Source organism: Acinonyx jubatus, chromosome A1 (genome assembly GCF_027475565.1).
Source record: "Acinonyx jubatus isolate Ajub_Pintada_27869175 chromosome A1, VMU_Ajub_asm_v1.0, whole genome shotgun sequence".
In the NCBI taxonomy this organism is placed as follows: domain Eukaryota; kingdom Metazoa; phylum Chordata; class Mammalia; order Carnivora; family Felidae; genus Acinonyx; species Acinonyx jubatus.
In genome coordinates this window covers 108,550,139-109,621,832 of record NC_069380.1, presented here as the reverse complement: position 1 = coordinate 109,621,832, position 1,071,694 = coordinate 108,550,139, and the positions used below count along the sequence as shown (strand labels likewise).

Below are 1,071,694 nucleotides of genomic sequence, written 5' to 3'. Positions count from 1 at the left end.
ACTCAAGCTGTGGAGAGGGGAGAGACAGTGGAGGGGGTCCTGTTCTCCAGGGGTCACTGCTTGAGAAGCTGAGAAGTTATGAGAGCCAAGCTTGTTGGTGATTCATCTACACAGACCATGGGCAGAAGGAGCTCAGATATGGTGAAATCAATGTGGCTGGGGTGTTGAGGTGGGCTTCCTGGAGGAGGCAGACTTCATCTGGACCTGGAAAGCTCTCTAGGGCTCAGAGCGGTAGAGAGTTAAAGGAGTTCATGCTTGTCCACAAAGGGCAGAAGGCAGGTGTGGCCCTCAGCAGCCCCTTGTCTGGTTGGCACTGATTGCATCATCATCGTCATTATTATCATCTTCTCAATGACTTCATCTTACTGAGTGCTGTGTGTCAGGCATCATGTCAAGAGCTTCACACACATTATCTCATTTAATCATCATACAAATCCTGTGACATAGGAGCTATTATCCTCATTCATGAACAAGGAAAGCAAAGCTCAGACAGGTTGAATAAGCCACCTAGGATCTCAGAGCTTGGAAGTGAGAGTATCAGAATTCCAAACCTTGACAGTGGCGGGATCCTGAGCCCACACTCTAACTACCACACTCTAGTGTTCCGTCATGACCTCTAAAGTCCCGGGGAGGGGGGGGTGCGGTTCTTATCTGCTCTGCGGTTTCTGCAAATGCTGACGAACGAGCTGCTACTAATAGAGTCCTGGCTTTCTGGGTGGCTTATGGTGCGTGAGGATTGGGGAATCTCCCTGCTTGGTCCATATAAGATGGCTCAAGCCCTTTGCTAGGCAGGAGGGCCCAGAGCATCTCCCTTGAATCACACTTCAGTCTGTACCATCTCTCCTCCGGGCCCACACACAGTGACTATGGGCTTCTTCCACAGAATGGTGGGTGAGCTCTGCTGCGGCTGCCCCTCTGGGGGTGACCAGGGAGTTTCCAGATGAGGGCCAGAGTCTTCTGCAGGGAGGACCCAGACTCTTCTGGACTCATGATGTTCAGGTCAGAGCTGAAGATAGCATGAGTCTTCATCTTCATGCAAACAAACCAGGTGGACGTGTGCTCTCCTCAGAGGCTGGAGATAGGACAAAGTCAGAGCTCACAAGGGTTGAGGGTCTGAGTACAAGAGCACCAGCCTGGATTTAGGCAGGCCTATCTGAGTTTCCCTGCCCTACTCTTTACCAGCTGGGGGATTCCAGACAAATCACTGACCTTCCCTGGGCCTCAGCTTCCTCCTGGGTAAAATGAGTATCACATCCAAGGCTGCCGTGCACTGAGTGAGATTGAGATGATTTCCGCACCCTGGAAAAGAGCTGAGTACAAGGCCGGGCACATTCCATGCGCTCTAATAAATGGGTGCTCTTGAGCTAGACAGTTTTCGGAAGTTGTTAGGCTAATTGGCTCTTCGTGTAACGTCATGTAAGTCATCTAAGTGTTCTCATGGCCCGGGCCCACCTCATCACAGCTAAGGCTAAAAATGTACTTTTCCTTTCCTTTTCTTTTAAGTTCCTTAACATGAAAGGCCTGTGTGAACTCTATGACCTTTTCTAATGGGGAGACCCTTGAAATGTGGTGTTTCCAGAAAACAACTCAAAGGAGCCCCAGATGGGTTTGGTCAATTACAACGGGGAGAGGTTCGGAGCAGCGTGTCTTCCTGCCTGCCAGCCCTCCTGGCATCCTGCTGGGGCTTACCGAGTGCAGCCTGGAGGCCTGGCTGCTGGCTCTGGGCAGGAACACTTTCCGTGCAAGCCTCCTCTCTCAGGGCAAAGCCTGGCCACACGTCCTAGAGGCATACTGTGGTTTGTTACTAGAAACACAGTTTGCTCTCTGGAAACTGTGTAGTTTCACTGTATGTTTGTGTTTGTGTGTGTGTGTGTGTGTGTGTGTGTGTTCTCAGGTAGGTGGCTGTGGCCTGCAGAATGGCAAAAACACACAATTCTGTGGTGCGACTGCTCTGGATCAGGTACTAGGCAGCTGCCTTTTAAATTAAGCAAGGGGGTATCTTGCTGGCTCAGCTGGTAGAGCCTGCAACTTTGGATCTCAGGGTTGTAAGTGGGAGCCCGACGTTGGGTGCAGAGGTTATGTAAAAATAAAATCTTAAAAAAAAAAGAGAGAGAGAGAAAGAAAAAGAAAAGAAAATTAAGCAAGGGGGCACCCGGCTGCCTTAGTTGGTAGAGCATGCGACTCTTAATCTTGGGATCTTGAGTTCAAGCCCCACGTTGGGTAGAGAGATTACTTAAATAAGTAAATTTTTAAAAATAAAATAAAAATCATTTTTAAAAATAAAATAAAATGAAGCAAGAAGGGTTTGGGGTCATTTCTTCCTTCTTTATAACCTTCCCTGGGTTCTCCCCCCACCCCAATCCCTAGACTTTATGCAATAACTGAGAATTGCTCTTAAAATAAAAATTTAATGAAAAAAATTTAATGATAAACCTGGATATTAGCTAATCCTGATGACACCCCAGGGAAGTTTGGTGAAATTGGCTTGAGGGGTGGTGGTGCGATTACAGAGAGCTGCCCCTCAGCTTTAGAGGGCTTGTTACGGCAGTTTCCTGCAGGCTAATGTCCCACAGTGTGCCAGCCACTGTTCCCAGCGAGTGGCGATGGTATTCACTCACCAGGAGGAATAAATCATCCTGGGGTTCCACAGGAAAGGGTCTGGACTCAGAGGCGCCAACGTGTCAGCAGCAAAGGCAAGCCAGGAGTGGCTGTCATATGCCAGGCTCTGTGCCATCAGAGTGAATGGGTCTTCAAAGAGCTTGGTAGTGGGAGGTCTGTGTCCTGGTCACTGTACCACCCCCTGACCTGCTGGGTGAACTCTGGTAAGTCCTCTGCCTTCTCTGGGCTCAGTGCCCCTTACCTAGTTTCAGGGGTGCAGTGAGGAGCCCACAACAATGAGACCAGAGGCGAGAAAAGCAGCCTCACAAAGGCAGCAGGAAGTGGGGGACACTGAGGCCCAGTGTCCATGTGGGAGTTGCCTGCAGTTTCACAGAGGAATGTATCCATATTAACTTGTGTTTGGATTGTAGGAACAGCCCTAGCCACACTGACATAGGAATGTTTTACTAGGAAAATACCATTAGATATCTAGTTTTGAGACAGGGTTGTAAGGGCTTTGTTGCCTTTTCCCAGGGCCTGTTACAGAGCTGACAAATTGCAGTGCTTAGAAACTTTTGGATGGATGGATGGATGGATGGATGGATAGATGGTTGAATCATTCACAGCAATGATCACTTAAAATCCAGAGAGGAGGTACTAGGCTGAGTACCTGCTTTCAAGGAATTCTTGTGGGAGACATCAAGCCAGATAGAGTTTCTAGGAGCCAGGGGCTTAGAATTATGGCTATTGTGTATATGTCTTGCCACATACCTGGCAGTCAGGGAGGGCTTCCTGGAGGAGGAAGGTCAAGATAGGAGGCAAGTAGAATTAAAGAGAACAGGGCTAGGGTACCTGGCTGGTTCAGTTGGTGGAGCCTGTGACTCTTGATCTGGGGGTTGTAAATTCAGGCCCCATATTGGGTGTAGAGCCTACTTAAAAAAAAAAAAAAAGAGGACATAGCCTTGATAAAGCAAGGCGGTAGCATATGCTGGGTTATGATGGACTTTGACCCCATAGGGTCTCTGGAGCTTAGGTGAGCCAGGATTCTGGGGGAGAGTTTGGCCATCTATTGGCGCCTTACCCAGAATGTCACATCTTCATGTCCCAGGTCTCATAGTCTCCCCACCCCCACCACCTGGGACAATTCCTCCCAAGTAGCCCCTCACCAGACACTAGCTCTCCTTGGTTGTCCTCTCTTGTAGAACACACTCCTGGGAGCATAATCTGCCATCTTCCACTTGGAGAGTACCCCCTTTTATTCCTAGCAGCTGGAGTGTTGCTAGAAAGACCGACGGGACATGGTGGGCATGGATGACTTGAGGAGAGCCTACACCAGATCCTCAGTCACTGCCAGTCCCAATGTGCACAGCCAATAAAGACTCTGAGAGGCCATGCACCAGCAATGTCCTGTCTAGCCTCCTTTAGCCAAGTGTCTCCCAAACTGATTTAACCATAAAACTATTTTTTGATGTATAATTTTCCCAAGAACTTAATTCCTCTGGAAGTCTTTTTAAAAATGTATATATTTTAAGTTTTTAAATTTATTTTGAGAGTGGGGGAGGGGCAGAGAGAGAGAGAGAATAGAGAGAATCCCAAGTAGGCTCCATGCTGTCAGCACAGAGCCCAACGTGGGGCTCAATTCCATGAACAGTGAGACTGCGACCTGAGCCGAGATCAAGAGTGGGATGCTTAACCAACGGAGCCACCCATGTGCCCCCCTCCTCTGGAAGTCTTTTGGGGAATGCTGGTATCCCTGGTTTTAGAAGGCAGGGAAGAGCACTCCCTATCCAAAACAGACTCCAACTTGTGTCCCTGATATGGAAGAAATTAGCCGTAGTGGAGTCCCACACTGGTCATCACACTCTAACCGGGCTTCACTCCTGCCCTACTGGGTTCATTCTCAGCTTCTTGAGATCATGAACCCTTCATCTGTGTCCTTGCTGAGGGCTCACATGGACCAAGCATACAGCGGTGCTTAATAAATGCTTGCTGCCCATGAGGTGGAGCTGTTGTGGAAAGGTCCAACCCAACTTGGTTCCTCAAGCTGGGGGGGCGGGGGGTGGGGGAGGGGAGGCGGCTGGCAGGGGGAGGTGGCTATTCCTATTGGTTTGTTCTTTGGGAATTCCAAAGGGGCTGGATGCTTCATTTTTTCAGGGCTCGTTTCTGGTCTCTCCCTCATTTGGGAAACTTTCCCACCTGCTCCTGTCCACAGGGATCTCTATCCCTTCCAGAGTCCCATCGTCTTTAGAATTGGAGTCTTCAACTTCTCTTGAGTTTTTCTGTCTCTGTTTCCTGGGAGTGAGTCTCCTGTTTTTCCACTATCTGTCTTTGTCGTCTGGTAGTCAAGAGCTGGACTTGAGGCTCACAGCCTGTGTGTAAGCTTGGGATCCTCCACCTTCTCATTGTGGTTGGGAACTTGAGCCAGTCACCTCCCTCTTAGAGCCCTTGTTTGCTCATCTGTTCAGTGGGGGCAATAATAATACTTGAGTCAAAGTGCCGGGAAGATGGGATGAGTTCTTGCTTGCAGAGTACTCAGCACAGGATCTAGTGAGGAGTAGGTACTTGCTAAGTGGTGTCCAATGTCATTTATTATTATCGCTCCCACCCAGAAGTGCTGTGCTCAGGACCAGACCCTTAGAAGGGGCTGTCCCTCAACCCTACAGTCTTGCTATGTGTGAGAAAGTGGGGACCAGGGTGGGGGAAGGCACCAGGAACCCTGCCTTCTGAGGCCAGCCTGAAGCTGCCTAGTGTTCAGCTCCAGAGGAGGCTCCTCCTGCCAAAAGATGGCCATCTCCAGATGTCTACAGGCTGGAGGGAGCCGGCTGGCCTGCGCGGCCTGAGGGCAGAGACAGGACTAATGGGAGGAAATTACATGGAGAGATTTCATCTCAGCTTGAGGAAACACGTCTACCAGTCACAGCTGGCCAACCGTGGCCTGCCCAGGCTGCCAACAGAGGCAGTGAGCTCCCCGTCACCAGAGGTGTGTGAGCAGAGGCTGGGAGTTCCCAAGGGAGAGAAGCTGCTGAGGAGGGTTTCTACCCTTGAGGCTCCTCCGAGGCTGTGGTCAGTCCCTTATACTTCCATGCAGCTTTGCTCCTCACTTGGCTCGGTGGAGCCCACAGCAGGCATCCAAGCTATGGCAGCCTCTGAGGTGAATGTGACAGCAGAGCTTGGACATCTCTGGCTCCAAATTGGGGCTGGAGGCTGGAGGCTAGAGGCTGCAGGGGAGTGTTGTTGTAGGGGGCTGATCTCAAGGGAGGGTAATAACAACATCACCTTTTGCGGGAGGCAACTTAATGCTAGTGGCTGGCTGACAGCACGGAGCCTGAGCCCAATCTGTGCCCAGGCTCCCCCTAGGCCTACTGAGGTCTAGGAGGACAGAGATTGGTGATGAGGAGGGGGCTTGTTCTTAAATAAGTTTTCCCTCACTTGCTTCAACTTCTAAAACCATGGGCTGGAAGGAGAAAGATGGGAAGAAGCAGAGGAGAGGAGAGCCTGGGTTTCCGTTTCCGCTCTGCCACTAGCTAGCCCTGTGATTTTGGGCAAGTCACTTAACCTCTCTGTGCTTCAGTTTTCGTGTGTGTGCCTGTGAGCACACTTCAGTATTCTTATCTGTAAGATGGAATGATAATAATACCTATCTCACTAGGTTCTTGTAAAGATTAAGAGAGTTATTGTTTGTAAAGTACTTGAAATAGTTTGTGGTCCATATTAAGTACCATATAAATATTTGTTAAACAGATAAAAATTAATTGAGCAACTCATGTATGCCTAGCCTAGTTATACGCATGGAGATTTAGAGCAATCGTCTTGTTTAGCCTTTACAAAATGCTAATGAAGTTGAAAATACTATTATTAGGGAAAGTAAATCTGAGTAGGTCAAGTTCTTCGCCCAAGGTCACATAGCTAATGAGAAGCAAAGCTAAGATTTAAAATCAGGATGGTCTGACTCCTGGACCTGGGCTCTCAACCACTCACTCAGCTCAACTGCACCAAGGGTTTGTAGCCATTCTAAGGTAGGTTTAATGACCCCCGGAGCAGGTCAACATATCGGCTGGCAGGAGGGGGTCAGAGAAGCCCCCTGCCCCTTCTTAGGTAGGAAGTCCCCTCTCCTTGCTGCTGCCCAGGAGAGATTTCTCAGACTAATTTGTGGCAACATTGCTGCGTGACTCTAATTACAAATTGCAACCCTGCTTCCTCCAGCTGAGTAATCTCCATCTTGGGGTTCTGGAAGCCGCTGGAGCTCCAGACTGGTGGTGTTTGCTTTGGCGATGACCTTGCTGAGGGGAGATGGACCACCCCAGACAGCCTTCAGACACAGGGACAGGAACTGGGAGGCCTGGGTTCCCTATACAATCTCTCTGGGTGTGGGTGAGGCTATGGTTCTAGGGTATCCTGCTCACTCCCATTCTCTCTGCTGTATTAGTAGGACCCCTCTGTCTTACTCAAGACCACATCCCGTGGGCTGAGCCAGGATCTGGCAGAAAGCAGATGTCCAATAAATATGCGTTAGACCCAAGAATGTCTCCATACATTTGCATGGCACTCTACTGTTTACAGAACTCTTTCCTATCTGTTATCTCATCTGATCCTCACAACAGCCCTGAGAGGTAGGTCTTTTAACCCCATTTTACAGATGAGGAAACTGCGGCTCCCAGAGAGGAAGTGACTCGCCCAAGGTCGCATAGCTCAAACCCTTGTCTCGGTCTCGGGGCTCCAAATTAACTTTAGCTCTGCAACGCACAGAGATGTCTTCCCCTTCCTTGTGTGAAGACAGTGACGGGACAGAAGGAACCCCAAGTTGGTGTTGGCTCCTTCAGAAGACTCTTCAGAAATGGGAAATGGCTACCAAGGGGACAGAGTCACAGCCTCCAGGGCTTCAGGAGGGGGAGGGCGCTGCTCAGGTAGCCCGGGGTCATTTTCTCATGTACCACAGTCTTCCCTAGCCTCTCCTGGGTGCCAGGACAGACAGGTCCATGCCCTCAGGCTTTCTATCAGGGAGGTGGGTCCAAGTCACTGTCCCAAAGGTGGAGCACCTGTCTCTCTGGAGACAGAGCACCAGAGAACCTTTCGGGATCCCCCTTCTCGTGCTTCTGGCCGCTGGAGCTGTGCTAGGACCTGGGGGTGGCTCCCGAAGTCTGTCTCCATTCTGCAGGGGTGAAAGTGCCTCTCTTCACCTTTGGGTCACTGGTGGGCCTCTGCTGACTACTGCGGTTTTCCTTGTCAGCTTTGCTGTTTTTACTTTTTGTTTGACGCTCTATTATTACTGACATCTTTTAAAGGGTTTCCCCTTCTGGTCAAGCTTGGTCTTTGTTCTTACCATTTGAGAACTTCTCTCTTCTCCCTCTTTTCTTTCTCTTCTTAGCCCATGGTTTGGAAGATGCTGAAGCAGGAGGTAGGTGGGGGGGCTGGGTTATTTTATTTATTTATTTTTAAAGATTTATTTTATTTTTTGAGAGACAGAGTGCAATGGTGTGTGTGGGGGAGAGAGAGAGAGAGAGAGAGAGAGAGAGAGAGAGAGAGAATTTTGAGCAGGCTCTAAGCTCAGCACAGAGCCCAGCGCAGGGCTAGATCCCACAGCCCTAAGATCATGACCCGAGCCAAAATTGAGTTGGATGCTCAACCGACTGAGCCCCCCAGGTACCCCAGGGGGTGCTGGTTCCAAAGCAACTGACTCTTACAGCCCTCATCTCCTTCCCCTGCTACCAGCAGACCTAACGGGCCCCCAGGATGGACCCTCCTCTTTGAACTGGGGACTCTTTTTCCTTTTCTGAGTGGGAGTTCTGGTGCCTCTAGCCCACATTGTGCCCTGACCCATTCATTCTCTTTCCAACATTCTTCCCTCTCAGGGCTGCCCTCCCTGCTTGGAGAAGTTTCTGGCATAGCTGAGCCCGCTGACCAAACAAGTCACCTTGCTTCTTGGGGTCTATAGTGCCCTGGGAAAAAGGGCACATGACAAACTGGGGGATAAGAAAAGGCTTTCACGGGGCTCTTCTCATCCTGATTCAGAGTAGGACTAGGTCTGTGGCCAAAAACTCCCCTTCTGGAATTCACAGCCCCTCTGGTTTGAGTGGGGGTTTCTTCAGTTGCAGCAGGTTGGGCCACAGCAACAGACTTGATGCAATAGATTTCTAGGTATAGGCCAGGGGCTGAGACAGCTTTTCCCTCCTGACTGTGGGGCTAGTGCTTGGCAGTTGGTTTCTGGGAGTCCAGGCCTGCAGACCTGAGAACTACCAGTCTACGTTGGCCTTGGAGTCAAAGAAATGCTCCCTGCCTCCTGCTAAGCCCTGTACCCAGGACCCCAAAGTATGGTCCCAAAGCTTTTTGATCCTGCTCCTACACAATGGTAGGGGTGGGGCCTGGCTTGTCCCTGAACTTCTCCGGCTAGGTTTGCTGGGGGAAAGCTCTTAAAACCCCTTTGGTTGCTGGGACTTGTACACGAGACAAAGCCACGGCATGCCTGCACCCCGGCATGGAAAATGCTGTCTTGGCCTTTCCTTTGGACCCGTAGAAAGTACCAAAAGTACCCTGGGCGCCAGCTCGCAATGCTAGTCAGGGAGCTGGGCTCTGATGCCTGCGCAGGCGAGGCTAGACCCGTCTTGTTCACTTCTGGGGCCAGAACTCCCAGAGAATGAACAGGCATCTGTGGGAAGTTAGAGATTATACCGTATGGACAAGGTGCCCCGGATGGCAGAGTCAAGGTCGTGCAGCCCCTCAGAGGGGAGAAGAACAGCACAGCCCAGAGTGGTCAGGAGGGTCCCCCAAGGAGGGGCCAGAACTGCACAACGAAGAGGAAGTGAGTTGGGAGGCAGATAGTTGGGGGCCTTGTAGAGAAACGTTAAGGGGTGAGCCTCCCCTGTCCCACCTTTACCAGACCAGCCCTGAACACTGAGGAAGGCCGGCCTGCTAGAGCTCAGAGAAATGTGAGCTAGCACCCCCAAACGTGCAGACAGGGGAAACTGAGGCCTAGAGGGGCCAGGGATCTGCCTGGGTCTCACAGGCCGCTGGAGCTCCCCTTCCTCTGCTTCATAGCCCAAGAATTTAGGAGCCATCTGCCCTAAGCTCAGGAAATCTTCAAACATGCAGCAACACAAGACAAAAATTCAAAATCCATTTAGCATGTTAAGCATTAGTTACTTTTATTGGAAACAAAAACAAAACCAAACAAAAAACGCCCAAAATACATAATGTTATTTAAAAATGCTGGTGGAAATTAAAACGTTAGGGGTAGGGTGGGGGCTTGGGACTCGCTCCATCACAAGCAGTTCACTTGCTCACTGCCTCGGCCCAGTGTTACCAGGTGGCTCCTTCCACAGCCTCTAGGGCTCTGGAACCCCGGGAGATCGTGATTCCGCTGGAGAGCACCCCCTGGTGGCTAGCTCTGAAGAGGCTGTGTCTGAACTGCAGGGTAGGAAAGTAAGGAGGCTGACAGTTGAACACCGGGCCCCTGCCTCCCCCCCAGCTGTCACCACTGCACAGAGGATGGCACTGGATTGACTGGCAGAATTCATCTTCCTCATGAAGAAGCTGTGACAGGGTTCTCATCTGGGCTCTGGAGGAGGCCTGGTGACCAGATGTTCTGGTTCAAGTGAGTCGCCAAAGGGGGTCTTTATTTATTTTATTTAAAAAATGTTTTTAAGTTTATTTATTTATTTTGAGAGAGAGAGAGAAAGAGAACATCCCACGCAGGCTCCATGCCGTTGTCAGTGCAGAGCCCTACTCGGGGCTCGAACTCACGAACTGGGAGACCATGACCTGAGCTAAAATTAAGTCAGACGCTGAAGCAACTGAGTCACCCAGGCTCCCCCCGAAGGGGGTCTTTTAGAACAGAGTTGCTCACACGGGGCATAGGGGGGTAACACCTCATGATTGAGCCCCGCCTTCAGTGTTGGTGACAGAGCCCTGGCACACAGCTGGTGAGGCTCCATAGTGACAGGCAGGGTGAGGTGTCGTTGGGAGTGACGGGGTTCAGGAGCACTGACTGTACTCTGGCTCACCTTCTCAGGCTGGCAGGACAGTGACAAGGATAACGGTAGCCACAAAGGTAGCTCACGTTTGCTAGGTGCTTCCTGGGGCCGGCACCGGGGAGGCCTCACCACAGCTCCGTGAGGCAGGCCGTCTTTTTTTGTTGTTGATGAAGAACCTCACAGGCAGAGAGAACAGATCCACATATATCACATCATCCCAACGGCACAACTGTCAAGATTTTGCCACACGTGTTTGGCTCATTTCTTTCTTTCTTTTAAATCAAGTATACTAAAGAGGCACCTGGGTGGCTGGGTCGGTTAAGCATCCAAGTTCAGCTCAGGTCATGATCTCGCAGTACCTGAGTTCAAGCTCCGCGTCGGGCTCTGTGCTGAAAGCTCAGAGCCTGGAGCCTGCTGTGGATTCTGTGTCTCCCTCTCTCTGCCTCTCCCCTGCTCACTCACACTGTCTCTCAAAAATGAATGAACATTAAAAAAAATTTTTTTTAGTTAAATACATCAAAGCAAATCCCAGACATCATGTCATTTCACCCTTGTGTTCTTCAGTATATATTTCTAAAAATATGAACACTTTCTTACATAACCACAAAGCCATTATCACTTCCTCAAAAAGTGAATGATAATTCCTTGGTGTTATTCTAATACGTGGCCCGTGATGTGGGCAGTCTTATTGCCCCCCTTTCACGGAGGAGGAAACAGAGACTCTGGGGGGACAAGTACCTTGGTCCAAGGTTACACACCTTCATGGTGATGGGGATGAGATTTGAACCCAGGGAGCCTGACTTGGGAGCCCACCACTAACCCACTCTCTCTGGATCTTAGTTTCCCTCCCTGTGAAGTGGGGAATAATAAGGGCTGCTTTGCTACTTCACGGGATAATGCATGAGGAAACCATGTTGTTCTTGCTTCTAACGATAACAATGAAAATAATAATGAGAGGACACTATCAGAAAAATCACTAGTGGGGCACCTGGGTGGCTTAGTTGGTTGAGCGCCCAACTTTGGCTCAGGTCATGCTCTCACGGTTTGTGAGTTTGGGCCATGTGTCGGGCTCTGTGCTGACAGCTCAGAGCCTGGAACCTGCTTTGGATTGTGTGTCTCCCTCTGTCTCTCTGCCCCTCCCCTGCTCCTACTCTGCCTATCTCTCTCTCTCTCTCTCTCTCTCTCTCAAAAAGAAACATTACAAATTTTTTTAATAAAAAAAAGAGATATGACATTTAAATCAAATGCTGCGTTCCCACTGATATGTCAGCTGTCTATCATGTCATTTAATCTTTACCGTTTCTTCATGACCAGCTTCCTTACAGGTGAGGGAACCAGGGACTCAGAGGGAGGAAGGGCCTCCCCAAGGCCAGGCCACTGTCCGCTGACAGGAGCAGGGTTTGGGCCAGGCTGGTCTACTGGGGGTGGCAGAAAAGCCTCAGGTATGTCAGGAGCTGAAGGTGGCCTTTGCTAACCGCTTTGGAGCATCCTGCATTCATGAGCCATGAGATGACTGCGCAAGCAACAGAAATCCCCTGCAGAAGTGCAGTTTACTGCAAGGATAAGGGGTGGCTCACAGAATGGATTATAAGGAGGAAGCCAGGCTGGGAACATGATGGAGCAGCCCTGCCTGGGACTTCCAAGGCAGAACTTCTCAGGAGGGCCCATCTGGGCTCCCCCCTAGGGACCCATCCACTTCCCACTATTTCTCTGTTTCCATGTATTTCCCAAGACCTTAGAACCCTGGGGGAGAACGTCGAGGAAGCCAGCCTAGATGGCATGGCCCCTGCCCAGTATAGCTGGGAGAATGTGGCACTTTCCTGGAGGGTTTGAGTGCTGGGCCATGCCAGGGTTTTTTAAAGGAGTGAAATGGGGAGGAAACTTGAGGGGATTCCCCTGAGAAGATTCAGGCGGCTCTGGTTTTCACACGTCATTTTGCTTCTGGTCCTAGGGAGTGTGAGTCACATGTGAAAGTCTCTTGTTTTGCGAGGCCTGTGTCTGCTGCTGCCACCACCTTCACAGCAGCTGCCACCTCAAGGCAGGAGGCCCCGAGAATGGGCAGGACTCCCCGTCTGCCAGCCAGTGCTGCAGCTATGGGAGGAAGGCATTAGGGACGATAATTTTTGGGCCCAGTGCTGAGGGGGATTTTCCATCCTATGCATTACATGAAAGCAGAATGCAAATGACATAGCTATGAGCCTATGCCCTAGAAGCCCTTCTGCTGGGTCAGATGTGAAGGGGATGTGAGTCTGGTTAGCTTGTGCCGTCCAGAAAACGCTCCGTCCACTTGCCTGCAGGGAGAGCCACAGCCTCTGGCCTATCCACTGCCACCTACTCCTCTTCCTGCAGGAAATCTGCCTGGGTCTGTACCCCTGGGCACTCAGTACTCTCCAGGGGCCTCAAATCTTTATGAGAAGTAGGTAGCGCTTAAAGTCTAAATGACCAAATAAAAAGGATCCTGATGCTTCTGTTTTCGCCACTTGTGGCCTATGCACAAGGCTGGGCACACAGGGCCTACTGGATGGACAGGGCCAGCCAAAGGGCCAGGATGTCCCAGCAAGGCTTGGGAGATGTGGGATGGCCCTCTTCCCATGCAGCCTCAAACCCTGGACCGGACTCACAGATTCTGGTGAGACAAGGAAGGAGGCTGGGAAAAGCTGACTCCAGGGAGGGGGTATGGGGGCTGTCTAGCAGCTGGCAGAGACCCAGCAAACTCCCCGCACATGATATCCATGATATCCTGCTCTACCAAGGCTGTCCCAGGCTGTTCAGACGGGGGTGGTGGGGTGGGCAGTGCAGGGAAGATAAGCCAATAGGGAATGTGGAGAAGAAGCGGGTGAAAAAGACCCCTGGGCCCTGGCCTCCTCACCACATATCTGGAGGGGACCTTCGGGGCCCAGAGAACCAGACAAGTTTTAACTTCTGGGAAGTTAAGGAGCAGGTCTCATCAAAGGGTAATTCTGTGGCAACCAAAGGGCAGGTCAAAATATAGTCCGTCCCCCAGACCAGGCCCAACCAGATATTGGCTTTTTCTAGTGGCCCAAATTTTATTCCTCCAAACAGCTTTCCTTCTCAGAGTCTGGGCTCTACTTGAAGCACACTCAGCCCTGAGCTGGTGAGTTTCAAGGAGTTCTGTCTTTCCTGCCTGTCTGCATCTCCCCTCCTCCTTTCTCTTCCTTCCCGCCATCTTCTCTCCACGAGGGTCTGTTTCTCCTGCCTCAGAGTTCCCCACCCTACCCCCACCCCCACCGCCACCCTGCCTTCCTGCTCCAACTCAGGCAGCCCCAGAGCGCCTGACCTTGTTTATTTATCAGGCTGCAGGATCAGAGCCTACGGTCCGGCCTGGCCTGCTCACTCCTGCTGCATAGACACCAACATCACAACTTTAAATCCAGGGCAGTTTTTACTTCCGACCTGGCTGGATTATTCTCCTGCCCCTTATTGACTAAAACGTGCCCCGTTTGGACTTTGCCCCCTCCCCAGTGCCCCAGTCTATTTGAACTTCCAGAGGTTAGGGTGGGCACCGGGCTGGCGCTGGTTATCATGACCTTAACCCGCTACTCGTGCTGGCTGCAGACAGCTCGGATGACACAGTCAGGCCAAGCTCATGCAGAAAGCTTCAGGAGCCTGGAGCCAAGGATCATTTTGTGACGAGGATGGGGCTCGTGGTCAGGCCCACACAGGGCATCACCATCTGTCCAGGCACAGAGGGCTGGAGGGTGAAAGGGGAGCGCTGGCAGAAGCTGGCAAAGGATTGGTCTAAGAGAAAGGAATGCTGGGGTTGGCCAGACCTGTCCTGTTCGGGTCCCCATGGGAAAGTCCCTAGGACCCTGGACCACAGTTGCAGGGAAAATGCAGCCATTGTCTCCAGAGGCTGTTGGCCTCGTTCTGGACAAACACACTGTTGCTCCTGTCCTCTCCCTCAGCCCCGAGGAGCACCTTGAGGCCCAATTGCTGTCAGCCTCTCCACCATAGATGTGCGTGTAAAGAGCAGCCACTGGACTGACCTCTCCAGGGTGCACCTAGAGGGCTTCTAGGAAGAGGCGGCTTCCCTATGCCTGTGCCCAGCTGCAACTGGAAACATACCCTCCCCATTTCATCATTTGAAGATTTATTTAAAAGAGTTTTGTGTTGTGGCTGCTCTGGGTGAAGTTCTTGGTGATCTGATTTTAAAAGCCTTCCTCTCCCCCCCCCCACCTCGGCCCCCCCCCCCCCGACCCCCCAGCCCCCCTCCCCGACCCCCCCCCACTCTCTGTGAGTTACCATAGAGATACTTTAGAGGCAAAGCAAAGTTAATGAGCTCGATTGGGCCTTTTTGTGTTCCTGAATGTTTTCCATTTCTGAGCCCTTAACATATAATTAGAGAGATTATTTAGCATGGACGTTTTCTTTTATTGTAAATTAATTTCAAAACCAAGTTCTGAGGTTAAATAATGATTGTATTTGTTAATCAATCCAACCTGGGTTTCCTTCCCAAAGAAAACAGGATGTCATTGTCAAAATGTTGGGAACAGGATGTTTGAGAACTTGGGGGTTTCATTGATTGTGATGATGTTAAGGGTCCTGGCAGTCAGTACTAATGTGTGCTGACATCTTTTTATTAGACAGGGATGAGCTCTGGGAGGAGGTGAAACTTGAGACGCTTTGGGGAAAGGGTGCTGGGGGGCCGTGACCTTCCAGCTATGGGCGAGGCCCCAGGAGATTCACAGCTTCCTGACAGGGGGCTGCCAGCCCTTTGCCAGGCCTCGGTTTGCCTGCTGGAGAGCCCATGAAACGTCTAACCAAACAAGGTGAGGTGGATGAGAAGCTGGCTGCTTAGGCAGTCGGATGGGCTAAATCACTTGAAGGCTTCTTGCTTCTCCAGCTCTGTTTGTCTGTCAGGGTAAGTTCTGCTGTTTTTCCCAGGGTTTCTCAATCTTGGCACTATTGACATTTTTGGCCAGATAATCATTTGTTGTGGGGACAGGCCTGTGTGTTGTAGGATGTTTAGCAACATTACTGACCTCTACCCACTAGATGCCAGTAGCACACATGTACCCCTTCCCTCACTGTTGTGATACCCAAACTATCTCCACGTGTTGTCAAATGTCCCTTTGGGGACAGATGTACCCCCAGTTAAGAACCACTGAGTTAAAAAATGATACATATTTAGGGGCACCTGGGTGGATCAGTCGGTGAAGCGTCCGACTTCAGCTCAGGTCATGATCTCACGGTCCGGTCCGTAGGTTTGAGCGCCGTGTTGGGCTCTGTGCCGACAGCTCACAGCCTAGAGCCTGCTCCCTCCCTCTCTCTGCTCCTCCCCTGCTCACACTCTGCCTCTCTCTCTCTCAAAAATAAATAAGCTTAAAAAACAATAATAATATGTATTTATTGTCAAAACTAAGATAGACGTAATCTGTAATTCCAGTATCCAGGGTTGACCCCTGTTAAGATTTTGACGTACTTCTTTCCAGACTTTCTCTTCCACACATGTATGTGTTTTTGCCTTTATGTGAAACTGAGGCCACAGAGTGTGCTGTTTTCTAACTTGCCAAGGCACAGGCTACGCGGTGGATAGCTCTCCTCATTGCCAGAGCTTCCTTGCTGCACCTTCTTTTTCAAGCTCTGTTGAAAGCTCCCCTCTTCAGTAACGGCTGGCTGGGGGGCCTGGAAGGGTGGTACGGAGGTCAGTGGGATCTCATCGTAAGCTTTAAGGGTCCAAGGACCGATGTGATCACCCAGAGCTGATCTCCGGGGAGTGACAACGTATACACACTAGTGCGCTGCTTACAATCACATCACCCCAGCTCCGTTTCCACCTGGCCCAGAGCCCTGGCTGTGCTCCGCATGGCCTTGGGTTTTGCTGGTCAGGCCTGTCAGAGAGCCCACGTCACAAAGAGGGGGTGCAGGGTGGGCCAAGGCAGCCAGGAGCTCTCAGGTGCCAGGTAGCAGGGGAAGGAGGGCTCTGACCATGCGATGGGTTGCGGGCCTTCCGAGTGTCTCATGGAGGCAGGAGCCTTTCTCAGGGAAAACACCCACATCTGCCCAGCTGTGCGTGCAATTCCACAGACCCCCAGTTAGGAACTTCAGAGGGCAGGGATTTTCCTGGGGACTTGTGGTGACCTAGAGTCTTACCCTCTCTCTTCCAGGAATATCTGTCAAGACCCTGGGAAGGCTCTGACCTCACATAGGACAGTGCCTCCCTCACAATACAGCAACGTCATTAGAGGATGGGTGCCAGATGCCTGCATCCTGAGAAGTGGGACTGAGAGCTGAGCTTCTAGCATGAGAATGCTGAACAAAGCCCGCCCTGGCTGGTCCTGTACTATGGGCTGGGCTACTCACCTACCGTGCTCTGCATCACCCAACCTGATGGAGAGAAAGGTACCATTATCTGAGCGAGTTGCCATTTTACTGGGCTGGAAACAGGCTGAGACTTGCCCAAGGACATACAGCCTTGTGAGTGGAAAGATGGAATGTGCACACTCTCAACCCTGAAGCTATGCTGTCTCTAAAGGAGGGCAGGGTGGGTTTGCCTGTGTGTGAAGGACGGGTGCATACTCTGCGAGGACCCCCTGGGACCTTTGGTCCTGGGCCCATCTTCCCAGCCGGGATTGAGAGTGCTTCTGGCACAGAAGCCCAATGGAAGAAGGTGGATGCCAAGGGCTAGAGGAATGAGGAGGGGAATCAGTGTTTTGTGGGCATAGAGTTTCAGTGTGGAAAGATGAAAAAGCCCTAGAGATCTGTTGCACAATGATGTGAATATACCGAACACTTCTGACCTGTACAATTAAAATGCTTAATATAGTCAATTTTGTGTTATGTGGGGTTTTTTAAAGTTGTTTTTTTTTTGTTTTTTTTTGTTTTTTTTTTTGAGAGAGAGTGCACAAGTGAGGGAGGGGCAGACAGAGGGGGGTCAGAAGATCTGAAGCAGGCTCCATGCTGACAGCACTGAGCCTGATGTGGGGTTCGAACTCATCGAACTCACGGACTGTGAGATCATGACCTGAACCAAAGTCAGACGCTCAACCGACTGAGCCACCTAAGCACCCCAGTGTGCTATGCTTTTTTTTTTTTTAACCACAATAAAAAATAATGTGAAGAGAAAACAGTCAATTATGGAGGTCTGAAAGCTGCAAGAGAAGAAAAAAGGATGCTTTTGGCTCTGGCCTGGCCTCTTTTTCCTGAAGTTGGGTAACACCACACACACTCCTCCACCTGACCCCCCACCCAGTGCCTTGCGGGGTGTCCAGGTGCTGTGGAAAGACCGATGTTCCAAGTCACTGGCAAGGGTCTTCCAGGGACCAGACAGAAACAGATAGCCTGGGGGGCACCTGGGTGGCTCAGTTGGTTAAGCGTCTGACTTTGGCTCAGGTCATGATCTCATGGTTCCTGAGTTCAGGTCCCATGTCGGGCTCTGTGCTGACAACTCGGAGCCTGGAGCCTGCATCAGTCAGATTCTATGTCTCCCTCTCTCTCTGACCCTCCCTGCTCTCTCTCTCTCTCTCTGTCAAAAATAAATAAACATTAAAAAAACAAACAAACAAACAAAATGAAAAGAAACAGTCTGGGGGAAATCTATGAGAAGGTGGAGCTTCGACCAGCCTGGGGGCTGGAAAATGGGAAATGTGTGCCTCAAAGGAGTTTTTCTTGCATTTTATTTCATTTATCTTACAAGAAGGCGACATAGGTAAGGGACAAACTTCAAAAGGTACAAAAAAGAAGGTACAAACAATTATGCAGTGAAAATTATTTCCTTTCTACCCTTCACCCCCGCCCCACCTCTTCCCTGAGGCCGCCACTCTTTCTGCTTTCCTGTATATCTTTTCAGAGATAGTTCATGCACCTACAAGCTATGCGTTTGCATTGTGTGCAATCTTCTTTTCCTGCCACAAATAGCGTATTAAACATACTGTCCTGCACTTTGGTTTTTTTTCACTTAACAACACATCGTGGAGATCATGCCCTTATCAGTCTGCAGAGACGACAGTCGATCTGCTCCAGGAGTGGCGGAGCATTCCATTGTGTCCGTGAACTTTCCGTTAATGACTCAAGACTCTTTGGATCATCATGTAGGTTGTTTCCATATTTGTGGTGACAAGCAGTGCTGGCCGTGGATTGTGTTGTCCACTCAGCACTTCCCAGACATGCAAGTATATCTGGAGATGAATTCCCAGCTGTGGAAATGCCGGGTCACAGAGACTGTGTGCTTCGCCTCCTCCTCCTCCTTCTTCCTTTAAAAAAAAATTTTTTTTTAATGTTTATTTATTTTTTTTGAGAGGGAGACAGAGCACAAGCACAGGAGGGGTGGAGAGACGGAGACAATCTGAAGGAGGCTCCAGCCCAGAGCCCGACACGGGGCTCAAACCCACAAACCCTGAGATCATGACCTGAGCCGAAGTCGGACGCTTAACTGACTGAGCCACGCAGGCACCCCAGCAAATGGCAATGGTCAAGTTGCCTCCAGATGGGCAGTTCCCCCTTAGGATGGTCCCGGCTCCCCACTGCCTCACCAACGCTTACTTTTATAACATGTTTTGGTCATTTCGGTTCTGACAGGAGAAAGATAGCGTTGTGCTATATTTACATTTCTGTCATGTACCAAAGGTAAGAATCTTCTTGTATGTTTAAGAACCATTTTTTAATTCCTTATCTGTGAATCACCCCGCCCCCTGTATCCTTTGCCCATTTTGGGGGCGGTTGGCAGACTTCTTATGAGTTCGTAAGAGTGCTTATTGAAATACAGGAATATGCCTATGATTGAAATGCTTTTTTAGAGAAAGAGCCACAGGGCATGAGTTTCCAGCCTGTGCCCTGCCCCTCATCCTCTACTGAAGACCTCTGCTAAGGGCCCAATGAGGAACTGGGTGAGGCCCTGAGAGGAGGCCCTGGGACTGCCTGCTCTAGGGCTGGACTCTGGGTTGAAACAGCCACTCCTAGGGAGAAAAGTCAAACTAGCCATCGTGCAATACAAACAGCAAGCCTGGTTCCAAGCTGCTGTAGGAGGCACAATTCCAGGAGTGTCATTTACATAGACTGTAATGTGAATGGTGCCCCCTGGAGTTATGTGACACAGTGGCCCTATTGGGCCCAAGTGGAGCAAGCTATGGGCAGCTAGAAATGGTCTCTACTTTCTTGTGACTGGGCAGGACATGTCACTTCCTGAGGACCTACTTCCAGCCAGGGTAAGTTCATATTCATGGGTGCCTTGACCTACATCTTGGCAGAACAAGACAGCCACATGAGGTGTCTATGTTGTTGTGGGCTTGGCTTCCTGCAGAGATTAGCTTCCCAGCCTTGCCAGTTCACCTGGAAGGGAGTGCCCACGATCCTTTTTCCTGAGGCAGGACAGACGCCTTAGGGAAGCCTTGAGATCTGAGAACTGGCAGAAAGGGCTGGGGGGGGGGGGGGGGGAGTAGGGGAGACCTCAGTAGATCTGATGGCTGCTCCGGGCCTTGTGTGTGGCCCAAGTCCACAGAGAGCTGACAAGTATAGGGGCAGCTTGTCCAGTCCTCGGGTCCAGAGTATCCCTCAGCAGAAGCCCAGTGATGCCTGGACCTGTTGCCAGATGCGCAGAGAGAACAATGGGCAGGGGGTCTTTTGCTGCCTTGCTAGAGGCTAACCTCCAGACCAGCTCCCCATCCACCTGGCCTGCCAGTCTCAGAGCAGCACTGCCCTGGGCAGCAAAGGGTGGGGAACTCCCTAGGGAAGCCAAAACCCCTTTTCTATGTTCCTGAAAAAGCCAGCATGGGAGGGTGGGGTGGAAAGCCTGTGGCAATGAAAACAGAGTATACTTGATTGCATGAATGGGAGACAAATGGCCCACAAACCCCTTCCACACTCCTTCCACACCCCTGCCCAGCCCCCAGACTAGGGATTTCATAATGCTGAGAGCCTTGGCAGAGGTGGCTTCTGGAACCTGCCTCAAATCCCAAAGCTAATGCTGCTCAGTCAAGCTGTAGACCTGGGGCCTGGGCTGGAGGCAGAGGCAACATTTTAGGTGCCTTGTCACCTGGCATGAAGAGTGAGGGCACACTGGGCCTGGCAGGGAAGGCCCTGAGAAGGAACCAGAGTCAGTGTGGGAGTCAGGCCGTCTCCAGAGGAAGCGTGCCCCTCACTGAAGCTCCAGTGACAAGCCTTTGTTCCATTTGGGTAGAGTCTGACTCGGTAACTAGTGTCCGATGGCTGCTTAGGGCTCAAGGGAGGGTGGTGGTCAGATTCCCTGGCCAGGGCAGAAGGCTAGAGCTGCTCTGGCTCTTTCTTGGAATTACCGAGTGGCTCTGGCCTTATATCTTGGGCTCTCTGAGACTCTCATCAGCACTGTCCGATAGAAATTTCTGCAGCGATGGAAATGTTCTCTGTGCCATCCAGTATGGTAGCCACCAGCCACATGTGCCTTCTGATCAGTTAGAATGGGGCTGGTGTGACTGAGGGAGTGCGTTTTAAATTAGGTTTAATTTTTTTCAACTTTTTTTTTTTTTATTTATTTTTGGGACAGAGAGAGACAGAGCATGAACGGGGGAGGGGCAGAGAGAGAGGGAGACACAGAATCGGAAACAGGCTCCAGGCTCTGAGCCATCAGCCCAGAGCCTGACGCGGGGCTCGAACTCACAGACCGCGAGATCGTGACCTGGCTGAAGTCGGACGCTTAACCGACTGCACCACCCAGGCGCCCCAAATTAGGTTTAATTTTAATGAAGTGAAAAGAGCTGCACATGGCTAGTGGCTACTACTCAGAGAAGCACAGCTCTGGTCCCTGTGCCTCATCAGCCTCTCCCAGCACACTGGGGCCCTGGGAGAAAGGGAGGGGATGGCAGCATTAGGTATAGAAGCAGGTCCCCTGGTGATTTCAATAAACCCCAGTCTTGTGAAAAACTCCTTGAGAAAAAGGTCAGAAGCAATCCAGGAAACAGCCTACTCCGACCTCTTAGATTTTTGAGATGCATATTAGCACATTGAATAAAAGCTCTGAGATATTCTGTTCAGAAGAAGCTCATTTGGTTTTATTTAAGCTCCAATTTTCCAAATGTATTTGACTATAGTATATATATATATATATATATATATTTTTTTTTTTTTTTTTTTTTTTTTTTTTTACTGCAATACATTGTTATAAGGCACATCTGTTGAACGCTTTTGAAATGCTGGGGAAGGGGCTAGACTCCAAGAGAAACTAGTGTTCCCAAATGGGGCTACCCCTGGTTCCTGCACCTGTGTGTAGGAAATGCCAGAGGTCTTGGTTAAAATTGAAAACATTTCTCTGGGTTGTCACAGCCCTTCCCGGTCTGGCCAGGAACCCAGCAGTGGCCTTGAGAGGCCCCATCACTGTGCACTCTGCCCTGGACATGGCAGCTATGGGGCCAGGGGCAGCTCCTTCCCACTCTGTTCACCTGCCTTAGAGTGTGGGGACATGGGCCTCTCTTGTGGGAAGCACAGAGGCAACCACCCCATCTCATGTCTTTTCAATCCTACGGCTCTGACCAAGGAGGTTGGACTAGGAGAAGCTCTATCGTTGTCCCAGTGTCTGCACTGTTTGGACCACGATGAGAAAAGAGGAGAAGCAGGCAAGGCGTATGTCAAGTGCTCACGCCTTTTGCCCAGGTAGGCAGTTTGGAGGTCGAGGCCCAGAACAGACTGGGACTTAAATCCGTGTGTCCCTGCAAGGAGGGTCCACGAGCTCCTGCTGGAGATGATTCGTTCTTGTTGGGATGAGGTGGTGCCCAGCCCTGTTGATTGTGCTTTAAACCAAGCAGCAAGGTGGCTGTAGCCCACCCACGTCTCCGCTGGCCCCCGTGGTCTGGGATCACACAGCCCTCATCTATGGGACACCTCAGTGGGCCTGGAGCTTGGGACTACGGGAAAGTAACAGTTACTCTCAAATGAGGCAGGGGATTCCAGCTGGGGCACGATCAAAGGTTTCCCACAGTGTTTCCCAGAATAGGGGATGGCCAACAGGAGAGGGGCTGCTGTGGCCACTTTCTGTCCCTCACTGGAGGTTTCTATCCCCCTCTTGGCAGAGGCGAGAGTGCCCTCACCCCTACTCCACCTAGAACTGTGTGCGTGTAGGTCTCTGCCTTGCACGGAGACCTATTCTCTCCTGCCCACCCTACTACTCTGAGCCTGATATGAAGGACATTAGTGGGAACTCTGGAACGCTTCCTGTGGCTGACTTTGGAAAGTCTAAGGTCACATCCAGGAGACCTGGTCAGGCCCTCTGGGCAATTACAGGTCTGTAGGGCTTGGGACTAGATGGGATTCTCAGCTCTGCCTTGTGTAGCACCAACCTGGCCCAGCCTGGAGTCCCTCTGCCTGGCCTGTTTTCCTGTGGACACACTGCATACACGCAGGGCTATCGTGGCAGTTCTGTGGGTACTGCTCACAGGGGACACATGTGGCTGTGCAGGGGACACACACCCGTGCACATGTGTCGGTCTCATCACGGTGCACACCTTCCTCACTCTACGTCAGTACTCCCGATATGTGGTAGTCCAGCCTGATGAAGACTAGGCAGTGATCTTACCCACAGGAGAAGTAAATGGCTTCCCCCAGGGCAGTTGAAGCAGGTTCCATTTACATCTCACTTTGCAGCTCGATCCAGTGAGATGCACCTGTGCTCCGATGACTCATGTGCCTTCAGGTTTGCCAGGGGCCAGGGCAACTGCCATTCCCAAATACAGCAGTTCGCTAGCAGATTTATGACTCAGGACGGGGAATCCATAAATCACCTTTATCCCCTGGAAGGATGATTGCGCGGGAGCTAGAAAGAGGCCTTTGCTGCAGGTGTCTCTGGCAAACCCTGGTCAAATCTGTGAACCGTCCGACAGGGAAATTCCAGCAGTTCTGCTGGTCCCTGAGAAGAAGCAAAGGCTGCAACCAGGAAAGAAGGTTCGAATGAAAATCCCTGATAACCTGAGGCCCGGGAGTGAATGTACTGAATCGTACGTCCGTGCTATAGGTACAGCACCTCTGTTCTGTGGCAGGGGAGCAGTGGAGATGAGTGAGGGGAACAGGCATGAGCTGTGAGGTCTAGAGTCAGTGCTGGAGATCACCCCGAGAGACCTGCACATCTTCTAGATGAGGACACGGAGCGGGAAAGCTCAAGACATTACCCCAGGACTGAACGGCATTTGAGGGGCAAATCCCAACGTTGGTTTTCTGAGCCTGGCCCCCCTGCTGGAGCTTCTACACACAGCTCCCTCTCCAAAACAGAGAGAAGCCCAAGACAGTGACTCAGAGGCCTCCGTGGCAGTTTTGCTGATAAATTCTTTGTTTTGAAGTGAGATGTTCGGCCTCCATTAAAGTCTTCAGGAAATTATAGTGATTTTGACTTTTTCAGACATGTTTGAATTACTCACAGTCTGGAACTCCCAGGCAGGGGGTGAAACCCAGAGAGGCTGCAGAGAAGTTGGGGGACACAGATTTTGGAGTCAGATGGATTTGAGTTCAAGTCTCCACTCTGTCACTTGCTAACTGTGTGAGTAAACGTGTCTGAACCTCAGTTTCCTCACCTGGATTTAGTAACTAACAGCTGCACTTAGTTCAAAGGTTGGTGGGGACAAAATAAAGTCAGAAGCAGAAAGCCAGTGGCCTCTAGGAGGCGTGAGTAAATGGGCACTGGGGTCATTCGCTGGCCACTTAATTGAGCAGGAAGGCTAGGGTCTTGCTCAGTAAGCAGAGAACCAGCCAGAATCACTGAGGCCTCAGGCAGAGTCTGCTTGCCCTTATCAGTCAGGAGCTGGGCTGCCTGGTTTCAAATCCACCTTTGTTGCTGACCTGGGGCCAAAGAACTTTTCCTCTCTGGGGCTGTTTCCCTGAAGGAAAACCAAATGGGGATAATGACAGTACAGGTCTATTGCAGAGAACTCCTTGTTCAGGGCTCAGAACGGTGCCTGGCTTACAGTTGGTGCTCATAGATGACCCTTTTTGCCACTGTTCTTTGCTTTTATTCTCTTCTTTAGGCCTGTACCTGTGTTTTCTGCAGGGTGGCAATAGCTCATGTGACTACAGAGCTAGTGGAAGAGTTTGCATAACTCTGTTTCAGCCAAATATGGTGTGAATTTGCACTTTGCTTGTTCAACAGGTGGCCGAGCCTTCACCCAGGCTGTTCCTAGCCAGGAAATCCTTACTTCTCCGTCTCCACCTATCAGCATCCTTCCAAGCCACAGGGTGTAAGATTGGGAGAAGAGCTTTCCTGATCTCACCAGTCAGAAACATTCACTGAAAGGTCTGACAAATATTTATTGAGTGCCTACTTCTTTCCGAGCACGGTGCTAGCGTCAACCCCTCCATTCTTTTTTTCTATCCCATGTCTGTACTTGAGCCCTTATTTATTCCACCCTGTCCTGGCATTAATTTTCTCTCAGATTTTAGACAGTAAAGGGCCTTGTAAACTTGCATAAGGTTCCATGGCCAGTTTGTGCCCCGGCAACCTCTCTGTCCTGGACTTTTCTCCCTGAGCACAGACCCACCTAGGGAACAGATGTGTTAGTTAGTCTCCCATCCCCCAGCCAAGGGCAGATGCATCTGAGCATGCTCAGAAGGGCCACGGGGTACCACCATGCAGTTGGGGGTTCAAAGCCCTTGAGAGGTAGCCCCCGAAGGAAGATGAAAGCTGGAAACTGTTATTGTAAGTGTGTCTTCTCCTCTGTGGGTTGCATGGGGATCAAAGTCTGAAGGAAGTGGAAGGTTGCTCTCTGACAAAAACACCGTATTTTTAGAAGTACTCAGTGGTTTAGGATGTTTGCCCCAGCACTGCCTTTCAGTGGCAGGGGGTGTGGCTGGGAGTGGAGGCCCAGGGCTCCCACCTTGAGCTCCCACCTTGAGCTGAGGCTCGGTGGGAATGGGTCTCCTGGCGGAAGACCCGAGGGTGGAGACTGAGGGTGGCAGGCATAGCTGTCCTGAAGACCAGAGTCCCCAGGCTATATAGTTGCGGGGGGAAGGGGGGGGAGGGGGGTGTGCAGGCTGGGGGCTGTGAGACCTCTGGTCCCATCTCCTCCCTTCAGAGTCGGGAACGCTGAGGCCCAGAGAGGAGCAGGGGCTTGGCCAATGTCCACCCCACCCCCACTCCCATCTGGGGGTTTAGGACGTGCACACACGGAACCGTTAGAGAACAATGCATGTATTCTGCAATCAGAGCTAATTGGTGCGGTTCAGGGAAGGGGGAGGAGTGATGCCAGGCATTTGGGAGCAGGACATCAGTGGCCCTCTGTACCAAGTGTCCAGGAATAGTCTGTGGAGAATGAGAATAGCTCCCGGGGCAGGGGAAGGGTTAAACTTGGGTAGGTGGGAGGACTGCGTGGGCAAAGGCCGAGAGGTAGAAACCAGCTGGGCCTGAATGAGGGGTATTTGGGGAGGCAGGGCAGGAGACAGGAGGCGACCTGCCCGTGCTCCCAGCACTTCGGAGCCGGCCTCACCAACTCCTACTGAACCTCATTTTCAAAGGCGCCTGGGAGAGGTGAACTGGCTAAGCCCTGCACTGAGAGGGGAACAGAGAAACGCACACTGGGGGGCTGCCCGGCCCTCCCCACCCTCCCCAGTGCCTCTACCTTATAATCAGGGTGGCCCTTTCCTTAATGTTTATGCCAAACTCCCAAACAGCCAGGCTGGGATGGTGAGCTATAATTTATATCATTTTTCATATGGGTTCTGGGCTCCAAAGGCTCAGACTCCTTCAAATGGGAACCACATTGGAGAAGGGGTAAACCAAGAGGACGGAATGTTAAGCAATCTGGTCCCAGGAAGCCACCTGCTTCTCATTTGGGATGTGCTTTGGTTTATTGTTGGTTTCCCGTGCCCAGCTGGGTTTCAGAGGTGGCAGGCCAGCCGTGGATCACTGCCCTTGCCAGGCGTCTGTGCCGAGGCCGGGGCGGACCTCTGTTGTGAGTCTTCACAGCCTCCGGTGTGCCTCCATGCGAAGCTCTGCAGAGGAAGTGGGGAGGACACTGCTCTTTGTCCTTGCCTGTCCCCACAGAGCGAAGCCAGCTGGAGACAACTGAATCTGGGCAAACTCCCAATAGGCTGGCGCCACAGGCTAGTTCAAGGGAGCGATGACTCTGGGCTCCCCCATGCATTGCTTCTTGCAAATCGGGAGGCAGTGCACCAGAGCAGGCCAGGAGGTAGGCTGCAGCGATGATGATGAGCCCAACTGCGTGCAACAACATGGATGGGTCTCAAACACGTGGTGTCGATCGAGACAAACTGAAAGAATACGTATGATTGATTCCATTCACATAAAGTTCAAAACCAGGCAAAATGAACTCTTCTCCAATGTTACAGGAGGTATGCCTGGGGGATAAAAGTAAAGTTGGAAGGGTTTGCCCTAAAATCTGGGATAGAGTGGTGAGCTTTGCTGAGAAGAGAGGGGACGGGGTCGGGCGGGGCAAGGGGCGTGATTCCCAGGGCCGGCCACCTGCTAGTTCTTGATCCTAGAGGGGCTACTGGAGTGTTCACCCAAACTCCTTATGCTGTACATTTATGCTTTGTGTCCTTTTCTGAATGTGTTATCACAATAAAAAAGGTCAAGACAACAAAAGCAGAGCGAATGAAATGACGGAGCATAGCCCTCACTGCCTTCCCCAGGTTGCCTCTTCTCTCCAACACACTTTTCTCCAAGCGTCCCCGTGCCTGTGGCCAGCCCCCTCCGCAGTGTCCCACCCAGACTGGCTCAGGCGCAGACCTTCCTTGGCACCCCTGGGGTCTCAGGCCAGGGCGGCTGCCTGACCCTCAGAGAGCCCGGAAGCTCAGGAGTTGTGGGACCCCTTCTGTGGGGTCCCCGGGCCACTCTGGAAGTGCCTGCAGGCCAAGTAAATGGACCAGAGGACCTCTGGGGATGGCCATCCAGTAGCTTCTGGCAGCAATCCGCCCTGACAGTATCAGCTGTCTCTGAGGGACACCCTGGAGTACCTTCACTGTTAATGAAGGGCAGATCTATAGAGCATGCATGCTTTTTGAAAAACAAACCTCTGATCTTCAAAGTTCTGTTCACTCTGTTTATTTTCTTCAAGGAGAACTATTGATAGATGAAGGCAGGTATTGCCTTTCAAAGGTAAAAGGAATCCCTCAATGTTGGTGTTGAAGAAACCATGTAAGAAAATAAATTCTGTGTGTGGGGGGTGGTTCCTGGGAGGGAGGGGGCTGGGCTCTGGGAGCTGGCTTCCTCCTCTTCCTTGTTTCTGGGGGCAGATGACTCTCCCCAAAGCACCCAGGCCTCCGGGCTCTTCCTCGGACCTTTCAGGTGAGAAACTTTCCATTGTTGCCTTATCTAGCGGCAGTCCGCCTCGCCTCCTTGCAGCGACCACAGGTGCGCACAGATCTGAGGCCCTGATCTGTTCCACTCTCTTTGTGCCAAGCAGAGCTGGGGACGCGAACCCCAGCATGAAACGGCGCCCACAACCGCAAGGCCGGGTGTGCGCCCTCTGAAACTGTAGGTAAAGACAATTACCGGCAATTTCCATAGCATGGTTTGTTTTTTGTTCAAAGCCCATGGAGGTATTCTCAGCAGCAGGCCCAAAATATATAGTATTCCCACCGCATGCCGCCCTCGTAAATGTGCGATAAAAGCTGTGGTCGCTTTGTCCCGGCTCTTCCTTTTAACAGTCAAACCTTCAAGTTTGATGGTGAAACTGCTTTTTTTCTTAAAGTGTACTTTGATGGCTCAGATAACGCTCCACGATAAGGAGCTGCCTTCAAAACCACTCACTGTACCTCGTGCTCACCATTAGGATGCGCGTCACAAGGGAAAATCAGGTGCCTGAACTTATGAGAAGTGGGATAGGAATGTGCTGAGTATGAATTCTTCTCTCTGCTGCATGTATTGGAGATTATGCAGAAAGAAAGAAAGAAAGAAGGAAAGATAGAAGGAGGGAAGAGAGGAAAGAAAAAAGAATCAGGCACTGATCAGAAGGGGGTTTTATGAGAGGAGAAATGGCGGGGGGCAAGTCCTAGAAAGAGCTATTTCCCTTTACAAAAGTTGCCAAGAATCTGCACATTCATGCCCATCAATTTTCCTTAATTGCAAAGATTCCGTGAGGCTGTGTTAAGTGGCCCAGAGGGTTTGGGAATGTCTGCATGCTCCTGGGGAGGTCCTGAGGTTCTGGATTCATCAGCCACGGCGTCTCCTGCCATTCAATTTGACTTCTTCTGTTAGTTTATCAATATTTGGCATCTACCAAGGACTGCCCACACCTGGAGTCATTACATCACGATAGAAACAGACCCTTGTGTTGTGTAAGCCTTGGTTGGTTTTTCAAAGCAACTTCATATCCCTTACCTCCTCTCCCGGTGAAGAAAGTTGATATCAACATGGCGGCCAGCACAAACCACAATACGTGTCATACTGTGCCCATTTTACAGATGAAGTAAGAGTGACTAGGGAGGCAAATGCAGAAAATACCCCAAGGCCAAAGGAGGGGCTTTTCAGTGGAGGTCTCGTGATTGTGTCTGCAAAGAACAGGCATTTTCAAGACCTCTAAACTTTGTGAGGAATCAGTGGCTTCCCAAGTCTCTTAGGAGAGACCATCTTGGCTCTCAACTTCATTTTTGTTTTTATTTTTTTATGTTTATTTTTATTTGAGAAACAGAGAGAGAGAGAGCAGGGAAGGTGCAGAGAGAGGGTGATGGAGGATCCGAAGTGGGCCCAGTGCTAACAGCAGAGAGCCTGATGCGGGGCTTGAACTCACAAACTATAAGACCACGACCTGAGCTATAGTTGGACACTTAACCGACTGAGCCACCCAGGTGCCCCGTCTCAATTTCATTTTTAGCTTTGTCTTGTGCCCAGGGATCCCAGAGATCACAGAGACACCTGGCTCGGGAGCCAGAGGGATTCAGCCTGGCTTGGATCAAACTGAGGCTCGAATCTGGCTTATCAGCTGTGTGACTTTAGGTGAGTTACTTTACCTCTCTGGGCCTCACTTTCCTGGTCAGGAAAGCACGGGTGTCCTAGGAAAAGCTCTCTAGGGTCCCTGCCCCACCGCATGGCCGTTGGCGTTGTGATTCTGTGACTTGCCCTGGATTTGCATAAGCACAGCATCTTCCCGGCTTCGAGGCACTTTCACATGTCTTTCAGCAACTCATTTGATCTCAGCCACAGCCCTGTGTGGTGGGCAGGTGGGCACGCCATATTTTTATATCACTATTTGAAAGATGGAGAAATTGAGGTGCAGCACTTTGGTAAGGGATCCCTGGAGGAACTAAGAGGCAGGCCAGTGTGCTTCTGGATCTGCCTTTGAGTGCCTGGCCCTCTGTGCGTCCTTGCAATGTGCGTCTCTACTGCCAGACCCTCAGCCACCCACTGAACACCTGACAGCATTTCAGGCGATGCTCTCTGAGGCAGCTGGTAGGGTCTTTCCAAGGCAGAGGCAGAGGAATCCCTGCTCCAGCTGACTCTTCCCACCTCAGTCCTTTTCTTATGTGTCCACGTGCCCTGCCTTGGATCAAACAGGTTTCCCATCCGGGGATTGATTCCCTCGTTTCTCTTTGTTCTTGAATTCCTAGCTATCCTTAAAGCCTAGACCAAAGAGCCCTCCTCTGAGCCAAACACTCTACATACACTTACTTATTTAATCCTGTTTATTTATTTGTAAAAGGAATAGAAAGACCCATGGTCGTATCATTTATCCCTTATTTTGCAGAGGAGGAAACTGAGGCACAGAAGGTTAAGCCACATGCCTGAGGTCACACAGCTAGTAAGGGCTGGAGCCAGGAATTGAACCTTATGACTTAAAAGACCCATTCCGGACCCTAATGTACCATACAACACTGATTTTATCCCATTCACAAGGCAGCTGGGGACCACCCCCCCATCTTAGCACTTTGAGCGTCTGCACAGTGTGTGTTCCGTGAATCTCTCTTGACTCCCTCTCTGGGCCCTGAGGCCTGCAGGTGCCATCTACTCTACACACCTGCCTGGCACATGGTGAGTCTTGGTAATCCCTTGTCAGTTGAAGGCTCAGATGGTGAGGAATTGTGGTGCTGAGAGGCGCCAAGGCCAGCCGGGTCCTACACCTGGGGGCTGCTTCTCTTTCCAGTGGGTCCCACGAGGCCAGGCCACTGACTGTCCCAGGGCTCTTGGGCCTAGCACTTATAGCATAGTAGTGCAGGGCATAACCCATTTTGCTTTTCTCACGTTGACCACTCACTTGGTCCTGATTCTTCTAACTGGGTAGAATAATGTGCTGTTTTAAAGCACAGGGTCAGGGTTAGATATTCTGTCCCACATCCACTGTGTGACCCAGGGCAAGTGACTTCATGTATTTTATCCATCTAAGGCTCCATCTATCATAAGGTGCTCCGTATTTTATGTCCTAACAATTAAGAAAAAATGTTCACCGCCAGTTAAAGGATAGTAAGCCATCAACTGTAAGATGCATCTCAGTTTCAAAGATGTTAAGATTTATAAAGGGCCTTCACAAAAGAAAATATACAAACGGCTGGTAAGCACGTGAAAAAATGCTCAGCATCATTAGTCACTAGGGAAATGCAAATTATAACCACAGTGAGATACCACTACCATATCCATCAGAATGGCTGAAAAAAAACACACACCCCAACACTAACCATGTCGGGTGTTGCTGGGGATGTGAATCAACTGTACTGTTGATGGGACTGTAAAACCACTTTTACAAGAGAAATGAAAGAGAAGTGAAAACATATGCATACAATAACGTATACTCAAATGCTTATAGTGATTTATTTTGTAACAACTAGAAACTGGAAACAACCCGAATGCCCACCAATAGGTGAGTGGATAAACAAATTGTGGTACATCCATACAATGGAATCCTACTCAGCAAGTGAAAGGTGTTAAGTAGGGGCACTGGGTGGCTCAGTCGGTTAAGCGTCCGACTTCAGCTCAAGTCATGATCTCACAGTTTCGTCCATGAGCCTACCATCGGGCTCTGTGCTGACAGCTCAGAGCCTGGAGCTTGCTTTAAATTCTGTGTCTCTCTTTCTCTGTTCCTGACTCATGTTCTGTCTCTGTCTCTCTCAAAAATAAATAAACATTAAAAAAAAAGGAGTTAAATGTTGATACAGGTAACAATGTGGCTAAATCTCACAACCTTTCTGTTGAATGAGAAAATGCAGACAAGAGAGAACATGCTCTATGACTGGATTTATAGAAAACTGTAGGAAATGTAAAGGAATCTATATTGTCAGCAAGCAGGACAGGTTGCCTGGGACTGGGTTGGAAGGAAGGAGGAATAGATTACAGACAGGCATGGGAAACTTGGAGGGAGATGGGACCGTTTGTTATGATGATTGTGGTAATGATTGCATGGGTGTAAGCATGTCAGAACTTAATTGTATACTTTAAATATCTACAGTTTCGTATACTTCATCTATACGTCATCAACACTGAAAAATATGTACATTTTAGAATAGAAAGATTTGCTTCTCTGTGACCCAGGAATGCTGTTGTGAGGCTCACATGAGATAAGGCATTAGCCCAGCGTCTGGTATTTTACCTCTGTAGATGGCTTGCACATTTTACTTCCATATGAGGTCCCTGTACAGACAGGGGCCGGGGGTGGAAGAGGCCAAGGACTCTGCCCTAGGTCCCGCGGTGAGTTTGTGCAGTGCAGGCCAGCTTTCCTGGTCCAGAGTGAACCCCAGGCCCCATGGCATCTTGCACTGGTCTAACCTCAGGTGGGGCAAAGGGGCCCATCCCAGCCTCTAAGGACCTGGGAATGGTGTGTGGCCGGCAGGAACCAAGGCCACTGGGGACCGAGATGTGAGAAGCCCTCAGCATTTGGTGTTGGGTCCTTATGCAGGACAACTGACCGTAGCAAGCAGTGCAAGTTGATGTTGCCTCCCTTGCGGCCTGCCCGTGTGGATGCAGCAGTCCTGACATACCGCCTGCCTCGGCCGGGCCCCAGGTCTCCTGCAAGTGGGTGATTCAAAGCCACTCTACAGCAAGTGTGAGAAGCCCCCACCGCAGACCGCCTTCGGAGCAGGCCAAGATTCGACATTACTCACAACTTCCAGTACCTGCCTGAGTTCAAACAGGAAGCCTGGTTTTTCCTCTCATGTCAACAACAGCCTTTATTTCTCTCTTTCTTTTCTGGCCTTTGGGCTCTCTTGTGGAGGTTTCTTGGGGTGAAACTCTGGGGTGTCAGTGGCTCTTGGGGCCCCAGCAGCAGATTCCTTGGCCAGGAGCTACTCACCTGGGAAAGTCTGGGATAAAATGACCTAGTTCATGTATGGCTTTGTAAACAAAGGGAACGTCTGGTCAGGCACACAGTGGGCCTTCAGCTGATCTAGGTCCCCAAACAAATGCAGCTCCTTCTAGGTCCCTGACCCAGCAAATACCACGTCTCCCTGCTCACCTGCAGACACACTGCAGGCAGCTTTCTGGCTTTCTGCCCCCTCGTTCCCCACCTCAGGTGGACACTAAGTCCGTCCTCTTTGGTGTTTCCAAACTCCGTCCCCTCCTCCCCATCCTTTCTGTGATGGTTTGAATCCAGATTCCTGGCCCCCTTTGCCTGTTGCTGTCACTCTCTTCTCTGTCTTACCTGGCCCCATTCCACCCACAGACCACACAGTGGCCAGAGCCATCCTTCCTAGATGCTTGATGGACCACATCACAAATGGACTTTCTTTGCTTACTATCTTGAACACCCTGTGTGGTAAATCGCAAGTCCCTACTGTGGCCTGCAAGGCCCAAGGTGGCCTCCCATCTCTCAGGACTCATTTTTGCCCCCAGAGCGATCTCCGTGTGCTGAGGCTACCCTGCCACTTCATGTGGGGTTCCCTAAGCAAGCCTCAGTCTGCCTGGCCCCCCAGGCTTTGCATCATGCTCTGAGTAGGTCCCCGCCTGTCCTGGACGTTCCACTGCAAAAGCTATCACCCCAGAGCCCTGCTCCACTCCCCTAGTCCTTTGCCTTTCCCGAGGGAGAGCGAGAGTCGATTTCCCTGCTGTACATGTGCATATGGCTCGGTTTTGCATGTGCTACCCGTGTATATCTCCAGCCTCTGAGGGCAGGGCTCTGATTTAGCCCTGTGTCTGCAGGCCAGCCCAGCCTTGTCTCATCAAGGAGGGTGTAGCACAGACTGAGGGCTTGGCAGCTATGTGCTGGACTGCCACTTCTGTGCCTTTCATAACCTCAGGGGATCTGACAGGTCTGGAAACAGCTGACATGTGACAGCGGCTCCCTACCTCTCCCTTGTTTCCCAGACTCCCTGATGCAGCTCGCTTTATAAGGAACACATCCTGTGGCATTGATAATTAGGGGCCAGGGCCAAAGAGGAAGGGTCTCTTTCCAGGGGACTTTCTGCGGACACTGAATGCCTTTTATGTCCTCCAGCTTTAGCTGCACATCTGACCTGTGGCCAATGCTGGAACACTCAGACAACCCAAATTCCATTTTTGCCAAACTCCAAAGAAAGTATTTCTAGAGAAACCTGGAAAAACAGGTGCCCCCGTCCTCAGCTGTATGGGACCTGGGAAGGCAAAGGGGAGGCTTCTCTCTCCTCAGTTTTCTCATCTGTGCAATGGGGAGTATCTGCCTCACAAATGAGGGAATACGTGTAAGCTCTTAAGCAGAGGTGCACACACAGTAAATGCTTTTTGTTAGTGCTAGTTAACATTAGTTAGTGCTAGTTAGCGTTAGTGCTAGTTAGCATTAGTTAGTGGGTTACTGCTGTATGTTAGTCTTGATGATGATGATGACAATGATGAAGGCAAAGGCCTATGGGCATTCCAGCACGGTAGGAGATGTACAGTCATGATGCGGGGAGGGCAGGACAGGGGGCTGAGCCATAGATCCCTGCCTCACAAGGAATCAACTCTGTGAGGGGGGTAAAGGCTGCGTCTGGCACATGGTAGATACTCAGTAAGAGTGTACTGAAAGGATTTAGAGTTTTTGATTTTTTCGGATCAAGCTGAGGTTTTCCTCCTATGCCAGAGAAGGGAGGCTTTCCCGGGCAAATGGGAGACTAAGGAGGTTTAATCTCTTGAAAGAAGAAAGACTTCAAGTGCTTATTTATAAGGGGAGTGCTAATCAGTAATAATTATTATCTGACCATCAAGTCAGACCTCCCCCCAGAACAGTTAGGTAACCCCATAGGCCCCGATTGGGCTAAGAGTGGGCAGATTGTCATTTCTTTAAGACAACCTGGTTCTCTTGTCTTTCCTGCTTCTTCTTTAGCCTTCAGTACCTAATGGCCTTGTATCCTTAGATGAGATGACGCCCCTGGAGGCTATTTGGTTCAGCTCTCTGCCACACAACTAGAGGCACACGGCCAACATGGAAGGAAGGGCATGTCGTGAGTCCTGTGAAGGCTGCCATAGTGTAAGAATGCTCAGCCTGGGCATGGAGTCCCTCCCATATACCATGGATCTTCCTTGGAGTGGAATCCACCAGGTAGCAGTCTGTTCTGGGTGCTGGGGAGAGAGCGATGAGCAAAGCTGATTCAGCCTTGCCTGCCCAAGGCTCAGGACCAAGTAGGGAAAATGGGGAAATGCACATAGAACAAATATGAGGCACACATAAACGTATCATTGCAACATGTGCTACAAACAAAAGAGATTTCCAAGACTAAAATGAAGGCTGGGTGCCTGGCTGGCTTAGTCAGTAGAACATGAGGCTCTTGAGCTCAGGATCATGAGTTTGAGCCCCACATTGGGCTTAGAGGTCACACACACACACACAAGAAGACTAAAGTAAGTGCTGACTTCAGCAGGAAATGAAATGACCTCGTCTTGGGGACTCAGGAAGGACTTCGCAAGAAGTGACCGTTCAGCAGAGATCTAAAGCCTACAAAGGAGTTATCTTGGTGAATGGGAGTTTGGGGAGAAAGCATTGCAGGCCAAGGACACAGTGTGTGTAAAGGTTCTGAGGTCTGTTGAAAGGAAGGAAAGCTGGAGGAGTTGCACTGTCAATAGTGCAGGGTGACAGGTGATCTGGAGAAGAGGGCAAGGGCTTGGTCTGGCCTCTGGGGACAGTCACCACAACATCCATGACTGTTCTGTTTGCTCCATCTAGCTTTGCATGGAAAACAAGGCTTCCTGGTGGATGTTTTCACAGCTTATGTGAGAATGATCAAATACCAGATCTCCGCTTACCTGCTTGGAGTTCCCTCCATTATCACATGATTCTTTGCAGGGTGGGGTAAGCATCCTTCTTCCGTAATTTCTTTTTTAAACTCCAAGTGCTCTTCGGAAAAGGGAACTAACAGTCTTCCCACCGCGGGGTGATGGAGGTGGGTTTGGGGGAACCAGGAGCTGAAGGGGTAAGGCTGCTACAAACACCTTCTAGGTGAAACTGATTTGGCCTGACCAGCAGCCCCTCAGGCAACAAAACGTCCTGCCTTCCACTCACACTACTCAGCACTTCTCTCTTCTCAGAATGACCTGGCGTTCCTGAGCTGGCGTCAGAACTCTGGCACCTGACTCCCACCCAAGTTCTCTGCCTGACATCGGGTTGCAGGACACCCCCACCCCTGCATGCTTGCTTCTCGGTTTGACTTCCTTTTTCAAATCAGATTTAATTTCAAAGTTAAAAAAAATTTGTTTAAAGTAGCTCTATGCCCCAACATGGGGCTTGAACTCACAACCCCGAGATCAAGAGTCACATGCTATACCGATGGAGCCAGCCAGGTGTCCCTCAAAGTTTTTATTGATTCTTTAAAATTGACTTTTACTGATGTAAGTAATACAGACATTGAGGGCTGGGAGAAACATGGTTAAAGTGAAGGTTCTCCCATCCCAGTACCCGGCCTGGCACTTACCCGTTGGGTGGGTCTTCTTCCAGTCTTTTCAACGCATTTTTCATTTATATGTATACAGATAATGAGGATAGATAGTTTGTTTGGTATACTGTTTTTTTTAAGCATGAATCTGAGTTCTGTGTATTATTAAGCAACTTCTTTCTCCACCTAACAGTACATCTTGAAGATCTTTGTAACAGCATCATTGCACATCATTGTATGTAAACCCACCTCATTCTTTTTTTTAAATAATTTTTTTGATGTTTATTTTATTTTTGAGAGAGAGAGAGAAAGAGAGAGAGACAGAGAGAGAGGGAGACACAGTATTGGAAGCAGGCTCCAAGCTCTGAGCTGTCAGCACAGAGCCTGACACAGAGCTGGAACTCACAAACCACGAGATCATGACCTGAGCCGAAGTCAGACCCTCAACCGACTGAGCCAGCCAGGTGCCCCCCACCTCATTCTTTTATAATGACAGCACAGTCTTCCCAAGTGTGTACTCCCATAGGTTAATTAACTATTCTCTCACTGATGAATATTCATTTATACTGTTTCTGGATTGTCACCATCACAAGCAACACTGTGACAAACATACTTGTATATGACTCTCAGCCTAGCTTAACTTGAGGATAGCTGTCTTGTTTGGTGATGAGATATCTGTTAGGGGAGGTATTCAAGTAAAAGGTGAAATGATATGCCTTCCCCACCACTGAACAGTGATGCTCAAAATTTATTGTATATGAGAATTACCTGGAAAGCTTTCTGAGCTACCAATTGCTGAGCCAGACCTCTGGAGTTTCTGGGTTAGGAGGTCTGGGCTGGCCTGCGAATATGCATTTCTAACTAGTTCCCAGGTGAGGCTGCTGGGTCAGGGAACTTATTTTGAGAATCACTGCCTTCAAGGTGTTGGCTGCTTGGCTTCCACTTGCTTAAAGAGTCATATTACCCTAGGGAGACAATGTTCACAGAGAATTCACTCTGGGCTTCTCACTCTACTGAGAAGTGAGTGTTCCAACTGGCTTCCCCCTCTGGGTGGCAGGGCCCTTCAGGGTACTGGTAGTAGGTCCAGAGATCTGTCTAGCAAGGCTGTCCCTGCAGATGTTCTGGCTGGTTCTGGAAGCCTAGAGCCTCTTATCTCTAGATACAGCCTTTGAGGCCAGCCCTTTCTGGGCACCACCCCCCACCCCTGCACCTCACCCCATTCTCCCCTCTGGAGCCTAAGGAAAGGCTGAGGCTGGTGAGGAAGTGCTCTGAAAGGACAGGAGACCTGAAAGGACAGGAGACCACATTTCCAGAGAGGGTCTTCTAAAGGCATTGAGGTTTCAGGACATCCAGGCACTCTTTGTTCCCTGCTGCACTGCATGAGGTCACCCTGGGGTTTGGGAGGAAGCATCACTGGGTGGGGGTGTGGGAACCTGGAGCCCTGACCCTTGGAACTAACAAGATCCCTTTTTCCTGGGCCTTCATGGTGACTTTGAGAGGGACACGACTGCACCTGAGGATGGTCAAGTTGTAGGCTGAGGGTCAGACCTCAGTGGGCATTTGGCCAGTGCCTGTGGCTAGAGCTGAGTTTGGACACGCTGCAGCCCACCAGTCTCCTTGCCCTTTGACCCCTGGGATATTGTTCATGAACATCAGCAACCTTGATCGTCAGAAAAAAGCTTCCTCTAGACTCCTAGCTTCTTTGTCTGTTGCAGTTACCAGAAGGCAGAAGAGAAGAAGCCCTAGCCACTGTGCCACACATCTGGTGGGAGGGATGGGAGCTCCTTTGGAGCTCAGGAGAGCTGCTCCGGGCCCCTCTCTGGTGGGGGCAAAGTTTGGATCCAACTCTAATCCAGTGCAGAAATGTTGTTTGAGGCAGGCTGGTGTGCCTTTGTGCCTCTCTCTTGGGGGGAAAGAGAGACAGACAAAATGCGAGAGGGAGAGAGACAGAGAGAGAGAGAGAGAGAGAGAGAGAATGAGTGGGCGAGGAGTAGAAAGGGGGGGGGGGAGAGAGAATCCCAAGCAGGCTCCACACAGTCAACACACAGCCTGACATGGCACTTGATCTCACGACCCTGAGATCACGACCCTTAGATCATGACCCGAGCTGAAATCAAGAGTCAGATGCTTAACCCTCTGAGCCACCCAGGTGCCCCCGGGGGGTGATGTCTAAAATCTTGAATACCTTCTCTGATGGGTTCATGGTTGTCTTCCCAGCACTTGGCACATAGTAAGTGCCTAACACAGCCTGTTGAATGGGTGAATAATGAACGTAAAATAATACTTAGAAGGTGTCTGCAGGATGGGCTCAGGCTGCTCAATCCCTGGATATGGGGGCTAGACGGTAGGGCCAGCTACGAAGCTGTTTGAGGCCCTCTCTGCACCCCTGCAGCTGTTGGAGGTCTGAGTCCCACAGCAGGAACAACGACTGCACAACCTCAGATGTGAAAGGAGCCCTGGGCAAGCTCTGTGGCCTGTGCAGGGGTTACCCTGGAACAGGCCTAACCACAGGGGAGAGTGGGAGAGGGGACACCACGGAGGGGGTAGAGTGGCTCTCAGCGGGAGCCCTATTCTGGCGGCGTGAGCTCCAGTCATGGCCATGCTCTGTCCAGTATCCCATCAGCCACGGCCTTAACTTGCTAACTCTGCAGTAATACTGGAACTGGGGGGTTGGGAGGGAGAGAATTTTAATCCTTTCAGACTCAAATCTTAACTTCTCATTTCTTTCAAGACACCCGCTCCTAACCCAAAAAACGAAAGCCGAGGCTGGGGGAATTCTGCACAGTGGAAAAGCTCAGAGTGTTACTTTTGTTCTGGGTCTGGCTGGTCCTGTGCAGCTCGCATCTCAGATCCGAGGCGCCCCGGGCGAACAACGTCGAGAGTCTGCAGGTCGGGGTCCCGAGTGGGACTGGGTCGAGGACTTGGAGGGTGTCCCCTGAGGCTGGGAGAGCAGGATGTCCCCAACTGCGCGGAGCCTGCACGCCTGCTCGGCCACGCGCGCCCCTCGCCTGCTCGGTGGGGAAGGGGCAACCCTAGGAGGCTTCCCTTTGTGGGCCTCCGAGTCCGGCCCCTTCCTCCACCCGCCCCAAACGGAGCGCTTTGAAGTGGCCGCGCTCTCAGCCCCCTTCCCCCTCGCGGCGCCGCCCCCGCTGTGCCCGCACCTTGGCAGTGGCCGAGTGCTTTGCATGGAAATGCGCCCTTGGCACCCGCTGGGCACTCTTTGTAAATTCATCCCCGGGGAGGCCCAGCCCTGGGGCCGCTCGGGGGGGGGGGGGGGAAGGGGGGATCGCCTGCGGGGTCCCGAGGTCGAGGTGTGTACAGTTAGCCCCCTCATGCTTCTTTCATGATTCAATACCTCCTCCCGACTTAGGGCGGGACTTTCAGAGTTCCTCAGTGGCTCCTCTGGAGGAAATGGGGCGGGCTGTGGGGTATGCGGGAACTAGTTTTCAACGGAAAATCCAACAGGCCCTTTTGGCAACATATTTGTACCAGCGCAGACCTTTGATCTAGCAAGTCCATTGCTATGAAAACAACCATAGATGTGTGCAAAGATGTTAGAACTGGGAAACCGTGGAAATATCTAGCAGTAGAGATTGGTTATATTCTCTAATTAGTTTACCACTGGTCATACACCGTTGGAAAAATCCATTTCAAATCATTAGCAGTGATGATATATTTACTACCCAAAAAATGCTCTTGATATTAAAGTAAAGCAATAACACTATATCCCTGTATGGAAAAAAGACTGGAGAATATAGGATACCAGCTTATTAGTTTTCTCTGGATGCTGAGATACAGGAGACTATTACTGTTGTAGGCTTTCCTGAGATTCTTTATGCTTCATGCCATAATCATGTATTTTAAGATAATTTTTATTTAAATAAAACTCCTGTTTTAAGATTATAAAACAAAAATTTACCAGACTTCTCAGTAATTTCTTTTCTTTAAAAAATTTTTTTTTAATGTTTATTTATTTCTGAGACAGAGACTGAGCATGAGTGGGGGAGGGGCAGAGAGACAGGAAGACACAGAATTAGAAGCAGGCTCCAGGCTCAGGGTTGTCAGCACAGAGCCTGACACCGGGCTGGAACTCACCAACCGTGAGATCATGACCTGAGCTGAGCCACCCAGGCTCCCCATCTTTTCTTCTTCTTCTTCTTTTTTAATGTTTATGTACTTTTGAGGGAGAGAACATGAACAGGAGAAGGGCAGAGAGAGAGGGAACAGAGGATCCGAAGCAAGCTCTTTGTAGACAGCAGGTAGAGAGCCTGACATGGGGCTCAAAACCTATAAACCGAGAGATCATGGCCTGAGCTGAAGTCAGATGCTTAACCAACTGAGCCACCCAGGCAACCCTATTTTTCTCTTTTCAAAACAGGCATTCAGTCTGTGGGATGGGTGGGCGATTATTATTCCCATTTCACAGAAGGAAAGACTGGTGCCTTGGGAGGTAATGGGTAGCTTATAGGTATAGGGCAGCGCAGGGCCAGACCTGGTGTTCTTCCACAGCACAAAACTCCTTCCAGCTGGCAGAGCACACGTGGAGTCATGGAGTGGAAATGGGGAGGGGTGGGGTGCAGACCAGAGCCGCAGGCCAGATGCCCCATCAGGGTGTGGCCAGGACCCAAGCATTCTTGGCTTCCCTACCACCTTCAGCATGCAAACCACCCCACTGCAACCGAATCTGCAACAATGGTGAAATGAAGAGAATTATTAGATAGTGTTAAAGCACAGGAACTTGAGTCCCAGACCACGGTCCAGTCTCTCAGATGTCCTGGGTCTGGTCCGACGCTACTCAGGGGACCTTAGGGTGATGGAGGGAGCTTCCACCAGACTGGGACTTGTCAAACATTCAGCTTTCTTCCTTTCCCCCTCCCCTCTTTTGTTTTTGTTTTTTGTTTTTTTTTTTCAGTCAGCTTTCTTCCTAAAAAATTAGCTAGCTATTGGGGTGCCTGGCTGGCTCAGTCCGTAGAGCATATGACTCTTGATCTCTGGTCATGAGTTCAAGCTCCACGTTGGATGTGGAGCTTGCTTAAAAAAAAAATTAGTTATTAGCTGTGGGAGAGTCCCTCCACCTCAGTGAGGGCATCATCCCCTCCCCCTCCCCCATCCATTATGGCTGGTCTCTCTCATCCACTTTAAGAACAGGGGACGGTTGGTGGGGGGACAAGCGTGGAGGAGAGGTCTGTTGTCTTGGGATGTATTCAGAGGGTTTGAGCCCCAGTGAAATGGCTACAGGCATTGAAATGGGCCCCTCAGTCTTCATCATAAGGTTTAGAGAACACTAAAAAAAATTTCCCTTTTCTCTAGTTAGCTTTGGTGATCTTTTGATGTTCTTGTTTCTAACTTGGCAGTTTATAAGTCATTCTATGCCTCTGAGTTCTTTAACATTCATCTTTGTGTTCCTCTGAAAGCACAGTAAAATCTGGGGGGTGTCTGTGTGGGCGGGAGTTTTGCTGGGGCCCCCAGAGGGTACTGCTACTAAGTAAAATTCGCTTTTACTCAAACACACAAAATCACCTCCCGGAGAACTTTTCTCTGTTCTAAGTTCGCTTATACCTCAATCCTTAGATGGAAGAGGCACAAGGATTTCTGAGCAGAAAAAATGGAATCTCTCTATACTCAGCCACATTGTAGTGAAAGGTCATGACACCAGAGACCATGAGAAGATCCATAAAGAAGACCACAGAAAGAAGAAACATTCCCTACAAAGAAATGATCGTGAAACAGACTTCTTATCAGCAATGAGAGACAAGAATGCCATTTTCAAAGTGCTGAGGGAAATAAGTGCCCTTTTATGCTAAAATTTTATGCTAAACTACCTGTTATTCAAGAATGAGGGCAGGGGCCCGCCTTGGGTGGCTCAGCCGGCTAAGCATCTGACTCTCAATTTCAGCTCAGATTATGATTTCGCAGGCTTGTGAGTTCGAGCCCTGCATCTGGGTCTGAGATGATGGCGCGGAGCCTGCTTGAGATTTAATCTCTCCCTCTCTTTCTCTCTGCCTCTTCCCCACTCAAACTCTCTCTCAAAACTTAATAAATAAACATTTATAGAAAAAAAAAACAGAATGAGGGCAGTGGAGGAGGGTAGGAGGTGGGCTAGATGGGTATTAAGGAAGGCACTTGTTGGGATGAGCAACAGGTGTTGTACGTAAGTGATGAATCACTAAATTCTACTCTTGAAACCAACACTACACTATATGTTAAACTAACTTGAATTTGAATAAAATCGTGGATGGAAAAAAAAAGAATGAGGGCAAAATAAAGATATTTCAGACCAAAAAAAACCGCCAAAAACCAGTGATCTCTTACATGCCCTCATGGAAAGATCTGCTAAAGGATATTCCTCAGAAAGAAAGGAATTAATCCTTGAAGGAAGGAATTGAAGGGAAAAAGCAACACGGAGAAAAAGCATGCATGTGGATACATCGAAGTAAGCCTGTATCTAAAAAGCAGCAATAATAAAACTGGCAACTAACTGTAGAGCATTTAAAAACAAGAAAGGATCAAGTACTAGGCAACAATAATGACGAAGATGCGACAGGGCAGGTGCCTGTCCGGCTCCATCGGTGGAACCCGTGACTCTTATTTTTGAGTTCGAGCCTCATGTTGGGTATAGAGATTACTTGAAAATAAAATCTTCAGAAAAACCAAAAAGGATGGGACAGGGTCATTGGTGTAAAGCATTCTAAGATTCTTTGGTTGTTTTGGAAGAGGGTAGAACAGAAAGTGAATTTATCATGATGCTAAGAGAGCATAAGCTGCAGGCCGATTCTTTGTACTCTTTTCTCTCTCTCTTTTTTAACGTTTATATATTTATTTTGAGAGGGCTGAGAGGCAGAGAGAGAGAGAGAGAGAGGGAGAGAAAGGGAATTCCAAGCAAGTTCCGTAAGGAGCCCAACATGGGGCTAGGACCCATGCCCACAAGATCATGACCTGAGCCCAAATCAGGAGTCAGATGCCTAACCCAGGTGCCTGTGTACTCTTTTTTCCTAAAGAAGTCTCCCAAGTTGAATAAGTCTCAGGTTCCATAAGACCTAGACCTGCCTCTGGGGTAGGGTTAATGTTCTCTTTTTCTTCTTTTTTTTTTTAATGTTTATTTTTTATTTTTATTTTTAAGAGAGAGAGTGAGGGAGACCAAGGATCTGAAGCAGGCTCCAGGCTCTGTGCTGACAGCAGAAAAACCAATGTGGGGCTTGAACCCCACAAACCGTGAGATCATGACCTGAGCAGAAGTTGGACGCTTAACCGACTGAGCTACCCAGGCACCCCAGGGTTAATGTTTTCTATTTATGATTTTATTAGAAGAGTTGTATAAGTTTTTAAAAACATAAAGATGACCTCCTGAAAGTATAAGGAACAAAATGCATAACTTCTACCTGGTAGGGAAAAAAAAAAGGTTCCCCAATTGTCACGTGATAATAAGGTTTTTTTTATTGAGATGTAATTGGCATACAACCTTCTATTAGTTGCAGGTGTACAACATAATGATTCAGCACATGTATATATTGCAAAATGCTGATCACAGTCTAGCTAACATCCATCACCACATATAGTTAAAAATAGTTTTTTTGCTAACACAATTTTTAACCAAGTGAATTTAAAACCTACATCTCTCATCCTTCTTTAATTATAGACATGGCTGATGGCAAGTGACCAGAAGTGATGTTGCAACTTGTAGGTTGCCATTTGAAAGGAAGGGAGATTATGGGGCACCTGGGTGGCTCAGCTGGTTGAACATCCGACTTTGGCTCAGGTCATGATCTAAAAGTTTGTGAGTTTGAGCCCCGTGTCAGGCTCTGTGCTGACAGCTCAGAGCCTGGAACCTGCTTCAGATTCTGTGTCTCCCTCTCTATGTTCCTCCTCTGCTCATGCTCTGTCTCTCTCTCTCTCTCAAAAATAAAATAAACATTAAAAAAAGGTAAAAAAAATTTCCATGTTGTTTAAGCCATTTTAAATTTGACACCTTAGCAAAAGCAGCTGAATTAATTTACTAATTTACTAAGTGTATATGCAGATATGTGAGAAAGTACAGTAAAAGTGAATGAATTAGACTCACCAGTTAAAAGACAGTGATTTTCAGGTCAGAATAAAACAAAACTGAAATAAACACAGCCACATTTGCTTGTTATGTATATTCACAGTGTATTACCAGGATTGAATAGTTGCAACAGAGACTGTATGGCCTGCAAAGTGAAAAATAATTACTACATTGTCCTTTACGGAAAAAGTTTGATGACCCCTTGAACTAGGTCATGTAGAGGCTGCCCTTTAGGCAACAGGCTTGAGCAATGCCTGAGGAAGGAAAAAGGGCCCACGGTGACCCCCGGGCTGAATGCAAACAGGCTCATGAAGAGACCCGTAGCCATAGGCTCTACCTACTCAATGGGCTACTTACAACCAGGCATAGTGACCAGAAAAAGGGAAAATTCGATACGTTCCCATACCTCCCCATTCTGCCCTATAACTGTGCCTGCCCCCACCTTCCTCCCCCATTCCCGCCCTGCCTCCTTGCAGGACAGTTTCTCCTTTGCTGTCCTGCCCGCTAAACCCTTGGGGTGTATTCAGTAAATTTCTATCTCTTTGGGGGCGCCTGGGTGGCTCAGTCGGTTAAGCGGCCGACTTCGGCTCAGGTCATGATCTCGCGGTCCGTGAGTTCAAGCCCCGCGTCGGGCTCTGTGCTTACAGCTCAGATCCTGGAGCCTGTTTCAGATTCTGTGTCTCCCTCTCTCTGACCCTCCCCCGTTCATGCTCTGTCTCTCTCTGTCTCAGAAATAAATAAACGTTTAAAAAAAAATTAAAAAAAATTTCTATCTCTTTTGTTCTGCCTTGGGTGAATCCTTTCACCAGCATCACCCCCACCCCACTGGCCATCACCTGATTGGAGCACCCCACATCTGGTGCTTTCCCCCATTCCAGATGAGCCCCACATGTCATAAGGCATATCAAAAAATAATGATCATACCACATTCTCTGATCTTAACAAAATAAGATTAGAAATTAAAATAAAAGAAATAGTCCAAATAACCCCATTACATTTGGAAACACGTCCAAATAATTCACATGGAAAAGAAGAAATCATAAAGGAAATTACAAAATATTTGGAAGTGGAGGATATGGAAACATCACATAAGAAAATTTGTGTTGTGGAATGTCAGCTAGAACAATGATTAGAGAGAAATTTGTATCCCTTAAAAATATATTTGAGAAAGACTAAAAAATTAATAAGCTCAGTACAATAAGTTCAACACAGGAACTGGAAAAAGAACAACAGAAAAATCTGAAGAAAGTAGAGAAAGGGAAATAAGAATGGAAGCAAAATAAAAACAAAGAAGCAGCAGACAGATAAGAGCAAAAGTTAGTTCTTTGAAAAGATGAAGACAAACCTCCAGCAAGATGGACCAACCAAAAAAAAGAAAAGGAATAAGTAATACTAGATTGACTAATTTACTACATTAATTTACAAATTGAATTAATTTAAAATAATTAAAAAGTGAATGTAATAAAAGATCCTATAGAGATTAAAAATGTTTATTTATTTTTGAGAGAGAGAGAGCCTGCCTGAGCATGTGCACATGGGGGAGGGGCAGAGAGGGAGGCACCCAGGCACCCCAATCCTGTAGAGATGTTTTAAAAATGTTTATTTATTTTGAGGGAGAGAAAGAGTGAGAGCCCGCGCACAAATGCAGGAGGGGCAGAGACACAGGGAGAGAGAGAATCCCAAGCAGGCTCTGCACTGTCAGCACAGAGCCATACATGGGGCCCCGATCTCACAACCTTGAGATCATGACCTGAGCTTAAATCAAGAGTAGAGCGCTTAACCAACTGAGCCACCCAGGTGCCCCTCCTATGTACTATTAATATTAAGGGAAGCTAGGTGATAGATAACCTGTTAACAATCTTTGTACAACTTTACTGTAAATCAAAGTTATTTCAAAATTAGAAGTGTATTTTAAACAACTAGCAGTCCTGCAACATACTGGAAAAACAGCTGGGCAAATCTTTTTACAGGTGACTTTTGTCAAATAATTCAAGGAATAGATATTCCTCTTTTACTTAAATTGTTCTGGAGGTATCTGAGTGGCTCAGTTGGTTGAGCATCCAAATTTGGGTCAGGTTATCATCTCTTAGTGCCTGGGTTTGAGCCCCACATTGGGCTCTGGGCTGACAGTTCAGAGCCTGGAGCCTGTTTCAGATTCTGTGTCTCTCTCTCTCTCTCTGCCTCTCCCCCACTCACATTCTGTCTCTCTCATAAATAAATTAACAATAAAAAATTATAAAATTATTTTTAAAAAGAATTATGTTAAAAATTAAATAAATTGTTCTAGCGGTTCCTGGGTAGCTCAGTCAGTTAAGCAACCAACTCTTGGTTTTTGGCTCAGATCATGATCTCACGGTTTGTGAGTTTGAGCCCCAAATCAGGCTCTGCGCTGACAGTGCAGAGCCTGCTTGGGATTTTCTCTCTCTCTGCCCCTCCTACACTCACTCTCTCTCTTTCTCTCAAAAATAGATAAATAAACTTAAAAAAATAATAAATTGTTCTAGAAAATTGAAAAAGAAGTAATGCTTCCTAATTAACTTTATGAGGTTAATATAATCTTAATATGCAAGGTGGTCAAGGACAATATGAAAAAAGAATTATACACCAATCTCACTTACTTCATCCTAAATATTAGCAAACTGAATATATATATAATTGACACAGCAGGGATACAAAAATAGTTTAAAATTAGAAAATCCCAAGTAACTTATCATATTAACATAGTAAAAAAGAAAACCCATATAATCATCTTAATAGATACAAACAGAAATAGCATTTGTTAAAAATTTAACATCACTCATTGTAAAAACTCTTGACCAACTCAGAATTGAAGGAAACTTCCTGAACCTGAGACAAAATAGCCATCAAATACCTACAGCAATGGATATCCTTAATGGTACAATATCAGAAGTATTTCCTTTAACATACGGCATCAGCACTAGCACAGTAACACAAGAAATGAAAAGAATACAAATTACAATGGAAGAAAAAAATTGCAATTTTATGTGCAGATGACATGATTACCTACATAAAATATTCAAGGAAATCTACAGGTGAACTGAACTAAGAAGCACTCAGTAATGGCTGCATATAAGGCTTATATAAAAAAAAAAATGTGATATAAAACATTTAATTGTTTCCCAGAGGGAAGATAGGGAATGGGGTGAAGGATGGTCTTTAGCCAGATATATAAAGTTTGTTTGTTTGTTTTAACGTTTATTTATTATAGAGAGAGAGATACAGAGCATGAGCAGGGGAGGGGCAGAGAGAGGGAGAGACACAGAAGCAGGCTCCAGGCTCTGAGCTGTCAGACACAGAGCCTGACGTGGGGCTTGAACTCACAAACTGTGAGATCATGACCTGAGCCGAAGTCAGATGCTCAACTGACTGAGCCACCTAGGAGCCCTGAGATGTATAAAGTTTGTTTCTTAAAAGAAAGAAAGATGTAGGAGATCCAAAACAAATAGTCTTGTTTGTTAAATCTGGATGATGGGTGCAAGCATGTTACATTGTTTTCTTTTAAAAACCATTCTGTGTAATATACATAACACACATTCAATGACTTATGCAACATATATGCTATTTATGAAGTATAACTTAAAAATGAGCCATACCACACCTCCATCTAACTGAAAAACTAGAATTTTACCAACACCATTTTACTACCTGTGTCCTCTTTCCTTATTCCTTGTCTCTTAGTGCAAAAGTAAGCCCTAGTCTGAATGTTGCATTTATAAATTCTTTACTTTAAATTTTTTAAGTTTATTTATTTATTTTGAGAGAGAGAGAGAGCAGAGGAAGGGCAGAAAAGAGAGAGGGGGAGAGAGAATCCTAAGCAGGCTCCATGCTGTCTGTGCAGAGCCTGATGCGGGGCTTGAACTCATAAACTGTGAGATCATGACCTGAGCCTAAATCAAGAGTCATATGTTTAACTGACTGAGCCATCCAGGTGCCCCATAAATTCTTTACTTTTTTAAAATGGAGTTTGATCTATCAGATTAGTTTTTATACTTTTCCATGTGTTTGAAATGCTTCAAAATTAAAAGGCAATTAATGTTGCCAAAGGTGTCTTGTGAAAATCTTCCAAAGAAAAGTGATTTTCAAAAATAATTCTTCAGAAGCATTTTTGGAAGGGCACATGGCTGGCTCCGTTGGAAGACCATGTGACTCTTGATCTTGGGGTTGTGAGTTTGAGCCCCATGTTGGGTGTAGAGATTACCAAAAAACATGATGATGATGATGATGATGATGATAAAACTTAAATTTTTTTTAATGTTTATTTTTGAGAGAGAGAGACAGAGACAGAGCTCGAGAGGGGAAGGGCCAGAGAAAGAGGGAGACACAGAACCTGAAGCAGGCTCCAGGCTACCAGCTCTGAGCTGTCAGCACAGAGCCAGATACAGGGCTCGAACTCACCAACCACGAGATCATGACCTGAGCCGAAGTTGGATGCTTAACCGTCTGAGCCACCCAGGTGCCCCATAATAAAACTTTAAAAAAGGGGTTCTTTGGAAAGAGTACTGAGAAGAGCTTTCATTTCCTTATCTGTACCACTTAACTATTCATTGGACAATACTTCCTGAGCAAGCACCTCCCTGGTGCTAGGCTTTGTGCCGGATTTGGAGGATCAGACTCCTAGTGTCAGAGTGGGTAGGGGGGCGTTGGCTGGGATAATGTGTGTGAAGCATGGTGGCTGCAGCACGGGTGACCATCATTATTCCTGGCTCTGAGAAATGGCACAAGGTTTTCAGCTTCCAAGATAAAGAGTCAGTCTCTCATTAGCTGCCCTTGGCTTATTGTTCCCAGCCCGTGTTCATTAGAGTGTGTGTTGAGCCTGTTCCACACGGCCCGGTGTGTAAATGACTCATCACCAGCAGAGGCCCTTAGTGGAGCAGCCCTGGCACCAGAGAGTATGTAAGGTACAGGGAGACCCATAGATTTCGTGGATCCAGGGATGAAGGATGGAGCCCTGGTGGGGGTGTGATTGCTCCTGAAGTAGACACAGAGTCCCCAGGGACTCTGCCCAGGCCTGGCTTTGGCTCTCATTTCTTGCCGTTGGTGCTTCTCTCTGTCACCTTTAGCCACATAATCAAATATGGGTAACACAAGAAAATGAGCAAGACGTCAAACCTGGGTGGCATTTAGGTTTGCTGTTGCTGAGAAACTGTTTTGGAACTAAAAGAATTTTGTGTGGGACAGGATCGGAGGGGGGAGGCGGTGCGGGTGTGTCTGGCTTCATTGTTCGAGCACAAAAGAATCATCCGGTTCTCTGAAAGTTCTGGAAGCCCTTCCATGCTAAAATGGCCGGAGGATGTGCCAACGCTCAGAAGGCTTGAGGTTGCAGCTCCCATTAGTGGGGAGCTTTTGACGCTAGCCTCCTGGCACTGTGTGCAAGTCTGCTCTAGGCCCTGGGTGTGGGGCCTGTCTTGGAGGGCAAGGCAGTGCCTGCCTCCTGGGACCCAATACCCACTGCACAGGGCAGGCGCCCTGGCATTAAACTCTCCCTTTCGGTTGGAAGATGCCATCTTTGAAACTCCGCCAGGCCTTGGTGCCAGCTGGTTTCCTCCTGGTCTAGAGCCAAGGAAGACCTGAGTCCAAACATGCCCAAGCCTTCCACCCAGGCGTGCATCCCTGAAACAGCCTTGGCTCTGCGGCCCGAGAGCCCAAGAGCCTCATGTTGGCTGGCAGGTATGGAAGCCGTAAGACTGCCGGCCTCTCTTTCCCTGCTGCCCCAAGCCTAGAGCTCTGTCGCTCCCTGCCAACATTGCCGCCTCACTGGCTGGCAAAGCCTGCTTGGGCAGAAGGCTGGTAATTTGTGACTCATGGCCTGTCTCTGACCACGGGCAGTGCTGAGTCACTGGGGCTTGCCTGTTCTGCCGAGGAGTGCCAGGGGTGGGGCAGCCCCCTCCAAAGGCACTGGCAGGGGCGCGGGAAGCCCACTCTTCACTGCTGGGTGGAGCTGGCCTCAGCTCATGGGGGGCAGAGCCCGCCTGCTGCGGCCACAGCCCTTTGAAGAAGTGTGAAGCCAGGCCAGTGCTGCTGTGTCATCTTGGGTCCACTCTGTCCCTGGGACTGTGCTCCCCATCAGCCCTGACTGGAACATACCCCCCATCACCAAGGCTGGTGCGCTGGGCCAGTCTGCCCAGGGTCCTAAGAGTCTGGATGCTGGGTCAGCCAGGGACAGCAAGGCTGCTGACCTGGGTCCCCCAGCCACTCCCTTGACCTTCCTTCATTATTCACTTAGAAAATAAGGACAGAAGTGAAAACAGTGAGGAGCACCTTTTAATTTTTTCTGCTCATCAGATTGGCAAAACATTTAAAAGGACTAATGATGCCCAGTGTTGAAAAGAATGTAGGGAAACAGGTGGTGTTGGTATATGAAAAAGGCAGGGAGTGAGGAGCCTATTTCGGAAGGGCCACTTGGTAGTACCTGCTAATGTTTAAAAGACACATACACTTGGGGTGCCTGTGTGGCTCAGTCAGTTAAGCATCTGACTACAGCTCAGGTCATGATCTCATGGTTCGTGAGTTCGAGCCCCACGTTGGGCTCTGTGCTGACAGCTCAGAGCCTGGAGCCTGCTTGTGATTCTGTGTCTCTCTTCCCCTCCCCCGCTCACTCTGTGTCTCCTTCGAAAATAAAAACAAACATTTAAAAAAAAACTTAGAAAATGAGACAAAAACATTTTGCAATTCCAAGTAGCTCTGTAGGCGTGTATAACACAAGAGCTTATGTTCAAGAATGCTCACTGTATTCTTGCTTGCAATTGTAAAAAAAAAAAAAGCAACAGTTAATGACCATTAATTGAGTGATGTATGAATAAACTAGACTCTACTTTTGCATACTCACAGCTGTTAAAAAGAACAAGGTAGATCTGTATGTACTGACTGTTAAGAAAGGATGTTTATGATATAAAGTGAAAAACAACTCCCAAAACCATGTGTGGAATATGTTCCTGTAAAACAAGCAAAACCCATGTATGCACACGTGTGTGTGCGTGTGCATGAATTACAAATCCACATAGGAAAAGGTTTGGAAGGCTGCTAATGGTGGTTTTCCCTGGGAACAGTTTGATGATTGAGATAATGGGAGACTTTCACTTTGTAATCTTTATATTCCCCTATTGTTACATTTTTGCAACACAAAATAAAAAGAAAAATAAATAAAAAGAAAAAAATTGAACACAAAATGAACAATTGTCCTTACACGCATGACGAAGACCCAAATGTGAGTGTGGGTAGGTACATGTACATGCATGCGAGATAGGGGAAGGATTCCAGATTCCTCCTGCCTCCCCCAGGGCTGAAAACTCTTCCCAGAGCCCATCCTCCTTCAGGTCAGATCACCCAGTGGGTGCCGCAACCAAGTGTAACTCCCGTTCCTAAACAGCTTCCCGTCTCCACCTTCCAACGCTCCCTGTAGCTTCCTTGGTGGGGAGTGGGGGGGCGTACCCCCACCCTGTGTTCCTAGAACACCCTGCCTATCTCCTTTGTAGCCATTTCACACTGGTTACCCCCTACTGCACTCCCACACAGCACCAGCTAAGGTGGGATTCTACCCCTCTTTGCTCTTCATTCATATGCACAGAGAGGGGCCTCAGTAAGTGCGTGGTGAGTGATATAAGAATGAATAATAAAGCAGCCAGCAGAGGGATGCTGGGGGAAGGGACCCCTGCCATCACTCAGCCCACTTTCCCCTCTAATGCCCAGATGCCTCTGCCGACACCCACAGGGACGAGGCAGCCACTGCTGTCCAAGGCAGCTCACTGGCCCTTCCTATGCAGAGTAAGCGGCTGCCTGCGTTCATCATGGGGAGGGGCCGTGGCTCCAGCGTTTCCCAGGTAAATGTAAAGTCTGTGGTCAGTTCAGCAGGCAGTTGTGAAGCTTCACAGCCCGAAATGCAACACCACCCTCTCTCCAGCCGGGAGAGCCCCTCCCCCCACCCCTGCCTGCTGCATATTCTACCTGCCTGCGGGACCTCATCAGTCCGAGCGGGACAGCCCCGCCCTAACCACCACGTCGTCCGCTGGGTAAACGAAGCATTAAAAACAAACTAATTAGTACTTCAGGGTAGCTTCATTCACAAAATTACCTCACCGAGGACATGTCTCATTTATAACCGACTTAATTAAAAGAAACTTGGTAAATTCCTGTAATAGATGAGGACAGCACTTTCTAGAAACGCCGTCATTGAAATGTTTTACTGCATGTATCAAATGGTTATTAAGTCTTTAATATCATAATTCCTGAAGAATGCCATTGTTAGTGACAAACAGGAATCCTGGCAACAAAGGAGCTAATTGTTCCCTTCTCTTGGCTCCCTAATGCACAGGAAGTCATAACTTCTCTGTTGTACTTCTTTTCTTTGCAGTTTTAATACGTATGAGTACATGCCAGCTCTGGGAGGAATCCACCATAAAGATTAAGAATGGGAAGAAGTCCTGTTTCTAACTGGTTGACAAGGGGTTTAGAAAAAACGCATCGTTCCCAGGTGAGGCTGTGACAGGCATTGGTTGAGTATCTGCCGCTGTGGGTGGGCTGGGGCCTCAGGGTAGCACAGAGATGTTGAATGACTCCCCCAAGTTGCCCAGCTAAGTGGATTTTGGAGAGAACCACCGTGCAGTGTTGGGTGGCCTGGGCAAGGCTCTCTGGGAATGTGCCCTGTGGCTGGCAGGATAAAGTACGCACGACCTGATCTCTTTCCCACCCACCCCGCCCCACAGCGCTTCCCCCTACCCAGCTCCTGGGGACTGACTCCGTGCAGGAACCCTGAGCCGGTCTTTGTACAGGATGGTTGCCAGGTCTTCTCCCCTGAGCACCTGGCCCTGGAATGGCTGGTGGGAGGAGCCTAGAGATTGGTGCAGGGCTGGGCAGCAGGTCTGTTGATCCAGAGGAAACTAACAAAACGTGGGAACCTCCCAGGCTTCAGAGGGGGCATTGAAGGGTCTTAGGGAGGGAAGTGAAGGTATCTTTTTGCTGGCCTGCTGCCTGAACTGGGGAAGGGGCACAGCCACTCCTTGCTTCTGTTTCCTTTAACTAGGAAAGCAGTTCAAGTGTTATGAGGGCCTGTGTTTGGAGGCAGAGTGATTGAGTTTGAATCCTGCTTGGTTATATATTGTCGGATTTGGGGGCCTCTCTTCCTTAACCTTGCAGAATGGGGAGTGGGCCTCAGGGCGCAGAGGTCAGGGCTTCCAGGAGCCGGCTCATAAAACAGCCAGCGCAATGACTGGCACACGGGCAGTGCTCAGTAAACTGATTGGTATTGGTTGTCAATGATATTTCAACTGGGTTTAGAGGAAGGGGAAATAGAAATTGGAACGGATGGTGCCACATCCAGACGGTGAGCAAAGGGCACCCGCTGACTTTATCAATGAGTTCTCACAAATCATCAAACCCCTGAAAAGGAGCCCGACAGGAAAGGCAACGTGGGGAGCTCTGACCCCAGACTGAAAATGCAAGTTACTTTGCAACAGTCTGTGCTGGAAAGTGTGGGTTGTCCTGGTCACCCTATCCTGTGGTAGCACACTTCGGGTCTTCCTTCTAGAGGCAGCTGAGCACACTCAAGAGCTGCTTACGGTCTCTTAGCATCAGAACTGTTGGGACCAGTGGAACTGGCTAGACAGTTGGGGAACCCGAGGCACAGAGTGGGTGATTCGGGCTCCCATCTGGAGAGCTATGGCCGAGTTGGAGTCAGGGCCCAGCCTCCTGGCTCCTGGTCCAGTGCTCCTTGTAGAGTTCACTGCTACAGCCCAGGCAGCCACTAGCCCCCTAGGCACCTTTGAGAGAACTGGAAGAAGGTGCCCTATCCTCCTAGCTGGAGGCTCTTGGCTGGATTTCAGCCTCACGACTCCCTTGACCATGTGCCCTCATGCAGGGCATCACCCAGAGACCATACATGTGGTATGATCTGCCCACTCTTCCTGAGCCAGGACTGTACATCCCATCACAGGCCTCGTTCATGGAGGGATGTGGGTGGGTGTGGGTTGGCTTCCATGATCCTTCCGATGTTCCCATGGAGTTTTTGCTTGGGGTGGGAGGAAGTCTTTATCCATCTGGGTCACAGCCCCCTTCCTTATCCTGACTGCACCACCCACATGCCCAAAGCCCATTCACCAAAATCAATATACCCAGCAACATCCCCACTCCCAATTTGACTTATTTCTAATATTCTATTGGAAGAAATTTTGCATCCTTTGAGTTTTTCCAGAGGATTCTTAAGTCGGTTCTCATCAGGACAGTTCTGCCTAAGCTCCAGGTCAACCAAAAAAGCTTTTTAGAAGCTTCTAAGAAGAAATGGAAGACCTTGGGAGAAAGTCATTCATGTGTAGAAGAAGGGCAATCATTCCCCTGTAATTAGGAAAACAGCAGCCTCTGTATTTCACACTCTCCTTATTTCACATTCTTTTTTATCTCTGCCCCTGCCCAGAGGAATGGGGTGGGGGGGGGGCTTGGAAGTGTAAATGGGGGTTTCTCTGCAGCGCATCCCCCAAAGGATGCCGGAAGAACTGAAGGGTTGAATAATTTAAAAGCAAACCGTATGATCACTAGAAAATGGAATTATTAACTTGTCTCGAAAGGGAAGGTGTATCAAAGCTGGAAACGGTGGATGACATTATAAAAGAGAAGGTAGCAGATTTAATTCGTCTAAATTTCCATGTGTAAAAACAAAACAAAACAAAACAAAACAAAACATAATTATGGGAGAAACATGCCTCAAAAGCTTTAAAAATGTTTGCACTGTTTGAACCAGTAGTTCAACTTACAGTGAGTCTCTGCTAATGAATAGCGCTTAAATATGGAGTTGAGTTAGACATAAAGTTGTTTATTGTAGAATTATTTATGACAGCTGGGGGAAGAAAAACAGAAAATAGCCTACATATGCAGTGATTGAGGAATGGCTAGGTCCATTTAAAAGAATGTTATGAAGTCATTTTATTTTTGAATGTTTGCATTTTTTTTTAAATTTTTAATGTTTATTTTTGAGAGAGAGAGAGCACGAGCGGGGGAGGAGCAGAGAAAGAGGGAGACACAGAATCTGAAGCAGGCTGTAGGCTCAGAGCTCTCAGCGCAGAGCCAGACGCGGGGCTCATACTCACGAGCTGCGAGATCATGACCTGAGCCGAAGTCTGGTGCTTAACCGACTGAGCCACCTCGGTGCCCCTGAATTTTTGAGTTTTTTAAAGATTTTATTTTTAGCAATCTCCACACCCAACATGGGGCTTGAACCCACGGCCCCGCGTTCAACAGTCACATGTTCTAACAACTGAGCCAGCCAGGCGCCCCTGAAATCATTTCAAATGATGTTTCTAAACTGTTTGGGGCACCTGGCTAGCTTAGCCTGAAGCATGTGTAACTCTTAATCTTGGGGCTGTGGGTTCAAGCCCCACGTTGGGTGTAGAGATTATTAAAAATAAATAAACTTAAAAAATAATAAAAATGTTCACTGAGAGGTAGTGACATATAGCAACAGAAATATAGGTTTGATCTAAGCCAGACCTGGCATAGAAATCAGGGGCTACCTGTATAAACTTGGGACTTAATCTCTGTCTACATTTCAGTGTATACATCTACAAAATGGGGACAATAAGAGTACCTACTTCATAGGGATATTGTATGATATGAGATAATATATATAAAGTAGTCAGCACTAAGGAAGCCCTCAGTTGTCACATGTTATGATTATTTTTCTTTTGTATAAGGTAGACAATTATCCATGCTCATTCATTCACTCATTCATTCAGCAAATATTTATTGAGGTCATATTTGTGCCAAGTACGGAGCTACAATAGTAAATGAGTTAATGCTAAATGAAAGAAACAGAAAGTGTGCATGCATCTTGAGCACAGCTGTGTTAAAAATAAAAAGATGCCTGGGGAAAAAAAGACTAGAAGGAAATATACCAAGATATTAGTTCTAATTGTCTTTGGGTAGTGAGGCCATTGGGTGATTGGTCCTTACTACCCAATTTTCATTAATGAGTATGAATTTCTTTTATGAGTAGTAATGAAGTTCCTATGTATTGAAAAAAGAGGAAGATGCTGGTGTATGTTGATTAGCCTTTTATGGCCCAATATCATGCTGTGATGTGGATGTTGTGAAAGGCAGGGCACCATGCTGAGATGTGCCTCTGAGACCTGCCCCCCTCCCCCGCACACGTCCCCCAGCACTGTCAAGCCAGCCTTACTGCCCCATGAGGGAACGACACCACTTGTGTTGATTTGCTTTGAATATATTTACATTGCACAAAAAGTGTGCAGAATCAAAACAGAAAACAGCAAGGCAAAAAGTAAACACTCCAAAGAATTGTAGCTGATGGCGGGCTCTGCCATGAGCTGATAAAATACTTCTTGGCCATATGACAGCCAGGAGGCAGCATCATGGGGCCATCAGGAGGCCCCGTAGCCCCTGCTGGCCCTGAGTTTCCCCCTGTGGGGGTGGAATGGAGACTCTGTGGAGACAGATTGAGAGCGCATCTTTTCTCTCTCCTACAGGTATGGTCCTCAGAGGCCCTGCTCATGCCCCAGTCCTGGAAGCCTTGTCGGTTGGTCCCCCGGGGGAACCTCTCCTCACCCCATCCCGACCTCCTGTTTGGAGAGACCTTGGCAGCACCCCTGTCTGACCTTGCCTCTCCCTTCAAGCTGTGGGGACACCTACAAACCTCTGTTGCCTCTCAGTGGGTCCTGTCCCTGGGGCACCGCACGGACCTCCCGCCTGTGTGTCTGTAGTCACGCAACACTCCGCTCCTTTATTAACCAAGGTTTCTACCCTGCCCCAGCAGGTGGCTCTGCAGGCAAAAAGCATCCCTTTGTTCCCTTTCTATGACCTACTTAGGTATCAAAAGCTTCATTCCCTGGGGACTTTTCAGGAAAGCAGCAGCCCCACTGCTCTGGGGAGGGGCAGGAGAAGGGCTTTAAGGGTCAAGGTCTTGGTTCCCAGCCCAGCTGGGTACACATGCGTGTGTCCCTTCCTTCTCAGGGCACTTACTTCCCTCATTTCCAAATGGGTGTGTTGGGGGAAGGGGTGGCTGTGGTCACTGACCCAGCCCTAACAGCGCAGCCACAACACAGGCTCAGTGCACCCTCAAATCAGGCAATGTGGCTCCTTATCATCATCCCCACTTCACAGATCAGAAAACCAAGGTCCAGAGACATTATGCTCCATCCCCAAGATCGTCCAGTAGGAAGGTGGTGGAGTCGGGATGAAAAGAACAACTGGTGCTTCTGACCACTCTGCATAGCGTATTTTCGGAGACCAGCTTGGATTTTGGGAGAGGCCTCTTTTCCTCTAGTTCGAGGGGCTGCCCCAAAGGACACAGAACTGGGGAGCCTGCAGCTTGAGTTCTGGCCTTGCCTCACCCGCCTCAGACCTTATGTAGGTCCTTCCATTTCTGGCTGTGGAAGGCAGAATAATGTTCCCCAGCATCCTAAAATGTCTGTGTCCTAATCCCTAAAATCTGTGAATGTGTTCCCTTACATGGAAGAGACCTCACAGATGTGATGAGTTAAGGACCTTGAGCTGGTGAGAACCTCTTGGACTATCCAGGTGAGGCCAGGGTAATCTCAAAGCTCCTTCAAGGGGGAGGTAGGAGGGTCAGTCAGAAGAGATGGGACAAGAAAAGGAGAAGTTTAAGAGAGATGAGAACGTGCTGGCATTGCTGCAGGTGTTAGAGATGGTGGATGAGGTCACCAGCCAAGGAATGCAGTCAGCTTCTAGAAGCTGGAAAAGGCAAGGACATTATTCTCTCCTCGAGCCTCCAGAAGAAATGCAGGCCTGCTGACACCTGGATTTTAGGACTTCTGACCTCCAGATCTGTAAGATGATAAATTTGTGTTGTTTTGAATCACTAAGTTTGTGGTAATTAGTTACAGCAGTAACAGGAAATGAATATACTGGGCTTCAGCTGTTCCCTCTATAAACAAGTGGAGTGGCTGGCCAGATGGCCACGTACACACTGTGCTTTTTTCCATAGGCCTTGCAAGTCCCAGCCACAGGGCCTGGGGTTGTTTTGACGATTTTGTGGACTTTGTTTAGGAGTCTCGATCCCTGGCTGTTCTTTATCCTCTGTGGAAGGAACTGTTGTTTTGTGTCTTGTGGCCTGTGATTCAGGAGGCCAAACCCCACAGGGGAGGAAAACAGTATGGTTTTGCCGAGCAGGCGTGGTTGGGGGTTGCTGGGTCCTTGCGTTGGGCCTTGTCTTGAGACTCCCCCCCTCAAAAGGCCCCAACTGCCCTCTGGCTCCCGAGCAGAATTACAGCCTCCCTTCCCCAGAATGCCTGGGGTTGAGGGTGCCTCCATGAGGGCTCTGAGCTCCATGTGGTCCTCTTCTCTTCTGTGTTCCCAGCACCGGCACAGTACCTTACACAGAGCAGGTGCTTAAGAAATGTCTGTTGAATGAATGAATGATTCAGAGACACACACGGCCCGGGCACATCAGAGTCATTTCCATACCCACACACATACCTAGACCTGCACCTGCATACAAGCGCACACACAAATGCACGCTCAGACAGGAACGTGCACACAGCACAGAGGTGTGCACACACGTGGTGCTGAGCCCTGATCTGAAGGAAGACAGGGCCCTGTCCCATGGAGGGAGTTGAAATGCCAGGTCGCTTAGCAGGGCCTTGGCAGTTTTAATACATCCAAGGTCACTGGAGGCTTCCTTGTGGGGCCCAGCAGCTGAGGAGGACCCAGGCAGGAAGGATGGGGCAGATCCCCCACTGATAGAAGGTGGGTAGCCAGATGCTGGCTGCCGTTGGTGGGTACACACACCTGCATACAGTGGGAGCTAGGGATGGAGAGGGGACTGGGGGCCCTGCACAGATGTCTGAGTTTGCCTCTCTGCATGGGGAGACGAGCCTCTGAAGTTTAGATCCTGAATCACGACTCATGGGGATCCTGGAGGAGGCCCAGCTTTGGGGGCAATTATCCTAGAAAGGAGGAGGTGCAAGCTAAAATCCCACTTGTAAAGGGGTAGATAGGGAAGGGAGGCAGGTAGTGAACAGAAAAGACAGCTTCATCATCTCTGAAATGGACTAATGAAAGTACCTACTTGTCAGGGCTGAGGGAGGATTAGGTGAGGGAATGAGAGTCAAGCAGCTCATTGCCAAGCAGCAAAAAAATGGTAGCTCAGGAAAATAGAGGCACTTGACCCAAGGGCACTCACCCCATCCTAGATCAGAATAACCAGGGCGTAGGTGAGGAGTCCTCTCCAGTCCTCTCCTGACTCCCCCCCTCCCCCCCCCCCCCCCCCCCAGTCAGTCTCACAGTCTAGAATCCTGCTCTGAGAGGGTTGGTTCTGGGAGGGGTATAACCCATGTTGACCTGGTGAGGCTTGCTGGGTGACCTTGAGTAAATAGCTTTGCCTCTCTGAACCCCAGTTGCCTCATCATCTCCAGCCTGGGGAGTTGTGAAGCTCAAATGAGACTGTGTGTCTGAAACTCTCAGGAGAAGCAAGGAATTCTCACTCAGCTGGGCATATCTCTGGCCATTCTTGGACATGAGATAATGATGATCCCACTCTGCTAGGTCAGCTGACCCACCGTTTGTCCCCTGAGTCTCTCTGTGACCATTGTCCTCCTGTCATCTCACACTGGCTCATAGGTGCTCATCGGGGCTCTTGACAGGATCTGACAGCACCAGCTGGGACTCTGTGGGTCGGCCTTCTGAGACTCCCATTCCCTCATCCAAACTCAGAAAGAGGCCCAAGCAGAGTGCCTCCCTCCTTGCCCTAGGCCTGTCTCTCAGGGCCTGCACACATCGGGTACCGAGACAGGAGAGCCTCAGCTGCCTGGAGCAGCCTGGTTTCTGCCCTGTGGCGTGCTCCCTCCCGGACTTGGAGGCCGGGGGAGTCCAGCTTCATCAGGAAATACAAGTTCAAGGCGGTGAGGCAGTGTCTGGCCATCCCCCTTTGAGTGCTGAGTGCTGGGTGGGCCCGCACTGTCTCACCTGCTGGCCAGGAATTCCCACCCAGCAGGGCCTAGGTTCACTTCACCTGGTCCCGGGCACTCAGCACCAGCTCGTGGGCTGACGGGATGCTAAGATGGGGGTAGGTGGGGGCTGTGAGGCTCAGACTCACTGGGCTTGGTTTTCCTTGACATGCCCCATCTCCTCCCCTCTCGGTGCTAACAGGGCCTGGTCCTCTGCCAAGTCCACACCGCTCAGGGTGAGCACGGGGTCGCTGTGGCCTTGGGCCCACTTTGGCAGCCATCTGACCCCGAGTCATTAGTGCTGGGTCATTGGGCGGCCCTGTTTCCGAGCCTGCCACACCCTCTTTGACTCATTCTGAGACAGCATTGCCATGAGGGTTTCTGGCCTCTGAATTCACCTTTGGTTTGGTTTCTGCTTGGGCAGCTCAGAGCAGTTTTGTTTTTAAGTACAAACCCACAGAGCTGCTTTCCCCTTTCTCTGATCCCCCAAAACAAACAAAGGATGTTGGTCTGCATCTTGGTTTGTTTTGAAGCTGAGAGGAAAGTGAGGGAAATGGGTCACACCAGGAGTTTCGAGGGTGGCCAGGTCGGTCAGGGAATGTGGGGGTGTATAGGGAGGGGTGGGTGGTGGCTGGGGTGGTGTCCCCGTCCCTCGAAGGGCAGGCTGGCCAGCCCACCCCAGGTGGACTCTGCCCCATGGAGTTCCCCCATCAACAGGGATACTGGGAGCTGGAGATTCCCCCTGGGGCCAGCAGAAGGACCCCACATTGAAGGGAGGGGGCCTAGGTCAGAGTCACGGCTCTGAGTTCCCTCACTGTGTGACATTAGGCAAGGCCTGCCCCTCTCTGAACTTCAGCTTCCTCCCTAGTAAAATGAGCCGTGAGGCTCTGTTCCACCCTGTGTCTGTCCTAGTTGGGGGCAGGGGAGGCACCACTGATTCGGACACACTCATGACGCCGACTTCCAGGGTCCACCCGGAGTAGCTAGTCCTAGGCCCACTGGAAAGCACTTTACATCTGCTGGGACCTTGGCCATCAGATCTGCTCTCCTCCAGCCCAGGCACCCTTTCACCATCTTCCCTCTGGTCTGGTAGAGGCCCCCACCCTGTCTGGGGTCTATGATCCATGGATGTGCCCCACCAGGCCCATGACCCCTCCAGTAGGGTGTGCAGGTTCCTGAAACGAAAGATTAGTCCGAGTTTCAGCCCACAGGCAGAGAAGTCTCTTTTCTGACATCTCCCAAGGAAAGAAGTCACCTGTGCAAGATGAGCTCCATCATGTCTAGAGCCTGCAGGTGACCAGAGATGTTCAGAAGGGGGTCCTAGGCTGGCCAAGTCCTTGAACCACTAAGGGAAGGGGGTGTAGAGTTTCCTCTCCCATGGGGCCTGTGGCAATGAGACGAACAAAGTGAGCACATTTATTCCAGAATAAATTAACTGGATCCTAAGTGGTTTAAATTTCTGTGTTAAAATCCATCTGTTTGTAAAGTTCTTAATCTTTTGTGTTTTTCATCTTTCTTGTGAAACCTATAGGCTCTCTTTTTGGAGAAAAAAAACACGCACATTGGGGCACCTGGGTGGCTCAGTTGGTTAAGCGTCCGACTTCAGCCCAGGTCATAATCTCACAGTTGGTGAGTTCGAGCCCAGCATTTGACTCTGCACTGACAGTGTGGAACCTTCTTGGGATTCTTTCTCCGTCTCTTTCTCTCTGCCTCTCCCCCTGCTCTCTCTCGATCTCAAAATAAAGAAATCAACTTAAAAAAAAAGAAAGAAAAGGGGAAAAAAAACCATGCACATAGAAATTTGCACCAGATTTAAAGAGGTTCACACACCTTCAAGCTGAGCTTTTAGGAAGCTGAGGTAATTCAGGGAGAAATGACTTCCTCAGGTGCCCCTTTTCTCATTTGGGGTAATTGGGTTTTTTTTCCAAAGGGCATTTTAGAGAGATGTAGAACCAGTTGTTTCTTTTAAGATGTGTGATGCCTGCTTAGAAGTCTCTCTCTTGGTTTCCAAAAGGGGAGGTAACTTTCCTGTGGACCCAAGGAAAGGAGGCCCTTACCCCTAGGCCCTGAGAGGGGTCTATTTTGGTGTTCCTTCACCAAACTTTTTGTTTTTAAGTAACAAAGTTACTTGCTTTAAGTTTGCTTTTAAGTAATCTCTATACCCAACATGGGGCTCCAACTCATAACCTTGAAATCAGGAGTGGCATGCTCTATCCATAAAGCCAGCCAGGGACCCCGCCCCTTTTGTTTTCTTAGTTGACCAGATCCTAGATGATTGGGAATTTGCTATGCATGCACTGGGGGTACTGCTTCTGGGACCCCTTGCAGCCCCCACTGAGCCTCCACCAGGAACAGCTTAGAAATCTAGGGGAAACGCCTCTGGGCTGACATCCCACACTGTTAGGGTGAATAAAACCTCAATGGCCAGAGGCTAGTGCGGACGTCTCTAGTTCTGAAGATTCAGCCTCCTCCCAGAGACTCAGATTTGGGGGGGGGGGGGGGGTGCAGGTGCTAACCCAATCAAACTTCTTTGGTCGGCTTCTAGCGCCACCTGGTGGCTTATTCTCTCATAGCAACCAGGTCTGCCCCTGGCTGCAGAAGGTTCTCAACCCTGCTACGTGGAATCACCCAAAGGGAGCTTTTCACAATGCTCCTGTTGGGGGCATCCTAGGACAATTAAATCGTCATCTCTGGGGGTGGGGCCGGCATAAGTGTTTTTTAGAGCTCTCCAGATAATACCAAAGTGAAGCCCCGGTTAGGAATAATCGGTAGCACGAGTTGGTTGTTTCCCCGGTCCCGTGCTAACCTGTGAGGAAGGATGGGTAGGGTGGGCGAAATTCCAGAGATTTTCTGAAGAACGTGCTTCACTCCCTTTGTGCGGACCCGCTTCAGTACTCTGAAAACTCCGAGACAGGAAGACCAGTGAGTCATGATCACCACAATGGCGAATGTTGTGAATAAAGAACTCTGTCTGGGATTGAGCCTTAGTGTCTGTGGACATTTCATTGAGGTCCACAGGGTTTCTATGATCATTTGCTCATTTTGTGTCTTATCTCGGTGAAAATTTTCAAAAGTCAACATAGACACACCTTGCATTACCTGGATGACGATTAACTAACTCTCCCTCCCAAGGTTTTGGTATCCAAGGTCGATTTGGAACTTACTATCATGTTTATGCCAAACAGAACTACTTTAGTTGTTGTGGGGTAATTAGCAAAGAGTGAAAGAACTTAATTGGTGCAGAGTGTGTTTGAATCAGGTGAAAGCTCAGAGAACATTCCAGAACATTCTGCAAATGAAAGTTTTATAGCAGTTTGAACCAAGAAAGGGCTTGGGAGAATTGAGATAGCTTTTCAAAAATCCTTTCATGTTTTCAGAACTAAACTGTAGTTATTTTGAATTCATAATCACCTGCCCCATGCTGTCCTATATGTGTTCACATGGTGAATGTTGTGTGGGATGGGGAGGAGAAGTCACAGGCATTTGGACAAGAAATAAAGTGACTACTCCTGACCATGGCAGGCAAACCCCTGTAGGCTCTCACTTTGCCTTCCTTCAAATCTCCTTTCTTACCACTTCACCCTTCCTGGCTTCACTCTACATATACTCAACTTTTTGCTGCTTCTCAAACATGTCTGACTTGTTCCCACCTCAGGGTCTTTGCACCTGCTGTTTGTTTTGCTTGGACCACTCTTGTCCCAGATATTTACATGGTGTGTTCTCTGAGTCCTTTCAGACCTCATCTCTGGCCTTTCCTGACCATCCTAAGTAAATTAGGACCCTCCCCTAATTCTCCTCATTTTGTGTTCTCCATTGCACTCTTCACTATTTGAAATGTATCATTTATTGGGGTTGTGAACCCCATGCATTGTAACTCCTTGAGGGTAGAGGCCATGTCTAGCATTTCCTACAATACCTCCAATCTCTGGCACAGTCCCTGACACATAGATATGATTTAATATTACTCTTTTTTTTGTTTAAAGGAAGTTCTGTGCCCAACCTGGGGCTCAAACTCACAACCCCAAGATCAAGAGTCATATGCTCTACCGACTGGGCCAGCCAGGTGCCCTTGGAAGTGGTGATTTTCTGTTTCCATGATTAACTTATTTTTGGAGATTCTAATGTAAGGAAGAGCTGTCCCTTCTCCCCCATGTATTTTTTAAAATATTTATTTATATCAGTATGGATTCATGGATATTTTTTTTTATTCTGTGGGTTATAATCTATTAATATCATTAAGTATTTTGTTGCTCTAATTGTTCCACGTTTGGCAATTGGGTGCTGTTTCAGGCTGGTTCCATGCACACCTATCCCCCACTCCTTTTTTTTTCCTTTGCAAAATTGTAATTTCTGGAACTATAAAATATACCAGGCTCATCTTATAATTTCTCTGCCTCAGCCCTGGGACCAGCCATTTTTTCAAGGAGCCCTGATTCGTCTATTGGAGCATGGTGTGTAGAAACCAAGATCTGGTTCCTAAGCGGACTCACTGTTACTGAAGCATCATTGCTTCTAGGTCCTCTCCATGGACAGAGCTGGGAAATACACGTCCATGTAGACTGCCCAATCCCTCCTTCCCTCTCTCTTTCCCTTCCTTCCTTCCTTCCTTCCTTCCTTCCTTCCTTCCTTCCTTCCTTCCTTCCTTCCTTTTACTCTCTTTCTTTCTTTTTCTCTCTCTTTCTTAAAAAATCATGAATTTATACTCATACCTCTGATCCCAGTTCAGTATCCATGGGCTTATGTTAACGTTTCCCCTTTCCTTATTTGTAACTCTTTTCTTCAAGAGTGAGAAACCTGGCCCTCCTTATCCACATGTATTAGCCCATGTGCTCAATCTCAGTGTGTATACGTTGTGTTTGTTTCCTAAGGTTACTGCAACAAATTGCCACAAGCTGGGTGGCTTAACACAGAATTGTGTTTTCTGGAGTTGTATAGTTCTGGAGGCCAGCAGTCCAAAGTCAAGGTGTCAGCAGAGTTGGTAATTGCTTCTAGAGGCTCTGAGGGAGAAACCATCCTATGCCTCTCCTGGCTGCTGGTGACTGAAGCAACCCTTGGTATTCCTTGGCATGGACATGCACAACTCCAATCTCTGCCCTGTTTTCAGATGGTCTTCTCCCCGTGTGTCAAATATCCCTCTCCTTTGTCTTATTAGAACGCCAATCATTGGATTCAGGGCCAATCTCATCTCAATATCTTTAACTTAATCACACCTGCAAAGACCCCCCCTTTCCAAATAAAGCCACATTCATAGGCGCTGGGGATTAGGACTCAGATGTATCCTTTTGGGGGACACAACTCAATCTCCTACGCACATAAAGTAGTTTTACTTTGTTTTAATTAAAAAATACTTTTTATTTGTTTGTTTGTTTGTTTATTTTTAAGTACATTCTGCCCCCAACGTGGAGCTCAGACTCACTGCCTCAGAGATCAAGAGTCGCATGCTCTGCTTTTTCTATTTATTTATTTTTAAAAATTTTACATCCAAGTTAGTTAACATATAGTGCAACAATGATTTCAGGAGTAGATTCCTTAGTTCCCTTTACCCATTTAGCTTATCCCCCCTCCCACAACCCCTCCAGCAGCCCTCTATTTGTTCTCCATATTTATGAGTCTTTTATGTTTTTGTCCCCCTCCCTGTTTTTATATTATTTTTGCTTCCCTTCTCTTATGTTCATCTGTTTTGTATCTTAAATTCTTCATATGACTGAAGTCATATGATATTTGTCTTTCTCTGACTAATTTCGCTTAGCATAATACCCTCTAGTTCCATCTACATAGTTGCAAATGGCAAGATGTCATTCTTTTTGATTGCTGAGTAATACTCCATTGTATAGATATACCACATCTTCTTTATCCATTCATCCATCCATGGACATTTGGGCTCTTTCCATACTTTGGCTATTGTTGATAGTGCTGCTATAAACATGGGGGTGCATGTGCCCCTTCGAAACAGCACACCTGTATCCCTTGGTAGTGCAATTGCTGGGTGGTAGGGTAGTTCTATTTTTAATTTTTTGAGGAACCTCCATACCGTTTTCCAGAGTGGCTGCACCAGTTTGCATTCCCACCAGCAGTGCAAAAGAGATCCTCTTTCTCTGCATCCTCGCCAACATCTGCTGTAAGAGTTGCATGCTCTTCTGACTGAGCCAACTAGGCACCCCACATATTAAATGGTTTTAGAATGGCACATAATATTCTGAAGAACAAATTCACTTGCTAAAATATGGGTGCCTATTCTTTTTTGTCTTTGGTCTTACCATGTGTTATCACAATCATGCTTTCCAAAGTTACTTAGACCAGCTTTTTTCTTCCCCACTCCTCTGGTGTGGTTGGCTTTGTTATTTATTTCTAATAGAATTAAATTCATTTCTTACTATCTTTATTCCATTTGGGGTTCCCCTGCATCCTGGTTGATGTGAATAATTATCACTATTATTTTTTGGTATGTGAAGTATTACCGTGGTTTTAAGACTTAGATCTAGACAGGGCCTCCTGGGTGGCTCAGTTGGTTGACTTTGGCTCTGGTCAAGATCTTGCAGTTCCTGAGTTTGAGCCCTACATTGGGGCTCACTGCTGTCAGCACAGAACCCACTTCAGATCTTTTGTTCTGCTTTCTCTGTCCCTCCCCTGCTCCTTTTCTCTCTCTCTCTCAAAAATAATAAATAAACACTAAAAAAAAAAAAAAAAAAAAAAGAACTAGGCAAAAAGATTGGCTCAAAGAAGTAGCACTCGCCATCTTTACTCCTGCCTGCTGTCATTCCCTCCCTGTCACCACTGTTTCCACTCTCTCCTATAGGTTACCAGTCTCATGAATTGGCAGTTTCTCCTTCCTCAATTTCTCTTTGCACCATGAGCAGATGTTTTTACATATTTTCTTATACTCACTTCCCTTCTTTCTCACATGAAAAGTAGCATGCCATAGGTACTCTTGCATTTTTCTTGTTTTCACTTAATATCTCTTGGGAATCTATTTGGATTACGTTCCTTATTTTTCTTTCTGGCTGCAAGCTGCTGCACTATGTGGTCCTACCATAGTTTATGCAGCCACTCTCCTGCTCATGGACGTTTAGGTGGTTTCCAGTATTGTGCCACTACAAATAATTCTGCAATGAATAGCCTCGTGCATGCATATTTGTGTTGTTGAAGCTTGGTCTTCAGAGTAAATTCCTGGAAGTTGGTTGTTGGGTCAAAAGGTGAACGCAGATGTAGGTTTGTGAGGTAACCCATCGGTTTGTTAAGGCTGCTATGTAACAAATCATCACAAATCTAGTGGCTTAAGATGGCACAAGTTGATTATTTTCTGGTTCTGGGGACCTGAACTCTGAAATGGTGTCACTGAGCCCAAACGAAGGTTGTCAAGGCCATGCTCCCTCCAAGACTCTAGTACAGAATCTGTTTCCTGGTCTTGTCCAGGGTCTGGAGCTGTGTTCTTTGGCTTCAGGCTTCTTCCTTCATCAACAAAGCCAGCAGGCAGCGTGTTACTGTCACTGTCACATGGCCTCCTCCTGTAAAGAACCCTGCTCTGACTCTCTTTTATAACAACACCTGCAATGGCCTTCAGGATCCATCTGGATAATCCAGGAAAATCTTTTTATCTCAAGGTCCTTAATTGAAACACATCTGCAAAGTCCCTTTTGCTATATAAAAGGAATCTGTAAAATTCACAGATGGCAGGGATTGGATCCTCGATATCTTTGGGGACATTATTCAGTTCACCATAGGTAATGAATGCTTTTTGGAACTAGGTTGAATGTAATCCCTATAGATTTACTGCAAGTTTTCATTATTTTAAAGTTTGTTTGGGGCGCCTGGGTGGCTCAGTTGGTTAAACATTCGACTTTGGCTCAGGTCATGATCTGGTGGTCCATGAGTTTGAACCCTGGTTGGGCTCTGTGCTGGCAGCTTAGAGCCTGGAGCCTCCTTCAGATTCTGTGTCTCCCTCTTTGTCTGTTCCTCCCCTGCTCTCTCTCTCTCTCTCTCTCTCACTCTCTCTCTCTCTCTCTCTCTCTCTTTTTCAAAGAGAGGGGTCCGGGTGCCCCTGGAGCATCTTCTTTTGGGTCCTTGGGCTCCCTAGGGAAGAGGTCCTGCTCCAGCAAATTTGGGCCTAATTCATGGTTCCAGTACAAACAAAGAACTGAGGGGAAAACTTTTCTACCCTGAGACCTGCTACTGTGAACGTTCTTATTATTAGAGCTGCCCAATAGAACCTTGTGAGGCAGTGAGTTTCCTGTCACAAGAAGTTCTGAACAGACGCTAAAGGACCAGGAGATACTTCTGGGGGAACCTGTACATTATTTAGGCCCTCACGGTCCGACATGGTGGGTACTAGCCACATGTGCTAGTTGATGCTTTATGCTTATGTCATTTTTACATTTTTAAAAACTTTTTATTGTGAAGTAGTTGTAGATTATTGCAAAAATAGTACAGAGAAGTCTCATGTACCCTTCCCCCAGTTGCCCTCAATGGTTACATTTTATATTCCTGTAGTACAATATCAAAACCAGGAACATTACATTGCTACAATGTGTGCATTGTCCTATGTGATTTTCCTACATGTATAGACTTGGGTAACCACCACCATAATGGAGGTATAGAACTACTCCATCACCACAGAGCTCTCCCACGTGCCACCCCTTAAAGTCACCTACCACCCTTTCTCCCACCACCCACCCTTAGTCCCTGGTAACCACTACTGTTTCCCATCTCCATTATGCTATCATTTTGAGAATGTTACATTAGTGGAATCACACACATGTGCTATTTATGTATTAGTTTATATTTTTATTTTTATTAAAAAATTTTCAATGATTATTTCTGAGAGAGAGAGAGAGAGAGAGAGGGAGACAAAGTGTGAGCAGGGGAGGGGCAGAGAGAGAGGGAGGCGCAGAATCTAAATCAGTCTCAGGCTCTGAGCTGTTAGCCCAGAGCCTGACGTGAGACTCGAACTTAGGAACTGCAAGATCATGACCTGAGCTGAAGTCGGATGCTTAACTGACTGAGCCACCCAGGCACCCCTATTTTTTATTTTTATTTAAAAAATGTTTATTTATTTTGAGAGAGAGAGAGAGGTAGTGGGGGAAGGACATGGAGAGAGAGAATCCCAAGCAGGCTCCACAGAGTCACCGCAGAGCCCGATGTGGGGCTCTATCCCATGAACTGTGAGATCATGACTTGAGCCGATCCAGAGTCAGATGCTCAACCAGCTGAGCTACCCAGGAGCCCCCACATGTGCTATTTAAAGTTTAATTCATTAAAATTAAATCAAAATTTAAATTCAGTTCCTTAGTCATACTAGCCACATTTCTAATGCTTAGTAGCCACAGGTGGCCAGTGACAGTCAGTGGACAGCACGGATATATGACTGTCCCAATATTGTAGAAAGTTCTATTGGGAAGGGCTACTTGAGGGAATAAGACCAGATCCGTGATTCACAAATGCTGATTCATAGACAAATCACCCAGGAATGTGATGAAATAGAGTCCTGAGTATATTACTTACCTATTAGTACATAATAATAAACTATCCCTAAAGGTTGTGGCTTAAAACAACCTTTATGATGTTGCATATTTTCTATTGGTCAGGGTTCAGGAGTGATTCAGCTGTGTTATTGAGTTCAGAGTCTCTCATGAAGTAGCAGTAAAGTGTTGGCTAGGGCAGGGGTGCCTGGGTGGCTCAGTTGGTTGTGTTGGACTCTTGATTTCATCTCAGGTCTTGATCCCAGGGTCATGGGATCAAGCCCCACGTCGGGCTCTGCGCTGAGCATGAAGCCTGCTGCAGATTTTCTCTCCCTCTGTCCCTCTGCTTCTCTCTCCCATTTGCATGCGTGCTCTCTCTCTCTAAAATAAAATAAAATAAAATAAAATAAAATAAAATAAAATAAAATAAAATATTGGCTAGGGCTGTAGTCATCTGAAGGCATGGCTGGGCTGGAGGAGCGCCCCCTCCAAGGTGGTTCCTCACGTGGCTGGCAAATGAGTGCTGGCTGTTAGGGTTACCAGTTGTCTCCATTTACGCAGGACTAGACTAAGAGGTTGCCTGAATTGTGGGACTTGGCTGTGAAAAGTGGGGCTGTCTGAGACAAATGGGAACAGTTGTTGATGGGAGGACTCCCAACGTGGGCCTCTTACAGGGCTGTTCTAGTGGCCTGTCCTGTGACAAGGCCGTCAGCTTCTGTCAGAGCCAGTAATCTTAGAGAGAACAAGGTAGAAGCTCCAGTGTCTTTTCAGACCTGCCTTGGAGGCCACACAGCATCACTTCTGCTGCGTTTTGTCATTAGAAGCAAGTCCCTGAAAACTCTGGTCCACATTGGAGGAGAGGGGGATTAGGATCCACCTTTTTAAAGGCAGGATTGTGAAGGGATAGGTGGACATATTGGAAACCCTCCACAATGGCCTACACCTGAGATCCTGGTGGGGCAAAGGGAGCAGGGCCTGGGAATCTGTACTTTATCAAGATTTCCTGATGACCCCTGGTGTGCCTATCACTGGCTTGCCTGGCCTCAAAGTCCCTTCCCACCATGAGATGGTGGTCATCTCATCTATTTCTGTAGACACTCACAGGAGGCAAGACGAGGGAGGGTGACTCCAGGCCAGCAGAACCGGTGAACTGAGCATGATTCCTGAAGCTTTATTAGATTGTATGGATGTCCCATACTGTGGTGTAAATGAACAACAACCGGGAACCATTTAGAAAATCCTCACTGCACTGCATCATTGAACCCTGTTACAAACGATCATCCCCAAACCATATAGCAAAATGGGGGAAGATATGCTACCACACACACACACACACACACATACTTGAGGAATGGCTGCAATGCTGTAGCAATACATGGACAAGGTCTGGAGATGCATTTACTATACAAAAAAGAACACAACTGCAGTTATGGCAGGTGGGTCAGGACTGGACAGTGAATAATTTAAAGAAATGCATATTACTGTCTATTCTGTTGTCTTTTCAATAAAAGAGGGTCATTCCTCCCTCAGACCTTAGCTCACCTGTCACCTTTTTTGAGACCTTTCCAAATTTCTTGGCTAAAGCTGGTCTTCTCTGTACTATTTTTAAAATTTATTTATTTATTTTGAGAGAGAGAGAGAGGGCTTGAAAGTGGGGGAGGGGCAAAGAGAGAGGAGAGAGAGAATCCCAAGCAGTTTCCTCTGTCAGTACAGAGCCAACTTGGGGCTCGATCTGATGAACCGTGAGATCATGACCTGAGCTGAAATCAAGAGTGGAACACAACCGACTGAGCCATGACTGAGCCTCTCAGGCACCCCTGGTCTCCTCTGAATTATTTGGTATTTTAGTGCTTTGTTTGTGCCCATATAGCCCTTGTCACATTTGCAAATCTGTTTCTCCCTGCAGCTTGAGAGCTCCTTGAAGAGAGGAAGGGACTGTCTGCTTTTGTCCCCCATGGTCTCTCTAGGGCCAGCACAGTGCCTTGGACATGCTTGCTGCCCAGGAATTGTTAATTGAGGCCTGAGTGAGGTGAGATATGAAGGAAGGAGGAGGGAGATGCTGCAGGTGAAGGAGGCAAGGGGACATCTTGCAGCTGGTTGGGGGTGGAGAGGCTGGGATCAGCCTAGTTCAGTGGGCTCTGATCCAGGGATGTCTAAGTTTTCATGGGCCAGCACTTGAACATTTGATTACATCAGTGTTTCTCAGCCTTGGCACTGTTGATGTTTTGGGCTAGATAATTCTTTGTTGTGGGGGGTTGTCTTGTGTAAGATGTGTAGCACCATCCCAGGCCTCTGTCCAGTAGAGGCCAATACCACATCCTCCCCTGTTGTGACAATTAAAAATATCTCCGAAGGCTGCCAAATGCACCCTGGGGATTGCCCATGGAGTTGTGTCAGAAAACCGGTCCAGCATCCTAGTGGGCCTGAAATCTTTGCATGAAGATGAGCTGGGGATGTAAAAGAGGGACGCTAATTCCTGTCTTACGTGGGAACTGCTCTCTGGAGAATTTGATTCGGAACCGGCTGGGTGACAGGCACAGCCTGTGCTGCCACCTATTGGTGGATTGTTGGGAGTGCACCCACGACAACACAAACTTGCCTGGCAGGTGGGGGCAGTGGGGCTGGCCATTAAGGGCCTCTCCTTAAGAATGGGCCAGGGAAGCCCCCAATAAGGCCAGCCAGGGTGTGCAGCAACCAGAATAGCCAGTGGGAACAGGACATTTTCCTATCATTTTGGTCAAATGTTTCATGATGTACTTGTCAAAAAAAAAAAAAAATCAAGCCAACGTATTCTTTCTTTCTTCCTTTTTCCTTGAAGACACTATGATCCCTCCTCCTTTGAAATTCTCTGACTTGGGCCTGGCCCTCAAGGGTTTCAGTCAGGGCAGGGACACTTTGAGATGGAGTCATGCCCAGCTTCTTGCTCCTCAATCACTTCCCTTGGCCAGACTGCTGGTCATCCCAGAGATAGCCCATTCCCACAGGCTGCCCTTGTGGGGGTAGGAGGGACTGGGGGAGGATTAGGGGAGAGGGGTTGGTTGGGGGGAAGGCAGGAGTTTGGCATCTCCAATGGCCAAACCCAAACTTACCATCTTCTGCTACACCTGCCCCTTTCCTGTGCTCCCAGCTCAATAGGGACAGTACTAGCCCTAGTTACACAGCGAGAAACACCCCCTCCATCACTGACTCCTACAGGTTCTACTTCCACTATCAGTTTACTTCACCCACTCTCCTGCCTCCCCACTGTTGTTCTCGTCATTGTCTGAGCCCCGCTCATCCCAGTGCAGTGGCTCAGCTGGACTGTTGTAATGCATCTAGTGTTGTCTGAGGTCACACTTGTGGCTGCATTTAGCTGGAAGCTTGGCCACGGCTGGGATGTTCTAAATGGCTGCACTCACATATCTGGTACCTGGGCCTGAGGGTGGGTGTGGGAAAGCAGGCCAGTCTCCCTCTCCTGCAGGGTAGTTGAACGTCTTATTTGGGGGACTGGGGCGACAAAAGGCAGAGAAGGGAAGCTGCTTGACCTCTGAAGTCTGGGCCTGGAACTCGCATAGTGTTCCTTCCACCACATCTTGTTGGTCAGAGCAGAGCCCGAAGGTCAGACAAGTTTTAATTTTTTTTTTAATTTATTTATTTATTTTGAGAGAGACAGAGACAGAGTGAGCTGGGGAGGGGCAGAGAGAGAGAAGGAGAATGCTAAGCAGGCTCCACACTGTCAGTGCAGAGCCCCATGCTGAGCTTGAACCCACGAAATTGTGAGATCATGACCTAAGCTGAAACCAAGAGTTGGGTGTTTAACCGACTGAGCCACTTAGGTGCCCCCAAGTTTTAATTTTTAAATTATTATTATTTTTTTATGGGGGGGGAAGGGTACAAGCAGGGAGAGGGGCAGAGGGAGAGAGAGAGAGAATCTCAAGCAGGCTCCATGCTCAGCATAGAGCCAGATGTGGGGCTTGATCCCATGATCCTGGGATTGTGATCTGAGCCAAAATCAAGAGTTGGATGCTCAACGAACTGAGTCACCCAGGTGCCCCAGCCAAGTTTAAAAAGGAGGAGAAGACTCTAGCTCTTGATGAGAGACGTGGTTGGGAGGAATTGGCCACCATCTTTGCAGACAACCTACCAAGCCCACCTCCCTCAGGTCAGGTCAGCCTCTCCATTGAAGATTCACTTTCTCACTTCATTCATTTCTGTTTAAAAGTCACCTCCTTGGAGAGGCCTTCCCGGACTGTCCTGTGTGGACCCTCTCCCCATTGGTTTCTGTCCCTACACTGCCTTAATTTTCTACAGGACACTTTCCAGCACTTGACATTATAGTTCATCTTTATTGACTAACTTTTAGTCTTGCCCACTCGACAATGAGCCCCAAGAGGGGGGGATCGTGTCTGTTGAGTTCAGTGCTGAGCCCTCAACATCTAGACGAATACCTGGCTCATTGTAAGAACTCAATACATGTTTGTCAGATGAATGAATGTTTCTTTTTTTTAATTTTTAAAAAAGTTTTTTAATATTTATTTTTGAGAGAGAGACAGAGAGACAGAGTACGAGTGGGGGAGGAGCAGAGAGAGAGGGAGACACAGAATCTGAAACAGGCTCCAGGCTCTGACCTGTCAGCACAGAGCCTGATATGAGGCTGAAACTCACCTACAGCAAGATCATGACCTGAGCTGAAGTCAGACCCTTAATTGACTAAGCTGCCCACATGCCCCTGAATGAATGTTTCTAAGAAACTTTCTTCCATAGGAGTTACCAAAGTTCATCGTTGTGTGTTTATTTGTATAGAGACTTGAGCAAAGTCTGTCTTTTCCACAAAGAAAGGAACAGTGTATGTTTATATCCACCATTAGGTTAAATTGCCAGTTCTGGGGCAGTGTCTGGAAACTAGCAACCTGCCATGAGCTTTGGCTGAATGAATGAACACTGAGTGGAGGGGTAGGATTCAGGGCAAAAAGTGAAGTATCTTCCCATGGAGTCATTCCTCTTTACAGCACATGGACCCTGGGTCTTGAAGAAGAAAATAAAAATGTTCTGACTTGGGGCGCCTGGGTGGCTTGGTGGTTAAGCACCTGACTTCAGCTCAGGTCATGATCTCGTGGTTCATGGGTTCAAGCGCTGCGATGAGCTCTGTACAGACAGATTCTGTGTCTCCCTCTCTCTCTGCCCAACCCCCCCCCCCCCTTCTCTGTCTCTCTCTGTCTCTCAAAAACAAACATTAAAAAATGTTCCGACTTGAGGGGCTCCTGGGTGGCTCAGTCCGTTAAGGGTCTGACTTCAGCTTGGGTCATGATCTCATGGCTTGTGGGTTTGAGCCCTGTGTCAGGCTCGGTGCTAACAGCTCAGAGCCTGGAGCCTGCTTCAGATTCTGTGTCTCCCTCTTTCTCTGCACCTCCCCTGCTCATGCTCTGTCTCTCTCTCTCAAAAATAAATAAACATTAAAAAAAAATGTTCTGACTTGATATTCTTTAACCCCCTCAGGGTGTTGGTGTTCAGAGCAGCCACACCTTGAATTTCTTTCTGTGAGGTTATGGAAGGTCACAGCATCTCTCTGATCCTGCTGTTCCAGGACCACTAGTGGTGCTTGGGAAAAATGCAGATGCTGGCCGCACCACAAAAATATTAATGGAGAACCCTGAGTGGGGGAGGCCCCACCACCTGCATGTACCAGCAGCCCTCCAGGTGATTCTCATGTGTACCGTGTTTTCAGAAATACTGCTTTCCATTTCTGTTTTCGATGTTTGGGCTTTTTGGGGAGCTGGGTTTTCTTGTAGACCACTTGTGTCTCTTGAGTCCTTGGTAGCTTTATTTATTTATTTCCCTCAGAAGGCTTTGTGAACAAGCAGTCTGTTCCCTAATCCCTGGAAAATGAGGCATGTTTGCTTACTTTTTGAGGAGGCTGATGCTTAGGGTCATGGAGAGGTCATATGGTCCAATCCCCTGTGGTTGGGCAGGATCATGCTTAAACCACAAGAAGCAGAAAGGAAGCTGAAAACTGGGTCTCTCCTTCTGTAGATTTACTCTGTGTGAAATTATGAGGTTTGTGCCTGGTGCTTAGAGAGAGAAGGGGTGGGGTCCTTGATGTGGGGAGGTCCTTGGCACAGCTAATGGGAAGCCAGCATTTCCCCAGGGGTGAGGAGGAACTGGGGAGAGAAAGGGAGGGATAAAGGGCCTAATCTTCTTATGTAAGAGTCATGAAGAACTTGTTTTGTAATCCCAGGGCAGCAGGGCTTCTAAGTTTAGATTTGAACCTGAAACTTCTAAACTTCGAGAGGCATCTGGGCTGCTGCTCCCTTGGACAGTGTTGGCCCTGGCCAGAAGGGCTGTCTCTGGCCCCATGGTCTCCACCTGGGCAGCTGGGGGAGATGGTGGGCATTAGAGGAAGGAGACACCTAACTAGTTTTAGGAAAGCTGTGGCATTTCCAGAGAATACCCTGATGGTCAGCCCAACCCCCACAATGTCTCCTCCAGCAAAGACTTTAGTAGGCGGTGGGGTGGGGGTGGGGCATGAGAGGCTGAGGTGGGGACAATGGCAGGGGCACTTGGGGTCAGTAGCCCACCTGGTTTATTGCCTGCCCACCTACCGGTCACTGCCCACATCATCAGGGAAGTCCCCCCCAGCAGCCCGGACACAGGGGGAAGCGCTGCAGGTGGGGCCAGGGAGGAAACAACTATTGTCCTGGAGCACCTGGAGGACGCCTTTGGGAATAAGAGCAGTAGGCATTGTGGTCTCAGTTGGGGCAGATGCCTGGTCTGAGAGCAGACCTAAGTCAGCCAGGAGAAACCAGGAGAAGCCAGTCCTCCTCCTTTAGAGTATATCTGTTTGTACATGTGTTTGTGAGTTGGGTGGGGGGTGGCTTAAGGGACAAGCAACATGAGAGGGAGCACAGTCCCCCAAACCATCCCCACTGACACCAGTTGCAAATTTCAGGGTTTCCAAGGTCACCTTTACATGTAATGATTTACTAGAAAGACTCATAGAACTCACCGAGGACCATTGTACTCACAACTACGGTGGAATATTGCCAAGCAGGAAAGTTCACTCGAGCTTTGGCGACCAGAAATTTATTGGGGGCTCCGTGGTCAACTGTCCACGGAGCTGACATCAGTTTCCAGTCCCTCTGGAGGTCCAGCTGATACTGTGTGACTCAAAGCCCCCACCCTAAATCACATTGTTACTTTATCTACTAGCTGGTCCACACCCTAAATCACATTGTTACTTTATCCTGTGTGGCCAGCCCTCACCCTATCTGGCATGACGTCGCAAGGGCTCAGAGATTATTTTCCAGAAGCTAAGGACAAGTTCCAGATCTCTCTTTGGATGAGGTGTGGTTTAATTATTTTTTCTTTTTTCTTTTTTTTTTTTTTACATTTATTTATTTATTTTGAGAAAGAGAGATAAAGCACAAGTAGGGGAGGGGCAGGGAGAAAGGGAGAGAGAGAATCCCAAGCAGGGATCCAGGGCTCTAACCCATGAACTGTGAGATCATAACCTGCTTAACTGCCTGAGCCACCCAGGCACCCCTGGTTAAATTCTTTATTACAAAGGCAGACTAAACAGCCCCCAGCCCACAACAAGGCTGTCATCCCATTCTTCCTGGATGATTGACATCTCACAGGCACGATTCCTAGCTGTCTGGACAGTAGGACTGAGAATAGCTGTCCCCGAAGTGTGCCCCCTGCATAGAGGTGAGAGTAAGCCACTTCAAGTCAGTTACCTCCTTTACTCTGTGTGCCACTCACCATCTATTTAGAAATTGTTTACTCCCCATTTACTGAACACCTGCTACGTGAACAGCATTCTAAGGAGGGAGACACAGAATAAAGAGCAAACCCATGGTTAAATAATTTTAAAGTGTGCTCATGCTATAAAATAAACAAAGGACTGATCTCAGAATACAGACAGAGAGGAGAAAAGAATCTGCTTTTTAACTGTAAAGCAGGAAAAGGCAGCTTTGAGAAGGTCCCATGTAAGCTGAGAATGAGAAAGGAACCAGCTGTGGGAAAAGCCAGCAGAAGGAGCATGTCTGGTGCAGGGCAGTGGACCTCAGCTGCCAGCTGATGCCCCCACACAGATTGTGAAAGGCACCTGGAAGCAGAAACATAGTTGCTTCCTTGTGGCTGACAACAGTGTTGTCAGGACCCAGGGCTTCATGAGCTGTGTGGAGACAGGACCTCAGTCCCACACATCCCCTTGGCCTGTGCTGGTGCAGTGTGTAGGCCACATGACTCAACATGGCAGCCTTGGACAGACAACATCTGGAAGCAACACCCCTGGGCAGTCCTACCAGGTTGGTACCAGGTACAGGCCATTTTAATTCCATCTGACTTCGTCCACATTTCAAATAATATTTTGCCTGTTAGCAGAGGCCATGGTGCAGAAATTGGGAAATTCTTCATCAAATCCCAGATCCTTGAGCAGCGTGTGCGAGTTAAGGGCAAGAGGCATTTCTATTTCTGTCTTCAGGGCAAACTGCATGCATCCATTTACTGGTGGGCTCCAGAAAAGGGGTTCCCTGTTCCTTGCAATAAAAGGGGATCCTACGTGATTTTTCTCCTGGCTTTCTTCATCTTTTGCGGGACCCAGTATACGCTGAACACTGGGGAAACTCTTGCCTTCTTTTAGCTTAGCAGTCTCTGGTAGGATTCCAGCCCAAGTCAATTGTACTTAGCACCGTGAAACCCACCTACCCACACCCACACCCATGTGCACATGAGCACACATTGATGTCCCTTTCAGGGGTCTTTATAAGTACCAGAGTTGGACCTGGATTGAGGCCCAGGTTTGCCATACAATAATAGTAGATTCAGATTCCAAATCACAGGTAGTTTTGTACGGCAGGCAGGGTTCCCTGCCTGTTTTCATGATTGAGTTCAATTTGTTTACCACAGTGCTTAAAAGTCGGAGCTTAGTGGGTGCCTGGGTGGCTCAGTCAGTTGAGCATCTGACTTCAGCTCAGGTCATGGTCTCGCAGTTGCTGAATTCGAGCCCCACATGGGACTCGCTGCTGTCAGCCTGTCAGCCTGTCCGCCTGTCAGCACGGAGCCCGCTGCAACTCTTCTGTCCCCATCTCTCTGCCCCTTCCCCCATATGTGCTCTTTCAAAAATATAAACATTTAAAAAGAAAGCTATTTTAAAAAGATGGAACTCAGAGAAAATTAAAAAAAAACAACAACAAAAAACAAACACCCACCACTTAGAAACTTGCCATTTATTGTGGACTGCATGCTTGTGTCTTCCCCCAAATTCAAATGTTGAAATCGTACCCCCGCCCCCCTCCAACAGGATGGTGTTAGGGGGCAGGGCCTTTGGGAGGTCATTAGGGTTAGATGGGGCCTCCATGTTGTGAATAATGCCCTTATAAAAGGAGGTGGGGTCTCCCTGCCTCTCCCTCTCTCTCTTTCCTCCTTCAAAGGAAGGCCACGTGAGGACATAGCCCGGAGGCGGGGCTCTCAGCAAGAGCCCGACCATGCTGGCACCCTGGTCTCAGACTTGTAGCCTCCAGACGGTGAGAAACTAATGCCTGTTGTTTAAGCCCCCCAGTCTGTGGTTTTCTGTTACAGCATTCTGAGCTAAGACACCGTTCTAACAAATCATTTATAGTATCGTCTCCTGAAGGTTTGTGCACTAGTTTCCTTAGGTATTATAAAAACCATAGACTTAGTGGCTTAAAACAATTTAGATTTATTATTTTACAGTTCGGGAGGTCAGAAGTCCAAAATTAGTCTCAATGGGCAAAAGTTCAGGTGTCAGCAAGGGCTGGTTCCTTCTAGAAGTTTTTGAGGAGAGAGTCTGTTTCCTTGTCTTTTTCAGCTTCTGGAGGCTTCTTGTATCACGTAGCTCATGGCCCATTCTGCCGCCTTCAAAGTTAGGAGTGAAGCATCTTCCAATCTTTCTCTCCAGTCTCTGCTTCTGTTGTTATATCACCTTCTCTTGCTCTGAGTCTCTTGCCTTCCTTCATAACACCCTTGTGATTACATTGGGCCCACCTGGACAGTCTAGGTTAATGTCTCCATTTTACGACCCTTGACATAATCACATCTGTTAAGTTCCTTCTGACAAGCAAGGTAACATATTTATAGGTTCAGGTGATTAGGATGTGGACATCTTTGGGGGGGGTCATTATTCTGATAATGAAATTCTGATAATGAAAAACAGTCTACCACTGTTTATCTCTACAGTTTTTTTTTCTTAATGTTTACTAATTTTTGAGAGAGAGAGAGAGGAAGAACGAGCTGGGGAGGGGTAGAGAGAGAGGGAGACACAGAATCTGAAGCAGGCTCTGGGCTCTGAGCTGTCAGCGCAGAGCCCAATGTAGGGCTCAAACCCACAAACTGTGAGATCATGACCTGAACTGAAGTTGGATGCTTAACTGACTGAGCCACCCAGGTGCCTCTCTACATTTTTTAAAAAATGTTTATTTATTTCTGAGAGAGTGCATTTGGGGGAGAGGCAGAGGGATCTGAAATGGGCTCTGTGATGACAGCAGCAAGCAGTCCGACGTGGGGCTCAAACCCATGAACCTCAAGATCACGACCTGAATTACCCAGGCTCCCCTGTCTCTACAGCTTTTAATGTTGTGGTTGCAGTAATAGGAATACATGATTGCCTTCAATTAGCATTGTAACAGAAATATTTCCCCACAGGAAGTCTTTGTAACCTTCTTTCCTCGAGGCTGTGAATAATCCGTAGAGGGTATAAGCTTCAATTTGCTCAAGCTAGAAACCAGGCTGTATTCCATTCTGGGCTGCAATACATCTTCCTGAAGCTAGTATTCCCAATACTTGGGATTGCTTTAACATAGGTTCCCAGGAACAGATCAAAGGAGTGGGTTTATGATTCTTATTCCATATTGTCTAATTGCTTTCCAGGATTGTATCAGTTTATACTACCTCTCCTAATCAACCTCATTTGGCCTATTTTAAAAAAAATTTTTAATTTTATTTATTTTGAGAGAGAGAGAGAGAGAGAGAGAGAGAGCCAGGGAGGGGCAGAGAGAGACAGGGAGAGAGAGAGAATCCCAAGCAGGCTCTGCACTGTCAGCACTGAGTCTGATGCAGGGCTTGAACTCACGAACTGGGAGATCATGACCTGAGCTGAAATCAAGAGTTGGACGCTTAACCAATTGAGCCACAAGGCACCCTGTTTTTGTTTGTTTGTTTATTTATTTATTTTGAGAGAAAGTGTGCAAGTGGGGGAGAGGCAGAGAGAGAAGGAGGGAATCCCAAGCAGGCCCCTCGCTGACAGTGCGGAGTCTCATGAGGGTCTTGAACCCACGAGCCATGAGATCATGACCTGAGCCAAAACCAAGAGTTGGACGTTCAACCAATTAAGTCACCCAGGTGTCCTCTCATTTGGCTTTCTTATTTATTTATGAATTTACGTATTTATTTTTTTAATGCTTATTTTTGAGAAAAAGAGAGAGCAAGCGTGAGCGAGCAGAGGAGGGTCAGAGAAAGGAGACACGGAATTCGAAGCAGGTTCCAGGCTCTGAGCTGTCAACACAGAGCCTGATGTTGGGCTCAAACCCACAAACTGTGAGATCATGACTTGAACCGAAGTCCACTTAACTGACTGAGCCACCCAGGCATCCTCCCCTCATTTGACTTTCTTAAGAAAAAGTTATCTCATTTTATAGTAAAGGTGTTATATCTCATTACAGAATATGTGGGAAATACAGAAAGGGGCAAAGGAAAAAAAAACACTCATAGTTTCATACAATGATTTTTTTAAAGTTTATTTATTTATTGTTAGTAATCTGTATACCCAACACAGGGCTTGAACTCACAACCCTGAGATCAAGAGTCACATAGTCCCATAAATTGAAACATAACTTTCACTAATGCTTAATAAATTTCTTTCCAATATTTCTCTCTCTGTGTACATATATATAATTTTTAAAAACCATGGATATTATGTTGGAACATCTTGGAACTGTTTTAGATCTAGGTCACCTTATGTTTCTGGATATGCAGGAGAAAAAAATTCTTATTGGGATGTTCTCAGAATCTAGTCTATGTCTGTCTTTTGTGGGCTGGCTTCATTCTTAGGGCAGGTCTGCCTTTCAAAAGGCCCAGGAAGTCTGACACGGGTCTTTGGTCCATCCCTATGAGTGCAGTGCTTTGATTGATCCAAGAAAGTCCCTGGAGTGGAGTCAGCTCCATTAAAGCTTATGGACTGACAGGAGGAGGGGAAAGTGGTTATTACCCCCAAAGAAAAACTATTAGACCTGACCTGGGTGTATTTGTTCATAATTGCAAGAGAGGACCTGATTAGCCAATCAGTCTTGGGTCAGGTGCCCACCCCCAGCCCAAAGCCCTGGAAGACAGAGTGGAGGTGGGGCTGGGGGTGGGGGTGCTAAGCCTGGCATAACAGGCTGCCTTGTACAGCTCTTCTGTTGGGGCTATGGTGGGGAGGGTCAACAGTAGGGCCTGATTCCATGTCCTACCAGATTCCTTCACTGTTTCCTGAGTGCTTACTCCTTTTGCCTCCCATTTTAGACTTGCCACAACTCTCTGAAGTTGCAGCTGAGCGGTTAGGTCTGTTGCCCAGAGTCACACAGCCAGTGACTCAAATGGCACTCAGGTGATTAATCTGAAAGCAGCCGGGAGGGGAGCCCCAGAAGGGGCAGGTGGGGGATGGGGGTTGAGGGTCCTGGAAGGGGGTTTGGCAAGGAGGTGCTGGAGGGGAGGGAGCACCTTGGACATTTGGGCCGAGCATCACATCTGGACTTCACTGACCCAGGGCAAGACTCCTAGCTCATGTGCGGTTTCTGGAGCCCCATCTTCCCGCAGAGCCATCTGGCTCTGCCCTGCCTCCCTGAGGATCTGCCCTCCCAAACTCTGCTTTACCGCACTCATGGATGACTCACTGGCTTTCCTTGCCCCACCCTCTCCCGGAGTGTGCTGAGGCCTTTGTGTGCAAGAGTGGGAATGACCAGGTTGGAAAGCTCCGAGTTCCCAGTTGGCCATGGAGCAGCTCAGGGGGCCGGGGGAGAGTTCTAGCATCCGTCCTTCACGCTAAATGAGCTCAAGGGGTTTAGCTGTGCCTGCTCACGTTGCCAGTTAGACTAGGGACCTCTACAGAGCCCAGTGCGCCTTGTCTGCACCCCCGCCCCCCCCCCCCGCCCAAGCTCCCCTCTTCCTCAACATCCCGCCCCCACTGGAACAGGTGCCTTTTCCTATTTAAGTTGCCATCTCTTTCCAGCAGCCTGTCCTGACTGCCTCTGCCCACGCCCCAGTTGCCTACTCCTTGAATTTGTGCTACGTCTGATTGGGAGCGAGTGTCCCGATTTTGTAGCCCTGCGCCTCCTCCACGGGGCCCCTAGACGCCTCACGTCTGTTGGCTGCGGCGAAAGAGGTGCAGAAGCTTCATCCAGCCACGAATTGTTTAATACCTGGGGACACTCAGTGGTAATTCTTGGTGCAGGAAACCACCCACTTAAGGGCTAACGCGGAGACGACACACGCTTTCACCGAGCTCCGCGGGGAGGCAGGCCCTGGGTTCCCCCAGGGGCCCTCCACTGGCCGGAACCTGCGTCACGTCTGCGCGCTGTCAGACCCAGCAGGGGACATTCTGGCAAAACGCAATTTACTTTTTTCACTTCTCAAATGCTCCGAAAATGGCTACTAGCTGCTTCGCTGCAGGGGAAAACTGCTAATGTGGAGCGCAAACTCCGCGCACAGGGGAGTTTTCCCAGCGCTTCGCCCACGGCGGCCGCAGGGTTCCGGCGAGCCTGGAGAGGCGCGAGGAAGTGTCGGGGGCGCGGGAAACACTGGGTTGGGAGCCCAGGGCCGGGAGCGGGGGGGGGGGGGGGTGGTGACAGTCGTGGCTGCTCCGCAGTGTCCGCGGCGCGTCCAGCGCCCAGTCCCTCCCACCTTCCTCTCCAGGGACCGCCCCCGGGGGCTCGGAGCCCGATTTAACAACCCGCGCGGGCTTTGCCGAGGTGGGGGTTCCGGGGATCAACTAGTCGAACCGGGCTAGGTCCTGGTCCGGCACCGCACGCCACATCATCTCTTGGGGGTGGGCCGTTGTCTCCCAGCCCCGAGAACCGGTTGGGGGCCCAGGATCCCGTGCATCTTCCATTAGCGCAGGAGGCCCCGGGCCACGGCTAAGAGAACCGGAAGCACCCCCCCCCCCCCCAACGCGGGCTTCAACCTGGCGCGTTTCCAGCCAAAACTGGCTCCCGTGGGCGGCTGGCACGCGTGTCCCCGCGCACGCACACATCTTGTACACGTCAGCCCCACGCCTCCCCGGCCCCGTGTCCGGGCGCACGCAGCACCCACGCGTGCCCGCACACGCCTGCGGGCACACGCGTCCGCGGTGGGCACTGAGGTCGCAGGAAGGTAATGGTTCTGGCCGGGAGCTGGTTGGGGACCCGGGCCCAGGCCTGGGCGGTGTCCGGGGCGGGCCCAGGGGCGGAGCTCGCCAGGCCGGGCGCGCAGGGTCGGGGCGGGTCCGCGCCGCCGCCGTCCGCGCTGTCCCGCCCTCGGCCCAGCCGCTGCTCTCCGTTCCTCGCGCTGCAGCCCCCGCGGTAGCAGCCGCCGAGCCCGCCGCCACCGCCCCCGAGGTAGGCGCTACGGACATGGGCCCGCGATCTGCCGGCGCCTGGAGTCGCGGGCCCTGCCCTGGGGAGCTGAGCAGGAGGTGGGGGGAGGAGCGGGCGTGGGCGAGGGGTTGAGGACCGGGCCCCAGTGGCCGAGCGGGAGCTCCCCGCGCAGAGCAGGCCGCACAGGCGGGCGGCAAGCGGGCCGGGGCGCGGGAGCGGGAGGCCGGACATCCGGGGGCGCCTGCGGCTGGGACTCGATCCTTCGGGGACCTGCGGGCGGAAGGGCACGGGCCGCCGCGTGAAGGCCTGGCCGGCTGCAGGTCTAGGTGACCTTTCCCGGCGGCGCCCTCTGGCCCTCGATCCCGCCAGCGCGGGTCGGGCGGGGAACCGCCTGCCCCCACACTCACCGGGCTGGGCGCACGGATCTGTGCGGGCCACGCTGTCGCCGCCGGCATGAGTTCCTGTGACGACCGCGGTCCCTCGCTCCCAGCCCCACACGCCCTGTCCGGCCTGTCTGGTCCACGCCCGGAGAAGCTGGCGCCCGGCGCTGTTCCGCGCGTGCCAGCTCCCTACCGGGCGGAACGAGAGGCTGAGAGTCGACTTAGGCCGCAGGAGCCTGTGCGGTAGGCTCGGCCTTGGGAAAGGACGCCCTGCGGGGAGCGGATGTGGCCTCCTTGGCCTTAGGAGAGATCCTGGTTCGGTTGCTCATTCATTCACCGAGTGCGTCTGTGCCTTCACGAAACTGGTTGGAGCCCTTGGATTTCAGGCTGCAGTCCTAGTGACTTGCCCAAGGTCACACAGCCGGGGCGATACGAAGCCTAAATTTTCTCATCTGTACAATAGGAGCAGTTGTAGCTCTCCTTGTAGCGGCCGTTCATCTTTGGGAAGAATGATATGAGTTGATTAACGCCAAACCTTCAGTAGAAACCTTGACACTTGAGGCTTTTGGGGAGGATTTAGCCCATCCTCTGTAGACCATTCTACTCCACTTGGTGTTCTGGAAAACGTTTAATAAATACAGCCCCTGTTATTTTAAACGTTATTACTAAACACTTGTGTGCCAGGCATTGAGTAACTTCCATGATCATTAATGAAAAATTCTTTAAGTTTATGGACAAGGTCAGGTTGAAGTAGGAAGTGTGTGCAGACCTGAGGGAAGGTTTCACCTGAGGTCTCCATCACCCTGACCAGCCTTACCTCCGCAGAGGAGGTAGAGAATGGGCCCCTACTTTGCCTAATGTGCTGTTGGCAAGGCCAGGGCAGGCTGCCCAGGGCTTGCCTTGTTTCTCCACCCCAGCTCTGGAATGAGTTCTACAGGGTTAGGCTTAAGCCCTTTGCAGCTTTGTTTTCATTGCCTGGGGTGGTGCCATTTGGCACACAGTAGGTACTTGAGAAGGGTCTGTGGGGGTAATGTGCTCTTCCTTTTTATCCAAGAGTTAACTTACCCTTACTGATAGGAGGATAGTTGTGGTTTTTGTTTTTTTGTTTTTTGTTTTTTGTTTTTTTACCATTGCAGCATATGTCTTCTAGTAGTTGCTCATTAAGTATTTGTGAAGTTATTGAATGGGCATATGTAGTGGCTGCAGCCCCGGACCATATTCTCTTGATCTTGGACATCCTTTCTGAGGGACACACACATCTATCGCACTCACTTCCAGAAAATAGTCTTGCTTAGCAAAGGGTCACGTCTGTTTAAAGAGCTCCTGCGGAAAGTACAGCCCTAGAACACTGAGACGCAAAACTGTTTCCCAATTTGACATAACTGCTTTAAACGTGCTATCTTCATTCTGTGACTTTCCAGGTCCTGTGGGAAAGTTGTAGAACTGGTGTTTCTGGGCCTGTAGGGGAGGGCGACCAGGGTGAATGGGATTCTCCTAAGTGCTTTTCCCTTCTCTGATGGTGGGTGGTGGGTGGGTCGATAACTTCTGCTGGAGTTGTTCTGAATAAAATGCTTGACCTTGGGGAGGGGGGTACTGCTCTCAGTTGATTGCTTAGTTTTATTTCTATATTTTTATTCTATTGGGTAGAGGCAAGGGCTGTCTGTAGACACAAACACAGGGGCTCCGGGAGACCATATAGTGAGGAGTTGCCTGTGGGCTGCCGGTCCTGCTGGACCCTGGGCAGATGTGGACAGTAACCTTCAAGCTGGTGGTAATGAGGGACATTGACCCCTCCCCCCCCATCTTTACTGATGAGATGCTCCCAAGGCACTGAAGTTCACTTTGCCCTTGATGGAATTTTAATGGCCTGACATCGTTGTTGGTGGTGACTGGGGGAGATGTGTGTGTGTGTGTGTGTGTGAGAGAGAGAGAGAGAGAGAGAGAGAGAGAGAGAGAGAGAAAGCCAGCCCAAACCTGCAGACAGCCCCTCAGGGAACTCAGAGAGTCTGTGGCCTTGGGCTTCCCACAGACTCCTCTGGTATCCACTGAGGGAAAGTGAGCAATGGGGTCCTCTGCTGGGCCTGGGCACAATCCTCCATTTTACTGCTTGCTGTCAGGGAGGTGAGGGTGAGTGGGCTTCTAAGCCCTTTATCCAGAACTGTCCTGGAAACAGTCCTGGGGAGCAGATTGAGCTCACAACACAGCTCTGACAAGAGCCACAGGATTGAGTACAGGTCAACTCACTATCTTGTTCCTCATTGTCTCCTTTATAAAAGTGTGACCATCATCATCATCGTCACAGTCAGTCTTCATTGGGGGCCTGCTCAGCACCCTTCTGCGGGGGCTTAACGTATGTGTGACGTTGAATCTACCATCCTGCAAACCCTGGGAGAGAGGCACTCTTGTTCATGGGTCGGGAGGCTGGAGCCCAGAGTTGGGATTCGGGACCTGGTCTGGCTAGTTCTAGTGCTGGTAATTCCACACTGAAGTTGCCACGGCCAGGGGCCATTGCCACCAGCTAATAGATGTGGACACATTTGAAAGGTCGAATTTGCTGTTCAGAGGGGAACTGTTCTCCTTTCACGCTGAGCAGAGTGAACGTGTGTATGGCTGTGTGTAGGCTGCCTGGCAGTGGATTGTAATCAGTGGAGTCACTCCTCCTTGTTGCAAGGACAGTGACACTGGGTGTCCATCAGGAGAAAGGTCAGTTTTTACTGGGATGAGGTAGGAGACATTCTTCCAGGACTTACCTGGACAATATTCAGCTCAAGAGTACCTCATGTGGTCAGGGAGGACTCTGGACCTTGTGGTTGAGGGTGGCCTTTTGATAACCTGCACAGCAGCGGTAATTATACTAAGAAATCTATAAAATGTAAACCTGTAATAAAATCCTCTCTCTGGTCATTGTGTACTTACCACGTACCAGTCACTGTATTAAGTATTTCATATTAGCAGTCCTCACGGTGATGCTGAGACAGATACTCTTTCCCCATATTCGAGCTGAACAAACGTGACATGCATATACATTGTGACTTGCCCTGGGTCCCATATCTGGAGAGTCGTGGAGTGGTATTGGAACTCAGGGCTGCTTGACTCTCAAATCTACTTGCCCAAGCACTGTCTATTTAAACCCCACTGGGTCAAGCCAGGCAGCGAGGTTCCAGGAAATGTGAGGTGTCTGAGGTCAGACAGGAGCCCTGGGTGCACCTGGGACCCAGACCTTGCCATGCTGCCTGCCAGCCCAGGCTTTTCTTCCCTTGATGGGTGGGTGGGCCTGCAGGCTACCCCCAAGTCAGTTACATTCCCTTGCGGCTTCTTATGGAAGGCTGTGCTGGTGGTGGCCTAGCTCCCAGAGTGTTTTAAAATAGAAGCAATGCCTAGGAAGCCGGGCTCCCCGGTGTGAGCCTCTCGTGGAGTAGGAGGGGAGGGCAGCTGTACTGGGAGCACAGGTCACCGGCTTTGCCAGCATCCGGTAGACATAACCAGGGGCTGCCTTTTCCGTGAGATAGGGATAGGGGTGTGAGGAGGCTTCTGATGGTGTTGGCTTGTTATATTGGTTTTCAGAGCTGGGCTAACCTCCTGCTGGGGAAGTTGCTTTTCCTGGTCCCCAGAGTTAGGGGGAGGTGCTTTTGTTCTAATCCCTGGCTGGTCTGGTGCTCCTCCTATGTGCTGGCCCAGTTCTGCTCAGACAAACCACCTCAAATGATGTTAGAGAAACAGCAGAACCAAAGGCTTTCCTACAATTTTCCCTTTCTAAGGGAAATCCAGGATGGTCATGGTGATGGTGATGGTGGTGAAGGTGACTGCCCTCTTGGTCAGGAGCCTTGCATGAATCAGTTGCACACTTACATGGGGTGATAAAAGAAAGCATAATGAAGGGGCCATTTGCAAAGGTGTGAGCAGAGTGTGGAGCTCCTTGGCAGGAGCTGTGGCCTTGGAAAGCAGTCACTGCCCACCTGAGGCCCAGCAGGGAGGGAGCTTGGGAAATGAGTACTCCAGCCTCTCTCTCCCATCTTCTGCTGGTGCCTCCTGTTGGCCAAAACCAACGATACATAGCCTTTGATAGCAGTCCATAGTGATCAGCTCTTGGGTCACAAAGCAGGATGGAGGAGAAAAATGGATCTGAAGGGACAGAGAATATCCAGAATAATGGACTGTGATTAGCACTGCCATTTATGGAGCCCTCACCGTGTGCCAGATACTCCTACGTGCTCTGCCTACCTAACTTACTTAATCTTTGCAGTAGTTCTGGTAGAAAGGCACTAGTGTTAGCCCCATTTTATAGGTGAGCAAAATGAGACCCTGGGAGTGTAAGTTATCAGTGGCTTGTCCAAAGTTACACAGCTAGTAAAGGCTGGTGCTGGTAAATCCTCTGCCAGGCTCATAGCTCCTTCTCATAGTCACTGTGCCTTGCTGCCTGGGCACCCAGTTGGGCTGTGACATGCCGTGGCAGGGTGGTTCCTGGTGTTTGCATCCTAGTGCTGTTGTACCCTTGCCCTTGAAGATGGTGTCTCTTAATCCATTAGGTGTCACCTTGCTCACAAGACTGAGTCTTGGGAACTTAAGGCCACCCTGCTCCCTGTGTCTCCCACCGCAGTGGTTGTTAGCTCTTTGAGGGTACCACGGCTCCTGTGCCAGGATTCTACCTCTGCCGACAGAAGCGCTGTCCTGCCTGTTTCTTAGGCTACGAAAGGCTAAGAGGGGGGGGGAAGGAGGCTTTTGAACAAGTGCTTCAGGCCGTTCTCATGCACATTAAAGTTAGGGAGCCCTGCCCTACTCCTGCCTCCTGGGCAGGGTGGCCAGAGCCACAGGTGGTCACCTGGGGGTAGAATGTTCCCCCTGCAGGCCCTGCCTGTTAACCCTGCCATCTCAGTGTAGTTGGACTCTGTTCTTGGAACCCGGATAGATACTTCCCACGTGGCCTTTTCCTTCTGGCACCTCTGTTGCAGCAGCCTTTTAGAATGTGGCTTATTGTGGCATCGGGAAGGCAGCGTAGCTCAGTTTCAGACACGTTGGTTGGGTTTTTAAATTTTATGTCCTTAAAAAAGTTATCGGTATGTACAAACAACTTTAATAAAGTGGAATAAGAAATGAAAATCCTATTTTAACTCTCCTCCTTTCCTAAACCCCCCTCGTTTCCAGAAGCAGCTCCCAGTCAGCCACAATGTACAGATGGGCTTGTAGCCTTCCTACATGCTTTCCCATCATTCACAAATGTGTGAGCACATAAACGTGTATGTGAAAGGGTTTTCCTCTAATAATGCAGAATTATACATTTTCTGTGACTTGCTTTGTGCATTGAACTACAGTTGGCCCTTGAGCACTGTGGGGGTTAGGGGTGCTTACTCCTCATGCAGTTGAAAATCCTTCTCTAATTTTTGACTCCCTCCCAATTTAACTACTACTGTTCACCTCAAGTTTTATTGATATTATACAGTCAATTAACACATATTTTGTATGTTATATATACATATATATTATATATTGTATTCTTACAATAGAGTAAGCTAGGTAAAAATATTACTACTTTTGAAAAGAACTCTTAAAAAATTTTTTTTAATGTTTATTTATTTTTGAGAGACAGAGAGAGAGAGCATGAGCAGGGGAGGGGCAGAAAGGAGAGAGACACAGAATCCGAAGCAGGCTCCAGGCTTCGAGCTGTCAGCACAGAGCTTGATGCGGGACTTGAACTCACAAACTGCGAGATCATGACCTGAGCTGAACCTGGACGCTTAACTGACTGAGTCACCCAGGCGCCCCTAGAGAAAAAAATACTATTAACGAAATCATAAGGAAGAGAAAATACATTTACAGTATTGTATTTATTGAAAAAGATCCAACATATAAGTAGACTTGTGAAGTTCAAATCTGTGTTTTTCAAGGGTCAGCCATATGTCAAAGATAGCTTTCTATGGCACCTTGCATAAATCCACCTCATTCTTTTTGATAACCACATGGTGCTCTTTAGTTTTTGTAAGTACCTTAATTTTCATTCATTTCCCCATTGGTGGACATTTAGATTTCTTCTGGCTTGTGTTACAGAACTAATGCTGCAGTGAGCATCCTCGTGTGCTCCTCTCTGGGGACCTTGGCTGGGTTCCTAGCAGTCGAATTGTCTCTAGGTTAATGCATGCCCACTTACGCATTGGCCAGTAGTTGTCTCCAAAGGGGCTGTCCTATGCTGGCGTGAACAGGGGTGACCATTTTCCACACCAACAGTGGATATTTTCATTTGCATTTTTGCTGATTTGTTTGTTGAGGGAGCCTTTCAAACACAGGTGTGTCATTCACTCTACAGTGGCTCCCTGAGGCCCTTAAAGTCCACACCTTGTTCTGAGGTAGTAAGTGGCCCTGCTTCCTTCTGAAGCCCGCTGGTCTCCTCAGCCTGAGTTGAGTTCTCCTTAGGCCAAGGAGGGTGGAGAGGGTACTAGTTGTGGCTGTCTCCACCCTCCCATTCCTGGCGGTGCTGCAGCCTCCCTGTAGAGGGCGCTCCTGCTGCTTGGTCACATCGCCGTTTGCTTAGATTCTTGTCAGATACTAAGTTTCTATTTTTTTCCTTCTGCTATAAACATACTTTCATGCTCCTTGCACATTTTCTCATTAAACAGACCTTTATATTGAATACCTGCTACTTGCCAGGACTTGTCATCTTTGACACATAGCTTTTTATATATTTTGGATAAATTTATGCATGACAGGCTCCGGGCTGCTTTGAGTTCAAGGGTGTGAGTTGGGGGTAGGTGTGCACTTGTGGGTGTGGTGGGGGCGCTGGAAGCAGAGCAGCTGTCACTGACAGGCAACTGATGAGTCAAGGAAGATATGTCCCCCCAAGGTGGAGGTTATGTAAGTGTTATGCAGACTGTTCTGGGCGATATACTATCTCTCCCCTCTGAGTTTCCAGTATGGGCTGGATTTTCATTCCTCGGCTGGAGTGGAGCTTGCATAATCTGTTCAAGGTCAGCCAGCGAATGGTTGGGTAGGTAGGCGAACAGGCAGTGGAGGGAAACAAGGGACTCCTGTCTCCCACTGTGACTTACTGATCCTCCTCAAAGTCATCAGTGACTGTGGGAAGGTCTGCTCAGTCCAGTCCTGTCCGTCCCTCATGTTCCACTTACCCTTGGGAACCATGCTCGCAGGCTCTGCATTGAAGCCTTCACCCAGGCCGGCTTCTGATTCCCATCTGTCCACGGCTGGCTGCTTTCCTGTGTCAAAGTGCCCCGCCTCATGCTCGGACTCTAGAGGCTGGGCTTCTGAAGGCACATGGGGTGGATGCCACCAAGACAGATGGTGAGCGATTTGGAGCGATTTGGAGCTGATCTAGGCGGAGGTAGGGGCCAGGGGGTCAGGGTTCAGCCTTAGAATCAGCACAGGCAGCGTGTTAAATGAGAAAGCAGGATGCTGAGGTCTCTTTCACACCCCCTGGTCCCGGCCTGAGAAAACATGAATGGAAATCATTTCTACAAGAAGATGATTCTTGCAGCGGGTGCTGAGAACTGTGTAAAAATGGGCATTTTCTAGGCGCTGTTGGCAGTTGTAAGAAAGCGGAGCTTTTCAGAGGCACACTGCCTCAGGCCTTGCCACAGTCCTGTCAGATAAATGCAGGAGGCGACTGGGTGGGGAAAGAGAAGACTGCAGCAAAAGCCTAGGGGAAGCTACAGTTGCACAGCAGGTGTGGGCCTGTGGTGAAGGGAGCATCTTGGCTTCTGGGTGGGTGTTTCCTCAGGTCCAGGAGTGGGTTTGGCTCCGCTCAGCTGGGGGATCCTGTGCATCTTCCCTGCCAGGTGCCGAGCTGGAGCCGCAAGGAGAACCTGGCCTCATCCAAGCTCCCTCTGCCCTCCCAGCTCCCTTGTGTTTGGATGGTAATCTCCTTAGTGGCCATGTACTTTAGGGTGATGTTTGTCGGTGGTGGAGTGTTTTTTGACAGGTGGTTTTGCTGGTTCTTTTTTTGGGGGATTAGTGATGAGTGAGAGCATTTGGGGAACATTAAATGATGAGTGATCTGCTTTTCCCTGATGCGAAAGCTGTTCGTGTCTGGTGAGGTGGGTCCTAGAGCCACAGCAGAGGGTACTTTTTGGAATGCCCTGGCCCCTGAGGTACAGGGAGGTCTTGGCTGACCCAGAGAGGTTGCCACTGTACTGCTCTTTCCTCACCCTGGGGCTGAGTTTGCAGTCCAGCTGGGGAAGGGCAGCGCTGAAGAGGGGTGCTTAGTCCACTGATACCTGTTTGCACTGGTGGCCGTAGAGAATGTTCTGGATCTTTTGCTGAGATGTTCTGCAAGTTTCCTTGGAGCTCCATCACCTCAGCCTTTGACGCAGGTTTGCGGAGGGGCCAGGGCCATCTGTGGCTGAGACATATCCACACCTTAGGCTGGGGGTATTCTGCATGACCTGGTGGATGGTTTCTTTGGCTGTCCCTGGGGTGGATGTGCCTGTGAGGTTCGCTTGGGGTGGAAGGGGGACAAGTCGAGGGGGGGGGGTCCCCAGACTTGAAACAGCCAATGGGGACAGCCTGAAATGGATCTTCCCCCATGCTCTTTGTGCCCTCATCCTAATGTGGACTGAGCTGTCCATGGTTCCAGCCTGATCACGTGCAAGAGATAACAAGAGCAACAAAGAGGATCGTAAACAGCTCGCTGGGCTGCTCCACTCTGCTCTGACAAAAAAGTGAATGGAGGCGGAATTAGTAGAACCTCTGAAAAAAGTACCATAGGACCTGGACCACAATTTTATTACTTCAAGTGGTGGAAGTTTGTCGTTGTTTGTTTTATAGCGTACTCATTGCTTTTGTGGGCTCCTTGCAGCATCTAGGATGTTAAAGCTTATGTCAGGAATGCAGCTTTCTGTGGTGATGCTGTTCGCCCTGGGACCGATTGAACTATTTTTCTTAACCGACGGAGCCATCCAGGCGCCCTGATTGAGACATTTTTCATTGGGTTCCCACTTACCAGGAACATGCCTTGCAGGTGTTTGCTTGTGTGAGTGCATATGTTGGTGACTTCAGGTGGGATATATGCAGGCTCAGTTTGGAAATTTAGGTATACTATATTTTAAAAATTAATGGGACCATCCTTGGGTTAATTGGATTCCTGCTAATTAGGGCTGATAACTTGGGAAATGGAGAAGATGCAGATCATGGTGCTTTCTCATGACTCCTTTCCTCCTGGATGGAGCACACTGTGTGTATGTGTGTGTGTGTGTGTGTGTGTGTGTGTGTGTGTGCGCATGTGCGTGTGTGCTCGTGCTGTCCTGGATTAGGATTTTAATTCTGTGTATGTAATGCGTCAGAATACAGCCTCTCAGGGACACAGTGTGGCCTTAGGGAAAGGACTCTGAATTACTTGCCTTCCTTGAACCCTGAGGTGTTTAATAAATGCTTGTTGACTTAGTGATATGCAACAATTTCAAGTAGTACTTTAAAAAATAAAGTCATATTGTAGCTCAATAAATGTTTGTTTGAATTAATTTTTTTTGGCAGGGCGAGGGGATGTGGTTGTATCTCCTTCCATGTGAAGAGTTGCTTAATTGTTAGGTTTTACTGTATTCTCTGTGAGGAATCTGATACTCAAAAAAATGGGGTCCCCTGAAATACAAAGTTTTTTGAAAAGTTGCATTTATTCTGGCACATAGTAGGTACTCTGTAAGTATTTTGTTGGAATGGATGAAATCAGAACCATATGGAAAATAGGATGGCCTGAAAAGCTCTGATTTCTATTCAGTACACTAAATGCCATAGCAGCCGACATTTTGTAAGAAGATATGTTTTATTGGCAAGAGTCCTGCGATTCAGTAAAGTAGCTGGCTCGTGGGAATTTGTCTTTGACAGTTAATTCATTCAGCAAATGTTTACCGACTGCTGCTATATTCTGCACTTGTGCTCAGTCCTGGGGGTGCTAAGGAAGAAGAGGTCTAAAGGCAGGCTGGTCTGCTGTCGACAGAACTTACCTGGGTGTCTCCACCTCTTGACATGAGGAGGCACGAGAGAGCAAGGCTTCTCTGTGCACACCTGGGAGAATAAAGTGCCTGGGACTCTGTGCTGATGATTTTTATTGGTGGTTAATTATAGCTAATAATTTTTATTGATGGAAAACTAATTTCCCTAATTACTGATGCGTGTCTTCTGGTGATTCTTTTATTGTAGCAGAAGATGGCTGTGCCTCCCACGTATGCTGATCTTGGCAAATGTGCCAGGGATGTCTTCACCAAGGGTTATGGTGAGTGTTTCAGAGCTAATGGGCTGGGTTGGCATGTTTGGGATTTTACCCATCACAGTTCGGGAGACCTGGGTGGGTCAACTCTCAGAACTTTGATGTCAGGGGGAAAAAAGACAAGCCTACTATGCCTAATAAAGCAGTGTTGGTTTGTACACCTGGTAAGGGCAGGCTTACGAATCGCTGCAGACAAGTGGACGCCCTGGTTTCCTCTCCCACGGGTGGGAGCAGCTCTGTGTGTGCCGTGGTCATGGAGTGCAATTTCTAAGTGTTGCCCATCCTTAGGCCTGTGCTCACACTGTCCCGTACCTTTCCCTGTCATTCTGCTGGGAGCGCACAGCCACTGTTCGGTAGCCAAAGTTCCACACGTAGGCAGGCAGCAGTGGAGACAGGCACCCTGCACACTCACGGCATCTTGAAACAGGAGAAGGGAGGCAGAGATGCTGCTCTCGAGCTAGTTATTTAGCCTATTAACAGTTCCCATGTTCTTTCTTTAGGATTTGGCTTAATCAAACTTGATTTGAAGACAAAATCTGAGAATGGACTGGTAAGTTGTCTGATCGACACGGAGCATGGGGGTTTATCGTAGATCAGTGGAGAGGATGACTACCGTGTCCTGGGTGGCAGAGTCCAATGAAAGGACCTTTTCTTTTATAAATTAAAATTTTTTATTTTTTTGAGAGAGAGAGAGAGTCCGCACATAAGTCGGGAAGGGGCAGAGGGAGAGAGAAGGAGAGAATGTTAAACAGGCTCTATGCTCAGCAAGGAGCCTGACATGGGGCTCAATGTCACGGCTGTGAGATCATGACCTGAGCTCAAATCAAGAGTTGGACGCTTAACTGACTGAGCCCCCCAGGTGCCCTGAAAGGACCTTTTTGATTGTGGCAGTTTGTGGTTGTCACATTCATCGCATCCTGTATGGGATGGGTGGTCCAGGGGCATGCTGCTGATAGGTCCCTAGTTTAGCAGCTGTTAATACTCACTGAGTTAATAAACTCTGTTTTATTTTTCCTTGTTTCTTTTTAAATTTTTTTTTTTTTTTTTTTAGCGTTTATTCATTTTTGAGACAGAGAGAGACAGAGCATGAACGGGAGAGGGGCAGAGAGAGAGAGGGAAACACAGAATCAGAAGCAGGCTCCAGGCTCTGAGCCATCAACCCAGAGCCCAACGCGGGGCTCAAACCCACGGACCGTGAGATCGTGACCTGAGCCGAAGTCGGACGCTCAACCGACTGAGCCACCCAGGCGCCCGTCCTTGTTTCTTTTTAAAATTGAGCTGTTTTCAATGACACCTGATTATCAAAAAAAAAAAAAAAAAAAAAAAAAAAATTAGTAATCCCTTTTAGACTGTGTGTGTGAGGATTGTTGGAAGGAGGACGTTTTGGGGTTGATGTACTCCAGTGTCATCTTGAGCTCAGCGGTTTTGGTCTGTATTTGGCTGGAAGTATTGTGGAAGCGGGATTGTCTTCCTGTCCAGACTGATGTATTACCAGGGCGGAAGGAAGCTGTCTCCTGACAGAGAATTCCCCATAAGAGTCTTTTAACTAACAGGGCTCTTTAATCCCATCTGTATTTAAATATTGAATTGAATTGTAGAAGTAGCCTTTGCCTCCACACATTCAGGTCTCACGTCTTGCATAGAGGAAAGTCCGTTCCATTTAGGATGCTTCAGTGGAGCCCTGGGGAACAGGCCGTGACTCTCTCTCTGCTTTACAGGAATTTACGAGCTCAGGTTCTGCCAACACTGAGACCACCAAAGTGACGGGCAGTCTGGAAACCAAGTACAGATGGACTGAATACGGTCTGACGTTTACGGAGAAATGGAACACTGACAACACATTAGGCACAGAGATTACTGTGGAGGATCAGGTAATGGTGGTCACTGCGAAGAGACACGGTTTTATTCTGCTGCCCTGCCCTTGACTAAACCTGGCACGTTTCTTTTCTGTTCAGCTTGCACGTGGACTGAAGCTGACCTTTGATTCATCCTTCTCACCAAACACAGGGTAAGAATCTCACGTGTTTTCTTAGCAAGGACGTTTAACAGTGTTTTTTCTGTTTGTTTTTTAAATTTTTTTTTAATGTTTTATTTATTTTTGAGACAGGGAGAGACAGAGCATGAACGGGGGAGGGTCAGAGAGAGAGGGAGACACAGAATCTGAAACAGGCCCCAGGCTCTGAGCGGTCAGCACAGAGCCCGACGTGGGGCTCGAACCCACGGACCGAGAGATCATGACCTGAGCCGAAGTCGGATGCTCAACCGACTGAGCCACACAGGCGCCCCTTAAATTTTTTTTTAGTGTTTATTTTTGAGAGAGAGAGAGAGAGCGAGCGCACATGAGCATGGGAGGGGCAGAGAGAGAGGGAGACACGGAATCCAAATCAGGCTCCAGGCTCTGAGCAGCACAGAGCCTGACGTGGGGCTCAAACTCATGAACTGTGAGATCATGACCTGAGCCAAAGTTGGACGCTTAACCGACTGAGCCACCCAGGCACCCCTAACATTGTTTTATAGTGAGATTCTGTGCTGCGTGTTGTGGCCATCCTGGCTTCATCTGTGGAGGGCTACAAGATTTGTGTGGTCCAGTAATGCTGTGTTTCATGTGAGTGAGGCTGCTGGGAATGTAAGCGGCCAAGGCTGTAGGCAGCTGGCGATGTTGGGAAGCAGTGTCTGAGCGATCATTGTTGCCAGCCCCAGTTTTCAGGCTGGCAGGGCCCTTTCCCCAGTTTTCTACATGGGAGCACTGAGAGAGGATGGGTTTTAAGTGCAACGTGGCTCCTGAGGCTGCACTTTTTGCCCCATGTCCCCCAGCCACAAACCAATTATGCTTCACTGTTATTGGGCTCATCAGGAGGCAAGACCGTGTGTTGGTTGCCTCAGCCCCTGGTGCTTTTCAAAGTGACTAGATGGGACACATGTTGCACAAATAGCATGTCGGGTTCCCTTACATCCTACACCCAGCTTCTCCTAATGTTAACATCTTACATAACTATGATGTAATTATCAGAACCAGGAAATTTATATGGCTGTCATACAGTTAACTAATCTGTTGTCCTACTGATGTCTTAGTTCTGGCCCATGACCCATTTCAGGATACTAGATTGCATTTAGTCCTCAAATCTCTTTGGTCTCCTCTAATCTAGAACGTAGTCTTTCATGACCTGGACACTGTTAAAAAAGATTGATGAATTATTTTGTAGAATCCTTCAGTTTGGATTTGTCTGATGTTTCCTCATGGTCAAACTCAGGTTATGCATTTTTATTATGTTTTATTATTGTTATATTATTTATTTTATTATCTTATAACACTTCGGTTATACAGCCACAGAAGTGATGTTGGGTCTGTCTTGTGCATGATATCAGGATGTATATGTCAGTATTCTTTACTGGTGATACTAACTTTGATCACTTGATTAAAGTGGTCTTTGCCAGGTTTCTCTATGAAGTTACTTTTCTCTTTGTAAATGGGTATGTCGGGAGATACTGTGAGACTATGTAAATATTCTGTTTCTTACTTTTTGAAAAACAAAATTAGTATCCATAGTGATTCTTGCCTGCAACTAGTATGTTTGGTAAAGATTTTCTCTTCCCATCATGCCTTCTGCATTTATTAATTGGGATTCTACTCTAAGGAGGAGCTCTTCCTTCTCCATTTATTTATTGAATCATTTATTTATATTGATATGGATCCACAGACATTTATTTTATTCTGTGGGTTATAACCTATTACCACAATATATTTGATTACTCATTTGTTTCAGATATGGCCATTGGGCGTGTCTCCAAGTGTGCTTTTGATAACCCCTGTCACTTCTTTTGAGCTCTACTTCGGAAGATATAGCAGGCTCATCTTCTGCTCTAGTCCTGCCATCAGGCATTTCTGCAAGGAGCTTCAGTTCCTTTTATTGAAGAATGGCATATAGAAACCAAGATTGTGGGCACAGTGTGTCCGCATTGCTCCTAGGTATTTGAGGCAGGTTTTGATGGTTTATGGAGATTGGAAGTGAAAGCTGGCTTTCCAAACCTACTGAGGCGGATAGCCTGGGAAAGCATCGTGGCTTCTGAAGGAGCTGAGCGTAGACCACATAAGGATGAGGCTGCAAACTCCTCTAGGGACCAGCCCCCACATTGAGTACCTACCACAGAAAAACCAGATCGTTAACTGGATATCAGAGTCATGCCTCTCTCAGGTGCTTGTCAAGTTAGTGCTATTGTTTAAGTAGCTTAAAAAAAAAAAATCCCAGTAATACTTGAAAGAGGGAAAACTCCAAAGACGTGGAGTGTTGCATTAGAGCAGAAGCCTGGAGAGAAACCTGAGTCACTGCCGGAGCACTGCCTATTCTCTGGGGACTTTGTGCTCCTGGCCAGAATTCATTGAGACAGGGTAAGGAGGCACCATGTAAATGGTCTGGGATGGCTGGTCCACACCACTGGTCAGAGGCCCTGCCACAAGCAGCACGCTTTGGTCAGCAGCAGCTTTTTACCCAGTGGTTATAAGATGCCTGATTTTTACAGTGCTGGTCTCCCTCCCTTCCTAAATGTCAGCCTCCGAGCAGCTGCCTTTCATCAATCACCCCACTAGCATGGTGCCAGTTGGATAAGCCAAAACCCAGGTTGCTTCCTCCAAAGGGTAGGCAGACCAGAAGACGTTTATTTTATTTTGAGAGAAAGAGAGCATGCATGAGCAGAGGAGGGGCAGGGAGAGACAGGGAGAGAGAGAATCCCAAAAGGGCTCTGTACTGTCAGCTTGGAGCTCTACACAGGGTTTGATCTGATGAACCATGAGATCATGACACCAGGTGCCCCTATTTTGAGTTTTTCTTATTGACAGATAATTTGTTTGGTTGTTATTCCTTTCCTTCAAAGCTTGTGAAAATGTACCAAAGCAACTTGAACAAAAGTTGTAAGCATCATTGTCACTTGTGAAGGGTGTTGGCTTTATTTTCAACCATGACCTTGGAAAGTCTCATCTCCTTGATAACTTGGAATGTTTAACCTTAAATTTTTTGTTATAGAAAATTTCAAACACACTAAAGACTAGTATATTAAACACTCATCAGGGGGGCGCCTGGGTAGCTCAGTTAAGCCTCCAACTTCAGTTCAGGTCATGATCTCGTGGTCCTTGGGTTCAAGCGCTGCCTTGAGCTCTGTGCTGACAGCTCAGAGCGCGGAGCCTGGTTTGAACTCTGTGTCTCCCTCTCTCTCTGCCTCTCCCGTGTTTGCTCTCTGTCTCTCTCTCAAAAATAAACATTAAAAAAAAAAAATAAACCATCATGTTACCATCACCCAGCTTTAATAATTATCAACCCATAGCTAATTATGTTTTATTTATGCACTCACAATCAGTCTCTTCCACCCTCAGATTATTTTGAATAACAGTTATTGCATAATTTCATCTGTAAATGTTTTAATATATATCTTTAAAAAAATTTTTTTTAATGTTTATTTATTATTGAGAGACAGAGAGAGAGACAGAGCATGAGCATGGGAGGGGCAGAGACAGGAGAAGACACAGAATCCAAAGCAGGCTCCAGGCTCAGAGCTGTCAGCACAGAGCCCAACACGGGGCTCGAACTCACAAACTGTGAGATCATGATCTGAGCTGAAGTCGGACACTTAACTGACTGAGCCACCCAGGCGCCCCAATATGTATCTTTAAATGATGATTTTTTTTTTTTTTTTTTTGTTAGTTTATTCTGAGAGTATAAGTGGGGTAGGGGCAGGGAGAGAGGGAGAGAGAATTCTAAGCAGGCTCTGAGCCATCAGTGCAGAGCTTGACATGGGGCTTGAACCCATGAACTGTGAGATTATGCCCTGAGCCGAGATCAAGGGTCAGATGAACTGACTGAGCCACCCAGCTGCCACTTGTTTTTATTTTAATTCTGGTAGTTAACAGTCTTGTGTATTAGTTTCAGGTGTACAATATAGTGATTCAACAATTCCATACATTACCTGGTGCTGATCATGACAAGTGCACTCCTTAAGCTCATCACCTATTTCACCCAGCCCCTGGCCCCCTCCCATCTGGTAGCTGTCAGCTTGTTCTCTGTAGTTAAAGATTTGCAACGTTTCACGAATTTGTATGTCGCCCTTCTGCAGGGGCCATGTTAATCTTCCCTGTATCGTTTCAGTTTTAATACATGTGCTGCTGAGGCACACATTTTTTAAAAAAAGTTTAGTCACAATATGATTACATTGTAAAAAATTAATCATCTTTCTTTAATATTGTTAAATCTCTAGTCCGAGCAAATTTACATAATTTCATAAAAAAAACTTTTTTCAATGTTTATTTATTTCTGAGAGAGAGAGAGAGAGAGCACAAGTGGAGGAGGGACAGGGAGAGAGGGAGACACAGAATCTGAAGTAGGTTCCAGGCTCCGAGCTATCAGCACAGAGCCTGATGTGGGACTCAAACTCCTGAGCTGTGAGATCATAACCTGAGCCGAAGTCAGACACTTAACCGACAGAGTCACCCAGGTGCTCCTCCATGATTTCATTTTTAATTTACAGAATCAAAAATTGTCCGTGCAAAATTGTGAAAATTGGGTCATTTGCCTCCATAAATCTCTTTAATTTTTAGATTCTCCTCTGCCTTTCCCCCCCCCCCGCTTCTAACTTATTTGTTGAAAGTAGGTCATTTGCCCCATAAGATTACACATAGACTAAACTATGCTGTGTGTATGTCTATGGTCATTAAAAAATTTTTTTTTTAATGTTTTTATATATTTTTGAGACAGAGAGAGACAGAGCATCAGCAGGGAGGGGCAGAAAGAGAGGGAGACACAGAATCCGAAGCAGGCTCCAGGCTCTGAGCTCTCAGCACAGAGCCCAATGCGGGGCTCAAACTCACAGACTGTGAGATCATGACTTGAGCTGAAGTCAGACACTTAACCGACTGAGCCACCCAGGCGCCCCTCTCTATGGTCATTTAACTTGTTACCCTGTCCCTCATATTTACTGTGAATTGGTAAGTCTACAGGCTTCATTGCATTTAGATTCCATTGGGGAGGGGAGAGGGTAGAATAAAAGTGGTGACATATGCTTCCATTGGATGTGTATAGAAGGCTGGGTTTTTTCTTTGTACGTTAGTGCTATTCATAGTTCACTCAGGGGTTACAGACTGGTGATAATTCCACTTTAATCATTCATTCTTCATTTATTAGGTAGAATATTTTGATAAAAAGAAACTTCTTTTTTTTTCAATATATGAAATTTATTGTCAAATTGGTTTCTATACAACACCCAGTGCTCACCCCAAAAGGTGCCCACCTCAATACCCATCACCCACCCTCCCCTCCCTCCCACCCCCCATCAACCCTCAGTTTGTTCTCAGTTTTTAAGAGTCTCTTATGATAAAAAGAAACTTCTAAACTATTGGTTACTCTGAGATAGTGTAGGAAAGGTGGAATAAACGTTTGCTTCCTTTTTATTTACTGTTTCAAAGTAACACATTGGTTCTCTAGTCTCTAAAGATGCCCAATGTCTGTGTTTTAAGTGTCAGTATGAGTGAATTCATAGATTTAAACATATTTGATATGTTTCAATCCATTGCCAGTATTTTTTTTTCCAAATTTTTTAATGTTTATTCATTTTTGAGAGAGACAGAATTCGAGCAGGGGCGGGGGCAGAGAGAGAGAGAGGGAGACACAGAATCTGAAGTAGGCTCCAAGCTCTGAGGTTTCCCAGCCCCCATGACTGCAGGGTCCCGGGTTCTACATCTGTACCCAGGTCTCTGAAATACATGCTCATTGGGATCTCATAAATACCGAGTTAAAAGCTATCTGTCATATTTACTTAGGAGGGATGTACCTAGTATTTGTTTCTTTATTTACTAAGTGAACCACAAAGTAAGAAAGCAACCATCTCCTTAAAAGCTGCTGTTTAGGAGCCCTTGGGTGGCTCAGTTGGTTAAGCGTCCGACTCTTGGTTTCGGCTCAGGTCCTGATCTCAGGGTGTTGTGAGTTCAAGCCCCACATTGGGCTCCATGCTGACAGTGTGGAGCCTGCTTGGGATTTTCAGTCTCCCTCTCTCTCTGCCCCTCCCCCACTTATGCTCTCTCTGTATCTTTTGAAATAAAAGCTTGAAAAAAAAAAGCTTCTGTTTAGATAAATGCCTTCATGACAGATACACTGTGTCTTTTTCATAGACTTGAAGAATAGCAAAGATACATCTGTTTCATAATTACATGAGTGCTCTACCTAATAAATGCCTGTGTAGGTCATTACATTAGGCATAGGGAGAGGTTAGTAAAGGAAAATTACTTAGTACCCCCCTTGCCTGTGTTCTCACTTGATTATTGTGGCATTTCTGCAGATGGGTTTGTGGTTGAAGAGAGGTTGTGGTCTTCCATTGGGGCACAGCAGCTGCTTAAGGGAGATCTGGGGTGTGCTGACTTTGCCCTCCATCCCTGTATATAACCTGAGCTTTAAAACTTTTTTTTTTTTTTTTTTTTTGCCTTCTTTTGGTATGGTTGTCACAAGGTGAGTTAGCTTAAGACTTTAATACAATTTCTTTTCCTTCAGGAAAAAAAATGCTAAAATCAAGACAGGGTATAAGCGGGAGCACATCAACCTGGGCTGTGACGTGGATTTCGACATCGCCGGCCCTTCGATCCGGGGCGCTCTGGTACTGGGCTATGAGGGCTGGCTGGCTGGCTACCAGATGAATTTTGAGACTGCAAAGTCTCGAGTGACCCAGAGCAACTTTGCAGTTGGCTACAAGACTGACGAATTCCAGCTCCACACTAACGTGTAAGTGTATGTGAGTGTCATGTGTAAGTGTGTGCAGGAGGGGGATTGCTTTTCAAGCTCACATTTTAATCACTTTAAAGTGAGTGTTTTGACATCACATGAGCCACATGGCCTGCTGGTCTTTTTCTGTTTCCCACCTGTCCAATTCTGGAAGTGGTTTAGGCTCTTTGTGTTCTAGAGACGGTCGGAGCTGTCACTGGTGCACACAGAATGACTGATCAGTTACAGCAAGGGCATGACGTCAGTCCAGTGGAGTGTCCCTTCCCTTTGTGGACACTGGAACTCCTTTCATTGTTAGTAACAAAATAGTGGGGAAAGGTGTGGCTGTCCCTCTTTCTCTGTATGAAGCCTGAGGTCAGCTTGCCATGCTTAATGAAACATAGATCTGAGACACCAGGTTAGGGGATGATGATCTCAGTTCCATACAGTGTCTTCTCATGGGAGAGCATGCAAAAGTTGACTACCAGATAGTACAGTGAAGGGAAGAGAAAAGTGCACATTGGCTTAGAGGGCCCCTTGTAGTTAAGCTTGGGAATTGGAGTGCAGTGGAGTGCTGAGGTAGGTGAAGGGAAACGGATGTTTCGTCTCTGAAATCCCGATGCCACAATTGGGGGACAACTTTTTCGGATTTCTTTCTTTCCACTAGAGGTCACTAAAGGAGTGACTTCTTAAAGTTAAGTTAAGTGGTACATGTATAGTATTTAATAACATTTCCACTTACAAAGTTTTTTGAAAAATTTTTATACAGTAGTTCCCCTGTAACTGCCATTTCACTTTTTGCGATGTCACTTACCCATAGTCAACCACGGTCCAGAAGTGGATGATCCCCCTTCTGACGTATTTTTGGAAGGTCAGCGGTAGTCCGATGTACGTCACAGGCCTGTGTCACTCACCTCACTTCATCTCATCATGTAGGCATTTTATCATCTCACATCATCATAACAAGGCCATACATAGTACAATAAGGTATTTTGAGACAGAGAGCACATTCATATAACTTATATTACAGTATGTTGTTATAATTGTTCTATTAAAATCATAAAAGTTATTGTTGCTGATCTCTTACTGCATCTACTCTATAAATTTTGTCATAGGTATGGATGTGTAGGAGAAAATGTAGCATATATGTAGGGCTCGGTACTGTCTGTGGTTTCAGGCATCCCCTGGGGGTCTTGGAACGGATCCCCTACAGGTAAGGAAGGGCTACTATAATTAGTATAATTAACATAACAGAATTAATATAACATCTATTATTTTGAGTTTTGAGTTTATTTATATTTATTTATTTTAACATAACAATTAATATAACAGATCTATTTTAAGTTTTGAGTTTATTTATTTATTTATGTTAACATAACAGAATTAATATATAACAGATGTATTATTATAATAAGTTTTGAGTTTATTTTTTCAATGTTTATTTATTTTTGAGAGGGAGAGAAACAGCGTGAGTGGGGGAGGGGCAGAGAGAGAGGGAGACACAGAATCTGAAGCAGGCTCCAGGCTCTGAGCTGAGCCGTCAGCACAGAGCCCCGATGCGGGGCTTGAACCCATGAACCGCAAGAGCCGAAGTCAGAAGCTTAACTGACTCAGCCGCCCAGGCACCCCTATTTATTTATTTATTTTTAAAGTTTATTTTTGAGGGGGGGGGAGGGGCAGAAAGAGAGGTGGGGTTGGGGACAGAGGATCCAAAGCAGGCTTAGCTGACAGCAGCGAGATCATGACCTGAGCCGAAGTCGAAAGCTGGACGCCCAACCAACTAAGCCACCCAGGCACCCCAGTTTTGAGTTTTTTGAAGCTAAAAAGTCATAGGAAAACCAGAGTGATGGACAGTCCAGTGGTTTCTGGAGTGGGAGTGGGGGAAAGTGTGACTGCCCAGGGGTGGTGTGAGGAGATTTGGGGGTGGTGGAGCTGTTCTGTATCCTGATTGTGGTGGTCTTCACACAAATCTTGTACACGTGTTAAAATTCATAGAAATGTACACCCCCCCCAAAAAAAGTCAAAAAAGGTATATAAATTCAAAAAAAGCAACATACAAAAATGTCACAGGAAAAAGGGCACAAGCAATAGAAGTGTTTTTTAAGTTAGAGTTATGACTGAAATGGAAAGTCCTTCCTTGGTGTCGAATTGGAAATTGGCACCAATTCTAGGAATAGCAATGGCCGTTACTGTTTTCCCCACATACCTGAGCCTCACATACCTGATTTTATTAAGTGGACACGGTTTATTTTTAGCTGGCGTGGAAACTGCCGACACAGCCATCTGGGTTGTCCTAGGGCTTGCAGAGGCCCAAGTGTCATAGTTGTGCTCTGTGCTTCATGTAGATGAATTTGAACAATGACTTCCCTCTGTTTATGGTTTTGAGAGCTCCCAACAGGAAGGCAGTGTTGCTGGTTTTAGAATATAATGAAAAATCTGACATTTTTTAGATACACATGTGAGCCCAAGAAAATTTCCCGATTTCAGTTATACTAAAGTTAATCAAAAACTTTAGTTTTGTCTGTGGCAAGCTGCTGTTCTGTGGACTTTCTGGTTCCCTGCAAATCAGGGGGTGCCTGTCCTGGCCTTGTACTTTCTGGAAGTACAAGGTCTGTATCACTGAATTTCAGGGGAAAACTTGAACATTTAGAATGTATTTAATGAGCATCTACTTTAGGGAGAGTATATTAGTGAGGAGCGGAGTTTGCAGTGAATCAGCAGTTTGTCCCTGGATTAGTGAGTTCTAAGCTCTTTGCTGAATTCCGGAGTACGTGGGCTCTGCCTTACTAGTTTCTGATGACATTTCTACTTGAAGCACCCAAAATGACGAAGCAGAACTTTGACATTGTTTTATGTTAAAAATGGAAAGGAGGGGAAAGGGATATTTCCAAAGGCTGGAGTCACTGTGGTGTGTTTGGAAGAGATGAAGGAGTTTGTCCAGTTCGGTTTCATTCCATTTTTGAAAGACGGGAACATTTTGTAATGCACCAAGTGTCTCCTTTTCATCCCATCAGAACTGTAGAGATTTTGCAGTTTGGGCCAAGAGTATTGCACAGGTGGAAAAGTCTGAATTGCAGGTCAAGTTCTTCTGTAATTGCTGCCCCTCCAGGGGGCTAGGTGGGTTTTGGCTGTGCCTGCCCAGCAGTGGCTGCAGCTGGTGGTGCTAAGGGCTGTAACCTGCCTTCTGAAGAACACGGGTGGCCCAGCCTTTCTTACCATTTCTGATTGTGTTCTCTTCTCGTTTGCTTCTACTCCCTTACCACTGTTATGATAGATGCATTGACAAAAGAGGTAACAGCAGCAGCAGCAGCAGCAAAAAAAAAAAAAAAAAAAAAAAAAAAAAAAAAAAAAAATCACCCAGAATTCCATTTTCTTAGTTGCTGCTTCTATTTTAAAGAATATTTTGGAAGCAGATTTCAAATTCCATGCAGCCTCAGCTTCCTGCCTTTGGGTGTTCCCAATGGTGGTTGAAAACTAGCCTCTCCCTTTGAACCTTCCCAAAGCTGGTGTCTGTTCCATTCCTATCAGGCTTTTCCCTACTTTGGTACTCGTTTTGTGATCATTTTGGTCCATTTACAGCAGCCCTGCCCTCCGTCAGACTTGGACCACTGTGCCCAGCTCCAGCCTGCCTTCAGGGGTGGATGGGCACCTGTGCTCTGATTGTTTGCAGAAACGATGGGACAGAGTTTGGTGGCTCCATTTATCAGAAGGTGAACAAGAAGTTAGAGACCGCTGTTAATCTGGCCTGGACAGCAGGAAATAGTAACACTCGCTTTGGAATAGCGGCCAAGTATCAGATCGATCCTGACGCCTGCTTCTCGGTGAGTACCTGTGGAATCACGCATCACCCAGGCTCCACCTGAAGCTTAGGATGGAATCCTTCTGGATTGCAGGAGTTCCATGCTGGAGCTAGAGATTTTTTTTCTCTATGCAAAGAGTTTGAAATGAGGAAAGTGATAATAGTAATAGCTCTTACTGTAGATGCCAGCCACTGTGCAGAGCCCATTATGTGTGGGTTACTGTCTTTAATTCTTACACAACCTATTTGAGGCAGGTGCCTTTAAAAAAAAAGAAATATCATTCCAACCCTGTTTGCACAAATGAGGAACTGGAAATACAGAGAGGCTGAGGGCAGATGGAGCAGACATCTGGTAAGTGCTGGGGTGCTGGGCCTGGACTTGACCCACACTGGTTTGCTCTGGAGCCTGCTCTTATCAGCCCATGTTCCATGCTGCAGACTCTAAAGGGGGGTCACCTTGAATCCTAAGGTTTTATTTTTTTATTTTTATTGTTTTAATGTTTATTTTCGAGAGATAGGGCAGTCAGGGGAGGGGCAGGGAGCGAGGGAGACAGAGAATCTGAAGCAGGCTCCGCGCTGACAGGGGAGAGCCTGTGTGGGCTCGAACTCATGAACTGTGAGGTCATAACCTGTGCTAAAGTTGGCTGTTTAACTGACTGGCCACCAAGGCATCTCCCCCCCGGCTTAAAAAAATTATTACTATTATTATTTTTTTTGAGAGAGAGAGGACCCTCAGGATTCATGTTCATTTAATGCTTCTCATCTTTCATCCTCTTGCCAGCTCTTGTATTGGATATTAAGAAACCAGACCCTGGCACTTAGTAGTTGGCATCTAATCTTGCAGACTCGGTGGTATTGCTCGCGGTTGAGTTGCTGCACGATTTTTGCATTAAATCCTGTTGAACTCATCTCTGTTGTCACAGGGCACTGCTGGCTGCTTCCCTTTGGGGTGGAATGCGGAAGTCTCATGTTGCAGGATGGTTATTGTGTAATTTACAAACAGCCCATTTGAAACGGGAACTGAATTTGGCTCCCTTAAAGTTACGCAGTTAAAAACAAAGGAAGAGGGGCCTTATTAATTAGATTGTATAAGCAAAAAGGAACAGCCAGATGGGGCCCTTACTGCCAGGAAATCTTTCCCCCTGCTTTGTTCTTTCTTATGGAAGTTGTCAGGTCTGAAAACAGCATTCAAGCAGGAAAATGTACCTTGGCAGCCTTAGCTTTTGCCAGGACTTGGTGTTCTCATGACGTGAGCCTTCTCTGCTCCTGACCTCTCCTTGTTTCACTAGAAAGGGGGTCAGGGGGAGGCCCAGATTTTCCTACAACTCAGGCAGAGGAATGAGGGTAACATTGACTCAACTTCTTTATTGAACTTAATTATTAATTAGCATTCACAAAATGCTGAAATTTAAGTGACTGGCTAGGTCATTCTTTTGCTCCAGTATGATTTTATTTTACCTTAATGTTTTATTTATTTTTAAGAGACAGAGTATGAGCGGGGAAGGGGCAGAGAGAGAGGGAGACACAGAATCTGAAGCAGGCTCTAGGCTCTGAGCTGTCAGCACAGAGCCCGATGGAGAGCATGAACCCATGAACTGTGAGATCATGACCTGAGCCGAAGTGAGACTCTTAACTGACTGAGCCACCTGGGCACCCCGTAACTTTCCTTTAACTGATAGTTGTGTTGACTCTTTGAGTTTCTTTTCTGAGACTTTGCTCTCAAATTTGATATATTTCATGTTGAATTTAATGAATCTCATAATCAAAGTGGTCATGAAAAAAGAGAATTTGATTCTGAAGGCCTGAGTTGGTTGGTTCCAAAGCTCTTACTCATTTTGGAGATGAAAACATAAAGTACTTAACAATTTCACTCTGTCTTATCTTTTCATTGACTAGGCTAAAGTGAACAACTCCAGCCTGATAGGTTTAGGATACACTCAGACCCTAAAGCCAGGTAAGTGTTGCTTTGAAAGTTAGTGAAATTGTTTCTTTGCCTTAAAGAAAAATTGTGCTGGTTTGCTGCTTTATGTTACTGCTTATATAATGCCTGAATAGTACATTATAAACGAGTGGAGAGAAAGTTTTACAATTAAATGTTTATAAAAGTGTGCAGAATTGTTATAAAACATTTGGAGCATAGAAGTAGTAAGTAGGAGAGAAAAAGGCCAATGCTAGAGTGTTACACTTTTGGTTATTTTCTTCTATCTGTTTTTCCATTGTGTACGTAGTGTCTGATACTTATTTCTAGCAGATTCTTAAAACTAGACCATAAGTCATCCTCATTGTAAAACCGTTGTGCCGATTTCCTCTGCACAGGTGGCTAGTCCGGTCCATGGTGTGTTAGAACTACGGGAGATAATACCACTTTGGGATTGGTTTGGTCAAGTTGGGTCTTTGAACTCTACAAATCCGAGATTACATGATGAAAGAATCAAACTTTTGTAGGGAAAATACCAATTAGTCCCGTGCACGTGTGTGTGTTTGTGTCCATGCCGAGAGTGAGATCTCAGTCTGATTTATGGTTGGACTTCCTTTCAAGGCACTTTTGCTGAAGAAGCTTACTGCATGGTGCCACTAGAAGAGAGATGATTGTAGCAGGGGGCAATGACAGGACAAAGGAAAGTGGACTCCCTAAAGTGGATTTGGAAAGCCTGTGGAATTAATCAGATGGGTGTTCAGTAACAGGGACTGATGGGCCGTGTGGTTTTTTTGCCTGCTGATCACACACAGCTGAAGCAGGTTTTGAATCTGGTGTTGTCTTGCCATTGTGCTTAGGTACTCCTCCTTGTGTTAACCTTTCTGCTCTGTGTTGACCTTTCTTTTTGTTTCTCTCCTCCATCCCTCCCCTTTCCTTGTCCCTGGTTATTCCCCTTGCAGGTATCAAACTGACGCTCTCAGCTTTGCTGGATGGCAAGAATGTCAATGCTGGTGGCCACAAGCTTGGTCTAGGACTGGAATTTCAGGCATAAACAAATACTGTACAATCGTTTAATTTTAAACTATTTTGAGCATAGCTACCTTCAGAATTTAGTGTACCTTTTAATGTTGTATGTCTGGGATGCGAGTATTGCTAAATATCATGTTAGACCTCCAGGTTAAAGATGATTCAGCTTTAAGGTGTTACCTTTTCAGAGGTACAGAAGAAACCCAATTCCAAGAAAAGTCCTTTCAGCTGTAGACTTTGGGGGACCTTGCTGGCCCTCTAGAATTGTCAGGTTTCTTTTTTATCTAGAAATGGCTGCAAGTGGAAGCTGAGACTTCGTAGGCACTTTGTAAACTGGTATTGAGTAAATGGATGAAATTATGACTTCCTGAGAATTAACTTTGGTTTCCTACCCTAATGAAGGAGAGACTCACTGATGGTGTGTGCAAAATCATCTGAAAGAGACTTTTTTAGACAGATTTTCATGACCTGTTTCCACCCCAGTCCATCACCTCTTTTACACCAAAAGTAGTCTGCAGGGCGTGGTAGCTGTTTCTTTTGTGCCATTTGGGGTGGAGAAGGTGGATGTGATGAAGCCAATAATTCAGGACTTAATTCCCTCTCATGTTGTGTTTTTTTTGCCCTTGCACCAGAGTATGAAATAGCTTCTAAGAGTCCCAGCTGCAAGCTGGGAAGAGTCTCTGTGACTGTAATCACATGGTGACAACATTCGGAATCTAAATTGGACTTCTGTTATATTCTCGCCACTCAGTTTATTTTTTAGCAGTTTAATGGGTACATTTTAGAGTCTTCCATTTTGTGTGGAATTAGATCCTCCCCTCAAATGCTGTAATTAACATCACTTAAAGTAAAACTTGAATAAAATATTGAAACCTCATTCTTCTGTTGTTTTTATTATATTAATAAAAGTGTGAATAAACAGGGCATTTGGCATTTGTGTTTGCACTGTATGTGTGTATGTTGTGTGTGTATGAGAGGGGGATTTTTAGTTTTCTGTTGTTGCATAACAAATGACCCAAATACAGTTGCTTAGAACAACACTCAGTATTTATTTCACAGGTCTCTAGGTCAGAATTCCAGCATGGTATGGCTGGATTTTCTGTTAAAATTCTCATAATGCTGAAATTAGGATGTCTGCCAGACTGTGTTCCCATCTGGAGCTTGAGGTCCCCTTCCTAGGTCACATGGTTGTGGCAGAATTCAGCTCCTTTCAGTTGTAGGATAGTGGCCCCTATTTCCTTGCTGGCCATCAGCTAGGGGCTCCTCTCAGCAAATAGAGACCACCTGCCTTCCTTGCTGCATGGGCCCCTCCCATATTCACAGCTGGAATGGAGTAATTCCATTACTGTCAGATCCCTCTCACAGTTGAAATCTCCTCCAGGAAGAGCCCCAGCTATACTTTTCCCCTTTTAAAAGTTTTAATTTTATTTACTGAGTTATAATTGACATAAAAAATTGTATTAGATGCCCAACATGGTTCAATATTTGTACATATTATGAAATGATCACTACAATAAGGCTAGTTAGCATCCGTCACCACACAGTTACAATGTCTTTTTCCTTGTGATAAGAACTTTTTTTTAAATTTTTTTATTTTTTCTTTATTTTTTTCTTTATTTTATTTTATTTTATTTTATTTTTTTCAATATATGAAATTTGTTGTCAAATTGGTTTCCATGTGATAAGAACTTTTAAGATCTACTCTCTTAGCTTTCAAATATACAGTACACAGTATTATTAACTCTAGTTACCATGCTGTACATGACATCCCCAGCACTTAACTCATTTTATAAGTGTCCCAATCCTTTTAAGGACTCAACTGATGAGGTCAGGCCCTCTGAGGAAAATCTCCCATTCTTGTTTTTTTTTTTTTTTTTTAATTTATTTTTTAATGTTTATTTATTTATTTGACAGAGAGAGAGCGAGCAAACAGGGGAGGGGCAGAGGGAGGGAGACACAGACTCAGAAGTAGGCTCTAGGCTCTGAGCTGTCGGCTCAGAGCCTGACACAGGGCTCAAACTCACAAATCTCAAGATTATGACCTGAGCCGAAGTTGGACGCTCAACCGACTGAGCTACCCAGGTGCCCTGAAAAAAATCTGTTCTTAAAGTCAACTGTGCCATTTAATAACGTAACCACAGCAGTGGCAGCCCATCATTTTTACAGGTTCCTCCCACACTCAAGGGCAGGGGATCATACAACGGCACGGATCATTGGGGTTCGTTCTAGAATTCTGCAATATGTTTAGTTTTTAAAAATGACAATGTGTCAATTTCAAACATTTACAAAGTAGAAGAGTAAACTCTGTTACATTATCAAGCTTCAATAAATGAACATTTTTCTATTCAACAATACACATTTTTTTTAATGTTTATTTTTGAGAGAGTGACCGGGGGAGGGGCAGAGAGAGAGAGAAGGGGGGGACACAGAATCTGAAACAGGCTCCAGGTTCTGAACTGTCAGCACAGAGCCCAATGTGGGGCTTGAACTCAGGAACAGTGAGACCATGACCTGAGCTGAAGTTGGATCCCAAATGACTGAGCCACCCAAGTGTCCCAATAATATGTATGTTTTTAGGCAGAGTTCCTTTTTTTTCCCTTTTTTTTTTTTTTTTTTTTTTTAGGTAGGCTCCATGCCCAATGTGGGGCATGAATTTATGACTCCAAGATTAAGAGTCGCATGCTCTTCCGACTGAACCAGCCAGATGTCCCAAGGTAGAATTCCTTTTTATGTATGTTTGGAAGCGACCATGCCAAACAAGTATTACATTTACTTGAACATTTTGTGTAACTGATTACCCAAAACTTGCTTGCCTCAGCATTTGTCATACTGTTTTCATCAGGTTTATGAGGATCTGTATGTTTCAAAGTGAACTTTTGAATTTGTCCAGAGACTTTGGCACATAATGGTTGTTAGGTACATCCAGTCAGATGCCAGATACATACTGCTATTTTGAAATGTACACAGGGCCCTCTGAATATTGAGGGTATATTTCCCTCCTCACATATTATCTGCCTATGCAGCATGTCAGAATATTGTGCAACTGCCTTGGGTTCATGATATCTCACCAGTAAGAGGACTGAAACACTCTGGTGTGAGGACAAAGGAAGAAAGGGAACAAAGAAGAGAGGATTGAAGGTGTGTTTATTACAGAAAAAAGGCCTATGCCTGGATCTCCCAACAAGCAGAAGCTAGAATCGAGAGGCTTATTCATTAAACTGAGTGATGGTTTCTGTACTCACAGACGGGAAAGCTCCAAGGGAATTTGGGAAGACTTTGTATCCTGGATACCCTGGGAGGTTTGCAATAAGGGCACCATTCAGTCTCTCTGGGCTTGTGGTGGGCTTAGGGAAATGGACATGAATGACCTCTTAGTTTTCTTAACAACACAGAGTTTGTGTGTTTCTGAGCTGTCACTGGGGCCAGATGAATGTTAAGGGAAATAAGATTCAGGAGAACAGGGGCCCTTCTCTCTTTAGGGGGGCAGCTCAGCTTTGTCTCTGGAAGATAGCAGCAATCTTCTGTGGGAATCATGGAGATCAGAGTGGTGAAACTGTGGGTACAACAAATATCTTGCTTCATGCCACAATGATTTTCCTGGAAATCAATCAAGTGGAAGGAACTTCCATGGTTTTAAGCCTACTGACATTTATTTAAGAAACATTTGCAGAACATACAGACCAAAGCATGTGCCAAGGCCATAAGGGAACTTCCTAAATCTGCATTTTCATATGGTGGGGGTTTTAAAGATTAAATTTAAAAAGTAACAGAAGCTTATTGTAGGAAATCTGGAAGCTGTTTGCACCCTACTTCCTACCCCGCTTTCCTGCTTTTTCTCCATAACACCTTTCCCATTCTATGGTGTATATCTTACACTATCCTCTTCTTCACAAGAAAATAAACTCCACAAAGGTATGTGGTTTGTATTGTTAACAGCTGTACAATGAAATATGAAAGGGTGCTAAGTATTTGTTGAAGGAATAAATGGTTAGGAAAAAGATAAAAAGTAAAACATTACCTATAATTCCACCACCCAGATACGGCAAATGTGAACATCTGTGTTTCCGTTGCCTTTGGGGGAGGGAAGGCGGTTACTTCCTCTTCCAGACCAGTCTATTACCCAGTTGGATCTTCCTTTTAACAATATTTTAGGGGCCTCTGATTGGCTCAGTGTGTAGACCACACAGCTCTTTTTTTTTTCAACGTTTATTTATTTTTGGGACAGAGAGAGACAGAGCATGACGGGGGAGGGGCAGAGAGAGAGGGAGACACAGAATCGGAAACAGGCTCCAGGCTCTGAGCCATCAGCCCAGAGCCTGACGCGGGGCCCGAACTCACGGACCGCGAGATCGTGACCTGGCTGAAGTCGGACGCTTAACCGACTGCGCCACCCAGGCGCCCCTAGACCACGCAACTCTTAATCTCAGGGTTGTGAGTTCGAGCCCCACTTTGGGTGTAGAGATTACTTAAAAAATAAAAATAAAGTTTATTTTTGTGAGAGACGGGGTGGGGGTAGGGAGTGGCAGAGAGAAAAGTAGACAGAGGATCCAAAGTGGGCTCTGTGCTGACAGCAGACAGCCAGATGGAGGGCTGGAACTCACGACCTCTGAGATCATGACTCCCTTGGAAGTCGGAGGCTTAACCGACTGAGCCCCCCAGGAGCCCCCCCAAATAAAATCTCTAAACGAACAAACAAAACAAAAACTCCTCAATGTTTTAAAATACTTTCATGAGCTGTAATAGTATCCCATCACGTGGCAGGCAGAGAGAGGCTCACTCTGAACCTCTCTACATCTTTCACTTTACAACCTCGACCCGAAAGGGGCTGGGGCGAGACCTACCCTTCGCTGAAACTCCCACTACCCTTCCTCTTTAACCAGGTTTCCGGAGCGCCCGTCTGGGCTGCGACGTCATCACGTTGGGACGTACGTGCTGTGGTGCCTTACGCAGTGTCTGATGTCATGACGTAGAGCCTAGCAACAACGCAGGCTCCCGGCAGAGTCCGTTATGGCCGCTGCTGTCTTGAGGAGGATGAGGGGAACCGTGCAAGCGAAACTGCGGTACTCGCCCGGCCTCCAGGTCCCGGGAGGGTTGGTGCAGCCGCTCGTGCTGGCGCTCCTGCTTGCGTCCGCCACCTTGTCCAGTGGTAAAGTGGGCGCGGCGGCAGGGCGGGCGCGGGAGGGCCGCGCGGGCGGAGAGACAGGCCCGGCCAGGGAAAGGGCGCTTCCGAGTGTCCTGAGCAGATGGCGATGTCCAGATGGGGCAGGGTCTCTAGGCGCCGAGGAGGGAGGGTAGGCTGTCTGATGGAGTCTAAGGAGGTGGGGTTTCTGAGAGGCCCGAGATGCGGGGTTGAGAGATGTGGGAATCCGGGCAGCAGAGTATGGAGATGGGCGTGAGGGAGGAGTGGTGGTGTTATCTACAGAGTCTGGAAGAATGCGTTGCACAGGGAGTGGCGGTGGTGGGGGGTCTCCAAAATTGCTTGGAGGGAGGAGTTATGAGGGGGCAGAGGGAACAGATGCTGAGGAGATGGCCGTGGTTAGGAGGTGTGGTGTCTAGAGACGTTCCCTAGGTGGGGGGAGGTACCCAGCGGTCTGGCAGGGCCAGGGGAGTGTGGGGCTTTTCCAGAACGGGCGGGTAAGTGGTAAAGATCGAGGTGGGCAGGGGCAGGGACCAGACTGAGCTGATGGAATATTTCGGAGAGCAAAAGTGAAGGGGAAAACGCTATCTTAAGGTAGTGCTTCATCTCTCAGATCTGGGAGGTTCTGGTGCTTGGTAAAGAGCCAGAATATTGGGGCTTTGGGCTCCTGAGGGGTTTACGAGGACGAGAGGGAGAATGCAACAAGGGAGATTCTTTGTAAACATGGTTCCCTGTGTCCTGGGTTAGCTGGGCAAGACTGCTTCATTTTTAATAGAGTCGTAGGATTTGATTATTTCATTTAAAACATTTAAAAACTTCTATTTAAAATAAAAAAAAAGATTTAAAATTAAAATTTTTTTATTTGAAAGTTTTTATTTATTGAGGTACGATTGGCATATTACGTTATGTTAGTCCTAGGTGTGCAGCATAATGGTTCAATATTTGTATACACTGGGAACTGATCACCACCTCAACTCTACCATTCACCATACAGAGTTACAGATTTTTTTTTCTTGTAATGAGAGCTGTTAAGATTTACTCTCTTAGCCACTTCCAAATATGCATTACTGTAGTATTGACTGTAGTCACCAAGCTTTATATTACATCGTCATGACTTACTTATTTTGTAACTGGAAGTTTGTACCTTTTGATGCTCTTCATCCATTTCGCCAACCTCTTATCTACTCCCCTCTGGCAACCACCCGTCTCTTCTTTATATCTATGAGTATGGCTTGTTTGTTTGCTTGTTTGTTTTGTTTTGATTTTTTCTGGACTCCACATATAAGTGAAATCATATGATATTTGTCTTTCTCTGACTTATTTCACTTAGCATAATGCCTTCAAGGTCCATCCATGTTGTCACAAAATTTCATTTTGGGTGTGTGTGGCTGAGTAATATTCTCTTGTATATATATATACACCACATATTCTTTATGTGTTCATCTATCCATGGGCATTTAGGTTGTTTCCATATCTTGGCTATGATTATTTTTAGAGAGAGAGAGAGAGCATGAGTGGGGCAGAGGGGAAGAGGGAGAGAGAGAATCTTAAGCTGGCTTCATGCTCAGTGTAGAGCTCGATGTGGGACTCTAGCCCATGACCCTGGGATCATGACCTGAGTTGAAATCAAGGGTTGGATGCTCATCTGACTGACCCATCCAGGAGTCCCCATATCTTGGCTTTTGTAAATAATGCTGCATGATTAAATATTTCTTTTCTTAGAAATGTTACATTGTGAATGAAGATATTGAAGCCTTTATCAGGAAATAAATCTGTAAACTAGGGCTTGAGACTTCGGGGGAACAAATCTATTAATAAGAATTTGTAATGATTAAGCAATATTTTATTTAGTAATCTCTTCTTTCAGGCCAAGACACGGTCCTGCTTTTTTCCTTAAATCTTTTTTGAGTTTTCAGATGAAAAACATGGTGAATGGGATAGCAATTTTCTTATTTGCCAACAGGGGCTGTCTAGCTACACGTTTCTCTGCTATAGTGCTCTGGTTACTTCCTTAGGTTTCCTCAGCAGCACTGAGGGTGGGGCATCCACTGTCCCAGAAGCATTTGTAAGTCTGTGGGGAAGAACTGAGGTCCATTTTCCCAAAGCTCTTTAATAATGACTAAAATATAACTAGGATTTCTCTGATCGGTGCAGATATTCCTGTTCCTAAACTACTTATGTAGCATAATTGTTTTGGTTATTTAATCATTTAAGAAAACAACTAACATTTAAACATTTATATTTCTCACTGAAATGCTAAAGACATACAGCCTGAAGGATATGTAGCTGGTAACTGTAGTTGCAGGAAGAACTTTTCCCTTTAAGAGATGGTTAGAAATCTTGTGGAGAGGGGCAAGTGAGGGGGTAGTTTGGAGTATTAAGGTGTCTTCTTGTCTTTGTTTTTACTTATTAGACCCTCATAAATATTGTTCCAATCATACTGGGACATTTTAGGTAATCTTTTTCTTTTTTATTAAGTCTTTATGTCAATTTAAAATTCATATTATTCCCTACTGAAAATAATTTAAATGTAAACTAACATATATGCTTCTAAGGGGGAAGCAGCTACATTTTAGTACAGCATAGCATTTGTAAAGGTTTGGGTAGTGTAAGTGTTTTTTGTAAGTATGTCTTGGAGTAGTGTGATTTCAAAGTAATTACTCTTATAATATAAAACTTATAGTCTAGATAGGAGATGTTGAGTCCCAAACTTCAAATAAGCATAGAAAGTTAGGAAGTTACTCCATTAGATGTATTTAAACTTGTTCCATATTAGGTTTGTTAAAATTTCAGTTCTCAGGTATATTCCTGGCAATCTGAAAGGATTTTAAGGTTCTACATTTTTATTTTGACAAAATCTAAAAAAAATTAATATACGCATTATTTTGGATCACTGGATGATCACCTTCTGATTAAGTCTTGCCAGGCCATTAAGACAGTTTTTTAAAGGGACCCATAGAAGAGAATTAAATGTAGAAAGTTATTTTTAAAATGTTTTAATGAGGGAGGTAATATCAAATAGGAAAGGACAGAAATGGAACATTTAGAAGTCTAAAGTACTGTATATGATTGTAGAAGCTCAACAATTAAATCCATAAAGTCAGAGTTCTCACTTTGTTCTGCATACCCTTCATTTCTGACTAGATCATATTCTCTGATTTGAAGGAGTGGAGGTCTAGGAGGTTGATCTAATTTGCATCAAATGTTTCAGATGGATTTTTCATTTGTTTTCTGTGTATTACTTCCAAGTTTTTACTCTTTGAACAATACTTACTAATTCTGCTCCTACTTGGTGCTAGGTTTTGGAGTTACAACAACAAATGGGTTAACATTGACGATACCCTTAGAAGAATGAGTGGGTTTTTCCTGGTTGAAACTATGGGAAAGGCTTTTCAGAGGGTGTGATAGGTGCAAAGATCCTACTTGAGAAGTGGTGTAGGGTTTGTGGTGAGAATTGGGTCAAAAGCATATTCTATAAACATTAATTGCTATCTGTTAAGTAGGCAACAGGGATAGAGGAGTTTGGGAGATAAGTAAGAGATAAGATTGAGGCTCCAGATCCTGTAGGATCTTGTAGGCTATTACAAAGACTTGGAATTTCACTTTTGAGAGATGGAGAGCTCTCAGAGGGTTTTAAGCAGAGGAGCAACATCAAACTTAATCACATTGAACTTATATCACATTCTCAAATGTGATGATGACTCGAGCTGTTGTGTTGAGAGTGGACAGTAGGAGTTAGGGTAGAAGCAGGCAGATTAGTTAGAAGGCTACCGTAATACTCCAGGTAAGATGATAGTGGCTTGGACTAGGCAGTACCAGTTACAAGGTGAAAAGTCTTTAGATTTTAATACACTTTGAAGGTAGGGTAGCAGATTTGTTGTGGGATATTAAGAACATAATGATTACAGGGTTTTTTCTTCAGTAACTAGAAAAAAGGAATTGCCACTAACTGAAATATGGACTGGAGGTAGAGCAAGTTTTTTTTTTTTTTCTTTTTGTGTGGGAAGTAAAATTCATTTCTTAAAACTCTTTATTTTGAAATAATTGTAGATTTACTTGCAATTGTAAGAAATAATACAGATCCTGTATACCCTTTACTCATTTTCCCTAGTGGTTACATCTTAAGAAACTGTAGTACAGTATCATAGTCAGGACACTGACATTGCTAGTCAAGATAAAGAGCATTTCCATCAACCTCTCATGTTGCCCTTTTATAGTCACTCCCATGTCCTTCCTTTCCCTACTCCCTCCTGAAATCCTGGCAACCACTAATCTGTTATTTATTTCTTTAATTTTGTCATTTTGGGAATGTGATATAAATGAAATCATATGGTATATAACTTTTTGGACTTGGCTTTTTTTTACCTAGCATAATTCTCTGGAGATTCATCAAGTTGTTTCATGTGTCAGTAGTTTTTTTTTTTTTTTTTTAATTGCTGAGTAATATTCCATTATCATGTAGCCACACTACACTTTGTTTAACCATTCACTCTTTGAAGGATGTCCAGGTTGTTTCCAGTTTTTGAGTGTTATGATTAATATGAAGTAAACATTCATGTACAGATTTTTTGTGTGATCCTAAGATTTCATTTCTTTGGGATAAATGTTCAGGTGTGCAATTGCTGGGTCATGTGGTAGTTAGATACTTAGTTTTTTAAGAAAATGTCAAACTGGGACACCTGGGTGGCTCAGTCGGTTGAGTGTCCGACTTCGGCTCAGGTCATGATCTCACAGCTCGTGAGTTCGAGCCCCACGTTGGGCTCTGTGCTGACAGCTCAGAGCCTGGAGCCTGCTTTGGATTTTGTGTTTCCCTCTCTCTCTGCCCCTCCCCTGCTCATGCTCTGTCTCTGTCTCAAAAATAAATAAAAACATTAAAAAAAAAAAAAGAAACTGCCAACGTGTTTTCTGGCATAGTTGTCCTATTTTGTGTTACCACCAGCAACATAGAAATGATCTAGCTTACCTGCATCTTTGCCAATATTTGGTGTTGTCATTACTTTTTATTTTACTGTCATTCTGATAGTTGTGTAGTGATAGCTTTATTGTGGTTTTAATTTGTGTTTCCTTAGTGGCTAATACCTTTTCATGTGCTTATTTGCCATCTGTATATTCTCTTCAGTGAAATGTGCCTTTGTGTCTGTTGCCTGTTTTCTAATTGGATTGTTTCCTTTTTCATTTTTGAGCTTTCAGATTTCTTTTTTTTTTTAATTTTTAATGTTTATTTTTGAGAGAGAGAGAATGAGAGAGACAGAGTGGGAGCAAGGGAGGGGCAGAGAGAGAGGGAGACACAGAATCCGAAGCAAGTTCCAGGCTCTGAGCTGTCAGCACAAAGCCCGAGGCGGGGCTGGAACTCACGAACTGGGAGATTATGACCTGAGCTGAAGTCGGACACTTAACCAACTGAGCCACCCAGGCACCTCGAGTTTTCAGATTTCTTTATGTGTTCTGGATACTCTTCCTTTGTTGGGTTGGGCCTTACAAATATTTCTCCCATTGTGTAGCTTATCTTTTCATCCTCCCATGAAAGTCTTTCCATGGAGCAAAAGTTTTTCATTTTGATAGAATCCAATTTATGGGTTTTTTTTCTTTTATGTATTGTGTTTTTGGTGTCAGGTCTACAAATTTGTGCTTAGTCCTGGATTCCATAGATATTTTCCTTTGTCTTTTTCTACAAGTTTTATAGTTTTGCATTTTGCATTTAAATTTGTGATCCACTTTTATTTTTATTTATTTAGTAATTATTACTATTATTATTTTTTAAGTAATCTGTACACCCACTGTGGGGCTTGAACATATGACCCCGACTTCAAGAGTCACATGCTTCATTGACTGAGCCACCAGGTTCCGCCATGTTCCATTTTTAGTTAAGTTTTGTAGAAGATATGAGACTTACATGAAGGTTCATTTAGCTTAATATGGTGGATTGCATTGATTGATTTTTGAATATTGAATCAGTTTTGCATTGCTGGAATAACCCTCACTGTTCATGGAATATCATTCTTTTTATGTATTACTAGTTTCTATTTGCTAATATTTTCCTAAGGACTTTTGCAGCTATTTTCATGAAAAATACCAGTCTGTAGTTTTCTTTTTCTGTAGGGCTTTTGGTTTTGGTATCAGGATAATAATACTAGCTTCATAAAATGAATTGAACAATGTTCCCTCCTATTCTCTGGAGGAGATTCTGTAGAATTGGTGAGAATTCTTCTTTAAACATTTGGTAGGATTCGCAATGAAACCATCTGAGCCTGGAGATTAATTTTTTGGGAATTTTAAAATTAAGGATTCAGTTTCCTTAATGATAATAGGGGTATTCAAATGATGTATTTCATACTGAGTGAGTTGTAGTAGTTTGTATTTTCAAGACTCTGTTCTTATTTAAACTTTCTCTTTTGGTTAGCTTTTTATGACATAACTCTGGCAGGGGAGGAGGGAATTACTGCACATTATTGTCGGGTAGAGGTAGGAATCTGGAGTCTCCATTTGATCGCTGTTGTCACCCAAAGAGTGGTAGTCTTCTTGTTACTTCTAGACAAGAATGGGAGTTCTGTCTCCACTGATGGCCTGTACTTACATAGTGGTGGGAGTGGCCTCATTACTATTGGGTGATGGTTAAAGTCTTGACTCTCCTTTAGGCCTCTTCTGACAACATTATTGTGGAGGGGAAGAGGCACCTTATTACAGCCTGCTGAGGGTGGAAATCTAGGCTTTCTACTTGGCCTTTGTTGGTGTGGATGTGAGCAGAGCCACAGTTTTTTTTTGTTTTTTGTTTTTTGTTTTTTTGTGGGTGTTTGCCTCTAGTAGAGCAGTCATTGTCTAGAAGTTTTCTTTCTTACGAGGCTGCGTCTCTCCTGATCTTTTAGAGAGAGAGCTTTTTTGGGGGGAGGGGATGGCATGTTTTTGTCCATACTCCTTGCCGTTTCCAGGTTGTTGTCTTCTTTAGGTACAAGTCTAGAATATATGAGGTAAAAAGAAAATCCAGGAAAGTCACTACTAGGTTGTTTCTCAAATCTTGAGGTCTCTAACCATTCTGCTGTATTCTCTCCACCTTTCAGTCTTCTTAAGCTATTTTACATATAATATGCAGAGTTAGTTTTTTCACTGGAGAAATAGGGAAAAGTTTTCTATTCCATCTTCCTAGAAGCCAAAGTAAGAATTCATTTTGAATATGTTAATTTGAATGTCAGACATCAAGAGGAGATGTCAAGTAGCAGTGGATTTATGAGTCTAGAGTTCTGGTAATTCATGGAAGTTCTCTTCTCATGGCTTCCTTTTTCTCTGAGAAGTTAGGAAGTGATGCCAGTGAAAACGAGGACAACAGAGAAGGTGTTGGGAGAACAGAGGAACTTGTGAATGGTCTCCTAAGGGAGCAAGAGGGTGAATGGACTAGAAAAATACAGTATAATTGCCAGTAGCATTACACATACACTTGAATGTTTGGCATTGAATTTAAAATGAAGTAAAAATGGTGACATGGTTTTGTATTTATTTCCAGCCAAGTTCAACCACTTGGTGCAACAGGGAGTGGTCAGAGAGTTTGATTTTACTTGGGATGTAGCCTTGCCAAGTGAGTGGAACAAAGTGAGCAAGGGGATGGGGACTGGAGGTGTATGTAAGGGATGCATAATGCTGACTATAAAATTGAATCTGGGTAAAGAGGGAGGGCAAAGATATTGGGCAAGGGTGGGATGGTGGCCATGAGGGACTGAAAAGATGGTAGAATCAGAACTGTAGGTCCTGATAGATTCAGGATACCAGGGAATGAATTAGAAGGATAGGTGGTTATGTCAGCAAGTAGGAGGATGCATGAAATTGAGATTATGGAAGAGTTGTGATGATAGTGACCATGGTGTGACAGGTTAAGGTAAGGGGGAGGGCTGGTCATCAGAAGAGGGGGCAAGGATTTGAAATCAAGACAGGAGCACCTGGGTAGCATGAACTCTAGAGCCAGAAGAATAGGAACTGTGACCGGGAGTTGGTGGACAAAGGTTAGTGGGTGATAGCTGATGATAGGAGAATCAAGGCTGGTGCATTTAGGGAGGGGAAAGGGAGAATAGTCTGGAAGGTTCCCCGCCCCCACACACCCCATGCCCCACCCCAGAACAGTTTCCCCCCTTTTCCAAACTCAGTGGTGCAAGGATGTGGGTGAAAAAACAGCTGTTAATTAAAAGGGCTTCAGGGAAAGTGTATCTTTAAGGGAGAGCCAGGTTTCAGTTATCACAACAAAGTGAAGGATAAAGGAAGGGATTTGCTGATACTTGACTGAATTCTAGAGTGCACAGTGGATGGGTTTCTAGACATGGAGATGGGTAGGAGGTGGGGAGAATTATAATCACTGCCACCCTTATCAGCTTGTGTCCTTTAGATATACATGATAATTCTATATTAGTATATGTGCTGCCGAAGCGAGCACTATACATGATTATTATAAAAAGGGGCGCCTGGGTGGCTCAGTCGGTTAAGCGGCGGACTTCGGCTCGGGTCATGATCTCCCGGTCCGTGAGTTCGAGCCCCGCGTCGGGCTCTGTGCTGACAGCTCAGAGCCTGGAGCCTGTTTCGGATTCTGTGTCTCCCTCTCTCTGACCCTCCCCCATTCATGCTCTGTCTCTCTCTGTCTCAAAAATAAATAAACATTAAAAAAAATTTTTTTTAAAAGTGATGTATAGAAAAACGATTTTTTAAAAAAAGTCAAGGTTAGTTAGTTCGCTCCCAACTTAAAAAAATTATATTTTAAATCATATTTTCACCAACTTTGGCAGGAAAGTTAAATATACCAGAGAAATAATAATTTGTAAATGTCTGAATCATAACTTATTTGAAGTGACAAATGTAAAAATTATTTTAACAAATTCCTGTTAATAATTTTCTGAATAATGTACTCACTTATAGGCCCTGTTTCTTTCTTCTAATGGAAAGTTTCAAGGAATCAATTGTTGAAAATATTTAAGAGAGTGTTACTAATTTACTAATTTTTTTTTACCAATTTATTAAATTATTTTTTCTAAGAGATTCCATTCAGTCCAGTTGACACTAGCTATTTATTTTTTCTATACAAAATAGGTGTCATCTATGATACACAAACCAGAGTGTATTCATGTATTCAGGTATTACATGTTCGAACAGAGAGTGGTCTGTTAGATTCTTAATTTATGTGCATGCACATGTTTGTGAAAGCCCGGGAATTATTTGGTTTAGTTTTACCCCTATAAAATATTTTACTATAATTTGATAGATGTTAAAATAGTATCTGTGTATTTTTAGATCTCACGTGACCATTCTTTTTTTTTTTTTTAATTTTTTTAACATTTATTTTATTACTGAGAGATAGAGACAGAGTATGAGCATGGGAGGGGCAGAGACAGGAGGAGGCACACAATCTGAAACAGGCTGCAGGCTTTGAGCTGTCAGCACAGAGCCTGACGCAGGGCTCGAATTCACAAACCACCAGACCGTGACCTGAGCTGAAGTTGTACACTTAACCGACTGAGCCACCCAGGTGCCACCCCCCCCCCCATTTTTTTCTTTTTTACAAGTATAATGGATATTCTTGAAGTTCTTCAACAGATATTACATTAGCTTATAAATTAGAGACACTGTTAAATTTCAGCAGGGATTCTTCTAAACTTTTGCTGTGTAGAGTTACTTGTCTAAATAATTTAAACTACTTAAGTAAACCACACTGAGTGGGTAGGAGTACAGGGAAATAAGAGCTTGTATGTATTTGGTGTTATTCCCATACCTGGATTGCCTTCCCCAATCGTGAAGAGTCTAGTTCACACTTAGTTTTCAAGTTTCCAATTTCCATTTCTTCCCTTTTAGGAGTTTTCCCTTAGTCCTTCCTAAGAATACTTAAAAAAAAAATTGGGAGAGGAAGTGTTCTGGTTCTAGTATCATTTAGAAATGCTACCTACAGCTTGCTTATAGCTTCTCTTAAATTTGTTGTGTTGGAAATATTTAGGCTCACATTCCATATCTGGTTTGTGACCTACTTGAGCTAGGATCAGCCACCGATTTTTCTGTTCTGGGATGAGGTGCAGTCTAGGCAAGGATTACTGAAGTCCAACCTCTTTGTGAAATGAAAACAGGGGATGCATAACAACTTTGTGTGGATTTCACTGTTGTGACCTAAAGTCATCCCTCTCTATTCTTTTTCTTTCTGTGACAGGCTGTGTAATGTAGTTGTTACTTTCTGGCTAAAGAGTTATTATCTGATCAATAATTGACTAAGAAGAAATGTGACTGATCGCTGGCTGTTGAGACTTATTAACAAATTCTCAAGAGAAAGAGGGATTTGGCAAAAAAATGCTTAGCAAAAAATTTAGGCAAATATGCTTCTAGCTTGATGGAGATAAAGTTGGAGATTTCAGTTTAATGTTTTTTATTCACCATTTTAGCTGTACCACAGACTGATTTGCTGAGCCAAACTGTACTCCAGCCAGATGTCTCTGCTCCAAATATGAGTGCTTTAACACATGAAAACCAAACCAAACTTTCTGTCTCCCAAATCAGCGCCACTCTCCGTCCCACAACTAGTACAGAGAAAGGTGGAGGGGCATCTGTGGCCCCTCATCCCTCACCTACTACTTCCCTGTCTCAAGAGGAGGCAGATAACAATGAAGATCCCAGCATAGAGGAGGAGGATCTTCTTACGCTCAATAGTTCTCCATCTACCGCCAAAGACACTCTGGACAATGGAGACTATGGAGAACCAGACTATGACTGGACCACCAGCCCCAGGGACGATGAGTCCAGTGAAGCTCTGGAAGAAAACAGGAACTACATGGAAATTGAACAGTCAGTGAGATCTTTTAAGACCCCATCCTCAAATATTGAAGAGGAAGATAGCCATTTCTTTTTTCATCTTATTATTTTTGCTTTTTGTATTGCTGTTGTTTACATTACATATCACAACAAAAGGAAGGTAAGTTTGGGGTTTTCATCCCCTCTATTTGTCCTTTATTATCTCTGTTATATTTCTTACGAATATTTTTGATGATTCAGAATTTTTTTCTTTTTTAGTCAAGTTTAAATTGATGGTAAAATATCAAGATGTCTAATCAATATAAATCTCTGGTGTATTTTTACAAATTAGAATGCTTTACCTTGTATGCTTCTGAAAAAGAAGTCAAATTGTTTTTTAATGAACAAATCCAAAGCCCAGTGGTTTTTAAAAAAAAAAAAAACACTTAGGTCTTAAGTTAGCATTGCTACTTCAGTGGGAATACATGTGGAGAAAGGTTGTTAATTTAATACTTTTAATTAAGCTTTGAACTTAATGATATTTTAATAACTTTTTCCTTGTTATAAAGGTATTACATGTTTATTTTATTATTATCATTTTTTAAATATTTGTTTATTTTTGAGAGAGAGAGAGAGAGAGAGCAAGTGGGAGACGGGCAGAGAGTGAGGGAGACAGAATCCGAAGCAGGCTCCAGGCTCTGAGCTGTCAGCACAGAGCCCGATGTGAGGCTTGAACCCGTGAACTGTGAGATCATGACTTGAGCCAAAGTCAGAGGCTTAACTGACTGAGCCACTCAGGCACCTCTACATGTTTATTTTGAGTGCCAGTGATACTCTAACCCAGTGTTGAATGTTGGGCCAACAAGTGGGCTCCTGGGCTCCACTGTGATCTACTAACTCATCTCTGCAGATAGAACCCAGGAATCAGTCTTCAGCAAGCACTCTGTACATAAAATTTGAGAAGCACTGTTTAACTTTGTTTACAAGATGAAAAATACAGTCCTTTTGTTGTTATTTTATTTTCCATATTTAGGAAACTAGGAGAGAGGGAGAGTGCACTTGTTATACATATTTTTAGCATATCCTCCACTATGTTTTTTCCACATCTAATTTATTTTGTTCTTTTCCAGATTTTCCTTCTGGTTCAGAGTAGGAAATGGCGTGATGGTCTTTGTTCCAAAACAGTGGAATATCATCGTCTAGACCAGAATGTTAATGAGGCAATGCCTTCGCTGAAGATTACCAATGATTATATTTTTTAAAGCACTGTGATTTGAGTTTGCTTATTATGTAATTTTATTTGCTTGACTTTTTTATATAATATTGTGCAGATGTTTGCCATAGGCAGTTGGTACTTAAATGAGAGGTGGGTCTCTCTTTATTTTGCCTTGGTGCTTTCGAAATGAAATGTCACAAACAAGGAGTATATAATTTTTTATCTACACATTTAGAGGTAAATTCAATCAGGTGTCCAGAATGTGGAGCTAAGCATTATTATTAGTTTTGTTTTAGATTTCTTTATTGTTCTTCTTCTGGAAGTGTTAGTAATACTAGTTTTACAAGATCCCAACCTTGTAACTAAATCCTAACATATCTGGTACTGCTGGCTCCGATTCTCTTTCTGCCATCCAAATACTGTTTTATAAGCACACATTTTGTGATTCCAAACTGTTAATGTACAAGGATGCGTATAATAGCGCTTGGCATATAAGTAACATTTTTTCTTCCAGGAAAATCGCTTTGGATATTTTTGGATGATTTAAACATAACTTAAGATAATGATAATGCTCAATCTGACCACAGTTTTAGGTAACATATTAATAAATGTCTCTAGAAATTCTGGCAATAGAGAGACTCTGCAGTTTGCAGTGGATATAGATAAAATGTTACAGAGATACCATATTTTGGCTTAAATTACTGAATTAAATTTAGAGGTAGAAATTGTGGCAAAATATTAAAAACACATACAGTTGCTTTCAGTCAGCAATTGATTGTAGCACGGGTTCCTCCAAGCTTCCAAGCAAGGAGCAGAGTTTAAAATTCTATCAGATTTTTTCATGTTGTCTATTACTTTATAGTAAGTTTGAATAAATTTTAGGGGTCATTATCACTTAAGTAATTCTGTATCTAGGCCTTTCAAATTAAAATTATACCTGAATGAAGTTGTTTGTATACATAGAGGGTATATGTGTGCACTGACTTTTTCTCTCCCTGTACTTGTTTTATTTTCTTCTGTTTTGTTTTTCACAGCAACTGGAAATTATTTACTGTAATTTGTTTTACCCTGTCTTTCTATAATAAAGAATTGGTCAGTATGTACATATGTGATTTGAACCATGGTTGACTTACAAGTGTCACTGCAACTTTGTAGAAAACATAACCCCTAATATATGTTAAACACCCACTCAGAAAGTCCGGGTGAGCCAGTGGGCATGAGCTTTGTGTAAAGATGGAAGAAGCGGGGCAGTCCACCATTTCTTTCAGGTGGACAATTTACTGTCCTGATAAGGAAGGGCAGCACAATGGAAATATACCTGAACTGTTTTATGGCAGTAATTTTTCATATCTGAAATTGTATTATTTAATATTTTGAATAAGATTTTAAAAATAAATGGCAAAAATATAAATCTATGATTTTATAAGTGTGTTTCATTTTAGTGATGGCATGATGGAGCCCTTCATATGGGTGGTGACAGAGGGGTAGTGCTTTGTTTGGGAGGAAGCTAGCTTGGTTTTGTTCCTTTTAGTAGTAGTACTCTATGAATTCCCCTTAGATTTCTAAATCCTACTTTAGGCCCAATATTCTGTTGAGTAGTGAAGATTATTGAAAATGTGGTAAAGTAGGATTGCAAAGAAAAGTAAAGCAGCTAAATCAGTGTGTACTTTCTGGCATCCTGGCCTTCCTGTTTCCCTGTCGAAGGCTCCCCTATCAGGAAGCTCATCCTCCCTTAGTGGATCTAGCGTTCTTGTGCTCTTCCTCTTAGCACAGTCTCTGCGTTCTAAGCCCCAGTGTGCTGCAGTCAAGTAGTCTTTGATGTTTGGAGCGTTGCATCATACATCGATTAAAAATGCTGCCAGTAGGATGCCTGGCGGGTTCAGCTGGTAGAGCACTCGACTCTTGATCTTAGGGTTGTGAATTTGAGTCCCACGTGAAGATTACTTTAAAGACATAAAAAATCTTAAAAAAGAAAATGCTGTCCAAGTCTTAGGCACCTGAGCTGCTGGGCTATAAATATGTCTATAATTCAGACATACAGGTGTATGTTACAACACTTAAGTGAATTTGATCTCCTCTAGGGTTTTGTGTCTTGCTCGTTACCTAACAAATCATGAACATTTTACATATCATTAATATTCTTTAAAAACCTCTAGTAGCTATATAATTTAGTTAGCTCTTTTCCTGTTTCGATGGTTTCCAATTTTTGATTCAGAAATAATGTGATGAACTTTACTGTATTGGAATCAATTTGTTGGATTGTATGAGGCAAAAGAGGCACAAATAGAACTGGATGGTGCAAACAAGACCCACATTTGAGTCTGAAAGCACCAGAATAGCCTACTTACGTGTGCTGTCTGCTCTCTTCTCTCCACATCACAGTCTGGGCAGACTAGGTGCTCTGTGCCGAATGTTGGAAATAATAGCATAATAGGTTACCCTTTAGCTTCTGTTTCTGTGTCTTACCTGAAAAGGAATGTTTTGAAATTTGTGAGACAGATGGAAACAGACCAGACATTTTGAATTTGTGCAGGCAGGCATGTTGTAACTGGGATTTTGATTTTTTTAAATTTTATCATTTTCTATTTTATTTAAAAAATTTTTTTAATGTTTATTTATTATTGAGAGAGAGACAGAGCATGAGTGGGGGAGGAACAGAGAGAGAAAGGGAGACACAGAATCCGAAGCAGGCTCCAGGCTCTGAGCTGTCAGCACAGAGCCCGATGCGGGGCTCGAACCCATGAACCGTGAGATCATGACCTGAGCTGAAGTCAGACGCTCAACTGACTGAGCCACCCAGGCGCCCCTTTATCATTTTTTAAATATTTATTTTGAGAGAGAGAGCATGAGCTGGGGAAGGTCACAGGGAGGGAGGGAGAGAGAGAATCCCAAGCAGGCTCCACACCGTCGGTGCAGAGCCTGACATGGGGCCTGGTTCCACAAACCATGAGCTTGTGGCCCGAACTGAAGTCAAGAGCTGGATGGATGCTTAACCGACTGAGCCACCCAAGGCACCCCGGGGATTTGATTTTAGATGTGATGTCACGTGGGTGAGTGCAGTCTCTTGTAGAAAGTGTGCAGAGGTGGCTCTCTCTATAGTTTACCCCAGAATGGAGGCTTGAAAACAGAGGACTGGCTGTTACTCATCTCTGGCTGCATATTCAGCACTGCCTGTCTCCTACTAGGCTCCTGGAAATTGTACAGTGACGTCTTTGTGAAATTAGATCAAGAGAAAATCCAGTCGAATCAGGCTCAGCTCTGGTGCATGTAGTTGGCATACGGGCTAATATTGACATCCGGTACCCAGAACTCCATGCAGTGGGGGAGAACCAAGATGTAGTGTGTCCACTTTGTTGGACCGGCCACATTTCTACTTGGAGCTAAAGTCCACATTAATTGTGTGAGATCTCAGCCCTCCCTGCAAATCCCAGGTTCTGATCAGAGTAGCTGCTGCCCATGGAAGCAAAGGGGAGGGAGAAGGTTACTGGGATAGTGCAGTTGCCCACAGTGTCCAGGTCTTTCTCTCTCTCTGGCTGACTTTGCCCTTTGCCCTCTCAACCTGGTCTGCTGGTGCAACAGTTTGCCTCCCTTCTGGGCCCAGCGGTGAGCAGTTCCATCCTTCCCAGCAGAAGTACAAGAGGTTGGAAGGATTCTGAGGGCTAGGTGTCTTCCAAGGGAATGGAAAAGGAGGCTGTCCCGAGGTGTGAAGTCCAGTCTGTGAACAGGATTCTGTTCACCTGTGGGTTTGTAGTTACTTTTTTAAAATTTAAATTCAAGTTAGTTAACCAAGAGTGTAGTATTGGTTTCAGGAGTGGAACCCAGGGATTCATCACTTCCATGTAACACCCAGTGCTCATGGTCTCCTGGGTCTTTAATTTCGACGTGAGGAAGTTGCCGGGATAGATTCTGGAAATGGACCTGGGGTCATTTTTGACCTCCACCCCCCATCTCAATAGCCCTGAGGTAGTGACCTGCTGTCTGGATGATGTGCCTCAGGGAGCCTGATTCTGGAGTAGTAGGCAGCACTTCTACCCCGTAAGCTCCAAGTCCACCTTTCTTCCAGCTCCCTCCTAAAGAGCCCCAGACCCCTCTGCCACTATTGATGAAGCTCCAGGTTTAAAATTCCTGCTCCTTAGGTGGCGTTTCTCCACCTGACACCCTAATATCTTTGCTTTAAAACCCTATGCTTCTTTTTCTCACAGCCGCCAAGCTGCTTCATTTCTCTGCTGGGTGATGACGGCATGTTCTGGGAATCCTTTACTTCCTGCATATTCTTCTCATAGGGTCCTTTGTGCTTTTGTGCCAGGCCGCCCTTTGGCATATGGGCTGGACAGCACTCCCATGTGGGACCCTTCTAAAGGGTCTATCCCTGGTGGGCCCTGGAGTCAGACTGGTCTGGGTTGAATTAACAGTCTGGGCCTGACCTCTCTGCTATGTCCTCCCTATTTTGTAGCCTCGAGGGAGACGCCAAACACATTTCTTGATACATTTGGATGTGAGAAACGGTGTGGGGTCTTGAGGGCTAAGTTGAATGCCCTAGGCTTTGCTGGGGCTAAGATGTCCTGGCCCATGTTGCACCTACCTGCCTTTCTAGGAGGACCTGGGGAGAAATGGAAGAAGGGAAAGAGGAGTGTAGGATGAGGTCAAGTCTAGATGACCTTGGTCTGAGCTCTTTGTGTTTATATCAACCTCCTACCTTGTAAAATAGACAGTTGAGTAGCTCACAGGTTTGTCAGGAAGAGAAAATGGATTTATGTTTGAGAAAGGAATTTGTGTAGAGGGAGGAGTTTCCAACATGTCAACCCCAAAAGAGCCAGTTCAAGGCTTGGGCCCATCAAGGAACAAGAGCTTGATGGAGCTGCTCAGGAGTTGCCCACAGTCCTGGGACTGCCTTCCCAGCTCCCTTGAGGCATGCAGCTTATCAGAGCTGGGTATACCCCAAATCATCCAGGCATGTTCAGTTTGCTAGGTGACATTTGGTGCTTCCTTGGAGTTTCCCAACCCCATTCCCTGTTCCCTATCCTCATCCTTTTCTTGAATCAAGGCCAAAGGGTCCTTCTCACCATGCTCTGGCTGTTCCCAAGAACTTTTGCTTAGAGGCAGTGGGACCCAGGACCCCGGAGAGAACTACTCTTAGGCCACTTAGTATGCCTGAGCTAAGGGGGCTTGATCCTCCCCCGGGGGAGCAAGGACAGAGGCAGGGCTTGGGTGCCAAGGTTTGCTGTCAGGCGTCCACATAATGCCATTACCAGAGCATTGTGTTAAAAGCAAAATACCTGGGCTCTTCTCACGGGGTCCCTGTGCTGCCCCCTGGGGATGGCAGTAGGTCTAGACAGACACCGTCTCTGTACCCATGGTGCTCACTGTCAGAGAAGAGAAGAATTAAGAAATTGCAGTAAAGTATTACACACCAAAAACTGGATTTCACTTGTGTTTCTTCACTTTAGACTTAGCACTGTAATAGTAGCCTGGTGGGCCAGGCACTCTTCGTTCTGTGTGTGCACACCAGCCCAATAAGGTACTTACTGTTATTACCCCCATTTCACAGATAAGGAAACAGAAGCCTACAGAGTTAAGTGACTTGCCTGAGGTCCTGTAGCTGATAAGGGAGAGCTGGGATTTGAATTTAGATAAAGTCACACTCCAGACTCCTTGTTCTTTATCACTAATTTGCCTGTTGTTCGAGAAAAACAGCTACAGAGAAGTAAGAAGAAAAAGTATCCAGAGTTTCTGTCCCCTTAGGCCCTAAACATTTAGGTGTATTCTCTTTTTCTTTCATTTAAAATTGCTTTTATTATGAATATAACAGAATATACCACAGGAAAATGCATCAGGCAGATGTGCAGCTTAACCAATTATTACAAAGCAAATGCTTGTGTAGCTAATCGCCCAGACAGAGAAATAAACCTTTGCCAGCTCGCTCGCTCCCCTTCCTCATAACTATCCTTTTCCTGTCCCCTTAGGGAACTATTATTTTGACCTTTGTGGCAATCACTACCTTGCTTTTCTTTTTGGATTCATCACCTAAGTACATATGCCTTAACACCATAATTTAGGCAGTTTTGGATTTTTATATAATTGGAATCCCATAGCATACATTGTATATATTCTTTTGGACTGATTTCTTTCATTCTGTGTTCTGATGGTGAGATTGATCATGTTAGTTCATTCATGTTCATTGCTGCATGGTATTCTATTGTGAAGTATACTGCACTATATTTTTCTAGTCTACTGTCGATGGATGGTTGAGTTATTTCCACTTTCAGACTGTTACAGATGACACCGTTAGCCATGTTCTTGTACATATATGTGTCTTTTGTTGCTTGCAGCAGTGTGTGCATTTCTGATGGGGATATACCGAGGAGTTGACTTGCTAGATGCACACTTTCAACATGAACAGCTAATGCCAAACAATTTTCTCAAGTGATTGAACCAAATTATACTCCTCCTAGCAGTGCGTGAGGCTTCCTGTTGCTCTACATCCTTGCTAGCACTTGGCGTTGTTAGTGTCCTTAATTTAAAGTATTCTGTGGATATGTGTAGTGGTATCGCATTGTGGTTTGACTTTGGATTTTTCTAATGATTAGTTTTATTAATAATTTTTTCATGTGTTTATTGGAATGTTCTTTTTTTTTTTTTTTTAATGTTTATTTTTGAGAGCAGGCTCCAGGCTCCAAGCTGTTAGCACAGAGCCCAACGCGGGGCTCGAACTCACAAACAGTGAGATCATGACCTGAGCTGAAGTTGGACACTTAACCGAGTCACTCAGGTGCCCCTGGAACGTTCTGTTTTATGAAGTGCTTATTCAAGTCTCTTCTTTCTCATTAAAAAAAAAAGTTTATTTTAAGGGAGGGAGAGAGGGAGAGAGAGCTCGAGAGGGGGCAGTGGGACAGAGAGAAAGAGAGAGAGAGAAAGAGAAGCGCAAGCAGGCTCTGTACTGTCAGCGCAGAGCCTGACACGGGGCTTCATCTCAAGAACCATGAGATCAAGACCTGAGCCAAAATCAAGAGTCGGGCGCCTAAGTGACTGAGCTACCCAGGCACCCCTCTTGCTTATTTTTCTATTGGAGTATCTGTCTTTTTTCCTGTTTTGTGGGAATTCTCTATTCTGGATATGAGCCCTTAGTTGGTTATTCAAATCCATTTTCTTACTCTATGTCTGGCTTGCCTTGGCAGTCTCTTAAGGGTGTCTTTTGATGAACAGAAGTTCTTAAAGCTTTTTGAGGAAATTATAGCTGTTTTATTTGTATACTTTACATACATAAATTCACAGATTTTAAATGTTCAGTTTAATCGTTTGGCAATTGTGTATATATGAGTAACTGCCACCCCAAATAACATATACGGTATTTCCATCACCCCAGAAAGTGCTCTAGTGCCTCTTTCCATACCCTGCTTTACCCATTTAATAGAGCTAACCACATTCTGATTTTGATCACCACAGAATGGTTCTGCTTGTTCTAGAATTTCATATAGGTGGAAAAGAAGTATGCATTGTCTTGTGTCTGACTTCTTTTGGGCAACATAATGCTTTTTTTGTATCTTGAGATCCACCCCTATTGTGGCATTATCAGCAGTCCATTGCTTTTTATTGCTGAGTAGTATTTGTAGAATGACTAGGTCACAATTTGTTCATTCATTCTCTTACTGATGGACATTTGTATTGTTTCTAGATATATACTCATATATCTGTATCTGGGCTTAATATATATTCTACAGATATTAAATATATGAATGATGTATTTTAATAACTTACTGATACTTAATAATTAATATATTAAATATACAATGTAAATATATATAATGCTAAACTTTAAGTTTTGAGATAATTGTAGATTAATATGCATGTAAGAAGTAATATAGAGATCCTGTGTTTCCTTTACCTAATTTCCCTTGATAACATTGTTTTTTTGAGAGAGAGAGAGAGAGAGAGAGAGAGCAAGCATGAATGTGAGCCAAGCTCATATTCTGTGCATCCTTTACTCAATTTCCCTCGATAACATTTATTTATTTATTTATTTATTTATTTATTTATTTATTTATTTATTTATTGTTTTGAGAGAAAGCACAAGTGTGAGCCAAGCACAGCATGGAGCCCAACACAGGGCTCAATTTCATGACCGTGGAATCATGACCTGAGCCTAAATCAAGAGTCAGATGCTCAACTGACCGAGCCTCCCAGGCACCCCTGTAGTAATATCTTATTATGGTTTTAATTAGTATTTACTTAACAGATAATAATGTTGAATACCTTTTCATGTACTTGTCATCTGTATATCCTTTTAGGTGAAATGCCTACATTCTATACAGTCTTTTGCCTATAATTGGATTATTTACTTTTTGCTCTCATTTTTTTTGACAAACTTTTTAACTATGGCAAAATAGAACATTTATCATTTTAGCCATTAAGGATACAATTCAGTGGCATTAATTACATTCACACTGTTGTGCAACCATCACCACTAATTGTTTCCCAAACTTTTTCATCATCCCAACAGAAACTCTGCCACCATTAAGTGATAACTGCTCCCCACTAACCCTGATTATCTCTAATCTACTTTATGTCTCCATGAGTTTGCCTACTTAGATATTTCACACAAATGGAACCATACAATATTTATTCTTTTGTGTCTAGCTTATTTCACTTAGCATAATGTTTTCATGTTGTAGCATGTCTCAGAACTTCATTCTTATTTATAGATGAGTAATATTCCATTGTATGTATATACCACGTTTTGTGTACCCATTCATTTGTTGGCTGACACTTAGCTTGATATCACCTTACAGCTCTTTTGAATATTGCTGCAATTAACATTGGCATACAAATATCTATTTGGGTCCTTGTTTTCAGTTCTTTTCGGTATATACCTAGGAGTGAAATTGCTGTGTCATATGGTAATGTTATATTTAGCATTTTGAAGAACTGCCAAACTACCATAACAGCTGCCCCATTTTTCCACAGCCAGTGTATGAGGGTTCCAACTCCACATCTTTGTGAACATTTGTTTTGTTGGTTTGTTTGTTTATTTATTTTGGTGTTACACAGTTTTATTTTAAAATGATTTGTCCAGAGTTAAATTTGAAACTTTTAAAAACATTGAATAAAAATTGTTAGTTCCCACCCCCCTCCTAGATTTAGGGGTAGAATGTGTATCAGAGGAATGAATTTTTGAATTTAGTAATTTATTTTATTTTTCTGATAAGGATGATCTTAACAGAATAAAAGAGATTTAGCAGACATATTGACAATCATATCTATCTATCTAATTGTATTTATATTGTATACATATTGTGGGTGTCTTAATATATTTAGTTCAGCTAGTTTGTTCCTAATAAATACAAAGCCATGGGTTTGACTCAGGTAAACGTGTTACTTTTTGTTTGTGGTTATTTAGAAAGAGTATTTAAAAAAAAAAAAGACTCTGTTGTCACAATTAGGGAAAAAGAAAAAAATATACAAAAACCTCAAATGAGTCAAATAGCACGTTTTATAAATAGAGATGCTTGTTTTATTTATAGTAAAGCTATGGAGTGATAGAATATCCATTCAATTGATACCTGTCTATTAATGTATGATAGAAGCAACTTTTGTGAATAAAAGAATAAAAAGTAATTTTGTCATGGCAAAGTAATAAGAGGAATTTCAGACCTTTACAGTTTAGTAAACAGAGTAGGTATCAACCATCTGGGTATGGCGCATTCCACATACACGCATACTGCGTCCAGTGATTACAAGGTCATCTCTGTGCCCACAATAAATGAGCCATTTTTGCCATTGAAACTTGGCATATGGTCTCAGAGGTGTTGATTATTCAAAATACCTGTTTGCCCCAAGTCTATTGAGCTTAAAAACTACATTTTAATAGTCGTAAGTAAGTAAGTAAGTAAGTAAATAAAGTTGCTTTAAATTTTTATTTAAATTCTAGTTAGTTAACATGTAGTGTAATCTTGGCTTCAGGAGTAGAATTTTGTGATTCATCACTTACATATAATACCCACTGCTCGTCATAATAAGTGTCCTCCTTAATACTCATCACCCTTTTAGCCCACCCCCAACCACCCTCTATCACCCCTCAGTTTGTTCTCTATAGTTAAGAGTCTCTTATGGTTTACTTCCCTGTCTCTTTTTTCCTTCTGCTATGTTCATCTGTTTTGTTTCTTAAATTCCACATATGAGTGAAATCATATGGTATTTGTCTTTCTCTGACTGACTTATTTCACTTAGCATAATGTACTCTAGCTCCATCCATGTCTTTGCAAATGGCAAGATTTCATTCTTTTTAATGGAAGCGTAATATTCCAGTGTGGATATATACCATATCTTCTTTATCCATTCATCAGTTGATGGACATTTAGGCTCTTTCCATAGTTTGGCTATTATTGATAGTGCTGCTATAAACATCAGGGTGCATGTATCCCTCTGAGTCTGTGTTTTTATATGTAAATACCAAGTAGTACAATTACTAGGTAGTAGGGTAGTTCTATTTTTAACTTTTTTTTTTTTTTGAGAGAGAGAGGGCACAAATGAGCCAGGGGCAAAAAGAGAGAGGGAATCCCATGAGGGGCAGAGGGGTGGGAGGAGGGGAGTGGTGGGGGGAGAGAGAGAGAAAGAGAGAGAGAAGTGGGGCTCACCTAAAGTGGGGCTTGTGTTCACCTGAAGTGGGGCTTATGCTCATCCAAGGCAGGGCTCAAGCTCACCCAATACAGGACTCGAACTCACCAGCTGTGAGATCATGACCTGAGCTGAAGTCAGATGCTTAACCGACTGAGCCATCCAGGTGCTCTCTATTTTTAACTTTTTGAGAAACCTCCATACTGTTTTGCAGAGTGGCTGCACCAGTTTGTATTACCACCAAAAGTGCAAGAGAATTCCCCTTTCTCTGCATCTTCACCAACATCTGTTTTTTCCTGTATTGTTAATTTTAGCCGTTCTGACAGGTATGAGGTGATATCCCATTGTGGTTTTGATTTGTATTTCCTTGATGATGAGTGATGTTGGGCATATTTTCATATGTCTGTTAGCCATCTGGATGTCTTCTTTGCAAAGATGTCTATTCATGTCTTCTGCCCATTTCTTTACTGGATGATTTTTTTTTTTTTTTTTTTTTTTGGTGTTTGAAGAATTCTTTGTAAATTTTGGGTACTAACCCTTTATCAGATATGTCATCTGCAAATATCTTCTCCCAAACCATAAGCTGTGTTTTAATTTTTTTGTTTATTTCCTTCACTGTGCAGAAGGTTTTTATCTTGATGAAGTCCCAGTAGTTGATTTTTGCTTTTGTTTCTCTTGCCTCCAGCAATGTGTGTAGTAAGAAGTCGCTCCTGCAGAGGCCAAAGAGGTTGATGCCTGTGTTCTCCTCTAGGATTTTGATGGTTTCCTGTCTCAAATTAAGTCTTTCATCCATTTGGAATTTATTTTTGTATATGGTATAAGAAAGTGGTCCAGTTTCATTCTTCATGTTGCCATCCAGTTTTCCCAGCACCATTTGTTTGAAGAGACTGTCTTTTTCCATTGGATATTCTTTCCTGCTTTGTCGAAGATGAGTTGGCCATATAGTTGTGGGTCCATTTCTGGGTTTTCTATTCTGTTCCATTGATCTATGTGTCTTTTTTTGTGCCAGTACCATACTATCTTGATGACTATAGCTTTGCAATATAGCTTGAAGTCTGGAATCATGGTGCTTCCAGGTTTGCTTTTCTTTTTCAAGATTGCTTTGGCTATTTAGGGTCTTTTATTTGTTCAAGCTCTGTGAAGAATGCTGGTGGTGTTTTGAGAAGGAGTGCATTAAATGTGTAGATTGCTTTGGGTAGTATGGACATTTTGACAATGTTTGTTCTTACAATCTATGAGCATGGAATGCTTTTCCATTTCTTTGTGTCCTCGTCAATTTCTTTCATAAGTGTTCTATAGTTTTCAGAGTACAGATCTTTTTTTTAAAAGTCTATTTATTTATTTTGAGAGAAACAGAGACAGCACAAGTAGGGGAGAGATTGAGAATCCCAAACAGAATCCAAGCTGCCAGCACAGAGGCGGATGCGGGGCTCAAAACCATGGGATCATGACCTGAGCCTAAACCAAGAGTCGTACACTTAACCGACTGACCCATCTAGGCACCCCCAGAGTACAGATCTTTTATCTCATTGGTTACGTTTATTCCTAGGTATCTTACTGGTTTTGGTGCAGTTGTACATGGGATTGATTCCTTGATTTCCTTTTCTGCTGCTTTGTTACTGGTATATAGAAATGCAACAGATTTCTGTACATTGATTTTATATCCTGAAACTGCTGAATTCATGTATTAGTTCTGGGAATTTTTTGGTGGAGTCTTTCAGGGCTTCTACATAGAGTATTATGTCATCTGTAAATAGTGAAAGTTTGACTTCTTCCTTGCCAATTTGAATGCCTTTGATTTCTTTTTGTTGTCTGATTGCTGAGGCTAAGACTTCCAGGACTATGTTAAATAACAATGGTGAGACTGGACATCCCTGTCTTGTTCCTGACCGTAGATGAAAATCTCTCAGTTTTTCCCCATTGAGGATGATACTAGCTGTGGGTCTTTCGTTTATGGCCTTTATGATGTTGAGGTCTGTTTCATTTATCCTGCTTTGTTGAGGGTTTTTTTTTTTTTTTAAATCTAGAATGGCTGCTGTATTTTTCTGCCTCTATTGAGAGGATCATCTGGTTCTTATCCTTTCTTCTATTAATATGGTGTATCACATTGATTGATTTGTGAATATTGAACCACCCCTGCAGCCCAGCAATAAATCCCACTTGATTGTGGTGAATGATTCTTTTAATATACTGTTGGATTCGATGTGTTAGTATCTTGTTGAGGATATTTGCATCCATGTTCATTAGGGATATTGGCCAGTAATTCTCCTTTATAGTGGGTTCTTTGTTTGGTTTTCGAATCAAGGTAATGTGGGCCTTGTAGAATGAGCTTGGGAGTTTTCCTTTGATTTCTATTTTTTGGAACAGTTTGAAAAGAATAGGTATTAACTCTTCTTTAAATGTCTGGTAGAATTCTCCCAGGAAGCCACCTGCCCTGGACTTTGGTTTGTTGAGAGATTTTTGATTACCAATTCAATTTCTTTCCTGGTTATGGGTCTGTTCAAATTTTCTATTTCTGCCAGCTTCAGTTATGGTAGTTTGTATGTTTCTAGAAATTTATCCATTTCTTCCAGATTGCTCAGTTTGTTGGCATATGATTTTTCATAATATTCTCTTATAATTGTGTTTCTGTGGTGTTGGTTGTGATCTCTCCTCTTTCATTCATGATTTTATCTATTTGGGTCCTTTATCTTTTCTTTTTGATAAGTCTGGCTAGGGGTTTATCAATTTTGTTTATTCTTTCAAAGAACCAGCACTTAGTTTTGTTGATCTGTTCTATTGTTTTTTGTTTTGTTTTGTTTTCTTTGTTTGTTTCTATACTGCTTATTTCTGCTCCAGTCTTTATTATTTCCCTTCTTCTGCTGGCTTCGGCTTTATTTGTTGTTCCTTTTCTAGCGCCTTTAGGTGTAAGGTTAGGTTGTGTATTTGAGACTTTTTTTGCTTCTTGAAGTAGCCCTGTGTTGCAGTATACTTCCTTCTTAGGACTGCCTTTGCTGCATCCCATAAGTTTTGGACTTTCGTGTTTTCATTTTCATTTGTTTCTATGTATTTTTAAATTTCTTCTTTAATTTCCTGGCTAACCCATTCATTCTTTAATTGGTCGTTCTTTAACATCTGTGTATTTGTGGTCTTTCCAGATTTTTTCTTGTGGTTGAGCTCAAGTTTCATAGAATTGTGGTCTGAAAATATGTATTGTATGATCTCAATCTTTTTGTACTTGTTGAGGGCTGATTTGTGACCCAGTATGTGATCTCTTCTGGAGAGTGTTCCATGTGCACTCAAAAAGCATGTGTATTCTGCTGTTTTAGGATAAAATGTTCTGAATATATCTGTTAAGTCCCTCCAGTCCAGTGTGTCATTCAAAGCCTTTGTTTCCTTATTGATTTTCTGCTTAGATGATCTTTCCAATGTTGTAAGTGGAGTTTTAAAGTCCCCTCCTATTATTGTATTATTGTCAATGAGTTTCTTTATGTTTGTTATCAATTGATTTATATATTTGGGTTATTTCAAGTTGGGGGCATAAACATTTACAGTTGTTAGATTTTTAAAAAATGTTTATTTGTTTGAGAGAGAAAGAGAGGCAGAGCGGGTAGGGCTTGAATGTGGGGCTTGAATCCATGAATCATGAGATCATGACCTGAAGTTAGACTCTTCACTGACTGAGCCACCCAGTACCCCCCTTCTTTGTTAGATCTTCTTGATAGATAGACCCATTAATTATGATATGGTGCCCTTCTTCATCTCTTATTACAGTCTTTGTTTTAAAATATAGGGGTGCTGGGGTGGCTCAATTGGTTGAGTGTCTGACTTTTGATTTTGGCTCAGGTCATGATCATTTGTGAGATCAAGCCTTGTGTTGGGTTCTGCGCTGATAGTGCAGAGCCTGCTTGGGATTATCTCTTTCCTTCTCTCTCTGCCACTTTCTTGCTTGAGTGCACTTTCTCCCTCAAAATAAATAAAGTTAAAAAAATCTAGTTTGTCTGATATAATTATGGCTACTCTGGATTTCTTTTGATGTCCATTAACATGATAGATTGTTCTCTATCCCCTCAATCTGCAGGTGTCTCTAGGTCTAAAATCAGTCTCTTTTTTTTTTTAATTTTTTTTTAACGTTTATTTATTTTTGAGGCAGAGAGAGACAGAGCATGAATGGGGGAGGATCAGAGAGAGGGAGACACAGAATCTGAAACAGGCTCCAGGCTCTGAGCTGTCAGCACAGAGCCCGACGCGGGGCTTGAACTCACGGACCGTGAGATCATGACCTGAGCTGAAGTCAGCCACTCAACCGACTGAGCCACCCAGGCACCCCTAAAATCAGTCTCTTGTAGGCAGCATACAGATGGGTCTTTTTAAAAAATCCATTCTGATATTCTATGCCTTTTGATTGGACCATTTAGCCCATTTACATTCAGAGTTATTTGTTAGATATGAATTTAGCGCCATTGTTTTACCTGTAAAGTTGGTGTTTCTGGTGATGTTCTCTGTTCCTTTCTACTCTTTGTTGCTTTTGGTCTTTTTTCCTCACTCAAAGAGTCCCCTTTAATATTTCTTGCAGGGATGGTTTAGTGGTCATGGACGCCTTTGGTTTGTCTGAGAAGCTCTTTAACTCTCCTTCTATTCTAAATGACAGCCTTGCTGGATAAAGTATTCTTGGCTGCATATTTTTCCCATTCAGCATGTTGAATATACCATGGCGCTCCCTTCTGTCCTGCCAAGTTTCTGTGGACAGATCTGCTGTGAACCTGTCTTCTCTTGTAGGGTTAGGACATTTTTCCCTTACTGCTTTCAGGATTCTTTCCTTGTCTGTGTATTTCATGAATTTGACTATGATATGTCTTGGTGATGGCTGGCTTTTGTTGAATTTAATGGGAGTTCTCTGTGCTTTGTGGATTTCAGTGTCTGTTTCCTTGCCAGATTAGGGGAGTTTTCAGCTATCATTTGCTCAAATAGACCTTCTGCCCCATTTTCTCTCTCTTTTTCTTTTGGGACTACTGATATGAATGTTACATGCTTTAAGGTATCACTGAGTTCCCTAAGTCTGTATTTGTGATCCATTACCTTTGTTTCCCTCTTCTTTTCAGCTTCATTATTTTCCATAATTTTATCTTCTGTATCACTTATTTTTTCCTCTGCTTTGTTCATCCTCATTGTCATGGCATCCAGTTGGGTTGCATCTTAGTTATAGCACTTTTAATTTCAGCCTGGCTAATTTTTAGTTCTTTTTAACTCTGCAGTAAGGGATAAGGGATTCTCTAGTGCCTTTTGTGCTTTTCTCAAGCCCGGCTTGTATCCTTATAATTGTTGTTTTACATTCTGGTTCAGACATCTTACTTATATCTGTTTTTATTAAACCTCTGGCTGTGACTTCTTCCTGTTCTTTCTTTGGGATGAATTCCTTGGTCTTGTCATTTTGTCTAAGTCACTATTTTTTTAATGTTAATTTATTTTTGAGAGAGTGAGCAAGCAAGCAAATGGCAGAGAGAGAGGGGGGACGGAAGATCTGAAGCAGGCTCTGTACTGACAGCAGACAGCCTGATATGGGGCTCTAACTCATTAACCAGGAGATCATGACCTGAGCCAAAGTGGACACTCAACCGACTGAGTCACCCAAGAGCCCCTAAGTCACTGTTTGTGTGTGTGTGTGTGTGTGTGTGTGTGTGTGTGTGATTTTTAGGGAAAGCCTATTATATTCCTTCTCCTGAGAGTAATGGCTATATTGACAAGAGGTCAAAGCAAAACAGTAACAAAAATAGGAAAAAAAAAGAAGCTAGATCCTATTTCCTCTAGAGCTAAAGCTTTGTAGCACTCTATGATCAGTAGACTAGGTGTGTGTCAGAGGAGTTTGTGCTGGTCTTCTGCGGGAGGGGCCTGGTGCTCTGGTTCTTGGGTGGGCTTCCCCTGTGGAGATGCATCTGCAGGGTGCAGGGGGATGGGGCTTGGTGTAAGCACCTCAGGCATACACTGGGTGGTGCTATGATGCACACTGAAGTTGGTCAGTGCTGATAGGGGATCGCGGGGTGGGGGGAATGGTGTTGCCTGTTCTCTCCTCCTTGGAGTGGGGAATTTGCACCCTGCCACTCTTCAGGAAGCCTTCATAGAAGAGCAAACATTCATCCCTCTTGTGTCTTGGCTTCAGTCAGATCCCTGACTTCACCCTGTCTGTGTCTGAGCTGTCTGCCAGGAAGCACAGTGCTGTGTTTTATCTTGGGTGTCTAGCTGAGTTTCAAAACTCCAGACTCCAAGTTTTAAGGAACTGGCACATGCAGACCCATGCTGATCCTGTGGGAGAGGGTCTTACTATGTTGTGGCTGGTGCCAGTTTGCATGACTGTGCAGCAGTGGGAGTTTATGGTAAAGTGGAGCAAAAAGCTGGCACCAAGGTTTACTGCCCCCAGCAGATGTCGTTTTTTTTTTAATTAAAAAATTTTATTTGTTTATTTATTTTTGAGAGAGAGACAGAGAGACAGAGACAGAGACAGAGACTAAGCAGGGGAGGGGCAGAGAGAAGAGGGAGACACAGAATCCAAAGCAGGCTCCAGGCTCCGAGCTGTCAGCACAGAGCCCGACGCGGGGCTCAAACCCACAAGCTGTGAGATTATGACTTGAGCCGAAGTCGGATGCTTAACTGACTGAGCCACCCAGGTGCCCCTGATGTCTCTGTTCTTAAGCTAATAAGTGGGGCCACAAGTTGGCACCTGTCAACTCTTTTGTCTCCTGAGAGGCCTTGCCACTTCTACCAAATGCACTCCACAAAGGGGAACTGTTTCTCCCTCTGAGACCCAGGGGATCCTCGAAGTATGCGGTCTGCTTCTGGGCCTCTGTCCTCCCTCCCCATAGGAGCACCACTTTGCCTGCCAGGCTCCACCCAGCAGTGGTGCAGACTTCAAAAACTTCAGACTGTGGGCTCCAATGCTTGTAAACATTTGTAATCCTCAGCTGCCCTAGTCTTCCCAGTCAATGGTTTTAGGTAAGTGTTTCTCTGATGCAGTTCCCTGCATGCTGCCTTCTCTCTATCTCTCTCTGTCTCTGTCTCTCTCCTCTCTCCAAAATCAAGGCTCCCTCCCCTCTGCAGCACCCTCGATTCTTTTCTTCCTGGAATCACGACTCCCTACCTCCTACCTTTCCATGATGTAGCTTCTTTTCTCTCTCTAGTTCTGCAGTTTGTTCTCTCACCATTCAGATTGATCTCTTGGATGTTTGGAATGTTTTGATAGTTATCTGTGTTCTAGGGGCGAGGCAAGACTAGGGTCCCCCTACTACTCCACCGTCTTAGCTCCCCCTCCCTAATTTCTGATTTTAGCTATTTGTATCTTATCTCTTTTCTCTTTGTCAGTGTAGCTAAAGTTTTGTCAATTCTGTTATCTTTTCAAAGAATGGAATTTTAATTTCATTGATTCTATTATTTTTCTGTTCTTTACCTCTTTTAAAATCTTTATTTTCTTCCTTATGCTAGCTTTTTTTTTTTTCTTAAGCAATCTCTGCCCTCAGCATGGGGCTTGAACTCATGACCCTGGGATCAAGAGTCAGATGCTGTACTGACTAAGCCAGCCAGACACCCCCTTTGCTGCCTTTGGGTTTAATTTGCTTTCTTCCCCCTCCTCCTCCTCCTTCTTTTTCTTCTTCTCTTTCTTCTCTCCTCCTCCCCCTCCTCTTCCCCTTTCTCTTTCCCCTCCCCTTCTCCTTCTTCCTCTTCCTCCTTCTTTTCCTTCTTCTCCTTTTCCCTCTCCCCCTCCTCTTCCCCTTTCCCTTCTCCTTCCTCCTCCCCTCCTCCTCCTCCTCCCCTTCTCCTCCTTCTCCACCTCCTCTACCTTCTCTACCTCTTCTTCTTCTTCTTCTTCTTCTTCCTTTTGTTCTTCAAGGTATAAAGTTGAAATTTTTCTTCTTTTTTAATGCAAGCATTTACATCTATACTTTTCTCTCTGAACATGGCCTCCTCTGCATCCCATATGTTGTAGTATGTTGTTTGTCATTTTCATTCATTTTTATGTCTTTTCTAATTTATCTTGTACTTTCTTGTTTGACCCATTGGTGTTGTATATTTTAAAATCTCTCCATATTTGTGATTTTTTCAGTTTCTTTTTTGAATTATTTATTTCTAGCTTAATTCCATTGTGGTTGGGAAAATAGTTTGTTTAAATTCAATTAAAAAGTTGATTGAGACTTGTTTTGTGACCTAATATTTGGTCTTTCCTGGATAATACTCCATGTATACTTGGGAAGAATGTGTGTGCTGCTGATGGATAGAGTGTTCTATGTATGTCTGTTAAATTTTATTGGTTTACAGTGTTGTTCAAGTCCTTATTGATCTTCTGTCTGACTATCCATTATTTTTATGTACGTATGTGTTTTTCGGTAATCTCTATGGTTGAGTGTGGGGCTTGAATTCATGACCTCAAGATCAGGAGTTGCATGCTCTACTGACTGAGCCAGGCAGGTGCCCCTCTATACATTACTGAAAGTGGTTGTTATTGAAGAGCTGTCAATTTCTCCTTTCAATTCTGTTGTTTGCTATATATGTTTTGAGGTTCTGTTGTTTGGTTTATATATGTTTATAATTGTTATATCTTCTTGCTGAACTGGCCCTTTTCTCAATATATAATACCTTTCTTTGTTTCTTTCAACAAATTTTAACTGGATGTATTTTGGATATCACTATAAGTATCCCAGCTCTCTTTTGGTTACTGTGTGCAAGGAATATCTTTTTCTGTCTTTTCACATTCAACATATTGATGTCTTTGGATCTAAAGTGAACCTCTTGTTTATACAGCATGTATTTGGATAAAGCTTTAAAATAAAACATCCATCCTACCAATCTCTGCCTTTTCACTTGGAAAGTTTGATCCATTAACATTTAAAATAATTGCTGATAATGGGGCACCTGGGTGGCTCATTTGGTTGAGGATCCGACTGTAGGTTTTGGCTTGGATCATGGTCTTGTGATTTGTGAGATTGAGCCCCACATCAATCTGATAGTGCAGAGACTGCTTGGGATTTTCTCACTCCCTTTCTCTCTGCCCCTCTTCTGTGTGTGTGCACACACACTCTCTCAATATAATTAAACTTAAAAAAAATTGCTGATTAGGAAAGACTTCTGTTATTTTGTATTTGTTTTCTATATGTCTTATACTTTTTTTTGTCCTTCATTCTTCCATTTACTGCCTTCTTTTGTGTTTAGTTGATTTTTTTTGTAGTGAACTGCTTTGAATCTATTCTCATTGTATGTATGTATCCTATATTTTCTTTATGATTACAATGTGATTATATTTATGATCCTGAATTTGTAACAATCTATTTTAAAGCTCTGCCCTTATATAGCTCTGTCCTCCCTCCTTTATTTTGTTGTGTCACAAATACCATCTATATAAATTGTGTGCCCAGTTACATAGATTTATAATTATTTTTTATGTATTTGTCTTTTAAATCCTGTAGGAAATAACAAGTGGAGTTATACATGAAAAATATAATAGTAGCTTTTTATTTGTCTATATATTTATCTTACTAGGCATCTTTATTTCTTTATATAGATTCTTGTTACTGTCTAGTGTCCTGTCATTTCAATCTGAAAGAATCCTCTTGACATTCTTGTAGAGCAGGTCTAATAGTACTGAGGTCTCTCAGCTTTTGTTTATATGGGAATGTTTTGGTTTCTCTCTTATTTTTGAAGGACAGTTTTGTTGGATGTAGAATTATTGGTTGAAAAATTTAAATTTCATCAGTTTAAATATGTCATCCCATTGTCTCTGGCTCCATTGGTCTCTGATAAGAAATTAACTGTTAATCTTATTGAAGGTCTTTTGTATGTGATGTGTTGCTTGTCTTTTGCTATTTACAAGATTCTGTCTTTGTCTTTGTTTTTCAGCAATTCGATTCTAATGTGTTTTCAGTGTGGATCTCTTTGAGTTTCTTCTACTTGGAGTTCCTTGAGCGTCTTGGATTTTTGGATTTGAGGATTCATGTTTTTCATCAAATTGGGGAAGTTTTTAGCTGTTTTTTTCTTCAAATAGTCTTTCTGCTTCATTTTCTCTCTTCTCCTTCTAGGATCCTCACAATGTTGCTGTGCTTGATGGTGTCTCACACGTCTCTTAGATGCTATTTATTTGTTTGTTTGTTTGTTTTTTTCCTGCTCTCTAGACTTGATAATGTCAGTGGTCCTATTTTTGAGTTAGAGAGACAGAGCACAAGTGGGGGAGGGGCAGAGTGAGAGGGAGACACAGAATCAGAAGCAGGCTCCAGGCTCTGAGCTGTCTGCACAGAACCTGACGTGGGGCTCAAACCCATGAATTGTGAAATCATAACCTGAGCCAAAGTCAGATGCTTAGCCGACTGAGCCACCCAGGTGCCTCTCAGTGGTCCTATCTTTAAGTTTGCTGATTTTATTTCTGCCTACCCAAATCTGCTGTTGAACTCCCATAGTGAATTTCAGTTATTTTAGTTCATGAATTTCTGGATGTCTCAGCAGACTTCCAGGAGTGTTAATATGGTATTAACATGTGTTAATGAGATTTTTTTTCGCTTTGGCAGTGCCATAGCACCAATTTCCCTTAACACTTTTGCTCTCAACCCAGTAGCAGCTACTTTCTGGCAAGCCTCGGGCAGTCCTCTTCTACACATGTATAGCCTAGCTGTCAACCACAGATTTACAAGGAACCCGTCCATTGACCAACTGGGCTCCATATATATACAGCTCTATTCTCTCCAAAGACCTAACTTTCAGATGATAGCTCCATTAGCTGCTCTAAACTATGATCTTTGCCTCCTCATCTTAGTGGTACTACCATGCTCTACTTAGACTTTAGCTCTTTGAAACATGATTGGGCAATTGGCCTCAGTCAGACAGCTGGATGGTTGAGTGATTGTGCAGCTGACCTTATGAGTTTTCCCTCTCTCAAGGATCAGTGTTTATTATTATTATTTTAATGTATATATATATTTTGAGAGAGAGAGCAAGAGACAGAGCATGAGTGGGGGAGGGGCAGAGAGAGAGGGAGACACAGAATCTGAATCAGACTTTAGGCTCCGAGCTGTCAGCACAGAGCCTGATGTGGGGCTCAAAATCACAAACCATGAGATCATGACCTGAGCCAAAGCAGGACACTTAACTGACTGAGCCACTCAGGTGTGCCTCTCAGGGATCAGTCTTAAACTTCCTGCTGTCCCTGCCTGAATCATATATATTTATATATGTCCCTGCCTAGAATCATATATATATTCTAGGTTTATAGTTGTTTATGGTGGGAGGGATAGAGTGCTGTTAGCTACTCCATCATAGTTACAGGCAGAAGTTTTCCTCTTTTTTTCTTGATGAAGTGGATCATGTGTTGGCAAAGATACTGAGACAGATGTCAGGCAGAGCCAGTCACTTTCTCTGACCCTTTGCCTTTTTCAGGTTCCTATGGACAATAGGGTGATCACTTGTTAGGCTCTTCAAGTACACAGATATATGTCTTACACCTCCAATATCCTTAGCATGCTCCAAATGAAGAGATGTATACTACATAAGCACTGATGGCAAAATTCTCTTGGAACCTGGAAGCCATTCCCCTTATTGTTGTTGGCAAATAATATGTTCATTTCTCATTAAAAACTTAGTTCTGCCTGTATTGCCCTTTTGCAGCAAGGAAGTTAAGGTTGCCCTGTTGCTTGGTTGAGGGTGGATGGTAGCATAACATTTTCATAACGGTCTCTTTGGCTTCTTTGCTGCTGTGACTAGCACATGGACCAGACCCCTGGCCTTGGGCCTGCAGGCAAAAAGCCATATAATAAACCATGTTCCAGCAGAGAAGGACACACAAGGGATGTCTTTCAGCCCATTAGAAAGGAGGCACAGCCAAGTCAAACACCAAAACAGAGAAGTTACTCTGAGACATGCTGTATCTACAGAGGAACATGAAGCTTGGCATCTCACCAAGCTCCAAGAGCCCACAGGCACCTCATTCATTGAAGAGACACTTAATGATTGCCTATACTGAGCCAGGCCCTGTATTGGGTTCTGTATGTACAGGATGAGGGGAAGATTCATCAAAGACATGATGCTGGAGTTGGCTTCTGGGGTCAAATCTTGGTTCCAAGGAAAACTGAGGAAAAACATTGCAACAAGCTCATCTTTCCCACGTGTCTATTTGAATAAAAGAACATACAAACTGAATGTATTTTCTAGAAAAGTACCCAAAGATTTCATTTTGGAGTGAAGCACTGTTTTGAGGTGGACCTCTAACCTTGTTTAACCTACCCATATACTCTTAGAACAGGCCCTCTCAAGAGCTCATGCCTGGTTATGTTTCCATGGCTAAAGACATGAACATGATCTGGCCTTTCTGGAGTGCTGAGGACTCTTTCTTTCTCCAAGAGGTAAATGTTTAAGGTTGAGATGCTCATCCCATGTTGTAAGGTCAGGTGTGGACCTTTGAACTCCTTCCCTGAGTTACTCTTCGGATGGGGCCGTCTCTTCTTGCCCTCCTTTCACCTGCGGTTTGTGGTTGGGTTTCTCATAGGCAGAAAAGGGAAATTTCTATTATAGATGCCATGAACCTCCCTCTAGAGTGGGGACACTGCTGGCCAGCATGAACATTGCAGATATAGAGGTCCTTTGGATAAGTGAACCCACCACCCTCATGTAAAGTCTTGGTGTTTTCTCTGAAAATGTAGTTTCTTTTGAAGCAAAGTCTTTGCAGGACCTAATGGTCCTAATGGTCCCAAGACTCCAGAGAGTTCCTAGGTTTCCAAAGATGATTTCTGCACATAAAATTAAAAAAAAATGTTTATTTATTTTTGAGAAAAATAGTGTGAGCACAAGCAGGGGAAGGGCAGAGAGAGAGAGAGAGAGAGAGAGAGAGAGAGAGAGAGAGAGGCAGGGAATCTAAAGCAGGCTCCAGGCTCTGAGCTGTCAGCATAGAGCCTGACATGGGACTCCAACCCACAAACCATGAGATCATGACCTGAGCTGAAGTTGGAGGCTTAACCCACTGAGTCAGCCAGGTGCCCATGGACATTTTAAAAAGTAGGTTTACAAATATATCTCTGACTTCTTTTCTCAGTCATGTTCCTGTGAGCCCTCTGGCTTGGGGGCCTGGAGTCATAGAATAAGGGAAGGCAGGCAGGGCTGTCTTGCCTGCTGGGTGTCATTTTTGGGTTCTCTTGGCCACATTGGTAGATGAAGCCTCCAGTTCTGGACCACATGCTTGTACAATGCCTTTGAGCATTCCTTGTCCTGGTTTTCCCATCCTCTCTCTCTGACCCTTCCCCAGGTTCCATAGCTCTTTTTTACTTGTATCCACTGTCCCTGGCATGATGATGCTCACATATACAGTGCTCTTCCATGGGCAGGCACAGAGTTTTGAGGAAACACAGATTGTTTTTTGGGGGCTGAGGAAAATCCATTGTCATAGATTTTGTCTGATTGTCAGAATTAACTATGATGGAAATTTGTTGATTCAGAGATGAAATAGGGGTGCCTGGGAGGCTCAGTCGGTTGAGCATCCCATTTCGGCTCAGGTCATGATCTCACGGTTCGTGAGTTCGAGCCCCATGTTGGGCTCTGTGCTGACAGCTCAGAGCCTGGAGCCTGCTTCAGATTCTGTGTCTCCCTCTCTCTGCCCCTCCCCAGCTTGCACTCTGTCTCTCTCTCTCTCTCTCTCTCTCTCTCTCTCAAAAATAAAACATTAAAAAATAATAAAACATTAAAAAAATTTTAAAGATGAAATAATTCAGTCTGGAAAAGATATCTTAGAAGAAGTTCTCTAAGTGGAAGTATGTGGTCTGCGTGCTATGCTGTGTCTTGTAGTTGGAATGGGATTGTTGAATCAGGAGGCCAGAACCTTCCCTGAGAAGCAGAGGGAACTGAATCACCATCATTAAAGGTTGGCAGAAACATGAGCTGTGACATTCCCAAGTGCTGGTTACAAACCTCCTCTTGGGAGAGTGGGTGTGAATCCTTGTCACGAAAGGGATACTTCTATCAACCTGCTCTGTTGTACCAAACAAGTAAACCACTTGGTAATGCTAACCAAGGCTCATCAGGGAGTAATGAGCCCAGGCTTAGAAAACGTGCTTAGCAGGAGGCGGGCCCCTGGGTGGCTCATTTGGTTAAGCATCAAGTCTTGATTTTAGCTCAGGTCACGATCTCACGGTTGGTAAGTTTGAGCCCCATGTTGGGTTCTGTGCTGACTGTGTAGAACCTGCTTGGGATTTTCTCTCTCTCTCTCTCTCTCTCTCTCTCTCTCTCTCTCTCTCTCTCTCAAAATAAATAAACTGAAAAGGAAAGAAAAGGAATGAAAAGGAATGAAAAGAAAAGAAAAGGTGCTTTGGACTCTCCAGGAATGCCCCAGAAGGGGAGAGGGAGGGAGAGAAAGGGGGAATTTACAATTGCTTCTGACTCAAGTAAAAAACAACAACGTACCTCCCCCCAAAGAGTTGCACCCATCCCAATAAATAAATAAATAAGTAAATAAGTAAGTAAATAAATAAATAAAATATTGAGATGTGAGCCAGTATTGGCCAAATGTATTCAAAGCATTCTGAAAGGCCAGACTTTGAGGAAAGGGTTTTCATGATGCATGAAGCACTCTAAGCCCAATGAGTCTGATCCCTCCCTTCTGGCTCTCCTGGCACAGTGAGAGGAGGATTTTGTATAATTGGCCCTTGAAACATTATTACAATCACTTTGTGCTCTCCTTCAGCTTATTTTTAATTACAAGGTCTATTGCATTGTTAAATTATTAACTCTGACAATTACTTATCTTGGCATTTTCTTATCTTGATGAAAATGAAAACAGCGAGGTCATGTTAGCTCGCTTGAGGGTTTGATCCACTACAAGCTTAAATTAAGCTGGGACGACTCAGCAAATGTTTGCAGAGCAGGGACGAAGCGGGCTTGCGCAGGGTCTGTTAGTGGAGTCTGGGCTGAGAGGTCTCGGCACCCAAAGGTGCTTGTTTTGGGGTGGTTGGGGCCAGACCTGAGGAAGGGGGAGGGGCTCTTGCACATGATGGGGGTTACCTGTGGCTTTTGCCCCTCCAACCTTGAGGAAGGGGCCTGTGCACAGGACCACTTTGAGCAGCTGTGAGAGACAGCTGGGGCAGTCAGGAAGTGCAGGGCTTATTTGTGCCTCTCCTGATGTCTCCCAGCTCTGCTCTGGCCATCATCCCCCTTCTGTTTCTCTAAGTCCCCCTCACGTGGGGTGTGTTAGATCTCTTCTTCCCTGACTCACAATGACCCCTGGTGCCTTGCCCACAGCAGGCTCTTGGCACATGTCCACAAGTGCTGGCCATGGCACTTGTTGTCATGCTGCCTTCTGTCCAGCAGGGGGTAGTGTGACTACACTATAAAGGGGCTACCCTCTACCGATGTTGTCCGAAAAAGTGAAACTTTGGAGCTTCTGCAGGTCCTGAAAGAAGGCTTCCGACTCTAACAGGGGTTCCGAGGCTCCCGCAGGCAACAGGGTGAAATGATTCACAGCTACATTCCCGCCTGTCCCCCAGGCTGGGGCACTTGGGGTCTGTCAGTAACAAAGTCATGTCATTCTGTGTTCAGTTCCCAGTTTCCTCTGATTCCATAGAGGCCAAAGGGCATAAGCTTGGAGAAAGAGCTTTGGCCTCTGTTGGCAATGCAGATTCTATGGCAAGCACTTGGTACCTTGCTTCCTTAGAGATACACAGTTTCCCAAACCAGAGAGCCACTTAGTAGGAATTAGAGATTGGGGGTGCACCGATGCCCAGATGTGTTATATACGTTAGTGGAAGGCATACAGTTGGAAGATTGGTTGCCCATTTGGGATGGTAGGTAAATCCCTAGGCTGTCTAGAGCTTCTTAGTCAGAGGCCTGTGAAAAAGTCCTGTTGTCCCCACAGCCTGGGAGCCAATTGCAACCATGGTGTCATTCCCAAAGGGGAAGGGATGAGACGACTATGCAACATGGTTGGGTCAGCTCTGACCTCTCTTGCCTGTGGAGGGCCAAGGTCAGAAGGTGAGGTGAGAGCTGGCTCTCACTCTGGGCAGTTTCTGTTGACCCAGCTGTCTCTGTGGTCTCGTGCTTTTGGGGAACAGGCAGGAGCGTCGCAGGAATGACTCCACAGACATTTCTTATAATACCAGGGCCGGCTCAGGACTCTGAAGGCTGACTTTCTACTTTGAGGAGGAATTTTCCGTGTCTGTGCCCAGCAAGGGTGGGGTAGGAGACCTCCTGGATTAACTTCCATGAGGGTTCAGGTGCTGGGTGCCTCCATTCAGCCCACGTTTGAGGCTCTAACTCCGATGGACTTGCAGATTGATGGGGCTGCCCAACCTCTGGGTTGTAGAAGTGCTTTGGGTTCAGATGTTCAAAGTGGCCCCAAATTATCTTTATAGCTTCTCCGAATTCCACTCCTATTTTCTAGGCCCCTGTGAAAAGAAAGTGCTAATCTATCGCAGAGTGCTAACTCCCCTCCCCTCTCCAGCTATTGGCCTACTGGTAGCCAGTAGGAAAAGAGCAATCAGAAAGTGTACCAACTGTCAAACGTCTGCATGGTCAAGGTGATGCCCACATTCTGGGCCTTTTGGTTCCCACCACCAGGCCTCACCTCGGACTGGCCTTCGCTGCACAAAGTTCTTGAATTTCAGGAAGCTATGTGTCTGTACACATACTCAACCCAAGTCCTTTTTGAGAGATTTGCCACTCAGTGCCTGAGTAGCAGCTTAGGAGGACATATTCCCTGATTCCTGACCTGGTAGATGGGTTGGGACCTGGTTTAAAGTAATAAGAATAATGGCAATAATAATGATGATATTGATGTCTGGCAGTTTTGAGCACTTTAACACTACTTGCATCACATGGATTACCCACTTTAACTTTCACAGGAGCCCTAGGATGCACCTGCTATATATACTATAGATTATATTATGTATAGATACATTAAATATATATATTAAAATATATCTTATCTACTTTCTTCAAGGTCTCCATTATATAAGGTGGAAACTGAAGTGTGGAGAGTTTAACTGGAAGGTCTTTCAGGGAGACAGTTTCTGAGGCCCCAGCTGGGGAAAAGGCCCAGAGAAGGCAGGCATAGGAGTCAGAAACAAGCTTCAGATCTGTCTCCACCCCAGCTGGTTACACCCATCTGATGTGGAGCCACATGGGGCTTGGTAATTATAGCACAGCCTAGATCCAGTGGCCAGAAGCTAAGCTTCAGTCCCCACGGTGGAGAGCCGTGGTCTCTCATGAGGTTGCCCAGACTTAAGACAGTTCACATCAGCACAAACCACATGGTTGAAGGGGGTTCTTGGACCCATTGAGGAAGAAATCTACAACAATGCCACAGCATGTTTAAGTGTGTCCTGCAAACATACTCCTTCCCCAGTGGGGTCCATTGCCATTTACCAGGGGGAGTGTAGACTAAGGAAATACACGGTCCTTTTTGGGGCCACTCGACACGGAATCTTAATTTTTACTAAATCCTGGGGACTCAAAATGGCACTGTAGCCTACCAGTCAAAGAAAAGATTTATGGTGGTCAGGTGATGAATGAAGTTTTGAACAAACTTCATCTCACGTTGAGTCCATGGCCTTACTCTGTGATATTACCTTGGTCTCCAAATGTATAGTGGGCAGAGACACGTTCTGCAACTGGTGGAATCATCACGTAGCATCCTGACCTGTGAGTAAGAACTGTTGTGAGCTCTCCCCTTCCTACAAGGATAGTAAGCCAAAACAATACTGCATTTTTGACAGGAGTTGGGGATAGGGGGAGGATTTCAGAGATTAACATGAAAGGTCCTGAAGGGTGTAGGGATAGTGGTTACTGTCATATATCTACTTAACTCATCTTTTTGGCCAGTGCAGAAAGATGGTGGGTCTTAGAAAATTACTATGCATTATTGTAAACCTAAATTAGTTGGTGATTCCAATTGTGGCCACTTTTCTAGTTGTGGTAACTTTATGGGCACAGATCAACACAAACCCTGGCACCTGGTATGTAGGTTTTCAATCTGACACATACTTTACTTGTCAGAAACCCTGTTGACAGGGCACCTTGGTGGTGTCATCTCAGACTGTAATGTGGACTGTAAGGGTCGTGGCCATCTTCACATGCCACAGAACATCACACGGATCCACTGCCCTGATGAGAGCTTGCTGGTTGGGCCTGATAAGCAGCACATAGCATCTTAGAAAGCTTCAAGACACATACAAGCCAGAGGGTGAGAGAGTAACCCCGTGAAAATTCTCTTAAATTTTTTGGAGTCCAGTAGTTTGGAGAATATGGGGATATTCCCTCCAAAGTGGAAGAGAAGTTGCTCCATTTTCATCCCTGACCTTTAAAGAGGCACAGTGCCTTGGGACCTTTTTGGATTTTGGAAGCAATATGTACTACATGCTAGGATGCTGCTCTGACCTATTTATTAATTTATAAGGCTTAAAGTTTTGCGTAGAGCCCAGAGCAAGAGAAGACTCTGCAGGAGGTCCAGGCAGCAGTACAGGAAGCTCTGACATGAAGCTTTAGGACCCAGCAGATCAAATGAACTTGAGGTTGTCTATGGTAAATAAGGATGCTGTAGGGAGACTCTAGTAAGCCCAACTTGGGGAATCAGGGCATCTACTGTTAGGGTTTTGAAGAAAAGCTGTTCTTTCTTATGTGAATAACTATTCTCTAGGACTTGAGAAATAGCCCCTGCCTTCCTACCCCTGATAGACTAGATGCTTGAATAGTCAGTGTGAGCTGCCCGTCATGCACTGGGTATTATTTGACCATCACTCCTAAGTCGGGCTTGCACAGTAACAGTCCCTCAAATAGGGACTCTCCCTGAAAAGAAGTGGAGAGTACACATAATTGCATGAATAAGTAAGGCAAGAGTGAGTAGATACTCTTACTGCATTCCCTCCTTTTCCTCAATCCGCACCTATGGCCAAATGGGGACTTTCTTATAACGTATAGTTAACTGAGGGAAAAGAAAATTGGGTGTAGTTTACAGAAGACTCCGGAAGGTATGCTGGCACATTCTGGAAGAGGATTGCTGCAGCAGAAACTGTAATAAGGAGTATTTCTGAAAGAAAGTGGTGAAAAGAAATTCTCTAAGTGGACAGAACTTCAGAAAAAGGACTCAGAGGTTGTTCTGAACTCAAAGGTGGCCTGAAGTGTGAATCTACTCTAATTCATGGGTAATGGCTAATAGGTAGGCTGGATGATCCAGGACTTGGAAAGAATAGGGTCAGAAATTGGTGGCAATCTGGATAAGAGGTACATGCATATATCTCTCAGGAAGGGCACTGAGCATGAAAACTTTTGTGTCTCCTGTGGGTGCTTACCAAGTTGCATCCACTACAAGGAGGCTTTCAGTAGTCAGGTGGACATGATGACATGTTCTGTATAGAAGTTGTCAACTTCTTTCCCCAGTGAGAACCCATGATGGAAGGAATGGAGACAGCACAGAGACTCCAAACCTGAACTTGTCTTCTTCAAGGCTGATCTGGTTATCACCACCGCTGCTAAGTGCTTAACCTACCAGCAACAGAGACCAGTGCTAAGTCCCTGATATAGTATCATTCCTTGGGATATTTGACTCCTTCCACCATGGTGGGGATTGCAATTTGGAATATGGAATGCCTTCTAAGTGCCACTAGTACCACTAAATACCACTTCCAAGTACCACTAAGGTACTCCTCCAACATTGCTTCCCACTAAGGAACTCACTTCAACACTGTAAAAGAAGCACTGCAATGGGTGCATGCCCAAGGAATTCACTGGTCTCATCATGTGCCCCATTACCCAGAAGTAGTTGGCCTGATAAGAGGTTGAACCATGTGAAATTGCTAATGTTCAATTGTTTTTGACTTATAAAATCAGTGATTTCGATGATTCAACTCAGTGTAATAGTGGAATAGCCTTTAGAATATTCATGATTAGCTCCAGTTGGGAGACAACATCCTGAAAGAATGGGAATTTATCTTTATTAGATGCAGTGTTTGCTTTGAATCAAGGACCAACCATGCTGGATTCTCAGAATCCAGGGATCTGAAAATCAAGAGGTGAATGCGGGAACAGCTCCCTTCGCTACTCTACCCAGTACTCTCCCGGAATGGTTTTTGCTTCATGGCCCTGCAACTTTGGGCTTAGCTTGTTTTGTAGTCTTGATTTCTGAGGGAGGAATGCTTCCACCAGCAAACAAAACAAAGATAACGTGTAACTGGAACTTGAGACTGCCACCTGGCCATTTTGGGCTCCTCAAGAAGCTGAGCCAACAGGTGAAGACGGAGTTTACTATCCTGGTTGGGAGGATGGATCCCAGTTACCAATAAATTCTTTGTTCTGCTTAAGTCACTTGGAGTTGGTTTTCTGTCCTTTGCAATAAAGGTATACTGCAGGAGCTCTCATTAAGTACTGAGTCATAAATTAGTTTCTCTTCAATCTCTTTGGGTTGCTCCATAGTTGGGCCACAGGATACCTTAGGTAAATCTTTTTTTTTTTTTTTTCTCTCTTGGTGGGAGCCTCCTTTCTTGACCACACCTGGAAAGGCAGGTGGGATGACCGTGCCACCTGGAGAAAGCAGCAGAGAAGGAAGCCAAACTTTCAGTTCTCATTTAAAACATGAGAAATGAGAAAAATGTAGCAATTTCACAAATAGCAATTTATGTTTTATTCCTCTCCCAGAGCACTCTGCAAGGCCTCTAGAAGCTTCTGCAGTACAAAATTTGGAATTGCTTCTTTATTTCACACCTTTGCAAGCAATAGCTTAAGGTCTGAGTCAGAGCTCTAAAAGAAGTTGACATTTTCCCCCTCTTTGCCTTGTTACAATGTCCAGTGATGCCATTAATGGGCCAGAAATGAGGTCCCACATGTCCATGTCAGGGCTTTGAGAATCTTATCTGGTGGCACAACTTTTACTCAAAATTAACGCATTGCATGGTTTAGGGGATGAATAAACTCATTAGGGGAGCTAGCTGATGTCCTCGTTGTCACCAAACAGCATTCATTGTGTGCATGCTTAGAATAATGTCTTTCCTAGAAGCCAAATGGGAAAATGCTCTAATGTATTTCCCTGAATTTGGCCTGCCACTATTGTAAATTACCTTGCTTAATGGACTTTGGGATTCTGTTATCATTTTGGAAACTTCTGAGCTCCTGGAGAACCAAATCAAGTGCTTTAGTCCCCAGGAAGGGAAGGCAGGCTTAGAAGATTTACAACTCCGTGAACATCATTATTGATGTCTGTTGTGTTTTGCAAACAACTTTCCTGTGGAATAAGTACTTATGATGAGGCCGTAGGCACTTTTTTTGGATAAGTCACCCTGAAATAATGACTACCAGGGCCCATAAATCTCCTCTGGAAATCAACATGCCAGGAAGGTATCTGGCAATGATCCCACCCCCACCCTCACTCCAGCTGTGTGTGGGAATCTTGCCAAGGCCCTCGGCAACCTTCCGGTCATTTACTAAGAGCAGCTAAAGTAATCATAACCACCACCACAACCACCACCACCAAAGCCCACAGCTGTAGAGCACTTTACAGCTGATGAGGGATTCGTAGGCCTTATCTCACCTGATGAGATGGGAAAGTGAGGTCTGGAGAGGTCAGCCAGTAGTGAGGGCAGGAAGCAGGTTGGAGGCTGGGCCTCCTGACTTGCTCCTATATAGCGTCTTTGCTTTTTACACTGGGGTGGTTGAGTTTTTTTTTTTTTAAGTTTATTTATTTATTTTGAGAGAGAGAGCACGAGTGAGCACAAGCTGGGGAGGGGCAGAAAGAGGGAGACAGAATCCCAAGCAGGCTTTGTGCCATCAGTACAGAGCCCGATGTAGGGCTCGAACCCACAAACTGTGAGATCATGACCTGAGCCAAGATCAAGTGTCAGACACTTCACCGACTGAGCCTCCCAGATGCCCCTGGGGTGGTTAAGTTTATGTTGCAACTTAACTGGGCCATGGGTGCCCAGATATTGGGTCCAACATTACTTTGGGTTTCTGTGAAGGTACATTTAGGTGAGATTAACATTTGAATCAGCAGACTGAGTAAAGCAGATCGCAGTCCCTAATGTGGATGGACCTCATCCAATCCTTTGCAGGACTGATTGGAACAAAGCCTGGCTTCCCCTGAGTGAAAGAATTCTCCTGCCTGATGACCTTTGAACTGGGAAATCGACTCTACAGATTTTGGACTTGCCAGACTCTATACTCGTGTGAGCCAATTCCTTATGATAAACTTCTCTCTCTCTATTTATATCTCCTATTTGTTCTGTTTCTCTGGAGAACTCTAATATAACCATTTCCTCCTGGAATGTAGTTACAGGACATGCCCCGCCTGCTTGTCCTTGAGCTGGGGCACAGGCCTGAGCTTGGGGTTATGAGAAGGCCAAAATTGGTTGTGAGAGTAAAGGTTTTAAAAAATTGTTTTTAATTGTGGTGAAATACATATAACATGAACTTTACCATCTTGACTATTTTTAAGTGTAAGTGCGGTAGTGTTAAGTATATTCACACTGTTGTCTAAAGTTCTGATTAAGATTGGACTCGATAGGACTTTTTACTACCTGAAGATGAGATCATCCTCACAGTGAGAAATCATTCCAAAAGTTAAGGGATTTGCCCCAGAGGGCTCTAAGCGATGGGAAAGGAGAGCCAAGGGAGTGTGAATGCAGGTGGGAGTGAGAGAAAAATTAAAACTAAAGCTGCTGTCCATTTGTCTCTGTGGAGCAGAGGCCTTTCTTTAAGCCAGGAGCAAAGCCAGCTTCAGGGCCATGATAGCATCAGGGGAAGGAAGGGGCAGGCACAAAAAGGAAGCTTGGTAGAAGGGGGGCAGGCATCTGAGTCAAACATGGAAGGATACTGTGGTTTGAATAGTTGAAGATGGGAGGGGATGAAGGGGACTTGAGGCTGAGTGAAGTGTGAGTGATGGCCAGCCTCAGCATGTACATGGGCCTCCTCCCCTCCAGTTGCCGGTTGTGTGTCCTTGGGCCATGTGCCCCTTGGCGACCATCCACATTTCCTCCAGCCTCTGTGCCCTGAGCCCAGGCCTCTAGAGGCTCTCAACTTTTGGAGGAGCACCCCCCAACTCCCCTTGCCCTTCCAATCCATGCCCGAGAAGCAGCATTTTATAAATAGCTGTGTTGAAAAAAGTTAAATATAGCACCCCCGGAGCTTACTGACCCAGTGGCAGAGCTGTAAGTAAGTACCATCTGGGGTGTGACTAGTGGTGCTGGCGGTGCAGGGAGGGGCAGAGGATCTGAAGTGTGGCCAGTCAGCCCTGCCTCCAGGTTCCCTGCCCCCCGCATCCTGAGCATTTCCAGCAGGACTGGCCTGAAGGAGTGAGGTGGGGACCCACCAGGAGCAGGCCTACCTAGTACCCCATCACTCTTCTGATCAGAGAGACACCCTGGGGTTCTTTGTCTTGAATGGCTTCTTCTCAGAGACCATGAGATAGCAGAGGCCACAGATGGGGCCGTTTGGGGAGCAGCCAGCTTCCAGGGTCAGGCCTGGGACCTGCCCAGAGGATTCCAGCTGAGCATTTCAGTCCTGGGAAGTGGGTTGCATTTCAGGTCTGGGGGGTCTGGCTCCACCCTGTTCTCAAGTAACCCCCCCTCCCCACTACTGTCCTTTCCATACTGTGGCCACAGGCGCTTCTTTGGGGACCTCACAAGCAACAAGCCCAGGCTCCACACGGTGTGCCTCTCCCTGCCCAGAGCCCTCTCCTCTTCTTGCTTCCTCCACATCCCAACGTAAATTCTTTCCCTGACCACTGCACCCCTGCCCTGACCGAGGGCAGGACCCCTGGCGCATGCCTGAGAGGCACTGGTGCCTCAGATTGCAGTAGTTATGAAGTACTCCTTGGTGTGCTGCTGGCTGAATGTTTGCTACCTTTGCAAGACGAGGAGCTCTGTGAGGGCAGGCTGTATGTGGCTTGCTCCTCCCTGGATCCCTCCTAGGGACCCCTCCCTCCTAGCACAGGGCTTGGCATGTAGTGGGTGTGCAGTCAGTGTGCAATGAATGGAAGAAAGAATAAATAGTGAAACTCACACTTCTCTAGAAACAGAAGCACCCATACCCCACAGCTGAGACCTCTTTCCACCTCCCTGGAAACATCTGGTAACCTCACCCAATGAGTCCAGCTGAAGGGAATGGAAAGGGCCCGCTGGACCCCACTGAGGCCAGCAAGTTCTGAAGACACAGAGCTGGGTGCTCCAGGGTGAAGTCTTGGCCAGTGAGGGCAGTGGATGCACCACCGGCTCATGGTTGGTGCCATTGTGTCTGCCATCCATGTGGTCCCAAAGGGGACAGGGAGACCGCCCTCTACCTGCAAGGCAGGCTGTGTGTGTCTGGGGGCGAGCTCCTGGGGAGGGGCACCTGTGCAGTGTAGGCCATCCAGGCTTCAGAGGGGGGATGTGCAAAGCTCTGGGGCGTGTCAGGAGATGCAAAGATGGGCCTCAGTTCTCACATACGGAGCCTTGCCTGATGAGTGCAGGCTTTGCTGATTATGTTGGCAGCGTGATGACATGGTGATGTAGATCCTCTGCTAGACAGCTGGAAGTCTGGCACCCTGGGCAAGCCACGACCCAGCAAGTCCCAGGGGCAAGGAAGTTTAGCCAGCAGGGAACAGCTGGTCCACCCAGGGCCGCAGGTCTCCACAGCTTACGGGGCTCCAATGTTGGAGAGGAGGAGGGTGGTGGGGAGAAGGAGGAGGGGGAGGGGCACCCTGACCTTGGGGTCACTGGGACAGGCCCTGTCAGGCACATGTGGCCCCAACCCTGCTCCTGGAGAGGCAGGGCCCTGCCTGGAGCCAGGGCAGGGAGCCCTCTGGCCTAAGCCTCACATTCACAATCACCTCTTCACATTTAGACTTCAGGAATTATTCCAAGTGAGGTTTTAATGTTAAAAGCAGTAATTTGTTAAGTGTAAGCATTTGAAACATGCCAGAGGTTTTATAGCTCCATCTTGGCATGTCTTTGGTCTTCCATCTACCAGAGGCCCAGAAACAGTGGAAGTGATCCAGACAGACCCACTGGCTGTGGGCAGCCTGGCTCAGAGGGCCTTGCTCAGGGACAGAGCCTTGGCCATGGGAGCCCTGGACCCAGTCCTGCCTTGCACACAGTTGCCTGGTGTCTCACCTCTTGGGTTTAGCTCTATCCAGGCCCCCAGCCTCCCTCTTGAGTTTTCACTGCCTCTTACTCACCCTGTTGGTGACAGAGGGATTCCCACCCTAGGATGCTGGCCAAACCCACAGCACCTGACTGGACAGGTGTCAGTCATACAGACACAAAGCCTGGGGAGGGAAGACACAGCACACCATACAGGGCCACTTGGGGGTTGCATGTGGGAACAGACTACACAACCAGGGTTTGTGAGAGGCAGGCTTTATAGCATCAAGATGATGAGGTAGGTGGCCTCCTGCTTCCATGGGAAGATGTGATTGTCTTGTTTGAATAATTCAGTGGACTGGCAAGGAACTGACACCTGCTGCTCACATGTCAGGCAGCATGTAAGATTAGGCCTGCCTTGAGGGCAGGATGAAGGACACAGGCCAAGACTGAGCAGATAGCCATGTGTTCTGGGAGCTCAGTGGGAGCTTGGGAGGGGCTTCTGGAAGCTGCCAGGGCCCAGGAGGTCACCTAGGAAGACAAATGAAAGTTCTCCTCTTGCTGGTTATGTTCTTATGGGTACTTCTTGAGGCTGTTCCTGCTGTATTTGAACCAAGTCAAACTTATTCCCAGTAGAGGACTGCCCCATTTTTCTGGCCTAATGGAGAGCACATATGTTGGGGTATCCTTGGGCCAGGGTCTGAAGGCTAGAAGCCCAGCCATCAGGATGGTGACTGACCCTAGTAAGTTCAAGTTCAGGCTGCTGGGAGGCAGGAAGCCCCACACAGTGTTCTTTCTCCCCCCTGCTCCTTCTTTCCTGCAACTCTGGATCCAGGCTCACAGGATGGCCTTGGGGGCCAGGGGCTGGGTGGAGAGATGTGGCGTCAGGGTCACACACTGCATGTGTCCATGGTTCTGCCCTGTGATCAGGATTGTTGTCTTGGCTGCCGTTGACTCTGATAAGTCAGCTCCTCCCAGTGCACCTGTCACCCTAGCAGCCTCCACACCACCCACCCCATGCCTCCCTGCTTGTCTCCTCCCTGTGCAGGATGCACAGACTCCCCTGTGTCTTCCCGGAACTCATGCTAAGACTCTTCTGCCCTCCACTGGCCTTTCCCAACTCCTCCGACACTGGAGCATCTTCCCTGCAAAGTCTCATGTCCTCGTTATACCTTCCTGAAGTGTGTGTAAAAACACACGGTGCAGGGACGGTTTCTTAGGACATGAGTCTGTTTTGCTTTCACCGAAAAGCTTAGGGGACTTTTCCTAAACCTGGGAAGGGGCTGGCGGTTTGGCCTGAAGGTTTTACAAGCAGCAGAAACCAGGGCCCCAGGCCTGGGTGCCGCCTAAGAACAGGAACCCAGGGAGAATGGCTGCATGCTTGGTTTGGCTGACGTCCACTCTAAATGCCAAATTGGAGTAATCAGGGAAGACAGAAGATGTTAGGATCCTTCCTGAACCTTCTGCTCTGTGCAGGACCCCCCCAAGAATATGACATGACTCTAGGGAAGTAAAGAGACCTCCCTAAAAAGAACAGATGCTGCATTTCTCATCAATGTTGGTGAGTGGCATGTTTGTGAAAAAAAAAAAAAGTAATTTGTCTTAGAAACTTTGGAAAATGTAGAAAAGTACAAAGACAACCATCCTCCCCAGAACTCCACTGCCCAGAGGGAAGCATTGTTGCTGTTCTTGTACCTCTCCCTCCAGTCATACTTGATGCGCATTTATATATATATGTATATATGTATATATATATATTCATTCATACACATATATATATTTTAAAAAATGTTTAAACATGCTTATTAATTTGAGAGAGAGAGAGAGAGAGAGACACAGACAGTGTGAACAGGGGAAAGGCAAAGACAGAAAGACACAGAATTTGAAGCAGGGCTCCAAGCTCTGAGTCACACAGAGTCTGACATGGGGCTCAAGCCCATGAGCTGTGAGATCATGACCTGAGCCGAAGTCAGAAGAGCCCATACCTCATGAGCATTTAGATGTGGACATGTCCAGGTCACAGGATGGGGAATCCATGGGGAGGGTTTTGCTTGCTTACTTTGAGTTAACAGCTGCACCATGTTCTACTCTGTGGATCTGTAATCACATAACCACTTCCCCTATTTTAGGTTATTTGGGTTGTTTCCGGATTTTTTTTTGCTATTATTACTAATGCTGCAGTAAATATCCCAGCACGTCAATTTTTAGGTATGTCGCCAATCAAGTGATTTGTCAAATGACACCCTGCAAAGACCACCACTTGGGAGTAAAGGGGATCTCCTGACCCAGAGGTCCAAAGGCAGAGGCATGTGCCTATTTCCAGAAATCTTGCCCACAACGTTGTGGGTTGTTTTTTTTTTTTTTTTTTTTTTTTAGTGGTCAAAAGTTTCCCTTTCTTGGGGCTGGTGTAGCAAGTAGGAATCCCTCTTGTCTGGCAGCCCTAATCTCACCTCATTCCACTTCACCCCACCTCCTTTTCGTTCTCCATCACTAAACTGGAAGCTAGCTATGCCTAACCTGAACAGAGCTTTGGAGACTTTGAAGGGAGAAGGGACAGGAGACAGACATTGGGGGTGAATGGAAAACCATTCTGGTAGCATTCCCTAGCCTTCCCCAAAAGCTTTTAAGGTGGATGCTTTTCTTGCCCCCAGTTGACAGATGAGAAAACTGAGGCACTAGACAGAGGCTGATTAGTTGCCCAAGGCCACAAAGTGAGTAAATGGCATTGCTGGAACATAAAAACAAGACAAACAAATCACCCCTTCCCCTGCCCCCGACATAGTGCAGAGAGGGGCTCTGATCTGAATGCAGATCATATGGTCTCCAGCAGGCTGGCTCCCGTACCCATCCAGCCCCTCCTGCTGCATTTTCTCTGCCGTGTTTCACATACCCCATCTTTCCGGTGGGTGTTCAGAACGCTCCCAATTCAGGACTGTTGAGCCTGACACTTCCTCTGCATTCATGTAGCTCAAAACTGCTGTCCACCTCCACCTACCACATCTGAAGCTGTGAGAAGGAAACTTGAAAATGCTACTGGAGCAGGAACGTCACGCTTTCCAGTGCGGGACCCATGTGACTCACTGTTGGGCTCGGAGCCTCTGGCAATGTTCCTCTGGGCGAGGGGGTTGCTGTGGCCAGAGGAGCTTTGTGAGGCTGAGATCTTTCCCGACCCACTCCCAGAAGAGAGGACACCCCAGACCTCCACAGCTTCCTCCATAGATGCTCAGAGGAGAGGGATCCAGACTGCGGGCATCCTCAGTGGCCACCACACACCCTGCACTCTCCCCAGGCCCAGGATCCTGCAAAGCTCCTGGGCCATCTTTCCAGAATTTTCTTCCCATCAAAGCCTAAGAAGCTGATGAAGAAAAAGCAGAGTGCATGGGAAGTGCTGTGGGTTGAATTGTGATCCCCAAAAGATATGTTAAATCCTAACCCCTGGTACTCCAGAATGTGATGTTATTTGGAAATAATCTGCAGATATAGTTAGTTAAGATGAAGTAGTACTGGATTAGGGTGGGCCCTAAAGCCAAAGACCACGTGAGGATAAGGAGGCCACATGAAGACACATGGAGAAGATGTCTGTGTGGTGAGGGAGAGGCTGGAGTGATGTAGCTGTGAACCAATGACTGCCACAGATTGCTGGCAATGGCCAGAAGCTAGGGCAAGGCAAGGAAGGATCGTGCCCTAGACACTCTGGAGGGAGCGTGGCCCTGCCAATGCCTCGACTTTGGATGTCCAGCCTCTGGAAGAGTGAGAGAACAAATACCTGTTTTTTTTTTTTTTTGTTTTGTTTTGTTTTTTTAAGTTTATTTCTGAGAGAGAGAGAGAGAGAGACAGAGACAGAGACAGAGAGGGAGTTGGGGAAGGGCAGAGAAAGAGGGAGACACAGAATCTGAAGCAGGCTCCAAGCTCTGAGGTGTCAGAACAGAGCCTGAGTCAGGGCTTGAACTTAGAAACCCCGAGATCATGACCTGAGTCAAAGCCAGATGCTTAACTGACTGAGCCACCCAGGTGCCCCTAAATTCCTATTGTTTTGAGCCACCTTGTTTGCGGTCATTTGTCATGGCAGCTCTGGGACACTAATACAGAGGGTAAATTGGGGTGCTGACCCCTTTGAGGCATTCCTGCTCCTGGAGGCTGTAAAGGTGTCCATAAGAGAGGAGAGAAGTGTTTTTAGAGCATGGCACCTGAACTCAGCCTCTTGGCAATCTTACTGTTCCCTCCTGGGAGTTTCCCCATCTCTTCAGAGTCTCCAAGGTGCACTGGGCCTGCTGGTGCACACCTGATGACCAAGGATTAGTCTGGCAGAGGAGTTTTTGTATGTGACAGGATCAATACTAAGATTGGACTTTGTATGTCCAAACCTGAGGGTATAAAGGAATTTTCTTTAAATCACCTTAAAAAGTTTCTGATTAGAATTTTAAATTTGTTGGGGCGCTTGGGTGAATCAGTTGATTAAGTGGCGGACTCCCAATTTCATCTTGGGCAATGCTCTCAGGGTTTGTGAGTTCGAGCTCCGCATTGGGCTCTGTGCTGCCTGCTTGGAGCCTGCTTGGGATTCTCTCCCTCTCCCTCTCTGTCTCCCCCCTACCCCCTGCTCTCTCTATCTCTCTCAAAATGAATAAAAATAAACCTAAAAAATTTTTTTTTTACCTTTATTCATTTTTGAGAGACAGAGAGAGACAGAGCACAAGTGGGCGAGGGGCAGAAGGAGAGGGTGGCACAGAATCCGAAGCAGGCTCCAGGCTCTGAGCTGTCAGCACAGAGCCTGACGTGGGGCTCGAACTCACAGACTGTGAGATCCTGACCTGAGCTGAAGTCAGACCCTCAACTGACTGAGCCACCCAGGTGCCCCTAAATAAAAATAAACTTTAAAAAAATCATAGAAAAAGAATTTTAAGTTTGTTTATCAGTACAAGGGACTCTATATCACTCTCTACTGCCCCCCTTCCCCATCTTTGTCTCTTTTCACCAGAAAGTTAAAATAGTTAATTCATCATCATAGTTGAATGGGGGAACTACCTGATTCTCCTACTCTTTTCTTTCTCTGGGAACTGCTGGCCAGGGAGGGAATCCCTGGATATTTGTACCGATGGGGAAGAACCCTGGGTCAAACCCAGCTTAGGCCAGAATGAGCGTTAAAGCATAACACAGTGGGGGCAGAACTTTCCCCTTTCTGAAGCCAGCCAACAACTCAGATGATGTGGTTCAGGGTAAAGTTCTCATCTTCCTCTTCCTTCTTTTGTGATTTGTCAGTGTTTGAAAATCCTTCATCCCCTTTAGATTTTGGACCTTATTGGCACTGACCCACCATTTGCTTATATGCAGGGTTTTTATTGTGTCCGGCTACTCTGAACTGTAGGTCCCAGGAAGGCAGGCTGTGTCTCCAGTGCCTAGCACATGCCTGGAACATATAGGTGATCAGGAAATATTTATCGAGCCAATAACTTAGAAAAAGATTGTTGCTTTACAGAGATGCGCACTAACTGTGAGCTCAAATCCATGCGGAAAGCAACAGGGAGGACACAAACCCTTTTCTCTGAATAAGAACAATCATCAATACCATATACTTAGAGTGCCTTTAACTTCTTCAAAACACCTTCATAGGTGCAATGTGGGTAAAAAGGGTGTTATGATCACCATGTCACTGATGGGGAAACTGAGGCTGTGTGGAGTGAAACGACAGAACGATGAGGACACAGGCCTGGGCAGGACTGGGACAGGAAGCCGGATCTCTCCGCTGGAGGCTGGGTCTGGTAGCCTGGATCAGTGAGGAGTGTTAAAACAGTGCTATTGACTTTGACATTGAAAAAGAAAACAGTTGGCTCATTCAGCATTTTCTGAAATCTGTTCTAAGAACTTTGAGTCCTCCAAAAGCTTTGTGGGTCAGCAAACTCTGGTCTGTCTCATAAAGAATATAAGAGAATGTGTCACATTTATCTGTCAGAATCTCTGACAAGTCCTGCCCTAAGGGGCCCATTTAACCTCTTTGAGCGCTGTGTTGCCCTATGATTTTGGGCCTTAGAAACTTCCCTGACTCCCTCCTCTTTCCTTTCATTTCTAGTAATAAATAAACATTCTGCAGCAGATACCTTGCACGCTGTCAATTCTTTGGTTTCTTCCTCACAAGAAATGCTATTATTTGCCATTTTCAGATGATCTCGTGAAGGGGAGGAGGGCAGAGGGCAGAAACCTCATGGTTAGAGCCCCAGACGAGGCCAGTCCTCCCAGGCTCTTGGACTTGGTGATCTTCCTGCTCCCCAGGAAGGCGGGTGTCTCAGGCATAGCTGAGATCCTGGGCAGTGAGAGAAAGAGCCCACTCCCTTCGTGGCAGCTGCCTTCCTGGAGTCCAGTGGAGCAGTCTGTAGTTAATTATTTGCTTCTCCTGGATAGCACTGCCTACGCCAACCTGTGGCTCCCTGGGCCGGATCGCACTACCCTCTCCATGCAGATTCATCTCGAACTTGTTTGATGCTTCTCCAAAGAGCTCCATCTGGTTCCCACACCATTTCTGACAGGTGGCTAACACGGCTCTCTGAAGCCCCCAGAACACCAGGAGGCATCTTCCGCAGGATTGACTTGGCTTTCATGTCATATTTCTGTCTCCCTGTCGTGTATTTGCCACGACCACAGACATTTGTATGAAAATGGAGTCTGTGTTTGTAAAGGCTCATCTGCTCAGGCTGCAGGGTGAGGAGGCGCTGGGGGGCAATCTGCGCAGCCCAGCACCCACCCACGCAGCTCTGCAGTTCCCCGCGTGAGACTTCTCTGGCCTCTGAGAGAGGAGGACACCATCCGGCCGGGATTTATGGCCTGAGTGGGGCTCCCTGGGCCACAGTAGCATCTGCTTCAACATTGAAACAACGTCACTCTGTCTCCAAGCATATGTCCAGACCTGGGCCTTGTGGGCTGCGGGCTGCATTGTGGAGTGCTTGGCTGGACAGCAGGGCCAGCCTGAGGGGCCAGGGAAGGCCAGTGGGGAGTCCTAGGGCCAAATGATTATAAACAGGCTGCTAAGGTTAGAGATGAGCCACTGAAAACACACCAAGAGAGTGTCAGGGACTGGGTGGGAGCCAGCACAGGCCCCAGCCTGATGCAAGTCAACAGTGAGTGCATCATTGCTGCCATCCTTGTGAGCATGGAACATTAGCGTTGTCAAAGCATCTTTACCTCTGTTTGGTGTTTTCAGGATGGGGTGTTATGGACTGGAAGTCCATGTTTCCCCCAAACTCGCATATTGAAGCCCTGACCCTGCAATGTGATAGTATTTGGAGGTGGGGCCTTTGGGAGGTAATTAGGCTTAGATGAGACCCAGAGAGTGGGGCCCCCACAATAAGATCAGTGCCCTTGTAAGAAGAGAAAGAGACAACACAGCTTCCTCTGTCTACCAGGTGAGGACACAGTGAGAAGGATTCATCTGTAAACCAGGAAGACAGCCCCCATGAGACCCTGACCATGCTGGCAGACTGATCTCAGACTTTTAGCCTCCAGAGCTGTGAGAAGTGTCTGCTGATTAAGTCTCTGAGTCTGTGGCATTCTGGGACAGTAGTCTGAGCCATCTGAGGTGACAGGAAAGTGCAGCTGGCAGATGGAAGAGGTCTATCTCTTCCAGGTCACACAGGCCACGTTTTCCAGCCCCAAACTCCAAACTCCTTGCCTTGCACCCGTGGGTCTTGGTCAGGGAATTGCAAGCCACAGAGAATTCCAAGGAGTGCCAGGATGGGGAGGGGCACCTCGAGGGTGGGAATGGGGGATTGTCCACTCTGATGATGGGGGCCCACTCTGTGTCTGGTTCAGAGCAGGCCTGCCTCGGGGAACCTCCTCCCCTCCATTCTCAGTCTGCATGGTTTCCTCCCCCCCCCCCGCCCCTCCAATTTCACCTCCCAGAGTGCATTAGCCCTGGCCTGGCCACCTCAGCAAATGCCTGCTGAGCACCTACTACGTGGCACTTGCTCTTTAGGGGCTGGGGATACAGCAGTGAAGAAAATAGGCAAACGTCCTTGCCTCTTTGGGTTAAGCATTCTTGTGGAGGAAGAAAGACAATAAACAAAATCAGTAAGTGAAACATCGACTGTGTTAGAAGAGTAGGGATGGTTGGGAGAAAAATAAAGGTGAACAGGGGGAATGGGGAGTAATGAAGAGGGAACTGAATTGTGATGACAGTCAGAGAAGGGGACATTTGAGTGAAGACTTGCAGGAAGCGAGAGAAGAGCCCTGCAGAAGTCTGGTGGAGAGCAACTGACAGAGGGCACAGGAGGTGCAATGTCCCTGGGGCAGCAGCATGTGGGTGCTTTTGAAGAATGGCCTGGCACCTGCAGTGAGTGGAGGCGAGGGAGAAAGGATTTGGAGGTGGTGATGGGGGAGGATTTTGGTTTTACTCAGGGGGAGATGGGAAGGTGCTGGGGGGCTCTGAGCAGACAAGTGATGATACCCCACTGTGTTTGACAGGAGCACTCTGCTGAGAGTGGGCAGTACGGGACAAATGTGGAAGCAGGGAGGCATATTGGGAGGCTGCTGTAGTGCAGTCCATGTGAGAGATGGCAGCGGGAGGCCTGGACCAGCGAGAGGTAGTTGAAGGAGTCAGATTTTGAAATATTTGCCAACCATTTGGATGTGGAATGAGAGAGAGGAAGTGAGGATGCTTTTGGCACTAAGCAAATGGAAGGATGGATTTCCACTACCTGAGAGGTAGATGGATGTAGGAAGGACAGGCTTGCAGCAAAAAGACAGGATTTCCATCTGGGCAATTAAGGTTTTCAGCATTTATTTGAAATCCAAGTGAGGCTGGCGAGTGATCCCAGAGCTCAGGGGTGAGCCTGGGCTGGAGACATACAGTGGAGAAGGTCAGCACAGGGAGGGCACTGAAGGTCATGAGACTAGAAGATACCACAAGTGGGTGATTGTCGCCAAAGAGAAGATGCCCAGAGCTTGTGAGTATCCTGAGCTGGTCAGTATTAAACAGCGGGGGAGGGGGTGCCTGGGTGGCTCAGTTGGTTGAGCATATGACTTCATCTCAGGTCGTGATTCTATGGTCTGTGGGTTCGAGCCTCGCGTTGGGCTCTGTGCTGACAGCTCAGGGCCTGGAGCCTGCTTTGGATTCTGTGTTTCCCTCTCTCTCTTCCCCTCCCCTGCTCATGCTCTGTCTCTCTCTCTGTCAAAAATAAATAAACATTAAAAAAAACAAACAGCGGGGGAGAAGGGGGAGAAAACCAGGAGGATGTGCTTGCTGGAAGCTAAGACTTGTGTTTTTCATTCCTCTGGCAACCGTGCTCGGTTCAGGCACATGACCCACGTGAGTCTAAATAGAGTATATTCATGGCTTTTATTGGAATCCCAAGGAATACGAAGCTTTCTTCCACTTCATGGTGCTTAGTTGGGGGATCTGACTGGAGTTGTTGGTAGCCGTTTTAGCCACTGGAGTGAATAGCCAGTGCAGAACCAAAATCATAGACAAAGAAGGAAACACAGCTCTGATAGACATCATCTGATAGAAAATCCTGGAGTTATAGTTTCCCAGTTTTGCTGAAGTCAGTTTGACCTGGATTTCTGTCATTTGCAACCAAAGACTTCTGACCAAAGCAGTGAGGTGTGCCCCTATTCTGATATCATTCATGTGGAAAACCACCTCACCCTCCCCCCTATTTTGAGGCTCTCCCGTCCCCCAAGTTGAACCCCTGTCCCGTGTGGCATTGCTCCTCTTTCCACAGGGACATCTTACAGTAGTCAACCTTTATTTGGGGCTGAGCAAAGGGAGAATGAAGAGAAAGTCATGGAGAATGATTGAGGAGGATTTTTTGTTTGTTTGGTGGTTCATTATTGGCTTTTAAAAATTATTTTTAAAATGCATTATTCTTTATTTTTTTATTCACTTTATAGTGTTTATTATTTTTATTATTATTTGCTTTATTTACTTATTTATTTTTAGAGAAGCAGATGACAGGACCATACCAGTAGTTTCCACCCCAAGGGCTGTGACAGAGGTGAACTTGAGAAGCTGAGGCTCCCAGGCCGGTGAGCTCCTAAACTCAGGAATAGGCAGAGTGATGGGTTCAAGAGAAGTAGAAATCTTGGAGTCGTGACATATTGACCTGAAGGGTTGGGGGGGAGATGGAGTCAAGGAGGACTCCTGTTTTTGTTTTTTGTTTTTTTTGTTTTCTGTTTTGTTTCTGTTTTGTCTGCAGCACGTGGGTGGACCGTGGAAAGCCACTGAGTCAGAGCAAGGGTTGAAAGGGACCAGCCCCTGGGAAGGCCCAGAGGGCCCAGTCTAGGCCTGGGCCCTTGCAGCCCCCTCCCCATATTGGCAATCTCTTGCTGTGTCCACACGTTTGCTTTTGAGGGACATTTTCCCTCCATGCTTTGAAGCTACTTAATTCATTAGTTCTTCATCATTTATGTCCTATTTCATTATGTTATAATCTTTACAGTTGTTAATTTGCATTTCATTTCCTGCAGTGACAAAAAAAACCCCAAAACTCTACCCATGAAAAATGTTATTGTTGTAAATATTAATACAAGTCACAAATGATCACCATCCAGAGCCCATTTCACGTAGCAACGGCTCCCTTCGTCTGAGGCTGGGAAGATTGCAGTAATTACCAAACTCAAGAGCTCTGCATGCCCTGAGGGCTGAATGAGGCAGAACCAGTCTAAGCCCTGAGATAGTATTAAAAGAGGCAGAAAAAACTGCACCTGAGGACAGCCACATCCCACTCTTGTACCTAGGGTCACTCCTGACCCAGACCTCACACAGTCTGCACCTGGGCCTCTCAGAGGCTCAAGAGGGACAGATGGCTGTCTCTATGCCCCACAGGTAGAGGAGAGCCTGTGCCCAAAAGGACAGAGGAGGAGAAAAGCCCAAGATGAGGTGAGGAGGCCCTGGGAGGAGAGGACAGGGTGGGCAGTGGGGGAGCTGCTGTAAGTGCTCCAGTTCCAACCACCCTCCCCCCCCATACCTTCTCTCCTGGTCCAGAATAGGACTTGTGCTTTGTGCCCTTTTAAGGAAAACCGTCCTGCAAAGAATAACTTCTTTGCATTGAAGACCAGAGATAACCAATACTTCTAGCCCCTGAACGAGTTGCTTAAGCGTCTAGACCTGGTAAGGAAAACCTGTCAGTCCTGAAGCAGTTTTGTGGCCCTGTAGGAAGTGCTGGAGCGAGCCAGGGGCTGCTGAGTCACAGCTCTGCCCGCTGGGACCCAGTGCTGTGCAGGGAGCTTAAAGCTGCAAGTGCATCCCTGCTGTGGGCCTGTGACTTAGTACTGTTCCAGACCATATCTGGGTTCCAGGTCTAACCACTGACTGGCTCCTGCCTGCACCCGACCCCAGGATGAGCCCCAACTCTGGTTACAGACCTGTTTGGACCCCACCTCTCATGACGCCCTTACCCTGGGCCTTACTCTTGCTCCAGTTACTGGTTCCAGATAGATTCCACCCCCCCCACCCCCCGCCCCGTTCATTCACTTTTTCCCAGTATAGCCTTGGCTTTAGTGGAATGCATGGATCTCCCTTGTCACTCACACCAAGTTCACAGGTTGGTCAGACAGGGGCAGCGGCTGCTGGAAATCCCTCCCCTGGGATCCCTCTCCTCAGTGCTGGTAGTGCCCATCCCTATTCCTCCAGAGCACCTTCTCCAGTCAGTCCAGCCCTCATGGACTTGTCCCGCCATGGGCAACCGGAGGGCTGGTCCCCCCTGACTTTCTGGTTCTGTGTGGTTGTCTTGCTAATATTAACAGCCCTATGAATTCTTCATAGTCCTTAGCCTCTAATCTTCTCGAAGAGGTCAGGAGATTGAAACCAGGTCATTCCATCGTGCAGAGGGCAAAGGATGCAAAGGAAGTTGCTCAAAGTCATACAACATGTAAACCACATATCTAATGGGTTTGAACCAGGTGGTCCCATGCTTTCTTTTCTTTTAAAACATTTCTTCCTTTTTTTTTTTTTGGAAGATGTTAACCCCATAGGAAAGTTGGAAGAACTGTGTTCTCCTGTTAATCGGTTGCCTTACCCACTCCACTTTTCTCCCTTTATATACAGACACCATTTACTTTTACAAAATCGTCCAGAAATGGGACATTTGTGACACTTGACTCCTAGATGCATGGGATTCTCAAGAGCACAGATCTAATTCAGAGTCTCACTGGGCATTGAGGCTGCAAAATTGCTGTAGTGCTCCTCAGTTGAGGGCAGGCAGAAAGTCGGCTCTTTGCAGAGTCTAGAATGGTGGTCTGTGTAAGGTCTCACAATCCGAATTTGTCTGACTACTTCCTTGTGGTTAGATTCAAGCCAGACAGCTCTGTCAGGAACACTAACCATGTAGGTGCCTCCCACTGCCCACAGGCAGGGGGCTGGTGCCTGGTTGGACTTCTCTTGTGGAAGTGCAGCCAGCCTCCTGGTTAGTTTGGGGGTTGCCCCATCACTCCGCTGCGAACTCACTGTTCTCCCTCCTGAAGGGCTCAGGACCCACCACACGCTGAGGTTGAGTGATACCGTTTTCCCCATGATAGGCTTATTCCTGCTAGTTTTCATGATTCTTAACTGACCTAACATTTCTAGTTCTGTCATCTCTTCTACATTTATTAGTTGGGATTCTCTTATGAGAGATTTTTCTTTTTTTCTCTCCTTTCTTCCTTCCCTGGCCCTCTTTTTTGGAGTATCACTGTGGACTCATAGATTCCCCCCCACCGCCTCCCCCATTAAATGTGCTAGAATCTAAAAAAAAAAATTAAAAAAAAATAATAAAAGGGGCGCCTGGGTGGCGCAGTCGGTTAAGCGTCCGACTTCAGCCAGGTCACGATCTCACGGTCCGTGAGTTCGAGCCCCGCGTCGGGCTCTGGGCTGATGGCTCAGAGCCTGGAGCCTGTTTCCGATTCTGTGTCTCCCTCTCTCTCTGCCCCTCCCCCGTTCATGCTCTGTCTCTCTCTGTCCCAAAAATAAATAAACGTTGAAAAAAAAAATTAAAAAAAAATAAATGTGCTAGAATCTCCACAATTATCATTCTTCTTCTCCTTCCTCTTTCCTCCTTCTCCCCCTCTCCTCCTCTTCTTCTTCTTCCTCCTTCTCTTCTTCTTCTTCTTCTTCTTCTTCTTCTTCTTCTTCTTCTTCTTCTTTTTCTTCTCCTTCTTCTCCTTCTTCTCCTTCTTCTCCTTCTTCTTCATCAGTAACCTCTCTGCCCAGCATGGGGCTCAAACTTCTGACCAGGAGATCAATAGTTGCATGCTCTACTGACTGAGCCAGACAGGCACCCCATCATTATTCTTTTTGATGCTAAATTTGTCCCAAATTCTTGTGTCTTTTTTAAAATGTTTATATATATTATTTTGAGAGAGAGAGAGAGAGAGAGCAAGAGCGAGAGAGCAAGCACATGCATGGGAGAGGGGCAGAGACAGGGAGAGAGAGAATCTCAAGTAGGCTCCAGGCTGAGTGTAGAGCCTGACAAGTGCTTCATTCCCATGACTGTGAGATCATGACCGAACCAAAATCAAGAGTCAGCCACCTAACTGACTGAGCCACCAACCCAGTAACCCCGGTTCTTGTGTCTTTGAAACATGACCCCATTAAGCCTTTGATAAGTCCCTTGCTTTCTGGTCCAAGAGCTTCCAGGTTCACTTTGTACTCTCTTTGCTCAGAACTAGCTAGCTGCTTTTCCAAGAAGCCCTAGGTTTTTTCCCCTTTGGTCTCCTCACAAGCTGGATATAGAGAATATACCTATTTCTTATAGAATGGGCCTCTCAGAGAGATCTGTAATATAGATCTTAAATCACTATTTGAAGGTGATATCTGTGGTGATGATGGTTGTGACAAATGGAGATGACCTTTGGGCAGTAACAAATGACCAACTAGAATGCTAAGCATGAGCTCGGTTACCCATAAACCAAGGTACTGAGTGGGTTGAGCAGTGCCCCCCCAGAAGATATTTCCATATTCATATTATCAGACCTGTGAATATGACCTTTTTGGAAAAAAGGATCTTTGTAGATATAATTAAGTTGAAGATCTTATGAGGAGAGCATCTACCCAGGTCTACCCAGGACTACCCAGGTCCTAAATCCAATGATTTGGATCCTTATGAGAGAGAAGGCAGGTACAGACACTGAGGAGAAGGCCATGTAAAGATGTTACCAGAATTTACGGTTATCCAGAGACTAGTGCCTGCAGCTGCAATCCAAGGAGTGCCTAGAGTCACCAGAAGCTGGAAGGGACAAGGAATTCTCTCCTAGAGCTTTCAGAGGAAGTCTGGCCCTGTGAACAACTTGATTTTGGACGTCTGGATTCCAGGACTGTGAGAGAAGAAATTTCTGTCATTTTAAGCTACCCAGTTTGTGGTGTTTTGTGAAGGCAGGCCCAGGAAGGTCACACTGGCACCAAGAAAACAAAATTTGCCTGAAAAAGCATCAAGGTAATTAACATAGAGGAAATCACAATGGTGTCAGACCTCCGTATGTTTCCACTATAGTATTGTTTTTACCTGAAATCACTGCTCAGATCCTCTAAGGTCTTGACTCAGCTCTGCCCCCATGATCCTGGTGGCTGGTGCTGTGGCCGTGGCTCTGTGGTGTTTGCCATGGCCAGCAGAATGGCTGACAGAGTACCCCCAGATAGAGGGACGGCCTGCTCTGGGCCCTGCGTCCAGGCATCTGAGGGGCCACCTCTATCAGGTAGCTGACGGCCCAGCCCGACAGCCCCCCCCCCAGTGCAGAAGGCCGAGTGGCTGACTGCATCTCTGATTCCCTGGTCTGTGCGCGCAGGGCCACATAAATGGAGAGGCAACACAGAAGGGTTGTGGCCTAGGGGACAAAACTAAGGTGATGCCAATGTGCTGATCTGGAGCCACTGGTAGCAGCCCCCACGGCACAGGTTTGGGGTCCCACAGCAAAGCTAGGTGGGGGCCGGAGGGCTAGAAGGCGTCTGATGGAAAGCTGGTGTGGTGGGGCTCGGTGGCTCGGTGCACCTGATCTAATGTGGTGAGGGGGTCTGCCGGAGGGTGTGGTGCCAAGCCCCAAAGGGTTGAGAAGGCGGGCTTGTAGCCAACCCATCCCGGTGATTGTCTGGTCTGAGTCAGGGGAGGGATGGCTCTTGTGAGCGCCATGTTTCTCTCAGAAGAGTCAGGGTTAATTTCAGGTAGAGTCGTGTGTGACCTCAGACTCTGCTGAGTGTTTTCGTCCCCTGAGTGTTTTGGGGCTTTTGAGAAGGTGGGTCTTCCAAACTGAACCAGGTCGGGGCACCTGTGTCCGGCCTCGTGGTCTGGGCCATGGGCATGAGGGAACTCCAGAGGAGTGTTTTCTGCAGAAGCCTCCCACCCCCCCACCCCTAGGGTATGCAGAACGTGGGCCTTTAGACTAGAGGAGGTCAGGGGGAAATGACCTTGTGCCCAGCTCTGAAATAGTGACACTGCTATGACCCGCCTGATCTCCACTAACGGCCAAACAGAACCATAAATTCCGATTAGGAAAAGATGCTGGTTGGCAATGACATACAAAAAAGTTTGTGATTAGTGAACTGTAAAAGCTAACATGACATGCTCATAATTGGGATGTATATATTGCATGAAAAACACCACGGTGCCATTGGGACAAAGTGACTTTGAGGGAACTTTCTAAAGGAGGCTGACACAACTTCCCTCTTTTGCTTACCAAACAGCAGTGACCATTATTGATGGTGCTTTTCAAACAGCAGCTACAGAGAGAGAGGGGCTGTGATTTCTTGTCAGAACTACTTTACGGTGTCGTATTTTCCGGGTGTTTAAGAAGCCCTGTTCATTTGCAGCATTACCCTGGGTGATTTATGGACCCTCAAAAAGCTTACTTCATTTCAATGTTTTAGACATTTTGCTTTTTTTTACAACAAACCTTCTTCCAATATAATCAATGGAGGTTTCTCCATCTGGCCTGGGAGGGGAGTGCCGTGTGGGTTTATAGCAAAATCAATATGAGGATAAATGGACAGCAAAGAAAGTCCGTTGTCAGGGTGGAAAGAGGCTTTTAAGTCCCTGGCCCAGCGGCAAAGCCATCGGCAGGGGATGGTCTGGAGGCTGGCCCTGCTCAACGTGGTTGCGGTGTGGTTTCCTCACTGACCAGCCCAGAGGGGTTGGGGACAACAGCCAGGTGGTGCAGAGAGGGCTCAGCCACTCTTTAATTAAATAAGTTTCTTTGTAAACAGCCCCACTGCAAGTCTCGTTAATGTTTGATGTTGTTTGAATCTGAGTTTTCTAATTAAAGTAAAAAATGATTCCCAAACATATCAATGTTCCAACATTTGCTTTCTAGGGGATGAGAAAGCAGATGAGCAGCTCATGGTCGGGGCTAATGTCTCCTGGAGGAGACCTGGCAGCAGCAGGGGCCCCTGGAGGAGCTCCAGACATGCTTGCTCACCCTCGCCCCTTAGTCAATGCCAGGGAAATCCGCTGTATTTTCTCTGAAGACATGGAGGGGTACAACATCAGGCCACTGCTTCCGGGGGGGCATAGAAGTGGAGGAATGTGTGGGGCACCCGGATGGGACCACTGTGAAGCAAATGAGGTCATTTAAGACAAGTTAAGAGTTTGCTTTATTGGAGAAGGAAAATTACAGGCCTCTTGAGGTCCCTTGGTGGAACACAGTAAATATTGAATTAAAGAGCAAACATAGGACGTTCAGGTTGGAAATAAAATTTAGTTCCAGGCAGAGTGGACACACATGTAGGGGATACTTCTCCCCTTGGGCAGCCTCATGGTGCAGACAGTTGCTCACTGTCCCATCGGCAGTGTTCATTCACTCATGCGTTCACTCTCTGAACACGTGGGACAGGCCAAGGTCTGCCCAGGGCCTTGCGGACACAGTGTTGCCTAGGACAGATAGGGCTTTGCCAGCATGGAGGTCATAGTCTTGGGCAAGAGTAGATTCTGAAGAAGTGAGCACAGAGACAAACATATAACTACCAACAAGAAGTATAACGAATAGCCCACTTAGCTCCCCAGTCCCCATAAGCACCCCCAAAACCCTCCGGCCAGAGAGACCACCTCTATTCCTAATGCTTGATGGATTTTGTTCTGGCCACTGCCAGGCTCGGCTTTCTTAGAGACTTGCTCATTTCCCTCAGTCTTTTGCTTATGAGGGAGAATTGTGCCCTTGCCGAGCTGGTTGCAGAAATCGCCATGGATTGCTTATTTATTTTGAACCTTTACATTATAGAAATACATATACAGAAAAGTAGAGGGAATAGTGTAATGAACATATATAGTATAGTGTATGTTATACTAGTATAACAGACACCCTTAGGCCTACCACCTATCTTTAACTACTGTTTACATTCTGACATAGTTGTATCTTCTCTTTATTTCTGAAGTGTTTAAAAATAAATTACAGATATCCCTACATTTCACCCATAACGATTTCAATTTGCACCTCCAAAAACTAAGGAGATGCTCATATATAACCATAATGCCATTGTGTTAGTTAAGGTTCTCCAGAGAAACAGAACCAACAGAATGTATGTAGATGCACAGAAGGAGATTTATCGTAAGGAAGTGGATCATGCAGTTATGGAGATTGAGAATCTCAAGAGTTGCAGTTGGCAAGCTGGAGACTCAGGAGAGCTGATGGTATAGTTCCAGTCTGAAAGCCAGCAGGCTCAAGACCAAGAAGGAACCAATGTTTCAGTCCAATGTTCCAGTCAGACAGGAAGCATTACCCCTTATTAGCGGGGGGGGGGAGGGGGGGTGTGTGTCAGCCTTTTTAGTCTATTCATTCCTTCAACTGATCAGACAAGGCCCACCCATGTGAGAGAGGGTAATCTGCTTTACTCTATTCAGGTGTTAATCTCATCCAAAAAACTCTCAAAGACACACTCAGAATAAGATTTGAGCAAATGTCTGAGCACCCCATGGCCCAGTCAACTGGACACATAAGATTAACCATCTTGGCCATTATTTTGCCTAACAAAATTAACAGTCCCCTGATCTAATACCTTGTCTATATTCATATTCCCCAAACATTCTTCAGACTAGTGACCAATCAAAGATCAAGCACTGCATTTGGTTGTTGCCCATGACCTTATGAAAAGCCCAGAAGCCAGGGTCAATGACTCCTCCAGCCTTGTGGGGGAAGATGTTTGGATGTGGAATTTGGCTGTGGGTCTGAGAAGATAATTGTTTATTACTGAGAACAAGCACAAGTGAAGCCTCATAACACCCAGGGCTGCATGCCTGGTAATTTATGGGCTTCAGTCACAGAGCAGTTATGTCTCTAAGTGCTTTACGTCGTTAATTAGCCACACCCGGGAATCCTAGCAAGGGCGAGTCAGCGTGACCAGGGTTACCTCCAGCAAAGCATAAGAAGCTGAGCTTCCCAGTAAAGGTCACCAAGCAGGTCTGAGGCTGAGTGTGGGGCAGAGGTCCCCCCAAAAGAGTCCAGGACTCTTCTTCGAGGGTTGAAGCCAAAGGCCAGCCAGAGACAGACTGGGTACCAGCCAGCCTTGATCCAGTGTTCCCAGACTTAGGATGGATTTAGCCTCCTTCCCTACAGGGAAGCTTGGCAGGCCAGCAGCAGCAGGTGCCTGGCCCAGGGCCACATGTAGCTTCCGATTCCAGATCAGGAGAGGAGACTCCTTCTTGGAGTGTGCTCCTGCTGAGGCAAATGGCCTCTGGCTCTAGAAGGCCCTCACTCCTCTCTCTGAAGAGCAGTTCTGAGTGCCCCTGCTTGGAATTCACAGCCAGTTGCCTTTACTCCCCCTGCCACATTATTTTTCTTTTTTTTTAATTTTATTAAAAAAATTTTTTTTTCAACGTTTTTTATTTATTTTTGGGACAGAGAGAGACAGAGCATGAACAGGGGAGGGGCAGAGAGAGAGGGAGACACAGAATCGGAAACAGGCTCCAGGCTCCATCAGCTCAGAGCCTGACGCGGGGCTCGAACTCACGGACCGCGAGATCGTGACCTGGCTGAAGTTGGACGCTTAACCGACTGCGCCACCCAGGTGCCCCGCCACATTATTTTTCAAAGCAATGACCCAATGAAGCAATTACTGTTCCAATCGGGATGAAGATCTCTGCAGCCTGCAGCCAAGCATGGCCTCTGCAGCATCTGTTACCCTCCTTATCTCTTCCTCAGCTTCGCCAAAGACCTTCTCCATTTTCATGCTCACTCAGATCTACGAAGGCTCCAAGAGCAAGGCCAGGGCCCCCTCGGAGTGGACACTTCCTAAGGAAGGGAGCTCCATGTTATCCAAGAGACTTTGTGAAGAAGCATTGGGTTCCATCCATGCTGTTTGACTCTGGGTGCTTTTCTCCCCTTGGAGAGCAAACTTAATTAAAGTTTACATTTTATTTATAGACAAATTGTGACTACAGTCTAGAAAGAACAGTTGATGCTTGGCTTGATCGTTAGTCTATGAAATGGCTGCTTGCTCCCAGATACCCTCAAGCACAGAAAATTCTGGAGCAGAAGGAGGTAAGATGGGGGAGCCCACAAGTTGCTTCTGCACTGACTCTATGGCTGCATAGTGCGTGGACACTGCCACCGAAGAGGAGAGGACCGTCTTTTGTGGTGGAGGTGGAGTCCCAGCCCACTTCAGAGAATGGAGATGTCAGGCATCCTAGCGGCAGGGGGAACGTGAAATGAAGTCATGCGACCTTGCACTTGGAAACAAGCAGGGTGGGCAGGGACATTGATGCTAGGCCTTTCTCACGAGGCCTGCCAATTCCCCCACCTTTCCCCAGAAGTGACCCCTTCAAGGTGCTCGGCTGGCTCTAGGTCAGACAGTCCCTCCTAGGCTCTCCACGTCTGCTTAGAGGAACTGGGAACAGCTGTGAGCAGCTGTGCTGTTCTGGACAGCTGCTCACAGGAAGTTCCAGTTCCAGAAGGCTGTATGCTCTGTGACCCCATGGGCCTTAGCCGTATCTGAATGAATATGGACCAACTAGGACATGGACAACAGAGTCCTTGCTCCCCCTAGGCTGGGGTGTAAGTGCAGATGTTCTTGAGCCTCCAAAGAAGTTATAAATCCATGTGGTCACGGGTTGCTTTGCTGGGTAAGGGGGTCTGTGACGGACCATTTTCTGACATACTGCAGAATTCCATCTAGCTGCCCTGCCTGAGGCCGCCCCAATTGCCTGCCAAATGGGACGCACTTGGGATACCTAACTTCTCCCAAAGGGGGCCTGGCTTCAGAGCTGTCAAGACAATGAAGTGTTTTTGAATACTGTTGCCCCGGTATCCCTGCAGGAAGTCTCAGAACTGTGCTCTCCCAAATCAGAAGCCAGAGCTATGCGACTGTCATCACATTTTGTTATTCTCTGCTTGCATTTACATAACATTTCTGCAAAGTGCTTTATAATCATTTCATTAGTCATTCATTTGCTTAATTGCATAGCCTTCAATTCAGTTAGAAAATCTGATTTTAAAGTTTATTTTATTTTAGAGAAAGATAGCACAAGTGGTGAAGGGGCAGAGAGAGAGGGAGAGAGAGAATCCCAAACGGGTTCCACACCCAGCATGGAGCCCGACTCAGCTCTCAGTCCCATGACCATGAAACCATGACCCAAGCTGACATCAAGAGTCAGATGCCCAACAGACTGAGCCATACAGGTGCCCCCAGTTAGAAAATCTGATTTTAAATTCAAGTTTTCATGACTGCAAGTTTAATTCAGAAAAACTTTTTTTTTTTAAAATGAAGTGGAAACATTTCCAAATTTTGAGCCCCTTCCCACCAGCAGGGACTGGTTTTGGAGTACAGAGTGAGACATCAAAATTTTAATTTTTAATTTTTTTAAATGTTTTGTTTATTTTTGAGAGATAGCGTGAGCAGGGGAGGGACAGAGAGAGAGGGAGACACAGAATCTGAAGACAGATTCCAGGCTCTGAGCTAGCTGTCAGCACAGAGCCTGACAAGGGTCTTGAACCCATGAACTGTGAGATCATGACCCAAGCCAAAGTCGGACACTCAACCGATGAGCCACCCGGGGGCCCCTTAAATTTTTTTTAACGTTTATTTGTTTTTTTGAGAGAGAGAGAGAGAGAGAGAGAGAGAGAGGCAGAGAGAGAGGGAGACAGAGGATTCAAAATGGGTTCTGTGCTGACAGCAGAGAGCCCAATGTGGGGCTTGAACCCACAAACCATGAGATCATGACCTGAGCCAAAGGCAGACGCTTAATCGACTGAACCACCCAGGCGCCCCAGAGTGAGACATTTGAAAGCGGTGGCAGTGGTGACCTGCTTCTAAGATCCAATTTAGAATGGCCAAGAAACCCTGCGCACCACCTTGAAACAGCAGGAGCACCAGGGGGAGCACTCATGTGGCAGTCAGAACGAGTTCCATTGCTAAAGACTCAAAGGACCCACAGGGATCTATGGTTTATTGAGGGGCAAGGGTGCAACACAGCAATGGCATTATCAAAAGGGAATGTATCACTGCCAAAGGCTGCCTCACAGCACCAGACACTACGTCTGGAGAGTCCAGGCCTGAGCTCCAATTATCCTCTTTGTGAAAGGTCATTCTGGATGCACTTTATCTCTTGGACCAAGAATCTTCAACGTGTGCACAGAACACTTCAGAACTGGGAAGTCTGGAATGGAGCCTTGGCCATGGCTTCTTAGGCCCTGCTGGTCACGCAGGCATATTTCTTGCTGCCGTACGGGCCTAATGGTAGAGGCTTTGACAGAGGTGGGCGGGGGGGAGGGGAGCTCATTGAGACCAACTGCAAATCATTAATCTTGTTGTTATCAATAAATGATGCGGTCAAGCTGGTACATAGTGCCCTGAAACTCCTCTGACCCATGGTTGCAAAGCAATGCCATTAATCAGTGTTTTCTGCACTGATCACGGGGTCAGCACTGTGTAGGTACACCTCTTATTTCAGTAACGTGGCTCAGGCCAATTCTAGGCCCTGCTGGAATTAACCCTCCCAGCTCAGCTCAGGGTGTGTGTGTGACCAAGAGAGAAGAGGGCATAGGTCTACTCCACCCTGCCAGAGTGAGCCTGACTGTGACTCCAGGCTGCAGTCTCTCTCCCTTCCCCTCCAGTCTCCATGTGTCACCCCCATCCCACTCCGAGCACACAAATTTGGTTATGTCCTTATTCAGATGCCAGGCTTTTAGCAAACCCTTCCATGCATGCCCTAGTTTAAATTGTACCCCTCCCACACATTCCCTGTTCCATTTCCTTGCTTTGCCTTTTTTTTCATGTATAACTAACATATCTTGCTTATTGTCATCTGTCCCACTAGAGTGTAGGCGCCACGAAGCAGGGGTTTTATCTGTGTGTTCACTGTGTCCCTGTACTTAACTCAGTGAGTACTTGGCATGCCTCTGGAATGCCATGGAATGTCTCTGCTTGTTGCCTCAAACCCATCTTAGTCCCCCTGGTTTTCAGAACCCTAGACTGCACCCTCTCAAGCTGAGCCCAAACTGCCTTTTTGGTCTTTTTTTCCATTGTTTATTCCATCCCACCCAACACATACCTGCCATTTGCCAAGTGCTTCCTGGTCCTTTTACACCATTCCCGCTGCCCGTCCCCCAACCCCCCTCACCTCACACATGCTGTTCACCAGCCTGGAATTCCCTCCCATTCCCCCTCTCCCTGTCACCTCCGGCACCACTGCCCCAACCCCGCTCCTCCGGCTCCTGTCCATCCTTCAAGGCCCAGTTGGAATGTCACTTCCTCCCAAATGCTTCCTCCTACCCTGCTTCCCCAGAGCATACCCACTGTCAGAGCCCTCTCTGCTGGCCCTGCAGCCCAGCCCCACTCCTGTGGCTTGTTGTTCTGTGGAACACCTACCTGGTGGGGATCGTGAGGCTTTGAGGGAAAGGCTAGGATAGGTTTTGCAGGCACTGTGATGGCCACCACCATCAGGTGCCGGGCATTGGGCTGAGTGCTTGATCTGGATGATCTCATTTGTTGTGCCCATCTCCCCCCGAGGTAGGTATGTCACTATTCCCATTTTATGGAGAAGCAAATGGAGGCTCAGAGAGGCCAAGAACTTTACTGAGTGTCACACAGCTAGTAAGTTGTGGGGACAAAAGTCAGAGCCAGGTCTGACTCCAAAAACCTGTGCTCCTAACCATTCCTCTCCAGCATCTTGTTCCCCTAGTTAATGTTTTCTGTTGCCATGCTGTTGGGGGGAAAACACCACTTCTTCATACCAGTGGTTGCTCCCCCCCTCCCCCCTCCCTAGCCTCTGACCCCTTGTCCCAGCCCCTGCTCCTGGCTGACAGATTCAGGAGAGGAAGGGGGTGTGCATGCCCTGCTCCTCTCCATTCTCTTGGTCCTGGGAGGCATTGTGCCCCCGGACAGCATGTGCTCCTGTCTTCTCTCAGTCCTGTGGTTGTGTCCCCAACTGACAGGCTGGGAGAGCCTACCCATTTTGAGGTGGAGTTTCAGAGAGCCACTTGCCATCAGATATAAGTCATGGTCCCCAATTCAGCCTGTTTAGAAATAAAGGTGACCTTTTGGTGTCTCCCTCGCTTTAGTATCTCCTGTATCAATTGGTTCAGGGTTCACTCAGATGAGGGGGCTGTTATCTATTGGCCCTTGAATGTGGGCTCCATCAAATATTTCCTGAATGAACTAAGGTGGGGGAAGAGAGTATGAGGAGCAGGAGGCTCAAGGCAGGGAGGAGGGTGCCTTCTTAGGTCCACAGACCTAAGGAGAGCCCTGGGACAAAGGAGAAGCTGCAGTGAGGTTCTGGGCTGGGTTCCTGAGCCCCAGAGGAGCCCATGCTGGGGCTTACTGAGAGGGCGGCCAGGGAGCAGGTGGTCCCTGCAGGGCATCTCCACACGGCATTCTGAAGATAATCTTATGCATCTCTTGTGGGCCTGGCCTCCCTCCGGTTAGTGTATTGCTGGAGGCCATGGCCAGCCGGCAGGGGCAGGCGGAAGTGCTCTGGGTCCTGCCTGTATGTGCTGCGCCTGCCCCAAGCTCAGGCCTGGGCCTTGCAACCTTCCAGCTGGCTTATGCCTGGTATTCCTGGCTGCTCCGGCCTGTGAGGCTGTTTGGAGCTCTCACGACAGTGTCTCACCTTGCGGTCCCCTGGCCTACCCTGAGAACAGACTTCCTAGTCCATCTGCCTGGCTACACATGGCTGGACTGTCCTTGGAGGCTTGGAGCCTCGCGGAGCCCAGAGCTGGTGGCCTAAGGTGAGGATGCTTCCCTGCACGGGCACGACTGCTCAAAGCTGGGCACTCAGAGGCTGGGTGGCCATCCTCTCTGCCAGGTTTAGTCTGGGTGCTCGGCCCTGGGGCTTGGCAGGTGGAAGAATGCAGAGGCTCAGGGGCTTCCACAGCTCAGCCAGAGCCCCCAGAACTCCCCCTCTTCCCTCAAAGAATATCCTCCAACTTTTAGTAAGGCTTATGGTGTGCAAAGCACTTTACACACGGCACCTGATTTCATTCCCGCCCCACCCCCAAGCCCTTGTTCTCCCTTTGTGGCTGGACCTGGGATCCACAGCCAGCACTGCCCTCTGGAGCTCCTGCTTCTCTCTTCCAGCCCAGAAGCATCCCAGGCTGCTGTGGTTTCTGTGAGGACTGCTTGGACTCATTTCATTTTCACAATGGCCATCACTTGCAGTGAGTCCACTCCGGCCAAGGGTGGGGGGCACAGTGCGGTCCAGTTCTCCAGGCGGAAGTTGGCCTTGTAGAAAAAGCCAAAGTACCTCACTTACTTTTCAAAGCAGTCTCACCTTTGGCCTATTAGTGAGCTCACCTGGCAGCATCTTTAGCAGGTGTTAGTGCTTCTCTTTTTGTAGGTGAGGGATCTGCGACCAGGGAGCATGCAGAGCCCGCGATGGGAGTCGGGGTCCTGAGGGCAGTGTTTCTCCCACCACACCCTCCTGCCTTCCACTGTGGTGAGATGTGTGTGAGGCCTGGCAGGCCCCACCTGGAGCCCAGGTGTGTCTGCCCATGGAAAATTCTGGCCAGGACTGAGTCTACCAGGTCTCCATTTCCTTTTTTGAGGGGCTGCTGTTTGCTCCTCATTAGATCCCTGATCTTGTAACTGTCACTCTGCACCTGCCTCTGGAGCTTGCGGAGCTGGAAGAGGGGGCCAGAAAGTATTGGTCATAGCCCTTGGGGGTACCTGGGATTGCTCAGGGCAAACACTTCCTACCGAGACAGAACATCCTTGACATGTCAGTGTGTTAAATGAGTAATGCCTTAAAGTTGATTTCTTACTCATGCCCAGTCCATTAGGGGTAACCCTGGTCAGGTAGCTGACTCAGTGATTCAGGGACCCAGGCTCCCTCCATGTCGTGACTCAGTTGACTTTACTGATCCACAGTCACGAAGTGGCCATCACCACTGTAGGCAGAAGGGAAAGCAGCAGGGTGATTCTCCCAGGCTTGTAAGGGGACATGTCACTTGTGCCCACTCTCTTTTGGTCAGGACTCAAATGCGTGGCCACATCTAACCACAGGGGCAGTTGAGAAATGCCATTCAGCAGAAGGCTCAGTTGGGGTGGAACACAAGTTTTGGTGAGCGTACGGTTCTCTACCATAAGGCCTGGCTTGGTTACGTGGGGGCCAGCTGCAGTCTCAGCTCGTGTGTCTTCCTGATGCTTCCTGGGGTGTCTCTCAGGCTGGGTGAGCCCCTGGCTGTGGGCCTGGTGCCTTGGCAGGATCAGGGGCCCTGAGTGGTAAAGGCCGGGGTTGGGCTGGGCTCCTGCCCTGAATATATGCAGGTGGACGCAGGTGAGGCCTTGTACCCCTCATGGCTCCAGTACCTGATGAACCCAGCCTGCCTGTCAGAGTTGTCAGGGGAGCAAGTAAAGGTGCCCAGACAAACAGAAGGGAGGAGGAAGCAGGAAGAGGAAGTGAAGGTAGGTCATAGCTGAGCATGCCCCACGGAAAGGCTGTGGACACCCTGCCCCTAGGATGCCCAGGTAGCCAATTAATATGGCTCATTAGGCACCGCCCTGCCTTCCGTGGCCAGGCCATCCACCTTGAGCCTTTATCTGTTTATCGTGTGCTGTATACTGATCCTCCCGGGGGATCTTAACATATCAGTGGCATTTGATCCAGCACCGTTCTCCTCCAGTTAAAAATAAGGCTCATAAATTGAGGCCATGCCCTAGGGGACAACAATGTTATAAGCTCATCACCTGATGGTGTTCAAACCTAGTTACAAAAATATACAACACCTTGGCACCAGGGAGTGAGTGACCTACTTATACCACGTGGACTGACACTAAATTGATGGGGGCAACATCTAGGCCCTCATTGTGTTTTGAAATTCCTGATAACCCCATGGTCTCTGGCTCATGGCTCTTCCTAAAGCTAGAAGCCCCTAACCAGTGTGGTGTTTTTTGGCTTAATGCCACAGCAGGCCCAGTTTTGGGTCCACACAGCACGGTGGACCTAAAGAGCACAGGTCCTTTGGGCATCTGACCAGGAGGGTTCTTGGGTGTCCTTCCTGTCTCTGCCACCAGGGTGGTGGTCCCCTGGAGTGAGGAATGAGGACTTCCAGGCATTTGATCTCTTCCCTTCACTGTGCCTGGTGCCGAGGTCCCTGTAGGTTGGGGCTCTGTTGTCCTTGTTCCCATTACTCTAGTATCTATGGTCTACTGTGAGAGACCTCCTGCCTCAGAGCCTCCCCTGGGTCCAGAGCCTGAGGACACACAGAACCATCTGCTCTTTACACATTCTTTCAACAAGTGTTAAATATCTTTATCAACCTATATAGACAGAGAGATGGATAGGTACACACACACACACACACAGACATGACAGGGGTCCATGGGGGGAAAGGGAGGCACACACATGGCATGGCGTGGGGAGGTTTGCCCTAGTCACTGAAGACAGGGATGGCTCCTCGGAGGAAGTGATGAAGATACCAAGCTTAAAGATGAGGAGGAGTGAGCCAGGTTGGGGATAAGAACCAAGAAATGGGCTATGGATCAGAGCATGGTAGGTCAGCCGAGGTCCTGCATGGGGCCACCTAACCATAGCTGCGTGTGGCTCCCACCCTCTGTGTAAGGACCTGTGCCCAGGGCCGTGTCTTCTGACCCTGCTCCTTCAGTACCCCTGCATCCAGCAGCCTGAGACACGTTGTGGGTGTGCAGCACTCTTGCTGGGCTGAATTCAAGAATAGTTCATTTTTGGGGGCACCTGGGTGACTCAGTCAGTTGAGCTTCTGACTTCAGCTCAGATCATGATCACGTGGTTTGTGGCTTCGAGCCCCGCATTGGGCTCTGTGCTGACAGCTCGGAGCCTGGAGCCTGCTTTGGATTCTGTGTCTACCTCTCTCTTTCTGCCCCTCCCCCTCTCACATTCTGTCTCTAAAAAATAAACATTAAAAAAGAAAAGAACAGTTCATTTTTTTAGTAACCTTCTTGAGTTCTCAAGGGTTATGTAGCTTCTCTGAGGCCACCATGTAGCTTGGAATCGCCTGTTTGGTTGAGGTTGGCAAAAGTGGGGGCAAATGCCCAGGATTGTCTCTGTTCCTCCTGTGAATTTCTAATATACTCTTGATGTTCATTAAAAAAAGGAAGATCTTTGTTTTCCTGGCCAAACGACAAAACCGTGAGGAGATTGCTTACTTTGGGAGTAGGGATGCCCTCCTATGTGGCATGTTTAGAAGTTGGACCTGAGAATTTGAATTTCTTTCTGCCTTCTGCCTCCTGGTTGATCTAGCTGCCTGCACATCAGCATGTGGTCACATAGCTCTGTTGTCCAGGCCGTGGCCAGCGTGCTCTCTGTGCCAGGGCTGGCCTGACATGGCTCCAGGAGGAAGGTGCTTGGCTCCTAGGTGTTGCCATGTGGCAGAACCCTCTGGAGGTGGTCCTGTACATTGTGGGTGGGGGACTGCGATAAGATGAAGTCGCCCAAGGCCACACAAAGAACCCACGTGTCCGTCTGCAAGGCCAGCTGTCAGTCCAGCATAGATGCCTCCTCTCATTCCACGCCGTAACCGCAGCACGCAGTGCTTAGTTGGGGAGGGACCTCACTGTGGTGCTCGTTCTGAGGCATCCTACAGCCTGTCTGCGCTGGGACTGGCCTCACCACCCCTCTTGTCATTTCCAAGGCTGCACCCAGCCTGTTTGTGGAAACACCCAGCCTTCCATACCGCCCTTAGCCAGGCAGCCTCCCCGGAGGGAGAAGCCCTCCTGAATTCTGCCCTTGCAGGACCCCTGGAAAACCTAGGATGGGAACCAGAAGGGGTTTGTAGATCTAGAAGGGCCAAACCCTGGCGTTAGGGGGCATTAAAGAGATCATTACTGATACTAGTGTTCCCTTTCAGGAACAGTTAGATTATAATTAGGTAAATAAATGAATTGCATAACATTGGTTTTATCATGTTAAATTTATACTTTGCAAAGAGCTTCCCCAATTGGGCTGTCATTTACTTCCCTCTAACAGGATCCTATATGCCATAGGACACTATGGTTTTATAGGGTACTATGATATATAGGTACTATAATCCTATTTGGCAAAAGAGAAACAGGCCAGAGAGGCTGCTTGACTAGCTCATTTTCTCGTCCCTTCCTGACCGAGCTGTGAAACCCTAATGCGCCGCGCGCCTGTACCCATGTCCTCTGCTGTCCATCCGGAGAAGCCGATCTAACACAGGCAGGGAGGTACTTTCTCTCTTCCCTCTGTGTCTCCCGTTATCAAAGTCGCAGAATGAGACAGGTGGTGGAGTGGCTCTTCTCTAGCAGAACCGCTTCAAGATCTCACCTGAGAGGTGGAGTGACTTTTGGAGTCATATGTAGTCCCTGGCCCCACACACACTTCCCTGGACAAGAGGAGGACCGTATCGCCTAACAGTGAATGTGATGGCCCCACAACCAGACCCTCTCCAGCTCTGAGGAGCAGAAGCCAGTGTCTGGGCTTCCTCGTTCTGTTGGTTCATGACCCAGATGGGACTGAAGGGTCAGAGGGGCAGATAGAATGGTCCTGGCCCAATGTGGAAGGCAAGACTTGGGGACACCTGAACAGAAGCAGGGACCCTGGAGGCTGGAGCATACCCTTCCCCAAAGAGGAAACACAGGCATGTCTTGGTGCAGACTTCTGGCAGTCCTCGCCAGTGCACTGCCCATCCCACAAGGGCCCCAGGGAACGGGGTTCTCCCATCTGGATGCTCAGACCTCTGTGCTTCTGCCCTCCAGTCTGCTCTGCCCAATGCATTATTAATGAGGCAGACTTCATTTCCAGTTTTTGGGTAGCTAATTTGTTCCTACAATCATGATTTCAAATATCACATGAATAATTCAGAAAATTATTTTACTGTAGTTAGATAAGCCTGTTAGCTGTCACACATCTGAATAAATTAGTTTCTCCATCCCATGGGGCATGGAGAGGAGGTGCTGGCCATGCAGCAGGGGGTCTAGCCCAGACCAGTGTAACACTCAGAACTGGGCTTCAAGAGGCCAGGTCTGCCCCGGGGACGAGGGGATAATAGGCATCGTAATTTGTCACAGAGGAGCTTGGTTGCTGCTCAGTGAGAATGGGTCAGTCACAGATGGCCGTCTGTCCCCTCCACCCCCATTTGGATTGGAGATGTGTGTGGTTGCTTAACAAGCCCTGGGTGGTACAGCCCTGTCCTTTTCCAGCTCAGAAATGCACAACAGTGTCCATCTTGCATGTGTGAAGCAGCAGGTAATCAGACAGAAAAATTCCCCCAGCCTCATTGTTCAGGAAGGTGGGCCCAGATAGAAATCTACTTGATTTTTTTTTTTTTATTCAGCTAAGAGGAGACACCTGGTTCCATCCCCTTCTTAAATGTGCTATATTTGGGAATTTGCTTCCCTTCTCTGAGCCTCAGTTTCTTTGTCTGTAAAGTGAGCACACTCTTCCTAGGATGCCTTAGCCCACTGAATTTTTGTCAGAGACTGAAACGAAGTAATGGGTGTGCAAAAACTTTGCAGACTACAGAGGGCTGCAGGGATATAAAGGTTACTGTGTACCTGCCTCCTTCAGGACAAGGACATCTCCGTGTCCCTCCTCAAATACCCAAGAAAAGGCAATTCTAGCCTTCTCCCCAAAACCCATTCTGGGGTTTGAGAACCTACCCAGTTCCCTGTTTGTGGAGCAATCACTGGCCACGGGCCAGGACCTGTCTCTGACTCTGTCCTTGCATCCTTGGGATGCCATTCTCAGGAACACCCCTGGGTGGGACAATTGGTCATCTGTGCCAGAGGCAGCAAAGCTTCTGGCCCTGGGGACCGAGCTGGCTCTGGTGTAACCTTCTGTCTGAGATTCTCAGAAGAGTAAGATGCCATAGCCCCTATCAGGGAGTGGCCTGAGCATTAGAGGCAAAAAAAATAATAATAATAAAAAAAAATAAAAAATAAATAAAAAATAAAAAAAAGGAAGAGAGAGAGAGAAGGTATGGCCTGGTGGCACTTCTGCTTGTGTCTGGCATGAGTCTGGCATGATGTTGGCAAGAGCAGGGGCTCATTGGATGCCTGATGAAAGAATGACAAGTCCCTCAATGCTGTTGGGGGAACCTGGGCCACTTGCTGGGTTCCTGCTGAAGTGCAGCTGGAGTGAGAGGGTGGGGAACAGCTCGGCCTGGGCCTGGGTGCGGGCAGGGGAGGGGTGAGGTCAGTTGTGGTCAGGGCAGCTGGCTGAGGGTAGGTGGAGGTCTGGGGTTCCCTTGGGGGAGGTGAGGAAGGAGGCTTCAGGGGCAGCAGCCAGGAGGGACAGGAGACAGGACCGGGGCCGGGGCTGTGGGGACCACGCTGAGTGCCAAGGACAGTGAGGGGAGGGGAAATGGTCAAAGGCAGCATGGCCCAGAGGTTTATGACACAGGCTCTTGGGTCAGTCCTAGTGTCACCAGTGGACAAGAGCTGTGGCTTCTCTAGGCTTCCTTTTCTGTAAAGTGGATGGCACTCATCTCTGCACACTGGGCATTTGTTCTAAGAGATAACGCCCTGATAACAGTCAGCACAGTGCCTGGCATATATGGGTGCTCAGTAAGCATCAACTACCACTACTCCCCTCATCCTTGTACCTTTTCTTATGATCATCATTAGTTTTGAGGTGCTTCTCTGCTGCCCAAACGGCAGAGTTTCACCTGGTGGCCAGCCATGGGAATGGGATGTGCACGAGGCTGCCCCTCTCAAGACTCCTCCCGCGGCTGCAGGTCAACGTCGTGTGTCGCACAACCCAGAGCCTGGGAGTCCAGAACCTTCTTGTTGACTCCAATCTTTGCCTCAGCTTGTTCTCAGCTCAGATGCCCCCAGGGGTGTGGAGTCTCTGTATCCTTAGAGGTCCTAGGCGAATTTAGCTAATTTAGATCGTCTACTGAGGTGCCCGGTGCTGGACAAACTGGGGCCGATGGAAGATGTCCTGGGGTGTCCTCTCTTTTAGGAGGCTCCAGGACAGAGTCAGGAGAGCAGACCAGCCCAGGAAGGAGGGGTCTGCGTGGCTTTGCAGAAAAGGGGGAAAGCTCGGCTGAGATTCTGGATGCTTGCAGGGCTGCTGAGCAAGCCATTTATCAAGATCTTGGTGACAGGTGTTTAAAAGGAAAAATATTTGCCTGTGTATATTTTTTCAAAATGATTAATATTCAAATTAGTGTTGGAGATCCAAATTGGTAAAGTGTAACTAGGCAGAAAACTTCTCTCACAGCTTGTAATTTTCAGTCCATTCCACCATCCTCCTTGCCCCCCACCCCCTACCTAGTTCCCACAAATATCTCTGGGCTTCTACAGACTTGGCCGGGAGTGGAGCAGCTCCCTGGGAATTCAGTTCTTGATTCTTAGCATGCTGTGGGCACCTGACCCTCCAGGTGGAAAGAGTGGCTTCTTTGTGACCTAGAGCCCTTGATATGCCCACGTCCTGAGAGGCTCCCCCCACCCCACTCAGGCATCTCGTGCACCCATCACCATCCAGAGGTGCCAATTCTAAGACACAGCTTTAAACATCCCACCCCCTGTTCTAGCAACATCAGTGTTACCCTGTTGCTTATGGAACAAAGCCTGAATTCCTTTTTCTGGAAATCATCATCAGGACCCAAAATAGCTTTACAGCCCTCCAACCTCCCTAGCCTCGGCTTGTCTGCCCCCACCAGCCACGGCACCCTGGGCATGAATGTATTTCCCGACTCCATGCTGCTGCTGTGGCATGGGTGTGAGTGCTTTCACTGGCCCACTTGCCCTCAGCCAAATGTAATCCCACTTGACAGTGTATGAAATGAACCAGGCGGAAGGTAGTGACTCTACCTACTTCTGTTTCTCAGGTTTAGAGCACGTGCTAAATGTGCATCCCAGTTTAGAGACTATTCTGAATCTTATAAGATACAAATGGAGAAAGGAAGTTTCCTGCACACTTGGCTTGATAAACTTTGACAGATCTTCGTTTCTACCTTTGACTGCTTTTGTCTGAGGGGAGTTCACTGAGCATGGGCCCCATGAACCAGCCACTGGCAGACTGGTGCTACCAGTTGTCACATGCTCTAGTCACTGGCAGTCAGTGAATCCCTCCTCCATGCTGACCATTCCCCAAGGACAAGTGTACTTGTCAATCTCCACGTCCCAGCACTTAGCATCCATACACCCATCCATCCATCCATCCATCCATCCATGAATCTAACTAATATTTATTAAGATCTTAATGGGTTTTAAGCCCTTTGCTAGGTGTTGGGAATAGAGCAGCTAACATCCCAAATCCATTTCTTGCCCTCAAAAAGCTCCTTGTTGAGTGGCAAGGGCAGAGAGGCCAACAAGCAATTACCATACAGTATGTCAGAGGACTGTGGGAGACATAGAAGGTGCAGACCCAGGTAGGGTGGTTGGTGAAGGAGCAGAGGGGAGGGGACAGAGAAAACTTCTAGAACCAGTGATGTCTAGGCCAGAAGAATGGGTGTTTGAGAGAGGGGGCTTTGGGCTTAGGTGGCTCTGGATTTAAGCCCCAGTTCTTCAAGGTGAGGGACTACGGACCAGTGGATTAAACTTTCTGAGCCTGGTGTCGTCTTCTATGAAATGGAGATAATATCTATCTCCTCTGGCTTCTGGAGTGATTTAATGAAAAAATATGTGTCAGGCGTTTAGCACAGTGCCTGGCACTTGGTATGTGCTCAAATCTCTACCTATTGAGCTGCAGTTTGAAGGGTGTGTGTCAGAACTGGCCAAAAGCAGAGTGCTCCAAGCAGCAGGACCTCCCCTAGTAGCTGGTGAGGACAGAGTGGGGAAGATCTCAGGAGGCTTAGGCCTGGATCAGACAGCAGGGGGCGTCACTTTTGGAGTTGGGTTGGGTGTTCTGAAGCAGGTGGCTTAGTCTCCTGGAAGTCACTGGAGATGAGTAGGGAGCCAAGCCGTTCCACATCCTCGTCTGTGTGGCACTCAGAGGGAGGTCTCCAGGCCTCCATTGTTAACTGACAGATTTGCACCTAGCCACTAGCTTCAGATGGGGAGAGCAGGTGTCCTTTTCACAGGTGTGACAGGGATGAAAGCATACAAATCCTCTTAATCTCATCCTGCTCCCTGGTGAGTCCTCCCTGGCTGGAGGATTCAGCCTTTGTGTGGTACGGCCAATAGGGAGCTTTTCCCTGACAGAGAACTGCAAGTTGAAAGCAGAAAGACTGGTGTCAGGAGGAGAGGCAGAGGAGATCAGGGGCCTGCAGGACCTGGATGGGAGAATATTTAGGGGTGGACCCGGCTGCAGGTAGGCAGCGTGCAGACAGAGTGAAAGGTAGAAAAAAAAGATTTTAAGAATTTTTGCTTTGCTTTAGGAAGGGTTCTCCCTTTGGACCTAAGGGTTTAGCTTGCTTGGCAATCATATTTAATTTTTTGGGCTGGTACTTTTTGGAAAGCAAAGTTATCCCCAGACTGGCTCAGGAGTCAGGCCAAGTCTACATGGTTTACATGTGAGGGCACATGGCCCGAGAGGTAAGGCAGGTCCATGGTCACACACATGTTCAGCCAACACTCGTACCCATGCACCCCAAACTGTGCCATTTTCCCTAGAGCATGCTGGGCTGTGGGTGAAATTCCACCTACCACATTCCCAACCATAGCACAAGGGGGTTAGAAATACATGAAAAGTAATCTCGGGGTATTCCACCAAATGACATTTAAAAAAGTTGTCTTAAGGGATGCCTAAATCAAGAAGAAAACCCAGGAAAAAATTGGAATAATTAAAAAAAAAGCACAAACTATCAAAACTTATGGGATGTTGCCAAAATAAGACATTTAGAAAAGCTGCCCAATTCTAAATCCCTGTGTCACCAGGAAAGATTAAAAAGAAAAACAAAAACCACAGACACAGCGAGCTGCATCTCCAGATTAAAGATTTTCAGGATGTAAGAAAGAGGCTGAGAAAATTCGGAAAGCAAGCAATAATAACTCTGGATAAACAAGGCAGGAGAAATGAGTATTGATGGACAGAACCAATAATTAGGCCTTTGAGAAAATCTGCAAAGCCATTAGTCATAAACTGATCAAAGAAAGCAGAAATATGTAAACAAATAAAACCAGAAATAGAGCATGAGATGCAACCAATAATATGAAAGACATTTGTAGGATCTTGGGAGAATACCAGTTTTATTTATATGAATAAATAGATGGTATGGATATATATCTCCAAAAAGCCCAGAGTACAGCACCTAATGCCACTGGTATACTTGCAAAGAAAATGCATCTTCTTTGTCACTGAGTTCTCTCAGGGCTTAAATTGTGTCCTCTACCCTGACCCTCCCCTCCCCTGCCAACCCATCGCTCCAAATATGTTGAAGTCCTAACCCTGGTGTGTGGGAATTATGACAGTACTTGGAAATAAAGCCTTTGTGGATATAATCAAGCAAAGATGAAGTCATTAGTGTGGGCCCCATTCAGGATGACTGATAGCCTTATGAGAAGAGGGGAGATGTGAGCACAGACACACAGGGAGAGCGCCTACGATGATGGGGGCAGAGATGGGAGAGATCCAGCTGTGAGCCAAGAACACGGAGGACTGACAGCCCCATCAGAGGCTAGGAAGAGAAAAGGATGGGTTCTACCCAGAGTCTCCGAGGGAGCATGGCCCTGCTGACACCTTGCCTGTGGCCTGTGGCTTTCAGAACCATGAGGGAACAAATTTCTGCTGTAGCCACTCAATTTGTTACAGCAGCTGCAGGAACCTAATACAGATGCATTCCTTCCACGTGTCAGCTATTGGACCATGCAGGTCATGTTTCTATGGTCTGTAGTTTATTAGCCTTCTTGATCTGTCACTTGGGGGGGGGCAGAATGTACAGTCAGGGGGTATTTCTGTGCATCTTTCTTGCATCTATTTTGTGGCCTTTGTGAGCCCCATGTTTGTGTTGGGTCACCATTGTTGATTCATTGAAAAAAAATACTATTGTAACCTTGTGTATTTCATAACATTCTTTGCTACCAAATCTACTTTATCTGCTATAATGTAACTTGTTTTTTTTTTCATAGACAGTAAATATTAGGGCAATATTTTAGCATTTAGTATTTAGGGTTAGGGTTTGGTAAGGGTTTTGTTAGTCTTTCTTTTGGTAGAACTGCATGTTTATTTTGCTTTAGAATTATTCATGAACTTTCTCAAGGATGGCTTACCCAGAAGGTATTATGTGCACACACCGGATTGGCAGTAGGGACTTGGAGATGACCCTGAGTTCCTAGCTTTGCCCTCCCAGACCTCAAAATCCAAGGAAATTCTGCCAGTGGTGGCTCTTCTTTAAGTAGAGAGAGGTCAGCTCATCTGCATTTCGTGTTAGAACTCAAACAGGGATGGAATACTCTGCCACTGCCAGTAAAGAGAGCATGAGCAGTGGAGAAAAGCAGGATGAAAAAACAGGAGGGCAGGAGAAAGGAAGAGGGGCAAGAAAAGGGAAGAGAAAAGGAAGGGCTTGGGATCTTTGAGGATATTTAGAGAAGCATTGTTTTCTTGTAGCCAGAGCCTTAACAGGTGACATCCTTGCTCCTGTCCAGTGGATCAGAACTAACTTGGCTGAGGTGGGATTAGTGCAGTGGGGAGCTTGCATTCTTCTTTCTAGCATCTTTACGTCTAAAGTCCACTCCTGTCTGATCCATGGTCTCTGCCCTCAGGGCTCAGGGTTCATATCATCCTCTGTTCTCACCTCTACAGTAAATGGGATCTTCCAAGTCTCCCCTGTCATCATGGCTTGGAATCCCCTGAAAAATCCGGCTCCTCTGGAGCAAGGAAGGCCCATGAGGAGACAAGGCGTCTTTGGAGAACATTGCCTCATGATCTCATGTCTCTCACACCCCTGCCTTGAAGAAGCTGTGGCTCTGACACGAGAGAGAGGGCCCCACATGTCACTGCCCTTCAGGACTGTTCAGTTCAGCTGGCATGGCCTGAGCAGCTCGTGGCTGCCAGTGACAGGGGCCTGGACAGAAAGGTACTCTTCTACGAACCCAGCACTGCACACTCAGCCCTCACTTTGATTTCCAGCTCCTGTCCAGCCATAAGAGTGAGTGCATCCATCACCCCTACAGCTTCTACCCTGGAGCCTTCACAATTTAAGAGGCCTTTTCTGAAATATGCTCTATTAATAGAAGCCGTGGGTGCCAGTCCTTGCCTGGCCTTCTCTAGACTGGAATTTTGAACTTAACCAAAAATATTTATCCTGATCTTCATGGGCCATGAGGGGATGCCCCTAAGAGCCCATAAACTGAGCAGCATGGGAGAAGGGTGAGCAGCTCAGAAATAAGTCACCAAATTGATGGCTCTGTGCTTTGACGCTGAGCTTGTATTCTTTGAGTCCCTTCTCCACACCAGCCAGACCTACTCAGAAGGAAGAGGATGTCCATCAAGTTCATCTGGCTCTCAAGGTCAGTGGCCTGGCGAGTGAAAGGCCAGTAGGCCAGACGTGGGGCCTGGCTCAGTGACACTACCCCTTCAGGCTTGTCCCTCTGTGAGCACCCCATACTCCATCAGCACTTGAACCCCAGTTCCTGCCATCCTCAGAGACCAAAGAGGAGTCCAAAGGCCAGGAAGGGGTTCAGTCTGCCTGTAGTCTGGCCTCCAGAGTATCTGTCTACACACAGTTCCAGAGGGCAGGTGTGGGTGTATGTCTTCCCTGGCCCCTCTTCAAGCCGTCTCCCCTAGCTCAGCCCCCTGGACCATGGCCTAAGACTCTTGCCACAGATTATCCAGAACAGTCACTGATGCTACCACTGCAGACACAGAGGGTGGCTTTGGGATACACCCAGGATATTCATTGCCATTTTTTATAGCTGGTGAACACCCATGTAAGTTTCCCTTCTCTGAATCGCCAGGCACTGATAAGGGCCAGAGAGACACAGAAACCAGAATGCAAGTTAAATGTTATTTCAGATAATCCACACTCGGGAGAGACGGTGTCCCTGACAGCTCTGAAACTTTGGGAAAGCTCTGGAAAGCTTAGAAACTCATGGGGAATGAAAAAGAATTCCTGTGATTTAATGCTGGGCTGTTCGTGTCAGTTTCTCAATCCTCGTTATTCTCTTTTGACCTCTCTGAATCTCCCAGGGGACCAAAACATGATCAACTTGAACTTTGGCATTTTGATCTCCCCTCATCAAACTCTTCATCCTGAGTGAGACACCCAGGGCTTTGGAACTCTCAGATGCGTTCAGTGTCTGCCTTACTGTGTGTCTAAGAGACCTCTAGCCTCTGTGAATGCGGGGAGGTGAGAGGTGGATTTGGAGGAGGCTGATGGCTGGTCATTGAGCTCCCTAGGGAAGATCACCTAAGAGGTGTGAGCTGGGCAGCCCTGTCTTGCTACCCACCCCTCTACTGCAGCACGTGCAGCCCCTGAGCCTGCCTGCACCAGGAGGTCCCACCTCTGCTGCTTCCTCCACAGACTCACACATCTGCAGTCTACACCCCAGCATGTCCTGGAATGTTTGCAGTCTTGGAAGTAGTCAGAATGCGCTAAAAATGCAGTGACAACAGCCGTCTTTGTGGGATATTTTTAAGGGTGATAGGATCGGAGAGTCATTAGTGCCAGAAATGTGGGTCTCATCTTATTTTTAAAAACCAAGTGCTACATCTCCAGATGCTCCAGCCTACACCTCAGGCCACGTCCTCAAACAGCCACACCCCTGGTGTGTGCTGAGGGCTGGGGACATGGTCAGAAATCATCCTTGTGGGATGCCCATGTTGGGTGGGTTCCACGTCTTCACTGTTCCACCTGGGACAGAGATCCCTGTGTGAAGAGGCAAGGCTTCTCGTCGAAGCCACTTCTCCTTCCAGCTTGGGTGCATTTCACTTGAGGCTCACTCAAGGGCATGATGATGTTTGGGGCCCTTTGAGCATGAAGACCACACCTGGCGGAGGGGGTCCCACATGAAGCCTGCATGGAGGATCAGTGTCCAAGGCCCAGGCCCCCAGGGACTGAGCTCCATCAGCACAGACTGGAGTCCACACTTCCTGGCTCCGGAGGAGGACACAGCCCTCTTGCTTGCTCAGATGCACAGGAATAAGCAAGGAGTTTGGAGCTGGGGAGTAAAGGTTTCCCTGCTTCTGGTCAGAACTGCTTCTCAGATGATTTTTTCCTCCAGATCAGCACTGCTCTACACAGATCTAATAGTGAGCCATGTAGGTAATTTAAACATTTCTCGTAGTCACATTAAAAAAGGTAGAAAGGAACAGGTAACAGTAATTTGAATAATACATTTTATTTAACCCAATCTATCCAAAATGCTATCATTTCAATCTGTAACTAATATACAAAACTGTTAATGTGATAGTCTGCTTCCTTTGTACAAAGCCTTTGAAATCTCCCATGTATTTTTTTTATTTCTTAAAAATTTTTTTAATGTTTTTTTTTATTTTTGAGAGAGAGAGAGAGACAGAGACAGAAACAGAGAAAGCACTAGCAGGGGAGGGGCAGAGAGAGAGGGAGACACAAAATCCGAAGAAGGCTCCACGCTCTGACCTGTTAGCACAGAGCCCAATGTGGGGCTCGAACTGATGAACCATGAGATCATGACCTGAGCCGAAGTCGGACGCTTAACTGACTGAGCCACCCAGGCGCCCCTTCCATGTATTTTATGTCTACACATAAATATGGTCTAGTTACCAATATTGGCTCAGTAGCCAAACATGTGGCTAGTGGTTCCCTATTGGACAGTGTAAGTCTAAGGCCTGTGCTAGGTGGGCATGTGGGAGGGGCAGCAGATGAGATGGGAATGGTCTCAGCATCTGGAGGGGCAGATAACCCATATTCCCTACTTGCCTTTCCCAGGGGACCGAGACAGCTGGTGGTGGGGTGAATGTTGGGGCTAGTCCTTTGCACACGCTGTTTCCTCTCCAGACGACCATGCTCAGGGCAGGGCGGGTGTGGCCACGGAGCCGGGTCCGGGGCCTCCAGTGGTTCCTCACACAGGCTGGAAAGGGTTCAGAGACAGCCTTGCTGGGGGTGTGGCCCTGTGAACAGAGAGCTGCTCTCACACGGCTCTCTTCTCTCCCACAGTACTGTTTCTCTGTGAGACCAGGAGCAAGGTCATTCACTCTTCAACAAATACTTCAAAGCACTGGCTGCATGTGAGGCCCTGCTCTAAAATCTGGGAATAAATAGAGCAGTAAAAAAAACAACAACAAAAAATAGACAAAACCCCTGCTTTTATGGATTTTACTTTTTAGTTAGGGAGAAGGTGCCTAGAAAGAGACCATAAACGTTTATTGGTAGTGATGAATATTGTCTTAGGCTGGTGTAACAAAATACCATAGACTGGGTGCTTTTAAACATAGGAATTTCTCTCTCACCGTTCTGGAGGCTGGCAAGTCCAAGGTTAAGGCACCAACTGATCCAGTGTCTTTTGATGACTGGCCAGCTTCTCACTATAACCTCATGGGATGGAAGGGTCGAGGTAGCACCCTGGGGCCTCTTTTATTTATATTTTTACGTATTGTTTTTTTAAAGTGTATTTATTTATTTATTTAGAGAGAGAGATAAAGTGCACACGAGTGGGAGAGGAGTAGAGAGAGAGGGTGACAGAGGATTCCAAGCAGGCTCTGCACTGTCAGCATGGGGCCCGATGCAGGGCTTGAACTCACCAACTGTGAGATCGTGACCGGAGCCAAGATCAAGAGTCCAGCACTCCACTGACTGAGCCACCCAGGCGCCCTTGGGACCTTTTCTAAAAGAACACTAATCCCATTCATGAAAGGTCCACCCTGAAGACCTAATTACATCCTAAAGGCCCCACCTCCTAATGCCATCACATTGAGGGTTAGGTTTCAACAGATGAATTTGTGGAGAGACACAAACATTCAGTCCTTAGCAACCATTGAGAAGCAAAATGAAATAGGGAGAGAGAAGGGGAGTGCTCTGAGGAAATGCTTACATCTGTATGTGGAGAAGCATGAGGACTCTGTAATGATTAACACCGCTCAGAGACCTGAAGGGATGGTGGGAGAGAAGCAACCTCACAGAAGTCTGTGGATAGCCTGAGAGGCAGAGGGAACTGCACATTCAAAGGTCCTGGGGCAGAAGTGCACCTGGTGTGTGTGAAGAGCAGCAGGAGGCCAGGGAGCATGGAGGAGAGCAGGGGGAGGTGAGGTCAGAGAGCAGAGAAGGGCCCACATCATGGCCTTTGTAAGGATGTTGTTTTTACTCTGGGTCAGATTAAAGGCTTCTGAATGTGTGTGTGTTTTTTTTAATTAGGGCACCTACTTTATTTTGAATAAGCAAATGGGGTAAACAACCCTGAGTACTACCCTGCTGATATGAGAGCTCACACCCAACAGGACTCCCCACTTAGTTTTGGAAGGGAAGTATCTTCTGTGTGGCCAGTCCTGTCATCTACTATGACACCTTCTTATAAGGCAGGCATGGCACCAACTGACATCTGCTTCCAGTCAAAGAACCAGGTCTGGATGGGGCATTTTAGCCCTTAAATTTGGGGAGATGCTCTCACTCAAGTTAAAGTTGAATGTGTGTGGAGACACAGGGCCACCGACTGCTGATCTTGAAGTAGGTAAAATGAATGTGGTTTGTTCACATTTCCACCGTTGCTTTCCTATAAAAACCTTTTTTGTTTTAATTTTAGAGAGAGAACATGTGAGAGTTGAGAGGGACAGACGAAGAGAGAGAGAGAGAGAGAGAGAGAGAGAGAGAGAGAATATCTTAAGCAGGTTCCATGCTCAGCGCAGAGCCAGATGCAGGGGCTCTGTCCCACGACCCTAGGATCATGACCTGAGCCAAAACCAAGACTTTGACACTCAGCCGACTGAGCCACCCAAGTGCCCCTAAAAATCATTTTTATAATAAAGTTCACTTCATTAAAACATACTCTGATCAAATAATCTGGGAAAGGAAAGCTCACGTGGCCCCAAGTCTACAATATAGAAGCAAGGAGAGAGGACAGGTTCTCTGCTGTGATCATGTTCAGGACATTCACGAGGGCGAAGGGTGAGCTAGGCCCTGGGACCGCTGCTACACTGTCTGCACCCAGAATTCCACATACTGCCCCCCCCCCCCGCCACCGCCCCCGAGCCTCAACACGCTGTCCACACCCATTCTCCCACAGATAGCCGCATGGCCTTCGTGTGGTTCTTTCCTCCAGCGTGAAGCAGTGATAAATCCCTGCAGGAAGAGTTATTATGTTTCCTTTTTTATGAAAATGTGGACCCACTTGTCCTCTTTATCTCTCACATCATAGTACCCACTGCCATCTGGTCCGACAGGTAGTGGATCTCATCATCCAGGTGCAAATGCTGCTCAAAGAATGTCTTAATCTTTTCTTCATAATTTGGGAGTTTATCTTTGCATACGGTTATTAGGTCCATCCAGGGGCCCTTTTCGCTTTTCAGATCTTTTCTAATTCTGGATCCTTCTCATATTTTGCAGCACCCAGCTTCCAGTAAAGAACTGTGAGCTGGCACAGCCGTCTCCTGTGCCCCAGACCCCACCCCAGCACCTCCTGCTCCACCATGCCACCCTCCCCCTCCCTCAACTCCAGCCACCTTCACCTTCCTCTTCATCAGGCTCCTCCCCCTCATCCTCTCCTCCCCCTCCGGTTGCCCCTCCCCCTTGTCCTGGCTGAAGGACACAGTGGAGTTGATTTGGGGGCAGCCTATTGCCGGAGTCTGTGTGGGGGTAGCATGAGGTGACTGCAAGCTGCCTGGGCCGGGTTGTGGGGACAAGGAGGAGAGGCGTGATGCTGCTCCTGTCCTTGTTTTTGGCTCCCAGCGATATGGCAGGGGGACCCGGCTGCCTGTGTTGGGGAACCCTTGGGACAGAGACTACCTTGAGGGCCTTGTGTGAGCTGAGGGGACCATCTCGGAGGAAGACCTGTGTCTGTGACTTTCACAGTGCTCCTTTTGTGGGGCTGTGTGGTAAGTAATGTCATTAAGATGAATGTGTGTTTTGGTAAAGGGTGTAAATATATGAATAGTGTCCTCTCCAGCCCCATACATCACCCTGTGTTTATTCAGTGCCTAAGCTAGGAGGCATGCATTGCTATTTGGGGCTGTGAGTTTTAAAGTACATTAAAGGAGTTTACTGAAAACTCTTGGCAAACAGATAAAATACAATTACTCTAATTCCCAAGGCATTGCAGACAGAATGTCCTGGAAACCTGCAGTGTAATAATTCACAGGGAGCCATGGCAGGCAGCCTTTGAGGCATCAGAAACGCTGCTTTTGTAAACTTCAGAGGCGGCCAAGAGCTGTCCCTCGGGGGACCCTCGTGGTGTGTTTTATTAACCTCCCTGTTTCTGGCTGAGAGGATGTGGAGGGAATCTAGCTGGCAGGGCAGGCTGCCGTGCTCAGGAGTTCTACAAGGGTCACCAGGGAGAGGGGAAAGGATGGGACCTCCTGCTTCCTCTGGCTGCACCCTGCCTGTCCATGTGACCGTCAGTCTTGGGCTCTGTTAGCTAGCTGTCGGCTTGCACGATGGCAAATTCTCACTCCCTGTGAAGTGGCTAAGACTCATAGCCCCTTCCTGGGAAATGGAGGCTTTTGGTGGGACACCTGGAAGGAGGATCTTAGTGAGTAGATGTGTCAGCTTCCTGGAGAACTTGAGGTTGACTTCTAAGCTATATACAAAGGACCCAGGACAATTCCTGATGGCAGGGGTGAAGAGGCCACCTCATGGAACTTGGGCAAGATTCCATAGGTGCTGTGGCCTGTCTTGCTTTTTCCAACTTGCCAGGGAGATGGGGAATGCCCCCAGAGCTTGCAGACTATAGGTGCCCCTGAACACTCAGTCATCCTGGGCACCACTGCTGTTTTCCAGAGCCCAGGAAGGGCCTGGAGCCTACTGGGTAGGATAACTTAGCTTAGAGGGTCATCAGGGGACAGCCTAGCCCCTAGGGTGAAGGCGCCTGTGCATGACTCCATGATCAAGTTCTCAGAGAAGAGCAGACCCTTGCGGGAGAAGGGCCTTCTATGAACGTTGGACACCGCATTGAAGAGACACCACAATAGCTGAAGGCTAGACAATAGCTTGAGCAGACATGTTGGGGCACCTCGAGAAGAGTGAGGTGGGATGAAAACTGTGGGAAGGGAATTTCTGGAACATACACTTCACCTGCATCAATAGTTCCCTGGGAAACTGTGATCTCGCCTGTGTTGCAAAAATGTGATAATCATATCCACTTCCCCAAAGGCAAACGGCTGGGATTTACACAGCACGTGCTTCCCGGGGGCTCTGAGAGCTAGTGAAGGCCCAGAGAGAGAGCCTGGAACCTGTGGCTGCTGTCAGGGCATGCCTCATGCGCTGTCTCTTGGGAGGTGGCCCCATGGCCTCCAGCCAGAGTCTGATGTTGATGTCTCTAAACTTGGCTGCTTGTTTTCTTTTTCATCAAGGCTGTACATGAGGCTTCCAGTGGGAAATGCGTATTAACTTAGTGTTGTCTAGTCAGGTGTCCTGCTCAGAGCCCAGGCAGGGCCCTGTTGGGTGTGGGGATGGGGAACACTCCACGTGGCCCACAAGGATCTAACCGGCTTCTTGTTCCAGTCCCGGGCTTACAGGGGCCTGGGAAACGGATGACTTCGGCTGAGATTGAATTGCTCCTGTAGAATGATATGTAGAGTCTCTCGTGGGAGATACAGAAATTAGGCCTACTTAACTCGACTGACCCCTTCTTAGCCATAGCCTCTGTTTGAAAGCGCTCTTTTCCACCACCAGCGAGACTGTGTAAGTGGTGTTGCTTAAAGTAGTTGTTCGATGGGGCTACTTATTAATCTAGCATTAGTTACGGTAGTTAAGCTTTTAGAGATAATGAAATGTAAATGTGCCTCCAGAACATGCAGCGTTCTCGGAGACCAAACATTCGTGAAGAAAAATGGCTGCAGTAAGATTATGAGAATATTAATTGTGTGGATTTACATACTCTACAGATGGCAATGCAGATGCAGGGTCCAGTCAGGAGTCAGCTCAGGCCAGCAGGAAAGGGGAACGGGGGCTTGCTTCGCTCGTCCCTTTGGGGATACCACCTTCACTTGTTGTGGAAGGTTTCCCACTGGAGTTTGACAAAGAGAGTTTAAGAAGCCCTGTCCAAGGCCACACGGGGGTCCGAGGCGGAGCTGCGCCTTGGGGTTGGGAAGCCTGACTGAGCTCTGGCTCTTCACCAGCTCTTCCCCAGGTAGGCCCCCTGGCTTCCTGGGGGGTCCACCTCGGTCCCGGTGGCAGCCTCCATGAGTCATGCCACATCTATCCTGACCACCTCCCTCCTCTGAGAGCCCCTCCCACCTCAAGGCAGAAAGAGCCAGCAATGATTATTCTTTAATCAAGTGTTAATTACTGAGTGCCTATGCATGCCAGGCACCGTGCCATGCTTTGAGGTTGCTCTTACGGAGCCGACTCTAAGCAGCCAGCAAATCACCACCAAGCAGACAGGCAGCTACCAACTGCGAGAAGGGCTAGGGAGGCAAAGCAAAGGCCATGGGAGGTATACGATGATGGCAATAATAGTAACAGCTGACACTGATTATTTACTACATGATCCACATGGTTCCAAGTACTTTAGGTGGATGACATCCTCTTATTAGCCCCCATATTCTGTGAATTAGCTCCATTTTACAGATGAGGAAGTGGAGGCACAGAAAGCTTAAGTAACTTGCCCACAGTCACAAAGCTAGTCAGCGGCAGACCTGGGATTTGAACCAAATTCCCTGATGCTAAGCACTGTATTTATTGCTTCTTAAAAGAGAGAGAGTACATTTGGATTACACAGGAGGTAGGGAAGACTTCTCAGAGGAAACCCGTTTTAAACTGGCCCTGAAAAGTGAGCTGGCCAGGTAGAAAGCCAGAGTGTTGGAAAGCCCTGGGAAAGGGAAGAGCTTGGAGCCTTCCGGGAGCTACTAGCATCCCTGGATGAGGCTGAGAGAGCTGGCCAGCCGGGGGAAGGTCAGTGACAAGGCCTCTGAGACTGGTGAGCTGGTAGTTCTTATCCACATGAAGTCAGGGGTTTAAGCAGGGGAGTTCAAGAATCAGTCTTTCCCTAAATAAATAATTCCACAGGAAGGAGGTAAGGTTCTTCCTTCCCTGGATGGCAAGTCATTTTGGTGAGTTGGCATTTGGTTCATGGGTAGAGCATCTAAGTCAAGGGCAGACTGTGTGCAGAACAGGCATCTGTCAGCTTGGACAGAGTCTATTTCTAGACTTTGAAAAGGGAGGGGAGAGCCGGGATACATCACGCTCAAGGTGGCACAGCACTAGTGTGGCAGGAGGGTGAGAGGCCAGTCAGCTCTGGAAGGGGTGTGTGTGTGATGCCTTCTGATACAGGACAGTCTGTGAACACGTTAGGCACCGGCATGCACATTTATCTGCGAGGGAACTGTGGCCGGCTATGGCTTATTTGAAAGAAACACATTGGTTACCATTGATCTCTGGTTTTTGAGTCCGAGGACTCCTGCCTCTTAGAGGGAAATGATTCTATTTGTATCATAGAAGGAAGGGTCTTTCATGTTAAAAATGAAAAGCTGGGCACCTAGGTGACTCAGTCAGTTAAGCATCTGACATGGGCTTAGGTCATGATCTGGCAGTTCACAAGTTCGAGCCCCGCCTCGCGCCCTGTGCTGACAGCTCAGAGCCTGGAGCCTGTTTCAGATTCTGTGTCTTCCTGTCTCTCTGCCTCTCCCCCACTAGTACTGTGTCTCTGTTTCTGTCTCTCTCTGAAAAATAATTTAAAAAGAAGTTAAAAAATGTAATTAAAACAATTAAAAAGACTACAATGCACATCTTGCTGGCTGCCATGCACTGAAACTCAGGTGGAGATGGGGATTGTGGAAGCATCTCATTCTGCCCTAAGGTGGGCTCTTTGGTGGGGAGATTTCTGTTAGTGCATACTTTTGTCAAGCTCAGTGACCAGGCCAGGGTGTGAGGCAGTGACCAGAGTGGGTGGAAAGCTGAGAATGTACAACATACTTAGAAAAAAGAGAGATATATCTGTACCTTTATATGTGTATAGAGATGTATATACTCTTATACAGTATAAGAGGTGAGAGGAAGTGAACTCTCCAGGTGTAAGAAGATAGAAGTCTGGGAGTGCTTCCTGGAGGAGGCAGTTTTTGAGCTGGACTCTGTGACTCTCAGGACAGTGATCCTGAAAGCCCCAGCAGAGCAGAGGCCTAGCTCTGGGGAAACATCCTACTTGTGTTAGATTCTCATGGGGTTCCATGAGTCAAGTTCAGATGGCAGCCCTCTGGACCAAGTCCAGACCCCTCATTCTGCCCACTAAGGTGTGGGGCCACTGTCCCCACCTGTAGGCTCTGGAGTTCCTGTGCAGATGGAGAGGCTTAGGGGCAGGGGTCTGTGGAGGAGCAGGACAGAGACTAGCTGTATTTGTGTGGCGCTTCACATCAAAGGAAACATGGTCAAGTGGCTCATCAAAAGTAGGGGCAATGATGGAGCTTACTTAGGGGTTCCTAAAGACCCCCCACACCCACCCTTTGGTTCCACTACTGTTCTAAGGGGCTGCTGCTCTGAGGTTGTTGCTGGGCTGAGGGATGTTCCCAACACCAGCCCTCTCTTCTGTTCCACGACCAAGGACACAGACAGGCACAATTTTCAAGCCACCACGGGCTGTTCTTGACATAGAGCAACCTATATTCTTTGTCCAAATCCTAGCTACTGGCAGGACTTTTTCCTTCCACTCACTATGAGGCCCGTGAGTGCAGGGATTCCTGGTTTCACTCCCTGACAAGCTCCTAGCACGTAGAACAGGGTCTGGCATGTGGTAGGCACTCAGGGAGTATTTGTGGAATGAGTCAATGAAGCTTTCTTATTCCTCCAGCCTTGGGACTCCCAGCAGATTTTCACGAACCTCAGTTGGCATTTATTGAGTTCATTCCTGTGCTGGGTTGAATGGATTTTTAGAGCTACAATAATGGGGACAGTCTTGGACAACCTGGAATGACTGGTCACCTAGGGCTAACATGGTGCCTGGTGCAGGGTCGGTGCCTCATAGATGGTGGCAGTTGTGTCTTGTGTGTGGGAAAAGTACATGGGCAGGTAAAGGTGGCATTTGCAGGGATTTTGTGCAGGATGAGCCTGGAGTTGTATAGGAGAGGACTGATGAATTGGAGCCTTACTCTCTGGGCAATAGGGAGCCACGGTAAGTCTCTAGAGCTGCAGAGTTTCTTCTGGGGAGGCTTGGGGATTCCTATGCCAGAATCCCTGTGGGCTCCCTCTGGGCCTGCCCTTGGGAAGTCTGACAACCTGCCAAGGAGTGGGTCTCCTGCCCTAGGTCGCAGCAAGCACCTGCTGGCCCCAGGGAATTTCTTTCTGAAACCAAGTGCCAGGAAATCCTGGTTTGGCCAGTCACCATTCCGCCATTTGAATATTCTGAATGGAGCTGATTGCCTAAATTGAAGGTATTATGTTATAATGATTGTTATAATTAAAACTATTATCATCTGAAAGAGACTAGAACATGGGAAACCACTGCAAAGACTTTTAAAGCTTTTAAAGCATGTTTTTGAACCAGATAAAAAGCGCCTTTGTGTGGAGTGTTTTAAAGAAAGGGAGTCTGTGAGTGGGCACCTGTGGGCTCTGCAATGCAGCTCCAGCCGTGGCCAGGACCGGAAGTCTGGTTCTCAGAGAGTGGGTGGGGAGAAGCGGGGATATCTGCTCAGAGTGTGGCAGTTGCCCCATTGGCCCAGGCTCCAGATGTGGCCCTTGAGCAATGTGGGCAGAGGGGGAGCTCCCGTGAGGGCTCAGGCCCGGCTGGGACTCCACAGAGGAGCACTGTTGTGAATATGTGGGCCTGTTGAAACAGATGCCTTGCATCTCTCCACGTTTGGGAAGGAAAGCCCAGCCCTGGTGGGAGACAGGGGGCCCTGTCTGGGCTGGGGGATGATGGGGCCTCAGGGCCTCCTGATGGCAGTAGGAGGGGACGTAGTCACAGAGGGGTAGGCTCAGGGAGGGCCTGGGATGGCAGGACCCGGGTCCCCAGCCGTCTCCGGACTGGGCATCCTGGACCCCCATGTTCAGGCGACAGGGCTCTTGGACCTGAACCAGTGGGGATGCAGCCTGAGAGGAGCTGGGGCTGCCCCCTCTTCTAAGTCTGGTTCCTTTCCCTCTGCTTCCCTACCCCCACACAGTACAGGTGTGGAAACTGAGGCTCAGAGGGGGAGGCGCAGGTGAGCTGGTAGGTGGTAGGGCCGGGCTCTGGGCCCCAGCTCCAGGGTGCTGTGCCTTTCACCTTGGACCTCTCTGGCATCTGGTGATGGTGGCCATGCCAGGCGAGGTCTTCCTGGGGTTGCTTCTGTGTGCCCTGGCTCTCGTTTTGCATAAGCGCTTTGTTACCTTTTGCCCCACCTTGGCTTTACTCTCCTGCCACCCCATTTCCTTCTTAAAGAAGAAGTTAAACAATGAATACATGAAATATACGTTGATTTCTTGTTAAGCAAGCAAACATTACGGATGACAACAGTGAACACAGCACTGAATTCAGATGTGTGTGGGTGTGTTTGTATACATGTGTATGTGACACGTAATCTTTATGCGACCCTATGAGGTAAGTATTATTATCCCTAGTTTACAGAAGAGAAAATGGAGGGCTACAAAGCTGGGCTTAGCACCCGGTTGCCTGGTCCAGAGCCTTCGTATTTGTCTGCTGTGCTTATGGAGAAAGAAGTCCTGAGGATACTTTCCCACCACCTTCCCAAGTAAAGACCACAGTCATTCTTGGGTATGTTTTCTTTCAAACCATTCTCATGAATTTACACATACACAGAATTTTTTTTCTTTTTTATTTGAGAGAGAGAGAGAGAGAGAGAGACAGCGAGCATGTGCACATACACGGAAGGGGCAGAGGGAGAAAGAGAATCTTAAGCAGGCTCCACACTCACCATCAAACATGAGGTTTGATCCCACAGCCCTGGGATCATGACCTGAGCCAAAATCGAGAGTCGGATGCTCAACCAACTGAGCCACCCAGGCACACCCACATACACAGAATTTTTGTGCGTGTGTTTATGAACATAAATAGTATCATGTGGGGGCACCTGGGTGGCTCAGTTGATTGAGCGTCTGACTTTGGCTCAAGTCATGATCTCCCAGCTGGTGAGTTCGAGCCTGCGTCAGGCTCTGTGCTGACAGTTCAGAGCCTGCTTTGGATCCTGTGTCTCCCTCTCTCTCTCTGCTTCTCCCCTGCTTGTGTGCTCTCTCTCTTTCTCTCTCCAAAATAAATAAATAAACAGTTAAAAAATTTAAAAAAATAGTATCATTTGGTATTTATTGTTTGCAAATTGCTTCCACCACTGAACAATACATCTTGGAGATATTTTCATGCCAACACATGCCAACACCTTACTTTTTAAATGTTGCAGTGTATTCCTAAGTTTATTTATTTTTGAATATATTCCAGTGCCATAGACTGAATGTTTATGTCTCCCCAAAATTTAAATGTTGAAACCTAGTCTCTAAGGTGATAGCATTAGGAGGTGGGGCCTTTGGGCCCACAAGGGTGGGGACCTCGCACGAATGAGATTAGTGCCCTTATACATGAGACTCAGAGAGCTCCCTTGGCCTTTCACCATGTGAGGACCTAGGTCAGCTGTCTATCAACCAGGAAGCGGGCCCTCACCAGACACCAAATCTGTGAGCACCTCGATCTTGGACTTCCAGCCTCTAAATCTGAGAGATAAATAAATGTCTGTTGTTGGTAAGCCACACAGTCTGGGGTAATTCTGTTATAGCAGCCTGAACAGAATAAAACAACTAGTAATTATGAAGATGTAAGTTTAGAAAAGGAGATATAGCTTTGTCACCTGGCAGTTTGGCAAACATGAGAAGGATTGCTGCCATTAAGTGTCAGCAGAGTGAGGGAGACTTTCCCACTGCTGTTGACAGCATACCCTGGGCAGCCCTCTCAGAGGAGAATTTGGCAGTGTCTGTGAAAATTTAAACTGGTGCCCTTTGGTCTTGGCCACCTAGCTTCTATGTCTCTAATCTAGAGACATATGGGCATACATCAGCAAGGAGGCATGTCTAGTGATGTCCCCACAGCACTGCTGGTAACAGTGTAACACTGAAAACAACCTGCTGTCTTTTCTGCTCTTTTGTCTTGGCTGGATCGTAAGCTCCCCAGGTCAGATGCTGGGTCCTCGGGTGGTGCACAGCCTCCCCTGGAAGTGGGTACAGACCAGCTTCGATGCCAGGAGATCAGCAGACAATTTCTGTTTTTTGGCTTTTTAAACTTTTTAAGTCCCGGTTTGGAGTGCAAGTTTCAGAACCCAAATAGAGGCACTGGGCTTACAGAGAATGATGGTAGTGCCCTGCCCCCCTGTTCTCTGCACCCAGCTCCTGGGGAACCAATAGCTTTCAGTGTTTAACTGAGTTTTTCTTCTATTTCATGTATTTTCTCCATGTTTCTATACTAGTTGATTTAACTGCAATTTCTTGGTTTTATAAAAATTTTTAGATATGATCCTTTGATTTTCTTTTGTGGAAGGGGGGGATTTGTAATTTTATAATGTACACAGCACCCTCTCCTGCTACCCTCTGCCCCCACCCCTGCCCCCCAGCTTTCCCTTCTCCTGCCCCTCTGAGAATGTTAAGTCTTAATTTTGGGTTAAGTCAGTGTTCAATGTTTACATTATTATCACTATGTAGCTGTTATTCACAGAGAACCATATGTAGTATGACGATTATTGTTTCTTGTACCATTTCAAATTTTCTCAGAATGATTGCCTCCATTTTTCTTTGTTTTGCTTATATGAACCAATTACAAATGATTTCCCAAACTCCATGACAGAAATGAACATCTCTGAATATTTCCAACCTATCCAGTGATGGACTTGTTTTATTTATTTGTGTATTTTTCTTTTTTTTTTTTAGGTTATTTATTTTCTTATTTTTGAGAGAGACAGAGAGAAAGAGAGCAAGTGAGTGTGAGCAGGGGAGGGGCAGAGAAACACAGAAACACAGAATCTGAAGCAGGCTCCAGGCTCTGAGCTGTCAGCACAGAGCCCAACGCGGGGCTCGAACTCGGGAACCATGAGATCATGAACTGAGCCGAAGCCGGGGGCTTAACAGATTGCACCACCCAGGCACCCCAATCTGTGTATTTTTCACACAGCCCTTGTGAACCTCCGGCCTGCAGGTCTTGTCCAGACAGTTCTCTGTATGTAGCACCCAGATTCTTACCTGTCCCCTGTTTCTAGAGCATCCCCTGCACCCTGGATCCCACTTCTTCCTCTTTGTTGGAATTTTCTCTTCTTGTCTTCAGTAACTGCCTGAGAAAGGGTGACTAGGAGGTAAGTTTTTGAAGACGTTGCTTATCTGAAAATGTCTTTATTGTAGCCTCACATTTGACTGATACTGTGGCTGACTCTGGATTGGAAATCATTTCCCTTCAGAGTTTGAAAGCATTGTTCTCTTGTCTCCTGGCTTCCATTGTTGTTGAGACATCAGACATGTTTCAGATCCTGGGGTTTGTATGTGACCTGTTTATTTACTTTGGAAGATTTTAGGATTTCTCTCTGGTTCTTTGTTCTACATTTCATGGTGATATTCCTTGGAATGGTTTAAAAAATTAAAAAGTTTTAAATTGACTTTCAAAGGTTAATTCATGGTGCCATACACTCGGAGGATCTGTTAAGTCTTGGAACACATTTCTTTCAGTTCTGGAGCAATATCTTGTGTTAGTGTTTGATAACTGCATCTTCTCTGTTACCTTTATTTTCTTTTTTAATAACTTCTATTAGTTGAAGGATAAGCTTGTTAGAGTAATTCTTGAATTTTCTTATCTTTCTTATTTTCTACTTTTTTTCTATTTGTTGAAGGTTTAAAAATATTATATATAAACATATATATATAGTATATATATATACTATATATATAGTATATATATAGTATATATATATAGTATATATAGTATATATATAGTATATATATAGTATATATATATAGTATATATATATATATAGTATGTGTGTGTGTGTGTATGTGCATGAGTACATATATATAGTATATATACTATATACATATATATAGTATATATATACTATATATATATAGTATATATATAGTATATATATATACTGTATATATATGTACAGTATATATATATACAGTATATATATAGTATATATATACACACACACACACACACACACATATATATATATATATATATATATATGTGTGTGTGTGTGTGTGTGTGTGTATGTGCATGAGCAGGAGAGAGGGGCAGAGGGAGAGAGAATCTTAAGCAGTCTCCATGCTCAGTGTGGAACCCGATGCAGGGCTCGATCCCATGATCCTGGGATCATGACCTGAGCCAAAATCAAGAGTTGGACTCTCAATGGACTAAGCCACTCACATGTCCCTGAAGACTGTTTAAAATTTTTAAGTAATCTTAAAACCCATTGTAGGGCTCGAACCCGCAACCTCAAGGGTCAAGTGTTGCATGCCTCACTGATGAGCCAGCCAGGAGCCCCTTTTTTTTCTATTTTTTAAAAAATTTTTTCTTATTTATTCTTGAGAAAGAGACAGGGTGTAAGCAGGGGAGAAGCATAGCGAGAGGGAGACACAGAATCTAAAGCAGGCTTCAGGTTCTGAGCTGTCAACACAGAGCCCGACGTGGGGCTCAAACTCATAAACGGCGAGATCATGACCTGAGCCGAAGTCGGACACTCAACCGACTGAGCCACCCAGGCGCCCCTCTATTTTAAATGGAGATTTTTTCCTACTTTTTCAAATATCCCATTGGTGAAAAAAATTTCTGCTATCATTTTTAATTTCGAAGACTTTTTTCCCAAATGCTCACTTTATAGTCCCCTTGTTCTTATTTTATGAAATGCAGTAACTTCTAATTTTTCTGTGGGTATTAAAATACATACATTATATATTTTTTCTTCTCTTTCCTGCCATCTCTGTATTTTCTTTGGAATTCTTTTATTTCCTGTTTGCTCTCATGTGACTTTCAGTTAGAGACTTTTCTCCAATGTCTGGTGCTCTCTGGCTCTCCACACATATCTAAGAGAGAGGCACCAGGTGCCTGCTGGAAGAAACTTGTGCTTGGTTGAGGCTTGATGACGAGTGAGACTCCGTACAGGGTGACAGGGTGGGTAGACTTGGCTATTTTCATATGAGATTCCCTGGTATCAGTATCAGTCATTTTCTCAAGAGAGAAATCCTTCTCTTCCCTGCCTGGAGGAAGAGCATAGGTTTGGCTGAGAACTTTCCAGAAGTTTAGTGAGAGAAGGTGGCACAAGTCGTTACCATTCAGTGTACAGACTTAGCCTTATTCCCTCTGTTTTTAATATGGTCCTTCACTCCTGTGCTCAGCTCTGTCTGCCATCCTTTGGCCCAGAACCTCTTTGAGCTCAAATCTCCAGAGAGTTGACCTGCCATCTTTGGGGAGGGTGGTCATCTTGTTAGGAGGTGTGAGTAGGATTCCTAGTTCTCATCTAGACTTCCCATGAGTCCTCCTGTGTTTAGCCCTATCTATGCCTCAGAGATATTTGCTGCTGCTTCAAGTCCTGGGCTTTTTCCGGGTTCTGAATGGGCTTGTTCACCCAAACTCAGGCTTATGTTTCAGTTTTCTCTCATCTGCAAAGCCAGTTGGCATCTGCTTTCCAGCTTCCAAACTGTTGTTATTATATTTGTCATTCGTCATCTTCTCTTTTCTTTGCCCTGGTGGGTTTCTGTCACTTTAGACCTTCACTGCTACTTTAGAGGAGTTTTTTGAGGGGTAGGAGGCAGAGATAAAGGTCTATGTTTAGTCCTCTCTATTTACCCTGAAGATCTCATTTCTTCTCTATAATGGAAGCATGAGTAGTGGCACAGCTCATCTGTTATGTGTCCTCACAAGAATGGCTGTTACTATTTCCTTGCGGCCTGCTGTTGTATGTTAGTAACAGAAAACCCAGCTCGAATGGCTTACACAGTAAAGGGATTCATCTTATCTAATGAGACTGTCTGAGGTGGGGCAGCTCCAGGTTTGGTAACAGTGTTACTGAGGGCACATATTGTTTCTATTCCGCCCCCCCCCCCCACACTACTGGCTCTCCTGTTCACAAAATGGCTGCTGTGTATCCACCCGTCCTTCATGTCCTTGTATAACAATGTGTGCAGGCAGAAAGCATCCTTTCATTGTTTTATTCTCTTTTTAAAAAATGCGTAATCATTTTCTAGTCTGTGCAAGCTGCTGTAACAAAATACCATACCCTGGGAGGAGGGCAGCTTAGAAACAGCAAGCAGGTATTCCTCACAGTTCTGGAGGCTGGTGTGTCTGGAATCATGGCACCAGAAGATTCTGTATTTGGTGAGGGTTTTCTGGTTCATAGGTGGCTGTCTTTTCACTGTTTCCTCGCTTGGCTGAAGTGAGTCTCACTTGGCTAGGCAGGGACTCTTTTATAAGGGCACTAATCCTGGGCTCTGTCCTTATGATCTAATTATCTCCCCAAAGTCCCACTGCCCAATAGCATCACCTTACGGGTTAGGATTCCATCACAGGAATTTTGGGGAAATACAAGCATTTAGATTATAGCAGATTGTTTGAATATATGTTACACAACCTGGCAAATCTAAAACACTTAAAAGGTATACAATAAAAAGTCTCTCTATTACTCCTATCTACTTACTAATAGGACTTTCTTGTTTATTCTTCCAGAATCTTTTTAAAAAAAGATTTTATTTATTTATCCTTTTTTTTTTTTAGAGAGAGAGCATGCATGAGTAGGGGAGGGGAGCAGAGAGAGAGAGAGAGAGAGAGAGAGAGAGAGGGAGAATCCTAAGCAGGCTTCACGCTCAACACAGAGCCCAACACAGATCTTGATCTTACGGATCACAATGCAAGCCAAAATCAAGAGTTGGACACTTAATAGACTGAGCCACTCAGGCGCCCCAAAAAGATTCTTTTAAAGTAATCTTTACATCCAGTGTGGGACTCAAGCTAACAACCCCCAAATCCAGAGTCTCGTGCTCTACTGACTGAGCTCTACCAGCTAGGCTCCCTCTTCCAGAATCTTTTTATATAATGAGGCATATTAAAGCGAATATGAATGTGTGGTTTTATCTACCTCACGTCCATTTTTTTTCCCAAATGGTCGCGTACTCTAAAAATTTTTGGATACTGCTTTTTTTTTTCCACCTAGTGAAATATTTTGGTGTACATATAAAATCCTTAATATTTTATAGCTGTGTCATATTGTGTTATATGCATGTAATCTAATTTGTTGAACCGGTCATCTCTTGATAGACATTTCAGTGGTTTCCATATTTGCTATTATAATACCTTCTACAAATTTGTTAGTTTTCCTCCAGGATAAATTCCCAGAATTAGAGCTGCTGGGGCAAAAGGCATATGTATTTGTGACCCTGACAGATGTTGCCATTTGCCCTTCCTGGGGTTTATACCAGTTTATCCCACCAGCCGTGTACAAAGGGCCTGTTTCTCATACAGCAACCGAGTATGTTCTCAGCTTTTTGGATTCTTGCCCATCAAATAGGTGAAAAATGGTCCTGTGTCTCTATTTAAGAGCTAAGAAATCATTCCCGGGAGCTTCTCTGGCAGATTTGTTCTCCTGAGCAATGTCTCCTTGATCAGAATTTTGTAATGTGCCTCTTCCTAAACTGGTTGTCAGCAAAAGGAATGAAATGACTAATTGGTTTAAGGTTAATCCAGATTAACATCCTGTGGTGGGTCTGGGACAGGGGCCAGCCTTCCTACTGTATGGGTGTCTGGATGATACTGGGTTCTGTTAGCAAGGGAGTTGCGGCCAATGCTATTGGTAGCATCCAGCAGTGTGTGGGGCCATTTTCCTGGTGCACCCTCCTGCTAGAGAGCTTGGCCTCATACCTGTGCCTCCAAGGTCAGGCAAGGCTGCTTCTAGGAATCCTCATTCTCATGTGCTCAAAGCTGCTTGGCTGCCTGGGGTAGGGAGATGCTCTGTGGTTGTGGAAATAGCCTGATCTCTGATCAGATCCAATATATTGATTGCATAAGCCAGGTCAGAGAAGCATCTAGACTTTAGAATTGGCAGCCCTGGGTTCAAAGAGCCTCTCTGAGCCTCAGTTTTCTCAGTTGTAAACCTGGGCTGGGGACTTCTACTATAGTGGCTATAGGGAGGTTGAGAAGTATGTATATCATGTGCCTAGCCCAGAGCCTAGGCTATTCAGCAGAGGACAGGTCTCCTGTCTCCCAGAAGGCAGGAAAGAATATTCCAGCAGCTGTGGCCTTGGGTCTTGAGCTCAATTGTCCATGTCCCCAGGCTCAGCCAGAACCTCAAAAAAGGTGCTCGATCTATGCTTGTTGAATGAATCAGAGAACAGCGATAAATTAGTGCAAAAGCTGCTGCTACACATCCTGACAGTATTTGGCTTTTCGGCCACATTGAGGAAAAATTTCCCTTGATACCAATCTGCATTGAATCACTTACACATGCCGTGCCTTCCGATGACGTGCACTGTTTATCTACACCATCAGCTCCATATTGATTTATCAATGCCCATTTTGCACGAGGATCAATGGCTTAATTGTGTCTCTGCAGACACGAGTATACAACCTGCGTGTCGTGTAGAGCACAGCCCTGAGTTGAAAATTTGCTGAAGCTTCTGTATGCTTCTTGTGAGTTTCCCTCATGGTGCTGCTTCAATGGACAGTTCCCAAGACCTGAGTGACCAGCCATCAGCACTGTCCTGGCAGAGGTCAGGACCCTGAGAGACCTGGTGACTGTACTGGGTGTGTGTGAAGGTGTCCAAGTGGATGAGGGAGAGTCACCTTATCGGAAGGGCTTTTGGTGGGGGGTGGCTGCAGGGCTCCTGTGACCCTTCCTGGGGTGCTGTTACCCCGTTTAGTGCTGCCTCTCTGGTCATTTTTTCTGTAGACTGAACACCTCAGAGCAAGGATATGTTCTAGCTTGTCTGTCTCCCCAGGATCTTCCACACACATAGTAGGGACATGATGAAGTCTGGCTGAGTGCTTGAGGATGAAACGCACCTTTTCTGGGTTTCCTTGAGGTGCTTCTAGGTGGTATGGGAACTGGTGAGCCGAGGTGGTGGGGCTCGGACAGTAGGTGGCGCTCTGTCAAAGTCTGCGATCGATGTCTGGGAGGAAAGGCATTCGCGAGAGCTTCAGAATTCACCCAACTTTAAAATTAAACAGAAAATGATGATTAAGCATTTTTAACTTTTTAACTCTTGGAGTTAATATTGAAAAGTCTTATATCATAAATGTTAGGGAATTGCAATCAATCAATTCAGAAAATGTCCATTTATGAAGCCCCTACTAAGTGCCAGGTATGGTATTAGCATGTTAATTCTGAAGGGAGTATTCCTCTTTGTGTAACACATCCCCCTGACTAATCTATCTGTATTACTTACCTTTTAGAGGAATACATTGATGAATTGCTCTATTAAAAGAGAATAAAGGTATTTAAAGTCTTTAACGGGAGAGGAATCGCAAAGGAATTTTTAAGGCTAACTTGGAATTGTGTAGAACTTTCAGCCCATTATGTTAATTTTTTTTTGCCCCAGAAGCTGAACAGCTTAGAGGGGGGAAAAAAAAAATCAACCTGTTCTCATCTTGTTGCAGAAGCCAGGTAATCTTTGTCTCATCAATGCTAACAAATATACCCCTAATAGCAGTTTGTGTTTGTAACAGTGAGAAATGCTTCTCTGGAAAATATTATTAGCACTTATATTACCTTACAGATTATACTCTGGCTCAACAGAGGGTCCTAGTAAAAATATAATAGCAGATTGCAGCCGAAGGGCTCTCTATTTTTTATGTTAGAGATGTCATTATTTTGCAAAGTTGAAAGAAATTCTTGAAAACAGAGGCCCTGCACACACACAGTTGCCAGAGCCCAGGTTTGCGAGGGGGCCTGCGGCTGGGGGTGGGACTGTGGCCTGCTGTGTCCTGGGGCATCTTCTCTTGCACGTAGGGAAAGCTGGGGGAGCTGGCAGAGTCTGTGGGGGTAGAAGTGGCGTCTCCTTCCGCAGGACAGACAGAGTGAGGATGGCTCTAAGCAAGCCATCTGGCCTGGTCCTGCTCAATGGCCATATTCCTCCCTGGACTGGCCACTGCATTGCCAGTTCCTGCTGTTGCCTCAGTACCAGTGTGGCGCTTGGTTCACCTCAGAGCCTTCGCATTTCTGAATGACCCAAGTGTTGAAACTACAGGAGAAATGGGCAGAGTGGCGTGGCTAGACTAGACACCACTCAGGGGCCCAGAAAGCCCTTTTCTGTGTGCCTGGGGCCACCTCTTAAAGCCAGGGGCAGGAAGGAACCCAGGTTCAGGCTCATCTGAGGGCAGGACAGAGGAGGAGGAGATGTCCTTGGCCCGAGGATGCTGGTGGTGAGGCAGGGAAAGGTTTCTGGGGAGGGCAAGGGCATAAGCAAGAATTGAAGCAGGCATGAGGTTAGGGGTGTATGTAGGCCAAGGGGCAGGGCAGGGCAGGGCAGGGCAGGCTTGACACGTTCCCAGGCTTCCAAACCCCAGGTGCACCTAGCCCAAGACCCATTTTCCATTCTTTTTGTCCTTGGATGAGCACTTAAGGCTTTTCTCTGTGCACAGACCCCTTTCCAATTCTGAAAGGGCCGTTCTCCACCTGCAGAGTGGGGGATGAAATGAAGACTGTCTCTGCAGACTGCAGTGCCAGCTGATAGTGGTTCTGTGAACACGTTTTACCTGCAGAGCGTGCCTCCTCTGCAGGTGTGCTGGTCGGGCGGAGGCCTGCCCCCAGGAGCTCACAGTCCAGTGAGGAAACAGAATCACCACGTGGGGTGTTGCGGTTCACATAGGAGGCTTAGCTGTCCATTTCTGAGTCCCCTGGTGAAGTGCAGAGCCTGGGCCACAGTGAGTCCTGATCTTGGCGAGCTGAAGGGTCCTGAGGCCTTCATGAACCACGGGTGGGGGCTGGAGCTGAGCCACTTAATGCTTCAGGTAGGCAGAGGGTTGATAAATAGGAGGGGAAAGGTGTGCTAGGGGAGTGCAGCAGCAAGTGCTAAAGACTTGGCGGTGGAAAATGCAGCCATGTCAGGGGTACCCAGGCTGTTGGATGCCTGGGCTGCAGGAGCGGGGGCATTGCCTTTGGGGCCCGATCACGAGGGCCTGGATGCCAGAGTGATGTGTCTGTACGCGCTTCTCCTCTGCTTTTCTGCTTGGGGACCTAAGTAAGATGTGCTTAGATGGGGTGGCATCCTGAGGCTGGAGCAACAGAGACCCCCGAGGATGCAGCTACCCCCCCTCTTGGCTTCCTGGGCGGGCCTAAGAACTGCTTGGGGGACAAAGGGCTCCAGCCTGAGGCTGCCTGGCCTTGCAGGCTTGCAGACCATGACCGGGACCCCAAACCTTATTCTGGAAGGAGGAACAATACGTGGTGGTCTAATGTCAGTCTCCTGCAGGGCCAGGGGCTGCTTGTGGGGCATCACGCCCCTTGGTTGGTCGGGGAAGGAGCTCCGGCTCTCTGGGAGGAGCGTAGGATCTGGCCGCCTCTTGGCCCAGGTAACCCTACGCTGCGCCGCTGTACCTGCATGAGTGTTCTCCCTCAGGCTCTGCAAACACTCTGGAGTCTGCTGCAGAAGATGTTCTGGATGCCCAGAACTACAGGGCTGGTCAGGGGTAGGCCCTGAGAAAGGGCCCTTCAGGCCGCAAGCAGGCTCCAGACCCTGCCAGCCCACCATGTGTGCAGTGTGAAGTGTTCTGAGGGCAGGGGTGGGAAATCAATGATCCAGCTCTGTTCTTTGCTTACAAATACGAGGCTGAATGCCCTGCCTCTCTTCAGTGCCACCACAGGTAACTTACCTCCTGGTGCTGAAGTCAGGGAAGCATCCAGGATGGGATGATTGCTCAGGGAAAGAACAAAGAAAAATAACCACCTTTTACCAAGCAAGGGAATGGGGAAGGAGCTCCAGTGGAGCAAGGGAGTTGGTAAAGCGGGAGAGAGTAATGGTCACTAATCAGCTTTGCAGCATGAGAACAAAACTGGGAACAGCCAGTTTTTGTCTGAGTGACAGCATCGCAAACTCCCCACTCAAGGCCCTTCTGGTTCTGGTTCTGGTCACTCCTCTCTCCTCCCCTCACCCCAAGTGGCTGCTCTGACTTTCCCAGACCCCCATTGGCTTGGTCAGCCTGGCTCTCCAGAGCAGAGGAGTTCTGATGGTTCCTTCTGGACCCAGAGCTCACCCTGTCCCCTGTGGGGACACTGCATGATGGTTGGGTCTCTGGGGTTTGGGACTATCATTTTTTTTAAAATTTTTCGACATTTATTTTTGAGAGAGAGAGAGAGAGAGAGAGAGAGAGAGAGAGAATGAGCAGGGGAGGAGCAGAGAGAGAGGGATACACAGAATCCAAAGCAGGCTCCAGGCTCTGAGCTGTCAGCATAGAGCCCTAAACCGGGCTGAACTCATGGGCTGTGAGATCATGACCTGAGCTGATGTCTGATGCTTAACAGACTGAGCCACCAAGGCGGCCCTAACATGTTTTTGTCTCTTTAGCTCCAGGTCTTGCCTGGGGTCTGCGATGATGCTTGGGGTATGAATGAATGAGGTAGGAGGGGATAAATTGTGACAATTTGGGGGTGACATAGCCAGCAGCGGTGCTGTGCAGGTAGTGGGGCAGGGCAGGGGTCCTGGCACAAAGTGTGAGTGCACAGTGCAGAAACACAAGTTCTCTGGAGGTTCTGTGTGGCTTGCAGCTGCTTGACATTCTCCTCTCCTATGGTAACACTGGGGCTGTTTGAGGGCATATATTTTTTCTCCCCAGCCCTATATCATCACAGTCTAGTTTAGGACTTGACAAACAGGAGTCAGTAGGAGATCAATAAATGCTTGGTGGCTAAATGAATGACTGATTGAACTTGGTGTGTTGTAAATGTATGCAAGCCCTGTTGTCTGTCTTGGCCTCCGTTTCTCCATCCATACACAGACACTGAGTTGGAGGGAATCACCTAGCTCTGTGAGGTCCCTACACTGTGACTTTGACCCTGGGCTCTGGGTGCTGTGGATTTCTCCAAGTCTCTGCCACCCTTCCTCTTCCCCCAGGGCCCAGAGAGGGTGTGGAGGGGAGGGAGGGCATCGTGGTTAACTTATGGGGTAGGGATAGACACTGCAGGCCCCCAAAAGTCCCCTTGGATCCCAAGGGCTGAGCTTTGGGGCATAGCTTCCACATCCTTCTACGGCACCTGCCAGGATCTAGGTGCTCAGACTTGTTGGAGGGCTGTGCCCTGGAACACATGATGGGGAGGGACGGCGCCTAATGGGGGGGCTGCCATGATTAGCTGGGCTCCGAGGGCTCATGGCTATAGGGGAGGGAAGGGGGCAGGAAAGTGGGCATAAGTTGTTTTTGAGGTCTTCCTTTCTCATGTTCCTGGGGTGAAGCAGGGAAGAGCAGAGTCCAGGCGATGGCTTAGCAAGGGGGAGAAGGTGTCTGAGCTGCTGGGACTCTGTGCCCTGCTCTTCCGGGAAAAGGGTCAGACTATCCTGATGTTCTAGGAGGAGGTGAATGGAAATCAAAGCCCCGTGCCTAGAAGACCCACAGAGCTGTACACGTGTTGAAGAGTGAGGTGCTAAATAGCACACTGGAAGTGTGTGTGTGTGGTGTGTGTTGTCTAGCAGTGGGCTTCACTGAGGATACTTGGAATTGAGTGGTGTATTAGTTTCCTAGGGATGCAGTAACACATGACCACAAACATTTCTGGAGGCCACCATCTGAAATCAAGGGGTCAGTAGGACCACGTTCCCTGAACAGCCTCTAGGGGACAATCCTTCCTTGCCTCTTCCAGCTTCTAGGAGGCTCCTGGTAGTCCCTGGCTCACGGCAGCACAGTCTCTGTCTTCACATGGCCATTGCCCTTGTGTCTCTGTATCCTTTTCTGTCTCTTTAAGGACACTCGCATGGGGCGTAGGGCCCACTTCAGTGAGCAGGGTGGTCTTATCTAAGACCCGATCTCCAAATAAGATCACATTCTGAGGTTCTCGGTAGTTGCGAATTTTGGGGGAACTCATTCTCCCCGTTGCAAAAAAGGACGCTTGTTTGTCTGTATCTGTAAGCCTCTTTTTCTAGGTGGCAGTTCTCCTATGAGCCGAGTTAACGATGTTTTCAGAACTAGGCAGGGGAAGGGGGCCAGGATTCTTACCACTTGGTAGGTATACTTCTACTTCATTTATTTTCCTGTGGGCTCTACACTCAGCTGGGCCTGGGGCCCCAGAGAACACCCTTCAATCTCCCAGGCTTCTGCATCTGTGTGTGGTGCGGCTCTCAGCTGTGGAAGGCAGGGGAGGGTGGTGGGGATCTTGATGCTTTTTTTTAATTTATTTTATTTTTTTAACGTTTATTTATTTTTGAGACAGAGAGAGACAGAGCATGAACAGGGGAGGGCCAGAGAGAGGGAGACACAGAATCGGAAGCAGGCTCCGGGCTCTGAGCCATCAGCACAGAGCCTGATGCGGGGCTTGAACTCACGAACCGCAAGATCATGACCGGAGCCGAAGTCGGACGCTCAACCGACTGAGCCACCCAGGCGCCCCAATGCTTTTTTTTTTTAATATTTATTTTTGAGAGAGAGACAGAGTGTGAGTGCGGGAGGGGCAGAGAGAGAGAGAAAGAGGGACACAGAATTTGAAGCAGGCTCCAGGCTCCGAGCTGTCAGCCTAGAGCCCAATGCAGGGCTCTAACTCATGGTTTGTGAGATCATGACCTGAGCTAAAGTAGAACCCTTAGCTGACTGAGCCACTCAGGCACCCTCTGATGCTTTATTATATAGATTTTCAAGTACTATTTCTATTTTGAATGCCCCCTGCACCCCTAGTGTCAGAGGGGCCTGAGGCCTCTGACTCCAGGGCCCATGTGGGATGGAGGAGGTGCAAATGCGTTGCTCTAAGCCTTTCCCCGCCGCTGGCTTAAACCTGGTTTTCTCTGGTCAGTCACCATCTGGTTTCTAACTTCTCAAATTTTGATGCTGTTTATCTTCCATTCAGTTTATACCTTTGTGGGTATTATCCCTTTATGGTCACTCTACTAAAATCCACCAGCGGACTCTGATCACACTTAGAAGGATGCCCAAATTCTGGCCATGGCCAGCCTCCCAGCCTGGGCTTCCTTACATATCACACACAAGCCCTCTGATGTCCTGAGCTCAGCCTTTGTCCTCCTCTCTCCCTAAAAATAGCAATCTTCAGAATGACCTTCCTAGCCCCTTCATCCATCCATCTTTTTATTGTACTCACAGACGGAACACGCTTCTGTGCCAGGGAGCTGGGGGGCTCCCAGTTCAGCTGAGGAAAGCAGCCATGTGGCCATGAGCTCCTCTTGGTGTTCCCTCTCCTCCTCTCCTCTCACTTTCCTTCTGCCAATTTCTGTTCTCCCTCCCCTTGTCTGTCCGGGTCTGGCCAAGAGAGACTGGAACTTTCTGGAAGGGTTCTTGGGGAGGCTGGGGTTCTTTGGGTTTGGGTTTCTGTGACACGTGTAGAATGTAGAAGCTGATGATCATCTATGAAAATTCAATAAACCTGGAAAACAGCATCAGGGTTGATATCTGTAATTTAAAATAATGGATACTCAGAAATTGTTTCTCATTTATCTTTACTGCTAAGACTGTGGCATGAAAGAGACTTCATTAGGCGTAGATTTTTTGTGTGTGTGAAGAAAAAATAGTGTCATTTATCTCAATCAATGATGGATGCAGGAGGTAGCTGATGATTGTGTTTAATAAAACCCAACCAACAAAAGCTTCCGTTCATTCACAGTTTGGGATAGCTGAAGGGAGCCACGAAAACCACAGTGGAAGAGGTGCGGAAACTTTAAGTCTCATTCTGGTGTGAAAGTACTGCTCCTGGTTTTTTTAAGCATCACACCTGGCCTGCAGTATTCAGAAATTAGGGGAGGGGGAGGGGCTGCAATATGATTGGGCCTCAAGCTGCATCTGGTCAGAGCCCCACCCTTCCCATTATTCCTCCCTCCCCACCCAGGAGCCTTGAAGGGAAGCTGCAGGTGCAGGCCAGGTAGCAGCCCTCAGCTCCCCCCATGGGCTGTGCTTGGCTGGAGAGATGCCTCAAGTGTGTGTAGGTGTGTGTGCATGTGTATATATATATGCGTGTTTCTGCGTGTGTGTGTATGTGTCTGTGTTGTGTCCAGGATTCTCCCTCATGAGTCAGGAGGCAGCATTCCTTCATTTGCAGTATTTCCACTCCAAAATTAAAAAATCTCAGAGTTCAGTTTCTGCAAGTGATAAATTGGCAAAGTGACAGAACGTGCATGTGAGGGTGATTAATTAACTCCCCTTTGAGGACAAAGAGCACTTACTCGCTGTCTTAAACTCTTCCACACTCCCTGCTTGGCTGGAGGTGGAGGGCAAGGTCCAGATCCTGCAGGGGATCTGGAAGGGGAGGTTCCACTGAAGCCCCCAAGTTTGGATCCTGTGTTGCTTTGAACATATGTTGCTTCTGTGCTGTGTGCTAGGCATGGGCTGCCCAGAGTCACTTGGGGGTGACTGTGATAGAAGATGATCAGGGGCACCTGTAGTCCCGTGGGTGCCTAGCTGGCAGGGGGTTCACAGGGCAATGTCCGTTTGGCTAACTTGCGACCTCCTGTACGTCCCACCCCTGCTTCCCCCTCTTCCTGCTGCACAGGCTGCTTGTATTTCTGATGTGTTTTAGATGTGGGTCATGTGTGTGAGCCTCTTTGCCCCCTGTGTGTGCGTGTGCACGCACACACAGACACACACACACACACACACACACACACACACACACACCTCGAAAGAGCAAGCTACAGAGCCAGGGACATCCTACTGTTAGGACACGGATCAAAGAATACTAATTGATCAAATATTAAATGCCACTTAAACACCGCACTGAATAATTCACCTTTTCTCATGTGAGCAACTTTGCAGCAACTGGAATGGAAGGCAGGAGTTTTCATGCTGATAACGGTGTTAGCAGGGGAGGGGAGGAAATGTTGTTTGTTTTCCTGAAGTGTTGTGAAATGTGTGAGGACCAAAGTTTTCACTTATTAAATTCAGTCCTGCAGGAATACGGTGTCACGATTTTCCATCTCAACCTGATTTTCAAAGAGTCAGGTGATGGCGACATGGAAGGCATTGAGAGGAGGGGGTGGTGGAGCCCTTAGTGGGAGCAACAGCTGCCGGGATGCGAGATGCTTTGCCTGGAGACGGGGAGACTCCAAGAACAAGTGGGAACAACCATGAGTAGGCTGAAGCATGCCCCTCCCCAAGATGTCCTTATTCTAATCCCTGGAGCCTTGTGACCACGTTCTGTTACCTGGCAAGGGACTTTGCAGGAGTAGTGAAGCTGGCCCTGAGTTGGGGAGGTCAGCATGGATTATCCGGGGGAGCCCAAGGAAATCACGAAGGTCCTTTAAGAGAGAGCAGGACTTTCAGAGTCTGAGAAGGAGGTGTGATAACAGAAGCAGAGTTTGGGGTGATGCTACTGTGAGCCAAGGAATGTGGACAGCCTCCAGAAGCTGGAATAAGCAAGAAATCGTTCTCTAGGGTCTCTGGAAGGAACACAGTTGTGCTGACACTTTGCTTTTAGTCTTGTATGATTCATTTTGGACTTCTGACTTTCTAAACTGTAAGGTAATTTGTGTTGTTTTAAGCCACTAAATTTATGGTAATTTGTTACAGCAGCAATTGGAAACTGATACACGCACCTTTGAATCTCCGGGCAGCTTGCTATGTGTCTAAAATAACACCACTGGACCCATTCTTGTGGGAGCACCTGTTGGAAGCAGGTATTTGTTATTATAATGGTAGTTAGTAATATCTGTAAGCACTTATTATGTGCCATGCTCTGTATTAAGAGCTCTACTTGGGTGCACCTGGATGGCTCAGTTGGTTAAATGTTCAACTTTGGCTAAGGTCACGATCTCACCATTCATGAGTTCGAACCCCACATCGGGCTTTCTACTGTCAATGAGGAGCCCACTTTGGATCCTCTGTACCCCTCTCTCTGCTCCCTCCACCGCTTGCATTCTCTCTCTCTCAAAAATAAATAAACATCAAAAAATAAAAAGCTCTTCTTACATTAGCCTATTTAGTGCTCGTGTCAAGCCCATGGTGTCAAGCCTACTGCTATCCACACCAAGTTAATTATCCATTGCTGCCTAACAAAGTACAATTAAAAAGCCCAAACATTTATTGTCTCATATTTTTTGTGAACCAGGATTCTGGGAAAAGCTTAGCTTGGTTGTTCTGGCTCAGGATCTATCATGAAACTGCTGTCACCTGCCGTCAAGGTGTCTGCTGGGGTCGTCTCAAGGCTTGGCTGGCAGTGGGGCCACTTCCCAGCTCCTTCACGTGGTGGCTGGCAGCCTCTAGGCTCTCTGTTGTGGGCTGGAGGCTTCAGTTCCTTCTCCACAGGGCTGCGTACAGCATGGCAGCTTGAGAGAATGGGAGGGTGGGAGAGGGAAGGAAGTGGGGCAGGGGGAGAGAGAGAGAAGAGAAAGAACTCAAGAAGGAAGCCATAGTCCTTCTATCACTTAGTCTTAGAAGTGACATTCTATCATTTCCACCATATTCTATTCTTGAGAAGCTAGATTCAGCCACACTCAAGGAGAGGGGATCACACAGGGGCGTGAAAACAGGAGGTGGAGAGCATTGAAAACTGTCTTAGAAACTGCCTACCACACCCACTTTACAGATGGGATAACTGAACTCCAGAGATGTTCAGCTAGTAAGAACTAGAGCTAGAATTGGAATCCAGCTCTGGGTGAGCTCAGAGCCCATGTTCTTAACCATCAAGCTGTCGTGATTTTATGAAGTCCATGTATTTAAATACTCCTTCCTGTGTCTTTAAGCACTCCTGCCGCCTTTAGACCTTGAAGGAGAGACTAGAGGTCTCTCCTTGGGGTGGTGCCCATGGCCCTCAAGTACACCTCAGACCTAGCATGGACCACTGGGCACTGCTGTGTTTGGTTTATTGTCTGTCTGTCCTGCTGGAAGGAGTGGGGAGCCGAGTGCAAGGTGGATGCCTTTTTGCATGAATGAATGAATGAATGAATAAAGAATGAAAAGACAGACTCAAAGAGAGAAGGGTGTCCCAGCAACATGGGGCTGCAGGATGAAGGGTTTTTCTGTGATTGGGGGGGGGCATATGTTTCTCTTTGGTGGGCTCTCTGTGTGAGGTTTTCCTGCAGCCTCAGAAGCTTGCCCCTTGGCAGCTTGGTCCACCAGACCTTTGTCTCTCTGACACTATCTCTGTGGGCACCTCAGCACAGTGGGAGGAGGGGGCAATGTCTAGGGGTTAATGGGCCTTGGAGGGGTCATTCTCTCAAGGGAGAGGATACAAGTCTGCGAAGTGGTATTTATTATACATCTCACATGCCTCCTTCCCCTTTCCTTTTGTGGGGACGGGTGAGAGAGGGACGAAGCTCAGGGATCCCTGGAAGGTCACACCTAGAAGGATCTAGAAGAGAGGGAGGGGACTTCACTAGGGAGGAGACTTCTTCCTCATTGACTTAGCACACTGAAGCCTTGGTGCCTTCTTCCTTCATGCCAGCCGTTGGGAACTTCTAGGCCAGTAGTTCTCAAGGTATGGTCCCTGGACCAGTAACAGCATTACTTTTCAGCCTTTCCACACTATACCTTCTGAATCAGAAACTCTGGGGTTTCTCGAGTCTGGGACCCAGGAGTCTGTCTTAACAAGCCCTCCAGGTGATACTGACACATGATAGAATCCAAGAGCCATCTCCAGGCCCTTATAAATCCTTTCAAAGCTTTTACAGTTCTTAAAATAGGACTTACCCAAAGTGAAAAATCTTCAATATGTGAATGTGTTGGAAAACCCAGGAAAGCAATAGGACGTCTACAATTACTGAGAGTTTAGTATTAACTTACTGGTGTGGGTCACCTCATTGTTATGGGATTATGTGTGTATTCATAAACATAACATTTAGTAAAGTTGCAGTTTTACTATAAATATTGTTTCATATTCTGCTCCTTAAGCATTTCTGCACGTCCTAAACACTTATCCATGGCATGACTCCCTCAAAGCCCCATAGCACTCCGTTGTTGGGATGTACCTTAACTGACCGGTTCCTGGGCTGACTCATCCACTGATGTTGGCTGTGAACTCTGCTTACATAAAGTTACAATGTAGACAGTGAATTTCTTCAAGTCCCTGTCCCTCTGGGCTTGGAGGGTAGGACTGTTGAGGAGGCTCGTGAAAGTACAGGCATGGAGGCCTGGACACGGCCATGACAGTGAAGAGAAAGGGACGGCTGCCACGATTTCAGTGAGTCTCCAGAGTCAGTTTTGGGGCGAGGGGAAGCAGAGATTCAGAGTCTGTGTGAGCAACAACACACTGTAGTAGGAAGACATCTGATTCTAGTTTTGCTTGGGGAATACACCCTAAAAGACAATACCGTTCTTTCTATGCACAGAAAAATGTGTGGAAGGCTATAAACCAAAATGTTAATGTAATTTCTGAGTGTTGATGTGATGAGATATTTTCATTTTCTTCTTATTGCTTATCTATATTTTCTGAATTTTCCATAATGAGCATCCATTACTTTTGTAATAAAAACACTGAAAAGAAGACAAGGGAAGTCAGGAGGAGTAGTCGACTTGGGCAGACGATGCTGGAAGGTTCTTTTTTAGTTTTGCTGATGTGATGGCTCCTTGGGTTCTTAGACAGAGATGCAGGTCAGGATTGAAGGAGTGAATTTATGAATTTTTCTTCTTGAAATTCCCGGGAGGTCAGGGGCCAGCCAGGGCATTCTAAGGCTGAGAGAGGGCCATGGACCTCCTGTCAGTGGATCGAAGAACCCTGACTGGCTCAGAAAAAGTGCTGGTAGGGAGGGGCTCTGCAGCCGGTGCAACAAACTCTTAGGCCTGCTGTGAGTGCGTATACGTGTGTGCGTGTGTGTGTGTATATGTGTGTGTATGCACATGTGTGTGTGTGCTGATAGGGGGAGCATGGAGGCCAGCCCTCATTAGGGCTGCAAAGATCCTGGGGAACGCTGTGGTGGGCCGGCAGGTGTCTGAGCCCAGACTCCTCTTCCAGATGAGGCTGATCAGGAGGGAATCAGGGCTATTAACCTCTCCTTCGCTTGGGCTCTCACTCATCGCAATGCCCTGTGGAAAGAACCTTGAAAGACAGCACTCAAATGAGTTTCTGTGACATCTCATCTGCTGCTGTAGGGGCAGTGCTGTTTATTTTATTAAAGTTCATTACTTTCAATTATGAAAGAGACAGTTTGGCGGGCTTTTGTCTTCAAAGGAATTAAACCATTTGCCGGAGACCTCTCCTCAGTGCTCAGCATTCCCGCCCTTTGGTGCAGGAAACAGTAGAGAAAACTTTTCTTCATTTGAAGGAAACACTTTTCCTCGAGGGGTGTGGAGAATTGGGGTTTCCCTTAGCAGAAGCCTGCAGGGGTTTCAGCTAAAGCGTTGGCCAGGGGCCGGGGCATATGGGGCAGTGTGCTGAGATTGCACTTGTGGTCACAGGTTTGCTTTGTAGTGTTCCTCCCACAGCATTTCTGCAGAAGTCCTATTTCAGAAGCTGTGCAATCCAGGGAGTGGGGAGGGGTGGGTTTGGGCAGTAGGGTGAGGGGTTCTTGAGGCCAGCACTGCTTGTGGGAGGGGAACTGGGAGGTTGCTCTTCCCTCTCTGAGTGGAGACTCCTCTGCTCCCTCCTTTTGCTGCAAAGAGCTGGTGGTACTCATGTGACATCTCCCCAGACCACAGCCCAATTGAATGTGGCAAAGTTAGAAGTAAAGCTTGGATCATCTCTACCAAGTGGGTTTGGGGTCTTCAATTACTTTGTTGCCTTTTATTTGGACGTGAAGGAAGATGGGGAGGAGGGGCTCAGGAGGAAGGGTCTGCTATTCTGTTGTGGCTGGTGGAGACAAGGGTCCTGTCGCTGTCATCTGACTTCAGGCCCTGCTCATGAAAGCTGACCTTTGCTCCCTGGGACCTGTCTCCCCACCCCTGTCACTTGTTCCTGGTGCATTGTACCACCTGGGCATCCGTGTTACACGGATGAGGAGACTGTCCCTAATGGCTAGGAGTGACTCTTAGCAAAGATGTCCAGGACTAAGCAGGCTCCCAGCAGAAGGTGAGGAGGGTCTCAGGAGGGGGCTTCTGTGACATACAGGAACTTGGAGTCAGGGAAGGTTTGAAGGTTGAGGAAGCCCTTCTCCTGGATTCTGTAGGATCTGACAGGGTCATCTTCAGAAGGTGTTCCACATTGTGGGGCTAGCAAGGGAGAACCCTTGGATGTGCTAGGGGGTGCAGGAGCAGGGAGAGATTCAGTGCTGGAGCAGGGGAGTGAAGGGCAGAGATAAAGTTGGGTCATCTGATGGGTACCCTGGAAGGATGATAGGGAGCCTTGAGTACCATTGTAAGGAGATTTGTCATCAGACCAAGGAAGAGGGGACCCTTGGGAGGCTTGTGAGTTTGTGAGTGCCTTGATTAGAGATAGCTCCAAGATATAGCTCATTTGATAGACTGGCCACTGGGTCTGGGGCTGGCAGTGAAGTGAGAGGGTGTGGGCTGAGAGAAGTACTTTGGAAGCTTCTTGGAGAATGAGTGCCCTGAGCATCACCATGGATGGCATGGCCAGTGGTAAATCAGCCACATATGTCCCTAGTGCCCTGACTCTATTGTCTGGAGTCTTAGCTTGGGGCCTAGGGGCCTCAGTCCTTAACTCCACTGTTAACTCTGGACCCTGAGCGACTGGAGCCTCACTGCGGGCTCCTCTCTTGTCTTGGAGGACAAGAAACCTCTTGATTGGTTGCCTGCATATCTCCCTGGGTCCAGGCCTGTAACTGCTAAAGCCATCCACCCCTTCTCTGGCCCTTGTCTTCTGCTTCCCCTGTTCAGGGCCCTGAGTGTCAGATGTCAACATCCCAAGAAAACGTTTGGTGCTCTAAAGACCCTGCCAGAGAGAGGGTTCTTGGTGAACCTGAGGATGGTGGGGTGGTGGGGATGAGGGAGCCCAGGGCTGGCACTTGAAATGTGTCATTGTTTTATTAAAGTTTAAAATTTAATAAAACAAAATTTATGGGGAGATGTTCCAGCTCCACATACATCATTTGGCTTCTTGCTGATGCAGCATGTTGGGTGCACAGCTGTGCCTCCCTGTTTCTGGACATCAAAAATGGTAGGTTTGGTGGTTACAGAGGCCTCGTGGGGTGGAGGGCAGGCTGGTGGTATGGCCCACACTTGCTAGGGCTGGCAGTGGGACTGAGCTGGGCCCAGGTCAGGCTGGGCCAGTGTCATGCCTTTGGTGCTGTTGTTGAAGATCTCAGACCTCCACTCAGGTCACCTGATGTTTCCATCTTCATTGTAGCAGCTGGTGCTTGACCAGGTGTTGGGGCACACTGAAAGTCCTGGGACACTCACATGGTGGGGCTAGAGCTGAGGAATAAAGGGACAGACTGCAGAGTCAAGCAGCAGGATCCCAACTCTGCCAGTTACTTGGTGGTGTAGTTTCTGAGCCCTTTTTCACCTGCAAAATGGCAGTCGCAAGAGATACTCCCTTATTGGGTTATGGCCAGAGAACCCCGTGGGGTGCTAGGTGTGGAGCTGGCACTCAGTAAGCACTAAATAAGTGGGTTTTTTTCCTTCTTTTTTTTACGGACTAGATGCCACTGGGCATCAGGTCACCGTCCCACAGAGCCTTCAGTGAAAATGAGGAGGCAGATTCATGGACACTTGGAATACTTGGAGGCATGCTAATTACTGACAGGAACTCAGTGTGTGCATGTAATCTGGGGAGGCTTCTAGGAGGAGGTGACTTTTGACATGGTCTTTTAGGAAGCAAGGAGGATTTCACTGAAGAGATCTAGAGACACCTGAAAAACACTGTATCAGCCAGGTGACCATGGTGACATCACTGGTTATAAATCAGGTTGATGGTGTGTACCCTGGATATGTGAAGGGCACTTTCCCTCCCTAAGCTCCATCACCTCAGTCTAAACATGAGAAAAACATCAGATATATTCCAGTAGTATGCCATCCATCCTACGAAATACCTGACCACTACCCCTCAAAACAGTCAAGGCTCAAGGCTGCTAATAACCAGGAAAGTCAGAGAAGCTCACAGCCAAGAGACTAAGGAAAGGACTAGCTGTAATGTGATATCTAGATGTGATTCCCGAGTAGGAGAAGGACATTGGATGAAAACCAGTAAAATCTGAGTCAAGTATGGACTTCACTTAAGGAAAAAAAAAGGCTCTAAGGGGATGCCTGGGTGGCTCAGTTAAGTGCCGACTCTTAATTTCAGTACCGGTCATGATCTCATGGTTGGTGAGTTGGAGCCCCACATGAGGCTCTGTGCTGGCAGCGTGGAGCCTCCTTGAGATTTTCTCTCTCCCTCTCTCTCTGCCCTGCTTGCTCTCTTTCTCTCAAAATAAATAAATAAACATAAGAAAAAACAATGGAAAAAAGGCTCTAAGCCCATTTTTCTGAAAAAGAGCACCTGGGAAAAGACGAACATAGGACTTTCACTGGGGATGGGGGACTGGACTGGGGGTGGGGGTATTCACAGAGGTTGAAGTCTTCAGCTGAGAGCTGGGATTCCAGCCACCACTGACGTTAATGCTCACAATGAGAACTACCATAACAATAATAGCAAAAATGACTAACAAGCTTGCTAACTCAGATATCTGTTGCCTTGGGCTCTATGTTTCTCAGGGTGAAGGCCTATCAGGAAAGTTTACTGACAGCTTACCCAGCATGGGGCAGGGCTTCCTGACCCCCTGACTGACCTCCAGAAGTCACAACCTGGTGAGGAGACAGGCCTCCACAGGGGGTGTGATGAGTGTTGTGGAAGGGAGCACTGCCCTAGCCCTAGCGGGAGGATGGCTGGCAGAGGGGGAACCCCCTGCCTGGTCCTGAGCCTGGCAGCCGTGAGCATGTGCATGGGCCTCTGGGAGAGTGTGCTGGGGCCCGGCACCTGCTCAGAGGCCTCCCCTCCTCAGATACACCCATATCACCTGGAACCCCGCATAGACTCTCAAAGCAGCCGGGTGGCAACGGTTTTTAAAAATCAGAGAAGTGAGTACAGTTTGGCCCAGATTCCCAATGCTGAGAGAGCAGCGAGACATTTGCATGAAGGCCTTGGAGGGTCTGGAGCTCTCTGCCGTCGTTCGTGGCTTTCCTTTTAATCGCTATTTATTTTTAAATATCTGTCTAATGTATAATACAAGCTTAGGCTCTTGAGGCCATCGTCTCCCCTTTCAGCTCTGTTTCTGAAATCCCATTTATGGAGGACAAATAGCTTTTGGGTACAAGAGTCTTTGCCTCTTCAAAGAAGCAGTTAGCGGGCTGCTCTCTTCTGACTGTCTATCTGTGGATAGGGCAACAAAGTGAGATTATTTTAATTCCATTTAAACTCTCTGGGGGTCTGGCTGTCTAGGGAGGCAGCTGCTGTCTTTGTTGGCTTGTTTTCCTCATAAAAGGTAGGTTTCTTGGGCATGTAGGGAGGGTAAGGCAATGGCACCAGCAGGGGGTCTGTCTCTGCCTCTTGGCCCCCATCAAGGCCTGAAGAACTGGGCCTAGCATTTCTCTGAACTTCAAAGAAGCTCTCAGCAGGATCTTTGTGGTAATGACTCAGGAGGGTATGTTTACGGAGTCTGTGATTGGTTGTGCATGTGAGTGCCTCAGGCCATCTGGTTGGCTGGATTTGTTAAGAAGAACCTCGCTCATTTCAGGAGCCACACTTTGTGGAGCACACACTGTGCCAGTTACAGGCCACATGGAGATGCCAAGTCACTCCCCAGCTTGGTGGGGTGGTAAGTCCTAGGATATGGGAAATATGGGATGTTGGGGGAGTTCAGAGGAGAGGCACCTGGCCAAGCTGGGGAGGGCTTCCTGGAGGAGGCGGTATGTAAATTGAGCTCTAAAGGATGAATAGAGGTTGTCCTGCTGATGCTTGTCTCCTCCAGCAGTGAAGCATGGGGCATAAAGTCTGCCATGGGCCTACTTTGTAAGGCGGGAATGTGCCCAAACCCATGCAGCTCAAAGGACTGTGGAGGTGATGGCGAGGGGCTGCTGGCATCAGAGTCTGCCTGGAGTGATGGGGTTGTCTCAGGCTGTGGAGGGGAGACTGAGGGTGGTCCTTATCCTTAGACCCTTGCAACTAATTACTGGACAGAATAGTTTGGAAACAAATGGTAGTTATCCTCCAGCAAGGAGGACTCAACCAAGAGGTGAGGTAGGGGGGCCACCAGGGACCTCAAATGGTCTTTCCTGTGGGGATCCTCATTGGGGGATCATTTGGGCTGTGATGACAGGTCTCAGGTCTGTAGCCAGGATTTGGGGGGAGATGGCATGGTCATCAGAACTAGCTTCCCTTTCCCCTCGTGTGAAAGGCTCTTCTTGCTTTTGTTTGACCTCACAGTGGCCCCTTCCAGTGTCTGGGGGTGCTTGATTCCTGGCTGGGGTTTGGAAGTTGTCTTTTCTGGGGACCTTCTCAGGAATGTGGAGACTGTGAGGACCCCTCGCCTGGGCTCTGTGGAGTATGACTGAGACAAGACAGATGGCCTTGGCCTGGTGTCTGGAAGCCACTGGGGCACTGGTAGTGGGTTCACTGCCCCCTGGGAAGGCCAGGCCCTTGAGATCTGTGTGTGCCTGGGCCAGGCACTGCCCTTTAGTGCCCAGAGGGGAAGCCAGGGGTGAGTGGTTGGCTCATGGTGTCTCTTATTGTGGCAGCATCATAGGACCAGGTATTGGAAAGCCCAGGACCTGGCTTAGGGATTCACTGGGTTATACCGTCAGGTCACGTAGCTTGGCTTTGCCTGTTTCTTCTTCTCCTCCCTCAGTTTTGTCATCTTCAAGTGTGGGTAACTGACAGTATTTGTGCCATTTAGTGCTTTGCCAGCGTCGAATGGTATTTCAGATCTTGTGCCCCTGTTGTGCCCCTGCATTCTGCAAAGTCCCCCTCCCCCAAATCCCTACCGAACCTCAGAGATTCAGTATCCAGAATACCCACTAAGGTCTGCCTCTCTGGTGACTCTGCTCTTGAAGCACTGGAAAAAGTCAGAGCAAAGGACTTGAAGATGAACCCTACAGCAAGCACCTCAGAATAGCTCCTCTGAGAGATTGGGATGGGTGGGCAGCACTAATTTTATCTACTGACATTTGCTCGATTCACAGTGACAGCAAAAACCCCTTCCCTGATAGGGCCAGATCCTTCTTGGTGGTTTTGGAGTGGGGGTAGAGCCTCTGCTTGCCTGCCGGACCCCCAGACACTCCGTGTGAGTATAGAGATGCCCCTGTTGTAGCCCTGTGGAAGGCTCTGGCCCCACACCAGGGGGCTGGGCATTCTTGCTTGAGGATTCTCTCCAGTTTTCTGTTTTGCAGGGAAGTGAAATAGCTTGTTTCAGGTTATGTTGTTGGCAAATAGAAGAGCTGAGGTTTCCAGTTGGGACTCCCACTGCATACAGCAAGTTTGTTTAATGTTTTGTGGCTGCAGTTGGACTGAATTTTGAAGGGGGCTGGTCATGCTTCTAGGCCCTGTGGTGCAGTGGATGGAGGGAAGGAAAGGGTCTTGAGAGAAGGCCAGTCCTGCTGGACAGGAGTGTGGTAATGACACAGGTAATGACCCTAATATTGGGGTGTGAAGTAGGTTGCACAGAGGCTGGCACTGGGTGTGGTGACTGCTGGGGTGAGGATCCCAGTCTGAATTTGGGTTCCCTAGCCAGTGTGGGATACCCAGGCAGACTCCTATCTGGTGGATGTGGCCACTGACAGCTGCCATGACTAGTAGATGAGAATTCATTGGCCAACAAGTCTGGAAGAAATATACATTTTCTTCTCACTGCTCAGGTCTTGTTCCCACTGATGATTTCTATAAGATGAGCATATAATGGAAAGAGAAATATGGTGAGACTCAAGCCTATTTCCTCAGCCCAGGCATAAATAATTCATCTTCCTTTTTATGTGTCTACACGGAGCTTGACCATATGCCGGTGACCATTATTTCAAGGTGGCTTGGTCTGTCATCTAGGGCCTGGTGTCAAAGACCCCATTCTGTCTCCCTTCTGTGGGGAGGGACAGCCTTCCCCTGAATGCCATGACCTGGCATCCTCCAGCTGGAAGGGCCTTGTTAGCCTCCCTCCTGCCTTTGCCAGGGACATGGCCTTACCTTGTAACTGTTGGGTCCACGGGGTCAGCAGCCACTGGCCTCATGGGCATGCAGGGCAAGGCTGTTTAGTTATCCTTTATGTTTTATAGATGAGGAAACTGAGGTTCAGAGAATAAAAGAAACTTGCCCAAGGTCACACAGCCAGTAGGTGATGGAGCAGGATGTTGATCTCAAGCGTGTGATTCCTGAGGCTGTACTCTTAACTACTGTGCTATGCAGAACACTCTAGGAGCACAGAGGAAGGTGGGCAACCCAGCCAAGGGGTGAGCGTGAAGGAGAGAAAGAGGTGTTACTGGAAGTCTACTTGAGCTCTGTTCTGGTTACCAATAACTAACCACCTACACCCCATGCTGTCAAACCACAGTCATTTACTATTATCATTTCTCCTGGTTCAGGGGGCTGGGGGTTAGACCGGACTCATTTGTGGGCTCTTGTTCAGGGACTCTTGTGTGGTTGCAGTTGGTTGGTGGCTGGGACAGAGTTCATCCCTGCAGGCTTCCTCACTCACCTGTCTGGTGACAGAGGCTGGCTGCTGGCAAGGACCTCAGCAGGGGCTGTGGTAGCCTCTCCATGTAACCAGGGCTTCCCCATGCATGTCAGCTGAGTGGGGAGAAGGGTGGCCCCAGGGAGTCAGGCCAAGCTGCATTGACTTTTCTGACTTAGCCTTGGGAGCAATTCAGTGTCACTTCTGCTGGACTGTTTCACTAGGAGTGAGTCACTGAGACCAGCTCATGTTTAGAGGGAGGGGAATGTGACCCCACTTCTCTATGGGGGGTGTCAAGGAATTTGCAGATGCTTCCTACAAACCCAGGATGAGAGGATAAGTGGAAGGATAAGTAAGAAGATAAGCAGAGATAAGATAAGGAGAGAAACAGGAGGGGTGTTCCTGGCTGAGGGTACCCTGAGAGCAAAGGCTTGGGAGGGAGCTTGGTGGAGTGGAGAATACTGGTGGGGTGGGGGTGGGGGCTGAGAGGCACCACGTGGGCCCTGGAAGGCAGCTGGCAGGAGAGTGGGTGTTGTCTGGTAGGGGAGGCAACTCATTCACAGCTGTGTGGCTTAATTCTGATGGGTCTATTTCCATGTAGATGGTACCCTTAACACCAAAAGCCAGTTTGTTGAATTCCCCTCTGGGCCTTGAAAGCAGCTGGGGGCCCTGGTGACTTATACCCCAGGGCCCCTGGGCAGTAGCTCTGGGCTGGGAGCTTCACTGAGGCAGATCCCATGCTGAGTCCACTGAGCTCTAGAGGGGAGCCCTGGGCATCTGCATGTTCCCATCACCTACTGGCCCACTTCCGATGTGGTGTTCCCTTCCTCCTAGCTGCTCCTGAGTGTCCAGAACCAGGGTCAGGGAGTAACTCACTGGGTAGTGGGGTTTGCTTTTTCCTGGTAATTGGGGGAGGTTAGAATAAAGGGACGGGAGCTTTTGAGGAGAAGCTGAAAAAAAAGGTTTGAGGAAAGGTATCCTTTTGCTTGGGTATGAATCACTGCCCCTCAGCTTTTGAAAATACTTCTTCCATGCTGTGCTAACCCCTGAGGGGCTGCTCTCCTGTTCTTCCCTCCCTGGCACATACCTCAGTGCCCAAGCCAGCTGCTTCCTGACCCACTTCTCTGCTTGGCCAGGACTGGAGGCTTGGTCTAGGGAAGAGCCAGCAGACCCTCCAGGGCGTGTGAGAGAAGGGGTGTGGGGTTGGATCCTCTGTCTATACACAAAGTAGATAGTTTTCACACGGAGGTGTGATGAGGGCATTCCAAGGTGGCCCTGAGACTGCACCCCCTGGGTACACATGCTGTATAACTCTCTCCCCTTGAGTGTTAGTAGGACTTGTAAATATGATGGATGGCACTCCAGTGATTGTGTTACATTGTGTGATTCCCCGGAGGAGCATGCTGGAGAGAGGGTCTTCTACTGGCTTTGAAGGAGTAAGCTGCCCTAAGGTGGGGAGGGCCAGGTGGCTAGGACCTGAGGCCAACTCCTGCGTGTGACCCCTAGTTGATAGCCAGGAAGAAAATGGGGACCTCAGTCCTAAAGTTCAAGTGCCATCTTGATCTTGGCCTTGTGAGGCCCTGAGCAGAGAATTTGTCAGATCCGTGCCTGGACTTCTGACCTACAGAACTGTGAGGTAGTTAATGGGTGTTGTTTCAGCTGCTAAGTTTGTGGTCATTCATTTATTATGCAGCAGTAGGAAACAAATATAGCAGGAATGCTGTGTCTGGGTTGAGGGTGGCATCTGGGCCCTTGGCAGTTAGGGTCTACAGGGGCTGTGGCTTGGGTATGGTTTGCATTGTGGCCATGGTGGCTTGGTTTGGTGGCCAGTTCTAGACCCTTGGGCCTCATGGATCACTTCCCATAGAGGCCCCGGTCACATGGCGACCCACTTTTTATGGCCTGGTACAGCCACATTTTATTGTCGAATTAGTAGGAATAACAGCAGCATTTTAGTGGCTGATTGGGAGTCATATATTAGCCATCGTATTAATAAGTGCACAGTGACAGGAGACCAGTGAGAGTGAGGAAATGAGACATGGTATTTATCCCCAGTGCAAAATCTTTTTTATTATTAAAGACACTGGGTTAACTGAGAATAGATTTAATGCCTGTCAGTAATTTTATTGGATAATCAGCAGCCCAGGGTCCCCACTCCACCATAGCCTGAGCTCTGGAACCCTTATCTAGGTCCATTGGATTCTTTGGAGGAGACACGGGGCTGGGAGGTTGCAAATGTGGGCACTTTCTTGGGACTTCCTCCTGGGCCTGCAGGTGTGCAGGCAGGACCCAGCCTGTAGCTACCTGTGGGCAGATCCTGAGCAGCCCACACAAGACAGGGAGAGTGCCTCACTCATTTGGAGATGAGCAACATGAGGTCAGGGCAAGTTCTGAGGCATCTGAAGAGGATTGCAGGGAGGGCATCAGAACAGGTGCACCCAGCAGAGGGCTATGCAGCTGGAGACAGCCATACTTTGTGCCTCACCCTGTGCTCTGTCCCTCTGTGCTTAGCTGAGTCTGCTGCCAATGGCTCAGCCTTGGAAAGGATAGGTGTGCCTGGTACTGGCTGGCGGAGCCTCAGTCCCTGGGATGGAGGAGTTTGGGCTGTGGCCACTCCAGCGGGGGAGCATGCATTCTGGGAAGGTGACTGCACTGAAGCCCCCAGTGAGCTCTTAGGCTTTGGAATGCTGGAGAGGAGGGCTAGAGGACACAACACTAGACAGGAGACAAAAGTATAGAGCTTCCAGGAGCTGTAGTCCAGCCAGGTCTGTTTCCTATGAACACATAAGCCCTGCAAACCTGCTTTTCTTGAGCTCCGGTCCTGCTCCCTTCCCTGCTTCTCTGTGGCTCTCGTCTGAAGGGTCAGCCCTTCTTTCCTCCAAGCCTTCTCAGGGACCCTCATCTGACCCTCTCTTTGTGCCTTCTATCACCCCTTCTTGCCCCCACTACAGCAGACCCTGGGAAGTAGAAGACACGTGGGGATAGGTGAGAGACTCCCTGTTGCACCGGTGACAGGGAGCATGGCATGAGAGAAAAAACATGGGCTTTGGAGTATAAGTGCCATGGGTTTATACCCGACCCTGCACTGTGCTTCCTGGGTGACATTGACCCCAGAGGCATTGATTTCTTCGAGTCTTACTGCCCTCAGCTCCCAGAGACGACTACCACCTCTACCTCCCAGGAGTTGGTTATAAGGACCAAAAGAGAAAATGAACATCTGTAAAGGACTTTGTATACTGTCTGGCACATAGTAGGTGCTTATTCTGCAGAATATTGTTACTTCTAGAAGGACTCAGACTCTTGTATTCTCAGGGGAACCTCCTGGCTGATATTGAGGTTAATTTGCTAACTTGTTTGTTCTTTCTGCAAGTGTGTGGTTCTGGGGTTGGTGATACCATGTGTGACAGGTAGCAGGGGCTCAGTGAGTATTTATTGAGGGGATGGAGACAGAGGTTATAGACAAAGTTCCTCCTCTTTGGGGACTCAGCCTGGGAGGAGGGGTTGTGCTTGTGCTTGTGAGTGCAGATATTTTCTGGTTTTCCTCTGGCCATTTGATCTTATTTGGTGCCCATTACCAAGGAAGCCTCGATGATGTCTCCATCACTATGAGCCTGAGAAACTGCCTTCCTTATTCCTCTGTATCCTGACATGCTTTTGACCAGAGATTTTGGGGAGAGGTGACTGTGATTGTATCCTGCTTGGAAAAGGCAGTGCAGACCTCAGCCCAGTGGCAGGAGGTCAGTGGAACCTTGTGGACATAGACAGCATTAGCTTAGCCTCCTGTGGGTACTAGGAGGTCTCCGTTCCCCCATGGCCCCCCAACCATGCAGTTCCCCTGCCTCTGTCTAACCCAGAGCAGACACAAAACTGCACAGCCAGTGCTCAGTTGAGAACGGAGAGATAAGCATTCATTTTGGGGAAATCCTCATGTGCTCCTCTGGGGAACATGAGCAGGGTTTCTGGAGAGAGGGGCCCTTTCAGGATGGTTGATAGGAAATGATTCACTTACCTTTACACTTCAGTTATTTTTGGAGTTCACATCCTTGCCTCCAGGTTGTGTGTCCTGATCTCAAATCCTGTGTAGACTGCCAGCCTGGCAGTGTTTGGGCTTGAATAGCCAGCCTTGGAAGTAGTCCATAAAACAAAGGTTGGCCTGCCGCCTGCTGCCCTGAAGTTGAAGAGAGCAGATCGAAAAGTGAGTGACTGTGGCTTGCCGGGCCTGTGAGCATGTGGAGGGCACCTCAAGGGTCCAGGAGCTGGCAGCCTCTGGGGCCCCATCGACCTTCACTTTCAGAGGCGGAGACTAGCAAGTGTCCAGAACCCTGTGATGGTTTAGCCATTCTAGAGCTGAGGACTGGAAAATCTGTGTGATTGTTTATTGCCTCCATTTTTTATTATCAGCAAAACTTTAATTACAGCTCTCACTAAACCTCCCACCTTCTGCCAGCATTTACAAGGCAATAAATTTCCCCTTCTCTCCTTACACAATCTGAACCTCCAATAGGGCAGTGCATATGCGCTGGAAGATATTGATTCCCTGAAGAAATTATAACAGCGTTTGTTCTCAAGTAAACACACAGAGAGGCTATTATAACACTGAGGAAGAGTCGATTGTCTTTGCTTTATTAAACAACTCAGCTCTCAATGGGAAGCACATCTAAATTATCAAGAGATTGGGAGAACAGATAGGCAGCGCTGCCTGGAATGAGGCTTCGAGTGGGAGAACTCTTCCCAGCAGAGGTTAGAAGGAAGGCTTTGTCCCTTTCTCCTTGCTTCTCACTCCCTCATCAAACCCATTTGCTCCTCCACCCCTCACCCCTGCAATCCTTGAGCACTGAAGGGGCATTGATCGTGGCTCTCAGCTAGGGAGTGGGCAGCTCCCTACAAGCTGGCAGAAAAGAAGCTTGCACAAAGCCTGCCAACTGGCTAATGGCCCCATGTGTATTGGCAAACACTAAACACAAGCCTTTTAAAAACTTCTTGTTGTGTTACTGGCAGGTGGAAAAGGTTGATGCATTCATCAGCCTAATTTGGAAAATGGTACACGGCCCATCTTTTTGCTTCCAAACACCCAGAAATGCATCCCACTGAGCAAAAGAGTGATCAGCCATGACCTCGCTCCCCCTAGGCAATTTGAGACAGAATATTTTATTATAAACAGCTTGGTTCCACAGTCCCACAAGAGCAGAGATGGAATCAGAAGTCTGTGGATGTTCTATACGATGTTGATATGTTCTATATCATGTTTATGGGGTGTTAATTGGCATCCTGCTAATAAAAGAATAACTTCCCCCAAATCCATTTTCCATGATTAAATAAATTCACGAGACAAGGATGAAAAAAAATTAAACAAATACCTTTGCTGCAGCACTTTTCAGAGGCTGTATGTTAATATGCATTAAGAATCTGGAAGAGGGGAGAAATAATATGTACAGTTCTCTGTATATATATATTTTTTAACAGAATTCACATCATGTGGGATCAGAGTTTTTACAGGACAGTCTGTGGGAAGTACTGAGCTGAGGGAATAAAGCAAGGATAGACAAGATCATGGAGAAGTGGTTTGGATTTTCTTTACTATGTTGGGTTGGAGAAACCAGTCATAGGAGTGAGTCTGAGTCGGTAGCAGGAGAGTCAGGTTGTGTCAGTTAGAGTGGCCAAAGCCTTGCAAAAATGGTGCTTGAACTCTCACTGGGTCTCTGAGAAGATTTGCCCAATACTGATCTGATAAGTGGTGCCTACTGGAAGGTGGGTTTATCTGAACTAAAGGAAGAACTCCAAAACCAGAGATATCCTTCACCAAAACATAGTCATGGCAGTCCTACCTTAATTAAAGACAACTCCAAGTTAATAGAGAAGGAATTACTATGTTTGGAAATGACATTCTAGTTTCTTTTGGACCAACCTGCTATCAACAAGAAGTAGAGAAGCTGTGGTAGATTATATTTTCCAGATGGCCATATCAACATCTATTCCACACTTCATGCCCACGCATGTTATATCTTCTTACCACATGGCATTGACACTCCTGCACTGAGAGGTGGGTTTTATGTTTCTTTCCCTTGAACATGGATGGACCTTTGTAATAGTCTGGATGAAGAGAATGTGGTATAAGTGAAGCTGTGTGACTTCTGACACTACGTCATAAAAGCTTCCACTGCCTCTCCTTTTCTCTCTTGCCATGGGAGCCCTGGTGTGACTTAGAAGTCTAACTAACCTGAAGCCTCCATGTTGTAGCAGTCACACGGAGAGACTACATGGAGTGAGAGATGCCTGAGGAGCCAAATGCCTGGCTATTTCAGTCTTTCCAGACTAGGTACCAGGCATGTGAGTGAAGGAGCCTAGCCAAAGACACCATATCACTGCAGCCTTATATGGGCAGGCCAGAATCGCCCAGCTGAACTGTTTCTGAATTCCTGACCATAGTCACTGTGAGAGATAATAAGTGCTTGTTCTTTATTTGAAGCCACTGAATTTTGGGGGAATTTGTTACGCAGTCATAATTACTAGAATACAGCTCCACAAAATTAATGCAACCTGTTGAAGGCTTTGGAAAGCTAGCACAACAACAAAGGCTTGGCTCAAGGAAGCCAGTATTCTTGAAAGAAGGGAAACTCCAAAAGGAGAGCCAGACCTTTGGTGCTACTTTTACCCTCAGGTTAGTTGTGGACTCAGATGCTGAGGGGTGGAGCAGAAAGTGGCTGCTGAATAGCTGAGAAGTTGAGCATAGCTTTTAGAATTTTCAGGGTCTCTGAGGGAAAATTTGCAGCTCAGGTCCCACCAAGTAGGAAGAGCCCTGGTAAAATCCCCAAACTTTGAGCTGTAGTTCCTGAATAATAGTAAAGGTGAACCTAAAAAATGTCAGCCCTCAGACCAGCTGAAGCCTGCCTTTAAATCAGCTCAGCCACTGACTGGGGTAAGGTTATCTGTCCCTACTGTGTCTGTTATCAGAAACAAAAATGAATTTTCTTTTCAGCAAGGCAACTGGATCTGGAAACTCATATTATCTCTACACTATCTGGAATTTACTAAAAAATAACTAGGTGTAGGGGAACCTGGGTGGCTCAGTCGGTTAAGCGTCCAACTCGATCTCGGCCCCAGGGCATGATCTCATGGTACATGGATTTGAGCCTTGAGTTGGGCTCTGCACTGACAGCGTGGAGCCTGCTTGGGATTCTGTCTCTCCCTCTCTCTCTGCCCCTCCTCCACTGGCACATGCACACATGCTTTGTCTCTCCCTCTCTCAAAATAGATAAACTTAAAAAAAATAACTAGGTGTATACAAGACAAGAGCTGACTAAAAGCCAAGAAAAAATATATGATAAAATAGACTTGAAGGGAGTCTGGCAACTGAAATGATCGGACATGGACTTTAACCAACTGTAATTAATATGTTCAAGAATTTAATGGCAACAGAGAGAATTCCTCCCAAGAATTGGAAACTGTAAAATAGTCACATGGCAATTTGGGAATTGTGAAACCAATAACTGAGACTTTAAGAGAGAGATTTAACTGCATATTAGATATAGTGGAAGAGCAGATTGGCACACTGGAAGAATGATGGGTAGAAAATTTCTCATTTGAAGGATAGGAAAAAATGGTAGAAAATACAGAAAAGAGCCTAACAGACATGGGATATAATGAAATGGTCTGACATTTGTCATGGAGTCCCAGAAAGAGGAGAGCAGGGAGTAGAAGCAGTATTTGGAAAGATAATGGACAAGAATTTCTCCAAACTGACAGAAACATCCAGCCACAGACTCAAGAAGCATTATGAACCCTAGGTACAATAAATTGAAAGGCATACACTTAGGTGTATTGCAGTGAAACTGTTGGAAGTGAAAAGGGAATCTTTTGGAAACTGTTGGACGTGAAAAGTGAAGCGTTCAGAGGGAAAAAGGACCTTCTCAGAGCAACACTGAGCATGATACTGGTTTCCAAGGAGAGGATGGAAACTTGAAGGCAGTGAAATGATGTTATTCATGGTGAAAGAAAATTACCTCTGTGTTAGTCAACCTGGGATGCTAGAACAAAATACCATAAACTGTGAGGCTTAAACAACAGACATATTTTTTTCATAGTTCTGGTGGCTGGGAAGTCAAAGATCAAGGTGCTGGTAGATTTGGTTTCTGGTTAGGACTCTCTTCCTATCTTGCAGATGGCTACCTTCTTGCTGTGTTCAAACACTGTGGAAAGAGAGGGAGTCCTGGTGTTTTGTTTCCTGTTTGTATAAAGACACTAATTATATCACGGGGGCTCCACTCCCCATGACCTCATCTAAACCTAATTACCTCTGTAAGATCCCACCTCCAGATACCATCACATTGGATATTTATATCACATTGTAGTATGAATATCATATGTGTTAAAGGTGTGTCCCTGGTCATCATGGAGTCCTGGGATCCAGGCAGTGTGTTCTTGCAGGCAGCAATGCTATGTAATGTTGAGGTGTTTATTTCTTTTCAGAAGGTCAGGAGCTAGTCTAGGTGACTTTTATTTGGTAGTAAGAGCAAACCTGCCTGAACCACCTGGATCCTTCTCAATTCACTTTTTTGTTTTTTACAAGTTGTTTTGTATTTTTACATAAATAATTTATGTTCAGTATAGAAAAATCAGAAAAAAATGACAAGTCAAAAGAAAAAGAATCACTCATAATCCTTCCCCCAGAGGTAATTTTTATGGTATTTCATTCCAGTCTTTCCCTATTTTCCAAAACAGGCTCTAACTACATATTATTTGGTGGCTTACTTTAAAAATTTTTTTTAAATATATCAAAAATACCTTTTAAAGTCAACAAATATAGATTATACTTTTTTTTTTCAACGTTTATTTATTTTTGGGACAGAGAGAGACAGAGCATGAACGGGGGAGGGGCAGAGAGAGAGGGAGACACAGAATCGGAAACAGGCTCCAGTCTCTGAGCCATCAGCCCAGAGCCTGAGCGGGGCTCGAACCCACGGACCGCGAGATTGTGACCTGGCTGAAGTCGGATGCTTAACCGACTGCGCCACCCAGGCGCCCCTAGATTATACTTTTTAATTCTTAGTACCGTTTAATGTTTTTTTTCTTATTCTATAATAATATGGAAAATACAGAAAAAAAGATAATTTTTTATTTAAATGAGAAGGTCAATGCTAAATGCTTAGCACAGCGCTTGACACAGTAACTTTCAATGTTCTGCACCTATTGTTACTATTATTATTCTTCACATCAGTACAGAGCTTTTTACAGCACAGGAAACATTGGTCTTATTTTTTTATTTTTATTTTTTTTTTAAGTAGGCTCCATGCACAATAAGGGGCTTGAAATCACGACCTTGAGATCAAGAGTCGTATGCTCTACTGACTGAACCAGCCAGGTGCCCACAAATAAAGGATAATTAAGAAAATTGACATCTCTAGAGATTACTACTTCTATTTTTTTGTGAAAATTTCCAGTGTTTTTTTTCATGTATATATATAATTTTTCCCTTTTTTTCCCTGTCCCAAACAAAACTAGGCTCATTATGCATGGCAGCCTTACTTTTAATAGCAGAATAGTATTCCATTGTATCAATGTGCTATGTTATATTTACATTTCCTCACTTTTGGTCATTTACTTGTTTCTAATATTTCTTTTTTTCTTTTTCTTTTTTTTTGCTGTTGGAAACAATGCTGCATTAATCAGTTGGGTCATCTATATCTTGTGGTGCTTATCTAGTTTTTTTCTAGAAAAAAATTCTTGCAGTTTAATTGTTTGGTCAAAGGTCATGCCCACATTTGTGTTTTTCAATTTATATTGCCACATTGCCTTTTAGAACAGTCACGATAACTTACATCCCTATTAGCACGGGGCCTCTTTACTCCTTATTCTTCCCAATGTGGGTCATGGTTTTCCTTATGAGTCTTTACAAAGTTAGTGGATGGAATATGGAATCTTGATCTTTACATAGGTATATTTTGATCTCTAGTGATGTTGAACATTTTCTTATATGTGCATTGTTTGTTTGTATTCTTTTTTTGTTAATTTCCTGGACATTCTAGGCCAATTCTGTGAGCTCAGTATAGGGACATGACTGACCTCTTTAGGTGAAGGCTTTTATCAAAAGTCTAGATTGAATTGTGTTCAAAGTTCTTTTCTTTTTTGTTTGTTAGATCCAAAAGGGTTTGTTCTAAGTTGTCTGGGTTTCAAATTATATCTGGTTTTAGAATATCTGAATTGAAAGAGCTCATGGAGGACCTTTTTTCATCTCCTGGCTTTATAGATGGTAAGATTAAGACCCAGAGAGGAAAAGGAGCATTGCCCAAAGTCACGTGGCATACTTCTCTACTACTATGTGCCTCTTTCTTTCTCAATCATGTGTTATTAAAATGTGATGCTTGGAATGATTCATTCTGTCTGGAAACATCTGCTATTTGCCACCTGTCACTTGGGCTATAGATGGAAATACTGGGTATGAGGCTAAGATTCCCTGTCAATCTCATTGAATAGGACACAATAGGAGAAAGTCTAGTTTGAATGTCAATCTCCTTGAAAAGGAAGTGACCCTAAAAATTCATTGTGATTCTAATTAGACTTAGGAGATGTTGTCAAGTTTCAGAATATTTGGGGTTTGCTTTAATGAACAGATTAAAATAATTTATGTATAATTTGTGATTTTAATGAAAATAGGTGGTATAAAGTATGTTTAAAGTATTTTTGAAAAATCGTTTTTCTTAATAATACTTTAATATTGCACTTTTGTCTGTTTCTCTAATTCAATTAGAAACATCCTTTGTACACAGTTTCAGAAAGGATAGGCTAGGTTTGCTGCAGTAACAAATAGCCAACAATATCAACGGCTTAAACAACAAGAGTATATTTCTTGTTCGCTCTACGTGTCCAGTGGACACTGATCATAGGCACTCATGGGCCTGGGCTGATGGAGGCTCTATCTCCACACATGTTTCTGTGTTCATCTTGGCAAGGGCAGGAGGTGCAGCAAACCACTGATTTAAAAAAAAAAAGTGTGTTTATTTTGAGGTGAGGAGGGGCAGAGAAAGAGGGGAGAGAGAATCCCAAGCAGACTCTGCGCTGACAGAACCGTGAGATCATGACCTGAGCTGAAATTAAGAGTCTGATGCTTAACCTACTGAGTCACCCAGGTCCCCAGATCACTGGGGGTTGCCAGGGGTTGGCCAACTAGGACCTTTGGGTCACATCTGACCTGTTGCCTGTTTTTGTACATTCTGCAATGTGGGAATATTTTTTATATTTTTATATTTTCAAATGGTTAAAAAAATCAAAAGAAGAATCATATTTCATGACACCCCAAAATTATGTGAAATTCAAATTTCGTTGTCCACGAATAAAACTTTATTGGAACATAGCCATACCCATTTGATTACATATTATCTATGCCTGCTTTCCTGTTACGACAGCAGAGTTGAGTAGTTGTGATATTTATCATATGATCCACAAAGCGTGAGATATATACTATTGGGCTTTTTGTGGGAGAAGTTTGCTAACCCTTGTTTAAAAGCACCTACCAGAAACTAATACATGATACTCACCTTCACATTTCATTAGCCAAAAGAAATCCCTTGGTCTTGCCTAACTTTGAAAGAGAGGAAAAAATGCACATAAGGGGGTACTCTGGAAATATTTGGTCAATAGTACTAACAACTACCCCACAGACAGAGGGAACGTAACCTTCTCCCTGGCATCGTGCTGAGAACTCGCCAATTCTTAATTGAATCTGAACTAAAGATAATTTACTATAAATGTCTGTCAAAAGCCCAAATTGCCTATGTTCGTGCAGACCCTGCCCTCCCTCAGAATCACTGCAATCGATCTGTGATTATTCTCATAACTGCAATTTACAGCTTGATAACAACAGCTAGAGAAATTTATAAGCAACCCAATGAGCACTTTTAAGAAAAAAATCAATTCCAGTTCTCCGGAGTACAAGGGGACATTTAATACTGTAAATTGTCTGAGCTCAGCTAGAAAGGGAAAAAGAAAAGCATCTATTTTCTTATTCACAGACTCCTTTAGAGTAAGCGGTTTGGACCCTTATCCGGGAATGCTGTTTCCCAAACAACGCAGGAGGGGAACTATCCAGGCAGGCCCTACTTCCTGAGACAGAATAAGCCCCTCCACCTGCTTCAGATAAGTCCATCAATGCTAAGTAAACTATTAAGTAAACGAGAAATGTAATTTAAAAAAGTGATCTCAGAGCTGCTGGATTTAGACACCTTCTTACTTGCCATGAGATGCAGACACATTTTCTCCCTGGAACTCTGTGTTCACTGACACTTATGTATTTACACCACAAACAAGTGGCTTAGGCATGCCCTACCCAGGCCACTTTCTGTCCCTCAGACACAACAGAGAGCAAGACTGAGCTCCTTGCCTGGGCAGTTCCAGAACAACTGAGGCCACTGAGTCGGCCTCACTCATTAATGGCTTGCTGAAGATGTTTCCTCCCTGTCCTCTCTCCTACAAATTACACTTCCTTTCTTTTTAAAAATCTGAAAGCTCTTGTGCTTTTGCAAACCACAATTATTCGTAATGAATCATCCCCAGAGGGCACGTCTTCATGAAGTCTTGCCTACTTCCTTATGGTTCTGGCAACTGAATAATCAGAGGATATAAGAGCCCTTATTCCCTGCCATAAAATAAGTTTATAGAGATATAATTAGCAATAGTATTATCTTCATTTGGACTTAGCCATGCTAAATGTCCTATAAGAGTTGTTTACGAGGTGATATGAATGGTAATGGTATTAATAACACTATTAGCCAGAAGTATCAATATTTCCCACCACTTACTGCCTCCTAATGAGGTTGCGTGTGGAGTTCTGGGACAGGAATGAGCTGGTAGATTTATAGAAAGTTGTAAGGAAGCACTTAAGAGTCATTAAAAGGAATTTGGTAACTTCAAAGTGTGGGGGCCCTGTTCTTCCTTGAGTTAGTGGCACAGGGCAGGTCTCCACGTGCACAGATTCCAGTGGCGCTGGACCCATGCTGCTCTTTGCTCTCTCCAGGTATTTGCTGATGTCCTTCTCCTGTCTGTGATTCCTGCCCACTGGTCCATCCAGACACACCTCTTTCCTTCCATGGGGCCTGGTTCTCTTGCTACCACTTCCAGGAAGCACTCGGAGAATTATTCCACCCTCTGTCGTGGACAATCTTGGCTCATGGGCTATCTCATCTTCCCAGCAAGAGTGTGGGATCTTTGAGATGGGAGCCATGTTTCCCATTTGGTATCTCTTATAGCTCAGAGGAAGAAATAAGTACCCTCCTTTGAGATCCCAGCTCCGTGCCTTTCAGCACTCTGCCTGGTCCTTATACCTCCCAGATGCCCCTGGAGATGCCCTCAGATGACATTTAGTCTAGCAGGTCACTTTATAGATGGGGAAACTAAGGCTCAGAGCAGTGATCTGTTTTGCCAGGGCCCCACATGGTGAGGGGCAGGGTGTGGAACAGTTACCAGGCCCATCTTCTGAATGAGTGGATGGGAGTAGAGAGGAGAGTCCTTGAGCAAGTTCCAGGGCCAGACCAATGGTGATTCCACCATGCCTCAGGATCCCAGACGTTCACCTAACTGAGGAGGACTCTCACAGAGGTGGCAGAGCAACAAAGAGGCGGGAGCCCTGGGACTGGAGGCAGGAGGTCAGCGTTAGGTGCTTGCTCTGACCCTTTCGAGTCTGGCCCTGGCTGAGCCTCAGTTTCCTCCTCAGCGAAGTGTGGATGACATTCTGTCTGATGGTCTCCCTTGCGCTTGTGGGAATCCCATCCTAGGCTTGGTGGGAAAGTGCTTTGGGCTTCTGTGCTCCCCTCCCTCCCTGTCAAGTCTGAGTGGGGACAGAGGGGGAGTGTGAGATCAGATGGCAGGGTCCCTTTCCTAAGGCCCTGTCCATTCGGTGGCTAGTGGTGGCCCTCCACTTCCTCCATGTGGCAGCGTTCCCAGCCCAGGCCCCTGGCAGCTGCTTCTGTTCCTGCCGAGTGGGCACCCTTGGGAGCAGAGTGGCATTTGGCCAGCTCATCTGAGACTGACTCTGACCTATCCTCCTGATTCATGGTCAAGAAGCCTGCTGAGTTGAGGATTAGCTCATCACCATGCTGCTCCAGCTCCCCACCCCCTACCCCTGAGCCTTGACCTCAACTTGGGCATGCAGGCCTGAGCACAAGGGAATGCTATCGGTTGCTGTGATAGTCTCATCAGCCCATCTGTCCCACAGAAGTGGACACACGCTTGTTGATCTTACCACTGGAACCCCCTTTTGGGGGTCATGTCAGGAAAGTCTCTGGAGGGTGTCTGAGGGCAGATTGGGTCAATCCCTTGTCTCCATCCAGGCCGCCTGGGTTATGACATTGGGAACTCTGCCCCTCATAATGGGTAGGGATGTTGTCCAAGGCCTCTCTGGGAGCTTTGCTGGACCCACAGGCCCAGTGGCAGAGGGACCATGGCTGTGAAGGGGGAGGAAAGATGACGGCTCCCCACCCCTGCCCTGCAGCAGACTCCAGGGCAGAGTCTCTGGAAAAGCCGCCTTTCTTTGGCCTAGTAGCGGAGCTCTGGAAATGGCCTCTTAGGGAAGACCAGACTTTGTACAAAGAGTAGTCATCAGGTTCTTCTGTCATTCCCCAGGCTGGGCCTTTGGGAAGCAGCAGTTTGGGCTCCTTCCTATTACTCCAGGGTCAGCAGGGAGAGTGGAGCCCCCAGACCCCAGACCCAACTCCTTTGACAGCACCAGGTAAGTATCCCTCAGCTTGTGAACTCCTGAGCATTGGCCACTGTGTCAAAGTCCTCCCCCTTGGAGGACTCACCTTGGCCACACAGTAGGTGCTCAGTACACAGTAGGTACTGATTAAATGAATGAGTTAGGGCAGCAGTCAGAGGAAGGATTTTTGGTCTTTGGTATCAGAAACAACCAAAGAATGTTCGAGTCTTTTCCTGGAGCAAAGTGAAAAACTCCCTCTGAGTCTCACCTAAGGAGATAGCACCTTTCTGAGGTCTCAGGTGGGTGGTTTGGGAGGGGAGTGGGCTTGAGAAGCCTCACTGCCCTCTGCTCTCCCTTTGGTGTCAGGCCTGCCTGCCCCTTGTATACGGCTCCTCTTAGCCCGCTCAGATCTTATTACGCTAACATAAATTGAGTTACTACATGAAAAGCTCTTTGTTTAGTGAACCAAGCACTTTGTATTAGTTACTACATCTGTCTTGTTATTTTGCGTCATCTTTGCTGGAAGTCTGCACGAGTATCCTCGAGGAGAAAACTATAAAGACTTAAGTGATTTGTGAAATCTATTTGGTTCTTTTGGTTATTCTTAAATGGGATAAACAGCATCACTAGGGCTCCAGTGTTTGCAGGGGGGGGAACTGCGAGTCCAGTGCCCCCACCCTGGTCTGGGAGGATTGTGGTACCCATGCATGGTGGCTGAGTTTTCCCTATAATCTAATTAGGCACAGGCTGTTACCAACACTTCGTTCTTACAGAGTAGATGCAGGGAGATGAGAATTATTAAAATTGCCAATTCTTTGCATTTGTACAGTTTAAAAAGTAGCACTTTTCCATGTTATAAAAATAATATGATGTACATTATAGAAAATATTATGTACCATATATAAATAGAGAGACAAAGCCCAGTGAAGAACAAATCCCACATCACATCCCAGCCCTGAGGATGAAATACTAAGGCTTCCATTGGCAGCCTTCTAGAGGTGCTTCCAAGCATGTGTGCCTGCGTGTGTGAGTGTGAATCTATACTTCTACGTATGTACTTAAAATTGTTACAAGAATGGGATCAAAAGTATGTTTGCCTTTTATCCTCACAGCCATGGTGTCTTTGGTTCCCCAGGAAGCTGCCTGACCTGTCAGTTCACACAAAGCCTGCCTTCTTCTTGGCCATTACCCTCCCCTTGGGCATCTGTTCCAGTTAACATACAGCAAGGTGACTAAAAGCTGACTATGTGTCACCAATATCCAATATTCTCTGCCTATGGGGGGATCCAAATGAGACAGGGTTTGAGACTGAGTACCCTCTGGCTTCCCTTGATGGCTTCTGAAGCTGTTCTGAGCCTCTTGGTAGCTCTTCCTTGCCAAGGGTGCTGGGGTGGACATTGATGTGTCCCTGTGTGGCTGATCTCTAAGGCTTTGTGTTGAATCCTGATCCTTGAGCCCCGCAGGGCCCCCAGTTCTGTCTGTACATCTTGCTCCGCCCTTTATCACCCCTGGATCATTGAAGATGACCTTCTCCTGCTTGAGGATGACCCCAGGGAGGTGTGTGACCAGCCTTGCATGCAGGGTTCAGAATCTGGGGTGGTGTGGTGTGGAAGAAACCCATGGTTCTGTGGGCCTTTTCATCTCAGGGTAGAAAACAATGCTAGAGGAGTCTATAGACTCATATATCTTCCTCCTGGCTTTAGGAAAAACTTGCCTTTTCTTTTACTATCCACTCACAAGTGATGTTAAAGAATCTCTGTCTTTCTGCTGATATATAAGAGAGTATTTGCTCAGTGTCCACCTTCCATTTTCCTAGAGAAATCAATCCTCCTTGTCAGAAACACATAGTTCCAAGACTATACATATGTCAATATCAGCTGAGCTCAGGGACAGCGTGAGGGAGACAGGCGCTTGCCGGGTGGGGCACCACACTCCCTGTTCAATATTCTTTGACCTCCAAGCTCACCCTGACTTTGTTCAGTCGATTGTCCCCCTGCCGTCAGGAAGGCCTGCCCTTGAACGTGGCTGAGCGATTCATTACCTGTCAGAGGCAGCCAGGTGTGTGTGCACATGGCTGCACTGGGGGCTTGTTTAGTTGGCTTAGTAATTAAAAGCAAACAAAGCTGGGATGGAGACCTATTGGTGTTGCTGGGGGCACTGAGGCAGAAACATGTGGGCAGGCAGCCAGATTCTGAAGCCCAGAAAGACGAGGTGTCATGAGAGGTGACAGATAGAATGCTGGGACCTCGGAATGGGGGAAGCAAATGGGTCCAGTGCAGGCCATCTTGCAAGGTGCATGAAGCTCTCATCCCCATCTGGGCCTGGGGTGGGACTGTCACTGAGCCTGTAGTTGGACCTTCTGTGGTGAGAGAGGAGGAGGATCAGGTCTGTTCTCAGATCACAGCCCTGCTGGGCCCTTTATTGGAATCAAACTGGGTGTTGGTGATATCCTAAGAAAGGATTGAATTTTAGTTATTCAGTTAGTAGCAGAGGTGGGATTCAAACCCAGAGCATTGTGATCCCAATGACATTCTCTTGTTGGTGTGTAATGTATTGTGTGGGTGGTCCTCCAAAAGTTATGTCCACATACCTGGAGCCTATCAATGTGATCTTATTTGGAAAAAGTGTCTTTGCAGATGTAGTTAAGTTAAGAAAATTTTTTAAATGTTTTATTTATTTTTGAGACAGAGACAGAGCATGAGCAGGGGAGGGGCAGAGAGAGAGGGAGACACAGAATCTGAAGAGGCTCCAGGCTCTGAGCTGTCAGCACAGAGCCCGACATGGGGCTTGAACTCACAAACCGCGAGATCATGACCTGAGCCAAGGTTGGACGCTCAACCGACTGAGCCACCCAGGCGCCCCACAGACGTAGTTAAGTTAAAGATCCTGAGGTGGGGTGACTATCCTGTGTTATCCTGGTGAGCCCTAATGCCAATGACAAGTGTCCTTCTAAGAGAAAGGCAGAGGGAGAGTTGGGACAAAGAAGAGAAGACACAGACAGGACAGGATGAGGCAGTGTGACCACTGAGGCAGAGACAGGAGTGATGTGGCCCCAAGTCAAGGAACATGGAACCACCAGAAGCTGGAAGGGGCAAGGAACAGATTGTCCCTTAGAGCCCCCTGGAGGAGTATGGCCCTGCCAGATTGCAGACTGCTGGGGCCCAGCACTGAGAGAGGCTACATTTCTGTGGTTGGAACCCACTCAGTTTGTGCTGATTTCTTATGGCAGTCCCAGGACACTGGTGCAGAATGGCTCGGTTCATCTTAGAAGCTAGGGATTTTCAACTCCTCCTTTGCAATCCAAGAGGCATCTTTTTTGGATTTCGGGGCAGTCCTGTCCACGGTGTGGCCTGGGTGTGGAGACATGCCTCCAGGCCTCTGAGGACATCCATGATGTCACAAACTTCCATAGTTTCAGTGTCCTTCTCCTGTCCCCTGGAGTCCCCAGCCCCAGAACACAGCAAAAGCTGACCTGATGTTGCATCTATGTTTTATGAGTGGATTTTGCTCAGCTCCGAGGTTGCTTATTTCTTGCCTGGAGGCAGCAGCAGGAAGTTGGTGCTGTTTTGGGCCTTTTGCCCCAGAGTGGCCCACTCCCCCTCAAGCTTCACTGGCAGGTGACCTCACAGGGAGGTTATAAATAGCAGCTAGGGATGGTTTCTGAGTGCCTCGAAGTGGAAGCACAATCACTTGATGACAGTTCAGTGCAGGGGGAGACAGCGGGATGCTGGGGGCTGTCGCCTCTCCTCTTCTCTGACGGTAATCAGAGCAGGCAGATGTCTCCGACAGCTGGGGCTAATGGGCTGTCAGACAGGGCCGGACCGGCCTGGGACATCCTCCGTGCTCCTTGGCCCTGGTCCAGTCCAGACCAAGGGAAATCAAGCATGGGGCCTCTGAGTGAGACTGCGGACATGCTTGCAGAGAATCTGCCCCTTCTGCTGCCTGGTGAAGCCTCTCTGGGAGTGCGGGGGTGGGGGGGGTCTGCCCCATCCATCCTGGACAGTTTTCTTTTTCATTTGTGAGAAATGGTCATTTGAATTATTGATGAGAGATTAAAACTAAGCTAATTCAGTTCAATTTCTCCAATAGACAAAACTATTTATAATTAACCTAGAAGCAAAGGTCAATGCAGTCGTAAATGGCTGTGGTGGCAGGAGGAATTAAAATGAGAATCCACTTTGTGCTAAGGTGAAATTTATGCAAGGACCATCTTGAGAAGGGCTTTGAGATGAATTCGTGATTCTAGACCAAAGGGTGGTACCACCTGTGAGACCTTCATCTCAGCCTTGGGATGTTTTAAGCAAAGGATGATCTGGGCTTGTTTCTTCACTATGTAGCCTTGAACAGCGAGCGAGCTGGTGGCTTCTGGAGCATGTGTCCTCCAAAGCAGCAGAAGAGCCGGGGAGGCGGGAGGGCTGAGGTCTGGTTTGAGAGCCCCTGAGTCCTTGTGTGCCCTCATCCTCTCTGTCTGTGAAACGAGGAGATGGGATCAGTGTGCCAGGTTGCTCCGTCTCTGCCACTCCACACTCCGGCCCTGTAGTTGTGATGAGTGATTCTGGGGATGACGGGAGGGCTGATCCTCTGTTGTCAGATACTCAGTGCCCCCTTGAATTTGGGGTTTTGTCTTTGGTGGTAGTCCTGGACTCACCTACTGCTGTAACCGTGACAGGTGAAAGCACTCTGTAGTCTGGCAGGAAGTGTCCTGGTTTATCCCTTGCAGGTGCCCAGGTCTGCCTCTCCCTGGCCTCCAGTGTCTGCATGCTTTGGACACAAGAAGCGGGGCTTGGCTAGTTTGGCAGTGAGCATCTTGGTGAGGGGCTGGTGTGCAAGCCGTTACCTCCTGCTTGTCATAGAAAGGCACAGGGTCTTCTATGCCTTGACTCTTTGACTTCCCTGATGGAGCTGAGCCACGGATCACTTCTTGTTTAATGCTGGGAAAATGTATTTAAATATTCACCACCAAACTCTAGAAGTGGCTTTCAAACATCTGTCTAGCAGCACAACCATTAAAAAATGAAGCCTTGCGAGGAAATTCAGTAACTAAGACAAAAAATAAAAGGGGGGGGGTGCTGCTTGGCAGTGGGGAAGAAGTAGGCCTACAGTTTCCCCTCCCCAGGGGCAGACTGCCCTCTGAGGGAACGGGAGGATTTCAGTCCCCACCCCAGTCCCAGAGGGGAATGCTCACCTTTCAGAAAACCACCCAGTGATAAGATCAGCCTCCTGATGTTAAAGCAGACAGACCCGAGACTCAGAGAGGGGAGTGGACTGGCCTGAGTGTCCCATGGGCTCCTTGCCAAGCAGGACCCTCTTGGCTTCCAGCTTGGCAGAGGGGAGGGCAGGGGTGGGTATTCTGTTTGTGACACCACACTGCCTCTCTGCATGCCATTCTCAGCCCTGCTGGGATGCAGGTCTGATGCCTAAGGACCTGGTCTCCAGTAATTCTCCCAATGGCGCAGACCATTTGGCCTTTCTCTGTGAGGTTAATTATTTGCTTTTTTCTTTTCTTTTTTTGGCTTTCTTTTAGATGGAGTTAAAGTTTGTAGGTCCCAAGAAAGGGTATTAATATAAGCTGAAGGAATAGAAAACTGTTTCTTAAAGATGGGATCCATATTCTTTTTGAAACAATGCCTTCCCCAGACAGATCTGTGTTTTCATGGCGGTCCTTGGAGCAGCTCCCCTGCTTCATGGGGGACCTGTGTTATTTCATGCATCTTCTCTCTCACCTCCTTAGGTTTCTGCAGTTTTGAAGTCCGCTCTCACCTCTCAGTAATGAGGAAATAAACACCGCTGCTGTTTGTGACCTCTGATTTTAATTGGATTTTAGAGCGGTTTTGAACGAATGAATGAAATTCCTGGGCTCTAAGAATAAGCTCTTCTAGTAATGAGCTGAAACTATTACATTAATTTCCTAAGGACCTCTTCCTTCCTTTGCTCAGATTGTTTGCAGACACTGGTCAATGCTGCATATAAATTGAGGTCTCAAAAGGCTAAATTAACAATTAATCGGAAGCATCTCTCAGCCCCGCAAAATGGAAATAGTCCCTCAATTGTGAGAGGAAATCTACCTTCAGAGACCTCTTGTTATTGAAGAGGTGCACCTTGGACACATCCGGGGAGTGTGGAGTGAACTCTTGTTTATAAGGGTCTGAAGGGGCAAGGAGTGTTCATACATCAAAGACATAATTCTTCATGTTTAGTCACATCAGCTTTTCTCTTTCTTTGTGTTAGCGCAAAGTCTGGGAGGAAAGTCATCCCCATCACTCAAGCAGGGCGGCAGGTTTGATTCAGAAATCTGCATGGGTGGCCCTCACGGTCACTGGTCTTCACTCATCCCTTCTCAACGTACCCTTCAGATTCCTGTAAGGTCCTTGGCATCTGACACCCTGCCTTTTGTACTCCTCCCCCTGCACGCATGCTCCTGTACCTGGATTTCTGGCTGGTCTCCTTGCTGCCAGTGTCTCACTCCCCATCCTGTGTGACTATGTGGCCTGTAGTTGTCTCACTCCACAATCATCAGTGGCTCCTCACTGCCCCCGGGGAAGAAGCAGGATCTCCTCCATGGCTTCCAGGCCCCCTTTGATGCAGTCCTGCACTTCCTTCACAGCTCCCTCTCCTCTTTCCCCAGATGCGCTCAGCTGCCTGCTGGGCTGTCTCTTCATAGTGCTCCCACCATGCCCTCACCCTTCTGCTAGTTCCTGCCCCCGAAATTTTGCTCCCACTATTTCATGGTGGCCCATAGTATTTATTGTCCAAACCAGGGCTGTTTTGATAATGAAAGGGGACATTGTTAATAATTATGCTGGGACAATGGGTATAAGTTGGGTGGTCCCAGGAAACTAGGACAAGCGTCACCTGAGCTATGTCCTCTCCTTATTCTCTTCACTTTTCATCTCCTTTCTACCGCCCCCCCCGCCCCCCGCCCCGGCCTCCATGCCCCAACTAAGTTCAGCTCAGATCTTCCCTGGCCTTGATGGCTCACTTCTAGGAAGGTTCTCTCAGTCGTTGGTGTTTCTAAGTTGTAAATATAAGCCTCCATGGCAGAGACGCTTTGTTCGCCTTAGCACTGTGCTTACTGTCTGAGCGCCTCCTGGGATGTGAGTGGTGGTACGCAGAAGAGGAGCATGGATTTTGCAGCAGGGAGAGTCCTTTCCTGTTAGTACCAAGAATAGAGCCACAGGTACGGGCACAGAAGGTCACTCAGGTGTTTTCATTCACATCTGTATTATGGTCATTTGTTATTCTTTTTGGCTTTCCAGTTTGTGCGCCTCCTTATTCTTAGGGGCATTTCCACATTTTAAGGCAGAGCCTCTCTTACTCTATACATTTGAAGATGCCCGGTACTTACTTTCTGGCTTCCCTGGCGACCAGGGTGCGGGAAGAGACCATCTGGATTCCATCCTGGTGACAGCACCAGCCACGACCATGGGCAGTGGTCCTAATTGCGGCAATGCCTTGTATTGGGCTCCAGCCAGGTGTTTGAGCCTGGCCCTGGGGCACCAGTGATGAATTTTGGGGCCTAGTTCTGGAGCAGATGTGAAGATCTGTTCCTGGTAGTGTGCCTCCCAGGCTGGTTCTCTGGCCTTCTCAGGGACTGTGGGGGCGATTTAGCATTCTTTATTATAAAAAAATGTTAACTGGGGGCGCCTGGGTGGCTCAGTCCATTACGAGTCCGACTCTTGGTTTTGGCTTAGGTCATGATCTCACAGTTTGTGAGTTTGAGCCCTGTGTTGGGCTCTTCACTGACAGTGGGGAGCCTGCTTGGGATTCTCTCTCTCCCTTTCTCTCTGCCCCTTCTGCACTTGCTCTCTTTGTTTCTCTCTTAAAATAAACTGAAAAAAATTTTTTTTAAATGTTAACCATAACAAATGTTAGAGAAAAGGAAATCACATAATAAACCTGAGCCCCTACATACTCACTGGGCAGATTCAACAATTATTTTTTTTTTAAGCAATACTAATTTTTAAATGTTTATTTATTTTTGAGAGAGAAAGAGAGGCAGAGAGAGAGGGAGACACAGAATCAAGAGCAGGCTCCAGGCTCTGAGCTGTTAGCACAGAGCCTGATGCGGAGCTCAAACCCTCGAACCACGAGATCATGACCTAAGCCGAAGTCAGATGCTTAACCGACTGAGCCACCCCGGCACTGCAGATTCAATAATTATTTAAACTTTGTCCACCACTCCCCCCTTTTTTTCTATCATCCCCCCCTTTCTTTTATCTCTTTCTGCCTAAAGAATTTTAAGAATATCTCATTGCTAATACTTCAGCATGAATTTCTAAAAAGTAAAGACTTTTTTTTTTTTTACATAACCTCACAGTTTTCATCTTACTTAGCATGATTAACAGTAATTCTTCAATCTCACTTAGTATCCAGTCTATATTCCCCTGATTGTCTCAAGATGCCTCTTTATAGTTGAGTTTAAGTCTGGATCCACCCAGGGTCCACACTGTGCATATAGTTTTCTGTCTCAGAGGTCTCTTTCACAGTAGAATCATGTCATGTCACCAACTTCTTTTCCTGAAGAAACCAGCTCGGTTGTCCTGTAGAAGGTCTCACGTTCTAGATTCATCTGATTATTTCCTGGTGGTGGTGTCTCTGCTTGTTCCACTGTCCCTGGCCCCTCCTGTAAAGGAAAAAAAATTGATGAAGAGACTAGGTTAGACTCAGGTTTAACTGTTTTGGTAAGAATATTTGGTAGTGTCACGGTGTTTGTGTCCCTACTTTTATGGCTACTGGTATGATTGGTGGATTCAGTTGTGGCAGCCTGAATCCTTCATCACAAAATTGGACTTTACTCCTTACAACAGCAGGTAATCTTTGGACACTAATTTTGCACCCTCTGACTATCCAGTTCTCTAATTTTTTGAATATTTTAGCATCCATTGATCATCATTGTCTAGTCAGTGTTCTTTAGAGACATTTCTTTTCTGCTTAAATCTACTAGAATGATTTGCTTACAAATAATAAGTAAACAGTGCGGTGCCTGGGTGGCTCAGTCGGTTAAGCCTCTGACTTCAGCTCAGGTCATGATCTCACGGTTCATGAATTTGAGCCCCGCGTTGGGCTCTGTGCTAACAGCTCGGAGCCTGGAGCCTGCTTCAGATTCTGTCTCTGTCTCTCTGCCCCCCCCCCCCCACTCACACTCTGTCTCTCCCCCCTCTCAAAAATAAATTACATTAAGAAAATAATAGTAATTAAATTTTTGTTGTTGTTGAAAAAATTATAACAAGTGCTGGCTGTTTTACATAAAAGTATGCTATACAATCTGGGCAAAATTTTGTAGAAATAGAAATGCTTCAGTACCTCCTTGCACATCTTCAGCTATTATAAATCTCTGCTTGGTTATATTGGACTTGGTAGAACAACTCACTGTAGTCTTGTATTTGTTGTGGCAACACTAGCTGCTGTGAAAAATCAACTTCCAGATCTCAGTGGTTTTACTTCAATAGAAGCTTTGTTGTTGTTGATGTTCTTGGTTAGCAGGTAGCTTTTCCCCATGGTGTTCAAGGCCCCAGATTCTGCTCATCTGGACTCCTCTGTTCCTGAGGGCCATGTTGTTTTTGGTGTCTAGCTGGAAAGAAGAGAGAGTGGAGAATGCACACCTTCTTCTTACCTACAAGGGAAGGACGCTCATGTTTTCTTAGTCTGTTTGTGAGAATTAGTCACATGGCCAGTTCTGGATGCAGACAGGGCTGGGAATGGATTCCCTTGCTGGGTGGCCACTTCCCAGGGACCCTTCTGCCTCGTGGCAGAGGCAGCTCACATTTGCATGGAAAGTTGGTTTGCTTTTCCTTCTTTAGAGCCTGACGTTCATATATGCAATCATATGTGGAAACTCATGGTGCTAATATCCCTGTCTACTGTCCTTTGTCACAGCCTTGGAGAGTGAACCTCTCATTCTGTCCCTTGGTGTCCCTGTGTCCTAGGCAGGGTCTCTTTCCAGCTGAGGCTTGGCAAGGACCAGATGAAAAAGAGATTATAACCTTTTTGTGAAAAGTCAGAATGTCATCAGGCATCCCGCAGGAAATTCTGTTCCTACTCAGAAGAAAGTTCCTTAAAAAGATTTTGTTTTAATTTATTTTTGAGAGAGACAGAGACAGAGTGCAAGTGGGGGAGGGTAGAGAGAGAGAAGGGGAGACACAGAATCCGAAACAGGCTCCAGGCTCTGAGCTGTCAGCCCAGAGCCTGATGCAGGGCTCGGACTCACGAACCGCAAGATCATGACCTGAGCGGAAGTTGGACGCTTAACTGACTGAGCTACCCAGGCACCCCACAGAAGAAAGTTCTTTTAAGAGAGGCTTTTTCCCTTTAATTAGTATTTTCATACCTTTTTTCTTTCTTTGCCTCCTTCCTTGTGGATTCTCCAAAGTTTGACAACAGCCTGTAACATAGTTGGTATTCAAGTTTTAGAGGAAAGCCTTAAAACAAGTTTTCGAACAGATAGCTTTCAAATAGCAGAGTGGCTTCTCTTCCAACTTCCTTGCAGATCTGAAACTTCACCAATTAATGCCTTCTCGGAACATAGAACTTTTTTGTTAGGATATGCTATTTATTTGTAATACACCTTGCCTTGTTCTGTAATAGTTTATATGTGTTTTTCTCTCTAACAAGTTGAGAAGTCCCTGGTGAGCAAGGAGATATTATGTGACTCGGTTTCTCCTTCATCCCCAGCTCAGGGATGACCCCAAGATTGGTGAAATGCTTGCTTTTCAGTTGCCTGGAAAAGTCAACTGTGAAGCCTGAATACTCAACTCATAAAAGCTCGAGCTATGTGTGCTTTTTGGTTTGGTGGAGTGTTGTGGAGTTGGGGACCTCTGGCATATGGTTGTCCCTGCAAAGTCACTCTCTGTCTTCTCTGTTGCACGGAGGCTGACAGACTCGGTTGTGTTCCACAGGAAACAAATAGCCATTAAGTAGGGTAGGAGGTGAGGAGGTAACACCAGCAGCAGACAACCAAGATAGTGTCCTGACGGTGCTTCCTGCCTGAGGGGGAAGAAAACCAGCATCCAGCATAACCAGGAAGAATGTTCAGCAGCATCTGATGGCACTATAATAGCATAAACAATGACAAGTTCCATAAACGTCACAAAAGAAAGAATTTGCCTTGAAGTTCCTTCTGGGATCTAATTTGAGGGAACATCTTGGTGAGGCTGAGGTCACAAGGGAAGTGGAAATGAAAGCAGAGCAATGCGGTGTGACAGCTGGGTTCTCCCTGGGGCGGCTCTGTGGGGGAGGGGATGCTCAGTGGGAAGCCACCCTGGAGTAGATATGACTTAGCAACTTCCAGCATGCTGACCTCAGGCTCCTGCAGAATAGGAGCTCCTGCAGGCTGGGCAGAGGTTTTGGAGCAAGAAGAATGGAGTTTGAGTCTTACTTCTGCCATTTCCGACAGTTGTGTGACCATGTGTGAGTCACCATGCACACCAGTCGATTTCACCTCATCTGAAAGTGGAGCTGAATGCCTGCTCAGGCTGCTCTGGGGATTAAATGCAGTCCCCGCTCCAAGTGCAGGAAGTGTGGCTGTCACACTGTCAGTTGATGATCAAGAAGGTGCTGGCCAGGGGAAGTTAATATTGGGTCCCCCAGCCTGAATATACTTCCTGCTCAAGGCTTTATTTAGGCTTTTAGTTTCTGAAAAACAGACCCTTTTTCCCCCCTCAATCTGAGGTGGCAACTTGATGTTGGAAACAGGGTGTCTCATCTAGAATAATGTGTGTGGGCAGCCTAGTTTCATCTTGATCTTTGGATGTGCCATGAATTTCTCGGATCACCTAAACCTCTCTGCAATTCGAGCACTGCCATGAGTTTCGCAAGTAAGGAGCCCAAAGATACAGACGTGTCCATTAAAGCCTGCGGATCCAGGGGCCTCTCAAGGCTGCTCTTCAGCCTGTGGAGAGGGGAAGAGGGCATTCCAGAAGGCCAAACAGAGGGTCCTGCCAGCTCAGCAGTGATACCTTGTGCTTCTCAGCCCCTGCCGAGCAGAGTGAAGAAGGAGGGTTCCAGCAGAGAGCTCTGGGCATCACTAGAACCTGTTGCCTATAAACGGTCCAGGGCGAAGGTGTCTCCCCAGCGGCTTTGCACCCACAAGCCATTTTTGTGCCTTCCCAGCTGGTGGGAGACAGTGTGCGTGCATGTTTCTTTTCAAAGAGAAGTTGACTTCAGTCTCTTGTTCCAGGCAGTTCTTATTTTAGCTGAACTATGGTGTCTCTCCTCAAAGTTAAGGGAGGTGTTCACTGAGTACGTGAGACAGGGAAGCTGCAGGTAGGGAATTAAACATTGGGACAGGATCTAGGAAGCTGTGTGTGAGGGGTGGGCATGTGGGTGGAGGGCTGGACACACCTGCTTACTTCAAGAAGTCCTGTTGATCTTCCTGGAAATTGTGTGTGTGTGTGTGTGTGTGTGTGTGTGTGTGTGTGTGTGTGTGTTTTGTTTTCAGAAACATCTTCTTCTTGGAATTTTTTGCAAGGGGAGGGTTGGGTAGGGGGCTCTAAGCCGACTCCGCTTCGGAGATGAGTGGGGAACTCTTTGTACCCACAAATGAGGTCTAATTCCTCCTTCCAGAAAAGGAGTGTGGAGAGAGAGGGAGTTTGGTGTGGGGCACCAAGAAGGGGCAGGGTGCACTGACCTGTTTTGTAAGGCAGATGACGCTCAAGCCTGCCCTGGAATTGATAGAACACATTTGCGGGCCTCTGTGGCCTGGACGATGATGATGTAGCTTGCACAGTACGCCTCACGAGTGGGCCATGGGAGCGGAATTTAATTTTATGTTCGCTGGGAGGTTCCAGCAGTGTGTTTCGGAGGGGCGGAATCATTATTTACAATGAAGCACTTACAGAGAAGTAGTAAAGTTAATGGAGGTTTCAGAGGAATTAGCCATGTTGCATTCCCCAGGGACATAGCTGGCTCCCCTCTTCTGGAGCCGGATCTGCTGTATGCAGAGCTACTGGGTTACTGGCCCCACGCTGGGGTTATCTGAGAATTGCAGGGCCTGGGAGCCAATCAATGAAATTGGGACAGACCCAGAGTGGAAGAGCCCTGGGCCTTCAGACACTGGCCTGGGGCTGGGCTCTGCTGCAAAGCTGCTTCCCTGGCCAGCAGCCCTATACGGACTTGCTGCGGGTTCTGGCAGGGTGAGTGCTACTAATGCCATTGCCCCTGGTTGGCTCTGGCTGCTGCTGTGGATGGTGAGGTGTGAGTCAGCCCCACACTCACTGTCCCTGAAGGAGTGACTGGGTGGCACCGTGGGGATGGTGACCTGTTCCAGTAGGCCACATGTCGTGAGGTCCTTGGGTCGCAGCTCCTAGGGCAAGGTTGCCATGTCTACGCCTGGTTCCGGGTGTACCCGGGGTTAGGAGCATGGCAGATGTGGGTTGGAATATGAATTCTCCTGGATGACCTTGAGCATGTTATGTGGCCCCTCAAGTTTCATTTTCCATATCTCTCAAATAGGACAGTAATGATGCCACCAGCACAGGGTTGCTGGAACGAATATGATGGCCGGTATAGAAAACACTTGGTACGATGCTGGGTGCCATAGAACTCTGCTGCTTCTCCACTTTTGTCTCTCAGCTCGGCCCTCCATCTGTATGTATTTCTGGACCCTGAGTCCATGGACTGTGTTTCCCAGGCTTCTGTGCTGGTGACTTCTTGTTGGGTTCTGTGTATAGGAGGCCCAGGAGGCAGGAAGGCTAGGGAAGCCCAGGTTTTCCTCACTCCCTTCTTCTTCCAGTGGTGTCTCTGGGGTTGGGCAGCTCCTGTGCTGGTGGTCTTCCTCCCTGCTCCCAGCTTTCAGCCCCTCCTCTCTGCTCCGGGTAACATCATCTCCTCTCTTTGTGACCCCAGCCCCTGGGGAGGTATTGGCTCCTTGCATTTCCTGATCTCCGGGTCACCTTACCTTCTCCTTCTTGCTGTCCCAGCACCCGTGTGAGTGATTTGCTGTGTTAAATCTCTGTGTGAAGGACCTGCCATGGTTTCTCCATCCCTAACTGGATGCTGATGGATACAGTGGAACCCCCATTAATTATGACAAGAGCATGGTCTTGGAATCAGACAGGGCAAGGTTCAAATATCTAGGCTCCACCCCTTCCTCACGGTGTGACTTGAGCCTCCACATGTGCCTGTGTAGAATGGAGATGATAACAGACCCCACTGGGAACATTTAATGAGAGAACAATAGAAGTAAAAGCACCACATGTTGTGGGAGTGGACAGTCACACAAGAGGGTATGTTTCTAGAAGTGTTTGTTACTTCCCCAGGTTGGCCCAGGGAGTGTGCTGCTCGAAAAGGCATGTGAGGGGTAGGCTTGGGCCCGGGTATTCGTGGGCAGCAGGGAGCTGTGTGGGGCCTGGAGGGCCTTGTGGAAAGAGACTGGAGCAATCTTTTTATTTTTATTTTTTAATTTTATTTATTTATTTATTAAAAAAAATTTTTTTTTCAACATTTATTTATTTTTGGGATAGAGAGAGAGCATGAACGGGGGAGGGGCAGAGAGAGAGGGAGACACAGAATCAGAAACAGGCTCCAGGCTGTGAGCCATCAGCTCAGAGCCTGACGCGGGGCTCGAACTCACGGACCGCGAGATCGTGACCTGGCTGAAGTCGGACGCTTAACCGACTGCGCCACCCAGGCGCCCCTATTTTTATTTTTTTAAAGTTTACTTTTTTTGAGAGAGAGAGAGAGTGAGCACACGGGCGGGGTAGGGGCAGAGAGAGATTCCCACGCTGGCTCTGCACTGTCAGTGCAGAGCCCAGTGTGGAATTCTATCTCACGAACCATGAGATAATGACCTGAACTGAAATCAAGAGTCTGATGTGCAACCGACTGAACCACCCAGGCGCCCCTGCTGGAGCAGTCTTAATGTCCTCTCCAAGTTTAGCTTAGAACTACAGCTAAGCACCAAGGGCCAGGCCCTCCCTGGGGCCACTCTAGGAGGAGGTCACCATAAGTGCTATGGCCTCTTCTCTAAATCTCCAGGGCTCGGATAAGTGAGGATGGGTCAGTGCCTCAGCCTAGGGCATCGCTGGTAGCTGGCTTTTAAAGTCTACTTAGTCATTCATTTTACCTAATTATCCAATGACCTAACATCAGCCTATAATGTTATTTTCTGCTCAGAATGACACCCATGGGGTTTGGAGGGCTGGAATATTTTATCTGCTGCTCAATGGCCAGATTTCCTAGCACTTGCTTGCTCAGGAACCCCCCTCCCCCCACCCCCCCCCGACCCTGGGGGGGCACTGGCCCCACCCTGGGGTTATCTGAGAATTGCAGGGCCAGGGAGCCAATCAATGGGCCATCCCTCAGCCTCCCTGGAGTGCTGGGTCAGCATCCCCTTTGTAAATGGCTTTTCCTGGGCTTTTTATCTCAGGGAGGGGGGTCATGATGAACAGTCAGAGACTTGGCAAACCTTGCAAGAATCTGAATCAGCAGAGTTGAGACGATTTGCATCCTAAGCAGTAATGTGGCCCCACCTGACTACACCCTGTTGGGCTCTATCTTTCTTCAGGGTGGTCCTGGAGAGCTGGAGCAGGGACCGTGTGTTCAGAAGAGCTCTGGAGGCCCAGAGTGCAAGGTCCTCCCCTACTACCTGCTGTCCCCATGGGGATGCACCTGCCTGGAAAACACCTCTCCCTTGGACAGGCCAGATCTTGGGGTACATCTGTGCCCCCAGCCTTCGCCACACCATCCACCTTGCTGGCTATGCACTCTCCTTCCCATGAATGCATATCCTAATATTCTTTAAGGCTCTTGGGAACTTTTCCTGGGTGTTCAGACACCTATTGACTTCCCTCCTTGCTGCTTCTTCTATATTGTGTAACAAATACTTCATTAGGTTTTGCCTGACACGATTTTCCAGGTCTTTGCAAATGTCAGGCTGGAGTCTCTGTTGGCTTCTGTGATGCTTGGGATTGCATGACTGGCTCTATAGGGGTGTGGGTTTCCCCTTGGTGCCTAGGATACAATTCTGGGTACTCTTTCCAGAAAGAAGGGGTTTTCAGGAGATTGCTCTGTGAGATAATCGCTAGTCTTTCTCTGCTTGTGGGTAGGAAGAAGCACAGACCAACGATTTCCTAATCTGGCTTTGTGCCAGAAATGCCTGGGAAAACATTTAAAAATACAATTCCTAGACTTCACCCCTAAACATTCTGTTTCAGTAAACCTGGAGGCAGGGCCTGTGAGTGTATGTTTCCAAGTCAGATTGCCAGCTAATTCTGATGTCCACATGAGTTGGCCAGTCAGGTTTACAACTATGCTGCAATCTGCATTTTGGGGAATAGTCTTTTTTCAAGTAATCTGTTCCATTTCTCCCATAAGCCACTGAAATAGTCCAGAACCCTCCAGGTTTTGTTAGCCAAAGTGAATGTCTTGGGCCGCTTCTCAAACATGAATAAGGTAGCAGATGTCCTCCAGGCTTCAAGTCCTGAGTTAGGAAATGGGAAATGGGCACCTTCCCATTGAAACGATTTAATCATGAAGCTTTTGATTGCTAATTCTCTTGGAATGTAGGATTTAGCAAAGAGTAGTTCAAGAATCTCCTCTACATGATTCAGTCAGGAGGAGCCCACGGTTATACTGTGTCTGACTTGCTAGACCCTTTTCTGTCTGTCCCCTTCAGCCACCAATCTTATGTTAGTCTCTGTGAGCAGTGGTTTTCAACCCTGGCTGCACGTTGGAGCTACATATGGATATCCAGGCCTTTTGCCTTGAGATTCTGATTCAGGCGGTCTGGGTGAGGCCCTGGTCTTGGTTCTGATGGGAACCTGGAATTGAGAGCACCTGGAACTAGCCATGTTCTCACATGCATCTGTGAAGTACAATGGGAGATAAATAGGAGTGAAATTTAAGAAAATGTGAGCCCTTAGGTACGGTTCAGAACTTGCTTTACTAAACTCTCATTATTCCTCATCACTGAGGTACTGTATACAGTTTTCCAGATAATTTGAAACTTTCTCTTAGCATTTTATGTTTCAAAATGACACTGATGGTGAACGTGCCCCCCTCCCTCCTGCTTGCTGACCTCCCTGACCTCTGCTGTTGACCTTACTTTGGCTACTGCTTTCCCCTACCTCTACTTTTCCCTGTCTGAGCTCCTTCTGGCCCTAATTTTTTTATGATGGAAAGTTTAATTTTCTGGTCCTCCAAGTTATCTGAGTGTCCTCTCACCAGAACATCACAAAGAAAAGAGAGAGGCAAGTCTGTGGCCATACTTTGTTTAGCTTCACTATCCCCTTTCCAAACTGATATATCCCTGAGCTGGCTGGTATCATCCTCAGTGTGAGAGGGTCCCTGGCATGGAATAAAGATCTGTTAATCCATTATTTCCTCCACTCCCAACTTCTGTGCAATTTGGCTTCCAAAAGAGGGACATGTTCTTTATGCCAAACTTTGGAAGATTTTGCTTTCTTAATCAAGTGTGGCTTGGAGGGAGGAGTCAACATGGTGGAGAAGTAGAGGGGCCTGAAGTTCCCTTTTCCCTCAAACACAGCAGTATTGAGGCCAGAAGACTGAAATTCTAGGAATCCGGGCTACAGAGTGACAGAGACATCTCCAGGGGCCCACGGGAACAGCTTGGCAGGCCATAGGTGCATGATTGTGAATTGAGAGAGAGAAAATGGGTGGCATAGGCATTGAGGGGAGGGATCCCCTTCTGTGGAGAGACAAAAGGAAGAGAAAGAGAGGCTATGGAAATGTAGGACTGTATTTGGACAAGAGAAAAACCTCTCCAGACCACGGACCAGGGAACTGAAAAAACGGAGAAAGAACCAATCTCTAACAAGATCCAAGGTTGTGGGGCTTTTTCTGGACTGGGGCCTGCCATCCTGTACACATGCCTGGGGGTGAGGGGAGGAGGAGCTGGCCCTGGGCTTGGTAGTGAGCTCAGAGGTGTAGTAAGAGAGAGCAGTCTCCTACCTTGAGTGTTGTGGGAAGAAGGTATATAGTCCCTCCAAGGACAAAAGTCCCTGCAGATGCCTGCCAGCCAGGGGCCCTTTGTCAGCTGGGCAGAGTGGCACTACCGTGGTGGGGCATGTGGAGAGGATCATTTAAGACATCAGGGTTTGAATCCCAGCCAAGCACCTGGAAGGCACTGGAGACTGTGGAGTGGGACAAAATGGCCTGCTCACACCCCCACGGCACTGTGAGGATGGCCTGAACAGAGTGGTCTGGGACATTCAGTCTGGGGAGAAGAGACTGGGATGTCGCCATTTTTCACCCCATCACCAACAAGTTGGGGCTTCAGGGAATGGAAAACAGGCCGTAGTGGAGGCGGGTCCCCCCTACACCAAACCACGCCTCTCCATGCCTGGTAACTGCTACCTCCTGGAGCAAGATTGACACTGAACAGACCAGACAACCCCACCTCCAGACCAGCATAGCCACCAGTTCCAAGGCACTGTCAGATATCGGTCCATATATATATATATATATATATGTACATATATATATATATATATATGTATATATGTGTATATATGTATATATATATATGTGTGTGTGTGTATATATGTATATATATATATGTGTATATATATATATATATATATATATATATATATATAATTTTTTTCTTTCTTTTCTTCCTCTTTTTTCTTCCCTTCTCTATTCTGTTTGTTGGTTTGTTTAGCAGACATTTAAGTCTGTTCTTTTTGTACCTCTTCTGTATGTCCTTGTCCTCTTTATTTTACTCTCTGTCTCTGGATTAAGCCATATAGTTTCTTTGATTCTCTGCCTGGTCAATTTCTTTTTCTTTTTCTTTTCTTTTCCCCTGCCCCTGTAATTTCTCTTTTTGTATGGGATGAGTCTCCTTCCACCACCACCACCACCCCCTTTTTAAATTTTTTCCACGGTTATTTCAATGAACAAATCAAAGCATACCTGGTGGAAGGTCCAAACCACCACTACAAATGGGGAGATAAAACAACCAGAGTTGCAACAACAGAGAGCATGCAACACACTCCAAAAACACCTCCCGAAGGACTAGGCCCTGGACAAGGTATGACCCTTTTTAATATAGTAGTGCTCACAGGTGCAGGACACATAACAAGCTATTAAAACATGTAAAGGACAGAAAACTAGCCAAAATGATGAAACAGAAGATTTTCCTCAAAAGAAATTCCAGGAAGAAATGACAGATAGAGAAATGCTCAAAATAGATATAAACAATATATCTGATCAAGAATTTAGAATAATAGTCATAAGATTAATAGCTGGGCTTGAAAAAAGCATAGAAGACAGCAGAGAATCTATTGCTAGAGATCAAAGAACTAAGAAATAGTCACGACAAATTAAGAAATGTTGTAAATGGGGTGCAAAGTAAACTAGATGCAGTGACAGGAAGGAAGGAGGAAGCAGAGGGGAGAATAAGTGAAATAGAAGATAAAATTATGGAAAATGATGAAGACAAGAAAAAGAGAGATAAGAAAATACTAGACTACGAGGGGGAGAATTAGAGAACTAAGTGATTCAATGAAACATAATAATACCCATATTATAGGAGTTCCAGAAGAAGAAGAAGAAGAAGAGAGAGAAAGGGACAAAAGGTTTACTAGAACAAATTATAGCTGGGAACTTCCCTAATCTGGGGAAGGAAGCAGAAATAAAAATCCAGGGGGCACAGAGAAGTCCCTTCAGATTCAGTCAGAATAGGTCTTCATTATGGCATATTGTAGTGAAACTGGCAAAATACTAAGATAAAGAGAGAATTCTGAAAGCAGCTAGGGACACACGGGCCTTAACCTACAAGGGTACACACATAAGGGTAGTAGAAGACTTGTCCACTGAAATTTGGCAGCCCAGAAGGGAGTTGCAGGAAATATTCAATGTGCTGAATAGGAAAAATATGCATCCAAAAATCCTTTGTTCAGCAAGGCTGTCATTCAGAATAGAAGGAGAGATAAGGGCTTTCCCAGACAAAAACTGAAGAATTTCATGACCACTAAACCAGCCCTGCAAGAGATCCTAAGGGGGACTGTGTGAGTGGAATGCTGCAAAGACTACAAAGAACCAGAGACATTAACACAAGCATGAAACCTACAAATAACACAATGACACTAAATCTATATCTTTCAGTAATCACTCTGAATGTAAATGGACTAAATGCTCCAATCAAAAGACATAGAGTATCAGAATGGATAAAAAAGATCCATCTATATGCTATCTACAAGAGACTCATTTTAGACTTGAGGACACTTTCAGATTGAAAGTGAGGGGTTGGAGAACCATCTGTCATTCTATTGGAAGTCAAATGAAAGCTGAAGTAGCCATACATATCAGACAAACTAGATTTTAAACTAAAGGCTGTATCAAGAGATGAAGAAGGGCATTATATCATAATCAATGGGGTCTATCCATCAAGAAAAAGTTAACAATTGTAAATGTTTATGCCCCCAACTTGAAACACCTAAATATATAAATCACTTAATCACAAATATAAGCAATCATATTGATAAGAATATGGTAATTGCAAGGGACTTTAATACTCCACTTACAGAAATGGACAGATTATCTAGACAGAAAATCCGTAAAGAAACAATGACCTTGAATGGCCATTGATACACTGGACCAGATGGATTTGACAGATATATTCAGAACTTTTCATCCAAAAGCAGTAGAATACACATTCTTCTCGAGTGCACATGGAGCATTCTCCAAAATAGATCACATACTGGATCACAAAACAGCCCTCAATAAATATAAAAGAATTGAGATCGTACCATGCATATTTTCAGATCACAATGCTATGAAACTTGAAATCAACCACAAGAAAAAATTTAGAAAGCCTCTAAATGCAGGGATGTTAAAGAACATCCTACTAAAGAATGAATGGGTCAACCAGGCACTTAAAGAAGAAATTAAAAAATATATGGAAGCAAATGAAAATGAAAACACGACAGTCCAAACCCTTTTGGATGTGGCAAAGGCAGTTCTAACAGGAAAATGCATTGCAATCGAGGCCTATCTCAAGAAATAAGAAAAATCTAAAATACAAAACCTAACCTCATACCTAAAGGAACTAGAAGCAGAACAGCAAAGAAAGCCTAAAGAAGAAAAAGAGAAATAATAAAGATTAGAGCAGAAATAAACAACATAGAATTAAAAAAAACCCCAGATCAATGAATCTAGGAGCTGGGATTTTGAAAGAATGAACAAAATTCATAGCCAGACTTAAAAAGAAAGTAGAGAGAATGCAAATAGATAAAATCATGAATGAAAGAGGAGAGATCACAACCAACACCACAGAAATATAAGCAATTATTAGAGAATACTGTGAAAAATTATATGCCAACAAACTGGACAACCTGAAAGAAATGGACAAATTGCTAGACATCCACACACTACCAAAACTCAAATGGGAAGAAATAGAAAATTTGAACAGACCTGTAACCAGTGAAGAAGTTGAATCAGTTATCAAAAGTCTCCCAACATATAAGAGTCCTGGGCCAGATGGCTTCCCAGGGGAATTCTACCAGCCATCTAAAGCAGAGTTAATACCTACTCTTCTCAAACTGTTCCAAAACATAGAAACGGAAGGAAACCTTCTGGACTCATTCTATGAAGTGAGCATTACCTTGATTCCCAAACCAAAGACCCCACTAAAAAGGAGAATCACAGACCAATATCCCTGATGAACATGGATACAAAAATTCTCAACAAGTATATTAAAAGAATTATTCACCGTGATCAAATGAGATTCATTCCCGGGCTGCAGGGATGATTCAATATTGACAAATCAATCAATGTGATACATCACATTAATAGAAGAAAGGATAAGAACCATATGATCCTGTCACTCGATGCAGAAAAAGCATTTGACAAAATACAGCATCCTTTCTTAATACAAACTTTTAAGAAAGTTGTGATAGAAGGAACATACCCACAGCTAATATCATCCTCAATGGGGGAAAACTGAGAGCTTTCCCCCTGAGATCAGGAACGTGACAGGGATGTCCATTCTTACCACTGTTGTTTAACATAGTGTTGGAAGTCTTGGCCTCAGCAGTCAGACAACAGAATGAAATAAAACGCATCCAAATTGGCAAAGAGGAAGTGAAACTTTCACTTTTTGCAGATGGCATGATACTTTACATGGAAAACCCAAAAGCCTCCACCAAAAAGCTTCTAGAACTGATACATGAATTCAGCAAAGATGCAGGATATAAAATCAATGTACAAAAATCAGTTGCATTTCTATACACCAATAATGAAGCAACAGAAAGAGAAATAGAGAAATTGATCCCATTTACAATTGCACCAAGAACCATAAGAATATATACCTAGGAATAAATCTAATCAAAGATGTAAAAGATTTGTATGCTGAAAACTATAGAAAACTTAGGAATGATATTGAAGAAGACACAAAGACATGGAAAAACATTCCATGCTCATGGATTGGAAGAACAAATACTGTTAAAATGTCAATACTACACACAGCAATCTATACATTCAATGCAATCCCAATCAAAATTGCACTGGCATTCTTCTCAGAGCTAGAACAAACAATCCTAAAATTTGTATGGAACCACAAAAGACCTTGAATAGCCAATATAATATTGAAAAAGAAAACCTAAGTGGGAGACATCACAGTTATGGACTTTAGCCTCTGTTACAAAGCTGTAATCATCAAGACAGTATGGTATTGGCACAAAAACAGACACATGGACCAATGGAATAGAATAGAGAACTCAGGATTGGACCCACAAAATGTATGGCCAACTAATCTTTGACAAAGCAGGTAAGAATATCCAATGGAAGAAAGAGAGTCTCTTTAGCAAATGGTGCTGGGAGAACTGGACAGCAACATGCAGAAGAATGAAACTGGACCACTTTCTTACATCATACACAAAAATAAATTCAAAATGGATGAAAGACCTAAATGTGAGACAGGAAACCATGAAAACCCTAGATGAGAAAAGAGGCAACAACCTCTTTGACCTCAGCTGCAGCAACTTTTTACTCAACATGTCTCCGGAGGCAAGGGAAACAAAAGGAAAAATAAACTATTGGGACCTCATCAAGATAAAATCTTCTGCACAGCAAAAGAAACAATCAACAAAACGTAAAGGCAACCGACGGACTAGTAGAAGATATTTGCAAATGACGTATTGGATAAAGGGTTAGTATCCAAAATTTATAAAAACTTACCAAACTCCACACCCAAAAAACAAATAATCCAGTGAAGAAATGGGCAGAAGACATGAATATACAGTCCCCTAAAGAAAACATCACATGGCCAATAGACACGTGAAAAGATGCTCAACATCGCTCATCATCAGGGAAATACAAATCAAAACTACATTGAAATATCACCTCACACTGTTCAGAGTGGCTAAAATGAATAACTCAGGCAAAAACAGATATTGGTGAGGATGTAGAGAAAGGGGAGCCCTCCTGCACTGTTGGTGGGAATGCAAACTGGCATAGCTGCTCTAGAAAACAGTGTAGAAGTCCTCAAAAAATTAATAATAGAATTACCCTATGACTCAGCAGTAGCACTACTAGGAATTTATCTGAAGGATATAAGAATGCTGATTCATAGGGGCACATGTACCCCAATGTTTATAGCAGTGCTCTTACAATAGTCAAATTATGGAAAGAGCCTAAATGTCCATCATCTGATGAATGGATAAAGAATATGTGGTTTATATATACAATGGAATACTACTTGGCAATGAGAAGGAATGAAGTCTTTCCATTTGCAACAACATGGATGGAACTGGAGAGTATTATGCTAAAGTGAAATAAGTCAGTCAGAGAAAGACAGATACAATATGTTTTCACTCATATGTGGAATTTGAGAAACTTAACAGAAGACCATGGGGGAAGGGAAGGGGAAAAATATTTTCAAACAGAGAGGGAGGCAAACCATAAGAGACTTTTAAATACAGAGAACAAACTGAGGGTTGATGTTGGGGGGCGGTGGAGAGGGGAAAATGGGTGATGGGCATTGGAGAGGGCACTTGTTGGGATGAGCCCTGGGTGTTGTATATAAGCAATGAATCTACTCCTAAATCTACTCCTGAAGCCACGAGCACATCATATATACTGTATGTTAGCTAACCTGACAATAAATTGTATTTAAAAAAATGTTAAAATCAAGTGTGGCTTCCTTACGATTTCCAAGGGGAGGATGCACATCTTGTCTGTGCTCCCACTTGCTCCTTTCTGTCCCTGAGCCTTGTACTAAGACCCAGCCAGCCTCACAAAACACTCACTGTATTAAATCCAGTTGAATTTCTTTCTCTTCTCCCACTGGGCTCACTCTAAGAGACAAACATGAGGAATATTAGTGTCCAGGTTGTATGTCCTCACTTCAGCAGGCTGTCTCTGTCCTTGCTGGTGACACCCCCTAGTTTCACACTCTCTGTTGTTGGGTGTTTACCCCAGGACAAAAAGCTTGTTGTAGGAGATTTTGATGATCCAGGGATAGGAACTGTTAATGTGAAGGTGTGCGATTCTGGCGTACCCTCAGATTTCCAAATAAGCCTCTTCTCTCTTTGGAATTGTTCTCTCCCTTTGCAACTGGTTTATAGGACTCATTAATTCTGCTATTAGAAACAGATCCCTATTAAAGTCAGTTAATAAACTGTGATAGTCTCTTGGTGGGCCTGGAGCCGGGAATACAGGAGCCTGATAACAACAATATCATAGGGGAAATGCTGCTTCTGTTTTTTGGCAGACATGGAGTGACTCCTATACATGCAGAAAAGTCAAGGCGCTGCAAAGTGTCACAGAAATTGAGGGAAAAGAAATAAAAATCAATGCAGACTCTATGTTTTAAGCTAATGCAGGAAAACCATCATGTTAAAAGATTCGACACATGAGAACAAAATGCATTCCAGATTTGACATAATGCTTTTCTCAGTCTATTGCAGGTGAAGCTAGGTTATTCTAGACCTACACTGTCCAATACAAAGGGACTTGAGATTTGGCTAGTCCAAATTGAGATGTTCTGTAAGTGTAAAATATATACTTGAGCTGATAGAAAATATGTGAAATAGCCGATTAATTTTTCATATTGATTCAAATGATAATAATTTGATAGATTAGGTTACATAAGCTACATCATTAAAATTTCACATTTTTCTTTTTTCCTTTTTAAAATATGGCCACCGGACAATTCACTTACCTCTTTGGCTCCATTTGGGCTTGTATTATGTTCCTCTTGGATAGTGTGGAAGTGAGCTGTCCCCCTGTTGGACAGGAGGCTGATGACTTCTCCCAGAGGTGGGGATGGCTCTGTGGTTGAGATTCTCCCTAGCTGATTTGGCCTCTCCTTTGCTCATGAAGAGTCTGCTCTTCCTGGAAGGCCAGTGCCCAGAAGGTTGATGAGATGGCTCATGGGGAAGCATCGCCCATCAATTTTTTTCTGGAAGCCCCAGCCCAGCTTGTGCTTTCCCTTTGTTCAGACCAGAGGTATTACCTTGCAGGACCCAGCCTTGTGATCATGCCACAGAGTCCAGAAAATATCCAAAAGACCTCTATTAAGCTCCTGCTAAGTGCAAGTTACTGTGTTGGGCGCTGGGATGCAGCAGTGAACATAGTGGATAAGCTTCAGCCCTCTTGGATCTTACACTCCAGTGGTGAGACCAGATAATAAGCCAAGTACCTAAGTAAATGAATAAGATGCCTTTAGGGAGTTATAGCTGCCTGGAGGTAGGATAAAACATGGACATTGAGTAAAAAATTATGGAGGGGGATGTGGAGAGCTATTTTAAGTTGGGTGATCTGAGGGTGTGTCTTCCAAGTTGAGATCTGAATGACAAGAAGGAGCCCATCACATGGAGATGTGAAAGCTGAATGCTCTTGGCAGAAGAATCAGCTAGTGAAAAGGCCCCAAGACTTGATCTAGCTTGGTGTGTTTGAGGACTGGGAGACTAACCAGGAGCGGTGTGATAGAAACTGAGGCTGAAGAAGTATCAGGGACAGATCGCATAGGGCCTGTGGCCACATGAAGTCATTCGGGGTTTAGTGTAAGAGACTCTGGGAGCCTCTGGAGGATTTCAGGTAGGGTGTTGAGACCATCACTCTGGCTCCTTTTTTGAGGATGGACGATAGACATGCTTGGAAGAACGAAGAACAGTGGAGGAGCTGTTTCCAGGCAAGACATGCTAGTGAGTGAACCAAATGATGCAGTGGAGGTGGAAGGAGGTGGGTTGGATTCAAGAGTTATTTTGGACGTAGAGCTGCCTGGAGCAGCCAATTGTTTGGCTATGGAAGGTGAGGGAAAGAGAGACATCATGGCTGATGCTTAGATTTTTTTCCTGAGCCACTGTTTAGATGGATAGTGGCATCCTTCTCTATCTCTACTGAAGTAAAGGAGCCTCAGAAGGGATGAGTTTTGCAAAAGGTGGGAATGAAGAGAGGATCAGGAATGCACTTTCAGACATGTCAAGATAAAGATTGCTTTAGATGTTCTTTGTGGACATGCTGAGGAGGATCTAGGGTCTGTGACCCTGGGTAGAGCTCAGGGGAAGTTCTGGGCCTGTAATGTGGAACACGGTGCCATGGGTACCTGCATTTAAAGGCACAGATCTGGCCAGGATCCCCAGGGTCTGGTGGAGCACATAGAGGTGGAGCAGGGGAAGAGGTACAAGCACAAAGGAAGGCAAATTTGATTAAAGGTGCAGAAGCCAAAGCCTCTGTCATGTTGTCTCCAGGTATGAGCTCTCAGGTTCTGGCCCTTTGATATGTGTGTTTGAGGAGTTCCTAGGGAGGCCTTATTCTTGGGCGGAGAAGAGGCCATGGCTGTGGGGATGCCACAGGCAGCTCTCTTACGGTCTCTGCATCCCAGGGTGCTCTTCAGATGCTGTGGAAACAGCTTTTGTTCAAGATAGGATTTCAGCCAGGTCTCCCTTTTTGAGACCAGTATAGGAAAGCTTCATGGAAGAGGCAAGCCCTGAATAAGCCTTGAAGGGCAAGGAGGTTTAAGATTGGAGAGGGCCTCAGGGCACCTGGGTGGCTTAGTCCGTTAAGCATCCAACTTCAGCTCAAGTCATGGTCTCACGGTTTGTGAGTTCAAGCCCTATGTCAGGCTCTGTGCTGACAGCTCAGAGTCGGGAGCCTGATCTGCATTCTGTGTCTCCCTCTCTCTCTCTGCCTCTCCCCTGCCCATGTTCTCTCTCTCTCTCTCAAAAATAAATAAACATTCAAAAAATTTAAAAAAAAATTGGAGAGGGCCTCTTAGGTAGGAAACCAAAATTAGAGGCAGGAGTCAACATGGCGTGTGTGTGTGGGTGTGTGGGTGTGTGGGTGTGTGTGGGTGGGTGTGTGGGTGTGTGGGTAGGAGGGATGGGGAGAAAAGGGACTTATGAAGAGGTCTAATTTAGGTAAATGAGACAAGTTGGTAAGTGCCTATATCAGAGCTCATTAACATCTTTTTTTCCAAAAGTAGTGGTTTTATGTGGGTGTGTAAGGGAAATATGGCTGGATAGGTTGGTACCTGTGTAGAAATACTGTAGCACTTTTGAGGAGTGGAATGATGACATAAAGGTGGTATTTGAGGCTGATTAATCTGGCATGGGGCAATGGGAAAGGTAAGAGAATTTTTGAAATGCAAGTATTGTAGCCATCGTGTCTAGGAGAGATCTGTAGGGCTGGAGACAAGGCATCAAACAGGTTGTTCCAGGTTGGCCACAGGATCTGATTAGCCTTGAAGTTCTGGACCAACCGCCAGGTGTCCTCTGTGGGAGAGAATGATGGCCTCAGGTGTCAGGTGGTTCCAGGATTCAGATCCTTGGAAACCAGAAGCCCTGCACGGTCAGCTCTGTATAGACGAAGGCCTGAGGTGTGATTACCATGCTCTCTTTGCTCTCAAGAATTGGCTCTGTGGAGGGAAAGTGACCACACATGGCACCCTTTATAGCACCTGTCACAACTGTAAGTGTATTGAGATTTTTCGTGTAAATATTTATAGAATGTCTCTATCACCATTCCAGCCAGACTGCCATGAGGGCACCCCAGCCTGTGTGCATCATGGTATGCCCAGAGCCTAGCACTGGGTTTGGCAAATAACAGGTGCTCAATTAATGTCTATGAGTGGAAACCAGTGGTGCCCTCTAGGTCTGGACTGTCAGGCCTGGGAAGACCCTTATACATAGCAGTGAGCCCTACCTTCCATGTTGCAGGCAGCTCCATATGGCAAGGAAGGGAGAGAAGAGGGTAATGCTTCCCGTGCTTAGCTCTTAACTGTCACAGAATGTCCACGGGGAGTAGAGTTCTCAGGCTCCTTCTCCCATCTTTTCCTGGGCTACGATTGGGTCTCATCTGGCTATACGGTAGTTTGGGATTTATTTTTTATAGTATTTTTAAAAATAAAAGTGTTTTGGGGTCACCCTGACTTAGGGGTGGGCATTGTTACTTTGAGCTTGTGAAACCCCAGATCTTGTTCAGACAAATTCTACTGAAAGCAGAATGCAGACCCAGGAGGGGTTGTTGGAACCCACCAAACAGCACCTGTGGTTAGCAAGAAACACTCCTGCCCTCCCTCCCCTCATCCCCCAACACTGACAGCAGCACCCACATTACCCTCCCAGGCTGCTTTACATTCTGCTAAGAAATGGTCTTTCTTGCCTCCGATCTTTGTACTTGCACTGATGCCACCCATTCTAAACGAATGCTCTTGACCAGCAGACTGAGAGCCAAGTTACTATGCCTCCTGCAGACCAAATAATTCTGGTGGTTTCACTGAATTCACTTTTTCCATTCCATTTTCCAGGTTCTGTTAGGTTTCATGTGCATGGGATGGGGGGAGGCTAAGGAGTGAAGGGCAGACTTGCATTTGGTGAAGTTTGAGTTGTCCTGAGGCTCCGGGCTCTCTGTCTTTTCCCCCCAGTGCACAAGCACAGAGAGGACAGCTGAGTCCAATCCAGCTTTTTCCTTGACATCTTCTTTCAATGACTTTGGAGGAGGCATGAGGGAAAAAAATTCCAGAAGGCTCTGTTTCACCATCAGGCTTTCAAAGTCACTCTGAAGGATACCAGCCAACATAGCATGCTTAACTTTTCTCTTTAGTTTTTTATTTTATTTTTTTTAATACTGCAAAGTTTACACTGAGGTCTCTTAACATCTGGTCTTCCAGCTGCAGGTGTTCTCCTTGGTTCCCAGCCCCACACTGGCCCTCAAGCCTGGATGGCTTTGAGGCCAAGATGATGAGAGTCATGTCTGGTAGCAGTTAACTGGCTTGGATTATCAGGACTGGAGACTGTACTTCACCACGTGTATCCCAGATCAAGTGATGTGACTTCAGTCCACTTGAGCCTGTTCTGTCCTGGAGGTGCTCCTTCCTTCTGTCCATCTTCCCTGAATTTCGTCCTGTGGGTCCCATGTGCCCTCAGCACCCTGGCTATTTAGGAAAGCTGCATGGTGTGTTACAGGAAATGTGCTAAGCCTTAAAGATGGCAGAATCTTGTGTTCCAGTTTGGAGTGGAAAGATTTATAGAAGTTTAAAATCTGACACAAGAGTTAAATATTTGACTGTGTTAAAAAATAAAATCTCAGTTGAGGATTTCATATTTTATGTCTTAAAAATGAAGTTCAATGTGTAACTGGCAAGGATATATTTGAGGCTGTGTGGTGGGGAAACCCCTACTTTCAAGGAGTTCATAGTGTCTGGTGGGTGGAGAAGCGGGGGTGGGGAAATCAGAGGTGAGAATGCAGTATTTGAAGAAGCTGAGTGCAGGAAGTCTGGGGGTGGAGCTGGGGGTGAGCAGGATTCAGGGTGGAGACTGCAACATTTCTCCCAGAAGGTGCCATCTGGAGCATGACAAAAAGACACCATCTTACCATCAAGGGACAAGATGGGCTCATACGTGAGCAGATGCTGTCTCACTGTATGACTATGCCTCCCTTAGTTTAGTCTGGATTTTGCCATGAGAGGACATGACACTGTGTCCCTGGAAGCATCAAGAGGCAGCCCTGTGGTCCTCTTTCCCTCTTCACCTATTTACTGAAGGCCTCTGGTTTCCACTGTGTTGCTTCAACTGACCAGGGATCTATAGCTCTTTCCTGGCTACAGAGCATTCTCACTGGCTTTCAGAGGTGACAGTCAGCCAGTGGAAAGAGAGGGAACACACTTCCAAGGGAGAGAAGCAGCATGACCAGCTTCTGTAAATTTTGAACATTGCCTTGTTCGGTTAAGCTTCTGTTTGCAGAATATCCTCTTTGATTATGGCGATTGTCCTCCATTTAAAGTGTGAGGAGCCCTCTTGACCCCATACAAGCCAGTCATAAAAGAATGTTTTAAGAACAACTCTCTGAAGTAGAATTCTATTTACAGAAGTGCAATTTGAACACAGTCTCCATCTATACAGGAGGGGGAGGCGAGTGGGGAAGTGAGTGGCACTCGTGGGTCATGCTTGCATTTGGAACACAACAGCCTCCCCCAGAAGGCATGGTGCATTTTAGCTGTAATAATAAATATTAGCCCCCATCTTCCTGTTGGGAGACCAAGGAACAGAGAGAGGAGTTGTGCACATTCTTGCCAGCCTCCTCTCCTGACCCACCACGCTGCTTGATGTTAAGAGGCTGTTTAACAACAAAAGGAATCCTGTTTTTGTTGCTAGGTTGATGGGATGCTCATGAATATCCATGGAACTTATACATATTCATGAAGCGAGAGTGTGATTGACAGCCTACACCTGAAATGTTTCCTGGAGAACCTTCAAAAGGTCTCTCAGCCTTGAGCGTGGGTGTCTGCCCCCACCTAGATGGCTTCTATAAGGACTGGGCTCCTTCAGGTTACAGCTGCCTGGAGGACCACCTGGGGTACTTGTCTTTCCATTTATGCCCAGTAGATGCCTTCCTTCATCCAGGTTGTTCCGAGTCCTGCCTAGGGAAAATAAACATTTCCCCCCGTGCCTCCCCAGCTGTGGGTGGCATAACTGGTGATGGTGGCATAACTGGTGATGGCATAACTGGTGTGGCCAGCCTAGCAGCACCCAGGGGCCAGTTTCTCTCTGGGTCACAAGAGAGGAGGAGGTGAGAAGGCTGGTGCTCTGCAGGTGGGCACCTGTGCTTTCCTCACTAGGTATTTCTTCTAATTTGGGGTTGAAGGCAAGCTATATGCCTTCCAGGTACCCAAGCTTTGGGCTCAAGATAATTCCATTTCCTTTTTCTCCAAGCAGCTCTGAGGCCTGAGAATGAAGCTACTCAGTGGTCCAGATCCTGCCTGTAGCCCCTAGTTGGAGGTGACAGGAGGATGTAGCTGTTGTGGAGGCCTCTGAAACCATGGAGCACCTGTTCTTCTTGAGTGTTGGTTTCACGGGCAGCTTCCACTCTCTGTTCCCTCATGTTTGAAACCTCAGCACTTTCTTTAAGTTTTATTTGAGAGAGAGAGAGAGAGAGAGAGAGAGAGAGAGAGAGAGAGAGAGACTGCAAGCAGGGGAGAAGGGCAGAGGGGGAGAGAGAGAGAATCTCAAGCAGACTCTATTCCCAGCACAGAGCCTGAAGCACACAACTGTGAGATCATGACCTGAGCTGAAATCAAGAGTTGGACACTGAACTGACTGAGACACATAGGTGACCCAAAACCTCAGCACTTTCTGAGTGAGCTCTGAATCTCCTGCATGTCCTAAAGTGGGTAGGGTAGGCGGTTCCACACGTCACAGAATGTATGGAGTTCTGCCACTTGATATATTGGTCAGGGTTCTCCAGAGAAACTGGAATATATATATATATATATATATATATATATATATATATATATGTATATATATGTGTATTTATATACACACATATATATACACACACACATATATATGTATATATATGCATATATATGCATATATATACATGTATATGTACACACACACACAGAATAACACAGAATATGTTCTTCCTGAGAAAGTTACTGGATAAATACAAGAGGAACTTAGGCTATTTGGAATATCAGCCTGGCTATCAGAAGGAATTAGATAAGTTGGCCCAGCAGGAAGGCTTGTTCAAAAAGCCTGCTACAGCATCAGGTAAAGAGGCTTAACATCTCTAAGCAACACAGCAGTCTTTGATTGTAGTAGGTCCCAAAGCCGGTGACTTAAGAATCTTGATCTTCTCCATTTGCCGGAAGGCTGCCTTCCTTTTCATCTGGTACTCTAATCCTCCTCGTTGTACATGGAAATAAACCAGTTTTGCAATGAAAAATAAAAATTATAATATATATAAAAAGTATATATATTTATTCTTATGTATTTATGGATAAGACAGATTTTATTTATTCAAGGAGCTCTTTCAATGAAATTTTGTATTCAAGGAGAGAGCTCAACTCTCTAGATGTTTATTTTAAGGAATTGGTTCACATGATGGTGGGGGATAGCAAGTCCAAAATCTGCAGGGTGGGCTGGCAGGCTGGAGACCCAGGGAAGAGTAGACAGTACAGTCGAGTCCACCAGCTACTGCTGACAGAATTGCCTCTTCTCAGGGGAGCTCAGTCTTTTTCTGTCAGGTCTTCAGCTGATTGGATGAGGCCCACCACATCATGGAGAGTAATCTGTTTTACTCAAAGTCCCCTGAGTGATTGATTTTTTAAAAAAGATTTTGTTTATTTTTTATTTATTTTTATTTTTGAGAGAGAGAGTGCAAGTGGGGGAAGTGCAGAGAGAGAGAGGGGGGGACAGAGGATCCCTCTGTTGACAGCAGAGAGCCCCTTGTGGGGCTTGAAATCATGAACTGTGAGATCATAATCTGAGCCAAAGTTGTATGCTCAATCAACTGAGCCACTCAGGTGCTCCTAAAGATTTTACTTTTAAGTAATCTCTGCACCCAGTGTGGAGCTTGACCCCCAGATCAAGAGTCACATGCTCTACCTTTTGAGCCAGCCAGGTGCCCCCTATGGCCCCCTGATTTAAATGTTAGTGTCGTCTAAAAGGTACAGTCACAGAAACATCTAGAATAGTGTTTGACCAAATATCTGGGTACTGTGGCCTAGTCAAGTCACATCAATTTAACCATCACACTTGTCTTCCCTGACACTTGATGTCCGAGACTTGTTCTGACCCTGGGGTGTTACTATGTGCTGCTGGTAACTGAGCTTGACAGGTGTTTCCAGAACCAGCTTCTTGGCATAGATCTTTTCAGTTGTGTTTCATCCTGGAAAAAATACCTTCCGTGGTTGGAGCTCCCAGTTTTACACTGAGTTCATAGCAGAGGTGATGTTCCCTCACCTTGTTTTCTTCCTGTATGACACCTTCTTGGAGGCTAGGGTCTTGGCTGATGCATGCTTGCACCTTCAGTACCTAGTACCAGAGTTTGTACCAAGGAAGAGCTTAGTAAATACTCTGGGCTGACTCGGGCAGGAGCAGCTCTGTGAGAAGTTCTGTTTATGGTTGTGGGACTTTGAGGTGCCCATGCCTCTAGGCAGTGAGCCATGTCTGCCTGCTGCCATCAGGCCGCCAGTCCCTGTCCTGCATGGCCACCCTTGGAAGACCATCTGTGGGTTTTGCGCTCCTGTTGCTTGGGCTGCCTGCCTCTGATCTGATTATTTTCCTAAGGGTGAGGGGCACATTCTATCCCTTCCGGCTAGCCTCAGCCCTGGGACCGGACCCCTGAACGTGCAGCTCATGAAAGGTTTACTGCTGTGGCTCATCAGAGAGCCAGCCCAGCCTGCATTAATAGGAAAAAAGTTAGCAAGAAGGGACCAAGAGGGTGAATTAGTCACATAGCTTTCTGAGGGGTAGAAGACTAAACAATCAGGGTAAAATATACTGTGATAAGGAAGGCTGTCCTTTTGTTGACTGACATGCATCTCTGCTTCAAGCTATTTTAAAAATGACTATTTCATTGATAAAATGAATGTGTGGAGGTGATAAAAGAATGAATGGAAATTTACCTGTGAACGTCTCTATAATTGAGTGCCTATCTGCCAGATGAATAGTGGAAGGAAATTATCCATGATGGGACAACTCTCTGCTTTTCTAGGACTGTGCGTTCTATTTTTCCTGCTCAATAGAGGACATTGTCTGCTTCACCAAATTAGCCAAACATAGATAATGTTGTCAAAGAATGGCTCCATTAGATTTCACAGACGCCTGACACCAATACAAAAGCCTCTACCCTCACAGCATTTCAACTTCAGTTTTTTCTTACATGACTCAAAAAATAAATTATTTTTGTGGGGCAGACATGATGAGTTTGACAGCTTTTTAGAACAAGATAAAAGAGGAGTTATCAATATTGGTTGGGGGATCCCAGCAAATTCCATTAGGCTGTATAACTTGCGGAGGATGGAATGGGTGGGGGCACCTCTCAGAGGGGTATTTATTTTTCTTAAATGTTTATTTATTTATTTTGAGAATAAGAGCAAGTGGGGGAGGGGCGCGGGGGGCGGAGAGACAGAGAATCCCAAATAGGCTCCGCTCTGTCAGTGCAGAGCTCAATGTGGAGCTTGATCCCACAAACCGTGAGCTCATGACCTGAGCTGAAAAGAGGAGTCAAATGCTTGACCCACTGAGCTACCCAGGTGCTCCTGAGAGGGACATTTCTATTATACCCAGGGAAAACATGTTTCTGCCCATCTCTGAGAAGGAGTGAGTAGTGCACTTCCAATGAATTTATCCCCATTTAGAAGGAGAGGGCAGCTGGAACTCCAGAAAGTGCTCCCGAACCTGGGAGATGGACACTGTAGCTCTTGTGTTCAGACCTTCCTGAGTCCTGAGCGTACAAACACAAGGCCTATGGGGGAAGTGTATCTCTGGAGATTGTGTTGAGGTGTAGGCACTGGACACAACTGAGATTTTTCTTCTTCTGTATTACTGTGGCATGGCCAGGTCTCACACTCAGACTGTAATCTTAGACACTTGGCATAGAGTTGGAAGAAGAAGTTTACGCACAGACACGGGTCATTCTTGGGAGCTCCTGACCATAAGGGGTATATTTATCTGGGCTCCCAATTATAAATAACAGGCAAACCCACTGGAGCAAAAAAGGATGTATACTAATTCATGTAGTTGAGAAATTCAGGAGTGGCTGCCTTCAGGCAAAGCTGGATCTAGCAATGTAAATAAGGCCTTTTCTCTCAGTTTCTCCTTCTCTTGCCCCTGCTCACTCCGATGTTCATCCAAGTCTGGATCTCATTTTCTCTTAGTGCAGGTGGGCTTCTTTGACACAGTTGGGGAAGATGGCTGCTAGCAGCTCCAGGCTCACACAATCCTAGCTTGGCCAATCAGTGGAAAGCAAGCCTCCTCCCCATATATGAGTATCTAAGCATGGAAATGATTGCCCTTGCTGGGTCAAGTGTCCACATGGACCAATTACTATGTTTGAGGAGATGTGGTACTGTAATTTTTTCAGCTTGGCACACCGCTGTGGCCAGAGGCTGAGACTGGGGCACTACGATGGATAGCCGCACAGAACTGTATGGAGAGCAGGATGGATGGTTCCCCAAAGGAATTGAAGTTGCAGCAAGAGCAGCCTATTTCCGGAGCCCAAAAGAACAGGAGGAGGCTTGGGCTAGGATCATGGTGACCCAAGGCTGAGAAGAAATGACATGTGAGAGCCCTCATCTTGGTCAGCTTCATCTCATATGTACCCAGGCATCCAGCCATGTCCTCCCTCAGCTCTGTGAAGGCTGACCAGTGTCCAGCAGGTATAACTGAGATGGGAGCAGCTAGACATTTCCCTGGAGCATTACAAAGCTTCTTGCTGCCCCCAGTTATGTTGCATTTGCCATAAACTTTTTTTAAATGCCATATTTGGCCTCTCCCAGGATCTTGTGTTTGAGGAGAACTAGACTTCTCAGCTGCATGGGTTTTATGGTGAAATGTACCCTGTTCAGGAAGGATCCAAATTTTCTCTCTCCTTTTTCCTTTCTTCTTGATTCCTTCTTGCTCCTGGCAACTTCCTACTTAAGATTTGCAAAATTATGCATTTACTTTATCAATATTTACTGAGAACCTATTGTAAGAAAGGCCCTGGGATCAGCCTCAAAGCAAACAAACCAGTCCTGGCCTCAAAGACCAGCAGAGAGGTCAGATAGTCAATGAAAACAACACCATCACCCCATTGGTGAGTGCATTACTCAGTGGCTCTTGGATATGTGCTCCAAAGGGGCAGCATGGGGTGTTCAGACCATTCAGGACTGACTTGCTCATGGGGCAGAGAGGCTTCTTTGAGAAGGAGACGTTGAGCTGAGAGCTGAAGGGTGGCTGAGTTTTGGATTTTGATGAGGGGAAAGGGGTGGGGACGGGGAGAGTGTGTTTGATGCCAGGGGTCTGTGTAGGGAACTAGGAGCTGCTGCCTGGAAGGGGCTGGGTGAGTAGGCAGGATGTGGTTTGGAGGTAAAGCTGCCGGCCTCATGGATGGAGTTGGAGGGGTGTGGTGGTAAGGAGAAGGAGAACAAGGGTGATTACAAGGCTGCAGCTCGGTGATGGCGGTGCCATTCGCTGAGGTGCATAAGGCTGGGAGGAAGCTTCTCTGGAGGAAATACCCACAGGTGCACGTGTTGTATCTTGGACATTTCGTGTTTGAAGAGATGCCAGGGAAGCAGCTGGGTATATGGATCTGGGCCTAGAGACACAAGCGTGGGAGCTCTTGGCCCAGAGATGGTGAGGGAAGCCATCGGCACCTGTGTGTGGAGTTGGGGGAGACCAGGACTGCGTCCCCAGGAGGTGAAGTGTTTGGAGGTCAGCGAGAGGAGAAGCAGTCAGCAAACGGGTAAACCCGACTGGGCGAAGGCAACAACCTGCCTGTGATAAATCATGCCAGCGCTGCCCAGGCTGCAGATGTGCACTCTGAGGACCCCCCAGGCACCAGGGGCCTGTCGCTGGGTGATGGATGAAGGCTGCTCCCACCCACCCACCTTCCTCCAGCGCCTACTTCCTGCCACCACCAGGTAGTCCCTCAGGAAGAGAGAAAATAGCCGAGTAGGCTCATCGTGACAGCCTTTTAAAAGTGACTTTTAAAACTTGTTATAATTGTGGATTAAAAGGCCCATTGCTCTGTTTGTGGTGGAAGAAGTCATTTTCGAAGAAATTTCTGGGGAGGTGGAGTGTTCTGGCAAATTGGTGAGGTGGCGTTTGCAGCTCCAGGCTTATATTTCAAAAGCCACTAAAAGCCCCTCAAGAAAGTGCTGCAAAGTAGTCATTTTGAGAAAGGGAAATATTTTGTGTGTGTGGTGGGGGGAGGGAGGAGGAAATGCCTGCTGTGGAGCGTGCAGGTGCAATGGGCAGTGGGAGGAGGAAGCGGGAGGCCCCAAATGCTCACACCAGGGTGCCAGGCCCACAGGGTGGCTCCTCCAGCTCTCTGCACTCCCTGTGCATACTCCTGCCCCACCCTTGCTGCCACTGTTCCCTCATTTGGAAGACCACTTCTCAACACCATCCTTTCCAAAGTTAACCCATTTTGCGGACTCCTTTTCCCCAATCTTCCTGGCTCCTAATAGCCTTCGCTGACATCTGGGGGCCCATGACTTCTGTATGACTGCCATATGTCAGTCACCCTACTGCTGCTCTCCAGTGCGTACCTCTGGTTTTCCACTAGCAGGCTGTGGTATGTGCTGAGAGAGAAGGCCATAGGGGTGTGGGTGAACTCCACAGAACCTCACTGGATGCTTTTCTCCTTGCCAAGGGGTCAAGATGCTGTGAGGTTGCTGGTACTTGGCATGCATCCTGTCTCTGTCCAGGGCCTTGTTACTCCCACATGGGGCTGCACCAGCAAACACAGGCAGGATGTGTTTTTGTGTGTGTGTGTGTGTGTGTGTGTGTGTGTGTGTGTGCGCGTTCGTGCACGTGCTTGGCTTTTCTATGGTTGTCAACATCAGGAAAGCTAGACAAGCTGGCCAGGAGAGGACTGCCCAGCAGAACCCCATGGGATTGAGAGATCATTCACAGTTTGCCTATAAGCACACAACTACCTCCAGCTGGGGACCAGGCAGGAAGGGAGAATTAGGGCCTCCCCAGCCATGGCACCAGGTGTCTCCGGGTCCCAGTGGGATCCCAGGACCTGCCTCAGAGCCTTGTGCTCAGGGTGGCATTGCAGCCACCTGGGCAGGCTTCTGGGAAGACAGAGCTGCTCCCCTGCTAGGAGCTCGAGAGAGGTACAGAGAAGTGGTGCCTATGGACACTGGCTTTCAGGCCTGGAATCTCCTTGAGCCCCCGCCATGGAGCACAGTGGAGTGCTTTAGAGACCTCATGAGTTCTTCTCTGCTGAAGATAGCTTGAGTGGCATTGGATACTGCAGCCAATTTCTAGAGTTTCGGACTAGAGAGATCCTCAGAGACAGCTCAAACCCAGACTTTGTGAAGACGCCAAAGGACCCAGTGTTGGCTCCTAGGTATTGGAATTGTGAGGCTGGTGCCTACAGGGGTCTGTGTAAGTCACAGTGTCACAAGACTTGTGGTCATTTAGTCCTAGCTCCGTTCTGAGGGGAAGGGGGACCAGTGGGTCAGGTGAGGCCACAGCCGCCTACATCCTCTTCCTCCCTCTCTCCCTTTCTTCCTTTCTCCCTCTCCTTTCTGCCTGTCCATCTGTCCAACCATCCACTCTAGGCCTCTAGGCTGAGGATACAATGGCTAAGGTCCATGCCCTTGAGTGGGGGGAGACAGACAGGAACCAGACAGTTACGTGGTCTGTGTGAAGGGTGCCACTTTTGCAGAGCATGGGGCTGTAGGAGCCCATTGATCTGGAGGGACAAGAGGCTTCCTGGGATCTCAATCATCCCGGGACCTTCCCTGGTAGGACTGGGTACAGCCATCACAGGCTTTAGTGAGGGTGGTTGACCAGGAATGGAGGGGAGACCTGATATGTGCCCCTGTGTTTATAGTTTTTGTTTTGTGGTCCTCTTGTAAATGCAGGTTTGTAAGTTTTCTCTCTCTCAATGTCTCATTGTTGAGCTGACCTAAAGCCATATCCAGGAACCACATACACGAGAAGGGTTCATTTGTTCACAATAATGAAATCTGGTATTTTTAGACACTTTCCTGGGCAGACACGTCCTCTCAGAACTGGCTTCCCTCAGCTCTCTCTCCCAGCTCCCCTGGGAAATGAGGCAGCTGGGTTAGCTGAATTTCAAAGATGATGACATTCTGAACCTCTAGAAAACACTTTTTTGGATTCTCAAAGCGCATGAATCAAAATGTTATTTTTACTTCTTTTCAGCCTGTTGAGGGGAAGCCTGTGAAGGGGCACAGCAGCCCACAGGGAGAAACCAGGCCAAGCAGCTGTGTGGGAGCAAGCCTGCATCTGAGGGTGAGTGGGGCCTGGTTAGGTTAGATGGGGGGCTGTGTTGATTTGGCTGTAGGTGTTGTGGGGTCTCCACATGAAGGAAGTGCTTTTGGGCCATGTGGTCCTTGGGTGAGGAGCAAGGGATAGGGAAAAGTGTGGAATATTTGGGCTTCTGTATGCTGGGTTCCAGAGCTTTGCTGGGTGTTTGTGGATTGTTTGACCTGAGGGTATATCTGGGGGAGGAAATGCCACCCTGAGGTGGACCTCTGGATCAGAGAGAAGGAGCTCAGATATAGCCAGGGGAGATGGACATGAGCTGCTGCCACCCTGGGGACAGACATGGTTGAGAGTGACCCCTAAGAAGGACTAAGAGGAAGAGTGGTCATGAGGAGGATGAGAAGTCCTGGACTCAACATGGTCTGGTCTTCAGTAGAGTTAGGGATGGGCACTGTTCATTTTGAAGCTTCTTGGTTTTGTTTGTTAATCTGATAGCACGGATTTGTTTCTCTGTGGTTACAAAACACACTTTTGTGCTTATCTGAGAGACAGCTGTGTCAGGGACAATTTGGAAAGTGGTTGGGGTGGAGAATCACTGGTAAGCAGGGGTGGAGGAGAGCAGGGAGAAAAGGGGGTGCATGGGGCAGGGTCTGGAGGGTCTCAGGGGGTGTCAGCGTCTTAAGTGCTTGGGAGCCGCCGTGATTCCCAGAGTACTTCAGGAGACTCCCCTCCCGCCATGACATACCTACATTCCCAAACCACCTGTCCATGTGAATACTAGCTTGGGTACTGCATTTTCCTTACTCACTGGTGGTCATTCTGGGTAGGGAATTTAAGCCTCATAGAAAAGGGGGCCTGTTTCCCAAGACCTCACAGAGACTTGGCTCCTGTGAATGTTTATATCTCTCTCCTGAACTTCCTCTAGATACCATTTCACTCCATTCAGAGGGTCCTGTTGGGTATAAGTCTTGGGAGATGCTCTTTCAAAGCTGCCTGTGGCCCTCTGAATGATACTGGGAAATGACATATTCTCTGCTCCCGTCTTGGACATTCTTAGTGACCATCAGTGTATCACGGGATCTGGGAAGTCCTTCTGTAAAAGAAATCTGTTAACCTTTCTTTCTTTTTAAAAATTTTTAATGTTTATTTATTTTTGACAGAGAGAGAGAGAGAGAGAGAGCATGAGCAGGGGAGGGGCAGAGAGACAGGGAGACACAGAATCCAAAGCAGACTCCAGGCTCTGAGCTGTCAACACAGAGCCCAACATGGGGCTTGAGATTGCAAGATCATGACCTGAGCCGAAGTCGGACGCTCAACCGACTGAGCCACCCGGGTGCACCCCCACTTTTTAAAAAAAATGTTTATTTATTGATTTTGAGAGAGAGAAAGAGAGCACATGCACAAGTGGGGGAGAGGCAGAGAGAGAGGGAGAGAGAATCTCAAGCAGGGTCTGCACTGTCAGCACAGAGCCTGATTCAGGGCTTGAACTCACAATCCCATGAGATCGTGGCCTGAACCAAAATCAAGAGTCAGGTGCTTATGCAACTGAGCCACCCATGTGCCCCTGTTAAACTTTCTTCAACCTAGTGTTTCCCAAACATATTTGACCACAGATCCCTTTTGTTACAGAAAGCCTATGAAAACCCTATGCCAGTCTCCTCCCCCAACATATGCATCTTGGAGGGCTTGAATACTCCCTCCTCTCCTGCTAACTACACTTTGAACTCCCAAGCTCTGAATTTCCTCTCCCATGGTGGAAGTTAGGCAGGGCATTTATCATCGGGCCTGCAGTGGCTTCCCCTGAGCTTGTGACGGTCCTGCGAGAGCCAGGGCACAGACGCATCTGTTCAGGCAGCACGACTCAGCTGCAGCTTGCAGGCCAGTTGCTTCCTGGTTCAGCCAGAGCAGCTGGCCCAATGGCCAGTGTGTATGTTCACCTTCATGGCCAGATGAAGCTCACCTCAGCCCAGAAAGCTCCGCAGAGAACAGGACGTGAGCAGAAACACTCCATCTGTCCAATCTCCTCTCCCGACTGCAGCAGCCCAGGCCCCAGGCTGTTCTGACTGCCTTGTTTTGCATATAGCAATGAAATATTTAAGGAAATTCTTCTCATTTTGAAAACCTTTTAGTCAAGGCACCAGGGGCAGCCTGAACATGTGACAGAAATCTCTGAAGCTTGGAGAGAGGAGCAGAGGGACATAGAGGAAGAAGGAACCACTTCAGAGGTTGGGGCTTGCACCAGAGGGGTCAGGAATGGTTCAGGGGTGGCCATCTTCTCCCATCTTCCCCCTGATTGCCATGCAACATGGGTGCCACTGACCTGGAGCCTGAGTGGACATGGTTCTCCTGAGTGCTGGGATGGAGTCCTGGCCTGGGAGGCTTATAGTGTGTCCCTGAGAAGTAGTTGTCTCTCTCAGAGATTGGGTTTCTCCACTGATAAGACCACATGTTAGTCCAGATGCTCTCTGGGGCTCCAGCATTCCATTTGGAAGCTGGTTTGTCTGTTTACATTGGTTTGTTACCAATGCTGCCTCTATTCCCAATGAGATGAATTGAATCCAGTGGCTATCCTGGAAGGGAGGGCTGTACCTAGAAGGCTCACCCAATTGTCACCTGCAGTGGCTCACACAGATCTGGCTTTCCTGCCCACAGGGATGGGGCAGCTACATGTAAGGGTCATTGTGGTGCCACATTTGTGTGCTGACCTTCTGGGGATAGCTCTATGACTTGACTTATTTTGGGTGTCCTCACAGTGTTATGTCTGCAACCCTGACTGTGTCAGGGATGGGGTCTGCTCCTGGCAGGACATAGCATTTGTAATGCAAAGTGCCAGCCTCTTCAAGACTTTGCTTGGCCCTCTGTCCTGCTTCTCCACTGCCCTGGCTCCTGGCCTAGGCAGACCTGACCTGACCCAAGTCAGAGGTGACCCTGGAATGGCCAGAGCGTCTGCAGAGCCCGAATCTGTGCCTCTCTGGTGATGCAGCCTCTCCATGTTCAAGGGCACGTGCATGCCCATCTCCCAGGGAAGGGGTGAGCAGCTCCCCCTCGGATGATTGATTAACATCCTACATTTCCCTTTGCCAAGGAGTCTCAGAAGCACACAGGCAGATGGCTTCTCTAGGAATTCCTCTGGGGAACCAGGCTTCTACAAATCCACATGTGGAAATCCAATATTCAAATGAGAGAAGAAATTGGGAAAGAAAATATGCTCTTCCCCTCTCTCAGTTAAAATCTGAATGCAGAGCTGGAGGGATCAGAAATAGCTTCCACTCTCCCATGGCTCCCCTCCCTGTCAGAGGAAGAAGAACAGACCTGGGGCTGCTTCTAACTCACTCTGGCAAAGAGGCCTCCAAAGGGCTACTGCAGGGAGATGTGAGTCCAAGGAAGGTAGCCCCAATTCAATTGAACAGGCTTTGCTTAAGCAACTGCTGTGCACTAGGCCTGAGCTTGACCTAGCATGGGATCAGGTCCCGTCATGTATGGCTTAAAAAGCACAGACTCTTGGCACAGATCTAGGTTCTAGTTCTGGCTCTGCCTGTTCCAGCTGCGAGACCTTGATCTAGGAGCTTAGGCTGTCTGAGCTCCAGGTTCTCAGTCTGTAAAATGGGCTCGTAATATCTGTCTCACAGGGCTATTGAAAGGATCAAATGAGTGCATGAATATGACATGTTTAGCACAGGGCCTGGCTTGGATTATAGCACACTCTCATCAATCACATGACCCCCAGGACCCCAATAGTCAGAGGAGATGTGCTCTGTGTTAGCAATGACAGAACGGAGCCCGAGGTTGGATGAGTTTTCCTAAAATCATGTGGGCTGTTACTGATAAAACAGTGCTGGAATTGGGGTCTGTCAGTTTTGCAGTAGGACAGATGTCTAGATGGGGGTCCCTGCCCAGGTGTCAGGTGGTCTCGGATGAAGAAGACACTGGTCAAGGTGGGGGGTGTGCTCTGTTGTCCCTGCTTTTTGGCAGAGATTGGGCCACTAAGAACACATTTCTTACTTTAAGTGTTTTCTTCCTCCTCAAAAAAAGTGTTGATAGAATTCTCAGGCATTAGAATAGCTACCTGGATCCATTCCCCTAGGTGGGCAAAGGCAGTCTCTCTGTGGCAGGAGAATTTGGGGTCCCTTTCCCCCGAGCCCTGACCTTCCCCATCCTGCCCTGCACCCATGTTTTATGGTGTGCTGCTTGCTCTCTGGCATTTGCCTTCTCTTGTTCCTTTCCCTGAGATTTGGTCCCATTAATGTTTATGAGCAAATAAAACTTGGATTGCTGCTTTGGGCCATGGGATCACTGCTGACTTGGAGAGGGACATCTAATTTAACATAATCCTGCTCCTTCGTCTTTCCATGACTTCCACTGTATCCTCCTCTGGGAAGATGAGCAAAAGGAGTGGAAATGTGGTTAAAGCATAGGCCTCGCCTTCCTCTCCTCTCCTTGGTGCTGTCAGTCTGTTGCTGGGTGGGGGTGAGGTGGGACAAGAGTCAGACGGAGTGTTGGAAACACAGATTTTGTTGTATGTGGATTCCCACATGGACACAGACATGCAGGGATGAGGACCTTTGGAGACTCATGAGCTCTGGGGTGTCATGAATGGTGTGTCAGTTGGTTTCCCACAGAATGAGCAGGGCTGGTGGATATGTTTGATCATAGGCATGAGGTTGCCCCATTCCTTCCCTGGAGCAAAAAACTGAACAACCTAAGTCATTACTTCAAGGATAAAATCTAGTCAGACTGGTGTGTGGGATCATGTATACCCTCATGTTTGTGCCGTGTGTATCATTTTTATTTTCCTAAGTGCACAGAGTCCTGTTTGGGCTTCTTTCCAGGACTTTGGAGGAGCAGTCTTGGGGGGGGGCAGGGTGGGGGCTGAGGGAGGGGAGGGCCGCACAACAGCTGCCTCAGGTGAGAGGCTGCACTTGGCTGCATCATAGAGTTGCATCTCGAGGACGGGCAGTGTATTCCTTCTGGGGCCGTTGATGGGGCTGTGAGCCAGGCAGGAGGAAGGTAATTATATCATTTCATGTCACTCTTGTCTCAAGGGGCCAAATTAGCTGACTCTCCAAAACTAGGGTTTACTTTTGACTTTTTAATTTACAGTCTGATGCAGATGGATACTAGTTCACTCTTAAATTTTTTCTGGAACAGCTGAGGTGTGCCTGGCACAGTGGGCAAGACTGAGGGGAACAAACATGGCTCTGAACCCTGAAGATCTCACAGATTAGCAGGAATATGGGACAGACCACACCTGTGACAGTACTCAGGAGGATGGGAAAATGGGTGGAAGAAAGGTATGGGGAACGTCAAGGGTAGGCACTCCTACGTAGGATGCATAGTCTCCATGGGGGCCCGGCAGGTGGGCTGGCCTTTAGAGGACACACTTCATTTCCATAGGAGGAGAGGGGATGGTCAAGTCTTCAGGGAATGGTCTGCCCAAAACAGGTGTGTACACAGAGAGACAAGGCTATTTGTTAAGAGGTTTTGTGAAGGGGGGTCCTGGGAAAGTGGCTGGAAGAGGTGATACCCTGAGCATTTGCAGATGCTCAAGAGGGTATTTGTTGAAGAGGTATGTGAATCAATGGATGAGCCTTCCCTTCTCTGACACATATTTACTGAATGACTACTATGTGCTGAACACTTTGCTAGGGGCTGGGTATGCAGCTATAAACAGGTAAATATCACTCTCTTGTGAGTTTATATTCTAGCAGAAGAATATAGCACACAAGTAAACATAACATATAAATAATATACGCAGCATGTTAGGAAGAACTAAGTAAGTATAAGGGGAAAAGAATGAGCAGCACCAGGTAGGGGGATGGGAGCATCAGGGGTATACATGTATGTTTGGGCAGAGACTGCAGTTTTGACCAGGATAGCAGGGTAGGCCTCTTTGACAGGGTGACATTTTAGCAGCTGGAGAAGGATGCAAGGAATGATCTAGATGCATATTTGGGGGAAGAGCCTTTCAGGCAGAGGGAATAGCAAGTGTGTGAGAGTCTGATACAGGAGTGTGCCTGGTGTACTCAAGGAGCAGCAGAGGCCGGTGTGGCTGTAGCAGGGTGAACAAGGAGGCAGTGGTAGCAGGGAAGGCCAGAGAGCCCCTGGGGGCCTTGAAGGTCAGCATAGGGTTTGGATTTCACCCTCAGTGATGTGGGGAGCCTCTGGGGGATTTTGACTGGAAGAGAGAGATGATGTACCTTCTGTTTTTTTTTAATGTTTATTTTTGAGAGAGAGAGAGAGAGAGAGAGAGAGAGAGAGAGAGAGAGATCCAGGGAGGAGCAGAGAGAGAGAGGGAGACACAGAATCCGAAGCAGGCTCCAGGCTCTGAGCTCTCAGAACACAGCCTGATGTGGGGCTCGAACTCACACCCTGAAATCATGACCTGAGCCAAAGTTGGACACTCAACCAGCTGAGCCACCCAGGCACCACTGTAGCTTCTGTTTTAAAGGCATTATTTTGTGTGATGTGTGAAAACCTGACCTTTTGGGGGGCAAGGGTGGAGGCAGAGAGGCCAGGTGGGAGGATGCTGTGGCCTCTAGGTGAGAGGTGATGGCGGCCTTGGCTACAGTGGTGTCGTGGAAGTGGTGAGAAGTGGTTCCATTTGGGACATAGATTTCTTAACAGACTGAATGTGAGTGTGTGAGATGGGGGAGTCTAAGATCTGCCTGGGCTTCAGCCTCAGCAGCTGGGCCTGGCCAGGCTTTGGGTGGAGCACAATGGAGTTGGATCAGAGCTGATTTGATGGGCTGGAGATGCCTGTCTTGTATCTGCATGGAGATATGTGTGTGTGGGGTAGCTGCCTTTCCTCATCTAGAGTTCTGGAAAGAGGGTGGGGCTAGAGACATGAACTTAGAGGCTGTTGGCTTTTAGATGGTGTTAAAACCATGAGATGGGATGAGACCATGGAATGAGATGGGATTATAGAGAGAGGCTACCATGTTATTTAGTTTTAAGAGCCACACATTCTGTTTAGCACTTCCCAGCATCCCTGTCTTTGTCTCCACCACAACCTGATGAAATAGCAGCTATTATTTTCCCCATTTAGTGAAGAGGAACCTGAGGATCAGAAGGGTTAAGTAAATGACTCAAGATAACAAAGCTCCTAAAGGTCAGAGCTACGGGTACCTGGGTGGCTCAGTCAGTTGAGTGTCTGACTTTGGCTCAGGTCATGATCTCACGGTCAGTGAGTTCAAGCCCTACATCGGGCTCTGTGCTGACAGCTCAGAGCCTGGATCCCACTTCAGATTCTGTGTCTCCTCTCTCTTTCCCTTTCTCCCACCCGCACTCTGTCTTTCTCTCAAAATAAACATTAAATTTTTTTTTTTAAAAGTCAGAGCTAGAATTTACATGTAGATCTGTCTGATTCCAAGTTATTTTTTTAATCATTGTACTTATTGGCCCTCTAAATTATAGACCTAATTCTGTGCTTGGTGGGCAATCTACTGAAGTATTTTTTTTTCCCCCACTGTGGTTTTTGAACAGAGAAGGGACTCAAAGCTGTGGGCTAGCTAGGAAGATGCATCTGGAACCTGGGGGGCTCCTGAACAATGTACTGGGGAGAGGAGGTGGAGAGGTGGAGACCAGGAAATGAGTATAGAGAAGGTTTAGACCACATGGTGGGAGTTTAAAAAGGGGCCTGGAGGATGGATTTCCTGGAGGGGAGAGCCAAGTTGTGGCAAACCCAGTATTATGAACTGAATGTGTCCCCCTGAAATTCATATGTTGAAGCCCTAACGTCCACTATGGCAAACCAAGAAAGTAACTAAGGTTAGATGAGGTAATTAGGATGGGTCCCTGTCTGATATGGTTAGTGTCCTTACACAAAGCGACGCCAGAAAGCTCAGGTACGTGCTCTTTCTCTGTGTTCACACACTGAGAAAAGGACCTCATGAGGAGGAGGCCATCTGTAAGCCTGGAGGAGACCTCTCACCAGAGACTCAGTTGGCTAGAAGCTTGATCTTGGGCTTCCCAGCCTCCAGAACCGTGAGAAGTAAGTGTCTGCTGCCTCCCAGTCCATGGTGCTGTCTTATGGCCTGAACAGGCAAATACACCCAGACCCTTTGGTAGTCTGGCTTTTTCCAGAGCTGTATGCTTCTTGCCAGGCTGCAGGGCCTAGCAGTGTGGTAACTGGTTTCTTAAAGAACTTCTTCCTCCCACCCCCACTAAACAATTCAGTGGATTTGAATGGGCCGGAAGACTTATTGAACAATTATCTGCTGATTAGCTTCCTTGTGGAGTCTAGAGAGAATTGTTGGAAGAAAATTGGTAAATTCTTTTCATTCTTAATAAAACCTAACATTATCTTGCTAATGCCTGATATTAAGAGTTCAAAGTCATCTCTACACCACTGATCTTCAAAGGAAGAGATTGCCTAATTTATTTGACAAGGCCTGAAAAAATATGGGTGACGCTCCTTTCAGATGGGGATTTTATTTAATTTTTTAAAAATCTTTTAAGCATTTTTTTTGTATAAAAATTGGTGTAGTTTTTTTTTTCCATTTGAAAACACCAGCATGTGGGGGAGAGATGCAAACAAAAAACAAAAAAGATACTTTTATAACATTTTCACTGTTGAGAAAAGAAAAAAGTTGTTCCACTAGAATTGAAAAGTCCAAAGATGAAATAATTTCATTTTCTTCTCTTAAAGGCTATAAAAGACCTTGCTTATGGATTCCATCTCTGTGTCCAGAGAAGCCAAGTTACTCTTCAGTGGCCCAGGAGTTCAGGATTACAGAAAGGTCGGCCCAGGTTTCTGGGCACATAGTCTAAGCAGAAGGGTGGAAACATCAGGGGATCCAAAACCTCGCCCTGTAGAAATATTGTGTGTGCGTAGGGGGGAAGGTGTGTCCCTGAGCCAGAACCCTAGAGGTACCACATCTGCTTCCTTTTACCTTCCAGAATATTGGGTTAAAAAAAAAAAGTCGAAGTGACATACTGTTTGGGGAAACTATTTTAGGAGTAAGAAAAGCTTTGACAGATTTTACTATAGATGGGAGAAGAAAGCTATCAAGAAGTTCCCACCACAAGGCAAACATACTTCACTTTTCTGGAACTCCTGTAGTATAGGAGGTTAGTTTTGATTTCTTTTCCCAATAGACTAGATTGGTGGAGTAGGCATTTTGGCTAATAACCAAAGGGTAACCACAATCCAGGGCCCAATTCCCTATAAAGTCACCCCAGTGCCAACAAATGGTGTGTTGGTTCCTTATATCCTGAAACTGGGAAATTTCCTAATGCTTTAGATGGGAATTTAGAACATTGAATAAATTTGCAAGATGGCTGGCTCCCCACTACCCTTGCCACGTTCTCGCTCTTGGCTTCCACTGAATCTGCCTGTTCAGTTATGGCTTGTGCGTCCCTGAGCATTCCAAGGTCACTGAGGGGCAGGAACCCCTTCTGGGAAGGCTGGGGTGGTTGCTTCCATCCCTGGTCTGAAGGGTACTCTGGTCTCATGCTGTTTGATTGAGCTACTTTTAAAGAAGGTGCAGAGAGGTAGGTGCACTCAGTGTGGTCAGCATCTTGGGAAGTGGATATTTCAGGGATCTTAATGTTTTCTCTCCTTTTTCTGAGAAAACCCTTTCTTAAAAAAAATGAGTTGTCAACTGCTCTTGAGGCCCTATAAATTGATTTTGGCTCTGTCCATTACAGGTAGCTTCTGTGTGAAGAACCTGTATAAATCTTACTCAGTCAGGGAGTGTTTAAAATGGCAAATTTCAGAGTAAAGGTTTAACAAAAACCATAAATAAAACTTCAGAAGTAATGGAAGTGTTTATAAGCATCTGTGGAATTCTGTGCTAGAACAGCAGATGCGGTTCATGTGCCAAGAGATTGACAGAGGGCTGTGTTTACGGTGGGAGAGAAAATATCGATCTTTATTTGGCCTCTCCTCAGAGGCTGGACTTGGAGAAGCGTTGGCTGTGAGCAGGGCTCGTGGCTAGGCTCATGAGGGGAGTTTATCACTGTCAGCGGCCATGGCAAGCCTGGACTCGAGAGTCGGCCAGTGGGAGAGAAACTTGCCAAGGACCAGCGCCTTGAACCCACCAAGCTTCCAGACCTCCTGCGTGCCTTGCATGATGGGAGATGCTAAAGTCACGGTGATCTCGGGCGCATGAGTGGTTCTGTTGGTTGAGCGTCTGACTTTTGCTCAGATTGTGATCTCACCGTTCACAGGTTTGAGCCCCGCATCAGGCTCTGTGCTGACAGTTCAGAGCCTGAAGCCTGCTTCGGATTCTTTATCTCCCTCTCTCTGCTCCTCTCTACTCACGCTCTGTCTCTTTTTCTCTCAAAAATAAATAAACAGTAAAAAAAATTTTTAAAAATCATGGTGATCTCATAATTCTGGCACTAAGCCATGGGGCATTTGAAGCAATGTGTCTGCTCCCTGTTTTCTAGCTAAGGAAACTGAAGCAAAGGGGCGTTTGTGACTTGCCCAAGTCCTCCAGCAAGCCGTTATTGGAGGCTGGAGTACAGCCAGTGGTTCTCAGTACCTAGCCTGAGTGGTACCTCCTACGTTTCCTTCCTTCCCATTTAATTCCACCTCTCTGAACAGTTACTGAATCTGCTCCATGCCTGGAGCTGGGCTGGGTACCAGATTGTGGGAAGATGCTTCAGCATGCAAGGGTTTTTATTTTGCCTCCTCTGGTGTGCTCTCTTCCCTCTGCTGGGACTTGTGCACATAGAAGGCAGTGTAGAACAAAACCATGGTAATTGTCACTCATCCATTCACTCATCCATTCATTCAATAAGCATTTGATGAACACCTGCTATGTGCCAGGTTCTATGCTTGGTGCTCAGTAAGTAATAATGGGCAAGTGTTTGGTGCAAGGGAAAAGTTTGAAGGTTGGCCCAGAACGGGGGAAATTGGTGGGTGGGTGGGGGTAGGTGGAAGCTTCCTGGAGGGGTAGGGCTGAGCTGGACCCTCAAGGAAGGCAGGGTTTGAACAGATGGGCAGCTTCCATGTGGGAGAGGCAGAGCAAGCCAAGGCCCTGGGTATGAGTGTGTGTCAGATAACCAGACAGCAGGTGGGCCACTCTGGTCAGTGTCACCTGTGGGGTGGGGCAAGCTCAGTCCTCTGGAGCTTGTCACTCTGGCCATTGGACTCCAGCCTGGAGTCCTTTTTTGGCTGCACCCAGGAGCTGAAATATGGGCCTCTAGTGCTGGGGGTGGTGCATAGGTGTGCTGGTGGGGATAGCTCCCTTTTTCTTCTTAATATTTATTGATTTTTGAGACAGCCACTCTGAGACAGAGCATGAATGGGGGAGGAGCAGAGAGAGGGGGACACAGAATCTGAAGCGGGCTCCAGGCTCTGAGCTGTAAGCAGAGAGCCCAACGTGGGACTCGAACTTACAAGCTGTGAGATCATGACCTGAGCCAAAGTCAGACGCTTACCCGACTGAGCCACCAGGCCCTCCTTGGTATGTAGCTCCATTTTCTTCTTACTCTTGTTCTTCTGGGAACAGTGCAACGTCCCGGTTCTGCCAGAAAACAATTGCATTGTGAGGCTCTCACACCAGCAACATTTTGCTCTCTACCAGGCAGATTGGGGTCAGACTGTGGCCTTTGTCCACCCTTGTCTCTTGTCCTGGTGTCCATCTTATTTCCCCCAGGCAGCCTGGGTTCTCTGAGGGTGGTCTCCACTAATCCCAAAGAGCCCAGCGTAGGCCTGGACACATGCTGAGTGTTGCCAGGTAAAACAGAAGATACTCAGTTAAATTTGAATTTCAAATAAACAGAAAATCATATTTTAGTATAAGTAGGTCCCAAATATTATATAGGTTATTGCATGCAGTGTTTGGGACATAATTATACTAAGTAATTATTTGTTATTTATTTGAAATTCACATTTAGCTGGGTATCCATTAAAAATTTTTTTTAAATGTTTATTGTTGAGATGGACACACACACACATACACACACACACACACATGCACACACACAGAGTACAAGTGGGGGAAAGGCAGAGAGAGAGGGAGACACAGAATCTGAAGCAGGCTTCAGGCTCCGAGCTGTCAGCACAGAGCCCGACACGGGGCTCGACCTCATGGAGTGTGAGATCATGACCTGAACCGAAGTCAGACGCTCAACTGACTGAGCCACCCAGGCTCCCCTGGGTATCCATTTTTTTAAACTAAATCTGACAACTCAACCCTAAAAGGCTTGCTGATTAGTTATTGAAGCTCAAGGATTTCTAGGTTCATGGAACACACACAGTTTTAGGAATTAGATGCACCAAGAAACATAGGATGGAGCAGAGATTAGGAGCCTACATTCTGAATAAGACTGTCAGGTTCTCATTTACTAACCACAGGGCCTTGAGCAAGTTAGTTACCTGTCCAAGCCTCTGTTTTCTTATCTGTGAAATGGGAACAGTGATAGTCCCTATGTCATGAGTCAGAAATAAATGAGATAATGCCTTGCTAGCATAGTACCTGACACTTGAAAGTCTTGACAGAGTGAAAGGCACCATTACTATTGTTACTATCATTTTTGTTTTTGCTTTTGTTACCCTACGGGGCAAAAAGCAGGTGCTCTCTAGCTGCCCCCCAAAAATCCTCTGTTCCCTCGACTCCTGCCTTTCTTTTCCTGTCCCCTGAGTGTATTTTCTAAGTGAGGCAGCCTTGGTTTCCTGAGACCTGTCAGATCTCTGTCCCTGCTGCCATGCCTCCACCTGGTACGGCTAAGTTTCTGCCCACACGTGTGGCTTGGGTAGCAAATCCTTCAGTACACTTTATAATGGCACATAGATCATTACAGATGGGACTCAGGTTTTACAAAATATTTTAGGAGGTAGATAAATTAGATCATGAAAAGTGCATAAGGGACATCAATTATGCAGGAGCCAGAAGAATGATTATAAAGTGATCTGGCCTTAGTTTTGGCCCATGAAACGTTTAATGGCTGCCATTAAAGTAGAAAATATTCCTTGCTTCCTACTTGAGAGAAGTGGGCTGGTGGGGTCGCCGTTTTGCTCAAGGAGGGATTGTAGACCACATGATGACCTCCTTTGCCTGTGGGCGTCTGAGGAGTAAAAGGTCACTTGGGAGGAAGAGAAAACTGGTGCTGGACTTTTTGAGGTGGAGGAGTCCTGGGGCTCCAGGACCACGTGGGGCCAGCTGAGGGCCTGGCTGAAAGGCTCTCCTGGCTCTCTTAATCCAGGGCAGAAAGTGCACACCAGAGTATCATGGTGGAGTTGTTAGACACCTTGAGTCCTGGTCTTCAAAAGTCCCCCGAAGCTGTTATGTTTGTCCTATCTCCTGCCCAATAGCAGTGCAGACCTGACCCTCAGTGGGCTGCCACCTGCCAAATTCTCTGGGCCTGGAGTCTGCTGGAGAATATGGGCATCCAGGGAGAAGGGGCAGGTGATCATGATCCCGTGAACACGCTGTCCACATCTTCTTTCTCCCCGAAGGTTTGGCAAAACCATGGCTGGCCCCACACATGGTTTCCATGATGGTGTGCTGTGCTTCTTCCTTTTCTCACTCCTGTGGGTGTTGGGCTGGACACGTGGCGTCCCAGTTGAGCCTGTTGTGGTGTGAGGGTTTGTTACCAGGTGAAGGTATCATGGCAAACATTCCCAGGCCTGCCTTCCTATGGTGGGTCACTCTCGGCCATTCGGTGTCTTTTGGAATCAGGGTGTATTTCTATGCTGGTCCCTTGGAGCATAGCTGGTGACAGCCATTAGAAGGACAAGGCAAAGTGGAAATGGTGGTGGTTGCAATACTTGCAGCCTCCAGCAGTATGCCCTTCGTGGGAGAGCTGAGCATGGTTTGCTGAGTGAGTATGCAGCAGAGTGGAGGAGCGCTTTGTGAGGGGAGACAGAGTGGGAGGCGGGTGTGCCCTGTGCTGTCCACCTGTGCTACCCAGTGATGGTCTGTTCCTGCTGGAGGTCACAGGTGCGGGAATATGTTCTCATCTCCCCCGTGATCCTGTTCCCTGGGGCCTCTAGTCCTTCCTCCACAAAATCACCATTTCACTGAGTCCTGCTTATTTCTGCCTTGATGCTGGGCAAGAACACAAACTTTTTCTTGGAGCACAGGAGGCAGTGATGGGCAGTGCTCACTACTACCCCAGGCTCCTAAGATGGCAGCCCTGTGCTACCACTTGCAGGTTGGGTGGCCTTGGATAAGTTAGTCTCAGTATTCTCAACTGCAGAATGGGGATACAATGATGCCTGTTGCTTATAGTGCTTGCAAATTGAATTCTCAGTTGGGTGCTCTTGGAGGAGTAGTGTGTTCTCTGCAGGTAGAAAGGTGGGTGTGGGGCCTTTGGCCTTGCTTGGCCTTTGAGAGATAGGGGTTTTGTGGTGGGCACTTGGTCTTCCTGGCCTAAGTCTACCCATCCTTACACTAGACTTAGTAAGTTGTCAGATTTCCTTAAATATCAGCCAGTCAACTTGCACCACTGGGTCATGAACTACTATTATTACCTACAATAGCTAACATTTGTCTAGAGCTTCTTTGCACCAGGCTAAATGTTCTGCCTGCCTTCTTTTATTTAACCTTGGAACTCGGTAGACAGGCAGCTGAAGGCTAGAGGTGTTAAGTAATGTGCCCAAGGTCACAGAACTAGTCAGTGCTGGAGGTGGGATTTGAACCTGGGAGTCCCTCTCTAGGGCAGAGAAATAACAGACAGGCCTGCCCAGGAGGAGATTTCCCAAGTCCTGCCTGTAGCACACCATTCTAGAATGGGGTAGCCTGTGGTAGGGGGTGGGGGGCGGGCAGGAAGGAATTTCTACTGTTTTCTCCAGACATGGCTGAAGGAGCCCCGTGAAGGTGAATTCATTTTCTCTTGGAGTCCATCATCAGTCAACTTTCTGTAACTTGCTTTGAACTAACAACCAGTCTAGAGAGAGAAATGCTTCCCCAAACCACCAAAGGATGCCAACATGCTGGAAAGGACAAGGTGGCCCAGCACACACATGAGAGGAAGGGCACAGGGCTGCCTCAGCCATTCTATGAGCTGATGGCTGAAAAAGAATTTTAGATTTTGCTCCTTAGGCATTTTGCACAGTGAAGGGAAATTTAAGAGATTTTGCATGGAGTCCCAACAAGGCAGGAGAACTGCCATGTTGAAGGAAGCAAGGAGATGCATGAAGGTCTGTGTTTGTGGGGCTGGCATGGGTGGTTTACAGATTTCTATATAGATGATGCTCATTTACGGCCTTTGAGAGGGAAAGGTGTTACTGATAATTGTGTTGAGATAGTAGGCATTAAACTAAGACTGTCTTTGGGCACAGTTGCAGATTATTGCTATTTATTTATTAAAGCAACCCTCTGGTCTCTGATGAGCAGGACCCCTTTTGTCTGGTTTGAGTTGTGTGCCTGTTTAGAAGTCATGTGGCACATCACTTAGCTACTCTGAGGTGGGCCATTAAAAGGCAGAGAAAGTATCTAGGCAGAAGAAAGCCGAAGTTTCTTCCAAGGCCTGGGGGGTCCATGCAGCATGAGCATTTAGGAGTTTTTGTGCTTGGGTTTTCCACCTACAGGGGGTTTGCTAGAGGTTTGGAGATCACTTATCACCATAAACTTTGTACTCGTGTGTGTGTGTGTGTGTGTCTGTGTGTGTGTGGTGGTGGTGGTGGTGCCAGTGCCGGGCACCAATGGTGCAAAGCAGTAATGGAATTCTCACGGAGGGGAGTTGCCCGGCAGCTCTGAGGTCTTTCCCAGCTCCCTAAGGACACAGGGTTCTCCCACCACCCTGCATGCTACCCAAAGAGCAGTGTGAGGGCCTGATTCCAAGCTCGCTTCGGGCTCAGGAGCGGTCCTTCTGACTCAGCCTGAGATGAGAACTCAGGCAAGTTCCCATTGTTTCTAAGAGCAAAAGGCAGGGCTGGTTGCTGTGGCTCAGGCACCTGTTTGCTCTTGTGACAACAACCCTAACCAGCTGTATCTTGAGCTAGGTCTTTGGTTGTGCGAACCCATGTGTAAGCGTCACTGAGAGTTTGACGCAGTACGGTCACTGCTGGTTTTCTGGCTTGCCTCCTCCATCTTTGCCACTAGAGAGGGACTGAAGCGGTCCTTTCTGTCCCAGATTGGAGTCCCACAGGGAAGTGTCTTATTGGCCTGTCTCTGACCAAGCACTGAGGGCAGCACGGGGAACTTCGAGGGGCCCAGCTCAGGACAGAGCTGTAGTTCTCACCATGTGCAGTAGCTGGGAATGATGGAAAGACAGAACACAGCAGCTCCACTTCCCGTGGCTGCAGAGTGGAGAAGTGGCTCCTTGCAGGAGGGTGCACTTTCCAGAAGAGGGAGGGATGTATCCCAGGAGGCTGTGGTGGGCCAGCACACACTTTTATCAACAGCACACGGTGATAGTTGTACGTTTTGCTGATTGATCGAAGGGACAGTGTTTGATTTAAATGTGTATTTCCTGATTACTAGTGAGGCTCAACATTTTCCCACAGATTTTTTTTGGACATTTGCGTATTTTTTGTGCATCACCCATCTGTGGCCCTTTTCTATAGCTGAGTATTTCAGAGTAGGGGTGGGTGAATCCGAGTTTGCTATTTTCTGCCGTCTTTGGTGGGTAATTGCATCAGCTGTATTTACTCCTGCTTAGCACAAACCCATCTAAGCCTTCGGGAGACCAATGTGGAAATGCAAGAAAAATACTCTCCTCTTAATCAAATTTCTTGTATTATGAATGCTTATTAAATATTTTATGTGAGGATTGTAATTACTGATTAAGGCCAATATCAATAGCCTCGGATAATCAGTGTTTAACACTAATTAGAAGGTACTGGGTAACCCCCCAGTGAGTTGTCTATAACAGTTTGGGGATTGCCATAATTATGGGCATGCTGGCTGGGGTGTGTGTCCGTATCAAAGCCTAGTTGATGAGCAGGGTAAGTGCAGTGTGGCGGGAATCACTGCTGAATTGGGGTGCTCCCCTCAGCTGTGCTGTCTTGCCTGGGGGAGGCACGGCGGTCAGTACTGTGCCCTCCTGTCTCCAGTCATGTGGTATTTGGGTTAATGAGGTTTTACTCTGAATGACGGGAGGTTTCCAGCCTGAGAAGTGGGACATAGATCACTGCCTCATCTATCTGCCTATGTGCATGTGTCTCCCTTCCCTCCTACACACACAAACACACACACACACACACACACACACACACACACACACACACACACAACTGTTTAACCATTACTGGCTTTGTTCAGAATGGTTTCTTTTTGAGAGTTTTGCTCTGCTTCTAGAGAGGGCGCTTGGACTTGTTGCAGCAAGGGACCCTGGCTGTAAAATGTCTGAGTCACACTAGCATCCCAGCTCTGGCCACTCAATGGCTTACAGAACTTGCGGGTGGAGAAAGAGGGGCTTGGCCCTGGGGCTCAATGGCTCAGTGACAGTCCCTCCTGAGAGGCTTCCTCAGCCATGGGACAGCATTTCCCTCCTTCTTGGGAAGTGGGCTAGAAACAGCCACCCAGGACCAGTAGGGGAGTTAAGAACGTGCAGTGGGGAGCCACAGGAGGAGGGACCACTCACGCTACCCGTGGGTGGCTGCGTATAGTGTTGCCTCAGTGGGGAACTGGCTTTGGGGTCAGAATCCCAGCCTCACTTCCCTCCAGTTCTGGGGCTTTGGAAAAGCCTTGGCACTTCTTTGGTAGGCACCTTGAGGTGGGATATCATGGTGAGGTGAGGTCATCTGGAGCCACTCAGCCGGCCTGACTCCCTGATCACACCTCTGCCCTGCTGTGCAACTGTGACAAGTTGATTCACCTCTGAGCCTCAGCTTCCTAACATGTAACATGAGAACACTACCAGTATGTACCTCATTGGGTTATTTGGAGGATTAAGTGAGCGGTAAGGAATTTTGAGTAGTGAATAGCACACGAGTGCTCATCAAATGGAAATCCAGTAATCCCCCCTTTATCTACCATGTCAGTTATTTGTGGTCGACTGCGGGCTGAAAAACAGATGATCCTCTTTCTGAGAAATCATCAGAAGGTCAGGGGTAGCCTAATGCCATATCACAATACCTACATTGTTCTCCCCTTTTTGCCTCACCATGCAGGCATTTTATCTGCTCATACCATCACAAGAAGGAGGGGGAGTACAGTGCAGTAAGATATTTTCAGAGAGAGAGACCACACATAGCTTTTATTACAGTATATTGTTATAATTATTCTATTTTATTATTAGTTACTGTTGTTAATCTCTTACTGTGCCTAATTTATAAATCAAGCCTTATCATAGTTATGTATGTGTGGGAAAAAATGATATATATGGGATTCAGTACTAATGACAGTTTCAGGCATCCCCTGGGGGTCTTGGAACAACACATCCCCTGTGGATAAGGGGGGATTACTGTGAATAAAAAGTTATATAAGTTGGCTGAGATGTGCTAGGCAGTACTCACCAAGTGCTCAAAATACCCACTGTGCTGGTGCTGGGGCCACAAGGTGTGAATGAGCCACACCATCCAGTGGGAGGCACAAGACCAGCAAATGAACCAGATGGTTACAGATGGTGGTTTGTGTCACAGAGAAAACTATCACTAAATCAGGGTGAGGTGGTAAAGAGTGATGGGGTAGGAGGGAAGGTTGTTTTTGGTAGTTGGACCCAGTGACGTTTGAATGGACACCCAAATGAAAGGCAGGAGGGAGTCCTGGCAGGAAGCAGAAGAAAAGCAGGGGGCAGAGACCCTTCACTGATGCTGGGGCTTCTCTGCCCATGTGTCTGCATGTCCCTTCCTGTGCTCTGCTCACTTCTCTTGCATGTTCGCTCCCAATTGCTTGTGCCTGTGGCTCTGTGTTCCAAAGTGACCTTAAGCTCCTGGAACTGCCTTCCCTCCACATGGAGATCAAGGAGGTACCTGGGGACTTCCAGGGGGACAGCCCTAACTGATAGCAGAAGGCTCCAGGGGTGTGCTCACCACTTCCTTTGTTCTGGTGCGGGGTGGCCCATACTTTCCAGGGCTCCCCAGAAGTATCATGTCCCAGTCACCCTTGGTGGGATTTTGCTGGATGGTGCTCACTCCCCTGGCCTTGTCCCCTTCTGCTCCTTCTTGCTCACTTTTTCCACTGGTGTTTTGTGGGAATGCTTCCCTAATAAGTCCCTTTCACATGAACCTCCTATTGGTTTCTGCTTCTGGGAACCCAAGATAGACCCTGAGTCAGAAGTGAGTGTGACATGTTGAAGGGCAACGGGAAAAAAGGGCTGACGGTAGGGAGAGGTTGAATGCAGGGGAAGCTGGAGAGGTGGGCAGGGCTGGGTCCCTAGGGCCCTGTTGGCTGTGATAGATTTGAGTTTTAACAAGAGCAATGGGAGCTTATTGGAAATTTCTAGGTGGGGGAGTATGTTATGTAATTTGTTTTATAAGAAAGGACCTCTCTGGCTACTGTGTAGAGTAGATCATTAGGGACAGGAGCGGAAGTGGGGAGACCTAGCAGGCTGCAGTGGTCACCTGGGAGAGATGGTGGGTGCTAACTAGGAGGGTGGCCAAGGGGACGGATTTGGGATTTGTTCTGAGGATCGGTAGGTGATCAATGACTGTCATGTTTAGACGCATGTGTTTTCCCAAAGTCATAGCAGGTTAAAGATTTTGAAATGAAGGCTGTGGGCCTGTTGTGGTCTCGTGGTGGTCCTGCTCCATGGATCCTTCCCCAATCCCACCACAGACACAAGCAGAGGCCTCTCCCTCCCCCTGAGCCCTGGAGACCCCATTGGAGCCTTTCTAGGGCATTACTTTCTACCCTGTCCCAGCCGCTGGGCCCTGCCTGTGGGACTTTGAGGAGGGGTCATGTGGAAAGGCCTTGGGGCAGGATGTGAGGACTTGGGCAGATCTGGCCTCTCCCTGGGCCTGTCTCCTTGCCTTGGGCTGAAGGGAGTCAGAGGTGGGAGTGCTGAGGCCCCCACGGAGGCCAGTTCAGGGGCTTTTCAAAGGGATGTTTTGGAGACACCTTGCCTAGGGTGTGAAAGGCAGAGGGCTTCTTCTCTCACAGAGGGGCCCGCTGAGACCCAGCCTCAGTAAGATGGATAGAATGGATCTAGCGTGTAGCTCAGCCTCCCACAGACATGGAGACCCTGTGGCCTTCCTAGGGGACACTCCTCTGAGAGCAAAGGCCAGACAGAGCCCATGTCAGCTGAGATTGGGTTGCATTGGAATCCATTTTGCTTCTTCAACTAGAGACACCATTTCCACAGAAAGCAAAACAGTTGTTCTCAGTTCTCTTTCTTTCAGAAATTAAGTCTCTGGAATGTTAAAATACTTCGCTCTGACTTTCAGCTCCCAGGGGACAGTTCCTTAGGAAAAAAAAGCAAACAAACTCTTTACTGCATGAGACATAGAGGTCTTTGGTGAGTTTCAGTGGGAGGTGGGCTGTCTTTGAGAAACCTTTTTCCCCATGCTACACATCTTTTCATGATCTGAATATAAATAGGATGCTGCCAGGTCTATGGCTTGGTTCTCAGGACACATCTGGTGGGCAGACATGGAGAGGCTGTGTTCCTGGGTGCTAGGATCTCTCCACTCGGAGATCCCCAAGACCCCAGGGAGGCCAGGAAACTCAACCTCAAGAACCTCTAGAACCCTCTGGCCGGCAAAGATCCCCAGTTTCCCCAGAAGTCATCAGTGGTGTCTGGGGAGATCTAATCTGTCTATGGGAACTTCTAAAATTAGAATATTCAAACCTCCAACCAGAAATTCCACTTCTTTTGTGTCTAGTCTAGAAACATAGTCCTAATGTGTGCAGAGTCATTTATGCAACTGTTAAGTGCATTTTGGTTCTAACAGAGACAAAATAGAAACAACCCTAAATGTCCTGAATATTAAATAAACTGTGAACTAGCCATATTAGGACCTGCTATTTAAAGTTGAAGATCCTTAAGCTAGATGTGTTTACAATGTTGTAGAAAGACCCCCACGCTTTATTACTCAGTGGAGAAAGTAATTCACAGAATAATTTGTGTAATGTACCCTTTATGTTAAAAACCTCCCTTATATGATAACTTCATTTCTCTACATACACAAGAAGCCAGCCGAAGACAGTGATTCTCTTGGGAGGGACCTGGGATTGGGGACGGCATCCTCAAGGGGGACTTGCGTTTTATACCTACAGTTTGAGTATTTTTAAAATGAGAATATTTTTCAAAACTACTTGTATAATTGAATAGGTTATAACAGGACATAAGGTAATTGATGCTGATTATAAGAAAATTTTAAATACAGAGAAATACCCTGTGTCCCACTATTAGCATTTTGGTACACTATCGTCCAATCTGTTTTTCCCTTACGCATTTTTACATGGTATTAAGCATATTGGGTGTATATTTATATAAATGCATATGATTTTGTACCCTGCTTTTCCCTCATAGTATTTTGTCATAAACACTTTCTGTCCTGTTTCAAACTTTCTATAAATACCTTTAATAGCTGCATAAGTTTCCATTGTGTATATTTAGCCATTTCCCACTTTTCCTTACCTAGGAAATCTTCCACCAGTCTTGTGAGACACCTAAAATAGTTTCTCTTCCCATGGCTGGTACAAGGCTGGTACATGAAATGCAATCAGTGCATGCATATGTGTGTGGGGAGGCTGAGTCACTGTCCTAGAGGTGCACTAGTCATGGCTCTCCTGGGGTAATTGAGGCACAAGAGTCTGAACCTCACATTCAAGCCAAAGTCTGGTGATTCAGGTCAGTGGCGCCTTTTGGATGCACAAGTGTCTTTTGTGAAATAATTGACAGTCGATGGCATAGAAGTATTATGTAGTGGGACCCTAGAGTCCTGGATTGGAGACCTATCTCAGTACCACTTCTGTCCTCCTCTCTGGAAAACCTTTGTACCAGCCTGCAAACCATTTTATGATCTGAATACAGAAAAGGAGGTTTCTGGAGGTGTGTTCTTTAGATGATCAGTTCCATGCAGAACTCTGTGGTTTGCTCCCCAGAGGGGCCCCCTGTGGGCAGGCAAGGAGCAGAGCCATGCCCTTCCTGCCTCTAGACCTTAGTTTTTCCACTCTGAGAAATGAAGTTGCCTATGTCAATTAGGATCTCAGCAGGAAAGGTGCAGAAAACCCAAAAGGGCAATGCAAGAGAGGTTCAAGAAGTGATTGTTTACAATGACATGAGTAGTAAGGTATGGTGATGCACCCACAACTCAGAAACCATTAGTATCCTGGGCTTGAAAGAGATGGGGAAGAGGCTGTTAGGAACCCAAGGAGAAGCTGCTGGATAGAATCTGGCCATAAACTGTGATTGTAAACTGAGATTTGTCATAGAAGGAGCTGGGGGAAATAAACCTGAAAGCCTCTCTTTCCTCCCATTTCCCAGTCTCCTGCTGTTATGCCCCTTGGCAAACCCAATTAAGAGCCAGAGGCAACACTGCCCCCTGGCCAGTGACCCGAGGCCCAGAGCAAGGTGGAGAAGGGTGGAGAGCAGATCTGGAGGAAAAATGGAAAATATCTAGCACATTCAGCCCCTGTTCTACTCCCTTGTCAGGGAAAACCCATGGGCCTAACACCATGGAAACACAAAGTTTCATTGGCTACTGGATCTTAGTGTGATGAGGTCAATTCCATTATACTCCTGACAGGAATCTAATGAAAATGTCACCATCTACTGGTGCCCTTTATCTAAGGTAGTGGGAAAAAAAATAAACAACCCAAAACATAGGTGTTATAGTCTACTCTGTAGCTGGTTATGAGGAATAAGATGATAATCAAAGCTTTGGTTGTTCACCATCCATTCCATGTGTCATTGATTTCTGCCAACACCTTGGCTGGTTGGCTTATATTTTTTTAACTTGGTCGTGTGACCTACAACCTTTGTTCATATCGGATCAAGATAATGTTGAGTACATGAATGAGAGCCTTTGTTCCTGCTACCATGGCTACTTTTTACATGGGCCTCTTGATCAAGTGTGGGGTGTTTGGAAAAATCGGTGATTGGCATACATAAAGACAGGTCATTTCATCCATCTGATTACTGAAAGCCTTTTGTGCCATGAATGCCCTTTGGTAAGGATATCTGTGGGACATGGATGTCTTCACATATACTCTAAACTCACTCTGAGTGACTCATTCTTTGTCAACAATATTTCAATCTTAGTCTTTGTTTCTGACTAGCTATCTACCTACTAGTGACTGACTAATCAGTATAGATGTAATAGGCTTTTTCTCCTTCCATGTGATATGGACACTTACATGCATTTCTTGAGTTTCTGAACAGGGAAGATTTCCTCTCACCATTATCTTTCAGGGTCACCCTTGAGTGGAATTGCAGTATATTCTCCATTTACTTCTGACTTGTTTCAGCATACTGTGTAAGTCACCAACAAACCAGGCCATACTCGCCCCCACCCCACTCTTTATTGGTTATAGAGCACTCCCTCTGAGGCGTAGGTGTGGGTTGAGGCAGGCATAGTGAAGCAGTAGGATTAAGTTCCCTGGGAATCTGAGCTATCTGCTGTATAATCTACTCTTACCTTCTGGACCTGCTCAGCTTGATCTTATATCTTGATCTATACACCATTTCCATTTGACAGTGGAATTCTGCTGTGTACTTCTAATTTTATGGTTCAGCATATCATATAGCACTCAGTTCATGAAGGGTGGTTTGTGACACAGAGTTACGTGGTATCTGTGGTCTGGTGTTGAGTCTTTTCCATGGCTTCCATAGGAAGCTGCTTTACACATGGAGTACTATTATTAGCAGAATTATTATTCTAAAACCCTGGGGCCTGTGCTGTAGTTTTCCTATTAGGGCTTGGTAAAGACTCTATATGACATCTTTGTGTGCCACAGAATTGAATGTGCTGGGCCACCAAATAACAGAACACCAGGGAAGCTTATAGCCAGGAACTTCTCTAGAAACTTCTCTTGATCCAGACCTCTCTCAAAACTGTAAGAGTTACCAGTTATCAAGCAAGAGGTCAGAGCAAGATGCCCAAATGTGTTATGTGTTTCCTCTACAATCCAGAGTGTCCCACTCAAGTGTTTTGCTCTTCTTTATGGTGAATGGTGGAAGGAAAAAGCAGCATTTTTGTCATTTTAGAGGGGATGTACCTAGATGTTCTAAACTGCTATACCCTTAGAAATTTCACTTATGTGTCAGGTTCTTAAATTTTTGCAGAGTTTATCACTTGTTTTCTGGCATGCATATGCCTTGCTAAAATATGCATGGTGCTTACTCATTGCTTCTCAACAGGTCCAATTAACATAATTATACAGATATAATAGACTATTGTGATTTTCTATGGTATAACAAGACATAAATTGAGACTAAATTGTGACAGAGAACAGACTATTGTAACAGAACGGGAGAGCTGGAAGAACTTTAGGATAAGATTGTAAGAACATACTGCTAACCCTGCCATGTAAAAGCAAATGGCTTCTGATTTTTTTTTTTTTTTTTAATGGAGTAGGGTTAGCTACATAGTAACTGCACACCAGACTTCTATGCAAGGGAACTCTGGTCCCCTTTTATGAAGATTAGGATCTGCTTCAACCAGTGTGGAAATTTTAAGAGGATACAGGGGTTCAAAGTTCTCATCTCCCCATCCCATGTACCAGGGTCTTATATGGTCTCTGCCAGTTGCCTTTACCCTAGCACAGTGTTTTACAATCTCAACACTATTGAGATTTTGGGCTAAATAATTGTGTGTGTGTGTGTGGGAAGGGTGGGGGTGGAAGTGGGAGAGTGGCTATTTTGTGCATTGTGGGATATTTATGGCATCTGTAGTCTCTTTCCACTAGATATCATCAGTACTGGCCACAGTTGTGACGATGCAAAATGTCTCCAGATACTACCAAATGTATCCTGGGAGGCAGATTGCTCCCAGGTGAGAACCACTGCCTTAGCATAAGTGACCTGGCAGTGATACCTCTTAATTGGTACTGAACTCTGTAATGCTTATACTTAGGCTTTATGCCTGACCCTCAGCCATATCTGCTTTGCAACATAGATAATGAGATGCTCTGTCAAAACCTGCTGTGAAGTCTTCCTGATTTTCTACCTGTTCTTTTACTCAGAGATTCAAGGTTTTCATTTTGTCCTTCTCTGTGTGAATTCTCCCTACAGCAGTCAGAAGCATTTGGGGGCACCTGGGTGGCTCAGTTGTTTAAGCGTCCGACTTCGGATCAGGTCATGATCTCACAGTCCAGGAGTTTGAGCCTCACATCTGGCTCTTGACTGACAGCTCAGAGTCTGGAGCCTGCTTCAGATTCTGTGTCTCACTCTCTCTCTCTCTCTCTGCCCCTCCCCAACTTGTGCATGCGCGCGCACTCTCTCCCTCTCTCTCTTTCTAAAAAAAAAAAAAGCATTTGGCTCATCTCAGGGTTTTTGCGATCACCACTGTTACTTGATGACAGAGTACCAGAGCCACCTCAGCTCCCGGCACTCTCTTCCACCTGTGGTCCATCATGTATCATCCCGGTGATTTGAATAATTGTAATGGCATTGCTTACCACAGATTATTTCTCTCCCATCTACCCTTACAAAGAAGCTTACCCATGCTTTCATCAAATTGGTGAGTAGTGCAATCCTCATATCCCATTTTTAGGGTCTATTTCCTGGGGCCACTTCCAGAACCAAGTAAGTGAAAAATGGCAGACCCAAAAAAGTGAGTAAAGAGTGGTTAAGGAAAGGTGAACCCATGAACGCGAGATCATGACCTGAGCTGAAGTCGGAAGCCTAACCGACTGAGCCACCCAGAGCCCCCTAAAAATTTTTTTTATTTGAGTAGAATTGACACACCATGTTACCTTGATTTCAGTTGTATAGCATAGTGATTTGACAAATTTAGATGTGATGCTATGCTCACCACAATTGTAGCTACCATCTGTTACCATACAAGACTGTATCTCTGACAGTATTCCCTATGCTGTACCTTTTATTCCCATGACTTATTTGTTCCATAACTGGAAAGACTATATCTCCTTCTTTCCTTCAGCCATTTTGCCCAATCATCAATCTCTTCTCTCTATAATATGAACATTTTTTGCACTAATTTAATCTTGCAGCCCCCAAAAGAATTTTAAAAGTTACTTAATCATTTTTGACTGGTATGTAATAAGGACATAATTTTAACTTCAAAAATGCGACCAGTATTATTAAAGTTTATATCAATTTTATTCCACAACTAGAATTTACCGATATTAATTACCTATTAGAGATTTAAGCTTTTTTCCCCATTCAACAACTGATAATAATTTAATAATAATAAAAATAATAGCTAACATTTATTTTGTACTTTCTATGTATTAGGTGTCATAGTAAGTACTTCGCTGGCTTTAATTAATTTAATTAAACATTTTTTTAATGTTTATTTTTTGAGAGAGACAGACAGACAGACAAAGTGAGAGGAGGGGATGGGCAGAAAGAAAGAGGGAGACACAGAATCCGAAGCAGACTCCAGGCTCTGAGCCATCAGCACAGAGCCCAAGGTGGGCTCGAACCCACAAACTATGAGATCATGACCTGAGCTAAAGTTGGCTGCTTAGCTGACTGAGCCACCCAGGCGCCTCTTAATTTTTAAATTAGCTAAGAAAAAGTATACTTTGCCAACAAATAAATTGTGACATCGGTCATGTTTGTTTGGGACTGAATATACATTAAAGTGCAGACTGCAATTTATGTGGTTCGAAATCCAACAGACAAAAGCCGCTTTCATGACCTGGTGTTTTGGATTCCCATATTTTGCACTAAACAAACAACCCACTGATTTATTTTGGCAATGTTTGTATTATGTGTTAAATGAAAAGATAGGAGAGACGGCATCATGCTGTTATATGCAAGCACTTGGCCACTAATAACATACTGTGTGTATGGGTAGTTATTCTCAACAAGTGAAAAGCCAAACTGGATATAATTGTCACTACATTTTCTTTTCAAACATTGAAATTCTGAAGGACTAAAGATAGCTAGATGTACTATATGTGATTTCTGATCAGATGGCTGCAACTTACTTACCTGGCAAAAAACCATCCTATGGTGATTTTGCAGAATTATTATAGTTTTTTACAGTCTTCATTAATTTGTTGTATTTTAACATCAGTGTTTCCTATGCTTCCTGACTTTAACCAATGGCCCATTATGAGTATATGAAATAATGTATGGCTCAGAATAGGACATTTAAAAAGAGTATAATGATCGAACCCACTGTGGCAATTAGCACTTTTTCAGCTAAGTTACAAATCAATGGAGAAACTGATTTGTTAGCAGATTCATCTGACCTCCGCTATGGGCCATTCTTGTTCCTCAGTGCACATTAAGGAGCTCTTTAAATTTTAAGAAATTATTTTTTTAATTAATTAATTTATTTTGAGAGAGAGAGAGAGAGAATAAGCAGGGGAGGAGCAGAGAGAGAGGGAGAGAGACAGAATCTCAAGCAGACTCCGTACTGCTAGTCCAGAGCCTGATGCGGGGATTGAATGCATAAACTGTGAGATCATGGCCTGAGCCGAAATCAAGAGTTGGACACTAGGGGCACCTGCGTTGTTTAGTTGGTTAGGTGTCTGATTTTGGCCCAGGTCATGATCTTGCAGTTTGTGGGTTTGAGCCCTGTGTCAGACTCTGTGGTGACAGCTGGGAGCCTGCAGCCTGCTTCATATTCTGTGTCTCCCTCTCTCTCTTCCTCTCCTCGCATTCTCTCTGTCTCTCTCTCTCTCTGTCTCTCAAAAATAAAGATAAAAAAAAAAAGAGTTGGACACTTACCTGACTAAGCCACCCTGGTGCCCTGAGGAATTATTTTATGTATTATTTTAAATTGAAGTGGAATCCTTATTTATGAACATGAGCCCTTGCTACCATCTGTAACCCCCAAAAGGTTTGTAGGTGGCTATTTGTGTAAGGCCGCACAGGGGTGCCTTTGGGCCTGCTCTGGTTTTGCCGCAGAAGATGCTGTGGACCACATACTAGCTTTGCAGGAGGCAGGGCAGGGATGCTGCAGTGCCGCAGAGTAGGGAGGCAGCTCCCCAGAGGCCAGTGTCCAGCCTGCCAGAGCTGGAAGAGGTGCTGGAGTCATAGGGTCTCTAGGCCTTAGATATTCTATTCTGAGGAGGAAGCAATCCCAGAGATTTAGGTGTCAGAGCTGTGATGAGGGCAAGCACTGTCTCTTCTCTCCTTATAAATGATTCCACAAATGTTTGCTGTTTCGTACATTTTCCACCTCCCCTGGGGATCTCACATGCTCATTTCCTGTGTCAGGCATGATGGCTGTCTGGGTCAGTTGTGCCATGAGGTCGGCCGAGGCTGGGTGGATGGCAAAGGTGGGCATTTATCTCTGGAGTCCAAGAGTGATTTCAAATCCTCACCTCTGATGTGCACCTGGGGCCTGTTGAGCAGATTTAGGTACATGGGGTTCTCCTGTGGATTTAGACGGCAACACTCAAGGAAGCTTCTTTGAAGCCAGGAGCTGCTGGTAAGGCCAGCAAGAAAAAACTGACATGAACAAACTCTGTTCTATTTGGAGAAGCAGTGTGGCTCTCCACACAACAATCTTTGTCATTCACAGAGGACAGACCCAGAGAACCTTGAATGCAGGCCACAATGGCTGTCTTTCTCCAGCGTCAAGGTGCCCCAGCAGTGGTGGAGCTAACTTCCTTGCATTGAAACACTTTTCAAAGCCTTTTAAATTGGATCTTTATTCTCTTTTCCCTTTTTTCCATAACAGAAGGCTCTCTGTTCTCGGAGGAAAGATTCAGGGTAATCTTTCTGCTGGCGGGTGGCTCTGTCTGCAACCCTGCATAGCAGATAAGCCAGGCCTGCGGTGGTGGGGCAGGCGTAAAGAAAACTTTGCACAAGGATGAAACTCTCTCTGCACTTGTGCCCCTAGCAGTGGCGGGTCAAATGTTTTGGTTCTGACGGTTTTCTTCTGCAAAGTTTAGGGAAAATTCCACTTCCACTCATTCAGGGAGGTCTCTGGTCTCTCTCTTGCTCTCCCAGCTCAGGCTCAGGCTGAATGTGAGCTCAGGGTGGCTGCTGTTTCACTGGTGGTTCCTGCCCTTTGTGGGTTCACAGAGCCCTTTGGGAGTCATGGAAAGTCATGGAATATCTCCTCCACAAAATGCTCACTGCACGGGCGCACGGGGTTCTGTGAACACTTTGTGGGGCTCGGTGGACCTGACCCGAGCAAAAATACAAAACAAATGGAAATCTATACACTTAGGTTGATGACATCCACAGTAGCTCAGGGTCGGACCCACCCCCAGAAGTAGGCCGCTACCAGCTGCCTTCTGATGGACGGAGGGTGGCGCGGCCGGATGTGGGCCCCCTGTGGAGGATTGCCTTATGTTGAGAAGATCTGGCTGTTAAAAATCCTCTACTTGGCATTTCTTTTTTTGGGCTCCCAACTTTTCTTCTGTTTCACTGACTCATATTCTTCCTCCTCTTTCATCAACACAAGTATTTTTCACAGTTCTAGTGGTGGACTTTGTCCCCCCTCTCTATATCTTCTCCTTTTTGCTATTGACTTCCCAGTGTGTTTTCAGTCCCACGTTCTCTCTTGAGCTTCACACTATTTCCACTTGCTGTGAAGATGCCGCTTAAACCCATCTTACCTCCCAAGCCCCCACCCGTTTTGTAGCCCACCTGCCCTGTCCTTTCTCTGCATTGCTTCTCCCTCCTCATGGCCCTCAGGAGCCACGGGAGTCACCCCAATGTCCTCCTGGGCCGCCCTGCCTGTGTATGTGTGTGTGTGTGTGTGTGTGTGTGTGTGTGTGTGTGTGTTCCCTTCTCTCTGTCCCAGTATCATGGCCTGGTTCCCACCCCTCTGTCACCCTCTGGAAAGTTACAGAATTCTTCCGTGCTCCTCTTAGCTGACTTATCCTTGGAATCCTATTCTGAATTGTGGCCCTGCTACCTCCTCCAGGCTTCTAAACCTTCTTTGTGCCCCAGTCCCTGTAGACCAGGAGGACCCTAGCAAAGGTACACTCAGGGCTCCCCAGGATCAGGACCCGCCTTAGCAGATGCAGTGGACCCGTGCTCATATACCTTATGTCTCAGTATATCATCACATGCCCTGCCCTCTGCCTGCCAGTATGTGCATCTCTGTGTCTCAGCACCCACTGCATGGATGTGTAAATAGTGGCTCTGGCAGCAGAACCCACTCTGCCAGGGCAGAGGGTAGGCCAGAGGTGCCAGGGAGCTAATGCCTCCCTCACCCCCCAGAGCAATCCTCAACACCGGAATGACCGAAGAGATTGGGGCATCTGGATGGCTCAGTCGGTTGAGCATCCAACTTCGGCTCAGGTCATGATCTTGTGGTTCATGGGTTTGAGCCCTTCATTGGGCTCTGGGCTGATAGCTTGGAGCCTGCTTGGGATTCTCTCTCCCTCTCTCTCTTCCCCTCCCCTACGCATGCTCTGTCTCTCTCTCAAAAAAAAAAAAACATTTAAAAAAATGACCAAAGGGAGTTGACATGTAAATACCCCACCTTCCATGTCCCTTGGGTGGGATAACTCTGAGAGGCATGTTCTGCACTGGGTCCCAGAGTTGGCAACAGAGCTGAGTTCCAGCAGCCTTCAGGGCTCTGGTGTTCCCTGGAATGTTCCAAATATCCTCCTTACACTCAGGTGCTTATTTCAAGGTCTGCTTCAGTGGCAGGGGTGGGGGCAGGACCCAAATTAAGTCACCAACTGACCTTTTACTAACTACCGCCTCGCAAAGGCTCTGCCGTTCCCTGTCCATGGTTTAGTTCCGTTTGTCTTGTATTTTTGCTCGGGTCAGGTCCTCCACCTGGGCTGTGTTCCCGCCTCTGCCTTCTGGAATCTTACCATTTTTTAGCTTCACTTAAAAGGTGGTGTCTTCTGGGAAGCCTTCCCAAGGACTCCAGCTAGCACTCCCACCACACTTACTGCTGACTTCCTTCTCTTCATTACACTGTTGTTTATTGGATTTGGGGTCTGTCTTCTCTGGAGGCATAAGCCCTTTTAAAAACATGTTTTTATTCACCCAGAGCCTGGCATTTGGACCTTCAAAAAGTGCTTGTTGAATTAAGCTCCCTCAGGTGCCCCAAATCATTGTGACCTCCTTACTTTACATTCTGAGACTTAGATTCTGAGACTCCTAGACGGGTGCCCTGCATTTTTTCTTAACTTGGAGGCAAGTTAAGTCTTCCCTTCTGAATTAACCTCCAAACTAGAGGCAACCAGTATATTCAGACAGTGAACTATGCATTAGGTGTAGGGGCTGAGGGGATGATAGGAAAGCACAAGGGTGAGTCTTAAATTCAAAATGGTTACTTAAACTCCTTAGTCCAGGAGTTGGCAGACATTTTCTGTAAAGGGTCAGAAAGTAAATAGCCTGACCTTTGTGGGACACATAGGGTCTCTGTCTCTTCTTCTTCTTCTACTCCCCTACCTCCTCCTCCTCCCCTCTTCCTCCTTCTTCCTTACGACTCCTTAAACATTTAAGAACCATTCTTAGTTCTCAGGCAGTGCACAAACAGGCTGTGGGTTGAGCCCTGCATAGTTCAGTGACTCATGCAGGCAGCATTTATTGAGCGCCTACTCTGTGCCTGGGCCCTTTTTGGCAAAGTTATGCCTTCTGAAGCGTCCCCTCTGAGCCTGGGTACATTCCTGGCAGGGTTGGAAAGATCCCCACGAAGCTGAAATGAGTTGGTGCCGACCATGGCCGCGGGCTGGGGACAACTCAGGGAGGACCTCCTTTCCTGCACCATCCCTGTTCTTTTTCTGCATGGCCAATTTCTAGCAGCATGGCCTGCTCAACTCGAGTGAGATTTTAATTTCAGCTGGAGGTCAGCGGTCCCTTCGTTCATAAAGGGCTGTGCCATCTGACTGTATTTTCTGTGTAATCGTGTAATCTTATCTCTGCTTCTACTTTAGAGACTGATTCTGTATCAACTCCCTAACAGGCCCCAGTCCTTCACCTCTTCCTGGCCACATTCGCTACATGTGTTCCTCCTGTTGTTACTTCCTTTCTCATCCAGTGTTCTCCACCTCTGCCCCTCCTTTCCTGCCTGTCAGGACACCCAGGGCTCTGCAGTGTCACAGGCCCAGATGTCGGCCTGGGCTTACAGCTGCTCAGTGACTGATGACGTGTCTATTCATTGATTGCAACCCAGCGCTATTTTGGACTCAAAGTTCCCTGAATATTGGAGCCCTGCCCTGTACTATCCACCATGGCGGGTGCCTTTGTGATACACTAGATCCCTGGGTGTCCTTGCCCTCTTCACCTCCAAGGATTGAGTCATGCACGGGTTCATTTGGTCTTTGAAATAGGTAATGGAAGATAACATTTTCTTCAAAAAAACCTTCTTAGAGGCACAGATGCATGACTAAGTAGAAACCTTCTGACTTAAATCCACCCCACCTCTTGGCTTTCTTCACTTAGTTACCCATTCTACAGAAATCCACTCTCACAAAGAGGAGAAATTAATTTGCACATCCCAAAGTTTCCCTTGGTTTGCCAGAGAATTAATTCATTGCCAGCTTTTATAAAGTAGTGAGCTCCCTTAGTGCATTTTAAGTGGTTTTTATTTGCAAGATTTTGATTCAGGTATAACTTTTCAGAAGCACAGGGAGTGCATAAAATGCGGCATATTCATGCTCACCTGGAGAAAATTGTTACCCCACATATGTAAGGAAAAAATCATTTGCAAGTCTGATGTGGATATTCTACCCCCAAATCCCACAGGGCAGTTCGTTCACATTCCAGAATGCAGATTTCTCCTATTCTTTTATCTTAAGAAGCTCACCTGTAGGAATCTGTCTTTGGAATGCAGGAAAGTCAAGATCTGAGGCTTTGGGTTGAATGCGATTTATGATCCATTGAAGGAATTCAGCAGATCATGATGGTTTTTGAACAGACCTTTTTGAGTGCTCTACCCACTGAAGAAGGCCTTGCATCAGATTTCCCTTTGCTCAGAGGTTCCTAACCTGGTGTTCTCAGACCCCAAGAGGTCCACCTCTGTGCTTCAGGGACCCACCAGCCATCTAAGAAGGCATGCTGTTTCAAGTGCCTGTGTTTATGTGCATTCTTTCAGGGGAGACTAAGACTTTCTTTGGATTTGTAAAGGATTTGAGACCCTAAGAAAAACTGTGGCACAGTCTTAGGAGAGGACATGCTTCACGATGTGGCCATGTTCTTTTGGCTTGTTCTCTGTGGGGTCCCAGTTCCTGGAACAGTGCTTGGTGCCTAGTCGGTGCTCTGTGCACATGTGTGTGTTGAGAGCTTCAATATGTGAATGAATTAATTAGCAGCACAAGAACGTGAACCTTGGCTGCTCTGTGATCTTAGAGCACTCTGGCAGGTATTCCTTCCAAAGGAAAGAGGCTACTTTGGATTTCCAGGAAGGCTGGGCTGGGGGCTGTGCACAGAGGAGACAGGAAAGGCTATATCCACCAAAGACTCAAAGTGTGAATCAAAGACCCAAACTGCCTCACAAGAAATCTCAAAGCAATAACTAAAGCAAAGACTGCAAGAGGAAAGACAAATTGGATTTTCTGAAGCTCTCTCTCTCTGAGCAGTTCCCTCTGAGCCTGGGAAAAGTTGAGCTTTGGCCAGCCCTGATGCCAGCGGCAGGGAACCTAAGAAGGTTACTTACTTCTGAGGCAACTGTGCTGCAAAGCAGCTGCCTCAGGCTGGTTTGGGCTCTGACTCTGGTGAGGAGAGCCTGGGCCAGGCTGATGCCATGTGCTTCTGTTCCAGAAGTGAGCACTGCCAAGGGCTACCTTGGGCACTGAAGGAGGCAGTCTGTTGAGGTAGAAGAGGCCCAGAACCAAGGGTCACAGGGCCTGGCTTCCAGGTTTGACTCTGGCTCATGGAACACCTTGGATCACCTGCTTCCCCCTCTGGATTTCAGTCTCTTCTTCTATAGAAGAGTTAGCAGTGTCTGTTTTTATTCTTTCCAGGGTTAGTTGGGGGAGGTGTGCAGGAGTTGTGACTGGGTTTTATAAACCATAAACTGCAGAAGCCAGAAGGTGCCTGGGGAAACAGGAAACCAGCTACATGTGCTGGGCAGGGGTCCTCCTGTCTGGGGCCTGGGTCAGTGTAGTCAGACATTGTAGTCAGCTGGTCAAGCAGATGTTCCTGGTGAGCATGGGCTGTGTGAGAAGAGCATGCAGGTCAAAGTTGGCAGGAGTCTGGGAATGCATGAAGGGGGCTCAGAGGGGACGTGGTGCTGTCATGAGAGACTCATTGGTTACTCAGGTGAATGGACCTAGGGCTCCATCTGTGCCCACAGCTGATGATCTGGCCCTTTTTATAATTTTTTTTAACGTTTATTTATTTTTGAGACAGAGAGAGACAGAGCATGAACAGGGGAGGGGCAGAGAGAGAGGGAGACACAGAATCGGAAGCAGGCCCCAGGCTCTGAGCCATCAGCCCAGAGCCTGACACGGGGCTCGAACTCACAGACCGCGAGATCGTGACCTGAGCTGAAGTCGGATGCTTAACCGACTGAGCCACCCAGGTGCCCCAAGATCTGGCCCTTTTTAGAGAATAAGAGTTAGTTACTAAAGCCACTTAATTAATTCCAAAATGCTGAGCTGAGCAAGACTGGCTTAGCCCACTCATGATGACAGAGCAGGTGCTAACTCTTCTCAAGGGTGAATGTGGCCAGTGGCCCGTTCCAGAGTTGTGGACATATTCCAGTTCATAGAAGAATTTGTGCCCAAAGTAGCTGGGAATTGCCTGATTCAGAATCCTGGGAGGGAAATGAGTAATTCTCAGCATCTTGAGGTTTGGTTTAGACTGAATGACACTGTAAATAGTGCTCCTGAACCCTGAGGCTGTTTCCAAGGGGGAGGGCAGCACCATTAGGAGTGGGATGAGGCCCCACTGACTTGGATGTTTAGAACCATCCTGCTAAGAAGCAGGAGGAGATAGACATTGTGATTACTCACCAGCACCCATCCCACTTTCCCCAGGCATAGCAGCCTCATGGTTTGGGGGACTCTGGTCCAAGTCAGTCAGGGAAAACCCACTCCCTACCTTGCTCAAGAAATAGATGGAGAAATGGTTCCATCAGAGTGAAGTTTAGGGCTTTAGTTCAGTGGTCTGAGAAATGGCACTCTCTTTCTCTTTGGATGTGAAAACTGAAGTGTGAGGTCCTTGTTGTTATTGGCAGCCATTTTGTGATTATGAGGAAAGCTCATCTGAAGACAAAATTAATACATGGAGGGCAGCAGAGCACATAGGATCACAAAGAAATGGAGCTGGACTTCCCAGAGACATGAATCAATAAAGCTCCTTTGTCATTCAAGGCAATTAGAGTTGGCTTTCAGACTCTTGCATTGAGTGCTTTCTAACTGACATACATGGACATGTTGGTTCCTCAGTATCTTCTCAATCCTAGAAGTCAGTGATTTGACTTTATAGTTTAATTTCCTGGGTTAGAGCCAAAAGCAGGTAGAAATGAGCATGTGTGACTAATGTTCTTCTTGGACACTGGGGCTTTGTGTTGGGGGTTAGAATGCTGGAAGCTGAGTTGTGCTGGCACCTCTTTGATCCAGTCATCAAAGATATCTCTAAAAGCTTGGAGAGATGCTCTTTACATTGTTTGGACACTGGGGTCTAGAGGCTGGTCTAGCCTGTGGTTTGCTGGGGGCTGGAGATGGTCTAGCTCTAGAAGAATCCAACCTGAAAATTTACATTTGTTCTTTAAATGGTCTGTGGATTGGAAACTACTAGTGAATTGAGAAAATGATCTCTTCTAAGTTGTGTTCTTACCTCCCGGAGTCAATTATCTGTAAGTCTTAGAGCTCACTCTGGTACTTAAAATTGCACAGTTCCTAAGCCCGTATGTCAGAGGAAGTGAAACAAACAGGCTTCTGTTTTACAAATCCTCAGACGTTTCCACAAAGGCTTCCTTAACTGTCTCTGACAGTAAGAAAATTAATAGATGCAGCTGACAGTGTGTAAAATGATCATGTGTGTCGAGGTCTCAGAGGATAACATAATGTCTTCACTAGAAACGACTGGTGTGTTGTGGGCTAGTAACGCAGGAGATGGATGGATAGGAAGCCTGCCATGGGTTAAATGCCATCATTACAGGCTCTTTCAATCAGGAAATGCTGGCAAGCATCCTCAGCCTTCCTAACACTGGGCTGGGGATACAGAATCCAGGCATGCTGGATGATGGTGAAGGAGGAAAGCGTCCCTTGACCTTGAGGAGCTGCCTGGCCAAGCGAGAAAGAGAAGGCACACATACCCAACAGCCAGACACACTTTGTGGCTGTATGTGTTCTCAGAAGTCTGGAAGAAGGAAACAATTGTTGAGATCTGGGCTTTCTCAGGGGAAATGGGGCTTGAATTAGACTTCAAAGGAATTGAGCAAATTACTATTTGGACCGGAATTATGTATTATCGAATGAACCTTGAAGCAGCCATTCATTGGCTAGAGCTTGGAGATTTTATTTACCGAGAATGTTGGTATAAAATTTATTATAACAAGAATTGGCCTGCCCTGTATTTGTCCTATATTTAAAACATGTAATTTTTCACAGTAACAGCAGAGAACATGAAATTTAAATGTAGGCTTCTTTATGGAGTCCTGAAAATGACTTTTCTTCCTGGATGGAATTGGACTATTGACTGTGTTAGGTTTGGAAGTGATTGAGCAAATAGTATTTTCTATTTGATCTTATTATATTTTAATCACATTGCAAGAAATGTCAGAATAGTACAAAATGAGAAACTTCACAAGCTCATATTTCATTATGAAGTCAGTTTGTACAGAGCTTTGGAAAGAACCTCACTCACATTGATTTGCTGCGGTGATCAATTATAGCTCAGCTCTAACGGGCTGAAGCCAGTGTGCAAGGAGCTTCTACCATGCTGAGCCTGAAGGTCACTTCTCCACATCCCTCTGCCTAGAGCCAGCCATGCTCTTCCCTGTTTTATGGGGTGACTTGAATCTGGAGGCCAGTGGATGAAATACCTCTCACTGTGGCTCTGGTTTGCTAACACATTAAGTCATCACGGCTGTACAAATACTGCCTGTGGGTTGAAATATATTTTGAGACACTCAGTTTTCTTGCCCATTTTCCTCTCTTCCATATCTTCTTCCCATTCAAGAGGTAGCAAGCTTGGGGCTCTGTTGTCTCTGTGGAACTGCATGGCCAGGCTGTGAGCAGACATTGCTTTCATGACTTGTTGGCCTGTCTTTTCTAAAACCCAGAGCACATGGTGCAAGATGGGGTTTTAGCAAAAAAGGCAGAGTGCATGGGGGAGGCAAGAGGAATTCTACCCATCACCTTTAAGTGGAGATTTCCCTGTCTGGGTGCCTGAGGGCAGGTGAAAAGTCACAGATATGATGTGTCTATAGAGGTGGTGCTGCAGCCTCAGGGTCCCACATCCCTCCGTGATGGCATTGAGTAGGCAGAGAGCAGCAACTGTGCCAGACAGAGGAGATGATGAAGTCCATGGCTAGTCAGTGATTCTGGTGGGCCTGGGAGAGCAGGAGATCCAGAATGACCCTCTGGACACTTGATGGCCAGTGACTCTGTGACTTACATTTACCACTGAAGGCGCTGTGGCCAAGGCTGGCCATTCTGGTATCCTTGGTCTAACCGCTCCTTCCTTGGGAGAGCCCACCTCTGCCAGCCCCTGTAGTCTCCAGGAGCAGCCTCTGTCATTCACTGATTTTCATCAAGCTCCAGGGAAGCAGGGATGAGGATGAAGGGGGAGGGTGGAAAGAGTGCTCAGCCTGTCTGGTTCTTGCAAATACAACATTCAGTGGTGTTTTTCCTGCTGTGCTTATTAACCAGAGAAGCATAATGGGAAACGCAAAAATCATCCCCTCATGTCCTCTACAGAAGAACATAGAGTGATCTAGTGCTCAAACAGTGAACTAGTAGTTCACAGGATATCTAACAATGTTGAGGATCATTGTGTTTCTCTCAAAAATTTAAAACATCGTGGGGCACCTGGGTAGCCTCAGTTGGTTAAGCATCCGACTCTTGATTTTGGCTCAGGTTGCGATCTCATGGTTCATGAGTTCGAGCCCTGCATTGGGCTCCATGCGGACAGTGTGGAGCCTGCTTGGGATTCTCTCTCTCTCTCTCTCTCTCTCTCTCTCTCTTGGGATTCTCTCTCTCTCTCTCTCTCTCTCCTTGCCTCCAAAGAAATAAATAAACTTGAAAAAATTTTGAAACATCCTGTGGCATTCTATCAGTGTGCTGCAGCACCTTGGGGGTGCCTTAGTGCACAGTTTGAGAATCTTAATAATAGGATTCTATTACATGAAAGTTCTGTATATTTTTTGAAACTTTTTGAATAATTGCATGGTGCTATATTTGTGTGTACCACATATGGCTTGACCCTATTGTTGGACTTTGAGGCCATTAACAACTTTTCTCTATTACAAATATTGCTACAATATATACTTTGTAGGTTAATCTTTCAGCACATTTCTGATTTTTTTTGCAGCATTAATTCCTGGATTGGGGTGGCTAGGTCAACAGTAATCACACATTTAGGGCTGTTTATGTGAATCACCACATTTCTTTTTTTTTAAATTTATTTTCTATTTTTTCAAATTTATATCCAAGTTAGCATATAGTACAACAATGATTTCAGGAGTAGATTCTTTAATGCCCCTTACCTATTTAGCCCATTCCCCCTCCCACAACCTCTCCAGTAATCCTCTGTTTGTTCTCCACATTTAAGAGTCTCTTGGGTTAGTCGGTTAAGCGGCCGACTTCAGCCAGGTCACGATCTCGCGGTCCGTGAGTTCGAGCCCTGCGTCAGGCTCTGGGCGGATGGCTCAGAGCCTGGAGCCTGTTTCTGATTCTGTGTCTCCCTCTCTCTCTGCCCCTCCCCCGTTCATGCTCTGTCTCTCTCTGTCCCAAAAAAAAAAATAAATAAATAAACGTTAAAAAAGAAATTAAAAAAAAAAAAAGAGTCTCTTCTGTTTTGTCCCCCTTCCTGTTTTTATATTATTTTTGCTTCCCTGCCCTTGGGTTCATCTATTCTGTGTCTTAAAGTCCTTATATGAGTGAAGTAATATGATATTTGTCTTTCTCTGACTAATTTCACTTAGCGTAATACCCTCTAGTTACATCCACGTAGTTGCAAATGGCAAGATGTCATTCTTTTTGATTGCCGAGTAATACTCCTTTGTATATATATACACCACATCTTTTTTATCCATTCATCCATCGATGGACATTTGGGCTCTTTCCATACTTTTGTTGACAGTGCTGCTATAAACATTGGGGTGCATGTGTTCCTTTGAAACACCACACCTGTACCCCTTGGATAGATATCTAGTAGTACAATTGCTGGGTCATAGTTCAATTTTTATTTTTTTGAGGAACCTCCATACTGTTTTCCAGAGGGCTGCGTCAGTTTGCATTCCTACCAGCAGTGCAAAAGAGATCCTCTTTCTCCTCATCCTAGCCAACATCTGTTGTGGCCTGAGTTGTTAATGTTAGCCATTCTGACAGGTGTGAGGTGGTATCTCATTGTGGTTTTGATTTGCATTTCCCTGATGATGAGTGATGTTGCACATTTTTTCATGTGTTGGTTGGCCATCTGGATGTCTTTGGAGGTCTATTCATGTCTTTTGCCCATTTCTTCACTGGATTATTTGTTTTTTTAGGTGTTGAGTTTGATAAGTTCTTTATAGTGAATCACCACATTTCTCTGATAAGTTTGTGTCAATTTATATTCACACTATGTATGTACAGGAGGGCCTATTTTCCATATTCTCACCAACGCTTATGTATCATTCTTTTTCATCTTTGCCAGTCTGGGTCTGAAGGCAACAGCTTGTTAATTTGTGTTTCTTGGGTTATGAGGAGGCTTGAGCTTTTTTGTATGGGTGTTAGTCTTTTCTGAATTTTCTGTTTCTTTCACTCATTTTCCTATTAGAGTATGCCATGGTTTTAAAATATACCTGCACAGCACTGTCGACAATAGCCAAATTATGGAAAGATCCCAAATACACATCCAATGGAATATTACTCAGCCATCAAAAGAATGAAATCTTACCATTTGCAACAATGTGGATGAAGCTAGAATGTTTCATGTTCAGTGAAATAAGTTAGAGAAGGACAAATTCCATATGATTTCACTCATATGTGGAATTTAAGAAACAAAGCAAAGGAAGATAGGGGAAGGGAAGGAAAAATAAAATAAGATGAAAACAGAGGGAGACAAACCATAAGAGACTCATAGAGAACAAACTGAGGGTTTCTAGAGGGGAGGAGGGTGGGGGGATGGGCTAAATGGGTGATGGGCATCAAGGAGGGCCTTGTGATGAGCACTGGGTGTTGTATACAAGTCACGAATCACTGAATTCTACTCCTGAAACCAGTACTACACTACATGGTAACTAACTTGAATTTAAATAAAATCTTGGAAGTGAAAAATAAATAACTAAAAATAAAAATAAAATAAAATAAACTATACCTGCACATTCTTTGTCACTTCTTTTTCCCCAAAAGGTGGAGGCTGAGTCCCAACCTCTTAAATGTAGGCTGAACTTAGTGATTCACTGGTAAAGAACAGAATGGCAGAAGTAACAGGTGATGACATGTGCCTTCCAACTCTTGACCAGAAAAGACATTTAAATTTTTACTCTCTGAAATGGTTTGCTCCTGGGAAAGTTAGCTGCCATGTTGTGAGGACATACCAGCAGCCTTCTGAATAAGTAGTGAAAACCACATGGAGAGGAACTGAGGTCTCCTATCTAAAGGCACCATCAACTTGCCAGACACATGAGATAGCCATCTTGGAAATGGGTCCTCCAGCCGCAGCCAAGTCTTCAGGTGACCACAGTCCTGGTTGACACTTAACTGCACTGCCATGGGAGAGGAGTTTAAGTAAGGCCCCAGAGGTGGAGAATAAGACCTTAGTTGCCAAGTACCTCATATTCTAAAGCCAGGGGTTAGAACTGTGTTGTCTAGTACAATAGCCACCAGCCACACATGGCTCCTGAGCAGTGAATGTGACTAGTCCAATCTGAGAGACACTGTAAGTATCAAGTATAAGTTTAAAATGCACACTGGATTCCAGAGATGTAGTATGAGGAAACCAGTTGTAAAATATCTCATTGGCAAATTTTTATATTGCTCACACATTGAGATGGTAATATCTTAGTTTTATTGGGTTAATTAAAAAAAGTCCAACAATAGGGTCCAGTAATATGTGATATTTACAAATGTAGCACATGCTCATTCCTTTCTACCTGATTGTTGATGATAAGACTACTTTAACAGTAACTAAAAATGGGTGAAGTCAGTGATACACTGATTCTTAGCCTGCCTGGGTTAAATTCTCTGAATCTCAGCAGCCTTGTCTGCAAAATGGGGATAATAATAGTACATGCCTCAGTGGGTGGGTTATGAGGATGGAATCAGAGAATCCATGTAGAGTTCAGTGCAGTGCCTGATATATGGTAAGCATGTCATAATATTTATAGCTTTTGTTTTTACTAATAATCAAAGGAGAAAATAAAGCCAAGCATCATCTTTATTGACTTCTTTGACTTGGAGTAACCAAACTGTGTTTTAAGAGGATATTCCTACAGTCCACCTAATGAGATGCTTTATCAGCTCTGACAGAGCTCCCGGATGCCCTCATTCCATAACAGTGAGATTCATCTGCCTTTCTGATGTGTCAAGCCCTTGGATTTGAAATCCCTTGTATGCTGTACAAATTAGTTAGCTTTATTTTAAATTGTACACATGTGGAGTTACCACCTCTTGACTTCAACATTCAGATGTATGTGAAAATCATGCAAATGATGCTTCCCTGAATCAACTAGAGCCCTAGGCATCTCTGTCTGAGGTCTCTACTGCCTTGCACACCATGTTCTGTGTTTACCAATTCCTTCAACTCAGGGAAGGCTCAGGGCACCCTCAACCATCCTCCCCACTGTTCTGGGTGCTTCCCAAGGGTGGGGCCACCGGGCTCAGTTAGCTCAGCAAAGATGTGTCGCACAAGGTGTGTTTTCCTCTTTTCTCTGGGTTTAGCTAAGGTCGCCAGAGGTGGAGAATAAAAACCTTAGTGCCAACCTCATGTTCTGAAGCCAGGGTTAGACCTGCACCATCCAGTATGGTAGCCATCCAGCGAATGTGGCTGCTGAACACTGAATACAGTTAGTCCAAACTGACAGGCACTGTGAGTGTAAAATACACTGGATTCTGGAACCTTAGTATGAGAAAAATGGCTATAAATAATCCTACTAGAAATTTTTATATTGATTACACATTGAAATGGTATCTTAGCTCTATGGAGCTAGGTACATAAAATAAATTATTAAAATTAGTTTCACCTGTTTCTTTTTACATTTTGAAGGTGGCTGTTAGAAAATTTTAAACTGTATGCAAGGCCCACATTATATTTCTTGTGAACAGCACTGTGTTAGACCATCTGTTCAGGACTTGTCAAGGAGGGGGTTGCCTGGAGGAGGGGCTGGAGCTTCTGGAGATTGTTGGGGCAGAGGTCGCCCATAATAGGAAGGGAGTCAGATGGGGGCAGTGTGAGAGGGCCCCATGGAAGAGCACTCTCTGAGAGAGGTGAGCTGAACCCCAGCCCTATGGCTAGACTCCCAGAAACTCCTTGCTTGGGGAGGGGCTTGAAGTGGACAGCAGGAGGAAGCACTGGTTATACCAGAGGACTGCAGGTAACAGATCCTTTCTCTGTTCAGTGATAGGCAAAGGTATTTTTGAAAAAGAAAAGTAACTCTGCCCCCCACAGAAGAACTTAGCATTTAGGACCTGCTTCATCCAGACAGCACCAGAGATAAGTCACAGTGTGCCTTTTCTGCCTCTAACTTATATTCCCCTGTTCCACCTCAAACCTGGAGGGCCTTTGTGTCTGCTGGGCATGTGAGGGGAGCAAGTTGGAGTATGGAGAAGGCCCTGTTAACCCCTTTCCCACGGCAGACCAGGGCTAGGTAAAGGGGAGCCCTTGAATTGGATGAGTTTAGGTTTTTATTATCACACTAGTTTTTTGTTGTGTTTTGTTTTTTCTTTTTGTAAACCTGGCAAAAAACCCTATTCACTTATTATCCTGTCCATGTCTTAACTCAGTGGCTGGAGTGAACCTGCTAATATGTGGGTTGAATCAAGTCCCTCCTCTGCTCAGACTGCTCCAGAAGCTTCCCTCTCACTATGAGTAAAAGACATAGTTCTCTGACAGTCTCCGGAGCTCCACATGAGCCAGCCCCCACAACCCTTCTTTACCACGCTCTCTACTGCTGTCCCTCCCACCCTAAGGCTAGCGCACAGGCTCCCTGGTGTCCAGGCTCATGCTCAGCCCAGCACCATGCACCTGCCCTGGCTCTGCCTGGAATGCTCTTACCTGATGTAGCTGCACAACCTGCTTCTTTTCTGTCTTGACTCAAACACGGTTCTCCAAATCTGACTGAAGATAACCCCACTTTCCCAGCTGCCTTTCCCACCCCCAGATTGCATGTTGTTGTTTCACTGTGTATTGCCTTTCTAACCCCTGGCATGTAAACTGTGAGAGGGCAGCAAGGTTGTTTTGTTGTGTTTTGCTGCCTGTTTTGTTCATTGCTGCATTGATGCAATGTGGGACTTAGTAGGTGTTCAGTAATATTTGTGAGCAGATGAATGGTGGCCAACAAACAGCTACAAGATTTGCCAGAGGTTTCCTCCTGGGGCAGGAAAGGTGGACTGAACACAGAAATGATTAAAGGAAGCCTCATGAGCAAGAAGATTGTTCTATGCTTGCACCCTGTTACATGCTCCTTGTGGGGTCCAAAGCATCTCAGAAAGGCAGTCTGAGCCCTGAAGGTGCTCAGGACCCTGTCAACATGTAAAGCAGTAAGAACTATGACCCAGGATGGGAAGGGAGCTTTGGAAAGTGATGTAGGGGCTGGAGTTTGAAGAAGCAAGTAGAGACCCATCAGGCAGGAGAAAGGGAGTCCACATTTTAGTCAGGGATGTGTGCTCAGATTTAAGGTATGCTGAGATATGGGGTGGGGTCTAGAGTGTGTGAGAGGCAGGCAGGGAGGGGAGGAGAGGACATGGGGTCTGATGGAAGAAGGCTTGTATTTTGCTGAGTTGGGTTCAGGGCCACTTCTGAGTCCAAAGAGCCGGTGAAGCAGATAACGAGAGCATCCAGGGTTTAACAGGTGGAGGGGTAGGCTCATTGCTGCTTCTGTTGTCACAGGACCAGCTCTTGGTCATTAGAATGTTTAGAGGGAATAAAAATGATATTTATAGCCAACTGGGACAGAGGCAGGGTGCTAATCTGGTGACGACACTCCATTCCCAGGAACAAAGACCTGTAATCACAGTTGAGCACTGAATGGAGGTCCCACTAGGGGATGTGGTAAGATGTTTTCATGGCTGTGTTGTGGCTTGATGATGCACCTGTGAGAGTCGTGGCGGCCATGACCTCTCACTGGCCGACGCCGTAGGTGATTGGCTCTTCCTTGTATTCAGGTTCTCATTGGTGGCAGGCACCTAACACCCTTATTAATATATTAATTCTATTTGGAGAGGGTGGTATTCTTGTGGCACCTTTCTCAATATGGATGAAGGAAAATGAGGAGATTGGGCTGAGTGTTAGTTAGCTGTTGCCATAATAAAGCTTTATAACGAAACTTCAGCAACCTCAGTGCTTGGCCACAACAAGCCCTCTCAGGCTCAAAAATATTCAGGTTGAATGTGGTTCACTTCATGTAGACTGCACACGGCTAGGTGGGGCTGAGGGCACTCCATTAGATTCATCTCTATTCCATGTGTGTTTCTCCTGGGGCCCAAGCTCAGAGAACAGCAGTCACCCAGAGTGGGCTCTTCTAGTGGCTTATGAACAACATGAATCAAGCTAAGCTTCATTCATCTATTTAAAACCTCTGCTCAGGTCACTTCTGCTAATCTTCTCTTGGGAGAAGCAAGTCACATGACCAAGCCCAGCACCCCAGAGGCAGGGAAGTATACTCTGCCCAAATTGGAGGGGAGGAAACTAATGGCCAAATTACCACAGGCTGCAGCACGGAGAAAGGATCACCAAGTTTAAAGATTAGGGGTCTTGTCTCAGACATTAGCAAATGCCTTAGTCTCTTTCTCGGAGACTGAACTAAGCTGAACAAGCGATTCCCAAACTTGTCCTTGTCCTAATCCCTGGAACTTGTGAATATGCTGTGTCACCTGGCAAAGGGGACTTTGCAGGTGGGATTAAGGTGAGGATCTTGAAATGTGGAGACAGGATCCTGGATTACCTTGGTGAGCCTGATATAATCACAGGGACCTTTATAAGAGGAGGCAGGAGTCAGAGAGGAGGATGCATGACCATGTGGTGACAGAGCAGAGCTGGAGAGAGAAGAAGTCTTTTGCTGGTTTTAAAGATGGAGGAAGTAGCCACCAGCCAAGGAGTGCAGTCAACCTCTAGAGGCTGGCACGGAAGTGGATTTTCCCCTGGAGCTTCTGGAAGGAACCAATCCTGCTGATTCAACCAGCCCTTAGAGAGTTTAGCTCTCTTAGATGTATTTCTTCTGAACTTCAGAGCTATTAAGAGAATAAAGTTGTATTGTTTAAACCAGTGAGTTTGTGGTAATTTTTAAAACGTGTATTTTAGTAAATTTTAGCAGACTCCCAACCTTGAAGATCCACTCCCCAACCCCAAAATCCTGAAGGTTGAGGTACTATGAGTTTGGTGGTGTATTTTGGGATACATGTACAGTTGAAGGGCTTGGCATTTTCTCCCCTGTCACACCACACAGGGATGCCCTCCTGCTCTTGTGTGCAGCTTCCCTCCTCCTACTGCAAATGTGGAGTCATGTAGGAATAGTGGTTCATCAGTTCCCCTCTGTCCATGATGGGTGATTGGCCTTATTTTCCCTTCTCATTGGTGGAATGAGCTTAAAGCCTTATTATCTTTTGCATTCTACTAGCATTACTGGTAAAATTTGCCAATTATATACACACCTGGAGGTAACTTGAATGCGCCATCTTATCCATGGTGGAGTATGGATAAAGCAAGGAGGACTATTTGGGAGTATGGCTCAAGAGCTGGCCACCTGTAGAAGGCTGTTCTACCTGACCACAAGCACCACATATGTTAGGGAGTTAGAACCATTAAAACCTGATCTAAGATATTATGGAGTCTTGTAACTTCTTTCCTTCTTCCTTCCCTCCTCCCCTCCTTCCTTCCAGCCTGGAATAATATAATCTGATATGTTTTTTTTTTAAAAAGCTAGCTAACTGATGACTCTGTGAGGCTGAGTGGAATGGACCAAGCTGACCAGGAAAGGGGCTGGCACACTAATCTGGTGAGGGGGCAATGATAACTCAAACCAGGACAGTGACAATTAAGACAGATTTTCAAAGTAGAATCATCGGGACCAAATGAGCTTGGTATGGGGCCTGTTTTATTTGAGGCATGTGGTGGACAGTGCCCAGCTCCCTTCCTCAGGACGGAGGCCCTCATTCCCTCAGCTGACCTGGGTGTAGGTTGATAATTGTCCACAACTGCATCCTTTTCTTCCCTTGGCTCAAAGGAGCTTCATTGCCCAAGGAGTCATGGAAACTTGGAAGAAATGGTTTCCAGAAGGATGGGAGTGAGAGTTTCTGCTGGATTTGGCAACATTGAAGTCACCAGTGACTTCAGCAAGAAGCGTATGAGGAGGGGCCAGGTATGAGTTGTAGGGGCATGAAAAACGCATGGGAAGAGGAGCTGGACTAAGTCTTGAAGGAAAGGTAGGAATCAGGGCATGGGAATGCCTGCCAGGAAGGGGGGGATAATGTAAGCGAAGCTGAAGAAGCCACCTGGTTTGACTGGAGAGTGGGGAAGTTAGGAAGGATGGCTGGAAAAGTCGATGGTGTCCAGGTATGGCTATCTTAAATGGTAAGCTCTGGAATTAGAGCAGGATCAGACAAACTATCTCCATGCATGTGCAAATTCTTTTGGGTTCAAGATACTATTCTCTAGTAGGCTCTGGGCATTTGGTCCCCAGAATGTGAAGCTGGCTGTTCACATAGATGTTTTGACTATGGTTCAAGAACTCCATGTTTATGAATGCAGGTGTCATGAATTTTCTGAAGTGCATTCCATTAAGCCCATTGAATGCCTTGATCACCTTCTTGTCCTGTCCAGTAAAACTGTTTCTAATAATTTTTACTTTTATTTTAATTTTAATAAAATTATTTTCAGAGTTTAATTCTGTTTTGTGTAAATTACACAAGAAGGATTTAATACACCTATCAAATTGTATCCATGATAACTTCTGACATTCTGAATTTTTGTGTCTGTGACCACTGTTTCTATCAAAACCAATTTTCCTGGACAAATATTTGCCAATCTAAATTTTAACAAGACATTTTGGTCTTTATATATATACATAATCTCTAACAAATTTTTCAGTGTGAAATTTTAACCATTATCAGTTCTATTTGGAGGAGATTATTTCTTTTAATACAATTCATTATGACCAGAATACAAGGTTGATAGTTTATATTTATCTCTTCATTAATTTATTACAAAATTATGAGTAGGCCTGTGAGACGGTGCCAGTTTGCTGTCTTGTCTAGGATTTGGTGATTGAATGGTAGGTGCATCTGATTACTCTGTGTGCTGTGTAAATGGCCTCCCGTGTTGAGAGCAGGAAGTAAGGACACCCTGAGGGTCCTCACAGGGGGCGGGACTTCCTGCCTCCGCTCCACAGCACTCTCTAGCATTGAGTGCTCACTCTGCAGTCATTGTGCTAACACTTCACAGACATCTCACCCACTTCTCCATTCTTATCCTATTTTATAGAGGGACAAACTGCGGCATAGAGAAGTTAAGAGGCATAACTGGAATTGGAACTAAGGTTTGCCTGAATCCAAAAAGTCCACTCCTGAAACCATTGGATTATGTGGTATCTCACTGCTTAGTGGGCACTCACTTACTTTCTGGTGCTATTTGTGCAGGGAGTTGGGAGTGGGTCATGGCCAGAGAATATCTGATCCAGATCCTCGATATTGTTTTACACACACACCCACACACACCCACACCCACACACATGCACTCACTTACTCCAAACGTAGACACAAAGGCCCAGGGGAGAGAAGGGAGGAGCCCAGGGTCAAACAGCTACTGGGTGGCACAACTGGCTACAGCCTAGGTTTCCAACACCCCCAGTGCTAGCCTCTGGTGGTGGTTGCCGCTCCGCTTAGCTCAGCTTTCTGCACAAGTGTCTTTGAATCTTCTCCAGTTCACTGCATAGCCAATGTGATGAGGGAGGCAGGCAGTGTGAGTAGCCTGAGGCTGGGGATTCTTGGATCCCAATTTCCTTTTTGTCAGGGAAGTTGGGAGAAAATGCCCCAATGATGGGGACAGTTAAATCATTGGCTAGAAGTGACTATGTCTGTCAGTTGCCACATGGCCTTCCTAGGGTCTGACTTGTTCATTAGAAGGAGCTGAGTGGGGCTTCCAGCCCCATTTATGGGATGTCAAGCAGGGAACAGGGGAGAAGGCTGCTGCTTTAGTTTGGGGGCCCAGGGACATACATCAGTTGCATTTCCCACCTCCACTGAGGTCCACTGAGTGAATAATGCACTCCGGGACTTCTGGTGTTGAAGCAATCACAGAGAAGCCTTTTTCTTGGTGCCATTATAACATATTTACTTGTTCTGATTATATAAGGAATGCTGGCTCATTGTAGGACAGTTTTCCTGTTTCATAAGGACCATCCTAAGTAGAATCATAACAGTATGTGGATGAGAGAGAGGTCTTATTTTTTCCTTTCTTTCTTGAAAGCCCACATTTGCACAAAGAAAGGAAGCATGGGGCTCAGAGCATGAGAAAATTACTGCACACTTGACCTAATTAGATGGAGAGGAAATTGACTGGCTGGTAACAGGCTGGGGTGGCTTTTCTCCATGTGGAATTCTGGGGTATCTGTGCTGACAGCTCTGACCCCCAATCCCACTGTCCCCCACAATCCCTGAGCTGTGACAAATGGTCACAATTGTATATGCAAGGGAACAGCGTTTTCAAAACTCTGCATCTCAGATATTTTCCACTAGTGCTAGGAGGGCAAGCTGGTTGTGAGAGGGGGGATGTAGCTGGAAGGTCACTAAGAGAACTTGTGCGGTCAGCCTGGGCGTCCTTGCCTTTCCTGCCCTTCCTCTGCCCCCTGGGAGTCTGGCTAGGAGCCTGCGATGCTGCTAAGTTAATCATAAGGTGATGACTTGGCTCTCTGAAGCTGGACATGCTCCTTCTGGCTCTAATAGTTCACCCAAAATGAGGCCCCACATCCAAGCACAGTGTTCCGACAGACTGTTTTTAGCCTGTCAGGCAAAGGTAACCCCGAGCCCTTTTTTGCTGGTCTGCCTTCTTTGTCATCCTTTCTGGGGACCACGTGGACTTTTCCCTGGCTTGGCATCTCAGGTAACCAGCTGTCTCAGGAGTGTGCACACCATCCGCCAGCCTCCCAGCAGCCTGTGCCACCCTGGAGACCCCAGCCTCCGTTAGCAGCAGAGCCGAGGAGGAAGTCTCACATCACTGACCTGCCGGTGAGTCTTCCTTTGTTTAACTCCATTAGCAGCCAACCTATTAGACTTGGGGAGATAAAGATTCCAAAACCCACCTGCGCTCCGAACAGCTTTCAGCAGAAACAGTTGGTCTGCGTTCCTCTTGCAGATAGCTCTGGGTGGAGAAAGAAGAAATTGCTGTTGTATCTCCCAAAAGCATTTTGTAAAAGGACTATTTATTGTAGGTCCAGTCTATTTTGCCCGACACCTCTCAGACAGTCAATAATTCCAGTTTGTTTATGATTATCCCCGCGTCCTCCCCTCCATCTGCCTCCTGAGCTTGTGCCTCTTGCTGCAGCCGCCCCACAGAACGTGGGAGCATCTGTCTCTCTAATGACCAGCCATGGCAATCTCGGCTATTCAATATGGCTAGATGAAGAAAACATTTAATTTCTACTATATGGGGCACTCCAAAGCCAGATTTGACAACTGTTCCATTGAACACTGGTATTTCACAATTTCCTTTGATAACAAAAAGAAACAGTTCTTACTCCTGGAGGAATATATTTACAAGACGGGAAGTTGATAACCAGGTCACTAGAATGACAAATGGTTCTAAAATACACTGTGTATTGACATTGATGCACTGCCTTCTGTGAGATGGAATTCTTCCATAGTGTCTTGTTCACAGCCTGAAGGGCCTGCAGACGTCTTAGTGAGAAGCAAGGGCCTGAGTCCTGTCGCTGGGGCCTTCTTGGATTGGAGCAGAGAGCTCTTGGGTGAGGTCCCCTGGGTCAGGCATGAGTGGTAGGTATGAGCACTGAGGGAGGGAGATCCCTGGGGGCTGGGGGGGGGGTCTTGGGTCAGAATAATCTTCATATAGAGATAAGGTACCCTTAGGGCAGTGAAGGATGGGAAGGCCCTTGGTGAGTAGGGAGTTGCAGGGACAGGGACATGAAGGTATTCTATTTCCTACAGCTGAAAGTGAAAGGTGGTCAGTTGGGGGCCTGCACGGAGGGAGCAGCTCTGTGGGTAGGGAGAGGACTGCGGATGACTCTCAGGGCTGTGGTCTTCTGCCCATGGCTGGGATAGATAGGTCATGGTCATGTGTGCAAGCAGAGGGAAGATATGCCTCCCGTCTCAGCTCTGTGGCTGCGGAGGGAAGGATCCCAGAGACAGGGACTAACAAGACCACCATTATTCAGGCACACTTTTGTCCTGGGCCCTGGCTCAACATGTTGTAAGGCCAATTGACATGATGGGAGCCTGGGATAGTGAGGTGGCCATGCTTCTTGGAGCCCTCTGGGGTGGGGTTCTTGCTCCCATTCTAGAGACTTGTTTTCCTTCATGCTTCTCTCTTCCCATGAGCCATGACCGGCCCTGTGACCCAGAGAGGCACAGCCACCACCCTCGCCTGCCCATGCTGTTCCTGTTCATGCTGTCCCCTGCCTGTCCTTCTGGGACTACACATCAGATGCCTGGGCTGTGATGGGAGGAAGTGAAATCTGGAGTCAGAAAATCTCCTTTTTTCCTCATGAAATCGCAGATATCCTCTGAGATTGAAGCGGTGAGAAATGGGCACAGAGAGTGTGCAGAGATTTTCCAAAAAAGCACTTTCTGCCAACATTTTGCTTCAATTCCCCACTGCTTTGGGCTTTTTTGAATAATTAATTGGTGAAGCAAACAACTGCCCTGGATTTTTTAGGTAATTAGTAGGTCAGGCACCTACCAGAAAAGAGGATTTTTTAGGATTCCTCTGGGTACCATGTTTTCCTGGCAACACTTTGTGAAGAACCCACCTGGCTTCAACTTGCTTCTTGGGTCAAAGTAAGATTCTATTCTGATTCCCCACACCTCCCAGTAATCTTGGTCAGCTCACCCTGTGGTGGAGCGAATCCCTACAGACCTGGATTGGGAACTCCCAGAGAGAATAGGATTTTGTGACCTATTTCCCTTCGCAGCACACATTTAACTTAAGGCGAAGGTGGATTAAATAACCCTTGTTAAGGGATTTTTAACATGTCTCTTGAGCTGTTATAATGCCAGCCTTAAATATTTCTACCCTAATCTCTATTCAAGTCATTTCTAAGGCTCAGGGTGATTAGTGATTTAGTGATACTTTTATTTTTGATACTTCCACCTTAGGACAGAGCTGAGAAGGGTGGCAGGGCTTGTGGGAGGGAGCCATGCAAGCCTGGCTCCCAGTTCTGGCCCCTCATCAGTTAAATAGGCTGGTGATCCCTGCTTTATCCCCTCCACACAAGATAGGGGGTGGCAGCTTTGGGAAGGGCAAGATGTGAACACGTTATTAGGTATCAGCATCATGTGGATGGGCCTCTGCCCTTCAATTTCAGCTGTTATTTCACTTAACAGCTGGATACTGGAGCAAGCTGTGCACTGGTCAAAGGTGCTCAGCTGAGGGAGCAAATGGGGTCTAAAATCTGGTCTACACTGTGATACCAACCTGTGCGGTGGGTTATGTCTGCCAAGGGTGGTGGCACATTTTCTGATTCATACAAAAGAATAGGCTGGTGGTGGCACTGGCTAAGAACCCTCAGGCTGGTCTCAGAGCAGGGACTGGTCACTCAGAAGTCCTTACCTTGTGAATCCTGACAGGGCACCTATGCCTGAGTCCATGCACTCTGGTTCTCATTTGCCCACCTGCCCCCAGCATTCTGCCTGTCCCCTGGACAGGCAAATTGTCTGAAGTCCATTGTCACTGCATCCCTGAAGGGCCGGGAGCACAGCTGATGGCCTCTGCTGGGAGGTGCTGAGTGTTCAGGATGAGCTCCTGTGACTCATTATCTACCCATAAGCAACCCACTGCCCCCAGAGGTTCCTTCACCTCTGACCCCCACCTCCTCCTGCCCCAAGACCTGGTGCTAGCACCTTGAGATGCCTGTGGGTTCCTACAGTCTCATGTCTGCCCTCCACCACGGCCTCCAAGTTTGCTCCTCCAGCTCTATCACAAGAGAGCAGCTCTTGAAAAATTTCTTACCTGTGGTCCCAGCTCTCTCTCCCTGCCTCCTTCTGCCTGTTCCCCACATGGCTGAGCAGGCAGGGCCTGGTGCTGCTACCCCCACAGTTGGAAGGCCTGATTGGGCCATGATGTTGGGTTTGTCTGTATTTAAGGAAGAGCGCTTGGCTAACTCTGCTGCCTTTGGCCCAGAGCAAAGGGCCTTTCCATCTGGCCCATCTGCCCCATCTGCCCAACAACCTGAGCATCTCTCTGGGAAAGCATGCAAATCCCCAGTTAGCAATTTAGAAACTTCCTTTTGTCTTGTATGCATAATTTCCCCCCAGCGACTCCATAGGGATGGGGTGGGGGGGGGTGTCATTGGTTGAAGGCAGGGTTTAGGGGCTCAAAACTGAGTAGCTCAGCCTTTTAATTGCCCCTTGGGACTCCCTATCCATTCCCCACCAATGTGACCTAAGTCATCCTCTAGCCTCACTCCCAATTTGCCCCAGGACCCAGGCAAGGTCTGAGGCCAGGAAGAAGTTGGCGGTGGCCGAGGAGCAGGGGACAGGAACACAATCAAGGGCATACAGAAGTTTGCCAGCAGCTCTTTAGGTGCTAATAAAAACAAAAAGAAAATTAACCTACATTCATTCTCTAATCAGTAGATCTTATTAGAGCCTGGTTACATAATCTATCTTGGTTTATATTCTCTCTTAACCTTTTTTTTTTTTTTAATTGGTAACAATAGAGCTTAAGAGCCTCATGTTGGACTCATACATCTGGCTGGGGTGGGCCGATTGAGGCACTTTGTTGTAAGCATAATTCTGGGAGAACCAGAGGTCTGTGCACAAACGAGAGGTTGTTACTAACAGTGGTTGCTTTGTGTTGTGGGAATTGCAATCAGGATTGATCAGTGTTGCAGTAAAGGGCCACTAAATTACCAGGTGCCAACTGCTCTGATAGAATCATTGGGGTTGGGTTCTGTGTCCCTTAGCTATGAGCCTGCCAGAGCTAGCTAAAGAAAGTTGGAGAGGGGAAATCTTATGTTTTTATAGAATAACAGGGGTGGCACGTTTAGTACACTGGACTAGCCCTGTGCCCCAGCCTCCTAGGTCTTGCTTTCTCTGCTGTCACTGCAGTAGATGGCAGGAGGCCTCAGTCCCCAGAGGACACCTGTGGGAGAGGGCCCACATCAGGCATGATGAACAATGGGGAAAACCTGGCAGGGCTAAGGTATGGCCTCTCAGCCATGTGCTTTCATGGTCAAAGAGAAGCTTCTCATCTCTCTTCACAGCACCCCTGGTGGCCAGGAGGACTTACTGGAGCATTTCCTCCAGCCGTCAGCCTGGGGCAGAGGCTGTTTCTTCCGCTTTTTATTCTCACAGCTGGGCTAGACAGTATAGCGGTTGCTGATGGTCTGCCATTGTTATTTTCAATGGCTAATTTGGTCATTTTATTACCTAAGTGTCTATTCCACTTCTCTCTCTCTCTTTTTTTTCTTGGAACACAGCTCTTTGCAAACTGTCGATGTCTCTTTGCAATACCCTTCTTCCTTCTGCTCTGGTTCTTATTCATTTAGGGTGGAATTGGTGTTTCATTTGATCACTGCTAGCAGTTTGTTTGGCTTTTTGGGCCAGAAATTATTTTTTTTTCTGCCTGGGGGAAAAAGTCACTATATTTAGAAAGCAATTTTCCCAGATTCAGGAGCCAAACTGATTTTGTGATTCAGAAATTAAATGGAAAAAAAATTTTTTTTGCTTTGTAAATTTCTAATTTTCCTTCAGAAGAAATATATGAATAACTAGGTGCATGTATCTGTCTGAAAGGACAGAGCCATGTTCATGAACTTTCATTTATAATCATCTCCAGTGGCCTATAAATGAGAAAGAATGACAGTCACATACACGTTTAAGGCCTGTTTGCTAACCACTGTGCTCCTCAGAATGATGTATGTCTACATTTTAGAATCCCTGATTTGTAGATCTAAAATCCTTTGAAACAAGGAGTGATAAGACAGGCCTCTAGTACAGAGCCTTACTATGAGTGTTTCAAGGATAATGGGGTTGTTTCAACTGAGTGGAGTTCTTACTATTAATTTTCTTTGCTTTATTTTTTGAGGCGTCAAAAAACTTGTTTTGCCTAATATATTACCATTCATTTCTAGGCTTTGAAAACCAATCCTATTTTGAAAGGAGACTTTTAAATTTGAAATATGAGGCCTGTATAGCGGTGCCTTGAAATCATTAACTGTCCCTTCGATATTAATTGCGGGTATATCCATCATGGGGAACTTGTTTGTCATTAATGTGAGGGGGATGTAGAAGCAGAGGCTTCTGGAACCCCTCCAGGGGTAATGTTGTCACTCAAAACTTTGTTGTGGAATCGATTTGACCTCAGAAATGGGCTGTCCCTATTGACAAAATGACAGTTGGTAGTTTTAACAAAGCTGACTAGTGGCAGTTTCAGCGAACGGGATGGGAGTAGGTTTGTGGATGAATCTGCCAGGCAGCTTCGGCCCCAAGCAAAGTTTTTGTGGGCAAGTCTCATGAGCCTGAGGGGTCAAAGGGCAGGGCACCTTGAAATTGATGTTTAATTCTACATTTCTGCCAAGGAGATGACTTATTAGCAACGCAGCCCAGCTGTCACAGGCGTGGGGAAGGTGGTGTTTATATTTGTTTGGACTGCTGGTGAAAGGAACGTCAATCTGTGTATATTCTCTATGTGAATTTAAAAATTGCAACCTGGGGTGCCTGGCTGGCTCAGTCAGAAGAGCATGCGACTCTTGATCTCAGGATTATGAGTTCGAGCTCCATGTTGGGTGTAGAGATTACTAAAAAATAAATAAAAACTTAAAAATTGTAACCATCCCCCCCTTTCCCACCAAGAGCCTCCATGGCTTGTTATTCTTATGTGTTTATCGACTTGCATACTATTGATTCCCTGTTGGGGCTGGTGACTTTTTACTTTTTTTTCTTATTCAGCAATTTTGCCTGTTAAATTCTAATCTGGGTCTAAAATGTTTTCCAATAAAGACAAAGCTTGGGGTTCATGCAGTTGGAAGGGGAGATAGATCCATAGAGGGCCTGTGGGGTATATCCTTGGGAAGGGCTAAGCCTGCCCTGATGAGCAAATATCTTCACTCTGCAGACCTTTCTGGTCATGCAGAATGGGCCAGAAGTGAGTGTCTCTTTTGAAAACTGAGTGTTTCTTTTGTACCTAAACAACTCTGGTTTCTTAAAGAATTCCATCTTCCTGGTACACATGGAGGAAGCAGGCCAGAGCTGAGTCCTCATCCATGAGAATCAACAGCCTTGATCCCAAGGATGGTAGAATTTCCCTGCCACTAACTCTCAGATTGTCCCTTTTTCAGGCCAGAAAATTTTCTGTGGCAATGCAGTCCAAGTATAGGAATATCCAATGCACTTTACTCTTCAATAAATTCAATTTAACAAACACTTATTGAGTGCCAGCTCTGTACAATTACCATGGAAACCCAAGTGGAATGTTTTAAAATCCTCTGGGGGAACCATTCAGTTCCCACATGCATCCGTTCTTTAGTGGACAGGAAGGTGCATCTTGGTCCAGCCCAGGCCTGGCTGAATGCTTGCATTTAGCCCAGACAGCAGAAAGGGGAGACAGATGGAGGAAAATGTGTCAGCTGATAATATGGCTTTTTGTCCCTGGTGGTGTAATGCTGGACTCCCAGGGAAGAGGGGTGAGGAGCCAGGGCTTTGATTTCTGTTGGAGCAAAGAGCTGAGTTCAGTTACAGCTGCCTCTGCTTGATAGTGTCATCGCCCACACGCTCTGCATCAGGGCAGGACCTATAGAGGGATGTCTTGGTACCTGGTGATGGCCTCATCTGTGGGCCTTGCAGCACAGCAGAGGCCATAGGCTTTCAAAGATCAAAGCCTCAATTATGTGAGGCACTTGTCACATAGGGAGAGCAGGGCTTGTGTCTGACACAGGGCTAGAAACTACAGAGTCAAGGTCCTGACAGGGGTCTTAGAAAAACCAGAGAATATCATGCCATTTATTCTTTTTTTTTTAAGTTTATTTATTTATTTATTTATTTATTTATTTAGAGAAAGAGAGAGAGGCAGAGAGAGAATCCCAAGCATGCTCTGCGCTGTCAGCCCAGAGCCCAATGTGGGGCTCAAACTCACAAACTGTGAGATCATGACCTGAGCCAAAGTTAAGAGTCAAAGTTGCTCTCTGGTAAAGCCAAAGTTGCTTTACCAACTGAGCCCCCCGAGTCCCCCATGCCATTTTTTCTTCTTTTTTTAAATTTTTATTTATTTTTGAGAGAGTGAGAGACAGAGTATGAGCAGGGGAGGGTCAGAGAGAGAGAGGGAGACACAGAATCTGAAGCAGGCTCCAGGCTCTGAGCTGTCAGCAGAGCCTCACGTGGGGCCTGAACTCACTAACTGCAAGATCGTGATCTGAGCTGAAGTCAGATGCTTAATGGACTGAGCCACCCAGGCGCCCCCGCCCACCCCCCCTTACCACTTATTCTGAAGAAGAGGATAGTTCCAACTGTGCTTAGGTAAGTTCCAACTTAGAAAAGTGGAAGGTGGGATTTGACATTTAAGATCATTTTAATGATTATGAATATTTGCATTGCAAGTGACAAAAAAAAAAAGAAAAGAAAGAAAGGAAAGAAAAAAAAAAGAAACAATCAAACTGGCTCAAACCATGAAGAAAACCTCCTGGTTCAGTTAATAGAAAAGTCCAGATATAACTTCAGGTAAGGATTGATCCAGGAACTCAATAATGTCACCGGGGACGCAACTTCTTTCCATTTTTCTGCACTTGCTTTTGGGTGCCTCTCTAAATGGGCCCAAGATGGCTGCCAGCAGGTACCGGGGCTACAGGCTTCCTCATCCACATCAAGCAGGAAGTAGAAACATCTTAGTATCCACTTTTCTGGCAATCCCTGAGATTCACCCTCATCGGACTAGCTTGGCTTACGTGACTGCTCCTGAACCAATCGCTGATGGACAGAAGGAGCTCACAAGACCTACCCTTGGGGTACACAGCCAGCTTTAAGAGGACCGAATGGAAATGAGGAGCTTTTTGAGGGGGGTAAATTCCAGAAGGCAAACAATAAATGTTTACCACAGTTTCACAAAGGACGTGACTTGAATTTACTCCTACCCTTGCCTCCTAGTATCTGTTTACAGATAATGATAAATAACTTTGATTCCTAAACGTCAGCAGCTACCATTTATTTGGGAATATAGTATTAGATCTAAAAGAATTTAATTTGCTGAGCACTTCATCTGAATTGCTTCATTTAATCCTTATACAAATCCCTGAGATTGTGATCATGCATGATAATCAGTCCTTTTGTACAGGTGGGGAAACCACGGTACAGAGAAGTGAAGTAATTTTTCCAAGGTCACAAAGGCAGTAAGTTGTAGAGACAGGCTTTGAACTCAGGTCTGTGACTCTGAAGTCCATGCATTTGAAGGCAGGATGCCAGAAGCACGAAGCACTGTGTCATGAATATCACAGGGTAGGGATTTACTACTCAACAGAAGGTTTGAGCCTTTTTCTAGATCCTCTGCCCTTTCCAGAGAAGTGTTCTTCAGATTGCTGTGGTCTGGGGCTGTTCTTACCACTAACCTGCCCTAAGACCTTGTGTCTCTGCCTTCGCTTGAGCCTGAACCACCTCACTTGTGAAAATGAGAGCTTGTATTCTATGGTTTTGCAATCATTTCTTTCTCTCTCTTTTTTTAGTTTATTTATTTTTGAGAGAGAGAGACACACACACACACAGAATCCGAAGCAGGCTCCAAGCTCCAGGCTGTCAGCACAGAGCCTGACACAGGGCTCAAACTCATAATCCACAAGATCATGACCTGAGCCAAAGTCAGACACTTAACCAACTAAGCCACCCAGGCGCCCCACTTTTGCAATCATTTCTAACTCAGACAGCCAGGGTTCTCTGCATCTGAGTTGTACTTGGGTGATTTTTGCTCTTGGGCATTAGGAGGGATTCTCCCTACATCTGGTATACTTATTCTTGGGAGAGATGATTCCCATATCAGGCTCTTGTTTTTTTCAGATAAGAAGAATACTCAAATATTTTCTTTGCTAATCCCATTGAATCTAAAAGTAGCAAATAAATCATACCCACAGATGAATTTCCAGGGGGATGATGATAAATCTGTGTGAGACACATCACATTTCAGCCTATGGACTTTGATCTCCACTGTGCATGCTCCTGGGGTCAGTTAGCCAGCTATCTGCCTGGACACCCTGATCTCCCACCTGGTTTGCACATCGTTGCCCCAGGGAGACTGCAGAGCCCACATGGACCTCTAATTCACAGGGTCCAAATGGAAGAGCCATGAGTCCCCAGAGGAGGAAACAATTTAATTTCCAGTCACTCATTGAGACTTTTATTTGGTTTTCCCTTCATAATGTCCTTTCCACATCTCTGTCTCCTTAGGGCCACCCCTCTGAGGACTGAGAGACTCTCATTATCCAGGCATACTATGCGCTCCCATGAGTGGGTCTGCTGTGCCCCCATAAGTGGGTCTGCTGCTCCTCTGTGTGTACCAACTTTGTATAAAGGTCTGCCTGACAGCAGTTCTAGCTGAGATTTCCCTACCCATCACTGTGTAGGTATCTTTGTCACCTTGAAGACAGCTTTTATTTCTTCGTATATCATGACCCCTTTTTTTTGCACCTTGACTTTTCTTCTTTTGGGGTGGTGCTCTTGTGCTCAGCCAGTGTTTATGAGCCAACAGACTTTGGGGAGCTGAGGTTTGTGAGCACGGAGGGTGTTTGTGATGATGGCTGGATGTATCCTGCCCCAATGCCTGTGTGCTCATTCCATCCCACAGGGCAGCCTTGCTTATCCCTTGGCATCATGTGGGCCAAGCACCAAGATGAATGACTATATCTGTGTTCAGATTAATGAGCTGCTTTCTCACCATGTAGACTGACCTGAGGTTAGAGGGTGCAGGTGTCCACAGCACTGATGTCATGACCCCCATGAGAGACGGCTATGTGGGCAAAATGCCATGTTCACACTTCCCTTCTTCAGTGTCCAGAAGCAGCAGTTAATGGGATGTGGTCTACCATGATATGGGACTTTTGGTCCTGGAGAGGTGATGGTTCTTGGGATAGATAGTGCTGGAGTCTTCCAAAGATTTTAGAAGCCAATGACGAGTTGCAAAGTCCTGAATGTTTATGTAAAGACAGAAACATCTCCTAAGCCATATCTTATATCCACCCTCATTCACAAGGGCTCAGAGAGAGGTCACACTGACCCACTGTGCCATTTTGGATTAGCTTTAAAAATTTTTCTGTGACATTTTTTATTTTATTTTTTGAGAGACAAAGAGGGGTAGAGCGTAAGCAGGGGAGGGGCAGAGAGAGAGGGGACACAAAAACCAAAGTAGGCATCAGGCTCTGAGCTGCCAGCACAGGGCCTGAAGCGGGCCTCAAACCCACGAACATATCACGACCTGAGCCGAAGTTGGACACTCAACTGACTGAGCCACTGGGTTGGCTTTTTAAAGAATGACCTGTGGAAAAAGGAATGCTTGAGACCACTCAATAGAGCAGGGGGATATTGATACCACCTGTCATGTGTTGCGACAGCCTGAACATCTTACCTGGGGGGGGGGGGGCGGGCGTAGGGCTCTGTGACTCTTTGGGCTCTCTGGCTCTTGCAGTGTATGAAATGATGTGGTGGTTGCTCTTGGTGCCCGTCCTGACTACCTTTCCTACCAGAGTTCCCATTCCCTGGCTGCTGTGTGTTGTGAGTTCTCTAGGAATTGTGCTCTGCCAACTGGGAGCTACCTTCTCCCAAGATGTTTTACCCGCTCTGCTTCCTCCCGGGCCAGTGGCTGACAGACAAAGGGGTACAAAAGATCAGCCCACTTGACTCAAGGTGAGACCAACTTTGTGGGGGCAGTTGGTAGCACAGTGCCCAGCTGAGGTCAGACCGCAGCTGCACCCACATCCTTGCTTGCTCCTTCCTCTGCCTTGTCCTGCTCCCTTACTCTTCCCAATGCTATTTGTTGAGTCTAATAAATATTCCTGAGAATAGTTGCTCCGTAGATCACATAGACCCAAATACTGTCTTAGTTCTTGTTTCTAGGGAATCTGACCTAAGTTACTTGGTCGCCATTGACCAGGATTGTGTCATCAGCACAGGATTAATAGGGCAGCGTCCTCCATTTATGTTAGTCATGCCAGCTTCTCCTTCTTTATCTCCTCAACCCTTTCTCTCTTTATCCTTCCTTTGCTGTTTCATATGCCTGCCTATATATTTGCCTACCCACCCATCCACTCATCCATCTACCCTTCTGTCCATCTGTCTGCTCATCCAGCCATCCTGACCTTCAAACTGTCCAGTAGGGTAAAAAGATCAGGATTCACGTTCTTCCCAGATGGAGACTGCTTGGGCCACCTATGTCACCTAGACTGGGCTTCCTTTCTATGCCTCTAGAGAATGAGTAGGGCTGGGAAACACAAGGACAGGTACCGTTGCTTCCAGCCAAGAACAGCACCCATCTATAAGGTGGAACTGGCCGTGTGAACCCAACACGACTACCTTTAGTACATTCTATACCATTTCACAAGCCTTTTGTCTTAGAGGCTCACCACCTGGCCCTGGGTCACTGGCAGAAGCAGGATAAGGGGTGTTTTTCACTTATAAATGGTGTAGGAAAAATCGAGGTGAATTATCCGGCTGCTGCGTGAGTGCTTTATTGATTAGAGAGCGCCAATCAAATTAGCTGTCAGAGGAGAATGCAGATGGCACCATGTGGAATGGATTTTCTATATCCCCTAATTGCATTATTTCAATCAGTGGGTGAACATTGCATGGCCTGCGGTGGGATTTGGTGAGGGGTGGAGGTGGGAAATGGGGGTGGGTTGACACACACTGTCTGGACCAGGCTGAGGATATAGGTTTGAATGTCACAAGTATTTTAATATCAAGATTGAGGTATTAACAAAATGGATCTGGGTTGCTTTATGGTTTAATGCAGGGCAGGGGCCGGACTTGAAGCATGTGCTTACAAGAGAGTATGCCTCTCCTACTTTGGAGTTTGGACATGTGTCAATTTCTTGTATAAGCAGATTGAAACAACTCTCTTCTACCTTTGAAAGGTGGTATTGCTCAACATTTAGGAGCTTACATTTTGCTGCAAATCTCTGTTCTCCTCCTTAATAGTTGAGTGCCCTTTAGCAGACTGCTTATCCTCTCTGATTCTCAGTTTTCTCATTTGCAAAATGGGGCTGATAATTGTACCTTCCTCACAGAGCTGTTGTGGGGATCAAAGGCGATCATGTATGCTAAGTGTTTAGCACAGCACCTGGCCCACCCGTGATGCTCAGTAAATGTGAGCTGTCTCTCCTGAAGGGCATTTGTCTTTCCTTTGGACTCTTGGAAATTTACAGGAGTTCCCAGATCAGATTGTGGGATGGCTGGTTTAATGATGGGTAAAGACCTAGAAGCGCGATTTCTGCTCTTCTCAGAAATTCTTTTTGTCTATTTATTTAATTTATATCCTTGTATTTGTTCATTCGTCTTTGGATTTGGCTCCTGCCATGAGTGGGCAAGATAAACATGTGAGCTCTTCCAAGAGACCCAGTCTGGTGGAACCTCACATCTCCTAATGGTGGGTGTATAAAAGTAACGGGAGGTGTTTTGTCGGCAGTGGTGTGGCCCTCCTCCTGCCTGGCAGTAGAGTCTGAGAGGCACAGCTGCCTCCATAATGGGATGGTGCTGGGGAAGGCAATTGATCAGTGAGCTCCAACACAGTGAGTTCCATGACAGCAACTTTTCTTTGCATGGAGGCTGCTGCAAGTCCCCAGCTGAGGACCCCTGCAAACTTCTGGGCAGTGAGAAGGAAGAGGGGTAAGATCTGTGGGGCCCTAGTCTAGGCTCTGTCACCTCATTGATGTAAAAGCTCCATTTGTATCAGTAGCCTTGGGCCTGGGGTGGCAACCATGACTCCTATATGCCAGGCTCGCACCTCTGGGATATCTTCAACTGTCCACGTTGTGGACACTTACTCCCTGTAATCAAAAATCGCTTCATCTCCCACTGGAGAAAGTTATCTGTTCTTGGACAAGTGTGTTAGCTCTTCCAGAAGAAAGGAAGTGGTGGGTAAGGAATAGCTATAATGTGGTATCAGGAGAAGCAAGGTAAGTTCTTGGATAGTGACAGCTACTCTCATCTCCATCACCATGGCCAAGCACATCTGGGTGGTTCAGGGAGAAGAGGGAACTGGCAGTCTTGCCAAGCTCACAAATCCTCATCCATGTGATACATCCTCAGGCACTCGGGTCACAGCGGTGGCCCTGCCCAGGTCACAGAAGGAGTCAGACCACATCCACATCCCATACCCTTCACAGGTGGAGTCCACAGCCTGCAATTTGAAATGTTCTTTGTCTTACAAGAAAACCCACAAACAAGCAAACTCTAGAAAGTTCACAGTTCAGAGACTAAACTCTTCAGAGAGAAACCTCCAAGGAAATCTAATTAGGAAGCCTGTAATCCAATAAGTCTCTGTGCTCTGGGACTGTGTATCAGAGAGAAAGGGAGAGAGAGAGAGAGAGAGAGAGAGAGAGAGAGAGCGAGTGAGCAAGTGTGAGCAAGCAGGGCAGGCTGGGAGGCAGAAGCCCAATGACTCTTTCCGTTTGGCTTGGTGAGGCAGCCTGGTCAGGACATTGATGGAATGCTCCCAGCCAGTGAACCATAGAAGAGGTGAGCACATTCTAGAGCTGTCTGGTTACCCTGAGCCCTGAGAAATGTAGACACTGCCTAGGAAGGCCTCAAGCACATCCTCAACCCCTCCTTTCCAATCACAGTAAAACCCTACCCCTCTCCACGTCATCGTAGGCATATTACCAGTGGAGGGATGCCGACTTCTCCCAGAATCATTGTCTCACTTTGTGGGATCCCTGTTTCCCACTGGCAAGGCTGGACTCCATCTGAAATCTGTGTGCCACCCCGCAGCTTGGACAGCAGCAAGTTGCACATGCAGTCAAGAGACTGCTCAGCAAAAGCAGGAGGACCAAGGGCTTTGGTTCTACTTCCCTTGTGGCCTGTCTGTTCCCTACTTTCCCTCTCCACCAGCACTTGCCTGGCTCACACACTCCTGGCATCTCTTGTCTGGCCTGTGATGCTGTTGCCCATTCACTGTGCATCCAGGTGAATGATGAGAGGGGTTACAGGTGATACAATGGATAAATAGCTAAAGACCAAAGTTCCAAAATAATTTACTTTTTTCTCACCTGGCAGATTCAAGGTTGTTGCTTTAAATCTCACTTTCCTTCTGCTGTTGTTTTCTCCCTCTCTCCCTCTCTTTCTCTCTCTTTCTCTCTCTTTCTTTCTTTCCTTCTTTCTTTTTCTTTCTACCCCTTCCTTCCTTCCTTCCTTCCTTCTTTCCTTCCTTCCTTCCTTCCTTCCCTCCCTCCCTCTCTCTCTCTCTCTCTCTCTCAAGAAAGAGAGAGCACGCAAGCAGGGGAGGGGCAGAAGAGAGAGAGAGAGAGAGAGAGAGAGAGAGAGAGAAACAGAGAGAGAATCCCAAGCAGGCTCCCTGTTCAGCACAGAGCCTGAGGTGGGGCTCAATCCCACAATTCTGAGATCATGACCTGTGGTCAGATCCTGACAGGTCAGAACCTGTGGTCCAGAAATGCCCACAGAAGGGATCAGCCTGGGTTGCATGGGCAGCTCAGTCGGTTGAGCCTCTGACTCGATTTTGGCTCAGGTCATGATCCCAGGCTTGTGAGTTCAAGCCCCATATTGGGCTCTGCACTGAGCATGAAGCCTGCTTGGGATTCATTCTCTCTCTCTCTCTCTCTCTCCATCAACCCCTCTCTCCTGCTTGTGCATACTCCGTCTCTCTCTAAAATAAAATTTAAAAAATTAAATAAAAAAAGAAGTGGGTCGGGTATACAAACACTTCTGGAATTAAATTAATAACTGGTGTTCCGGTCTTCAAAACAACAAGGCCTAAGAGGCCTTCTTGCCTTTGTTCTTACCTCTTCCAATTCATCCTCCACATTGTGGACAGAAAGAATTTTTCTAGAATGCAACTGAGCATGTCCTCCATGATTTTCTTTCCCAAAGGGTAAAGCCCAGAAGCCTCCCTGACATGGCCTGCTAGACCCTGTGTGAGGGATTCCAGTCCTGCAACCCCCCAGGCACAGTCCAGGGCTGTCTTCATGGCTCCTGTTAGCGTTAAGGTGAAGGATGGTGGGGTCTGGATTAAACAGGCATTTCTACCCACCATTTCTTTCTCTGCATTTCCAGCCCCAGAGACTGATGTCCTACCTTAAAGAGTCCAAAAATTGGTGGTGAAGTGAATGCTAGCTTTGGTGGTCCTGTCATGACTTAGCTTTATTTTCTCTCTCCCTCTATCACGTGAGCTGGGGCACTCACGCAGGTCTTTGCAAAACACATCCCCGATGCTTAGGACCTTATAAAATGAGGGGTAGTAAAAATTCAGTGTTTTCCATTATGAAGACGTGCAGTGCTTCCTCAGTTTGCAGAGGCCCTGGTTCGCTCATGACGAAACAGACCTACACTGGCAGGTTGGCAAATATGCTTTTCTACTGCTGCAGTTGCAAAGAAAATTTCAGACCCTTGTTAACAGACTGCGACTCACAGGCAGGAAGGGAGAAGCAGAGATTAAAAATGGCAAAGGTTGTTTGGGGATGGAAAGGACAAAAAAAAGAAATAAAATGAAAATAATAGAATAAAATAAAATAAGCCAGCGTAGAATGTGCTGTGGCCTTTCCTTTCTGAACTCCTTTTGATTGTGGGGGGGGAGTCAGGTGCAAGGTGCCTCTGGGGCTCTGCCAGGGGACTCACTTCTGATGGATGCTGGTGACAAGGGACTCCTTGGACACTGTGAGGGCTGTCAGGAGGAGAGGGAGTTCCTGAGGGGCACTTCTTGATAAGAAGCTGCTTCTGGGGCGCCTGGGTGGCTCAGTCGGTTAAGCGGCCAACTTCGGCTCAGGTCACGATCTCACGGTCCGTGAGTTCGAGCCCCGCGTCAGGCTCTGTGCTGACAGCTCAGAGCCTGGAGCCTGTTTCAGATTCTGTGTCTCCCTCTCTCTCTGCCCCTCCCCTGTTCATGCTCTGTCTCTCTCTGTCTCAAAAATAAATAAACGTTAAAAAAAAAAAGAAGCTGCTTCTGACAGCCCCACAGGGAGCCCGTGCTTTTCAAGGTCCTGCACCCACTTAGTGTCACACTCTCTGCCTGGTTTACCTAGGCTGCTGCTGATTACACACACAAGATGCAAAGGAATCCAAACAGGGAAAAGATGAGAGACCTGGAAGGCAGAGAGTGAAGTTCCAGGGCTTTTGGAGAAGTGAGCAGAGCAGATGAAATGGAAGGAATAAAGATATTATAGAAGAAAACACTGAGCAGGAGAAGACACATATGTGCACATTGAAAGAACTCACCGTTCTCCAGACAGCATAAGTGAAGTGAGATCTACCGCTAAATATAGCCTGGTAGCAGTTGAAAGCAAATTTTTATTATGAAAATTTCAAACATACACAGTTAACAGTAAATTCCCTTAGGAAACTGCCACCCAGATTATGACAGTCATGAAAATTTGTCCCATTTGCCTCGTTTTTAAATCTTGTTCTTTTTCCCTCTTTCATTTTGTTTCCTTTCTTCTAATTTCTCACTGAAGTATTTTATTTTTTTTTACTGAGGTATAGTTGGCACATAACGTTATTAATAGTTTCAGGTGTACAACATAGTGATTCGATATTTGTGTGAACTGCAAAGCAGTCACTACAATAAATATATTTGACATCTGTCCCCATACATAGTTGTGAATTTCTTTTCTTGTGATGAGAACTTTTAAGACTTACTCTCTTTTTAAAAAAATGTTTGTTTGTTTGTTTGTTTGTTTATTTATTTATTTATTTATTTATTTAGAAGGAGGGAGAGAGAGGAGGGGCAGAGAGAGAGGGAGTCACAGAATCTGAAGCAGGCTCCAGGCTCTGAGCTGTCAGCACAGAGCTGGACACAGGGCTCAAACTCATGAACCTCGAGATCATGATCTGAGCTGAAGTTGGACACTTAACTGACTGAGCCACCCAGGCACCCCACAGAAAATATCCATGTTTTTAGAGATGTATCCTAAATATGCAGAGAGGGGGTGCCTGGATGGCTCAGTTGGTTAAGCGTCCGACTTCGGCTCAAGTCGTGATCTCGGGGTTTGTGGGTTTGAGCCCTAAGGAGGGCTCTGTGCTGACAGCATGGAGCCTGCTTTGGATCTTCTGTCTTCCTCTCTCTCTTCCCCTCCCCTGCTCATGCTCTGTCTCTATCTGTCTGTCTCTCTCTCAAAAATAAATAAACGTTAAAAAATTAAAAAAAAAGTAAAAACATGGATATTTTGATGATCATACCTACTAAAATTAACAATAACCCTTGGTATCATCTAACACCCATCCATAATAAAATTTCCCTGAGTGTTTATAAAATGTCTTTACTGTTGGTTTGTCTTTATCACATTCCAAAACCCAAGTCTGTACGCCATCTTTGCTCTGGTGTTTTTAAGCTATGTCCTCAAATTTTTTCACACACCATTTTTTGAAAAGGTGGACACTCATTCCCCTTGCCTTGCATGTGGGCTGGATTCAGTGCTTTGCTTTTAATAAGGAATGTGGCACAAGTAACAATGTATGACTTCCGAGGCTGGGCCATACACGACTGTGGATCTTTCACCTTGTGCTCTCTTGGATGGTGTTCACCATGAGGAAGCCACGTGTCCTGTCTTGAGGACGCTCAACAGCCTGTGGAAAGAGCCATGTGGGGAGGTACTGAGGCCTCCTACCAACATGGACTATATGCTTCCCAGCCATGTGAGCGAGCAGACTCAGAGGTGCCTCCTTGCTTCCAGCCAGACCTTCAGGTGAGTCCACGTCCTCAGCTCCCATCCTGCCTGAATCCTCATGAGACACTCTGAGCTCCCACCACCTACCTAGTATACTTCCCAGTCCCTGATCCACAAACATTTTGAGATAGTAAATGTTTATCATTGTCTGAAGCCACACAATTGTGGGGTCATTTGTCATACAATGACAGAGAAGGAAGAGTTGCAATGTTTAAAAGTCTGTTTTAAGGTAGAGCAGGCCCCCTTTTTAAAAAAATATCTTTTTTTTTCATGATTTAGAAACTGAATCAGTTGTTTTACAGAATGTCCCATCATCTGGGTTGGTCTGTTAACTTCATCATTTGACTTGTTCTTCTGTCCTCTGCGTTTCCTGCAAATGGAAGTTACTTCCAGCACCTTAATTTTGGGTCACTATTTTTGACAAGAATATTTCACACGTGGTGGTTTGTGCATGAAATGATGAGTGTCAGCAAGTCCCCAGGTCTGGGTACATCACACTTAGTGGTATGAAGACTGACCCAAAGTTCAGAAGGTCTGGCAACATTTTTCAACTTCAAGGACAGAAGGGAGAGGTCCTGTATGGAAGCAGGTAGTTGGAAAAACTCGGTTTCCACCCATGGGACATGGTTGGAATTTAAGAATGTTTTTTTTAATTAAAAAAAATTTTTTTTAACATTTATTCATTTTTTGAGGGACAGAGGGAGACAGAGCATGAACAGGGGAGGGGCAGAGAGAGAGAGGGAGACAGAGAATCTGAAATAAGCTCCAGGCTCTGAGCTGTCAGCACAGAGCTGATGCGGGGCTTGAACTCACAAGCCATGAGATCATGACCTGAGCCAAAGTCGGACACTTAACCCACTGAGCCCCAGGTGCCCCTTAAGAATTTTATAACCAACCAAACTGGGTGTTTTTATTACCTTTTTAAAAAAGTAGGCTTCATGCCCAGCATGGAGCCCAAATGTGGGGCTTGAACTCACGACCCTGAGATCAAGAACTGAGCTAAGATCAGTAGTCGGATGTTTAACTGACTGAGCCACTCAGGAGTCCCCATGCTCATGCAGAATGACTGGTTCTGATAGGGAAAAGTTCAAAAATACATACCAACCACAGAGACTTGTTGGGGGAAGAATACCTTGAGGATGTATGTCATCTATTCCTGCATGTGTTAATTAAACAAATTTTTCAGAATGTCCCATGTGCTTACATAAGGGCTAGAACTTGAACTGTCCAGGAAGGAATGAAGTTAAGGACTTGAGCATAGAGAAGCTGTGTATGAGATGAGGGTCACATGGTGAGCCTGAACCAGTGACCCCCAGTGAGACCTTCGAGCGATCACCATCCATGTGCCTGGAAACTGTCCTGTTCTGGCTGCTGTGCACAGCCAGTTCAGGGGATCTCCACCTTCAAGGGTATGTGATGGTGAGTGAGGCTGGAGATCTGGGGGAAGCCTGGGCTGTGAACAGTACTGTTTGAGGGCCTGGACGGGTAGAAAAAGAAAGAGCATAACTGTGGGAGAGCACAGTGTTCAGAGTTGGACAGGCAGCAAGAAGTGAGGGGCCGATCCCAAGTGGGCAGGAAGGGGAGTCCTGGAGGAAGGTGTGCAAAGGGAAGTGTGTGTGCTGTGCTGGTGGAGGACAGAGCCTACTGATTGGCAGATGGCTGGGCTTTCTAGAAATTTCCAGCCCTGGTCCTGGGGCTGGGCTAGGGATGGGAAAGGACAATAAAAAGGCTGTGGAGCAGACAGGCCATATAGACGTACAGGTAGCAGTAGCAATGGCCCCCCCCAATGCCCTCTTTATCTGCCTGATATCTTTTCTGTCAGGAGCTGTAGGGCCCTCTGACGGTGAAGTTAAATGCCCTGCAGGGCTGTCTTCCTAAGGGCCCCCAGTACTGCCCCCACAACGCATCAGGCCCTGGTTGCAGGCTCTCCCACAAGTGCTGTTGCCTTCTTAGATTAGTGAACAGGCCCAGGAGAGCCCTGGGGGGTCACGAGCTGCCTGACAGATTTCCTGCTCCTCCAGCAACTGGCTCTGCATTGACCGTAGGGGATTACACCACTGGGTCTGAGCCACCAGCCCCAGATGGCCCCTTGGGGAGCACATGGTTGGTTGCTCATGAATTCTTGGGTACCCCCTCAGCAGCAGGGGAAGGGAGCTCATCAGATAATGCCTGAACTGGGAACCATCCTGCCCTCTGGGAACGGGGCTAGGGGGAGCTTTAGAGAAGCCAGGATCACAGATTGAGGGAGAAGACAGGGCACCCCTAGAGATAATTAGAGAGTACCCTGCTTTCTCTGAGAGTGAATCTCTGATGGGACATAAAGAAAGGGGCCAGAACGCTCACAGGTGGTGCCTTTGCTTTCTCTCTGGGTGAGCTTCTTCGTGCACCTTCAGGGGATGCTCTCCCCCACTGCCTGCCAGTGTTCCTTTTGTCTTGCTTTATCTCAGTCCCTTTTTTTTCTTATTGCTCCTTTCAGGAGGTAGTGTAAAAATGACTGTGACTCTGTAACTCCCTTGGCCTGCCACTCTAGTCAAACTCCAAATCCCAGGTCTGTTGGTTGTTTTTTCCCCCCTGCATATGTGTAAACTCCCAGCCTATCAGCTCTCTGAGAAACTTCCCTTCCACTTTCTAGATGCCGTGTGAAACGAGATTGGACCAGGTCTTAGAGTGTTTCTGTTTGCTGTGTGGCCTTGGGGCATCTCTTGACCTCTCTGGTTTCCTGGGATGTTCTCATCTTCAGCCTGCTCTTTCTCCTGTGCTGTGTGCAGCAGTGCTGATTGACAGTGTTTTGAATCTTCTCCAAAGCTTGGATGGCTTGCTTTGTGTCCATTAATGTTTTCAGGCCAGGGCTCATCCAGTCCAGCCTGGACCAGACCAAAGTGTGAACGGGCTGTTGTTGGAAGACCTTGGATACAGATGACTTGGTCTCAACCTCCCTGAGAGTTTCCCAGGTGGGCCCCTGTGTCAGGCAAGGAACGTGACATTGTGCTATTGTGTGTTTTTTTTTTTTTTAGCCCTTCTCTCTGCTGCTTACATGGAGGGAAACTGGGTCAGCCCTTTGCCCTGCTCCCTCACGTACACCACCTGAGGGTCCCAAGGCAGATAGGGGCAGAGCAGCCCCTGGTTTGAAAATGTTCCACTTAAGCCCAGCATCCGCACATCTAATCCTATGATCTAGTTTCCACCTCTCTTCTTCTCTGGGACACATCCAAGGCCTTAAGCGTCTCTTTCTTGGTTGTATTTCCCATATTTTGTTGTTTGTTTGTTTCATTTTCTGCTTTTTAAGTTCTACCCTGTTCTATAATTGTTCCAGAAGCCAGACAGATGGGCTGATTTCTTTAGCCAAAATGAAATTTAAAAATCATCCAAAGTAAATGGGAGGCTCAGATGTTTCAGTTAACTTGCATGCCTCTTCTCAATGGCTAGTTTGCTGTCACAAGAACTTCCTGTTTTAATAAGCCATCTGGGCCTGGCCATACCTTGCTCCAGAAGGTGTCTAGCAGCTTTGCTGGACTTGGCAAAGGACACTGTTGGCCAGAGATGACCAGCTGGAATGTGAGTCCCTCCAACTTGTGTAGAATTGGGGGTGATTCAGGCTGAGTAAGACATGCCAGATCATTCTGTCCCACATCATGCGTCCATTGTGTGACTGTGGGACCTGCAGACCTGGAGGGCAACACGCTGCCCTGGATCACACAACTGGGAATAAAAGCTAGGTCTCCTGGCTTCTGGTTTAGCTCCCGTTCTTTTACATCATGGGGCCTGACACAGAGAAGTGGCTTAATAAGATCTTTTTGGAAGAAGGAACGAATGATCTTCATTAAGGGAGTTGGTGAGGAGAGCATGTTTTTTTTTAATGTTTATTTTTGAGAGAGAGAGAGGGAGAGGAAGAGAGAGAGAGAGAGAGAGAGGGAGAAGGGAGGGGAAGAGCGAGAGGGGGACAGAGGACCCAAAGTGGGCTTTGCACTGATAGCAGAGAGCCTAATGCAGGGCTAGAACTCATGAACCATAAGATCATGATCTGAGCCAAAGTCAGATACCTAACTGAGTCACATACGTGCCCTGAGAAGAGCACGGTTGACAGATGTGATCTCTTACTCTCTCTACTTTGGAACTTTCCAGTCACTTCCTTAGAAATAAGACAGGGATAAAAGTGTATCTTCCCATACCACTTTAATAAATAGCTGTTCTTTAGTTGCATGCCCCAGGGCCTCAGTTTGTTCATATAAAGGAGAATCAAGTCCTAAAAGAGGTTGCATCAGTCAGGTTAACTTCACATGAACTTTAGATTTGTGCTATAAAATTTAATTTCCTAATTGTAAGTGGACAAGAGGTCTACCAGATGACCAGGTGGTCATGTTGCTCTGGTGGAGGCCTGAGAGGCTATGGGACTGTTCTAATCATCAGAAGGCTATCCAGCAAGCCCAGAATAAGAGCTAGGAGTGTTCGGTGTTGAGGGATCGTACCACCCATTTCATTTCTCTGCTCCTGAGATCCCTCCTAATAGCCAGGGACAGGTCTTTGTTGGAATCTGATATCCATCCCTCTGGCTTGGGGAAAGGGGTCATATAAAGAATAGGAGTCTTTCTCTATCTCCTTGCTTTGTGGTCATATCATCTTGAAATGTTCTTTTTTTTTCTTCTTCCCTACTCCATGATGTAGTAAGATGTGTCAGTTATGGTGGGCACATTGACATAACTGTAGTTATGTAGTTATGTATGCAGTTAGTTTAGTCTGTAGGCAGTAGAATATGGAGATGGGAGAAATGAATGTTACCCAGAAGTCTAGGGCTTGAAGTTGGATGTGGTAACTAGATGGACTCCAGGCTGTTTCCTGTTGCAAAAGGATGAGGTGGTAGTACCATGTTAGATGGGGGCAGTTTTTGGTGTATACATGAGGAAACTCCATAATTAATACTTACTGGTCATTTACTGGGTGCCAGGCACTATGTGAAAAGTTCACGTGCGTTATTTATTTAATCCTCCCAGAGAGAGCATTGATAGGGATATTATCCCTCTTTTATGAATGAGGAAATACTCACAGGAAGTTTATTTAAATTTTTTTTTAGTGTTTATTTTCAAGAGAGGGAGAGAGAGAGGGATGGAGTACAAGGAGGGGAGGGCAGAGAGAGAGGGAGACACAGAATCCGAAGCAGGCTCCAGGCTGCGAGCTGTCAGCACAGAGCCTGACATGGGGCTTGAACTTACAAACTGTGAGATCATGACCTGAGCTAAAGTCAGATGCTTAACTGACTGAGCCCCCCAAGCACCCCTAGTCACAGAAAGTTTAAATATCTCTGCCACAGTCATACATTGGTCAAGCCAGGATTCAAACTGATGGCTTGGCTCCAAAGCCCAATGTTGTATGACTGTCTGGACAGTGTGTGTATGTGTGTGTGTGTGTGTGTGTGTGTATGTGTGTGTGTGTGTGTGTGTGTGTACACCAGTGTTCCTGAATCTACACGTGCATGTGCTAGGCAGCTGAGTGATTGTAGGCAATGGCCTCTTTTATTTCAGGCACTTGACATCTCCTTTACTCATTTGGTAAGCACCCCTCTTGTATTTGGGGGAGCTTCCTCTACCTGATTTCAGGGTTTGTTGCTCATAGCACTAGGCACAGCGGGCACATGCGTGGACGCTCTCCCATGGACGTTGAATCCCGAGTGGAGTTGTTGGCATCGTGCCTGAGGAGGTAGCCCAGGAGCTCATGCTACCCAGGGCACCACCGAGGCCGATTGGATTCCTGTCCTTCCCAGGATCTTGGATTCTCTGAGCTTCCCTTTATCCTTCTGATAAATGCCTCTTTCTTTTTTATCTTTTTTTCCTCAAAGCCTTTCCTCATCTTTTCTCTTCTTTCTTTTCTCTTCCTCTCTCTTATTCCCTTCCTTCCTTGCTTGCTGCCTCCTGATAGGAATTGCTTATAGCTAAAAAACCCTATGTGATACTTAAACCACTTTTTTTGTTTCTTCCTTTCTCACTGGTTCAGTCTGGTTGCAGACCATCCCGTCTCTCAGTCACTCTTTACCATGTTGCACCTCCTAAGAGGAAGATGACCTCATCAAGGACAGTGGTATGTCTTGTAGGCTGTTTCCAGTTCTCTTTCACAAAGGAGTTTTCCTTCAAGGAAAAGGACCTCTTTTTTGTTGCATCTTCTCAATCCTATCCCTCACTGTCTAGAGGTGTCTTTCTTCTGGGGGAGCACGAGGGGCTGCTTCCAGTGATACAGTTGGGGGTAGCTTACTTACCTCAGCCCCAAATCACATGGCATTCTGCGTCTCTTCTGGGAAGGTGTCCTGATTGAAGGTGTATGGATCCCCAGGCATCCTAGCCTTTCCAGCTCTGGCTAGGACACCCGGGGGCTCTGAACCTGCATCTGGGAGAATTTTGCTTCCATTGGCTCTCATCCTGAGATCCTTGAGCAACGAGGACCATTTGGCTCTGCAGCAGTTGTTTGCTGAACACTTATGATCTGCTAAGTGCTGGAGAGGAGTCCTCCTTATCCATTCTTCTATCTCACGTGGCTCTGCCAGGCTTGGAACAATACCAGTCTGTTGAGCGAATGATGAGGCTCCCTTTGCCAGGTCGGAAAGCCCTCTCCTCTGCAGGCCCCCTCTGCACCCACATCCAGGCAGTGGACAGAACCCCCCAGAGCTGTGGAACCTGCCATCCTCACCTCGGGCCTCTTCCCCTTCCCGCTCTTCCTTTGTGTGCACGAAGGGCCAGCAAAACCTGCCTGTGGGTTACCGATGCTCCTCTTTTCTCATGCTTTTCCGGCCAGACCCTTAGTTCCCGATTTCCAGGGGTTTCCGGGGGTGGCACTGGGTTCCCTCAGGCCTGTACCTGTCCCATCCTCTTGGTTCCCCTAATGCTGTCTTGGAATCCTCTAACCACCACTTCAGCCTCTTCCTGTCTGCAAGCTCCTCACTGTCTCGTAGGTGCTGTGTTCCAAGGGTTTATTTCAGCAGGATGAACCTGCCCTTTTAAAACTAGTGTGGAATGGTTCCAGGGCCTGATTTGGGGAAGAAGTTTATGTCCTGCCATGCAGTTTTCTTCCTGGCCTCAGAAGCTAAGGTGTTGGCCGGTCTTCACCTCTCTGGCCCCAGCGAGGCCTCCTCCTCCTGCCTCCACCTCGTAGGACAGCCTCTCCTGGTCCCTGGGCTCTTCAAGAGAGCATCCACCAGACTGTCCCTTTACAGCTACCCTTATGCCACAGCCCTGGGTGACTGCTGCCCAGGTCTGTCCGGTAGGGAGCTGGGTAAAATGTGAACGACTTTCTCCTCTGGACGATGGGGATACACTTACCCCAGCAAGACCACTGCTTCAGGCACAGAAGAGGAGGTCACGGTGGCTTTTATTCACTTTAAACTAACGTTCCAATCTGTCTGCCACAATTTCTTAACCCCTGAGGGAGTAGCCATCTCTATTTCAGCTTCCATGAGGGTCAAGCTTAAACTCTTTATAGTCATTAAAATGCTCTTTGTGGTTGCCAAGTTTGCTGCCCATTGGAACTCTTCCCTTTCATTCTCTGTCATTCTGAAAGTTGATGGCTCTGTGGGTCCCTGTATCTTCTCTTTGTCTGGGGCATAGTTAGCGCTGGATGTGGGATGTGGTTTATATAATGTGAAAACATGATTGAGGATAAAGCTATGGTCCCCCACCTACCACCCGGCTTTGGAATGTATAGTTAACACACCGACAGGCCGCTGGCTCCCATTTGCAGCTCGGTAATAATTCAAACATTAACACTGGCAGCTCCAGGCTTTGAAAAAAAATGAAACTGCTTTTATATGAAACAGTGCTTTATCTTGCATGTGAAGTGGTGATATGCCTTTCTTAATTTCATTCAGCAAAGGCTGGGAGTAAGAGAAAGAATTGTTCAAACTGGCTTTATTTTCAATATTTGAAGTCTGATTGGTTTTACAAATTGAATCCCTTCAAACTTTTTTGAAGCCAAAAGTGCATTATTCATCTGGGACACTCTTCCTGCACAAGGAGCTCTATTTGGAGCTGACTGCCCTGGCCTTCTTGAATCTATCCCTTCATTATTTCCAGAGCACACAATGCTAAAATATGTTAAACCCCACAACTGAAAGAAATGCTCCTAGAATCTCTCTCTCTTTCTCTCTGTCTCTGTCTCTCTGTCTCTGTCTGTCTCTGTCTCTCTGTCTCTGTCTCTCTCTGTCTCTGTCTCTCTCTCTCTCTCTCTCTCTCTCACACACACACACACACACACACACACACACACACACACCCTTTTGGCTTATCAATGGGGATAAGGGAAATTGGGATAGTTTCCATAGCAGGAACATTTCCTGGGGGAGAGTGAGAATCGCCATGCCTTGGAGAGGTAGAGTTCCCCATAAGGGCCATGGATGAGAAGCTGACTTTCCCTATGAATGGGGACCCCCTAGCTTCAGGGCCACCTTTGCTGAAAGATTGTTTTCAGGCATTATCAGCTATGCTGTGCTCAGGAGTGGATGCCGTCTCTGGACACCAAGTATACCAGTGTCCAGGAGGGCCGGCACTTTGGGGGTTCTCAGTTAAGTGTTGGTGACTGAATGCTTAGCCTCGGTGGCTCATGCAATCACCCTTTAGTCCGGCTTCCCCCTTGTATGTGTGGGTGAGGTGGGCTCAGGCCCGGGGATCTAGCACAGGATACTGACTCACTCCTAGGGGTATGAATTCCACATGGGGGAGGTAGCATTAGCTACTCCCTGATATTTCCCCAGCTAACAGTGAGTAGTCATTCAGTCTATTAGAGAAGGTAAAAGTATAAGGATTGCCTGCTGATAACATGTATTTATCTGGTTTGATCTGGGTTCTGGGTTTCAGAGCAAAGACCAAGGGAGAGAGATGATGGGGTGGGGAGTGACTGTCTTTTAAAGTTTTATCTCCTTAATGATGTAGGTACTGACCAAATTCCCGATCTAGACCCCGCCCTCTTGTTTTTCTCAAACTGGTCTCCCCAGTGTCAACAAATGGAGGTCGCTCTGACACCCAACCAAAGTGAGACTGCCCTTTTTCAGGTGATTGACTGCAGTTTCGAAGTCCTGAAGACAGCTTCAGTCCTACACATCCAGTCACCCTCTCTCAAATCTTATGAAGGGTGCCATTAATAACAACCCCTTACAGTGGTGCACAGCTTCAGTCTTTTCCAACTCTCCACATATATCATGGTGTTTTATGATCACCATTCACACTCCTGTGAGCGCCGGTGTGTGGTCCAGGCCAACTCAACCCGAATTCAGAAGACTCCAACCAGTAAACCCAAGCTGTTAGCCAGGATTTGGTAAAAGGAGGGAGTGAGGCAGGATTTTGAAGGTTGATTGTCTCTAGGATTAACAGTTTAAACCCATGGCATGTATGCCTTAAAGATATCCCTCTCCAAAACAAAACAAATCACAGATCTGAGGAGTGGGTGGCTCATGGAGAACACATCTCGGGGTAGAACAGTCATTTACTGACAGCCTAGTGCTGCACCCCAGTAATAGGCCATTTTCCCCATCACTGCACAGAACTAACCAACCTTCAACCTGCATCTCACTTTCATCTCTGGATCTGGTTTGAGCTTTTTTTCTGGCAAAGTCAACACAAGTGAAACTTACTATACTTCGAAGTACCCTTCAAAGATGGCGTTCTAAATTTTATATGAATGTGGAAATGACCTAGAATAGCTAAAACAATTTAGAAAGAGAAGAACAACATTGGAGGATGTACACTGCCTGACTCTAAGACTTACCATGAAGTTACAGTAATCAAGACGGTGTGGAATTGGCAATAATTATAGACATAGAGATCAGGGAAATAGAATAGGGGCCGGAAGTAGTCCCTCACATAGGTGGTGAATTGATTTGCAATAAATTTGCCATGGTAATTTGCTGGAGAAATGATAGTCTTTTCATCAAATGGTGCTGAAACACCTGGATACGCATATGCAAAAAAAAAAAAAATGATCCTCAACCTTGTTGTACATAAAAACTAACTCAACGTGGGTCACAAACCTAAATGTAAATGCTGGAAGTATAAAACCTCTGGAAAAAAATGAAAGAAAAATCTTCATGAGCTCAGGATAGGCAAAGATTTGTAGGATATAAAAAGCACAGACTTGAGAAGGTAGAATTGATAAATTTGATTTCATCAAAAGTGAAATATTCTGCTCTTTCGAAGACACTTAATGAAATGAAAAGTCCAGGTTCAGACGGAGAGAGAATATTTTCAATATATGTTTCTGATGAAGATATAGTATCCAGAATGTATAAAGAATACCAGCAAGTCAACAGTACAAAGACAACCTAATTTTTAAAAGGACAACAGATTTGCACAGATACTTCACACACTCACAAATATGCATGGCCAATAAACACATGAAAAGATGTTTCACATTATTTGTCACTAGGGAAGTAGAAATGAAAACCACAAGGAGGGAGATACTCCTACATGCACTTTGGAATGGCTACAATTAAGAGTTGTGGAGGGTATGGATCAATTGGACCCTTACACTTCCTCGAATGTACAAGGGTACAACTACTTTGTAAAATACTTTGGCAGTTTCTTATAAAGTTAGAGATACACTGATCATGAGACCCATTGCTTCTATTTCTGAGTATTTACTGATGTGAAATGAAGGCTCGTTCATTCTAAAACTTGTGCCTGAAAGGTGATGGCGGCTTTATTCATAATAGCTCAGGGCTGGAAACAATCCAAATGTCCAATTGGTGAATGGATAAACAAATTGTGGTATATCCACATAATGTAATACTACTCAGCAATAAAAAGGAATGTATTACTGATACATGTAACAACATGAATGGTGCTCAGAAACATTATGTTGGGTGAAATTGGCCAAGATGCAAAGAATACATATTGTATGATATTGTTTAATTGAAACTCTAGAAAAAAACAAATGTAATCTCTGGTCACAGAAAGCTTATCAGTGTCTGCCTGGGCTTGGTGGCATTGGCTGGGACAGGGCACTCGGGAACTTTTCACTGTAATGGAAACTTTCTATATTTTTATTGTATTTGGTTACACAAATGTACACAAGTTATGTGTAAAATGGTTACATTTTATTATACGTAAGTTATGCCCCAGTAAAGTTAATTTTGAAAAAATGGTATAGTACAAAGCACATTAAAAAAATCAGTGTGTTTTTGTCATTCTATCAAAACAATAGTATTATCCTGAAGATTAGAAGCTGTTTCTCTTATAGACTTCTTTGGTACTTCTGAAGTCAGAGCCCTATCAGAAGTGTGGTCTGTGATAATGAGTCCCCAGGGCTCGCTCTCCAGATGGGAGTCAGAGAAAACCATTTATAGACACAGGGCAGCTGCTGTAGGGTGACTCTGGCTGAGGACAGACTCTGATTTTCAGGGATCAGGTCGGGGGATTTGCCAAAGAGCCAACTGGCCAAGTGATAGACACAGACTGAATGAAATACTGGATTAAAAGATCTTATTTCAATTTAGTTTCCCTTTAAAAAAAAAGGAATTAGATTTTGCGATTCCTAATAGTTAATATTTGGGATTGATTTCTTTTTGATGATAAGCCTCATGAGAAGAGACTTTGTTGTTCTTGCTTACTACTGTATTCTTTGTGCTGAATGGAGTGCCTAGTACCTCATGGGCCTTTAATAAATATTCCGTAAATGATTGCATGAGTATACGAAGTCAGGATTCAGTAATGAATCAATTTATCCAATGCATTAGTGAAGATAAAATAGGTTGGGCTGCAGTAGTAAACAACCCCCGAAGCTCGGTGTGACTGAGACAAAAGTTTATCTTTTGCATGGAACTAGTTACATGGTCCAGCCTGACTACAAGGGGCTGGGAAACACAGTTTTCCAGGTTCCCAGAAAAGGAGGGATATGAAATGAGATCTGGTGAACACATAGCATTATGTCTGCTGTATTAAGTCTTAAGGCAAGCCTCTGTTGATGGCCTGAGGCTTTTTGGAAAAGTGAGACTTGCATGAAAAGAATGCAAGTCTTTCTGCCAGTCTTTATCAGATGCCATGCTCACTAGTGCTTTTATACTTTAGCTGGTGCAGGGTGCCTGGGTGGCTCAGTTGGTTTGAGCATCAGACTCTTGATTTCCGCTCAGGTCACATCTCAGGGTCATGGGATTGAGCTCTGCTTAAGATTCTCTCTCTCTCTCTCTCTCTCTCTCTCTCTCCCTCCCTCCCTCCCTCCCTCCCTCCCTCCCTCTCTCCCTCTCCCTTTATCCCTCTCCCCATCTTGTGCTCTCTCTCTCTCAAAAAATTAAAAAAAATATATATATATATATACTTTAGCTGGTGCAGTTCTTTCCATGTGGAATGCTGTCCATTTTCTTGTTGGATATGCTAAAATTCTGGTCCATTCTTAGACACTTAAGAGTCACTCCTTCCAGCGATCCATTCCTGGTCCAAGGCCATGATTAACTACACTGGATCCAGCGCTTGGTTTTAATTAATCCCTTGGTTTCTAAGGACGGTCTTCTCAATTAGTCTGTAAGCTCCTAGAGAGCTGGCATGATCCTTTCTTTCTTCACCTCACTCCCTTATCCAGCAGAGGACTAAGCACAAGGTGGATACTCAGTAAATTCATGTTTTCAGCAGACCTTGGTGTAATAAAGTTGGGCAGCCTCTGCTCTGAGTTGCTGAGCCAGGGGAGCAGCCCACATTTAGCAGGGGTGGGCTGTACACAGGGCTCCCTGCCATTCTTCCAAAACTCTTGGGGCAGATGTCACAAGGCCTTCCACGATGCAACGTGGAGGGGGTATTTATTTATCTGTCATACACCCTCCAGTTCTCACTGAACCAAAGCAAACCTGGTGAGGTCAGAAGAATAAAGAGTCCTGTGGGCTATGGCTGTTTGTCCTCTGAGACATTTAAGAGCTCTGGCCTTCGGTCCCTTCATTACCATTCTAAGTGACATTAATCTGCCCCCTGTCCCCTAAGTCTAGGCTGGAGCAGAATGAACAAAAGGCTTAATCACTCTGGTATCAAGATATTCCTTCCTGTCTGTGCAAATGTTCTTGGGTGTGTAATGTGAACATGCTGCACTCATTTGGAGCCATTGTTCTCTCTAAATGAGAAAATGCAAATGAGGCACTCAGGGTACCGCACCATAACTGGCTGCATAAAATTCTTGACATCAACATGAAGCTACTTAGCATAATTTTCCTGTTAATAAACTGCCAATTTAGTCGTTTAGGATTCAGCTTCTAAAGAATGCAACAGCATCAGGCAGGATTTTTTCCCCCCTCCTATAAGCCTGAGTTCATTATTTTGATGTTTATGTTAAAACATAGGAAATTGGAGTTTACGCGATTATTTGGACATCTTCTACTCTAATTTGTTTACTTTCAAAATTCAGGGAATCTCTGCTCATTTGAAAAGCAAAACATAATTTTTCTGAGCATTTTCTTCTATTCAGGACAAAATTTCCGTATTTAAAATGACTGAGAAACACTTTGAGGTTGTGACTGAGTACAGCCTATGCTGAAGGCGTTGAACCGGGGGCTATGGCTACACTGAACCCTGTGGAGATCCTAGAGGGGACAGGAAACTTCAGAGTCAGAGGGAAGCCTTGGATGTGCTGGGGGTTCCCTGTTGCTGTGGAGGCCTCATTTATGGGGTGCCCTTCCCAGCCCATCTTACGCTCTCTTACTGGCCATGGGTTAGCTGTGCCAACCTCTTTGCTGGCCATCTGGCTCTTCCTTCCAGGAATATCCACTGTGTACCTGCTGTTTGCTAGTCATGGAGATGATACTGGGGAGCACATACCCTACTCAATGAATCATATGACCGTAAGTTGAAATGCAAAGGAGGAGAGCAATGGTTCTTTGGGAGAGTGAGGCAAGGATCTAAGTTCCTGCCTTCAGAAGCTCGTAGTCAAGATTTACTCATGTAATCATGGCTTGGCAGCAGCTTCATGAAGCTCAAATTATCTGCTTGGTTTTTCTGCTTCTCCAGATTATCACGAATAACTTGCATAGATGCAGCCTAACTAGAAATATTAGATTTTTTTAATCCTTATTTATTTTTGAGAGAGACAGAGAGAGACAGAGCATGAGTGGGGAAGGAGCAGAGAGAGAGGGAGACACAGAATCTGAAACAGGCTCTGAGCTGTCAGCACAGAGCCCCATTAACGGCTCAAACTCACAAACTGTGAGATCATGACCTGAGCTGAGGCCAGACGCTCAACCAACTGAGCCACCCAGGTGCCCCAATATTAGATATTTTTTGAGCAGCAACCCATGCCCCACACTGTTCCAGCCACCAGATATGCAGAGCTCTCGGCTTCCCAGTGAGATTGTTGGAGAGCTGCCCAGTCTGGCCCTTCGGATCATGGCCTTCCAGGTTAGGAGAGCCTGAGTTAGAACCCAGTCTACACCACTTCTCAGGCATGCATCTTGGCTCTCCAGTGTGTAAATTGAGTAACCAAGTCATGGAGTTGTCTGGGGATTAAATGGGATGGTGGAGCTCAGTGCCCAACAGGTGTACAGGACTTGATTAAGTAATGGTTACTCCATGTTCCCAGGGAGGAGGGAGCATGTCCGTTGGAAAAGAGCCATGCCTGTTGTTTTGGGTGTCTCCCATGTCAGGGCTGAGCAGGTGGGTGGTCCTTGTGGAGCTGCCTTGGATCTGTGGGACACTGTGGCAGCCACTCTCTGTGGGTCTCCAGGGTCCTCTCTGTCAAGGTGAGTCAGCAGCCAGGCCCCCTCTGCGGGCTGGCCTGTGGGGTAGCATGCTGTGGGTGGGCACTGTCCACCACAATCGAGTAGCGAGGGCTCACGTGGCTTCATCCTGGCCACTTCTCTGATTTCAGTCCTGGAAGAAAACAAACATCCCCTTGCTCTTAATTTGGTGGTTTCTTAATTTGGTGGTTTCTCTTGTCTGGGGTCTTCAGATCTTACTCAAGGAGGGAGAACAAGGCCTTGACTCCCTCCCTCCTCCCACCCCTTCCTTCAATCTAGGACCCAGCAGGCAGGGGGTTGGACTGGTCCAAACAGGAGGCATCCTGGGAAGATGGAGGGATTCCAGAAGCTGTCTAGTAGTTCGCTTGAGCTCATGGTTCCTGGATTCAGTGTACCTATCCTGCTTTCCTGGGAATTCTGTGGGCTCTTTGTTGCCTATTTATTTATTTACTCTTTTAATCCCAGGTTCACTTTGTCACCGTTTGTGTACTTGCTTTTGACAGTGCAAAGGGAGCATCTCTGGACCTGCAGGGTGGTGTAGCCTGGCAGGCTTAGGGCAGCTGAAGTCAGGTGAGGGAGGAGGGTCCTGAGCCATTACCTTCCCATCAGATAATGCACTTTGCTTTGTTTTTTTCTGGGTTTGTCCAGAGCGAATGCTGGAATGATTATGCCAACACACCATTTATTATCTGTTCATTCTCATAATTAACAGATTTGAAATTATCACATAAATTTACATAGATAAGCTAAAGATCAATATATCTTTATAGGTTTTAGTTTTAATTTTCAAGATAAAGTCTCAATAAAAGCTTTCTTCGAGCCCCAATCTATTTTGTCCCTGTTTGCAGCAGTGTATTCAAAGTGGTCTTTTGTGGCCGGTACCTGTTATCCTTGGAGAGCAGGTACCTCCTGGTGGATTGGAATATTGATGTTTTGAGTAGGACATAATTCCAGCCTTCCAGCGAGTCTCAGACACCAGTTCTATGCTCATCTGTTCTGAGCCAGGGAGAGAGAAAGAGGTGAAGCAGCTTCTAGAACCATGCATAAGCCATGGGGCCTCCTGCAGGGGTGTGTCCTGTGCCTATGTTGACTCGAGGGCAGCCGTGCTCTGCCTGGCTTGGAGCTTGGCCGCCCACTGCTGCCGGGGTCCAGCATTCCCCCCAGCTTCCCGGGCACCTGCATCGCCTCTTGGGCATTGGCCTTCCAAGTGGCCTTGTTGGAATTGCAACCCTCATGCTGGCTGGGCCTTGGTGTCGCAATCTGCATGGAAGGTCCCCCGGAAAAATCTAAGACAAACCTAATGACTTGTAGGTTCAGCTTGTCTTTGTAGCAAAGGAGGTGGTTCCCTCCTAAATGGTCTTCACAGGCCTTTGTGCTTCTCGGTAAAGCGCAGCTTTACCTCCTGGCAGCTTTACCTCCTGGTCAGAGGTTTTTGCACAGTAACTTGACCCCCATTTTACAGACATTGAAACTGAGCCTCAGGGTACTTCTCCTGAGGTGCTTCCCAGGTCACACAGCTGGTGAGGTGGGGGGCTGGGCTCTGGATCCAGTATCTGGCTCTGGAGTCTGGACTTTGGCTCACTCTCGGGGCACCGTGCCCACCGCGGCAGCATCGAGGACAGGCTACGCCATTCAGACTCTGCTCCTCTTTCCAACCCCACCAGGCCTGGGTATGAAATGTTACAATTGCCATATCAATACTGGGACGATGTCATTGATTTTAGTGGCATTTAGATCACAAGAGCCTGTCTGGAGCTGTGCCCCGAGATTTATGCTCCCCACATCCATTAGAGCTAATGGGGAACGTCTGCATAAATCATGAATGGCAATGGGGAGTTAGGGCTCTGAGCTGCCCTCGATGCATTTTAACTGCCAGCTCTGAATCGGAACGCTCAACCTCTCTGGCTATCATGTATTCCCTTGTATCTCACTTGGTAGTTTCCTGGAGAAGCTCCAGGTTTGGGGAGAAGAGTGTCAAAGCACCAGGTTGGATGTTTTGTAGCTGTGTGACTTTGGGTAAGTTACATCACCTCTCTGAGCTGTCCTCAGTTTTCCCCACCTGTCGCATGAAGTGAAGACCTTGGTGTGCTGCTTCCAGAAGAGTCAAAGCCCCGCGCCCAGCAAACGTGACCACTCCCTTTACTTCTGTACATTTTCCTTTCAGTGCCGGGACCCAAGAAAGGTTATGCTGCCCTTTGGTACCTAGCTCCTCTGGCTGGGAGAACGGCCAGCTGTACATGCTGTCCAGATCTGGAGAGCCTGTCCAGGTCAGAGGAGAAATGGGCTCTGTGTGCACCCAGTGCAGCGAGAGGCAAGGATTTCTTCTGTTCACTTGCTCATTTGTACCTGTGTTTATTTATTCATTCATTCATTTTGCAAGTTTTACTGTTCCTAACAGTATTTACTTGAAGTTTGGGGAAAGAAGTGAGGTGTGAAAACTTGGACGTTAGTCTGCTCTCACTGTATACCAGATTGCCCTGAGCCACTCAGCCGTCTGGAAGCTGGTCCTTAAAGCCTGGTTCTTTGTCTGTTTGCTTGTACACTTACTATGTTTTGGACAAGCCAGGTGTCCAGGTCCGAGTCATGCTTTTTAACCAGCTCTCTGGGCATCCCCCGCATGGTCAGGCTGGGGTGGAAGGCTGGGGTACAGACTAGTAGTTGAGAAAGGAGAAGGTGTGGGCACCACCCCGGGAAGGTGGATTTGCACCCCCTGAGCAGTAAGGAAGTTTGTATGTGATGGGTGCCCATGAAGGTCAGGGTTAAGAAGAATGAGAGAAGTGGTATCTATATATTTTATCCAGATCGGGACACTTGAGTGGCAGGGGCACTATTAATAAATACTGTGGATGGGAGATGTAAACCAGGATGGGCTCCAGCAAACTGGGACATCTGGCCTCACCATCATGTCAAGCTGAGAGGTGAAGGACGGCTTTGGGAAGAGAGGAGACTGGGCTGAGCCCGGCGGAGGGCAGCATTTGGTGTTCAGATCGCAGTTTCCCAGGAAGGCCTGGTTTGGGCAGATGCAGCCAACTGTACTAAAGGTGAGCTTTTGGGGGATCTGTTCTTCTCTTTTTGCAAGGAACGGGCATCTGAGAGGGCTGGTGGCTGACATTTGACATGAGCACTGCCTTTCTGAGTGTGGGGCTGGAGCGCTAACTAACCCCTGCTTCTGGGTACTCCTCCTGGGGCCCTCCGTGTCCACCTCACTTCTGACCCAGGGCCCGGGATGCAGATCTTCCTGGGCTACAGAGCATTTTAAGAAAAGTTCCCAGACTCGGCAGGGTTGTTTCTTAAACTCAGCGTCTTTCTGGTCCTCCTGCCAAGAGTGCCCCAGGGAGAGCACATCGCTTCCACAAACTTACCGAGATGTGTCCCAGCCCCTTCATCTCCAAGCCAATAAAAATAAAATTGATGGCCCACATAAAAGTGACTAGACGGCCATTCTCTCAGATGGGTCCTTTCAAGCTGGCTGGGGGCATGAGCATTATGGATGAGGCTGTTGCGTCCAGAACCTTTTCACAGTGGGGTCTCTGGCCTTCCAGGTGGCTTGGGATGGGGCCTCTGGGCAGTGAGGAAGGAGCAGAATGAAGGGACAGCATGATCAGGGCAAGTCACTGTCCCAGGAAGGCAGACACAGTGTGGCGCAAGCCATCACTTGGCGACACCAGCTGTGGCTGACGGCTGCCTCGCGATGCTGCACTGGGGAGAAGAAACATGTCTGAAAGTGCCCTTCCTGCTGCCAAGGCAGGAAAAATATACTGAGGAAAATATACTAAAGGAGCCAGTGTTTTTAGGATAAGTGAAGCCGGTCCGTGTAGAGGTTCTATCTCAAGTAGAAGTCAAATGTGGAGCTTGTACACAAGCAAGAGACTGTTTTTTCTGACAAAACTGCCAGCTGGCATCTCGAGATTGGAGCAGATTCTAGTGAATAAATGGGCCATTCTTTGGGGGGAACGTTTGGTTCAATCACTGAAAAAACCCTCATTTCCTCCCCTGTCGTCTCAGCTCCTCCTAAAGTGGTCAGAATGAGTTTGACATGGGTGGTCTGTAATCTGGAAAGATTTCCTTCCTGCCCATTTGTAACAGCTCTATTTCACTTTGATATTGGCCATGCATCTAAAATTTTGTGTGTAGAGTGATTTGTAAGTCATATCCCTTTTTAATTTTTATTTATTCTTAAATGTTTATTTATTTTGAGAGACAGAGAGCACGTGAGCGGGAGAGAGGCAGAGAGGGAAGAAGAGCGAGAGAGTCCTAAGTAGGCTCCATGCTATCAGCACAGAGCCCAATGCGGGGCTCTGTCCCCTGAACCGTGGGGTCATGACCGGGACCGAAACCGAAAGCTGTATGCTCAACTGACTGAGCCACCCAGGTGCCCCTGTTGTATCCCTTTTTAATGCTCTGGGAAGTTTGTTATGGATTGATACTATCATCAATAATGATAGGTAATATATATTGAGTGCCTATAGCGTGCCAGGGGCTGCTGGGGGCAAATGTAATGGTGAACATCACCCCTCAGGCCATGTTCTCATGGCACTGGTTTTCCTTTGAAGCAGAGAACATTTGCCAGCTTTTCTTCTTCTGGAAATTAAGGCTGACTCCAGTTTTCCACAAATCCCATCTCAGAGAAACCCAGATGAGGGCGAACACTTCCCCACCACCCCCCACCCCCCGCCCCATGTTTGGGCCAGATGGGTGAGTTCCCGAGTTGTAAAAGGTAAGAATAACCAAAGGCGATGATGCAGGACACAGAGCTCTGTGCTTGGGGAGCATGAAAGCGGGGTCATGCCCAGTCCCTGTTCTGTGGTCTCGTGGCCTGTCCTATGGGCCAGGTACAGCTAGTGGGCTGTGGCACAAGGCCTGTACAGGGGAGCAGGACAGTGGCCTGGGCCAGGAGGGGTAGTGGTCAGGCCCATAGGTCTGCTTCAGTGTCAGTCCAGCAATGATGTGGCTCTTGGGTAATCAGGGCAAATATCCAAAGACGGGCTGCAGGGGATGTGGCCCCTACTGTAGCCCCTCACCCTTGGAAATAGAGCAGAGACCTACCCACAGGTGGAGGGGTGCCAGAGCAGGGCACTGAGGAGGTGAGAAGGGCATTGCCAGAAAACCTCCCTGGAAGGGTCTGTGACCAAGGTGCAAATAAATGCAAACCACCTATTTTAGAGAGGAGTGAAATCACCTGGACATCACCTCCATGTCTTTAAAGAACTGAATTTCTTGCTCTCCTTCCCCCTTCCTTCCCTCTTTTCTTTCTACCCCATAGCTATTTATGGACATATTGCACACCAGGCTCTGTTCTGTGCATTGAGGATACACATTTCTAGCTGTCAAGGAACCCACAGACAGGTTTCTAACCCGACAATCAAACAAGCCTTATGGGAGCAAAGACGGGGCAAGCTGGGAATGAAGAGCTCTAAGCAGGAACGCCTCCTCTGAGGGCAGGCGGGGGGTGGGGGGTAGGGGCTGAAGCCTGGACCAGGGAAGGGTTCTGCAGTCAAAGCTCTCAGGAGGAAGCGAGTGGGGCCTATTTTGTAACTTTACCGCTGGCTGAGCCCACGCTGGGAGCTGCTGGGCTGGCTATGCACCCCCTGTGGAGTTTTACAACGAATGGATGCCTGGCTCCACCTGGAGAGGTTGCTGTAATTGGTCTGGGATGTGGCCTGTGCACTGAGTTTTAAAAGCTCCTCTGGTGAGTCTAATGAGCTGCCCAGGTGACAGCCATTGGTCAGAGTAGGGGGCAGGTTTATGTGAGTGTCAGGGAGAGAACAGAGTTCCAGTGGGGGGTGGGGAAGCCAACAGTCAGTGCAAGAGGAGGAAGAGGAGAGCCTCCAGGTGAGGGCGCTGTACGGGCAGGAGGGGGTACAATGAAGAGAGTCCCACAGGCCCGGGTAGGGTTAGGAAGGAGGTAGAGGGGGAAGTGAGGAAGGGGAGGGGCAGTTGTGGCCAGGAGACAGCGAGGATCTCTGGTGAGCCAAGGCAGGGTCCTGAAGAACGGCCAGGCACACTCAGCTTGGTGTCAGGCACGGGGTAGGGCAGGCCCTTGCTGGAGACCCCCCACCCGGCTTGTTGCGGATTCCCAGGAAGGAGGCCGCTGTGCAGAGTTTCAGAGGTACGGTCCAAGGCATAGTTTCTGTCTCCATAAAAGCTCAGAAAGAAGGAGGAATGGGCAGGGGCTGTGGGGGGCGGGTCATATTTTCTGAAGCAAACGATTGCCTTTCATCTGCCTGGGAGGCCATGTCCCTTGGCTCTCACAGCTTCATGGAAAGCAAGGCTTAATGGTTCCTCACTTGGTCTGAGGCTGTTCCCCGCCCTACAGTGAGCTGCAATCCCGAGAGCTGTCCTCGGACCCACCTTTCCGCGGTGTGGACAGCTCGGACTCACCTTTCCGGGGTGTGCTGTGACTTCTGTGGCATTCCTTCTGACCTCTCATGCTTCCTCTTCTAGAGAAACTTCTGGTGAGTCCTTATAGTATGTATCCCAAATCCAGGTCACTTCTTCAGGTGCAGAGGGAGGAAAGGCGTCCTCTCTGCTGACAGCAGAGGCAGGGTTCAAGTCCCGAGCTCTTGGCTCCAGGGCCCTTCAGCCTGGACCAGGCTGGGGACGTTTTACAAGCCAACTATATGTAGACTTCCTCCTGCGTGAGCATGATTCATTTTCCCCGAGTGTTTGGCATTATTTGGTTTTATTGTTGCATTTAGGTCCTGGGAGATGATTACGTTCCATGAAGTAGCGTGATTGATTGACCTTTTGAAATGTCAGCGGCAGCTCCCCAGCTCTAGGGGATTTTGTGGGCTTCATTAGCCCTCGCCTCTTGGGCCATATGAGCAAACCTCTACTGTCTGTGATGGGCAGGGCGTCAGCGAGAAGGGAGCTTCCAGCAGGCCGGGGAACGAGGCAACTGCTCACGGGCAGGATGCTGGAGGAACAGGGGCACCAAATCATCCCTGTCATTGAAACAAATCAGGATCGGGTTAGGGAACAGGAGGGCGGTGGCAGGAAAGAGAGTGAGTCAGCAGATTGCCCAGATCTGCTACTGAATGGGCGCTCATCTAGTCCTGACACCCTTCTCTGTGAAAAGGGAAATACACCTAAACTTTGGGACAGTCACGGAGGCTTAGCTCCTGCTGGAGGGAATGACAGTGTGTTTATGAGCTGATAATGATGCACTGTGAGACTGTGCCTTTCCCTGTTTGCTGCTCCCAGGCCACCCTGCACCTTCTTACCTGGATGGGGGAAATTGGCTCTCCAAGGTGGGCTGTGGCTTCCCAGGGGCTTGAGGGAGACCTGGTAGGTGCCAGAGCATCAGGGCGTTTGCTTTTTGGCTGGAGGCTTCTCTGCATTGCTTCGTGTCCTCCTTCCCCTGAGCAGCACACCATGGTTTCCAAACTTGAGGGTTGTGGCACCCCAGGAGGGAGGGGTTAAGCCACCCCATTGCTGCTGTGCAGGTAGAAAAACCACGCAGAAGGGGGCTGGCTGGAAGTACGTGTTCGTGAGTATTTATGTATGTACAAGCCTGTAATTCACACAGCGAAGGTTGGGTGAAATCTTCCAGCAGTCAGAAAGCTCTATTGGGTGACATTTGTGAAATTTCCCAGCATAAGAGGTGACCAAAAGCCTTAGGAGAGTCCTAAATGCCTTCAGATTTATCAACGTGTGTGTTGTAGATGTTACTCTAGTCCTTGAAAAATTAGTAATTCTAGTGTGGCCACTCTGATAACTTTCTTTTAACCAAGATGATAACCAGAACACTCTTTTCCTGACTGTGCCCCATATTATCAACTTTCCATTATTGATGGTAATGATGATACACAAGTAATTATAAGCACACTGATAGATACCATTTCTTGAATGCTACATGTAAAGCAGGCCCTATGTGCTAAACACTTTGGATGTATTTCATTAATCATCGCAACAATCCTACTATATAGGTACGATTATTCCTGTTTAGCAGATGGGGTTCGGGGAGATTAACGTATCCACGATCACACAGGAAGGGCGTCTCCAAATTCTGTGCTTTTAACTCTTATACACGCAGCCTTCCCGGTGCAGTGTTATTGGACACCTACTCTGTTGGTAGATGTCATGAGCACGATTGAAGGGGGCCCAGGCCCTGCCTTGAGGTCACATGCAAGACAGGAGCACACAGAGGAGAAAGGAAACAGAAACACTGCACTTGAGGTTCCTCACCATGTGGACAATTCAAATAGCTAGAAGTGCCAGAGCTACCTGGTGTGTGGGTGTGTGCATGTGTCTGAGTCAAGTTTCTGAAAGAGGGGAAACTTGATTGGGACCCTGAAAAGTGCAAGGGAGATGGTGACGACATGGGTGAAGGCTCCGGTGGGGCTCAGGGGACTGATAGCAGGTATAGAGAAAAGACAGAGGCTGTTGTTCAGGCAGGGATTGGTTTCTGTGGCTGCAACCCCACATACCTGGCTTGCTCCTGATGAACCTTCCAGCAGGAGCCCTGCAGGATCAGCCCGGATCCTATGAGGGGTACTTGTGACCCAACCAAGGCAGCTCCAGGGCCAGGAGGAGAATGGGACCCACACAGAAGCCTGGTGGTGGCCAGGGCGTGCGGGAGGCAAGGCCCCTGTTGGAGAAGGAGGTGTGTGGAGCCTGTAGGCAGCCTCTTTGTCATTTCTGCAAACATGGCTAGAGTTCATGTGTGAAACACACATTCCACTAACCTTCACATCCCACCTCGGGCCTCTGGTGCGTTAGCAAGTATCTGGGTGCCTGTGCAATTTAGTCCCACAGAAAGAATGCATTGTCACCTGAAGTTATAACTCCCAGGGAGTGAGCAGATACCTTTTTGTGTTCATGGCTCACAGATAAACCCTGATGGGTATGTCACTCAGATCCAGCATGCCACCAGCCTGACATCATGCCTGGCAGGCGGTGATTGTGGCATTGGTGACAGTGTGTGACCATGCCAAGCTGGTGTGCTTCCTGGAGGAAGGGCGCCCCAAGCTGCTGTAAATTTGGATCATGAGATGCCCCTGGCTGCATGTGGGTGTTGCCCAGATGCTTCTTGCTATGGGTCAGGAACAGCCTTGTTCCTGTTGCCCTTTTGGTGGGCATCCAGGATTCAGGACCGGCATGCTGCACCCCTTGCCCGGCCTTGACTTGTAGAGAGATACAGGAGTCTCATGAGCTTGGTCTCCTGGTTCTCCACTGACCCTGCTCTGCATCAGAGGGCTGTGCCTACAGGATCTCAGAATTGCCAGTTGACACTGTTGGTTAAATCAATTTCTTGGCATGGTAAGCCAAAAAAATCGAATGAATGCATGAATGAACGAAGGAATACCTTCAAATAAGTTAGTTATGGGATTGAATGCCCCTGTTTTCCCCTTCATCATGCAGATGCAGCTTTTTCCTGAGCTCTCCTCACATTTCCATTCAAGAGGCTCATCTGTGTGTTTTGCCTGGTTTTGCCACACTCAGGCTGTGCTGCCCGCCTCAGCCCAGGGTCTGTTCTCTTCTCTCAGGGTCGTTTTCCCGTCCCGCTGAACGGGCCTGGGTGGGCCCTGTAGCTCCCACCTGTCACCTGCCCCCCCTCCAGCGTGGTGTGCCTGCAGGTGGTCTGGAGAGGCAGAGAGGCCCCTTCCTCTGCTCATCAAGTGCTCTGCTCTGGCGGTGGTGGAGAACCTCTGTGCCCTGCCCTCCCCCTGGGACAGCCCAGCCGCCATCTCTGTTGTAGGCAGTGGCTGCCTGCAAGTGTGTTTCAAACAAAGTGATTTGCCTTGGTACTTTGTTCCTCTGTCGTCTTTCAGCAGAAGAACAAGGAGCCTGAATGGAGGAAAGAGAAGATCTTGCCCTTGTGCTAGTTGTGTGACCGGAGGAAGCAGCAGCTCTGCTGGGCCCCAGGCAGCTTCCCTTGCCCTCCCTGTATCCATTCCTCTGTGGGGCCTCCCTCTCAGGAAGTCCACCAGGCTTGCAAGCCAAGGGCCCTCACCGACTTCCTGACCTTCTTTTCGTGCCCTGATTCTGCAGAGCCTCACGTCTCATTTTCTGTACTTTGAGGCTGTGTGTGAGGGTCCCACAGGGGCCCTGAGATCTTCTTTCACGTCCAGTTCCATCTCCTGTCTGCAGGTTTCCCCAGGTACCAACTCCTCCTCCATCCTGCTGGCCCCCGGGTCTGGCTGTGGCCGACTGTGGTCTTTTGCACTCCTTGTCATACAGAAGTGTCTGGGGAAGAACACAGCCAGCAGAGCCTGCTGGATGATCGTAAATGGAAGGGGGTGTGATTGGCAGAGGTGGGCCTGGGTGTGGAATCTTGGCTCTTGTCTAAATGATAGTGCAGAGACAGAAGGACAGAGCCCTGGGAGGCTGTGGCTGGGCCTGACCGTGGCCTGGTAAATGTCTTTTCTTCCCTGGCACCTCAAAGTCGATGTCTATGCAGGAGCCCCTTTATAATGATCTAATTGGAATGGTAACGGATGTAGCATTCTGCCGCGGCTAACAGCGAGATTGGAATTGGAGGAGACGCAGAGACAAATTACCTCTGAATTTTCTTGCAGCCATAAAAGCTTTTACTGTATAGTAATTTTCCATTTCTGCTGCAGGCATATTTGCATATTGCTTAACAATTTATCTCCCGTCATTTGTCAGATATTATCCATCTCCTGTTAATAAGCTAAGACAGGTCATATTAAGACTGCAGGCCTCCTGTGCTCACCGCCGGCCTGGCTCTCCTGCCCACGGGGCCTCTCTGCTGTGGGAGCAGGAGTGACACGGCTCCATCTTGGTTCTGCCTTGGCTGCTCTGTCCACAGCCCCTACTGTCCCTGTCCCCATGTAGACAGAGCATGGAGCCTTGGCGTGTCATTTCCCTGTTTGTGTCCTTCGGAGGAAGCTCTGGTAACCCAGCTCTCCTGGAGTGGGAGCCAGGCTCTAGATTCCCCTTGTGGCTCTGGCTCCCAGTCTTTCTGAGATTCTTACCTAACTGCTTTCCCTCCTTGGACCTCTATTTTCCCACTTCTAGAACAAGGATTGTAGCATAGAGTAAACTACCTGCTTAAATAAATAAAGGCACCAAGCACCCTTGCTTCCACACTAAGATTTCCATGGAACCCCAGTATATAGAACAGGCAACTGGTGAGCTGTGTTGGGGGATAAATGGAGAATGAGGTCCCATACTTGTGCCCATTTCTTGTGACCCCCCCTTGCTTCCCCACACAGCGAGGCCCTGGAGGCCCTTCTGGCCTCTTGGGGCCGCATGGAACAGAGGTGAAGGGGCCTGGGAGAGCGTTGTCGCTGTCCTCTGCCCTGACGTTCTGAGCCGCCAGGCCATCAGCATGCGTGTTCAGTACCTGCTGCCAGCCTGGCTCTGGGCTTAGGCTGGAGAGTGATTTCATCTTCCAGTTCTCACACTTAAGATGCTAGGGTGCTTTTCCCTCTGAGCACAGAATTGGTAGTCGCAGGTTCAGTTGGCCATCGGTGGGTAGGTTTTGAGAGGAAACAGGAATGGTTTAATGCTGAACGTGTGATTGGATTTGCATAATTGAATTGAAATAGAATTAAAGGGTCATATGTTTACACAGCGATGCCTAAAATCAGATTGCAGTGATATGTGCTCAGTACTAAAATGCTCCTCAGGGACATGTGGGTATCTGTTTCCTAGAACCTCCACAAGAGTTAGTGAAGAGTCCCTGGGAGGGATGGTATGGGGATGCCTGTCAAGGGGTGGAGGGGTACTAAGGACAAAGGCCGAGTTTCCTGAGCCTTTCTTGCATGCCAGGTCGTGTGGTAAGCGCTTGACATAGACATCCCTGTCGAATCCTCACAATGTCTGTGATGTAGGTTCTGTGATTGCTCCCCTTTTATGGATAAGGACACTGAGGTTCAGAGTGGTTAAACTAGTAAGACAGGGAGGCTGCCCTTGAACCCAGACACTGATGCCATAGAACCTGTGCTCCTAGCCATTGTCTGTGGAATGGAGTGGGGGTGAGCTCAGGCGTTCTGCTGGGAAAAACACGCAAACATGTTCTGCTGTGTGTGCTTGGTGACCGATTGTGTGCTTTTTGCAATTCTGCTTTCGTTCCCACTTATGTGTTTGATCCCTGCTATTATTTTGATCGGACAACAGAATGTCAAAATGTACTAATCAGAGGATGTGCGCGGGAGAACTGAAGAGAAACTTAAGAAGCGTGTGCTTCTCTGACCAGGCGCTCACCTGGCTTTCACCATCAGTCCTGAGTGTCCTCCGTAAAGCCGAGCCCTGACAGTAGTTGTAATCATGACAGAGACATGGGCATTTCTCATTGACACGAAATGTGCCTAAGGACCACTCTGTGTCTAAACTGTCAAGAGAAGCCCATCCTTCTCAAGGTTGTGAGGCAGCTCTGCCATTTTGTCATTCTGACACCGTCTATGTCTGGAGGAGAGTCACGATCCCATGAAATTTCCAAACGAGGGCTCGGAGTTCTTCCTACTGTACCACTGGATGCCTTCAAGGAATCTTCACACACCACTTCGTTTGGATCCTTATAAAGCCCAGCGGCGTATGTCATGCCGTACCCAGCATGTGGATGAGAAAACTGAGGCCCCGAGAGGTGAAGTGACTTCATGGAGGTCACATGGTCACTGCAATAGCAGATCAGTGAGGACAATGGGCTTCCTGGGTTCGCCTCTTGTCTCTGCCCCTTGGGAGCTGTGACCACCATAGACTGAGGTATTGTCTGGCGTCTGCCCTCCAGCCTGGGATAGAATTATATATCCGTGTCCTTGGCAAGGCAGAGTACCCACTTCCCTGACCACCGTTAGGGATACTTGGCTTGGCCGTCGCCCTGTTAGTGAACATAATGTGAGCAGAAGCTTTCAGTGTGCTGCTTTCAGTCGGCTTGCTCTCCTGTGCTACCTGATCTGCCATTTGGAAAGCTCCCTCGGAGGATGCTGGTCCTTAAGCATAGACCACAGAATGAAAACCCACACGGGCAGATGCGAATCTGACCGGGAGTCTGGAGTCCAGTCTGGTGTGGCCGAGTCTGGACTAGATGAGCCAAATTGTAGCCAACCTGCAGACTGAAAAAATAAATCTTTATTCTTATAAGGCCCTGAGATTTTTTGAAGTTATCTGTTATTCAGTAGGAACAGACTAGCACAGTGTCCTTGGGCAAATAACTCTTTGGCGCCTCCATTTCTTTGTGAAACAAATAGAAGCACGAATAGCAACCTTGCGGAGTAGTAGGGAGGATCAGATGAAAGAAGCATAGTTCAGTTCCTGGCATATAATAATCACTCAGAGTTTTGTTTTCTGTGTGGGTAAAGTTTTCCTCAGGGTAGATTTTGATGCTAACGCTGTTGGTAGCAGAGGGGGATCCCTGACTTAGGAGTAGAGGCTGATTCCAATCGATTTGGTTCCCTCCCAGCCTCCCAGCCCCCAGTGGGCCTGGGGCACTTATTAAGCACCCACTTGTACTTAATACACTTGCTGGAGCAAGTGGAATCCAACATGGATTCTTCGGGCCTTGCCTGGGACTCTGGTGAGCCTGAGTGACATCATGGTGAGTCCTTTTCCTTTTCTCTTAGTTGTTCTATATGTCCTACCCTTCCCCCTCAAAGAGGAAAAGGCTGGTCCAGAGGCTAAGCTCTGGGATCCTGGGTCCCACTAGGTCTCAGTTCTCTGGGACACCACTAACTGCCTTTCTTCTGTCTGAGTTAAGATTCTGTCCCTCGAGGCACTGATCTCGTCACCAGTACCCAGGAAAGGAGAAGTCAGAGCCATTAATGCCATGACCCCAGGAATAAATCTCTCCCTCTGAAGAGAAGCCTCCCTCTGTGCGTGCAGGCTGTGGATTTGTCTCCTTTGAGGGAGACGCACTGGATCTCATGAAAACACAGCCTGGCCTCCCTGAGCCTCAGTCTACCTTGTTGGCATTGGTCACCCCTCCAGCTGAGGAGGGAACTTTGGACATCCTCTTGAGTAGATCTAGAGCTGAGGGTTCTCCAGGAGCTTTTGAGGACAGACCTGGGACCTTCTCTCCTTCATAATATCTTCTAATGAAGCTACTTTCCACATACTGACTCTGTGGGTGTTAGGCCACACAGGCTATAGGCATGATCGCTTGTGACAGTCACAGCCCCTCCATCATGTAGTAATGTTTTTATGACCGTTTTACAGAAGAGAGAAAGGAGGCTAAGAGAGGCTAAGTGCCTTGGCCAGGGTCACCCAGCTGGTAAGTGGCAGAGCTGAGATTTGGAGGAAGGTTTGTGACTTTACACCTTATTCTTCATTGATTGTCTGCATCTGTCCATCTTTCTTTACCCGACATCTGTTAGGTAGGATCCAGACCTACAGTATGGATGCTCTCTGCTGTCTCTGGAAGTTTCTCATTTCTGGAACAGTGTGCCTTTCATTCCCTTGATGTTCTCCTTAATACTGCCTGAACACTTCCTGGAAGCAAGGAGGGTGTGAGTTATAGTAAAGGTATGAAGTTATTGCTTCCTCTCTGTGGCTTTGACTTTGACAGTCTGCGGTTACATACTGTTCTGCCCTGTTTGGTTTCTTCTGTGGAACCATGTACAAGTGGGTGCTTAATAAGTGCCCATTGAGATAAGCGGACAGGAAAGGAAAGAGATTGTTTTCAAGAAAGTGATAGAACTCCAGCTTTACACTGAAGGGAAAGGCTTGGAGTTGTCCTTTTTTGGAAAACTTTTCTTCCCCCGGTGACAGGGACAGATGCTGGGAGGGTGTGATGAGCCACTTGTTCTCAAGCAGGGAAGGAGCTGTGGCGTATCTCGGCTCGTTCTGGCGTCTTGGTGACTTCACGAGGCTGTGCTGGTGCATGGCCTCCACGTGGTCTGGAGCCTGGTGACCCTCCCTGGGGCCACAGGCAGCTGGCTTTCACTTTCTCAAGCCTCCGAGGGCCAGGCACAACAGCACTGGCCGAGGAACTCTGTGTCATCCCGGAGGGGGTCTGTTTCCAATTGAGTTTATAAATTCAGCCTGTTGAAAAGAAAGAGATTCTGACAAGTGGGGCTTCAGTTTTCACTCCTCATTAGCTGTTGATGTGTCTTGGGTTTTCTTGGTAAATTCATGTGATCAGGGGAGGGGAGGGGAGCGGTAACCATCTTTCCCATAGCTTCTGAGCACAGGGGTTGAATGTGCGTGTTCTGGGGGAGAGACACCAGCATGGTCTGGGGCAGGGGCGAGGCACTAGACTGTCCACTGTGGATGGCCAAGAGGTTGCTCTGGGGAGGGGGTGCCTAACTGGGCAGGCTGGCTTTTCCCCAGGCTTGCCAGAGTGGATCTTGGCTCGGGCTCCCTGAGGCCCTCCGCATGGTGGTGGATGGGGAGAATAGGATTCTTGGGCGGTCCCTCCTGGCCCTTGGCCCGCCAGTGATGTGGGATCAGTATGCCAGGGAGTACATGTGCTGCTTATGTAATGCCTTTGCTATTCACTGGCAGGGACAAAGAAGAGTGCCACACAAAAGATGTGCCCACAGTTGCCATGGCAGTTGCTAAGCCCCCCTCACTGCCCTCTCCTAAGTCCTCCTAATTGTCCTGTGTTTTGAGCATTGCAGCTGAGGTGTGTGTTGTTGAGCCCCCGAGCCTCACGTTAGGATGTCAGAAGTCCTTTCCCACAGAGGGCCCTCTGAGGCAGGTTTGGGGTCAATTTAGGCTTTGGGGCTCCAGGCCCCAAAGAGGGGCCAGCCCTCAGAAAGGGCTGCCTCTCAGCCTTGTATGTACATGTGCAAGCACACCCACACACACGCACCTAGTGCACCAACAGTTGGGGAGGTACTCGTCCCTCAGGGGGCTGCCCAGCTGGGGTCTCCTTCTCCTCCCTTTCTGTGGCCCTTCTTGCCTAATCAAGATGAATTGGAGCCGTGTGGGGAAGCTGTCCATCTGCCCATCTGTTTGCACTCGCACACACATGCAGATACGCAACAAATCTTTCACTCAACACATAATCTTTTGAGGCTGGTCACATGTCAGGGATATGTACAACACAGTGGTCACAGCGGTCACAGTGGACTTTCTGACAGAGGAGCTGGACATGAGTAATTAAAATGAGTGCAGCTAAAAGGCGAGTGCAGACCAGGGGCTGTGGGGCCTAGAGGAGAGGGGACCACCTGCAGGGGCCGAGGTGAGGCCGGGGAATTCTAGGAAAGGGGCAGCAACTGGGCCTGTTCACAGTCCTGTTAGCAGAGCCCCAGAAGGACAGCCACCAGGGCATCAGCAGGACCTAAGGCATAGCTCAGAGCCAGGACAGAGTCAGGATGGCCAAAGACCAAAAATGTCCCCTCCCTTACAGCCCCTACAACCAGGAGTGAGCGAAGCATGTGGGGAGGGGAGGAAGGACAGTGTGAAAGTCAAGAGCTTTTGGAGGCAGACAGACCTGAGTCGTCCTCCCCACGTGCTAGCTGTGTCTCTGTGTCCTCATAGTGAGAGTAAGAGTCACTTCACAGCAGCTGTGAGCACAAAGATTAAATTAGATACTAAATGTAAAACTCAGGGCACAGACTGCCATGGTATTTCAGTAGAGATGGAGCTCTGGTTGAGGTCTTATCTCCGAGGGGAACGGATGGGAGCAGGAACCCTGGGTCAGATCACGGATGTTGCCACCCAAAACAAGCCCTGGACCGCAGGCTTTATTCTATAGGAGGGACAAACCCTCCCAAGCTGACCTCCGTGGAGGCCGCTCACAACCTTGCCTTCCACGTTGCCTTTCCCACATTCTTTGCTCACTCCTGGTGTGCAGAGATGGATGTCTGTGGTCTTGGCTGTCCTGGAGGTGTCCTGAAACAGAGCTGTGCTTGAGGCTCTTGCCCATGACAGGTGCAGAGGAGGGTGTAGCCGAGGTGGGTGTCTGACCTGAGTGTCAGGTGTGGTGGCCCTCAGCCCCGTCCCTACTGTGGCCACTGCCCTATAAATTCTGGGTTGTTGGCATGGGGCCTCTGAGCTCCTTGATCTTAGCAGGGAGGGCCACCTAGGTGGGAGCTACAAGTCCCTTGAAGAAAGTGATGGCTTCAGGCAAATACAAGTTCTACCTGCTTTGATATCTGGGCAGCCCACCTTCCCTCTGACATGTGACAGCAGGGGCTATCCCTCCCTGTGCTTTGAACTTGCAGCACGGTGAGGGTGCTGGCTGTGGTGCGAGGCACCAGAGCCTGCTAGGCGCTGTGCTAAGAGGTTGGAAGCCAGAGGGCAAGATGAGAATGTGCTCACCAGGCTACGTTGCTAGTGGGTGCTCAGGAGCAGGTAGCTATGACGACGTTCATGGTGATCCTCACAGGAATCCTCAACAGGCTGACTGAAGAGGCCCGCGGTCGGCCAACTGCAACGTCACAGCCAGGCTGCTGTGTTTACTTCCCTCTACTGATGGGAGGGACCTGGGGATCCCAGCAGTCACCTGACACCACAACACAGGTGGCTCAAAACAAGACGAATGGTAACAGATGCTGGAGGAGAAGTGGGGACATGGAGCAAGAGGGGGGCCCTGGGTGCCTCCCCTGCATAGGGCTCCTGAGTCCGTAGCCATGGGAGAGAACACGGATTGGCACCTGCTGCCCCTGCTGGGCCCCAAGAGGGCGGGAGCCAGGCATTTCCTTCTCCACGGTGCCCCCAGCACTAGGGTGGTGCTTGGTCCATAGCACATGCTGAGTGAGTGTCTTGTGAATGAGTGTTGAGTGAGGAGAGGAGACCAGCGAGTTCCCACAAGGTAGGGATGGTGGTGCAAAGGGATCTGTGGGTCACTGAGGCCACAGACAGCCTTAGGTTCTGAGGTGCATCCGGGCCTTTGTAGTGCTCACAGATGAGACTCGCCAAGGGCCCAGGGGACAGTGAGTCATGGATGTGACACCACTTGGAAGGCAGGTCCTGTGTCTCCTTTCCTACACACTCCCCTGCACTAGACCCACAGAGCACCCTAGCACATAGGACTTGATGCTTTTCATGGCTTTGCACAGGATCAGAGGGGGCTCAAATCTGGGATTTGGAGTCTTTAAGCCTCCACACAGAACTCTGCTGGGGCTCATGATGCTTGGCCCAGGAGGCATTTATTTACAGCATGGTGGCCGTCACAGCACTTGGGAGGACAGAACAAGAGCAACCAAGTCAGTCCATTTATCAGTAAAACGTGGCTACTGACATTAACCCCTCCTGATCCCCTTCAAACTATCAAATCAGAATCCCTTCCTTCCTCTGGGTGGAAACAGATGCAATTTCCCTCAGGAGATGCGTAGGGTATTGTATTTTGGGAGGACTTAACATTTTTTTTTATAATTGTATAATTTGTATATAATTCCTTGTAATAAAGTGTGATGATTGTACTTGTGTTCTCATAAAAAGGCTCCCTAATCTTCTAATTATGAAAGGATGTTTTCTGGGCTCCAGAATGGTCCCTCATTAAAAGTTTTTTTTTTTTATTTTTACATTAAGAAAAAATTTTTTAACTTCATTTTGGAGAGACAGAGACAGAGCATGAGTGGGGCAGGGGCAGAGAGAGAGGGAGACACAGAATCTGGAGCAGGCTCCAGGCTCTGAGCTCTCAGCACAGAGCCTGACGTGGGGCTTGAATCCACGAACAGTGAGATCATGACCTGAGCCGAAGTCGGACGCTTAAATGACTGAGCCACTCAGGCGTCCTTACATTTTTAAAAAAATTTTTTTATGAGAGTCAGTGTCAAGTTTGGATTCTGCTAGCTGGCATATGCTTTTCAGTGGGTCCACATCTTCCTGACAAAGAGGAAATGGCCCTGTCTAGCCTCCAGCCCCATCACCCAGGAGGATGGGCCAAGAACGAGAGAACGTTCTCATAATTGGAGATGTTTCCATATCTGCCAGAAATGTTATCACCTGAAACAGAGTCCAAAGTGGCTGACTTGGTTCCGTATGCATGAAGCAAACATTGACTGAGCCCTTGCTGTGTGCCAGGCACGGTTGTAGGTGTCCCAACGTGGCATTCCCCATGTGAGCGTGGACAAGACATGAATCAATATAACCATGCTAAGGAACGTGACCTTGTAGCTGTGATATGAGGTACACAGTGAAACAAAAGCAGGTGATGGTGGACACGATCTGGTCAGGAAGGTCAGAGGGGGCCCCCTGAGGAAGTGATACTTGAGTTGAGCTGTGAAGAATGAGTAGGAGTTAACTGAAAAAAGGATCATGGAAGCCCTCTAAGCTCAGGGAGCAGCATGAGGTGGGAGGGAGCCTGACCTCTTCTCTTCTGAGACTTGTGGAAGACACCAGTTTTTCCTCCTCTCCCAACCTGTGGCCGGAGCAGCAGAGATCTCCTCTTCCATCAGTGTCTTCCAAAAGGAAATTTCTGAGTTTGTTCAGTTTTTTCTGCTTTGCATGGAGCCATGGCTCTGGGGGCCAAATCAAGCTCTTGCTGTATCAGTCTGGGCCACCATCTCTTATCAGAGCCAACTTGGATTTGACAACTGCCTCTTCACTACGTTGCACAGCCAAAGAGATGTTCTTGTAGGACAAACGTGATCACATCATGGCCCTGCTCAGACGGCACAATAGCCTCCCACCACCACCAGATAGCAGTCCTGCCAGCCTTAGAGCTCCTCAGTCTCAGGGCCTCTGTTCTGCCCGCTCGACACACCCAACTTGTCTCAGACTGGGGGATGTGTCAGCTCTCCCGTCCTCAGGGCCTTTGCACATGCCATTTACTCTCCCTGGAACAGCGTCTCCCTGGTACCCCCCATTCATCTGGCAAATTCCTTCCCATCCTCCACTTCCTAGCTTAAAGTCACCTCCTCCGGGAGACCTCCCATGACAACTGCCATAGCTCCTTTCCAGCTCCTTGATCTAGGTCTCTGCTGCCCTTTGCCATAGATGGTTGTTTAGTATTGGTTTTCCCATTCTGGCCTCTCATTTCTGTGAGATCAAGCACATGTCTGTCTGATTCGCAACATAGAATGTCTTCAATGTCTACACAATACCCGTCACATGGAATATGCTTGGCAAATGAGTGAGTGATGAAGTTATAGCTCAGGGTGGTTGTGTCCTGCCTCCTCCTCCTCCCTGGGAAGTTTAGCAGAGCCCCTCATCCCTCCACAGATTCTTTCTGTTGACATCGTCTGTGGAGCATTTCTTTGCTTGAGGGGTGAGTCAGTCTGGGGCACAGACAGCTCTCCCTTCAATGACCGTAGCCCCAAGAGTTCATCCACGCAGGGATGGATGGATATGAGCAAGTTTCGGTGGGAGACTTGAACCTGCAGGGAGGTCATTGGTAGCTCAGCCTTGAATCCTCTCTGGGACAGAAGTGAGGAATTCAAAAATAAGTAGGAAAATGACATGAGAGGTCCATGCCCCCAGGCTGTCTGCTCTGGCCATCTCAGAACTTAGATGTGAGGCACAGCCACCTGCATGGTCACCGCTGACTTGCTGGTGGGACAAGGCCAGCTGGACGGGCCATCCATCTGGCAGAGTCTGGCCCGAGTGTTGCCAGCAATGCAGCCCCCTGGGAGAGACATTAGAGACACATTGTTTCTGGAGGCTGCAACAGAGTATATGGCTGGCAATTATGTATTTCTGATCCATTAAAGAATGCTTTGGCATAGGAAATACAGATTAGGAAAGAAATAGTAATATAATCAAATTGCATTTTTATGGAAAGGACTACATTTTTCTCTAAATAAAATTCAGTAACAAAATTTTATTTGCTTTTCCCCAGAAATGCCTTTCCAAATTGATTTTCCACAAAAACTGTGGAAAAGCAACGTGGTTAAGGGGAAGGACGATCTAGACCAGAGGTATCCGATCCAAGCATGGCATGGTTAGGACTGGCAAGCTCAAGAGACCTGGGGGCTCATAGCTTCCCTGATTCCCACAACACTTCTGGCTAGTTAGCTCATCTTTCACAGAACTCTCTTTCACAGGCATACATTCTGAGCGGCCCTGTTGGGGTGGAGGAAACGTGACAGCAAAGAATGGCTTGTTCTTTCTGAGTCATCCCACTGTAATGGAGTAGCACACAGGTGTTAAGAGGAGGATTATTAGAAGAAGCAGATAGGAGGGTTAGAGCTGGAAATTGCTGGAGAGGTTGATGTGCAAATGGCCATCCCTTTGGGCAAAGGTTTGCAAAAAGGATTGTCAGTTGTCCATGCATAGCCCCAAAACATGAATATGGAAAGTCGAAAATTCAGTTTGTCCCACCATGGTTTGCCCTGCATCTTTGTTTGGAAACATCTGGATCGTCATTAGAATTTATCATTCCCCCAGATGCTTCATATTCCCTACATGGGGCCAGCTGTAGGCACACAAGCAGGAATTGAAAATGATTTATTCTTTTTCTAATAACTATAATAACCTGCCAGGTTTTCAGGAGCTGTCATCACCCATCAGGTAGTTATTGATCTCTTATGCTAGGCATATGCACGGTAAGAGAGACATATGTCATGATCCCTTTCTTAAGTGTCATCTTGTTGGAAAGACAGAATCAGTAAGCATGGCATAATTCACATTTGGTTATCTCTGTGGTCCTAACCTTGGAGGTCCTTTTTGGTTGTATGAGAAAACCAGGGGAGGCTGGTCTTTTGGACTTGGAGAACCGGGTCCATACCTGATCTTATGAATGGAATATAAGATAATGAATGGGAGGAGGGGACCCTTTATGTTAGGGGAAGGAGATGGGCACATTCACAGCAGGGCACAGATAGGAAGTGAAATGTCCAGGGGGAGGTAAGAGCGCCGACCCCACTAGCCTCACGATGGCTGTGGTTGAACTTGGGGGAATAAGGAATGGTAAGCTGGACTATATGGGGTGGGGCCAGATGGACAGGGACTCAAACCCCTCAAAAAAGCTTCCCCTATATTCAGGGGACTGTGGCCCTAGAGCTGGCTCAGTTTGTGCGGGGGATCCCTCCCCACCATAATCATAGGACTGTCTGCAGATGGAATAAATAATAGTGTTTACACATGTTCCCACACATGTACTTGAGTCCATGGAGGCTGTTGTGAAAAGAATGGATTTTTACTGAAAAGATTCACTAGGTTTGGACTAGCTGTTTGCCACTATGAATTGTCTTCAGCACGGTTTTCCAAACCTATGTAATTACTCTCAGTGGAGGAGTTTGTCTGGCCTGAACATGGGGCAGCGCTGCCTCAGGTGTTTGGACAAGGTGGGCTGTCGGGGTGTCGGGGTTCTACAGCCAGGTCCAGGGCAGGTTGGAGGAGTGGGAGAGAGGAGACTGGCCAAGAGGGCCACTTTCGAGAGAGTGGGGTGTGAGGGGCTGGAGGGGTGGGGCGGAGAGCAAGGAAGATGTGAAGGCCCAGGGGGAGGGGCAGATGGCAGGGGCATTGGCTGTAGTGCTCTGCTCAGGGGGACCAGCATATCAGCACCCCTTCTATTTCTGGGTGGCATCGTCCTCCAGCTGGGCCTCCTGCCATCCACACCAGGAGCTAAAGGACCGAGCATTGTGATGGACCCGCAGGATTTTGTTTTCTAGGCTTTGTGTACTTTGGTTGCCCTTCACCCACCCACGCGTCTCAGCGCCACGTTGTGGACCTGGCTTGGGGCTACTGAGGCCCCTCGGGGGACAGCACGGAAAGTCAAGGGAAATAAGCGGCCAAGTACAGGTTTCCACCCTGAGGACCATCACAACTGTGACCCTGTAATATTTCCCATCAAAGTCACATGTTTACTGAGAAAGTCAGAGTAATTTAATTTTGTAAAAACGAGTCTCAAGTCAGACCTATTTATTCCCCTTGAAGGTTAAATCCAGTTGTCTGGCTTTTGTGTGAGCTCTGTCGACAGAATCTTTGTTCTGTCCTCAGAATGGCAGGGATGAGAAAAATGAACAACCACTGTTTTCAAGTGAAGTCATAAAGCATTTTCAAGTCAATGACAAAGCCCAGGAATCTTTTTTTTTTTTTTTTCCCCAGAGAGAACAAGTTGTCTCCCAACATACATTCTCCTCCTTTCTGGAACCATCAGTTTTCAGCTTGGGCCCACAGCCCCTTTTCCCAGCTTTCGTGCCAGCTACCCCTGGCCATTTACTAAGTGCTGGCCTGTGGGATGTGAGCCCAGTTGATGTGAGTGTCTCCCTGGATGTGGCCTTAAAGCAGGTGCCTTCTATTTCCTCCTTTTCTCCTTCCCTTTTTGTCTGGAGTGCAGGCATGGTGGGGTGAGCTGTCCAAGACCTGAGCAGTGGGGGTGAGGGGGCAATCACATAGAAGGAGTGTGGGTCCCCAACACTGTGAAGCCACTATGCCATCCTGAGCTGATAAGGACCAAATAGTGGTTCAAAGGAAAACAGATGTCTCCCTATTGATGCTCCTGTTACGTTTGGATCTCTATTCACAGCAAGATCCCTTTGTGAGTGAGCATGTAAGAGCCTGGCACCATTAGCCTAGATTCTCCTTTATAATTCTTTTATTTGAAAATTGAATGTATACAGCTGGACAATAATAACGGTATATAAACAAACCACCTCGAGGTTTTGGCAACTCAAAACTGTTTGGATTTGCTTGTCTTTTCTTTTCTTTTCTTTTCTTTTCTTTTCTTTTCTTTCTTTTTGTTTTTACAACTTGTTCATTTATTTTTGAGAGAGAGAGAGAGAGAAAGAGAGTAGGGAAGAGGCAGAGAGAGAGAGGGAGAGGATCCCAAGCAGGCTCTGCACCGTCAGCACAGGGCTCAACACAGGGCTCAAGCTCACAAACCATGAGATCACAACCTGAGCCAAAGTCAGCCGCTTAACTGACTGAGCCACCCAGGTGCCCTAAAGTGAAAGGTTTTCTAAAGCCCTGGTTTGCGGTGAGTTTTGGAAGCTCAACATCCTGGGAAGCACCTTGATTATGGGCTGATCTTAGTCCACTGTCTACCTCTGGCTATCACTGCCCTGGCCTGTCATCTCTTGCTGGATTGAAGTGTAAACTCCAGGAGGACAGGGCCCTTTGTTCATGGCTTATCTCCACCCCACAGAGAGCACCTTGCAGATAATAGATGCTCAAGAAATGCTGACTGAATTAGTATACACAGAACTCAAATTTTGTCTCCCAGTCTCTGGGCTAAAATGGCTCTCTTCCCCTCTGTCTGTTCTACCCAGAGCCATTTTCCTTAATCTTACTATCCTGCAGATCTTACCACCCACTGCTGCTCTTGCCCTAATCTGTCATTGGCTCCCTGCATGGTAGAGTCTACACTCCTTTTTTTTTTTTTAATATATATTGTTTCATTTACATCCAAGTTAGTTAGCATATAGTGCAACAATGATTTCAAGAGTAAATTCCTTAATGCCCCTTACCCATTTAGACCATCCCCCCCCCTCCCACAACCCCTCCAGGAACCCTCTGTTTGTTTTCTATATTTAAGAGTCTCTTATGTTTTGTCCCCCTCCCTGTTTTTATATTATTTTTGCTTCCCTTCCCTTATGTTTATCTGTTTGGTATCTTAAATTCTTCATATGAGTGAAGTCATATGATTTTTGTCTTTCTCTGAGTAATTTCGCTTAGCATAATACCCTCTAGTTTCATCCATGTAGTTGGAAATGGCAAGATGTTATTCTTTTTGATTACTGAGTAATACTCCATTGTATAGATATACCACATCTTTTTCTGTTCACCCATCGATGGACATTTGGGCTCTTTCCATACTTTGGCTCTTCTTGATAGTGCTGCTATAAACATGGGGGTGCCTGTGTCCTTTCGAAACAGCACACCTGTATCCCTTGGATAAATACCTAGTAGTGCAATTTCTGGGTCATAGGGTGGTTCTATTTTTAGTTTTTTGAGGAACATCCATACTGTTTTCCAGAGTGGCTGCACCAGCTTGCATTCCCACCAACAATGCAAAAGAGATCTTTGTCTGCATCCTTGCCAACATCTGTTGTTGCCTGAGTTGTTAATGTTAGCCACTCTGACAGGTGTGAGGTGGTATCTCATTGTGGTTTTGACTTGTTATTTCCCTGATGATGCGTGATGTAGAGCATTTTTTCATGTGTCCGTAGGCCTTCTGGATGTCTTTGGAGAAGTGTCTATTCATGTCTTTTGCACATTTCTTCACTGGATTATTTGTTTTTTTGGGGTGTTGAGTTTGATAAGTTCTTTATAGATTTTGGACACTAACCCTTTGTCTGATATGTCGTTTGCTAATATCTTCTCCCATTCTGTCCGTTGCCTTCTAGTTTTGCTGATTGTTTCCTTTGCTGTGCAGAAGCTTTTTATCTTGATGAGGTCCCAATAGTTCATTTTTGCTTTGGTTTACCTTGCCTCTGGAGACGTGTTGAGTAAGAAGTTGTAGCCAATGTCAAAGAGGTTTTTGCCTGGTTTCTCTGGTAGATTCTACACTCCTTGAGTTATGACTCATGGATCCCAGTTCCTGCTGTGTGTGCCCTGGGGCTACTGGCTTGGTCGCTGGTAAGAATTGCAGCTCACAGGGTGGGGTGCCCTTTCTTGCACCCCTACCTGTGTGGGTGCCCCCTGTTCTTGCAGTGCCAGCTCTTCCCCTCCAGGCAACTTCTCATCCTCCACTGCTGGGCCCTTGGTGGCTTTTCATCACCCACCACTGTCCTGAGAGCTGGCCTTCCCTCTCCCTTGCTGCCCATAACACAGGTGTATTTCCATCAGAAAACTGTCTTCCTTTGAAGTCATTTCTCTGGACTCTGCCCATCTGTCACCATGGCTGCCTGAGAGCCAGACCCAGGTTACCTTATCCTCAGTTCCTGGCCCCTGAATCACAGTAGACATCAGTGAACATAATCGATGAGTAAAGGGACTCTGGTTTTATTCTCTTCTTGTAATCTCGACTAAATCACCTCCCTTATCCTCCTGGCTTCAGTTTCTTTGTGTGTGAAATGGGGTTACTAATAGTCCTTTTGACCATCTCATGTGGCCTGTGTAAGTAGTGAGGAACATGCGTGGCTACGTGTCTTCTTCTGTGTGGACATACACAGTTCTCCAAGCTGTGATGGCTTCTGAGCCACATCCAACATCAGCTCTGACACTGAATCACCCAGAGGGTGGGCTGCATTTATTTGTAGAAACACTTAGAAGCACTTACTGTGTGTCACACACAGCTGAAACATTTTACACTATTATCTCATGTGATCCTATCTGCCACTCTCTGAGGTGGGATCTTCTCTTATCCCCATTTTACAGATGGGGGAAACTGAGGGCAGGTTGCACCCATTGCTTGAGGCAGAGGTAGTGAGGAAAGGAACTGAGTCTAAATACAGGCAGTCAGTCATGCTGTGCAGTCCAGGCTGTTAACCTTTTTACCAACTACCTTTCCACAGCTCGCAAGGGCCACGGGGCTGGCAGCGGTGTCATGGCACATGTGAAGGATGGTCACAATTGTGACATCACAGGAGAGAACGGAAACTCCTAGACCGAGTCCCACATGCTGTCCAGGGGGCTCCCTACAGATGTGGCTCCGGGCGATTTCACGGTAATAAATGCAGACCTCTTAATCAGGTGGTCTGACAACTATGCCATTTGCCAGGGAAATTATGCCCCTCTAGAAGTGGTTGCGGGGAGAATAAGAAAAATAAATGAGTCGGGAGTATGTCAGAGCTGATAAGCCTCAGGGGCCTGGCTGGAACACAGTGAGGACGGGCTTTTTAAAAGCAGTTGCTTGGCACAGCCATGGGAACTGGTTTCACACGCATCCATCACCAGGGAATTGCAGCCGGCTGCCTCTTGCAGCGCTGGTCGTGAGCCTGCCTCCTCTGTCTCATACCTGGCTGGTTGGTCCAAACTTCCATTACTGTTATGAGTGTCTTGAATGCCCCATAGGACTTGGGTGATCCCACTGAGTGGTCTGTGCATGAGAGAAAGCACCAGCAAACAGCACGAATGTCCTGGCTTTGCCACGTCGTGGTAACAGCAAAGCGTACTGGTCCCCCTTCCGAGTGCACAGCGTTTCATGGTTTCCAAGTACGCGCACGTCCCTGGTGTCCTCTCCCACACTGAACACCTTGGATTTGTTTGCTTTGTGTGGACACAGCCTGTGCTGGGCCCTTGATGGCCAATGCTGTTGGTCAGAAGTTTTATTCTTCGGGCCATTTTAGCTTCCGCTAAAAGTTGGCTTCCAAACTCAGCCAGCCAAGTACTTTGCCCCAGGGTAAGGTGCCGTGTTCCTTTTGAGGTACCATATTGAAAGCCCATGAACTTCTAACTGAGTGGGGAAGGGTTAGGGTTTATCATCACCATCCCATTTTTCTAGCAGAAGAAACAGTACTGCCATCCAGAAGCCTGGTGGCGAGGTGCCGAGTCCCTGGGGCAGGTTGTTGTCCTTTGACAATTAGACCCGTGTTTTTCTGTGGGCGCTGGTTGACTGACCTTCCCAGGGCTGGACTGTCACTGCACGCTTGGTCAGGGGTTCACTGCTGCCCACTGTCTGTTAGAGAACAATTTATAGGCTCTTCAAATAAGTCCTCCGGGTGTAGAGTAACGTGACGTGGCTGCCATTTAAATCTTGTCACAAATACATCTCAGTCCCTGGAGCTTCTCTTTGGGAAGAAACAGGATGCCTAATAAAACAATGAATAATAATTCGGGGATGTTCATTATTTACAGCTGCCCCAGGTCATTCGTGAATTATGCAGCCCTCAATTAGGCTTGATTTCTTCCTTCCATGGAGTCATCTCTCCAGACTGCCATCACTGTGGGTGATATCCACACACCAGCTAATTGTACCATGAGGGCAGTTTCCCATTTCTTAAATGCTTCAAGTCCCTTGGCTGAATGCCTATGTTCCACAAACTCTACATCTCAATGATGAGTCCCTGGATGCTGAGAGGCAGAAAGAAAGACCAGAGATTAGTCTTGACAGAGAGAGTACATGCCTCTCTCTGCTAGGCATCAATGAAAGGCTTCACTGGGTACATGGGGGAGAGAATTTTAAAGGCTCTGTTGGAGCAGACACCTGGGTGAAGGAGAAGGTCAGTGCCAGTTGTCTCTCTGAGCTTGGGGAGCTCAGGGTGGCTGAGAAGCAACAAGCCAGGAAAGGGTGTGGGGTTGAATCACTTCCCAGAGGCATGCCACCAGTAAGTGGCATTGGGGTGCAAGCCCTGGCTCCCCGCTGATGCTCCCCTCTCTGCAACACTCTGGGTGGATGGGGAGTGTCGGGGAGGACCGGAGGTGGGGGTGCCGGGCAGCAGCTAGCCAGGCAAGGTGAGCACCCACCCCCACCCCGCTGTCTTTTGCTTACCCGTCACTTTCAGCCCCGCGTTTGGCATGTAACTGAAAACAAGACCTTTCCCTAATGCGCAGCTTAATGATCCCTTTAATGCCGGAGCTGTAGCATCACTTCTCACTCGCGCCTGTTCCCTGTCAGCCATGGGGCATTAAACCGGTGATAAAAATGCCTTTTTGGCATGGTCCACAAACTCACCAAGAGGCTCCTGGTAGCAGTATAGCCATCCAGCATGAAATCAAGAGGCAATCACCGCAGACGATGCGAGATGAGCTATGCGCAGGAGCAATTAGGGGAGCCCACGTCCTGGGTGCTGTCCTTCAAGGTCTCCTTGCATGTACCCACTGCCCTGCCCGACGGGGAGGACTCCCACCCTGGAATCCGGCAGCCCGAGTTAGGTCCTCAGGTGAGCACTTCTCCGTTCCTGTCTGCGTTCGGGGCAGTGGAAGATGCTTCCTCACGTCTTTAATCCGATCAAACACAGCATTCCTGACCCGGGGTGGGGGGGGTGGGGGGCCCTGGGAACGCACATCCTTGGTTATGTTTTCACTCCAGAAAATAGGAAACACAATCGAGAAAAAAAAAAAAGGAGAGAAATGCCCAGTTATGAATATGCATTAACATGATGCTGCATTTGGCGCTGGAGGCGGGAGCCATTTATTTTAAGCAGATCGGATTTTGATGCATGGCCCGTGAACGTGCGGACTTCTCTGTCATGCAAACACGCTGGGCGAGTTTGATTTATATGGTGTGGCTGTGAGGTTTTGTTCCCAATTAAAAATGAACCGAGAAAAATCATTAATTTAACTACTGTATATTAAATTTGCATTAAAACATCCGTTTGTCTATATTTATATGTGAGTTATCGAAAATGTGAGCTCGTGAATTCTAATTTTTGAGATCACATGCCAAATATTGAAGATAAATTTTATTTATCTCTGCAATTAATTCTGTGAGAACAAATAGCTCTAATTTAGGGGATGGCAGATGTAACTGTCCACCAGTGCCCTCCCTGCATAGCAAATATAACATTCATCTTTTCTCATTAGGGTCCTCCCATGCCTGGTCCCAAGATCTGCAAACCTTGGCCATGTTTCTGTACCTGGTGCTTCTAACCAACCTCAGCAAACACGCCTAGAAAATACTTGGGAAATATGGACCCTGTCAAATCTCGTTTTTCTACTTCTCTGTGATGTGCAAAGACTTCAACCAGATTCCAAAGGCTAAATAAACCTTTCTTCAAAGGTTATCTTGATATTAGCTACTCAGGTGGAAGGGTTGGTGGCTTCAACATCAGTACATGGATGGTAGGGAAGGGAGGCTGTCTCCCGATCTCTCTACCAGGGCACCAGCATTTCTGGTTAAACCTAGGACTTTGCATTTCCCCATTCTCTTTCTGCAGGAGGCCACCCCGCCAGCCTACTTTTCTTGGGCTGGGCGCAGGTTTTGCAGGCGATAGGGCAGTCATGGGCAGTCAGGACGCGGTGCTTCTTGAGGCACATGAAACTCAGGGCTCCAGTCACATGGCTGCAGTGACCAGTGGTGCTCCAGTTGTGTTGTTCTCAGAAGTTCTGTCCATGGGACAGCCAGCCACTGTTTGTCATCACCCAGACACATAGAATGGGACAGCGTAGTTACTCTCAAGGCTTTCTTTAGGTAGACAGTTGCACACGTTGCCAGCCCTGGTGTCTGGCTGTAAGAACTTAGGTTCTTCGTGGGCTTATGCTATATTTAGCCGTTAATTTGAGGCAGTCCATGCCCCCAAAGAGCAAAATAGTCCATGACAAATGCCGTGTGTCGGGTGCTGTGATTAGGGCCAGACTAGGGGAGTTGGGAGCTAGAAGGGGGGCACACTTGTTCGTACTTGGGAGGCTGACCACTGATTGGGTAGCTGTACTCACACTTCTTCCTCTGAAGGGTTTTCACTGCATTGAGAGTTTCTTAGAGCCATTATGATGATTGTCATGTTGGTATAAGGGCTGAATTGCCATATCCCTTCATTCCCAGGCAGAAAACTGTGGGTGGGCCTTCTTTGTGCAGAGTATGGTAGTTAGGGTAGGAGGAGTGTGTGTGTGTGTGTGTGTGTGTGTGTGTGTGTGTGTGTGTGTCAGGGGTGGGGGTCCTTTCATTATACCATAAAATACAGTCTCACATGCCCACTGTCTCCTCTGCAAGCAGGGCTAAGCCCTCTCTTCCATGGACCCATTAGCAAAAGGCTCCTTTTCCATGCTGAGAATTGATTTCCTGTGCATGGTATGCTGATCTCACCCCCTGAGTCTGATTCAAGGGCAGCTCTAGAGGTAGTCCTGGCCTTGGCCTCCACCAGGGCCAAGGAGCAGCTCCCCATAGTCTCTCTTACATGAAAGGGACCCAAGTCTGAGTTTAGAATGCTGGATTCTTCAGAGACTCAGGCCACCCTGCGGCAGGTCACGGGTCATTGGTGAAACTGATCATTTTCCAACACAGTAGCTACCGGCTCCAGGAACTTTACCCCGCCTTGCTTCTCTCTCAGGGAGGCCACTTCCTCCTTCTGATTAGTAACATTTCCAAAATCACACTTTGTAATAATCAACCCCAGAGACACTGAGTCAAGTACCACACGTTATCAATGACAATTGTCATGTCAAGACTTTTCTTCATTTCCCTCAGTAACAGGATGATCAGACAGCTTCCCCTTTGATTTTCAAAGAGTAGATCACTCTTACATTTGGCTTTAGTACACATTAACATGTCCGGGAGCCATCACAGACTCCAGGTGGGGCCGTAGCCGAATCCTCCCCCTTGGCTCCATATGGGAAAAATCTGACTCGGAGCTGTTGGAGTCAGGAAGGGGTGCAATAGTCACCTTTTATTCCACTGAGGTTGGCCAACATTTGTCTGTGTGGCCGGAGGCTGGCTCTGCTTTTGTTACCCCTCCTGGCCCAAGCGTCACGTCATTCAGGGGCCACTCCGAAAAGCAGGGGATAGGTGACCACTCTTCATGGCCTGGCTGGGGTCTGCCGTCCCTGGACAGATTGACAGCTGGAGCCAAAGCTAGAAGGAGCCTGAGGTTGCAGCTGGTGCACACGCCTGCTGTCTGGCCATCCCGCATTTGCCCTGCTCCGGATGACTGGTGCTGTGCCCCAGAGGCATATGAAAATTACCTTAGACTCACGCTCATTTGGGGTATGTCTGTGCTGAGCTCACCTCGGCTGCCCTGGCTGCCCCTGCCTCCTCCAGACATCCGGGCTTCTCTAGAGAGGCCACAGCCCAAAAGGAAGGACTCTAGCTCGAGTCCCACAGATCCGGGTTCACTTCTGACTCTGCCCACGACCAGCTATGTCACCTTGAGCAAATCATTGCCTTCACTGAGCTTCAGTTTCCTCGGCTTAAAATAGGGGTGACAAACGGTATCTTTTATGAGGATAATGGGAACTAATGCACATGCCATTATCAGCGGAGGGACTAGAACTCTGTGAGTCCTTGCAAAGGTGGGCGTTGTGATGGCAGTATTGTTTCTTGTCCTTAGTGAGACCTTGGATGAAAAAAGATCAGAGAATGAGATCCGGTAATCCTCTAAGAAGTGGGACCGTGTGTCAGGGGAGCTCTGGGTAGGATGTGCTCACTTACGTTGAGAGACATCCACAGAAATCTGCCTGGAGGAAGTGGGGCTGGAAGGATGAGGGCCACCTCCTTGGAGAGGATCCTGTGTTTGGAGCTGTACTTACTGCCCTTATGTTCAGGTGTTATGTACCTGCTAGATATCCTTGTTTCCCAGGTGGGGGTGGGGAGAGGTGTTGAATAAATGAATGAAAATGTGAATGGATGGATGGATGGATGGATGGGCGAGAAGGCCTGAAAATCTGTGCCATTTTTGTGGAATGCATTCTGGGATTCTTTATGTTGATTGTGGTGAGCCAGCAAAGAAAAGTTTTTCAAAGTGATCAGACTTAGAATTAATGGAATCAAAATAAAACGGGACTCCTACCTGTTACTCTGACATTCCAGCTCAGGTCACCATCATGACTTTTTTTCTGAGTTCTCTTGAGTCTTACCCATGACCATGCCTGTATCTTACCTGGTTGGGAGGGAGAGCTCAAGGATTCTCCTGCACAAGGATTCCTCCCCTGCCCCCCAGGGCAGACCCTTGGGAAGGTAGAGGCAGGAAACTATGTGGTTTGAGGGTGAGGGAGGCGGGGTGCCCAGGGTAGAGATGAAGGGCTATCACCGTTGTCCAGGAAAGTGGGGCCTAGAATCTGGATGGGCCTGGGGCTTGAGGGGGTCAATGGGGCTAAGAGGCAGGTAGGGGCCTACATGCAGAGAGCTCTTGTGGGGGAAGGGCAGCTCCCACCCACTGAGGACCTGAGCGGATACCTGTTCTGCAAATAGGTGACTGACCGGGATCCTCCTACAGGCACTCTCAGAGTTGACTTCCAGGGATTCTCATGTGAGGCCTGGAGTTAATCGAGTCCCTTTTATATCTCTGGGCCTGTGCCCCGGAGGCCCCTCCCAGCTGCACAAGGGACAAGCCTTTCTTTCAGGGCTTTTCAAGAACTTGGGTGCCCAGGTTGCTGAGAACCACTTCAAGAACATGGTCTAGTCCTCATGTTCAAGGCATCACACTTCCCACTGCAGAAAGGAGTTAACACGGCAGGCCCAACCCTGCTATCCTTAGAAAGCCCAGCTTGTATTTTTGTACTTGGGTGGTACCTGGGAACTTGGCTGGTCAGCACTTCCTTACACTGATCTGGAACTTTCCTTAAATGATGAAGGAGGCTTACTGTGCCTGGGGTGTTTGTGTCAGTGTGGTCTGTGATGAACACATGGGTTCCTCCCAGGAATGTGGAATTTTGGTACAGGCTAGACAGAAGGAGTTTGTGTGACCAGTCCCCGCTAAAAACCTTGCTCTCAATAAGATTCCTAGGGCAGAGACATCACACAGGATACTCATCTTCCTCAGTGGGGAAAGATTAAGCTCTTGGTGAGCCTGGTGGGAGGGAGAACTCATAGAAAGTCTGCACAAGGATTCCTCCAGACTCTGCCTGTGTCTTTCCCCCGTGGGATCCAGCAGTATATTGTTACCATCCCGTCGTCATGAATCTTAGCTCTGAGCACAGCTCTGCGCTGAGTATTCTAGTAAATCTCTAAACAGGTTCCTGCGGCCCTGCCACCACCAGCTTCTCCTTCTGCTGGGCTACATGTGTCTGAGGATAAGAGGCCTGCCTGCAGTCCTGTCTGTACCCTCTTCTCTTCACCTGGGCCACACATGCCATGACGGCCCATCCTGCTTGATGGGGGCTGACAGTCTGATGGCACTGTGAGGTGAGACCAGGCAAAGCTTATCTCAAGGATGAAAGTAATAATAACAACAATGATAATAGCACTAGTGGAAGCTACCATTTATTGGCACTTTTCTAGGGAAAGGCTTTTTGGCCCCAGAATTCCAGATCCAGTAGTGGAGGCTCTGCCCTCTAGCAACATTTGATAAACTCGACCGTGGCTTCCTCTCATCAGAGTCCAGTTAGGATCCCGTCAGGGAGACTGAGACCATAGTAGGGTGTTGTGCTTGCTGTGTTTCTACTGATTGTAACGGCAGAAGGCACTGGGATCCCCATGGCTGGGGACCATAGGAGACAAAATGAGGCTGTGAGAACCTGGTGGCTTGGAGTAGGCTTTGTGGGGCTGGGGCTCAGGTATCTGAGGAGGGACACTGCTCAAATGGTATTGGAATCAATGGCCCCTGCCAAGGTGAAGGCTATTACCGGGTCAGGCTGCCCTGAACAAGAAATTTCCTCCTCCAGCCTTCTCATTTCTCCTTAGTGCCTCCACTGGTAAAACCTAGCAGGAATCCATGAGGCACAGGGGCACTGTAGTCTCCCATCCAAGCGCTGGCACCCCTTTGGTGCAGTCCACCCCTTTGGTAATGCAGCATACACACACACACACGCATGCGTGCGCACACACACACACACAAATTCACGTACACATTTGTGAACTTCTGTATGACTTGTGTGCTCCCCTAACAAGTTACAATTGTCCTTGGTACAAATGACTGTGCTCTCTCCCCAGAAGGGGGAGACTCAGAAGCTTAACAGTTGCTGTATCCATACCTGGCAAAACTGATTAGTCTTTTAATTCAGTTATGATTTCACCTATCCATGCTGTAAAGGCTAAATTTTGAAGTTAATGACCACTAGTAATTCTGCTTTTAAAATATGGGAAGGAAGAGCAAAGAAAGATGAAAGTAGTTATTATGCATACAGATAAAGAGGCAGGAAGGAAAATAAGCAGAGCTGCTCTAGTTTGTGTTTCAGTAACCGGTCACAACTCCACAATTGATAAATACAATTCTTCCTTTTTTTTTTTTTTTTTTTTTGAGAGCATAAGTGAGCAAGAGGCAGAGAGAGAGAGAGAAAGAATCCCAGGAGGGGCAGAGAGAGAAGCAGGGCTCACTTGAAGCAGGGCTCAAGCTTACCCTACATGGGACTCAAACTCACAAACTGTAAGATCATGACCTGAGCCAAAGTCAGATGCTTAACAATTGAGCCACCCAGGCACCCGATAAATATAGTGCTTTTCTCTTGCTGTCTTTCCCATATTCCCTTGCCTTCAACTAGTTGGGCTTTTTTACGGATGGGTGTTCCAAATCCTAATTCCTGAAGGTGTTAATCCGCAAGGGTCCCGTCTTTTTCGGTTATAGTAGTTTTCCGTTACCTTGGGGCAGATGTGGAAGTACCAAGAAGTGCTGCAGAGAATCCCCTGATTCCAGATAGACTTTCCTACCCTTCTGTGGAGTTAGGACACATTTCCCCTCGGCCAACAGGATCGATAATCCCAGCCCACCAGTGTTCTCTTAGGTCTAGGAGAGCCTCATTGGCCAAGGAGCTGCCTCACCTTCTGGTTCAGCGGCATCATCGTTGTGACTGTGGTGGACATTTTTCCCTTGAGTTCTATGACTCCTGAACAGCAGAGATCAAATCTACAAGGGTAGAAAGAGAAATTTTGTGAATGAATTATTCAGTGTAATGAGAAGAGCCACTTCATTTCTACCCTTTGATTCCAGACCCATATATTCTGGCTGTGGGGGAAATAATATCATGTATTGGTTACTAATCCACACTGCATACCGCTCCCTGTAAGTCAGAATCCCAGCCTTTCTGGGCATTGTCTTAACAAATGCCCTAACTCTTAGTTTTCCACTCGCTCCCCCTACCCTGATCCTACCCTGCTATTTCTTCACGGTCTCTTTTGCTGGCTCCTTCTCTTCTCACCAGCCTCTGAATGTTGACTCATGTAGGCCTTATTCCCTGGTTCCCTTTTCTTCCATAGCTTTGCTCTATCTCCAGGTGATCTCCTTAGTCTCAGCGCTTTAAATACCTTATATACAGGGAGGATTCCCAAATTTTTATCTCCATCCCTGCCTTCTCACCCTGAAATCCACACTGATAGACATAACCAACCCTCTACTCAAGAGCTCCATTTGGATTTCAGATAGGCTTCTTAAAACGAACACGTCCAAAACTGAACTCTGGATTCCCCCTCCCCCTCCCCCTCCGTGTGCTGATGCACAGCCCTGCCCCTCCCCCGGGCTTCTCCATGTGAGTTACTGGTATAGATGGTCATATGCGCTTGTGCTCAGATCTATAATCTTGGGATTATCCTTGCTTTTCTTATACTCCACCTCCAAGCCCTCAGCAAGTGCTATCATCTTCATCTTCAAAATAAATCCAGAGTCTGACTAGCTCTTAGTCCTCTGCTGTTCCCCTCCACCCCTGCAAGACATCATTTCTTTTGTTTGAATCATTTATTACCAGCCCCTGAACTGGTCTCCCACCCCTGCCTGTCAAGCATTTGTTCTCGACACAACAGCCAGAGTGATCCTTTAAAAATGCTTCTTCCTTGTACTTGTCCCCACCCAACATAATCTACGTTCATTTGTTTGTCACATTAAATTGTCTCCTTGCATTAGAACGTAAGCTCCAGGAGAGTATTGCTCTGTTCACTGCTGTCTTGGCAGCATCTAGAATACTCCTTGCCCTGTGGTAGGTTTTCAGTAGTTATTTGTCTAAGAAATAAGTGAATAAACACAACATCTTCTTCAGTCCTCACAATGACTCTCTGAGTGATTAAGTAACTTGACCGAATTCACTGAACTATTAAGTAGCAGATTCAGGATTTGAATTGTCTTTGGAGTCCAAAGTTATAGGTCTTAATGCTCTGGTAGACCATTCCTCATCTGTGTTTATTCCCAGCCTGCTTGGGCCCAAAGAGGATACTTCCCTAGGATCAGAAATGAAGGATGTAAATCTCTATTTATGGAGCTTTATTTTGTTTACTGGCAGGATACATTTCACAAGCCTGTGGTTGGTGTCTCCACTGGGTGGGATCCACCTCGCTCTTTAGCTACTGGTATTTCCACAGTAGACTCCTCTGGTTTCTAAATGGGCCACTCCCTCTGAGGGCCCTGTGTGGCAGAGACCTTGGATGTTATGAGTATGCAGTCCTGTGGGCTGCCAGGGCAGAGGGCATTCCTAATTCCATATCCGTGTCCCTGGTGCACAGCTCAAGTTGTAGATAAAGCTGCTCAGGTCCTAAGGAATTCAGCTCAATGACCTCCAGACCTCAGGACGTGGGTGTCTAGATTGCCTCCCTGGAAAAGAATCTCAGCAGAAGAATTTTTATTTGAGGGCAAAGTAAATGTTTTATAAATTCAGGCTGACGTGTGTGAGAATGATTCTCCATTGGAGGGTTTCAGCTTTTCAACAGAGGCACAATTTGTCAATTTTGGTTTTACTTTTACAAGCACTATCTTTTCCGAAGTCTAAATTTGTGTGAGCACGAATGTACTAATGAAACATGACATTTTCCTCTATGAAATGCACCTTCTCCGGGGAAGGGTTTTAAAAGAGTTCATAAAACTTCTCATGGCATTTGGGAAAGCACATCATTATATCTGTAGATGTTTGGAGGCAGGACTGAAGCCCTCGTGGTGGAAAAGTACTCTGAGTAATTTAAACTATTAACATCAGAAGTCTAAACAGAATACAGAATTAGACAGGAGAAGTGAAGGGATACAAACTCCCCACCCCCTTTCCAGATTCTGATAATGGACTGGCTTGCGAGTATAAGAAATTCCCATTATGGCAATAATCACAATTTAATTTTCAGGTTGACACAAACTTGACTCAGTTTTATCGGAAGCAGCCCAAAAGAACAATCTGTCTTTTAAACATCTGAGCCTGTAGATTGAGTCAAAATCCAAACCTCATGGTGTTCTTGAATCTTCATGTAATAGAAAATTGGCAATATTAATACTAATGTTTTTTGCTGTTAGCCTCCAAATTGCTTATTATCCAACTCTTTCTAAGGCTGAGGAGAAGGCTTTCCTAAGAAAAAAGAAAAATGTGGGGAGAACAGTTACATTTCAAAGCATTTTTGAAGAGCTGGAATCTTGAAAGGAGAAACTAATTAATAAAAAAGTCCTGTTAAAAGCGGGATTACTTTTGGAGAGCTAAGAATACATGCAGTTTAAAGTATTTTTAACAAAAGGCATTGTTGTAAGGTTTCTCTATCTGTCTGAAAGTGATTGAAGAGTATCCAGAAAAATCCCAAAGGCGGTGTTAGTCCATGGGGTTATAAGATAGCAAAAAAAAAAAAAAAAAAAAAAAAAAAAAAAAAAAAAATGTAAACCTCGTTTTATTCATACGAATTTCAGTGTTAGAATATCTTTCAGACATCCTTAGGAGAAGATACTTCTTGGAAAACAAAGAAGATGAAAGGATATTGATGCCTTCCCCTATTATTGTATTTTGCTGTGGTCTCTACCTGCCTCATATACTGTGGACAAGTAGACATTAAACATGATGATTAATCCATTCATACATTTGAGGGACCCCCCATTCCCCTGGGGCCTGGTCATGGAATCTGGGCCTGGAAGGGGTTGTGTCTGGATGGGGAAGTCACCACGGGTGGCTGGGGCTTCAGCCATCCCAGCTGGTCCCAGAGCCTGTCAGATTTCCTGGGGCTTACTCTGGGGTTTTGCCAGGCCTTGAGGCCAGACAGCAGGGCTCCCCACTGTGGAAGCTGTTGGCAAATGTGGGTGGCTCCTTCCGCCCCTCTGCTGCCAGTTGAGATGCTCACTGAGATTCACTTAGATCAGGAGTGTCTTTTCACTGACACCCCCACTCAATTTTTGTGTATTTCTTGTTTTTATGCATTCCCAGTCCCAGCCAGTTTAGGGTGAGGGTGATGGGCTTCTTTTGCAAACCAGCCTCTAAGGGTCACGTCTCAGGTCCTGGGGATGAACGTGACAAAGGGCTCTCTCTTGGCCCAGCAAAGGAGGTAGCTGAGACCCTCTTCTTCCTGTCACCAGGCTCTGCACAGGGCTGGACACTGACAGCAAACAGCTCTAATGTTGATACAACAAATCATCTCATGTGATCTTTAGCAACACCCCTGTGGGGCAATGGCATTAGCCTTCTTCAGATGGAAACACGGGATGGAGAGGTGAGCAACTTACCTGAGGTCCAGCATGAGCAGGAGGCCCGGTCTTTTCTGACCCACATGCTGTTACCGCCATCTGGGTTTCAGGGAATGAGAGGCTTTAGAATGGTGACTTCTGCTCACTCCTTCACGTAGTGATTGGGAGACGCTGACACAAATAACACCTCTGAGTGTGTGTCAATTTAAAATCATCCTTTTTCCATTTTAAATTATTCTATGTTGCTCTTTTCATTCTAAGCCCTTTGTCACATTAGAGCTTTTGTGCAAGCGGTTCCTTCTGCTCTAATGCTTTTCCTTTAGAATTCATGGAAAGAACCTGCTAATCATTCATTGCTTGGAGAGGCTTTCCTGGACCCCCTAGTCGGACCTACTCCCCCAGGTACCGTCACATCCCTGTTTGATTTTTTTCATAGGACTCACAGCCTGATTTTTTAAAAAACATGTTTTAATGTGTATTTATTTTTGAGAGAGAGAGAGAGAGAGAGAGAGAGAGTGAGTGAGTGCATGAGTGGGAGATGGGCAGAGAAAGAGGGAGACACAGAATCTGAAGCAGGTTCCAGGCTCCCAGCTGTCAACACAGAGCCTAACGCGGGGCTCAAAATCCCAAACCGTGAAACCGTGACCTGAGCTGAAGTTGGACACTTAACCGACCAAGCCACCCAGGCGCCCCTCGCAGCCTGAGTTTTAGGTTTGCGGCCTCATTGTCTGTGTCAGACCAGAACGCAGCCTCCAGAAGGGCTTGCTCACTGCAGTAAGCCAGCTACCTAGACTAGTGCCTGAAACATGCCACGGGCTCGATAAATGTGTATTGACTAGATTTCTTGGCTAAATTAATGAATATGTGATTCTAATGAGAAATCCACCAGCTCACGTCCAGAAGAATATTCCCTTTTCTCCCCTGATGCCTATGAGCACGTTCCCTGTTCTTTACCCACACGACTCATGTAATTTCTCTAAGTGTGTTCAGGTTGCACTTGTTGAGCACCGTGTGCCAGACTTGGCATTCTGGTGTATACCATCTGTGACCTCCAGGCAGCTGAAGGAGAAAGGTCTCTGCTATTTCACACCCATGAGGCTCCTTGGTCTTTACTGCTTCCTTCTCCATGTGTTTTGTCAAGATTTCTCTTGTCTTAATGGGATCTGTATTAATAGAGTTTTGCTCTCCTTATTTATTGCAGTATATGCAGGACTTTTTCCTTACTTTATGTATGAGGTGGGTCCTTACGGTTGCCAGTGGTAGTAGAAATGATAACACTATGGCACCCTTTTATCTGAAGGCCAGAACTGCAGTGACCTCCACCATTAAAAAGATAGCTGAAAGCTTTGAAGTGCGCGAGGGAAAATATCTCATGGAGGACAAATTATCGTTATGCAGCTGATTCATTTACTTAGTGGCAAGGCAGAACATTCCTGAGTTATCAGGACAGTGTGTGTGCTGGAAGGTAGTAGGATAGAAGCAGGAGTCCATGGACATCAATGTGCAAGCCTTTCACTCACAGAGACAGCTGGAAGGCCCTCACAGTAGAGCCACCGGGAGCTCTGGGGCCATGACCACCCATCCCCCAACAACATCCATCCGTTGTTGCTGTATCACTGTCTTGCACTGTTATTACTGCTATAGTGATTATAAAAGTTTTATTAGGTTCCTAACGCTGTTATTGAGACAAAAGCAAGAACTGCATGGTAGAAAAATTATAGTGAAAGCACAAATAGACCAGAAAGTTCTGGCACGGAGAGGAACTTGGGAGTTTGAATCTCACCCACCCTGTTTTGTTACTGCCTTTGTCCCTCTCTTCCAGCCCTTATCAAACTTGGCCTTGAATTACGGCCCCTTTTACTTATATCTTCCTCTCTTACTAGATTGCAAGTCCTGGAGGCAGAGAGGATGTTTTATTTATTTCCTGGCCATAGCTCTGTGCACATAATAGGCCTTAGATAAGCATTTGTTGATTTGCATGGAATTAAAGTTTGGTATCTGGAAAAGTCACTTAAATTGGAGAATTCAGCGTGGAGGTTGATGAGTTGAATTTGAATTCCCAGTGGCTGATGGACCTCTTGAGATGTCAAATTAAGGGCCTCCGTTGGTTGATCAGGTGATCTTGGTGACTTGAGTTGAAGAGGCTCAAGTGGCAGGAATGCTGAGAAGCTGTGCTAATTTTAGAGGAGGAAACCCAGCTGTGTGCAGACACTAGGGTGGCTGAGGTGGGAGGAGACACCCCAACCATGGGAGGGACCCCTGGTTGCACGAACAGTCCAGGACTGCTTAGCTGCCCAGTGCCTTGTTGAGCCTCCTGAAGCACACACAGAAGATGCTGGAGGGACCCCTCCACTGCCTCCCCCCCCACCCCTGCCCACTGCCCCACGCTTATGGCCAGGCTGGTAGGGTCTGCTCTGAGCCCGTTCTGCCAGACACCTTCAGACGGGAGGCAGAAGCCCGGCTCTCCTCCACTCTGCCTAGATGCTTTGCCTAAGCAGCATTCTCTGCTGGGTGCATAGCTGAGTTCTGTGGCAAGAGGGAGGGAATGTGGCACATCGTACCTTTCTCTTATGTTCTCTCTCCTGGAACTGACACACATTGCTTCCACCTGAGCATTTATTTATGTATTCTTATTTTTATTGTTTATTTTTGAAGGAGAGAGAGCATGAGCAGCGGAAGGGCAGAGAGAGAGGGAGACAGAATCTGAAGCTGGCTCCAGGTTCTGAGCTTTCACCCCAGAGACCGATGTCAAGCTCGAACTCACAAACCATGAGATCATGACCTGAGCCAAGGTCAGATGCTTGATTGAGCCACCCAGGCACCCCTCCACCTGAGTTTTGTTGTCCAAATCAGGTCCCAAGATTTCAGTCCCACGAAGTGCTTAGAAAGAGGATGGGAACAGGAAAACAGATGGCTAAAAAGCCATTTGCAATACCTGTATGAGCTTAGATAGCTATGAAACTTGCTCTAAACCTTAGTGTTATCTGTGTTAGTATTTTAGTCTTCCCTAAAATAGGGATAATAACAGCACCCATCTCCTAGGTTGTTGTGAGGACTTCAAAAGATGATGCATGTGTATCAGTAACCTAGTGCTGTGTAACAAACAGTGGTGGCTTAAACAAGCATTTATTTAGCTCACAGTTTGACAATCCAGACAGGGTTCATCTAGACAGTTTTTCAGGTCTTAGTCTGACTGTCTCCAGTTTGTGTGATTAACTGTAGGTCATCCTGGTGACTGTTTCTGGAGGTTGTCTGACTGTCAGCTGGGGGTCCCCAGCCATCTTTCATGAGGTATTTCATTCTTCAGCAGGCTAGCCCAGGTTTATTTTCCTGGTGCATTCAGGCAACCAAGAAAGAGAGCAAAAGAAAAGAAGGAGTCTTGAAGCCAAGGCTTGGAACTAGCACACCAATCACGTCTTCTACATCTTATCAGCCAGCAGTGCACGTTCACAAAATTGACCCAGAATGGAAGGGTGTGGATATGGGTGCCACATCTTGGACAGAGCTGTAAACCCACACTAAAAAGCTTGTGGAGACAGAGTTGGGGCCATTCGTGCAATCAGTCTACCAAAGTCTGCCCTCTGGTCAAAATTACTCACATCCTTTTTACATGCAAAATAGACTCATTCCCTTTGTTATCTAGTTAGGTCATAATGCTCAAAATCCAGGATCTTATAATCTACATAAACCCCAGATACTGCACTTAAAATATGGAGACCTAATGAACAAAAAAGACAAGTGATCTTTCTCTCACATCCCCAATGTACAGTGATAGAACAGGGACAGCATAACAGGATGGCATAATGGCCATTAATGTTCCCATTCAAAACAGAGTAGCTACTAACCCACAATCATTCTGAAATCCTTCTGGGCAGTAAAGTTGCCTGGGTTCTCCAATCTGGGGCAGGGAGTGTTCCTTGATTTGGCCATGATTCTTTGCTCTGTGAAAATGTTGCCCCAGTTCATTGTTTTCCATAGTTCTTGGCTTTACCATTTGGACCCATGGCTATGCTCTCTGAGGCATGCTTTCTTTTCTATCACACTCCAAAAAGGTCTGTGTTGGTAGCTCAGAAGTTTCCTTAGCCTGTGTCCTGGGCAGTGAAGGTCAGGGATACAGAAGACTTTTTGCGTTTGGAATAGCCTTACTTCCTATTGGCCCAGGCTCACAGCACTTTAGTGGTACAGCTCATGTTAACAACATTATGGAGTATCTATATATTTTATGATAGCAATCTTCACACTGAAGAGCCACACTCATAATTATCTCAGTGTATACCTCTCTTTCTAGAGTTACTGCTGTGTTGAGATTAGGCTTCTGTAGGATCTTGCTGTTAAGCTTCCTAGAGCCCATTTTTTCATCTGGAAAACTCTACTGGGATGTGTGCTTATTCTTTCGCATGTTGTAACAAAAGATCTTATAGCTGCACACTGATTTGACCTATGGCCCCAAGCTTCATTATTTTTAATGGCTTTATTGAGGAACACTTGACATACAGTAAAGTGCACATATTTAAAAACGTAAGTTTTGACATATGTGTATGCCTGTGACATCATTACACCAATGACGATAATGAATGTATGCATGATACCCAAAAACTTTTTTGGGGACCATTTGTATTACCTTCCTGTCCACCCCCTGCCCCATCCTATGCAAATACTTTCTGCTCTCTGCCATTGAGGTTTGTGTTGAGCAAATAGCATACAGTTGCATTTCCTAGGCTTTTCATTTCAAACAGAATCATATAGTTCATAGAACTTTTTGTTTTGTTTAGATTCTTTTGCTTTAGCATATTCATTTCGGGATCATCCATATTGCTGCATTTATCAATACTTTATTCCTTTTTATTGCTGAATGGTATTCCATTGCATGGATATAGCAAAATTTGTTCATTCGATCAACTATTGACAAATATTTTGGTTGGGTCCAGGTTGGGACCATTACCTATAGAGCTGCAGTGAATATTGAAGTACAAGTCTTTTATTTCTCCTGGCTAAATGCCTAGGAGTGGTGTGGCTAGGACACGTGATAGGTATATTTTTTAATTTCTTTGTTTTTGATTTTTAGAGAGATAGTGCACCAGCATATGTACAAGTGGAGGAGGGACAGAGGGAGGGAGAAAGAGAATCTTAAGCAGGCTCCATGTTGTCAATGTGGAGCCTGATGCAGGGATTGATTCCATGACCCTGGAGTCATGACCTGAGCTGAAATCAAGAGTCAGATGTTTAACTGACTGAGCCACTCAGACACCCCTGAATTTTTAAAAAACTTCCAAACTTCCAGCTCTTTTTCCAAAAGAGCTGTATAAGTTAACATTTTTCACTGTAGCTAAGAGTTCCAGTGGCTCTCCATCCTCCCTGGCCCTCAGTATGGCAGTCTTGTAAATTATAGTCATGCTACACGTGTGTAATGTATCTCACTGTGGTTTTCATTTGCATTTCCCTAATGGCTAAAGATGTTGAATATTTTTTTCAAATGCTTAATTGCCATCCCTGTATCGTCTTCCAGATGATGTCGGGTCAGATTTGTGCCCATTTTAAAGTTAAATTGTTTGAGAGTTTGTACTGAGCATTCTTTATATATTGTGGATACAAGTTCTTTATAAGATACATGATTTCCATGTTCCCTCCCAGTCTGTGACTTGTCTTTTAATAGTGTTTTAGAAGAACAGAAACTCTTAATTTTGAAGGAATCCAATTTTTGTCAATTTGTTCTTTTAAGAGTCATATGTTTACCATTGTATCTATGATCTTTACCCAAGGTCATGGAGGTTTTGTGCTGTGATTTCTACTAGAAATTTTGTAGCTTTAGGTTTTATATTTATAGGTCTGCTATGCACCTGGCTTAAATTTTTCTGTACGGTACAAAGTATGGACCAAAGTTCTTTTTATTTTTATTGGTTGAATAATGTCACGTGATATCCAATTGCTCGATTTCATTTGCACACAGACTACCCCTCCCCCGATGAATTGCTTTTGCACTATTGTCAAAAATCAATTCACTGGCAAGAGCACTTCTTGACAAGGACTTCTGGAGATCTACTCCTCCACAAAAGCCATGAGAATGTTGGTAAAAATTGTCAAAATTAACTCTTTCTGAACTCTGGAAAGCAGCCAAAGGCTTGGAGCGATATGAGGCGTATTTATTAAAGAAGAACAGCCAAATCTCAGTAAATAATAGCCTTTGCTGCATTTTAACTTACTCTATCCCCATTTCCTTCTTCTTCTGTTTCCATCCCAACCCTCAGAAGCAGGACTGAAGCCCTAGCTTCAGTTTCTAGGGACCTTAGATGGAGACTGGGTGCCTGGCCGAAGAGAGCACCCAGGTCCTTCCTCCATACTTGGGCACCTTGGGGCTGTATGTTTAGCTGGAACACAGGGACCTTGTGGGCTGAGGCAGGGAGGGGGCCTGAGAGTGGGCTGGACCTAGGTCTTGTGCAACTAGATATATCAGGCCCGTAAGTGAGCCTTTATCAGGGAGGTGAATGGGAAGCTTTTTTTGACTGTTAACTGAGAGCAGAGAAGCTCAGCCCAGTACTTCAGAGTCCCTCTGTGTGTAATGGGGAGATCAGCCTGGGCATGGAGTGGATGGGGTTCTAGTCCCAGGAATACCTAGGCTTTCTCTGACACAGGCTGGTGAAATCAGATCCTCAGAATTATTGCTTGATCTGGAGATGATCTCTTTTGGACTTGTCTTGGTATTGTCAAAGTGTGAGGGTGGGTACTTGAGATAACACAATAACAGGAACCTTTACATCTTCCCGAGGCCCTGTAGGAACCCGGCTGAAGAGAGGCAGGGGGACCAAGTGGGTCCTCCTCTGTGCCCCAGGCTGGAGCTGCTCAGAGGGCAAGACATGCTGCAGCCCTTCCTGATGCCATGCCACTGCAGACTGTCACATCCCTCCTGTGAAATCACAAAAGCATAGTCCTCCTGAGTACTTTGGTTTTCAGTAGAAACAGGCCAGGGCTGTGAAGAAGACCTCAGAGAGGATGAGAATCTTGGGTGCAGGTTGGCTGCCTAGAGCCTCACTTCCCATACTCAGCCTCTGATTTGGGGCCCCCTCCTGCCTCCCCCAACACTTGCTAGAAAGAACCAAGTGGCCAACCCTCCTCCCCAGGAATGGGTATTTAGAAGAGGAGCCAGAGAAGGGTCAGCAGTGTCTAGCCCTAGGGGGTGACCTTAGGCTATTGAAGAAGCCCTTTCAGAAAAGAGATTTTTTTTGGTGCTCTTTAAATCCTATCAGGAAAGCATCCAGTTATGCCACCTATATGACTCTCTAATTATTAAAATATCCTGAATTGTGATGCTAATAGCAAATTTGTTAAATGGAAATGAATTCTTAATGTCATAATTTGTCTTGCTTTTCATCTGATTCATTTTCTTTCTAGATGTCATTTCCTAAGAGCGAATGAAACTTGGAAATATTTCTTGCCCTTTCTGTTGGAAACATTTAGTAAGACTTCATTCCATCTTGGAATTTAGGGGGTCTTTTCTGAGGGCAGCCTGCCTGATGGGCTCGTGCTCATTTGTTTTGGTGTCAGCTGACGCCACCCCCAACAGTCACAGCCTCATCTCCAGCGTGATGATGCCATAGGCAGAGCTGGATGTCAGCCAAGAGGGGACCCAAGCGTCCCCAGGCCCATCCGGTCTTCAGTTGCTCATGAGGCCATGTTAGCCAGACCTGTATGTTAGAAGGGCTTGCACAGCCCTAGCCACTCAGGCCTTTCCTGCATGTTTTGGCAGGTCCCTGGGCGTACCTCATGGACTTCCAGACCGGTTCACGCCTGCAGCTTGCTGAGCCTGAAGGAGACAGAGTTGTGTGGCATTTACAGCAGAGGAGAGAAGCTGCTTCTGTCTTCTTCATGCACCCGTCTGCAGGAACAGGTGTGCCAGCACTTAGTGAAACAAATCTACATCTTTAGTTACAGCCCTCTCCTGGTCAGACAAAGGAGTTGGAGAAGGGTCTGATTTCCATGGTATCCACACGTCTCTATACAGAATCACTTCTACCCTCTGACACTTGCAGCTCTTTGTTCCCACAGGATAAGTGGCCTTGCAGGGAGTCCCTCAGTCCCTGATGTGACAGGCTTGTGCTGATCCCTCCCCCAATGAATGAAGGTGCCTGCAGTGACTGACCCTGTGCAGTGAGCCCGGCTCAGGAGCAAATTCCATGATGTAGCACTCAGCCCATAAATACATTCACATGTTGAAAATATTCCTTAAAGTTAGATCAAGTTAGGACAGCTTTGCCTAGTGCTGACACACGGAGCCTCTTGGCCACTCACTGGTTCACTCAACACAAATATGAAAGTGAGATGAGCTGTCAGGCATGAAAGGTAAAATGAGGCCCTGATTAATCTGGACATATTGATTCACAACTGAATAGAATTTTGTTCATTCATTCAACAAATATTTATTAAGTATCTACTGTGTTACAGGCACTCTTCTAAGTGAGTACACATAGAAGTGAGCAAAAAAGATAAAAATCTCTGCCCTCCCCTGTGTGTGGGGAGGTTATATTCTAGAAGGAAAAATAAGAAACATGTCCAATATAAAGCGTGTCAGATGATGATGGGTAATATGAAGAAAGATGCAGCGGGGAAGGGAGGAGGGCTGGGAACCAGGATGTTGGACCTAGAAGTAGTCAGGATGACATTGGAACAGAGACGTTGTGAGGAAAGAGAACCTTGCAGATACCTGGGCAAGAGTGCTCCAAGCAGAGGAACAGCCAGTGCAAACGTCCTGAGGTGGAAATAGGCCTGGTGAGCTGGAGGAGCAAACTTGCTCATTTGAGCTGAGTTGAGGAGACCTATAGGGGATGAGGTTGTAGAGAATTTTATGGGCCATTTTAAGGACTTTGCTTTGATGCTGGGTGACGTCAGAAGCCATAGGAGGTTTAGAGCACTGAGGAGACATGATCCTCTCTATGTTTTAATAGGACCATTCTGGCTGTGGTGTTAAAATGAGACTGTAGGAGGACAAGGTCAGACTCAGGGAGAAAGAAGTCCATCACAAAAATTTAGGCAGGTGATGATGGTGGCTTGGACTAGGGTAATAATGATGGAAGTGGTAACAAAAGGTTACATTCTGGACATATTTTTGAAGGTAGAGCCCACAGAGCTTACCTGATGGGTTGAAAGTGGAATGTGAGAGTAAGAGCAGAATCAAGGGTGACTGCAAGGCTTTTGCCCTGAGAAACCAGAATCACAGTGCTGCCCTTCACTGAGATGGAGGAGTGGGGGGAGGAGCAGGGTTGCAGCCCCTCAGGAACTAGGTTTTGGACATGCTTAGTTTGCAATGCCTAGGAGATAACCTAGCACAGATACTAAATAGGCAATTGGCTGTGTCAGTGGAGAACTCAGGGGTGGAGATGGGCATTTGGGAATCTTTAGCACTTTGATGGTCTTCATGGCCAGGGACCACAATAGATTAGAATTCAGATCCCAGGGAAATAATGATTTTTTAAAAATACAATTCTACCCATGTTTTCAGCAAGGAAAGGGAAGCACTAAAGAAATGCTTTTCAGGAGTGCCTGGGTGGCTCGGTCAGTTAAGCGTCTGACTCGTGGTTTTGGCTCAGGTCATGATGTCATGGTGTGTGGGATCCAGCTTTGAGTTAGGCTCTGCGCTGACAGCACTAAGCCTGCTTGGGATTCTCTCTCTCCCTCTCTCCCTGCCCCTCCCAACTCGTGCTGAGACTCGTGTCTCTCAAAATAAATAAGTAAAACTTAAAAAAAAAAAAAGAAATGGTTTTCAGGATGGGAACAACTCTCTTAAATTGTGTTCTGTTTCTTTGTTCAGCTGTGTGTTTTCATTCTGAATACAAGAGAAAAAAGTTTTCACTGTTAGGGAAAGGAGATTAGCATGGAATTGCTTCAAAATCCAATTCAAACTGTGATCCCCACCTGAGGTGTTTCAGAGAGGAGAACAGCCCAGGAAAACAGGGCATTGCAGGAGAAGGCTCTTCTGTGCAGGTACGAAAGGGGGAAATGGTGCTTAGAGCTACCAGGTTCTGGAAATAACTTTTTTTTTTTCTCAAACTGAACAGTTGAGAAGAAGCTTTTAACATTTTAAATATCCCTTAACCATGGATATTTATTTCTGTGAAGTAATTTACATATAATTATAATACCTACAGGTTTTAAGGGGAAAATACATCTTATTCTGAGCTATAGAAATAGAGTGTTGGAGGCTTTTCAGGGAATAGAGAACAATAAAATAGAAGGGAAAATGTCAGAGTTCACTTTCTTTTATAATTCATTATTTTGAAGGCTCCCAAATACATTTTTTAAAAGTAGTTATGGGGACACAAGTCTATATTTTCCATCAATTTCCTAATTAAACAGGATTTGGAAAGAAAAGTGTTTTGCTCGCTGATAGGATTCTTTACATTGAAGATACTATAACGTGAGTTTTATAATAGTGTAATATAATATCTGAGCAGCTTGACTGGTTCGCTTGCAGATAAGATTCTGCTGCATCTTACAAGCTATTCCTTTAGTGATTTATCTTTTTTTTTAATTGGTGAGAAATACAACATGTAGAATGGTTTCTTATAAAACCAAACATAGTCTTGCCATATAATCCAGCAACCACACTCCTTAGTAGTTGCCCAAAGGAGTTGAAAACTTATGTCCACACAAAAATATGCACACAAATGTTTACAGAAGCTTTATCCAGAATTAGTAAAATGTGAATGAAAGAAACCAAGATGTCCTTCAGCAGGTGAATGAATATGTAAACCATGGTACGTCCAGGCAACAGAAGATTACTCAGCACTAAAAAGAAATGAACTATCGGGCCATAAAAAGACACCGAGGAATCTGAAATACATATTACTGAAATATGAAAAGATTACACCTGCATGATCCCAACTACATGACATTCTAAAAAAGGCAAAACTATAGATCATTGGCTGCCAGGAGCAGGGGGGAAACCAGTAAGTGGAACACAGAGGATTTTTAAGGGCAATGAGAATACTTTGTGTGATACCATAATGATGGATATAGTCACCATACATTTGTCAAAACTCATAGGATGTACAACATCAAGAGTGAGCCCTAATGTGAGCTGTGCACTTGGGGTGATCATGATGTATCAATGTGGGTTCATCAATTGTAACAAAGGTACTTCTTTGATGGGGGGTGTTGATAATGGGGGAGATGATGCATGTGCGGGGGCAGGGGGTATATGGGAAATTTCTATCTTCCCTTCACTTTGGCTCTGAACCTAAAACTGTCATGAAAAAATAAAGTCTTAAAAAAAAGGGACGGAAGGGAGAAGAAAGGAAGGAGTGAAGAGAAGAAGAGAAGGAAGGAGGAATTCTTTATTCCTTCTCCTCTTCCTGCTATGACAAGATAAAAGGGGATAGGGTTGATTTCTGAGTCACCATGAAATGTGGCCTGACCCACCTCATTGGAACCCTGATGTGAATGAGAAATAAATTTTGTTGGGTTCAGCCACTGAGATTTAAGAGTTTAGGTATTATTGCAGCATAGCAGAGCCTATCCTAACTAATACAATTCTTTTCTCAAAACTATTCTCACACTTTGTGGAGTCTTAGGCAGTGGTGTGGTCTGGTTCCAAGAGAGCATATGCTTCAGAGAGGTGCCTCCTATGACTCCGTTTGGGCCATCACAGCACTGTTGGTGGCAAGATTTCCTGAGTGGTAGTTACCACATGGGTGTTAGAGTCAGCCTCTTCGCTCTGGCCAGGTGGGTGCATGGATATGCTGATGAGATTCAGTTTTCATCCTTTGCATGGAATTGAAGTGGTCTCAATCCCTAATCAAGGAGACATGATCTTCCGTAGAAAGAACAACATCTCATACAAAATTGTGTGTTTTGGGCCATCTTTCATCTACCCTTGAAGTGATTCATGACTCTCTAAGCTAATAAAACACCTTGCTGAAATAAAACGATCTGTCCAAGCAAATAAAAACTCTGACAGAGTTACTGGATGGCATTTCCTAGGGAGCTATAACTATGATAGCTAGTTCATTGAGAACTAAGTAGAAAACCCAAACACTGACAAAGCTGCAAAGGAGAAATGGATCCCCACTGGGGGGAGTCTGTGCCAGGAAGCACTCTGAGGTCATAAAATATATGGACTCTCAGTGTGAGAGGACTTCAAGCAGGCACCCGGGCTGGCTTCTTGCCTTGGGCATGCCACAGCCATTATTCACCAGGCTTCACATGTTTACAGAGCATTCCTTTTGCATCCACCTCGTGCCAGGCTCTGTGGGGCCGAGGGAACAGAGGAGGCTGTATCTCTCTTAACAGGATGCCTGTAGATCTGCTGGGGAGGTGACATTTATTTGGAGACACAATGAACCACAGAAGGGTTAATGGGCTCAGCAAAGCAGAGACATACTAATGAAGTTAAAAAATTAAAAGGGAGCTGCACTTCAATGAAAAGATCAGGGTCACCCACCTCCAGTGTCCTCATTGTCAGTATCATCTTCTCGGAGTGGAATGGGGGACCCTTGATTGGGACCCCTTACAGATTCTCAACAGATGGTCATTTGATCTATGCTCACATATTTCCAGTGTCTGGGAACTTATTACCTGTCAAAGCAGGTGTGTTGGACAATTCTTTATATTGAGTTGAAAACTGCTTTCATCTAACTTCTACCTACAGATATAAGACCTGCCCTCAGGATTAATATAGTGCGAGTCTAATCTATTTCCCACACAACAGTCCTGCAGATATTTGCTCCCAGCAGGCCATGTCTCCCCACGCATACACATGACTCCACACACCTTCTCTCTGGGCTGAGCTCCCAGCTTTATTCAGAAATGCAACCTGGCTTCCAGACCCCTCAGCTCTGATGGCCTCTCTGGCTTGTGTGGGCTGTTAGAGGCCCTGGTGGGAGTACTGCTGCTTACATTTACCTTGGTTGCCCTGCTGACTCTCGCCCACAGCAGGTGCTAGAGTACTTGAGGCTTGAACAGTTTTACTGCTTAAACTTCTCTGTTGCAGAGTGAAGCTCCTGGCAAACTCCCCTTTCTGAACTAACTCCTCCATTGTTCAAGCACGACAGAAAGGCAGGCCATGCTATTAACACCACCTGTGTGACAGCTAAGCCCACTTTCCTCCTGCCAGTAATACAGCTAAGGCCTATGTTAACATTTCTGTTCTCAAGTGAGGAAAGCTGTTCTCTTGGCCCAATGGAAGGGTATTGGTGAAGGATATTGATATCTTTTTTTTTTTCATTTACTTACTTATTTTGAGAGAGGTGGGGAGAGAGAACAAAAGAAAGAGAGAGAATCCCAAGGAAGCTCCACTGTCATGGAGCCTGAACCCACGAACTGTGAGATCATGACCTGAGCAGAAACCAAGTCAGACGCTTAACCAACTGGGCCATGCAGGCGCCCCAAGGATATCAATATCTTAAAAAATATTTTTTTAATAGTTTAAGTCTCACAAGAATTTGTAAAACTAATGCATAGATCTCACATGCATCCTTCATGCAGCTTCCTCCAGTGATAATTATGCTACCATTCTGCAATGTCAAAACCAGAAAAATGGTATTGGCATTTATAACTCAGTTACAGACCTTCCCGGGATTTTACCGGCAATCCTGTATGTGTGCGCGCGCGTGTGTGTGTGTGTGTAGTTCTGTGATGTTTTATCACATGTGTAGATTGAATAACTTACCACAACCAGGCACAACACTGTTCCGCACACCAAAGAAGCTCTCACATTACCCCCTAGAAGTCACATCCTTCCCCTAACCCTAACCCCTGGAAACCTCTGATCTGGTCTCTATCACCATAATTCTGTCACTTTGAGAGTGCTATGTCAGTGAAATCATAGGGTATGTAAGCCTTTGAGATTGGCTTTTTTTCCCTACTCAGCATAATGCCCATGGGTATCTTTTGCTTACATGTACTCATGATCATAAAGAATTGTCTGGTTTCATATTCTTGTTTTGCACAATGTGACAAGGCCGCCTCAGTGTGTACAGTTAAATAAATAAGCCATTGAGTTGAGAGTGGGAGAGTGCCTCATGCCCCCACAGCCGGTACCTTGAGCATTGGTAGCATGAGCTGGGTGATCCCATGAGGCTCTCCTGGCTGGGCCTTGCAGGGCTCCCCTGGGCTCTGGGACAGTGAATGACATAACCCAAACTTCTGCCTCTCTCTACTGTCTCTGTCCTTTAAAACGGTAACGGTGTTCATGGCCCGAACATTTCAGTATTTTAAAAAGGCAGGCATAAAAATCAAGAGTAATTAAACTTGTCAACCTATACGTTTTTTTCAGGGAAGCATTTTAGCAGGGACAATGGGCTGTCATATTTCTAACTCCATGGTACATGCCCTCAAAGGGGGTCTGTATTCTAAAATTGTCTGATCTAGAGAAAAGTTGTACAAATTCAGTTTCTAACCTGACTTTGTTAAACTCAGAAGTGATTAGCCTTGGAGTAAAAATACACAAAACGATTTAGCAAATAATAATATCACTGCTGAGTGTTCCCAGTGTAGATGAAAAAGTAAGGTGTGTAAAAATTGAGGATTAGATAGAAAAGAGAAATGCTCATGTTTTAGGAATGTAAATAATTGTTTAGTGAGCTTATCTGTTTACAGCATTGCACTCTACGAAGAATTTGTTTTTCCCCACCTTTTGAGAAATCTGGCAAGTTTAATGGAATGCAAATTTTCTAAAGCAATCCTCAAAAAGTACATATTTCTTGGCTATAGATCAGCTAATGTGTTTCATAGGTGAATCAAAGTAAAAATCAAGGCATTTTATAGATATGATCAAACATATGTATATGATCAAACAAACAACATAGATTCTGGAGATACAATTATTTTTTAAATTCAACAAACATTTACTGAATGCCTACTTTGTGAAATGCCTGTCTGCTAGGCATCCAATAAATATTTGTTGAACAAATGAATGAATACACAAGGACAAGTTAATAAGAATGCGACTAGATATCTTGGATTTTTAAATGAGGCAAGCGATGGCAACTTCAGGATAACACAGGAGTCCTTAAAGAATGTGTTGTGATCCGCATACTTAATCACAAAGTTATCTTTATGAACTAGAGCTTTTTGTATTTTGTTTAAACCGATTTTAAGAAAATGATTAGTAAGTAGTATGGGTTAGGTGTTCGGAATCCACTGGAAGCCACTTTGCATGCTTTCTCACCAGAGAAAACAGTGATGCTACCTCTTTTGTTGGTATATCCAAGTTGGGCTTGAATAATAGTGCTAACTTCAGGGGTGTTCCCCAGGTCACAGTGACAGTAAAGGATGAAATCAGGGTTTGCATACAGGTGCTAGTCTCCAAAGCAGCATCTCATACCCTCCTGTACCATTCCTATTCTTTTCTGCTCCTGTTTGTTCAGTGACGCCAGTGTGGATTGCATTTCAGGTGGGCCTCAATGGATTTGCTGTAGCCCCTCGGAAACAATAATAGCTCCTTCTTTTTCATCAAAGATTTACCCCCTCAGACTCCTCCTTTGATCAGTCTAAATTAGTGAGTGCGATTGGGGATAAAGAAAATTAAGATCGCAAGCAGGTATGGAGGCAGGTGAAGCGGAGAAGTAGGAGGGCCTCGGGACCCAAGTGGTCACATTGACATCAGTTTGCTCTTACCCACTGACACAGCCTGGGGAGATGGGACAGGGTGGGGACCTTGTGAATTTTGGGTTTGTGTACTGAGAAAATGGGCTGTTGCAAGTGGCTCTATGCCAATGCAAGTCCTGTGCCCTTGACCACACCTTGACGCACAGGATGCAGAAGACCAGTGGCCAGCAGCATGGCAGCAGTGAAGGCCAGCCTCTGCTCTTGGCACACACTGGCAAAGGAGTTCAATCCTTCCAACCTCAGCTTAGACATCACTTCATATGGAAGGATTTGCCTTGCTGGATATTCCTGAGGTGCTCTGTCTTCCCCTGCTCTCTTGTCATTACTTTTTAAACCATCTATGTTGACTGTGAGTTCTAGGAGGGCAAGGAGACCATCTGCTTGTTCACAGCTTTGTATTCAAGCATAAAAGAGGGCCTAGGGGCAACTTGGTGTCTCAGTGTGTTAAACCTCTGACTCTTGGTTCCAGCTCAGGTCATGATCTCACAGTTTGTGAGTTTGAGCCCCATATCAGTCTCTGCGCTGACAGTGTGGAGCCTGCTTGGGATTCTCTCCCTTTCCCTCTCTCTGCCCCTCCTGCATTCTGTCTCTCTCAAAATAAATAAGTAAACTTAAAACAAAAAAGAGGGCCTAGAACAGTGTAACTTCTTAGTTAATAATCATGAAATAAGCTGTAATGTTTTCCCAAGCAAGGGAAGAAATAAATGTTCTGGAGACATTTCATTTACAAGGAGCAAATGAAACCTGGAGCTTCTCTTGCTCTCTCAATTTGAACATATTGGGTATGTAGGACTCCTGGCTTTATTCCCTCAGACCCTCATTCTTTTTATGGATTTTATCTGTTTCTCTCTCTCTCTCTCTTTTTTTCACCTGTTCCTTGCTAACCTCTTGCTCCTTCATTTATTCGCTTCCTTTTACCCTTCCATCTCTCCATGTCTTTGGTTTGATTTCGTCTATTTCTCTGAAATTCTTTTTCTGGAGTATAAACATACATACTGATAGCTTAAGAAATTGATAAGGGATGAAGCTATTGTTCTTAACAACTTAGGAACAACTACTAGGACAATAACAACAAAATGTATAATTTTCACACCAGCTGAAGAAAATTACATCCACCCAGCAGAATATACACAAAGTAAAGGAGAAAAAAAGCAGGTATGTAAAATTGGAAGCATAAAAAAGGCAGAAATAAATATTATAATATTTGTAATAAATATAATATAGTCAAAATTATAATAAATGTAAATAGTTAAAACTTATTAACCAAAGTATGGACTCTCTAATTGAGTTAAAAAGATAAAATCAAGCAATATATTGCTATAAGATAGATAAAACCAAAAATATACAAAAAGGATAGAAAAATTTACCCAAAATAAGTCCAGATAAAGATTATAATATCAAAGTAATAATTTAAGACATTAGATATTACAAGGGGAAAAATAAAGGTGTTATATATTGATAAAACAAATAATATATCAAAAAATATAGTGAACATGAACATATATGTCCTATACAGTATAAAGTCAAAAAACATAAAGCAACAACTGATAGATCTAGGATGAGAATAAATCAAAAGCATAGTTGAAGATTTTAAATACATCCTCTCCAATGATAGTAGTTGAAGCATATAGAAATAGGCAAAGATAGATGATCATAGTAATGTAGTTTATCTGTCCCAGTCTATCCCCAAGAAAAAAAGTACTTTCCTATATACATGGAACAGACACAGATTACATCCTAGTCTACTTTAGTAAATGTAAAGGAATCAACATCATATACACAACACAATGTTCCTGACAATGATGTAACTAAATTGAAAAAGTCCTGTATCTCTAGACATAGGAAAAATACTGCCAAATATCGTTGGGGTATAAAAGTAATCAAAGAGAAACTATTAAATACTTAGAGGTGAATGGCAATGAAAACACCACACATCATATTTTGTGGGTCATATTCAAATTTACTTGGAAGTAAATTTATAGCTTTAAATACTGCAGATATTAGGAAAGAATACAAAAACAGAATAGGGCTTTCAACTTAGCACATTCAAGAGAGAAACAAGGTAAAACCAAATAAACAAGAAGGAAGGACCTAAATAAGAATGCAGGCAGAAATAAATAAATGTAGAGAACAAAAACAAATGGGAAATGAGCAAAACTCAAAGTGTTCTTTAGGAAGACTAATGAAATAGATAAGCCTCTGGCAAGACTGGTAGGAGAGGGAGAGGAGGAAGAAAATGTGAATAAACAAAATATAAGTGAAAGAATGTGTGTACAGCTATGTGCTAATAAATTGGATGCTCTGATGAGCTACATAATATTGCAGAAAAATGTAAAAATGCTAAAAGTGGCCTGAGATCTTAGAAGTGTAACCCTTGAAGAAACTGAAGTGGAATCTTCATCACCCTTTCCAAAAAAAGCCCTAGCTCCCAATAGTTTTACAGCTATGTTCAGTATTTCAAGGAAGAGATAATCCTAATCTTACAAAGTTGCTATAAAAAAATAGGAATAGAGAGAAAACTGTTCACATAATTTTATCCGATTATTGTGACCTTGATTCCAAAACTGGATGAAAGCAATTCAGGAAAAAGAAATTATGGGCCAATTGCACTATAAACATAGGTGTGAAAATCCTAAATATGTGAGCTAATTAGAGGTAATGGTTTAAATTGAATTTATCCAAGGAATTCTAGAAAGTTAAAGCTTTAGAAAATCTATTAATGTGATTTAATGTATTAATGGAATAAAGGAGAAAAATCGTGTCACTTTAGTAGACGCATGGGAAGAATTTGAGAAAGTTCAACATCTCTTCATGAAAAAAAAATAACATCATCTGAGAAAATCTGAATAAAAGGAAAATTTCCAATCTTAAAGGCTATCTACTAAAAACTTATTATTTTTTTAATGTATTTCTTACAGCATAGTTTGTGAAGGAGGAGTTTGAGGCAGCCCAAGAGTGTTGCTTTAGGAGAATGGATAAGAAAATGTAGTCTATACATTTATTTCTTAAAAAAACCCACTACACAATAATTGGTAAAAATAAACCAGGTTTATATGTGGTCATGCAAATAGAGCTTAGCACAGTGTTGAGGAAAGGAGAAGGAAGTAACATTTTGAATTATCACAACAAACATATATAAAAAAACATTATATAGTTTTGTTGGATACCCCCATGTCTAGTGGCATTAATGAATATGTTAGAGATCGTACCTACGCACAGGGCAGAAGAGATATGGAAATACGAGGCGAGGGGAGAGGATCAAAAAATAAAACCAGAAACGAGTCTGCACAGCGAAGCGTGTGAACTGTATGATTGAACTGAACTGTGTGACTCATTCAACTTTGTGCACTCAGGACCAGAAGAAAATATTTAAAACTCCTGTCTATTCATTGAAGGTGGTAACCTGGGTACACCCCAGTATCTCCTTGGGGCTAACTTTTCTCCTGACCACCTGGGCTCAGAGTTTCCTATCTTGCTACGTTCCAGCTGCCCACAGTGTTTCTGCATCCACCGTCCTCTTCCAGGCCGGGCCAGCCCTTCAGGCCACATACATGCCGGACCCTGCCCAAGGTGTCCAGGAAGGGCTCTCCCGGAGGCCTGGAGCAGTGGAGAGGCAAAGGAAGGTGGGTGGTCACAACATTGAAACAACCAAACTCCCCATTGAGCTCCAGACTCGTGTGGCCAGCAGTCCAGTGACAGACACCTCAAAAATTTTTATTATTTTTTTAACGTTTTTATTTTTGAGACTGAGGGAGGGAGGGAGGGAGGGAGGGAAAGAGAGAGAGAGAGAGAGAGGGCCAGCCAGCCCGGGAGGGGCAGAAAAAGAGGGAGGCACAGAATCTGAAGCAGGCTCCAGGCTCTGAGTTGTCAGCACAGAGCCCGATACGGGCCTTGAACTCACGGACCGCGAGATCATGACCTAAGGGAAGTTGGATGCTTAACCGACTGAGCCACCCAGGCGCCCCAGATGCTTCAAATATTAAATGTCCAAAAGTGACTTCTGGATTCTCCACCTGCTGCTCTGCACTTGTGACTCCCCTAACCCTTCCATCTCAATAAATGACTCTTCTCTTTCACTCAGACCCCACGATCATGCCATCATTAATTCTTATCAAGTGTAAATTCACTCTATAGCCCAAATCCAACCACAATTAAAATGCCACCCTGTGAGAGTATATTGCTAAGTGAAATAAGTCAGAGAGAGACAAATACCATATGATTTCACTCATATGTGGAATTTAACAAACAAAACAAGTGAGCAAAGGGAAAAAAGAGAGACAAACTAGAGAACAAACTGATGGTTACCAGAGGGGTGGGGGATGGTTGAAACAGGGGATAGAGATGAAGGAGGGCACATGCTGAGATGAGCGCTGGGTGTGGTATGTAAGTTTTGAATCACTATATTGCACACCTGAAACTAATACAACACTGTATGTTAACCATACTAGGATTAAAAAAAAAAAAACAGTATGGCACACACACACACACACACACACACACAAATATGCCACCCTAGTCCAAGCCAACTTGTCTGTCATCTGAACTGTCATGGCCTCCTAACTGGTCTCCCTTCTTTTGTTCTTGTGCCCTCCGTCTATTTTCCACCCAGTGACCAGAATGATCTTTTAAAGACATAAACTTACTCTCTTGCATGAAAACTTCCATGGCATCCCCATCATATTTGGATTAAAATGCCAGCTCCTTTTCACGACCTATGCGGCCCTATGTGGTCTAGCCAATGGCATCCCCTCTGGCTGCTATTCCCACCACACAGTCCGGATGAGTCCTCTCCATGGCTTTGCTGCTTGCACATACCAAGTCTGCTCTTGCCCGGCGGCCTTCGCACAGGCGTCCCCTCTCCCTGGAATGCTCTCGCAGCTGCCATTGGTGCCTTCACCACATCCTCTTGGGCTTCCACACTTCTGTGCACACAGCCTGACTTCAACCTGCCAGCAGCTGCCTTTCATTACCTGGGCAGTTTCTCTCAGAACAGGTTTCTCCTCTGCTTGTGCAAATGGCGAGTCAGATGTGCCAGAGAATGAATTCCCCCATGAAAGCAGTCCTCCACCAATGACAGGGGAGTTGGTGTATGAATACTGTAGCTCTGGCAGCCCTTTGGGTGGAAGGAGATTTGGAGGCATGTGTTTTACACTGGATCCCAGAGGCCCCAGCAGGATGAGGTTCCATCTACCCACAGGGTTAACTGGCTTGATGACGCACCCATGCGAAGCTCTGTTTCACTTTCCTACCTGCCCCCCCACCAGGGCTTCCCGTAACCGCCTCTTTTTAAGAAAAAAAATTTTTTAATGTTTATTTATTTTTGAGACAGAGACACAGCATGAACGGGGAGGGTCAGAGAGAGGGAGACACAGAATCCGAAGCAGGCTACAGGCTCTGAGCTGTCAGCACAGAGCCCGACGTGGGGCTCGAACTCATAGACTATGAGATCATGACCTGAGCCGAAGTCGGATGCTTGACCGACTGAGCCATCCTGGTGCCCCTGGAACTACCTCTTAAACTGTCTGCCCATGAATCTTTGTTTCAGTTCTGCTTCTGGGAGAACCCAGAACAACACAGCACCAACTCCAACAGGTCTCCTAGAGAAGCGACATCACACAGTGGTTAGAAGAGTGGATCCTGGGATCAGATTGCCGGGGCTTAAAAGCCTGGCCCTTCTGCTTACTCACTTGGTGAACTTGGGCTCTTGTGCTCTATTTTCTCATCTGTCAAATGAGAATTGATCAGAGCTATTTCAATTGGGGTGTTCAGGGGTTACAGGATACCATTTATTGAGTGTTTACTACATGCCAGGCTATGTTCTACGTGAAACACGCTGATTAATGCTTTTGATCCTCATAGCAACACATTGCTATCTGATACTATATTCCATTCACTTTGTTCACTCTTTGGTGACTGTCTCCCTCAATAGGGCCCTCAGTCCACAAGCATAGGGACTCACTGTGTAGCTGACCACTTTATGCCTAGCTCCTAGTACACTGCTCACAGCAGACACTCAAGGCACATTTGTGCAGTAAGTGACTCTTAACACCATTCTTAAAAGGACCTTGAAAGGTCCCCCACTGTGTACCTCTCACTGGACAACAAGATGGCATGGTTTGAAAATTGCTTTTAAAAGCATCATGTGCTGTGAGTAGGGGTGGGCCTTGTGGGCTTGACTTCGGCTGTATGTGTGGAGACAGGAGTCCTGTTGGAGGCTCAGCCTTAGTCTAAGTCAGATTAGAGTTGAAGATATAGGAAATGCTGATTCCTGAACACAGGTAGCAGTTGTTGGGAGGAAGGGGTGGGCCTGATAGGTGAGGGAGGAAAGAAGGGAGATTCTGGGGTCTGAAGCCTGCTTCCAGACTACATGTAGATCCATAACAAACATAGGAGGAAATGGATGTGGGGAAGAGATGCTGAACCTAGTTGGAACTGTGTTGGCTTTGAAGTCTGTGGGTCACCTGGTGAAGGCAGAAATACGGTCTGCAGCTTAAGACTGAGGTGATATGTGGAGATGTAAATTTGTGGGTCTGTTATGGCATGGAAGAAGTTGAAGCAATGGAAGGGAGTAGGATCACCATGTGTCCAGAGAGAAGCCTTCTGGACTTCTCCCTCTGGAGAGAACACCAGACGGTTCTTTCTGAAGATCTAGATGGGGCCAGGGCAGCCCTGAGGCCTGTGTACCCCCTGGGAAGGGCCTGAGCCCTGCCTTCTCTGTGCCTTCCTTTGCACTAGTCCTAGGAACTCTGCCTCAAGGTGTTTTCCATTTTTCTCTTCTTTTCTGTCCTTTGCCTGGAATCCCCATGGCTCTGCACTCAGCTCTGGGAGGCCTGCAGGGCAGGTTAGGGGAAATCCCTTTCATAGGACCAGCCCCATCCGCAGAGGTCCAGGAGGAAAGAGAGCAAGAAGACTTCACTCAGAAGCACCAACCTTGGAAAACCTCTGGGGATATAGGCTGTGACCATTGGTGACCCAGAGCAGTCCAGAGACAGGTAGAATCACTGGCCAGGGCGCCAGTGCATGAGGACTGTCCCCAGGGGTTGGGGGGTGGTGGTGGTGGTTCAGGATATGAGCGCTGAAGTCTGGCCACCTTGACTTCGAATCTCTATTTTGTAGCCTGGTGTCTTATGGTAGGTAACTTCTTTGAGCCTCCCAATTCTAGTATGTAAAAAAAGCAAAAGAATTGTACTCCAGAGGGCTGTCGTGAGGATTAAATAAGGTAAGTGCCCTAAAGGATTCACTATGTTGTAAGCCTCAGTCACTGGTGGCTGCTATGATTATCAAGCACACCGTTTACTCAAAGGGAAAGAGAGCCTAGAGTTAGGAACAGGCTGGGGAAGGCCACTTGGCCTGGGAGAGGCAGAGCAGTGGGGGCTGTTAGGAATTGACTGTTTGCCTAGAAACGAGTCAGTTGAGCTCCTCCGTCCTCCACCCCAACCTTCTTCCTGCCCAGGCAAGACTCTTTTTCCCAAGTGCAGAAGCAGAAGACGAGAGGTTGAATGAGCACGTGAATGAAGGCATGAAGGAGTAAACAAGAAATAATGAGCCTTCAGTTATGGCCTATCAGCACTGACCTTTCTTCGATTTCACACCGCTGCTGAGTGTGGGGGTCGCATCTGAAATGAGGTCTGGGGAGGTCTCTCATCAGTTGCATGCATGTACGTGGGTGTGCATGCACGTCCTGGCGCCTGTTGAGATTAACATGGGAATAAATCACAAATGTTTAATCTTCTTGGTCCCTTGACAGGCCAGTTAAGCAGAAGTTATCAAAGATATAATTTAACTTGCGCTTCTTTTTCAGTTTCCATCCATCTTAGCGCAGACAGTGGGGGACTGTAAAGTGTCTCATGAATTAGTAAAGAGACATCAACGTATTCAGCCTTTACTGCTGTATCGACTTCATTTTAGGATTTGACCACAATAAACAGCGAAGAACTCATTTCCTGCCCAAGATGCAGAACAGTTAATCCTCAGCAGGAGAGAGAAGATTCTAGGCAGGGGCCTGAGTTGGAGCAGGGAGGGATCCTTTCCTGAGAAAGAGAGTTTCCCAGGCCGGTGTTCAAACAGGGGTGTGGGCTTATAACCCAAAGAGTTTGGGTTTCTGTGGAGACTTCCGACTTGGCCGGGTTGCCTTGCTGTGTGAGCTTCCCCTCAGAAAGTCTGTCTACTGAACAGACAGGGTCACAGGGACGAAACACTGTGTGATCTATAGAAGTCTGTGAGTCAGGATGATGAGATGTTTGAACTGGAGGGGATTTTAGAATTCCTGTCACTCCCTTCACCTTAGTTTCCCACCCACAGAAGGAGGAGGCTGAGCTCCATCACCGCTAAAGGCCCTTTTCCACTAACAACCCACGCCTTGACTCAGCCCTCATGTGCTTGGGGGTATGACCGTGCATGTGTGTGGGGGTGTCTTGTTTTGGGTAAAGCCTAAGGCAGCATTACTTGACACAGGGAGTGAGCATGTATGTACAGGGTAATTTCTGGATATATGAACCCACTCCAGGCATGGACTGTGGATAATTTTATAATCAGAATGAAACACCTAAAAGATGAGATGTGGGCAAGGTGCCCGTTCTTGCCATGATAGGTGGGGGCACGTCTTCTTCTTTTTTAATTTTTTTAACATTTTTATTTATTTTTGAGACAGGGAGAGACAGACCATGAACAGGGGAGGGTCAGAGAGGGGGAGACACAGAATCTGAAACAGGCTCCAGGCTCTGAGCTGTCAGCACAGAGCCCGACGCGGGGCTTGAACTCACGGACCGCGAGATCATGACCTGAGCCGAAGTCGGCTGCTTAACCGACTGAGCCACCCAGGCGCCCCTGTGAGCACGTCTAATTGGTCGTGTCTTTGTCACATTTGAGTTTATCTAATATATTGATTGGAATACAGTCTGAATATCAGTGTTAAATAGCAGGAGTGGGGATTTTTGTTTGTAATTTTTAAAAGTGAGTGCTGAGTTCCTTTCTGTGGCCTACAATGTTAGTGCCTAGCAAACTCTTTGAGGCCAGAGGACATGAGGCTAATGAGAATCCTGTGACTCAGGAGGCAACCGTGCTTAGCTTCTTCCTTAGAATTGTACTGGGAGGGGGGCACCTTGGTGACTCAGTCGATTAAGCATCCGACTTTGGCTCAGGTCATGATCTCATGGTTCGTGGGTTCAAGCCCTGCGTCAGGCTCTGTGCTGACAGCTCAGAGCCCAGAGCCTGCTTTGCATTCTCTGTCGCCCTTTCTCTCTGCCCCTCCCCCAGTCATATTCTGTCTCTCTCTCTCTCTCAAAAATAAACATTAAAAAAAAAAAGGAAAAAAGAACCACTTTTTTTTTTTAAAAGAATTGTACTGGATATACCATATGTGGTAGATCAGTGCCTACTTTATTGAGTCAATATGTGATCCTTCTTTTGGAGGGATGGGGGGAGGGTGTTAGCCCAGAAAGGAATTGATCACCTTGGAAAAGTTGGGTCCTGACAATGTTTTGCCCAGAAGTGGGGACCACCAATTATTAAACCACACAGCAACTCCCTAGGGCTACTGAATTACATGGGAATGTTTGCCCTGGCACTCCTTGGCCCCCAAGTTTTTCAATTCTTATTTCTTCTTTTTTAATTTCTACTTACCATCTCCTTTACTCTCTTGCTTTTAGCTGCCACTCATTGGCATGTACCCGGTTCTAGAATTACCCCTCATTCCTTCATGGCTACTGCTGCCTATTTCTTATGAATTGGAAAATCAGATTATCAAGAATATTAGAATTGGGTATGGCCTTAAAATAAGAGATTAAATAAACACTAAAGAGGGCAGAATGAGGCTAGAGTAAATGGATTTCAGGATTTCTGAAGAGAAATGTGCATAAAAGTTTGGCCTTTGGCCCAAGGCTATGCATGTATGTTTGCCTCTTCTTGGTTCTTAGCTTTGTGCTATAACCTAGAAAGGAATAAAGAAATGACCTATGGATGTAGGAGGTGATTTTTCAGAAAGCTTCTCCAGAAAGACCACCATCTAGGATTTCAACATAAGCCTTCACTTGTCTTATAGGTCCTGTGTGTGCTCGGTTATCACATGTTTCTTTATCTCTGCTCCCTGGAAGGTAAATAAGTAGTTGAGGAATGTTTAGACCAGTGGACATTCTACCCTTTACTGGGGTCACTTTCTCAGAATACTTATGGGGTGAGGGATGTTGGGAGTGGTAGTCAACCTACAGAACTCAACATACTGAGGTGGCATGGTCATAAAACATAGACTGTTCGGTAAGTAGCGGATTGTTCAGGTATTCAGGATCTGTTTCTCAAACACTGTCTCCCCCATACCTTCTCATGGTGCCTTCACCAAAGTTAAGCCCATGGTGAGCAGATGGTAGAGCCACCTGGGTGGGGTATAGATGTGAACAAATTAGATCCCACTCAGTGGAAGCCTCCAATTACAGGAGACTCTTGATGCCACATGAGCTACAGGACAAGCATCTCCTTTAGAAGACCCCCTTCCCTGCTTCTGCAGGTTTTCTCTGTGCATTGTTGTGTAATGGTGTGTGTGGTGTTGGGGGTTAGATCTAGGTGGCCAGTGGTTCCAGTACCCCATTCGTAGGAGGCGAAGTACTTTTCCTTGGGTCCCTAAAACAACTGAAATTGGGTTAGGTTTCCATATCTGGAAAGACTTTATTGACATGGTAAAGGATGTAGGAGGACATTTCCAGATTCCTCTCTGTGCTATTGTCTTCCTCACCATGTCCATCTTCTTATCTCAGTAAATGGTACTGCATCCACCTGGTTACTCAATATCTTGCAATCGTCATTCACTAATGTCTTTCTCTCATACACCACATCCATCGATTCTCCACAGTTCTATCTCCCAAATGTGTTCAGTCCATCTTTTTCTCTCCATCTCTGAAGGGTCACCGTACCCCATCTTCATTGCTTATCTAGAAGACCGCAGTGGTCTATTAACTGGCTACCCTGGTCTTCCTAGATCCCCCTCCAAGCTATTTCTCACCGATAACAGACGGGATTGACATAGAACCTTAAATTGTCTCACAGCTTTCCAGCCTCAACCACCAGATGCCTTTTCACCACAGAATAAAATGCCAAGACCTTACTATGGCCCCTAAGTCTGTGTGTCCTGGCCCTCCTTACCCCTCTGACCTCATTCCAGTGACACATGACTTCTTTGTTTTTCTAGAACATGCGAGTCTGTTCCCCACCTCTGGGCCGTTCGTTTGTCTCCTCTGCCTGGACACTCTTCCCTGAGAGCTTACTTTGTCTGGCTACCTCTCATCCTTCAAGTCTAAGCTCAAAGGTCACCTCTCAAAGATGCTTGCCCTGACCACCAATCTAAATAAGGTACTGTACATGTTCCTCTAAGTACATGACTGAATACATTACAGTTTGTAATGATTTCTCCTTGTTTAGTTTTTCATTACCTGTTTGTTCCCCTAGACTATATAGTCGAAGTATAGGGACTATGTATGTGCTGATTACTGCTGCATCCTCAGAACCTAGTGTATGAGTTTCCTAGAGCTGCCATGACAAAGTACTGTAAACTGGGTGGCTTAAAACAGCAGGAATTTTTCTTCACACAGCTCTGAAGATCTTACGTCCAAAATCAAGATGTCAGCAGGGCCATGCTCCCTTCCAGGGCTCTAGTGAGGATCCTTCCTTGCCTCATCCAGCTTCTGGTGGCTCCAGGCACTCGTTGGCTTGTACCTGTATCCAGGCTCTGCCCCCACGGTCACATTACTTTCCCCTCTTCTTTCTGTCAAATCTCCCCTGTCCCTCACTCTTTTACAGACACTTATTATTGTATTTAAAACCCACCCGGATCATTCAGGATAAACTCCTCCTCTCAAAATTGTTAGTCACCTCTTTTGCCTTTTAAGGTCATATTGACAAGTTTTGGGGATTTGGACGTGGAGTTATCTTTTCATGGGCCGCAAGTCAGCTCACTGTACCTAGTGAAGTGCCTGGTACCTGGTAGGTGCTCCAAAAAATGTTGAATGAATGAATAAATCATAACAGCCAGGGCTTCTGTGATCAGAGAAGCGAGCCAGTTTGCCTCATCGACCCTCACCTGTGATTCGACATATTTGCCTAAAGGCAAAAGGTGTCCTTTCCAAGTGGGTGCTCAGCCTGCTGCATTAGCATTTGCCCACACCTCAGGTGTGTGTTTCACCCATCATCCCAGCACCAGTGGTATCTCTCTGGCCTTCTCTTTGTTCAGAGACCCTCTGCATCTCCCATGGAAGAGGAAAAAACAGACTCCCTAGTGCAAAAAGAAAGCCAATATATCAGTTAGGATCTTGAAAGGAAACAGGTTTCACCCAGATGGATCAAAAGAAGAGGTTTTAATGAGAAGACTACTGATATTGGTATGGGAAAGGTGAAGGGGAGAAACAGGGGTGGTGAGGTCACCAGTGGGAAGCTATTACCACCTTTAGTACCAAAGGGAAAGGGGGAGGATGTAATGTTGACAGAGCCCCATGAGAGCTAAGCTATGGAGGAGGAGCTATGGTCGTGGAGAGATGATGTAAAAGCAGGGAGGGAGTAGAGAAAGACCCAACCTCTCTCTACTGGTGCTTTGCATGGGCAGAACCCAACCAGAGCCAGAGGACAAAGGAACTGGTAGGTGCTGCCCATGGCTCATAGAGGTCAGCCTCCTGGGGCACAGAGCTGGGAAGAAGACAGGGCCTGTGCCTGGGTGAGAAGCAAATGGAAAATAACAAACAAAGCAGGTCACCAGTAACAAGTCTGGGATCAGAGAAGCAGGGGGAAGAAGGGGCTGTCACCTGCTCTAATACAAGTGAGCAGTAAATAAGAAATGTGGGGTTGATCTCTCCTTTCCTCCTTCCCCTCCTATTGCCACTTCCATGTAGGCAGGGAGTCTACCTCAGTGGTTCTAACAGTGGCACTACTGTTGTCTTCCCTCTGAATGTTGGGGATAGGAAAAGCCCAGCCACTGAGCCAGCTTTGCAAAGGCTCTGGAGGATGCAGATGCTGAACAGTGGCAGAGGGAGAGGCTTGTGGAGAGCAGGGGCTGAAGCCCACCGAGGCGATACTAGTAGGCAGGGAGGGGGCTTCAGCAGGAATTTTCATTCCACTGTGGGTTTCATTGGGTCAATCCCTGTCCCTGCTACAGGATTATAAAGAAAGAGAAAACCATAACTTTTAACTTGCATCTTGGAGCAAAGGAGAGGATGAGAACTAGAATGATCTTTCTCAGCGAGCCAGAACTTGAGTGACCAAAGAGCCACTCCAGCTGAAAGCATAGATGAGGTGTCTCCCCGGAACAGCCTGGCACCGAGCCGAATGCACGCTCCATCTCCTAGCAAAGAACATCCCTGTGGCCCTGGGAGTGACACAGTTGACAAAGTATGACACCCTTGCCCTTTCTCCCACTGTTCTTTCAGTTTGATAAGTTGCATTTAAGGAATTTCTTTTTTTATTTACTGGCAGAATAAAATGAGCATTGGAAATGTGAGAAAGGATGAGTTGTCTCCCCGTAAAGTGCTAGAGTTAGAAAAGCTTTGTTGTGTCCTTGGGTCTTCTCTGCATGCTGTTTTGTGTCTTCCTGAATTGCCTGCCAGGCTCTCGCCTCCCTCCTGCTAAGCATGAGGTAAGGCCAGCTTCACTCTGTTTTCTCTCTGATCCTTGTGAGCTCTGTGGCCTGTGCTGCCTCTGGGGCAGGATCTCACTTTATTAAACAGGACAATCAATTAGTCTTGTTCATGCTGTACTACATCATCGAGCAGTTTCTCTTAAGACAGGGCGTAGTTCTTGTGTCTATTGACAGCTCTGGGAGGGACTCCTTCCACCGGGCAAGCCGCTCTGCCCCGGATTGTGGGTTGAGCCCTCTGTCCATTGTAAAGAACTCCAGAGGGCCACCGTGATAGTGTGTGCCAAGCCCCCAGTTTGGGGAGTCAAGACAGAAGCCCCACAAGGGTGGCCTGGTGGACACAAGGCCTGAAGGAACGTCCAGGACAGAACAGAGGTCTCCTGATTAAGACACAATGGCCCCAGGTCCAGAAAAGCTCTGAAGAACCATCATACTTTTTCTTGATCGTAGAAATACCTTTAAAGTTTGGTGGTTATAATAGTAAGTAAAACTTCTCATTGAAACAAGAATTGTTTGAATTTCAAACAATTCAAGGCTATGTGGAATAGTCAATGAGATTCCTTTACCATCTCAACCCACAGAGCTGGCTTTTCAGCACTGGCAGAGTATATGTCCAATTTTTTAAAAATTTATTTATGTGTTTTTGAGAGAGAAAGAGAGAGAGAGAGAGAGAGAATCCCAAGCAGGCTCTGTACTGTCAGCACAGAGCCTGACCTGGGGCTCAAGGTCACGAACCATGAAATCATGACCTGAGCCAAAACCAAGAGTCAGACGCTTAACTGAGTGAGCTACCCAGGCACCCCCCACATCCAAAGTTTTTAATATCTGTATCACATACACACATATATGTATGCTTGAAAGCTGGGGTCAAACCTACAGCTACCTTCCTGTATCCTACTTATTCTACCTTAGAATGTATGAACCGTCTCTTGCTTTTACATATTTTTTCAGAATACATTTCTGAAATGATGCTCACAAGTTAAATATGCAAAAGTGAATAATTGACATACATTTTCTAAGGTGATTGGTATCTCACAGCTCTCAATTATTCTGCCATCTTGTTCATATTTTCACCATTTGTTCTTCCACTTTGCAGGTGAGTGCAAAGTCCACAAGCATAAGTCCGATGAGTAACAAATCAAGGCTAAAGACTTTCTCCTTGTGGTGCCCCAGTGATTTGTTTCAATTTTATTAAGCCTCTAAAACCTTGTCTTCTTGTTGTAAATATCAACATTTTAATTTCTCTTCCTATTCACTTTTATAAGGCAACAAGGGCATGATGTGATAAAACATTCAAGGATAATTGTACAAACCTGCCTGGCCATGCCCTTTAACCTGGATTGAGGGCTGGCAGTCAGTGCCACCCTGCAGCCCTCAAGTGTACCTCCTTCTGTTGAGTTCTGAAAGTCCAAATCCAGCACCAGAGTGGCGACTTACGGGGTCCCCATGTGTGGTATTCAGAAGTGTGGTCTGTTCGCGAGTTGAAATTGTGAAGTCAAGGATACCTATATCCTAGATGTCTTTCCAGGCAGTGTGGGCTAATTTTGCTCCTTAAGAAGAAAGGAGCTTAATAGAAGCAGATCAGGCATCTTGCAGACATGTTGGGGTCAAAGAACTGTGTTCGGAGCTCTGCTTTGAGGAACTACGGCCAGACCCACGCTGCACAACTGCCCTGATAAGAAAATGCCTCCAGGAAGCCCTAGGTGCTGCAGTTGGCCCTCCTGGGACTGCATCCTAGCTGGAATCATCCCTGCCACTAGCCCTGATACTACTTATGTGTCAGAAACTCAGCCTTACAGGTTCTAAGGCAGGCCAGCTCCACCATGCTCCTCACCAGTAAAATGCTGCCCATCTCTGAGCCTGCTTCCGCATTTCCTTCTTGAACTGTTGTGTGTTGCAGCTCATTGGCGGAACAGGTTACATACCTGAGTCCTGGCTGCAAAGGAGGCTGGGAGGTGGGACTTCTGGCTACTATCCTGGGGAGAGGGTCAGTTACCGTAATTGTACTGTCAGTACAGTTAATTCCCTAAACATTAGAAGGATGGGAAGCAGCTGGGAATGCAGAGAGAGAGAGAGAGAGAGAGAGAGAGAGAGAGACTTCTACAAGTACTCGTAGCTGTCGTGCATGATTTTAAATGCTTCATGGTATTTCATTTTATGCATATACTATAATTCATTCAGTAAACCCCTTAACATACATTAAAATAATTTCCTTTATCTTGCTATTGAAAATTAAAAGCCAGGGACACCTGGGTGGCTCAGTCAGTTAAGCGTCCGACTTCAGCTCAAGTCACGATCTCACAGTCTGTGGGTTTGACCCCTGCATCGGACTGTGTGCTGACAGGTCAGAGCCTGGAGCCGGCTTCGGATTCTAGGTCTCCCTTTCTCTCGCCCCTCCCCCACTTATGCTCTCTCTCTCTCTCAAAAATAAATAAAATTCTAAAAATTTAAAAATTAAAAGCCATACTACAATAAACATCTTTGTATATATGTGTGTACCTACACACACACACACACACACACACACACACGCAAATGTATTTTTATACTTTGACTTTTTTTTATAGGGTTAATTCTCAGGTTTAGAAGCCCCGGTCACAGGATATTTAAAATCTTATTTTTTGATATACTGTATAACACTGTCTTCCTAAAAGCTTATTGAAATGGCTCTCAACACAGATAGGTCATATTTAGAGGAGTTGTCAAGTTTGGGGGGTTTTAATGAAAATCAAATAATAAAATGATTAAAACATGCATATTTTTATATAGTAGAAATTAGATATTATTATAATTGTTAGTTATTATAACCAGAATGTTTTGAATAAATGGAGTGGCCCCTTGCCCTCCTAAGGCTGGTAACGGAAAGTTAACTGTACTAGCAATTCATAGGTCTATGCATGGATTTTCCAGTCTGTCAAAAAGAGCACTGTGTGTGGGGTCTTTGTGATCCATCTCTGTGATGCTCCCATAAGCTCTTAGGAATATTGACTCCAAGTTGCTCAAAGACCACAGGGTTGCTGCTTATGGTTGTACAGTAATGATCCCGTGGCTCCAGGAGGTGCTTTTTCACACTGTTCTCTAGGGAAATTGTGCCCATGGAGTTGTGCAGTGCACAACAGGTACCACACAGTACAGAGCACCTCTGCCATGCAAAGCACAAGGAGTCACTTGGAAGAGTCCTTCCAGCACTCTTTGTGGACTTTTAATTCATTTGTCTATGGTAACTGATTATGAAACATTAAGCCTGTTTCCCTTCCAGAGCAGCACGGCAGCTAAGGTGACGGCTCCTAAGTACATAAGAAATGCATCTTGAATTCTTTGACATTTTACATTCCCAACTTTGCCCAGCGGCCAATGGCTCCTTCTTGCAAGTGACATATTGATTGTACATACATGCAGGGTGACTATATTGTGCTCCGTATTTTGAGCTCGTCATCTGTTATCCCATTCTTATTGTTACCCTCGGTCCAGACAGTATCAAATTGGAAGCAGTAGTGTAGAAAATTACGAACAAATCAGAAAAGACTACAGCTGTGAAATGAGTCAGGCCATTGCTCTCCACATTTAGCATTTCCTCTGTTGTAAACACCCCACTCCTTTCTGTGCCCTGTTAGGAAGTCCCAGAGCCAGGAGGGTGCTGGGATAATCATAGCTAAACTCTGACCTTGCTTTGAAGTTAGGTATAAGGTGTCCCTGAGAGCAGCAGATTCTGCTGTCCCAGAAACCGTGTCACATCTTGGAGACCATGGGGTGGCTCACCAAGGTGTGACAGTGAGGAAGCAGGGATTGACACATGGTGATTTATGCGGCTATGAATGGCAATTTCACTCTTATAGGGCACCAGGGATGGCCTGTTCCCCCAGGTTTTATGAGATTCGCATTAATCACACCCCTCCAGGTGGGTTTGTGACCAAGGGGATAATGAAAGGATGCCATGTTGCTAGTTGGCATGAAAGTACTCGCCGCTCCGTCAGGGTGGATAATTTCACGCATCATCAGAGTGAAAAGCCTTAACGATGGCATGTGGGCAAGTCGCACCTTGTCACCGTGAAAACCATAGGCTCCTCTGTCATTGTGCTGTGCCTGTTGTCACTTTTGTGTTTGCTTAACGTACCTGTGGTGGATGTGAATGGGGCTTGCATTTTAATGTTAATCAGAACCAGTGCAGAGTCCTTCTTCTTCGAAAAAGTCAGTTCTACTCTTTACACTGGTTCACAGAGTCTGGGCAAGGAGAATGGGGCTGGGGAATGTCCCTGTCCCTGGTGCTGATCCTTCCACGTTTCTGGGAAATAACTGTGGCTGGGGATGGCCATTTGTCTCCCACCCAGGCTCGGTCCTGGACTGGTAGCATAGGGATAGTAGGTGAAAGCTTGTGTGTTCCCCTTGTTGTGGGCCCACCTGAGGCTGAGCTGTGAGAGGTAGTGTAGAGGGAGAAGGAACTCCCCCTAAGAAAGGCCTGGCTGCAAGCTCCATTCCATGTGGGCTCCTCCTGTGCATTGCCCTTCCCTGCCCTTAAGAGGCCCTCCCCTTCTTCTCCAAGAGATCCTGCCCTGCCTGGAACTCTCCAACTTGCCTTAGAGCTCTGAGTTTGCTTTGGAAGCAAGGCAGGCTCTGAGGACAGGGTGAGGGCCCCTCTCACGGAAGGGGCTAGGGTTGTTGCGACCTTCCAGTGTCCTCCAGGGTTACCCTATGAGCTTCATGCATCTTTTCTGTTCACTTGGGGTTGGGGAGAACCTGATGGGCTATCCACAGACCCTCCCCTCTCTGAATCTGAATGTCCTCATTCATGTATTAAATTATCCAATCAATGTATACTTATGGATCTATTGCCACACTCATGTCAGGATTGAGGACACAGTAATCAACTAAATATATAAAAGTCCAGCTTTAATGGAGCTTATATTCCAGTGGGAAGAGATCAACAAAAGCAAACTATAGAGATGGTTGGAAGAAAATAAGTATCATGGGAAAAGAATAAAGTAGGGAAAGGAGACAGGCCATAGTAGGATGGGGAGGAGTGGAGGTTTTAAGTAGGCTTGTCAGGAAAGGCCTTGTGGAGTGGCAGAGCTTTGCAGAGAAGGGAGTTAACTCAGTGGGTGTCTGAGGGAAGAGCATTCTCAGGCAGGAGGGGTCTGGAGCCTGCAGGAATCACCATGAGGCCATTGTGGCTATAACAGAGTATGGAAGGGGGAGAGAGGAGGGCACAAGTCAGAGCAATGTAAAGCTTCATTGTGCAGGGTCTTATAGACCCTTGTGAGGACTTGGGATTTTCCTTAGGGTGAAATTAGAAGTCTCCAGGAGAGGGGTGAGGAAGGGGAATGACATAGTCCAACTGATGTTGGAGAGGACAACTCTGAATTCTGTTATGAGAATAGTCCTGGGTGGGTGGATGGAGCAGGAGCTCAGTGAGGCAGCTGCGTTGATGGTGGCTGGCAACAATGGGGACATGGCTGCAAAGGCAGTGACAAGCTGTCTGGTTTGGGGTAAGAGGAGCTGAGAAGATTGGCTGGTAGATTGGATTGAGATGTGAGGGAAGGGAAGAGCGAGGATGGCATTAGGGCTTGGACTGAGCCACTGGAAGGATGGAGCTTCTCTTCACCAGCTGATCTGAAAAATATTATGTGGTGCAGCTTTGGGGGTATCCAGGCCAGGAATTCAGGCTTGAACCCCCTAAGTCTGAGATGCCTGTTAGCTCTTCAGGAGGAGATGCTCAGGGAGGTTGGATGCTACAGCTCAGGAGAGAAGTCTGGGCTGGAGACACAAGTCTGAGCTTTCATCTCATACCAGGGGATGAAGGCCATGGAGTGAAAGCACTCTACGACAACATAGTGAGTGAAGACAGAGAAGAGATCCCAGATCTAGGAGCCAGAGTTTGTTAACATTTAGAGGAAGGATATATAACAGGAACCAGCATAGCAGACTGAGCAGGAATGACCAGGGTACCAGGGAGAAAGCCCAGGGAGAGTGATATCTCAGAAGGTGGGTGGAGGAAACATTGCTAACACAGGAAGCGATAGGCTGATCACTGGACTGCAAGTTCATGTGCACAGGGACCTTATTATGTTCTATTCTATGCTTGATCTCCAGCCCCTGAAGTAGGACCTGGCCCCTAGCAGCTGCTCACAAAAGAACATTGTTGAGTGAATAAGCAAGTCAGGTAAGATGAGGATGGAGAATTTTCCCCTAGATGTGGCCACTTGGAGGTTGTGCGTGACCGTACAAGAGCAGTTTCAGAGGAGTAATGAGGATCAAAAGACTGTTTGGGGCCAGTGCAGGCATGGGACAGAGAATCGAGAAACGAGCTTGTAGCTGGAGGAGGTAAGACGTCAAGTCCATTCTGACCTGTCACATCATTAATGGGGCCATCTTCCAAGGGCTGGCTTTCATCTTGTCACTGCTGCTCTTCTATAGCATAAAGCCCAAACTCCCCTGCCACACTCCAGCTGCTATCCATCTTCTAGCCTTTGCTTTTTGCTGCCTTTCTACTCACGCTTCCATTCCAGCTGAACAGTAGATCCAGCTGTACTCATTACCAGCTGTGCAACTGTGAGCAAGTCGCTTAGCCTCTCTCTAAGCCTCAGTTTCTGGATAATTACAGTATTTTCCTCGTGCAGCTGTTAAGGGAATTAAGTGCTGGTATTCAGTTGGTATTCAATAAATAACAGAAATTTTTATTCCTGTTTTTGCACATTTGCTTTTGCTGGTTCCAGTCCCCCCATAGTCCATCTATCACCATCCTCTCCAAGATCCTATTCAAGACTGTCCATTCATTACTGCATAGTAATAATAATAGTGGTAGCAGCCAATACTTACATAGTGCTTGCTTTGCACTAAATGAATACATATATGAATTCATTTAATTCTCAGAGCAATCCTAAATGGTAGGTTCTCCTATTGTTCTTGTTCTGTAGAAAAGGAAACTGAGGCACAGTGTAGTTAGATGCCTTGTCTCAGGTTGCATAGCTTGCCAGTAGAAGAGCCAGGTGGTTTCATTCTTTTTGCCATTCAGTAAGCCTTTACTGAGTGATTGCTTTGAACCAGACCCTGTACTGGACATTGGGAGTTTAGAAATGTAAAGACTTTGTCTGTGTCCTTGAGGAGCCCACAGCTTCGCCTTCCTGACCACTTAGGGCCAAGGCATATCTTTTGAACTCCCACAACCCTTATGGCCTGTCCCATTCATGGAGTGCTCAGGCTGCTGAGCGTTCCCCTGATGTTTTATCGGGTAAGCAATTTGAGCTTGGGTTTCTGTTCTGGGGCTTCTGAGTCTTAGGGTCTGAATCTTATCTTGCATATCACCAGGACTCAGTAAATATCTTCTATAAAGTGGTCGTTTGTACCAACAGTCTAAGTTGTTTATTCATTCATTCATTCATTCATTCAACACTTATTTATTGAGGAACTGTGATGAGCCAAGTGCTAATGTGGGTCCTGGGGACTCAGTGGTGGACAAGAGAGAGGCCCTGCCCACATGGTGCCATGCACTAAGAGCTGGCACTGGACTGCAGGAGTTTACTGCCTCCTACCCTACACACAGGGTCATTCATGCCCACAGTAGGGCTTTTTCTTCTCTCACCATGTAACTTAAATTGTACTCCCTTGGATTTTGTTGGGGGAAGAAGGAATGGTGGTACTTTCACTGGTTTTGCAAATTTAGGAGGGAGGAGTCAAGGAAATTTTAAGGAGCTGGTAGAATTCCAAATCCACACGTTTCCATATATGAACAACGGGGATGTGTCTTTTCCAGATTTGTTGTGGAAACAGTTGGATTATTTCACTTAAAAATCACCATTATCAAGCATACAAACACAGTACTGTCTAGAGATCATCTTGTCCTCTCTGACCGTAGGAGTCCTGTTGAGTTTTAGTTATTTCATCCCCTTGCGGAATTCTGATCCTCAGAGTACATCATGCCTACGACTTATCATTGAGGCCTCCTAAAACCAATGCATTCTTACTTCTTAACTACCTTCATATGTGAAATAACAGGGGGCTGCTTTCCACTCCAACTTTGACCTAAAGAACACATGGGATGGCAGTAAGATGTCCATGATCTCCTTCCTATGTTTTTTTTTTAAAGAATAAAATAGATCAATAAAATACCAAGTAGAGGCAATATATGTAATATATATTACATATTGATTATATATAAACCATGTATATTCATGTGTATATGTATATATAACGCTAAGTTCTTGGGGTGCCTGGGTGGCTCAGTTGGTTAAGAGTCTGACTTTGGCCTAGGTCATGATCTTGCTGTTCCTGAGTTCAAGCCCCACATTGGGCTCTGTGCTGACAGCTCAGAGCCTGGAGCCTGTTTCAGATTCTGTGTCTTCTTCTCTGTCTCTGTCCCTCCCCTGATTATGCTCTGTCTCTCTCTCTCAAAAATAAATAAAAATTTAAAAAAAGTATAAAAAGCTAAGTTCTTGGTGAAGAAGACAATGCTCTATAATCCATTTGGCCTGCGGGAAATCTATTTTCAGGCTGCTTGCTATAGAATATGAAGGCCCTTTCTGCAGGAAGACAGACAAAAAAATGTAGAGGGACAGGACACGAGGACACCACTGTACAGTTATTTTCTTAATAACATGTCTGACATATCACTAATCTCAGCCAATATCATCTGTGTCAGTACCTCTTGACTGATGGTATTCCAGAGGATCCATAACAATTCAAAATAATCAATGAGTGGATTTCCACTTCTGGGAAGATAGAGAAGACAGATTTTTTTCTCTACTCTTTCCTCTAAGCACAACTTAGTAACCTTGGACGATATATATGAAACAAACATAAGCAGACTCTGGAAGGTGAAGAGAAGAAGGCAGACGCATAGTACTCCAGGACTGAAGGAACATCACAGTGGTGAGTTCTCTGGGTTTTCTTTTTGCCTCATGTGTCCCAGACTTGGAACTGAAGAAGCTAACAACCTGGAAATGCCAGCAGGTATGACTAAAAAACCCCAACAAAAGCCAGCTCTCTATAGCATAGAACCAGGAAAGGAGACAGCCTAACAAAACAGAAAACTTTTAGACACTAAACATTCTACTCCAGGCAAGTACCATAGAAAAAAGCCTATTAGCCCCACCCCATCCCTGTTCACACCAATAAAGTTTAAGTAGGGGAACCCAGATTTTGATAAGGTGCCACAGTTCCCCTACCAGAATGGTGTCAGAGAAGGCTAAGTAGGGAGTCTGGGCTTCCACTCTACCTGGCAGGAACAAGAAACTCCTTTCTTGCTGAGATGGTGTCAGAGGAGGTCTAGTGGAGCCAGGACTTACCACCTCTGTCTCTCCCTTGGTGACAAGGTCACTCTCTTTCTACCTCTCCTCACCCCATGATGTCAGTAGTAAGCATGGGTGGGCAGTAATGTGGCACTCCATTCCCTCTCTGCCAGGGAAGCCTAAGTGGGAAGTGGAATTGCCACCCCTCCTCATCAGTAATAAGGAGTCCTCCTCTGCTAAGGTGTTGGTGGAAGCTGAATAGGGAGCCTGGACTTCTACACCCACTTGACATCTATGACACCCCTCCCCCTTCTTTTACTGGACCAATGTTAGAAGAAGCCAGCTAAAATAAATTTCAGTCAGATTGAGGAGTGTTGATTAACCTGACTATGGTAGTCACTTCACGAAGTTTACCTATGTCAAATAATCACATTGTACTTTAAGAAATAGAATATTCTGTTTGTCAGTTATACTTCAATAAGGGTGAAAACAAATAAGGTGAACAGTCTCAAAACATAACATCCAAAATGTACAGGTTTCATTCCAAAATCATTAATCATACAAAGAACCAGGAAGACCTCAAACAGTGAAAATAATCACAGATGCTGATGCTGTCATAATGGAAATATTAGAATTATCTAAAAAGATTTTAAAACAATCATCATAACATTTCAGTGAGCAATTATGAACATACTTGAAACAAGGAGAAACAAAAAACCTCAAAAAATGAGTAGAAGATACAAAGAAGAACCAAATGAAAACGTTAAAACTGAAAAATATAATAACTGAAATAAAAATTTTAATGGATGGGCTCAGCACATAATGGAGTGGACAGAAGAAATGATAAAGACAGAACAATGGAATCCTCCATCTAAACAATATACAGAAAATAGACTGAAGTTAACAGAGTCTCAGGAAACTGTGGGACTATGAAAAAAAACTCTAACATTTGTATTATCAGAGTCCTGGAAGGAGAGCAGAAAGTGGTCAAGGCTTAAAAAAAAAATGCCCAAAGAAATAATGATGGAAAACATCCCAAATGGAGTAAAAGAGTTAATTTATAGATTCAAAAAGGTTAGCAACGACAAAGATGATAAATCCAAAAAAATGCACACCAAGACACATCATCATAGTCAAACTTCTGAAAACTAAAAACAAAAAATCTTAAAAACAGCAAGAAAAATTATACTTTATATGTCAAAACAATATGAATGACAGAGGATTTCCTATCAGAGGTTAAAGAGGCCAGAAGGAAGTGGCACAACATTTTGGACCAGTGAAAGAAACCTGTTGACCCAGAATCCTATAACCAGAGAAAATATCCTTTCAGGAATGAAGAGATAATGAAGACATTCTCAGGAAAAGGAAAAATATCTCAGGAAAAGGCAAAGAAACTTTGCCTCCAGTGGAACTACTCTTAAAAAATCTAAAGAAAGTTTTCTAAAAGGTAAACAGTTAATAAAAAAGTAATCTTGAAATATCAAGAAGGAGGAAAGAACATGTGAGCAAAAATGTGGGTAAATACAACAGATTTTCCTTCTCAAATTTTCTAAATTATTTTTCATGTTTGAAGCAAAGATTGTTACAGTGTCTGATGTAGTTCTAAGTGTATGTAGAGAAAATATTTAAAACAATTATGAATGAGAATGTAAAGAGATGTAAAGGAAAGTTCCTGTACTTGAACTGATAAAATTGCTAAACCAATAAACTATATAGATTATGTATAGATGATGTAATATAGCAACCACTAAAAATCTGTATAAAGAGATATACTCCAAAACACAGATAAATCAAAATGGAACTTTAAAAAAATGTGTTCCTCACAAGAAGGCAGGAAAAAAAAAAAGGGAAATGGAAAATGGAATATACCACAAAAAATAAAATGATAGGCTTAAACATTAACATATCAATTAAATTTCAATAGTCTAAATATACCAATTATAAAACAGATATTCTCAGAGTAGATTAAAAAATGATCTACTATATGCCATCTTTAAGAAACTCGCTTCAAATATAATGATATAGGGAGGTTGAATGTAAAAGGATGCAAACATTATTGAAAGAAAGTCAGACTGGTTATATTAATAGCAGATAATATAGATTTCAGAGCAAAGAAAATCTGAGAGACTCATCATATAATGATAACAGGTTCAGTTCACCAAGAACACATAGCAATCCTGAATGTGTATGCACCAAACAACAGAGGTGCAAAATATGTGAAACAGAAACTGAGAGAACAGAAAGGAAAACAGACAACTTCACAATTATAGTTGGAGATTTCAATGCCCCTCTCTCAACAAATGATAGAATAATTAGATAGAAGATCAGCAAGGGTATAGAAAACTCAGCAGCACCATCAGCCAAGAGAATCTAATCAACATTTATAGGACACCCTTCCCAACAATAACAGAATACACATTCTTTTCAAGAACATGAACTAAGGTAGACCATATCCTGGGTCAAAAACAGACCTCAGCACATTTAAAAGAATTTAAATCACGCATTGTGTGTTCTGCAACCACAGTGGAATCATACTAGAAATCCATTACAGAAAGTTAACAGGAAAATTTTCAACACTTGGAAACAAAATAACATATTCCTAAAAAACCATGGTCAAAGGGGAACTCTCAGGGAAGTAAAAATATATATTAAACTGAATGAAAAAAACAGCATATCAAAATTTGTGGGACACAAAGCAGTGGTGAGAAAGAAATTTATAGTACTAAATCCATACATTAGAAAAGAGAAAGAGTCTGAAGTAACCTAAGTTTAGGAACACCTGGGTGACTCAGTTAAGTGTCCAACTCTTGATTTTAGGTCGGGTCATGATATCATGGTTTGTGGGATCGAACCCTGCATTGGGCTCCATGCTGAGAGTGTGAAGCCTGCTTGGAATTCTCTCTCTCCCTTTCTCTCTGCCTCTCCCTCTTCCTCTCTCTCTCTCTCTCTCTCTCTCTCTCTCTCTCCCTCTCCCTCTCCCTCTCCCTCTCCCTCTCCCTCTCCCTCTCCCTCTCCCTCTCCCTCTCCCTGTCTCTCTCCCCCAAAATAAGCAAATAAACATTAAAAAATAATCTAAGTTTATACCTTGAGAACTCAGAAAAAGAAGAGTAAAATAAACACAAAGGAAGCAAAAGGAAGTAAATAGTAAAAGTAACAATAGAAACTGAAAAGAGAAACCAATAGAGAATAATCAATGAAACAAAGAGATGGCTTTTTGAAAAGATCAATTAATAAAATTGACAAGTCTTTATCAAAGCTGAGAAGGAAACAAAGGGAGAAAACACAAATTACCAATGTTTGGAATAAAATAAGGGATATCACTGCATACCCTAAACAATGCTACATGACTAAATTTTACAGCTTGGAGGAAATGGACCATTTTGTCAAAAACACAAACTATTACGACTCACCCCAAATTACCACCAAATCTATGCAATCTCTTCCAGAAAATAGAAGAGAAGGGAACATATATTAACTCATTTTATAATGTTACCCTGATACCAAAACCAGACAGAAACACTACAAGAAAAAAGAAAGAAAACTAAAGATCAAATTTCCTCATAAGTATAGACACAAAAATCATTAACAAAGTATTAACAGAAAGCTCAGCAAAATATGAAAAGGATTATATACCATGACCAAGCAGGGTTTATTACAGAGATGTGAAACTAGTTCAGTATTTTTTAAAAAATTGATGTAATCTACCATAGTAACAGGCTAAAGAAGAAAAATCACATGATCAAACCATGAATTCAGAAAAAGAGTTTGACAAAATTCAATCTATTCATAATAAAAACCTTTAAAAAATTGGAATACAGAGGAACCTCTTGAACTTGATAAAGATCACCTACAAAATATCTACTGTTAACCTTACACACAATAACAAAAAAATGAACACTTTCTCTCTAAGATCAGGAATAAGACAAGGATGTCTGCTGTCACTACTCCTATTCAACAACAGTGCCAGCAGTTTTATCCCATGCAATAAGGCAGGAAAAGGAAATAAGAGACAAATATATCATAAATAAGATGGCCCTATTTGAAGGTGACATGATTATCTACATAAAGAATTCCAAGCAATGTACAAAAAAATTCACAGAAATAATAAGTGAGTTCAGAAAAATTATAGGATACAAGATAACATACCAAACTCAATAGTATTTCTATATACCTAAAATTACCACATGAACACCAAAATTAAAATACAGTACCATTTATAATTCCAAAAATGGGGGGCACCTGGGTGGCTCAGCCAGTTAAGTGTCCAACTCTTGATTTCAGCTCAGGTCATGATCTCACAGTCATGAGATTAAGCCTCCATGGGCTCCATGAAGGCATGGAGCATACTTAAGATTCTCTTTCTCCCTCTGCATCTCCCTCACTTGCTTGTTCTCTCTTTCTCTCAAAAACAAAACAAAACAAAACAAAACAAGAAATAGAAGACTACAAAGCACTCATAAAAGAAATCAGAGCTGAAAGAAATAAAAGCAGATCTAAATAAATGGAGAGGCATGCTCAGCATAGTAAAGATGCCAATTCTCTCCACATTGAAAGGCAGATTTGACACAGTTCCTATCAAAATCCAAGCAGGTATTTTTGTAGGTATATACAAGTTCATTATCCAATTATCCAATACAAATACTTAATTTTAAGACTTTCATAGCTATTGTGACCAAGACTATAAAATATTGGTAGAGGATTTGACACATAAATCAATAGAATAGAATGGAGAACCTAGAAATAGACTCAGAAAATAGCTTGATTATTTTATTGTATTTTATTGAGGTGAAATTCATATAACATAAAATTAACCATTTAAAAATGAACAAATAAGTGGCATTTAGTATATTCACAGTGTTATGCAAATACCACCTTTATCTAATTCCAAACATTTTCATCATTCCCAAATAAAACCCCATAACCATTAATAGTTTTTCTTTCTGTGAGTTACCTATTCTTAGTATTTTATATAAATGGAATCACACAATGTGTGATCTTTTGTGTTTGGCTGCTTTCACTTAACATTATTTGTAAGGTTTATCCATGTTTTAACGTGTATCAATACTTCATTCCTCTTTATGGCTGAATAATATTCAGTTGTATGTATTTGCCCCCAATTTTTTTATCCCCCCCATCCATTGATGGACATATGTGTTGTTTCTAACTTCTGACTCTTGTCAATAGTGCTGCTATGAACATTTATATACAAGTCTTTCTTTGAGAGCCTGTTTTCACTTTTTTGGAGTATATAACTAGGAGTGGAAATTTGGGGTCATATGGTCATTCAATGTTTAACTTTTTGAAGAATGACTACACTGGTCTTCACAGCATCTAAACCTTTTTGCATTTCCACCAGCAGTGTACAAGGTTTTCAATTAGCCATGTCCTTGCCAAAACTGGTTATTCTCCTTTTATTTTTTTTAAACATTTGTTTATTTTTGAGAGAGACAGAGAGAGACAGAGACAGAGAGAACAAGAGGAGGAGGGACAGAGAGAGAGGGAGACAGAGGATCTGAAATAAGCTTTGTGCTGACAGCAATGAGACCCAATGTGGGGCTTGAACTCACAAACTGTGATATCATGACCTGAATGGAAGTCAGATGCTCAACCAGCTGAGCCACCCAGGCACCCCTCTCCTTTAACAAAAAACAACAAAATTTTATAGCCATCCTAGTGGGTATAAAGTGGTATTTCATTATGGTTGTGATTTGCATTTCCCTAATGACTAAGAATATTGAGCTATTGAGCATCTTTTCATGTGCTTTTGAGACATTTGTAGTATCTTGTCTGGAGAAGCATCTATTCAAGTACTTTGTCTCTTTTAATTGTCTACTTTTTAATTGGGTTGTTTGTGTTTTTGTTGTTGAGTTGTAAGAGTTATTTATATATTCAGTATATTAATCACTTATCAGATACATGATTTTCAAGTATTGTCTCCCATTCTGTAAGTTGCCTTTCCATTTTCTTGATAATGTTCTTGCATTGAATGCATAAAAATGTCAATTTTTGATAAAATCCTATTTATTTATTTTTTGTTGTTGCTCATGCTTTTGGTGTCATATCTAAAAATCCATCGCCAAAGCCAAGGTCAAGAAAGTTTACCCATGTGTTTTCTTCTAAGAGTTTATAGTTTTATTTCTTATATTTAGGTTTTTGATCAGTTTTGAGTTAATTTTTATAAATGGTGTGAGATAGGGGTCCAAATTAATTATTTTACATGTGGGTATGCAGTTGATCCGGTGTTACTTGTTCAAGAGACAATTCTTTTTGTGTTGAATACTTATGGCTCCATTTTGAAAATCAATTGGTGATAGAGGCATGTTTCTGGAATCTCAGTTCTATTCCATTGGTCTATATGTCTATCCTTATGCCGGTACCACACTGTTTTGATTATTGTAGTTTTGTGGTGAGTTTTGAAATCAGGAGGTGTGAGTCCTTCATTTTTCTCTCCTTTTTAAAGACTGTTTTGGTGTTTAGGACCTTTGCAGTTCCTGCCAAACTGAGTTTTGACAAAGGAACAAAGCAATTCAATGGAGAAAAGATAGCCTTTTCAGAAAGGATGCGGGGCAATTAAACATTCTAAGGAAAAAACAAAAGTGAACCTTAAGTCTCAGACCTCATACAAGAATTCGCTCAAAAGAGGTGACAGACTTAAAGGTAAAATATAAAACTCTTAAGCTTTTATTTCAAAAAATACCTGGGATCATGGATTTAGATTTGATACCAAAGTAAGATCTATAAAAGGAAAAATAGATAAATTTGACTATATCAAAATTAAAAACTTTTGTTCTAGAAGATATCCTATTAAGAGGGTGACAAGTAGTAGACTGAAAGAAAATAGTTGCAAACCACATATCCACAAAAAACTAGTATCTAGAAGGTATAAAGAACTCTCAAAACTCAACAGAAGAAAAACAAACATACAAAAAAGAAACCCCAAGCAATCGAATTAGGTAATGGCCAAGAGACACAAAGAGACATTTCACCAAAGAGACTATACACATAACAAATAAGCATGTAAAAAGATGTTCAACATCATTAGCCATTAGGGAAATGCAAATTAAAATCACAATGAGATATTACTACACACCTATCGGAATTACTAAAAATAAAATATAGTGACACCAGCAAATGCAGGCAAGAATGCAGAAAAACACAATTGCTTATGCATTGTTGGTGGGAATGTAAAATGGTGCAGCTACCCTGAAAAGTAGTTTGACTATTTCTGTAAAAACTAAACATGTGACCATCATACAAACCAGCAGTTGCCCTCGTGGGTATTTATCCTAGAGAAATGAAAAATTATATTCATAAAAAACCTGTATAGAAATGTTTACAGGAACTTTATTTGTATATAGCCTCAAATGGACATAACCCAGGTGGTTAAACAGATGTACTTCCATACTGTGAAATACTACTCTGTAACAGAAAGGGATAAACTACTGATAGGGGAAACAACTTGAACAAGCCTTGAGGTCATTATGCTGAGTGAAAAAAGCCAATCTCCAAAGACTGCATGTTGTATCATTCCCCCGATATAGTATTCTTGAGACGACAACATTATAGAAATGAGGACAGTTTCGCAATCACCAGGGGTTAGGGATGAGGAGGGAGGGGCAGAGGGAATGAAGACACATGGTGGCTGTAAAAGGGCCATAGGAGGGATCCTTGTGGTGAATGAAAGATTCTGTACTTGGACTATATCAATGTCAATATTCTGGTTGTGCTATTACACTGTAGTTTTACAAGATGTAAAAAATAAAAAAATAGGAGGACACTGGGTAAACAGTATTTACTCTGTTTTTGATGACTGCTCTTTCTTACAACTGTATGGGAATCTGTAATTATTTCAAAATGAAAGGTTTAATTAAAAATCAGTAAGTGATACATTATTTAATTTTCTTTTACATTTGTAAGAAAAGACAGGGAGCTTGTCAGTGTATAACAAGTGAGCACACACAGTGGTTAGGTAGAGTTTAAATGAGGACAGTCATGGCTCCATCACTCGGTCTATTTCTTGGCTGAACAGCACTGACTTCAAGAATGGTTGAGACTGTTATATATCAAATTGTTTTTCTTCTTAGACATATGTTTGATTTATGCTCATAATAGATTGTGTTTAAAGACTAGAAACATAAGGAACCTGATGATGAAATACAAGATAATTAAGAACAAAAAATGGGAAGACCACAATCTTACTTCAGAATCACCTTCGCCAATCTGTAAATCACATTCATCTGATAAAAACTCTTCTACGGAACATCAAGATGTCTTTGGTACTTCAAAAACAGTGTTAAGGAGAGAAAATAGAGTGACAATTATGTCCAATTTAGCTTTTCATTTATTGAGAACAAAGGCTCTATCCACACCCACAATGTGCTATTTGCAGAGTGGTTGCAAATAGCGGCCTGAAATCTTTCCCCTCCTGTCATTTATAAACAAAACATGGAAATTGTAAAAATAAAACCATAGTTTTTTTAAGCATGAAATTCCAGAATTTCATACATCCAATTCTTGGAAACCAGTTTCTGCCTATACTTGATGCTGTATTATGGAGTAAAACCCCAAAGTACTTTTTAGTATACATTCAGTCCCCAAACCAGATATGACATATCATTTTTTAGCATATTTATCAGAAAATTATGTTTTCTCTTTTATGATTTAATAAAAATTAAACATTGTCCATTCGTCATTAAATGATATAAAGTGAAGGGTTTTTTTGTAATGATTGTGTATTATGAATATTATTAATGATTGCATTAAAACAAACTTGAATACAGTATTTAATACAATACTCTTAATTTGTTTAAGATTTCAAATCACTCATTTGTCACATATCACACAAAAATGGCAAAGCCAGTTTAAGTTTTTTCAGGATGGTTGTAGTGAAAAGTGTTTGCAAGTCACATATGGCTATGCAGTGATAACTGACATGTGTGCATGCATTTGTCAACTTTAAAGCATCCTGTACACATGTCACTTGTTATGTGTCCACTGCCTTTCATCTAGGGCAATTAGGAAGTGGAGGTTCCTGCTTAATTAAATGTTCTCCACAACTGAAAATTACTCTCTAAATATGAGCACTGGTTTGGAATCCAGAGTCTTCAGTTTTTGACTAGCCTGGGGTTCTTAGATAAATAAAGTGGGATGATGACAATGTTAATCTTTCATGTTGTGTGTGTAAAGGCAGTCAAATAACGGATCAGGTTTTTGTTTACATTTTGGCTTCTTTCTCATTTGCTATGTTTTCTGCTTCAAGTAACAAAAACTCCAAACTCAACTGATTTAAGTCATGAGGAAAATAGAAACCCGAGCTAAGGCAGCTTCAGAATTGGTTATTTTAGAGGCTCAGTGACATCATTAAGGTCTTTGGCTCTTTCCCTATTCTGCCATCTTTCATGGGTCACCTTGGTTGCTCTTTGGGAAGATGGTGACCATGGGTGTAGGGGTTCCTTGTAGTTAATGATAGTATCAAGAGGGAAAAGAGGCACCATCTCTTCCCCGTGCATCTCTTTATGCTTTCTGTCGCCCGTCCCTGGCCAGAACTAGGCCCCCTGGTCTCGCCTTAGCCAGTTCCTAGCAAAGAGAATGGGAGCCCCATTATTGGCTTAGACCATGCTGGACAGAATGGACATCCTGTAGGCAGGGAAGAGAGAAAGACCACATGTTGGGTTTTGATATGACAAGGGATCAGGTGAAGACTATTAAGTAAATATGCCAATAGGTTCAGAAAAGAAGCTTCTCTAGGCACCTAGTCATAGGACATGTATTTTGAGATATGTATTAGGTGCCACATATGTATACACTGTGTGTAACTGATGCAGAATGGCGTACGATTATGAGGGCAGGCTCTGAGTCAAATCCTGGCTCTGCCGTTTGCCAGACAAATTGCCTTAGATAAATTGTGTAACTTCTCTGAGCTTAACTTATCAAATGGGGACCTTATGGAGCTGTGAGAATTAGGTGATACAACACATACAAAGGGTTAGGCCCAGTGCCCAATTCATAGTTAGCAATCAATAAACGTAAGGTGCTGGTGTGGTGCCAGCGATGATAATGAGCTAAACACAGCTTTACCTCTCAACAGCTGAACAGCTGCTCTCACTCCCCCAGTCTCTCTGCCCTCCACCCAGTCAATTCTCCATATAGCAGCTAGAGGGATGTTCACGACATACAGTAGATTACGACTGTCTCCTGCCCTCAACTCCCCAATGACTCCCATCACACGTCAAATCAGATGTGAAGTCCTTGTTTATCAGAGCCTGCAGGACCTTTGTGATCTGGCCCTTGTCCGTGCCATCTTCTTTCACAACTGTCCACCTGGTCCCTGTGTTTAGCAATGTCAGCCTGGGTCACATCCAGCCAGATCTTCATGCCTGTTGAGCCGTCTGCCTGCATATTCTGCCCACCAGATCTTGTCATATCTTGTCCCCTCATTTCTTCACGTCTCTGCTCTAAGTCCCTCCTCATCCTCAGAATTTCTTCATCTGCCGTCTTTAAGACAGTCACCATTCATTTTTTAAAAAGTTTTTATTTATTTATTTTGAGAGAGACAGAGACAGCATGAATGGTGAAGGAACAGAGAGAGAGAGAGAGAATCCCAAGCAGGCTACATACTGTCAGTGCAGAATCCGAAGCAGGGTTCAAACTCATGAAACCATGCGATCATGACCTGAGTTGAAACTAAGAGTCACGTACTTAATGGACTGAGCCACCCAGACACCGCTAAGACAGTCAATTTTCTTAGTCTGCATTCTCTGGAAAACAGAGCACGAGGCAAAAGTGTTACACCTTAGAAGTCCAATCTCAGGAAGCAGGAACAATGAAGAAGAGAGACCAGATATGGAAGGTCCAGCTCTGTCGGCAGTACTCAGTACTTGGTCTCTTGGTCCTCAGGACCCAGGGCACGGTGCATGTCAGTACAGACCACCCAGGGAAGGAAGGGAGAATGTACCTGCTGGCTTCCTCCTGTACCCTGTCTCCCACTGGTCGAGACCTCCCCTCTGTCATGAGCTCCCCCACCCCTTTGGCTTGTGTGGAGCAGCTCCCACCCCCACAGCAGCCTCTGGGGAAGCCAGAACCCCCAGAGGTCCAGCCTGACCAGTGCACAGGCCAGTGTCTCCTTGTCAGTTGGCCCCCTGTGCAGGGGGGGCTATTTGGTTTGAGGTAGTGGCAGTAACAGCAGAGGAATCTATCTCTGTGGCTGTGGGAACACCTCAGACCAGTTAATAGGGCCCCTGTGACCCAGAAGCAGGGCAAGTGGGGGTAGGGTAGGGGCGGAGAGAAGGTGTGGGGGTGGGGGCAGAGAGGTCGGTGTGGCTACTCAGATTTGGGGTGGTATGTAAGCTAAGTCCAGCACCATCTTACAGATCCCTGTCTGGCTTAGTGCTCTTCACAAAAATTAAGGTGACCCACCACAATACTGCATACGTGTTTGAATGGAGCATATAATCACAGGAATGGAGTGTCCATAAGGTAGGCACTCATCTTCCTGAATGATCTTTTTTTTTTTGTAGATTGGCATGTTATCTACCATTCTTTGATGAGTTGGAAAACAGGGTCATGGCAAATATTTGTGAGTCTGAATAAGTAAGGTTGAGTAAAGGAGGTTGGCCCCTCTCTTTGCTCTCCTCCTATCTTCCTTCCCGCTTCACCTCTCTCCCCTGTCCCCAGTAGGATGTGGTACTTAGTGGCTTGGAGGCCTGGCCTCCTCAACCCAAATTCTCCCTGTGCACGGAGTTCCATGAGGGGCTGAGTTTCATTTCCTCCTATTTTGGGATCTTTCTCAGGGCCTGTGACCATCAGCCTGGGTCCTGGGAGTGGGGATGCGGTGTTTGTCTTGGGACTAACACCACCGTGAAGGGGCTTATTTTCCAACCCCTCCACTTTTACCATTCATAGTTCCCTTCCCCTCACTGTAGCTTTTCATTCATCCCAGCTTCTTAATTAAAATTTCCACTCATCCCTCCTTCTTCATTGCCTTGAGAAATTTCCCAAATCACACTTAACCTCTTGAAGGAACACCTTACTTATTTCCATGCAGTCTACTCTTCTCCCTAAACCAAAGTTAACAATTATTTCTTTACCTTTTATTTTTAAGGTTTATTCATTTTTAAGAGACAGAGAGAGACAAAGCATGAGCAGGGGAGGGGCAGAGAGAGAGAGGGAGATACAGAATATGAAAGCAGGCTCCAAGCTCTGAGCTGTCCGCACAGAGCCCAACGCAAGATCGTGACCTGAGCCAAAGTCAGACACTTAACTGATTCAGCCACCCAGGCACCCCTAAAGTTAACAATTATTTCTGAGTGTGATTTTAGGTCTAGAATTTTTAATTTATTGCCTCCATTCCCTTTATTTCTAGATGACTAAAAGGACCATCATTTAAGAAATGTTTAAGAAATCCTTAACATCACAGCTCTTTTTAGATCAGAGTGGCCCTAACTTCCATACATCCTAGCAAAATAAGGCATAGACTTGCAGAGTTGGAAACGGCCTCAGAAGTTCATTGAGTATGACCGCCTCCCACCCCGTCCACCTCCAGCTCCCACTTGAGACATGAAGAAATGAGGGCTGGAAAGGCTCACCCAGTGAGAGGCAGTTTTTGGACAGGCAGCAAGTGTTAAATCTCGGAAAGAGCAGGAAGACCATTTCCCCTGCCTTTCCCTACCTTCTCACATGACCTCCCTTCCCACAGTGTTTCTGGGCACTGTCTGACCAGCCCAGGGGGACCTGACCCATAGCTAGTGACACGGAAACACTGTGGTACAGTCTGGAGGAGGTCCCCTGCTTCTTCCTGATCCCATGCTTCTGTGTCACCTCTGGGTGGTCTGATGTGCAGCTGCAAGCCAAAATGACCTCCAGGAGGCCCATTGTTTGTTGTGTTTTTGGTAAGAGTAGAGCTAGAGAAAATGTTTTAAAACTGGTAAAGTAAATATCTATAGCAGATTATTAAACTTCTTGGTCTTGCAAAAATACATCGGTAACTTTCTGTTGCGTGTGTGTGTGAGTCTGCCTTGCGACATTACTCACCAATCACCCAGACTAGGGGCTGGGGCAGTAATCTAGACTCATGTTTCCTTTTAACTTCTCTTTTCCAAATTTACTGAATTGTATGAATTCAAAATGTAACCTTTTGTTGTTGTTGTTACTTTGTTTTTGGTTTTTTTTTTTTGTTTTGTTTTGTTTTTTTGCCAACCATCCCTGTTGGCTACTGAGAATCATCACTATGCTTGCAAGTTCTGAAACAGGGTTTCAGGCCAATTCCAAATGCTTTGTGTGGGAGTTAGCCTCCCTTGCATGTCCGGGGAGTATTTTTAAAGCAAGAAATGCCCTGAGAGGTCAAAGCATAGAGCAATGCAGAGAGGTGTCAAGGTCTACTGGCATCTGATGCCGCTTCCCTGAAGGCTTGTTTTATTTCATCATTCACACTTCACCTTTTTTATTCCAAGGTGACTTTAATTCCATGCTTATTTTATGCACAGTAGCCACAACAGCTCACTTCAGATGTTGGCATTATCTCCAAGGGGCATTCTGTACATGTGGTTTGTAGCGGCTACATTCCCCCCTTACTCGGGAAGCAAAGGAAGTCTGTTGGAAGTCCAGTCCATGTTCACTGCACTAAACAGAGCTATTTTGGATCTTGGTCAGTCTACAGACCTTGTCTTACATATGACCCAGAGTTATTAAAAAGACACACCCCAAGGCCTGCCTTGGTTATGTAATAGGGCCACTAGGCTGACTCAGGGACTTTGTGCTGAGAGCTGAGAACAGAAATCTGCTTTTTCAAACACCTCAAAGTGTGGGAGGGGAGCTAAACCCAGTCTCTGAGCTGTGGGGCTCCATCTTGTCCACGGACTTAGAATTAAATTTCAGAGGGAGGCATAGCACGTTTCCAAATTTCCTTGCTTCCTTTCATGTCCAGTCCTTCTTCTCTTTCTCCCAGGATGGAAAGTGCCATCCTTTCCCCAGTCCAGCTGCAGAGAATCTGGCCTCAAGCCAGCTTTGGGGATTCAGTCATGGGTGGCCTTGGCAAAGACTCATGGTCAAATCTGAGAGAGCATCATTCCTGCCAAGGCCCTGGGGGCACTGAGGATGGAATGGCTTTTGTCCTTTTGAGCCCAAATCACAGTTTCCACGTGGGAAGTCACAGCAACTGAGACCTGGAAGTCACCCAGGTCTCAAGCACTCCTCATTTTGCAAATGGGGAAACTGACACCTATGGCAGAGATATGACTGGCCTGGGTTACAGCCTGGCCGTGTACGAGGGAGAGCCGGATCCCAGACCAAAGCGTGTGTGAGGGCAGGCACCAGGCTGGCTCATTCACTGATGTCTCCCCAGAACATAGCATGGGGCCTGGTACATAGCAGGGGCCCAGTAAATATGTGTTGAAGGAAAGAGCAAATGTAATACCTTTTCCTCCATGTCAGTGTTTTCTTTTTCTTCTTCTCTTGACGTTTAACTAAACTTAAGAAAATCTCCTCTGTCCCCTCCTCCAGGCCAGAAGAGGTCACAGGGTCACAGACAAGACACTGTTCCACTATACCACCAAGTTATCTGGTGCCCACCCAGCCTGAGCAAGAGGCAGTCCCTCTGAAAGACTCCTGCTCATCACCAGTCTGGCCTGGCTAGGGTCTCACTCACAAATCGATGCCAGACTTGGGCTACAGACAGACCATTGGTGGGGGAGAGGGGTGCTAGTTGCTACAAAGACGTTTATAGTTTATTTGGGCACCAAGACTGATCTCTAGGTCAATTAATGAAAGCACATGACAGCTGGGTTGGGGTCTCCAAAAGCTCTGGAAGTTGAATAGGGATTCAGAAAGGTTTAGGCGTGGGGATGAGGTCAGGGCAGCAAAAACGTCTCCTTCTAAGGGAGAACAGGGGACCCTCTCATCGCAGCTTGGACGGGCTAAGTCAACATCACCTGGGACTGCCCCTGTATGCCCAGGATTTTGTAAGATGATCCTGCTGGGAGAGAGCAGATACAGAAGAGAGAAATAAAAACTTTGCTGTTTCTAAGGTTGTTGGCTGGGGGATGAGGGGAGGGTAGTGTCACTTGACTTTGCTTCTGGGGACACGTAAACAGGTAAGGTGTACTGGCCCTCCTGGGCTCCACAGCTATGGCGGCTGATTAAGACCAGTTGTGCATCTTGAGAGCACAGGCTGGGGAACTCGGCCCGGGAAGGAGCCGGAGGAGAGGAAGAAGGGGATGTGTTGGGGAGTGGGAGGGGGTTGTAGCCTGCCGGCTTTACGAGAGCCTGGTGCGCTTGAGCCTGGGGCGGAAGCGCACCCCCTCCCCCCGCGGGTGCAGAGATCGCCCTGGAGCGCTGGGAGTCCTCGCGCCCCGCGTGCGCGCCCGGCTGCTCCGCGCACCTGCCGCTGGCCCCGCTCGGGTCTGAGCAGCGGGCGGGCGAGTCGCGCGCACAGGTGGCGGCGATTGGGCAGGCGGGGCCCGGAGGGTGACGTCACGGGCTCCGGTCCCGGCGGCAGAAATAGGGCAGCCGCGGCGGCGGTGGTACGACAGCGGCGGCTCACAGAGCTGGAGCCGAGACAGCCTCCAGCGCGCCCGGGACCCGCCGACAGCCGGAGACACCGACCGAAGGACACGGGGCCCGGTCGCCGCCACCGCCGCCGCGGATCGCGCCCGTCCGCCTTCGGACACCTGGTCTTCCTTCGGCCCCGGCCACCTCAGGTACGCGGGCGCGGGGAGGGTGCCAAGCCGCCGCCGCCACCATCCGGTCCCGCTGCGCCCCTCTGGGGTCCCGGCGCCCGCGGCTCCGCGTCTCCCTGCAGGGCCCGGCGCGGGCGCTTGCTTGTCCTCACCATCCGCGCCGAGAGAGCCAAGTTTGCCCGGGCGGCGGGCACGGGACCACGGGACTCTGGCTCGGTAGGGCTACCTGGCCCCGGCCAGGACTCGGGGGGAAAGAAAGGCTCGAGCGCCGAGGCTGCTGGCCCGGGTCTGCAGTAGGCACCGGAGTGACCCGGCCGGCGCGCGGAGCAGAATAGCTCGCGCCGAGCCCGCAGCCCGCGCGGGCTCCGAGACCCCGCAGGCGCCGCTCTCGGGCTTCGGCCCCCGAGCCGCCTCGGCGAGCGAGGCGAACGCAGACCCTCCGCTCGGCTCTGTGCCCTTGGCCCGGGCTGGGGTGCGGAGCGGGCGTCCTCGCTGCCTCCTCCCTCCAGCTTTGCGGGGAAACTTGCGCGTCCGCGCTGCAGCTCGGAGGGCCCGCTGCGCCCCGCCTGGCGGTCGCTCCCCCGAGGTCCGCCGCGTCTGCACGTTGGGGCTCCGCGGAGGCTGAGGAGCAGGGACCCAGGCACAGCCCCTTCCGCGAAGCCCGCTGCCCCGGATCTGCCCGGCTGGTCTCTGTTTAGAGCGGCTGCCGTTCCCTTCTGGGGAGTCACTAGGGAGCAGTTTGTTTGGGGGACATTCGGGCAGAGAGCTTGATTCTGAGAGAGCTTGTGCGGTGGATGATCTCCGCCCCTCTATGCGCCAGCGAAGGAGACCCATTTCAAGTTTGGGGGGCACCTAGGCGACGCAGACAGAGCGCTGCGCTTTGGGCGCCTGTCGCCCTGAGTTGGCGGCCGAGCGCAGCGCGAGCCTTCCGGGCCCTCTGAGCTGACCAACCGGCTTCGCCGGCTCACTCGCCCGCGGCCTGCCACCTGAGGACTTCGGCGCCCGCCACTCCGGCAAGGGCAGAACCCCGCTGGAAGCAGCAGGATTTCTCACAGCGCCCGGGACGTGGCGAGCAGCCCGTGCAGCGCGCCCGTCTGCTGAAGTTCCCGGGGCCCCGCGGAGTCGGACCCTGCTAGGTCTGTATCTCGCCCGGCTAGTCAGTCCCCCTACGCGGTCCGGACGACCCCGCTCCACTTAACTGCCGCCGACGATGATGAATCGCGCTCCCGCAGCTCTCCTCCGCTCTCCTCTAGGTGTCGCTTCCTCCGAGGTTTCCCGCGAGTGAAAAACAGCGCCAGTAGCTTTGGTCGGCTCCCTTCCTAAATTTGTTGCAAGCCTGTGCACCGGGAATTGTACTCGATGGGTCCCCGAGATACAAACATTCGTCGACGTTCTCTGGGCCAAACATAAACAGAATTTCATTCGGAGGTGGCACGGTAACTCTTAACCAAACGTGCACCGGGAATGGGCCTATATCGCAGTCTCTGAGGCATCGGGAAGAAATTCAGATGTTTCTCGAAACTCAAGTCCCAAGTTATTTTCCCACCACCAGGCTTAGAGGAAAGTCAGACATGACTTTCAACAGTGTCCTGTCAATCTTGGAGTGGGTGGGTTTCTGTGCTTGCCCCTTCTGGCTCTCAGGACTGGCTCAGGACTGGGTAGTGGTCAGGTAAAGGTCTCAACTGGCGAGTAAATGGTCGGGGGTGGGGGGTGGTGGTGGTGAATGATGGTGCTCTAGGACACCAGAGCCCTAGTAACCCTAAGGCAGTAGCTCAAAGGGAAGCCGTGAGCCGGTGCCCCACAGGGCTCATCTCTGATTTCCTTCCTGGTTTTGTGGGAAGGTACTGCAGCATTACTACACCATTTCTGTTTAGACACTTAAGCTGAATGTTAGCTTTCTTCCCATCCTAGGAAAACAGACATCCCCTCTCCCAAGACTTTAGGCTGGACCAAAGGTCGTTCGGGATGATAGCCTACTTTATGTGTAATGTATTGTTCCAATGGTTTTTTGTGTCGTAGAAATCTTTGATCATTTTCAATTTTTTGTTAGTTTCAGGAAAGCTATTTTTATTCCAGCCTATTCTCCTGGGCCTTTGGAGAACTTTTTTTTCCCCTCAGCTGTGTCCTGGAGGTAGGTGAGGGAGGGCTAGGTAGGATTTTGTAACCTTGACCCATTAGTTGCTCAGGATTCTTCTCTTGTCTTTCTCAGAGCTGCAGGATTTTTTTTTTTTTAAGTCATCTTCATGTTGTGATCTTTTGTTTGACAATACCATATTCCAGAAACTGGCATTGAAGAGTCAGGATTTCATAAAATCTACTTGAATTCCTACTTTACCTGTCTTGGTATTTCCCGGCCCATTCAACTTGCTTGTGTTGCTTATGTGTGGTCAATTCTGTGCTTACTAACTTCGCGAAATTTGAAAGTTCTTTCAAGAGCACATCTTTTCTTACATTTTCTTTCTCTTAATGTGTAACACAAGGCCTGGGACTTCAAGTGAAATAGAACTACATTTGCACAAACATGGTATAATTTAAATGTTGAGACTGTGAGGGTTCCTGGAATTGATAGGTGCGTGGGTTAAACTTCATGGTAAATAGGGGTGTCAAAGATTTATACACTGCACACAGACTAACTTAGACATTCAATTTATCGAATGTTGGAACAATTTATGAAAGATAAGAGCAGATAATTAATGGGAAATGCAGTGTAACTTCATTATTGCTTGCTGCAGGGTTAGCCTGGTCTATTTCTGTGCCTAATTTCCTTTGGGTTGCTGTTTGAGGAACTATCTTTGGAAGTTTGAACCCCTTGTTTTTTTCTTAAAATACTCGCATATCAAAACTAGGGTTCTAAGCCTTTGAGAAGAAAGGAATATGTAGGTTTGGGGTTTTTAGGTTAGAGTCGACGTGGCTTTTTTTTTTTTTTTTTTTTTTTCCTTTTTAACTTTGGGCAGACCTACAGGGGGCTGCAGGATTTTGGTGCTCTCCAGGTGGTTTCCATCTGTTGATAGCCAATACCCCACTTGGAAAATGCAGTGAACCTAAGTTAATTGGCTAGGGCATACACTTGGTGAGTTGGAAGCTTTGGAAATTCAGGTGCCTCAGGGCCACAAACCTTACTGCTGTCTTCAAGGCTAGGGTGGCATTGGTTAGTTCTGCCAAGCCATGTTTGTAATTTGTGGTCTTGTTGGTTACAAAGAGAAGCCATTTCCATGTGGCTAATCCATAATGTCTAGTTGGGTAATGTTGCCATATTCTGGGAGAGTTGCTGGAAGAGAGTATTCAAGAATTATCTCTGCAAAAGCTCTGGGGGTCTGACTCCCTGCTTTTCCCCAACAAGGCAGGTTCCCAGAGGAGAAGGGAAGTTTGTATTAGAACCACTGCCAGGTTAGTGTCCATGCTTCTCTCTGGCTTCTGACCCTGGCCTCTGACACTGACAGCTTGCATGCTGGTGTGTCTTCTCTGGTGGGGCAGATTTGCAATAACCATATTCCTGTTTCCCCCTAACCATTTATATTCTCAGGTCACATTTTTTCAACTTTCTTGAAAAAGGAAGTCAGTTTTCAGCATATCACATCATACAAAATCTGTAGCACCTCTATAATTTTAAATACAAGTAATGGCACAGGTATTGGCTTCTATTATGAAACCAGAAAATCCTGTGCTTTACACCAGAGCAGCAGGCAGATGACCTGGTAGGCCCCATCCAGCACCAAGAAAAGCCCAGTTTGTCTTCTCTAAGCAGAATGCACATGTATTCCATAAGTGTTGGTGATCATATGGGGAACAAAGCCGTTGTCTAGGGCTCAGGATGCCTGGATTTCAATCTACGTTTGGCCACTGACCTGGCTGACACAGTGCGTCACTTCTCTGACCTTCCAGGCCTGTGGTGTCCTGTCTGTGAAGCAGCAGCCAAGTTAGCAACTCATTTGTCTTGAGCTTGGGGAAAGTGAGGCCTGCGTGGAAAACCTCAGAGGAAGCGGGTCTTAAATATCAAGTGATTGTGCTTTATGAGTTGTTTGAAAGAAAAGGCAGTCCCAGCTCTTTTATGAGAACGATCTCTGATAGATTTATAGCCAGTCTTTGGACTCTAACATGGATTGAATGAAGCTTATAAACCTAAATTGATCTCAAAAGGAACTCTAGGTTGAAAAAGAGGGTTTGTGATATTATAGATGGTAGCTTCTTATTCCTGTAATGAGGAGATTCTTCTATTTTCTTCTGTCTGAAGGCCAACAGGGCTATTTGAAGGTGAGGAGTAATGAGTCAACGGCTCTACTTCCCTCCAAGTGCCTGTCTTCACCATGCTGGCATTGCCCGTCAGTTGAGAGGCTTCCTTGCTGCCTGGCATTCTGTACATCTCCTCATCGTTCCTTTTCGCAACTGTATTTCTTCTTGGCCAATAAAGACAGCGACTATGAGCACTGAGGACAGTGTGCCAAGTGGCCCCATTCTGCGGAGGGGTGCAGAGAGGAGCAGCTCGGTTCTTTCTTCGCGTTCTGCTCCTCCAGAAGGGTGCAGCTCTTGGCAGCTGTCAGAGCAAAGGAGACACTCGGGGTTTCCTGTCTTGCTCTTTCTAGGCTTTCCCCGTCTTAGTAAAGCAGCTGTTTATTGAAAGAAAGTATTGCCAAGTATGGAGAGGCAGCAGAGGGTGGATGTTAAGAGCACACACCCAGAGTTCACCTGCCCAGCTTGGAGTCTCAGCTCTGCCATTTATTTGCCACGAGGCTCTGGCAGGGTACTTAGCCTCTCTGCGGCCTGTCTGCTGTGTCATCTGACGGGGGTGGGGGGGGGGTGGGGGGGGGTGGGGGGGTGGGCGGTAATTACTGCCTCCGCATGGAGTAGAAGTGAGGATTATGGGTTAATACCTGTAAAGCATTTAGGACCGTGCCTGTCACGTAATAATGGCTATGTTAAGTGCTAGCCTCTAGCTGGTTATTAGACAGATCATCAAAATTGATTGAGACCCAATATTAATTCTTTTTTTTTTTAATGAACCAAAAACCATCATAAAACTTGAGTTGTAAATTTTTAGGCTGTCTCTGCTATAGATAAAATGAGTTGTCAATCATGGTGGGTATAAAATGACTGTGAACATGCATCCACGTGCAAATGAAGTCCAATCTGGTGGCAGCCAAGCTGAGCAAAATGTTACAAAGAAGCTGCCTAGGAATATTTGAGTAGTTGGTCTGACTCTTGGGTTTGCTGGTCTTTAAACAAAATCTTAGGGGAACCTCAACACAAACCCGAAAAGACCAGAGACCACCCACGTGCTGCGTGGCTGGAGCCCACACTTCCTAAAACACAATTCAAACAGCTGGTTTAATGCCAGAAGTCTGGCACCCTCTAGAATAGTTTTGGAACTTGCCAAAATAACAACTGAAATGAGTGGATTTTATTTTTATGCTGTTCCATTAATAATAGAACACCAAATATAATTGGTCTTGGATTACTAGGCAAATTGAAAACTAAGTACTAGATTGCGTGGCTTGAATATTTCATATTTCCGGATGTTGACATTTATATGTTAAGTAGAGTAAGTTTTGATTATTTTGCTGTTTTTAGTTTATTTGGGCTGAAAAGCATGAAAAGGGAGAAAAGAAGACCTTTGTATGTATGCTTACCTCACGAGCACTGTTTGAAAGTGGAGAAGTAGGGAAGAATTACCAAAAACAAAGTGGAAAGTAATGTCTTTCTAGTTCTAGCCTGAGTGACTATTGGTACTTTTTTTTTAATTCCAAAAAGCCTGCTAACTGCTTTCTGCAGTTCTTGGGACGTGGCTCTGTGTTCAGAAGAGAATAATTTATGGAGAGTAGGGAGTTAGCCCATTTATTTTCAGAAAAACCGGTTGCATGTAGGGAAAGACCTTTTTATTTTCTTTTAGTCCTGAATGTGATTTTCTACCCGCTCCCAGTCACTATAAAGAACTCACACACTGGAGCCAGAGCCCCAGGTCGGGCGCGTGGGGTTGCGGGGCTGCTGGGAGTGCTCCACTCCCCTCTCCAGTAGTAGAGGAAGTGGCACCCTTCCACACAGCTGTGCCTTCTTCAGAGGAGCAGATGCTGATGGTGATGAGACCGTGACCTTCACACTGTATTTGCTGGCCACGCAGACTCTTTGCCCAGTAGTTCCAGCTTTGCCAACAGATGTCAAGGAAGAAGAAACAGATACAGGAGTGGGAGCCCATGGACTGTTTGTAAGACAAGAGACACATTCTCTTCAAAGACAGTCCTAATGTAGAAACTTGCTTTTCACAGGCCACCGTTATGCCATAAGTTTTAGTCTGATTTCTCCTCCCTGTGGGCATTTCTATCTCTAGCGAGGGACATAAAGCATATCTGCACAGGCAGCCAGAAGAAACTTGGGAGTCACTTTGTTGGGTGACCCTGGCATCAGCGCTAGTGATTGTGGGATACCTCTGACCCTTCCTGTTTGAAGTAGGCATCCTTCAAAGCTGTTGCTGTGGGGGCGAACAGGGGTGGACTCCTCCATCAGCCTCTCATTTCCCTCAAGCCGCTCCTCCTTTCTGACTGGGTACCTGCTCTGAACCAGCTTGAAGCCAGATCACATGGGGAATTGGCTTCCACAGAGCTCTGTGTCTTCATCTCCCAGCCATAATCAGGATGCCGGCTGTACCACATGCAATTAAGCACTAAATTGTGTAGCGCTCACAGAAATCAATAACCCCTCCAGTTTTCTTGAGTACGAGTTGTAAATAGTCTGTGATGAGTTCTATCTACCTGGCTATGTTTCTTAGAGATACCAAAATTAAGGTTGGAATGGTTACGGTGGAAACCTTAAAGACAGGCAGAAAGACAAAAAGACAGAAAGACAGAAAGAAAGAGTATAGCTAATTGGACAAGTCTACTAGCCTGTGTCCTTGTCCCATTTGCACCATAGCTGGCACATGGTGGGAGTTGAGTATCTGTTGTAGCTGATCCTTAGGCCATGGGCCTCAGGAAACTTAAAGGTTACTGAAATTCCATTATCCATTGGGTGCTTGGACTCCTCTCCAAGAAGGAACAGTCTTGAAATGAAAATACTGAGCCTTACAGTGCCATTTTGAAACTCACTATCTTGTAAACTGAGATAGCAGCTACAAACAGGGTGCAGTACACTTAATATCATTCGTCCTTAGCATTTACTAAGCACTAATTGTATGCCTAGTCCCAAAGGCTTCCTGAAAAGACTGAAGCCTGGATATGTGGTAACTGAACAGAGGTGACACATCTTGTACACTCTAGTTCGTTCTTGGAGATGGAGTGGTAGCTGGCATGTTGGATGGGTTTGCACGTAACAACTAGCATTTATAGTGTCACCACTGTGTGTCAACGCTGACCTCTTTGACCCTCATAGCAACCCTATAAAGTACACATCTCACTGAGCCCATTTTGGAAGTGAATAAGCCTCACAAGTATTAGAACTTCTCTTACAGTAGAACAGAAGGGTTGGTGGTAGAGTTTAAACTTAGGTCAATATGATTATATTTTGCAATACTTAATTCTGATTATTTGTCATTTTCTCAACAGACTGAACGAAATGAAACCAGGACACTTATGGCTGCATCTCATGCTGCTTGGGGTTTCCTTGCCAGCTGCACTGGGGTGGATGGACCCAGGAACCAGCAAAGGCCTGAACATGGGTGTGGGTGACTCACAGGCAGAGGTATAGTTACATAACAGATGATATGACATTCAAAACTGGCTGCTTTTCAGTGTTACCATATCTGATTTCTTCCCTGCCTTGAGTTTATACCAGTTAAATTGCAGTGTGAATTAAAATTGTTCCCCGTTTTTGGTAGGGGACAGAAGGAAACAACATGTGTTGATATAGACAGGAGGTTTATATCACACTGTAATAGTCTAAAATCTCTCCAATGCTAAGACTGTGCTCCGCAACCAAGCTTCTGTTGTATGGCTTGTCTTCCACAAAGACCCTCAAGAGAAGGGCCTTTTTGTATATTTAATAAAACTCTGAAAATGCAGACTCAGTGGTGGAGCACACCCATGTGAATTAATGAAGTCTTTTAATTATAAAATGTGTTTTAAAAGAGAGAGACTCCTTTTCACGTATACAGATAAAAAGAACCAGGCTGAGAAAGAACTGGCAAGTAGGGGTCCTAAGGGAGACTGTCTTAATGAACAGATAAGAATGATTAATGGCATGTTAGGTATATATAAATGCTTCTAAAGTGCTTGAAAAACTTATTCTCCAATGCTTCCCTGGAGAGTCTCCATACACTGCTAATTGCTTAGTGAACTTGGTCTTAAGTACTGAAGAGGATTCATCATCAATTGCAACCTAGCCCTGCTCAGGTAGTAGGCCTGATGAATTTGGGGCTCTGGGGGGGGGGGAGTTTTTCTGCAGAAAATGCTTTGTGTGACTAACTGTAAGAAAGAACCACAGCCTTTCATTAAAACTACCTGGGATTTTTTGGGGGGCGCCTGGCTGGCTCAGTTGGTTAAGCGTCCAACTTCAGCTTAGATCATGATCTCACGGTTCATGAGTTTGAGCCCCCCATTGGGCTCTGTGCTGACAGCTCAGAGCCTGGAACCTGCTTCACATTCTATGTCTCCCTCTCTCTCTGCCCCTCCCCCGCTTGCTCGTGTACCTGTGCTTGTGCTGTCTCTCGCACTCTCTCAAAAATAAATAAACATTAAAAAAGAAAGTTAAAAAATAGTACCTGGGATTTCTTTGATGATGTGGTAAATATGAAATTCTAACTTGAGCTTCTCAGGGCATTTCAGCTTCCATTGTCCTCTTTGACGCACGCCCTTTCTCTTTTCTCTGTGCTTATTTCCTATCTTATGGAAGGAGCAAGAAGAATTACCTCCAAAAGTCAATATTACCAGAGAGTGCATAACGACACACGGTATATGGACAGTAGGATTAATGCATTATTTGATCAAGAGATACGATTTCTTTCTCATTATCACTTAATTGTAATGCAATCCCAAGCCTACAAACCTTAGTTTTAGGGGAGCTTTGGAAGTAGCTGAATGCTCATGTTTGCTGTTGAAGTTTGTATGGCTTCCTTCTGTGGTGCACAGATGATTTGAAGAGCAGCAGTATCTCTCTTGTCACAGTCCACGAAGGACTTGACTTAATGCTCTTCGGAAAGCGCCTGGAGGCTGACTAGCTGGCTAGCGTGGCATTTCCCATATGGGAGTGGCTTAGTCATTGGACTCCTATCTACACTAAAGGAAAATGATCACTTCAGCCCTACAAACACATTGTTGAATATTTAATAACAAAGCAAACAGGCAAACACACAGATAAGCTTATTTAGTCTCCTTACTATTGGGGCTCCGTGGCCCACTGTTGTAAATCACTTATTTCAATTAAACAAGTCAAGCCAATTAAGGTGGGATTTAGCTCGAGGCAAAGTGAAGGTAAGTTAATATCAGCTTAGGACATCTTTATCTCTGCTCTTAACACCGTAATACTTTGTGCACCATCAAGAAAGCATAGATACTGCTCAGGCTGAGGAAGTAAGGCTTTTTGTTGGTTAGATCGGGGTGTTGATTTGCTCCTCCCGTCGGGACAGAGGCCAGGGGATGCACTTGTCTCCTGGGTCCAGGCATGTGGTTGCTTCTGAAACAGGAAGCGATGCCTCAGCAGACTCCCAAATGCAGGAACAGCTGCTTTATCGATCCAGTTCTTGTGGCTATAGATGGAATTTTCGCAAACTGTAATAACTTCTACTCACTGAGTCTGCTTTCATGAATGATTAAATGAGATGATGACAGTGCACATGGGCCTAGGATACAGGACAGTAAATGTTCAGGTAGAGCAGAACATTTATATGGAACTCTTTTGTTTGCTGATCTCTAGCATGCTTTATGCATAGCCTCTTCATGCCGTTAACTCACTAGGGTCCTCATGTCTGGGATGCCGTCCGTTCTTTACACATGTCTGAATCTTTCTCCTCCTGCGAGGCCCTGCTCTGGTTCTTGCCTTTTCTCTAGATCCTTCTTTGGGCACTCTTGGTCATTTGATGTCTCATTCTGAACTAGTCTTTGTTCCTTTTTTTTTTTTTTTTAACTCTTTATTTTTAGCATGCAAATGAAGCCTAACTTACTTAAGTTTCTCTTCCTTACAACGTCTAATAGTTTTCAGATCCAAGTAGAGACTCATTGTGTTTTTGAGCCAATTGGTATTCAACATTTGTTACTAGTCATGAGGTCACCCTCATGGTTTTAAAGTCCAGATGGGACACCCAATCATTGAAGTGTGTGCCAGTGGGGAGCTGAGTGGTCTCCCCAACAAACCTGTAAGCAGCTTGCAGGCCAGGCCAGGCTGGGATCTCATCAACATCCAGGGTTTTCTTTTTGTGTTAGAGATTCTGGGCAGTTTCTTGTTGGAGTTAGAGCTATTAATATATCCATAACTGACCAAACGATACCTAACTCCTCTGGCAGGTTCTTCAGAGTCTTACTTTGTGGAAGAATCCTAACCAGTAGACTTTTTTGGGACTCAGTAAATAAATCAGAAAACCTTTTCAGGAGCTAAATGGTAAAATGTTTCTGTGTATGTTTCCTTTCTGATATTAGTACTTAAAAAACATTCATTGACTTCAGAGTTTTAAGTACTGGGAAAGAATTAATAAGATTTGACTTGCCTTTAAAGGTGTTTCAACAATTACTGGAGTGTCCTAAGGGTAAATAAGGATTAAATGACCAGTGTGTATGTGTGTTCGCACATTTTTAAAGCAATGATAGCAAATGTAAATTTTGTTAAATTATTGTTTTATGTACAGAGGTGCAGTTGAAATAGCTTCAAGGAGTTTATCATTTTACAAATGTAGATGAAAGAAATGTAGCTGGGTGGAGTGCCTCTTTAATAAGAGCTGAGTGGCAGAATGTGGCCTAGAATACTAATGGAATTCTGAATTCAAGGGAAACAATTCTGAGATAGAACTTCATGAAATTCTAAAAGAATTAAAACTTCCCCCCTTTCCCTACACTCTGGCTGAGATAAATACAGTACTGAAATCAGTATTGGTAGAATTTTGTATCTGGGGAGACCAGGAAATTGAAAAGTGGCAGCCCCAGGGATGTGCCCCCTCCCGAGGGGCAGTCATTTGTGGGAGCATCCCCCCTTAACTTTTTGGGCCCTGGATGTTGTGTTCCCACCATTGGCTGGGCTCTGGGATTGGCTGGTGGCCATCACACAGCCCTTAACATCCTTCTTGTGTTCTGCTGTCCTTTCTCTAAATTGCTCTAACCTGCAGTTTCTAGTCCTGCCCTAAATAACTATAAACATGGGTTCCTTTTAAAATGGGCAGCTTCATATGCCCCTGTGCTTACAGACTAGAGAAAGGCTTTGAAGTCAAACACCAGGTGTTCTCAATGTATAGAAGATCTCACAGGGAAGTCTTCCAGGAATAAATGTGTCGGTGGTATCAGTAATCAGAGTGGTCACCCACCTTCCTAACCCCAGGGGTCAGCCTAAGAAAGCACAGAACGGCTCTTTGCTCTTCTTGCAAGTGTTGGTCCTTGGCGTTGCTGACTGCTCTCAGGGGCGCTCCTGTCCCTGGGTAGATGTGGCTTCTAACACAGACACCTGGAGTGCCCTGACTCCCTTTTGCATTGGCCGCACATTCAAGAAGATGTGGGCTGCGAGACTGGGCAATAAGTTTTAAAAAATACTTCTTTTCTCTAATCCTTGTCCTTGTTCTTACACAGTTGATTGAATTTAAGACAACGCTCCCCAGCCCTTCTAGTCATGGTCTCCTCCCCATCCACAAACCATGCCCCACTCTTCTTTCTGACTGGTGACTGGGGAAGAGTAGCTGATCTTCTGCGGGCTGCAAGGTGTCTGTTAGTCACCTCTCCTTACTCTTGGCCCTCAGACTGTGGGTGTGGGGAAACCACCTCTCTCTTCCCTTTGAACATCCAAGTCCGGCTGGCATTTTCTGAACCTCATCTGCTGGCCTGCACGCATCTCTTATGGATGTTTTCTGTGGAGTCCCTATTCCCAAACACTCATGGTGCTAGTTCCAGCATTTAACTGGCTTGCTAAGATGAGATTCTTGGTCAACTGTCTCAGAAAGAGGTCCAAGTGGGCTTTTCCTCAGAGTGTGGAGCATTGGGGCTATGCATCCTCTTGGAGGATCCAAGACCTCTGTTGCAGCTGTGGAGTGGGCATGGGGGTTCAGGGGTAGTCTCTTCTCTGGTTATTGAATATTCAGCCATGACTGTCTTCTTTTTTTAATTTTTTAATTTTTTAGTGTTTATTTTCGAGACACACACACACACACACACACACACACACACACACAGTGCAAATGGGGAGGGGCAGAGAGTGAGGGAACACAGAATCCAAAGCAGACTCCAGGCTCTGAGCTGTCAGCACAGAGCCCAACACAGGGCTCGAACTCCTGAACCATGAGATCAAGACCTGAGCCGAAGTTGGGTGCTTAACCATCTGAGCCACCTCGGAACTCCTGCCATGGCTGTCTTATGATTATTCTCTGTCCGCAGGTGTGGATTTTAGTTTCTCAGGTCACACTGGGGAGAGAGCACAGACTCCCATCTGCAGATGTGTGAGTAAACCCATTGTAGGTGAAGAAGGGTGGCAAGTACCTCAAGTTCTTGTGGGAGTTGGATGAGCCAGTTGCCACCTCTGGAGTTGGTGTGGGCTATGGCCTACAGCAGCATCTCTTGAACTTGAGTGTGCTTGCAAAGGGCCAGGGTGTCCTGATCAAATACTCATGTAGTACATCTAGGATAGGGCCCCAGAGTCTGCATTCCTCATCAGCTCCAGGTGATGCTGATACTTCTGCTCCCAGGGGTTGCTGGGTAGAAAAGCTCTAGAGGAGTCCCCCTATCCACTCTGTACACATCCAAGAAAGAGATTCTATTTAGTGATTAACACTAGCTTTTTTTTTTCCTTAGCATTTGTCACTATGATGAAACTGACTGTAGTTAGCAAAAGGAGAGAAACTTACAGGTTGCAGTCATGCTGGGAAATAGCTTGACACTAGATGGGCCTGGGGGTAGGGAGGCGAGTGGAACAGTGAATTGAAATAGCCTGGGTTTGAGAGTCTTTTTCACTTATTTAGAAATGATCAGGTGGACAGGTAAATTTTGATCTCTGCACCCAAGGTTCCTCACTGGCTTGTGTGCAGGTGACTTAAATCCCGAGGGTCAGCCCACGCTCCCGTGCTCCCACCTGTCACTGTCTCCATGTCACCCATGCTGGTGTCCTGCCCGGTACCTGTCCCCAGGGCCTCTGGTTTGGGGACACACTCACCAGGTTGGTGCTGTGTTTGAGGGTCTTGTTTTTATTTTTACCCTTGGACAGGGAAAGTCACTGTGTTTGTCTTTGTGTTGCATATTCCTCCTCTCTGACTGCTCCCGGCAAGCCTCCTAGCCTGTACCAGTCAGTGTGCTGTGTGCCCCTTGTGTATTTTGAGATCGTAGTTAATAGAGTTTTAATTGGCTCTGAAAAGTTCTGTGACCCAGGAAAATGAACATTTATGAGTTCACAGAAAACCATTATTCTTCTTCCTCTTAATTTAGCATTTACTCATCTACTTCTTTTTATGCCTCTGCTGCTAAATAATCTATGCTTCTCTAGGAAACTTTCCACCCTTGTAATCAGGACATCAGGCCATGTGTTATAAATGGGGTTCTGATTTCCATTTTTCGGGGAGTTGGCAGCATCAAATCCGCCAGGCCCCAATCATCTGCGTGATTTATTCTCTATAACTTGCGGGTTATCTGTCTTGTTTACCATTTAGACCGAAGTAAATGCCATGATGGTGTCAGACAGGCTCTAACAGGCACCCTGTGAGTGGGCTCTACTCTTCTGTCCTGCCAAACCAGGGTCATTGTCCTTCTGCTTTGACCACTGTGGTTTCTGCTACGAGTCTTCTGGGCCTTGTCTTGTCTGCAGCCACCGGGTAGGTGGAGGTCACTGGTCCCAAGGATGAAGAGGATCGGATGAGATAGGCCCTATACTCTGCGCAAGTGACACCTGAGCAAACTGCAGTGAGACCCAGATACACTGGTGTTTGGAGGAGGAGGCATGCCCCTGTGGCCAAGAAGCCATTCGTCCATTCAGCTTTGCCTCTCTCCTGATGGATGGCCACACATATTTGCTTTTTGGCCTTAGGCCTTCCCTTGAGTTGGGAAGGCATGGACCAACTTGATGGAGCCACTAGCTGACCCTGGAGATGAGTAGATCCTAGTCCCGTGCTGTGCTTGGATGTTTCAAGGAGTGTTATGAAATTCAGAAAATAAAATTAACTTCCCTTTAGTTTAATTTTAGTCTGTTTGTCTGACAGCACTTCTGGGCTTAGTACAGAGTGGTATCACAGACTCCAGCTGTGAATAGACCCCTGCAGGATAGAGAGGGGAACAGAATTCTGGTGGGGTGTGGGGGGAGGGGCAGCTAGTGGTTTACCTGGGGTTTCCTCTTCTTCTCCAAGGGATGGTGTTATACTCTCATGCTTTGGAGGAAGCAGTCCCCAGGGGAAGTATCTGTGTTGTAGTGAGATCTGACAGATATGGAGGGGGGTGGTGGGGATGGGAGGGGAGGGTGGAGGCAGAGAGCTCTGAAGTATGTTTTTTGGGTCAGTAAGTGAGTAGAAGTTCCCAGCTCTGGCACTGGAGCTGAGGACAACATCAGGCATGTCCCAAATGCTAGTGATCCACCTGTGTTATCTGGGTTGGACTTCTCTCTGCGGTCCAGAGTAAAGCTGATTAGCCCTTTCACTCACTTCCAAAACTTGAAAGATGACCCACTGGGGAGAACCAAGCAGAGCCCCTTAAGCACAGTAGAAATCTTCTAACTCAGAAGTGCAGTCTGCCTAAGGCTGCTGATGTCTGGGTAAGAACACAGGATCTCATTTATTCCAGGTCTAGCCTGGCACAAACTAGGTCCATGGACTTGAGTCACTCCCTTCTCTTCTCCACCCTCCGTTTCTTCATGTGGAAAGTGAAAGGGTGGCCAGGATGCCAACTCAGATCCCTTTCGGTTTGTCTATAAGTCTTAATTCTATGGCTGCTGACTGGGCCCCTTTAAACTGTGTGATGAATGTTTTAAGTGTCCTGTCAGATGCAATTCTACCTCTTGTATTCTTGTATGGCCGTACAACACCCAGAAAATGTAAAGGTGTGGCCCATCCTTGTTTGTCTCAAGTCCTGTTGTGTGTCCCCCTTTGGAAAGGGTATAGCAGTGAGGAGTTCCCTGTCACGTGATGGGGGGAGGGGCATGGTGACCATTTGGGGTCTCTCTGACCAGCATTGCTTTCCTGTCGCTGCACACAGACCTGAGTCTTGACTGCAGTGTGCGTGGATGGTATATACTCCAGCACCCTGTAGGTGTCCCTGAGAGAAGGAGGAAGTTCTCAGAATACTGATCTGGAGAGAGGAGCTTGAATGGCCTCTCTCACTCCTTGTGTAACAGGGCTAAATATTGGCCGTGAGCTGGGGACTGTGCCCTATAGAAGTGGTCCTGGACTTGGTGATTTTGCAGAGCAGAAAAATGAAAACCTTATTTTTAAAGATGAAGCTACTACGTACAATTCCTATCATCTCCTCATTTACACTTCTATTTATACTTTTTTTTATCTATAAAGGAAGTAAAAGGCCAGACTTACACACAAAGGGAGGTGTGCCCCACAGTAGCCTTCTCCTGGAGCATGGAGATACTAGGTCTCCAGATGTAGATCCAGTGTTGTTCTCTGCGGTATCTGTCTGAATTTCATGGCTAGAAAGATATAGCTCCAAGATAGGGAAGTTGGGTGCTTATACCAGAAAGAGGTCCTTGTGCCCATGCATAGGCGGGGGGAGTCAACTTGCAGGTGTATGTGTCACACACAAGCACTCCTCTATGTTGGAGTGATAGGTGTGGCTGGATTTTAAAGGAAGAGTGGGGGGGGGGGTGCACCTGGGTGGCTCAGTCGGTTGAGCCTCCGACTTTGGCTCAGGTCATGATCTCATGGTCCTTGAGTTCGAGCCCCGCGTCGGGCTCTGTGCTGACAGCTCAGAGCCTGGAGCCTGTTTCAGATTCTGTGCCTCCCTCTCTCTCTGGCCCTCCCCCATTCATGCTGTCTCTCCCTGTCTCAAAAATAAACGTTAAAAAAAATTAAAAAATTAAAGGAAGAATGGGGTACAGGGTTTCTTGATCATGGTCTTTAAAGTTTCTTCACTATCTCTTTAATCAGCTTGTGAAAAATGGCACAACACTGCTAGTTGGTTGATGATCTCTTCTGGTAAAAGGCAGTTTTATTTTTTTTCCTACCAGAGATGAAATGGAGAATGGAAGATATGTGGCCTGTGGGGTTCAGATATTCCCTCAATCAAAGGGGGCCTCTGAGCTCAACTGTGCCTGGGGCAAGGATGAGGAGAAGCTGGTGCTGGTGGGGGACTGGTGTTGACCAACAGGGAATCACTGTAGAGATCACTGGCTTCCCCCATCTGTAAGAAATGCCAAGAAGGTATTTGTGCAAGTGCTTGCTGGTTCATCTGGAAACCAAGTCCTTTGTTTTCCCCTCTCCTCACTGTTCCAACATAGCATTGAGTCCAACTTGAAATCTCTCTGGATGTCTTAGCTGGAAAGAAAAGCTGCCAGTGTTACTTTTGTTAAAATACTATAAAGTTTGAGTTTTCAGTTATACTCAGAAAGTGTGTGTGTGGTGTGTGTGTGTGTGTGTGTGTGTGTGTGTATTTTTAAGAGTTGTGAAGGAGAGGCACCTGGGTGGCTCAGTCGGTTAGGTGTCCCATTTCGGCTCAGGTCATGATCTTGTGGTTCATGAGTTTGGGCTCTGTGCTGACAGCTCAGAGCCAGCAACCTGCTTTGGATTCTGTGTCTCCCTCTCTCCCTCCCCTGCTCATGCTCTGTCTCTCTTTCTCTCAAAAATAAATAAACATTAAAAAGTTTTTTAAATATATAAAAAATAAAATAACAATAATAATAACAAGTGTTGAGAAAGGAAGTGATCCCCCTATTTCTCACAGAAATCCTGGCCAGAGAACACCCCTGATCACCAGAGAGCCTCTCGTGGACTACTCAGTGGCTTAAGAAACCACCTCTGCTGGCCACCTACTCATCCGCGAGGGTATTGGCAGCCTGGCCCAGCAACAGAGGTGAGAGGTGCCAACCTGACAACCCCTATTTCCGCCTCGGCCAGCGGCCTGGGCTTCTGAAGCATGGCCTCCTTTTCTGACAACACATGTCTTCCTGCTCAGGTTGAGTCCTTCTCTGTGCTCTTGGTAGCTTGGCTGGCAGTGGGGCCGGCTCCTGCTGCGGGCAGCTCCCTGGGCCCTGGAGAGAAACGGCTGTTGCCCCCAACCCCTTCCCAAACCCCGACCGACCTACTTTGCTGACCCAACTCCGTATGTTTTCCCTTCCCCCTTTCTCCTCCAGGATGGTTATTTTAAAACCCCACAGTTGGTTTTTCCTGCTGAGGCCGGATCACTTGCATGATGTGTACCTCTAGTGTCTCCAGTGCTAACTTTGCCTCCGGGGCTCCTCAAGTCAGAGGGCTCAGTGGCTCAAATATAGTTAAGAAAGTCACTTAGTCTTTCTGACCTCGAGGTTAGCAGTGAGTAAAATGCATATATGATAACAGGGCTGATATGGGAGTTGTGTGGTAGGACGGTGTGTGTAATACCTGTTGCAGAACGCGGCAGTCAGAGCTGCGGTTTTGTGTCCCACTAAGTCCATCAGGAGGACTGTGCACCTCTCCCTCACCACGGCCTGGCATGCCTGTCTCAGCTATAGTACTTGCTGCTCAGTGTTGAGACCCCCGGGGGTCCTCTTTCTGGTGGAAGGTAAGTACCCTTGGGTCTGGAGCCCCAGAGGTGTCAGCGGCCAGCACAGCCTGGTACACAGTAACATGTTCAGATTTTTTTTTCTTTTTAATTTAGAGAGTGTGCACAAATGGGGTGGGGCAGAGGGAGGGAGGTGGTGGAGAGAGAGAGAGAGAGAGAGATTGAGAATCTTCAGCAGGCTCCATGCTCTGCACAGAGCCTGACAAGGGGCTTGATCCCATGACCCTGGGGTCATGACCTGAACAGAGATCAAGAATTGGATGCTCAACTGACTGAGCCACCCAGGCACCCGGCATATTCAGACATTTTTAAGGGAGTGAGTGAGTCTGCGATCTTTTATTCATTTTGGTGGCATGTCGGAATTTGGACAAGGTGACTCGAGTTTCTAGGACTCCTTACAGAAGAAGCCCCAGGAGAGACTGGACTCTGTTTGGTTTTGTTTTAGCGTAGAATCCTGTCACAATTTCCAACATCCTTAGAGTCCTGTGGGCTGTGAGTGTGGGAGGGGGTGAACCCCCGACTCACTTGCTGTCCCCTTCCTGCAACGTTTTCTGGGACCTGCCTGGCCCTGGCTGTCCCTTCTGTCAGGAAGCCAGCATCAGTGTGGCAGGCACATCACAACCTCGTCCCCAAGTGGGAGCCCAGAGAATGAAATGTAACCTCAAGCAAACACAGGATGTTCTCTTTGTGCTCAGAATTTTCAGGGTCAGCAGAAATAGCCTGTGCCTCGGGGGAGGGGAGCTGCTAAATGTCCCTACAAAGAGAGGAAGGGATTGAGGGCAGTGGGAACAAAGTTGTCTTTGGAGGTGTCATTTCATAGGTGCAAGACTCTCGATGGCTTTTCTTGATGCTTGTCTTAGGACTATTGGAATAAAAACTTTTTAAAGCTATTCTATCATTCACATTTTGCTCTCTAAAGAAAGAAAATCACTCTTTCTCCATTCATTTCTTTTTCGAGCCTTGCATTTAAAACATGCTCAGTTTCTTCCTCTATGGTAAAGACTTCAGGTTCTGCTGATGGCACACTTTGTGCGTCCATTCCGGTGAAACAGGCTTTGATGTGGGCACACTGGGAGATGTCAAATGGGAGAGGCCTGCCAGGTAGATGTTCTAATTGGAGTGCTTCTAGAATCTGCCCCACTGTTCCTCCTCCTCCTCCACTGTCTTCTGTTTGGTTTTTACATACGCTGTTGTTTTCCCTTGAGCATTTGGCTGTGTAGAATGGGATTCTCTGCCTCATGCTTGGGTGTTCATCCCCTGGCAGTAGGGCTTAGGAGTATATCCTTGCGTCCCAAAGCACAGCTTCCTGCTTGACCTTCTCAGGATGCTATGTAGCTCCTACCTAGTATGGGTCCCTGGGCCCTGGGCTGTCTGGGTCACCTGGGGCATCTGGTGATCTTAAATCTTAGTAATCAGTATCCACTGAGCACCCAGCTGTGTGCTTGGCTCTGTCCGAGAGCCAGGTGGTTGAAGAGACATGACATCTATGAGTCTGTTCTTGGGGCTTGAGGACCCGTGGGCCCAGGATGGGCTCGGGGACTGGGAGGGGGATGGAGCAGTCTGCTGTTGCTGAACGGAATCTGCATTAGCAGATGGAATTAAACACCTCTGTCAGTTGTTGATCTTTTATTACCTGTGTGTAGTGATTAAGTTAATTTCTCAACTGTAGCCTAAAGGAAATTAGGTACGTTTGTTGAGTAATGAAGGAGAAAGTAGCTGCTGCCTTCTCTGGTCCCACTGCTACATCCCTGGTCTCAGAGCAGGATGCTTGTTCTGTTAGTCCACACATTCCTCACCTCGGGGTGTGACCGATGGCAGATCTAGTGTCACAGGTTGGTCCTGACCCATGATTTGGTGCTCTGGAGCCCTCAGAGGGTGGGTTGGAGGCTGGAAGAGGCTGGAGTGCCAGAGTGTCCCCCACATAGACTGGACATTATGTTGACTGCAGTAGCCGCGTGGTGTCCAGGGCTCAGAATTTCAACCCGAGCACCCCCAGCCCTGCAAGCTTCCAAAACTTGTTTCCTAAAACAGAGCCTCTATACCCTCTCCTAAGGTGGTCTTACCTGACATGGCCATGTACTTTCTGGCTCCGTGCCTCCTAGATCCCACCTGGACGACGAGCATGGATGCGTGGTGGGGATGGCTGCTCACTGTTGCTGTGTGTCCTCTACCTTGGGGCACCACAGCATGTGGCATTTCCACCCCAGAGCCAGAACTGTTAGTCCAGAAGACTTAGCTGTCACACTAGGGCCCCACCTTGAGCCACATGTCCATTCTCGTCCAACTGGTTGTACCAATTGGCTTGGTAACTTTTAGTAATGAAGACCCTTCTGGGGCCATGCTCACTAGAACCAGATTATCGGCGATTCATGATGCATTCTAGATGAAGATGTATAACAAAATGTAAACCTAATCTCATTCAAAGTGACTGCTCTTGTGCTACCAGAAAAGATGGTCCTGAGCTGCATTCTATAGGAAATTCCTGTACGTGGGATGGTGTCTCACGGTGGGATTATGAGAAGGGAGAAAGAATAAGCACAAAGAGCGCTTGTAAGAAATCACCTGTATACTTGGAGTATGCTGAGCAATTAACAGAGTACAAGTCACGTTCCATGAGCAGTAGGGGCCAAACCGTGGGTGATAGGAGGGTTTTGAGCGCAGAGGTGCTGGGAGGAGGGTAGGTTGGGAAGAAACTCATGGAGGTGGGAGGGCCTTGAAGGGGATGGTGGTGATATGTGTGGGTGGAGGACTCAAGTATGTTAGGAGGAGGAGCCCTCGACTAGAGATGGGGGTAGAATAAGACCCTATCTGGTGGGAAGGGACAGAGAAGAAATGCAGGGGTGGACATCCAGGCCCGCTATTGGAGTGATAGATCAAAGACTCTGAGAGCCTGGAGCAGAATCTCCTTCCAGAGCTCACATCTAGAGAAAGGTCATTCCGAGGCCCCAGAGATGTTCTGGGCCCCACTGCAGGCCGCCTGTCACCTTGCTTCTTCCAGCCGCACCATCTCCTGCTTCTGCTTCCTTTTCCCCTCTCTGATGTCTGTGGGGGCTGGCCTTCTCATGGAGCTGCAAACCCCTTCCTGTGCCTTCACCCTCTGCCGCCAGCCCCATGGCCCTGCTGCCTTGTGAGCCTACGGCTCCAGGGCCCTGGGCCACGCAGCCCAGGTCTAGTCGCTGAGAACCTGGTGCCTCCCCTCAGAGAAGCCAGGGGACAAGTCCCCACATGTGAGTGGACATTTGGGAGCTCTGAGCAGGGGTGTGGGGGCAGGCCTGGGAGGCTCTAGTGAAGGAGTAGGAAAGCGGGTTAAAGTGGGGGACAAGGTGGTGAGGCTGAGGAGCCCACCTGTACCCTCTTGGTGCTCTGAGGAACATAGATGCAGATTGTTAGAAGTATAGGCAATTTATGGAGTTGAGCTTTGTGGTCTCGAGAACCGTGCCCATGTGGTCTTAATTCTTTGCTCTTGTGCTTTGCCAGCCTCACTGTCACTGATGTCTGACTCATTGGTGCCCTCCCCCCAGCCTCACCACACCAACCTGGCCTGTGTGTGCGAAACAGTTCAGAAGCCCAGCCTACCCATCCCTAGATTAGCCCCACAGACAGGTTGTAGAAAGAATGGCTGACCTCCACGGGCTGCCTCACCTTTCGCCAGTCACCACCCCAACCCTCTTCTCCCTCCTGGGGCCTGTGCTCCTGACACCCGGGGCCTGGGTTCACGGCCTGACCACCGAGCAGGCTCTGGGTCTTGGACATGGCCCCGTGACTCCACAGTCACATCGCCTATGGCTGCAGGGAGCTCCTTAGTACACTTCCTCTGAGGCTTAGCTGGAATTGTTTTGAGAAGAAAGAAGAGCTCCATGGGGGGAAGAGTCCTAGCTTTTCCAGATGTCTCTTCTAAGAAAGTCTGCCGCCCTGTAGAATCCAGTGAGCAACATCACATTTGAGCTGTTGTGGGATAATTAGGCCAGTCATCATGGAAGGCAAGATACAGTCAATGATCTCCCAGTTGTGGGGCTGAGCTTTGCTCCCAGCCAGGTGCAAAGTCTTGTTGAATTAGCAACGTTTTTATAAAAATGATGTCTGTTTCTGTGTAACCAGAAATTATGGAGTATTAGGGAACTGGAGACACCTCACGGAAGGGGATGACAGGGAAGGTGGCCTCCGGGGGTCTGAATGACTCTTGTTATCCTTTCCTTACAAGAATGAGGAAGTTCTCGATAGGAATTCTGGCTCCTGATACAGAATCCCTTGAATTCCGTAGTTATTCATGACAAAGTTAATAAGCAACTACCATTTTGTCAAAGCTTTAAGTGCATTACTTCACTGACTTCTTAAAAAGATTTTGTGGAGTTCTGTTAACTTGCTTATTAAAAAAATTTTTTTAATCTCTATTTTTGAGGGAGAGAGAAAGAGAGAAACAGAGCATGAGCAGGGGAGTGATAGAGAGGGAGACACAGAATCTGAAGCAGGATCCAGGCCCTGAGCTGTCAGCACAGAGCCTGACATGGGGCTTGAACCCAGTAGCTGTCAGATCGTGACCTGAGCTGAAGTTGGATGCTTAACCGACTGAGCTACCCAGGTGCCCCATTAACTTGCTTATTTTAAACATCTGGAGACTGAGGCTTTGGATGTAGGTGAGCTGTTTGTAGTCTCTCAAATATGACATGGTGGAGCTGGGGTTTGCACCTAGCATTCTAATGGTCATACTTATGCTCCTAACCACCACAGCACGGTGTTTGAGGCTTTTCTTAGCCTGAAAAATACTACATGTATTTTTGAGGGTAAGAAAAAGACATTTGATGACACTGAGCTTGAAAGGCCAAAACAGAACCTATCAATCAGGTAAGGCGTCCCTGCCTCCCAGAGGACAATGGAGCTTGAGGCAGCCTCCTGGGACTGGGAAGTGGGCAGTTTCTTGACGTTCCCTGTGGAGAGTGGCAGAGCAGGTCCTGCCCTTATTCAGCCCCTGGCTCCCCAACATATGCACCTTTTGCTTAGTTCTCCTACTATGGGAAAGGGTTTCTAGGGCAGCCATGGATCCCAGCAGAATGACATGACCATTTCCTTCCAGTTCTACAAGGGGGTCTGGTGGGACTTTGCAGCCATTGTCCGGTGTGTCCCTGAGCATCTGCCCTCTTGCAGGGCAGGGCCTGGCTAGGCTCACTGCTGTGCTCATGCATATGGCACCATGGGTGTCTAGGCTCTGGATGGAGACCTAAGCATGATGATGGGTGGTGGTGTCTGTTTCTGCTTCTAAGAGTTGGCCTTGGGAAGTTCCTAAGGGATGATGAAAGCTTTCTCCCTTTCTGAAGCTGGGCTCTGGGGCCTGAGGAAGGAGGCAAAGTTCCCCACTCGGGTGACCAAAGAGATTACTGTCAGATAAAAGTTTTGGAGGGTCACAACACCCAGTGAGCAAGGGGGTCAGCACTGGGTTATAGACAGAGGCAAGCTCTGTGCCTGCTCTGGAGGGGTCATCATGGAAGAAGGCGTTTGCCCCCACCAGAGGTGGGAGAGGGAGGGCAGCCCCAGGGACATGGGGCATGAAGCCTGGTCAAGCTGTGGTAGTGGGAGGTGCTTCTTTAGAACTATGCCTACCTCATCTGGGTGGGTGTATATACCCCAGGAGGTTGCAGCCCCTACCCCGTGGCAGGCAAGTGGTCACAGCCGCCTGTGAACAGGGAGAGAAGGTCAGCTCTGTAGGCCAGGCAGGACGCATGAAGGATACAGGAAAAGGAGTCCTGGCATTGAATTGTCCTGGAGCCACTAGGCAGCCCGGAGGGTGAGAGAAACTCAGGTGTGATAGCCTAGGGTTGGTGTAAGAAGAGGTGTGAAGGGGCCCGTACAGCCACATGCTGATGGGTCATGCTTGACACTGTACCAACCACTGGAGCCTACGTACCACCCTGCCCTTCCGTGTCATTGCCCACCTGCCTCAGTGAACTCCTGCCCCCTCCTCCACTCCAGAGGCCCTGAGACATTGCAGAGCATCCTGGGCGCTGTACTCTGTGCTGGGGCACGGTGACGCCTGACGTACCCAGGATGCTGTCTGCGGGTGGGCACTGGTGAGCTACAGCAGCTGCCTGACATGGGGTGCTATTGGCTTCCCTCCTTTCTCACTTCTCGCGACCATCTCCTAGCCACCACCCAGAGTCTGCTCTGACGGCCAAGGAAACTGAAACTCCCAGAGGCCAGCGCCTTGTAGCCACTTACCCCATGTGCCGGGAGCCTTGTGGCTGCACAAAATCAGCTCGTGTGCTCCAGACCAGTTACCCAACTCTCCCTGTCTTTGCAGAGACTTTGAGTTCTGGGTGCTGGGCCTGCCCTCCCCAGTGACCCCCAGTGGCTGTTGAGATCTGCTGAGCCCTGGATGGCGAGGTGGCATTGCTCCCTGTGGAAAGAGCACGGCCTGCCCACACCATCTCTCTGGCTTTGCTTAAATCTTGCTGGAAAGAGAAATCTGTGCCATGGTGTGTAGGTCCTTTGCCAGTGACACCATCTTCTCTTGGTACAGCCCTGCCAGCCCCCGCAGAAGCCCTGGTGGTCCCTCAGAGGCTGTCCAGCACCACCATAAACCATAGTGACGTAGGGAGTGTGAGCCTAATTTGGGGGAGAGTTTGTAAGATATTTAGTTTGCCCAATGGTTCTCAAACACGTCTTCACATTGGCATCACCTGTATATATTTAAAAATATACTGATACCGGCCTGGGTCCCAACCTCAGAGATTGTCATTTAATTGGTGTGGGACACAGCTTGGGCTCTGGATTGTGTAAAGATCGCCATTTGGAAACCCCTGGGCTTGCCCGTGGAAGAAATGCAGGCAAAACAACTACTTCTTTCCTCCCTGTCCTTCTAAGCATCTGTCCTTCAGGGAGAGAGAGGACTCAGGCTCTTGGGGACACATCTTGTATGTGCCATTGCCCTAAGCCAGGGCCCCTTCTGGGAGGTGTGGGTGACTCAGGCTGACCTGGCTTCTGAACTGGCAGATGTAGGGCAGGCATTTCTCCAGCCGAGGAGTGGTGTTCATTGTTGTTGGAACAGCCCTGTTCTGTTCTCACAACCATCTCACAGGCACTGCCTCGAGTCTTGAAGCTGAGCTCCTGGAGCTGCCCACCTAAGAAGCAGGGGAAGGACAAGGTGAAAACACTGTTGGTTTTACCTGGAACTCTAAGACGGGCTAGTTACTAGGTGAATAGCAATCCAGCTATGCTGACCACGGGTGCCTTTCTTCCTTTTTGATTCTGTTATAAGTGAAAATTGAAAAAGAGCCTTATTGTGCCTTAAAGGCTTTTTAATTATATATAACTCATTTAATTTAAACTACTCTAAGTTCCATTTTTAATATAAGTTTTATAGTGGTACAATGAAAGTGCCTTCTAATCAAAGTGTGTTTGGAGATTTATCTCCCTGTACAAAAGCGGATACCCCCGGGAGGCCCAGCCAATTATTTATACAGACAGCAATCAAAAATCAGCAAGTACTGAGTGGAGGGCACGGTGGTGGAGGCTCGCAGGAGTGAGAAGGCATCAGTGAGGTTCCTTGCTGGGGGCGGGGCGGGGGGCACTGAAGGTTGAAGGAGGCAAGTCAGCACACGCAAGCTGCCATTGTGATGGTCCCTGCCGTTTCTGGGACAAATGCTTCCCCTCTCATTTCTCAATGCTCGTGCCTCAGCCATGGAGGGGGAAGAGCATGCAGAGTGGGGCTGGCTTCTTGGACGTAAGGGATGACTGAACAGGGGAAGGTCAGGCTTAGGGACTGGTCTCAACTGTAGTCACAGCCTCCTGGAGGGGCCCTCCCTGACCATCCAGTTAAAGTAGCAAGCTTTGGGGCACCTGGGTGGCTCAGTCAGTTGAGCGTCCAACTTTGGCTCAGGTCATGATCTCACGGTTCCTGGGATCAAGTCCCGTGTAGGCTTCTCTGCTCTCAGCACAGAGCCAGCTTCGGGTCCTCCCTCTCACTCTGTTGCCCCCGCTCTTGTACGCGCTCTTTCTGTCTCTCAAAAATAGAATACACATTAAAAAAATCTTTAAAATAGCAGGTCCTTTCCCCTTCATGATTCTGCCCCCGTCCCCTGTTTTATTTGTGACCCTGCTGCTTCTTACCCTGACACGTTCTGTAAATTTCATTTGCTGTTTTCTGTCTCTTCACGTCACATCATAAGCTTCATGGACACAGAGACTGTGGGTGTCTTGGCACTGCTGTCTTCCCAGGGCAGCAAATATTTATTGAATGAATACATGAAGGAATGAAGGGGTGAATAAATGTCAGGAGACCAGTCGGGAGCACTGCCAAGAGCCTTGGGTGCGGAGCTGCATGTCTTGTGGGGAATCACTGTGGTGGGCAGAGCAGGTGGTCCTCTCTAGGAGTCTGGGAGTGAGGAAAGAGAGGTGAAGAGAAAGTTCAGGAGATGGCCAGGAGGCTGGAGGGGCCACAGGCCAGGCTGGAGGGTGGGAAGGGAGGTGCCTGTTTCTGGGCAGGAGGAGAGAATCTGGTGAGGATGCAGAAATGGAAGAGGCTTGCCTGTCTCTCTTGGGGGGCATAAAGTTTGCCTGTCCTTAGACATCTGCCGCTTGTGGGGGTATTCATCTGTATTCCCATCAGGTGCCCTTCAGGCTTGTCACCAGGCCCCCTTTTCCCACTTGACCCCCACCCCACCCTGTGTCACCTACCTCCGGCCCTACCGTGTGTGGATCTGGAACTTTTAGCGTCGTTATGTCAGATCATATCTGTGACACCCCTCCCCCCACGCTCCATGTCAAAAAAAGAATGAACTAGAAATTCAGACCTGAGGACTGTGCTTGGGCGAGGGGGGAGCCTTTTTTCCTGCTTTATCTTTTTATTTCATAGACCTAGGTTATTTACTTTTTTAATAGTTTTCAGAGTGCAGGTCTGCCCCTTCCTTGGTTAAGTTTATTCCTAGGTATCCTGTTTGGTTTGATTGTACTCAGGATTGTTTTCTTTATTTCTCTTTCTTCTGCTTCATTCCTGGTGTAGAGAAACGCAACCAATTTCTGTACATGGATTTTGTATACTGTGACTTTCCTGAATTCGTGTATCAGTTCCAGCAGTTTTTGGGTGGAGTCTTCAGGATTTCCTACATAGTGTTATCCTATTGTGTGCAAAGAGTGAAATTTTTACTTCTCCTTTTCCAATTTGGATGCCTTTTATTTCTTCTTCTTTTCTTATTTCTGTGGCTGAGATTCCAGGACTCTGTTGAACAACAGTGGTGAGAGTGGACATCCCTGTCTCGTTTTTGCCCTTCGGGGGAAACTTCTCAGTTTTTCCCCATTGAGTATGATGTTAGTTGTGGGCTTTTCATGTAAGGCCTTTATTTGGTTGAGGTATGTTTCCTCTAAACCTACTTTGTTGAGGGTTTTTTTTTATGATGAATGGATGTTGTATTTTGTCAAATGCTTTTTCTGTATCTGTTGAAGTGATCCTATGGTTCTTACCTTTCTCTTATTGATGTGATATATCACATTCATTGATTTGTGATTAATGAACCATCCTTGCAACCCAGAAGTAAATCCCACTTGATTTTGACGAACAATTTTTAAATATGTTGTTGGATTCTGTTTGCTAATGTTTTGTTGAGGATTTACACATCTATGTTCATCAGGGATATTGGCTTGTAGTTCTCTCTCTCTCTCCCTCTTTCTCTCGCTCTCTTTTGTTTGTGATATCTTGATTTGTTTTTGGTATCAAGATATTGCTGGCCTCATAGAATTAATTTGGAAATTTTCTTTCCTGTCCTATTTTTTTTTGGAATAGTTTGAGAAGAATAGGTATTAACTCTTCTTTAAATGTTTTGTAGAATTCACCTGTGAAGCCATCTGGTCCTGAACTTCTGTTTGTTGGGAGTTTTCAATTACTGATTCAATTTCATTGCTAGTAATTGCTCTGTTCAAATTGCCCATTTCTTCCTGATTCACCTTTGAAAGGTTATATGTTTCTTGGAATTTATCACTTTCTTCTAGGTTGTACAATTTGTTGACATATTTTTTCACAATATTTCCTTATAATCCTTTCTATTTCTGTCATGTTGGTTGTTATTTCTCCTCTTTGATTTCTGATTTTGTTTATTTGAGTTCTTTCTCTCTTTTGCGGAGTCTGGCTAAGGGTTTAAGAATTTTGTTGATATTTTCAAAGAACTAACTCCTGGTTTCATTGATCTGTTCTATTGTTTTTTAAATTAGTGTCTCATTTATTTCTGCTCTAATCTTTATTTTTTCCTTCCTTCTGCTGGTTTAGGGTTTTGTTTGTTTTTCTTTTTCTAGCTCCTTGAGGTGTAAGTTGGCTTAGGTATTGGTTATTCTAAACCTCATCTTGGTCTTAGAGTTGGAACAGAGAAAAAAATGTGGCAGATTTGAAGATCATCTTAAACAGGTTGATGCTGAGTTATATCATCTATTGGATGGTACCTGGAGGGTATAATGAATAATTAAAATGTGAACTTCTGCCCCCTTTCCTCCTGGAGGCCATCTGTCTTCTCCTGAACACCCACAAAGTGCTCTTGATTTTCTAATGGTACATGGTCTGCTGGAACAGAGCCAGCATGGGAGAGATGCTTATTTGGTAGGACAACTAATGGACATGAAGCCTCCCAGAATGAGGAAGAGAAGGAAGAAGTTTCTGCGGAAACTTACCTAAAAAAGAGAACGTATAGGAAGTCAGGCTTCCATGACAACCAGTGTGCTCCATGACTCTCACGGAGAACCTCATTTGTACCCCCTATTCTCGCCAGGAGATCTTGAAATAATCTGATTTGATTTTTGCAATAAATTTGTTTAGGGTCTGCAATAGGCCAGGCTCTGTGCTGGGGTAAGAGATGAATGAGTGTGCACTGCGGGGGAGACAGATGCCACTCTAGTAATGGCAATCCATTGTGCCTGTTGCTTGCTGTGGTCACCTAGCTCTGCACATAATGGGAAGCTGACTGGTGTCCCTGGAGATTGAGGACATTTGTTAAAACCGTGCCCTAGAGTGCCGAGTTAGAGCCCCATGCTGCTAACGGTTAGGATGGCCCTGCACACCGTGATGGCTTGTTCTGAGGCAGAGATGTGCATTACCTTCTAAATCAAAAAGTTAATTAGTTTTTAATTTGTTGGGTTGTCAGAGAAAGCTGGAAAGTGTCCCTCTTTCCTCCTTTGTCTCTTAATCTGACTGTGTGCAGGCGGTGGTGTTAAACTGATCAATGAGTCATTGACATTTAATTCCTCAGATGTGATTTTGTGTTTACTTGTACTGTCACTTGGGTAGGTTTGCCACAGAAGATGGCCTTAAATTCAGAGCCACCTTCTTGTTTTTAATGTCATGAATAACCTTTAACACATAGCTTTAAATAATACCTAAAATCTAAAATCCCTAAATCCTCATAAAATATTCTATTCATTTTTTACTTATAAAATCAAGAAAATTATCATCCAGATTATCTCAATTTCTGAAGGCCTGGGAAATACCCCCATGCTTTATTTCCTATCTGGTGTCTTATAATCACTATTAATACCTTTTCTCTTCAGAATATCATAGCTTTCTCCGATAACTGGTCACTCTGTGCTCCCCATCAGGAAGCACTGGGAAGAGTTGTCTGGGAGACACAGCCCATGTTTCTGAGCCGTCACCTAATTCATCCTGACTGGCTTGTCTGGTCTCCCATTTTACAGATAGGTAAACTAAAGTGGGAGTATCTGGATGGTTCCCTCAAGGCTGTAGCTGGTGGAGCAGTCACTCATGAAATCAGATTGTTCAGACCTTCTGGAGGCTGTGAGGGTCTTGTTTCGCATTGTCCCTTATGGACATGATAAAACTAATGTCCCTCACAAGTATGCTACAGGGACAGTATTTGCAGGTTCATAATGATGATTTTTTTAAAATAAATGCCTTATACCTTAATGGTACAGAGATTTCTTTGGTATTTTTTCAAAATCGTTCATACATGGTCTCTTCCTTCTACCTTTTAAACTCTCTGTTCCTGTGTAAGCAGCACTTCCCTTACACAGATCGATTTATTGTTAGCTAGGACATAGAAGGGACACAGAGTTGGCTAAGTGTACCTTTGTGGTTCAGCCCCAAAGTGTTGGAGAAGGTCACTTCCTTTGCCTGTGTGTGGCCCATGCCCAGCCCCACCCTTCTCTTTCTTGGTCTCTTGAGAAGCACAAGTGTGCTTCCCCTGATGAGGCAGCATGTGGGCTCTGCTGGCTGAAGGTGGAAGGACCCGGCCCTGTGTCCACCTTCCAAGGCACATTGAGGTGCAGTGCTGTGACTCTGCCTCCTTTCACACACCTCAGAGGCATTAAGGCAGTGTACCAGAGAGGACACACATCCTTTTACCCTATATGGCTCCTCTGTTCTATGCGAGCTTCAAGGATGACCGCTGACCCTTGGACTAGGTGGTATTTCTCAAGAGCCCACATCTCCTTTTTTTGGAGATGCCCTTGAGCACTTGCCACAGGCTCCACATGACTGCAGGAGGCAGAGCGGATGTTCAGATTCTACCCTCCCCGCGCCCCACCCCCCCCAAATCCTGTTGTTTGCTGGATAATTCAGCTTGGTTTTTAAGCTAGCACTTGAGTTTAGGGTTAATCCCCTAATCCTCTTGTCATCTGGCTTTGAAGACCCAGACAGGATGTGCTGGGAAATCTCACAATGAGGCGGTTTCCTCTTGACTTGAAGTGAACCATATAAATGAGATAAAGTGTACAGAATGGCTGGTTTGTGCTCAGTATATGGGAGTCAGTAAAGGAATACATGCTACAGAAGGCATCCCTTTATTTAGCTGTATTTTGTCAGTCCGAGTGAAGACTTTAATTGCAGAGTGGTGTCTTGCTAGCAAAAATGAGAGTGGTTAAAGTTTTTAAAATTCAAATGAATAAATGAAAAACGGTAAGAAAGGTTGTTAAAGAAGCATTAGTTTTAAGAGCATCTCAGCTCTGAAAAACTTAGAATTTAGTTGTCAGAATTTCAATAATGATTAGTTCTGTTAGCAAAGCTTTGATCTCAACAGGACCAAATGGTCTATAAATAGAGCTTGTGGACTTTGTTGTATAGCTTCTTCAGGCATTGGGGGCCGGGGATCTCTGAAGCAGGGGCTTCTTCTGCTCTTCTGGTGCTGGGCTGAGACACTGTGTGTCCTGGGCTCACTGTCAGGACACTGGTGTGGGCAGAGGGCTGGCAGCTGGTGACCTCAGTAGCCTGTGCCATATCTGCACCAGATTCACATCTACTTTGTGAGTGGAGACCTGGCCATGTTCAGCTCCCCTCAGCTTGGTGCTTTCCTATCATTCTCTTTTTGGTATTGGGTGCTTTTGATCCCTGTCTTCCTAACCCACAAAGCCAGCATTTTCCCAGAAGCCACCAAATCCCATTAATATTCTGAGTGACAGACTGAGACTTTCCCTCTAACCGAGGATGGCTGGACGTGTGGATGAGGAGCTGTGCCTTCGGTCTGTGGCCATGCTCCACCTCCCTTTACCCGAGCCTGACACACGACTGAAAGCCTGAGCATCGCCTAAGGTGGACGTGACAAGGATCCAAGGATGGAATCTGAGGATCCTTATTTATACTCTTCGGTAGCTGAGACTCTGTAATAGATTTTTGGATTATGAAAAATATTACTCAGCACTCACATTGTATTGATTCAAAAATAAAGATTATGCAGTTCAACTGCACAGTAAAATACAGCTTTATGGAATGGTAATTTTTTACTTAAGTTCTCCTACATTATAGTGGAAGATAATGGATTCAGGAGGGGTACAATGAGGAATAAAGCTGTTGTATTGTATTGGTTAAATGACATTTAAAATGATTTGGCTGTCAAATTCATGGAAAGGTTATGAACAGTGAATGAAAAATCTAAAATTAATTCCCTACTTCAAGAAAGTGTGATTTATACCATAATAAAATTAGATTTTTAGTTAAAGAAATTTAGTCATTAAGTAATGCCCATGCGCTAACTCTCATTTATAACCATCTGGTTTGAAGCTTCTGTAGCAAATAATTTCTTCCTTAGGCAATGCATCCAGGGCCGTGGTGTCATTTATGCCAATGAATTTTATTCTATATCGTTCTGCTACAGCTTTCGGGGGGTTGCTTTTTCAAGTACTAGAAAGGCACGTTCTTATTTAGCTTCAATAATTGATGGAGCTGTTGAAGTCATTTGCCTCCCCAAATGAGCCCATCACCTCTCTGCCTTAGTTGTCTTCATTAATGGTGATAACAATGATGATGGCCACCATTTGAGGACACCTATATGCCACCCACCATGCTAAACATGGTGTCGGCTTATTATGACTTCTCTTAATCACCACAGCTATTCTGACAGGAAGTTACCATGCCTGCCTTATTTTACAGATGAACATGCTGAGGTTTAGGACGATGAAGGAGTTCACCAAAGATGGCAGGCACACGGCTGGCAGGAATAAGTCAGGATCCAGCCCAGATCCTCCAACTCAGAGTCTCAACGTTTAATCCCTGTCATATGTCTCCTGAATACTGGCTGAGATTTGCTTTGAGATGGCAGAGTGTGGGGGTGGGATTTCTGAGACTGAAGTGTAGCCCTGACTGGGCCACTTACTTACTACTCATGTGATGGTGAGCACACCACACCTTTTCCCTCAATAGAACCTTCCTCATATGTAAATTATTTATTCCCTCTATTCAACAGACTCCTGATTTGTGCTGTTGGGTACTTTGTTCTATTTCATCTTTTATTTTTATTATTATTATTATTATTATTATTATTATTTTTAATGTTTATTTTTGAGAGAGAGTGTGTGTGCATGCAGGGGAGGAGCAGAGAGAGTGAGAGGGAAATAAGGCAGAGAGAGAGGAAGACAAGGTCCTGGGCTATCAGCACAGAGCCCGACATGGGGATCGAACTCATGAACTGTGAGATCATGACCTGAGCCAAAATCAAGAGTCGGACGTTTAACCTACAGAGCCACCCAGGTGCCCCTCATTTTTTAATTTTAATGGAAGCATATCCTATATAGAGCAAATTGTATATATCCTAAACGTAAGAGCTCAATGAATTTTTACAAAGTGGACACACCCATGTGACCGCCATCAAGATCACAATTTAGAACATTCTCAGCATCCCAGAAACCACCTATGTGTCCCCTCAGTTATAATCTTCTCAAAGGTGACCACTAATCTGTCACCAGGAATTGCTTTTCTTTGCTTCTGAACATTAGAGAAATAAAATCCTACAAATTGTGCTCTTCTGTGTCTGCTTTCTTTTGCTTGACATCAAAGTTGAAATCCTGTCTGTGAGGTTGATTTCAGTTATTGCGTATTGTATCTGTTCTCTGGCATAGCCATGAAGTTTTCCATTGTATGGATATGCCAACATTTATCTACGCCTTTTTCTTTTGGTGGGCATCTGGATGGTTCTTGGCTATTATGTGTTGCACTGTAATGGGCAGTTACATGCACTGTTTGAGGCTCTTGCAGACCAGCTTATGTTGGGAATTTACCCAGGGGAGGAACCGTTGAGTTGGGAAAACAGAACTCACACTGTTTTTCTTTTAATAGCATTTAATATAGGGAATTGGTTGAACAGGTATTAAAGGATTAAAAAGGCCAAAAAAAGGAACCCCTGAGATAACTAACAGCACTGGCGGCAGGGAGCAGCTTTGGTCTGCAGGGAGGAGCCCTGTCGAACTGACACTCAGACCAGTGAGGAGACTCCTGCCAGTACTGATTACTCAGGAGTAGAATTAGAGTTGCTCCGTATCCTTGTGAGCATTTGATGTTACTGTTTTTTTTTTTTTTTTTTCTGTTTGTGTATAGCAGTGTCCTGCTGTGGTTTTAACTTGGGAATTTCCTTTCCAAGGCATTTGCTCATTTTTTAGTTATGTGATTTGTATTTGTTTATTTGCAAAACTATTTTCTATATTCTGCACGAGTACTTTGTGTACAGGTATGTGTATTGCAAATATATTACCCTTAATGGCTTGACTTTTCACTGTCTTAATCTTGTCTTATAATGAACACAAATCTTCATGTAATAAAGTCCAGTGTATCATTCTTTTCCTTTATGGTGCTACCTTTCACATCCCAGTTAAGAAATTTTCACTTGCTTAAAGGTGGTGAAGATCCTCTATTAAGGTATCTTGTGGGAACATAATTGTTTTTCTTTCACGTTGAGATCTACAGTTCACCTTGAAATACTTTTTATGTTTGTTATAAGAGGTTCTTTTTTTTTTCCACATGGATATCCAGTTGATCTCCCACCATCTGTTGAAAAAAGCCATCCTATGAGCACTGGGTGTTGTATGGAAACCAATTTGACAATAAATTTCATATATTAAAAAAAATAAATAAAATAAAATATTTAAAACAAGAAAAAAAAAGAAGAAAAAAGCCATCCTTTTCCCATCGTATTGCATTGACACTTTTGTCATCAACCCAGAAGCTGCATATGTATGGTTTTCTGCTCAGTTTCAAATTCTGTTTCCTTCCTCCCTCCCTCCCTCCCTTCTCCTTCTTAGGGAGGGATCCATCAAGTTTATTAATCTTTTCACAGAACCAACTTTTGGCTTTAAATTTTTATGGTATATATTTCCCCTCATTTTATTGATTTCTGCTCCTATCATATTTGTTTCTTACTACTTTTTGTGGACTTAAATTGTCCTTTTCCCAGCTTTCAGAGATAGATGCTTAGGTCATCGATTTCTATCCTTTACTGTTTTCTAACATAAGCGTTTAAGGTTATATTTCCCTCAAAGCTCTGCTTTATCCACATCCCACACTTTCTTAAATGCCACAATTCAATTGTCATTCAGTTCAAAATGCCTTACTTCTTTTATGATTTTCTTTTTGAAACTATGCGACATACTTAAAAATCCATGGATCAATATTTTGAGATTTTTCTCCATACCCAACTGTTATTGACCTGTAATTTAATTTCACTACAGTCACAAAACTGTATTTGTTTTCTATATGATTTTAGTAATTTGAAACTTGCTGAAACTTCTTGATGGCTCAGCATATGGTCAGTTTTTATAAATGTTGAATGGACAATTGAGGTGAATAAGTAGTATGCAGTTGTTGGTTACAGTGTTTCATGTACATCTTTGTTATCAACCCCAAAATTGGATGTGTGTGGTTTCCTGCTCAATTTCAAATTCTTTCCTTCCATGCTTCCTTCTTCCCTCCCTCTTTCCCTCTCCCTCCCTTCTACTCTTTCTTTCTTTCTTTCTTTCTTTCTTTCTTTCTTTCTTTCTTTCTTTCTTTCTTTCTTTCTTTTGCAATAGACATAGGTCGAATTTGTTAATTACATGCTTGTTGAACCTTTTCCCATGTCCTTAATGTCTCTTAAACTCTTTCTAAAATTTTTCCTTCTTTATTTTCTCCCTTAAGATCTTCAATCTGATTATTTTCTTTTTTTTTTTTTAATTTTTTTTTCAACGTTTATTTATTTTGGGGACAGAGAGAGACAGCGTGAACGGGCGAGGGGCAGAGAGAGAGGGAGACACAGAATCGGAAACAGGCTCCAGGCTCTGAGCCGTAAGCCCAGAGCCCGACGCGAGGCTCGAACTCACGGACTGCGAGATCGTGACCTGGCTGAAGTCGGACGCTTAACCGACTGCGCCACCCAGGCGCCCAATCTGATTATTTTCTGCTGCTCTAGCTTCTAGCTTACTCTTGGTTGTGTTTAATCTTGTGTTAAATCCATCTGTTGAATTCTTTGGTGTTTAACTTTTAGTTCTAGAATTTTCACTTGATTCCTTTTTAATGGATTGCGATTTTATGATGAAATTCATCATCTTTTCTTCTATTTTCCTGAGAAGATTAGTTATAATCATTCTAGAGCTTGTGTGTGATGATTCTGGAATCTGGATAAAGTATGAGTCTATCTTTGCTGTATATTTTTATTGGATTTTAGTCATTTGATCTCATTTCCTGCCATACTGTAATTTTGGATTGAGTGTTGGAAATTATGTATGAAAAATTGTAAAGCCTGTGGATAATTTTGTCTTCCAGAGAGGATTTTCTTTTCTTTTTATTTCTTCTTTTTTAAAGTTTATTTACTTACTTTGTGAGGGGAGAAAGGGCAGCGATAGAAGGAGAGAGAGAGAATCCCAAGCAGGCTCCACGCTGTCAGCACAGAGCCCAATGCAGGTCCTTATTCATGAACTGCAAGATTATGACCTGAGCTGAAATCAAGAGTAGGATGCTTAACCACCTGAGCCACCCCAGTGCCCCTTACTTGTGTTTTTTAGACCTAGAATACTGGCAGATCATCTTGATCTACTAGGAATAGAAATTCTTTGATAGTTTATGATCTCAACTAAAAGTCAGCTGCATTTATTAGGGTCACTTTTTCTTGGAAAAAGTCTTAGTTTTTTAGCTTGTTTGAGACTAATTTTTGCTTGTTTGTCATCCTCTTGCCTTTATATGTGCAGCTCAGACATAATCTTATAACTCAACAGGAAGCTGGGTGCAGATTATTGGGCTCACTTCCTTCTGGTTCTTTCCAGGATTTCAGACCCTCAAGTTCTAGCTACTTTGGTAGCCACAACTCTGGTATCTCTCAACTCAGACTTCTTTAAGCCCTAACCATCACTTTTTTCCCCCCAGCCTTTATGCAAAACAGTACCCTAAGAGGAAAATGTAGCATCTCAAAGGACTTTTATTCTCTCTGAATATTGACTCTTTAAGTTCTGGCTGCCTTTGTTTTTCTCCCATGCCTTACAAACTTTTTTTTTTAAATCCAACTTTGCAAGCTCTTCTTTCATAGCCTGAATTGAAAATATCTGTCATCTGATTTCACACTACCTCTATAAATTAAGTGGAGATGTGCATAAGCTGTGTTAAGTGCATAAGGTTTGAAATTTAAATCCCAGCAGGCCACTGACCAAAATGTGAGACGTTGGACAAGTTTAACCTCTCTGACCCTTTATTTCCTCCCCTTTTAATTAATACCTGAGAAATGAAGTTGAAGAAACTTTTAAAGATCTGATAATCCCATTTACTTAAACTATTTCAGAGCAGAGTTTAAGGAAAAGTTCTGAATTCATTATATGAAGCTGGTATCATTTTAATTTCTAAATCTGAGAAAAATGGCACTTAAAAATAATATACCAATTTCATTTATGAATATTAATGCAAATACATTTACCATAATAACAGAATCCAGTAATATATTTTAAAAAGTGCATCATGTTTTAGAAATGCTTATTCCAGAAACACAGAGACAGGTGAATACCATGAAGTCTATTAGGTAAGTCATCATATTAATAGTACAAGGGAGAAAAAGAATGCCATGATAACCTCCATAAATCCAGAAAAAAATATTTGCTAAAACTCAACACACATTTTAAATTTTTTGTTCAACAAATAGTGAGCATCTGCTCCATTATAGCCCTGAGGATACAAGAATGAAAAAGATACTGGCGCCATCCCAACTGTCATTCCAGGGGAGGGAAACAGTCAATAAATAAACAAGTAAAAGGACAAGCCAGAACATACATTTATTTCAAAGACTCAATAAAATGTGCATGTATTTCAATAATAGGATAAACATGCCTTGGGCCAAAAGCCACCATTTTGTTTCCCTTAATAGGGAAACAGTAAAGATTTTCTTCTTAAAGTCAGAAACCAAACCAGTAGGCCCATGATGTTCACAGCATGTAACATTAGATTGAGGAATTAGCTAAAGCAATAAGACAAGAAAGACACAAGAGACCTAAGAATCGCAAAGAAAGAGATAAAATCTTAGGTATTTGAAGATTATATAAATATATAAATGGAAACCCCAAAAGAAGCCATGGAATAACTATTTCAAGCAATAAGAAATTTAGTCAAGTGGCTGGTTAAAAATCCATGTATAAAAATTAATTACAATCTTACAAACAAAAAGCAGTTAGAAAATATAATCAAAGAGAAATTCTATTTGTGATAACAAATGATATGCAAAAAAGGAATATTTAGAATACATACAGGAAAATTATAACATACTCTTGAAAGAAATGATAGTAGACTTGAACAAATTATTAAAGATACCATGTTGTTACATAAGAAGGTACAACATTGGGGCATCTGGGTGGCTCAGTCAGTTACATGACCGAATCTTGATTTCAGCTCAGGTCACGACCTCACATTTCCTGAGTTTAAGCCCCATGTCAAGCTCCTCAGCTGGCAGTGCAGAGCCTGCTTGGGATTCTCTCTCTCTATCCCTTTCTCTCTGCTCGTTCCCTGCTTGCACTTTCTCTCTCAAAATAAATAAACTAAAAAAAAAAAAAGGAAATACTAAAACTACTTCTTTTTATTTAAAAAAAAGAAGATACAGCATTATGCAGATGTCAGCTTTCCTTAATTTATCACTTTTGTGCAATTGCAATAAAACATCCATAAATTCTTCTTGAGGTGTACACATTGTTTATGCATTTCTCCTCTTCCAAAAATACTAGTTATTTCCAGGGATGTGGTGCCAGCCCCTGGAGCAGAGAGCTAAGGAGCAGTATCAGAGGGGCTGGGTTAGCTCTGTGTATGACGTGCCTTGCAGCTTACATATCTGTCATAACACTTACCATTCTCTGTGTTCCCTCTTCTGAACCCTGAGCTGGTGAGTGCCCCTCCAGGAACTAGCATCCCGGAAGCTCATTTGTTTAACTGTGCTGTGCTGATGGGCTGCTGGCCTATAGCATATATTTCCCATTGGTCTCCACTTAGGTTTTTGGCTCATTACAGAGGTGGCAGTCTAAAAATGTAATTTGGGGATGGGGAACAAACTTTGCCTCCTCAGTTTCATCTCTCTTACTGCCTCTGCCTTCTGACCCCAAAAGATTGCTAGACAAGAATGCTAAGTTGTGAAAAACATGTCGTTTGCTTAAAAAGTGCTGGTACTGAATGGTGTTCTTGGTTATGATGGTGAGAAGTTGGAGTAAGTTTGATACTTTATTTTCTCTTCTTTGGTTGCTAGCATGGCTTTTCAACTTACTCTCAACATTAAACTTTTTATCCTAAACCTGTTATTTGTGCTGAATTGTGGGTACTTTTTGTTAGTTGTGAAACCACAGTATATGTTCCCAGCCTTTCTCCCCATTACTTCTCACTGGGCCTCTTCCTGCTTCCTGAGCATACCCTGCCTTTTCTTAAGCCTTTCTCACTTCCCACTGTACCCTCCTCCCTTACTCTTGTCTGAAAGCCTGCCCATTCTGCAGTGCTATTTTCAAAGGCTCTTTTAAAAAGGCTTTTCTTTATGTTTCCACCTGAATATGAATACACTGGTATTTTTTTCAAGGTAAAACCACCCCTTTACTTCTCCGTAATTTGTATTTGTTCTGTAGCCTTCTGTTCAACTGTGAATGTTTTCAATGCAGAATTCTGTCTGCTTCACTTATGTAACTTCTCAAGCACTTTGCTTATTCACCTACACATAGCAGGAAGATGGGATTGAATTAAAAAATAAAACAAAACAAATCAAGGGCTTAATTTAGTTCAGTGGCACAGACTGGCTGTCCAAATTGTCTTTAGGATTTCATCCTTTGGAAACTACTGAGTTGAGCATAGTCCATTGCTACATCATGCCATTGACCCCCACAGGAGCACTGGGGGGTCTTCATTATGGCACCACAAATCACAGCCTACTGCAGGTCGGATAATTCTGGCCCTGGTCTACTTATGTTTTCCCCAAGCCCTACAGAACCTACAGTCTAGGTGGAAGATGTGGTATCAGTCTGTGACAAGGTTTTCCTTAACACTTGGTACCAGCCCAGGTTCCACATAAGGAAGACCATGAGAACTGGCTCTGTTCCTTAAAAACTGATTTATTAACAATATATTTGTTGGCTAAGCCCCCAAAGCAACAAGTTGTTTACATTTACAGGTGTGTGTGTGTGTGTGTGTGTGTGTGTGTGTGTGTGTGTGTGTTGGGAGTTTAGTAGACCCAGCATTGCTCAATGTCATGTTCTTATGAGATTGTTCACCTTTTTATGAATAAGTGAATGAGTAACAAAGGTGAGATCTTTGCAAGTATCTGTACCTATGAATTATTCTTCAGAAATACAAAATCTTTCTTTTCTTGCAGGAGTCCAGAAGCTTTGAAGTCACAAGAAGAGAAGGTAGGGAAAATGCATGCATACCCATTTCCTTCTCAGTGCTGACATTTTGGAAGTAGTCTGTTGGAGCTAAGATGAACTTCTGCCTATGGGAAGCTTGTTTTTTGAAATTTCATGTGGCCTTTTCTGGGTGCTGACTGGTACTTGTCTCTGAGGACTGTAAGAACTGAAAGCCATGTTTGCTTGTGAAAATGAAGTCCTCTACCTTCAAGCATCATAGGTGAGGTCTAGGGAACTGGCTTATTCATGATCATGTTTGCAGTCTTGAGAGAAGCCTCATATTTGAGTGAAGTTCGAAGTAATTATTTGATTTCATGAAGTGAAAACAACATCAACAATAAAAAAATCGTTTATGATTTGAAATATTTCAATATCTGGGAGAAGATGGCATTGTGAAAAATATTTCTGATTAGATTTTTACAGCTTTAGCTAAGCTGAAATAGAAATAGCCAATTATTTTCCCTTTTGAAACAATTCCATGATGTTCATTTTCCCTACCAGTTTCTCTAGCACATTTGTTTTCTGGTCTCTGAGGTAAGTGTATATGGGTGGTGATTTCTGAAATGTCTTAGTGGAAATTGAAGTTTCCCTTACTCATTTGCAGCACTACCTTCTGTCTATAAGAAGATGTCTTTCATATGACTTGTGGAATCTTTGCCAATCATCTCTTTATTGCAGGGATAGAAAGATGAAGTCAGAAATCAAAGTGACTTCTTGATCTAGGGTCTGACCATGGGTTTTCGTTTTAACCACAAACTTCTCTGTAGCCCTGTCTCTAAAAAGAGTGGCAATCAAAAAAAATGTGAGCAAGTTTCTTATTGACTTCTAAATTAAATATATCCTTGGCTCATGATTAGTTCTTATTTTAAACACCAGTATGAAAGACATAGAATGTCATGTTATCAAATTATGTTTCTAGAGCTTGGAAACCTAAGCCTTCCCTACTATCTGTATTGGTAAACGAATCCAACCTGTTGATTCCTGTTATTCATGGTGCTGGAACCCTGGATTCAAAGGATCTGGGTAATGTGGCCATAGGATGAACTTTACGGCTTCCATTCCCATTTGGCATCATCTCTTGTTTTGGGCTCAAAACCCTCTGAACTGCATCTGTAGGGTAAACTGCATTGTGTGGATATCAAAACTAAATGAAATTGGATGGATATGGGTGGGGCTGTGAGGACATGTTTCTTATTGATGACCATGTAAATTGGAAAGAAAATAGCCTTAAGCAGAGAAGTCGGCATGAAATTTGGTTTTGAATACTATTTAATTCATGTCAATAGCCCTGAGTATGAATTTTTGGAATTAATTTGCATTATGGAATTGCATATAAACCTGACTGTTCTGGAATTTCACTGTCCTTGTGTTCGCAGTGTGAAATGTCTTTAATGGTAAGGCTGGGATATGAGGAAATCATGTGTATTTTTGCTTAGAGGCATTAAAAGGCTTGATGAGACCTCAGGCTCCACATCCACTGAACACTGACATTGTTAGAGTATGAGCAAAGGTGTGGTTGGGCTGTGCTCTATTCATTCATAACTTCTCTTTGAAAGCAGCAGCTCTTACAACTGGCTGACTGGGAACATATACTTTGGGTTTGTACTGGCAAATTTGTCCTGACATCACGTAAACTTATTTTCTCCCGTTGTGAACTGATGTGTTTCTTGCTTGTTTTTGTCAAAGTTGAGTGTTTGAGAGTCCCTGAAATAGCATACTGCCTGAATGCCAACGCATATAACCTGACAGGAAGGAAGGATGTAAGAGTGGGACCTTACAGATTGATTCCAAGTATTTTAAGTCCTGAGAATTCACTTGCTTGAATGGTGGGGCTGTTAATCTTCAGAAGAGTGGTACAAGTATAAAAATAATAAAAGTACTACAAATATTTCAATAAATGATTATTTCTACAGACAAAACGAAGACATTATTGGAGTGCCTGGGTGGCTCAGTTGTTTAAGTGCCCGACTTTTGATTTAGGCTCAGGTCATGACATCACAGTTCATGAGATCAAGCCCCACATTGGGCTCTTCACTGACAGTGTGGAGCCTGCTTGGGATTCTCTCTCTACCTTTCTCTCTGTCCCTTCCCCTCACTCTCTCTCTCAAAATAAATAAATAAAACATTAAAAAAAAGGACATTATTGTCTCGTAACAACCACTTAGGGTTATTTCACAGCTAAAATTGAAAGAGCAACAATTAAGTAACACTGAATTTTTCTACCTAGTTTACCAGGCCCAGGAGATTTTGGAGAGCTCTGGAGGAGATAGCTTCTGGGTCACACAATCCAAGATATTATCCCATTTAAAAATTTTTTTTTAATTTTTTAATTTTACTTTAGAGCAAAAGAGAGAGAGCATGTGCAAGCAGAGGAGAGGGGCAGAGAGGCAGAGAGGGGGAGGGAGGGAAGGAGGGAGGGAGGGAAACAGAGAGAGAGAGAGAGAGAGAGAATCTTAAGCAGGCCCCATGTTCAACGCAAAGCTTGAAATGGGGCTCAGTCCCACAACACTGGGATCATGACCTGAACTGACATCAGGAGTTGGATGCTCAACAGACTGAGCCACCCTGGTGCCCCTCCCGTTTTTTGTTTTAATACTACATCTCCATCCCAGGTTCAGTGGTACACATGGATGATGAGCCACAACTTCATACTACGTGACTTTTCGAAACTGCTGGTGACAGACCAAGGCTGTGAAGTGAGAACTGAGAGAGAATTAGCAGTGGGAATGGAGTCTAGGCTAAATCGCAGTGGGGTTGGATATCATTAAGGTGACTCAAATGTACTGTGTGCCTTAGACATGCTGTCTGCCTTATTTCCTTCTGCACGCCTCTCAGCCTTAGATCCCGTGCTGTTAGGGTTCTCAGATTGTGGCCCACTTACTTGCTTCTAGCTTTGATCACATTGTTCCTGCACCCTGAACGCTCTTGGTCCCTAATCTTTGTGAAATGCCACCTCTCCCTCATATCTCCAACTGTCTTTTTTAAAGTGTTTAACTTACTGTACCTTATCTTGGAGTTAAGGGATCCTATCATGTCATTTTCTAAGAATAGAGACCCTCACCTCATTCATCGCAGATTCTTCATGGCCCCAGTCCAGGGATCTAGTTGCTCAACAATTGTTTTCTGAATTAAGTGCAAACCACCCATTGCTAAATGTGTATTGTCTTGTCACTCTGATTCTGTTCCAGTGACACACAGGTGAGGCACTGAGTGCTTTGGTTTGAGAACGGAACTTTTTAAGGAGTGTTCTGTGGATATACATTGGATATTCTTAATTGATCAAAGTGTTCCACGTTCAGATAAGCTTTGTGTTATGGGTTGAATTGTGCAGAATAGATAGTTAATATCTTAACTCAGAACCTGTGGATGTGACCTTATTTGGAAATAGTTTTCTTGGCAAGTATGTAATCAAGTTAAGATTAGATTGTACTGTTTAGGGGCGCCTGGGTGGCGCAGTCGGTTAAGCGTCCGACTTCAGCCAGGTCACGATCTCGCGGTCCGTGGGTTCGAGCCCTGCGTCAGGCTCTGTGCTGACGGCTCGGAGCCTGGAGCCTGTTTCCGATTCTGTGTCTCCCTCTCTGTCTGCCCCTCCCCCGTTCATGCTCTGTCTCTCTCTGTCCCAAAAATAAATAAAAAACGTAGATTGTACTGATTTAGGAGGGGGCCCTAATCCTATCAGTAATACCCTTATTAGAAGAGGGAAATGCTGGGAGAGCACCCTGTGATGATGGAGTAGAGATAGGAGGGAGGACTAGAAACCAGGGAATTTCAGAGATTGCTGGCAAGTACCACAAGCTATGAAGAAGCAAGGAAGAATCATCTAAAGCTTTCAGAAGGCATGTGGCTCTGACAAAACCTTGTTTTCTGACTTCTGGCCTCCAGAAATGTGAGAAAACAAAGGTCTCTTGTTTAAAAACAGCCAGATTGTGGAGCTTTGTTGTAGCAGCCCTAGGAAAATAATGCACTTGGCCAATGCTGGACTCAATATTGCGCTGGTTGTTCCTACTTTGACTGCAGAACCTATTAGACCTTTAAGATGTTAAATATGACTCACAAGTGGGTATAATATGCAGCATTTCTCAAATTTAGTTTCCCATGGTGCCTTAATTTTGTTGGTTTTGACCATCTCAGGGCTGTCATTCCATGCAATGTCCTTTGAAGGTCTGCTCTAGGAAGTTCAGGCAGAAAGAGTGATTCCTCATTGCCCAGGATGAGCACATGACTTGGCTCATGTGCTTTCCATGTGCATTGCATGAACAGAATAGTGGCATAGTAATAATAATAGCTTATCAGTTCTCAAGTTTTCAGAGAGCTTTTACATTAGTCTTTCTGTCTTGTGACCCTCAGCAACCCATGACAGAGGAGAGAGGAGAGCATCTTACACATGAGACTCCTTCCTTGTTTTCCATGCTTATTTGTGGGAACTAGGGCTCCCTCTGGACCAATGTCCCTTTAATGCACTGATCCTCTCTCCTGTTCATTTGTGCCCACTGCCAAGCCTAGAGAGCTAAGAGGGACTCTTGGAAGAAGACTGTCCAGGGGTCACTTTTTTCCAAGTTGGATTTGTGGTAAGGGCTCTCAGGGGAACCTGAAGGGAAATATATAGTATCAGGAGGTGTGGCAGGACTGCAAGACTTGTAGGATGTCTTTTGGGAGGGGCATATGCCCACCCCAGCTGACTGAGCCCTTCCTCCTTCAGGGCAGTCCTGTATCACCCTAGTTTCCCAGGACCCACCTGTGCTCGCTGCGAGAAGTCATGCTTGCATCTTCATCTGCTTTCCACTGCAGGTGTTCTTACCCCCCCTCTAGGCACCCACAATTTAATTTCAACTTCGTCTAAGGCTTCAACCAAAGGTGCAGACTTCACCACTCCAAGACACTCCTGTGTCCATTGTGAGGGCCAGTGCTGATTGTGTCTCCCCGAATTCATCTACTCAAACCAGTACTTTGCTCTAACTGACTCCATCATGTTGAGTTACACCGTGAGAGAACACTTGAGTGAGCTGAGCAAGTGGCCAGGATAATTCAGCCCTTGTCAGCCATCTCTTAGGAACATGGGTGATCTATAAACTATCCCACATGTCTGTGATTGTGTTGTAATCAGAGGCTATGAGTTTTGGGGTGGGCACCAGTGTCATACTGCATTATCCACCCTCCCAGTGATGGATCACTTACATGTTCTAGTCCAGACCAGCCTGGCCTCGCTTCCAGCAGGGCTGTGAGGGAGACCTGAGAGCAGGGATGCTGCTGTCTTCCCAGAAAAGAAAAAGAGAGGAGTGACAGTCACACAGCCCAGTGCCTCTGACTCCTTAGCAATGCAAATCGCCTAAATAAACATAACCTGCCAGTTCCCACTGTGTGACTAGAGCCTCCCTTTCTGAAAATTCTTGGAATTAGTCCCTAATTGGCAGCTGCTTCTAATAGCCCCCTTATAGTTCTCTGCATCTGGGTGAACTTCAGCTATCAAGAGTTGCATTCTGTTTACCATTAATTTTGATTTTGTTTAGCAGATGTTTTCTGGATCTCTCAGTTGCCTGCATAATCTGTCTTGGTATAATGTGAACTGGCTAACTCTCTTCTATAAAACAGATTAATAAACTCCTAGCTTCTTTTGAGGTAACTTCTTTAATGGCTGCAGATGTAGGGATTCGAGAAGGGAGCTATCCAAATTTGACTGGAGTAGTAGGTCCTTTTCAAATCAAGATTGCCATCTGGGCGAAGAGATGAAGTTTCCTTTACCATTCTACCCTCGCTCACATACAGGGGAGCTTGCTAGCTCTCTCCTACAGTCAGGGACCTCAGAAAGTTGAGTGACATCTATCTCTTTTAGCTTCTAACCCCACAGAAATTGGCTCTTTCTGGGCAGGGCTGCCCTTTTTCAGCTGCTGGGAAACTGTATTGTACCCGCTTGCCCCAGCTCGAGTGGGAAGTAGATGGCACATGTGGCACAACTTAGCCCATGTCCATTCTATCCTCTGTCAGAGTCTTTAACATTTTGTTCAAATTTCTTGATTCCGCAATCAGAAGAACCAAACAACTCTCTTCTCCTGTTGCCTTTAAGAACTTAAGGACAACCCACCTAAAATTCCTCTCCCCAGATTAAGGTTCTCTGGCCACTGGGGTTAGAAATTGTCCTTGAGCATCACAGTCACCAACCCTTTCTATTTCCTTTCAATTAATGCTTCAGAAGAAAGCTCAGGGATTGAAGTTAGGGGCCTTTCCCAAGGATCATGCACAGCTTTAGCTAGAGGAATGTCAGGCTGTGGGTCACCCCAAGCTTCTGTTCCCTGAGTTTCCCCGAGATAATTCTAAGTGCCTGGGCCTGGAAAGATTAGCAGTGGACTAAGACAGCCTGAGTGAGCCTGAGTTCTCACTCCTGTCCCTATATAGGATATTCCTTGATCAGAGGTCTGCAAGGCTCTGGGTTTGTGGCTATTTCATCCTAGCCCTGGGCCATTTCAGCTCTCTGCAGTGATTTAAAAAAATTTTTTTTTAACGTTTATTTACTTTTGAGAGACAGAGACAGAGCAGCAGTGGGGGAGGGGCAGAGAGAGAGAGGGAGACACAGAATCCAAAGCAGGCTCCAGGCTCTGAGCTGTCAACACAGAGCCCGATGCAGGGCTTGAACTCATAAACTATGAGACCATGACCTGAGCAGAAGTCAGATGCTTAACCGACGGAGCCACCTAGGCGCCCCTCTCTGCAGTGATTTAGAAGAAGCAGGACCTCGCTGGGTACAGCTCAGGACTGATGATGGCAGCTATTCGTGCTGCTGTTTGAATTGCACTTGTGTGACTCCTTGCCCGGGGCTTCAGCACCGTAGGACACAGCATGGGTGGATATGGTCTGTGCTCAGAGCAGGGGGTGGTGGAGGGTGGGCAGCTCTCGTGCTGCTGTGCAGGATGAGCCCTGGGAGAGCATGGATCGTGACTCTTCTTTCTGGCCTCTCCTGCTTCTCACACAGTAAGCACTGAAAAAGTGTTAGACGTCCAGCACATTCCAGGGCTGACTGGGCTCTATGTCATATCTGCACTTATAAGGCAAAATCACAGGTATAGGGGCTTCCTGGTTGTTTGCCTGTGGATCCCACAGCTTCAGGACGCCTTTGCCGTACCTGCTGCACTTCCTCTTCTCACCAGCCCCCTTGGAAGCCTTGCTCTCCTTAAATAGCATCCTCAGAGAGCTACTGTGCTCTTTCTGAGGACTTGTGGGTCCCTCTGTTAACAGGTACTTACAAGCTGCTGGTGTGAGTGAGGCAGATCTCTGTGGTTGTGATGGCAAGCTGTAGGGCCTTGGTAGGTCTGGACAGGGCAGTGAACTCCTGTGCAGTGAGCTGTGCTTCTCAAAGGAGTCTCCTCGGGGGTTGTGACTATACACTTTGAACATAGGTCCCTATCTGGAATGTAAGGAGGAAGAGTTGTGTTCTCTATGAAGTCATAACCCCCAAAGGATATGAACCACAGCTGATGTATCAGGACAATGGGGTGAGGCCTTCACGAGATCACACAGCCGGAAACATGCTGAACTTGCCCACCGAGGCCTGAAGAGAGGGGATAATGGCACTCCTCTTAGGCCTACTGAGGCCCATTCCTGCCCTGGAGGCTCGCCTCTCTTTGAGATCCCACAGGGAAGGTTGACATTTGCTGTGTTCACCCCTTGCCTGGCCCACAACACAGAAGGAGATTTTCTGCTTTTCAGGAACCCTTGAAATTGTCTTCTCCATATAAACACTGAAGCTCTCTTCAAACTTGTTAAGCCATTTGCCCTAGCAATATTAATGTGCCACTGGCAAGCCTCTGGGGTTAATTATCTGTGACTTCAAAATCATTTGTTTCTGTCTCTTTTGTCTCATTGCTGCTCGGTACTCTTTCTTTAATAGGAAATGAGGTACAAAGTCCAACTGACCATTATATTCTAATTCTTTTCTTGTCATCATAATTAATTCATCTTTTTAAAAGTCTTAAAAAAAACAACAACCCTTCCTTCCTATTTGCAGATTGTGTTGTCTCTTAACAAATGTTTAATCTCCCCACTTCAGTGGGAGCAGAGCCAAGACTAAAAATGAACTGCAAGGTGAGACATGTCATCGAAATGAGTGTGGCCTACTAGTGCTCTGTCTCCTGGCCCCACTCACTTTTAGGAGCTCCCTGCCGCCCACATGTTGGCCTGTTTGTCTTGGGTGGCCGTGGTGAGAGCTTCCTGGTGTGTCCTTTTGTGCACATGCTGTGCTTGGTGAATGAGCCACAATGCCCAGGGAGGGCTCTTGCAGATCAGGTTAAGCAAGATAGAGAGATCCTGTGCACAGCAACCCACCCAGTGGTTCTCTGCACGCGGTTTCCCTCATACTGCTTCTTGGCCAGGGCTGTCATTGGATTCCAAGAAATATGGTCTGCATGTAGAAAACTTTGTGCAAAATGTTGAATATTTCATGAAAGAAGATTAGCTTGCCTTGTGCTCTCTAGAAAGTCAGAGAACACATGCCACAGAAATGAGCAGGTTCTGCCTGGCTTCTGGCTCTGCAGGGTGTTGACAGTGACCTGAAGCCTTTGGGGACAGGTGCAGTCAGCAGAGGGAAGTCTGAGTGTAGTCCAGTGGTGCCTGGTGCTGTTCAACAGGGCATCCAGGCCAGACATTGCCCACCTGTCTTACTCTCTGGAAACTGCTGGGGAGTTCTTAGCCTGTCAGCTCCTGTCTCATCACGGCAATGTTTCTAAAGTAGTGTCTGGGAGCCTAGCATGACAATACTACTTCTAAAGGAGAAACAGCTCCTGTGGAAAGTCCCACTGTTAGGATTTCTTGAGGGTTTACTGGGTGCTAATGGAACTTTCCTTGGGTGGGTTGGAGTTTGCGTGGCATGCAGTGAAGACAGGGTGTGTTCCCTGACCTTACAGAGCTTTCCCATGAATGAATGTATCAGTTGATGAGATGTACGAGTGTCCAGTAGACAGAAAGGCCACCTGGGTGTGCCTGCCACGTGGCCAGGCATCTCACAGATGGGCCAACAACCAAGTGTGAAATTATTTGCTTAGTGTAGACCAACATGGGGGCCCTAGAGAACAACTCGCTGAATATTTTGGTAGAGGTGAAGTCTCAGGGTCTTTTCTCCAAAGGATGGTTATATTGACAGATAATCTCCTTTTGACTCTTAATCATACACCCTATCAGTGGGGACATGTTGTAAATCACAAAACTCAGCCATCTTGACCAAATAGAGAACCTTATTGGCTTATGTAACTGGACAGTCGGGAAAGGAGTGGAGGGGTGAGGGTGCTGGCTCCAGGTATGCTTGGTATAGGATGCAAAGTATAGGATTCAGGTATGCTGGTTTCTCTTTTCACCCCCTTAATAGTTGACTCCTCTTCAAGGTAAGTGTCAACGTCCCCACTTACAACTCATTGTCCTCTGGAGGAGAGAGAAAGCCTCTGGTTGGACAGTTCTCAAAGAAATGTTAAGATCCCTTCAGGTGGGACAGGCTGGGGTCGTGTGCCGCCACCTGAATCTGGAATGACCCAGTGTGCTGCTATGTGTTACTAGGCTCCACACAGGTCCCGGCATGAGCCCCTGTAGTCAAGATGGCATGAGAGAGGAGTGGGGGGAAGGTGGATCCCCAAAGGACAACTGAACCTTTGCCCAGATAAGACCTATGGATGCAGGAAGGTAAAAAAGTCCACTATGCATATTAGCGTCTACTGAGTTATGCCACATCTGGGTGTCTACTATGTTCTCCACTCCCAGGGGATTTGGAGTGCCTCGAGGTAAGGTGAGCTTAGCCAGCGTTCATCCAGCATTTGTGTGGGAAGGCATGTCTCTCAACTTCTGGAGAAGGAAACCAAGACTAAGGCCCTGCTGACCAGAGGTCACAGGAGCTTGGGGGAGGGAGTGTGAGTTGGAACTCAGCTTCCTGATGACAGGGCATGTTTGCATTTTGTGAAACACAGCTGCCTCCAATGATGGGGTAGCCTGCTCTTTCACTCCCTTCCATAGTGACAGATGCAGTGACTTAGTAGGGATGCATCAAGAATCCACTGGCCCCCATTGGGGGAGCCTTAGCATTCCTTCAGACCCCCAACATATCCTCCTTTCTTTAGCCTTCCAACCAAAAGGCGTAAGGATCAAAAGCTAAAGTTCATATTCTCCCCTGATGGTGACTTCAGTGCTTGCAGCCAGGAGGCTTCTCAGAAGCTTTCTTTTCCATTTTCCATTAGAGATACTGTTCTTTTGTGGGGGGGGGGGGGGAGATAGGTTGGGGGGGCTTACTGTACTGGATGCTTCTAGATGGCAGCGGGCCAGGTGGGGGCACAGATGAGGATGGGGGACTTGGGTTTCACAGACAACCAGAGCTCTTGTTCAGGAGCCACCTTTTACTAGGCACCTTCTCGATTATCCATGCCTCGACTTAGGGTCAAAGCGTCGCTTCACTGCTTTCCTATAAATTCCTTAGAATTGAAGAGTTCTTGATGGAAACGTTTTAACTTCAGTCCTTTACTTAATTCTCATGAACACCCTCTGATACAGGCATTGCAATTTTATTTTGTCAATAGAAAAATGTGGGAGACCCTTTGAACTCTACAGGAAACCGATCAAAGAATTTAAGTGGGCTTAACTGAAGTCTGGCAAGAAGGCACATTCTCGATGGAAATTCAGCACTGTTGGTACAGTTCTGATGGAAATTGTTCATATTCACAAACAGGAACTCGTCATTCCGCAGTTGAAGTGCAAGCAGGGTTGGGGTCGCGGGACCCCATGTGTGCTGCTGCCAGGAAGAAACAGGGACCTCCACGTTCTGAAGAAATGTGCTTTAAAGACAGAAAATCACAGGTCTGGGAAAATGAGTTGTCAGAGTAAAAATACATTTCAGTCTGTTTGTTTTACTAATTTTAGCAGTTATTTGCGTTCTCTCTCTCTCTCTCTCTTTTTTTCTGGAAGCAGCACTCCCATCCAGCTGTTCGGCTACAGCATTTGAATTTTTATCATTTGTGTAAGTCCCTGCCTATTTGGACACAAAATGGGAGTCCTGTGGCTAAGAGAGGACGTTCATCTGATAGGGTCAGATCTAATCTCACACTTAGAAACTTCAGGTGAAAATAAAATGAGTTGATTTTTTTTTTTGAGACCACAGTTCGGTAAAGCTGTGCTAGCAAATCGCTTCCCCCCTGTATACAGAATTTGGAATAATAGCACCTTATACTTGGATGGTGTCACCAGGCTGCTTTTTGCTCTCAAAGAGCTTTCTCATTTGTCATCTCATCTCATCATTGATGAGAACCTTTGTGTTAGGTAGAGGGAGGATGTTAGCATTGGTGTCTGACAGATGAGGAAACTGATGTCCAGAGGTGGCCAGGGTCTCATCCCAGGGCCCACAGCCATTTGGGACCTGGCGGGAGATGAGGAAAGTCAGTTGGGAGCTCCTCCTACCTGGCTTCCTCTTTCAGTGGGAGTTTATGGCAGGGCTTTTCAAATTCAAACCCAATGGAAATGTACAGGATTTTAGCCCTGTTTGGGCTCTTTTAAAAACAAATTATTTTAAAGACAACTTTCCTCATCTGTCAATGTAATGATTCTGTACCGTGGGGATTCAGAGTATTCAAAATGTGTGGGGAAAACGGTAAAAGTTAATCATTTTCACGGTACCTGTCTGTGGCGAGGTTTAATTATCACTTGACATATTTCACAGTTTAAGATGATGACAGTTTAAAATAGAGCCAGAGAAAGCCAGAAAATACCTTCATTACCGGGTGTCGGGTGCTGTGTCAGAGTCACCCCCAAATGCAGATGTCCCCCCCCAGACAGATGATTCTGTGGCATTTTCGGTTAGCTACAGATGTCCCAGGAACTGAAATCCAAACCAAGAACTCCATTCTGACCCTGTTGTCATCGCCCAGGGGGAGCATGGGCAAACTCTCACAGTGCGGTTTGCTTTTTGCACCATCTTCCAGATGCTCACCTCCTCAGTGCCCTCCCAGATCCAAATCTCTCATGGTCTTCTGCAGCACTGCTAATGAACAAGACAATTCGCTGTGAAGTGGGCTCCGAATGAATGAATGAAAGCTATTTAGACTACAAGGGGTATGTGTCTCTGAGGGCGTTGCATGCCTTCCTGAGAGAAGAAGGCTGAGAAGCAGCTTCTGGTTGTGGTTTGCGCTAGTTGTTTAATAGGTGCAGAAAATAATTAAATAATTGTTTCTTTCCTGTGAGATTTCTGGAAGAGGAGCTGTCCAAGAGCAGACCCGTCTGTCCACATTTCAGATTTCAGTTTGGAGAGTCCCAGGAGAGGCAGCAGATGAAGCCATCTCAGAAATGCAAATGCTGTTTGACATCTATTAGTTCAATGCTTATCCATTGCTGACAGCCAGATCCATTAGGATGCCAGTGTCACGAATCAGAGACACTTGGAATGTAGTGAGCCGGGCTGCCGCTGGCCGAGCCCCATTGAGATGATCTAAGAACTCTCTGGATGTGCCCAGCACTCTGGTCCGGGCCCCGCCCCATCTCTGCACCTCGTGCTCTGGTTCCCAGGGCCAGTCCCCCAGCCAGCCTTCCTGGTTGTGCCCCTCCCACCGAGCAGCCTGCCTGAATGCTCTGCCTGCTGATGCTCATGCCCTCCTTGAGAAGTCCGACTTGCATCTTGGCCCTGCCATTCATGGAATCTGCCTCGTGATCCCCCTGCAGGTCTGGAAGGGCCCTGCAGGATCACTCCTTATATTCCCAGGTGAGGACACAGGCTTGAACAGGTGAAGTGACCAGTGTCAAGCCCCATGGCTAGGGGGTAGCAGAGGTAGGATGTGAGGACTGAGCTGGGGTTCATAAACCTCAGGTCTCTCCATGGCTGGGTTTCAGTACCTTCCCTTTTGCCCTACCCTTGGGGGCATGTTTTCCTTTCTCTAGAGAGGGGCACAGTGGCTAGGATGCCCCAGATGCTCATCCGTCATTTCTTAGTGATGGACCTTCTGGTTGAGTTTTGTAGTTAAATTCTTGGCTTTGACTTGTATTGAAAATATTTCTCCATATATTGTTTTCCTGTTGTGGGGAAAGGACAAAACAGGACGGGGCACATGGTGACAAATGTCATCATTAAAGCTCTCATAAGCTTCTCTGAGTTAACTTCCTTCAACCCTCTCCGTCATCCAGCATGGCCAGCGAGTGTGATCTTCTATTTATAGAGGAGGAAACCCGCGCTTTTGAAGGATCAGTGGCCTGGCTGGTTGGGTGCTTCACTTAGCGGGCAGCCCTTCCAGTAGCCACTGTAATGAAATAGAGTCTTCTGTGTCTCACCACTGTGGTTTCCCAAGGACCCTTGTCCCCAGGATTCTCAGCAATAAGGCAAATCTCTAAGGCCTTTTCTGAACTGTCTGCTCTTGAGAAGCTAAGCAAGAGCAGGTGCCTCCATGGCTGTTTGTTATGGGAGTGGGGGCAGCGAGAAGGATTGGAGGACTTGGAAAGTATACATCAGAAGCCACATACTGTGAAGCTGGGGCCACGCCTTGGAACAGAGGTGAGGGTGCTGGTCCCGACTCCTGATACAGACAGTGAGCTATAGGCAGTGCCAGCTTCATCCGGCCCCGCATTCCCTTGGTGTTCAGAGACAGAGTCCGTCTTGTGGGCCCGGAAACCTGATGGCAGAGACTAAATGGCCACTGTGGCTGCTGTCCAGGGAATGATGGGAGCCGGAAACTGTGCCCATAGGCTGCCTCACCCTGCACCCTGTGAATGCTGGGAACTCTGTGTTCTGCTCCTGTGTTTACGGCTCTGGGAAGGACTTTGGCCCACACCTGCCTCTCCTGCCTGCTGGCTTGTGTCTAAACCCACCATTACTGATTCAAACCCCTTTTCCACATAAGCACCCCCCAGAGTCATTTTGGATCCTAAAGGAGTCCCAGAACTCCCACCAAGCCACTTCCTACCCTACCTGGGCAACTCACCAAGCCTATCTGCTTCTTTCTAAGGCTTTTCCTGAGACCCTGGAGCCCAGGGTCTGTTCTGTATTTGTTTTGTATGATAAGTTTCAAACTGGTGGTCCATGGGCCACATTCATCCTGTGGCCATACTGGACTTATACAATGTTGGTCTTCATAAGGTTTTTTTGTTTTTACATTTTCAGTTGAATAATCTATGTATACACACATGTACATACAGTGGAATATTACTCAGCAATCAAAAAGAATGAAATCTTGCCGTTTGTAACAATGTGGATGGAACTAGAGTGTATTATGCTAAGCAAAATGGGTCAGTCAGAAAGACAGATATCACATGATTTCGTTCCTATATGGAATTTAAGAAACAGATGAACATAGGGTAAGAGAAGGAAAAATAAGATAACAGAGCGGGAGGCAAACAAACCATAAGACACTCTGAGATACAGAGAACAAACTGAGGGTTGCTAGAGGGGGAGGTTACTGGGGGGGATGGGTTAAATGGGTGAGGGACATTAAGGAGGGCACTTGTTATGATGAGCACTGGGTGTTATATGTAAGTGATGAATCACCAAATTCTACTCCTGAAACCATTACTACACTATGTCAACTAATTTGAGTTTAAATTAAAAAAAATAATACAAATTAAAAAATAAAATAAAGGACAGAGTGAAATGCTTTGGTAACCCTGGGCCCACATGGCTTCATGTCAACAGCAGGCTGGAGTGAGCAATCATGTCCTTAGAATGTGCACATGCTCTTCTGTTTGCCACAGTCCACACTACTCCCTCGTGCCTCCTTGATCCTGAGACTAAGTGTCAGATGGAGTTAGAAAAATAAATAAGATCTAGGTGAAATCCCAGAAGAACCATGCTTACTAAATTACCTTAGTGGCCTTCATAGGCATTTGAGTTTCCAGCTCATTTTGCACTCAGATTTATTGTTAATCACAGCACAGTAGACCTAGATGTCACAGGTGGGGACAGTGACAAAGGGAGGAATTTAGTATGAAGGCTGAAGTAATCCTTCCAGACTCAGCCCTCCTTGAGAATCTCTGGTGTTAGCAGTGGGTCCTTTGGTTCAGGAGGTTAAGTGTTCCATTAAAATATCTACTTTTCTGATATTTATGCCTTGATCTGTACATGTTCACTTTAGGCTATAAGTGTGCAAGTAAGTTTCCAGCTTGCTAATTAACATTTGTGCCTCTTTCTGTAAGTTAGGTCTTTAAAATGGATCAGTTGCTTTAAGTATTTAAAAGACATTCCACATATATTATAAAGTAATTACTTTCCACAGATATTTCCCACTGATATTTGTTACATCTAAATATACATTTACAGTACTCACTAGACCAGAATAGTTCTGATTTATATATTTTGGTCCACTGAGCTTAAAAAAAAGAGATTTAAAAAAAATTTTTTTTAATGTTTATTTATTATTAAGAGACAGACACAGAGTGTGAGCAGGGGAGAGGACAGAGAGAGGGGGAGACACAGAATCTGAACCAGGCTCCAGGCTCTGAGTTGTCAGCACAGAGCCCAACGTGGGGCTCGAACTCACAAACTGTGAGATCGTGATCTGAGCCGAACTCGGTCGCGTAACCAACTGAGCCAGCCAGGCGCTCCAAAAAGAGACATTTTTAAAGTATCTTTTTTTTTTTTTCAACGTTTATTTATTTTTGGGACAGAGAGAGACAGAGCATGAACGGGGGAGGGGCAGAGAGAGAGGGAGACACAGAATCGGAAACAGGCTCCAGGCTCTGAGCCATCAGCCCAGAGCCTGACGCGGGGCTCGAACTCACGGACCGCGAGATCGTGACCTGGCTGAAGTCGGACGCTAAACCGACTGCGCCACCCAGGTGCCCCTAAAGTATCTTTTTAATCAGTGTATTTATTCCAAAGATTCCAAGATTCTCTTGGCTCCTCCAGAACCAGCCACATAGTGTTAAAAAGATAATAAACATGGTGTGTTCTCAGCGCTGGTTCTGAATTTAATGAGAGATGACATTTCAGCCCAAGAGTAAGCATGGCTAACTTTTAATCTGGGCTCTGAAGTGTCCTGGATCCCGGAGGAGCTTCTTAACTCTCTCTGTGTCATGTTCTTAATGTGCAAAACTCAGATGATACACAGTTACTGCCCTGGTGTGGGGAGAATGAATGCTTGCTGAATAGCAAGTATTGTTTTAATAAAATAGTCCTAATTGTTTGCTTTGTACATTTTCTGCTTTATTATTTTTATTATTTCTCTTGCTTCTGTAATTGGTAGTTATTGGGTTCTCATTATTTCTTTATGAGTCATTTTATAAAGACCATCTTGAGATCTATCGTCCCTCCCACACTTGCTTTCCCCCACGTGTCATCCACAGAGGCAAGAGGTGGGCATGCAGCTTGTTCCTAATGGAGCTGGAGTCAGAAGCAACACCTTGTGGCTTGCCCCTTGCCTTTAGGAGCAGTGATTCCCAACTTGTTGGCTGCTCTGCTGTGAAGGACTGTGTGAAATCTGGGAGACTTATCTGAAAAACATCATTAGTAACAGAGAGCAAGCAGGGCCAACAGGATCTGCATGAAGACGGTGAGCTCCCTGTTTGTGGAGAGGAGAAGATGTGCCCATCCAGTGCAGGACAGGCATCATAAGTGTGCAATGACCACATAATGTGGGGCACTGGAGAAAAGGGCAAGGTAATCATCACTGTATCGTGCAAAGAAACCCACAGACCATTCTACTTTAAGTCGGCTGCTCTGTAACGTTTCCAGCTGCCATATTACCTGAGGACTTGATCCTACTCGCCTTCCTTGTAGACTTGCACATCACCTACGATTGTGTTCTCTAATCTCTAATCTCTGTGTGGTGTTGCAAATTGACGGAGACAGGCCTCGTGAGTGTGATCTAACTTACCAGCTGTGTTACTCTGGGCACGTTACTTCTGTGCTTTGGTTTTCTTACCTCTAAAATGGTAGTAATAATTGTATCTTATATGGCTGTTGTATTGATTAAATACACATAAAAAAGCTTAGAGTACTGGCCAACCTTCTGAGCAGACCCTGTGTTAGCCATCATTGTTAGTGGTTATTCACCCACGTTGGGGTTGGGATTGGCTGGGATTGTGTCTTCTCAGTGAGTGGGTCTGTAGTGCTGAGAACTAGGAGATCTTCAGTGAAATGAATTGGATTAGAAATCCATGGATTTAGTGGACCAAGTTACTTTCTTTCATCACACCTAAGTAATTAGATTGACCTGCTACCTTGTGAAGAGTGGGCAATAATACAATGGAAGCTTGAGAACTATTTGAACAGGCTTTTGTTTCTGGTTGTATGGGAGACTAGTTACCTTGGCTGACTCTCTCACTTAAAGCAATTTGAAATGATGGATAAAACATTGAAATAATCTTTTAGTGACTTCATTGAGAAGACAGGAAAGTGAAGATTTCCTAAGAGCCTGAAAACTCCATGAAAGCTGAAAGTCAAGACTCTGAAGCTGCCTTTTGCTTTGAATGTGTTTGCCCAATGTGAGTGACCTTGATCTTTGATTCTTATGACCTCAAGAGAGATAGTAGACAGGAGCCAATCCTAGGATGTGTTGTTTTGTTGGGAAACCCCCTTCACCTATACTGAGACCGCAAGTGGCTACATTTTTAGTTTAAGGGTGGAATAGAAATAAATGTTCCCTGTCTCCCCTCAGGGATGAGTGAAGAAAATTTCCTCCCTCAAACTTTGGTCAAAATCTTTCCTTTCAGAGCTACAGTCACTAGCTGGGTTTTCAGCTGCATTGATAAACAGGCTGGTCTGAGAAAACCTCAAGCCCAGAATTTAGTCAAAAGAAGTCCTGGTTGGTAGCCCTTCGAGACACATAGTAAAGCCAATACAAGTCTTGTCCAGAAGAATCCTTCTTCAGTAGAGGTCTTAAATAATTTTGACAGATTGCCATCCATAGAACATGAGCTCATAGTCAAAAATAAATATATAACAAAACTAAAAAGACACAAAAGTGAAAACCAGTAGAAGCAGAACTTCAGATATTAACAGATAAAGAAAAAAATGACAATGTGTAATATAAGATAAAAAATGAAGGGGCACCTGAGTGGCTCAGTTGGTTAAGCGATCAACTTTGGCTCAGATAATGATCCCTTTGTTTGTGGGTTCGAGCCTGTCATCAGACTCTGTGCTAACAGCTCAGAGCCTGGAGCCTGCTTGGGATTCTGTGCCTCCCTCTCTCTGCCCCTCCCCCACTCACACTCTCTCTCAAAAATAAACCTTAAAAAAAAGATATAAAAAATGGAGCTGAGAGTAGAAACAAAGAGTAAGACTATTACAAATCACCTTGATTATTTGGAAAATAACCAAGTGTAATTTCTTTTTATTATTTTTTTTAATGACTATTTTTGAGAACAAGACAGAGTGTGAGCATGGGAGGGGCAGAGAGAGAGGGAGACACAGAATCCAAAGCAGGTTCTAGTCTCTGAGCCATGAGCACAGGTTTGAGCAGGGCTCGAACTCACGAGCTGTGAGATCATGACCTGAGCCAAAGTCTGACGTTTAACGTACTGAGCACCCAGGCACCCCAACCAAGTGTAATTTCTTATTCAGTTGTATATACGATTGTATATACAATCGTATATACAATTGTATCTTATTCAATTGTATATACAATTGTATCTTATTCAATCGTATATACAAATGTAATTGTATATTCAAATTATAATCAAAAATTGAAAAATCAGTGGATAGATTTAAGAGCAAATGAGATATAAATGAGAAGAACTTGGAGGAGTGGAAAAACAACCCTGAATGCATACAACACAGGGTGAATACACACGTTCCTCAGGTGCACAAAGAAAGTTGAAGAAGATTGCTGCAAGCTAACCCATAAAGCAGTTGTTACAAAGTTACTGCCCTTGATGCAGTCAAGTAAAAAAATTTTTTAAAGAGGACCAGAAATACTCTCCTATGTTTGAAGATTAAATACTTGTCTACATAATACATGAGCGGGAGGGAAGAAAATGAGAAAAATCTAACTTAACAACAACACATGCTACATATTACAATTTGTGGAATGCAGCTAGAGTGGAAATTAGAGCGAAATCCATCATCTTAAGTATTTCCATTAACATGGAAGAAAGGCCCAAAGTTAATGAATTAAACATACAACTCACAAAGGTAGGTAAAGACTAGTGGAGTAAACCAAGATAAAGCAGCAGAAAGTAAATACTAAAGAACAACATTAAAAAGAAATGGGTGAAATTAAAACAACAAGCACGCAGAAAGGATAAACAATGCTCGTTCTTTGAAAGGACTAATAAAACTGACAAAACTCTGCGAGAGGGTAAAGATGGAGGGAGGGAGAGAGACGGGGTAGAATAGAGAATAAATGCATACTATGAGGAAGAAAATGATATAATCATTGAAGCTACGGACATTAAAATAATAACAGAATCTTTGACAATAAATTTGAAAGTTCCAACAGTCCAATTCCTAAAAAAAAGTAAGATAAAATTTGCCGAAACTTGAGTAGAAATTAAAAACCCAAGTAACCTTATAATCATTCAAGAAATAGATTAAGTAGAAATATCCCCATAAAGATGATACCAGATCCAGATACCCCTGGTATTAACACACATTCAAGGACTAACAATCTCAATTCCCCATCAACAATTCCAGGGTATAGAAAAGGGGGTGTATGTATGAGACTAGAATATCCCTGATACCCAAATGCGGCAAGAATGGTATGAAAGACAGGCAGGTTTTAAACATAGTTATGAAAGTCCTAAGGAAAAAAACCAGCAAACTGGATTTAGTAGTGTATTAATAAAAGATAATGAACTACAGTAATTTGGGTTTGTCCCGAAAACAGAAGTTTGATCGCCACTACAATTGTCCTGATGTATTTTACCACAGGAACCGTCTTAAGTGGAAAAGTCAGATGATCCTAGCACTAGATGTAGGGAAAGAATTTGAAAAATCTAATATTCATTCTTTCAGAAAATTATTAGAAAAGGAACACCAGCATAGAGGGGAATTAATTTAACTGAGTAAAACATAACTTTAAAAACCCAGTAGCAGACACATGAGTCAATGTATTGAATATAGTAATAACTCCCTTAGGGAAGGGCATTATAAATACAGAACGAGGGAGGTCTGGGATGTACCCTTTGTTGTTGGACTCGAATTAGAAGTATTAGTAAGAACTCAAAGTGTGTGTGTGTGTGCGTGCATGTATAACCTTTCCTAGCTTTGCTGAGACGGGTCAGAAGCATGATACTCCAACAGCAGTGAAAACGTGTAGCCCCTGGATTCTCCACTAAAAGGAACCAAGGCTTCTTGGTGAAATGGTTAATTCCACTGCTGGAGCAGAAAAAGTACAGGGTGAATCTGAAACATTATTTTGTTCCAGAAAGTAAGGCAGTGCTCAAACGATCATGGTGGCTTGTCAAAAGGATGTAATAGCCAGCTTGAAAGGGCTCCAAGGAGCCACATCTGGACAATTTGAGTCTAAAGAAAGAAAAAAGAAATAGTAGTGGATTTGTGGCAGACTGTGTTTTCCAAAGACAGTTATGGTGGTATTTCCCGTCGTACATATTCTTCCTATGTGCTTTGGACACCCTTCACGCTGACAGGTATGGTTTATGTCCCATCTCCCTGAACCTGGGTGAGCTTACGGGTATGCAAGCGATGCTACGGGACTTCTGAGGCCAGATCATAAAGTCAGGGTAGCGTCTACCTTATGCTGGAGCCCTGAGCTAACATATAAACTGTCTAACTGTCCTGAGGCAACTCTGTTATCAGGAAGCCCAACTAGTCCATGTGGAGGAACCCTGTGAACATGTGACCGAAGAATAATGCTGCTTCAGCCGCCCTGACTACCATTACCTTAGAGCCCCTCAGTTAAAACCACCCAGCTGCTCCTTTGCCAAATTTCTGGCCTACAGAAATACAGAGAAATAGTAAAATGCTTGTTGGTAGAAGCCACTGTGTTTTGTTATGATTTGTTGCATAGCAATAGATAATCACAGTAGATTTTAGGACCTGGGTATGGGTTGGCACCGTAACAAAAAATCAAAGCATGTAACGGTGGCTTTGGAAGGTAGGAGGAAACAGAAAGGGCTTTGAAAAGATTACCGGTAAGAGCTTGAAGGGTCTGTGTGAGAGTGTAAGCAGAAACCCAAAAAACCCTGAGGAGGCTGTCAGTGAGATCTTGAAGACAGTAAAGAAAAATGTTACTAAGAGTCAGGTAGAAGAGGACCCTTGACTGGGGTAGTGAATAGTTGGGCAGTATTGTGACCTGTCATAATAAAATACCGAGAGGGGTGCCTGGGTGGCTCTGTCAGTTGAGCGTCTGACTTCAGCTCAGGTCATGGTCTCACAGTTCGTGAGTTCGAGCCCCACTTCGGGCTCTCTGCTGTCAGCCCCGAGCCTGGAGCCTGCTTCAGATTCTTTCTGTGTCTCCCTCTTTGGATCCTCTGCCCCCCCCCCCCCACCTCTGCTCCTCACTCACTCATGCACACATTCTTTCTCTCTCTGAAACATAAATATTTAAAAATAAATACGTAAAATAATAAAATAGCGGGAAATACACCAAATAAACTCAGTGATCCAACTCAGCAGATGATCAGACAATACTGAAAGTCCCCCCACCACCCCTGCACCAGGTTGCTTCTTACCTGTGATGAAACATGAGAGGGGAGCAAAGGTGCAAAGCTGTTAAATACAGAGAGTCAGGGCTCACCACCTTTGAAAATAAAACTGCTTCTCATTCGTAACTTCTCAAAATGGCAAAAAGTGGTCACATTAAGAAGAGATTTCAGGGCAAAGATCAAATCCATGAAGGATTTGTAAGATTCTTTTTTAAAACTTGAGAAAATTTTAAGGTAACAAGACCTTTCCTACCAGGGGAGAAAAAAGGTCTTTTAAACATCTCAGGGGTGTGCCTTTCTGTTGAGCAATAGGGCTTCAAGTATCTTAAGAGGATGGCCCTCTAGCAACTTCACAGGGGGCCCAAGATCCAGCAGAGTTTATCCTGAAGAGGTTTTTGGGGTTGGCTTTTGTCTGCAAGAGTACGTATTACTCAGGCTTCTCTACATAAGCAGAACCAACAGACTGTGTTTATGTTGAAGGAGATTTAAGGAATTGAATCACATGATTATGGAGTCTGGCAAGTCCAAAATCTGATTAAGTAGTCTAGCTGGCTGGAGATACAGGAAGGAATTACAGTTTGAGTCTGCTCACAGGATTCCTTCTTGCTTGGGGGAGATGAGTTTTTGTGCTAGTCAGACCTTCAGCTGATTGGATGAGGCCCACCCACACTTACAGGATAGTCTGCTTTTCTTGAAGTTCAGCAATTTAAATGTTAATCCCATTCAAAAAACACCTTCACAGAAACATCTAGAAAAATGTTTGACCCACTACCTGGTCACTGTAGTGACTCAGCCAGGTAGATACACATAAACTGATACATTAAAAACTCACAAGTAAATTTTTTTTTAAAAGAATTGTATAAGTTTGGAATGAAAGGGACAGGGGCGGTATAAAATGAAGAGATCCCTGAATGCCCTAATGTCCATGGGTAGGAAGCAGGCTGAGAGAACTTTTAACTATAGATTTAGGCTAGTTTTTATGAAAAAGAAGGATGGTTCAGAGGGTGGGGCCGAGAGCCATGGAGAGTTATTCCTGTGCAGTAGACTTGAGTCCTAATCGGGGAACTGGGAACCAAGTACCTGTTGGATTTCAGAACTGCTGTGGATCATCAGTTGAAATGTGCCTCACGTTTTGTACCTTTTTAAAATGGAAATCCCTGTACATATAATTCTCCACCTATCCCACCATTATAAATTGGTGTACGTGGGGAGCAGAGTATGTATTTCCTTTGTTTGCACATCTTCCAATAAAAAGGAAGGATATGTGGACTCAAGGGACTGAACCCAAGGAGTCTTACCCGAGGAGCCTTATCTGAACCTGGACCTAATTCAGGGAACACGATCCTGGGTTTAGTGCTGGTGCCCTAACGTCCTGGGGAATGCTAGGAAGAAGATTGCATGTGTGTCTATGGAGAGGATGTGAGTTCATCTGCTCAGAGGAACGTAGCAGATTGTATTTTTTAAACATGACCACAAGAGTATCTCTCATTACACATCTTCTCACAATGGGACTTTGAGTTTCCTTCCATCAATGGGATCTATTTCCCTCACCTTGAATCCGGGTAGCTTTGTGACTATGACGGAAGTGATGCTATATAGCTTCTAAGGCTTTGTCATGAAAAGTGACAAATCTTTAACCTTGCTGGCTGGATCACTCACACTGAAGCCCTGAACTGATGTGTAAACAGTCTGACTGCCCGGAAGTCACCATCTTGTGAGGGAACCCAAATGAGCCAGTATGGGAAGACCACATGGAGAGTCTCTGAGACTATATGATGAGAGAGAGAGAGAGAGAGACTCAGCAAGCCCTCAGATGGCTGGTTCCTCACTCCTACAACTCTAGCTGTTAACCTGACTTCAGCCACACATGGGTCCTTGAGTCACAGTTAGTCCTTCCCAGACTCTTAGCCCACAGAAACTGTGGGCGATAATAAAGTAAGTGTTGTTGCCTCAGCCAACTAGATTTTTGAACGATTGGTGGAGCCAAAAACGTAACTGGAACAGGATTAGAGCACATTGAATAAAATAGGGATCCATGAGTACATCCTTACATAAATGGGTAAGTGGCGATAAAGGAAACCTGTTTACAATGCCAGATAAGAAATACAGAAGAGATGATGGTGTTAAAATAGTCATCAGTGGCTATTGACAAGCAATAGTCAGAATTTGATGAAGAACAGAATATTGACATATTCTGAAGGTAATTCTTCACCAATGAGTTTTTAATTACAAAGGGAAAATCTACCTCTACATTGGAGTCACTTGCTGGATACCAGCTTAAACACAAGATTAAAGCTAACATTGCAGGGCGCCTGGGTGGCTCAGTCAGTTAAGCGTCCAGCTTCAGCTCAGGTCATGATCTCTCAGTTCAGGAGTTCAAGCCTCACGTCAGGATCTTTGCTGACAGCTCAGAGCCAGAGCCTGCTCCAGATTCTGTGTCCCCCACTTTCTCTGCCCTTCCCCTCCTCATGTGCTGTCTCTCCCCCCACCCAAATAAACAAACATTAAAAAAAAATAAAAGCTAACCGCCAATACTGGGACAATCCAGCATCATGTGCCTCTTGATATGATGTACCGAGAGGGACAAAATATCAACTCTGTGGTATTTTGTGAAAAATGTGTAACATTCTTGAGTCTTACCATAAGGAAACAGCAGTCAAATCCGGGTTGAGGGATATTGTACAAAATAACTTGGCTATACTCTTGAAAAATATGAAGATCAAGAAACACACAGAAAGGCTGAGGAACTGTTTCAGATAGAAGGAGACTAAGGAAACATAACAACCAAGTGCCATCTGTGATCATGGGTTGATTCTTGTACTAGGAGAGAACAGTAGCTCTAAAGAACACTATTGGGACAATTGACAAGATTTTGATATAGACTGTGGAATAGGTGATAGTATTGTAGCAATACTGATTTTTACAGTTGTACTATAGAAGGAGGTTTTGATCTTAGGAAATAAATGCTTTGGGATTAAAGGCATGTGGTGCTTTTCATTTGTTCTCAGATGGTTCCCATAAAAGCATGGATATGTATTGAAACCATTCCCTTTGAGATGATGAGTAAGATAAGGTTACCTGCCTCTTCTGCTGAACAGTACACTGGAGGTCCTAGAAAAGGCAAGTAAGCTAAGGAAAAGAAATAAACAGTATCAAGACCGGAAAGGAAGAAACAAAACTCTGATTATTCACAAATTATGGGGTTTTATAGAAAAGCCAAAAGCTTTGTGAACAAATTACTAGGATTAGCTCATATATTTAAATAGCTCAAAATTAAAATACAAAATCCAATTGGGTTTATATATAACAGCAACAAAGAGAAATTGTAAAGATATTAAACTCACTGGAATCGAAAAGAAAACTTCCAAGAATCAATACAATTAAAATATGTAAGATGTCCATAGAAAATAGTGACAATTTATTAAAGATCAAGTTAATGGATAAGAAAGCTTAATATTACAGTTTATTGTCACCCCAAATGACAAGTATATTAACTTTTTATCAGGTGTGTGTGTACATGTGTATGTAATTTAACAAGCTCCTTCTTAAATGTAGGTAGAAAACAAAGAACCAGAAAGAGCAATGGCCAACTTGAAGAAAAATGAGGGTTCTAATATACTACCAGTGAGAACACATGTGGTATGATTCCTTTGAAAAACAGTTGGGTCTTATTTAATGTGGCTGATAGTGCTCATATGCCAGGACCCAGACATTCCACTCCCAGGTATATATTTTTAAAGAGTATATATATCCTTGTACATTTCTACTGGGAGACATGAACAGGAAAGTTCTAGAAGCTTTGTTTGTAATAGCTTAAAACCAGAATTTAAAGGTCTAGTAACAGAAGAATGTGTAAGTAAATTGCAGTATAGTCTATAGTGATTGCTATGGAGTCTATTATGATACCATAGTGATCTATTTTCTAGTGATATATAGAAGATACCTAGATGTGTGGTTAGACAGACAAATAGTAGATAGGTAGGTAGGGAGTAGATATAGATATAGTGGATCTAGAATACTGTATCACATGGGAAGTGTTACATTTACATGTGATAACATTGCTGTTATATTCTCAGGAAGGTAAGCAAAAAGAAGCAAGTTATGGGGCGCCTGGGTGGTGCAGTCGGTTGGGCGTCTGACTTCAGCCAGGTCACGATCTCGCGGTCCGTGAGTTCGAGCCCCGCGTCAGACTCTGGGCTGATGGCTCAGAGCCTGGAGCCTGTTTCCGATTCTGTGTCTCCCTCTCTCTCTGCCCCTCCCCCATTCATGCTCTGTCTCTCTCTGTCCCAAAAATAAATAAACGTTGAAAAAAAATTTTTTTTAAAAAAAAGCAAGTTACAAAAAATGTCTTTATATGTAAGTAAAAACTGATTTACACGGATGATCATTGTATTGTTATATGCTACTTAAATTTTATAAATATTTTGTTTCTATTCAAAAGTTAACTTTCTTTTCTTAAAATTTATTTATTTTGAGAGCAAGAGAGAGTGAGAGAGAGAACACTCAGACAAGTGGGAGAGTAATAGAGAGGGAGAGAGAAAGAATCCTAAGCAGGCTCCACACTGTCAGTGCAGAGTCCGATGCGGGGCTTGAACTCAGAACCATGAGATATGACCTGAGCCAAAATCCAGAGTTGGTCGCTTAACCGACTGAGCCACCCAGGCGCCCCTAATTTTATTTTCTTAGAATGAACAGGTGCAGGATCTGAGGAGGGACAGGAAGAGGGAGAATCTCAAGCAGGCTCCACACTCAGCGCAGAACCCGACCTGGGGCTTGATCTCATGACCCTGAGATCATGACCTGAGCTGAAATCAAGAGTTGGATGCTTAACTAATGGAGCCACCCAGGCACTACAGAAGTTAATTTTGAATTGTTTTAAATAAATGTAAAATATTTATCACAGCAAATAATCTTGACCAAAATATTCATGGTACATCCATGCCATAATGTACCAAGCACCTATTGTCTGTGTGAAGCCCTCCGCCTGGTCCTAGGAAAGAAAGATGAGCAAGGCATGTCCCAGCCCTGGAGGAGCACAGTCTGTGTATAAATAATAATGTCGTGTCAGATGAACTGTTACAACACTCTCATGAATACAAGAGGGTTCACTGCTTCTTCGCTTCTTTCAGTCAACCAAAGTCCTGTAATTTCCAACCCAACTTCTTTTTTTTTTTCAATATATGAAACTTATTGTCAAATTGGTTTCCATACAACACCCAGTGCTCATCCCAAAAGGTGCCCTCCGCAATACCCATCACCCACCCTCCCCTCCCCTCCCTCCCACCCCCCATCAACCCTCAGTTTGTTCTGAGTTTTTAAGAGTCTTATGCTTTGGCTCTCTCCCACTCTAATCTCTTTTTTTTTTTTTACTTCCCCTCCCCCATGGTCTTCCGTTAAATTTCTCAGGATCCACGTAAGAGTGAAAACATATGGTATCTGTCTTTCTCTGTATGGCTTATTTCACTTAGCATAATACTCTCCAGTTCCATCCAGGTTGCTACAAAGGGCCAGATTTCATTCTTTCTCATTGCCACGTAGTATTCCATTGTGTATATAAACCACAATTTCTTTATCCATTTGTCAGCTGATGGATATTTAGGCTCTTTCCATAATTTGGCTATTGTTGAAAGTGCTGCTACCAACATTGGGGTACAAGTGCCCCTATGCATCAGCACTCCTGTATCCCTTTCCAACCCAATTTCTATCCTCTCGGCTCTCCTTCCTTGCTCATTAAGAAGTGGGCTGATCCACGTACTTGAGGGCTGAAGAGCAGGTGGCATGGAAGAAAAGCCAGGGCAGCTGGGAGTGCAGAGCTTAAGACTACAGTAGGGAGTGGCACCTGGGACGGCTGGAGGTGAGAGGGAAGGGAGGTGGGAGCAAAAACGGATGTGAGCAAATGTTACCATAAGTTGCAAATGTGTGTCTCCGTAACTGTTTTAGAAAAAAGTCAGTAAAGCAGTTGTGTTATTTGTTAAAATTATTTTTGACCTTGGGGCCGTTTTTCTTCAACGACATTATTCTTCCAAAGCTGGACCTTATGTGTTTGGGTTAAATAGCTACACAAGAATAGTAGTTAGCAATACACAGAGGGTGAGAGTTCTCCAGAACTTTGTCACTAGGAATAAGAGCAATATGCCAAGGAGAAGAAATTGATCAGCATATGAGGAACTTGTTACTGTAGTTAAGTGTGTTAGACAAGATCAACAATAAATTTTCCTTGCAATTTATTCTGGGGCTTGGTCCTTCCCCGCTGCCTGGACCTGTTTCAGTTAGGACTAAATTGCAGACAGTAGAGCAGGAAGGACTTGGCTGAAGGAAATGGCAAAGGGCTTACCGACTGACCTTTTGTAAAACTCAGGTGATATAAAAATAATTTGCATCCGGGAGTTCAGGATGATTTCTTTAACGCATAGACTCCTATTTTATAGGAGGTTTTCGTTTTCAATTTTTTTTGTTCTGTTTTTCACAAACAGTTCATCTTTCAAGGTGGTTTGTTCTGGCCTGTGGTCTCATTAAAGAAGTGTGGGTGAGGCGATGCAGCTCTGTTACCACAGGCTGCTTTGTCTGCAGCAGGAGGAGAGGACTGGTGGGGCTGGGGGGCAGCCAGTAGACAGAGAAGCCAGGGAGCAGGAAAGAGGGGTGATGCAGACATGGGCTGAATCTGCCACCCCCTCTTCCTAACCGAGTATCTCAGTCCGTCTCCTCTGGGGTGGATGCTCTGGGAGACGCGTCTCTGGTGTGACGTGAAGGTGAGGGTGTAGGTCAGTGGCTCCTCAGGGGGCTTTGCTGCATGTCTGTCCTGCCCACAGGAGGCTGGAGGAAATTGTGTGTGTGTGTTCGTTTCCTATTGCTGCTGTAACAAATTGCCATCAACTGGGTGGCTTAGAATAACATACATTTATTGTTAAAGTTCTGGAAATTAGAAGTCTAAAATCAGTTTCGTGGAGTAACATGAAAGTGTCAAGCCTCATTGTGACCACTTTAATTCCATGATGAGGCTTTCTAGGCTCCCTTGTTTCCTGCATTAACTCCTTGGTCCACAGGTGCCTGCTGAGCAAGAAGTTCCCGGAACCACCTCCTGCAAGTTTCACAACAGAGATGGGGTCTGCAGGCTTTGTCCCCAGTAGGGGTGGGGGCCGACCGTGCTGGGTACGTTTCAGCCTCGAATGGCCTGTTTGCTCCAGGAACTCCAGGGCCTCTGACCAAAAGGCACAGTCAAGTTTGGTGCTCTAGGAGGCTGGCTGACCAGCCTCTCTGGAGCCAGCTTGTCTGCGGATCATATTGCCACTTTCAGCGTTGTTAATGAAAGCTCTGACCTTGGTCATCAGAGCAAGACCAGCTGTGTTTGCCATGCAATGTGTATTTTTGCCCTCTTGTGTTGAGAGAATCAGAAGTCCCTAGGAGACAGATAAGGCTGAGTCTCAGAGCCCTCCCTCTGAAGCCTGGAGTCCTGTTTATGAGTGGTTCATGCAGTGGTGATAGGGGTCCCAGTTCTTTCTAGTAAGGTCTTCCTTGGGAGCTCTTTATTGAGCAGAACATTGGGTTAACTAGAACACCCACCTCCCTGGCCACGTTATAGTGGATGCTTTGCCACATGACTCCATGTTGCTGCTCAAGATCAGGCCTGGAGATTATATTGCATAGGATTCTCTATGCTATGAATTCCTAAAACACGAAGCATGGAGGTGGTACTGTGTGGAGCAGGTTTGTAGTGACTGCAGATTCCTGGAAGTTAAAATGGTTGGTCTGTGTGGCCTCAGACAAGAGCAAGACAGGGATTCCTTCTGGAAGCTCTAGGGGAGAATATGTTTCCTTGCATTTGCTAGTTTTTGAGGCTACTTGCTTTCTTGGCTTGTGGCCCTACATCACTCTGACTTCTGTTTCCCTTGTAATATCTCCTGACTCTGACCCTCCTGCCTCCTCCTTATGAGGACCGTGGTGATGACATTGGCCCCACCTGGGTAATTGTTCCCAAGCCCCTTAGCTTAATCACATCTGCAAAGTCCCTTTTGCCACGTAAGGGAATGTGTACACAGGTCCTGGGAATTAGGTGTGGACATCTTTGAGGGCAGTTGTCTGTCTGCCACAGAGCCAGATAGTGGGCCACTTTCCATTGAAAGTGTATTCTGTACCCTGGTGTATTCTTGGTTTTTCTTGCCATGATAAAAAGATACAGATTATTGAAGTGTTACGTATTGTAGTGATGGCTGCCAGCAATGAGCTCACTAGAATGGTTTTTAATATCATTTGTTTGGGAATATGACTGTGAGCAAGGAGCCTCCTGATTGCCATTCCTATCACTAACCTGTGATTTTATAAACTAAATCTTGACTGGCAAGTTGAAAAGGATCACCTTTCTATTTTCTTATTTCACACAGATTTATTTCAGGTCATAGCTCAGAATCTTAGCAAATACAATAGTCTCTCCCCCTCATCTGTGGGGGATGTGTTCCAAGACACCCAGTGGATGCCTGGAACCACAGACAGTACCGAACCCCTATGTATACTATGTGTAACCTGTACCTACATACCTGTGATAAAGTTTAATGTATAGATTAGTCACAGTAAGAGATTAACATAGTAACTAAGTAAAACAGAATAGTTGTAACAATATATAGTCGTCAGTAATGTGAATATAGTTTCTCTCTCCCAGAATATCTTATTGTGCTGCACTCGCCCTTCTTGTGATCATGTGAGGTGTTAAAATGCCTCCCGTGATGAGATGGAGTGGGGTGAATGATGCCAGTGTGTGATGTGGCCTCAACCCGCTGTTGCCTTCTGATCATAAGTCGTAAGGAAGATCGTGTGCTTCCAGACACAGTTGACTGCGGGAGACTGAAATCAGGGAAAGTGAGACCACGGATAATGGGGGGCTGCTGTAAAATCATTTGATGTTCATTCCATCAGCACACATTCCCCAGATTTGAGAGACCTTCTTGGAACCACATCCCTTTAGGTAACTAGTTCAGCCTGGAGGGGCTGGGTTTCTGTACAGGGAGGTCCACACCACACCTGCTAAGCCCAGGTTCTTCCCAGCCGATCTTCAGCAGCACAAGCAGGAAGCTCAAAGCCTCCTGAGTGAGTGACTGGCAGCAATAAATCTCAGGCTTGCGACAGGGCTCCCTCTCCTGCCGTGTAATCACTGAGGTCCACGCCCCAGCCACCCCAGCCACCCCACCCACCCCACCCACCTCTCCTTTCATGCTTCTCTTGTGGTACTGGGGGGCAGGGGACTGCACTTTCTCCAAAAATGGTACCTTGTAACACCTAGTGTATGGAAATGTGTCAGTCAGAAGGTTGTTAAGATTTTGATGGATAGATGTTGAAAGCAGCAATGTGAAGACAGAGTCACATCAGTGGTCCCCAGAAAGACCCTAGGAGGGGGGTCAGTTGGGATGGAGGCGGCCCATCCTTTTTTGGGATTAGCACTCTGGTGAAGAAGCTGTCAGCACCCCTCAGGGTGCAGTGCTGTCTCTAGGTTTGTGTCCCAGGTCTGGATGCTGCCTGCTGCAGCCTGGCGACACTGGGGACTGGGGCAAGCCCTGCTTTTGTGTCCTTGCTGTTTGCAGCCCGAGTAAGTGTGGCAAGATTCTGGACCAGAGTTTGTGGGTGTTTGTGTCTGCAACTCACAGACCCCACTTAGACCAGCTCATCTTGCCAGATCTCCATGCTAGGGTGCGGGCCTGGGTTCAGCTGTTACTTGGCCTTTCTCTGCCAAGATGTCTTGTGTATCTGGGGGCTTAAGGGTTCCCTGTGGTCGAGGTAGGGTCCCTAACTGTTGGTCCACCTAATAGCAGCCTAGACACACAGCAAGTTCTAAGAGGCGAAGACGGGATTCTATTACTATAATACACTTGGATCTTCTCTGTGACACACGAGAGCATACAATGTGTGCGTCTTATCTTCTTGCCTAGACCGCCATCTCCTTGAAGCCAGGGATGATATTTTTGCTTAACTTGTGCTTGTTTACCTACCTTTCTCTTGAAGATGCTGTTGCTAGTACAAAAATACACGTTGTGTGACTCCGGATTACAGGTGGCCCTGAGAACTGCTGTGGGAGCTGTCTTAGAAGAGCCAGCGAGGAGAAGGGAGCAGAGGAGGGAGCTGGGAGTCCTGCAAGGTGTTTTTAACCTGCTCTAACCTTGAAACCAAGTGTGAGCAGCGACAGCACCTGGGCAGCAGTGCTCTGTGGATCATGCTGCAGTTTTGGGGCTATGCTAAATTTGGGGATACGCTAAAACTATGCTGATACGCTAGTTTTCCCTGAACCTTCTTTCTTCGTTAGATCAGTGATTCCTACCCTTGGTTTTACAGCACCCCAGGGTGCCTCTGGTTGTCTCAAAGGCTGGCACAGAATTCTCAAACCATCTGCTTCAAACGAAAACAAAAATGCAGAACACAGCAGTTTTAGCTGAGTTTGGAGGAGGGGAGGAAGAAAGTGCCACAAAATCCAAACCAGCAAATTGGGTGTCACGCTCCAAAGGTTGGAGTTGCTGCCTTAGAAAAGAGAAATGGTTACAGAAAGCCCGTGTCTCCTTGTCATGGGTTGGATCCATGTTTGGGGCACTGCTGCACAAAAAACCCACTTTACTGCTTTATGTGCCTTTTCTATAGGAAATGAATGTTATTACAGATGAATAGTGTTGTACAAAAAAAGCATTCAGCAGAGATCTGAACCAGCAACTCTGAAGTGAATCTCTAGTGAAGCAACGCTTTGCCGTTTGCTGGGTTTCCGGGGGCTCGGCTGTGGGTTCAGCACTGGAGATGCTCTGATTGGGTTTCAGGGTTTCCCAATGCTTGGCTGGGCACTTAGGGAGGCAGTGGTGCCTCGGTTTTCTCATCTGTACAATGGAGATGATGATAATATGGATCACATGAAGTTAAGAGAATTAAACCTTAGATGGGGCGCCTCAGATGGATGGCTCAGTCGGGTAAGCATCAAACTTCAGCTCAGATCATGATCTAGCAGTTCATAAGTTCGAGCCCCGTGTCAGTCTCTGTGTGGATGGCTCAGAGCCTGGAACCTGCTTTGGAGTCTCTCTCTCTCTCTCTCTCTCTCTCTCTGCTCCTCCCCCACCAGTGCTCTGTCTCTGAAAAATAAAAAATAAATATAAACCTTTGATGTGACCCTGGCACATAGTAAGCATTATAGAAGTGTGTGATAAATAAAATATTGACAGCCTACTGTGTACCAGGTTTGACGCTAGGCAGGTTCCTGGTAGCCAATGTCTAGTGGAAAAGGCAAAAAGACCACTGAGTGAAATACCCTGGGATGAATGCTAGTTCAGCACAGTCTTGTGTGAAGATTCGTAATTAAAACATAGATTCTGGTTCTGGCTTTGTTTGTTAATATTTTGGACAAGTTGTTTATCTTTTCCAAGCCTCAGCGTATTTATTAGGATATGCTGGGTTATAGTGACAAACGGGCTCCAACATTTCAGTGCCTCAACACCATAGAAGTTTACTTCTTGCTCCATGAACGGTTCTGGGCAAGTGTTCAGATTGTCAAAGCAGCTGTCCTCCATGTGGTCATTCAGGGGCCCGGGCTGACAGCCGCTTCCAAGATCGCCTTGGGTGTCGGCGGACCAGCCAGCCCCAGCAGTAACAATGGAGGCATGGCTCTGGGGGGTTCTCGCCAGCCAGACCTGGGGGTAGCATGCTCACTGCTGTGCACATTCTGGCTGAGAGGACTTACCACATCTAATGGCAAGGATGGGTGGGATAGATCATCCTGCTCTATGTTCAAAGGAAGAGAACAGGTGTTCTCTAGACATATCCATTTGCTGATTTTTAAGGTGGAAGGTGATGTTCCCCGCTGGGCTGACTTGCCCGGTTGTTGGGTGTCACATCACCTGAGTTGAAACGAGCCAAGTGGTCAAAAGGAGCTGTTGCCTGGGACGTGGTGGCCTTGGCTTGCCAGAGAGCAAGGTGGGAGTAGTTTAGCCCGCATCTCAGCACCACCCCTGCGTCGTCCCCTGATGAGATCACACCAACAAATGTTGACAGAAAAATGTGCACCAGGCCCGGGCCTGGGTGCTGGGAACAGAGTGGCCATATGACAAAGAGCATATATGATACAGAATCTCAGTACAGGGTGACACACACCGTAAGAATACACATGGGGCATCCAGTTCAGACAAGACAGTCAAGACACCTTTCCCAAGGATGGGATGTCTACTGGAGGACAACAGAAGGGGTTGAGCTAGCAGGGTCAGGGAAGGCAGGGCCAGGTGGGGGAAGGGTGTCTGGAGCAGAGAGAATCCCAGGAGCAAAGCCCCGAGAGAATAAGAGTGCAGCTCAAGTGAGGAACTGAGACTCAGTGTGGCCGGATCTCAGGTCGGGAAGGAGAAGCCAAGAGACCAGACCAGGTCGTGGGCAGTGCAAAGTTTTGCAGGCCACAGTAAAGCCTCACAGGCAGCTCATCTTCCTAATGGAAGTGCCCCTTTGTTCACTGTGGCTTATTTCTTGGAGCCACCACGGTATGTCCTAAGAATCATTGCTGAAACTGCATGTAAGCAGATGGTGTTCACTTGCAGCCATTATTCTAGAATCACCTCCTGCCTGTCCAAGGTGGACACGGTTAACCACCTCCCTGAGGTGAATTGGCAAACATTTATCAAGGTTGTGTTGTGGTGCTTGGATGGAACCTGATGACCAGGGGTCACCCTCACTTCAGCATAGACTAACTTAATGAGATCTGTGTTTTCACAGACTTGCAGGTAGGTGCCCAGTGCTCCTGGGTGTTGGGAGCTGAGTCTGAGCAAGGCTGAGGCTAAATTACCGTCTGGCTGCACCCTGGCCATCGGGCATCACCAGGACCCCCTTGCCTGGGCCCAGAGCTGCACCTGCCTCTCAGGGTGACGAGCCCTGCTGGTCCTCACTCCACCGTCCACTCACTCTGTTCGTGCTTCTGTTTATGTTGCACCTGAAAGTTTCCAAACAAGGAGAAAAAAGAAGGAGGAAATCAAAATGTGAATGAGTCTTGCTACTCCCAGGTCCCTCAGCTATTCAGTTTACAGCTCTTACAGGATCAGTTCTGGCCTGCATTTCCAGAAATGATTCCTGGTTGTTTAACTGCAGTGTGTGTCTGGAATGCTTATAATGTTGGTCAGTATTGCAGTGAACACTCACACGCACACACACAAACACACACGTGGTGAGGGAGGTGGGGATTACAACTGAGGGGGGGAGGGGAGAATGGGCACTGGTTGGCCCACCTGGGTTTGGGGTGAACCCTGGTTTTCAAGAGGAATGAAACAGTTTGGATGAGAGTGATGTGTCTCAATGAGGCATTAAGCTGCATCAGTCTTCCTGGAACCTTGACTAATTTTTGATTCTCTGGTTCTGTTAGCCAAGCATTAGATGGAGTACAAAAATACACCCTTCAATTTACAGAGAAGTGGAAGGTATTCAAACACAGAAACAAAATAAAGGATAATTTTTCATCTTCCACCGAAACCTCTCATTTTCCAGCAGTGGAGAAACAAAACAAGAGCCAGTGGGAGCATGCAGTGACTGAGAAGCAGCATGTTAGCAGTCTTTTGGAGAGGGCTGCATGGGCTTGGTGAGGTGCTCTGGACAGAGCTCGGGATTCCTCTCGGTCCACATGGGTTGTGGCTTCACAGACTTAGACCGGCTTGCTGCCCCCCCCCCCCGCCCATCCTTCTTTTGGGTGGAAGGCAAGGGACTGGGAAACACCTCCTCAGAGACCTCGGAAGATGAGGGGAGTCCACTGGCAACAGCATCCCCCTGAGCTCAAAACCCCAGCATGCCCACAAGCTCCCCCTTGGCCCTGTGTCTCCTATCTCCAGGTTGGCCGCCATGTTTTGCTCTTTCTACTCCTCTTTGGATCCATCCCTCCTCTGCTTGCTGTCATCCCTGGTTCCCTGCAACAGCTCCTCTGCCCCCAGACTGCCACCTGGCACCACTCCACTACTTATCCACATTGTTTTTGCACACTTGACCAGCCTGGTGTAAGGTCAGAGCCTGTGGGATTAGCTAATTCACGTGGAGACTTAAGTAGCTGTCGCATGGAGCTTGCGGGGAATCCTGCCTGCTCTTCTGCCCACATTTTGAGGCCATCCTTGGTGTGTCTTCATCTACCTCTCCATTGACAAGCCCCACCCTGCTCTAGCATAGTTCCTTTGTTCTGGCTCTGCATTCTGGCTTCCTCTCTTGGTGGAAAATTTCTGTTTCCTCCCAAGATCAGGCTAGAGTCTCCTCTCAGCTGCTCTCTGTTCATCTCTGTTCATCTCTCTTTTCCTCTCCACCTCACACCCACCCCTCATTGGTCAGTGCTTGGTGATGAGACTAACCACTTGGTTTCATGAAGTGCCTCATTTCCCCAGCTATTTAGTGAGAATAAAAATAGTTAGGGTGTGTTGATTGCTTACTATGGGCCAAAGATTGGGTCCAGTCTTCCTCAAATAAATACACTCAGTAACTGTGTGCTGAATATCAGTGTCTCATTTCAGTTAGTAAAATCATACTGCCAGGAATCAAAGCTGTTTACCTGTGCTTTTAACCTGTGCCCTCACTGTGTATGCTATCTAATAGGTGCTCAATGGATAGTTATTGAAAGAAGGAACAAGCCAGTATGTCTTCCCCAGGACCCTAGTGCCTGGCATGGTACAGAGCACATAATACATGCTCAACTAATAAATCTTTGACAATTTCTTTAAGTTTTTATTATAATTCCATTTAGGTAACCTACAATGTTTTATTAGCTTCAGGTGTACACCATAGTGATTTATTACTTCCATACATCACCTAGCTTTCATCACTCAACATATCTGAAGAGATTATGTGAGAATATCAACAATTCTCACTGGCTGGTGGAGTGACCCAGTGCTCTAGTTGTTTGGCCAGGGATCCAGATTCTAGTCCTGGCACCCTATATTTGGCTGTGGGACCCTGGGCCCTAATCATCCTCTGACACAATTTCCTTATCTGTATGACAAGGGGTTGTGCACAGGTCCTGTGAACTCTGAAATTCTTGATGCTCTTATTTTCATTCCCTGAAGAGGTTAATTTGGACGAGGTGCTCTTTTGCTGGCAATTACGCAGCTGAGACATCGCTTATTAGTGAGGATAGAGCATCATTGCCAAGGCCAGTACTGTTACTGATGACCGTTTACCAGTCTCAGGAGATCAGAGACTGTGAGGAGCTTGCTTAAGATGAATAAAATTTCCCCCCATCCACCATCAAATGAGACAGCTATAGATGCAGAGCTGGGGACATTCATGGGTAGGATGTTTTGAATCCACCTAATTTAGCCAGCTCTAATTCTTCCCTAAGCATCTGTGCGTTCACACTGTGAAATAAAGGAGCTGCCTTCAAGTGGGGCCTCTGCATTTCCATGAAGGGGAAGCCAGGATAGGCTGACCAGATATGGACACAGACAGTGGTGGGGAGAAGGAATCCAGCTCCTGGGAGCCTAGGCCTCATCAGACATCCCACTTGGACAGCTTGGTTTAGGGTTGGGATGTGTGTGATAAGCTAATTCACATGGAGATCCAAATGGCTGCCAAGGATAATTTGCATTTTTAACCGAAGAGATACATAATTAATAGAAATCCTCTAGACATCAAGTGTAATTGGACTTATCGACCCTGGGCCTGTTTTTCCAGAAGAGCAGAAAGGCTGCAATGGCACTCTTTTGGGAAGACCCCACATAGCAGGGCTTAAAAGGTGAAGTCTCACAGGTCTGTTTGATCTGTGAGGTTATTGTGACATAGAGTGGTCAAGGATTCTTTAAAGCATTTGCAGACAAGTTAGCAACATTAGGTGGCTCTGAAGGGCTTTACTGAGTAGAGTAAGGTCAAATTCAGTTCTGAAGTCTTATGTTCAGCAGATCTGAGTGGATGGCATCCTCCATGAAGTAGGCAGCACAGGTGAGAGACCCTGGAGGGCTTATGTTGGATGTGACCTTCTCGAGTTCAACTCTGCCTTTGAATCACTGCAGTATCACATAACCCACTTGGTGAGCTTTTCTGGAGGGTCTTCTTTGTGCCAGATATTGTGGTAGTGCTGGTCCAAAGTGGTGTGGTTTGGAGAAAGCTCAAGTTCTATGGAGCTCTGTCTGCAGCAGGCTTATCTAGGCCAGTCGGCTCTCCACCTCTATTTCCCGAACTCTGGCCATCTATGACAAGACAAGGTGACAAGTGGTACGTGTTCCTCATCAACTCCTTGGGGTTGACAGTGCTCTGACCCTTCTGTCTTACACTGCCAGAGGCTGTGACTCTGGTTTTTTACCCTTCAGTCATCATAAAGTCTTTTCCCTTTGTCTTGTCAGACTTTGGAAAACCCAGAGTAATGATAATAATTTATCGCCATAAGCCTTCCAATGGCCTCCCATTATGCTGAGGATAAAATCCAATTTCTTCCCAGAGCCTGCAAGACCCTGTGTGATCTCACCCTGTCTGCCTCTCCCCAGTCATCTCCTCCTGACCTCCCTCCCACTCCCTGTGCTCCAGATGCAATGACATACCTTCCTTCTGCCCCTCAAGTAGAACAAACTCGATTCCACCCTTTGCATTTGCACGTGCTACTTCCTCTGCCTAGAATGTCTCCCCTCAGGTATTTCATGGCTGCTGCCCTCCCACCCTTGCGATCCCCTCAGGTGTGAACTCCCGGGAAGGGCCACTACTGACTTCCTCATCACAAGGAGGCCCCCATTGCCTTCCACCACCATTACAGTCTTTAGCTCCTTCACAGCAGCTGTTACCCAGGGTTATCTTATTTATAGCTTACGTCTGTCCAGTGAACTAGAATGTAAGCTCCAAGAGAAAAATGTCCTGTCAGAGTTGGTTACCACTATATTTCAGGTGCCTAAAATACTATCGGATGAATGGATAATTGAATGACAACAACTGCTGTTTACTGGGTAGCTATTACCTGTCAGGCTAATACATTTAATCATCATACCAATACCACGTGATGGTGCTATTACCCTCGCTTGACACATGAGAAAAACAAGATTCATGTTGGTTAAATTCACTGTCGCTTTTGTAGTAAACATAATAGCTAGGATTCAAACCCAGGTCTCTCTGATCTGGAGACCCATGTACTATCTTTAAAGAACAAGTGGATAACTTTCTGTGTTGTCCACTTTGCAGTCGAACACTCCTGGCTCACCTGGCCTTACCTTCTTAAAGATCCTTCCTCCAAATACAGTCACATGGAGGCTTAGGACTCAACATGTGAATTTGGGAGGGAGGGAACACAAATCAGTCCATATACCAGCATTTTCCAATTCCTTAGCTGTACCCAGCTGATTACTTCCCAGTGTCTCAGAACAAAACATTGAGATATGTGGTCCCTGCCCTCAAGGAACGTAGAGTTGCAGGTGCTCAAATAACTGAATGGTGCGTTCTGTTAATGATTATGGGCTTTAAGAATGAATTGTGGAAGCCACTGTTGAAGCCCCTGGACTGTGAGGGGCCACTAGGGCACACACATGCAGAGAATGTGTCACTTGGATAATCGATTAACTTAATGTTAACTGTGGCGGCCAATGAAATACTAAATGTGAAACATACTGCTGAAAATTGTTCAGGCTGCAAGTCACATCGGAGGGATGTCTGCATTGGCATTATGTCATGCTTTGGCCTCCAAAATTTAGGCAGAATGTGAAAAAGCTGGAGAGGGTCCAGAAATGCACAATAAGGGTGAATCAAGGGACAGAAAATGATGCTATGAAGGAAAGAGATAAGAGCTGTGTTTTTTATTTTTTAAATCCCAATGCCCAAGAGATTATGACAAATAGGTAATTTATTGTCTTCCAGGGTGGTTCAGGGAAGAATGCTGACCAGCTGTTTAACATTTTCTTGGAGAATTTAATAGGAGTCATGGACTCAAGTTCAGCAGAAGAAAGGTGGAGGAGGCAGAGAAGTAATCATTTAGATTTTTAGTGTGATTAAATGCTGACTTGGATGAGCAGGAGAATTTCACTAGCTGTGGCCCTGCCCTGACAGCTATTTGTTTCGGGTGGTTACTGTGCAAGTAGACCTGGGCCTCTGTCGTTGCTCATGAATAATTTCCTCTACCAGTGTATGTCCCTGTGGGGACCTCTAGGGACCTGGACTTGTATGCCTATCTCGCTTTCTGCAGTGTCTTCTGAAATTTTCACATCTTTGTCCCAAACGGAGCTTTATTTACATCATCTAACTGGGCCTCCTGGCATCTGTCCTCACTTGCATCACTGTGCTCTTGGGACAACCCTGCAGTTTATAAATCCATCGACGTGGAGGCAAGAGATTAAACCAGATGACCTGTGAAGCCTCTTTGTGGCCAAAACAGCTAGTGATTTTCTTGCTTAAAACTTAACAGTGGGTGCAGTGGGTGGTTGTCCACTCTGCCTCTCCATGAACGGGAATTTAATAAAAATTCTCACTAAGAATTAATGGCCATAAAGAGTTAATAGGGTCTCTCTCAGGGAGTTAATTTAGAGAGAGTTTGTGGGATAATGGGCAACAAAATGGAAAAGGAAATGTTTATTGAGAATCATTTTTCTCTTAAAAAGAGCAGATTTACAAAGGAGCTACTGTTGTCTCCACTTGCATCATCCATCCAGGGATTCCACAGGCTTTTGAGAGCCAGCTAGATGCCAGGCACTCTTATGGGTGCTGAGGAGAGGGTGGCAAGTGGTACAGAGTTCCTACCTCGCGGAGCTTGCAATTCCATATCGATTAGGATTTACAGTTGCAAGCAACAGAAATACAGGCGAAATTGTCTTAAGCAAGGCGAAAGGGATGTGTAAGTGGAAAGGCCAGTGACAACTGGATACAGATGTGACTGCATTCAGAGCTTAGTGGGGAAGCAAGAGATGGCCCCTTCCCTGCTGGGAGGACCTCTCCCTGGGCCACCTTGGGTCTTGGGCCCATCCTTGAACACCTCTTATGGGAGAAAAGGAAAGATCACACCTCAGTTCAAGTGGAGACCATGTTTTCCCACTGGTGCTGAGGATGAGGTCAGCACAGCCCAAGGACTAGAGCTGGATGGTTACTCTAAAGCAGGTTCAGGATGATTGATGGGGGGAAAGGGGGGAAGAGGGCACTTAGTTCCCACTATATCGTTCTCAGAGGAAGAAACAAGCTCCACAAACCTTAAATGATCCACTTGGTCACAATAAGGAGCAGAATTCGACATTGAACCCCTCTTGTCTTTCCCTGCCCTGTGCTCAGTGTTTACCTAGTACTCTGGCAGAACAGTCTTCTTTGGTCCCTGTCCGGTCTTCTGGATGCTACAGAAACACCTTCACCCCTTCATCCCATTGGAACTTGTCTTGCCCATGTCTCATCCTCCAGTGCCTAGCTCTTTGTTTTCCAAAATGGTGTGTAATTGTGTGTTATATATAATAAAGATATACATATATAATATACACATGTAAGACTTGACATGAGAACAACCCTGCTTTTCATTCATTGTTAAGTATAATTTGCATAGTGTTATGTTAGTTTCAGGTATACAGCCTATTGATTCGACAATTTTATGCATTATTCTTTGCTCACCGTGATAAGTGTAGTTACCACCTGAAACCATACCACATTATTGTTACACCATTACTGACTACATTCCCTATGCTATACTTCTCAACACCATGACTTTTTTTATTTCATCAGTGGAAGTTTGTACCTCTTAATCTCCTTCATCTATCTCACCCCTGCTTTGACCCTTCTCTCCTCGGGCAAGCACCAGCTTATTCTCTATATTTAAGAGTCGGTTTGGGTTTTTTGTTTTGTTTTGTTTTTTTATATTCCACATATAAGTAAAATCATATGGCATTTATCTCTCTCTGTTTTCATGTAGCATAATACCCTCTATATCCATCCATGTTGTTGCACACGACAAGATCATTCTTTTTAATGGCTGAGTAATATTCTATTGTGTGTGTGTATATATATATATATAGTTATGTATAAATCTAAATATACATGTATAAGTTTATAAATATACAAATATTAATATATAAATATATAGATACATATATCATCGATGGATGGATGGATGCTGGGTTGCTTCCATATCTTGGCTATTGTAAATAATGTTGCTGTAAACACAAGGGTGGGTGTATGTATCTTTCCGAATTAGCGTTTTTGTATTCTTTGGGTAAATACCCAATGTAGAATTACTGGATCATGTGATATTTCTATTTTTAATTTTGGGGGGAAACTCCATACTGTTTTCCACAGTGATTATACCAATTTACATTCCCACCAACAGTATACAAGGGCTCCATTTTCCCCACCTCCTCATCAACACTTGTTGTTTCTTGTCTTTTTGATGCCATCCGAACTGGTATGAGATGGTATCTCTTATGGTTTTGATTTGCACTTCCCTGATGATAAGTGATGTTGAGCATCTTTTGGTGTGTATGTTGGCTATCTGGATGTCCTCTGGAAAAATGTCTATTCAAGTCCTCTTTTTTTAATCGGATTGTTTTTAGTGTGTGTTGAGTTGTATGAGTTCTTTGTATATTTTGGATGGTGACCCCTTTTCAGATATTTCATTTGCTAGTATCTTCTCCCATTCACTAGGTCGCCTTTTCATTTGTTGATGGTTTCCTTTGCTATACAGAAGCTTTTTGTTTTGGTGTAGCCCCAATGGTTTAATTTTGAAAAACAACACTGTTTATAAAACTCCCTGCATTGAATACTTTCCACCCTCCACTCCTTCCTACCAGTGCCTGAGCTCAGCCCTACACTTTCTAACGGCAGGAACCAAGCAGCTCCCCAGTTTAAGCACTTGGCACCATGCGGGACACACAGTAGGTATGCAGGGCTGTTTGCTGAATATGGAATATGCCATTTTCTCCTCTGGGAGTACTGTGTTCCTCCTGAGAGTGGCTTGTGCCCTGTGGAAGCTCTGCCTGTCACTTGGTGCCTTGGCATATGCCCATCCCCACCTCTGCCCCCAACGTGGAGCATCTCAAGGGGCAGCCCTGAGGTTGCTCTGGAGTGCTCCCCAACATCCTGCAGTGTGTAGTCCGTACTCAGTGGGTCATAGATGACTGGAATTGCTTCCCTGAGGCCACACAAAGTTGTGCAGGATTGCACGGACAGAAGCAGGCACAGGTCCCTCACCACTGCTCAGGATTCTTTGTTTTGGTGTCTGGTTACACTCTCTGAGATATTCTCAGCCCATCTCCCTTTCTGCTCTCTTCCCCCTTCAACCCCTGGTTTTGTTTTGTTTTGTTTTGTTTTGTTTTTATGTACCTAAGTAATTCAACCACCTTGTAAAAGGAAAAAAAGAAGAAGGAAGGAGAGAGGGAGGAAGAGGGAAGAGGAAAAGGAAAAGAGAAAGAGGAGAAGAAAGATTGAGAAAAGAAATCTGGAAACCTATTCCCTGTTGCCACTTTGGTTTATTTCCTTTCAGGTTCTTTTCATGTGCATCTGTTTTATATTACTACTTTTTTAACACAGTGGTGCCCACAGTCTAATTTAGCTGCTTGTTTATCACAAGTAATTTCATGTAATTTTTTCCTATACAAAATTTACTCTCAATCATCTGTAGCTCTCCTTGCTGGGGCTAACACCTACATCTCCTGCTTGAGTATTGTAATTAGACCCAGAATGGATGCATGTGACTTATGGGGTCGAAGGCCTGGTGCCCTCTCCTTCTGATTAGAAGATCTTAAAGATGACTTATTTTGAATTCTTGTTCCCGACTGCGCCTGTTAGAGCAGAAATGATTCTTGCTAAACAACAAAATTCTCTATGAAAGGCAACTTGCTGCGGAAGGAGGGGTAATATCTGGTTGGAAAAGTACAGCCAGTTAATGCAGGAAAAACGCCAGAGGGGCACAGGCAACATTGTTACCGCTATTGCCCTTCTCTGAAAGGCATGCAGCCGCCCAGCCATTGCAGAATGGCTGGTGGCTGTCGGAGCTCTCCTTGGCGTTGCCATTTTGGGGAGAGCAGACTGCAAGAAACATGCCTCTTGGTGGTGGTGGCACTGCCCAGCACACACTTTTTGAGGCCAGGGAAGCACCTTGCGTGTGCCAGGTGCTGGGTGCTGGAGTAGGAGCAGACGGGGCACGGGCCCCTCACTCAGGGCTTGCACATCCGTATGGCACCCAGCTCTGTGGGCAGCTGTCCCTGGCCCCTTAGTCATCGTGTGTGCAGGGAGCAGTGGGCATGTCCTCGCTCATAGAAGGGAAACACTTTTTAGAAAGTGCTGTAAGAACATTGACAGGACAAGCGGTAGAACACCACGGGGAGTTAGAGGTGACAGGGGCACCCCATCTTTGCTTGGAGGACCCTGGTACCCATGGGACAAGTAAGCCCTGGAACCCAGAACTTGGTTTCTCAAAAGTTTTTTCTTCTTTCTGGGTCTCAGCACTTTGATCTGTAACGTGGTGCCGACGATAGTCTTTATTCTCTGGCCGGCGTGATGAAAGCCTACGAGGACTAACCACATACAAAGATTATTGTTAATTTTGTTCCGTGCTGTAGTGGCCAGGGAGTAATAGCCTTGGTACTGAGGTTTTGAGAGAGCTTTTTCATTTGTTTTCAGTTTCCAGACTGACATAGGTGTATTTTAGTCAATTTTGAAAACACAAAAAAATGCACAAAAAATATCTTTCAACTACCATGCGGGCATTAAACAGCATTACTATTTGCACATATGTCCCATCTAGGTTTTTTTCCTTACACACACGTAAAACTAACAAGCTTTTCGTACGTTTGTACTCATGGCCTCAAATACATATTCCTAATCCCTTTCTTAACATCAAGTTTGAGTAGGGAAATTGTTGGGATTTGGAGAACATATCCAGAGTTTTAGATCTTTAGAAACGTAGTGTCAAGCTGCCATTTTGAAAGGTTATTTTAATTCACATCTCTACTAGAAATTCAAGATGATGCCATTTTTTCCTCACTAGTCCTTTGCTGGATGTTAATAGTCCTTAAAATCTTTGCTAATGTTATATTCTGAAATGGTATTTCCCTGTATTAATGTGCCTTATTTTGATCATCAGTGATGATAAACATGTTTTTGTCTGTTTGTTGGGCACTCGTATTGATTTCTGCATGGCATGACTGTTCCTTTTCCTTTTTTTCTGTTGGTGTATCTCATCTTTTTCTCACTGATGTGTAAAGTAACAATTTAGTATATTAAAGACATTCACTTTTCAGCATAGATTTTGCAGATGTTTCCCCAATTTGTCATTTGCCTTTTAATTTTGATTGAGATAAGCTTAACATACAGAAGGTTTTTTCCATGCTTATTTAGGCAAATTCTTCCTTTTTTTTTTTTTTTTTTTTTTTTTAGTATCTTGTAGGCTTAGAAAGTTCTTTCCAAACCAAGAATGATATAAATATTTATCTATACTTTCTTCTCATACTCTTACGGTATCAGTTGTTACATTTTTTAGTTTGTTGAGAATGTAATGTGTGCTGTAAGGCAGAGATCTAATTTAATTATCTCCCATGTGGTTAACTTGTTGTCCCAACACCATAAATTGAATGACATATCCTTTCTTCTTTGCTTTGAAACAGCACCTTTATCATTTGCACGCATTTCTTCATGGCTTTCTCCTCTTGTTTTGATCTGTCTGTTCCCCCTTGCACGCCGCACTGCCCCCCTCACTCTACCACAGATTTTCATGTAGGATAAGTCAATACCCCATACTGCCTTTCCCAAATATTTTCTGGGAAATTGTTTTTGCATGAGTTTGAATAATATTTGTTATATTCCGAAAAGAAACTCTGTTAGACTTTTACTGGAATTGTGTTGTTAGAGGTTATGGAGAGAGAAAATTGACATTTTTACAATCTTGAATGTTTCCATTCAGAGACATAGGGTCCCTCCATTCAGTCAAGTATCCTATTTTTCTCAGTAGACTTATAATGTTCTTCGTATGTGTTTTGTATGTTTCATAGACATGTTATATTTTGGGTTTGCTGTCGTAAACTGGATTTTTTTTTTTTTTGCCATTTGATCTGCTCTTCTGTTACTTTATGTTTTAGTCAGTTGCCTTACTGAGTCCTTAATAAATTCTAAGAGTAATTTTGTAAGTTGTGGATTTTGTCCAGAAGAGAGGATTCTTTTTCTCTCCCTCTGATGTATTTTGACTACCATTTTGTTTTCTTGTCTAATTGCAATGACTGGACTTTACAGAAAACAAAGTCATGGTATACAGTATGCGAGCATCTTTGTCTTTTTTTTTTTTAATTTTTTTTTTAACATTTATTTATTTTTGAGACAGAGAGAGACAGAGCATGAACAGGGGAGGGGCAGAGAGAGAGGGAGACACAGAATCTGAAGCAGGCTCCAGGCTCTGAGCTGTCAGCACAGAGCCTGATGCGGGGCTCGAACTCACGGACCGTGAGATCGTGACCTGAGCGAAGTCGGACGCTCAACCGACTGAGCCACCCAGGCGCCCCTGCGAGCATCTTTGTCTTAATGCTGAAAGTAAAAGTAGCACCCCTTACTTGGTGAGTCATGGTTAAAAATAATACTGTTTTTTATTTTGAGGTAGATAGTATTTATCACATAAAGCAAGCACCATATTCCTACTTTACACTTTAAATATGTTGATTTGGTACATTTACATATTATAAAATGATTATCAGTATAGTATTAGCAAACACCACTATCTCATTATATATAGTTGCCTTTTCTTCTGTGTGATGAGAACATTTAAGATCTGCTCTCTTAGCAACTTTCAGTTATATGATACAATATTAACTGTCATCACTGTGTTGTACATTAATGATCACTCGAACTTGTTAATCTTCTAACTGGAAGTTTGTACCCTTTGATCATCATCTCCCTATTCCCCCCGCCCCCCACCCTCATTTCCTGTCCCTGATAACTATCACTCTACTCTCTGTTTCTCTGAGTTGGGCTAAGATCCCATATATAAGTTATATCAGACTGCCTTTGCCTTTCTTTGTCTGACTTAGATCACTTAGCATAATGTCCTCAAGATTTCTCCAAGTTGTTGCAAACGGCAGAATTTCCTTTTCTCATGACTGAAAAGTATTCCATTGGGTACATATGCCACGTCTTCTTTATCCCTTGATGGATACTTAGGTTATTTCCATATCTTGGCTGTTGTGAATAACACTGTGATGAACGTAATAAGTACAGATATCTCTATGAGATCCTGATTTCAATTCCTTTGGAGATATACCCAGAAATGGAATTGTGGGATCACAGGGTAGCTCTATTTTTAATTTTCTAAGGAAACTCCATACCGTTTTCCACAGTGACTATACCCATTTACGTTCCCACCAATGGTGCGCAGGGGTTCCCTTTTCTCCACAACAGATAAGTTCCCTGTTGTTAAATCTCCTATAGGCAACCTTAAAAATGTTTAAGGCACTTTAAATCGATCTTCCTCTCATTCTGAAGTCCACTGAAACAATGTCTTTTGAATTTGAGTATTAATTCATTTTAATGAATTTTTAACCTCCTTTCTGTTTCTACTTTTTCTCTCCAGTCCTCTACTGCTTTTTAATCCTTACTATTATTAGGGATTTGGAGCCAAATCAGTTTTTACAAATTTTTGAGTCTTTCCTTAAAAAAAAAGTTGACAGTTTTTCAGCCTATCAACCAACATAATAGCATTTATTTAGATTTATCTATTATTTATTTAGTGGTCTGGCTTATTGAGGATTCTTTTATAGTTTCAAGAAATCTTCTCTGGGGTTGATTGTATTAATATTACATTTTCAAACACTGCTTTTGAATGAAGGGTATGTGAGTGTCATATTGTCTGATATGTTACATATCCAAGAGTATAATCATTTTGTACATGAAACACAACTTTCCCAGCTGTATTTCTTAACTTATTTTCTCTTACAACTATATAGACATTGATGTATCCCATCTTCCAGTATTTTGTGTTCTAGAATAAAAGCCTGAAGGAGGCCTGATTTTATTTCCTTGCAGAAAATCTGTGTTCTTCTTCTTTTGTTTTCTTGCTGCAACACTAGAACCACTTGTACTCCTGTTTGTTACTCAAATGTTTTCTTTGCGTAGGCATATATTGCTTATTTTTGTCTTCTGGAACCTGATGAACACTTCTAATCTATACTTTGGTCTTAAGGAAAATTTTCCTCAACTGTGTTGTTTTGCCTTCTGAAATTATCTGTGTGGATGAGCTATTCCTCGCCTGCCCTCCACCTCTGTTTTCTTTCTTCTCTGTGCTTTGGGAAAGCTTCTAAAGTTTGTTTTCCGTTTCCCTGATTGAGTTCCATACCATTTCAGTTCTGCTCTTCACTGGCTCCTATGTGGGTGTTAATTGTGCAGATTCATTCTCTGCTTCTTAAAATCTCCCCTTTTCTAAGCCACCCCACTTATGATATCCTCACATAGTCCCTTCATCCTCTTCTATTGTGTTTTTAATTTGTTCTCTTGTCTTTTTATCTATTCTTCTGCTCTGTGGATTTCTGCTTTCTTTCAGAAACCATGACTTCTTGTGTGTTATTGAGAAGCATACATTTTGTTAAATTTCTTCTAAATCCTAAAATAGATCATTTTCAGATGTGACTCTTAAGGATGATACTCCCTTGAGGTGCAGATTACATCCCTATACCCATCTCTACTCCTGTGCCCCAGGCCTCCTGTTGGGTTTCAGTCTTTCACTCATCCCTGAAAGAGGAGCAGTGCATTCTCATTCATTGTTTGCTAATAGAGCACTTAGATGTCCTTATCCTTGTTGGCTGTCTAGGTGTGTGGCTGGAGACAGGTGCATTAGAACCCAATCTCACCAGCAGGTTATAGGAAGAACTCAGCACCAAGTGTATCTTCTAGCCCTGCTGGGCGCTTCTCTGCCATGTAGAGCATGGCATCCATCTGGATGGGTGGCACCCATGTGGATGGGGGAGGGACGAACTGTAGTCACAGAGGGTACTGCTGCTGGGGTCTCTGCCCCCACCCGCTGTGTCTAGGTGAATTCATGGTGTCACTGCTTACATTCACAGTAAGCAGCGTTCTCTCTGACCAAAGGATGCAGTAACCTCTGTGCCGTAGAATAATGAATAAATGATGTTTCTTTGTGGAGAGTAACAGTTTTGCCCTGTTTAGAATATATATGATGTGAGTGTGTACATATATATGTGTGGGTGCGCGCGTGCTTAAAGTGTAGGATTAGGCATCATCAAAGTAAAATGCCCAGTACAAAATAGGATTAGCAGAAGGTACAGCTCTGTGAAGCGGATCTGTGAGGTTGTGGAAAATATGATCCAGTTCCTAGGTATCGCTTCTTCAATCCAGTCCTACCTCTCTGTTGGTAACTAAGGTTGTTGCGGCATTCTATGCAAAACACATTGGTTTTATTTCTGAGTATAAAGGTACCTAAGTATATACATATATGTAAATGTACATATTTATCTTTTTACAGCACATAATACATTATTTATGATACAGAGTAAAAAGGGATTAAAAAGCACATGCGTGTTGCCTAAAGTGTTGTTCTGGGTATGTAAAAATATAGTGGGATGATATGTACTATAAAAGTCTAATGTGTAAAACTCTTGGAAGAAGCACCCCTGTTATTTTGTGTCCGATCTCTCTGCTAAAAAAATAAATAGATAAAAAATTCTGGATAGTCGCTCATTTCAAATTCCACATCTCCAATCTATTTGAGATCCAAATCTTCTTAGGAAGACCACAGGTCTTTCTTCATAGGTGATTGATCACTACCAATGTCATTTGCCAATCTGCAGTGTTTAGGGGATGCCTGGAATGGAGACCTGTGAGCTGGGGGAAGTCCGTGTGGTCAGAGGTGAGTGTTGGCTATGTGTTGACTGTGTATGACAGAGACAGAGCCGAGGGGGACACACAGGTAAGAAGCCTGTGGCATCCAGACAAGGGTGAGCCCTTGATGGGGCAAAGCAAGCATCATGGGCTTGGGACTTCAGAGGAGCTATTAGCACCCCTGCCAGATGTAGGACTTCATAGCTGGTCTTGTGGGCATCCTGGCTCTAAGATCAGGGTCTTTCTTAGTTAAGCTTGAAGAATGATATTGCTGTGAGGTTATATGAGGGGAGAAGGAGGCAAGGATCTTGCAGAATGCTAAAAGCTCCGAGCTTAGTGGAGACCCAGAAACTGGAGCTGCACCAGGAATGCTTGGCTCCTGGGACCTGTGCAGCAGGACTCCACCTCCACTTCTCCTGCTGTATCCTCTTGCTATGTATGTCCCCTACTGCCCTGTATCTTTTCTGTGTCTCACGGCTCCTATGTCCTCACAACTGAGGTCTACTCTAGCCCTTCTGGTTCCTCAGGCTCCCTCAAGACCTGTCCTGATGCTTCCTTTAAGTCTCAGATCTGGGTCAAACTGCATCATGCACTTGGTATTTTTCTCAGTTATGCATTCCTAAAATAGAAAATCCAATTGATCCCGCTCACTGAAGAGTCTTTGGATTTGCTGCCTTTGGGTCATATGTGCTCCTGGATCCAATTAGCTGTGGTCAAGGGAAGTCATAGCATACAAAGCATGGGTGCCTAGAGGTACCCTTTTAGCTGGGTCTTTGGTTGAGACAGTTTTCCTTAGAAGAGGCTGTGAGTGTACTGAGAATAGTGAGTGACAGGATTGGTGTAATTGAGGCAGCCTCTAGGAGGGTGGGGGCTGTGGCATAGTATGCAATCATCTGCATTCTTGTTCTTAAGGATTTGGTTGGAAAGAAAAAAATCACATGTGGCTTCATCAGTGACTGATGCTGGATATCTCAGGCTTCTGATCATGTCCTCTGTCAGGCTTGCAGGCCCATTGTAGACCACCTGTGCTGACGAGGGATGCCACCCTAGGTCATCGGCTGTCCAGAGGCCCTCAGTGGGCTTGGCTGTGGTTGTGATGTCCTTGACATCACTCTCTCTGACCTTGATGGAACTCAGGGATTACATCCCAGGCCTACTTAACTGAGTTTACAAAACCTCCTAGAGATGAACCTGAGGGTTTACCAAGCAATAGAAGTACCAGTTGCTACAGAGGCATTGTAAGAATGACTCCTACAAAGGGCACCACCCAAGAGCTATATAGAAACCTTCTTGCACGGATAGCTGGCGTTCGTGTTCCCATTTCACAGATGGATCCCAAGGCCAGAAGAGATGTGTGTCAGAAGCCTGATATAATGGGATGCAGGTTTGGTTTACTGCTCTTCGATCAGTTCTGTGAGTCACCAGCAGAAACAGGAAGACAGAGCACAGAGTTTCCCACATTCCAGAAAGGTTTCCCTAGGACTGAACAAAAACAGCACCCTCAGTAACACACACACTAAATTCTGTTCCTGTTTGCCTTTAAAATGTTTTGGTTTTTTTTCCCCTACTTCTCTCAGAACAAGAGATAAAATCTGGGTAGGGAGCTGAGTCTGTGGTTTTTCCTTCTGCTGGGAAAATTGATCTTGCTGAAAGCCTGTATGGCCTGTTCTAGGGAATGGCTGGGGACATTTGCTGGGTAGATACAATAATAAACCCTGGAATCATAAATTAATCTTGGGCAGCTGGCAGGAAGCTACCACCTGGGCAACCAGAGCTTGTAACCCAACCTAGGAATATTATGCACAATCGTTGGGGCTTGAATGTTAATTTTTTATATACAGGTGGGCATAATCTCATTTGACTTACCACCTGATCTTTTGGGGTCAGTGGCTTTTGTCAATATATGATGCCTACAGGTTGTTTTGTTGAGAACCATTGTATATGGGATGTTGTTATAGGCTCTAGCTTATTGGTTAGGAGACTAGCACTGAGTGTCAGACAAACTAGGCTCCATAGCCTGGCCAGGCCACTTAATACCTCTGTGACCTTAGACACTGAACCTCAATTCCTCCAGCTGTGAAATGGGGCTAGTATTGGTGCCTGCCTCATAGGGTTATTGTCAAAACTAAAGGACATAAGATATATAAATATTTTGGTGCAGGGCCTGGCATTCAGTGGGCATTCAGATATTAGCTACCATTATTAAATATGGGTGAGTGGACCAGATGTTTTGCCTGCCCTCCATGTATGAATCGTGACATCCGGGACTTGTGCCAGACATCTGTCCCCAGAGCCATGTAGGCTTTCAACATGTGCATAGTCTCTGAGGTCCACGCCAGGGGTCAGAGCACGCCCGGGGTGCTGCAAGGTCAAGGCGCTCAGCCAGTGGGCAATGCCCAGGGCAGCAGGAGAAGAAGGGCTGGCACATGGTGCTGTTTCACAGCTGTCTTTGTGTCTTTTCTTTTTTCTGGTTGCTTACATATGTTATTGTATTAGGCCCATTATCCGTAATGAAACACTCAGTGTGTTTAGCAACCCAGATGCTATTGCAGTCCTTCGCTGAAGGACTCTGTTGTTATAAAATGAATCATTTCCAGAAGAACACAAGTGAAAGCTCCAATAGCCATGTTCCTAGGCTGAGAGCAATAACCATTTGAATAGCAAGAGGAAGCCCTTGGTGGTCCCAGCCCCTTAAAAGGTTTTCTTGGGATAAATTGGTACCTGCTGAGTGATTCACTTCTCTGTACGGGTATTTAGGGTGCTGGCTCTAATGAGTGAAGAGGAGGCAGGCACTGGGATGGCATAGCCTCCTCTCTGATAAAGAAATTAGGAAAAGTAAAAATCTGAACAGAACATGGAAATGAGGCAATGAGAAGGTTGGCCAAGTCTTTGCTTTGTGTGGTAAGGAAGAGAGGGCTTTTTCCCAGAAGAGTCCAGAAGCTGAGGGGAGATGATGTTTGCGGGGTGGGCAGCCCTGTGGCCATGGGCATAACTGCAGGAGGAGGGCTCCCCCACCACTGCAGGGAGCAGCTTGGCCATGGTTTGAAGGAGGCTCATGCATGCAGTTTGGAAATCATTGCCAGATCTTTTCTTCTCATGTGTTGTAGTTACTTACTTACTTTTTTTTTAATGTTTATTTATTTTTGAGAGAGAGAGAACGCAAGCAGAGGAGATGAAGAGAGAGAGGGTGACAGGGGATCTGAAGTGGTGTCTGTGTGGGCAGCAGGGAGCTTGATGTGGGGCTCAGTCTCATGAACCACAAGACCATGATCTGAGCTGAAGTCAGACACTTAACCGACTGAGCCACCTAGATGCCCCACATGTGTTGTAGTTACTTTCAAAAGAGGGCCTTGGATCATTGAACTGGTGAAGGCAGCTTCTGAGCTAATTCCAAAGCAGCCTTCTGGTTGACCTGCAGGGATGACCTCATAGGCCCCAGCTCTTTGAAGCCTGGTTGGGAAAACTGTAAAGAGCTGGTGCCACATGCTGCCTCACTCATTCTTATCTAAACAAAACAAAACGAATTTTCATATCACCCGCTTTTTGAAGGCCCAGCCTAATTTATATCAGATGAGCCTTGCAGAAATGCTTGCTGTTTATTTATTCAGACTGCTATTCCTCCAACAAACATGTATCTAACAAATGCTTATTGAATGACCACTTGTGTGCCAGGTACTGTTTTGAGTCCCGGGAACAGAGGTGATTTCAATTTTCACCTCTGTGCCCATCCCCACTCTCAAGTCCATGGATATTTCTGTCATGTCTACTCTCACAGCAAGGTGGGGCAAGTGAGGAAGCAGCCTGAGTGAGGAGTAGTTACATAACTATCACAGTAAGTGGTAAATCAGAAACTAGAATTTTCATTCTTGTCCTCTGTCCCTCCTGCCCACCCAGTTGAGCTTTCAGCCTTACTTCTTTCCCTCCTCTGCTCATCACCTCTTATCTGTCCCTTCTTTTGTTCCTCCAGAGCTGAGCCATCGACTTCTCAGGGTGACACGTTGATAGGATCACCTCCTCTGCGCCTCTGCGTAGGCAGCTAATACTGGTTCTCTGTTACCCTTCTGTGTCTTTGCTTTTACCCTGGCTCAGGGTCAGCAGCTTGTCAAGTACATCTCTCATCTTTGGCCTCAAAAGACTCTTATGTTAGCTAGAGTCGTAGTTACATCTGGGACAAACTTTGTGACTAGGTATAAGCCTATTTCTGCCATGTCACAAATCCCCAGGAAGTCAAATGCATTGACACAGCTTTTATTTTTGGTAAAATAATCGTCAGTGTTTTCTCTAAGAGGTGGGCTTGGGTGACAGCTTTGATGATCTTTCATTCCATGGGGACTTCCTGAAGTGAAAGACCCTCCCTCAGCTCCAGGGAGACCCCCATCTTGTTGGAATTGGCAGGCAGCCCTTTGCTCACCATTTGGGATCCTGCAGTTGTCTTGTCTTAAATGAACCTACTTGAAGAATGTATTTCCAAGCAAGTGGGATGGGTATTTTTGATGGGGATCGAGGAGAGATGTAGTTTATTGGATTTTATCTTGCACCTGATTTGTTTCTGCCAGACGTTGATATGCAGCCCTGATGCTGTGATTTCAGGCCTCGGGAGTATTAACGTTATAAACAACCCTCCATTGCTTCATCTGCTGGTAGGAACCTTAATTTATCACATAGATGTTAGAGTTGCAGTTTTTCATTCACTCGTAAAAAAAATCGGCAGCTATAGGGAGTGCATCCCCTCTTTTCAAAATTCACTTTAAAATATCTTCATCCCAATAGAAATAAAAATCCTGCTTAATGGCCAGGAATCTCCCCCTGGGCTTTGATTAAAAAGGAACTGCAGAGATGGGCATGTCTTCTCTTACCGTTAGTCCTTTGTGCTCATTTGACCTCAGGAAGGATATCTTGTCTTCGATCCTTACTGGGGCAGGTGCCTTCTGGGACACAGAGATTGGCCTTTGAGAACCTGCTTGCCAAAGGTGGGCTCTGAGGGCATTCACTGATTCGCCGACCTGCTGACCCCCGGCCAGGAGGAAAAAGGCAGGATCCTCCTCTGTTCTTTAACTTTCAGATAAGATGCCCCTTCTGCTGTGTCATTATATTTAAAAACAGTAACGTTCATGGGGTTTTTTTCTGATTATAAAAACAAAACGTGTCCTTTGTTTTAAAAAATGGAATAAATATATGTAGAGAGGAAGGCAAAAATTACTTGTAATCCCACCACCCAGAGACAGCCTTTGTTATCATTCTGATTTATACCTAGTCTTTTCTCTCTTAAAACATTTATGTTGTTTCCACAAAACCAGGATTTTCCTGTACATTCTATTCCATAGGCTGATTTCTTAAATTCGACACTGCATTTTTCATTTATTCTTATTTTAAAAAACATATTCTAGGGGCCCCTGGGTGCCTCATTCGGTTAAACATTTAGCCCTTAGTTTTGGCTCAGGTCATGAGCATGTGGTTCATCAGTTGGAGCTATGCGTTGGGCTCTTTGCTGACAGTGTGGAGCTTGCTTGGGATTCTCTCTCTCCCTCTCTCTCTGCCCGTCCCTCAAAATAAATCATACACACACACACATCATATATGTGTATACTGTATCTCTGCATGAAGAGACCAATGTGGTATCATGAGGATAAAGCCATGACTACATCCACAAGGACCTTGTCCTCATTGAGTGCTCATTCAAGGGCAAAGAGTCAGCGTTAAACAAATAATTACACCAATAATCATTTGATTACAACTATAGTAAGAGCTATGATGGAGCAGAACACTAGCCTGTGGGCACCTGACCTAGTCTAGATATCAGGAAGGCTTCCCTGAGGAAGCAACGTGATGGCTAATTGCTGATAGTGGAATAAGGGTTGTTGTCTAAGTGAAGGCCTGGGGAAGAGAAGAAGGATGAGGACAGGAGCTCTGGGGGGAGCTGAGAGCAGCCAGTGTGGCTTAGACAGTGCTGAGTGGGTGGCACAGGATGACACAGGATATCTAGGCAGGGACACTACCACTCAGAGCCTCTATTAAGTGTGCTAGGTTTATCCCAAGGGTGGTGGTAAGCCATCAGTGGTTTCACTCAGGGATGTGACTTGTTAGGAAGGATTGTCGTGCTATAAAGAATGGAGCTGTGGGAAGTGGAGTTACTACAATAACCTAGAAGGGCCCAGCCAGTGATCTGGAATGGCATGATGGTAGGGATAGGTTAAATGGGTGGCCCCTACTATTTCTTTACTGTGTCTAAGGAGCACTTTGATCACCAACGATAACTTGTGGTATATGGCAAGTGAGAAAGAAAGAGGCATCGAGGATGCTTCCTGGATCACTGCCTTTTGTGGCTGGGTAGAGGCCCTGGACGCTGAGGTGCGGAACCCTGGGGGAGAACCAGGACTTTGGGGGCGGGAGCTACAGGGCCCTGGTCCACATGTGCCACATTGGGTGTGCTATGGGAGAGGAGGCAGTCTGCGGGCTATTTGCCAGGTGGGATGGGAATATAGCAGAGGGCCCTGGGCTGAAGGTACACATCTGGGAGTCATCAGCACGTGGGCAGCAAAAGAAGCCCCGAGTGGCTGAGATTGTCTGGGGCTTGAGGATGGGGTGAGAAGAAGAAGGCCTAGGACAGGGCCATCAGGCCCGAGCCTTCGAACTTCTCTGTGGGAGGGTGGATGCATTAGGGCTGGCCCCCCAGCTCTTTCAGGCCAAGTGCATCTGCGTTCCTTCAAGATAACTTCTCTTAGTTCTGCTTTGTGGCTTCCGGTGGAATGCTGAAGTCAGCTTATACTGCCTCAAGGAAACTTTTCTCACATTTTCAGGAATTTTGTGAGCCAGTTGTTTAAAATTGGCCACTGTAGGAGCACTCACACCATAGACATTAGCAAATGCTACACATTAGGGCCTCTCTCTCTTTCCAGAGAGCTGGTTTTTAACCATTTACCAGCACACCACTGCTTATAACCAACCTCCATCTTTGTTTCTAGTGCTATTTTGTGGGTTTTTTCCATTGGAATCTGAGAAGGAGAGTTATCTGTGATCTCTTACATATCTCTCTTGAAACTCTCTGATTTTTTTCTAAATTACCAGCCCTTTCTGCTAAAAAAAAAAAAAAAAGTGGCTTGTTGAGATCGTGAACTTTCTCAGTCCGTATCAATTTTCTATTGCTGCTGTAATAATTTACCACAAACTTAGCAATTTGAAACAACACAAATTTGTTATCTCAAGGTTCTTAGGTTAGTAATCCATGCGGGCTTAGCTGGGTTGTCTGCTTAGGGTCTCAGAAGGCCAAAGTCTAGGGTGTCAGTTCGTCTGAGCTCTTGTCTTTGGAAGCTCTGGAAAAAAATCCACTTCTAAGCTCCTTCAGGCTGTTGGCAGGATTCAGTTCCTTGGGAAAGTAGGAGTGAGATCCCCGATTTCTTCACATGCCTTTATTTCTTCTCACATGGTCCCCCCATCTTCAGGCCAGCAACAGAATATCGAGTATTTCTCACACTTCCGAATCTCTGACTTCTCTGCCACCAGCCATAGGAAATCTCCGCCTTGAAGGGCTCCTGTTATTAGATCAGTCCCACTCAGATAATCTCCCTATCTCAAGGTTAATTGTCCCTGTCTTAATTTCCTAGGGTTGTCATAATAAAGTACCAGAAACTGGGTAGCTTAAAACATTGGATATTGATTCTCACAATTCTAGATGTTAGAAGTCCAAAATCAAGGTGTCAGCAGGGATGTTCTCCCCCTGAAGCCTCTAGGGGAGGACTCTTCCTGGCCTTATCCTGCTTCTGTCAGCTCTAGACAGTCCTTATAGCAGCATCACGAGGGGTATCTCTGCATCCATGTACATGTGACGGTCTTCCCTCTCTGTGTTTTCCTCTGTGTGTGTCTCTGTCTAAATTCTCCATGTCTTACAAGGGTACCAGTCACGTTGGATTAGGGCCTACCCTCATGACCTCATCTTAGCTTGATTACATCTATAAACACCCTGTTCCCCAATAAAGTTACATTCACAGGCACCAGGGGTTAGGACTTCACCATTCTCTATTTGAGGGACCCAACTCAACCCATAGCAGTGCTATGTAATGTAACACAGTCATGGAAATGGCATCTCATCATATTGACAGGTTCCAGGGGTTAGGGAATAGACCATTTGGGAGGTGGGACATGAGTTAGCAATCTGCCTTCCACAGTCTCCTAAGATGCCCTTTAAGGAACTGGCTCATCTGCTGACTTGCCTAAAAATAGATCCCTTGCTGTGCAGGGTCCTTCCCTGGATGGCATCATTTCACACCTGTTCCTCCCTCCTCCAACCTTGAATGCATTGTCTGCCTATCCCACAGTACTGTCTCTTAGCCTATACTTTTCTCTCTCCTGGCCGGGTGGGGGAGGGGCAGGATCAGTAGAAACTTCCTGCCCCAGCTGATTAAGCTGCTTGATACAAGATCTAGTAATAAGAAGTAATTCTCCCATCCTTCAAATATGACCAATTTTGTGCTCCAGTCATCAGCAAAGGGAGTTTACTCCTGTTTTTTTTAATTTAAAAAAAAATTTTTTTTTTAACGTTTATTTATTTTTGAGACAGAGAGAGACAGAGCATGAATGGGGGAGGGTCAGAGAGAGAGGGAGACACAGAATCTGAAACAGGCTCCAGGCTCTGAGCTGTCAGCACAGAGCCCAACACGGGGCTCAAACCCACGGACCGCGAGATCATGACCTGAGCCAAAGTCAGACGCTCAACTGACTGAGCCACCCAGGCGCCCCTTAATTTTTTTTAAGACTGTGAAGTGTGTAACACATTGCTCCCCATTTTCCCTCATATGACTTTGGCAAGAGGACCTTTTCCTTTCCTGGCTGCCCATAGCACCCCACTCTACAGCTCGTGTGGAGGTGCATTTGTGCAGGCTGGAGTCGTCCCTACTCCCCCTACCCATCCCCAACCATTTGCGGTCTCCACACTCTTTTTATCTTCCCTAGGAACACATCTCCCACTGTGAGGGATGGCCAAAATTACACGGTACCTCGAGGCTCCCTTTTATCTCCCCCTCCTCTAGATGTCAAGCAAATTCAGAAGTTAGAGCACACGTTTTTCTGAAGCAAACCCGAGTCTTACGGGGATCTGTGTTTTACAGGGATGTTGAAAGCTGAGCAGCTTCCCACGGCGTGTCCAGTTTGTTCTCTTCTGGGCAATTTCCTCTGGAGAATTTAATTACACCAGCTTATCATATGATCATGGGCTCTATCCAGAAAGGTTAGAGAGGAGAATTCGTCATTAGGAAATCCTTTTTGGAAATGGGTTTGGTTATTTTATCAGCTTTTATATCTTCAAAGGTTAACATGTTAATCAGTTACATTTTTTTTAAGATGGCTATTTTGTGAAATAGCCTCGGAGCGTGAGCCTGAAAAATTAACGCCATCGTGATTTTGTGTTTCTGCGTGCTGATCTTGGCACCCCCAGAGTCAGGAGGCTGGGACTTCTTGCTGCTGAGGCAAAGTTGCAGGCGTGTGTGCTCCGACCGGGATCCCTTAGGATGATCCTTTGTGGGTCATTCTGTGAAGACAGGATGAGGGACGGCTGCTTCTAAGAAGGGAATTGAACCCACACCCTGGTCTCCTGAACCCTTTGTTCAATGGCAGAGTCATGTAGTATGATGACCAGGGCTTGGTAAGTGTGAACAAAGTGTCAGCTCTGAGGCTCATTGGTGTACAAAACGGGGACATCAGCCAACTGCCACGGCCATTGTGTCTTTCTCTGCAAAGTGAGGGCTCAGGTTGTCGTGCGTGGACTTTGGGAGAGTCACAGGAGTTTGTCAAAGTGAAAGTGTAAGGAAGGTGGGGAGGAGGAGGCTGGAGAGCCAGAGCCGTGGGATGCCAGATCCTTCCGTTTAAAATGGAGTCCATGAAAGACTCCTTGGAACTCCTTTCCTGTTCCTTTAGCAGAACAAAGATTATTCAATGCTCTAAGTGTTTATGATGCCCTCTTCATCTATAGCCTTTTGCCGGCCCATGAGAGGCGATAAAAGGAAACAGGCAGCATGGTCTGCAGCCCCTCTGGTCTAGTTGTAAAGATCAGGCTTGTACAGAGTAGGCACTAAATACATATTGGTTGATTGAATCAGCGAATGTCAAACAAAATGGGAGAAGGCAGAATTTAGGTCCTGTCTTTCCAGAATCCCATAATCAAGCTAAAATGTGTGCTATGGGAGGCAGGGATGGGCAGAGATCATTACCTCCTCGAGGACTTCAAAGGGATGAGAGAGAGGCATGGGGTGGCATGGCCTTTGCAGCATGTCAGAGACCCCAGCTCCCCACCACGGGATTAATCTGTTGAGCCAGTGCTCAGTCATAGAAGGAATTTAAAATCATGTAAGAGTGTGCTTCACTGAAGCAAATATAAATTGTCACTGTTACGAAAAGCAAATTTTAAGCCGAAATGAAACCCTTGGAGGTTGTTTTATTCCTCAGTTTGAATTTGGGGGAAACAGTTGGCAATTGTGGTTCGTACTGGAAGCTCCGCTCTCATATCCCTAATTGAGGAAATCTGACTTTTGCCGGGATCTACAACAAAATGAACCTTCTACCTGTGTTACCACAGGGGCCTACCACACATCCCAAGCCCTTTCGGGACCCAGAAGCGTGTGTAATGCTGAGAAGCCCCTGTCAAGTGGTAGGATACCTCCAGAGAGTTTGGCAAAAGCTTGGCCTCCGATCAATCTTGGAGCTCTTTTCTTAGCTTTAAACCAGCCATTGTAGGACCAGGTTAGACAGCGATGTAAAGAGAGCTGCTTGGCAGATGTGCCGTGTGCAGTTTTTTAAACACGGCCTGGCCATGAGAAAGGCTGCTCTTGAACCAGTCTGCAGTCATTTAGCTGAACTAGGCACTGATGGCTGGGATCCATTCTGACTGGTCACTGCTCATGTCACACTAGCTCAGTGTTTGGAAAATTACCTGTGGGTACAGGTAGTGTGTGTGTGTGTGGGGGGGGGTGTGGTTTGTTAATGCTGCAAACCTGCTGGGCTTTGGGGATTCGAGTAATTCCTATGTTCCCTGTTAGACATCCATGTACAATGATCATGTAGGCATTTTCGCTAAACAAGGAAGACACATATTGGCAGAAGAGCTGGCAGTTTTTCCCCTGAACTCAGTCCTCACAGGCACCGCCCCTGAGCCCAGCTCTCTGAGGGAATCTGCCCATCACGGAACTCTCCAAGACCTCATTGGCCCACGAAGGAGGAGCTTTCCCTAGAAAACTCTGGACTCCAATGGAACTGAGTTCCAATCCTCATTCTGCCACTTGAGTAGCTGTGAGACCTTGAAGTGCTCACCTTCCTTGACTTTGCTCCCTGTCAGATGGACATAATAAAGCTAATCTCATAATAATGGGAATCATAATAATAAATGGAAGGCCCTTAGATCACTGCCTAAATGATAGTACACACTCAATAAATGGTAGCTATGGCTGCTGCTATTATTATTATTGTCGTTTGCCTGATGGGCTGGGGGAGAAACCTCAGCCTGAGCCTAGGGAGTCCTGAGTTATTTCCTTATCCCCATTTATCAGGCTTCTTCCCCCTTATATCCAGTCCTGGGGCACATAGTCCCCTCAATCCAAGGAAAAGGCAGGCTCCACCTCTGTCAGGCCCCAAATCTGTGGTGTCATGTGCCCAAGAAGGTAGGCAGCCAGGGTGTTGGAGCCCACAGCCTCTGGCCTGTCATCAGGGAGCTCGGGTCTACAGGGCATTGACTTCTGGCATTTCTGATAAACCCAGAACATGATTCAGAATGAGACATATGCACGTGTTGCCAGGGGCATCCGTGGTCTGTCCATCCTGCCCCTGACTTTTTTTTTCCACGTTCTTTAAATGGAAGACAGAATAGAACATGGTTATACAACTTATTTTTTTCAAGTAGGAGATGGTCCCAAGAAAGCCAGGATTTACAGCAAGTTTAGAGGAAGGAGGTTTGCCTGAAAGAATTTACCCAGAAGGTACTTCTGCTGAGCCCGTGCTAAGTGGTCTGTGCACCAGGCTTTTCTGTGACTTGTTGGGTCTGTTTCTAGGCACGGCACCCAACCTACACACTCATGGCACCTAGAGGTGGCTGGGGAGGGAGGCTGCTTGCAGCTCTCCTGTGAGAGCCTTTAGCACCTCCCTCAAAAATGTACAATCAGAGCAGCAAGTGTGCTGTGCATCAGGGCTTCAAGAGGAATCCTCAGGTGCCTCCCCTACCTCCAGGGCCACTGCCACCCAATCCCCATCCTTAGAGCCTCTAGACTACCACTGGGGTTTATCCCACATTCCCTCACCTCTTTCTTCAGTGAAGTAAGGTATGAGAAAGTTTTCTGTCCCCAAGACACCCTATTTGTGGTCTTGCTTAGTAAGAATTGCCACAGAGATTGATAAGAGCTGAAATTATTACATGGTGCACCTGGGTGGCTCAGTTGGTTAAGCGTCTGACTTCAACTCAGGTCATGATCTCCTGGTTCGTGGGTTCGAGCCCCACATCAGGCTCTGTGCTGACAGCTCAGAGCCGGAAGCCTGCTTCAGATTCTCTGTCTCCCTCTCTCTCTGTCCCTCTCCAGTTTGTGCTCTGTCTCTCTCCCACAAAAATAAATAAACATTAAAAAAATTTTTTTAATTAAGAGAACTGAAATTATTACAGAGTCTGTGCATCAACGTTGTCCTTTTAAAAGTCATATACCATGTCTTTTAAAGCCCTTTCCAACTTTCCAGGGTCTTTTTCAAATTCCATAAATGGCCATTATTCATCCCTCCCTGCTTCCTCGATCCATGCCAATTCACCTACCTTTTAGTGAGCACCTGCTAGGTCTGTCTTGTGTGAGATGCTGCCCTGGCAGAACTAGAAACAGGAGTAGAAGCAAATCTAGCCACTGACTTGAGGGAGGCTCTTGGGAACCAGTACAGAACTTGGAGGGTAGTCCAGAAGGAGATGGGTGGCAGGAGACGCCGTGGCTGAGGTGATCAGGGAAGGCCCTCTGGAGGAGGAGGTGGGAGCCAGTCCCTGAGAGACAGGTGCGAGGAGAGGGTTAGGTTAGAGCTCCCTAGTACCAGAAGGTGGGCAGCTGGAGGGTATGTGAGAAGTGGCAAGGAGGGGTCAGGGTGGCTGGCACCAATGGTGGGGCTGGGGGTCGATTCTGGCTGGTCCCATATGCAGTGGATAGAACGGGTGGAACGGTGCCATGTGCTCACTGGGAGTGGAAGAAGCTGGCAGTGTGGAACCCAGCTGAAAGTGGTTTTAGTTTCCTTGGAACCCTCGCCTCCTCTAGAACACTGCCAGTCTGAAGTCATGCAGAGGCCAGCAGAGATGGTATAGGACTCTCCTTGCTGCCCAGCCTTGTGTACGCATTTCCTATGGAGGCCTTCACATCACTTCCATCATGGGCATCTATGTGCATATGGTGGCCAGAGAAACCATGTGAGAGAAGGTAAGGAGGCTTATTCCTTATCCTGGATTAATACATCATCTCTCTCAGCAAATGTGGATCTCTGCCTGTGACACAAGTCTCAGGTCTCACTAAGATTCCCTTGATTGGAGGGCCATTGGCCAGGTTTGGAAGAGAAGCCAAAACTTCTGAAACCTTAGACCTTAGACTTCTATAGATCCAGGCTCTGGAGAGGTTTAGCCTGAGAGATTGCACCAAGTGTCAGACCACGGGAATGAACAGTGCTTTCTGTCTTTCTAGGTTAGTATCCTAGAAAGCAATGTGCATTTTACCCACAAGATTGCTTTGTTTATTTAAATGTAGAAAGTGCACTACACCCACCCACCTTATTTCACACAATTGTATGCCTTCTATTTAATTAAGTATAGATGGTTTTGGATTTGGGGGCGTATGTTGCAGAACTTGTATGACGGTGCAGATTGGCATGGGTGCCCAGGAGGGTAGCATCCCAAGTTGGACACTCTGGGCAGCATCAGTCCTTCTGTCCCCAGCAGCAGAGCAGCCACACAGCACATCTGCCCCTCCACTGCCCCTGAACATCATGGAACCCAGAGCAACCCAGAAGACCCCCGACCTTCCCTTCCTGAGGCCAGTCTGTGCAAATGCTCATTACTTGGGAAGACAAACCTCACTCAGGGCCCAGTAACTCCTACTTTCAACCTAATTCTAACCTCCTCGATGATCTGGTTTCACAGCCTACAAGCAGTTAGCTGGAGGAATGGAGCTGCCAGAGGCAAATTCTGGCCACAGTGCAGGAGACAGATGGCAGCCCAAAAGCAAACTGCAGAAGTGGACAGAAGGTCACTTGTTTATGCAGAGTTGGCTCAGACCTCCCAACAATACTTTATTCGCCCCTGGGGTGGTCCTGGCAGCAGACCTTGGGCTGATTGTTGCTGTTCACCGTCATGATCTCACTTCTCCATCTACCCTGAGAGAGTACACAATCTCTCTCTGTAAAGGTGCTGGAATGCGTAATGCCCTAGAGAAGGGGTCCTGTCCAAAATGATTACATTTAGAATGAAACAAGTTTAGGGGCGCCTGGGTTGTTCAGTCAGATAAGCATCCAACTTCAGCTCAGGTCATGACCTCATGGTTCGTGAGTTTGAGCCCTGCATTAGGATCCATGCCGACAGCTCAGAGCCTGGAGCCTGCTTCAGATTCTGTGTCTCCCTTGCTCTCTGCCCCTCCCCCACTCACCCTCTGTCTTTCTCCAAAACAAATAAGCATTAAAAAAAAATTTTTAATACAAAAAAAAAATGAAGCAAGTTTTGCTTGCAAAGGTCTTAAGCTCCATCGTCTGGATTATTTGCTGTCTCCTTAGAGATTTTCACATGTGCCAGTTGTAGGATGCAATTTGTAGCACTGACTTCCCAGCATCACTATTGCCGTTCATATCATTCCCCTCAGTGCTAGGAGCACAGTTTCTAGGTGTGACCCCTCAGGCAGATCCTTGCTCTTGCCCCTATAATCACGGGAGAAGTAGCAGCAGAGTTTCCTAGAGCTCAGGATGACCCCCCCCACCACACCCCAGCTTTGCCCTCCCAACATTGCCCTCCCCACAGGGCCCGGGTCAGGTCCCCGCCTTGCTTGGTAGTGTGTCTGCCATGTCTCGTCTCAGCTGTGATCCCTCCATCCCAGCCAGTTTGTAAGCAAGCCAGCACTTGTATGGGCCTTTCTCATCAATGATTCTGGCTGCTTGTTGCCCAGACTGATTCCCGTCAGGACGCTCTGGGCCAAGGCAGGAATCATCTCATCCGCATTGTTTGCTCAACACGGATATGTTTGGTTTTCTGCCTCAGAATGGAGACAGTTGCTTCTAGCCTCACCAGTCAAAATATTTACTAAGAGTAACCTGCAGCTCCAGGCCCGAGAGAATGAAAAAAACACGGTTCACTTTGCAGGTTGATCAAAGCATTTGCATGCGAGTCCCGTGCCTGTCTGTGCTTGGGACCGTGTGCTCCCGTGGAGGGCACGTGCCAGCCCCTTTTTCTCCAGGCACGGGCGGCCCGCCTCCTTCTTCTACATGTTGTAACGGAAATAAATGTGTGCATAAACCAGACGATGCTCTTCAAAGGACATCAGGATTTCACACTTTTCAGATACGGTTTAGCCCCACGGAATTCAGACTAAGTTGATCTAAATCTACGCTAGGAATCCCATCAGGTCTGAGGACGCAGTTGTTGAACATTTTATCTTCAAAAACCACTACCTCTCTGTGTATTCTGTGTTGTCAGAGTATCGAGAAAAGTCTGTAAATATATTCTGAGTGTGACATTCTATGTGTGCGGATGTCTGCTGGGGCATTGGTAATGGCACCAGTGATTCAGTGAACCTACTGCCCCTGTGATGCTGGCCTTGGAAAGCTTTCAAGGAAGTTAAATGATGCATTTGTGTGACACAAGGTTGCAAAAAAGGCATCACTACCAGTTATCACCTGAGGCAGGACAACCCTGGCATGAAGGCCTGGGTGGCAGGTAAAAGTTGCCCTCCTGTCACGTATGAAATCCTCCACCATCTGAACTCTAGGGAAGTGGAAATTTCTTCCTTTTCTCTTTTCTGCTGTTGCTACCTGTTGTTAAACACATAGCAGCTGCCTGCATTTTACCTCTCTGTTCCTCAGATTCCTTAACAGTCAAATAGCCAACGGGACTTACCTCATAAGGCTGTTGGGGAGATAAAATGTCATAGTGTGGCTAATGTGCTTAGAACAGTGCCCAGAGCATAGTAGGTCCACTGCTGTTATTACAGATGCTAGAGCCGTGTCCTTCACTGCTGGAATGGTCTTTCTTTTAACTTTGCATGGTTTGAAGCAACACCTAGCTGAGGGCTACTTTTTACCTCAGAAGAAAAGAAATACTGGGAAGAAGGGGCTGGATGATTCCATTCGTGACAGGAGGGTGATGTGAGTTGACACCAGACTGCTCCACTCTTCCTACTCCAAACATATGTAAATGCTGGGTAAAATATTAATATGAAAAAATTGTTTGTTTTCTAAATGGACGGATTAACTCGAAGGTGAGGGAAATTCCTAGATGCCAAATGAACAGAGAACTCTGAGAGGCAGTGATGAGTGAGTGAAAACCAGTGTAATGATACCCTGCAGTTTCAGGCTGCAGTGTCAGGTCTGGATATAAGCCATCAGGGTTGGTACCAGGGGCTTTAACATCCATGCGAAGATGGCAAGTGTGGTATTGCTACCAAAAGCCCCTATCTAAGACCAAAATCTCAGGGACTGCAAGCAACTAAGAAAATTTTACCTACTGAACCAATAAAGCGGCATGTAATCTGTGAGCTGCTAGAATTTGCTCCCTACGTCATTGTAGGGGTCTAGATTTACACTGCTTACCTAGGGCTGAAATTCCAAACCTAGAATTAACTTGAAGGCAGGTCCCAGATCAGTAGAACCATTAGGGATCCTGGAAGAAACACATGCAAATCCATTTTATATTTTTTATGGATTAAAATGTTGGGGTTTTTTTAAATTTATTTTTGAGAGAGCTAGCGGGGGAGGGGCAGAGAGAGAGGGGGAACAGAGGATCAAAAGCAGGCTCTGCACGGACAGCAGAGAGCCCAGTGAGGGGCTCGAACTCAAGAACCGTGCGATCATGACCTGAACCAAAATTGGACGCTCAACCAAGTGAGCCACCCAGGTGCCCCTGAAAATCTAGTTTAAAGGAATACTTCCACACCAGAATTTATGGGCTGCCCATGGGAAAAAGAAAACCTGAAGTTAAAGTATAAGATTTCATAAAATAAGCAGGCACCTGAGTGGCTCAGTCGGTTAAGCCTCTGACTCCTGGTTTCAGTTCAGGTCATGATCTTGCAGTTTGGTGAGCCCCACATCGGGCTCTGTGCTGACATCATGGAGCCTGCTTGGGATTCTCTCTCTCCCTCTCTCTCTCTCTGCCCCTACCCAGCACATGCTGTCTTGGTCTCTCTCAAAAATGAATGAATAAATTTAAAAAAATGTTTTTCAGATCATAAGGAGGTAATTTCCCATGAGGGAGAGTTACTAGGCTCAACACACTGGAGGGTTAGCTTCCCCAGAATCTTTGGATAATAAAACATTATAAAAGTTGCTATTTATTAATTCATGTTTGGAATGAATACAATAGTAAAAACACAGAGGGGATTTTTTTTTTAATTTTTTTAATGTTTTTATTTATTTTTGAGACAGAGAGAGACAGAGCATGAGCAGGGGTGGGGCAGAAAGAGAGGGAGACACAGAATCTGAAGCGGGCTCCCAGTTCTGAGCTGTCAGCAGAGAGCCTGATTGGGGCTCGAACTCACGGACTGTGAGATCATGACCTGAGCTGAAGTCAGATGCCCAACCGACTGGGCCACCCAGGCACCCCCAGAGGGGAATTTTAAATAAAGAAATTGTAGAGGGAAAAAAACAGGTAAATTTAGAAAAGTAGAGTTTCTAGAAATTAAAGTTATTAAAATTGATAATGAATGAGTTAAAAAGCATGTTAGACATAACTAAAAAGAGGATTTTTTAGCTGGAAGGTAGCTCTGGTGGAAATTGTAAGAAAAGAACTCAGAGAGACCCAAAGATAGAAAATATAAAACAGATATTGAGAAAGAATTTTAAGACAAAGAGAGGAAACATTAGATGAGATAAAGACTAAGAATTTTTTAGAATTAAAAGGAGAAATAAATTCCTAAACTAAGGGAGCACACCAAATTCTGAACAGGATAAATACTTACTATACCAAAGATTAAAACCAAACAAAGAGGAAAAAAAGATTAACTACAAAGGAGCAATTACGGATTCCAAACTTTTCATTGGCAACAGTGGTGGCCAGAAGGGAACTGAACAATATCTTCTAATTATGAAGGAAAATAATCAGAATTCTGTTTAATAATTAGGGCAAAAGTATCTCCTGTCAGAGATGTGAGAGATTACCATTCATAAACCCTCTCTGAAAGAACTGCTAAAACGTATACTTTTAGTAGTTCTGCGTTCCATAATAATGGAATACAAATATCACTAGAAAGAAAGACCAGGAGGCAAACATAGGGGTAAATATAAATAAGCATTGACTTCTAGAAAAATAAGGAGTATTTGGAAATAGAAAAATATTTTTGTAGAAAAGTATCAATAAGATGAATAATTTGGGAGTGTTTATGATATGGGAGGTGGTAAGGAAAGCATTTGAGAAGATAACAGACTTTAATAAACTTCAGATTTTAAGTAAAAATGCATACTAAAAATTTACAGGTGACTTGTAAAAGAAAAGAAACAGAATATCACTTCTGACACACAAGAGTGGGAAAGGGCAATTGGGCAAATCACAATCAGTTCATTGGAAGGCAGGAAAGTTGACAAAGTGAAGCAAAGGAAAAGGGAAGATTTAGTGATATAGAGTAATAAAATAATACATAAATAAAACAAGATGGCAAAAATAAGTCTGAATACGTCAGTAATAGTTATTAATGGATTGGACTTACCTGTTAGTCAACCACAATTCTCAGATTGAATTTTTTAAATGTTTTATGCTTTTTATTTTTTTTTAATATAATTTATTGTCATACTGGTTTCCATACAACACCCAATGCTCATCCCAACAAGTGCCCTCCTCCATGCCCATCGACCACTTTCCCCTCTCCCCCATCAACCCTCAGTTTGTTCTCAGTCCTTAAGAATCTCTTAAGATTGAATTTTTGAAATATAGAGATGTCCTATTTACCCATCATATCTAAATATGATGACACAAAATTTGAAATGAAATGAATGGGGAAAGGTATAGTAACACATAAATATGAGAAAATGCTTTGTGGTAGCATTAATATCAAAGTACAGCTGACCTTTGAATGACTCAGAAGTTAGGGGCACCAACCCTGCACACAGTCACAAATTCATGTGTAACTTTTGACTCCCCGCAAAACTTAACTACTAGTAACCTGTTGCCCAGAAACCTTACCAATAACATAGTAAATTAATAACTATCTTTTATGTTATGTGTATTATATACCATATTCTTAAAATAAAGTAAGCTAGATGAAAAAAATGTTAACAAAAATCATAAGGAAGAGAAAATAGTAGCTGTGTATATAGCTTATACACATACTGTAAAAAATATGTGTATAAGTAGACCCACGCAGTACAAAAGCCAACTATATACATTAAGCGACCCTGTATTGGGTTTTTTACACACTGACAAAAGAAACAACTCACTCAGAAGACATTACCATTATGAACCTGCCTGCACTTAACATAGGTGCTAAGTAGACATAAAGCAAAGCCTAGAGACTTACAGGAGAAAATTGACAAATGCACCATCATGATGGGACATTTTAACTTGTATTTCATAAAATAACCCAAGCAGACAAAAATTCATAAAAATATATATTTGGAAATTATTAATAAATATAAATAATAAGCTTACTCCAATCACTATACATGTAAGACTATGCACCTCGTATACATCCTTCACATATACAATTTAAAAAACTTACCACATTCTAGGCCAGAAAAAAAACTTCCACCCATACTAAGTAATTGATAAACCATAGTCTTTGACCAATATGTAGTAAAATTATAAATCACTAGCAAGAAGCCCACCACAAATCCATACATTTAGAAACTGAAAATATACTTCTGAATAATGTGAGGGTCAGAGAAGATGTAATAATGAAAATTACTGAATGTTTAGAATTGAACAATAATGTGTTTATTGTGTATCCAAGATTATAGGGTGATGCTAAAATGATACTTGGAGGGAAAGCTATGGCCTCCAATGTCATGTTATAAAGTTAGAAAAGTTGAAAATTAAAGAACCAAGAGTTTAACTTAAGAACTTTGAAAATAATAAAGAGCAGAAATTGATTAAAAAATAAACAGTAGTGATGATCCATAACAAAAATCTGGCCTCCTGAAAAAAAAAAACTAATAAATTATGTTAAGCTCTGGTAAGACTAATAATAGTAATGCTCCTGTGCCAAAGACTTCTTTGTGCCTTATTATTTTTTTTTTTTTGCTTTAAGACTTTCTAAGTAATCTCTGCACCCAACGTGGGGCTCGAACTTTCAACCCCGAGATCAAGAGTGGCATGCTCTACTGACTGAGCCAGCCAGGCACCCGTCTGTGTGCCTTATTTTTAATTCCCTTAAAAGTCAGAACAACCTAAGAGGAAGATCCATTTAATATTTTCACCAACTACTGGGACGAGTGCACAACACTTCCATCGTAGGACAGTCCTTCATTTTTTTTTAAGGCACCATATAAAAATTTTAAGCCAAAAATAAAAACCAACAACAGACATGAATGAGTCAAAAAGGGTGAGAGGTGACTTAGGAAATCTACATAAACCAAGGCAGGTCAAATGCAGCTTAAAAAGAGAAAAGACAAATTTGACAAGGAGGGAGATGTCTTATGGAATGAGATGATGGCTCCCGGCACTCAAGGTTAGCCTGGAAAAGGCCATTTCCTGGCAGGAGGGATGAGCTGTAGGAGATGATGTCATTGGCTGCAGCAACAGGCTGGAGTCTCACTCTCAGAGCAGAGGGAAGCTGCTGACCTGGCTTATGTGCATGAGCACCCATTCACGTGTCAGCGATGAATGGCTACTTGTCCTTCATCACCCACCATTGAGGGCCTCCGGGCCATGCAGGCAGAGTCAGGGAGTCCCCCTTGGACAACATGGAGCTGAGGAGCTAGAGGTTGTTTTGGGAGTGATGCATCGTATACCCATTGGCAAGACACAGTTTGTGCACTGAAAGGAAGGCTTTCTCCCCAGAATCTCGCCTAGCTTCAATTATCAACTCGTGGCCAGTCTCCTCTATTTTGCACGTATAAACCATCGTGTTTGAAATACTTTCATCTACGTTATCTCCTTTGATTCTCATAACAACTGTGAAAGGTAGGTTGTATAGTTTTACAGTAAAATTCTTTTGCTAACAAATTTTCATTTTAATATAAATTCCAGTTTTTAAGATAGTGAGGGAAAAGATATAAAGGATGCTAGTATGCCTTTATATGTGTTTTATTGGGTTTTGTGTATCCTAACTCATTAATAAAGGGGAAAGGAGGGGGGAAGAGAAAGCTCGTGTTGGTCTCTTGAGAATGTCTCAGGAGTCTCAGCCCAATGAGGGGCACAGAGATGACAGGGCCTCTGGATGGGACCTCAGGGACACTCAAGAGTTCCTTACTTGGAGACTGGAGGCCTCCCTCCATGCCACCTGCGTTCATCGCAGTGAAAGCCCCTTGCATACACATAAACAGCCATGTGCATATATATATGATTATTACATGATCAGGTACACTTCTCCCTCACTGCACACAGTACTTGGACTTCCAAAACTCACTGCAATGAGAATTTCCACTTCGGAACCAGGTTTCCACAGTGGACTAGGCTGGGTAGATGTTTCCCAGAGGTAAGTTTAAAAGGGTACTCCCCTGAGGATCCACTCCTTCATTTCTGAGGTCTAGAATTTTTTTTTTTTTTCAACGTTTATTTATTTTTGGGACAGAGAGAGACAGAGCATGAACGGGGGAGGGGCAGAGAGAGAGGGAGACACAGAATCGGAAACAGGCTCCAGGCTCTGAGCTGTCAGCCCAGAGCCCGACGCGGGGCTCGAACTCATGGACCGCGAGATCGTGACCTGGCTGAAGTCGGACACTTAACCGACTGCGCCACCCAGGCGCCCCAGTGAGGTCTAGAATTTAATGTTTGTCTTAAGAGTACTGGACAGTGCTGGGCTAGATCCCTAGTCCCCAGTGTCAGGACAGGATTCAAAGGAAGGAGGGCTCAAGCTTCTAATGACACCAGTTGTGTTCATTAAATGCCTACTGTAGGCCCCTGCCTGTGATCTGACACTCTGCCCAGTGAGGGCTTGGTGAGCTGGCCTTAGGGACAGGTCCTATAGCAGGAGCTCCCAGATTCCTGGGCTCTGGGCATCTCAGATGGGCCATCTCCAGAAGGCATACCAGACACCAGAGGTGCAAGGTTAGGGGTCCAGAATCAGCGGGTGGAGTGAGGTGGTTGGCTTGGAAGTGGGGGACATCCTGGAGCGTGTGAGATCAGGGTGAAGCGGACCCCGGAAGCACACCAAGTTTGTTCAAAGCCTAGCTCCCACCCCCATACCCCAAGGAGGTTTTTTGCTTCAGTGTTTTCCTTTTCCTTAAGAATGAAATTGGTGGGGCACCTGGGTGGCTTAGTCAGTTAAGCATCTGACTCTTGGTTTCAGCTCAGGTCATGATCTCAAGGTTCATGGGTTCACGCCCCTCATCAGGCTGAGCACAGAGCCTGCTTGGGATTCTCTGTCCCTCTCTCTCTGCCCCTCCCCTGCTCACGTGCACACATGCTATCTTTCTCCCCTCTCAAAATAAATTAATAAACTTTAAAAAGAATGAAATTGGCAATGGTTTGGGAGTTTTTCTTCCAAATTTACATTTTTAATAACCTTTCTCACCCAGAGGTAAACACATCATCTCTACCCTACACATGAAGGGAAATGCTCCATCACCAAAACTTATGGCTTTCTTACCTAAAAGACGGCCCTCCCACAGTGACCATCTCATTTCTCTAGCCTTTTTAAAAATCCTAAGTAACATGAGATAATTATATCAACAAAATCAAAATTATAAAACACCAGTTAAAAAAATTATATATAACACAATGGAATACTACGTGGCAATAAGAAAGAATGAAATATGGCCTTTTGTAGCAACATGGATGGAACTGGAGAGTGTTATGGTAAGTGAAATAAGTCATACAGAGAAAGACAGATACCATACGTTTTCACTCTTAGGTGGATCCTGAGAAACTTAACAGAAGTCCATGGGGGAGGGGAGGGGAAGAAAAAAAAAAGAGGTTAGAGTGGGATGGAGCCAAAGCATAAGAGACTCTTAAAAACTGAGAACAAACTGAGGGTTGATGGGGGTGGGAGGGAGGGGAGGGTGGCTGATGGGTATTGAGGAGGGCACCTTTTGGGATGAGCACTGGGTGTTGTATGGAAACCAATTTAACAATAAACTTCATATATTGAAAAAAAAACTGAGAACAAACTGAGGGTTGATGGGTGGGAGGGAGGGGAGGGTGGGTGATGGGTGTTGAGGAGGACACCTTTTGGGATGAGCACTGGGTGTTATATGGAAACCAATTTAACAATAAATTTGATATTAAAAAATTTATATATATATACATAGATACTCTAGCTACCAGTTCTTTAAAACACAGTTGTGTGCACAGAGATCCAAATTTGAGTTCCTTAACTGTCCCTGTGTGAGGCACGACACTTGTCTCTTGGAACACCAGACTTCCCATCTGTAAAATGATAGTGCTAGACTGGACCATTGCTTTTGGACCTCACGTTCTGTAACTGGATCATAACAACAGACAGTCCGAGCCCCACAGCAGTGGAGTTGGAGGCAGACCCAGGGGTCCTGGCATTTTCTTGGGGTCAGAAACGGTCTGAGGCGCTAGCCCCACGCATGGCTCCACGGAGGGCTCAGCCAAGCTAAGCACTGGGGCTGGCCAGTGGCGCGCAAGGGTCTGACTGCATGTTGGAGTACCTGCAGAGGAGGAAATAGCCTCCTCGTGGCTGACTCCCCTTTACCAAAGCGAGGATTTGTCATCTACCGGGCACCACGCTAAAATATTTCCATCACCAGCTCAGGGCACACTTGCAACCACCTGATAAGGTAGGGCTTTGACGTTTAATAGTGAAAACCCCAGGTCCAGAGGCATTTGCACACCCAAAGTTCCAGAGATAGGCTGACAGCAGAATAGTTCCCGCAGACAGGGACCCTGCCATCATGTTCCCTGGGCCCCTGTGTGTGATGCCTCACCTCAGAGTGGCTCGTGTTCCATCATCTGCAAGAACAAACAGTGACAGCTCGGATTGCGCAGGGAAGAGAATAGCAAACAGGCAGCAGCCACCAATCGTGGGCACCTGCCCACGGTGCGTGATTGCCCCGAGTGTGGCAGCCCTGGCAGCGGTGCCCGCTGGGCGCCAAGCGCAGGGAGACACAAAGGCATGGCTTGCGCAGTGAGACCACGAGTTTGTGAGGCCTCCTTTTGCTCACGTGATAAACTGCCCGAAGTGCAGCACCCTCGTGAGCCCACCGGGCGCTTTTGAAAGGCGTGGAGGATGTATGCGGTGTGTGTCAGCCCCACTCCCCTTGCACACCGCCGCACACACGTAGGTGCTATAAATGTATTGAAGTCCCCGCCCGGGCACAGTTCTGTCCCTTCCCAGCAAGTCACCCTGCCTGGGCCTCCACTTCCGCGTCATTTTCCATGGAGAACCTATTAGTTTGTGGGCTTTTGTGGAGCTCCAGTGTGGAGGCAGTGCCCACCAGTGTGGTCCGGGGCTCCTCCCTCCCCCACCCTCCCCCGCATGTGCCCACGGCCAGCCCAGCTCCCAGCCCCCGAGGCCCTTCCAGTGCCTTCCCTGGCTGTGGGCTTCAGCCCTCTCTGCAGGCCAGGAGCTGAGGCCGGGGGCTCTCTAGACCCTTCCGGTAACGCACCAGTCAGCTTTGAAGGGTCACCTTTGAAGAACACCTGTTGTTCTTGCTTTCTTGGTGCAAGCCAGTGAAAGTAATGTGCATTGGGCGATGGCTTCTTCGTAGGGAAGCACATTTTTCTTCAACTTCTCTCCTGACAAGCATTTTCAGACATTGTTGACCACTGAGCTACTTTTGAAGAAACTGAAGGACAGAACAGGGGAGGGAATGCTTGCTAGAATTATGTCCCCTTCTCCTGTTCCCTGGAGAACTCCACCTCTTTCTCCCCATCTGCCCACCCCCATCTCTCCTTCCTTCTCTCACTCGCTCTCTCTGTCTCTCTCTCTCCAGGTTTCCTTGAGGTCTTTCATGTTGCCTGTTCTCTCCCCATGCCCCTCTCTGCTCCTTGATGTGTGTTTCTCATAACTTCACAGTCTGCTTCTCTTGTTCCTAGTCTCTCTCTCAGGGTCCCTTTGTCCTACCTTTCTGTCCCTCCCTCCCTTCCTCTCTGTGTCTCGCTGTATCTCTCAGCCCCCCTCACACACACAGACACGCACGTGCATGCACACATCCCTTGCTCAGTCTGTCTCTTGTCTGTGAGCCCATGTTTTACTAACGGTAAGGTGGAGATTACGTGGTCACGGGCGCATGCTAAAGCTGCTGTGACTGCTGCTTTCCCTGGTGCCATGTATTTCCTGCTCTCCATGGGAATATGTCCGTTTACCAGTAGGAAGACAGTCAACGTAGCCCAGAACTGGAGAATGTAGTCCATTGCCACTTGAAGGACAGTTTTTCTTCTGCGAGAAGCCCCTTGTGACAACTAATTGGTTGGGGTAAGAAGGATGCACTCCCTCAGTTAACCGTCGCTCAGCCAACTTGTGCCCAGGCACAGTGGACCTCGACAGTTGAGCTTCCATCATCCACAGGCCCTGACAGCCGGAAACTGGCTGCGTTGTGCAGGGACGGGGCATTTGCCGAGAACCCGAGCTGGGTCAGCAGGCACATAGATGAAGCAGAGCCTGTGTGGGGCCTGGCTGGCCAAGCCACTCAGGCCCATGGCTTGTTTGTAGCCTCCCTGGTTCCTTCCGTTTCCATATTTGCTTCGAATGTGCTGATTGTAAATCATTTATCTCTTCTAAAGCAGGGTCAGAGGACTGCTGCAGAGCAGCAAGTCCTGGCTATACTTTCTAGTTTGAATTGCTGAGAAACTAAAGTTAAATTAGATTTCACTTTGAATGTTCCCAAATTCAGCCACCGGTAACACAGGCCAGCCATCCTCCCAATTAGCTTCAATGGGCAAGGCTTGCCTGTGTGGGAAGCAGCACCATTACCTGCCCATCAGGGCTCCCTCCTGCTTTCTCTATGAGTCTCCAGGCAGATATTTCCTTAGCATCTGTTCCCAAGAGCCAACCGTGAACGTGAACTCTGCCTCCTTACCTGTTCCACAGCACATGCTGCTAGAACCAGTGTTTCTACAGCGAGGGCTGCTGCAGGGTCCTCTCTGTGGTCGCTAGGAGAAACTCTTAGGGCTCTGCAGTATTTCATAAATTCTTTTTTTTCTGGGTAAAGGAATGGCACCACCCAGGGCAGTTACATTTCATTTTTAAACCAAAATTCACAGTTACTGTCAAGGGTAATATAAATGTATTGAAATCTTTGACAAAGAGATGAAAACAATAGAAGAGCTAGGAAAGCTCTCTGGGGGGGGGGGGTTACCCTCCAGATCAGGCCCAAATTGAGGTATAGCCTGAATTGCATAGCATCATTCCTGCAGCTGTAGTAAGAATGGTTACTTAAGAAATAAACAAAAGGTGCCTACATTTAGATAGCTCTCACTGCCACATTCGTGATCTCGGTTTATCCTTATGACAACCACACAACATAAGAAGGAAGCCATCCCCATTTTACAGAAAGGAACACTAAGGCCTTCATGCTGACATCATTTGCAGATGTGGGGCTAGCTCTGAAGTGCCCTGAATGCTGACCACAGGCTCTTATCACCACATGATGTTGTCAGTTAAGAGACAGTAGATGAGGGGCGCCTGGGCGGCTCAGTCGGTTAAGCGTCCAACTTCAACTTAGGTCATGATCTCACAGTTCAGGAGTTCAAGCCCCGTATCGGGCTCTGTGCTGACAGCTCAGAGAGTGGAGCCTGCTTCAGATTCTGTGTCTCCCTGTCTCTCTGCCCCTCCCCCATTCATGCTCTGTGTGTGTCTCTCTCTCAGAAATAAACATTAAAAAAAAAAGTAGTGTTGCTGAGCAGCATGTAGGAAGTGCCATGGCCAAGTGCAGGTAAACTAATGGAGACCCTAGAAAGCAGAGGAGGTTGTCTTTCTGGTCAGGCACAAGCAGGTTGAGAACTTACAGGCAAGCTGTTTTCAACTTTACATGAGAGCATGTTTTCTTTGACACATGATGACTCTTATGAACATGGGAGAATATAGTTCTTCTTACATACAAGCTAGTGAGTGTCTTCTACTCTTCCTTCTTGGCTCATGAAGAAAACAGGGATTTTAAGTCTTGCTATTTCTTTAAAAAAATAAGTTATCTCCTATTTGTGTAAGTGGCCTTTCTTCTAGTGTCCTCTTCAAAGTTTTATGCAAGAGGACTTTGAGTGGAAACATCCTACTCAAAAAGCTTTCTTCTTTGTACATTTCAATTTTCTGCAAACTGGGGGCTCGGAGATGGTGATAGTACCACTTCTGGTGCTGCCTTCCATTTGCTTCTAGGGCCTGTGCCTGGGAGATGAAGAAATTGCTCAGTTTGCAGTGCAGTGGAGAAGGTACCACACCCAGGGGACAGGGGAGCTGCGTGGGCCTGCTACTGAGCAGAGGGGCATCTGGGAGAGGGTGGACGGGGGCAGGGGATGGCAGAGCCCAGTTTGGGGGCACTGAAAGGCAGCCCTGGGGCTGGAGCCAGGGCATGGAGAGTGATAACTGGTGGAGGGTAGGGGGGTTGGAAGGAAGGGTGCAGAGAAAGGAGATGGGAGTGGGCGTTCCTCCTTGGTGCCCTGGCAGGCTGCGGGGAGGAACTGGGGGCAGTGGAAGCTGTAGCCAGCACCTCTGGTACAGAGCGCTGGGGGTACTTGTCTGGGGGAAGGGCTAAGGGGGCTTCTTGTGTGCTGTGTGGCAGGACGGACAGCATGGATGGATTTAGTCTTCTGCCGAGCCCCTGTCTGCCCTGCCCACAGGCTCTCCACCTGCCCCAGACCCACTGGTGCCTCCCACTGCCGGGCCCCACATGCACTTTGCAAAACCACAAAAACCACTAGTGGGAGGCTCTGTAAAACAGTGGCACCAAAAGCAAACGGGCCTTCGCCTCCAGGATAAATAATGAGGCCAGTCTGAGGCCAGGGTCAAGGACTGGTCGGTGGTGAAAGAACAGATGGTGGCTAGCTCGTTCATAGGGGACTTGAATGGCCTTGGAAGGTCTAGCATTTAGAGTCCAGTTCCAGCCCCAGGCAGCATATCTCAGCCCTTGTTCTGGGGTGGACACTGGGCCTGGATGGGCTCATTGTAACATGCACGTGGGGAGGGGCATGTGTACAAGTGCGCACGCCATTTTCTGGGTGCTTGTGCTCTTTGTCTCTCTCAAGATGGCTTTGTTCCCAGAGTGCCTGCAGGATTCTGTCCAGCGCCCCCATGTGGCCCCTGTGGATTACCCCCATGGGGCAGAGGGTTATCATTTCCGGGGGGGGGGGGGACACAGAGCCCTCTGTGGGCTTGCTCTGAGCCTCCCCTGTCTTGTCAAATTGCAACTGATCCTTGTACTGGCTGAAGGATCCCCCATACCCTTGCCCTTCAAGGGAGGCCTTGGGACCCCCACCCTCATGTACCCCAACATCTTGCTCTCTTCTCCCTGCCCTGCAAGCCACGTGCTGCGATGGGAAAGCCCCCTTGCACCTGCTCACTCTCGTGATAGCTAGGGCCTGTAGGACCTGTGCTCACGCTTGGACGGAGGACGAGCTGTGAGGCACTGCTGTGGGTAACCTCCTTGTTCTCTGGCAGGAAGTGATGGGTGTCGATGGGCAAGGCTTGGGGCCAGCCTCTCTCCGTCCTGCAGCATTCTCTGGAAGCAGGCATTTCTGTGGCTTCATGAGTGTCTGTGAAAAGCAGGAGTAACCCAGACTGACCTCTGGGCAGCCCCCACCCTTGCTAGTAATGCTTCCCAGGAGCCTGGCCATTTTCAACAAATTCTGACGTTGTCCTCACTTGCACGGGGTCAGTGCTGCTCTGCAGCATTATGCCAGGCAGGAGCCTGTATTGGACTTGGTGTCTCTTGGCATTGCAGTCTGGCTTCCTTGTTCTTTTTCAAACAAACACGTGCATGGCATTTTCTTCCCTTTTGCATCAATTAGCGTTAGCTTTTAGAGAAACTGGGGCTGAGTCTGCAGGCAGACAGTGCCTGACTATAGTCCTGCTCATCTTTTTCAGATGTTTTTCTTTTCCACCTGGAGTCGGCTGCCTTCCCTTCCCCCCATCCCCTTCTTCTCAGGACAAATCATCCCTGCGAGCCAGGACCCAGTTCTCTTTGCCTGTTCTCATGGGTTTTTACTGCAGGGGCGCCCTCTTAGATGATTTACAGCCCCTGCATTATCCCTGCACTAGACTGCCTTCTCTAGGAGCAGAACTTTGCCTCTTGAGGGTCGGTCGATTCTATCACTCCCTCCTGGTGGGGACTGAGTCTCACTTGTCATGGTTGTGAACCCAGGTGGTGGCATGGAACCTGGCCCATAGTGAGCACTCAGTAAACACTTGTTCATTGAATGGAAAGATAAAATGTTCTTTGGAGCTGTGTGGCTAACCACCTGTGATGAATTTTTCCACAGTAAGATTGGTAGCTTGTGAATGATTAGGTTGAGAAAGAAAGTTTAGAGCCCAAACCCCAAGTGAGGGCTAAACATGTCAAGGCCAGAGAGACTTGGACCACAGCCTCACAGCTTGTGGGGGCACCAGACACATGCTTGCCCTCAGAAGTCCTCAGCAAACAGCGAGGTCCCCAGCCACTGGTAGGCTAGCTTATGAAGCGTGTTTGGCCAACAGCACTGTCCCCTCTAGCCTTGACTCTGGAGACACTGGAATTGCGAGACTATGTCCATGTCAGAGGCTGGCCCATCACCCCTCCTCCAACACAGATGCATACACGGGCCTCCCATGCAGTGTGCATGGCCTACTTCTTGGTCAGGGGCCCTTCTCCTCTTTGGAAGTATTGCTAAGACATGGGCAAAGATTCAGGGGGGAGAAATCTCATTTAAAAGTCGAGTTTCTCTTCCCAGGAAACCAGAGCCCCATCATGTGCTGAAGCATTTCCTCAGGGTCATATGGAAGATCATTTGTTAGCAGAGGTTTAAGCATTAGGTAAGGGATTCTCAGGGCACTGCAGAGAGGCATCACTGGGGAACGCACAGGGACAGAGGAGCTCTAACTGGCTCTGTCAGTGCTCTATCACCTACCTTCCAAGAGCTGCAGCCACAGGCGGACATGGGCTTAACCTTGACTGAAGCCAGGCATGGCCAGGGCAAGGGGTGGCTCAGGTCAAATCAGAGAGTGCTTCCCAAAGCACTTTGTGATTTTGAAAGTTCCATGCTGTTCCAGCAATGCCTTTCACCCTTGATGCAGGAGGATGACCATGTGAGCACTTTGGTGGCATTTTAGCTCTTGAGATTCGGTGAAAACTCAAATAGTAGTAATGGCAAAATTTTGTATTGGGCCTACTCTGCTCCAGGTTCAGATCTGAGGACAGTGATGTTGATACTAAAATCTCCATTTTATATAGTCAAGGAAACTGAGGCTTACAGAGCTAACATCATTTGCCCAAGGTCATGAACCAGTAGGTGGCAGAGCTTAGATGCAAATCCAGGCCTGTGGCTCTAGCGTCTGTGCCCCTCCCAGTGTGCTTGCTGTCGGTGTGCAGGGGTGGGTATGGCCAAAGAGTCTACATTCCCTGAGATCCGTGGAAGCTTTTCCCTCTTGCTTTATGTGTTCAGTGCTTTCACAAACACCATCTCCTTTGATCCTCATGGAGAGGGATGGGATACTGTTACCGTCTTAAACAATTTTTTTGAGTTTTGTATGCAATTCATTTTGTTTAAGCAGATGGAAGACATATTAGTTACATCACTGCATTTCCCAAAGACCCCAGAAAAAACTCATGGGATTAACATAATAGTTCATTTTTGGGTGCCTGGGCAGCTCCTTCAGTTAAGCGTCCGACTTCAGGTCAGGTCATGATCTCGCAGTTTGTGAGTTCGAGCCCCATGTCAGGCTCTGCACTGTTAGTGCAGAGCCTGCTTTGGACTCTCTCCCTCTCTCTCTCCCTCTCTCTCTCTCTCTTTCTCTCTCTCTCTCTCTCTCTCAAAAATAAATAAACATTTAAAAAAACACAATACTTCATTTTTAAACAACTTCATTGAGATAGAATTTACATACTTTATAATGCATTCATTTTTTTAGTTTATTAATAAATATTCCATGACTTTTAGTATATTTACAGAACTGTGCACCTATCACTACACTCTAATTTCAGAAGGTTTCCATTACCCCCAAAAGAGCCCTTGTGCTCATTTACAGGCATGTCCCACCCCAGCCCAAAGTAACCATGATTCACTTTCTGTCTATATAGATTACCTCTTGGGATGTGTCGTGTAAATGGGCTCATGCTTCCACTTTTTACCTATTGTATCATCTTCTCCGGATGGAACGAGAAACTAGGTCTCAAGAATCTTGTGCCCTTGTCACAGTTATGTCATCAATGGAGTCGGGCTAGACTCAGGAGTGACTCCTGGTTCATTCACTGATCTAAGCCCTTGTATAGCTCCTTCTGTGTGCCTGGTACTAGGCTAAGTCACGGGAGCCCTGCCATGCGCAAGACACCGTGGCCCCTACTTTCCTGGGACCCCCATTCAAGTGGGGGAGACAGCAAGTAAACAAACTTATCAGACCATTAGCTAGTGGTGAGTGCCATGAAGAGAGTAACATGAGAGCATGTAACAAGGCATTCCGCACTTTTTCAGCATTTTTATTTTAAACTCCTCTAGATTTTCTTTCTGGCGCTTGGAATGTCTATTTTATGTAAAGAATTATGCAAATAATTTCACTTTACATGGAAAATGTTTAAAAGTTTGAGAAAGAAGAAATTATTTTTATCTGGATCCTTTGGGGACACACCCATGGGCTGCCTTGTGGGTGGGGTGTGGCTTGTCTCCACACGTGGTGGGGTCCATGCGCAACACCCCCCACACCAGGTTTTCCCACACTCCACCCCCACAGCCACCTGACGAGGTGGCCTCCTTTCCATTCTACAGTCTGGGGCAGCTCAGGAGCCTCCAGCTGAAACTGCATTAGTGTGTGTGAACAAATTACCCCAGTTATCTGGCCATGTAGAAAGCTACGGTTTTGCTCTTCATGAAAATTTAAAATCTTGTCCTGATCTTATGGAAGGGAACAGATGAGGCAACTTGGGTGAACTCAGCCACTGTTGATCAAGCGGATGATCAACGACGCATTTCCTTGACTCAGGGGATCAATGGAGAATCATAAAGACAAAATCACAGAAGAAATTAAGATTACATTTGCAAGCGTGGAATATTGGGAATGCATTCTCAAACTGCAGCAAAATAAGTCTCTCTCTCCTGAAAATGCATTATTTATCCCCTGCCTGTTACCACAGTTACAGATGCTCCTTCCTGTGGTTTGAACCCGAGTCAGTTTTAGAGGCGGACCAGAGACAGACGACTTGTAGCTCACCAGTAAAGTTAGAATTTCAGATGAGCAGTCAAGATATTTTTAGAGTGCTTGTGTGTACAGTCACATCATAAATCGTGAGGATGAAGGTAGCTGCGTGAGCCTAAATCCAATTGGGGCCACAATGTGGGCTTTCCACAGCATACATTTTATTAAGGGAAAGAGATCGTGGGATGGGTTAGGCAGTTCATCCCCACATATCTTTCATTAGGAAAATCTTGGAGGAACATCAAGAGTGGTTTTTGGTTCAAGGGGGACCTTCGATGGAAGAACATAATTTGCTTCCTAATGAAACTCGCTCCTACAGTAATATGTACCAAATTGAGATTCAGAAAGGGAAAATTGTGCCACTGGTATTAACGGGTTGGCGTCTGCCTCAGACACCATCACTGTTGAGGCCACACAAGCCAGACGGTGGGGACTTTTCAGTATTTGAAGCATAGAGTAATATGAAATGTCCCCCAATGAGAGGTATGCACTTCAGTACCTGCAAACAGATTTATCAATTATCTGGGCAAACTTCTGTCTGAATTCTCTGGAAAACTGGTGATTCTCAGGAATAAAAGGGGAAAAAAAGGGGGGGGGGATTTTGCCAATTTTGAAAGGTAAAGTTTGAAGACGATTTCAGAAAAGCTGTCTGTCAAGCCAATTAAAATTTCAGCAAGTTCTCTCAGAGAAGAGAAGCAGACAAAACCGTAAAGTGTCATGTTTGTCGCCCTGTATCTTCCTGAAAAGGGAAATACCAGGAATTGGCTAAGAGCAAAGGTTTGGGAGCCACACAAGCAGTTTGATTCCCAGCTCTGGCACTAACCAGTTCTGTGACCTTGGACAAGCCACCTCTGCTCTCCAGCCTCAGTTTCCTCACCTCCAAGAGGGGTGGCATCATAAGCCCTTAACTCCATGGGTTTGCTGGGAGGATTCAATGAGAGTATGAGAATCACAGAGCAGAGTAACCATCATAAAGTAATTGCTCGGCATAATGGCAATCTATTGGAAAGACATGGAAGGAACAGAAATTGTCAAAATAGCGGAGAGAATAAGAGAAAATGGTAGAACTGTTTATTGATGGTTATGGCAAATTTGACTCTTTCCCCTGACAAATCAGAGCAATATTCTTATAGACCAACTAAGCTACTAGCAGATTTGAGGAGTGTGTTTAACACTGTCCCTCCCTTCCTTCCTTTCTTCCTTCTTAGATTTATTTTTTCCCCTCAGTGACAATTAGTGTGTCAGTCGGACAGGCACTTTAAACCGAATGTTATACCTAGTGGGTAAACACCTGCGTATCAATGGTATTAGTCTGTTGGCTTCTTGAGCAGAATGGTGATAACAGAACATGCAGAAGTCTTCAATAATAAAGTGACTTACTAAGTACATGCTAGGTGCCAGGCACAGCCCCAGGTGTTAAAACATTTTGCCAATGAGGTCAAGGTCATGGATGTAACCTTCAGGAGGGTCAGTTGGGTTTATGCTGATCTACCTGGAGGATCCTATGATGCCAGCCAGGGACTGAGTATCCTTGACCCAGGCTTATCTTGTTCCCTGACCTCATCCAGCCATTTCCTGAGATTCACACTGTGGCCCAAGAAGACACTTACCAATCAGTCTCCCAATGATAATTATAATATATGTATGTAAATCTAAAGGTCAGTGAGTGCCCCACTGACGTTGGATCAGTGAGGTCCACTCTCCATAGAAAGGGAAGCCCCTGGCTTCTGAACAGAAGAATTTGATGAGGTGGGGAAAGAGGGCTCAGGAGAATCTGGTGGAAACATCCATGGGACATCCATTAGTGAGGATGGCAAATCTGATATGTGATGTACTTTTTTCCGAGTTAGACTTTACCACAGAGGCTGGGCTATAAAATTTTCACAGAATCGTTTTCTCCACCACAACTCTGTAGCTAGCTTTCCGATCACTCATGAATATTTATGCCTCGTCTGCTTAAAATGCTTGGAGGGGGGAAAAAGAAAACTTTGTTCTCAGTCTCAAATTTTTCTGAGAGGTATAAAGGCATTGGTATAAGATGGTAACAACGTATTGCTAAACCAAGTGCTTAGACCAACACTCATTTAAAACTCACGCCTGCTTGGTATTAACACTGAATTATAATAAGGTCTACACCAGATAAGGAAATTTAGGGGGCATAAGCACAGTGCCCAAGACGTATCAGTCACTGGCTATCTGCTTCCTTCATCGTTTTGTATGGAGCTGAACATGATTTACTTAAAGCTACGTGGCAGAACTTCAGAGGGTTTTGGAGACCAATTCCATTTGGTTCAGGCCCTCACAAAGACCCTCGTCTGGGTGCTGTGCTCTTTGCTTTCCCCCAGGAAGCGAAAGCTTCTCCTCCTTTCGTCTTCTTTCAAGCTCCTTCCTCCTCCCTGAACTGGGTTCCTGCCTCCCCCTGCAGCACCCTCCTGCCACCTGCACCCTGCGGGGCAGATCCCCCCTGCTTGCCCAGACCCTTCTTGAGGGTGGATATTGAAAGGCATTTCTACTGCTCAGAGTTCCTAGAAAGCAGGAACTATCACAGGCAGGCAGGAACAGGGTAGCAGAAATGGCTCGCAAATGCAGATTGATTCTCAGGCAAATTTTTGCAGTGAGGGGGGAGAGCTGATTATGCAGACCACTCCAAATTCAATCTCCTGCTTTATGTTATCGCTGGAGCCCGTGATGGAAGCACCGCCTGATAATTCAGACTTGCCTATTACTTATTCTTTATCTAGAGGAAATAAAGAGAAACAATTACCTTGGTGTGATATTCTGCCATCTCGACAAAGCCACCTGCACCTGAGACTTTGCCAGCAGTAGAAATAACGAGTTAAATGCTAAATATTTCATAGAGAAGAGAAGAGCAGGGCTATTGAAAATAAATTTAAAAGACCTTCGTGTATTCCGGTCATATATCCCTGGCATAAAACTTCACCAGAGATAAAGTAGTTTTCTGACAGGAGGGTTGTGGCCAGGGGAGAGGTGAGGCCCGGTGAAGAGGGGCAAGGAAAGTAGCCCTGGAAAACCCACACAAGTTCCCGTTCCCAGATGCGGGCGCCTCCTCTGCGAAGGCATCTTTGAAATGACTGAAGTCTGACTATTACTGTTGAGCCTTTTTCAATAATGAATTTTAAATTATAAATGACATTTTGTTGTGTGCTCTTCTCTTCCACCTGTTGGTAGTTAGCTGGGAAAATCGATGCAGTTGGTGTCTAGGCTGAGCACACTTCTCAGGATGTTAAGCTCAGTCTTGTTTCCTTCATTCTTAATTAAGAGCACTCCCAACGGTCTCTGACATGAATGTCTGCGAAGGCCAGGTCCTGGGAGCACAGCCTCATAGCCCCCTTGACACGTACAAGCATTCCTTCCCAGTCTCTCCCTATTGGGAACAGGTTCTGGGAACTGAATATGAGAACGATTTAGGACCATGGGATGATTCCTCCCATAGATGGTAGGAGTGAGTACCAGCAATTAAAATTACAGGACTAGTCAGTGTTCAGTGAGACAGTTACCAGTCAAAACTATGAGGAAATTTCTGTTTGTTTATTGCGCTTATAGGAAGCTGCTAAGACGGAGGAAAGATAATTTAAGAGTAATCACTGCTGTGCCAGCCCTTCCCACTGACCCTGGCTCTCCATTTTCTCTCATTGCATCAACCATTCTTGGCAATTAGGTGTGCTTTCCTTATTAATGCCAGGGTAAGGAAGCAGAAAATGAAGGCCCTTCTTCACAAATAGCTACTTAATGTTGCAATGCCTGCCTATAAGTCATAAAAGCCATGGAGGTTTTCTCATCCCTGAGCACAGAATGCCCTTGATGACAGCTGCAGAATAGACTTATTAACTCAGATAAGCAAATCCTGGCATTTCCTGCTGGCCTGTGCACTTCCCGGACACGGGAAGTCTGAACCTATCTACTGAGCTGCCCTGTTGTCTAGCTGAGCCCTGAGCATCTGCTACTTCTCAGCAAACATTGGCTCCCTCTCCCTTCTGCCCTGTCTCCCCAGGCAGAATGAGTCGAACTGCTGGACATGCGGGGGGCGAGGGGTCCAGGGGCCGAAAACGGGGGCACAGAGATGCTGTGTGAGTGTCTGCCCCATTTCCTTGTTATTATCACCACTGATGCACAAAGAGTCAGGACAGGACAAAGTGGCTCCTAGCTGGGTGCAGGGTGTCCCTCTTAGGGCCTCTGTGAGTCAGAGATCAGGACTGACCAATCATGTTTGGGGAGAAAGCCATCTTTGGCAGCCTGAGGTGATGGCTGCCCAAGCAGCTAAGGGGTCAAGAGTCACCTCTTGATGCCACACTCCCTGTGTCTCAGTTTCCAGGTGCAGCAGGTAGCACTGAAGACGGGGACTAGCTCCCCTTCAGCCTCCCTGAGCCTAGAACAAAGTAGAAGAAGAAGAAAGAAGCCTAGAAGAAAGTAGAGCGGGAAGAATTGAGGTCAAACCAGAGGCCTGTTTCCTTTATTGTAGAGTAGATCATGTCACCTCTGTGACGAGAGTTCTCCAGAAATTCTCACTCGGTTGTCACTCCTCCCTAAGTTCCCAAATGTGGAAGACACCTCTACGGATGCATCTCTAGGCAGTGGCATTGGCCTGGAGGCAGAGGGCTGGCTTCACTGACTCTTGACCCCTTAACCACTTGGGCAACCATCACCTCAGGCTGCCAAAGATGGCTTTCCCCCCAAGCAGGACAGGTCAGTCCTGATCTCTGACTCACAGAGGCCCTAAGAGGGACACCTTGCACCCGGCTAGGAGCCACTTTGTCCTGTCCTGACTGACAGGCCACGCAGTGCCCTCCGTTGCAAGCTCTCCGTAGACCATGAGTTGCAGGGATTCTTACCTGGCAGATCGCCACAAGCTCACATGCTTTGATGTGTCACTTCTACGTAGCATACCATTGATTTTTTTTTTTCTTTTCAAATCAGAGCCTGCCCAGTAGCATCCAGAAAGTACAGGCACAGAGCCCTAGGTTGGAACATAGTGGACAGGCAAGGTTTTCTTCTCCGGGGAGGGAAATCGACAGCTGCCCCTCCTGGGAGGAAAAGTGTGTAAGAAACAGGGCAACAGGAGGCTTGTCAGAACCGGAGCTGGGTGATATAAACTCTGCAAAGTCACACCAGCCTTCACGAGAAAGCAGGGTCAGGGGAAGAAGGTCCACCTGCCACAGCTTGTTAGTGGTGAATGCAGGCAAGGTGAGCAATGTGAGAGAGAGGGCGCAAAGGGCCGGAATACAGGAGCCGCAGTCGTTTTCCTCCAGTCCTTGCTACAGCCTGAGTGACCAGGGGAATATCGCCTTCCTGTGCGAGATCTGATGAGCTCATCTTTTTTTTTTTTTTAATTTTTTAACGTTTATTTATTTCTGAGACAGAGAGACAGAGCATGAGCAGAGAGAGAGGGAGACACAGAATCTGAAATAGGCTCCAGGCTCTGAGCTGTCTGCACAGAGCCCGACGAGGGGCTCGAACTCACGGACCGCAAGACCATGACCTGAGCCGAAGTTGGACGCTTAACTGACTGAGCCACCCAGGTGCCCCTCTGATGAGCTCATCTTAAAGGCTGGGGTTGCACTCCCTGGCCAAGATCTGTTCCCACCAGGGATAGCATCTGGATGGCCTCTCCTCATCGGTCTGTAAGCCTATTCTCAAAGCTGAAAACAAATAAATTGCATCTAATATTAGTATGAGCCTGGAGAGTCACATCATGTGCTAGTATTTCATACTGTTCTTTGTACATCCAGCACATGGACCCCTTGTGTCACTCAGTGGCCTCAGGTCCAGACAGAGTCCGGCTTTGCACCCTCCGACTGCTGCCTCTCATATATCCTCACATTCGTTCATATCATCTCTGTCGTCATCAGTTTGGTTTGGCTTAGTTTTTTTGCCCAGAGTTCTCCTTCTGGAGCCCCTCTTTCGTGCGCCAACCTAGAATGTTCTTTTGGGTTGTACCACTCTTCCCAGGGTGTCTTGACTTTTCCATTCCTGGCTTCCATTTTCTTTTGCTGGAGTGCACCCTATGTGATTTCCTGAGAAAGCGTGCACAGGAGGTCGCCTTTCTGTTCCTCAAATGTCCGAAAGTGGTTTTGCTCTTTGTACTTGACAGCTTAGCTGGATGTAGAATTCCAAGATGGAAATTTTTCTTTTAATTGTCAGGGTGGGGTAACTCACATATCAGCGGCATAACAGACTTTGTTGTGTGCTCACATGGCGGCTGTGAAATCCTCTGCAATAGTGGGATGTGGAAGTTTTCTGCTCTAGACAATAATTCAAGGGCCTCTACAGACACTTTGTGTGTTGTGGTGTTCAAGTCACCGTGGGTAAGATGAGAGAGAGGCCCACCGGCGCTCGCGTGACCCAGCTCAGAAGCGATGGATGGTCCTACTCACGTTCCTTCTGTGAGAGCTGGTCAGATGACCCTGGCTAGACAAGGCATTAGGAAGTATCCTTTGTGTATTCAGGAAGGGACAACCACATCATCATATTGGGCAAAGCCTCATCTTCAAGGAAGCAGCATCTCTGATAAAAGGCCCATGCGAGAGTGATTTCTCTTCCTGTGGGTGACCTGTTTTAATCCATCTGGAAGCTGTTAGGATCATCTCCTTATGTCCTTGAAGGTCCACAAGAGCAGGGACTTGGTTTAACTAGTGGAGCACCTGTTTCTGTAACACGGCTGGCATTGAGGCCTTTGTCTGCCAGCCAAAACCCTCTGGTAATCAAGAGAAATGATATTATAATGCAGTATTTTACAAAATAAAAGTTATAAAAAAATCCATGAAGAACAAAATAATAATAACCTTGGTGTAAGGAAATTTTGCAGGGATATGTCTGGCTTTGTGGCCCCTTCTGTGAGCTCCTCAATCTAAGGATATGTCTCCTCCTCAAACCAAAGCAATTATAATCATTGCAGGTTTTGTTTTTTTTTTTTTAACAATTCCCTTTTTCTGATTTATCTCTCCTGTCTTTCTCGAGGTCTTAATTGGATATGTAACTTTCCGGATCAATATCATCTGCCTCGCCTTTTCTCTCAAAGTTTCTGTTTCCATGTACTTAATTCGGGAAAATTCTCATGGCTTTGCCATCCCACCTGAGTATCAGACTTTTTATTCCAATAATCCTGCCTCTAACTTCCAAGCATACTTTCTCGTTCTCCAATTTCTAAAAGTAACATCTTGTTGAAACTGTTTGAGGATACTAGTTAGTAATTTTTTGTTTTACTTATTTATTTAAATTCGAGTTAGTTAACATACAGTGTAGTCTTGGCTTCAAGAGTAAAAACCAGTAATCCATCTCTTACATACAATACCCAGTGCTCATCCCAACAAGTGCCCTCCTTAATGCCCATTACCCATTTTCCCTTCTCCCCCCATCCACCTCCCCTCCAGCAGCCCTGTTTGTTCTCTGTATTTATGAGTCTCTTACAGTTTGCCTCCGTCTCTGTTTTTATCTTATTTTATTTTTCCTTCCCTTCCCCTAAGTTAATCTGTTGCGTTTTCAAATTCCACATACAAGTGAAATCATATGATATCTGTCTTATGTGACTGACTTATCTCACTTAGAATAATACACTCTAGTTCCAGCCATGTTGTTGCAAATGGCAAGATTTCATTCTTTTTGATTGCCGAGTAATATTCCAATGTGTATGTGTGTGTGGGGGTGTGTGGTGTGTGTATATACACACGCACATACCGCATCTTCTTTATCCATTCATCCATCCATGGATATTTGGGCTCATTCCATACTTTGGCTATTGTTAATAGTGCTGCTATAAACATGGGGGTGCATGTGCTTCTTCGAAACAGCACACCTGTATCCCTTGGATAAATTCCGAGTAATGCAATTGCTGGATGGTAGGGTAGTTTTATTTTTAATTTTTTTAGGAACCTCCATACTGTTTTCCAGAATGGCTGCACCAGTTTGCGTTCCCACCAGCAGTGCAAGAGGGTTCCCCTTTCTCCACATCCTCACCAACGTCTGTTGTTGCCTGAGTTGTTCATGTTAGCCATTCTGACAGGTGTGAGGGTTTTCTATTTGCTTTTTGCTTTTCCTTTTCCTTTGTCATGTGGATTATATTTGTGCATGGTTTTCTTCCATTGCAAGTTTTTGTTTATCCATTTGTAGTTTGCAGTCTTGCTCTATTTTATGCTGTGGGTCTGGAGATTCTTAGTGGACCATTTGAATGGGAGAATAAAGACGGTACGAATGTTCTCTGGAGGCACTTGTTTCGGGACATGGCTTGCCAGTGGGTGGCTTCCACTCTAGGATGAGCAGCCTGTGAGCTGGTAGCCCTTATGTGCCAGGGTAAGGAAGGCACTAACACCCACATTAACCACCATGGTTTTCCTTGGACGACTTACTCCATTTCTGTTTTTTTTTAATGTTTATTTATTTTTGAGGGAGGGAGGGTGAGAGAGAGAGAGAGAGAGAGCGTGCGCACGCACAAGCAAGGGAGGGGCAGAGAGAGGGAGCCACAGAATCCGAAGCAGGCTCCAGGCTCTGAGCTGTCAGCACAGAGCCGGATGTGGAGCTCAAACTCACTAACTGTGAGATCATGACCTGAGCTGTAGTCGGATGCTGAACTGACTGAGCCACCCAGGCACTCCAGTTGATTCCATTTCTTGAGAGAAGAACCCTCCATGCGTTTTTCTGCCTAAAGGGAGTTTGGATTTCATTGTCCCCATCTGTACCTCTGGGGAAGGTGTCTGTAGCTGCCGCCTCTTGTGCACACATTCTAGGCTATGGTGTCCTTTGCCCTGTCCACCAGTAAGATCCTTCCAGAAATGTCTTAAATCCCTTGCTCATTGAGTATCCCTCTCCTTTTCTCTTTATTTCTGTGAGTCAGTCTTTTAAGGTCATGTTACTTGAATCTCAATAGAAGGAAATCAGTGCACGCGCTTACACCGTTGTTGTGAACCATCATCCTCTTTTGTTTCTAACCTGTTTGGAAGATGTGGTCTTCCAGTATCAGCACTTGGCGTTTCAAGCTTAACATGCCCAAAGCAAAGCTGTTCTGTCCCCTCTGCCAGCTCCCAGAAGTATCTGTGTCTCCCTCAGTCATCCCCACTTCTAGGGAATGGCACTAAAATCCACCCACCTGCTTAAATTGGAAAACTGAGTCATCTGTCTGTCATCCCTTCCTTGCCCGCCTCTGGCATCAAGTCCACTTGGCACCACCTGCTATATTTGTATCTCAGATCTGTCCACCTCTCCACCCTCACTGCTACCAGCCTAGACACACTGACCCCATCCCACATGAAAGACCAGCCCCCTTCCACTGGTCCCCCGTAACCCTTTCTTGCGTAGCAGAGTGGTGGACCTGACAGCTGATTCCCTCTCATCTCCCCCAACGGCCTTTTCAGCAAAATCCAAATCCCTGCTGGGCCCTTATGCACGATCTAGCCCTTCCTACCAACCTCCTGAGTATCTGCATGTCCTCTCTGGGTGCCTGCCACCCTAGCCGCCTCTTGTAGCACCACACAGCACCCTCTTTCTCACCCTCATGCCCTGTTTCAAGTCAACTACCTCTCAGTTGGTTACCTCTGAGCCACTGTTTTCTTATCATCACACCAACTCGTTTTCTTCACGGCCCTTCTCCCAATTTGTGTTCACATGCACACCGTTTGTATCGTGATGGGTTTGCTCACCCATTTATTCTTGGGTGGTGCCCTGTGCTCGTAGTACCCAGAGGGCAGGAATCGTATTGGAGTTCTTCTCAGGTATGTCCTCAGCCCCTGCATGGTGCCCAGGGCAGCTGTGCTCAGGAAAGGCTTCATGGGTGGATGAGGTGGGGGGCAGGCAGCAGATACTCAGCATGGGTGGGTCTCAACCCAGCATTTGGGTCCTGGGCTCCCGGGCTGTTGTCTTCCCCTCGGGTGGACCTTTCTGGCAGGTCTTCTGCCTCTCCTGCATGCCCAGCAGGTGCAGCTGACGGTCTTCAGAACTGGAGGTATTGTCTATCCCGGTGCACAGAGGAGAATCTAGCTGCCTGCGTTGCCCTTCAGCCTTTTCACATTCTGAGCCCATGCTGTTTTCCCCGCTCACACCCTCTGCTGCCCTTGCCCCTGCCCTCTGACCTAGGGATGCCACCAGTCTCCCTCACCTCTTCTGTGCCACCAGCTCTCTGCATTTATTCACCTGGAGATGTTCTTTCTGCCGTACCTGCCTTGCCAAGCCTGCCCCTCTTTTAGGACTGGACAAACTGCTACCTCCCCCAGAGGTCCTCCCATATCCCTGCTCCGTAGGGGTACCCTTGCTTCCCACGTATCCTCAGCCCTTTCTTTGTGCATCTTGTTGGAGCTCATAGGTCACCCTGCCCTGTACTCGGGCCTTGGCTGGGTGACTGTGTTTCCCCTACTAAGCTGTAAGATCCGAGAGGTAAAGGGGATTGTAGCTGATTGCCCACCGAGAGCCCTTGGGTGGACGGGGCAGCTTGGGAGCAGATGTGGGGAATTTGCCCCCTGTTGGCATACACAGAATCTTGGGGCCAGGGCTAGTGTGGCTAGGGAGGTAGTGAGCAGCAATTCCGTGACTTAGTGCCCCCTCAGGCTTAGCAGGCAGCCTGAGCAAGCCTATCTGAGAAGCTGCAGGTGTGCCTCCACGAGAAAGGAGGTGATGGAGCCACGTTCACCCTCGTCCATCCCTGACTCCTAGCTTTCCCTTGTACTGCTTATCGACTGACTGCGGAGTGAACCAAAACTCTCACAGTCGTGAGCCAAGTCCAGACGGTCATTCCCAGCTGTCCTGGCCTGCTGGGCCCTCGGGCTCTGTCTAGCTCAACAAGTTGGAGCCTTCTCCAATATGTGAGTGACCCCCTAGGCAGTAACACCCACGTGGCACTGAGGCAAGGCCTGCTAGCGGTAGCTGTCACTCCTGGCTCACCCATGGTGGGAAGTAACTGTCTCTTACTTCTACCTTCCCAGCCAAAGGAGCTGCTAAGGGGCTGCGAAGTGAGGTGCTTGGCACCCAGCACACCTTTCTCTTGCCGAGACACCTGCCTGTGACAGGACAGGCAGATTGCTGCATAAATGATGAACCTGGAAGGAGTCTGCCAGACGCCTCCTGTGCGGTACTGAGGCTGTTCCCTGTGAGTGCCCCATTCCGAAGGCAATTAGTCTAATTACTTTTGTTATTTCAGAAAACAAATTAAACCACCCGAGTGTTTCAGGGCAGAAAAACGCCTGCAATGTGTAAGGAACATTTCAGGAGCGTTTAGCTCACAGCCAGGAGGGTCTGAACACATGTCCAGAAAGCAGGCAAAAGGGATGCATAAGGGACAGGGTTCCCAGGAGGTGAGACCTTGATGAGGTGAGCAGTCTGCCCATGGGGATCGGGGTCAGGGAAGGACTCTGCTTTTGGTCCTGCTGAAGCCAGGGACTCCTGCCCTCCCTCCCCCTGCCTGCTAGGTCTGTGAATTCTGTGTCCCTTTGCTCCTCCCCCTCAACACCGTTTGTGGCTGGCATTGGTAGACCAGCCACCAACTCAGCTCCCCTTCTCCCTCCCAGCTGCCCTCCTCACAGCCAACACTGGGGGCTACCCGAAACACAAGCAGATTCATTCCTAATCTGCTACTTTAAACAGCTCTGTGGCTTCTTGTAAACTACCAGACGATCCTTAGCACCAGGGAGCTTAGGAGCCAGCCTCCACCTGCAGGCCCAGCCTGCCTGCACGCAGGCCCTGGAAAACCTTCTAGTTTCCTTGTGCTTTTGCTCTGTGCTCCTTGCTGCTGGGCTTTGTCCCAGTGGCGTGTGATGGGCACACATACGCACACCCATGCTCTCTGACTCTAGACCGCTGCCCGCTCCTCAGCCTTCAGACCAGCCCCCCTTGCCTTGTGAAACCTTCCCTATCATAGTGGAAAGAGTTGGGTATTTCCACCTTGGTGTTCCCTAGACCTAGGCTTCTCTCACATGTATGTTGTGCGGTGTTCATTGTCTCTCTCTTGCCCTCACCTGACTGTGAGCAACTGAGAGGGGAAGGGCCTCGCCTTGTTCATTTTATGCTCCTGGCAGGTGGCGAAAGATCTCTCCCTCCAAGAGAATTTAGCACCTGTTGCATAGAGGAGTGGATGGATGGCCGGTGAATGAATTAGTAGCCCTGAAGACTGGTAAATCCTCTTGTCCCAAGCAATCCATCCATGTGAACTCTGCCCCAAATCAGGAACTACCCCCCCACCCCAGCCCCGGATAAGAGACACAGATTGAGTGACTCACTTGGGGGCTCTCTTTTCCACCCTGCACCAGCCTTTCCTATGTGGGAAGCGGAACGTGGTGAGCAGCTTGTTCAGAGTGGGTGAGCCGTTGGATGACAGAGGCTGTGTCCTGTTTCCTTCCTCTCAGAACCGAGTGAGGTCCACTAATGAGACTTTGTCCTGCTCCTCTGCTAGAACAGCTGCAAACCCCAGCTCAGCCTCGCCCTTAGGTGCCAGAGCCTGGTGGCCCTTAGGTGCCAGAGCCTGCCAGGAGTTCTGTTCTCAGGGCTCACATGGCTGTCAGATCTGGAACACAGACCACCTTCACCAGAAGTACTAGGAGCATTCCTTGAAAATCAGCTTCTGGGGCCCCAGCCCAGTCCTGCTGAATCAGAATCTCTGGGATGGGATCCAGGATGGGTATTTTAAACTAGCATCCCTGGAGATTCTTCTGCAAGGGAAGATTTAGACTCATTGCCTGAGAGATTCCAGTGGTAGTTGGAGAAGAATCTCAAATGACACAAGCTTGAATCCCGTACATCCTCTGTCCTCTCCGGGCCCCAGCCCAGGCCTGTTGGAGACCCATCCAGTGAGGTCAGCAGCCTTCTCCCCTTCTCTCTGAGACACTTCTCCTGCCTCTACAGAGACACATCCTGCCCCCCACATCCTCAAAACTACCTTCCGTTTTCACCATCGATATTAATTACTTGGAAGTACAGTATCCCAGTTAGAATCTATTTAAGTCCTGCTTGTCTGCCTGCAGCTCTGTCAGGCTCATCATCAATGCTCTTTTGTTCCCACCTTCAGCGGACGGCGTTGTCCGTTAGTTCACCCTGCTCGGCTTGTTTCTCAGAACCCATACTGAGGCCCGACTGGAAATAGCATGCCCCTTGAGTGGCAGAGGGCACTGTCCCCAAAACAGCTGGGCCACCCCGTGTTCCCCTGAGAGGGCTGGGCCAGTGGATGTGATTTCCCCACTCCTTCCCAGAGGAGGGAGGACTAGTTCTATGTCACATGCACCTGGGCAGTAAGGCTCTCTGTCCTTGCTAGTCTGCCTTTCCTCTAAGTCCCCCACTGTGGGCTCAGCACCCTGCTGGGGGCTTCACCAGACAAGGGGCATGGGGTCTACCCTCAGAAAGCTCACTCTCTGTTTGCAGGGGGTTGGAAACAGGAAGTAACAGTGAGTAATACAGAACAGCACAGGGTGCCTTCCACGTTTGTGTGGAACAGTTGTATGGCCTCAGGAAGCTCAGAGGAGACAGTTGTGGGCTGAGCCAGGTAGGTAGAGCTTTAAGAGGCAGTCAGAACTTGAGCAAGACTTTGAAGGGAAGAAGTGGTGTGGACGCTTCTGCTGGAGGTAGTGACAGGCCAATGAGGTAACCAGCATGGCATGGGCAGAAGCCAGGAGAGCTCAGCACCTGAGCTGGTGGCTCCTTTCAGGGACTAGCAGTGAGAAGTCATAGTGCCCTCTGGGCAAATTATCATTTCTCCTGAGGGAGGGGAAAGGCCTAGAAGTATGTTTTAGTTCCCAGACTATCCAAATTAAGGCAGGTCATAGAAAGGTTCAATTTAAATTACTAGTTCACTCAGCTACATTTTGTAGAAAAAGCATAAAATGTAAGAAAATGGCCTCCTCCTTCACATAACCTTTGAGAATTCTCCCATCGCATTTGGCAGTCAGATTCACCTTTTCTCTGGCTCCTGGCCACAAAGTCACCATCCCCTGCCTTCCTACACAGAAACTTCTCTTCCTTTTTCACAGCTGATGCATGCATGGCTGATACTCCACTGTGGAAGTGTGGGGGCTGCTGGCTAGAGCAGGGCAGGGAGCGTCCCTGGAGCTGCAGACAGCAGTCAGATACACTTGCCCCTACAGGCTAGTCCCTCTGGTAAAGCTTTGTTGTGAAACTGGTCAATGTCTTTATTCTGTGAAAGAGCAAACTCCTTTGAACAACTTGAAAATTTAAATTTTTTTTAATGTTTATTATTTTTGAGAGAGAGACAGACAGAACATGAGTGGAGGAGGTGCAGAGAGAGAAGGAGACACAGAATCCGAATCAGACTCCAGACTCTGAGCTGTCAGCACAGAGCCCAATGTGGGGCTCGAACTCACAAACCACAAGATCATGAACTGAACTGAAGTCGGACGCTTAACCGGCTGAACCACCCAGGCATCCCGAACAACTTGAACTTTTGAATTCTGGATTATAGTTTTATTTAGGGTATTTGGTGGTGGAGTTGGGACTGTCTCATTATTTAACCAGAAAAACCTGCATACAGAGTCAGCCAAGAAGAATGGCTTTGCCGTTGGAGAAATGTAGCTGCTTTGAAGTCAGTCACCTGGGCTCTTTGGGGGCCTTGTCCCTAGTGTGATCGATCCGTGCTCACAGCAGAGGCAGGTTCTGTGCTGTGGGTATTTTGCATGGAGGCAGGAGGGGTGGCGCTTCAGCAGCCCTGATTCAACTGTGCCACATGTGTCCAGAGCACAGCTTCCAGGGAGAACATGTGTGAGGCCTTGGAGACAAGGGGCAGCTGTGATGTGTCAGTGAACACACGCTGCAGGGATGGTGACTGTCTTGTTGGGAGGAGAGGGGACCTGAATTCAGAACAATGAACCGATGCAGACCTGGTGGAATCTGGGGCACATGAACGCTGGGGGCTGCCCTGCTGAAGCAAGTGGATGAGGCAGGTGAAGTCAGTCCTCACTTGCCTGCCTGCCCCTGCCTGTCTTTTCTGGTCCCTTCTATCCTTTTACCTGCCTTCAGGTGTTCAACACCTTGATTTATAAATTTAGTCATGTGCACATTCATTTGTATTTGTCCTCTTTGCCATCATCTACTGTCAGGAGAGGGCATCCACCATTTACACCTCACTGTATATTAGAGTCAAACTCCTTGAGATGGGATATTTGCACTTTAAACCTTTATTCTCCCAGGGGTGCCTGGGTGGCTCAGTCAGTTAAGTGTCCCACTCTTGGTTTTGGCTCAGGTTACAGTCTCGCAGTTCACGAGGTTGAGCCCCGTATCAGGATCCACGCTCACAGCACAGAGCCTTCTTGAGATTCTCTCTCTCTCCTTTTCTCTTGGCCCTGGCCCTGCCCCTGCCCCTGCTCTTTCTCTCTTAAAACAAATAATAAACTTAAAAAAAATAAAAATAAACCTTAATCCTCCTTGTGGTGGAAAGCTCTATCCCGTATTGATATAATGATTCTGTACCAAGAGGTTGAGGAGCCAAGATGAGGTGAGAAAAGAGGGGACGCTTTGGGTAACAGACCTTTTCCCTAGCATTGCTACCTGGGCCTAAGCCATCAGAAAGAAAAACAGAGCATGGATGCTGAGGGGCAATGAATGGCCAGCATTAAGGAGAAATTATTCTAACACTTCTTAAATAATGGAAGGAAGATTTTATTTAAGACTATTGCAATAGGAGAGAGAGATTGAGCTCAACTATAAACCAGGAGGGATGAGTAGGGACTGATTTATAGCCAGCAGGCAGAGTGATGGAGGGGGTGGAAGATTACTGAGGGGAATCTGGTTACATGTCAAGGGTATGGAAAAAGAGGAGTTTGATTAAATGTAGGGGGTGGGAAGAGAACCTTGAGAGAATAATGGGAGTGGGGAGATTCTGGCCAAGTCTGCTTAGTAGGATTCTTTGCTTAGGACAAGGACAGAGCCTAGTGGAGAAGAGGGCTCAAAGGAGACTGACCAAAATTGGGTCATGTCTTTGTCACCAGATGTTCACATGGTGGAGGGTCACCCAGAAGGCCTAGCACATTGTGGCTAAAGATGCTGGAACGGCCGCTGGCTGTTGTGATTCCTTACAGGTGCCCCATGCATAGGAAAGATGGTTTAATTCCTGAGGCCTAAAACAGACCTCACACGGTGGTCCTCAGCCAGGCTTTCTATGCAAGTCAAGGCCAAACCCTGTTTGCTTGTGAGCTCCAGGTGAGCAAAGGGTCACTGGAACATGTCTCCCATCCCTGAGACCCCAGGGCTTTGCCCAGGGACAGTTCATCCATTGTCTCAGGTTACAGAAGGCTCTACTCAGACTAGCTCCAACAGTAGGGCAAGTTATTTTCCTACTCCCTGTGAAGTCCTAGGGCTCCAAACCCCAGGCTACAAACCATCAATGATGTCATCAAGGCCCAGGCTCCTCACCTTGCCATCCCCTGCAGGTTGGCTGTGCCCTGCATCTGGCCCTCTGCATGAGTCCCCTGTGAACAAAACAACATCCAGGGAAAGAAAAGACTCCCTCTTCTTCCTCTTTCTTCATTGCCCGGAAGACTGCCCCTCACATTCATTGGCCAGGGTGGGATGTGTGCCCTTTTCCAAACTAATCACTGGCATGGGAATGGATTTGGGGAGTGTCTTTCGTCTTTTGTGGGGGAAATGGAAGTTGCACAGTCAACTGTCACATCCTCACCTGTGCCACACTGAGCCCACGGAGGTGAATGGAATTCTGAGCCACAGCGTGGAGTGTTAATAGGCTGGAAGATAAGGAAGGTGTTTTCTACCTGTTGGAATGAGTGAGAGAGAGCAAGAGAGTCCTGGCATCAACGAGATACAGAGCTTGGCACTGCTCCCTAGGGAGCCTCCAGGGTGATGGAGAGAAGAGAGTGCCGAGGTCCCAGGCTTGTGAGCACGCCGCGAGCCCCTCACCCACCAGCTTTCTCTCTGAGGTTCCGTCTGCCATCAGAGCCCCAGGGATGGGAGAGCATGTCGTGGAAGCACATGTCACTGGCTCTCAGCCCCCGCTGAGGATGCGGTGGGCTGTGAGGAGCTACGTCTGTGTTTCCCCGTGCCCACGGCCCCTACGTGGATGACGTCTCTGAATGACTCAGAATGAGGCCAGATGGTTTGTGAAAGTAGATGGCCCACTTGTTGCCTGACATCGCCGTCACTGTGAAGTACATCGCACTTCTCACACTGTGGCTGCCAGAGGGGCTTATGTGCTTGGTGGGCTCTGCCTCCGAGCCCACGTGGGCCTGGAGCAACTTGTCTCATGGCGGCTGAGCGCTGGAGGCGTCTGAAGTATGGTTATGGGAATGTGTGCTTCTTTTCTTATTTGAGCATCCTGGGTCTTTTGATCTTTTTTTTTTTTAACTTTGTTTATTTTGAGACGGAGAGAGAGAACATGCATGCAAGAGAGGAGGGGAAGAGAGAGAGAAAGAGAGAGAGAATCCCAACCAGGCTCTGTGCTGTCAGCACAGAACCCAATGTGGGACTCGATCTCACGAACCATGAGATCATGACCTCAGCTGAAATCAAGAGTCAGATGCTTAACCGACTGAGCCACCCAGGCATCCCTGACCTTTTTAAATGTGTTGGGGGTGGTGGAGATCTCAAATGAAGGAAATTCATGAGATTTATTACCCAGGCTGATCAGACGGCATAGTAAGTTATCTAAATCGTATAAAATGCTTAGATAAGAATAGCTTAATAACAAATAGCACTGAGCACCAAACCCTTCTCCAAGGGCACTGGTGTGAAATACGCAAACCCCCAGACTTGTCTGCTCAGGCTCCAGCAGGCTCCATGGTCTGTAACTGCAATAGAATTTTCCTGGAAATTTGGAATACTTTTGGTATGGGGGAGAAACATCAAATCTGCATTTATCCCGAGATGTTTCAAGTACAGATTTGCAGCCACAGACTTTGCCGAGCTAAAACCGGGTGATTACACTGTGGAGTTGGGATAGGGAACAAGGAAATGTGTAAATGCCCCAATAAACTACTTAGGAATTGAATTAAGTCCCTTGCAAGAGCCCAAACTGCTGAGAATGTGAGAATCACCTCGTTGTTCCTGAAGAACCACTTCTGGAGGCAATCAGTCTGTTATGACAGAGGAGGATGGATGGCAGGTCCCAATATTGAGACACGGGATTGAAACCCACACTAGTTATGGCATTTTCCCTTTAGATTGGAAATTTTAATAGCAGAGCAGTGTCGACAGATGGAATTTGAGTAAGTGATTTGTGCAAGCAGTCCGCAATTCACAAGAGGGTTTTGTTCCCGACAGTCTGTCGTCTGCCTTCACGCCGTTGTTTGGACTTTGGAAAAGAAAATGCATTTTTCCCCCCCACAGGCATATACCCTGGAATGTGGGTTGATTTCTAAATGAGTCTTCAAAGCTTTATTTAACCCTTAATGCAGTTAAAATTACTCTGCATATGTGGTTAATATCTGGAAACTCAGGATTATAAATAAAACAGTAACATTAAAGAGGAAATTAGGGTTTTTCCCCCCTCTTGGTCAGTGTAATCTGAAGGAAGGTGAGAAGCTAACCTCATAGCATGCAAGATTGCAAAGAGTTTGAGCTGTAGTTGGCTTCAAGCCCATATTTGTCAAATGAAGAAGCTTAGGTTCAGAGAGGTGCAGTGTTTGGCCTCAGGTCACACAGCCAGCCATTTGACTAGAGCCGAGGGCCTGCCCTGACCCAGTGCATAACACCTTTGAGCCCAGAGAAACTACCAGATATGTTCAGTGTCCTTCAGGTTGTGTTGGGCCCCAGTGGGTTTCTGTTTTTCCCAGCTTCACTATCAGTATGTCCTGTTCCTTCATTTTGAAATGAGATGGGCCTACAACTACTATTAGCCTCCTGTAGGAACGCACCCTGGAGCTCACAGACAGAATGGAAAGAGATGAAATGTGTGTGAGAAACAACAGTGAGGTGAAACTGAGTGGCAACAGAAGAGTCCAGGAATTGAGACCAAGGAGGAGTCCGGTCTCCCAAGGAGCAGGGGACATTGCCTCCAGGGAGGACAGAGGGCAGACCCATCTCCCCAGCAGGTGGCACTGTCAGCCCCACACAGCTTTGTTGCTGCCCTTGTAGGAAAGAACAGTGTGGCACAGAGGCCCACGTGTCTGTGCCAGGGAGCGGGAGAGTGTCACATGGGTCCCAGACAAAGGAAAGAGGACATGGTCACCCAGAAACATACTTCATTGTCAAGTGAAGAGCACATAGGGGCTACAACAAGAAATAAAAACCAAAGTATTTCATGTCAACAAGCCTAAGCCGGCCTTCACCTGAGCATGGCCCACTCATGGCCTCACTGTGGCCTCCTCTGTTGGATAGGCAGCCTCGGGCACCAGGAACCCACCCGTCTCTTTCCTGTCCTATGTGACCCATCGCATCAGACTACACGCTGCTTGAGGCCAAGGGCCGTTTGGTCTTTAATTCTCTACAGTCCCCTCAAGCAGATATTAGACAATATCTATTGATTGGATTTACTCAAGTTTACAGCAGATTTCTGAGAGCAAACCAGTGTTTTTAAAATAACAATTTAGGGGCGCCTGGGTGGCACAGTCGGTTAAGCGTCCGACTTCAGCCAGGTCACGATCTCGCGGTCCGTGAGTTCGAGCCCCACGTCAGGCTCTGGGCTGATGGCTCAGAGCCTGGAGCCTGTTTCCGATTCTGTGTCTCCCACTCTGTCTCTGCCCCTCCCCCGTTCATGCTCTGTCTCTCTCTGTCCCAAATAAATAAATAAACGTTGAAAAAAAATTTTTTTAAAAACAATTTAAAATTTATTCTTGAACATCTAGATAAATGTTTCTTTAAAATCTAGAACTTAGGGGCGCCTGGGTGGTGTCTTATTTAAGTGTCTGACTCTTGATTTCAGCTCAGGTCATGATCTCATGTGAGTTCGAGCCTCACATCAGGCTCTCCGCTGATGGTGCAGAGCCTGTTAGGGATTCTCTCTCCCTCTCACTCTCTGCCTTTTTCTTTCTCTCTCTCTCAAAGGTAAATAAATATTTAAAATAATAAAACAAAATCCAGAATTTAAGGGTCTAATCCTAATCACGTTTGGTTGCCCCAAGTATTGAGTGACTCTCCCTCTGGTATTAATTGCACCTGCCAGCTCTTGGGGGGGGTGGTGTGGTTACTGATAGATGGCCCCTGTTCCCACCCTTTCCCTGGATCCAGGGCTGTGGGAAAGCGTCCAGAACAGTTTGTGGCTTTGCATTGCTCTTTGTTTTTGGCTTCACAATAAACTTGCATGCCCTTGGTACCTGTCAGGCTGGGGAAACAGGAGAAAACAGCAAAATCTCATCAGTTTCTGGAAGTCTGCTGGCTGAAAGGTCCCCTGGAGGGTTCAGCCCCCATACCACCCCCTCAGAGGTGGTTGGGGTCCTTCGAGAAGGGAGGAGATGACAGTGCACCCATTCTGAAGAAGGCAGAGATCTGAACTGTCTACCAGCATCAGCCCAATCTGCAGGCAGCAGAGGCTGGGATGCCTAATTTCTCTTGTGACTCTCTCACCTCTTCTAGAATGTGGCAGTGTGGGAACCTGTCCTCCACCCTCTGATGGTCTGGAGCTCCATGCCAGTGTCTCCTTCCCAGAGGGCTGGCCAAGGCCTAAGCACACAGTAGGGCATTCAGGAAACATTTGCTGTAATCATCTAAAAAGTTGGAATTTCGAAGCATTGGACTTCTCAGTGGCCAGCCTTCTCTTCATGTGTAATAATACTCCTCCTACTGATAACAACAGTCACATCAGCCCCTCCTGTCTGTGAAGACACTCACTGGCTAACAGTTGCCTATCCTTCTGGGGGTACATCTCTGAGGCCTGGTCATCCCTATTTTATAGCTGGGGTATAGACTTAAGGACAAATGTCATGCCAGTGTGGAGGGGCTGAGACCCTGACCTCAGGGCGCCTCTCTGGAGTTCCCATCAAGGAGAGCCCTTCTCCCCTCGTGAAACACGTCAGGTGGGACACTGCCTTGGCCAGTTCCCAAACTAACTCCCAGCTGGTGTGGAGATGGAACAGAAATGGGATGAGTGTGGCTGTGTCTACCTCAGGGTAGGGTGGTGGCGTGTGTTTCCTCCCCTGGGTACCAGCTGGCACTGTAAAACCCTGGGCAGATATTTCAAGGCCTCGATTACTATTTTCTTAAGGACAAAAATCATTCTTTTTTGTTTATACATAAATAACTGTTTTCTTGAGCAGGCCCAAAGAAATGAAACACAGATGGCGATAATGTTGAAAATGTTTACCTATTTCCTCTCTGAGGACATCAGATTAGCCCTTTCTGTGGGCGGAATGTGTAATCTGCTGGAAGACAATATCATCCTTTTGATCTTGCAATACATTTTTCATATCTTTGCCGCAAAAGCTGATTATTATCGTGACATTTTTAAACAATGACTGTTCACTGTGCAGCATGGGAAGGGAAAGCTGAGCTGAACGTATAGATAGATGGATGCTTGTCGAAGGCCAGACTGTGTGAATGAATTTCCCCAGTGTTTCTTTGGCTCGGCGACATTGGCATTAACCCCTTCTACCTGTCTTGTGCGCTAATTGGAATCTGATGCTCAGCTGTACCAATTGGCTTTTTCTCACACTCATGAGGAGACCATTGATTAATGGCCTCATCCACTCCTTCCAAGGTTGCTGTGTCCCCTTTTCTTCAGGAAGTTAAAAATCCTTGATTACATGGCGAGAAGTGGATTGAATGGGGAAATGTATCAGGAAGGGCTTTTATGAACCGTGTGGGGCATTGCAGGCTTGGGATGCTGATGATTCCTTTGTAGATGGAGCCCATAGGTGCAATCGGTGCGGGCGGCTGCGGAGGGCTGATTGGCCCTGCTGCCTGGGCTTACCAACGGGGAAACTGACCTTTCTGAAAGGCTCCTTCTCACTGCTCACTCGCCTCCCTTCAGGGCTTTACAGCATTTCAAAGGGAAGGCATTGGATAAAGGAGAGCCCTGCAGAAGTGGAAAGAACACAGATTTCAAACATGATCCGTTCCATTTTGGCTCCAGAGAATCTTGTTTGTGTGGAGGATGAGGGGGTGTCTTTCTGTGAGCCGGGTATACCCACCTGCGTGCCCCAGGAGGCCAGTGATGTCCTGCCCAGTTGCTGAGATCTGCCAGATGCCAGGCAGGTAGCAGCCATTTGTGAGGGCTGGACACAACCAGCAAAGGAAGGGTTAAGGTTGCCCAAACTGTTTGCATCTCCATGGCATGTGGCATGGGCACAGCCAGGCTATCTTGCAGAGTTAGAATCCCCTGCAGCCATGGGGAGGGAAGAGATAAATCATGAATGAGTTTGAAATTATATTTCCTTCTCTTGGCTTTCTTTTTTTGTTTTTTCCTTTTTCTTTTTTTTTTTTTTCTTTTTGTTCCATCTCTTCCTCCCTACAATGAAAATACCCTGGGAACAATGTTACAGAAAATTGTAGGCTGTAAATTCCACCCAGTGCATTTAGCTGGAGCCTTGCTAAGGGTCTGTGGAATGGAATCTCCCCACTCATATTTCATGAGGCCTGTCAGCGAGTTCCCACACTGTGCAGAGATCTGAAGGGCAAGAATACGAAGTCGCCAGGGTAGCAGCAGAGCCAGAGTTGGTAAGAGCACACTCACCAGGGTCTAGGGCATTATCCCACCTCTGTGAGCAGGCCAACGTGTGCACGGTACAGGCACATCCCACTTTAGAACCTCTCCTCTCAATTTGGACACAATTGGGCCTTGTTTCCTATGCTGGCCAAAGCCACAGGGAGGCAGATATCAGGCTTTACATGGCTTGTCAACTTGTGATGCAGGGTCTTTGTTTATTTTTTAAAGCAAAACTTGGGGTGAGCTTGTACCTTGAGCTTTGACAAGTCTTTCCAGGGAAGCCAAAAGGAAAGCTTCCTACTCTTGGGTCCTAACCCAAAGTCTCATTGACCACCCATTGTGGACAGCCTGAGTAGGAAAGGCCTATGTCTGGATCTCAGGCAGTGTGGGCAGGAGGCAGAGGATCAGCTTGTTGTCCACATTTGTGGCCTGGACTTTACTCACAGCCGCTGGGCTTCCTTTCTACCCACTGAGAATTTTAGTCTGGTGTGTGTGCACGTGTGTGTATGTGTGTGCGTGTGCGTGCATGTGAATGATCTGCTCAAGATGTGACACAGAAATCAAAGTTACACAGAGTCCCTGAGGAACGCCTCCTAAGGCCTCTGGAGTCATAATGGAATCAGGAAGTTATCTCCAAAAGCCTGTTCTGTGTGGCTGAGGCTCTTTCTAGGAAACATCCACTGTCCCCAGAAGAATGACCCCTCCTGTCCAGAACAGCACCTGTGCAACTTACTGATGGCAGGATGCCAGGAGGGCTACGGTCCTGGGGAGACCCAGGGACCAGTAAGCCCTCCAAGGGCCTCCCTGCACATTCAGTCTCAAGGCACTCCCTTCCTACCCCGGGAACAGGGGTCAGGACAGTTTTTCACCGAGTGGGGCCTCCCCACCAAGGAGCCCCTGTCAGGCCCCGGGTCAGGAGTCCTGTTCATAGTTCCTCATCACCAACAGTCTGCCTTTGCCTTTTCACTTCTATCCCACGAACATGAGTATCTGGTTTCTACCTGACATAAAGCCTCCCCTGAGATTTTCCTCTGTCCTCCCCCTGGAGACTCTTCCTTCTGGCAGGCCTCCTTCAACGACTCTCTGCCCTCAGCCTCTGCTGGTGAAGTCTGCACGCCTGACCCTTTGTAAAAGGCCGAATTTATTTGAAAAGGCAATCAGTATAGGTTAAGAAATGTAATCAGTAAGATACATGCACATACATGTTTTAAAAACAGATTCCTTTCCTCTTTTGCTGTATTAGCAGCAGCCGCTACAGTATGTCACCTCCGACCACAGGCCACCACGTCTGACAGTCTCCCATTTCTTCTTCTGGGTTAGGCATTTCCTGCCTAGTATTTTCTTGGGAAATGAAAATACCTCTGAAGATAATACGCCTGACATTTTAATATGATGGGTTTATCGTAGCAGGAAAACAAGGAAGGATCAAGGTGAGAAGCCTGGGAAGGTAAAGGAATGAAAAGGAAGGCAGGCCCAGCACGGGGGTTGCGGAATATTCCGTGCACACCTTTCTCTCCCCTTTCCCCCACCTCCCCTCCCCGGCCCTGCCCACGATGCAAGCCGCTCCAGGAAGTGGCGTGTGTGTTGATCATCTTTCTGCCCCCCTCCCTCCGTGTGGAGCCTGCGGCTCACCCACCAAACCAGTCGTATAACACATGGACTTGCCCCCGAGGCACTCCAGCCTGGGGAAGAGATTGGCAGCAAAGAATAGTATAAAACAAAATACTGGGAGGAGAGCCCGGGCAATGGGACAGTGCCTGGGGAGCCCACATGTCTCTGGGTTGGGACAGTGCCTGGGGAGCCCACACGTCTCTGGGGCTCAGTAATTACAGGCTCATCCTGGCTGCTGAGGGGCTCCTCACCGAGCTAAGCCTCCACACCCCAGCCGGTGACGGGTGGCTGCCTTGTGGCCTCCCTACCCACCAGTTCCAGGGCAACAGTGCAGAGAGCTGTTCACAGCAAGGTGTAGCAGCCGTCTTGCCGGGGCCTCCCCATGTTCCCGTCCTGAGTATAATTCCACAGCGAGAAGCATACATATCGGTTCAGGGGGAAGAGATATTTTACTTGTGACAAATGGTTTGTATGTCCAGGCAGGCGTCTGCCATCTGTGTAAGCTCATGAACTCCAGCACTTGCTGCTGAACATTCAGAGTCAGGATGGAGGCTGGCGTCGCCGAGTTGGGTCTGGAGGAAGGGCTCCTTCATTGGCACCGACTTATCATTAAGGAGGGGAAAAAAAAAACCAGCACCCTTTCCGATAGAGCTTGCCCAGGACTGCCTTGCCAAGTTTCATTTTTAAAAGCTCTGCAACTTTACTTAGATGTATGTGTTTTTGCTTTGTAATCAGATTTTTGCCAAACTGATATATCATTAAACCTTTGTTTTTACAATATATGCTTTATTGCAAAACTAATTTCAACAAAGTATTGCAGATGCAGTGTAATTTTTATGTCTTTGTTGTTGTTTCTTTTCTTTCTTTTTTTTTTTTTTTTTTTGTCTTTTTTGGTTGCTAGGGTACCAAACACTTTTGAGGAAGTAGTTTGATGGTATCTATAATATGGTGGTTTTCTGGATAAGAGATTGCATTATCCACTTGTAATATATTTGGGCAAACTATATCCATCATGCCTCGGCTAGATAAATAAATTAAAACCCGCTGATTGAGGGAGAAATGTGATATTTCTATTACTGAGAATGGTTCGTGCTTCTCTTCCAACAGCTACTGTGGGGCTGGGATGCCTCATCCTGACCCAGCTGAGGCATGTCCGCTCCAGACAGAAATGCACAGCGGCTTTCAGAGCTGTGAGAGCCCCGCCTTTGCAGCTGGCCACCCCCGCACCCCTGAGCCTGCAGCTCCTCACCCTGGCCACTCTTCCCGTGTAGCCCTGCGATAGCTTCGATTCCTTGCTGAGCATGAACCGCATGCTCCACATGGTGGAGCGGGGAGCAGGGAGGGTACTGCCTGGGAGTATGCTGGGGTCCCAGCCACGGGCTCTGAGAAGGTAGCCTGTTCCTTCTCTCCCATCTCCTTCCTCAGTTGGCAGCCTGGGCTGGGCAGGAGTCAGGGCCAGCCCCAGGGCCTGCCCCAGGTCAGGTGCCCATCTCCTGCCATCAGACCTGGGCCCAGGAGGGCCTCATCTTGACACGGCCAAGAGGGGCAGAAGCACAGTCTCCTGTGGGAGGGTTCTGTGCCAGGTGCAGGTGCAACTGCCAGGTGCAGCAGGGTACGGCTCCCGGGGACGCGAGTACCTGGGAGTACGTTCAAGAGTCTGTCTGGTCTCGGCACAAAAACTTGGAAAGCTGTAGTGCCGCCATTGTACTCACAACATTGTCCCGTGATGGCCGTGGGGATGTTGATGGTGGTAGATTCAGACTTCTGGAGAGGGTGGCATGAGTAAGTCTCACCCCACTGAGGTCCCTCCCTTCCGTGGAGGTGGCCCTGCAAGAGAGGTGGTCCTCTTCTGCCTCCTGACAGCCTATGTTGTCATTGGATGGAGGAGAGGCACATAGGAGATACAGTGTAGCACCCTTAGATGATGCCTGGTCTTGGATCAGGATTCGTTGGTTCATTCGTTCGTCCGTTCATTCACTCGTTTATTCATTCATTCGTTTGTTCGTCCGTTCAACCATTGATTCATTTTTGAGGCACTCCTCTACATTCAAGTTCACAAGGCACAAGTCACTGCCTTGGTTGCCTCACAGGGGTACTGGGAACGTTGGATGACTGGTGGGACTCAGCACAGAGTGAGCCCGTGGTGAAGAAGGCTGTTGTCACTGTCATGTCTGTGGTTTTGAGATGAGGTCTGAGGACAGCAGAGCTGTGTCGTGTGTGTCTCCCCAGGCAGGAATACCACCAGTACCCCCCACTCAGCTGCCTGCAGCCCTGCCTTCCAGGAAAAGACAACTCATCCTTTCCTTCTGTGGCAGAGGGACTCAGAAGGCTCAGAGTGGCAAAGCATTTCCATCCTTCCCTGTTGGAAAAGTCCCTTTTGGAATTTTTGTCCACAGCTACTTATGTCCAGGTCTATTAAAACTAACTAAATAAACCCCTCCCCAAACCAGCGGCAGAAGTCACTGGAATTGTGAGCCGTTCTTATGAAAGTCCATGTAATGCTTGCACTAGACTATTTATCATTCGTGACACCTTCAGAGTTAAGCTCATGGATTCTGGGCTCAGAGTGCCTGGGTTCAAATCCTGGCTCTGCTGCTTTCAAGCTGAGTGATCTCGGGCTAATCACTTACCCTCTCGGAGCCTCAATTCCCTCCTCTGTAAAGCACAGCTAATAAGAGTACATACCTTATGAGGTGATTGTGAGGACCAAAATGAGTTCATGCACACCAACCTCTTGGAACAGTACCCAGCACTAGGGAAGCCCTGGATGGGTTAGCTGTTGTTGTTTAGCATTTCAGGAGGAATTTCCATTCAAATGAGAAATGTCTGTAGAAATTGCCGGCACAGAAATCTCTTAGCTCAGGAAAATTTCCCCAGCTGCAGATCTCGCTAAGTGTATCCGTGTTGTTTTCCTCTCGTTGCTCAGTGCGACATGAACACCTTTGTCATCTTTTAGCAATTCACTTCTTTGGTTTGGTGCTTGAGAAATAGGAGCAGAGGATGATGGAACAACGGCAGTCTGCGTCTTAGACGAGCTTCCTCCTGAGCAGTCAGGCAAGAGTGACACTCGGCAGCACACCTGCAGTTACGAGTCTAGGAGGCGCTGGGCCAAGCGGCCATCCTGTGGACCGCCACCATCTCCATCTCCTGGTGGCCTTGGTGTGCAAAGGTGATGCAGCTCCTGTGGCTCCTGCAGCCAGGGTCCCGGCCGTGGCTCCTGAGCCCAGTGTTTTGCATACTCCCCGGGCTGCACCGGGGCAGCCGTCACCGAGGGGTGTGCCGTGGCTCCCAGGAGGGCTGATAGGAGGAGAATGGCCTGGCCCCTGCAACCTAGACGCAACTTGGACTTCTACAGCCACCATCCCCTCCTCCACAAGGTCAGGGGGGCTCCATCTTCTGTGTTCCTGTAGCCTGTGCATCGAGCTTATTTATGGCAGCCACAGGCACTCGGCTGGTTTGACCAACCCCTTCCTGACACGGGGAAAAACCATGCGGCAGGCAGACAGCAGGACAGATGGGTTCTTGCCTCTGGCCACCTTGGTATTTGTTGCTCATGGCGCTCCTCATGTTCTCTTTCCTTGGCAAAGAGTTACAGTCATCTTGTCAGAAAAACAGAAAATCCTGCCTGACTCCGACAGTTCTCCTTCCTTCTGAATTTCCCCAGGGGCCGTGAAGAAATCCCTTCCCCCTCTGCATCTCAGTTTGTCACCTCTAAGATGCTGCTGCTCTGTGCCCAGCACAGTGCTCCCTGGATGCTGGCTGGCGGGTCTGTCTGCAGGTGTGTTTGTGGCCGTGTCTCAGCCCTGGTGCCCCGTCGCTGCTGTTGACCTTCTCAGGCTCTCCTTTTGTACATAGCAGCCCCTCAAAATACTTCTTGATTGAAATGGAAGCCTTGGCCACTAGCCCATGCAGGTTGACCTAAATCGCACTCCCTACCTGCCTAGATCAGTTCACCCTGCCCTCCAGAGACTTTGCAAAACTGGGAGAAGACTTCCTTCTTCGGTTGCTCTCTCTCTCCCCTTTTAGGTCCCCATCCCTCCCTTTCCTCCTCCCTTCATCCTCTCTTCTCCCTGTCCCTCCCTTTCTTTCCCACCTGTCCCTTCTTCCCCCATTTGCCCACTCTCTCCCTCCACTCACCCCAAGCCCTCCCTGGGGCATGAAGAGCCAGACCACCTGGGAGTACCTGGAGCCAAGGTCTTGTCCTCATGGTCAGGGTGGGCATGGTGGGCCCCCTGTCTTGGTTAGTCTGCAGTCCCCTTTCCCCTCCTCTGTGAATGCCTTGACAGATACGATCTGAAAAGGCGCTGGTAGGTTCCCGCATCAAGTCAGCTGCTTGCGGCGCGGAGATGACAGGTGTGATGTTTTCCTGGGGATGCCGAACTGGGAAAAGCACCATCTCCCGTCTTAATGGAGCTAATGGTGTTCCGCTCAGGACAGCTGCACTTACATCTGGTGTTAAACCACCGTTATTTAAACTTTATGATGCGAGAGGCTGCCAGCTCGTCCACTTGCAGCATATAAATTATGTCCATTGCTCATGCACTTTTTTTAACCCTGATTCTCCTGAATTATGGAAGATGCACAAGTCTGGCGATGGTTCTCAGGGCTCCCTGGGGCCCTTGGGTTGCCTCAGAGTGCTGAGGAGCCTCTGCTGGGGTGCGTGCCCGTGGTTAAGAGGAGGTGGCAGAGCTGGAGCCCAGGCCTCCCCTGAGCATGAAGTCTCGGTCCTGGCAAAGCCCCCCAGCTCTAAGGACCCCATTCCTCGAGCTCAGTAGGTTCACCCTCAGGTGACCTCTGCTGCTACTGCCTCTTGGGGAGATCCAGACCATGTGTCGTAAAGAGGATGGGTCCTACAGCTGTCCTGCTTGTACAAGTGTCCCCTGATAGGAACTAGCTCGGTGGCTGTGGATTTGCTTCCTGCATTTTTTCCCCAGAGCGTAGAAATCGAGGAAAGGCTGGTCTTGGTGTTTGGCGAAGAAACTGGGCAAGGCTCTAAGCAGAAAGAGCTCTTCTTTCAAAGTCCACTGGCAAGTGGCTGTTCCAAAGCCACTTGCATGGTGTCTTTCCAACAGAAAAAAACCCTTTCACCTGACCTAAATGCAGGCACAGGAATCTGTATTGTAACTTCAGCTGGACAGCTGACTGCAACGTGTCCCCAGTAAAGGCCTAGTGGCACCCTAAGAGCACAGGGCCAAGGGGTGATTGCTATGGATGGATCCCTTTTCCTGGAGATGAAATCCAGTTTGCCTCCATTTCCTTTTCCTTGACTTTTCTACATTTGCCAATACTTATAAGACCTACAGGCAAAGTGAGTTGCACAGTGACATTACAGGGAGGGGATGAGAAGTAGGTAAATCACTGGGTAAATGAGCCATCTCAGGAAGCAGTGTGGGGACTGTTCATGTGGACCTTGAAGTGGCGGGGGGTCACTGCTCACCCCAGACATCCCCTGGGGTGCGTGTTTGTGGAAGGGTCTCTCCGGACCTCACCTTTCCAAGGTGTTTCCCACGTTTTCCCCGTGCAGAGATCACTCCTGGATACTTTATTGGGTTCCTAACGCCATTGCCCTAAACCAGCCCTAAAAACTGCCTCTCCCAGGACACAACCCACGACTCATGACTATAAAGAAAGCCCCCGTGGCCTAGACTGTTTGGCAACGTGTGCCCTTGCCTCTGCTGTCTTCCTCCAACTCAGAAGGCTTCCACGGGGTCCCTGATTCCATGGAACTCTGCCAGCTATTGGGATGCCTCGAACACAGCCTCGGGGCCAGTGCTCGGCCGAGCGTGGTAGGGGTCATCTAAGTGCTAACAGTCCATCTGACAGGGCTGGTGTCAGGAGAAGCGCTGAGGAACAGAGTATAGCAAAGGCACAACCGCCCTGCCCCGCATGACTGCTGTGGGCTCCGACAAGGCGGTGCCATGCATATACATGCTGCAGGACACACACCCGCTGGGGCGTCAGGGGACCCGGCTCTTCAGAGATGCTCCCCTCCCCTTCTCAATATTTGTCTCTATGCCTAGAGGCCACCATGAAACGTAAGTGTTATCTAGAAGGGAAAACCTGTTAAACCATCGTCAGAATTCCCTCCCAGTATAAATTAGTTGATCGGCCATTAAACATCTGGGTGTGAATTAGTCAGTCGATTACCTGAAACATTGGTGGCAGCTGTGGTTTTAAAAAGAGCCCTGTATGTGGGAACGTGCATTTAAATCCCTATCTTACCTAATTTAGCGGATAGCAGGCTATATCGTGCACTTGGGGACTTTGCTCCAAAGACATGGCAGCTAGAGCCCCCCCCCACCCCCACCCTGTCCTGGGATCCTGAATCTCCAGGTCATTATTTAGCAAATACAGCAGGAGGCTGGGCCTCCCTCTGAGAAGCTCTGACGAGCCTCTAACCTTGAAGTTGTCAGCAGTCTCTCTGAGCCTCTGTCTCTGCCTCTAAAGCAGGCGTGTTAAAGAGCTCCCCACACTGTCACGGGAGGAGACTCCCACAAGCCAGGGGAAATGTGATGGAGGAACAGCCGTTACCTTGCGTGTGGCCCCACTGTGAGCCACAGGAATGGGGAGTGTCTGCCACGTGCCATGCGTGTTGTGAGGCCATGCGTGAAGGCATATGAGCCCCACAGCGCCGGGCACAGCCCTGGGGGGACAGGAGTGTTGCCTGAGGGTCCGGCGGCCCACAGCCATCTGTACACCTGTCCTCCGGGCAACGGAGCTGGCAACCACACCAGGCAGGGTGGGTGCTGGGCCCCGGGCGCCCTTCCAGGTCCCTGAGGAAGGTGGCCAGGCCTGGGGAAGACAGAGCGTGCAGAGAAAGCACTTGAACCACTGTTATAGTCCCCAGAAACCCTTCTGTGGGGCAGCCCCAGGTGTCGGGGAGAGGGGGGCGGGGCAGAGAGAGGAGCACCACTCCAGCAGGGGCAGATGAGTACATTGTTCTCTTCCCGCTCCTTCAGGACCACTGCTCACTGATAGTGTCTTCCTGGCATCTCAAGACCGAGCAAAGACTACACACAGCTCCTTTCATGCTAATGTATGAAACGGGGTGTGCTTGCACAAGCCGACAAAGGGTAGAAATAACAATGTCCTCATTGAAGCTATTTGAGATAAAAATCATGCCATCTGTTCCAAGGAAGAAAAAAAAAAAACCAACAAACGGAAAGTTCTGTTGAAAATTAGGAAGTTTCCACCAGAATGGCCGGATTATGTAGCTCACGCTGAAATGGTATTTTAAGAATAATAGTCCTGGGCACATTCCTTGTGCGTTTCTGTGAGCTTTATGGAATCTGAGCCCTGGGAACCTGAACCTGGATCCTGCCAAGCATGTTGGCCTTGCCCCTGGGGGGCATTCTCTCAAGCATAACGTTTGGAAATTTCTCGAAGATGCATTATATACTGCTTTGGTTTACCAGGTGAAGGTTTGCCTTGAGAATAGGCCGAATAGCACAATGGCTGAGAGGGAATCTTGGGTACCAGGTGGCCCCGTAAGCCCGTGCCTCGGCCTCCCTAGCTATAACATGGGCTGGTAATGACGCTGACCTCACAGGTAAAGCTTGTCACATGCCTAGCACACAAGTCCTTCTTGCACGTTGGCCATCACTGCTCTTCCTGCTATACCTCTGCCATGATCCCAAGGCTCTAGACCAGAACTTTCCACCTCATGCTTCCCAACCTGCCTCTGCTGCTCCACCCCTAATCGCCGGTGGTCTGAGTGCCTAGACACTAAGGGCCAGGGAGGGGACAGGATAGATGTGCTGGGACACACAGCCAGTGAGGACCAGCTTGGAGCCTAGACCCAGCCAGAAGGAGGGGTCCATAGTGAGCAGGCATATCCCCCAGGGGCATGCTCTGAGACAAGAAACTTCTTGAAGGACACTGGGTGGGGCTGAGCCGTGGGAAGGCTGCCTGGGAGAGGACCAGCTCCAGCTCCCATGTGTGGGGGGTCCTGGGAGGGAGAGGCCCCGCGTGGCGTGTCGGGGTCAGACTCTGCTGATAGGGGGAGACAGAGTGGGAGTGGAGTTGTTCAAAAGAATGAAGCAACTTGGGAGGAGGGATGTAGATCTGGAGCTGGAGCACATGCTCGCCAGCAGGTTCAGGAACAGAAGAGGGCAAGTAGCCTGTGGATGAGCCCAGATGGGGCTCATGTTGCTCTGAGTTCCCCACCCCTGTAATAGGGGTGGGTAGGAGGAGAGTCTCCTGTGGTGGAGAAATGAAGGTCATGACCGTAAGCACTTTTATGCTCTACAATCAATCCCTCGGGGAAATCGCTAGCCCTTGAGTTTATAAACCACACATAAACTTGTAGTATCCATTACAGAGAACTGCCAGGGGACACATGGTTTGCCTAGAACAGCACCCAGCCTGCCATCTGCTCCCGCATGTAAATTATCTGTGTTTTATAACCTTTCATGGAAGTTGTTTAAAGGGGGTTGTCTTTTTTTTTCCTCTCCTTCAAAACTGAGGCATAAATTTGAAACTCAATTAAATAATCCCCAAGAAATTCCCTCTGTTTTAAAACTGTCACAGCTCTGGCAGGCAAACAGGCAGGTCCAGGGGACCAGGAAGGCCCGTACACTCTGGGGGAAGAAAGTCCCAGCTGACGCCCATTCTGGTCTACACTTGGAGAGATCAGTCTGCCCTAGCTGGTGTCTTAGAGCTTTGGCAGGCGGGGGGGTGGGCACCTGGCCTCTAAGTGATGCGTTTTTCCCCAGGAGTCCCCTGGACAGAAGGGCCTGGCTGAGACCATGTCAGGCATCAGAACAGGCAGAGCCAGTGGGGTGGCAGCCTGGCTGTAGGTACCTGGGAGGGACAAGACTGCACCTGCACCCATGGCCTGAGCTGCTCCAGGGTGGTAATCTGATGGCAAGTGCATGTCATATATATGGACGTCCCCACAGGGTGGTTCTTACCCAGCAAGACCGTGCTGCTTGCAGCTGCCCCTCCCTTTCTCTGCTCGTTAAAGGTAGACGGTGCTCCCATGTCAGAAGAAAACAGACTTGCTCTTTAATGTGGATGTAGAAGCTAAATGGGATCAGAGCCAGATCTGGATTGCTGGGCCTTCAGACCGGGCTGTTTGAGAGGGGCTCAGAATTGGGGCTGGGACTTTGCTTTCTCGCTCTCTTTCTGGCCCCAGGTCTGGGCCACCTCTCCTGCTCTGCAGCTATGCCCCAAGGTCAGTGGCAGCACTGGGAGACAGTGGAGGTTGAACAGAGATGAAAGCAGTCAGGCATTTGGCCTTCCTCCCTACTTGCACTCATGTCCTTGATTCAGAGACTTCTAGAAACCACACCAGGACAGACACCGGTTACCCACAGCTGGACTCTGTGCTGCACAGGGCTTGACACTGAGACTGTTTTCTTCCTTTTTCTCACCATCTCCAGGAAGAGGGCTGACCTTGTCTCAGAGACAGGAGGCCCGGGCCAAAAGGGAGTGTTCACCTGTATATATGCAGAGCCACTAGGAAACATGCCTCCCATCTGTGGTGCCAGGCTGGAGCCAGCAGACGTGTGGGGAACTGAGGAGTGAGGGCCAGATGTGGTTCTGAGACCGTGCAGAAAGCCCCCTTTCATGCTGCTGGGCCCTCCCTTGCCCCAACATCAGACAGTGAGAGAATTCTGCTCAAAGGTAGATGTTTAGAACATTTGGGCTTTTCCTTTCCTTTCCCAGATGGAAATCCTTAAATGTTGTCATTTCTTCTTTAAGGCCCATTAGAAGAATCAAACTCCCCTTATCACTTTCTTGCACCTGGAAGAATCTCAGATAGGAACGGTTGTATATTTTTGGGCCTTATGTGAATTTAAATTCCACATTTAGACACTACCACCCATGTTTGATTTCTAATTAGAAAGTCACACTTCCCTTAAGAACACAAGCCATCGTGCTGAAGACTTTCTGCAGAGGAGTTTGGGGATGGGTGGAAATAAAGTGTGGTCCATATGGAACAAGAATATTTCCACAGGTGTGTTTAGAGGTAACAATTTTCTGATAAGTTGCATCTTCAGCAATACTCTCTAAAAACTATCAGATAGGACTTCATGCACTTTGTTCACATTGAATAACATACAAGATAACTGATGTTGGCTTAAGAAAAGTATGCGACTGTGTACAGCAAAAGAGTGAGGTAGTGTGTGCACTCTGGAGATGTTGGTGGTGTTAGGTCCGTGGTGTAATAGGACTCAGTGAGTGGTTTTTGTCTTGGTGACTCTGAAAGCTTGATTGAGCCTCTCTGACTCAGGAGTGGGAGGACATGAGTTTTGGGGCCCTGTGATTATGAAGGTCACAGCACAGATGCGTGTTTGTTTTTTCTTCTCCTTTCTACCAGAGTTCAAGATGATGTACCAGCGCATGGGAGTTTTTTAAAAAAATAAATCAAAGAGCGACACCCAGGCTATATTGCATTGGTTTTGCTGAACATGCTTTTATTGACTCTGGTCAAAAACAGATGATGATTTTTCCCTTTAATCTTGATAAATAGAAGTAGGTGATAAAAAAAAAAAAAACATCAACATCACATCTCTCAAGAAAAGCTGCAGAAGAGGATGATCAATAAACATGGACCTGACTTTGTGCTAGCATGGACTTATTTTAGCATCTTTCATTCTAATGACTTACTGGCAAGATATCACAACTGTGCAAGTAGCAACAGAGAGAAACGATAGGGAGTTGAAATGGATATGTGGGCTATCATTTTGTGGTCTTGTTGCTTCTTCTTATAACCAGAGGGGGAGAGATAGCTATGATCCCGTTACCCCCTGGCATGGACATATAGCTGTCCTTGGCCACTTGGCTGTTGGGAAGTTATTCACACCTCAGATCTTCAAATGAGGCTGTTGCATGGAGGTGCCTTCTTTTTCTTCATGGAGGATCCTTCATGGCCCTGCCTCTAATGGGCATGGCTAGAGCACTTGTTGGAATTTTAAACTTAGGGAATGGGATTCTTCTAGGCTCTGCATGACAGATGGGAAGCAGGTCCCTGTCCCCATGAGCCCAGCTCACCGTCAGGGGTACAATGCCAGCAGCTCACTCGTTGACCGACAGGCTGCCCATACCCACTCAGAGACATGATGTTTTATCCTTGAGCATTCCTGTGTCCAAGGACCTGCCGACCTGGCCTGAAATCCATGCAAGAGAGAAGCTGTGCTCGCCTGGGAGACAGAGACCTTAACTGACCGTGCTGTTGGTGGGTGGAACGGTATCAACCAGCCTGTGAACTATGTATGGCTGGATATGAGACAGCGTCACGAGGTCAAAGTCGGCAGATTTGGGTTCCCCGGTCCTGGACCTTGTCCAGGGTCCAATAGCCCTGTCTGTCACAGATGCTTGCCCCAGGTCTCCTGCTCAGCAGTCTGCCCCTTGCCTTGCCCTCTGTGGGGATGGATTATTGACCTGTGACCCTCCCTCTCTGAAATTGCATATCTTTACTAAACAGTTTTGGGCCACTATAGCAGACGCCAACAGTGCCCTGCCCTTGACACCTGGCTCTCACCCGTTCCTACACACCAAAGGCATCTAGTGCTGCCTCTCCCTTTGCCTTTCCCTGGATGCTGGGCATGCTTGGTCTGATCACAGGGCAGACCAGGAGGTGCTGGGGAGTTAATGTCCCCAGGAGCAGCCCTTAGCCAACAGTGAACCTGAGGTGATAGATAAGTAGCAGCTCTGCACCCCTGGGGTGGAACCCAGAAGCATGCTCTACATCCATCCCTGCAAGGTGCCTGCCCGGCATGTTTGAGCCCCAGTTGGCCATGGCGATAACCTGTTCATTCATCTCCTCTCTGTCAGCCTTCGTCTCTTGCTTGTTTTGTCTCCCCATCCTCTACCAGTGCTTCCTGGGATCACCTCCCATTAAACTACTTGCACTCATGTCCTTGATTCAGGGACTTCTAGAAACCACACCAGGACAGACACTGGTTACCCAAAGCTGGACTCTGTGCTACACTGGGCTTGACACTGAGACTGTTTTCTTCCTTTTTCTCACCATCTCCGGGAAGAGGGCTGACCTTGTCTCAGAGACAGGAGGGCCAAAAGGGAGTGTTCACCTGTATATATGCAGAGCCACTAGGAAACATGCCTCCCATCTGTGGTGCCAGGCTGGAGCCAGCAGACGTGTGGGGAGCTGAGGAGTGAGGGCCAGATGTGGTTCTGAGACCGTGCAGGAAGCCCCCTTCCATGCTGCTGGGCTCTCTGCCATTCGCACAGTCCTTTCCTCCCTTCTCTGCTCTCCCTGCCCTCACAGAGGTTGTGTCTGCTAGTGGTCTGACCCAGGCCACCACCCTGATGCTATGCCTCTAAGGAGGTGACCCCACCACTTGGAGAACCATTACACCCCTTGGCGTGGCCACTCTGGGCACCACTGCTCTGCAGACAGCAAGCTGATGCCAACGCCAACAGGTTCCCAGATGAAGTTGCTGTGTTGAACAAGCCTGACGTCCTGAGAAGCTTTGTCAACCAGGCAGGTGGAAGTACTGAGTGCAGCCCCACCGTGGGTTGGTTGATTAGGGTTTCACCTAGGCCTGTGGAGCAGCCTCAGGCAGACTATGATCCTTTCCATAAGTAGGTGCCTCGAAGTCCAAACATCTCCCTTGAATGGGCTGGTGAGACTTCTTGCAGGCATCTGTGAGTGCCCACCATCACTAAAATGGACAGACCCTATTTCTGCACCCTCCACCTCACTCCTGGAGCCCTTCTCCCTTGCCAGCACCCAGGAGTTATTCAGCCAATAGGCAGGCCCCCACCTGTCCAGAGCAGCCTCCTGTACCCAGCTAGACGTGCCATTCTTCCTTGGCCAGGGCCTGCATTACAAGATTGCCCTTCCTTTCCCCCCCTTGCCACCCAGCTCATTCCCCATCTGCAGAGCTCTGCTCTCCAGAACAGAGTGGCCCTTAGAGTGACTGAACAAGTCACATCTACTTAGAACAGATGGATCAACATGTAACTCCTCCCAGGTGTCTGCACCCTGGTGAGAACAGTCCCTGCAGCTGAGGGACTGAATTCCCAGTGTAAGGATCTCTACCGTGTATGGTGCCGGGCTTAGGGCTGGGTCGGGGTGGGCCACACATATGAACACCCTTGTCCCCATTCCCCTTTAGCAGAGCCCTCCACGTGGTATGGCTGCTCTGAGATGCACACCTCCCAGCCTGCCATACCATCGGGCACAGACCATCCTTGGACAGTGACACCATCTCTGCTGTCATAGATATCTGCACCAGAGCTTAGAACAGCCGTCATCCCATGTCCTTGCTGCAGCTACAAGGGACCTCTTGCCCCAAGGAGGAAAGGGATGTCCCCCAGGTGTCCCATGAGTCAGCACTTGGAGATTCTTGAAGCTGGAGGAAGAAGGTGTTCTTACTTGAGCTTTTCTTTTCTTTTTTAATTTTTAATGTTTATTTTTGAGAGAGAAAGACAGAGCATGAGCAGGGGAGGGGCAGAGAGAGAAGGAGACACAGAATCCAAAGCAGGCCGCAGGCTCTGAGCTGTCAGCACAGAGCCTGACACAGGTTTCGAACCCAGGACTTGAACTTACGAACTGCGAGATCATGACCTGAGCCGAAGTCGGACACTTAACAAACTGAACCACCCAGGTGGCCCTTACTCTAACTTTTGTAACTACTCCTGTCCTGAGCTATTTGTTTGTGGTGGTAGAAAGGACGGTCAGCCTCCCCCCTGACAGCAACAGGATGAAAACTGTAACATATGGTATCAATCTTCAGTCCCACCTGTGGCCTGAAATAACATTTGTGCTGATTGAAAGTAGAAAGTCATGGCCCCAAGAGTACCCAAATAATGACAGATCTGGGCCTGGTCGTGTCCAAAGGTTTCTTTTTAAAAATGCCTTATTCAATAACGGATAGATTGAAGGGGCTTACAAAGTGCTAGAAAAAGGGAAAAAAGCACTTCTAGTCCCTGCTCTTCTGTCCCCACCCAACCCCACCACACCCTTGGGTGGCCAAACCGACAGTAGGAAAGCCTGGGAGGAGAGTCTGTCTCCTTGTCCTTCTCATCACAGGCTAGCATTTCCCCCTTTAAGTTTCCTTCTAGGCTGTGCTACCAGTCAGTGGAAAAAGAGAGACAATGTGACCTTACAGGTACATGATCTGTTACCTCCACTGACCTCCTGCAGAGTGAGCAGGAGAGCTGAGAGAGCCATGTGGGGTCCCAGCCGTCTTTGAGCATCCAAGCTCATCCTGACCCTTTTGTATTTAGTATAAGTTGTTTTTCAAAAAACTCTCTTCTTTGCCTGCAGCCTAAATACTTCCCCAAAGGCAGAGCTAACTAGACCACTTCTGTTCATCCCCCACATCTAATGCATTTAATTGGCTTGTGGTTTTTCCTCATTGTAATGTCATTCTCATGAAGTGAGAGGACATTCTCAGAATGCCTCATTCTCGGGATAGTCAGGATGATGGATTTGCAGACCCGCCTCCACTGAAACGTTTTCTCAGTCAGACTCCCTCTCTGTTCCTCACCCCACTCACGTTTGTGATCACATGAATGCAAAGATTCTCCACGCCATCCTCTTTCTCCCACTCGCTTGTCTGTTTCTCCACAGCATGTTAGTGACCTGTACATGTGTCTGTGACTTCAAGGACTTCACAGATTTCTATCCGCAACCCCTAGCACATGTCTTTCCACTAAGGCAGTGTATTCTCCTTCTGATCAGTACTGTCCAATCCATAGACACATCCTGCAAACGGTTTTGAAATTCACACATACACCAGAATTCTAGCATCCTGGAAGTAAAATCAAATCAATTCATGACTTCTTTCCTGTAAATATTGAATGCCAGAAGACATTGGAACAGTAGTTAGAGAGTTTTGAGAACTAAAGATTATGGTCCACCAATGTTGTGTTCTGCCTAGGTGGTACTCATGTGTGAAGGCAAGAGAAAGACATTCTCAGATATATAAGCCTTCAAATGTATACGACATCATCCTTTTTCTTATTTTAGAAAATGTGCATTAAGTCATTCTCCACCCCATTGATAAATGAGTCAAAACAAATAGCTTAGAGAAATTGTGTCATAAAAGAATTGGTCATGAGATTCAAATGAGTTAACTACAGAATTAAGTATGTATAATTAGAGTAATATATTAAATTTTATTAGTAATAGAGAAAGTGGAAAACTTGGCCCATAGAGCAGAAGATGAAAAAATAATAAAGGAAAAGGACAAAGCAAGGAAACATTAGTGATAGAAATAATGAAAAAATTTTAAAAAGAAAGTTAAAGGAACAACTTCCCAATGAAAAGGCAAAGACTCCCAAATGGGCTGAAAAACAATAATGACTGGTGGCTCAATCAGTTAAGCATCCAACTCTTGATTTCCACTCAGGTCATGATCTCACCCTTTGGTTTGTGAGTTTGAGCCCTGCACCAGGCTCTGTGCTGACAGCACGTAGCCTGCTTGGGATTCTCTCCACTCTCTCTGCCCCTCTGTGCCACACTTGCTCGTGTGCTCTCTCTCTCACTCAAACAGTTTAAAAAAACAATAATGACCTATTTAATATTTGCATTGAATGTTGGGTAGTAAATATTCTTCCCTCAAGTGCTAATCTTAGACATCTTACCTTAGACAGTCTTCTCTTCTGACTCTGTGTTCTCACATCACCTCATCCAGACCCACAGTTTCAAGCACCACCCAGCTGCTGCAAGTCTCATTTATAGCTCCTACTTAGACCTCTGCTCTGATATCTACAACCATGAAGTTCAACTTCCTTCTTGGTACTTGGACTTGACTGTCTCACAGGCAACTCAAACTCATAATATCCAAACCCAACCTAATGGTCTTTCTCCATCACCAACCCTCCTGCCAAAACAAAAACAAATACTGAGCACTCCTCAGCCAACATCTGTGTCTCAGTCAGTGATCCCACCATCCATCCATTTACATGAGCCAGAGATCTGGGAACCTTCTTCATCTCCAGTTTCTCTTGTGGCTGCTCAGTCCAACCCATCACCACGTCTTTTTGCCTCAGACACATCCACATCTCTTCATCTCCACTACAACCATCCTCATTCAAGGTACAATTACTTCTCAACCAGACTCTTGTAATCATATCCTAATCAATCTCCCTATATGCCCTCTTGCTCTCCCAGAGTCTCTTTTCCACCCAGCTACCAGAATGATTTCTTTTCAAAATGCAGTTGGTGATGATGTCAATCAGTGATATGCAAGTAAATGTTTAACAACCGGTTCTCCAGGGGTTGCCTGGGTGGCTCAGTAGATTAAGCAACTGACTACAGCTCAGGTCATGATCTCAGTTTATGAGTTAAAGCCCTGCATCGGGCTCTGTGCTGACAGCTCAAAGCCTGGAACCTGCTTCGGATTCCGTGTCTCCCTCTCTCTCTATTCCTCCCCCACTTACACTCTGTGTGTGTGTGTGTGTGTGTGTGTGTGTGTGTGTGTGTGTGTGTGTGTCAAAAATAAATAAACAACTGGTTCTCCAGGAAGGAAAGCTATGATAAGTTGGCATTTGCCAATTTTCATGGTGTGCACACTCCCACCATGGGTGATTTCGGGTGACCAATTCAGTGATGTCCCTCCACACAGAATTGAGAAGAGATGTGTACAGTTTTGCTCTTGTGTGCACAAGTCTTTGACACATCGTTCACAAACCTTCTGCTTAAAAACCCTTATTGACTTTTCATACTTGTAGAATCAAGGTCCAAATCCTCAGAAGGATACCTAAAAGGTGCTGCTGTATGCTCTAATCCCACTCCTAGTGTATTCTATTTGTTCTATTTCCAACCTCAACTCCTAGTGTATTCTATTTGTTCTCTGCTCCTAGCACCACCCCCCACTCCACCCCCACCCCCACCCCATCCTCCCACTTCCTCTGGCATCAAGTTCCTTCTGGCCACAAGGTCATCCTCTGGGGTACTCCCAGGGCCTACCACCACCATCTGGTTAACAAACACATCCTTTAGAGAATGTCTTATCCTCAAGAAAGCCTTTCCTGATCGCTGCCCCAAACTGAATGAAGTCATTCCATTATAAATGTTTGTAGCCCTTACTAGCTCATAATGCCATATACCATAAAATATATACCACCATTCCCATTTTATGTATGCTTAGGAAATTATCAATTCATGTCTGCCTTTCATACTACACTCATTTCTAGGAGGGCGAGCACCATATTTGTTTTATGATTGCCATTGTTTTCCCCAATGCCTAACACTTGGTACATACAAAGTACTCTGTATATTTCTGGTGAATGAGATAATGAAAAGACAGATGCTTCATATCAAATGGCATGGGAATGGCAAAGGAAAAAAAGAGTGGGCAAAGATCTATGAGTTAAAACACACACACACACACACACACCCCAAAGGTAGCCATTTTAGAGGCAAAGTACAATTCAAGGTAAAAACATTAAATGAGAAATAAGGAGGTTGTTTTATGGTGATAAAATCCATAAAGAAGATGCAATGGTCAAGGAGCTTTATGTACCACATAACATCAGCCATTACTGTTAGAAACAGAAGAGAAGCTAGGAGCACAGGGTTTGTCTGAGGATTGAACACACCAATGGAAATAGGCCAGAAGCAAAGCTCAGGACACAGAATGCTAACAGGAAGACAGTATTTCAGATCTGTGAGAAAGGGCTAGATTATTTTCAGATGGTACTGAGACAATTGATTAAGTGTTTGTTTAGAAAAAGTGGGATTGGGGTGCCTGGGTGGCTCAGTCGGTTGAGCGTCTGACTTTGGCTTGCATCACGATCTCGCGGCTCTTGGGTTTGAGCCCAGCATTGGGCTCTGTGCTGACAGCTCAGAGCCTGGAGCCTGCTACAGATTCTGTGTCTCCCTCTCTCTCTGCCCCTTCCTTGCTTACCCTGTCTGTCTGTCTCTCAAAAATAAAATAAATGTTAAAAAGAAAAAAAATTTTTAAGAAAAAGTGGGATTGCACCATGACTCCAGTTGGATAAAACAGCTCTTCTAAAGTGGTTGTTCCAAAACATTCTTATTGGACATTAATAACCACAACAGGGAAAGCGTTCTGTAGTTAAGTAAGTTTGGGGAACACTATGGTAAGCCAGGGTAAGTGGATTTCTTTACTGCAGACATTTAAAAGTCTTTGTTGGGACTGTCTAGTAGATAATGAGAGAACTGTAGTATATCTTGTTCCCAGAATTACTGGACCACAGAATATCCCAAGACTAATGTTTTATATATTCTGCAGAAATCATTTGGGAAATGGTAGCTTCAAAAGTAAAGAGTGTAGGGGCGCCTGGGTGGTTCAGTTAAGCTTCCGACTTCAGCTCAGGTCATGATCTCCTGGTTTGTGGGTTTGAGCCCCACATTGGGTTTTGTGCTGACATCTTAGAGCCTGAAGCCTGCTTTGTATTCTGTGTCTCCCTCTTTCTCTGCCCCTTCCCTACTCAAACTCTGTTTCTCTCTGTCTCTCAAAAATGAATAAACATAGAAAAAAATTTTTAACTAAAGATTATAAAAGACCTTAAATAAATATACACAGATATTTATATACTTGTATGCAGGTTAGTGAGGCTCTCCTAAGCCAAAGAGAAAAGGAAGACACAATTAAGGAAATGGTTGATGTAGTTGATGACAGAAAATCTTTAGTCTTTTGAATATCATAAAGCAAATGAAAAACAGGGAGGGGGGAAAGTAGTTGGAGTTAGGAATGACTTCACTATGTAAAGAGCTCTTAGTAATCAATAACAGAAAATTGCCATCCAAATAGAGAAGTTGGTGAAGAGCATGAAAGGAGAGTGCATACATGCAAAAACTGACACTTTCCTCCATGAAATATTCCTGATCACTAAATATTAGATGCTTATTTCACTAATAATCAAAATAAGGCAAGTGAAAATGGTAGCATGATACATTTTTTTAGCTCTTGAATTGGCCATTTTTAATGATAAAATTCAGTTTTAGCAAAATAAAGTGAAATGGGAACTATCAAATGCAGTCAATGGGAATATAAAATGGTACCACCTCTCCTGCCAGTAATTTAACAGTACCTATTTATCAAGTCTCTTTTAAAAATGCCTTTGATTCAGTAATTCCACTTTAGGCAATTTATCGCAAAGAAAAAAAAGCATAGATTGCCTCAAGATTTATGTGCAGGGACATTTACTATAGCTTTGTTTACAGTAGCAGAAATATTGGAAGCAGCCCAAATGTCAACCAGTGATTGGTTAAAGAAATTATGATAGGCCCTATACGATGAGATATTATGTAGTCATTAAAAATTATAACTCATAGAAATATTCACAAAAAGAATGTTAAGTTTAAAAGCATGATGTAAAACTACATCTAGATTCCGATTTTATAAATATATACATGTTGGCTTATGTAACTGGAAGAGACTAGGGTAGAATCTACGAAAATGTTATTCTCTCTGAAAAATGTTCCACTTATTTTATAACCATCCTCCATACCTCCACATGTCATCCATCAGCCAAGTCTTACCGTCCCCATGCCCACAGCATGCCCTGAGTCTTGCTGACTTTTCTCCTTCGCCACTCCTGTGCCCTAGTCAGAGCCACCACCATCTTTGACCTTGACAAATACAGAAGCCTCTCATTGGCCTCCCTCCCTCCTCATTTGCCCTGTTACAAGGCCAAGCTCTGTGCAATAGCCACAGTTATCTATTTGCAATGTGAATCAGATCACCTTACCTCCCACTTAAAACCCTCCAGGACTTTTCCATCCCACCTTGAATAAAATCCAAAGCTCTTTCCCTTGCCAGGGCCCTCAGGCCCCTCAAGATCCCACCCAGCCTTCCTGTCTGACCTCATCCCCAACCACACCCCCCTCCCCCTGTGCTGCGGTCTCTCTGGTCCCTTCTCTCTCCTCACCTGCCCCACCTGGGCTCGGCACCTAGCTCTCTCTCTCTCTCTCTGCCTGGGATGCTCCCCTCTGCCCTTTACTTAGCCAATTCCTTCCAGTTGGGTCTCAGCTTACACGTCGCCTCCTCCGAGAGACCTCCTGATCCCACCACTGTATTTTAATTCTCTGCATAGCACTCATTACCATCTGATTTTTTTCCTTATGTGTTTTTTTCTTTGTGTATTGTCTAAACTTCCCCCACTAGAATATAAACTCCATCACAGCCTGCTGCATTCACTTAGAACCCTGTCTTAGTAGGCAATAAATGCTAGCTGAATGCATGAACTAGAAAATGAAACCAAACATGTTTCATCAAAACTGGAGAAGTTAAATCATTGCAGCCTGCCTGGCCAACAATCTTCAGAAAATAAAACACTCTGGAAAATCTGCAGGTTTGGAGGCGTGTCCCACCCTCATGTGGATGCCCCATTGCCAGAGAGCGGGTAATCCCTTCCCTCTCTAACCTCCCAGACCAGAAAATGACATTAATGTCAATGGGCAGGTGGAATGGATTTGTAGTGTCCCCTGCTTTGGAAACAAATAGCACTATTAGGGTTTTGCAGGTCTCTGGGGGAATTCATCCAGGTTTTGGTGAATTCCAATGAGCTCCAGTTTTAAACATGCAAGATTTTAGGTCTGGCTTCTAGCTCACTGAAAGAGAGCTGTGTGTGTGTGTGTGTGTGTGTGTGTGTAATTTCTAACTCCAGTAATTTCTCTTTCCCCCTGCAGCACCCTGAGAAGCCAGAGGTAGAGAGTAGAGTAGGGGAAGGTGCCTTTAAGTGAGATGGGCCCCAAGAAGCATTCTCCCCTCTTTGCTTGCCCCTCCTAGGACTGCTTACCAGAATTCAGCCGTGACCTCACCCTGCATGCAAGAGAGCATATCACAAAGTTGCCAGATTGTTTGTGGTTTTGACCCTGCTATAAAGGTCCCCAAAGGACACAAAGTAACATTTGTTATGTACTGTGGCATAAATTTGAAATGAGTGTGATGCAAAGGTGCTGTGTGGAAACAGATCACTTAGCTAGTGAGTGGACCTGGGCAGCCCCCCAGCATCCCATCTCACAGAGGTTTCTGCTTCACACGGGAGTATAAGATCTGTAAGAGGCAGATTTTGCATGTTTTGTCCCCTGCTGAATCTCTGGTGCCTAAAACAGCACATGTATCTAGCAGATGCTTAACAGTTGTCACATGAGTTAATGACTGAGTGATAACATGTGCCCTCACTTAATGAGCACTCACTGTGTGTGTCTCGCCTGGCTCCATTTTCACAGCAACATGAACTCCTACCACCCCCATGAATCATGCATGCAGTGTGTGTCCATTTGAAGGTTAGTTTCCTCTGCAAGGATTTTGTCTGATCCTTGCAGTATTGAGTTGATACTATGGGAGAAGCAGGAATATCAAGGTGAGGAGGACCTGTCTCTATGAGCTAACGTATTTAGAGAGGCACTGCAATGTACAGAAAAACCAGTGGCCAGGGAGTTGTTGTCTCTGGGTTCAAATTTCGTCTCCTTTACTAACCAGTATGAATCTGCACAAGTCACAACCTATCTGAGCCTCAGTTTCCTCATCTGTTAAAAAATAAAAAAGATGTGAGGCACCTGGGTGGCTCAGTCGGTTGAGCATCCACTCAGGGTCCATGAGTTTGAGCTCCGCATCGGGCTCTGTGCCAACAGCTCGGAGCCTGGAGCCTGCTTCAGATTCGGTGTCTCCCTCTCTGTCTGCCCCTCCCCCACTCACTCTATGTCTCTCAAAAATGAATAAATGTTTTAAAAATTTTGATTAAAAACATTTAAAAAGATGATAAAACCAACCTTGCCCAGCTTATACCTGGTATAGTGAGGCACCAGTGAGAGAAAAGATATGATTGGATTACTAGCAGATGCTTTCTTAGGTTTAAATGTTAGTTAACACTCACCTGAGATCGGTCTGTCAGTCTTTGGCCCCATTCTTGGGGGTTTGGTGTCCTTAGGTGCTTGGAGAGATTTTGCATATCAATGAGTTATTCCATATAAAATGTTGAAGTGACTTGCACATGGTAATTACTCAATAAATATTAGTATTACCATTACATTATCATAAGAGCCCCCAGGCACTTCTTCTGGGCCCTGGACACAATTTTTGTCTGTACATAAGGTGGCCAGTGAGTGTCACTTTGGTATTCAGGTTATTTGGTACTCGGGTTATTCAGGCAGTGTACAAATTACTCCAGAACTCAGCAGCTTAAAATAGCTTTTGTATTAGATCTCACAGTTTTGTAAGGCATTTGGACCAGGTTCAGCTGGGTGATTTTTCTGCTTTAGGTGGTGTTCATTGGGGTCATTCGTTGGTGTTCAGCTACCAGCTGGGCTGTAATTGAGAGTCCTAGCCAGTGTCACTCACGTGTCTGCCACCTTGGCAGGGTCAGCTGGAAGGCTGGCTCAGCCGGACCCCTTTCTCCCCCCATGTCACCTTAGAGCATTCCCACACCATCTGTACTGCAAGATAGACATTTTATGTGGTGGCCCAGGGCTCCAAAAGCCAGTGTTCCAAGATGCCCTTGTGTGAGATGCAGGGCTCCTTAGCCTCAGAAGTCCTAGTTAGGTCTGTCACATTCTTTTGGTCAAGCAGGTCACTAAAGCCAGACCAGATTCAAGGGGAAGGAAATTAGACTGCCTTCAGAGGCCCCAGAGAATTTGTTGCCATCTTTCATCTACCCCAGGTGGTAACTCTGACCTGGCAGTGTCTGCCTGGGGTGATGGGAGAGAAAATATGAAGGCCACACCTGGGCTCAGTGGGGAAGAGTGGGGGGATTCCCACTGTGCGCCCTGAGAGTGGGACATGAGTGCCCCATGTTGGCCATCCTGCCTTAGGACTTTCTTCCTCTCTCTTACCCTGTTTTCTTCCCATCAACAGCTCATTCTGATTGCGTTGAACTATTGTCCACCAGAGAATTTTATAGGATATTTTATTGTTCACCCCCACTCTGCCACTAGGGTGACACCTTAGATCTGTGCTGGGGTCTCGTGTCTTTATCAGCTGCCCTTTTCTCTGAGTCTTGTCCTTGGAGCCCTTTCTGAAGACATTGCTGGCCATTCTCTCTCGTTATGTCAAGTCAGAGTTGAGCAAGGCCAGCTAGGCATGTCTAATTATGGGTGTGCCCTTCAATAAATAGCGAAAAATGCAAATGATTTTGTTACCTCTAACTCTACTAAGTAGACTCACATTGAAACGCACATCAGGAATTTGTGGAAGGAAGGAAGGAAGGAAGGAAGGAAGGAAGGAAGGAAGGAAAGAAGGAAGAAGGGAGGGAGGAAGGAAGGAAGAAGGAAGGAAGAAAGGAGGGAAGGAAGGAGGGAGGGAGGAAGGAAGGAGGGAGAGAAAGAGGGAGGGAGGAAGAAAGGAAGGAAGGAGGGAGGGAGAGAAGAAGGAGGGAGGGAAGAAGGAGGGAGAGAAGGAGGGAAGAAGAAAGGAGGGAGGGAAGGAGGGAGGGAGGGAGGAAGGAGGGAGGAAGGAAGGGAGGAAGGAAGGAGGGAGACAGAGAGGAAAGAAGAAAGGGGGGAGGAAGGAGGGAGGGAAGAAGGGAAGGAGGAAGGAAGGAGGGAGAGAGGGAGGGAAGAAGGGACGGAGGGAGAAAGGAGGGGGGAGGGAAGAAGAAAGGAGGGAGGGAAGAAGGGAGGGAGGAAGGAAGGGAGGGAGGGAAGAAGGGAGGAAGGAAGGAAGGAGGGAGAGAGGAAGTAAGGAAGGAGGGAAGGAGGAAGGGAAGCCAATCTGCTTATTATTTTGGAGGGCCACATTTCACTCTTTGTGCTAGAGAGTAAGATTCTGATATGATGAGTTCGGCTAAAGCCACACACACAGTGAGGTCAGGCATGCCTGAACAGTTATTCCTCCACTTCTTTTGCTGGCTCATGAATGCATCTGTAACCAAACTTGTGAGGGCTCTGACTTGTCCATTCTTCTCCTGGGCCCTGCTGAGTTGCCAGTGATGAACTGGAGACTTTATATTCATTTCCATGACAACAAACATCACTGTCCTAGGGCCACTCCCCGAAACCTTTGCACATGCCACTTTCCCATTATACCCAATCCCTGGGAGATAACAGAATGTATGCAGAAGCCGCGAGACCCATCCCACAGGCCACCGTGGTGGTAGCAAGCCCAGGCTTCAGCAGATAGTGTCTGGCTCCATGGATTTACGAACAGCAGGTGAAACAAAGACAATTAACTAAATTGGTTTTTCTGCAATTGTGTCTTCTCTTGTAAAGTTTGCCCCTAGTGTGAAAATCTCACTTTCAACTAACGTTCCACCCACCCCACCCCCAACAGCTTTACATGTAGAGTGTGGAAATTGCCTGAACAAGGGGAAATTGCACCTTGTATTTCCTGAGCGCTTTGTGTATCTTGTGGCCGTCCAGTCCTTCTCAATTACTAATTATGAGCATTTATTTACACCTCACGTCTCAAGTGCTGCTGGTGTGCCCTGTATGTCTGTAACCAATGACTTGCCATTAATCAACAATCAGAGATCCAAAAACAAGAATGCGTCAACTATGGTATAGACCCAATTAACCTGAAATAGGAGAGAAGGGGCTTTAATTGTGTTACATCATGGTGCAGGGTGTGCAGTGGGTTCTGGAAGACCACCAGGGGACCCTGACCTCATGCTGAGGGAGGATGCCTCATAGGGGATGGATCCTAAGCTTACCATGCTCTGTCCTCCCTCCTGAAGGAGACCAGGGAGTACAGAAATCCATAATGCAGTGAACCCGAATGGCCTAAAATGTCTTTAAACTTAGGATCTTGGAGGTGCATGCTCAAAGGGCAGGCCTAACTTTGAGCAGGGCAGGTTATAGAAGAAGGAGCTTGGACTCAGCCCCCATCCTTAATATCTTCTCTGGGCTTCACTAAAAGAGCACAGCCCACATCATTGCCTTCATCATCATCACCCTCACTGCTGTCTTCCTCACCATTGTCTGAGTTGAGGATGAAGGGGACAGCCCTCAGCATTAGGGCTTCCTGGGAGCACATCTCCACTGATGTGGGCCACCAAGGGGCAAACCAGTTAAACCACATCCAGGACCCAAGTTAGGCCACTCCAGAGAAGAGATTTTCACAAGACTATGTGCTATGAAACCTTTAATGTTTGCTTCTCCACCCCCACCCCTTCCCCATTTGTGGGTATCCTTAGAAGCCCATCTCAAAGCAAGAACAAGAGGATTGAAACCTCTACATGTGGGCAAGAGGTTGTTCACTTGTTTCTAGAAACCACAGCTGAGACCTAAGGAGGCTGCCTATAATGATGGTGTTTGCATTTCACAGAGTGACAGAGCTGGTGCCTGTCTCTCAGTTTACTCTCTTAGCCACTTAGTTAAGTCCAAGGGCAGGGACAGCTCCTATTGTGTTCCCACTGCATGCCAGACCTACCCTGGGGACTTAGGAATTAATAGAGGAAAGAAAAGACAACACCTTTTTGAGTCACGTTAAGGTAGGGCGCCTGGGTGGCTCAGTCAGTGAAGCATGCACCTTTGACTCAGGTCATGATCTCGCAGTCTGTGGGTTTGAGCCCCACGTTGGGCTCTGTGCTGACAGCTTGGAGCCTGGAGCCTGCTTCAGATTCTGTGTCTCTCTCTCTCTCTGCCCCTCCCCCACTCGTGCTCTGTCTCTCAAAAATAAATAAATGTTAAAAAAAAATTTTTTTAAAAAGAGTCATGTTAAGGCAAATGGCCAAGGGAAAAGGGGCATCCAGAGTTCGGAGTCACAGGCAGGGCTGGTCTAGTAGAGGGGACAGCTAGGAGCCTCTGCCTCAGGCACCCTGATCCCCAGGCACTCACTTCCTGTCTGTGCAAGGCCCCTGGTGCTTGGCGTCCTGTGGCTACTGCCAAGCCAAACACGGGCTCAACGTCCTCAGTCTACACGTCTCCCACACCAGGATGTCCTTGGCCTGGCCTCACTGTGTGTGGACCTTGGGACCCAGAACAAGCCTGCCCCACCCCCTCTTCTTCTGTCATTCCCATTTTGTTGTCTCTGGGTGGAGTGCTCCTCCCTGGGGCCCAGTCACAGGTGGTAGTGGGATGAGGTCAGCAAGGTTCCAGCTCAGGCTCCCTGGGACAAGCCACAGAGCCACAGATCCCAGTCCAGATGGTGCAGCTGGCCCTTATTCCTCCATGACACATGTGACAAGTCACAGCGTAGGTCTAGCACACCCAGATACGAGAGACCGGAAGTCCTGCCCAGTTGCATACATGTTGCCTTTTATGCACACCATAGTCTATCAGGGTGTGGGTGTGTGAGAATGAAATTAGCATAGGGATAAATTTAAATCCACTCAAAATTCATTATCTTCAGAGTAGCTTATTCCCAATTTGGCACACCTCAGGTATTGTTATTCACACATTACTTGCAACTTCACGAGTGACGGCAGTTGACATCTGGTTTTAGACGGTGATTCTTCCCCCATTAGGGACTTCAGGAGAGTCCTTGAAATCACCACCTCCCCAGCTCTATCCCTCACCTTTTTCTGCACAACTAACTTTTCCAGAAGGATCCAGCACCCAAAGCAATTGTCCTGTCCACCTCCCCAGAGAGCCCTAGGCATGCACCCTTCTCTGGTGCCAGGTGGCCAGATGAAGCCCCTGAGAAGGATGTATCACCCTCTGAACCAGCAGGGCTGGTCCCCAAGTGGAAGGAGAGGCCTGGATCTGTCAGAACCCAAAGCCATGTCTTTCCTGGATGCAGCAGCTATGGCCCCGAGGGCTTCTCAACGTGTGGCCCAGCTTTGTGACCTAAGCTCAGCCAGGGTGCCAGTGAAAAAGGCACATCCCCAGGCCCTGCCAAAGAACGACTACATCAGAGTGACTGGATGCCGAGTCCGGGGATCTGCAGTCCTACTCCCAGTTCTCTCTTCATCCCCAGTTATGCGCGTTCACAGCCACAGGCCCTGGTGAAGAGAGCTCACCAGGACGTTACCACCGAGAGGAGTGCAGTGTCTCCCAGGGCTTGGGGAGGCCTGGAGAAGGCAGTAGCCCTGCTGATGGGGAAGACAAGCCCCTACCAGAAGTGTCTCCATTTTCTCCAGCTTCTGTGTCTATTCCTTGAGAATGGGCTGTGGCTGCCAAAACTGATAAGACAAGGCACCCTTCCAAGGACTCAGAACCTTCTGGTGGCCCCACACTGCGCTGAGTACGGCTGATAAGCCCTCTCTCCTCCTTGGACTAGGTACTGGTTGTTATCTGTACTCTGTAGCTGTAGACTGAGGCCCAGAGAGGTTATGTGACTGGTCCAAGGCCACACAGCTGGCAAGAGCAGAAGTAGGGTGGTAACCTTGGACTGGCTGACTTCTGTGGTGTTGCTGCTGGGATCTTCTGGGATGTGTGAGTTAGAATGTGACTAGACAGCCTGAGACTCAGAAGTTGTTTTAGAACTTGAAATCTCTGCTTACTTTTTCCAAAACTTGTGCTGACTTTTGGAAGGAAACGTTTTAGCCTGGCTTTGGGATCTTTACCGTGACAGTGGGGTTTGCTAAACTAGAAAAGGGACTTGGAGGTTCTGCCGATATGTTATTAAAGCAAGGAACGGGGAGCCATTCTCTGGGGGGGCTGGGGAGCAGCAGAGTGGGGCACACACACACACACACCCCCGGTACCACCATGGTCAACTGCTTCTGGCAGCTTTGCCTCCACTCCCCAGCCACCTGCTGACCTGCCCCGTCCAGAGCAAAAAGCCAGGATTGATCACCCCCCCGACCCACGGCGCAGCCCAGTTTCTCTGCTGCTAATTGGCTGTGGGAGCTGTGTTCTGAGTAATCAGAATTGCAAGCCTAATGATCTCTGTCAGGAGACCCCCTTCAGGACATGCTGTAATTAGGGAGCGGCAGAGCCAGCCAGGCGGCGCTGCTCGTCTGCCCGGAGCCCCCACGCGGTGACGGGCTCATTATGCGGGAGACACAAGTCCATGGCCCTGAGGGGTGGGAAGCAGGACCTCTCTCTCTCTCATCCGCAGGCTCCCGGCTACTCTTTGCTTCTTCCCTTCATGGGGGAGACCTCCCTTTGGTCAGGCATAAAGGACACCACTTGCTATTCTGGTGGCACAGTCTGGGTTTTAAGAATTTCTAGCTGGGAAAGATGGTCTTTTTGGAAATCAGCAGACCCTCTTATGAACATTGAACCAATCAGGGAAGATGAGAGCTACAGGGGAAATCAAAACCAGTCCAGTTCTATCTCCTCCTTACAGAAGAGCAGGGGGCCAAGCCCGGGGAGAGCAGGGTCATGCCTGGAGGTGCTCCTCAGCACTGGACTGGGGGACTAGAGCCCAGCTGAGTTGGTCCTGGTTCCCTTCCCCTCACCCCTACTTCAATCACAGACTTTTTAAAAATTTTTTATTATTACTTTTTTTACTTTTTGTGAGATAGAGACAGAGCACAAGCAGGGGAAGGGCAGAGACAGAGGGAGACACAGAATCCAAAGCAGGCTCCAGGCTCTGAGCTGTCAGCACAGAGCCCAACATGGGACTCAAACCCACAGACACAAGATCATGACCTGAGCCAGAGTCGGATGCTCAACCACCTGAACCACACAGGCGCCCCAATCACAGACTCTTTTCCATAGGTCTGTCCTCCCTATGAAGCCTGCCCTCTGCCAGGGCGTCGTCACCTCTGGCCAGGAGGAGATCACCACTGCACCAGCAGACCCTGGAGGTGTTGATGAGACAGTCATTGCCCTGTGACTGTGTTCAGCTCCATTTCCCCAGGACCATTGCCAGCTTGACAGCCTTTGTGTAAATCAGAATAAAAGCACCCAGTGGGCAAACAGCCTTGTAGGTTCTTGGCTTGGCAAACAGATGGCATCTCTGTACAAAGAAAATGATGTCCCTTCATCCAGACAAATTCAGCCCCCTGCTAGGGAACATAGTGGGGCAAGCTGAGTGTGGACTGGGTTCCGTTCCCCACTGGACTTGTACAGTATACAGACTGCATAGCTGTATACAGCAGCCGTGAAATGGACCATAAGTCTTGAGGGCAGTGTCTGTGTCTGTCTTATTCTCTGCTGTATCCCCAGGACTTAGGGCTTAGCACATAGTAGGTACACAGAATTATCCAGTGAGCAGATTCATTAGTTAATGCTTCTTTTTAAAGTTAAGATTTGTACTTTTTCAGAGAGGAACCCAGAAAAGCTATTCAAAGAAATGAATCTTTAATTTTTAAATTTTTCCTTATAGGAGTCTGCTGATTACTTTTCCAGGTTTTCTGCTGAACAATGTAAACTCATTCAAAATTGTTTTCCCCTATATCTGTTTCTTAATATCTCAGCACAAGTCCTGCTCTGGACAGTTGTTAAACCTCAGGCGTGGTGGTTGAATGACTTTGCCACCTGGGAAGGGCCTTGAGTGTGCTAGAGTTAAGATGCCTTGCTCTGGGCTCCTGCTAAAGTAGAAGACGACTTTGAGACAGGCCATCTGAATAGCTTAAGAATAGCTTCTGGGATAAATCTTGGCTTTTTGGTCACTTGACTGAGCTCTTTTTTTTTTTAAGTGTTTATTTATTTTTGAGAGAAAGAGAAACAGAGCGCGAGTCGAGGAGGGGCAGAGAGACAAGGAGACACAGAATCTAAAGCAGGCTCCAGGCTCTGCACTGTCGGCACAGAGCCTGATGCAGGGCTCGAACCCACGAACTGGGAGATCATGACCTGAGCTGAAGTCAGACGCTCAACCAACTGAGCCACCTAGGCTCTTCCTTCAATGAGCTCTCAATATTAAAAAGATGCACAAACTAAAAACTAAGTAGTAAAGCGTTTTTTAAAATTGATAACGTCACCCACGAAGACTATACATCAAGCACTACAGTGTCTGGGGCATAATAACTGCTCAATAAATGAGAGCCCATAGGCCTTTCATATCAATATTCTCTTGAAATAGGTTAATCCACAATCTAAAATCCGGACACAGTCTGATACAGGAGAAAAACTTCGAACTTTGCTATAGAAAAGATCTTTTGTTTCGTTTTTACAGATTTCCTTTTAATTACAACTAAATTAAATTAAATTTAAATTTAGTTTAATTTTTTAAAAAGCTAAATCCTGTTTTTATCGGGAAGAGAGGACACAGCTAGCATTTTCCTGGACCCACTTGGGCAGAGGCTGCTAGGTGTCTTGTGTTCATTCCTGCATGTATGCACCCCATCGGCCTTGAGGCACAGTTTATTCTCCCATTTTCCAGCCACGGAGCTCAAGATTGTCAGACTCTAAAGTGTTCTTTCCTTTCTGTGGTGTTTAGCAGTGAGCCCAGCGACGGGAATGCTCTGTAGTAAACCCTGCACCCACATGATCAGTGGTGGGCACACAGTCACTGCCAGCTTCCCTGTGCAGCCCAGCCCTCCTCCGGGCTGTGAAGAGCAGTGGTGCCCGTCACGGGACACGGTCACCTAGCCATTAGTAGTATGTCAGCATCACCCAACAGGGAGACCACATGAGCCCGCAAACTGAGGGGAGTCATAGGGAGCCCAGGTGCCCCTGGATGTTCTAGATAGCGTAACCCAAGTGCCTGCTGGGAAAACTCCTCAAAATACGCCATTTCCTTATGTCTAATGTGTAGGATAAAGATACCACGTTTCATTCCCTGTCTTCTCTTCCCACAGTCATGTCAGGCTGTGTGTTCTTCAATTCTCAGTGAACTTCCTGAATTGTCACCCAGTCCCAGGAGAGTGCTTTCGTCATCTGACATGATATTTCATAAGATTTCCTCACCTGCCCTCCTGCACTGCCCCCGGGTCGCCCCCAGAAGTCACATGATGGAATCCCTCTGCAGTGACTTTTTACCACCAAAGTTCAGCGCTGCCACCTGCCCCAGGGCTGCTGCTCGACTCAGGTCCCCCCTGAAATGGGAGACAGGCACTCTTTCTGATGTTGTCACTTGTTCCATGGTGAGCCCTCCTGGCCCCACAGGGCAGGCATGGTCCTTTGCCCGGCGCGACGTCTGCTGGTGAGTTGGTCAGCAGTGGAGCCACAGCGTTATTCTTCACCACCACCCTCAGCAGTAGCCTCTGGGCTGTGTGCCCAGGGGGGCTCTTGTGCCAGCTTGTGGACGCCCAGCCTTTCTGTACATATTCAGTGTTCTATTATGAAAGGTTTATGCTCAGTCACATCTGTCTTCTTCCTGCTCTGTGCAGGGCACACATGGTCTCTGTCATAACTCATTAGGGTGGCCTCATTGTTAGAGGGGAGGAAAATGGGCTGTGTTTCTAACCCCTTTTACATCACGCCCACCATCCCCTCCCCCACCACCGTGGGCCACCACCATCATTCTGTCATGGCTCAGTCACCACAGCCAATTTGACTTCACCACTCTGCCACTACCCTCACCCCAACCCCCTCTTCCCATTCCATCCCCATTCATTCTCTCCTTCCACCTGCCCCTCTCCCGACCGTCACCATCCTTTCCAGCAAACTCCTGTTTGCATGTGGCAGGGGCTCAGTTCCTTGTGTGGTAGCAGAATCGGGCAGCACCCCTGCCTCCAAAGTTCCAGGACAGATGTGTGGAGCATCTCCTCTGCAGGGAGCACTGCGCGCAGTGCCTTGGCACAGGTATAGAGATAACTAAGGTAGCAAGACGGGGGGTGGGGGGAGCTCTCCCCAGGAAGGAAGATCTTCATGCTTCAGCTCCTGCCATGCAAACAGGACAGCCGGAGGCACCACCTGGATGGGTTTAGCACCGAAGTTTCTGCTGATGTAGACGAATGCAGGTCCGGGCTGCCGCCTGCATCAAGGTGAGCAGTGCTGAGTAGTCACAGAGGAATCGGAGGCGCCGACCGGGAAACAAGATTCCCGTTAATTTGTTCAGTCTGAGAACAAAGCCAGTGTGCCAGGCTCCAACCTGTTGTGACGGAAATACCGGGGAATCTTTTCTTTCTTCTCCATTGTCCCTGAGCAGCAACTGTACAAAGGAAACTTCAAACCTGGAGCTAAGGCTGTGGGGAGCCAGTGTGTCTCCTCTGTGCTCTCTGTCCCTCCAGCTTCGTGCTCTTGGAGCTGGAGACTGAAGGCCTCGTTCATTAGAACAATAACCTCCGGCCCCAGGAGTGTGGGTGCTCTTTCTGAGCTGTAACCACTGGAGGCACCTGAAGGAACAATAAAATGTGTGGCAAGAGTTTAAGGATAGGCTGAATGACCTAATTAAATGCATCATCTTCAAATTAAACACCAAGCTCCTATTGCAGAAGGGGGATCGCTCGGTTTCACAAATGTCCACACTTGAGAATTGCCTAAGAATCACTTATTTTGGGTAAACACTCTTTTCTTCTTTATCCCCGCCATGCCCAGGGTGATGTCATCCAGTCCTGTGATTTTAGAATCTCGAGTCCCTGCCTCCCTCTGCCACACCTTTTCCCCAGCCCCGGGCTCACAAAGCCCCTCGCTTTTCTCCCCTGGGACCCTTAATAGACCTCTCCATCCTGGTGTACTTGGAACCCATTCTTGATTTTATGCCCAAACCTAATCATCCCCCTGTTCTCCCATCTCAGGGACAACAACTGATTATTCAGGTGAAAGCCCACGCTGCCATTCGTGACCCCTGTCTTTCGCTCATGGCACCATCCCCAGATCAGCAGCCCCACCTGAAATAGCGCATAAACCGCTGGCCCAGGCCACCGGCATCTCTTGCTTCAACAAGCACAGTCACCTCCTGAACCGCTCCCCTTCCCTTTCCTTGTGCCATCGTCCCAGTGAACCCCCCATGCAGCAGCCAGAGTCCATCTTAAAAACAGAAATGATACTGGGGGCATCTGGGTGGCTCATCCGGTTAAGCGTCAGACTCGGTTTCGGCTCAGGTCATGATCTCATGGTGTCATGAGTTCGAGCCCCACATCAGTCTCTGTGCTGACACTATAGAGCCTGCTTGAGATTCTCCCTCTCTCTCTTACCCTCCCCCACTCACACACTCTCTGTTTCTCTCTCAAAAAAAAAAGATAAATGAATTTAAAAAAAAAACAGAAATCATACCGTATGACCATCCTGCTCATAATCTTCCAGCGGCTTGTCGGCACAGTAGGGTGCAGTCAGAGCTCCCCACACACCCTGCAGGCTCTGTCCCACCCTGGCCTCTTCTTCAGCCCCCCTTCCTGCTCTTCCTTCAAAACACCAAATTCATCCCTGCCTTGGGGCTTGGCACTTGGTCTGTCCTCAGAGCCTCTCTGACTTGTTCCCTCCTTCCATGCAAGTGCCTGCTGAAAGGCCACCTCCTCCAAGAGGCCTTCCCTGACCACCTTATCCAAATATCCCTTCACCTTTAGCTCCTTATCCCTTTTCCTGCTTCTCTTTTTCTTTCATAGCAGTGTCACTTCCTGTCACCTCCTTTCAAATTGAAGCTCCATAAGGGCAATGATTTTCTATGTTTTGGCCACTGCTGTATCTCCAGTATGTAGAAGAGAGCTTGGCATACAGTAGTGCTCAATACAGAATGAATGAATGAATGAATGAATGAATGAATGAATGAATGAATGAGAAAGAAGAATGCCCAGCCCAGTTTGCAGCCCCGTTCTACCTGGTTTTGTGTCCTGTGAGCAGTCATTCAAGATGACAAGATAGGCTCCCTTGTGATTCTCCCAAGAATAGCATTTAAGAACCATTTCTGAAGAGAGTGCCAAGGTGTCAGAAATGGCTCCGCTTCTGGGGCCAACTTGCCAGTGTCCCCGAGAGTCAGGGTCATGACCATCTCATGTGTTGTACACCAAGAAAGCAGATGAAGGGCTCAGCAAACAGACTAGACAGCTACACGCACCCCAGGCCTGTGTCGTGCAGGAGGAAATGCACCGAGAGCAGGCAGGGGTGGCCAGGACTGATGACAGAATTTGTAGGGCACTGCAAAATGAAACTGTGGGGCCCCAGCTTCACCTCGCCCTAGGCCCACTGACCCACCCCACTGCAGATGGACCTCCCCCAAGGGCTTACAACCTCTGTACCAGGGGCTGCTCAGAACCTTAGTTGAAGCTGGGCCCTGAGGCCCCCAGTGTTGGTACCATGGTGCTGTCAGCCCAGGTCAGGGGCAGCCGCCCTCATGGCCCCCCTGAGATGCTCAGTGGTGTGCGTCCAAACAATCCCCCGCCCACATGCCCACCCAAGCCCCTGCCAGAGGTGGAGGGCAAAAAACAATACGGACCCCCTCCCCCAACATGACCCCTTCACCACCAAAGGTGGAGGATAACAACAGAAGTTACATAGAGGAAGGCCCCCGAGGGGAGGGCACCAGGCCTAAGGAGCTGGCCGCAGAGAGCCATCCAGTGGAGGCAAGGAGGCAGGGTGAGTGAGGAACACACATGACACATCCTCTGCCTTCCTGTTGGCCTTTTCTTACAGAACACACCCTTTGGCGTAATTGTTCCGTATTTCAGGACAGCAACTTCAGAGCATTTAATGCCAAGCACCGGGTCCCTCCAAGGGCAGAGACCTGCATTATCGCACTAGTCACACACCCGTGAAGTCAGCTCTGTGTGTTGTGCTGCAACCGCAGGCCAGCCCAGGTGGCTCTGCTGTGTGAGCAGCTCTGGGGGACTGCCAGGCTCCTGTCGACTTCCTGCTGCTGTGGCAGTACTGTCACTTGCAGTCACACGTTTCTACCGAGGCATTTGCCCAGCAGCCCTGTCTGAGCCCCACCCCCCACCCCACCATCCTCCCACAGCCTGGAGTGGACCAGGGCCCCTCTATCCAACTGGACCTGGTGAGAAGCCCTGGATTACTGGGTGCGATTTGGATGCAATGTCAAAAAATTTTTTAATATAAAGATTTTTAAAATTTTTTTAACATTTTTATTTATTTTTGAGAGATAGAGGACAAGCAGGGGAGGTGCAGAGAGAATCCGAAGCAGGCTCCAGACTCTAAGCTGTCAGCACAGAGCCCGACACGGGGTTCGAACCCACAAACTGTGAGATCATGACCTGAGCCGAGGTCGGACACTGAACTGACTGAGCCACCCAGGCGCCCCAAAGATTTCTTAAATCTCTACTTGTGATAATTTAATCTCAATTGTTGTCCTAGAAAAAAAGTACAATCTGAATATGGATTTTTTTTTAAATTGAGGTATAATATACATGCAATGAGATGCCTATATCTTTGTGAATGATATACAAATGTATACACATTTGCATATTTGTCAAATAATACACAATTATTTGACAAATGTATACACCATCACTCAACTCAAGACATGAAACTTTCTATCGTCCTGCCAAGTAATCTCAGATCCCTTTCCAGCCAACCCTTCAATACAGAGGTCATCACTGTTCCAATTCCAACCACCATAGGTAGATTAGTCACATGTTCCTGGACTTCATGTAAGTGGAACTATACAGAAGGGATCTTGTGGCTCTGACTTCTTTCACTCAACATAATGTTTCAGAGTCTTCTCTACATCGTTGGTGAATTAGTTTCTTCCTTTTTATTGCTGAGTAGTATTTCATTGGATGACTATATCACAGTGTACATAGTCATTCCTGTCGATGCACATGAAATTTGTTTCCATTTGAGGACTATTAAGAATAAAGCTTCTAGGAATGTTTTAGGGGCACCTCGGTGGCTCAGTCAGTTGAGCATCCAACTTCGGCTCAGGTCATGGTCTCACGGTTGTGAGTTCGAGCCCCGCATCGGGCTCTGTGCTGACAGCTCGGAGCCTGGAGCCTGCTTTGGATTCTGTGTCTCCCTGTCTCTTTGCCCCTCCCATGTTCATGCTCTGTCTCTCTGTCTCTCAATAATAAATAAACGTTAAATTTTTTTTAAAAGCCTCTAGGAATGTTTTGTATTTATGTCCTTTTGTGGACATAGGCTTTCATTGCCCTTAGATAAATAAATACTATGGATGGCAAATAGACACATTAAAAGATGTTCAACCTTATTAGTCATTGGGAAATTCCAGTTAAAAATGCAACGATATACTATTACAATCTATTGTAATAGATCACAATCTATTCAAATGGCTAAAATTTAAGACTGATTATAACAAGTGTTGACCAGGATGTGGGGGGGGGCAGAATACTCATATACTACTGGTGGGAAGGTTTTCTATTGTGGGTTTTTTTTTTCTTACATTTATTTTTCCTCCTTTTACTTCTTTTTGGTATTCTTTTTTCTTCTTGAACTGCAAGCTTAGTTCATTGTCTTTTGAGTTCCATTATTTCTGATGAGAAGTGAAACATCATTGTTATTGTCATTTTCTTGAAGGTGATCTTTTTTCCTCTGGCTACTTGTTACATTTTCTTGTTATCTTTGATTTTTAGTAGTTTGATGATTTGCCTTTGTGGTTTCCTTTGTGTTTATTTTACTTGGGGTTCACTTACCTTCTTGGATATTGCCCTGATGTATTTAAGTTTTGTAGAACTTTAATCAGTATCTTTTCAAATATTCCTTCCACCTTATTCTCTCTTCTCCTTGTAAAACTCCAATTAACATGTATGTTAGTCCTATTTCCACAGTTCTCTAATGATCTGTTGAATAGTTTTTGTCTCTGTGTTTCAATCCAGGCTTTTCTATTATTGACTTATCTCAATTTATTCATCCATTTTCCACTGTGTCCATTCAACTTATTCTTAATAAAGTCTATTTAGTAAATCCTTTATTTCAGATATTGTGAATTTTAGTTTTTATAAAAGACGTGTTCTTCTTGAGTTTAGTTCACTTAAACATATATTCCTTGTTTATTGCCCCATGACTTAAAAAAAAGGTATGAATTTTAGTTTATTGGGTGTTTTCTTATTGTTATAACGGGAACAACAATCTTCCGCAAATGTCTGTATCCTAGACAGAAGTAGAATTCTATGAAATTTCAGATGCCCTATTTTTCCCCAATATTTCCCATATTACTGGAAAATTTCAGGACAGTGCAAAAATTCTCCTATATTCACCCAAAGAGTGCATTCACGTTTTGCCGCCTGTCCTAATCATGTTTTTTTTAGTAAGGGAATTGAAACCAGATCACCCATGACACTTAGTTGTTATCTGTCCTCAGGCTGCTTGCTTCTTTCCTTCCCTATTCTTCATATCCTTAATGTTTTTAAAGATTATAGAACAGGGGCATGTGGGTGGCTCAGTCAGTCAAGTGTCTGATTTCGGCTCAGGACATGATCTCATGGTTTATGGGTTCAAGCCCCATGTCAGGCTCTGTGCTGACAGCTCAGAGCCTGGAGCCTGCTTTGGATTCCGTGTCTCCTTCTCTCTCTGCCCCTCCCCCACTCATGCTCTGTGTGTCTCTCTCAAAAATAAATAAACATTTAAAAAATTTTTAAAGATTTTAGGCCAGTCATTTAATAATGTCCATCAATTTGGCTTTGTCTGATGTTTCCTCATGACTACATTGAGGTTATAAATTTGAGGCACAAATATAACTGATGACAGGCTTTCTTCCCCTGTATCCCATTAAGTAGAAACTGATGGCAGCTTGTCCCATGACAGCTAATGTTAACTGATCGTTTGAATGAGGTGAAATTTTCCAGCTTTCTCCATTGTAGAGTTGCTCTATTTTCCTTTAAAACTACTAAATGCTTTGTAATGAGATATTTTGAAATTGTAAATATCTTGTTAATCCCCTTTCACCCATGAGTTTTAGCATTTACTGATTTTGTTTGCCTGAAATTTTCTAATTCCATCATTTCTTCTGCATTTATTAATTGAAATTCTATAAGAAAGAATTTTCTTTTTCCCCATTCACTTGCTTTATAAAATCAATGTAAGTTTGTAAATTCTGTTTATTCAATAGGATATTATCTGTTACTATCATTATTTATTTTTTGGTCAGAGTGTTATAGGCTTGGCCAGTGAGAGCTTCTTCAAACTGGCTTCTGTGTCTTTTTGATATGTCTCATGATTTTTTAAGTGCCTTCTTTAGTTTCTGGCTCAAAAAGATATTTGCACTCTTTCTATATTTTCCCTGCCCATTCCCTGGCACAAACCATTTCTTCAAAGAGCCTTGGTTCCCTTTAGTGGTAAATTGCATTTGGAAACCAAGACATGAGAGTTAAATGTGCTCTTTACCACTGGGGTTTTGCTGCTCCCAGAAACTCTCAGAGAAGAGACATAGGAAATGTATGTACTGTATATACATATACACCTGTGTCCCAAAAGCCATGACCCATCACATAAGTACCTTGAGTGCCAGTCCATCCATAGACCTTATCCTAGCTTCCCCTCTTTCTGTTTTTGGAACTCTCTTCTTCAGCAGGGAATCTGGCTCCCACTATCCCCAGTGTATTTATTTATTGCTAGATCTGCCTATACATAAACTTATCTCCTGACTCCCATCAGGTTGCTGCCACACTCAGCCACCTTCCTGTGTGGGCCCTAGACCCATCTTGCCACAACCCAGATGCGATGCCTGTCAGAACCCACTAGGCCACATCTTTTTGGTCCCTTTCCTTGGGAGGGCCTGACTTGGTCACCACTGTATTCTGCTGCCTTCCTCTGAACTGTGAATTTCTGAAACCAAACTATCTTTAGAATTTACTCTCCTTGGAATAAAAAATGAAAAGTCATTCTGGCATGTTTAGAGTTGAGATGGTAAGCATACTTTATGTCATGAATGAAAAATAATTTCGTCTTGGTTAATATGACCTACTTAGAAGGATATTTTGATTTTTAATTCTTTGTGATTCTGCCACTTATAAATAACATTGAGCTACTACTTATTACAGAGTGATTTCTTCCCAAGCTTTAGGTAGAAACACATCAGCGAGAGTAAAGCCCCACTTTCTGATGCTGCTGCCTCAGGAGACTAGGACCAGTCAAAGACAAGCTTCTTCTGGTCAATATAAACTAGAGATCAAATGGCATTTTAGGCCAGAGACCCACATTGTGCTGGGACTGTCTGAAGCAAAGCCTTGATTACTTAGAATATATTTCAAACTCAGCTCAGTCTTTGCTATTTCTTTTATCAGAAGTGGTCCAAGGGGCACCTGGGTGGCCTCAGTCAGTTAAGCGTCCAACTTCAGCTCAGGTCATGATCTCACTTTGTGAGTTTGAGCCCTGCGTTGGGATCTGTGCTGACAACTCAGAGCCTGGAGCCTGTCTTGGATTCTGTGTCTCCATATCTCCCTCTCTCTGCCTCTCTCGCACTCGCGCTCTCTCTTGCTCTTAAAAATAAATAAACATTAAAAAAAAAAAAAGAAGTGGTCCAAAAGGGATCAGTCACTGACATTGTATTTGTCACCAGGCACATCTGTATGTTATGGTAAGTACTGAGAGACTCCTAGTCAGGATTTCACTGTAGAAGATAGGGGTACAGGTTATTGGTGATACCTGTGTCCTTTTATTCTCCACAGTACCTTGTAATGGGCTTTTCTTTATTGTTCAAGTTCCTCCTGATGGAAGAGTTTAAATTTGCTTTAAACAGGCAGGTGGACTCAGGAAAATTAAAATAGACTATGTGTCAGTGACCCCAGCCTTTCCTGAGCCTTTTCTGCCACAGAACCTGTTCTCATCTGCTCTCCAAAGTGCTGAATGGTGGTGTGTTGAATATAATATCTTTGTATTTATCACAGTGTTTAATTGTTGCATTCTATTTTAAAAAATTATAAACTGACTTTTGCCTCTGGCAATATGGCAGATAAATATTTGGTAAATCCTTTGAAGCATTGTTGTGCTGATGAGAAAATAAAAATAACTCAGAGGCTGAAAAACCAAGTGAAATCAGGAACCTAGAGAGGTAAAGTAGCCATGCAGCTGGCTTTGCCTTGAGGGCTTTTGCCCATATGGGTGAGTTTTAGCTTTCATTTGCACACCTCGCAGAATTCAGGGTACCAAGGACACATCCCAGGAGACTTCCAAGGGGGACATGTTTGGAAAATATACATGTGGGAAACCAAAGAGTTACATCTACAGTGGAAGGGTGAATGAGAAAGAAACCCACCCTGTCCAAGAAACTACAAGAATATGTGCTTGTCTCAAATCTTGGCACGAGATTAGAAAGCAGCAAGGGGATAGAGCCGGAGAAAGTGCCTGATAATGCACAGTCACGTGCTGATCTCCACATGGAATTATAGTGCAGATGAAAAGCACCTGAAAGATCTCAAGCATAAATTTACTTTAACCCAGAATGATGGAATCCTTGGGTACCTGGCACAATCAGGATGAGCCTGTCTTCAAACTGTGCCTCAAAAACTTTCACAGATAAACCTTCAGGAAATGGGAGCTCATTTAAAAAAAAAATGTTTAACACCATGGGCTAAAGCACCATGAGGAATCAGCATCAAGAACAAAAGGACATAGAATATAAAATATGTCTGGTTAATATCTTTAAAAGATTGAAAACAAGGTTAAAAAATCAAGAGGTTAAACAAATGACCAATCACCCTGTGCAGGACTAAATAGAATCTCTCAAAATAAAAATTCAATTTACTGACTTGGTGGGAAAGTGTAAGAGCAGATTAGAAAAAGCTGAAGAGGAAATTCAGGAGCCAGAAGGTCAATTTGGAAAAATCCCTCCAGTGCAGCACAGGAGAGCTCCACATGGGAAGTGTGAACAAGAGAGGAGAGATTGAGACAGAAAGAGAATTTACAGCCCAGATCTAATCAGAATACCCAAAGAAAAGAAAAAGGAGAGGAGCAAGGGAGCAGAGATCATCTTTAAAGGTAGATGCCTGTGAGTTATCACAAACTGATGAAAGACAAGAATCCTTACTTCCAGGAAATCCAATGAATTACCAGCAGAATAAACACAGAGAAACATGCATGCTTACATCACAGAGAAGCCACAGAAAGCCAAAGGGATCCTGAAATTACCTACACAGGACTGAAAAGACTGTCAGCTGACATCTTAACAACAGTGAAAGCCTAAGAGGAGAGGAAGATTCAATGCAATTGAATCGAGAGAAAAAAACCAGTAAACATAGAATTAATTACCCAGCATGAATAATTCTTCCAAATGAGGATAATAGGGATATTTTAGACACACAAAACTATGAAAAGTTGAGGCAGAAAAGGGAATGATGAGAAATAAAGATAGAAATAAGGTGCTCTTGTCATGTATTCAGGTCAGGAAAGGAGTGTTTGGTGTTCATATGTTCTGAAGGTTCTTTATATGAAGGGTATTTAGTTTTGGTGTGAGTAGAAGGAAGAAAATGACAGGTGAAATAAAGAGACCAAAGAGTGAAAGAGGGATGTAGGGAAAGGCAATAAAGAACCTAACTAGACTATTCCAGTGGTTAATGGTATGTGTATACATCAGGCACTGTAAGGGAAAATACATGAATTGCAGCCTTATGCAGAGATGGAGGTGAAGCCCCACAGTGTAGGAGCAGAAGGATTATGTCTCAGGTAATGACTCATTTATATAAAATTCAGAAACATGTAGAACAAGCAATGTATTGGAAAGAGTGAGGTCAAATGACAAAGCAGGAGCAAAGCAATAGTAAACACAAAATTGAGGGTAACGTTTACCTCTGAGTAGAAATGAGAGCAATGCCAAGAAATTCAAAACTCAAAAAACAGTTCCTTTCCTTGAAATGGGTCGATGAGTACATAATTGTTCACTCTATTGTAATCCCGATGCTGTCCACAAAGTGTGTAAATGTTCTTTCATAGCTAGTCATTATTTAATATAAATAATTTAAACATTTAGCTATTTGAATTTGATGGTTATGTGGTGTGAAATAGGGTCCCAGTGTGATTTTATTCCAGGTGAAGAGGTACATACCTCAGCATCATCTATCACATAAATGACCCTCATGTTCCCAGTGCAGTGGTTGCTCCTGTCATACACCAAATATTCATATATATACACTGGGATTTATTTCTGGATTTTCTCTTCATTTTTCTTTAAGTTTATTTATCTTGAGAGAGAGAGAGAGAGAGAGGGAGGGAGAGGGGCAGAAAGAGAGGGAGACAGAATCCCAAGTAGGCTCCGCACTGTCCGTGCAGAGCCCGACACAGAGCTTGAACCCACGAACCGTGAGATCATGCCCTGAGCTGAAACCCAGAACCAGACGCTTACCCAACTGAGCCACCCAGGTGCCCCTGGATCCTCTCTTCTATTTCATTGCCACTTCTGCAGTCATTGCTTTGTCTCTCCCTTGGTCAGTACCATCGATTTGATCATAGCAGTGGTGACGTTCTGGTTTCAAGTTCTGATGGTGGTTAAGGCAACAATCCTTTCTCTCTCTTTCTTTTGTTTTTTATTTTTCTTGGTTATCTGGGGGCACTTATTCTTCCAAATGAACTTCTTAAGATCATTTTATCCAATTCTAAAAGGATTGCATTAAATTTGTAAATTTATGATAATGTCTTTCCACCTAAGAATAATAAATGCCTTTGCATTTGTTCAAATCTTATTTTATGACCTTCAATAAGATTTTATGGTCATTTCATATTGGTCTTATGGCTTTCTTGTTAAATTTATTCGTAAATATTTTATGGTTTTTACCATTATTATGAGTGGACTATTTTTCCCTTTTCCATTTCTAATTATTTATTGCTAATGAAGAGAAGAATGATTGATTTTGGCATATTTATCATCTGTTCAACTACCTTATCCTAATTCTCTTGCAATTTTAATATTTGTCACAGGAGTCTCTTTGTCTTCTAAGTATACAGATACAGTCACCAAAAAGATATAGTTGTCGATTGCCTTTTCCAAATTTTTACTGATTATTTCATTTTCTTATCTTATTATACTTCCTTTTTGAATACAAATGCTGAAGACAGGTATCCCTGTCTGGCTCCCGCTTTTAACTGAAACAGTGGTTGGCCATGTAAGATGCCATATTTAAGGAGTTTTCCTCTATTCCTTTTTCCTTAGAGTTTTTATTGAGAATGACTACTATAGTTTAGGACTTTTATTTCTTTTTAATGTTTATTTATTTATTTTGAGAGAGCGAGAGCAAGCTCAAGCAGGAAAGGAACAGAGAGAGAGGCAGAGAATCCCAATCAGGCTTTGCACTGCTAGTGGGGAATTCAGTGCAGGGCTTGAACCCACGAACCATGAAATCATGACCTGAGCCGAAATCAGGAGTCTGACACGTAATCTGTGCCACCCAGGCACCCTATTTTTATTTTTGCACTGGACTTTGAGATACATCCTTGACCATGGAGTCCACTAATCTGAGTCTCAATAGTGACCATTCTGCCCTTACATTCCTCTGATTTTCTTTTTGGCTCAAAAATCATAGCTGTCTTGGGGCACCTGGGTGGTTCAGTCAGTTAAGCGTCCAACTCTTGATTTCAGCTCAGGTCATGATCTCATGGTTCATGAGTTCAAGCCTCACATTGGTCTCTGTGCTGACAGTATGGAGCCTGCTTGGGATTCTCTCTTTCCCTGTTTCTCTGCCCTCCACTGCTCATACATGCTCTGTCAAAATAAATAAATAACTTTTAAAAAATCATAGCTCTCTTTAAAACCCCTCTCTGCACTGTGCTGAAGTCTCCTAGAGTTCTCGTACTATATTGTCTCTATCGAGTTGTCATCCTCCTCCTCTTGCAGGTTTAGTTCTGGTCTTTCTTCCCTTTTTGGAGACCAGACCCCTCCTGTAAATGGTTATTTCCCACTGCCTGCTCACTGGGGCGCAGGTTCACATGCTGAAGGACCTTAAGGCAGTAGTGGTCTCATAAATAGTGCCTGGTTGGGAGTGGGTGGCAGACTTTAGGGTTCTCCATGTGGGAGTAGACAGGTTGTAGGGCTCCCTGGGTCTCAGGGGTAGAGCACACAGACTACCCATGGAGCCGGGAAAGCAGCCAGCCTCCCATGAGCCCTTGTATCCACCTGTCCGAGGCCTCAACAGCTGATTGGCTCAGGAAAGTCAGAGGGTGGGAGCTGACAAGAGAAGAAATGATATTATCTATTTGATACTGTTACTAAGCTTTGTTTTGATAATATGGCTGCTGATCCCATTGAGAGAAAAGGGCAGATCTTTGAGAAATTGACACCCTTCTGATTAGAAAGTACTGATTTTTTTCTACACGAATAGTAGATATTCTAATTGAGCTCCATTTTTTAAAAAATAACAGAATAATCAAGGAGATGATCATGCTGTTCTGTCTAGTTGTGACACACATCTGTGATAAGTGATCTACCAAGGCAAGATGTTGACATGGGGGCAGCTCTTGTACAGCAGGTAAAGGGCCCTAGAAGAAAGTAGCCTCCCCTCCATGCTCGTAAGTCTGGAGTATAAATGTTGGGGAGCACCACGGTGCCTCATGCTGAGAGTCTCCGCAATAAGCCTTGAAATAATTGGAAGCAGCCCACGGTGTCATGGCCTTGAATCATTAGTTGGTAGAGAAGCAGGAAAGAACCCACATAATGAGGTATCCGCGGGAGAGTAGAGACCCATTGAGAGCGGCAACATCTGGCCCCCTCGGCTCGAAGATTCAGGGAGCCCCGAGGAGCCAGAGAAAGTGACAGGAGAGCTTGGAACCAGGAGGAAAAATGAGAGGTCTGGTGGCAGAGAATAAGACAGATGCAAACTGAAGAGGCTTTAGGCAAAGAACGGGAACTTGGGGACAGGAATACATTTGGAGGAAGTGCTCTAAAACAAAACCATTTTGCAAAAGAAACTCTCCCAAGGGCAAAAATCCTATTGTGGTTTCCATTTTCATGCAGCTTTTCTTAAGAAGGTCTCTGAAATAACCCTTCAGAAGCCCGTTGAGATAGCTTGATAAGGGCAAACCGAGACACGAAGGCAAAGAAGAGATGGTTTTATTATAGCCAAAGACAGGTGAGGTAGGACACGGGCTTTTATATTCCTAAATTCACTGGCATGAGGTTGTTTTTCCTGTCTCACGGGATCTCTGTAGAAGCCCCTCGTGATCCTGTTGAGGAAACTGAGGCTCACACAGGAAGGAGACTTGCCTGCCCTGTGCTTTCCACAGTACCCACTCTTTCTGCTACTCACTGTGTCTGCTTCTTTAAAACCACTGATTTCTGAGGACTTGGATCTCTGGCCGGCAAGCTTAATCAAATTCAGTCTTTCCCCTGGCACTTCCCATAGCCACTCTGTGTCAGGCCCGTTACTGCACTCTAAACATAAGAAGGAGAACCTGGCTCTTGCCCTGAAACCAGAGAGACACCGCCATCCCTGGCCTGAGAGCATCAAATGACTGTGAAGTCCAGCTGCTGAGGGCCCTGCCCCAGGACCCGCTGTTCTGTCTGAAGATCCAGAGAAGCAGGAGGTCCCCACCTGTGCTGTGCAAAGTGCTGTGTGCTGGCCAGCAGCCCGGGAGCCCATCTTAGATGGAGTATGCCTATGGGAGGCCTCAGGGAGAAAGCTCTAAAAATCATGAGTCAAGCCAGTTCACCGTTGTCACACAAAGTAGAGATCAAGGTGGCATCACGGCATGAAGGGCTCCCAGAAGGAAAGGAAACACACCAGGACCTGAGCGTGGTAAGCGGGCCCCGGGCCACGGGCTGTCTTTGAAGCTGAGCTCCAGGCTCTCCTGGCAGGGTAGAGGCCCTGAGATATTGAGTGGAGCCCACAGAGGTTGGGGCAGCCATTCAGTTCTCTGCCCTCAGAATGTGTGATTTCAGGCTCCCTCACCTTGGAGGCTGGGCAGAGTTTACATGGTGCGAGTGAATCCCCAGGGCGAAATTGCAAAGGGAAGCATGTCCTTGAGACATGCTGAAGCTTGCTGTTTCGAGTCTGCCTTTTAGAGCCAGTCAGTACAACTTATTTCTCAGTGTAATTATGCTCTCCTTTTCATTAAGGCAGGCCTCCTGAAGACCATCACTAGCCCACACTTGTGTCCACTTGCGTCAGTAAAACCAAATGGCTTCATAGCTTTTGGTACTGTTCACTCTGTCACTAAGTGTTTGAATTGAACACTTATGATGTGCCAAGTTCTATGAATTATCTCAATTAGTCCTCAAAACAATCCTGTAAGCATCAAACCATCGTTGTCTTCTTTTTTAAAGTAGGTGGGGCTCCTGGGTGGCTCAGTCGGTTTAAGCGTTCAACTTCAGCTCAGCTCATGATCTCCTGGGTCATGAGTTTGAGCCCCACATCAGGCTCTGTGCTGACAGCTCAGAGCCTGGAGCCTGCTTTGGATTCTGTGTCTCCCTGTCTCTCTGTTCCTCTCCCGCTCATGCTTTGTCTCTGTCTCTCAAAAATAAAAATAAATAAAACTTGTTAAAAAAATCAGAGGGAAAAGTGGGTTGGGAACTTGGCAGGGGTCACATGGCTGACAAGGGTAGGAATTCAGGGCTGTGTCAATGCTGAGGCTTAACCCTGAGTCTGGTGACACACCCCTGCCCCAGCTCACTCTTGCTCTGCACCACCAGGTGCCCTTCCCACATAGGAGTTCTCGGCTGTGACAGCAAAGCTGAGCTCAGTGGTTGGGGGCTCTGTGTCCTCCCTTCTGGGGTCTCTCTGAGGCTGGGGGCTCCAAGGACAGGAGATGCCCAGTGTAGGGGGGAAAGGTGAAACTCCATGACGGCCTTTTCAAATGACATCTATAGCTGTAGGTACTCCGTGGTACTGGGGGAAATCCCGAAAATTTGGAAATAAGGCAAAAGGCAGGTGACACATCCTCCCAGGTCATACTGCAGCAGCATTTAACAGGCTCGCCCAAGGGCTGTTTATGATCTGGATGAGAGGCTGCAACTCTGTTTATCTCACTAGGTACTACTGTCTCGAGGCCCTTACTCTGCAGTTAGCTGCTAACTCATAGATTTGTGCCCAGTACAAAGGTGGACTGTTTCTTCTTGGTGGAAAAAATGGCCCCAGAGTTGTGTCTTCTTGTCCTGTATGTCATTCACCAGCTATGTGCCTCACCTGGCCCGCTCAGCCCCCATTCATATACCCCTTCCATTTCTCCCCTGAACCAGCTTCTCACTCCTGTGGTCCCTTCATACATGATCAACTTGTGCTCACTTTATATTCTCATGAGAGGCATGTTTTTAAGTTTGGGGAAAGTATGCTTTGGTACAGTGTTCATCTGTGATTAGAAATAACCACCTCCAAAGGCCTTGGCCGGAAACATTGCATAGTATGTAGCCCCCAGTAGTGGGTTAGATACAGACTCCTTGGCCAGAACTGAGAGCCCGCTCAAGGTTGAAGGTCTTCCCTCCCCTTTGTTCCAGGCATTTCTGGCTTTGGAGTCATGGTTTGTTTTGAAGCCAGTTTGTCAAACCTCGGTTTACTATCTGTGAGCAGTGCATGTGACAAGCTGCATCAACTCCCAGAAATGGGTAACCAGATATTTCTGTTAAGTGACGGGACCTAGAAAATTGGGTCATGTCTTTCAGAGCTAGTCAAAACTCTGCTTTTAAGAAGCACATGATTGCCTCAGCTTAGTCTCTCCTCTGGGGTCCCTGAGAGGAAATCACATCTGCCCAGTGGTGACCTCAACAATCTCCAGGAAAAAAAGGCTGGGGCTGGGAACAGGGGTAGGAAGGTGCTACAGCTGAGAGGCATCCCTCCCGATGGAGAGATGGGGCCGCTGGCCAAGGGTCAATGCATGACGAGGTGTGGGTTTGGCCCTGTGATGTTTAGAGACCCAAGCAGGGCTTCCTCCTATAACTCCGTAAACATCCAGCCCTTAGAGAAGGTGTTAAATGGCCCTTCGAGCCGCGTGCTCTTGGTGCATGAGCAGCAGAGATCCCGTAGGCCAGTCATGCTGATGTTTGGAGGTGTCCTGCTGATGGAGTGGCTCAGACTGTGTACCCTCCTGGCATGAATTCCACATCCCCAGCTGAGAAGATTATTTCATGATCTGGAGTGAGACTAATTGAAATCTGGACTCTACTACCTACAGCCCATTTGTTGTCTGACCATAGGCAAATCACTTCTTGACTTGTATTTCCTCATCTGTAGCATGGGCATGTGTCTATGTACATACACACTCAGAATGAAGCCTGTGTGTCTCTTTCGTAGGGCTTTTATAAGGACTAAAGGAGAATTAGATGAGCTCATGTGTTCTAAGTGTTAAGCAGGACACGCCTCAGTAAACAGTAGTTACTTCATACATTGCCCTCTCAGCCTGGATACTGGAAACGCACACCTCTCTAGGGGGAACTACAGATTTTCTTCCCATCACTTGAGTAGGAATAAGACTTTCCAGGGCAGAGATGGACCTGAAACCCTAGCACCCAGGGCACCCAAGGGTATGTCGGTTCCCACCAAGGTGGCTCATGGTGAGAGCCAGAAGGGCTCTAGAAGGTGCAAAGAGCCTTCTGGCTGGCCGGTGGGAGTGTTTGAGGATGGGCCCCTTTCAGGCAGGAGTAGAGCTAGGGTGCTGAACATCAGGGCAATTAGGCCTGTCTCCAACGCTCATTACTCAGGGGCTGAGAAACACTTCCAGAGAGCCAGAGTCACCCCACTTTTGCAAGGGTACACTTGGGCAAGGTGGCATCTTTGCACCTGCACTCACAGCTGCCTGCAGACTGGGTCTTCCAGGCAAGGTTTGCCTCATTGTGAGTGGGCTTCTTCCTGTGTCTACCCCTTGCTGTGCTCACTGAGCTCCAGGGCCCACAAGCTGCTCCCTCTCCCTGGCCCCAGGGCTCTGCCCCTTCACTTTCAGGTCTCCGGGCAAATCTCACCCCCTCAAGGAGGCTCCTCTGACTCCAATGGCGTTGGCCCACTGCGGTGCCCTGTTTCCTTCCTAGCATTTGTTTGTTGTTTGCCCACATCTGGTTGTCGTTTGCCTGTTCACATACTTGTGTGTCTCCCTACACTGCTATGTACTGCCCTGAGGACAGTGTCCTGGTCTCCCTTGTATCCCCACAGCTAGAATGGGGTCTGGCACATAGGAGGTGCTCCAGAACTATTATGGCTGTAGAGGTGGATGGAGAGCTGGCAGGCATGCACTCCTGAAGCACCCCATGTTACCACCCATGTGGGGCATAGGAACCACACTGACTGGGGGAGCTGGGTCTCTGCTGGGTCTCACACAGCCTCAAGTTCTGCAGCCATGTACATGGCACTTGTGCGTTCTCTGCAATGAAGGAGTCAAAGTTCACCACTCTGTCTCCGACCACCTTGGGCATGTCTGAGTATGTAAGTTTTCTTGGGAGGGTGGAGGTGGGGAGACCTGGGACCATTACCTACAGCTCCTGGATGGCACACCATGTATAGCTGCACACCTCTGTACACATGGCACTCTCCCAAAGGCAAGTTCTCAGCTCTAGGTCCTTAAAAAACCCGAACATGACCCTGGCCATGTGCTGCAGCTCCCTGGTGAGTGTACGGATGCTCAGGAAATAAAGCATTTGGGGGCACCTGGGTGCCTCGGTCAGTTAAGCATCCGACTCTTCATTTCAGCTCAGTTTATGATCTCATGGTTTGGGGGATCAAGCCCCGCATCTGGGTCTGCACTGACAGCGTGGAGCCTGCTTGAGGTTCTCTCCCTGTCTCTCTGCCCCTCCCCCAGCATGCCCACTGGCTCTCTTCTATCTCTCAAAATAAATTACTTTTAAAAAAGAAAAGAAAAGGAAGCGTATAAGCCATCTCTAAAGGGCTATGTCTGCTGACAGGTAGAACTTAGTTCCTGTACAAGGACCTGTTGTCTGCAGAAGCTGGAGACTGCTGCACGAGGCTGGGCCCATGGCAGGCAGCAGTGAGGCTGTCACTGCAGGGCCGCTGGGTTATGGCCCTGTACATGCCTTCTGCAGCCACATTTCACTCTTCTTGGCCTGCTTTGGGCCCCACAGCATGGGTGGGAGAGCCAACGTCTGACCTTACTGTGACTTTACGGCAGGGTGGGATAAGGTAGTGAGGATTTCAGCCCTATTCCTTTGCTGGGCGAGGAGTGAACCTCCTAAGACAGCGTAATGGAGAGGGCGGTCCCTGGGACAAGTTCCGAGACAGAAGTGCTGCACTGGGAGGTCTTGCCTGAGGCAGTTAGCATCCCAAAGTAGAAGACTAGCTTCTTTCCCCTCACATGCCACTGGACACCATCCCTGAGAGGGAAGCACTCACTGATGTACTTTGTGCCAGGAAACCAGTTACAGAGACTGAGTCAGAGTTTGGAAACAAAATCACTGAATTTTTGGCGCCGTGTGGGGTGGTCAGTGGTGAGAAAACAAGGGAGGGGCCCCCTGCAACAGGTGAATGAGGAAGGACCCACCTCCTCTGTCTGATCCCTGAGTGGGGGTCCCATGGCCTCGGCTTCCTCTGTCCCTAAGCTGCACAACTTAACCTTTGCTGGGGGTGATGGCAGTCCCAAGTCTGTGAGTTCAAATCAAGACTCCTGGTCCGAGTCACAGAGGGGGGTCTCTAGCACCAACTGGTACAAATGGGCTTGTTTCTCTGCCGCCATAACTTTCATGTAACAATTCCCATTTCTAACTGTGTTCAGTAAATTTAATTAGTGTCTAAAAGCAGCTTATTTGGTAAGATGATCGGTTTCCAACCTGGGTAAACGACTTTCTTTATGACTATAAATTAAGCACATTATATCTTTTTCATGCATCATGGTCGTCCTCATAAATACTGTAGGCAGTTGCTGACGGTCTCACTTGGTTACCTTTCCCATTACTGTTTTATCATAGTCCCGCTAGGACTGGGGAATTCATTCTGTTTTAATAACAAGGAGGAAGTGGTAACAAGGGGCTTGTTTAGTGCACAACCCACTGCTTGGTCTGTGTCTCTTTGGCCAAGGATGGGATTCCAGGCCCACCTCTGTGCAGGGCGTTCCCAGCTCTTTGAGGGGCCTGCTGGCTACAGATTGGGAAAGGCAGGTACATGGCTGTACAGCTCTTTCTGCCTTAATTGCAAATAATTAGGAATCAAATATTTGCCGACCACCAATTTCCGTGTCAGAGAGAATCTCAGTGTTCTTGATGACCTCTGTGAGCACAAGTCGGCACGTGTTTTCTTAACACTAACTCTTCAGAACACAGCCTATGGGGGAGGCCTCAGTCATACCTCCTACATGGGCACTGGAGGGCACAATGTCCATTGCTGGTATTCAGAGGCACTCACTGCGATCTGGGCCTGCCAGTGTTTCAGAGAAGAAAGGATCAGGAGGAGGGGGTTCTGCTCATCCTCTACCCTGCCATCCACTGTGGGCTGGCTTTAACCGTCTAGGCTGAATTAGGTGGTCTCTGAGTCCCTTCTTGCTCAGTCACTCCAGATTCTAGTCTCCTTTACCCCACAAGGCCCACCTCCCTGGACTTTTGTCTCCCCTTTGTGTCTCCCTCCTTCCGCCTTCCCTCCTGCCCTCCTGGAGTTGGCAAGAGGAGATGCATCCCTTAAAAGGTCCCCCCTCGGGGACATGGGGCCCCCACTACCCTCCCTATCTCAACATCTAACCTGAGGTTTGAGCCATGGCACCAAGTCAGAGTTAAGGAGGTCACCTTTGAAAACTACTCTTTCTGGGGCTCCTGGGTGGCTCAGCAGGTTGAGCGCCAGACTTTGGCTCAGGTCGTGATCTCACAGTTCATGAATTCAAGCCCCACATCAGGCTGGGCTCTCTGCTGTCAGTGTAGAGGCTGTTCCACATCCTCTGTCTGTCTGTCTGTCTGTCTGTCTGTCTCTCTCTTTCTCTCTGCCCCTCTCCTGCTCACACTCTCTTTCAAAAATAAATACACATTAAAAAAGTATAAAAATAAAAATAAAACTACTGTGTTTCTTAAAGCCCAAGTGTCTGGGGCTGCATGAGGACAAAGGTCCCATCCTGTAGGGCCTCCCTCATCCACACAGTGGCACAGGCATTTTCAAGAAGGGAATCCAGAGAAGGAGTGCTCAGACTTGCACTGTCAGGAAGCACCTCAGAGAGGCCCCGGAGCCCAGGGGTGAGTAGTTGGAGCTAAGTTAGCTGGAAAGTGAGTGCAGCCTGGGTGGGCAGTAGAGCCAGGGCAAATGCCCTAAAGCAGGAACTGAGAGGTCAGACACTCAGAAACATTGGCTGTGCTTCTTCAAACTGGGGCGATTAGTGAGTGCCCTTCCCGTCACATGGGGAAGTTTATTAAAACAGTGATACAACAGCACGGATTTGTGCCCTGGCTGTCTTGGGAAAGAAACAAAGGCTGGTATTTTTAGAGCCGTATTAGTTTCTTCTAATAGCCGCCAGCATTTTCCAGGGTAACCCATTTTGCAGCCACCCAGGAGAGCCGTGTTAATCAAACGCACTCTGTGGCAAAGCAGCCATCAACACGGTAGGTGGAGGGCCTCCAGCCCCTGGCCTCCCACTGCCACGCACCCTCAGCTCCCCTCTGCCTGTCAACCTTGACAGAAAGATGTACGCAGGAGCTGATGAATGCCGCTGAGCCTCCACCGTGACATGCAAACATCAGCCAAGTGGATAAAGGAGATTCACGTGCCTGCTTAGGATCCACACTTTTACACTGCTCAGAGATATTTTGACCTTCTAGTTTATTATGATTCAAGAAAAAGTCAATAATTCTTAGCTTGCCAAGGCTGGAAGAATTTAAATGAATTATTGAATCAAGCAGCTAATCTATTGATAACTGATTTTTTTTTTCCTTTCAAATCTAGAATGATGAAAAGCAAGCTTAACCAAAAACAAGAAAAAGAAGGTTGTTTTTCCCTCAGACATTTTAATCTCCTGGTATCAGAGTTGGGACCAAAGGTTCAGTGTTGACCTCTGGGGCCATTCTGTCTCACAGAGTATTCTGAAGATTTCTCTAAAACTTAAAAGCAAAGGCTTCTGTGGCCACAAAATCAGAATTTATGTTTTATTTGTATTTTGATATCCCTTTCTTATTCTCAATTTCTGCTTGCTGCCATTAATGCTCCATGGCAATCATCTCATTTTCTGGGCTCCTCTAGTGGAGTGGAATGATGTTTTGGGGCACTTGCCTGGCCGTTAGCCTAAGCGGACCCTTCCAGCAATAAGATGCTCTACCAGCTGCCCTGCCTACTTGGGCATGTGGGCTCCAGCACCAGTGCCTCACGTCACTGTGCTCATATGTTGGGTGCAGCAGATGCCTAGCAGCATGGCAGCAGCCATGCCCAGGGTCTCAGCCTTCCTGTCCCAGCTGCAGCTTTGTGCTTGGTGCTAGAAAGGGATGGGCAGTAGAGAAAGGCTGCTGGTCCCACCGCTGGTGATGTATATCCTAGAGAACCACATTCTCCTTAGAGAGAAAGGTCAACCTCCAGCCTCTCTGCTTTGGCTGCCCCCCATCCCGAACACTTAGAGTAGCACTTTCTCCTTTCTTACTCCACGCTGACTCCCTGGCCTCTGCGATAGCTCCCCAGTGCCTAACATACCTGACCAAACTTCCATGGCTTGGTATTCTGTGTCTCCCAGAATCACACCTTGGCATCCTTCCCCTCCCCACCCCACCCCTGTACAAAACTCCTCCTCACATCAGGTCTGTCCCTGCCCTGTGGTTATGGGAGCTGTGACTCGAGCCTCTGCCTTTTGGCAAACCATCCTACTCTCAGTTGGCAGGGTCCACTGGCACTTCGCTATCGCCATGTGGTCCCCTGTTGACTCTTCCCTCCCAGGGTGGGCAGGGGTGGTGCCTGAGATGCTAGGTGTGAGCCAGCCATAAAACCTGAATGCTGTACAGCAGGGTACTGCTCTTGGCATCCATGGCCACCTGCTGTCAGTAGGGCACAGACTTTTTTGGACACCCTGAGCCCCCAGGCCTTGGCTTCATTGGCAAATGCAACCACAAAGGAAGCCCATGATCCCCACCACTGAATGCTCGCAGCTGACCCTCTGTGTCTGTGTGTTTGGCAGGACTTCCTGGCCACGACGGGCTGCCAGCATCCTGTGGGAAGAAGTTCTGCAGCCGTGGGAGCAGGTGCATGCTCAGCAGAGAGACGGGGGAGCCCGAATGTCGGTGTCTGGAGGCATGCAGGCCCAGCTACATGCCTGTGTGTGGCTCCGATGGGAGGTTTTATGAGAACCATTGTGAGCTCCACCGTGCTGCTTGCTTGCTGGGGAGGAAGATCGTCATCGTCCGCAGCAAGGACTGCTTCCTTAAAGGTAGGAGGATGCCTCCTTGCCCCTTTGCTTTTGGATTTGAGGATGGATCTTCTAATGCCCTTTTGACAAATGGCCTGGGTGCTGAGTCTGCAGGTTGAATGTGTAAAGGCAGGAGAGAAGAGGAAGGCTGGAGCTTTAGCCAAAGGATAGCAGCAGCAGCATTTCGGCGATGCATGTTTTATGTGTGTCCACCTCCAGAGATCCCTGGCCTTTAGAGGGGGCTCCTTGGAGAACAGAATCTAAGCAGACCTTTGGGATAGGGCAGGGAGGGGAAGAGAATGCTCAGGAGAAAACCCAGCACGGGCCTACAGTGGAGACAGAAAATGGGCTGCTGAGTCTCCTGGGCATCCACAGCGGAGGGACAGAGTTCTGGCCCCTCCCTACAGGCCCCCAGGCCACAGTGGTGTGACCAGGACATCAGGGCATTCTCAGCAGCAAAGCACAGGTCTGTTGACCTGAAGCAGCCACTACCAGTGTTGCCTGCTGCCCCGTGAAGGGCCACTTTCCCACTTCCACGCGTGGGCTGTGGCAGCGGGAGCACGGGAGGGATGTGTCCTAGAACCGACAGTGCTCTGCTAGGTTGAGTTTCTCCTGTGATGGGAATAGTCTTGGACACTTTCATGGCTGTGCTTATGACGCTAATGCTGAGGTGCTTCAGAAATCATGAGGCACATTATGGAAATGAGGCCAAAATGAGTCCAGAAAAAATGTCCCTGGTCTGAAAGCTCTGCCCAGCCTCATGCCTGCTGATTCCCCAGCCCTGTGAGCACTAAAACACTTGACCACTTGCTCCAGCTTTATTGGCCATGTTGAATTTTATAGACTGATGTTCCGTTCTCCAGTTTCCAATATCCCCCAAATTGCATCTTTCTAAAGGTTTTTATTTCTGCATCAGAGTGTGCCCAGCCTCCCTCACCATCGGTTATTCAAACAGCATTTCTCATGTCAGGCCAGGGAAAAACCACCACCGTGAAACCTGCCTCAGTGAGGGATGATGGGGGAGAGCTGGAGAGGATGGGGGCTGCTGGTGCAAGCAGATTAGGGCTCAGTTCTGCTTCATGCTGATTGAATTTATCCACCGAATCCTTCTGATTCATTGAGGTTTTATACAGATTTTGTGAATGCCCACCTACTGAACAGCAGTACCCACAAGCTCCCAGAGAGACTTGGGGCAGCCCGGCTCTGCCACTTTCCAGCTGTGTGATTTTGGGCACATCACTCTGCTTCTCTGGGCCTTTCCCTTTGCTGTAAAACGGGGCTTATTGGCAGTACGACTTGCTCTGTGGAGAAAAGTAAATGAGATGCTGCACAGAAACCACCTAGCATGTGGCAGGCATGTCGCAAGTGTTGTGTATTAATGATACCTGTACTCATCTTTAACGTGGCCTCAGATGTAGAGCAGGGAGGAGAGGAGATCATGCAGGGACCACAGAGGCAGGAACAAGGGCCCTGCCTAGCAGGTATGGGGCCTCCATGGCTTGCTGGTGGGTGGAATTGGGGAGTATGGTGCTGAGGGTCAGGTCCTGTGAGATCCTGGAGATGCCTAACTGTAACCAGGACTCCCCTTTTTGCAGACCTACCCCGGTGGGTCTGGATCCCATGGAGGAGCCTTCTCTGCTTCCTGCTCAGGTCAGCTCAAGTCCTAGGCACTGGGAAGGCCAGCCCGACTCTTTCCTCCAGCATTCCCACAGGGAATGCCCAGCAAACAGTGAGGACCTATTCACCGACCACAGGGCCTTGGCAGGGATGGGAGGCAGGCCAGCCCTAGGGAGGGGGCTTTGGGTGAGCACCTCTCCACCTTCACCAGAGCCATGGTTCCAACGGGGAGCAGGAAGAAACAGAGTGACAGAGGGCTGGGGGGTAGGGTCTTAGAAGAAAGGAGAGGGGGTAAAGGACACTATAGTACAACCCCACCTCAAGAGAGCAGAATATTTAATGGCATCTTCAGCCCCACCGATGACAATTTGTCTTTTGTCCCTAATTTCCGGGGAGTTATTGATAGAGGAAACTGAAAAACACCTTCTTTTTTCATGCAAACAAAAATTCTAAATTCATCCATGTTCCATTCTCTTTTTCTACCAGTCTTTACAAAAAGAAGTTCTGACTTCATTTCCCAGTTTGATTTGTGCCCCAGAGTCTCTCTTAGGACGCTCCTTGTGGGGCCGGCGTGTGGAGAGAAAGGGGAACGTGGTGGTGGATTCCAAGGGGCCTCAGTTTAGAGCGCACCCTCCGTGGCCAGGCCCTTGTGCCCTTGGTGGGGCGGGAGGTGGGGAGGGGAGTGGGTGGGGGTAGGTTCTCCTGAGCACTGCATGGGTACCATGGCCCTTGTGCCCTGCAGGGGAGGAGAGGCGATATTCTAAGCCCCATTTTCAAGAAAACTTGTGGTATCACATTCTGGTTGCTATGGCAATAGAATTCCTTGTGAATGTGAAATGAAATATAACATCATTTTAGAGATCATTAGCATTTGAGAAAAGCAAAACTGAACTCAAAAGCATCGCTTCAGCTCATATTTGTAGCTTTTGATACCAGCTTTCTGGACATCCCAGGCAGGGTCTCTGTTGCCAAAAATCAGGGGGACAGTGGGATATAGGATGTCCTCTCTCTTCTGGTGGCAAAATCAGAGTCACATTTGTTGTCAGCCCCAAATACCACCAGAGAACACCAAGATAGCGGGTGGAATTCTCTGTAACTTTAACTTCTTTAGACTTTGTGTTTTAAAAGTTACCTTGTGACATGGTATTGTGTACCCGTTGGCACTTTTAAAATTGTTTTTCTGTCTCGGATTTGAATGCACGCTATATCTCTCGTATTCTTCCAGAAGACAAGCTTGCCTTTCAGCCGTCACTCACTACACCAGGGTTGTATTATCCCAGATGATACAGTGTCATAGTTGGGCAGTTTTCCAAACAAACCATGAAATTATGGAAGAAAGAAGCCTGTTAGGGCTACAGTTCTAAATGGATCTTGAGATTCCTCATCCCGTATGGTGTTTTAGGTGCATTTTGGTGCTTCAGAGGAGAGTGAAATCGGAGGAAATGATTTCCATTTTTAACCCAAAATTTAAACATACATTTAAAAACTTTTAATTTTTAAATTTAAAAATGTAACCAAAAATTTTAACCAAACATCTAAACATGTGTAAATTTAAACAGGGTCACTAACAAATCTTTAAGTGTTACTACACAACAGGGCCATAAAAACCCACCCTTTTGTTGCAAGGCACAGCAGATAGGTCGTGCTGCCAAAGGACTTCCTTCTTCTTTCCTTCTTGTTGCGTTATTGCTGTTACTTTGAATGTTGTTGCCTTAGGAACTTAAATTAGGTCTCACTACCTCGAGGCCATTTCCATACTTTTTGCAAGTCTTTTCTGCCCCACCAGGGAGAGCTACTCACATTCCCACGTGGGGGCCCAGCCTTTGGTCTCACTCTGTTGGAGCAGGCCCCTGCAGCCAGGGACGTGCTAAGGCCTGAGCAAGAGCATGGTGACAGCATCCCAGGGAGGCCCAGGCTGGGGGGCAGTGTGGCACAGGCTCAAAGGTACTGGCCTGAGATCAGTCATGGGGCCATACCACACCTCGCTGGACGAGGCAGGTGAGCTCTCTGTGCCTCACTTACCGCATCTGTCAAACGTGAATGCCCGTAGCACCTACCTCACACGGTGCCGTGAGCAAGAAAGCAGCAGTGCCTGACCCATAGTGCGCTCTCTTCTCTAAGCAGCGTCAGGATGATGGGGATGCTGTTGCAAACTTCAGGATACAATTGAGGTGCTGGTGCCGACCTCGTGCAGCGCTGTGTATCAGCTGAGAGCTCCAGGAGGTGGGTGCTTCTGTGAATGAGGAGAGAGAAGATCATTGGTTCTCCATATTTATTTAATGAGTGGCTAGAATTTGATCTCCAAACATCCACACTAAACTCAGCTTCTCCAGCTGCCTTGCTGTTCTAGAAAGAAATGTAATGAATCCTTTAAGTTCACCTAGAGAGTTAGAGGTGCAAAAGAAGATCCAATAGTCCCTGATTCTGGGTCTAGAGGAAGTTTCTGAAAAGGCTTTTGGGAACTGCCAGCTGAGGGTGAGAAGGGGCACGTCTAGGGAAGAGACAGTGAGGTGCGTCTCCAAGGGTGATTGAGGGCGCGAGGGCATCCTAGGGATACAGGCAGGAGGGTACCTGTAGACTGAGAGAAGAGGAAGAGACTGAAATGCAGATCCTGGGGAGCACAGGTCCACGCCGGATAAAGGCAGGCACGTGAGGAAGGTGCACTGAGAAAGGCCCTCGCACCAGGCCAGGCAGTTTTCGCCCAAGCGGACTGCGTGTCTGTTGAGCCAGTCCAACTTGCCCATTCCCCAGACAGGGATGCTGAGGCCCAGAGAGGGCCGGGGTTACGTGGGCTCTGCCTTACCTCTGCAGCCCGCCCTTCAGAAGCGCCCACAGCTTCTGCACCGTTTGTCCCAGCAAGGCACGTTCACAGCACACGCATTTGCTTTATCCTTTTCCCCGAGAGACCTCCTGGTGCAGAGGTGGAGGGCTCAGGAGCCTTGGTCCATGGGGAAGGCCTGGGTGCTACTGGACTGAGGCCTACTGCCCAGGTTATCAAGAAGCCCAGGTGGGAGCTGCCCCAGGAAAGCTGGTTCAGTCATGCCAAACTCGTGGGGCCTCTGACATCACAGCACCAGACCACTCTCTCCCCTGAGAAGAAGGGTTAGGAACTCAGGATCACCCAGAGGCTGCTGGAAGGAGCCCCAGGACAAACCAGCAAAGCCTCTAACCCCAACCTGAAGGCCCTTCCTGGCTTTTTGGCACTGGCCTCCACTTTCTCTCCAAAGCCTCTTTCCTGTTTCCAATTTCTTCAAGTTGCACTTCCACTCCTGGCCCCGCCCACATTGTGCCCAGAGGCCTCCGCTGCTCCTCCAACCCTGCAGAGCAATCTCCGTGCGCCCAGTGCCCTTCCTGGCCTTCGCTTTGAGCTCTACACAGGAGAGTGTGGCCATTCCCTGCCAAGCCACCCAGCTTCACAGGCATTATCGAGTGTCTCCTGGGTGCCAGGCTGTGCTGGACCTGAGGACACCCGTATGATCAGGACTCCAGGTCTGACCTTGTGGAATTGACAGCTGAAAGAAGGGTCCACCTCCAGTCCCCAGCATTCTCGGGGCCAGTATATGGGGGCCGCTCTAGCCAGAGACCCCCCCCCCAAGACATCAAGGACAAGTAGGGATCTTCATGGACTGTCCCCTGTTTCGGAGCCTCCCCCGTAGATTCTGCCCTCACCAGTGCAAGCACCTGGGGGTGACTGAGCTGCAGGTTCACTGTGGCCCTTCCCCAGGGCAGCGGCCGTTGGAGCTCAGTCATCCGTTTCTCCTATCTGCTTCCACCATCAAGAAACACAACTTCACACAAACGAGTATGTTCTCGGGAGATTTCCTCTAGGTTTTATGCAAGAAAACGACTTGGTGTGTGCACCCCACAAATGTGCAAGAATGTTATCAGTGCAGCATGTGCTGTGTGCTTCACAGAACCGCTGTGCTTTCGATGAATTAATTACATTCCAGTAATTAAAAATTGCTAATAAGTTACTGAGCTGAGAAAGTCTCGCACCGCGTGGATTTCGCTTATGGAAACAAGCCACAGCCTCTGAGGCCCTCGCACTGTTTCCTGCCCTTTCCTGACACCCCGCCTTCATATGTCCAACCCCTCCTCGGTCACCTCGGCCGGCTCTGGGTGTCTCCTCCTATCCCGGCCTCCCTCTAGGCACCAGTTCATGTTCCCCCTCCTCCCTTCTCTCCCACTCACCCAAGATGCTCCCCTCACTGGGCTCTCCTCCACTGTCCCAGCTCCCCCACACTGTGCCCGGCAGGGTCCACACCGACTCCCATCCCCATTAAGATCAGCATGTCCTAGACGCCACGTCCAGATAGCACTTTCCAGGCCTGCTCTTACTGTGTCCGTCCTGCAGTGGCATCAGTGTTCAGGTGGCCCCAACTCTTGCTCCTGCCATTCCCAGCAGGCTCCTGCCCCTCACACTAGCTTTCCACATGTGGGTTCTCTCTGCGCCCCCCTCAGTGCTCTCCTCTTTCCTTTTCACCCCCTCACTGTTCTTGCCATGCCTCCCATGCCAGTAAGACTCAGCTGTATCTTCACCCCTGACCTCTCCTCCACATTTCACCTCCAGTTTAGTGCGTCCTGAATGAACTCCCCACCCCTCTCTGCTCCCTCCGTCCCTGACATTCCCATTCCTCACAGAGCATCTCTCTCAGTGATAGCGACAACCTCTTCACTTTCCAGGGGACTGGACCCCAAGAGACTGCTGCCTCCTTGCAGCTGAATCCCCACACCATAAAACCCCACCAAGCTTACTTCTTTATAATTTCTCTTTTTATGTTGTTTATTTATTTTGAGAGAGAGGGGGTGGGGGAGGGGCAGAGAGAGAGGCAGAGAAAGAATCCCAACCAGGCTCCACACTATCATCACAGAGCCTGACGTGGGGCTTAATCCCACAAACTGCGAGATCGTGACCCGAGCTGAGATCAAGAGTCAGGTGTTTAACCGACTGAGCCACGCAGGTACCCCAACTTCTCTATAATTTCTTAGCTCTGCCCCTTAGTCTCTACCTCTTCTGCTGCCACACATACCTATCCCCGCCTGCACAACCTCTGGGATCCCCTAGCTGTTCTCCCAGCTCCTGGCCACCTCCTTCTTCTTGCCCACCTTCTATATGGCTTTAAAAGTGAGCTTTTCAAGAGGTGACTTTGACCATGGCCCTCCCCTACCTTCACCTTTCCATCCATTCATTTAGCAAACATACACCCCTTGTGAGTCAGGTGTATTCCAGGCACTGGGGATACAGTAGTGCACAAAATGCACATGATTCCTGCCCTGATGGCACAAGTGGTCTCTTGTCCTAAGAGATGAAGAGTTTCAAGCCATAACAAGTGCTCTGGAGGAGAATAAAGCATGCACAGGGATTGGTGAGAGCTTCTAATATGAGAAGAGACATCTGAGCAGATCCCTGAAGGAAATTGGGAGGTTAGGGAGTGAGCTGTTTGAAAATCTGGGGGAAGAGGTGGCCAGTGCAAAGACCCTGAGGCGAGAGCTCACCCAGCATATTTGGGGATCAACAAGGAGGCCAGGGTAACTGGAGCAGAGTGAGGAAGGCAAGAGAGACCTAAGCGGAAGTTGGAGGAGCCTCATTGGCCATTGGAAGCCTAAGCTCTTAACCGCTGTTCTCTGTTTCCTTTCTCATTATTTTGCCATATCCACTAGTGGGTGGCCTGGAGGGCACCGTCCTGTTCACCACCACCCTGGAAAGCTGTGTGGTTTGTGCTGTGGCTGGAAGAGACAACCTGCCCAGGGGCTGCCAAACATCTCCAAGTTCCTTCTTTACCTGAGTTAAACCCATGGGGCCTGAGGATTTCCTGTGAGCCCCAAGCTGACCAAGGTGCCATCAGAACTTCTTCCAAGAGTAGAGGCCTCCCTCTCTTGTAGCTTCTTGTCAGCCTGCTCATCTTCCCACTCTACTGAGTATCCTTATGAGTGAGGAAATATGATTTATACTTTTAGCCCTAGCACTTGGAGATGTTCCATTCATTTTTTTGGATGAACACACAAATTGATGATTATGTGTTAAATAGGATATATGCAATCCCTTAGAGGTCCCCAAGTGAGAGAATGGGAAGCCCCATTAGAGGCCTTCTGTGCCGTATGCATCAGAGGATCCCAGCAAAGGAAAAGCTGGATTTATTTACATGCCCAAAGACAGGTTGGATTCTCTGTGGTGGGGGGTGGAGCATCAAGGGTGTTGAAGGAACACAAGGAAAGAAGGGCACAGAAGGAGGCAGAGGAGGGGGTGACATGGAACCTTCTGTTCCCCCAAGCTTCTCTCCAGCAGGCTGCTTGGGGAAGGCCTTGCATAGAGAGAAGAGGTGCCTTTGGCTCTCTAGCTGCTTAGAACCACGTAATGGAGCCCATGGCCAACACTGGGGAGGCTCTGGATGATGATCAGGAGTCAAATGTTTAATTACTGGAGCAAGAAGAAGTTGATTTGGGACTTCTTTAAGGGTCTCGCCTATTGCGCCTTCAATTAAGATCAAGACCCTGTGTAGCAGCCGCTAAATGACACTGCATATTGAATCTCTGTGCTCAAGCAGTTTATCTAATTATCTGTGTGACAAACTCAGCAGCTGTCACACCAGCCACAACTCAAATATGTTGACTCTGGGCCCCCCGGCTGCAAGTGTTTTCTGCTTACTAACAGGCTGAAGGGAAGGGCTTATGCACTGTTCTGTGCATGTGGAATCCCTTTCAGGTTCTTCTTTTGCCCGATGATGGAAGTTGCTGAGGGAGCCAGTGCTGGGGAGGATGGTGTTGGAGTTGAGCAGAGGCCTGGGGTCAGTCCCTCTCAGTTCTCAACCTTCCCTGCCTCCCCCCTAGCCCCTGCAGCTGTCATGCATGTCCAGCCTCGCTGCCTGCTCTTCTGAAGAGGGAGGCATTGGCCCAAATCAGACCATTTTTTTTCTCCACAGAGAGGGAAGAGCATTTACCATTGTATCACATTAACTGAAATAAATCAAGGGGTTGGGGGGCAGGTGCACACAGTGACCCAGGAAGAGGTAGGCGACTGCTGATCTCCATCAGCACAGAGTGTGTGCATGAATGCAACCACTTAGAGGTCCCCAAGCGAGAGAATGGGAATAACGTCACTGAATGCATGCCCACACCAATGACCCAACACTCCGGTGGAGTTGAGTCCTCAGCCAGGAGAGCCAAGGGATGGAGCTACAGAAAGCTGAGGCCCAGCCCTCTGCCACATCCTGGGACTGGGGAGCCACCCATGGTTCCTATCGCGGGTGGACTGGTGCCCAGCCCTTTGCCAGATGTCACGGGAGAGCCGTGTCTAGAACACTAATGAGGGTAGCTAGTGAAGGAAGACAGAGCTTTGCAATGACAGCGTTTGGGCACCTTTGTCCTGGTAAGTCCTGTCCTGTGCCTCTCTTCTTCTCATGTTCTCTTCTGCTTTGAAGCATTTTGATCGCTCATTAATGAAGGTAATCACAATGAAACTACTTTGGAAAAGCTTCTCTAAATGAAACTAGTAAAATTGCTTTGCTTGCGGGAAATTAAAATCACCAGACACAATGAACTCTGCCCACTTATTAGAAGCAGGGGGTCAGAACGGTGCCTTTCTCTTTGTAGCTGAAGGAGGGGTGTATCCAGTGACCTGAGAGGCACATCTGTCTACTTGTCTTCCTTAGGGAACTTCTGTTTCCTCCTCTACTGCTTGTCTTTTAGTCTGTTCCCACCCATTTTTAAAAATTTATTTAGTGCTTATTTATTTTTGAGAAAGAGAGAGATACAGAGCATGAGTGGTGGAGAGGCCAAGAGACAGGGAGACACAGAATCCGAAGCAGGCTCCAGGCTCTGAGCTGTCAGCACAGAGCCTGATGTGGGGCTCAAACCCACAAACCATGAGGTCATGATCTGAGCTGAAGTCGGATGCTCAACCAACTGAGCCACCCAGGCACCCCATTCCCACTCATTTTGATTGCAGAGGTGTGACCAGCAGACCTGGTCCCCAGTGGTCCAGCAAGTGCCTCTGTGAGCCCAAGCCTGCCCACTCATTCTGCTGACCATGCTATGTGGCTCACCCAGTGATTCATGTTTCCATTGAAATATAACAAACCGAGGTCTTTTTCGTGGGGTTTTACAAAGCACTTCACTTATACCCAGTTCTGTGTGCACCCTTGTAGCCTAGCCTGTCCCCTTCCGAGCCTATCCAGGGATTTCAGGAAGCCTAAATGAGAGGCACATGGGGGAAGGTATGGTGTGTCTGGTAGCTGAATCTTTCCTGATGGGGGTGGTGATCAGGAAAACGGAATGTGAGGAAGAGGTCTGTTCAAAGCTGTAGAAGGAGGAATACACCAGAGTGAGGAAAATAATTGAAAGGGGACATGCCAGGACACGGGGCAGCAGCAGGCACAGTAGCCAGAAGGATCAGCAACACATCGTCCCAGTTACATGCAGAGTTTGTTAGTTGTCCTTTCCACTCAAAACTCCAGACTTTCAAGGGAGTCTCTCTCTCAACTGTTTAGCCACAAGTGTTGGTTACAGGAAAGTGGTGACCAGCCCCCAGTCCCCCAGTGCCGACACTTTGCAGCAATGACCGTGAACAACCTGGGCAGTCTTTCCAAAGCTGAGGCAAGAGGGAAGGGAGGTGAAGCTGGACAGACCTGCCTGAACAAGAACGAAAGAGAACACAGGAGAGGAATAGCTCTCTCAGGATGCAAGGAAAGGGAAATTATTACAAAAAAACAAAACAAAAGCCCAGGAGACAGCAACTGTGTTCTCTCAATTCAAGAAAACATGAACCCTGAAATGGGATGAAAAATGGGATTATAAATTGGCTGAGCCACAGCCAAAAATGAAATGGAAGCTGGAGGAGGTAAGGAAAGACTATATGGCATCTGGAATGCTGGAGCTGAAGCGCCCCTATGTTTCATGCAGTGAAGGGGAGGATTAACAATGCAGAAATCAAACAGTTGTTCCCCACAGGGAGAGCACAAACTTGAAAACCTCTCTCAGAATGCATAGAAAAAGGAAAGAAAAAAATAAAGAAGAATAGTAATAATAATGTGAGAAAAGATGATAGATAGGTAAGGCAGGGATAAAAGTTTAGCTCTTGGTCATCGGTCATCTTAAAGACCCCAGAGCAAATCAAAGGGACACAGTAAGTGAGGAAAGATTGTTTTTTAAATTGCCCTGAGCCAAAAGATTCCTAAAATAAGCCCAAATGAAACTGCTAAAATTTCAGGATTTCAAAAAATTTTTCAAAGATATTTGAAGTGATCCGGCAGAGAGAAAAAGCTGGTCTTCTATAAATGAAAAAAGAAAACCAACTGGTCTTAGGCTTTTCTGCAACATTAAGAAGCAAGAAGGCAATGGAGAACATCTGTAGAGCTATGAGGTGATAATTCTACACTCTTCAAATAATGATCTCTGTGTGGAAAGAACAGAAGGGATTCTCTGATGGGCAGAGGCTCAGATAACATACCACCCATGTATTCTTGGCTGGAAAAAAACATACTGAAAGATGAATCCCCAATAATCTAGGGACAAATCAAATTTGGGAAAGAGGAAAGTCATGGTACTCACAGCCTAGAGGTGACTCCTCACATGAAAAGTTGTCTAAATGGTTGTTTCAAACATGGTTACCCAAAATGGCAAAGAGAAAAGAAGTTAAATGCAGCTAATTTCTTTGACTCCCTTGTGGAGACTTCAACAGATCCTGCATAATTCTTGCCTTAGTGTGTTAAAAAGCATACATCAACTCAACTAGGAAATTTTCCATTAACTCCATCCTTCTTGCCTGGAACGAACCCAGTGCTGGCCCCAAACAAGTGTCCCAGGTTGTTGCCAGCCACACCTGGGAGCCTTTGTTCCTCTGCCTTTGCTATTTTGTCCAGAGACTGTGGGTAGGATCAGCCTTGAGTGAGGTGACCTACCCTAAGATTGGGCCTCCCGTGCCTTCATCATGGTGGGTGAAGTGTGCCCCCCGCTTCCAGGAAGCTTTCTTGGGTTTGTAACTGGAATAGAAGAAAACTCCAACATGTTATAGGGTGTCCTCCTCGAGCAGTGATGCTCTTACTAATGGCACATGTCACTGTGCCAGTGATGTGGCCTGGACTGTTGATTCTGAGGTCCTGATCGAAATATGTGGTTGCTTGACAAGCAAGGACTGGATAAGAGCTGAGCCACATTGACAGAAAAAGGCCAAGAAGGCAAAAGGTCTGCCTGTTGGTAGGTAGAAGTGGATATTGGACCCCTAAGACAGGCGGGGCTACCATGATGTAGCCATGCACAGGAGCAAGGGAGAGGCAATCAGGGTGGGGTCACGATTATGGTGGCCACCATTCATTGAGTGCCTGCCAGTCTCCTAGCCCATACCAGATGCTTTATGGGCATTAACTCCTATAATTCTCTCAGTTGGCGTTTCACTCAGGGGCAAAGAGAGGCCAAATAACTTGCCCAGTTACCGAGCTGCTAAATGAGACCTGTGACTTGCCTTCCTCTGTCACTGTGAGCCAGCGGCCCCTCCTGCAGGTGGAAGGGCCTCTCTGGGGGGCAGAGGGCTTGATGTGAAGTTGGCAGTATGCGCGAGACTCGGCCAACAAGGTGTGGGGGAGGGCAGCAGCAGGTGGAAAGACTTAATGCAGCTTCACTGTTAGCGGCTGTGCTCCTTCCTCCTCTCCTCACACTCGCCACATGCGACTACCAGACAATGCGTGTGTAAAAGTGATCTTCCCCTAAAAGGAAAAGGATAGAATGTCACTTTCCCACAGACATCAAAGACTGTCACGGCCAGTCCTTTTAATGAAGTGAATCATATTCACACACATTCAGTCTGTAAACCCCAGTGACCGGCACCACGTGGATGTGGGAGGTGACCGCCCCACAAAGGGAGTGCCCACTCCCCGCCAAGGGACAGGCGGGGACAGGCAACCTGCCATGCTTCCTGATTGCTCCATTCTGTGTCTCTACCTCCATTTCTGTTCCTTCTTACTAGTGTCCCCACCCCATCCCCTGCCGCATTTTAGCTGCACAAAGACCTTATTTACACGCCAGGCTTGTCTCAAGAAACACTCCTCACAATTTTAAAGGAACAAACGTTCCATTTTAAAAAGTCTTGTGCATCTCAGGGCAAAACCTTTGTGGGTTTCAGGAAGACCTAATGAAGAGAGGGATCTCCAAAAAAAGGCGGAAAAGGCCCACGGCAGGGAAATGGGGTTTCTCTCCTATGAGAAATGCCAGCAGGAGAGCACACACTAATTTAGAGAAACAGTTAACAGGAAGCAAGACGCACCCTTGAACGAGTCTGTCTAGAAGGTTGGGGAAAAAATAACCCCCATGCAGGGGCACCTCCAGGCTTCCTTTGGGTATAGCTTCACAGGGACTCAGTTGGCTACGATTATAATTCAGTATTTGCAGCATTTATTGTGATGTTATGCATGTCACCCTTTTTCAGAGACCAGAGATCAGATGGGAACAGAGAATAGGGTAAGAACTCATGTTAAACACCCATGCTAGAGGCACCTGGGTGGCTCAGTCTGTTAAGCATCCGACTTCAGCTCAGGTCATGATCTCGCAGTTTGTAAGTTCGAATCCCACTTCGGGCTCTGTGCCCACAGCTCACAGCCTGCTTCGGATTCTGTGTCTCCCTCTCTCTGCCCCTCCCCTGCTCGTGCTCTGTCTCTCTCTGCCTCTCAGAAATAAACACTAAAAAAAAAAAAAAAAAAAAAAAAAAGCCCATGCTACCTGCCAGGCCCAGTGCTGGGTACTGTATACACTGGATCCCATTCAGTCGTACGGCAGCCTTTCAGAACAAGGACTTTTATTATCCCACCATGGCAGAGGTGGACACCAAGATCAGAGAGGTTTAGCGACTTGCCCAGGAACAAGAAGGGGAGAGCTGTCACTCACATTCACGCCTGCCTTATTTAACATGTGCTCTTTGCTTCTCCTGCTCTGTTACATCTCTCGTGTGTATCATGATTTGTGTAATTAATAGATGAAAGCAAGCCTTGGAAATCATCTGATTGTGAAAGCGCTCCATGATTGTTGTTCAGCAGTCTGGCAGATTGTGTCTGTGTTCACATTTCTTTTATGAAGGCAACTTTTTTGTACGTGCAGCTGGTGGTCACCTTGCTTTTGGCCACTCTTGCCTCAACAAAAGAATGGTGATGTTTTCTGGAAACCTTTGTTCTTTTGTTGCCTTTGCTCATTCTATGCCATGCCTTCTAAGTAAAAAAGGCGAGAGACCTCACAGTAAGCAGCACCTGGTCTCCGTGTTGGTCGGGCTTGGCTGGGAACTGTGTGTGGCTCACCTCAGAGGAGCCAGGGGACAGATAGTCTCACCCCATGACCGGTTGGGTTCTGGGGGGTCTGGGAGCCTGTTGGGCAGCCCAAAAGGGGAGCCCTAGAGAAAGGGCTCAGACTAGTATGATCGGAGACAGGGCCTCTCAGTCAGGAACCTGTGAGCCAACACCAAGGTATGTCCTGATACCCTCTACCTGTTTGTTCACATTCCCAGGGCAAGTAAAGTGGAGGTCCTGTCCTCAGCATTTTGTGCGTCAGGGTTATGTTTCAGGATTTGTTAGAAAAACCTGGGATTCTTATGTCTGGGCTATTCATAACTTGGCCAGTTTTAACAGAGCCTTTCATTTATTCGAGAAATACCACTGAGCACCTACTGTGTGCCAGTCTTATTTCATGGGCTGGGGATTCAAGAAGAGTGTGATGTGGTCCCTACCCTTGGGAAGCTCATAAAGAGCTTGTAAGGAGAGGGAGCATGTAAACCAGGGTGATGAGTCCATTACAGAAGGAACCAGGGAGGCCTCCTGGGGGAGGCACCATCCTGGCTGAGTATTAAATGATAAGTAGAATGGGTTAGGCAAAGAGTAAGGGGAAGGGCCTTAGTTGGGCCAAGGGTTAGGGTATGAATCCAAAATGGGGAGCCCAAGCCAACAACTGCTTTGCCCAACATGGAGCTTGAGGCAGGGAAGTTCAGCAAGAGCTGAGTTTGAGAAGGACCTTTGGCCAAACCAGGGCTAGACCTCGAAAGTCAGGTTATGGAGCACAGGCTCTGTCCTGTGGGCAGGACTCTAGGGTTTGCAACAGTCTGGCTGGTCTTTACAAAGATCACACAGTGTCGCCAGCATGGGAGTGGCTAGTGGTGGTGTAACCCTGGAGTCAGGGAGCCCAACAAGGAGGTGTTCCAGGCATTCAGCAGAGAGATATGGAAGCCAGAACTAGGGGAGTGGACAAAGTTGAGAACTATTCAGGAAGAGTAAATTTGACAGGATAAGGGACTGACTGGGAAGGAGGAAAGGGAGGAGATTGGGGTCAGGGGATGTCCAGTCTCCTGGTCTGGATGGATATGGGTGCCTTTCTCACTGAGGTGGAGACCCAGGAATGAGAGTCTACAGGTTGGTGGGAAAAGTTAGGATTTGCCCTCGATTTTAGAGGTGAGGGTCCGAGGCTCTGTGGGACATCTGGTAGAGAGGAGTTAGCTTTGTCTAAAGAGCCTATACCTCTAGACCCCAGACATTCCTACCTAAAGAGGTTTTCAAATACTTTGGTTTGGCAACTCAGCCCTCCCTCCTACCCCTGTTGTATGAGTAAGGGTTCTCCAGAAAAGCAGAACCAGTAGGGGAAGGGGGTGTGTATTCTGTGTAAGGAGATTTATTATAAGGATTGGCTCACATGCTAATGTTGGCTAGGAAGTCCTAAATCTGCAGGTAGGCCAGCAGGCTGGAGACCCAGGAGGGACCAATGTTCCTGTTTGAGTCTGGAGACCATCTACTGGAGAATTCTTAGTTGAGGGAGGATTGGTTTTTTTCTTCTATTCAGACCTAAAACTGCCCAGATGAGGCCCACCCGTATCCTGGAAGGCAGTCTGCTTTATTCAGAGTCCACCCACTTAGATGTTAATTGCATCTAAAACACTATCACATAAAACACCCAGAATAATATTTGAGCACATATCTAGGCACTGGTGGCCTAGCAGGTTGACACCTCCTTACCCCAGGATTGCTCTGAATGCCTTGCCTAGTCCTCGGCCAGGCCCCGTCTAACTCTGCTTTGTCAGGGGGCTCCCACTCCTACCCCATCTAGAGGGCAGGATGCTGACCCAGAAGGGAAGTGCTTGGATGTCCAGTTGGATGGAGGTGTGCATCCTTCACACTGGGGTTCTTTCAGTCTGTGTCCCTGGGCTGTATGTGGGGGGAGGGGGGCTCTTGACATCATCACCCCTGCCTGCCCTGAATTGCAAACCACTAAACCCGATCCCCCACCTAGCACCCAGGAGTTACACAGGAGGGTGGGAGGAGCAACTCCAGACCCCAGAAACCCCCACCCGCCTCACCCAGCAGCCTTAGAGGTGGCTTTCTGCCAATGGCTGTTTTCCAGTAAAGTTGTTTTCTTCCTCAAGCCTAATAGTTTAAACAGTAACTGCTTAAAATTATACTTAAACACTCAAATGATAGAAGATGCAAACTGGAGGGGGAAAAGATCAAAGCAGAACCAAGACATGAGATTACTCAGGACACAAGAAAGATGCACAAATGGCAGGAGATTGTGGCAGGGCACAGAGTCTGCTGATTAGATCCTAAGGCAGCTCCGTTCCTAGGAAACCTTTGTCTGGGAGCTGCACGCTTCCAGCGGTTCAGAGAGACAGGAATCGGAGTATTTGATCAGCAGCCTTGGCTGACTGGAGCGTGGGGGAGAGAGAACAGGACACGTGTGGTTCCTCCTGGAAATTGTTAACAGAGACTCCAGCAGGAGACCTGCCTCCTAATAAGGTAGAGGGCCAATTAACAGAGCAAATGTTTGAGGTGTCCCCGCCAAGGGATGTGATGTCTAGTCTCCTCCCAGAGCCTCCAGGCGCTGGTCATTCAGACAGGCAGGTACATGACTTAAGTTAATTGCAGAAAAGCTCCTTCCAGGGAAGTGGGCACTGGCTTGTCATTTAAAGGGACCAAGGTTTGCTTTTGACAAGTATCCGTCCCAAGAAAGGACATGTCCTCTCTGCTTCCCACCCCTCTGCAGGTGGGGTTTTTCCCAGGGTACCTCAGAGCCAAAAGGCAAGTCTGGGAATCTGAGGACCCAGGAGAATTTTGGCAGGAGGAGCTGTATCGGTCAAGCCGCGTCCACGGTCCAGAAGAAGGTGGCTCTTTTTCCCTTCCCCATGGTGTCTGCTGAGCCAAACTAGGAGCCTGCAGGACCTGGAATCCAGGGCTGATCAGGAAGGAATATAGGACGCGGGCCACAAGAGAGGCTGTGACTGGGGGCCATGGGAAGCCCAGGGTAGGGCAAAGTCAAGGTGGGCTGGGCTTGCTCCGATGGAGGAGCTGGTTGCACTAACAGTAAGGGTCGTTTTTTTGAAGGGGACAGAGGGTAATGTGTCAGCGCAGCCCATGTGGGGCTCCCTCAGCCTCATCTAGTGGGAACAGGAGCCTGGGTAAGAGTGGGGAAAGCTGACTGCATATCCAACTGCATACACCCCAGTCTCCCTGCCTCCCCCTCCCTGCTGCTCTCTTCCCCCCATCCCCTTCCCTGTCCGCTATCCCCAGGATGCCTGCCTGGAGTGTGCCCGCAAGTATGTGAAACAAGTGGCTGGAAAGTAACATGTTTCTCAGTGAACCGGGAGTGGCACACCCCACTAGTTTTGATTTATTTTTTTAAGTTTATTTATTTATTTTGAGAGAGACAGAGACAGCACCAGTAGGGGAGGGGCAGAGAGAGAGAGAGAGAGAGAGAGAGAGAGAGAAAGACAGAGGATCCCAAGTGCTAACAGCACAGAGCCTGTCATGGGGCTCGAACTCAGGAACCACGAGATTATGACCTGAGCCGAAAGCAAGAGTCAGACACTTAACAGACTGAGCCACCCAGGCGCCCCTAGTTTTGACTTTTTAACGACTTAACCAGTTTCTCTAATGTTAGACTCGGTTGAAATAGTAATTGTCCGTGGTGCCCTGGGCATCGTCCCTGGTGTGAGGCAGGGGACAGAACCCCCTCCGCTCCGACTCTTCAAGGCTGTGTGAACCGTGTCCATTCTCTTAGCTCGCGAGGTTGTCCTGGGTTACGGGAATCGCTCTCCCCGCTGTTTCACTCACAAGTCTGGATCTTGAATTCAATGACTGACTCACAAAGAGCTAGTTCTCTGTGTTCTTGCCTCCCATTCAAAGTGGGAGGAGGAGGGGGTGATGAGAACTAGCAGTCCTCGGGCAGTAGGAGGGAACTCTTCCTCCGTCCATGAGGAGGAGGCCAAGGCCCCAGAAGCGCCTTGGTTGTGCAGTGAGAGCAAACTCTCAGTGACCCACTAAGGGTAGACTTCTCCCTCACGCTACCGTCCAGTGTGGGTCCGTAGCTCCTCAGCTGGGTGGCTCACACATACCCACTTTGCCACTTGGACACTGCTTTTCACCACCATCGCTTACGGGGAGGGGCGGTGAATGAGTACCCCTGTGCCGTGCTGTGTGGTGCTCTGCGGTTCCCACTCACACGTCCGTCAAAGTCACACGTAAGGTCATGTCCGCAAACAGACATGCATGCTTCATCAAAACACGTTTTCCATCAAGGTCCTTCTCTCAGGCTAAGAAAAATTCCCATGGGGATGCCTGGGTGGCTCAGTTGGCTGGGCCTCAAACTCCTGATTTTGGCTCACATCATGATCTCTCGGTCTGTGAAGTTCGAACCCTACATCAGGCTCGGCACCGATGATGCGGAGTCTACTTGGGATTCTCTCCATCCCTCTCTCTCTGCCCCTCTCCTGCTCACTTTCTCTCTCAATATAAGTAAATAAACTATTTTTAAAAAAGAAAAGAAAAATTCCTATGGAGTCTGGAAGTCCTGAAAACAGACTCTAAGAGCTAATGAGTTTAAGGCTAAAATTCCACATCTCTCTCTGTACTTCAGAAGAAAACCATCTCCTTTCATATCATTTCAGTACCTCCTGGTTATCGTATCTACATTTAACTTTTTGCCTACCAGGTATCCTGTATACGCAAACAGGAATGAAGAAGTCACACAAAGAAGCAGTTCTTTTAAAGTTTCCATCAGAGCAATTTGAAATTTTTAGCGTAACAAAAGCAGTTATGTCAATCATACACAGATTGCTTCCTAACAACCCTATTTTGCATCCTGAGGCCTCCAAGTGTTTAAGAATATCCACAGAATTAATATTTTATGGACAAGACTAAAAAGACTGCATTGGTTTCCAAGGTTTCTGCGCTGGGCCTGGGTATGGGCCTGGTTCCACAAGTGTGAGTGTGCAGAAGCCTATGTTGTCCCCTTGGCACAACAGTAATCCATTAATTGGGAGATGATAGGTAACATTATCCCTGCAGTGAACTGTAGGGACCAGGCCTGCCTTGCTCACTGCAGTAGCCTGGGCTTCATGTGGAGTAAGAATGCAATAAACACTTGCTTAGGAGAGGGAGGGAGAGCAGGGAAAGGACTGGATGTAAGCAAGCCTGGTTGTCACCTGGGTCCGCAGAACAGAAAGCAGTCGATGATGCAGAGCCCAGAAGGGACGGAGAAGACCCTAAGGGGTGGGCTTGGCTCTGTTGCTCACATGCAGCATCCCCTCAGCAGGAGGTACCTGTGTGTCATGGAAGTATTCCCCATCTATGTTCAGCTCTTCCTCCAAGATGGGGCTCTGTGAGTCTCCGCGATTACCTGCACGGAGGTGTGCCCGCATGCAGGGCTGACCCACAAGCACATTCCAAGGAAAGGAAGCCACCTGTTGAAAACCGCCTTTTTCTTCATTTTTTTAATTAGAAAAGATGACGTACTGACAGAAGGGAGTACAAAATGTATATGTGCAGTGAGAAGCATAACCATTAAGAGAAGAACCATGTTTTAGGAATTAGGCCGTGCTTTAGAAACACTCTCTCCCTCCTGCCCTGGAGGTGACCACTGTCTTCTCTGACTTCTCCAATCATTATGTTCTGGCTTTTCTTTATAGTTGTCTCACCTAAATACATGTTGAAACATGGTTGATTTTTTCCCTAGTTTTGAAAGTCATATTAAACGGAATTGTGCCGGTAGATGTTCTTTTCTGATTCGCTGCTTTCATATTCGGTAGAGTCATCCATAGAGAGTATAGCTGTAGCTTGTTGGTTTGTGTTGCCGAAAATCCCCTTGTGTGAATATACCACACTGTATCCGTTCTACTTCTGACAGCCAGCATCAGTTCCCATTTGGGGCTATTCCAAGTGATGCCGCTAGAATCATTTTCCTAGATGTCTTCTGCTGTACACATGCAACTGTTTCTCTGGTTTATGTCCCTGGGCAGCGTGCCGCTTTAGCCTTAATCGATATCAGCATACTGTTTTCCAAAATTGTCGGCCAGTTTACCCTGAAAGCAGCAGTGTATTAGAGCTCCTGCAGTTCACATTAGTAACACTTGAGACAGCTAAACATTTTTAAGTTTTGCTAGTCAATTGACTATGATATGGTATCCTTTTGCAGTTTTCATTGGTATTTTCCTGCATACTGAGACTAAGCATCATTTCATTGGTTTATTGACCATTTTGATTTCCCCTTTTCTGAGGTACCTTCCCAGGTCTTTTGCCCTTTTTCCTATTCAATTGTTTGTCTTTTTTTACTTCATTGGTAGGAGTTCTTTATATATTCAGGATACTTATTCTTTGTTGATTACATTTATTAGAAACATATTTTTCCAACGGTGGCTCAACTTTTCACTCTGTCTTGGTTTCTTTTTAAGGATAGAAGTTCTAAATTTTAATATAGTTGGATTTATCAAAATTTTCCTTTATATTAAATATATAAATATAAAATCAGCATGTTGTACACCTTGACCTTACACAATGTTCTATGTCAACTCTATCTCAATTTAACAAACACCTCTCTTATGGTTAGTGGATTTTGCCCCTTTTGGTTTATTTACTTATTTTTAACTTTATTTATTTTGAGAGAGAGACAGTGAGCACACAGGCTGGGGAGAGGCAGAGAGAGGGAGAGAGAGAGAATCCCAAGCAGGCTCCACACTGCCAGTACAGAGCCCAGCGTGGGGCTCGACCCCACAAACCATGAGATTATGACCTGAACTGAAGTCAAGAGTTGGAGGCTTAACTGACTGAGCCACCCAGGTGCCCCAATTTTGCTCCCTTTTAAAGAAAATCTTCCCTGCTTCCAAAGCCCAACATTATTCTACATCATCTTCTACTCTACAGTGTTGCTTTTCACATTGGATTTTCTTTAACATAATAGCTTTTTTGAGATATCACTCACATACCATTCAGTTCACCCATCTAAAATGTACAATTCAAGTCTTTTAGTACATCCAGAGAGTTTTGCCACCACCATGATGAACAATTTTAAAACCTCTTCTTTACCTACAAAAAGAAACCCTGCACACATCAACAGACAATTCCTCATTCATTTGTCATCCCCAACTACAGCCCCACAGCCCTAGCGAGCACTAATTTACCTTCTGTTCCTATACATTTGCCTATACTAGACATTTCAGGCAATATGGAATCTTTAGTGATTGACTTCTTTCACTTACCATAATGTTTTCAAGATTCATCCATGTTTAGCATATATCAGTACCTCATTCTTATTTACAACATAAGACTCTTTTGCATAGACATGCCAAATTTTATCCATTCATCAGTTGAGGGATATTTCAGCCAAAATTTCCACTTTGGGCTGTTATGAATATGGTGCTATAAACATTTGTGTACAAGGTTTTGTGTAGATATATATCATCATTTCTCTTGGCTATTTATATAGGAGTAGTGTTGCTGAGTCTTGTTAACTCTGTGTTCAACCTTTTGAGGAACTGTTTTCCAAAGCGGGTGTACCATTTTACATTCCCACGAGCAGTATATGAGGGTTACAACTTCTCCATATCTTTGCCAGCAGTTGTTATTATCTGTCTTTTTAATTAGTCATCCAAACAGATATGAAATAGTATCTCATATGGTTTTGATTTATTTACATTTCCTAGGTGGATAATGATGTTGAGTGAACATCTTCTCACGTGATTATTGGTCATTTGTATATCTTCTTCTGAAAACTGTCTATTTGTCACCTTTACCCATTTTTTAATTGGACAATTTGTCTTCTTCTCATTGAGTTGTAAGAGCTCATTATATATTCTGAACACAAGTCTCTTATGTATACACTTTGCAAATATTTTCTGCCATTCTATGGGTTCTCTTCACTCTATGTTATACTTTAAAAAGCACAAAAGTTTTAATTTTGATGAAGCACAATGTATCTGTTTTTTCATTTGTCACTTGTGTTTTTGGTGTCATATTTAAGAAGGTTTTACCTAACCTAAGATCACAAAGATTACTCCTATTTTTTTTCTAAGAGGCTTATAGTTTTAGCATTTACGTTTAGATCTTACATACACTTAAATCATTGAGTTAATTTTTGCATATGATGTGATAGAAGGCCCCAGTGTCCTGCTTTTACATGTGAATATCCAGTTGTCCCAGCACCATTTATTTTAAAGACTACTCTTCCCCTCTTTGAATTATTTTGGCACACCTGTTGAAAATAAATTAACCATAATTGTAAAGGTTTATTGCTAAACTCTCAATCCTACTCCATCGATCTATATGTCTATCCATATGCTGGTACCACACTTTCTTGATTAGTGTAGCATTATAACAAGTTTTGCCCTCGGGAAATATGTCCTCCAACTTTGTGGATCCTCTGCAGCACTGTTTAGGCTCTTCTCTGTCCTTTGTTTCCATATGGATTTTTGGATCGGCTTGTTAATTTCTGCAAAGAAGCCAGCTGAGATTCTGATAGGCATTGCTTTGACTAAATAGATTACTTTGGGAAGTGTTGCTATCTAAACAGTATTAAGTCCTCTGATCCATGACCATGGGATGTCCTTCCATTTATTTTGGCCTTCTTTCATTTCTTTGAACATTTTTTTTTTTATAGTTTTGGCAGTATAACCTTTACGCTTCTTTGGTTAAATTCATCCCTAAATATTTCATTTATTTTGAATTTGTTGTAAGTGGAATTGTTTTCATATTTTCATTTCCAGGATGCTTATTGACAAGGTATAGAAATATAATTAATTTTTATACCCTGAACTTGTACCTTTCAACCTTGCTAAATTCATTTCTTAGTTCTAATATAGCTTTTTGTATTAGATAATTTATGATTATATAAAGATAATGCAGGTATAAGTAGAGATAGATTTACTTCTTCCTTAATCTGAATGCCTTATATTTCATTTTCTTACCTAACTGCCCTGGCCAGAACCTCTAGTACAGTGACAAAAACAGACATACTTGTCTTGTTCCTGATCTCAGGGGAAAGCATTCATTCAGTCTTCTACCACTAATATGATGTTAGCCCTGAGTTATCCATAGATGCCCTTTATCTGGTTGAGAAGCTCTCTTCTACTTTGTTTTGTGTATTTATCAAAAGGGAATGTTACATTTTATCAACTACTTTTTCTGCAACTGTTGAGATGATCATATGGTTTTTGGGTATTTTTTTTTTTTTTTTGAGAGAGAGAGAGAGAGAACACAAGAGAAAAAGAGAGCGCTCGTGCTGAGGAAGGCCAGAGAGAGACTCCTAAGCAGGCTCCATACTCAGCTCTGAGCTGTATGCAGGGCTCAGTCTCACCACTGTGAGATCATGACCTGACCTGAAATAAAGAGTCAGAAGCCTCACTGGCTGAGCCACCCAGGCACCCCTGTTTTTGTTGTTTTATTTTTTTTTAATTTTTAATGTTTATTTATTTTTGAGTGAGAGAGAGAGAGAGAGCGAGAGAGAGCATGAGAGGGGGAGGGGCAGATAGAGAAGGAGACACAGAATCCGAAGCAGGCTCCAGGCTCTGAGCTGTCAACACAGAGCCCGATGTGGGACTCAAAGTCACAGAGTGCAAGATCATGACCTGAGCCGAAGTCAGAGGCTTAACTGACTGAGCCTCCCAGGCGCCCCTGTTTTTGTTTTTTTATCTACTGATACTGTATATTACATTAATTGATTTTCATATATTAAACCACTGTTAAATTCCTTGGTATGTGTGTGGTCATGATGTATAATCCCTACATGTTGCTGGATGTGATCTATTAATATTTTGTTGAAGTTTTTTTGTGTCTATTAATTATAAGAGATATTGGTCAATAATTTTGTTTTCTTGTGTCTAGTTTGGGTGTCAGGGTGACACTGGTTTCACACAATGAGTTGGAAAGTGTCTTCTCCTCTTCTTTTGTGTGAATGAGTTTATGAAGAATTCATATCAGTTCTTCTTAAATGTTGCTGGGTTTCACCAGTGAATCCACGTGAACCTGGGCATTGCTTTGAGGGAATTTTTTTAAATAATCAAATATCTTGTATAGATTTTCTATTTCTCCTTAAGCTAGTTTTAGTAGTTTGTGTTTTTGTACAAATTTATCCAATCCATCAGAGTTACCTAGTTTGATGGCATACAGACGTTCATATTATTACCTCGTTATTCTTTGTATTCAGTAGAGTCTGTAGAAGTGTCCCCTCTTTTATTCCTGTTTTTAGTAATTGGAGACTTCTGTATTATTTCTCATCAGTCTAGCTAAAAGTTTTGTCAGTTTTGTTGATTGTTTTTTAGGAAACAACTTTTGGTTTTGTTGATTTTCTCTATTTCTCTTCTTTTTTCCACTAATTTCTGCTTTCATCTTGACTATTTCCTTCTCCACTTGCTTTAGGTTCCATTGGCTTTTCTTTTTCCACTGTGTTGAGCTAGAAGGTTAGGCTATTAATTTGAGATTCATTTCTCTTCCAACATGGACACTCACAGTTGTGAAGTCCTTCCCCTCTAAGCTCTCTGTTCGCTGCATCCACAAGTTTTGTTATGCTGTATCTTCATTTTCATTCATCTCAGAGTATTTTCTAGTTTTCCTCCGTGATTTCTTCTGTGACCTGTTGGTTATTCATGAGTGTGTTATTTAATTTTTACGTACCTGTGACTTTCCCAAATTTCATTTTTTATATCAATGTGTAATTACATTCTGTTGTGGTGGGAGAACATCTATTATTTCAGTCATTTTAACTGTATTAAGCCTTTTTTATGGTCTAGAATGTGGTCTCCCCTAGAATGTCCATATCCACTTGAGAAAAATATGTATTCTGCTGGTTTGGGATGGAATGTTTTATAGAGCTCTCCTGGGTCTAATTGGTTTACAGTGTTGTCCACGTGTTCTATTTCTTTGTGTATCTTTTGCCTTATGGCTCCATGCATTATTAAAAGTGACTTTTGAAGCCACCAACTGTTATTGGTGAATTCCCCCTTCAGTTCTGTCAGTTTTTGCTTCTTGTATTTGGGGGCTCTGTTGTTAGGTGCATATGTTTACAACTGTTAAAGCTTACAAATGAATTGATCCTTTTATCGTTATGAAATGTCCTTTATCTCTAGTAACATTTTTTTGTTTTAGAGTTTATTTTCTCTGATATTCGTATAACTACTTGCCTTTCTTATAGTTTCTTTTTCCATCCTTCTTCTTTCAACCTATTCATATATTTAATGCTAAAGAATGTCTCCTGTAGGCCACATATATTTGGATCTTGTTTTTTTCATACATTCTAACAAGTGCTGCTTTTGAGTGAATTGTTTAATCCATGACATCTAATATTATCATTTATATATATACATCTACCATTTTACTTTGTTTTCTGTATGTCTCATATCATTTTGTTCCTCTCTTCATCTCTTATTGCTTTCTTTTGCATTAAGTGAATATTCTAGTGTAATATTTTAAGTTCTTTAATTAAATGTTACTATTTTTCTGTAGCTACTGTCGTACTGGTTGTTCCAGGGTTAACTGTATACATCTTAATTTATCTGAATATACTTGAGATTTATACTAAATTCTAGTAAGATACAGAAATATTACTCCTATATACCTCTATTTCCTCTTCCGATTTTTTTGTTATTGTTGTACATATTACTTCTATGTATGCTACAAACCCAACAATACATTGTCATAATTATTACTTTATATATTATTTTCATTTAAATAAACTGAGAGGGAAAAAAAGGAGAGCAAATATATATTCATAGAACTTGTTACATAAACCTTTTATTTGTCATTTCTCGTTCTCTTCATTGTTTGTATGGATTCAAGTTACCATTTAGTATTCTTACTCCTATAAAGTTTTACACCCACCTACCCCACTTGTGCTATTGTTGTCAAATATATTAAATTTCTACGTGGTATAGGCCCAATGATACAATTATATACATGTTGTTTCATACAGTTGCTTTTAAAATCCACTAAGACCAGAAAGGAGAGGCAATATACATTTATACTGTCTTGTATAATAACATGATTACTCTCATCAGTGCTCTTTGCTTTTTGTGTGCATTCAGATTCCCGTCTATGGTCACTTGCTTTCAGTCTGAAGAGTTCACTTTAGTACTCATTGTAAGGTAGATGTACTAGCAACAAGTTATGTCAATTTTTGTTTATCTAGGAACGTCCTTACTTTCCCTTCATTTTTGTAAAATAATTTTGTTGGCTTTAACATTCTTTGTTGACGGTTTCTTTTTTCTTTTAGCACTTTGAACATGTCACCCCCACTACCTTCTGACCTCCATTGCTTCTGATGAGAAGTCAGCTGTTCATCATTTTTAGGGTTCTGTTGTGACTGACCGGTTATTTTTTCTTGATGCCTTCAAATTTTTCTCTTTGTCTTTTGGCATTTTGACTCTGATGTGTCCAACTGTGGATCTCTTTGCACTTACCTTATTTGAAGTTTGTTGAGTTTCTTGGATGTGTAGATAGATGTTTTTCACCCAGTTTGGAAAGTTTTCAGTCATTAGTTCTTTAAATATTGTTTCTCTTCCTTCTCTGTTTCCTGCTTCTGGGTATTCCCATTATATGCATTCTTCTTAGTGCTATTCCATATTTCTCTGAGGCTGTGTTCATTTTCATTTTGTTTATGCTCTCCCTCCGGTAAGCTGGCTGGTCTACAGTCTAGCTTGTCACCTTTGTAGAGCTATGAGTCTCCTTTTAATCACTTACCACCATGGTATCCATTGTTATAATAGGCTTGAACTCCTCCATATTGTTCCAAATAAAGTCAGTTCCTCTCAGTCAGAGCTCTCTATCTTTATGGCTTGCCTCTCCCTTGCACAAAATCTCTGAACCACTGCTCCGGAGCTTGGGGCAGAGACTGTGACCCAGTTGTCTCAGAGTGATATCCCCAGTTTATGAGCAGAGTAGTAGGTGGGGGTGGCAGCTTCTGATTTGCTCAGCTTGCCTCTCCAGGACTGAAACCTCTGTCCTACAAGTGAGCTAGAGTGAAGGCAGCCGAGGCCCCAGTACCTCCAGCCTCTGCCATGCCAGCAGTCAAGCTTCTATCCTCAGTTGGGGCTGGATATAAACAGAGACCCCCAGATTCTTTAGCTGCCTTTTCTTGGAACGTAGCCTATGCAACATGAACCCAGGAGGGATGAGAAATGCTCATGTCCCGCCCTCCCAGGGAGATAGTCTAGACCATCACTGAGAGCTAGGAGCACAGGAGCTCTGTCTCCCATCCACAGTAGGGAGGGGAGGGTATGCAAGTTATGGCTCAAGTAAAATTCTCACTGTTCTTACTGAGATTTAGTGGATAGTCTTGAAAAAAATAAGTTTCTTCATGTATTGTATGCCTTATAGGACAGTTTCCAGACACTCTAAATGGCTGGTGTTTGGGTTTTTTAATCCCTTTACCAGTTACGGTTGTTTCTCTGGGAAGCATGTCTACACATCTGCTTATGCTGTCCTTCCAGAAGTAGAATCCTGTTTATTTATTTATTTTTTTAATCTACTTGGAAGTCATTTTTTGGTGAATGGTGTAAAGCACAAGCCTTTTTTTTTTTTTTTTATCCACGTGGATCCCAACTTGTGCTAGTATCATTTATTAAAAGATTGATCTATTACCCCAGGGATCTACAATAACATTTTCCTATGGCAAATGCTCATATTTTAAGGAGCCTATTGTGGAGCCCTTTCTTATGTTCAGTTGTGCTAGTCCTAAACTAATAACCACTGCCTTAATTACTGGGGCTTTATAGTAAGTTTTGATGCCTCATAGGGAAAGCCCCTGTTCATCCTCTTCAAGAGCGTTTTGGGTGTCCTCGGCCCTTGCACCTATATATAAATTGTGTAATAGACTTATCAAGTGTGTGCCTACTGTGTGCATACACATAAAGACGCGTGCACACACTCTGTTGGGAATTTGATTTGCACTGCCTTGAATCTGTGGGTCAGTTTGGGGTGAACTGGTATCTCTACACAACTATATCTTTTAACGTGCCCAAATCGTTCTCTCTCTCCAGTTGTTTAGGTCTGAATATCAATTGACATGAGTAGTATTCCGTTCCCCAGGCCATGGATCTCTCAGAAACCTGTAACTTTTCTACTGTCTCCACTCCCTTCTCACCAGGGTTGATCTCAACTTTAAATTGTGTCAATGTGAGAGAAAGAAATTAACCTTAGAGTCTATTATTGATCCAGAAGTGACAACAAGCCACATTTCCAGACAGCTAGATGTTTTCGGTGGTTGTTTCTAATGGATCAACTCTACCCAACAGGAGCAAGAATAGAAAAAGGTACATTTTTGCCACAGGGGAGCATCTACTTTGAAGCTCCTCTGCCACTTTTTATTAACCAGTTTGTTTCCTTTCATGCTTTCACCAATAATCCAGCTATTTCTGACAATAGGGAAATAGCTTGAGGCTTTGCTCTTTCAATCAAGACAGGGGAACCTTGATTGGGTTTTGTTTTGTTAAGTAATCATTATTGCTTTCATTTTATCATTTTTCTGATTACAAAGGTATTATGTATTATTTGCAGAAAATTTAAGAAATAAAAGTACAAAGAGAAAAATAAAATGTGTTTACCACAAGAGAGGATCATGGATAATATTTTGGTATATAACTTTACAGCTTTTTCTTTGTGTATGTGTATATATGCACACACTTTTTCTTTCTAGGACAGTACTTTGTAACCTGATCTCTTGACTCAACAATAAGTCAAGCCATCACTTTCTTGGGAAAGGGCTCCTAGCCCAGGCAGGGCAGGGCGTGATATGGAGGAGTTCACTGCAAGTTAAGTAAACAGAGAATTCATTCAGAAGAGGCAGAGATGCTGAAATCAAAACATCTCTGAAGTTCTGCTTCATATAAACATTTAATTTTTAAAACAAAAACTTTAAGGGGGCGCCTGGGTGGCTCAGCTGGTTAAGCATCCGACTTTGGCTCAGGTCATGATCTAGAGGTTCGTGAGTTCGAGCCCCGCGTTGGGCTCTGTGCTGACAGCTCAGCGCCAGGAGCCTGCTTTGGATTTTGTGTCTCCCCCTCTGTCTCTGCTCGTGCTCTGCCTCTGTCTCTCAAAAGAAAAAGAAAAAAAAACATTAAAAAAATTTTTTAAGTTTATTTATTTTGAGAGAGAGAGAGAGAGAGAGAGCACATGAGCAAGAGTGCAACATGGGGCTCGAACCCACGAGCTGTGAGATCGTGACCTGAGCCAAGGTCGAATGCTTAACCGACTGAGCCACCCAGGCACCCCCAATATAAACATTTTAAAATGTGCTTAGTTAGGTTATGTGCCAGCTCACTCATGAAACTTATCCTACTCATTTTTTTGATGATTGACTTGTGACTCTCATAGCCTCTGAGTTTCTTCTGAATCTAAAATATCTGGCACCATGCCACGCAGGCCTGAATAGTTGAAATGAGGATCTTTTATTTAAATTTGCACCAATAACATGATTGGAAAGTTTCATATTTAACCAGGATGGTGGTGCTGTCACTATTTCCATCTGGAAGGGAAAATACTAAAAGGCCATTCCCTCTGCACAACTCATGTCTAAAGAGAGGAGTTGTTGATTCAGAGTTCGTCTCTGGTAAATTGTGTGCCCTGGATGCCTCGCTTCAGCTCTCCTGCTTATAGGAACTTTCCTCCACAGAGGATTTAGTGTGAATAAATGGTCTCCGTAATGACTGAGTGGGAGAAATTTGCACAACTGCCTTTAATTATAAGATAAAGTCCTTTGTGCCCAGGCCGGTAAGCCTGAGTGTGGGACAATTGGGGGCAGGGCAGAGGGCAAGAGGACCTTCCCAGCACCTGTGAAATATCCCAAGTTACCACCCAGGGGTAGGTTCAGGGTTCCCTTGTCTGAGGACCTCCAAGTCAGGTCTGGCAGAGGAGTCAGCCCCTTCTGTCTCTGCTGCTGATATGCTTGCTGGGGAGAGACTTCTCAAGTTTCCCAAAGGGTGAGGGATCATTCTGAAGCTCTATGAACAGCCTTATTTAAGCCAACATGGAGAAGAATATTGCATTGTAGGCAGAGCCAGGTGAAACTTAATGCTGATGTTTTGGGGACCATCTGCGGCTCAGGTGCTGGCCACCTGGCTTGGCGTCCCCTACCTCCACGGGGACTGAGGGGCACTGTCCCCATCCCCGATGGCATGGCATAGGTTGTGACCAGGGCTCCTCAAGCTTAGAGCATGGTAGTTGTGCAGTCTGCCCCAAATGGTCCTCAGCATGGGGCCGACCTCACAGACTCTTGCCTGCTCATGAGCAAAGTCATTAAGACCAGGTGGTATTGGTCTTTGTGTAATACTCAGACCACTCAGATGTCTTGGTTTCTGCTGTGTGGAGACACAGCAGGAAAGCCAGTGCAGTGGGGTGTTACTGTGTAAACTGGCTTGGCCACAGTAGCAGAATCTTCCAGCTCACCCCTTCTCACATTGCTGCTGCTGCTTGTTCATGCTGGTTCCTGGCTGTGTGTACACACAGTAGGTCTCTTATTCTATAGACAGCTCATCATAGAACCCACCCGCATGGCACTGTTAATCGTGGACATCATATTATCATTCAAGATGTGATTCAGGGACAAGTTATCCACTGGAACAAATCCTCTCTTTCCTCATAACATCTCAAGACCCAGAATTTAAGGTGCAGAGAACCCCCTGCATGACCTTGTAAATGCAGCAAGGCAGTCGCTGGTCTCAGAGCCCCAGTGGCTCTTCTACAACCTGCGTCCCTTCTTGGAAGGCCAGCCATACTGCTTCCATGAGGGGGCAGCTCTGGGAGAATGTGAAGCAAGGACTCACCCTCCCTTTGGACACGATTAGAGACAGTGCCCCGCTTGTCATTGTCATGAATTTTCATTTCTCCCCACTAGAAGCCCAGTTCCCGCCATAGCACATCACATTTGAAACGCAGATTCCTGGAACCCTCCAGAGGTCTGGGGAGGCTCCCCCATCCAGCATTAAGTGATGTTAATGCTACAACACCTGACTTTCATCCTGGCTAGTTTATTATTCCCACTGTGTTACTTGGAACAGATCCAAAGTAAAGTGGCATTTCTATAATTGCCCTTGGCTTTTTCACACCTCTCAAAGTCCCTCCATGGAAGCCTGGAGGTTAGGTTCCTGCTGGCTCCAGGAGAGGTTGTTGGAACACCTGGCCGATGCTAACTAGGAAGCCTGACAATGACCCCCTCTTCATGGGGACCTCGAGGGAAGGCAGGGACACCCCACTGAGTGCCAGCTGGGCCAGGTGGGACTCATGTCTAGGAGGATTCTGCCAAGTATGTGGCCTCCAGGAGGGAAGACTAGGATAGCATGCATTCTAGAAACCTCATCCCACGGGACAGTAAAAGCAGCACTATAGAGTTTCCCCAATAGTCCCCAGAACCTCAGCAGGAAGCACAGCCTCCCCCAGAGGAGAAACAAAACTGTCTCCAAGTGTGAAGGGCCTTCACCTGGAAGTTTGGTGCGGGGTGTTGGGCCCCTGGCAGGCAGACCTTGGACCTGTGGGTGGTGGCAGGGAGGCACATTTCAAATGCCCTGTTTGTCAGTACCATGAATCTCCTCTCTTACTCCCTGGAAGCAGTTTTCCACCATAAAATGGTGAGCCTTCCAACAGCTGAGGCTCACTGTGCAACAAGAATGGGCCTCCTGTCCCTGGGAAGGCTCCAGTGGAGGCTGCGAGGCTGCACCTGTCAGGGAGGGAGGGGAAGGATTTCTGGCCCAGGAAGAAGGGCTGCCAGTGTCGCCTGGAGTGGCCACAAGCCTAGTGCACAGGTGTCTGCTCACACAGGCACTGCTGGATCTCACTGTTTCTTAAGCCCAAATTAGTCTATTGAAACTGTGCTCCACAAAAGAAAACAAAACTCTGGTGTCAGGTGTGACCATCTTTTCCCCTTGTACTTCAAAGGGGTCTGGGAACAAAGAGGAAGAGGACACTCCCTTGTCTTCTCCTGCTGTTCATGCACATGAATCAGCGGCCACCTTCTGTATTATCCCGCAGCTCCTCCAATGGGCAGGAGTCTTCTCCCCTCCCCCAGGGCCACTGGGACACCTGGGCAGCTTCTCCCCTCCCAGGCGGGCCTCACCCTGCCACCGAGATTCCTGTTCCCTCCCCAGACCTGAGGCCCTGTTCAGTCGAACTGTTTTTTTGTTTTTTTGGTTTTTTTTTTTTTGGTCATGGGGCTTTCAGGACACTAATGAGCCCTGGCTTTAAATTCCATGAGAACTCCATGACGGGTTTCCCAGAGCAGATGTAGTCAATGCCAAGACCGCCACCTGCTGTGAGGGCAGAGGGAAAGCATAGCCAGCTTGTGGGAAGCCCTGAAATGGGCAGGGCTTACCCGGTCAGTAGGTGCAGAGGCCCAGGACTGGTGGGCTCACTTCACTAGGTCCCCCAGCGCTAGGCCATATTGACAGATTAGGGAGAGGCACTCTTCTGAGTGCCTCAGAACGCTCAAGCCACTGCCCCATTCCTCCAAGGGCCCAGCCTGCTAACGTTGCCTGAAGCTACCCAGGAGTCCTGAGGGGCTGGTGTGGTGCTGGGCCAGGGAAGCATCCTCCATGCTGGGCTCCCAGTTTGCACCCAGTCATGTCAGCTTAGAGAGCAGCCTCTTACTGCCGGGTTGACTTAGCCTCCTCTCAGCCACTCCTCACATGTCCCTCCCTGTCACTGTGTAGAGCCAGTCACTTAGGACTTTGATGGGTCTTCCTTTGAACCCTCTGGCATTCTCTCCTCTGCTCTTTCCAAGAGCCACCCCCGCCATCTCTGAGGGCCAAGGCTAGCTCGGAGCCCCTCTCTGGCTCCCTGCCTCAGCACGTGCCCACCTCCAGTCTCTCCAGCCTCCCCCGGCACCCCTTATTTCACATTCCCCCATCTGGAGCTAGTGAAACTACACGATCCAAACCCTGACGCTGCCTACAGACCAGGCTTCCTGGTCCCATGAGACTCCCTCCCCAGCCTGTCCTCATACACCCTTGCCTGGGAAGCCGGACCAGGCAAAGTCTTGACTACCCCAAGTTGTCCAGGACACAGACCTCTCCTGTCTCTCTCCAGGGCTAGGACACACCCTGTTTTCCTTTGGGTGTCCTCCAGGAGGCTTCCTGTGAGGCCCATAGCTAATGTTCCAAAAAATGAAAACTCCATCCCAGGTGTAGGCTCCTTAAATCATCCGGATTGTTCCGTCTAGTGGGACTGGTGTGGGGGTCAGATGCCAAGTGATGGGGCAGTCTCTGGCAAAGTGGCTGGGCTGGGAAAGTTAGCCTCAGCCCTGTCCGGCTGCCCACTGCCCTAACTGCCAACCACAGCTGCATTGGCCAAGTTATCTTGTCATTCCCTTGGCCTCAAGCTGAGAACTTTTGGCAGAAACCAGTTTCCTCCTCTGCACGAAGAGCTCAGAGTCTCACTGGGGCAGACAGAAAATAATTAAGGCATGAATCAAGATGATACTTTCCAAGAGAGGGTTGTAGGGCACTGACCATACACACAGAGAGAGTTCAAAGGATACGGAACAGTGAGCCCTGGGAGGTCTAGGGAAGCTGCCCCAAGGAGCTGGGGTTGGAACCCAGCAGGATGGTCCTGGCAGGACCAGCCTCAACAAAGGGGACTGACCAGCAGGGCCTCACTGTCACCTGGAAATAGAAGCGGTATTCTTCCATGTCTCAAAAGTCAGGTGTCCTGTGTCCTCACCGCTGCAGCTCTGCCTCAGCTCTGAGACTCTCTGGGGATCAGGAAGTTGGGGGGGTGGTTCGGTCAATCACATGTATCTAATGGGTTCACAAAGCCCTGCTGATGTCAAGTAACCTGGTGACTGAGAGAGAGGAAATCTCATGGCGTGAGTACCATCTCATGGTGCCATTTCAGGCCCAGTGTGTTGATGAGAGTCTCCAAAATCTTGTCACGCAGGAGGCACACACCTGTCAGAATGGGAGCACCTAGGCTGAGGTTTTTGTGGAGAATAAGAAACCAGGCTCCAGGATGGTGGGAAGTGCTGAGCTAGGCTAGAGACTGAGGCTTGACGTTCTCACCTCACAGGGTCGTGATTTTGAACAAACCCGGTCGCCCACCCTTCTCCTGGCATGTGGTGTCACTTTCTCCTTCTGTGCAATGAGAGACTGTCCTGTCTGGTGCATCTACTTCCCTCTGTGACCTTCTGTGACTCTGCTGTGAGTGGCGTTTGACATCTCAGTGTGGGTCTCAACCAGGTCCTGCTGAGGAGCCCGGGGGCCCTGAGCGCCAGGGAGGCGGCCGACAGAGCACTGGTTCTCACTCCACATGAGCAAGATGCCACTGCCATAGGCAACAACTTGCATATTTGGCTTCTGGTTTTGTTTTTTTTTTAAGAGGCATGGTTTCCTTACGCCAATCCTCAAATGCCAGGTGAGCACTGAGCTTGGGAAAATATAACGAGATTAACATTAATGAGGCAAGGGCAGACTTGGGGAGCTTGGAGGCTGGTGGTGTTTGGCAGGTCACACACAGGTGTGCTTGCCAGATCCCCATGTGGAGCCTAAGTGAGCCTGGAAGCCAGTGTCCTCAGCTTCTCCATCTATTGGGGTGATTACCTATATTTTGTTCAAGATTGCTTTCCCTGCTAGAGAACAACTCGATTGCTAAAGCACTGTCTGCCAGAAAATCCCCTTTTACAGAAAAAGCCAGTTGGCGCCAGGAAAAATCCTGGCCTGTCAACTGATCCTCACTCAGAGAAATAAAATGATTACAATGGGCCGGGTGACAAGCCCCAACATTGCAACCACAGTTGGGGCACAAGGAATGGATCTAGGGGACTTTGGCTTAGAGGGTCCAGGTACATCTGACAGCAAGGCCAGGGCATAGCTGCCCACAGGGCCAGATTATAGGGACTCCCGGCCATGGCTCTGTAGTAGAGTGTGTTTGCTTTCTGGCTCGGGTATCTGCATGTGATCCACACCCTGGGGAACTGGCCTGGGCATCGGGAGGCCTGAGTTCTCCCCTCACACTCCCTTCTGCTCCCTGGACCCCAATTTCTACAGAGTTAGGTAGTCCTCACGACCTCCCTAACTTCTGACACCAACTGCAAGTTTAGGAGTCCCCAAGACCACCCTCATTGTTTGATAATTTGCTGCAAGGCCTCCTAGAACTCAGAAAAAAAAAAACATTATGCTCACAGTTGTGGTTTATTACAGCAGAAAGATACATACTGAAATCAGCAGAGGGAAGAGGTGTGTAGAGCAGGGGCGCAGGAGAGCTCCAGCTACAGAACTCCTGACTGCCCTCTTGCAGGGGACTTGTGTACGTGGTGCTTGCTTCTCCCAGCTGTGCTGTGTGAAGAGACACATCGAATACTGCCACCAGGAGAGAACACCTGATGAGCCTCGGTACCCAACAATTTTTTATTGGGGCTCGGTCACATACACATGGTTGACTGCCCACACGGCTGACCTTGGTCTCCAGCCTTTTCACAGGCTGAACTGATAGATGTTTAGCTACCCTCCCCCTTCCTGCCTCACCTTGCATCTCATTGCCAGCATAGACTACCTGACGTGGCCCAAAGCTCTCAGGTCCACAAAGATATTTATCAGGCAGGACGTTGCAAGGGCTTAGAGATCACCTCCCAGAAGCCAGGAGGCAAAGGCCAGACTCTCCTCAAGACAAGGTTAATCCTTGACTGCAGTTTCCAGCTGCTCAATGAGGGGTTTCGTGGCTCCTTCGGGGTCTCAGATTTGGGGTCTTGATCCTGCCTGCGCGCCCAGGTTTATCTACAGCAGATCCTGGAGAACAAAGTCCAGCCAACCAGCCAAATGCACTTTGAGATTGTGTTAGGTTTCTGTTCAGGTACCTCCAATGGCACCTGTGGAATTGCGTTTGATTTGTTCTCTCCCAAGGATCAGGGCTGGCGGGCCCTTTAAAACCATTAGCTTTAATTTCCTTTTCTGCTTTCCCGATCTTAGATGCTAAACTCCTGGTGTGTCCCAGTGTAGAAAACCCCGCAGTGGCAGGGAAGCCTGATTCCTTGCCCTTCATTACGTCTTTCATCCTATAGCAAGGGGAAGCTGGGAGGCGAAAGATGGCCGAGCTGTGGCCGTTCAGATGTTCGTGCGTGCCGCACACGGCAGTCTGGTGCACGGTGCTCACAGAGAGATGCAACGTGCCGGACGGCCGAGCCCCTTCACAGTACACTCCTGAAAACCCACATCTGATTTCGGTGGAATTAAAACAGCACCAGCCTTTCTGAGATGCTTTGGTTGGATTCCTTAAAAAAAAAAAAAAAACACACACACACACACACAAAAAACAACTTCTAAGAATAAAACACACTGTGTGACTGTTTCTTTGTTTACCTGAGGGCTGAAGGGAGACCATTCTGGGCCAAAAGCTTCCACGTTGTTTCAGAGACAACACTTCCAACTTACACATTTTTAGGTGGTGTTAAAAACAGTCTCGCTGCACCCTGCGGGGATCGAGACACGTATCTCAGGGTGTTGGAACTGGCGATGTGTGCCAGATTGAGTCTACACTCGCCATAGGGCACCTGATTCTGGGCATCTTGGTGCCTGCTCTTCCCGTGCTGTCTTACACAGGTGTGCAAGGAGGTTTGCCCATCCCTCGCCAGCCTTGAGCTGAGCTCTTCCAGAAAAGTGGGATGTCTGTGCTCTACCAGAGTCTGCCCAAAGAATCAAACAGAGTCACCCTCAGGACAGGCCTTCAAGGGCCGGGTGTTGAATGACCAGAGTGGTTTCCTCTCCTCCTGGTACTCTTTGGCTTCAGCATTTCATTACAAATCCAATTTTAAATGTATCATTGAACAGCATTAGAAGGCCCTTCACCAAAAAATTAAGCAAAAGGAACTTGTAGGATTTCTTTAGCGGTGGGAGGGAGGTTTCGCGCTAGAATGTGTATTTTAAGTAGGCCTAAGTTCAAAACTTGGATCTTGAAAATGGTTTCATTGGTGCAGATGCTGCTGCTGCCTTGTGCTTGTTTAAGAAATTTCTATTTTAGATCAGGCACTTGCTGATACTTTGAATGAACAGCTGCGGTGAGTTAAAATTCTGGGTGCTGGGACTCACCTGGCTTTCATGTCACAAGAGCATGTGTTGAGTGACTTCCCAAAAAGGGGTGAGGTGGGGGGCTTGGGGAAGCGGGCAGAAAAAACTATTCAGTGACCATTGAGGAGTCTAAATTCTGGGATTATTTTTTTTAATGTTTGTTTATTTTTGAGAGACAGAGAGATAGCATGAGTGGGGGAGAGGCAGAGAGAGAGGAGACACACAATCCAAAGCAGGCTCCAGGCTTTGAGCTGTCAGCACAGAGCCCAACACCGGGCTTGAACCCACGAACTGTGAGATCATGACCTCAGCCGAAGTCAGATATGTAACCAACTGAGCCCCCCAGGTGCCCCTGGGATTAATTTTTAATAAACTGAGCTGTTACTTTCCTTCTGTTTTAGCACAGGTAGCTGTAACAAATTACCAGAGACTAAGTGTTAAACCAGAGCTTTATTTCTTATGGTTCTAGAGGCTGAGAAGTCCCAGGTCAAAATGCCAGCAGATCCTGTGTCTGTGAGAGCATGCTTCCTGGTTTATAGATGGCCATCTTCTCATTGTATTCTTAAATGGTGACAAACAGAGAGAGGAAGCAAGCTTTTGTGCCTGTTCTTAGAAGGGCAGCTATCTCATTCATGAGGGCTCCACCCTCATGACCTAGTTGGCCTCCCCAAAGCCCTCACCTCCAAATTCCATCACACTGGGGGGTTAGGACTTCAACATATGAATTTTGGGCAGTCACGAACATTCAGTCTGTCATAGTCAATGAACATTTATTGAGGACCTGCTGTGTACCTGTAACTGTGCCGAGCATCGGGGATGCAGTGGTGACCATGATACACAGTGTCCTTGCCCTTGAGTTGTTTATATACGAGTAGAGTGAGACACATGAACTGACAAAAATGGTAAATGATAAAGATTCTTAAGAAACACAGGGCAATGTTCTAATGAGGAGTTTCATGGCTAGGGTATCCTGGGGAAGACCTCCCTGAGGAGATGACATTGAGTTGAGAGCTGAATGCTGAGAAGGAGGCAGTCATGCAAAAATCTGGGGAAAGAGCGATCCAAGCCAAGGCTCAGCATGTGCAAAGGTCCTGAGACAGGAGGGAGCTTGGCATACTTAAGGACGGAAAAGCCACCCATGGCTGGAGCATTGGAACTGAAGTAAAGGGGGGCAGAAGATGAAGGCAGGGGAGACACCAGGAGCCCAAATGGATGGGGCCTTGTAGACCATGGTAAAGACTCTGGGTTGCCCATGAAGATGGGTAAGAGTGGGAGGAGTAGCCCTTCTGTGCTGGGGTCTGAGGGCTACATGTCATCCACATATTTGGTGCCATTGGAACCTGCAGGCTGCGGGATGCTAATGCAGACAGTGGATGTTAATACCCACAGCCCTGGTTCGACCTTTTCAGCATTGGGTGTTCTGATTAACTGGCTATTCTCCCTCTTCAGCACATGTAGAAGACACTTTGTTCAGGAGGAAGTTGAAATGGCCAACCCATCTAATAACAGAATATTGAAAAGGTCACAGCAGTACAGCTGAGTCCTCCAACCTACAAATCACAGAGAGCGTCCGCTCAGATAACTCATCCTCCTGACAAATCAAGGAGCAAGGGCTGAAGACTGCACAGCTGATTAGGCTCATCGGAAATCAGAGGGCCAGGGAGAAATCGATGGGAGAAGGCACTGCCCTGTGCAGGGGGTCAGGGCAGCAGGGGTGCTGATTAGTGAATCAGTAGTCGTGGGGGGGGCATGCTGCCCCCTGGTGGCTGCTCAAATGACAGCAGTGTCCAGAGCTGAGCTGGAAGGCCCAGGGGAGGCTGGTACCTATCCTGCCCTCAGGGAGGGAGGTCCTGTCTTGGGGGGTTTCCAGATTAGCCGAAGGTTTTTTTCTACTTTGTCACAAAAGTATTGAGAAGCACCTTTCCCTAAACCACACAAAATAGAATCCTTGCCATTAAAATCCCTAAAGGTTTTTTTTTTTCCATTAAGGATTTTTGTAGAAATTAGCTTTTCCCAAGACCAGCCTGTGAAAGAGAGTAAGCAAGAACACTCAAAACTCAAACTCCTCATAAAATGAAGACAGGTTTATGGTTTCATTTATTATGGAGTTCCACAAACAACGTTAAAGAAAAATGACTGGCTTAATTAAAGACCGGGCAATTAACCTTCTGTGTGCTAAAATAGAGGGCTCTGCGAAGGCTTTCCACAGAAGCGTATCTTCATCTTGGAGGCAGTGGCCGCGGAGAATCTTAATAGACCAGGGAAGCCAGACTAAAGTGGAAAGCTCGCCTTAAAAAGAAATCTAAGAAGATTAAGAGAGGGATGAACATCAAAAATGACTCTGATTAGACCATGATAAAGGATGCTAGAAACTAAAAGGAGAAACAGGATACACAGAATATATTTTTAAAACCACAGACACAAAGATTTCATTGGGCTTTGGAGATAAGGGGGACTGACATTTTGAGAACGGTTGATTAAAAGCTTTTTGGCACAAATGCTCATTTTCACTGGGAGTTGAGCACAAAAATCCATGGAGTAAATTGAAATTGTAAATGCTAAGAGAAGACTAAAAGATTTACTGCCACAGATTCAATTAAGTGGCTAAAAAAAAAAGGTCCCATCTCCTTCAGGATTCATTTAAGCACCTGCCTCATAACCACACAATTTCCCAAACGCTGTCTGCTAATGTGTGTCAGGAGGGGTGACTAGTGCAGAAGAGCCGTGGAGTCTTGGTTATAGGACCTTAAATCAGGACTCAACAGGAGCTGGAGGCCCCCACCCCCCCTCCCACTGGCACAGGGCACCCCCTGCAGATTCTTCCCTTCGCCACCCTTCTGCCACCTAAATACTCAGGTTCCCTGTCCACTCGAAGCACATGTGCTGTTCCCTCTGGGGTCACAGGCCTTGAGACAGCAGACGTCACTGGTGACCACCGGCCACCCACCCCTCCAATAGAACCCGGCTTTAGAGGTCAACAGCACTGTGGGCCCTTGAACTCTCAGCGACAGAGCCTAGCTCAACACATATTTTGACTATCACTGGGCAGTGATCATGTCATCCACCCCGTAGGTACACTTGGTTCCATATTTCTGAGCTGTCACTCTGCCTGCCGGTGCTAGAATGTGGTGTGTGTGGCCAGGCTGCCCTGGTCAGTCAGTAGAAGTTATTTAAAGGGTACCCAGGTGGCTCAGTCCATTAAGCAACCAACTGTGGATTTCGGCTCACGTCATGATCTCGGTTCATGGGATCGAGCCCCACGTCAGGCTAGGTGCTGGTAACGCGTGGCCTGGTCAGGATTCTCTCCCTCCCTCTCTCTACCCCTCCCCTGCTTGCATGGTCTCTCTGTCTCTCAAAATAAGTAAATAAATAAACATTTTAAAAAATAAAAAAGAGGTCTGTTTCTAACAGTACATTTAAAGCCCAGAGGTGGGCTAAAATCAGCAGGAAGGTACATGAGTTATTGCCAGGTGGTGAGCGTTAATTTAATGCCCTCCGTACCACCGTCTATGAATTAAACCTGCCATGAGAAAACTGTGGTTAGCTCAGTGTGAGGCTGTCTCACTGGTGAGAAGCCTGCACAAAGCTGTGAACACCAATGGAAGAGTGAGGTGCAGAGCAGGGTGGGGACGGCCCTCGTTTCAGGCCACCTCGGTGTGTGAAATTGCAGGTGGGCCAAGCTAGTGAGTGGGAGCTCATCCCTGTGGTACACAACCCCTGCTCAGATGCCCCTAGCCCCACAGCCGTCATCCTGACCGTAACACCACGCACACTGGAGGTCCAGGAACTACCTCGCCTGGGACCTCTTACGTGGTTGATAAATGCTGTTGCTTTAAAAGAAACCACAAGGGAGGGAACATGAAAAGAGAGAGAATGTAGTTAAAGGCTTCAGTTGTGGCTGGCCATAAGAATGGAGGACTGGGCACCTTCCTGTGGCTGACTTCCCTTGGGGGATGCATGGCTAGGGCCAAGTGGAAGAGGGAAATCATCTCTGGTGGGGGTTTCCAGGGTGACTGGGGGAAAGAAAGCAAGCATTCAGGGGGTGCAGTGGATCACTCCAAGTGCTTCATATGCCCCAAGGGAGAAACATGGCTGGAGCTGGAGGTCCAGGGCTTCTCAGACCGCCCCCACCCTGTATCAAAAGTAGGTATTAAAAGAGGAGTTAGGTTAATAACTTAGAAATCAGTGAGGTTAAAAATAGGAAATACAGATTTTACAACACAATACTTTACAATATAAAGTACCAACGGTTAAGAAACAGCTACTAACAGAAAGACGGAGGCTGCTACAAGTATCCAGGTGGGAGAGCATGAGCAGGAGGTCTCAGAGCCCTGGGACCACCTCCTGTGCACAGCCCCCTGCCCACAGCCCATCCTTTTCCCCCACATTTGAGGGGCAGCGTGTTTCATTTTCGGTGGGAGAGGGCTGTCCTTCCAGCACATGCAGGCATACATCAGGCCTAGAGGCCTCAGCACCAGGGCCCGTCACAGAAATGCCCCTCAGCCCCACCTAGAAGGCACTGGAGTGGGGTGTGCTGGGTGAGTGAGAACCGGTAAACAAATACACGGCAAATGAACAAACAAAGGCTTCCCCGTGCGCTGTTCTCAACTCTTGCAGATCCAGTGCCCCCTTTTTATAGAAAATTATTTGTAATTCCCCCTTTATTGCCCTGAACTGGAAATTATAGATAATATCATCTACTTACACATATAATTTCAAAGTAGGATGCCCTAATTGAAATATAAATGGGAAATACAAAGCAAATAATTTGTAGTAAAATACTATGTATTTCAACATGTGGGTGCTCATGCAAGACCACAACAGAATTCATAACGAGGTAGCCAGATGCTGGCTTCAAAACAACCCTGACAAACGCAGCTGATGCAGGTGTACTGAACTGGCAACTCATACCATAAACAATGTGTTGCCATTGGCGAACAGCTCTTGATGAAGTTCTAAACAAAACGATGCACACTCTCCCCTTGGAGAGAGAGAGTAGTTGTATCCAGGAAAATCCCAAATATGTTAAAACCATGCACAAGATACCTTGCATTTGTGCATAACCAGAGTTAGGTCTAGGCTCACGTAATAAAATTTTACCTACTTGAATATCTATGAAGACATTCCCCCCAAATAGGGACGTATGATAATTCATTATAAAAATAACAATTAAAAAAAACTAGCCTACGCAATGCAGAATATCTGGCATCCCTGGTCCCTGCCCGCCTGTTCAGTACTAACAGCAACCTTCCCCACCCACCACACCCCCGGTCATGGTGAAAGCCCAAAATACTCCAGTAATTTCCAGGACAACCCCTAGGAGGCAGTTCTGCCTGACCTGGAATCATCGTGTTGGAGAAAGTTGGCCCAACAAGAAGGCATTTGACAGCCCCCTTGGATCTTCTCAGGGCTATCTGGGTACACATTCCAACGCTTAGAAATTGCAGGGAACATCTTTGTGGTGGAGGAGGACGTGTAGGAGCAAGAGAAACCTGGGGGTTTGGGCCAAGGTGAACGAGTCTCACGCTCAGGGACACTGTGTTGGTTGCTGGGCAGAGAAGAGTGAAATGAGCCTCATGGAGACAGAAGACTGGAGGAGAGGGAAAATATTCGAGCTCAAGGAGGAGCAAAGGACTCACTGAGAGAGCTTGCTGCTGTTGTAGACAGGAACAGCAGATGACCGAAAAGAGGATACTTCTCCATGAGGGTTGTAAATAGCAAGGATTACTGTAATCAACCATAAAATCTCAGGTGACAGATAATGGGTTGGAGGTGAAGGGCCCCCACCCCCAGCATGGCTTTCATCTAGTTATTGGAAAGCTCTGGAAGGAAGCCAGCACTGCGCGGTTGGAATCTGAACCCCTCCTTAGAAAATTTATTAGAGCAAGAAGAGGTCAGGAGTTTTGTTTCAGACTCCGTCTCAGCTGGAAGGGCGCAGGAAAAGTTAATCTGATGTTCGTCTTACTCTGAGTCATTTAACTCATTTCTAAAATTGGTTTCTTGCTCAGAGCAGAATTTTGGGGTTTATAAACTCCAAGGAGAGAAAAAAAGTTAATACACAATTGTGTTACCGTGATTGAGCAGTTTTATTCTCAAAGATTTAATTCCCCAAATTTTGCTGTAGGAAAGAAAAAAATGCCACACAAGGTACAACAGCAGTTAAACCCCTGGTTAGGGAGTATTACTCACGGTGATAATTGGGAAACATGACAGAGAATGGGATATGTCATCTCACAACAGACAAAGAGTGTCTTCAATTACTCTGGAACTTTATTTATTAGGTTTGAAGGGTAAACGCATTGCTGCTCTTAACTGCCTGAAATTAGAGCAGATTTTGAAAACATGTCCTCTTCTCTGAGCTTAGTTTTATTTTTCCTGAGCATAATTGGATGATGTAAAGAGAAGTTTACTTTTTAAATATGCCATCTCTTATTTCCCTCAAGCTGTAATCACATCAGTAGGGACTTTCCTATTGGGATTTTATTGCCTTGTCTGGTTTCCTTTTCCAACCTATCAAACTTAGTGAGTTTAAAGATTGTTCACAAAGAATGAAAGCTGCTTTATTGCAGAAAGTTTTTATTGCCTGAAAAACAAACTCTAAGAGACACTAATAGTAATGTTTATGCTTTTTAACTTGAGATCAGAAGCGAGAATATTTTCAGATTCAGATTCTGCAAAATGATCACTGGACCAAAACCCATTTCCATGTGTTAAGGTCAGGTCTTGGAGCCAGCTTTGAAATAAACAATGGAGTCTTTCTTTCTCGCCATAAAACCAGTTTTAAAAGGTCAGGGAACAGTTAGGTGCTCATAGTGGGGAAATCACCCAAAGCTCTCCTTCATATTTTAAAAAAAGGAGTTAAGAGACCATTTTGCTTTGAGGGTATGATGTAGGTAAGTGACAAGGGATAAAAAGGAGGGAGGAGTGTGTGGTGCCCTAATCCCCTGGACCTCATAGAAGAGGGAAGCCCCAGAACCTTCATCCGCCATTAGGACTGGTTGTTTCCTATGAGGGCTGCAGGAAATCTGATCTTGCAACCTGCCTCCTGGGGTCTAGAGAGCACAGGGCTCCCGCTGAAGCTCTAGACACCTGGCTGTCTCTCTGTTGGGAGCAGTTTTGAATGTAAGACCCAGCAACCAGGAGGGTCCGGGAGAGTTCCTCTATACCTGTCCTGCCTTCTCCAGTTCTTCAGAAGTGCTTCTGTGAAGGATCCTGAGGCCACAGCCAGCAGAGGAGCAGAGAGGAAAAGGTCCCAGAAAAAGAAGTTTTTATCAAGCTGGGCGCCTGGGTGGCTCAGTCGTTTAAGCGTCCGACTCTTGATTTCGGCTCAGGTCGTGATCTCACAGTGCGGTTGGTGAAATCGAGCCCCTCGTTGGGCTCTGTGCTCACTCAGGAAGCCTGCTTGAGATTCTCCCTCTCCCTCTCTCTCTGCCTCTTGCCCTCTCACATGTGCCTGCTTTCTCTCTCTCTCTCTCTCTCAAAATTAAATAAAAACTTTAAAAAAGGAGTTTTAATCAAACAAAAGGACAGTAAAGATGCTAGAAAAAGCCAACTAGGGGACAGAGTGGGGAGTGGTTAACTGAAATGTACTCAGAATCTCTAAGAATAAAAACATGAATATTGCTATTAATAAGTGGCTAAATTCAGGGAATTTTCAAATATGCATCACACCTATAAAGCTACCACACTAGTTAAGACAGAGAACGTTCCCGCCACCCCCAGGGGCCTTTCCAAGTCTGTCGCCTTACCCACCAGGGCAGTTGCTAATCTGATTTCATAGTTTAGTTTTGCCTATTCTAAATTCCTTCTGGGACGACTGGGTGGCTCAGTAGGTTAAGCATCCAGCATCGGCTCAGGTCATGATCTCATGGTTCCTGAGTTGGAGCCCAGCATCAGGCTCTATCCTGACAGCTCAGGCTGGAGCCTGCTTTGGATTCTGCGTCTCCCTCAATCTCTCTCTCTCTTTCTCTCTTTCTCTCTGCCCCTCCTCCACTCCCACCCTGTCTCTCTCTCTCTCTCTCTCTCTCTCTCTCAAAAATAAATAAAAACTAAAAAAAAAAATTTTTGTTAACTTAAAACTCCTAAGCATAATCATATGTTCTGTTCTGTAAGCTTTTATCACCAATATATACATATGTATAAATATATATATATTTACACACACACACACACACACACACACATACACACACTGGTCCTCTCACCTAGCTGGCCTCTTCTACTCAACTGAACATTTTTAAGATTTATCAGAACATGTATTCATCAGTGCCCTGGTCTGTCAGTCATTAGATATCCATAGTATTTCACACTGTGGCCACACCATGAAACAGATAGACATGTCCCTGTCTCCTTGGAGTTTACTGTGCACTTTCTGACCCAGCTTTTCCACAGCCAGGAATCTGTTCCAAACCATCACAGCACTGTTAAAAGGCTCAGCTGGTAGTGTAGTGCTACTTACATCGGTGATAAAAGCTTACAGAACAGAACCACGGACTAAGTATTCTACAGCAAAGAAAGAACAGAATCCTACTGCGTTGTTACAGACCATGTTCTACACAGAAGAGCATCTGATCACACAAGGAAATGTTGACAGTAGGTTAAGAGCAGAAAGGTTATGGGTCCCCTGCCCAGAAGAATTTCCAGTATGTAACCCAGAGCTGGACACTCGCTCTGGTTATCAGAAGCACAGGAGACGTATTTCCTTTTCAGTGCTTTTCTTTACATTCCAACTTGTCTTCAAGGGGTGTGTTATTTTGTAACATCTCATTAAAAAGAATTGTTCTGGGAAAATTCTCTCATCTGGAAAAAAAAAGGGGGGTGGGGGGAGCGGCCTTGAGAGTATTTGCAAATCCATCCCCCAGGTGCAGGCTTCTTCTCAGAGAAGGCGAGCCAGGTCAGGCCAAGCCCTGACAAGGGATGCAACCCAGCAGGACAGGCACCGTCACCAGAGTGAGCCCAAGGTGTCTGGAGGGGATGAGGGACGGAGGTGGAGGGGACAGGGCCCTCGGCACGGCCAGCCTGGGGCACCCTCATCCTCCAACACAGCCCCTCCCTTGTGCGGCCTCCTTGCTCTCAGAGTCCAGCCCCTGCCGTGTGATCCTGTGGGGAGATGACGTGTGCAGAGTGACTGCTCTAATCGGCCTTCCCTGGTTAATGTTGGAGCTGATGGGTTGGATTGGGCCGTGTGGTAGGCAGAATGAGTCCCCTCCCCAAACCTGTGACTCTATCACCTTACATGCCAACGGGAACTTTGTCGTTGTGATTAAGTTCAGCCTTTTGAGATGGGGAGACTCTCCAGGTGGGCCCAGTCTCCTCACAAAGGTGCTTCCAAGTGAAAGAGGTGGAGAGAAGTACCTGCACCTTAATTGTGGCCCAGTAAGGCCCATTTTGGACTTTTGACCCCAGATCTGTCAGATAATAAGTCTGCATTGTTTTAAGCCACTCAGTGTGTGGCAGTCTCTCCAGGCAGCCGCAGGAAGCTACTACAGGTGGTCACGTCACCCTGAGGGAGGACATGGCCAAGAGCAGCAGGGTGAAGTCATGTCCTGTGGGGGGGATGTGGCAGGCCAGGCAGACAGGAGGTGACTCTGGGTCAGCGGCACACTGTGCCCAGCCAAGGCCGGAGTCAGGGCTGACTGGTCTCCCTGCCTGGGAGCTGGCCCTGGGTGTGCTGCCTCTGCCCACACGCGGCCAGCAGCAGGGAGACAGTGGCAGTAGAAGCATCCTCCGTAAGGCCCAGGGGCAAGGTGCGGTCCCGGCACACTTCTTCTTTGGGGACCTCATTGTGAGGGCCTCCGTGCCCAAGTCACCCCCTCTAACGTGTCCTGGGAAGCAGGTGTGAGCGAGTGAGGTCCCAGGAGGCTGGTCTTCAGAAATGAGCCAGGCAGGAAGCCCCAGGATGGCAGTTGAGTCTGTGAAGCCTGGGCGAAGCAGTGTGAAGGCACTGTGGTTGCAGGGGGAGGGAGGAGCAGTTCTTACTGGGTGGTTGCCTGGGAAGGCAAGTCCGAAGGAAGAATTCCTTTTTGCTTAACAGCGGGTGATGTCAGACTTTGAAGCCTTAGCTGAAATCAGCACCTTCTAAACTGCATTTTGTAAAATAGCAGAAGGCCACACATAGCTAGAAATCCATTTCCTGGCTCCCAACCAGGTCCATGTGCCTTTTTTATTCACTGCCGGTTTGTCGTTTGTATACTTACTCATTGGTATGTCTTGGGAACAGGCATTGAGGATCCAGCCAGGAGAGGGGAGGACACACGGCACTGCCCAGCCTGGAGGGGCCGAGCAAGCAGGGGACTCTCAGAGGGGGAGGGGCGGGGCCCCGAGAGCATGAACTGGAAGCGAGTGAGAAACTGCCAGATCATCACATTTGCTCTGCTTTGCCCTGTTCGGAGGCTAATGATGCCAACATCAGATATGCTCTCTTTCTTCCCTGACTCGCCCGTGATTTGATCTGGCCACACTGACCAGCAGCTGGCAGGCAGGTCCCTGCCCGAGGTCTGTCCGCCGGTTCCTGGTGCACCACAGCGCCACCCTCCGGCCTGGTGGGCTTCCCGGACTCTGGGGCTAATGCAGCTGCAGCCTTGCCCTGGACTGTAAAGCTGACCTGAAATTGAAAAGGGGGACTAAATGCCCTTTTTATTCACGCAGCTGTGAGTGTACTTGAGGATGGACTGCTAGAGACAGGGAGCTCTGCGACGTGCCTGCATGGTATCATTTGCATGCCCAGCCTCCTCGCAGAAGTCCTAAAGGCTGCATGAGCCCAAGGACCCTGCAAGGCAGCATGGAAGGCAGAGTCAGGGCCGCCCTATGCTTGCTGCTCACAAAGTGTTTTCTGGTCTCCTGCTGCCTAGTTACCACCAGCCACCCATCAACAGGTTCCCCCGTTGGCCTCTCTGGCACCTGTTCCCACCTGGAGATGATCAGGAAGTCTCCTGAAATTGCCAAGGGGCCTCCCTCCTGTCCTCTCTGGCCTAGTCTCTCCCCACCAGAAGTGGCTGAACCTCAGGTCAGGGGCCTGGCCTTGGTCACCAAGACTCTCCATAACATGCTTCTTCCTCTAAATCGTAACTCATCCCAAATCCAGGTCCTGTTCCCCACCTGGGCATTGCCACAGCGCCCAGAGGGGCTGTGGCTGGTGATGACCCAACTGTGTTCCCAGGGCCCAGCACAGAGTAGGCACTCAGTACGTGTTTGTGCTCGGTAAGAATTATTTTGCAAGGCAAATAGTCCTCCCCCACATGTCTGCTTTGCAAAACTGCCTTTTAATTGAAGACCACTCATAGCAGGGCCGCCTCACTTCTTGGCGGCAGTGAGGATCTGGAGAGTGAGTCTTAACTGCCCTTCATGACCTGAAGTCACCTTGAGACGCAGGCCCCCGTGCCTCTGTGAAAGGCCTTGAAATCCCCCCTCTTAAAAGATAAAATGCCACCCACACTAGGGTTGCTGAAGAGGCCCGGACATCTCCCTCACTGAGTATCAGAGGGCTCCCAGCGCTTCCTCCCGCAGACCCAGGCACAGCCGCGCGTGCTGGTTTCAGGGTCTCAGAATGCAAAGGGGATCTCAGACCAGCACAAAAAAGCAAATGCTGAGTCTAACATAAAGGATGAGAAACCCTTTCTTGGCCATTAAAGCCAGAATAGCTAGAGGGTTTATCTGTGACCTTCTTTACAGTGAAATTTGGCCTTGCCAAGTGCTGGTTCTCAGTTTCCACGAGAGCTTGGGGTGCCTCCTGAGGTAAAGTCGGTCATATTCAATTTAGTTCCATGCTAAGTATTGCCCATTTGTTTTCTGTCTTCAAACCTTGGTAAGTCAGCTGTTGGTTAACTGGAATGCTCGGGCATCTGTAGCACTGCTCCCTCCACTATTCTGGATACACATCTAGAGCAGGCTGTTCCCACCTGCGACTATGCATTCTATATTTCCAGTCTTCTCGTATTTGGACTCTCACTAACAGCTGCTCAGGACCAGGGACTGCTGCTGGCAGCTGGGGCTTCCTAAATTCAATTAGCAGCCAAGAGAGCCCATGTCAGCCTGACAGGAGCCAGCAGGCACCGGGCAGGCATGAGGCGTGTGCCAGCATGGGCAGTGACATTTCCCACACCTGTGCAGGCACACGCATTGCTGCCATCAGTCCGTTCACCATGGGGTGGAAAAATAGCGCTCCTGGGGCTGCAGAGACAAGAGGTCTGCACGGGCACAGCCAGGGCCTTTGGATTACAAGAGTATCACAAAGCCATCAGTCGGGAAGCTGGTGCCATCCCTGCTACATCTAAGTGGTCCCCTTGGTTAGCTGCCCAGTGCCCAGCCCTTTGCTGGCCCATTCTCCAGGGCTCCATCCTGGACCACAGAAGGGATGAGTCCGGCCTCTGTGCACAGGGGGTTTGTGTGGTCTCGGTGGGAAGGGAAAGAGGATTCACACAATGTGGTACCCGGGAGGGCCTGTTGCTAAGCGACCACAGAGCTGCTGGGGGCAGAAGGCAGAGAGACCACCGCCTGGGTCACTAAGGCTCTCCATGATGTCCTCTCCATTTCAAAACATTGACACACACTCAGCCAGGAGGGCTAAGGTGGGACGCCCAGGTCTATTCTACAGAATCCATCCTACTCTGAAAACATTCACGGGAACCCTTTTGAGCAACAGTTGATCGTGTTTCCGTTTCACCAACAAGAGTTTTACTCTTCTTTGTTCCAGAGCCAAGCGAGGCCCGCTTGTGGGTATGTTGTTCTAACTCCTTCCTTTCTACCCTAGTAAGGGCCGCCCACCCAATCCAGGGTACTTGCCATGTTCCCCCCACCTCCCCCCTGCCATGCCTCAGTATCACTTTTCTCATTCATTAGGACAGCCCTACATAATTGGGGTCATTTACAGATGGCTCAATAAAGCCTGGCTCTGAAAGGCTACATGACCGGCATGAGGGCACCCAGCAGGAGTGGGGCCCAGACCAAACCCAGGCTGCTGAGCCTGCCCACAGCACAGAATAGCATCAACTCCCTGTTCTCCAAAGTCCACGCCTTGGCCTCCGCCCCTGTCACTCAGTAGCTCTGGTCCTGGCTGATCCTCAGCAGGAGGACAGCCAAGAAGGATGGTGCCCCCCACACTTCCCAGCATGCTTGGGGTTCCGGCCACTGCTCAAAAGAGTGAAGTATGACAGTGTAAACCCTGAGGCCCTGTGGTAAGCAAAGTCTGTGCAGGCAGCAAACTCCCTTCCTGCATCTGAAATTGTTATTTCAGACGTGTGTGTGTGTGTGTGTGTGTGTGTGTGTGTGTGTGCGCGCGCGCGCATCTGCATGTGTGAGTGTTTGTGAGTATAGCTCCTCACAGCCTCCACTGTAGCCCTGTCAGGTGGCAAATTGTTAAGGAAACCCTTCCAGAAAGGCTCAATATATCATTTTGTGGCTTCGGCTGCCCCCACTCCATTCCAGCCTATCGCCATTTAAGGAGTGATGCCCCCCTCCAGACACTCTCACCAGACCCTGGAGAGGGTGGGACAGAGCTTTGCCCCCTTCTGGGTGTGGAAGGGACCCGTCGTGCCCACTCCCCAGACTGGGGAGACAGTCCGGCTCCAGCCCACCTGAAGACCTTTGCTTTCTCCTCTGCAGAGGGGTTGTTTATCCCCCAAATTACCTCCAAACTGAAAAAATGATGTTCCAGAAGAGTTCCCTATGCTTCCTCCCACAGACCAGAGTGCAAACATTCTGCACTCCCTGGCTTGGCTGTGAATAGCATTTATGAAGCCTAGAAACATAAACTTCAAACACTGAGCTAACCGAAATGCATTATATTTCCACTGCGGTGGACAGGAGGGTGCCTGTTTGCAGTGGGGAGGCGGGGAGGGATTGTGTGAGAGAGAGCTGAATTCTTCCCTCCACTGGGAAGTTCATAGATAAAGCCTCACTCCAAAGAAACAGGAAGTAGAATGCTTTTTAGGTAAATTCAGAAATAATCAAGTAGAAATAGTGAGAGAGATTGCCTCCAGGGAATAGAAATGGGAGTAAGGAAGGAAAGGCTTGCCATTTTTTATAAAAAGTCTTAATTGTTAGACTCTTTAAATTATGAGCTTATGGGGGCACCTGGGTGGCTCAGTCAGTTAAGCATCCAACTCTTGATTTCAACTCAGGTCATGATCTCACAGTTCATGGGTTCGAGCCTCACATTGGGCTCTGCACTGACAGCACGGAGCCTGCTTGGGACTCCCCCTCTCCCTCTCTCTCTGCCTCTCCCCTGCTGTCTCTCAAAATAAACAAACAAACAAACAAACTTAAGTTATGACCTAATGTAGGTTTGTTTAAAATATAACTTTTTCAAGGGTGCCTGGGTAGCTCAGTGGGTTAAGCAGCCAACTCTTGATATCGGCTCAGGCCATGATCTCATGGTTTGTGAGTTTGAGCCCCACATCAGGCTCTGCACAGGCAGGGCAGAGTCTGCTTGGGATTCCCTCTCCCTTTCTTTGTATTCTTTCCCTGCTTGTGCTCTCTTTTTCTCTCTCTCTCTCAAAATAAATAAAGTTAAATTAAAAAAAATATTTCCAATAAAACACATAACCTTTTGAAGTATCTTAAAAGTTTAAAGATAGAAGAGTAAAAATCATCCTGAAAGAACTAAATACCCTTTTAAAAAAAGAGTAAAATGGAACTTACAGAAAAAAATTGCCATAAGAATTCAAAATACAGATTAGCTGAAGAGAGAATCCACGATTTGGAAGACAGCTAAAGAACTAACCCGGAGAGCAGCATAGAGCAAGAAAAGGAAAGTAGGGAAGGGCAGCTAAAAGATGAATGCCAGAACAAGAGGATCCAACATCCAGTAGGAGTTAAAGCAGGTGACAGTCACAAGAATGCAAGAGGGCAGTGTTTGAAGACAACACCTGGGAATTGTCCAGGACTAAAGAAGTATGTTAGTTTTCAGATTGAGAAAGTATAGTAAGTTCCAGGAAACCTGACATAAGCAGACCCATGATTAAACAAATAACAGCAAAACTGTTGAACATCAAAGACAATGAGAAAAGTTTGAAAGCAGCCAAACATATTACCTACAAAGAGACAATGGTTAGACTGACAGAAAACAACAGCCAGCTAGGCAATACTGAAACACAGTGGAATAATACTGGAAACTGCAAGTGGCCTCAGATGTAGGGAGGAGAAATGCAGGGGGAGGGGGGGCCGTAGAGAGAACTGTACACAATAAAATAAAAGATTGACAGAGGGCAGGTACTGGTAGTTGCCTCTAATATCCATCTCCCCACCCCCTTAAGTAACAAAATCTTGAAGTTATCTGGACACGTTGACATTCTTTTTTTCTTTTAAATTTTTAATGTTTATTCATTTCTGAGAGAGACAGAGTGTGAGTGGGGAGAGGCAGAGAGAGAGGGAGACACAGAATCAGAAGCAGGCTCCAAGCCTCTGAGCTGTCACTGACACAGGGCTCGACCCCACGAATTATGAGAGCATGACCTGAGCTGAAGTCGGATGCTTAACCAACTGAGCCACCCAGGTGCCCCCTGGACACATTGACATTCTGACAAAAGACCACATTCCCTAGACTTCAGTATTACTAAGTTGGCCTTGCAGATAAATCTGCCAAATGAGATGAAAGAGAACTGTTACGTGAAATTTCTAGGAAGCCATCTTACTGCCCTACTTCTTCCCTTCCTCCATATTGCCACCTGGAAGGAGGATATTTTGGCTGGTGCTGTAGCTCCATCTTGGATCCAGGAAATGGCAGAATGGAGAATGGGTTGACCCCAGGTCTATGACAAGTTGGTAGAGACACCATGCCAGCTCTGAATTTCTTCCCTCTGGATTCTTTTACATGAAAAGATAGCAAAAACTTAGAATTTGTTAAAGTCACCCTTTGGAGACTGCCTGTTACTGCAAATTTAACCTGATGCTGAAGAGCTTTTAACTGCAGAAACAAAACAGGAACCCAGACTTGAGAGAGACCTTGAGAAGGAGGAGGTGGGGAGGAACAAAGGCAGGTGCTCAGGCCTGAGAGCCTGGGTGGGAGGGAGGACCTGCCTGTGTGCAGAGTGTGGACCCTTCCTGCTACAGAGAGTTCTCACAGGGCAGGGCGCAATGGGAGACACCCCCCAGAGGGTCCCACCTCAAGGCCTCTAATAACCATCACCCTTGGTAGTTGCGTGACACCCTCTCCAGGAGCAGACAGAGACCACCCTGTGGGTTCTTTACCGCATGACAATTTAGAGTTGTCAAAGAGCTGAGGTGAGCTGGCTATGTTCTTAGCGTCTTTGGCACAGTGGGGTTGTGTCCCTACAGGTCAGGGGTTTTTGACTGTTTGAAGCTCCTTAGAGAGTGGGGGGCTGCAGGGAGGGGGAGACACACACACACACACACACACATACACAGGCTCCCAAGAAGGGGGGCAGCCTTGCAGTTGATTTTGTAGCAATCACAAGAGCCTGTGTTTCTTTTCCCTTCAGGACCACAGGCTGCTTCCCCCTGGGGATGTGGGTCTCCCACAGAGGCAGGGGCCTGCACCCCAGCCTTCCCTCTACAGAGTGAGGTTGTCCCAGGATGTGTTTCATTCTTTTGGCCTCTGGACTTGAGAGAAGTCTTCTAAGATTTCACCGAATACAATTACGAACCCCACAAGCCCTCGTGTCGTAACTCTAACTGGCAGTTATTGAAAAGATGATGATGACTTAGATGTTTTAATTAGCCTGTGTGTAGGAGTACCGTGGTTCTGCTCATTTGAGTGAGTTGATTTCAAAGCCAGCGTGTCATCATTAGCAGCGATGATAGGAGCCCAATCATTCAGACAGTTTCCCTGTGGCAAGCTCCACGCTAAGGACTTCCATGCGTCATCCCACTTAATTCTCATGATTGCCCCATGAGGCGAGCTCTCCCATTATCCCAGTTTTTCAGATGGGGACACTGACAAGTAACTAGTCCACTGTCCCTCCACAAGGAAGTGGAGGAGGCAGACCCTGGGTGAGTTCTGATCTACGGGACTCCAAAGTCCTGGAAGGCCAGGTGAGGACACAGGGCCGCAGCTGTCCTGCTTCTTCCCACCGACCCTCTGGGAGACCCTATAGCCCTTTCTGCCCTCTGGCTCCCAGACTTAGACTTAGGGTCCCCCTAAACTAGAGGTTTACAGCCCCTCTCCTATGGCACACGTCTCCTCTCTTCTGGGGCCTCCACCAACTTTTGTGGGGCTTTGGTCACCTCCTTTAGGAAAGTGGCCGTAGGGTCCCATCTGGAAAAAGGCACTAGATATTGCCTTCACTGTTCTCTGTTCCTCTCCCCTCCCCTCCCAGCCACATGACTTGATCTCCTACTTGGGGGGGAGGGGGGGCGGGGGCGGGGGTGCTGGGGGCAGGGTACGGAGGGAACAAGCTCTTAAATCCCATCCTTTCTCCCCAGCTCCACTGCTGATGCCCTAAAGTTTATGGACTCCATGGCTTTATTTCTTGCTATTAAAACCAAGATTTTAGGGCTTTAGAAATAAATTATTTTTCAAAAAGCCTGTCTTCTGCAAATTGAAAGCCTTCTTTCCAGAAAATTGTCTCTGCTGTGAGTTTTAAAAGCCAAGAATTTTACCCCTCTGTGTTCAGTGCACCATACTCTCCCCTGAGGCCCTAACACTCAGCCTCACGTCTGGTTTTAATGGCAGAAGAACTTAGGAGAAAAAATACTTTGCTGAAAATGAAAAACCACTCGCTGTCATTTTTGAAATACTCTCCTGTTCCCCTGGCGATGGCTTTGGATAAGACAGGGCCTCGGTGTCCTTGTCTTTTGAGTCAGGAGGTAATGCCACCGTCCCTCGGTCCTCACCAGCTGCGGCGACCCGTGACTCTGGCGTTCCAGCAGGATATTGGCGGAGTCCTTTCGAAATGGACATTTGTGAGGAAGGGTCTGTCTGTCCTGCAATTTGAGGCAATTTGGGAAATCCAGGATCATTCTGAGGCTTCCACACCTCCCAAACAAGATTGGGCACAAGACAAATGGTTTCGCCTGAAATGAGAAGCCGGCCGTCTCAATCTGCTAGGATGTAGAATTGGGGTTGTTTGGGGCCTGATTTGTGAACTTGAATGAGGGCTTCTAGAAAGCTATTTGTGGAATTCATTGCTGTCTCTGGCTGCAGCTAACACGTTCCATCTTCCATCTCCTCGGAATCAGGGATTTCACATTCCATGCATTCATAAAATACGGTGGACGGTGGACGAGGGAGCGGTGTATGACGGGTGGGGACAGGACGATGGGGTGGGCTCAGGGAGAACCGTGGGCACCACACTGGGAACCTGCCATTCACCTCCCACTACCTAACACCAGGGTCTGCTCTCGCCTGCTTTATCCTGGCAAAACCCTCAGAGGGATTTCCTCAGACCTGTGGGGGAGGGATGGGGGAGGGGGTGGCTCCCCATTCATAGAGTTTTGAAAGCAAAGGGAATTTTGAACCTGAACCCTGGTCTGCACCTTTGCCCTCGTCTGCCTGCCTCCATGTATTCTCAGTTTTTGGGACTGGTCAGAGGGAGGCCTTCTGAAGGGGCCCCAAGTACTGTGAGCACAGTGCTGGGAAGAGGCCTGGAGCCCTGGGTGCCAAGGCAGTGGTAGGGAAGGGTTGGGACCAGCAAAGAGGAGCTAGAAAGTTTGACCGGGTTCAACTCAAGTCACAGCACATTTTAAGGGAGCCGAAGGCATCTCAGATCTTTTCTGAAACAAGGTTTTTTTTCTCTCAAACAGCCATTACACTTCTGATGCCGCCTAGGGCAACTTTCTGGATCAAAGTGTAATTTAAATTTAAAAACTGAATTAGTAAAGGAAATTAGTTTTCTAAGCTACCCTTCAATGCCCTTGGAAGAATTTGACTAATATACTCACTTCCAAGCCTTGCTTTGCTTATCTATAAGATGGGGGTAATGCCTCATGCTCTCTTTGCCTCCCGAGGCTGCTGTGATTCTCAGTAAATCCATGCATGAACTGATATATAGCTCTCTGTATGTAGATAGCTCTGTATCCGTGAGAAAGCCTGCTAAGCCTTCTTTTGTTTTCCGCATTAATTCCTTGGTCTACAAGGTGCTGTTTGTTGCTAAGCAGGAAGTTCCCGGAACCATCTCCTGCAAGTTTCACAACAGAGATGGGGTCTGCAGGCTTTTTCCCCCGGTAGGGGTGGGGGCCGACCCTGCTGGATACGTTTTAGCCTCGAATGGCCTATTTGCTCCAGGAGCTCCGGGGCCTTTGACCAAAGGACACAATCAGGCTCGGTGCTCTAGAATACTGGCTGACCAGCCTCTCAGAGCCAGCGTGTCTGCAGATAGCTCCTGGCTCTGAAGCCTCAAGTCCTGTTTGTGAGCGGCCCATGGATGGAGTCTCAGTTCTTTCTAATATGGCCACCTTGGGAGCTCTTGGCTAACCAGAAAAGTATGGGGTTAATCAGTGCACCCTCTCCCTGGCCATGATGTAGGGAGGCTTTGCCACAGGGCTACACTTCCAAAAAGGAGGCTATTTCTGTTCAAGATCAGACCTGGTGATTCTATTGCATATAATTCTCTATGCTCTGAATTTATAAAATGCACAGCTCAGAAGTGATAATGTGAGGAGGCAGTTTGTATGACTGTAGATGCCTGGAAGTTATCATGATTGGCCTGTGTGGGCCCAGACAGGGGTTCAGCGTGCTGGAAGGAACAAGGCTCTGGGGCTGCCAAGAACAGGGTTCTTTGTCTCTGCCACATCCCACGTGTATTAATTTGGGCAGGTGTCTTACGTTATGAGTGTTTCCTCATCTCTCAAATGGAGAATAGCTGTGTGGGGAATGAAGTAAGATGATAAATGGAAATAAGGCAGCTGTAAAATTCCTGGCTCAGAGTAAGCCCTCAATGAACAGCAGAGGCGGTTCCATCTTTATTAGTTAATCGTTGTCTCGTTCAAGATCCTCTTGAGGAGTAAGAAGAGGAAACTGCATGGGGCTGACCTGGCCTCCAGGAAGTGAGAGTCCGGGAGGGTTGTGCCGGGTAGCCTGCACCGCCTCCACCCTCCCTGTGCATCCTAAAGTGAGCCCTGGCCATGGGCACAGAGTTCACGGCCAGCCCTCCTCAGGAAAGAGGCCTGCCCGGCCACAGGGAGACCAGTTCCAGCCAGCTGTGCCAGTCAGCCTAGTCACGTGCAGATGGAACAGGCCAACAGGGATCATGAGACATGTGGGGAAAACCAAGAGCATAAAAGAGAAGAGCCAAGGTGAACGAAACAGCTAACTCTGGGGCAGGGTGCTTGGGGGGCTCAGTTAAGTGACTGACTCTTGGTTTCAGCTCAGGTCATGACCTTGAGGTTCATGAGTTCAAGCCCTGCATTAGGCTCCACATTGAAAGTACAGAGCCTTCTTGAGATTTTCTCTCTCCCTCTCTCCTCTCTCTCTCTCTCAAAATAAATAAATAAACTTAAAAAAAAAAGATCCATGGGGGATATGGAACAAAAGCCAAATAGATTAATCTTTTTCTTTTTAATTTTTTTAATGCTTATTATTGACAGATAGAGACAGAGCATGAGCATGGGAGGGGCAGAGAGAGAGAGGAAGACACAGAATCAGAAGCAGGCTCCAGGCTCTGAGCTGTCAGCACAGAGCGTGACACAGAGCTTGAACTCACAAACCACGAAATCATGACCTGAGCCAAGGTCAGACGCTTTACCAACTGAGCCACCCAGGTGCCCCAAAACAGGTTAATCTAATAAACCCTTAGACTTTAGAAGATAACGTTTCTATAAAATTAGAAAGCGCTGCTAGGAAAAAGAAGACTAGAACAAGAAATAAATTTTGGAAATTAAAATACAGTTGCTAAAATCTAAACTTCAGTAGAAGGAGTCAAAGAAAAAGTCAAAGGAAGTATCACATAATACACATTTTAAAAGAGAAGGAGACAGAAAAACTGAGAGATATGGACAGTCAGGCCAAGGGCACCAATATCCATGGAATCAGTCAGACTAGTCACAGAGAGACTTGAGGGGGAAAATTAGGGAAAGAATAACAGAAGAAAAGTCCCGAGAGCTGAACTGACATAGACCTTCAGATGGAAAGACCCACTGAGAACCGAGCAGAGGGAATGAAAGAAGTTCGAGGACCACTTGGGTGGCTCAGTCATTGAAGCATCCGACTCTTGATATCGGCTTAGGTCATAATCTCACGGTCATGGACTTGAGCCACACATGGGGCTCCAAGCTAAGCATGGAGGCTGCCTGGGATTCTCTCTCTCTCCCTCTCCCTCTGCCTCTCCCCCCACCTCAAAAATAAATAAACTTTATTTTTTTTAATTTTTTATTTATTTTTGAGAGAGAGAAAGAGCAGAAGAGGGGCAGAGAGAGAGAGGAAGATACAGAATCCGAGGCACGCTCCAGGCTCTGAGCTGTCGGCACAGAGCCCAACATGGGGCTCAAACCCATGGATCGCGAGATTGTGACCTGAGCCAAAGCCAGAGAGGCTCAACCAGCTAAGCCACCCAGGCACCCTTAAACAAATAAACTTTTAAAAAAAGAAGATCCACAGCTGCGTATCTCCTTGAAATCTAAGAACATCAAGGATGGAGAGAAGATTCTAAAGGCTTCCAGAGAGAAAAGACATGTCATCCACAAATACTCAAGAACCACTGTTGTCACATAGGCCTTGTCGACGCTAGAAAGCAGTGAAGCGATTGCCTTCCAATTTCTGAGGGGAAACAGTTTCTCCCTAGAATCCTATACCACATAAAGACATTCTCAGACAAGAAGGACATCAAAAATTACCTTCCTCTTGACTGACAAAGAGCAGGGATGGGTGGGGCAGGGGAGCATAATGTAGTAAAACAGAAAAGGAATCTGAAAAGAAGAGCTGGTCCAAGAAACCGCAGAATTAATTCATGTGTGTCATGAAAGGAAATCCCAGCTAGGACAGGTGGGCCAACCACGTAGGATACGGAGGCACATCATCACGTAAGAAGAGGAAGGCACAAGGTCCTGAGAACACAGTCCTCAACCAGAAAACGGATTCCATTTCACAGAAATAAGATTAAGTAGCTCTAAAAGACCTTAGTGATGTGATAAAAAAAAAAAATGAATCTTTATACATTTTTCAAGGCAGTTCAAAATTCTGGGAAAATCAAATTGCCAACAAGAAAGGCCTGGATAAATATATGGCAATCTAAGATGTGTCACAATGTTGCATTATCGGAGGAAAGGGAAACAAGAGAACTATGCCCATGAAGCCTATAGCACAGTCTCCTTCAGGCAGCACAGGTGGGTCCCCTGGGCTTTCCTTCCCTCCCTGAGGTGTGGTTCGCTGTGTCTTCCTGTGAAGGATGGTTATGTCATCAGAGTATTGGTAATCTCTGTATTCTTTTGCATTTTGAGTGTCAGTGTGTAGAAACTTAGGCTTATTACCTATAGTTACAGAATGCAACAAGGTAAAAATTAATGTTATAGATCAGTTAGGTCAGAAATAACAGGAAGGGATCTGGGGTTGGATTTCTCCCTCAGGAAAGGGGCAAGAAAGGTTTGGGCGTCTTGTTTTTATGATATGCATATATTGCTTTCAAACCTTTGTGAAAAGTCATGCCGCATTACACATCTGAAAAGTTTCATTCCAGCTAATTTTCACAGGCTATCTCATGCCTGTAAGAATTCACTGCATTTTCTGTTCTGTGCCTTTTACTGTATTTTTATTTATTTGCTGTTCTCCGAAGATTGTAATTTTGAATGGCTTGATATAGTTTCTCAGCTGAAAATGTCAATGTATTTCTATAATAAAAATGCCAATATGTATGTATATATCTGGAATTAGCATAGAGATGATTGAGGCAGTTCAGTGTTGATCAATAATCATATTTGATTTAGGTTTTTTTACTTTGCTTCCTTCAACCATCTTGTACTTTGATATTTATTACCACCCACTGAGATTCTGGCCTTGACTAAATAGAAGTTGCTGGAGGAAATTCACAACCTAGCGATTGAATTCAAGTGGTGTTGCTTTCAGAATAACAATACAGAATTAGGTCTCGTAGAGTAAATAGAAGCCCAGTAAATGGAAACTGTACCCCTAATAAAAATATCTCTTACTGCCTTGAACACATCAAAACAAATATCACCAAACTGTGGCCCCCAGTGATAAACACTTTATATTTCAACTATAGGGTCAGAGTTTGTCTTTCAATTGTGCTAAGCAGTTTGACCAAAACGTGTATTTTTTGACACCTGTGGTTTTAGAAGATCTGAAATTCTCAGACCCCAGGATTCAGAAAGATGAGAACGTATTGGAAAAGTTCTCTATATTCCATGTTCTGTGGGACACTCTGGGCCTGCTCACGTGTTCCTCGGACAGAGAAGTGGCTCTGAGCCAACCTCGAAGGGAGCCCAGACGCTGGCCAGCCTCGTGCGGCCTCCACGTCTGTGCCCAGCCCCCAGTCCTCTGCTGGCACAGCTAGTGGCCCAGAGAAGACATTCCCCATCAGAGCCAGCTTCAACTGTCCCTCTGTCCTGCTCACAGAGGACTCTCAGGGTACATCCATAAACCTTCTGTGTTTTTCCAGAGTTGCTAGGAAAATCTATGCCTTCTGCTTTGCTTCTTGCTAATTGAAATGCAACAGACTTTTCCAGGACCTTATGGTCTGAGCCTTCATTATAACTCATATATCTCATGATATAGCCGCCATCCTGAAGGGCTGGCAAGGTGCTCCCCGGACTGTTTTTCCTCAGAACGAAGGAAAGGCCCCAACCCTCATGGTCATTAGGATGATAATAGACACTGGGCTTTTCCTTGGAAGAGCTCTCCCAGCTCTCCTTGGAAGGTCAGGATCTGTGAGCACCCAGAAACAAGAGTCTTCTGGGAGACAGTTAAAAAGGCAGAATTTGGGGTGCTTTGCGTGCCGTGATTGCTGTGACACAAAAACATGCAGCTTGAAGGCAAAGGACTGAAGGGATAGAGATGGCCTTGTGGTTTGAGGTTTGAGAATTTCTGATGATTATTTTTTCCTTTTTCCATATTGTCTCATGATCCTCGTGAAGCAACAACTTTGAGGGCTATGATTTAGTTGTTCGACTTTAATAGACGTTTGCCTGGCACCTTGGGCTTTTTCTAATTTTATAACTAAATGAGCCACAGTGCAGCATAGGGATGAAATTCAGCCCCATTGCCTGGGTTTGAACCCTTCTTCCCTTCCCTTCCCTTCCCTTCCCTTCCCTTCCCTTCCCTTCCCTTCCCTTCCCTTCCCTTCCCTTCCCCACCCTTCCCTTCCCTTCTCCATCAGGGGAAAATACCCCCACTACCAACAGGCTCAGCAAAAAGGACCCTTTCACTCTTTTGTCTCCAACAGTGAGCTATGCCAGGGACACTTCCATTTTTTTTAATAAATTTTTTTTAATTTATTATTTTTGAGAGAGAGAGCGTGTGGGAGGGGCAGAGAGAGAATCCCAAGCAGGCTTCACACAGTCAGAGCAGAGCCCAACACAGGGCTGAACTCATAAACCATGAGGTCGTGACCTGAGGCAAAACCAAGAGTCAGATGCTTAACTGACTGAGCCACCCAGGTGCCCCAGGACATTTTCAATTCAGTAGGGGGCTACCAGCAGACACAAGCACACAAGCCTCGAAGGTAGGCATCCATGAAGGTACAGGTCTCCTTGGGGCCCATCAGCCACCCCATCCCGGGCCCTGAGTAGCTCTGCCTGATGTCCCATCTATTCTAGCCGCTGCAGGTGTGAAGGCCACAGAAGAACAATCCCACCCCTTCCTGTGCCCACCAGCCCGTGCCCACATGTTATCCCTGTATCACTGCCCTCTTCTTGTTCTGTGTGTACGTGTGTGCACGTGTGTGCATGTTTGTGCTTGCATGTATGTGTGCGTGCATGTGTGTGCATGTGGGTGTGCATGCGTGTGTGTGCATGGGTGTGCACATGTATGTGGTGTTTGCATGTGAGTATGCATGTGTGTGCATATGTGTATGTGCGTGCTTTCATGTATGTGTGCGTGCATTGGGTGTGCATGGGTGTGCACATGTGTGGTGTTTGCATGTGCGTATTCATGTGCATGTGCATGCATGTGTGTGCGTGTGCTTGCATATGTATGCATGTGTGTGTGTGTGCACATGCGTGCTGTGGAAGCCCAGAGGCCTGCGGTGCCCCAGCCCTCCAGCAGCATCTTGTTGAGCGGGGCCTGCCCGGCAGGCCTTCCAGAGAAAGTCGCAGGCGGCTCCCAGTCAGGGTTCTCCCGTGTGCCTGGTCCCACACACACCGCCCCTGCCAGAGCCCACAAGCAGGAGCCAACTCCCAATGTTTTTCCTCCTTGGGTGTGTGGAGTGATAATATAGCAAATGAGCAAGTCGACAGCTTGCCTCCTTCCTGGGGTAGTGTAAGTGAAAGACGAAGGATGCTGCTCGCTCAGGGATGAGTTATGCAAGATGCCACGCTTTTCCTGACAGTGTGCTTTGCTCGGCTATGGCACCGTGAGGTTCCTCTGGCTCCAGGCTGTCTTTGCTCCATCCCCTTCCCTGCACTCTCTGACCCTCACAGTCCTCTCCTCACATTCCCGCTCCTGCCAATCTCTCTGGTCACGTGAGGGCCTGGTACCTTCTTTCCTCCTGGTTCTAAGCCTGCTGTTTCTTGAGCTTCAAGCAATCCTGCCTCAGACTCTCCAGACCCGCCTCCCCTGGGGCAGTCCCTGCCAGTAGTCCTTCCTGTCTGCTCAATGTCCGGTCCCAGCTCCCCATCAGTTCCTGGGATCTGATGGGCCCTCTCTGGGACAGCGCTGTGGACAGGCAGCTCAGGTGCTGGGAAAGTCACATGGGAAGCCATGGGTGCCTGTGCTGGAGCAGCTCCTAGGCCCTCTCATGTACCTGGTCCAGGTACCTGCACTTTGGTAGACCTGGGGGTGGAGGTTGACTGCAATATGCTAAAGACTTCCGATATGTCAGTAAGATAAGTACTCTTACTGTTCTTGCATTATGGATGGCCTTCAGAGAGGTTAGGCAACTTACCTGAGATCACACAGCTTGTAGGTGGTACATCCAGGGTTCGTAGCTAGGGTTTCTTAGAGGAAGAACGTTTCACAGTGGGTGCTGTCAGGACACAAGCATCACAGATGAGCAGAGAGCAGGGCCTGGGCTAGAGGTGCAGGGAGGTAATGGGATCTGAAGTTGGTGCTAAAGTGTTGGGAGGTGGGTGTGCTCCACCTGCTGATAAGAAGAGGGGAGAGAGGAAGGAGGTTCCCGCTGAAAGCCCTCCATGACACCTGCCTCACCCCCTTCTCCTCCTCTCCCCCCATACTCACACACACCCACCCTCACGGGGGCTTGGCAGGGAGTCCACATGTATGTGAAGTGCTGGAAGAGGCTGGTGAACTTTGGCTGTGCTCTGAGGTCTGAGAGCCAGAGGCTGAACCCGGCTAGTGTCCACTGGGAAGCTGGCTGTCAGTGCAGGATGGTCCTCTAGGCTTCGTCTCAGACTGTGGGCACTGAAAGCAAATGCGTCTGAATTCCCGCACATGTGTGGGTTTTTGTTTTTGTTTTTGTTTTTCTCCTCTGGTTGTTTAGGACAGGGGCTGGAGAAGCTGCCCAGGGAGCCCTGTTGGAAGAGCCCTAAGCCTCCCTTTCTGGCTGTGTGACATCAGTGGCTGGAGGTCCCCTGGACAGTAATTTCAGAGGACCTTCACATGTCACACATGAACCTTCAGGAAGCCTCACAGTGGGTCCAAAGGCTGACTTTGTTTCCATCGACCTGAGAGCTCCTCTAAACACAGGCCTGGGCCCCCTCTCCAGAGGGCTGGTCAGACTGAGACCCAAACAGCCCTTGTTTCCAGCCGTCTCAGGGACTGACCCTACATTTTTGTCGAGTTATCTGAGTGAATTATTTCATTCTTTCTTTATGTCCTGAGCAAACCCACATCATCATTTTATTAATGTATTTGCAATTACCGGGTAATGACTTCCAGTTTAGTGTGGTCTGCGATACGGGGACACTTAATCACATATCTGCGTGATGGGCCTTTAAGTTCTCTGGGGCCAGAAGCTTTTCCCATCAATTAAGCTTCAAAGAAATGAGTTTTAGGCTCATCTGCAACTGTATTTTTTATGTTTCTTTTATGGCTCCCCTGCTTTTCTCCTGGTGTCTTTAGAGATACCAGGAAATGTGGTGTGGGGCTGAGGTATTTATGTGATATGCAGAGAACAGGTTTATAATGGTCATTATAAAATATCAAAGTGCTTTGAAGTAGGACAGTTTATATTTCCATTACAGTCATTTCATGGGTGCCCTCCTCAGTGCCATATGGGAAAGGGATGTTGCCCTGGAGGTGTTTTCTTTGGAAAGAAGTCACATTCCAGAACCTTCCATGGATCCCACACTCACCCCACACTGCACAGGTCTCAGGAATCTTACCCATGAAAAATGGAAAGAAGATTTCCCTGCCATCCAGGGTGCTTCTCCTCTGTGTCAGGTGAGATGCTGTCCTGGGCCACTGACCCCTGCAAGAGCCCCGAGGACAGAGATCCCCTTTGCCCAGATGAGGAAATGGGGCTCAGGGAGAGAAGGTCTGAGCATCTCATGCATGGACCTCATTAGTCATACAGATTCTCTCCTCTTGCCCCCACTTATGTCAAGAAGTTGGGTTTGACTAGAGAAGGTTCCAGGTAGAGGCAGAAGGCATGGAACATCTATATTCATTTAACCCAGCCATCTTCAGGGACTGACCCAGTGGTTGTTCTATGGCATCCTGGACCTGGGGTCAGAAGGAAACGTATGTATGTCTCAATAGAAGCAACTGTGGACAGAAGTCACATGTCCATCCATTTGGTCCTTCCTTTGTCTGTCATATGCTGGCTGTGTGCTAATCACCTGCCACAGTGCCCGCTGGCTCCCAGGCCATGACAAGAAGGGTGTGGTGGACAGGGAGAGGAAGCAGAAATGATAAATGTTGGGAAGGGGGTGCCCAAGGCACTGTGAGGACACATCGGCACGTGAACCAGGCCAGGAGCAGTGGGGAAGGGAGGTGCAGGGAAGCAGTGTGCCACCTGAGACCCAGAGATGATAAGGAATTTGCCAAGAGGTAGGACTGTGGTGCCAAGGCCCAGAGGTGATGCCGGGCCAGTTCGAGATGATGAAGGGGGCTCAGGTTTGTGAGTGGGGAGAGGCCAGGTGAGGCCGGAGAGCTGCAGGCCAAAGGGAGCAGCTTGACTTTACCCTGAGGGCAGTTGGGAGTCCCCCAAAGATTCCTCCAGGTGCTGAGTAGAGGGGATTCGACTGGGACAAGACTCAAGTCTGAGGGCTAACCATGGTGAAATAATCATCCAAGTAGTGTCAATGGTTTCCTTGAACTGAAATAGAGTCGGTAGCAGTGAGGGCAACTGGAGCCGTCAGGAAACACTCAAGAGGCAGAAATGGCCTGAGCCAGGATCAATGGGCCAGGGATGGGTGGGATTTCAGGGGCAATGTGTGATGTGTGGTTTGGACAGCTGAGGGCTTTGGTGTAGGGCCACTGGCTGGGTCGGGATGTAAAAGAAGAGGCAATCTCGCTGGTAGGTTCAGTGTGGACCATGTTGAGTCTGGGGTTCCTGCGGGACAATGTGGGGAGATGTCAGGCCAGCAGTGGGGTATGAGGTCTGGAGCTTAGGAGAGGGTCTGGGCTGGGCAGTGCATGGACACCTCTCCAGTCTTCCCCTGCTCCAGCCCTTGATTGACAGGAGACGCTACGGGGAGCAGCCAGAAGCTCCATCCGCTCCATCCAGCTTCTGTCTCCCCTTTAACCAAAGAACCAGAGGCTCTAGAAAGCCAGAAAGGCAGTGGCAGGAGGAGCAGCCAGATACTGTCATCAGTGATGAGATGTGACAGTGGCTGTGGATGCCAGAGCAGGAAGATGGAGCATGGCAAAGAGGCCATCCTGGGGGTCCCGCTCGTGTCCCACCCACAGGAGCTGCTCCCAAGAGAGCACCTGGGCCTCCATCTGAGGGCCACTCACAGGCAGAGCCAGTGAGGTGCCCCATTCCTGGGCAGTTGGCACTTTTCAGAGCATATGTGGTGGGGTGGGCTGGGGCAACAGAGGCAGAAAGCGTAAACCAGACCCCTGTGGAAGTATGGCTCGCCCGACACTCCATCGTGCCATGCCCAACGCAGGCAGGGACACCAGAAGTTCCCGGCTCCATTCAGCCCAGACCCCCGTGGAGCTCATCTGCCAGCCAGACATTTCCCCAGGGGTGACCCAGGAGGCAGACACACCGGGGATTCAGTCTCGCACTCATACACAGCCTGTGATACACAAACACCCTCCCCTGCCAAACGCCCTCCACACACATGCTAACCACCCAAATACTCTCTAGGGCCATACAGGTATGAATGACTTCTAGACAAGCGCCATGACTGTTTTCAACAATCTCTGTTGCTTCAAACCCCCAGAATGTTTAGTACATGTCACTTAGACGTTAAATCAACTCCACCGAGCCAGGTGATCTGGAAAAGGACTCTTCTCCGGCTCTTAGGTTTGCTTTCTGATAAATGGGATGATGATCCTTCGCTGGTGGTGTGTATTTAAAGCTCTGAGAGGTGGACAGTCTCCAGTGTGTAACATGCGGTCTGAAAACTAAAGACCTGAGCTGGGAGAAGAATCTCCTAAGACTTGAGTGGCGTTTTGAATGTAATTACTGCCGGTGTTCCCATGCAGCAGCCCCACCTCCAAGCCAGCAGACTCCCTCATTTTGTATTTACTTTTAGTCCCACACCATTTTCTGTGATCCATTAGCTCTTCCACGTTATTTGAAAGCCATAATCACGGCCATTTGCTCCGGGGGATTTGATCCTGATAAGTGGGCCCAGACCCACTCCGTGAATTCGCCATGGGCTTTGATTCAGCGTCAGTGCCCCCCAGCCACACCAGCACAGCCGCCTGCATCCTGTTTTACCTTCTCCTTTTAAAATCGAGGTGTAGAGTGTGCCCACTTTAGTTGCAGGGGATTCTTTACAGCCTGCTTCTTAGTTGGCAGATGTAAATTTGGCTCTGTTGTTTGGCTCACGGGGACAGAAGCCCCCACCTAAGGATGCAAGCCTGATTTCCCTTGATGGTCTGCTTGATAAGCATGCACAGCTAGTCCAGAGACACAGCCCAGTGTGCCCATCCCAGCCTCACAGTCCAGTAAGGGTGGGCTGGAGGCTCTAGGACATACTGGGAAGGACGCTTCCCAGAGCTGAGCAATGTGGGCCTGGAGCCCCCCCAGCCCACACCTCCCTGAGTGCAAGCCTGCTCCAGCTGCAAGAGGGAAGGAAGGACACAGCCTAGCAGTGCCCACATTCTCATGTCCGGGAGGATTGGCCTCTTGTCCACTCTGTGCCCCAATGCCTGGCCGAGGGCTTGTTGCACCTGCGCCCCCAAGTACATCAGGTGTCAGTGCACCTCTTCTGAGTGAGTGGGGATAGGACCTAAGCACCATTCGGGGCTAGCTGTGTTCATTCCCCTCTCCCCCCATTCCCACCTCCTCCCTCAGCTGGACAGCCCAGCTTTGCTGGGGAGGTTGTAAGTGTGTTTTCTGGAGCCTCCAGATGATGGAGTTCTTCACCCCCTGCCTCTTTGGCCTGTGTTCATCCTGCGATCTACAGTTACGGTAAGCCTGGCAGTAATTCATGCGCTTGTGAGTTCACAGAGCAGGGGTGAGCTTCAGAGTCTCCCATCTCTGCCAAGCCAGGTGTTCAGACTGGTTATAAATTATCTCCTGCCTTGGAGTAAAACGCCCTCCACTCCTTCCATGTGTTATCCGAAAGTCAGGTTGCCTAGGATCAATTAGTCCATCCCCAGGCACCCAGTGTGGGTAACAATGCAGTCGTGGCAGGTGTAGTAACCACAGGAAAGGTCCACATGCTTCCTGTCCCTGAGGCTCCTATTGTTGGCACTTTAGGGCCCCTCTGTTTGGCGGGCGTGTACCACATGTTGGAAAGCAAGTTAGCACCACAGGGCAGTCAATGTTGAAAATCAAGTGCGGAGTCTGGACCCTAATTGCCACAGAAAGGCAGACGGCTTTCTAGGAGTGCACGATTGAGCTGTGCCCAGAAGGATAGGCCAGGACACTGCTTCGGTTCAGAGTTATGGGCCGCAAGGCCTGCAGGCTCAACTTTGCCGTCTGTCCTGGCTGGCCAGTCAGGCATCACTGGAGCATGAGGTGTGGCTGCAGAAGGGTCCATCTTGTCCCCTCTGAGCACATGACCCTTGATGCTCATTTCTGGGCCACACAAGCCAAGCAGCCAGGGCCATGGAGTCTGAATTGCACCTGGGCCTGAGCCCTCATTTCAGTCCTCACAACCTTGGGAGAGCAGGAAGAGAAAACTGAGGCAGAACAGGCCAGGGCATGGTCTGTGAGAGGTTCTAGGACCTTACTCCCAGACCCCGATCCCTGGGGCTCCACAGAGGTCCCCTGGGTGCCAGGGCCCATGGCACACTCTCACCGAGAACACATCGACTGGCCAGCTACCTCCACACCAGTACCTCTTTGCCAAGAGTCACCCACTGCCAGCCAGGCCTGCAACATGGGGCAGTGTTCCATGGGAGGGCATTTCTAGGAGGGCACCTTAGCTCTGGACTCAGCATGCATCACATACCTCGCGGGAGCTGAGTGTGAAGGGGAGGCAGGACACCCCAGGCCAGCGAGGACCCCCTGACCCTCAGCCTCTTCCATTCCTTCTCCTCAAGCTGCTCAGCAAAGCACACCCTACACCCATCCTCCTCCCCAGTGACCCAGGTCTGAGCTAACAAGCAGCATCCCCAGGGAAGATAGATGACTTGGTGCCTGGCCAAAGGGATGCCCAGTCCAGGGCGATTTGACCAGAGACCAGACACGCTGCTGCTCCAGGTCAGTGACCCCCGCCTGTGAACTGCCAGCCCCTCCAGTCCCTCTTCCGCGTGCCCAGCCCTGGGCCTGGCCAAGGACGAAGCTCCTACCCAAAGCAACTAAAATCTTTCAGATGCTGAGAAGCACCAGGCTGCCTCTTTTAAATAAACATATTATTGAAGTATAACACACAGAGAAAATGAATAAATCACAAGAGTATAGCTCAGTGCATTTCTGGAGAGAACGCATCTTGTGACCGGCTCCCGGGGCAAGAAAGAGAATCTTACCAGCACCCGGGAGTGTCACGCACTTGGCCCCACTCAAGTCCCCACGCAAGCGTAACTGCTGTTCAGGTTGCCTTTTGGAAGAGGAGAGGTTGTGTCAAATCAGAGAGGTGGTGAGAGCCAGCACGGTCACTTACAGGAGGCCCCAAGAAGAGGGAGGACACTTTGGAAGAAGAGAGAGGAGACCAGCGGGTTAAGAAAAGCTCCACGTGAGCGTAGAAGGAAATGACCTTGTCGGTGTGGCAGGCACAGACCAACTGGCATGTGAGCCCAGCACTTGGAGCACAAAGCCATTCTCTAAGAACTGAAGGGTATGGTTGCAACGTCAGCTTGGAGCTTGGACCATTTCTAGACTCTGCACAGAAAGGAGAAGAGGCTTTGGAATGAAAGCGGTAGAAATTGTTAGTGGAGTAGAAAATAAAGATCTATTGGCCTTCAGGCTTCTTTCTGCCCCAGAGGTCAGAGGTGGGCCTGCCTCAGGCCAGGGTCCAGCCACTCTGCCCTCCCTGAGAGCGGCTGGACTCTGGTAGCTCTGTGTCTGAGAGTCCTGAAGAGCATCTTGCAATGAGATCTTTCTAGATTTTCTTTCCTATCACGCTTAGGCACCAGCCCCCTCCTGACCTAGGTCAGCTTTAGGTCACATGGAAATGCCCTTACTGAGCGTGGCTATGGTCCCCCTGAAGGGATGCCGGCCCTGGGAAGTGACTGCCGGTCACCCCTCTCAGCTGGAGTCCCCGGAAATCCCCATCTTTGTGGCTTGCCTATTTTTCCTGGCACTGGGTGAGAGGATCAGCTCAGACCCTGGGTCTCTAGGCAAGGCTTCGGGCAGGAAGAGGCCCTCACGTCTGGGCATGTTATAGAATAGCCTGTTCTTTCCATGAATACGGCTTGTGGGGGCTCTTTGCGAGAGTGGAAGGCTAGAATTTGAAGAGAAGGGAGCAGGAGCAGGAAAGGCACCCAAAGAGTGTGAGCACAACATGCCAGGCAGGTGACAGCCGGGCTCAGGTCTCAGGGCGGAGACCCTCAAGCTGTGGACCGCTGGCCCCACCTGCCCGCCCCCAGGTGTGCTCTCAGCTGTATACATTCTCCTTGGGCGATTCCTGTCGCTCCCATACCCTGTGGGTCCCAAACCCTCTGAAAGCACGTGAATCCATTTTCATGGCAGACGAGGCAATGCCAAGGCCATTCCTGGGATCCGAGAACTTAAGAATAAGGAGGGCACAGAGGACGTAGCAATCTCCCAGCGTGGGCATCTAATGAGATGCAGCACCTCCACAGATTCCCATCTCTCGGCGTGCTGCAGACTGAGCTCAACCACCAGCCATGAGGCTCAACTGTGTCTGCAGTGAGTCAGTTTGCTGCAGGCAGAGGGGCCTTCTGAGTGTTCTGAGGGCCACACCCTGGTCTCCCCTTAGGGTCCATCGCCCACCTGGCTCCTCTCATTGCCAGGCTCTGGGTTCCGGACACGGATCCAGGGCCACCGCGCATCGGCTCAGACTCAGCCAGCCTGGGGCCAGCTTTCATCGAGATGAGTTTCTGCTGTTCCCTCCACAGGGAGCGCCTGAATTTTGATAAGTTTCCAGTGTGGTTAATCCCCTGAACCAGATGCAGGGAAGAGCCGTCCCATTCTCCTCCCAGCAGCTCAAGCTCTGGAAATAATCCAAAACGCTCCCCCCAACCCCAAAGACTGTGCTTTTCCTTCAGAGTTGTTGTGTTCTGTTTCGTGTTGACCTGGGATTTACTGCCAATCATACTAGTCAGAGGGGTTCAGATAAATCTTCAAACGTCAGAAAACTTCTGTGAGTCATCTCAGGTCTCAAAATCTCTGGTCAGGCAATTCTTCTCTGAAATGCCATTTCCTGCCAAGCCTGTGTAAAGGCACGAATCCCTGGCTTAGAGCAGACCCTGTTTTCTGAGACCGTTCTCAGGCAGTTTTCCTGTAATACCTTTCCTTCTAAAGTAAATGTCCCCTCGAGCCTAGTGAAGCTTCTACAGGTAGAGATGTGGAGTGTGTTAACATTTGAGCAGTTCTTTCCTGGAGACCTTCGCTCGGTAGCATTGATTTGCAGTCCACACGCCCCTCTTACAGAAGAGGACCATCTGCGCTTGCTGCCTCTAAAACTCAGTGGCTCTTTGGCTCGCCTCAGGGGCTGAGCAAACACCCCTGGGACAACACCACTGTGAGAGAAACACCACAGGCCTCACCAGGCATGTGAGACAGGGGATCGGAATGCTCCCTTGCCCCGGTCTCCTCACCTGCCAGCCCAGAGCTCTCATACCCTGTCCAGGGGTGTCCTGAAAGAATAGATACAGAAAAGAGCCCAGTTCTGCAGAAGGGGGGAGGGACACAGGTTCTGGCCCCTGACTCCTTCATTGGGGCATCCACCATCTTCCTCAGGGGCTGCCGCCAGCTGCCTTCGTGGGGCCAGGCGGGCTCTAGAGCCCAAGGGTGTGTCTCTGGGCCTTCTGCCTCCCCATGCTTAGCCTTCAAAGGCTGGGCTTGCACGCAGGTATGCACGTGTACAAAGCATATCCACAGGGCCACATACGCCCAGGTGCACCCCCATACTATTCCCAGTGTCTTAAAACTTCCGGGACTGAGGAGACTCAAAAGAAGACCACTACTTTATTACACCCACCAGGGTGGACCCTGTCAGAAAATAATAAATGCCGACCAAGACATGAAAAAAATTTGAACCTTTGTACTTTGTTGGTGCACATGTAAAATGGTACTGGCCACTTTGGCAAATGGTTTGGTGATTCCATAAATCAATCAATCAATCAATCAATCATACATACATACATACCACATGAGCCTGCAATTCTACTTCTAGATATAGACCCAAAAAAAAACCGAAAGCTGGATCTCGAGAAGATATTTGTACACGAGTGGTTATAGCAGCGTTCTTCATCATAGCTAAAAACCTGGAAGCATCTGGGGTCTATGGACCAATGGATGAATAAGCAAAATGTGGTATATGCATACAGGGAGATATTATTCAGGCTTAAAGAAGAAGGAAATTCCGACAGGTGACAACATGGTTGAACTCTGAAGCCATCCTGCTGAGTGAAATAAACCACTCACAGAAAGATCCTGCAGGACTCCACTTGCATGAGATACTTAGAGTAGTCAAAATCGTAGAGACCGAAAGTGCAGTGGTGGCTGCCGGCAGTGGATGGAGAGAATAGGGGCTGTTGTTTCATGGGTACAGAGTTTCACTTTTACAAGATGGAAAGAGTTATGGCGATGAATAGTGATGATAGTTGCACCAAATTATGAATATATTTAATGCCACTGAAGTGTGTACTTAAAAAAATGCCTAAGGTAGAGGGGTGCCTAGGTGGCTCAGTCGGTTAAGCGTCTGACTTCGGCTCAGGTCATGATCTCATGATTCACGGGTTCGAGCCCCATGTCAGGCTCTGTGCTGACAGCTCAGAGCCTGGAACCTGCTTCAGATTCTTGTCTCCCTCTCTCTCTGCCCCTCCCCCACTCACGCTCGCACGCTCTCTCTCTCTCAAAAATAAACATTGAAAAAAAATTTAACTCTCAAAAATAAACATTGAAAAAAAATTTAATGGTTCAAATAGTAAATTTTACACTATGTGCATTTGACCATGATAAAAATAAATGGGTAAAAAAGAAGGCCACGGATTCTAGTTGTCACATAGATCGCTTTATTTTAATCCTGTCAGACCCAAAGCCACCTTTTCATAGCAAATATTTTGTAGGGCCCCCATATAATTTTGAAATGAATATGTGTCTTATTCAAACTGGGACGTAAAGGGGAAATATAAGAAAAGTAGTAGCAATAAAGTCTGCCTTTCAGTATGTAAATGTTTGGACGCCAGCTGCATATACTGAGTCATAGTGGTCAGATGTCAGCACCCACCCACGGATCCTGTGAACAGCTACAGACAGACCCTGTGACGGGCATGTTATGTTAACACTTTGAGTACTTAAGTGATGTTGCTTTTGGAGGTGTAATTCTCCAAAATGGTGAATACTTCTTGACACAGTTGTAAACAGAGTTTACAATACCCAGCCTAGCTGCCTCCTTGGAAAATCCTTGCAAACCCAGGGGGCAAAATACTTTATATACAATAAAGATATGCAATGTTTGTATAAATAACATTGCGTTAGACTCTAGGCCTCTAGTAATAGAATATCTCACTTCAGTGACTGTCCACTGAGACGTTTGAAAACTTGTAGGAGATGCCAGGCCCGCAGAAGTTTGTTGTACAGGACTCTGCTCCAAATGATAGATAGGATCCCTAGGGTCCCTGGTCCCACTCATTAAGGGCCGCTTAGGCCCCCCAGTCATTGTGAAAACAAAGATGCTCCCTACAAGAGTCCAGCTCACCTCCCAGGGACAGCACTGCCCCTCTTGAGATGTCTGATGGAGCCCCCTGCATGCGTTGTGAGTCCACATGAGAGCAAAGTACTCCTTCTGCGGCATGCAGCCCTAGTCCTGGCCAGCGAGAGAGCCAGAGACAGCCTCAGGCCCTGCTGTGTCCCGGGCTGAGGTCCCCCTCAGCTTGGTAACCCCTCAAAGGCCATAGCATCTCAAAGCTCAAAGCAGCAACATTCCTAGACATCACTGACTCCAGAGAAGCTACACTTTCGCCATCCCAACAGCAGGACCCTTCCCTTTGGTTAGGTGTTTGGGGGGATGGAGTCTCAGGAACAAATAAATGGAATTGTCCCAGGCCAAGGGTGATGCCCACTCTCTTCCTCCTAGTCCACTCCAGATTTCCGGCCTGGTGGCCGTGGCCTCATTCAGCTGTCCTACTTCTCCTCTAGGTGCACGTGAGGGGTGGGGCGGGAGTGCACAGATGCTGAGCTCTGGACAGGGCTGTGGGGGACCTGGAGCCTGTTGGGAGTCAGTGTTGTCCTTCCAGAAGGAATTGGTGACTTGTTAAGGATCCAGGTTGGGTGTGGGTTTCTCACTAACGCAAGAGTAAAAACTCAAGCTCTTCACGCCAGAAGGGCTTCAGCGTTTATTCAAGTTTTCAAACGTTACTCTTTCACTCCTGGGCCACCTGATAGATGTGCCAGTCAGCCATAGAAAGTGCCTGTGGATCCCTCTCCCAGGAATCCAACCAATTTTGCTTTCTTTAATAGGAATAGAAGAGAGGATTGTAAATGTCAAATAGCAGATTGTATGGCAACATCAATTGAACCGGGCATTCATGAGGAAATGTACCATTTATCTAACAAAGGTCTGGGTGGTTTTGTTAATTTAAATTACCTGATTCTGGGGCGAAAATTGAGATGAGGCTTTGTCCACAATTCAGGCACGCATGGAGGTGGGTACTTCCCCAGCGCTGGAGAGGGCTTGGTCTGTGCTGCGGCAGCGGCCGGGGAAGGAACCCCATGGTCTACATGGTGTGTAGGTCGAGCTCAGGCAGGGCCAAAGGCCATTGGCAGTCTCAGACCTGCAGATTCTGTTTGTGGACCCAAAGTGGGCCGTGTACCTTGAACCCATGATGTTCAAAGGCAGTTGGGATGACTAATAGGGCACTCCGGAGAAAAGAAGAGAGGATATTGACCAAGGACCGTTGGCCAATGTGATGCCAGGCCCCCTTTAGGGCCTGAAAGGATGAGGGGTTGCTATGAGTGTGGTAAGCCCATTGCTGATTCTGGAGTTGGGACTAGTGGGTGAGGAGGAGACCCAGGTGAAGTTTGGGGTGATGAAAGGGACAGGAGGCCTGCAGAGCACCTCCAAACCATGAGCAGGCAGCCCACTAGTGAGCTCGTGCCCAGTGATCGTGCCCACCACGGGGTGCCATGGCCAAGCTCTCTAAGACAGTGACGTTCACCCAGAAGACACAGAGGCACTGGAATGCCGTCTAAGGAGGAGGCAGACTGGGGACGAGGACACGGCGAGAGTGTGTGGCTTGGGGCAGAAACAAGAGCAGCCCCTTAGAGGTGGGCTTTGGAAGAAAAGCCAAATTTAGAGAAAGGGCTTTTCAGGAAGGGGGTACGTGGGAGCAAAGTCTGAAGGCCTGCTTCTGGAAGGTAGGGGAGTCGCCAGCAGCTGTAGCTTAGGTCATGGCGGAAGGATCTCCCCAGGGTGCTAGAGTGCGGGTGACCGTGACCCATGTGCTCAGCAGTCACAGCCAGGAGGGGGTCAGCACATGGCATGACTTAGAGCACACCTGTTCATGTTGGGGATTGTGAGGAGACTGTATCATGTGTGCTTCACAGTCTGCTAGACTTTCCAGAGCTTTGTGGCTTGGTCAAAGCAAAACTACATCGTGTTAGCAAAAAAGTGTCCTGAAGATAAACCCATTGATTTTGGCATTTATTGTTAATTGAGTTTTCTCAGAAACGGCAGCAGAAAGATTGTTAATGTTCATGAATTTACATCAAGTTAAACATCTGTTCCTCTTAAGCTAAACTCCAGTAAAGTTATGGCAGCTCATAAATTAGATCTGGGAGTAAAATGCTTCCTGCTCTTTGCACAGCTTAGTGGTTTCCAAATAGACCTCAGAATGACACATTGCAACTGAGGCCCGTGTCACACAACCATGTTCAGCCGTGATGTCGGTGCCAGACGATTAAGCCAAGTTTTTGCTTTGGTGGTAAAGATTGCAGCTTTATCGGGCGGCAGTGACATTACTTATCAGGCGGGATGGGGACAGTGTGAGAACTAGGGCTGCTAATGTTTGCATTGGGGGTGGGGGAAGAGTCTGCCCATGAGCAGACCCAACAGCGGCCAAGAGCTTGTGGGCACATCCAATCTCTCCCTTGGGCCCCTCAGGGGGTTCCTGGGTGAGGGTGTCAGGATCTGAGCCTAGGGTCTGGGGCACCCTGCCAGGTCGAGGAAGGGCTGGAGTCCAGTGGGTGTGGCTCAAGCGCATGAATGACTGCCACACAGTTTCTAAAGGGATGGTCTAGGTGTGGTTTTGGAAGGGAGTCATCACAGCCCACACGCTGGCATCTCTGAGCACGACCCACCAGGCCCTTCCCCAGTGCTTCCTTCCCATCTCCCTGTCCCTTAACCCACAACCGTCCCCAAAGGGATTGCTCCTGCCAGCAGCAGAGCAGTGGCCTTCATGTCGAGTAATCTGTGTCCTGCAATCCCCTGTCCAGTAAACTTGGGCTTTGTTGGGGACTCCCAGAGTACAGGGCTGCCACCGTGCGGGATGGCCATCAGGGATTGGGGTCTTCATGGTGGCCTTGGGATTGCCCCCACCTACCGCTACCCGCCAAGCCACCAGGGTCCCCAGTGTCAGCTTTGTGCTCATTTGCTGACCAGAACCCTAGTGTGGAATTGGATCCTTCCCAAAGTCTGCTGTGGCTGAATTCACCCCCAGGCCTCCCCACCTGAGCTGCTGCTCCAAAGCATGGGTCCCCCCTCCCTGCTGGCCTCTTCACAGGGCTGTCCAGGCCCATCCTGACCAGCAGTGGCAGAACAAGAGGGCAGACACTCACATTTTCCTCCTCTCCGGAGGCAGTATCTAGGGAGCTGTGTGTGCCCACCAGAGGGGACTCAGAGGAGCCACATCTATGCAACCTAGTGTCCAGAGGGGCAAAAATCCCTCTGTGGCTCACCACCTGACCACCCATCCCAAGGCTGGCCATGCCAGACTCCATTCTGTGGGGCCACCATTGCAGGTTTGGGGGGGACCCCAGTGGATGAAATAGGGTCCACGCCCCCCAGTGACCCCACATGCCATACGCTGGAGCTGCCCATGCCACACCCACATCACACACGCGGTCCTTCCACAGGAGCTGGCGTGAGTCAGGACACATCTCCCAGCCCCCTCCAGAGTTCCAGACCTTGGTCACTGTGGCTCAAAGTAGCTGAGATTGTCCCCTCCTTTGGGCAGGGCTACAGCCTTCATCTGAGCCCATCTGCCGCCCCCTCCACCTAGGATTCCACAGCTGTCCAGTGAGCAGACATTCAGCCAGTGCCTTCTACATGCTGGACCTGCACCAAGGCCCGCCCCTGGCCTTGGGGGGCCTTTGGTCCCACAGGGCCACCTGGCAGTCAGCAGGGAGCAAATAGGAGCAGAGAGTGAGGCTGGCAAAGTGTAGCAGTAGGGAAAGGGGACCAGCCCATGGGGCACCTCTATACCCAGAGCAGCGTGTTGGGGAGACAGACCAAAGGACTCGGTGAAGAGATGGCTGAGGGTGAGGGAGAAGGAGAGGCAGCCCGGGAAGGCCCCTCACCACCCGCCCTTCCCTGTGCCTGGTATCTCCAGCCCACCCCTCGCCCACCTGCAGGTGCCTCCTGTATCTGGAACCTGGGCTTCCTGCAGGGGTCTTGACCGTGCACGGCCTCACACTCCATTAGAATCTGAGCTCCCTGCTGCCCGGATGGCATCTCCACCCTGCCCTCCTATACAAACCCCCCCTCCCTTGCCTCTCAGGGGCCGCCAGTCCTACCCACATCTGGAACGTGAAGCCTCACCTGCCTCAGAGTGAAGACGGATCCTTTGAGGCCCAGTCCGGCAGGGGCACGTGTGGCTAATGGAATATTCACAATGTCTCCCTTGCTTCCCTTTGTTTTGCACTAGAAAGTGTTCCTTTGATGGACATTTAATTCCAGAGGCTGCTACCTGCTTCCTATCTCTCTTTGCTCAAAAAATTAAATGCGGATGTGCCCGTGCTCCTGCTATAATAATGTCCCTCGGCGTGGAGGGAGCGCGGCTGGGATGGGAGAACATTAGAATCTTCACAGAGGGACAATTATTGAGGGAACTAGATTAATGAGGTGTCATAACAACTTAGCTAGATCTGTGGCTGACCTTTCTCATGGAGAATGGGCTTGATAAATGTAGTTCATTACCAAGTTCTGACATGAAAATAGGATCACACTCCGGGCTCCTCAGCAGGCTGATCAATATTTTATCTGCCAAAGCAGCAGGAGGAGCCCCGTACACATGCACTGGCAGGAAGCCCGAGACCGGTACCCAGGTGGCCACTGCGCACAGAGGGCACCCAGGCTGGCAGGAAGGTAGCTGGGTCCTTCCAACGGCCTGTCAGGATGTTCGTCTGTGTCAGGCCAACCAGGACATGAGCCTCCCTCCCTGAGAGGCCCCAGAGTGGGAGTGTCTGTGGGCAGTGGAAAGGGAGGGAGGTTTATCTACAAATACCAAGTTCATGGCCACCTGTGCCAGGCCCTGGGCTTTGGCGAAGGGGATGATGACAAACGAGCCGCGGCCCGGCCCGCTTGGGGCACCAGCCCTACTTCATCCAGAGAAGCCCTCAGGCCTGGCTGACTCCTTGGGACTTTGCAACTCTCAGGGCCACAGAAGCTAGTGAGGGATTGTCATTGCCCCCATTCTAAGGTAGGAAGTGGAGGCTGGAAGGGCAAGGGAATGAATGCCTTTCCTGGGGTCTCACAGCTCATCAAGGCAGAACCAGATGGTCTCCTGACTCCCTGTCCAGTGCTCCGTCCAGTCTTGTGGTGATTATCATTAACAGGGGTTGGTATCAGGTAGACACAGCAGCCTGTGATGAAGTCATGGGCAGGGTTGTTACAGAGTGGTCCCATCACCCCTGGCTTCTCTATGAGACAGTCTACCCTGGAGCCACAAGACTCGGTACTCAGCCATATTCCCTAAGTAACTCATTCCCCACGCATTTTGCACTGTAGTGTTGCCTGTGTAAGTGTCCAGTCCGGTCCCACCTGCCTGGAACTTGCCATCCCATGGAGAGGATATGGCAGATGCTTAACACCCCATCCAGATTCCCTCATTCAACCCCACAGGTTGTGTGAAGCTTTGGTGGACCATTGCCCACAACGCTGGCTGATAGCCTCCAACCTCGGGGACCCGCATCGTCAGCCTGAGGGCACTTTCGGGCCTCAGGAGTGTGCTCAGTCCTCATTTGGGAAGTCCAGAAGTGCCAGACAGGGCAGTAGTTAATGCCCCCAAAAGCAACCCTCAGCCAACAAGGGACAGAAGTTGGTGGAAGAGTGTCCCGCACCCTCCGACCTAAGCAGAGCGACTCTGAGTCCTGCTGGACGTAGTCTCTCCAAGGTTCCGTGGGACTGCGCCCCGGTTGCCCACAGTGGCCACCCCCCCTTTATTGGCTTTCCCCCACCCCAGGCTCACCTCCCTCTTCCTTTCCCTCAGTTCTTGGGGCCATCTCCAAACATACCCCTCACCCTAGATCCTTGTCTCAGGGGTTGTGCAAGCATCCCACTCTCCAGAGTTCTCGGTGGAAATCCCACCAGCCGTGGATCTGTTAGTGAGGAAGCTTCACTTTACTCGGGGCTGAGTCACACAGGCCCTGATTCGAGGCTCCCAGGAAGGGCTGACCATTGCCATTCTCACCATCATCATGGCCAGCACCCATAGGGACCCAGAGAGGGGGGTTGTGGTCCCCAGGCCTCAGCCACGCCCCCTCCACAGACCTTCTCTCCAAAGGGCCGAGCGTCCAGAGGGCCAAAGATAAAGCCTGGGCAGGTGATCCCTCTCTCCCCCTGGGATCCGGGCCCACTCCAAATAGGGGCAGGGAGGCTAGTTTAGACTCAGTGATGTCTCTGCAGGGCCCTGAATGAAGAGTAAGCCACATGGAGATTTGGGTTAAGAGCATTCCAGATGGAGGGGGCGGTGAATGCCGAGCCCCGGGCAGGAGCACACTGTAGGGTCCAGTCTCTTCCTCCACACCCCCACTGCTTCATGTCCCCTGCGTGGGTTTGCTGGGTGGGGTCAGGGGTGACCCAGCTGAAGCGAAGAAGAACCCAACCCTTGAGTACTGGCCCTCTCTTGTCCAAACTGAGTAAGAGGAAGAGGAAAGTCAGAAAACAGAGGCTGTGTGGGCCAGGCCCTCGGGGTCCCCGTGAGGCAGAGCTGGGCCAGCCCAGGGCTCAGCATCTCCTTTGCAGAGGGCCCTGCTTGACCTCCTGCCAATCCTTGGGAAGGAGATTTGGAGGATGTCTTTCCTTTCTTTATATTCATCTGCACTTTCCAGACATTCTTTGATGGACACATATTTCTTTTCTAATAAGATAATTGTTCAAAACCGGCAGCAGGGTGGGGAGCCTTTAGCTAAAGGCCAGGTCTGGCAGATCCACAAATGCCTGGGGCTCCCCCTGTGAGCCACTCCTGTCTGCTCCCATGGTGACACCAGGGGCGGGAAGAAAAACAAATACAACTGGGACTTGGTAAGCTGTCACTCCTGCCAACCTTGCTAGCCTCTGCATTCTGGAAAGCAAGGCCTGCCTAGGGTGGGAGGAGCTTGCCAGGGGGCTGTCCTTGCTGGAGATAGAGGGTCAGAGGGCATCCTGGTGAGAGGGCTTGGACTTCAACTAAAATGACCATCTCCATGGGTGCAAAAATGGCACCATTGGGCATCTTCCCTCTGGTTCTCACAACTCCTCAAAGTTCTAGGGACACTAGAGGAGCTCGGGAACATTGGGCCAATGGTTTCGTTATCCGAGGCTAAGACTCATGTCAAGGGCAACTGCTTCTGGGGTAAAGGAGGATAAGATTCTCTCCCAGCAGCACACCACTTCATCTTGAGAGCCTGGTCCCCCACAGCCCAGGCACAGTGAGGGCTCTCAGTAAGGACAGAAGGACAAAGGAGTGCCTGACATCCTGCCTCAGCCCACGCTTCCCTCCCTCCTTGCTGCTCACTCGGACCCACACCAGCTTCCTCCAGATACTTGTCCCTGCCCTGTGTTCCCTGCTGCCCAGCATGGTCTTCCTTTCTGTCCTTCCTCCTCCTCCAGGGCTCATCCTGCAGATCCCTCCCCAAGGGAGGCTGCCTTCACCCTAGCCCCGTGAGCTCTCCGTCTGGAAGCACCTCTGACACCCAGGACTGGAAGCCCTGTTGTGCCCCAGCATGCCAGCGGCATCTGGCACAGACTTTGCAAATAAATGCCGACAAAGGGTGGGAGGGGCATGGCCTTTGTGGGCCCTTGCAGGGAGCAAGCCCGGGGGCTCCGGGAGTGGACCCTTCCCCACCCCTTACGCCAGGTTCATTTTTAGACACGTAGCTACCGTCCTGAGCAGGAGGTGTGTGCGGGGCAGTGCCAAGGTGGAAAAGCCAGAAGCCTCCGAACTCTCAGTGAACTGTACGGCTGGAGGAGGAGGAGCAGGGCCTAGAGACCCTGCTGTGGACCACCTGAAGGGACCCACCTCAGTGGTTTCCCTGGCCTGCTGGGGGCCATGGGCTGCCTAGGGCAGCAGGTGGCTCTCAGGAGATCTGTGCCCCACCGAGGTCTGTGAGGAAGGTTGGAGGGACCCGGAAAGATGAGATGCCCCTGCCCATCCTGCTCAGCCTGGCCCATCCCTCAGGTGGCCCTGCTGTGCACGGTCCCTACAGACCGTCCACACAGCATCCTCCTTCCCATCCACGCTGCTCGTGTCCCGTGTCCTGACTTCTGCTCCATTCAACCCTGCTAGGGGTTTGGGGGGAAAAGATTGGGCCCAAACTCTTCTTCTCTGTGCCCAAAACCGACTTTTCTCCGGGCCCAGGAAGAAGAACCCAGCAGGCTACCACATCTTCCCCCGGGCAGGAGTGATTCTGTAGTGGGACAAGGCCACTGATTTCAACACCGTGCACTTCTGTGGACTTGAGAATCTGGTTTGCCAGCTGGGAGCCCTGAAAGTTCCCAGGAATGGATATTCCTTTCAGACAAGAGAGAGATACTAGCCAGGTTAGGGGGTTGGGAGAGCCATTCTCGTCAGAGCATGGAGACTCCCAGAGAGCAAATAAATTTGATTATATTGAACACAGCAATTGATTTTTTTCTAAATAAACATGCAGGAGAAAATGGTAACAGGCATCTGTTTCTGACGAGAATCAATTGACCCCAAATTAGAAGAAAATCTACAAATGCAAACAAGCACGAGAAAAAGTGGTTGGGGCCATCGAAGCTTGTCTAGTGAGGGAGGGAGGGAGACGGACAGACAGACAGAAGGACTTCCCTGTGAGCCTTTCCCCACCAAGTAGCTTCCTTGTTTGTTGCTCTTCAGCAAATGTGGTTTTGGTCATGAGGAAGGGACAGTAGCTATCATTTTGTGAGCCCTTATTCGGTGCCAAGCCAGTGCTGAACCCTTCATGTGCATATCTTATTTAATCTTCATAGCATCCCCATGTGGAAGGCACTGTTCTCCCCACCTCACAGATGAAATCACAAGGCACATGTTTAGGCAGCAGCAAACCCAGGACTCAGGCTAAGTGGACTCCGGAACCAGTGCTCTCCAGCACTGCTTGATATTGACTCTCCAACCCTGAGCTGTTACCTGGTGCCCTCAACTGGCCTTGGACTTGAGGGGAAGAGCCCCAGGCCCAACAGTCCCTTCCAAGCAGCACGCATTGGCCTGGCCTTCGATGGGGTAGATGGTGAGGAGCCCACGCCCACACCCACTCCCCGGGACTTAGCAAAGCCAAGTGCCATAATGCTCCCTCCCCGGGGAGGTGGGGAAGTGGGAGCGCGAGGAGCCATCCTGCTCCGCGAACAGCCCCACCACCTCAGCTATGGGCTGAGCCCTGCGTGGTGTTCACCCTAGTGGGCCCGTCCCCAACAAGATAAACTACATCCTGTCACAGTGCATCACAGGCCTCATTTGCCAGAACACCGAGTGGTTCTGATGCCATTCAGCAAGCATGCCTGAGATACAAGACCTAAGAGTCATGGGCCGTGTGCTTCGGTTATAATTTCTTAAAGCTCCCTTTTGTTTCTTGGTCATAGATTGTGTACACATGTTTGTTCTGAAGTAATCCAGCTCTGGGAATGTACCTAATTAACTTAAGCAGGGGCTTATTAGTCCTGTTACCTAAATTCCCTAATCTATGAGGCCAAGTATTCAAAAGCAGCCTTTAAGGTAGGATTAAGGCAAAGACAAGCTATTACAAAATAGAACTGGGGCCGGTTTTCCTAAATCCGCTGTGGGGCTGCTGCTGTGAATTGCCCTAGCCCAGCTTCCCCGTTGTATCTGGCACGGTTGCTCCGTGTCTGGCATATAATAGGTGTTCAATAAATATTTGTGGGATGAGCAGACTGGCTCCTTCTAGCATGGGTATCCTGCAAAGCATATATTCAGTGCTTCACTGAACCCGTATATCGATGAGATGGATTGGCAGGCCGATGGACAGACAGGCCCCATGTACTCCAGGTGCGGCCTGCACTGCCCTTGCTAAATGCCCAAGACCCCCAGTGAGTGGGAGGGACAAGATTCTCTCGAGACCAACGGAGGAGCCTGGCTGCAGTAACCTCATGCTGTCTTCCAGATGACCCGTGCACCATGGCCGACTATGCCCGCCTGAAGAATGTCCTTCTGGTGCTCCAGGCCCGCCGGCGGCCACTCCCAGATGGGGACACCCGACAAGACCCTGCCTCTCAGAAGCGCCTCCTGGTGGAATCTCTATTTGCGGACTTGGATGCAGATGGTGATGACCACCTCAGCAGCTCGGAACTGGCTCAGGTAGGTACAGCGTATGCTGAAAAACCGAATTACGGAAGAGTCCGGTTTCCTATGCAGTGTGCAGATAAAGAGAACTGGGGAGGTCCATGTGAGCACAGTCGTTCATAACTGCCTCTGTAACGGGACACTTCAGAGGCCTCTCTCCTGCAACAGCAGCCTTTCCCCTGGGAGTTGGAGAGCTTGCGTTCAGTGCCTCTGAGAATCTCTCAGTGTTTTCCCACCCACCACCTTCAGCCAATATTTACAAACAAGCTTCGAAACGCTCTCAGCTAGCTGGCAAAATACATACTTCCGAGGGGCTAGCCTCGAATGTTTTCATCAGGAAGTAAGTCTTCTCTTCTTGGAATCCTCTACTTTGCTTAGCGGGAACATTGAAAGAAAGTAGGTCTCGCTTCCACCAAGCAGCTTGGGGGCTCTTTTTTTTTTAAACAGGATAAAAGTGGCTTTTATTTTTTAGTTTGTTAATTTGTTTTCAGAGAGAGAGAGAATGGGAGAGGGGCAGAGGGAAAGGGAGAAAGAGAATCCCAAGCAGGCTGCGCACTGTCAGTGCAAAGCCCGGCACGGGGCTCGATGCCAGGAGCTGTGAGATCATGACCTGAGGCGAAATCAAGAGTCAGATGCTTAACCGACTGAGCCACCCGGGCGCCCCCAGGACCTCGCCATTCTGTAGGGCCCGACCTGCTTTGCTTTTCAGGAAGCCCTGCCTCCCTCCGCAAGCACAGCACACATGTCCCTTTCTCCAGCTCCGAGGTGGTGCCCGGGCAGTTATTGTCTGCAGCAGAAAGTGAAAGAGTAACCCAGAGCACCAGCCCCTGCCAGCTGCCGAGAGGGCCTCTAGGATGCTGGTGGCAGGCAGGCAGTTCAGGTAGGCCAGAAGGGCCTGCGTTCCTACTCCCGCTCTGCTGGTCTCCCTCGAAGGGCCTGGAGCCTCACCGGGCAGGTGCAGAGATATGCAAGGAGGGTGAGGTCAGCCTCTCCGTGTAGGCTGGTGGGGTGGGGGCAGCTGTTCCTCAGAGCCCACAGAGTGCCCACCCAGAGGACAGACAATATAGATGAGTCCCCACCTTCGATGCCACTTTAAAGACATCCTTCACACGGCACAATGACCTTATCAAAGCTGCGGCCAGGTCACTAGGAAAGACTGGGCTGCAGACTGCCCTGGCACTCTGTGTGCATCCACTGTGTGCATGGCACTAAGCAAGGCCCTTTACTAATGACATAAGAAACATAAGAGAGTCCCTTTCTGTGCAGTGTAGTAGCTAGGAACTCAGACATTCTGGTCAAGCTTCCTGAGTTCAAGCCTTGCCTCCCGTATCTACTAGCTAGTGGTTCTTAGGAGAAAACCTCACCTCTCTGGGCTTCTGTTTCTTGTCCATGACCATCACAGCGTCAGCAGGTGGATGAAAGGAGCTAAGGCATGTGAAGTGTTCGACATGGTGCCTAGCACATGGTATCCTCTCGGTAGGTGATAGGTGCTCAACATCCATGCCATCATCACTGCCTTTGTTATTATCATTTCCCCCTTCAACCTTTTGGCCATCCTCTAAGCTGGGAGGTACTCCTGTTATCCCCACTCTACAGATATTTTTAGATGAGGAAACCAAGGTTCTAAGAAATCAAGTAACTTGCCTGAGTTGTGGTCACTGTCAAGAACATGATGAACTCAGGCAAAACCCAGGTGGGCTGGGCAGCTGGGTGGCCCGGTCAGTGAAGCATCTGACTTCAGCTCGGGTCATCATCTCACGGTTCGTGAGTTCAAGTCCCTCATCAGGTGAGCACGAGTCCTGCTTCCCTCCCCCTCCCCTCATGAGATTCTCTCTCTCTCTCTCTCTCTCTCTCTCTGTCCCTCTCTCTCCCTCTTCCCTTCACTCACTTGTGCCCTCTCTCTCAAAAAAACAACAACAACAACAACAACAAACCCAGGTGGGCTGATGCATATGCACCTGCTCTCCTCACAGCATGAGGGTCTCCCTGGGGGAGAATGGCTCCCACAAGAAGGCTCCACTTTGTTCTCCTAAGGTCTGTGAGGCCAGCAGATGCCCACAAAATCCAAGTACAGAGCAGTCACCTGGAGGCTTTGCCACACAGGGTCCCCCTCTCAAGGCCCTCTACTCCAGCCAGTCCAGAGGCTGCTTGCAGAGAGTACATTGGGAAGCACAGATTGTAAGGCACGTGCAAAACCCTGCTATGCTCACTCTCCTGGGCAACACGTGCCAGTCCATCCGTACGTAGCCTGCCTCCCAGGAGGCTTGCGGCCCACCGCCTCCCAGGCACACACCATCCCAGCCCTGCCAACCATCATGTGACCATCTCCGGGAGTACTCGGCTCCCAGCTATGGCTAAGACCCCAAGGAGCAGGGCCAGCCACCCACAGATGACCCGAGCCACTCTGAGAAAAGCCCAGGTCCTGTCAATTACAGTTACCTTGCAAGAACAACCATCTGGCAGTTCCCTGCACTACTGGCCATCCAGGGAGCACTGAGAACAGGTGGATTTGGCTTGTTTTAGACAGAAGCGCCTGTGAGCTCTCGCCGCCCCAGCACCATGTGGCTCCCAGGTGGCTGAGAAGTAAACAGAACCTTCCTAGGCATGTTGCTCTAACCTGGCAGGCACATGCCCCGAGGCACCTGAAGCCGTTAACAAGTATGGTAATCGGATTATGATTTCCTCTTTAAAACTTAATGTATTTAAAGTCCATTTCATAAAACTGCCAAGCAGAGCCCAGCTAAAGTGGGCCTTTCCTTGACACTGAATCAAAGGTGTCAGGGAAAAACTTGTCAGTCCTATGAAAAGTTAATCAATTTCCAATGTAGAAATAGACAAGGGGAAATTTCCATCTTTCGAAGATTGATTTCCGGCGTTCTGGTTGATCTCCCTTTTATTGAAGGGTCATTTTTTTTGTTAACGTTATCACAGTAAATTGCCTTTAACGTAGCAGGCCAAGATAAAACTGTTAAATAAAGAGAAAATGTCTCTGTCCCCCTCTCCCCACAAAATAAAATGAAATCATTTCCTTTCTTCTGAGATTTCATTCTCAGCATTTTCCTTGCAAGACTTTAGTCCCGGAAAACCCAGCCTCTGGCTCCAGCTGAGTGAGGGTGCCTGGAATTTCCACCCTTAGTCACCTTTTGGCACCTGGCTGGTCATGCTGGCGAGGCCATGGCCAGAGAAAAGTTCATAAAGGCCCATCCGTAGCACCATGCCAGAATCCCAAAGGCAGACGTTTATGCCCCTGGCAGAACGAGGCAGGCAGAGCCATGGAGCTCAGGCCAAGTCAGTAGAGTGGCATCTGCCCCTTTCTGGGGGGACGGGTGCTGTGACTAGCAGGTGTTGCCCTGAGATCCGTGAGGGCTTTTGGAGTGTGGGGGTCAGGCAGGCATGCACTGATGGAGAAGTGACCTTCCAGCTCTACGAAACTAGGAGCCTGAGAGACCTTGGCTGCGCTCAGCCACTGTTTCTTTGCTGAGTTAATCTGATCAGGCCCCTTCTCCTCCCTGTTTCCCCATCTGTAGCATGAAGGGGTAGACCAGGACCCGCAAAGATCATTCCCCACTGAGACCGTCTGGGATCTGTCCACCTGAACCCTCATCCCGACTCTGACCCGACCATTGTGTGACCCTGGGAAAGTCCCTGCCCTCCCTGAGCCTCAGTTTTCTCATCTATAGAATGAGAGGGTGAGGCAAGACAAAACCAAAGAGCTTTGGGTGCTCCCCATGGCCCACTGAGCTGTCACTGGAGTCTTCACCCCTCCCTTGGGCGGTGATCACAGCCCCTCTTGGCTCCAGCCATGCCCACAGCCCTGAACTCACTCCCTGCTCTGGCCTCATCCCTTTCCTCACCCACAGCACGTGCTGAAGGAGCAGGACCTGGAGGAGGGCTTCCTGGGATGCTCACCGGGTGACCTCCTCCGATTTGATGACTACAACAACGATGGCTCCCTGACCCTCCATGAGCTCTACACAGCTTTCCGTAAGTCAGCCCCAGTGAGGGGTGTGTGCGTGAATGGGCTTGTTTCCACAGGCGGGCTTGCGCCTCCTGCTTGTGGGGCTCTGGAGTCTGTCGTCGGTTGTCTCCATCACTGGTTTCTTTCATACATGAAATCAGTTGAATTTGTTTTGCAACAAGCCTGAGCTTTAAGAAAAGGGTAAAGGAGCGTGGGTGGGAAGAGGGAATGCACTCTCTGTTACTTTTGGGTAAAGGCCCTTCTTGGTGTCACTGGAGGAACCCAGGACTGTGATTTAAGTGTGGCTGGGAGGGCACTGCCAGATACCCGAGGGAGTCTATGACTCCAGGAGGCAGATTCTGCAGGAGCGTTCTGGAGGCTTGGCCGGGCAGGAGGAATGAGCTCCGGTAGAGAGCTCACAGAATTCAGCAGGGAGGAAAGGGGAGGGCAGTGCTGACCCCAAACTTGAGACAAGAGGGAACATTCTTGGCCTCAAAGAGATGAAACCCCTTTATGTTTCTTAAACATTCAGCCCCTGCTTAAAGCAGGTGATATGTGCATCCTGTGTGAGACACCCTTGGACATGACCTACAAGCTCACTGCTCCTACCAGCGTGCCCTAGAATTTGGGGAATAGGTGTGAGACCCCCCACCCCCACCCACCGCCAAGGTGCATTGAGTACTCTCAAGCACAGATCCTCACATCTTCTCCCCAGCCTCAACCTCTACCTGGAGTTCAGCTTCTCAGAAAAATATTCCTGCTTCATGTTGGCATTTCGTGCTGTTAGTGCAAACATTCACAAGGCCTGAGAAGCAGTCATGATTCACTGGCAGGAAGGGCTCTTGTGGCAGATAGAGGAGGTACTCATATGACATGAGGAGAGAAACGAGTGGGACTCTTCCCTGTGGAAAGTCCATGAACTTGACACGGGGGCAGGGAGGGCGGGAAGGGTGCCTTTCCGGTTCACAACATCCCTGTTGCCAAAGCTCAAAATCCAACCCCCAATTACAGGGCTCTGCCTGATGTACTGTGATAGGTACCCATCGTCCTTCTCCCTGCCCACTACTGAAACTCCTATCGACGTACAGTAGTTCATAATAAGGTGTGAATGACTGGTAGGCTTAACCTGCTGTGGGAGGTGTTTGTCTTGTAGAGAAATTTATGCCTTGAAATAAATCTCTACATTTTAGGGGCACCTGGGTGGCTCAGTCGGTTGAGCGTCCGGCTTCGGCTCAGGTCATGATCTCACGGTTTGTGAGTTCGAGCCCCATGTCGGGCTCTGTGATGACAGCTCAGAGCCTGGATAGAGCCTGTTTCGGATTCTGTGTCTCCCTCTCTCTGCTCCTCCCCTGCTCGTGTTCTGTCTGTCTCTCTCAAAAATAAATAAACATTAAAAAAGTACTTTTTTAATAAATAAATCTCTACATTTTAGAATGTGTGGCAATATCAGCAACTCCCTAGACCTAGCTCATGAGAGCCAATGACTAGATTTTTAGCAATTTTGCAGGGAAACACTTGATAGCTTTAAATCAGCCATGGTGGGAGTATCTACACCACAGAAATTCATACCACACAAATGCTACAAAAGGGGGGGCACTTTCTTCCTCTGGAGAGCCAACTGTTAAGCACTGACCTGCACATCACTGGACAAGACCCTCCCTCCTGTCCTCAGTGTCCCCTCCTACAATATTCTCTCCACCTTCCCCACATAGGGACCCCCTGGTGATTCTAATCTCATAGAACATGAACAAGAAAAGAGCAGATGTCAAGGCAGATGACAGGGAGAGCATCCCTGCATGTCAGGAAAGGAGCAACCAGTGTCCTGGGCACAGCTCTGAGGCATTCCCAGCAATGCTTTCTGTGCTCAGCCCCTCTGCAAAAGATGGGAGGAAGGAAGAGGTCAATGCATACAGCCAGGTACCCAGACTTGACTTCAAGGACTTCGAGGATGCACCAGGCATCACTACTGAGATGTCCCACAATGACATCATCAACCAGAGAATGGCACCACTTAGAACAATCCTGGTACCTGGTACCGCAGAAACCTCTGCTCCATGAGTTCTGTTTCTGAGAATCAGTTGGGGCCAAGGAGAAAACTGGCTTTACTCTTGAGGAAATGCAAGCATGCTGATTGCCCATGATGAAAAAGGCCTCCCTGGCCTCCCTAATGAAGGTCATTATAAACCTAAGCTACCTGTGGAAAAGGAGGGATGTCATTACTTCACCTCCAGCCATACGTCTCATGCAGAGCAATGTGGGATGTGTTTCCTTCGTTCCTGGATTATTATTTGAAAAGCTTTATAATCATCATTTTTAAAGCAAATTAGAATCTGCTGTTGCCTTGGACTTGTTTTGAACCAGGCAGCCAAACCATTCATCACAGCCCAGCCCCAAAAATAGATACGCAATAAAATGTAAACTCACAGCCATTAAGGAAGCCACAAAATGAGTTAACCCAGCCATAAAGGCCTGACACGCGGCCACTCGGAGCATGAGGCATCAATGGTTTTTCAAAGTCATAGGGACTCTATATGAAATTCCCATAGCTGTGGGAATGAATTTATGGTTCAGTGAATGTTAAATAGGTAATTGAAATGAGACATATAGGTACAACTTATTACCCAGAAATCAATGGACCTTAAAGAAACCTCACTAAAACTAAGAAAGTAGTATCTCAAACACTTCAGCAACAACATTTTGGATTTAATTTAAAAACTGGAGCCAATGGGCTGGCATGGGTTGAGACTTTGACATTATATTTTTCTTTTTTTGCCAGGGTCCTTGGGCACCAGGCAGGATGGGGTCTGTGGGGTACCTCCTGGCAAGACTTGGTCACTCTGTTAAAGGATGGGTCTGGAGGACCTCTGCCTGAGAAGGGGGTTGTATTAAGTTTTTGGTGTTGTGTTGGGCAGTGGGTTGGTGGAGGGGGGTGGGGTCTCCTAAATTGCGTCTTCTCATGCAGCTGGCTTAGCTCAGGCTGGGCCGGTGTGTGCCATTGTCTGCAGCTGGCTGGGGGCATTGCCAGGAACCCCAAGGCTGGCGGCTGCCGTGCTCCGCTGAGCTGGTTCGTGCTGGGGCTGCACCCTCTTCCTGTCTCTGTGGAACAGGTGACCCCTCCCAGGGAGGAGGGCAGAGGCCAGGTACCTCACCCATGGGAGTCAGTCCTGTGCCTGACAGATGGAGCTAAATCTCCTACTCATCCGTCTCTGTACACTGGCGGGCATGAAATATAAGGGTGGCCTCCCTCTCTTTCTCCATCTATCACCTGAACATTCTCTTCGAGTGGCTTTTGGCTTTCCATATCATGGCCTGATCTCGGAACTAAGGGCACAGTGTTCTCTCACCACGTGCCCTCCACCCTCCCCAGCACCACCACCCCCTCCCTCTCCCCGGCCACACCAGCCACAGAGCCACCGCTCCTCTCCTTGAGGCAGAGGCCCAGGCCCCAGGGTCCTTGGTGAGCAAGATGTCCATGCATCACAATAAATTAATCTCAAAGTTGCTCGTTTAAAAAGCTTTCCAATAATGCATGTTTCTGCACTTTTCTGAACGTTTAGATTGGGATCGTGGGGAAAACATATTGTTTAAATGGGGATTTTTCTCTCGCCTTCAATACTTTACAAGCTTCTTGTGCTTTTTGGAAAGATACTTGTCCTTTTCATTGATCCTGTGAGGGCGACGTGTCGGCTGGGAATGAAGGGTTTGAGCCGTGAGCCGGGCAGGATGCAGGGCTTCACATGCTAATGTTCTGGGGCACAGATGCACCGTGTCACGGAGGAGAACTGCAGGGAGAGGCCTGTGTGGGAGCAGGACACCCTCCCTGCACTCCAGGCAAGCAAGACGGAACACAGTGGTTTCATCAGATTACCACACCACCTCTGTATCCAGGGCAACTCTGTGAAACAGAGGAGATGGTCACCTGGCGAATTTACCGCTGCGTGTCTGCTGTCACTGCTACAAAATGGAAGGAAGGTGCAGCTTTACCTTCCATGCCCTCGTCCTCTGGAAACAGGGGTGCCCGGCACAGGCCAGACACCGTGTCAGACACGCTACGTCAGGCAGCCCTCAAGCCAGCCCGTGCTGGGTGCTAAAGCTAAACACCCAAATCCATCTGGCTCCTTATCTGTGTAAGGGGAGTGCAGGCTCGCTTCACAGGGTGAGAATGCCGCTTTACCCTCCTCCGTTTGGTCCCTGAGTTTTCAATAGTACCAACATTTCAGAGAGCAAAACTTTATCTCTTTCATTCTTGGCTTTGGAGAGCAAGAGATACCTGTGCACGGGCCTCAGTGCCAGTGGAGGCCAAGACCGCTGTTGACATGACACCCTTAACCCCAAAGGGAGAAACTGGTTGCCTCACAGAGGACTTGCAAATCACATGTCCAAAAAATCGGATTCGCTGCCCTTGGTCCCTCCTGAACTCAAGGGTATAAAATAGCTAACCTGGCTCGGCCAAAGGAGGAATTGAAAATCGGGAGACAAGAGGGGCTGAGAGGTGTCCCTCCCAAGGACAGAGGTGAGGGTGCTTTCTCCTCCCCTCAGGCATAGAGAGACGGCCTCCATGTGAGCTTGCTATGTGCCCCTGAAGCCAAAGCCAGTGTGCCATCTGAATGATTTTGCTTTTTAACAACACTGGAGTTAATAGTGGATTGTTAACATCGAGTCCTATAAAATGACACCTCACATTAATCATGTGTCAGCACTGTGTATTATGACCCAGTTTTACAGATGAAGAGACAAAAACTCAGCGAACTTATGTGGCTAACCCATAGTCACACAGCAGAGCCATGATTGAACGCAAATGTCTAGTTCCAGAAACTCCTCGTGCATTTCCACACACTTTACGACTCATCGGCATTCTCCAGTAACAAGAGTCTCACTGTCCCCACAGCGTGTTTCCCTAAATTTCACGTCTCAGCTCACTGCTCTCCTCCTCTAGGAAGTCTTCCTCGGTTTCTCTTCCTTCCACAGAGCCCCACACATCTTCCTGTGTGTGCTCACATCCCTGAGTTCACCTCTCCACAGTAACAAGGCTGTGGCCTGATGATTCAGTGTCAAAGCTGGTTCAAATCCTCCTTCCGCCTCTTACTAGCTACATGACCTTGAACAATCCTTTACCAGAACTAAACCTGAGCTTCACGTTGCTCGTCTGCAAAATGGCTTCATGACCACCACAGACGTGTACTCAGCACTAGTAAATGCTAAGTGCTGAGTAATCATGAGCCAAGTAGGTCAGGGACGGACATGAAGATTTTTGCGTGTTTTCCCCACAGCCCCCACTGCTCCCAGCCCCGTCACCCTGTGCCGTTGTCATTATTATCCTGCCCCAAATTAGTGTATAGGCTCCAGGATGCCAGAAGCTGTTTTGCTCCCCATGCCTATCATGGGGTCTGGCACCCAGGAAACCCTTGGCCCATGTTTGTTTAGTGAGGGGATGAAGCGGACCTCTCTGCTTGCCAGAGGTCCAAACACAATGTAACTGTCACTAAAGGTCCCAGAGGGTCTTTGCACGTCTCCAGGGGAGCAAAGGAAGCACCTTGTTGGAGCCCCACAGCCAGGACCCCCACTGGGGAAGCACCAGCCAGGTTGGACCCAGCCAGCAAGGGCACCCCTGTGGCTTCCCTAGCAGTCCCAGACATCTCTGATCACCTGCATGAGTGACCGGGGTGGGAGGTGAGCCCTGATGCCCACATGGGCCTAATGCTTCCTTAATGAAGACGAAAGCTGCTTGTCCCATAAAGCTCCCATCCTGCTCCTGGGGCCACTAATTGGCCATTCAGCCCTCCTCAGGATAAGTGTTCTGTTAGGCTGTTAGGCTACCTGCCCGCTGCTTAATTACCTCTACCTCTGACAACTGTGTGTGGAGATAAGGGCTCCCGCTCAGGGCTGCCATGGCAGGAGCCTGCAGCCCACACCCCCACCCCCACCCCCCTCACACCCTGGCTGTGACAGGACCAGGCACAGGCCCTCTGACTCCTGCCATTCCCACCAGGAGAGTGGCTCTCGTCTCTGTGCGAATCCATGTACCTTGGGACTTAATTCATCAGCATACAACATGGGGTTGTACTTCCTCTGAGTGTAGCTCCTGGGAACCTGAAGGACCCGCCAGCTCAGCCCCGGCTGGGCCCCCGGGGCCACCTCCCTCCCTCCTGAGGCCACATCACAATGGCAAAGGCGACACCCACACAGCATGCCCTCCTGAAAACTGGAGACCCTGGCCACTCGAGGAACCGCCCCCGCCTCCCCGAAGCTGGGCCTTGGCAGAATAGGAGGGCAGGCCTCTTGAGCAAAACCCCTGAGCACAGACACCCAAGCTCCCTGACTCAGGTCAATGCCAGAAATATCAAAGGAAGCAATACTATGACTGGATCACTGTGGGAAGACAGGGCAAGTGTGCTCTGAAGCTGGTGTGCGCCGGGCTCCAGGAAAGGAGGGACAGCACCTGGGCCGGGGGTGCAGGCCTACTCTCTCTGCTCAGGCACAGTTGGAGGGCAGTGTCCATATAAGGAGCAGGCCAGCTGACTGGAACATTTCAGGGGCACCAGGCCAGGGCAGGAAGACCACACATGAGGACAGGTTCAGAAGCAGAGACCAGAGGGGAAGGAGGAAGAAAGCATCAGGTCGGGAAACATGCACAGAGCCTGCTCTCTGGCAGGCGACATAGCTGTGAGCAGGCCTTGCCCGCAGGGAGCTTGCAGGCTGGCACACGGCAAATAAAGCAGGAGCCGGGACAGGAGAGAGGCCACCTGGCCTGGATCTGTGCAAGCCTCTCGAGCCGGCTCCCGGCCTGTGAGGCACCTGCAGGTGTGCTGGCCCAGCAAGTTCCCAGGGAGGGTCCTGAGTATCAGCTAGAGCCATACACTCAGCCCTGGAAAACCCCTGTGGCCACTAGAGCCTTCTAGTTTCCACTAACGATGGTCAGGACAGAAAAGCTGTGTAAGGAGCTGCCCCAGTGCCTGAGCTCTGTCCTCCCAGGTGCCTCTTCTCAGGGGGCACATAAGCAGCCCTCCCTCTGCCCCAGCTGTGCCCAAAAAGCCATTGGCAGCTGCTGGGCTGGGGGCGATGCTCAGTGAGCGCCTCCTCCCTGGGGAGCAGGGCTGGTGGAATGGGGACCCCCATACATCTATTAGGGCTCTGGGGTGGGGCCATCTTGCCCTCATCATGCCATGGAAGAGTCGGCTCTGAATCAGAACTGCTGTTTGCTGGCCAATTTCTGCCTCTTGGGAGTTTGGAACCCAGACACCTCTTGCTCAGGTTTGCTCCTACCAGTTGCATTGTCGGCCTGCAGTTTCCCGCATTGTCTGGAGCTGAGTCTTCAAGCACTTTCCATTTTTAAAGATCTCAGCTGGAAGCTGTCAATGGCCTCAGTGCAGAGCAATTGAATAGTAGAAAATGAACTAATTACAGGTTGTTATTGAAAATCTATTATATACAAATTGCAAAGAAAACTCATTAAAACATGATACTTTGGTGCTTTAAAAAAAAAAAAAAAACCCTCCTCTTGGAGGAAGATGCAGGGGCAAGATGGCTGGATACATGTTCCTCATGTCCCAGAGTAACAATTCCCAGCAGGTCTGCAGATCAGGCTCTGGCCTCCTGTCACACAGCCCAGCCTGACATTAGGCACTACAGAGAAACCTGAAATTTTGCATGGTACAGAGAGTTCTCTGAATGTTAGTAAATACTCAGAAATGGCTGCAGAGGAAACAAAGAATTTCATTACAAAGATATAAAATGAGAACAATTTTAATGTCAGCTTCTTACCAGGATAGCACCCTATCATCCTCATAAATGTCACTGTTTCTACAAAGCATTTGCAAGGACTTCAAAGGACTTCAACATGCAATTAAGCACTCAAGGTCACATTACCGATTTCTAAGCTTGCTCCATGGCACTGGAGTGTGGAGAAGCCTAGGGATGTGTGTGAATGGCTGAGCCGCCCAGAGCCTGGATCTCAAAGATGGCTCCTTGGATGCCGAGGCCTCTTCCCAGGCTCCAGGCAAGGGCCCAGATAGCAAGCTGAGGCCAATGCAGGGGTGCATCCCAGCCTGCTGCCTCCTGGGCCTGCCATCCCCGCTGGAGTCTCAGTGTGGGGGTGGCCCGGGTGGCAGGTGTAAGCTCTCTTAACACTCAGGGACCCTTAGTGCTCTGAGGTGTGGAGAAGGCTCACCCCGTGTGTTTCTGAAAAAAGGGCTCTCCCCAAGGCTGTACACTTGGAGCACAAATCCCTTGGCCTCTGCCTCTGGCTTCCCTGCTCTCTAGCCGCCTGTTTTCAGGCTCTGTGATGATGCTCCTCAAAACCCTTTATCACCACCACTATGCAGGCCCAGCTCATGAGCCATGCTGGGGAGTGGAGGGGCGCATGAGGGCTCTGCTCACACGTGCATAGTGACTGAGTGCGTCAGCAGCATGTGGCCCACACTCGGGCGTGGGATTACTCACAAGCCCCAGCACCAGGGTGGCTCCTGGCAGGACGTAGCTGGAGAGTTAGGCCCTGGTGACAGGCAGGACCTGGAGAGACAGAGAGAGGTGTCTTCTTCCAGGAGAGGAAAAAAGGGCAGGAGATGCCCAAGCTGCTGCTGACTGCCAGAAGCAGGCCTTCAAGTGGCAACCGAGGGGCTAGTTGGAGACCTCAGACCACAGCCAGTGACCCACCTTGGGTCTCTTCTGCGTCAGCAACACCCACTGGCTTGTTGGTCCCTACCTTATGGTGACTGTTACTCATCAACCCTCCAGCCCCAAAGGCTGACCGCACCTCGTCCTGGCCCAGGGCCCAGCCCCTCCCAGGTTCTCCCTCTGGGCAGGAAAGATGGTAGACGGTTGAAATATGGGCAGACGCCAAAAGACCAAAAGCTCCCGAGCAAAGATCGCAGCAGGAGGGTCAGGACAGCCGCAAACCCAGGAGGCAGAAGAGAGGGAAGGAGAGGAAGGGCTGCGTCTGAGAGAAGGTGAAGTTGTTGCCTGAGGCATTTTGTTCCAGCTGGAGAACAAGGCAGGAGCAAGAGAGAGAGGAGCCTGGAGCTTTCCAGAAGTTGGATGTTCAGCCTGGTATATAGTAGGTGCTTGATAAACATTCGCGGAAAGAATTAAAGACCATGATGGATTTGTTTGTTTGTTTGTTTGTTTGTTTGTTTTACTGGTAATAAAGAGAAAAGGTTCAGAGTGGTTGTGCAGTTCCCAGACAGGTGGTAGAGGCCATCCTATCCCCCACACCTGGTTAGCTGCCCACGACTCCACAGTGGTGGTGGGTTGGCAGAGAAAAGAGATATGCTGTGTGATCTGCAGCCCCTCCCTCAGGCTGGAAGGCCCCCACTCGTGCTCCCTTCCATTCACTGCTGTCCTGATGGGACTTGTCTTTCCCCAAAAGCTAGCCTTCCCCCTGACCGTGCCAAGCCACCCTCAGGTCCCCTTATAACTCTGGCATCTGACAAACCCTCACCAAATGCCTCCCAGAGGTTCCCAGGCTAGACACTGTAAGGGGTCCCAGGACCAAAGGGGGGACTGGGATTTAAATGCTCTTTGCAGTAAATCAGGAACAGGGGAGGTGTTGTCCACTGAAGAAGGAGGACACGTTCCGATTCTGGGTAGAAGGCAAGTCTGCTGACAGCCATCTGCTCAGAGCCCCGAGTTCCTGTTCTGGCTCTCACAGGGTTTGGTAGGGTGCTGGGAGCTGCAGACTTGGGCCTCTGCCTAGGAAGGCTGCTGCCGTCCTTGGCCCGGTGGGATCCAGGTTGGTACTGGGACGAGCAAACATGCATAACTAGTTGGTTAAACTTGGGCTGGACTCAGCAGGGGCACGGGAAGGAAAATCAGTTTCGTTCTCATCTGTGCAGACTCTCCCGTGAATCCCAAAGCTTCTGTTGCCTGTGGGGCTGAGGCGGGGGATGAGCTAGGACCACCCCGACGTGTGGCTGCCACACAAAGAGGCCTTACTGTCACCCTTTAAAACACGGGGCTACTTGGTCACGGTTTCCCACATCCAGCTTTGGCCGGGATTCTAGCCATCTGGCACCGTCCCTTTCCTCGTCCAGCTCCACACTTGTGATCTGCCCAGGGAAGGTGGGAAGGAGCCTGGTGTGTGAGCTGCCCCAGGCAGCCCGCAAGCTGGGCCCTTGGAGAGCCATTCTTCTCCAGATGGCATGGGCATTTTGTCTTCAGACAGGTGCTTCGGGCGCAACAACTGTTTGTACACTTGTCGGGATTGCAAATCGCATCCGGGTGGGACGGAAATGGGGCCCAAAGGACTCCGCCCCCTCCATGGGTAGCAGGAGGGGTAGTGCGGGCTGGCAGGTGGCTCCTCTGAGTAGCTACTCTGGGTTCTCTTGTCTTCCCAAAAGCTCTCAAGCCCTCCAGACAGGGCCATTCCTGAGCTGAGTGCTGGCCACATGCCAGACATTGCACCAGGCACCTGGCAGGTCTCCCTCCTCATCCCCTGAGTCCTAAAGGTAAGGAAACTGAGGCCGAGGGAGACTGAGGCCTGCCAATTCCAGGGTGCTGGCTACACACCCTGCTGTAACCGGGACCCTTTGGAGTCTCCATTTCTTCCCCTAGAGACCCAGTTCCGGAGAGACCACAGTCATCTGTGACTGAGGGGGAGGGCAGAGTGCGGGATCACTGAGGCAAAACCCTCTCTGAAAGCCTTCACCTTGTGCTGTTACAGAGGCCAAGGTCTCTGCACCTGCATGCCCAGTGTGGGCCCCACATCCAAGCCTGTGTGCCGCAGGTGTTTCAGACACATTGACCCAGATCCCTTAGGACCAGTGAGCTTTAGCTCTGCAGGGAAACAGGACCCCCAGGAGCCTCCCTGTCACACAGAACAGGCATCCCCATGCTCCCTGAGTGATCAGGTCCCCCATGGAGGGATGTTTTCCTCTTAAACACAAAGCCCACCAAACACCCATCCCTTCTCAGCTCTCACAGATAAATGCACTCCCAGAGACTCCTCTTTTTAGCCCCATCCAGCCCTAGCGTTGGTCCCAACTTCAAAAGTCCGCCTCTGTGCAACAGTGCTTAGAAATGCGCTGACACTTGACAGCAGGTTCAAAGTCAGGGAGAGGACGGCTTGGAAACAGGAGTCACACGGTGCCTTTTGTGTGTGTTCAGACCGCCCCTCGCTCAGGGAAACCGGCTGACAGGCCACGGAAGGCTGACAGCCAAGGAGCCGCTGGCAGGAAGCTCCAGGCTGAGTACTCTCCGGCCAGTGGCACATCGGTCCACCTGGAGGGGGTGCCATCGCTCAGCACACGGGGCATGGGGGGAACTGAACGGGTCCATGGAGGCCACCCATGGCCAGCTCAGATGTGACAAATGAGAGTGGGTCGAGAGCTGGACCCAGAGGAACCAGAGATCAAACAAGGGCATCAGGAAAGTTCCCAAGCTAACCCCTGACACCTGGAGATGCTGAGTGGACAAGTAGACCCAGTGACACTCCAGAGTCTCCATGGAGATGGTGGTTGTCTTGTCTCCTGCGCCATGTCCCCACCTGGAGAGAATGGGGTGCATGTGACATGTGGGCTGAATCGGGCATCCTGCCGTGTTGTGACCATGTCTGAAGCTGTCCTCCCAGGGGCCCTGGATGATGGAGGGCATGGGGCATATACAGAATCCTCATCCTGCAGAATAGTGCACAGTTGATGGCTAGCACTTCCTGATGGAGCTCAGCTGAAGGAGGCAGAAAATGGGAATGTTCCCCAGCATCGGGGTGGGGGGTGGTTGCAAGGAAGATGGGGGTTTGGAAAGAGAGCAGCAGCAGAAACACCTAAAAGGAACCTTGGAGGCAACCAGTATGCCCTGACCTATGCAAAGATCTGCCCTGTAGATGTTCTGACTGTGCCCTACATGGCTCAGAGTTCCGTTCACGTTTCCTGGGACCTCAACTTCCCAGCCCCACCGTCACCAAGCACCTCCCTCCCCTGGCTGCCAGTCAAGGATGTGCACACACCTTCCCCGCCAGGAGAGGCAGGGCGGGGGCCAGGGAGACCATCCAGGTGCTGGTGGCATAGTCTTCAAGGCAGCGGCAGTTTCTGCTGGACAGAGAAGTGGTTGTCACCAGCACCTAATTGGAGGGGCATGTCAGTGTGCATCCAGTTTGGATGTGTTTCTTGCATACTTTAAGTTAACAAGGAAGGTATGGGCTGAGCAGAGCTCCTAAACCCCTGGAGTCAGCTCTCCATCATTCAGAGGCTGATTGTCCACTTTGGATTATTCATGCCCAGACTCCCAGCAGCCTCCCAGCCTCCCAGCCTCCCTGCCTACCCCCTGCCAGCCACCTCCTGGTTGGATTTCAAAAGCAGCCCTTGAGAAGGGGAAGCAGAGACAGGAGGAAGGAACAGTCACAGCAGCTGGACGTGCTGAGGATTAATGGCTCTGGGCAGTGGTGGTTTTAGAGAAGAGGAGGAACCCAGGGTTAAACAGACATAGGAGGAGGGCCGGGCTTATCCAACCATGTGGACCCACCCATCCCTGTGCACTCGTGTGCCTGTTTCCCTTTGAAGTCAGGAGAGGGTTTGGATCTTGCTTGGGTTGAAGGGCACAGACCCAGACCCAGCCCATGATCCCTGGCCTCCAGAAGGCAGCCCCAGCCCCTCTGTGGGCAGCCCTGGCTGGGCAGTTGGGTAGATGAAATATTCACAAGCCCAGAGCCTAGGTGATTTGACTTTCAAAGGCTTCTGTTGGACTAGACTGGCTGCACCAAGCCTGGCCCTTTGACGAGCAGAGGCCCTGTGATGTCTGCAAACAGAATGTGTGCCAGCGTGCCTGGGGTGTGGGAGGTGACCTTTGTCACAGGAGAGCAGCATGGTCCTTACAACAGCATAGCCACGAGGGCCTTGGCCAAGGCCTCAGTCTCGCCACTGTACAGGGATGGCCTAGCGGGCATGTTCCTAATGCTAGGTCAGAGAAGCTCCAATGCCCGGGCATTTGTAGGGTGGGTGGCCTGGCAAGCAGCTGCCCCTGCCATCCCTGCAGAGGACAATAACCTTCCAGAGTGGACCGAGCCACCCCAGCAAGTGTCACATGCATCAGTACCGTGGCTTCGGTTACTGGAGGAAGCTTTCAGATGTAACAGCCCTGGCGTTGGAAGTCACAAAACCAACAGGTTGGGAAACTCTTAGGAAACGTGAGTTTAAGGAAATGCCCCACGTTGAAGCAACAGGCGAATGCTTGCTCTCAGGTCTTCGTTCATGCCTAATGCCTGCTCCAGGCGAGTTCTGGGATGGACTCTGGGAACACAGTGGTGACCCTGACAGGCCTGGCCCTCTTACTTTGTCTGTAAGTTGCTTACTCAGGAAATAGCTGAGGCCTCGTGACAGGGAAGCCGTCCCATGATGTGTGGGCAGGCTATGGCAGCCAGCATGTGGTGCAGAGGCACGGGGCTTCAAAGCAGAGCATTACAGGGCCCACGATGTGGGGCAGAGCTTGCTTCTAAAGCCATGATTCATCTTGCCTTATAAGAGCATTAATAGCTGATACGTACTGAGTGCTTACTATGTGCCATGGTGCCATCTAAGCGAAGTCATTAATCCTTACAGCAGTCTAGGAGGAGGAACTGTCATTAGCCCCTCTTCTCAGAAAAAAACCCAAAGGCACCAAGTGCTGGAGTAATTTGCCTGCATGTCAGAGCTCAAGAGTTGCAGTCCAGGATATGAACCTGGGAGTCTGGCTTTAGGAACCAAACTAAGCTATCCTGGCACTCATTTGTGGGGACATTTGTGGTCCCCAGCATATGCTTCAGCAGGCTCCCTGTGGCATCTCAAATTGGGCCAGTGTTGGCCCTGCATGTACAGGTGGTTAGAGAGGGGGAGTGTATCCAGAGAAGGGGACACTGTTGGCCCACAAAGGCCAGCCCATGAGAAGCACCCTTATTTATAGAGTCTGCCCTACCCAGCAGAGTCTGCACAGGACTGCAGTGGGGCTTTAGGGGCCCAAACCTCAGTGGGGCCAGGACTGATTTGGAAAGCACTTTCTGAGGCTCCATGTGTCCAGTCCCAGGCTTGTGTGGGTCTGAGTGGACAAGGAGCTGGGGCCATTGGGGCACACAGTAGTCACATGTAGGAGGCAGGCGGTCAGAAACTGTGACCAGTGGCTCTGCTATGACATTTGTTATTACTAGTAACATTTCTTGTTAATCACTTCATCAGTATCTAGTGACAATGGTCCTAATGAAAAGAATACTATTCATCCCCATTTTAGAGCTGAGGAAACTGAGACATAGAAAGCTCAAGTCACCCACCTGGGAGTCAGTAGGTCAGGAATTGAAAACCAGGCACTCTGGCTCTAGCCCCCCCCCACCAGCACATCTCTGACAAAGTCGCGTGCACCTGAGTTGACGCTTTGGCTTGAGGACAGATTGGAGTCCCCAACTCCACGCCTGGCAACCTGAGGCTCCCCCGCTCTGTCTTTGTGCCCAATTTAACCACAAAAACTGAGTTTTCTTTCTTTCATCAGGGGACTGATTTCTCTTCTGTCTGGCAGAGATGTTATAAAAATCAATTAAGACATTTTGCACAATGCTTTTGAGATCTGGCATGTGGAATAGGACACATTAGTGCAAAACAGTTTTTGGTGATGCTGTTTGGCATGAAAACTTGTACTCTTGTCTCTTGTATAGAGCCTTTTTTTTCCACAATGTTTTCCATCAAAGGGTGCAATTACTGATTCAGGAGGGCAGCCTGCCATGGTGGAGACAGGCAGGCTCATCCCACCCGTGTGGCTTCAGAGGTGCCCCTGAAGAATCTACAGCTGAGCTGGCATGACACCACCCCTAGCCCCCAAGGTTGGCCTGCAGGTGAAAAATGCTCAGCCCTAGAGGCAGAGCGCATTCACACAATAGCTACTTCCCAGCAGACACTGTTTTAGGCCATTCAGATTCTGCAGGTTTCAAAAGACACAAAAATCCTCACTCGGGGGTTGGGGGGGGCGGTGAGGGGGTGGGGAGGATACTAGGCATGAGGTCACCTGCAGAAGACACATCCTAGCCCCTCCCAGGTAAGAACAGGTCTGGAGACTGGGGTGGCATGGGAAGGAGGAAGTGAGGTCAGAGATCCTGGGGGACCCCAGAAGCTAGCATAAGGATTTGTTTTTACCTGGGTGAAATGGAAAGCCTTTGGTGGGGGGGGGGGTTGAAGTTGAAGAGTGACTTTATATTTGAAAAGAATCACTCTGGCTGCTGTTCTTTGAAAAGACTGGCAGGGCAAGGGTAGAAGCAAGCAGACAGGTTAGTGAGGCTGTTGCAACAATCCAGGAGGGAGATACGGTGGCTAGGGTGGAGGTGATGGGCAGGACAGTGGTGAGAATGGTCGGATTATAGGGATATTTTGAAGGGCAGTACCAAAGATATTCGCTGAGAGGCTGGAAGTGTTAATGAGAAAAAGGGTGGGGTGGGGGGGTTGGTATGGGAACTGGAAGACTAGGGTTGCCACTAACTGTGGGTGATGTAGGATTAGGCAGGGAAGAGCAGCAGTTCACATGGGAGCATACCGAGTTTGGGGTGCCTGTCAGACATCCAAGTGGTGATGTTGACTAGGCAGTTAGACATACAAGACTGAGTTCAGGGGAGAGGTTCAGGCTAGAGATGAAAACGTAGAAGTCCTTGGCATGTTGACAGTGTTGGAAGCCATGAGGTCGGATGAGGTCGCTGAGTGGGTAAGGGGAGGTGGAGAAGGATATCCAAGACTAAGCCCAAAGAGTCTCCAGTGTGAAGAGGTCAGTAGACCAGGGAAGCTAGCCAAAGAGAGTAAGAAGATGCTAGAGAGGGAGGAGGGAAAACAGGCAAGGTGATGTCCTAGAAGCCAAGAGAAGAATGAGTCAGGAAGTGGTGGGTTGTGCCAAATGCATCCCTGGGGGCACCAGGATGGCTCAGTTGATGAAGCGTCCGTCCGACTCTTGGTTTCGGTTCAGGTCATGATTTCACGGCTTCATGGGTTTGAGCCCTGTATCGGGCTATGTGCTCACAGCGCAGAGCCTGCTTGGGATTCTCTTTCTCTCCTTCTCTGTTTGCCCCTCCCTGGCTTTTGCTGTCTCTGTCTCTCTCAAAATAAGTAAACAAACTTAAAAAAAAAAAAAAGAGCTTGCTGGACAACAGGTATACCTTGGAGACACTGGGGATTGGTTCCAGATTACCACAGGAAGGAGATTATCACAACCAAAGTGAATCAAAGCAATTTTTTGGTTTCCCAGTATATATAAAAGTTATGTTCACACTATACTGTAGTCTATTAAATGTGCTATATAGCATTATGTCCAGAAAAGATGCATACCTTAATTAAAAAATACTTTATTGCTAAAAAAAAAAAAAATGCCGTCATCTGAGTTTTCAGCAAGACATAATCACTGCTCAGAGATCACCAGAGCAAATACAGTAATGAAAAAGCTTGAAACATTGCAAGAATTACCAATACGTAACCCAGAGACACAAAGTGAGCAAATACAGTTGGAAAAATGGTGCCAGTAGGCTTGCTTGGCACAGGTTGCCACGAATCTTCAGTTTGTACCAAAAAAAAATACAGCATCTACAAAATAATAAAGCAAAACACAAGAAAATGAGACGTACCTGCGTTAGTTTGGAGATCTGTGGGAATGGTGCAGAGCAGTCTCCATGGAGTGGCGGGGGAAGGTTGCAAGAGCAAGAGAGAAACTGGAGAAACAAGGTACAGAGCACTCTTCTGAGGAGTTTTGCTGTGGCAAAGAACAGAGGACAGAGGAATAGGGTGGTAGCTGGAGGAACAGTAAGGTAGGGGTGGTGACAGCATATTTGTATGTTGTATGTTGTATGTTGCTGGAAATAATCAAGTAGAAAGGGGAATATTGATGCTGTGGAAGGAGGAGGTGATATGCCTGGATCGGGTTTCTTGAGTGAGCAGGGCAGGTGCAATCTAGTGCCCAGGTGGAGGGGAGCCTCAGAGAGTGGCTGGTAGGTCCATATTAATAGGAGAAAAGCCTGGGCATGTGAGCACAGGTACAGGTAGGTGGATGTGATGGGAATGTGTGTAGATGTCTGTTTTCTCAGTGCATTGGGAAGCGGTTTGAGGAGAAGGAAAGCGTGGAACAATTGTCAATGACAGTGGGAGGCTGAACAGATGGAGAGAAGGTTGTATGGCCCCTGGCAACGTGAAAGGCCCCTTTGTGGCTCATAGTCATGAATTAAAGGGAAACCAGTGAGCAGGACATGTGCTTTCCCCAGCCATGCTTGCCCACACGGATGCACAAAGCACAAAGTAGGCAGATAGGTTTAACCAGGGCCGGGGTAGTGCCAAGGGCAGGCAGGGAACTGAGGGTATGGGCAATGTATGGTTCCAGTGGTTTAAATTCCATGGAATTAAAGCTGGTGAGAAGGAAGTGACATCAGGAAGGGGGTGATGGACAGTTCAGTTGGTCAGTAGATTGTGGGTCCCAGTGGAATTGAGGAATTTTTGGAGTCTGGACACCAAAGGAATAAACTAGAAGAGGCGGGAAGTGATCAGAGAGCAGGGTGCCTGAAGATAAGATGTTTCAGGCTGCTGTTATTGTAAGGACAATGTCTAGATTCCAGGACAGTCATGGGAGTGAGGGCAGATGAGGTGGAGAGTTGGTGGTGTAATCAACTCGGATGTTTACAACCCCTGGTGTTAACACAACAGGAGCATCGGGTAGGCTATTGTCAGCCCGGGGCCACAGCCCTCTGAAATGGCCAGTCGACTGCAGCAAAGAGGGATGGTGGGTGGTCCATGGAGCATGCAAGGGTGTTTCTGCCTCTCTCTGGGAGCAGGTTCTTTGAGGTGCTGTCCTGTCTTTATCCTTGTTTTATGGACGAGGAACTGAGGTACCAAAGAGTCGGTAAAGGGAGGTAGAGCTGAAACTCAAATCAGGGGATGGGCCTCCAGAGTTGGCACCCTGGCCACCGCATGGCAGACCCTCCAATGTCAGCAAGTTGGATATGAGTGAGGTGTGGCCTGTGCCCCAGGGGGTTCACTCTCCTACGGGAAATGAATACATGTGCAAAGACAGGCCGAAAAGCTATCCTAGAAAGTGAGAAGGGTGTTAACACCTGTAATCACAAAAATGCCACAAGTCTTCTGAGAAGGCTGGCTGGGCTGTCATAGGGAGATATGGGAGTAGGGAAAGACATCCCAGCCAGACCTGGGAAGGCCCCGGGCCACCTAGCATGGCCAGTTTCTCCCTTGTGTCACAGAGGAGCAAGAGAGAAGCAGAAGATGATGCTGGAAGGAAAGATTAGAACCAGAGCAGCAAAGACGTGTGTTGGTCAGGGAGGCTAAATGCAGTCACAGACACACCCCAGATCTCAGGGCCTTAACATGATACAGATTTATTCCCTTCCACGTAACGGTGGAATGCTGAGGCTCTGTCTATGGCCACAGGCCACACAGTGACACGGGGGCCCAGGCATCTTCAGCTTTGTGGTTCTGTCATCTCCTAGGGCCTCAGATTCTTTTCCTGGATGCCCTGTACCTGATCAATATAGAGGGACAGAGAGAGTAGAAGGCAAATTGTGTAGGAATTTTTTTTGATGGGGGGAGGACAGCCAGGATTGGTAAGCGTTCCTTCTGACATCTTGCATGGGCCAAAACTCAGTCACATGGCCACCCCTGATGGCAGGGCCAGCTGGAAAATGTAATCGAGCTATGTCTGCAGCTGGGAAAAGAATCCAGTTCGGTGAACACAGAGCAGTTCCTGCCACAGGCCCCCAGATCCAGGCCCTAGAGTTTGGGCTTGTCACGGAAGTCATGGAAACTAGGGAGGCAGGGAGGACCATAATCAAAGCCGGCTTGAGAAGGACGCCCACAGGGGAGACTGCAGACTAGAGAACTCTCAAGGCAATAGGTATACAAGGAGGCAGGACTGGGAGCAGAAAGGGTTGCTGTTGAGAGGCCGCTGTGACCTCTCGCTGGGGAGGGTGTCTGGGGCAAAAAGGGGCTGACCTGTGAAAGATCGCTCAGATGCTTCCCGGCGGGGCCAGCATGGCCTCCTGCTTCCCCATCACCACAACCGGGGCACCGAAAGGCAGGCCCCAGCCCTGGGAAGATAAAGTGGCTGTAGGTGGCCCGTGACAGTCCTCCTGGATCCACAGCCTGGCCTCAGAGAGAGGGGACAAAAGGACCTATTTTAATTTTCTTCTTGGGCCTCCATATGACAAAGGAGAAATATCACCCAACATTATTATCTCTCAGAAAATACTCTCTGGAACCATAAAAAGGGAAATACAGTGAAGCCAGACCACGGCGGCTGCCCCTTAAATCAGGAGCCTCTAAATTATCGTGGTGGTGCTCTCTAATTCCTCTGGATGAAAACATTAAAGATGACAATGTCCCTTTAAATCAAATGCCCTGGGAGTTGCTGTAAAAAGTCAGCGGGCTTTTTTTTTTCCCCCTTGTGAGGATTTTTTTTGTCTCTTTTCACCTTGTAATAAAATATAAATCATAACTTGTGGGGGCAGGCTCTACAGAGCAAGCTGTGAACATGGATTCTCTGAAAATGAAGGTGTTTTGTTAATGGGAATCATCTCATCTCGGGAAACGTGAGAGTTTCAGTGATGAGTTTGCTACTTAACTTCACACTCTTCTCTTTTTTTTTTTTTTTTTTTTTTTTTTGGATTCACACGCTGGCCCCCAGGCCTGGCTGTGGCACCATTGTGATGAATCACGATGGCATGTTCTAGATGGCCAGCAGGCAGCTCGACCCCTCCTGCGCCAGGCACCCGGAGACCCCAGAGCCCATGTGGTGCAGGCAGGCACAGCCTTCGGAGGGAAGGGCTAGAGGTGGGGAGCTGGGCTGAGGCCCTGCAGGCTAAGCTCCTGGGTCACGCAGAGAACCCAGAAGCCAGCACAGCCCTGGGAGGAAAGGATGGGAGCCACAGGTCAGAAAACCCTGCATGCAAAGCCTCCACCATGTGGACTTGTCTTCTGGGTCCTGGTGCGGAAAAGGGGTGAGCGATGGGGAAAGAAGCATCGAGCTGATCCAAGCAAGTGCCAGGACGGCAGAACCTGCAGCGTTCGTTCGGTCTGCTTCTCTCCTCGCTCTGCCCTCCATCTCTCATTTCCACGGGCCTGCGCGGGGACTACAAGGCCTGGCAAGGCTGCATCTGGGAAGGGGGCTGGGCCGTTGTAACCAACGTAGGAGAGCAGACTCAGGTATTTCGGAGAAGTTTTCAAGGCTGGGGTCTGAGATACAAGGGTTTGCTGATGGCCCCAGGCACCCTACTCCCTGCGGGCCCCCTCTCCTCACTGAAGCAGCCAATCACCTTAAAGGGGCCTTCTCTCTCTCTCTCATCAACACTATGGCCCCACTCCTGGCTCTCCTGCAGCTTTTCTAGTTCCCTCAGCATTTCCCCCACACACATGTACAGACGAGGAAACTGAGGCTGCTAAAGGTTACCGTGACATATCCAATGGATATGCCTCAGTCTTCAGCAGATTTGGCCTCTCTGCTCCATCAGGCCCTGCTGACCTCTCCTTGACACATTCATTTGCCTTCCCCCTCTTCAGCCACCTCTTCACCATCTCCCCCCTGCGCTCCTGTGCTCTGCCAGCCCCTTGAACCTTTTCTGTAGAGGGCCAGGTAGCAGGTATTGTAGCCATGCAGTACCTACAGTCTCTCCCCCAACTGCTGAATGCTGACATTGTGGTGTAGAAGCAGCCGTAGACCAAGGAGTGTGGTCAGGTTACAGCAAAACTTTGCACAGACGCTTACCTGAGCTTCTCTCTTCAGTCACATGCCCCCCGGTGGGGCGTAGGGGGGCAGAAGGTCTTGTCCCAGCCACACCTCCAGACCCCGCTTCAGCAGCCCTCTTGTCCTCCTGGTCACTCCCTGCAGACTTCACACTCTGAGTGTGCCCAAACTCTCTGTCCTCCCCCAAGCCCACCCCCCCCCACCTCACCTCTCTTCCTCACGCACACTCACCTTCTCCCTTAAACCCACCTCATCTGTGACATGATTGCTACGTGCCGCGGAGTGGGTTGGCCAGGTCTCTGAGAGGCTGCACTGTGAGTCAGTGGGAGAAGGTTTGGAGGCGGAGGGGAGACCGAGGGCCCGGCGGAGAGACTGACATGCAGGGACACATGGCACTAGAGTGAGAAGCAGGGTTTGCTGGGCCCGGCTGCTGCCTGGTGGCTGCTGAAGCCAACCAACAAGCCAGGGTCTTGGCATCTCCACGGGGTTCCACAGAGTCGTGTTGAAGGAAAAGAAGTCCTTGAACGCATGTGCCAGGCGCAAGCAAGACAGGTGAAGGGCGCGTATCCTGGAGCCGTGGGCGCCTCTCACGGCCTGCCCATCTCAGGTGTGATGGTCCCTGCTTCTCTGAGCCATCTGTGAGTGCTCCAGGGAGGACTGTTTAAAGCCACAGGCCACCCTTCCTGTGGTTTGTGCCTTGCCTCGCCCCAGTGAGCCAATGTGACCGAGGCCCAGCCATAATGTCTGCTGCTGAAATTCAGATATCCACATCAAGATCCCTTGCGGGCCCTCCTCTCCCAGGGCTACCAACTTGCCAGGAAGCCTGGGTGTTGGGCTCAGAGAAGATTCAGGCTTGAGGCTTTTTTCTGTTTCCACATAGAAGAGGCAGTAGGCTTCCCAAAAGCTTTGCAGGAGCTCAGCCGGATGCTGGTGCAGGAGGAGTTAAGTGGCAGGTGTAGGCGTAGAACATGCCCTCTGATTGATGCAGCTCTAAACATTCCGTTCATTTAGAGCACCACATACTTTGACCGGCTTCCCACCCCATGTGTTCAGAGATAAAATTCTGTCTTACTCATTCACCCTGCTCCTCACAATTCCGGGCTGGGGCATGTGATAATTAATCACTGAGCTGCCTTTGCGAGGGGGCACACCCGACCCAGAGGACAGGTCCCCCCCGGCCAATGCTGCGCCTGTGCCACTGCTAACAGATCGACTGCGAAGGTTTGTTTTAGGCCTCATTTTTCATCCTGGCTGCTCTCTCGGGGAAGGAACGCCATCATTACCCCTAGGTACGCAGGCCCCGCTCTTGGAACCCTTGGAAAACACTGAAATTTATTTTGCCCATTTGAATACAAATGCAGTGGAGACAAAATTCTTCTTGTTTCAGAAGCCATTGCTCCATTTGTGTTTCTCATCGAGTGAACTGATGGCCAAGGAGTGTAGGAATAAACAAACCTGTGCTCAGCGTGCAGGTGAACTAAGTCCCCCACGCCGTACTGTGGTCATGTTGCCTTACCAGCCTATGGCTGGTGCTGAGCTTTGGGCAGCTCTGGAGGTGGAACAGCAGACTTGGACTATATGTGCACCAGGACAGGCTTTTGGATGGCCCAGGAGTTGGGAAAGCCAGGAGACAGGTGTCCCCAGCTGTGGGACACCTGCCCCACCGCCCTGTGGTGTCTCACTCATTCCTGGAGTCTAAAACACAGTCTTAGAGGGCTTTTCCTCCAGGAGAGATTCTGGGGAAGGGAGCCATGCCCAGTCATTCATTTGGGAGGGGAGGAAGTGATGGTACAGGGCCCTGCACTTTGGACCTCCCACCCCAGCTGTGGAGATGAGGCCCATGGGCAGAAGGAAGTGCAGGAGTGTAGAATGCAAAACCACGGGGTCTGAGTGCTAGGTGCTTTGGAATATCTTGAAGATCAGCTGACTTCCTGGAAGAGGATGGGCTTGTTGAATGCAGATGAGGTAGATGTGACTAGAGAGAGAAGGAAAGGGCTCTTCCTTGAGGTGAGAGAAAGGTTCAGAGGAGGCATTAGGAGACAGGGTTGAAGAATATATATTGAATGTTAATCGAGTGCTTACCGTGTTCCCGGCCTCCGTGATGCAGGACTGAAACTGGGCAGCTCTGTGGTGGGACATTCGGAGCTCGGCCTCCAAGGCCAGGCTGGGCCAGCCTCCATCTCTGCCCTACTCTACCCTGGAGCTCCGGAGCTGGCAGCCTCCAAGGTCCCCACTGTGACCCCAGCCCCCAAGGTGGCAGAGGGTGTGCTCACCCCATGGGCAGAGAGGGAGCTGGGTGTCCCATGCCTGACTGTGCTGGGCCTTCTGGGACCATCAACGTGTTGGCAGAATAGCAGGAAGGCCAGTGCCACTGAGCTGACATTGTCCTGTCGGGTGCTCCCTCAAAAAGGGGTAGTACCTGGAGCTCCCTGAGCAAAGGGCCTCTTCCAGGCCTTGGTGCGCTTCCCTGAGCCCAGGCTTCTGGGACGGAAGGGTAGGGCAAAACACCACCTCTCAGACATGGAGAGCAGCTGCTGCAGGACCTCATATTTGTCTTTGGAGGGAGGGCAGGGTGCTATTAGCTAGTTGGCAATGAGACCCAGAGAGGCTGGGTGCCCCTCAGTCCTCAGATGCCTCCTTCAGTGCTGTCTAGCTGTCCTGATGCAGATGCTGCGTGGGTAAGTCAGCAGAAGTGGGCCACAGTCCTTCCCATAGATACCACCAGACCTTGGGTGCACCTCAGCTCTTCAGGAACAAGGGACCCTCCAAGAAGCTTCTGTCCCAGCATCCAGGGCCATAGGGCACAAGGTAGGGGCTTGTCAAAAACCTGCTTTTTTTTTTTTTATGTTTATTCATTTTTGAAAGACAGAGAGAGACAGAGCACAAGCAGGGGTGGGGCGGAGAGAGAAGGGGACACAGAATCCAAAGCAGGCTCTAGGCTCTAAGCTGTCAGCACAGAGCCCGACACGGGGCTTGAACTCATGAACCGTGAGATCGTGACCTGAGCTGAAGTCGGATGCTTAACTGACTGAGCCACACAGGCGCCCCAAAAGCCTGCTTTGTTTTAAGTTTCTCGCTACGGGGCTCTGAGCCAGGTTTTAAGCGACTCCTGGCTGGACAGTTTCTGTGTTTGGTCTTGTGAATACTAAATGGGCCAATTTCCAGAGAAGCAACAGCATTGCCATGGACAGCTCTCTATAGGGAGTAGGCCGGAGTGGGGCCTGGGCAGACCCAGATGGGCCCTGGGAGGGGCAGGCAGTGCCACTCCCCAGAGGTGCCTGTCCCCAAGACTCTCATTTAGGGTCCACAGACTCCACAAGGCTCCAGCCTCAGAGAGGCGAAGTCACTTGTTCTCAGGGCTATGCAGCCAGTGAGAGGTGGAGCTGGGATACTGAACGTATGTCAGTGATTTTCGAAAAGGGCAATAACTCTTCTTTACTGAGCCATTCCTCTGTGCCAGGCACTACACTAAATACTTCATACGTTTTATGTTGTTCATACTACGGACAGGTACTGTTGTTAACCCCATTTTACAGATGAGGCAACTGCGGTCAGGCTGTAGCAGAGGTGGCACTAAAACTAAGCAAATTCAACTCCACAACACAGGGCTTTACACTATGCTATTCTGCTTCCCAGGGAGAGACCCAGAGTGCTTGTGGTGTGGCAGTCACGGAAGGCTCCTTGGAAGAGGTGACATTTGGCATTTGAATGGCTCCAGAAGATATGTGTGACTGAAGTAAATGGCAGGCAGAACAGCGTGAGCAAAGACAGGGAGGCTAGCGGGCACAGAACGCGTTCCCTGCCGTATCCTGGAGCGCAGGATGCAGGCCGTAGGGGGCGGTGGGAGTCATAGCGGTGAGGTCAGCCAGGGCATACGGGTCTCGAGTACCAGGCCAGGGAAAGCCATCCAAAGCTCTGGGCAGAAGAGAAGCGGGGTGAGGGCTGAGCCGGGTGGCCTCCTATGCCATGTCTGAGAAAAAGAAATGAGCCACACAGCTTCCCCCGTCATAGGCTGGGGCCCCCGTAGCATCTCCCAGCCAACACTGATTTAAGGAAGGTGGTTGGGTTTGTTAAGTCTCCAACCCCTGCAGCACTGATCCCTTCCTCTGCAAAACAGTTACTCTGTAAAGCCTCCATACACTTGAAGCTGAGGGTTTCTGACTGAGAAGCCCTGGTGTTTGGCCTCGTGCATGTGAAGATGTGATTGCCAGTCAACACAACCTGGAAAAGTGGGGGCCGACCAGAGTCGAGGGATTGTTTTTAAGTGAAAGAGATGGAAAGAAATTTAAAATCAATACTTCTGGAATTAGGTTTTCCTTTTATAGGATTAAAAATGCTCCACCGAAGCCCAGAGGAGGAATGTGGTCTGTGGGCAGCATCAAGGTGATTAGTGTGTCTTATAACTTCCAGACGCTCACAGACACTTTGAGTAAAAACCAAGAGAACCACAATTGCTTCTACAAAGCAGCCAAGAAGGCCCACCTGCTCGTTAGGATCTGCCCAGTCACCGTGGGCCAGCTCAAATGTCATATCCGCCAAGGAGATGTCCCTCGGTGGCTTCTCTCTCGCCCTTCCTTGCTTTGATCTCATCCCCAGTGCCGTGACATGGCCTTGAGCTGGGACACTGTCTCCAGGCCCCAGAGCAGCCACACGGCTTTACCTCCTGCAGCCATAACTCACCAGTCTGTGTTTCTCTTTCCTCACAAAAAGCAGCTTCTCTGAGTTGATTTTTTTTTAATAGAAAAAATTAAAAAGCCCTTTTGAATCATGGCCTACCTATGGGTAAGAAAGTTTTCTGTCAAGACTGAAGAGTGGATTAATTGGTAGTGGGTGGATATGTATCTAGAATGTGCTTCATAGAAACGAGATCTCTTTGGGAAAACACCGGACCTCAGTAACACGTGTCTTTACGTACGTGACTTTGGAGACCTGGGAAGGTCTCCCAGAGCTCTAGGGTCTGCCGTTCCTCTGTGACGGCCATACAAGCTAACAGGTGTGCACCACGAGCCTGGCACAATGCTCACTACTTTTCACATGGTAAACCCTCACAGGATGTCTGAGGCAGATCCCACTCCGATTCCCATTTCTTAGAAGAGGAAACCAAGGGCCAGAGAGGTAAAGGAATCCATCCAAGGTCGCAGAGTCAGTAAATGGTAGAGCTGGGATTAGAACTCAGGCTCCAAAGGACTGCTTGAGCCCACACCCTAGGACACTCAGCAGTTGGCCTCATTAATGACCTTGTCACACACATCCGCAGGCTGCAGGCTCCATGTAGGCGGGCCAGGATGCGTTCTGCTGTGCCCTAGCACCAGGAGAGGGCCTGGGGCGGAGTGGATTTATTGGTGCCTGGGGTGATGCAGCCACTGTGCTGGTGGTCAATGCTGTCAGCCCTGAGAACTGAAGCCAGGTCTTCACAGAGTCTGCTCTTGGACGTAGCTGTACCCACGGGCCATCCCAGGGTCTATGGAAAGCTTGTTGTCACTTCCTGTTTCTGCTGCCCCTGTGGCGTCCCAGCCCCAAGCTGTGTCCAGTGGTGCTGAGCTCCAACCAGCCAGGCCCTGTCTGGAAGAGAGAGACCAGATGAGCTGGAGGTCAGGGTGGCTCCCTGCAGTGACAGCACATGCATCCCTGGGACTTGGGGGACACTGGGAAATGATTCCTTTGGAGCCACGGAGGGGGAAGTGGGAGAGTTCAAGACCCCACCCCATGGTAGTTCTAAGGATGACGTTTCACAGCCAGGGAAGGGGGCGCGTCTCTCCTGCCCAGGTCGGCGAGAGACCATGGTGCTAGAGGCAGCTTTAGGGAAAGGGCTGGAGGCTGACCCTTGGCTGGACGTGATCTGAACCTTACTCATTTCCCCTCATTTTGCCAAGACACTGTTCAAAACTGAAATATTCCCCCATTGCAGGATTTAACTCAATCCCATCTCCATCATGAGCACTCTTTTGTTTTCTCATTTTTTTTTACTGTTTATTTATTTTTGAGAGAGAGAGAGAGAGAGAGAGAGAGACAAAGAATCCGAAGCAGGATCCAGGCTCTAAGCTGTCAGCACAGAACCTGGCCCGGGGCTCAAACCAACAAACCACAAGATCATGACCTGAGCCGAAGTCGGACGCTTAACTGACTGAGCCACCCAGGTGCCCCTGTTTTCTCATTTCTTTCATTCATAAACGTTTCTTGGTTTCTCTCTTTTCTCTCAGAGCTCTTCCTGTTTATAATAAGAGGGCACAAGAACCCACACAGACCTCCCTGTCCCGCCATGTCTGGTTGGCATGGGGGGGGCAGCATCAAGGTGCCGCGCTCTGAACACTCCCACGGCTCCCTGGCAGGGCTCCCCAAGCGTCACCCATCACCTTGCACTCACCCACTCAGAGCCTTCAATGGCTCCCTTTTTCCTGCCTCACTGAGTCTGAACGCCTCTGCCTGCTTCTTGGGTCTCATGCCCCAGGCAGCTCTGTTCGCAGTGCCCTGACTCTCCTCGGCCTATGTCTTCCCATCGGTCTTTTTGCATCCCCTCTGGCATCCGCCCAAGAAAAGCTTATTTGTTCAACGGAAGGAACTGTGTCTGATTTAGTTGTCTCCCTTGCATCTGACACTGGACAGACTCTCAGATTTTAAGTGTTACTTTATTAATCATTTCAAAGCAGGCAGAGGGATGGAGATTGGTGGGTGGGGGGCTTATCCAGGTGTTGGATGCCTGAGTCTTCTCCAAGAGCACGGGCCAAGGACTTAGAAAAAGATCTTGTGCCCAAAGTAGAGTCAGGACCCTGACTCTGTGTGGTTATAGAGCCATACATGCCAGGCAGAACCGTGCCCGGTGCTGTGTCTGCACAGGCCAGGCAGAGTGGCAGGGGGAGGTCCAACCGGTGGGCAGCCCTGCAGATCTGCGGGGACTTCAGCCGCACCCTCCAAAAGCAGGTCTGCTCATCTCACAGCGCCCACTCCCCCCATCCTTCCCCCAGCTTCTGCCCCAAGAGATACAAGTCTTAGGATCAAGAGGGAATGTCACACTCCAACAATGGAAGAATGGTCTTTTTAATTGCTCGAGTCTGTTCTAATCAAAGGAAACAACACTTTGATTAGCAGCGGCCTGACCTGGGAGCATGGACCCGAAGTGTGCTTGAAGCGCAGCAGGCGCAGATGGTCTCCCCCAGGATGCGAGTGGATCAGGGTAGGACACAGGCCATCACCCGTGGCCTCCGCCACTGCCGTGCAGATGGGACTCGCACAGACGTGCTCATACAGCGCCGTGAGCCAGCACCCCCGGCCCCCCTGCCTCGTGCACAGTCTCTGCAGTAGTCTGCACGAATGTCTACCGGCTCCACTCTGCACCCTCTGGCCAAACACCTCAAAGGCCTGCTCTCATTTCCCTCCCAGCAACACCTAGAATTTGCTTGCCCGATCATCTGTCACCCGGGGTCTGTATGGGCCGCGTGACATCTGACATCATTTGAGCGAGGAGCGGAGAGGGAAGTTGGAGGCAGGCTGCCTGCCTGGATCTGGAGTTTACAGTAGGGTTCTCTCACGTGGAGCTGCTGTGGCTTGTCTGTCTTATGCATCCCTTCCCACCGGCCACAGCTTTCCAAGACAGAGCCTACATTGCTGTCTACCACCAGGACAGCCAAGGGCCAGCCCCACAGCTGGATCTTCAGGGCACCCCATTGCCCTGTTAGAGCCTTCAAGAACTCCCTCATACACACACACAACCCCACAAGCTGGGCTTAGGGTCCAAAGACCTCCAGGAAAGGCAAGTGGGACACGCCTTTAGTGGGGAAACGGTTTGGGATTTTTAACCCCTCCTTCAACATCTGTCGATGGGGAGCGGTCCTCAGAGGCAGGTGGCAGGTGAGAATATGGCACCTTTGCTTTGACGGGGTGCACCTCACCCACCCAGGGCCCCAAGCTTGTGCTAATAGGCATTCCATGCCCCTCTGCTCCCTAATTACTTCTCGGAACTTGATGAGTGTCATCAGCTGTCTCTTTGAGAAGAGGCAAATGTCAGATGAGCCTGGCAAGACCGTGGTGTTTATTTAAAGACAATTACCTTCCTGGCAAAGGGGCTATTTGTTCTGTGTGGTAACTAGATCAGTATGGAGCCTTCCAGAGCAAGATTCAGGGCCCCAGAGGACCTGAGTGAGTGTGACAGATGCCTGGTTCAGTAGGCTGAGCCCAGGTGAGGGTTCAGGGCTGGCCCCGCCGACCGGGCAGAATCAGCAGGCTGCACCCATGGGCCAAGTGACCCAGGTGTCTGCTTGGGGGACCACAGGGCTGCCCTAGCCCTGGGGCATGAAGGGGGGACGTCACCTGGTTAGAAGGCTCTATTTCCGCCTGTTGGGAACCACTGCTGAGCCTCCAGTCTTCTCTCACAAGAGGAGTCATATGAGGAGAAAACACACCTGCTGCTAATGGGGTTAAAACGCATTATGAGTTTTCCAATTACATATTTCAGTTATTCCATGAATGTTAATTGGAACTTGACAATGCAACTGTGAGTTGGCAGAAAATCAGAAATGGCAGCTTCTCTCCCGACGGCTATAAGTTCCCTACCCCGGGACATGCACGGATGCATCAGGCAACATCTCTTGGGCCCCAGATGTTTAAGGAATGTCCACCTTGCCCTCAGCACATGGCTTGGTACTCCTGCCACTGCTCTTCTACACTCACAGCAAAGCACTGGGCCTTTGCACATACTGTTTCCTCTGCTTGGAACCCCTCCCCTGGCCCCGCTCTCCCCCATCCTCTGGTCAAACTCCTTTAAGACTCAGCTCGGTTGTCCCCTGCTCAAAGTAGCCTCTGAGTACACAGAACAGATGCCCTGCCTGTGTTTCCTCACTGCCCTTAGTCTCCCATGAGAAAGAAAACTCCTCCCTAACCATTTCCCCCTCAGTCTTCAGGCCCAACACCCTCCTTCAATCTTATAGTGTTGTTACAGTCATTCAGCTCAACCCTCGGGAGAGCCCTGGAACGGGTCTGCAGCAGCCTTTAGGGAGCTCAGATGGGGAGTCCTGCGGAGCTGGTTTTCCGGTCCTCTCTGAGCCTTGGTTTTCTTGTCTGTACAGTGGGAGTCATAAGAGCACCTGCTTGGTAAGATTGTTCTGAGGGCTCAGGGAATTGTGTGTGAAGGGCTTAGCCAAGCGCAAGATAGAACGCTCAGGGATAATAGCTTTTATTACTACCAGTATTGGCCTCCTGGATCCAACCTATTTGGGCGTGTTTTCCTAGAAAGGAGAGTCCACCCAACAGTCAACAGGGGTTGTTTGGAGACACTGAACTCATGGCCTTCAGTGGCCCTCAGGGCCATGAACACAGCTCACAAACACCAGGCAAATGGGAGCACTGGCTGGCTCAAGGCTTTAGAGTGGGGGAGAGGGGCAGGAGGGGCTGGTGGAAGAAGCAGGACACAAGTGATGTCCCCCCTTCAGAGCATCCCTGAAGTATCCGGTGTGCAGGCCTCACTGCTCATCCACCGAGGGTTTTCCCAGCACATTCCATGTGCCACACACAGGGCAGGCTGCTGGGATCCAGTGGTGAGCAAAACCATATGTGATTCCTGCCCTCAGGGAACTTACAGTCTTTGAGGAGAGAAACAGGAAAACAGTGGCGATCCCCTCGAAGTGGGGCAGTTGTGGGGAGGGGGCGCCCCCGTAAAGCATAACATAAGAGAAGAGAGCTGAAGGAAGGAGCCAGCTGTGAGTCCTGGGGAGAGGACACAGCTCTCACGAAGACCCCAGAGGTAGGATAAGCTTGCCGCGCTCTGGGAGACTCAGGCAGGCCCTCAAGGCTGGAACGTGGTGCTGAGAGTAGCTGTCAGCGGGGAAGCAAGGAGGGTAGATTTTACTCCGCCTGCAGTGGCCAGCTGCTTATTAAGTGGGAGTGTAAGGTGCCAGGCCCTGTGAGACCAGGCAGCTGAGGTCCCTGCCCTGGGGAGCCTCCCACCTAATGGGGACTGTCTTGGAGTTCTCCTTGGGGGCTGGGGACTCGGCTGTAATCTTGGCTCTAGTTCCCAGCCCCACCTGCCTGCCAGCCACATGGGCAGTCTTTCTGTTCGCAGGTGTTCCAGGAGGGCTCCGCCTCTACTGGAACCTTCTTCCCCACATACCATCAAGGCTGGCACAAGCTTATCCTCCCTGCTTTGTCACAATTCACATGTGTTTTAATGTTTCTGGAGTTTTCACAGCAGGTGGAGGATGACTTTCATGTCTTGTTTGTACCACCGGGCTCAGTTCACCTTCTGAGTGGCATGGGCCGTGGCTGGGAGTTTGGGGTGCTTTCAGGAACGTGGCTCATGAATAGTCATGTCTGGGCTCCAACCTAGAGACCTGTGAGCTAACTGCAACTGCACTGAGTGGCTGGACTGAGCCAGTGGCTTGAGAGTTCAAGGTCTCCTTCCTGTGCGTTCTCCCCAGGCACGCTTGCCACTTCCCACCTGTGCCACTGTAGGTCACGTGGCCGCCGGAGGCCGAGGGCAAGGAAATGATTGGCCAGGGCTCAGAGCCTGTGGCTACATACAGGCCTGGAAGGTGTTGCGGCTTGATTTGCCCCCTGAACTCAACACAGGCCCTGTAGAAGTCTCATAGGACTCTCATGACAAACTCCTGCAATGTGGCTCGAGATGATGTAAATTTACTTTCTCATAGTCCAGGAGGCCAGAAGTCAGCATTCGAGGTGTCTGGAGGGCCATGCTCCCTGTAAAGGCTCGAAGACAGGACTCTCTCTTGCCTCTTCCAGCTTCTGCTGCCTCCTGCCGCTCCTTGGATCATAGCAGTAGAACTCCAGTCTCTACCTCCATCTTTGCACGGCCTTTTTCCTACTTTTTCCACGTCCTCTTCTTATAAGGACACCAGTCACTTGATTTAGAGCCCACCCTAAATCCAGGATGATGTCATCTCGAGATCATCAAGTAATTATATCTGCAAAGATCCAATTCTCAAATAAGGTTATCTTCTGAGGTTCCAGTGGATGTGAATTTGGGGAGGACCCTATCATCCCACTCTGGCCCCAAGGACGATGGCCGTGGCAGAGAGCTGGTATGGGATGTGTGCCGTGGGCCAGTTTGGCCCTCACAGATACATGCTAGCCATGCTAGCTATACAGGCTAGCCTCACCGCTGACCACTCCTATGCTCTGTGGCTCCCACTCTGCCTCCATATTGGGTCCATGCAGGGGCCCCCCAGACTTCCTAGGAGATGTGTGATGTGGCCACCTACCCACATTCAGTCTACACCTCCTCACCAGGCTCTTAGGAAGCCAAGTGGTGGTTACAGTTTAGGATACTGGAAGTCCAGAGAACACACAGCCCTAAAGAACATCTCCACAGAAGTTAGCACCTTTCTGCATGAACCCCCAGGATCACGGCAGCACTTGAATTACACCCACACAGTATGAGTGGGTTGGCCAGAGCTGCCGAAGGGCCTCGTGGCCCATGGGGGTCAGACCCTTGTATGGCTACACCTTCAGGAGACAGTGCCCGGCACCTCCTCCCTGGTCTGGGAGCCCAGAGACCTGAATCTCAGGCTCAGCAAGGCTGTTGGTGCCCTGTATACCTGAGGATCCCTTGTTTTACTTATCCATCAGAAGAGCAGGGGGCCAGGTGGTGTTCAAGGGCATTTCCCTCCCTCATGGTCCTGGGTCTACAGTGTAGCAGTGCCCTTGCCCAGCTGTCAGGGGATCATTTGTGTTTTCAAGGTCAGAGTGACCCACAGACCTGTCAGAACCACCTGCCAGGGAGGGCCACTCCTCTGCAGCATGCCCCTCTGAGCCCCACACTTAGGACCCAGTCTTTTCCTAAGAACTTCCTCATATTTCTGATGTTCCCCAGGCGGCTCCTGATGCCACCTCTGCTGGATGGCCTCCTAGGACAGACAGGAGAACAGGTCCGGGCTTCCCTTAGACTGTATTGGAGGCAAGGCGTCATTAAAACACATGTGAATTGTGACAATGCAGGGAGGATAAGCTTGTGCCAGCCTTGATGGAATGTGGGGAAGAAGGTTCCAGTAGAGGCAGAGCCCTCCTGGAACACCTGCGAACAGAGAGACTGCCCATGTGGCTGGCAGGCAGGTGGGGCTGGGAACTAGAGCCAAGATTACTGCTGAGGCATCGCAGAAGTCCTGGTGAGCCGGGGTGGGGGACGGGAACCAGTGCAAGAGTTACACAGAGTTACAAAATCCCTTTTGCTCCAAACACACATGACATGTCAGACCCCGGAGCTCAGGGGGGAGACCTTTGGACAGGGTGTGTGCGCCCGACCCTCCAGTGGACTGCCACCTTGTAGCCGGCAGATGGAGACTTCTCAATGCTTCTGGACATCACTGCACTAATGGCATCAGCCCAGCAGCACCTTGGACAGATTGTGAGACCAGGTCTCCTCCCATTTGCTGGGGATGCCCCGGGGGAGCCACGCAAATCTCTTAAGGTCCCTGGAAAGAGTTTTCCCCGTCTGTAAAATAGACACACCTTCCCACTGTTGTGGAGGGCCATGTGGTCTCGGCCATGGGACTGAGCTCAGGGGGGTGCACAGGTCTGGTCACGGGGATGAGCGGGGGGTGATGAAATCTCTTGTCACATTGGCATCTTCACAAAGAGGGCCCTGCCTTACCCAGGCTAGCTGTCTATCTTTTGCTTCACAGAGCACCAAGCGTCCTTGGTACAAACCGCGAGTAACAGTTCATAACAGGGCTTCACTCCAGTCACAGTCTCTAGAACCCTCCAGGGGCTCAGCCATGTTCATGGGCTGCTTTACCCAGAACACTGGAGTTCACCCCAAGGGACAAGTCAGGCACCGGAGGGTCCTCACCTCTATGCAGGCTCCTCTCAGGACTTTCCCAGGGAAAGGTAGGTGGCAGCTGGCAGAGAGTAACAGTATATTTTTTTCCTCTTTATATATTATATTTACTGATTCATGTGGTAAAGTTTCTGTCGGGGTTTTTTTTCCCACTGTAATCGGCATGCTCCACACAGAATGTGCACAAATCCTAAGTGCTGTCAGTAGCCACGGATAACCCCATTGACTACTATTCCCAGAAACAAAAGGAGCATCCCAGCCTGGACATCCTCCCCCGACGTGTAACTATGAACCTGTCTTTCTAATACCGTAAAGCCATTTTGCCCGTTTTTTAACTTTTTATCAGTAGACGCATCTAGCACGACCCTTTTGTAATGGTCTACTTCCTCCAAACTCTGTTGGTGAGTTTCCTCCATTGTAATTTCACCTACAACAGAGATCTTACCCTTTCACTGGCATCTAATATTCCATTGTACGAATATGCCACAGCTGACATACCTGGGTTGCTTCCGGTTTGGGATAATTAGGAAGACTGCTTCTGTGAGCATTCTTGTGTAAGTCTTTGACATGCCTTCTGTTGGAAATACATCGTGGTGTAAAGTTGCTGCCTGCATAAACTAAAAGGACCTGCTAGTCTGAAATGTGCTCCTGCTGTGACATTAGGGACTTAGATGTGGGGAGGCTGGCTTTAGCCCAAGGCACCTGTTCAGGGTCAGCCAGGACACAGCCTGAAGGGGTCATTACTGTTCCCACACCCCCACACAATGGCCCCTGAGGAGACCCTGGGTGTTCCTACAGGCCCCTCCCTGCCTTGGGGCCAGGGCCACTCTCCTGGAATCTGTATCGTAAATGTGACAGTTCTCTGGGAACCAGGCAAAGGGATGTGGAGCAGGAGCCAGGAGGGGAGCCAGGCTCAGACTGAGCTCTGGGGCCTTCAACTGCCAGCCTTTAGTCAGCTACCTGCTTGTGGGCGCCACCTGCCCTCCTGTCCCCTGTACCTGCCTTCCCTCCCCTCCCTGTCCCCTGGGGTCCAGCATCCATCCTGGATGGGCTTTGTCGGCAGCACTGAAGGGGCAGGGCTGGGAACACCTTCTGTGCCTCCTCCCTCGGGGGACAAGAGATGCGTTTCCCTGCTGGAGGGATGCACAGACCCCACTTCAAGGGGAAATGTTGTGGTTTCTCTCTGCTGACTTAAATTACGTTTAGTATAACATTAGTTAAATACGTACAAACATAAAACTAGGTACACGTCCCTTATGTGTAGGGCTCTTTTACAACCATAAAGCCAAAACAAATTTATAAATGAAATAAAAACAAACTGCAAAACCAATACACTTCAAATTAACTACATTAATTTAATGGCACAAATGACATTGTGTTCCTGAAACCACATCAGCGCTCACAGCATGATTCTGGGGTAGCCTGCTGCCTTTCTCTGGTGTTTTCTGCTGCTTCACCATGTGCTGGGTCATGACTGAGCCCTCCCTTCAGACCGCCTCGAAACCTGTGTCAGTCCTGGTAGTCTCCGAACCTCTTTGAGCCTCTGTCTGCTCATCTGTAGCATGGAGAGAGCAGTTGTGTTTGTTGAGAGGTTACTGCCAGTTCGTATACAGACAGCACATGGCCCGGGGCCGGCCGCGGGGGCAGGTGACCTAGGCAGGCCTCTCTGCTCGGTAGGGCTGCGTTGGTTTCATGCCCTGCCATCACCATCTTGGAAATCTTAGTGCTTTTGTGAACAAGGGGCTGCGTCTTCATTTCGCACTGGGCCCCCAAATGATGTAGCAGGACCTCGTCACAGCATAGAACAAGGCACACTGTTGGCACTCAGTACCCGCTAGCTGCTATTATTGGTGCCCTGAGCTTGTTACTGTGTTCAGTTTCTTCGTGACATTTTCCTCCAAAGCCAGTTTCATCTTCACGTTATTCAGTACGGATTGGAGACAGGGGATATGTGTGTTGGTTAATTCTCGGAGCTCCGTGTGCATGCTGGGGTGAGGGCACGGGTGTCTCGACAGGGAGCATTTGCATCCTTGGTCACATGCAGTCTGAGCATACCAACCCCGTACAGAGCCCTCTCGCCCAGGAACAGAAGCCCAGGCTTTGCTGACATTCAATCATTTCTATCATAACGGGTACAAAATGGGGCCAGGCAGCATACTGCTATTTCCCTGCAACCACTTAAGGAGGGAGCCAGAGTTTAAGGTAACAGGTTATGGAGCTGAAGACACTTTAATGGATTAGAGGTTCACACCGAGTTGCTAATTTAATTTCCCTTTTTTATTGCTGTTCTCCTAAAAAAACAGCACACATAGCCCTTTTCTGAGAGAGAGATATTAATAATCACAGCATTCTGCAAGAACAGGAAAGGGCGTTAAGATGTTGCACCGTCTCTCTATTTGTCCCTGACTTCTCAAGGCTCCTCGGCTGGCTCATATAAGGGACAGACCCAGGGGATTAACTGCTCAAGGTTCTAGCATGTGGAAATGGCACTTGACTGCTGTCACAAGACTCAAGTAACACCCCGCCTGTCCAGAGCACGTCTCCGAAAACAAGACTCTATCAGCACCTGTTCACCGCCCTGGCAGTGAGGAGTCTGCCAAAGAAAGAGGAACACTTAGGCCTTGGAGCGCAGGCATTAATATCCTAAGTGGCATAATCATGGAGGACTTTGTTCCCCAGGGAAAGTAAATCTTTCCTGTGGGACACAGCAGGCTGAGGACAAGGCTTGCTTCTTCGGCAGGGGGACTCCCCTGGGAGGGGCTCCCCTTGTATGCACCTGGGCTCATGCTTGGCCAGGCACAGGGGCTAAAAAGTCGATGTGGATCCTTCCCTGTCCACAAGCTCTAATGTGGTTTTCTTCCTTCCACCCACAAACCTGGGTTTCCCTTTGGCCACACAAAGGCCCAGGGACAAGTTCATGTGGTCAGGGGAAGCTGTTTCTTCCCACCAGTCACCCCTTCCTGGGCCTGCTGGGTTCCTGCAACCTCAGGGTAAGATGAGCCTCAGAGGTCATCAGTGGCTACTGTCCCCTATGAGAGCATCTGTCCCCTGTGGGAGCATCACCAACTTCTGCAGACAGACCCCCAGCTAATCCTGACCCCAAGCAGTTCTGTCCTCAGTTTAGGGGAGCCACAGGCTCAGGGAAGCCACAGCCTGGTTGCACGGGGCCCGGGCTTCAAGGTACTGGAGCTGCCCGGTCCAAGGCAGTAGCCAGTAGCTGTGTGTGGCCACGGAGCCCCTGAAATGAGGCTACTCTGGAGTGAGATGCGCACACTAGATTTGGACGCCTTCAATGGAAAAATAAAAGAAAGTACAAATATCTCATTGACTGACTTTTACATTGATTACATGCTGAAATGATATTTTGGATCTGTGGAGTTAAAGTATATTATTAGAATCAGTGTCACCTGTTTCTTTTTACTTTCTGTGACTATTAGGAAATTTAAACCAGATATGTGGCTTGTATTACATTGTATCACACTGGCGTTTCCTTGCCTCACGTTTCTCCTGGATAGCGCTGCTCCAGAGAGAACAGAGGAAGTAACTCAAAAGTCAACCAGGAAGGTCCAGAATCCTGACAAGGAGAGAAGACACTAAACTCTCCCCTAGCAGACCCACAGCAGGTGCTTCCTTTAGCACCTGCTTGAAGTAAGAGGCGGTGGAGATAGAAACTTCTGCCAAGGGGCCCCCAAAGGGGGAACTCCGAGGCCACGCTATTACAAACACTATCAGGATCAGAAAGTCACACTGGGTTTTCGGGGGCCACCTGACTACTAACAGATGGCCCACACTTTCATACTCGCTTCTGAGCCTTAGTACAAAATCTGGAGAAACAGTCACAGATCTGCCACCACCCCACCAGCACCCACAGACATTGACCACTTGCGGCATCATCTTTAGTGCTAACGCAGCGCAGTGGTTTGCAGACTAATAAATCGTAAGAGTTATTATTCCTTTAAAATGCAGACATATCTAGGGTATCCACTTAACGATGCACATGGAATAAATTACTTTTGGAGATGACACTTTTTAATTGAATTGAACTAACAGCTTAGTAATATGTTGCAATAAGAAGAATATTAGGATGATTAAAAGATCCGAAAACTCTCACGAAAATTAAATGATTAAACGTAATGCTGAGTAAATGAACAAGCCTGTGTATATTAATCAGTGGTGGGCCTCAGCAAATGGCCGTGTAACTAAATGCGCATTACAGCCCTAAACACGCATGACTTCCCGCTCGCCCCGCACTGGCTCTCCATCATGCACTCCTTACCGCCACGCTGGGCCAGCCGCTCCTTTCACAGATAAACAATATGCGGGTAATTTAGTGAGCATGATGGCTGTAAGAGCTATTGCTTCTTGGCAAATACTTATTCCTTTGGTCGCATGCTTCAAGGTACGGACCTGTAATTAATTTTCAGTCTCTGTAACTGAAATGAAACTTTAAGGAGCAAACAATGGATAGAATTCCAGCTTCCATTCTGATAATAGGAATCAACCTCCCGGACCGTCTCCCTGTTGTACGTGTCTCTCATTTCCTGTTAAGCCAGTCCCCTCTTGGGCTTTGATTTTGTTTCCCCGGGACTGTTAGGTTAGTTGGGCACATTGGTCTTAGGAAGCAGAGGATAGAAATGTCATATTGGGAGAAAATGCTGATTGCAGAGGCCCCATGGCCAAAGCTGGATGTTCCCAGGCTGGAGGGGGAATGGGAAGCTCTGGGAGTGTCCCAGGAGGATGTCTCCCAGTCCTTCCCTCACTCAGCTTGGTGAAAGGACAGACCGGCCAGCCAGCACCTTGCAGGTGCCTTCGGCATGACCTAGAAAACTGATTAACTCACCTCCTCGACTCATCCCCCGCCTGCCCAGAGATAACGCAGGTAATTTCTTTTCTGATCATATAAATCTTTCATGCCCGAGTCGCACTCATAATTAGTTGCATAAAAATTCAGGTTATGACTCAGGCTGTTATTAGGAAACATGAAAACAGTGAAAAGTTTTGTTTCACTCTCTAATACATACTCTCAAGGTCTCTTTTTGAGAGAACAGAAGGGACATGGCATCTCATTAGGGGTAAAATTCAATTCAGATCAGGTTCTCATGGGCTGGACTTGATGATGAATATATTTTAAAAAAGAAGAAGAAGGAGGGGGAGGGGGAAGAGGAGGGGGAGGAGGAGGAGGAGGAGGAGGAGGAGGAGGAGGAGGAGGAGGAGAAGGAGAAGGAGAAGGAGAAGGAGAAGAAGAAGAAGAAGAAGAAGAAGAAGAAGAAGAAGAAGAAGAAGAAAACATACCACTCTGTGCTTGCCCACACCCTGCAATGCCGTGGCGGCATCCCCCAGGCTCCTTCCCTCAGCGGGGCTCAGAGTCCAGTACTTCCTAATGCAATGTTGCAAGAAGCCCAGCAGAAGCATCTTCTCAAATGAAAATACATTCCCCAAACCAAAGTGCTGACCAAACCCGTTCTGCAGCACATCGCGCTAGAAAACAATACAGTGGAATTCTATCAAGTGGATGGCTCCTAACGAACAAGTCAGCTTTCTGAAAAGTTCCAGATAAAGCACTGCAATTGTTTCAATGGCTTAGCATCATCGACTATTAGGGGCGCTGGATTTATCTTCCCCAATTTGGCAAATTCTGAGCCCTAGAAAGGAATCGCATTCCCATAACGACCCGGGAGACCAGGGGGCTCTTCGAGGCCAATACTGGCAAGGCTTCCTCCCTCTGCAGCCACCATCCCTCCATCTGGCCCAGCTCAGATCTGAAAGCCCAGTTCACAAAACAGCGCCAACCAGACTCCAAGTTAGAATTTAAGACACCCCTCAGAGTGCTAAGGGTTTCAGTTTCTCCAGAGGCTCCCTGAAGACCCAGGCCCAGGGTGCATTCCTAAACTCATACTTTCCAGATGGCACAGTGGGCCACACCTACCCAATCCCAGATCCAGCCATTCAGGTAGTCTGGGCATTGGGTAATTTGGGGTATTTTACGGGCTGCCAGGCAGGGGAGTTTGGGGTGGTGGTGCCCTTGCCTCACAGAATGCCAGGCGACCCCATCGTCACCTCGAGTGCAAGAGTCACACCCTCACCTCAACAGATTTCATTCCTTACTTTTCTCCGGGGCAGAAATGCTGAAAACATTAATTTGTCAAAACTCTGAAAGCTACGGACCTGAGCCAACAAGGAGAGAAGCAATCAAGACTTTCTCATCAGAGGAGGCAGACGGCCCCAGTGTCCTATCAAATTTAGTCCAGAATGTATTTGGCCATTATCGTAACTATGCCCTTCAGCTGCCACACGGTTTCAGGAATGGAGCACTAATACATTCTGCGGCATAGTCTCTTTATGGGGAGGACAGGATCTTGGTGCCCCTTGACAGAGAGAGAAGAATGTAGCATAATGCAACAGAACATTTTTGAAATGCTAATGCACGCTCCCCGCAACTTAATTTTATTTTTTTCTTATTGGCTTTTTATATGACATTTCACAGTCCCGTAGCCTCCACAGCTAGGTCTGCGTCGTAAAAATGACAACACAGTGATTTAAGGAGGAGAGCCCATCAGAGTGAAATGGATGGTGGGCTTTTAAAGTATCCGTTTAGCACCTCTTACCTGGGGTCAATGTTCATTTTCAATACATCATTAAAGCATCCTGTTAAATCACTCAGAGAGTGTCCGCGTTCTTCCTCCCCACATCCATGTTGGATCACGGAGATAATGAAGTGGAACCCTGCAGGAAGGGCCATGTGAGGCGTGCACGCTCTGTTGAGTTGGGCGCTTGCAAGGAAGGTTGACCTGATTTAAAGACTTGGAGAGGGAAGGAGAGAGAGAAGACCAGGTGTGTGGGCAGTGAGATTTCCGTCCCAAAGTCGCTAGTGAGTGACTGATGGCATCAAATGCAACCTCCTTTCTCCATCAGCTTTACAAGCACAGTGTTCACCAAGCCACTATTTATAAACATCCAAGCTGCACTCCCCCTCTGCAGCCAGCAGCCTAGCAAGATGGGAGAGGAACCACTGTGCCTTATAGAACTCTGCAGACCCCAAAGGCAGCTCTTGGGCAAATGGTATTATGAGGTCCATCAGGGCAAAGGCCTGACTTCTAGGGACGGCTTGGACCAGGGCATCCAGCTGATTGTAAACCCCCACGTGGTGTAGGGAAGGCACAGCTTTGACCGGCTCTGTGTTTAAAATCCATTTTCTGCACTGTAGCCTGATGATCTCACAGCCCAGAGCTCAGGCCACAGCAGATCAAACTCCCAGGAACAGTGAATCCAGCCTCCATTCTTGGTAAACTGTGCTCATTCTAAGGCCCACTGAGTGGATTTTTCCTGAAATACCCTTTTGTTCCAATCACCTGATTATCAATACCAGTGTTTCTGGCATCTGTTCCCAAAGCAAAGCCACCTTTAAAAAACTTGACTTAAGACCAACTGGATTTGTCAGAAACTGCTGCGTATTGACTAAGATTTGATTTGAGTCCACTGAACTGATATTGGTGCTTTTTTTTTTTAATGCAAACTTGTTCACTCTCAACTAGACAGTTGGTCCTAGTGAAAAGAAGTCCCCCTCCCCCACTCCCCACCCCCCGCCCACATAGCTGGCAGACACAGCACATCAGTGACACTGTTCTTTTGTTCTGGGCCTGGGTGTGGCCCAGATGCCTTCTCAACACAATGCAGTTTGGTGCACACGTTGAACCACTGGCCATCCCTGCCACCGAAGGCACAGTGAGCTGACCAAGAGGTGAATGCTGGTGTCCCGGTGTCATACCAACACCTACAGTCCAGGTTTCACAAACCAACTTTCTTAATTAAAAAAAATAATGTATTTTTAATTATTTTAATTTAAAAAATAACCCTGAGACCTACTTTAAGGTTGCCACTTTTTCATTTGGCCAAGTAAGGACAAGTAGCTTTTACTATTACCAAAACCTCATAAAAAGGTATAAGTTAGAAAGGAAATAATTTCAGACTAAAGGAAAAGCACACACACACACACACACACACACACACACACACACACACACACACACACCGTTGGGCCTGCTGGTTTGGTTAGTGGAGGGGAAGGCCTCGCCTGGCCCAGCCAGCTTTGTCTCCTGCCTCGAGTGCCTGGCCTCTCAGTGTGGCCCCGTCAGTTTGCACAGCTGCTGGTGGCTGCAGAGAGGGCAGGTGAGCTGGCCAGTGAGTTAGGACTGTGCACCGTGACCTTTACAACAGTAAGGAGAGCCTCTGAGACACACATGTTGGAGCCATGCAGGTGCTTTCTGGAGGGTTAGGGCATGTTTTGATTGAATTCAAGCATTCTATCGGGTGGTTTACAACAGTCAGCAAACAAAGATAGCTTTTAGAAATACAGGTAAAGCTTCGAGAGGCCGGGACCTAATCTAGAAAAGCAAATATCCCTGACATCATTCGGAGCTGCGTTTGGGGTTCCACAGCCCGGAACACCTGGCTCACAGGGCTTGAGGTGCCCATTGGCACAAGTGTGGGGTGTGAGCTACCCTCCCCAGGAGTTGTGGTTGCACGTGCTTGCCCAAAGGAGCCCCAGCCCTTCGCACCCCAGCCAAGCCAGTGAAGTTTGAAGGTTTGGGAAGGCATCTCCTGTGTCTAGTGACCTTCCTGGAAGCTTCCATTCTGTTCTCTGGACCCCCTCCCCTGCCCCAAGCAAACCATGCCCCCACCAGCTAGAAGTAATCTAGCAGCATCCTGAGTGTTAATGACTGACAGCCATGGTAAGCTTTACTTTCCCAGGCTCACTTCAACTATGAAGCGAGCCTTCAGTGATAGACTCAGACATCTGCCGGCAGGAGAGCCCTGCCCGACCACAGGTGCCTGAGGCCTCGCTGCGGCCCTGCTGCCTCCCTTGTGCTGAGTGGCTGAAGCGTCTGGGAGAGGATCCACTCTAAAACCTTTTCCAAGTAGCAGCTCCTCTTTTGGCCTGAGCTACCTCCCCTGTGAGATAAGCATGTGCTCCCTACCAGCCCCTTCATGGGGCTGACGTGGCTATGGGTGTGGAGATGCTCTGCAGTGCAGCATTATCACCTGGCCTGTGGCCCTCTGGAGCCTGGCCTGGGAGAGGCCCTGTCAGCCACCCCGTTAAGCTCTGGGGTACCTAAGCCTATTCTCCTCCACACCTGCCCCCTTGCCTTTCACTCCTTTCCCGCCCCTCCCTAGCAGGACCTGTTGAACCAGAATCACCGGGTTTCCTGCTACTACTGTCCATCTTCCAAGGACAGTGGTCCTGCAGTGGGGTCGCAGAGACCCCAGGGCTAGAGCCAATGCAAGGACAGGAACTCACCTGCCCAGCCAGCATATCAGACCCTTCACCTTTGGGACTTATGGCAGCTTCCATGCTCTCCAAGGGCACTGGGGGAGGTGACACGCCCACCCCTTTCTCATTGCTATGGGGGTGAGCAAGGTCATGGCCTTCCTCTAGCCATTACTCTGCACCAGCGACCCCCCACCACCACCACTACAACTTCGGCTGCCACAGGCTGACCATGGGAGGGTCCTGGGCCTGCTCCAGAAGGGAACATGCCCAGCTCCCAGGCAAGCAAAGGGCAGGGATAGATGTTGTCCTTTGCTTTCCATCACCAGGGGCCCCCTACTTCTTGGTCAGTGAGGGGCCAGGAAGAGATGGGCCCCACCCCCCCTTCTCACAGAAGGACAGTCCTGAAGCCCTGGCCCTACTGAATTTCCCGGGCTCTGCTGACACCACTGCCGGCCCACTGCCTTCTCTGTGAGGGGAGCCAGTGTGGAGGGTAGCTCTGGGGGAGGGGGCTGAGGCCGGGCTGCTAAGTGGACTCTGTCCAAGCCAGCCAGGCCCGTGGCCCACCAGGCAGCTGCCTCGGCTGCTCTTTAGCCAGGAGCGGGCCAGGCCTCCTCCTGAACCACATACATTTAATGGGCACATTTCCCTGGTTCCCGCCCCTCGTGTGCAGGAGCTCATTAGACCGGGTTATTTCAGGATAAGACAAAGCCGTTCAGCCCACAACTCCCAGCCTATCTGCAGTACTGCCGTGACAAAGGAAACTCATCTTCAGCCCCCACAGTCAGTGCCCTGGAAACCATGCTCAGCAGCCACATTGACGGCACGCGCTGTGGTCTGTGAAATCTGTGTTTGCATGCAGAAGCCCCCTCCCCCGGCCACATGCTCAGACAGTTCCATCCAGCATCCGGCAGGCCCATGGTGCTATGTAGTCACACCCTTAACAAGAGGTCACGTGCCTCATTGTGGGCCTGGGTGGGGGCCGCATGACCAGGATTGGCAGGGCTGCTGGCAGCCTTTGGGGAGAGCACATTTTGGCTGGAGTCATTCAACAATCCCCCTTGCAGGAGTGAACATGAAGGGGGAGGGAGCTATAGCAAAATGAGGCCGCTCGGCGTGTCTCCACCTCACTGTTGGGGGCAGCATGGTCCTGCCATGGATAAACCAGAGCTCGGCCGCCCTGCAGCCCTGAGCCATTCCCTTCAGGTCTCTGAGCCACAGGATCAGGCTCCTACCCTACCAGGTGTGTAGCTGAGGATGGGCTCCCTCCTGTGGGGCCCATGCACAGGGGCCTGGAAAATCCAGGCGGCCACAGTCCACGGCCTTCTGTCTCTCTGCATCTAGGCTGCCTCTTCGCCCCACTTCGGTCAGCAAGCTCATTACCTCTTGACTCAGTTGATGTTTACTGGGATGGATGGGTCTGTGTGGGATGCAGGTGAAAACCAGGCAGACAGAGTTCCCACCGCTCTTGACCTGCCTACCTATGCCACCCCTATGCCACCGCACCCCAATTGGTGCCTCCTTCTCAGCTGACATCGGTGCATGTGGGGGCCTGTTGATCTGGTCTCCACAGAACGTGGCACGGGGCTTGCGATCGTGCTTTGTTTCGACCATGAGCTGCAAGAGGATATGACCACATGGGCAGCCTGGGAAGCTTCAGGCAGGTGCGGCAGGCAGAAGGGCAAGGGGCTGTGTCAGCTCCCCTGGGGGCTCCAGACTGTCCCCAGGTGTCGGTGAGTGCCCACGACGCGGGTCTGGAGCAGGCTTCTGGCATGGCTCTGGCCTGTGGCTAGGGGAGTGGAGGGACAGCCGAGCTAAAAGGCTTGAGGAAAAGGAGGTGACCACACCCTGGGGACAAGAGGCTGAAGGAATGAGAAAGGACGGTGAAGGTTGGGCCCAGGACGGGGGACTGGCCGGGGAAGGTGAGGGACGGTCCAGGCCATCTAGGCTGGAGGTCCCATAGTGATCATTGTACCAGGGCCACAAGAGCTCAGGCTAGCCCCAGCCAGGAAGAGCCAGGGGTCAGGCCACAACCTGGGGCTGCACAGGGTCTGGCTGCCCACAGGCACTGAGGCTGCGGGCTAGTGTGAGCCACCGTAAGAAGAGGTGGATGGATTTCCATATTCAGGTTTGCTTTCCAGCCACACCATATCGGTGTAGCTGAGCACTTAGCTGGGTTATGAGGCAGAAATTCTACTCTCCTGAAGCACCATGGGCTTACCAAAAGGAACTCGTGGCCACCGATAACTCCCAGTGCTTCTCAGGGACTGCTGTGCTGTCCCTGTGGTCTGCAGGGAAACCATGGTGTGCGGCGTCCGTGGGCCTGAGGGCAGGTGGAGGCCTCCTGGTGTCAGGGTCACATCCCCACCTCCGGCCTTCCCGAGACCCCTGCAGATGAAGGCTCTGGTGCACACCAGCAGGGGTGCAACCAGAAACAGCTGGGACCAGGACCTGCTGTCAGCTGCTTGGCATGAATTAGTTTCTCCAAACCCTCCCCTTCCTCATGGGCTGAAGGGGAGGTGGGAGGTGAGGCTGTGCAGGGTCATCTTGCTACAGATGGGGTTATAGTGGTCAGGAAGGGCTGCCTCACAGGGGTGCTTCAGGCAGCCGATGTCAGCATAAAGCAAGACACCTGGGGGGTGAAACTGGGGTGTCTGGAGATGGAGAAGTGGCGACGGGGCAGTGCTGGTCCTGGGGTATCTGCATGGTTTGTTCATCTGTTTGGCATAAGAGACACAGTCTCGACTCCCTAGAACCCAGATGATTATTTTATCCCAAAGACTTCCACCTTTGAACCTGAACCTGAGCCTGTTTTCGCAATGCACAAAAAAGAAACCTTGCCCAGCCTTGCACAGTTTTGGCTGCAGGTTCCTGATGTGGGCTGCATCCCAGGGACAACCCAAACACGTCTCCACACTGGGCTTGCAGGCCTCCTGACATGGGAGCCAAGTGTCAGCATGCTGGCTTCCGTTGTAGTGTCCCCCCACCCCTGAGCCAGGGGTGCAGGGACCACTGCAGCAGCTGCAGCCTGCATGAAACTGTTCAGTTGTAAGTGTAAAGTCATTCGGAGCTGTAGCCTCAGTCAGAACATACATGAGACAGACATCAAGGGGTCCCTACCGCTGCTAGGAACACTGGTGCCAGGACCGAATCCCAGAGGCTTCTCTTGCCCACCTCCCCCAGCCTGGCTGAAGGGCTCCGCAGAAGGGTGCAGAGACACTAACTCTTAATGTTTATTTATTTTTGAGAGAGAGAGATAGAGCTCTAGAGGGGAGGAGGCAGAGAGAGAGAGGACACAGAGGAACCGAAGCAGGCCCCAGGCTCTGAGCTGTCAGCACAGAGCCTGAAGCCGGGCTCAAACTCACGAACCATGAGTAACATCATGACCTGAGCCGAAGTCAGATGCTTAACCAACTGAGCCACCCTTGGGCCCCACGTTTAACTCTTAAATTACCTTTCTCTGACCTGTTAGCTGCTAGATTTTCTTCTTGTATTTATAACTGCTCCCCTCTCTCTGTCTAACCCCAGTGCACTAAAACGGGGCACCAGGAAGTAAAAAGCAGTGTGCTGAACTACGGGGTGTCATTCCTGCCACCGTTAAGTCTCTGGGCCTCGGTTTCCCTGTCCTTTACACGAGGACAGCTCTGCCAGGGGCCTGAGACCCAGGGCTGCCCACCCTGCAGAAATGCTGGGTGGTTTACCCTCCAGGCATCTTCTGCCAGGTGACGGCTCCCCTACGTGGGGACTGCAGGCCAGTTCTCCGATTTCAGCCCAGCGAACTATGCTTTTCCTTAAGTTGCAGAAGGTAATATGTAAACCTTTCATTTCTTTGCTATCCTTGTGATTCCTTGTTGGAACCTCTCCATTTTCGAGGGTTTGTGTGCTGAGGCAGCTCTGCCTCCAAGGCTCTCAGGGACCTCCTCTGGGTCCCGGGCAACGGCCACACCCATTTCACCCTCAGACACCAGAGATGTATTTGCATAAGGCTGAGCTCCCCCGTGAGGTGGTGCCAACACGGCCAGCAAGCATGAGAAAGCCAGGACGCTGGTGGAGCACAGCAAGGAGTTCCTTTGGGCTCAAGCTAAGTGTGGGCTCTGGAAGAGAAGGCTGGAAGTCAGGTGCCGGTGGGGCTTAAATGCCAGGCAGGTGGGAGGGAAGGGGGCCTGCACGTGGAGACCTTTCCCGGGAAGAGGCTGCTGTTTCCACCAACAATGAGGTCCTACGTGGAAGCAGTCCCGAAGGAGACAAAGAGAAAGCAGGGGACGCAGAGGGGCTCCGGGAGCAGTTTGGCTGTAACTGTAAAGATGAGGAGAGGTGGATGAGATTTTGGCTCATTCATCCCTAAAATGGACCGTTCACTCAGCCAGCCTGCAGCCTCCGCGTGTGCCTGGCAAGGCAGGCGCAATGTCGGGCGCGGCGAGAAGCAATTTGCCGTGGGTCAAGATGTGGAGATTTCCAAACTGACAGATGGCAGAGGAGTCTTTGGAGGGGAAACCAGAAGCATTTTTCTTACCCAGATCTGTCCTTGGACAAAGCATATATTATAGGGTTCTCTCTGAAAGATAATTTAAAGAACCTACCCAAGACAAAGAGAGAGATAAATATCCTATGCAAGGAAAAGAGATTTCTCACATCCAGATATTTTGGTGCCATGCATCTTGCCTGACACAAGGAAGGTTCCAGCAAAGGCAAATGAGTTGGTTTCTGTGTCACAACTACAATGATCATAAGAGCCACTCTTTTGAGGTTTTCCCCTCCCCCCTCACCTGCCTGCATCAAGACCCCACCACCACCACCGGGCGCAGCAGGCAGGTCCACCAAGGCTGCCGTTGGCAGGAGAGCATGATGGCCGAGGCCCTGTGTAAGGTTTGGCCTTGTCGGGCCAGGGCAAGGGAAGAAGGGCTTCCTCTAATCCCGTGGTATAACCACTCAGGTGCAGATTCGGACAAGGCTGCATCCTCACGTGCCTACAGGCCCTGCCTAGGACGGGCCAGTGGGAAGACACACATTGTCAATAGATAAAATATGTGAGGGCTGTACCAATCCCGTTGTTATTGCTAACGTAACTTTTGACATGTGGGGCCACTTTTGACATATGGGGCCGGATAATTCTTTATTGTGGGGACTATTCTGTGCGTTGTAGGATGTTTATTTAGTAGCATCCCTAGCTAGTAACCACACTAGACGCCAGCAGGGAAACACCACCTCCCTCAGTCCTAACAACCAAAATTATCTCCAGACGTTACCAAATGTCCCAGGGCGGGGTTTGCAAAATCACCTTAGGTTGAGAACTGCAAACCTGTGCCAGATGGGCTTTCTCTTGTCCTTCTGCCATGAAGAGCACTTCCTTTCATCTCCTTCTGCAGCCCCCTTCTGTTCAGAAGCACAAAGCCTCTGCCTTTTCAGAAGCCAGGCCCCCCACTTACTCTCTGGGGGCTCCCTGCTCTCACTCACCCAGAGGCTTTTCTTCTAAAAGCGCCCCTCCTCTCTTCTGCATCATGCATTTCTCCCTCTCCATTTGTATCTTCCCCTGGGCTCACAAACACGACACCTGGGGAAAAAAAAATTCTTTCCATTTCTCTGCCCCCCTTCTTGACAGAACTCTTGTAAAGAACTCCTGTTCACTCCCAGTCCATTCCAGAGATGACTTTATTACCTAGTGCTCCAATGAAATGTTAGTGATTCCAAATGTCCAGGTCCCAAAGGCCCTCCCTGTCACCACAGCCCGTGATCAAACCTGAGTCCTGGTCTGACCAGAGCTCCTGACAGCACCAGACACAGGGAACCCACAGGTTCCTGCTCAGGGTCTGTGTGACTCTGCTCATCCTCCTCCATGAAATCTTGGTGGGTCCCAGGCCTTCAGGCCCCTCCCCTCTCCCATTAGTCCCCTGTGATCTCTCTTGGTCCCGTGGTTTTAAATATCACTTAGACATCGATGGATCCCAACATCTTATCCCTGGGTTGGACCACTCTTCCGAGCCCCAGACTCATGCAGCCAACTGCCCACCCCTCCGTCTACCAACTGCCATAAAACAGAACCTGGGTTGTACCTAAAAGGTCTGCTCTTTCTCCCTCAGCCTTTCAGCAAATGGAACCAACAGCCGCCCAGTTTTTCAGGCCAAAACCCCAGTAATAATCATCCTCGATCCCTCCATGCAGTCAGTTGGCAGATCCGTTGGCCCTGCCCCCCCAACATGTGTCCCAAATCCGTCTGTCTCTCAGCACCTCTACGGCCACTGCTGTGACCCAAGCCACCAACCCCCAGACCACAGGCCCCTAACAGATCTCCCTGCTTCCTCTGCTGCCTGTTCTGTCCGCCCTCCACCCCTTCCTGAGTCCCAGCTGGCCCACCTCCTCCCCCAGCACCAGGCCTCCCCTAGCCAGTCACAGCAGTTTCTTGCCAGTATGTGCTCTAGGGGTGAGCACGAGACTCAAATCTGGCTAATGAAACCTGAGGGGAAGTCCACACGGGGCCTTCCTTGTCCTTACGGCTCACACACCAGGAAGAGGCCCTCCTCCCACCATACGATGTAGTGCCTGCCTGCGATGCCCAGAACTGTCCAGTATGGCCGCACACTGTGGGCTGAGGGGCAGAAGAAAGAGAGCCCGAGGGCCTGATGACATCCTGGACACACGAATGAACCTACCCAGGGCCTCCCCCTTAGGGAGATGACAGCCTTTCCTTATCAGTCAGCCCTGTTTCCACTCAGGGTTAACGTAGTTGAAGATGTCTCAGCCTATGCACAGATTGTCTTTAAAAGCATACATCAGGGCCCTGGGTGGCTCAGTCCGTTGAGCGGCTGACTTTGGCTCAGGTCACTATCTCATAGTTGGTGAGTTTGAGCCCCACATAGGGCTCTGTGCTGAGGGCACAGAGCCTGCTTCAGATCCTCTGTCTCCCTCTCTCTCTACCCCTCCCCCCATCATTTTCTCTCTCTCTCAGAATAAACTTAAAAAAAAAAAAAAAGAAAGCATAAATCAGACCAGTTGAGTCTCCTGCTTAAGATGCTCCAAGGGCTTCTCATGCAATAAAACCCAAAGTCCCCACCATCGCCATGAGGTCCTGCCGGCCTGGCTCCTGACCTTCAGCCTCACCTCGTACCACTGCCCCCTCAGGCCTCCTTTCTCTGTGCTTCCCTTTCCCTGCCTGTGCCCGTAGCATCACCATCCAGTGAGGGGCAGGGCTCCTCCAAATTCCAGCCCTGCACCCCCTGTGCCAAGGCCCAAACCAGGCTGCTAGGGGCCAACACGCCCCCACCCCACTGACCTCCTTTCCTTCCAACAGATGGATTCACTGAGCTTTCTGCCATGTTAATACTCAGTGACCAAAACTATGGCTGCTGCTTCTCAGACGGGCCTTAAAACTAGAACAAAGGGGGTTACCCAGGGGGAGGACAGAGTCTGTCTATAGTTCACCCTGGACCAGGAAGTGGTGGGCCAAGGTCCTCAGGAGGCCTGCTGGTCAGGAACAGAGGCTGTGAGCCATGTTTCCTTTAAAAAAATTTTTTGTTAATCTTTTTATTTATTTTTGAGAGAGAGAGCATGCATGAGTGGGAAAGGGGCAGAGAGAGAGGGAGACAAAGAATTGGAAGCAGGTACCAGGCTCTGAGCTGTCAGCACAGACCTGACGCAGGGCTCAAACCCATGAACCGCAAGATCCTGACCTGAGCTGAAGTCGAACGCTTAACCGACTGAGCCACCCAGGTGCCCCAAGTCATATTTCCTTTAAAGGCAGAAACTGCCAGGAGCTCCATGGGTGCTGGGAGCGGCAGAGCCCTCGGCCAGGCTCAGGGACCCCCCCCCCCCCCCCCGCATCAGGAATTCATCAGAGCTGTGGCACACTCAGAAAGATTGGAATTGAAACAAAACAAATACACTGATGTAAGCTGTTCTCCAAAATGGCTTGCTCGTGCCTGTTTACCCAACGCAGCCATGACTTAGCGTTCTCCGGAGACTGGATAATTAAACAGAAAACGCACTATACTTATTTACGCTCTCACAAGACCCGATGGCTTCTCCCTGTTGCACGTGTGAAGCCGGGTTTATGCTCAGAGGCCGTGGCCCACACCGCAGGGTGGAGGTGGGTAAGGCACACATCAGGGTTGGGCACCCCCCCACTTCTGTCTGGCTTCAGCCGCTTGGACTGCCTGCTGAACACTCCTCGGCCCTCAGGGCCGTAGGGAGAGCAGCCTGGACAATGGAGACTCCTGTCTGTCCCTCTTCCTGAGGCTTTTTAGTAACAGGAATGCAATTGTTAAGAAATCCCCTTCAAGCCTTTTTCACTGAAGGGGCCAAGGATATGATCATAATCTACATTTCAGAGCAAATGCCTGAGGAAGGGTTAGAGGGTTATCAGTCAAGACAGAAACAGCACATCAAGGCTCCAGCCCACCCCACCTCAGGAAATATCATTGTATTATGCAAGAGGTCAAGCGAGGAGCACAGGAGGGAGTCAGTCCCGACACCCCTTTCGCAGGGTTCTTCATCTGAATGGTGACACCCCTTTCGCGGGGCTCTTCATGTGAATGGTGTCTGAGCCCCGTCCCTTCCTCTGCCCTCCTTCCCCACACTCACCACCTGCCTCTCCCTCAACTACAGCCCCAACTTCCTAAATGGGGTCTCTGCATCCTTTCCTCCCCCGCAGTGGCCCATTGGCCTGGAGTGATCCTTCTAGTATGCAAAGCAGATCACATCCCTCCCTGACTCAAAATCCTCGAATTACCTTCCATTGCCTTAAATGAAAATCCTCAGGTCTCCCGCTAAGAAACCGTGGCCCTGCCTGTTCTGCCTGGCTGCGCTGAGCCTCTCTCACTACAGGGGTGCCACACACCCCCACATTGTTCCCTGTGCTTCAGACACACTGGCCTTCTTCAGTTTCCAGAGCACTGGAAGCCCTGTCCTACCTCAGGGCCTTTGCATGAGCTGTGTCTCCGACTACGTTGCCCTTTCTCCTATTCTTGGTCTCTCTGGTTTCTCCTCTCAGGGATATCCACTGAAATGGCTCCCACCCAGACTTCTCCCACCACTTCCACTCACATCTTATTAGGCCTCCTTGCTCTTCTCTCTCTTGGCATCCTTCCTTCCCAGGCACAGCACATATTATCCTGGGTCATTTATTTACGCATTCTCTCCCAGCCTACCGCGAAACCCCTCTCCCTTGGACACTAATAGCGAAAGCAGTAGAAACAGCTGTGGGAGGAGAGAATAAGGTCTCTGGACAGAAGCTGTTTCGAGGCTTGGAACACGAGTCAGATCTCCTCCTGTCAGAGGATTTTGAGGGTTCCTGACCTGAATGACAACCTCTCCAAGGCCCCTTCCACATCTCATGACAATTTCTTCTGTGGAAATACATTAACTTACATTTCTTTGTCTTCTGAAGGGGTGTATTAGGTCCTCAACACCAAATGCTGTAGAGACCCAACATCTTAGTAGCATGATGGAGTGAAGACCGATTTCTCATGCTCATCAGATCTGGTGGGCTCAGGCAGCAACAAAGAGGCTGTGTTATTTGCTTTCACAAAATGCACGACCACATGATCTCCGTGAGAGAAGAGAAGAGAGTGTGGGTAATGGCTGCATGAATCAGAGCGCTCCAGAGAACCAGAAACCAACAGGATGTATGGATGGATGCATGGATGCATGGAGAAAGACAGTATTATAAAGAATTGGCTCACAAGATTGTGGAGGCTAACATCCCAGCGTCTGCAATTGGTGAACTGGAGACCCAGGAGAGCCGGTGCGTTAAGGCCCAGTCTAAAAGCCACAAGGCTCAAGACCCAGGAAAAGACGATATTTCAGTTCAAGTCCAAAGGCAGGAAAAGACCCATGTCCCATCTTGAAGGCAGTCAGGGAGAAGGAACTCAAAACACTAAGCACTAATACTAGTAATAGTAAATGAATATAAGAATACCCAGTCTTTTTGTTCTACTTAGGTCTTCATTTGATTGGATGAGGCCCATGGACCTTAGGAAGGGCAGTCTGCTTTAGTCAGTCAACTGATTCAAATGCTAATTTCAACCAGAAACATTCTCACAGAGACACCCAGAATGTTTAACCAACTCTCTGGGTTTCCCATGGCCCACTCATGTGATACAGTTAGCCATCACAGTGATTTGGGGGGTTGCTTGATGAAGCATGTTCACATCCCTCTGGTCAGAACCATGGGGTGCCTGGGTGGCTCAGTCAGTTAAGCGTCCAACTTCACATGAGCTCATAGCTCATGAGTGCAAGCCTCGTGTCGGGTTCTGTGCTGACAGCTCAGAGCCTGGGGCCTGCTTCCGATTCTGTGTCTCCCTCTCTCTCTGCCCCTCCCCCACTCTACTCTGTCTCCCTCTCTCTCAAAAATAAATAAACATTAATTAAAAAGAAAAAAAAGGAGAAGGTCATATCACACAGGGGCTCCTTGGGAGTGAGTCATGGGTCTGTCTCCTGCACTGGGCACACAGAAAGGGCTCTACCAAGAGAGGGCAGTCACGCTGTGCAGGAGCCAAGGTCTCTCCATGGGTGTCTGTGGGCAGGCTTCAGGTACCTTCTCTCCCCACCTCACTCCTAACACTTGTCCTCCCTGCTACGCCACAAGCTCCAGGTTAGCGGGCACTGAGCCTATTCTGCTTGCCGGTATGTTCCCACTATATCCTGGCACATAGTAGGTGCTCAATAAACAATTATTGGCTGAGCACCACCCGAATGGTTCACTTGCGTAAAACTACTTATCAAGTCCCTTCTTTGTGCCAGGGATTATATTAGGCACTCTGAGGATCCAAAAGAGATAATAGAGGTATGATCTTTGTCTGCAGTTTACCAAGGTGTTTGTTTACACCCAAGAGCAGAGTTAATAACTAAACTGTAAACAGTGGTTGCAGCAACACCAAGCAATGTAAGTCAATTGAAAAAGTAAATTACCCACAGATCTGCCGGTAATTAACAAGTTTATTGCCATCCCCAAAATTAAGCAAGCAGGAGGGAATATGACAATGACAGAAAAATTGAATCAGATTATGCCTGAAGAAACAGGATATTTTGGACGCATGCAGGTCTGGCCGGTCCAGAGCCACCTGTGCAGGCCAGACATGCTCCAGTGCTCAAAATGTGCATGTCAGAATGAAAGGCCCTAAATAGGCAACCAGCTCCCAGCCACCCCCCCCCCCCACCGCCGCACAGTTTCAGCAGATTCGGGCAGAGGGCTCCGAGCGGCAGGCTCTGGTGGAGGGAAACAGAGGAGGACACAGCACCCCAGAGCACCTTCCCACAGGGCAAGCCAAAACAGCCCTACCCTGTACACGCCTGGTGAAGCTATCCGGTCCAGGAGGTGCTGAGATGTTGCCTGTCCCCTACGCGGTCAGGAGGTATGCACCCTCTCCCTTTGTTTCTGTTCCACCCCCCCACTTCACGGTGTGACCCTGGTCTCAGGAATGAGACCAGGTCAACAGAGTTTGCCAAACAGGTGCCACACCTACTGTGGTGGCTCCCAGGTCACCTGAGGGGCTCTTACCAGAAGCACATTAATTTACGAGGAGAACAGGGTGAGAAGAAGCTGCAGCTACAGAGATGTGTCTAAGCGTCCGGCCGGGGGTCTCTCCAGGTTATCCTGATTCCCAAGTAGGCTCCTGAGCCTGGGTTGGCCTTTCGAGGGTATTTCGACATGCAGGCAGGTTGATTGAGCTTTTGACAGAGGCTTTCCACCAAGAGCATCATTTGAAAAATGGCAAAAGTCCAGGTAGGAATGTGTTCCATTAGTGCATTTCTAACATAAGAAAACGAACACGGACTTGACAATAATTCGAGAAATTTAATTTCTGTTGCTGTGAAGCACCAGAATCCTGCTTGAGAGAGTGCTGATGGTTTTATGAGTGTCTCATCGAGTTCAAGTCAGTGTGAGAAATAGCGCCTGAGATTAAGGAAAAGCTGTAATAGGAACTAAAACCCAATTCTCCAGAGACTGAAATTTTATGGCCGCCTGCCTTCAGGAAGGGTGTTAGCCTTGCTTATGGTGGGCCCATTAATCCCCTTCGGCCTTCTCTTCTCTCCAGGCTCCAAGGAACAGGGAGAGCCTGTGTGCAGGGAGGAGGCTGAGGGCTGGTGTCCACAGCGCCTTGTGTCTGGGCAGCCAGGTGTTTTACTGCTCTGGTTGGAAGGACCTAGAGAGCCAGGCAGGTGTTTCCCCAGAAGACTGCTGTCAGCCGGACTTGGCCTCGAGCCCACCTACTGTGTGCCAGGCACCGTGCTAGGCACCAGGGCACCAAACAGCCCTGGGTTCACACTGCCGGACATGCGCCTAGTTAGTACACCGGGAAGGTCTGTCCTGTGCTAAGCAAGCCATGATGGTGTCGACGGTGATTTCAATGCGACCTGTGCCACCTCATCCATGGCTCATCCATGGGAAAACAAGAGGAAGCCACGGATAGCAGAAGGCCTGGCCCATAGGGAGGTAGATGTCCCAGGGTGTGAGGAACCCCCCACTGCCTTCCTCTCCCGTGATTCCCTACCAGCCAGCCCTCCAGGGCCAGCTCTTTTTTTTTTATGTCTGTTTATTTATTTTGAGAGAGAGAGTGCACACGTGCACCCGTGCAAGTGGGGGAGGGGCAGAGAGAGAGAATCCGAAGCAGCCTCTATGCCCTGCGCAGAGCCTAACACAGGGCTCAATCTCATGACCCTGGGATTGTGACCTGAGCCAAAATCAAGGGTCAGACACTCAACCGCCTGAGCCACTCAGGCGCCTGTTGGGTGCCAGTTCTTACGGCAGGGACATCATCTCTCTGTGGGTGCCTTTCCCCAGCTGTGCCAGATGAGCCTGGACCCTCGGGCCCCTCAGACCCGCAGCCCAGCCCTCCTTCACTGCCTCCACGCACTCTGGGCACGGGGCAGATCTTGTTGCCTGGGCCCCCAGAAATCTTGGCAAGCTTCCCTAAGACTAGCCCTTGGGACCGCAGGTGGTGAGGCGTGTGGGAGCGGCAGAGCCACAGCCAGCAGCCGGAAAGATCCCTGGGCGGCCCCCGTGCAGGCCGCTGCCCCGGAGGCTCCTTCACTTCCCTCTCGCGTAACTCTTGGCTCCACAGAGCAGAGTGCAGGTCTGAGCGTAGCTGGGTCCCCTCCTGTACGCGTGTCCGGGCAGGAGTGGTAGGTGTGTGGTCACTGAACGCAGACGAGAGCCAGCTCCACAAATTGCAGGCTGCCTGGTCCTCCTCTCATCCCCATAGCAATGTGAGGCTCAAGAGGACCATGGAGTCCCCTGTGCTGGGCCATGGCACCACTACCAACCTGTCCCCCCATAGCTCTCCCAGAGAAGGGCAGGGTCACAGACAGGCTGCAGCAGAATTCTGCTGATTCTGTCTCCACAATGTCGTCACCGTGCACCATGACGAGACTCGGGGGGGGGGGGGCCGGGAAGGGGCAGAGGCAAGACGAGACCCTCTCTGCATCTCTCTAGCGGTCATAGGATATCGATCTGCCCAACACACACATGTCCTTTCTGTCGGGACATGTGTTCCCACCTCAGCACACCCAGCAACCGGTCCTGCGGTGGCCACAGGGTGCAGGCCTCGCATGTCGGTCAGTCCTGTGACTGCATGGTACTCCACCCACCTGGCCCCGGGGATCACTTCGTACAAGAACCCAGGAGGCAAGTCTGACGATCACAGTTCTCTCGGATGCCTGTTTCCAGGCCTCTCAGGAAATATTGGGTCCCTTTCTCCGGGATCCCATGCACAGGGACACTGTGAGTGTGGGGCCACCACTGGGCATCTTGCAGCCAAGTGGAGAGTGCCTTGTTGGGAACCCCAGATGTCTACTGCCTCCTCCATCTGCCTTAGATTTCCCAGTTATGAGAACCAAGACCACCCTCCTTTCTTTTTTTCTGATAAATTTCAGCAGGATGGTGTCTTCCAATCTTCAACAAATACCTAAATGTCCATTTATATTAAACTTCAAGTGGCACCTGGGTGTCTCAGTCGGTTAAGCATCCGACTTCGGCTCAGGTCATGATCTCACAGTTCATGAGTTCAAGCCCCACATCGGGCTCTGTGCTGACAGCTCAGAGCCTGGAGCCTGCTTCGGATTCTGTGTCTCCCTCTCTCTATGCTCCACCCCCACTCACACCCTTTCTCTCTCTCAAAAGTAATAAATAGACACTAAATAAATATATAAATAAAACCTCAAGATCCCAGAAACATCCCATAAGGTCATCTCTAGGGGCCAAGAGAGCAAGGGTCTCAGAATAAACAAATGGGATAGGCACCAGTGGGCACCATGGTAGGTAACGTAGGAGGAGAATGGGGGGGGGGAGAGCGGGTCAGGGACTGTTCTGACTTCTGTGGTGGTGGAGGCTGTGGGCGGCTTTTGAGCAGCGCTATGACCTACCTTGTGCTCATGAGAACAGGGAAGATCTGGAGGGGTGAGCACACAGGAGGCTGTTGGCACCTGGGGTGGAGAGGAAGGCAAGGATTCAGGCGGCATCCTGAGGGAAGCCGCTTTGGGCTTGGCAACCGTTCGTGTCACTTGTACCCCTGCGGGCACATAGGCCAAGAGCAGAGGCAGATGGCCCTGGGGGGCAAGGAAGACACAGCCGGACAGCGCCTGGCAGAACAGAAGGGGGACGTCCACTTAGAACAATGTACTCAGCGCCCCAGACCTCAAAGCAAGATGGGTCCACAGAACCCTCCCAGCCCCAGCCCTCATTTTAGTGATGTCTGATCCGAGTCTGACTGACAGGAAGGGACCTGCCCAAGGCTACTTGGCATGTCACCAGCAGAGCCAGGCCTGAAGGCCAGATGTCCAGAGCCACAGTCCAGAATCTGCTCTGCTCACTCGAGCCCCGGCCCATGATTGATGCCTCATTTTTCCCCCTGGGAAACGACCATGGGAGGTTGCTTAGCAGGGGCGTGGGGCCTGCCCAGGGAGGGTGTGTTGAACAGTAAATAATTGGGAGTAAGGGCAGAAGGAGAGCTTCGGTTGCAATAAATCTTTTCAGAATTTTTAAACCAGTCAGGGAATATTGACATGAATTAAATCCAATAAAACATTCATTTAATTAAACTTTAAGTGATCCAAATATTTGCTGTTTGGTTAATATTTGTGTAGCTGACAGGAGCAGAATTATGATGGTTCTGTCAGTACTCACGCATTCTAATTTTGCATGAGCCTTTCCTACACAAAGTGCACATCTTCACACACACAAGTGATCAGCGAAATCACTCCGGAAGGATGCCGGAACCAATCATCCCAGCGGCTGTCCCACTTGGGGTTTTGCTTTTTGTTTGTTTGGTTTTAGCCCTGTGCTAAACTGTTTGACGTCTATGACTTTTTGGGGGCGTCTGGGTGGCTCAGTCAGTTAAGTGTCCGACTCTTGGTTTCGGCTCAGATCATGATCTCACGGTTTTGTGGGTTCGAGCCCCACGTCGAGCTCTGCCTGTCAGCATGAGGCCCACTTGGGATTCTCTCTCTCCCTGTCTCTCTGTCCCTCCCTTGTGCCGTCTCTGTCTCTCTCAAAACAAATAAATAAACTTAAAAAAAAAAAAACTATGACTTTGGGGCCACGCGAAGGATCCTACACTGCACATAGGTCTTACATTCCAAATGAGAACCCAGCCAACCAGAATGCCTCACCTCCCCATCCCCCCCCCCTCCAGACTCTCCCTTTCCATCCACCCAGACAGTCCCCCCATCTTTTAAGGCAGCAGTTGTCAGGCCTCAGGGTACCACGGACACCCAGGGGTGCTTGCTAAAACCAGAATGCCCACCTGCCAACAGAGAGTCTTGTCAGCCTGGGGTGGAGGGGCAGGAATCTGCGTTTCTCTCATTTGCACCCCAAATGTGATGCCGATGGTAGGGGAACCACACCTGGAGAAGAGGAGCCCTGAAGCCCCGGGCGGCCCTGCTTCCTCCAGGGGATGATGCCTGAGTGCCCAGTTCGTCTTTCCCTTGTAATTTGACTAGCATTCCAACATACAGAGAAGCTGTAGGTTCCTTTGGTAACATACCCAGCTTGTTTGCAAGCCCCACCCACCGCCGTTGGGCAGGAAATAGAACTGAATGTTCAATGTGTCGTAAAGCTTAGTCTGAGCGGGCCATTCTAACAGTCCACATAAAGTAATGCTCTAAGAAAAATGCCTCCGGCCTCCAGTCCCCAGCCGGCATCCTTAGCTGCTTCTGAACCCCAAGCTGACTTCTGACTGTGGACAGAAACATGCCGCTGTCCTAGGCCACCTTCGGTCCCCCATGCAGACTCCCAATTGCCCTGTCTCAGGTTCTCTTGGCTGAGGTCAGCCCAGGTTCTCCTCGTGGTCTGGGGTCTGATGTTCCCCCAGAGCTTGGCCTCCAGCAGCCCCACTGGCACTACGCATCCTTGGAGGTTCCAGGGACATTTCCTTAGGGCCTCAGTCTGGCAGTCCAGCACAATCTTCAGGCACAGAGGTACACAGCTCCTTATGGCCCAGCCAGCATGTGGCCAGGAACCTTTGGACCTCTCCACACCACTAGAGAGCCAAAGGGGCTTTGGCAGATAAACCGGGCTCTGGCTCTGTGCCAGGGTGTTGTGCTCACCCCGAGGTGGAGGGTAGAAAGGAGGAGGCTTTAGCCCCCTTCCAGAGCCCCCTCACCTACATGCCAACAGGCCCACCCTTCTCACCAGCTCCCTATTCTCACAATGCCCTGGGACAGGGAGGGGCCGTTCCATACCCCTTCCTGTTTCCACAGAGCCTCGTGGCCAGGGAGCTTCGTGGGTCACGCGATGAGGAGAGGTACCTCCTTCTACACTCAGGGCAACTCTGGGTTCTGAGTCCTGAGGGCCAGCACAGTGCAGAAAGAGTCAAACCAGTGTAGCAAGTCTTCCCTCTCTCTCCCTCTCTCTGTCCCCTCTGAATCTCCAGAGCCTGGGTCTTGCTATAGAGTACGAGTGCCTTCTCTCTCCTGCCCTGAGCAATGAGCCTCATGACTCCGAGGTGGGAGGGCAGCAAACAGGACGTGATTTAAGAGGGGACTTGAAATGCATCACTTTAATGTTTGTAAAATATTATGCCGGTTGCCTCTACATCAATCACTCGGTGCTTATCTTTCCCCGTGCGGCTCCTTCCCTGGGAGTCACATTTTTCCTGTGCATGGGTGTCCCCTCTCCACTGGCCTGTTGACTCCTTTCCTTCCCATTTCCATTTTCTCCGTTTTTCATCCATCCATCCATCCATCCAACAAGCACTGATTAAGCACCTAGTGTATATCTTGTTCATCTTCATGGGCTCAGGGCCGGGCCACTGCTTGCTTGTGGCAGGGAAAGGGCTTTGCTACTCACAATCTACCCTGACTGCACTTGCTGTCGGTTCACCTGCTTTGCAGGACATCACACCTGTCCCAGGTTTCACTCCCACCGCCCCCACCTTCTCCTCCCCACACACATTGGCAAGAGGGTACTAGCACAGACATGCTGCCCGGTCACAGCTCAAAAGGGTCCCACCGAGTCAGCTCCCAGCTCTGTGCCTTGCTCCACACCTGGCAAAGGGCCCCAACATTTTTGCTGGCATCCCAGAATAAACACAGATGGCTCCCCAGAGCCAGCCAGCCTGCCTCCCTCAGCTCATGTCCCCTCTGGCTGCTGCCCCAAGTGCCCTGAGTTGTAGATCTGGGGGAGCAGTAGGGAGGAGGCAATCCCGTCAGTGGGTTGCTGACTCTCCCTCCAAGCCTGATCCCATTTTGGTATGTGAACAGCCTGAGTCTGATAATTTTCTCATAAATCCTGAAAATTTCTAAAAGCCTGTGATTGCAAGCAAATATTTTAGGCCCTTCCCATTTGCCTAAAGAATGGTCAGTCTTAATGCCAGTTATCAAGTATAAAATGGCACGGATTAATAATTTGTACAGCCTGAAGTGCGCTTCGAAAAATTAAAGGCTACAGTGCATGGTTGCTGAACAGAAATCCAAATCCAAGTTCAAAGAATCCTCAGACAGAAACAAACCTTCAAAGGTCAGCCAGTTCGTTCCCCAGACTTCAGACACTGCAACCTTTAAATTGCCCCCAGATGGATGAGAAACCTGTCAGCTCAGCCAGCAGACCTTGACTGCACTAAGCAAGGCCCAGACTTCATGAGGCCCAGGAGCACAGAGCAGGGTGTCCGCGGCACATCTGGCTCTCTGGTCTCTGCGTGACAGCCCACGTTCTCGGCTCAGCTCAGCTCATAAATCCGTTGCCCAAATGGTTTCCCTGCACCAGCTATGGCTCCTGACTTCTTCTGATTCACAGAGCCCTTTGAACATTTCACAGAAGTCACGGCCTCTCTCCCACTAGGAGCGTCCATCTGTACACTTAGCACATTGTAGACAGTTGCCAGGGAGCCGCAAAGCCTCCGGGCCGCTGCCCTGCAGGAAATCCCTGTAACCATTGGCCTTTGAGTGAGAACTCCACCCACTGGCTGTGCGTATGATGACTTTCTCCTTTTCCCCTGCAGAGGTGGTTCAGCTTACCCTCGCCCCTGAGGATAGGGTCAGCTTGGCCACAGTGACCGTGGGGCTGAGCACGGTGCTGACCTGCGCCATCCGCGGAGACCTGCGACCACCCATCGTCTGGAAGCGCAATGGGCTTACCCTCAACTTCATGGCCTTGGAAGACATCAATGTAAGTCGCTAGGCTCCGACCCTGAACGCAGACCTGCCCCAGGGACGTAACCTGCAAACTGCCTGTGGCAGTGGCACGGCCAGAGGGTTTCCTTAACGTCCCATGTTTGATGCCTTTCAGGCTTGTTGTCTGATAGCCAGAGGGACCAAAAAAATCCAAGTCCCACCATGCAGAGAATAGACTGCATGTTGACTGCAAGCCTGCTCGCCAGATCCACAATAGGAAAGGGGCCTACTGACTGGGGAGGCACGGTGGGCAGGGCGGGAGGCCTTGGTGCAGGCTGCAGCAGCGAAATCGGGCGGCAGGCGTGGGATTGGGAGGGGAGAGGTGCAGACTGCCTGAGGGAGCCCACCGCGAGGAAGGACCACGGGCCCACAGAGCAAGCATGTGGCCAGGGTGCGGGGAGGGCATTTGGTTGGAAGAGCCAGGGAAGACTGGAGACCCCACAGCTGAGCAGGATGCAGACGGTGGGGGCAAGAGGGAACGGGGATTCCCTCTGGAGGACAGAGGTGAACCGCCAGGCTGGGTTGGCTGGAGGGCAGGGACCCCATCAGGCCAGAGTGGCCTGCCCTGGGGGCCTCATTGGCTGGATGCGGGTGTGTGGATTTGATGAAGTGAGCAGAAGAGAGAGCAGCTGAGCACACACAGCCTACCATGACCTGCAGGGATGCTTCTGTACTCTGAGGGCCCATGCACCTGGGCCGGGCTCCTGGTGTCACCCCCAAACCAGCCTCATGACTTTGAGCAACTTCTTACGCCAATCCTATCTCTTAGAAAAACAGCCTTAGCAGCACCTCCCTTCCATTGGACGTGAAGAACAAAGGGAGTAATTCAAGTATATTTATGGGCCCAGGTTTGGCCCCAGGAGTGAGGCGGCTTCCCAGAAGTTCATTGAGAAGACAGTGACGTCATCCATGGAGGGCACTGCCAGGACAGCTACAGTAACAGGAATACAAGTTTCAGGCAGAAGAGGGGGCAGTCAGGACAGGCTCAGGACAGGCGAGCTGGCCCAGAATGGGATGCTTGGCCCAGAGAAGGAAGACCTTGTGGTCTTGAGTGGTGAGTTCTGGGTAACTTCGCTGAGGTGGTGAGGGAGGTACTAAGGCAGCAGGAGCCAGGCTGGGCCATGTGACCCCATGAGCTCAACAAGCACAAAGGGCCAGGGTGCTCCCCTAAAAGAGACCAGTTTGGACTGCTGAGATGGAACACCATTACAGCCATCCTAGCGGCCCCGAAACGGAGTGAGCCGTCAAGGAAGCAGTGAGGTCCCCATTACCAGAGGCATGCAAACTCAAGCAGGGCCGTGGTCAGCAATGCTGGTAGCCACACAAGGACAGCTAAACCCCATGACCATGAAGATTCTTTGCAACTCTGAGACTGCTTTGTGGGGAGAGAGCCCAGCCTAGAATTCTGTAGAAACTAGGTTGGGACTCTGCTACTCACTAGGCCCTTTAGCTGCACCCTAAAGATCACAGGGAAGCAGATGGGCAGAGGGCCGGTCACCGTGGAGGTCCTGTCTTGGGCACAGCCTGGCATGGAACACCCTTCTCCCACTCTTGTCGTGTGGGGCAGGATTATTTCCTTGCAGCTTCCCCGCGGTGCTACCAACACCACCCTGCTGGGTGCTTGATAGACAGAGGCTGAGTGGGCAGAGTCCTTTGTCGTCCGAGCCTGAGATGCCCAGGCCTTGTCTGAGATCTTAGCAAGGAGAGGTACTGTCCTGTTTACAAAAATTTGGGGGGGGGGGTGTTTTGGGGTTCACGGGTCTGTGTGTGCAAAATCTCTCAAGGTGGGGCATCAGCTTTAAACTGAGTTTGGCCAGTGGTGATTAATTCCAAAGTAGGACGGGCCTGCCCGTGTCTGTCTGAACATCCATGTGCATTACTTGATGATCTATTTAAAGACACCAGAAATAAAGGTGGAGGCAGAACTCCTCTTAATGCACTTGCCATCGGTTAATTAAATTACTTTGAGTGTTTTTCCCCTCCCTCGAACATGCCTCCAGCATCAACTCAATTGCATTTCTACTTTTCACAGTGAGGTTAGCAATTTGGGTTAATTGTGGGTGCAACTGGAGATTAATGGCCTCTTATTACCTCCCTGGAAACACTTGCTGCTTGTGGTCAAGTCAGCAGCGCACAAACAGGCAAGGCCCTGTGCTGCCCAGAAACCCCCACGGGAGGGTCCAGGGCACATCAGCCCCACAAGGATGCCCACCCGATGTATGCAGCCACACCACCACACACACACACACACACACACACACACACACACACACACACACACAAACACACACTTCCCTTCACCTCAGGAGGGAAGGGAGGCACAAGCCCTGCTAGTGAATAGCACAGGCACTAAGGTCAAAGGGACCCCAGTTTAAGCCTCAGCTCCACCACATACTAGTTGAGTGACCTTGGAAAGGGCACTTGACTTCTCAAAGCCTCAGTTTCTTCCTCTGTTAAATGGGGATAATTAATAGCTCCTGCCTCATAGGGTTATAGTGAGGATGAAAAGACACATGTGATGTGTTCGTATGCAGCATCCCATGCTAACTATGATCACTGTCCTTACCGTTATTACTATTACTGATATTGCTACCATCGTTATTATTATTGCTGCTGCTGCTGCCAAACAACATTCTCAGCACCTTGCAGCCCGAGTCCCCGACGTCAGCCCACGGTAGTCTAATGAGTCTCCCCAGGCAGGGAGATACGACCCTGAGGTGTCCACGTCAGCCTGGGACACAGTGACATTTGCCTCCAGTACATCCGGAGCAGCCCTGGGTGAGCTGTTGAACTTCTCTGAGCCTGTGGAGAAATGAGGATGACAATGTCCGCCTGAGACGGGCATTTTCAGGCTGAATGTATGTGTGAAGTGCCTAGCCCGGTGCCCGGCACACAGCAAGTGTTCATAAGTGGCAGCCCCACCTGGGGACAGTGATGACAGCAGCCCTCCGAGGAAATCAAGCCAGGGATGGATAGAGCCAGGGCATCAGGATTCACGGGGCATTTTTAAAGCAAGAATTGGTCAGGGAAGAACACACTGGGATAGGCGGGTGGGGCCGGGCGGCCCCGTTGGAACAAAGATAGGGGATTGAGGTGTTCTAGAGTTCTCAGCCTGTGGCATGCCCACACCCACCCCCGTCCACTGCAGCCAGAGATGAAACGCCATTGCCGGCTGTAATTAGCGCCTGGCATGGAGCACCGCACCTGCGAAACCCAAGGCAGGCAGATGAGAGAGCACCGAGGGGTGTGGGCCTCCTTTCTTTGTCATTTGTACGAGACATCTTGATTGGCAACAAAATATTAATCACTTTTTCACTACTCTCTTAATGAGAACCTTTCATGGGCAACAAAATATTAATTTGTCTTGTCTTATCTGTTAAGAATTCTGTTAATGAATTCAGTCACAGAGCTATTACAGAATGCCATCCTAATGACACATGTAATTAAACTTTTCTGACTTGCAAACATCAAGGATGCCTCGAGCATCAGAATAATATTTGATCAGAAAGTAAATGTACCCCTCTAGCCTGGAGCCAAGTGAGAAGGAGCCTCTCGGATTCCCCCGTGAGCACTCTCACTGTCAGGAACACTCACGAGTCACCCGACGTGTGCATGGCCGTCCAGATGGCGTACGTGGGGAATCATCCCCTGGATTCACTAAGCGCTGGCGATTCGCAAGCCCTGTACCAGGGAGTAGAGCAAGGACACTCTCCGCAGCCTCCAGGGGGACGCTGTATCCACAAGCACAGAATTACAACACAGCATGGCCTGTTCTATATTAGGAGGAGGGAGCCAGTGCTGGGGGCCCGAGGAAGGAGAATTTCTGGCTTCAGGGGACAGGGATAAGCAAGAGAGAGGTCTAGAGTGGCAGGATGGGGCCAGAACCTGACAGGTTTGGAATATTAACATAAAGGATCATGGCCTGTGGGAACAACAGGTTTTTACTCAGGTATTGACATGGTCAGACATCTGTCCTGCAGCAAACCTGAGCGCCTTGTGGCCTCAGACCACATAGGCAACCAAGGAGGACCCCCAATACATCGGACCCAGAAACAAAAGGAGCCCACTGGCTGGGGTCGGGGAGGAGTCTTCCTCCTTGGTAACCTCCCTAGGGGAGCAGCACCCCTGGCTGTGCAGGGCTCCCGGCTGAGCGCCATCCCCTCTACTTCTCAAGGCTGCCGGGAAGGTCAGCGTGGACCTGGTGCGCCCCTGGCCCTGCCTGAGCCACCCCTTTGCAGGAGGCCTCAGCTTCACTGCAGCCCAGGGCATGAGGGATCCTGTCTCAGCTGCACCTGGCAAAACAACCTCCCCACCACCCCGCCTCCGAGGAGAGGGCAGCACAGGGACCAAGGGCGCAAAGTCCCCAAAGACGGGCAGCAGCACCAGGAATTCTGCTGCACCTCCAGGCAAGGGGGCCTCTGGCTTATGCCTCCTCCTGCTTGTCAGATGAGAAATCATTAGTTTCTATTGAAGCGCATATTCCCTAGAGCTAACGAAAAACCACCTGAAATTTACTTCCTGGCCAACCGCTGGTTTGTGTAGTAAGGCAGCTGTGAGTCCCGGTGCCTTCAGACCTGGCCCTGTGGTCTCCCACCTGGGTCCCAACCCTCAAGGATCCATGGCCCACTGCCCCACCTCAGCAGCACCAGGGACTTGGGGGTGGGTCCAGGCACAGCAGCTCTGCCTGTCCTGGCTTTGGGCCCCAGCTTGAACTCCGAGCCGCCGTCCAGGAGTGTGCCCGTGCTGCTGTGATAGAGGACAAGCCCTCATCCCACAGGCTCTTCCAGTGTGAGCCTGTGGTCAGCCCACCCTGGCCTGTGGCCCTGCTCTGACCAGGTAACACATAGTCACATAGGGGAAGGGCACTCCCTTAGTCCGGCGCTGTACCCTGAGCCCACAGGGGAAGCTTGTCCTCAAGCAGTAAGATGCCTGTCACGGCAGCTATCCAAACAGACGAGACCAAGGAGGCGCGTGTGGTCATACAGTCCTGTGATACGACAGGGATCTGTGGGTCATGGGAATCCCACAGAGAAGCCAGGGACACCCCTGACCACACCTAGCCCCTGGCTTTTGCACCTGGGCCACAGAGCCTAGGCCATCCCCAGTGAGCCACCCCCCAGCCCCTGTCTCCTCAGGGCTCACTGCCAGGCTCTGGGGGCCCATCTCAGAGGCATATCCATGCACTCACTCCCCCACCCTGACCTCCAGCCTAGGTATTCTGGGGGTGGAGAGGGAAAGGCTGACTCACTTTCCGCAAGAACTGAATGTGCAAAGCCATTCCAGGCCTCGGCCTTCTGCCCAGACTGTGCAGCAAACCGCTCAGCATGAAGTGAAGTGAATGTCCCCAAAGCTAGTCTGCACGTCCTGCCTCAACAGTGTCACCTGTCCTCCCCTCATAACTGTCTTCCTCCCTGTCCCTTATGATACTGAGGGACAGGAAACCTGCCCGTGAGGGGAGCAGAAGCAGGAAGATGACATCGGCAAAGTCACACTGCTGAATCCTTCCTAGGGTCAGTGCTGGAGTCCTAACCCGTTTCCAGGGAGACCCAGGTTTAATGCCGGCCCTTTCACAAGTATGGTCTCATTGACTCTTCGCCCCAAGCCCATGAAGGAAATGGGGTGAAGCAACTCACAGGGCTCTGCACTTGCAGGGCCGGCAGTCAGCCTTGCTCTGGGGACACAACACCCAGCACCCAGCCTTGCCAAGGCCTCCCTCTGGGGCTGGCTGGCCCTGCCTCCTGTCCAGCAGTACTCACTGTGGTGCCCGGGGCCCCAGCGGCATGTGTCCATCCTAGATGTGAGCCCACATGGACGACACTGCAGGGTTTCATTAGCCCACTGGGCTCTGCCCCAGCAAGAGCAGGGGCTGGAAGGCTCTGAGTGCGGCACGCGGAACTACTTGGCCAGGAGACTCTCAGGAGGAGCAAACATGTTTCTCTTGTATTCAGCTTTTTAAAAAGCGGGGGGGGCTATAACAGACCCAGTATATCTCAAACGACTTGAAAGAGCCACTCTTTTCTTTCACTGAATCTTGCTATTTGGGGCTTTCAAATGTCGGTAGGCGGAGTACAGTGATAAAAGCAAAAAAACAAAACCCATTAGAAGAAAGTATTTGTGGCAGTGTTTGAAGGATGTGTTAAAAGGTTCGCTTTTTTTCCCATGCCTAAATGGTGTAAAACCAGGAACAAATAACTCTAATGAAGCATATGCTCTCAGCCAGCTCTGCTTTGGAAGTAAGTTATTAAAAAGACCAAAAGAGAATGATTTAGGAGCTCATGACTCATTTAATTTTTATTGTCTTTATATGAACCAGTCATGAATCCATTGTAAAAAGATGAGAGGCGTTTGATTAGCATGGAGAGCTGTTTGCAACACGAAAGACAGTGGTTATAGGTTCTGCATTAAAATAATCTCATTAAACGCTTGGGTACATTTTGTTTTAAAATCTTGGAAAACAGTATACTTGAAGCCCTCGAAGGATTTGGCCAATTCTTCCTGGCTTGTATCAGAAACCCCGGTTGCAAATGATCATCTGGCTCTTTTGAGCTTTGGGTGAGCTCAAGCCACTGGGAGTATTGGCGAGGGCTCCCGAAGAGATGGGTCCCGACCCAGGATACACCAGCTTGTACAACTTGCTGGGGCCTCTGCCCCACCAATTCCCTCTACTGGGCCTTTGACGTCTCAGTGGCCTCTTCAGGGTCACTTCTCTTCCTTCACAGTACTGACTTCAGAGCCTCACTTGTGCTCAGTGACCACTCACGGCTCCATATCAAAGGTATGTGTCCCTCAGGGAGGTTCTGATCTAGCTTCTGGACCCTGGGTGCAGAGCCCCGAGCACCTACCCTGTGTGGGCTCTCCTCCCCAGCCCTACTCAGGGGAGCTCACGCTCAGACTGTTTGCAGGTTTTGTTAAGGGCAAGCAGTACTGCAGTAAGCAGCTTTTACACACCTCTTTGCACATGGTGTAAGTAGGTCTGTAAGATAAGTTCTCAGAAGTGGAATGACTACCCTCTTGCACTGCTGGTGGGAATGCAAACTGGTGCGGCCACTCTGAAAAACAGTGTGGAGGCTCCTCAAAAAATTAAAAATAGACCTACCCTATGACCCAGCAATAGCACTGCTAGGAATTTACCCAAGGGATACAGAAGTGCTGATTTATAGGGGCACATGCACCCCAATGTTTAACAGCAGCATTATCAACAACAGCCAAATTATGGAAAGATCCTAAATGTCCATCAACCGATGAACTGATAAAGAAGATGTGGTTTATATATACAATGGAATACTACTTGGCAATGACAAAGAATGAAATCCAGCCATTTGCAGCAACGTGGATAGAACTGGAGGTATTATGCTAAGTGAAATAAGTCAGGCAGAGAAAGATAGATACCATGTTTTCACTTATATGTGGATCTTGAGAAACTTAACAGAAGACCATGAGCGAGAGTAAGGTGAGGGAAAAAGTTACAGAGAGGGAAGGAGGCAAACCATAAGAGACTCTTAAATACTGAGAACAAACTGAGGGTTGATGGGGGGTGAGGGAGAGGGGAAAGTGGGTGATGGGCATTGAGGGCACTTGTTGGCATGAGCACTGGGTGTTGTAGGGAAACCAATGTGACAATAAATTATATAAAATAATAATAATAATAATAAATAAAATATAAAGAAATAAAAGTAAAGGAAGTGGAATGACTATATCTGAGGGTGAGCACATTTTCAGTTTGATAGATTTCACCAAATCTTCCTCCAAAAAAGCTGTACCAGTTTACACTCTGCTCCAGGCATACCTTGGAGGCAGATATGGCGAGTTTGGCTCCAACTACTGCAATGACATGAATATCCAATGAAGCAGATACTACAGTAAAATGAGTCAAATGAATTTTTTGGTCTCGGTACATATAAAAGTTATGTTTACGCTATACTATAGTCTATTAAGTAAGCAATAACATATGTCTAAAAAAAGTATATACTTAATTTAAAAATACTTTATTGCTGAAAGAATGCAGACCATCATCTGAGCTTTCAGTGACTGGCAATCACTGATCACGGATCACCATAACATATATAATATTGAAAAAGTTTGAAAGACTGCAAGAATTACATGTGACACAGAGACACTAAATGAGTGAGTACTATTGAAAAAAAGGGCTCTAATTGACTTGTTCTACACAGAGTTGCCACAAACCTTCAATTGGTAAAGAAACACAGTATCTGTGAAGGGCAATAAAACGAGATATGCCCATATACGGTTTTAAAACAGTGTATCCGGAGAAAATTCCTGATTGCAGGCCTTCCTGGTCCCTGAAATGAACCATGGAAGGAAATTTAATCAAATACTCCCTGGAGTGTTTCAAGGACAGCAAGAATGCCGATCGGCTCTCTGGGCTCTGAGTGTGGTTCGGGTCAGAGGAGCTGATAAGGCCTTCTCAGACCGGGGCTTCATGACGGAGCATCTCCCTTGAAGGGTTGCAGGTTTCCCAGGTGCAGTTTCGAGGCAGTGTGGAACTGCAGGTCGTGGCTGCAGTACAGTGTATCACCAGAGTCCCCTCCTGCCCCAGCTGGGCACACCAGGCTGATCAGGTGAGGACCCAAAGCCTGCAACCCACCAGAAGGTCCCGAAAGCCGCCACTTATCCACATGATACCCTGGAGTCCTGGAGTCAACAGGTGTCTGCCGTCTGGGCTCTGGGGATGGACACACTGGATACTCAGAGCACAGGCTCTGACATGAGCTTCCTGTTCCAAGTGCCTAGACACCCATGTGTGCTTGGACATTCAGGTTTGCCCCCAGGCCAAATGCTCGACATGCACACAACTGGGTCAGGATCCCCCTGATTGAATTTTGGAACCGACTGCAAAGTGGGAGGTAGCAATCCACACAAGCCCTCCCTCACTGTGACCTCAATTAGAAGTTTGGGGAGTACACAAAACGACCTTCAGGCTGAATAATTTGCCAGAAGTTCTCGCAGAACTCGCTGAGAGCTATTATACTCGCAGTTGTCGTTTATTACAGTGGAAGAGCATAGATTAAAATCAGCCACGGGGATACCTGGCATGTTCGGCAAGGTCTCTCCATTCTGGATGGTCCAAACCCCAACTGTTCTCAACAGTGTGCCATTTCTGGGATCTCCACTTCACTCACAGACTCCCAGGATATGAGATCTGCAAGGCTTTGCAGAGTCTCATCCTGAGCATCTATAAGTTAGTGTCCAGCCAGTGATTCAAGGGCCCCCCTAAGAAATTCCCTTCAAAGCCCCATCCTCTCTGCTACCCCAGCTCACAAATTCTAGGTATCTCAAGAGACCTGTGTTCTGACCTCTTTTTCCATTGCTGCCGTTCTGTGAGTGCTGGTTGTCTGTGCTACGGTTTGGAAAATGCCCTCAAACAGAGAGCTGGAGACAGTGTGGACATCATCTCATGTTTTCCTTTCTTAAAGATCAGAGACTGTGTGTTAAAATGTTGCTTCATATATTTAATCTATGTGTAGAGTTATGTTGGGTGTAAGTCTGATATCTGTTTCTCAGAATTTGAACTCCTTTATCCTCTGTTCATCGTTTCTTGTGTGGAAGCATCTGTCTGTACCATAGACTGAATGTTTATATCCCAGCAAAATTCATGTGTTCACACCTACTCCCCACTGTAAGGTATTTGGTGGTGGGACCTGTGGGAGGTGAATAGGTCGTGAAGGTAGACCCTCATGAATGGGATTAGTGCCCTTATTAAAAGGGAGAGTCCTGACCCCTCCCACCATCTGTGGTTACAGCAAAAAAAAGAAAAAAACAACCTTCCAAGAACCAGGAAACAGGCTCTCAACAAACACCAAATCTGCCAACACCTTGGTCTTGAACTTCTGAATTTCTGGGGTTTATAAGAAAAAAAAAAAAATCAGCCAAGAGAAGAAGCCTCCCTCCACCAACACCGCCCATGAGGCAGAATCCAGGAGGGTCCAAACACGGCGCTTCCATTGTCCATCGGTGCAGTCACGAACGTGTCCTTTTCCCAGCGTTGCCATGTAACGGCATGCACAAGGTATCGCCAGCCAGGGAAGCTCACCCAAGCCTGGTGTCCAGAGCTTGACCACGTGTTGCTCACGTGGCTGACCTCTACCTCCTAGCCCCTGGGAGACAGAGCTGGTACTGCATGGCCAGAGCCCCCATCAGAAATCACATCGTTAGGCAGTCTAGTGGCCAAAGCCCCCAGGCGAACAAAAGCCAGACCGCTCTCTGGATAACATTACTTCTTGACTACCCTTCCCCTCAGGGCTCCCTGAGAGCCAGCACAAGTAGTTAACACACCTCCATTCGTTCAGCAAACACCAGCTGAGCCACACGTTGGGGACAATACGGTGGTACACAGAGAGATAAGGTGCTTCCGCTTTGGCAGTCACAATCACGGGGGAACCTGAAAATAAAAGCCAAGTCAGCCAGTGACCACGTACTCCCTGCAATCCCGGGGAAGCCAGGAGCTCTCCCCACGGTGATTCCTCTCACTCCTGTGGCTCGCTGGCCTGGAGCTGGGAATAAGCAAGAGAACTGACCAACTTTGGGTTGCTCACACTGAACATGACTGTCCATAGCAGCTCCACCCTACCCTAGATGTTCAGCAGCTACTTAGGGATTGCTTTAAGTTGCAGGGACTTCTTACGAGAACTCTGAGCAGGTGCGTGCGGAGTGGCAAGAATGTTCTATAAGGGTCTGGAAGGAAGTGACCAGCACGGAGACCCCAGTGTGGGTCAGGGTGGTCAAGTCAACTACAGAGGCATGGGGGTGGGAGGGCACATGAGGGCACACGCACATGCTCATGTGTACTGTGTGTTGACGTGGATGTTTCTGTGTGCCCACTGTGATGCATCTGGTCCTTGCTTGGTCTGGGTAATGGACATGTCTGAAGCCTGGTCACCACCAAGGGGCTGCGTATTGTTCAGTGTTTGGGTCCTTTGTGTTGAAACGTTCATGCAGGAGGGACACTGGGGTGAGTGGTTCTGGGGCCAAATCGAACCAGCATGGGACAAAGATCCTCTCCTTGACTCTTTCCTCCCCAAAGAGAGCCAGGGCAGAGGGCTCCTGAGAAGGACTCCGCTACTGAGAAAGGCAGGGTCGGAAAAGCTCTGAATAAATGGTTCTAAAGTGAGTCTTAACTTGTAGCGTTGACAGTATCATTAACCTAAACTCTGAAATCACCCTGGAGTCCTTGTGTTTCACATCTAGTCGCTAAATATTCAGCACTGATGGCTCATTTTCATATTACTTAGACCTGAGTCACATGTATCACTATGACAACCTGCCCCATCTACCCTCTGCTTAAATATTGTTTAATACTTAAGTCTCATTTAATTACTTTCTTTATTAAGGGCAGATACTTACAAAATAGCTTTTTAAAAGACAAAAACTATGCCTTTTAGTAAAATTGTCTCTTTCCCAAAGACAGATGTGCATCAGTACAAAGAATAGTCTAATCTGTCATCTGTTTATTTCTGGAAGGAACCTTGATTTTGCTAATACATTTTTGTGCTTCAGAACAACAACAACAAAAAAAGCCATCCATAAAAAGACAATTACAGAGATGCAATCAAGCATTGATAGCAGCATTCAGACACATCTCAAAGAACATTCAGGAGAGGAAGGATTGCAGGTTTAGTATTATGTAGCTTGTTATAAATCAATTTTTAAAGTAATTCGCATCCAATGAGGTAAATTTGATTTCAGTAGCCAGTATTCATGTTCCAGAAAACAATATGCATTTCGTTCTATGATTATATGATGCCTATTGTTTTAGCCCTGAGACATTATTTTATTTATTGCCCAGTCAGCTTCTCCCCAGGGCCTAAGTCACAGGCTGGTAACGACTTAGGTGCTTGAAGGAGAGCCGTAACGTATCCAGCATCCCATCATGCCCTTGAAGAACTGATGCACACCCCTCAGCACCTGAGTGATCACTCAGGAGTTGTGCCCCTGCTGCCAGCAGAAATGAGGAAAAACAGAGAGGTTAAATGACGTCGTTAGGGGCTCACCAGAAGTCATCAGCCGAGCCTCAGATGGCACGCATGGGCTTTTCCGTGTCTGCCTGCTGCTCTGGGTAGAGCCTTCTCTTTGGTCAATCCCAGCCTCTGTGGCTGGCCTGAGGAACGCAGCATGGAGAAGGAGATGGGGTGGGGAAGCAGAGGCCACCCCATGCTGATCCCCCATGCTTGGGATCAGTTCTCTGCCTTCCTGCCAGCCACCTCGTTTTGACCCCATGTCTCTGAACACTCAGGTGGATGGGAAGGCAAGAGGTGGGTGCCCCAGTTTGCAAACCCAGAGAACCAGAACACAGTCCCTGCGGAAAGCCTCACTCAGCAACTTGTGCAATCCAGTTGCTGAATCACTATTGAGGGCCCAACAGACGCCAGGCCCGTGCCAAGCACTGGGGGCACAGCAGGGAGCACCGTGCAGCACCAGAGTCCCTGCCCTCCCTGGGGAGCTCACATCCCAGTCGGAGGGAGACATACAAATGGTATGCTAAGTGCCAGAAAGAGAGAGAGAGAGAGAGAGAGAGAAAATGGCAAGTGAGGGTTGGGGGTGAAGGTTACAGGGAGGGCTCTCAACCCTATCTCAGCAGTTAACATTAGAGCAGACTTCAACGAGGGGGTGCCAACCAGACTGACCGCCTTCAGGAGAATGGGGCAGGATGCCTGGAGTGCGAGCAGGAGGCCACAGTGCCAGTGTGGAAGGAGCAAGGGGGAGTGGAAGAAGGTGGGGATGGCAGGCCATCCCTGCAGACCCTCTAGGGCTGTGACTCGGAGAGAGGGGGGAGGGTCTGGCTGCCGTGTGGAGGACAGAGCAGAGGGGAAGAAGTGGGGGTCCCTGCTGTCCCCCAGGTGAGAAGATGGTGCATTGGGCCACCGGGTGCAGTGGAGGTGGTGAGAGAAAATCAGAGTCTGCAGACCTTGTGAAGGAGAGCTTGCTTCCTCACCCTATGGGGACTGGGCTTTTGTTTCATTCTCTATTAAAAAAAATTTTATTATTTATTTATTTTTGAGACAGAGAGAGACAGAGCATGAATGGGGGAGGGTCAGAGAGAGAGAGAGAGACAGAGGATCCAAAGCAGGCTCCAGGCTCTGAGCTGTCAGCACAGAGCCCAACGCAGGGCTCGAGTCCAAGAACCCTGAGATCATGACCTGAGCCGAAGTCGGATGCTTATCTGACTGAGCCACCCAGATGCCCTTTGTTTCATTTTCTGGTTTGGGAGTTTTATTTCTGAGGATTATACAAGGCAATGTGTATGAAGCTTCCCAGCACAGAGCTAGGTCTTGAAGACTGTGAGCTGGTGTTATGACCAATCCATCACTTTGCGGTTGATCTGTGAAAACCTTGGCCTTGGCGCACTTCTCAGCCTGAGCAACCTGTCGTCCCCATTGACTACACAGCCTCATCAAGGGGGCACCACAACCCGAGCCCGGCTTCAAGGGCCCTCCAGTGAGGAAGGGCTGTGGGTACAAAGGCTCAGGGAAGCAGGAAAAGGAAAGTGCCAGGGGGTCCCCAGCACCAGACCCCCTGCTAACAGCTCTGGTGTTGTTCTTTGGGATGGAGTCTGCCCTAGACCCAAGCAGGTGAGATATTGAGGGGCTCTCAAGGTAGGGAGTGCACCCTATTCCCTGCCCTCTTTTCAAGATGCCATCTTGCCACCAAGCCTCCAAGCAAAATCTATTTTCCTCCAGACTTAGGTTTTGACACACAAACAGCTTAGACTAGAAATGTGTCAGCCCCAGAACTGACTAACCATTAACTTTTCATAAGCAACTCAGGTATGAACCCTTTATGACTCTGTTATGACACAGGACAAATCAGCTATCTGGTGTTTTATTTTTATTATGGAAGTGATAGGAATGGGGCTTTTTTAAGCAGAGCAATGCTTCAGAGAAAACTCACTGGGCTCTAGCAGCCCTCTCCAATATTTTACTCCATTGGGAATGCTGTTGTGTACTTTTTTTTCCCCCTGAAAATGAAAGCAGGCTGCCTGCATCCATGACCCACCTTCCCCGCTGTGCCCTACCCCAAGCCTCTCTCTGGGCCTGCACTCCCTCACTGGGCTAATTAGCCAAAAAACATCTTGATGGGTCTCATGATGGTTGTGGTGGGGCGCCCTGGATGGTGAGCAAGGCAGAGGGTCAGCGTTTCCGGGAGCTGCTCTGCGGCTGCCCTCTGACAACACTTTGTGCCACGGTGATTGATAGCCTTCCCTCCCTCCTGCCACCAGATTGCTTCTATGGAAAAGGGCACAGGGAATGGCAAGAGGGATGGTTTGGTGTTGGCTCTAGGAGGTCAAGGGGAGTTTTGCATATGCTGTTAATAAGACGAAGAAGGGCGCCTAAGTGGCTCAGTCGGTTAAACATTCAAGTCTTGATTTCGGTTCAGGTCTTGATCTCACAGTTTGTGATTTCGAGCCCCGCATCGGGCTCTGTGCTGACAGTGCAGAGGCTGCGTGGAATTCTCTCTCTCCCTCTCTCTCTGCCCCTCCCACATGTGTGCTCACTCTCTCTCTCAAAATAAATCAATAAAATTTAAAAAAAAAAAAGAAGAAGAAGAAGAAAAGTAACACACCCATGTACGTCACACTTCTCACACTGGGAGAAGTATTCATGTGTGTTCTCTTGCCAGATCTCCCCAACACCCCAGGAGGTGGGCAGGGCACACACAGGTGGAGAAACCAGAGCCCAGAGGGATGAGGGGACATTTGGTCAGTGACAGAATTCAACTAAAATCCGAGTCTCCTGAGCCCCGGTGCCGGACTTCGATCACTGCACAGCCCTGTGTTCTCGCCAGTAAGCCAGGACCTCCTCCATCCTGTCAGTTCTGAGCCCCACCCCTCAAAGATGCGGAGTAGCTAAGTCCAGACCTGATGAGGGGTGTCCCAGAAACACCCGCAGTACCACTCGCCGGCATGTCTGTATTTGGTGTCTGGCCAGGGCCCACACGGTGCCTGGTCCTGGCAAGAGCGAGTACATCTGACCCGACAGGCCCTGGGGCAGGCCCTCCTTGCCCATCGGATGCTCCTCAGGGACTCCGACCTGCCAAGGCCGCCTCCTGCCCATCCTCCCCTCTACACTGGCCTAGAGGATCCCACGCTGTGTGGCTGCAGAGGTCATAGAGTCTGGGCTTACTGAGTTTTTTCTTACTGAACCCCTGGCATCAGCCCCTCCTGGTTCTCTTTTATGTCCCTTCCCTAGTTTTTTGTCTGCCCTCATTTTCCTCAGGGTTCTATTCCCCTTCTCAGGTTATCTAGGTCTCTGTAAGCTGCCTGGAAGTCTTTGGAGAAGGTGGATTTGAACCATGGGTAGGCCAAGTCTCCCTGCAAGCCATATCTGTCCTCCCGCCTACTTTTTTAAATAAAATTTCACTGGAGCTGAGTGGTGCTCATTAATGTATGTACTGTCATGATTATCTTTGTGCTACAAGGCAGAGTTGAGTATGGCCCACAAGGCCGAAAAGATTTGCTGTCTGTCCCTTTAAGAAAAACTTTCTCGGTTTTTTTTAATTCCAGTTAACGCACAGTGTAATATTACTTTCAGGTGTATAGTAGAGCGATTGAACGCTTCCATACATCACGCGGTGCTCATCACAAGTGCCCTCCTTAACCCCCATCACCTATTTCACCCATCCCCCGCCCACCTCCCCTCTGGTAACCAGCCGTTTGTTCTCTATGGTTAAGAGTCTGTTGGTTTGCCTCTCTCTCTTATTTTTTCCCTTTGCTTGTTCATTTTGTTTCTTAAATTCCCCATATGAGGGAAAGCATATGGTATTTGTCTCTCGCTGACTTGTTTCACTTAGTATATATAGTCTCTAGCTCTACCCATAGTTTTGCTAATGACAGGATTTCATTCTTTATGACTGAATATCCCACTGGAGACGTGTACCACATCTGCTTTATCCACTCATCAGGTGATGAACACTGGAGCTGTTTCCCTATCTTGGCTGTTGTAAATAATGCTGGTCTAAATATCAGGGTGTGTGTATCCCTTTGAATCGGTCTTTTTGTATTCTTTGGCTGAATACCTCGCCGTGCGATTGCTGGATCATAAACTACTTGTACTTTGAACTTTTTGAGGAAGCTCCATGCTACTGCCCACCGTGGCTGTACCACGTTGCATTCCCATCGGCAGTGCAAGAGGGCGCCTTTTCCTCCACACCCTCAGCAGCACCTGTTGTTGTTTAGGTTGTTGATTTTAGCTCTCCTCATGGGTGTGAGATGATACCTCATTGTAGTTTTGGTTCACATTTCCCTGATAAGTGATGCTGAGCATCTTTTCATGTGCCTGTTGGCCATCTGGATGTCTTCTCTGGAGAAATGTCTGTTCGTGTCCTCTGCCCATTTTAATTGGATTATTTGTTTTGAGGGTGTCGAGTTTTGTAAGAAATACTTGCCAGCCCTAAACAAGGCTGACCGCCAGAGCTTCTCAGCAGGTGGGTGAGAAGCCCAGGAAACCAGCCGAGCAGGCCCAGGATTAGTAGGAGGGGCAAACGAGCCCAGTGATTAGAAATTGAAGGGGTGTGTGGGGAAGGTATTCAAGCCTGGCCTCAAAGGCTGAATAAGGTGTTAGGTGAGTATATCAGGTCGAGGCAAGCAACACGGAGGAGGGGTCCCCGCTGCCCGGGCCGTCACAGCCTCGCAGGCAGCTCGGCTACAGTGTAGGAGGATTCTCACACAGAGCGACGGGACGCCGAGGCTTGTCTGTCCAGGAAGCAACTTGATTCGTCCTGCCGGCACGAGCTCAGTGGGTTCGTACCAAAAAAACCGAGTCTCAAGTGCAGTGGGGTGTAGCCTTTTATGCAATTTCTACTTCTTTGTCTTCCATATTTGGTGACATATCGTCTGATTGGACACAGCGCAAGTTCCAGAGTCATGTTGATTGGGCCACGTTGCCTGCCTTTGTTTTCAGGAGGCCTCCACCACATTCTTGAGGGAGGGGCTCTACCACAGCAGGGTTTCTGTTTTCTTGGAAAAGTAGGAGACCTGTCTATCCTTCCCGGCCTACTCAGTGCAAAGGCCGACCTCCTTGTCTTCCTCGCCCTGTGCAGGACTTCGGAGAGGATGACTCCCTCTACATCACCAAGGTGACCACCATCCACATGGGCAACTACACCTGCCACGCCTCCGGCCATGAGGAGCTCTTCCAGACCCACGTCCTGCAGGTGAATGGTTAGTAAATGGCTCCATGCATGTCGTCCCTTCAAAGCGTTCCCGAAATGCTGCTCACAGCACTCCTCCCTGTCCCGTACTCTATCTTAAAGATTGTCTGAGCCCCAAGTATCTCGTCCCTGTAGTAAGTAAAGGGCAGCAGTGGAGAAAGGGCAGTCTGCCGACTAGTTTCTCCGTATGGCTTCACCTGAAGCCTTCTTTGATGAGATGATCCCAGTGCAAGGGGGTGAGCTACTCAGGCAAGTCACACTCAGCAGCCGGGGCTCTAGTGGGGTCCCCATAGAATGTACTGGTGCCTCAGCGACAGCCAGCTGCTGTGCTCTTGGACCCACTGAGTAGCTGACACTGTCTACAACACAACATTCCTCTCCCAGGTGGTGTTCACCCGAATCACCTGTCAAGTGGGGAGGCATTACCTCTTACAACAGGGCCTGCTTCCCGTATGCCTCCCTAAGAGGCTCAACAAGCCTCAGTTGGGACCAAGCTAAGAACCTGAGCAGGCTTGGGACATTTTTATTGCTTCTCACAGACCCCCGTGTTGCCAAGACACCTAGAAACTGAGAAGAATAAGCCCCTCCCGATGACAATACAAGCCACTGAAATAGCCAGTGTTTTCTGAGCACTTAGGCTGGCCAAGCCCTGTGCTAACACGTCATGTAGACTTTGCCAGTCAGTGTATTTTAACCCATGTTATGGATGAATCTCTAGGTAAGGTCACACTTATCTGCAGCCACACCACTGGTGGGTGTCTTCCTAGACCCAGGACCATGCTTTGACCTCTGTGTCACACCACTGGATGCCCCAACCTGGCCATTTCAGCCATCAACACAAGCAGGCCATCACAGTGCCGTGGTCAGCACCCCACAGAAGTTAGATACATCCAGCCAAGCCCAGCGGGGCTCCACTTCGACCATTGAGCAGGGCGTTCAAGTATCACGGCGGTGTGGAAACTCCAAGTCTGCCCTAGATCTTTTGTGCCAGCTGGTGGCCAGGGCTTCTGCTCTGAGATAAAGTGAGCAAGGTGTTAAGAATGATTACATAATGAGGCTCCATTTCACTTACCTCTGGAATCAGGGTAACAAGCCATTTAAGGACAACTGGGGTGAGCTCAGCTGGTGTCTACATTTACCCTGCAGGATGTTGTAGGATTTTTATAGCCATACATGCCTAGGCCATATCTTAGTATTTCCCTTACCCTGGGACATACTTAATTCTTTGGGGGTTTGCAGCTGTGCTTGCTGGCTTAAATCCAGGCCTACAATGAAGTCACTGGATTTCTCCAGAAATAACCCAGGGGTTCCTAGTTACAACTAGGTGAGTTAACCCAGACTAGGTTCAGAGGCCACTGTACAGTGTAGCCAGCAGGCAGTGTCTGGGGCTCCCTGGCACCAGGGGCTGCTCCAAGGGCAGAGCACGTGCTCTGTAACAGAAAGAGGGCTTTTCCCTCTAAACCTGGCAAGGAGTGCCCGGCGTGGTACAACGTCGGTGACCGCTTGGTTGTGAAACAACTCGACATGGCTCGCCCCGGGTCCCTCGGGTCCTCGGATAAACCTGGACAAGGCAAATGAAGCAGTATTCATTAGCCTTTTATATTCTGACCCCACTTCACAAGAACGAGGGGCTTAGAGAGCTTGAACCTCTTCTTCTTGATTTCTTACAAAAGAATCTCTGAGGAGGGGGAGGGGAGCCACCTGCCAGGGAAACTGAGTGCCTCACAGGTGAGAGCCTGTACTTGCCCCGGGCCTCTGGAAGAGACTGTGTGGTTTAGATGACTTCATATGCTAACTGGCACGTCCATGGTGCTAAGGGCAAGTCCATGCCCTTCTGCCCCACGTCTCCCCAGACCTGTGAGTCTGAGGTCATGATGCGGTTGAGTCCGTTAGTCACGCCCAGTGCTGAATCCAAGAGCAAAGCCCAAACCCAGAAGCACCATGAGGTATCCCTCGGCTCCAGCTAGAGAATGAGCCCCTCCCTCCAGGTGGGAAGTAGGCTATGCAGCTGTTCAGTCCCTCCCTGAACACCTCCCACCCACACCCACCGGCCCTACCATGACCTAGTCTCCACCGAAGAGGCTGCTTTTGGTCCAGGGGAGTCTACGTAAAGCAAAACCAACCGCTGAGAACCAAAAGAGGCCACTTGAGATCTATTTCCTAACTGCGGAAAGATTTAAGGCTTCTCTTCCAGGGGAAACACGATCAGTAGTCAGGAGCATGCTGGGATCTCATACTTGGTGATCAGGGTTTTTTTGTCATTAAATTGGCCCTTTGTGCTTGGCCCCATGACAGCCAGGTGAGGCCACTGGGGTGGGGTGGGGGAGGGGGCGCCTCTAGCTGCAGGAGCCCATGAAGTTCCTGGGTTGGGCTGACTCCCAGCACTTGGGGGTGACGTGTGGGTCCACTAGCCAGCTCCCTTATGGAAGCACCATGCTAAAGTAGGTGGAGTTGCCTCCCAGAAACCTAAGTCCACTGCCTGCTGACCTGGAAATAAGCAAGGTTTTCCGAGTGTTAGAGAAGTTAAGCTCTGTGTCGGACTGAGAGGGGGGAAAAAAGTTGTATTTGTCTGGGAAGACGGGAAGATGTTGAAAATAGAATGGCGTGAAAGACACAGAAAAGCAAATGCTGAATACCTGTGGTGCGCCATCCCCGTTTCATGGAGGAGGTGACTGGAGCTCAGAGGGATTCGGTGATCTCAGGATCCCAGCCTTGCAGTTAGGAACTGCAAAGCACATCTTGACTCCAAAGTCCAGACTCTTAACACCTGCCCTGCCCTGCCTTACCCTACTCCTCCTTACCAGGGCATCATGTTCTTGCTATTAAAGAATCCAGATGGTGGATGCAGGTGTGGGCCACACACTGTGGAGGACAGGGGACAGGCACCCTGCCTCATGTCCCTCTGCCCTTGTGCTGAGCTCAGGCCTGGCCAAAAACAGCTGGCAGCCTGAGCACGTGATGAAGGAGCTATGGCAGGGAAGGTAGGGCCAGCCGGGCCTCAGCAGGACTGAGGTTGGCAAGCCATGTGGCTCGCTTGTCCAGCTCAGCTGGGGCTCAGCCCATCACAGTGTAGACTCCCGATGCTGCTTCAGGTCCCAGGAAGGCTGGGGTGCCATGCAAGGCTCACAGTGGCAGCGGACGCAGAGAGCTTTGCAGGCTGCAGCGTGGTGCAAGAGGCTTCCTGGCAGAGCCCCTGGGAAGCTGAGGAGGCACCCTTGGTGCTCACGACAGCAGGAATGCTGCCTTGCTCAGGAGTGTCCTGAGGAAGCAGGAGAGAAGGCAGGAGGAAATCCATCCCTGGGATTGGTTCCCTTTTGTCATTCATCCCAAGCATAATTGAAAACCATGAAGATCCTGAGCTGCCTAGGTAGGATTCGGTGCTGTTGCCCAGCAGTGCTCCTGGAGGTCTGGTTCGGTCCCCACTTGGCCCGGAAGCTGGCCTGTGGCTTACTGAGTGGAGGCTGTGTGTGGACACACAGTCAGGGAGCGATGTTCTGTGTCCATTCCTCCAGATAGTTTCTCTTCAACCAGGGGGAAGGGGTTAGGGGGATGAAGAAGGGAGGACAGAGGGCCCTGCCTAGTTAACTGCTTCTCTGAGTGCTCAAAAGACTCCAAGCCAATGGGCAGAGGTGCTGGGGAGTTCGCATGTGGCTGGTGGGCAGAGGCACAGAGATCCCACTCCAGGGGGCAGGAGCTGGGTAGGGCTTTCCACCCTAGGCACGGTGCAGCTCCCATTGGGCGACAACTCTGTCACAGAGTCAAGAGCTGAACTCTGAGCCAGAGAGACCTGGGTTCAAGTGCTTTTGGCATACAAAGAAGGCAAGTGAACATACTTGTAATATGGGAATAACAGTAGTAGCTCTTGCCTTATCAGCCTGATGAGATCTGCTATATCTAAAATGCTCAGAAAATGCCTGTTTACGGTCCAGGGTGGCACAGGTATGGGAGAGATTAGGGGTTGTCTCAGCCATATTTCACTACAGTTTGTGGACACAGATGGTCTGAGCTGATGGCCCCTCAGAGAGCCTCCAATCCATTATACAGAGGGGAAAATCAAGGCCCAGAGAAACTTGCCAAACCAGGGATAAAATACTTCTTTCTGGAGCTGCCCCACTCCCTGATGGCAGGGGCAGGACCCCATATACAGGCTGGGCCACCACCTTCTGGGGCTTCTCCATCTACAGCTCTGCCTTGACCTGGTTGGCCTCTCTCAAATTATTAGTATGACTTCCTCATAGACCAGGCCTCCCAGAGATGAGGCCCAAACACTGACATGATTTATAACTTCCTGCAAACCTCCTGCATTGCCTTCACAGGAAGGAGGGAGACCTTCAGACATAAATGATTAATCCATTAAAATAAAAACACACTCGAACTCCCCCACGGTTCAGACAAGTAAGGATTCTTTCTCAAAACACAATAATAATCTCCCAAATCTGTTTATTACTCCAGCTTGGTACTTTTGTGAATGTGCCTCTTACTTAGGACATGTTTATGCTGCCTTTCACCTTGGAAATGATCCATGCTTCCCAAAGAAAACGGGCCTTTGTGTTACATATTCAAATGTTTTCACTGGAGGGTTTTGCAAATTTAAAAGAAAGTGAATGTGTTTACCCAGAATATATTAATTTCAAATGATTTTTTGGTGTGTGAATTAATACAAAGGAAGAGGGGAGATGAGGGCCAATGGAAAACAGGTGGGTCTTTGTTGCCGGCAGGAATTTGTGTGTCCCCACCACCCATTCAGTCTCTCACAATGAAAATGCAGGACTTTTTCTGACTGGGCCCCATCCAAGTGGGGGCCAGGGCCACCAGGGTCTTTGACGCCTCCATGCCCAGTCAGCTTCTCAGGCTCTCCTGTCCTGGCAGGAGGCTGGGTCCAGAGCCCTGGCTCTAGTAGGATTCGCATGTTCTGCCCAAGGTGATCAGGGGCTTCATCCAGAGCCTGGGCCTGTTCCACACCAGCTGTAAGATTGATGGCTGTGTCACCGTACACAAGGAGGACAGTTTGGTTCTGAGGGCAGTGAGTAAGCTCCCACCCCACTGATGAGATGATTTTTTTTTTTTTCTTAAACGTTGTCCTGTCAGTTTTCCAGTTAGCAAGTGGTCGGGTCAGGGCACGATGAGCTTCTCAGCGGACCTTGTGCAAGGCAGTGAGCGAGGAAGACCCAAGGGCCCTAGGACTGTGCACAGGGTCCCTAGCTGTCCCGTTGTTGTCTCCTCCACGCCAGTCCAGCAGGACAAAGGAGGGGAGGCCTGAGCCAGCGGCTTCCTGGCCCCAAGAGCCTGCAGTCTGTGTTCACGGTGACCTGGGTCCTGCCACCCACCGTCCTTACCTCTTGGCCCCCACCCTGCCCCAACTGCTACAGCCCATGGATTTGCACTGATTGTTCCCTTGGCTGACAATGCTTCCCCCTCCTTTGCTGCCACCCCCTCATGATCCTCCAGGTGTCAGCATAATCTGTATCCCACACATACGTACGAGTCTCCTGCGGGCCATTCACAGGCCACGGGTTGGAAACCCAGCAGTGAGCAGGCCAAAATCTCTGTCCTCTTGGGGCAAGTCAGAGGGTGCTAAATACTCAGGAGGAGAATGGAAAAACATATAGGATAAGGAAAGTCAGATGAAAGGTAGAAATGGGAGAGGGGATGGCAAGTGAAAGCCTTACTGAAAAATTGACATCTCTGACATCTCTGTCAACTTGCTGGGAAAGTCACCAGTCCCTCCACAGGATCTTGGTCTGAGCAGCCGCAGGGTGGAGTGCCCATTTTCTGAGACAAGAGGAGGTTGGAGGAGCAGGTTTGGGGAAGAAAGTTCAGGAGCTCATGCAGACATGATAAATGCTAAGGTGTTGTGCACCCGGTTGGGTTTCTGAGCTTGAAGGTGAAGGGACATCCGGGACCAAGGAGGTGCGGTCAGCTGTGAAATAGTACAGATGAGGACAGAGAACTGGACACTGGGGGCAGGGTTGGCATGTGGGGGCCGTTGGAGAAGAGCCATTTCTGTGGCGTGGTGGGGAAAATCTGATGGGACTGGCTCAAGAGGCCGTGGAGGAGTGAAATTAGAGCCCCCAAATATGGACATCTCTGCAGGGTGCTTCCAATGAGAAAAATTGGACAGTATCAGGGAGTGAAGGTGGGGGAAAGAGGTTTGGGTTTTTTTTCCCAAGGTGGAAATTAAATGCTTCTCATGGGCTGATGAGAAGAATCCTTAGAAAGGGGGAGAAGGCTGCGGGAGTAGGAGGGATGTGCTGGAGCAATGTGTCCTGCACCGGGTGAGGAGGCATGCTGTCTGGGGACGTAAGACTCAGAATGGGACGAAGGAAGAAGGCTGGCAGTGGTGCTGAGAACCAAGGGGTATGCCTACCCCACGGACCAGCCCACTTCAGAGGAGGAAGAGGTGAGAGAGAGAGCCAAGTCCCCTTAAGAGGCTGCAGGAGAAGCAATGTTGCCAGGTTTCCATTTGAGCGAGAAGGTGAAAGAACGTTCATACAAGAGTTTGAGGATATAGGACATTTTGCTGATGGCTGAACATGAGTTCCAGAAGATACAACCGAAGGTTTTGGGGATGAGGGATGCCCCAGAAGCCCAGACTTCTTGTCAATACTGACATGCTCCTGAATAAGGGGCAGGATGAAGAGTGTCCTAACCACCTCTATTTACATAGTTGGGGCCAGACTGGGAAGGGTGGGCCTTGGAAGATGGAACATGCAGAGTTCTGAGAGGTTGGAGGCCACAGGAGGCGTAGTCTTAGCCCCAGGATGATTGTGGCTCACAGAGACCCATGGCCAGCAGGGGGCGCCTCTCACCATGAGAACATCTGAGCAGTATTTCAACCGCTGCCAGTGCAGGTGTCTTTGCCCAGTAGACAGTCATGTATTTTTAAGTGAATGACTCATTTCACACCCTTGACTTTCAGTCACGTTTCACTTTGTTCTAGAATGTTGCCATGCATTTCAGTTGACAGCCCTGAATTGTTGTCTTCCAAGTCAGAACTGACTCAGGATCTCACCTGGAACCTGATAGGTACAAGCAAATCCTCCAGCCCCATCCCAGACCTCCGAGACCAGACCCTGCGCGGTGGTCCCAGTGTAGTTTTAACAAGGCCCCCAGGGGATGCAGATGCACGCTTGAGTTTCAGAACTTCATGGGTCCACAGATGGTATCAAAGGTCAGGACTGAGGCAAAGGACTGTCTTCAAGGCTGGTACTGGCCATCTATCTGAAGAAGCCAGTCCACACACCACCGGTTTAGATTTACCAGATCAATAGACAAACCTCCCATCAATTGAGAGATGGGCACCATGGGTGTATGGAAGGTCAGTATTTCCTTTGTGAGGTGGAGAGTGGCTTCTACTGGGTTCTTTAAGTCTTCCCAGACCCCTGTCCCCGTGCCCCAAAAGCTCCCCCAGCCCCCACCACCCTGTAACGCTTATCACATTTGGAGTTCATTGTTTAATCACCTTCCCCGGGACAGAAGGCTCCGTGGGGATATGGACCAGTCCCATCTTCATACATTCTTTCCCTAATGCCGGCCACTGCGTGGTATTTAATAAATGTTGGCTGCGTATAATAAATTGACCGAGCTTTATAAAACCAATCCAAACCATTAATGTGGTGCCTGACCCAGAGGTGGGGATTCCCTCAGCAGTCCCCTGCCCCTCCCCCCCCCGGCCCCCCCCCCCTCCCGCAACATTTGCTATTGTCCTACTTGGTAATATCTGGTGTGAAAAAGTGCCCGTCATTGCTGTTGTTTTTCAAAATTTACTCAGCTGTTCTTGCACATTTTTTCTTCTGGGTAAGTTTTAGAATTCTTTTGTCAAGACCTCACCAACTGATTTGAATTGCAATTATATTAAAGGTATGGTTTAATTTGGGGTATCTCCTTTCTTAACCCCAGTACATCTTCCTATCCCAGAAAGTCTCTCTACAATTACTCAAGTCTTTTTTTATGTCCTCAGTGAGATTTTACCTTTTTTTTTTCACTTAGGTCCACCGTATTTTCTGTCTGGTTGCTGTCAGTAAGCTATTAGTTGTGTATGTTTTGGTACTGGCCCCCGTATTGCATTCACTTATTAAACCTTACTACTTTTGGGTTCATCATCAGGAGCATATCCAGGTAAAATACATTTTTTTCTCCATCCTTTTAATATTTGTGCTTCTCATTTCTTGCCTTCAATTGACTGTCACACCTGCTATAATGGTGAGTCTGATATTGCCTTCCTGCCTTTTCATTTTTTCTTTTTTTTTCCAACTTAATATTTTACCAATCTGAAAAGAATGGTGCTGTTTCTTCTTTTTATAGCGATATTCCTCATTGTAGGAAGCGAGTATGATTCTGTTCCTATTTTATTGAGGTTTTTTTCCTCCAAGAAATTGATTTTGCCTTTTTTTCAAAAGCCCTTTCAGTGCCTAGCAAGAGAATCAAATTTTGACTGCCTGTGATTTTGGAGGTGATTAATTATAGATTTCCTGATAGTTAGCCACTGAAACATATTATACTTGGTCATGGTATGCGCTTTTATTACCATGCTAGACTTGATTTGCTAATACGTCCCTTGGGATTTTGGTTCATCCAGTCCTAAGTGAGTTAGGTCTGTAGTCATCCTTTTTGTGCTCTTTGGCAGGTTTTAGTGTCCAGGTTATACTAGCTTCATGACCTAATTTGCAACATCCTCTCTGTCATAGGCTATAGGAATGATCCATTCCTTCAACATACGAAAGAACCTTCCTATGAAACTAGTCAGGGTGACTTTGAGTTAGTAGCACTTTTTTCCAACCACATTACTGATGTATAATTGATATACAAAAAAACTACACGTACTGAATGTATACAGTTGGATGAGCTTGCACATACGTGTGTACCCACGGTACTGTCACCACGATCTCGGTAATACACATAGCCATCACCTCCAAAAGTTTTCTTGTGTCCCTTTGTTTTTGTTTTTTAGTTTTTTGTTTCTGGTAAAAATGTGTAACTTGAGATCTATCCTCTCAATGGATTTTTAAATATACAGTACAATATTGTTGACTTGTAGGCCATTTGCTATGCAGAAGATCTCCAGGGCCCATTCATCTAGAATAAGTGAAAAGTAGCACTTGAAAGTTTTTTAAATAATCTCTTCTTGACTAATTCGTGTTGGTACTTTTAAGTTTCTTTTTCTTTCTTGAAGTATAATTGACATACAATAGCCTATTAGTTTCACTAGTACATCATAGGAATTCAATATTTTGGTATGTTATGAAATGATCCCCATGATAAGTCTACTTAATAACCAGGAATGGTGGTTACGATATTATTGACTGTATTCCCTATGCTGTCTCTTACATCCCTCGGCTTATTTTATAACTGGAAGTTTGTACCTCTTCATCCCCTTCACCGATTTTGCCTACTCCCCAACCTGTCTCTGCTCTGGTAACCAGTTTTTCCTGTATCTGTGAATCTGTTTCTGATTTGTTTGTTGGTATGTTTTGTTTCTTAAATTCTAGGTATAAGTGAAATCATATGGTATGTGTCTTTCTCTGTCAGATTTCACTCTCTCCTTTTACTTAGCAGAATACCCTTCAGGTCCTTCATTGATGTCACAGATGGTAATATTTTATTCTTTTTTAGGGCCGAGTAATGTATATATGCCTCATCTGCCTTATCCATTCCTCTATTGATGGACACTTATGTTGCTTCCCTATCTTGGCTATTGTAAATAATGCTGCAGTGAACATCAGTGTGCATGTATCTCGTCACATTGGTGTGTTTGTTCTGTTCAGATAAATACCCAGAAGTGAAATTGCTGAATCGTATGGTAACTTGTAACTTTTTGACGAACCTCCATTCTATTTTCCATAGTGGCTGCCTGAATTTATATTCCTACCAACAGTGTACAGGGGGTTGTTGTTTCTCCACATCCTCGCCAACACTTGTTGTTTATTGAGTTTTTGAGCTTAGCCATTCTGACAGGTATGAGATGTTAGCTCATTGCGGTTTTGATTTGCACTTCCCTGATGATGAGGGATGATGAGCATCTTTTCATATGCCTGTCGGCCATCTGGATGTCTTCTTCGTAAAAATGTCTAATCAAGTCCTCTGCCCAATTTTTAATTGGGTTGTTTGTGGATTTTTTTATATTAAGTTGTATAGGTGCTTTATATATTTTGAATACTAACTCCTTATCGGATGTGGGATTTGCAGATACCTTCTCCCATTCTGTAGGTTGCCTTTTCATTTATTGATGGTTTCCTTTGTTGTGCAAAAGCTTTTTAGTTGGATATAATCCCATTTGTTTATTTTAACTTTTGTTGCCCTTGCCTGAAGAGACTGGTCCAAAAATGATTGCTAATATTGATGTCAGAGAGCTTGACCACCTATGTTTTCTACTAGGAGGTTTTGGGTTTCAGGTCTTACATTCAAGTGTGTAATACATTGTGGATTTATTTTTGTATATGGTGTAAGATAGTGGCCCAATTTGGTTCTTTGGTATGTAGCTGTCCAGTTTTCCCAACACTATTTATTGAAGATTCTGTCTTTTCCCCGTTGTATATTATCGCCTTCTTTGGCATAGCTGTACTGACCATATGTACATGGGGTTTTTTTCCTGGGCTCTCTGTACTGTTCCTTTGATCTGTGTTTCCTTTTTTCTTTCTTTCTTCCTTCCATCCTTTCTCCCTTCCTTCCTTTCTTTGTTTCTTTTTTTGCCAGTAGCAGACTATTTTAATTACTATAGTTTTATAGTATAGTTTGAAATCAGGGAGTGTGAAACCTTCAGTTTTCTTCTTTCTCAACATTGCTTTATCTATTTGGGTCTTTTGTGATCCCATACAATTTTAGGACTCTCGGGTCTTATTATTCATGATTTTGTGAATAATGCCTTTGTCATTTTGATGTGGATTGCACTGAATCTGTAGATTAGGTAGTATGGACATTTTAACAGTGATAAATTCTTCGAATCTATGAGCATGGAATGTCTTTGCATTTGTTGATGTCATCTTCAGTTTCTTTCATCAAAGTCTTACGGTTTTCAGACGACAAGTCTTTTACTTGATGGGCGCCTGGTGGCTCAGTCAGTTAAGTGTTTGACTTCAGCTCAGGTCATGATCTCACAGTCCATGAGTTCGAGCCCCGTGTCGGGCTCTGTGCTGACAGCTTGGAGCCTGGAGCCTGCTTCAGATTCTGTGTCTCCCTCTCTCTCTGCCCCTCCCCTGCTCATGCTCTGTCTCAAAAATAAATAGAAACATTTAAAAAATGTTAAAAAAAAAAAAACAAGTCTTTTACTTGGTTGAGTTTATTCTTAGATATTATATTCTTTTTGATACAATAGTAAATGGGATTGTTATTTTTTAAGTTTATTTCTTTTGAGAAACAGAGAAAGTGTGAGCAGGGGGAGATGCAGAGAGAGAGAGGGAGAGAAAGAATCTCAAGCAGGCTCTGTACTGTCAGCGCAGAGCCCAACACGGGGCTTGATTTCACAACCATGAGATCATGGCCTGAGCCAAAATCAAGAGTCGGGCACTCAACTGACTGAGCCACCCAGGCACTCTGGGATTGTTTTCTAAATTTCTCTTTATGATAGCTTGTTATTAGTGTATAGAAATGCAACCAATTTCTTTTTGTTGATTTTGTATCCTCCAGTGTTACTGAATTCATTTATTAGTTCTGGCAGGTTTTTTTGTAGAGTCTTTAGGGTTTTCCATATTTAGTGTCATGGCATCTGCAAATAGTGACAGTTTTCTTCTTCCTTTCCAATTTGGCTGCATTTTATTTTTCTTGCCTAACTGCCATGGCTAGAACTTCCAGTACCATGTTGCGTAAAAGTGGCGAGAGTGGACATACTTGTCTTGTTCCTGATCTTACAGGAAAAGCTCTCAGCTTGTCACCATTGAGTCTGATGCTAGCTGTGGGCTTGTCATATACACCCTTTATTACATTGTGGTGCATTCTTTGTATACCCACTTTGTTGAGAGTTTTAATCATTAAGGCTTCCTTTTAAGTGATCCATTTCATTGAGCTTATCATATTTATTACCTATAATTGATTACAGTATTTTCATATTTTTTATTTTTATTTTTTAATGTTTATTTTGGAGAGAGAGAGAGAGCACAACTGGGCGAGGGGGCAGAGAGAGAGAGACAGAGACAGAGACACAGAATCTGAAGCAGGTTCCAGGCTCTGAACTGTCAAGCCCAACACGGAGCTTGAACTCACAGTGAGATCATGACCTGAGCTGAAGTAAGATGCTTAACTGACTGAGCCAGCCAGGCGCCCCTATATTTTCATATTTTTTAATTCTCTGTGTTCTTTCTCTATTTTTTTCTCTGATCTAACTTGCCAGAAATTTGGCTTACTGATTTTTATAGACATCCACGTCTTAGATTTATTTATCAGTTCTATTCTTTAACTAATTGATTCAGTCATTTCTGCTTCTTTCTCTATTGATTCTTCTCTCACCTTCTTTAAATTTACTTTATGTCTGCTAGGCAGGCTTGTATAAATAAATGGTGATCTAGCAAGAGCCCAAGTTTATTAACTCCCAGGTCACGGCCACACACATTGTAGTACTCTGGGTGTTCTCTCACCGTCTCCAACTCCCCACCAGTCTAGTGCTCCTACGCCCCCCAGTTCTATCTCTATGCTCTTGAATTACACCCTCCTGACCAAAACTCTATGATATATCCAACTTGAACACCATTCCTCCCTCTACCAAATTCACAGCATAAGGAAATTGTCTAGATAAATTACTGTTTCTTTCCTCATTGAACAAGAGAGAGAGAAGGGAGATGCACTTTCATGCTGTAAGCAGCCCTCCAGATAGGCCTTTGCTAGAGCCCCATTTACTTCCTCCAGCCCAGTAGCCTGATCTGCACATCCTGGAGCTCTCCCCCAGAACCTCCAACAAAGAGAAACTGGGAAATGACTCAGATTGTATTGTTGTTAAGTCTCTATGTGGTTGTCACAGGGTGCCTCTGAGCTCTTGTTATGAAAACAGCTCTGGGATATTCTGAAGCTGGATTCATGCCCTTTGCTGGTTGTCCGTTTGGCTTTCTCCTCAGCCCCCCAGCTTTGCCCCACAGGTGAACCAGAGAAAAGACGTGAAACTCAGACTGAGTTAATGAGATTATTAATAGCCTCCCAAAGAGTTTTGAGAGGGAATTGCACAGTCCATGTCTCACGGGGCAATGGAGACTTCCCTTTGTCCTCAGCCCAGCCAAGCACAGGTCAATGGACACCTTGCTCACATTCTGGGATCACCAGCAGCCTCCTTCTCCATAAGCATCAACTTGTTCTACCTCTGGTCCCAAGAAAAATCTCTCTCCTAAAGTACTGAGATGCTTTCTTTTCTCAGACAATACTTCTGGGAAAATGTAGTGGCCTGCTTCAGGAAGAATCCATCTTCCACCTTTCCACAAGGTGTGTATTGAATTTAATATCCAGGTGCCTTTACATACACTCTCACAGACCCGTTTTGGAAGTATGTAAAGTATATGGATAAGTAAGAGCCCTCGAGTCCACTGAAAATGATAATTATTTCATTTCCTGGGCCCAAAGCTACGGGTAGGAGGGAGGATCCTCGAAACAGTCTTCATTTCCTCCAGGCGCCTCTCCCACAGACGGCTCAAGTAAGAAAGGCCAGCAAGCTGTGGAGGGCGCTGACACCTTGCCCACCCACGTTTTTCTCATGAGTGGGACAGTCACATCCTTGGCCCCGAACTTGACTGCCAGGGCCCAGGGCTGAGCTATGCAGGCCACACTTGCCTTCCATCCACAGTGCAGGGGGTAAGAAGTGGAGAAATAAGAGTGATCCAGTGGAATGATCAATGGACTTCCCCGGAGTGGTAATGTAATTAGCAGCCCTGCGTCAGTGACCAGAAGTGCTTTGCGAAGCTCTTCCTGCAAAAAAATTAAGCCCCTGTCCAATGGCTTTCCCATAACAGAAATAATATATCTGAATTTTATTCATTTAGAAATAAATTTGCAGTGGCTGTTGCTCTTTACATGTAGCGGCTGAATAGCATTAAATAGTTGGATGTCTTTCTGATCATATTTAGAATAATGATGAAAGCCATGAATTACAGGGTACAAAGGCTGACATGTTTATTGCTTACAATCCATTTTATAGCCCTTTCTTCTAGGGCTTGCATTGCTGAACAGGGTGATTGTAAGCGGGTTACAAAGACAACTCCAGACTTGCCTGTGGGTTCACCCCTCTGGAGCAGGTCTCGGGGCCAGAGCACAGGCCTGAGGCCAGGCGGGGGCTCTCTCTGACCAGTACCAACTTGATCCACAGTCCCGCCAGTCATCCGTGTGTACCCGGAGACCCAGGCGCAGGAGCCCGGGGTGGCAGCCAGTCTGAAGTGCCACGCAGAGGGCATTCCTATGCCCAGAATCACTTGGCTGAAAAACGGCATGGACGTCTCAACCCAGATGTCGAAACAACTCTCCCTTTTAGGTAAGAACTGCCCTCAGTGTCGCCGTGCTATTCCCGTCAAGTTCCAGCTGACACTTTCCCCAGGAATGGAAATGAGACACATGATTTGTTTCTAAGTCAGATAAGCCAGACGTGTTGAGAGCGAACAAACGTCTCCCCAAATTTTCTGGCTATCTGGGCCAACGCAGGTCTTGCGGGCTTTTTGAGCACAATGATGACAAACTGCCAGTCAGGTCTCATGCCACCTTCAATTTATTCAGCTCTTCCAGCCCTTCCTGGGTGTGTATCACAGATGTTGGCTGCCCTCAGCCCTGCCGAGGGGTTGTGTTTCTAACCTCAACACTGAATAGAAGGGAGACGGGAGGGGGGCACCGCGGAGAGTGGGGGGGACCCAGCTGAGCAGGCCATATTGAGCACTGTCCTTCCTCCAGCCAACGGGAGCGAACTCCACATCGGCAGTGTTCGGTATGAAGACACGGGGGCGTATACCTGCATTGCCAAAAATGAAGTGGGTGTGGACGAGGATATCTCCTCACTCTTCATCGAAGACTCTGCTAGAAAGACCCGTGAGTCCACTCTCGTCTTTAAGCTCCTCACTGAGCTGGTTGGGGGGTGTCTGGTGCAGGGGTACCAACTGACCAGAGCCAAAGCTACCAACATGAGCCCCTGAAGACAGGGGGAAGCCCCATATGTTTCTGTGCTTAAAGCTGGGAGCAGAGGTGCCCAAAGGTGAGCAGACCTTCCCTGGCAACCTAAACAAAACCCAGAGAGGGAAACTCCCTGGACAGCAGACAGAGCCCAGGACCACAAAGAAGCTCGCATATCCTAGTCCCAGTTCTGCCTCCCGCTTGCTGTATGACTGGAACCTCTGCCCCTCCCCCAATAGAATTCTTCATACTATCCACCCACCGGCCAGTGGTGCAGACTCCATACATGATAGACTACATAGATACCAATTCATGAATTGTATCACGTGCTGCCATCCCGCCATGGCCCAGGAACTGGCCTGGGCACACATGTACAAATAACCTTTATACTCCAGGGATAGAGCCTACCCAGCATGCCCCCCGTGCCCCCCTTGTAGCCACTGCCACCAAGTGGCTCTGCAGGTTGATTTCATAGACATGGGTGATAGACTTAGTCTCTTTCCCTTGTTCAGAGACTCCAAGCTGAGTCTTCCTCATCCAACGAGATAATCACAAGTGTTTCAGATGGTCTTCCTGTGAGAATCCTAGTTGAAAATCAGCATGGCTTCTGGAAGTAATCCAGGAGCTCTGGCAGAGATGTTGTTCACTCTTGTCAACCACAGAAGTGGAGGATCCCGTTCGTTTCTGTGATCCTGGGACCTGATTTCAAAGATTGAGTAGAAATTGCAAGAGTCCCAAGACCTGGAAACGTGTGTCCAGGTTCAGAGTCCTGTCAGCGTGCTGTTGCTGGGGCAGTGAGCAGTGCAGACTCTCTATGTGGCAGAGTAGGTAGCAGTATGTCCTTGAATGGAACCCTTACAGTCAAGACTCTGACATTTCTTTCTTCTTTTTTCCTTCCCTCAATCACGTTCCTGCTTCCCTATTCTCTGATGCTGTAGTTGCAAACATTCTGTGGCGAGAGGAAGGTACCAAGCTTACTTGTTCTGTGTTGTGCTTGTGATCACCTGTGCTCAGCCTTCCATCATGGGCCATCTTTCCGTGAGCCACCATCTGCTTTTCCAGACACCAAGCAGTCCTCACAAGTCGAGTCCACAGGCCAGATTAGCTGGGAGGGGCGGAGGTCAATGTCGAACTCAAATGGCACACACTGAGAAGCAGATTCAAAACCTGCTAGTCTCTTTAGTGGACCCCGGTCCATTAGAACTTAAAAGTGGAGAGTTGCCGTCTAAAGCTATTTGAAACTCCTCACTGAAGCAGACTACTTGGCAGGGGCTCCTGGTCAGAATGGGCCTTCAACTTTTTTCCAGGAGCTAGTACCAGTGTTGGGGGTTAGTGCACACTTTGAGGCAATGGCAAAGAAAAAACCCACCACGATTTCTGTCAATGTATGTTTACATGCATAGTTTTGACATGAACAGACTTTTTTTTTCAATATATGAAGTTTAATGTCAAATTGGTTTCCATACAACACCCAATGAACAGACTTTTTAATTTTATATTGATGAAACCATCTTCAGGTAATAGATTGGACCATAAAAATATTGTCGTTTTGTCGTTTTTATACATCGAAAATGGTCTAACAATGACAGTTCACGTGCTTCAAAAAATAGGCCCGTGTCAGAGCTGGGCTATAGAGCCTGAGTCACAGCTTGGGGTGTATGTGCATTTGTGGACCTCAGCCCAATGCAGCCCGTCCACCAGAGCAGAGTTCAGATCACCTTGAGGTAACTTATTCTCCACTTCAGCAGACAGGGCATGGGGGAGGAGTATGAGAAGCCACAGAATGTACCGTGTGATTTCAGGGCTAAACGCTAAATCTCCCTCCTGCAAAACCAACATATTTACCGTCTCATTTTTCCCTCATGAACATCACATGGTGTTAGGTAGACTGTAGCGTGTGCATGCATACCCATGCTCAGAACGGTTTCCCAAACGTCAGGCACCGCAGCTCACGGTATGTCTTAAGAGCAAATCAGTAGCAGGGCCTGGAAAATGAGGACTTGCTGCCAATAGGCTTTAGGATTCCTTGGAAGAATAAGTCGTAGCGAAGGCCACTCACCATGGACAGTTGTCCCTTGCTGCTGCCTGAACCTAGCTAGTAGGCTGCGATATGCACATTGAGCTTTCATCGTGTGTCTTTAAGAGGTGGTATTTTTTTAAGGTGGCTTCATACAAAGGGGCTCAAGTTTCAAAAGTGGAGACCGGCAAAGCATGCAGGAGGCCCTAAGATGTGTGCAAGGCAGCCATTAGTAGCCCCCACTCAAGGCCAACTTAAGACCCACGGCTGCCTTCGGGCTTCGGGCTGGCAGGTGCCGCCCTCCTAGTAGACAATGCAGTGCTGAATCCATTCCATCCCACCTGCACAACCAGGCTGGACAGTTCAGAGCTGGAGACGGACATACAGAAACAAAACCAAACAGGTCACAGGCTGCGGGGAACTGTCCAGTCTCACCACAAGATGTGGGATGATGAGGGCACACAAAAGCAAAGAAAGCCCCCGTAGTACAAGCTAAACTCACACAGACCCTTTCAGGGGGCTGGGTCATGAGGCCTGGTCTTCTGGGAAGTCAGGTGTTTGTTGAGTCCCACACTCCATTGCCTACTGGGAGGAAGGCACTGTGCTTGGCCTCACACGTGGCTACACCTGCAAACCCCACATGGAGTCCACTGAACTTTCAGTGTGATGCTGCGTCAGAGAGCTGTCGATTTTCCAAGAGGCCCCAGGAGGCTGTTTCCGGGGTTTGTGCTTTTGCAGGGACTTTGACCCCAAGGTGTGACCAAGAGAATTTTGCCAGGTGAGAATGTCCAGAAGAGAAGGCCCTGCTGAGGCAAGATAAATGGGAACAGAGCAAATATGTGCCAAAAGCTGGGGTGCCCTGAGAGCAGAGACGGGGTGCTTATGGGGGCCACTTGGTCTGGCTCTCAGGGACAGGCTGCCCAGCTCCCCAGGACTCCCCACTGGGACCTGTGCAGGGTGCTCCCAGGCACTACCAGCTTCTGAGAGGCTGGGGTAATGCTGCTCCCAGTAGCAGGAGCCCTCCTGCCCAGAACCCCTCTCAGCACAGTTAAGACTGTGCCATGGAGTCAGGGACCTCTGTCCACACTGGGAACCACAGGCTCTGATGCTTCCTGGTCACCAACAGCTCAAGGCCCAGAAAACTGCCTACAGAGCCACTGGAAGCAAGTGGAATGGTGGCTCCTATTTGCCTGTTATATTGTTTTCTTTCTTGTTTAAAAAATTTTTTTAATGTTTATATTGTTGAGAGAGAGTGCATGAGCAGGGGAGATGCAGAGAGAGACAGAGAGAGAGAATTTCAAGCGGGCTACACACTGTCAGTGCAGAACCTGACATGGGGCTCGAACCCACAAACCATGAAACCACGACCTGAGCCAAAACCGGGAGTCAGACACTCAACTGACTGAGCCACCCAGGCGCCCCTGTTTTACTGTTATCTAACACTAAAAAATTTACCCAGATATTCAATTAAGTCAGTACATTGGTTTTCTCAGCATGCTAGGAAAAAGCCTGTTTTTCATAGATTTAATTTTCTTAGCGTTTGTGAAAGTCTGTTTAATATTCTACCTTCATGAGAAATGAAGTAAGGGAGAAAGATAGGGAGGGGGATTAAAACTTCACCTATCTTTGTGCCCTGTTTACCTTTTATGGAGAGGAACAGTGAGGGGACAGAGCCCAGATCAGGGGCTGAGGGTCCAACCCCAGCTCTGGCATAAATGCAAGTAACCTCAACCAAGCCCCTTGCCTTCCTTGGACCTCAGGTATTTTGTCTTTAATAAGGGGACTGAACTAGCTCCTCCCAAGGCCCCTTCTCTGCTGCTCTGAGGGGGGTTTCTCCCCAAGTGACCACAGCCCTGGGGGGTGATAGGAGCACGCAGGTGGGTGCAACCAGGCAGGCTCTGTTGCCTGACACGGGGCTGCCACAAAAAACCAGTAAAGCAGGAGTGCCTGGGTGGCTCAGTCAGTTGAGCATCTGACTTCAGCTCAATTCATGATCTCACAGCTCGTGGGTTCAAGCCCCGTATCATGCTCTGTACTGACAGCTCAGACCCTGAAGCCTACTTTGGATTCTGTGTCTCCCTCTCTCTCTGTCCCTGTCCCATTCACCCTGTCTCTCTCTCTCAAAATTAACATTAAAAAAAAATAAGGCGGGGGTGGGGGCGGAGAGGTGGGAGCAAGCTGTCTTGAAGGAGGGGTTTTCTGGCACAGGCAGGGCAAGACTAAGTTGGCACAAGGGGGTACCAGCCACAGCACTCTCAGGACCCCACATTCCGGGAGTGGTGCTCTATGTAAATGTGTTTAAAAATAAGGAGCCTTTTGTTTTTCTGGCATGATCTGATCCATCCTGATTTGACTAGTGGATGACAAGCAAACAAGGAACACTCTGACTTTCAGAAGGAAAGGGCAAATGCATGTCAAAGCCAGAGCTGTCATTTATTGGAAAATTTGTGCTGGTGGCCAACCCTCAGTGCCCTAGGGCAGAGGTGTGTGTCCGGAAGGACAGCCTGGGGCCTGCAGAGTCCTTGATAGGCTGTAATGATTTTAAGCCCTCTGGCACTTTCTCTCCTTGCTCCCCACACACCACTTGCTTATCTTACATCACCTTGCCCAGGACGTGCATTTCATGCCTTTACCACAGGCACCCAAACCGCAGGTTTCATGTGTGTATAATGTGGCATGTGACCCTGTCGAGGGGCTAGTTGCTGCAGGGTAGCATAACCATGGCTGTGTTTGCTCCTCCCAGGCCTCAGTGTGGGAAACATGTTCTATGTCTTCTCTGACGATGGCATTATCATCCTACACCCCGCGGACTGTGAGATCCAGAGGCACCTCAAACCCACTGAGAAGATCTTCATGAGCTACGTAAGTTTCTGTGCCGGGGGCACTTCCAGGTCATACACAAACACATGCTGAACACTAGCCTTTGACCACTGTACCCCTTGATTTCTGAAATTCCATTTGCTAGATGTGGTGTGGCTCCACACGCGTTCCAGGGCTCAGGAAGGAACACGTGGCGGAGGGTTTAAGGTCTCACTCCTTCGTCAGGCAGCACCTTCTGTGCACAGAGCCTGAGGTGATGCCCAGGGCTTACAAATGGGTTTCTGGTCCCAAGTTCACAGGGAAAGGATGGACACAGTGGTGTGAACAGCCAGCCAAACAGGTGCTGCTGGAAAGATGTACCAGGTGCACTGGAACCTTGAGCGAGGCCTCTCCTGACCTGGGGAGGGCAAAGTTAGATAAGCCTGCTGAGCAGGTGATACCTGGGCTCAGGTTTGAAGAACAAGCAGGAACTGGTGATTTCTAAAGGAAATGTCATGCATGCGGCACATAGAGGCATAAAATGTTAGGTCACATCTGGGGAATCGCAAATTCTCCGTATGCCTAGAGGGAAGCATGAATGTGAGAAAGGCCCAAGATCAGGATGACAGTAGCCAAGGGTCAAAGCTGAAGAGTTTTAATGGGATTCTCAAAGGTCTGGGGACCTCTGGAGGACCTGATATGAAGCATGGCCCTGATCAGGTTGCTTTAGAGCAGGTGCAGAGCCCCAGTGAGGGTAGTGATCGGAAGGACTGGACTAGATGCACAGAAGCAGGTGAGGAGGCTGTAGTGATTATCCAGGTGAGAGACAGTGGTGACGTAGTCGAGCCAGTGCCTGTGGCAATGGGAGGAATTGAGTTGATTTCAATGCTATCACAGGTCAGATCAACAAAGACCGTGAGGGAAACCTGGGGTCTTGCTGGGAGGAGGAGAGTACTCTTCATTCATGAGGAGAGGCGAGTTGGGGGGATACAGTTCATTCTCTAACACTCTCTGAGACATGTGCCACATTCCCAGTCTGCTGCTGGGTACCCCACAAGCAGGGCACATAGGCTCCCCGCCAAGCAGATGACAGTGGCCTGTGATGCACTAAATTTGAGATGCCCACAGGACACAAGCATAGAAACATCCAGAAGGATAGGTATGGAGAGTGGGATGGCATCAGTGAGTTGGAGAGCCCTCAGCTCTCTCGCAGGCAAAAGAAGTAGCTTTAAGAAAGCCGGGAAAACATGGGTCACAGAACCTAAGGAAGGCTAAGTTTACAAAAGGAAGGGGTCTTCAATGAGTCAATAGAGGAGGTTAGCTTGGAGGTTCTCAGTGGTCCCCAAGGAACCAGGGGAGAGAGTGAAACAGGCGAATGCCCCAAGTGTCAGAGGCACTACAAAATTTGAGGCCAAATGCAAAGTGGCAGTACAACATGGACAGAGGCTCAAGAGATCATTGCCGGCAGCAGGTCTAGGAAAGCCCTTCTAGCCCTCAAGACTCTGTCCACAGGCGTCCCCTAGATGGTCCTTCCCCACCTCACCCTACCCCACCTGACCCCACGGCTCTGCCTCTCCCACTGGTATCCCACTTGGCCTTGGGTTGGTGGTTTCTTGTGTAAAGTATGACCTCTTTCACCAAACCCTAGCTACTTGAGGTTAAAACAATGCCATTAATGCAAAAGAGTCTTCTAAAGCCCCCCATGCCCTCCCCTTGAAGACCTACAGTGAATGAACTGGTGACCATGATGGGGTTGGAGCTCCTGGAGTAAGTGGGCGGGGCCCAGGCAAGTTCCTGCAGCCAGCTTGTCGCATTGCTGTGCTGGCTGTTGGCATGTCTCAGGCTGTTGCATTTCTCACATTTGTAGCTTTGGAACAGCTGTTTTCCAGGCTATTTCACTTAAATTAATCATTTTTTAGAAGTGTTACCCCTGATGAATTTTCCTTGTATGTAATGGTCGTGAAACCATCTAGAAAGATTGGTCCTAGTTAACTTCTGGCAGTTAAGTTTAAATAATTGCACCCTGCCACATTGGCACTAATTTCTCATAGATTTGCAATAATATAACCTGTAGCTTGAGGGAAATTGCTCAGATCCCAACCATGACTCAAATTTACAAAAAAACTAGGACAAAACACGGTAAGAGAGGTCCTCAGGTGTATCAGGCAGCACAAGACCACAGTAAGCCGTGGAACAGTCCCAAATAATAGTGTGCTCTTCTAGAAAATGCCCAACACCTCCTAAGAGGGTTGCAGTAAAGCAAATCTCTTGTACAAATGCCAAGTGAATAGGAGGTTGGTGCTTCCTCTTTGGGGCCCCTCTGTTGGATTAGGTGTCCCCATTGCCCAGTGGGCAGCAGCATGTGGAATAGGTAAGGACAGAGACTTCTGAACCAGGTACACTTGGGCTCAGATCCCACCTGTGTCACTGGAGGCCTCAGTGGCTTTAGGAAAGTTACCTAACCTCCCCAGCTTCTGTTTTCTCATATGTAAACTGGGATCATTGTGAGGATGAAATGTGACCATGATGACAGGCAGTGGCAAGGGTAGAAGGCAAAAAGAGCTCTGCTCCAAAGCTATTGCAGTCGCTTAGGAAAGAACTGGAAAGGAGATAAGCTCAGGGATTTAGGAGGTCGTCCCCGTAGTTCTTAGTGACTCATTTGTGGCAGACCGCACAGGAGAAGGGAGCATGCTTGGTCTTGGCTGTCCAGCTGGTGCTAAAGACCTCGCAGAGGAGCAGGTAGGGAGTAGAGGAACTGCTCAGGGGTGGATGGCCAAGTATGAGGGGGACCATGGGAGAACCAAGCCAGAACTGGAGAAGGTGGCTCTGAGCTAAAGACACAGACCTGGAGCCATCGGCATATGGGTACTGGCTAAAGCCAGGGTGGGAGACAAGACAGACCACCAAAGGTATGTATGAGTGGTGTGAGTTGGGCACCTGAACAACACCCTGAGGGTCATAGTTAAGAGACAGGCAGATCAAGAGGGACCATGAGGAAGACTGAGACAGAATAGAACCAGAGTCATGATGAAAAACAGGAGAATGTGTATCATGAAATATAAAACAAGGTCCCCCTTTTCACTCATGTATTCATTCAACAAGTGTATTTGAGGCACCCATTCTGTGACAGGCACTTGACTAGGTGCTAAGGACATAGCAGTGAACCAAACAAATCGCCTATCAAGGAGCAATCTAGTGAAAGAAGAGAGACCAAACAGATGTAGACAAATCAATGCATGAAGGTAGCAAATGATAAACGCAGCAAAGAACCTGGTGATACCAGGTTAGAGGGTCAGAGAGGACTTCTCCATAAGGTGGCCCATAGACAGAGACCTGGAGGATATGAGGGGATAAAGTGTGCATATATCTGGGGAAGGGCATTCCCAGCAAAGGTAACAGCCAATGAACGCCCAAGGCCCAGAGCAGGAGAGTGACACAAGGGAAGAAAAGCGTGCCATGTGCACACACACAGTGGGTAAGGGAGGGAAAGGCTGAAATTCAGAGAGTAGCAGGAGCCAGAGTGGGCAGGGCCCCGTAGGCTTCAGGAAAGACTTGGATCTTATTCTGAGCAAGAAGAAATATTAATAGAGTAGAGGGTGTTAAGAGGAAGAGTGAGATGGGCGGACTTACAGTGATCCCCCCAGTTTCTTTGTTGACAACATTTGGGGGAGGAACCAAGAGTGGAATCGAGAAACACAACCTGGATGTGACAGCAGTTACTCAGGCAACAGATAATGTGGCTTGAGGCAAAGTGATGGAGATGGAATCCATGAGACAAAGTCAAATTCTGAATGTGTATGACCTGGATGAGGGCTGGAGGTATACGCAGAAAAAGAGGAGTCAGAGGTGGCCTCAAGGGTTTTGGTCTCTGGAAGAAAAACAGTGGGGCTGCCATTTTGTTAATGGGATGAGCAGGATTGGGAGGTAAACCTGGGAGTTGATTTTGGACTCATGAGTTTGAGGTATGCATCAAACAGCCAAATAGAGCTAGGTGGGTGCCTGCATAATTCTGGAGTTCAGAGAAGAGGGTTGAACTAAATATAGAAATTTGGGAGTTGTAAGCATGTAGATGGTATTTGATGCTATAGGTTTCGATGAGATTAGCAAAGGGAGTGGATTTTAGAGAGGGAAAGTGGTGCAGTGGCCCCTGTACGTTCTGACATTCAGGATGGGCAAACTGAGCAGGATCAAGCAACAGAGAAGGATCCCCCACTGGGGTGGGATGGAGGAGAAGGAAGCACAGAATAGCACACTGTCAGATGATGTCCCAACTTCAAATAAAAAGATGGCACAGGCTTAATTTAATAACCAAGAAGTCAGTACAGAGCTCTGTGGGAGCCCTGCTGGCTTTGTGCTAAGGAAGAAGAAAGAGTAGGTCACTCTTTTGGAAGTCTGGCCACTGAAAGAAGTTTTCTCTGTGATGGGGGTGCAGAGAGGGAGAGGTTCACATGCAAGAGAGAAGAAGACAGGCCTGGAGGCTGTGGATGAAAAACCCAACAAATGGAGTTACAGCCTCACATGTGGGAGGGGATGAAAGTTGAAGGTTAAGTGAAGCTGGTGACATGGGAGGACTCATGTGCCATGTCTGTGGATTCTAAGAGAGGGACAGAGGAGGGTTAAGGGAGAGGGAACCCACACCTGGCAGGGGGGAATGAGGGATTAAGAAGATATATGGCAGTCTATCTCCTTCACAGGAAGAAATCTGTCCTCAAGTGGAAGGAAATGGCACCCAGTCATGCCAGTGGGCATCGGCAGTGAACATCAGGCACCGGTACATATACGTGGCCCAGCCAGCACTGAACAGAGTCCTCGTGGTTGATGTGCAAGCCCAGAAAGTCCTACAGGTACGTCTCTCTAAGGGAGCGAGGGGGGCTTCTGGTTCTGGGGCACAGCGGCCACATTCCTCTTGGCTTTTTGCACATTCCCCAGCTCCTACAAGAGGCAGTCAGACTCTAGGGGCAAGGGGCAGGGGGGAGCAAAGAAGGTTCCTGCACAGTTACTCATCAGTATTTATTGCCTACTATGGACCAAGCACTGTTCTAGTTTCTTGAAAAATAGCCATGAATGAGCAGTGAAGTCCTAGAACTTATATTCTAGTCTCAGACCATAAATCATAATTTTAGAGAGCTATAAATTCTAAAAGCTATTTACAGGTCAAATGTGACAGAGGAACTGGACGACTCTTTTAAAATTTTATTACCATTTATTTCTGAGAGACAAAGCACCAGTGGGGGAGGGGCAGAAAGAGAGGGAGACACAGAATCCAAAGCAGGTTCCAGGCTCCAAGTTGTCAGCACAGAGCCCAACGGGGGGCTCAAACTCACAAACTCCTGGGGGGCTGTGAGATCATGACCTGAGCCCAAGTCAGACGATTAACTGACTGAGTCACCCATACACCCTACAAGACTCTTCTAAACTGGTCCTCACTCTGGAGATGAATAGATTCTGATATAAATGTCAACTGGGACTTCCATTCTGGGAGGGGAAGGAAGGCCAGTGGGGCTAGAGTATGGTGAGAAGGTGGAGACTGGGGTGCTATGAAGATAAGGGGTAAACCAAGGCCCAAGCCATGAAGAGTTTTCATCTGGGAATGACCTACTCTGATTTATATTTTTAAAGAATCAGTCCTTTCTTTTTTTAAATGTTTATTTATTTAGAGAGCCCACATGAGCAGGGGAGGGACAGAAAGAGAGAGAGAGAGAGAGAGAGAGAGAGAGAGAGAGAGAGAGAGAGAGAGAGAGAGAGAATCCCAAGCAGGCTCCGTGCTGTTGGCACAGAGCCAGACACAGGGCTTAATCTCACGAACTGTGAGATCATTACCTGAGCCACAATGAGGAGTCAGATGCTTAACTGACTGAGCCACCCAGGCACCCCAAAAGAAGAATGCCTTAAGGAAAAGTTTGTGGTCAGTGGTGTCAGATATAGCAGAGACCATTTGCATGTCACTGACCATTCAATTTGATATCACGTGGATCACCTTGGCAAGAGCAGATAAAATGAAATGGAATACAAGCTTGAGGTATTAGAGATAGTGAATACAGCCAACCATTTGGGGGAGTTTTGATGTAAATATGAGTAAAAGGAGTCAAATGAGGCAGTAGCTACAAGAACATGCCAAAGAAACTTTTTTAGACTAGTTGACATTACAGCATATGTATGTATCTATGTATATATGTATGTATGTAATGCTAAAAAAATATATAAAAAAAAAACAACCTCCCACACATCTTGGCTTTGTTCTGCATCATTAAAGTACGCAGGAGCCATTGGAATCCAGGGCAGAGAAGTAGAGATGCTAGCTTTAGATAAAAGCACATTCTTTGATGTAACAGGAGAAAAATAGAGAATATTCAGGTATGCTTACAAATAGGTGACAGTTACATTTGGTTGTAGTTGGATGAACATCTCTTCTGGTTGAAAATTATCACTAAGCCTGGAGGTTTGGAGAGAAAGGTGAAGGTTGCACGTGAGATTGAACTGACCAGGGAACTGTTAGAGGACTGCTGGATGAAATGTGAGCAGGATTGTGTTTTACTTTCCAGCAATGCCCAGGTGCAGGGTCTTTGTAGGGAGAAATTTGGATATAAGCAGGGTTGTGGTTTCTCCTAGGCAGTACAGGAGAAGACTTTCTGTTACTGATTTTTCTGGCCAGAGAGCATACTCGCAATCATTTCAATCCTTGAAAATTCATTGAAGCTTGCTTTATGACCCAGCTGATGATCAATGGGGTCAATGTTGCATTTGTACTTTACAAGAATGTGTATTCTAACGGGAGGTATAGTTTTCTATATATATGTCAATTATGTCAAGTAGCTTCATTGCATTGTTCAGATCTTCTAAGTGATTTTTTCATTGTTCACGGAGTCTGTCAGCTGCTGAAAGGTGTTGTTGAAGTCCAGCACTGTGATTGTAGATTTATGTAAAATTCTACCACTTTTGCTTTAAAATTGTAATAACTTCCTGGGACAAAGACTTCTTTGTTCTTAGAAAATATCTCTATATCTGGCAATACTTCTTGCCTGAAAGTCTATTTTTGCCTAATTCTAGTATAGACAGATCAAATTTCCTTTGATTAGTGTTAACATGGTATAATTTTCCAAACTCCATGTATTTGGGTTTCGGCGTTTATGTAGTATAATAATCTTCATCTTTGACTTGGATCATTTGATCCATTTATATTTAATGCAATTATATAGTTAAATCTACCATTTTCTGGTTTTCTCATTTGACCTAACTGTTCTGCTTTTTTCTCCTTTTTACTTTCTTTTGGATTAGTCAAACATTTTCGTTCTGTTACTATTATTACCACCATAGAGATTATAACATGCATCCTTGCCTCAATATAGTCCTGTACAAATTACTTCACTTCCCTAATAATGATAGAACCATACAACACTAACCCCTTAAACTCCTCTCCTGCCTTTTGCATTATTGTGGGAATGAATTTTAACTCTGTATATAATTTAACCCCACAAGACATGAGTTAGTATTATTTTGTATAGTTGATAGTCATTTATATTCACCTCCATATTTACTTTCTCACTACTCCTTATTCATTCCTGAAGCACACAGTTCTGTCTGGGATCATTTTCATTGTAAATGAAGAAGTTTCTTTAATAGTTCTTTTAGTGCAGATCTGCTGGCAACACATCCTGAGTTTGTTTGTTTAAAAGTAACTTTGCATTTTATTTTTAAAAACTATTTTCACTGGATATAGAATTCTACCTTGGTAAATTATACTCAGCATTTTAAGATGCTGTTACCTTGTCTTCCACTGTCAGTCTTATTGTCACCCTTCTGAAGGTCGTGTATCATTTGTTTTGACTGCTTTTCAGATTTTCTCTTTGGTCTTTAGCAGTTTCACTGTGATGTGCCCACGTACGGTATTCTTTGTATTTATTCTGATTTGGGAGTTCTAGTGGTTCTTGACTGTGTGGATTGATACCTTTCATCAGATTGGAATTCTTTCTTACCTCTTCTTTAGAAACTGTTAAAAAAAAAAAAGTTAGATCTTTCCACTGTATGCCACATGTCTGTTTTATTCACTCTTTTCCATTCTTGGTAGTCTCTTTGTGCTTCGAGTATGTTCTATCAATTTGTCTTTCAATTCACTGGGCCTATCTTCTGCTATGTCTAATACGGATTTAACAGAACCTAATTATTGAAATCTTAATTTCAGGTATTGCATTTTTCACTTTTGTAATTTCTACTTAAGTATATAAAATTGTAATTATATTTCTATGGGTCACCCATGGGTCTTTCTATTGTCTTTCATATGTAGTTTTTAATCACATAGTCTGTGTAGTCATGTCTTGTAATTTTTTAAATGCCAGACACTCCATATAAAAAAAAAAAAAAGACTTGAGATGGTTGTCATCTTCCTCTGCTAGGCAGAGAGAGTAGAGAATGAATCATTTTAGTCTAATCAAGTGCTAAGTTGAATCAAGCCTGAACTGAATTTTTTAAGGCTTACTCTGCTTCTGATTTATTCCTAGGCCTAGAAGTTAGCCCTTCAGGATTTTTAACTAAGAGCCTGGTATGTTCTTCAGTATCTTTTCCTTCTATACCTTTGCTCCTCAGCATATTAAGACTTCAGAACACTGTTGTGAATTTAGGAGATTATTGGTTTAGCTCTTCAGTCCGCTTGCTACTCCATACCACCTCAGAATGAGAATGTGAAATGTGATTGGAGAAGTGTAAATAGAAAGGAGAGAGGCAGCTACAGTCCAAACACTAGGGAAGTTTTGCTGTGAGGAAGGCAGACAAATGGGGTAACTCGAATAGAATGCATAATCAAGAGAGTTTTTAAAAGAGTTGAAGAAACTAGAGACAATGTCAAGATGGTATTATTGGTGGTGGGTTAAGCAGCTCTGGGTACAGGAAGACAGTGCCAGATCCTGGAGCCTTTAGCAAATGAAGAGAAGCAACCAGGAAGCTGGTAGATGCTGGGAACAAAAAGGAGCAGGTGGAGATATGAACAAAGGACCTGCAGTACTTGAATGTAGGAAGAGGCTTCAGGGGCCAAGGGCTTTAAATTAGAGTGAAAGGGGACTCCACAGATGATAACGAATGGAGAAGAAATTTAGGTCAGCATGGAGTGACAAAATTAAGAGTTCGGTTTTGTAGTTGTTAAGTTGAGGTCATCAACAGAGGAATGAGTCCTAAAGTCATCAGAGTACAGCAGGTTATCTGAAGCCATAGAATCAGATGAACTCACCCAGAGAAAAGATGTAGACACAGAGAAGGTGGTCAAAGATGAAGACCTGAAACATGCCAACATTTTGAAATCAGAATGAGGAAGGGAAGCTAGGGAGATGGGAAGCTGAGAGAAGAGAAGCTTCCTAGAAGGGAGTAGTTAACCATGTGGAATCTTGCTGACATGTCAAAAAAGAGGAGGATCACAAAGTGATCTATCTGACACAAAGGTCTTCAAACAGGTCAGTGGAGTGATGAAGACAGAAACTTGATGGGAATATTAAAGAGAAATGGATCATGGACTCCACAGCCAGTACTTCAGAGAAGCTTTGACCAATGGGGGTAGAGGTGGGTTTCTCCCCCCGAAAGGGTGACATCTTTAATGAACACAGGGAGTGGCCAGGATGGAGGCCAGTGACAAGAAGAGCAGGGGTCATAGTCTAGCGGTATGAGCATCATGGAGGAGAGTTCTGGAACTTAGACAACTACATTATAAAAAGCAGAAAACAGTCTCCATTTGAGAGGGCCACGGGGGAAGCTCTGTTCTCCAAGGATAATAGAGTTTCAGTTACAGCAGTTAACAAAAAATGTCTGCCTGAATCCTACAGTCTGGGTCCCAGAGCCTCCAGCTAAAGGATGTACAGATAGAGGCTGTGCAAAGAGACAAGACAGGTGATAATGGATGATCTCTAAGTCAGTCTCAGATGACACAGAAGGAAGGGCCAACTCACCAGAATCTCAGCCAAAGAACAGAACAGCCAAAGACACTGCAGGTTCTAGAGGCTCCAAAACGTTTCTAGGAGCCGTGGCCGGAGGGTCCTGCAGCTGATTCCTGAGTGGTAAACGTAAAGCCTCTGGGTTTAGACTTTTGCCAAGATGTCTTGGTCCCCTTTAAGTAAAACATGCACAAAGTTTATAAAAGGAATTAAATTACTGACAACGGTTTTATGCCTCTAAAGACAAACCCAGAAAGAGGCTTTGTGCCCTGGCTTCCCAAGCAGGCTCACTGCCAACGATGCTAGGTTAGCTATCCACTCACCTGGGCAGGAAGGCCATTTACACAAAGCCAAGAAATCACCACTGTGTCAGCTGATAAGAATGATGACCCACTTGTGCCTATTTTTTTTTCAAGTCCATAGGTGTGGACCCTCTGCCAGCTAAGCTGTCCTATGACAAGTCTCATGACCAAGTGTGGGTCCTGAGCTGGGGGGATGTGCACAAGTCCCAACCAAGCCTCCAGGTATGTTGAACATGTAGAGACTGACACCCCACAGGAACAGAGGACGCTATCCTGTCTAATAAATGTCTCTTGCTTCCCTAGGTAGCTGATCACATTTATCCAAAACCTATCCATCAAGGTTTGAGGAGAGAGTAGGAAGTAGGAAACAACCTTGGGCCAAAGCCCCTCACAGGCAATTCACAAGGTGTCTTCAGCCAGGCCTACCTTTAAAAGATAATACTGATGATGGATAAGATTCTGATGTCAGGACAACCAGAATGTGGCTTCCAGACCCCACCTCTCCTGATCCAGGACTTTCTTCACCTTGGGCTGGGCAGGCTGGAAAACAGTGTCAAAGCACGTGCTAGATGTGAGCCTGTAAGGAGGGAAAAGTAGGAGCAGTAGTTATGTCCATAAGTGGAAGCACATTTACTGAGTGCTTACAGTATGCTAGGACACAACAAAGTTCACTAATTTGCCCATGTCCCAACCCAGACAATGTGGCTCTGCAGCCCAACACTCAGCCACTGCACTGTGCTTCCTCTTTGAAAGAGTTTGGTCACAGGAGCTCTGTGGGATCCCCCCCTCTCCACCCGTCAGAGAAGGTCAACATCACCCCTGTGTTGAGCGTGCCTGGCTCTGCCTTTCTCATCCAGGGATGCATTACAGAATTAAACCCTAAAAAAAAAAAAGTGAGTTGAATGCCTACATTGTCCCAAAGATCTACATAGAACCATTCTAGATGCACAGAAGTTAATTCATTTCATACAGTGGATGCCTCAGCACATTAGGGTTTCATTCTCGCTCAGAACCCCAGCTGACAAGGGCTGCAGATGGAGTCAAGTTCACCCTGTTCTCAAGACTGGTAAGAGCAAAGGGACAGCTGGGTCTACAGAGGCTTCGTCCAGGGGAATACCTGCCTGCCTACCTCTGCCCGGTTGGGCCAGGGGGAAGACACTACTTCATCTCCTATAAATTGAAGCTATTGTCATTTGATGGATGCCATCAACGTGGGCCCCAGTGAGATGACAAAAAAATCCATTACAGTGTCTAGAAGCCTGAATAAAGGTCATTCAGAGCAGAGCCTAAGCCCAGGGAAATTGTAATTTTTATTGGCCCTCCCTCTGGCAGCTCCAACAAAGCCTCTAAGGTAATTCAAGGGGAGGGGTCACCAAAACTTTTTTTTTGCTGAAACCAAAAATGACTGCCTAATTTAACAAGGCAGAGGAGTTGAAAAACACATGGTTTCACAGGTCATCTGTAAAAGAGAAAACATGAGAGTGGCAGTGGATTTCTCACCTGTAACAGGAGCTGGCAGACTATGGCATCTACATGGCTGAGATCCAAGAATCCTATTCCCAGCTAAGATATCCTTTACCTGGCAGGACAAAAGAAAGATACAGTATGTGCAAGAATTCAGAGAGTGCATCACTCACCTGCACCCTCTAAGCAACAGATTTGAGGAAAGGATCCCAGACAAACACGAGATGAAGAAAGATCAAGAGGAGACTGATGTAAAGAATGAACCCACAGAGGAACTAAGATGGAGGAAGACAGGCTCTCTGCAAATGTGTAATAAGTTCTAAATAAGTATGTTTGAATTAGGATAGACAGGCTGAAAGAGAAATCCTGATGCCAGGCTATAACCAAAGATAAATTAATTCAGTAAAAATAATTGCATGGAGGGGAGGAAAGTGGAGGGAGTAAAAATACTTAGAAATATCTTATTGGGGTAGAGAAGGTATGGAGAATGCTGTTTGGAAGTAGTAGTTGGGAAGTGAGCATCTCATTATTCCAAATGTGATCAACTGAATTCTCCTAAAAGCTGTGATGATCAGACTTTGTTAGGAACAAAGGAAACTCTAACTTGTTTATAAGAAACACACATGGGGGCGCCTGGGTGGCTCAGTCGGTTAGGCATCCGACTTGGGCTCAGGTCATGATCTCGCAGTCCGTGGGTTCGAGCCCCACATTGGGCTCTGTGCTGACAGCTCAGAGCCTGGAGCCTGTTTCAGATTCTGGGTCTCCCTCTTTCTCTGACCCTCCCCTGTTCCTGCTCTCTGTCTCAAAAATAAATGTTAAAAAAAAATTAAAAAAACACACATGAAACAGAATAAAAGGTTGAATGAGGACAGGTGAACAAGAATATATTATTTCTACTAGTGCATATCAGGCAAGGTAGAGTTTAAGGTCACCAGCACTAAAAACAGCAAACAGAGAGATACTATGTCTCTACTATGTCTCCAGTACCCTATAGTTATCAAGCAACATTAACAACTAAATGGCCTCAAACAAGAGCAATTAAAAATACAAGGAGAACTTGGAGCACCGGGGTAGATTTGTCAGTTAAGAGTCTGATTCTTGATCTCAGCTCAGGTCTTAAGCTCAGGGTTGTGAGTTCAAGCCCCACATTGGGCTCTGCCCTGGACATGAAACCTACTTGAAAAAATAATACAAGGAGAACTTAATTTAACATGCACTTAAATTGTCCAAAGGATATGAATGACATGGGAAAATTGATTAAGAATGCAACTTGGTTTAATATACACCTTTCATGTGCAAAACAGTTTTTTCACACGTCCACATATGAATAGGTTTATCTGTAACCACAAAGGATATTAACCAATCTTGTAAAAGTAGATGTTATAGGCAACATTAGCTGATGAATTAGAAACAATTAAAATAGAACCTAATAAGAAGACACTCCTATATAACTACTGGATCAAAAAGGAAACTAAAAGGGAAATTAGAAACACTCTCAAAAGCAAGAGTAAAGCGATCATTCTACATCAAGACCAACAGGAGACAAAGAAGGCTGTAGACATGGAGTGTCTGGGTCTTAAAAGCCTGAAGAAGTACTTGTGTTAAGAAATGAGAACAAGAACAGAGTAGTGACAAGAAGAAGAAGAATGAAATTAATATAAATAAAACCAAAGAACAAAGAGAAACAGAGAAATCCTTCACAAGCCTGGTAAAGGAACAAAGAACGAATATATAAAATGAGGCATGAGAAAAGGAGTATTACTGCAGATACAGGAGGATAAAAATAACTGGAAATTAATACATGGCAACTCCGGGGCAGCAAATTTTAAAACCTAAAATAAGTGGATGATAGCTTACAAAATGTAGCCACCTGGCCAGCTCCATCAGTAGAGCGTGCAACTCTTGATTTCGGAGTCATGAGTGTAAGCCCCACACTGGGAGTAAACACTGACCTAACAGAAGCCCGTAATAGAATAATAATTACAGGGTTTTTTTAAAGATTGAAGAGCTACCACAGAAAAACAGTTGAATTTTATCGAACCTTCAAAATATATTTTTAATATTATTTAACTATCTCGGACCACAGGGAGGATAATGTGCAGCTTCTTTGTTTTAAATAGCCAGCATAATTTTAATTATGAAAATTGACTAAAAATTGTGTAAAAAAACAAAGCTGTAGGCTAATGTCACTTAGGAATACAGAAGCAAAATTCTAAACATGGTATTAAAAACAGAGTCCAGCAGTGCATCTAAATGCAGGGAACAAAGTGCCAGAATACGATGATGGTTCACTCTCAGGAAATCAGTCAACATTCTCTTAACACAAAGGGGGAAAAAAACTATTTTCAATAAATCCTGAAAAGGCACTGAATTAAATACAGCAGACATTCTCAATGAAATACTTAAAAACACGAACAAAAAGGCAATTTCTTAAATATAATGAACCCTATTTCCCAAAAACCAAGAGCAAAGTTTGCCTAAATGGCCAAACACAACTATTACAATCAGGAATTAGGTCACAACGTCCAGCATCCCAAGTGCAGAGTCTAGGCATTACACTGTAACAAGAAAGGGACCAGATTGAATAAACCTACCTTCATCCCTATGGGCTAGGGTTAAAGAAACCACTACTTGCAAAAACTCCTAGAAATGTCAACTGGCCCAGCCCTTGGGGTGCACAATTAGGAAAGGAGAACCAAAAGCCTCAAAACAATACTTTTTTGAATCCAGCAACTTGACTTCCAAAGGCTATGATCATGGGTATGGACAAAAACTTTGTTTCTCAATATCCAACACTAAGGAACTGGTTAAACAGAACTTTGCTTGGACTCCATGAAGGTGTTTCTATAAATGAAGCCCTTCCCTCAGCAGCCAGTGTTGGCTGGCACCTTCTTGAATCCTCCGTATCACTCCTTGGCCCACCAGTCCCAGACCCCCAGACCCCCCAGCTGAGCCTCCCTTCTCAGCTGGTTTTGTCTACCCTCTTAGAGAGATGTTCAGCCTTCAGGACTCCGCGTGAACTATCAAGTGACATTTCCTGATATCTAGCCACATATGTACGTCTCCATATGTGGGCTCCTGAAGCAAGCCCACAGAGCCAGCAAAATTAAGGAATTGGACAATTACCTTTTGGACACTAACATGCGGGGGAACGTGCCAGGATGCAAGGCCAAGAAGGAACTCACGACTCGTCAGACAAATGAGGCGGTCACACCCACATCAGTTCAATGGCCCGTGGTACTGCGTTTTGATGAAGTAACCTCTGAATATAGGGTGTCAGAGTGGTGAAGCGTGAATGACACTGACCGCTGACAGCCTGTAATTTTCCATCTCTATTAGAAGCTAAAATGACAGGCCTGCGATCAAGCAGTGATTGTATGGCTTCTTGGAATTCTCTGGTATTTTCCCCTAGACACTCCCATGATCCAGTTTCCTAATGCTGATATTTTCATGCCCAGCACCAAGAGTGTTTTCCCATGGACTTGCCATGGAAGTATCATTTGGCCATTTTAAAAAATCACAGAAAAATAACCTAATGCAGTGTGACAACTTTAGAGCTGCCCCAAGGCTGAAAATCACAGCCCTCCTCATTCCTGTCCGGCATCCTCTCTGCTTACCCCCCTCCCACCTCCACCCCCCAGGAAGCATGATCCAGAAGACTCAAACTTCAACCCTGCCTGAGGAGGCAGGCCAGGTGTTGTTTGTTTCCCCATAAAAGCAAGAGCCAGAAGGCAGTCCTATTCTTAAAAGATAAAAGCATCCAGAACTCCAAGCCACGTGAGTTACCGAAGCCCCAACAGAGACTGTCCTCAGCCTCAGGCTGCAGAAGTCTGGACCATGTAAGCACAGCCATACTATCAAGATCAGAGAAAGTGTCTCAGCTCTGTGTTCACAGTCTAGCCCCCCCACTCCCCTGCTCAGAGGGTCTGGGCTTGACCTTGTGGGCCTTCAGCCTCATCTGGCTGTGGGCCACCCACGTTTCAGGGCAATGGCCTAGAAATTGGAGGCTGACAAGCACATGAAGAAGGAAAGGGGACACAGGCTGTTGGGCATGGTGTCTCTGGCCTGGCCATGCCCAAGGCTGTGTTAGCTGATAGACACGTGCTCAGCCTGACCACAGCACGCTTTCCCGCAGGACCTCCACACTGCTCTCTTCCCACCTAATCTCCGACATCACTCGGCTCTGTTCTGCACTGCCACCGTGCCCTTCCCTGACACAGGCCCAGCAGGAACTGTCTACAGCAGAGAATGGCTGCGGCTGCCTCCTGCCAACCCCACAGAGAAAGTGGTACAAAAGAAGAAAGGGAAACAGAGGCAGCTATGCTCTGTCACTACCAATGTGTACAAAACACGGGGCCTGATTCTTGATTTCTCACAGCAGGTCCGTTGTGCAACTAGACCCGATCCCCAGCATTCTAACTGCAAGGCATCTAAATGGCTTGAGCAGCATCTTTGAATGGCATTTATGCAGGATTCCTGCTTTCTCCAATAAACCATGGAGTCACAATTCCCATAGAACACCTCTGTGAGCAGTCTATGATAGAGATGCCCAACAAATGGGCCCAGGCACCTGGCATCAAAGGAAAATAAGGAAGCAATAAATACTTGCACCATTTAACATTTTCATGACTGAAAAGCTCACTCCCTCTCTTCCCAGGGTGGCCTGGGTGCTGAGAAGGTGGGATTCTCAGTTGTAGGGGAGGTGGTCTCTGAGCAGAGTGATCTTTCTCTTCTGGGGACCTCTCCCAGAAGCTCCAGCGTGGTCCCCACTGTGCCATCAGGGGCTGGTGATGTGCGGGCCCAGTTTTGGGTCAGACCTGCCTGCACAGGAGGGAGTGATTCAGGCATTCATACCTGTACTGCCCCTCTCCCCCAAAGGGGGAGTCCCTGCTCTGCTCCTGCCCCCCTCTCTCACACTGGGGGCATCTCTCTCTGAAGTAGCTTGTCTGCTGAGGGGCCTTACCAGCATGTGCGGGTGGTTCCAGGTTTCCCACCCCTACCTGGGTGGGCCCTCACAAGGACCCTCCCTCTGTGTTATAGGTGATCACAGAAGCCAGCACCGGCCAGGGCCAGCACCTTATCCGCACACCGTTTGCAGGAGTGGATGATTTCTTCATTCCTCCAACAAACCTCATCATCAACCATATCAGGTGAGACAGGCCCACGATGCCCTAAGGAACCCCCATAATCCAACTCAGCCCGGCATGTGGTGCATTTGCCCACTGTGAGACCTGCTCCTTCTGTGTCTCTGTCACTCATCCTGAGCTGGCCTTGGGCTCCGTCATGAGGGGACAGAAATGGACCCATCACTAGTCCTTAAGTGCCTTAGTTAAGGAAGGCACCCAGCTCCTATGGCCCTCAGAGGCCCACTGAGGACAGAAAGTCTCATCCTCAAGGTGAGGACTATAGAGAAAAGGAAACAATAGTGGTTAATGGGTCACCCTCTCCTTGTTAGACACAAAGAAACTAGTAGAAGTGGTCTTGACCCCTTTTTACACATGCGGAAACCAAGGATTAGAGAAGTTAAAACACGGGCCAAGTTTACACATCCAGGAAGAGTCAGATGAAATACGAGGCCAAGTCTCTTTTTAGTTCCTTATTCTCTGCTGCCCACTGCCCATGGGTTTTCCAGAAGCCCCCAGAGCAGCCATGGAGAGGGCCAGCCAGGGAACAAGGCCTCTGCTTGTCTGGTTTTCACCATCCAGAACAGCCTAAAAATGGTGGCCTATGGTCTCAACTGCAAACCTCAGCTCAACCTGGCTGTTCCCCCTGCCTGTTCGTTTCAGACAACCCCTAACACCTACTGTAAAGTCACCACTGCAGAAGACTCAGCCTGCCCCTTTATAAAGTCACAGAGACCTGAAAGTCGTGCCTTTCTTTTGTCCGACATCAAGTCCCTTTCTCCAGGAAGAAAGGACTCATTGTTACATATTGAAGCTGGACTTGTAAAACTAGGCCCACCCACTGATTCAAGCCCAAGAAAGAAAACAGCTCCTTTATGAACCCTACCGTGTAGACAGCACCTGGGAGGAGCCTCTAAGATTCTGGGGGTTGCTCAAGGGTGAAAAAACCCCAAAGAAGCTGAATTCAGGCGGGAGTCTAGCACATTTACAGGCTCTGTGGCACCTGGGTGTGGCATTTTACATTCAAGTTCTTTACCAGAGTTTCATGCTCTTTCCATGCTTGATCTCTTTTTTTTTTTTAATGTTTATTTAGTTTTGAGACAGAGAGAGACAGAGCATGAATGGGGGAGGGACAGAAAGAGAGGGAGACACAGAATCGGAAGCAGGCTCCAGGCTCTGAGCCATCAGCCCAGAGCCTGACGCGGGGCTTGAACCCACAAACCGTGAGATCGTGACCTGAGCTGAAGTCGGACGCTCAACCGACTGAGCCACCCAGGCGCCCCATCCATGCTTGATCTCTTTAAGAATGCTTTAAAGATGCTTTTAAGTGGGCATTTCCCCCACTCAGCGACTCAGGTATTCAAAAGAGAAGTGTGGAGGAGATGTTTCTCTTCCTCCCATAGGCATCCACGGCACCAAAAGGCCTCTCTCAGTCAGCGATTGAGGCAGAGGCTCTTAGGTCAAAGCCAAGTCCTGCCTGGGGTCAGGCCTTCTGACAGCTTGCCACCCACCCCCAGAGGGGAATTTCACCAAGCCCAGATGTGAGTGGCTACCGCCTGCTGGGCCCTTCCCCTCAAGCTCTGTCTTTGATCCAGTCCTCCCAAAAGCCCTCAGAAGGAACCGCCCTCTTCAGCATGGCAGAGGCTCTAAGAGGCCGTCCACACACCGGGCTCTGCAGTGGGCAGGGCAGCAGGGCCACGCCAAGGCCATCTGGCTGCAAAGGTAAAAGCTGTCCTCAGCCCCCCTGCCCAAGCTTCCTCCCCCAGGGGATCAGGGATCATAACCGACACAGGAGAGGCTGCCCCTCCACCTTCCTCTCCCCCGGGGGAGGGAGCTCTGGAGGAAGCGAGTTGGCTTGCGGTGCCTGCTCAGAATCTGATTAGTCCAGAGGACAGTAGCAGCAAGCCCACCTCTGCCTCCTCCTCCTGGCAGGTGATCGGGGCTCTTTTCCCTCCAGGCACAGGCCCCCACTTCCCAGCTGGCAGCAGGCCTCAGGGGAGCTGATGTGAAGGCATCCCAAAGGGAGAAGCTATTGACGGCACTTTTATGCTCCTCCTTTACCATTTCTAGAGATGAGTGCGTGTTATGAGAGCAGAAATCGAGGAGCGTTTGTAATGCGGCTGCCTTCATTTTCACCTCGTAGATGAATGACTGAAGAAGCCAGGCCCTGCAGGATGGTACATCTAATTAAGAAGCTGTTAGCGCACTGAAGGATTAGGATAAAGGGAAGAGAATGGATGCAATCCTTTAGAGGAATGACAGAGCCCCTCCTGACCTCAGTTCTTCCCTTCGCAGGTTCGGCTTCATCTTCAACAAGTCTGAGCCCGCAGTTCACAAAGTTGACCTGGAAACACTGGTGCTGCTCAAGACCATCAGCCTGCAGAGCCACGGCTGCGTGCCACAGGCCATGGCCCACACCCACCTGGGTGGCTACTTCTTCATCCAGTGCCAACAGGATGGCCCCGCTTCTGCCGCCCCCCAGTTGCTGCTCGACAGTGTCACGGACTCCGTGCTCGGCCCCAATGGGGACGTGACTGGCACCCCACACGTGTCCCCCGACGGGCGCTTTGTGGTCAGCACTGCTGCCACCAGCCCCCAGCTGCACGTGCAGGAGATCACGCTGCAGGGAGAGATCCAGACTCTCTCTAGCCTGAAAATAAGCCAGGGCATCTCCGACGTGGCCTTCCAGCACTCCTTCACCCACGGCGATCAGTACTACATCTACGCCCCCCTGGAGACAGAGCCAGACCTGCTGTTCCTGGAGCTGTCCACGGGGAAGACGGGCATGCTCAAGAACTTGAAGGAGCCGCCCACAGGGCCCGCATGGCCTTGGGGAGGGCCCCGCAGGATCGTGAGGGACAGCGGGCTCTTTGGACAGTACCTGCTCATCCCCGCCCAAGAGTCGCTGTTTCTCGTCAACGGGAGACAAAACGCGCTGCGGTGTGAGGTGTCGGGCGTAAAGCGGGGGACCACAGTGGTGTGGGTGGGCGAGGTATGAAGGAGCCCGGGGCAGAGCCCTGGGCCACCCAGCACGGCCGAGTCCTCACACCGCAGCCCCAGGCAGGCGCCCTGTACATTTTCACGGACAAAAGCAAAACCTGTATCCGCTTTGTGGTTCAACACTGGCCTCCTTGCAAGTTTCCTAGTATAAGGTATGCGCTGCTAACCAGATTGGGGTTTTTCGTTGGGAAGTATGATTTATGCCTTGAGCTACGGTGGGAACACACGCTGCTGTGTAAAGGAATCATTTCTGTGCCCAGCTACACGCCATGTTTCCTGGGGAACACTGCGGAACCAAGAGCTCCTGCTTTCCAGGCTGACACTTGTGTCGGTTGCCTTCATGTACTCATTGTCCGTCACAGCCGGGTCCAGCCAACCTCCCCCCTGATGGAGTGGCCCCGAAGCCGGGCCTGGAAACTCAGTGCGAGCCCTGGCTTTCGCTCCAGGCATGAGAGCCACGTCTGCCCTCATTCCGGACCTTCTTTTCTCCTGAGCAGCCGCTTCATGCTTTTTTTCCATGTGACTTGGTGTAAGCCTGAGGGAGATCCAGCCAGACTTCTTGCGTCTTGGGGGATGGGGAAATCACTTACTTTATTTTGGAAATTTTGATTAAAAGATAATTTTTTATAATCTCAAATGCTAGTAAGCAGAAAGATGCTCTCCGAGGTCCGCTCTGTTCGTCCCTGCCTTAGGCCAAGTCTCTGAGAGTCACCACCCCACACCCAGAAAGAACAGCGATCATCCAGGAATAACGGTCCTCTATACCACGGACACCCCGAGTACAGATCTAGCCACCAAAGTGGCAAAGACTTTGTTCTGGGCCGGGATGCAAAGAGACCAGGACAAACCCTGTGTGCCTGCTTTTTACCACTGAACGGGGATGTTTTATGAGCCGGGCCCAGTTCCCCAGATTCAGGGCAGACTGGGCTTGCCATGGAGGCCTACAGAAGAGTGACCTCCTGGTGCAACACAAAGACACGTGTGGGGTCCAAGTGGCTTCTGTAGGCGATCCCTTTCAAAAATCAATTTCTTTTCTGCCCGTGGCCCTTGCACTCAGCTCTAGCACGCCCATCATTGCATCATCACTGCACAGCACATTTCAGTCTTTTCTTGCACGTGGACCCTTCTGTCCCCAATAATATACACTGCAAAACCCACAATCAGAAGGCAGAGGGAAGGGGGGGCCAGTGGCGGGAGGGTGTGGGCTGCCAATGCTTCATGATTCCCAAATATCTCAGACAATGCTGGGCTGTCAGGGGGGCATCGAGGAAGTACAACCCAGCTGGCCCCGAGAAGACAGCTCATGTTGGAGAATGTCAGCTTTGGGGCTCCCGGCACACCCCTTTCCTTCTCCCTCACCTCATTCACCAAAACACACTTGTATGCTTTCTGGCCTGAATGATCGGTTTTCAAGTCACATGAAGTTGGAAGAGATGGTCTCATCATGGACACCTCACCTAGGGCAGACCGCTTCACCCGCCAACATGGCCATGCTTTTCCCGCTCTGATCACTGGCCGCTTTCAGGGACAGGAAGACACAGACCCTGCCTTGCTGTAAATACAGCTCCCTTGCACACTCACCTGAATGCCCAACCTACCTGACCCCAACTTGATTTCCTGAAATCAGCCAGTCCTGTTGTCTCACGTATCTTGGTCCATCCAACGCCTGTCCCCTCCACCTCCCAAGAGTGTGCCTAGGTATGTACATGCATACTTTAGATTTCGTTACATGTACTTGAGCTGTAGCTACAGGTTGAAAGGATGGACTTCAAAAGCCGCATACTCAGTTTCCCAAGAGCGGGGATGGATGGGTGACACCTCTCACCCTTTCTTCTTCCTGCCCCAATCTCTTGACACATTCACTTCCAGACTTCCACATTTATCACTGCAGTTCTCCACTTTCACCAACTTCTCCCTTTGGAAAAATCTTCCAGATGATGGCAACCCCTGGCAGACAAAGTCTGAGCCTACCTGAGGAAGAGCCTACCACCTCCCAGGTCAGGACATCAGCCCCTGGGGGGTCATGGGTTCCTAAGTCAAAGACCAGTCCAATCCCAGCAGGCCTTGTGATCTGGGAGACTGCAGCATCCGTTCCTTTGCCTCATTCCTTCTGTTTCTAAGTGTGTCTGAAAAGCATTTCTGCCTCTGGCTAACTCACTGTGCAATTAACTGGAGATGCCAGCTTAGGGCTCGGGGCCAGCGTTCCACACACTGTTGAATCAGAGCAGGGATTTGTAGGCCTGAAAACAGTGCAGTCTGCACATTCACAAAGGCAAGAGAGTAAATGCTTTTTCATCACAGCAACTAGCCGAACTGCTGGGTGGGAGGCAGAGGAAAGGCTGGCCAGGCTGCCCCCCACCCCCCTTCCAGCCCCAGAAGCTCAGAGGAACACGGTCCCAAAGTCACTGATATAAGAAGTTACCACATCAGGTGAGCCTTGCTGCCGACCCAGCCACAGCCCTCTGAAAAACACACAAGATCACCTACCAACCAACCGATACTTCACATTAAAGAAGCACTTCATCTTAACAATGACACATTCATAATGAACTATTTCAAAATTTACTGAATTTTGAAATAAAATTTAATTTCACAAAAATTCAACATAGTATTTTTTTTCATAACAACTCACAAATAACCTACACCTTTGCTGATATTACGGATTTGAAATGGAGGAGCTGGTGTTCCTTCCGCCCCAGTGAGCAAAACCCTGCATGGAGGCAGTGGGTCTGAAAGCCTACCCAGCCTTCTACCGAGGGGTAATAGTAAGAGGGAAGTGTCTGCTTGCAGGTGGCCACACGGACCATCTGCACAGGATACCTGGGTGTGGACAATGTGCTGTGTGGCAAATGCCACCATCCCCACCCCGGCAATCCTGCCCAACAAACTCTGCCTGGGGCTGGCCCAGGCTTCTTCCCTAGGTCTCCCAGTCAATTCAAGCATCTCACTATACCTTCCCCAAGCCCCTGGAAGTAGCTGGAAGGACCCTGTGAAGTGTGGGTGGGGCCAACCACTAATCCCCAACCACAAGATGCAGGAACTTGAATCTAGATGCATCATGAACAGAGACAGAAGCTCAGCCCCTGCATGCCCCCTCCCACCTCACCCCTGCCACCTGCTGTCTTTCCCACTGCTCTGTGCAGAAAAGGGCTCCCAGCTCCAGGGAGGGCTCCCGAGGACAGCTCTTAACCCTGAAAAAAGCAGAGAACTGCCTGTTGCCCTAGGGAACCTAATTGCTGAGGCTCCATTTAGGAGAGCAGCCTGAAGTTGGCTTTGTGTGGCCACACCTTCTTTTCTGTTGACCAATAACCTGTGAACTAAAGGAGAATCCAGAACAGAGATGTGCAACAGATCCATTCTGGCTATATTTTTCTACCAGGGGCTTGCAACATCATCAATTCATTTCTCACTGTGTGTTTCATTCAGACACTGTGGATGCTGAACCACCCTCATCACCAAATCCCACAGCCCTGTCCTGGGCCCTTCTCTCCAGAAGCAAGCCCCTTGGATTGCTGAGGCCACTTGCCCTCCCTCCCGTGCACTACTGGTCTACCTCACCTTCTCCTCCCTGTACCCAGCTCCTCTGACAGCTGCCCCCACCCAGGAAGCTGGACGGTGACGTGGGCCAACAACAATGACATGAAATCCTTTGCTGTCCTTGCCCACCCAGAACCCCAGGTTCTGTTCCACATGCAGTCAGAACCCACTGGACACAGCCCTTGGCCGCCCAGAATCACAACCTCCACACCCTAGCTCGCAGACCTTCCAAACGAGGTAACCAAGACCAGAGCAAGCTCACAGGTGTCAGAGAAGTCAACTGTTGTCAAACAGAAACTGTCAGACAGGAATAGAGACCATGACGTCTCGGCCAAGCTTCATCCCTTAGAGGGCCCAAGCCACACCTCCCTCCTTCCCACTTTACTCTCAGCCTTTCTGGCTCCCCTCCTATGCTTCAGGTCTCCTGCACGTGCGCTGTGCCACAGCTCCTACAGTTCAAGGGACAACTGACCTTACTGTCACACCAGCTCCCCACAATGGCCTTTGCCCATGCTGCTAGCTAGCTTTGGAAGTCCAAGTAAGAAGTCACTCCCAGGGCCACATACTACTATTTGCTCCCACAGGAGCACAGAGGCAGAGGAGTTTTGTTTGACAAAGTCACTAGCTGCCATGGCTTCTGTCCAAAATCATAGAGATTACAGAATAGAGAGCGGCTTAAAAGATTCAAAGGAGAAAATACATGGTGCCTATTCTCGAGGTCTGACTACAGGACCCCAAATCCCTCATGCAGCACAGGCCACTTCCTGCTTCTCTCTTCACCAGATTACCTGCCAAGTTACTTGAGAATCTGAGCATCTTATGCAGGCCTGCAGGCTTTAGGCACAGCCACAGAGCCGGCAGCAGGAGCCCAGCAAACATGGTCTCACACATTCTCTGGAGCTGTAGGCAGCAGTGGGGATTAAACCAAACACAGTGTGTGAAATTATGGAAAGTATGGGAAGAGCAGGAATTGGCCTCCAAAACTGAGAGTGAGGCTTCCTGAGCCAGCCCCAAAGTGTTGAACCCGTACTTTTTGTTGTTCTTGGATAAACCCACAATTCACACACACACACACACACACACACGCACATGCACACCCTTCCCAAGCTCATCTTGACCAATATGGGACCATCTGTTTCCCCTGTGACCCTAGAGAAGGTGGACCATGCCCCAGAGGGCTCTAGAAGGCTTAGCCTGCACTGCACAAAGCACAAACTGTTGATTCGCCCCCACCCCAAGAATGGTGGCCTCTCCACATGTCACCAGGGCAGGATCAGAGAATGCTGCCCTTTGGGGACACACTCTTCAAGATCAGAGCTTCCTAGCGAGTTTCCATAGTTACCACATTCGCCTGCCAAGATCAGAGCTTCACGGCGGTCGTTGGTGGTATAGTGGTGAACACAGCTGCCTGCCAAGATCAGAGCTTCATTTGTAAAGAAGTGCAACTAGTCTCTGCTGATCATGGGGCCCAAGTGCTTTCTCTTTTAGAGAAAATTCCCTAAATCCAAACCCTTGTCCGCTGCCCAGAGTGACATCTGCCATCCGTTTAAGAGTCAGTTAAGATACTTCAGCTGCTTCAGAGAGGTGCAGGACAACAGGTCCATAAGCCACCACCCCAGACCCCACAGCAGCCCCTGTGGCTGGGCAGCCCCCATTTCTGGCCTGGCCCTGTCACCCCCCCCACCATGGTTCCCCCTCCTGCTCACACTTTCTGAAGGCCCTGTGAGATGGCCTCAAAACAGAAGTGGCCATGGAGTGTTGCTGCAGTGGTCACACACAGTGTTTCATGATATAGTGTAGCTGAATGGCCCTCAAGATACAAAGTCACATGCACACCCTTTGTCCCATTAAGATTCTCCTCCTCCCCCGCCTCAGAAAACTTTCAGAGCTCTTACGTCAAGGCAGATATATTATTTTGAGCAGTTGTGTAGACACCAAAATCTATTTTCTGTAATCACCAGTATTTCTCAAAAGGCCTCCTGTACTTACGATACATGTGAATTTTTCCTTGTTTATACGATATATATAAATTATTTTTAATACATCAACTTTAGAACTTTGTATCAACACAGTAACCGTACCTGGCATTTGAAATAAGTTTGTGTTTACTTTAATGTATTGCACAGTATTGAACACACCGTGTAACTGCAGTACCACTTGATAAAAGACGATTCACAAATTATCATCAAGTATTGTCAATGTAAATGCTCTTTTTCGGAGGATTTTACAATAAAACTTGAGAAAAGTTACCGTCTGTTGCTGCCAGTCTCTGTGCAGTTGGTGAAGCGAGAAGGGGCTAAGGCAGGACCACGCACATGGTTCTCCCCATTCCCCATCACCACAGCAGGTTCCGGAAGGGCCAAGGGAAACGGCCTCTCCTCTGGCCTGCTCCGAAGTGCTGCTGAGCAAAGGCAGGCCCTTGAACATGGTAGTCCCTTCCCCCATGTTCAAATTTCGGGTCTCCAAATGTACAACCAACATCTGGATCAAAACTTCTCTTCACCTGCCCTGGGAGACTTGCACAACTTGCCACAGTCTCCACCTCTAACTCACACACTTGACTCCAGTAACTCTTGGTTCTCATTGAGGTAGACTTTGCAGCTAGGAGGTAGAACATATAAAGTGCTCAGTAATCACCAAGTTACCAGGGCAGAGCACCTGCCATGGGCTAGCACTGTGCTAGGTACGGGAGAAAGAGGGCTTGACAAAGAAGACATGATTCTTGCCCTTGGTGAGTTCCGTGTCCACTGCCCCATGACTATTAGTGCACATTCTCCAGAGAAATAGAACCAATAAGGGGTGTGTTTGTGTGTGTGCGCGCACACACACACACGCATGTAGGTGGGGGAAAAAAGGAGAGAGAGCTTTATCTATCTATCTATCTATCTATCTGCAGGGTAGGCTGTCAGCTGGAGACCCAGGGAAGGCTTGTCGTTTGAGTCCAAAGGCCATTTGTTGGCTGAATTCTTCTGGGGAGGTCAGTCTCCTATCTTAAGGCCTTTCACTGATTACATGAGGCCCACCCACACAACAGAGGATACCGGCTTTATTCAAAGTATACTGCTTTAAATGATAACCTAGTGACAAAAACTACTTTCACAGAAGGACCTAGAAGAGTGTCTGACCAAGTATCTATCTGGGCACCATGATCCAGCCAAGTTGACACATAAAGCTAATCATCACAATGACATAAACAAGACGATGTGATGATGCTCATCTTCTCTCTTGGAAGAATAACTTGCTATGTGCCAGACACTGCAATAAGCAATAATAAGAACCAGTTTTTGTTTTGTTTATAAATTTAAAAAAAATTTTTTTTATTTTTGAAAGAGAGAGGTGAGTGAGTGAGTGAGTACAGGAGGGGAAGGAAGAGCAGGAGACACAGAACCCAGAATAGACTCCAGGCTCCGAGCTGTCAGACAGAGCCCAATGTGGGGCTCCAACTCATGAACCGTGAGATCATGACCTGAGCCGAATTTGGATGCTCAACCAACTGAGTCACCCAGGTGCCCGAGAACCACTTATAAAAGTTACCATTATCCACACAAGGCAAGGGTTGGTGTTATCCCCAACTCATAGAAGAGGAAATGAAAGCTCAGAGCAAAAGAGCCAGATTCAATTTCAAGTCTATAAAGCCAAAATACACTCTCTCAACCACTAAACCACTGAACCCGAGGGTACCTGTGGTACCCATCTCCACAAAAGTCAGAGCCACAGGTGCTCCAGGCCCATGACCTCGCAAACCCCCTGATGGCACAGCCCACATATGGTAGGGAGTTTGCTCTGCTTTAACCTCCACCGTAGGAAAGCCAGCTGCCCAGAAGAGCCCTCAAGATTTGGGGTCTGCCCTGTCCCCTCAGGAAAGGGAAAATGCACTGGAACCCAAAAACTCTGGGTAGAGAGCAGATTGCAATTGTCAGCTTGCTTGCTGCCTGCAGAGGCTGGGCTCTTCCCCACACACACTCTGGTCATCTCTTTTGTCCTCACAAGCCCCAAGATAGCAGGTGCTGGGACTGGAGGAGAGGGGGGTAGCAAAGATGTAGCCGGCAACAAGACCTGCCCCAGACAGGTGGTGGCAGAAGTTTTCATCTCTATTGTGTCCTGCCCGTTCCCTCCTCAGCAGCCTGAACAGAGGCGAGACACACAACGTGTGGGGCCAGCCCCATGCAGCCAGCTTTGGGAGGCCCAGGAGGGGGACAGAGTCCTTAGCTCTGCCCACAACCAGCACACCTTCCCAAGCTTCACCACGTATCCACTCTCCTGTTCAACCACCATTTTCCCAAAACTGTCTCTGAACCCAGGGCCGACCGACATGGAGCCCACAGTAAGGACGATCAAATGGATCCAATAATAAACACTGGCACTCGGGATCCTTGAGGGGACATGCAGGGGGCCTTGGTTCAGAGAGGCTTTCTGGATACACTGCATTGGAAGCCACGGGTTCAAGTGGGGGGTCTGAGTGAGGACCAGTGGAGTGAGAGCCTGCCCACTGACCCAGGAGAGAGCAGCACAGTGGCAGCATGGGCAGGACAGCCACATGAAGGGAGGCCACTGAACGCAGAAGGCTGAGGTGAAGGAGAGGCCTGGGAGGGCACTGTGTTGTTATGGAGATAGAGAGCACCCTTTAGAGAGCATCCTTGGGGCTCCGGAAATCATCTTTCCAGCCAGGCTCCTGGGTGCTCAATGTCGAGGCTAAAGAGGAAGAAGGAAAGAGAGATGCTACCAGTAACAGTGATGGGGCGTCCAGGACCAGAGGCCCGAAGCTGGGATCACTGTGCTCCAGGGAAGGCTGTCCGCAGAGAGTCACAAAGGACTGTCAGCACAGAGAGAGACAAAGCAGACGCCCCTAGAAGAGGCAAAGGCTGATACATCGCTGTCGTACGGATCCTTTCCTATGAGCACAGAGCCCTGGGATTCTGAGGACCAGAGATAAGCTTCTATAATGGGCTACAGAGACAAGTAAAAGAGGGGTGTCCAAACAAATTGGGTCTTCATAAAGCGGGGTGGTGACATACCCAGTCAAGGATAGAGAATGAGTTTCTGAGAGGAAGGGGAATATCCATACATGAGAGAGGGATCTGAGAAATAGGGCATTCCCAGACCCCAGGGGGCTGAGAAGGAACACTCAGAAGACTTGGGTCCAAATACCCCAATATGCAGGGGCCGGTGGGCCAGGAAAGAAAAAAGGAGGCTAGCTAACAGAAGATCCCAGAGCCACAATTCTAAGAGCCTGGCCTGTCTATGCCTGAATCTAAAATCATGACAAAGTTGTAAAAACTAATGTTTTTTTATGCAATCAATAGTACACTGCATTATATTCGAGTCTAGACAGATAACATCTTTATGTGCACAAAGTTATCTTATCTGCCCCAAGAAAACATGTTTGTATCCTCAGTTCCCACTTCTCCAAGGTCGCTGGCCACTTAAGCCCATCTTCTCCAGCCAGAGCTTCCTGACCAAGTGAAGTCCGGTTACCAGACAAGAGGTGTTGGTCAGCACAGTGACCAGCTGGGAGCAGTCCAGGAAGAAGAGATGAGAGGTGACAACCAATAGGACTCACACCATGTCCAGTGGGTAGAACGCACCGCCCCAGGCAGACCTACAACGAGGAAACTTTCGGTAACCCTGGGGCACAAGAAAGAGAACCTGACTCACAGAGAGCCTGGGGAAACCTCAAAAGGAGGCACGGCCCCACTGATCAAGCTTTCAGAAAGCCCCAGGGCAATCTCAATGAACCCTTGCTCATGTACTGCTAGGTAACTACTCTGAGAGTGCAGAGCCTGCTTGGGATTCTCTCTCCCTCTCTTTCCTCCCCTCCCTTGCGTGCTCTCTCTCTCAAAACAAATAAATCTTTTAAAAAAGAGAAGAAAAAGCTGATGGTGACACCCACTCATGAGCTGCATATGTGCAAGGAAGAGGCGGTGGTACGGGGACAGGCAAGGCCAAGAAGGACACATGTGTTCAGCAACTAGGGGCCCAGTGAAGGAGACTCTCATCGCCCAGGCATAGGCAACGATGACAGGGCTGAATGTGCCTATTCCTTCCCAAGTAACTGAAGGAAGGAAGCTACACACAACAGTGACAGGAAGATGACAGAATCACAGAGGAATGCCTCCTCAGCCCCTACTCAGAAACAATGGTCAGGCTTCCCTCCCTGGGGATATGATGGAGCCAATGACCCCAAACAATTCTAACATTAAAAATACATCGGGGGCAGGGTGCCTGGGTGGCTCAGTCAGTTAAGCATGCCAGTCTTGATTTCGGCTCAGGTTGTGATCTCTTGGTTTTTGAGTCCAAGCCCCACGTCAGGCTCTGTGCTGACAGTGAAGAGACTGCTTGAGATTCTCCCTCTCTCCTTGCCCCCTCCCCTGCTCACACTCTGTCTTTCTCAACAACAACAACAACAACAAAAATAGGGGCGCCTGGCTGGCTCAGTCAGTTGAGCGTCTGACTTCAGCTCAGGTCATCATCTCATGGTTCATGAGTTCAAGCCCCAAGTCAGGCTCTGTGCTGACAGCTCAGAGCCTGGAGCCTGCTTTGGATTCTGTGTCTCCCTCTCTCTCTCTCTGCCCCTCCCCATCTCATGCGCTCGCTCTCTCTCTTTCTCTCTCTCTCTCTCAAAATAAATAAACATTAAAAACATTTTTTAAGGGTGTCTGGGTGGCTCAGTTGGTTAAGCGACTGACTTCAGCTCAGGTCATGATCTCACAGTTCATAAGTTTGAGCCCCACATCGGGCTCTGTGCTGACAGCTCAAAGCCTGGAGCCTCCAGATTCTGTGTCTCCCTCTCTCTCTCTGCCCCTCCCCCACTCACACTCTGTCTCTCCCTCTCAAAAATAAGTAACAGCATGGTACTGGCACAAAAACAGACACATAGACCAATGGATATAATAGAGACTCCAGAATTGGACCCACAAAAGTATGGCTAACTAATCTTTGACAAAGCAGGAAAGAACATCCAATGGAAAAAAGACAGTCTCTTTAACAAATGATGCTGGGAGAACTGGACAGCAACATGCAGAAGGATGAAACTAGACCATTCACAAAAATAAACTCAAAATGGATGAAGGACCTGAATGTAGACAGGAAACCATCAAAACCCTAGAGGAGAAAGCAGGAAAAACACCTCTCTGACCTCAGCCACAGCAATTTCCTACTTGACACATCCCCAAAGGCAAGGGAATTAAAAGCAAAAATGAACTATTGGGACCTCATGAAGATAAAAAGCTTCTGCACTGCAATGGAAACAATCAGCAAAACTAAAAGGCAACTGACGGAATGGGAAAAGATATTTGCAAATGACATACTGGACAAAGGGCTAGTATCCAAAATCTATAAAGAACTCACCAAACTCCACACCCGAAAAACAAATAATCCAGTAAGGAAACGGGCAGAAAACATGAATAGACACTTCTCTAAAGAAGACATCCAGATGGCCAACAGGCACATGAAAAGGTCCTCAACTTCACTCCTCATCAAGGAAATACAAATCAAAACCACACTCAGATACCACCTCACGCCAAAGTGGCTAAAATGAACAAATCAGGAGACTATAGATGCTGGAGAGGATGTGGAGAAACGGGAACCCTCTTGCACTGTTGGTGGGCATGCAAACTGGGGCAGCCACTCTGGGAAACAGCGTGGAGGTTCCTCAAAAAATTAAAAATAGACCTACCCTATGACCCAGCAATAGCACTGCTAGGAATTTACCCAAGGGATATAGGAGTGCTGATGCCTAGGGGCACTTGTACCCCAATGTTTATAGTAGTACTCTCAACAATAGCCAAATTATGGAAACAGCCTAAATGTCCATCAACTGATGAATGGATAAAGAAATTGTGGTTTGTATACACAATGGAGTACTACGTGGCAATGAGAAAGAAGGAAATGTGGCCTTTTGTAGCAATATGGATGGAACTGGAGAGTGTTATGCTAAGTGAAATAAGTCATACAGAGAAAGACAAATATATGTTTTCACTCTTATGTGGATCCTGACAAACTTAACAGAAGACCATGGGGGAGGGGAAGGAAGAAAAAAAACGTTTAGAGAGGGAGGGAGCCAAACCATGAGAGAGTCTTAAAAACTGAGAATAAACTGAGCGTTGATGGGGGCTGGGAGGGAGGGGAGGGAGGGTGGGTGATGGGCACTGAGGAGGGCACCTTTTGGGATGAGCACTGGGTGTTGTATGGAAACCAATCTGACAATAAATTTAATTTTAAAAAAATGTTAAAAACACTGTTTAAAAAAAAAATACAAAGAAAAAAATTTTTCAAGAGAACACCTTCTTGAACACCAAGGAGGTGAGAACAGAGTGAGAACCCACTGATGGAAGCAGGGCCTTGAGGCTACCAGTGTCATGAGAGCACTGGTCTCCCAGAGCCAAGTCAAGATTTCACTCTGACAGCCTCGGGGGCACATGGGCAGGACCTACCCAAGGTGAGAGTCTGGTGGGAACCCTCTCTCACAGGGGGCTGGGGCCTCAAAGGGCTAAACCCTCAGCTAGAAGGTGAACTAAAAGTCTACTGGCTGGTTCCTGCCCAAGCCCCAGAGAATTCTGAGGAAGTTACCTTAGTGCTGGGGGTGGTGGGCAAAAGGGCTAAGAGCTGGTAATCACGTCTGCACACCAAACTCAAATCACCCATGTGGCTCAAAAAAACCTTAAGCCTCAAATTCAGTTTAAGTATGTCTCAGCAATATACAAAATGGGTAACATAATTCCAGAAAGACAATGATCATTTCAAGGTACTTGGGACACAGTCATTTCGTGAGGCTTGGTAGTAGTAGGTCATATTAAGAGCTACATGAACTGCAAAAAAAAACATTAAGCTTCACCCAGTAGTGTTATCACTAACAATATTAGAATACTATGTGGATCATATATAACTTAATAATGATATATTATTATTAACGTTATTCGTAGTGTTATTCTGAAGCTATGTTATGTAGTAAACAGGATAAAGCTAAGAAGAAACAGTATCAATCAGGACAGGAGATTTTGCTGCACTAACTATCAACTTCACACCTCAGCGGCCTCAAACAACAAGATTTATTTCTTGTACATGCCATACATTCAAGGAGACACTATCAGAATGCTCTGCTCGTTATAGTTTCTCAAGGACCAAGACTAATAAATACTCCATCTCAATACATTTCTATACTTGCTGAGGCTGGGAAAAAGAGAATGGAAGCCAGACTCATGCATTAAGTGATCTAGCCTGGAAGTGAAAATACACTGTTTCTCCTTACACTTCATTGGCCAGAACTACGTCAAGGGGGCATATCCCACTAAAAGGGTCAGGAAGTTCAGTGTCTCACACATCCACACGCAGCTGAAAACTTATCGGTGAACAATGTTAAAAACTACCACAGGATTTATGTTAACACACAAGAAAAGATATACAAATGTAATCTGAAAAAAGTTCATGAAAAACCCTATAATATAAATATGGATTGGAAATATTGATATAAAGTCACATTTACGTCTCCAGTATTCCAATCATCAAACTTGAAAAGGACAAACTACCAAAGGTCACTCAAGAAGAAACAGACTACCTGTAGAACTCTACATCCATTGAAGAAAATAAATTCACAAATGGAAACATTCCACAAAGAAAATCCTAGGCCAAATCATTTCATTGGTACATTCTGCCAAATATTTAAGAAATGGTACCAATTCTACAAAAATTCTTCCAGAAAAATACGGGGGAGGGGACAACACTTCCTGACTGATTCTGTGAGGCAAACATTATCGAGATACCAAATAAGACCAAAAAAATTACAACACACACACACACACACACACACACACAGTACTATCTCTCAAGAACAAGAATACAGATACAAATTTCCTTAGAAACATTTTAACAATCTTAATCCAATAATATATAAATAGAATAATATATCATGAGCAAGTAGAACTTATCCCAAAAAGCAAGATTGGATTTTCATTTGAAAATCAATGTAATTTACCATACTAACAGAGTAAAAACAGAATAAGCATGTGATCATGTCAATAGAAGCAGAAAAAGAACTTGATAAAATTCCACACTTGACCATGACAAAAACAAAAAAAACTCTTAGCAAAGAAGGAAGAGAAAGAAGCATCCTCAGCCTGATAAAGGGCACCTGCTAAAACCTTACAGCTAACACCACATTTAACGGTGAAAGACTGAGAGCCTTCTGTGACTGTTCATTTTATTGTCAACCTGACTAGGTCATGGTACCCAGACAAACATTATCCTAGATGTTTCTATGAAGCTATTTTTCATGACATTAACATTTAAATCACTTGAATGAAACAAGCAGATTACTCACAGTGTAGGTGGTCTTCATACAACCAGCCAAAAGCTTTGATAGAAAAAAAGTGACCTCCTTATGGGACACCTGGTGGTTCAGTCCCTTGAGGGTCTGACTCTTGATTTTGGCTCAGGTCATGGGATGGAGGTCCCACATCAGGCTCCTTGCTCAGTGTGTAGCCTGCTTGAGATTCTCTCTCTCCCCCTCTCCTCTACTTGTGCTCTATCTCTAAAATAATGAATGAATGAATGAATGAATGAATGAATGAATGCAGGAAGGCAGGAAGGCAGGAAGGCAGGATGGATGGAAGAAAAAGAAGTGACCTCCTTAGAAAGAGAGGGAATTCTGCCAGCAAACGGCCGTTGGACTCGGACTGTGGCATAAATGCCTCCCACTCTTCAGCCTGCCAGCCTACCTGCCCACGGATTTTCGACTCACCAGCCTCCACCATCACATGAGCTGATTCCCTCAGACAGACAGACAAAAACAGAGATAGCCACTGACCCACATTCACACATACATTCTTCTGGTGGTTCTCTTTCTCTGGAGAACCATAATACACCTTCCCTTAAGACTGTATGACAGTGAAGAGTTTATTATTTCCCACCCCCTCATTCGCCTGCATTGTGATCCCGGAGTGAACTCCGTGCCACCCGCCCCAGCGTTACGATTTATCTCCAGAGAGCTCTGGAGACAGTGGGGGTCAGGAGTGGCAAGACGGCACTTTGCCATCGGAGTCCAGTTTCCCTTCATTTTCACTAAGTAGAGGACTGGTGTGGGAACAACTCACCAGTGCTCATGTCAGCAGCCCTCACACATAGGCCCCCTGCACTGGCAGGGACACGGCAGGATGCCATGTTCTCACCTGGAAAGCAGGAGTCCCAGCCCACACAGCCACAGCCTAGGAGCCCCTTCTGCTATAGCTCCAGACACACCCTCAGGCAGCTGTCTCCCCACCTGGCAAACCAGCTGTTGCTCACTGCCTCTGACAAGTTTCTTCAGCACTAGGAAGGCCCTGTGTCCCTAGAGTACCCGTGCCCTCCTCGAAGGCATTTGAATGCTAGCCTCCATGGAGGGATGGGGCACGGCTTCCTAGGTCCCCTGTTCCTTCACTGTCCACTCTTCCTCTGTACAAGGGTGTGAACAACTTCTTTGCATGTCGTTCTCTGGGATCCTATAAAATCCTCTTCAACCTCTTTTGGTAGCTAACCACCTGATACTAATTAGGAATTATTGAGGGTGGGGGAAGATGGCAGTGTAGGAGGACGCTGGGCTCACCACATCCTGCTGATCACTTAGATTCCACCTACACCTGCCTAAATAACCCAGAACACTGCCAGAAGACTAGCAGAACAGATTCTCCAAGTGTAGACGAGAGGCCCACGGAAGAGGGTAGGAAGGGCGGAGAGGCGGTGCGCGCTACACGGACTGGCGGGAGGGAGCCGGGGCAGACGGGCAGCCCGCCCACCAAGCAGAGCCCTCAAGTCTGGCTGGCAAAAGCGAGAGGGGCCGGATGGAGTGTGTTCAGACAGCAAGCGGGACTTAACATCTGGAAGGTTATAAGTTAACAGCTCTGCTCGGAGAGCAGGAGGGCTGGAGGACAACGGGAGGGAGAGTTGTTGAGCCCTGGACGACAGAGCGCAGCTTGGGGGGGAACAAAGGCGCTCGCCAGCGCCATCTCCCTGGCCCATCCCCCAGCCAAAATCCCAAAGGGAACCAGTTCCTGCCAGGGAGCTTGCCTGCACTGCGCGCAGACACCCAACGCTGTGCTTCTGCGGATCCATCCCTCCGGCAGCGGGTCTGACTCCCTTCTGGTACCGCAGAGCCCCTCCCGAAGCGGATCACCGGATAAGCAAGCTGAGCCTGCCCCTCCCGCCCCTCCCGCCCCTGTGCACCTTGCCGAGCCACCCCAGCTAATATGCCAGATTCCCAGCACCACAAGCCTGGCAGGGTGCAAGTAGCCCAGACGGGCCACACCACCCCACAGTGAATCCCGCCCCTAGGAGAGGGGAAGAGAATGTACACACCAGTCTGACTGTGGCCCCAGCGGTGGGCTGGGGGCAGACATCAAGTCTGACTCTGGCCCCGCCCACCAACACAAGTTATTCAAGACAGCACAGGGGAAGTGCCCGCAGTCCCGCACCACTCCAGGGACTATCCAAAATGACGAAACAGAAGAATTCCCCTCAAAAGAATCTCCATGAAATAACAACACCTAACAAACTGATCAAAAAGGATTTAAACAATATAACAGAAAGTGAATTTAGAATAATAGTCATAAAATTAATCGCTGGGCTTGAAAACAGTATAGAGGACAGCAGAGAATCTATTGCTACAGAGATCAAGGGACTAAGGAACAGTCAGGAGGAGCTAAAAACTGCTATAAATGAGCTGCAAAATAAAATGGAAACGACCATGGCTCGGATTGAAGAGGCAGAGGAGAGAATAGGTGAACTAGAGGATAAAATTATGGAAAAAGAGGAAGCTGAGAAAAAGAGAGATAAAAAAATCCAGGAGTATGAGGGGAAAATTAGAGAACTAAATGATGCACTAAAGAGAAATAATCTACGCATAATTGGTATCCCAGAGGAGGAAGAGAGAGGGAAAGGTGCTGAAGGTGTACTTGAAGAAATCATAGCTGAGAACTTCCCTGATCTGGAGAAGGAAAAAGGGATTGAAATCCAAGAGGCACAGAGAACTCCCTTCAGACGTAACCTGAATCGATCTTCTGCACGACATATCATGGTCAAACTGGCAAAATACAAGGATAAAGACAAAATTCTGAAAGCAGCTACAGATAAACACGCTCTAACATATAAAGGGAGACCTATAAGACTCGTGACCGATCTCTCTACTGAAACTTGGCAGGCCAGAAAGGAATGGCAGGAGATGTTCAATGTGATGAACAAAAAAAATATGCAGCCGAGAATCCTTTATCCAGCAAGTCTGTCATTCAGAATAGAAGGAGAGATAAAGGTCTTCCCAAACAAACAAAAACTGAAGGAATTCGTCACCACTAAACCAGCCCTACAAGAGATCCTAAGGGGGATCCTGTGAGACAAAGTACCAGAGACATCGCTACAAGCATAAAACATACAGACATCACAATGACTCTAAACCCATATCTTTCTATAATAACACTGAATGTAAATGGACTAAATGTGTCAACCAAAATACATAGGGTATCAGAATGGATAAAAAAACAAGACCCATCTATTTGCTGTCTACAAGAGACTCATTTTAGACCTGAGGACACCTTCAGATTGAGAGTGAGGGGTTGGAGAACTATTTATCATGCTACTGGAAGTCAAAAGAAAGCTGGAGTAGCCATACTTATATCAGACAAACTAGACTTCAAATTAAAGGCTGTAACAAGAGATGAAGAGGGCATTATATAATAATTACAGGGTCTATCCATCAGGAAGAGGTAACAATTTAAATGTCTATGTGCCGAATACGGGAGCCCCCAAATATATAAAACAATTACTCACAAACACAAGCAACCTTATTGATAAGAATGTGGTAATTGCAGGGGACTTTAACACCCCACTTACAGAAATGGATAGATCATCTAGACACATGGTCAATAAAGAAACAAGGGTCCTGAATGATACATTGGATCAGATGGACCTGACAGATATATTTAGAACTCTGCATCCCAAACAACAGAATATTGTTGAATATCTTGAGTGCACATGGAACATTCTCCAAGATAGATCACATACTGGGTCACAAAACAGCCCTTCATAAGTATACAAGAATTGAGATCATACCATGCATACTTTCAGACCACAATGCTATGAAGCTTGAAATCAACCACAGGAAAAAGTCTGGAAAACCTCCACAAGCATGGAGGTTAAAGAACACCCTACTAGAGAATGAGTGGGTCAACCAGGCAATTAGAGAAGAAATTAAAAAATATATGGAAACAAACGAAAATGAAAATACAACAATCCAAACACTTTGGGATGCAGCGAAGGCAGTCCTGAGAGGAAAATACATTGCAATCCAAGCCTATCTCAAGAAACAAGAAAAATCCCAAATACAGTATCTAACAGCACACCTAAAGGAAATAGAACCAGAACAGCAAAGACAGCCTAAACCCAGCAGAAGAAGAGAAATAATAAAGATCAGAGCAGAAATAAACAATATAGAATCTACAAAAACTGTAGAGCAGATCGATGAAACCAAGAGTTGGTTTTTTTAAAAAAATAAACAAAATTGATAAACCACTAGCCAGGCTTCTCAAAAAGAAAAGGGAGAGGACCCAAATGGATAAAATCATGAATGAAAATGGAATTACTACAACCAATCCCTCAGAAATACAAGCAATTATCAGGGAATACTATGAAAAATTATATGCCAACAAATTGAACAACCTGGAAGAAATGGACAAATTCCTAAACACCCACACGCTTCCAAAACTCAATCAGGAGGAAATAGAAAGCTTGAACAGACCCATAACCAGCGAAGAAATTGAATCAGTTATCAAAAATCTCCCAACAAATAAGAGTCCAGGACCAGATGGCTTCCCAGGGGAGTTCTACCAGATGTTTAATACAGAGATACTACCTACCCTTCTCAAGCTATTCCAAAAAATAGAAAGGGAAGGAAAACTTCCAGACTTGTTCTATGAAGCCACTATTACTTTGATTCCTAAACCAGACAGAGACCCAGTAAAAAAAAGAGAACTACAGGCCAATATCCCTGATGAATATGGATGCAAAAATTCTCAATAAGATACTAGCAAATCGAATTCAACAGCTTATAAAAAGAATTACTCACCATGATCAAGTGGAATTCATTCCTGGGCTGCAGTCTGGTTCAACATTCACAAATCAATCAACGTGATACATCACATTAATAAAAGAAAATATAAGAACCATATGATCCTGTCAATCAATGCAGAAAAGGCCTTTGACAAAATTCAGCAACGTTTTTTAATAAAAACCCTCGAGAAAGTCGGGATAGAAGGAACATACTTAAACATCATAAAAGCCATTTATGAAAAGCCCACAGCTAACATCATCCTCAATGGGGAAAAACTGAGAGCTTTTTCCCTGAGATCAGGAACACGACAGGGATGCCCACTCTCACCGCTGTTGTTTAACATGGTGTTGGAAGTTCTAGCATCAGCAATCAGACAACAAAATCAAGGCATCAAATCCAAGGCATCAAATTGGAAAAGAGGAAGTCAAGCTTTCACTTTTTGCAGATGACATGATATTATACATGGAAAATCCGATAGACTCCACCAGAAGTCTGCTAGAACTGATACATGAATTTAGCAAAGTTGCAGAATACAAAATCAATGTACAGAAATCAGTTGCATTCTTATACACTAATAATGAAGCAACAGAAAGACAAATAAAGAAACTGATCCCATTCACAATTGCACTAACAAGCATAAAATACCTAGGGATAAATCTAACCAAAGATGTAAAAGATCTGTATGCTGAAAACTATAGAAACTTTATGAAGGAAATTGAAGAAGATATAAAGAAATGGAAAAATATTCCGTGCTCATGGATTGGAAAAATAAACATTGTCAAAATGTCAATACTACACAAAGCTATCTACACATTCAATGCAATCCCAATCAAAATTGCACCAGCATTCTTCTCAAAGCTAGAAGAAGCAATCCTAAAATTCATATGGTACCACAAAAGGCCCCGAATAGCCAAAGTAATTTTGAAGAAGACCAAAGCAGGAGACATCACAATCCCAGACTTTAGCCTCTACTACAAAGCTGTAATCATCAAGACAGCATGGTATTGGCACAAAAACAGACACATAGACCAATGGAATAGAATAGAAACCCCAGAACTAGACCCACAAACGTATGGCCAACTCATCTTTGACAAAGCAGGAAAGAACATCCAATGGAAAAAAGACAGTCTCTTTAATAAATGGTGCTGGGAGAACTGGACAGCAACATGCAGAAGGATGAAACTAGACCACTTTCTCACACCATTCACAAAAATAAACTCAAAATGGATAAAGGACCTGAATGTGAGACAGAAAACCATCAAAACCCTAGAGGAGAAAGCAGGAAAAGACCTCTCTAACCTCAGTCGTAGCAATTTCTTACCTGACACATCCCCAAAGGCAAGGGAATTAAAAGCAAAAATGAACTACTGGGACCTTATGAAGATAAAAAGCTTCTGCACAGCAAAGGAAACAACCAACAAAACTAAAAGGCAACCAACAGAATGGGAAAAGGTATTTGCAAATGACATATCAGACAAAGGGCTAGTATCCAAAATCTATAAAGAGCTCACCAAACTCCACACCCGAAAAACAAATAACCCAGTGAAGAAATGGGCAGAAAACATGAATAGACATTTCTCTAAAGAAGACATCCGAATGGCCAATAGACACATGAAAAGATGCTCAACGTCACTCCTCATCAAGGAAATACAAATCAAAACCACACTCAGGTATCACCTCACGCCAGTCAGAGTGGCCAAAATGAACAAATCAGGAGACTATGGATGCTGGATATGATGTGGAGAAATGGGAACCCTCTTGCACTCTTGGTGGGAATGCAAACTGGTGCAGCCACTCTGGAAAAGAGTGTGGAGGTTCCTCAAAAAATTAAAAATAGACTTACCCTATGACCCAGCAGTAGCACTGCTAGGAATTTATCCAAGGGATACAGGGCTACTGATGCATAGGGGCACTTGTACCCCAATGTTTATAGCAGTACTCTCAACAATAGCCAAATTATGGAAAGAGCCTAAATGTCCATCAAATGATGAATGGATAAAGAAATTATGGTTTATATACACAATGGAATACTACGTGGCAATGAGAAAGAATGAAATATGGCCCTTTGTAGCAACGTGGATGGAACTGGAGAGTGTGATGCTAAGTGAAATAAGTCATACAGAGAAAGACAGATACCATATGTTTTCACTCTTAGGTGGATCCTGACAAACTTAACAGAAACCCATGGGGGAGGGGAAGGAAAAAAAAAAAGAGGTTAGAGTGGGAGAGAGCCAAAGCATAAGACTCTCTTAATAACTGAGAGCAAACTGAGGGTTAATGGGGGTTGGGAGGGAGGGGAGGGTGGGTGATGGGTATCGAGGAGGGCACCTTTTGGGATGAGCACTGGGAGTTGTATGGAAACCACTTTGACGATAAATTTCATATATTGAAAAAAAAAGAATTATTTATATTACATTCTGCTCTTCAAACAGTATGGATTTGACCTCCTGATTGGACCCTGGATGATGTAATTGGGAATGAGGCAACATGAGTGGGAATGCTCTCATCGCTGAATTTTGCAAAGGTGCAAAAGCAATTCAACTGAGGAAAGACAGCGTTTCCAATAAATGGCCCTAAAGCCATTAGACTCCTACAGGAAGAAAGAGGAGGAGGAGGAGGAGGAGGAAGAGGAAGTAGAACAGTTTCAGCTTAAGTCGAAACAGATCATGAACTTAAATGTAAAAGATAAAACTACAAAGTTTTAAAAAAAAAACAGCAGAAACTCATCAGGACCTAGGGCCCCTTCAGGACCTTTTGATGCCAAAAACATGATCCATAAAGGTAAATCTGACAAACTAGAATTCATCGAAATTACAAACTTTTGCTGTGTGAAAGATCCTGTTAAAAGAATGAAAACACAAGCTACAAAGAGGGAGAAGACACTGGCAAACCATCTACCCAACAAAGACTAGTATCTACAATACACAAAGAACACTCAACATCAACAGTAAACTAGCAAGTAATCCAATTAGAAAATGCGCAGAGGGCATGAATTCCAAAATTCAAAAACATTTCACCAAAGAAGATATACACAGGGTAAGTAACACATGAAAAAGTGTGCAACATCATTACCCAAAAGGGAAATGCCAGTGGAAGCCACAGTGAAGTCTCACTATATGCCTACCAGGATTGCTAAAATACTACTCTCCTAAAATAAAAAATAGTGACAGCACCAAATGCTACTGAGGATACAGAACTGGACAGCTCCCACACTGCAGATGGGAACGTACCACGGTGCAGCTACTCTGGAAAACCACCGAGCAGTTCAGCTGTTTTCAATCAGTAGTACATACTACCATATGACCCACTGATCACACTCCTGGCCATCTATCCCACAGAAATGAGAACTGATCTTCACACAAAAACCCATTTACAAATGGCACCTTAATTCATAACAGCCTCAAACTGGAAGTAGCCCAGATGTTCTTCAACGGGTGAACAATTCAACAAACTGTGACACATCCAGACCCAGGAACTCTAACCAGTGGTATAGTGGAGAAAGTTCTGACACATGCAGACACATGCAACAACTGTGAGGGAGTCTCCAGAGAATGATGCTGAGTGCAAAGGTCACTAACAAAAGGCTGCACACTGCATATATGATTCCATTCATATAACATTGCTGAAAAGGCAAAATTACAAAAATGGAGAACAGATTAATGGTTGTCAGAGATATAAAAATGGTACGAAGGTTGGAGCAAAGTGGGAATAGTTTTAAAGGACAATGTGCAGGGCACCTGGGTGGTTCAGTCGGTTGAGCATCTGATTCCTGATTTTGGCTCAGATCATGAGCCCAGGGTCATGTGATGGAGCCTTGCAGTGGGGCCTGCTTAAGATTCTCTCTCTCTCTCTCTCTCTCTCTCTCTCTCTCTCTCTCTCTCTCTGCCCTTCTCTCCCACTTGTGTGCTCTCTCTGAATTTATATAATAATAATAATAAAAATAAAACATGAGGGGCACCTGGGTGGCTCAGTCGGTTAAGCATCCAACTTCAGCTCAGGTCATGGTCTCCTGGTTTGTGAGTTCAAGCCCCATGTCAGTCTCTATGCTGACAGCTCAGAGCCTGGAGCCTGTTTCAGATTATTTGTCTCCCTCTCTCTCTGCCCCTCCCCTGCTCATGCTCTGTCTCTGTCTCCCAAAAATGAATGTTAAAAAAAAAGTTTTTTTTTTTAAAGGAAAACATGAAATCTTGGTGGTGATATAAATACTGTGTCTTGATTGTGTCAATGTCAATACCGTAGTCATGGTATTGTACTGCGGTTTTACAACATATTACCTTTGGATCAATCTGGATCAAGAGTCCATGGGATCTCTCTGTATTATTTCTTTTTTTTTATTTAAATAAGAAATTTATTGTCAAATTGGTTTCCATACAACACCCAGTGCTCATTCCGACAGGTGCCCTCCTCAATACCCATCACCAACCCTCCCCTCCCTCCCACCCCCCATCAACCCTCAGTTTGTTCTCAGTTTTTAAGAGTCTTATGCTTTGGCTCTCTCCCACTCTAATCTCTTTTTTTTTCCTTCCCCTTCCCCATGGTCTTCTGTTAAGTTTGTCAGGATCCACCTAAGAGTGAAAACATATGGTATCTGTCTTTCTCTGTAGGACTTATTTCACTTAGCATAACACTCTCCAGTTCCATCCACGTTGCTACAAAAGGCCATATTTCATTCTTTCTCATTGCCACGTAGTATTCCATTGTGTATATAAACCACAATTTCTTTCTTACAACTACATGTGAACCTACAATTACCCCAAAATTTTTTTTAAATTTCAAAACTTCTAAGCCCAGATGGTGTCACTAGTAAATTCTATCAAACATTTAAGGAACATATAACACCAATTTATACAAACTCATCCTGAGAAAAGAAAGCAATCAAAATAATTCCCTATTCATGTTGTGATCCTAGAATAACTCTTTTATATGAAAATCGACAGGATCAACCCAAGAGTGGGAAAATTACTAGCCTAGTTACTGATAATATAGATTCCAAAATCCTAAACAAAATATCAGCAAAGGAATATAGCCACTTAAAAAAAAGAATAGCACACTATGACCAAGTTGGATTAGTCCTGGAAATGCAAAGTTGATTTAACACAAGGAAAAAATGATTGATGTAATTTACTACAATATCAATTTAAGGAGGAAAAACATGAGCATTTCAAGAGATGTAGTAAAAGCAATGAAAAAATACTAAATTCATTCACATTCTTGGTCTCCTCTTTGCAAAGGAAAAACACAAAGAAATTTTCTTTTGTTATAGATACTTAATTTTTTTTTAATTTACATTCAAGTTAGTTAACATATCGTGTAGTATTGGTTTCAGGAGTAGAATTTAGTGATTCATCACTTAAATAAAACACCCAGTGCTCCTCCCAACAAGTGCCCTCCTTAATGCCCATCACCCATTCAGCCCATCCCCCGCCCAACACCCTCCAGCAATCCTCAGTTTGTTCTCTGTATTTAAGAGAGTCTTATGGGTTGCCTCCCTCTCCGTTTTAATCTCATTTCTCCTTCCCTTCCCCTATGCTCATCTGTATTGTTTCTTAAATTTCACATGAGTGAAATCACATGATATTTGTCTTTCTTTGAATGACTTATTTCGCTTAGCATAATACACTCTAGTTCTATCTACATTGTTGCAAAGGGCAAGATTTCATTCTTTTTGATCATCATGCAATATTCTATTGTATATATCTGCATTTGTGTGTGTGTATCATCAGTTGATGGACATTTGGCTCTTTCCATAATTTGGCTATTGTTGATAGTGTTGCTATCAACGTGCATGTGCCCCTTTATTTTTTTTTAACTTGTTTTATTTTTTATTTCTTCAAATTTACATCCAAATTAGTTAGCATATAGTGCAACAACGATTTCAGGAGTAGATTCCTTAGTGCCCCTTACCCATTTAGCCCATCCCCCATCCCACAACCCCTCCAGTAACCCTCAGTTTGTTCTCCATATTTATGAGTCTCTTCTGTTTTGTCCCCCTCCCTGTTTTTATATTATTTTTGTTTCCCTTCCCTTATGTTCATCTGTTTTGTCTCTTAATGTCCTCATATGAGTGAAGCCATATAATATTTGTCTTTCTCTAATTTCACTTAGCATAATAGACTCCAGTTTCATCCACGTAATTGTAAATGGCAAGATTTCATTCTTTTTGATTGCCGAATAATACTCCATTGTATGTATGTATGTATGTATGTATGTATGTGTGTGTGTGTATATGTGTGTGTATATATCTAGATAGATAGATAGATAGATAGATACACACACACATACACACATCTTCTTTATGCATTCATCCATTGATGGACATTTGGGCTCTTTCCATACTTTGGCTATTGTTGATAGTGCTGCTATAAACATGGGGGTGTATATGTCCCTTTGAAACAGGCATGTGTCCCTTTAAATCTGTATTTTTGTACCCGTGGATAAATACCTAGTAGTGCAATTTCTGGGTCATAGGGTAGCTCTATTTTTAACTTTTTGAGGAAACTCCATACTGTTTTCCAGAGCAGCTGCACCAGTTTGCATTCCTACCAGCAGTGCAAAAGAGAGCCTCTTTCTCCGCATCCTTGCCAACATCTGTTGTTGCCTGAGTTGTTAATGTTAGCCATTCTGACAGGTGTGAGGTTGTATCTCATTGTGGTTTTGATTTGTATTTCCCTGATGATGAAGAATCTTTCTTAACTGACATGAAAATCTATAGAAAACCCTCTTCATGGTAAAACACTTGAAGTGTTCCCTTTCTTTGCTTTCCAAACTGAGGTGCTTCAGGAGCGGTGGGCTTCAATACAGGCACAGCCAGATCCACAAACCACACCACACACAATCAGTCGTGAAAATGACACAGAAATGGCATCAAGAAAACCTGGTCATAAAGATATGAATCCCTTAAGGGAGGAGACCCCAAATTCTTAAGAAACATACTGTTTGCCAAGAAGCACAACCAAAAAGGCCTGAAGAGGATGCAGGCCAACAATGCCAAGGCCATGAGCGCGCACGTGCCGAAACTGTCTAGGTCCTCGTCAAGCCCAAGGAACCAAGCCCAAGATCCCAAAGGGTGACAGCTGCAACCTCAGTCGACCTACCTACACTGCTTTCCCCAAGCTCAAGAAATGGGTTCATGCCCACAATGTCAAGGTCTCAGGCTCTGCGGGTCAAAGGCCAAGGCCAAGGCTCAAACCGAGGCCCAGGTTCCAGCTCCTTCTGCAGCTCAGACTCCCACAAGTGCCCAAGCCACAACAAAGGCTCCAATGCAGAGGCTCTATCTACCAATCTGAGGAAGAAGGACCGGTGTGACCCTGGGTCTTCTGTCTGCATGGGGCTGGGGTCCTCCTGTGCTGTTTGGACAAACAAACCTGTGACAGGAAAAAAAAAAAGTGCTCCCTTTCAGACAGGGAACAAGACAAAGATCCCACTATTGCCACTCCAATTCAGCCCCGAACACTGTGATCCTAGCCAGATTAATAAGACAAGAAATTAATTAGAAGGTGTAAAGATTTGAAAGAAAGAAACAAGATTATATGATTAAATGGGTAGCAAATTCAAATGAATATATATATATATATAAGATACATGATTAAAATTTATGAGGGTTTAGTAAGGTTACTGGATTCAAACAAGAGTACAACAAAATCAATTACATTTCTATATACCAGGACAAAGAGTAAAAATAAAAATTATTCTTTTGAAATATGCCCTTTACAATGGCATTTTTCCAAAAGTACCCAAGAATAAAATCAATAAAATCTACAAGATCTCTTTGAAGAGAACTTGAAACGAGAGACAGTGAAGACAGTAAGTGAAGAGATAGACCATGCTGATGAACTGGAAGATTTAATAATATAATGATGTTCAATTTTCCCCCAAATGATTTACAGAGTAATTACAATCTCAATCATAATTTCAAGAGGTAATTGTGACAAGCTAATTCTAAAATTTATAAAGAAGTCTGAAAGACCACAAATAACTAAGAAATTCTTTTTTTAAAAAAAGGCTTGGAGGGACTGGCCTTATCAAATAAAAGACTTAATATAAAAGTATGATAATTAAGACAATGTGAAATTGAACAGCATTACTCAAAGATCAATGGAAGTAGTGGCACCTGCGTGGCTCAGTCAGTTGAGCGTCTGACTTCAGCTCAGGTCATGGTCTCACAGTTTGTGAGTTCAAGCCCCGCATTGGGCTCTGTGCTGACAGCTCAGAGCCTGGAGCCTGCTTCAGATTCTGTGTCTCCCTCTCTCTCTGTCCCTCTCCCCCTCACGCTCTCTTTCTCTCAAAATAAATAAACATTAAAAAAATTTTTTTGAAAGATGATTGGAAGTGAATAGAGAAATCAGAAAGAGATATATAAATACACGGGAATTTTATATATAGCAGGGGTAGAATTGTAGATTGGTGAGAAAAAGATGAACTTCTTTCAATAAATGGTACTAAGGAAAATGGGTATCCTTAAGGGGAAAGAAGTGGACCCTGTCTCACCCTATACAAAAAAAAAAAATCATTTCTGGGTACATTTTACAAAGTAACATTTAGAAGAAAATAAAGATCATCTTTAGGACTTTAAAGTTGGAAAAAAATTTTTTGAAAAGATACCCAAAAAAAAGATGAATAAGCCTACCGACATTAAAATTTAAAAGGTATGCTCTTGGGACGCATGGCTGGCTCAGCGGTTAAGCATCTGACCCTTGGTTTCAGGTCAGATCACGATCTCATGGTTCGTGAGCTCAAGCTCCTCATTGGGCTCTGCACTTGGAATCCTCTCTTTCCCTCTCTCTCTCTGATCCTCCCCTACTCATGCTCCCTCTCTCCCTCTCAAAACAAATAAGCTTTTTTTTTAAGTTATAGGAGAATATATATATTCCTTCATTTCCACAACAACAAAAAGTAAACCCAGTGAGCCAACCAACATATAAAAAGATGTTCAGTCGCATCCGCAATCAAGTAAATGAAATAAAATCAAGCAATGTCAGTGTATTTCAGATACAAATACATTCCAATCTGGAAAAAATTAAAATGACTAATAATAACAAATGATGGTGACTACAGAGAGCAACAAGACCACTCACCCATGGCTGGCAGAGCCCACGCCGGCACATCCGCATTGGAAAACTTTTAGGCATTGTCCTAACAAGTTTTAGATGTGTGTAACCCATGCCCCAGCAATTCCACTCCTACATAAATGCACAGTAAAGACCCACACGCATGTGCAGCAAGACACATGTTCATGAAGGGGCACCTGAGTAGCCCAGTCAGTTAAGCATCTGACTTCGGCTCAGGTCATGATCTCGCAGTCTGTGAGTTCAAGCCCCATGTCAGGCTCTGTGCTGACAGCTCAGAGCCTGGATCCTGCTTTGGATTCTGTGTCTCCCTCTCTCTGCCCCTTCCCTGCTCATGCTCTATCTCTCTCTGTTTCTCAATAACAAATAAACGTTAAAAAAAAATTTTTTTTAAAGACACATGTTCATCAAGAGTCACCATAGCATTTGCTGTAATGGCAAAGACTGGAAACAACTCCAATGTCTTTCAACAGGCAGAATGACAAACGCATTATGATATACTCACATAAGAGAATACGTCAATGAAAATGAATTAAGTGCAGCTACACACAATATTAGAGGCATCAGAAAACTAACACTGAACAAGAATAGGTATAGTCCAAAAACAGTCAAATCTCAACTAAACTGTACTTTGTCAGGGACACATAGAAGTAACAAAACTAGGAAGAGGCAAATAGAAAAAGACTTTCACAAAAGTCAGAATAATGAGAGAAGAGAAGAGATTACTGCTGAGAAGATACACAAAGACAATATTCTATTCCCTGACCTGGTGATGATGATTATTTTCTTTTAATGTGTATTTATTTTTGAGAGAGAGAGCACACATGAGTGGGGGAGCAGCAGAGAGAGTGAGACACAGAATCCGAAGCAGGCTCCAGGCTCTGAGATGTCAGCACAGAGCCGGACGACGGCCTCAAACCCATGAACTGCAAGATCATGACCTGAAGTCAGACACTCAAGTGACTGAGCCACCCAGGCACCCCGATTATTATTTTTAATAATTGAGTATGTGTTATATGTAGTTTTCTGTATTATGTTATATCTTAAATTAAAATATTTCTTAAAAGACTTCTGTTCCCAGCAATACAGGGAACCACATTCCCCCAACACAAAAAAATCTATTCCCACCTGGGGAATGCTGGAAAAAATACATCAAATGTTCTTAAATGCAGAGCTGAAAGAAACCAAAGCTACCACACAGAGAAAGATAAATCGGAAGATAAATTATGAGCAAACTGGGATTTGGGTTTGGATACATAAGTAGGAAGAGAAATAAAACCCGGGAACCAAGCAAAGTGAGGAACTATAAACTGAACCTCTGGAATAAATATGAGATATTCAACAGGACACATTCTCAAGGAAAGAGGATCCTAGAGAAAATTTTACCATTGGTTCAGAGAAACAAGGAAAAACATCGGACTCTGCATCTGGGTGAGAGAAAAAGCCTCTCTTGAAAATGAGTAGTCATGGCCCTACTCAACATGTAGATTTGGAGTTCGAATTTATACCATCCTTGCGGTTCAGGAATCTCCAAAGTGAGAAACGGGCCTAACAATTAGTGCTGGACCAGCAGCCCCAGCGAGGCACACAATGGAAACTAATAGAAAACCACTCTAAAGGGACATGCCTTCCACCCAGGCCATCCAGGATTCTCAAAGATAAACCTGTGCTGAATATGAGCTCAAAATAAAAAATGACTCAACCACATGAGGGAAAACCCACCAGGTGCAAAAGACATAAGAAACAGCAGGATAAAACCCACAAGAACTTCAGATACTAAAATAGTTGAAGAGAAAACATGTTTAAAATGATTAAAATCAAAAGAAGGAATTGAAAATCACAAAAGAAAAATAAAAAGCTGCAAAAGGAGAACAGGCCCAGATGAAAAAGAGCCAAGGGAAACTTCTATACATGAAAAAGAGAGAAAGAGAAACGCAAAGTTCAATAAATACAGTCAAGAGCACATTAGCACTGGGACCAAGAGCAGCAAAAATGCTCCAAATGGAACACAAAGAGATCAAGAGATGGCAGGTCTAGGACAGAGGTTAAAAATAGAGCAGACAAAATAAAAATAGCAACTCCCATCTAATAGAGAAGTCCAACTTAGCACCTAGGAGTTTGGACATAGGTGATGTTCAGCAATTATGGCTGAGAGGAGATGGAATCCATGAGCCAAAAAACTCAGAAAATCTCCGCGGAGCAGGAAAAGTAAAGGTAAATCCACATTCAGCGCTTATCAAAACAAGCAAACTCTGGACCCCGTTCACCTATTTCCGCCATCCCCCGATTGCTGAAATCACTACAGTGCACACCGGAAACTAATATAACACTGGATGGGAACTATCCTGGATCTAAATAAACAAAGGGACACCTGGGTGATTGAGTCGGTTAGGCGTCGGACTTCAGCTCAGGTCATGATCCCCCAGTGCATGGGTTTGAGCCCTGCGTCGGGCTCTGTGCTGACAGCTTAGAGTCTGAAGCCTGCTTTGGACTCTGTGTCTCTCTCTGCTCCTCCCCCACTCACGCTCTCTCTCTCAAAAATAAATAAACGTTAAAAAAAAATTAAGTAAATGAAATTTTTTTTTAATTTTTAAAAAGTAAATCCATACTTGTAGTAAGACAGATCACCAAAGAGAAGAATTTCAAAGCAACCCAAGAAAGAAGACAGTCCACCTGTGAAAGAACTGCAGTCATACTGACAGATTTAACAGCAATAGGAAAATGCAAAAGATCACACGATGAGGTCTTAACATGCCTGAAAGGAAAAGAAGGTTAATCTAGAATTATCACCAGAACAACCATCAAGTGTCTACTTTCAGAAGACTGAAATTACACTGAGAAGGAAAGAAATTTGAGAAACTAATCAATGAGGATATACACATGGAGAGAAGTCCAAGAGTAAGAATTATCAACCTGAGAGATAGAAAAGCAAAGTGAAATTAAAACACTGGACAGCAATGATACATAACATAGAGGGAAGTCACCAAAGTTAAACATCCTGAAGTCTTTGCACTGTTCAGAGGAAGGAAAGAGGAGTGCCTGAGTGGCTAAGTCGGCTAAGCCTCTGACTTCAGGGCAGGTCATAATCTCCCAGTTTGTGAGTTTGATCCCCAGGGCGGGCTCTGTGCTGACAGCTCAGAGCCTGGAACCTGCTTTGGATGGTGTGTCTCCCTCTCTGTCTGCCCCTTTCACTCTCATAGTCTCTCTCCAGCTCTGTCAAAAAGAAACAAACATTAAAAGAAGAAGAAGAAAAAGAAGAAGAAGAAGAAGAAGAAGCAGCAGCAGCAGGAGGAAGAGGAGGAGGAGAACAAGAAGGAGAAGAAGAAGAAGGAAAGATTTTTTTTTTTGCTTTGAAACTGAATTGTAAGATTTCCAAGCCAATAGATGGAGTCAAAGGGAATTAATGTCACACAAAAAATAAACCTATCAATCCAACAGAAAGCAAAAAAGGAGGAGATCCAAGTGGCAAAGAACTAGCATAATAAATAGAAATGACAAAATAAGAGGCTAAAAATAAATCCTAAAGGCTGTAATCACAACAGAAGAAGCTTGCCAGTTGAACGTGATTACTAGATTACGTTTTAGGAATATAATTCTGTTTTACTTTGTTTGTAAGAGAAACCTGTACGACACAAGCATACACAGAGATAAAAATAATGGATTGGAAAACACTATATAGTGTTGACCCCTTCATCAGCAAATGTCCATTAGCTGATGAAGGGGCCAACAATATATAGTATCCCCACACAGGTGGAACATTATTCAGCTAGAAAAAAGAATGAAGTACTGGATGAACCTTGACAACATCACACCAAGTGAAAGAAACCAGACACACCAGGGTACATCCTGTATGATTCCGTTTACAGGAAATGCCCAGAAAAAGCAAATCCATCAAGACAGAAAGTAAATGTGTGGTTCCCAAGGGCTAAGAGGGAGAAAATGGAGACTGAGAGCTAATGGGGAGTGTTTCCTTTGGAGAAGATGAAAATGTTCCAGACATAGATAGTGATGGTCATTGCACAACTCTGTGAATATACTATAAGCCACTTAACTATATACTTTAAAAGTGATTTTTATGGTATGAATTCCATTTCAATAAAAAAAGACATACATTTAAAAAGGATAAACAATGGATTAGAATACAAGTCAGACACAAAAAAAATTGTTCTACAACTCTTCTGGTCATATTAATTCCTGACAGTAGACCTTAAGACAAACATCAGGGATAAAGACAATTACTGCATGATAAAAGTGTCCATTCACAAGGCAGATAAAACAAATTTTTAAAACATAGCTTCAAAATATATAAAGCAAATGTAATAGTGTTATAAGGAGGAACAGACACATTTACCATCATTTCAGGAGATTTTGACATAGCTTTTTCAATAACTGTCTTGAGCAAATAAAAACGGATAAAGATATATAAGATTTGAACCATACAATAAATACGCTTGATTTACAGATATATACAGAACCCTGCAATTAGAGAAAAATTCAATCCTTTCAAGCTTACGGCAAACTATACGAAAAACTAACCATGTACAATATACAATGCCACAAAAAATGTTCAATACCACAGGACCAAAATCGCAAAACATGTTCTCTGAGCAGCATGTAATAAAACAGTAATCAGTAACAAGAACCTCTACACATTTGGAGAGTTAAATGTAAATTTGTAAATAATTCATATGTCAAAGAAGAAATCCCAATGGAAATCAGAAAATATTTCAGGTTGAGTTATTAGAGATATAGCTGTAAATATTACTTGAGATAGTTTAAAGAGATATATATATATATATACATATATATATCAGAGTTATTAGAGATATAGCTATAAATATTACTTGAGATAGTTTAAAGATATATATATACATACATATATATATATATATATAATATCAGAACTTGTATGATGCACAGAAGCAACAGAGAGAGGGAAATATGTACGTTCAAAATAAATGTCTACATTAGCAAAGAATAAAAGCCTCAACATCAGAGATGTGAGCATTCAACTCAAGGAATCACAAAGAGAACAGTAAACATGAAGAAAATAGGAGGCAAAAAAGAGGGAAGAGCAGAGACGCTTTTAAGAGAAAGAAATGATTAAAAGGGATTAATAAAACCAAAAACTTGTTTTTTTGCAAAAACTAATAAAATAGCAAACCCACAGGAACACTGATCAGGACAGAGTATAAACAATACAAGGAATGAAAAAAGAAGATGAAGTTACCACAGATCCAGCAGAGATATTAAAAAAAAAACCATAATGAATTACTATGAACAACTTTAAGAAATCTATATGAAAACTGATATGAAATGGACCATTTCCCAGAAAAATGGATTGCCAACACAAAGTCAAAAAGAAATGGAAACCCTGAACAAACCTATAAAAGAAAGCAAATCGATAGTTAATCTGCTCACAGAGACAAAACCAAAAACACGAGGCACAGACAGTTTAAAGAGGCAATTCTATCTTCTACAAAATGTTTCAGAAAATAGAGAAGAAAAAGCTTCTCCATTCGCTTTATGAGGCTAGTAAACTCTTAAAACAAATGCCAGATGAGAACAGTGAAAGAAATGAAAATTATGGGTCAATTCCACTTACGAACAACAGAAAAATTCTAAATAAAACGCTAGCAGATCAGACTTTCAAAAATAATGCCTCATGACCCAGAAGAGCATATCCCAGTAATGTAAGCATAGACAAATTCTAATTTATTCCTGTAATTCACTACATTAAGGCATTAAAAAAGAAAAATCTCTGATCACCTCAGTAGATACTGAAAAAGCACTTGATAAAATTCAATACCCATTCATGATTTAAAAATAAATAAATAAGAGGGGCCTGGGTGGCTCAGTCGGTTGAGAGTCTGACTTCAGCTCACTTCATGATCTCACAGTTTGTGAGTTCGAGCCCCATGTCAGGCTTCATGCTGACAGCATGGAGCCTACTGTGGATTCTTGGTCTCCCTCTCTCTCTGCCCCTCCCCTGCTTGCCCTCACTCTCGCTCTCTCTCTCTCTCTCTCTCTCTCTCTCTCTCTCAAATAAAAAATAAACATTTAAAAAAAAAAACAAAACTCCTAGCCATTTAGGAAGAGGAGGAGGCTCTCTTGGGGATAATCAGGTTTGTGAATTCTCTCCAGTAATTCCCTTTGGGTTTGAACATTAGTACTTGAAACTGAGCAGGCAGAGGACCTCCAAATGTTGGCCAGGCAGCATTTAATCATTGCTGGTGACCAGAGACAGTGGGATATCTGTTCTCCTTCCCCTTTCTGAATAGCAAGCCTTATTGGGCTTCATCCTGCACTTGCTTCACCACCAGTCATTTGCTGGGGGAAGGAAGGCTGGAACCTGTCTTTGAGTTCATAGGTCACCAGAGGACACAAGGATGTCAGAGAGAACCTGCACATCACCTAAAGATCCCCTGGAATTCAATCTGCGATAGTGACTAGGTGTGACCTGGTGGGTATCCCTTGGGGAGAGGTTATATGTGTGTGAGGAAGACTGAAGTAGCCGCTCAGCAAGTATGGGGGCTGACCGTGGCAAAAACTAACCCGCTGGTCACAAAACTCACTTCCTCTTCTTTCCAGACACATAGGTACACAGAACCCAGCCCCTGAAGTTATATGTGCAGGCAGATGACAGAGTCTGGGCCACTGGAAAGAAAGCCAAGGTGATATGCACCACTTCCAGACCTGACCCATAAAACTCTTGCATGTGTGACCCTCCATGTTCCTTCCACTCTTCCAGGTGCCCTAGAGGCCATGCTGGAAAGAACCCGAGTCCTTTGTGTGATCAGTTAGAGAACTGGCCACCCATGAGAAACACGGAATTTGAAATTTAAGTGAGCAAGAAATCAACCTACCTTTTGCCACAGATGCTGAGATTTTCAAACCTGTTAGAGCAGCAAATACTATCTTAACTAATGGAAATATATAAAAGCCACATCATACTTAAGGTGAAATGTTACAGTCCTGCCCTTTAGAGTCAGCAAAGAATCAAAGATGTTCACGGTCACCTCTACTTTTCTGGAGGCCCTAGCAAGTACAGTAGTCTGATTGACTGGTAAATATGGGTTGGTAGGTGAATAAATGCATTGCAAACAGGCGTAAGATTGAGAAGGAAAAACAAAAATATCATCATTTTCAGTAGATGTAAATAAGCTGAAAATCCAAGAGTTTCTGAAGACACAAGTAAGAGAGTTTGATGTTACCAATCAATATAAAAAAGTTACTTGTGATGGTCTATAAAAGCAACAATGGATAATGTAATTTTTCAAGAATGCATCATTTCTAATAGCAAAAAAAAAATAAATAAATAAACAACAACAACAAGGTACCAAAGAATAAATCTAACCAAAAGGTATGTAAGTGTTTTCTAGAAAAAACAATTGGGTGGGGTGGGGGGGGTGGGGGAGGCCAGTGCCTGGATGGCTCAGTTCATTAACGCTTAACTCTTGATTTCAGTTCAGGTCACGATCTCACAGGCATGAGATGGAGCCCCGCATTGGGCTCTGCACTGGGCGGGGAGCCTACTTGAGATTGTTTCTCACCCTCTTCCTCTGCCCTTCCCCACTTGGTCTCTCGTGTTCTCACTCTCCAAAAAAGTTTTTGTTTATAAAAGACACTCGAGCACCTGGGTGGCTCAGTTGGTTAAGCACCTGATTTCAACTCAGGTCATGATCTCGCAATTCGTGGGGTCGAGTCCCACGTCAAGCTTTGTGCTGACAGCTCAGAGCCTGGATCCTGTTTGGATCCTGTGTCTCCCTCTCTCTCTGCCCCTCCCCACTCGCACTCTGTCTCTCTCTCAAAAGTAAATAAACATTAAAAAAATGTTTTTTTTTAAGAAGACACTTAAAAGACCTATATAAATGATGATATATGCTATGTCCATGACTAGGAAGGCCCGATATTCTAAAAATAAAAGTTTTCCCCCAAGTTAATCTGTACATTTCATGCAATTCCAATCAAATCTAATCCAATTCCAATGAAGACAAACATAGCCAAGACAATCTGGAGAGTAAGGAATGGCAGAGTTGATCTTAAAATAAGATTTCTCATAAAGCTATAGTAATTACAGCATTCGTATTGCTTCAGCGATGCAATACACCGGCGGAACTGAGCAGGAAGCCCAAAAACAAACCCACATGTACACGGGAGCGAGACACTTTGCCAAAAGAGGCAGCATGGGTAACAAACCAGGGAGGAAACCTGCATGATTCAGTCAGTAGTCCTAAGACAATTAACTATCCCTATTAAAAGAAGATAGAGCAAAACTATAAAACCTTTAAAAGAGAACATAAAACATCTTCAACACTCTGGGTAAAAAGATTGCTTAAACAAGGAACTAAAATGCAAACCATAAAGGGAAAGATAAATACATGTGACTTCATTTTATACGCAGGGGGATATATATCTGAACATGCCTGCATGTGCGTAAAGAAATTCAGGAAGCATGTGTAAGAAATGAATAACAATGCTGAAGGGCTGGACAGATGGGGACAGGAGTAAAAGCCATCATTTCATTTATATTTATAGTATTGTTCACCATATGACTATACTACATATTTAAAAAATAAATTTTTTAAATGACTAACCCCAAAAGAGACCATAAGTGAAGTGAAAAGACAAGCCATCATCTGAGGCAAGATGTTCATAGTCATATAATAAAGTATTGGTACCCAGACTACATAAAGAAATTCTTAATAGAAAAACAATCCAGTAAAAAGTAGGCAAAGACCTGAACATGCAAATTACAGAAGTGAAACATGGAGGCCAATAAAAAAATGAAAGCCTACTCAATTTTGTTAATAATCAGGAAATGCTATTTAAGTTTACACTGCAAGACGATTTCACCCTCATCAGAGTGGCAGTAATTAACCAATCCAATAATACCAAGTGCTGACGAGCTCCAGGGGAAATAGGGCCTTTTAGACACTCCTAGTCCAAGTGCAAATTGGCACCACCACTTTGGAGAGCAAGTTGGCAAAATCTAATTAAGTTAAAGACGTGTGTATCCTTTAATCCAGCAGTTACATGTGGAAGTCTAGAAATTCTAATACATATGCACAAGGAAACATTTAAAGAATGTTCCCAGTACCGCTGTTGGTAATAAAGAAAAACTGGCAATAATGTAAATGACCATCAGCGAAAGAACATATAAATAAATTGTGGGATACTCACAGAAGGGAATGGAGCATGAATCAAACAGAGCTACGAGTACTAACATGGATGAATCTTAAAAACACAACGTTGACTTTAAAAAGCAAATCACATACAGGGCGCCTGGGTGGCTCAGTCGGTTGACCATCAGACTTTGGCTCTGGTCATGATCTCAGGGTTCAGGGGTTCCAGCTCCCGGTTAGGCTCTGTGCTGACAGCACGGAGCCTAGAGTCTGCTTTGGATTCTGTGTGTCTCTCTCTTCCCTCCCCTGCTCATTATCTGTCTCTCTCTGTCTCTCAAAAATAAATAAACTTTAAAAAGCAAATCACGTAAAAATATGCACAGATGATGTCATTTATATAAAGTTTTAGAAACGTGGAACATATACTATACGTTGTCTGCTTGTATAGTCATATGTAATGATAGTACCAAAACATGATGAAGACAACCAAAAAAATCCCTGGCAGTGGTTAATTCAGGAGTGGGAGAAGAGAACGGTGAGATCTTATCCCTGCATATGTACTCTCCTATTGTTTAACCTGAAGAAAATGAGCAAGATACAGATGTTTCACAGAGCAGAGTAGTGGATAAGAGAGTACATCAGTGTCTGTTGTATGCTTGTCCATACTTTCCTTTTTTAGGATTTTTTTATTTTTTTTTTATCTTTACACCCAACATGAGGCCCTCACAACCCTAAGATCAAGAGTCACGTGCTCTACCAACTGAGCCAGTCAGTCACCCCTGTCCATATTTCTCTATATGATGGACACATTTTTTTTTAAGTTTATTTTCTTATTTTGAGAGAGAGAGGAGAGAACACACAGGGGAGGGGCAGAGAGAGAGAGAGAGAGAGAGAGAGAGAATCCCAAGCAGGCTCTGCACTGTCAGCACAGAGCATAATGCAAGGCTCAAACCCATGAACCATGAGATCATGACCTGAGCTAAAATCAACAGTCAGACACTTTAACCAGCTGAGTCACCCAAGCACCCATATAATGGACACATTTTTAAAGTTAGACCCAGACTATAAATAATTTGAGAGTCTTAAGGGAATGCCATCCTTTATGCTTTACTGTATTTCCCATTTTTAAAACATTAATTCACCTACATACTTGTTATCATGTCAAGCACAAATAAACCCATATATACCATAAGTCATAATAATCTGCTCTTTAATACAAATATGGCTCTGGATGGCAGGTATAATTTTCTACTCTTTTGTTTCCAATAATCAACAATTCATTTCAAAATTCCAAAAAGGCAAGAAAAGATAAAAAAGAATGAACTTTTGGGGGCACCTGTGTGGCTCAGTTAAGTGTCCAACTTCAGCTCAGGTCACGATCTCATGGTTCATGAGTTCAAGCCCCACATCAGGCTCTCTACTCCCAGCGCAGAGCCTGCTTTGAATCCTCTGTCTCCCTCTCTCTCTCTCTGCTCCTCCCTTCCTTGTTCTCCCTCCCCCCCCTCAAAAATAAATAAACATTAAAAAAAAAAAGCAATGAAGTTTCAGTTTCAAGATGATAAACTAAATCAAGGCTACAGTCTTCTCTTGCAACCAATCCATAAAAATATTGGCAAAATCCAGGGCGCATGAGCGGCTCAGTCAGTTGAGCCTCTTACTCTTGATTTCGGCTCAGGTCATGATCCCAAGGTCATGGGATTGAGCCCCACATCAGACTCTGTGCTGACTGTGGAACCTGCTTAAAATTTCCCCTCTCTCTCCCATTTCTCCTTTTGCCCCTCTTCCCCCGCTTGCGCCATCTAAAATAAAAAAGTAAAAACACAAAACTAAAATTAAAATTTACATGTTGATATTAAAAAAGACTCCATAGGGGCACCTGGGTGGCTCAGTCAGTTAAGCATCTGACCCTTGGTTTCAGCTCAAGCCATGACCTCACGGTTCTTGGGTTTGAGCCCCGCATTAGGTTCAGCAGTGAATACAAAGCCTGCTAGGGATTCTCTCTCTCTTCCTCTTTCTGCCCCTCCTCCACTTGCACACACACTCTATCAAAATAAACAAACTTTTTTTAATAAAATAAAATAGATTCCATAACTAAGTCGGAGAACAGGCACATCTAAAGCATGAATCAGGGGCCAGAAACTCTTCTAGAACAGGACACCAAGGAATAGAAAGATAGAAACTACACAGGAAAACTGGTGAGGGGAAGGAGGGGGAAAAAAAAGAAGAAACATTAACCATCTGCCACAACGTGAAGTTAAATATGTGTCTGCAGAAGGAAAGGACCTAAAATAAATAAAATCTAAATGTTAAAATAAATAAATCTCACACACACACCAACACTACCAGATAAGAAAATACAGTATAAAGCCTCTATGATTATAGCAGTGTGGTACTGTGCGTGACTAAAGAGACCAATGGAATAGAAGAGAAAAATCCAGAAATATGAAAATTTAGCTTGCTTGCAGGCAGTACCTCAAATCGATGGAGATAAGGTAGACCTTCACTAAAAACGCTGTTGGTATACTAGATGCTCAAAGAAAAGAAGGTAAAACTGGACCAGCTCCTTACACCAAAGCCCCGAATAAATTCCAAGCTGGTCAAAGGTCTAAAAGTAAAAACTGAAACCATACAAATCATCAGTGGAAAATCTGATACAAATCATCAGCAAAAAAATACAAAACAAAACAAAAAGAAGGGCAAATATCCAGCATAATCGAAATAAAGTGGGGAAAATTGCCCTTACTCCGACTCAAAATCCAGAAGCAATTAAAGAAAAAAGAATGTGACTACAACCAACTCAAACTTCTACAGGATAAAAAATCAGTAGTTCTTGTGTACTAGCGCTGATTACAATACAGAGAGGGAAAAGAAATATCAGTACCATAATGTATCTTGGGATATACCTAAAAATAAACATGCAAGAAACAGTACAACTAGAAGACTAACTGAAGGATAATCAAAAATTATCTAACTGGAGAGAAACCATTTTTGAGAACGGGAAGGTTTATTCTAATTATCAGTCCTCTCAAACAAACTATAAAGTCAAAGCAATCCCATTTCTAATAGCCACAAGATTTTTCAAGGAATTACACAAGATGATTCTAACATGTATATGAAGGGGGCACCTGGGTGGCTCAGTTGATTAAGCATCCGACTTCAGCTCAGGTCAGGATCTCATGGTTCCTGAGTTTGAGCCCCACATCAGGCTGTGTGCCGACAGCCCAGAGCCTGGAGCCTGCTTCAAATTCCATGTCTGCCTCTCTCTGTGCCCCTCCCCCACTCTCACTCTATTGCTCTCTCTCTCAAAGATAAATAAATGTTAAAAAAAATTAAAAACATATATGAAAAGGGACAGCACTTTGGAAGAAAGTTTGGTGGTTTCTTGCAAAAGTAAACATACTCCTACCATATGACTTAGCAATTGTGTTCCTTGATATTTACCCTTCGGAGATGAAAACTTATGTTCACATGAAAACCTGCCCATGGATGTTTATAGCAGCTTCATCCATAAGTGCCAAAACTTGGAAAGAACAGAGATGTCCTTCAGCAGGAATATAGATATATAAACTGCCATATATCCAGGTGATGGAATATTATTTAGTGCTAAAAATAAATGAGCTATCAAGCTATGAAAAGACGAATAGGAACCTTAAATGCATGTCACTAAGTGAAAGAAGCCAATCTGAAAATGTTACCTAGTGTGTAATTCCAAACTATGTGACATTCGGGAAAAGGCAAAACTATGCAGACAATACAAAGATCAGTGGCTGCCAAGGTTTAAGGAGGGAAGGTGGGAGAAATACGTAGAACACAAAGCATTTTTAGGGCAGTGCAACTCCTCAGTGTGATATTGTCACGATGGACGTACGTCATTACACATTTGTCCAAACGCACAGAATGTACAACCCCAAAAGTGAACCCGAGTGCTAACTACTGACTGTAACAAATGCACCACTCTGCTGGGGGAGGCCGATGAGGGGGGAGACTGTGCGTGTGTGGGGGCAGGGAGCGCATGGGAAATCTCTGTGCCTCCCCTCCAATTTCATTAGGAAACTTAAACAGCTACAAAAAATTGTCTAAATAAACATTTTTAAGTTGGTAAAAATTTAAGTGTACACAGTAAAAACACATTTGAAAAAGAACAAAGGAAAAGCTTGTCTTAACAATTATCAAAATATCAACATATGTATGAGGCACCTGGATGGCTCGGTTGGTTAAGCATTGACTTCAGCTGAGGTCATGATCTCACACACAGTTTGTGAGTTCGAGCCCCGCGTCAGACTCTGTGCTGACAGCTTAGAGCCTGGAGCCTGCTTCGGATTCTGTTTCCCTCTCTCTCTGCCCTTCCCCAACTCATACTCTGCCTCTGTCTCTCAAAAATAAATAAACATTGAAAAAATTAAAAATAAATAAAGAAAAAACATTAAAAAATTCTTAATAAAAATATCAACATATATATCTACAGGAATGACTACTGTTTGTATGAGAGTAAGACCAGGCAAATACAGCCAAGTCCAGAAGTGGATCTATGTGTGTCTAAGAGGCATCTCAAATCAGAGGTAGGAAATTGGACCTCATAATGGTATTTAGGCAAGTAATTCTCCATTAGTGGAAAAATAAAAACATATCCCATATAGTGTTCTCAGAAATAAATTTGATGAAAGACTTTAACAGTATTTTTAAAAAGTCAAAGTTTTGGAAGAAACTGAGTAAGAGAAAGTTCTTCTTAAATCACAGATATATACCTAAATTAAAAATGATACATTTGGGGGCACGTGGGTGGCTCAGTCGGTTAAGCATCTGACTCTTGGTTTCCACTCAGGTCATGATCTCACTGTTCGTGGGATCAAGCCCCGTGTCAGGCTTTGCACTAACAGCACAGAGCCTGCTTGGGATTCTCTCCTCTCCCCATGCCCATCTCTCTGCCCCTCCCCCTCATGCTCACGCGTGATGGCACGCACCCTGTCTCTCAAAATAAATCAACTTTAGGGGCGCTTAGATGGCTCAGTTGGTTAACCTTCCGACTTCAGCTCAGGCCATGATCTCATGGTTCATGAGTTCAAGCCCTACATCAGGCTCTGTGCTACAGCTCAGAGCCTGGAGACTGCTTCAGATTCTGTGTCCCCTGCTCTTTCTGCCCCTCCCCTGCTTGTGCTCTGTGTGTCTCTCTCTCTCTCTCTCAAAAAAATAAATAAATAAACATTTTTTAATTTTAATAAAAACACTTTAAAAAATGATACATGTGGCTAAATAAAAATTGCAAGTAGGAATGGCAAAAACAACAAAAGAGCATGAAGCATCATGCTGTGTACTAAAAAGTACAACTGTCACATAGCTAACTAAGTATCCAGCCTACATAAAGATCTCCTAGGAAAAAGATAACCCAACAGAAAAAAATGGATAGACAGGTAATTGACTGAAGAGCAAAACCACATAGACAATAAGATGAAAATATGTTACCGACACTCGTTCCAGCTTATGTTGGCTATTGGCATTCCTTGTCTTGTGGCTTCACCACTGCCTCTGGGGTCCCACTGCCTTCTCTCCTGCTTATAAGTGTCTCCCTCTGCCTCCCTCTTGTATACTTGCGGTTGCCTTTGGAGCACACCTAGATAATCCAGGAGGCTCTCCCCACTTCAAGATCTTTCATTTTATCACACTCTTTGCCATTATAAAGTCATATTCATCCTTTTGTCCTATAAGATATTCATCACAGTCTCCAGGGATTAGGATGTGATTATCCTTGTGGGAGGAAGTGGGCATTATACAACGTACCACAGGCCAGCTGACTCCAGTTCCCTTGGTGTTGAATGAGGTTAGTCCTAACTATCCAGTAGGGTTGTTGTGATAATTGAATGAATTAATAAATGTGAAGCACTTAGAACAATGCACAGCTCCAGAAATAATACTTGAAGGGGTGCCTGGGTGGCTCAGTTGGTTAAGCCTCCATCTTCAGCTCAGGTCATGATCTCACAGTCCGTGAGTTCAGGCTGCACATCAGGCTCTGTGCTGACAGCTCAGAGCCTGGAGCCTGCTTTGGATTCTTTCCTCTTCCTCTCCCTCTGCCCCTCTCCCCTGCTTGCACTCTATCTCTCTCTTAAATAAAAATATAAATAAATAAATAAATAAATAAATAAATAAATAAATAAATAAATAAATTTAGAAAAATACTGAAGGACCTTTTCAAGCAAGATGAAAAATCTCAACCTATAAAAAAAGAAAAGAATAATTTTATAAACTCAACTCCATTAACATTTAAGTTATCTATACAATCAAGAACTCTACCAACAAAACGAAGCTATAAACTTCAGACTGGAAGAAGGTATTTGCAAAGCACCAATGAAAGATGAGAATCTACAATGTATAAAGAACTCCTGTAAATCATGAAGAAAAAGACAACACCATAAAAAATAGGCAACAGATAGAAACAGGCAATTCACAGAAAGGAAACATACATGACATGAAAACAAGAAATGATATTTAACCTAACTAGTAATCAGGGAAGTACATTTAAAATTGCAGTGAAATACCATTCACTTCTACCGGTTGGTGAAAACCTAACAAAGTAGCAATTACTGACAAGGATAGAGAGCATTCCAAGCAGGATGTTCATTAGTGTTGATACCACATTTCATCAAATCTAAAACACTGATTACACGATGAATCATTATTTTGTGTATCAATAAAAGAATGGCACTGTGAAATAACTGTAAGACATCATGAATTTCAGAGATGTTGAAATGAGGGGAAAAAAGTATACCTGAGACTGTATGAAATATAATAGCAAAAAAAAAAAAAAAAAACTGGAAATAGCCTGAAGTTTATCCATCACAAAATGGCTCAGCAAAATGCACACTATACATTCATACAACGAAACTCGTATTGCAGCTAAAAGAACAGATCACAAAATCAGGTATTACTAAATGACAATGGCAAGCTGCAGAATCATCTCATAAAGTATAACGTTTATGTTCACATGTATGCGTGCATACACACACACACACACACACACTCACTCACTCACACAAAATTACACCCAATTTTTTTTAAATTACCATTTCTGGTAGAAGGATTGCATAAATACAATTTTTCCTACTTCCCTGAATCCACACCCTTTTGTAGTGTCTGCCCATACTGACTTTGGTCTTAGCTATGAGGCTTGCTTTGGCCAATGGGGCAGGAAGAAACTTGACATAAGCAAAAGCTTGAATGAATACTTAAGGAGTTGCCTTATAGACCCTCTCAGCTACACAGAAGGAAATCTAGGAATCTTAACAACATTGTCTGACATGCCATGAGTAGCAATAAGTAAGCCTAGAAAAAAAAGAAGCTCTTAAAAAATTATGGGTGTGCCTTTTGGAAAATGGAGTTAAATGGCATCAGATGCATACACAAGCCACAAAGTTCTTGAGGATGTTGTTTTGTCCTAAGTGCCTCCAAACTGGGTTGAAAGTATTCAAAATGTACAATGGTCTGTGGACAGGAAAAAGACTGAGAAATGAGTCAAAGGACATATTTCTTCTTTAGGATTGGCCGAGGGCAGTAGAGAGAAAGGTGGTGTCAAGGGCCTTGGGGAAAAAATGGAATAGCAGGCCCCTCCAAATGAGCAGCATTAGGTGCTAACCAAGGGACATTCACCACCTCTGAAGTATCAGGTACCTAGAAGTGAAGTCCTGACAAAAATAGGGAAACCTAGCAACATTTTTCTGGCTTGATTTTAGTAGTGCTGTGGACAGTGATGCAATATGCCTCCCATTCTTCCCCTTCTAAATGGGAATGTCCACTGCAACTGTCCTGTTCCTGCCTCACCATGGTATTGTTGCGGGGGGGGGGGGGGCAGGGGGAGGAGTAATTTGTATTTTTAGTTCAGAGGTCCCAACATCAAGAGATGCTGCATTCAGGAAGCCACATGAAGATGTGATGTGGATCATGAGATACTAGACTCCAAGCATATTGACATAATTGGAAAATCTTTTAGGGATACTGGACTGGGGGAGATCATCGTTTGTACATGGGAGGCATGTGATTAATCCTGTCCATAGTGTTCATGATGGTAGAATGATGGCATTAATGGCCCCAGGACTTCAGGTCTCCCTGTATCTGTACCTTTTAGTAGTGCCCTCTCACATGGTGCCTGGACTTATCCATGTGATTTGCTTTAGCCAATGAGACAGCAGCAAGCTGGATACATTATAAGCAGAGTCTTCAAAAAGGGCTTACATGTTTCCATTTCCTTTCTTGGACTCTCACAATGAAAACGTAGCCAGAATACCCTTATGGAAGAATAAGTGGAGGAGAGCAAAGTCGGTCCAGCCCAGGCCATTCAAATCAAGCAGACCACAGCCATCTGCTAGGTGATCACAAGATTAGCCCCTATCAGATGAACTACCAATCTGTAGACTCGTGGATAATGGTGGTTGCTGCAAATGGCTAAGTTTTGGAATGACATGTCAAGGAATATGTGGTGTGCAAAGGACTTTAGCCATACTTGTAACTTTCCTTTTTTAAGAAAGATAACAAATAATAAGATATAGATTATTTTTGTGATTAAAGAGTTAAAATTGTCCATGTCTGAATAGCCTAAGATCAGAAATTTCAACCCTGAACATCCTTTCAGAAGCAAAAAGCACCAAAAAATATTGTGCCTCCCTACCACACTTCCCCACAGACTAATATGTAACTCTTGAAATAAAAAAAAAAAAATATGTGAAGAGACATTCTACCAAGAAGGATATACAGATGGCACAGAAGCATAGGAAAAAAATGTTCACCATCATCGGCCATGAGGGAGACGCATATCAAGACCACAATGAGCTCACTACACCTACTAGAACAGTAACATAAATAGTAACATTGCCAAATGCTGATCAGTAGGGAGAGAAATTCAATCTCTCACACATTGCTGGTGGGAACATGAAATGGTACAGACACTCTGGAAAGCAGTTTGGCAGTTACTTTTTTAAAAAACTAAAAATATACTAGCTACATTGGGGTGAGCATCACGGAGTTGTCGAATTACTATGTTGTACACCTGAAACTAATTTAACACTGAGGGTCAACTATCTACAAACAAGAAATATACCAATCCTATGACCCAGCAATTACATTCGACCCAGAAATCCTAGATAAAGACTTAGATCTAAACAACGCTTATATATGATTGCTCAGAGCAGATTATAAAAACAAAAAAATGGAAACAACCAAAACCTCCCTTAATAGGTAAATAATTAAACCATGATACATCCACAGCATAGAACACCACTCATCCATGAAGATAAAGGAACTATTGACACACACAACTTGGATGCATCTCAGGGACTTGACACAGCATGAAAAAAGCCAGTCTCAAAATGTCACTTACTAGGAGATTCCATTGACATTACATTCGCAAAATGGCAAATTATGGAGATGGAAAACAGATAGTAATTACCAAGGTTAGGGATGGTTGAGGAAAGGGGGAATGGGTTTGACTACAAAGAAGTAGCAAGAGGGAAATTTTTACAGCAATAGAATAGTTCTGTATCCCAAATGCAGTGGTATTGACACAAATCTACACGTGATAAAATGACAGAACTACAGAGACCTAATGTATCAACATCAGTTTCCTGATTTTAACACTGTACCATAATTATGTGTGATGTAATCATTAGGGAAACTGGGAGAGGGGTACACAGGACCTCTCAGGTACCATCTTAGCAACTTCCTGTGAATCCCTAACTCTTTCAAAATAAAAAGCATTAAAAATAAAAAATAATTTTAAAAACACTAAACCATAACATAAAACTTACATAAATGAGAGAAGAGCTGATTTCTAGATTTTCTGACTGTGAAACTGGAGAATGTCATCATAAGTGACCTAGCAGCCTCTAGATCAGTGTTTGTCAAACCAGAGGTCGAGATCTATTTGTGAACAGAGAACAACAGGGGCTGGCAACCAGCACTGACTATGAATGGAATAGAATAGAGTAGCCTAAAAAATATCAGAATGCAAAACAGGTAGTAGGAACAAGTACAATTTCTTGAGATTTTAAGTTTTGTATGTGGATGTGTGCACTGAGTCTGTACATAAAATGTATTTCTTACTGGGGATTACTAAAGATACACTGAGAACACACTATCTTAGAACAGTATCTTCCATTGGGCACAAAGAAGTATATATAAGGAATTCTCAGCTGGACCATGGGTAACAAAGGAAACTGGGAACTTAAGCATCCATCATCAACAGGGGAATGGCTAAAGAGATGTGGTGTGGTCACACCAGAGAACACCAATGGATTTGTTTTCTAGGGCTGCTGTCAACGTAAATAAAGAGGTAAACCAAGGCAGGCTTGAATTACCATAAATTGAATCTATTCAAGAAGAATAGCAAAGGAACTGCAATGTGGAAAACACACACTATGGCAAGCTACAGGCAGTCAGGGCAGTCCACCGAGGGTTCGGGGCACGTTGTGTTTATGGCAAGCAGTGCCAACGGGGGAAAGGGCAGCTGGAGTCCAAGCAATAAGTTAGTTCACTGGCTTGACGATGGGGAGAGATTCTTGTCAAATGTTTTTTGGTCGGGCATTTACACGACTCAGTCTCTTGGTTAAGTTCTGTTCTTCTGAGGGCACATGTGTGAAATTCTCCATTTCTATCCACTGGGTCTATTTTATTTTTTATATGTATACTTTAAGTTTATTCATTTATTTCAAGAGAGATATAGAGAAAGAGAGAGACAGAGAGAGAGAGAGACACAGAGAGAGAGAGAGAGAGAGAGAGAGAGTGCGTGCGCGCGCACGTGTGAGTGAGCAGGGGAGGGGCAGAGAGAGGAAGAGATAAAGAATCCCAAGCAGAGTCCACACTGTCAGCCCAGAGCCCAATGGGGGGCTCAAACTCAAATACCAGGAGATTATGACCTGAGCCAAAATCAAAAGTTGGATGCTCCACTGACTGAGCCACCCACATGTCCCATCCACTGGTGCTATTTTAGATTAAAATCCTTTCACGGTGCCTTCACAAATTATTACAAACTTGGTGACTTGAGACAACACAAATGTATTCTTTTACAGTATTTTCCAGAAGTCAGAAGTCTAATACAGGTCTCAGCAGACTAAACTCAAGCATCTGCAGGCTAGGTTCCATTCTGGAGGCTCTCAGGAAGAACCCATCTCCTGACTTTTAAGTTGTTCACAGAGGTTCCATTTCTTGCTGGCTCTAGACTGAGGGTCATTCCCAGTTTGTGGAGATCACTGCCTCCTTTGGTTCATGACCCCCTTCCTCCATCTTCAAAGCCAGCAACAGCAGACCTTGACACATCACATCTCTCTTACCTATCCTGCCTTCCTCTCCCTCTGTTAAGGACTAGTGATGAGACGGGTCCCACCTGGATGATCCAAAATAATCTCCCCATCTCAAGGTCCCTACCCTTAATCACATCTGCAAAGTCCTTTTGCCATGGGACTTTGGTTCCAGGAGTAAGGTGTTGACATCTTGGGGATGGAGGGACATTATTCTGGCTACAACCATGAAGCAATTTTTAAGATGAGGTAGACCTGTCAGTACTGATAGGGCTACATCATGGAAATATTTGTTAATGAATGTTTTTGAAGCAAGCTGTAGAATGACATATGGTATATGACCTCTTGTGTCTTTATATAAACACATAGACATACAATACTACACACATAGACACCTACAAATAAATAATACAGATTTTCCATGGGCACAGAAATATAGATAGATAGATAGATAGATAGATAGATAGATAGATAGATAGATACACAGACAGACAGAATAAAGATCTAGAAGATATATACCAAACGAAGAACCATAGCAACCTCTAGGAAGGTAGGAATGGAACCAAGATTGAGCTGCTCAAAGGAAGCTACAGCCTTATTTAGGATAGTTTTCCTTTACAAAAATGAGAATATATTTATGCACACCTTATTGAAGTAATTAAAATTATAATTTAAACATAATACAAAAGTTTATGGAGAAACTGGTGGCTCAGTTAGGCATCTGATTCTTGATTTCGGCTCAGGTCACGATCTCACGACCCAGCCCTACATTGTACTCCATGCTCAGCAGGAAACCTGCTTAGGATTCTCTCCCTCTCTCTCGGCCCCTCCCCACCTCTCTAAAATTTAAAAAAAAATTAAAAATACAAGCATTAAAAAAAGTAATACAAAAATTTTTAACAAGCTACTCAATTATTCTGAGGAGTCAAGCATAAAATGACTCCTTATTGTATTCTTCATTAAAGAGAGAATTTTGTAAATTTTATTTCATATAAAAAAGAAAAAAAGAACCCAGGAAAATAGCTCCAAAAACACATTTGGCCCTCCCCTGCCCGACAAGCGTCAGCCAGAACTAGGTATTTGGTGGTTGTGGTCCCTCCTGATACCTCAAGAGTGGGCCTGAATGGGGCACCTGGGTGGCAGTTGGTTAAGCATCTCAGGTCAGAATTTCACGGCTCATCAGTTCAAGTCCCACATCAGGCTCTGTGGTGACAATTCAGAGCCTAGAGTCCTCCTTGGATTCTGTGTGTCTCCCTCTCTCTCTACCCCTCCCACACCCACTCTCTGTCTCCCTCCTTCAAAAATAAATATATTTTTTAAACAATTTTAGAGGGACGTGGGTGGCTCAGTCAGTTGGGCATCTGATTTCGGCTCAGGTCATGATCTCACAGTCCGTGAGTTCAAGCCCCGCGTCAGGCTCTGTGCTGACACCTCGGAGCCTGGAGCCTGCTTCGGATTCTGTGTCTCCTTCTCTCTCTGCTCCTCCCCTGCTCATGTTCTGTCTCTCTCCGTCTCAAAAGTAAATAAAAAAATTAAAAAATAATAATAAATAAATAAATAATAAATTTTAATTAAAAAAAAAAAAAAGAGTGGGCCTGAATGATCAGCCATGAGAGCAAGTCCTCTGCTGTCCTCTGCCAAGGGAAAAACTCCTTTGATTTTCAAGGCTGTACCCCCACATGGTCAAACACAGCCATGTTAGGAGCACCTACAGTTCTCCGCCCCAAAGCCACCTTCCCACCAGAAGAGACAAGTACACACGAGCCCATAGGCCTGCTGATGACTCCAAGGGGGTATGGGCCAAGGAAAGCCCAAAGACGCTCCAAAGAGAGGAGATCACAAGTACAGAATGGACTCACAGAGGCTAAGGAGGAGCTCAAGAGCACCTGGTTAGTTGCTGTACCCCAGGCCCACGTGTACACACACACACACACACACACACACACACACACACACACACAAGGGTTAAGAGAAAGCTTCATTTTCCCCAGGTCCTGGACCCACAGTAAATCCCATTGTCTTTAATACCCATGAGAAGGAAGAGTCCACATTATCATTTACTGCACAGACTCCAATTCCAGACCTTGGTCCCGAGCATAACCCACAGATTTCTACTAAGGCAGCTGCAGATCAAGAGTCAAGACAACGCCCAGGACCAGGTAAGGTCAGCGATACCAGACCACAAAGGTGACAGCAAAATGTATCCCATTTGCCCCACCCTCTCATCCCAGACCCCTAATGCCCTGCTGTCTCTCAACCTCACCAACCCAGGAGATTGATTTGGACCATTTATACTCAGCCTCACACACTTATAAGGGAAATCTCACACTCTTCCAGATCAACAGAGTTACAGATGAAGCAAAAAGCCTTCCTTAAGAGGCTGTTCAATGAGAAAGTACACTTTATTTTTTTAATGTTTATTTATTTTTGAGAGAGAGAAGGAGGGAGAATATGAGTGAGGGAGGGGCAGAGAGAGAGGGAAAGAGAGGATCAGAAGCAGGCTCTGAGCTGACAGCAGAGAGCCCCGATGCAGGGCTTAAACTCACAAACCTCAAGATCACGACCTGAGCCGATGTTGGACGCTCAACCAACTGAGCCCCCAGGAACCCTGAGAAAGAACACTTTAATAGGCCAGTGTAGGGATCTAGCATTAACTCAACCAGGTATTAAGCCCCTGCACCCTATACACACATCTTCCTAGAATTCTTTCCACCAAGAGCACTGCATAGCAAGGTTTGTAGGTCATGGAGCTGGTCAGAGGCTGAGCAGAATTCTGACTGTAAGTTTTTCAAAGTGTGGCACAAAACCCAAATGTTACAATTTTTCACAAAGAGTGAAGAATTTGACTACAGAAGCATTAAAACTTGCCTATGCCCCTGAAAAAAGAAAGCTGGAAAATGTATACAGCAACACACCCAACAAAGGACTCATTTATCAAGACTCACAGAAACCAATGAGAAAAACTCAAGAGGAAAAAGAACAGTAAACGTGAATAGATTAAGTGAAAAAAAACATACAACAGGCCAATTTCCAAGCCTATATTCCTACCTCCTTGCCTGTACTGGTTTCAGCAAGATCGTATCTACAAAAATTTTTTAAAAATCATATTCCCTTTGATATAGTATGTCCACTGCAGGGATATACTCTCTGAACTTATTTGCAAAGGCTCCCCAAGAAATATATATATAATAATTACAGTTTTGCTAATAAGAGCAAAGAAAAAAAGAATGGAACCAACCAAAGTGACCATCAATGAGAATAATTAGATAAAATTGTAGTATATTCAGGCCAGAACCACTATGCAGCTATGAAAACTGATGGGCAAGATCTGTATGTGCTGACGAAAAACAATCTCCAGGCTAAATTATTATTATCCGAAGAGGGAAAAAAAGTAAAGTGTGGAAAAATGTAATCCTCTGTTTGAGTACGGATTCATATATGCAACTATATGCCTGATTTTCCCCAGAGGGAATCCATGAGAAACTCTAACAATAGCTGTCTATGAGGAGAGGGTAGGGGAGCCTACCGAGCCTCGGTGGCTCGGTTGGTTAAGTATCAGATTCTTGAATTCAGTTCAGGTCCTGACCCCAGGGCCATGGGATGGTGCACTGAGTGGGGCTCTGTGCTGAGCATGGAGTCTGCTTGGGATTTTCTCTCTCTCTGCCCCTCTCCCTAGGCCTCACCCCCCCCATCCCACCCCCTGCCCCACATGGGCACATTGTCTCACTCTCAAAAAAAAAAATTTGTTTCATTTGGTTAGTTTTTTTAACATTTATTTTTGAGAGAGAGAGAGCCAGAGCATGAGCAAGAGACAGATAGAGAGAGGAGATACAGAATCTAAAGCAGGTTCCAGGCTCTGAGCTGTCAAGCACAGAGTCCAATGCAGGGCTCGAACCCACGAATCACAAGATCATGATCTGAGCCGAAGCTGGATGCTTAACCAACTGAGCCACCCAGGTGCTCTGTTTCATTTGGGGTTTTGTTTTTTTATTTATGATATTGCTGGCATTTTTCCAGATACAAAGAGTATAACCTATAGTTTTTCTTTCCTGCAGCTCCCTATATTAAAAGAAAAGTAGCCCATTTAAAAATATAAATACATAATTAGATGAGGTTTTGAAGGTGGAACTAACACCCGGCAGCACCTTGCCCATTTCCTGTCTTCTTTGCCGAAATCCCAGGCCATGAACTCCAGTCCAAATCACCAGATTCGCACCCTCTTCTACTAGTGGTGCCTTCCAGCCCACTCTGGTGGCTCCACCCCAGGCACAACAATCACTACCTTGCACCAATCCTGCCTGAGAATCAAGGCAGAAAGGGCAAGAAAGAGCCTTCCAAGATGGCTGTGCCCCACCCGAAGGTAGTCAAAAGAGAGCCTCATTCCTCACACAGAGGAATGGGTTTCTTCCCTAAGGAACTTGGCCTCCATCCAAGCCAGTGCCTGGTGCCAGGAGCCTGACCACAAATGTGAGCCATCAGTGATCACACTGCACACATGCTCTTCCAGCCAAGGTCAAGGGCCCAGTCCAGGAAGCAACATTTAAGGAGTGCCAGAGACATCCAATTTCTTGGGTTCCTTTGCTCATCTTTGGTAAATGTAAAAATGCATGCCTGAAAGGCCAGCTCCCTTTGAAGACACTCATCAGCTCCTTGGGTGCTTCCTTCATTCCAATTCCACACTCCGATTGTGACACAAACTGATTTTTCTGGACATTACAGGTATTTGCTGAATCTCCATGCTTCCTTGTTTGGCTCCAGGCTGGAGCAATATCCTGGTTCTGGAGCTCATGAGGCTGACCTGGCTGGCATGCTGGTGGAACGTGATTATAAAATCTGCATTTCCCACTTCAGACATGAGCCCCAAAGGAATATGTCCTGATTATTTATGCTCCTCTTGTCTTCAGCTTCTGGAGCTATGGGAAAATCTTCTCTCTACCCATCAAGTTTTATTATCTCTTAAAAAAAATGTCCCCCTCCCCTTATCCTCAAATATCATCCATCCATCCGGGCACCTTCGTGTACTCCTGGTCAGTGGCCAAGTACTAGCAGGAAGTACAGGCCCCAGATTGGATCATGAAACTGGGGAGGCAGGAAGAGCTCAGTCTGGAAAGAGGTAAAACACAGAGGTGTGAGGTGGAGTAGTCTCAGGGCAGGGGCTCACTGCACAACCAACATGAGAATGGGCTCTAGGAGCCCCAACACAGAAGAGCTGCTTGGGGTGAAAAAGATCCAACTTTGGGGTGCCTGGGTAGCTCAGTCGGTTCAGCATTCGACTTTGGCTCAGATAGTGATCTCCCAGTTTTTGGGTTCCAGCCCTGCATTGGACTCTGTGCTGGCAGCACAGGCCCTCTGTCCCCCTCTTTCTCTGCCCCTCCCCTGCTCATGCTTTCTCTCTCCCTCTCTCAAAAATACACAAACATTAAAAAATTTAAAAAAAAAAATCCAACCCCATAAACAACCCTGCTCGGGAAGTGCCAACTTTATGTCAGCGCTCATGAGCCCAGGACTGGTGCCCCTCTAATCACTGAAGCAGGACAGACACTCTGGGGAAAACCGGGCCTTCCCAGCTGAGCCAATCTCCTGCCTAAAGCTTGTCCCCTTTGCATACAAATGCCACACCTGAAGCTCCAGATGTCCACGGAAAACCCCAAGAGAAAAAAAAAATGGGGCCTACAACAGGCAAACGGATGTACCTGTGACAATTTTTTGAGCGAGAGAAACTGGAAAGAGGTTGGCAAAGGCCAGTACAGAACAAGAAAGAAGATAGGAGCACCGAACAGAGAGGGGCCAACGCAGTGGGTTTATCTTCTCAAGGGAAACTGGGAAAGACAGTAGCATAGCAAACTCAGAAAAGGGACAGGAAGCAGAGCTGTCTGCACACATCTCCTAACCTAGGGTCAGACATGGCTTCTAAGAAAGGGAGGACCAGCCCTCTCTGGTCACCCCACGATAGGCTGAACCACCATGCTGTTTTGCCTTGCACTTAGGGTTTTCCCAGACTTGAGACTTATATACCTAAAATCAACTAAGTCCAGAGCCAATCTGAAAAGACTCTATGGATGCTGATGCATAGGGGCACTTGTGCCCCAATGTTTATAGCAGCACTTTCAACAATAGCCAAATTATGGAAAGAGCCTAAATGTCCATCAACTGACGAATAAAGAAGATGTGATTTATATATACAATGGAATACTACTTGGCAATGAGAAAGAATGAAATATGGCCTTTTGTAGCAACGTGGATGGAACTGGAGAGTGTTAGGCTACGTGAAATAAGTCAGGCAGAGAAAGACAGATACCATATGTTTCCACTCATAAGTGGATTCTGAGAAATTCAACAGAAGACCAGGGGAGAGGGGAAGGGGGGGAAAAAGTTACAGAGAGGGGAGGAGACAAACCATAAGAGACTCTTAAATACTGAGAACAAACTGAGGGTTGAAGGAGGCCGGGGGGTTGGGAGGGAGGGGAGGGTGGGTGATAAGCATTGAGGAGGGCACCTGTTGGGATGAGCACTGGGTGTTGTAGGGAAACCAATTTGACAATAAATGATATATTTTTTAAAAAATGAAAAGACCCTATGGAGAATCCAGAAGTGCAAGAGAAGTTCTCAGAGCCACCGTTCAGAGGCAAATTTCTGTCACTTTTCTTTTCGGCTCTTATAATTCCAGAATGTACTCAATCACAGGGCCCAAGTCAAGAGGCTCATAGGGCAGGGCCCCGTGAAAGGCCTTTACCCCAGTGGCCAATCCTTCTTTACAGGCTCAGTAGGCCTGCCTCACTCGGAGACAGGATGAAGGGTATGACACCAAACAAAGCTCCCAGGCTCTGTATTGCTTTGGAGCCTCTCCCTTTCTGGCCCCAGCTCCCAGCCCTGACCATAGAGGAAGGAACTGGACCATCAATGCCCTCCAGGGCTGTGATCAAAGCTTTACAGATAAAGAGGCGGTGTGGGGGGGAGGGGGGTTGGACTTAGCAACAAAAAAAAGGCAGAGGTCTAAGAAATTTAACATGAATCCAAGTTGGTGGGGCTAGTGTTTCTAGCAACCAAAGACTTTTCTGGGGTCCTTACAAACCCCACGAGGGGCTGAGCATCTCTACAGACTCGGGCTCAGGTGAAAAGGCAAAGCCAACAACTGGGTACACTTCTTTCCAAGCCAAGAGCACTCTCTGAGTTTGGGCAACATGACCCGCAATGAGCCTGCCCTACACGCTACACCCCCACTCCTCCCACTGAGGACCCAGACTCAGCTCCTCACACCAAGAAGAAGATTCTGACTCGGGGGAACAGGAAGCCAGACACACACATCTGCCACCAGCTCCTCAAGTCTAGGGGTATGCCCGAGGGAGCCACTGAAGGCAGGTATGAGTTTTACAGATGAGCAACCATGCTCCTGTTGTGAGTTATTGTGAAGCCCGCTGTGGGCCCTGATCGGGTCCATGACCAGAATACCATTTGTTAACCAGTCAGGTGTTACACAAAAAATGTCCCTGTGGCTACCGGGCAACTGAATGTCTTGACCTTCAGTTTTACTTTACTATATCAAGTCACACCGTGTTGATTTGATGTATGAATACATAAAGAATAATGAGGTGAAATATTAGTCAAAGTAAATATAATTTCACAGAGCTGGATAAACCAGGTGGAGATCTCACCCTTCAATACTTTTCCAACCTTGGCTCACTTTATCTTTCTTTTTCTCACTTGTTTTAAGAAAACTAGCTATTGAAGCTTTTGAGAGGATGCACAAGTTAAAAAAGAAAAATAATTCTACGAGTAACAAAAAAAAAAGTTTCCATCATGCTGAGGAGGGAATACATTTGTGGAAATGATGGGCATTCCAGCTGCACTAGCCAGCCATCCTCAGACTTCTCCAGAACGTGCCAAGGACACAACACCAGAGAGTGAAAGAGGCCCTGGAACACAAAACAGGAGTGAGGTGAGACCAACTCTGCCTCTTCCCTCCCCTAACTGTTGCCTGAGCCCAGAGGGGATACACTTGTGCAGGGGCCTCCTCCCAGGACCTATAACCCGGGTGTTTGGGAGATGCTTCTGGAGTTAAAAGCACTTTCACTGTGGGCAATTCAGAACGGTGCAGGTCACCCTTTCCCTCCCTGAACACAGAATTTCTCTGCATCCAAAGGGGCGGTGAGGGAACTTTGGATAACGTGCAGCGAGGGGTACTCGCAAGACCCTGCAACCAGGAAAACAGGGGAAGCAGCCACATTGCAAGCCAACAGCAGAGCTTAACTTCCACCCTTGGCTCTCTGCCTCTGCCTCTTCTCATCTGTCTCGGGTGCCATCGAGGCCAGCAGGACTGAGACAGCGGGCAGGACGGGGGCACTGGGAGACACGGTTAACAAACAGCCTGACATGGATCCTCAGAGCTCAGAGAGACTCACAGGGCTGCCTCCCAATGGTTCTCACACCATTACCTGATGAAGTGTGTTCAATAGGTGGCAGATGACTATCTCCAGGACTCCAGCTTATCTGCCCATTAAATCAGATTGCTAATAAAGAGGTTTTAATGGGGAGTATGAATCTTAGCACAGTAACTGTTTACCTCAAGTTTTTGTGCTACACACCCTGAAGTGAATCGCTAAACAAAAGAACATCTGTCACAGCTCTAGTCAACATTAGACAGCTGGGGCCAATCCCAGGTCCCTACCAAGCACAGAGAAGCCTCCTTGGAAGCACACAGGTACATGCACACTCACACACACACACCATGGATACACAACACAAGCGGCCCTTTCCTGCTGAGGAGAGCACAGGGTCATCCAGACTTGCCACAAGATAGTCCTTCCTCACCTGTCCCCACTACCTAGAGAACCCTAAGCCACAGCAAACATCTGTCTCTCTCTCATGGCCATGGTGTCACACAGTTTGGGCAGAGACATCCCAAAATCAGAAGCAAGGGAGGCACAGAGTTGGTTGGGACACCCCCCAAGTCTTTTTATCGAGCCACAGAGTAAATTACTCCCAGAATCAGAATCACTCATGATTCTATTGTGGGAAGAAGAGAGACCGTAGAAACCAAGTCTGTCTGGTAGCATGTGAGAGACCACAATCCCAACTCAGGAGAAGTTTGGGATTCCACATAGTAACTGACCCAATACCATAGCGACCCAGTATTTAACGTGTGTGAAGCACCAAGCCCAGCGATGAGCACCTGCTCCATGTCATTCATTCTCACCACCACCCCGGGAGGCTGGGGTTGTCACCCCCATTCACAGATGAGAAAACCCAGCCCCAAAAAGGAAAGGGACATACCTAAGTTCACAGGGCTAATCTATGAAGGAATCTGGATTCAAATCCATGTCTGAATCACTAAGCACCTTCTAGCAATTAAAACATTACATACACACACCTGTAAGATGTGCTGTGGTGACAGAAAGGATGCATTAAATGAAAGTAGATGTGGGGGCCGTGAACTTCCTGAGCTAGAGGCTATTCCTCTGTTAATACCAATGGACACTGTCGGCCACACTTCTTCCACGTCAAGGCCCGCATGCTTAAGACTTGATCTCTGACCACACAACATCCCCAGGGACTTCCCCAGGATTACTGGCACTCTCAGCGCTGTGCATACAAGAACCAAGGCTAAAACACAGCATTTACACAATGATATTTTTTTTAAGAGACAGAGCAAGCAGGGGAAAGGGGCAGAGAGAGCCAGAGAGTATCAAGCAGGCTCCACACTCTGCACAGAACCCAACACAGGGCTTGATCGCACCACCCTGAGATCATGACCTGAGCTGAGATTGAGAGTCGGACGTTCAACAGACTGAACCACCCAGGCACTCCATACGATATTATCTTGACACAAAGGACTCAACCAGACAGAACTAAGCTATCTCGATTTCGTCTCTAACTCAAACACTTGTGGGGTTTGGAAAATCACCCGTCTACTTTGCTTACAGCCCACCAGCATGGTAAGAGGAAATAACCAGGCCTGCGATGCACATGGCCCTCACGTGCAGCCAGGAATTCCTGACGAAGAACAAACCTCACAACACAACAGGGAAACGGAGTCCTGACCTGGACTCACTTGAATTTCAACACACACCCATTTCCACACAACACATCTCCTCCCTCGAGTGGGTCAGGGTGTGTTCCCTGAGCAGAGGACACTGGCAGCTGAGTCTGGACCAGGCTTCTCGCTTCTCCTCATGCCCTCCACACACACCTGTCCCCTGCAGCCTGGGCCCAGGGGCAGCCCTGCGGGCACAGGAACCAAGGCAAACACAGGACAGACGCTGGTACATGCAGGCATAGAAGGGCCCACATGCTGTCACTCTCTCCAAGGATGGAAGTTGTGTTGAGCATTCATCCCATGCTTATTTACCAAGTGTCTAGGCAAAGGGCTGATCCTGGGGCAGCAGGGGAGAGACCCAGGCCCATGATCACACAAGCCACCAGCAGGCAGGGCAGACGGGCCAGCAAAACAGACGCTCCCAGCCCGCTGTGGTGAACACCGTTAGCACCCAGCCTCCTCTGAGCCTTGTGATGCTCCAGGAGTCCCATGGCCGTGCATCCTGTCACCACCTCATGGTCACCACCATGAGAATCGAAGACCTCTTCCTGGGGCCGGCAGCCAGAAGTGACATCAGCCTTAACAAATTTGGCCAAGGCGAATTCATGTAGACAGGGAAGGAGAAGACGGTTACCAGGGACCCACGTTGGGGGAGGCAAGGTAAGTTACTATTTAATAGGTACAGAGTATCTGTTTGGGATGAACAAGTGCTGGAAATGGAAGGCAGCAATGGTTGCATAACATCATGAATGCACTTAAGGTCACTGAGTTGTGCATACAAAAATGGTTTAAATGGGCAGTTTTATGTTACATCATTTTACAATTTTTTTTATTGGCCAAAGCAGGGAATCACCTCAATTGCCAGTCCTTCCTAGCCCTGGAGAATAATCAATGGTCTAGAGGTGAATCTGGAACAGAGTGGATGCCCAATATATAATAACTATCATTCTTACCATTATCAATCACGTGGGTTGTCTGTGACCACCTAAGTTATGAATGAATGAGAGAATGTTTCTCAACTACCACAAGAGAGTTTCTATCACAATTAAATATTAATTAACGCTACAATCACTGCAGAATCCCAATGGCTGACATCATACGTTTTCACATTCAAGCTCAGCTTACTCCCATCTCCCACCATAAGCTGTTTACCGTTGCTATTATTTTAGTTCCAACCACTGTGATCACTGTACTTAAAATTCAATCAGGCTTCTAATTTTAAGCATCTTTTTTGTGTATAGCGCCAACAGTTGACAAGCGTCCTGAATTTAACATCTGTTCCCAGCAGTAAATGGTTTTAATTTGAGAAGTGAAAATACATATAAGGCAATTATGAGCGACTCTCACACTGTGATTCATGGCTGTGCCACAGCATCTTCCTCCACGACGGTGACGGACTGAAGGATGGAGCCCGCAGCCAGGAGCGCTAGCAAAACATGGGAGCTACACAAGAGGCATGGACACCCCACTGCCACCAGAATGCCTTTTGACTAACAGAAAAACAACCTACTATGCTCCAAAACACCTGCTGGGCATTTTTACAAGCTTCCTCTCACGTAATCCTAGAGGAAGAGGCATTACCCCAGAACTAGGAGTAAAAACGGGGTTTCTGGGGCAACCTCATGACTCAGAAAGCCTCATTCATGTCCACAGTCAAGAAGCCACAGAAGGTGACCCCTGACCCGGTCTTAGTTGTGCCCCGTGACAGTGTTGATGTCTATGTCAAGGCTCTTGTATTCAGAGGATACAATTCAGGGGGATTCCAGCTAGAAACTAACCAGCTGGGCTCATGGACTTGGGTCTGAACTTAGGGAGAGAGGGGATGCCAACAAAGCCAAAAGTGTTTTTCATTCAGAGTTGGGATGTAATGTACAAGCTGAGACAATGATGGGATCATTAAGCATATAGAAAGCAAGCAGCAATTTCTTTGGCCTCAGTCAGATGCTAATTATATTTAAATTGGTAAACTGTGAAGGGAAATGGGCATAAAATGCTAGAAATATACCATGTTATTAAGGATGTGTGAAATCTTCAATTAGGAATTTTAATATTTGGGGGCACCTGGCTGGCTCAGTCAGTGGCAAGTACGACTCTTGATCTCAGGATTGTGAATTCAAGCCCCAGGTTGGGTGTAGAGATTACTTAAAAATACAATCTTTGAAAAAAGGAATTTGGGGATACCTGGGTAGTTCAGTTGGTCAAGGATCCAACTTCAGCTCAGGTCATGACCTCATGGTTACTGAGTTTGAGCCCCGCATCGAGATCTGTGCTGACAGCTCAGAGCCTGGAGCCTGCTTCAGATTCTGTGTCTCGCTCTCTCTCTGCCCTTCCCCCACTCATGCTCTCCCCCCACCTTAAAAATAAAATAAACATTAAAAAAAGCAATTTTAATATTTGTAGCTCTCTAAAACAGAGCTCCCCTCATGTTCCAGCCTTCTCCACAGGGTCTTCTAGAACTATAGCTCCGTAATTTAAAAATTCTCTGAGATCATCATCCTCTACTCAAAAGCCTCCCTGCCTTCTCTCAAACCTAGCTTTCCATGGAGATGCCACCCCATACCCCACACCCCAGATGCTCAGGGATGGGAGGTAGAGCTCCAGTCCTCTCTGCTGTCACATCAATACTCCCATCAATGATGACCAATTCATTCATCTAAGACTTAGGCTCATGGCAACCATCTTCTCCTCCGCCCTCATTGCTTCTCAGCTCCTAGGTGACCAGTGTCCACATAAAGGACCCATCCTGCACACTGACCTCCACTTCCTGGACCACCTTATTCCAGTATCCTCCTCCCTCCACCCCCTTTTGGCCATCCAGAGTCACACCCAGAACCTTGTCATCTACCAAGAGCATTTGGCTATCAACGTCATTAATTCAAACATCACCTTCTGACCACACCCTCTCCTTGCAGCTTGCTGCCTGTCAACATTCTTTGGCAGCTCCAGGACCTCCATTTCTTCATCCCTTCTCTTTCTGCCCAATCCATCAGTGCGGTGCAGGTGCATGAATAGAAAAACCAGTTGAAGAGATTAATAAATTAAACAAGTTTGTCTTTTTATTCATGTAAATTGGAACGCTTCTATTATTCCATTGGTCAGTATAATGCTGGCTTTGACTTGGGGTGTTTATGTAAGTGGTTTTTAAATATCACCTTAAGATATTATGTCAATCTATCAAGGGGTGGTCAAGGAAGGCCTTTGCTGCACTTAGGCACAAATCTGAAAGGAAGGAAAAGAGGGAGCCACATGGCTTCCTGGGTAGAACATTCCAAGCAGTACAAACACTAAATCCAAAGTCCTTGAGGTAGTAGGACATTTGGTGAGTCCAAAGAACAGCAGGGAGTCCAGCAGAGCAGCAGCAGCAGATCCAACAAGGGTGACAGAGTGATAGGAGATGAAATCAAACACATGGAGCAGGCTGGAAGGAGGAGGTGAACCACCAAGAGTTTCCAAGGCCATGTGAGGGTAGTGGCTTTTACCCCAATGGTAGGGTTGTAAGCATACTAGTGACATGACCTAACCTGCAGTTTGAAGGTCATGTTCTGGCTGCCGGGTTAAGAATAGACTCCGGTGGGTAGGGGACACCTGGGTGACTCAGTCAGTTAAGCATTTGACTCTTGATTTTGGCTCAGGTCATGACCTGACAGTTCGTGGGTTTGAGTCCCACATCAAGCTCTGTGCTGACAGCATGGAGCCGGCTTCCGACCCTTTGTCTCCCTCTTTCTCTGCCCCTTCCCACCCACCTCTCTCAAAAATAAACAAACATTTAAACAATTTTTTTTAAAAAGACATTTAAACAAATTTAAAAAAAAATAATAATAGACTACAGGGGTGGCCAAGGGTGAAAGCAGGGATTCTTGGTGGCAGGCTATGACAGCAATCCAATCAAGAGATGGACAGGGAGTTAGAAGGAGTCAAAAATGGTCAGATCTATTTTGAAGATAAAAACAACTAGACAGATAAATAAAAATAGGCAACAGGTGATAGCTGGAGAGCTGCTAGGTAGGAAATCAACATAATGAAGGAGGTACACATGCACATGTAAAAAAACCTACAAGTTACTGTTGAGTAAGAAGCACGTCACAGAGAAGTACATGGATTCTACTCACAATAAAGAATTACATACTTATACATTCATAGGAAGATATCTGGAATGATACACACTCCACTGCTAAGAGTGGTTTCCTCTAGTAAATAGGATTAGAAGGGGCATAGGGGGAGCTCTCCTCTCTTCAATACATTTTTGGATTAAACAGTGAGCATTTATACTCATTACACATGCTGAAGGAGACAGGAGGGGTGGTGAGCACCCCTCCACATGACCAAGTGAACCCTGAGCCAGATGACCTCTTCAGAAGTAAGTCCCCAAGGAGAGTCACACATCAAATGACATACTAGACCTAAAAATTCCGACCAGCCATTAGCTTCTTTCTCACGGTAAACAATATTGCAGGGTCCCCTCACTTCTTTGAGCTCCAGTTTCCTCACTGGTAAGACAGGGGTAACACCACCTGTGTCGCTGGAAAGCCAAGATAACAGACCTATGCCAAGTGACTAGCAAATCACCTGGGACACACAGACACTCAGTAAACAGCAACCTCCGTCCCCTCCCCAGCCAGGATTCCAGGCAAGTCCAGAGGTGGGGCTGCTCCCAAAGTCTAAAAATGCTCTAGTATTCCAGTTCCAGGAAGGGTGCTGTTCTAAATGAGGTTGCAGCACCCCATCTCCCATAACAAAGAGGGTCTCCCTCAGAGGTAAGAGCCAAGTGCTTCACTCAGACCCGCTCTAGAGAAAGGCAGAGAGCAATATAGAAATATCCCCACCCTAACCTCAGTGTATAGCTGGGCTCCCCAAAAGTCTAAGTCAAGGTCAGAAGTTCCTGACAATTGTGATTTTCCTCCCTTGCTTGAGAGAAGACTATGGAGGGGAGGGAAAGAAAAGCTGGATGCTGTTTATCTAAAATCACTAATGCTTTCTGAGAAGCTATAAAATGTGCATGCTCTTGCCAAATGGATGTCAAAAGAGCTTTGATCTCCATTTTGGCCAGAAATGACCCGTTCCCTTCCTAATGCAGATATATGGTTTTTGTGCCTAAAATCTGCCCAGTCAGATGCAAGGCACATTCTTAATTATTCTGAAATGATTAAAAACAGAGCCATAAATCTATGCTTTGACACAACATGGTGATTTGACCCCAAGACATATCATAATGGGTTATTAACAATGCTTCCCAAATCTATGGGAATTTTTTTCCAAAGCTATTCGCTAATTAATAGCTGTTCACACAATGATCACTTTTGAGTAATTATGGAACTGTGCCACATTATTTTGTGATGAGAACATAATTATGCCCATTAAAATTATTTGCATACTTTTTAACCTTCTGCCAGAAATAAATGAGGCTAGTCTACGGCTAACACAAACTTTGTGACAAAACCTAGAGGTTATCACCTCTGTGACACTTCTTGCCCAAAGCTTGTTTTGTAGCCCAGAAATTTAGGATTCTTCCTTGAGCCTTTTCGGAATGCCTGGAAGCAAATGGCACTGAGAAAGTGCGTGGCAGGGGACATCTTCCTTATCTTACCAGCCTCACATCTCCATCTCTGTGACTGTAGCCTGCTTACCCTTAGCATCCCTCATCTCGGCATGGCCTCCATGCCCACCTCACCTCTCCAGTCCACCTTCCTGACCGAGCCCCCAACACCCAATTTAAGCCACCAGCCTGACCGAACTATTTCCTGTGCCCACTCCTCACTTCCTTTGACTGACGGGGACCTACTGGAAGGCTAGATCTCATCCCACGCATCTCTGTGTCCAGTAAAGCCTGTGAGACAGAACTTGCCCTGTCCAAAAGGCCATTACCAAGTGGAGGAAAGTTCAGAGAGCATCCTTCATTCCTGCTTGCATCTAAGCAGCAAGACCGGTTGGGAGATGTGGGGCCTTGCTTTTTCCTGTCTCAGGACTTTACCTTCTGTTGGGAGTACCTTAGGGTGTGCTTAAGATCGGAGGTGGGGTGGGGGGGAGGTGAGGGGTGGGGAACCTTAGAGCTTTCCCTATAGGCTGTCCCTCCAAGGTTCTGGGAGTCTCCTGCCTTGGATTTGGGTACATCAAGAGGCCCTAAATGCATGGAACCAACTTGTACTAAAAACAGTATTCACCATTTATCGGAAATCCTAATTTAAAGGGGCACCTGGCTACTTATCAGCCAAGTGGCGATGGAGATGGAGGCAGGTGTCCCCCTGCAGGGCACCTGCCCAACGAGCCCAGGTGGTCTCCCTCGTTGCTAAGGCAGAGGCCAGCAAGGTCATCCAGCTCCTCAGCAGCCACAGCTCAGGTGTTCTGGGCTCGAAGCTCAGAGCTGTGCAGGGGTAGAAATGAAACCTTACTGCAGGTCTTTTTCATCCCAAGAACCATGTCATGGGGTGCCTGGAAGGCTAAGTGTCCAACTAAGTGTCCAACTCTTGACTTTGGCTTGACTCGAGATCACACAGTTCGTGGGATGGAGCTCCACATGGGATCGAACCCCGTGTCAGACTCTGCACTGTCAACAAAGAGTCTGCTTGGGATTCTCTCTTTCTCTCTCTCTCTCTCTGCCCCTCCCCCAATTGTGCTCTTTCTGTCAAAATAAATAAACATTAAAAAATAACAACCACATCATACTGCCTCAGCCCCTGCCCCTCTGTCCGGGTAACTTGTCTCCTGCCTAGTGTTCACCTTCTTCACCTTCCAGAAGACAGCCTTCACTCCCAACCTTCTCATTCCTGTCAGCATCTCGAGCTGTGGCCACAAGAGACTTCACTGCCTAAGGTCACAGGCAAGGGCAAGGGGGACAGAGTTCAAAAGGGGAGATGGTCCCTAACGCTGGCCACCACACAGTCCAAGAGGAACCTCCTCTGTACAGCATGGGGAGCTGATTGGGGGTGGGCAGGGAGAAGCGGTAGCAAAAGCTCACAGCTACAGCCAACCTTGTGTCCTGTCCCCTCCTGCTTCCTGTCCCCAGAAAAGGAGGCTTCCAACAGCTGCCCCCCAGTTCCCCAGATTCATTATTTCATTTGACTAACACATACATATTACACCCCTACTATGTTCCAGGAACTGATCTAGATGCTTGGGATACATTAGAGAAAAAAAACAGGAGAGATTCCTGCCTTCTATCATTTATTCATGGAGTAATTCAAAAACTCCAAAATTCAGGAGCAAAGCAGTCACAGATCAAACTGGAAACCAAACTTTCACCACCTGTGTTAAAGGTAGGTAACACTGCCTTGGATTGAAAACATTCGATTGTTCCCGAGACAAAGAGAGAAGAACCAAAATAATCCAAGAATGATACAAGAACGTTAACAAATACACTGAAGGTTGTTCTTTGGGGAAAATCAGATTAAAACAATCAAATTTCTGGCAAAAGAATTTGGCTAACGAATTTGGAGATCTCAATGACATGGAAGATTTTCTAAGGAATATGTAAATTATCAAAATGAACCCTGATAAGAATTTTTTAAGACCAATCATGAAGGAAAAAGTCACCAAATATTTACTTGCACAAAGGCTCCAGGTCACATGCTGAATTTAACTTTCAAGAAACTGCTAATTCTGGTCATACGAACTGTTCAGCCACAAAAAACAAAGTTGACCAGCAATGTAATTTAAGAAACTATCATAACGCAGACATCAAAATCTGACAAAAGAGTACAAAAAATAAAACAAAACAAAAAAACCATGCATCATCCTCACTTGTGAAAATAAGTGTTAGGATGGCCAGTGACACAGGTGGCAAAGAAATGCACCAAGAATGGAACAAGAAACAGGAACAGAGTTTATTCACTCTCCAGGGGACGAGAGGTGCCAGACATCAAGAGAGATGTCATTGGGGGGCGCGTAGAGGGGATGCCTGAGTGGCTCAGTCGGTTACGCATCCGATTCTTGGTTTCAGATCAGGTCATGATCTCACGGTTCATGAGAAGGAGTCCCTCGTCAGGCTCTGCACTGAGCAGGGAGCCTGCTTGGGAATCTTTCTCCCTCTCTCTCTGCCCCTCCCCCCATTCACACACACGTGTGTGCTCTCTCTCTCAAAATAAATAAACTTTTTTTTTAATGTTTATTTAGTTTTTGAGAGAGCAGGGCACGAGTGGTGGAGGGGCAGAGAGAGGGGTAAACACAGAATCGGAAACAGGCTCCAGGCTCTGAGCTGTCAGCACAGAGCCCCACGCGGGGCTCGAACTCACAGACTGGGAGATCATGACCTGAGCTGAAGTCAGACACTTAACCGACTGAGCCACCCAGGCGCCCCTAAATAAATAAACTTTTTTTAAAAAGTAGAGTGGCACCTGGGTGGCTCAGTCAGCAAAGCATCTGACTTGGGCTGAGGTCATGATCTCATGGTTTGCGAGTATGAGCCCTGCATCGGGCTCTGCGATGACAGCTCAGAGCCTGGAGCCTGTTTCGGATTCTGTGTCTCCTTCTCTTTCTGCCCCTCCCCCGTGAAAGTTCTCCATAAAAAAATGTTTACTTTTTTTTAAAAAAAGAATTTCTCTTCCATGAGAATACTGGTTCTATCAAATCATTATTTCATTATGTGACACTATCAATGACAAGAAAACAGACATATACCATCCTTGGTTATTATAAGGCATGTTTCTTTCACATTGTTGAATAATGTCTTTCAAACAATGCACAAAGTTAATATTAAGTAATTCCTACCCTCTCTTTTCCACACAATCATCACGTTGGTGCACCTTAGAACCACTATCTTAATTTGAGGAAATAAGATAGATCTCAAATGAATAACTCTTATCACACCTACCAGTGTGACACTTAAGTTTTGACATTAAAGTCAGGAATAAGACAGGGATGCTCATTATCACCATTGTTAGCTAAGACTGTTCAGAAGGGCCTGAGCAATACAAAAAGACACAGCCTGTAAAAATATAACTATTAAAAATGACACTATACTATTATTTTCATTCAATCACTCATGGTAACATTACATTCCTACACAGGTCAAGATAATTTCATCTAAAAACCTATCAGAATAAGAGAGTTCCATATCATGGTAGTCACTAGCTGGCAAGGTGTAGTATAATGAAATAAACATATTCCTATGCTATTCCTAAGAATTTAAGTTGGTAAATCCTTTTGGAAACAATGTGGCAGCCTCTATCAGAAATCTTAAAATATTCATAAAGAAACAAACTGAAGTTAAGACCTATTAGGGCAGATACTATTGCTTTCCAAAAAGCTAATCGTGTTTCTTTCCTCCTAACAGAATCCCAACTTTGGGGAACAATGTCATGACAATGTCATGTCACCTTTTGCCAAGAATAGATCTTGGACTAGGCATTTGATGTACACCATGTAAAGGAAAGTACTAGAGACTTCAATCTCTAAAAAGAAAGATCTTAAGGAGAAATACCTTTTGCTCCTACCCTTTTCCTTCCTCCTTGGGATTCCAACAAACAACAACCTGATGCTTAGAGATGTGGCAGCTATTTGGGGCCATGAGGAGACACACTGTCCCTGAAAAATAGAAAAGAGCTGGAGAGAGGTTGATATCACTGACCCACTGCTCCAGCCCATGTAGTCTTTTCTCTCAGTGTGCATCTGAATACACAGTGGGCCTCCATCCATCATGGCTGTCTGACATCTTTTTAATAATCCCATGGTATTTTGTTGGTTTCATATGAATGTTACCTTCTTGCACTAGGAATCCGAACATGCACTTGTCAGACTTCCTTATCACTAGATTGAGGACATGGGTCCAGGTTCTGCTAATCTGATGACCCCTTCCCCCACCGCCTCCCCCCCCGCCGGCCTTGGACTGGGACTCAGAAGGGAGAGGTGAAATGAAAGCCATCTGCAAGGAGCTCGGTTGTCTAGTAGTGTGCTGTACATGGCAGCTGGTCCTTCTAGACAATCTGTGGCAGAGCTTCTAGAGTTCAAAACCTGGCATCATTAGCACAAAGCATTAGCAAGCAGCCACGGTGTTTCACTACCAAGTTCCACAATGGGATGGAGCACTGATCTTGGCTCCATTGTTCCTGGCTGTCATATCCAAGCCTAGTTCTCTCCATCACCACCCCAACTGCCAGAGCTATTTAATACCTTGTGTAAAGATTCCTTTCTCCTTAAATATCAATAGTGGATTCTCTCATTTGCAAGCAAGAACCTGAACGTATAATTACACCTCTCACAGTCTATTCCAAAAAAAAAATCCAAAACCCAGAAAGAGCCTTATACATAAAGGTAACTACTGTTGTATTATCTGTAATGGTGGGGAAATTTTTTTAACAAGTTAGATGTCCCACAATGAGAAAATTATTAAGAAATGTGTTATGAAACCACTTGAAGTCTATAAAATTTTTGTAATAACATGGAAAACTAAAATAATGCAATACTACAAAATTACACATAGTTGGTTATAGCCATATGAATAGTGATGAGAGTGCCATAACCATTTTCCCATTTGGGTCAAGGATTCCTTTCATTGGTCTAACAAGTCCATCCTATGGTGAACAACTTGGGGGTGTCTGCAAAGTCCATGATTCATTCCATCTTCCCTGAGAAGTTGCCTTCTCATAGCACAAGTGTGGATCCTAGCAGCCATGTTTGCCTCATGACTGTCCTCCCTCCCTGACCACAGCTGATTGGACCTTGGGAGACTACCTCACCCAAGCTGGGTCAGTGAGAATTTCTCTAGATATTGAATTCACAATAATCCAGTTACCTCTTGTGACTGGAACTGAATGCCAGTAAGAACTCAGGTGGTCAGGATGGTCATCTTCTTACGTCCAGAGAAAGGGGAAACGCTGCCCTGCACAGCAAGAGTGGAGGGTGGGAAAGGGGAGATGGGGGGGTGGAGTCAGGGGAGGAAAAAAAGACGGGGGGTGATGGGAGGAGACAGGAGGAAGGAGAAAGAGAGGAAGACACAGGGCACACAAGGAGGAGACAGGAAGGAGAGTCAAAGGTGGAGAGAGCAAGGGGCTGGGAGAAAGGAGGTGGGGAGAGACTGGGAGAGGAAGAACAGACAGGGAGGATAAAGAGGGGGAGACAAGAGGAGATGGCAGGGGGTTAGAGCGGGAGCAGGCATCTCTCTAGGTTCTACTCCTAGCCTGTTCCTGAGTCTGGGATTCCTTCTTGCCCTTGGGTTCCAAGAGAAATTCCTATGCCCTCAAAATAATTTATTGCTAATAACTAATTTGAGAAGGTTTCTGTGACTCAGAACCAAGGATGATTTTACTTGATTTCTAAAGATAAAACCTCAGGATGCCATGGGCAATCTGAGGGCATCTCACCCTCAGCACTGCTGACTTCTTTTCTACCCACCCTCAACTTCCCAGGGGCCAAACCTTGCACCTCAGCCTGCACAGCCAAACTAAAGTCACCCCAAGCAAGTCTAGCCAAAGCAACCTCGTGACACCAAGCTCCCAGCTCCACTCATGGGATCGGTCAGGGTGGGGGACCAGACGAGGGGGAGAATGAGCAATAGAGTACACAGCCATTTACTAAGAACAGACTTGGGGCACGTGGGTGGCTCAGTCAGTTAAGTGTCTGACTCTTGATTTTGGCTCAGGTCCGTGGGTTTGAACCCAGCATGAGGCTCTGCACTATCAGCACAGAGCCTGCTTCTGATTCTCTGTCTCTCTCTCTCTCTCTCTCTCTCTCTCAAAAATAAACATTTAAAATAAAATTTCTTTAAATTTTTTTAAAAAGAAGAATGGCCTTGTCTTTACTGGAAGAAAAACAAAAATTTTGGAGCTGGGAGTTGCTTTAAAGGTCTAGCCCAGAGCCAAAAGGAGCAGTGGAGAAAGGAAACCAGTCCAGAGATAGGGCATTTTGAAAAGAAATCCAATGTGAGCAGTGCCTAAAAGATCCAGCCCACGAGAACAAAAATGAGTTGAAGAGAATACTTACAAAGTTTGCTGTGTAATTCCTGGTTGGTGGTCCCATTAAGAAAACCTTCAGCAAAGCTGTTCATTACCCTCATCAAGGCTTTTGGAACCTCAGGCATCTCTTTCAGATGTTTAATGGTACTGAGGTTGCCTTAATGAAAGAACATCCAGGGTTTTTTCTGATTTCACACTGCAGCAGGGGTGCAGCAGAAAAACCAATCCATGGACTACTCAGAGTACAGAGGATGGGATTTGGTGGTTGGGATCCTAAAAATCAGAGGAAAGGGAGCCAAAGAAACGTTCATGCATTTTCTAAGGAGAGGGCTGCTGGTGACGGTACTTCTGACAGGTGCCCAGAGTCCAAGTGGGCTACAGTGTATAGAAAGGCTCCCATCGTCCGTCTGTGCCATGTGCAATGGAACCTCTCCAGGAATCCTGTTTGACATGTAACTGAATTAATGGTGATGAGATGACTGCTGATCATCATGATTAAAGCCTTTGCTGATGCAGAAAACCCAGAACCTCGAAATGGCCAGACGTGCCATGCTTCCCCCACTCTGACTGCCCCCAGCAGTGACGCAGCCTAATCGGAATGTAGAACTCCATTCTCCGCTCCACACCTTCTGGGCCCCTGTCACTAGAGAGACAAACGACTTGCCACCCCAGTATCCATTCCTGCCGCCTCCACAGAGAAGATTCATATCTAGAGGTATGATGCCATCCTTTCTTCTCTCTGAAATTCATCTTCCCCAGAGGAGAAGGTCCTTCCAGGTCCAAGGACGCACCTTCTGACAGGTCCACATCTGCATGTAGGAGGGTCGTTATCACACACCCACATGGGTCAGGAATGGTGTCTTAAAAAGAAATAATTTTCTGTCCTGATTAATATCTCTTTAAGACACTTTCTCTTCCCTCTTCCTCTCAGTAACACTCTTGGTTTCTTCATTATTAGCAAAATCCTACAAGGTTTGTATAGAAAGATGGCTGACTTTTCATAACAAATTCCCCATACACATTCCAACAAAAAAATCATCTGCACCCCCATACACATGTCCCAGCCTGCCCCCCAAAAAAAATGACAGAAGTGGCCCACCAGGGAGCTGACAGCTCTAATGAGGGAGAGACTTGATTAGCACAGCCAAAGAAATGAGACCTCTCTGGGGAAGGCAATGAAAGCCTGGAGAAGCTCAGACATGTCTGGACAAAGCACAAGAGTAAAGGCAGAGACACATGGTACATGCTGACCCTAAGAAGTGATGTCCTCAACTGGCCCTGGCCAATGCTTATGTTGGAACGAGCCCCCTTCATTCATCCCTTCTTGATCCTCCATCAACCCACCATTCTAATGTTCCTCTCACCTAATCACCCATCTTCCTTTTCCTGCCCCATTATTTATGCATTCATCCAACCATCCACACAACCTCCTCTTGCCTATTTATCCAGAGATTCACCACCCACTCTTTTCATCCACACTTTCATTCACCCATTTTTTCACTCAAACACTCCTCTGCACATTAGTCTGAGCTCCATCAAACCATCCATTCCTCCATCATCCGTGTTTTCAATCTCTTGGTTCATTTATGTCCCCACGAAGCCATTCTGTCACCTATCTATTCACCCATGTATTCATCCAACCAGCAGACTGCATGCTACACCTATGGCCAAGTTCTGTGGCTACAGATATGAGTATGAGCTACTCCCTGCCCTCTATAAAGATCTCTTGGTCCAGTGCGGCCCAATGAAGAGGTCTTTATGAATAAAGCCCATGCAGTGAGCTTCTCTGAAGACCTTAGTGTGTGTTCTGTCTGGGATCCTGAAGCAGCTCCACCTGGCCAGCCCCATCACAGCCTGACCCAGGGACTGTCTCCTAGCAGGCACAGAAGAGGGGGACAACATCACATGCAGCACTGCCAAGACAGGAGCACCCACTTTCCAGAGCAGTGCCACTCAAGTGCCTAGACCAGGCAGGAGAGAGGGTTCTTCATAGTTGCAAAGGGCCCCTCATCTACATGGCTTCTTCTCATCAGCCTCCAGACCAGCACCAATCAATAGAATTATAGAGCAAGTCACAATCCCTATCAAAATAACATCAGCATTCTTCACAGAGCTAGAAAAACAATCCCAAAATTTGTATGGAACCAGAAAAGACCCCGAATAACCAAAGCAATCTGGAAAAAGAAAACCAAAGCTCGAGGAATCACAGTCCTGGACTTCAAGCTGTATTACAAAGCTGTAATCAAGACAGTATGGTACTGGCACAAAAACAGACACTCAGATCAATGGAACAGAATAGAGAACCCAGAAATGGATCCACAAATGTATGGCTAACTAATCTTTGACAAAGAATATCCAATGAAAACTTAACAGAGGACCACAGGGGAAGGAAAGGGGGGGGTGAGTTACAAACAGAGAGGGAGGGAGACAAACCATAAGAGACTCATAAATACAGAGAACAAACTGAGGGTTGATGGCGGCGGGGAGAGGGGAAGGTGGGTGATGGGTATTGAGGAAGGCATTTGCTGGGATGAGCACTGGGTGTTGTATGGTAGCCAATTTGACAATAAATTATATTAAAAATAATTTTAAAAATAATTTAAAAAATAAGAGGCTAACAAAAGAATATCCAATGGAATACAGATGGTCTCTTCAGCAAGTGGTGCTGGGAAAACTGGACAGGAACATGCAGAAGAATGAACCTGGACCACTTTCTTATCCCATACACAAAAATAAACTCAAAATGGATTAAAGACCTCAATGTAAGACAGGAAGCCATCAAAATCCTCTTTGATCTTGCCCACTGCAATTTCTTACTCAACATGTCTCCAGAGGCAAGGGAAACAAAAGCAAAAATGAATGACTGGGACCTCATAAAAATAAAAAGCTTCTGCAGAGCCAAGGAAACAATCAGCAAAACTGAAAGGCAACCGACAGAATGGGAGAAGATATTTGCAAATGACTTATCAGATAAAGGGTTAGTATCCAAAATCTAGAAGAAGGTATCAAACTCAACATCCAAAAAAACAAATAATCCAGTGAAGAAAGGGGCAAAAGACATGAATAGACACTTCTCCAAAGAAGACATCCAGATGGCCAACCGACACATAAAAAAATGCTCAACATCACTCATCATCAGGGAAATACAAATTAAAACCACAATGAGATACCACCTTACACCTGTCAGAATGGCTGACATTAACAACTCATGCAACAATGGATGTTGGAGAGGATTCAGAGACAGAAGACCTCTTTTGCACTGCTGGTAGGAATGCAAACTGGTGCAGCCACTCTGGAAAACAATATGGAGGTTCCTCAAAAAATTAAAAATAGAACTACCCTATGACCCAGCAATTGCACTACTAGGTATCTATCCAAGGGATACAGGTGTGCTGTTTCAAAGGGACACATGCACCCCCATGTTTATAGCAGCGCTATCAACAATAGCCAAAGTATGGAAAGAGCCCAAATGTCCCTCGATGGATGAATGGATAAAGAAGATGTGGTGTGTATATATACATATATACATATATACATATATACATATATACATATATATACATATATATGTATATATATACATTTACATATATGTATGTGTGTATGTATATACACACACACACACACACAAAGGAGTATTACTCGGCAATCAAAAAGAATGACATCTTGCCATTTGCAACTACGTGGATGGAACTAGAGGATATTATGCTAAGTGAAATTAGTCAGAGAAAGACAAATATCATATGACTTCAGTCATATGAAGAATTTAAGATACAAAACAGATGAACATAAGGGAAGGGAAGCAAAAATAATATAAAAACAGGAAGGGGGATAAAAAACTTAGAGACTCTTAAATATAGAAAACAAACAGAGGGTTCCTGGAGGGGTTGTGGGAGGAGGCATGGGCTAAATGGGTAAGGGGCACTAAGGAATCTACTCCTGAAATCATTGTTGCACTATATGCTAACTTGGATATAAATTTTAAAATAAATTAATTTTAAAAAAAGAATTAAACCAAAAAAAAAAAAATAAAGTAGATGGGACACCTGGGTGGGTCAGTCAGTTGAACATCTGACTTCAGCTCAGGTCATGATCTCACAGTTCCTGAGTTCAGGCCCCACATCAGGCTCTGTGCTGACAGCTCAGAGCCTAGAATCCCACTTTGGATTCTGTGTTACTCTCTCTCTTTCTGTCCCTCCCTCGCTCATGCTCTGTCTCTTTCTCAAAAGTAAATAATAAACATTAAAAAATTTTTTTAATTAAAAAAAACTGGAAAAACAATATATAAAGGTGGCATCCTTGGCATGATGTTAATAATCTCATCAAGGGCACTAAAAAATTGCCAACAAAGAGATTTCTTAAATCAACTTTGGAAAAAATAAATCTCAGCCCAATTTCTTATTATTAAGATCTAAGTTCAAATTCACTTCACCAGATATGTCTTTCTTTATTGCTGCTCCTGAAATAGCAACCATTACCCCGTTGCTTTGGCAGAGTATTCTCTTAAGTATCTTTACAATTCTTAGTTGTTGTCATTTGTTTACTTGTATAATATTGGTTTCTCCTACCTGGATAGAAGTTCTTTGAGGACAGGGACTTTGAATGTACTGATCACAACCAAGTCTTCAATCTAGAGAGACATCTGAAATATTCAAGGGCTCAAAAGTGTTTGTAGGATGATTGAATAAATAATCCAAGGAGTTGAATCAAGAAAGAAAGGAAGAAAAGGAAGAAAGAAAACAAAGAAAAGAAAGAGAGAAAGCGAGCAAGTTATATACTTAAGGTTTTGTGGTGGCCACATTAAACAAGAATTTTTTTAAGGTGAAATTAACTTTAATATATTTTACTTAACTCAATATATCTAAAATATCATCATTTCAACATGTACTCAGAATAAAAATTAACAAGAAAGTATTTTATACTTTTTGTATAAAGTTCAAAATCCAGCTTGTATTTTCTATTTACAGGACACCTCAATTCGGACCAGCCGCTTCAAGAACTCAATAGCTACAGATGACAAGCACCCACCATACAGAACAGCTCAGGTTGAGAGCCCACGACCACCATTTTAAGGCCAGACCAAGACATGAGGCCACCGGAATAATCCGGGGCCTCTTTAAAATGACAGTTACTTGCCAAGTGTTTGCTAAGCAGTTCATGAGGGGACCAGCTGAGCAGTGGGACGGGAAAGACAGGAAGACAAAGGACCCTGCATGACACTCAAATCTCCTGCACTGCCCCCAACAAGTAAGGCCCAGCCACAAAACTTCACAAGCTCTCAGCAAAACCCAGGTCCTGCAGTCACCAGACTGGCCTCCTCCCAACCAAGGCCAGCCACCCTTGGTGGTTGCTTAACTCTGCCCTAGGAAATTTAAAGTTCCCCAGGGTGCCTGGGTGGCTCAGTCAGTTAAACTTCCAACCCTAGCTCAGGTCATGATCTCACTGTTCAGTTAGTGAGTTTCATCCCCACGTCAGGCTCCGTGCTGACAGCTCAGAACCTGGAGCCAGCTTCAGATTCTGTGTCTCCTCTCTCTGTCCCTAAACACACACACACACACACACACACACACACACACACACACTTTCTCTCTCTCTCTCTCTCTCCCAAAAATAAACATTTAAAAAAACAAGCCCCTAAGGGTAATTCCTCCCAACTGTATACAAGAAGCGTTATTCTTTTTTTTTAAGTTTATTTATTTATTTTGAGAGAAAGAGAGAGTGAGTGGGAGAGGTACAGAAAGACAGGAAGAGAGAGAGAATCCCAAGCAGGCTCTGTGCTGTTAGGGTAGAGCCCAACAGTGAGACCTGAACTCAAGAAATCTTGACCTAAGCCCACAGACCCCGAAGCTTAACTGACTGACCCACTCAGGCGCCCCTATAGAAAGGGTTATTGTGACATGTGGGTCTTCTCCAACTCTTCCAAGTTCAGGGCTATGTAAGCTCCTCTTGGAGATGGGACTCCAGGTTGCTATCCAGCTAACTCATCTCTCCACCAGCTTTATCACAACTCAGGTTAAATCTTCCTTCTTCCCCAGGACAGAAGATAAAGCTGGGAAAATACAGAGATATTGATCCACTGGACACAGGCTTCCCAATTCTTGCATACTTGGGCTCTCGTGACTTCAGGAAGACTACCCAGCAACCAATGAGGAGGAAAGATGACCTCATTCTAGACATAAAGAAACTGAGGTGCGAAGGGGCTGAGTGACTAACAAAGTCACAGAGTGTATCAGTAAAAGTGAAGTAGCAAACTCAATCCCCAATTGTCCCCTTCCCCCTCATCCTTACTCACAGAAAGCCCCTCTAGACACAGAGACTAGGCTAAGGAGAGGGTCTCAAAAGGTTACCTCTAAGGCGATGCAGCCATTCCATCCCCAGGGCAGGCCCATGAAGACGAGGCCTCACTGTCTAGTCCCACCTTCCCCTGACACTGTCACCCAGAAAGAGCACAGCTGGAGAGCCCCGCCTGCAAGTTCCCTTCAACGAGCTGCAGGACTTCTCACCTCTGTGCCTCTGCCCACACCGCTCCTTCTGCCTGCCATGTTCTTCCTTCTCTTCCTTTCCCTGCTAGGCAAAGTCCTTGCAGCCTTCAAAGTTCAGCCAGACCTCAGCTCAAGGAAGCCTTCCCTGACAGCCCCAGGCAGAATGACTACTCTGCATGCAGTTTTTCCAATGAGCAATAACTTGTCCGTGCTTGTGTTCCAGTGCCTGTCCACACTCTGTACTCCCCGAAGGGCAGATATGGAACCTGTAACCAAAACACCAACCAATGAGCACATCAGCTGGCACACAGGAAGGAATCAGAAAATGTATATTAAAGAAGCAGGTGGGAAACTTATGGCTCACTGAGAGCCTGTGTCACCAATGTGTAGGCAGGGGTCCCCCACTCAGTTGCATCCCCCTCCCATTTCTCCGGAACCCCAGGTCCCTGTCAAACCCCCAGTCCCAGTGCAGCATGGACACTGGAAAACCCCTGCACACATGTGAACACAGAGAGTCCCTCCTGGAGTGACGATGCAGGGGTTCCCAACTTCCACATTACCTCTCTGTCCGCTTTGAAACTGTACAATTCTCCCCACCCTACTCATACACTCAAAGTGACATCTTCTTGGCTCTCAATGAGAGATGTCAAAAGTCACAGGTAATTAATTTGCTCAAGAGCATAATGGGAGATTATTTATCTGTGTTCTCTAGAAAATGAAGGCCATAGTAGATCTTGCTGATTATATTACCCCACCGAGAGGCAGAAATAATCTTGAAGGTAGCAAATTAAATCACTACTTTGTAATTCACTAAAACAAAACTAATACCCAAAGAAATGTTTTCTCCACCGTTTTATAGTAATTTCACCATTAAACTGTCTTTGATTGCAATTCATAACAATGAATAAAGAAAAGGAAAAAGGAGATCTTTAGTCCAGCCAAGAAATTTATTCTAAGCACTAATGATTTTCCCTATAAGCAAAAACATTGGACATCGTTTCCAGAGTAGACACAGCCCACCTAAAATGAAAAGTGGGAGTTACCATGGTCACAGTGCATGAGCAAACTGCTTCATCCTCTCTCCTCCCCAGAGAAAGCCACCAAGTCCTCTTGCTGGTGCTAAAGCCTAGATGGCCCTCATCAGAACAGCCCAGATGAGTCCCCATGGCACTGCTCCTGGTATAAACTGCCAGAGAGCCCCAGACTGGGCCAGTCATCTTCTTTGGCCTTCAGAGTCCAGGGGTGTTTATGCTAAAAGGCTCCTGGATGGGGCAGGGAGCCAGTTCCAAGGGAGAAATGGGATCTGACACTGTCTAGATATCAAGCCATACAGAGGCTGGCCAGTCACTGAGGGAGAGAGGTAAGACCACTGAGTGATCTTCTTCCACAGTCCCCACTTTGAAGGAACCGGTCTCCTGGGGCCCAGAAAACCCCCAGGGTCCAGTACCTATGTGTCTGGATTCCAGAACCCCAAGCTGAGCAACCCTGTACAGCCTGGGATGGACAGACAGGAAGGAAGCTGGACACGAGGCACCTGCTCAGCTGGTTGATTCCTCCTCACTTAGATACCCCCTGGGCCATCTTCCTCACCCCTGTAGATCATATTACCATGGGACTCCCAAGTATCTGTGTCCAGCCAGCTCTCTACTCCCAGTGCCAGACTAAAACAGCCAACTGGCACCTAGATAGTTCCTGTCAGACATTTCAACACCACTGCAAAGTTACAGACTTTTACAATTCAACCATCCAAATCTGGGCTAGTGATTTTCTGCACTAAACCCGATGCTCCCGCATAAGGGAGTGGCGCCTACATCCATCCAGCCATCCCACTGGGCAAGCCAGACACCTGTGTGCACCACACCTCCCCTTCCCTGGGAGTACATGTCTGCTCCCTCACCGAATCCAGGCGATTCCACTTCTTATGTGTCTCTCAAGTAAGAGCACTTTTCTGCGCACCAGCCCCCACCACCCTGGCCCAGGCCACCATCTCCCAGCTGGGGTTGGCTTCCTTTCATTCTGGCTCTGGGGCATTCCATTCTCAACTAGGAGCCAGGTAAGTCACTCTGCTTAAACCCTTCAACGCTACCCATTGCTCTTACGATGAACGCCATCTTTCCTCCCCAGGCCTTCATAGCTCCATGGCTCTGTGTGGTCTGGCTGCGGTCTATGCCCCCCTTCCCACCATGGCCCCTTCTCTCTGCGCTCCAGCCACTAGCCTTCATCCAGTCCCTTGCACTCTCCTAGGTACCCACCCCCCCATCACAGGGTCTTTGCCGTCCATGCCCACCTCACCTGTTTTGACAGTTATCCTTCAGGTCTCAGCTTAAACACACATCCCCATGATAGGACTTCCCTACCATGGACTTCTTCCTTACAGCACTCACTTTCACTCGTGTGCTTATTAAATGTCTGGCTCCAGTAGAAACCAAGCTCCATGAGGGCACAGACCATAGAGTCTATTTGGCTCATCACCACACCCCCAGTGAGTAGTTATTGTATCAGTGAATAATAAATAAGGACAAGATCAGGGTTTCAATGCCACGGGCCAAGCATCTTTTTCCTCCTAAAGGAAGGACACACTCTCCATATGACTCAGCCCAAATGTCAGCCCCCTGTGGCCCTAGACCAACCTTCGAGCCCAAATGCAAACTGATTCTTAACATTGGCCCTTCATTTATTCCTCCCTTGAGTGAGAAAATATGGTTGGTTCAGGGCCACTTGTCTATATACTTGGACAAATACATCGCGGGGCTTTCCCAAGCACACTCTTGAGGTCCTTCTGAGGAACACCAGTGACACCAGAAGACAAGCAGCAAGACGCTTCTCTCTCAGAATGTGGGGTCACCACAATGAGAAGCACTCTACTCACCCGTGAACAGTATCGTGTGCCCCACACACACACATGCAGCACCCCATCTTCAATATCCTCAACATCTTTCAGAGAAAAACATCACCCTTAAAAAACCCCAAGAAAAACCACGTGTACAGGGAGATGTTCCAGGCTGAGCTTCACTGGGCTCACGATCTGCAAACTCAAGAACATGGTAGGTTGCTGCTCCCTCCCAGGTGTCATTCTGCCCAGACACTGAGGCATCTCCCAGGAGAGGACTTGCCCTGAGAGAAAAAAGGAGAAGCACTGTGAACTTGACCCAGAGACCAAGCCTGGTGATGTGACCCGTTCTGTCCCCAAGCATTCAACCTGAGTTCAAGCGAGAAGAGAGTCGTCAATCACAACCAAAGGGCCCCTCTCCTACAAACACTGCAGGGCTCTGAGATGTCAGAAGTCAGGCTGCAGTACCCCCAAATGAAGAAAACATGAAAAAGGAACAGGTGCCTTCTCTTTGCCTATGCATGAGCTCAAGGCCACATACACAAACCCAAAGTACTCAAGAAAGCGGCTCCAGGGAAAGAGGGCAGTTGCCTCCAGAACCAAGAGGCCGGGCCAGAATCATCTGGGCCCAAGGGTCCTGAAGATGAACCTGGAGGAGAAGAGAATAAGCCCCCAGATGCCACTGTGCTCCCTTGTTCACGGACATGCAGAGCAATCACAAAGGATTTAGGGAAATCATGCTGGGGACTGGCTCCTGATAAGCCAAGCTTCTAAGGAACGTGTGTGAGTATGTGCCAGCGAGGGCAGTTTCACTGCCCCAGTTAGTGTATGGAATTTGTAAAATCGAAAAGGTCCCCCAGAGACTCAGACCTTCCAAAGCTAAGTCCAGAGAGACAGGTTTATGGGTCATTATTAAACTGCTGAGAAAAGGTATAAACCAGGAGAATATTAGACATAAATCAGACGAATGAGGCTGCAGCCCCATTAGTAATGGGGAGACTCAGGCACAGGTGAGCGGCGTCTGAGTCTCATGGCCACTTGGTACAGAGTGAGCAGGGGACAAGCAAGGGGGAAAGCCTGAGCCTCATGCCACTCAACCCCAACCAGCCCCAGCTCCAACACTCTGCCGCTGGGCTTCCGGCTTAGGAAGGCAGAACCAGAGTCTGGCTCACAGCAGGTGCCATGTGAACGCTGTGGGTACAGGATGTGCTACCACAGGCAGGTGTCTCATGCTTGCGTGCTCTGACAAAGGCACCAGGAAGGCCAGGGACAGAGGGGATCAAGCCCCAAAAGAGGAGGCCCGTCTCCTGGGGAAGAGGAGCGAGTGATGGAAGATGGAAAGTGCCTGTGTGGGAGTTTGGGCTGACCCCAAACAGAACACAGCCAAGGAAGCCATTCACCTGTCCATCCTGACAGCCCTCCTGCCTGGAGAAGGGAGGCCAGGGATGTTACAGAAAGGGGTTTCTCCGAAGGGGTCAAGGACTGTGGAGTATCCCCTCCTACATGAAGAGGAGAGAGGGTGCTCTGATGAGGAACGGAGGCACCTCCAAGAGGGAGACTCCAGCTCACCCCCCTAGACTTTTCCTCAACTGTGGAATCACAGGACCTGGTGCCACCACAGGCCTAGAAGTGCAGTTGGGGGAGAAGGGAGAAGACAAGAAAATCCCGATATCCATTTTACACTTGACACTAAGGCTCTCAGAGTGTTCATGAACTGTCCCAGATAAGGCAGCCGGGAAGGCTCAGCCACCTGTCTCACCTGCTTTGGGGGTGAAGCGGGGTGGAGGGTGGGGGAAGTGTGCAGGTGCCAACATCTGCTGATGTTCCCCCACCTGGACCGGATACTCCCTGAGGGCACTTCCCAGACAAACACCTCCCCAGAGTCCTCCCTCTTGGCCCAAGCGTCCCCTCCCCACTCATCTTGCACTGGAGCGGATGCCAGGAAGAGGCCAGGCCTCTGTCGGGCCCCATAGGAATCCTAGCACCAGAGGGGCGAGAGCAAGGTAGAGTGGCCCGATGGCCACCCATGCCTCCTCCCCAGCATCACTGCAGGGGGCTCGTGAGGACAGATCACAGGAAGGGAAGGACAAGCCTGTCTTCTGCCCCCACCCTCCCTCTTATCTCTGCCAGGGGTGCCGGAGACAGTCTTCTGCTGCAACAAAGCCAACGCTAAGCCAGAGTGTTCCCTTTTATTTCACTTTATAAACTGCCTGTGGGTGCCTGGGTGGCTCAGTCGGTTAAGCGTCTGACTTTGGCTCAGGTCATGGTCTCATGGTTTATGAGTTCAAGCCTCATAACAGGCTCTGCACTGACAGTGTGGAGCCTGCTTGGGATTCTCTCTCCCTCTCTCTCTGACCCTCCCTCACACGTGCACGCACACATGCTCTCTCTCTCCCTCTCTCCCTCTCCCTTTCTTTCTCTGTCCCCCAAAAAATGAACTTTAAAAAAAATTAAAGACGGGCACCTGGGTGGCTCAGTCAGTTGAGCGGCTACCTCTTGATATCAGCTCAGGTCATGATCTCGGGGTTCGTGGGTTCAAGCCCCAAGTCGGGCTCTGTGCTGACATTGCAGAGCCTGATTGGGATTCTCTCTCTCTCCCTCTCTCTCTGCCCCTCCCCTGTTCTTAAGCTCTCTCTCTTTCAAAATAAACAAACCTTTATTTAAAAGATTTTTTAAATAATGAATAAATAAACAAACTACTTTCCTGAGGGAAGGCATAAAATTGAAATCTAACAGATGAGTTAACATAATTCATGTAATTTTTACCTAGATAAGTCTTTTACCTAGGAGGGTCAGTGTGGCATGAACAAAGCTCAGGCCTTAGAATGGTTCTCTCTCAAATGAGGCCCAGCTCTACCATTCATGCAATGGCCTTGGGACCACTGGTTTATTCAACAAGCATTTACTGACCACCCATGACACCCTGGGTTTGTCAGAGGCACTGGATTACATCAATGATCGGGTGACACATGGTCCTTGCCCTCCTGGAATTTATAGTCTAGGGGCTAAGGACACCAATCAACAAGATAAATACAATAAAGTAGCTCATCTCTATGACAGGAATAATTCTCAGTATTTTACACGTATTAACTCATCTAATCCTAAGAGGAAAGTTCGATTATCATCTCCATTTTACACATGAGGCATAGAAGGACTAACCGACTCATCCAAGGTCACCCAGCTAAACGGGGGAATCAAGAACAAGAACAGGTAGTTCTAAGCTCTCTCTCTCAACCCCCTTACACTGTACCTCTTGTGATAAAACCTATGAAGGAAACAACAACAGGGTGATGGCAAAGACCAATTGGCAGAAGCCTTTTTACATAGGGAAACTGAGGGCACGATCTCTGAGGAGGGACAAAGACCACAAGTAAACAAGCAATGGAGCCATGGGAACCCCTGAAGAACAGCCTTTCAGACCGCAGAAACTGCAACACAAAGCCCCTGGTGCAAAGCCAAGCATGAGTGTCATCCAGAAATGCAACCGAGGCTGGTGAGGCTGGAGTCCAGGGCAGGAAGAAGTGGGAGGGAATGAGGCTGGAGAGGAGGCCAGACCCGATCTTTCTGGCAAAGAGGGAGTGTTTGATTATCTTGATAAGCAATTAGTAATACATGCAACTGTTGATTCACTATATTATACACATTAAACTAACGTAATATTGTATGTTAACTATCCTGGAATTAAACAAACAAACAAACAAACAAACAAACAAAGCAAATGTTTGATTCAAAGTACACAAAAAACCCAGAGGATGCCTGAGCAGAGAGAATGAGAAGCTCTGATTCACTCTGGTGGAAGGTGGGTGGGGCCAGGACCTTGGACACTGACCCTCCATTTCCTCATCTACAAGTGAGGTCTTTGCACATTCTAAGGCCTTTGGGGACATCCAGTAAGATAAAGCCTTACTCCTGATGGAAAACAGAGTTCTTGTGCACTCCCTGGAGGTACCAAACACATGGAGGGTCACAGGCAGTGGGCCCCACGGTGAGGGATGGGAAGTACAGACCCGGTTCCTGAGTGAGGTCACAGCCCTAGCAGCCCAGGGAGGGCAACTCTGCATCCAGCTGGCAGACAGTTCAGCCCAAGTTCCTTCCTTACCAGGTCAGCCTCTGCCACTACAGGCAAAAAAAAAAGTCTTTTCCCTCCCAGATCTGCCACAGTTCTCTTGCCCGAGAGCCAAGGTTTTCTATGGCATTTTAGCGTTAGGATGACAAATAGGATCTACACTGATCACTGGGAAACTAGCGGCAAATGTTTGGCCTCAACTCATCCCCATGGCCTGTGCCACATGCTGCCAAGATTTTTTTCCTCACTCGCCCCCTCCATGTGCACTGCCAGGAGGCTCTAAGGGTGGAGGAGCAGGGCTCAGAAGAAACTTGTGTTCCCTGGAGTGTGAATAATCCTATTAATAACCAAAGAACATCCATTCACTGAGCCAGACATTTACCTGTAACCTGCACAATAATCCTAGGAGGTAGGCAATGTTCTTATGCCCATTTTGTGGACAAGAAAATGGAGCCCCAGAGAGGGTAAGTGACATTCCCAAGGTGACAAAGGTGACAAAGACAGGATTTTAACCTGTACCTTTCTGACTGCACAGTCTGTATTGTTTATGCCTCACCAAGACGATCTTCTTACAGCAGAGACTCAGGATGGGTTTATCTGACACTGAGCCAATAGGCCTCATTTAACCTGATGGCTAAGAACAGTTAACATTTACTGAGGGCTTGCTGGGGGCCAGGTGCAGTGCCAAACACTCAACATACACCATCTTGTCTCCTCTTCAAAGGGAGGTCCTACAGTTACCTCGATTTCACAAATCAGGAAGCAGAGCTCAGAGCAGCTAATTAAAGGCTCCAGTACTGGGTCACACAGGAACGGGCCTTTGGGCTCAGGGCTGTCTGAGCGACATGATCAGCCAGGTGTTTGTTGCTGAAAACCCTTAACCCTGGAGTGCTCTGGGGCAGACTGGAGTCAAGGATACTTCATCCAACCCCTCAGGGAGGCCAGTCTGGAACTTTCCATGAAGATGAGGAAAGCTGAGCCTGTCTCCTGGCCAGACTGAAAGCAGGTGACTTGGTATATGAACTCCCCAAAGGAATGGTTCTACCTTCTGCTTTTCAGGCCAGTCAGCCAGAAGAGTCATGCCAAGGCCAGTGGACCCAAAAGAGAGGCTCCATGCCAGGGCACCCCTCTCCTCCAGAGTATGTCAAACCCTGGAGTGCAGGCTGTAGACCTGCTGGGTCCCCATTTACCCCTGTGTCCTGGGAACACCCCACCATATAAACAGAGAGATGAAATTCAGCCAGAACCTCACCCCTGAACAAAGGGCCTCCATGGGTCCTCATTGCCCAACCACAGCCCACACTGGGTCTTGCTCAGCACCTCTGCTCCTATAGGAGTTGAGGGAGGGCAGTTGGACCCAGAGGCCTGGGGGTACAACACGACAGCAATGTGAGGGGCCATGCAACATAGGGACACTGCCCGCTCTCCCAGCCCCAATGGCAATGTGTCATCACCAACTTCCTCTCTCCCGTGCAGGCCCACATAAGGAAGGAAGCCATACAGAAACTTCGGTGAAGCAGCTCTTTCTACTCGCTAATGCCAGGGCCCTCAAGTGCTCCTATGGACAGCCGCCTGGCCCCCAGCCGTTTGGTTCTGTTCTCTCCCCTCCATCCCTAGCAGTAACGGACTACTTGTGGGACCTCTCTGGGTGTCCAGAATGGTGCTGGACCCTCCCACGCATTCCTGTTAATCCTCATACTCGACCCAGCAGATAGGACTATTATTGTCACCTCCATTTGACAGGTGAGGAAACTGAGGCACAGAAAACCCCAGTGCCTTGCCCATAGTCACCCAGCTCATGTGTGCTGCAGCTGGGACTGAGCCAGGTCTGTCCGGTTCCACACCTTCCCCCTTTTCCCTCAGTCCTCCAGGCAGCACCAAACATCTCTGCACCCTCATCTCTGGGGCACCAAGAGCCCAAGGGCCATCAGGTGGCAGGAACCTCTCACTGCCTCCTTCCCAAGGAACCGTACCTTCTCTCCCCTACCTCCTTCCCCCCGGGGGGACTCCTTGCAGGGCGGCCTGGGACTATCAACTCTGTGGCTGTCCAGGAAGCAGTGATGGGCCCAAGTTCAGACACTCCAAGCTCCCTGGCTACAGTGTGACAGCGTCAGTCTCCCCAAATGTTGTTTACTAATAAATTCCTGAGGATTTATAATCAAGTTGATGGGGTCTAACTGATGGGTCCAGGACAAAAGGGAGCCAATTACCCGACACTCTCTGCTATGATCTTAAAACAGATGTTTGAGTGTGCAAAATGATGGCTTGTGGTTGGGAACCTCAGATACAATTCCAACCTTCCCTTTTATTGCCATTCATAAATGTTAAATGTGGCGAGATCTACATTGGAAATTCAGTTGTTGCCATTTTGTCCCAGGTTTGTGAAGCCAAGGCTACATATGGAGTCGGTGTCCTGGTGATTACTCTGCAACTCCAAGAGAAACACGCAGGAAAGAACTGGCACAAAGGGCAGCCGAGGACATGCCATGCAGGGCTCACCGCTGACCACCTTGTTCCTGGAGACACGTAATAGGGGTCACCAGCCCCTGCCCTCCTGAGTTTATACTTTGGTTGACTCATACCTGGACTAGCAGATCAGGCCCCTCCCACCCTTCCAGAACCCAAATCGGCCAGGCCCTTGGCACATTTATACTGGCCAAAGAGGAAGGGGAGCTCTCACACATTTGGGTGTGATTAACATACAGTTATACCTGGTTCTCTGGAATCGCCCTGAACCACCGCAGCAGGGACCCCGGGAAGCCAACTGTGCCACCGTCTCTGCTCATACACCTTCTCACACAGCTGCCCACACAGGAGCGGGGAGGGGTAGCAGGAAAGATGAAGCAAAGGGAGTCTGGGAAAGTGGAACACCCCTGTCCAGGATTCTCAACGACAAGGTTTCTTGCTATCTTTGCTTAAGGCCAGAAGCCCTTCCCAACAGACCAGCCCCTGGGCCTGCTCACAGGACAATCCCAGAAACCCTCAGCCAAACCAGCCCCATCTCTGAGCAGGTGTGTGTGCTGGAAGGCCCTGAGAATCCCGCACAAGAAGACGCCTTTTATGGGCTGAGTTGTGTTCCCCTGAAAAAAGGTATGTTCAAGTCCTTGCCCCCAATACCTCAGAATGGGACCTTATTTGCAAACAGCATTTTATAGAGTTAATCAAGGTAAAATGAAGTCATGAGAATGGTGCCTAATCCAACAGAACTGGTGTCTTTATAAAAAGGTGAAATTTGGGGGTGCCTGGGTGGTTCAGTCGGGTAAGCAGCAGTCAGACTTGGGCTCAAGTCATGATCTTGTGGTTCATGGGTTCAAGCCCCAAGTCGGGCTTTACACTGACAGCTTGGAGCCTGGAGCCTGCTTCAGATTCTCTCTCTCTCTCTCTCTCTCTCTCTGTCCCTCCCCAACTTGTGCGCTCTCTCTCTCTCTCTCTCTCTCTCTCTCTCTCTCTCTCTCAAATATAAACATTTTTTAAAAAATAAAAAGGGGAAGTTTGGACACAGAAACACACACACACATAGGGAAGACAATGTGAAGACACAGAGAGAACCCCATCCACAAGCTAAGGAACACTTGGGACTACCAGAAGCCAGGAGAGGGGCCTTCTCCCTCACAGACCTCAGAAGGGACCCGCCCTGTGAACACCCTGACTTCAGAGTACAGGCCTCCAGAACTGTCAGAGAAGAAATTCAGGGCTTTGAGTCCCCTGGCGTGCGGTACTGTGTTATAGCAGACCCAGAAAACACGTACACCCACGGTCCCTGTGACACCACATTACACAACACAGCCAGAAATGGGCCATTCGCATTTTTAGGGGGCAGAGCTTTGCTGAAGGCCCTTCAAAGATCCAGGGCGCAAGCAGGCCACCCTAACATAAGCCTCCTCCAGGCCTCAGGAAGGACACTAGCAAGGTGTTCACATAGTCTCATGTTTTTGTTTTTTTTCATTTTGTGTATATGTTTATTTATTTTTGAGAGAGAGAGAGACACAGCACAAGTGGGAAAGGGGAGAGAGAGAGGGAGACACAGAAACCAAAGCAGGCTCCAGGCTCTGAGGTGTCAGCGGAGCCCGAACCAGGGCTTGAACCCATGAACCATGAGATCGTGACCTGAGCCGAAGTCTGACACCTAACCGACTGACCCACCCGGGCACCCCCGTGGTCCCATGTTTGGTGTGTGGGGCGGGGGCGGGGGGGCGTGGATTATGAACCAGGGTATTTTACCACAATCAGGGCTGAAAAGAAAAGAACATTTAATCACCACCAATTTACACTATGAATTAAGAAGGAAAAGGCCCCAAAACAGCATGCAGGGTGCATCACCAGAGCCTCCATAGAGGCTCCTTCATGTTGCCCCCGAGCCCAGTATGAGGAGAAGGTAAGGGCATCCATTTGCACCAGAAGAAGAAAACTGCCCCTGAGAGCAAACACAGGTCCACAAGGGAAGGGAGAGGGAGAGGGCCACACAGAAGAGACACAAACAAGTGGCTGAAGACAACTGTCCATACGTCCTCGTACCAGGAACAGCAAACCTGTGATCTCTGACACCACAGCACTGGACTGTCTTCTTGGAGATCCAAAACAGGTATATTCCTCTTTCCCACTAGCTTGACAGACAAACAGGAGGCCACTCACTTGTCAGGGAACCCCGCAAACAGCCTGGTCACTGCAATTATGGGTGGGGGCCAGTATTTCCACAGAAACCTCAGCCAAAACGATTTTATAGCTGGATGTCAGAAATCAGGGAGCCTGGTTGAACAAGGACAACAAATGGCCAACTTGTCTTCCAACGAGTGATCACAGAGACCACGGGGGCTGGAGCCCCCCGTGGCACCGTGGTCACGCCAAACCACCCGCATCCTCACCAAAGTCCCTCCTGCAAACCACTCCCCACCCCCTTCCTTATCTGGTCACTGTCAACTCACCCTGTTCTAAGGGCCAGGAATTGGAGGAGGTGGGGGCTGTGGAGAAAAGACGTCCCTCAAATGGATTACTACTCTGCTTGTGGCTCACAAGATTCCCACTCTGAATATGTGCCACACCTTTTTTTTTTTTTTTTTTTTTTTTGAGCTAGAAAGACAGCATGCGAGTGAGGCAGAGACAGAAGGAGAGGAAGAATCTCAAGAAGACTCCATGCCCAGCACAAAGCCCAAAGCGTGGCTCAATCTCATGATCCTGAGATCATGACCTGAGCTGAAATCAAGGGTCGGACGCTTCACTGACTAAAACACCCAGGCACTTTTTTTTTTTAAGATTTTTTTAAAGTAACCTCTACACCCAACATGGGTCTTGAACTCACAACTCCGAGATCAAGAGTCGCAGGCTCCACCAACTGAGCCAGCCAGATGCCCTGCCATACTTTTTTTTAATACATGAAAACTGTGTGTTCCCAGAAGCAGATTCCCTTGGATTATACTCAGAACAATGTGATCCCCACCTAATCACAGAAACCTGGCCATAATCCCGGACCACCATTCTTCACAGCAAACCTCCTACCCCAGGATCACAGTCTCCCAGGGATACAGGCCTCTGCTTGTGGAGGGGAGGGGGTCCCACAGCCAGCCCAGCCTGCCACAGCTTCACACCACCATCTCTGCAGCCAGCCTGCCCCCCTCTCCCCTCCACACAAACAGCGCGATCTGTCTACAATGCAAATCAGACCCAGTGGTGTGTTAGCTTAAACTTTTACCAGGGTTTATCAACACCCTTGGGAAAAAAGCAAGACCCCTTTCCTCTGTGTCAAAGATACAAGGGTTCCAAGCCCCAGGAATTCTCTCCTCCAGTACTGCGGGCTGTTTGCATGGGTGACTTACCTGCTATGTCCTGCAGGGGGTCATCCATCAGTACAGGTCCCGGTAGCCACATGTGGCCCCCACAGACATGAGACCCCTACTGCACTAGCTGGCCCTCTGTCGTGCCTATTCAAGTGTGCCACAGTCAGGCAGCAGCGAACCCCAGCAGAGGTGCAGGGGGCCAACCACCTCCACCCACACCCCCAGGTGCATGGGCAGGGGTGAGGATGCATTCCTCCATCCTCCTGTATCACCCAGCCCGACTCCACCTGGGTTTATTAACTCTCTCAGGGGGCCCGTGGTCTTTCTTATAAAGTGACCTTGCTCACCATGATCTCCATCTCTGATGGCATTTATCATGCTCAATTTCAAAGGGCCCCAAACCTCTCTATAAAATAAAGGCTGCAGGGTGCCTAGGTGGCTCAGTCTGTTAAGTGTCTGACTCTTGATTTCAGCTCAGGGGATGATCTCACAGTTCGTGGGTTCGAGGCCCACATCGGGCTCTGCGCTGCCTGTGGAGCCTGCTTTAGATTCTGTCTTCCTCTGTCCCTCCCCGACTTGTGCTCTAAGTAAATAAACTTTGAAAAATAAATAAATAAAGCCTGCAAAGGGGAGGGTGGAGACATTTTATGCAACTTCACCCACTGGGCTTTTCCTTATCTCCAGGGATTCTCTGCCCTGATCTTTCCATCCTGAGCTGTCTGTCGATCCCTGCTCACCCAGGGTCAAGCCATCCCCTCTCTCTTCACTGCTTATGTAACCACCACCTACTCGTCTTTGCTTCCCAGCCCCTGACTTACCCCCTCAAGCCGCTCCATAGCTCCATCCAACCCCGCCTCCGTGGTGAATTATGTGCTTATCTACAGGCCCCACTAGACTAAGGGCCACCTAAAGACAGATGTGGGCCCTGCTGATGGGTGCATCCCCAGACCAGGGCATAGTCCCATGACTGCTCAGAGAAGGTGAAGGAGAAACTAAGCCAACAAATGAAGTTCTGACTCCCCCCCCACCCCCACCGCCACTGAAGTCCCACAAACACCAGAGCCCCTCAGATGGTTTGCCATGGTTCCCAGGTAAAGCCCTCCAGTGGCCACTACTGGCCCTTCCTGAGAAGCGGGCACCATCATAGTGATGCCAGATTGTCAGGAGCCATTTAGTTTGTAAACTCAAATTAACAGGAAGCAATTTCATTAACAGTGCTGTTGATGAGTGCATTCCAATTCAGGGCTTATTTTTAAAGTGTCCTCAAAAGCTGTGCAGAGCAGGCTGAAGAGCTGAGTCTGATATAATGGAAACTGTGTGACACTGTGTGTCTCACCTGGGAATATCCATACACCAAAGCCTTATCCCTCAACTGTGAGGACGCTTCCAAGCCACAGAGCTCCCCTCCAGTTTGAGGAGGGGATGGACAGGACGTGTGCATACCTGAAAAGGGGCTTTGGGGACCGAGGTCCCAATTAGAGAAGGGAACTCAACTAAGCAAACGCTTCTCCACCCTGGAGAAGCTCTCAACGTGGCCAGGACAAAGACACATGCAGAGAAACAAATCAGACTTACCGACTCTGTGAAAGCCTGGGCAAGGGGACGCACCAAGGAGACGAGCCAAAGGCCAGCCCCCTCCCCCCCCCACCCCCCGGAGAAGGGAGGCCCTGCACATCAGTGATCACAAATGAGGGCAAATCATTTAGCCCAAATCACCCCCAGGCCCAGTGTAAACTGGATGTCATATTCAAAGAGACACAAAATCCTGCCGCCAGATGCAGTCTCAAAGGAATTTCAACTTTGACTTGGCATTGCTTAAGGAACACTTTGCATGTTCCTCTCTTACTACTCCTGCAACTGTACCCGAATCTCTCCCTTTCCACCCACAATGGCCTTCACCCCCAGCTGTTTATTGTGTCCATCAACAGCCTCATTTATTTCCCCTTTACCCATTACCCAGGCTCTCCTTCCCCAGAACAAACCATCCGCATCACCTGGGAACTGTTAGAAATGCAAAAGCGTGGACCCCCAGTGCAGATGTGCTGCATCAAAACCTCTGAGCATGGGGCCCAATGACCCGTATTTCAACAAGCTGCCACGGAATTCAGAGGCACATTTGAGTCACTTCTTTACCTCAAGGGGGAGCCCGGAAGCTGATCCACAGCAAGGGTCCCCCACCCCCATCCCTCCCCTGCCACTTCAGTTCAGTCTCTCACACCCATTCTCCTGATTAGGCATTAGAGAAATCCAGAAAACAAGCTGACGAACACAGAACTCATAGAGGCTGGTCAAGGACAGGAAACAATCCTCTTTCATGGGATAGAAGTGGAGAAAAACCCCCAGGGACACTCATACACCAGGGAACCTTGCGTCTTTCCTACCACTCAGGACTGGGGTCTCTACCATGAGGCAAGGAGAAGAGACTGAGTTAGGTACCCGGGGTCTCACCTTTCTTACTCCAGTCGTTGCTCCTTGGCAGTAGATGCCCAGGATTCAAATAATCACGCAGCTGCTTCCCGGGAATCTCTGTCCATAGCTCTGGAGACCCCCTACTCTCTTCGTCCCGCTTCATCCCCTTCTGTGGCCAATAATGGGATCACACAGAGCCAAGAGGAGTGGCTCAAGTCAAAACGAATGGTAGGGCCTCTGGCACCAGGTAGGAAGGATTCAGGGGTGGGGGAGGCAACACTCTCTCCCCAACCCGGGGGCTAGAGGCCCTGCCCCCAGGAGGCGGTCATTGTCTCTCTGCTCCTTGGCCTCCCTTCAGCATTTTCCTCAGGAGCCTGGGTTCTTGGCAGGTAAGGAAGGACAAGAAAGGAGATTCTTCCACAGCCCGCGAATACTTATTCTTTGCACTGCCAGTGGGACTTCAAAAGGCAAATGACATGTCTGGCGTTCATCACACTTTTACCCCTCTTGTTTGTCATGAACGTCTTCCACAACCATCATCTCATGTGACGGACAGGACTGGTGTGGTCCCCATTTTACCAAAGAAACTGAGGCTCCTAGGCTTTAAGTCTTTCAGGGTCAATAGGAGCTGCACGATGGGCATCACCTGGGAGATTGCTACACCTGTGGGCTCTCAAGCCCCATTCCAGCCCCACTCAACCAGAATCTGCCTTCTAGCAAGATCCCCAGCCAAGTGTGACAAGTACTGGGCTGGGTAATTCTCCAAGGTCTGGGGTCCGTCCAACATTCGTTTGCAACTAGCGATGCTGCACTCTGAGTGACAAGAATCGAAGGGCTTACTAGCAGAAGCCCATAAAAGATCCCCTGCATTCTGGCCGGAGGCCTCTGTTAAACCACACCTATTGTGCTTTTAGCTACTGTGAAGGAGAGGAGATGGCTGACTGTGTTCTCCAAGTTCTGGGACTACTTCAGGACTGATGGCGTTAAGGAGGCTGACCCAAGGCAAAGGAAGAGGGATGCCGCCCCCGTGTGGCAGCCTCGACACTGCAGCTCCATCGATCAGCACTAGCTGCAGGGGGCCCTCCAGAGTCTCAGCGAGCCAGTGCTACCCCAAATAATGCTCTATTCGGAGCCATTTATTTTTGGAGTGTGAGAGCCCCATATTCTTGTTAAACAACTTTCCAGAAGATTAACATTCGTCAAAATAGCTGGAGTTGGAATTCCCGGCTCTGTGCACTTCTCCTGCTTGAGCCCTTTCCTCATCCAGAAAGTGGAGACTTGGGCTTGGGATACTGTTTGAAGTCTAGTTCTAATGCTTTGGGCTTGTTATTCACTGGAAATATTACCCTTCCGTGTTCAAGCATTCCCCGAGCGCCCATACCACCTGGGGGGCCGTTGTGACCCAGGCGGGGTCCACCCTTCAGTTGCAAGAGGTCGAGTAGACCAGAATAGGACCAGTCCAAGGGAAGGCCACCTGCCTGGTCTGGGGCTGCCTTTACTACTGTGGGGCGCCGTACATCTTCTGAGTCCTGGCCCACACAGCCCTCCAGCTCCTCACGGCCATCTCAGCTGAGTCCTACAAGTCTCCCCACTTCCGCCGCTTGCCCTCAAAATTGCTTTGCTGAGATTCACATCTTGGAAGCTGAGTCATTGAGATGGTTTTCCAAGTGTTTGCAGTTTTCTCTTCCCCCAAGCATTAGCCAAGTCTTAACTGAATAGACCGATTTATTTAAAATTTTCAAGTGCAAGTAGAAAAAAACGACGGAAGTAGTGAGTACAGGCCGGCTAACTTGTGGTAAGAAAAGGATTTTAGGTGCTCTCTCTCCCTCCATTGATCCAGGACTCCATATCCAACAGCACACCTGGACTTTGGAGAATATAAATCCCAACACAACCAGTAAAAATGTCCAAACACAACGCTATATATCCTTAATTTTTCTGCTTGTTGTGCTTGATCCTAGGAAATCCCACCGAGGACTTGGAAGTACATATCCACCCATTTTCCTTCTCTATCCTTCCAGCAGGTGCCAAAAGTGGAATGACAGGGTCAGGATTAGCCTGGCACTTGCCCATGGCTGTTGGACAAATCTGGAAAGCAGTCTGTCTTTCCCAGTCCTCTGAGGGCTCCCCTCCCTGAGCCCTCAGAAATTTACTCCATCCTTTCTCCTCCAATAGTTACTCCTCCCACAGACAGCATGGCCATGTTTCCATTTTGCCTCCAAGCCTGCTAACGAAGTCCCCTCCTTCACTTCTCCACATATGACACCTACTCCAGATACCAGTGTCCAGCTCACAGAGGACAAAGGCACTGATGGTCATGTCCCAGTCTGCTCCAGTCAGAAGCAAAGGAGAAGCACCACAGAAGGAATGCACTGGCCACATCAAGACAGCCATGGTCTGCAGAAAAGTGGAGGGAAGAGGCCCCACTTGCACCCAACAGTGGACCCAGGATGCTGCCCCATCTCTGTCGTCTCCAATCTGATGTCACGTAGGCCACGTCCAATCTGATGTCACGTAGGCCACATCCAATCTGATGTCACATAGGCCACGCTTCCAAATACTCTCCACCTGCAACCTCACTACATGCCCCTGAAGCCTGGCTCCCACGCTTTGGAAGTACCCCCAACAGCATCCAACCCTGCTGGCCATAGCCACCTCTCACTTTTCAAACTCCCCTCTCCTCCCTAGCCTGCCTCAGGCACCCTCACTCTCCTCTGGCAGGTGGTTTCCTCCCGAGCTCCCAATTGCTCTCCCTGACACAAGCCTTCATTCCCTAAACCAAGAACGCGCCCCAAGCCCCAGACTGACACCAGCATCTCCGCTGACTCCAACAGACTTGAAGCTCCACTTCTCCATCACATACATCTGCTACTCTAGGTTCAAAAGCGTGGATTCATTCCTTTAAAATTTTTCTCAACATCACAAAATTCCAAAATGCTCATTACACCAATCTTAGAAAATATAAACAAGCAAACACTGACAAACAGCAGCCACCCACAATTCTACCTTGGAAGGAAACCGTTTCATTTTGAAACATCCATCTCATTTTATGCAAACACATTTCATGTTCTTTTCAAACATGGGAAGCTATGTGCATATTCTATAACCTACATTTCTCAAGTAAAAATAGAATATTCTGGGGGCACTAGGTGGCTCAGTCGGTTAAGCATCCGACTTCGGCTCAGGTCATGATCTCACATTTTGTGAGTTCGAGCCCCGAGTCAGGCTCTGTGCAGAGCCTGGAACCTGCTTTGGATTGTGTACTCCCTCTCTCTCTCTGCCCCTCCCCGTTCACTTTCTCTTTCTCAAAAATAAACATTAAAAAATTCTTAAAAATACAATATTGTTAAAGCCACTTTTAAAAGTAATGATTGAAATGTATCAAATGTACAGAGAAGCATATCATTAAAAGCCGGATCAACAAAACCTGAAGCCCCTGAAACCTGCATTGTTTTGCCATGTGATTATGCCACAAAGCTTAAATACATTTCCAGCTTCTAACATCAGAGTTCCATCTTACTTTCCAATCTTTCCTGTTTCTTCAGTACTAGGACCTACCATTTCCCATTTCTCATTTGGCTCCTTCCTTCAAACATGGATTTTTTTTTTTTTTAAATAGGCTTCACATCCAGTGCAGAGCCCAATGCAGCGCTTGAACTCAGGACCCTGAGATCAAGACCTGAGCTGAGATCAAGAGTCAGACGCTTACCAGACTGAGTCACCCAGGCACCCCAAACATGCGTCATTTTTAAAGTCCCACTAGCTCCAACCTCTCCCAGGCCCATCTCATTCTGCACAGTTGACCATCCCTAAAACACTGTCACTCTCAGGCTAAAAGATCTAAATAGCCCCCAGTGCTCCACACTAGATCCCCCTAATTGCTCAACCCCGCCACCTCCAACAGCTCTATAAAAACGCTTCAGGTGCTTAAAAAATTCTCAAAGGCCACTGATCTAATGCCTCTGCAAGAATCCTCACCAATGCGGTGGGAGCTTTGTAAGTTCGCGCTGAGCTGAAGCTCCCACACATAACCTTCACGCTAGCTTTGGCTTCACCTCCAACCCACTCTTCCTCAGTGACATGCAGGGCACTGGTTCCTCTCCTGGGTACACAGGACTGTTACTCTCTCCACACGACCCCAACACCTCTGTTGCTCTGATAACCGCTAGCTGGTTCCAGGCTTCCCACTCACTTCACCACGTGCCTACTCCTTTCCCAAGATCAAGAGACCCATGGGAAAGCGGAGCTCTGCTGAAGTCCTGAAGTCTGACCTCAGACATACCTGCTGAAGGAGGCTGACACAGGCCCTACTGGTAGGCTGTGGCAGGTCAGCTCCTCCTAACACAACCAGAGCAAGACTCTGGAAGTGAGGCCTCCCACCCCCCCCACCTTGTAGTCCGGGCTCTTCAGATGGCTTCATCCCCTTTCCACACTCATTACCACCCCACATTCACACACACACACATCTGTGTACTCACACACACTATACATCCAATGGTGGCAAGGGTTACACTCTCACACTCCAGGCCACAGCGTTCTTTAACTAAAGGTGAGGGCATCAGTCCTCCACGGGGCCATAACCCACCTTCTGCTCCTATCCAAACCCTCAAAGGAAGGACAACACAAGGGATGGATCCCCACATACCAGAGAACTGGGCCAAGACTCAACATGGGAGAACAGGAGTACAGAAATAGAGTAACTTCTTGCCACTCAGTATACTGTGCCTCAATTGTTCTTCAGATGGGGTCTCTGACCAATGTTAACAAGTAGAATTTAGTTAAGAGGACTCCTACCACTGGAGTTTTTATTGAAAACACACATACACACAAATGTACACACGTGCGCGTACACACACACACACACCTTTCATTAGGAAATTAAGGAAACCATTCCTCTGAGTGTAAGACAGGTTTCTTTTATTAATTTTTCCTAAACTTGTCTGTTTATTTAATGTTTCTCTTAGTGTAAGAACGTGACCCAGAGCTTTAACAAACCAATTTGGATAATGCAACCTGGATAAATGCTTGTCTGCAAACAAGTCCTCAATTACCATACACTCTCTGGCCTGGCCTCCAAGTTAATCCAATTGGTTTTAAGGCCTGTCTAAACAGAGAGCAAGCAGACCACATCATCTTATTTCTAGTTTAAACTTTAAACTTCAGTTTTACCCCCATCCCAACACCCGCACCCTCCCACACACAAAAAGGTTTTTTAGAAGAAATGGCCATTAAAGGACGAGTCAGTTGCATAAGAATTGGCTTAATCCTGCAGCCAGCAAGCCAAAGTTAGCTATTGGCCTCAGCGCAGGCCAGCTGGAACTCAAAGCATGACGGGTAGAGAATGAATAGAGGACACTCTAAGAACAGGGCCAAGTCCTGGTGCCAGAGGCTTCCATGTGTGCTTACACACCAACATAAATACACTTCCACCTTCCTCCTCTATGCACTGTTTCTCTAGAGCACTTCAGAAACTTATAACACTCTGAAAGTTTTTAGTGCAGACAGGGAAAGAAACTTATTCTAAATAGGCAAAGCATCTTATTTCTAACAGCATAGGCCAAAATTAACAGAGAGGCACTCTGTCACACAGATAACAATTACAAAGATCCAAAATGTAACCGATGAAGCTTATAATAGCTTCTAAGGCAGGTACCAGCTGTAGCCTCTAATACAGGCTTCCCTTGGAGTTTCCAAATGCTTCCCTATCAACACTGCCCTATAGGGCAGTCACAGGGAATGCTTTGGTGCACCTGACATTGGCCGCACAGAAAGAACACGGTGATGGTGAAATCAGGCACCGCACTTGACACTAATTTCAGACTCACCCAGTACAATCCAGTGTATCTTAGGGGTTTTTTTGTATGATCTGTCAGCTGTTTAACACATAAATTGGCAGGTTCGTGGCAGGTATTAACACTTAACACACAGTGACTGTGAATGAGCTAAAAAGCACTTTTAACTCTTGTCCTAGGACTTCAAGCTATACTTCAAATTTACACAGAACATCTCTCACCTGAATGAGCAGGCCAGGATACAAATCTTTACACCATAATTAACAAGAATCAATTCCTCAGTTCAATTTACCATGCCTATATCCAACAATACATCTATCCAATTCTAACTTCCCAACGAGAAAATGATTTAGACTTGATGCTTGGGGCATTATAGTGAACGTACTTTCAGGAATATTCTTTCTCAGGAAGAGCTTCCAGGTCCAAAATCCTCAGTTATCCACTTGCTGCAGGTGAAGGGGTCCATTTCCCCAAGAGCAGCACATGGCATTTGTAAGAGGAGCTCCTCTCCTGGGGGCGAGGGGAGGGGGAGGGGGAGGTGTCCCAGTGGAGTGAAGCAGCAGGAAGGAGCTCAGAGAGCACACTTCTCATGTTCTGCTATGTTAATTAACCCATGCCATGCCATGCTCTAGCCCTCAGAAAGAGGGGGACCCCAGCCCCATCCCCACACCAGGCAGGGAGCCTTCATGGCAATCTCTCCAACAGATTTCTGAAGCACAGTTTCCAGAGTTCCTGCCACACAGGTCACAATGAAAAGTCTGCTTGACAGGTAGTTAGAGCTTTTGCTATAGCTCAGCCTTCCAAAACAAACTTATCTTTGTGTAAGCATGATTAAACATAAAAGGAGTGAAGCAGAAGCTCGGTAAGTAAGACTAACTGGGCTTCTAAATAGTACCATTATGAAAAAGATACAATGCACTTAATTTCTGTATCTAACTATTTAGAAGTCAAAATGCTCCATACATTACCTATATCCCCTCCCCCGAAATCCCCTAAAAACTGACTAAGAAATCTCCAGTATTTGATTGCTCTAGTTGATATTTAGAACAAAGTTGACAACTTAAAGCTTTATAATAGTCTGTTTTAATATAAACAATTGTTGGAATCAATCAATGTCCATTTCAGGAAGCTTCTTGTCTGAATCCGAAGGCACAGCTGTGTCTGTACCCTGCTCGGCAGCCTGAGGGCCTGGGCTGTCTCCTTGTCCATCCACTGGTCCATTCTGCTCTGCATTTTTTTGCTCCTCTTTTGGAGGTTCCACTTTGGGTTTGGGCTTTGAAATTATAGGGCTACAGATACTCATCAGCTCCTAGAACGACAGAAGAGAAAATCGTGGGTTCTTACAAAATAACAAATTTGACGTGACCCACTCAAATGAACCCAAGCCCACCGTCTCCCAACCAGAAGCCAGAAACTAAGATGTAGTAACCAAGTTCCCAGCTAAGTGTCACTTTAAGGATTGTTAATAATTAATAACAAGGCTGACAAGAAAAGATAATTAAATATCAAGGCTATAAATTACCTTAATTTTAGCTTCAATCTCTCTTGCCTTGACAACTGGATCCACGGTCAGACTCTGCTTGTTCTGCAGATTCAGTTTGTTATTCATCCACTCCATGGCTTCATTTGTGCTTTTCTCCACCTTCATCATGTCTGCAGCATCCAAATGGTCATACTGGTCCTCCTGCAACCAGGAGACAACCAGACAAGGGTCAAAGGATGATACTCTACCCACCCAAATATCCAGTTGTCTGCCATCCTTCAGAAAGTTACAGGCTTTTCAAAAATGAAGCACATTTAGCCTCACAATCTCAATAGAAATTCAATTCCTTAAAAAAATTTTCAAGAAAGAATAACCCCAATATTTAAAATACTCAGGAAACAGACTTAAGGGCCAAATATACACATAAGCTAGCAATTAAAAGACTTCAACAGTATAAAAAGCACAGGCCTGACACACAATCTTATGAAGATAATTTCACAAACATGACATTACAGGCCATTAGATAGGAGAACTGAAGTTTAGGCATACTAGTGAGGAACCAGAACAATAACAAAAACAGTTTTATAAAGGAGACCTTTCAGAAGCAAATTCTTTTTCAATAAATAAGCCCAATTTATCACTCAAAGCTTCTTACACTGACAGACCATCAAGAACCTGGACTATAGTGAGTGGTTAAGAACCCATACTTTGTGGGGCCAGACGTCAGGCCAAACCCCAGCCCCTTCAATAGTAATTTGGGAGGGGTGCCTGGGTGGCTCAGTTGGTTAAGTGTCCGACTTCGGCTCCAGTCATGATCTAACCTTTTATGAGTTCAAGCCCTACATCAGGCTCTGTGCTGACAGCTCAAAGCCTGGAGCCTGCTTCGGATTCTGTGTCTGTCGCTCTCTGCCCCTCTCACACCTGCACTCTGTGTCTCTCTCTCAAAAATGAACATTTAAAAAATTTTCCATAACAAACCAAACTGTATGCCTAATGGTTCTCAGAAAGACCAGGATAGAGCAGATTAAGTAAATGATAAGCATTTCAGAGCAAGAAAAGGAAACTGAAGAATACTGCTCACTTCCAGATTCTACCTATTAAAACAGAGTAGCAAATCACAGCGTTCTTAGTAAGAGTCAATAAAATATCATACACATTACACTAACATCCAAAAAACAAAACAAAAAACCCAGCAGTATTATTGAACAATAGTTGAAAAGAAGAAAAGAAAAGAAAAGAAAAGAAAAGAAAAGAAAAGAAAAGAAAGGAAAAGAGCTGTTATGCCTCAAAACTTAACTCTACCAAAGTAAAAGTAGGGAAGGAACAACAACAACAAAAAAAAATAGATACCTTGTTTTTGAAAGAGCTGATTACTTTCATATACTGTTGGATTTGTTTCCCTAGTTCTTCAAATAATTTTGGTCTTTCTTCAGATTCCTGGAATCGCATCTTAATAGGGTGACCTAGATTCTTAACAGATGAAAGAATGCTTAAACTATCAAAGTAGTATTGTCTCTATTACCGAGATCTACTATGGAATACATTTCATTTCCATGTGCTATATATAAGAAGCCCAATAATGCTCCCCAGCCCAGTGAAATATATCCTTAGGCTAAATATGAGAATACACCTCTATACTGGTTCCATGTGGAGCCACAGTTCAACTTGTCACTGGAGTCCTAATTTTCAAAACACAGTGGGGAGACAACCCAAAAATAGGTGCCTCCCGATAGTGATACACAATCCTAAGTATGAAGCACATGTGCCAAAAAAAGTTTGTAAATTAAATCTGAAGTCTCTAGTTCTAACCATGAATTTATTAGATGGCAATAAACACCACAGAAGTAAATTAGACAGTAATAAGCAGAAAAACAAACAAAAAAAACTAGATCAGATTTTCTAGTTTTTTTGTCTTGTTTTGTTTTGTGTTTAATAACTAAGGGGGCAGAAAGAGAACTACACAGATTGAGGAGACAAAGGAGCATGTATGGTCCTTATGGGGTTCCTGAGTCAAACTAACTAAAAAATACTTTATAAAACAACTGGAATTTGAAAACTAAATACACAGTAACATTAAAGTGGTATTAAAGGAGCGCCTGGGTGGCTCATTTGGTTAAGCATCCGACTTCGGCTCAGATTATGGTCCCACAGTTTGTGGGTTTGAGCCCCACATTGGGCTCTGTGCTGACAGCCCAGAGCCTAGAGCCTGATTCGTATTCTGTGTCTCCCTCTCTCTCTGTCCCTCCCCTATCCACCCCCTCTCAAAAATAAACATTTAAAAATTTTTTTTAATTAAAAAATAAAAAAATAAAGGGGAGCCTGAGCGGCTCAGCCAGTTAAGCATCTGACTCTTGGTTTCGGCTAAGGTCATGATCTCACAGTTTTTGAGTTCAAGCCCCCACGTCAGGCTCTGCACTGCCAGGATGGAACCTGCTTAGGATTCTCTGTCTCCCTCTCCCTCTCTCCCCCTACCCTGCTCACTCTCTCTCAAACTAAATAAACATTAAAAAGGGGGATGGGGGTGGTGGGGGGGATACGAAAGAATTTTTTAATGTAATAATGATATATAGTTTAATGTTGCATTTTCTTTTAAATACATACTGAAATATTTTCAGATTAAATACAACACAAAAGACTTTCATCAAATACCTAGGAGTGGAAGGGAGCAAAAATGAAACAAAATTGGTCATCAACTGACAAAAGTTGAAACTACTGTTCTACTTTACTGTGTTTGAACATCGCCCATAATAAAAACTAAAACAAAAAACTCAATCTGAAGGATCTCTCTGGAAGCTCTTAGTATCCTTCCAGAATGACAGGAAATTTGAAGGCACGGTCCTTGAGCAATTCCATTTCAGAAGGGAGTCACAATGGCCCAGTTTGACAACAAAGTAATCCACAGAAAGGTGAAAAGTTCTTCTTGTGCATTTGCATCCTTTTGCAAACAAAGGCCTCAACCTTAGATCATTTTTTGTTATTTTTTTTTTAAATAAAGTTTTATTCAAACACAGTCACTTCATTCATTTGTAGCCCTTAACTCACAGAAAAGGCAATGACCCTGGACATGCACTAAAACATTCAGTGTACCAGGAATGATCCAAGGGCCTTTAGATCTTCACCCTAACCTACTCCCAACTGAACTTTTTCAGCCCCTTCATTTTTTTGTGCTTTCAACCCTAAGTTTAATGATCAGATTCTTTAATACAAAACCAGATGTTTTTGCTTTACTGAAAATCAAAGCTATATGGGGCTCCCAGGTGGCTCAGTCGGTTAAGCATCCGATTCTTGGTTTCAGCTCAGATCATGATCTTGCAGCTTCATGAGTTCAAGCCCCACAGCGGACTCTGTGCTGGCAGCATGGGGCCTCCTTAAGATTCTCTCTCTCCCTCTCTCTCTGTCCCCCCACCCGACTCTCGCTTTCTCTCTCTCAAAATAAATACAAATAAAACTTAAAAAAAAAAAAAGTTACATAACAACCCTCCCCCAATTGCATTACAGTTGCCTTTAGGACAGGTTTTGCTAGGTTTTCCACCTCTGTATCAAGAATGCAATCTCCTTCAGTGAAACATTTTAAGGCTAAACTCCATTTTCAGAAAAATAATTTTGTTACCTCAAGGTTCTAAAACAAAGATAATGGGGGCACCTAGGTGGCTCAGTCGGTTAGGCATCCAACTTCGGCTCAGGTCACTATCTCATGGTTCTTGACTTCAAGCCCCCCATCAATATCTGTGCTGACAGCTCAGGGCCTGGAGCCTACTGCAGAGTCTGTATCTCCCTCTCTCTCTGCCCCTCCCCCACTCATACTTTGTCCCTCAAAAATGAATGCTAAAAAAAAAATTTTTTTTTAAATTTAAAAATGAAAGGAAAAAAAAGGAAGCACTAGGTCCAACATGGGGAATGAACTCACAACTCCCAAGATCAAGAGTCACATGCTCTGGAGCACCTGGGTGTCTGTCTGTCTGTCTCTGTCTCTCTCTCCCCAGCCCCCCCCAAAATCACTTACTTTTAATTCTGCCAATTTATCAACATAAACTTGCTTTGGCTGGTCTTCTCCATCCTCATACAACCAGTTTTCAGTATCTTCTAATTTCAAGGTAAAACTGTTACGATCCTAAAGATGAATAAAATATAATTAGTGATGACAAAAATTAGTCAACTGGCCAGTGAAGTCAGAAACACAGACTACAGCATCTGAATTCCCTCTAAAATATGGGGGGAGTAGGGAGACACAGACAAGACTGGCAGTATTATTTTGCTTGTTACCTGCAGACAGTTTTATAATTCTCTCTGGTACGTAAGGGATAGGTTTAAAAATTTGGACACATCTGGATGTTTGAAATTTTCAGAAATACAAAAAGCATTTGAAAATATGTAAGCTATAAAAAAATAAAATCTTAAAAAAACTTTTGTAACTATGTGTAGTGACAGATGTTTAACTAGACTTACGGTCATCATTTCAGGTTTGCACATGTCACTATGTTGTATTCCTGAAACTAACATAATGTTTATGTATCAATTACGCCTCAATTTTTTAAAAGTGAAATAAAATAACAGTAAGCCTCAAAGAAAAGTGAGCTGATTTTTTTTAAATACAAGGTAAATAATAGCATGCAAATGTATCAAAAAGTGATGCAACAAAAACAAACAAAAAAAAAATGATGAAGACTAGCCTTTGGGAATCATTGCACTAAAAAAAATACAACACTTTTCCGCCAGAAAAGCACATTTTAATCATTTGAACATATACCTACAGATGCCAGCTCCCTTTCTACTTAATACAGCTGAGGCCACTCCCAGAAAACATGGAATAGGCAGGCACATACTTACAGCTTCACTCACAAACTTCTCATACTCGCCGCTAAGCTTGTCCCTCATCTCGTACACGTACTCTTCCACAGCATTCTTGGCATCATTCCTCTCTTTCTCCAGTTTATCCTGCATGATCATCTTACCCTGAGAACAGTACACATTAGATATTCAGACAGCTGAGACGAGGTCCTCTTAAATGTTAACTAATGTCGTCCTACAAGGAGAGAACCCTTCTTCCCCAAATCCTCTTAGCTCTGCAAATCATCCATGAATGAGAAGTGGAAATATTAGTCCTCAATAAATTATGAAGATCAACTCTGAGTTTTGTAGGTGTACTTAGAAAAAAAATAGGGGTGCCTGGGTGGCTCAGTCAGTTAAGCATCTGACTTCAGCTCAGGTCATGATCTCCCAGCTCCTGAGTTCGAGCCCTGTGTCGGGCTCTGTGCTGACAGCTCGGAGTCTGGAACCTGCTTCATTCAGACTGTGTCTCCTTCTCCCTCTCTGCCCTTAACCTGCTCACATTCTTATCTCTCAAAACTGAGTAAAAGTTAAAAAAAAAATTTTTATAATAAAAAATAAATAGAAATTATCAATATTTACAAACTCAAAAGCAAAAATAAGGAAGAGAATTTAAGACAAGTGAACTTTAAGAAACTATCAGCTCAATGTCACAAGGTGGTATACTCTGCAGTATTACTAAATACCAAAGAAAAACATCAAATCATTCACACAGTGTAAATGCTATAATTCTATAAAACAAATCTAAGACCCAAGGGATACATGATATTAAAAAAAAAAAAAAAAAAAACTAACAGCAGACAATTCATTCAATAATTTGTGCTGCAGGGTCCCAAACCTTGCATCACTCACCATAACAAGAGTTCAGTATTGACTAGCAGTAGGGAAAGGAACTAATGAACAAAATGGCACTACCACTGATGCTTTGATTTCTACTACCATCAACTTCCGTGACCCACCTCATCAAACATGCCAAGCTCCCAAGTGAACAAACACACTCACACACCTGAACATGAACAATACCACCATTAAATCAAAGACGTAATGTTAAAGATCTCATAACACAGCTTCTAGCAATATAGACATATACCGTAAAAGAATTTTGACATTACATGGGATTTGCCCTTGCATTACCCAAAAACCTAAAATTGCTGCCTCAAGCCCCATAAAGGTCACTAGACAAAGAGTTTGAGCTCTATGGCCATATTCATCAGTTAGGTGAATGTTCTAAGAGGCTGGAAATAACCACCTCATTTTCGATGTACAAGTTGAGCATCTCTCTGTCTATCTGCCATAACAGCTGATTCTCAATGGGCAGGTCCACAGTACTGGTCTTCACTTTTGCCTTCTTGGCTTGGGGTGGTTGGTCCATCTTTTTGTCTTTTGATCCAGCTTGAGAGGTCTAAAATAACAAGAAATCACTATTAACAAACATATATGGGCCACCTTAAACTTCCATTTCAAGAGTTCTTTTTGCTTTTTTATCACTTTGTATTCTAATCTCAATAACCTGGGGCTACTTCTTATAGTATCTGCAAAGTTAAAAATATAAATACTGTGAGTAGTCAAATCCACAGCCACAGAAGTAATGGTGGGTGCCAGGGGCTGGGGGTAAGGGACATGGGGGAATGGGGAGTTGCTGTTTAATATGCACAGAGTTTCCAAACGGCAAGATGAAAACGTTTAGAAGATTGGCTACATCACAATGTAAATATACCGAATACTGCCGCACTGCATAAACACACACAAAACCTCTCATAATCCCACAATCAACACATAATCACAATTTTTTTTAATGTTTTAACGTTTTCTTTATTTTTGAGAGACAGAGACAGAGAGACAGAGCACAAGCGGGGGGGGGGGGGGGGGGCAGGGGGGCGCGGAGGGCAAGGGAGACACAGTCTCCTAAGCAGGCTCCAGGCTCAGAGCTGTCAGCATACAGCCCGACGCAAGGCTCAAACGCAAGAGCTGTGAGATAATGACTTGAGTCAAAGTCGGACACTTAACCGACTGGGCCAGCCAGACGTCCCAACACATAATCACTATTAAATCTTCTCCAATTTTCTTCCAATCTTATCTAAACATACAGGTTTGGATATGATATTAGGGAAAGATACGAATTTATGGTTCAGAAACCTATTACCAATATGATTTCCAGATCGTCTATACCAATTTACATTCTCACAAAGAATCAGACAATCCATCCACCACACCCTGGCCACAAACAAGAATTTGTTTACCATCATCTATGATTTTCTTTGGGTCAATAACCTTGGTGTGCCTGGATGGCTCAGTTAGGTATCCGAGTCTTGATTTCAGCTCAGGTCATGATCTCACTCCTGGCTTGTGAATTCAAACCTCATATCTCCATGCTGTCAATGCAGAGCCTGCTTGGGATTCTCTCTTGCTCCCTCTTTCTCTGCTCCTCTCCCACTTGCACATGAGCACTCTTGATCTCTCTCTCTCTCTCTCTCTCTCTCAAAATAAATACACTTTATTAAAAAAAATAACCTTATCTCACACACTTACCTATTTCTTCATATTCCCTTGGCATTTATCAACCAACATCTCTTAGCATTTTGGTGATTTTTTTCCCTCAACTGACTTTTTCCACTTTTTTTAACTTTGTATTATTTGTCCATATATCTATACAAGTCTTTATTGTTAAATGTATCCCTTTTTTTCCTTTGGGATAACTTTCATTACTTGCATGCTTTCAAAGCCCTCCCTGATTCAAAGACTGGAAAAATATTCATTTGTTGTTTTGTTGTTTTTTTTTAACTACCTAACTTATCTGGAATTCAATTTGCTGTATGATACAAGGCACCATTTCAAAGCCATTTCCCCCACCTCCTATCCAAGTTAAGTCAGTTTCTAAAATTTATCATTTGCATTTAATTTCATACTAGGAAAGGTGTCAGTTCTCAAGCCACGTCAACAAAGAAGCCTAACCAGCCCACTGAAATTTCCCACAGCTCCACAGCACTAGGAGGGGAAGGGACAGAGCACCTTTCCTTTCTCCTCGACAGTTCTCCATATACACACAAAGTACTACTCCCTCAGACTGTTGCCCTCCACCACTCACCATGAATGGTTTTCTACCTTGGAAAAGGCCTATAAGTAGGCTTTTCCACTTCCTCTGACCATTATTCTTTTTTATGATTTGCACACTCACAATAATTTCAAATATACTAATAAGCTGATGTGAAAATGAGTTAACAGCACCGCCTGGGGGCCCAGTCAATTCAGCATCTGACTCTTGGTTTCAGCTCCGGTCATGATCTCACAGTTCTGTGAGTCTGAGCTCCACATCAGGCTCTGTGCTGACAGTACAGAGCGTGCTTGGAATTCTGTCTCCCTCTCTCTCTGCCCCTCCCCTGCTCTCTCTCTCTCGGAAATAAACTTAAAAACAAAAACTTTAAAAAAAAAAAATGAGTTTACAGACTTAAGCCATCTACACGTTCTGCCAAACAATCAGAAATAGGTTACAAAGGTTAGACTACACATTGCAATATCCTAAGTTGAAAGAAAACACGTTTTCAATACTGACAACAAATTTAAACACGAAAACTTGGATGTCACCAAGTTAAAGAACAGGATTACAGGGGCACCTGGGTGGCTCAGTCAGTTAAGTGTCCAACTCTGGATTTGGGCTCACTCAGGTCGTGATCTTGTGGTTCATGAGATCAAGCCTCAAGTCAGGCTCCATGCTGACAGCTGTTGTGGGATCCTCTCTCTCCCTCTCTCTCTGCCTGCACCACACCCACCCCCACCACGCACATGGGCGCATTCTCACTCTCAAGAATAATTTTAAAAAATAAATTAAAAAAATAGGATCGTGAAGGATTCAACAGTGCTACATATATATTTTCAAATAAGTAGTTAGGATATACCTTATTATTTAAAACACTATCTTTAGACCAAAGACAAGTGTCAGATAACAAAATTTGAAAAAATTATGTCCCATTTATCAGTAAAAAATAAATTATAGGTAGGGTGATTAACAGCAACAGCCATTCAGAAACCAACAAGAACCAATCACAACCTAGCAAAACTAGTTTCTGAGTACATTCTTCCCACATACCAAATGGACTACAGTTCAATGTTCTAGCCAAACACTTTCCAAACACACTACAAAATCTTGCTTAAAAGTTTCAAATACATGGAGAATTCCTAACACGGCTGACCCTCGAATAATACAGGTTTGAACCGCACAGGTCCATGCATATATGGATTTCTTTTTGAAACAGTACAGTACTCCAAGTGCATGGTCTCTGCTTTATGATTTTCTTAGTAACATTTTTTCTCTAGCTTATCTTCTTGTAAGAATACAATATTTAATACATGTAACATACAAAAGGAGTTAATCAACTACTTATTTTGTGACTAGTAGGGCTTCTGGTCAACAGTAGGCCACTAGTCAACTTTTGGGGGAGCCAGACGTTATACACAGGCTTTTTACTGCATAGAGGTCAGGATCCTTAACCTGCACATTATTCAAGGGTCAAATGCATAACTACCTTCTAAGATGCACTATCTCAGCCAAACCATCAATGTGAAGAGATTACAAATCACATTCACAAACACAACTATGGGGCACCTGGGTAGGTTGAGCACATGACTCTTGATTTCGGCTCAGGTCGTTATCTTGCAGTTTGTGGGAACAAATCCCATGCTGGGCTCCATGCCGACACCATGGAACCTGGTTGGGATTCTCTCACCCTTTCTCTGCCCCTCCCCCACTCATGCCCTCCGTCTCTCAAAAAAAAATAATTACACACACACACACACACACACACAACTTATACCTCCATTTCTTCAGACTCTGCCTTAGTCTCTGCTGGCGTGTGCTGCTGCTGCTCTTCAGCATGTGGTTCCTCCTGATCCACTTGCATCTTCTGAAAAACAGGTCGTATCAAATCCCGAAACTAGGAAACACTAATGAAAGAGTAAGCAACCCTCCTAACACAGAGGCAAAATCACATGGTAGGTAATTCCTGCTCAATTATCAGCACTCAGAATACCTAGACTCCAATTCCAGCTATGACATATGTTATCTCTAATAGGGAAGTCTTCCTCTCTGGATCTCAGTTCATACATCTGCACAAGGGAGTAACAGTTGTTATGTAAACCAGGGTGGCTGTGGAACTACTCTGTAAACCAAAGCAGTGTACTTTACTACTTTGTAAACTCATCTGATGCAGTGTGGCAATATTTAACAGACGTTTCTGAAGAGAAAGGAGTTTCTCCCAGCTTCCTCATGAGTAAATCTCTCTCAAAAGTCTGGAGACTTTAAAGTTTTTAAATTAGTCTTTTCATCCTCCCAAGTACAACCACTGCATGTATTAGGGGAGCTGAACACCTTCAGAATTCTGTTAAAAGAACAAAGGCTGACAATAATGATAAAGCAAAGTTTGTGGAGACCTCAATTCTTGGCTCTCAATGCCTGCAGCACATTAGAGTGACCTCGGAGGTTTCTAAAACTGATACCTGGGCCTTAATCCAGACCAACTCAATAAAATCTCTGGAGACTCAGTAGTTTCATAAAGCCTTGATTTTGATGCACAAGAAGGATGAGGCCCAGTGCATGATTCCAATGAGAATACAATCTACTTGTGAAAATAACTGAGACTCCAAGCATTCTTCAGTAATCAGAATCAAAAATAACTCAACTGAAAGATTGTATAAAGACGTATCTGCTTGAATAAGGGGACACGTGCAAACTCACCTTCAGCACTCTGTCACAAAGTTCCTCCCTTGCCACCCAGTAAATTTGCTAGAATTTCTAGCCAAGTCACCTCTAGTATAAAACATCCAAATTACCTCTTCCTCCTTTGCATTCTGATCTGTTTCCATCGGTTCCTCATTTTCCTCAAACTTGAGCACTTCCACTAGAGATGCACTAGACACACTGAAGATGCCATGGACATTTACTCGCACCTTGACTTTCACTTTTGAACTGGAGCCATCAGACTGAGGAGTGACTTTCTGAACTAAAAACTGAGCTAGGGACATATGAGACAAAAGAGAAAATATGACCTGAGAGGACGAATTCAAACATGAATATATTCCTATATCACCAGGTTATGCCCATTTCCCAGTGATAAGTCAGTAACATGATGCTTCAAATACTCTTACAAGCTTACATGATCATATTTCTCCTTCTTCTTTCACAAATAGTCAAACTCTTAGTACCTTGTCCCAATTAAGGATTCAAACGTCTCCTAACCCTCCAAACATTCCCTTACCATTGGTCCCTTACTACAATTCATCTTTATATGCCACTGCCAGATAAGTTCCTAAACCGATGTCACCTTCTCCACTACTGAAAAAAAAAAAACCCAGGGATTCCATACTGCTTCTGTCATTTACCAAAAAACTGCCATATACGGAGTCAGTTAGTATACCAGAGTTTTACTTAAGTTTTATAATTCACAAACCTCTGCAAAATATGAATGATCATTCTTATTCCAGTTTATAAATGAGGAAAACAGAGATTACCTTTCCCATAGCTTCTAAGTATCATTCACGGTATTCCTATACTTGACTCATGCATTCTAATTCTGTAATTATCATGTAACTCTAATTTCTCTCTCTTTACCTGGTATTATTTCCAGATTGTAAGAGTTTCTGAGAGTCTATGAAGACTCTAACCAACATGGGTCCATGACCTAGGGTACTGATATAACAATTTCCTAATGATTTTCTGTGTATAACTCTTGTGTTATGGTCAAAACTGAATTTAACTCTTTTTCGGTATCTAGGAATATTATGTGCAAGGTATACCCACTATGTTCATTAGCCAAGAAATAACTGCCCACATAATAGGAGACCAAATTAAATAATAACCATCCTGCTAGTACTGAACTGGTAAAAAGACTGGCAGAGGTTTTTTGTGTATGAACTAAACTTCAGAATATTGTATTTGCCCTACTATCCCAGTTCTCCCAAGTATTTTTTTTTTTTTTTTTTTTTAATTCCCAACTCTACTTACCTATAGCAGGATCTGGATAGGGCAAATCCTGCGGAGAGCTATAATAGGCCTCAAGAGTGAAAGGTTCCTTTCTATAAAAGGTGAGTACTTTAGAGAAAGGAGCAGCATGATTTTTTGTAAAGACTTCACAGTCACTAGACAAAGGAAAAAGACAAAAACACACCAATTTAAGATATTCCTGAACACTTTTACCAATGTATGCTATGTTAGTAATTATAGCATGGCTCTAGTTACTCTTCTCTTGCTCTCATCTGGCATCATTTCCAGGATAGAAGAGCTTCCAAGGAAAATAAAAAACCGACATGTCTATCTATACATACGTATAAAATCAATTTTAAGAAAAGGAACATACTTCAATAAGCACATAAAAGGCTTCAATTATTTCAGTCGGATCAACAGGAAACTAAATAAGGACACAAATTTATTCTCAAGACTAAAGTAAGGCATCACTCTGCTTCATGCACTGTGACAAAACGTTACGGATTTGTAAAAGGTGAAACAGAGGGCAATATTTTACTCAGACCTAACACTAAGTTAACTTTAAATATAAAAATAATTAATAAATGTTATTACCTTGACCCTTCTTCAGCTGGAGAATTCCATCTCAGAGATATTGGATATGGTACTACATCAGTTATAGAAAATTCTCTGACTTTGAAAGCAGGCGATAAGATTGCACACTAGAATAATAATTTTTAAAAATTCCATATGACAAGTACAGACATTATGAACTATTATGAGATGTATAAATAATAACTTCAAAAAACCATCAATGGTTTTTAAGTATTTACATTAGTTATTTAATGATGTCTGAGTAAGTGGTTTTAAAAACTTGTTACCATTTGTCGAATTATCTTCCAGCCATTACCTACCATTTTCCCATTAACTTAAACCTTTACTTAACTGATGTAGAAGATTACTTCATATATAGACGATTAGTATGCCAAATTCTCATAATATCTCAGGCTTACATATGCTTCTAATAAATTAATTTATCTTACTGTGTATTACAGGGTACAATTCCATTTATCAATACCACCTGTGATATCCATTTTAAAAACTAAAATTTCAGAACCTTACACCTTCAGATCATCCTGAGGTGACCTCAGATTATTAGTGAATACAGAAAAGCAAAGCCATCTGGGAACAATAACCTATAAATGGCTGGCTACCTATGAAAGAAAGCTCACCTGCAACGCACAGCCTCGAGTGACCGCTTCATCAGCATTTAATGTTGTACTAAGTTCTTTTCCAAAAAATTTGCTGATCTTCTCTTTCACTGCAGGGATTCGTGTCGCACCACCAACTATCTCCACTGCATAAATATCTTCTTTCTTTAACTCTATTTTAAGATGATTAGAAGATTTAGATTAAAACAATCTTTAGTACTTTACGGGGCAGCAGGGTGGCTCAGTCAGTTAAGTGTCTGACTCTTGATTTCAGCTCAGGTCATGATCGCACAATTTGTGAGACTAAGTCCCATGACGGGCTCTGCACTGACAGCATAGAGCCTGCTTGGGATTCTCTCTCTCCCTCCTTCTGCCCCTCCCACACACATATATGCATCACATGCGTTCTCTCTTTCTCTCAAATAAAAAAAATGCTTAAAAAAATTTTTTAATTAAAAAAAATAAAAATAAATTAGTACTTTGCATTGAAATAAAAGAGCAATGTAACATCTTAACACAAAGTAACTTAAAATGTAACAAAACTGCACCACTCCTTCACCCCACAGCCACCACCACCACTACCCATACATACATACATACACACACGCGCGCGTGCGCGCTGGGGGGGGCGGGGGGGGGTGGATTCCAAGCAGGCTCAGCCTGCACAGCCAGCCAGCACAGAGCCTGATGTGGGGCTGGAACCTGTGAACTGTGAGATCATGACCTGAGCCGAAGTCGGGAGCTTAACCTCCTGAGCCACCCAGGTGACCCAAGTAGGTTATGTTTTAATGCACAAAATAACAAGGACAGTGTGGCACAATACTGGGACTTAAGAGGTGAGTGCCAGGAATACTCAATGCCCTGCAGTGTACAGGCCCTGTAATCTCTGAAACAGTACCAAAGAATTGTTTAAACACCAATACTTAAGCTAGCCAAAGGAAAAATAAGAGAGCCTTGAAATACTGAGTGATCCTGATGTGGCATGAAAGAAAAAGCATTCAAAGCACGTCTAGCCACCTGAATATTCCATCTAGAACGTTAATAATACAGGTACGGCCTCCTTATAAAAGAAGTAAAGAAGGTGCACATCAAACGTCTTCAGTCATTCATAAAATACTAACACCACATTTTATGCAACAAATACTGACGATACGTTGAGAAGGGCTATTTAAAGAAATGGATATCCCAGTATGGAAAAGTACATGCCAGTGTGCCATAGTCACTCTGATTTAAGAGCTGGGCCTTTGTCAAGATGACAGTATATCTCAACACACTGAAATACTCAGCAACCAACACAACAGTGGATTCCAAATAAAAGTATGCTGAAGGTTTTAGAAAAATTAAGGATACATTCCTAAATCAAACTTCTACTTTTAGCTAGAGATAAAATTAAAGCATCCTGTTAAAACAGCTTTGTGGTTAGCACATCCTCCCTTTGCTGTATTTCTCAGTCAGCAAAAGAGTCACTGACAGAAAAGGCTTTAAGACTAGAATAAGCAGCAATGCAAAAGACAATTTTTACCAATAAATGAAATGCTTATATCCACCTCTGAGTCTGAATTAACTCGAGAAAATTATTAGATTTCACTGGACAATATGATCAAAAGGGTGAGGGCTGGGGTGCTCCAGAGGAAAAATATAGATAACAAGAGGCTTCATGCAGCAATAAAGCAGTTCATACAATGAAAATGTATATAACTTTAACAAAAAGTTATAAATGACATTTTCCAAAGAGCCTGAATTATACAAACAACTCAGTCACAATAATACTTACTGGCCTGTTCCAAAACACTACGAAGCGGTGGCTCCACTCTAGCTAAGAGATCATCGCACATCTCCAGAAATTTGCCTCTATGAAAAAAACAGCAATAGGTTCAAATCACATTCCACTTTTATGTGGGGAATACATGGCTATAATCAAAAGGTAGGTAATAACAAGTATTGGCAAGAATGTAAAGAAACTGGACCCCTCACATATTCCTGGTGAGAATGCAAAATGGTATGGCTACTTTGGCAAAGGATTTGTCAATTCCTCAAAATGTTAAACACAGTGTTACCGTATGACCCAACAATTCCACTCCAGGTATACAACCAAACTAATTGAAAACACAAGTCCACACAAAAAATTGCACATAAATATTCTTCACAACAGCCAAAAAAGTAGAAAAAAACCTAATGTCCATCAAGCAGTATTTATGTGAGGTGAAAGAAGCCAATCAAAAAAGAACACATATTAGGGGCGCCCAGGTGACTCAGTGGATTAAGAGCCAACTCTTGATTTCGGCTCAGTTCATGATCTCACGGTTCGTTTCATGAGTTCAAGCTCCACTTGGGGCTCTGTCCTCACAACGTGGAGCCGGCTTCAGATCCTCTGTCTCCCTCTCTCTCTGCCTCTCTCCTGCTTGGGCACTCTCTCTCGCTCTCTCAAAAATAAATAAAAAACATTTAAAATTTTTTTATTTTTGAGAGAGAGAGGGACAGAGAAAGGGAGACACAGAATCTGAAGCAGGCTCCAGGCTCTCAGCTGTCAGCAAAGAGCCCAACGTGGGGCTCAAACCCACAAACTGTGAGATCATGACCTGAGCAGAAGTCAAACGCTTAAGTGAGCCACCCCAGCGCCCTTAAAAAAATTTTTTTTAAAAAAGAAAACATATTATAGGACTCCATTTGTATGCAATGTTCAGAGTGGGCAAATCCAAAAAGCAGAAGAATAGCTGCCTAGGGCTGTAGTAGGAGAAAAACAGATGATGAAAGACAGCAAACGGGTACAATTTCTTTCTTTCCTTTTTTTTTTTTCCTTCAAACACTTTCAGTTTTAGGTTTACAGAGAAATATACAGAAAGTACAGAGAATTCCCACATACCCCTCACCAGCCCCCCACAATTCTATTAACATCTTGCATTAGCGTGATACCTTCCCAATACAGACACATATAGTAATATAAACTAGGGTTCTATAGGCTTTGACAAATGTATGATGGTAAGTATCCAGCTTGATAAAGGCGTATGGAATAGCTTCACTGCCCTAAAAATCCTATGCTCCACCTATTCATCACTCACTCCCCCCTGAAATCAAACAGCATGGAACCTTCTCAAACTGGCTTCTTTTGTTTAGAAATATGCATTTAGGGTTTCTCCAAGTTTTTTTTATAGCTTGACACCTCATCCAGGGTTTATGAGATGATGAAAATATTCTACAACTTCCTTGCGGTAATGGCTACAAATTTTGTGAATGTATTAAAACCCACTGATTACACACTTTAAGAGTATGACTTTTATGAATTGTATCTCTGAGGTACAGAATATACAACACACCAGAAGAGCCAAAATTTAAGACCACCTATGCCAATATTGATGAGGACATAAAACAACTGAATCCCTTACGTGTTGGTGACCGTTTAAAATGAGTTTTTTCCTGAGCGCCTGGGTGGCTCAGGCAGTTGAGAGTCCAACTCTTGATTCTGGTTAAGGTCATGGTTCATGAGTTGAAGCCTCACTGTCAGTGCAGAGCCTGCAGAGGATTCTCTCTCTTCCCTCTCTCTCTGCCCCTCCCGGCTCTCGTCCACACTCTCTCTCTCAAAAATAAACATAAAAATAATTTTTTTATGTTTTTAATATGGTATTTATCTCTGAGAGAGAGAGAGCATGAGCAGGGGAGAGGCAAAGAGAGAGGGAGACAGAAGATCCAAAGCAGGCTCCACTCTAACAGCAGTGAGCCCAGCATGGGGCTTGAACTCATGAACTGTGAGAACATGACCTGAGCCAAAGTCAGACACTCAACCAACTGAGCCACCCAGGCGCCCCACGCCCCCGCCAAAAAAAATTTTATGAGTTTTTTTTTCCCTAATAGCAATAGAACTGGAAAAAGCCAGTGTCCATCAAGAAAACAATAACCCTATAATGGCACACTAGTCAGCACACACGAGGAACAAATGACACATGCAACAACTAAGTCAAACTCAAGTTTTATGCAAAGCAAAAGAAGTCTTACACAAAACTACATACTATATGACTGCATTTATAAGAAGTTCTAGGGGCGCCTGCATAGCTCAGTGAGTTAAGCGTCCAACTCTTGGTTTCAGTTCAGGTCACGATGTCACAATCGTAAGGTATAGCTCCTCCCTGAAAGTGCAGAGACTGCTTGGGATTCTTTTCTCTCATTCTCTCTTTCACTCTCTAGGTCCCTTCCCAGCTCACACATGGGCACTCTCTCTCTCTCAAAATAAATAAACTCAAAAATCTTAAAAAAAAAAAAAAAAAAAAATTTTTAAAGTTCTAGAACAGGGAATTGTAATCTATGAGCCCCTAAAATGAAAAATCCCCTAAGTGGCTGCCCCTGGGGATGAAGGCCTGAGGAAGCTTTTCCAAGATGGTCTATTTCATGATAAGGGTACTAGTTACAAAGATGTGTGCACTTGTCAAAACTCAGCAAATGAACATTTAAAAACTGAGTGTGTCATTAAATAAAAAACCAAAAACTATAAAACACTGAATTCTGATTAATATGGATACTTTAGTATTTGGGGATAAGTATACAGATAGATGTGCACTATTCTGAGATGCACCAAAACAAATTGGTGCATAGACAGAAGAATGAATAGATGAATAGGTACATGACAAAACAAGTACTGTTAATGTTATAAATAGAACCCAAGTGGCAGCTTAAGAATGTTCACTATAAAATTCTTTGTTGTGTTGAATACTTGAAAATATCCAACATAAAAACAATGAAAAAAAAAGTGCAGAGAGAAGTCTAGAAAGATGTCAAAAGCAATGGTAGAGTCTTTTTGATTCTTTTTAAAATTTGTTTGGAAAAATAATTCACATAACTATAGAATCCACCCAGAGCACCAGGGTGGCTCGGTCGGTTAAGCATTCATCTCTTGATTTCTGCTCAGATCATGATCTCAGGGTCATACTGAGCCCCACATCAGGCTCCGTGCTGGCATGGAGCCTGCTTACGACTCGCTCCTCCTCTGCCTTTCTCCCCACTCACGCAACACTCTCTTTCTAAAAAAAATTAAATTCTGAAAGAATAAAATCAAAGCACAAGAACAGAACAAGTACTGAACGATGTAATTCAAGGAAAAAAACCCTCATATTTAAATAGCTATGAAATATATACCGAAAATGCACACTGCATACCTGGGAAAAACAGATCAAAAACCACCAGCAACAAAACCAAATTATTTGTAAATTATCAATTAAAAGGGGGGGGGGCATCTAACAAAAAGAACAAGTAACTGAAAAGTACACTGTCATAATCCCACAGCGATGCTATATGCCAAAGGAGAGTATTATTCCATTTAAGATAATCAAGGAAAGAACAGAAGCTAAGGTTATGTTCTATCCAACCAAACGGTGGACATGGAAAACTGTCATGAACAGTCAAGAACTTATCAGAGTTCACATGTGCTATTTTTTAGAAACCCATCAGGGAAATATCCTTCCAACAACTCAAATGATGGAGAGACATTAACATAAAGTAGTAGTAACAAGCGTCAGCAAGAAGGTGGTGAAATTGAAACCCTTGTACACTGCTGGCGAGAATGTAAAATGGTCCAACTTCTGAGGAAAATAGTTTGGCAATTCCTCAAAAAACTGAACATAGAATTACCATATGACTCAGCAATTCCACTCCTACATTTATTCCCAAAAGAACAGAAAACAAGATAGTCAAACAAACACGTATTCATGAATAGTCACAGAAGCACCATTCACAATAACTAAAAGGTAGAAACAACCCAAAGGTCCATTAGGTGATGAAAGGATAAAAAAGTGATGTTATCTATACAAACAAAATACTATTTGCCATAAAAAGCATAGAAGAACAATACATGTTACAACATGAATGATGAACACAGATAACACAGTGTTAAAGTCAGACACAAAAATGGCAAAACACATAGTGCACACTTCTATTTACATGAAACACCCAGAATAGGTAAACCCATAGAGATTTAAAAAAAAAAAAAAAAAAAAAGTAGTGTTTGCCACACAAGAGAGGCAAGGGAAGATGGGAAGTAACTGCTTAATGGCTATGAGGTTTTATTTTGGGGCAATGAGAACATTCTGTCACTAGACAGAGGTGGTCACCGCACAACAATGTGAATGTACTAAATGGCACAGAGTTGTTCATTTTAAAGCGTTACATGGATTTTACCCCATCAGAAGTTAATCAGAAGAAATGCTAGATGGCGGAAATTATCTGGTTTCATTAATTAAAAAAAAAAAAAGACTGCTGGTGAGCACTACAGACTAAATGAAGACAATAAACTAGAGAATATGACAGCTTTGCACTCGATGTCCATAAAATACAACTGTTGAAAAAAAAAAGCACACAGGTTAATTAACTGTTTTTAGTTTTTAGAAAGTATAAACCACTTACAAATGTCTACTTGGCTGTAATTACCACAAAAGATTCTACTAACAATTTCTGAAAGATACCCTGGTACTCCTTTGCCCCCCAGACCACCCAACACATACACACACAATGCTGCTTAATAAAAATGAAAACCATCACTTTCAAGTAGAGAGGAAAGGTGATTACAAATGTGGTTACTAGGCACAGTAAATCTAATTCAAATTCGATCTCAATTTTTTGAGGATAATTGAGGCCACACTTTCCCCAAACAAGCCATCAACCATGCCTGACTTCTATCAGTAGAGTTCACGTCCTAAAGAACTTACCACTCATCATCCAAGCAACCCAACTAGACAACGGTAACATTCTGGGTATTTCTGAGGATAGCCATGAAACATCAGTAACACAGAATTCTTGCAGCACTGTATAAAAAGAGCTGCTGCCCACAAGTGACCCTCAACTACCCAAGAACACCAATTTCTGAGTCAATGACTACATCAAATTCACAATTATTCAGCATTAAAGCACCTTGCCCTGATTTTTTGAAAACTGGCAACTCACATATAATACATGCAGCAGCCCCTGTCAAGAGCTACCAACTGACTGAAATAATGAGGTAAAAGAGATTAGTCTAAATTATTAGAATAATCAAATCCAAACTTCAGAAAACACAGGATGCTGAATGGTCTCTACTTTTTACCTACAGAAGTTAGCTTACAACAATCACGGTAATTTCAACAATTAGCTAAATAAATGCTAATATAAGTGGAGAAAAAAAAATCACAGTTGAGTTTAACATTAAAATAGTGATCTGATTACCTATTCATAGTCCCAGATACATCAACATCATTCATAAAACATTCGATGCTCAAAGGGAGGTCTGAAGCATTTGCACTCATCAATTTCTTCAGTTTCTCACACTCCTGAGACAGTCGTAATAATGCACGAATTTTGGATTTTATGTCTAGCTTGTATTTCTTCCCAAATTCTTCACAGAAGTGATTTACTAACACCTCATCAAATTTTCTGCCTCCCAGTGTTGTGTCAAATGCAGTGGCCAGAACCTTAGGAAAAAAAGATAATTCAAAAATTAACCAATCAATTGAAATTTTTATCATGATATATATTTAACTGGCAAATTAACAAGGGGACACATTAAGTTTGAAACAAAGTAATGTGCACATGTCATTTAATCACGGTTACAAACATTGTGAAAAAAGACACTGTAATCCCCAATTTACAGATGATGCTACAGGCCCAGATGAATCGGATCATCTGCAGGTCACAAAGCTAGTAAGTGGCAGAAGTACAACCCAAAACCCAATCCCCTCAATTCCCTCAATTCCAAAATTCAAGCTCTTTCCACTAGGCCAATCTGACTGCAAACTAAAATTACATATCCAAAGCCAAATGCAGTAACATGTCACTGCAATTCTGGTCTTCTTGCCATCACAGAACTATGATTAATATCAAAGGCCTAGCTCTATGCAGTTTACTATCAAAAAACATGCTAAAGGCTTAATTCACAGCAACTTGTAGAAATTTCATTAGCTTTGGTTATCCATTATCCAAATCTTTAGCAGATTAGAAGCAAACTAAATCTAGTTAGATTCACTAATAGAAGACAGACCAAATAAGAGATGACAGCCTTGACGAAAAAATAAAATCAATAAAAACAATCTATTCAATGATAAATGTTGTGGGGAAATGTTGTGAAGAAAAAGAAAAACAGGGCACAGAACTGAATATAGTCTAATTACAATTTTGTTTTCTTCTAAAAACTAAAATGAAACACAGCAACCTGTTCAGAGTAGTACAATTGTGAATGTTTTTCTTTTCATGTAAATGTTTTCCAAGTTTGGGGACGTTTTCATGATGAGTAAATTTTAACTCCAAAACTGACAAATAGCAATAAAGGATAATTACGGAGGGGGGAAAAAGGGCAGGTAATCAATCACTAATACACATCACTATGACCCAAAGCCAAAGCTAAATTATGGCCAGTAGCTTCTGTTCAAAAAGGTGAAAGTATACAATGTATTTTACAAATAAAGCCATTTATTAGTGAGTAAAAGTTTAAGTACTAATAATTATACTTGGTTCATTATTTATATCTGTACAAATCATGAACCTGTTATTTCCCAACCACCCCAAAGATTTTCCTTTTTATTTAACAAAAAAAAAAAAAAAAAAAAAAGGCCTAAAAACAATATAAATCAGAATGTTAAGTGAAACCAAGTCTAGTTTTCAAAATAACAGGACTGTAACAGAGTCTCAACACGCCCCAAATTTAACATTTATTTTCAGTCAGTCCCTCCCCAACAATCCCCAAATTTAGGGGAGAAATGCAATTTAGGCCTTGACACAAACAACCCTGATACACAACCCTAATAATTAAATAATGCACTCAAAAACTCCTTGGTTCTTAAGCAAATTCTAGATAAAATCACCTGCAGAACTGTTTTTATATCCCACTGTGGAAGCAGCATATACCAGCAAATTCAAATGTTGACCAGATACTCTCTGGCCCTCTTTGTCTTTGATACTGCTAGACTTCTCAGTGTACAAAACTCTCTCGAGAGCTCTAAGGTTTCCAGAAATCTGGACTATCTCTCTCAGTCTGGTTTCTTTTTGGCCATCCAAGTTCCAGTCCCTATACTCTTTTCCCAGAACATTCAAAACCTTAAGAGCAAGAAGAGGATACCTTTGTCATCTCTTCAATCCTCAGTGTAAAATACACAAAGGGACTCAATGTTAAAGAATCCTAGTAAGCCTCTAAGGTAAGTATTATTTTCCACACATTGTAGATAAGTAAGGATCAGAAATCTTAAGAGCTTCTTCCTCAAGGTCTACACTCTCTGCTTCACACTACGCCAACTCCTGAAAAATTACAACTTCTACACTATCCCTACGTACCTAGTTTCTAGTTTAAATCATTCATACTAAGCTTCCATTGATGAAACAAAACGCTTTAATATATTTTTTCAATTGTCTCCCATAAATTCCTAATTACCACACACTTGAAATCACATTTTCCAAAAACAATATACTTACTTTAAGTTTCCCTCTATTAAATGCACATACAGAAACTTGGTAAGAAGAATGCCCCATGTCTATGAAAACTACATTTCTTGGTTTCTCTTCTAGGGCAGGAAGATCTTGCTTATAGATTCCATATGCAAGAGCAACTACATAAGAAAAAAATTCAATGTTATCATTTAAGTAGTACATTTAAAATTCAATTAAGTAAAAAAAAAAAAAATTATATAGTAAATAGTAGGACTACACATACTATTTTAGAAAGAATCAAATTCTTCATATACTTTGTATAATTTATTCATGAGGAACATTAACTTCAAAGAATAAAATGCTGACATTCCCTTAGACCTCCTTAATGTTTCCAATTTCCAATTCCAATGACTTTGCCAATTTTTCCCAAACCACTTCCCCCAGTTTTCCAAACATATTTTCTGGGATTTCTTCTACCTTTGTGCCATCTCAACATTTCCACGTTATCTCCTTCTGGATGCTGCTTTACACCTCATAATAGAAGTGGAGAAAAGGTCGATTTTGAATCTAGGCACTGCTCTGAACACACAATATCTGCTAGCCTTCCAAACAAACGTGATTAAATATCAAAGTAAGTGCTAGGCAGATAAAGAAAAAGCACCGGTCAGATGAATTCTTCACGCGTGACACAGTAACCAAAAATACTGTGGCACACAGGTAGTAAGTGCTCCAAGCAAAATGAAGAACAAGAAACCCCAGGGTTTTAAGATTGCAGAACCATCCAGATTCAGCAAGTCAAGAATGTTAACAGTCCCTGTTACCTGCAGTAGTTTCATTCATTAATCGTAAGCAATTAAGACCAGCAATTTGTGTTGCATCCATCACTGATCGTCTTTCTGCATCAGTATAGAAACAAGGAACCTACAAAAAAAATGTGCCAGTTTACTATATGAGAGAGTCCTCATTTAAAATACACCTGCCAAAAAAACAGTACAATCCTGGGGTGTCTGGATGGCTGAGTCGGTTAAGCTTCCAGACTCTTGATTTCAGCTCAGGTCATCATTTCACAGTACCTGGGCTCAAGTCCTGCACTGGGCAGAGCCTGCTTGGGATTCTCTCTCTTTCCCTCCTTCTGCCCCTCCTCAGCTCACCTGTGTTCTCTCTCAAAAGAAATAAATAAAAAACAAATAGACAAACAGTAAAATCCAGAAATGCCCTCAAATACGTACAGTGATTTTTTCTGTGTATGATCAAGGAAGTATTTCAAACCAGTAAAGTTCGAATATTCAGTAAGTACTGTTAGAACAAATGGATAGTCATACAGAAAGAAAAAAATCAAGTTGCATCCTTACTGCACACCTAATATTTCAAAGATTTAACAGTTAAAAAAAGTACTAGAAGGAAAGGGAATTTTTACCATTAGAGTAAGAAATTCTCTAACTAAAACACAAAATACAGTAGGAAAAAAAGAGAAAGAAAATATTATGTTTGAATAGCAATGCAGGAGGACAGATGGTAGCTATACTTGTGGTGAACATAGCATGATGTATAAACTTATCAAATCACTAAGTTTTACACCTGAAACTAATGTAACACAACATGCCAACTAGAAGTAAAAAAAAAATGTTTTAAAGATTAACATATTTGACTCATAAAAATTCTAATGACCAAATGGGGAAAAATATTTGCAACTCTTATTATAAAAGGGTAAAGCTCATCTATTATATGAAGAACTACAAATCAATATGTAGACCATAAACTTAAATTGAGCAAAGGATAAGAATGTTTCACAGAAAAGGAAATACAAAAGGGGTCTTAAATTGAAAAATGTTCTCAACTTCACCTAAAGAGTAAAACATTAAAATTACATACATTATTCAACTATTATGGAATTAGCTGATTCACCAATAACTCTTCTGGTGAAGCTGTGGTCAAACAAGCTCTATCACACACTATTGGTAGAAGTTTAAATTAGTAAAATTCTTTAAAGGGCAGTGAAACAACAGCTGTTGAAATTACAAATACAGAGAAACTCTCTGTCGTAACAATTTTACTTCTAGGAATTTAGCCCTAGAAACAAACATCACACATGAAAAATATCTGTTCAAATTTACTCACTACAATGTAACTTTTTTTAAAATTCTTTACAATTAAAAAAAAACCTGGATGTGCCTGGGTGGCTCAGTCAGTCAGGCATCTGACTCTTGCTCTCGGCTGAGGTCATGATCTCACACTCTGTGAGTTCAAGCCCCACATCAGGCTCTGTGCGGATACCTCAGAGCCTGGAGCCTGCTTCAGATTCTGTGTCTCCCTTTCTCTCTGTTCCTCTCTGCTCACGCTCTGTCTCTCTCTGTCTCTCTCTCAAAAACAAACATCAAAAAAAAATTTTTAAAGGGGGTGGGGGGGGAGAAAAATTAAAGTAAAAAAAGATATATACAAGGGCGCTTGGGTGGCTCAGTCAGTTGGGTCTGATTCTTGATGTCGACTCATGTCAGGATCCCAGGGCTGTGGGACTGACCCCCGTTTCGGGTTCCACGCTGAACATGGAGCTTGCTTGGGATTCTCTCTCTCTCTCCCTCTGCCCCTCTCCCCAACTTGTGCTCTCTCAAAATAAACATTTTAAGAAAAAGGATTATTTACTTGGGTACACAAAAACCTCTAGAAAGATCTGTAACCAAGTAATAAAACTCGTAACATCTAGGAAGAAAAAACTTCCTACTAGGTAAGCAGAGGGTGCAGAAGGGCCAATTTGATTTCTGAACAATGGGGCTACTATTACCTTTCCAAAAAATTAAAGTTTATGTTTTAACAATAATCAATTGATAAATAAAGCAAAATACACCCAGGCTCTATTTATATAGCTATTAGATATAACATGATACCAAGAGCTGGGGCAGTACCTGTGCAGAAGGGTTCACAGAGGGGCCAAAGACTGCTGTCTTTGAAAGGCCTTAGAAAGGCCTGATGAAAAGGTTAGCCCTGTCCTGGCACAGAGTAACTTAACTGAGAAACAGGTCACTAAATTCAAAGAAAAATCTCCCTAAATAACAAGAGTGGCTCACTACACCTAAACTGCTTATACAACATTATTTATGCTAAATAGCTACCTTCCTTCTGGGAATCTAGACCTTTGGTACAGGTTAGGCACAAGGTACTACCTACATAACTGACCTCCAGTTAGAAATCCGCAACTCCTAAGCTCAGGCAGAACTTCCCTAGTGTTGAGTATGTCACGTGTTAACACAACATGTTGCTGGAAGAATCAAGCACATCAAGAACCTTGCAAGTGGACTCTTGGAAGTCTGTACCTGGTTTCCTCCATACAATGCCCATGTACTTTTCCCTCTGTTGATTGTGCTTTGTTATCTTTTCACTGTAATAAATCTATGCTTGAGTATGGCTACGTTGTAAGTTCTACAAATTCTCCTGGCAAGTCACTGAAACTCAGTGTAGTCTAGAGGACCCCTAACACATGACTTAATACATCACCTCTTAACTTGATCTCAAAAGCTGGAAAAGCCACTCAGGCATTCTGCCACTGTACATAAATTTCACTTCTACACTGACCATATTTCAAGACCAAAGTTAGGGCACTAGGTGGGGGAAAACAGGGACAAATGTGAAAATACAACAGTTAGTGAAAGGCAGAAGGCGTCTAGGAAGCACAAACACAGTGCCTGGACTGAATCTGAGCTCTTATGAGAAGAAGCACTTTTATTCTTTGCATCTCCAAAATATGGCACACAACAATAATCTATTTCTTCCTGTCGAATGTCAGTTCTACTTTACTAGATAGCTAAGAACCAAGGAATCTACCAGACAACAGACTGCAGGACAAAACAGTCACCCAAGAGAGTCCTTGCTTTGCGGACCAATACACCAACATGAAGACAAGAGGCTACAGAGCTAAGATACCAAGATAACAAATGCAGAGTAAGGAGATTCAGTTGCAAAGCTAAGACATCCACCCAAATCCAACAGTTCCTAAGGACTCCACTGTCCTACAAGCACAAAGCTACACAGAGCCAGGCTGCCATCCTAAGAGGGATATGGAAAAGACAAGATCAAAATAGCAAAAATACCAAAATGGAAATGAAGAAAATGACAACATAACTGAGAGTATTCAACTAATTCAACAAATGAGTAGCTATTGTGTGCCAGGCACTATGCTGTGTGCTAAAAGGAATCCAGGAGGAAGTGGGCTTTAAGATAAGCCTTCAAATAAGAATAATAGAAAAAAAAAAAAAAAAAAGAATAGAGATGACCTGAATAAAAACTATGTGACAGGGGCACCTGGGTGGCGCAGTCAGTTAAGCGTCCGACTTCAGCCAGGTCACGATCTCGCGGTCCGGGAGTTCAAGCCCCGCATCAGGCTCTGGGCTGATGGCTCAGAGCCTGGAGCCTGTTTCCGATTCTGTGTCTCCCTCTCTCTCTGCCCCTCCCCCGTTCATGCTCTCTCTCTGTCCCAAAAATAAATAAACGTTGAAAAAAAATATTTTTTTTAAAAAAAACCTATGTGACAGAAAAGAACATCAAGAAAATGTAGCCTAGTTTGATAAATTCTTAAAATAATCACAACCTAAGGCAAAAAGCAATTTTATTTGCAATTAACAAGTTTCTTTTCTGTGCTTCTTCACTCAAGTCCCCAGTAAAACAAAGGGATCAAACTCACCGAAACAACACAGTCCACAACAGGCTTCTTAAGAACACTTTCTGCTGTCTCCTTCAATTTGGACAAAAGCATGGCAGTCACTTGCTCTGTAGTAAAATTTCGCTCTTCCTCCATATATTTTACCTGCAATAAAACAACAAAAGGATCTAGGCTTATTAAAGTTTCTCATGTCCTAAAAGCCTTAAAATGAGCAATATCTAGCACATCATCAAAGAAACATTATCTCAAGAGGGAACAAAACACTATTTAGGGAAGCAAAAATAGCTTTAAAGTCACTTTTAGCTTTTTAACATGCTTGTCAAACATGAATACCTGCAGACAAGTACCATTACATAAACAATATACAGTGACCACCAACAAAACCTAAGACAATTACCTGTGCACACGTAAACCGGTATAAATCACATGACCCACACTGCACCTCTATAAAGGGGTCTGGTGGTGGAAACTCTTGCCACATGGACTAATACGTGTTTTTTACTTTGTTTACTGTGGTGACTTTATGGTCATTTCCAAAATTAGGATCCAATCTAACTGGAGGACACAGTTTTTGTCTCATTTGTTCATTGCTATAGCCAACACCCAGGACAGACCTGACCCCCATAAGTACTTCTGAATTAAAGAATTTAAAGAATTTATTCATTTAATTCAAGATACGCTACGCTGCAAAAAATGTGCAACTTGGATAAGATTTGCAAACTTTAAATGCCGAAAGACTGCCTGGGATAAGCCCCATCCCACAGGCCCATATTCCCCCAAATACAATCCATACCACAAAACAGACCTCTCTTCTTTCCACTGCTCCAAGTGAACCTGCACCCCACCTTCTCCTTACCTCTTCACTCCCCAACCCACTCCTCATATATTCTGGCTCACCATCTAGGAGTATCTCACTTTATTGCATATAAAGATGGGAAAGTACCCCTCCCTCCCCATAAGCCTCTTTCTAAGCTGCCTCTTCTTCCCCATTTGCTTAATTCTTAGTCAATTCCTCCACTCTTGTACTTGGATCCACTTGTCCCCCAGGTCTTTTCCCTAGTCTCCTCCTCCTTTGGCTCTTACAACATTTATTACCAAATGTGCCAATACCTATACCTATTTCTTTCCTAACTATAAGCACCCTCCATTTATTCACCTCCTTTTTTTCCTTTTTTCCCCTCCCCTGTGCTCCAGATTTATCCACTACCAGCCCATTCAAACTGTTCTGAGATTACTGCCACAGATGTCCTAAGATTAGTCTTTGGTTATCAGAATTCTTCACTTCCAAATTCAACCTAATTCTCAGCTACAACAGCACAACTGACTACCTTTTTCTTATCATCATCATCTCTTACATTTGAGCCTATTCCCGTGATCATGATTTCTCCAACTGGGGTGTCTCAAACACCAAATCTCCTCTTGCTAAACTGAGTTGCCTGGAAAGCTCAATCCACCCTTCTGGATTCCTCTTACCACCTCTGAGTAGAGGGAAGAGTGTCCCCATCCTATCCATCCCTGAGCCTCTCACCTCTTTTGTATGATCAGCTCACTTAATACTTCACAAAGTCTTCTGGATGTCACAGAGATACCAAAAACTAATCTCCCTTTTCCCTAAAAGAACAATACCTCTTTCCAATCTAAGTTCTATTGTCAAGAGTATGACCATACATTTCATTAGTGACTTTAAAGTGTAAATTTCTTTGCTGGTATTGCAGAAAGTCATTCACTAAAATCACACTGGAAAGACTGCTCCATCAGTAAACAAGACAAGCAGCAATGGCAGTGTTAACTTCAAACCACTACCACCCATCAGTCCAACCCATAGTAACAGTGCCACCTATCACTCCCAATCAAATTCCAGGTCATTCAAAAAATGCCAAATGCCAAATGGTCTTTACTAGCAAAAGCTTCTCCTAAACATTTGTTAACGTTTTCGCTACAACTTGAACTCAGAATAAAACATACAAATAAAACACTGTATTCATAAGGCATCACTTTGGGAACCTTACCTTTATACCAGTTAATCCAGTGGGCAGCTGCACAATATCATATGCAAGGTTAGATTTTTCTGCCTCCACAAATGGATCAGAGAATGCTCGGCCATGGAATCTTTTAAACCCCTGGACTGTGTTCTTTGCATTGGAGATCACCTAAGAGAAGGAATATCAGAGTCAAAACGTAAAAAGACTAGGAGCAATTAAAAAAAAAAAAAAAAAATTCAGGGATACCAGGGTGTCTCTGTCAGTTAAGAGTCTGACTCTTGATTTCAGCTCAGGTCATGATCTCACAGTTCTTGGGATCGAGCCCCACATAAGGCTGTGTGCTAACAGTTTGGAGACCGCTTGGGATTCTCTCTCATCTCTCTTTGCCCCTCCTCTGCTCCCACTAATGTGTGCTGTGCTCTCTCTCAAAATACAGTTTGAAAATAAAATTCAGCAGCCTCAGACTCAATTAGCAACATTTTAACTCCACAAAGTTTCCTTCTGAGTTTCTTTTTCTTCGGCATTACACCTTTCTGTATGATCTGCTCACATGTGAAGTGAGGAATAAGGGACCTGTACAGACCATAGTGGCAGGGATGGCACTAGAGCCCAGCTTGTCCTACTTCTCCATGAAGACATGTACAAAGGTATCCGTGATTCTTAAACTTCTAATCAACATTTACATAAAATGACCTTTAATTTTTAAAAATTACCATAGTCTGTGATTCAAACTTTTCAGGAGTCAATTTGGCAATATCAATTCAGAAATTCTAGTGAAAGAAACTTAAGATTACAAAAAAAAGATAACATTAAGTACACAAAAATAAATGCAAGACAGTGACCAAGTATTATTCATAATAGGAGAAAACTGGAAACAGCATGGATGGTCAATTAACAGGACAATGGGTTTAAAAAATAAAATGTATCCATATACAGTGGGTAACATTATTTTAGAAAGTTGGAAGTAAGTATCTATATGGTATGATCTCACTTTTAGAGTGAAGGAATCATTTAAACCCTTAGAAAGCAAAAAAGTTTATACATTAAGATACTAACAGTGATTTCTGGATAACGATACTATGTTTCACTTCCAAATTTCTTTTACTTTTGTAAGTACCACAGAGCTCCTCTTGTCAGCTATGTTAAAAGGCAGACAGAAGTCCTTTTACAAAACAATACCAGGCCTCCAAAACCAGGCCCTACTTCAGTAGGCTGCCAAGCAGAAACTCAGTATCACAGTAACTATGTCATCCTAGAAGTAGACAGGCAGTTGAGTACAAGTTAACTATTCTCAATAATGAAAGCAAGTTTCAAAGCAAAAGAACTCACTGGAATTTCAGAAGGCAAGACATCCCAAACTAGTTCTCTACTTGGTATCTACTGCTCCCTAACATATATTCAACTTTTTGAAAATCAGATTATAAAACACCCAATGTGACTAAATATGTGACTAAAAATCTATTGGCTAAGCACCATTTCCATTGTCTCAGGCTTTTGTTGTTGTTGTTGTTGTTGTTTTAGTAACCTCTACACTCAACATGGCACGCAAACTCAAGACCCCAAGGTCAAGAGTTGCATGGTCTTCCAACTAAGCCAGCCAGGGGCTTTTAAATCGGAAGCCCTGCCCAGTCCAGAAAAAAAGACAGGGTGCTCCAGGCTGAACCAGAAAAAAGATCAAATATGCAACTCTTTTACAGTCATTTCAGGCCCTCAAACACAGAACTCCTGGGAGTTCTGACACTCTGGTTACTCAGAAACCAACAAAGAATGTCAGGTGTAAAGTAAATAAAGTAAACTAATGTCAAGTGTGCCTCTACAAGTATGCTTTCCTTCTTTAAGAACCTTGATTAACAAGATCAAGTCTACAAACAACGACTCTAAGCAGGAGTAAGATGAAGACCCAAAAAGACAGACTTTAAGGAACACGTAAAATAAATGGGAATAAGTGAGCTTTGCTTAAACAAGATCTGGGCAAAATACCTCCTAGGGTCTTACGTTAAACAGATTATACCGTTTATGTCATTTTAAAAAGCTATTTGCTTCTCACTCAAGCACAGGAGACTAAGATCAGACCTGTCTTTCTCAGCTGTCCACTTAGGGACTGCCATACTAGGCACGTAAAGGGCACTCCAATAACTGCTGAATGAAAAGATGGACAAAACAGAGAAGTCAGTCATTTTAGGAAAAAAAAAAAAAACTCTACCTGGCTTTTAGCTGCTGCTCCAATTGAACGATTCTTAGGACCAAAAGAAATGCAAGCCCTAGAAGAAAAAACATTTAAGCATCAAACCTTACTGCAACATTACGTCCAGGCAGGATTACATCACCAGAGCAGGCAAGTTTTCTGAGTGTGAGGTTAAAAAGCCACATTTGTAAAAGCACACAGTAAATCTGATTTTGCCCTCTCCATTGAGTACAACTATCCATGAGAATGGGCGGCATCTGGAGCCCTGTCATTTAGACTTTGAAGCACAAATCTGATGAGATAACCATCTGTCTCACAATACTACCAAGAGGCGGACCAGCCCATCTCCACTATTCTCTTATTCTTCAAGTCTGGGGCTCAAAATGCCAACACAAAGTAATGTACCCCCTTACTAATACATCTTGCCTTTTCAAACAGCTTACAACCTCACCAAGTAATCTATAAACCTGGAGAACTTCTGTCCTCCTATATATAGTAAAAGTTAACTTTAGTAGCAATGATTATACAAACTGTTTACATTTATTACCTCATTAAATTCTCAAGAGTTCCATCTTATCCCTCTTTTATAGGAAAAGAAACTGAGCCCAAAAAGGTGAAGTAAACTTATCCGGGGTCACACAACTTAAAAGCAATGAAGTGAGACTCTAGATCCTTTCTCCATACCTTACACCCTACCTTGGACCCTCTCTATCTGCCCTAGACCCCTAGTTCTTCCAATTTAGAGTAACTAAGCTCTGGAGTCATATTGCCTTGGTCCAAATCTGACTATATTAAATGACCTATTGAGAATTCTTTTACTTTAATAAACTTACTAGCCCTGTGCAATCTGCCAGGAGGCTGGGCCTTTCTGTGCCTCAGTGGCCCTTTCCACCCTATAGGTTAAGAACCCCTGTGAACCGATCTCCCAGAGCAGTTGAAGGTAACTGTGCCGTGTAGGAGTATGGCATAGCCTAGGATCTCCTCAGATATGCTCTGAACTCTAAACTCTGCAGGACTAGAATGTGCTGGATGTAGCCTCCTAGAAACAAGCTTAGCTTTTCTGCATATATATAACACTAGCCACTAAAATTTCTTTTTAAATGTCCTCATTACTACATAAATATCTCTATCACAGCCCACATTGCCCTTTAGAAAATGCTAATGATAATCTTATCCACTCCATTCACCCTCTCCACTCCAAAAAGGCCTTCTAGCCTAAGCCTAACAATGGTAAACTCACATCTTTTCTAAATGTCAGCAGAGCTGAATTTCTAAGGTGTATCACACCAACACCTCAATCCCAACATAATTATAGGGCAACATTATTTATCTTCCATTGTTTCCTGCAGCCCTTTCTTCAAACCTTCATCTCCTCAAAACAAGCGCTGGGTCTTACAATAAAAAACATTAATTTTCTCAACTTCATTATATATCCTGTTGAAGGTTAATTTTCCCTTCTACCTGGAGAACTCTGAAGGGGTCTTGCTTGTGATTACCTTCCAAACAAAATCAATAACCAACAAATAAAGCCCAGGTTCCTTAACTGTGGAACTTAAGACCTCTCACCAACCCAACCCCAACCCCATTTTCCACCGGCATCTCAGGCAAAGTGACCCAACACAAGTTAGTCATCCAATCCTTCTGCTTTGCTCATACCACTTTTGCCACCTGAAATGCCCTGGCCCTTCTATATGCATCTCACTCATTCTCCAGAAGCATCACCCACTCTGTCTGTGAATCCTTCCCAATGTCCTTCAAGTAAAACTTAATCTTATTTCTACCTCTTAAAACTTACCAGAATTGGGTTAAAACTTGCTGGACTTTGGGCTATGCAATACAGAACACCTCCACCTCAAAGAATGTTCTATTATACAGAGCTGCCATAGGTAATGTTCTTGAAGTTAGTTAACATTTCTACCTACTTTTAAAATCTACATCTGCTTTAACAGTAAATACATGGTTTTATTTTGAAATTTAACTTATAAACCTTTAAATATTTGACTAATCAGGAATTTTTCTTGTATGTGGTTTGAGGCAGGGATCTAAAATTTTTGGGGTGCCTGGGTGGCTCAGTCAGTTAAGCGTCCAACTTTGCCTCAGGTCATGATCTCACAGTTTGTGGGTTCAAGCCCCACACAGGGCTCTATGCTGACAACTCAGAGCCTGGAGCCTGCTTTGGATTCTGTGTCTCCCTCTCTCTCTGCCCCTCCTCTGCTTGTGCTTGGTCTCTCTCTCTCTCTCTTTCAAAAATAAATAAATGTTAAAGAAAATTAAAGAAAAAAACTGTTTTGCACATCTTGAAAAGCTAAATAAAAGTTGGTCTCAGTTCAAATTACAGTTGACCCTTGAACAACAATGGTTTGAACTATGGGTATTTTGTGATACAGTACAGTACTATAAATGTATTTTCTCTTCATTATCTTCTTACTGACGATTCTTTTCTCTAGCTTACTTTGTTCTAAGAATAGAGAATATAAGACATATAATGCATAAAATGTGTTGACTGTTTTTCAGTAATGCTGCCAATCAACAGTAGACTATTAATAGTTAAGTTTTTGATTAGTCAAGTTACAAGGAGATTTTTGACTATGCAAAGGATTGTCACCCCTAACCCCTAAAACTGTTCAAGAGTCAGCTGTATTCATCCTTTTTTGGCTCATACATACACACACTACTGTTACAACTTCTTACAGAACAATCAAATGTCACTACTGGAATGTCAATCTTCACCACATGATACAGCACTAACACCTCAAACAAGGCATAACTCCTGCAAGTATGTGGAAAGTCCACATTTTCCTTAGCATATCATAGAAAATCATCAATATCCTATCACTACAAAGCAAATTACACTCCACAAAGTTCTTTAGTAGTAAGCCCATTGCACTAAAGAAAGAAATCCTTAGGTTTTCCACCTTGCATCAACTTTATTGGTTTGAATACAAGCGCAGTAAGAAGAGTTCAGACTCTAGAATCCGTATAATCGTTATGGATCTGTCCAAATCCCTTCTCGGCCGTTCTAGCTGCATGACCTCTCTGCCACTTAACATCTCTGAAATTCTATCTGCTCGTCTCCAAAATGGGGAAGTTAGGGCATCAGCCTTAACAGCTGAGGAGAGCAGGAGAAGGTCACGGTGGCAGAAGACGGCTCCTTCTCCTACCAAAAGCAAAGATCACTCTGCCGAGAAGTCCCAGGATCATTCTAAAGATAAAGGGGCCACCAAGCAGTCTAGCGAGAATGATCACCGCAGGAATAAAGCTTGGAAGAGATGCAGTGCTTCCATGCTTCCTCTGGTGGCAGCAACACCAGGTCGTGGTCCAGCTCTACCACCAGCACAGGTGTGAGCAGAGGCCCTTGCTCCTCTTTAGCATCTAGCTGCTGGGGAAGTTCCAGCGTGCCCTGCAGCTCCAGCTCCAGCTCCAGCAGCTCCTCTGGCTCACAGAGTCCTAGGCATCGACACGACAATAGACGGTGCTCCCACTTGAAATCCAAACCACCCAAAAGAGGTGCAAAGGAAAGGAAAAAGCAGAGTCCTTCCCCTAAACCAACCCAAGTGCACATCAGAAGGCTCACTAGGAACGTGAGCACGGACCACATCATGGAGACATTGTCCACCTCTGGGAAAACTTAAATGATTAACGTGCTTGTTTCTACAACCTCTACATCCTTTCTAGGATGCACCCCCATCTGTCTACAGGCTAAGCGTCTATGGAGTCTGAGAATGCAGATGAACGAGGTGTTGGACAAAGGACAAATCAATGGTCAAGAGATCACTGGCACAGCTGTGCTGGCTCCCTGGCCTAGGCCGCCCCCAGGTGATTCAGCCCTCCCAGAAGAATGCAGCCACCCCCGACCATGTGGTGCCAGTCACCCCCACAGATAAAAAGACAGAGTTCCCTAAGGCGCAGGCCTCCCCGTGTGCCGGGGATGTCACTCCCCTGGTGGCTGCTGTGGCCACAGGAGCTGCTCCAGCTCCAACTCCTCCCGATAAATAGGGCCACCGAACCTCTGCGCCGTGACTTCTATCCCATCCACTTCAGTTCTGTCACTTTTCTAAGCAAAACAGGATTGGTAGGGAGGAAAGAAATTCCTTATTCAAGGTTGGCCCAAACAACAGCAACTGAGACATTTCCTCTGACAGCAGAGTTCCAGTTGCAGGAGTATTACTGGTTTGGGGTTGTGCCCATAAAGATGCTCTCCAGTTTTCAGGAGCTCATGAGAGAGTCACTTTAGTGGCAAAGCCATCAAGGACAAGCAGGGTAGCAGTGCAGCCCCAGCCTGGGGGTATGATTTTCATATCCACAAATGACGGAGGTCTAATCTGGTGGCCTGGTCATGCCCTTGCTTATTGGTCTGCAGGATCTCTCAGGAAGGAACGCACTTTTGAGCAGCTGCTGTTCCTGCTAGCCTGGCCCTGCTCCCCTGCTCCAGTCCTCTTCCAATGTCTAGGGTCAAACACTCCGTGTTAGTTCCCGAAAATGGTTCTATTTTTACATGTACTCATGCACACACACCCACATCCCAGGTCTGCATTTCTCTCTGAAATTGGTGAACAAGTTGAGAGCCAGCTCTGCAGAGTCATAACTGCACGGACCCCTCTATTGCAGCTGTTATTCATGGGGGGGTCTTTTGCAGGTTACCTTGGCAATATGTATAGTACTTTTTGGCTTTTATTATACAGTCAGTACTGTAAATTTTGTTTTTGAGTTTTATAACTTGTAGCATTTGGGGCACTGTGGTGTTTATACTTTACTGTGTAGAGTGAAAGGAATGTGTTGAATAAACCTGGGATTAGAATGCAGATCGGAAAAAAAATGAATAAAATGGGGAAAATTACAGCACTTACCTCATACCTGTTACCAAGATTAAATGTGGTGATCCACTTTTAAAGGGCTTATATCAGAGGCTGGTACATTATAAATAATATTAGCTATTATTATAGCTCCAGTGAAGCCCTGGTTTGAGTCTCACTTAAAAATATACAAACTAATTTGCTATAAAAGTTCTGCTTCACCTTCTCAAGCTATCCATTAAAATCCAGTCAGCCATCTTCAAAATGATCTACCTAGGAGGAATAAAAAGCCCTACTTCCATTCAAAAAGAACAAATGAATGGGGGTCAATATGCCAAACAGCACAAATCGAAGGATTTTAAAAATAAAAGCTTATGCCAAGTAACCTAATATTCACATGTGAAGAAAGCCCCAAGAGACTAAGTCAAATATTAGGGCCTGTTCGAGAACCTAGTCCACTACTTTCTAATTAGTGTAAGCTTATTGCAGAAAATTAGAAAACAAAGTATGGCAAAGAAAATAAACATCTGTAAATCCACAACCACCATCCCCACCAGGAATGGCCACTATTAGTATTTAATTAAATACTCCTACAGAATTCTAATAAACATAATAGGTCCTAAAAAACACATAAGCTGAAATTCAGTTTGTTTCTCCTCAACACACCATCTGAACAACATTCAGGGACCGAATCACCCCACTAGGATTTTTACATGGAACAAGGATAGAACAAGCTATTAAAAAGAAACATATCTACCACTCCCCACTCACCAGGAACTTCCAAAATTTGCACAGAGCCTGCACCCAATCTTTATCTATGGCAGGAAGCCTCTCCTTCAGCCGAACAGGTCGAGCTCCCACACCTTTCATATGCCAGGCAGTGTACTAAGCAAGCATTCTACACTTGATTTTGCCAGGTACTCGGAGAAAAGAACTATTATGGACCCAATTTTATAAAAGAAGTTAATGCGCCCTGAAATATAACTGGTAAATATCAGCATCTACGATTCAAAATCAGTACCACCAGGCTCCAAGTCCCATATATATCTGCTTCTCATACTGCCTACCAAAACCCTTAAATTTATTCCCACTTCTAAACCTTCACTTAGACCATCCCAATCCTTTCCTCCATGAGTTTTAATCCTATGTGCTCAAGCCCCATCCCTGCCTTTCCTCATCACTCCATCCCCCAGGCATGCAACCTCTCCTCTGCATTGATAGCTTAAGTCTGTACTTAATAACCTGTCCACAACTGTTCTTACTCTCTTATGCTATTTACTACTGCTTTATCTCATTCGTGTTTCCACCTAGAATGGTTACACCTCTAGGCAGCAGGAATCTTTATCTTGTACTTCCTCTCTATGCCACACAACTCCAAGTCAATGCTGCTAAAAACACAGACTTGGCTACTTGACTGACATCACTTTTCCTCCACTCCCAATTACAGGTTGCTTTACATGAAATTAATTCAAATTAAGTTCAAGACTCCCCTGTTCTAATAGTTAAGTCCTAGAAATAACCATCTTTTTTTAGGCCAGAGAATAACATCATTCTCCCCTTCCTGGGTAAGAAACACTACTGACCAAATATTTATGCACATTCTAATGGGATGTTATGAACAGCTGCAATCAACACAGATCCTTAAAAGGCAGTTTCATGTTTATAAGAATGTGTAGAACTGCTCAGGATATTAAAACAGCTGTTGTTCTAATTCGCTTTCTTAACCAATATAAGAAAATGAATTTTTCACAGAATCCATAATAGTCTTTAGACTATCAAATAATAGATTTAAGCAAAAGCATCATGGAAGAGATTAATCAGACTATCCTCTGCTTACTTATCTATCCTCTGCTACTATCCTTCTATCCTGTGCTACTGCTTATCCTCTTACGCCTGAACTAGGAAGTACCTCCAAAATTAACATCTAACAGACCAAACAGCTCACATTTAAACGATACACTACTCTCAAAGCACATCAAATTCTTTTTCTTAATGTACTTTTTAAAGTTTATTTTTGAAGAGAAAGAGAGAGAGACAGAGACAGAGACAGAGAAAACTCAAGCAGGGGAGGAGCAGAGAGGAAGGACAGAGGATCCGAAGGAGGCTCTGTGCTGACAGAGAGCCCGTACAGGGCTCAAACTCACCATGAGATCATGACATGAGCAAGATTATGACCTGAGCTGAAGTCGAACAGTCAACCAACTGAGCCACCCAGGCACCCCTTTTCTTTTTTAAGTAAAGTCCACACCCAGTGTGAAGCCCAAAGTGGAGCTTAACCTCATGAGCCTGAGATAAAGACCTGAGCAAGATCAAGAGTCAGACAAGTAACCTACTGAGCTACCCAGGAACCCCCAACACAGCAAATTCTTGAGGCATTAAGATTTGCACATTAAAAGCTGCAAATTATGAACCCTTAAGGCAAACTTCAATAGCTTCATTTTATTATCCTAACATAATCCACTAATGAATAGGATTAATTAAAAAAATACAAAAAGGTAGTAACAGCAATACTAGAAAATACTTGACAATATTTACTGTGTCTGGCTTTGTCTTAAAAACGTTGCATACTTTTAACTCATTACAATCCTCACAATTCCAGTGAGAGAAATCACTTATCTTCCTGTTACAAATTAATCCTTTATATTTGTGTAAAGTATCCTGGCAGCAGTACTTTAAGCATATACAGCTGACCCCTGAACACAGGTTTGAAATGTGTGGGTCCAGTTATGCATGGATTTTTTGATACAGTACAGTGGTATAAATGTATTTCCTCTATGATCTTAGTAAGATTTTCTTTTGCCTAACTTACTTTAAATAGAACATATATACAAAATTAAGTGTTAATCGACCATTTACGTTATCAGTAAGGCTTCTGGTCAACAGTAGGCTACTAGCAGTGAAGTTATTGGAATCTTTTTTGACATACAGATTTTTGACTGCACAGAAGTCAGCACCCCTGAACTGCACACTGATATACAGGGTCAACTGCATATTCTATGCCCCAGCAATTTCACATCTGGAACTCTATCCAACAGAAATAGAAGTACAGGAGCGCCTGGGTGGGTCAATTGGTTAAGCGTCCGACTGTTGATTTCAGCTCAGGTCATGATCTGAGGGTGGTTACATTGAGCCCAAAGTCCAGCTCAGCACAGAACACAAAGACTGCTTGGGATTCTCTCTCCCCTCTCTTTGCCCCTACCCCACTAGCACCCTCTTTCTCTCTCTCTCTCCCTCTCAAAATAAATAATTTTTTTTTTATAATTACACATTTAAGAAGGTAGATTCCTATCTATGGATGTCTAAAATATAGGTGTAGAAATTTTACAAAATATAGTATGATCCTATTTGTTTAAACACACCCACTCCCCTATGTATATTTGCAGAAGTCTGGAAAAAAGGTATACAAGGATACACAACAAATAAAAATAATGAGAAGGACAAGAAACTTTAGCAACATAGTGTTTTTTTGTTACAACAAACATGTATCTTGTTAAGTCAAGAAAAAAATGTTTTAATGTAGAAAACCCAATTCAGGGGTGCCTGGGTAGCTCAGTTGGTTAAGTGCTGACTTCGGCTAAGGTCATGATCTCACAATTCATGGGTTCGAGCCCCACCTTGGGCTCTGTGCTGACAGCTCAGAGCCTGGAGCCTGCTTCAGATTCTGTGTCTCCCTCTGCCCCTCCCACACTTGCTTCTCTCTCTCAAAAATAAACATTAAAAAAAAAATTTTTTTTTTAATTTAGAACCTAATGGCATAAAGTTCCTGTCAAATAGTCTACCCACTTTGTATACAAAATTGTATTTTAGCTCATTAGTGATTCTAAGGAACTATTTTCATGATTTCTGCAATTCAACATAAGAGGGTAAATGGGATAAGCAGTCTGAACTTTAGTTAACAAAGTAACTTGCCTTTTCTTTGAATCCAAAAGATCCAAGATCCACCTGCTATAATTAGCTCTACATAACATGCAAAAACAAGAACTTCATAGGAATACTTTCCTCGCACAAGTATCAATTATTGATCTCCCAGTTAACCAGAAAGTACATACTTTCAGCTTTTGCTCTCTCAAAGGCAGCTAATAATAGACAATTTGGTCTCTTCAAATTTCTAATATTTCTGTTTTATTAGGAACTAGGGCCACAAAAAGGGTCATATAAACAATTCACACAAAGAAATTATTTCATAAGTAATTCATTTTTCTATCCTATACACTGTTCTTTTTGGAAAGTATAGCCCAATTCTTTCATAATGTTTGGCACGCCAGTAACATTTTCTTTCCAGAGCTTTAAGGTTGTACCCTTTCTACTGTAATAATCCCACTAAATATAAAAATAAGCTTTTCATCTTATTCCAAAGCCTATGATCAACATCAACTTGGATGCTCCTAATTTAAAACTCCAAAATTTATCTCAAAGCCACCCACACTGCCCCCCGCATGATACAACACTAGTGGAGAGCAACATCAACTCCCCCATGGAATAATATTGCAATAACCTAAGTAACACCCTGCTTCTTCTCTTCCCCTTCTCAGATAAATCCATTCTCCACAAAAAAAGGCAATCATACTTTTAAATTTTAAATTCTATCAACTCCTACTGCACCTAAATAAAAACCCTTTAACATGATTTACAAAGTCCTGCCTCACTCCAGTCCATCTATCTCACAACATTCTCTCAAACGGCTCAAGACTAGTTATGATCTTCTCAGGCAAGTGTACCAAGCTCTTTTAAATGCTTCAGGTCTTCATCACTTGTTCCTGATCAGCTCCTGGATCAGCTCTTCCTTAGACCCACCCACCACCTCCATGTAAATTTCTACTCATCCTCCAGGGCCTAACTTACATTGCACTTCTTTAAGAGTATCTTCCATCCCCACCACACATCCAATTTAAATTAGGTGTCCCCACCCAGGCCTCATCATCATATTCTATACTTTCCTATCTAGACCTTTACCACAGTTAGTAGTGACTTGTTTGTTTAGCATCTGTTTTTTTCCCCATCACCCATGCCCATGACGGCAGGATCCTATTTATTTGTCCAGAGTACCTCCAGGGCTTAGCACAATAGCTAACATATAGGAGGCACTCAATATTTCCTAAAATTTAGAAAACCTGGGGCACCTGGGTGGCTCAGTCGGTTGGGTGTCCGACTTTGGCTCAGGTCATGATCTCACTGCTCATGGGTTCGAGCCCCACATCAGGTTCTGTGCTGACCACTTGGAGCCTGAAGCCTGCTTCAGATTCTGTGTCTTCCCCTCTCTCTGCCCCTCCCATGCTTGTGCTCTGTCTCTCTGTCTCTCAATAATGAATAAATGTTAAAAAAAAATTTTTTTTTTTTTTAATTTAGAAAGCCTGTATTTAGTGGAAAAGCAAGAGTCTCTTCTGGACAAAAGTTAACTGGATCCTCCAAAACTGATTCCAAATACTGTTACACCTACAATTTGAAATGAGGTAATTCCAAAATAGCCAACTCTCCAAAAATTGCATCTCATTTCCACTATCACATTAAAGCAAACCTACATCATACTCTGTGTGCCTGAGACAAAAATCCATTTTTCCATAACTACTATAAAAAAAAAAAAAAATCAACCTTTCCACTCCCACCTTCTACTTTGGGACACCAAGAAAGAACTTTATTTTTTTTTTAATTTTTTTTTCTTTTTTCTCAACGTTTTTATTTATTTTGGGGACAGAGAGAGACAGAGCATGAATGGGGGAGGGGCAGAGAGAGAGGGAGACACAGAATCGGAAACAGGCTCCAGGCTCCGAGCCATCAGCCCAGAGCCTGACGCGGGGCTCGAACTCACGGACCGCGAGATCGTGACCTGGCTGAAGCCGGACGCTTAACCGACTGCGCCACCCAGGCGCCCCCAAGAAAGAACTTTAAGCAAAATCCTAGTTCAAAATGTATGATATCCCTAGAAGTTCCTGGAAAATATAAAATATGGGGAAAACAGATAAAAAAAAATCACTCAAGGGGTGCCTGGGTGGCTCAGTCTGTTAATCATCCAACTTCGGTTCAGGTCACAATCTCACAGTTTGTGGTTCGAGCCCCGTGTCGGGCTCTGTGCTGACAGTTCAGAGCCTGGAACCTGCTTTGGATTCTGTGTCTCCTTCTCTCTCTGCCCCTCCCTGCTTGCACTCTCTCTCTCACTCTCAAAAATAAACTTTAAAAAAAAATTTTTTTTTTCAATTGCTCAAAAGTATCTAGACAGTATTTTATCATAGTTACATGATGTATCTGGTCACCCATCACCTAGTCTTTGAGGCAAAATTAATTCCAATTTGGAAAGACTAATCTGTTTTCTTTGTTTTTTTATTCTCAATTTCATTAACATACACTATAGTCTTGGCTCCAGGAGTAGAACCCAGGAATTCATCTCTTACACATAACCCAGTGCTCAAACCAAAAAGGGCCCTCCTTAATGCCCATCACCCATTTAACCCATCCCCCCACCCACACCACATCAGCCCTCAGTTTGTTTAATCTTTTTTTTTCTTAAAGCAACCCTTTTCATTCCAAACAATGGAATTCATGGTAAAACTGTTGTAGCTGTTGTCTTTTTTTTTTTTTTTTTATTAAAAAAAAAAAAGCCTAAGAAAACAGTCTGAAAAAAATTCAGGAACACTATTCGTTCCAATATAAGGAATTCTCCCTGGAGAGAAATCATGTTCAAAACTAGGCAAGAAAGAACCAAAAAGTTAAAAATGTGACTCAGTGCACTATCTTTACAAATGAAGAAAACTTGGATCTAGAGAAGACAGTATCAAATAGAAAACTGATGCTTAAATAGTCAAAAACAAAAACTTCAATGCCTTGGGAAGAAAACTACACGGTATCTTTCCTGGAATGACAAATTAAAACATAAAAACCACTGTTAAAAACTGTAAAAATAGGAAGGAGTCTGACAACTAATGAATACAGGATTTCTTTTTGGAGGAATGAAAATGTTTTAAAATTGATTGTGGGGACAACGGCACAGTTTTGGGACTACACTAAAAACGATCAAACTGTACACTTTAAGTGAGTTGACTGTACCGTACGTGGGTTATATCTCAATAAAGCTGTTATAAACTATGAACAAATCGAGAAAGGGCCATCAAACCACATTTTAGGACCTGGGACGGGTTTTCAGGCAAGTGCCTGGTCTAGATAAAACAAGGGGCAGAAACTGGTCAAGTGGAAGTGTGAGCCCCTGGGCAGCAAAGATCAGACTAGTGGACAGAGCAATCTAGTTTGGCTACCAATCTGCTGAAAGGTGACAAAAGTTAGGGTGAAAAATCGGCCTTGGAACAGAAGCCCTCGAAGGGCCACCTGGCAAATAAGATAACCTAGAAAATAATAGGCTTCTTAAAAGATTTTGTCCCAGAAGAAAACAATGGATTGAAAAGTATCTCTACGGTCAACAAGCAGGCTCTTTAACCAAGGAAAGACCTGAGTGAGTCAGGATTTTTTAGAGCTGTGTCTATACTGGTCCCATAACTTACTATAGATTCTAAAAGTCAAAGTGAACCCCTGAGTCATTCATTAACAATTGTGGCCAACACCCTGGTTGGAATGCATTAACTGTGAAAGTGGAACGCTGTTAGGTGTGGATGCGCACAGAATGAAAGAGAATGACCCAACATAGTTCCATATACTAAAACGAAGTGAAAAACCAATGCGAATGTAGAAGCATCAAGAAGACACTGATTTTAAGTACTTTCTGGCCGCTGTCGGCTCCAACCAGAGCCCGAGCCTCTGGTGCCCCGGCTCCCTCTCTTCCGGGTGCTGCCCCGCCCCCACTCACGTGGGATTCTGGCCGCTCCATCTTCAGACGGCCGGCAGACACCGGATCCCGTACAATTCAACTAACTTTTATTAGGCGCCTGCTGTTTGCCAAGCTCCGAACTCTGTGGTGGGCTCAAGATACGCTAGTACGCCCTGGGCCTGCCTCTGCCCTCTAAAGGAAGAACTCGGTCCACTATACATCCCAAGCCTGCCTCCCCTCCAGGTCCTACCCATACCCTCCGCTGGTACGAATACCCACTCACAGCCTTCGCTCAACCGGCAGGCCAGTGGAAAAAGGCCTCGCCGCTGGCGCAGACACTCACGGCGAGCCGCGGCCACTGTGACCTGACACCCAGTGGGAGTTCCTTACCCACCCGGGCCTCGGTTCGAAACGGAGGTGATTCCCCGGCCCGCGTTTCCCAAGGCGCGAGGGTCTCCGACCAGAGCAGGCGCTACCTCCCACCCACCCCCTCCCCGTGCACGCGGCCGGACCGGCCCACACTCACGGCGTGCAGCGGTCGCTGTACTCGTTAGCGATCGTCTCGATGCCGCCGGCGCGGGCCACAGCGACGTAGCAGCTCTGGAAGCCCAGGTCTATGCCCACCACCGACATGGCGCCGGCTACAGTTCGGGCTCGAGCCCAGGTCCGGCCAGCGAAACAGAACACGGACCCCGGCGGGGCTGGCGCGTGGAGAGCAAGCCGCGTGGGCCAGGGGATGGGGACTCGCGGGAGACGGGAGGGTGTCCTCGCGAGCGCCTAGATGTGGGAAGGAAGCCGCAGCGGAGAGCGCTCCTCAGGCCGGCTCCGGCTCAGCGGCCGCAGAGGAGGGCGCCGGTAGCGGGGGCGGAGAAGATCTCGAAAGATCTCGTCGCGACGAGAGTGAAGCTGTAGCGCGAGAACTGCGAAGGAAAGGAATGTTCTCGCGAGACGCCGGCTCAGACGCCTTTCCTTCTGAGGTTCCGCCCCCAATTGCGACAAGCGGACGTCACGTCCAGGCACGAGAACCTCGGAAGGGACAGAGCGGCGGAAAGATGCTTGGGAAGCCAATTGAGACTGCGCACGGAACCCGCCGCAGCGACTCCCCACGGCGGCAAAGAGCACTGGGGCACCTCCCCTTCCAGAAGAAAGTAGGAGGGCCAGCATGGGGCAAAATACTGAGGGGGCGCCGTTGGTCTACTTCCGCCGTTTTTCTTTATCAAAGAAGCTTCCGGTTGTGGGACGTGTTGTGCCCCCAAATGGGAGCGCAAACTAATCTTCGAAATACAGAGAGCCTTCTCTGCTCCCCTTGGTGTAGGTCAGTCGATAGAGGACACGGACGCCCTTGAAATGCGGCCCTAAGCAGGGCCTTGGGCAGGGGCTCTGTTGAAGTCCAGGACCGCGCCCTGTCCGGCGAAGGGCAGGAATCTTCTCAGTCCCACCGCGGTGGTTTTTTCACTCAGCCGTGCCTCACCATTCTGTAGGAACCTACGTGACTTAAATCTTGAAATCTCCAGCACATTCCAAGCATCTGTCCTGAGCTAAATGCGAGGGACACGGATGAACGACACGCTACCTAGGTCCGTTCAGACCAGCTACTAAATGACAGGATTAGTCGAGGCTAAGGAATCTCACTTTAGAGCCCCTCATTTCCGCAGTGTATCAGATTGAGGACGGGAAGCCCGCGTGCCATCGGAAACCAGCCCTGTACAATAAGCATTTCTGATGAATTGATTGAAGAGATCTCAGCAGTGGAATCTGGACCTCCAAGTCTTCAGTAATGTGTTGTGATTTTTTTGTCAATATTTATTTCATGTCTTTTCCTTAAGGGTGTTAAGTGTGTAATCTTTCAAACCGCCTCCCCCCCAAACCTGAATCCAAAACTGGTCACAAGGATAACCAAAAAAAGTAAAAGGGATGGAAGTGGAAATTGTTATGCACAAAGTGGTGGAGACTAGGACTTTGCAGAAAAGCAAAAGTCTGCTTTCAAGTTGTTAACAAAACAACAAAAACAGCAATAGAGTCTGGGTTGCTGAGAACTACAAGAACTTCTGTATTGTTGGAACCTAGCCTGAGTAGAAGATCTCAATCTCAAAGCTAGAACAATTGGACCATTTAATGAATGAGCCAAGAAGAAAGTACATTTTCTCAAATCTGCACCCCACACACACGCACACCTCAGTCTCCTGGAGCCATGCCCAAAGGCCAGATTGTTTGCCTTTACACTTGCAAATTGCCGCACAGTTCTTACGTTTTGGCTAAACCAAATGGGCTTTGTCTTTAAAAACTAGTACTGTGGGAGCGCCTGGGTGGCTCCCTCGGTTGAGCTTCCGACTTCGGTTCCCGTCATGGTCTCGCTGCCTGTGGCTTCCAGCCTGGCGTCGGGCTCTGTGTTGACAGCTTGAAACCTGGAGCCTGCTTCGGATTCTGTGTTTCCCTCTCTCTCTGCCCCTTCCCCAGCTCACACTCTGTCTATCTCTCAAAAATAAATGAGCATTAAAAAAAATTTTTTAAATAAAAACAAGTACTGGGTGCTACCTGGGGTGGGAGGTTGAAGTAGTGGGTAATGGGAGCAGAAGCAGCAAGTTTTTTTTTTAAGTTTATTTATTTATTTTGAGAGAGAGAGAGAGAGCAGGGGAGGGGCAGAGAGGAGAGACAGGATCCCAAGCAGGCTCTGTACTGTCAGCACAGAACCCAATGGCTGGATCCCACAAAAGGTGAGATCATGACCTGAGCCACCCAGGCAGCCCAGAAAGAGCCTTTCAACAAAGAGCAGAGATGAACAGATACTCTACACCCACGTTCATAGCATTATTCACAATAAGCCAAAAGGTGAAAACAAACCAAATAACCACTGATGGAACAATGGATTTTTAACATGGTGTATGCATGCAATGGAGTATTATTTAGCCGTAAAAAGAGAGACTACCTTGGCATTCTTGTCCAGATGATGAAGCTCAATAATTGTTTGTGTTGCTTCTCATATGTATTTATATTGGAATGAATGTTGAAATAACATTCTAGTGAAAATCAAGTTTGGTATGTTTATTTTGAAGTAGTATTGGGGGAGTTGTTGATTTTTTTGCATCTATAGCACTGGTACTTTGAATAAAAGCTTTCAGTAGTTGCTTCCTTGATCAGAGAAGAATCTTTGAGACTGGTATACTTACTATTCCCCTGCATTAGAGAACACGTTTTCTAAATGTTGGGTGAAATCTTCATAGTTGTTAATCAGAATTTGTGTTTAACTCCTATATGTCTAAGGACCATTCTGGAGTTTTTTGTGTGTATACTTAAAATACACAGGTAAATGGTTTTCTTTCTTCTTCTTTTTTTTTTTAACATTTTCCAAAATAAAAACAGCCCTTTATAACCATGAAAAGTAAAATAGAATAAAAAATATGCCAAGTAAAAGAAGCCAGACAGGAAAGGACAAATTTTGTACGATTCAATTTATATGAGAAAACTAGAGGCTGCATTCAGAAAAACAACTTGAACAATGGAAACCTGCTTGAGGTAAAAGGGCCCACAGTGACCCCGGGCTGAATACAAACATGTCCTTTAGGGGACCCACATCAAAATATACATAAGCCCTAGTTGACCAATAGGTTACTTATACCTGGGCACAAGTACCAGAAAAGGAAAATTCTACATGTTCTCATGCCTCCTTATCTTCCCATTTTAACTATACCCCTCCACCCCCACTGCCTTTTGGCAGTCAGTCTCTGCTTTGCTGTCCTGCCCACCACTTCCCTTGCAGTGTATTCAATAAACTTCTATCTCCTTTGCTCTGCCTTGGGTGAATTCTTTCACCCACCATGTCACAGGCCTCTTCCTGAGCAGGTTGCCCCACATTTGGTGGCCCCAATCCAATCAGGACACCCCTCAAAAACCAAAATAGGCAAATTCATAGAAACAAAATAGAATAATGGTTAGCAAGGGCTTATGATTAGGGGGGAATGGAGAGTTATTGTTTAATGGGTACAAAGTTTCAGTTTGGGATGGTGAAAAGTTCTGTTGATGGGTGTAGCCACACAACAATGCAAATATACTAAATGCTACTTTTTGGCATTTGTATTTGTATACTTTGTATACAAATTTGTATACAAAGATTTGTATACTTTAAGATGTTTAAAATGTTAGTTTTATGTTTTGTGTATTTTACCACCATAAAAAGTAAAAACAACAAAAAAAGGTTGACCTTGGGGAGCTTGGGTGGCTCAGTCAGTTAAGCATCTGACTTTGGCTCAGGTCATGATCTCACGGTTTGTAAGTCTGAGCCCAAGCATCAGGCTCTGTGCTGACAGCTCAGAGCCTGGAGCCTGCCTCAGATTCTGTGTCTCCCTCTCTCTCTCTCTGCCCCTCCCCCACTCACTCTCTATCTCTCAAAAAATGAATAAACCTTAGAAAAAAAATTTTTTTAAAGGTTGACTTTGACCTTCCTTTTTTTTATATTTTTCTCCTACATAGGAGGATATCAGTGACACCAAGAACAGTATTGGCCTTTGTGATGACAAAAAGTCTTCTGCCTGTCTGCTCTGGATTGTAAGCACTGGGCAAATAGAGGCCAGACTGCCATAGGCTGAAGTGATTTTCTACCTAAACTATCACTAGGTCTGGGTTATGGACTCTGTCTCTAACTTCCTTCCTGTGGGAGACCTCCCCGGGCTTTAACTAAACTGGCAAAAAAGTACTACATCCATAACTTTTTATGTTCCACCTTCATATCTACCTACCTTATTTGCCTTGGCCCTGCTTTCAGTTTAAAATACCATGGGCCCTATCTATCTTTTTAATGATTTGTCCTTCTCAAAATAAAACATAACATCAGTCACAGAGAGTACTCATCCTGCTATAAATAGTTTCCTGGATCATCTAACTTATAGTTCAAGAGGCTATTCTGGGATATTTAAGTAAATGAAGTCAGAAAAAAGGTATTTAAGAATTCCAAGCAATCTAAAATGACAAGTTTCCAAGAATCACAATTGTGAAGCAATGAAGTTGCCAAAACATTTCTTGTTGAAGGCATTGTGGTTGAAGCACAAGTTACTTTGATTCAGCAAAGCATCTTGAGAATTTTAAAAGAAGGAAGTTGTTGCATTCTTTTCTTTGGTACGATGATCAAATTTGGTTCTAAGCAATCAAGAAGATGTTTGTTTTAAATATACAGTGTTCATTAACTGCCCACCATGAGACAAGAAGTTCTCAGTTGGGAATTCATCATCTCCCCTGCCAAGTGTCTAATGGAATCCTGTCCTACACTCTGGGGGAGCTTCTGGAATTCTTTCCTTCAGGAGGAACCTACAAGCTCTGATAATGGTATTTTCCAGCACCCTTTATATCACAGTGAGTGGACCAGTGCCTTAACCAAACCAGTACTCCTTTCTTAAACTCTAAAATTCTAGTAACTCCCTAATAGTGGTAATTACATCATTTCTAGATCCTACACCATGTGCCAGACATTGTGCTGAGTGATTTGGATATCATAATTCAATTAATCTTCATAGTAGATGAATAGAGGCTATTCTGGGATATTAGGTAGATGGGTAGATCTACCCATTAGGTAGATGTTACTTTCCTGTTTAATAGATGAGAAAACTGAGACCTGAGACCAGGTTAAGGAACTGGTGACACAGCTTTCAAAACTCCTGACATCAACATTGGTCTCCTACAACTATATCACTCTTTTCTTTCAGTACATGTTCTTTGTAAAGTCTTATTAAAGTCAACATGGAAACACAAAAGAGTAAGAAAAAAGAAAAAAGAGTAAGAGAAATGATTCAACAAGTATCATTCACTGTTTACATTTTAGAACACATTTCTTCCTTTCAGTATTTTTGTTACATATGATGGTTGAATTGGGTTGTGCCTTTTTAACATTAGGTTAACCAGCCTCTCCCAAACTGTGTTCCATGGGATAGTGTTTCGTCAGATAATAATAGATTAATATTGATGGGGTTTTGGGGTGGTGGGGGTTCAGGGCTGATGGCCAAGAAAGAATTCTTGAAGAAGTCTTTGGTGCAAAAAGGTAATTTTATTATAGCACGGGGACAGGACCCATGGGCAGAAAGAGCTGCATTGGGATGACTGGTTATATACTATGGAGTTGGGGGAGGTAAGAGGCAAAGGGAAGGCCTCCAGAAGAACTTTGATATGCTAAAGAGGACTCCTAAGATACCTGAGGCCTTGCTATTTCCGAGCTAAGGTGGTTTTTCCTCTAGTAAGGTATTAACATTAGGACAGTAGGGGTTTCCTAGAGAAATGTTATAATCTATATTTGCCTCAAGTATTTGTCAATGGACTGCAGGTTATAAAGAAATTCAGGGGCGCCTGGGTGGCTCAGTCGGTTGAGCATCCGACTTCGGCTCAGGTCATGATCTCGCAGTCTGTGAGTTCGAGCCCTGCATCGGGCTCTGTGCTAAGAGCTCAGACCCTGGATCCTGCTTCAGATTCTGTCTCCCTCTCTCTCTGCCCCTCCCCCACTCATGCTCTGTCTCTCTCTCTCCCTCTCTCTCTCTCTCTCTCTCTCTCTCTCTCTGTCAAAAATAAATAATTAAAAAAAAAAAGAAATTCAATGTTACCTGCCATTTCCTTCTTGCCTTTGTTCTCCATATCACTATGTGGGAGGGTGATGTTGGGGATCCAGGAAACTGAGTCTATAGGTTTCTGGAGATAAGGCTATTGATAAGAGTGCCTTTTTCTTGTAATTTACAGATATTTGTAAACTGATGGAGACTCCTGTCCTACATGACTGTGATCCCTATCAATTAACCATTTGTTTTCTTTCCTTTCTTTGTTCTTGGGGAGCCAGGAGTGCCTGAGGAATATCAGACACATCCCACCTGGTTATGGGGGGGTGCGGGGGGGGGGGGGAAGGTGGGTGAAAGTGCTAGCTTGTGCTTTGTTCTCAGCATGCCTTATGCTCCCTCATCAAATATTACCATTTTAAAGACACTGAAAGTCCTATAGAAAATCTGTTTAACTTTTTTTAATCACAAATACAGTATAAATATAAGAAATACTATTTAAAAAATAGTAGAGCACAATTTAGTCTCCTTTTATCCTCAAGAATTTTCCCTTTTTAAAAAAAATTTTGTTATATATAAATAAATTATATATAGTTATATTTTTAAAATTTTTTTTAACATTTATTTATTTTTGAGACAGAGAGAGACAGAGCATGAAGGGGGGAGGGGCAGAGAGAGAAGGAGACACAGAATTGGAAGCAGGCTCCAGTCTCTGAGCCATCAGCCCAGAGCCTGACGTGGGGCTCGAACTCACAGACCGCAAGATCGTGACCTGAGCTGAAGTCGGACGCTTAACCGACTGCGCCACCCAGGCGCCCCTACAGTTATATTTTTTAGAGAAAGAAAGAGCAAGCCAGGGAGGGGCAGAGAAGGAGAGAGAAATCCCAAGCAGGCTCCATGCTGCCAGTGCAGAGCCCAACAAGGGGCTCATGAACTGTAAATTCATGAGCTCATCAACTCATGAGCTGTAAGACCATGACCTGAGCCAAAACCAAGAGTTTTGGCTCAACTGACTGAGCCACCCAAGCAGCTTAACTGACTGAGCCACCCAAGCAGCCCCTCAAGCATTTTTCTAATCTTAATGTGCTTTTGATATAAAAACTACCATTAAAATTCACTTGTAAGTCCAAATTGTCTGAAATTGTAGGGTCCTTCCTCACTCTATCAAACCGTCTGCTTATATAGTAGCACCATGATCTCATTCCGAAGTCCTTCCACAAATCCCCACTTTTTTGCCCTTATTTGGTCTGGTTACAGTTATTATATGGCTTGCAGTGTCATTATCAATCCCAGTCCTTTCCCTCTGTATAAACTTAAAATGCTGGATGAACTTTGCACAGATTTCTGCAGGCTACACAAGCTGATATGATCATGAAAATTTAACTCCTTTATCTAGATCCCGTAATCAACAGTAATTTTTCTGGCTTGGCTCACAACTTCCTTATCCATTGACTCAAGCCTCTCCTCAGCCAGTGCAGATTCAGTCTTCTTCCACTTCTAGTAGCTGACATTCCAGCTCCACCCCAAAGTGCTCCCTGTTGAACTGGTCTGCTGAGAGCAGAAACATGACGCTGACCACACAGCCCAACTGTACGGGGCCTTCCTGTTCCTGAGCATAGAGGGACCCCCCACCCCCACCCCAGGGAGCTATCTTGCCATAGTAACAGCCACCATCTCATTTCTACAAATTACAAATCTTTCTTAACAAGATCTTTCATTTTAACAATCAAATTCATCAGGACATAGTGTATACTATGCTGGTGTCCCTTCAGCTGAATACAACCCATTTGTCAAGACAGATGCCCTTTGCTTCTTGCACTAAGACTCAGAGAAAATGATTTTTAAAGGCCCTGTGGCCTCTGATAATAATTCACTCTTCAGGTTTCCTGATTTAAGAGGAATCTGGAGCATAGAGTGTGAATACTTATAACTTGATTAAGAATCACTGTTACGGGGCGCCTGGGTGACTCAGTCGGATAAGTGTCTGACTTGAGCTCAGGTCATGATGTCACGGTTCATGAGTTCGAGCCCCGTGTCAGGCTCTGTGCTGACAGCTCAGAGCCTGGAGCCTGCTTCAGATTCTGTGTCTCCCTCTCTCTGCCCTGCCCTCACTTGTGCTCTCTCTCTCTCTCTCTCTCAAAAGTAAAGAAATAAACATTAAGAAAACTAAAAACAACAACAAAAAAGGAATCACTGTTACTATGAACACCATTAGTTACTAGGAACAAGCTCATGTGGCAGTATGCCCATACATTGCTTCATAACCAGAGGGGGACCATTTATTTTCTTGTTGACATGTAGTTAATGTTCCAATGCGATGTGAGTTCAAAATCTAAATATATCACAGGCGATTACAGTTTGACACTGAACGCCAGCAGCGCAAGCCCTAACTCAGAGGAGAATGACTAACATGTTTTCCTGGCGACAGCACAGGCTTCCATCCTACGGTCAAAGGCAGCAGCAGCAGGCTAAAACAAGAGTGGAGACGATATGAGCTCACTAGAAGCATCAGAGTTTCCTTTCCAGACAAGACGAAGACAAGTCTGGGAAAGGTGACCAGAAGAAGCTTCCATTATGGAGATATTATGAAATAAAAAGCATAATAAGGACAATTGTGTATTCTTGAAATACTTTGAAAGAATAAGGTACGCAGCAGAGAATAGAAATGTGATTAACCAGTCATTCTTCATACTGGATGACCAGCCCTTTTAGAATACTATTTAGTCCTGAAATACAGCTATATTTTGTGCCATTTCCACTAAAGGCAGAAGTTTATTTTTAAAGAAAGAGCAGTGGCTTAGAGCTTCTTCTCTAAAAGTGAAATGCCCTTCCAAAGTCAAGGGAACACAGTGACAATCTGGCATCTCTACATAAATGAACATGAAGTATAACCACACAAATGAGGGGAAGTTCATGAATGTCTTCACCACCCCCACCCTCCATCTTGGCAGGCAAGTGAGCCCATGCACATGCACCTGTGTACAGAAACACATGTGTACATGGACACACACACACACACACACACACACACACACAAAACATTCCACATTTACTCTGACTGCTTAGGTGAGAGTCTTGCCCTAGAATTTTCAATGGAATTTTCTAAAGCATGCAACACATTTTCACTGCAACATTTCAAAATGGCTGCTATGTGAGAAGCAGGGGTAGCGACATGCCCCTCATCTGTGAAGAGTAGCTCTCTTCACTAAAGGTGTGATTACTGGGTAGCAAATCCATCTTGTCAGAACTGGAATTAAAAGCAAGGACTCAAACAGATATTTGTAGAGCAACCTTTATAGCAAGAGGGAACACAGTATAATGAAGCAGTAAAAACTCTTATATTTGTACCAGAAAAGACAAAGATAAACCGAAATAAAAGTCCAGAAACAAACCCATGTATGAAAATTTAGCACAAGACACATGGTATTTCAAACTAGTTGTGAGGAAGGTGATTTGCAGACATTAGCTAACCGTTTGGGACAAAATTGTTTTTTATTTTATTTTTTTAAGTGTTTATTTTTGAGAGACAGAGACAGAGACAGAATGTGAGCTGGGAAGGGGCAGAGAGAGGAGGGAGACATAGAATACGAAGCAGGCTCCAGACTCCGTACTGTCAGCACAGAGCTGGTCATGGGACCCGAACCCACAAACCGTGGGATCATGATCTGAGCCAAAGTCAGATGCTCAATTGACTGAGCCACCCACGTGCCCCCAAAATTTTAGGTCCCTACCTCAAACCACATATAAGAACAAATTCCTGATAAGTCAAATATTTAAAGGTTTATAAGTTAAATTTCAAAATAAAAACATATATTTACCAGAAAATAAAGGTGAATATATAACATATACACTTACGCAAACACAGGCGCATATAGTGAACTTTTGTAAGCAGAACACCAAAAGACAAAAACAGTGAAAGCAAAGATAGAAAACACAATGCAAAAAAGACCATAAACAAAAGTAAAGTGAATAAATACAAAATTAAGAAAGTTTACCCAGATTTAGAGATAAGGCAAAAAGATTACTGCTTGCACTTTCAGTAACATTTTAAAACAACGTTCACTGAGCCTACCTAAGGGATCTATGATTCTCTAGAGAAAATGTAACTTTGTTTGACTTGCCATTTTTTGTTGATTAGGGCCCAGACTGTAAAATGAGACATTAACTTAAAAGGAGATTGATAAAGTGCAAATGGTGTTGGGGCGGGGGGGGGGGGGGGAGGCAAATGATTTCTGTTTAGTGGAAAAGATATCTCCAAAGATAATGCTTGTATTTCCCTGTAGAATAATGACAAGTTTTGTATTTAATTTAGCAATGTGACCTCAGTATTTTTGCCTTCACTTCAGTCTCATGAGTTCTTCAATGAATCAGCTTTCCGATCCTACTGGTCCCCTCATTTATGAGTTATATATCACTGACACATTTTTAAATTTTCAAAAACTATACTTTGTCCAGAAAAAGCTAAACATAAAACTGCCAAATGATCAAGCAATTCTATTCCTACTTACACACATAAAGGAATTAAAAGCAAGGATATCAAACAGATATTTGTAGAGCAATCTTTATAGCAGTATTATTTACAATAGCAAAATGTGGCAACAAGCCAAGTGTCCATCAACAGGTGAATAGATAAACAAAATATAGGCTATACATATAATGGAATATTATTCAGCCATAAACCAGGGATGAAATGCTGAGACATACTACATTATGAATAAACCTTGAAAGCTTTATGCTAAGGGAAATAACCCAGACACAAAAGAACAAATATTGTATGATTCCACATATATAGGGTACCTAAAAGAAACAAATTCACAAAAGTAAAATAGGGACTACCATGGGCTGTGAGGAGAAGCAAATCCATAATTTTTTTTAATGCTTATTTATTTATTTTGAAAGAATGTGTGTGTATGAACAAGGGAGGGTCAGAGAGAGAAGGAGAGAGAGAATCCCAAGCAGGCTCCGTGCTGTCAGTGCAGAGCTCCCTTCAGATCCTGTCTCCCTCTCCCTCTGCCCCTCCCTGGCATGCTCTCTCTCTCAAAAATAAATAAACGTTTGTAAAGTAGAGGGAAAGAGAAGGAGTACAGTAGACTGTTTTAGATTCCGCAGCCCTACCACCTTGGCTTGAGTACCACTTACACCATAATCGCCTGAGTACATTTAGGCAAGTAGCTTAACAGTCTCTAAGCCTCAGTTTCCTCCCCTGAAAAATGGGGGAAATAATAGGCCCTCCCTCATAGGGTTGATGTGATGATTAAACAAGACAGTTAATATAAAATGAGCATTGCTCGGGGCACCTGAGTGGCTCAGTTGGTTAAGAGTTCAACTCTTTTTTTTTTTTAATGCTTTTTAAAATTTTATTTATTTTGAAAGAGGGAGAGGTAGAGAGAGTGAGTGGAGGAGGGGCAGAGAGAGAGGAAGACAGGATCCCAAGCAGGCTCTACACTGTCAGCACAGAGCCTGACACAGGGTTCAAACTCACGAACCGTGAGATCATCACCTGATCTGAAACCGAGAGATGCTGAACTGACTGAGCCACCCAGGTGCCCCAAGGGTCCAATTCTTGATTTCGACTCGGGTCATGATCTCACAGCTTCATGGGTTCAAGCCCTGCATCAGGCTATACACTGCCAAGGTGGAGCCTACTTAGGATTCTCTCTCTCTTCCTCTCTCTGCCCCTCTCCCACTTGGAGCATGCGCTCACTCACTCTCTCTCAAAATAAATAAACTTAAAGAAAGAAAGAGAGGAAGGAAGGAAGGAAGGAAGGAAGGAAGGAAGGAAGGAAGGAAGGAAGAAAGAAAGAAAGAAAGAAAGAAAGAAAGAAAGAAAGAAAATGTGCATTACCTGACACATAGCAATTTATCAAGAAATGTTAGAGGGGTTCCTGGCTTGCTCAGTCCCTACAGCATGCAGCTCTTGATCTCAGAGTTGTAAGTTTGAGCCGCACGTTGGGTGTAGAGATTACTTAAAAGTAAAATCTTTAAGGGGCACCTGGGTGGCCCTAGCCACCTAGCTGGAGCTAGGATCTCTCTCACTGGGGAACTTTGGAGTAGGAGGTGCCTCTGAGGACACCCATACTGGACACCTGCCACCCACTGGGCATTAACACAGACACTTATCAACATATGCTAGAGAAACAGAGACAATGAACAAAGAGCATGTAAGTTAAACATCGAGTCTTCATCTCAGGGTCTTGATGTCAGCAGGGTTGTGAGTTCAAGTCCCATGTTGGGCTCCACGGTGGGTGTGGAACCTCCTTTAAAAAAAAATGGTGGGGGGGGGTTCCTGGGTGGCTCAGCTGGTTAAGCATCCAACTTTGGCTCAGGTCATGATCTCACAGTGTGTGGGTTTGAGCCCCATGTGGGGCTCTATGCTCACAGCTCAGAGCCTGGAGCCTGCTTGGGATTCTGTGTCTCCCTCTCTCTTTCTGACTCTCCCCCTACTTGTGCACTGTCTCTCTCTCTCAAAAATAAAGCATCAAAAAAATTAAAAAGAACACTAACTTTAACAAAAAGCTTTAAGAAATAAAAAAGAAATATTAGGGATTGTTGTTATGATAGTTATTCTAAGAGGATATTGCATGAGATTTTTCTCACTTGTCCCAGAAATGGTGATTAGGGCCCACAGATGAAAACCAAAGTGCTCACTAATCCACACCCTTAAGAAAATTGCCAGCCAAGACATTGGAGCCAGTCAATCCCCCCAAGAGAGTAGGCAGAAACAGCCAGCCTGCTTCCCATTCCAACCACCCCAACCCTCCAGTCTCTGTAGGAGAAGTGGGGAGGAGTGAAAGGGAGATGAGGAATTTGCTTTGTGGAGAGTACAGAATCACTTCAAGGTGACAAGAGATTTCCTGCCAGTAGGAGAGAAGTGGAATGTGCTGTCTCTCAGGAAAAGACAAGTGAGACAGAGAAGTGCATGTGAAGAAGGGAGATCTCCATTCTACGCCTCTGTTGGCCATCTGCCAACACAGTGCACTAGACAATTTCCTTCTGTGAACAAGGGAGGGACAAATAGAACAAAAGAGAAGAAAACTGGGGAGAGCTAGCTACCAGAAAGTACCAGGAGAGTAAAGCAGCGTGTCATGATAAGGGAATGTATATTTTCCCCGGATCCACTGCACAATGGAATAGGTGGCTGAACCTGACCTATCTCATTAGACCCCACCCAAGAAGACCGCTAGCTACAAGAGGGGACCCGTGAAGCAAGAGGCAACAGTTGAGAAGAAATGGTCAGGCTGGCGCTAGGATCTCTCTCACTGGGGAACTTTGGAGTAGGAGGTGCCTCTGAGGACACCCATACTGGACACCTGCCACCCACTGGGCATTAACACAGACACTTATCAGCATACGCTAGAGAAGCAGAGACAATGAACAAAGAGCATTACATACTCAGGCAAGTATGAAAGCTTTTGAGAAGAGATTTCTGTGACTTTCAGCTAAATGTATCTTGATATACTTCTTCCTCTGCAGAGCATGTACTGGCTGCCCTCAACTTGCAACTTACATATTTCAAGCTCAGCCCTACACAAGGATGAAAACTGTAGACCTTCAATTCTTTTTTTTTTAATGTTTGTTTATTTATTTAATTTACTTATTTGAGAGACAGAGAGAGAGAGACTGTGAGCAAAGGAGGGGCAGAGAAAGAGGAAAATACAGAATCCAAAGCAGGCTCCAGGCTATAAGCTGTCAGCACAGAGCCCAACGCAGGGCTCAAACCCACGATCTGTGAGATCATGACCTAAGCTGAAGATGGACACGTAACCGACTGAGCCACCCCAGTGCCCCAGTTCTTTTTATTTTTGTTTTAAGTTTATTTATTTATTTTGAGAGAAAGCAAGTGGGGGAGGGGTAGAGAGCGAGGACAACATAGCATGTGAAGCAGGCTCTGTGCTGACAGCAGAGAGCCCAATGAAGGGCTTGAACTCACAAACCATGAGATCATGACCTGAGCTGAAGTCAGATGCTTAACTCACTGAGCCACCCAGGTGCCTATTCTTTTTTTTTTTTTAAAGATTTTATTTTTTTAAGTTCATTTATTTATTTTCAGAGAGAGAGAGAGAGAGAGAGAGAGAGAGAGAGAGAGCAGGGGAAGGGCAGAGAGAGGGAGAGGGAGAATCCCAAGCTGACAGCACAGAGCCTGATGAGGGGCTTGAACTCAGGAACCATGAGATCATGACCTGAGCCAAAATCAAGAGTTGGACACTTAACTGACTGACCCACCCAGGCACCCCTCCAAGATTTTATTTTTAAGTAATCTCCACACCCAAAGTGGGGCTTGAACTCACAACCCTGAAATCAAGAGTGGCATGCTCCACCGACTGAGCCAGCCAGGTGCCCTGTAGACCTTCAGTTCTAATATAAAATTCCCAGGTGAGAGATCCTAATTGCTTCAGCCTGGATCAGTCCAGCTAGTTCAGTCAAGTATAACTGAGAATACAGGGTCACTGACACCTAGTCTCAGAGGACCATCATCATGAGGTAGAAAGACACCCCAAAAGATGTCTCACAGTGTCGATGTAGCGAAAGAAAATGTTGTGCCCCAGAATACTAGAGAGCTGAGGAATCCAGACAGGCTTGAGTAGGCTTTGAAACCAACATTACATTGGTGGAGAGGGGAATGGGCATTTACTATTCATCAGTTTCTGGAGTTTCACAAGGTGATGTGTAGGAACTGTGGGTTTTGGAAGGGGCAGAGGGGTCTTGATCTGAGATGAAGTCAGGGAGGTCAGTGATTGCCAGAGAGAGAGAGAGTGGGGTCACCTTCCATTGAAGCCCATAAATCAACCATAAATCACGAGATGCTTGGTGTGATGGGATTTCTGGTGGGCACCTGCAACGGGAATGCAGCTTCACACATCCAAATATGACCTGGGGTAGGAACAGAGACAGAGACGCCTAAAAGGAATCAAACCATTAAATATAGAGGGTAATGTGTGAGTTACCCCAGAGCCAGGATACTGGAGCCAAGTTTACTAAACAATCTGAGGGCACTGAAGGTTACAGTTTTACTGGCAAGTAAGTAAATAAATGAAACCATGAAGATCTCACTAACAGCAGCATGATTAAATCACTTGTGACTAAATTAAATCCAACTAACTACATGCTGGGATCATGATCCTTCACACGAGGGGGTTTTTCTCTGCTAGGTTTCCCTATCTGCAATTGGTCTGGTCAAATGGAAAGGTGAGGCATTTTAAAACCCTTTCGTGTAGTTTAGACTCTAAGATTTCCGGTCCATATTTGCTTCTTTGGGCAACAGCTAGTCCAAGGAGTCAAATTTCCCTGGGACCTTGTTAGAGTGAGCTGTTTTCTCCCCATGCTCATTCATAAACCTTGAGGCCTTACAGCTCCTCAATGGTAGAAACAGAGCATTCTATGATTCCTAAATCACATTAAGCCCAAATTGGCCTTGAAGTAGAATAGGAAAGCGTTAAGTACCTTGAAAAAAATTGGCAAAAAACGAAAATAATTAAGTAGAGGAGCCTGGCTGGTTCAGTCAGTGGACCATGCCGGTACTGCTGATCTCAGGGTTGTGGGTCCGAGCCCCAAATTGGGTGCAGAATTTACTTAAAAATAAAATCTTTAAAAGGAAACACAGAATGAGTAACTTGAAATCTTACTAAAGGCTCCTTACTATTTGTGGTTTCAGTTTTAAAGCATCGATTGAAAAGAGGGAAGGGTGATTTTTCTGAGGATGGAAACATAGGATATCATTTGAGACTCCACAAACTGTTTCCAGTTCTAGAAAAAGGATTCATGGTAATTTACCAATACTATTACTATAGCGCCACTATTTAATTTTGAACAAAGGTTTGTGTTTTCTTTGGCTTTGAGGAAAAATTCTCAAATTTAGTTCCACTGGAGTTAAACTGTCACCATTTGTCCACTGTGGAGCCATTTTTTTGCTCTGCCCAGTACCCCTTCTCTTTACCACTCTGACAACAGGGGTGGGCCTAACCCAAGATGAATCATTCACAGCACTTCCTCCCATGGGGCCACAAAGACTGAACCAGAGAGAGGCAGATGAGTGTGAGACTTGGTGGGGAACTTTGTTTCTCTCCTCTCCATCTTGATAATGTTGAACTTTACCTAAGACCTGTGTTCCTAGAAAATAGAAACGGTTAAGAAATTCCTCTGATTCATGTTCCAACTTATGGCAAAGAACCACTCTTCCTCATGTGACTTAGATAAGCCCCCCAGGTGGTCCTCCTGTTTACCTACGATAAGGCCAGACTAAAACTCTCCAAATTCCTATTCACATTGTCTCATAAACGATTATGTGAATTGTCTGTTCCCCTGAAACTAACTAGACACAAACCTTTCCTGTTGAGCTCCCTGAGACCCCTTGATTACAAAAACAATTCCAACTGTAAAATCACCCCACTGGGAAGTTGCCTACTCCTCCCTAGAAAAGTCTCCAGACAAAACTACCCTGCTGAGGCACTGATTTTCAGACCTGGGATGCTCTCCCTATTGTAATAGCCTAAATAAATCCAGTTTTCTTATTGTTCAGTATTTGTCTTGGACAGCCTGTGGAATTGTAAGGAAGTTCCCAAAGTTCCAGTGGCCACATTCCCACCCATAGAGAGGGGTCTGAGGGAATGAGGAGGCTATTACTCAGATCAAAGCAGACACTAGCTTGGGGCACCTGGGTGGCTCAGCTGGTCAAGCATCTGACTTTGGCTCAGGACATGATCTCGTGGTTCGTGGGTTCAAGCCTCACATCGGGCTCCCTGCTGACAGCTCAGAGCCTGGAGCCTGCTTCAGATTCTGTGTCTCCCTCTCACTCTGCCCCTTCCCCACTCACTCTGTGTGTCTCTCTCTTCAAAATAAATAAAACAAACAAAAAAGGTAGACACTAGCTTGTCTCATAAAAGGCATCCCATCCCTGGTTCAAGGCCTAGCTGCCTAGAGCTTCCCTGCTTTGACATCTACCAGTATTTATTCCTTAAGTCCTCTTTTTTATAATGTTCTTTTTTTTTATTCGTGTTTCTGTCACTTCCAACCTGAATAGCCCTGATAAATCCACCACATTCAAAATTACCTTGCAAGTGCAGTAAGTATATTCATATAAGAATACTGGAGATTAAAATTCATTTGAAGATTTATCAGTGATAAAAAGCCCTTCACATGAATGTTAACTAGACTTACTGTGGTCTTTTTGCAATACCTATCTTCCTCAACTTATCATAGCGTTACGTCCCATAAGACTACATCCCAATAAACCCATTGTAAGTTAACAATATTGTAAGTCAAACATTTACTGAATACACCTAACCTACAGAACATCATACCTTGGCCTTGCAGACCTTAAATGTGTTCAGAACACTTACATTATCCTAGAGTTGGACAAGATCATCTAATATAAAGCCTTTTTTTTTTTACTTTTTTAATGTTTATTTTTCAGAGAGAGAGAGAGAGACAGACAGACAGAGCACGAGTGGGGGAGGGGCAGAGAGAGGGAGACACAGAACCCGAAGCATATAGAGCCAATTTAAAATAAAGTATTGAATGAATCACGGAATTTATCGAATACTGTACTGAAAGTGAAAAACAACAGTTCTATGGGTACGAATGATTGTAAGCCTATCAGTCAGTTACCCACATGATCACATGGCTGACCAGAAGCTGTGGCTCACTGTCACTGCCCAGTATTAAGACAGAATATCATACTGTACATTGCTAAAGTGAGAAAAGATCAAAATTCAAAATCTGAAATACAGTTTCTATGGAATGCATACCTCTTGCACACCATCATTAATCTGAAAAATTGTAAGTCAAACCATAGTAAATCAGAGACGTTCTGTGTATATAAATATGGAATCATTATGCTGTATACCTAAAAGAAATGTTATATGTCAATCATATCTCTCCACTAAAAAAAAGTCTTGCTTGACATCTATTTTAATTTTATTGATTGATTGATTGATTGATAGAGAGAGACAGCAAGCATGCATGTGGAGGGGCAGAAGGACAGGGAGATAAAGAATCTCAAACGGCCTCCATACCCAGTGCAGAGCCCAACTAGAGGCTCAATCTCACAACCTCATTACCGAGAGATCATGACCTGAGCCGCAATCAACAGTTGGGTGCTTAACTGACTGAGCCACCCAGGTACCCCTGATATCCATTTTTATTCTTTATTTTTATTATTATTTTTTTAAGTTTATTCATTTCTTTTGAGAGAGAGAGAGAGAGAGAGAGAGAGAGTGAGTGGAGGAAGAGGAAAGACAGGGAGAGAGAATCCCAAGCATGTTCCAACTCTTAGTGCATAGCCCTATGTGGGGCTTGAACTCACAAACCAGGAGATCATAACCTGAGCCCAAATCAAGAATTGGCTGCTTAACCAACTGAGCCACCCAGGCGCACCTGACATCCATTTTTAAATGGTTTCATGAAACTTCACTGAAGGAATGGAAAAGAAACAGGTTAGTACTTTTTAAAAAAATTTTTTATGTTTATTCATTTTTGAAAGACAGAGAGAGACAGAGCACAAGCAGGGGTGGGGCAGAGAGAGAGGGGGATGCAGAAGCTGAAGCAGGCTCCAGGCTCTGAGCTGTCAGCACAGAGACAATGCAGGGCTCCAACTCACCACCGCTAGGATCATGAACTGAGCTGAAGCCGGACGCTCAACCAACTGAGCCATCCAGGCGCCCCAGCTAGTATTTTTTAAATGTAGAGATAGAGCATGAATGTTTTATCACAAAAATCATCCCGGTTTAACAATGAACAGAAAGATATCTTACCTAAAATGGGCAAGACTTATTTGAAGCAAATCTTAATCTCCAAAGATCATTCACAATTTACCAAAGTCTCAAAAGGCTGATAAAAACTAGATAGTGCAAAAAGAAAGTCTTTATAGCAAATTTACTGACAGCAAGTACAAGGGTCTGCTGACAACCCCAGACTCTGCACTCAATCTAAACTGCCATTATACAAAACGCTTCTCAATATTAAAAAAGGACTTTTAGGTTGTATTTGCTTTTTGAGGAGAAAAGCTATCTTACAATTCTTATTCATAGCACAAAATATAATTACTATTTTCTTTCTGCTTGACACGCCACATAAAATGAATCTTGATTTGATATTTTTTTGATTACCATTGGAATGAAAAGTGAATTAGAGGCATTTATTTTCAAGTATTTTTGAGAGTTTGAGTTTTTTTACTAACACTGGTAACTTGAAAAAATAAAGCTTATTTCAGAAGTTTTATCTATCACACAGAAGAGCATTTAATACAATATTACTTGCTTCACATTTTTTAAAACTTAAGATATACATTCAAAAACATTAATAAATTTTTCAAATGTTCAACCCATATATGCCTAAGGATATATATGTAGGTAAATTCTGTGTTTTCCTATCTGTTTTGCATTCACCAAAAGTAAGCTTTGTAAAGGTAAAAAACTTAAGAAATAATTTTGTCTAGGGGCACCTGGGTGGCTCAGTTGGTTAAGCATCTGACTTCAACTCAGGCCATAATCTCACAGTTGGTGAGTTCGAGCCCCACATGGGGCTTTCTCTCTGCTGTCAGCACAGAGCCCACTTGGGATCCTCTGTCCCCCTCTCTCTCTGCCCCTCCACGCTCTCTTTGTCTCTCCCCCGAAAAATAAATAAATACATTTTTTTAATTAAAAAAATAATTTTGTCTACACTGAATAGAGAAAGTAGATCTAATGTGAAACTCAACTTTTCAAAAAGTAAATACATTCTTCAGGGAAACTGACACTTTTTGGAGATGCTAATGCCTGGGTGGCTCAGTGGGTTAAGCATCTGACTTCAGCTCAGGTCATGATCTCCAAGTTCCTGAGTTCCACCTCACAATGGTCTTGCTGCTAATAGGTCGGAGCCCACTTCACATCCTCTATCCTCCTCTTTCTGCCCCTCCCCTGCTCATGCTCTGCCTCTCTCTCTCAAAAATAAATAAACATTAAAAAAAATTGAAATTCCCCAAACATATATTGTCTGTGACAATTTAAAATGTGTTACAGGGGCGCCTGGGTGGCTCAGTCGGTTGAGCTTCCGACTTCGGCTCAGGTCATGATCTCGCAGTCTGTGAGTTCAAGCCCCTCGTCGGGCTCTGTGCTGACAGCCCAGAGCCTGGAGCCTGCTTCGGATTCTGTGTCCCTCTCTCTCTGCCCCTCCCCCACTCATGCTCTGTCTCTCTGTCTCAGAAATAAACATTAAAAAAATTTAAAAAATATAATAAAATGTGTTACAATTAGTTAAGGGTCAGTTATGGATATAGGAAATAGCTATATTTCCCAAAAGAAAACTGCAAACATCTCTTTCTGTAGATAGTGGAAGGTAATACACATTATTTTTTCTTAATCTCTCTGTCCAAGTTTTTCCATAATGACAATGGATTACTTGTGTTTTAAAAGGAGTGGTGGTGTCTGGGTGGCTCAGTCATTTAAGCATCTGACTCTTGATTTCAGATCAGGTCATGATCTTACAGTTCCTGGGTTCGAGCCTCACACTGGGCTCTGCACTGACAAGCCCCACATCGGGCTCCACATCCACGTTGAGCGTGAAGCCTGCTTGGGATTTCCTCTCTCCCTCTCTCTCTGGACCTCTCCCCAGCTCACTCTCTCTCTCAAAATAAATAAATTTATATATTTTTTTAAAAGAGTGGTTTCAAGACTAGTAAATTCAAACTAGAATAAAGTCATTTTAGTCTCAGGACCCACATTGTCAGGAAGGTGCAGTGGAGGGGGTGGGAAGCCAGAGAAGTTCAGTGAATAGGGATACGTCAAGAAGAAATATTAGAGCATCATCATTCTGAATTTCATATGAACTTTAATAAAACATTCACCATATATTTGACTTGTCAATCAAAATGACTGGATTTAGAGTACAGAAGTTTATCACCATCACCAGAAAAGGGAGACAGAAAGAGAGCTGAGATGAGGAGTTTCATTTCAGCTAATTTCCTTTTGGTTTGCTATATGCCATTTCTAAATGTTAGGTCACTGTAGGCCTTCACAAAACACTGTGACCTCTCCCACTCCGTCTAGCTGTGAACAATTTACAGAAAAGATCTTGTCAAAAGGTCCTATTACAGGAAAAGTACATCTTTTGTTTTTTTTCTGCTCAGGATTCATTCCTTAAGGTGTTCCTCTGATCTTCTTCCTTCTGGTGGGCTGCTAATTGTGGGACCCCACCCCTGACTAGAAGGATGGACACATGTCAGTAAGAAGCCATGCAACCTCTTACAGGGAACTTTACTGTTGACCTAAGACGGGAGGCACACAGACACTGTAGGGGATTGAATCCAATCATCTGCTGGCAATGAGCTAAAGAAGTAGAACACAAGTTTCCCTCTAGCAAGATCTGGACTTTTTTGGTTCAAGACCCTTTCAAGGCTGGGGGTGCAATTTCTCCTTCTATACTATGATCTAGCTAATAATACACCGTCAATAAATTATTTGTGTATTAAGCCAAAGTTTTGTTTTATTTCTCACAGTTGAATCCTCAATGATATAAGGGAATAAACCAAAATAAACCAAACTGGCTAGAGGGGCGGGAGAAGTATGTAATGGAAAAAGTTCAGGGCCAGGGGCTTTGGATAAATCACTTAACAAAAACATGTGAAGCTTAGCACAGTGGCGGTATTGAGTCAATGAGATTTAACAGGGGCATAATTATTTCTTTTTTTTTTTTAATGTTTATTTATTTTTGAGATAGAAAAACACAGCATGAGCAGGGAGGGGCAGAGAGAGGGAATTAGGGCTCAAACTCATGAACAGCAAGATCACCACCTGAAGTCAGGCGTTTAATCAAACGAGCCACCCAGGCACAATTGTTTCTAACTGAAAAATTTCCCCAATACCCTGCCTTCAAGACTTGAAATGAAGATGCCTGGGTCTCTCAGTCCCTTCATTTGTAAAGTGGGGATAAACCCAAACTCTGGTGATAAAGTCAAGTAACTCTATGGGGGAAAAACACAAAAACCCAACTTGAACAATCTTTTTTTTTTTTTTTAAGTAGGCTCCACGCCCAACACGGGGATTGAATCCATGACCCTGAGATCAATGGTGCCTCTTAATCACAAAAGGGATTTACTAAAGAGAAGCCCTGATAACCCAAAGAGAAAACAATCAAGTCTGCGTAGTTATTCTTCTGTCTCTCCTCTCTGCTCCTCTCAGCACATCACTCACCTTCCTTTTCCCCTACAGCAGATAAACTTAAATTACAAGAGAAACGGAGTGCCTGGGTGACTCAGTGGGTTGGGCATCAGATCATTATCTCAGGTCCCAGTGTTTCAGCTCAGCATAGGGCTCTATGCTGACAGCTCAGAGCCTGGAGCTTGTGTCCGATATTGTGTCTCCCTCTCTCTCTCTGCCCCTCCCCCGCTCACGCTGTCTCTCTCTCTCTCTCTCTCAAAAATAAACATCCAAAAAAAATTTTATTTACTAAATAAATAAATAAATAAATTACGAGAAGGAACCAGCAAATCCTGGACTCACAATCACACAGCTTTATGAGCACTCCATGAAGCCATGTCACAGCAGAGTATTATATCAAGGCCCAAAGACTGTGAGGAGCCCAAGCATCTCTGTCTGAAGATAAGAGAATGTGATACAACTTTTGAGTACTGTATTTAGTTTTCAAGCCATCTTGGAAACTGGGAATAACTGAGGAAGGCAGCTCTCACCGGATTCCAGGGAGCTACTGGCACTGTTCTCACCCCCATGCCCAGAGGCGGATGGAAAAACCATCCTTTTTTCATTCCAGGAACCAGAGCCTCATACCCACCGAATACCAGAAGCCCTCCTACCAGTCCTCTCGAATGGCCACTCCTCTTTACAAAACCAATAGCCTCCCCACTCTGGATCTCTCTCTCATTTAGCCAATTTAGTCAAATTCTCTCTCCCTCTCAAAAGGGCTACTTTTGTGGTATGCAAAAAAGCATATGAAGGGAGAGCCCGCATATGATTTTGCCCCAGGATCCAACTGTACAACACTGAGGTTTCTTGAATAGTTAGAATAACTGGTTCTAAAATATAATGAAAGGATTTAAAAAAAAGTTTTTTTTTAAACAATAGCCACCAATCTTTAAGGAAAAGACCGATTCTAAATTCCAGGAAGGGTAGGGTCAGTTTTCTCCCCTCTTCAGATCCTGGTGGGGCTAGTTTACATTTCACTCAAAGTGAAAACACTTTGAGCAACTTCTGGTGCAGACCAGTTACATAATGTGCAGGGCCCAGTGCAAATTTAAAATGCGGGGCTCCCTGATCAAAAGCTATTATGAATTTTAAGATGGCAGTAGCAGAGCATTAAACCAAATGTGGGATTTTTCTAAGCACGGGACCCTGAAATGTGTACCATTTGCCCATGAAGCAGGCCCTATTCTGCTGGGCAGCTCTCCAATCACAGGTGCTCACTGACAGGTCAGGGTCAGAGCAGGGAACAACCATCCTGCCCCAAAGCAACCCAGGCCAGAGAGATGCAACTTTCCTCCAACACATCCCTTTTACATCCATCCCTCCCCCAGTTCTTTGAGACATCTTATATAACTGGAAGACACTTGGGGAGGCTTTCCTAGAATAAAGGAATAGTCTGCCTCAAGAATAGTAAAATATTCATTCTTGCCAGATAGAAATTACTTGCAGCTTTCACAAGTTTTTAATTCCTTCAGCTGGTATCCATTAAGGTTTACAAAGCTCAGCATCTGAATTGTAGCCTAAATTCTCTGAACAAAGATGAGGATCCCTCAAGCCCATGAGCCTCAATGGGAAACAACTACACTGGCTTTCTCTTGCCACTGAAAAAGCAAGTTATTATTGTATTTTGTGTGTGTGATGTATGTGACCCCTATGTTGAACTCTCAAGACGCCTTTTTTTCTTAAGTTTATTCTCATTTATTTTGAGAGAGAGAGCTAACAGGGTAGGTGCAGAGAGAGGGAGAGAGAGCGAATCCCGAGCATGCTCTGTACTGTTAGTGCAGAGCCCGACATGGGGCTGGAACCCACAAACTGTGAGATTATGACCTGAGCTGAAATCAAGAGTTGGACGCTTACCCAAGTGAGCCACCCAGGCACCCCATCTCAAGAGGCTTGTAATTAATTCTTGGGCTTTCCCAATGTGCAACCAAATCATCACAAATAATGCCATTTGCAGCACACCTGGGTAACTCACTCAGTTAAGTGTCCTACTCTTGACTTTGGCTCAGGTCATGATCTCACAGGGGGAAGGAGCCTCGCATCAGGCTTATGTTCACAATGCTGAGCTTGCTCAGGATTCTCCCTCTCTCTCTCTTTCAAATAAATAACTGTTTTTAAAATAGTTCTCCTTTTGTTACATCTTATTCTGTCTCTTGTCTTTTCACATTTGCTATAATGAAGTTTCTTTTAAAATCAGCTGACAGATGAATCTTATTTGGTGGGAAACTTGAAAATTTGAGAATAAAACCTTTCTAGGGAAATAAATCCCTAGGAACAATGAAGAAAAGTGGGGACAAAGAAAGATTAATTAGGAGGGACTACCTTATCAGATATCAAAATATCTTACTGAACCATGGAAATTAAAACAATGACACATCCTGGCACAGATAGATCTTGAGAAGAAAACAGAATGCTCAAACAAACTTATACCTATTTAGTATATGAGAAGTAGTTTTTCAAATCAATAAGGAAGTGATAGATTTAGTAAATGGTATCTCAAAAACTAAAAATGAGGATAAAAAAGTGTTTATTTGAGGGGCGCCTGGGTGACTCAGTCGGTTGAGCATCCGACATTGGTTCAGGGCGTGATCTCACAGGTCGTAGGTTCAAGCCCCGTGTCAGGCTCTGTGCTGATAGCTCAGAGCCTGGAGCCTGCTTTGGATTCTGTGTCTCCCCCTCTCTTTGCCCCTCCCATGCTTACAGTCTGTCTCTCTGTCTCTTTAAATAAAGATTAACAAAATTTATTTTTAATAAAAAAATTTTTTACTTGAGACAGAGAAAGAGAGGGGGAGGAGCAGAGAGAGAGGAAGAGAGAGAATACCAAGCAGGCTCCACTCTCAGTACAGAGCCCCATACAGGGCTCCATCCCATGACAGTGAGACCATAACCTAAACCAAAATTAAGAGTTGGACACTTAACCGACTGAGACACCCAGGCACCCCACTATAAATGAGGAATAAGGATATAACCATATATGTAATTAAAGAATTACAATAAAATATTTTATTTTTTATTCTTTTAAGCATTTTCTATACCCCAATGTGGGACTCTGACAACCCCGAGATCAAGACTCACATGCCCTACCAACTAAGCCAGCCAGGTGACTCACAGAACACATTTTAATAATTTTGGGACATATAAGGCCATTCTAAGTGTTAGTCAAACCCAGGAACCCATAAGGAAAAGATTGTTAAAAACGCCTATTTAACAATTTAATGTCTCAGTACATGGTAAAAGATCACAAAGTTTAAAGACTACAAACAAAATAATAAAAGTATTTGTAAAACATAAAATGAAGTGTCTTTACATAAAATATTAAAAGTTGCTACAAATCCATATTAAAAAGATCAATATCCAATAGAAAAATAAGCAAAGAGGGGCACCTGGGTAGCTTAGTCAGTTAAGCGTTGACTCTTGGTTTCAGCTCAGGTCATGATCTCGTGTTTCATGGGGTCTAGCCCTGAATTGGGCTCTGCGCTGACAGTGCGGGACCTGCTTGGGATTCTCTCTCTTTCCCTTTCTCTCTGCCCCTTCCTTGCTTGCATGCTTTGTTTCTCTTTCTCTCAAAACAAATAAACTTAAAAAAAAAAAGAAAGAAAAGAAAAAAGAAAAAATAGAAAATGAAAAACAAGCAAAGAATCTGATTGACAATTCATGAAAAATAAGTCTCCAATAATCATATGAAAGGTACTTAATCTCATCAATAATGATAGGTAGGAAAGAGTTTAAAAGTTTGACCATTCGGGGCTCCTGGGTGGCTCAGTCGGTTAAGCTTCCACCTTCGGAGTATGTCAGGATGTTGCTATTGCCTAGTTTGAGCCCCGCATCAGGCTCTGTGCTGACAGCTCAGAGTCTGGAGCCTGTTTTAGATTCTGTCTCTCTGCCTCTCCCCCCCACTCACACTCACTCTCTCAAAAATAAATAAACATTTAACAACAACAACAAAAAAGTTTGATCATTCTCAGTTCTAGTGAGGAAATATGTTTGGGTAAAACCTATTTAAAAGACAATAGGTAATACCAATCAAAATTTAAAATACACATACTCTTTGACCCAGTGATTCTAGAAGATCAGATTACAGAAATAGAAGAGTGCCTGAAAATCTGTTCATCCCATCTTTTTGACAAAAGATCTAATTGTATAGGGTACTGGTTGGATAAATTGTAGAATGTCCATGTAATCCATATAACTTAACATAGAAAAAGAATAAATTAAATCTGTATGTACTGACATGGGAAAAGACATCCAGAAGTCTACTGAGAATTGAACAAAGCAAGCTGAAGAACAGAACAGATAGTAAGATTCCACTTTGTCAAGAACAAGATGTGCTCAAAGGTTAAGGGTATCTATCACCTTCTCTCTCAGTGCTAAATCACTCTTTATCCCCTTACCCTGAATTCTTTAGAGTATTTATGCTCTTTGGACATTGCCTTGGCTTATTGTTTGTAGAAAGCTCCATGTGTGCAAAGACTTTACCTGTCTAAGGCTCTATCCTCAGTTTTGAAAACATTTTAGGTGCTTCATAAATATTAATTGAAAAAAATGAATGAACACCCAGAAATGTGCATACATACACAGCTCAAAAAGTTATATGTTTCAAAGAATGTAGATTTAAGGGAATAAAATTTCCATGATCTGACACTAAATGCTAAAATAATTAAATTTAGTATCTTTTTCTACGGCGCCTGAGTGGCTCAGTCGGTTAAGCATTGGACTTTGGCTCAGATCATGATCACACCGTTTGCGGGTTGGAGCGAGGCATTAGGTTAGTTCTGTGCTGACACCTCAGAGCCTTGGAGCTTGCTTCAGATTGTGTCTCCCTCTCTCTCTGCCCCTCCCTGGCTTGTGCTCAGTCTCTCTCAAAAATAAATAAGTGTTAAAAAAAATTTAAATATATTAGTATCTTTTTCCAGTGGACAAAGTAGCTTTAGTTACATAATCTCATTTGGTCCTAATAAAATCCCTGTGAAAGAGTAAAGATAGAATTAACATATGTATGCACTATAGTCGGTCTTTCAATTTATGGTTCCAATGTTGCTCAAGTCATTACTTTTTATTTTTTTTAAGCCCATTCCTTTTATTTTGCTCTCCAGACTCGTTTCTGAACACTGTACACTTTTATTCATGTATTTATGTGTGTGTGTATAATATATATTATAATATATATTTCCCTTATTTGAGAATGTTTCTCCCTGCCTCTCCACGCAATATACCTGTACTCATTCTTCAAGGGCCTGTTCATGCAAGACAACCGGCATCATCCTTCTTTCTTAAACTAGAGACCTACACAGGAAACAAGACACACACCTACCCACCCACTGCTTACCCCAAAGGCGGCCACAGAGGCCCGCGAGGCCTGACTGGCTCCGCCCACGCAGGCGACCGCTGGGGGTTCGAAGGGCCCGCCCCTTCCGAGGAGCTTCCCAAAACCCAGCGCGGCAGTCCGCAGCCGCACTAAGATGGCGACTCCCATGCATCGGCTCATAGCTCGGAGACAAGCGTAAGTGAGGGCCCGAGTAGGGCCGCGGGGCGGGCTGGGGGCGGGGAGAAACGCGTCAGCCGGTGAGTGAGCAGGGGCCGGGATGGCGGGCAGGTATCGGATCCTCCGTGTGGACAGGCGGAGGGTGGTCGTCTCTCTCACTTGTTGCTGCTCCGCGGGGGCTCGGCCCAGGCGATAAGTTTGGTGTCCACGGGCTAGTGATTGCGTGGAAGACGGCTGCGTAAGGTCCCCGGGGCGGGACCTAGGCTGCGAGGTGGGATAGGTGCTGTTCTGAAGAGAGCCTAGCGTTTGGTTTCCGCAAAGGGAATGCCCAGGAGTTGGGCACTAAGTGGTATGTGCCCCTTTGCCCACCCAGCCGCCCACCCCACGCGTGATCCGGGAAGCCTGAAGCCTTGATCCGACACCCTCCAGTCTCACGGACATAAACCTTCAACTCCCTGTGAAGTCTCCAACCCAGCTGGCTTTTCCTGCCCTCTTCCTATCGCCTTCCCCAGGAACCCTGACTACAACGCCGATTTTTCTCCCCAAGTTATCTTCTCACTTTCTGCCATTCATTCTCTTCAGTAAATATTAATTTATTTTAATTAATATTTATTAAAATATTATGCCGCTCTCTGCCAGAATTTGGGTCTAAAGAAATGGAGGTGTTCAAGACCGGAAATACTGCTTTCAGGAAACTTCTATTCCTTTGGTGAAAAGAGTGGAACAACTAAATATTTTAAGTAAATATAGTTGATGATAAGAGCTTTGAAGGAAATAAGAGGTGATGGAAAGAAAGGTCCAGTTTAGGTTGGTTGGACTGAAAAGGAATGCCTGCAGAGGTAGCATTTGAACAGAGATCAAAAGTGTGAGAAAAGAGGTGCTCATGGGGTGGCTCAGTCCTTTGAGCATCTTGACTCAAGATTTCAGCTCAGGTGGTGATCGAGGGTCAGGATTGAGCCCTCCTTGGGCTTCCTTCTAAAAGAGGACCCTGCTTAAGATTCTCTCTCTCATCCCCTCCCTCTCTCTGTCTTAAAAAAAAAAAAAAAAAAAAAAAAAAAAAATTAGAAAAGAGCCAGTCATGAGAGGATTTGGGGAAAGACCATCCAGAAAGTGACAATTGCTTTGAGACAGGAAAGAACTTTAATTTTTAAGAACTAAAAGCTGGCCACTGTGGCCATTGAGCGAGAGTCAGTGGCACAAGAGGTTTGCTGTGAACGCATAATGCAGGAATCATCCCAGACACCCCTCTCTGGTAAAGTCTTTTTTTCTCTTCTACCAACATGTACACCTGAACTGCCATTTTTTCATTCTCCTGGCATTTCATGTTGTTACCATTTGCAAGTCCATAATTCATCACACATAGTTAGCTTGCATATTTATCTGTTTCTTTTTACACTTCTGTTTTTTATTATTTTTTGTTGTTCTTCATGAGTTCCACCTGTCACACCCGAGGAAGAGTTCCTTGAGCTTAAGGGTAAACACCTAGGGAGTCAAGGTAGTATGCCTCCTGGAGGAGAAGGCTTTGAAGTCAAACAATTCTGAAGTCAAGAATAGAGTGACTATAACACTCAATAGGTGTGCTAAATTATGTTACTATCAAACTCACAGATTTGATCTTTTGGGTGTTGGATTCACACTTGGATAGATCCACTCTGTTGGTCCCAAGATGGCTGCACTATCTAGGGTCCTTTATATCTGTCCAACTTCAAGTTGATGGCATCTCATTGTCTAGATTGAATCATGTCTATGGGATTGCCATGCTCTGATTAGCAGATCTCATTCTTTTACCAGCACAATTGGATGGATCTTTATAAATCAATGATGAGCTAGATAGGTAGGTTAGGTAGTGAATGCTAGATTGGTAAAACCAACCAATATCCACTTGTATGAAGTGAAAGACTTAGTATCTAAAGAATATTGTTATTTCTTATTTAAGAAGTGTCAGAAAGTTTAGTAAATGTTGTTTTTCTGTGGAACGCCTGTATTTGGTAAATGAGCTATACAGAAGTAAAAGACTTATCTTTAGGAGTTTCTAATCTTTTGGGGGAAGAAAATAAATGGTGTATGATAAAAAGCGGTCATGGTATAAAGACTAAGTCCTCAGGGAGTTGGAGAAGGAGACCTTTAGAAGTTAGGGAAGTCCAGTCGAGTTTAGGGAGTATTTGGGGGCAGAAAGCAGAAGAGGAACCATTATTTTTCATTTTATCTTCATCAAAAAGTTTTAATTTTGTTTATAAAGACCATATATTCCATAATAACAATTTTTAAAGTATTTTTAGTATTTATTTAGTTATGTGAAGTGAGAAAGTACTGTTGTCATTCTTTTTAAGAGTCTTTGGACTAATAGAGGAAAAATAATTCTTGTGGATGCTGAAGAGATGGTACTGGAATTCAGTGGAAAGTTTAACAGAAAAAATGACCCCGAATAGTGCCCTGTTGAGATCCCAATTGAGAGGATATTAGTTGGACTAATAATAATAATAAATAAAAAAGCCTAAATTTGAGCTTCCCATTCAGCAGAGTTAACTTTAAATCAATTGAAATGAAATCATTTTCACTTTGTAAATTGTAATTACATCTACTTATATTTAAGTAGATTTGTAGAATCTTTTACTATCTCAGATCATTTCTTCTGCTAAACCTTCCACTGAATTCCAGTACCATTTATTCAGCATCTGTGAGAATTATGTAACTTTGGCTTGGGTAGGAAGGACATACTTACCTCCTGAATCAGCCTGTTACATACAGTTTATATTGAGCTGAAAGGAAAATAATATTGATGAAGCTAAACCCTGCTCCCTTCTAACTTTCTAGCTTTGGACCTAAACTGTGATTTTAGTCATGTAAAAACCCTAGATGTTATCCACTTGAATTGCTATCATGTCAAGCTTCCCTGTCTCGTACTTGTATTGATTTTCTGGACTTAAGTGTCAGACTTACTTTTACCCTTGTTAAATTTCATCTTGTTAAATTTGACATTCAGTTCTAGCCTGTCAAGACCTTTTTAGATCCTGATTTGGTCATTCTTTGTATTATCTATCCCTCTTAGCTTTGTGTCAGCTATAGGTTTGATAAACATGCACATCTGTATTCTGTTCTCATCCAAGTCATTTATAAAATGTTGAACACATCAGGGGCACCGGGGTGGCTCAGTCAGCTAAGTGTCCGACTTCGGCTCAGGTCATGATCTCACTGCTTGTGAGTTCCAGCCCTGCTGTCAGGCTCTGCTCTGACAGCTCAGAGCCTGGAGCCTGCTTCAGATTCTGTGTCTTCCTTTTTGCCCTTCCCCTGCTCGTGCTCGCTCTCTATCTCAAAAATAAACAGTTAAAAAAAAAGTGTTTTTTTAATGTTGAGCAAATTCAAACTAAAGACCAAGCCCTCAGGCCATTGCTAGATACTCCGCTATACATTTACTTCAACCTATTAAACAGTACTCTTCTGTCCATAATGCTCAACTGATCTATTTCCTAGATGCCTTATTGAAATACATATACCCAGAAGCCAATAAGAGTATTAGTCTGTAATGATTTGATACTTCGTGATTGAGCTTCTCTTTTTGAATGGATTTAATAAATCCAGCCAGAACTTTGCCTGGAATAGATGTCAAGTTCACTGGCATAGTTTGTGGAATCTACCTTTCTCTCCACTTTGAAAGTCAAAACAGCATTTGCCTACTCTCAGACTTTCAGCACCATTCATGTATGCCAGGGTTTCTCACATTACCAGCAGCAGTACAGTCATGTCACCTGGAAAATCTCTGGTATGTTGGGGAGCAGTCACTTGGGCCATGTGACTTAAACACATTCAGATGGATAGAAGGGCCCTGTTACCCACTCCTCACTATCTTGGGATTCAGTTCTACTCTTTTCATTCTACATATAATTGTGTTTGAGTTAAGAATGAAGAAAAATAAAAATAATCCTTCTTGTTCTCTTAGCCTATAACATGACATTGGTGACCAATTTGCCTAGCACCCAAAATAATGAGTCTATCCCTTCTTTTGGTTTTGTGTGCTTTATTCCACACCCTCCACGCCCCCCCCCCCGCCCTCCCCCCAGTTCTTTGTGCTTTAGATGTAACTGAAACACAAAACAATTTTGATGTTCTTGACATTTTTCACTACTCTCAGCTTTTTTCGGTAGGATATTTATTTATTTGTATTAGGTTTAGATATTTCTCTAAGGCCTTTAGCCCTCTTATGTACTCATTAGTTATATGTTACTTGGAAAAATATCTTGATTTTTTTTTTTTTTTATGATTTCACAAGCATTCCATGTTCATTGTAGGAAAGTTAGAGAATACAGATAAAGAAAAAATGTATTATAACCCTACCCCAAAGATAATAATTTTTTACACTTTTTTTTTAAGTTTATTTATTTATTTTGAGAGAGACAAAGATAGTGTGAGTCAGGGAGGGGCAGAGAGAGAATGCCAAGTGGGCTTCGGGCTACCAGCTTCAGGGCCGGGTACAGGGCTCGAACTCACAAAACTGAAATCATTACCTGACTGAAACTGAGTTGGATGCTTAACCGACTGAGCCACCCAAGCACCCCAACCATTTTTTACATTTTAATGTATAACCTTTTAGGTCATTTTTTAACATTATAAATGGCCTCGTAGTGTTCTTTATGGATAAACAATAACTTTCTGGCCATTTCCATTGCTGTTGGATAGTTTACTCTTTTTTTTTTTTTCTTGAGAATATTTGACACACAATGCTACTTTAGTTTCAGGGGTACAACATAGTGATTATACTGATTCCACAAGTTTATACATTATGCTGTGCTCACCTCAAATGTAACTACCATCTGTCAGGTTTATCTTATAAACCATATTATACTTCCCATAATAAATATACAACTAAATTTTTGCATATATGTATCCATTATTCTGGATTAACTGGTAAGAACATTTTTTTAAGTGTATATATTTATTTGGAGGGGGACCAGAGAGATGAGAGAGAGAATCCCAAGCAGGCTCTGTACTATCAGCACATGGGGCTCAGTCTCACAAATTGTGAGAATATGACCTGAACCAAAGTCAAGAGTTGGAATGCTAACCGCTGAGCCACCCAGGTGTCCCAGTATGGGTATTTTTTTTTAAAAGTCAGGTTTACTCAAAACACATGAACATATGGGAAGGTGGGGGGAAGAGAAGAGAGGGAAACAAACCACAAGAGACTCCTAATGACAAGAGAACAAACTGAGGGTTGATGGAGTCACATGCTCTACCAATTCAGCCAGCCAGGAGCCCCCAAAATTCATCCTTCTTAATGTACAGTTCTGTGAGTTCTGACAGATAACTATAGTCTTGGAAGCACCACCAAAATCAAGATATAGAAAAATTTCATCATGAAAAATTTCTTCATGACCCCTTGTAAGTAAGCGCTTATCAGCCTCTGGAAACCACTGGTATCGCTGTAATTTTATCTTCTCCATAATGTTGTGTGCAAATAGAATCAGTCTGTGGCCTTTGAGTCCATCATCTTTCACTTGGTTAATTCCTTTGAGATCCACTAAAGTTCTTGCACATATTAATATTGCATTCTTTTTTTTTTTCATTTTTATTTATTTTTGAAAGAGAGAGGGAGAAACAAGGGTAGGGGGAGAACAAGTGCGTTAGGGGTGGTGGGGGGGTGGTGCAGGGAGCGGTGGCAGGGACAGAGAACCCAAAGCGGGCTCTGTGCTGATAGCAGAGAGCCCAATGTGGGGCTCGAACCCACGAACCTTGAGATCGGGACCTGAGCCAAAGTAATATGCTTAACCAACTGAATCACCCGGGTGCCCCTCTTTTTTTAGTTATTGCCAATATATCCCATTGTATGGATATACAAGTTTGTTTATCCATTTGCCAGTTTAAGGACATTTTGATTGTTTCCAGTTTGGTGTTCCTTTTGAATACAACTGCTATTAAAGGTTCATGTAGTCTATTGTGTAAACTTAAGTTTTCCTTTTTCTTTCATAAATAGCCTAAGAGTGGATTGCTTGACCATATAGTAACTAGTAATTTTATGGGAAATCTTATTAGAAATTGGCAAACTTTTCAAAAGTTCATATTTTTGCACATTGCATTCCAATTGTTCTGTACCAATTGTTGAAAAGACATTTTTCTCTACTTGATTTTTTTTTTAAGTTTTTAAAATTTATTTATTTTGAGAGAGACAAAGACAGTGTGACTGGGGGAGGGGCAGAAAAAGAGGGAGAGAGAGAACCCCAAACCGGCTCTTCGCTGCCAATGCAGATCCCAGTGTGGGGCTTAATTCTACAAAACTGTGAGATCATGACCTGAGCCAAAACCAAGACTTGGGCATTTCAACCAACTGAGCCACCCAGGTACCCCCTCCATTGAATTTTGTTTATACCTTTGTCAAAAAAACTGCTGCCCATGCATGTGTATGGATTGTATTCTGTTTCATTGATGTATTTGATTTTGTAAACACCACCCTGTGGTGATAACTATAGCTTTATAATAAGTCTTGAAATCAGGTAGTGTTCTAATTTTGTTCTTTTTCAGTCATTGCAACTATTGTAGATTCTTTGTATTTTTGTATGCATTTTAGGATCAGGTTATCAATTTACATAAAAGAAACTGCTGAGATTTCAGTTGGAATTGTACTGAATCTATAGATCAGCTTTTGAAGAATGGATACCTTAACTGTTTTGAGTTTTCTTATGCATTAATCTGTGTGTGTATGTGTGTGTATTCATCTTTTTTAGGCCTTTAACTTTGCTCACCGATGTTCTATAGTTCACTGTAGAGGTGTTGGACTTTTCATCAGATTTATCTCTATGTATTGTAATAATATTTTTTTAATTTCAATTTTACAATTGTTTCTTGCTAGTATATAGAAATACAGTTGACTTTTAGGGGCACCTGGGTGGCTGAGTCAGTTAAATGTCCGACACTTGGTTTCTGCTCTGGTCATGATCTCATGGTTTGTGGGTTTGGGCCCTCAGTTGGGCTCTGCACTGACAGTGCAGAGCCTGCTTGGGATGCTCTCTCTCTCCATTTCTCTCTGCCCCTCCTATACCCTCTCTCTCTCAAAATAAATAAATAAACAAAAAAAAGAAAAGAAAAGAAAGGAAATACAATTGACTTTTGTATATTGACCTTGTATCCTGTGACCTTGCTAAACTCATATATTCTTGTAGCTCTGTTTTAGATTCTTAGGGATTTTTTTAGGTAGATAATGACCATTTATACTATCTTTTTTGGGTTTTTTTGGTATGTACATTTTTAAGATTTTCTTGTAGTTACCAAATGGCCCTTCAGAAAGTCTGTGCCATTTAGATTCTTACCAGCAGTTAAGAATGTATATCTTGGGGGTACCAGGGTGGCTTAGTTGGTTAAGTGTCTGTTGATTTCAGCTCAGGTTATGATCTCACAGTTCTCTGAATTTGAGCCCTGCATTGGGCTCTACACTGACAGTGCAGAGCTTGTTTAGAATTGTCTCCTCCCTTTCTCTCTGCCCTTCCCCTATTTGTACTCTCTCTGTCCTTCTCAAAATAAATAAATAAACTTAAAAAAATGAACGTATATCTTACCATATGTGGAGTGCCCATTCTCTACCTCTGCCAACAATAGGTCAATATAGCAGTCATGTCCTACTATTTTAGGTGTCAAAGAAGGTCATTTCATAAAAAAAAAAAAAAAAACCTGTATAATTAGAACACTTCTTTGGGCTTTAGCTTAGGGTATAGAAATGGAGTATTTTTTGAATAGAGTATTCACATGGGTAGAAATAAATGCTAATCTTGTTTACTTTAAAATTAAAGGTCTGCCTCATTCAGCATTCTGTGGAGATCAGTATTTTTAGAGGTGGTTAATTAATGGTTAGAACATGTCAATCATAGATGGGCCTTAGATATTTGTGAATGTTCTATTTATGACAACAGAAAACTACACATTGCTGGTGGATAATATTTTTAATAGCTGAGATCTTAAGTTATAAGTTTATTAATTTGGGGAAAATAAACTCTGAGTTGGAGAATACTTTATTTTCTTGATTCTGAGAGGTTTCCTCACACTATCAATCATATTTTCATTGTTAGGAAATACTGTGAAAGGCTTTGAAATGGATTTCAAAAAAAGATTACTAGATGTCATGTCTAATCCACTCTTACTGGTTGTGTGACTCTGTGAGAGCCTATCCATCACTGTCTTTGAGCTATTTTATAACTTTGTAAGTTGTAGAAAACTGATAGGAAAGATTCTTACCCATACATATATGTTATGATTGATTCTTGCAATGTGACTGTTGAGTAGTTTTTAACTGTCTGTAAATTCATTTCAGCATTCTTTTTTTTTTTTCTAATGTTTATTTATTTTTGAGAGAGGGCACATGCACTTGAGAGCTGGGGAGGGGCAGAGAGAGGGAGACAGGATCTGAAGCCAGGTTTTGTGCTGGCAGCAGAGGGCTTGATACGAAGCTCAAACCCACCAACGGTGAGATCTCAACCTGAGCCTAAGTCGGACTCTTCACCAACTGAGCCACCTATGCACCCCCATTTCAGCATTCATGATCGAATTCTCTTTTGAACCAGTTACACCATCTTACTAGTTCCTTTATTTTTTTTTAATATATGCATTTTTAATGTTTATTTTTGAGAGAGAGAGAGACAGAGACATTGCGAGCGGGGAAGAGGGAGAGAGGGAGACATAAAATCCCAAAGCAGGCTTCAGGATCCAAACGGTTAGGCCAGAGCCCAACGTGGGGCTCCAACCCACAAAGTGGGAGATGATGATGACCTGAGCCGAAGTCAGATGCTCAACCGATTCAGCTGCCCAGGCTCAATCCTTTATTGATCGTTAGTTACTTTTTGTTACTGTTATTGTTACTGTTACTAGTTCCTTTGTTTATCATTAAACCTTTGACGTGTGTTTGTTTTGTATGTATTTGTTTTTTTGCTTGTTTTCAAGAGTTTATTCACAGGCTGTTTTGTATGTATTTGTAGGAGAGTCATGATTATACACTTAAAAAAACTTTTTTTTAATGTTTATTTTTGAGAGAGAGAGAGAGTGAGTAGGGGAGGAGCAGAGCGAGAGGAAGACAGAATCTGAAGCAGGCTCCAGGCTCTGTCAGCACAGAGCCCGATGCAGGGCTCAAACTCACAAACCATGAGATCATGACCTGAGCCAAAGTTGGGTGTTTAACAGACTGAGCCACCCAGGCACCTGATACACTTTTGTTTTCTTAATGTTTATTTATGTTTGAGGAAGAGTGCATGAGAGCTGGGGAGGCACAGAGAGGGGGAGGACAGAGGATCTGAAGCGGTTTCTGTGCTGATAGCAGGGAGCCTGATATGGTGCTTGAACCCAAGAACCATGAGATCATGACCTGAGCCAAAGTCAGACCCTCAACGTACTGATCTAGGTGTGCCCACAATTTTACACTATTTACAAATTGTCTTTAATGTTTCTGAATATATTATTATTGGGGTGCACTTTACAATTATTTATGTTATGTGTTAAATGTGTTAATGGTTCTTTTTGCCTCAAAAGCTAATATTAAGTCCATAGAATGTTTTATGGTTGATGATTTTAAAAGTTTGCTATGACATTACATGTTCAGATAAAGTCTGAAATTATCATCATGGCTCTGGAGGTTGCTTGCTGAAATTTAAGAACTATTACTAATCAAAAAGCTGGGTCTTTTTTATTATCTTTTAATACTATATCTACTGAAATAGTCTTAGTTCTTTAATTGTAACATTAGTCTTCAGATTAGGATTAAGTTTTGGACAGATGCTAAAACTAAATTATCATCAAGATTACAGAACCTGGTCCACAATGCAGGAATTAACTAATGAAAAGCCCACTATAAGCAATATATGTCCTCTTAAACACTTACCTATTTCAGTAATCGTTTTACAAACATCTACTGAGCACCAATTATGTGTTCTCCAGGGATAAAAAAGGTGACTGCTCTAGGTCAAAATTAAGAACCCAGCATCTCATTATGCAACCATGTTATGAGAAAATTTAAAGTGCCATGTATCATTAATCCAGATACAATATATAGATTGGCAATAATAACTCCCAATTAATTGTGTGTTACTTTATACCAGATGCCTTACTGCTTGCTATGTATACATCCTAGTCTATAGAGTGGGGATAGTTCTTTCAAACTCACTGAGTTGTTATGGAGAATAGATGTGATTATTCATAACTGATACTTAGCTAAATTCCTGGCACATGATAAGTATAAGCCCTGGTTATGGTGTCATCTAATTCTCACAATAACATAGTAAAAGTGGGTATTATTGCATTTTTTAGAAGAGGAATCTAAGATTCCAAATCAGTTTGCTAAAGAGCATACAGCTATGTAGTGAAAGAGCCAAGATTAAAAAAAAATGTTTTAATGTTTATTTTTAAGAGAGAGACAGAGTGCAAGTGAGGGAGGGACAGAGGAGGGGGAGACACTGAATCCAAAACAGGCTCCAGGCTCTAAAGCTGTTAGCACAGAGCCTGACATGGAGCTCTAACCCACAAACCATGAGATCATGCCGTGAGCTGAAGTTGGACATTTAACTGACCAAGCCACCCAGGCACCCCAAAAGCCAAGATTTTCTAAAACCTTTGTTGTGAAATAAAGCACATGTACAAAAAAGTTCAAACGACATAACTATGCCACTTAATAAATTATTATAAAGGAACATTCTACTTGATTACCGATGTGAAAATGTTTGGGTTTGGAGTGAACGATCAAGAAAGAATTCTTGAGGGGTGCCTGGGTGGCTCAGTTGGTTAAGCGTCTGACTTTGGCTCAGGTCATGAGCTCATGGTTCATGAGTTCAAGCCCTGCTTAGGGCTCTGTACTGACAGCTCGGAGCCTGGAGCCTGCTTTGGATTCTGTGTCTCCCGCTCTCTCTGTTCCTCCCCCGCTCTCACTCTGTCTCTCTCAAAACTAAATAAAGATTTTAAAAATTATTTTTTTAAAAATAAAAAAATAAAGTAAAATTAATTAAAATTAAATAAAAATTAAAAAAAAAAAAGAATTCTTGAGACATCTTCACTGCAAAAAGGTGGTTTTATTAAAGAACCTGTGGGCAGAAAGAGCTACACTGGGCTTGTGACAGGTGACTGCTTTTAAACTTTCAAGTTGCAAGAGTGTTAGGGACAGCATAAGTCTCCAAGGAATTTTGAAAACAAGGTTTCCAGGACCCTGAGGGTGCTAGCTGTTATTAGGAAGAGGTCATTTATTACTGTTTAGTAAACCCTCAGTCATGAGACCCTTCAGAAGATGTATATCAGTAGGCCGTATGCTTGAAGGGTAATTGCTGACATATATCTTGGTGAGTAGAGATAAAGGAATTTCCTAAGGAATTTCTTACATGTTTAAAGTAGAATCACAGGATCCTGAGGGATTGGAATAATGTTAAGCTAAGATTGCCTTTTGCCCTTGGTAAAGTGTCAACATCAAGGCAGCTGAGCTACCTCAGGAAGGTCACTGTTCCTGCTTGAAGGACTTGTCAATGGGTTGTAAGTAGTAAGGAAATTTAATTTTTTTCTTTTGCCTTTGTTTCCCATATCAGTTACCACCCAGATCAGGTAATAAAATTGCCAGTCTACCAAAAGCTATTAAGGCCTTCCCACTCATGACCTTCCCCCTTCCCAAAGGTAATCCGTCACCTAACATTTATGGTAATATTTTCCTTGCTTCTCTTTGTGTTTTTACCATCTAACTATGCACTGGAGTTTAATTTTGCCTGTGTCTGAACTTTGTACAGAATCAGACAATTTGGATTCTTTTGAATAATGTGGCTTCTTAAATCTGTGAAGTTTGTTCATTTTTTTTTGTTCTTATTTTTTTATGTTTTTATTTTATTTTTGAGAGAGAAACACAGTGAGAGTGTGGGAGGGGCAGAGAGAGACAGAGACAGAATCTGAAGCAGGCTCCAGGCTCTGAGCCATCATCGCAGAGCCTGACACAGGGCCTGAACTCACAGACCACGAAACCATGACCTGAGCTGAAGTCGGATGCCCAACCGACTGAGCCACCCAGTTGCCCCTGTTCACTTTTAATATTATGAAGTATTTCACTGTATTCTGTACCATAAATTATCCATTCTACCCAAGTAGAATGTTGGGTAGAGATGTTATCTCCAGGGTTGTTTTTTTTTTACATTTATTCATTTTTGAGAGACAGAGAGAGACAGAGCAAAGCAGGGGAGGGGCAGAGAGAGAGGGAGACACAGATTCTGAAGCAGGCTTCAGGCTCCCAGCTATCAGTACAGAGCCCTACATGGGGCTTGAACTCACAAACCGGGAGATCATGACCTGAGCCAAAGTCGGATGCACAACCGATTGAGCCACCCAGGCACCCCTCCAGTTTTGAGGAAATTACAAGTCATGCTGTTATATTCGTTAGTTCTTCCTCTTCCCTTCTTGAACAAGTCACCCCTAAAGCCATTAAGTAGTGTAGAGCAAGATAGGCCTCCATGCACAGGGTTGACTTGGCATTGGAGTATTGGAGCTGAAGTGGGTAAGGAGGGCATCTACATAGATGTGTGAAGTGATCTGTAGCATCAGCAGGGTGTGGAGGGCATCCAGTGGGGGGAAGGGCCACTGCAGGGTGTCAGATCCCTAAAGTGGGGGGAAGGTCCAGTGTAGGGTATCAGATCCCAAGCAAGGTGAGGAAGGTGTCCACACAGAGGAACAATTTAGCATAAGTTATCACCTTAATGGAGAAAATATCTACACAGGGAAGGGGAAGTGTAATTTGGTATGAGGTGTCAGAGCCTAAGTGGAAAGAGAAATGTGACTCTAAATATCATCATGGCTTCATCAGTCTGATTGCAGGCTGGGACAAGGAAAGTAGATGTGCCTAAAATTTTTTGTTGTACCAGAGAGCAAGGAAGTATCCCCAAAATGAAGAAGTCGTGTCAAAAGGACACAACCCAGCTTGAAAGGATTCCTTTCCACTGACCACATCTAGGACAATCTGAGTATCAACATAAATCATGTAACAAATTATACCTTATTGAATAAGATAGAAAAATATGAGTTCATACTGATAGATGAATAAATGAACTAAAAACTTAGTGGGCAAGATATTTATGTACTTTGAAATACCAACCCACAAAATACTTATTGTTATATCAGTTTTCACTTACAGTTGTGTGACAAATCATCCCAGAACTTAGTGGCTTCTTTTTATTTATTTATTTATTTATTTATTTATTTATTTATTTATTTATTATTTTATTTTAATGTTTGTTTATTTTTGAGAGAGACAGAGTGCAAGCTGGGGAGAGGCAGAGAGAGAGAGGGAGACACAGAATCTGAAGCAGGCTCCAGGCTCTCAGCTATCAGCACAGACCCTGGTGTGGGACTCAAACTCACGAACTGTGAAATCATGACCTGAGCCAAAGTTGGATTCCTAACCAACTGAGCCACGCAGACGCCCCCTAATTTTTATTTATTCATTTTGAGAGAGAGTGAGAGAGTGCACATGCATGAGCAGAGGAGGGGCAGAGAGAGAGAGGGGGAGAGAGAGAATTCTAAGCAGGCTGTGCACCATCATCACAGAGCCCACCACGGGGCTCGATCCCACAAACAGTAAAATCATGACCTGAGCCAAAATCAAGAGTTAGACGCTTAGCCAACTGAACCACCCAGGAGCCTCAGAACTTAGTGGCTGCAGTTATCTGAAGGCTTGATCAGGACTGGCAGATCTGTCTCCCAAGATGGCTCATTCACAGGGCTATTGGCAGGAGGCCTCAGTTCTTCACCACGTGGGCCTCCCTAGAGGCTGCTTCAGTGTCTGCATGACATGTCAGCTAAGTGACTTAATCTTCAAAGTCACACCATCCTGATTTATTCTGTTAGAAGCAAGATGCTAAATCTAAGCCACCCTTAAAGGTAGGGAATTAGGGCTTCCCTTTTTGAAGTGAAAAGTATGAAAGAATTTGTGGACATCATTTACAACCACCATAATTACAAAAGTACAAAAAGTAACTTTAGAATGTAAACTTGGTCAACCCTCCTTAATCAAGGAATCAGAGTGCATATCATCAGTAATAAGACAAATTGCCATCTTGTGTCACCTGGTAGGAATATGGTGAGAAGGACACAGCCCATTTCTGTTACATTCCTGCCAAGAGGCATGGCTTGAATCTAATCATGTAGAGATCTCAGATGTGGTAGTTGACCTCCAAGATAACCCCCAATGATCCCTGCCTTTTGGCATTCACACTCTTGTGCAGTCTCCTTTCAAGTTATTCTAGGGTTGGTCTGTGTGACCAACAGAGTACAGCAAAGGTGATGCTATGTCATTTTCAAGATTAGGTTATAAAAAATTATGACTTCTTTCTTAAGTTGCCTTGGTCACTCCCTCTGGGGAAAACCGTGTTGTAGGCAGCCCTATCTGTGGAGAGGTCAACAGGCAGGGAACTGAAGCTTCCTACTGATAATCGCATGAGTGAGCTTGAAAGCAACTCAAATTGAAGCACATTCTACAAAATAACTGGCCTGTAATCTTCAAAATTGTTAAGGTCATAATAAGCAGGATACGACTAAGGAACTCATTAGACAGAAGGAAATCAAATAGACTTTACAAAGGCAACGTAGATGCTGAATTGGATTTTGCTATATAGAACATTATTGGGACGTTTGATGTCCCTTAAATGTAAGGGTCTGAAGATTAAATGGTAGGAATGTATCTATTTTAATTTCTTGACTTTGATGGTTACTTTGTTACCTAGAAGAATATCCTAGTTTATAGAAAAATGCAATGAAATATTCTGAGTTGATGAGTCATCAGTTTGGCAGTTTACAAATGATACAGGAAAAATAGTTCTTTGAACTGTACTTAGAAGTTTTCTATAAGGGTATGATTGTTTGAAAAGTTTTAAGAGCTACATAAAGGAAAGCAATATTTTAATACATGTTATCTGGTATAGCTGTGCATTGAATTCTGTTGTATAAATACTTACGAGTGGAACTACTGGATCATAGAGTGTACATCTCTTTAACTATAGTATATTTTTTTTCAAAATGGTTGTACTGGTTTGCATTCATACACACAATGGATATGTGTTCCTCTTGCTATGTATCTTTGCTAACATTTGTTATTCTCAGTTTTTAATTGTATTCTTTCTGGTACGTACGTATGCCTTGGTATCTTTGAGCATTTAATATGCTTTTCTTTGATTAGTAAAGAGCAACTTTTTTTAAGTTTATTTTAATTAATTTTGAGAAAGAGCAAGCGGGGGAGGGGCAGAGAGGGAGAGGGAGAGGGAGACAGACTCCTAAGCAGGTTCCATGCTGTCGGTGCATAGCCTGATGCAGGGCTTGAACTAACAAACGGTGAGATCATGACCTGAGCCAAAATGAAGAATCAGACGCTTAACCGACTGAGCCACCCAGGCACCCCTAAAGAGCAACTTTTTATATGTTTATTATTGATTTGTGTTTCCCAGGCCCATTTTTGTGCAGTCTTCCCATTTTCCACTTCATCTTATTTTTCTATGATGTGTCATTTTCTTGGTGATTTGTAACATCTTCTCCAACTTCTTGGCTTCCCTTTTTTTAATTATTTATTATTTTTAAAATTTTTATTTATTTTAAACGATTTTTAAGTTTATTTATTTATCTTGAGAGAGACAGGGACAGCACAAGTTGGGGAGGGGCAGAGAGAAGGAGAAAGAGAATCCCAAGCAGGCTTCGCACTGCCAGTGCCGAGCCCGATGTGGGACTCAGTCCCTTGAACCGTGAGATGATGACCTGAGCCGAAACTAAGAGTTGGATGCTTAACCTCCCGAGCCACCCAGACGGCCCTTCCCCTTTTTTTCTCTCTAAATTGTTTTTTAAGTTTATTTATTTATTTTGAAAGAGAGAGTGCATGTGCATGAGAGAGTGGGGGAGGGGCAGAGAGAGAGGGAGAAAGAATCCCAAGTAGTCTCTGCACTGTTAGTGCTTGGCTTCCCTTTTTACTCTCTTTATGTTATATTATATGTATACATACATATATGTGTGTGTGTGTGTGTGTGTGTGTGTATAATTTATTTATTTTTATAGAGAGAGAGAACCAGCAGGGAAGGGGCAGAGAGGAGGAGAGGCAAAGGATCAGATGCAAGCTCCTTACTGACAGCAGAGAGCCCGACTTGCGGCTCGAATTCATGAACCATGAGGGCTCGAAGTCACAGACCACGAGACCATGACCGGAGCCAAAGTGCGACACTTAACCGACTGAGCCAGCCAGACGCCCTTTTCACTTTTTGTTCATTTGTTTGTTTATTTTTAATCTCCTCACCCAACGTGCGGTTCAAACTCACGACCTCAAGATGATGCTCTTCCAAATGAGTCAGCCAGGTGTCCCTCCAAGTCACCTTTTTTATACCATCTTGTAAAACATGTATTCTTTGACCAGTCTGTAATCAATGTTTGTATATGGTAGAGAGTAAAGTCTCATTTTTTCCATATGTATAACCAGTTGTCCCTGTACACTTAATAACCTATCTTTTCTCCCACTGCTGTCTAGTGCCATGGTTGTCATAAAATAAGTATTCTTATATACATTAGTCTATTTTTGGGCAGTCTGTTTTGTTCCATGGGCTTGTGTATCTTTGCTCCAATTTCATATTTTTAATTGGTATAGCTGTATCATTAAGCCAATGACTTTTAATCTAAGTCTTCTCCCACTTATTCCTTTACAAGAGCATTTTGGCTATTCTTGGCCTTTTCCATATACATTTTAGAATAAGTTGGTTAACAAAACAAACAACCTGTTTTGATTTTCATTGGCATTGCTTTGAATCTATTGATCAGTTTGTGGAGAATGGACATTTTGAAATTATCAAGTTTTCTTGTGAACATGGTATATTTTTCCATATAGCCACTTACTTAGATGTTTAATTTCTCTCATGATGTTTATATTGTGCAAAGAACTCTTGTACATATTTTCTTTGTATCTCTACGTATTTGATATTTTTCAGGAAATTATAAATATCACCTTTTAAAATGTCATCTTAACTGTTTTTGTTATAGAATCCTGCTGAATCCTACTTGCTGCTTGTTTTGGTGGGCTCTCAAGAATGTTAATTACAGGGCGCCAGGGTGGCTCAGTCAGTTAAACATCTGACTTTGGCTCAGGTCATGATCTCACGGTTCATGAGTTTGAGTCCGGCATCTGGGGAGCTTGTGCCCACTTTGGGTGAGCAGGAGCCCCACTTCAGATGAATACAACCCTGCTTCAGATGAACATGAGCCGCACTCCTCTCTTTCTTTCTCTCTCTGCCCCTCACTCACTTGCACCCTCTTTCAACTAAAAAAAAAAAAAAGAATGTTAATTACATGTATATATGTATGGTCAGTTGGATAGTAGGAAACACTAACTTTCAACCTCAAATGAGTGAAATGTTATCTTCTAGAAAAGAATTCCATTCTTCTCCCTAGTAAACCTCCTTTATGTGGAATATTTTTATTAATAACATATTTGTGGAATTGGGTTTTCTCTCATGTTAGGTAAGTACTTACATAATACCCTCAATTTTACCTCCTTATTGGCAAAGCCTAAAATTTTTGCTATCTGACTCTTTACAAAGTTTGCTGACCACAATCTGAAATCTTGCTGATCTTGTGAATTCTAATTATTTCAAAATACTTTATCTGTAGATTCTTTGGATTTGCCATGTACATAATATGTCATCAGTGAGGAATGAACATTTTATTTTTTCCTTTCCAATTCTTTTCATCTATTTGACTTTACTTGCTGCATCTTAATCCAATTTCAGGGATTATAGGATTGGGATTTTTCTTTTTCTCCTAGATGAGTAGAAGCTGAGCTGTATTCTCTATACAGTTGGTTTATTCTCAGAGTATAAATCTTCAGAGACCTAACCCTGGATACATAGTTTATCTCCGTGGCTTGTTATAATGAGGTTTACCCTGCTGAGCAAACACTTCCAGCTCAAGTTGACTTAAATACAGAGCTGACTGCTGTAGATTTCCATTTTCTTCCATATTTTGGCTTGGTTAGATTCTTCACCCCGTCGTTAGTTCTCTGATGCCTCAAGCAGATTGTTAAAAATGTTTTGACTGTCTTTTCTATTTCTGAGCTGAGGAGTTGGTCTGAGTTACCTAGTCTGCCATTACTGGAATGGAATTGAGGAATGAAGATTTGAATGGAGTTCTAACTCCCAAGGTCCATGTTCTTGACTACATAGTATCCTGCCTTCTAATTAAATCTGACATAATAAACAAAGTATAAAATTATGTTTATATTTGACCTTAAAAATATTTACATTATGTGTACTTTTAAGGATAGAAAATGTCAAGTCAAAATCTTAAGTCCTGTATTCTATTTTCTTTCTGTTCTTTTGCTCTGCAGTGAAGCAAATAAGCAACATGTAAGATGTCAGAAATGCTTAGAATTTGGACATTGGACTTATGAATGCACAGGAAAAAGAAAATACCTACATAGGCCTTCAAGAACAGCAGAACTAAAGAAAGCTTTAAAAGAAAAAGAAAACAGATTATTATTATTACAACAAAGGTAAGTGTACATGTGGGAGTTTTTTTCTTTTTTCTTTCTTTCTTTCTTTTTTTTTTTTAAGTAGGCTTCAGACCCAATGCAGAGCCCAGTGCAGGATCTGAACCCACAACCACAAGACCTGAGCTGAGATTAAGAGGCACACACGCAACCAACTGAGCTACCCAGGCACTCTCCAAAGGAGTATTTTTATTTATAGAATTTATTAAACAACTAAATGTCTCATGGTGGTTATCCAGATTTAGATTATAGTATAGGCTAACATTTAATGAGTGCTTACTATGTCCTAGGTGCTATATAAGCTCTTGACACCTATTAGCTTATTCGAGCATCACATCTGTACAATTAATGTACGTACTATTATCCCCATTTTACATGTGAAGAAACTGGAGCCTGGAAAAGTTCAGTTACTTGTCAGTGTCACACAGTCAGTAAGTGGAAAGATTAAGTGTTAAGCCAGCCAGGCCTTGTTCTTAATCATTGTACTTTATTGACTTAACTGCCAGTGAAATGACAGCAGACTATGAGGTAGGTTATATGAGCCATCAACCTGAAAGATAAAATGGCCAGTTGTTATTTTACCAGCAAAATGAGTTTATTCGGGAATAGTAAAGGCATTGCAATCCGGGACAAACAAACCATGGCAAACCATAGGCAGGTCCAGGGAACAAAGGAGAAGGGCTTGCTTTTATTGGGGAAAAGAGGAAATTGGGAAGGGCTGTTTGTGTTTTAAGTTCATTTATTTATTTTGAGAGAGACAGAAACAGTGCAAGTGGAAGAGGGGCAGAGAGAGTGGGAGAGAGAATCCCAGACAGGCTCCTCACTGCCAGCCCAGAGCCCGAAGTTGGGCTTGAACTCACGAAACAGTGAGATCATAACCTGAGTCAAAAGCAAGAGGCAGATGCTTAACCGACTGAGCCACCCAGGTGCACAAAGAAGGGCTGTTTTAAACAAAAGTCCATTGGAAGAGAATAAGAGATCAAGATTCTCATTGGACGACTGTGGCAGTTTCTCCTGGCTGTTGCTATTGCTAGACAAGAAGAAAACTGTCCTTCCTCCTGCTGGAATGGTAAAAGTAAGCTACTTCCTACTGAAGAATGCAAGGTACTATTCTTCATGTTGGGGTCTGCTGTTAATGACGAGTGGTAGTGTGTGAGAACCCCCCTTTAGAGCTTCCCAACTCCATTTTTTATCCAGTTCCCTTTATTGTTATAGAGTCGATATGGAAAGACATCCAAGATACTTAAACTAAGTATATAAATAGGATAGAAAACAGTATATATAATATGCTATCATTTATGTTAAAAAAGGAGAGAAGGAATAATGAAATTTTTTTGGAAATATGAAAGAGTCATAATAGTGGCTCCATTCTAAAAAAAATTTTTTTATGTTTGTTTATTTTTGAGAGATAGATAGAGATATCACAAGCGGGGGAGAGGCAGAGAGAGAGGGAGACACAGAATCCAAAGCAGGCTCCAGGCTCTGAGCTGTCAGCACAGAGCCCAACACAGGGCTCGAACTCACGGACCAGGAGATCATGACCTGAGCTGAAGTTGGACACTCAACCAACTGAGCCACACATGCGCCCCATAGTGGCTCCATTATAGAAGGAGAACTGGGTAGGAGGGACCTGGAAATGTGTTACTTACCCTTTTGTGTCCTTTGAATAAAGCTTTTAAAATTGCTTTGAAATAAGTAAGTAAACATGTTTTAGAAACTGAAATGGGAAGGTGTCAGGTGTACTCAGTGCTACAGATGAGAAGCAGCATCTTCATAAGGACTGTTAGCTATATAATAGTGTCTTAAACACATGGGCTTTCAAGGTAGCAGTCTCCCAATTTATGGAAATGAATGTTCCTCAAGGGTTATGCAGGAATAGATAGGTAATCAATTTCTAGGTCATCAACATTCATACATACTTTTTCAAAACTAAATTTGTATGAGAACTTGCCTGCCAGTTCTCCTTTTCCATTCTCTTTCTTCATGTGTGAAAACATTTTTCAAAATAGTGGTATATGTACAAAGAAAGTGAATAGCTCTAATTATTAGGAGCAAATTCTTTTGTAATTTTTTTTTCCCCAGGAAACCTGAAGGAAGACCTAATTGAGCTGCCAATTTAAAAGTATATTTTAATTTATTATTTTTTTAAATGTTTATTTATTTATTTTGAGAGAGAGCACAGCAAGCACAAGCAGGGAGGAGCAGAGAGAGAGAGAGAGAGAAAATACTAAACAGGCTCCGTGCTGCCAGCACAGAGCCCGACACATAGCTCAAACTCACAAAACATGACGTCATGACCTGAGCTGAAATCAGGAGTCAGCCACTTAACCAACTGAGCCACCCAGGTGCCCATAAAAGTGTTTTTTAATCATACATTTTTGTGACTCATGGAATACAACATTGGAGGAATTCAAACAGTGACATTGCTACAACAAAACTCTATTCCCAACTGTTGAGGTTAAGAAGGTTTCTTAGGGTCAAATCTATACAAATTAAATATAGGAATTGAATTAATGCTGAACCTTGTTGGAATTTAGCAATAAGATCCATGGATACATTAAGTGGAAAAACACTCGATGTCATTAAGAGATGCATTTCCAATAAATTTACTTTGATGTGTAATACTTATTAAAATTTGTAATGTATTGGGGCACTTGGGTGATTCAGTCAGTTAAGTGTTCAACTTTTGATCCTGGCTCAGGTCATGATCTTATGGTTTCATTGGTTCAAGCCCCGTGTCAGGTTCTGCACTGGTGGCCTGGAGCCTGCTTGGTATTCTTTCTCTTCCTTTCTCCTTCTCTCTCTCTCAAAATAAATAAACTTTAAAATTTATAATGTATTTCTACATTGTTTTAATCAATTGTATTATCAGTAATGGTTGCTCAATTCAGATTTTTTAAACACTTTTAAAGTCTTAGGATCATATGCAATTAAAAAATACAATTTTAAGTTAGGTCTCTGTTTTTATTGCCGAGAAATACCATAAGTGATCACTAAAAATCTTTGCCATAAAAATATATTAGGATACTTTCTATAGGGAAACGAGAATAAAAGTACAAGTTCAGGGGTACCTGGCTGGCTCAGTCAGTGGAGCATTTGACTCCTGATCTCAGAGTTGTGGGTTTGAACCTCATGTTGAGTGTGGAGCCTACTTTAAGAAAAAGAAAACAAAAAGAAAAAAAAGTACAAGTTCAGTGAGGAAAAAAGACAGTGTAAAAGTACCAACTGTTAAAGATAAGCTTGTTCATAATTTTTGAGTGAATTACAGTAGGTATCAAATTATTGTGGCATTTACTTTCCATTGGATACAATTACCAAATGATATAATAATTTTCTTTTAAAATTATATATATGAGATGAGTCATTACACTTTTCGTTAATATTAAAACTTGGATTTAAAAAAGGAAGAGGCAAAAAAAGTTTTTCAAATTCTTTATTAAGAATGTAAGAGGGCTGCGCCTGGTGGCTCAGTTGGTTAAGTGTTCAACTCTTGATTTTGGCTCAGGGCATGATCTCAGTTCATGAGATTAAGCCCTGTGTCTTTCAGCTCAGAGCCTGCTTGGGATTTTCTCTGTCCCTCTCTCTCTCTCTTCATCTCCCCTGCTGGCATATGTGCTCTCTTTCACACACACAAAATAAATAAACATTTTTTAAGAAAAGAATGTAAGCAAAAGGGAGGCACCTGGGTAGCTCATCAGTTGAGCATCCAGCTCTTGTTTTCAGCTCAGGTCATGATCCCAGGGTCATGGGATTGAGCCCTGCGTCAGGCTCTGCACTGAATATGGAGCCTGCTTGGGATTCTTTCTCTCCCTCTCTCTCTGCCCCTCTCCCCTGCTTGTGCTCTGTCATTCTCTCTCTTAAAAAAAAAAAAAAAAAAGAACGTAAGCAAAAAATGTTTGAAGAGCCCTGTCCTAAAAAAATATAGGGGTGCCTGGGTGACTCAGTCAGTTGAGCCTCCGACTTCAGCTCAGGTCATGATCTCAGGGTTTGTGGGTTCAAGCCCTGCACCAGGCACACTGCTATCAATGCAGAGTCCACTTCTGATCCTCTATCCCCTTCTCTCTCTGCCCTTCCCCTGCTTGTGCTCTCTCTCTCCAAAACAAACATTAAAAAAATTTTTAATAAAGTATAATAGTTATGAATAATTTCAACATTTACTTTGTTTTTCTAGTTGTATGGTATGAATATCTTGTTCTTAAAAATACATAAAACTAGGGGCACCTGGATGGCTCAACCAGTTAAGTGTCTGACTCTTGATTTCGGCTCAGGTTATGATCTCATGGTTGGTAAGAGCCAGCCCTGCATCGGGCTCTGTACTGACAGTGTGGAGTCTGCTTGGGATTCTCCTTCTCTCCCTCTGTCTGCCCCTCTGCCCCTCTCAAAATAAATAAATGTTTTAAAAAAAAAATACACAAAACTACATGAATTTTAGATATGGCTCTATTAGATAAAAACTGCTGATTTTTGGTTCACTGATAAAATGATGAAAGTGTATGAATCTCAGTGATCATCAATTTTTCTGGTGTGATTGATAAATGTACTCCTACCACTTATTTTACCATGAAAATAACAATTGTAGTAATTCCATTATGTGAGACAACTTTACATAAACATATATTTATATTCAAAGACTCAAAAAATAAGGATACAAACATTATCTAGGAAATACAGAGAAGTCAAGAATATAAAAATGTTAAATTTACAGGACAGTGCTATAGTAATAGAAGTAGTTATGTAATTTGAAAACCCGATATAGCATGTATATTTGGCAGAAATATAGCAGCAAACCATTCGTATATTTCATTCAAAAATCATCAGACTTTGTTCTTTATAAATAATGTGAGTAGGGGCGCCTCGGTGGCTCAGTTGGTTAAGTGTCTGACTTCAGCTCAGATCATGGTCTCATAGCTCATGAGTTTGAGCCCTGCATCGGGCTCTGTGCTGACAGTTCGGAGCCTGGAGCCTGTTTCAGATTCTGTCTGTCTGTCTGTCTGTCTCTCTCTCTCTCTCTGCCCCTCCCCCTCTCGCGTTCTGTCTCTTTGAAAAATAAATAAACGTTAAAAAAAAATAATGTGAGGGAACACAGTCTTGAAGTATTAAGTGTCTGGTTTTAATAATAGTAAATAACAATAACTGGAGGTGCCTGGGTGACTCAATTGGTTAAGTGTCAGAGTCTTGATCTCAGCTCAGGTCTTGATCTCGGGGTCATTAGTTCAAGTCCTACATTGGGCTCCACGCTGGTTGTGGAGTGTACTTAAAAAAAAAAAAAAAAAAAAAAACTAAATAAATCAAATAGTAAATAACTGAACAATTTAGGGGACATGCAGAAAAAGAAATGGCTATTTTATTTCATTTTATTTTTTTATTAGAGACAGAGTGAGTAGAGCAGGTTCTATGCCTAGTGCAGAGTCCAACACAGGGCTCCATCCCATGACCCTTAGATCATGGCCGAAATCAAGAGTAATACGCTCAACTGACTAAGCCACCCAGATGCCCTAGAAATGGTTATTTTGTTTTATTTTTAATTTTTTTAAATGTTTATTTTTAAGAGAGAGAGAGACAGAGACAGAGACAGAGCATGAGGAGGGGAGGGGCAGAGAGAGAGGGAGAGAGAGAATCGGAAGCAGGCTCCGGGCTCTAAAGTGTCAGCACAGAGCCCCATGTAGGACTTGAACCCGTGAACCATGAGATCATGTCCTGAGCTGAAGTTGGAGGCTCAACAGACTGAGCTACCCAGGTGCCCCCAGGAATGGTTATTTTATAGACATGTTTTTATTACTTATTTTTGAGAGAGAGTGAAAGACAGTGTGAGCAGGGAAGGGGCAGAGACAGAGGGAGACACAGAATCCGAAGGAGGCTCCAGGCTCTGAGCTGTCAGCACAGAACCCAAGGCCGGGCTAAGCTCATGAACCATGAGATCATGGCCTGAGCTGAAGTCGGAGGCTCAACCAACAGAGCCACCCAGGCGCCCCCAGAAATGGTTATTTTAAATTAAAGGTTGCTTTCCTTTTTTTTTTGTTTTAATGAAATAGTCATTTATAAGATAATTCTGAAAACGCAAATTATAGTTGGTGTTTTACTGTTGTTTTGTTATTCCATAAGTAGTTGGTTTAGCCATGTCAACCTTAGCTCAAAACTAAAAAGAATCAAATTGGTGCACTCAGTCCTCTTAACCACCAACTTACCTGGCTTCTAAGATATAGTTGATAATATCTGTCTTACCCTTTAAGTACTGATTAAGTTGACTGCATGTATCATATGCAGCCTATAGTAGGAAACTAACTTATTGCTTATAACAAGAAAATACTGGAGTCAGTATTTGTCATGAAAGACAAAGTGTTTCTCCAATGTAAAACAGTTTTGGGGATAGCTGAAGGGTTTGCCTGAGCTGTGTATAATCACTATTAACAGGAGCTTTTTCCCCCCTCATGTTTATCAGCATCGGAGAAACTAATGTAGAAAGAAAGACGAAGAAAAAAAGGTAAGTGTGGCTTTAGGAATATTATGTAGATAATAAAGAATACTCATTGGAGGGATGAAAAGAGTGATTTTAAAACACTTGTGATAAAATTTGGATCTGAAATCTCTTGTCTGTAATTCGTGATTAAGTATCATCCCTTTTTCCTCTCTTTACCTGACTGGAATTTATTGGCTTCATTTCTCCTTTTTCTCCAACTTTCCAGAGTATACCTGGAAGTAGTAAATAATTTCTCTTAGAAATCTCTCTTATTCTATTAGAATAGGAAATATTATTAGACTGGTAAAAAAAAAAAATTGTTGACCAGCTATATATCTGGTGAGAGTAAAGATTATGAAACATTTACCATGCTCTCCAAGGCTTAAATAAACCCAACAATTACACTGCAACTTTATTCTAACATGATTCATTCTGGAGTATATTAAGAGTAGGAACACTGCTCTTGAACTCCATCCAGGAGAGTTACGTTATTAAAGTAAAACCTGCGGTTGCTGCGGGATTACTAGTCACACAGTCCCCAGCGCACCACATCTAGGGATCCCGTGGTAGCCAGGCTTCAGTGTATCCATATACCTCGTTCGCCCATGAAATTGCTTTTTAAACATTCTGTGAAGGGTCAGCTTCCCCTGCATGTAACTGTTCACTGTCTAACAGGTCTAAGAGTGTCACCAGTTCCAGTAGCAATAGCAGTGACAGTTCAGCCAGTGATTCCTCATCTGAGAGTGAAGAAACATCTACCTCATCCTCCTCAGAGGACAGTGACACCGATGAAAGTTCCTCCAGTTCATCGTCTTCATCCTCCTCCACGAGCTCTTCCTCGTCCTCTGATTCAGACTCAGATTCTAGCTCTTCCGGTAGCAGCAGCACCAGCACAGAGAGCAGCTCCGAGGATGAACCACCAAAGAAGAAGAAAAAGAAATAGAATCACTCCGTCCCTATTGGACTGCCGGACTGAACACATCAGTGTGATTCTCGAAAGGGAATTTAGATCGTGTTAAGGCCAAACAGGTTAACCAGTCAACATTTCTAGAGTTTGGAAGTTTCTAAATGTTTTACACATTATAAGAGCATAAAGAGTATTAATAATGGATTATATATGTATGTGTGTGTGTGTGCGCGTGTGTATATATATATATATATATATATATAAGACTTTTTTTATTTTAAGGGTAAATCTCGTTTTTCTTTTTTATCTTTAATATATATCTCTAAAACTTAAAGCTGAATCCAGTAAATCTGTTATTGTGATGAAACTTTTCTTTTCTCCCTGTGAAATGAGTGCCACACTTTGTTACATGCTAGTGCTACGTATCAGACATGTTTTCAGGATAATGAACCACAATGTCTGGCAGTGAATTTCTCATGCTTTTGGCTGTGTTATTATGGAAGATTTACTACCTTGTTACTATAAACTTAGAGGAGTTTTCCTCTTAATAAATGTGCTCGATTTTTATGTTTATGTTCAGAAGGTTATTGTGACTTCTTAAATGAAAAGCTCAAGGAACCTATTAATATATTTATGCCTTTTCAGTCGTACAAGTGTCCACTTACTGTGTTATGTCATTCGTTTTCTTCTGGTTCTTAGAGTTACTCTTGTCTGAGGAAAATCAATCTAGAGGAACCTAAAAAGGAACCAAAATTCTGAAAGTACTTAGGAGTCCAATCTTGGTGCCTTTTGATAAGTTGTATGTATCAGAAAAGAGTCACTTAAAAGTTTAATTTAAATAAAGTGATATAAATATCTTTGTGTGTTAATATGCTGTAAAAGGTAGGAGAGGAAAAGGAAGAGGAAGAAAGGTAATTGTTACCAAAACTTAGGGCGATGTTGGTTGCCTTTTATTAAGTTTTTCTAAGCATTCATAAAGATTGCCTTTTATTATTTTATTATTATTTTTGCCATTGTGATTTGACAGTTCATGGCAACTGGTCATATCTGGCGATCTACTGAGTAAATACAAATGACTTGGATTAATCTCATGTGTTTACATAGCATAGACACCGTTGAAATGTAGCATGTAAGATTAAAAAGAAATACTGCACAATATTTCTTAAAAGTGATATACTCTGCTGTGGTGAAATTATTTAGTTGTGCATGACATCATTCTATGATGTCTTTTAAGCTTTTTGGAAAGAGGTATCGTTTGTAGAAAAATCTTGACTTGAGCTAAATAAGGGTTTTTAAAACTATGAATGTTGTCTTTTTTATATTTTTATGAGAAAGTAGAAAACTGCTTTTGAAAAAATGAGCTTCTATTTAAGTGTTGAAATACACGTATGTTGTAAGTTTAAGGAGCCTGTAACTCCTTGTATGTTTTATAGAACCAGCTGTTTTCAGTGATTGTAAATAAACTCTCAAAACATCATTTTAAAGGCTCCATACAGAACATATCAATTGACAGGTAGATTTAGTAAATTACTAATTAATCCCATTTTACAATGGTAGTCTCTATAAGGGCATTTTTAGCAGTTAAAGAACTTGGAAGAGAAAAGAAAAGTGTACTTAGGTTGCAACACTTGGAATTAAATAAAACTCGTTTGTGCTCACGAGCTCAAGCATCTATTATCTCTTTGCTATTTTACTTAATGCTAGCTCTTATTCCTTTGGAGGGTAAGGACATTTAAGCAAATTCTAATTATTTTTATTGTTGTAACTGTTACAAGGTGTACCTGGGGAAGTACAGAAGGCAGGAATTCTATTCTTTTCTAGTCATACAGTTCATTCAAAACAGAATCAGTGGCGGGGCACCTGTGGGGCAGGGTCGGTTGAGCATCCGACTCTTGATGTCCACTCAGGTCATGATCCAAGCGTTGTGGGATTGAGCCCTGTGTTGGGTTCTGTGCTGAGTGTAGAGCCTGCTTGAGATTCTCTCTTTCTCTTCCTCTGACCCCCGTCCCAATACAAATAACAAAAA

The 1,071,694-nt window shown here is 46.3% G+C and overlaps 6 protein-coding genes, 2 long non-coding RNA genes, 1 other non-coding gene and 1 pseudogene across 17 annotated transcripts; 5 read left to right on the top strand and 5 right to left on the bottom strand.

The window, feature by feature from the left end:
* Positions 1–83,855: 83,855 nt before the first annotated feature.
* VDAC1 (voltage dependent anion channel 1) lies at positions 83,856–111,190 on the top strand. Of its 2 annotated transcripts, none has more exons than XM_027076696.2 (9): positions 83,856–83,995; positions 94,716–94,788; positions 95,283–95,332; positions 96,501–96,653; positions 96,738–96,790; positions 103,308–103,535; positions 107,185–107,335; positions 109,210–109,267; positions 110,191–111,190. In XM_027076696.2, exons 2-9 carry the CDS (start codon positions 94,722–94,724, stop codon positions 110,280–110,282), a joined length of 852 nt encoding a protein of 283 aa, XP_026932497.1. In that variant the 5' UTR covers positions 83,856–83,995; positions 94,716–94,721; the 3' UTR covers positions 110,283–111,190. The 2 variants fall into 2 exon arrangements, with proteins under 2 accessions (XP_026932497.1, XP_026932498.1); XM_027076697.2 differs by lacking the exon at positions 83,856–83,995 and adding an exon at positions 84,082–84,219.
* LOC128315209 (translation initiation factor IF-2-like) lies at positions 83,887–85,131 on the bottom strand. The gene is made up of 2 exons (XM_053221021.1): positions 84,606–85,131; positions 83,887–84,468 (listed from the first exon to the last, which is right to left on the bottom strand). The coding sequence occupies exons 1-2, from the start codon at positions 84,651–84,653 to the stop codon at positions 83,887–83,889; spliced, it is 630 nt and encodes a 209-aa protein (XP_053076996.1). The 5' UTR covers positions 84,654–85,131.
* LOC113604591 (U6 spliceosomal RNA) lies at positions 100,840–100,942 on the bottom strand. The gene has a single exon (XR_003426567.1). It is a non-coding gene; the product is annotated as a U6 spliceosomal RNA (small nuclear RNA).
* Positions 111,191–115,205: 4,015 nt separating the features above from the next.
* On the top strand, positions 115,206–128,765 carry CA1H5orf15 (chromosome A1 C5orf15 homolog). Of its 2 annotated transcripts, XM_053220994.1 has the most exons (4): positions 115,206–115,403; positions 122,890–122,961; positions 125,789–126,315; positions 127,265–128,765. In XM_053220994.1, the coding sequence occupies exons 1-4, from the start codon at positions 115,265–115,267 to the stop codon at positions 127,394–127,396; spliced, it is 870 nt and encodes a 289-aa protein (XP_053076969.1). In that variant the 5' UTR covers positions 115,206–115,264; the 3' UTR covers positions 127,397–128,765. The 2 variants fall into 2 exon arrangements, with proteins under 2 accessions (XP_053076969.1, XP_014938631.1); XM_015083145.3 differs by lacking the exon at positions 122,890–122,961 and having other exon boundaries at positions 115,207–115,403.
* A 30,891-nt stretch (positions 128,766–159,656) lies between these two features.
* On the top strand, positions 159,657–873,732 carry FSTL4 (follistatin like 4). Of its 4 annotated transcripts, XM_015083153.3 has the most exons (19): positions 159,657–160,097; positions 293,607–293,696; positions 421,829–421,969; positions 440,861–441,021; positions 475,712–475,847; positions 508,000–508,033; positions 667,461–667,709; positions 750,813–751,006; positions 754,852–754,975; positions 816,082–816,248; positions 833,306–833,426; positions 847,692–847,853; positions 848,264–848,398; positions 849,418–849,444; positions 853,240–853,358; positions 857,990–858,139; positions 863,623–863,730; positions 870,013–870,122; positions 872,391–873,732. In XM_015083153.3, exons 5-19 carry the CDS (start codon positions 475,722–475,724, stop codon positions 873,091–873,093), a joined length of 2,529 nt encoding a protein of 842 aa, XP_014938639.1. In that variant the 5' UTR covers positions 159,657–160,097; positions 293,607–293,696; positions 421,829–421,969; positions 440,861–441,021; positions 475,712–475,721; the 3' UTR covers positions 873,094–873,732. The 4 variants fall into 4 exon arrangements, with proteins under 4 accessions (XP_014938639.1, XP_053076936.1, XP_026932500.1 ...); XM_027076699.2 differs by lacking the exons at positions 159,657–160,097; positions 293,607–293,696; positions 421,829–421,969; positions 440,861–441,021 and adding an exon at positions 467,829–468,203; XM_053220961.1 differs by lacking the exons at positions 159,657–160,097; positions 293,607–293,696; positions 421,829–421,969; positions 440,861–441,021; positions 863,623–863,730 and adding an exon at positions 467,828–468,203.
* Positions 861,076–875,724, bottom strand: LOC113604488 (uncharacterized). The gene is made up of 4 exons (XR_003426432.2): positions 874,694–875,724; positions 865,009–865,087; positions 863,935–864,387; positions 861,076–861,282 (listed from the first exon to the last, which is right to left on the bottom strand). It is a non-coding gene; the product is annotated as an uncharacterized LOC113604488 (long non-coding RNA).
* Positions 875,725–925,625: 49,901 nt separating this feature from the next.
* HSPA4 (heat shock protein family A (Hsp70) member 4) lies at positions 925,626–1,016,569 on the bottom strand. Of its 4 annotated transcripts, none has more exons than XM_053220972.1 (19): positions 1,016,163–1,016,569; positions 1,003,112–1,003,169; positions 1,000,936–1,001,076; positions 998,948–999,070; positions 995,097–995,196; positions 994,321–994,454; positions 992,086–992,330; positions 986,678–986,754; positions 984,925–985,076; positions 984,308–984,414; positions 983,735–983,868; positions 982,564–982,745; positions 981,549–981,638; positions 977,990–978,142; positions 976,741–976,866; positions 975,917–976,024; positions 973,264–973,383; positions 971,953–972,114; positions 925,626–925,814 (listed from the first exon to the last, which is right to left on the bottom strand). In XM_053220972.1, the coding sequence occupies exons 1-19, from the start codon at positions 1,016,267–1,016,269 to the stop codon at positions 925,641–925,643; spliced, it is 2,493 nt and encodes an 830-aa protein (XP_053076947.1). In that variant the 5' UTR covers positions 1,016,270–1,016,569; the 3' UTR covers positions 925,626–925,640. The 4 variants fall into 4 exon arrangements, with proteins under 4 accessions (XP_053076947.1, XP_026932504.1, XP_026932505.1 ...); XM_027076703.2 differs by lacking the exon at positions 925,626–925,814 and adding an exon at positions 971,495–971,739 and having other exon boundaries at positions 1,016,163–1,016,568; XM_027076704.2 differs by lacking the exons at positions 925,626–925,814; positions 1,016,163–1,016,569 and adding exons at positions 971,495–971,739; positions 1,014,676–1,014,694.
* Positions 1,006,082–1,007,085, top strand: LOC106970684 (RNA-binding protein with serine-rich domain 1-like; annotated as a pseudogene).
* On the bottom strand, positions 1,009,908–1,014,668 carry LOC128315205 (uncharacterized). The gene is made up of 2 exons (XR_008297719.1): positions 1,013,746–1,014,668; positions 1,009,908–1,013,495 (listed from the first exon to the last, which is right to left on the bottom strand). It is a non-coding gene; the product is annotated as an uncharacterized LOC128315205 (long non-coding RNA).
* Positions 1,016,570–1,043,687: 27,118 nt separating the features above from the next.
* ZCCHC10 (zinc finger CCHC-type containing 10) lies at positions 1,043,688–1,071,335 on the top strand. Its single transcript, XM_027076706.2, has 4 exons — positions 1,043,688–1,043,829; positions 1,062,143–1,062,307; positions 1,068,744–1,068,785; positions 1,069,437–1,071,335. Exons 1-4 carry the CDS (start codon positions 1,043,789–1,043,791, stop codon positions 1,069,702–1,069,704), a joined length of 516 nt encoding a protein of 171 aa, XP_026932507.1. The 5' UTR covers positions 1,043,688–1,043,788; the 3' UTR covers positions 1,069,705–1,071,335.
* The last annotated feature ends 359 nt before the right edge of the window (positions 1,071,336–1,071,694 follow it).

Coding starts and splice junctions, on each gene's coding strand:
- VDAC1 (XM_027076696.2), top strand. CDS start 94,722: ATGGCTGTGCCTCCCACGTATGCTGATCTTGGCAAATGTGCCAGGGAT. Junction 96,654..96,737: donor AGATTACTGTGGAGGATCAG/GTAATGGTGGTC, acceptor TTTTCTGTTCAG/CTTGCACGTGGACTGAAGCT. Junction 109,268..110,190: donor CACTCAGACCCTAAAGCCAG/GTAAGTGTTGCT, acceptor TTCCCCTTGCAG/GTATCAAACTGACGCTCTCA.
- FSTL4 (XM_015083153.3), top strand. CDS start 475,722: ATGAAACCAGGACACTTATGGCTGCATCTCATGCTGCTTGGGGTTTCC. Junction 754,976..816,081: donor TGAGCTCTACACAGCTTTCC/GTAAGTCAGCCC, acceptor TTTCCCCTGCAG/AGGTGGTTCAGCTTACCCTC. Junction 816,249..833,305: donor TGGCCTTGGAAGACATCAAT/GTAAGTCGCTAG, acceptor CGCCCTGTGCAG/GACTTCGGAGAGGATGACTC.
- ZCCHC10 (XM_027076706.2), top strand. CDS start 1,043,789: ATGGCGACTCCCATGCATCGGCTCATAGCTCGGAGACAAGC. Junction 1,062,308..1,068,743: donor TTATTATTATTACAACAAAG/GTAAGTGTACAT, acceptor CATGTTTATCAG/CATCGGAGAAACTAATGTAG. Junction 1,068,786..1,069,436: donor AGAAAGACGAAGAAAAAAAG/GTAAGTGTGGCT, acceptor ACTGTCTAACAG/GTCTAAGAGTGTCACCAGTT.
- LOC128315209 (XM_053221021.1), bottom strand. CDS start 84,653: ATGCCGGCGGCGACAGCGTGGCCCGCACAGATCCGTGCGCCCAGCCCG. Junction 84,469..84,605: donor AGATCCGTGCGCCCAGCCCG/GTGAGTGTGGGG, acceptor TTCCGCCCGCAG/GTCCCCGAAGGATCGAGTCC.
- CA1H5orf15 (XM_053220994.1), top strand. CDS start 115,265: ATGGCCGCTGCTGTCTTGAGGAGGATGAGGGGAACCGTGCAAGCGAAA. Junction 115,404..122,889: donor GTCCGCCACCTTGTCCAGTG/GTAAAGTGGGCG, acceptor ATTTATTTCCAG/CCAAGTTCAACCACTTGGTG. Junction 126,316..127,264: donor CATATCACAACAAAAGGAAG/GTAAGTTTGGGG, acceptor GTTCTTTTCCAG/ATTTTCCTTCTGGTTCAGAG.
- HSPA4 (XM_027076703.2), bottom strand. CDS start 1,016,269: ATGTCGGTGGTGGGCATAGACCTGGGCTTCCAGAGCTGCTACGTCGCT. Junction 978,143..981,548: donor CAGAGTCTGAAGAAATGGAG/GTATAAGTTGTG, acceptor TTGTTATTTTAG/ACCTCTCAAGCTGGATCAAA. Junction 976,025..976,740: donor AGAAGTTTGTGAGTGAAGCT/GTAAGTATGTGC, acceptor ATTCATCTTTAG/GATCGTAACAGTTTTACCTT.